Raw genomic sequence first — 1,153,433 nt, forward strand, 5'->3', positions numbered from 1 at the left:
GTTCGAACCCACCCCGAGACTGCATGGGAGAAAATCCCTGGTGTTCAGCTTCCAGAAAACCCTATGGGATAGTCCCACTCGGCCTTTGTGAATCAGGATCAGCTGGACAGTCCATTGCGAGGTCTGGGCAGAGCATGATGGGGTCAGGTCTCCCCTAGCCCTCAAGTATAGCAGCCTCCGTTGGGGAGAAGGTGGAGAGAGAGAGACTGGGGTCTTGGGAGGGGCCTCTCTACTGGACTTTGCAGTGGTGAAGACTGGAGAGGAGGGGCAGTGAGTGGTGTTGATTTATATGCAAAGTGTGCTTGGAACTTCCTTTGTCTTTCTTCTACCAGGGAACCTGTGGCCACCTGGCTTGGCAGTTTCATGGGGCATGGGCTGGGCTGGTGCCACAATGGCAAAACACTCGATGCTCACAGAAGGGCTGGTAGTTGGAACCCACTGAAGCTCTCTGAGGGGGAGAGATCTGACCATCTGCCCTGGTCAAGAAGGTGGCCGAAGGAACCCTCAGTCAGGGACAGTTCTCCTCTGTCACATGTGGTCAAGTCACAATTGATTCCACGTACCCACCACCATCAGCTCACTGTATCTTGGGGTTGTCTGTTGTCAGCAAGCAGAAATGAGTGGGGACAAAAGAAAAAGAGAGAGAGAAGACACCAAAGTTTAATGTCCTGCACAACAAGGCTGCCTGGAGGGTGTGATCCAAAAGGCTGATGATTCAAGTCCATCCGGAGGCACATTGGAAGAAAGGCCTGGTGCTCTATTTCCAAACAAGCAGCCATTGCAAACAGTGTGACTCATTTGGAAAAGGAGAATGATCCTGGAGATACAACACGAGGGAGGTAACCCACACCACTGGACTCTACAGGTGGAAGTCACTGAATTGGTCCCTGTTTTGTTAGGTCTATGAGCGGGCTTCAAAGATACGTGGGAAAATGGAAAGAAAAGATAACGCAAATTTTCTATGCATGTTTTGAAGTCCCCTATACATTCACCACAACACGAATAGCAAAGTCCCAAAGAGAGCAAGCAGTTCTACAATGACACCCCAGGGGTCGCCACGGGTAAGAGCTGACTCAAAGGCAATTTATTGGTCATGTTCTTTACGTGACCCCTTTTGTCAACAGTCCTTCCCTCTTTGAAGAGATCAGCTTTCTTCCAAGGAGGAGCTGGTGGTTTCAAACTGCCTATCTGTTAGCAGCTTAATGTATAACCACTATGCCACCTGGGCTCCTGAAGATAGGTAAAGGTATAGGCATAGGTGTAGAAAGAAACAGAGACAGAGGTATAGGTATAGAAAGAAAGACACAGAGATAGAGACAGAGACAGAGACAGAAGTATGTGTATAGGTTTAGGCATAGGTGTAGAAAGAGGATGAGTTAGAGAAAGAGATGGAGATAGAGATCAAAAAAGAGAATGAACATGAGAGATAGAGAATGAACATGAGAGATTGAGATAAAGTATGTTAGGCCAGGGTTCTCTAGAGAAACATAACCAGGACACTGACTGTGATCGTTAGGTTTGTTGTGCCAACTAGGCTTCCGTAGGAACATGTGGGTGGAGCTTAGTCAGGTTGAAGCTTGATTGGAAGGCAATGAGATGAATGGCTTTCCAAGCCCTCCCCCTTTCTCCTTCTCCCGGGTGATCAGACCAGTGCTGTGAAGTCTGAGCTAGTCCTTTGACTCCACCATGTGCTGGGTTCGCTGTGCTATCGTTGGCGGAGCCAATCTGTGGATCATGTTGCCTTGCTGTGTGAACACTGCTAGAGTCCGAGGGTCCACCGGACCACTCCACTATGCACCTCACTTCTCATCTTCCCGCTGTTGCTGCCCAACCGTGCTTGCCTTACCCGAGGTAAGACTCCACTGTCCTGGTTTTGTTTCTCTAGAGAACCCTGCCTAACAAACTTATGATTATATATATATATATTATGAATGAGATAGATAGACAGGCTTATATAGCAAGAAGATATATAACAGATAATTAGTTCATACAACAGTACAGAGGGATCAGTTCAACTGACTTTCATGGAACAGTTCATATACTGAAGACCCTTCAAGTCAGGCGGGCTGCTGGTCCAAGATCAAGGAAGCAGTCAGCCAAATCTGCCCTCAGGCAAGACAAGCAGGGTCAGAGACAGCCAATGGCAGCGTGGGGAGCAACAGTCAGTAGCTCAGGAGTGTAGCGAAGCAGGTCTCAGGCTCTAGTGATGATCCATGGGTTGGCTCAGCCCACAGGTAGCGCAACACCTGGTTGATGCAAAGGACTAGCTCAAGCAGCAGCACACTGGTCCAATCACCAGGGAGAAAGAGAAACAGGAGGCCAGCATTTATCTTGGTTGCCCTCCAATCAAGCTATGACCTGATTAAACTCCACCCACAAGTTTCTATGGAGGCCTAGTTGGCACAATAAACCTAACTCCTACTATGAGATAGAGACAGAGAATAAGAATGAGGTGGAAATATAGAGGCAGAGAAGACATACACATATCCAGGCACACAGGGAATGCCAGCTGCCCCTTTGTATCTCCTGTCTAGGCGGAGCACCTTGGACTCATTATAAAAGTGCCGCCACACTTCTTTTTGTCCCTTAAAAGAAGGAAAAAAGAAAGACGGCTCTTCAGAGAAAGGCAAAAGAAAACGAGGAACACAGAGTACTTTGTGGAGAGTGGCGATTTCTTACTCAATATTCAACCAGGGTTCATGACTCATGATGTTACTTTCTCCAGTCTCACCCCCATGGGCCTCCTCCCATGCCAGGCCATAGAGAATCCTTCGTGATGTGCATTATCAGTCTTAACCACGGAACGATTTTGCTACATCAGGTTGTAAATTGCTTAAATGTGTCTGGTAAGTGTTGGGCACGCTTGCCCTATATGTTGCTCTACCCATATGGAGTGCGCATTCCCGAAGGGACTCATAGCTTCCCCCTGTACAGTTAAATGATTTAGACTTTCAGCCTTCAGAATGGTGAGAAAATACATTTCTGTATTAAATCATCAAAAGTGTTTTAAAGCCACGCACTTGTGGTATTTGTTTCAGCATCTTTAGCTAACTGCTTATGTTCCAGAAGGAGATTACAACCTCAACGTTGGCCGTTCAAATCCACCAGCTGCTCCTCAGGAGAAAGGTGAAGGTGTCTGCTCCCACAAAGATTTGTAGTCTCAGAAACCCGATCGAGGGTCATCATATATTGGATTTGACTCAATAGCAGAGGGTTAGGCTTGGGCGGGATAACAAAATTGGTTAGTAAAAGTTACTAACCATGGACTAACCAAAGATTTTACTTACCATGGATTGCTACCACCACTTGCCGGCCAGTTTGTCATACTGTGGTGACTTGTGCGTTGCTGTGATGCTGGAAGCTACATCACTGGTATTTTAAAGGCCAGCAGGGTCAAACAAAGTGGACAGCTTTCAACGTAGCTCCCAGACTAAGAGCAGGCAATGAAGAAGGAGTCAGCTCCCCACTTCAGAGGAAGAAGCTGCTGAAAGCCTTATGCATACCTTTGAAGCATTGTCAGATACTGAAGGCTTAGGCAAAGGAAACAGAACAGTACTGGAGATACTGCCAGCAGACGGGCCGTTCAAGTCTGAGGGCGCTGGAAACATGACTGAGGAGGAACGGATTTCTTGGAGGGGCGTCGACCATGGTGACACGAGTCAGGTAAAGTCTATGGAGCGGAGGTTTCAGAGTTTTCATTTGCTGATGGGGAAACCACTCAAGGTAAAAAGAAACTAGCAAAAATAGTCTAATGATTGGAACTTGGAATGTGCAAAGTATGAAATTAGGAAAATTGAAAACGATAAACAATGAATTGGAATGCACGAAGACCCATATCCTTGGCCTTAGTGGGCTGAAATGGACTGGTATTGGCCATTTTGAATCGGAAAATCATTTGAAAAAAGTTTTTTAAAAAAGGCAAATAAAAGAAAATCATGATTTCCTATGCCAGGAACAACAAACAAGAGGGATGGAGGCTTTCATTGTCTGAAAGGAGCTTGCTAAATCCATCATGAGCTACAATGCTATCTGTGATCAGATTATATCTATCCACCTTCAAGGAGTTCCAATCAATAAAACTCTTATTCAAATTTATGCACGAACCACAAAAGCTGGTGATGAAGAAATTGTAGAATTTTACCAGTGACTTTAGTCAGCAATGGATCAGACATGCAATCAAAATGCAATGCTAGTTGTTGGCGATTGGAATGCAGAAGTTGGAAACAAAGAGGAAGGAACAGTAGTTGGAAAATATGGACTTGGTGGTAGAAATGACACTGGAGATCACACGATAGAATTTTGCAAAACCAACGTGCTCATAGCAAATACCCCTTTTTTGACAGCACAAAAGACAACTACACACATGGACTTCCCTAGATGGGATGCACAGAAGTCAAATCGACCCGTGTTGCATATGAGCGAAGACCAACGGTGCTCTCACGTCTGTGAGAAGACACAATGGAGAAACTAAAACCAGACCAGGGGCCTACTGTGGAGCAGACCATCAATTGCTAATGTGTCAGTTCAGGATAAAGCTGAAGACCATCAGAACAAGTCCACAGGAGCCAAAATAGGACCTTGGGTCTGTCCTACCTGAATTTCGACAGTATCTGCAGGACAGATCTGACGCATTGACACCAGGGACAAGAGCACCTGCTGAGTTGGGAGAGGACAGCAAGCTATCATTCATGAAGCAAGCACAAGGTCATTAAAAGACAAGAAGGAAAGAAAGAAAGAGTGAAAGAAAAGAGCAAAGTGGATATCAGAAGAGACTCTGAAATTTGCTATTAAACATAGAGTAGCTAAAGCAAATGGAAGAAAGGATGAAGTCAAGGAACCAAATAGAAAGTCCAAAGGGCACCTCGAGAAGACAAAGCCAAGCACTGTAATGAAATGTGCAAGCACCTAGAATTAGAAAATGCAAAGGGAAGAACAGTTCAGCATATCTGAAGCTGAAATAGTTCAAGAAAAATTAATTGAGCCTTGAAATGCACTTTTGATAGATTCTATTGGCAAAATATTGAATGATGTAGGAAACATCAAGAGAGATGGAAGGAATACACGGAGTCACCAGAAAGAACTAGTGGGCATTCCCCCATCCGAGGAGGTCGCATAAGAGCAAGAACCCGTGGTGCTGAAGGAAGAAGTTCAAGTTGCACAGAAAGCCTTAGCCAAAACGAGGCTCCAGGAATTGACGGAATACCCAGTGAAATGTTTCAGAAGCCGAGGAAGCACTGGAAGCAATCATTCGTCTGTCAGGAAATTTGGAAGACAGCTACCTGGCCGGCTGACTGGAAGAGATCCATGTTTGTGAGCCCATTTCAAAGAAAGGTTACACAAGAGCACGCTCAAACCAAATAACTACATAATGACATCATTGCTATCACACATAAGTAACATTTCACTCAAATCATGAGTTCCAGCAGCACATCGACAGCTAACTGCAAAACGTTCAGCCTGGATTCGGAAGGGTTGTCGTTGCTGTTGTCAGATGGATCTTGACTCAAAGCAGAGAAGACAGAAAGATGTTTTCTTGTGTTTTATTAACTTTGCAAAGGCATTCCAATGCGTGGCCCTTAATAAATGTGGATCACCTTGAGAAGAATGGGAATTCTGGAATACTTCATAGTGTTCCTTCAGAACTGGTACGTGGGTCAAGAGGCGGTTGTGCAAACCGACCAAGGGAATACTGCCTGGTTTAAGATCAGAAAGGTGTGTGTCAGCGTTGTATGCTTTCTCTATGCTTGCTCAATCTGCACGTGAGCAAGTCATCCGAGAAACTGGATTATACGCGCAAGAGCGCAGCATCAGGACTGGGGGAGGCTCGTAAACAGCCTGCGATATGCAGATGGCACACGTTGCTTGCTGAAAGTGAGGAGGACTTGAGGCACTTGCTGATGAAGATCAAGTATTGTACCTTCAGGATGGATTAGAACTCAATGCAAGGAAGACCAAAATCCTCACAACTGAACCGATAGATGGCGTCACGATCAATGGAGAAAAAGTTTGAAGGTGTCTGACTTTTGTCTGATTTGGATCCACAGTCAATGCTCATGGAAGCAGCTGCCGAGATCAAAAGATGTGCTGCATGGAAATCTGCTGCACAGACCCCTTTAGAGGATTGAAAAGCCAGGCTGTTATTATGAGGACTGAGGTGCCCCTGTCCCTAGCCCCAATCTTCTCCATCGCATCACATGCACGTGACGGGTGTGCATTAAATAAGGAAGATCAGGGAAGAATTGATGCATTTGAATTGCCGTGCTGGAGAGGAAGAGTGAAAGTGCCACGGACTGCTGAAAGGACACACCAGTCTGTCTTGGAAGAAGGAAGGCCAGAGTGGTCCTTAGAGGCAAGAGTGGCAAGACTTCGTCTTATGTACTTACATCTTGTCAGGAGAGACCAGGCCCTGGAGAAGGAGATCATGCGTGGTAAAGTGCAGGGGCGGAGAAAAAGAGGAAGGCGTTTGAGAAGACGGGTGGACACCATGGATGCGTCAAGGGGCTCAGTCATAAGAACCATTGTTGGGATGGCGCAGGGATGGGCAGTGTTTCATTCTAGCAGCAACAACTTCCTTAAGTACTGCTTTATTCCCCCAAACTGTTCATTGACACTGGTTCACGAATACTAATTACCACAATATTGTAGCTAGAACAACAGAACATTTGACAAAATCAACGACGACCAAAACCTCAGCAGTACTAAAGACAACAGCATCTGCTTGTATCAGACGCAGGTGAGACCAGGCATTCCCGGCCTCCCGGCCTTTGCCAATAACGGCAGCCCACACAGTATCGTATGAAACGGTTCAAACGGAAAGTGAGCACCATTTTATCCTTGTAGAAATATTGATGCACGTAAGCTGAGATGATAAAAATGTGATTTTTATTTGCTGTGTCAAAAACATATTATGTAGTTCTCTGTACCAGACCCTTTTCACTTTATTTCCGTTTCTTTTCTAAGCCACCGCTTAGCCTATTTCCTCTGGGTTTCCTGTCAGGATTCTTCCTTCTTTTCTAACCCTCTGAACTCGGTCCTTAGGTAAACGTGGCCCTTTGGATCTCGAATTATTGTTGACTTTAACACAGGGCTGAGCTCAGGTTCAGACTGACTAGCTTTGAGGGCGGTGGGGGGGGTCCCATTTGTCTCCATCTGGCCCGTAGGCCTGGTCTCTTTAATGATTTTGAGTTCTGTTCCCAATTTTTCTCCCACTCTATCCCTGACCTTCTACTTCCATCCTGTTAGGAGCAGTTGGCAGAGAAGCCTGGCACCATCTAGTTCCTCTGGTCTCAGTGACTGATGCTTGCGTGCACCCTTGGTTCCCTCGACAGATTGTTTCCACAGCTAACAGTTTCATCATGCTTTTTTCTGTGGGTGGGGAAAGAGTCGCACCTTAAATGGTTGCTCATGATCTTGTAAGATCCCAGTTACTAGTCACCAAAGTAGGATGCACAACATTGTCTTTGTGAATTATGTTATGCCCATTGACCGTGGTGGACCCAGCGACAATAGTTCGGGGTACCTCTTTCCCAGTGACAACTTCCTTCAAAGTGTTTGGTTATGTCTAAGAAGGTTTCGCAGCCTTGCGCCTGTGTGCTCCCTCCAGGGATTGATTTGCAGCAAAGGCGCGCGCACGCACACACACACACACACACACACACAGATGTGTGTGGTTGTTCTCACGAACTAGAGGGACATTTTAGTGAAAGAAAGAAATCCATTTCTGCTTAAATATTCTACAAAGTTGCTTTGGTGCCCCCTCCTCTGACAGTGCCACTGGGTGCTGTTCACACTCTCCTGCACCCTGTGGAGATGCCATTGATAGCAGTACATTTGCATCATGAGAGTGGGGTGGTACCTCCTGATTGCTACCTTGTTTATGTAGCCGTCTTCTTGGAGAACATGGGAGGCGTGGGTCCGCATCCTTGAATTCCATTCCCCATGTGTCACGTTTCCCAGCACGTCCTTCTGGACCCTGAGCAGCCAGCAGTCAAAGACACGGTTGGACGGGTTATTCAGCAGCATCTCCATCCTCTTTTAGAAATGCTAAAAAGCAATTTCCTAACTCCTCAAGCATCCACTTGGTGTTGCTTCCGCTGGAGCTGTTTCATCATTTTTAAAGTTCAGTTCAAGGTCAAGCATCATCCGTGCCACATGTTCATGTGAAGAACCCACAGTAGATAGAGGAGGGCTGGGTGCCTGCTGGCTCTCCCCACCGCCCCATTTGGCCACTTTATGAACCCTGCTGGGTTGGGGGCAAACCTTGGTGTGGAATAGGTCAGATATTGGGGTGGGTTGGGGTGGGGTGGTTGGTTCCTCCTAACACATTCCTTATTTGCACAAAACACAGAGGCCTGGCAGCCTGGAAGCTTGCTCCTATTGCGTAACCGATCCAGCAGTCTGCACAATGCTAGCACCACAGGCTGGAGGTTCACAGAGAATCAAGACAACTTCGAGAAGGCAAGTCTTTGCAGTGGAAATGCTGGATAGCAACACTTCATATTGTTCTAAGTTATAGAATTCTGCTTTTTAAAAAAATGTATGGTGGATACAATTGTGTCCCTCCCCCAAATAGGTGCTGTATTCTAACCACTTTGCCTATACAGAAGGAGCCTTGGTGATTAAGGATCTAGCTGCTGACCTCAAGGTCAGTGGTTCAAATTCACCAGCAGATCCTTGGGAGAAAGATGAGGCTGTTTTTTCCCACAAAGATTTTTTTTAATCATTTTATTGGGGGCTCTTACATCTCTTATAACAATCCATGCATCAATAGTATCAAGCATATTTGTACATATGCATCACCATAATTTTTTAAACACTTTTCTATTTGAGCCCTTGGTATCAGCTTCTCCTTTTCCCCCTCCCTCCCATTCTCCCCACTCCCACCTTAGTGACCCCTTGGTAAGTTATAAATTATTTTAATTTTCATATCTTACACTGTCCACTGTCTCCCTTCACCCACATTTCTGTTGTTCGGCCCCTGGAATAGGGGGGGGGGGAATCTTACATTGATCACTGTGATCAGTTCCCCCTTTCTCTCCCTTCTTCTCCCACATTCCCCCTACCCTCATGGTATCAGAACACCCATTATTGTTCCTGAGGGGTTGATCTGTCCTGGATCAACCTGTGTGTGTCAAGAGCTCTTATCTGTATCAGTAACTGGATTTGTAAAGTATAGCTGTGATCCTGATAGTGGTGAGGGGGCAGAGAGGAAGCATTAAAGAGCTAGAGGGGTGTTATATGTTTCTTCAGTGTTGTACTGCATCATGGCTTGTTCGTCCCTTCCTTGTGACCCTTCTCTGAGGGATGTCCAATTGTCTACAGATGGACTTTGGGTCTCCACTTCAACACCCCTCCTTCACATCAAAATGGTTGTTTGCTTTGGCTCTTCTGATGCCTGATACCTGATCCTGTCGACACCTTGTGATCACACGGGTTGGTGTACTTCTTCCACGTGGGTTTTGTTGCTTCCCTGCTAGATGGCTGCTTGTTTAACTTCAAGCCTTTAGGACTGCAGATGCTGCATCGTCTAACAATCGGGCACCATCAGCTTTCTTTGCCATATTAGCTTATGCATGCACTTTGTCTTCAGTAACCATGTCGGGAAGGTGAGTATCCCAGAATTCCAGTTTGTTAGAACAAAGTGTTCTTGCATTGAGGGAGGACTTGCTCAGAGGCCCACAGTCCGTCGACTTCCTCAAAGTATTGCCATATACCATATATAGTGGAGTAGAAGCCAACCCAAGTATCAGCCGAGGAACCTAATTTTGCCACAAAAACTGCATTTAAAATGTGCTGAAAAACTCGGCTTATACATAAGTATATATGGTAAATATACAAACTTAGGCCAATATCTCTATTTTAATGAATTAATATATTTACATAAGTGCACATCTATATTTATACCTCTATTCATAGCTTTGCTTCCTAGACCTTTCTTCTGTTTCCTTTGACCTTCTTCCTGCCCCACCATCATGCTCGCCCTTCTTCTGCCTCTTAGGAATTCCTCTCAGCTGATTGCTGTTGCTCCCACAGCACTTGGATCTCTACATCCTCCTCATTGCTGCATTTATTTCCCTAGTTGTTCCCCTGTCTATGGCATTGTTTGCTCACTGCTCCTTCCCCCTCCTCCTCCTCTCTCAGGTCCCTCTGGAAACTTCCATCCCATTGCTTTCTCCTCAGGCTTGCATCCCATGCCTATCTTATACTGGTCGGCAAAACAACAACAGAGACAAAAAAAAAAAGAGAGAGAAAAAGAAAAGAATAAAAAAAAACCTAGAAAGTAAAACCCAAACAACACAATAAAAGCATATATAATTCCATGTCTGTCTGCTGACCTTTTTGACTATCTTCCCCCTGGCCCTGGGGGGTTCTGGGAACTGCCCCTCCTAGCCTGACATTGGTTTTGGGGCTTCTTCAGGGGGGGGTTGTGGCTTTGCTTTGCTCCCATCGTTCATCTGTTATGCTCCTTTCTTGATTTCCCCACTGTGTGTTCTTGTGTGTGTGTGTGTGTGTGTGTGTGTGTGTGTGTGTAGGGGGGAGGGCTCATAATGTCACCTAGGTGCATGACGAGGATGGATGGGTGAGGGATTAATTAAAAATAGAAAACATCAGATCAGTGTTTTCTGATTTTTCTGCACTCAATACATATCACATCATGGCAAAAGATTCCAAGTGTTAAAAGTTGCCTTGTTGTTAGAAACAATGAGAGAGTATTCATTCGCTCCTTGTTCCACTACTTTAATGTGTAATCCTACTCATCATTTACTGGCCAAAACAGCTCAGTGGGGCTCAGTGTCCCTAATCGGAGGTCCTTGCCAAGCCCTTGATTTTAGAGTTTCACAAGATGACAAGACGCGTATGTTTTTGTTTTATTTTTCCAGTTTCTTTCTGAGCATTCTGTGCCTGGGATAAGCTTGCATTCTGGAATTCCGACTTTGGAAATTTCTGACCCCTCAGGTCAAGGGCTGCAATCCCAGGCCTGTCAGCCCCCTCATAACCCCTACCTTGCCACAGCTTTCATTTCAGCTTTGTGATTCCCCCAAATCCCAGAGGGTCGGGATGTCAGGGAAATTCACTTTTTTTTTTTCTTTCCAGACTCAAATAATTTTGGCCCTTGAGATTGTAACAAAAATCAAGGGGTTTAGAACTAGAATTCTTATTCCTGGGGATTAAATTATAGAGAACACAGGATTGGGTCTATCTATCTATCTATCAACTAATTGACTTTATAAAAAAATCAATAATCAATATGGGGTCAAACAGACAACTCGAAAGATGAGTGTAGGGGGAATCATTTGGAAAAGGAAGGTTAGAATGAGCGCACAACTCAAAGAACATAACCAATGGCACTGAGCTGTGCAGTCGGAAACTGCTGGATAGGCAATTGTATTGCAGTATTTCCAACAACAATTTTAAAAAGTCAGTCGACATGGATAAGTAGGCTTAATATGCGATTCGTAATTGCTATCAGTAAATAGACTGATTAGCATAAACATCAATAGCCATCTGCTAAGATCTATTTGGCTGATTTTCTTAGGCAATTCTATGCATGTGTGTTTGAAGTTTAATTACACGTGTTTATTTATTGAAACCCCAAAGCAAATCTTTGATCTTTTGCTGTCTTGTGAAGGACCCTTCAGAGTAATCGCCAACAAGAAGCAAAACAACAAACACTTGGCCATAGAATCCATTCAAACTTAGAGAGGGACTGCAACCTTCTCAGTGGTAATCTTGACAGTTACCCTGTCAGCTTTGTCCTGTTGTGGAGGCTTGCAGGATGCTGGAAGCTATGCCACCGGTATTTCAAAGACCAGCGCTTCACCCACAGCGGACAGGTTGTGGTGGAATTTCCAGACACAGGCAGACTAGGAAAAAAGGCCAAGTTATCTATTTCTGAAAAAACGTGCAGGGAAAATCTAATGGATATCAAGGAACACTGCTTGATACGCAGCTGGAAGGTGACTCCCTTAGATTGGAAGACATTCAAGAAACAGCAGGGGAAGAGCTGCCTCCTCAAATCAGCTCACAGAGACCCGTTCACTGCAATCAACTGAGAGCAACTCAGTACAGGGCTTACAAGGGTGTCATTGTTTCCAGCAGGATGACCTCATCTTTCTCTTGAGCAACTGGTGGGTATGAACTGCCAACATCGCAGTGATCAGTTCAACAGTTACCTGCCAGGACCACTAGGACGACATCCTCAAAGTGGAGTTGACTCTACTTTGATAGATGTGAATGGAGTAAAACTTTGCCAACAGGGCACAACTCAAGATAATCAGAAAGGGCTTCAAACGTCTATTAGTAGGAATTTGCAGGTATAAGAAGTATGAATCTCGGAAATTTAGAAGTCATCAAAAATGAAAAGGAAGGCATACAGGTTGATGTCCTAGCCACTGGCTAGATAATCATATGGCCTGCTTTGTCCTGATGTACAATGCTGATAAAACATACATTGTATTGACACTTTCTGGTGATTGGGATGTGGAATTGGGAAAGGAAGGAGGATGGTTAGCTTAAACATACGGTGGTGATGATAAACATGATGCTGGAGGCCACGTGTTAGATGTTTGCAAGACCAACAATATATTCTTTACAAATACCCTTTACAACAGCATAAGTAGGGGCTATCCATCTGGATCTCAGCAGATGGAATACATGGGAATTGAGTGGACTACAAATGTGGGTAGGGACCAAGGAGAAGCTCAATCTCATCACTATGAACGGACTGGGGACTGACTCTGCGACAGGCCATCATGTTGAAGAGGAAGAACATTAAAACCAGGCCACAAGAGCCAACGTATGACCTTGGGCCGATCCCACATGACTGTAGATGCCCTTGCTTGCCTCCTGGGTGGAACCAACACTTCTGTCCCTGAACTTCAAGGCTGTGCATCCGGATGCTCTTCCACATCCTTGGTGTTCTCATGTCCCTCCTCCTGCCTCTCCATGCCCCCTTCCAACCGTGGTTGAGTACCATAGCAGACTTATCTTGCAGGCCCCCTGCAGGTAGGAACTAGATGTATCTCATCTTGGCTTTCCAAGCACTCAGCAAATGTGAGCATCCCATCAGCGTTTGCTGAACTGAATTGCTCCCTGTTCCACATTGCCAGATGTTCCCATGACAACATCTGACCCCACACTGGCCTCCCTGTGCCCCATAGTATACCAGCATTTAAAGAAGTTGAACTTAATCACCAGAGAGTGTTCCAGGTATGAGCTGCCTGCCTGTGTGGTCTTGAACATGCCCCCTGGCATGGAGAGGGAGCGTTTGTCTGGGAAGGCAGTAGGTAGTGAACTCAGGTCCATGCAGCTGGAGCCAGTGAGGTCAGCCTGGAGGAAAGGAAGCCAACTTTTGCATCCCAGCTCAGCCATGACTACAGTCGTCAGGAATCAGTGCAAGGACATGAACTTGAACTGGTTTGCACGGTGCAGGTCTCCTTAGGAATTGAGGCTTATGTCTTTCCAACGCTCCAACTTTGGTTTTCACAGTTAGAAATGCTGTTAGTTTGCTGTTTTGGAGTGCTGTTTGGTCGAGCCTGACTCCTATGACAGAGAAGAACCGGATCAAGGGGTTTCCGGGTTGTAATCCTTAGGAGCCTCTCTGGCACAATGGTGTCACGGTCATGCAACTCCGAGGCCAGCTGGGAGTTTGGTGAGGGTAACCCACCAGGGGTGGTGTTTCCTTTTGTCGTACACCGGGCCCATTGGATAGACTCCACAACACCTAACAGCACCACAATTTGGAGGAGATCCCTTTCTGTGGATCGAAGCTGCCCTTGTGTGCTGTGGCTGTCCCGTCCCGGCAGCACTCGAAAACCATGACAGGCCACAGCAGAAATATGACACACGTGGGTAGATATGACATTTATTTTCTCACCGTTCAGGAGGTGAGACGCCTGAATTCAGAGTATGGGTCTATGTAGGGGTCCTTCCTTCCACATCGATTTCAGTTTCTGGCAGCTTCCAGCCAGCCTGGGCTTTTCAGGCCACCTGCCTCAGTCCTCAACACATAGCCTGTCTCCCCCATGTCTCATCTGCTCTTGACACCACTCAGAAGTCATTAGGTTTAGGACCCATGCTATCCTGAATCTTTGGTATTCTTTTATGTTAACATAACAAAGAAAACACTATCCCCAAGGAGGCCAGACTCACAGGCATGAATCAAAAACCCTGTGGCCACTGTGTTGATTCTGACTTAGAACCACCCCACCCCACAGCATAGAACTGCCCCCGGAGGGCTTCTGAGACAGCAGATCCTTATGGGACCAGACTGCCTCATCTTTCTCCAGAGATGCAGTAGGGCTCCAACGGCTGACCTTGCAGTTAGCAATCCGACGTTAAACTCACTGCACCACCAGCGCTCCTTAGTCATCAGTTTGGGGGCAAGGATGCCAACTCATCTCTTGAGGGAGTCAGGAATGAATCCATAGCAGAGTCTGAGGGAGGTTAAAGCTTCCAAACCCTGTATTGTGCAGCTTCTCCCGAAGCTCAGACTCACTGCCATCGAGTCAATGCCGATCCACAGCAGCCCGTTAGGACAGGGTGGACCTGCCCCTGTGGTTTCAAAGTCTAGCTCTTGATGGGAGTAGAAAGCCTCGTCTTTCTCCCAAAGAGTGGTTGGTGGTTTCCAACAGTCGACCTTGCCCTTAGCAGCCGACTTGTCACCACTACGGGACCAGGGGTCTAAGGACGGGAGCGGGCTTGCGAGGTCAAAGCAGAAAGTGGCCATCAGATGGGTGGCCTGCAGACAGTGCAGGGCCGGTTCTATGCTGTGTCCTAATGGGGCAGAAGCCAGGGTGTAAGGTCAACAAGGAACGATTTAAAAAAATCATTTTATTGGGGCTCATTCAACTCTTATCACAATCCATACGTACATCCATTGTGTTAGACTCATCTTTCAAGGAGATTGGGAAGCAGTCAAAAAGTGGGGTGTTGTGGGCATGGTTCTTGTGTGAACCCCTGGGTAATAGCACAGACTGGCCGCCTCCCCAAGGTTCTTTCCTCATAGGAGTCCTGGCGGCCCAGCAGTTAAGCACTCAGCTGGTAACCCAAAAGTTGGTGGTACGAGGCCCCCAGCAATTCTGAGGGACAAAGATGTGGCAGTCTGCTACCAGAAGGATGACCCCAGGGAGCTGTGGTTCTGCCCCATCCTACAGGGTGGGTCTGAGTCAGGATCAGCTCCACAGCGACGGGCTCCGGAGGGTTTCACTTTATCGAAGCTCAGTGTCAGGCCTCTTCTCCCACAGCGCCCCTGGAAGATGCTTCAGTAAGCAGCTGAGCACTTCCCATTGTACCACCAAGGAAAAGTCACACTTACTGCCACCGAGTTGGTGCCGACTCACAGCGATCCTAGAGGACAGGGTAGAACTGCCCCTGCGTGTTTTCAAGACTGCACCCCTGTATGGGAGTAAGACAGCCCCATCTTTCTCCCGAGGAGGAGCCACTGGGGGTTTTGAACTGCTGATCTTGAAGTTAGCAGCATAACGTGTAACCACTACGCCAACCAGGGCTCCTGAACTTTGCCACTGGGGCTTCTTGTTAAGGGTATTATGGGATATCATTAAAAAATTTTTTGTTTGGCTTAATATAGGAGAGACTTGTATGCGGATGGGAAGTCTACCAGTGGGAGCAATGGTATCGGTTTTCAGGCTACGGTGAGCTTGATTCACGTTAATCAGCACCTCTGAGCATGACCAACTTTGGAGATCCTGAGCAGGGAAACGGAGCCTTTAACTTGCCAGAGCACAGCCACCTGGTGAGGGACATCCTGCTTGGTAAAGGGAAAGGGCGGCGAGAGAGATGAGATGGATGGGCACAGCGTCTGCACCAATGGGCTCAATCCCAAGACCAGTTTTGAGGATGGCACAGGTCTGGGCAGTGTATCTTGTTGCACATCAGGTTGCTATTGGTCCAAACCCACTCGATGACGCCTGACCACAACATTCCATTTCTAAAGTCCGGCCCGAGCGAGAGTCATCTCCTCTGGGGGTGTTTCCTGGAGCCTCAAGGACAGAACGAACCCCTCGACTGGCCTTGCTTCCCCAGGATTGGGTGCATACGGCGATTTTCAGGAGCCTCGGAGGTGTCATGATGAGTGTGCAGCTGCGCACCCGAAAGGTTCGGACCCTCCCGGCATCTCTGCGGGAGAAAGGTCACCTGCTTCCGTAGGATGACAACCTGACAGGCAGATGCCTGGTCTCAGCTGGACCACACCGAGGTTTGAATCACTCCAGAAGACGCTACTCCTGAGACGAGCTGCTCTCTCGTTCACTTTGATTCTCTCCGGAAACCCCCTCTCTGTGCCTTAAAGACAGCTCTTCCCCTGCTGCTCAGGGAGGCAGGTTTCCTTGGCCTGGGTCCACTCTGTTTCCTAGAGGACTGGTTTCCATAAATACTCTCATCCTCCCTCCACCCGTCTCACGAATAAACGTACTTGCCACAGGCTGCCCCAGGGGCTGGTGTTGCAGGAGTCACATGACAATGAACACCAGCAGCTCAGAGATCCGGAGCAGGACGGACAACGTAGTGTTAACGATGTTACTCTAAGTTCCATTCACCTTGAACCTTAGAGTCAACAGAGAACTTGAAGGAGCCTCTCTACGCCTCAACACAGGGCTGCATTTTCTTCCTACAACATCCAAGGTTTAGCCCCAGCAGCTGAGGCTGTAGCTAGATCCCTTTGCTGTTAGGTGCTGTGACCTGGGGGTCTGTTCCAACTCGTAGCGACCCAAGGGACCACAGAATAAAACACTGCCCTCTCCTGTGCCATCCTCACAAAGGTGGCACGTGCCTAATGCTGCAACCATCTTGTCAATCCGTCTCATTGAAAATCTTCTACTACCCCCCCCACCACACCGTCCGCTGTCACTCTACTCTGCCAAGCAAGATGTCTTTCTCCTGGGACTGGTCCCGCCCGATAAAAATAGCCAACGTAAGGGGAGAGAAAGTTTTACCATTCTTGCTTCTAAAGAACATCTGCACTTCCTTTGGACAGATATGTTTGTTCTTTGGTAGGCCACGGCATATTCAGTGTTTTCTAGCACACTGTAGTTCAAGTGCACGGATTCTGCCCAGTCTTCTTATCCATTGTCTGACTTTCACGTGCGTATGAGGCCATGGTAAACAGCCTGGCTTTCGCCAGGCACACCTTGGGTGATATCTTCGCTCTTAAAATGGTTTAAAGAGGTCTTGTGCAGCAGTTGCAATATGTCCATTTTTAAAGGGGGGGTGTCTGGTGCTCCCATGAACATTGATTGTGGATCCAAGCACAATGAAATCCTCGATAATTTTGATCTCTTCTTCACTTATAATTTTGTTTCTGGTCCAGAGTGAGATTCTGGGATGCCCTCACATTGAATGGTCATCTATGCTGAAGGCTGTGCCTTTGATCTTCCTCAGTAAGTGCTTCAAGTCGTCTTCACTTTCAGCAGGCAAGGTCGTATCAAAAGCTGTTAAGGAAACTTCCCCCAGTCCTGATGCCTCCCTCTTCTTCATTTCATCCCACCACTCAGGCTATTTGCTTAGTGTAGCACTTACTCCTGTCAATTTGAAAAGAGGTGGAGTCTAGGCTGTCAATCAGGTCACAGCTTGACATTCAGAGATAAACAGCTCACTGGAGGCCAGATACTCTCTCCCTGCTTTGCCCTCCTGCTGATGAGCCACATGGAACTACACTGATGGAGCCAGAGCCCTGGAGCTCAAGGAGCCACGTGGAGACCCACCCCAGCACTGAGATGCTTCCAACGCCACCGGATCCACAAGACTTTCCACCCACTGGCCTGTGATCTTCCTGTATCCAGTGTCATTGCATGTCTGTGTGAGTCTGAAGAGGAATTTATAGATTGGTATTGGACTTATGGGCTAATATCGGACTTATGGACTTGAGCTGGACTGGGCTGGGATGTTTTCTTAATGCACAATTACTCTTTATATAAAGCTCTTTCTTATACACACATGAATGTCTCTGGATTTGTTTCTCTAGTCTACCCAGACTAACACACTTAGCACACAGATTGACTATGTGTGGTGAATGGATACAATCAGTATGTCCTCATTCGGTGTGAATGCCTTCAGCCTGTGTGCAGGTTCTGCGGGAGCACAGCGAAGTGGTCTGGAACCCCATCTTTGGAGTATTATTCATACATAGTTTGCCATGATTCACACAGTTGAATCCTTTGCTTCGTTAATCAGACACAGGTAGCCATCGTTCTGGTAATTTCTACCCTCAGCCAAGGTCTATCTGACATCAGCAATGGCGACCCTTGTTACGCACCCTCTTCTGAATCCAGGTTGAATTTCTGGGAGGTCCCTGTGAATGTACTGCTGCAACTATTTTGGAATTATCTTCAGCAAGATTTTACTTGCCCTGATATTCATGACATTGTTTCATAATTCCTGCATTCTATTGGGTCACCTTTCTTTGGAAGGGACACATATGGATCTCACAGCCAGGGTTCCTTACATTGAAACACTGTCCTTCTGGAAAGATCTCTCTCTCTCTCTCTCTCTCTCTCTCTCTCTCTCTCTCTCTCTCTCTCTCACACACACACACACACACACACACACACACACACACGTGGTTCTCTAATTGATTTGGGCTCACAGTGATCTGATAGATAGAGTCCCTGAGCTGTAAATCTTCAGCCTCATCTTTCTTCGAAGTGATGGCTGGTGGGTTTGAACCACTGACTTTGCAGCCAGCGATTAACCCACAGCACCAAGATGGCAGCCTAGGAAACTCCACGTGGCAGTGTTTCTTTGTCCTGTGGACTCTCTTCGATTGGAATTGGACTCCATGGTGTATGACTCCAATTGACATGTGACCAATCCCTGGTGACCAAATACATCCCCCCATGTACCCCACAAAAGGCAACTAGTTTCCAGTCTGCTGTGCTCAGACTGATAGATTGACATGTTGGGGGGGGGGGCTTAGGGGGCTCCCACAAATGAAACAGGGGAGAAGTGTGAGGATCGTGGGTCCCTTTGGGCCACAATGCCTACCCTAAACGTATCATTGCCTGGGGTCCAGGGTGCAGCAGCAGCAAGGACTTGATGGAATGCTGGGCCCACGGGCACCTGGGCAGATGGAATCCACAGGGGCACAGTGAGGAGCAGACATTTGAGGGCACAAGGAACAGCAGCGGAAGGGCCAGTCCCAGGAAACGCTGAGGGGATGGAAAATGCTGGGTCAGCTCTGGATCTAGAGGAGCCAAAAAACGAACCCGGGAGACCATGGCTTGGCAAACGTCTCCTTCTTGGATTGGAGCATGGAGTTGGGGACCCCCAGTTTCCTCCAAGGGTCCTTGATGGTTCCTGGTTGAGTGCCTCCCTGCCGTCAGCTTGGTGCAAGGTGGGGTCTTGGGCGTGGGTGGTGCTGGCCGGAGCCTGGCCCGCAGGGGCGGGCGTCTTGGTGGTGGTGTTTGCAGGCCGGCAGGGCGCGAGCCAGCCGGCGCCCCAGGGGTGACTCAGGCTTGGTTGGAGCTGCCAGTTCCTTCCAAGGTTCACATCCCCCGCTCCGCCCCGGGGCGTCTTTGGTGAGCAGAGGGGATAAAGGGGGCGCTCCCGGCTCAGCAGGCTCCCGGCGCGTCCAGCAGACCAACAACGACGTACAGGCCACTCAACTCACTGGACCAGGGGACCGTGGAGACCTCGGGCATGGCAGCGGCGGCCCGGCCCAGCCTGACCTCCATCTCGTCGGGAGAGCTGCGCAGCCTGTGGACGTGTGACTGCGAGCTGGCCTTGCTGCCGCTCAGCCAGTTGCTGCGCCTGCAGCCGGGCGCCTTCCAGATGCGCGGGGACCAGCTGGCAGTGCTGGGCCCCGGGGAGCCGGCGGCTGCGCGCGGGGGCTTCAATGTCTTCTGTGATGGCCAGGTGCGCCTGGACGGGCACCTTTACGGCCTCAGCAGCTACATCAAGAGGTGGGTGGTCCCCGCCCCGGACGCCCCGCTGCCGCCATCTCTAGAGCCCAGTCCTCCCCCCACACCACTGGCCTCTTTCCCCACCACCCTGCTGGAAACCCTCTGAGCGCCTCCTTTTTAATGTCCGCAGGCCTGATCAATCACTTTGCATGGCTGCAGTTGAAGCCATGGGGTGAGGCTATGTATCCTGGCTGGGCGCAGGGGGAGGGGGCACTCAGCGTGGGAGCGCGGGTCATGGGTGGATCCTGGGTGATCTTATTCTGGCGCCTTAACTGGGTTGCATGAACTCAAAGGAGGCCCCGCCCAGCAGGGGATGTTTTTAGTCAAGCCTAGGTCCCACTGCTGTTAGATTTGGGGTGTGCCGGTTTGGGGGGGAGAGGAAGACAGCAATCCCCGCATCACCTCTTGCTTTGTCCTGAGAAGACCCGGCCCTCTGCAGATGGGGGCGGGGCACAGGGGGAGCGGGCTGGAAGTTCAAAGTTTCCCATAACCTGTCCCTAGCTGAGTTTGTAAACCCCAAACCAAATTCACTGCCATCAGAAGAACTGCCGCTGCAGGTTTCCAAGACTGTACCTCTTTATAGGAGGAGACAACCCTTTCTTTCTCCTGGCTGGTGGTTTCGAACTGCTGACCTTTCAGTGAGCAGCCCAACACCGAACCACTCTGCCCCAAGGGCTTGTAAAGACAGCCAACCCGAGGGAGGGGGGAATGCAGCTGGGCAGGGAGGCGTGGGCAGCTAAGTTCTGGTGTGTGGCTACTCAGTTTCCGGAACAGCAGCAGAGTCCCTTGGATTTGAGGGTGGATTCTGGAATATTTAAATGAAGTTGCCATAGAACTTTGGGGCCCTCTGGGAACCTTCTCAGCAAAGATGGCCCCTCAGGAATGCCATTCAGCAGAGCAGGCTTTGGTCTGGATGTTGCTTGGGAAGGGGCTTCATCCAGTTCTGCCCCCCTGCCTCCAGAGGCCACCCTGAGGGGCCTCAGCCCCCTTCTATTTGTGCTTCCAGACGGAGTGACCGAAATATGGCAAGTCCAGTCTAAGGGGTGAGTCAGAGATGAGTAAGCAGCAGCTATTAGGACCAAAGGCCTTTGCTTCAGGAGAGAGACAGCGCTGTGCCACCCCTCCCCTCTACCGTGGGAGGGAGGGAGGGAGCCCCAGCAGGCACCAGCAAATAAATGCCATCTTTCAATGCTATCTTTCATAGTGGTACCTTGGTCAAGCATTGGGCTGCTAACCACCAGGCCAGTGGGTAGTTCAGACCCACGCACCCCTCCCCTGGAGGAAGCCAAGGCTGTCTGCGCCCCCAAAGAGTTACAGTCTCAGAAACCCCAGGGAGCGGTTCCACTCTGCTCTAGAGATCCTGTCACTACGAGTCAGAATCCACTCTGTGGCCCTGGGCTTCTTCAAGGAGCCTGGAAACAAAGGGAAGATACAAACAGAAAGCAACTGGAAGGGAGGGCTTTGTGTGCCAGCAGCGAAGGCTTCCCCAATTGAAATCAGAATTGCATCTCAGTGGCAGGGGGCTGAGGGAGGAACTGAGTTGGGAAATCAAGGTTGTAAAGAGGAGAGAGAGAGAGAGAGAGAGAGAGAGAGAGAGAGAGAGAGAGAGAGAGAGAGAGAGAGAGAGAGAGAGAGAGAGACACACTGGAATTGAGAGCAGAGCATGAAAAAGAAAGAAAAAGACCAAGAGTGATGCAGCCATAGGTTAGGTGTTGGATGAGACAAGCTCCTCTCAGTCTTGGCCGAAGGTCCTGCCGCCACATTTAAAATAATCTGGAAAGTGTGGTCCAGGAACTCTTGCTTTGAACAGCTCCTGGCAGGGGGAAAATCACACAGCAGTGGCGGCCTGGCAGCTGAGCATCAGGAATAACAAAGGGAACACATGCATGACCTGGGTGCAAACACAGTCAACAAAGAGAACGTTGGAATGGTATCAGCTATTGAGTGAGAGTGTTTGTGGTCTGGGGAGGAGCAAGGGGCAGTGGGGCATCATTGAGTGAAGGAAGGGGCAATCTGCCATTCTCTTTCCTGGGGGATGGACTGGCTGGGATGTGGGTGTATCATGGGCTGACCTTCTCCTGGGCTGAACGGAGAGAACCTGCTAGACAGGAAGGAAGGGGCCGGAGTAGCGAGCCCTGGGTTCTTAGGGAGAAGATGGTGCAGGCATAGTGCACGTGGGTCCTGAGGGGGCAGTGTGGCCACGAAAGGGCCTTGAGGGCCTTGCTCTCAGCTCTTAAGGACAAGTCAGATGGGAAGAGGCACATGGAGCCCTCTCTCTTGCTCTCCTCGGTGGGAGAAACAAGCACACCAGTTAGTCTAGAGCAGCCCCAGTGGGGTTTGCCAGCCCACTTTTCTGTGCAGATGCCCCTGCCTGTGAATGAGTTCAAGGTTTAAGGAGTCTTCCCCTCAGAGGAGCCCTGGTGGCCCCATGGGGGAGGGCTCTGCTACTGACCCAGGGCCAGCAGTTTCAGGACCTCCCCACCAGCTCCGAAGGAGGAAGGTGGGCCTTCCTACTCCCTTGAAGACTTAACCGTCGTGGGAAGGCTCGGGAGCAGTTCCACGCTGTCCCATAGGGTCCCGAGCAGTCGGAGTTTGACTTCATGGCATTTGGTCCGTGGGCAAATGTGCAACATTGATTAAAAAAAATTATTTATATTGACCGAGCGGTTTGGGGTCAGGATAGACAGTTGGTATTATACAGGTTGAGTGAATAGTCTGTGGAGGGACTGGAGAGTGGAAGTGGCGAGAGAAGGAAGAGGAAGTCTCAGATCCATCAGTTACATATAGGGAAGGGGGTCTTCAAAATGTCTGTGGAAAAAGAGATTGAAAAGATCAATGGCATTTCCTGCCCAGCCCCGCCCCGCCCCGCCCCACCCCGCCCCACACTCTCCGAAGCCCTCCTCACAGGACACCTCTACCCAAGAAATCCCCACACCAGGTGCCATTGGGTCGACTGACACGTGGCAGCTCCACACGTGGGGTTTCAGAAGCACAGTTCCAGGCTCTTCTTTCTGCGTCCCCCGGAAGCGACCTCGACCCACACACATTTGGGGTTACCGCTGAGTGGAGTGTGTTCATTGTTTGTACCACCCGGGGACTCCTCCGCCGGAAATGCACATTCTCACTGGCATCAGGTTGATTCTGACTCACAGTGACCCCACAGGACCAAACAGAACTGCACCACCCCCCCCCCCCCCCGTGGGTTTCTGCAGCTGTCAGTCTTTCTGAGAACAGACAGCCTCATCTTTCTCCCTTGGGGCACCTGGTGGGTTTAAAAGCTGAGCTTGTGGTTAGCAGCTCAACATTTAACCAACTACATTATGGATTAAAATAGGCAGATCTTGCGTTTGTACATGGGTACAACCAAGATCTTTCAATGCATGGAATTCCCGAGGATACGGGAAGGGGGACAGATAGCTAGGTGACTGTACAACCCCACTTGAAGGGAACACACATTCGCATTTAAGGAGAAGGAACACATGGAATGGAGTCAGCTTAGGTTGTAGATATACTCAGGGTTCAGGGGAGTGGTAGGGTGGGGAGGGAGGGGATAAAGGGGAGCTGATATGAAGGAGTTCAAGGAGAAAAGAAAATGCATTGAAAATGATGATGGCAGAATTTGTACAGCTGGGCTTGATCTAATGGAGCTATGCATGGTAATGCTGTCTGTAAGAACTCCTAATAACATGTCATGAGATCTCTGGAGAAAATAAAGAAATAAATAGGCAGATCTCACCTTCATTTGACACCATGATTTGAAGCTGTGACAAGAATCTACACCCCTCCCCCCCTCCCACACACACAATAAAATCAACTCACTGCCATAAAGCCAATTCTCACTCTTGAGTCCCTACAGGACAGAGTAGAACTGCTCCCTGGGGTTTCTGAACTGTAAGTCTTCACTGGAGGAGTAACCCCTCCTTCTGCAGAAGGGTTAGGGGCTTCGGACAAGCAACCTTGGGGTTAGCAGCTCAGTAATTCAGACACATGGACGGCAGTCTTCATGGGCACCACCATTCCCACTTCCTGGGTCTGAATGGTTTCTCCCTCATTAACATCAACTCATTTCCCCCTGAGCAAAACCTCCACCCCTTCACCTCCCATCCACCCCTGGTAACCACTGTTAATCTTTGGTCTCTCTGTCCGTCTCCTATAAATGAGATCACATAGTATCTGTCCTTTGGTGACTCATTTAATTTGCTCAGTTCTTAAGGTTCATTCATGCTGCCGTGTACAGCAGATGTACAGCTCTTACTTCAAATCTAACACTTGTAGCCTCAAAAGATAATGGTAGTGAACAAGATCAAGGCCAACTCTGACAGTCCACATTGTTGCCAAGCCATTCTGAAGACCATGGCCACTTCAGGGTGGGGCCAGGCAAGATCATATTCAGCATACAATATGGCCGTGTCTGGGTAAGGTGGCTTTCCTCAAGGGTCTTTGGATGTGGCAGGCACTGATTTCCATGGGCAGGGACATTACCTTTACAATGACCTCTGCTTTTCTGTAGGTATGTCGAACTGACCAACTACTGCGATTATAAAAACTACAGGGAAACCATTCTAAGCAAACCAATGCTGTTCTTCGTTAATGTGCGCAGCAAAAAAGACACCTGGAGAGGTAGGTGACAAGGTTTTTTGGGTGTGGCTCTGCTTTGCTGGGTGGCGGACAGCAGCATCCCGGTGAGGATGAAATGTTGAATGGCGAAGGCGTTGTAGGAATCAACTTGTGGCAAGGCCAGGAGCATCCCAAGCACGGCACCAGCAAGCAGCACCAACCTCTCCAGGAGTCTATGGAAGAAGCATTCCAGTTTTCTCTTGCACTTCCTGTCTAGGCAGGAAGTGAGCTGACCTTTGGTACTTCCTGTCTAGGCAGGAAGTGAGCTGTCTATTTGTTTGAAACGAACTTGCTGTTCCCTAAAGACTCCACGTCCATTTCGGCTTTCCTTTTCCTGTTTCGTTAGCCTCTCAGTCCAATATTTAGGTTTGAGGGATAGGGCATCTGGAGGGATTTTTGTTTTGTTTTTTAAAGAAGTGGACTGTATATATTTACACAAGAAAGGAAATTAACAATATCCTGTCAGACCTTCCATATACCATCTATACTTGTGTAGAAGTCGAGTTTGTCAGCACGTTTTTAATGGGTCTCGGCTGATATTCGGGTCGGCTTATACTCGAGTATATACAGTATGTCGTTCTCTTTCCTCCCCTCAGCCTCCCCCAATATCCTATCCCCCTCCTTCCTGTTCTTTCTTCTGGCCTCCTGTACTCACTGAAGTCCTTCTTTTGATATATAAACCACGTTTGGTCTCCCCTCCCCCCATCCTTCTTGCCTAAGGAAGCGAGTTAATATTTTGAGCCTGCATGGATTGTACAAGTGATTGGAGTGACGACGATGATGATGATATATAATACCAACGGAACCCTGGTAGTGTATGGGTAAATGTTGGGCTGCTAACTGCAAGCTCAGCAGTTTGAAACCACTATCTGCTCCCTGAGAGAGAGACAAGGCTTTCTACTCCCATGAAGAATTACTCTTGGCAACCCACATAGGCGTTTTATGCTGTCCTACAGGGTTGCTATGAATTGGCAAGGACTCAATGGCAGAGAGGTGCTTTTGTCTTGAGTCATGGATCGTGGAAGAAAGACAAGTTCTACCTTGTCCTGGAGGGTAACTGTGAGTTGGAATGGACTAGATGGCAGTAAGTTTGCTTGGCGTCCTTTTGATCTTATTAGACCAGGCAGCACAATGGGTATGCACTTGGTTGCTGACAAAAAGGTCGCTGGTTCGAATCCATCAGAGAACGACGTGGGAGCTAGCTCCCTTAAAGACGATAGCACAGAAAGCCCTATGGGCTGTTCCTCTCTGCCGGGTAGGAATGCTAGGAGTCAGGATTGACTTGACAACACTTGACGGCCACCACCATGAATCAAACACCACTTTCTGTGGGAAAAGGGCTAAGATTTACAATACATCACAAAATGATGGAACACAGCCAGAAGGGCCATATTAAGTCATTCACGAGGGTAGTTGGAGATGCATTTCCAGAGGACACCAGACTTATTGGTGGCCCACAGTCTAGTTCTCCAATTCTTCCGATCCAGTGCAAGCAGCCTGCACCTGTCTCAACATCCCTTAACGCCTGGTGCACAGCCTTTAGAGTGAGGGTAACTTAGAACTCTGTCTCGCTAGACCAGTGGTTCTCAACCTTCCTCAGGCCACGACCCTTTCATCAGTTCCTCATGTGGTGGTGACCCCCCAACCATAAAATTATTTTTGTTGCTACCTCATCACTGTCATTTTGCTACTGCTATGAATTGAGCGGACCCTGTGAAAGGGTCGTTCAACCCCCAAAGGGGTCGCGACCCACAGGTTGAGAACCGCTGCTCTAGACAAAGTGCTTGAATCATTAAGGAAATGGAGCTTGGTCTGGGGCAGGAAATGTTCCAAAGCAGCGAGTTACTCACAAATCACATGTCCTCGTAAGTAAACAGGGCTCTCTGGTGGCACTGTGGTGATGCGTTGGGTGGGGCTGCAATTCTAAAGGAAATCACCCGCTGCTTCCCAGGAGAAAGGTAAGACTTTCTATTCCCATAAAGAGTACGTCTCAGAAGCCCGCAGCGGCAGTTCTACTCTGTCTACAGGGTTGCTGTGTGCTGGCATGGACTTGATGGCGGTGAACTGGGAACAAGTAAACAGCTTTCCTTCTGCTTAGATGGCATAGAGCTAGGCAAAGAGGTTCCCCAGCGAGACGCAGTGCAGTCCTGTTTAAATACCCAGCCATGGCAGCCAGGGGGTCACATGCAAACCGACCATGGACATTCTTCAGGTTCGCCCCTCACGAGGAAGGTGTTCTGGGGGAGATGTTGCATTTTGAGGTGTGTGTGATAAACAGCAGCCCTAGGAGAGGCCACTTTCTAAGCGGTTTGCCCCATTTGTCTCCCGGAAGTCCCCTCATGCCAGCACCATTTCCAGGCAGTATCTTTCCAGAATTGGGGTGAGGCTTTGCAGCCTGGGTCAGAAGAAGGGGTGAGGGAGGCCAACCGGGAATGAAACCTGTCTTCCCAGGGGCATCACTGCCTGGTGGGCTTCCCGCGAGGGAAGTCTGTGCGACACACACGCACCTGCTGACAGGCTCTCCTTCCTCCCCTCTAGAAAAGACGTACGCGTTTCTGGTGAACACCAGGCACCCAAAGATCAGGCGGCAGATCGAGCAAGGGATGGATTTGGTCATTTCTTCTGTGATTGGGGAGAGCTACCGACTGCAGGTGAGCCACTGCCTTCTGGAGCCAGATGGCTGGCCACTCAGAGGCGGCCTTGGCCATGAACCCTAAGGTGCTGAGTTGCTGACCCACCCAGAGCCATCTTCGAAGAACCCATTCCTGAACGACTCCAGAGAAACTGCTGCTATTTCTGACAGCCCCCCAGAGTGCAGTTCTCTTCTGACACACACGGGGGTGCTGTGGGTCAGTGGAGACACACGTGTGTGCACACACACATTCATGCATACACACGCACCCATGTACACATGTATGTGCACACACATGTGCGCACAGGCACATGTGTGCCGACACACACACACACATACACAGAGACGCACAAACAGGCTTTCCCAAGTCTGTAACACCTGACGAGAGGAGAACGTCACATCTGTCTCCCAAGGAGCTGCTGGTGGTTTTGAACTGCTGACCTGTGGTTAGCAGACCAATGTGTCACCACTACCCCACCAGTTGGCTCCACGGCCTGGGCTTTACCCCACAGAACGCAGGGCCTGAGAGGGCCACCCAGCAGCCGCCAGACCCTCAGAAGCTCCATGGCTTTTCTCTTCCTACCCGTCAGTGGGCTGGTTTCCCCTGCAGCTCAAAAGGGGCTTCCCAAAGTTGCTGGGGGGAAATTGTCATGACCTTTCCTTTTGGGGGGCATATCCTTCACCTATCCACCATTGAACCATTCTGTTGTAGCAGGAAGCTCTGTGCCGTCATCACCACAATCTATTTCAGAACATTTTCTTCTTGCCCTCATGGTTGCTAGCTATCCACTCCCCCGCGGGTCCCCTCGGCTCTGACCAGCCCAGTCACTGGCTCCCTAGATCTCCTTGTACTGGATCTCTTTGCCAGAAGACCACGCAGCACACAGACAAGAACCCACCAAACTCACATGACAACCACGCCCGCATGACACATAGAAAAGTCTCCATAGGAAAGAAAGCAGAAAATATGAAACATGGAAACAATTCTATTTATTCATATTTTAATATTTATTTATTTCATCATTTTACTGGTGGCTCATAAAACTCTTATCACATCCAGACATCCATCCATCGTGTCAAGCACATTTGTAGATTTGTCGCCATCGTCATTCTCAAAACATTTGCTTTCTGCTTGAGCCCTTGGTATCAGCTCCTCATTTTTCCCTCTTCCTTCCCACTCTCCACTCCCTTATGAACCCTTGATAATTTATAAATTATTATTACTTTGTCACATTTTACACTGTCTGACATCTCCCTTCACCCACTTTTCTGTTGTCCATCCCCCAGGTAGGAGGTTATATGTAGGTTCTCTTCTACCCCACTCTCCCTCTACCCTCCCAGTATTGCCACTCTCAGCGCTGGTCCTGAAAGGTCCATCTGTCTTGGATTCCCTGTATTTCCAGCTCTTATCTGTACCAGTGTACTTCCTCTGGTCCAGCCAGATTTGTAAGGTAGAATTTGGATCATGATAGTGGGGATGGGGTGGGGGGAGGAAGCATTTAGGAGCTAGAGGAAAGTTGTATGTGTCATTGTTGCTGCACTGCACCCTGACTCATCTCCTCCCTTCGACCCTTCTGTAAGGGGATGTCCAGTTGCCTACAGATGGGTCTTGGGTCCCCAATCTGCACTCCCCCTCATTCACAATGATTTGATTTTTTGTTCTTTGATGCCTGATCCCTTTGACACCTTGTGATCACACAGGCTGGTGTGCTTCTTCCATGTGGGTTTTGTTGCTTCTAACCTAGATGGCCGCTTGTTTACCTTCAAGCCTTTAAGACTCCAGATGCTGTATCTTTTGATAGCCGGGCACCATCAGCTTTCTTCACCACTTTTGCTTATGCACCCATTTGTCTTCAGCGATCTTATTGGGAAGGTGAGCATACTGGAAACAATTTTAAAATGGATTAAAGGGAGATCAAATGAAAAGGTATTTCATTTTATCCAAATGACACTTGCTGCTGTTGACTCTACAATGCTCCTGTCTGACAGGACGGCTAGTCACACCCTTCACTACGGTCGGAGGGACTCGCCAGAGACTTTGACTCCCTTTCATTCCATCCCCCACACCCCAGAGCTCCCGGAAGCTGCCTACTGATTAGTAATGGGCAAAGAAGAAGCACAACTTTGAACAGACAGTTCCTCATGAGGTGGAACCCAAAGGTGTCACTGTTTTTTCAGATGTCAGCATTTTATTGTATTATTTTTGAACACTTTTATTGGTATGTAATTCTCATGTCATACCATCCCAATCATTGATTCACACGAAGAAGAGTTGTACAATCATCCCCACCATCCATTTGGGAGCCTTTTCTTTTTTGAATTGTTATTAGCTCCAATTATGGCCCCCTCCATCTCCCCTGTCAGACCCTCAAGGAACCATTAATCCAGTTACTGTCTCCATAGATTGACCCACCCTAGATTTCATGTATGGAAAAAGGCGTAAGAAACAAACAGACAAAATGAGGAACCATAGCAAAGTTAAACAGGTAACAGCCTCAGACAATAATGGAAGCAGACAATATGAAAACACTAGAAGAAATTAAAAATGGATCCAGGTGTGGGGGGAGGGGTGTCACACTGACAGTGAGGAAACCCATCTGTCCAGGGTGAAAGAAATGAAGGCTGTGATCGTGTTGGACGTGGGAGCCGTGGTGAACTCAGTCAGTTACTGTTCATGGTTCCAAACCGGACCAGGTTCACCGGGGGCCATTCTGACCCAAAGCCACCCCACAGAACAGAGTAGAACTGCCCCTTCAGGGTGCTGAGTCTGTGGATTTTTACAGGAGCAGGCAGCCTCGTCTTTCTCCCAAGGTGCGGCCGGTGGTTTCAAACTGCTGCCCTCATGGTGAGTGGCCCTACACGTAGTCCCCTCTGCTACCCAGGGCTCCTTGTTAGAGCGGAGAAATGAGTGTGACATGTCCCTCTCCCTTTCAGTTTGATTTTCAGGAAGAAGTGAAGAATTTTTTCCCGCCGGGCAATGAAGTGCTCAACCCAGAGGCCCTAAGCTTTGCGTACGAGTTCAAAGCCGATGCGCTGTTTGATTTCTTCTACTGGTTCGGGCTCAGCAATTCCACGGTCAAGGTCAGCGGGAAGGTGCTGAATCTGTCCAGCACGAGTCCAGAGAAGAAGGAGACCATTAAGCTATTTCTGGAAAAGATGAGTGAACCTTTAATTCGCAGGAGCAGTTTCTCCGACCGAAAGTTCAGCGTCACCTCCAGAGGTAGGCTCAGCATCCTCAGGCACTGGTGGGAGAAGGGCAATGAGCCAAAGAGGAAGGCCATGTCATGGGAGATGCCATTCTTGCATGCCGGCAAGCTGATTCCGACTCATCGTGAGCCTGTGCAGCAGAGGGGAATGGCCTGCAAGGTGTCCTGACCTGTAGTTTTTAGGGGGACACTATGGACGGACAGGAGAAGGCACAAAGCTGTCTTGGAAGGAGTCTGGCCAGAGTGCTCCTTAGAAGTAAGGCTGGCGAGACTTGGGCCTGTCACTGGGAGGGATCAGTCTCATGCTCAGGGCTTGGGGAGTCACAATAAAAGAGGAAGACCTTTACGGAGATGGATTGGCGCCCTGGCTGCTCTCGTGGGCTCTAGGACAGCAAACGGATGGCACGGGGACCGGGGCATGCTCACTCTGTGGGACTGAGGGCTGCTACGAATCAGAACAGACCCCAGGGCACCCAGGGAGAACCGCTGCAGCAACCGTCTGTGTTGCTGTTCTTCGGTGCTGTCGAGTTGGTGCCGGCTCATGGCAACCCCCGAGTATGAGCCACCTCCTGATTGGGCGCCACCTCACCATGGTGCTATGTTTGCCCCCGCCCGGGCAGCCACTGTGTCCATCTAAGAGGTCCAGCGCCTTCCTCTTTCTCGCTGCTCCTCTGTTTTACCAAGCATGATGCCCTTCTCCAGGGACCGGTCCCTCCTTCCCACACCCTGTCTGTGTGTCCTGGGTGTCTGGGTCCTCAGACATGGGGACCTCTGGTCACGCGGTGAGAGGTCCATATGGTGCCCTACAGACCTGCCTGCAGCCACCCTCTGGCCCCTTACCTCCTTGACTCGTCCCTGTCAGCATGCAGTGACACTTCTGCCCAGCCTTTGGAGTCTCCCCTGGCAGCGCGATGCCCCGCGTACTAGTGAATGTGTTCCATTGCATGCCCAGCGAGGGAGGGCTCACCAGTGCCTCTTTGTTGCTGTGTCGTTTGCCTGTGATGGGAAATAACGCCCGCCTCGTCTGCTTTGTTATCAGGGTCAACAGAGGACGTCTTCAACTGCAATCTGTCACCCAGAGCATCCCTCACGGAGCCGCTCTTGGCAGAACTGCCATTCCCAAGTCTTCCGGAAGCGGAGGAGACGCCCAGCCAATGTGGCTGAGTGGCTTTCGCCCGTTTGCAGCCACTCCACCGCTGAGGACTGGGGCGAGACGGGAGAGGACCCGAGGGGGCAGGAGGCAGGCTGGTCAACCCCTCCTCTCTTCTTCCTGGTTGCTGGCCAGGGCCTGGTTCTTCTACGTCCAGGAGCATAATGACACGCCACACTGCCACCTCCTCCTTGAATGGGGTGGGGATGAAGGAGGGACCAGAACCTGGGGAAGGGTCCTGGACTTTGGACTGAGGAGTCCTGGGGTCTGGCCGCCTGGCCATTGTGCTGAGTGGTTTGCATCGTGGGGATATTCCGGGAGGCCTGTCTCCAGTGTGGACCCACAGGGTTGGCCTTCTGCTTGGGTCTGAGCCACGGCCCGGCAGGCATGGGCACAGCATGGCAGTGTTTTTAACAGCCTGGTTTTGCAAGATGCTGCTGACCGCCATCACCAGGACGGCGCAGGGCGTTGTCCATGTGGCCTGTACCAAAGCCTTGTGAAACCCATTCCCAGTACCTGTCACCGGGGAGTGGGCCAGGCTGGTGAATGTGGTAACCCTGCCACTTACTGTCTGAAATTTGAGCTCCCAAGCCTCCTGCTCAACAGTGGCCCATGTACCAAAAGGTCAACTGATACGGTCCCCAACCATGACAGGGGGAGGGTCATGTGTACCCGAGCATCACCCTTTACTGAAGCGAGCGTTTTGTGTCCATCAGGCGTCTCAGATGAACTCTGTCAAAGCACAGTAGAAGAACGCGACCCCAGTACCACACTGCATTGCGACCCCAGCACAGCTTTCATCTCATAGCTGCAGGGGGGCAAGGGGCTGGGCTCCACGGGCGGGGGGGCGGGAACACACTCCCTCTACATAGACAAAGCCTCCTTCATAGGAAGGAGGGAGTCGCCACTGAGGCTTCTACTGAGGAAAGCTCATGGTCCCGAGGGTCACTGACTTCACCCCCCTCTCAAAAGCGTCCCCGTCTCATGTGTTTGGATGACACTCCTGATTGCGCCTTCCTTTCTATGTGCCATGTGACTTATGCCTTTGTGCAATTAGATCGTTGCTTCCTGGTCAATAGTGTATTGATTAAATTGGCCACCAAGCCCACTTGCCTTCTTCCCCCTGGGGTCTGTGGGCAGTATGTTTTCCTGGAAACCTGACTCCATGACAGTGAGAGTTGTGGGCGTGTGTGTGTGTGTGTGTGTGTGTGTGTGTCACAGGCTGACAAGAGAGAGCCTTTTGAAGAGCAGAGTCATCGAGTCTTTGGAGCAAAGAAACATCTGCCACCGATCTTTCAGGGAAGAAAAAGGATGTGACGCACATCGGTCATTAGATTCGGTAACACACGCAGGGGATTCACAACAGAGTCAGTTTCAGACCCGTGTAAACAAGTTTTAGGCTAAATCATTAAATAAGAACAACTCACATCCGCTGCCAAGGAGTCCGTTTCAACTCAACAGCTGCTGGATGACAGAGTGGAGCTGCCCGTGTGGGTTTCCATCGGTCTTTACAGGAGCAGAAAGCCTCCCCGCCCCACCCCACCCCTCTCTTTCCCCCCTTCCCCTACCCCTCCCCTCGTTTTCTCTCTCTGAGCAGCTGGTGGGTTCAAACTACTGACCTTGCCATTAGCGGCTGAATGTGTCACCCATTGTGCCACCAGGGCTCCTTAAACAAACTCGAGGTGAGGAGATCAAATACTTCCCAAAGGACATGGTAGAAACTCCATTGGCAAAAACTGGCCCAAAAAGAATTTTTAAAATTTTTATTTTAAGTTAGATGAGTTGAGGAAAAACCATAAGTGATCACCCCAGGACTAGACTAAACACCTGGAGGATATTTCTTTAATCCTTTCAAACTTTATTGATTTATTGAGGTCAACCCTTTGGACCCAGTGTCCATTCCTTCCGTCTGCATTCCCCCAGGTGTCGGTGCTCGCCTGAGCAAGGGCCGAAAACAAAGACTGCATTAGCCTGCTTCACAAAGAAGCAACAGTGGGGACTCTTGGTAACTAAAGGAAGGTCTCCAGGGAGGGATACAGAAGACCTTGCTCTGGGCATAGCCCTGGGCACACAGGTGGCCTTGTCATCAGTGGCTGACAATGGTTGCTCTTCTGCATGTGTCACCGTAGAGCTGTGTTCGGCAGGGTTCCAAGGGCTGATTTCTTTCACATGTGATTGCCTGGCCTTTCTTCCCCAATATCTCTCGGTGGCTGTGGCAGATACATCATCTGTCAACTTGAGTGAAGAAGCCTAGCCTGTCAATCAGGTCATGGCCAGTGAGGCCTCTGTGTGGGCATGGCCTTCTCCTGAGGATTCTGGGAACTCTTATCTTCCTCCCTGGAGCTGAGACACACACCCCCTGTGGGACATTCCTGTTGACAAGCCACACGGAGCTACCCTGATGGACCAAGAGCCCTGGAGCTGGAGGAGCTAAATGGAGACCCACACCAATGCTGAGATGTTTCCACTGCCACTGGATCCACCAGATTTTCCACTCACTGGCCTGTGATCTTCCTGCATTCAGCATCATTGCATGTGTTGCAGGAGTCAGAAGAGGAATGTATAGACTGCTATTGGACATATGGGATAATATTGGACTTATAGACTTGATCTGGACTGGGTTGAGATATTTTCTCAATATACAATTACTCTTTGATATAAAGTTCTTTCCTATCCATAGGTGAGTCCCCTGGATTTGTTTCTCTGGTCTACCTAGACTACCACAGTGACCTTGAACCTCTAACCTCTAACAGTCAAACATTTAACCATTTGCACCACCCAGAGACTCATGGCAGATATTGTCACTGTATAAACCAAACCAAACTCACTGCCATTGACATAGTTCTGACTCATAGTGACCCTAGAGGACAGGGTCGAACTGCCCCTGAGTTTCTGAGACTCTTTGTATTTTATTTTTTATACTTTATTTTATTTTTAATTTAATTAAATACTTTTATTAGGGGTTCTTACATATCTGATCACAATCCACACACTCATCCATTGTCTCAAGCACATTTGTACACATGCTGCCACCATCATTTTGAAAGCATTTTTCTTCTACTTGGGCCCTTGGTATTAGCTCCTCATTTCCCCCCCTTCCTCCTCTGCCAGCTCTTCCTCGTGAAGCCTTAAGAAGTTAAAGATTATTATTTTCATATCTTACATCGTCCTGTTGCCCTTCACCCACTTTTCTGTTGTTCATACCTATGGGAGGGGGTTATATGCTGACCCCTGTGATCGATTTCCCCTTTCTCCCCCCATCTTCCTCTTATCCTCCTGGTATCTCTATTTTCATTTTTGACCATGAGGGGTTCATCTATCCTGGATTCCCTGTGTTTGGGGATCTTATCTGTGTGCATGTTCTGGTCTAATCTGATTTGTAAGGGAGAACTGAGGTCATGATAGTGGGGGGAAAGAAGCATTGAGGAACTAGAGGAGAGTTGCGTTTCATCGGTGCTACACTGCACCCTGACTAGCTCATCATTTCCGTGTGGCCCCTCTGTGAAGGGATGTCCAGTTGTCTACAGATGAACTTTGGGTCTCCACTCTACATCCTCTCCTACCCACCCCCACTCACATTGGGTATGATTTTGTTCTGGGTCTTAGATGCCTGATACCTGGTCCCATTGACACCTCATGATCATCCAGGCTGGTGTGCTTCTTCCATGTGGCTTTGATGTGTCTCAGCCAGATGGCCACTTGTTATCTTCAAGCCTTTAAAACCCCAGACGCTATCTCTTTTGAAAGCCGGGCACCATCAGCTTTCTTCACCACATTTGCTTATGCACCCGTTTGTTTCTTCAGCGATCATGTTGGGAAGGCGAGCATCACAGGGAGTACTGGAGTTGAGACCCGAGGTCCATCCGCAACCTTACTGCTTAACATATGGACATGAGTACATGCATCTGGTCCCCTCTCATTATACATAAATGTATTTATGTGTACATGCCTGTATTTAGACCTCTATAAATGTTCTTTGCCTCCTGGTTCTTTCCTTTGACTTCCCTCTTGTCCCACTACCATGTTCAGCCTTCATTCAGGTTTAGTGATTCCTCACTGCTACATTGCCCTTGATTAAGCCCCACTAGGCATCCTATACCCTTCTCTCCATTGATTTTAGTTCACTTGTTATTTTCTTGTCTCTGGGTTGGTTCCCCCCACCTCCTTCCTTTCTCACAGCTCCCTTTTCCCATATCGCCCCAGAACCATCGGTCCCATTGTTTTCTTTTGTTTGTTTGTTTTGGTCTCATTGTTTTTGTCTCCAAATAGTTTGTCCCACCTATCTTATCTGGATAGACATGTAGAGACATAATAAGTATAAAAACCAGGCAAAGCCAAACAAAACGAAAGAGGAAGTCAAAACCAACAAAACAATAACAACAACAACAACAAAGAAGAAAAACAAAATAACAGCAAAAAGAAAGCCACTGGCAAAAATGGAAAAACCTATAAATAGTTCAAGGTCTGGCTGTTGGACTTCATGAATATTTTCCAGTTGAATCTGATGGGGTGCCACACTCTGTCTTCAACGTCTATTTTTGGATCCCTGGGGATTTCAACACTTTGCGCCCCTTGCTGCTCTGTTGCATGCCCTTAGTGTTTCGCACCAGTGTGATGGGGTCAGATTGGGCACAGTTCCCGCCCTGTGACTGCAGTGTTGTTCCCCATAGTGCTTTGGTTCAGTGAAGGACGTTGTATCTCGTGGTGGGGCTGGCTCTATGGTCCTCTCTGTGCATTGTCTGATCTGAGCAAGAATATCGTCCTCAGGGCTTGGTGGGCCGGGGTGTGTTCCCCTCCCTCTCTATCCCTCTTCACTTCTCCTGTGTGCTCTAATCAGATGTGCCCGTCTCCCCAAACTGTAGCTTCAGTGCTCTCTGAAGTGCATTCTTCTGGGGGTGGGGCGGTGTCCACATAGTTGGGATTGGGGCCGGTCCACAGACCTCTCTATTGGTTTCCTTGAAAAATATGGAGTGCGTCACGAATTTGCATGTCATACTTGTGCAGGGTCACGCTAATCTCTGTATTGTTCCAATGTTAGTGTATGTGCTGCTGGAGCGAACATGACTCTAATTCCTTATGGGAGTAGAAAGCCTCATCTTTCTCCTGATGAGCAGCTGGTGGTTTCCAACTGCTAACCTTGCAGATCACAACCCAGTGGGTAACTTCTACAGCACTGGGGCTCTTCGTCACTGTGTGAGGTCAGTAGACGTCTTGAGGACAGCAGTGACTGACACACTGCATTGATTTACGCAATGATTTAATCATTTACCATATATATTTTGAGTGGTTATTATGGGCCTGCTGTTATGTCATCAAAACTCAACCCTAACCCATGCCCAGGGAGTCAATTCCAACTCATGAGGGCCCGCATAGGGTTCCTGAGATTGTATGTCTTTACCGGAGCAGACAGCCTCATCTTCCTCCCCAGGAAGGGCTGCGGGGCTGGCACTGCAGATGCTGCAGTTTGCAACCCAACACTGTTGCAGACAGACGGCTAAGACATGCCCCTGCATTCAAGCAGCTTCCCATCTCAGAAGAAAGATCTGTGCTTTCAACGACCTTCTCAAAGGAAGAGCATCTGCGATGCCTATGAGCCGCCTCTGAAGACAAGAGTCGTAAGGTACAACTGTGACGTTCGGTTCTGGAACAAATGTGCAAGGATTGATTGAGCAAATTGAGCTTCCGCTCTAGTGAAATGGCCATCTTGGAGGCTGATAATTTGTTCCAACAATCCACACCCTGAAATTATCCACAGAATGAGAGGGTTTTCTTTTCTTCTCATTACCTCCGGGGGAGAGTTATATTTGTCTGGAAGACGGCATTGCCCGACTTCATTGCCCCCCTGAATTAGCCATTTGTATTTCTCCTTACTATTTCAAATACCCGGTCAATCTTCAAAGGGCAAAGTTATGCCCCAATCTAAGAAATGAGAAAGCACTCAGGCCAGCTTCTCGAGGGAGGTTCTGGGGAACTTAATAAATACTTCCAACAGTGCAGCATCATTAGAATAAACGGCAACTTTGAGGAAGAGAGCATTCCCTGCGTGTGGAAGTGTGGTATGTTGTTACTTTGTTGTTAGACGCTGTCCAGTCAGTTCCCGATCAGAGCAGCCCAGGTAGAGTAGACCAGAGTGGCCCAGTCCGACAGCAGCTCACAGCGTTGCCTTCTTTGAACCCATCATCACAGTCACTGTGTCAGTCCGTCTCCCTGAGGCCTGCCTCCTCTTCCCTCACTCTCTACTGGACCAAGCATGCCGCCCTTCCCTAGGGGCTAGTCCCTCTGGATAATGAGTCCCAACCACGAGAGAGGAAGTCTGACCATCCTTGTGTCTAGAAGCATTCTGGCTGTACTGCTTCCAGGAAGTTCTGGTATGATGGATTTATAAGGACCCTTAGTGTGTACTACTCATAACTTGAAAGTGTAAGTAATTATGCCAAAGATGGGGAATCACTGAATGGTTGGTTCCATCAGCTCAGTCCTTAAGAGTTCAGAGAGGAGGACGATATAAGCACTAGGGTGAGCAGGGGTGGCCCAAGAGGTAGGTGACATTTCAGTGGACTGAGTCAACAGAGTGCACTTGTTGAATTACAGGGCGATTTGGTGAGTGGCAAGGTGGAAGTAGAGTCTAGAATGTACACCCCCCCCCTTTGCTTAACTTGGACCATGCTAATAACATAGAGATGGTGATAGGATTTTCTCTTCTGGAAGGATCATTCTTAGGCATCTTGACCCACCAACTCCAGAATGGAGAAAAGGCGTTCAGAGCTACAGCAATCAGTTAAACCCAAACAAAATGAAAATAAAGGAAGGAGAGCAACATCTTGATTCTCTTAAAGCATGAAGGTTCTTGACGAAATGCAAGCATTAGACGCTGCCTACTACTAGGAAGCCTTTTGCACAAGTGTAACACCAAGCCAGAGAAACGCCTCAGTCTACTGACAGCCCAGAGAGCTGACTTCACTATTATTGCTTGCTGCTACCCACTGGACTTCCATGCACGGCCACGGCATGTGCACAGCAGAGCGCGGTGGCATCTGGTCCAGCACCACGTTTCTGGTTGTGGACATGCTTGAGTCCATCGGCGGAGCTCTTGAGTTGATCCATCTCATGGGCGATTTCCTCGGCTTGTGTCACCCCTTGACTTGGCCAACCATAATGTCCTTTCCTAGTGATTGCTCTTCCCTGGTCATATGTCTAAAGCCATCCAGTGAAACTCTCCCCATCCTCGCCTCTAAGGACCATCCCGGCAGAGGGTGTTTAACCTCTGTTGGGCATCAGAGCCTACTGCTTGTCTGCCACTTTGTCACACTGTGGCTTGTGTGTTGTTGTGATGCTGGAAGTTATGTCACTGGTATAACAACTACCAGTAGGTAACATCGCGATGAGTGGAGAGAAGATTGAAGTTGCCAAGGATTTCATCTTGCGTGGATTCATAGCCAGTTCTCGTGGACCCAGCTGTCACGAGATCAAACAATGTACTGCATTGGGTAAAGCTGCTGCACAAAGAGGTCCTGACCTCTGAAGTATTGAAAAGCAAGGATGTTACTGTGAGGACTAAGGGGCACGTGTCTCGAGCCGTGGTATTTTCAGTTGCCTCATGTGCATGTGAAAGTTGAACAGCGGGTAAGGAAGATCAATGAAGAATCGATGAGTTTGCACAATGGTGCTGGCGAAGAACATTGAAAGTACACGGACTGTCAAAAGAACAAACAAACCTGTCTTGGAAGAAGTGCAGCCAGAATGCTCCTTAGAGGGAAGGATGGCGAGACTGCCTCACATACCTTGGACATGTTGTCAGGAGAGACCAGCCCCTGGAAAAGGTCATCGTAGTTGATAAAGTAGGAGAGTATTGAAAAAAAGAGGAAGACTCTCTATGAGATGGACTGACCCAGCGGCGGCCACAATGGGCTCAGGCATTGGGACAGTTGTGAGGACTGGTGCAGGGCTCCCCAGAGTTTCGTTCTGTGATATGTTGATTGGGTCACTAAAGGTCGGAGCCAACTATGTTAGCACCTCCTTGTTGCCTTTCTTTTTCCAATTGTTCTTCCAACAACGCCCCCCCCCCCTCTGCCCGCCTCCTCTCCGGCTCCCTCGGCAGAAGGCCTGGTCCCTCACCTGTTCTGGAGCAGCCTGGTTCCTCACCTGTTCTGGAGCATTGCTTCGCAAACTGGAGCGCGCCCTGGAGCCACCTGGAGACTCGTGGGAGTGCAGATTCTGGTTCAATATGTAGCTCTGGGGTGGTGCCCAGGATCCCGCATCTCTAACAAGCTTCTACTGTCATTGGTGTCTGTGTGTGTGTGTGTGTGTGTGTGTGTGTGTGTGTATACCTGACCCTCTCCTCTCCTTCAAACCAAAATTGAGTGTTCTGACCTATTGCCTCCTATGTTAGGTCGGGTTGACTAGAGAAACAAATCCAATCAATGACACTTATGTATAAGAAAGAACTTTATATCAAGAAGCTTTATATGTCAGGACAACATTCCAGCCCAGTCCAACTCAAGTCCTTAAGTCCGATACTAGTCTATAAGTATGAGGTCACAAACAATGATGCAGACTTCAGGAAGGTCACAGGACGGTGGGTGCAAAGTCTTGTGGATCCAATGACAGTAGATGCATTTCCAGGGCTTTGGTAGCCATCAGGGTCAGCCAGCAGGAAGTGAAGGCGGAGAGAAAGGGAGGTGAGGTTCCTAGGTCCCTTCTTATGAGGCCACACACACAAGGCTAGACTCCAACCATATCTTTCTACAGGTGCCATGTTGGAACAAAAACCCTATCACACCTCCCCATCCACCACTGTCTCTACACCTTCCTGTTATTTTCCTTATGCATATGTGTCTCTGTGTAGAAAGTGAGTTATTTAATCAGTGTGATTGATAACAGGTATTTAACACTTAAAGCCATTTTGGACGATGATTTTTCACTGTTTTTGATCAATTCAGAACCCGGTGAAAGGCACATTGTAACCTAGATGTTTTCACATCTGACTGATGACCTTACTCTGGGAAGTTCAGATGGAATCATTGCTTCTCCTCCTTCCAAACAGAGCTCAGGATTTACTTAAACTTTGTGTCCGTCTGGGTAGACTAGAGAAACAAATCCATAGACATTCATATGTGTATAGGAAAACATCCCAGCCCAGTCCAGATCAAGTCCATAAGTCCGATATTAGACCATATGTCCGATACCAGTCTGTAGATTCCTCTTCAGACTCACACAACACATGCCAGGACGCCTAGTGCAGGAAGATCACAGGTTAGTGGGTGGAATGTCTTGTGGATCCAGTGGCGGTGGAAGCATCTCAGCACTGGCGTAGGTCTCCACGTGGCTCCTCCAGCTCCAGGGCTCTGGCTGCCATCAGCATAGCTCCATGTGGCTTGTCAGCAGGAATGTCTCACAGGGACTGAGTGTGTGTCATGAGCTATTTATCTCCTTAGCACCTCCAAATGAGGTCATCAAGCTGCGACCTGACTGACAGGCTAAGCTCCACCCCTTCTCAAGTTGACAACAGGTTATGTAACTACCACAAACTGCCATTCCGGCATCTTCCAGGTCAGGCGGAGTCCAAGGTTCTTAGCAGCATGTACTGACCTCCATTTCCAAGGTCTCTCCAGCCCTATTCTGTACATGTCAGAACTGAACCACGCAGTCTCTGGAGTCCACAGAGGTCAGTACACATCTCCCAAGTCTGGGTTCCACTGTGTCCAGTGGGGGCACTTCTTCCCGTGACTGGAGGGTTTTGCTTTCTGGAAAATCAGTAGAGATATGCTCACCTTTGCCGTGTGCAAACCTAATGAGCTTATTACAAGACAATCGTGATAAATACACTAGTCAGATCTCCAAACCAAATCCAATCTACTGTCACCATGACAATCTGACTCATCGCAAATGTCCCATGGGATTTCCAAGGCTGAGGTCTTCGCAGAGCAGTTGACCACAACTTCCTCCCCTCCCCTGGGCGTGCCTGGCGGCTGTGGGCTCCTGACCTTTTGGTTAACAGAGAAGTGCTTTAAGTAGGCACCACCAGGATCCCTAAATAGGACCTCATAACCTTCATTTAGAGTCAGACCGTCCCAATGAGAACGCTAGCTTTAGGGTTCGAGTCTCAATCCAGGCTTTTACCCTTCACTGGCGGTCTCCGAATGAAGCTTGCTCATTCTCCTACATGATGACAGTCCCTACCTAGAGGCCAAGGGTGGGCTTGCAAAGGAGCGATAAACGGTCTAGTCCACACTCGGCCCCTGGCCTTGCTCCCACTGACCATGTTGTGCTTCTCCGTCGCATCTTTTTATAGAGGTAGGTGATTTGATGCCTGTGTATTCATTTTCAGGATTTGATTCGAATTTAGCTGGACAGACGGACATTTCATAGCACGGACAGACTTTTCCTGTGTGTATTCCAGGGCTCCTTTCTAATTTAGATGTCATTTCTTTTCCTAGCATGGGCAGGCAGACAGTTCATAGCACGGACAGACATCTCCGGTGTATGTGTTCCAAAATTTGATTCTAATTGAGATGCCACCCCTCTTCGTAGCATGGGCAGACAGACAGACGTCTCTGGTTTCTAAATGCCCCACCCCTCACTGCTCGCGAATGTCAGTCTCAAATGTGTTCTGTTCTCTGGCTACAACCTCAGAAAGCTCTAGTTTCGCTGTTCCTTTTAAAGAAATGCCTCCCATATTTATTTGGGTCCCTCCTTGGATGCCTGCTCTGTCTCCGTGGATACCACCTTCCTCATATTTCTCTGTTCACCGGAGACTCCAAGGCCATTTCCAGAATCAAGCTCTGCTGTAAATTACTTTCCGGCCCTCTCGTCAGCAGTCTCCAGGGCCCACTTACCATGTCCTCTATGCAAAGCAGAGAATAACAGCCATGACTTAGAAGGAACGATTCCAGAGTTAGTGAGCACCCACTATGTACGCATCAGTGGTGAGCTCTGGTGATGCCTCGGTTAAGTGCTTGGCTGCTAAGGGAGAGGGCAGCAGTTTGGAAGCACCAGTCCATCTTCTATAAACACTACTCCCTGGTAAGGCCAGTGGGGCAGCCCTGCTCTGCCCTACCGGGTCGCTATGAGTCGGAATTCACTGGATAGCCCACAGTAACAGCAATGCCATGGCTAAATGGGGACTTCCTGGGTGGTACAAATCCCTATCAGGCTGGGATGTTAACCCTAAGGTTGGCAGTTCAGGTCCACCCAGAGGTGCCGTGGAAGAAAGGCCTGGTGAACTATGTAGAAAACCAAAGCGGCCGTTGAAAACCAGATAGAGCTCATCTTTACTGGCACACAGGTGGGGTGTGGTGAGCGTGGGTTCACTGCAATGATCAGACTGCCAGATATACCGCTGGCAAGAATAAGAGGTTCAGACCCCAAAGAAACAAACCCATTGGGCGGAATAGAGCAGGCTCTGTGGGTTTCTGAGGCTGTTAACTCTTTCGGGGAGTAGAAAGCCTCCTCTTTCTCTAGAGGAGTGGCTAGTGAGTTCGAAATGCTGACCTTGTCATTAGCAGCCAGTGTGTAACCACACCACCACCAGGGCCCTGCCACGGAGTCGATTCTGACTCATAGTGATTCTCTACTGCCCCAGTGGGGGCTTGAGAGTGTAACTCCTTATGGGAGGGAGCAGCAGCCTCATCCTTCTCCAGGGGAGGGGACAACTTCTTGACTAGCAGCCAGTGGTTAGCCCACATGCCCCCACGCGCGGCTATAAAAAGACCCTCCACACGGAGTGAACTTCCGGAGGGGGAGTCACAGCCCTGGAATCAGAAAAAGAGCGACATCCACATCAGCAAGGGATGGAAAGTTTAAGTTGGTGACAATCTGTCAGTTCAGATCCACTGGCTTTTATTTCCTCCTCTCCCCCTCCCCCCGCCCCGTGCTCCTTTGCCGGCCTCCCCAAGTCCTCCCAGCACAGATGGGTGCCGCGTCTCCAAGGAGAAGCGTCACAAAGTGGCTGTGCGCGCGCACCCGCTCCGCCTGCAGCGCAGAGCTGGCCCGAGCTGCATTTGGGAGCAAGAATGGCCCAGCTGGTGCCCCAGACTCCGTGCCCTGTTCAATGCCGCCACAAGACCCAGCCATGTAAGACCACCCAGTACGCAGGGGCGGAGGGAGGTGCCGCATTTCCTGGAGAAGGGTCCCTTGCTTTTTTTTAAGGGCGGAGGTCACTCTCTTAGGAGTCAGCTCAATGGAGGGAGAGCCCCGGACCCTGGGGTGTGAGAAGGCAGGGCCTTGCCCTGTGCAAGTCCCCTATCCTGTGTGCTGCCAAGCCCCATCCTCCTAAAACACGCCTTGTTTTAAATGATCCTTGGCGGCACAGTGGTTACGAGCCGAGGGCTGTTAACCGCAAGGTCAGCAGTTTGAAACCACCAGACGCTTCTCAGAAGAAAGAAGAGCCTTTCTGCTCCGGTAAAGAGTTACAGTTTCGGAAACCCACGGGGACAGTTCTCCCCTGTCTTAGAGGGCTTCTGTGCGTCAATGCCAGCGAGCTGAAAGAAGAAATGCCCGGCTAGGAGCGAGCAGGAAACGGAAGTCCTGGGGGTGCGAGGTCGCTTAGACCCACCCACGAGGAATTGAAAAGCCCCGTGCTTTGAACCCACTCTGAGGCTCAGGAGGAGAACGATCTGCTCCAACTAGGAAGCCCTATGGGGTGCCCCTACCCTGTCACATGGGTCGCTGTGAGTGTGAACAGCAACGACCACACCTCTTGGACACACCTGTCAGCGACCACGCCTCTTGGAGGACAACAGGCCAACGACAGAGAAGGGAAGATGGGATGAGGGCAGAGGGAAGCTCGGATGGGATTCCCCCCGAGGAGTCCTGGTCTCCCTGCAGGAGATGGACAATGGCTCCGAACCTAGGGACTTCAGGATGCAGGGGAACGCCATCCCCATCCCTCACCCCACTGTGGGTCTGCAGAGGCAGGGTCCCCTTTCACCCCTTCCTCCACGCCCCCCACCCCAATTTGCACACTCTCCCCACCCTGCTGTCTGTAGCAGAAATGCAAAGCTCTGGCATGTCGCTGCCTCATCTAAGGGACAGATTTTTCTCTCCAAGTGGCTTTGTGCTGAGATGGAGTGCTTCCACCTGGGGTTAGTTTCACGTGCAGCAAACTCTGGAGTAATTCTGCGAGGTGAGGTGGAGGGGGGGCGGGTAGGCCTTCCCCAGCTGCATGGCTCCTTGTGTTTATACTGTCAGGCCTCTCCAACCAGGCCCCCACCCCTCGATGCAGCTGTCCCCGCAGCGAGGGGTTGTTCAATTGCATCGTGTTCAGCGGAATCGTGGCCCCAGGAGAATGGATGAATGCACACAATGCCAGGACTGGAGACGCCTTCTCCACGTCTCTGTGGCAGGCGGTGGCCGTGTGGAAAGGACAGTGGTGATGGCTGTGCAGGGCGATGAACTGAAGGGATGCCAAGCAAGGATGCATGTGAACCTTGTTGAACTGGCTGATGCTCTGTTAACTCTCGGAACGCTTTAAGAGGCTCCACTGTCTTTTTGTTCTATTTCCCTGCGACATTTTTCAGCCTCTTGGTTTACAGCTGTATTTTCTTACTCAAACCCACCACCATCAGATCGGTTCTGCTCCCTTAAAGATTTACAGCCTCAGAAAACCGCAGGGGGCGGCTCTACTCTGTTCTATAATGTTGCTGTGAGTCAGGGTCGACTTGATGGTGGGGGGTTGGTTCTGGTTTGGCTACTTAAACCAACAGCAGTGTATTCTCGCCTTCCTGAAGGCCCCTGTAGGTCATTAGGGCATCAGTAGGGCCAGGCTTCCTCTGATGATCTGAGCAGAGAATCTGTTCCTCCCCTCTCATTTTCTAATGACTTCAGGAATTCCTTGGCTTGTAGCCACATCACTCCATCTTTACAGGGCTGCCTCTTCTCCTTTGGGTATCTGTCACCAGGACCCTGATCATTGGATTTTAGGTCCACCAGGATCATCCAAGAGGGGTCCTGGAGGTATAGTGGTTATGCCTTTGGCTGCTAACCTGTAAAGTCAGCAGTTTGAAACACCAGCTGTTCCATGAGAGAAGGAGAGGGCTTTCTACTCCCCTAGAGTTACAGGGTCTGAAACCCACAGGGGCAGTGCCACCCCGTCTGGCAGGGTCGCTGTGCGTCAGAACTGACTGGATGGCGGTGAGTTTGTGTCTGGAGGATAACCCAGGACGACGCCTGGTTCTGAGAGCTGTCTTTGTATTTACACCGACCTCTTCCACCCCCACCCCAGATCAGCCATACTCACAGGCTCCGAGAATGAGGGCCTGGACATGGCTTTTGGAAGGGGTGGCTGTGAAGACACACCAAGTGAAATGAATCAGCTAGGAGAGGGGAGGACTTGCTCAATCAAACGGCAAATCAGCACACTACTGGGATGGTGTGTTAGTCCAGGCAGACTAGAGAAACACATCCAGGGAGACTCATGTGTCTAAGAAAGAGCTTTATGCAAACGGGCATCGTACACTAAGAAAACATCCCATCCCAGTATAGATCAAGTTCATAAGTCTGATGTTAGCCCACATGTCTGATACAAATCTATGAAGTCCTCTTCAGACTCGTGAAACGCATACAATGATGCTGAATGCAGAAGACCCCAGGCCAGTGGGTGGGAAGTCTCATGGATCCGGTGGCAGTGGAATCATCTCAGCGCTGGCAGGGGTTTCCATGTGGCTTCTCCAGCTTAGAACATTAACGTAGCTCCATATGTCTTATGAGCTGCAATGTCTCCCAGGGAGTCAGCCTGTGTCCTGCCTCCAGCTAACTATTTATCTCCTTAGCACCTTCAAGTGAGGTCATCAAGCTGAGACTTGATTGACAGGCTAAACTCCACCCCTTCCCTTGTAAGTCTCAAATTGACAGCAGATGATGGCACAGCCACAGATGGGCAGGGGCTCCTAGTACAGCAACTAGGACGGCAACCAGGGAGTACAGTTTATCCAGAGCCCGCTTCTCCCAAAGGGCTTATCCGAGGGGGAGGGGTTCAGGTCCCTTCCCTGCATGTCCCCCTCCTGCTGCCTCCCCCAGCTCCACAGGGGAGAGAACAGTGAGGGACTCAATCTTGGGGCCTCCATAGATAAACAGGAGGGGGGGCCTCCATAGATAAATGCTGACCGACATGAAAGCAAGAAGTGCAATATAGAGCGGTGGCTTATAGGGTCACTGAGGGCTTTCTACTCCTGAGTACAGTCACAGTCTCAGAAACCCACAGGGCAGTGTCCCCTGTCCTGGAGAGTGGCTGTGAGTTGATACCTACTGGATATAGTGAGTTGTTTTTTTTATTTGGGGGGGGGGATGTTTGCTGGTCAAAGCGGTGCAGTGGTTACATGTTGGACTGCTAACCGCAAGGTCTGCTGTTTGAAACTATCAGTGGCTCCTTGGGAGAAAGATAGGTTTTCTACTCCCACAAAGAGTTACAGTCCTGGTCCTGGAAACCCACAGGGACGGTTTTACTCTGTCCTATAGGGTTACCGCGAGTGAGTGGGCATTGACTCCATGGTAGTGGCCTGGGATCGATAGGGCAGGGTTGAACTTCCTCCCAGAGTTTCCAAGATTGTTCATCTCTAAGGGGGCAGACAGCCTCATCTTTCTCCCTCAGAGCTGGCGGTGGGTTTGCGCTGCGCCGACCTCTCAGTTAACAGCCTCATGCTTAACCCACATCACCACCAGTGGTCCTTCTTCGGATGAGAGCGTTTCCTAAAAAACCACTTAACTTTCTTTGTATTTTTAGGCATTGGTGGAATTCTTTCAATCAGCAGGGAAAACCCCAAACAACACTGTTTATTGGTGGAGGGAGAGGGGTGGGTGGGTAGGTACCAAGATCCTTGAATTAATCTTCCTCTCCTTCCCATGAAAAGCCACACATTGGTCTTTTGAGCCCCTAAAGCAGATAGTCACATGACGGTGTGAAATCCTTTTCGTTTGCAAAGCCGTCTGAACTATTTTTGCTTCCAGCGGTGTTTGATCCCAGTAGCCCGGCGTTTGCCGCACTGAAAAAGTACCTTGTTCTACTCCCAGCAGGTGACATGAGCTGGGATTCCTACGCCACGACGATGAAAAGCGCCTTCACTCCGAAGTCCATGGTGGTGACGGCTCCAGTGCGGTGAGATCCTTCCGCCAGTCAGATCCAAATAAACCCAGCTCGCTGCCACGGAAGCCATTGCCAGGCGTAGCGCCCACACAGGGCAGACTAGAACTGCCGCTGCCCCAGAGAGTGTCCAGAGCTGTAGATCTCGCTGAAAGCAAATGGCCTCATCCTTCTCCCACGGAGCAGCTGCTGGGTTTGAACTGCTGCCCTTGTGATTAGCAGCACATCACTTAACCCATTATGCCACCACTAGGACTTCTCCTGCTCCATCCACACACATTCATCTGTCCGTTTTTGGCCTGGCATTCTGTACCTGAGAGAGCTTTGGTGGCACAGTGGTCATGTGTTGGGCTGCTAACCACAAGGTCAGCAGTTTGAAACCACCAGTGCTCCCGAAGGAGAAAGACGAGGGCTTCTCCTCCTATTAAGAGTTACAGCCTCTGAAAATCACAGGGGCAGTTCAACCCTGTCCTATAGGGTCACACTGAGTCAGCATTGGCTAGCAGGCAGTGAATTTGTTTCTTTGTTTATTCAGGAGCTGAAAGGAGCAGTGACGTCAGAGAAGGCTTAGGGAAACAACATGTGGGTGCTCTGACCCAGAGCCCCCAGGTCCAGTCACTCATTCCCTCATGCTGGGTTATGACCAAGAGGTTTGCACAACCATATCTATCTCCAAACACCCCTGTGCTAGAATCGCAACCATCTGAGACCAGAAGAGCAGTGTTTCCCCAGGACAAAGGTCAGCGGGTTAGGAAGCGGGGAGGAATGCAAACAGGAACACAGGGAGAAAGTAGGTGAAGGGGTGGTGCCTGTGTTGTTTGTTGTTAGGTGTTGAGTCAGTGTGAGACTGAGAGCAACATCAGAACCTGCCCCAGAGGATCCTCTCACTGCCATAGAATAAATGTCGACTCATAGCCACCATCTCGGACAGGGTAGAACTGCCCCTGTGGGTTTCCGAGGTTGTGACTCTTTAAGGGAGCAGAAGCCTCATCTTTAACCCCAGAGAGTGGCTGGTGGGTTTGAACTGCTGACCTTGCAGTTTGCAATTCAACCCGTAACTAACTACACCACCAGGACTCCTTGTGTTGCAAATCAGAAGGCTACAGTGTCCCAATTTCTGTCCTCCTTCTCCAGGGTGTTACTTTCTAAACCCGACCTTTCCAATCGCAGCTGGGCCCTTTGACCAACTGCATCACCAAGACTTCTTCTCAATGAGCCGACCCAGAGCAACCACAACACCCCACTGCCGTGGAGTGAATCCCATCTCAGAAAGACCCAATATGAGGTTTCTAACACAGTAAATCCATACGGGAGCCCACGGTTCTCCTTGTGTTAGGCTGGGTTGACCAGAGAGACACATCCAGTGATACTCACATATGTCTAACAGAGAGCTTTGTATCAAGAAATAATGATAGATCAAGAAAGCATCCCAACCCAGTCCAACTCAAGCCCGTAAGTCTGACACTAGTCCATTAGTCCCTCTTCAGACGCATGCAGTCACATGCAATGATGCAGAATGCAGGAAGATCACAGGCTGTGGTACAAAGTCCTGTGGATCCGAGGTTGGTGGAAACAGGCAGGTGCCTGAAGCTCTCAGGGTGGCCAGCAAGCAGGAAGGTGAAGGAAGGGAGGGGGGGAGGGAGAGAGAGAGAGAGACGAAGAAGAAGAAGAAGAAGAAGAAGAAGAAGGAGGAGGAGGAGGAGGAGGAGGAGGAGAAGAAGAAGAAGGAGAAAAAAGACGAAGAGGAGGAGGAGAGAAGAGAAGGGAAGAGAGGCGCTGGCCTCCAGAGAGCTATTAATCTCAGTTGGACCTCCAAGGGAGGACAGGCTAAACTAATGGACAGGCTAAACTCCATCCATATCTTCTTACAGGTGCCATGTTGGCACAAATCCCCAATCATCACCCTCATCTTTCTCCTGAGGAGCAGCAGGTCACCCACCGCACTCCCAGGGCTCTTATCTCAGGGAGATATGCAGTTGTGTCACCGTCCCATATGTCGGTGACTAAGGAACAGGAATCTATGGCCTCACAGTACTGGAGACTAAAAGTCTAATTTAGGGTCTAAATTGGGCCAGTTCTTCCCTTGGCAAGAATATTATTTTTTGACACCCCTTCTTGTTTCTGACCCATAGTGACCTTACGCAGAAGGAAACGCTGCCCAGTCCCGCGCCATCCTCGCACTGTTCCCGTGCTTGAGCCCACTGGGGCAGCCACCATGTCGATCCATCTCCTGAGGGCCTTCCCCTTTTCATCGCCCCTCCACTTACCCAAGCAGGACGCCCTTCAAGGATGTAGCCCAGTGGTAGAGTGCATGCTTCTGTGAATGAGGTCCCGGGTTCGTTCCCGGCCACGTCCACTCGACATCCCCAAACAAAACATTGTGTTCCTTGATGATTTGATTTCCCAGAGGGATCGTTTTCTCAGAAGACGACTGGGATCCTAAAATACCGACGCATTTCAGAGTGCTATCCCTTCGTTTCGGTTTGCTCAAGATGCAACACGGCTTTCTTCCAGGAGCCTCTGGAAATGACTTGATTTCAGGGCTCAAGTTTTCAGCCCACCATTCTTGGAACACTGCGAGGAGTGAAATGTTCCGTTGTGAGATTTTGCTTTGGGGCCTTTCCTCTAGTTCTTCTCTAATTTCAACTCCCCCCCCCCTTTGTTCCCTCTTTTTCTTTTTAGCACATATAGTAAAAAAGGTCTCCGGCGACTAGGATACACTTATGAACTTGGTGATCCTCTGCCCAATCACACGCTGTACAATGATGAGTACAGCTGGAAAGTTTGCCCTCGAGAAGAACTGATCCCCACGGCAGCCGAACGAGGAGTCAGAGGCCCCTCACCTCGGCTCAGTCAAGTAAGATAATATCTACAGGTCCTTGGACTTTAAATAGGTAACATCAGCTCACAGGAATCTGTGTTCGCTTGTGCTGCAAAGACCCTGTCTCTTCTACACCCCTGGCATCCATGTCTTTTTCATCTGTCTCTGTTCTCACCTGCATTTCTAGTTCCTTCCCTGCACAGCCTAGGCCCCCATGGACTGTGTTTGTCCACTCCCAAGCCTGCATGCCTCAGTGGGATATGTTTATTATCCTCCTCACCAGTGCTGAGCTTAATGAGAGCGATCTCCAATTCTGCTCTCTCCTGTAGAAGTGACTGATCACCCCTCTTTCCTCTCTCATTCTATGGACTTTGTATACCTTCCTCTCAGAAAGGGCAATGCACAGTTGCATTGAAGCATTCCATTTATTTATCTGCCAAGTGGATGCTTTTGGTGGGTGAGAAGGGGCAGGCTCTGATGACAACGGAAAAGGGGGAGGGGGACATAAGGTGGAAGAAAGAGCCACAGACATGGCTCGTAGTGGCACTTGGAAGGTTGGGTGCACATTAGCATTATTTCCTGAGCTGATTCATGGGGGGAAGGCCAGGCTTGATGGGAAAGGGTCCAAAGGAAATGTGCAATTCAGTTTAATTCATGTTGGTTGACACTGTCTGACAGGCCGTTCAATATGTCAATCTGGAGCTCGTGGGAATCTGATGAGTTTAGCACCTGGACTTGGGAAATACCAGGACATACATACATACCCCTCTTACCTTGGCTCCTCATGCCATGAATTCATAATAACGCTATTTGTCTCTCAGATATTTTCCCAGGTGTTCTATGCAGGGATCTTATATTCATGTAAATTTTATATTCATATAAATTTTGTATTAGGGTAAATCCATGGATTATAATATTACACTCTACCTGTACGTGTGTGAGGGAGCTTCCAAGATTTTGTGGAAACATCCCATTATCTTTGAACCCCACCTTTCCTGAAATTTTGGAAGTCTTCTCATGCGCACGTATGAGAACATGCACAAATTACATACATTGAAGCAGATATGTATCTTCCCTGCTAACCAAAAGATTGGCCGTTTGAAGCGGCCCAGCAGCTCCATGGGAGAATGACCCAGCGGTCTGTTTCCATGGAGATGGCAGCCTAGGAAACCGTCGGGGCAGCTCCACTCCGCTTTGCTGGGTTGCTTTGAGGCGGAATCAGCTTGATGGCACACCACAGCTCTCAAACAAGCCCATCTCACCGCCTAGGAGTCCATGCTGACTCAGAGACACCCTCTAGGACAGAGTAGGACTGTCCTTTTTGGGTTGCCAAGAATTCACATCTTTCCAGGAGTAGACAACCTCATCTTTCTGCACCAGGAGAGAAGATGGATGGGTTTGAACCACCCGCCTTACGGTTAGTGGCCCATAGTCTCACCAGAGCTCCATTATGCAACAAAACACACCAAACACCAAACTCACTGCCTCCAACGCCAAATGTCCAGCCTGCTACGGGGGGTGGTGTGTGTGTGTGTGTGGGGGGGGATGTTATTTGTTCTCATTCAAAGGCAGTGAATAGAAACAGCTAGCACAAGAGAAATACTAGACTATCCCCCCTTTACCTGTATTTAATCTAGTCATCGAGCAGCAAAAGCCTGACTCATAGCTGCCCTCCATAGGGATTTCTGACCCTGTGAACCTGTACGGAAAGCAGACGGTCTCATCTTTCTCCAGAGGAGCTGCTGGTGGGTTTGAACCACCGACCTGGCGGTTAGCTGTCAAATGCTTTTTGAGAGGGCCACCAGAGTGCTTCCATGAACTGTAGAGGCTGTGAACAGCACCCAAGAGGAGTCCCCTGGCCATTCTGTGCCCAGCATCACTCAGAGTCTCGCCCTAGGGATCCCGCCTGGATCTGAGTCAGCCTCTGGTCCCAGCTGCCCATTTGCAGAGCACAGGGGACAAAGGAGCCTATTAAAGCCACAGTAGGTGTGCCACCCACCAGAGAGAGGGGTGGGGAGAGGATCTGTAGGTGAAGAAAGGAGGACTGACAGGATCCCTTGGGACCGGTGAGTCTACATAATCATCGCATTTATGACTCCACGGGGTACTGGATTCAGGACCCCACTCATAGCACCGCATCCCCATCCGCAGGAATACTGGCAATGGACCCTGCCTCCAGGTCACGTTCCGACAATCGGGAACAACTGCTTTCCGAGGAAGGCGGAGTTATTCAAGGAAGTGAAAAAGGCGCTAGCCAATCAGTTTGTCTCCATCACGAAGATGGATTTTGTGGACCGAGCAGCAGGTAAGCGCACAGGGTTTCCTCTAGTGCCTCCTTGAGGACGCTCCGGGTGCTGCAGGTGCTGTCCATTTTAAACACACAGCGCCCCAGGGGTGGTTCATCTTTATGGAGCAGAACTCCAGGTCTTGGCTGGCTGTGCGTCGCCCACCTTCCAGCTGGCACCTCAGTGCTTAGCACCGTGTCCTGATGTTGCAGGAAGCTCTTTAGAAGCGGACCCTTCCCCAAAGGAACTTAGTTTAGAACTAGGAACAGGCACTTTAGCGAACCAAAACCCACGTCTGGGAAATGCAGGACTCCGGGAGTGCGAGCAGGGCAGACACGGGCGTTGATGGGAGTAAGACCTGGTTACCGACTTCTGAACAATCAACCGGGTGAGAGCAGGGGATAGCTTCTTGGGGACACTAGGAAAATACTAAAACAAAACAAAACACCCCAAATCTGTCCACACTCACTGCCAGCATGTCAGTTCTGAACTCCTAGGGACCCTGTGGGACAGGGTAGAGCTTCCCGTGGACTGGAACTGAGGTAAGTATCATGGAGATGGACATGCCTGACCTCTGGTTCCTGTATTCCCATTAGGCAGGGGCCAGACATGCCCACTGAGTCATCCTTCCTTCCTTCCTCTGACACCAACCATTCCACACACGCCACTCTGCATCTCTGCTGGGCTTGATAATTCACTGCAATGGCCACACAGACCCCACAGACAATGCTCGCAATTAAGAGGTTGATTAGGGAATCACTGACAGGGAACTGCCAGAAGTTCAGGCCAGATTCAGAAGAGGGCGTGAAACAAGGGACATGGTTGCTGATGTCCGAGGGATCTTGGCTCAGAGAATACGAGGAAGCTGTTCATTTGTGTTTCATTGACGATGCAAAGGCATTTGCATGGGTTTCGTCGACTATGCAGGCATTCCACTGGGTGGACCCTAATAAACTGTGGATGACCTTGAGAAGAATGTGGATCCCCAAACACTTCATTGTGCTCATTTGGAACTTGTACATGAGGCAGCTATGCAAACAACAAGGGAACACTGCATGGTTTAAATCAGGAAAGGTGTGCTCAGAGTTGTATCCTCTCACCATACTTGTTCAATCTGTATGCTGAGCACATCATCAGAGAGGTTAAATATTATGAAGAATGGGACATCAAGATTGGAGGAAGGGCAGGTAACAACCTGCGGTATACAGATGACATAACCTTGCTTGCTGAAAGCGAGGAGGAATTGAATCACTTGTTCATGAAGATCAAGGATTGCAAACTTTCAGGATGAATTACAGCTCAATGGAAGGAAGACCAAAATCCTCATAACTGGTTCAATATGTAATATCATTGTGATAGCTAGGTTTATTGTGCAAATGAGGCTTCCTTAGGAATGTGTGGACAGAGTTTAAACAGGCTGTAGCTTGAATGGAGAGCGACCAAGACAAACACTTTCCAAGGCCAGCCCCCTTCTCTCTTTCTCCACGGTGATTGGACCAGTGTGCTGCTGCCTGAGCCTAGTGATCTGCACTACCTGTGGGCCAGCCAACCCGTGGATTGTGTAGCCTTGACGTGCATTGCTAGAGCTTGAAGCTCCATTGGGACCTGTTTCACTAAACTCTGCACGACGGACTTTTGTGGCCCCACCCTGCCATCTGCTACCAGTAGGCTGATTCTGCTTGTCTCGCCTGAGGGCAGATTCCACTGTCTGCTTCCTCGACCATGGATCAGCAGCCCTGTGAGTTAAAGGACCTTCAGTATATTAACTATTACACAAAAGTGAGTTGAAATGAGCCCTTTGTACTGCTGTGTGGACTAATTAGCAGTTTTATTCCTTCTCAGTGTATAAATCTATCCATATGTGATAAGTGGAGAACAAGTTGAAGTTGTCAAAGATTTTGTCTTGCTTGAATCCACAATCAGTGCTCATGGAAGCAGCAGTCAAGAGATAAAAGACATATTGCATTATGTAAATTTGCTGCACAAGACCTCTTTAGAGTACTGAAGAGCAAGGATGTTACTTTGAGGACTAAGGTGCGCCTGACCCCAGCCATGTATTATCCATTGCATCGTGTGCATGTGAAAGTTGGACATTGAATAAAACAGACTATAGAAGAATTGATGCTTATGTTAGTCCGGGTTGACTAGAGAAACAAATCCAGAGATATTCATATTGCATAAGAAAGAGCTTTATATACAAGAGCAATTGTATACCAGCCCAGTCCAGATCAAGTCCATATTAGCTCATATGTCCAATACCAATCTATAAATTCCTCTTCAGACTCATGCAACACATGCAATGATGCCGAATGCAAGAAGATCACAGGCCAGTGGGTGGAAAGTCTTCTGGATCCAGTGGTAGTGGAGGCATCTCAGGGCTGGCAGGAGTCTCCACATGGCTCCTCCAGCTCCAGGGCTCTAGAGTAGCTCCATGTGTCATGTCAACAGGAATGTCTTGCATGGAGTGTGTCTGTGTCCCGCATCCAGCAAGCTGTTTATCTCCTTAGGGCCTTCAAATGAGGTCATCAAACTGCGACCTGATTGACAGGATAGACTACCCCTCCACAAGTTGATGCCAGATTGTGTAACTGCCACAATGCATTTGAACTGTAGTGCTGGACAAGAATACTGAAAGTACCCTGGACTGCTAAAAGGACAAATGGATGTCTTGGAAGAACTAAGACCAGAGGACTCCTTAGAGGCAAAGATGGCAAGACTGCATCTTACCGACTTTGGACATGTTGTCAGGAGAGACCATTCCCTGGAGAGGGACATCATGTTTGGTAGAGTGGAGGGGTGGAAAAAGAGGAAAGCCCTCAGTGAGAAGGATTGACACAGTGACTGCATCAATGGGTTCAAGTGCTTCCTTTTGTTGAGCTATGGGTTGCTATGGGTCAGAGCCCACTCCATGGCACCTAGCAACAACAACGTTAAGGTAGTCAACAGGTTTCTATAAGTCAAGGTCAGCAGACACTAAGGATACAGTCATTGGTCCATAGCAACACCTCCTCAGCCCACAGCCAAGTCTATCCCATCCTCAACCTCTCAACCACGTGGTCCTTTCGCCTTTGCCTCTACGTGTCTGGAAGCCAACCTGTTCCACAGTCCCACAGTCTCAGGCTGGATGAGGAGAACGCACCCCATAGTCTTGGAGTGGCTCCTCTGAGTCTCTGGACCACTGTCTCTGGTGCCTCTGGTCTCAACTTCAGTCATTTCAGACAGAGATCTCGAACGTGGTGTCCCATGATCCTCAGGGTTTCTCTTACTGCTGCTGCGGCTTCAACGATGACTCATAGTTAGGGTTGGTGGGGGTGGGGACAGGGGTGGTAGACCTGTGGAGGGTGTTGCAAAACCTGACTGATCCCCTCAGTTAGTGTTACACATGCCATATTTGCATAGTCCTGCTCAATCATTTGGCGGGAGTTCCAAACACGCGAAAAGAAGAGGCATGTTAAGAAATGTCCCTCCACACCATAGTCACCCTTTACAGGATTGGAAAGCCTCAGCTCTCTCCCTTGGAGCAGCTGGTGGTTTCAAACTGCTGACCAGGTGACACTGTCAGAGGGGGTGGCACAAAAATGACTATCAACTGTGCCTTGACAGTGAAGGTGAGGGTAGACTCAAGAGAAGTGTACGACAGGTACATTGGCAGCTGTAAGCCATCGAAAGGTAGGAGTATGGCTCTCTGACACGTGGCTGCTGCCTAAAGGTTGGTGTTTTGAGCCCACCCAGTGGCTCTACGGCTTAAAGACCGCCTGAAGATCTCTTGTAAAGATTATAGGCTAGACAGTCAGGCGAGGCATTTCTACTCTGTCACTTTGGGTCTCCATGAGTTAGAATGGACTCCACTTAGGCCCACATCAGCAGACAGCATGGAAGATTCTAGCACTCCATGGGCTTCTTTAGAAGAACCCATGTCTCCCTGAATCGGAGCCCCACTCGACAGACTTTTCTCCACCAGAGTTTTAGATTCTTCCCTGGTTCACCTTGGCTCTTCCTAAGGTCCATAGGTATGCAAGCTTAGAACTGGTTCTCCGTGAGGGTGGGTAGAGGTGACACCGTAACTCTGTCTCTATCGTGCCCTCGCTTCTTGGAAGCCCAAATTGAACTCAGTTCACCTACCCCCTGTGCTTTCCAGAAGCCACCTATTTGCTGATGCTGTGCAGCTTCTTGCTGTGAGCCAGCCTGAGAGGTGCTTCGTTGAAAATTCATGAACATTGATTGAAGTTATTTTAAACTCAAACAAGGGAAGCTTTTCCCTAAATTATTCAGAAAGCCATGCTTGCTGGCCTACTACTGGTAGCTTTGAGACAAAATGCAAAATCAGAGAGACCACAAAAATGCTTCTTGGGTTAGTCAACATGACAACATCCACCAACAGCCGAGGAAGCCTGGAGGCCAGCGTGGGGACCAAACACAAACTAGGAACATCGTCTCCCCAAGGAGCTTCTCAAGAGAGGACAATCATGGATTTCTCAACACTCAAGCATCTCCACCTTTCCCCTGCTTCTCGCCGCCCTTGGGTTTCAACCGCGGGTGCTATGGTTCAACCTCCCTGCTCCCTTGTGAGGGGCTGTGGAGTCAGCTCCAACTCACAGTGACCCTGGCCCCACGATCCCTGCCATGTGTGAGCCGTTGTGTCCGTGCATCTCATCAGGGTCTCTCCCTCTTTGCCAAGCACGATGTCCTTCTCCACGGCCCGGTCTCTCCAGACACCATGTCCTAAGTAAGTGAGACCAACGCTTACCCTTCTTGCTTGCGAGGAGCATTCTGGCTGTATTTCTTCCAAGATGCGTTTGCTCATGGCGTTGTCCCTAGTCTCCCTCACTGCCGTAATTCAAAAGCACTGATTCTTATGAAGACATTAACTCTGGTTAGCTATCTGCTTGTCCTCCACCATCCATCTCTCGGTCTCTAAATGCTTCATCTCATCCCAGGAGCACTCTCATAGACCCTAGAGTCTTCCATTAAATAAACAAAAGCAAACTTGGACCTTGACCCCTCATCTCCCTTTAACTGCAGACTCCCTTTGCCCATTTTCCTTTCAAAGGCAGCTGCTATTTCCTGCGCTCCTACAAAGGAGGCGTTCACACAGTAACCACGTTTATTCTGGAAGCAAACTATTGAGTTGTGGCCCTCAGTCAAAGAGGGGGACCTGAGACTTGGCGAAGCTGACCTGATGGGCTGAGCTGACGCAGGTAGTCAGCGGTCCAGGTGTGCATTAGGACCCAGGCAGTCTGGTCCTGCTCTTCGGTGTGGCCTCCTTCACAGCTAAAATCTCCTTCAGAGAAGCCACGCCTGTTCCAGGTCCTAACATCTCGTTCTCTGCTTTCATAATGAAAATGTACTTTCTTGAAGCCCGGTGACCCTGTGGGTTGGACGTTGAGCCGCAACTGAAAGGTTGGTGGTTCAGAACCAATGGCTGCTCCTTGGGAGACGGCTGGAATGATCTGCCCCAGTAAAGACTTACAGCTCGGAGACCTTATATAAGGCCACTGTGAATTGGAATCGGCTTGGTGGCAGTGGATTCTATGAAAGGGATGTATGTTGTTGGGTGTTACAAACCCATCTCAATTCATAATAACCGTCTGAGCAGATCACTCTGTCTTGACCTTCACGGGGCCAACAGATCCCCCTTGAAAGCCAACACGTCACCGGACCTTTCCTTTGAAGGCACCCCAAGGGCAGCGTAGCACTCAGAGACCTGGTCTGCAGCCACCCACTGAGTTTAGAGACATGTTTAAGTGTATTTTGTTGGAATTAACCTATCGGCAAACCCATGGAAACCCCAGTAGCAAGAATTTCTGGCGTATGTTTGGGTTTACAAGGGCGCAAAGGCAGATTATTATGAAGCTGGGAGACCTGGTGCTGCCGTGGTTGTGGGCTTTGCTGGCCATGGAGACCTTTCAGGTGGCCTCTCATCCCCAAACCTCTTCTCAGACCCCTGGCATTACCTGTCTGTCGAAATCTGATGAGGGCTCAGCCCCACGTCCTATCTTTCCTTCCACAGCTGATTGTCTTACGCCATCTACCATGGTGTGTGTTGTGGTGAAAGTGCTGTTGGGTTGGCCCCTGACTCATGGCAACCCGTGAACAATAGAACAGGGTGCCGCCTACTTCTAAGCCATCCTCCTATTGGCTGGGCTTGGCCTGTTGTGATCTGTAGGGCTTTCATGGGTTGATTGTTGGAAGCAGAGCATCCGTCTGTCACCGATCTCCCTAGTCTACCTTCATCTGGGGGCGCCACCAAACCCTATTCTGTGGGGGTGATTACGAGATGGCATGGACTCAGAGGCACACCACAAGAACAGCACCCCAAGTGACAAGATGGTTAAGCTCTTGGCTGCTCACTGAAAGGTTGGTGGTTCAAACTGGCCCAGCGACACTTTGGAGAGAAGGTTTGATGATCTGCTTCTAAAAGGACCTTGTCATGGGGACCCGATGGAGGACAGGCGTGCTCTTACACAGAGGGTGGTAGCCCTTAGTGACAGCATGCAAGACAGATTGGGGTGCAAAACATTTGCCAAATGAGGCGAGAGATAAGAACACATGCCAAGCATTTTCTTCTCTGTGGCCAGGTCAGCGGTTGGAAACCACCAGCTGCTGCATGTGAGAAAGAGGGCGCTTTCTACTCCTGTACAGAGTTACAGCCGCAGAAACCCACAGGGGGCAGGTCTACCCTGTCCTATAGGGTCGCTGTGAGTCAGCAACGACTTGATGGCAGTGAGTTTTTTTATTTGGGGGTGGGGGTGGTGGTGCTTGTCTAGATAGATGTCCAATTTTAAAATCGATTTTAAAATGCTCTTGAGAGACATTTATGCATTATTTGCCATACAAACACAGTAGAATTGAGTTTAAAATGACCTACTATAAAACATGTTTAAGAACAAGAATTGGGTTCAGTGTCCATAGTGAATTGCAGGGTCTGAATACTGTTCAAGAAATCCTGCTTTTTAACAAAACTGTCATTATTCCGAGTGAAAATGGCATGGAACTAACCCTTTGCAGAGAGAAATAGTGGCAGGGAGGTGGCTTGTGCCTCTCTCCTCTGTCAGCAGGTAGTGTCTATGGGACCTGGTGTTCACTCAGTTCCGTGTACATATTTAATGTCACATATTTAATGGATGTGTGTTAGCAGAGACAAACATTTCCAGGAAACAATGGTGGTGTTATCCACGAATGGAAATGATATTACCGAAACCTCCATCAGCGAGGTCTGAGCTTGCAGCGGTTCCTTACCAGGGAAAGGATCCTGAGTCTTTCACGCACCGTATATTCACACACCTTGTAATTCAGTGGTGTGCATGAACGTAAGCAGAGTTGTGCGTGCATTGCCACAATCCGTTTTAGAACTCTCTTCCTTCTTGTAATGCAAGTCTTGTAACCATGATCCCTAGCTCCCGTGATCCCTTCGCGTGTGCGAGGAAGAGGCAATGTGGGAATTCACACACGAGCCCAGGAACGCCAGGGTGCTAGGTGAAATGTACCTATCAGACAAAACCAATTTAGGAGGCGTAGGCATGAGCCTTTGCTCTTTATCTGCTGCGTGTCACTGGGCAAGCCTGCTGGGACAGTGCACGTCCGATCCTTTCCCCTAGAACCTACGCACTAGTCCCTAGTACCTTCGTGTCCCCGAGACACTGCAATACAAACACCGCACGTGATGACTTCAAAGAACAGAACTGGGTTTGTTTATCTTCACAATTCGCTGGCTCACAATCGAAATTGGGGATACTGGCCTTCGGCGTGCCTTTGTCTTTCTAGCGGCTCGCAGGACTCCTTAGCGTTCAGGTTTGGGACCCAGCCTGCTCTCCGTGAATTGGTGCACACTGAAAATCAGTGCATGTACGGTGTCTGGCCTCATTCATGTAGCCACAGAAAACCCCTATTTCCAAGCTAGTCGGGACTTTGGACATATCGTCAGGAGAGACCCATCTCTGGAGAAGGACTTCGTGTTTGGTAAAGTGAAGGGGCGGAGAAAAAGAGGAAGGCCCTCGGTGAGATGGAGCGGCACAGGGGCTGCACCAAGCGGCTCAGGCACAGGATCCATTGTGAGGCTGAGGCAGGACGGTGCAGTGTTTGGTGCTGTGGTGTATAAGGTTGCTATGGGTCGGAACCGATGCCACAGCACCTGACAACAACAACAGATACTGGGGAGAGGACCTCCACATTAGTGTTCTGGAAACATAATTCAATTCCTAGCCCGGGGTCCCCGTGCTTTCTACAGCGCGTTGCTTGTTGGTGGGAGACATCAAGCCAGTTCTGCTGCTTATGGTTCCCGCATGACGGAATAGAAAAGGGTTTCTTAGGAGTCTTCTGTACTGGCCCCAGGGCCCTCTCTGGCTAGTGGGTTTGAACTGCCAACTTATTAATAGATTAGCAACCCAACCACTGTGTCACCAGAGCCTCGAGAGCCCTGACCAAGTCCTCTTATTCTGCCCCGACTCCAGCCCAGGAAGACCTTCGGTCCCCATTGAACCCAAGCAGAGAACACCCTTGGCTGGCAAACTTTTGGTCTCATTAGAAACTAGCTGTGACCATCTCAGCATCCACTCGCTGTGCCCGATGTAGCAGCAGTTTCTCTCTTGGTCAAGCGTTGTGAGTAGCGAGCCTGTGGGATGTGTAATGAAATGCAAGAAGACAGGGTGTGGTCATGATCCATTGGACGCTGCTGCCAGAAGCAAATGAAGCAAAACTATGATGCTGCTTAGAAGTTGTCCTGGTTGTCATTGTCCCTGTTAGGCGCTGCCATACTGTCCACTCCGACTCATCAAGACCCTATGTGACAGAGTGTCCCTATCCCATTGGGGTTGGGCTTTACTAACCACAAGGTCAGCACCTGGAAACCACTTGTTTTGTGGAGAAAGATGAGACTTCCTTCTCCTGTCGAGAGTTAGTCTTAGAAACTCACAGGAGCAGGTCTACCCTGTCCCGTAGGGTCGCTGTGAGTCGGCTTCCACTCGCTGGTGGTGAGTTTGGTTTGAGCTTGGATCTCTCCGGGGACAGATGTCTGGATCTTATTCCCACAGAGTCGCTGGGTGGGTCCCAACCACGCAAGGCCTTTTAGTTAGCAGCCGAGCACGTGACCATTGCATTGCCAAGGCTCCTTGAGAAATCGTTGCTGCTGCGAGCCAGAGAGTCAGTTCCAACTCATAGTGACCCTGTGCCCCACAGACGGAAACATTGTCCAGTCCTGCGCCATCCTCGCAATTGTTCCTACGCCTGAGCGCATTGTTGTAGCCGCCGTGTCCATCCGTTGCCTTGAGGGACTTCCTCTTTTTCACCCCCTTCCCGAACTGCTCCACCAAGCATGATATCTTTCTCTAGACCAGTGGTTCTCAACCTCCCTAATGCCATGACCTTTTAATACAGTTCCTCATGTTGTGATGACCCCCAACCATATAATTATTTGGTTGCTACTTCATAACTATAATTTTGCTACTGTTATGAATCGGGCAACCTCTGTGAAAGGGTCATTCAACCCCCAAAGGGGTCACAACCCACAGGTTGAGAACCGCTGCTCTAGGGATAAGTCTGTCCCGACAACACGTCCTAAGTTCGTGATGAAGTTCTGTCATCCTTGCCTCTAAGGTGCACTCCGATTTGTTTGTTCTTTTGGCAGTTCCCGGTACGTTCAGTATATTCTCCCCGGCACCCCAATTCACATGCATCCTGGGAGACAGCTTGCTGTCATTGCTGAGTGCGTCACATCCATTCCCACAAGCAGTGAGCCCGTGCACAGTGGGAGGAAATTGTGCCGAGTCCTGGGCCGTCCTCACAAGGGTTGCTGAGCTCGAGCCCTTTGATGTTGCCAGTTCATCTCGGTCAAGGCTGTTCTGCGGACCTGCTCTTAGTGACTTCCAGTGGAAACTCTCAGCTTCTACCTTGCTATCAACCAACAGCCCACGGTTTCCCATAAGGCTTTCATTGGTGAATTATTCTGTTTTCTTTTTCTTGCCAGGGATAGATAACCAGGTTGTTCTTCCTATTCTGTTTTAGTCTGGAAGCTACAGTGAAACCTCTCCCCTGCAAGTGACCCTGCTGGCATGTGAGATACCAGTGACGTAGTGTCCATCACCATAGCAACGCGCAAGCCACCACATGGGACACATTGACAGACACGTGACGGATCATTTACAAGCACTAATTATCTTCTTCCATTTCTACCCCCAACACCCAGTTCAGAAGCTTAAAGGTTCTCAAGTTAATTCCAAACAGAAGTCAGTCCCTCGACCCGACGAAACAGAATTTCGACAGAATTATCAAGTTCCACTTCACAGGCCTGAATATCAGGATTTCAGTTTCAAATACGGATGCTACTCAAGCCTACCCTGTGCTTCTCAGGGCATAGGTAAGTCTCGCTGTTGCTTTTAAAACAGAACTGGGTAGAATATATCCCCTCACTCCAAGGGTATTCGGTACTAGCAGGTGGTCTTGGGAAGTTGGAGAGAATGCTAGCAGCCCTAGGTGCCCGATCTTGACACCAGGGGATAAGTGCACCTTAGAAGAGAATTTAAGTTGTCCATTGTGGGGAACGGATTCTATGGCTGTGGGTCTGGTTGGGGATCTTTATGGAAGCATACAACCACGTCTCTGGCTCTGGCATGGCCGGTCATTGGACTTTCTGTAGCGGCTGAGCGCTTAACCCCTGAGCCACCAGGGATCCTTCAGGAAAAAGGACTAGGTGGGAAGCAAGTCAGACTTCTCAGCTGTCTGTCCACCGGAAGTTTAGCCACAGGTCCCTGCTTCAAGCATTTTCAGTTTTTCCCGCCATCCAATCTTAGCGAACGGTCTTTTACATTCCCGACTCCTACGGGTTTCAACAGAAAAGGTGTTCAAAGTTCCATGGTCACATCTCATCGAAGCTCCTGGTCTAGAGGGTGCCCTACTGTCTCTGAGAGACAGTCCCGGTCTTTCTTGGCCAAGAGTTGGAATCCAGTAGCGCTGGAGAGAGAAAACCCAAAGCTTGACATCTTGGGATAAAAAGACAGTCTCAATGTCTGCTGGCAAGGCCAGCAGTTTGAACGGCCAGCCACTCTGAGGGAGAAAGATGGGACTATCTGCTCCTGGAAAGCGTGATCCTCCTAGAAACCCACAGGGGCAGTTGAGCTCTGTCCTACAGTCGGCATCAACTTGATGGCAGTGAGAGATGTTAGGTAGAGTAGATCCTCAAGCCACGTGTGAATCCCGCCTATCCTGTCCTTGCCGAGGGCTGCTATTGTTATTAGGTGCTGTTGAGTGGGTTTGAAGTCATAGCAAGCCCATGTTGCTGCTGCTGCTTTCTGTCATCAAGTCAATTCTGACTCATAGTGACAGAGGAGAACTGTCCTAGAGGGTCTGCAGAACAGGGTAGAACTGTCCCAGAGGGTCTGTGTTACAGAAACTCATGTAGAAGAGAAAGTTTTATATAAAGGGTAAGTGCACATCTAGAAAACATCCCTACCCAGTGCTGCCCAAGCCTATAAATCCAACATTAGCCCATATGTCCGACACCAATCTACAAAGTCCTCCTCCATCTCACAAAACACACACAATGATGCCGACTGCAGGAGGAAAGCCGATTCAGTGAACGTGTAAGCATCTCGGCGCTGGCAGGGGTCTACACACGGCTGCTCCAGCACGCAGGGCTTCCTCGGGGTAGGTCCATGTGGCTTCTCCTCAGAGGTGTCATGCAGGAAGTGAGCCTTGCCAGCTGAAGCAGGGGACTGGCTAAGGCAGCTGCACCCTGGTCCGACTATCAGAGAGCAAGAGACCCGAGAACTAGAAAGGCGAGGCTCACCGAGCCATTTATCTCTCTGCCCTTCAATTAACCCCACATGTGCTTTATCGACCAGGTTGGCACAATAAACTTTCATTGTCTCAGGGTACCTTGAATGTGCTCTTTAGGGGAGCAACTTGCCATTTCCTTGTTCCGCAGCACCCCTGGGTGGGTTGGAATCATCAGCCTTTAGGTGAGCCGGCAGATGCTTAACTGCTGGGCCACCAGGGTTCCCCTCAATGTCCATGGCTCTTCCACTTTGGGCTTCATTCCCCAAGGCAAGTCCTTAACATTGTCGGATAACTCCCACCTTCCACTGTTCTCCATAGATTTGTCCTTACTGAAACCTCGAGTTGGTGAGTCTGTTTCTTCCCAGGAAGGTTAGCTGTAAACATAGTGTTTTATGAAGAAATTACAAGAAAAGCCGATTGCCAATGTATGGATTCTGAGCCACAGCTCACCCCAGCTGGGCCAGAATCAAACGGCCTCCACAGAGTTTTCAACGGCTGAGTTCTTCTAACAGAAGATGGTCATTCTTTCCAGGAGCCTCCGTGTGGAATCCAACCTCCAACCTTTTGGCTAGAGTCTGAACACATTCATTATCTACACCATCCAGTCAGGGAATGCAGTTCTCCTGTGAACGTCTTGCCTGATGCCTTCTACATCTTCTCATCTCCAGTGAAAGCCTTTCCAGACTCTGAGGGTCTCATCTCCTTAGCAGTCTGTTTCTTCCATTTGGCTCTGCTCTCTTCAAAGGGGACACCCGAAAAAAATTATTTAAGGTATCCATAAGGTTTGCTGATATCGGTTAAGTTATAGAAATTGGACTCTCACATCTTGTCCCATTCAATACACAATCCATTCATATCAGAAGGCACATCAAATGAACAGCATCCAGAATCAAATATAAGTGATTGGAGGTGTGGGGGTGTGTGTACATCTCCAAGGAAACTCCCTTTTTGGCTGATTGGTTGATCACATCAGATCATAGCATGGAATGTGATCGTATTATATTACCTTACTTTGCATTATGGACTAACAACTAGTCCACTACTGACCAAACCACTGAGAACCATAGCCTAGCCAAGTTGACACATAGCATTAACCACCACAGAGACCTTTGCTAATGAAGTAGGTGATGAATGCTACCATCCCAACACTCTGATCTGCCTAGGAGTAGTGTGCAGGAATAAGTTATTTTCTACGAATGATAGTGAACCTCAACCTTCTGGCAACTGTCTTCTATGGATCCCAATTTTAAAAGGAGTAGTCCTAAAGTTCCCATAGATTTGCACACACACACACACACACACACACACACACCCCAAAGCTATAGCCATCGATTTTGGCTCATTGCAACCACTTTCAAACAAAGTAAAACTGAGTTCCATAGGATTTTATTGAGTAGCCTTTCTTTGGTGGCACCTCTGAGTAGAGTTGAACTATCCACCTTTAGGTCCATTGAATCCACTCTGACTCATAGCCATCATATGCTAAACCTGATACTGTCCCATTCTCACCGTCATCTCTATTTGAACCCATGGTTGCCGCAGCTCTTATCATTGCACGTCATTGAGGATGTTTCTCTTTTCCACTGACCTTCTACTTTACCAAGTAGGCGGTCCTTCTCCAGGGACTGGTCCCTCTGATAAGCTATGCAGACTACGTGACCCAAAGTGCCACCATCCTTGCTTCTAAGAAGTACCTGGCTGTGCTTTTTCCAAGACAGATCTATTTGTTCTTCTGGCGGTCCATGGTACATCCAATATTCTTCACCAATGCCATGATACAAATGCATCGGTTCTTATATCTTCCTCATTCACTGCCCCGTTGTCACACGCAGCGATTGAAAATACTGTGGTTTGGCCAGGCACACCTTAGTCCCCAAGGTGACCTCTTTGCTTTTTAACACTTTAAAGAAGTCTTTTGCAGCACATTCACATTACAGGGTTCGGTGTCTTGACTGTTGGTTCCATGAAATTCCTGACAACTTCATTATTTCCCCGTTGATTACGGTGCTGCTTATTAGTCCAGAGTGAAGACTTTTGTACTCTTTATGTTGGGGGATAACAAGGTTGTGTCATCTGCACATCACAGATTATGGTTGGACCTCTCTCCGATGCTCTTGACCAAGACGGCCTCTTAGTTCGTGAACAGGCTCCTCCTGAGCACAAGGGAGTGTTGGGCAATTCCCATTCTTCTCAATGTCATCTATAGCTTGTTATGACACATGTTATCTATAGCTTGTTATGACATCCAAGGGATACCGTGGAGTAGTAATGAAACACAGCGACTATCTCTCGATGATGATGATGCCAGCTTACTTCATGATTCCTGGCAGAGTGCACTTAGATGGTTGTCCAATTCAAAATGGTCTACATCAGACCCTTTCAGCACACTGATGCTGGCATATTGATGCGGCTCTCAGTGGATGTGCTAGATGGATGATGATGGATGTGTATATCTTCTACTTCCTCTTTTGATGATGATCCAGTTTTCCAGATTCATACGTCAGACAGCTCACATTCCGATGATTCATGTATGTCTGCAGTTGTTTCTTCCCACCACCTATTCCAGTCGCCACCATTCAAGTCGATTCCCGTATGAGGAGGTGACTGAAGGGCTTATCCTCTAGCACTCCCCAAAAAGCACCCCAAAAAACCAACTAGACTCACGTCCATTGAGCAAATTCTGACTCATATCAACCCTCTAGGATGGGGAAGAACTGCCCCTTTGGATTTCCGAGATTGTAACTGTTTATGGGAGTAGAAAGCCACATCTTTCTCCCATAGAGTGGCCAGTGGTTTCGAACTGGTAACTCACTACCAGACAGTCTTCTGCTGCTACTCATAGGTTTTCATTGGTCAAGATTTTGCAAAGCAAATTGTCAGGTGCTTCTTGAAAGTCCGTGTTAGACCGGAAGCTCTCCAAAATGTGTCCACCGTGGGCGTTGCTGGCTGGTATTTGAAATGAGAGTCACCGGGCTTTCAGCATCCCACCCACTCAGGAGCCTCAGTGGTACAGCACCCCGGCTGGGAGTCATGGTAGGGAAGCCGAAGCCAGCTGTGTCCTTCTCCCATCATAGCCATGAAGGAATGAAGGCAGCAGCTTCATGCCAGGTCTTAGCTTGCAACTTCATGAAAGAGACAGCTTTAGCCCCCAGTTGGACTCGGGGCTGCCAACGGCATGTTGAACAAATAAGGACAGAAATTCTTGGCTTTGGTAACAGCTTCCTTTTTTTCTCTCTCTCTTTCTCTCCCGTGTCCCCCTAGTTCCTTCTGTGCTGCAGAGCTACATTCGAAACCAGGAGCTTACCAAGGACCAAACCACCTACCAGACTCATTATGGAAATGCCTACTTGGATTTCTTAATGATTTTAAACTCATTTAGCCCCTCTCAGATCGCGGAGTACCTGAATAAGATTTCCTACAAAGGTAAGGAGAGGTTTGGAGTTGTTACTGTTGCCTTTCGCAGGGCACAGTCAATCAATTGCTTTCTGTCAAATAGAAATGGTTTCTGTTCTGGCCCATCAGTTTCATGTTTGAAAAAAGGAAAATATAGCCTAAAAAAAAAAAGAAAAGAAAAAGTCCCACTATGCTGTGTACACCTCAATGCATTGGAAAGAAATGTCTTTTTAAGAGCCATCTCAATGACAATGCTACCACTTACTGCCAAGGGGACATGAGGCTTCTTGCTCCATTTAATTGTGGTTGAATTGGCCCCGACGACTTCCCTTTTTCTTCCTGCTCCTTGCTCTTGTGGTGGATGTTTAGACCATTGACACGGTCTGTCTTTCTGTGCCTTTCCTTTCTCTCTGGGCAGTCCTTTTACTGTGACAGGTTTATTTAATTAATGTGTCAGTGTGGGTAGACTAGAGAAACAAATCCATGAACACACATATGTGTGTAAGAAAGAGATCTATATACAAGAGCAATCGAACATTGAGAAAACATCCCAGTCCAGTCCAAGGCCATAAGTCTGATATTAACCCCTATGTCCAATACCAATCTATAAAGTCCTCTTCAGACTCACGAAACACATGCAATGAAGCCAAAAGCAGGACGATCACAATCCAGTGGGTAGAAAGTCTTTGGGTCCAGTAGCGTTGTGAGTATCTCAGTGCTGGTAGGGGTCTCTATGTGGCTTCTCTGGCTTCAGAGGTCTGGTTACATCCATGTGGCTTGCCTTCACAATGTCTCCCAGGGAGTGAAGTAGTGAGTGTTTCTCCCTTCTCCATGGAGGAAATACCGGGCGGATTTCCCAGAATTCTCAGGAGAAGGCCATGCCCACGCAGAGGACTCATTGGCTATGATCTGATTGACAGGCGAGACTCCTACATTCTTAATCCTCAGATTGACAAATGATTATGTAGCTACCACAGGAAACAGCTTTATTGACATGTAGTTCACATGCCATAGAATTCAGTGGTGTATATGTATATAAAAAGCATTGTGCAGTGACCACCACAACAGTTCTAGAACCTTCTCTTCATTCTTGGACCATGATTGTTAGCTCCCCGCGACCCCTTCACCTCCTCTGCCAGCACCCTAAGGGGCCATTGACTAGTTAGAATTATGCACTGGATGCTCATGGAAAGCCAGCAGTGTGAAACCACCAGCCCCACCACAGGGTAGAGATGACGCTGTCTATTCACGTCAAGAGTTACAGTCTCGGGGCCCACAGAGGCAGGTCCACCTTGTCCTATAGGGTCACTGCATGTCAGAATCACCTCAGTGGCAGTGACTTTGAGTTTTTGACTTTTGTCTATAGTCTATAGAGTTATCATATAAAGAAAATCGCACACACACACACACACACAACCCATAAGCCCAACACCACCACCAAAATGAAACACACACAAACCTCAATGTAAGGAAAGCAGAAGGCAGTAGAAACTAGAACAAATAAAAAATGGATTGAAAGGGAAAACAAATGATACTATGTTCACTTTTAACCGCACCATATCTGTAATAATCCACTTTCCAATGCACTGTCTGAGGGCAAGACTATTCACACCCCATGCATTAGTCTGGGTTGACTAGAGAACCAAATCTAGGACATTCATATATGTGTAATAGAGAACTGTATATCAAAGAGCAATTGTATATTAAGAAAACATCCCAGCCTAGTCCAGATCAAGTCCATAACTCTGATATTAGACCATATGTCCGATACTGGTCTACGAATTCCTCTTCAGATTCATGCAACACATGCAGTTATGCTAAGTGCAGGAAGATTGTGAATCCAGTTTCGTGGATCCAGTATTGGTGGAAGCATCTCAGCGGTGGCGTGGGTCTCCACGTGGCTCCTCCAGCTCCACGGCCCTGACTGCCATCAGCGTAGCTCCATGTAGCTTGTGAACAGGAATGCCTGGCTGGGAGAGAGCGTATCTGGCCTCCAGTGAACTTTTATCTCCTTCGAGCCTCCCAATGAGGTCATCAAGCTGTGACCTGATTGACAGGCGAGACTCTACCACTGCACTCTTAATAGTCTCAAGTTGACACCAGATTGTGTAACTACCACACTCAGTCACTGGTTCAAGGGCATTTGTTAGTGACTTAATTCAGAGAAGACTCTGCACATGGATTTTCCGAAAATGGCCCTTCATGGCATCAGGATTTTAATTGTTTCTTCTTGTTGCAATAAGTGTCCATACAACAAAACATCTGCCATCTCTCCATGTTTTATGCGCAGGATCCAGTGACCCTAACTACACTTAGCATATTGTGTAAACGTCACCTGTAACAGGGGCTCACTGATACCCTTTAAGCAGGGACACTTCTTCCTCCCTCCCACCCTAAACTTCGATCCCCATCCACTAGCGTAATTTATACTGCATATATTTGGGACTGCATAGTGCATATCTATGGCTGACTTATTTCACTCAGCATAATAGTTTCAAGGGTCATCCATGTTGCCGCGTGTGTTAGGACTTCAGTTCTCTCTGTGTACCAAAGGTGGCACATGCATCCAAGGAGTGATCGTCCATTGTGTGCCTGTACCACATTTGGTTGACCCACCCACCTGCGGATGGACACATAGGTTGCTTCTGCCTTTCACTGTTGTGAACGGTGCTGCCACAAGCATTGGTGTTCTCATGCCACTTGGTGTCTTGCTGGCAGTTTTCTGAGGTCTGTACCCAGGACTGGACTCCTTGACTCACGGGGCCGGGTGACACCCCCCACCCCACCCTTCATTCTGTTATACCTGGGGTCTCTGGGAGTCAGAACCGACTCAACCGTACCTATCCACAGCCAAGTCTATGTTCCCCTTGCTGAGGGGCTGGCACCTTGGTCTCCACAGTGGCTGTGCCATCTGACAGTCTCTGGCCATGGACGAAGGGGTTTCTAAGGCCCACGGGACCCCTCGTACATCACGTCCTCACAACAACGGCTCTTTTCTGACACATTCATGACACTCCACGAAACGAGGACGCCCCCCCCCTACCCTGACCCCCCACCTGGTGACGGGAGTCTGTGTGAGAGCATCTCAGAAGCCCAGAAGGAACAAGTCTATGTGATGACATGACAGTGGAAGGATTCTGACTCATGGTGACCCCGTTTGGGTCAGAGCAGAACTGTCCTTCATGGGGCTTTCAGTGGCTGTGACCTCTTGGTAGCAGGTCCATTATCTTTGAAGTCCAGTTTCCATGAGCCTTTTGAAGCCTCCTTATGCGTGTGTCTCTATCCATGTCCACGTATATCCACGTATCTCTATACACACAAACACGTACCTTCTGCAAGGAGTCTCCGTGAGTCTGGCCATCAATGTTTGGGTCTCAACCACTGGCACCTTCATGCTCTCCGGAGCCCATCTATCACACAGACGCTGCCAGAAAACGGAAAACTGCACTGAGTAACGCCCAGGAAAGCTGGGCCCAGGAAATATTTTCCATCAGGGGAACACACTTGCTTATTCTTCTAGGGCAGCTGGGGATCTTCGATGGGCATTTCCTTGTCTACTTGACCTCACCTCCTCTGTAGACCCGATCTTGCTCCCCAGACTTCGGATTGTTTCCCAAGCTTAATGAACAGTGTAAAGGCACACGGTTTGAAATTCCATCCAAGATGCCACAACTGCTGTTGGGTGTGGTGTCAATGGGAACACAGAGAGCTTAGTGAAGGGTTCAAACTCCTTGCCATCGAGTGGATTCCGACTCACAGCAACCTTACAGGACTGGGTAGACATGTCCCTGCCGGTTTCTGAGACTGTAACTCGTTTGGAGAGTAGAAAGCCTTTTTCGCAGGGAATGGCTGTTGGGTTTGAACTGCCAACCCCACGGTTAGCAGCCCAACACATAACCCACTACACCACCAGAGCTCCTCAGGGGAGAGTGAGAGAGATGGAAATGACACCTTCAGAAGTGTCTAGACTGGGAGATGTAGGTCAATAAATAATAGGTTCACATTTTGATATTTTTGTTTAGTAAAGGCTTTTATGATTTTATTGCAATGCTTTCTGACTGATCCTTGTGTGTATGTGGGTGTACACACATACACAGAGACACCCATACACACAGAGGGGACAACTTAACAGAATTCATGGAAAAATTCCATTATCTTTTAATGCCATTTGAAACCCTCTTATGTAAGTGTATGTGTCTACATACACCCATATCTACATCTCTCTCTCTCTACACACACACACACACACACACACACACACACACACACACACACCAGGGGCTCCAAAAAGTTGGTAAACAGTTCCCTTATCCTTACTTCCATTTTTTTTAACAAACTTAAAAAAATCATTTTATTAGGGGTTCATACAACCTTTATCATAATCCATCCATACATCAATTGTGTAAAGCACATTTGTACATTCATTGCCCTCAGCATTCTCAAAACATTTGCTCTCCATCTAAGCCCCTGACATTTGCTCCTCATTTTCCCCCTCTATCTCCGCTCCCCCCTCCCTCATGAACCCTTGATAATCTATAAATTGTTATTTTGTCATATCTTGCACTGTCCGACGTCTCCCTTCACCCAAATTTCTGTTGTCCTTCCCCAGGGATGAGGTCACATGTAGATCCTTATAATCGGCTCCCCCTTTCCAACCCACCCTCCCTCCACCCTTCCAGTATCACCACTCACACCACTGGTCCTGAAGGGATCATCCACCCTGGATTCCCTATGTGTCCAGTTCTTATCTGTACCAGTGTACATCCTCTGGTCTAGCCAGATTGGGGCTCTAGGTAGAATTGGGATCGTGATAGTGAGGGAAGGGGCAGGAGGAAGAATTTAGGAACTAGAGGAAAGTTTTATGTTTCATCGTTGCTACATCACACCTTGACTGGCTTGTCTCTTCCCTGAGACCTTTCTGTAAGGGGATGTCTAATTGCCTACAGATGGGCTTTGGGTCTCCACTCCACACTCCTCCCCTCATTCACAATGATATGATTTTTTGTTCTGATGATGCCTGATACCTGATCCCTTTGACACCTCATGGTCACACAGGCTGGTGTGCTTCTTCCATGTGGGCTTTGTTGCTTCTGAGCTAGATGGCCGCTTGTTTACTTCAAGCCTTTAAGACCCCAGATACTATATCTTTTGATAGCCGGGCACCATCAGCTTTCTTCTCCACATTTGCTGTTATGCACCCATTTGCCTTCTGTGATTGTATCAGGAAGGTGAGCACACAATGATATGGTTTTTTTTGTTCTTTGATGCCTGATAACTGATCCCTTCGGCACCTCGTGAACATGTAGGCTGGTGTGCTTCTTCCATGTGGGCTTTGTTGCTTCTGAGCTAGATGGCCGCTTGTTTACCTTCAAGCTTTAAGACCCCAGATGCTATATCTTTTGGTAGCTGGGCACCATCAGCTTTCTTCACCACATTTGCTTATTCACACACTTTGTCTTCAGAGATTGTGTCATGAAGGTGAGCATCATAGAATTCCAGTTTAATAGAACAAAGTATTCTTGCATTGAGGGAGTACTTAAGTGGAGGCCCAATGTCCATCTGCTACCTTAATACTAAACCCATAAATATACCCGCATAGATCTATTTCCCCATCCTCATATATAAATATATTTACATATGTACATGCCTTTATTTAGACCTCTATAAATGCCCTTTGCCTCCTAGCTCTTTCCTCTATTTCCTTTGACTTTCCTCTTGCCCCACCATCATGCTCAGTCTTCATTTGGGTTTCAGTAATTCCTCTTGGGTACATTACCCTTGATCATACCCTACCAGGCCTCCTACACCCTCCTCACCACCGATTTGGGTCACTTGTTTTTCCCTGGTCTTTGGGTTTGTTAACACCACTACCTTTGTCCCCATCTCCCCCTCTCCCATGTCTCCTTTGGAACTGTCGATCCCGTTGTTTTCTCCTCTAGATTGTTCATCCAGCGCATCTGTTAGTTAGACCTGCAGAGATAATAACATGCACAAAAACAAGACAGAGGAAAATCAAGCACCAATATATAACAAAACAGCAACAACAACAATAAACTAATGACCAAAAATCAAAACAAAACACAACAACAAGAAAGAAAAGCTTGTAGTTAGTTCAAGGACGGTTTGTTAGCCTTTAGGAGTGCTTTCTAGTCCAGGCTGTTGGGGCACCACGCCCTGGCCCCAAAGTCCTCCTTCAGCATTCCCTGGGGACCTCGCTGCTCTGTTCCCTTGTTGTTCTGTTGCACCCCCTTAGTGTTTTGCCTGGATGTGGTGGGATCAGATCGGGCACAATTCCCACATTGCATCTCCAGTGTTGTTCCCTGTAGGGCTATAGGTCAGTGAGGGACATCATGTCTTATGGTGGGGCCAGGCATCTGGTACTCTCTGTGGACTGGCTGCTCTGAGTGGAAACATTGTCCTCAAGGCCTGGTGGGCCAGGATGTGCTCCACTCTCTCCCCTTGCCCCCTTCATCTGCTCCCGTGTGCTCCAATCGTACATGTCCCTCTCCCGGAGCTGCAGATTCCGTGCCGTCCTCTGAGATAAATTCTTCTGGGGGGAGGGGCAGGTGTCCACGTAGTTGGGATTGAGGTTGGCCCTTGAGCCCTCTCCACTGGTTCCCTACTCCATGACGGCATGCTTAACAAACTTTTTGAAGCCTCCTGCATGCCCATTATGGTCCAGTTAATTCTGACTCAGAACTGCCCTGTTCAACTCCCAAGGTTGTATTCTTTATGAAAGCACATGGCCACACCTTTCCCTCAGAGCCTCAGGTGGGAAGAAAGACCGGCCACCTGCTCCGATAAAGATAACCGCCTGAGGATCGACCAGAGGGGACACACCAGTAGACAAGGACCTTCAAAAGTTCCTAGAAAAATGGAAGGAAAGATAACGGGACTTTGAAGCCCCTTCATGCTCACACATGCATGCTCACACATGTACATACAAATGTACCCCAGTAAAATATACGATCAGGGAACCATAGCTCAGAACTGGACCTGACCCCAGGGACCTGGCTGAAGAGCCCACCAACGTTGGTGGGTATAAAAGCGGCCCTAGTTTCTGTGAAACTCCTGGAATCATTGCCTGTATTGCTAGTTTAACATCAGCAAATATTACTATGCTGTCCTCAGGTGTGAATGGAATCCATTGCTACTCATAGCAAGCACACCTGACAGAGTCGAGCTGCCCAATAACATTTCCTAGGCTGCGATGTCTGAGGACCAGACACAGAACAACCAGAGCCGTTGGGTGGGGTCCAAACCACCAAGTGCCTAGCCATTGCACTGCCAGGGCCCCTCACTATGAAAGAATACAACTGTTGGGGTTGAGTGTCTTTTACAGACCAGGCACTGTGTAGGTATCTCAAAGCCAGGGTTTCTATGCCTTCTACCAGCGGTGTGAGGTATGTATTACTGACTGTCTGCCAAGATCGGGGGATGAAGAGACAGGGGCGCTCAATAACTTCCCAAGCTTGCCCACACTTCTGTTTTATTCTGAAGCTCACTGTGTCCTCCCTGGAAGCTTTGTGGATCCCTCGAATATTAAGCTTATTCTTCTGTAATCAAACATTACCTACTTAGGCTGCTTTTGGCAGTATGTCCTTTGCTGATTTCGATGTCTTACCAAATTTGTACATAGCACACTATTGATCAGCTATTTGCCTCCTGCAAATATCTGATCAATATTCCTGTTTCTTCAATAGACGTTTTCATCTTCTGTTTTGTTTTCCTTTATACTTTTCAGACAGAAAAATTATTGAATGCTTCATTCACTCGCAAAGTGACACTGGCCAAGGGAAGACTTTTAAGAGGAAACTAGATCAAATGAAGGCAATGTGAAAGGCGACAGAAACACTAGGGCCTGCGTGGTGACTGCTGGGAAATAAGATGCAAATTGCTTAATCTGTGATGTGCTGTTCGTGTCTTTGTGTTCCCATCTAGCTGTCATTTTCTAATATTCAATTCCCTGTGTGGTTGAGAAGATGCGCCACAAAATACGCACCCATTTCACCGTTTCTACACGTACGATGGCAACACGGATTCTGTCCTGCAAGGTGTATGAGCGTCCTCACCCCCATGACCGTGTCCTGTAGGTGGCTGTTAGGTGCCGTTGAGTCAATTCTGACTCGCAGTGACTCTGTGTACAGCAGAGGGAAACCCCGCCTGGTCCTGGGCTCTCCTCACCACCGTTCTTCTGTCTGAGCCCATCATTACAGCCACTGTGTCAACCCGCCTCATCAAGGGCCGTCCTCTTTATGTGCTGCCCTCCACTGTACCAAGCACGGCTTCCTTCGCCAAGGACTCATCTCCAAAGTACGTGGTCCTCTATTGAAAGCTCTTAAAAGATCATCATGCATAAGGCAGATGTCTTTTATGAATGACTTTAAGCTATTGTTTGGTTTCAAGAAAATATCAGGGTATATTTCTGGTTTTAAGGTTATAGATGATTTTATTTAGCTTTATTTTTAAACAAACAAACTCTGCAAGGCTATCCATTTCCCCCTGAACATAGCTTTGGCTGCAGCCATGTTTGTTTTTCCCCCCTTCTTTTCTTTTGAGGGATTATTTTGGGATTTCACTTTTAATTTCTTCTTTGAATCAAAAATTATGTATCAGAGGATTCTTAATTTTATAATGACGAGAGTATTTTTAAAAGTCGTATTGTTTTCTTGTTGGAATAGATTTAAAGGATCTCTGAATTAAGATCCTTATTTAAATACCAATATGTGATTGTTTTTTGTAGGCATTTCAGGCATGATGAAGTAAAGGAGCTGAACAGAGGATTTTCAAAGGGCAGCTTGAGAAGACATAGCAGAGTTTTGAAATGAAATGTGCAGGCGCTGCAGTTAGAAAACTTAGAGGAAAGCAACATGCTCAGAAATCTCAAGCTGAAAGAACTGAAGAAAAAAAATGTAATCCGAAGTTGCTAAATTGAAGGATGTCACGGACAAGATATTTTGCAGGAGACCCCGGAGGGGGATGAAGGAATATGCAGACCTTCCATCAGGCTCGGAGGAAGTACAAGCAGAATGGCTCTTAGAAGCCAGCCTGATGAGATTCCTGTGAAGTGCTTTGGTCATGTCAGCAGAAGAGCGAAGTGCCGGAGAAGGACACCTTACTGCTGCGGTGCCAGGTGTTGTCGAGTTGGTACTGATCCATGATGCCCCGACGCACAGCAGAAGGGAACGTGGCGCAGTCCTCTGCCACCGTCACCATTGTTGTTAGGGCTGAGCCCCTGGTTGCAGCCACTGTTGCCAATCCAGCCAGTCCTCGCTTTCACTGTCCCACTTTACCGAGCATGATGTCCCTTTCCAAGGACTGTCTCTTTCCCAGGGGTGGCCCTTTCTAAGGTACACGAGACCCATTCTCACCATCCCTTCTTTGAAGGAGCTTTCTGCTTGTACTTCCTCCACGATTTATCTGATCTTGCGGCAGTCTGTGAGACTGTCGATATTTTTTGCCAACACCAGAATTCAAGTGCATCGATGCTTTGTTGGTCTTCCTTAACCATTGTCCAGCTTTCGCATGCATTGGAGGCGATGGAAAGCAGCAGGCTTGGGTTGGGCGCACCTCATCCTCAAAGACGCATCCTTGCTCTTCAGCACTTTACAGCAGGTCTCCCTAGTGCATTGCATCTTTTCATCTCTTGACTGCTGATTCCGTGCGCACTGACTGTGAACCCAAGCGAAACGAAACCCTCGACAATTTCAACCGTTTGTCCCTTTATCATGATGTAAGCTGTTGGTCCAGTTGTGAGGATTTCTGTTTGTTTGTGTTTTGTTTTACTTTTAACAGCAAATTGTAATCCACATTGCAGGCTGGTGTCCTTGATCTTCATCAGCAACAAGTGCGTCCAGTCCTCCTCGCTCTCAGTGTCATCTCTCTGTCGCGAAGTATGAATGCGCCTTGCTCCCATCCTGACGCTGCCTCCTCCGTCATTTGGTCCAGCTTCTTGGATGATTTGCTCAGCCTGCAGAGTGGATAATCTTGGTGCAAGGAGACAGCAGAGGGCCCATGAGAAAGAAGAAGACCTAATGGCTTGAACAGTGGACTCAAATGTAGAGATGGTTGTGGGGAGGATGCAGGACCAGGCAGTGTTTTCCTCTGTTGTCTCTCTCATGGATTGAGTTGTGCACCCTCCTCCCCAATTTGTGTTAACACAATTAGGTAATGATCCTCAGTATTAGCTTATCATCCGCTTTCTGATATGGTGTAATTATCCTATGTGGTTTAAATCCTAGCCTCTGTGAAGTTAACGAGGCCCCATTGGAGGCAGTTATGTTACTAAATTGTCAATCAGGACAATCAACAGGTTTGGGTTGTATTTTGAGTCAATCTCTTTTGAGATACAAAAAAATCGCAAAAAAGGCCCTCAAGGTCAGTAGTTAAACTCACCAGCTGCTTCACAAGAGAAATAGGAGATTATCTACTGTACATATTTCCATTCAGAAGCCCAGCAGAGCTGCTCTGCTCTGCCCTGTCCTACAGGGTTGCTATGAGCTGAAATCCACTCGTTGGCAGTGAGCTTTTACTCCCACCAATAAAGAAGAGCCAGGAGTGGAATTGCTCGGAGAACCCCTAGACCCACAGAAGATGGCTGCCAAGAGACATGGGCATATTCCAGAGGCACCAAACCCAGAGATGTTGAAAAGAGACAAGGACCTTCCCTGAGAGCCAGAGACAGAAAGCTTTTCCGTAGGGCTTGTGCCTTGAACTCCGACTTCTAGCCTCCCAATTGATGAGAGTATAGATTTCTATTTGTTAAATCCATGCACTTGTGGGATTTCCATAATAGCAGTAGACAACTAAATTAGTCTCATTGTGTTTTCAAATCCCTTAATTTTTGCCTTAATTATTATTAAATGGTCAAGTCATGAAAGGTGAATGTTAAAAATATCTCACAATAAATATGCCGTAGTCAATTTATCCTTATTTTATTAGAATTTAATTTGGTTTATAGCCATGATGGCTATGTTGTTTTTCTATTTATTCAGTATTTATTAATGCTTTCCCCATTACATATTATTTCTTTTCATCTTCATAAATTCCGTTGGTCATGAATTACGTATTAACTGATATTATTATGGTCACTGACGATGGGCCTTTTGTTTGTATTCTTTTGGCCTTTCTTTACTTTCTGTCCACTCTTTCTAGTTGCCATTGTGAACCTGATTCCAGATGTTGCAGGCTGTGTACCTGACATGCATAGGTTATGTAGGACTAGTATGTTTTTCATTGTATTTCCAAAGCAGTCATTCTCTAACACAGATAATGCTTTGGAAAGGTTTCCTCCCGTGCTGCATATCCTGCTGACTTTTTGGGGTCTCCTTTCTAGACATTGCAAAAACTTACCACCCCACCACACACATCTTATCCCCAAAAGGACAGACAGCCAGATTTGGACATTTTCAGAAACATCTTTTCTCTGCTTTCAGCCTCTTGAGAAAACTGGATGTGCATGTTAAATGTTAAAAGATTTTTCTCAAATGCCGACTATGGACTGGAGGCCCTGCCTCCTCTCAGCTCCCCGGCTGGTAAAATCTTAATTCAAGAGCAGACCTCCAGCCACCCAGCTTTCCTCTCACCTCTTTATTTTTCCTTTCTTCCCTCCTTTTTTGCTTTCTTTATTGTCCTGTGCCTTGTGATTCTTTTATCCCCCCCCCCTTTTTGTTCATCGCTAGGCTTTATTGTCAGTGTTCTTTTCTTCAGTTTTTCTTTTCATTCTTTCTCTATTTTTTAAAAAAACATAGTTTGTTTTTGTGCGTTTCCTCTGACCACTTTATTGTCTATTCGCATTCTTGTATGTGTTCTGCTTTGTTGTGTTTTCCTTTGTCTCGCCCAGAGGTAGAAAGTGACTGCATCCACATTACCCGGCTGCACCCATGCCTCTTGAAGCTCCACCCAATGTGCTGCCACCCACCCCCCCTCCTGCACCACGTGATGGATAACAGGTTGAGGCCTACAGGAGTCCACTGGAACAGCCACCTGTGCGCACCTCCCTGCCACACCCACCAGCAGACAGGTGGGGAGCGCCTACCTGCTGCCAAACAAGTGAGCAGAGTAGCAACCTGCCCCCCACACCTGGATACGTCAGAACAAGATGCCAATACAAGAGCCCTGCAGTGCCCTGGAGGCAAGAGGCAGCCTCAGTGTACACAGAGACAAGGCCGGGACTCCACCAGATGACCAAACCAAAGCCAGAGAGCTTCCCGATATGAATGTGGAAAGATTTGTACTTAGCTTTCTACAATGGTGGTGGGGGGGGGGGGGGGGGGAGTCGTTTGCTCCTTCGGCAAACAGGACAGGGCCACCTTCCATGGTTCAGAGCCTGCGGGAAAGAGCTGGTGGCTCAGCCATGGGAGCTGAGGAAGCAATGGTTCGCCTGTCTCTCCACCCGAGATAAACGGACGCTTGTCTCCTGTTCCCCAGCGAAAGCTGCAGAAGGCAGCAGCCTGCAAGCATCAGTTACTTCATGTCCCCAGCCTCATCCTCCCCTCCCGTCTGTGGACAACTGGACTGATGTGTTAACGCGTCTTCGTAAACCTTCAAATTGTGAATGGTCCTTTTGTGTAATCCTGGCATGAGATGCAGGCTAGGAGACAGGACGAGTTATTTCACCCACCCCTAATAAAGTCCGGGCCCTGGAATGCCTATACGGCAGGGAGCCCTGCGCCCTAACTCTCAACTACCCTTTATGTATATCAGTCTTCTACTTGCAGGCCATGCCCCCTCTCGAATCTGTTTGTAATGTAAGATAAGAGCCAGTCTCAATGTTCTCTCACATACAGTGAACCGAGAGACACACAAGGACAACAGACAACATCAGGAAAAATACAAAAGTCAAGTTCAAGAAAGCACAATAAGAACAAAATCCACGGAAACCTGGAGGTAATACAAAACAACCCTGAAACACCATCAGGGGCTGCCCGCCCACTGCCATGGAGTTGACTGACTCCTACCGGCCCTAGAGGACAGGAGAGGAGGTGTCCCTTTGCGTTTCCAAGACTGTCCGTCTTTATGGGAGTAGACAGCCTCGTCTTTCTCCCATGGAGAAATAGCCATGGTTACCAACCCAAGCCACTCACTAGGGGTTCCTTATTGAATGACTAAAACCCAAACCAAATTTGTTGCCATTGAGTTAATGCTGGCTGATAGCAAACCCGTGGGTTTCCAAGACGGTAGCATTAACGAGAGTAGAAAGCCCAGTCTTTCTCCAGTAGAGCTGCTAGTAGTTTCGAACTGCCGACCATGAGGATTGCAACTCAACTGGTCACCACGACACCACAGGGCTGCTGCTTGTGGAAATACTAGGCAACATAAAATAAGACCTGAATCAACAAAAAGTTATTATTCAAGAAGATTCAATCTCATAAACGTGCCATTGTTACTTAAATTGATCTAGAAATGTAATACAGATACAAGTCCCAACAATATTTGCATGTGTATTTGTAACTTGACCAAAAAGTCTCAAGTTCACTTGTAAAAAGCAACTTATCAAGAATGACCATGAACTGGCTGATACAGAAGACAGGTAATTAGGAGAAGTCTGCTTTTACAGTAAAAGTTGCTATACTAAATCAGAAACCACCTAGTGATGCTGCCCATTGGGAGTGGAGCTGCTAACTGGAGGGTCAACAGTTCAAACCCACTCGCCGATCCTCGATTCTTGGGAGAGCTAGACATCTGGTAAAGATGCACAGTGTTGGGAACCCTACGTAGGCTAACCGCAACTCGATGGCAGTGGTTTGGTTAGCTTATTTTAAATCCAGGTTTAAGTGTTGTTAACGGAAAGATCAGTCAAAACCCACCAGCCCCTCCACGGGAGACGCGGCTGTCTGTTTCCGTAAAGATTAAAGTCCTAGAAACCGCGCGGCCTCGTTCTGCTCTGCCCTCCTGGGTTACTACAAGAAACAACTCGATGACGAGGGGCAGGTTCGTTTTTGTTTTGGTTCACACTCTAATATTAGGCGACCACCCATCTGTGCGTTTGTCCTCCTGTGGTAGCCTGCATGTGGCAGTGAAGCTGGAAGCCACGCCGCCACCACCTCAAACGCCAGTGGGGTGATCCTTGGTGGACAGGTTTCAGAGCAGCTTCCAGACTGAAAACTAGCCCGTGAAAATCCAGTGGATCACAAGACACCACCATCTAACTCACATGCTCCGGCCCCATCGTCAGGAGGGAGCTCTGGTGGCATGGCGGGTTATGCATGGAGTTGTGGTCCCAAACATCAGCAGTTCAAACTCACCAGCTGCTCCTCAGGAGAAAGAGTGGGTTTTCGACTCCCATATAGAGTTATAGTCTGAGAAACCCCCAGTTCTACCCTGCCCTAGAGGGGCTCTATTAGACAGTATTGACTCAGTGGCAGTGTGTGTGTGTGTGGCTTATTGCTGACGACAGCATGTATGGTGAAGTAGAAGGGCAGGGAGGAGGGGAAAGACCCTGAGAGAGATGAATCGACACAATAGCTGCACCAATGACTCAAACATGCTAACAATGGAGAGGATAACTCAAGACCTGTCAAGGGTTTCCCTTCCTTACACCTACTGTGAGCTGGAGTAACTCAAGGCTGGCTAGCTAGCTATCGCTCTGTGTCAGTTATGCGACCAGTCCTGGGAAAGATGGGCAGATTGTTGTTGCTGCTGTTGTTGTTAGGTGCCATCAAACCAGCTCAGAATGACAGGCACCCCGCGCACAGAATGAACCGCTGCCCGATTCTGCTCCACCTTCACAATTGCTTTTATGCTGGAGTTCATTGTTGCAGCTGCTTTGTCAATCCATCTGGTCAGGGTCTGCTTTTGGCTGCCCTTCTACTTGACCGACCATGATGTCCCTCTCCAGGGACTGGTCTCTCCTGGTAACATGTCCAACGAACGCGAGATGAAGTCTCACCATCCTTGCTTCTGAAAAGTGCTCTGGCTGTACTTTTTCCAAGACAGATTTGCTTTTTGGTTTTGTTTTTTTTTTGAAAGTCCGTAGTAAATTCAATATTCTTCATCAATACCATAATTCAAATGCATCAATTCTTCTTTAGTCTTCCCTAGTCAATGTCTAACTTTCACATGGCTACAAAGAAGGAACAGACTGTCTTCTTCAGAGGGATTAGCCACTGAAAACCTTATGGGGAGCAGTGGACCACGGTCAGATGCTGAAAATCTCATGGATAGGTTCATGGAAGGAAAATGGGCTCAGGAAATGGACGCAACTACTTACAACATAAGTGAAAATCATTGCTACTAGTTCATACATGCACGGGTTTATTTCAAACCAGACGTGCATGGGCTGATTCCAAATACACAGGGGATGGCCACAGGCAAGTTTTCCGGTCTTGGTCTTGTTTTGGTGCCTCAGAAAAAGGGTTCAATCCACGCAACGGCTTCTCAGGGGATCCACTGAGCCAGTTAAACTCAAGGCAAAGAAGATGATGGATCCTATTTTGGGGGACCCCGCAGGGATCATCTTGATAGATTTTCTTGGACACAGGATCATCACGGAGCCTTATGATGATGCTTTCAGAAAACTGAATTGGTGAGGAAAAAATCAGGAAAATTGCAACAAGGAATTTTTTCCCATCACAACCATACACCTGCTCATTCTTCTAGGGCAGCAAGGGCAACACTAGCAGGCTATTGTTGGGAAATCATACCCCACTCACCCTATAACCTTTCAGCCATTATTGTATCCCCCCAAATCTCAAAGAACATTTCAAAGGCACAGAGTTTGGGTCCCTTGGGATGTTGACATTTCTGTTGGGACATGGTGTAGCTAAAAGAGCACATAATTCCTTGGGGCCGAGTTTAGAGAGCTAGAAACCCTACCCACAGATGTATAGGCCAAGACAGAGGAAATGTTGAGAAACAATAGCATTCCACATTTATATTTTTATTTAATAAGGGGTTGATGATTGGGTAGCAATATTTTTTACCTAATTATGTGTGGACAGGTAGAGATATATCAAAGATCCCGTTTCAAAAGTATGGGGATAAAATGACATGGAATAAAGGTGATAAAAAAAAAACAAACCAGCCAAGTTTTATGATGTGTCCGCATGCCACACCCATCATAGAGAAATTCCAGATGTATGAAGCAACTAAGTGTGAAAAATCATCCAAGTAAAAGACTGTGCTTTTTGTCCCTGTGTGTGGTGTAAGGAAGTCCTTTTGAAGTATGTTTTAGGAACTGAAAACAAATGGAAACACTGATAAATATATCTACCTAAAAATTAGAATCTTTCTCAGGTCCAAAGCAAAGAGGAAAACCCCAAACAATTTCCCACCAAGAGAAATGGGTATTTGTTTGAAAGACAAATAGATGGAAAAAACAAAAAGCATGTGCGTTCAGTGTAGCAAAGAAGTATTATCATGATGTTCCAATCATTCGGATCAATGGAACGCTCAAAGGAAATATGGGCAACCGTTGGCCTTCGACGCAGATGAACCCGTGTTGGCAGAAGCACAGCCTGACGAGGCTGGCGTGTGGCTGGCTTTGCCAGAGCGGTGGTTGGACAAACTGCCAAAGAGTGACTTCAAAGAATGGAAGTCCATGTCCTCAGAGTTGGGGAGGCTAAAGCGCCAAAACTTGACGGCTTCTGGCTTAAGAGCCCGGGCATTCTTGGCGTCCTTGGCTGGTAGCCGATCTTGACGTGTGTGTGTGTGTGTGTGTGTGTGTGTGTGTAATCTGGTCTTTTTATCAGAGTTAGGGTTAGTATCCACCACCCTACACTGGCATGCCCTCATTAACATAGCCACAGAAAATCACATCTCCATACAGGACCCTAGCTACAGGGACGGGTGAGGATGTCAACACGTCCCCGGGGGATTCACACAGTCCATGGAACAACGCAATTGCAAGCCAATGGAAATTCCCCCAGGAACTTCTGGAACATACAGCTTGGTAGCCTCTCAACAGTTCGGCACTGTCATTCAGTGCTCCGCTTCCATGAACTGAGCTTAGTGCGATGGTTGTACACTTGTTTTTAACCAAAATATTCTAGGCAACAGAAGAGACATCCCGATGACCTCGATGTCCATCAGCAGAAAACTTTGAAGTATATTCAGGAGGGGAACACCACTCAGGTCTCTATTTTTGCCAGGAAAAGATGGTCTAGACAGCGTGCTAAGTGAAAGAAGGCAGCTACAAAACTGTGATCTAATGTATGTAAAGCGACATGTCTGCACATGCATGTCGAGTTGAGAAAATGTTCAGCACATTAGGTTTGAAAATCAGGTCAAAATAAGGTGAGGGAGAATCACAGGTGCTGATATTTTAGGACAGGTGGTTAGCCACGCCCCCACTGCCATCAAACTGATTCTGACCGGCAGTAACCTTGTCTTTCTGAGGCTGTAAACCTGTACAGGAGCGGACAGCCTCATCTTTCTCCCACGGGAAAGCTTCTCTAGAAGGTAGCACTGATGGAAGTGGGGCTGGGAAGTCTTTGGGTGTCTGGGGGAAGGGGCGTGTGAGCAGAGGGAGCAAGTGCAGAAGCTCTCAGAGGAGGCCAGCACGGGCTCAGAGAGGCCAGGTGATGAGTAAGGTCGGACAAATAGCCAGGGTGGACCATGCAGGACCTCAGAGGCCAGGCTACAGGCGCTGGGTGGCACTTGAATGAAACAGGAGGCATGGCAGAGCTGACGCTGAGTAGAGAATTGGCATTATCTGCCTTTATAAAATGGCCAATCTACATAGACTGAGGGCCCTGGTGCCACCATGGGTTGTATGCCGGGCTGCTACCTGCCAGGTTAGCAGTTTGAATCCAACAGCTGCTCTGCAGGAGAAAGAGGAGGCTGTCTGCTTCCACAAAGATGTATAGTCTCAGATACCCAATCTTATGTAGAACCGCTATGAATTGCAATGCGGAGCCCAGACGGTATAGTGCAGGGACCGGCAAACTATAGCTCTTGAGCCCTATGGGGTCTTTTGGTACATACATGTGGCTCTGAAATAAAATTGAAAATGAAAATAAAGCTATTCTAGTTCCACTTATAAAATTTTTAGGATATTATTCAGATAATGATGATCTCATTTGTTTGTAAAAAATATGCTTATGGCTTTTGAATCGTCAGATTGCTGTGAGGGACAGGATTGGCTCTTCCACCTCAAGGTTGCTGACCCCTGGTGTAGTGGGCGACCTGTTGGGGTGCTAAGTGCAAGGTCAGCAGAGAGAAAGAGGAGACTTTCTAGTCCCTTAAAGAGCTACCATCTCAGAAACCCACGGGCATTTCTACCTTGCCCTATAGGGTCACTATGAGTCGGAATCGACTCGATGGCAGTGAAACTTTTTTCTTTTTGCTGCTGAGTCAGAAGCTACTGAATGACAGTGGACTGGGTTTGGCTGTGATGGCATCCATGTCCGTGGGAAGGGGCTCAGAGAGAGAGGATTTGCTCTGTGAATCGGAAGCCACCACTTCAGGTAAAGCTCACCAGGCTTAGCTGCTCCCAGCAAGAAGCCAGCAAGGCACACTCTTCACACTGGCCCTCTCTGATCACTAGTCATTGACCTGGAAAACCAAGTGGACTTGATCTCCATCAGCCACACTGTGGCTGGGTATTGCTCCTGTCTGCTTGGATTTCTCCTGTCAACAGGATTTCTCCTGTTGGCATGGATTGGAAAGAGTGAAGGGCACTCAGTCTTCTTAAGGATGGGTGGAAACATCTCATGTTAGCAGATAGTGAAAAGTCATCAACCCCCTTTGTCCACCCTCCCCCCTAGAATATTCTAGAATCTGTGAGCTTGGGGTCCAAGAGGAGATCTGTGTGCTTTGAAAACTGGTGGTACAAAGGACTTCTGATGTTGCCATGGAGACAGAATCGGGTCGGAGGAGGAAGGTGTGGGAGTTGTACCCTCTTTATGGTGGAGGCTGGCCACACTCCCATGTCTCCCCCCCACCCCACCCCCCAACCCCTCGCCAAACACTGTGCTTCCCAGGGATGCTTCAGGCTCCCGTGTGTGTCACAGGCAGTTGCTATGGAATTCTGTCCTTGTAATCAGAGCTTCTGCCTTGCTAACTTAATTGTACTTAAAAAAAAAAAAAGGAAAAGCAACACCTTGAATAATGAGGCCTTTTGATTTATGTGAAATTAAGGCATTTCCAGAAGCATTCGTTGAATCAAAAGAATACTCTATTAAGAGCTGTAAATACTTCCCAAACCCGATCTAAGACTGTACTTATTCTCATAATCTGATTAACAAAACACAATATAGCATTCCAAATAACATTCTGATTTCAGGGCTTGTGTCAGTCTGGATGGGCTAGAGAAACAAATCTAGGGAGACCCATGTGTGTATAAGAAAGAGCTTTATATACAAGAGCAATTGAATATTGAGAAAACAGCCCAGTCCAGATCAAGTCCATAAGTCCGGTATTAGCCCATATGTCCAATACCAATTTATGAAGTCCTCTTCAGACTCATGAAACATATGCAATGATGCCGAACACAAGATCATCAGAGGCCAGTAAATTGAAAGTCTTGTGGATCCAGTGGTGGTGTAAGCATTTCAGAGCTGGTATGGGTCTCCACGTGGTTCCTCCAGCTCAGGGCACTAGCCTAGCTCCATGTGTCTTGCCAGCTGCAATGTCTCCCAGGGAGTGAGCCTGTGTCCTACCTCCAGGGAGCCATTTATCTGCTTAGTGCCTCCAAATGAGATCATCAAGCTAGGACTTGATTGACAGGTTAAACTCCACCCCATTCACCCTTAATCCTCTCAACTTAACACCAGATTATATAACTACCACAGGCTTCTTTATCTGTATTTGGGGGATCGAGGACCTAATCTTCCTGTGTTCCTGCCCATGGCTGTTGTAAGGTGCCTTTCCATTGGTTCTGGTGCATAGCAATACCATGTACAACAGGACACGGTCCTGCCCCATCCTTACAGGCATGCTATGTGTGGGCCCACGGTTATAGCCCCTCTATGAATACATCTCTTTGAAGGTCTCCCTCCTCCTGCTTTATCAAGTATGACATCCTTCTCCAGGGTCCGGCCCCTCCCGAGTCCAGGTCTCACCATCCTTGCTTCGAAGGCGTATTCTGGCTGTCTGCCTCCCTACGCAGATTTATTTGTTCATTCTCTGGCGATGCGCGGTATAGTCAATATTCTTCGCCACTGTCACAACCCAAAGGCTTCTTGGGTTCCCCAGTTTTCATAGTTCAGCTTTAGAATGCACACGAGGCTATTGAAAACACATCTTGAGTCAGGCGCACCTTAGTCTTCAAAGTGGCATCTCTGCTTTCAGACACTTTAAGAGATCTTTTGCAGACCTGCCAATGTAATTGTCGTTTGATTTCTTGATAGCAGCTTCCATGAGAGTTGGTTGTGGATCTAATAGGAGATCTTCACCAACTTTCCTATTTTCTCCCTTTATCACGATGTTGCCTATCGGTCCTGTTGTGAGGTTAAGAAAAGGTTGATGTGTGATCCACACTGGTCTGTAGTCTTTGATCTTCATTAGCGGGTGCTTCAAGTTCTCTTCACTTTCGGCAAGCAACGTTGCGTCACCTGCAGATGGAAGGTTGTTAATGAGCCTTCCTCTATTCCTGATGCCACATGTGACCCAGCTTCTCGGGTTCTTTGTTCAGCATACAGACTGAATAATGAAAGGATGCAGCCCTGACCCACACCTTTCCTGATTTTAAACCACACGGTGTACCATCGCTCTTGTGCCTTGTTTTGTTCAAACATCTGCCTCTTGGTCTGTGCATGAGCCCAATGCAGTGTCCTGGAATCCCCATTATTCACAGTCATCCATAATTTATGATGATCCACACAGTTCAATGTCTTTGCAGAGTCAATAAAACAAGGTAAGTATCCCATCTTCAGGGCATCTCTTTTTAGCCCACTCTATGAATCTCTTCTTTTCCATTTTTAGGACCAAAAAAATCCCTAGAATATTGTCAACTTTTTGCTTTCACATCCTTTCAACCCAGCCTTCTTCCTGGCCAAGGGGTGATGAAATGCCTCCATAAAAAGCAGCCCACTTGCTCTGAGATGACATTAAAAAGAAAGGCTTTATCTTTTCAAATGGATTTATCCTTGCACGATCGAAAGGAACACATGAGAGCAGAGTATTGGCGTCCTGTTGAGATTGAGGAGGAGCAGGGTGGAACGGTGGTTGAACACTCCACTGCTGATGCAAAGGTTGGCGGCTCGAGCCCACCAGCCACTCTGGGAGAGAGATGTGACACCGGCCTTGTGTAAGGGTCACAGCCCTGAGATCCATGGGGCAGCTCTACTCAACTCTACAGCATCACTCTGAGTCAGCGCTAACCCAATGGAAACAAACGGGTTTATTAAAATGATAAAACAATATACTTAAAGGTTTGGATCACTAATCATTTTTCCAAATAGATGAAATAACCCATTAAAGTCTAATCTAAGCCCACCCCCCAAGTCTTTGGCATCAGCTGTCAATCTCAGGAGCAGGCAGCCTCATCCTTCTCCCATAGAGCGGCTGGTGGGTTTGAACCACCAACTTCTGGGTAAACCTTCCACACTTGCTAGCTTAACAGCAAGAGCAGAATGGTTTTGGCTGCAAATCAAAGACAATGCCCAAATGCCTGTGCATTTAGAAAAGCCTGTTTTGTAAAACAGGAGGCGTGTGTGTTGGAGCTCTCTGAAGTGGATTCCCTCCAAGACTCAGCCTTATTTAATTAAAGGCAAACCTACCCTCCACCCTCATGACTTGGGCTTTGTCTTCACATCGGTCCTGGCGAAGAGAGGGTCCCAGCATCTCCACACGGAGGCCACATCAGAGGTTGCACGGTGGCGGCCTGCCTGTGACAGCCGTTATTTCAAAGACCAGCAGAGTCAGTCTTGGTGAACAGGCCCTAGTGGGAGCACCCAGACTAAGACAGACTGAAAATCTTGACAGGATCAGCACATCTCATCTTTCTCCAGAGGAGTGGCTGGTCGGTTCAAACGGTTGGCCTTGCAGTTAGCAGCCCAAATGCATAACCCATCATGCCACCGGGGTTCCGCTCAAGGATAGGAACCAAACCCCAGGAAAACCTCAAACTCACGGCCATTGAGTCCACTCCGAGTCATAGCCATCCAATAGGACCAAACAGAACTGCCCTGTGGGTTGGGGGGCCTCTAAATCTTAAGGGGAGCAGAAAGTCCTATCCGGAGGAGGAGCTGTGGGTCTAAAATGGGTAGCTACAGCCAGCAGCCCAGCCATCACCAGATGCGCCCCTAGGGGTTCCCACCACCCACAAAGGCTCCAGCAGGAACCCGAAGAGCAAGCCCAAGCCCCAGGGAGATGGGGGAGGGGAGTCCGGGATGGAGTCACCTTGCGGGAGCCCCCCCCCCCCTTCCTGGCTGCTGCTCCCTGGATCATACCACCCCCCACCCCTCACAGGGAGTCTTTCTCTCAAATCCCATCCCCTTCAGTGTTTATTCAGGACTGCCCCCACCCTGGCCTCAATCTTCCTGTGGTTCCAGTCCTCCTCAAGCACCCCACAAGACTTGGGCTCCCATCCGCTGTCAGAGTTTGCTGTCTCTCTGAATGAGAGAGAGAGAGAGAGAGAGAGAGAGAGAGAGAGAGAGAGAGAGAGAGAGAGAGCTCATCCTGTACTCAGATGGCTGAAGAGACTGAGTAATGTATTCAGAGCTCTGTAAACCAAGCCGCCCAGCTTCCAGACAGAATCAATAATAGAACACGGAGGCCCATGCACTATTTGCAAATGTGAGCACTTCAGTGCAGCTGGGTTGCTACGGGCAACCGGGGCGTGCCAGCCAGGGATCTGAGGGTCTCCCCTAGCCTCTTAAGCACATTCTGCAGACAGAAAGCCAGTGCCCCCAGCCCCTCCACACGTGATGTTGTTTGCAGCTTGCTGGAGTGGCTCTGATCTGCTCCCCACCCCAACTCCCCCCCCCCCCACCCCAGCCGCCAGGGCTTGGATTTTCGCTCCTCCTCTCCTAGCAGCGGACCCCCACCCCCTCGCGCACACCATGTGCCCGTGTTCAAGCCGGCTGGGCACAGGAGTGGGAGGCTGGGCAGGAAATGGGAGTGCCCATCCATTCAGACTGGTGGCCTTGGCAGCTCTAGGTGGTGCTGGGGTTCAGAGAAAAGGTCTGCCCAGGGGGTGTGGGGAGCTGGAGTTTGGGGGCTGAAAACTAAAGCCAGATGCAGGAAGCTGTGGAGGGGAAGAAAGAAGGGGGCTGGGGAAAGACAGACCCTGGGAGTCTCACAGGGGGCTCTGGTGGCTCCGGTGGAGAAGCACACGGCTGCTGACTGCGAGGTCAGTGGTTCAAATCCACTCACCACTGCCCAGGAGAAAGATGAGGCAGTCTGTCCTGTAAAGAGCTCCCGTCTCAGAATCCCTGTGAAGCAGTCCTGCTCTGCTCTATAGGGTCAGTCGCTGTGAGTCTGAACCACTGGACGCCAGGGCGCCTGGCTTTGGTTTGGGAGTGTCACCTGTATTGGACCTTGATTTTCTACCTGAGGTGAGAGGGAACAGAAAAAGCCAGCCACCTGGCACGAAGTTGGTTCTGACTGATAAGTGCCCCCTCTAGGTCACAGTAGAAGTGGGCTCCACAGGGATTTCAATGACTGGGCTTTTGGGGGGACATGAATCACCAGGCCTCTCGTCTCAGTGCCTCCGGGTGGGCTCAGTAGCAGCTGTCCCCTGTCCTGGGACTCCACAGCAGTCCTTGTTAAGTCCTGTCCACAGGGTGCAGGTGAGGGGGAGTGGCACACGGGGACTGCCCAGGGTGCTTTCACGTAAACTGTTTCCAAGATGTTGTTGGCTGTGGTGAGTCCATCCCGATGCACAGGGACCGAGGGACACGAGAACCCCCCAGTGGGGTTCTCCCGTGGAGGCTGGAGGCTGTAGTGTTCACGGGAGAAGAGAAACAGGTCTTTCTCCTGCAGAGCCACTGGGCCAGTGCTGTCAGCAGCTGTACATGAGCCTCCAGGACGCCTCAGATGGTTTCAGTACAAATCTAACCCCATCACCAAAGGGGCCTCGATTAGGGGGCGGGTCCAGGCTGAGGAAGCCACAGGCGCTCAGAAGGATCAGGGAAATATTTCAGAAAACTGGAGGATGGGATTCCTTTTTAAAATGAATGTCGATGGCCTATCTCACGGCTGGTGACCCACAGGGTTTCCGACTGCAAGGACAATAGTTTGAAATCAACAGCCGCTCCACAAGAGAAAGACGAGGCTTTCCATTCCCACAAGTTACAGTCTCAGAAACCCACAGGGGTTTGAGTCAAAGCTGACTCACAGTGACCCTACAGGGCAGCGTAGAAGTGGACCTGTGGGTTCCAGAGACTGGAACTCTAGACTGGACTTGGAAGCCTCCCCTTCCTTGTGTGGAGTGGCTGGTGGCTTCACGCTGATGTCGTTGGTGGTTTCACGCTGATGTCGTTGGTGAATGGCCCAGTGCATAAAAGCTAGGAAGGAAGACGTGGCCACTTGCTCCCATTAAAATTACAACATAGAAAACCTTGAGGGACAGTTCTCTTCTGTCCTGTGGGGCAGCTATGGGTCAGAACCCACTTACACAGCCACATGAGAGTCATAACCCTGGACCAACCTCCATCAACCCAGCCTGGGTCACCAAAGCTTGTCACCTCTGATGTCCACTCCTACCACAGGAGAGCCAATAAACAAGGTAAGCAGATGCTTAGGGCATCGGAAAAACAGGGTCATTCATGGTCCAAGGCAAGCCCCCTAGATGCCCGGCAGACAGGACACAAGGAAACACAAGTGCCACGTGGGAGGAAGAGAACTGGCAAGGCTACAATGCAATGGACACCAGCTTCAGCGTGTGATGACATGCCGGCCAGGTGGTCCAGGGTCTCCCAGGTGATGACTCCAAGGCCTTTATTAAAGTTGTTACTAAGGTTGTCACTCCAACACCTTCCTGGATGTCTGTCTCCTACGACCCTTTCAGTGTCATTGAAGCTCCTGATCTCGGAGGGGCTCTCAGAAGTACGCTATTTCTGTCTAATTAATAAACAGGAAGTGAGGGCAGGCTGTGGCGTCTATGTTAACAGGTACCAGGTCTCAGCTCCCAGCTGAGAAAACCGTCTTGGGCCCCCTGGCTGCTGATCCAGCAGCCCTAGCCGGAAGGACCAGCTAAGTTGTTTGTCAGGATGCAGACCCAAGGGTGTGATCCTGGGCACAGTCTGTTAACACCCACTGGGGACTCCCATCTCCGGTGACCTGCAAAACGAGGTCTTTCACACACATCGACAATTGCAATGAATTCAACCAAGTTACTTTTAAACTCTAGAGTGTTGCATACAGTTATGACCTAAATTTTATTTTTTTTAAATTTTCATTGGCATATAATTCACCTATCATACAATTAAGTAGTTCAATCATATTTAAAAGAGTGTACAATCATCTCCACAATCAGTGTTAGAACATGCGCTTCTTTCTTGTTCTCATTGTTATCAGCTACCCATTTCCCCCAACCTCCCTGCAAGACTCCCCAAAAGCATCGATGAAGTCCCTGTCTCTATAGTCTTACCCACCCTGGATTCAACACACAGAAAACATAGACAAACATTACAGGAAAACAAACACCGCACTCTGCCTGACAACAAGGCGACTCACATCCCTGGTCTGTGGTCAGGGATTCAGTGCAGGCTCCATCCACGTGTGGATCCTGCAGATGGATTTCAGTTTCCCACTGTCGTCCATAGCGTTCTGCAAACCGGGGGTTCCCAATTTAAGCTCTGATTCCATTCCCCCCTTTGGGTTTGGATTTTATTGTTGACAGTTCTTGGGTCACACAGACTGGTGGGCTTCTTCTGCATGGACTTGGCTGGCTCCTGCCTCACTTGGCAAGTCAGGATGGGAAGAGGACGCAGACTGCTGTCTGAGAAGGTGATTACATTTCTGTTGGGGGGAAACAGGGAGGAGCAACCTCCTTTTGAGAAAAAAAAAACAAAGCAAAGCCCCCCCCCACTTAACAATACTTATCTATACAACCCATGGGGAGCATGTGCCTGGTATTAAGTTCTTCATTGGACACTTTGACCTTGCCGCTATCCAGCCCTTGACGACCCACGCTGTGTGGTATATCCTACTGGGACCTTCAACTCTGTTCTTTTGAGGCACATACCATCCTCCAGAGACCACACCAGAAAGATTTGCTATGGAATCCCTACTCAATGAACTGGGCTTTACCTCAAACTCACCCGTCGCCCTGGGTCTTACATTGAGCTGTGAACTGAAAGGTTGGCTGTTCGAAACCACCAGCCACTCTGCAGGAGAAAGGCGGGGCTTTCCACTCCCCTAAGAAGTTAAAGTCTGGGAAACTCACAAGAACAGTTCTGCCCTATCCTATTGGGTCACCATGAGTCAGCATCGACTCGATGGCAATGAGTTTGGTTTTTTTGGAGTTCATCTATGGCTAAGTTTAAACTAGGTGTCACATACACTTGAATACAATCCTACCCTAACATTGCCAACATCTCAAAAATCCTGGACATGCTCATATTTACCTAACATGAAATGTTTTCATTTCTCTATCAAGTGAGTTTTGTTTTTAGTACTGTCTGGTGAGTGGGCCACAGAGTTTGATATTCCTCATGTGTTCATGCATGATTCCAGTATTGATGACAAAACATGCTTCAGAGTGGAAGGAGAAACAGTTGTAAGGCAAAATTAGCGCTAGTCAATTTTACACTGTGAGAGAATATTTGACATGGATTGTTGAAGCAATTAGCCTGACAGGTTCATTTTTTCTTCTTTAAAAAAATCATTTATTGGGGCTCATCAACTCTTATCCATACATACATCAATTGTATAAAGCACTTTTGTACATTCGTTACCCTCATCATTCTCAAAACATTTGCTCTCCGCATAAGCCCCTGGCATCAGCTCCTCATTTTTCCCTCTCCCTGCCCGCTCCCTCATGAACCCTTGATAATTTATAAATTATTATTTTATCATATTTTACACTGGCCGACGTCTCCCTTCACCCACTTTTCTGTTCTCTGTCCCCCAAGGAGGGGGTTATATGTAGATTCTTGCAATCAGTTCCCTCTTTCCACCTCACCCTCCCTCCACCCTCCCAGTATCGCCACTCTCACCACTGGTCCTGAAGGGACCCTCCGTGACAGGCTCATTTTTTTGGTGGTAGGATGTGTGAAAGATTCCTCTTTCGTGAGCAAATTCACTGTGACCAGAGAGAACCTTCCCAGGTGCCACCACTGGATGCACTAACTCCAAGCAAGTTACTGGGTGCTTGCCTAGGGGGGGAAATGGGTACTAAGAAAGCTCTGCCCAGAGGAGCTTTTATCCAATTTGTTTTGTGGGGGTGGGTACTCTCTTGTAAAGCCAACAACCAAATCAAACCAAACCCAGAGCTGTTGAGTTGATGCCACCTCATTGTGATTCAATATGGCGGAGGAGCACTACTCCATAGGTTTCCTAAAGCTGTGCTCTTTATGGGCGCAGACTGCTTCGCAGACTGCTTCAACTTTCTCCAGCAGAGCAGCTAGTGGGTCTGAACTTCTGACCTTTAGGTTAGAAGACAACGCTTTAACCACTGTGCCACTAGAGCTCTGAACCAACCAAGGGTACCCACTAGGAGATGGCAACAATGGCAGAAGAAGGCAAAAGCACAGAAGAAGGTGAAGGAGAAGGAAGAAGGGAAGAGCAATGCCAAGAATGAGGAGGAGGAAGAGGACGAGGAGGAGGATGAACAGAGATTGTTGGTCTGGCTCACCCTTTACAGCTAAAGCCATAAAAGAGATGACCAGTCCACCTTTCTTGAAAGGGATGTCTGGTCCACCATTCTTGATCCTTTCCACGGAAACTGAAGTGTGGCCCCAACAAGACACAATGAGATTACCAATTTCTTTTGTCTTGCTTGGAAGTCAAAATGAAGGCTTCTCTTTCTTTCTCTCTCAAAACAATCTAACCAGTAAGATTTTGAAAGCAAGGAAGTTGAATTGAAGATCTTGGAGTGTTGCCCCGCTGAGTACAGATACAAAGTGTAAGACCCAACTCCCATACTACACAGTTGCCTCAGCCCCCCACACAGGGAGCACTTCCATAGAGGAGAGGTTGTCTTAGGGATCTGCCAGGATTTTTTTTAACATCCTCCATAACGCTGTTGTAAAATTAATACTAATTAGCAATATTGCTTAAATGGCCTGCCATTTATCTCCAATTACCATGTACTACAATTTAAAAAAAGGACGATGAAGCGTGTTTGTCAGATTCACTTTGTTGTAGGAGCTATTTAATTACAACCGGTAACTTCCATGGATTTTGTCTTAATCATTTGCTGCTAATTTGTTGGGTGGTCTCTTGGGAACTTAAAACAGAGAAGGAGGCGGTGGTGCTGGAGTGGGTCTCCTGGCTGCTTCTGTCTTCTTCTTCTTCCACTTCATTTTTCTCTCTATTTTTTCTTTCATTCATTCTTTCTTCCTTTCTTTCTGTTCATTGGTGTATCGTGTGTGTTTGGGTTCTCATAAAGCAGAGAGGGAGACTTGTGCTCAAGTGAAGCTACTCTGGCCAATGCGTGGGAACCCGCCCCTGTTGGCGTCGTTGTTGCTGTCAGGCAGCCTCCGCTGGAGTCCAGCTCACAGTGACCCTCTGAACAACGGACAAAATGCCGCCCAGTCCTGCACCATGCTCACGGTCATCATGCTCGAACTCACTGTTGCAGCCACGGTGTCCATCCGTCTCCCTGAGAGTCGTCCTCGTTTTCTCTGACCTTCTTCTTTGCCAAGCATGATGTCCTTTCCCAAGGGCTGGCCTCTCCCGACAACACGTCCAAGGACGTGGGATGAAGTCACACGCCATCCTCACTAATGAGGAGCAGTCTGGCTGCACTTCCTGAGAAACAGCCTCGTTTTCCCGACGGGCCGTGGTTCTTTCAGTGCTCTTCGCCGACACAAATTCTTCTTTAGTCTTCCTTGTTCTTTGTCCAACTTGCACATGCATACGAGGCGACTCGGTTGGGGCACCTTAGTCCTTAAGGCAATCTCTTTATAAGTGTCTCCTGCAGCAGATTGGCATCCAACCCCGATTTCCCGACGGCTGCTTTCACGAGTATGGGTCGCAAATCCAAGCAAACGGACATTCTTGATCATTCCCATCTGTTCCCCAAGGTCCTTTGGGGGTCAACTTTGGCAAGATGGTAGCCCCACCCCTCAGGATGGAAATGCATCTGAGGTCACAGGCAGTGAGGATGGATGGGGCACAATCTCTTCACAGAGACCCCAGAGGGGCTGCGTCTTGGAGTGCTCAGGCAGCTTCTCAGACACGTCTACAATCCTGGAGGATCTGGGGGGCTCTGAGCTCAAATTCTGCCTTGCTGGGCCTTGTTCCTCTAACAATCTTCCAGCTTGGTCAATGAGGGGCTGCCCCACAGGGCAGAGTATTTGGGCCACTCCATCAGCCTGAGGGTCCTCACCCCAAGTGGGGACACCACCACACTAAAACACTGAGCTGGGACCCAGGCTGAGCACACACCAGGGGGAAGGGCCAGCTCCTTGGTGGGACAGTAGGATGGCAGGGTCTCTACCCCAACACTGGGCTAGGAGACCCTCAGGAGGCCAACCTGTCCCCAAGTGCTCAGCTGGGATACGCTGATGCCCGGTCTGCTCAGCTCTCGTTGCTCTTCCTCCAACACTCTTTCTCTCCCTCTCTCTCTCTCTCACACACACACACACAAACACACACACTCATCCACTCATTCCAACTCATTCACTCTCACAACACACATACCCACTCTCATCCTCACACACTCATTCTCACACACTCACACACTGTCACCTTCACACACTGACTCACACGCATCGTACACATACTATCACACACCCATCCACTCTCACATACTCTCCACACGCACTCCCTCACACCCACTCACCCTCACGCTCACTCTCACACACACTAACACACACACTCACACCTCCTCTTACTCATACATCTTATTCACTCTCTCATTTCACACACACACATCCACTCACTCTCCCATCCCCACTCACACTCACCCATTCACTTTCACACACACAGTTTCACACTATCTCACACACTCATAAACACACACACACACACACACATACTATGACTTGTCTCTTCAGTTTTCTCCCTCCTCTTTCTCTTCTTCCTTTTTGCCCCCAGCATCTTCTTTCTCCTTTTTGTGTGTTGTGCTTGTCTGGGTAGACTAGAGAAACAAATCCAGGGGTACTCATGTATGTGTAAGAGAGAGCTTTATATCAAAGAGTAATTGTATGTTAAGGAAATATCCCATCCCAGTCCAGATCAAGTCCATAAGTCCAGTATCAGCCCATATGTCTGATATCAGTCTATGAATTCCTCTTCAGACTCATGCAGTACATGCAATGACGCCGAGTGCAGAAAGATCACAGGCCAGTGGGTGGAAAGTCTTGTGGATCCAGTGGCAGTGGAAGCATCTCTGTCTGGCATGGGTCTCTACACGGCTCCTCCAGCTGCAGGGCTCTGGTTCCATCAGTGTGCCTCCATGTGGCTTGTCAACAGGAATGTGAAGCAGAGAGAGAGTATGTGAGCCTCTTTCCAGGAGAAAAAGAGGGCGTTCCCAGAATCTTCAACACACAGAAAGGAGAAAGAAGATGCTGGGGGAGAAAAGGAAGAAGGGAAAGAGGAGGGAGAAAGCTGGAGAGTCAAGTCATAGTGTGTGTGTACGCGCACGCGTGTGAGAGAGAGAGAGAGAGAGAGAGAGAGAGAGAGAGAGAGAGAGAGAGAGAGAGAGTTACCTTGTGACCTGATTGACAGGCTAAATTTTAACCCTTCACCCTTAATATTCACAAGCTGACACGAGACTATGTAACTAGCACATAGGTCTAGGTGTTGCTTTCCAAGGTGACAGCTTTGCGTTGCGATGAGCCAGCCTCTGCTCTTACAGTGACACCGGTGACAGCCGAGCTCACGTGATCACCTTGTTTTTCCGGGTCTCCCAAGCCTTCCCCCTTGGCAGTCTGCACCACTAGTGTTTGTCTACCGCTGGTTTCAGTGGTAAATATTCAAGTTTTCCGTGTCTAACAGGTTGATGCCTTATATGGGTTCTGGCTTTTGTGGCTTTTGTAGCTTTTGTAGGTTTCAGGTTATGAATACTTTCCAAGGAATCCATTTCCCTTGATGTTACCATTTATTGAGTTGGCAGTTTTTGAGCAGTAGCATGTATTGAGCCTGAGCGAAAAACCACCCATAAACAAAATCCAGCCCTCAAACTGAGCAGAGCTGCCTCCGTTTTTCCTCAAAAGAGATGTTCACACACCCACTCACTCTATCACTGAGGTAAAAGGATTTTCTTTTATTAATAAAAGCCAGCTGCCACCTATTCAACTCCAACTCATGGTAACCTCATGGATGTCAGAGAAAGACTGTGCTCCATGGGTATCCAATGATGAGAAGTAGACTCGAACTTCCAACCTCTCTGTTAGTAGCGAAGCATATTGACCATTTGGCCAGCCCAGGGAATCCTCTGTTAACAAAGGTATACTTATTTTAACGTGCCCTAGAAGAACATAACAAGGACATCAAATCTGTGGCTTCCATTATTGAGAATGAAACCAAAGGGATAGTAGGAAAAATAGCAAGTAAAGTTAGAAATAATGAGTGATGAACAGAGATAGGACAAAATCTGCATGCAGGAGGAGACCATGGCTTATTTTAGGAAGTCTGAGTAGATTAGAAAAGAAAGACCGTGTCTTAGGCTGGGTTTCACATATATAGGGTTCCACAAACACACACAAACATATGCATGCATACATACGTCTTTGCACATATATACATATACATGCAAAGGCTTAGTTAGAACACCATAGCAGAAGAACACACTCAGCATATTCTAAATGGAAAGAACTGAAGAAAAAAACATTCCAGTTTCGAGTTGCAATATCAAAAGATTCCACGGGGAAAATATTGAAGGATGTAGGAAACATCAAAAGATGGAAGGAATACTGAAAGAGCACCAAAGGGACTAGAAAACATCCTGCCATTTCAGAAGGTCGCATATATATGAGCAAGAACCAGTGGTGCTGAAGATAGACGTTCGGCCGGCTGCAGTTAGTATTCCATCCATTCCAGGAGACAAAACCAGACGACTGCTGGAATTGAAGTCCTTCTCAACCCACTGAAGAAGCACTGGAAGCACTTACTGGTCTTGCTGGAAAATTTGGAATGTGGCGACTTGGTCAACAGACTGGAAGCATTCCGTATCTGTCCCCATTCTAAAGACAAGTGACCCATTAGAATACTTAAATTATAGACCAATATCATTGCTATCACATACAAATAAGATTCTGCTGAACATCATCCAACAATGGTTGCTTACATTGACAGGGAGCTGACAGGGGTTCACTTGGATGAAAAAGAAGATGTGGAGCAAGGATCCCATTGTTACTGTCAGAAAGGTCTTGGCAGGGAATTCCAGAACACTTCATTGTGCTCCTGTAGAACTTGTACATGGAGCGAGAGGCAGGTGCATGAAAAGAACAAGGGAATAGTGGTGCAGATAGGAGCTGGAGGCACAGGGAATCCAGGGCGGATGATACCTTCAGGACCAAGGGTGTGAGGGGCGATGCTGGGAGAGTGGAGGGTGAGTGGGTTGGAAAGGGGGAACCGATTACAAGGATCTACATGTGACCTCCTCCCTGGGCGACGGACAACAGAGAAGGGGGTGAAGGGAGACGCCGGATAGGGCAAGATATGACAAAATAATAATCTAAAATTACCAAGGGCTTATGAGGGAGGGGGTAGTGGGGAGGGAAGGGGGGAAAAAAAGAGGACCTGATGCAAAGGGCTTAAGTGGAGAGCAAATGCTTTGAAAATGATTAGGGAAAAGAATGTACAGATGTGCTTTATACAATTGATGTATGTATATGTATGGATTGTGATAAGAGTTGTATGAGCCCCTAATAAAATGTTTTTTAAAAATCAGGAAAGGTGTGTCACTGGGCTGTGTCCTCTCGCCATACTTGTTCAATCCGCATGCGGAGAAAACCCTCTGAGAAGCTTGACCGTGTGAAGCAGAGTGGAGCATCAGGACAGGAAGAAGGCTAATTAACCACCTGCAGTACGTAGATGACACAACCTTGCTTGAGGAGGACGTGAGGCACTTGCTGATGAAGATCAAGAGCTCAGCCTTCAGTGTGGATTTCAACTCAATGTGAAAAGGACCCAAATCTTCATAACTGGGCCATTAGGTGACATCATGATAGATGGAGGAAAATTGAAGCTGTCGAGGATTTTGTCTGGCTTGCATCCTCGATCAATGCTCACAGAAGTAGCAGTCAAGTGACCAAAAGGGGTACCGTACTGGGTAAACCTGCTGCACATGAAACGTGAAAGTATTGAAAAGCATGTGAAAGTTGAACGTTGAGTAGAAAGACAAAAGAACAATCAATGCTTCTGCATTGTGGTGCCAGAGAAGAATACTGAAAGACCCTAGACTGTCCAAGGGCAAACAAGTCTGACTTGGAAGAGGTCTGGCCAGAGTGCTCCTTTGAGGCAAGGATGGCAAGCCTTTGTCTTACATCATTTGGACTAGTCCTGGAGAGGGGCACAGTGTTTGGTAAAGAGGGGCAGTGACAAAGAGGAAGGCCCTCCAGGAGATGGATTGCCTCAGTGGCTGCAACAATGGGCTCAAGCATCGGATCAATCGTGAGGATAGTGCAGGACCGGGCAGTGTTTCCTTTCATTGTGCATAAGGTTGCTATGGGTTGGAATCAACTCAGTGACACCTAACAACAACAATAACAACAACAACACATATATACACAGCACTTGTCTGTCAGTTTGTGGTACCACTTTAGCATTATGGTGGTGTTTTATGGAGCTATGAAAATTGGAAGTCATTAAGAATGACATGGGGTACTAAAGATAAATATTCTAGGGGTCAATGTGGTGAAATAGGCTGGGATTGGCCATTTTGAATCAAAATCTGACCGTTCGCTGTGCGGCGAATGGTGCGACCAAGAGGAGTGGCATTGTGGCCATCACCAAAAGGTCATTTCAAGGTCTCTCTGGAAGTCCAGAGCTGTCTGTAAGAGGATAATGTCTATTTGCATGCATGGAAACCCAATCAATACAACTGTTATTCAAATTTATGCACTGGCCACTGAAGTTCATGATGAGGAACTTGAAGAATTAGACCAATTTCTGCCTGAAATTGATCAAACAAGTCATCAAGATACATCGATAATTATTGGTGACTGAAATGCAAACGTTGCCCAAGTTTCAAACCCGTAGGTCAGAGGATAAGCCGGAGGCGTTTCCTGACTTGTGCAGCTTGGGAGGCAGATAAAGCCAAGATCAGCAGGAGGCGCACAGGCCGGTGGCTGCAGAGGCCGATGAGTCCAAGGTGAGTAGGTCAGGCTTGTGCCCGGAGAGGCAAAGGAGTGGGGGGGGGGGGGGGAGAATTATGAGAGAGTTGTAATATCTGTTGTTGGCTGCCATCAACTAGATTTGACTCATAGCCACCTTATATGATGGAGTAAAAGAGGAATTTGGGTTGTAATGGTGGCCTAGTGAATCACACATTGAAAAGTTTGCTTGTCAACGAGTTCTTTGTGGAACAGTGACTGTATATTCTTTCCATCTTCTTTAGAGCCTTCCTGCAGAGATCAATATTTTGCTCCTAGAATTTTTTAATACTGAAAATCAAGGTTTGACTTTTTTTTTCTGGAGTTCTTTCTGAGATGTTCTTCGCTTTTTTTGACTTCTAACTCCAAGTCTTGGTCCACTTCATGATAATATTTGACTTTGTCTTCTTGAACTGCCCTTTGAAAAGCTCTTTGACTTCATCATTTCTTCTGTTTGCCTTAGCCTTTTGTGGGGTTGAGAAAAGGTGTCTGCAATGAAGACGTCGTCTGTCTTGCAAAATCCTGCCGTGACCTCCAGCTTCACTTCTCTCACCGACGCCCTATTTTCCAGCTGCTGCCTCCTCCTCTGCTTCCAGTGTTGGCGCTCCAATCTCCAGCAATGGCCCCTGCATCCTGACTGCATGTTTGATCGATTTCAGACCTAAGTAGGTAAAATTCTTCACTTTCCTCATCACTAGATCTACTGAAGGGGCCCTGGTAACGTAGTGAGTATTGTGTCGGGCTGCAAACCTCACTGTCAGCAGTTTGAATCCACCAGCCATTCTGCTGGAGAAGATTCCACACCTGCACAAATGGAAGCCCACGGGGGCAGTTCTTCTCTGACTTTAGGACTGCTGTGAGTCAGAAGAGACTCGATGGCAGTGAATTTGAGTTTCTGAGCTTGAGTCTCCATGGGAGCAGATCACCGGGTCTTCTCTGGCCTGGAGAGGGTGGGTTCAAATCCCAGATCTTCAGTTAGCAACTGAGCATGTAACCCCCACCACCCACACCTACAAGGTCTCTCCTCCCACCCGCCTCTTATGTAGCACCTCCAGAGGCCACCCACACAGGCCTACCCCGACCTCCCCAGGGCTGAAAGACGCTTTTCCAGCTCCCGGTGGGTGGCGTGGTGGGTTACACTTTGCTGCAAACCACAAGGACAGCAATCTGAAACCACTCGCCGCTCTGGAGACGGAAGCTGAGGCGCTCGACTTCCGGCCTAGTCCCACTCTACTCCCTTTGAGAGTAGAGACAGGAGAAAGACGGGGCATCCTAGTCCCTAAAAGACTCACGGTCTCACAGGGGCAATTCTGTCCTGCCCAAGGGGTCTCTGTGAGTCAGATTAGACTCAATGGCAGTAAGCTTGTTTGTTCTGGGGGCGGGGTGGGGGTGAAGGAAAGCCATCCCTGTGGCTGTCTGAGAAGGCAGAGTTGTGGGTGGGCTGGAGGCCCGCTGTAGTGGGGGCTCAGTGGGGGCTGCGGGGGAGGCTGGGGGGAGGCGCTGCTTCAGAGCGAGCTGCTAGGTGGATAGCACAAGTACTGCAGCTGTTTTTAACTGGAGCAGAAAAGACAATGCGTGGCTTTGCCCCGTGGAGTGGAGCCGGATGGCCTGGGAGACTGCTGGTGAGCGTATCCTCTTCTCCATCCCTACCGCCTCTGCTGGCAGACAACGGACATGGGTCGGGGATGGTGGACAGGGGACTACCTGTCTGTGAGCTGCTACAAGATCATTGTCATTGTTTTTGGTTTTGTAGTTAGTTCAAGTGTTGTTTGTTGGCTTTTAGGAGTGTTTTCCAGTCGAGTCTGTTGGGGTATCACGCCCCGGCCCCAAAGTCCACTTTCAGCATTCCCTGGGGACATTGCCGCTCCATTCCTTTGCTGTTCCTCTGCACTCCCCAAGTGCTTTGCCTCAGTGTGGTGGGATCAGGTCGGGTGCAATTCCCACACTGTCTCAAATTCCCACACTGTCTCCAGTGCTGTCCCCTGCAGGGCCATGGGTCAGTGGGGGATGTCATGTTTCTTCATGGGGATGGCCATGTGGTCCTCTCTGTGGACCATTGTCATTGTATTTGGACTTCTCTCATCTTTGGGGCATCCCACCCCACCTCTTGGTCCCAGTCACCCCAGCTCAGCTCCTTCAAAGATCTGACTGCAGACAACGATCTACAAGTGCCTTTCTCAGGCTGGTAGAGAAGACATGGATACTAGCTGCCACTTTCCCTGATCGTGAGAGATGCTGCTGTTGTTGACAGTGGTAAAGTCAACTCCCAGCTGCCCCGTGTGGCCCTTGCTCAGAGTGCACTCCTGGGCACACAGGAGTGGGATGCTGCCCGGGCCAGTCTCATCCTCGTCACAGGGGTTAGATTGGACACCTGAGATCCAAGTAGATCTTCAGGCCTTTCTTCATAGTCCATCTTGGTCTGGAAGCTCTGCTGAAGCCCATGCAGCATCAGCAACACACAGCCTCCGCTGGCAGAAGGGGGGTGGCCATGCATGAGGCTCACTGGCTGGGAATTACACTCCCGTGGTGCTGTGGGTTAGGCATTGGGATGCTAACCATCAGATTGGTGGTTCAAACCCACCAGCCCCACCTCTGATGAAAGATGAGGCTGTCGGCTCCTGAAAGATTTACCATCTTCAACCCTCCAAGGGGGGCGTTCTATTCTGTCCTATAGGGTCATGATGAGTTAGTTTGGTCTTTGGATCTTCTGCATGGAAGACAAGCATCTTACCACGGAACAACCAAGGTGTCAAATTTATTTTTACAGCTGTTTCCTATTTAAGCAAGGCAACGGCGTGAATCCAGAGGAGAGAAGGTGGAGCTGGGCTTGCTGGTTCTTCCACTTGGAAGAACATCTGTGAGGATTGTGGGGGCTTTCTAGACCAAGGAGAACAGCATGTAGAAGCTGCCAACTCCACCTAACAAAGCCGGATACACCCGATGCTGGCCAGAGTCAGAGTTTTAAAGGCAAAAACAACCTGGTCAAAACCCCCTTCCTTCAATATCAAGAGAGGAAGCCTGATGGTGCTTCAGTCAGGAACTTGGCTGCTATCCAAAAGGTTGGTCATTCTAACCCTCCCAATGGCTCTTGCTGAGCACTGTGGAGTCAATTCTAACTCATGGTGACCCTATATAATGGAGTAGAACTGCCTCATAGGAGTTTTGTTTGAGGGGTGGGGAGGGACTGGCAATCTGCTACCGTAAAAATTGCAGCCAAGAAAACCCTACGGGGCAGTTCTATTCTGTCACTCTGAATCAGGATTGACTCCACAGTACCCCAAAATAGCAATATCAAAAGAACTCTTATCATCTTTCGAGGTTTGGTGGCACTGTTGAGTAAGCACTGACTGCTAACCACAAGGTTGGTGGTTGAAACCCACCAGCTGCTCTGTGGCCAAGAGATGAGGCTGTCACCTATGAGCTACTCCCATATAGATTTGCCGCCTCAGAAACCCTAAGCAGAGAGGGGGGCTGTGAGCTGGAATCAACTTGCTGGCCGTGGATGCGCACTGTCCCCAGCAGAGTACCATGAACAATAGTCGTGACGGCACTTGGTTGGTATCCATTTCTAAAACGGAAGCTTGGATCATCCACTCCTACGCCTCCCAGCCTACCCGATCTCAGAAGGCAGCTCCATCCTTCCAATGGCTTAAGGCAGACACCTCGGAGTCAATCATCTCCCACTCCTCCTCTCCTCGCACACATTTAGACCACCAGTAAGTCCCATGGCTCTCCTCCTCCTTCCCTGCTCACCGCCAAGGAGTCAAGGCTGACTCGGAGCGACCCCCTGTGGGCTTCTAAGACTGTAACTGTTGATGGGAGTAGAAAGCAGTCTTTCTCTCATGGAGCTGCTGGTGGTTTTGAACTGTCGACCATGAGAATGGCAACCTAACGCATAACCACTGCATACGGAAAGGAACCCGATGGGCAAAGCTAAGTGCTTGGCTGTTAACCAGCATGCTGGCTTTTGAGCCCGCCCAATGGCACCACAGGAGACAAGACCTGGCCATTTGCTCCAGTCAAGGTGACATCCCAGGAAATCATCCAGGACAGTTCTACTGCCCACCTGGTCCACTGTGAGCTGAACTCAGATTGACGTCAATGGGACCCAACCACAATAACAGAGACTAAGAACCTGAGACCCAGAGATGCGACATGACTTCACGGGCGTTCGACAGATCCTTTAGAGAACCAGCTGTGTGCAAGCTCCTCGCTAATGTGAGGAGGTGTCTGCTCGCCATCTTCTCCAGGTGACAAATCACCTGCCCAGATTCAGGATGGGGTCTCTCTACCATGTCGGGTCCCTCACTGAGAGCAGAAGGCGGGGCATAAGAGTGGGCACTCTTGGAAAGGGTTTATCCAACAGCACTGTGATTAGTGACTCGCAAATAAACTGTTTCCATGGAGACGAGAAATGAAGCCAAGAGTCTGCAGGCCCAGGTCATGGCTAAGTAGAATAACATCGTATGAAGGATGCATGGTTGTTGGTGTCTCTGAAGTCCCAGACAGAAGGTAAGACTTAGGAGAAAGGACTGTTGATATGGGAACCCAGTGTGTTAGACTGGGTTGACTAGAGAAACAAATCCAGAGACACTCATATGTGTGTAAGAGAGAGCTTTATATCAAAGATCAATTGCATATTGAGAAAACATCCCAGTCAGTCCAGATCAAGTCCGATATTAGCCATATGTCCCATACTAGTCCATAAATTCCTCTTTAGACTTACGCAACACATGCAATGATGTAAAATACAAGAAGATCACAGGCCAGTGGTGGATCCAGAGGTGGTGAAAGCATCCCAGCCCTGGTGTGGATCTCCACTTGGCTCCTCCAGCTCCAGGGCGCTGGCTGCCATCAGCATGGCTCCAAGTGACTTGTCAACAGGAAGGGGTAGCAGAGAGATTGTGTATCCTGCCTCCAGGGAGGAAGACAGGAGTTCCCTGAATCCTCAGGAGAAGGCCATACCCACACAGAGGCTTCAGTGGCTAAGACCTGATTGACAGGCTAGATTCCACCCCTTCACTCACGTTGACAGGAGATTGTGTAACTGCTACACCCGGGGAGTTTGTCCAGGACGTCTACTGCAAGCAACAGGCATGTGCTGAGAGTCGCTCAGGTTGTCCGTTACTGGGAAGCTGGAACGTTATGCTTCACGGCATACTGTTGTTTTAACCTGGCTTCTTGACAGGGGTAACGTCAGGGAGACTGACAGTAGTTACTGCTATAGAGAAGGAGCCCTGGTGGTGCCGTGGTCAAGCACCCAGCTGCTAATGGAAAGGTCAATGGTTTGAACTAGCTCACCCCTGTTCAGGGAGAAGATGAGGCCATTTGCTTCTGTAAAGAGTCCAGCCTGGGTCACATCTACTCTGTCCTTTCGGGTGCTTATGAGTCAGCATCGGCTGGACAGCGGTGGGTTTGCTTTCAATAGAAATATTTACTCCAAGGAAATGGCTCACACAACTGTGGAGCCACTGAACCCCAAATCTACAGCTCAGGCAACAGCTTGGTGACTTCTTCAGGTTTATGTCCTGGGAACCAGAGGTCAGGCAGCAAGAGGAGTGCAGGGTCAAGAGAGAGCGCTCTCATAGAGAGAGGGACCTCTCACGGGGACCACCGTTTATAACTGGAGGGAGGCCCCATCCCCAAGGAAACTGCCCTTTTGACTGACTGGCTGCTTACATCACGGAAAGTGATTACATTATATTACATTATGGAAGAGAAACCAGCCCAAAGGCTGCCAAGCCACCAAGAATCACATCCAAGGTGACATATGGCATTAACTATCAGGGCTATTATTTTTAAACGGCAGACTCTGGCCCATAAAATCAATTTAGTGCATCCCCAAACCCCAAACCAAATTCATATCTGATCCCCCTATCAAACCACTGCTATCAAGTGGAATTCAACTAATCGCAGCCCTATGTAGAGAGACTGTGACTGTAAATCTCTATGGAGGCACACAGCCTCGTCTCCCCCCCCCCCCCCCGCCCCAGAATAGCTGGTGGTTTCAAACTGCTGGCCTTGTGGTTAGCAGAATGCAGAATTCACAGTGCCACCAGGATACTGCCATTTAGGGGGTCAGACCTATAATTAGGCAGGAGAGAAAGAAAGAGAAGGAAACAGAAAATATCAAAGTACATAGCAAATATTAAAGGTAAGTAGTGTTTCACCAAACACTGTAGCAGTGGACTTCCTGCGTGACAGTAATGGGTAATAGTCTTGGCTGCTAACCCAAAGGTAGGAGGTTCAAACTCACCCAGAGATGCCACCAAAGAAAGGTCTGGTGATTCTGAAGAACTCAGTCATTGAAAACCAACAAAGTGCGGTTTTCCTCTAGAGCCCATGAAATCTCTATTAGTGAAAATCGGTATCAGCAAGGGGAGACACACACACACACACACACACACACACACACACACACACACACACACACACACCCTGACGGTAGTCAAGCCAATTACAACTCACAGTGACCCTACAGGATAGAATAGAATTGCTCCTTTGGTTTTCCAAAGCCACAATTAAAAAAAATCATTTTATTGGAGGCTCTTATAACAATCCATACATCAATTGTATCAAGCTCATTTGTACATATGTTGCCATCATCATTTTCAAAACATTTTCTTTCTACTTGAGCCCTTGGTATCAGTCCCTCTTTTTTCCCCTCCCTACCCCGGCCTCCCACCCTCATGACCCCTTTATAAATTATTTTCATATCTTACACCACCCACTGTCTCTCTTCACCAATGTTTCTGTTGTTTGTCTCAATTGGGAAGGTTATAGACTGATCATTGTGATTGATTCCCTTTTTCTCCCCACAACTTCCCCAGACCCTCATGGTTTCACTACTCCCATTATTGTTCCGTAGGAATTTATCTGTCCAGGATTCTGTGTGTTGAGAGCTCTCATCTGTACTAGTGTACATGTTCTGGTCTAGCTTAATTTCTAAGGTAGAACTGTGGTCCTGATAGTGGGGGGAGGATGCATTAAATGACTAGAGGAATGTTGTGTGTTTCGTTGGTGCTGTGCTGCACCCTGTTGACTTGTGTCTTCCTTGGGATTCTTCTGTGAGGAGATGTCCAATTGTCTACAGATGGACTTTGGGTCTCCACTCCAGCCCCCCTCATTCGCATAGCAATGATCATTTGTTTTGGATCTTCTGATGCCTGATACCTGATCCTGTCAACATCTCGTGATCACACAAGCTGGTATATTTCTTCCACGTGGGCTTTGTTGCATCTGAGCTAGAGGGCCACTGGTTTATCTTCACGCCTTTAAGACCCCAGATGCTATATCATCTAATAGCTGGGCACTATCAGCTTTTTTCACCACATTTTCTTCAGCAATCTTGTCGGGAAGGTGAGCATCACAGAATGCCAGGTGGTTAGAACAAAGTGGTCTTGCGATGAGGGAGGGCTTGAGTAGAGCCCAATGTCCGTCTGATACCTTGATACTTAACCTATAAATATATGTACATAGACTTATATCCCTATCATTACATAATAATATATTTACATATATACATGCCTATATTTATACCTCTATAAATGTCCTTTGCCTTCTAGCTCTTTCCTCTATTTTCTTTTACTTTCTTCTTGTCCCACTATCATGTCCAACCTTCATTCGGCTCTCATTAATTCCTCTCAGCTACATTGTACTTGATCAACAACCCACCCGGGCATTCTACATCCTTCTCCCCATCAATTTTAGACCTCTTGCTGTTCCCTTGTCCCTGGGTTTATTGGCTCCCCTTTCTTTCCCCCACCTCCCTGTCTCCCCTGGCTCCCCAGATCCATCCATCCTACTGTTGTCTCCTTGGGATTGTTTAATCTTGCCCGTGTTATATAAGTAGACATGGGGGGGGGGGTGGGAGAAGAAGAAAGAAGGCTTATACATTGTTCCAGGTCTGTCTGCTGATTCTTAGGAATGTTTTCCGATCGAGTTTGATGAAGTGCCAAGCCCTACTCTCCGAGTCTGAAGTCTATTTTCAGGATTCCTGGGGGACTTTGTTGCTTTGCTCCCCTTGCTGCTCTGTTGAGCTCTTTTTGTGTTTTGCCCAGACAGAGCACAATTCCCCCACTGTGTCTCCAGTGCTGTCCCCGGCAGCACGGTGGGTCAGTGAGGGGACATCATGTCTCCTGGTGGGGCCGGCCCGATGGTCCTCTCTGTGCCTTGGATCCGAGCAGGAGTGTCGTCTTCGGGGTTCGGTGGGTCAGGATGCAGTCCACTCTTTCTGTCCTTAGTTGGCTCCCATGTGGCGTGGGCAGACCCGCCACTCTCCGGGATGTGTCTTCCAGTGCTGTCTTCTGTAGTGCAGTCTTCGGGGATGGGGGCCGACCCCACAGGCCTCTCTGTTAGTTCGCTACTTCATTCCGGTATGTTGCCCTCAAGGTGTGGTGTGCCAGGTTGAGGTCTGGTCCTGATATCCCTTTCCTTTTAATTTTCCGATCTAATAGCAGGAGCACCGGGCGGGTGACTCTACCTGGACGCCCTCTGGGAAGCTTTGTCAAAGTCACAAATCTTTATGGGATGAGAAAGCTTCACTTTCTCCCTCACAATGACTGATGGCTCAAACTGCTTGCTTCCAAGTGAGCAGTGCAACATGGAACCTACTACAACACGAGGGCTCCACTAGACACACGCAGGTGCGTGTGCATGTGTGTGTGTGTGCGCGTGTGCATGTGTGTGTGTGTGTGCGTGCATGTGCGTGTGCGTGCATGTGTGTGTGTGTGTGCGCGCAGGGGGCTTCTAAAAGATCAAGGAAAACCCTAATTGAAAGATATGTAATCTTTTCACAAACTTTTGGAAACATCCTGCCCCCCATGTTTAACAGATTGCTTACTAAGGATGACCCTGTAAAAAAAAGTTTGAGATTCCTGTTTTACAGAATAAACGATGAAAGGGTGGTATATCTCCCCAGGCCGATCATTCGGCAGCAGAAACAACCGGTAACTCAGTTAAGAGGCTACGGTGTCGGTGTCGGTTGCCACCATGAGACCGCAGGATAAAGAACCACAGAACCTCAGTGGCATGCAACTGTTGTTGTTAGCATCTGACTCACAGCGAGCCCGGAAGGAAACAGCCGATTCTGTGCCGCCTTCCAAGGATCGCTTTGTTTGTTTGTTTCAAGCCCTCTGTGACAGCCACTGCGACGATTCACCTCACCGAGGGTCTTCCTTTTCACCAACCCTCTCCTTAACCAAGAATGACATCCTTCTCCAGGGACTGGCTGGTCTCTCCTGATACAATGTCCACAGCAAGTGAGACAGAGTCTCGCCACCTTTGTTTCTAAGGAGCGTCTGGCTGCATTTTCTCCACGGCAGATTCTTTTGTTCTTCGGGCAGTCCGTGGTATACCGAATGTTCTTAGCCAACACCGTCCCCATCATACAAAGCCATCGATTCTTCTTCACTCTTCTTCATTGACTGTCCAGCTGTCACATGCAGGTGAGGCCATAGGAAACACCATGGCCTGGTTCTGGTGCCTCGTGGTCCTCAGTGTGACATCCTAGCTCTTCAACGTTTTGAAGGGGTCTTGGGCAGCAGATTTGCCCAATGCAATACTGAGATAGTTAAGGTTTAGTGTGCCAACCTGGCTGATAAACACATGTAGGGTTAATTGAAGGGATGAGAGATAAATGGTTCTGTGAGCCTTGCCTTTCTGATTCTTGGGTCTTTTGATTTCTGATGGTCAGACCAGGGTACAGCTGACTCAGCCAGTTCCCTGATTCAGCTGGCAAGGTTCACTTCCTGCAAGACATCCCTGGGGAGCAGACACATGGACCTACCCTGATGCAGCCCTGGGTGCTGGAGAAGCCCTGTGGAGACCCCTGCCAGTGCTGAGATGCTTCCATGCTCACTGATTCGGCTTTGCTTCTGCAGTTGGCATTATTGTGTCTGTTTTGTGAGATGGAGGAGGACTTTGTGGATTGGTGTTGGACATGTGGGTTAATGGGCTTGGGCAGCACTGGGTTGGGATGTTTTCTTGATGTGCACTTACCCTTTATATAAAACTCTCTCTTATTCATATGAGTTTCTGTGGTTTTATTTCCATAGTTTACCCAGACTAACACAAATACGCTATTTGATTTACTGACTACAGCTTCCATGGCCAGTGGTTGTGGATCCAAGCAGAATGAAGTCTTCAATATTATCTCCCTTTATCATGATGTTGTCTCTTGGTCCAGTTGTGAAGCTTTGCGTTTTCTTTATGTAGAAAGTTATAGTCTTTGATCTTCATCAGTAACGGCTTCAAGACCTCGACACCTTCAGCAGACAACATTTGTGTCATCTGCGTATCACAATTTGTGAATGAATCTTCCTCCAATCCTGATACCACACTCTTCTTTAGTCCAGTCCAGCTTCTGGGAAGATTTGCTCAGCATACAGATGGGAACAGTGCGGTAAAAGGACACATCCTGACACACAGATTCCCTGGCCTGAAACCATGCCACGTTCCCTTGTTCTGTTTGAGCAGCTGTATCTTGGTCCATGTGCAGGTCTCTCGTGAAGACGATGAAATGTCTTCAGGTGCCCTTCTGTTTGATGTTGCTCCTCATTTGCTATGCTCCACACAGTGGAGTGCCTTTGCATAGTCCATTAGACACAAATAAACGTGTCCCATGTTCTCTTCTGCCTCCGGCTTGAACTCCTGGTGGTTCCCTGTTAATGGCTACAATCTTTAGACATCATCTTTAGCATCTCTTGCTTGCATGTGATATTCGTGGCTCAGGTTGTTAATGTCTGCATCCTGTTGGGCCACGTTTCTTTGGAACAGACACATGTATGGATGTCGTCCAGTCGGGTGGCTAGGCGGGTGTCCTCAGCTCTCTTGGCACAGATGAGAGCGTGTTTGCAGCACTGTGTCAGCTTGCTGCCAAATCTCAATGGTTTTCCACCAGTTCCTGAAGTCCTGTTGTCCATGGATGTCTTCAGTGGAGTCTGGACTTCTCCCATCAGTGCCATTCATGCTTCATGAATGCAGCCTCCTGAAATGGCTGTACTTTGACCATTTCAATGGCCATAAAGATGATAAACCCCATCGGGCAGTTCTCCTCTGTTCTGTGGGGTCACCATGAATCTGTGGTAGTTACATACTCTCGTGTCAACTTGAGGGTATTAAGAGCGAAGATGGTGGCGCCTAGCCTGTCAATCAGGTCACAGCCTGTGGACATGGTCTTCTCATGAGGATTCTGGGAAGTTCCTCCCTCTCTCTGCTTCACCGTCCTGTTGAAGAGACACACTCAGTGAGCTGGAGGCTCCAGCGCTGAGATGCTTCCACCAGCATTGATCCACAAGACTTTCTACCCACCGGCCTGTGATCTTCCTGCATTCAGCTGGCATCACTGCACGCACTGTGTGAGTCTAGAGAGGAGTTTATGGACTAGTATTAGACATATGGGCTCATATCAGACTGATGGATGTGATCTGAACCAGGCTGGGAGGTTTTCTCAATATACAATTGCTCTTTGATACCAAGCTCTCTCTTACACACATGAGTATCCCTGGATTTGTTCCTCTAGTTAACCCGGCCTAACACAAATCTAACTCGACATGCCAGCCCCTAATAAAACAACATGGATAAAGAAAATCGTTGCAAAAATCTTCAGCTATTGTGGTCTTGAACTCCTGGAAGAATCTTCCTGCGCTCTGGTTCTGTGGTCCTCTCTCCCTTGACTCACATGAGTGTTTTCACAAATTAGCCTCCCTGGACGACTCCACGCCTGCTCCCTTGCTGATTCTTGCGGTCCTTCTGAAGTGACCTCTCAAAGCTCACTGCTATGGGGTCTGTCTGGCTCATAGTGACCCTACGGGACAGGTAGGACTGCGCCTGCAGACTTCCGGGGCAGTAATATATTTATGGGAGTAGAAAGCCCTGTCGCCTGTTTTTCTCGCGTTCGTCCTCAATCAGCAAGTGAACCCCCTAAATTGCTCCCCGGAGCCCCTCTCACACAGGGTGGAATTCCTCTCTCCTTTAGAACATCGTCAAGGCTTTGGACACTGACACCCCAGAAACAGAGGTTTATGCTTTTGTTTTTTTTTTCCCAAAAGACTCTTCATTCCATTAATTAGTCAATTCCCTTGTTGCGGATGTGAAATTACCCCTAAACCATCCAGACAGGGAAGCCTCTCTAAGTGGAAGAAGCAGAGAGATGTTGAGTGGGAACAATAGGAGGGCTCATTTGCATTGCAAATGAGCCAGCAGCAGCAGGCAAAGGAACCCTTATGGGAAATCCACTCTCATAAACACCACTGCCTTTGGGGGAGTGGGGTGGGAACAAAAGCCTAACTCCTTGACACCCCTCGATGGAGTCTCTTAGCCAGGTAGTTTTCTAGGAGACGGAGGTTCGTGAATAAAACAAAACGCCCCGCGCGGGCACCAGGCACTATCTTGTGAAATCGAACCCACCGTGGAGGGCTGAATTATTTATGGCTGTTCATGTCTCGCACTGCCGCTCCGAGGGTCCTCTGGATATGAAGTCATCCGGCTCCCCGCTACCCCCTCGCTTTTATTTGTCTGAAAACAAGGCGTGGGAGCCTTTTGGTGAGACAATGAGACTCGCTTTCCGCGGCCAAGCCCAGAAGCACCGAGAAGAGACATATGTTTTCAATGCCTTGTGTTCTGAATTTGCCTTCAAAACATGCAATTATAGGAAGGCCCGATTTATCTTTTCACGAAGAAATGGCATGGTAACAGCCCTGTTTTGTCGTTGCATGGCTCCAGAACATATTTATAGTGCTGCCTGCTCAAGAGAAGTTGGCTGATGATCATTGGGTTTTTTGCTTTCCGTCCTGACATGAACATTTAATGAGGGCGGGGTGATTTAAGAACCGGTTCCTTAAGTGCAGGAGAAATTTAGTAGTTAGCAGGCTTGGGTCTTGCCAGCCTGGCAAATCTCCCGTAGTTACCTTTCCGCCACCTTCTTATTTTTGTAGAGAAAGGGTGTGATGAATTGAATTGGGTCCCCCTCCCCCTTCACATGTGCGCTGTAAATCCCCAAGTGGCTGGAGGAAGGGGCTGTCTTGGTAAGTTAAAGAGGCAGGATTGGTAGGGCATGTCTTGCGTTAATCTCTTTTGAGATATAAAAGAGTTGAAATAAGCCCACGAGGAAGGACAGTTGGGGAAGGACTGGATGCCTCGCCACCCGAAACCAAGGAACAAGGCCCTTCTCCTAGACCCCAGGGGAGAGAGAAAGTCTTCCCCCGAGTCGGCACCCTGCATTCAGTACAGTTCAGTGTGCTGCATACACTTCTGTGTGATTTGGGGTGGGGGAGGGGGAAGAGGATTGCAGCCCTGGATAGCTAAGACAGAGAGGGAGGAAGTGAGGTGTGTGTGTGTGTGTGTGTGTGTGTGTGTGTGTGTGTGTGTTCAGAGAATGAGGTGGCGTAGAAGAGCCAAAAGACGAGCCATCGCTAACGAGCATGAGGGACATCTGCGTGAGCTGCGGAGGCGCAGTGAGGGACTGGTTGGGGATAGAGGCACAACTGTGGGGGGAAGATGTTTTGAAGACATTTTCGAAAGGGAGAAGAGGAGTTTTGAGGGGACCTTGTATGCCTGCACGGGGGGTTTATATAAATGTTGTCACCACACTGGCTCACCGTTTCGTCCCTTCAGGACGAGGATCAGTGACATGGCGCTCACTCCTCACTCTCTTAGCAGCCGTTGTAGTCCATTTATGAAGAGGAGGTGGATTGTGGAGCCTCCTCCCGGGACAGGGGGCGATTTGGGGGTGGCTTGTCTTTTTCCATCGTGGAACAACAGAAGGGTGGGAGGGCAGTTGCCTGTAAGGAGGCCATTTAGTGAAAGAGTCGTGATCGTCAAGTTTCCTGACGTCTCAACATTTCCTGACGTCAAGTTTCCTGACGTCTCGAAGGCTACTCAGGGGCAATGGAGGGAGAGGGATTGTGGAGGGAAGAGGTATGTGAAATACTTTATTGCTTTGTACAAATCTACTCACAGCGACCCCATTGGACAGGGTAGAACTGCCCTTGAGGGTCTCCAAGACTATAACCCTTTAAGGGCGTAGAACACCTCCTCTTTCTCCTATGGAGTGGCCTGGTGGTTTTGAACTGCTGACCATGCAGTTCGCAGCCCAACGTGTAACCATGATGCGAGCATGGCTCTCCTGGGCCACTGGGGATTGGAATCAACTCGATGGCAGTGAGCTGGTACAAACCTAGGGTCACTTTGTCTGTTTGTCATGACAAGGTACCATAGGGTCAGCCCTGTGTACAACAGAACCAACCCCTGCCCGCTCCTGTGTTTGAGCCCATGGCTGCAGTCAACTGGTCTGCCACTTTGTCGCGCTGTGGGGGCTTGTGTGTGGCTGTGATGCTGGAAGCTTTGTCACTGGTATTTCATATACCAGCAGGGACACAAAGAGACCCGGCTCCAGCGCAGCTTCCTCACTAAGCACAGGCTGTGGAGAAGGAAATTGCTGTCTACTTCTGAGAAGCTGGCCATTGAAAACCTTTTGGAGAATATCAAAACTTTGTTAGTGTTGGAATATACGTATTTTATGCAAGCTTCAGGGCCCCAAATGGGGCCCACGGTGAGCCATCGCTGCTGTCCACCATAAAGCTGGAGGATCAAGTCCACCAAGCGGTGCCTCAGAATAAAGGCCTGGAGATCTACTCTCCCTTCTAATAAAACCAGCTTCTGGAAACCCTGGGGCACAGGGGCACACCTGGGGGTACGCCATGAGTCGACGCCCCAGAAACGGTCTATACTGTGGACTCAAAGTTTAAGTTTAACCACATAAAGTCACAGAAAAGAAAACCCACCTAAGGTAAAAATCTGAGACAGAAGCCAGTCTCCCTGCCCCCTACATTTTTCCTTCTGAAGGGGAGCCATAATTTTCAAAGCTTTGTAAAATTGTTCGGGCCCCAGGAATTCACACCCTATTGTAGGACGGTTCGAAGTGGCGCATACAGCTTTCAGCGGCTCCTTCCTCCCAAGTGGGGAGTCCTTCTCCGTTGTCTGTTCTTGGTCACCATGAGTCGGAATCAACTTGATAGCAGTGAGTTTTTTTTTTTTGAGTTTGTGAGTTGGGAAAAAAATAATAATTTAGCTCTTTAAAAGAGCACAATTTAAAAAAGTAATTATGAGTCATTTAAGACAAAATTTGAGAGGTGGTTTCATTCTTCAAAACTACTGTAGATCTCACCATAGTGTTGGGATCAGTGTGAGCATCATCGCAAGGGTGATACCACCTTAAAGGCTGGTACGGGACTAATTGAGAAAATGACTCCATGGGGGATGGAACCAGCCTCTCCCCATGACCTCACGAGATGAGCAAGGAGCTAGGGGTTAGCCTGGGTGTCCTTCCCTCAAAGCCAGAAGTTCGAGAGTTCTCATTTCTAGTATGTGAAGATAGTGGCGGGGATGGCAAGCAGCGAGGACATGCTCCCTGACGATACAGTTACTAAGCTGAGGACCCACGGAGTCTATCTCCCTGTTCTTAGGTACCATTGAGTAGTTCTAACCCATAGTGACCCTGTGCACCCCAAAAAACAACACTGCCCTGTCCTGCGCCATCCTCGCAATTGTTCCTGTTTGTGACCTGTTGCTGCAGCCACTGTGCCAATCCTTCTCATTGAGGACTGTCCTGCTCTACAGAAGACTCGACTGTCTGCTTCCTTGATTTGCAGCCCACGTGAGCTGAAGGACTGCCAGTATCTTAACTGTCTCATGGAAGTGAGTTGCACTGAGCCCTCTGTACTGCTCTGTGGACTAATGAACTGTTATTTCATGTTGTTGTATATATCTATATAAAATCATAAGTGTCCTGGTTGTGTTTCTCTAGAGACTCCTGTCTAACACAAGGATCTTCCTCTTTTTCGCTGCCCCTCTATTTTAGCAAACAAGATGTCCTTCTCCAGGGACGGTTCTCCCCTGACAACATGTCCAAAGTATGTAAGATGAAATCTTGTCATCCGTGCCTCTAAGGGGCACTCTGGTCATACTTCCAAGACAGACCAATTTGTCCTTTTGGCAGTCCGTGGCACCTCCACTCTCCTCCAGTGCACTACAATGTAAATTCATCAATTTTTCTTCAGCTGTCTTTATTGAATATCCAACTTTCACAGGAAAATGATGTGATTGAAAACACCATGGCTTGAGTCAGGCGTACCTTAGTCCTCAAAGTAACATCCTTGCTTTTTGATCCTCTAAAGAGGTCTCCAATTTCTGAGGCTGTAAATCTTTGTAGGAGCAGACAGCCTCATCTTTCACTCAAGGAGTGGCTGGTGGGTTTGAACCTCTGACCTTACAGTTAACAGTCCAGTGCTTACCCAACAGGGCCATGAGGGCTGATTGATATGGACATTTTCAAGCACATAAGAAGCCAATGTATGATGCCAGGGAATGAGTTTTAGGAATGTTGGATCATTGAAACCATGGTTAAAATTTTAATCCTTTGAACCAATTTGTTCCATTAATTGATCCCAAGTTTAACTCTCGGTTCTGAGCTCTGGTTTCTACTAAGCCTCAGCCCACTTACATAATGGGTGATGTAAGAAAATCACTTAACATTTTCAAGTACACTTGACTAACAAGGTATGTGGAGACTTTTCTTGAAAATGAGAAAAGATTATCATGAGATGGCTGATGCCTGGTTGATAAGTTATTTCCAAAGAGCTTGGGTACTTAACTCACTCCCAGTCTAAATAAGACGTTTTGAGCGTTCTCTAAATCGGCTAGCCCCGTAATGTGAACACTCTTAGTGAATAAGATGGTAGTCATGTGGTTGTTGTTGGGTGCTATCACGTCGATTCCAAACCGCTCCTGGGTTCCCAGCAGGTCCCAGGGTAGAACTGCCCCAAAGGGCTCCTGTGACAACTGGTTCATTTTATGTCAACTAGACACTCATGGCTAGGGGTGGAGTTCACTCTGTCAATCAAGCGTTAGCTTGATGACACCTCCTTTGGTTATACACCTCTTTTGTATAAGAGTGAGGGACTCTGGAAATTGCCTCTCTCTCTTCCCCTCTGCCTTCCTGCCTGCAAGAACTCTGCCTGCCTTGAGGAGTGGCCCCATGTGGGCTGCCCGACCCCGAAAGCATGGGTGTCCTGCTTTGTTTCCACTAACTTTGGATTCATGGGCTCAGCACCCTCAGGCCAGGTATCTTCCTGTTTCCCAGTTCACCATTCTGCATCACGTGGCTGCGTGAGTCTAAGGAAGGACGAATGGACTAGCATCAGACTTATGGACTCAAGTGGGACTGGGCTGGGATACCTTCTTGATATGTAATTACTTCTTGATATAAAACTTTCTTCACAGGGATGAGTGCCATCGGATTTTTGTCTCTAGACAACCCAGCCCAACTCTGCTTCCTAAGTTGTAATCCTTACAGAAGCAGAGCACCTTGGAGCCAAGCGGAAGGTTCAAACCACCGACCTTTCTGTTCACAGCCAAGCATGTAACCACTGCACCCTCAGATCTCCTTCGACCAGAGAGCAATGCACACCCCACAGGGAGGCCTGTTTCAGCTCTCCTTGCCAAGGTCTCCTGATGATGTCTTCAGTCAGACGGAGCAGAAGCAATTCAAAGAACACCCTACAGCCTTCTCCCAGGAGCTAGCAGGAAAACACAGCCTGGTCGAACTGTAGGCGGGTGAATTCCCCAAGGGTTCCTTCTGAACTCGAAGCCCAGGGTTCTGGGGGCAGTGGTGGAGGTGGGGGAGTGCTCCACGGCACCAGCTGTGGCCAGGTCACGCTAAATAGCACCTGTTTTATAAACAGTCTTCCCTCCGTCTAGATCAGAGGAAACAAAGGATTTCTGTTACCGAGAAAGAGGCGTGCTCTCCGTGGGCCAAATGACAGGGTGTGGGAACCACTTCCCAGATGATTCGCACCAAAGCCATCGAATAACCTGTATTTTTCAGTCACCTGCCTGCTTGCCTAACCATCCATTCATACTCTCATGGGTTCGTTGAATAAACATTTACTGGTGGATCTTGGTCTCCACCTTATAGCACAAAGTCACTTAAAACATGCTCACTGTCTCCAGGGAGACCAGTGCTGCTCTAGAATGAAGCACAGGGTGGGCAGAGCTTCAAGAACTAGTGGTACCATGGATAAACACCCAACTGCTAATCAAGAGGTTGGTGGTTCAAGCCCACCCTCTGTAGGAGAAAAGACCAGGTGACCCGATCCCCATAAGAATGATAGCCGTGAAAACCCTGCGGGGACACCTCTCCTCTGTCACATGGGGCCACATTGTGAGGCAGAATGGACTCTACTTTGCCTTTCTTCACTGCCTGAAGAGAAAAACAATAGGAACATCCAAACCTGTGCAGGGAGCTGGGGGTGCCCCGGGGAGGAGTGGTCCGTGGACTGAGTTTTCAGGGATGGAAAGTTTTATCTCCATCAAGTGGGGAGAGAGAGGCAAGCTCTTTCCGGCCCAGAGCAGCGTCCAGAGTCAGCTGAGACCAGAATGAGGCCCAGGACCAATAACAGGTGGGAGGAAGTGGCTGATGAGGGAGGAAGCGGTGGCCACACAGAAGGACAGGCCCCTGGTTATTAGAACTATTTTCTAAGCAAATCCCTGGGCAATGCAAATGACTCCGTCCCTCAGCTACTCGCTTAAAAGCTAACTGTCCGAGTCTATCCCAAGATGCCTCTGAAGAGAAGTCTGTAGACCTACTTCCACAAACCAGCCACTAAAATCCCTATGGCTCCCATTTCTACTTTCAAACATCTCAAGTGGGAATCAATTCCAGAAGGACAGGGCTTCTATATTTTGGAGGAAGATTCCAGAGTTCTTTGAGCCGTAGGTATTTTTTAAGGAGCCATGAGCCCAATTCCACTGTTGTTGGGTGGTCATTGACTCACGACGTCCCTGGAAAACAGAGTGGAGCTGCCCCGCAGGGCTTCCAGGGCCATGGGTCTTTACGGAGAAGCCTCTCTTTCTTTCTCCGAGTGGCTGGTGGGGTCTAACCACCGATCTTCTGGTTAGCAGCCAACCACTGAATGCCCTGCACCCCCAGGGCTCCGAGCACGGCATGTGTAAGTGAGAAAAATCCAGACTTCCTTCCTTCTCCTGTCACTACCATGGTCCAGGGAGGGGTCTCCTGCTGTCCCGTCTGCACATGGAGTTTCTCTTCTCTCTCTGTAGACTATCCAACAGCTGGAGCTGCCCTCCGTGAGCATCGCTACAGCTGGCAGGATTCAGTGGGTAAGCTGGGCTCCGAAGTTAAGGAAAGCCCTGGTGGTGTAGTGGTTACGTGTTGGGCTGCTAACCACAAGGTCAGCAGTTCAAAACCACCAGCCACCCCCATGGGAGAAAGACAGGACTTTCTACTTACTCCCATCAGGAGTTACAGTCTCAGAAACCCACCGGAGAAGTTCTACCCTGCCTTACAGCACCTCTCCGGGTGGGCATAGACTCGACGGCAGTGAGTTTGCTTTGGCAGAGGAGAGGAAAAATCCCTAGAGCCTCAGCAATTAAAGAACTTAGCCTTTGACTGTGAGGTTTGTAGTTCAAAGCCCTCCAGAAGCTTCACAGGAGAGAGACCAGGCAGCCAGCTCCCGCGAAAATGAGCGCTTAGAACCAAGGACTCAAGTAGAAAGAAGATATCCTGAAAATGACAATGGCAACGTAAGTTCAAAAGTGCTTGACAGGATGGCTGGGTGGATGGACTGTGATGAGCGCTGTAAGAGGCCCCAGTAAAATGATTTTCCAAAAGAAAACCGTGCAAGCAAGTCTACCCTGCCACTGGGGTCGCTCTGAGTTGGAATCGACTCTACACACTGAAAAGCAACAACCACAAGAGGATAGATGGCTGCTGTGCTTAGTTCGGAGCCTCTTCCTTCAGCAGGAACTAGGACATGAGGTCCCTCGGTCCCTTTGCCAAGTTGGAGTTGAACCAAAAGAACATGCATGCTCGCAAATGTCCAAATCTGAGATGAGTTCCAAGAAGGGCATGCTGAAATCAGGGAATGAAGGGCTACATCTGCCACTGTGCCCAAAAGAAGACGGTGAACTAGCCATGGGCAAGACATCTAGGGTCACCCATCTCACAGCAAATAGCAGCCAGAGACAGGAGGTGAGGGAGCAGGAAATTTATCTCAACATAAATAGCACAACCAGCAGGAAAGGATGAGAATGCTCACCAGCTGGGAAGACTGCAGCCAATGTCGCTGAATGCACTTGTGTCGAAATTGCTGAATGCTAATCTACACTGCTCTGTAAATCGTTGCCACAAAGTATGATTTAAAGAAGAAGGGAGAGAGCGTGGGGAGAGGAAGAGGATGAAGATGAAGAAAAGCAAAGAAAGAAATCCTGGACCTCCTGATGGTTAATGCATGGGGAGCGATTGGAACAGGGACTGGTGCAGAGAAAGTTCTCAACACGTTACTCATCTGTGTTGTGTAATAACGAACCGAGACAACGCTTCAGCATTCTAGGCCGTGGTGCCTGCCGTGTCCTTCTAGTGTCCCAGGATGAATTAAGGTCTAATGTGACACATCGAGCAACCAGAAATCTCCATTCAAACCGTTGGCCAGTTCCGCAGCCACATAAAATCGAACAGTCCCATCGTCTCTTGATTTAGAAGGAAAAGCGGGAGTCCAGGGCAGAAAAGGGAAGAGCATAGCAAAGTAGGGTTTGGGGGAAGTAGAGCGGAAACACCACCCCTCATCTCGTCTGTCTGTCTGTCCGAGGTACTTGGAGTGCATGTGGCTGTGATGCTCGAAGCTATGCCACCTCTCAAACACCAGCAGGCTCACCCAGGGTGGACAAGTTTGCGTGGCGCTTAGACGAAGGAAGAAAGGCCTGGTCACCTACTGACAAAACGTGTTGTTGCTGTTATGTTGTTAGGGACCATACAGCCAATTCCAGTGTCTAGGACCCTATCTATGTTTCACAGAATCAAACACTGCCTGGTCCCGCACCATCATCACAATCGTCCTTAGGCTTGAGCTCTTTGCTGCCAACACTGTCTCAATCTATCTCATTGAAGGCCTCCCTCTTTTTCACTTCCCTGTTACTTGACGAGGGACAGGTCTCTCCTGACAACATGCCCAAAGTATGTGAGATGACATCTTGCCACCCTTGCCGCTAAGGTGCATCGCGGCTGTGCTTCTTCCAAGAGAGATCTGTTTGTTCTTTCGATAGTCCACGGGGCTTTCCATATTCTTTGCTGGCACCACAAGTCAGATGCAGCTGTCCATGTCCGACCTTCACAGGCCCGCGAGGCGATTGAGAACACCATGGCTTGGTGGTCAGCCACACCTTAGTCTTCAAAGTAACCTCCTTGCCTTTCAACACTTTAAAGATGCCTTGGGCTGCAAGATCAACAAAAACCCGTGGGTGACAACAGAACAGTGCCTAACAGAGTGCTGGAGGAGGACCTCCCAGAGCCGAAAGGCACTTGAACTATACCGTGGCTGTGTGCCCCAAATCATGAAGATGGCGCCGGGCCAGGCGATGCTTTGTTCTGTTGCCCAAGGGGTCTTCACCAAGCCTGTGACGAAGCAGGATAAAAAGGGAATGCTATTTTCCCAGGAATGTTTGAAACACTCTGTTCTTGGAGCCACCATGAGTCAGAACCAAAATGACAGCATACCTCTTGTCCGGCGACCTCCCCATCAACCCTTGTCCTGAATTCACACTGGGGGCCTCCTATGGACTCCTGCTCTCTAAAGCTCCCTGCTCATGGTCATTTCCATGCTTGCAGCACCGGGAACCTCAAACAGCTCACAGTGGTGATGATGATGATGACGATCATGATTAGCAAGAGAGACTAGGAGGAGAAGGAAGCCAGCAGCAGCTGGGCAACAGATTTCCAATCCCAACCAACCGTGCCCACCCCAGTTGTTAGCCTCAAGGTTTTGGCAACGATGCCCACATGTAAATAATAGTGTGCTGTCCAAGGAAGGGGGCTTCCATGCCCTGGTGGTGAAAGGAAGGATTTGGAAGCAGACAGACGGGGATTGTTTAATGAATTGTTCTTTCTCACCAGGTTGTCCTCTGTTCATAGCTGCAACTAGGTTTCTTGGAGCAAGCCGATGCTTTGAGTCACAAGAAAGAACTTGTGTTCAGCTGGGTTCTCTGAGAAGCAAAGTCAGTGATGCTTTATACCTATATCTCCATCTATCTGTATAGCTATATTTAGATCTCTATTTCTATACATATACTTATATATCTATCTGTGGCAGTTACACACTCGCCTGTCAACTTGAGCGACAGGGTAGAGTCCAGCCTGTCAATCAGGTCATAGCCAAGGATGCCCCTCTGTGGGCATGGCCTTCTCCTGAGGATTCTGGGAACTCCTGTCTTCCTCCATGGAGGTGGGAGACATGCGCCCTCTGCTTTATAGTCTGATGACCAGCCACATGGAGCTACACTGATGGTAGCCAGAGCCCTAGAGCTGGAGGAGCCCTGTAGAGACACACGCCAGCGCTGAGCTGTTTCCACCATCAGTGCATTCACAAGACTTCCCACCCACTGGCCTATGATCTTCCTCTAGTCGGCATCATTGCATGTGTACCATGAGTCTGAAGAGGAATTTATAGACTGGTATTGTACATATGGGATAATATTGGACTTACGGACTTGATCTTGGCTGGACTGGGGTGTTTTCTTAATATACAACTACTCTTTATATGAAGCTTTCTTTTTTTATCATTTTATTGGGAGCTCATACAACTCTTATCACAAACCATTCATGCATCAATTGTGTAAAGCACATTTGTACATTCATTGCCCTCATCATTCTCAAAACATTGGCTCTCCACTTAAGCCCTTGGCATCAGCTCCTCATTTTTCCCCTCCGTCCCCGCTTCCTTCTCCCTCAAGAAACCTAGATAATTTATAAATTATTGTTTTGTCATATCTTGTATTGTCCAGCGTCTCCCTTCAACCATTTTTCTGTTATCTGTCCCCCAGGGAGGAGGTTATATGTAGATCCTTGTAATCGCTTCCCTCTTTCCACCCCACTCTCCCTTCACCCTCCCAGTATTGCCACTCTCACCACTGGTCCTGAAGGGATCATCTGCCCTGGATTCCCTGTGTTTCTAGTTTCCATCTGTACCATTGTACATCCTCTGGTCTAGCCAGACTTGCGAGGTAGAATTGGGATCATAAGAGTGGATGGGAGGAGGCATTTAGGAACTAGAAGAAAGTTGTATGTTTCATCATTGCTACACTGCACGTTGACTAGCCAGTATCCTCCACGTGACCCTTGAGGCTTTCTTATACACATATGGGTATCTATGGATTTGTTTCTCTAGTCAACCCAGACTAACACACTATCTATATAGAAAGAATTTTATATCAAGAAATTGACTCACACAGTGGTAGAAATGGTCAAGTGGGTTCAAGTCCATCGATCAGATGTTAAACTAGAAGCTTCTTCTGACTTGGGTAACTGCCAGGATTGACAACCCAGGAAGTAGGAAGGACTGACTATAGGCAGAGGCTCATGAATCTAGAGTCAGCAAGTTTGGCTTGTGACTACAGAGACTCATCTAATGAATCCAAGGTCAACAAGCAATATGGCAGGCGGCAGATAGCTCCCAGGGTCAGCAGGCAAAGTGGAGGACCGGTAAGGCAGATGCAGGATCCAGACCAGCCAGAAGGGGGAAACTGTTGTACAGTGTCTGCTTACATGGTCCACACCCCCGAGGAAATGTCTTTTCAAGTGCATCAGGGCTGACCTGATTAGGGGGTGAGTACCCTACCCTGTTTTTCCCATCAGTGCTTCATTGATCACTGGGGGTGATTACATTTTTTTAGATCACATCATGAGGGAGTCCTCAACCACCAAACTAATGAGAATCTTGGCTGAGCCGAGTTGACATAGAACCTAGCCATTACCGAGGTCTCCTTTCGGCTGCCTGCTGGGCTGCTGGAGCTGTGTGTCATGTGGGCTACCCGTGCCTCACATCCTCTCCGTTCCTGATGACTGATGCCTTGATCGTGATCACAGGAGATGGAGCTATTTATTTCTGGTCCCTGCAGCTGAAGTTGAAAAGAAGAAAGTGGCTTTGTGGGTGTGGGTGTGAGCTCCATTTGCGAAGGAGGCTGGGTGCTGCGGTTTGATTTGTATCTGCTATTTTAAACAGCCACTTAAGTGGTGTGATTACATAAATTGTGTCCTCAGATATAATATATTCACGGCGGGTTCTGCTAGTCTGTGGAATGCAAATAAAATATGATCTGTATCCATGGTGCAGGAGAATGCCTCACTCTGCTTCTAAAATCAGATGGTGGGATGAATCCCACGTGATTCCCTTATGAAATGTATCAGATGTCTTAATGAATGACAAATAGAACAGAATTTTTCTTTTACTCTCCTCTAGTTACCGATTATTTCCATGTACACTAGCTATGCCAGGGAGTCTCTTCAGAGAACTTATTGAATCATTGAGTCAGAAAATTAGAAGGCAAACGCACTTGGGAAGTATATTTACAAACCAAACTGTGTCTTCCAGTAGATTCTGACTCATAGAAGCCCTAAGGACGCATAGAGCTGCCAATTGGGTTTCCAAGGCTGTAATCTTACAAAATCAGACTGCTATATCTTTCTCCCCCTGGAGAGGCGGGTGTGTGCCAAACACTGACCTTTCATTTAGCATCCAAATAGTTAACCATTGAACCACCCAGGGCTCCTTGGAGATATACTTAAGAGAAAGAAAAACAATTTACTACCATTGAGCCGATTCCAACTCATAGAAACTGTGTTAGTCTGGGTAGACTAGGGAAACAAATCCATGGACACACATATGTGTATAAGAAAGAGATTTCTATGCAAGAGCCATTGCACATTGTTAAAACATCCCAGCCCAGTCCAGATCAAGTCCGTAAGTCCGATACCAATCTATCAAGTCCTCTTCAGACTCATGAAACACATGCAATGACGCCGAAGATAGAAGATCACAGGCAGGGTGTGTAAAGTCTTTGGAGTCAGTGGCATTGGAAATGGAAACATCTTAGCGCTGGCAGGGGTCTCTGCGTGGCTTCTCCAGCACCCAGGGCTGCATCAGGGTGGGTCCATGTGCCTTGTCAGCTGCTGTGTCTCCCAGGGTGTGAGCAGAGAGTCTCCCACCTCCAAGGAGGAAACACCAGAATCCCCAGAATCCTCAGGGGAAAGCTATGCCCACACAGAAACCTCATTGGCTGTGACCTGATTGACAGGCTAGACTCCACTCCTACACACTTAATCCTTAAATTGACAATTATATAAGTGCCACAGAAACCTTATAGAACTAGAGTAGATCTGCCCCTTAAAGTTCTCAAGGCTGTCAATCTTTACAGAAACAGAAAACCTTTCCTTCCACTGGTGGACTCAAACTGCTGACCTTGTGGCTAGCAACTCAACACAACTCACTAAGGCCCCTCTAAGAATGACACCTTCTGACCCATTCCAGATTCTGTTCTACCTTACAGTCATTCTTTCATTACTTCATTCAACCACAAAAAGTCAATCCCTGTGTTGGGCAGATTCAGTTCTCTGCACTCAAAGACTCAAACTTACGGCTGACCCTACAGAACAGAGTAGACCTGCTCTTTAGGGTTTCCTGAAACTTGACATCTTTACAGGAGCAGACAGCCTCATCTTTCTTTTAAGGAGCAGCTGGTGGCTTTGAACCTCTGATTAGCAGCCCAATACTTACCCCACTGTGCCACCAGATCTCCTGGTCTCTGCCTTGAGGACATGTATAACTCATTCTAGAGATTAATCAGTTGTCATTGCGTTGATTCCTGCACAAGAGCAGAACTGCTCCAGGGTGTTCTTGAGACTCGGATCTTTCAGAGGCAGACAGCCAGGCATCCCTGGGTAGACTTGAAATGCCCACCCTTCATTAATAATCAAGTGTTTAAGCTTTTTTTTTTTTTTTTGCCTCACAAGGACTCCTATCCTAGAGGCAACAGCTAACCCAACCCCTCAGGTTGCAGAATATACCCTCCTGGGAAAGAGGGGACAAGGTTAGCCCTTCAGATTCACTAGAAGTTATACACATGTATCAATCAGTCCGAGTTACTATACAAATCCAATGATTCTGGCAGTATTTCAATCACTGGGGGAGGTAATCTTTGGGGGAATATTTCCAGAATAAGCTATGGGTCAGAGAAGGAAAAAATTGCTTTTGTTGCTTTTTAGGATACCCTATTTTAGATTCCAGGATCCCTGGTGGCATAGTGGATTAGGTGTTGGCTGCCAACCACAAGGCATCAGTTTGAATGCAATAGCTCCTCCATGGGAGAAAGATGAGGCTGTCTGCTCCTTTAAAGGTTTACAATCACAGAAATCCACAAGGGGAGTTCTACTCTGCCTGATAGGGCCACTGTGAGTTGGTATCAATCCAATGGCAGTGAGTTGGTTTCTTTTAGATTCAACATTTCTCTTCTACTATCCTAGTTGGGACTGCTAACCTCAAAGTCAGTGGTTCAAACCGACCACCTGCTCCATGGGAGAAAGATGAGGTTGTCTGCTCCCCCAAAGACATCATGCCTTGGGACAGTGAAGGGGCAGCAAGAAAGAGGAAGGCCCTCAATGAGATGGATTGCCTCAGTGGCTGCAACAATGGACTCAGACATAGGAACAATTGTGAGGATGGCGCAGGACTGGGTAGTGTTTTGTTCTGTTGGACATGGGCTCCCCATGAGTCAGAACCGACGGGACAGCACCTAACAACAACAACCAGGATTCTACGGTCCCTGGAAGTCCTAGGAGTCATATTCTGCCCCCTCCTCATTTCTAGGATCTGTGTGTGTGAGTTGGGGTGAAAGCCTCTTGTTGTGGGCTAGAGGTTGAGGGATTGGACCCACAGGAAACTCTGCCTCCAGAGGAGGCAGTGTGGTTAGCGCTTACTAGTAGATGAGCTTCGAGCTTCTCCTTGTGCCGTGCACCCTGGAACCCCTCACAGACTAAGGGTAGGGCTATGCACCATCCCCATCCACCAGTGAAGCTGTCTGTTTATGAGGTCATTCTGAGAGCCCCCTTTCAGGGGCTGAAGGCCTTCTGGACACTGGCTGGAGAGATACGGACGGTTGCTTCAAGGTGATTTTCTGTGCCTCTAAAGTAGTGACTCATGTTCATTTTCCTTCCCTTTACCTTCTAATGTTTAAGGAGCTTTGAGTTGGCACTGACTCCATGGAAGTGAGTTTGGGTAGGAGAGTTTGGTGGCATGGTGGTTAAGCATTGGGCTGCTAACCACAGGGCCGTCTGCTCCCATAAGGATTTACAGTCTTAGAAGCCCTGTGTGGGGCAGTTCTACCCTGTCCCGTAGGGTCTCTCTGTGACTCAGAACAGACTCAAGGCCAACAGGCTTGATTTCTTTGGTGCACTGGCTGTGCTGCCAGGTCAGCTTTGGACTGCTGATCACAAGGCTGACCTTCAAACCCACCAACCACTCCTTGGTAGAAAGATGAGACAGTTTGTTTACTGCCTCAAAAGTCCTAGATAGAGTTTCTATGAATCCGGATTGGCTCGATAGCAGTAGGTTTAGTTTAGCATCTAGACACACTCAATAGAAAACCAGGTTAAAATTGTATGTATAGTCTGTTCCACCCATCCCATCACAGATTGGGTGTGAGATGGGGTGGCATGGGATGTCCTCACATCACTCGAAGACATCATTCAAAGATGACTGATGCATTTGCTTATCCATCACTCACTCAGCCACTGGTTCCCACCCAAACCAAACCCACAGCCATGGAGTTGACTCTGATTCACAGTAGCCCCATATAGGGATGTGAAGGCTGCAGATATTTATGGGAGCAAAAACCTCATCTTTCTCCTGGAGAGAGGCTGATGGGTTTGAACCACCAACCCTGCAGTTACCCAACAGTGCAAGTAGGGCTCCCTAAAGTCTTCTAGATGTACCCACAGCCTTATTTTCCTATCTACCTACCCCAAACTTGCTTCAACCATAAAATTTTTCCTCTCACGTGATGACAGCTCCATCCTTCAGGTGTTCAAGGGAAAAAAAATCTTGTCATCATCCTTCATCCCACCTTCTCTCTCACACACCCAAATTCAATCCTATTGCCCTACCTTAAAGCTGTATTCGAAATCTGATTGCTGTTTACTACCATCCCTCTATATCCCAGCGTGAGCCACCATCGTCCCTCTGCCGCAGGTACGCCTCTGTCTGGACTGTTCTCTCCCAGGTATCTCCTTGGCTCCTGTGATAGGTAGGTTTTGTGTCAACTTGGCCTGGCTGGGATCCTCGTTGGTTGGACACAGGTCACAGCCTGATGATGTCTTCGGGGGGAGGGGATGTTGGGCCTATTCTGATACCCTTGGAAGAGACGCTGCGGAGAACTGCTTCCATTTCCTTCCTTTCAGCTGGCATGGATCCTGGGCCTGGTCCCTTGGGACCCGTGCCCGCAGCCTTCCATAGTGCCTGCCAATTCTGTGAGCCATCTGTGGCCTGCCATCACGTCTGATTTACCAGTCCATCACTGCCTCCACCAGTCTCTGATCATCCGGATTCCCAGACCCCGGGATCCACGTGAGACAGGAAAAGCCTCCAGCACAATATCTGACAGCCAACCTGGACCTGCTCATTTCTACAATGGCGTGAGCCCTTTTCCTTGGTACAAATGTCTCTTTTTATATACATACAGGCGTGTCACTTCTTCTGCTTCTCTGGAAATCTCAGCCTAACACGGTTCCCTAGCCCTTTTCTGGTGTTGGTTCAAATGTCACCTGATCTTTGAGGCCTGCTCCTGCAAACCCCATCTCTGAGTAGACATACTGTGGGGGTCCTAAGCAACTTTGGCCCAGGTTGGAGTGGGATGAGGTGGCATCAGACCTCTATTCAAGAGGAACAGCATCTGAGAGTGGAAAGCTACCCTAAAAGCTATCTCTCTAGCTCCTATCTGTGTCTCCATGCCTCCACTGATGTTCCTATCAGGCGCATATTTGATCACTTGTGGTACTCAGAAAATCACCACTGTAGGAGATCTATTCCATTCTCACACGGCTTTGAAAATGGTCTTTTTTCAGTTAGGCTAAACCTGTCTCTGGAATTCCTTCGTATTGATCTTGGCTTGATTCTTCTTGCTGTTGTCAGGTGCCATCAAGTCAGTCTGACCCACAGCCTGGTCTTGCTCCAGCCTCACAGCTGCTCCTACGGTTGAGCCCATTGTTGCAGCCACTGTCTCATGAAGGCCTTCCTCCTTTCCAGTGCCCCTCTGCTTCACCAAGTATGATAGACCTTCCTCAGGCACGGCTCTCTTTTGACACCATCTCCAAAGTACTTGAGACGAAATCTTGCCTCTAAGGCACTTCCTAGGTGTGCTTCTTCCAAGACAGGTTTATTCGTTCTTTTGGAAGTCCATGGTACTTCCAGTAGTCTTTGCCAGCACCGTTATTCAATGCACGGATTCTGCTTTGTTCTTCCTCACTCAGTGTCCATCTTTCACACGTATAGGAAGCAATTGCAAACACCATGACTCAGGTACCATGACACCATCTGACAGCTTCGTTAGCCCCACGGACCACTTGCTGCAGACTTGACACCAATCCCTTGCCACCCTGGGTGGGTCAGAGTAGAAAATTGTTCCACTGGGTTTCAGCAGCAGGCCTTTTTATTTGGAAGTAGACTGCCAGGGCCTTTCTTCCAAAGTACCCCCAGACAGACTCAAGCCTCTGGTCAATTGATCAGCAGCTGAATGCACTCGTGCACATCACAATGTGCTGTCAATCCAACAACTGGTTTTTAAACTATTACCAGCCCAGTTCCCAATAAATATTCCCTCGTCATCCAGTTGACTTCCGCTCAGGACAACCCTCCCTGGTGTGGTACAGAGGAGAAAACCACAGGTGTTCTTTACAGAAAGGAGTCCTGGTGCCGCGGTGGTTAGAGCGCTTGGCTGCAAATGGAAAGGCTGGCAGTTCACACAGTCAGCCTCCATCAAGGTTACAGCCTTGGAGGCCCTAGGGAGCAGTTCTACGCTGCCCTACGGAGGAGTCCCTAGAAGTTGGGACGGGCTTGCTGACAACACGGTTTTTGTTTGTTTGTGGAAGTCTGTTGGCTGGCCTTTCTTCCACGGTCTCCCTAGCTGGGTTCAAATGATCACCTTTAGGTTTCAATGACTGAGGTTTCAAGGTTGCTTCAGGTTATTCCCTCTGCCACTGAGTTGATTCCAACTCACAGGAACCTACATAGGGTTTCAGAGTCTGGGAATCTTTCTGGGAGCAGCCAGCCTCTTCGTGCTGCCTCAGAGGGCTGGTGGGTTTGAACCTTCGACCTTGTGATCAGCAGCCCCACCCGTAAGCTCCCTGGACGCAGCCTGTGAGCACTTGGCTTACTAAAACTCCTCTCTGCTCTCCTTTATTCCCAAAGGAGAGAGCGTCTTGTGCTCCCTTTATGAATATGAAAATGCACAGATTGAAGAGAGGCGCACATCAAAAGCCTTGAAGACAGAAGGAAATATCCGTCCCACACTGGGCCTTTTTCACACCTTATGAAGCACTCCAGAGCTTCCTCTGACATACTCAGCCTTCCCAGATGGCTCTGTCCCACGCCGACTGCCTTTGTGGCTGCAGATAAGGCCCCTCAGACTCCCCGGATTCCAGGAATCTGGCCTTCTGCCAGGGTCGCGGAAGGATACGCATCATGGAAGGCCTCACCCACTCAGGGTCGATGTGCTTCTGTGGGGGGTTTTTTGTTTGTTTTGTTTTTTCCAGAAATACCCGAAGTGCCTTTTTTAGAGAAAGTAGCCATTTCATACTTGGGACAAACTCAGGTTGGGGTTGAGGAGGCCCAACTGAGACGTGCATCTCCACGCACGGCATCACCTCTGTTCTTCGCCAGCTCGTGAGAGGACACACTGATAACAGGCCAAAATCAGACCCACTGCCGATGAATCAACTCCAGTCCATAGCGACACTATACTTTAGATAGGGTGCCAGAGGCTGTAAATCATTATAGGACCAAACAGCCTTAGCTATCTCACTCATGGCAACTGGTGGATTTGAACTACCAACCTTGCAGCTGGCAGTCCAACACTTAACTGACACCACCAGCAGGGCTCCTAAAAACAGCAACCCCAGCCATCGAGTCCATTCCAATTCATTGTGCTCTTATAGGACAGAGTTGACCTTCCCTGGTGGATGTCTGAGACTATGACTCTTTTCAGGAGTAGAAAGCTCCCTCTCAGAGGGGCTGGTGGTTTTGAACGGTTGACCTTGTAGTTAGCAGCCCCACACATAATCACCACACCACAAAGGGTCTTTCCATCCAGGGACAAAGACTGGCAAAACGGAACTAGAGATGTCCTGGGAACAATGTGGCCAGTCTGAAGCTTCAGATGTTCGGGGGCTGCTTCTGCAGAACTTCCAGACCAAAGCAAACTAGGAAGAAGGCTTGGTAATTTCCTTCCAAATATGGGTCAGTGCCAGCCCTGTGGGCCACAGTTGTCTGGTCCAATGGTGCCTAGGCTTGCTGTAGCTCAGGAGTCGACTCCAGCACAGCCGTCAACAATGTTAGGGCCAGAGTCTTCCAGACATTTGGAGTGTACTAGCCAATCAAACAGGCAGAAACCTCTGCCCCAGTGGAGCCTGGGATCTAGATAATAAGCAAACAGCATAACAAACCATGTAGGATGTTGGGAATGGTGCGTGCTATGAGGCCAAAGGGCATCCTAAATAAAAGGATGATGATGATGATGATGGGTGTATGTGTGTTTAGAGTTGGCATTGAAAGGTAGGAGACTGCCCACATGTGACCACCAGTGCTCCATGCAGTAGATATAGCAAGGACCAACCTCTGGGCAGTCCCGAGCGGCTAATGTCAAACACACAGCTGCTAGTAAGATGAGGACCCAGGATGACCACTGGCATTAACAACATGGAGCTCACTGTCTAGTCCAGTCGCCATTGAGGGCACCTCAACTCAAGGCCACCCCAAGCATGCCAGAGGAAGACTGTGCCCCCTGGGGCTTTCAGTGGCTGGGTTTTCAGAAGTGAACCTCCAGGCATCTCTTCTGAGACACTTCTGGGTGAACTAGAACTTCATCTTCTTATTTAGCAGCCAAATGCATTCACCATTTAAACTATCCAGGGACTTCACCAAGGTCAAGCAGTGTTAGTGGAAAACAAAAACTCAAACTCACTGCCACCGAGTTGATTCCGACTCAGAGCAAACCAATGGGGCAGGGTAGAACTGCTACTGTGAGTTTGAAAAACTGTAACTCCTTAGGGGCGTAGAAAGCCTCCTTCTTCCCCCATGGAGCAGCTGGTAGTTTTGAACCGCCGACCTTGCAATTAGAGTGAAATCCTAATGGACATGCTTTCAAAGGAGAATACACCCACTGAAAACTCACTGCCATTGAGTGGATTCAAGCGACCACATAGGGCAGAGGAGAACTCCTCCTGAGAATATCCAAGACTGTAGATTGGAGCAGACGGCCTCATCTTTTGCCTGTGGCATTGTTGGTGGGTTTTAACCCTCAATCTTGGTTAGTAGCTCATCATCTAACCCAAGAGAGACAAGGAGGAGATAGATGGAGACATCTGTGTGAGACTCAGTTCATGGAAGACACCAGTGTGAACAATGATACTGGCAAGGGAAAGAGAACATGGGTGGAGTTGGAGGGGAAATAAATTTATTTTGCTTTGCCTTCTTTTCATCAGTCAGAGAAATAGTAGCATCTTTCTGGGTTGATGGGAATGATCCAATAAAATATGGGAAATTGCTGATGCAGGACAAACAGAAAGAAATGCCAGCCCCAGTCCTTAATCGAGAAAATGCAGATGGAGGGGAGATGTCAGAAGTTTGCTGTGGGCCTATGAAATGCTCTTGGAGACTGTGAGTGAATGGGGAAGGGGAAAAGGACGGCTATCAGGAAACCATTCCAAGCTCATGGATTGTGGTCCTGCATTGAACATCAGACCACTCAACCCGGCCCTGGTTTGTCCCCACCACACTGAATCCTGTGGAGAGAGGCATGGGGGTCGGTGGAGAGTTCACTTTATCTAGGCGTGTGCTTTTACCAGTCAAGATAAAAAATAAGCAAATACACAGATGGACAAAAGAAATAAATGTGTGCAAAGGAGTAAAAGGTGTATGCAAGGAAATCATTATGATTTCCTGCGGATTCTTGTTGAACGTGAAGAGGACCTGAGGCACTTGCTGATGAAGACCAAGGATTGAAGCCTTTACGATGGATGACAACGCAATGTACAGAAGACCAAAATTCCCACAACTGGACCAGCAGGTACCATCAGGATGAGTGGAGAAAAGATGGATGTTATCAAGGACTTCATCGTACTTGGCTCCACAGCCAAAGCTCCTGGAGGAAGCAGTCAAGAGATCAAACGATGCTTTGCATTGGGCAGACGTGCTACCTCAGACTTATCTAAAGTGCTGAAAAGCAGACATGCTACTTTGAAGACTACACTGTGCCTGACCCAAGCCATGATTTCAATGAACTCATATGCTGGTGAAAGCTGGATATGGAAGAAGAAAGACTGAGGAAGAAAAGATGCATTTGAATCAATTATGTAGTCTATTACGCTGGGAAGATCTTCAGTGAGATGGATTGACACAGCGGCTGGGACAATGAGCTTAAACACAGCATCAATTGTGAGGATGCCACAGGACTGGATGATGGGTCGAATAGAAACCAACTCCTCAGCACCTAACCACTCCACAGCACGCTGGGAACGAAACGCTGAAGAGGAATGGAGTCACGTTCATACTAAAACGACCATTTCTCTATCTACCCTGAGGTACAGCACTGTCAGTGGTAGGACTATCAGTCAAATTTGCGTATCAACAGCTAAGGCCCCAAATAAGGAAGTTGACGATTTCTACCAGGTCTGCAGTTTTTAATTGAGCACAAAGCTATCAGGATGGGGTAATAATTGCTGCTGATTGGGATGTGAACGCTGGAAACACCGCAGGATCAGCAGTTGGCCTTGGTGTCAACATTCGTTTGCAGATTGATTACATGATGGAATTTTGTAAGACCTACAACTGATTCATTGCAAATATCCTTTTTCAGTCATATAAACGAAGGTGACCACATATGTGGCCCCCACCTGATGTTATAAGCAGGGATCTTTCCTGATACATTTTTGGGAAGCGATGATGCAGAAACTCCGTGTCATCAGTCAGAACAAGGCAGGGGCAAACTTCAGAATAGACCATTAACTTCTTATACGTATGTTGAAGTTTAATAAAATTAAAACAGATCCACAGATGCTATATGCAGTCTTGAGTCCATCCACTTGGATTTAGAGACCATCTCCAGAATAGACGTAATGCCATCAACACTGTTGCTGTTAGGTACTGTTAAGTCAGTTCTGACCCATAGTGACCTTATGCACAACAGAAGGCAATTGCCTGGTCCGGCACCATCGTCACAATCGTTCCCATGCTTGAGTCCATGGTTGAAGCCACGGTGTCAGTCCATCTCCTCAAGGGCCTTTTTCTTCTCCATGCCCTTCCACTTTACAAACATCGTGTCCTTCTCCAGGATCTCGTCTCTCCTGACGACATATCTACCGTACGTAAGATCTTGCCATCCTGGTCTCTAAGGTGCACTCTGGTCAGAATTCTTCCAAGACAGGCGTGCTTGTCCCTTTTCCAGTCGATGGTAATTTCAGCATTCTTCTCCAGCACCCCAGTTCAAGTGAACCTACTCTTCTTCGGTCTTTCTTCTTTATTCAATGTCCAACTTTCACATGCATATGAGACAACTGTAAATTGCTGGGCTTGCGTCAGGTGCACCTTAGTCCTCAAGGTACCATCCTTGCTTTGAACACTCTAAGGAAGTTTTGTACAATAGATTTACCTAATGCGATATCTCTGTTGAGCCCTTGACTGCTGATTCTATGAACAGTGATTGTGGACCCAAGTAAGAAAACACCCTTGACAACTTTAACCCTTTCTTTATCTGTCATGATGTTACCTACTGGTCCAATCGTGAGGATTTGGGTCTTCTTGAAACTGAGTTATAATCCACACTGAAGGCTGCAATCCTTGATCTTCATCAGCAAGTGCTTCGCGTCCTCCTCACTCCCAGGAAGCAAGGCTGTGTCATCCTCACATCGCAGGCTGTTGATAAGCCTCCTCCAATCCTGATGCGGCACTCTTCTTCGGAGAACCCCGCTTCTCTGATGATTTGCTCAGCAGACAGACGGAACACGTCTGACGAGAGGATCCAACCCTGACACACACCTTCCCTGATTTTCCATGCAGCGTGCTCCTTGTCTCTTCTCACAGCGGCGTCTCGATCCGCGTACACGCTCTGAATGGGCACAATGAAGTGTTCTGGAATTCCCATTCTTCTCAAGGTGTTCCATAGCTTGTCACGATCCACGTGGTCGAATGCCTTAGCAGAGTCAACGAAACACAAGCAAGCATCTTTCCCGTATTCTCTGCTTTGAGCCAAGATCCATCTGACATCAGCAACATCTTTTGTTCCATGGCCTCTTCTGAACCTCTGGCAGCTCTCTGTTAATGTACTGCTGCAACCATTGTTTAATGGTATCCAGAAAATTTTACTTGCATGTGGTATTGATATTTTCTATATCTCTATCTGCTTATCGAAGGATGTTATTAAGCCTTCCTCTAATCCTGATGCCGCACTCTTCCTCGTACAATCCAGAGTCTCTGAGGATTTGCTAGCATATAGGTTGAACCTCTCATATAGGTGAGAGAATGCCACCCCGACACACCCCTTTCCTGATTATAAACCATGCAGTAATCCCTTGCACTGTCTGCGCACCCGCCTTTTGATCCACACACAAAGTTGACCTATGTTTTATTGACGACACAAAGGAATTCAACACGTGGATCACAACAGACTATGGATAACATTACAACGAATGGGAAATTCAGAACACTTCGTCGTGTTCGTGAGAGACTTAGCCCAAGAGGCCATTGTTTGCCTAGAACAACTGCCTCATTTAAAGGTAGGAAAATGCGTGCCAGGCTTGCATCCTTTTACCACAAGTATTCATCTGTATCGTGAGCAAACAAATAATCCGAGACAGAGAACGCAGCATCAGGATTGGAGAAAGACTTACTATGGACCTTCAACATGCAAATGGAATGATTTTGCTTGCTGAACTGAAGAGGACTTGAAGCACTTACTGATGAAGATCAAAGAATATAGCGCCTTTAGTATGGATTATACCCTGACATCAAGGGGAAAAATCCTCACAACCCGTCCTAAAGAGAGGTCTTTTGCAGCAGATTTTCCCAGTGTAATGTGTTACATGGGGGGCCCATGGGCTGTGCTGGGCAGAGCTTTCAGGTGCTCATTTTCCCCATCTAGGTGAGCACCAAGCACCTGGCTCTGAGTTAGTGCACCCGGTGGCGTCACCTGGGAAGGTGCTATCCGAATTTTTTCATAAAAGTAGTTTGGCTCGAACCTCTTTTTTTTCTGTATGTGTGTGTGTGTGTGTGTGTGTGTATGATGGCTGATTTAAGAGAACAGCATGCAGCTGGGAAATTTTGTTTCCTATTCCGTAAAAATGCAGCGGAAACTGTCGTGACAATGACAGTGCTATGGGAAAACTCAAGTGTATGAGTGGTTTTCTTGTTTCACAAAAGGTGAAATGTCGATCAATGACCAACCTTGTTCTGGACGTCCATCCACTTCCCAAACAGATGAAAATGTCAACAAAACATGTGCACTTGCGCTCTAAGACCAACGACGGACCATTGAAGAGATGTGGAACTTATCTGGACGATGTTGGTGCTCAGTTCAGCTAATTTTAACAGAAGATTTGGGAATGAGAGGGTGGCTGTGAAATGTGTGCCTCAGGTTCTGACTGAACAGCAAAAGAGCTTTGAAAAAACAGCTCTGAAGCGATCCAAATATTTTCCCCCCCAAGGTCATTACTGGTGATGAGACATGGTGCTATTCTTACGACCCTGAAAGCAAACATCAATCAAGCCAGTGGAAGACGCCACCATCACCTCAGTCAAAAAAAGCTCAAGTGAAATCAAAGATCAATTTGATCTTTTTTTCTCTTTTTTTAAAGTGAGGGCATTTGGAGTTCATTCTGCCAGATCAGACTGTGATTTGTGGATGATGGGAGACTGGTTTTGCCACCACGACAATGCACCTGCTCACACTGCCATCTCAGTGTGCCAGTTTTGGGCAAAACCCAGCATGCCTCTCTTGCCCCACGCACCTCACTACCAGACTTCACTCCGTGCAACTTCTTTTTGTTTCTGGGAATGAAGAGGGACATGAAAGGACAGCAATTTGATGATTGTGGGGGGAAGGCCAGCCCCCCACAACTACTCATGGGTTTGATAGGCACAATTGTATGGTTGATATACATAACAAAGTCATAGAGAGCATGAGAGATAGAAGAGAGCTTGAAATAATGGATTTAGACACATTTCATGGTAGCATGCTCACCTCAGCCTTGCTTGGTGGTCCACTTGGAGAGAGACAGAGAGACCAGAGGGCAGGAGAGAGGGGGAGGGGAAGGAAGACAAGGGGGAAAGGGGAGCGAGGACAGGGGGAGAGAAGGGTGAGCCGATGAAAGGCCAGGGCGAATCTTTATTGCTAACCAAGGTTTATATATCTTTGGGGGGCGTGAAAACCCACTAATTACAGGTAAAGACATACGTCACAGGAAGGGATTGCACTATAGATTATACAGCAATGAGAGGGGGACAATCTAGGGATATACATGCAATAGGAAGAGGAGGGATTGGGGGCAGGCATGTGAGAAGAAGGGCGGATCCTAGATACAGGATGGCAGCCTAACCTTGGATGTCACTCAGCAGGTTTGACTGATTCTCTGGCTCTCCATGGAAACCATTATCAGTAGGGTGTAAACTCCATCTACAGGGATCAGACAGATGGCTGCAAGCCTTTAGGGAGAAGTAGCCCATTGTCCTTCACAGCAGGGAGAGGGCCCTACCTGTGGTGGGCCCAGACAGTAGTCTGGCAACTGACTGCCTTCAGGGAGGATGTCTCCAGCATCTGACCTCCCACCATGTGCTGGCAAATAGCCTCTAATGTTTGGCATGTCTTTGGGGAAGACAAATCTGGGGGGAAAGTCTCTTTATAATCCCACAGATGATATAGAAGAGGTGAAGGAAAAAATGACAATGTCAATCTTTTCTCCATTTATCATGAAGTACAAGGCTGACTGTGAGTGGATTTAACTATTAGTCAACATTATGCATCAACCACCATAATGAAATGCTTTGTTTGATATCTTGACTGCTACTTCTATGAACACTGATTGGGGCTCCAAGCAAGATGAAATCCTTGAGAACTCCAACTGCTTTCTCTGTTGATTATGATGTTCCTTATTGGTGCAGTTGTAAAGATTTTGGTTTTCTCTCCTTTGACTTGTAATCCATACTTAAGACTGTAACATCCTTGATCTTCATCAGCAAGTGTTTCAAGTCCTTCTCACGTTCAGTAAGCAAAGTTGGGTTGTTTGCTTAGCATGCCGATTAAATAAGTATGCCGGGAGGATACAACCCTGACACATACCTTCCCTGACTTTAAGCCATGCAGTATGCCCTTGTTCTGTTTCCACACTTACCTTTTGACCCATGTTCAAGTTCTGCGTGAGTGCAATGAAGTGCTCTGGATTTCTCAGTGCTTCCCACAGTTGATTGATCCAGATAGTCCAATGCTTTAGCAGAGTCAATTAAGCACAAGTAAACATCTTTCCAGTATTCTCTGCTTTCAGCCAAGATCCGCTGACGCCAGCAATGATATCCCTTAATCCAAAATCCTCTTCAGAATTCTGCTTGAATTTCTGACAGCTCCCTGTTGTATTTCTATAACCATGGTTGAATAATTTTTAGCAAAATTTTATTTGCATGGGATAGTAATATTATTAGATAATTTCCTAATTCTGTGAGTCACGCTTCTTTGGAATGGGTACAAATGTGGATCTCTTCCAGTCAGTTTGCCAAATTTCCTGGCGTAGATGAATGAGTGCTTTCAGTGGTTGATCAACTTGTCAAAACCTGGCAGTTTAGCAGAGACTCAAATATTTTTCTTCTTGAGATACATACGCACATATATGGAGTTTGGGGCTTGTTTTGTTTTGGTGGGGTTTTTTTGGGGTTACTTAAACAACTTTTCAACTACTGTTAGCCTATCTCTGTAGCATCCTACATAGATTCAAATGGCTTTGTGGAGGGGCGGGTAGTGGGGAGCTGAGTCAAATCTTCACTAATGAATATAGTAGCTTCATGATGGGACTCTTTGTCTCCTGGTAATTTAACTCTTGAATGCTTTTTCTGGCTATCCCCAGAAAATAACCTACCAGGTTGATTGAGAATTTGGAGATAGTTCCTGGATGGGGACATTCAACATTGCGAAGGCATTCACTCTCTCAAAATCAAACATCCCATTCAATGGCATTCCAGCCAGAATCTCTGTGAGATTATTTTGGAACTTAGCGAATTGACCCAGCTGGGAGAGTCCATATGTGATAACAGCCAACAAATGTTTGAAAAACGAATGAGGAAGGACAGAAATCAAAGCATACTATTAAACCAAAGCACATGACATTAAAGCGCTGGTGATACAAATGAAAGACTAAAAAATTGCCGCTGCCCACTGCCATGGGGTCCACTTGGACTGCGAGCTCCCCTATGGGACAGAGTCGGCTGCCTGGTGGGTTTCCGAGACTGTACCTCTTTATGGTTAGCAGCTCGATGCGAAATCCACTACACCACCAGGTTCCTACCACGAAGAGGTAGTTTTATGTCAACTTGTGTGCGTCAGGCTTCTCCCATGATACGATCCAACATAGCACGGTCAGCTTCATGATGGATTCTTCTGTGAAGCAGCCAAGCCATTGTGGGGAGAGTAAGGTAGTGACCATCTAATCGATCTGGTCACTGTCTCGATACAATCGCGGGAGGTCTCACTCGGGGCGAGGCTTACGCGTGGCATCGATGGACACGGTACAGAAGCTAGCGCCTTTCTACTGCTGGGCCTGGAGCCTGCATCTGGTTGGTTGACCTCCTGCTAGATCGGCTGCTGACCCCAGACTGCAGCAACTTGGACTACCATCCTCAGATCCATTCAGCTGGGCGGCCACCAGCCTGTGATCTTCCTGCTTCCTGTTCCTCAAACCCTGAAGCAACAGGAGTCAGGAGAAGCCTCCAGGTTACATCCGCTCCATGGACTTGAACCAGACGGGGCTTACCCTCCTTTACAGCTGTGCGGGCCATTGCTCCACCCAAATGTCTTTCTATAGACGCACACACAGACAAGTGTCACCGGTTTGACTTCTCTAGAGAAGCCAGCCTGACACAGTCTATCTACATTGATCTCCATCTAGAGATTTAGAAAGTCAGTGAGCAAAATATTCTACATTGTCTTAAACTATGTTTGGAAATGAATGATGTATTTCTGTTTGAGTGTCCTAGAAGCCAGGGAAAAACGATGAAAAGGACTCTACATTAACCGAGTCTCATAACAATGGAGGTGTTTTAAGAAATGGCCAGGTGTCTGCTGTTGACACAAGCAAGAAATGTCTCTAGTAAGCATCGTGTGAATTGAAAGGCAAAAGCGTGCGAAGGAAGCCTGATTCAGACTGCCACTTACCTATCCCCTTGGTTGGCCCTCCAGCCTGCCCCCTGCTTCCTCAGCCTCTGCACCCTCCTCCCTCCCACAGCCTCCTTCAGGACCCCTCTTCTCAGCAGGAGCCAGTGACAGTGAAGTCTACACTTCTACCCACCGGGCTTCAATTCCCAGGAAATTCCAAGCTCTGGATTGAGGGAGCCCAATATGCCTCCTCACCCCACTCTCCTCCTCCTTGACCATCTATGGGGCTCCATCTTCTTCAGGGGAGGACCCTGCCCTCTCTTCTCAGGAAGCCCCGCCTCCTCTCCCCAGGGAGATCCTCCTCTTCTCCCCAGGGAGATACTCCCCCTCTCCTCAGGAAGCCCCGCCCACTCTTTCCAGGAAGCCCTGCCCTCCTCAGGAAACGCCTCCTCCTGGAGACCCCACCCCTGTCCCTGGGGTCTCACCCTTCTCCTAGGGAGCTCCACCCCCTTTCTTTAGGAAGCTCCACCTCTTCATCCACAGGGAATCCGGCCCCTCCCCTCACAGAGCCCCTCCCCCACTTCTCAGGGAGCTCCTGCTTCTGTGGAGCCCTACCTCTCTCCTGGGTCCCCATCTCTCTACTCCAGAGACCCCAAGGATGCTTCCAGCCACCTTGGGTGGTGTGACCTTCACTCCTGTGGGGACATCCCACTGGAAGCTTCTCTCCCACTCCTACGGCTCGGGCCATGTCCCCACTCCCTCCAGGACAGGGGTCTAAAGCGGCTCCTTCATACAGGACCCCTCGCTGCATGGGTGTCCCCTCTCAGCAGGGATCCCTCAGCTCCTGGGCGGGCTTCTTAGTCAATCTCCTTGTTTTCCCAGGTACCTGCACGCTGATCAGTGCACATTGAACCACTGCCTGCTCCACAGATAGACTGCGGACAGGGCATAAAGGGCGTTCGTGCCCCCTGCCCTCCAGCCCCTGCAGTCCCTGAGGGCTGAAGGTGTCCTTGTTCTTTGCTTTGGTTCCGCGGACCCTGAAGAGGGCGGGAATCTGCAGGCGGATGGATGACCAGCACGCTGGGTGCAGGGGTGGGCGCGCGGAGAGCAGTGCGCCAAGGCTGCCTGCAAGGGCGGGCTGGAAGCGGGCAGGCCATCTGGGTCTCCCGGCCCAGACGGAATGAGGAACACAGGGAAGTACGTGCGGATTTATGTCAGGGACGAGAAATCCTGCATGGCCTTTTTCCGAAAGGCGTGCTTGCTCGCCGGCAGGGTGCCGTTCTCAGGGCCTCCCAGCTCGGCCTCCCAGCGCCACCACGAGGTGAATACTAGTATTGTCGTTGATTCTACCCGCCCCCGTCCCCGCCACCCCCGAAGTTGTGGGTTGCTAGAGGTGATGTAGTGGTTAAGTTTGGGGCTGCCATCCAGGAGGACAGCAGTTCGAAACCAGCAGCTGCCCCACGGGAGAAAGACGAGGGTCTCTACTCCTACTTACCGTCTCAGAAACCCACAGGGACAGTTCTCCTCGGTCCGAAAGGGTCACCATGATAGAATTGCTGGCAGTGAGGGAGGGAGATCTGAGACCCGCCATTTGAAATGCATTTAGTGACACCCCCCTCCTCAATGATTTCCTGGTGAGACCACCACCAAGTTTTGCTGCCTGTCTGTGCTGCCACCAAGTTCTGACTCAGAGTGATCCTGAGACAGAGCAGAGGTAACCCTAGATCGCTAAGTCGCCCTGTGGCGGCATGCGTGTTTCTAACGATGCTGGAAGCTATCCGTGGGTGTTTCAAACATCAGCAGGGTCAACGCCTGTCGAGCAGGTTTCAGGGGGAGCTTCCAGATTTTAAACAACTAGAAAAAACAGCCTGGGAGTGTGTTTCAGACTTCCCGACTACAGCTGACTAGGCAGAAAGGTCTGACAAATCAACTTCCAGAAATCTAAATTGAACAAATACAAGACCAACTCACGATCCTCTCGTAGAACTGCTCCGTAGGGTTTCCCAGACTGTAAGTCATTATTGAAGTGGACAGCCCCATCTCTCTCCCTCCAAAATTAGCCAGAGATAGCCCTAGGGATCATAAGAGAATGCGGTCTGATACAGCGTCGGAAGATGAGCCCGGTACGGTAGCTGCAATGAACATACCAATGACCATGAAGATCAGATGTTTCCCTCAGCTGTACGGGGGGGTGGGGTGGGGGTGAGGGTGTCACAAGGTGTTGCAGCTGACCGATGGCATCTGAAGATAACAACATGCTTTATGGGTTTTGAAGCACACCTTTCAAGTCAAGCAAGAGCGCTGTTGCCGGTAGACATGTGAATCATGGGGCTGAGAAGGCAGGAATCGCTCAGAAATAAAACACGAGCTGGCGCATGCTTGTTAACTTGCCAGGAGGGATCTTTCCTCTGCATTTTGTTTCCCAACGAGGAAGGAAGCCGAAGCTTCAATGCAAATTCCACCAAGAGCCCCTGAGACAGAGGGATTGAAAGCACACCGAATGGCTAATGTTTGGACAACCTAGAATCTTTTTGAAGAACAGGTGTGGACAGGGCTGAGATAGATGAAAGGAGCCCTGGTGGCGCTCAGGTTAAGCACTCTGCTGTTAATGCAAAAGTTGGAGGTTCAAACCCATCAGTCGTTCTCGGGGAGAAAGAGGGGGCAGCCTACTTCTACAGAGCTTTGCAACCCCCCCACCTCCCCACCCAGGGCAGCTCTACTCTGCCCTGTCGGGTCCTTATGAGTTTGAGCCGACTCAATGAGCAATGGGCATGTTTTTTCCAGACAGAAAAGCATTGGAGTCCCTGGGGGAGGTACTGGTCATCAGAAGGCTGGTGTTGGAGCTCCTGGAAGTCTGTGGGAAGAAAGGCCTAGTGATTCACTTTGGAAAAACCAGGCATTAGAGACCCTATGGAGCACATTTCTACTCTGCCACACAGCGGGACTTTAAGGCTGGGTGGATTCCACTGCATCAGATTCCTGACCTGGGGGAATTGGCGTGGGGGGGGGGTTGGAAATTGGAGTGCATTGAGAAGGGAGATGGCAGACACAAACTAGCCCCTGACCTCAATTCCTAAAAGGGCTGAGGTGTTTGTCCTGACTTTATCTGAAACTGTTTAAAGGCAGATTTGTTTAAAAAGAAGCCCTTGGAAGAGAGCAGATGAGTGAACACGTGGAGATCAGAGATCCCCATGGGGCCAGAGACCCGAGCTCTCCACGTGGCTGGAGATGAGAGATGTTCACACGGAAGGAGCTCTGAAATCTATCGGGGACAGGAGACCCTAGATCTCCACATGGTGGGAGATCAGAGATACCATGTGTCAGGACACCCACAAAACCCCGTGTGTCAGGAGAGCCAGAGACTGGAACTTCCCAATGAGGGAGCGCAGTGAAGGTGCATCCCCGAACCATAAGGGGCTCCCTGCACCCATTGTAGGCCATGCCTTGGGTGTGTGCCCTGCTGTTGCTCTGCAGGGAGCCCCCAGTAGTCACTTACATGTGGACAGCCTGGAAGACAGGCGCCCCTCCTGTGACTGCCAGCCCGGGAGCTGCCGGACTCTGCAGGACACAGGCTGGGCTGTCCTAGAGGACTGCGGAACACAAAGCCAGGGCAAATCCTGGCGTGCCGCACTGCCTGCGTTAGAATGCAGGCTCATTGGTAAAAATGCAGATGACGACTCGCCCTTCTGACGGACTGCTCCGACACCTGTCACCGCTGCGCCACGGCTCACTTGGTGTGCAAAGCCTGCCACCCTTCAGGTGTGCACGTGGCTGGCATCCATCGTCCCGTCCTCCGGGTGGAGACTCGGTCATTCACCGCCCCCCAGTGGACGCGGCGAGGATGTGCAGAGGCGCTGCTTTCCTCCAGCGCAGGGTTCAACTGCCCCTGTGGGCTTCCTCTAACTCCTCACGGGAATGGAATCTCTCACCTGCAGCGTGGCTGGTGGTTTCGAACAGCTGACCCCGTGGTTAGCAGCCCAGTGCATAACCGCCAGCGGCCCTTTATTGCAGGAATCGTTTCCGGTTCCTGCTGCTTTGATTTCTGGGGCCAGTGGCTGGGGTTTGAACAGACAGCTGTGTCATGGAATGAAAGGTTGGGTGTTCGACCCCACCCCACCCCCACCCCCGGCTGCTCTCTGGGAGAAAAGGCTGAAGATTGGTGGTGTAGCTGTGTGGGAATGTTAAACTTTACACAGTCTTCTGGCCTCCTGAAACGCTCACTGGAGAAATCCAATGTCCTCAAGGCTGGAAGGTGACACCAATGAATGGAGGTAGCACCGGAGAGGTCGTGTGGTTGTTGAGTTGTCCGCATGTTGATTGTGGCTCTGGGCGATCCCAGGTCTCAGAGGAGAACTGCCCCGAGGGGGTTTCTAGGTCCAAATACTGATCAGAATCGAGGGTGGCGGGACTAATGTAGCATGTGCTTTGGACACGTTACCCGGAGGAACCAGTCCCTGGAGAAGGGCATCCTGGTGGAAAAAGAGGTCCATCCTCAAGGAGATGGTTGACACCGGGGGTACTTCTCCATGGCAACCGGTTTGGTTGACTGAATAAGGGAGAGCAGAAGTCCCTGGGTGAGGCAGACATTTGACAAACACAGCTGCTAACGGAGAGGTTGCAGGTTCTAATTCACAGGAGGCCCCTCGCAATAAAGGCCTGATAAACCCACCCCTACCGCCATGGAAACCCCCCTGGGGGGCAGTTGCACTGGGCACACATGGCAGGGCCTCCACAGCAACTGGTTCTGTTTTTTAGGGCGGGCAGAGCCCGGATGTTAGGAAACTTCCAGGAGGGGGAAATGGAGGTGAGAAGACCTGACATGGACTTAGGGCAGGATGCGTCTCCCCGCTCGGTGGTGGTGGAAGCCCCACTCGGTGAGGTGCTGTCCATTTCCCGAGAGCATCCCAGGAAGGACTACTGGCAAGTCCTCAGGCTCAAGGTTAAGTTCTCAAACTTATTTGACCTACTGCCTCCTTCCCAGGGGGGACGTTTATCACCCAGTGCCCCGCCCCCAGCAATGAAACACTTCTGTTCTCGCGCCCACAATTCAGTATAACGTGGTTGATATGATTAGGGCTCCTACTCAGAGTGACCCTGTGTACAGCCGAAGGAAACAATGTCTGGACCTGTGTCGTCTTCACAGTAGTTCTCACGTCATTGCAGCCTCTCTCTCTCTCTCCACCCCTCCCCCCACTACGTGGATTCCAACTCATGTCGACCCTATAGAACAGAGCAGAGCTGCCCTTGTGGTTTCAGAGATTCGTACCTATGGGCAGGTGTAAAAAGCTCCATCATTGTGATGTGAAAAAAATTCAGGCTCACTGCCGTCCTGTCGATGCCAACTCATGGCAACCGTATAGGGCAGGGTGGCACTGCCCCTGTGGGTTTCTGAGCCCGTCACTCTTCCCGGGAGTAGAAAGGCCCGTCTTTCTCTCTCCCAGAGCACCAGGCGGTTTCAAACTGGGGGCCTTTTGGATCACAGCCTCCCTGGATCTTTCTAGCATTGTCCCTGGGGAGAGTTGTCACCCATTTGGGGAAGCGTCATGTTACGGTTCCTTCTGGGTCCAAGAGAAACAGAAGGGTGGGAAGGGTGAGGCCTTGGGTGTTAGAGGCAGGTGGGGGTTGAGCCAGAACTTTCCAGCCTCGACACAGCAATGACTGCAGGCAAGTCGTGTGAAATGCTCACCTCTGAAAGACATTAATTCCTAAGGTGGTTCCGACCCATAGAGACCCTGTGCACACAGAATGAAACACGGCCCGGCCCTGTGCCATCCTCATGGCTGCTCCTGTGCCGAGTCTATTGTTGCAGCCATGGCATCCATCCATCTCCTTGGGGGCCCTCCGCTTCTTCTCTGTCCCTCCACTTTACCAAGCATGATGACCTTCCCCAGGGACTGCGTTCTCCTGAAAACATGTCCAAAGTACGTGGGATGAAGTCTTGCCATCCTTGCCTCTAAGGAGCATTCTGTTCTACTGGAAACCACAAAACAGTCAAATAAGCTCGGGGACTGACGGGGCCGGGGGAGAAGCAGACCTGCTTCCTGACGGCACAGTGACCACTATGCCCTGTGAAGCGGGACGGTTCCTGGCCCACGGCGTGAGGCTGGTGTGCAGAGGCGGCTGTCCCCAGCTCAGAGCCAGCTTTTCTTGAGCTCTGCCACGACAGCCGCCACCACCACCATGGCCTTTCGAGTCTCCTAGACAGATACACCATCTGACAAAAGGCTCCGCCCAGCCCTGTGTCACCTTGGTGACTGGCTGCCCTTTTAGCACATTGCTCTGTTGAAATGCAGTGGCTGTGTTTCAGCGCGGACGCTCCAGAGACCGTACTTTGGGAGTCGAGACCTTCCCATGTGGCCCTCAGCTCTCCTCTCAATTTGCTGAGGGCCTCCCAAGGCTGTGGGTATGTGACAGCGGCCAGTCAGTGTCCACACCCAGGAGGGGTGGCCCCTCAGAAGACAGCGTCCCTGGCCTGTGCTTCTTGCTCTCCTGAAGGCCGTTGCCTTCATGACGAATTCCAGAGAGCTCATTCGTGGCCAGCCTTCCAGCCCTGCAAACCTCAGTCTCAGTAATACGCTCCCAGGGCTGCAGCCTCAGGGGCCCTGGGGAGCAGAGAGCTGGTGCAGGCAGTCGAAGGTGGTCTGTCCCCAGAGCTCTGGGGCTGCTTGGTGTTCCAGAAAGATGGATGACAGTGGCCTGTGGATCGGAGCAACACAGTGGAGAGAGGATGTGTGGACCGCCCAGGAGCAAATTATTTCAGAACAGCAATGAGTTTGGGGGGTTGGGGAAGGGGGTGGTTCCATTGGAATTCTTCACAGTCCCCTTCTCCCTCTCCTCCTCCAGCCTGATGGAATCCAGGTGATGGTAGTGGCAGTGGTTTTGGTTGGGTCTGGTTTATGCCCCCCCCAGTGATCGAATGCCATTCTACATGGGGTTCTTCAAAGTCGGGGACCACTAGGCAGCAGAGACTCACAACGGCCACACAGGAGAGTTTGAGCTGCATCCTGGTGAGGCCAGTGGGTCTACAGTCCAATTCAGGTGTTCAAACCCCACTTGCCATTTCGGGCCAATTCGCCTTCTCAGCCTCAGTGTTCCCATCTGCCGAAGGAGGTGGAACCGTATCCCCTGCAGTTCTTTTCAGGAGTGATTGGACGATGCTCAGTAAGAACCCGGCATGAGTGATGTCCTCGGGTACCGCTGAGTTGACTCCAGCCCACAGAGGCCGCCCCCCAGGCTGGAGTAGACCCCCCCCACAGGGTTTTCTAGCTTGTCCCCTCTGTGGAAGCAGATCACGAGATGTTTCTTCTTCCGAGCCACTGAAAGGGCTTGAACCATCACCTTTCAGCTAGCCCCTGGCTGCTTAACCCTTGCACTACCAGGGATCCTGAAAAACTCAAACAGCCTACAGGATGTGTCAGTAGGGCGCAGGGGTCTGACGATAAGGACTACAGGAATTCAGAGAGCTTAACGCGTTTTCCACTGGGGCTGTCGAGAAGTCTTATGGATTGGCTAGATCCGGAAGGAAAGACGTACTCTGGATGTTGTTGGCAGGTGCTGGTGGTTCACGTCTGCGTCACGGTGACCCTACAGATTTTCTAGGGTGACATCGTTATGGGCGTAGAGGGCCAGACCTTTCCCTCTCATTGCTGATGAGTGGGTTTGAACCGCCAACCTGTCAGGGAGCAGTGTAGCTCCAGACCATGGTCCTACAGGTCGCCTTAAACTCTGGGTGGGGAGGGCTTGAGGTGGGGTTCTGATGAAGGGAACAAGCTGGGCAAGCCTTGGGTGGGGTGGGCCAAGTAGGAGATGAACAGTGACGTGGGTGGGAGGGGACAGCTGACATTCCAGTGTCCTGAGAGCGTGGCTGATGGGAGAAGGGGTCTTGAACAAGGACTTTGAAAGTCAAGCTAAAGAGCTTAGACCGAATCTAATCCTCGGGTGGTACAAAACTTTGATGGAGCATTTTGCTACCGACGGAAAGGTAGTCGGTTCAACTCCAGCCAGAGGGACTTCAGGAGAAGAAAAAAAGGGCCCTGTAAGGTCTTTTTTTTTTTTTTTTTTTAATATTCTACTTCCGAACAGTCCCAGAGCACAGCTCTACTCTGTCCCGCATGGGACCACCATGGGCTCGAGTCAACCAGCAGCTGGGATAGTGGGCAAAGAAGCGGTGAGATCTCCTTTGCGGGGAGGTGGCAGTGGGAGAACCGTGGCTTAGGGAGATTTGCCTGCAGGTGTCAGAGAGCAGGGCCATTCACTCAAGAAATGGAAGGCTGGCTCTCAGGGCCCTGCAGCAATTCCAGACCTGGAGAAAGGTGGGATGGGCAGGCAGGATCAAGCCGGCGTCCCCTTTTGGCACTTGATGAGCATGGTGCCGCTGCAGGTCCTGAGCTGGAGGAACCGCCCAAAACGATGGCCCTGGGGTCATCCTTAGATCTTAAAACCGTAAATGAAAAACATCTCCTGAAGTGGTCTTCAGGCCAAACAATACTTTCACTTCGTTCGTCAAGGATGGCTGTGCTCTTATAACGATCCCCTATAGGGGATCAGATTAACCATAGCAACTTGAAAGAGATAAGAACTGGCGGCAGGTGAGAATGCCGCCCCCCCCCCCGCCCCCCGCTCCAAATCGGTGTCACTAAATCCTACACGTAGAAGCTGTTGCATGAGAACAGGTTGGTCTATGATCACCAACATGAAGGCATCTTCAAAACTTACAGAATTGTAACATATTACCAATGAAAAACAACAGCAAAAAGACTGGGCTGGAAGAGAAGGGGGCGGACGGGGATGCTGGCTTTGCTGCTGTTACCAGGTGTCACGGACCCTGTTCCGACCCACCGGGCCCCTGTACCACCAAGTGAAACACTGCCCGGCCCCGTGTCTTCCTGCAACCCTTCTTATGCCCCAATCCGTTGCTGCAGCCTTGCGTCAGTCCATCTGGTGAGAGAGAGTCTTCTTGCTCGCTGGCCCTCTGCTTTACCAAGCTCCATGTTCTCCTCCGGGACTGGTCCCTCCCGATCACACGTCCAAAGTAAGGGAGACGAGGTCTTGGCACCCTTGCCTCTCCAAAGCCTCTGGCCCGGGCTGCTCCCAAGACAGATGCGCTTGCTCTTCTGGCGGCCCACGGTACTGTCAGTGTTCTCCACCAACCCCGTCACTCGGAAGCAGCGATTCTTCTCTGGCCTTCCAGACGCAGCGTCCACCCTTCACATGCCTGTGAGACGAGTGGGCAATGGTCCAGTTCCAGGGGCCGGTCAGCCCCGGGAATGGAGCTGCTGCTCAGGTGAGCTGAGTTTCCAGGCGGACTGAGTGAGGGCCAGGGGCTAGGTACATCCAGGGTCCCAGTCAGAAAGTCCCACTTAGGGGTTCAGGGGAAGAGGATAACTGGAATGGTGTCAGTTTCAGGGGTTGGCCCAGCCATGAACCTGGAGGGAGGCCAGGGTATAGACACCACACCCCCCCACCACCAGGTGTGTCTATCAGCTGTCTGGGCTCTGCCCGGTTCCCCATGGCCGATGTCCTTTTCAGCCCCTCTGAGTGGACCTGTACCTCCAGCCTCTGAGTCAGCAGCAGCCCAGCGCATTAGCCAAGGACTCTGCACCCGGTGTGTGCAGGCGGCGGTGGAGGCTCTGAGGGAAAACCAAGCTGGGTGCCATGGGGCAAGCTCAGCCTCGCGTCAGCACACAACTCCCGCCAGCACATCCCCGAGGCTCCGGGGCAGCCGCCCTGGCGTCCCTTCTCACCCACGCCCAGGCGCTGCCATCCTGGCCCGGCCCTCGGCATAGGCCTTCCCCCCACACTGTCAGGGTGCATGCCACCGGCCTCCCAGCGTTTGTGCTGCACCCGGGCTCCGTCTTCTCCGGGGGCAAAGATACGCTGTGATGGAGCAAAGGGGCGCTCGGTGGGCAACCGTCCAGTGCTGGGACGGCAGCAGGTCGAGCTGCCCCGGGGACTCCGCTGGAGAAAGATGTGCCAGTCTGGACTGCAGTCAAGAAAACCATGGGGGTGGGGTGGGGGGATCGGTTCAACAGCGCCGGACCACAGCGGGGAGAAGGGACAGACGGAGGGGTGAGCTGCTGGATGCACAGCCAAGGGCGATGAGAACAGGAAAGGAAGCAGGCTCGAGGACAAGGTGGGAGGGGGACTGTAGGGAGGGGGCAGCTCATGGTGGTTCCTTGCAATTAGATGGGCTTCTCATAGGTGCTGCAGTGGCATGCGGAACCGACAAAGCCCACTGCTGCTGAAGTCATTCCATACCAATCGTGCAGAAGACACGCCGACATCGAATTTCCAGTGGACCCGCAGGGGAAAGATGGGGCTTTCTACTCCCCTAAGCAGTTACAGCCTTGAATCCCACAGGGACAGGTCTACTCTGTCCTACAGGGTCGCTATGAGCCGACGTCAAGTCAACAGCAGTGAACTAGTTTTTTCGTTTGCATTCTGAAGCTTGAAAAACGACAACAAAAACACTGCCATAGAAACAAAACACAGCTGGGTACAATCCCTTCTTGTCGGCAGGCAAGGACTTGACACTCGCTATTGTGACTCCAAAGAAGACCCTAACCCGTTCCTGGGGCACCGACCTCAGCTCAGGCTGCTCCACTTAGAGTGGCAGAGTAGAGCGGCCCCACGGGGGGTTCTAGACCCGTCGTTACAGGTGAGGTTACCCCGTCTTTCTCCCGCAGAGCCTCTCAGCAGGTTTGAACAGCCTACCTTGTGCTTACAAATCGAGCGCTTAACGTTTGTGGCACCAGGGCTCCCTCACCTGGGCTCAGCCAAAGGGCAGGTCGCCAGTCCAGCTCGGCCACTGTGTTAGTAGTCTGGGTCGACTCGGGAAACAAGTTCATAGACACTCATATGCGTGTAAGAGAACTTTAGATCAAAGAGAAATTGTACGTTAAGAAAACATCCCGGCCCAGTCCAGATTAAGTCCATAAGTCCGATATTACCCCATACTAGCCCACAAATTCCTCTTCAGACTCATGTAGCCATGCAAAGAGGCCGAATGCAGGAAGATCAGACCAGTGGGTGGAAAGTCTTGTGGATCCAGTGGTGGTGGAAACATCTTAGAGCTGGCGTGGGTCTCCACATGGATCCTACAGTTTCAAGACTCTGGCTGCCATCAGCATAGCTCCATGTGGATTGTCAACAGGAATGTCTCTCAGGGAGTGAGTCTGTCCCACCTCCAGTGAGCTATTTATCTCCTTTGCACCCCCAAATAAGGTCATCAAGCTGTGACCTGATTGCCAGGCTAAACTCCACCCCTCCGCTCTTAATAGTCTTAAATTGACAACAGATTATGTAACTGCCACAGCTACTTAGCACCTACGTCACCTCAGACACATCATCCAAGTCTCCCGGCCTTGGGCTCCTCGTCTGTAAAATGGAAGTGCCAAGACCACCTGCTCCGGCGGAGCACTGAGACATCAGTGATAAGGTACGCCGAGTGTTTAGTTCCTGCGGCACCTGACGCCTTTGCTCTCACGCACACCTGTTCTTGTGGCCAGATGTCCTCATCAAGGGACCCTCCACGCGCAGGCCATGGTGAGCAAAGCCCTGGCATGACCAAGGCCCTGCAAGCGCAGCGTCCAGGGCATTTGGAAACATCCCTCCCTGCCTTCCCCCATCCCTGGCATTCGGACAAGCTCATTTCCCACTCAAGGGCATGCAGCTCCAATTGCTCTTGAACATGAACGTCCATCTGTTTGGGAGAGGAAAAGAGAAGCCTGAGAAAAAAAAACGCCTAACTCTCTTTTAATTGGAAAAACAAACAAAAATCCCAGCTTGTTCTTTCTGCTGAGAGAGCACAGGCTCCGCGTGTCCAGGAGATAAATGGAATGTGGTGCGTTTTTGACTTATGAGGGAGATTTATTCTCTCTCTCTCTCTCTCTCTCTCTCTCTCTGGCGCTTTTGCAGGGATATGTGGGTATTCTGTTTGGGGCTTCTGCGGGTGAACAATGAAAGGTAAATATTAAGGTGGTAATGGAAGTTGAAAATGAAGGGAACAGAATGAGGACACACTCTCACATCCCGGGAGGGTAAACAGCCTAAGCCCAGCCACTGCTCTGCAGCCAGCTGGGAGTGGGGTTTTCGTTGTGTCCAGGTTGTCATCTCTCGTTGCTTCTCCCTGCCTGTGAACTTGCTTGCTCGGCGCTGATTCTCCATTGCGACCCCAAGGCCACCCTGCGCACCTCCGATGGCGGCCTGTGTTCAGCCATCCACAGACGCGTTTCCCAAGGATGTTCCAGAACATTCTGCCCAGGTCTGGGAACACCAATCCGAAACGCATTGCCATCGAGTCGATGCCGACTCACCGAGATCCTCTAGGACAGGGCACAACTGCCCCCCAACCCCCGTGACTTTCCCAGACTATCACTCTGTACAGGAGTAGAAAGCCCCGTCGTTTTCCCTCAGAGCGGCTGGTGGTTTCAAACTGCTGACCTTGCAGTTAGCAGCCCAATGTGTAACCACTACACCACCTGGACAAGAAGAGCATTTCAGCGGAACTTAAAAGGTTCAGAGGCCTCGGGATAGCAGTGTCCGCCTGTATCTACCAGGGTAGGCCAGCTGCTGTAACCAACAGCCCCCCAATGCCAGGGGCTTAGCACAGCAGATGCGTGTCTATTGATCCCATCACCATGGCTCGCCTGCATTTCGTGGGCAGCCTCCATGTGGTTACGGGGCCCTGGTGGCCTTGACCATCGATCCCCACAGTGGAGCCTGCGTTCTTCAGAAGGGAAGCCCCGTGGCTTGATTTCAGACTGGCTGCAGAATGCACAGAGCCCCAGCTCTACAGAACGTCCCCTTTGCGTTTAGAAAAAAAGGAACTGATGTACGATTGCCTTGGGGGAGTGCATGGAGATCCAAGTGTCTCTTGTTCTTCGGTATCGTGTCTGGAAGATGGCAGGAAGGATGGACGCTCTGATCACATCTCCAGATTGCTCCACCCACCCACCCACCCGGGCGCCCCCAAGTTCTTTCTGGAGATGACAGTGTGTGCCCTTTGGGCTTGGACGTCTGCAGGTGTGCTCACACCTGCTCGGGAATCGGGATGAAGGCCCACAGCACACAGGGCCACGCACACAGGCGTGAACTGCGCACCCTCAGGAGAGAGTGATACCCAAGTCAAGTGGCAGTGTTCAGCGCCATTCATCTCAGCAGATGCTTCACCTCCAAACACCTGTTTGACGACACAAGCAAGCACCAAGGAGAGGCTGGTGCCTGGTAGAGTTCCCAGAGCTTCTGTCACCTCCGTGTGCAGTGTGAGCACGGACACCCCACCGCCCACCGCCCCAACGCAGAAGCTCCGAGATCTGGGGGACACAGGGCCCCACAGACACTGTCCCAGACACTCACGTACAAACAGCCTGCAGACATCAATACAAACGGCCCATGGGCTTCTCTCCAGACGCCTTTACTGATACTCCCATAAGTGCTTCCACAGATTCCTCATCAGAAACCGCCACGGAGACCCCCAGGAGAGATGCCTCCACAGATTCCCTCCAAGACACCTTCGCAGGTACCAGCAGCCACTGAAGCAGAGCCTTCCACGTATAATTGTACAGACTCCTCCAGGGACACTTCCACCAACACCTTCACAGGGACCTCCAGAGACAGATGAGAGTCACCACCCAAAAGACCTTCACAGATATCCACGGGAGATGCCACGGACAACCTCCCATGGGAAACGCCATGGACAACCTCGCCGAGGCCTTCATAGACACCTCCACACACAAGTTCACAGCTACCTTTGCAGACAATCACCCCCTCCACCCCCCTACTGTCACAGACACCTCCACGGATACCTTCCTCAACACAGACCCCTCCCCAAAGAGCTCCACAGAGACCCCTCAGACAGCTCCACCGTAGACACCTTCCCAAACGCCTTCAGCATCCGTGTCCAAGAGTTGCCTGATGGAATCTGCCACACCATTCCACCAACCCCGGCCGAGACACCTCCACACAAGTCACCCAAGAGGCTTCCACGGACAGTTACAGACACACCTCCCCAGGGACCTGCCCAAACACCGCCACAGACCCTTCCCGAGACACCACCATTAGACACCTGATGGCTAGCTCCGCTGTCACTCGGTAGACATCAAGCCCCAGACACTGCTGCAGGGACGGCCCCACACACCCGCACAGACGTGTGCACAAGTGCCTCTGCAGACACCCTGCCACAAGGAGCCCTACGGGACATCGCACACAACGGCGCAGACAACGCCAAAGATGCGTCCACAGAGGTTCAGACAGAGACTGCCCGAGATGCTTTCACCGGCAGCATCACAGGTACTTGATGGAAAGAGACCTCTCCATCGACATCTTCACAGACACCTGCAGACATTCCATCGCAGGTAGCTTCCCAGACAGCTCCACAGAGACCTCCCCAGGGACCACCCTAGACCGTGCACCTGCATCTCCAAGACACCTATCCACAAACCTCCACAGACACTTCCCACGACAACGCCTCCAGGATGTTTCCACAGACACTGTCACACGCCTTTCCACACCCCGTCAACATATCCCTCGACAGACACTTCCCTAGACGTCATCCCAGGCAGGTAATTGTACAGGCTCCTCCCGCCACTGACACTGGCACAGAAACCCCTCCACCCCACCCCCCGCCCCCACCATCATCACAGTCACCCTCACACAGGCATCTTCACGAATCCTGCCGCCACAGACTCTGGACCACTTCATAGACTTCTCCACAGATGGCTTCGTAGCCTGTGTTAAAGCAGACTAGAGAAACACATCCAGGGAGATGCACGTGTCTAAGAAAGAGCTTTATGCAAACAGGCATCGTACACTAAGAAAGCATCCCAGTCCAGTCCACATCAAGTCCATAAGTCAGCTACTAGCCCATATGTCCGATACCAATCTATAAAGTCCTCTTCAGACTCACCAAACACATGCAATGATGCTGAGTGTAGGAAGATCACAGGCCAGTGGGTGGAAAGTCTTGTGGATCCAGTGTCGGTGAAAACATTTCAGCGCTGGCAGTTGGTCTCCACGTGGCCCCTCCAGCGTAGGGCACTAGAGTAGCTCCATGTGTCTTGTCAGCTGCAATGTCTCCCAGGGAGTCAGCTGAGAAAGAGAGAGAGAGAGAGTGTGTCCCACCTCCAGGGAGGAAGACAGGAGCTCCCAGAATGCTCAGGAGAAGGCCACGCCCACACAGAAACCTCATTGGCTATGACCTGATTGGCAGCCTAGACTCCACCCCTTCACTCTGAATCCTCTCAAATCCCAAATCGACACCAGATTATGTAACTACCACACCCATGCATCTATAAACAAGCAAACCGGTCTTGGAACAAGCACCAGCAGGATGCTCCTCAGAGGCAAGAGTGGCCCGGCTCTATGTCACGCGTGTTGACACCTCGTCAGGAGAGACCCATCCCTGGAGAAGGGTGTCAGGCCTGGTAGAGAGTGAGCAAAATAGGATGCTCCTGAGGGACATGGTTGACACCGAGCTGCGAAAACGAGCTCAACTACAGCAGGTTCGAGGCTGGCGCAGGACCAGGCGGTGTTTCAGCCGCCGGGCACAGGGCCAGTCCCACGGTACCCGACAGCAGCTTCCGTGAGCTGGAACCCCAGGAGCAATACTTTGTAACTTGCCCTTGCACACAGCAAAGAATAGACCTCCCCCCCTCCATTCTCCCTGTGTCATTCAATGGCGTGGTTGATTTTTGTCAGGGCCTGGGACTATGCTCGTTTCCTTCCTCCAAAGTGCGGTATTCCACAGCAGCTAAGGTAAAGTCACACACAAACACAACACAACACACACGCACACACACACACACACACACACACGCCCCCAGCTTCTCATGTCACCATTTGGAGATGCCGGCGTCATCTTTGAAAGTCTTCAAGCGGCTGGCTACACGTTGGGCTCCTAACCACAAGGTCTGAAGTTTGAAAGCACCAGCCTCTCCCCGAGAGACAGATAAGACTTTCTGCTCCCATCAAGAGTCACAGGCGAGGAACCCCACAGGCGCAGTTCTACTCTGTCCTGTAGAGTCGCTATGAGTCAGATGCCACTCAGTGGCAGGAAGTCTGTCTGTTTGTTTGGGGTTTTATTCTTTGACTCAAGGCCGATTTCTGGGACTGCTTTGGGGTGAGGTTTGATTTTCTAGAGGATGAACATCCCCAGGAGGAGTCCCTGGTACCAGAGTGGTAAATGAGGTGAAGTATTTTCCTAAGAAACTTCTACCCAGAAGAGCCCTGGAGGTGCCATCGGGTAAGAGCTGGACCGCGAAGGGAAAGGTGTCTGGTTTAAACCCACCAGCAGCTCCCTGGGAGAACAATGAGGTCGACTGCAACCATCACGATTTACCAAAACTTCTGAATAAGGGTTCCTGTGGGAGGGGGGAGGAGTGATGGGGAGCTGAAACCAAGGAGTTCAAGAAGAAAGGAAATGTTTTAAAACAGATTGTGGTAGCAATTGTAGAACACTGTTTGATGTGATTGAACAATGGAACGTTAGAGCCCCCAGTGAAATGGTTCACACATACACACACACATACACTGACACCTAGCCTGGAGTACACACACACACACACACACACACACACACACACACACAGAAACCTAGCCTGGAGTCTATGGCGGGGGTTTTAACCAGAAAAACTGGCTCTTCAAAGGCACCCAGGGGAGCTTTGGAAAGAAGCCCTGGAGATGGACTTGTGAGCCCCCATGGCCTTGAACCCTAGGGAGCAGGTCTACTCTGCACACGGAAGCCCACCATGAGTCAGAATGGACCCCAGGGTCACACAGAAAAAATGGCAGCGAGACATTCACCTTGCCTAAAGGAAATGGAAAACTACATGCCCTTAAAACCGCTTTTTCATGTACATATGTAAATATATATATATATAATGATAGGGAAATAGTTCTATGTACATATATTTATATGTTAAGTATTAAGGTAGCAGATGGACGTTGGGCCTCTACTCAAGTACTCTCTCACTGCAAGAACACTTTTGTTCTAATAACCTGGCATTCCATGTTGCTCACCTTCCCGACATGATCGCTGAAGACAAAATGGGTGCATAAGCAAATGTAGTGAAAAAAGCTGATGGTGCCCGACTATCAAAAGATATAGTGTCTGGGGTCTTAAAGATAAACAAATGGCCATCTACCTGAGAAACAACAAAGCCCACATGGAAGAAGCACACCAGCCTGTGTGATCATGAGGTGTTGATGGGATAAGGCACCAAAGACCCAGAGCAAAAAATCATGTGACATGAATAAGGGGGAGTGCAGAGTGAAGACCCAAAGCCCATCTGTAGGCAACTGGACACCCCCTTACAGAAGGGTCACAAGGAAGAGACGAGCCAGTCAGGGTGCAGTACAGCACTGATGAAACCTATAACTTTCCTCTAGTTCTTTAATGCTTCCTCCCCCCACTATCATGACTCCAATTCTACCTTACACATCTGGCTAGACCAGAAGATGTACACTGGTACAGATAAGAGCTGGAAACTCAGGGAATCCAGGACAGATAAATCCCTCAGCACCAATAATGAGAGTAGCCATACCCAGAGGGGAAGGGGAAGGTGTGGGTAGAAAGGAGGAACAGATCACACTGATCAACATATAACCCCTTCCCAGGGGCATGGACCACAGAAAAGTGGGTGAAGGGAGACAGTGGTCGGCGTAAGATATGAAATTAAAAAAAAATTATCAAGGGCTCATGAGGGATGAAGGGTGGGGGACAGGGAAAAATGAGGAGCTGATATCAAGGGCTCAAGCAGAAAGAAAATGTTTTGAAAAGGATGATGGCAACAGATGTGCAAATGTGCTTGACACAATCAGATGTATGTACAGATTGTGATAAGAGCTTCAGGAGCCCCCAATAAAATTATTGGGGGGATCCAACACCACCTTTTTTGGGGTTCCTTCCCAATGCTTTGGGTTTCATGTAAACCAAACTCGTCGATCTGAAACAGGGTAGACCTACCCTGTAAGTTTCTGTGACTCTGCCTGAGAGGAGAGAGTCTCCTTCTTTCCAGGAGTAGAAAGCGCCATCTTTCTCCAGAGGAGCGGCTGATGGTTTTGAACTGCTGACCCTCTAGCAGCTTGGAAAAAAAGGCAAAACCAGCCCCTAAACCGACTGCTGTCAAGTCGATCCTGACTCATAGCGACCCCTACATAGAACAGAGTAGAACTGCTCCTTAGGGTTTCCAAGGTCCAGAATCTTTATGGGAGTAGCCAGCCTCACCTTTCTCCCAAGGAGCAGCTGGAAGCGTTCAAACTGCTGACCTTGTGGTTAGTAGCCCAGTGCCTAACTGATGGTCCACCAGGGCTCATTTTGAGAACAGCCTAAGATCAGGCCCGTTTAACAGCCATCAGTAGCCCGAGGCCTCCTGGGTTCCAGAATCACTATAATAATCATAATGTCACTAGGGAATTAGAATGCAGGCTCTGGGACACACATCCCTCAGGAACCTTGTCCACGGGGATAACCATGCAAGGGCTTGGTAACACCCTGCAGGGTGAGCCAGTGGACACCAGAGGGCAGGAGAGACTGTCCTAACCCCACTATGTTTCAGAAAGACAGGCACACTGGAGTTGGGAGCCTTTTACATTTTCTATTTCCAGCCTTGTTTTATTTCCCCTGCATGCCTTGGCTGACAACACACGCATTCCGGCCAGTCGGAAAGTGTCTGCCTGTATTCAGTAACTTTCCCTCAAAACAGTAGCATCCCTGCCCGGTGGCGTCTTCCTACTTCAGAGTTGCAGGACGTGTCCGTGGTGCTCAGGGATACGTGGTAGTCCGTGACACCATGGGGTACACGCTGGACTGTCACCTGTGAGGTCAGCAGTTCAAAAGACCAGGTGCTCCTCGGGAGAAAGAGGAGGCTGTTGGCACGAAGTGTTACAGTCTCAGAAACCCACGGGGGGCAACTCCACTCTGCCCTACAGGGTCGCCGTGACTCAGAATCGACTCAGTGGCAGGGAGTTGAGTTTGAGCTACTAAAGGAGAGGGAGGTCGTTCAACCCCCCCACCCCCCTCCCAGCCCCTGCTGGGCGATGAGACTGAGTTGGAACTCGGGGCCTTGGAACCTCTATGGGGCAGTTCTGCTCTGTCTGCCCCGGAGGACTACTTGGAGTCAAGCCACTGGACATCAGTGGGACAAGCCCGTCACACCTCCGTGCTATGGAGAGCCATGACCTGAGGGCAGAGGGCCTCTAGATCGGATCAATCATCGAACCCATCCCGTCTGATATGAGGGACCTTCAAGACGTTCGTGGAAATGGCAATGAAAAAACCATAGAGTTTTCCCACGATGTTTGGAAGCCCCGGCATTTATACCCCAAACCTCGGCCGGCTGCCATCCAGTCAACCCCATATAAGGTTTCTGAGATGGTACAGTTGTATGGTAGCAGACAGCCTCATCTTTCTCCTCCAGGGCAGCTAGTGGGTTTGAACTGCCAAACTTACGGTTAGCAACCCAATGCCATCCCACAGCGCCTCCAGGGCTCTGGCCAAACTTAAACAAACAAACAAAAACTCAGCCGAATTCACAGCCATGGAGTTGACTTATACTCACAGCAACCTTAAAGGACAGAGTAGACCTGCCCTGGGAGTTTCCGAGATTCTAAGTCTTCGTGAGAGCAGACAGCTCCGTCTTTCTCCGGTGGAGGAACTGAGAATGCCGAACCTTTAACCTTCAGGTTAGTACCTCAGTGACTAGCCCAGGAGGGCCAGGGCCCCTTACCCAACTTCACTCACTTCCATGGAGCTGCTGCTGACTCAGAGGGAGTCTGTAGGACAGAATCAAATAGCACCTGTGGGTGTCCAAGATCATAACTCTTTACAGAAAACACTGACTTTCTCTCTCAGAGTGGCTGGTTTTGAACTGCTGACCCTGTGGATTCTAGCTCAACATAGAACCACTATGCTACCAGGGCCCCTTTGTCCAAGTTAGAGGGAGTGAAAAAACGTCCTCTAACTTTTTCCTGCCTAGCCCCGTCTAGTCTCGCACTCTCTCCTGGTTTGGTTTTAAAATAGCAACCCAGCTGTTCCCAGTAATACCGTGGAGGGATCTGAGGACCAGTAATCCATTCCACAGCTGGGGCAGGGGGCTTTGCTGGGAAATGCTTTTCAGATGACGTACCAGGTGCCTTGACCTTTGAGGGCAGCCAGCAGGGGAGCTGAAGGAGCAGGGGGGCTGCCCAGCCCTCTGCCTGAACCTGGAGGGTTAGACAGCCAGGCGAGATTCATGGGCGGAACCTTGATCCTTCGTTCCCTCGTTCCCTCCCGGACTTTTCTTGGCTTGTTGTTTTTCACTGTGAACACCCCGAACCAGGGACAAGGAACCCCAACTTTTGCACGTGCCTCTGGGAGTAGAGGGCCAGGAGGTCCCTGCTGCTGGTCCCACTCCTCTATGAAGACCTTGGCTGCCAATGGAAAGGCTGAGAGTTTGAGTTTCCCCACAGGTGCCTCAGAAGAAAGGGCTGGTGACCAGCCAGGTGCGGGTTCACTCACGCACAAGGGGCCCCCATGAGGCAGAGCCAACTCCTCGGCCTCTGCTCTGGGTGGGCTTCCGTCAGTTGGTTCTGAAGCCCCTGGGGGGAAATCGAGGAAGAAAACCCCTCCCGCCTGGAGATGCAGCTCTCCTCTCAGTGGCCGGAGAACCTCGGCATCCAGCAGAACCACATTAAGGGTTGGAAAAGCGCTAAAGTGCAGGCCCCAGGGCTCTCAGCCAGCAGTTCTAGGGGAGGCTCCGGCATTTGCTCTCTTCACAGGTCTCCAGTGAGACTGCCGCCGAAGGTCCTGCCACAGCTGGAAAACCTGGTGCTCTTGTCTAGCTACGCACTCACACGTCTACTCTCTATCATCTATCTATCTTTCCAATTATCGATCATCATCATCAACCATCTTCTCAATCGACCTGTTATCTATCATTTATCTTTGATCATTATTATCTATCTGCTCATCTAACTACCTATCTAGCTACCTATCATCAATCTATTAATGTATCATTTATCAATCACCTATTTATTCATCCATCTATATACTTATCATATATTTACATATTATCTATCATCTATCCACCTATGTATCATCTATATACCTACATATCTATTATCTACCTACATATCTATAATCTATCTATTATCATATCAATGTATCATCTATCTATATATCTATTGCCAATCATAGTTATCTATCAATAGATCATCTATCTGCCTAGCATTTATTTACCTTTTAGCTATTTATGTACATATCATCTACTTATCTATAGATCATCTCTCTACTTAGCATCTGTCTATGTATCTATCATGTATCTATCTAGTTATCTATAGATCATCTATCTACCACTCATCTGTCTATGCATCTGTCTACTAGCTATCAATGACCTATCAATCATTTATCACAGTGTTTCCTGGAGTGGCTGATACCACCCCCCTGGGGACACTGGAAAATTACAGGGGGGCTGCATAAGTAGATACTTACCTATACTTTATCCTGGGTGATGGGCTAACATGCAAAAACATTTAATTACTAAGGGGGCCCTGAGTAATTCTTTTTTCTGAAAAGGGGACAGTGGACCCAAAAGGTTGCAGAACGTATGTTCTATCATCTATTTATCTTTTACCTCTCAATCATCCATCATCAGTGCTCTCTCAATGGTATATCAGTCATCTACCATCAATCATGTATCAATGGTATGTCAGTTATCTATCATCAGTCATCCATCATCAATGATCTATCATCAACCATGTATCAATGGAATATCAGTCATCTATCATCAGTGATCTGTCAATCTTATATCATCTATCTATTGATCTACTGATCTGTCTGAGCATAGAAGTGTCAGGAAAGTACTAGCAAGGCTGTGCTGGAAGCCCCTGGCTCTGTCCTGGGAGGCCTTCCTTCTTTGAGCTGTTTGTTACACACATTCCACGTGCATTTACCCGGCAGTTGGGAGCCTGCCGGCCCCAGTGGCAGAGCTACATTTTCTGCTCACTGTACTCAACTTTAGAGCAGAGGGTTACGCATTGGGCCGCAACAAGCAAGGTCAGCAGTTCAAAACAACCAGCCGCTCCAGGAGAGAAAGATGAGGCTTTTCCCAATCCCCTGAAGAGGTCGTTCTGGAAACCCACAGGGGCAGTTCTACCTTGTCCTAGAGGGTCGGGTCGCCGTGAGTCGGAAACAAGCCGGTGGTGATGGGCTGTGCTCTGTTGTTTTGTTGTGTGCGCCCTTTCCCCTAGATCGCCCAGTCAGTCACTCAACTGCATAAATCACCCATCCCAGAATCCATCGCCCCTTGAGCCTCGGGCGACTGTCGTCTGGCTAGCGACCCCATTCTTGGTCAAACGTGTGGTAAGGACACAGTCTCTGAGTCACGAGCCGGGGTTTGGGGTGGAAGAAGCAGTCACAATCAGGAGCCCGGCCAGGTTGACTTTTAAAATGATAAATTGAAGATCACATTCTTAGGTCTGAAGGTGCTGAAGGTTTCCATGAAGCATCCAGACTAAGATAGACTAGGAAGGAAGGCCTGGTATGCTACAGCCAAACACCAGCCGGTGGAAATTAAGGAGCACCTGGTCTCATCGGCAGCCTGTGGTGGGACATTTCAGCTGTGATCTGTAGAGTGGGAAAATATTGGGATAGTTCCTTTGAAATGAATAGCTTGCTTTTCTTCCCTGATTCTACAGCCTAAGCGTTGTTTCCAGAGGCAAGACAACCCTGAATTTGGTTTTGGTTTGGGGTGTCCAACTCAACTCTTCCACAAGCAACTTTCAGCCAAAAGATGGCGCTCAAGAGCCAAAGTCATGTCATCATCGGAAATGCCCACAGCCTGCAAAGCCCCAAGGTACTACCCAGAAACCGGCATTACCCAAGTAAAGTGTCCCAGCAAGCATATGCCTGGGATGAAAGGTTTTGTTGGAAACAGAGGGAAAGCATCTATCAGGGACACAAAAGGGTGCATTTGGGCTCAATCTCCCAATTCGGGATGGTGGTGCGTCGTTCTGTCACCGGGTTTGTAGGCCAGTCCCCATCAGAAGAAGCAGGGTTGACCCACATTTGGAGGAGTGTTCTGTGGGCGGAAAATAGGCTTTTCCAAGTGAGGCAACCTGGCCAAGGGCTGACAAGAAGGAGTTCTGAATATTCTCCTTCCTCTTACCACGTGTCCTGCCAATTCAAACCAGCCCGCCAGGAGCAGGCAAAAGGACACTCTCAAACCAGGTCTCCTGGTTTTCTCCGCCAATCACCCCGAGCAGGGCCGCAGTCAATCCAGCACCATCTGGTCAAACGAAACAAAAACAGAACACTTGGGTTGTTTTTCACCTACCCTTGGGTAAAAACCAGCAAACCAAAGAAAAAAGAAAATCACTCCAAGGATAAGTGTTTGCTGAATTCCGCGGCCAGAGTTTGAAATTAAATACCTTAATGGGCATTCATTAGGGGACGGTGAAGATTTGATGTGAATTGTTCATAACACTTTCGGCAGGCGGAAGAAGAATCGAGGCGTTGAACTGTGATGCAGGAGGAGACTATGGAAATGACCCTGGGCTGCTAACAGGACAAGCTGATCTGCATCAGAAGTCAGGTCAGATTGCTCCTTCGAAGCAAGGATGGCAAAACTTCGTCTTACATACTTTGGACATGTCAGGAGAGACCAATCCCGGGAAGAGGGACATCACATCTGGTAAAGTGGGCATGTGGGGAAAAAGAGGAAGGCCCCCAAGGAGATGGTTTGCCCCTGAGGCTGCTACCACGGGCTCCAGCACGGGAACAATTGTGAGGTCAGCCCAGGATGGGGCAGCGTTTTGCTCAGTGGTGTACAGGGTCCCTCTGGGTCAGAACTGACTCGATGGCATCTCACAACAACTTGATCAGGCTGAGGGTGACCTTTCCTTGGGGCTCATCTGTGAGGCCCACAGTTTACTCCCTATTCAAGACTCTGCCACTGCCCTGCGACCCTGAAAGCCTAGCATTCTGCTCTGAGCGCCAGCCCTCCACAACAGAAGGCCTGCCTGTGCTTTGTATTTCTGGGAGACAAAAATCTATCCCGACATCCCGTCTTTAAAGTAAACCAAGCCAGGATCTTCCAGTCCAGCTGCAAACCTCCCAAAGGCAGGGCCCACGATGAAGAAAACAGCAGTAAGTGCTGGGGCTGGGGGGCTGTTTCAGCCCTGCTTTAGTGTTGCTTGGGGTCTGGCTTAATCCTTCTCTTCCTATCAAGCTACATATGGGTTATATTTTCTCAAAAAATTAGTTGGTGTTTGGCAGGCTCACAGAGCCCTGGAAGCATCTGGCTGCATTCAAAAGGAAGTGTTGTGTTTGGGTTCGTTGGTGTTTTCTTATCTGGTGGGTTGCTTTTTGGTTTCTTTCCTTTGCGCCTTTCATCCAGCCTCCTGGTGAACAACATCGGATACCCGGAAGCATCTGAAGCAGTACCTCGGAAGCTGGAGTTCAAGTACAGGAGCTGGGTTACCTGCTCCGAGATTTCAGTACTCCATCTCATAACTGCCACATCCAATTCCATGGGCAAATCTCCCCCACGTGGAGTGGGAGATCTGGGCATTTTACTGCCGTCTATAAATCCGATCATTTATTGGCCTGAACACATGCATGTTCCCATTCCATTCAGAGCTCACTTAAATGGTCCAATTTCCTTCACCTGGTCTATAAATGCAAGCGTGGGACTGCTCACCGCAAGGTCAGCAGTTCAAACTCACCGGCCGCTCTATAGGAGACAGATGCAGCAGTCTGCGTCTGTAAAGACTGACAGCTTCAGAAACCCGATGCAGCAGCTTCACTCTGGCTTACAGGGATGCAATACATTGGAATGGAGTCCATCAAGTCCCGCAGGTGTGTGTATGCGCACGCGCGCATGTCTGTAATGTATAAATCCTGAGGAAAACCCAAAGCCATGGTCCGAGTCGGTTCTGACCTGAAGCGACCCCATAGGACAGAGAGGAGCTGTCCCTGTGGGTTTCTGGGTCTGTAACTCTTCACGGGCGTCGTAGCAACAAGGTTGTTTCGTGTTTTCATTCACTTGCTGAGGAAGTCAGAAAGTTGGGTCCACGATAAAAGAATGAGTGTGGGCCCGTGGTGGCTCTTCTCCTTAGGCGAGACCTAGGGACTGGGGCCATAGCAGGCATGCACCTCGAGCGGAACAGTGCAAGACCACCAACCAGCGTCCAGACGAGGCTTTCTGCTCCTTCAGAGAGTTACAGTCTGGCGAACCCGCAGGGGACAGTTCTACCCTGCCCTACAGGCACAACCCAATACAGGCTTTTTTGAGATGGTGAATTTTTTTCACTTCCATTCTATTCTTTTAATTTTTTTTCTGAAAAAAAAATTTTTTTGCCTCTGTGTATCTCTGTGTCTCCATCTGTGTGTATCTGTCTGTGTGTCTCTTTTGCATTTATTTATTTAATTATTTCCACCCTTCCCTCCATTTCCTTTTATTTATTTATTTCCCCCCCTCTCCCGGTCCCCCCAACAACTTTCAGTTGGCTTCTTTTAGGGTAATGGTTCTCAATCTTCCTCATGCTGCGACCCTTTGATATAATGCCTCATGTTATGGTTAACCCCCCAACCATAAAATTATTTTCATTGCTACTTCATCACTGTTATGAATTGGGCGACCCCTGTGAAGAGCCATTTGACCCTCCAAAGGGGTCGAGACCCACAGGGTGAGAACCGCTGTCTTAGGGAATAAAACACCCTTCTTATGTGATAGCGATCTAGCACACTATCTGCCTTTATGAAATTGACTAACTTTGGCGAACGTAGTACCTTCCAAATTCGCCCACGCTGTGAGGTAGGTCAGGACGGCATGGTGGTGTTTTAGGGATGTGGACTGTCCCGTTACAGGAGCCCGGGCCGGGGTCTTTCTCTCTTTGACTGCCCCTCTTCATTACCAAGCATGGCGTCCTTCTCCAGGGACGGGCCTTTTCTGACAATGTGTCCGAAGTACTGAAGCTTCCAAGGAGCATTATGAGGCTGCTCCTTTCAAGAAAGGCGTGTTCGTTTTTGACGGAGTCCACGGCGACTGGAATGATCTTTGCCGGCACCGTCATTCTGGCGCATTGCTGCTGCTGCGCCTTGCTTATCCATTGGCCGGCGTTCACATGGACACGGGGCGACGGGAATAGCATGGCTTGGGTCAGGCGCACCTTAGTGACATTTTTCCTTAGGACACTTTCAGGAGATCTTTGCGGTAGATTTATCCAATCCAGTATGTGGGTTGTTTACTAGTCTTGACGGATCTGCCCTTTGTCATTTAAATCTGCTCCCTTGCTTTGGTTGTCTTTGAACTGGATGGCAGCTCATTAAGGTCCCTTCTAAAATATCCCTTCACATTTAACAAGATATAGTATAACACATACTCCCATTTTATTTTCTTGAGGCTTAATGAACCATCACCTTGAACCGGGCTATCCCCTTTGCTTTACCTATTGCTAATAGCTCCTTCCTGGTCTCCCTCCCCTAAAATAAACGAACCTAGTTCCAGACACAAAATGACGACAAAAAAAGTGGGCAGCTTAAAAGAGCAAACTCTGAGTCATGGACAGAGGAGTTGGTAACAGGCGCGAAGGAGGCCCCAGTTGGTGGTGTTTCTCCTTGAGTTGCCATCTGGTCTCAGGTGTGTCAGATTGCAAACCAGCTCCCCAGTTGAGAGAAAAGCTATGTAAGGAAGACCCACCACACCGGGTGAGGACAGGCCACTTCATGTCCGGTGCAGGCGGACTTTAGTAGGAAGTTTCAGCACTGTGGATGAATGCAAACCATTTTTCATGGACTCATTTTTTCTCTCCTGATTTTCTTTCTTTCTTTATAATGAATTGGGATTAATACGTATATCCGAATCATTGCATAGTTCGACAATCACATTCAGCAGAATTGGACATTTGTGACCACAATCAGTTTCCAAACATCCTTTTTCTCCATGGACCCCCTTGATGTCATCACCCCTTTACCCCACCACTCCTTCTCTGTTCCCCTCACCACCACCCCCAACCTTTATTCCACTTGATGACTCTATAGGTTCATCAGTCCTGGTTTTCACACCCCAAAAAGCAAAAAAACATATACTGCAACTTCAAGAGGAGGACCCCCCAGATGACACAACACTCCCAAGAGACCCCTTAATATGTACAATGAAAAACCAGATAAAGCAATACGACCCCAATATACATAAGATTTTGGAAACCAGATCAGATCTAGCATGGAACCTATGGGGAATCTGCTGACAAGTTTTAACTGTTCGGGTCAGGCTTCTGCCTTCGACCTTCTATACGCCGCTCACCGATGCGCTCCGTTCGTGACCACTTCCCTCCTGTCCCTCAGCTGTGGACAGAGGGAGTTCACCGGGGTTTATTTCCTGTCTAGTTCCACCAATGAACCTTGAGCCCCCGCTGTCACCCACAGCCTTCTGAGAACCAGATTCTCAGACCGTAGGCGCTGATCCTCATCCTTCCCCTCCACTCGGGTTACATGCTTCACAGCCCTTTGGTGACCGATGGACCCCCTTTACTTTATCAGTCAGTCAGACTCATTGGAATGGGATCAGCAGACTGACTACAATAACACAATGCGGGGTGCACACCAGATGCTGGAATGCCATCGTTAACTGCCTTTGAGTTGACCCCCGCCTTGTGGGCCTCTGGGATGCATAGGATTCTCACGGGCTGTCTTTGAGATCTACATCGGCAGGCCTCTCTTCCTTTGGACATGTTGTCAGGAGAGACCAGTCCCGCTGGGAGAAGGACATCCTGCTTGGTAAAGTAGAGGGACAGTGACAAAGAGGAAGGCTCTCAAGGAGATGGACAACACAGCGGCTGCAGCATGGCCTCTAGCGTAGGAACCAGTGTGCGGGTGGGGCAGGACCGGGCAGGGTTTTGTTCCGTTGTGTGCAGGTCGCTATGGGTTGGCCTTGTCTTGATGGTGCCTGACACCAACCGATCTTTTTTTGTAGTCTGTCTGGGTATGGAAGCTCCACTGAAACCTGTCCGGCTCATACAGCACCCCTCAAGCCTCTACAGATGGACAGGGGGGTAGCTGTACATGACCGCTTGCTAGACTAGATCCGTTGACTCCCACACAGACGACACGATTTCTACAGATGAGCCGCCGTGCTCACCAACAGAGGTTCAATAGACCACACAACCAACCCCGCAGTCGTCAAATCAATTCCACCCCCTAGATGCTCAGTCAGTCACAGTGATTAGCTGATTACACGTCTGAGATAGTTAGTTTATTGTGCCAGCCTGGCCGATAAACACAAGTGGGATTAATTGAAGGGCTGAGAGATAACTGGCTTGGTGAGCCTCGCCTTTCTTGTCTCTCGCTCTTTGATCATCGGACCAGTGTGCAGCTGCCTTGCTTGTTCTGTGTCTCAATTTACAGGCTACACTACCTGTGGGACGCCTAGCCTGTGGACTGTGTTGCTGTAAGTTGAGGTCCCTTTAAGACCACATGATTGGAATGTACATCTCTGGAGCTGGGGACTGAAGTTTGGTGACCTGGCTGTCGGTTGGTGAGCTGCATTGCTATTTGTTGCCTATACTGAGATAACCTAGCTCTCTCTCTCTACAGAGGACTACCTGGTGGCCTTCAAGACTTGAAGGACTGCCAGTGTCTCACAACTCTCTCATGGGAGTGAGTTGCACTGAGCCATTTGTACTGCTTTATAATTTAACTGTTCATTTCTTGAATTATATCTCTATCTATCTGTATGTAATTTAACAGTTCATTTCTTGTATTATATATATCTTATCTTTATAAATATATATATACATAATTACTAGCAATCTGGTTTTATCTCTCTAGAGAACCCTGTCTAACACAACGTCTGTCTTAGAAGTCCTAATCGAATTCGTAACCTCAAAAACACTGACAACAAGTATGAGCTGCTTCCTTCTGACGGGGCAGGTCATCTGGGGCCTTTCCCCCTAACTTTTCCACCCTATAAGACTTGACAGTCACAGGGGAGACTGCTCCTGACCGCCGTGAAGCCTAGCGATCAGCCAAACACTCAGCGCGCTTGAAGGTGCTTCAGGAATGCTGGCATCCTCAGGATATGGGAGCAGAAAGCATTGCCCTGCTCCCTGTGGGCCAGGCAGCTGGTAACCTGCCCCCTCTCTGCTGTCAGTGGTGGGGCGGGGAGGGGCTGCAAATGTGAGGCGCTTGCGCTCCAAGGCCTCTTTAAACCAACACGGAAGGTAATTCAATTGTTTCCTGAAAGATCAAGCCCTGGCAAAAGCCAAAGAACATTGTTTTTCACTAATCCAAAAGGCACGCCAAAGGTTGGAAGTGAGCACGCGGGGAGGGGCGGCAGGGTCTGGAGACCCTAAGGGACTTGGACGGGGGTCATGACGCCCGGGCGGCCTCCCTGCACATTCCATGGCTCTGTTTCTGCTAAAATAAGCAATGGGCTGCTGCTTTTCCCTTTCTGGTTGTAGCAGGAGACGGATGAGGCAGCCTGGGTGGAGGAAAGTGCTATTTATATAGAATGTAAACACCCAGGACAAGTTGTGTGTGTGTGTGTGTGTGTGTGTGTGTGTTTCCCCATCGGGCCTGGTCATACAAGAATAATGATCTAAGTCAGACGTCCCAAGGAACTTTATGATCCCCGAACGCCTTCAGAGTTCTCTGCGTGAAAGTAGGACATCGAAAGGAAGGTGCAACTGGTGGAACCCCTTAAAGAGCGTCATCAACGTCGGTGAGTTCTTCTTGTAGGGATTGTGCAGTTGGTGTTTGCACCTGCTGTGTAGAATCCCAACAACGGCAACAATAATGTAAAACAAATGATTGAAAATACATGCCATTGGGGGGGGGCACCACAAAGAACATAGTACAATTCCTATATGTTTCCATTCCACGTTTCCATGAATGCCCCTCAGGGTGTGGAGCTATGCCAGGAATCCCGTGTCTTTGAGTCGCCTGATGAGGAAGATGGTTAATGCTTTGGATTGCGAGCCAGAAGGTTGGAAGTCTACCCCGGGGAGTAGGAGGAGGAGGAAGAAAGGGCAAGTGGTAGCTACTTCCGGAAAAATCCGCCCTTGAAAGCCCTGGGAACTCCCGCCTACTCTGGCACACATAGGATCGCCATGAACTGGATAGCAGTGGTTTTGATCTAGTTTCTTAGCGTAGGTTTACATCTACAAGATGATTTTATACTCAACTTTCTGTCACTGAGGGGATTCTGACTCTTAGTGACCCTGTAGGACAGGGTAGAGCTGCCTCTATGGGTGTCTGAGACTATACCTCTTTATGGGAGTAGACACCCCCATCTTTCACTCTCTCAGAGCAGCTGGTGGTTTCAGACTGCCCAACCCCTAATCACTGCATCTCCAGAGCTCCTTGATTTCTATTTTATACTTGTGTTCATCTGGGTATACTGGAGAAACAAATTCATAGACACTCCTATATGTATAAGAAAGATCTTGATATACAAGAGCAACTGGATATTAAGAAAACATCCCAGCCCAGTCCAATCCCAGAAGTCTGATATTAGCTCATAGGTCAAGTACCAGTCTATGAATTCCTCTTCAGATTCACGCAACACATGCAGAGATGCCGAATGCAGGAAGGTCACAGGCCAGTGGGTGAAAAGTCTTGTGGATCCAGTGGCGGCAGAGGCAGCTCGGCGCTGGCAGGGGTCTCCACATGGTTCCTCCAGCTCAGGAGAATAACATAGTTCCATGTGTCTTGTCAGCTGCAAAGTCTCTCAGGGAGTGAGCTGAGCTAGAGAGTGTCTCCCACCTCCAAGGAGGAAGGCAGGAGTTCCCAGAATCTTCAGGAGAAGGCCACGCCCACACAGAGGCCTCACTGGCTATGACCTAACTGACAGGCTAGACTCCACCGCGTCACTCTTAATTTTCTTAAATTGACAAATGCTTATGTAACTACCGCAATACTACAGGACAATATTAAGCGTTGTTTCACTACCTTTTTCTCTGGGGAGCAATCAGAAATTCCCCTTAGTTCTGGGAAGACCCATCTTGAGCTGAGCTGATACTCAGTGACACATCATCCCTGTGGAGGGCAGAAGCCTCAGTGATGTGCTAACTCAGTGGTTCTCAACCTTCCTAATGCCGCGACCCTTTAATACAGTTCCTCATGTTGTGGTGACCCCGTATGTGGGCGTACCTGCATGTGGGCAGACCCACCTGGAGACAGAGGAGTGGTGTCTCGGTTCCTAAGACCATCGGAAATATGGTCTTAGGTGACCTCTCTGAAAGGGTCATTTGACCCACAGGTTGAGAACCGTTGTGCTAAAGGCTCTCACCCACCAAGACCCAGCCGCAAGACCACTGATGACCAAAGGGGGGCCGGCAGTGGCAGCACCGTGGGTGGCTCTGTGGGCATCTGCCCTGCTAATGGCTTACCCTCCTATTTCACATGCAGGGTCCAGGAAACAGCTTGCTTGGTAGTCATCTGTTTTTTTAAGTTGAAAATCCCTGTGACTTTATCTCCTAAATACAGACCTACGGAGGCATGGCCAGAAGAGGCTGAGAGAAGGCTATTCCCTCTAATCAGCTGTCAAGGAATTCTTCCACACAGGAAGCCCATGCTTCTTCTTCCCTGGTCTTATTCTGAGATTTTTATACCCAAACTTCTATTCCCAAAGGGGCCCTGGTAGCGTAGCGGCCTATGCATAGAGCTGCTAGCTACAAGGTCAGAGGCTCTCTGTTCCAAGTCTCAGAAACGATGATGGTTGGCTTTTGTGCTCGGCTGGGCCAGGATCCTCAGTTTGGCAGGTAAAGTCTGGTAGTCCCCCATGATGTGTTGTAACACAGTGTAGCTACGTCCTTCATGGCATTTTCAATGAGAGTCAATGAGTTGTAAGAAGACTAGGTGGGATGCAACCCTCTTACTTCACAGTCCTGCAGCAAGTGGGGGAAAAAAGCCCTCATGAGTGTGGCCTGCTTTCTATATAAGTAGGAAACGTTTGCTTGCATTTTACTGGGTCTAGATCCTGTGTCTGGCTCATTGGTCCCGGGCTCTTTGGACTTCCGCCAGCGGCCCACCATGTTGACTGTCAGTCTCAGGAGCCATCATCAGCTTGCCCTCTGACCTGCTGACCTTGGGTTTATTTGTCCTATCAGTCACAAGCCTGACCTACTCACCTTGGATTAATCTCTCTCTGTAGCCACCAGCCTCAAGGGACTCAGACAGGACATGGCGTGTGTGTGTGTGTGTGTGTGTGTGTGTGTGTGTGTGTGAGTATGAAGCTGTTTCTGCATCTCTAGACTAACACAGAACTCGATGGAGCAGTTCTACTCTGTCCTGCAGGGTCACTAGGAGTCGGAATTGACTCGATAGCAGTGGATTTATCTGCAAATATTCAACTCTTAGCAGCCAGGTAAGGGCACCACATTCTCCAACCATTTTGAATGAATAAAAAGTGACCATATTTATTGTAGATCTCTTTTTCTCAGTCTCTGCAGAGCACAGCACCTTCTCCTTGAAGTCATGCCTCCACTGCCCAAATTGCCTTCAATGCTCCCTGTGTGTGTCAAGTTCATTCCGACTCATGACAGCCCCCGTGTGCCAGCGTTTTCAGTGGCTGATGGTTTGGCAATCAAGGGCCAGTTCTTTCTCCTGAGGATGCTCAGGATGGACTCCAACCTCCAACCTTTGGGTAAGCAGCCGAGCATGTGGACCACACCCAGGGACTCCTGTGGTGGTTGTTAGGTGCCATCTGGTTGGTTCTAGCTCATAGCGACCCCATGTACAACAGAGTGAAACTCTGCCCGGTCCTGCACCATCCTCACGGTTGTTCCTGAGCTCATTGATGTCAACCCATCCCCTTGAAGTCCCCCCCTCTTCTGCTGCCCCTCCACTTTACCAAGCATGATGTCCAGTGGTGGAATTCAAATCATCTAGCAACCAGTTTAGGTATAAAAATATAATATGCCAAAAAGTGGTTTATTATTTCAACATGGTACCACAACACCACTGTAACACAGATGAATGTTAAAAAAAAAGAGTAAGAAATGTAAATTTGTGATTTCCACATAGGGTGAATACCATGCCGCCCACCTTAGAGAGAACCCTAATTACTAGTGCCATTTTAACAACTGGTTGGCCAAACTCCACAGAAAAGTAGGTTCTGAGTATACAACTTTCCTCTAGTTCAGCGGTTCTCAACCTGTGGGTCGTGTCCCCTGTGGGAGTCGAATGACCCTTTCACAGGGCTCACCCGATTAATAACAGTAGCAAAATTACAGGATGAAGTAGTGACGAAAATAATTTTATTGTTTTGGGGGTGGGTCACCACAACATGAGGAACTGTATTAAAGGGTCACAGCATTAGGAAGTTTGAGAACCAAAGGGTCACAGCATTAGGAAGTTTGAGAACCACTGCTCTTGTTCTTTAATGCTTCCTCCCCTCACTATCATGACCCCAATTCTACCTTACAAAATCGGCTAGACAAGAGCATACACACTGGTACAGATAAGAGCTCGAAATACAGGGAATCCAGGACAGATAAACCCCTCAGGACCAATAATGAGAGTAATGATACCAGGAGGGGCAGGGGAAGGTGTGTGTGTGTGGGAACTAATCACAATGATCTACATATAACCCCTTCCCAGGGGGGTGGACAACAGAAAAGTGTATGAAGGGAGACAGCAGTCGGTGTAAGATATGAAATAATAATAATATTTTATAAATTATCAAGGGTTCATGAGGAAGGGCGGGTGGGAGAGGGGAAAATGATACCAAGGGTTCACATAGAAAGAACATGTTTTGAAAATGATGACGGAAACCTATGTACAAATACGCCTGACACAATGGGTGTATGTATGGATTGGCATAAGAGCTGTAAGAGTCCCCATTGAAATTATTTGAAAAAGAGAAAAAAAGGAAATTGCACTGTCGAATCAGCACAAACCAGCTGAAGGCCACTATTGACGATGCCCTTCTCCAGGAACTGTCCTCTTCGGACAACATGATGTAAGGCGAAATCTCACCGTTCTTGCCTCTAAGGAGCACTCTGGCCGTACTTCTTCCACGATAGGTTTGTTTGTCCTTTTGACAGTCCATAGTCCTCTCCATGTTCTTCTCCAGCACCACAATTCAATGCATCGATTCTTCTTCGGTCTTCCTTATTCAGTGCCCAACTCTCACAGGCATGCGAGGCCATGACGGACACATGGCTTGGTTCAGGTGCACCTTGGTCCTCAAAGTAACATCCTGGCTGTACAACACTTTAAAGCTGCCTTTAGCAGTAGATTTTACCCAATGCAACGAAATGTGCAAAGACCTGTATTTAGAAAATCACAAAGGAAGCACACACTTGGAAAACCTTAAACAGAAAGAAATAATGAAAAAATTCAAGCCTCAAAAAAGATGGAAAGAATACAGTGTCCCTGTACTAAAACAGAACTAGTCAACACCAAACCATTTCAGAAGGTAGCCTATGAGCAAGAATGAATGATACTGAAGAAATCAATGGAAAGCCAGCTGAAATGTTTCAAGGAGCTGATGAAGTACTGGACACACTCACCTGTCTACGCCAGGAAATTTGGAAGACAGCTATGTGGTCAACGGACTGGAATAGATCCGTATTTGTAACCATTCCACAGAATGCTCACGTTATAGAAAAACCATTAATACCACATGCAAGTAAAACTTTCTGAAGATCATTGAACAATGGTTGCAGCACCACCTGAACAGGTTGCGGCCAGAGGTGCAGGCCAGACTCAGAAGTGGCCATGGAACCAGCGATATCATTGCTGAAGATGGATCTTGACTGAAAGCAGCGAATACCAGAAAGATGCTAGCTTGTGTTTCATTGACTGTGCCAAGGCCTTCAACTGTGGGGATCATAACAGACCGTGGTTAGTCTTGGGAATTCCAGAACACTTCCTTGCGCACATGTAAAACTTGCACGTGGACTAGTGTCCAATGACCCAAGTTATGAAGATGTACGAGTTAACAATCCATGTCTTGGAGTTGAATAAGAGGTCCTGCACTTGTGTAAAACCCTTTGCACAACGGCGTTCTACCATTGACTAAAATAATGTCACTGTCAATAGAAGTGCCTAAAGGGCCCTGAGGATGCTCTACGAGGAGCTACAACAAAACAATAAAGATGTCCCCAAAATGAACCAGCGGCACAGAGAAACCGCAGTGACAGGAATGGATTTTGAGCTCTCGATCGTCACCCTAATGTAAGAACTAAGTTCCTATGAGATGGCCCCGCCTGGTACTTGCCCTCATGAGGAAGTCACTGAAAATGCGACTGCCAGAGCAGAGTGGTGAAGAAATCAAAGGGTGCCCAGCCATCAGCAAAAACAGCCTCTGGGGTCTTAAAGGCTCGTCACAAAACAAGCAGCCATCTAATTGAGGAGGCAGCTAAGCCCACACAGAAGAATCTTATGTGATTGAAGGACTGTAAACACAAAGGTCCAAACCCAGAGGAGGGAAGGACACTGGTGACTTAATTCTAAACACCCAGTGTGCAGCATGTTATGGATGATAGCGGAAGCCCACTTGCAGGGTCCCCATGTGGATTTAGTCCCTGGTGAACCCCCCACTGTCCATAGACTAGGAATATGACAATATCAGACAAGACAAAACTCCCTGCTGTGGAGTCAATGCCAACTCACAGTGACCCTGTAGGACAGGGTAGAATCGCCTGTGAGTTTCTGAGACTGACTCTTTATGGGAAGAGAACCCCTTGTCTGTCTCCTTCCAAGTAGGCGGTGGTTTCGAACTGCTGACCTTGCAGTTAGCAGTTCAGCGCATAACCACTAACCCACCAGGGCTCCATGTGCCTGGCAAAGTGCAGTGTAGAGTGGTTCTCAGCAGCTGGGCTTAGACTGGAATACAGCACCTTGTCCTTGGTTCTTCCTTCTTTCAATGCATCCTAAAACGTTCAGAGCCTCTGCCTTTTCTTAGATTGAGGACTTTCTCTGTTTTATAGGATCGTTGTTGTGGGCCATTTTTGTTGTTATTATTTGCCCTCATGTTGTGCATTTTTCTGTATAGGGAAACCAGGGTGGGTGGACTTATGAAAATAGCAACTGAAATATAAATTACCGGTGGAGGGGTGCATGGGAGGGGAGGGGGGCTGAAATGGGGAGTCAGCGCCACAGGGTACAAGAAGGAAGAAAATCAATGACGATTACATAACACTTCTTCACATGCCTGAACTCTCGAATTGTATGGTAGGGGTTAATCGTAGCTCAATAAGACTAATTTAAAAATAAATACAATATGCTGTTAGAAATATAAAAGGGTCGATGGCAACTTCAAAAGTTAGATGGGAAGTGTAGGGGCAGTGAGTTTCAGAGAGTGGGGATGGAACCATGTGCCAAGGGATGGCGAGAAGGGGTAACAGCGCTTGAAGGATGTAACCAATCAATGTCACTGGATTGTATGCACAGAAATTGTGGAACCGGTGTAGCTCGCTGCCCTCCAGTCATAGTGACCCTAACTCTTTACAAAGAACAAAGCCCCGTCTTTCTGACGAGGAGAAGCTGGTGGTTTTGAACTGAGGACCTTGTGGGTCGCAGCCCAACTCTTGACCCTTAGCCCACCAGGGGTCCTTCTTGACTTTGTAGACAGTCAAGCAAATGAGCAGTTTTAAAAAGGAAAGGGAAGAAAAAATAGTAAAATCCCCTGGAGGGTGTGTGGGCAGAAAGAGAGGGCTACGTCAGATGTTAAAGCTGAGGGTCAGAAAGAAGAGGGAAAAAGCATTTACAGTATGGAAATGACTTTTCTAAACGCGAGTCCAAGGGGAGGGAGGATGAATAGTGGGCAAGCTTCAAGGTTTTCATTTTCTGGCTCTCACATTTTGATGCCCTCCCCTCCGCCCCCCAATGAGGTTAGGTAACCACAAGGCAAAACTCAAACAAAGGGATGCAAATGAGCACACTGGTTTGAGTTGGAGGCCTGCTTTGGTGATGCATACACTTGAACTTAAAAAGAACTTCTGGTTGATCCAACATGAGTTTGCCATCTGTGATTTACGAATGTGGTGTAGTGGTTACACGTTGGGCGGTGACCCGCAGGTCAGCTGTTCGAAACCACCAGCAGCGCCTCAGAGGACAGATGGACATCCTACTCTCAGAAAGAGCTACAGTCTCTGAAACTCCCAGGGCGGTTCCACCTTGTCCTACAGGATCGCTATGAGTCAGCATCTGCTCAGTGGTGGGGAGTTTGGATTAGGGGTTTACTTATGAAAGAGGAGGGGAAAATTACAAGCCTGAATGGGCCCAGAAGAGGTAGTCTTCCTCCCCGGTTGGTGCCTGAGCCCCTGGTAGTAAGGACGGACCCTCTGGCTCTTGCTGAAACGTAGGGGACACATCATTGCTGGTCGGTTTTGCAATGTCTAGATCATCCAGCCGCATGAAATACAACAACCCCCATCTGATTTGCACCAACTCCAGCTACCAAAGCTGCAAGCGATCCATCAGCTCGTTAGTCTCAGGCCTTTCTGCTTGGACCATTAGGGAGGGTGGTCGAAGTTTGTTTTAAAACCAATCTTATTTTACTCACACATGTATGCACACGCGAAAAGGTTAAATAACCAGAGTACGGATGTTTGCGGTTACTGTCTGTCCGTAGCACGGACCTGGGTGTGCAAAGGAAGGGGTGTGCTTTGATATATGTCTGCATCGATTTGGCAGACTGCCTGACATTTCGTTTTCATGATAATAAATTACTGTTATGACTGCCTCCGTGTAGGGCGGCCAGTTACAGTTTCTCAGAAGAGACTAGGGAATAGTTGGGAGGCGTATGTCAGAGGGCAAGGGGGTTCTTTTCATTGTCCAGAGAAGGAGCCTGCTTATCGTAATCTTCCCCAGTAGTACACCCTGGAAGCCAGCCACTGCCCTCAAGTCGATTCTTACTCTCAGCGACCCTCGAGGACAGAGAACAACTGGGGTTTCTAGAGCTGTTCATCTTTACTCGGACAGACAGCCTTATCGTTCTGCAGAATGACTGGTGGATTTGACCAGCCAACGTTTTGGTCAGCAGCACACCACTTAACCCCACTGTGGCCCCTAGCTTCGTAGCACTTTTAAGATAGTAAATACTGTTGATGGCTTTAATAAAACTGCAACAACAACACACACACACACACACACCACACACAACAACAACAGTCAAGAGGAAGAGCCGTGTAATGTAGTCTTTCTTGGGCTTTGGAGGAGACCAACCTCCTGATGATACATTTCCAAGAGCGTGTGCAGATCTTTAGAGAAATGTAACACATCTTCTAAGGGAAATGAAGATGGTGACATTTTGTCAGACAATTCCAGGAGAGACCAGTCCTTGGAGAAGGACATGGTGTTTGGTAGAGGGGCAGCCATACAGAGGAAGGCCTTCAATGAGATGGACGGACCCCGTAGCTGCCACAAAGGACTCAAGCCTGGGAACAATTGTGAGGATGGCGCAGGACTGGGCAGCGTTTCGTTCTGACGTGCAGAGGGTAGCTATGGGTGGGAACTGACCTGATGGCACCCCCCCCCCAAACAACAATTCCTTGGGGAGAGAATGTGTTTGCTCACACTTCCCACTTCCTGGTTCGTAGGTTACCGACGAAAACTAGCAACTGCTTGGGGAAACACTTGCTGTGGAATGGCAAGACCACCTAACAGACTTTCATATGAAAACCACACAACGCTGTCTGTCTTGGTCAATGAATTCTGATCAACAGAGTTGTTTTGGATGATCGAATAAATGGATGGTGGGAAAAGAGCACCACTGTGGTAGTTACATAATCTGGTGTCAACGTGCAAAGGGGTGGATTCTAGCCTGTCGATCAGGTCGCGGCTTAATGACCTCATTTAGAGGCAAGAAGGAGATAAATAACTCACTGGAGGTCAGATACACTGGAGACTCTGCTTGTCTTCCTGTTGACAAGCCACATGGAGACCCCTGATGGAGCCAGAGCTGTGGAGCTGGAGGAGCCACGTGGAGACCCACGCCAACACTGAGATGCTTCCACCACCACTGGATCCACAAGACTTTCCACCCACTGACTTGTGATCTTCCTGTGTTTGGCTTCATTTCATGTGTTGAATGAGTCTGAATAGGAAATTATAGACTGGTATCGCACATATGGGCTCATATTGGACTTACAGACTTGATCTGAACTGGGTCAGGATGTTTTCTTAAAATATAATTTCTCTTTATATAAAGTCATTTCTGATACAAATATCAGTCTCCCTGGATTTTTCTCTAGTCAACCCAGACTAACACAATCCCCCACTACCATCAAGTGGATTCCAACTCCTTTCAACCCTGCCTTGGGTGGGTTTCCTCAGGTTCCCAGTCCATGCTTACCCAGCAGGGCCACCAGGCAGGCCTCCTTGGGGGGAAATGTGTGGTACAGGTGTTCTTTGACAAGTGTAAGGACAGCGTTTCTGCATCCAGTCTTTCTTTTTAACTGCTGGGCATGGAAGGAAAGAGTACCCCTCTCGGCTTCACGAAAACGAATGCACTTGAATCGTGGTGCTGGCGAGGATGATGGACAGTCCCAAAAACTGCCGGGAGGAGAAAAAGAAATGGATCTTGAGAGAGGAGAGTCAGGGTGTTCCTTAGTCTCAAGTCCTTTGAACAGGTCATCAGGAGAGACGACTGGTCCCGGGAGAAGGGCATCCTGCTCGGTAGAGAGGCAGCTCCAAAGAGGCAGCTCCTCAACAAGATGGACTGCCACGGTGACTGCCAGAAGGGGCTCACACGTAGGAATGCCCCACTCTGATACAGTAGCGAAAGCAAACACCCAACTGGACTCTTTTGAGCTGTGAACAATTTGCAGCTAAGTACGGGCTCACTGTAGTAGAAACCACGTTGATGAGAACTGTGGGTGGATTTGGGTAGCTCTAGGTTCAGTCCAAGCAAACCAGCACCTCTGTCTCATAGGTCCCCAAACTTATTTGGCCCACGTCCCCCTTTTCAGAACAACAACAACAACAACAACAAAATACCCAACGCCCTCCTGGCAGTCAACAATGTTTTTACTCTAGCCCATCATGCAGGATAAAGTGTAGGTATCTGCCTCAGATGCATGTGGAAGTTGGACATTGATCTAAGAAGATTGAAGAAGAATCGGTGCATTGGTAGTATGGTGCTGGAGAAGATAGTGAATGGCCAAAAGGACAAATGGCTCTGTTTTGGGAGAAGTGTGGCCAGAGTGCTTCTTAGACGCAAGGATACTTTGTCTTGCATACTTTGGACATGTTTTCAGGCGAGATCAGTCCCTGGAGAAGGACACTCTGTTTGGGAAAGTAGAGGAACAGCTGGAAAGATGGAGGCACTCAAATGGATTGACACCATGGCTCTCACAATGGGCTGGTGAGACTGGTGCAAGGACTGGACCATGTTTTGTTCTGTTGTGCGTAGGTCTCTATGGGTCGAAGCCAATTCAAAGACAACTAACAACCACAAAGACATCTGCTTCTACAGCCTCCCCTCCCTGTGCTGTTCCAGAGCCCACCAGGGGGAGACATGGCGCACTCAGAGAAACATTGCTTCGCTCTGTATCGTTTCAACAAGTTATTCAAGCTCATCAATAAACGGAGAAGGACCAATGGGCTTTATTTGTAGAGTTGATGCGAGGATTAAATCACATTATGCACATAAAACTCTTACGGAAGCCCCTGCCCTACAGTGCTCAAAGCCCTGGTGGCACAGTGGTTGTGACGGATTTTATGACAACTTGAGACCTGTGTGAAGTTAGGGGTGGACTCCAACCTGTCAATCAAGTGGTAGCCTGAGGACACCTCCTTGGGGGTGTGGTCTTCTATACAAGAGTGAGAGACACTGCCAACTATGCTCTTGCCCTACTCCTTCCTGCTTTCTGGGGCACTGTGCTCGCCTCCAGGGGTGGCCCTAAGGTGGGCCGCTTAATCCACAGAGCTGCTGGCACCAGTCATGTTTCCACCAGCCTTGACTCTCCATCCACAGTCTGTGATCTCTCTGTTTCCTGCTTCACCTCTGAGTGTCATCGGCTGGCAGCTACTTGGCCTGAAGAGGGCTACAGTAAGCATGTTACCCGTGGGCTTGAGCTGCCCTGAGCAGGGGCTCCTTCTTGATGCAAAGGCTGGTTTGTACATAAATGAATGTCACGGCTTTGTTTCTCTAGTAAACTCAGCCTAACTCCTGTGTTAAATGTTAGGCTGCTGAGCAAGCACAAGGTCAGGAGTTTGAAGCCACCAGCAGCTCTGGGGGAGCAAGACGAGGCTTTCTATTCCCATCAAGAGTTACAGTCTCAGAAGCCCATAAGGGCAGTTCTACCCTGTCCTGTAGAGTCACTATGCGTCGGAATCAACTTTACAGCAGTGAATTTGGAGATTTTCGTAGGAGTACTGCTGGTATAATGGATTAGGCCTTGAGCAGCTAACCGAAAGATCAGCAGTTTGAAACAACCAGCCACTCTGAGGAAAGATGAGGCTTTTTATTCCCATAAAGAGTAACAGTCTCAGAAACCCACAGGGGCAGTTCTAACCTGCCCTATAGAATCACTATGAGTTAAACTCAACTCAACGGCAGTGAGTTTGAGTCCTAAGTGCGCCCTCAATAAAAGTTTCCTCATCCAAATAGTTAATAGGTAATTAGACTAGACTGCTAAGGCCTGGTGATCAGCTTCCGGGGAGTGAGGGGGGAGCCTTTAAAAATCCTATGGGGTGTACTTCTCTCTCTCTCTCCCTCTCTCTCTCTCTCTGAGCCAGTCAGCTCCTAAGCAATTGGTTGAATAACAACATGATTCCATCTTTAAAACGGTCTTTCTGAGGTTTCTTTGGGTTAAATACTGGGTTCTTCCCATAACTGTCCCAAGCCCCTCTCATGCTGCCGGCCTCAGGCTACGTGTTTAAAACAGGCCTCGTACTTCTCGGGCACAGCTTCTAATCTCCTTGGCATTTGACTTTGCTAATTTAATTCTTTCTGTCCATTTTCGGTTTTTCGCTCCAACAGGTTAGCTTCTGTGTGATGCAAACGTCTTCTGAGAGAGCCTGTAGCACCAAATATCCAGCAGCCTAGCACACTGTCACCACTCCCCATATGACTGTCAAGTGACTCATTACTGGGGAGTCTGTCGGGTGCATCTAAAAGAAATTCTAATGATAATCAATATATAGTAAATCATTTTCATTAAAACAAAACAAAAAGAGACTTACTGGTCAGACAAAGACTGGTGGAGCCCTGGAGACTATAAGTCTTCAATACCTCTCACATCTAGAACTGAACCGACCCCGGTGGCTCAACTTCCAGTAAGACAACACTAAACAAACAAACAAATGCTCTGCCATGGAGTCACTTCCAACTGACAGTGACTCTCTAGGACAGGGAAGAACTGCCCTTGTGGGTTTCCAGGACTGTGACTCTTTACGACACTAGAAAGCCTCATCTTTCTCCTGCAGAGTGGCCACTGGGTTTGAACTGCTGACCTTGTAGATCATAACCCAATACATAACCACTATGCCAGCTGGACTCCATAGCCAAGCAATAGACAGGGCCACAAGAGGGCCAATAACTCCAGCCTTTGAGATCCAAAGGGCAGCATTCATTTAGCCCAATAAAGAAGGAAGCGTGGGAATGGGCCAGGGAGGAAACAGGGTGAGGCATGGTGCATTATGGGTCTGGCCACTCATGAGATAAACAGAATGTATGCACATTGTTCAGTGGAGAACGGATGGGCTCTGTAAACCGTCAGCAAATTCGTAATTAGAGTGTTTGCGTTTTTCCATTCCCCACTCCCCCAATTAACTCAAGGAAATAAAGTATACTACTGTAGAAAGGTTTGGTGCAAAGAATAAACCATTGTTTTTTTGAGAGGTGGAGCATACACTCACTGCTATGAAATTAATTCTGGCTCACAACAACCCTGCTGGACAGGGTAGAATGGCCCCATGGGTTCCTATGACCCTCACTCTTTACATGAGTAGAAGGTCCTGCTTGTCTCCCTCCTACTGGCTGGTGGCTTCAAACTGCTGACCTTGAGATTGGCAGGCTAACTCATAATCTGCTATGCTACTGGGGCTCATGGGAAGAAATTCAGCCATTTTGACGTCTCCCCATTAATCAGACACCCATTGGGGATGGCCTGTTTGGGGATGTTTGGGGGCAGAATCCCTTTGCTCTGAGGACAATTGGTTTGGACTACTTAGTCAGGGACGCAGACTGAAACCAGGGTGGGCCTCCTTTGCTAGGCTCCATTTTACAGATGGAGAAACTGAGGCCAACAACCGGCTCTGATTCTCCCCTGGAGGGCTGGGTGTGCAATGTCGACTTCGGCCTCCCAGGACGTGGAAAGGGCACCGGGTCCTTTAAAAATACTTTTGGTCACTTTAATAGCACCAGCACCTGTTGTCTCCGCTTCCGCAAGTGAGGAGCTATTAATTTCTGCCTCATCAAAGCTGGGCTTCTGGTCTGTCTGAACCGTGTCTCCTTGTGGCTGCAGCTGTCTGCACACGCCGGCCACATGCCTCAGAACAGAACAAGACACCTTGCTGCTGCACCCGATCCGCCCACCCTCCGCTAAAAAAATCCTTTAAAGTGGTGCAGCTCAGGCAGGTAGTGGCCAAGCGTGTGTTCTCCCTGCAGAACCCTCTTCATTCCACCTGAACCCTCACCAGGGAAGGCGGCTGATCCAAGAGCTGATCCCCCAATCTCCTCCTCTATCCCTCCCACTCGGCCGGCTCTGCAGCCAGCTGTGGCCAGGACAGCAACTGCTGGAAATCGGGAGAAGACAGCTCACGTGATCTGTTAAAGGCAAAGGAAGGATGGGAAGTTAAGAAGAATCGATATAAAACCATAGAAGCGGCTCTGAAACCGACGTATCGAGATCTGAAGACTTAGTGTGTCTACACGTGCTCCAGCCAGGCCAGTCCGCTTTGAGAGGTCTGTCTCCTTCTCGCCAACCCGCTCTCATCATACCACGGCCGAGCGGCCGTTCTGAGACATCCTCACGAATCTCAAATCACGCTCCTTTGAAATGTTGTTTGAGTTTGGGGGGGGGGGAGGGCAATACGGCCGGAAGGACAAGATCAGGGCTGGAGGGTGGATGGGGTAAGGTTTCCCCATGAAATTGTTCTAGGACAGGGCTGTTGCTGTCGAAGAACCAGCAGGTGCAGTTCCTGATGGAAAACAATTACCAGGGGGCACCTTTCCTGGCCTTGAGCTAAATGATACAGCTTCGTTTCCTTATGACTTCTGGTTGATAAGCCCCCCCCCACCCCCCAGGGTGGTCCTGTGTCCTGTGACAAGCTCCGTGAAGAAGACTCCATGGGAATTCCCAACCACAGGTCTTCATGATTTTCTGAGCTGACTTCTCGGCCTTAAATTCATCTTCGAGGTCTCCATGATCTTCTGTCAAACTCTTGGTCCATCAGAATGCAGAGGCGTGAGGGGGGGTGGAAGGGGGGGAGGGGGGCACTTCTGTTTTTGTTGCAAAGCTTCAGTGATTTGCAAAATGATTTGGTAAAAACTTTCATAGGAGGCCTGCCCCCATGCCGTTTCTTCCCCGTGGCCTCCAAAGGATCCCATTATTACTGTTTTTGGATGACCCTCTATGGAACCTGTTGGTCTTAGGTGCCATCGCTTAGTCCCGACTCAGTGTGCCCGTGTATAACAACAGAAGGAAACACTGCCTGGTCCTGCGCCATGGTAACTGGTTTTCCTGTGTTTGTTTCCGGTCTTGTAGTCCCTGTGTCAGTCCATGTTGTTCAGGATCGTCCTCCGTTTTTTGTTTTTTGTTTTGCTGCCCCTCCACTTTACCAAGCATGATGTCCTCTTGCAGGGATCGGTCCCTCCCGTCCTAAGTACGCGCTTTTACAGAGCACTCTGACCGCACTCCCTGCGAGGCGGAGTTGGGGTTCTTTTGGCAGTCCATGGTACTCTCAATGTTCTTCGCCAGCACTACGATTCAAACGCAGCGATTCTTCTTCCGTCTTCTTGATTCGGTGTCCAACTTTCACACATGAATATAAGGTGATTTTAAATCCCATGGCTTGGGGGCAGGCGTACCTTCGTCCTCCAAGTAACAGCCTTGCATCTCCACACTTTAAAGAGGTCTTGTGGGCAGCTTTTCCCAGTTAACTTGGAGACTAAGGCAAGCATTGGAATGAGAGAGCCTGTCTGTGCCACCCGCCGATCACAGTTCTCGCAGCCTTGACGTAAATGCTGACTCCCAGCGACTCTATAGGGTAGGGTGGAACTGCCCCCCTGTAAGTTTCTGAGCCTGTCACTCTTTCTGGGATCAGAAAGTCCCATTTTCCTCCCAAGGAGCGGCTGGTGTTTTCGAACCTTTGACCTTGAGGATCCAGTCCGACGCGTGACCATTAGCCACCAGGGCTCCAAGTTTAAACACTGTTGTGCTGGGAATAAGAGCAGGCGCGTGTGAACTGGCTCCCCTAGCAGCCCTACTTTTGACTGTCCGGGTTATACCTCCTTGGGAAGTTCTGAGCCTCCAGTCAACTGTTGAATGTCCCGGGGCGCATAACGATCAACATTCAAATTTGGGGAAGCCCGGGGCATCTGCTGTCACGGTCACTGCTCGTGTGTGCCCGTGAGGTCTGCACTGGGAGCTGTTGGTTCTCCAGCGCACCGGTGGCACGGCAGCAAGGCTGCGATCAGGGGTGACCAGGGGTGTCCCCGGAGAAGGGGCTGGATCTGGGAGCCCCACTCCGCACCTTGGGGCTTCCAGGGGGCGGGGAGGCGGCGCAGCACGCATGCGCGCCGGTGCCGGGCGCCTATAAGAACGCGGCGCGGCGGCGGCGCGCGGACTCGGACGCCGGCCTGCTGGCGTCTGGCGGGCAGCGGTGCGCGCAGTCTCTCCCGGCGCCGCCCGGAGGACCCGGACTTCCGCGGGAGCCTCCTGTCCCGGCGCGGCCGGAGCCGGACGGAGGTCCTCGGTGCCTGGGGATCAGACACAGCCTGGGGTGCGCACGGGCGGAGAGCTCCTGGACCCGCGCCCAGAGGTAGCCGGACGCGCCACCCGGACCTCCCCGATCCGGCCGGTAGCGGTGGCGGATCCCCGGGCGCCCGCGGAGGGGTGTCGGCGGCTCTGGGCAGGGCGCTCGCGCGGCCGGCCGGAGTCATGCGGACCAAGTTGGGGGCGCTGGAGGCTGCGAGCCACTGGCCGCTGCCTGGAGCCCTGCGCGCGCCTCCCGCCGCCGGCCGCTGAGAGCGGAGTGAAGTTGGGGGACGCCTCGGACCCGAGCAGCACCCCGAAGCGCCGCGCTTTACCGGACTCGGCGGTCGGCTCCCGTGGTGGGTGAAGCCGCGGGGACCCGCTGACCGCACCCCGGCAGCCACCAACAGACCCGCAGAGGGACAGTGGGCAGCGATGGCTTAGTTGCCGCCACCTGGACGCCGGGCAGTTGGAAGTGGCCCGAGCCCAGGGGCGCCCGGGCCGCAGCAGCAGCAGCAGCAGCAGCAGCAGCAGCAGCAGCAGCAGCAGCAGCAGCAGCAGCAGCAGCTCCCGGAGACCGGACCACCGGACGAGGCTCTCCTGGCCTCCACAGCCGCGCCGCCCGCGCCCAGGGTGGGGCCATGTGGCCCGGCCGCCGCCCGGCCGCCGCCGCCTCGGGGACCGCCAGAGCGCTGCTGCCGCTGCTGCTGGGCGCGCTGCTCGCGGCGTGCGCGCAGGCGAGTGGCGAGTACTGCCACGGCTGGCTGGACGCGCAGGGCGTCTGGCGCCTCGGCTTCCAGTGCCCCGAGCGCTTCGACGGCAGCGACGCCACCATCTGCTGCGGCAGCTGCGCCCTGCGCTACTGCTGCTCCAGCGCCGAGGCGCGCCTGGACCAGGGCGGCTGCGACAACGACCAGCAGCAGGACGCCATCGAGCCCGGGCGGACGGATAAGGACGGCTCCGACGGCTCGGCAGGTAGGGCTGGCGGGAGCCTGGGGGCCACGGGATGGAAGGAGCAACCGCGGAGTCGGCGATCTGGCACACCTAGGGGTGTGTGCCAAGCTGGCCTCGGTTTCCCGTTTGTCAGCGATGAGGTGGGTGGAGGGGCGGGACCCACCACGGAACCACATTCCTATGGGCGCGGTTGGGGGGGGAGTGTCCTTTGAGCCCCTCCCATGTCTTCACTAATCACAAGGCATGCCAGGAAATGGTGGCGACGCGCCCCCTTGGGAGGGGGCCTGGCCGGGGCAGCCCCTTGAACTCCCTTCAGAAGGAAGGCATTCCTTTTTCTCCCACTAAATCCCTGCTATCTTGTGTACCCCAATTCTCAGCCACCCCATTCCGAGTAGAACTGCCCCCCTGGGGTTCCAAGGCTGGAATCCTAAGGGAGCAGGAAGTCACCTCTTTCGCAGCAGTGCAAGTGGTTCGCTAGCAGCCTCCCCCTATTCCCCACCCTCCCTGGCCCCCACCTCCCCTCCCCCCCCCCGTTTCTTTTTTAGACACTGGAATACTTCCTGGGAGCCAGGTGGTCCAAGGTCTCTGGACACCTCCTGTCACATCAGGCTTATTAGGTGTGACAGCAGCGGCAGCCCAGTGCTGTCCTTTGTGGCACCCCCAACCCAATTACCTGCTTCATTTTTCCTGAATTGCCAAAGTCCGAGTTGGCAAGTAAACATCCATGATTGAGTTTGATAGGTTCCCCCTCCTCCTTGTCAAGCCTTTCCCAGGCTGACGCCCTGAAGGGCTGGACCAATAAAGAAGGGTACTCTCTCTCTTTCTCTTGTTCTCTCTGTGTTTAGGTCTGGGGTGGCAGGACTAGAGGTCTAGTGGTGCACAGTGGGATGAAGGATGTATTTTCTTTTCGAGAGTCAGTTTCTAATGGCGCATTTGGGCTGCTAACAGAGAGGTGGGCAGTTCAAGTTCACTGGCCACCTGTTACATTGACAGCTTTGGAAACCCTTTGCAGAGTCCCTGTGAGTCGGAACGAGTCGCTATGACACCATGGCGATGGGTTTGGTTTTATTTTTAAGTTAACCTAAAACCAACCAAACTGCCCATTGGGTCGAAGCTGCCTAATAGTGGCCCTGGAGGACACTGTAGACATGCCCCCTGTGAGTTTCCAAGACTGTAACGATTAATAGGAGTAGAAAGCCTTATCTTTCTCTCTTGGAGTGTTTGAAATTTGTGACGTTGCAGTTAGCGGGCCAACTCTTCGCCACTATGCCACCAGGCAGGGCTCTTTAGGACTCTAACCAACACCCTGAGTTCCCTGGGCTGGGATGGGTGGGGAGTAGCTTCTGGTCTTGATAGAGGGTCTCCCCAGGCTGGGCCAGGGCAGCTGCCTCTGCAGTCAGGCACTTTATTGGCACGCTCCTCCCCCATTCTGCTGCTGGAATCTGAAAAGAGACTTGAGGGGGTGGTACCTCCTTCAACTCCAGTCCAGTGGGGCAGAGAAGGGAGCCGGAGAAGCCCCCAGAGAGGGCAGCCATGGACGCTGTGCAGAGGGTCGGTTGAGCTGGGCTCCTCAGCAGGCAGCTGGTATAGGTTTGTGATGCCATCCGGGGCCTGAGCATGGGTATGTATGTACCTGACTACCTTTTAAACTTCACCCCCTCGCTCTCTAAAAAGTCTCCCCGTCCTATCTGCGGTCAAGGACCCCTCGCCTAATTAAGTAGTTCTGAGTGGCTATATAAAACAAAATAAAACCCACTGTCGTCAAGTTAATAATCCACTCATAGAGCCTTATAGGACAGGCTAAAACTGCCCCTGTGTGCTTCCGAGACTGAAACTCTTTATGGGAGTAGAAAGCCCGGTCTTTCCTTGAAGTTAGCAGCCCGACGTGTAATCAATCCTCTGAGTGCCTGTGGAGGCAGACTCTTGACCTCACCTGAATCTGCACTTGTGCTTCTGGGGAGAGAGCCCTTGTTTCCCTCCATGAACAGTTTTTGAATTTGGGATCTACTCACAGCTAGATTTGGCGATCAAATTTGGTGTGGCATTTTTTTTTGTTCCCCTTTCAGCTTTACCATGTCTTTGGTAACTTGCTTGGGGGCTAGTGTCTTCTTTGAGACATGTTTTTATGGCAGGCAGAGGAGAAAGCGCAGAGGCTGCTGTCCCAGGAGGTAATCCGGAACCCAAACCCACTGCCGTGGAGTCGATTCCCAGAGCATCATAGGACCTTGGGGGACGAGCAGCCTGGCTCCCATGGATATCCAAGGCTGGAGAGCTTTGTCAGAGCAGACAGCCTCCTCTTTCAACCTCAGAGGGGCTAGTGGATTTGAAGCACCAGTCTTTCAGTTAGAAGCTCAAAAGCTTAACCCACGACACCACTTGGGTTCCCTCTTCATCCTGGCTGTATAAATAGACTGGAAAGACTCCGGTTGATGCTGCAGCAAGTGTTTCTATGTGTGAAAAGGGGCAGCATGCTACATGGTACTTAGGAGGCCAATGGCACAGTTGGGTAAGCATTGGACTGTGAACTCCAAGGTCGGTGCTTCAAACCCAACCGCTGCTCCAGGAAAGAAACATGAGGCTGTCAGAAGCCCTTCATAGGACTGCTCTGAATCAGACTCAACTCAACAGCAGTGGGTGGACATAGTCCTTAGGTACCCTGGTGGCATGATGTTTAAGCACTTGGCTGCTAACGCAGAGAAGCATGAGGCAGTCAGTTGGCCTCAGTCGGTAAAGACGACAGCCACTTTAGAAAGTCTAGAGGTGCCGGGAAAGGTAGCTCCTTCAAGGGGCTGTCCCACAGGACGGGGCTGGCACTGGGCTTTGCCAGAGCAAGTCAGAGCCAGCCCGTGCCCCCTGTGCTTGTCAATCAAAATGTCAAGGCGCACTCCGTCAGGAGGCTGCAGGGCCGGAGCAGCACAGAGGGTCCCAGGATTCAGACTCCTGTCCTGCCCCCATCAGCCTACTGCTCTGGTATCTGTAAGCGTCGTAAGTGCTATCTACAGAGCCACAAAACAAAACTCAAAGCCCGCGAGTCCATTCTAAATCAGAGCGACCCGATGGGATGGCGACCCGAAAACTGCCCAGCGAGTTTCCAAGACTGCAGCTCTTTACCAGAGCAGAAAGCCTCCTCTTTCCCCTACGGAGCAGCTGGTAGTTTCAAACTGCTGGCTTTGTGGGTAGCAGCCCAGTTTGTAAGCAGGATACCGCCAGGATTCCACTCCCTCTGTGGTTTCTAGACTAGATGTAGGCGAGTCAAAAGACCAAGCCAAATAAATCAAAAGTACAATTTTACAAAGTAAAATACTATTGGTTCTAGTGAAGGCTCCTTAATTTTACTTTATTATTGTTTTACAGAATAAACCTCACTCGTTAAACATACGAGGGGACTTCAGAAAGTTTGTTGCCTTTCCATTCTGTTTTCTCACAAATTTTTTGAAGCCCCTTCGTATATATCTTTTTTTCTTTACTTTCTTTCTTATCCCTGGTGGTACTGTCAGGTTAACACTGACTGCCAACCACAAGGTCGATGGTTTGAGCCTACCAGTTGGTGCGTGGGAGAAAGATGAGGCCATCTGCTCCTGGAAAGATTTACAGCTAGGGAAACCTTGTGAAGAGTCACTCTGCGTCAGAATCGACTTGCTGGCAGGAGGCTTGGTGTGAGTCTGGGTGGTGGCGATCGTGTCAGGCCACCTCGTGGAGGGTCACCTTTGATTTGCCGACTCTCTGGTTTACCAACCACAACATCCATTTTTTTTCTGCATGTTTCCTGATGACGAATCCAAAGCAAGGGAGCCAGAATGTCTCGCCATCCTCTGTCTAAGGAACATTCTGGTGTGTTTCTTGCCAGGCTGGGTTGTGTTTCTCCCAGCAGTCCCTGCCTGGTGTCATCAGTAATCTTTGCCAACAGCACAATTTTAAGGCATCAGTTTTCCTATCTTGCTTTCTCAATGATCTCTTAGGTCTAAGTCTAGGCAGATCAAGTATGTGAGGAATTTTAGAACTATAAACATCTTAAAGCATTAAATCCATATTGTTTATGGAATTATTATTATTACTACTGTGTTTTACCTAACTGCCCACTTATCTCTAACTGTATTGAGTCTAACTGTAAAGATGAGCACTTTTGCTGATGGGTGGCTGTCCTGTCTGTCCTGGCTCCTGGCGACCCCACGAGTGTCAGAGTAGGACCACATTCCAATTGGGCTTTCATTGGCTGATGCTTTTGGAAATAGATCACCTGGCCTTTCTTCTGAGGCACCTCTAGGTGACCGAGAACCCCCAAACATTCCATTCTCAGCCACCCAAGGGCCATGGAGTCCATTCCTACTAGATATAGTTTCCTTCGAGTGGCTGGTGGATTTGAACCTCCAACCTTGTGGATAGCAGCCTACCGCCCAACCCACAGCGCCACCTCTGGTGAGGTGCAGGACTAGGCATCGCTCTGCTTGACTCCGCCCATCGCCACGCTGGGCGGGGCCAGCTCCTGCACTGCGTCCTGATTGGGTGGGCTCGTGGCACGTGACCCCGCCCATCGTCACGCTGGACTGGGCTCTCGAGCACATCCTCCTGGGAATTCACAGTCTATGTGATGCTGCCCATCACCCCTCTGGCTCTTGCAGCGCCCTGAATGGGCGTCTGTGTGATGGCGCCCATCCTGATTGCGTGTGTCTGCTCTCTCCCCAGTGCCCATCTACGTCCCGTTTCTCATCGTGGGCTCCGTGTTTGTGGCCTTCATCATCCTGGGCTCCCTGGTGGCGGCCTGCTGCTGCCGCTGCCTCCGGCCCAAGCAGGAGCCCCAGCAGAGCCGAGCGCCCGGGGGCAGCCGCCTGATGGAGACCATCCCCATGATCGCCAGCGCCAGCACGTCGCGCGGCTCGTCCTCCCGCCAGTCCAGCACGGCGGCCAGCTCCAGCTCCAGTGCCAACTCGGGTGCCCGGGCCCCGCCCACCAGGTCGCAGACCAACTGCTGCCTGCCGGAGGGCACCATGAACAACGTGTACGTCAACATGCCCACCAACTTCTCCGTGCTCAATTGCCAGCAGGCCACACAGATTGTGCCCCACCAGGGCCAGTACTTGCACCCACCCTACGTGGGGTACACCGTGCCCCACGACGCGGTGCCCGTGCCGCCCATGCCCCCCTTCATGGACGCTCTGCAGGCGGGCTACCGCCAGATCCAGTCCCCCTTCCCCCACGCGGGCAGTGAGCAGAAGATGTTTCCAGCTGTGACCGTGTGACTCGCAGGAGGGTCACAGGTCACCTGTGGCTGGCTCCCTGTTGGGTGCATCTGCCCCGTACCTAGTGTCTCTGTGGCTGCCTCTGCCTCTTTGTGGCGGGTGCTATGAGCCTTCACAGGGCAGCCTCGTCTGCCGCTGATGGTTTACAAGGCAGGCACCTGAGCCCTGACATGCCCCCAGGTACAGATGTCAAAAGAATTCCATCAACGGACAGGTGAAAGGTTTTCCATGATGTCACTCTTCGGATTCCTATTTTGTGATTATCTCCACTACGTCAGATGGATGGGGGCCTTCCTTTTTCTTGGGCCAGTTTCTTTCCGTGTTTCATACCCCAGCCCGAGAGGAGGTCGTCGGTCCCCTGGCGGTGAGAAAAGGAGCCCCCTGTGGAGCACTCGGGAACCTGTATAAATATACATCTATTTGTCACGCGGTGGTGGTGCTTCTTGTAGAGCGCTGACCATTTACGTTAAAGTGATTTTCTGCATTAAAAACAGACAGTGGGAGAGATTGCGGAGTCGCCTAACTATGGAGGACATTTCCAAACTCACGACGGCTTCTGTCTTGAACTGCTGGGCGAGGTGGTGATGCAACCCACCTTCCTCCATGTCCTGACCCACCCACCCCACCCCGCCCCCCTCCCCCACCAGCAGCAGCAGCAGCGGCTTGTGGGGAGGACCCACTCGCCTTTTTGTTGGGGATGCTTTGGAGTTCTTTTGTTTGCAAATGGCCCTTCTCTGACTTTCAATTTTTCCCCGTGGCGTGTGACTGCCACTTCCTTCTGTCTGATGGTCCCATCCCGATTCCCAGAGTACCCAGTGTGGGTGCTGAGCACCAACAGACATGAAGGCCAGTGTTCCAGTCTCAGAATGCAAACTCAGTCCAAACCCATTGCCCTTGAGCCCATCCCAAACTCAGTGACCCCGCAGGGCAGAGTGGAACTGCTCCTTCTGGTTTCCCGAGCCAGGTAAGGAAGCAGGCAGCTGCCTCTGTCTCCAGAGGAGCAGCAGGGGGGTTCCGATCTGCTGACCTTGCGGTTAGCAGTCAGTTTCATTAAGCACCACGCCACCCAGGCTCCATGTATTTCTACCACGATCTCATTTCACCGACTGAAAATGCCAAGGTGTATTTCCCAGTGGTGCTCAGACTAGCTCTTCAACTGAAGACGTGGAGCAGCAGAAGCTGCAGAGAGAGATTCCCTTTGAAAATCATTGTCGCCATTGAGTGTTCTAATCCCATTATCAACAGCGTTGCTTTTTGTTCAGGTTCGGGGGGATGATGCAGCCAGGAGCAAACTGCAAGGACCAGGTGCCTTTTGCTCGCCATCGAGAGGGGGCTTCGCATTTTCCTTTCTCTTCCCTCAACAAGCCCAATGCCCATTGCCCTTGATCTGAGTTTCGAAAGTCAATTGGATTTCTCTCTGTATTGTTTATGTTAAAACGAAACAAAAAGGTACATTTTTAAGTATGCGTGAGCACATTTCCAAATGCTAGCAAAACCAAGACTTGTAATTAAACAAACCTTTGTGAGATTTATATCTGTCTGATGACAATCATGTAAAACTGTATCGAGGCTACTCCATCTCTTCTTCTTATTATTATTTTGGAGATAACCAAAGACAGGGGAAATCATTTTGTTGATGAATAAATGTTTTCTGAGGTGAATGCTTAGGGGTGTTGGGTTTGTTTGGCTTTTTACTTTCCGGTTGGGGATTTCTCAGACGGTTCATTAAACCGGCTAAGCGGATAAAATGGCTAAAAGCTGTGCTTTTGGGAAACACTAACCTACTTTGAGAAGCGATGAGTACCTTGAGAAGTTGATATGTACGCTCCGTGAGTCAACAAGTTTTCTTTTATGTATCCCAGGGGGGAGGTATAGGAGCCCTGGTGGAGTGGTTACGCACTGGGCTGTCAATGGCAAGGTCGGCAGTTCAAAACCACCAGCCACTCCGAGGGAGAAAGATGAGGCCTTCTATTCCCATAAAGAGTTACAGTCTCAGAAACTCACCAGGGCAGTTCTGCTCTGCCCTATAGGGTCGCCAGGTGTCAGAATCAACGGCAGTGAGATTTTTGTTTTTGAGTAGAAATGTTGACAAAAGAGACAGTTCTTGTCAAAGCAGTAGATGTGTTTCCTAGACTGCTCTGTAGGGAGAATTCCTCTTTGCCAGGAGAACCTAAGGAGCCATCCAGCTGATCCCAACCCATCCCGAGCCTGTGTGTGTTGGTTGGGACAGGCCTGTGCGCCATCGACTTCTCGTTGGTTGGTTTTTCAGAAGTCGACTGCCAGGCCTACTTCTCCAGGTGTTTCTGAGTGGAATCACTAACCTCTCCCATCAGCAGCTGAGCTCCTTCATTTGAGAAATCCCCTGGTCCAGGGAGGGAAAATGTTTCTTTTTTCTCAGGAAAAGACTGGATGATTATAGGAGGGGAGGTGATCACAGAAACCTTCATTAGAAAGCGCAAAGTGGGAAACTCTTGTTTCTAGGCACGTCGTTCAGCCAGCTCAGTGCCCGTCTGAGGGTGATGGACGCACCTTCTGTACTCTTGGACTTACACCCCGGCTGAGAAAGGACTTGTAGCATCATTAAGGAACTCCCATTGGGATCCCTGCCACTGTTGTCTGAGTTTGGAGACGCACAGAAAGCCGGGAAGGGCAAGATCAGGACAGGAGGGCAGAGGGGGTCAGGTTTCCCAACAAACTTCCCGCACAGCACTTGCTTCAAAGAATGAGCAGGTGCCATGCTTGATATTTTGATGGGGAAGAAAAACAAAAAAAAACGTTCCTTGGCACAAAGTTCCTTCTTGTTTTATCGACACTGCAGTTTTCGGCTTCATCAAACATCTCCACGATGGGCATGCGATGGAGAAAGTCTTATCAAGTTGACGCCGTTGGAATCCCCCAAAGCAGTCGCCATCCATCCTTTGGACATATTCTCGGGAGAGGCCGGTCCCTGGAGAAGGACATGCTTGGTAGAGTAGAGGGGCAGCGACAAAGAGGGAGGCCCTGGACAAGACGGACGGACACAGTGGCTTCCGCGGTGGGCATAATTAGGCTTAAGAACCATGGTGGGGGTAGCACGGGCCAGGCGGTGTTTCATTCTGTTGTACACGGGTCACTGAGTTAGAACCAACTCAAGCCCCAACAACATAACCTTACAAGCTGACCTCCCTGCCCTTCACTGGCCTAGCAGATCCCTTCAGTAACCTTATGCCGATTGGACCTTTTTCATTTTGGAAGGAGACTAAGCAGCCTTAAGGCACAGTAGGTTAAGTATTGGGTGGCTAACCGAAAGGGTGGTCAGAATCCACCAGCCACTCTACAGATAGAGTGGCGGCAATTATGCCTCCAAAGATTTACAGCCACAAAATCCGACACAGCCGGTCTTCCCTATTCCAAAGTCAGGGTTGGGCTGGGTTTGTAAAGCGCCCGAGACAAGTGCCTTCCTGAGAGAACTTGTCTGCAGCCATCCGCTGATCACAGAGACATGCTTCAACGTATTTCGTTGGAAATTGCTCCAAGCATGTGCGAGCTGGAACCCTGGTAGCCATTCTTGTTGATGGGCCCTGTGTCCGTCTGCCTTGCAGGGAACTCACAGCTGTGGGGCTGATTCCAACTCCTGGCGGTGGGTGCTTGTGAGGGTATAAATCCTTACCAGCCTCCTCTTGTCTCCCGCAGAGCGGGGAGTGCATTCGAACCGCCAACCTTTCGTGAAGAGCTGTCCCAAGGCATCCCCAAAAAGCCACCAGGACTCCAGAGCCACGTAAAGAAAGAGCTCACGCAAATAATTCACTGCCATCAGTTGATTCCAACTCGAGTGACCCTTCAGGGCTGGGTAGACCTCTCTGCCATTGCTGACTAATAGCGACCCGAAGTGCATCTCCGAGACCGACTGTTTATGCAAGTCGAAAGCCCGGTCTTTCTCTCACAGAGCTGCTGCTGGTTTTCAACTGCGGCCATGCGAATTGCAGCTCAACATATGACCACTATGCCTCCAGGGCTCCTGTGGGTAGAACTGTCCCTGCAGATTCCCAAGACTAACTCTTTATAGGAGTAGAAAGCCCCGTCTCCCTGGAAGTGGCTGGTGGTTTCAAACTGCTGACCTTGTGGTTAGTAGGCCAACGTGGGGCCCACTACGCCACCAGAGCTGGTTATGTGTTGGGATGCTAACCACAAGGTCAGAAGTTCAAAACCCCCAGCTGGTCCTCAGGAGACAGATGGTGTTTTCTACTCCCGTGAAGACTTACAGTCTCAGAAATCTCCAGGGACAGTTCCACTCCTAGAAGGTCACTGAATTGGCATTGACTCCGTCCAGGGCAATTCGTTTTTGAGAGGAAAGAGCCTGTAGTGTACGCTTGACACCCAGTAGAAGTATTTTAAAGTCTGTTGAAAACTGTCTTGAGGACATTTCCAGATAGACAAACAACTTGCCTCCTGCACTTTTTCTCCTGCATCCAGACCTTTCCAGTTCATTCCTGATCATTCGAGGGCAAGTCTTTATTTGGTGTATCAGACAGGCAAGTCCAGCACTGCTGAGTCCAGGGCTGAAATTCACCAGGTCGTTGTGTCCATCCCAGAGCCTGGACAGGATGCATCAGCTCCTACTATCCCCACGGCTGGGAGAGTTGAACGAAAGAAATGGCATTAACAGAAAGAGGCGAGAAGTTTAGGAAGACCGGTGCATTTTCACACCTTCAGACTACCTGCCACACCTGATGGCTTAAGTTCCCAGCTGCTGAACAAACCATCTATTTACTCTGCAGTGACCTGGGGCTGGTTCTTTCCTGATTGACCGAGTCCTGAGCCCCGTGGTGCAGTGGGTGAAGCCTTGGGCTGCTAACCACAAACTCAGCAGTTTGAAACCACTAGCTGCTCAGAGGAGAAAGGTGTGGCTTTCTACTCCAATGAAGATCCACCGTCTTGGAAAGCCCACGGAGCAGTCCTTCCCTGTCCCCAAGGGTCACTGTGAGTTGACATCAACTCCATGGCAGTGAGTTTGGAGTTTGAGGCCTGCCCAGAGAAGGAGACGGGGGCTGGGGCTGGGCCTGGCCAAGGGTTAAGGTAAGTCCTTTACCTATCCCCAGTAGGGATCTTCTGGTGAGCCACAAGGTCCAAAGCTCGAAACCACCAGTGGCTCCTCTAGAAAAAGCCACCGATTCGGAAGCTCCTAGGGCTGTCTTACAGGGTCACTGTGACTCGGCATTGACTCAGTGGCAGTGAGTTTGGTTTGTGCTTTCTCCTGCTTCAAACTCGGTACCACTGAGTCCATTTGGACGTATAGTAACCCCTGTAGCAGAGCAGAACAGCCCCTGTGGGTTTCTGAGACCGGAAACCTGCTCAGGAATAGCCAGCCTCATCTTTCTCCCTCGAAGTGGCTGGTGGATTCAAACTACTGACCGTGTGGTTAGCAGCCCAACATATCACCCACTCTGGCACCAGGACCCCCTTCCTGCCTTAAATCCTGCCATTGAACCGATGCTGACTCACAGTGACCCTATAGGACAGGGCAGAGCTCCCCCTGTGGGTTTCTGAGACTGTAACGCTTCATGGGAGTAGAAAGCCTGGTCTTTCTCCCTCCTGCCTTTAAAGGGGAAATTAAGTCTTTTGAGAAGGATGGAAGCCTCAGACAAAAAACAGCAGTTCCCATCACTCACGTTCCATCCTCCTTTGCTTCCCCGGGCCCAGCTGGGACAGTCACGAGGACATCACCCCTGCCACCCTCTCTGGGTCTCTCTTCAAAAGCCGAGTTCCTTCAGCAGCTGGTGGGTGTGGACTGCTGAACTGTCCGTGAATCTGCTCTCCCACCAGGGCTCCTCCCGGCAAGCAAAAATCTATATATGTGAAAACAACAACAGCAAAAAAAATCAAAACAGAACAAAACTTCTTTGCTTGTTGAATTTTTTGTTGTCATTAATTGTAAGGATCAATGCCACTGTGACTTAAGTGCCTGTAACACCCCAGACGGGTTGCTGTTGGGTTGAGTCTCACTCCTGGGCACCCCGTGTGTGTCACAGTGGGACTGGGCGCTCTAAGGCTTTCAACGGCTGTGGTGTTTTTTTCAGAAGATCTCCAGAACTTGCTTCCGAGGCACCTCTAGGTGGACTCCGCTCTCTGGGTCCGAGGCCAAGTGTGGTAACTCTGGGCACCACTCAGGAACTCCACTGTGCCTTTAAGAGGGTGAGTAAGTGAAAGATGACAAAGGGTTAAAACTTAATCTTTTCCCGAAAATGAAGAGCTCGTTGAAGTTACTAACCGTTCCTTAATTACAAGGACACTTCCGTACTTGAAAGGACATTGGCTTGATTGGCTTTCTGTAGTTTTCCCTCTGGTGCTGCGGGTAAGGAGCTGGGCTGTGGTTCAAATCCACCAGCCCCTCTGAAGGAGAAAGACGAGGCAGTCCACGCCTGGGAAGACTCATAGTCTGAGAAACCCTCTGAGGTCAGTGTGGGTTGGAGTCAATGCTGCAGGTTTGGGGTTTTCTCTAGTACAGAGTCATCCCTGAAAGGAAAGAGAAAGGAAGCCGGAAAGCCTAGAAGCCAGTGTAACCCCGTCTGAAATCTGTTAGGCAATTTTGGATGCAAAACGTAACCCAGACAGAGCGACTTTGAAATGAAACAGCACGACTTTGTGGAGGGCTTCCACCGCTTGACTTCCACAGTCAGAGGAAGAAATCTGAAACTCCTGTTTGTTTTGTCCCCCTGCCCCCACTTCTGCCTGAGATGTTAGAATACAAACAAAAAGTTAATGGGGACTGCCTTTAGGACAGTCATCAAGCACAAAAGGGGGCTTGGAGACATTTGTAAGGTGTCCTGGTGGCCTAGGGGTTATGTGTTGGGCTGCTAACCACAAGTTCAGCAGTTCAAAACCACCACCCGCTCCTCGGGAGAAAGAGGAGGCTTTCCGTTCCCCTAAAGCGTTAGAGTCTCAGAAGCCCACAGGGTTGCCCTGGAGGGCTGCGATGAGTTGACAAGGACTCACAGCAGGGAGAGCTTTCAAACGTTTGTGGAAGGGACACAGCTCCGATCTCCCCATGCCATTCTCCCAGCGAACGTTTGAAAGTCTCTGGGTACGTTTCAACCAGCTCACAGCGTCAGTCATTCTGTGCAGAAAGCAGCACTGTCACACAATAAGTGATTTATTCAGAACACGAGACAGCTGCCGGGGACTGCCTCCCCTCTGTGACATGTACAGAAAATGATCACATATGTGTACGCACGCGTGTGGTTACCGGTCGCAGGGAAATCTAAAACAGAACCCTTCGTACAGTATGCTGTCTCCTCCTCCGAGGTCCTGTTCTCAATTTGGGACTAATTAAAAACAACAAGCCTAAACTAAAACCGTCTCGTGTTTAAGTGCTCAGCTTCCCTCGTCTCGATGAGTGCTGCTTCTCTGGAACCTTCTCTGACCCGGGCGGTAGCTGAAAGACCATGTGAGCTTCGACAGGAAGCTCAGCAAAAGGGGCTGAGGAAGAAGCCACCCGTTACGACTGGCCCCTGGGGTTAAGCATTGAGCTTTTAAAAGTCGGTGGTTCAAACCCACCAGCCGCTCTTCCAGAGAAAGATGAGGCTGTCTGCTCCTGTAAAGATTTATAGTCTCGGAAACCCTACGGAATCCACGCTAGGTCAGGTGGCTTGGGCATGTGTTGATGCCAGTCTAAGAGGGTCTAACTGGTGCCATGGCTGTGGCACCCGGCTTGTTGTGGACGAAACACTGCCTGGTCCTGCGCCATCCTCACAACTGTGCCTGTGTTCGAGCCCGTCATTGCAGCCACTGTGCCCGCCTCTCTTCAAGGGCCTGCCTCTTTCCCCTGTGCCTCTGCTTTACAGAGCATGATGCCCTTCTCCAGGGACTGGTCTCTCCCGACAACACGTCCAAAGTACGTGAGACGAAGTGGCACCGTCCTTGCCTCTGAAGAGCACTCTGGCCGTCCCTCTTCCACGGCAGATTCGTGTGTTCTTTGGCAGTTGGCGACCCTGTCAATAGTTCTCCCAATACCTACCTCTCTCTCTAGGGCTGAGCAACACTCCATGATGCGGCTGTCCACGCCGTGTCCATCTGCCATCCGTGTCCACGGCTCGTGAGTCTTTGGGGGTGGGCGTGGGGGGCTCCCACCTTTTGCTGTCGCGGAAAGTGCAGTGAGGGGTGGCGGCTTTTTGTTTGGCTTCCCCATCTGAGGAGAAGTGAACTATTTCTAAGACTAATCACATTTGTTTTTTTTTTAGTGAGACCCCAACGTGGAGCCCAGGGTCTGGCCCCAGAGACCACACACCCAGCCCCTTCTCTGTGACAGCATGTGTGCTGGGGCTTCAGAATTCCAAGAAGGCCCCCCTTCTCCTTGAAGCCCATTCCGCAGGAACTATTTGAAGCCCCTCAGGGTGTGGCACATTCCTCTGTTGAAGGTCCCTGCTCCCCACAGAAGGATGGACGGACTGTGAGGGCAGAGATGCTGCTCTGTTCAAACCAGGCCTTGCTCCCGCTGTCTACGTGGGGCAGGTGAGCTGTAGAGGCTGCTCTGGAGGGGGTGGGGGTGGGGCGGCTGTGCCTCCCTCCCAGAGGCCTCCGCCCGATTTTAGGTCTCAGAGCATCTTCTGGAGTCGAGGGACCCTGGAGCATTTTGCCTGAAGCGCTGTCGCGGGCCAAAAAGTGGGTTACCTCAGAAACAGGTTCAGCCCTTACCTTCCTTCCTGGCTCTGGCTGAGCCCCACGCCCACATCCTTGAGGTCAACAATGAGTCTTTCCGCTTTTTTTTCATGAACCTTCTGCCAGCTTCAGTTTCTCCCACAGCACGGTCACACTGGTGTGTCAAAAGCAAACAGCCCCGCAGACCTGGTGGCGCTGCTACCCACAAGGTCAGCAGTTCAAAACCACCAGCAGGTTCCTCGGGAGAAAGACTGGGCTTTCTACTCCCACAGTTAAGAGTCTCAGAAACCCACAGGGGTGAGTCGGCCTCATCATGAGCTGAGCCCTGGCGGTACAGTGGTCAGATGGGCTTTCTACTCCTGTAGAGAATCACAGTCTGGCAAGCTCACAGGGGCACTTCTACCCGTGAGTCGGCATCGACTCAGTGGCAGTGAATATTTGCTTGCTTGTTTTTGAGGAACTGGCATCCAGAGAGGTCTGACACGGTCTCTCCTGGACACACGTACAGTCTGGGAAACTCCAAAGAGCCGTTTACTCTGTCCTGTAGGCTCAGAGTGGGAATGACCAAATGTGTCATGGACTAAATGTCTCTCTCTCTCAGCGAGAGCAGCTGCTCACTCACACCGTCAGCCAACAAACAAGAAACCTCCCAGCCACGGGACACAGTGGGTGCATGTAGCACGGGAGTTGCCACCAGAAACTTACCGTACTTCCTACACGCACAGCCTCTGGTCTGAAAGGAGCGGGGGTAGGGTGGGAGTGGGGGCCAGGACGTTTCTCGGCAATTCGTTTAGAATTTTTGAACTTTCTATTAATTTAGACTGCTTAAATTTTATACGTATAGTTAAGCTTGATAGCCAACTCTATGAACCATTCCACGGAATTACTGTGGGGACAATTACAATGGAGACAGGCTCCTGAAATTCTGGGGGCTGGGGCCAAGGCTGGTGTTGTGAGCTAGACCGTCCGCCCTTCCTGGAAACACCCGGCACTGGAATCTGGAGCCAAGGACAGTTTAATTGCAAAAGGAGACAATGAGCTGAAGGCCAAGCTTAGGCCAAACCTCAAGAATCTGAAGGCATTTTTGGTAGTGTGTGCACCTTCTCATGACGACGCGAAAGCTTAACTTCTACAAGCGGGTCCGAGTGTGCTCAGCACGTCTAGCTTTGGTAAGTGGGCTGCTTTTTACACAGTAGATTTATTTGGCATGGAATTCACCGATCGTACCATGCAATAGTTCAGTCACACTAAGAAGGGCTGTGTAATCCAGGGAATTTCCTTCTTTCTCACACTCTTTGTTCTTAGCTCCACATTTCCCCCCAGCCTCCCTGCCACGCCCCTTAGGTAATTGTTAATCCAGCTACTGTCTCTATACACTTACCCTGGATCTCGTATTCACAAAATCACCCAAAACACAAACAAGAAACCATTTTTAAAACTAATACAATCCCACAACACTGACCAAAAAAACCCCAGAAAAACCTCAGTGGAAGAGAGAGTAGACATTAAAAACTGAAACAACTTTAAGGTGGGTCAAAAGGGAGATGAAATGATGAAGCGTTACACTCCCACCTATCTCCACCTGCCGTAATTGACTTCATCATGCTCTCTGTTGGTAACAAGTCAGATGTAGTTAGGTCAGAGGGGATTCACCGGGGGCTGCATTCTTGTGGGGGTCCTGCCAATAAATCGTGGGCTGCCACTGTCATCCACAGCCCTCTGCAAACTGGGTCTTTGGAATTTAAACTGTGAGACAGTTCCCTCCTTTGGTGGATTTTATTATTTACAATCCTTGGATCATACCAACTGGTGTACTTCATCCTTGTGCACTTAGTTGATGCCTCACTTAGATGGCTGCTTGTTTGAAGGCACGCCTTTAAGATCTTTCTGACAGCCAGGTACTATCTAGTTTCTTCACCACCCTTTGCTATAGCCCCCATATCTCGAGTGATCTCTTCATGAGGGCTATGTCATAAGTACTAATTGTTCTTAGATTAGGGCTACAACTAGGTGCGAGCCCCATTCCCATTAGACATGTGTGGTTTCAATATAGCTCTTGTTGATTTTAGAGACGTCTTTATCATGTTATGATAGAGAGCATTACAAATCATCACGAGGGGTGATTTTTAGCATTCCCTCCTTTGGGAAAAGTCAAAGTTCTGAGTCTGTGGGCTTGTCACTCCTGCTGGCAAATCCCAGGGAAGTTTCCTCTGCGGGACAGAATGCAGGCAGAAGCCTGAGAGGCCGAGGAGGTTGCTGTTGCCTTGGTGCTTGGGTTGACCCTCAGTCATAGGGTCTCAGTGCATGGCCAAAGCCTTTGGAAAGCAAATCTCAGCATTCCAAAGAGGCTCCAAAGTATCGGCCTCTTTTCCAGAGAGAGAATAAACAACACAGTCCGCTGCACTGCTGGTTCCCTGGGGGCGGGGGGAGGGGGGTTGTCCCCGGATTGTCGGAGCAGGGTTCTCTGCAGGGGGTCTCCAGCTGCTGGCTTTGCACAAAGAGGTCATCAGGCATTTCTTCCGAGGCACCTCGGTGTGGACACGAACCACTCAACCTCTGACCAGAAGCAGAGTTAACCTCCAGAGAGAACACCTTTCTAAGGAGAGTGGCTTCCGGCAGAAATGAGGGCCTGCCTTTGAATCTGCAAGGGCCCTGCAAGGACCGTCTGGTTCCGGTTGTCTCGGGAACAGAGTGAAGCTCGGCACTTCACCGTTTCACATGAGACAGAGACAGCGCCCGCCACTGAGGGTGACACCGCGGCCACTGTGTACCTGGCTCCAGGCCGGTGGGGGTCCCAGTGGAAAAGGCATGCTTGCTCAAACCAAACTGAAATCAAGGCAGGTGGTGGGCTTGGACCACAGACGCACACCCACAGCATGGCCAGAGCTCTTTTCGTAAACCCTCAAAACAAAGAACTCTCACTGCCATCGCATAGTTTCTGACTCACAGCGACCCTCAAAGACAGAGCAGAACTGCCCTGTGGATTTCTGAGGTTGTCCATCTTCGCGGGAGTAGAAAGCCTCATCTTTCTCTCGAGGGGAGACTCCTGGTTTTGAACTGATGGATTTTCGGTTAGCAGCCCAACCCGTAATCCAAGATGCCATCAAGACTCCTTAGATTGGGGAAAGACGGGACAAAAGCAACGGCAGCAACACAATGGCAATCAATGGGGAGCATTTGCCAGTTTCTTCATGATTTTTGTGACGGTTGGGGATGATGTCAACCTGACACTCCTGGGAAGGGTAGGGGCAGAGCCCAACCTATCAATGGGGTGGAAGCCTGATGATACCTCCTTAGTGTAATAAAACTTTCCGTATAACAGAGAGAGAGAGAGAGAGAGAGAGAGAGAGAGAGAGAGAGAGAGAGAGAGAGAGAGGGAGAGACAGAGACAGAGACAGAGAGACACACATACAGAGAGAGAGAGAGACAGAGAGAGAGAGAGACCAAGCAGAGGCGACTCCTCTTCCTGTTGCGTCTCCTGCCTTTCCTAGGACTACCAATGGTGGATCCATTCGGTCGATTTAGGACTTCTGTATCCACCAGCCTGTGCCTCCTGCTGTCCCTCTTTCATCATCCCGCTTCCTGTTCATCGGCTTCCACCAGTCAGGGGAAGCCTGATTTGAGCCAGCCTGGATTTACCTATTTCTACAACTGCTCAAGCCATTTCTTAATAAAAGAGAATGATGATGGCAACAAATGTGCAAATGTGCTTGACACAATGGATGGATGTATGGATTGTGATAAGAATTGTATGAGCCCTCCAATAAAATGCTTTTAAAAAATAAAAACGAAATAAAACTATATATTTTTAAAAACTATAAAAAACAAAGCTTCCCCCCAAAAAACTCCAAAAGCCAATCTTTCTACCTATGACACATACTAACATCACTGAGTTTGCGCCTCTAGAGAACCCAGGCTAACACAATTGCATTAAATCGTTTTCAGCTTTTCATGATTCAAAAAAGAAAAAAAGGAAGGAAGAAATGGCCCTGCTCCTTGCACATTTTAGGCAAAGCTGGGGCAGACACTCTTTGCCCTGTTCTGTCTGGGCTACAGAGCTCTGCCAGGAAGCCTGACCAGGGCCACAGGGGCTGTCACTGCTGTCCTGACTGGCTGGGAGGAGTCACACTCAGCACTGGGAAGGAACTTGGGAGTAATTCTTTGTAAGGCAGACAGATAAGGTCCTAGGATCCCAGACACACGTTAACAGGGAGCCATCTCTAACCAGTCTCTTCTATGAGTGTTCCCGCATGCTCTCCGCGCCATCCCAGGCAGGGGCGTGTACTTGGACGTGACTCATTGTGCCCACAGACACTGGGCTGAGGTCTCCTTCCAACCCCCTCAAACCAAGCCCACTGCCGTCCACTCGATTCCCACTCAGAGTGAGTCTGCAGGACAGAGCAGAACTGCTCCCGGGGCTTCCGAGACTGTTGGCCTTTATGGGAGCAGACAGCCTCCTCTTTGTCCCCCAAAGCATCTGCTGGGTTAGGACTGCTGACCTTTCAGGTACCAGCCCAATGCTTGACCCCTGTGCCGTCGGGACTCATGCAGGAGCGGGACTGTACATGATCCCGCGGTTGGTTGTAGGGACCTGGGTTTACAGGGAGCCAGCCTGTGTCCTAGGGCTGCTGTCACGGCCATGCCACAAGGGGCAGGTTCAAGAACACACGCCTATTTTCTCACAAATCAGGAGGCCGGTGGCCCAACGTCAGGATATTGGCTCTCAGGGGGAGGCCCTTTCTGCCTGCTTCGAAGGAAGGTCCCTCTCAGCTTCTCGATGGTTCTCTTTCCTGCCTTGGGCACCTTCACAGGGCAACTTCCTGCCCCCGTTGCCCTGGTGTCTAATCTGTTTTTGTTTTGGGATATCTCAAACGCGGCTTAGGCAAGAAGGCCCGATGGCCCAGTGGGTTGCTCATGTACCTCAATGACAGCTTCTTCGTCTCCCACAGGAGGACCACATGGGTCTGGGGGGGACGTGTGTGGGTGCATAGCATGCGCATGCATTCCAGTGCTGTCATTTCCAATGGCCCTGCCCCACCACCAAGGAGCCCTGAGGGCAGAGTGGGTTAAGCTTTGGGCTGCTAACCAAATGGTGGACAGTTCAAATCCACCAGCCGCCCCACGGGAGAAAGAGGAGGTGGCTGGCTTCTGTAAGGATGGTACAGTCTCCGAAGTCCCGTGGAGCTGTGCTGCTCGGCCCTATAGGGACAGTCCGTCGGAAGCAGAGCCCACTGGCAGGTGGTGGGTTTCTGTTTTCGCTAGATTTCGACAGAGAAGGCCTCATTAGCATAAGACACCCCATTTCCGAAAGGGGTGACAGCCAAGGTGTGCAGTAGTGAGGACTCCAGTGCTTGGTGCTGAGGGGCACAATTGGGTCCATGATAGATATGGGAAGGATGCAATAGGGGGTGAGGTGATTGGGGGGTCGGAAGGCAGCCTTCTGGGGATGCTTCAGTCTTCTGAGGTTTGGGGTTCAAACTCCATGTGGCTTCCTGCTCCACCCCCCCAACCGCAGCACACACACCAAGAGGTGAGGGCCCACTCTGATCCACAGTCTTGTCTTCAGCGCTCCCGGTGCTGCTTCATAGCCTGCGAGGGGACATTCCCAAATAAAACAAGGCCCGGCCCTTTCCTTTGAAGCGAAGGTTTATTTGAGACAGGTTTGTGCGGACAGACGCCAGTCAACAGGATGAATCAAAGCCGTGGATCATACAGCTTCTTCTGAAAACACAAGCAAATGCCCTTCCTTTGTAGCCCCCCCACCTCAGGAGGGGAGGAGCGTCCTTTTAGAAGAGAGTCAAACATTAAGACCACTATTGGAACAGTGACTGCTCGGCTGGGAGTGAATTACAGGGGTCTCACCCCCCTCTGCAGGCCCAGAACCCAAACCCGACACCCCCACCACCAGCACCCCACCCGCCCACCCATCGAAGCCTGTGTGGAGGCAGCCCAGGCCCAGGTGTGAGAGACAGGTGCCGAGAGAGACAGTAGGTGGTGGGTCCTGAACTCAGCCTGGCCCTGCTGCCTGCACTACCCACAGACTGAGAGGGACCTGGCTGGGCCATCCCTGAACCCGGTGGTCACCAGTAACTGAGAGATGGAGTAGCCAAATGGTGACACTGTGTCCGTCCGTGCAAGGACTTTATGATGGAAAACCAAGCCCCACACCAGCAGCATTTGCTTCTGCATCCATCTCAGAGAATCAGGGCGACAGGGCTGGTATTCTTATGATGGAAAACCCGCAAGGCTCACTGACATCTAGTTGATTCTGACTCATAGAGACCCTCTGGGGCAGAGCACGACTGTCCTTGTGGCTTTCTGCAGCTTTTAAATTCTTACAGGAGCAGACAGCTTGTCTCTAGCCCGGAGCCGCTGCTGGGTTCCGACTGCTGCCGGGGAGCAGCTCAGCGTCCAGCAGGGCTCCCTTCCTGCTTAGCAGTGGCGGTGATCAGCTTCCCACCTGCTATCACACGCCATCTCCAGGTACACAGCTGGACCCAGCCCTGCAGGAAGCAGGGTACACACTGGTCTGCCGCCTACCAGCCTCCAGTCCCCGGCACCTCGGCACCTCGTCTCTCTGCTCACGAGAGCCGGCCTCTGAAGGCCTTTGATAAGCTCTCTTGACCCCGGGTTTCCTGGGCTGTTTGGATAGTGCTCTGCCCTCAGCTTTCTTCCTCCCCTTTCTGAACTAAATCAAAGCTGCCTTCCGAGCCGAGCCACGAACAGGCCTCCTTTCTTTCCGGGGCCCCTCGGAAGGAACGCCCAGGGGCTGCTCATGTGAGTGTTTTTCTTGGGCGGATGCCGATGGCATAGAGAAAGGGCCCGGGTGTTATCTCAAAGGGCACGAGGTCGCCATTACAAAACGGGCCGCTCTGGGTCTGAAAAGAATCACTCGGCTGTTCTCCAGGGCGGGGGCGGGGGTCTTTGTCAGAGGGGGAGGGCTATGAGTGGCACTTGCAGTGGAGTGGGAGGGGCGAGGTTGACAGGCAGGGTGAGCCGTCTCCTGTGCACCCTAGGCGTTATCTTCGGGTGCCTGGCATTTGTGTGGGTTCAGTAAACGTTTTCTTCCACTCAGGGCGGCGGGCCAGACCCACAAGCCGATCACTCATCCCTGGCACACTGAGAAAGGGCTTTTATACAGCACTTGTTGGTGAGCTCGTGCCCAACGATGGTGCAGGAGGGTCTGGAGGGGGTGGCATGAAGGAATGGAAATGTATCTATTCCCTGGGGTGCTGTGGGGAGGGGGGTGGTGGTGAAGGAAATGGCACAGCGAGTTGAATTTTCCAGAACGAATCCTTGTAGGAAAACTTAGTGATAGAGCCTTCTGGAGAACCAGTCTGGTGGCACAGAGGTTAAGCACTTGACTGCGATCAGAAAGATCAGCCTCTCACACTCAACATCAGCTTCCCCAGAAAAAGATGGGGCGGTCAGCTTCTCTGAAGCGTGCAGCCTTGGAAAGCCAAACCTTTGGGGGCCATCTGCTCTGTCCCCTAGCGTAGCTCTGTCAGATTCAATGCAATGACCATGGGTTTGGTCTCTGGGTTTGGGGATTCTTGGGCCCTCCCTGCGACAGCCCATTGAAAACCCTTCAAAGTGTGTCCCTCTGCCTTTCACGATGGAAAACCGTCTGGTGTGAGGTGATGTCCTGTCCCCCCAGGCTAGCCTCAGACAGATAACTGCCTTGTGCCAGTGAAGAAACAATGGTGTGTGTGTGTGTGTGTGAACTGTCCTCATCACTATATTTACATACGGAAGCCTCTGCATGCAAAAGTCTTGAGTGAACTCTTGAACGGTGAGACTGGCTTTGGAATAGAACCGGTAAATCCGTTTCTTTGCCACATTCTGATTTCTGCCCCTCGTTTAACCGTAGCTAGTTTGAAGTGTCTCTGCTCACATCTGCCTCTCCCCACCATGGACCCCGGGAGATGAAGGCCACAGGGCAAGTGCTGGAGCGAAATCACTCCTTGAAGTACTGTAGGACAATGGCCCAGGGCCGCGGACTCCACCTGGGCGGAACCGTGGCCAGTGTTCGCTTGTGTTCACAATGAAAGGCCGGTTAATCCCACTGCCCAGATTCGCTAATTCATTCGGGTCGATTTGCGCATGTTAAGACCTGACTCCGGAGCAACTGGTACACTGGAGAGAAAATTCCCCCGCCTGAAACCACAAGACGGTCCCTGTTTCACCAAGGGGAGATTAGATAGTTTTCGTTCTTTGGAAACTCATCCACACAATGTGTCCTAGGCCACGTGTGTTGTCAAGCATTACCTACCTTGCCTCCCCTCATTTCCCCCCTTATGACTCGCTACTTGACAAGCTGTGACTGGTTCCCACTGCCTGCGCCCCGCAGCGAGACTGGAAGCCTTCCTGATCAAGGACAGAGACTCGCAACAGGATCTTCCGCAGCGCTCTGCTGAGACCGATGTTCTGGGGCATTCCTGCCTGACTGTTCACGACACAGCACTGCCCCTCTCTCCAAAACACCGCCTCCTGTGGTCAGCTGACCCACCCCAATGGCTGTGCTGCATGCGTACCCTGATTGTGCACATATGTGCATGTGAGTGTGTGTGTCTCCCTTGCCAGAAGTTTACTAGGTCCACTCTGACGAGCAGGGACCAGCAGGACCGGCCAGTTTGCGCTGCCCCACTATACTTCCTGTTAATGTAGACTTTCAGAGTGACCCTAGCGGGCCTGAATGGATAGCACCAGCCAGGAGCGGGACAGAGACCAACAGACACAGTCAGCTGTCTGTGCAAGACTAGACCCAGGCAGGGGTGAGTCCAGAGAGCGAGCATTGCCCTGTCTGCGTCCTGCCCCATAAACCCGGTCCTGATTCAGCCCTGTCACGCGGATGGCGTCTGACCTGCCAGCCTGTGTGTCATCACGGTGTGACAGAGTGACAAGTCCCCTGTGGCGTTTCCACCAAGCTGACAGCCCAGCTCGGGCCACTCTGCTCCCTGGGAGCAGGTGATGGGGACCCGCTGACCTCAATTTAAAGATAGGACAGGTAACACGGGCCCCACAGTCAGCCCCACCTCACCCTTGGTGCCAGCTGCTCAGACTGAAACCCAAGTAAAAAAGAAAAAGAAAGGAGAAAACCGAAAGGCATCTTGTGTGTGTGCGTGTGCATATGCATATTGGGTGTGTATGTATGCATGTGTTGTATGCGTGTGTGTGCACGCGCCATATCTCATTCTGTTAAAGTCTGGCCCCATCCACTTCGGGAAAGAATTGAATCCCGTAAGAATCGAACTACACTTTTAAGTGAGAAGAAGATGGCGTGCTCCTGCCCCGCCCGGGCCGGTGCGCACAAGGATCCCCAAGTCTGGCTCAGAAGGCCTCGGGCTTCGAATTCCCTTCCTTCCAAATAAGCTGAGGTCCCCAATGGAGCCAGGTGCCTAATGCACCGCGAATCCTCAGGTTTTGTTCCTCCCCCCAACGCAGCCCTCTTTCCGGGCCCGCGGGGCAGACCAGGCCCGGGGGCTTCAGAAAGGGGGGCGGCACACGGAATTAGAGGACAAAGGGTTTTCCCCAGGAGCGTTCTGAAGCCCCCTCGCACACCCTGGTCCACTAGGCCCGTTTCAGGCCCTGGTGGCGGTGGGGTCTTCCTCCTGGGTCGCCGCGGGGGCTCTGGTGTTTCACAAACGTCAGATGGTCAGTGTGGGGAGGAAGGCCAGGCCGTCCTCCGAGCTTCACGTCTGGATTGTGCTCCTCCCATTCCCTTGAGTCCTCTACCCATCCTGTCACCGCACGAGGGAGCCTTTCATGCATGCGAATCGCACGTGCAATTAGTTTGGCACCCCCCAAAAAAGACGGCGGTGTCCCGAAATCACGGGCGAGGAAGCAGAGGGCATTATTGTTTTATTTCCTAAATCCGCACACCCTCCGGCCCAGGGACCGGCTCCCTGGGGCCAGTCATGCCTGCCCGGGAGATTTGCTCGAAGCTGTGCACAGAGCTGGTTTGGTGACCCAAACTGGGGGTGGGGGCGTGGGGGTCGGGGAGCAGTGCCCATGCCTCCAGGAGGGTCGTTTATTAGCATTTCAGGTGCTCGCATTTACGGCCCCGAGGGATGGCTCCCCAAGTCTGTCCACATGTCAAAAGGTGGCTCTGGCCCTTCTGAAAAGCGGGGAGACTCACTCCGGACACTCACGGTTCCCACAGCTGTCTGCATCTAAAGGGATTTCCTGGACCTGTGCGGGGTCCTTCTGCATGCAGATGGTGGTGGGTCCCCTTGGTGGTGAACCTTCGTGGTCTACCATGACAATTGCCTGGGATTGCAGCAGCCTTGATCCCCCAGTGTCCTGGCACACCGTCTACCCGCCACACAGGTTGGCATTGCAAACTCAACTCCTGGCACCACGGGAGAAAGGTCTGGCAGTCTGATGACAGCCAGGAAAAGTGGGAGGGGGCAGCTGCACCCCTTAGACACACAAGGGTCGCCCAGAGACCCGGTATGGTTTGGTCTTTGGAGAACTGGGAGAGATTGCCCTCTAGCTTCGGTTCTTCAGTGCCCCTCCTACTCACCAACCCCCTCTCCCTCCTCATCCCCCACTGGCTCAGGAGTTTCCCATGTCACAGGATCCTGTTTCTCTGGGGAGAAAAGCTATGGACTCATTTGTTTGCCTACAGAGACACTCCGAAGTGCTGGAGTCGGGGATGAAAGTGCAGGTTCTCATGCTCTGGGGCACCTGAGGCCCCGGCATCCTGAGGCTGGGAGTGTGTGCACGGCCTCATGGTGTGGGGTATGTGTGTGAGGGAAGTCTCCTGGAAGGGTGAGGGAGATGGGGGTGGAGATTAGCAGTTTCCCTAGTTCTTGGACCAGAACTCAAGGCAAACCCAAACCCACTGCAGTGGCATCAGTTCTGACTTAGAGTGACCCTATGGGGCAGATTGGAACTGCCCCCTAAGGTTTCAGAGGCTGTGGATCTTGACGGGAGCAGACAGCCTTGTCTTTTCCCCCAGAAGGGCCTGGTGGGTTCCAACCACTGGCTTTCCGGTGGGCAATCCAATGGTTAACCCAGCACACTGCCAGGTCTTGGAGGCTGGGAACCGAGAAGAAATACTAAGAAACCAGGCTTCATTGAGAGACAGAGAGAAATCCCGGAACAGAGCCAGCTTCTGCTCACCAGCTACCATGCCCAGAGCTCAAGGCCAGCAGTGCACAAGTGGAGACAGAGAAGCCTGGATGGGGTGCTGGGCCAGACCAGAAGGCACCTGGGGTGGGGGCCACAGATGCATAAGACTTGGCTGGAAGGCCAATTGGGTGCGCCCTGCTGGGCATGTGGCAAGGAGGTTCCGACATAGCCTCTCAGATTTACCACCCAGGCGTGTGCGTGTGTGCGCGCGCATGTGTGTGCATGCGTGTGTGCCTGTGCGTGTGTGTGTGCATAATACGGATATTATGATTTCACTGCAATCAAGATTGTCAGATTCATGCAAACAAGTTAGGAGTCAATGGGAGATGGCAGCCAGGCCTCCAGCTCGCTGCATTGCTGGAGGGGAGGCTGAGTGTGGGGGTGGGCGGGGTGTCCCCGCTCTCTGATTACACAAAGATGGGTCTCTCACGGCACATACAACCCTCTGCCCTCTCTCCCGGAACTACTAGACCGGGTGGCCCAGTGTCCATGAAACATAAGGTTTTTAATCTCCCACCTCACAGAGCACAGCCGGAGACTTGGTGGCGACGTCAACCAAAGTTGGATCAAGCACTGCAGACACATCGGGGGGTGATGAGGGGCAGACACGGGACTCCCCCCTCACTGAGTGTACTGTCCATACCCAAGAGGGAGGGATGGGGCTGGGGGTTGGGAATCGATTAACTGGTTGGCTAAGGCCACGGAAGTGTGTGTTTTCCTGGTGCTGCTGCCTGTTGCCGGCTGGCCCTCCTGGGACCAGAGATGTGTTAACACTGAAGGCGATGGTGCCGGGTCACTTTCCTGTGACTGAGCGGTGGCAGCCGAGTCTACTTCTTCCTGCATTTGCTTTTGGTGGTGTCGTAGGCGCGGACGATGGCCTCCTGGGTCACGGCTCCGTGCTCTTCTTGAGAAAAGGCATAGCCATCTGCAAGACAGGCGGGTGAGAGAGGGGGTGACAGCGTGGGGCTGGGGGCATGCCAGGGGCACCCCCTTGGGGGTTCACCCACTGGGCTGCTAGACTCAGGGTGGGTGGTTTGAACTCGCTGTCCGCTCAGCTGGAGACAGATGAGCCTGCCTGATTGCTCCTGTGGAGATGAACAGTCTCAGGAAACTTGGGGGCAGCGCTACTCTGTCCTACAGACTCGCTGTGAATTGGAATCTGCAGGGACGGCAGTGAGTTTGGCTGTTTGGGTTTGGCAGTGGGACTGACCCCATGAGCCTTGGCCGGATGAAGGTCTGGATTTGAGTCATGGCGAAAGTATCATGGACTGGCAAACAGACAGAATGACAGACAGATCTCGCTTGGAAGAAGTACGGCCAGAATACTCCGTAGAAGCAAGGATGGTGAGACGTTGCCTCATGTTCTTTGGACGTGTTGTCAGGAGACAGCAGTCCCTGGAGGAGGACATCGTGCTTGGTAAAGTGGAGGGGCAGCAGAAGAAAGCAAAGCCTTTGACAAGATGGATGGGCACAGTGGCTGCAATGATGGGCTCATGCTTTAGAACAATTGCGAGGATAGCCCAGGCCCGGACGGGGTTTTGTCCTGTTGTACATGGGGTTGCTATGGGTTGGAACCAATTTGAGGGCATCTTACAACAGGTAGAGGCCTGCCATCCCTGGGTGTAGCGCACGGCCAATGGGCACAGGCTGCTGAGTCCACCCAGAAATGCCGAGGAAGAATGACCCAGCAACCTGCCTCCTCTGACTCGGCCATTGACAACCCCAGTGAGCCTGGTTCCACTCAGAATTGGAACTTGAGGGTGGCAACTGGCTTGGTGAAGGCCTGGGTGATGAGAGCCTGGGTGAAGGCCTGGGTGATGGGCGGGGTGGCTGCTGCAGGGGCTGGAACTATGGTAGGGGGGCTCAGCCAGCGCCTGGCGGGGCTCAGGGTGAGTGCCACCAGCTCAGGGCTCCACTTCCCCATCTCCAACCCAGAGGAGAGGCCTGTTGTTCTGCTCTGGATAGGAAGCGCAGGGGACCCTCCTCCCGGAGCAGAGGGAGGCCGGCTGAGTAATTTACGCAGCCCTCCACCTTCTGAGAACGAGTTGAGAGAGCTCGGGGAGAGGCCGGTGGGGCAGCCCCAGAGTGGCGTTCCTGCCCTTCAACTGGGCGGATCTGGCTTGGGCATAAACACCATGGAAGTGGGGTTATTTCCATTTGGGTAAGGAATAGGTCACAGAGTGGGACACGAGAGGAGCGGAGGGACCGGCAGCTTGGCCACGGGACATGGAGGTAGGGGGTAGGTGGGGGGGGGGCTGGTTCTTACAATCGGCCAATGAATAAGTACAAAAAAGGAAAAACAGAAACACCTGACTGCTGGCAGCCTCACTTACAGCACAGAGGCTCTCGGTGATTGCTGTGCCTGAGGTCGAGGGCCAGGCCTTTTCCCCGAGGCACCTCTTTTTGTTGCTGTGAGTATCGTGGAGTTGGTTCCTACCCATGGAGACCTTCTGCGCAACCCAACAAAACACTGCCCGGCTCTGCTCCCGCCTCACAATTGCCCCTATGCTTGAGCCTGTTGAACTAGCCGCTGTGTCAGCCCATTTCATCAAGGGCCTTCCTCTTTTTGTATTGCTGTCCCCCCCCCCCCCATTGAAAATATGTACCAAGTACGGAAGACCAAGGCTCGCCATCCTTGTCTCTAAGGAGCACTCACTGGCTGTACTTCTTCCAAGACAGATGGGTGTGTCCTTTTAGCAGACCATGGTACCTCCAGCACCACATTCAAACGCATCGATTCTTCTTTGGCCTTCCTTATTCAGTGTCCAACTTCCGCAGGCGCCTGAGGCCATGGGAAAGACCGTGGCTCCGGTCAGGCGCAGCTTAGTCCTCAATGTAATATCCTTGCTTTTCAACCCTCTAAAGAGGTCATGTGAAGCAGATTTACATAACGCAACATGCTTTTGATGCCTTGACTGCTGCTCACATGAGCACTGATTTGAGCAACTTTAAGTGAACTTGAGCTTCAAAACTCTCAGTGAGCACTCAAGGGACCTGCCACCCAGGGACCACCAGTTAACAGTGGTATGGATTTAAACATGTGGAAAATTTAAAAACCAACCAACAACCATGGCCAACAAGTTGATTCTGACTCATGACAACCTCATGTCTTAAGAGAGAAAAACAGTTTCATAACATTTTCCTGGAAGCCTTCAGTCCGGATGGCCACCCAGTGTAGAGAAAACCCACATCCACACCAGTGGATTAGTGGACACCATCAGGATACACGGAGAGGCGGTTGAGGTTGCCTTGCTTGGATCGCAATCCATGCTCGTGGAAACAGCGGTCCAGAGACCAAACGGCATTGCATCGGGCACCTCTGCTGCACCACATCGTTGACGTCTTAGAAAAGAGACGTCACTTTGAGGATTGTGGTGCGCCTAACCCCGGCCAGGGTACTTTCAACCCCTCTAATGCTGTGAAAGTTGCTCCATGAGAACCAAGGAAATGGGACAATGGACGGTGGCAGAACAGATGATGCATCGGAATGACGGTGCCGGTGAAGAATATTGAAGGGGCCGTCGGGATGACTAAAACAAGGTGTCTGTCTCGGAATGCTCCCTAGACTCGAGGATGGCAAGACTGCCTCTTACATGCTTTGGGCGTGTTATCGGCGTGTCCAATCCCTGGGGAAGGACCTCATGCTCGGCAGAGTTGAGAGTGAGCGAGAAAGAGGAAGACTCCCCCAGGAGAGAGACCGACACAGGGACTGACACGGTGGGCTCAGCACCAACAGCGGTGAGCACGGAGCAGGACCGGGAGTGTTTCGTGATGTGGTGCGTAGGGTGACGACGAGTCGGAACCCACCGATGGTCCCTAACAGCAACAACCTAATTGACAGGAGGCTATTTTCTGCAACACCACTGGCTGAACCTGGACCGCGGACCTTTAAGGGAGGAGCTGAGCAGCGCCTTTGTAGGGATGGTTCCCCAGAGAGCTGCTGTGACTGCCGACCGAGCGGTGCAGAGCAGCGCAGGTCCCTAGGCTCTTCAGGACTGTGACCTTTCAGGAGCACATGGCCACGCTTCTCTTGCAAGGCCCCGCTGGGTGGGCTCGAGCTGCCATTCTTACAATGAGCAGTTGAGCGCTTCACCATTTGCGTCACCCAGAGGCTCCTAACAATCATCAAAGTCTGGCTTTCACATTTTGTTTGTCTTCCTCGTCTTGGGGTTTAGCTCTGATACATTTTGTCACTGTGGGTAGCCCCCTTGACGTTTTGTTATATGTTTGTCAGTATATTGATGAACCTAAATAGACTACAAGTAACATAAGGGTTCCGGGGTGGGGGTGGGGGTTGAGATGCAGTGGGGGAGCTGGGGTAAGGGACGCTGAGCTAGGAGTTCAAGAAGAACGAGAATGTTTTGAAATTAATTGTGGTAGCAATTGTACAATACTGCTTGATGTAATTGAACAATGAAATGATAGGGTATCTGTATTAGCTCCCATAAAATGGTTTTGATAGACAAACACAACCAGCAACACCTGTTGCCTCTGAATCGATTCTGACTCACAGCGAGCAACTGTGTAGGACCCGCAAGAACTGCCCGATCAGTTTCCAAGGCGGCCAGTCTTTACACATCTTCCTACCTTCTACCTCTGACTGGCCCGGGGGGTTGAAATCACCAACCTTTCCTTAGCAGACAAGCATTTCACTACTTCGCTACCCAAACTCAAACTCACTGCAGAGTGGAACCCAACCTATAGGGCAGGGTAGGACTGCCCCTGGGGATTTTGGAGGGTGTAAGCCTTTATGAGAGTAGAAAGCTTGGTCTTTCTCTCGCAGACCGGCTGGTTTTGAACTGCTGACCTTCTGATAGTAGCAGTCCAATGATTAACCACTAGGCCACCAGGACGCCTCACTTTGCTGCTTGGTAAACCAAAGAACCAGCTGAATTTAACATTCTGATCATGAGACAGTACAGTGAAGTATATGACAGCCATGGTTTTCCTGCATCTGTTTAAGGTCTTGCGGGAGAAAGATGGGCTTTCTACTGAAGTAAGTGGGTACAGTCTCAGAAACCTACAAGGGCAGTTCTACCCTGTTTTCGAGGGTTACTATCAAATCCAACACGGTGAGTTTTAATGTTTCAGGTTTAGCCCGGGACCCATCACCACACCTTTAAGAGGGACCATCAGAAAGTGTGCTGATGTGTCTGTCATCTCTTGGACTGTTAGTGCAGACATTTGGTTTAAAAAGGGGAGTTTCTAGTGAAAATACAGACGCCCTCTAACAACGTCTACAAGGAAGTGTGCAGCCTTGGATGTCCTCCACCCTCTGCTGGTCCACAAACTGGAAGTCTCTGGCTTCGGGCTAGGTTTCCCCACCAAGTCCTCTACCAAGTGGACAAAACCCCAAGGCTCAGGATGGACCTGGGGCCCATGGGGCAGAAAATGGCCCCACAGTGACCGAGGAGCTGCCTGAGGATATGCAGCGAGTTTCAAAGCGGAGCAAGTTGAAAGTGGGGATGAGAGACTGCAGAGAGGGGTCTTTCTCAGTGGACTTTGTCCACCCTCACCTCTTTGTCTAACAAACCAGCCAAACCCACAGCCCTGTCCATGATGTGGCAGGAAGGGCAAAGCAGCCCCAGCTCAGTGTCAAGCCTACCGAACTGGGTGCAGGGGTCAGCTGCTCCAATTGGACCCTGTTGTGCTAACCAGCCCAGGGGCACCCGGTGGTGCAGCTGCTTGGCCTGCTGGCTCCAGCTGCGTCCATGCCAAAGGTCTCCTTGCCTCTCCGTGGGAGGGCTTTCTTCCCAGGTAGTTCCTCCGTCTTAGAACCATCGCCCTCCTTGGAAGAACAATGAGGTGTTCTCGAGACCTCAAGGAGCCTTGAAGGTAGAGTGGGCGTGGCAGTTACATCATCTCCTGTCAACTTGCGAAGGGGTGGAGGCTAGCCTGTCCATTAGGTCATGCCAATGAGACCTGTGTGGGCATGGCCTCCTGAGGATTCTGGGAACTCCTGACTCCCTCCCTGGAGGTGGGACACACACTCTCTGCTTCGTCTCCCTGTGAGACATTTCTGTTGACAAACCACATAGAGCTATGCTGATGGCTGCCAGAGCCTTGGAGCTGGAGGAGCCACATGGAGACCCACACCAGCACTAAGATGCTTCCACCGCCACTGAATCCACAAGACTTTCCACACACTGACCTGTGATCTTCCTGCATTCAACCTCATTGCTTGCCTGTGTGAGTATAAATTAACGGACTAGTATTGATATATGGGGTAATAGACTTATGGACCTGATCTGAACTGGGATGGGATGTTTTCTTAAGGTACAATTGCTCTTTGATATAAAGAGGTCTCTGTTACACACATATGAATGTATGAATTTGCTTCTCTAGTCAACTCAGACTAACACAGTGGATTATGAGTTGGGCTGCTAACCATATGGTCAACAGTTCAAACCCACCAGTGGCTCCACAGGAAGAAGTTGAGGCTGCCCGCTCCAATGAAGATCTATAAACTCAGAAACCCAAAGGGACAGTTCTAGTCTGCCCTACAGGGTTGCTAGAATCAGAATTAATTTGATGGAACAGAATTAGTTTGGCCTAAGACCCTGTAGATTTTCATGGACTTGATCCCCACTGTATCCATTATGATCCTGGACAACTAGATCTTGTGGCCCGGCTTTTGGGCTGGTGCTATTCCAGGTTGCCACCCTGACCCTCAATGTGGGTGGCCGCCAGCCTCTCTGCCTTCCCAGCACAAGGTTCCTTTTGTGGAAGATTTCAACTGTGATCCTAGGTCCCAGGCCTCTCCTGTGGGCTCGTCACAGCCAGAGCTTGCCAACAACACTGTCTCCTCAACAAGGCCCCACCCTGTAGTCAGCTTGGACAATTTTCATTCTCAGGTTTGGTACAAAGGGCCACTTCTAGTCGCCACGGAGCTTTTCCGGATAGGAGCCAAGAATTTGTTGTCTTTGGATCAACGGATGCTGCTGGAAAGTCAGCCCTGCTTCTGACTCGGTGGACCTGCTCACCCCACTCTTCCTGGATGTGTCTCAGAGGGTGACTGTTCATTTCTCTCTGCGAGGATGGTACCACCCTGCGAACGCTCATAGTGAGAATTCCTGGTGGCTGGTGCGTTTGGTGCTGAGTTCTCCAGTTGCAGGACAGCTGTCCTCACACATGGATCTACTGGGATGACGGGGTTGCACAACCTCGGGACCGTGGGCTCTTTAAGCTCTCTGCATCTTGCTTTACTTTCCTGTGAACTTAGGGATCCAGACCAGGTGCAGTCAAGGTTGTTCTCAGCTCCAATCCAACCCCAGGGTCACTAGGGAACTCCTTGAAGCCTCTCACTTTCTCCATGTTTCTTTGTCCTTGGCATCCACGGTGCGGGTCCCTGAATCCATGCTAGAAACTGAATGGACACGTTCCAGTGCAAACAGAACTATCACTACCTTTCTCTGGTGAGTTTGCTTTCTGCGGTAGGCAGGGGCCAGTGCTCAGGGGGTGTTAGGGGCCTTCTGGGGACATGAAAAGATACAGTATTTGGCACTGTCCTTGAAGGAAAAATGCCTTCGCATTCGGAATGGTCTAATCCCTTCTCAAGTTGGAGGAACAAAAACTTAGTCTTGTATGGATTAGGTTTCATGGAGTCTGTGGTGACTGAGTAGCAACCCCATGTGACCCAGAAGAACTGCGCCCACAGACTGTTCTAGACTGTCAAGACATCTTGGCCAGGCCTTTTCTTCTGTGGTGTCATTGGGTAGGTTTCAGCCGGCAACTTTCCTTTGCGAGGTTGAGCACTTAACCACCGCGCCACCAGGGCCACCTCGCCTTGCCGTTGTCCCGTTTTGCTTCAGAAGGCGCACACATCCTGGGGGCGCAGGTCTAGTGGCTTCATCTCGCTCACAGGTGTGACTTTTTTGACTCGTGTTTGTCCCGCTGGTTCAAGGCCGTCTTCTAAACTTCCGGAGGGCGTCTCAGCCACGCCGGGAGAAGCAGTGTCTCCAGTTTTCCAGAAGAAAAGACCAGAAAGCCTTCTCGATCCTGCAGCCATCTTCTTGGACGGGGTGAGGTAAAGATGGCCGTAAAGCTACGGATCCGGTCCGAATAGATGTAAAACTGCCGTAAAGCTGCGGTGCACATGCGCAGTATGTCCTTCCCTGTCTAATTGTGTGTGGTGGTGGGGTTGGGTATTTTTTTCAGCCCAGGAGCTGGATTTGAGGGTGTCCCTCCTTGCTCCTCACCTAGCTACTTGAGATCGGTGTGTTCAAATCCCCCTGGGCAGGATGCACCAGGTACCACACCAAAATGCAGCTTCCTGGCAGATGCATCTCCCATCATGTGTCCAGAAGGCTGTGTCCGGAGACTTTCCTGTCTGCACTGCATGGGTGTTTCCGTGTACTGAGCCATGGAAGAGGCCCTGGCTGGTTTAGCTTAGAGGGTGTTTCTACCCCAGGTCAGAGCTCAAACATTCTAGAGCCCAGGCCTAGCGGGAATCGGAGGCCTAATGGTTGAAGGTTTAGTGACACAGCAGGAGCCATCACCCATGCAACCTGCCTCAGCCTGCCAGGCCACCATCCAACACCCTGACAAAGACACAGATCCTCTCGCCAGGCTTCACCTGCTGAACGTTTGTTTCAAACCCATTTGTATCCTAATGGGGAGCTCAGAGGAAGCCCCTGGCGCTGTGCTTTCCCACTTGCATCAATCTTTCAGGAAGGCCTGACAGCCAGGAGGCACTGCTGGGGCTCTGGAGCAAGTGTTCTGTGGAGCCGGCTGGTGAGCTGTCCCTGGCCACCTTCCTACTGCATCTGTTTCCTAAATCAGCAGGCTTGGCCTAAACTTGGGGGACACAAGGGGTGTTGGTGAAGGGGATAGAAGGGCAAGGTATTTCCTTAACTGTTTTGTATTCTGCTAGTAGAATTGTTAGGCTTTAGGCTGCTGGTTATACGATCAATGGTTTGAAACCACTAGCTGGTCTGCGGGAGAAAGAAGAGGCTTTCTACTCCCCTCAAGATTTACAGCGTTGGAAGCCCACAGGGGCCAGTTTTACCCTGTCCTAGAGGGTCGCTATGAGTCAGAATTGACTCTACTGTAATTAGATTTTTGTTTGTTTGCTTTTTTGTAGAACAATTAGCAAAGTCTACAAAAATCTGTCATGTGCCTCTATTTTGGAAGAAAACAACCCCTTATTATAGTTAGAATTCCTTTCAGTAAATGCTCTGATAATATCTTAATGAAGGTAACTGTTTCCTGTCTAGGGGAAGAGCATTTCTAACAGAAATCAAAAAGGGCAGTGGGGGAGGGGTGCAGCAAGGACAGTGGACTATGGAGGAAATGCTGCCCTTGGTGATGGGCTGAGGGGGCTCAAAAGGAACAAAAGAGCTACCAGCACTCGATGTTTCTCCTTTATATTCCCTAAGAAGACTGAGGCCCGAGACAGCTAAAGGGCAGGTGCCGGAGGGATCTGGGAAGCCCAAGAGGAGAGCTTCTTGTACCAGGCAGATGTTCTAGCCACTTGAAAGTCTTGGCTACTTATGAATGACAGAAGTTTCATAGACAAGTAGTCAGGAGCTTATTACTAGTTTCAGAGTGTGGGTCACATGTAGGTGGTGTCAGAAGGCGTTTCAACTTATTTCATGTGTGTGTGTATGTGTGTGTGTGTGTGTGTTGGAGTGTTGGCGGTGTAACAGTTAAGTGCTAGCCAAAGGGTGGGAGGTCTGAATCCACCTGCAGCTTGCCAGAGAAAGATTTAGTGAAGACTGTGAAGGAAGCACAATGGGACAACTTTACTCTGTCACATGGGGACTGCAAGTCAACTTGATGGCACCCAACAACCAGTCACTCATTTCTTCATTGTAAGGTAAGAATAACGTTGAAGAGGAGTTGGAGTCATCTGGTGGCGGGGGCGGGGGGGGGGCGCAGGGAGCTTGGGTTTTTCTTGGGGAGCAGGGATTAAGACACTTACAATTTCTCTACTAGAGTCCTTACCGAATCTCTGACTACAATATCGCTCTACAGGGCTGTGTTTATTCTGTAGAAGTAGGGGGGCTGAGGGCCTGGATACTGAGGGATAGGGAAGTGGGGTTCCCTTTCTTGCTGCCTGGGAAGCCCCGAGAAGGCACTATCCATCGGCATCTGGGAAGCCTTACACAGGCTGTGTAAGATATTTGTTGATTATCCCATGAGAAGTGTGGAAATACACAACTTGCTCAACTAAAGAAGGCTGAATTGCTTTCTTAAACGCTTCATATCCTCAGGCACTTTCTAGAAATGATCTCACTGAATCGTCCCTTGGATCCCCAGGCTGGTTCTCCAATAATTCCCATTTTACAGATGTAGGTATTGGTGAAGCACCATCTCTAGTGCAGGGGCAGGAACCAGGGCAGCTCGGTTCTCAGGTGGAGCATCAAAGGCTCTGCTCTTTCAACCACATCGCCAGGCCCCTAGCATAGCTGGCTTCTGTCTTGGTGTCAGATGGACTAAGGTTGTAATCCAGGGCCCATGGCATGGTTGCTGGGCCAGCTGGCCCACTCACTAACACGGGGCCTCAGGTTAAAAAAATGGTCATGGGGCGGTGTGGAGGTGTGGGGCACGGAGACCAAGCCGGTGCAGGCCCAGCTTGGAGCAGTCCTCTCCCTCTCATGGTAATTTCCTTCCCACGGTAGGACGTTCTCACTTGGGAAAGATGGGGAGGGAGAGATCACGAAACCCACTGACTCATGGGGGCTGACAGTCTTCTCTTTCTCCTGTGGAGCAACGGGTGGGTGTGCTCCGGGGATCCAGGTGAGCAGTTCAATGCTCACCCCACTGAGCCACCAGCGCTCCTCTCTGTCTCTTCCCTCTCGTTCCCTGGAGAAGGCCTTTGACCGTCTGTCGGCACACGGCGCTCACTTCAGACTGGCCTCAACCTTCCTCACGGCCGGTACCACAGACACAACCTTCCTAACATTTCTTAAGCCTTCCTTTTCTTCCAGTATCATCTCCTCACTCTTCTCTCTCTCCATACTCCCACAGAAGGGAAGGAAAGAGGAAGTAGGGGGCTAGAAACAGCGATGATTGTGTGTGTGTGTGTGTGTGTGTGTGTGTGTGTGATGCAAAGGCCTAACACACTCAGCTGCTTAAAGCTGGAACCTACTCAGGCACCTCAGAAGAAAGGCCTGGTTATTTCCATGGACCACCCCGCAGAGGCTGGGTCAACTCTGACATCCCCAGGGTTGCCAGGAGTCAGGATCCACTCAGCTGATGAGCCCCTATCTGTCAGGGCATGCTGGTTGGAAGAGGTGGGGGCATTTGGATAGATGGATACTGGGTCCGACAAAAGGGAGGTGGCCCTGGAGAGGTGGCCTACCAGGACCGATAGCATAAAGGAGCCTGGGCTCAGGTGACAAGTCTTCCAGGGAGATGGACCAGCTTGATTGCCAAAAATAAACCCACAAGTGCCCCCAGGTAGTCCTGTTGCTGTCTCTCTCAGCCTCCTCCTCTCTGCTCCACCCCAGGAACCAGTCCAGGGCTCAGAGGAAGGTCAGCAAAGTCTGCCAGGGGGAAACTTCTCCAGAATGGCACCTAACTGGTTTCAATGCCCATCCTTAGTTGAATTAACAGGCTATTTTTTTTAAGTTCCTATTCTAATCTTTGGGGGAAAAGAATTTAAAAATAGTATCACTTCAGCCTTAAAAAAAATCCTATGGGGAGGTTGACAGAAGGATCTCTTTAAAAAAAAATCAGGATTTTAACTTGAAGGGTTTTGTCATTCAGGCATTTGATTGGGTCCCAGGGAATTACCTACATTCAAGCTGTACTTGCCTGGGGCAGAATAGACTAATTCCACTTCCGATGGGAGTCTTGGTTGGCAGCTGTCTCCTTCCAGATGAGTCTACTCACCCTCGAATTAACTGGCCTGCCTCCCCCTGCCTGGGTGCTGGGCTCACTGACCTGAAGTAGTTCTGGGGGCGGGGGCGGGGTAGGATGGTGACTTACGTGGAACACCTTGCTGGAGGGACCCAGTCCGGAAGAGGGTGGGGGGTGTTTTCCGGCTCAGTCTCTTCAGCAGGCGATCTCGCTCGTTCATCCTACAAAGAAACCACAGACAGAGGCAGCGCGGTCAGTCAGGAGTCCCTGCTCGCACATCTGCAAGGTCCTCAGCGGAGGATCCCCGGTGTAAAACAGAGTACACAGACCAGAGAAGAAACAGACCCGAGAAGAACACTTGCCCACAAACACCCTATCCCATCTCACAGTCCACCCCTTTCTTTGCAGTTGATGCCACGTTGCCATGGTGAGTGCCTCCCCACCCCACCATCCTATGCTCAAAGATGCTGTTTCCACACCTTCCACCACTGCACACGGTGTCTCTGACGCTGGTCTGCCTCTGTAGTGAAGGGGGTCCTACGCAAGCACTTTTCCTTCTGTCAGGGTCAGCTAGACGTCTGGATGACCCATCCCAAACTGCCTCACATAATCCATATTCCACCGGCCATGTCCCGATGACTCATCCCATCACCCAGCAGGACAGGGACTGAGGCAAGTCAGTGGAGCACTGCCAGTGACCCTCTGTCAAATCCAGTGCCATGCCCCTAGACACAGTCAGCATCCTCAGATTGTGAGGCAACCTGCTTAGTGATGGAATGTACTTTGTTCATTAACTCTTCCCCGGGATTGCTGTTTCATCATGATGTCTGTCTGTAGGGTGGCCAATCACTTGGGAGAAGCTTGCTACCTTTCGACCCAGATCAATCCCAGCTCCAGCCCTTGGCTCTCTCTAGAGCAATTGTCAGGAGTCATCTATTTCTAAGATAAAGGGGTTTCAAGGCCTCACGCCCACCCTTGGCCCCTCTTTCCCAAAGTCAAGAAACCACGTGAGGGCAGGAGAATCCTATCCATCCATCTCAATATCCTGGTCAGAGCTGTTCTTTCTGTGGAACGTGAATCTTCGCTTTGAACCGTTGGGGATGCTGAACTCAGGAAAATCAAGCGGAGCTTTCATTCAGACACATACGGGCAGCTCTCTCTCCCGTCAAGAGTGGTGTTGCTGTGAAGGACTGCGGGTTTACACTGGAGGAACTACTTGGATCCACCAGCAACGCTGCTGGAAGCGGCAGTCAGGAAACCAGGTTATGCCGCGCGCTGGGCAAATCTGCCGCAAAAGGACATCAGACTGCTCGAGAGCAAGGAAGCCGTTGAGGATGAAGGCACACCGGACTCAACCCTGGCATTTCCCAGCACCTCATGCACACAGGGACACTGGACCGTCCACAGGGAAGACTGGAGAAGAACTGATGCTGTTGAGTTTCAGTGCTGATCAAGGATAGACAGGTAAGCTCACGTGGAGTGGGAGCCAACTCCACGGCCACTAGCAGCGTCACCTGGGAGGACAGCGGACGCTCACGTTATAAACCCAAAGACGATGCTAAAAAGTTGTACATTTGCGCCAATGTGCCAAGTTGCCTGGAGGGAAAAAGATGAGGCTTTCTACTCCCAGGACGACTTATCCACCTCAGAGACCCAAAGGGGGAAGTTCCATTCTGTTCCTCTTGTGTCATGACAAGTCAGAATGAACCGTCGGAAGGACCAACAAATCTGTCTTGGAAGAAGTCCAGCCAGAGTGCTCCCTAGAGGCAAGGATGGGGAGTCTGATTCTTACACACTTTGGACATGTGGTCAGGAGAGACCAGTCCCCTGGAGAAGGACATCGTGTTTGGGAAACAGACTGACCCAATGACAGCATCCATGGCTCAGGCACAGGGATAATTGTGAGGGCGGCACAGTGTTTCGTTCTGTCGGCCACAGGGTCGCTGTGGGTTGAGACGGACTCCACAGTAAATGAAGCAGAATTGATTCAACAGTAGTAGTCTGTTTGTTTTGAGAGCTTGTGGGGAGGGGGTGCTTGAGGGCTCTGGTGGTGGTGTGGGATAGGTGTTGGCCGCTAACCATGAAGTCAGCAGTTCAAATCTACTAGTCTCTCTGGGAACAAAAATGAGCTGTTTGTTCCCACAAAGATTTATGGTCTCGGAAACCCTATATCGGGTCACTTTCAGGAGGAATCGCCCCAATGTCAGTGGGTTTGGCTTAGGGGGTTGTGAAGCCCGGTGAGAAGCTGGCCCTGTTTGGTGTCTCTGAGACCTTCCCCTGAGGGTGTCCTTCCTGGCACTGCCCGGGGCCTTCTGAAGCCCTGGCTGTGTTCGGGAGCTCCGTGAGCTGAAGTAGACTCAGCACCAGGCCTGTCAGAAGAACTCATTTTCCAATTGCCTGGGTTGAAATGACAATGTTTAATTCATCACCAATGAACGATGAGCCTCAGCTAGCTAAGCTTGGCAAAAACAACAGCAAAACCCAAGGCGATGAGGGAAGATGCACACAGCATCCCGACCGCTTCCTATCTCTTTCTTCCTGGGGCCAAATTAGTCTCACTGGGCCCCACTGGGCCTTGGCCGGGCTGCAGTGACACGCAGATAAATGATTCGTCAGCCCAGGGGCCCGCCTGGCCCTCTGTGTTGACGCAGTCACCAGACCATCAGAACCGGGCTCTGCTGTCTAGTTTCAGGATGTGGGAAGTGTTGGGACGGCCTGTCCTCTTGGGCTCAGACTTGCCCATTAGGAGCCATGGCTCACTGGTGTGCAGAGGACTATGTGGCCCTGCTCCAGGCTCTGTGTGTGGAAAGGGCTCGGGCCACCTTACCAGTCAGGACACAAAAGGTGACCAATGCCTACTTTCAGAACCTGTGCATCTCCTCCACATACCATCTGGGACATCACCCATCTTTCACAGCCAGCTGCTCCTCCCAGGGGTGGGGTTTCATGATGACTCACACACGTGGACGTGGGCGGGGTCTCACAAATCTTAAGAGTAGAGTTGCTAACCCTAAGGTCTCCACTTGGAAACCACCAGCAGCTCTGAAGGAGAAAGATGAGGCTTTCCATTTTTGTGAAGATTTTCAGCCCTGGAAACCCACAGGGCAGCTCTACTCTGTTCAAGAGCAGGGCTAAGAGCCAGAGTTGACTCGATGCCAGTGAGCTGGTTTCAGGTGAGTTTTCAGAACCTCAGCCACCTCACATAATGAGGCAAAGGTCTTCCTGCCCAAGGGAAGGTGTGCGGCTCCTGCCTCGCTGGGCGCATCCATTGCCTTCATGAGATGACACTGCCTTCGTTTCTTTATTTTGCTTTTATTGATAATGAAATAATCCAAACATAGACTCATTCACTGCCATCGAGTCGATTCAGATTCACAGTGAGCCTATAGGACGGAGACGGAATCTTCATGGGAAATGGCAGCCCCATCCCTCTCCTATGGAGTGGTTGATGAGTTCAAACCATTGACCTTGTGGTCAGCAGCCCAATGTTTACCCCATTACACTACCAGGATGCCTCCAAACATGTACAAACCAAACTCACTGCCATCGAGTCAATTCAGACTCACAGCCATCTTATAGGGCAGGGCAGAACTGCCCTGTGGGTTTCCAAGCCTGTAACTATTTATGGGAGTAGAAAGATTCAACTTTCTCCCTCGGAGTTGCTAGTGGTTTTGAACTGCTGACCTTTCGGATTGCAGCCCAATGCATAACCACTACGCCAGGGGTCCTCTTTCCAAACATATAGAAATGGTAAGAACCACCACCACCACAACAAAACAAACATCCCCCACGGTGTTTGGCTTTGTTGTTAGGTACCTTTGAGTTGGTTCCAGTGCATAGCAACCGTGCAAACAGATCCAACACTGCCCGGCCCCGCGCCACCCCCACAGCTGTTGCTATGCTTGAGCTCATTGCTGCAGCCACGGTGTCCGTCCATTCTGTCAAGGGCCTTCCTCACTTCCACCGCCCCTCCACTTTACCAAGCATGATGTCCCGCTCCAGGGACTGCTCTCTCTGGACAACATGCCCAGAGCACATGAGACAAAGTCTTGCCATCCTTGCCTGAAGGAGCATTCTGTCTGTACTTCTTCCAAGACAGATTTGTCTGCTCTTTTGACAGTTCATGATACTTCCAGTATTCTTCTCCGACACCACAATTCAAACGTATTGATTCTTCTTCAGTCTTCCTTATTCAGTGTCTACCTTTCACATGCATATAAGGCGATTGAATATACCATGGCTTGGGTCAGGCATACCTTGGTCCCCCAAGTAACATCCTTACTTTTCAACACCCGAGAGAGGTCTTGTGCAGGAGATTCCGCGTTAGCCAATATTGAGCACAGTTCTTTGATATTAGCATTGTAAGGATCCTATTGGCCCACAGCTCTGCTGCTCTCTGTGAAGTTAGCAGTGCCTGGGGCGAAGGAGCTATGTCTACATAGATGCCTCTGTCCATAGTGATTTGGGATCCTGGAAGTCCCTGCTCAATGACTCCAAATCTGCACCCAAGGTGCCTTGTCCTTGATGTGCCACCTTGACAGCACGAGGCCGATTCCAACTCCTAGAACCCCGTGTGTCATATAGAACTAGACATTGTCCCATTCACATGCCAACCCCAACCCTTACCCCGTCCCCCGGAGAGCAGAGCTGGGGTGAGAAGGGAAGAAGATAAAGAGAAGTGATGTCGAGTAGAAAACAATATGGAATCTCTGCTTTAATCTTACTATTTTTTTCATGTACCATTTCTGGCCCCATCTTGGTGAATTTGATGGACTGCCTTAATCTTTAGAATCATTATTTTTGGATAAATGCGTATTTTTATGATTTTAATGATAGCAACATGTAGGAGTAGACAGGGCCATAAAATCTATTTTGTGTGATTTTGTCCTGGGCAACAGTACAGCTCACGATTGTTGTCAAATCCCAAGATGAAAACAGAATGATTGGGAAACCGTGGTGTGTGCTGGCGGAGAAGAGGTCCCTCAGCGTCTGTGGAGGGAATGACTTCTAAAACACTTGAGTGGCTAAGTGTACACGGTACAGTAAAGAGTTAAACTCGTCAATTTTAACATTGCTATTATATCTGAAATAAACTTACGTGATGTTCTAGTGTACATAAAAATCCCAAGATAATTTAAATGTATAAAATAAGCATCTCAGGTTACCAATGAAAGGGGGCTACAAATACTTTACTCAAATAAATAATTCCACTCTATGTCACTTAATAGGATACAGACGATAATTAAAAATAAAGTTTATCTATATTTTTAAGAAAGAGAAATGAAGATGGCAGGGGAGTTAACGCTACCCTTAACACCAAGTTCAGGCTCAGCTTTCCAAAGAAGCTGTGAGTCACTAAGGGGGCCTGTGTTCATGAAGGGTTATGAATCGAGGCAGGTCACGGTATGCTATCTTGATTTATGCCTTTTTGTAACTTTCTGATATCCACGCATGGGACGCGGGTCTTTATTTGTACCAAGTGAATTGGATGTTAGGGGTGGGCCTGGTTATAATACAATCTTAAGTGCCGACTTCTCACTTGTGTTTCTCTGATCCCTCTCCCTGTTCTGCTTCTACTATAATAAAGTTGGAAATAATCTTCCTCTCCATTATATATATATTTCTACATACACACGCGTGAGTTTTAAATCGGTCCGACTGGTGTCCTTTATAAGGGTTAAGGGCTCAACTGCTATCTGAAAGGTGGATGTTGGAACTCGCCGGCTGCTCTACGGGGAAAAAGGCTCGTTGATCTGCTCCTATAGGAGTTAAGACCCAGGAGGCCACGCAGGCAGGGAAGTTCTACTATGTCAAGACCACGCTGATGCCGGGAACAGGGTGGGGGTGGGAACAGGAAATTATGGAGGGAGCGTGGAGGGCGAAAGGAAGAAAAACCAGAGCTACCTAGAGGCGTTTAAAGTGACACTCTTCCTGACTTGATGTGCTGAGATGGGTTGTGCACTACCCAGATTATATTTTCCTTTAAACCACCCCCACCACCTGATTCCTGACCCCTCAGATCTAAACACTGGTTTGAGTTAAAATGGAGGAAAAGTAAAAACCGAAGAGGACTTGGATTCTTTCGTGAGCTATAAGAAGTTTATTTCAAACAAATGAAATTTTTTTAAAAAAGAAGAATCAATACAGTTGCTCTGTATATTCTAGAAACTGGCCGGCAACTTTCTCACCCCTTCCTGGGCACAGCGGGTAGCGACCCTGGTCAGCCCCTCCCCGGTGTTCTCTGGGCCTGCCGTGTCAGTGAAGGCTTCCTTCACCCCGTATGTTCCGACTCTTCCAGACCAGGCTTGTTCCCCCGGGGGCCGCTCCCACCCACTCCTTGGACAGCCGGCGATGCTTCCTGCCCAGGTCCTTCCTCACAGCACTGGCAGGCTCTTTTATTCAGGTAGGAACCGAAGCATCACCTGGGAGGCTTTACTGGCCAGCCATTCATTTCGCATTACGCATCGGTTTCATCTGCCTCAGATTCCCCCTCCCCCTGTTTCTTCACTGCTGGCTGGCTGGCTTGCTGCTGCCTCCACTGGAAGTTAGCTCCCAGACAGTGGGACTTTGTCTGGTGCTGGGCCACTCCCTTCGCCTGACACCTCCTGAGTTTTCAATAAGTTGTCTGTTGAGTGAAGGGATGAAGAAATAAATGGATCACGCCGTATCAGGCAAATCTCGGATTCGCTTTGCTATGAAGTCAACCTGTTTACTCATTCATTAGCAAGCGTGAATTCCCAATTACCCCATCCCCCACCCCCAGGTTCCCTGAGCAAATCCTAATTGCTGGAGAAAGAGAGAAACACTGGACAGCCATGTCCAGGGGTGAGGGGTGGGGAGCTGGACTCCAGGTGGCTTCACACTCAAAGCTCCAGACCAAACATTTGCAGCTACAGGGCTGCTGGGAGTCGGAACCACCTCCAGGGCGGTGAGTTTGACTTGTGGTGTTGATGTCCCATGTCCTGGGGAGACTGTTGGGTAAGCACTGAGCTGTTGACCAGGAGGCCGGAGGTCCGACTCCACCTTAGCGCTGCAGGAAAGAGTGAAGTTGTCTGCTCCCGTGAAGCGTTGCAGACTCAGAACCCCAATCTGGGATGGCTTGGAGTTAGAATCGACTCCATGGCAGTAGGTTGGGTTTTCAGGTCCGAGTTTCCTGAAGAAAGGAGTATGTGGCTCGCTCTTACTTTTCATTCATTCAAAAAGCCAACAGACTTACTGCTCAGGGCAGGGGTTGATGCGACAAAGATGATACCTTGTACATCCTCTCTGGGCTTGTCTCAAACACAAGCTCAATGATTTCATAATCGGCTCTCAGCCAATGGGCCTTAACTGGCTTGACAAGGCCAACTGTCCATTATGGTGGGCAACTCACGCTCCGGAGAACAGGGCCCCTGGCTGGGGCTGGAGCAGATGTGCTCAAGAGTGTTATGGGTGAAATCAACAACAAGCCCACTGCCAGCGACTTGATTCTAACTCAGTGACCCTACAGGACAGCACAGAACTGCCTCATGGGCTCCCCAGACTGAATCTTCATGGGGACATCCCCGTCTTTCTCCGTGAGAGTGGCTGGTGGGTGTGAATTGCCGTCCTCCCTGTTAGCTGCCCAAAGTCTAGAGGGTGCAAAACCATAACCACATTCACAACCATCCGATTGATTCCAACTCACAGTGACCTGTTAGGACAGGACTGGGTGGAGCTGCCCCTGTGGGTTTCAGTCTTTATAGGAGCAGAAAGCCTTGTCATTCTCCTGCAAAGTACCTGGCGGTTTTGAACGCTGACCTTGACTTTAGCAGTTTAACAGGAAACCCCCATGCCACCAAAGCACTCCTCAAATGCAGACAAAGATTGCCCCCCATGGCTCCTGGGTCCCGTTTACCCCAATAGTACAACGCATCCCGGTGATTCATGCTTCTCTTTCATCCCTCCAGTAACCACTCCCCCTCCCCCCCTGTGCTGTCATCTTCCAGGATGAGAGGGACCAGAAGGCTTTCCTCCATCATCCGTCCTGAGGATGCAGAGAAAGGCCCGTAGAGAAATGAGTTTGAGAACCTGCTCATTCCTGGATGATGTCCCAGGTGCAGTTCCATTTCAGAAGGTGTGTTTCTGTTCCCTGGTTTGCACCTGGCTGGGGGACGGGGGTGGGGGAATTACTCTCCCAGATCTAGCTTGGTGGGAGGCCAGGAGGGGAGAGGAGTCACACTGGAGAGTAAACAGCTCCCTGATAATGAGAGAGAAAAAGTGATTAGCCTGGCTCCTTTAAGACCCTCTGGAATCCCTGCCTGGAATGTGGAACATCACTGCTGAAAAGAAAGCATGGGGCCTAGCTAATGCAGACTGAAGGAGAAATGATGCACCTGAATGGTAGCACTGGCGAAGAATATTCAAAACACCACGTACTGTCAAAAGAACGAGCTAACCCGTCTTGGAAGAAGTACAACCAGAATGCTCCTTAGAAAAGAAGGCGGCGAGATTTGGTCTCATGTGCATTAGACATGTCAGGAAGGACTCCAGAAATCAAACTCACTGCCATTGGGTCGATGCCAACTCATAGTGACCTATAGGACATGGTAGAACTGCCCCTTTGAGCTTCCAAGACTCTTAACTCTTTACAAGAGGAAGACCATTGATAAGATGGGTCGGCATGATGGGCTCGACCCTGTTGATGACAGTGCAGAGGGTACATGCAGAGCCAGGTAATGTCTTTGTACACAGGATCGCTAGGAGTTGTAACCAACTCAACAGCGCCAAACCGCTACAACCTACAACCCCCAAACTCTCAGAAAACCTCAACCAAAAAATCTGCCAACAAGGAAAAGGAGCCTGGAGGTTCAGGGGGTTAAGTATTGAGTTGGTGACCACCACGTTGGTGGCTCAAGCCTACCAGCTGCTCTGTGGGAGAAAAAAGAGGCTTTCCGCTCTCAAGATTTACAGGTTTGGAAACTCACAAGGGTAATTCTACTTGATGGCAATGAGTTTTACCTTCAAATGTTTCCCCTGGTGGTTCAAGTGAATGAAAAACAACCACATTTCCAAAAGGGTGAGAAGGCAGAACAAACACTGCGTTACTACATTACAAAGGGAGCCGTGAACCCTCGGTGAGCATGAGCTTGTGGTGGATATGAATTTCATGAGGAAAATGTTGTCTGGAAAGAAATCTTTGCTGGCAAATAGCAGACAGGAAACTAACATGAAATCCCAAAACCAATCTCACTGCGATTGAGTCTGTTCCAACTCAGAGCGAGCTGACAGCAGAAGGAAACTGTCCCTGTGGGGTTTTGAGACAGTCCATATTGACGGGGATAGATCGCTACATTTTTCTCTCAAGAAGCAATTGGTGGGTTTGAACTGCTAACCTTTCTGTTAGCCCACTCAATGTGTAGCCCACTCACTCTGCCATCAGAGCCTCTTGAGCTAACATTAAAAAAAAAAAAACCAATAAAAACAACAACAACAACAAAAACTCCACAAAACAAACTCACTGCCACAGAGTCAATTCCGACTTGTAGGCGTTCTAACGGGAATTCTAGTGATTGTACACACATATAAAAATCTGCCTGAACAAATTTAATATTTATGTCTTGAACCATAACCACTTAGTGTGTCACACTTTGAGGCTCAGCCTGAAGGCTGTCGGGACGAATGAAGTGATTATTTTGAATGCTTGGCCAAGAAAACAATCAAGGAAAAGGCAGGGAGATGAAGTGGTTGCCATGAGTGGTGATAACAGTTGAAAAAGGCAGTGAGTCTGAGGGGGTCCCTGTACCAGTGTCTCCACTACTGCATATGCTTGAAGCTCCATCACTAACACAAAACAAAGCCAAGCCCCAGGAGCATTACGGGAGGCCGAAGCGGACCTGCTGCTGTTGGTAGGCACCTAGAAATGAACCTGACGTGTAATAACCACACATGATAGAGAAGAGTTGCCCCTAGGAACTGCCTCGGTGGTCATCTTGGAGGACAGATTGCCGGGTTTCCTCCCTGAGAGCCACCATACCTCATGAACTGTTACGCTACCAGGTCTGCTTGGAATCGGAGTAAAACCGAACCCCATCCACTGCCGCCGAGTTGATGCTGACTCCTATGTGGTGACCTTCTGGGGCAGTCTCTACCTTCTGGTTTCTCCAAGGCTGTAATCCCTGCAGAAGCAGGCTGACACATCATTCGCCCAAGGAGTGGCTGGCAGCTTCGAAACGCCAACCTTCAGGTGAGCGGCTGAGCACTTTAGCCACCGCACCACCAGAGCTCCCCTCAAAGGCTGCACCACCGGACCTGCTTGATTGTAAAGCCCCCGGCATCAATTCCATCCCCATTCGTAGCAAGCCTAGAGGCCAGGGTAGAACTGCCGCGCCATGTAGTTCCCAAGGCTGTCGGCTCTTACGGAAGCAGAGAGCCGTGCTGTTCTGCTCTTGCAGGAGCAGCTGGTGGGTTTGAACCGTTGACACTGCAGGTATCAGCACCACTGTGCCTCCAGGGCCCTTTATATAGTGGAGGGAACCCCCTCACCCCCCCCCCCCCCCAAATCAACCGGGTCCTGTGAGAGAATGTCAGGAGGCTGACGGCTCTGGAGGGGGCGTGAGGAGCACTTCTCAGGGTTGGTCTCTGGAGTACTGAGCACCTGGTGCTTGGCCTGGGGCTGGCGCCCAGTAGGGGAGCACGAGAGTACCCCCAGCTGAGAGAGAAAGGTCACGCCACCGCCTGAGCCAGAGATGCGCATGGCCAGGCGTGGTAAGTGGAAGGGTGGTGTGATCAAGGACAGAGAGGAGGGTCAGATTCCCACAAACACAAAGAGGACCAGAAAGATGCATTGTGACCATGAAGGTGACAGTGAGTGGTCCGCTTCCTCCAGGAGGTCAAGGGAGCTATCCAAGGCTATGGACTAGCAAGTGGCATGGTTGGGTCTGTGCCTTAGAAACACCCCTGCTTACAGGTAGAGGGTGGGCAGGGGGAGGGAGGAAGGCCCCACAGGGAGGGGACCAGTTAGCACCCCCATATGAGTAAGATGGGGTGGAAGGAATGGACCGGTGGGCCCATTTACAGGAATGTGGGGAAGACCTGGCAGCCCGCTGGACATGACTGAGGAGGAATAAAGATGGTGTCAGGAGTGAGTTTTAAGACACCACTCATGGCTGCAGGGAGGGGGGAAGGGTGCCTCTGTGAGGAAAAAGGTGGGCTACGGATTAGGATACATTGTGTTGCACGTGGCCTCTCAGGTGCCTGGCTTTCATGGGGAAGCCTGGAATGTGGACATTGGTTTTCACTTAAAGGAAGAGCCGGCAGATGTGACAAGTCAGAGGCTGACTGGGACAACTCAGGCTGACGGTGATTTACATGAGATCCCCACCCAACCCCCAACCCATGACCAATTCGACCCACCTCTGGTTTGACCAAGTCTAGTGAGTTATGAGTTGGGCTGCCAGGGGCAAGCTCAGCAGTTCAAGACCATCAACCTCTCAGGAGGAGAAAGATGAGGCAGTTTACTCCCATAAAGACGTAGAAAAGTCAGGAAGACGATGAAGAACGGGTACCTTTCCGTTGTGGTGCCGGCAAAGAATACTCAGAGTACCACGAACGGCCGAAACAAACAAGTCTGCTCAGCAGCAGTATGGCCAGAGCACTCTTAGAGGCAAGGATGGCCAAGCTTCATCTTACAGACTGCACATACTGTGTCTGGGAGACCAGTCCCTGGAGAAGGACATCATGCTTGGTGATGTAGTGGGGCAGCGAGAACGAGAAAGGGCCTTGACGCGATGGATGGACTCAGTGGCTGCAGCAAGGGGCTCAGACCCAAGAGCCTCTGTGCGGACGGCCCAGGGCCGCACAGTACCTAAGAGCAGCAGCTCCCGGAAGATTTACAGTGTGGGAGACTCGCAGGGGGGTTCTCTGTTCAATAGGGTTGCTCTGAGTCAGAACTGATCAATGGCAGTGAGTTTGACCCTCATGTGCATGAGGCTTGGAGGGGTACCTCTCCTTTATCCAAGATCCGGCAGACTAGAGCAAACTTCCAAGTTCTGGACTTCTCCTGGAGGCCAGGGGCAAATTCAGACCTAGGAAAAGGCACATGCAGTGGGAGCTCGTTGCTCGAGGGGACGGTCGGGATGGGTGTGAAGGCCTCTCACCGCTTCCCGGCGCTGCAGAGAGTATGGGCGGGCATTCACGGAAAGCTCAGGGGAGAGCCACGCGGACCAGGCTCGGGTTCTGCAGAAGGCCAAGTCACAGGGCCAGGGAGTGGCAGGGCAGGGTCTGAAACACTCACTGCACCAGGACGAGATGATGGAGTGAAGGCAGCTGGGGATGAGGTCAGTCTTAGCCAGGTGAGGGGAATGGGCCACAGACCTTTCTCTGGAGGGTGAGCTCAAGGTGGCACCATTTCCTGGCCCGTTGGCTTATACCCAATGCATGGGGAGGCCTGGGCAGGAGAGGTGCAAGAAGACCTGCAGCCAACCGTTTCCTCCCGGGAGCGATCAAATGGGTGGGTGGGGGTGGGGGAGTTCAGAAAGTCCGGGGCAGGCGCATGCGCGTCATTGAGCCAGCCAGCGCTGCTCAGGCCCTAAAGCTGCTCCCTGCTTCGCTGACTCTGGGCGATGATGCTGATTTTGACTTCTGAGGGGTGCTAATAGCCAATCGATGCTCAGACCTCATTTTAAAGCTCCCAAGGATTTCGGTGGGCGGGGGGGGGGGGGGGGCACCCAAGCATAATGCAGTTTCTCTTTTTTTTAGCTGAGTTTTTGTTTCGAATCGAATTAACTTTGAAGCAAGCCTCGGGAGAGAGTGCGGACAAGGTGGGGAAGGGGGGCGGGGTAGGTGGTTGACCTTGGGTTCCTGGGGGAGTCTGGATGGGTCTTAGGCTCCATCGCATATTGTCTGCAGATGACACGCCATTGGCATGTTGAGAACATGGCCCGCCTCCCCCAGGCTGGAAAGGTGGCCCTGAACTGACAGGACTGAATCCCCAAGCCCTCCATCCCACCTCATCCCCCCCCACCCCCAACCTGCCTGCTCCTGGGTCCTCCTGGACCGGTAGTCTGTCTGTCTGGGCGGCCACTTGCTTGCCTGCCTCCACCTCCTGAGCCCAGGTCTCCCTGCACCAAAGGGGGAGATAAGATGATCTAATCTGGCGGCTACTTTTCCCAAAGACACAGAGAGGAGGAGCCTTAAGTGAAAGGAAATCCCACCGCCTTGCTGGCGACAGGCGAGGGCTGCCCAGCTCGGCTCCACCGTGAAACAGGAGAAAAGGGGCCCAGAGCCCACCCTGCCCCCACTCCCACCGGCTGGGTGGGGGTGGGGGGTGACGAGAGAAGGGCAATCTCTGTGAACAGGCAGGGTTTTCCTTGTTTATTGAAACGAAGTCCAACTCAAAACCTAGAGCCCCTCACACAACCTACGGCCATCTTTTCTCCTGCTTGCTAGAACCCCCCTAATGTTATAGAACACCCTCACCCCCCCGCACCCCCCAAACACTCCAATCTCAGTGCCACCAAGTCCATTCCGACTCATGGAGACCCTGTCGGACAGAGTACAACTGCCCCTGTGGGTCCCTGGCACCGAAGCTCGTCAGTGCTGGAGAAAGCCTCACCGTTCTCCCGCAGAGCAGTAGGGGGGTTTGAACTGCTGACCTGCAGTTAGCAGCACAACGTGTAACCACAACGCCGCCAGGGCTTGAAAACAAAACAAAAACCAAGGGAAGAAAGTATAGCTCTGCCAACTCTTGGAAAACGGAAGGGGCTAGAAAAGAAGGATGTCTTCTCCCCCCACCCCCACCCCCAAATCAAGAAAACGGCGCATTTTGCTGTAGCCTACTTTGCGGCTTTCAGGAGCGTTGGTGGCACAGTAGGGTGGACCGTGGACATCGAAGCGCAAGAGAAACATGAAGGCAAGTTCCATGAAGAGGCACGCTCCAGCGACCTCCCCAGGTCAGGGTGCGTCAGCGTGGCAGTGGGTTTGGTTCGGTTCGGTTTGGCTGGGGGTCATCTGATAGAAAGAGCTTTGGGGGTACAGTGGGTGACCCATTGGGCTGCAAACTGGCAGGTCGGCATTTGAACCCACCAGCTGCTCCCTGGAGAAAGATCAGGCTCCTGCCCCCCCAAATACGAACCGCCTCGGAAACCCAAAGAAGCAGCTTGGCACAGACAGACAGGAGAGCAGCTGGCTAGAGTTACCTTACATGGCACGGTGGGCGCTTCTTTAGACGCTTGGGAAAGGAAGTGGTCATCAGTTGTATTTTCTCCCCTTGGAAGTCTTTACATGAAATAGACGCTAGCACTGGAGAGGGAAACTATTTTTACTAGCGCACAGAAACGCATGGGATAATCATTTGCTCAACAAGCTCCCTTCTGTACACAGCACAGCAGAGCTTACTGCCTCATCTCCAGAAGGCTTTCTGGAGAGGATTCCTCGAGGAGGGTGGGCAATCTAACCAAATCTCAATTAGCTCCAGGGTTGCCATCCGATAAGCAGTCCAAACTAACCCCAACGTTGTGAGTTCAAACCCACGCACCTCTCCATGGGAGGAAAATGCAGTTGTCTGCTCCTGTAAAGATTTATGAAGCCTTGGAAGCCTTGTATAGAGTGACTCATTCACCACCAGCTAGTTGATTCTGACTCACGGCGACCCTGCAAGGCCCAGTAGAACTGGTCCCTGTGGGTTCCGAGTCTGTAACTTTTCAGGAGCAGCAAACCGCATTATTCTCCTTCGGGGTGGCTGTTGGTTTCGAACTGCTGACCTTGATATTAGCAGGTCAACACATAACTACGACACCACCAGGGACCCTAGGAGGAAGGGCAGAGCTGAAGAAAGCCCTTCCCTTGCCACCCGGAGGAACTCTGCTTCCAGGGGGCCCCCTCTCCTGGGCCCCTACCATGGCCAGAGAGGCCCAGGAATGCAGACAGGAGTCAACAAAGCAAACACGGGGATAAAGGAACAATTGTGAGCAGCTCTGGGAGATCAAGCAGGAGCAACCATCCCTTGCAGAGAGCAGCTGCACTTACCTATGAGGCAGGTGGACCACCCAGAGAACTGGGAGCCAGTAGGAGAGAGAAACGCAACAGGGAAGGAATGAGCTACCTAAATGATCTTCTCTAGGAACCCAAGAGCTGAGGAGGGCACGGAAACCCACGGGAGAGGAAAAGGGAGATGAACAAGTAGGAGTCTGTACACACACACACACAGCCCTGCAGTAGCAGCTACCAAGCTGGCAATTACTGAAAGTGACCCCCAAAAGCTCTTAAACTGTCTCAATTTCACTACCATCGAGTCAATGCCGGCTCACAGGACAGGCGAGCAGTGCCCTGTGGGTTTCCCAGAGTTGTAACCCTTTATGGGAGCAAAGAGTCTTCTCTCTCTCTGGTGGAGCGGCTGGAGGTTTGGAACTGCCGACCTTGCAGCTAACAGCCCAATGCGTAACCACTAGCTCCAATCAGAAACTGGACAGAGCATGTGTTCCCAGATCCCTTTAAACGTGATTTTGAACTGCACACCGGACTATCTTCATGATCAACAGAGCAGACAGAGGCTCTCCCCGACAGTGAAGGCTGTTGGCTGAGATCCTGCATTCCTGTCATGATCCAGGCACACACACACACACACACACACACACACCCCCCAAACTCACTGCCATCCAGTTGATGCTGACTCACAGGGCCCTATAAGACAGCGTAGAACTCTCCCTGTGGGTTTCTGAGACTGAAATTCTTTATGGGAGTAGACAGCCTCCTCTTTCTTCCTCGGAGTGGCTGGTGGATTCGAACTGCAGATCTTGTGGTTGGCAGTCCTACTTGTAACCACCAGGACATGCTATACATACACTAGAGAACCACATGGGGCTCTGCGATGCTATTGCTGAAACCCCTGCCATCTAGTCCGTTGGACATGTAACAACCCCAGCAGATAGACTAGAACTACTCTCTCTGGGTCTGTGAGGCTGTCAGTCTTTTAAGGGAAAGAACAGAGCAGCTGACTGACCTTGAGGTCAGCAGCCCAGTGCATAGTCCAATATGCCACCAGGTGAGCAAGTTTCAGCTGGGCTTCCGGACTATGACAGGCGTGGTGTATACGTCCCCAAATTTAAAAACAACAACAACAACTCGATGCTGTCAGGTCAATTTTTTACTCCCCGTGACCTTCTACAACAGGGTTGAAATGCCCCAGTGGGTTTGTGAGGCTGTGAATCTTTATGGGAGCAGACTGCTTCATCTTTCTCCTGCAGGGCAATTGGTGGCTTTTGAATTGCTGACCTTGTGGGTTGGGTAGCACCCCAATGCATAACCCACTACAGTAGCACTGGCACTGGAAATTCATGCGGATCACAACAGAATACGGCTTGATACAATGCTGAAAGAAGAGTTCCCCAGGTCAGAAGGCAATCAAAACACACAGTGACCACAATGAGGGGACTCTGGGATACCACGGATCGTGACAGTGGCACAGCAGGATCAGACATGTCCTTCTGTTGTAAACAGGAAGACTGGGCAGCAACTAACAACAAGTGTCTATGACAGGTGGTGGGGCATTCCCAGGTATAGGAAATCCCTAGCCTACGCTCACACGGTTGGTAAGTGGCTAAGAATCCAACGCCACATGGTTCTCCCTGAACTCAGTCTGACCTGTGGTTTTGCATACCAGGGGCTTCAGAAAGTTCGTGTAAAAATATGGGGCAAAAGATACTGGGTTAGAAGTGTCTAGGGTCTTAAAAGCTTGTCCTAAAGCAAGCATCGTCTAACTTAGGCATCAGCTAAGTCCACACTGAAGAAGCATGCTGGTGTGTGTGATCCGAGATTGTAAATAATAAAATCCATGACCAGAGGAGGGAATGATATTAGAGCTTAAATTCTGAGCACCTGGTTTGCAGAAGGCTATGGATGAGCGAAAGCCCCAATCCATTTGCAGCCTCCCCAGGTGGATTAAAGCCTCTGGTGAATCCCCTATCACCATTGGCAAAGCACGTGAAGCCTTGCTGTCCGACAGAGTGCATCGAGAGTGGATTAATATAGATGTAGTTGGGTTAAAATTTAACACCTTATCATTGGTTCTCCCCTTTGTTAATTTTGCCTTCTTTTGAATTGAGCGTCTTTTGTGTTTTATTTTGTTATCGCTCTCGGTGGCGGGTGTAGCGATATGAAATCCGGGACAGGTAAATCTGTAAGGACAGTCACTGAGCCGATCGTTGTTTAGGGTTGTGGTAGGGGAGGCTGGGAGGAAGTGGGGAGCTAATGAACATAAGAATGAAGGAAATGTGGTGACGGTCGCACAGGTCTTGTGAGTATCTTTAAAGCACCGAGTCCAATGCTGTGCGAGTTATATGTCAATAAAACGGTTAAAAGAAAGATAAGGAGGTCTTTCCTCGACCTTTAGAAGCCTCCTCCCTAAGCTGCTCCAACTGCGTGGACTCAAGTTCTTCATAGCCTCCAAGCTCTGGTTTCAATCCCATCTCCAAACCGAAGGCCTTTTGTTTTTCAGTCTCCACAGACCAACAACATGCGGCCTGCGGGCTTGGCACGTGCCCCTGTGTCCAGCCCTGTCTTGAAAGGACTTCATCAGCCAGAACGAGACCCTGCCACACAGCGCAGCAACCAAGTGAAAATGCACCTTCATCCCACATCAGAGGAACTGCCGCGGGGCCCACGTCTGGACCGGGATTCCTTCTGAGGGTCTCAACCTGCAGAAGCCATCCAACCGAGATCTAGGAGCCATGGCTGTGCGTGTCTGGGAATCCTTGCACCCTCAGAGCCAGTGAATTGATTTCAAATCCCCTAAAGCTGCTTGTGTTTCCCAAGCTCCACCATTAGTGAGGCCGATGAGTACTCTGTAGCATTTTAAACGTTTTCATTGGCAAGGAGCCCCTTAGTGTTGGGAGACGAATCGTTTTGTTTGTTTGTTTTGCTTTGTTTTGATTTTTTTTACTTCCAGACTCAAGGAATTTACACCAGCTGAAAATCTAAATGGTCCCTAGAGGGGCCAGCAGACAGAATGGCATTAGGCTCGCGTGGCCCTGAGTGACTGTGATATATATATATAGGGGGCGGCTTCAAGGCCAGCCCTTAGCCCCAGCAAGTCAGGGTTTGAAGTGTATCAACAGCAGTGAGTTTTGTCTTGTTGGTTGGTAACTTCGGGCAGATGGATCCCCATTCATTAAGCACCACACCAAACCCCGCAACCAGGCACACGCTCAGAGGAACTCTCTGGAGGCGGACCTGAATAAATAATGCATGCCAGGGGAGCGGCTTCAGAAAGCTCACCCAGACATTCCGTTCCCTTTTCCGAAGCCCCCTTGTCCTTTGCCAGTACGTACACAGCACACGGGTCAGTCCTGCTAGCTGCTCCTTCTTTTATGTGCGAACGGGCCCCTGTCACACAAGGTGTTGGGTTTAATCACCCCTTGGGCAATTCTGCTAAACCCGAAACCAGCTCTTTCACCGGAAAGTCAGCGGTGCTCTGATTTCTCCCCTGTGCCTGGGGAGGGGCTTTCTGCCCATGTTTGGACTTCTGCACAAACCCCAGTCTTAACTGTGCATTAGGCCCCGTGCCCCCAGAAGTCACGTTTCAAGCTGCCATGGAGTGCGAGGTAAATCTAAAGCTTACCGCATTCTTAGGGCATTCCCCAAGTGCTTAGCATTGGGGGAGCAAGGGGAAGGGGAAGGCAGGAGAGGAAGACGCCTGGATCTGGACCAAGGAAGAATCAGAGGGGGTGGGCGGGCAGACTGAGCCCTTGCAAGTGGGAGAGGCCCACTCACCTCTTCCCGTTGCTATCCCGGAGCATGGCCTTCCCCATCACTCGGGCCTTGGTCTCCAGCTCCTGCACCTCCTCCAGCAAGGTTTTCTTGCAGGTGTGCTTGGCCCTGCATCAAAGGAAGAGACAAAAAGAACAGAACGTGTAACCTTGACAGCTGTGAGGACCACTTGCCTCCCTTCAGGGTCTTAACTGGACCCCCTGTGCCTGAGAGTGAGGCTGTGGATGTCAAAGAGCCCCCACAGCCTGCCCCTGGCCTAGGGCCCATTCTCAGGTTAGGAAAGACCCCAAACTCCAAGTCTAGGTTTGGCTCAGGGGCAGGAGTGTTGGGGAGATCTCTCATGCTAGACCCCTGGCATTCAGACCAAAGATTTGGGGTTCATGGGACGCTCCTGCTCTGTGTCTACAGCCGTTTCCTGTGGCAGCTGGAAACCCAGGCAGAGCTTCGAACCGTGACCCCAGAAGAACTGCGGGGCAGGAGAACAACACTGAAAGTACCACGGACTGCTAAAAGGACAAACTGGTCTGTCTCGGAAGAAGTACAACCAAAGTGCTCCTTAGAAACAAGGATGGCGAGACTTTGGATGTGTTGTCAGGAGAGACCAGTCCCCGGAGAAGGACGCCATGCTCGGGAAAGCAGAGGGGCGGGGGAAAGAGGCAGGCCCTTGAAGAGACGGAGTCACACGGGGGCTGCAACAATGGGCTCAGTCGTAAGAACTGTGAGGAAGGTGCAGTACTGTGCAGTGTTAGGGTCTCTGCTGGTCGGAACTGACTTGACCAAACCCAACAACAACAACTGTGGTCAGAGGAGAGCTTGGCTGATAACCGAAAGGTGGACAGTTCAAACCCACCAGTTGCTCCTCTGGAGAAAGATGAGGCTTTCTGCTTCTATCCACGTTCACAGCCCAGGAGCAATCCTGTCCTGCCCTCGAGGGTCACCATGGGTCGGAACTGACTGGATGGCAGTGAGCAGGCACTGTGATCAGAGGAATCCTGGTAGCACAAGAGACTGCTAACGATCCGATGGGTGATTCGAACATATCAGATGTTCCGGGGACAGAGACGCGGCAGCCTGCTCCACTCAAGATGACAGCGAGGTGACCTTATCAGGCAGTTCTGTCCTGTAAGGCTGGCATGAGCCAGAATCGGCCTGACAGCACTGGGTTTAGTTTGGCTTTGGTTAGTGGGTCCACGTTGGATGGCTTGTGGAAAGGCCAGTGGTTCAAACTCCCCAGTCACGCCGTGGGAGGACGCCATGGTTGTCTGGCTTCTTTCAAGATGTGCACCCTTCGAAATGTTATGGGGCAATTCTACCCTGTCCTGCAGGGTCACCATGAGTCTGACTCTACTTAGTGTGTTGGTTTTCTTTTTCACTGTGATCAGATGACCCAGTGGTTAGCCGTTTCCTTCCACCTGGCCTAGTTCACCTGGCCAAGGCAAGGAGGGGCCTTGTTGAGCCTATCAGAGTTCAGACTCTTCACGGAACGCCCTTGACCCCACGCGTGGAATCAACACAAGCCACACGAGCACAGCTTTTCCATCCTGCTCTTCCAAAGCTTCCCACGAGGGCCCTCGTGCATGGCCCTCCGCGGCACCAAACAACTAGGAAATGCCCAAGTCAGCTGGCCGAGGCCCCACACGGGAACCTCCTGGACACAGTCCCCTCTCCGACAGCCGTGCCTTTTCTCTAATGACCTGCAGGTGTTTTCAAGAAATTGGCTGACCCTGGGAGCTGCTTAAGTCCCAACAAAACAGAGATCTGCTGGTGGGAACAGCTGAGCGAGGAAAAGTCATTTAGGAAAAGGCAGGTTGGGTCTGGAAAGAGAAAGAATGGTAGCTTCACAGCGCGGCAAAGCTGGGAAGATTCTTCCTCGTAACGAAGAGCCACACCGTTTTCCCCAGTGGCTGTACAACTCTGTGATCCCTCCAGCGATGTATGAGCTCCCCAGTCCCTGCACACTCACTCCGGCATTTATTCTTTTTTGGTTTCTTGGGATTTTGCTGAGAGTGTTGGTGGGAGGTGGTTTCTCCATATGGTTTCAATGTGTGTTTCTCTCATGGCTAATGCACATGACATTTCCTCGTGTGATTGTCACTGCTTGGCTGCCATCATTGGTAAATCGTTTATTCATGTCTTTTGCCCATTTTTGGTTGTGGCATTCGTATTTTTCTTATTACGGTGCCGTTTTCTATCGATTTTTAAAATTAGCTCATCATCCGATATATCATTGCCAGATATTTTCCCAATTTGCGGATTCTCTTTGTACTCTTTTAATGATGTCTTTTGATATACAAAAATGTCCTATTTTTTAGAAGGCCCCCTCCCCGGGTCCTGTCTTCTGTAGTGTAGTTATTTCGCATTTTGTTCAGTAGTGTGTCTGTGCCTTGTATTCGGGTCTTTAAGTTTGTCCCTGCTTTTTCACTGAGTCTTTGTTTCAAGGGTTGATACTTTAGTTCTTCAATCCATCTTTGAGGTCATTTTTGTACATTTTTGTGTGAAGTATGGGTCCTGTTTCATTCTTTTGTAGGTGGAGATCCATTTGTGCAGCACTGCTTCTTGAAGAGGCTGTCTCCCGTCCATTCAATGTGTGTTAGTCCTTTCTCAAAGATCAGGCGTCTGTAGGTACTTGGTTTCTTTCTGAGTTTTCAGTTTTAAATGTTTGGTCTACATGTCTATTATCATACCAACACCAAGCTGTTTTGATCACAGTGACTTTCATTGACCCTCTTACTGACCAAACATCATGTTATTCTCCATAGACGAGTCACTCCTGATTCATGTCCAAAGTATGTGAGATGGAGTCTCGCCATCCTAGCTTTTAATGAGCCATCCAGCTGTCCTCCTTCTAAGATAGACGTTTGATTCATGGTACTTTCAATATTCTTCATCATGTTTGAGTGTATCTGTATCTATCTATCTATACATATATATGCATCTATGTGACTATATGCATCTATAATAATATATGATGAAACACATGGAGGCAGAATTATGGATACGTCTTAGATATCGTGTAGCTCGATAGCAAACTGACCCACAACTCATTGAAGGTCACCCATGGACACTGCTTCTTTAAAGATGCACCCACATGAGACCAGATGGTCAACGGTGACCTTCAAACAGACATGAGGAGTGGGGCAGGAACTTCAATAAATGGAATGGAACCATCAGAAAGTCTGAGACTGTTCTCTCATCCTGAAGAGTTAACCCATGTGACTGAACAGCTTAGCTAGAACTTGTCGGGGAACAGAGAGACCGAGTGAGGCAGAGAGAGTGAAAGAGAGATGACTCAAGGTGTGGGTGGCTGGATCCTGACGGATGAGGAGCACAGAGAGGTCTTTACGAGCATTCAGGTGTAGCTAAGAGGGACCCATCAGATTCATTGGGACGTTATGAAAATAAATGCACTGGGTCTAAATTTGTGTGTGTGCCTCTCCTAGTCTCTCTCTGTGCATGGCAGCAGAGCAATTCAAAGGGACATTTAAAATTCTTCGTGTGGATAAATATGCACGCAACAAAGGACTTTCAAAGAAATGCATTTCGTTGGAGAGTCAGCCAAAAAAAAAATTTCAAGGCCCAGTTGTACATACACATTGCTTGTTACCTTTCATTTCCATTGACCACCTCCTAGCCAAGCTTCTAATCAGGAAATGAAGTCATTCTAGAACCGCAGCCTGTCCTGAGCGATGACAGGTAAGGTACAGGAGATACAGTGAGATAAGGAGGTACGGGCTCCTCTGCGTTCCATGGCCTTGAGCACTGCTATTTTTACGGAGCCATGCTAAGGAATTTCTCCTCCAGAGAGCAGGCCCTGGCAGCTTCCCTAAGGATGCTGTCATAGGCAAACATTGGGGGGGCGGGGGGGGGGCGGGCGGAGAGTAAGCGAAAGGATATTACAATAGTTCTGGGTAATTTAAACTTCATGCCGCTAATAAAAATATTCATGAGCCAGGGATCACATGTAATCAGTCATTTATTTTCGTGAGAAAAGATAGGTGAGCTTGGTCCCTGGTGAACATTCCGGTTAACGGCACAGTAGCGCAGGTACTGCGAGGTGTCCCGGGCCTGAGAGTTTCATGACGGGTCTTCACCCAGAAAAGCTGACAGTGTTTGTGGGTAAAAAAAGGGCTGAGTTGCCTCGTGCTGTTTTTATTTTCTTTCTTTTTCTAACAGTCCGGGGCCTGCAACGGAAGAGAAAGACGTGGGCACAGCCAGGGAGAGGTGTGGACGGGCAGGCCACCTGTCTGATGGACTCACAGGAATATCTTTGCAAATGCTGGCCTGCTTCACGCTGAATGAAAGCAAGGAGCTTTGCGAAGTAGAGTGTAAACTCACCTGTCTGTTCCCCAAATTCAGAGCAAAACACGACCCTAGGATTTGTCCCAACCTAAGATTAAAGAATTGCGGCCAGTCGATGAGCCCATTAAGGCCAAGGCCATCTCAGAACTCGGCCTTCATGCATAGTCACTGATGATAAGGGATCCTCAGTGGACCGGGCCTCAGGAGCCCTAGGAAAACATACAGCAAAGGATGGCTGGTTGGGGCAGGTTATGGACAACCAAGACTAAGATGGACCCAGTGGATGTGACAAAGAACCAGAACGTTCCCAAAGCTGACGTTTCAGAAGAGGAAATCCAGCGGTGTAGCCTCATCAATTAAGCATATGAGCATCCACTCCCTCTTCTCAGAAAATGTATCTCAAAGTTACTTGAACAACAACAAAAATCAGGTTCTGAGTAGAAGACAAAAATGAGAGGTAACAGGCCTCAGAATGGGCAATGCGTTCTCCTATCCATGGATACAGGTGTGTATATAATAAATATACAGATCCCTCATATCTATGTGGAGAGACACACACACACGACCTTGTCTCATGCACTCTGGGCATGTTATCAGGAGAGACCAGTCCCTGGGAAAGTCGCTCCCAGTTGGTGAAGTAGAGGGGCAGTAAAAAGAGGAACCTCATTCAGATTGGTTGGCACCGTGGTTGCAACCATGGGCTCAGACACAGCACTGGTGACAATGGCACACGACTGGGCGGTGCTGGTACAGAGTCACAGCAAGCTTTGTTCAGCAAACCGATGTTAAAGCGTGGAGCTCTTGTTTCTGGACATTTCCTCCACGGAACTCGGGGCACTTCGGAGGGAGGTGCTTCCACGTCTCCAAGCTTTGCCTGGAGAATTCCGCAGTCTTCCACATACAGCACTGCTGACTCTGAGACCCACAGCACGTCCTTTCCCAGTGTTCTTTGCGTGTGGGGAACAGAATGACGTCGGGAGGGACAAGCTCCAGGCTGACGGGCGGATGAGTGAGGTCTCCCAAGGAAATTCCCTTAGAACAACCCTTGCTGGCCCCGAGGAATGAGCAGGTGCCTTGTTGTGATGGGAAACAATTTCACCGGGACCATGTCCACTTGAGCTTTCTTAGACATCTGACATTAGCGCTGATCTCCAAATCATTTTCCCCGTGGTGCAAAGAGTAAGTATATGGGTGTATTTTAATGAGACTGAGACAAGGTTATTATTGAGACAACTTTTCTGCAGCCATCCACTGACCACGGAGATAGTTTTAAACATGCGTTGTTGGGAATCTACCCCTGAAGGTAAGAACTGGGACCCAGGAACAATATTCTGACTTACTCTGGCATAGACGTGCAAAGGGGGCTTCTCAAAGTTCATGGGGGAAAAAAAAGAGTAGAAATTTTCCGTGAACTTTTTGAAGACCCTCGTACGCTGTTAGGTGCTGTCAAGTGGGGTGTCAACTCCCAGCCACGCCATGCACGGCAGAACCAACACCGCCGGGTCTGCACCATCCTCACCAGTGTTGTTACCTTTGATCCCCAGGGGGTAGGCACTGTGTCAGCCCATCTCATGGAGGGGCTTCCTCTTCTTGGCTGCTGCTCTACGCTGCCAAGCTTGATGTCTTTCTCTCCTGACCTCACGGCTATTCCATTGTGCTTCTCTGGTCCCATCGTTCATGTGCATTGATTCTTCCTGGGGCTTCCTTACTCAGGGCCCGACTTTCACACGCATCTCAGGCTCTTGAAAATGCACATGCACTTTTGTCCTCAAGGGGACATTCATGCATGTGGACACTTTAAACAGGTCCCCCGAAGAAGAGTTGCTTCATGAAACATGTCATGAGTACTGACTGGATCCAACCAAGCAGGATAAAACCTTTGATGACGTCTGTCTGTTCTCCATTGATCACTAGGCTCGATTGGTCCAGTTGGGAGGATTTGGGTTTTTTTCACATGTCTACATGCACATCATATGTAGACATGTATGTGAGAGCTAAACAATGACCAAGAGAATCATGGATGCATTTGACCTTGGTGAGGAGTATTGGAAAGCACCAGAAGAACAAACAAATCTGGCTTGGAGGAAGGATAGCCGGAATGCTCCTTTGAAAGTGCCGGGACGCGTTCCCACGTTCCGGAAGGGCCGGTCCCCGGAGAAGGGGCGTCCTGCTTCGTGAAGTGGAGGGTGGGTCGTTGAACAAGAAAAAGACCTTGGGTGAGGTGGATGGAGGCAATGGCCGCCACCATGGGCTCAGACACAATGATGGTGAGGACCGCGCGGGAGGGCAGGGCTTCCCTCTGCTGTAAATAAGATCTCGATGAGTCAGAACTGACCAGACAGTGCCTTCCGCCCCACCCCCACCCCCAACACACACACACACACACACACACACACACACACACACACACACGAGATGGAGCATACACACCAGCGATGCATCCCAGAAGTTGTTTTGCTTCCAGCCAAGGAGTTCTGCTCTCCACACGTGGGCCAGCAGGGCAGGGGCGCAGGTGGCAGAGTGGGGCGGGTCCCCCATCTACCCTGCAGCCCTCCTCTCCTGGAGCCCCCACCCCCCTCTCCACCAGTGCCTTCTTCCCAGGCTGTGGTCCCCGCTGGGTGCAGACTGGGGCTGGCAGGCCGCTTGGAAAGGAAATATGCCTGAGTCTTTCCATATGGCCCGGCCTAGAGCTGCTGCGGCACTTGATTTACTCTTGTTAAAATGTAAATGGTGTTAATTTTACTGTGACGGGGAAGCAGAGAGAGACAATAATGGGTTCTGTTGGAGTCAACAGCTCATTGGCTTCGTGGTGAGAGGGGACTTTAAAGGACTTGGAAATACCCAGACAACATAGCGGGAGCGGGAGGCACCGGGCGTCCGCCAGTAGCCGGCAAACATGCGCTGTGCGTTGGGAGAAAGCCTCGTTTCCTGTAGCCTCACCGGACAAATATTCATCTACAGCGAGTGAGCAAACAAAACCTGGGAGTCGCCACTGAAAGTGGTTGAACTAATAGCCCAGGATTGACTCTAAGAAAACTTAAAATATTAGATCTTAAAAAAAATGTTTTGTTTTTTAAATCTGGGACTAATTTATATTCAAATTACAGCTTGAACCCCAAACCAAACCTGCAGCCATCTAGTAGATTCTAACTCACAGCCAACCAGTCTGATATTTCCGAGGCTGCAAAGACAGCCTGGGCTTTCCCCAGAGGGGTTGCTGGTGGGTTTGAACCACCGACGTTTGGGTTGACAGTCCATTCTGTAGCCCACAGCGCCTCCTCCCTCCCTCCCTGCCGTGGAGTCAGTTCTGACCCATCTGGACCCTACTAGGGCAGAGTAGAGCTGCCCCTATGGGTGTCGGAGGCTGTACATTTATACAAGAGCAGAAAGCCTCATCTTTTCCTTATGGGGCGGCTGGTGGATTTGAACTGCTACCGACCTTCGGACTCACATCCCAGTTCAGAACTCACTACTCCAGGCCTTGTAAATTAAGCAAGTTGTCTGATGGAGCCAAGTCGGTGTTACATGTATCTACAGCCATGTATCTACAGCCATGGTTCTCAACCTTTCTAATGCTTCGGCCCTTTAATACAGTTCCACATGTGGGTGACTCCCAACCATAAAATTATTTGTGTTGCTACTTCATCACTGTCATTTTGCTACTGTACTGAGTCATCATGTAAATATCTGATAGACAGGATGTATTTTCATTGTTACAAATTTAACATCATGAAAGCATAGCGATGAATCACAAAAACAATATGTAACTATATATTGTGAAATATTTATTTCTAACGACAAATAAGTGAAATGTTGTCTTGAAGCATGGTGTAGCACGGGTAACAGTCTTCACACTGGGTACTCCTATGTGGGCATATATGCATGTGGGCAGACATGCCTGGAGACGGATAGAGGAGCAGTGTCTGGGTTCCTAAGACCATCGGAAATGTGTTTTCCAGTGGTCTTAGGCGACCCTTGTGAAAGGGTCATTTGGCCCCCAAAGGGGTCACGACCCACAGGTTGAGAACTGCTGATCTAAAGTAAGCCAACTTCCCCGATTATCTTGTAGAATTAAAAATAGTCGGTGTTGGGAAGACTCCTCGGGTGAAGTGTTGGGTAGCTCGCTGCAAGGTGGGCAGTTCAATCTCACCAGCCTATCCCTAGGCGGAAGATGAGGGTAGCTGCCCCCCTCAGGAAGCAGAGCCTCAGAAGCTCCAGGGAGCTTTTCAACACGGTCCTACAGGGGCTCCTATGACTGGATGGCTGTGGGTTTCGTGTCAAGGCCTGAACTCCGTCCCTCCAAGCTATGCCTGACAGGCCTGGCAGCCGTACCTGCTATATCTGACATCTGCATGTGGTGAGCCTCTTGGTTTTCTTTTGTGATGCCAGTAGGGATGGTCTTGTGCTTTGTTCATAAGGCCATGACATTGTCATGGTTGTTGTTAGGTACCTTAGGATCACCTCTGACCCTTAGGGGATCCTCAGAACCTTGGAGGGAAACACTGCCCACCCGGTCCTGTTCCCTCCTCACCGTTGTTCTGTTTGATCCCACGAGGTGGCCATCTTGTGGGGCCTTGTTCATTCTGTCCACCCTTGGACTTTCCCCAGCATGAAGTCCTTCTCCAGGGATCGGCCTCTCCTTGATACCATATCCAAGGTGCGTGGCAGGAAGTCTCGCCATCCTAGCTTCTAAGGAGCATGCTTACTTCTCTCAAGTCAGATCTGTTTGTTCTTAGGACCGCCCACGGCACTTTCAATATTCTTCGCCAGCATCACGATGCAAATGGATCGACTCTTCTCCGGCCTTTCCTATTCAATGTCCACCTTTTGCATGCGTATGAGGCACGGGAAAACACTATGGCTCGGGTCAGGTGCACCCTAGTCCTCCAAATGACATCCTTGCTCTTCAACGTAGAGTAGGGTGTTATGAATTAGAAGCATCTGATTGCTTCTACATCATAAAAAGAGCAGCACAGATAGACAGGAGACAGACACCAAGGAACGAACGCCGAGGCGGCCAAGGCAGAAAGGGTTGCCAGCCACTCGGAGAAGCTGAATCAGGCACAGAAGGACCACTCCCTAGATGCCCACCCCAAATCCGAGGGCTAGCCCCCTGTATGGTAAGAAAATAGGTTTCTGTTCTTTGAGTGGCGGCCTTTGGGGTTATGACAGTAGGTGGCTAAGATATCCCACAGAGCAATAAATAGCTTGTGCCACACCAGGGCTACCGACTAACTGGACCAACAACAGAGTCGACACTGCATCACTGTGCTCAGTCAACCAAGTCCACCTCTCTTCCCGCTGTAATCATGATTCTGTCCTTTTTGGGTCACAGCTTTCCCAGAGAAAAGGCATCGAGCCCAACCCAGTGTCATAGAGGACATTCTAATTCACAGGGACCCAGTGGGACAGAGTAGAACTGCCCCACCAGGAGCCCAAGGGTGTCATCTTCATGGAAGCACACTGCTGAGTCTTAAAAAAAATTTTTTTTCCCACAGAGTAACCGGCAGGTTCAAAGCCCTGACCTTTAGATGAGCTGCCGAGCATTTAACTGCTGCGCCACCGGGGCTCCTTCCACAAGACGGAACTCATGGTCAACGGATGCACTTGAGAAAATGTAGTCATTTCAGTTTTACCAACAGCTGACAACTTAAAGTTGACAGGAGAAGAAAAAATAATAAAATAGGAGCTGTAAAATTCTCTCTTTCTCTCTCTCTCTCTCTCCTAGTTAGCATGGGTTGTCCAGCAAATGCCACAGTGAAAGCTGTTTCACATCCTTCCCCATGAGGCAGGAACAGTCCTCCCCATTGCGGGAGGAGGCGAAGGATATAAAGGACATCTGATGCATTTCCCTGGAAGGCTGGATCACAGTCACACCGTCATGAAGTGTCCCCCAAAGGACAAGCCCAGCAAGGAGTTGCGACTGTCAGGGAAGTTGGCTACAGCGTGTAAGAGGTAGTGGGCCTCGCTCAAAGCAAGCTCAATGTGATCTCACACAGAGGCAACTACGTGTTTGCTCCCAGGTTCCATGAACGCATGTGTTGTGCTGCCATTTGGACTCCCCTTTTTTACATAGCTCCCAAGAGATTTCTGAAACCGTGTATTTATTTGGAGATATATGGATTGACCCAGTGGCTGGGGCAGCGAGCTCAAACTGATGGCGATTTTGAGGATGGCATGAGACCACCGAGTGTTTGGTTCTGTTGTGCACGGGGTCACTGTGCTTCAGGATCGAATGGATGGCACCCCACAACCACAAAGAGCATTAGCAAAGGTGGAACACGAGGGATTTCCTAATGAACCCACAATACAATTCCATCTTCCATAAAGATGAAATTCGTTTTCCCCAGAGACTTCGCAAAACTGACAGGCTAGAGGAAAGTTTCTGTTGGAAAGTTTCTGCGTCTGACTGATTTGGCAGGGAGAAAACCATGAAGCCTACAGCCTTCTCATCATTTGCAGTGATTTACACAAATGCAATACATCTTTAAGCACAGTGTGCTAGTCTGGGTTGACGAGAGGAACAAATTCATTCACACACGTATGTGTAAGATAGAACATTATATCAAGCAGTAATTTATGCATCAATAAGACATCCCAGCCCAGTCCAGATCAAGTCTGTAAGTCTGATATTAGCCTATCTGTCTGATACCAGTCTATGAATTCCTCATCAGATTCACACAACACATGCAATGATGCTGGATGCCAGAAGATCACAGGCCAGTGGGTGGAAAGTCTTGTGGCTCCAGGGGCTGTGGAAGCATCTCCAGAGCTCTGGCTGTCAGCAGCATGGCTCCACGTGGCTTGTCAACAAGAAGGTATAGTAGAGAGAGAGTGTGCCCATCCCACTTCCAGGGAGGAAGACAGGGAGTTCCCAGAATCCTCAGGAAAAGGCCATGCCCTACCCAGAGGCCTTATTGGCTATGACCTGACTGACCGGCTAAACTCCACCCCTTTGCTCAAGTTGACAGGAGATGATGTAACTGCCACACATGGGATTCTGAGCCCCGCCATATTGGTGATCACTTAGCATCTACTTTCTGATCTGAGGAGAACTATATCCTGAGCCATGCTTCCTAACCTTGAGCGGGCGGGGTGGGTAGGTCTGTCTATGGAAATGCTGCCTTATGGTCGCTGACAAGGCGACGGTCTCAAAATGAGGCACAGCAGGCCATGAAAAGCAACATCCTTCATCCCCAACAGCAGGCCAATGGCTTCTGCGGACTCCCCAATCCCCGAACCTCCTGGGGCAGTACTCAGCCTCAGGAGAAAGACAGCTCACCGCAAGGGCAAGCGACAAGACTTCGGGTGACTACGGTCACGACTTCCTTTCCCAACTTACGCTCTCCAGGCGATGTCTTCGATCAAACACGCCGTGGGAACCAGAAACAATCCCAGCCAGAAGTGCGCAGAGCTCAGGACCATGATGGCCTGCAAGAGACAGACGGGGTACTTGTCTTAATGTTAACATTTTTATTTACATTTCCTTTCTAATCGACACACCCGGGACCTCCTTCCATCATTCCTAAAGCGATGAGCTTTTGCTGTTCCTGGACTCCTTTTATCCATGCATCCATCCATGCATCCATCCATCCATGCATCCATCCATACATCCATCATCCATCCATCCATGCATCCATCCATGCATCCATCCATGCATCCGTCCATGCATCCGTCCATCCATGCGTCCATCCATGCATCCATCCATCCATGCATCCATCCATGCATCCATCCATCCATGCATCCATCCATGCATCCATCCATCCATGCATCCATCCATCCATGCATGCATCCATCCATCCATCCATCCATCCATCCATCCATCCATCCATCCATCCATGCATCCATGCATCCATCCACCCACCCATCCATCCATGCATCCATCCATCCATGCATCCATCCATGCATCCATCCATCCATGCATCCATCCATGCATGCATGCATCCATCCATCCATCCATCCATCCATCCATCCATCCATGCATCCATCCACCCACCCATCCATCCATGCATCCATCCATCCATGCATCCATCCATGCATCCATCCATACATGCATCCATCCATGCATGCATGCATCCATCCATCCATCCATCCATCCATGCATCCATCCACCCACCCATCCATCCATCCATCCATCCATGCATCCATCCACCCATGCATCTGTGCATCCATCCATCCATGCATGCATGCATCCATCCATCCATCCATGCATCCATGCATCCATGCATCCATCCATCCATCCGTGCATCCATCCACCGGCCTTCCCTTGCTCATTCCTTCTCGTAACCAGAATTATTCCTGTCAGAACCATTTGGTGCAACAGTGATCCTCACCGCCCAGAAGAGGAAGACCGGCAAGTTACAGTCCCTGCCTTCAAGGAGTTCAAAATTCAGCCCTCGAGGACAGCCATGGGTTGGGATAGACTTGATGGCAGTGGGTTTGGGTTGGCTTCGAGAAGGCAAAACTCACTAGTGTTGAGTCCATTCTGACTCCTTGCCTCCCTCCAGGACAGGACAGAACTGCTCCAAAGGGACTCTGAGGCTGGTGACAGAGCACTTGGCCTACACACGCATGCGATGGTCTTTCCAGTTGTGCCGGACGCCATGTGAAAGCAGGGCATTGAATAAGGAAGCCCGCGGAAGAATGGGTGCATTTGAATTGTGCTGGAGAAGAACACTGAAAATGTCGTGGAAGAAGTACGGTCAGAGTGTTCCTTAGAGGCAAGGATGGCAAAACTTCATCTTACATATTGTGGTCATTTTGTCAGGAGAGGTCAGTCCCTAGAGAAAGATATCGTGCTTGGTAAGGTGGAGGGGCGGCAAAATAGAGGAAGGCCCTCTACAAGATGGGTTGACACCGTGGTTGCCTCAGTGGGCTCAGGCATAGGAACGACTGTCAGGGTGACGAAAGACAAACCGGGCAGGACTTTGTTCTGTTGTGCACAGGGTCGCTATGGGTCGGAACCAACTGGGTGGCACCTAACCACCATCACAACACACGCATATCAAGATACATCAAATATAGAAGTGTTCTAGTTCCATTTCAGCATTTTCTCGGCTTTGAAACAAGTCACTTCAGAACTTAAACAGTGGAAGCAGCCCAGGGTCTGATCAACTTGAGAGAACCGACTCCTTCAGTGTCTAAGTCCTAAACCCACTGCCATCCTGTCGATTTGGACTCCTTGAGACCCGAGGCAGGACTTCCTAGTGCCTAAATGGAGGACTCCTGGTGGCAGAGTGGTTGAGCATTGGGCTGCTAACTGCAAGGTCAGCAGTTCAGAACCACCAGTAGCTTCAAGGGAGAAAGACAAAGCTTTCTACTCTAGTCAAGAGTTCAGGCTCGGGAACTCACAGGGGTAGTTCTGCCCTGCCCTGCGCGGTGACTATGAATCGGAATCCACTCGATGGCAGTGAGTTTGGGTTTGTTTTGCTTCTCACAGGAGCACACAGCCTCACTGATCTACCTCGGAGAAGCTATTGAGCTTACTCTCAAGTCTCTTCTTGGAGGAAGCAGTGGTTCCGTGGGTTAATAAGCGTTAGACATCTAATGGGCAAGGTTGGCAGTTCAAACACACCAGACATGCCTCAGGAGAAAGACGAGGCTGTAAGCTTCCATATAGACTTACCCTCCTGGCACCCTGAGGCAGAATTCGATTCTGTCTTAAAGGTTTGCTCTGTGAACCCAAATGAATTCCACGGCCAAGGGTGATTCTGTGGCAGAAATGTCAAGCACCACGTAAGCAACTCGGGCATCCCGTGTCTGTCAGTGTGCTGCCCTGAGGCGCTTCCAGACTAAGACAGACTAGGAAGAAAGCGCTGGTGACCTACTTCCAAAAATCAGCCTGTGGGTCACAACTGTCCGGTGCCTCTGTGCACCACGGGGTGGCATGCACTGGGGCCAGCAAGACAGCAGCTACCTGCAAAACCTGGAGAACCTTTTTGGCCAGCTATGCTTGCTCTCTTTTCTTTCTTTTTTTTACAGGAAGCATATATTAAGACGATGAAATAAAAGTTCCCCTTACCAAGAGAAGCATGATGGAGGATTTAGAGTCCAGCCTCCTGTCTGTACATGGCTTACCTTCGCAGTGAATAGGAATCCCAGGAGCCAGGCCTGAGCACGGTGAGGCACTTGCGGGCAAATGTTAAAGGCTGGCTGTTCAAATTCACCTATAGGCTTCTAGGGAGAGAGCCCTAGAGACCTGCCCCTGTAGGGAGCCTACACCTTCTACTTCTGTCACCAGGGGGGGTCACTACGAGTTGGCATTGACTCGCTGGCACGCAGCAATCTGACACTAGCCGCAGAGAGGAGCAGATCCACAGGGCACTCCCTCCCGGTGGGGAGTGGCGGGTGGATTTGAACGGCCAACGTCGGGGTTAGAGGACAAACCCTTCCTGACTGCACCACCTGGGGCTCTTCCAAAAAACCCGAACTCCCTGCCATTCAGTCAGTGCCACCCACTGTGGGTTTCTCAGAGTGTAACTGTGTACTGGAGCAGGGAGTCCAGATTTTCTCCTGAGAGGCTGCTGGTGGTTTCAAATGACCCACTTCCAGACGGCTGCCCAAGACTATACTACCAGGACTCCTGGGTCCTTCACAGGGGAACTTTGGGCTACAGCCCCAGCTTTTGTTATTTAAATTTCATTCAACTCTTCTTGCCTTCTTAGCATAACAAAGAGCCATTTAGTGAGCCAGATTAGGTGACCAATGGCATTGAAGTCCTCGCCTCCGCCCCTCCCTAAAAGTTTGTGGATAAATCCCATGATCTTTTCAGGCCATTTTCCCATGACCCTTTCTACCAGGGAGTGGTTGGGAACTACCCCCTTGATGTGCTACTGGCCCCTTTGGGACGAACGCACCCCTCAGTTAACGGGCTTCAAGCTGTTGGTGTTGCCCTTAGGTACCATCCACTCGATTCTAATTCATAGCAACCCCACACACAGCAGAAGGAAACCCTTCCCGGCCCGGCGTCTTCCTCGCCGTTGTTCTTATGTTGGAGCCTGTAGACACAGTGGCTGAGTGGATCCATCTTGTGGAGGGCCTTCCTCGTTTTCACTGCCCCTCTGCTTTGCCAAAAGCAGGATGCCCTCCTCCAGGGACCGGTCTCCCCTGACAACACAGCCAAACTATGTGAGACACAGTCTCCCCATCCTTGCCACTAAGGAGCCTGCTGGCTGTACTCCCTCCAAACTAGATTGGTTGGCCTTTGATTAGCCATTAGTGACTGTCAGCCACTTAGATGCCAAATGCACAGAACCCCGGCTCCCATACCCACCCCCGGTGGCAAAATCAGACCCACTTTGCATTTGAGAAACCTTGGGGCTCAGGCAGGGGAAGCGAAGAAAGGACAGGGCCCTGGTGAGAGGCTGGCCCACCCATCACCGGCGATGTACACACCAACCCACCAGCTGATCTTCCAGCACCTGGCCAAGAAGGGGTAGGGCCTCCTGGTAAACAGCTAGCACGCACCAGTCTCCCCAGCACCTGCAGAGCACCTCATCAGATGGGCGAGACCACCCAGCCACCTTGGTGCCATCCCTGCAAACCCCGGTCCATTCAAAACAAGACAAAAGCTAGGACACACAACCTCTTAGGCAGTGGACTTCAAGAACATCTATTCTTTTGGGCCAACAAAGCGGAAGGTCCCCTCGTCCCTGGATGTTGCTATTCGGAAAGCTCCAAAGTGAGCCCTTCACTCACGCAACAGCCATGGTAAGGGGCTTCGCGTCCTCTTAGCAAGCACTGGAGATAGTGTACCGTAGGCGGCGGGAATCATGCTGGGAATATTAACCACGGAAGCAAGCACTGCGTGGAGAGACCACGGGTTAAGAAACGTCTGTGAGTTGCAGCCTCCCCATCCTTACTTCTGTGGTGCGTCCTGGCTGTACTTCTTTCGAGATGGATTTGTTTGTGCATGTGGCCGTCCACAGGACTTCCAGCAATCTCGCCAGCACCACATTCAAATGCATCGACTTCTACTGCCTTCCTTATCCAGTGTCCAACTTCCCCACGCAGATGAGGCCGTGGACAATGCCCTGGTTGGGGTCAGGCACACCTTAGTACTCAAAGTTCTCGTTCTTCGACACTCTCAAGAGATCTTGTGCAGCAGTTTACCCAATGGAATGCGCGGTTGCTTTCTTGACTGCTGCGTCCGTGAGCATTGATCGTGGATCCAAGCAAGATGGAAATCCTTGACAACTTTGATACTTTCTCCATGGATCATGAGATGTTATTTATTGTGAGGATTTGGGTTTTCCTTACACAGGGCTGCGATCCATCCTGAAGGCTGTGATTCTTGATCTTCATCAGCAAGTGCTTCAAGTCCTCTACCTTTCAGCAAGCTATCGTAGGATGTTAATAACCCTCCCTCCAGTGCTGATGCCGAGTTCTTCTTTACAGAGTCCAGATCCTCACATTATTTGCTCAGCATACAGATTACGTAAAAGGACACAACCCTGGCATGCACCTTTCCTGATTTTTAGTCACTCCTTACTCCTCTATTCTGTTTGGCTGCCTGTTGGTCCAAGTACTGGTGCTCCCTGAACATAAAAACGTGTTTCAGAATTTACATTCTCTGTTAGCCATAATTTGTTATGATCCACACAGTCAGACCCACACAAGTAAACATCTTTGTGAAATACTCTGCTTACATCCAAGATCCCTCTGAGGTCAGCAACGATATCCCTTGTCCCACGTCCTCTTCTGAGGCCAGCTTGAACTTCTGACAGCTCTCTGCCAATGTAGTTGAATGAACTTGTGCCAATGTAATGTAATTAATTAACTTCTGCCAGTGTAGTTGAATGAACTCCTAATTAACTTCAAGCATAGTGGAATTAATGAGCACACTTTTATTTGCATGGGGTATTAGTGATATTGTTCAATCAGTCCCCAGTCTGTGAGGGTCACCTTTCTTGGGAAAGGGCATAAATACAGATCCGAGTCTGAGTACACTTGCATTAGGTCTGAGCACACTTCCGTTAGGTTGACCATGTTAACTGTGCTATAGATTTCAAGTAGATGAAGGATATCTACCTATCGCTTTGTACCCAAATAGAAAAATTAAAAAGTAGGTGGCAATTGCTTAGAAACACTATAAGGGTGGAGCTACACGCCAAAAAGTTGATTATGGACGGGGCATGGCACAGCCACATTCCTGAGAAGGGAAAGTTAGTCCTCGATCCCATGTGCCCCCAGACCCCAGCGTGTCCATGAGGGTGAGGGCCTGGGTCTAGGCAATCAAGAAGCATTAGCTGCCACAGAAGAAAGGCCGCAACCACCGGCTTATCCTCCTCATGGGAAATCCCAGCTTCCACCAGGCCTTGTACGCTATCATGAAGGACACACTTTTCCGAGCTGGAATTTTCCGGAAATTGTCTTGGCCACCAAGCTTCTCTGTAAGCAGGAACTGAAGACACGGCATGGCCGTTTATGCGGGTGAGCGATGCTTTCACCCCAGGAGCTGAACTCACAGGTCAGAGAGGCAAACGCCCACATGGCCTGGCAGGAGGGCCCCCCTGAGAGGAGCTGGGTCTTCTCTGCTCTTCTACTTGACATTGATGGAGATGGAGATGATGGAGATGACATAGATCATAGTGTGACTTGGGTGCACACACATACATATCCTAATTAGGAGATAGATATATATATATATCCCCCTAAACGTTTCATTGTTAATTGCGTGCGGGCGTACAAGGCAAATCACGTTCCCACCCAACAATTCGCACACATTTTGTGTGTGTCAATAGGACCCCCACCATGTACCAGCACTAAGTCCACTTCCTCACCACGTTTCCTCTTTCCAGCCTGCCCTCTCCCATGACCCTTCTGAACGTTGGTCCTATGGATCTCACATGGCCGATTGCTCACAGGTCTCAGTGCTCGTCTAGGGTTACTGTGCCCCCTTGTAGACCTGTCTGTTGTTTGGATGAAAACTGAGCCCTGGGCATGAGTCTGGCTCCTGCCTGGAAGCGTGATTAGGGGGTACAGTCTTGGTCTTTTCAACAATCTCTCTCCAGCCAGTGACCATCTGATCCAGGACCCTCCTCTTTTTTGCTGCCCCCATCCTTGGAGGACTCTGGCTGCACTTCTCCCCAAAACTGATCTGTTGGGCCTTTCCTCAGTCCCTGGGACTTCCCACATTCTTCTCCCGCACCCCAATACTGCTGTCTATGCTCTGGGAGGCGCTATCTCAGCCTTTGTCCATGATCTTGGAGTGCGATTCAGATGGATCAGGAGCCTGAGGTGACATCAGGTGGATGAACCTCTCGGTGCCTCAATTTCCCTAGCTGCAGGGCAGCCATGGCTGCAGCGCCTTCCCCACGGCAGGGCTGTAGAGCAGTTAAGAGACCTGCTCAGCTCACTCTAGTGGAGTATGTAAGCATATTAAACCTCTCCCCATGCTATTTTTCCAAGCCCCTCAAGAAGCCCTGGGGGTCTGTGGGGGTGGGGTGGGGGGTATGCAAAACCTTCCAAATTAATCAAGTACTTCTTCCTTCCTCAGTCTTGCTGGGGCTCCCCTCCCCCTCCCATCTGCGCAGCCCCTTGCTGTCCCTTCTGCAGATTTGGAAACAGCTCTGACCATAAAATGACTCAGATGGAGCAAATGAGCTCACGGCAGCGTTGTGCCCTGGCAGGGTCCTGAGTCCCCGCCAGCTGGCCACGGGCCCGCCCCTCAGCTGGTCTTCTCGGAGCGGTGCGGTCCAGGGGACCAGAGATGAGACATTTTCTCCAGTGTTTGCTTTAGTCTGACAACTGCAACTGAAACTCTGCAGCCGTGTGCAGCCCCCGAGGGAGGAGCTCCTGCCCCATCTCTCTCTCTCTCTCTCCCTCCCCCTTTCTCACTCCAAAGCCCCTGCTTCTTTCTGGATAGAAAAACGTTTTGCAGGGAGAAAAAGACTTCACTTCCTAGAGATTTCATGCTAACCAAATGCAGGCAGCAAGCTAACCCCACCAAGATCCCAATTAAGATACAAACACCGGGCTTTCCATTTTCAAGCAACCGTGGCTGCGAGAGTGCTGGGTGGATGACCACCAGGGCTGAGATTCAAATCCACCAGCTGCTCTAGGGGACAAAGATGAGGCTGCCTACTCCCATTGAGATGTATAGTTTGGAAACCCTAAGGAGCAGTTGTGCTCGGTCTTTTGGGGGGTGATTAGGAGTCAGAATTGACTTGATGGCAGTGGGTTGGGTTTGGGGATTTTGTAGCTCAGTGAGTTAAGCTCTGAGCTGCTCACTACAAGGTCACAGGTTCAAACCCATTAACTGCTCTTTGGAAAAAAGATGAGGTTTCCTGTTCTGGTAAAGATTTCCAGCCTTGGAAACCTAAAAGGGCAGTTCTACTGTTTTATAGGTTTGCTATGAGTCAGCTCAGACTCGATGGCAGTGAGTTTCCTTTCCGTGTATTCCCTTAAAGACGTGCAGTTTGTGAAACCCTATGGGGCAGTTCTATCTGTCCTCTTGGGTCACTATGAATCGGAATCTGCTTGACAGGAGTGGCTTTCTCGCTTTTCAAGAGCAGATATCCAAAACTAGTAATGTCAGCCAATGTATCAACCCATCTCATTGTGAAGCAAACCAAACCCAACCCACTAGCATCGAGTAGGTGCTGACTCCGTCTTTGAGGACAGGGTAGAACTGCCCCTGTGAGATTCCCAGACTGTCCCTTTTTATGGGAGTAGAAAGCCCCATTTTTCTCCCAAAGGGTGGCCTGGGGTTTCAAACTGCTGACCTTGTGGTTTGCAGCCCAACGCATAAGCGTGACACCACCAGGACTCCCATGTGCAAATCACCAATCAGCCACATAAGATGATGCTTGATGCAGATCTGGACTGCACCTTCTCCCAGCAATAACGCCGGTGCCCTTTGAGGGTGCAACGAATCAGACACGTCATCTAAAACCAGCCCTCACTCGTTCCCACCTCTTCCACGCTGACCCATGGTCATCCCTGCGGCTGCCTTTGGCAACAGTGGCCCCCACACAGGGAAGAGGCAGGCCCTTGCTTTCAGCTTCCCCTGCCCTTTGCTCAGAGTCAACCAAACTCATTCCGGTCTTGTTGACTCTGGCTCACAGCGACTCCACACCACAGAACAGAACTCTCACCATGGGGTTCACACACTGCCGTCTGTCTCGAAGCAGACAGCCACGCCACTCTCCTCCGAATGGCTAGTGCCTTTGAGTCCCCCTGACCTTTCAATTAGCAGCCAGGTGTTTAACCACTGCACTACCAGGGCACCTGCCTTTCAGAGTAAGCCCACCTGTATGATCTCCAGGACCCACAGGCAGCCCTGCACCGCCCCCATTTTTCAGATGAGGCCAGTGCGGAGTGACTAGTCTTTGACCACACACAGAGCCGCTAAGTCAGGATTTCAACTGAGGTCGTTGGTCCAAGAGCCAGTGCCTGTACCAAGAGGGCGGCGTGGCCTACTCCTGGTGGACCGTGACTTTCGGGTCACCTTCAACATGGGCTGTTCTCTTCAGGCGAGCCTTGCCCAGCATTCCAGTGGCTGATCTTCTGGCCACTTGGAGGGCTTTATTCTGATAGGATTCTCTTTCTCCCTCTGCTTCGGAGATCCCAGTGGGACTCTGCTAATTCGCCCGCTACACTTCTGGTTTCGTCCGCTTCCAGTGGAACATTTGAAGATGCTGGATTTAACACCGGGACCAGTTCCAGGAGAGGCCTGGAACTCCTCGGCTCACTCAGCGGTCGCCGGAGAGCTCGCTCACCGTCCATGTGGCCAGTCTCCTGCATCAGACGGGCCAGCTCGTAAACCGGCCGTGGGATCGGATCCGTCCTGAGACGGTGTGTTCGGTGTCGGGTTGAGCTTTGTATGTGCGAGGAAACAAATTTTTCTAATGCCGCTGTCTGAGAGACACCCTTTCACGTTTTTATCTGTGTTTCTCATTAGAGGGGGGAAACAAAGACAGAAAAGAAAGACGGCTCGCTGTGCCTAAACCTGAATCACGCCCAGGTGTGCTGCGCTACCTGTTCAAGGAAAAAGGAAGCCTGGGATTGGTCAAGTAGGACAACAGAAACCCGCCTGCGGAGTAGCAATCTGCTCCCGCACAACCTATGTGTACGTTCATAGGCACTTTAGGATCTACATCCGGAGATGTGGTTTCCTGGCTCTTTAAGAGAAGAGATAATAATATTCTTTCTCCCCCCCCCACACCCGCCACCCCCCTGTAACATTTAGAGCTAGGAATGTTGAGCATTCATCTCTCTCCCCTTTCACGCTGGTGGTTTGAGCTTGGTTTTGGTGGGAACCCCGAGACCAGAGGAAGCATCCAGAAGTAAGTCTTATTAGTTAATGGGCCCCGAGAAACAAAAATAGCAATGGAGTCTTCAAGGCATCTCGCAGAGCAGCGGCGGCTACGGCCTAACGTTTTCCGGGAGAGGGAAGTAGTCTGAGTGAGGATCGGAGGGGTCAGGTTGACAGCGCTGCAATGTCCAGGGGCTGCAGACACGTGGCCGTAACCTCACTGGCTGGGGTCTGTGGCATCCTCAGGAGAGTCTCCAGAGCCAGAGCACGTCTCCCACGGAGGCTAGAGTTCTGGGTCATCTCAAATATTTCCTAAGTTTAAAGCCCTGGAAGTGAGGCTTCCAATTAGACACAACAGCAGAGACGGAAGCTGGCAGTGATGTCACTGGGGTGGGTGTCTTGCAGTGTGGTGGCTCATGGGGTCACCAAAGCCTGGGAAAGCCGTGGGGCATTGTCACTGGTGGCATAGTGGTTATGCGTCGGCTGCCCTCCGAAAGGGCAGCAGTTTGAAACCTGCAAAGAGTGAGCGTCTCAGAAGCCTACAGGGTTGCTGGGATAAGTTGGCATGGACTCAATGACAGTGGGTTTGTCTTCTTGTTTTAATAGGGTCCCCATCGACTTGGGGGTACCTCACACTGAGCTCCGCTGAGAGAAAGGGCTAGCCAGTCACAAAGGGACTGTGGACCCCCAAGCTCAATACCAAACTTGCTGCCCTCAAGTCCTTTCTGACTCACAGAGGCCCTGCCTGACGTCAAACTGCCCCGTGGGTTTCCAAGGTGGTCAATCTTTACAGGAGCAACGAGCCCCATCTTCCCCCCATGGAGGGCCTGGTGGTTTAGAACTGCTAACCTTGTGGCAGCAGCCCAGCTCCTAACACACGACGCCACCAGGGCTCCGATGTTAACAAGGGACAGAAAAATTACAAAGGAAAAAGAGCCTGTTAGTGAGATATGGAGCCATTCCCTGGAGACAAACAAAAAGAAAAGCCAACATGAAATCTAAGCTGTTGTGTCTGGCCAGTATTAGAGACCCCACCCCCCAGTATCCCCACTCACGACACTCATTGTCCAGAATAGTGTGCCTCTCCCGAGCTCCTCTGGTGAACCCTGAGCAGTCTGAATCAAAGGTCTGTCTCCTGGCCCCACTCAACTCCAATGAGCAAGACCACTGTGGACTTCACAGGGGTGGGCAGCCCAGTACCTGGCCCATGTGCATCTCTGTCATCACAACCCAAACGCAGACCAAACACACACGCGCGTGCACACACACACACACACACACACCATTTAGGCGTGAAAGTTAACACCATCTACAGTAATATGAAATCCTACATATGTGCACTGGGGTTCATTTATAGCTGCGTTGGGATCCATAACTTTGTAATTTCCTGGCTTTGGTCGGTACTGTTTCTCAGACTCAAGCTTTTTATGAACTCCTTTCTTCAAAGCAGCTATCTGTCTTTTGACGAGGCGTCCCCATCGGATCCGCTTGCATATTTCGAAGCTCCTATCATGTGGTCCAAGTCTGTTCAGTTCCTCTCTCTCAGCCCATCTGTCTTCTTCGTCTTCTTTTCTTTGTACCTGTAAGCCCCTGGGGCCTCACCTTCCTTGGCTCTGCACATCGAGTGAATGTACTTCTGACTTGCTGGATCAGGTCACTGTCGAGAATTCACATAGAGCAGATCCGATTCCCACCCCACTCCCACTGCGCCCCACTGGCGACACTCCTGCACATCATATCCCTTCCCAAGGGATGCATTGCAACACATCCTTCTAGAGACTGTCTGTCATCTGCATGTGCAGAGTTCCCCGTCTAAAATCTGGTTCATAAGGGTAAAAAAAAAAAAGTATGGCTGTGGAATCCGATGAACCTTCATTAAACAAAACTACCCAAGTGTGAAGCTATTGTTTCTTGACATGTCCTCCTTCTAGGTCGACACACTTCTGAAGGTGGTGCTGCCATGTCTCCGATTCTCCCTGGGAGAATCCTGTGCTCTTCCGCTGACACTGCTCCACAAGGGCAATTAGGGCGTCTCCCTTCGGCCTTTTCTCTTTGAGCAGTTCTTTTGGGTTTGGGGCACAAAAGTCCGAGGGACAAGAGCAGACCTGGAGGGCGGATGGGGTAAGGTTTCCGCAAGGAAATTCTCATCAGGCCACCTTCGCTACCCAGGGAGAATGAGCTGGTGCCTGGCGATGGAGGCAAAAATGCCACAGGGTGACTTGCTTGATTTTTCCCTCACCAATGCAGTTTACTTATTTATTAAAAACAGGAATATGCTATTGAGTTTCTGATGAAAGTTTACACAGCAAGTTGGGTTTGCATTGCATAACCTCCCCACAGCCAGTGCGGTGCTCAAGGTCTGTGGAATGCCCTCACAACAAGCCCCTGTGGTTGTCTCTTGTGACAGCTCTGCCTTGAATCAAACTGGCCCAGCAGCTCCCATGGGAAGCCATTGTTTTGATTGGGCCTTTTATGCTGTTTCAGAAGGCAGGCGCCCGAGCCAGACTAAGTGCATTACTGAGAGGACCTGTCGGGGAGCCCTCTTCTCAAGAGGTGTGATTTGAACACCCCTTGTGTGAATTGAACCCGAGCAGGGAATCCTGGTGCCTCTGCTTCCTCACTTCCTTTCACAGCCGGGAAATAATGTTCCAGAGAGCGACACTGTCCGAAGTTCTAAGGGATTTCTTCCGCTTTCCCTGAAATAGCTTTTATTTCCCCGTTAAGTGTGAGGAAATAGAGTTGTTTGGGGAGAAGGGGAAGGGAAAATATCCTCATTCGCCTTTCTTCCCACCTGAAGTTGCTGGAGGAGGAAACAACGAGGGGAAAGGAAAACTCTTCCGTTTTCTGACTGAGGTTGTGAATTGGAGACTATTTATTGCGGTGTTCAATGCCTTCTGCTTTTGTTTGTATTTCACTTGTTTATCACTGTGGTAATGAATGCCAACAATGCACAATTTTCCATCTTCTTGATCCCTTTAAAGATGTATTCGTAAACGACTGTCAGTTCTTTTGTTCTCCTTATAAACAACTTGATTTCTCTCTAGCAAAAACATTTACACACTGTCAAGGAAGCGCGCGCACACGCACAACATATGTGGTGCAGATAAACCACCACCAAAGAATCAATAATTCCAATCCATTCTACCGCACTACCAGTGGAATTGATGTCTTTGCCTGACATACTTTGTACCCAAACCCTAAAGGCCGTACTGTGGTGGCAACGAAACCAATGGCCAAGAAAAATCCGGAACGTGTGCCGTCTGAATTTGGATGTTCTTCGAAGTCCTATTTACTGTGCCTTGTCCTGACATTTTTCTTAGTTGACCATCACTGATCAAGAAATGCTCATCATATCATCCCGTGTGTGTGTGTGTGTGTGTGTGTGGTAGTGTTCTTGCAATTATTGGCTTTTCAATCAATGGCACTGATGGAAATGTGCCGACCAACGGGAGAGAAATCGTGCTAAGGGAGGTATAAAAGTTAGGGGGTCTAAGCCTCTCTTCTTCAAAGACACACAAGGTGCCATCTTCTTACTGGATTTCCTTGGTTCACTGTGACGGTAAGACTGGGTCACTGAGTGGAGAGTCACATGCTATTTTCTAGGCTCGGAATCTCTAACTTACAGCAGCTCAGATAATTCCCTGAGAGCTAAAGAGGCCCCTCAGTGGAGCAGATGACCTCAAAGAACCAGCTCTGCTTTATAGTGGGCACCATCAAGCACAGAAACGTTGGAGAACATTTCTCAGGCCTTCAGTTAAGACTACCTTTGTGGCAGTTACATAATCTCCTGTCAACTTGCGAAGGGGTGGAGTCTAGCCTGTCAATCAGCTCACAGCTTGATGACCTCATTGGAGGCGCGAAGTTGATAAATAGCTCACTGGAGACCAGATACATTCACTCTCTGGAGATCTTCCTATTGACAAGCTACATGGAGCTTTGCTGAAAGAGCCAGAGCCCCGGAGGAGCCACATGGAGACCCACTCCAGTGCTGAGTTGCTTTTACCACCACTGGATCCACCAGACTTTCCATTCACTGGCCTATGATCTTCTTGCATTAGGCCTCATTGCATGTGTTGCATGAGTCTGAAGAACAATTTATGGACTAGTATTGGACATGTGGGGTAATATCAGACTTATGGACTTGATCTGGACTAGGCTCGGATGTTTTCCTAATGTACAATTGCTCTTTGATCTAAAGCTCTATCTTACACACATCTGAGTGTCTATGAATTTGTTTCTCTAGTCAACCCAGACTAACACAACTTTTCAACGATTCTCCATCCAAACAACCTGAAGAATTCTACGCCGAACTTCAGTGCCCGACCCCATCAATTAATTCATGTATCAGAATTTCAGGAGGGACTTGGGGTGAATCAGGACTGCATCCCTGCTCCATTCAGCTGCACAGGAAGATGACGCCTTTCTCTTTTCCTTTCGTTCTGATCACAAGCCCCCTGAGGTGACCTTTGCAGAACTTCTCCCTGAAGGTTCAACGGGACCCATCTACATCTTCACGATGCATTACCTCACAGACAGACACACAGCACCCCAGCCCTGCCCAAAGCTGGCCCAGTTAATCCCCAACCTCTATCCCATGTCCAGTGCTGACCACTGCAGGGGATTGTCAGGTATTGGCTGTCAGCATGGCCAGCCGGCATGCGGTTTCCGCAGAGCATGCTGGTCATTCGAGGCGTTTAAACCACATGGGACAGAAAGGGAACACCTGTCTAGACCTGTTCCAAACAAAGGTACGTGCAGTCTGTGAAGGCGCTGGGGGGTGACAGAAGCAGTGCAGAAGACAGAACTCTTGGCACTTGGGTACAGGTCTTTCCCACATTCCTAGGGTTGGTGTTAAATACTTTTTCAGTCTTGAGAGAGTAGCGGTTCCTTCTAAAGGGGTGTGCATCTTACACCTTTTTGGTGACATACAAAGATGCCAACTTTGACCAAAACATCCTCTATCAGCTTCTTCTGGACTGCAGTCTAACACCACTCATTGCAGGTATCGTGTGCACCACTGAGTGGACTTCCGACACATGGTATCCTGGCATGATAGAGTGGAACTGCCCTGAGGGGGCTGTTTGGCTGTCGCTGTTATGGAATTACCCCGTTGGGTCTTTCTCAAGAGAGCTTCCAGGTGGGTTCCAACCACCAAACTCTCAGCTAGCAGTTGAGCATCGACCCATCTCACGGCCATCGAGTCAATGCAAACTCATAGGAACCTTATGGGCCAGGCTGGAACTGCCGCTGTTGATTTCTGAGACTGCGACTCTTTATGGAAGTGAGGCAGGGGCCCAAGAACAAGATTTCTCTGAGGAGGGGGCTGACGTAGCAGGGCCATTCCCAGGGCTTCATGCCCATTTTCCTGCCTTGCCCAATTATTGTTATGTTGTTGCCACCATATAAATTCATCTTGTTGAGTCTTCCTCTCTTTTGCTGACCCTCTACTTCACCAAGAAAGGATGTCTTCCTCCAGGGCCTGGCTCCTTCTGATAAGGTGTCCAAAGTAAGCGACATAATGTCTCGCTATTTCCCTTCTAAGGAACATTTTGGTTGGGGTTTTCCAAGGTCCATCCAAACAGACTCTAACTTCTGTGCATCGTGCTGAGTTGGGATCTAAACAAGTTAAGGTCCAGCACCCAAGTACTAGCCAAGCAGCACGAAAACCTAAACTTTTATCAAACCAACAGCGAGAACCTTGCCTGGCCTCTTCAGGGTTCATCAGGCCAACCTTTCTCTTGGCTTGATCTCATCAGATCGACCTCAAGAGGGGAGAGTCTACTTAGCACACAGGTCTGTTTTGGAGGGATGAGAGCGTACACTCTACGAGCAGCCCTCAGTGTGTGCTCCCTCTGAGGACAGGGTGACCTCAGCTCTACTAGATAAGGCTACTTTCATCAAGCCAGTGGACACGGTCCTCACCGTAAACCCCTGCGGCCCGCCACCCCCCAACCCGGAGTCTGCATCCCACCTCAGAGCTGGAGTTCCATAACTTAATGGAAGACTGCTGGCTCGCAGCGAGACTTCTGCAAGGTGTCCTTGTTGCCTGAGATGCCTGTTGGGACGCACAGTTCACTGACAGAAAGTGCCCAGGAACTAAATTGGTCGGTGCAGTCTGTCATGTGACCTTCTAAGGAAGCCGTTCTCAACCTGTGGGGCGTGACCCCTGTGGGGGTCGAAAGACCCTTTCACAGGGGTTGTCCGATCCATTAACAGTAGCAACATGACAATGATGAAGTAGCAATGAAAACAATTTTATGGTTGGGAGGTACTGTATGAAAGGGTTGTGGCATCAGGAAGGTTGAACCACTGGGCTAAGGCCACGTTCTCCTTCTTAGACTTGCCCAGAATGTTGTCATTGGCTGACCTCAGACTTTGGGGATGGTTCAGATGCCCAGTTCTTTCCATCTCCTATGTCATAATCTTGATCACAATAGTCACTGCCAAGTATCCTGAGCCAGCACTGGTGGTGCAGGGGGCAATCAGCTGGGCTACTAACACGTTACCAACTTGAACGCACAAGCCACTCAGAGGCAGGAAGACAAGGGTGTCTGCTCCCATTTAAAAAAATACACAGCCTCAGAAACCCTACCTAGGATTGTTATGAACCAGAATCCACCTTAGGCTGTGGGATCTTCATTGAAAAAACACTGTAAACTCTATAGTGTTGGCGCACTTTCTACTGGTCTGACCCCCATTTTGCATATGATGTGGTACAGTGTGACGGACCTGGTGGCAGGTTGATGGGCACAGGGACAGGAAGTGATGGGTCCCGGAGAGCTGCTGTGCCCTCTGCCTCCCAGACACCCCTGCCTGCGTGTTCCTAGAGCAAAGACCATCCTTAGGAAAGCAAGGCAGGGACCCAAGAACAAGACTTCAAAGCAGGGCAGGAAAATGGGGGATGGAGACCTGGGAATAGCCTGGCTCCCTCCTCCTCAGAGAGAGAGAAGCTGAGCAAACAGGGGTAAGAAGATGACCTGTCGCTCCCAACAAAGAGAAGGTGGTGATGGTCAACCTAAACAAGGAGATGGAGAGTGCCATTGGGGGAGGGGGAGGTCCTTTCAGGTCTAGATCCCATGACTGACTTCCCCAGCAGGCGCTGAGCAGGCAAAACACACAAAACAAATCCTATAAGCATTCCTAATGGAATAATCCAGGTTCTGTTTGCTTGGATTTTGGAAGCGTCCAAACAGTTTTTTTTCTATGCTTACTTTGGCTCCCCCACAGTTTTAATTAAGCCTCCCCAAGGCTCCCAAGCATATTAAAATTAGGCGGAAAGCAAACCTGTGGCCTTTGATGCCAGGGACCACATGGTACAAGGATTCTGGGTTGATCTGCCTTTTGCTTGAGCCGAAGCAGCTGATGCTGAGTGCACCTGGAGGGGCCGGGGGCTGGGGGGAAGGGGTGAGCTTTGTTTATTTTCTTTTCTGGGCAGGGTACAGTGATTACTCGAGGAATGGAAAGATTTCTTTCTTGTGGAGGGAAGCTATTTCTTTCTTGTATAACAGGCACCCAAACTGTAACCAAAAAAAAAGGAAAAAAAAACCTCCCTGCCATCAAGTTGATTCTGCATCACAGCGACCCTGCAGGACAGGGTAGAACTGCCCCCATGGGTTTCCCGAGCCGGTCACTCTTTACAGGCGTAGAGAATCTCATTCGCCTTCAGCGGAGCGGCTGGTGGCTTCATACTGCTGACTGTATGGTTAGCAGCCCAATATGTAACTACTATGCCACCAGGCACCAGGGAATCCCCGAACAGATGTCTGCCTGTCATTTCTTCTTGGCCAAACCCAAAAGAGTAGAAGCAGGCACTCCTCTCGGATGGCCATGCCACACCAAAGGCCTGGTCCCTTTCCGTGGTCTTCCTCCATTCAGCCCTTCAGTCCGTGAAAAGCAATCCCACGGAGTCAACTCTGACTGACAGCATACATGCAGGACAGAGGAGAACCCTCCCCACGGGGATCCCAAGCCCGTCAACTTCACAGAGACAGCTCACCTCACTCTTCTCTCCCAGAGTGACCGGTGGGTCCCAATGGCCAGTCTTTGGATTTGCACCCGAGAGCTGTGAGTGCCGCACTGCCAGGCCTCCCTTTGTCTACATGAGTGTTAGCTTTTCTTTTTCTACCTGACTGTCCGCCTTCCCATTTAAACCATGTCCTGCACACATCACCCAAGGAAGTGGCTGCAGACCTACGCTCTATGTTTTCTTGGCTACCACTAAGTATTTATTTTATTTCTAAAAATCATCTTGTCTTGTGTTTGGGGTGAATATTTACAGAGTGGTTGAGGAACCCAATCCACAGTTACTGAGACAGGTTTCGTTCTTCACACGGTGTGCAGACTGCATTTCCAGTCTGGTTGTCCCATTTCCCTTGATTTAGTTTCCCTGCCCTCCTGTAACTTTAAAGTCGCTGTTGAGTGTTTGGTCTCCTTCCGACGATTTGTAAAAGTAACACACATAAAAGACACTGTCCTTCCTTATTCTGTGAGCCAATCTGCGCTTTAGCTACAAGGTGACCTCGGGGGTTAGTGAGTTCAAGTCAAGTTCAAGATGCAGCTCAAGTTTTGATGAGTAACCTCGGGCAGTAGTCTCTTGGTGTCCTCTGAGCTCAATCAGTCTAATAACTGCGCTTTAAAAACACAAAAAGGAAGTTGACCTTTTGTTCCACATTTTTCTCATTCTAACAGGGACCATACTTTGTGGCCCTGATTAGAAGGGTGAGTAGATTTAACGCTTATTAGGTATCTTTTCCTTTCCAGGTGGCCAAGAACTTCGAGATTCTTCCTAACCTCAGGCTTCTCCATTACCTCCAACTTCCGTTCAGAGTAATATTTCAAATAGATCACTCAGGTTTCCCCCACTCCTTTCTCCACGGTATTCCCAGCTTCGAAGGGAGCACCTCTTGGCTCAGCCCCACTGCGCATCCAGTAAGTCTATCCAAGGAGGCTCTGAGCTTGCCGTGTGATGGGGCCCAAGGCCCGCGGCACGCTCCTGCCTCTCCCGCAGCAGCCTTCTTGTGCAGGAGAGAAGATGCATGCAATCTGAAGGACGTGCGACAAAGCGCATTGACGAAGCTCTAAGGATGTAGAACGGGGCACTAAGAGAGCTAGAGAGCAGTTCCGGTGCGGGACACATCCAAGCCGCCTTCCTGCAGGATCAAACCCAGCAGCGACAGAGACATGACTGGAGAACCCTGAGCAGTTCCATTTGGCTCAACCACAATTCACATTCTTGGGAGCTGTGAAAGGTGGGTTGGAACAAGACCCCAGGGGGTCTGGGGGCTGGAATTCAACTTCCTCAGCAGAAGCAAAAGCTCTGAAACTTTGTTTGTTACTCATTGAAAACACATTGTCAAGCTCTGGGCTGGGGGCTGAGCCTGTAATGAAAGACAAAGCAATGCAGATGACTGACATCCATGCTTCACCTCAGAGAGGAGAGCGGCTTACATTCTAGGGGGAGGGTGGACAGCAGATTAAACAAACAGCCCCGTGGACATTCTCGGGTTAATGACAGCGAAGGCAACACTGTGACAGCATAATAGAGCATCATGTGTGGGGGTAGTGGGCAGGGGGGTGTCTAGGACTTCCATTAAAGATCAGCATTTCAGCTGAGCCCCCAAAGAGGAGAAGCTGGCAAGGGAGTCCTGGCAGGGGCGTGGGGGTGCTGCAGACAGAGAACAGCGTGTGCCAAAGCTGAGAGGGAAAGCCCCCATGACTGTGAAGAAGGGAGAGAGGATCCACGTGGCTAGGCCACGTGGGGGACAAGCGTTGACAACGTGGCTGGGGCTGGTTCATGTACGCAAGGCCTCACTCACCACGTCAGAGACTGCGGTTCTCAACATAGCCCTACGCCGTCATTGTTGGATGCTCGGACAGAGGAGGAGGAATCATTCCTTCTTGCTTTTTAAAAGAACACTTGCGATGCAGTGTAGACGACGGCCAAGGGGAGCAAGATTTGCTGGAGAAAGTCACGGGCTGCCAGAAGCACACATTCAAGTGTGTCTTGGAGGGAAGACAAGCAGAATGCTCCTTAGAAGTGAGGATGGCGAGACTTGGTCGCCTACACATCGGACAAGGCGTCAGGAGGGAACAGAAGGGTCCGTGCAAAAGAGGCAGACCCGGGATGCGATGGTGTCCACACTGTGGCTACCGCAATAACTGAGGATGCCCCCGAGCCAGGCAGTGGCTCCTCCTGGTGTGCTTGGTTCGCTCTGAGTTGGAGCTGACCAGCTAGCAGCTAACCGCAACCTCAGTGATAAAAAAAGCAAAACAAAACCCAAATCATTGCCACCCAGCCAGGGCTGACTCATAGCAACCCTTGCAGCACAGGGTAGAACTGACCCTTGTGGGTTCCTGAGAGTGTAACTCTAGACGGGAATAGAAAGCCCCATCGATCTTTCTCACAGCGGCCGGCTGATGGTTTCAAACTGCTGATGAGTGGACCACGGCTGAATGTGTTACCAGGGCCACCAGCGATAAGGGGAAGCTTATCCTAGCCTGCCAGGTTGTTGTTGGCCGCCATTGAGTTGGCAAGCGTGTCAACGACAGATCAAAACATGGCCAAGCCCTGTGGCCTCTTCAGCATCCTTAGGCTTGAGCCAGTTGTGGCTATCCTGTCCATCCACCTGGTTGAGGGCTTCAGTACTGTTCCATGGCCCTCTCCTTTATCGGCTACAGTGTCCTCCTCTGGGGACCGGTCTGTCCTGATGAGCTTCCCACAGGAAGGGAGCAGACAACTTCCCAGCCTGCCTGTCTTCTAAGGAGCGCTCCAGCTGGATTTCTCAAAAGTCTGACTTGTTCCTTCTTCTGCTGGCCGAGGGTACGTAGATTCAGGATTTTTCACCCACACCACGACTGAATACATCACGTCTCCCTGGGCCTTCCGTTTGCATCATCCAATTTTTGCATGCAGACGAGGCCAGGGAAGGGGCCCTGGGTTTGGGTCAAGAGCACACGCGGTCAACAGAGTGATGCATCTGTGTCTTAGCATGGTGGAGCGGTCCCCTGGAGCGGACGGGCCCCGTGTTAACACACGGGTGAGGACGAAGCTCCACGCACAAGTTGGAAAGACAGGAGGAATACTGGCTAGGCCTCAGTAGACGTTTGGGTGATGGAGGTGCCCACGGCGGGTGGGCTACATTAGGGCGGACAGAAGTAGGAAGGCCAACTAGGATGCAACGACCCGTGGCCAGATGATAGGCTTAAGGACCACACATCAGCAGTAGCCCTGGAACTAGATCAGGAAGGTTGTGGGGAACTGAGCCGAGTGAGAATGGGCAGGATTTGAGCCTCAGAGATAAAACGGGAGGAACAAGGATGTGGAGGAGGCAAGGCAGTCTCCTGAGGACGGAAGTACAGATGTCCAATCTCCATCAAAGATGGATAAAGGGAAGCGGCCTCATACTCATGGCTACTGAGTGGATTTCAACTCATGGCATCCTGAGCGGACACGAGGGCAGCTGCCCCACACAACTTCCGATGGGAACAGACTACCTTCCACAGCGCTCTCCCCGGCGCTGCTGCTGCTGCGTTCAGACCACCAGCCTTTGGGCCAGGGCTGCCTTAACCACCGCTCCATCGGGACTCCTGCAGAAAGTGGCCCCTGGTCCTAAAATACTCTAGCCCCCCAGAAAGCCTTTTTGAATATCATTCTCCTTTTAACTCCTTAGTGTCACCCATCATCTTGCTGTTCTTAAAAGGCCTGGCTTTCAAGGTTGTGGGGGAGAAAATGTTTGCTCTCTATTCCTTAAAATCTTTCCGAGGCGGCCGGGCTGCTTTTGGAGACGATTCGTCCTAGTTACAGGCTCCATGTAAAGGAGCGGAGACGGGGCCCGGAAACACTTCACAACTGTTTCCATCTGAACACAGGGATGTGGGCCGAAGAAATGTGCCTTTTACATTCTCCGCTGGCGGAAATAGTACGATTTTGGAGTCATGTAGAGAATGCTCGTCCTGAGCATTCTCAGGGGAGCCCTGGAAACAGCACACACCAACCGGCTCTTTGTTTTTCCCTCGGAGCAGGGCCCCCTCGGCCATCTGCGGAGGGAAGGCCCCCCGAGCGTGCAGGCGCTGCCTCCTCCACCGCAGCTGGAGCGGACTTCCCAACGGGCAGCGGAGAAAGAGGTGGGTTTGTGGAACTTCCCCGTTGTTTCCTCTGGGGCTTGAAAGCATAACATTTCCACTCGGAGGAAGCGGTCTCGGATGCCTGTTTTTTTCAGATCGCATGAATATTAACGGTAACAGAATGGAGGCCAAGACGCGAGGAGAATGAGGGCCACCAGGCCTCATGTGGGTGTTCCCCCTGCTACGCTGGCTCCTTGGGGGCAGTATTCTCTGCAGCCGGAAGAGGAGGAGTGTGGTAAACCTTTAGTGAAATGAAATACAGCTCTGGGGACGATGCGGTCAAGTGGTCCCCTGGGCGCGCGCCATACGCTGATGGGAGGCAGGCCAAGGAAGGTACCAAACCAAACCAAACGCCCGCCGCAGTCCATGGAGTAGAGCTCTGAGAACAGATGGAAGGTTGCCCGAGAAGTCCAGGGGCCGTTCTCTTCCCGTGGTTCCTGTGTGTCTGTTCCGCCTGCCAGAAACCTCCAGGGATTCACCTCTCTTCAACGTAAGGTGAAGAAGCCCTAATCATCAGGGAGCGGCTTGGGAAGGCCTCATGAATATTCAAACCTCTCAAAATGTTGAGGGCCGAGCCATCTCTCTTTACACGGACTCCTCTGTCTGCCACGTGCGCCAGGCGATCCCATTCCCAATGCCAAGGCCGTCATGTGGTTTGGGAAAGGCAGTAACTGGCCTTAGGTCCAAGAGTGGTGAATGCCCACACGGACAGCTCCGGGCCAAGTTAGGGGGTTGAGGGATGATTCCGGCAGGTCTTCCCAATGAGATCTGATTTAATTCTTAAAGTGAAGCCAACCAACCAACCAATCAACCAACCAACCAACCAACCAACCAACCAACCAACCAACCAACCAACCAACCAACCAACCAACCTGGGCCTCGTTTCCAAAATGAAGAAGTCACTGGAGTCTGTTCAATAAAGACCATGACATACAGACTCTTACCTGAACAGACAGATTGTAAATGCTTTTTCACCATTGCCGTCGGCTTGGTTCTGACTCAGAGTGACCCCAGAGGACAGAGTAGAACGTCCCCACAGAACTTCCCGGGGTGCCAATCTTACAGAGGCCACATGGTCAATCTTACAGTCAATAGACCCACACGCTCTTCTATTGAGTGGGTTGGTGGGTTTGCACCCCTGAACTCGTGGCTAGCTGCTGAGTGTTTAGCCAGGGCTTTTGACTCATAGTGACTCTAGGTGCAGGATGTCCAAGACTGTCAATCTTTATGGGAGCAGCCTTCCACCCCCACACTGCCATAAAATCGGTTTATACTCTGACTCCATGTAGGGTCTCAGAGGCTGTCTTTATGTAAGCAGATGACCTCACTGGAAGCTGATGGGTTTGAACCACCTGCCTTGAGGTTAGCAGTCCACCCTCTCCTACCCACACCACCACTCTGTCTCCTTCATGGGAGAGGCAGCCTTGTCTCTCTCCCTTGGAATGCTGGTGGATTTGAACCACTGACCTTGTTGGTTAGTGGCTCCCTGCCTAACAGCACCCACCCTCCCAAACCAGACCCATTGCCACGGAGTGTATTCCAACCCACAGTGACCCTGTATGAGATCAGACAGTCTCAGCCTTCTCTTTTGGAGCACTTGGTAGGTTTCAGCCCCACCCTCGCTGTTAGCAGCTTCCAGCCTAATCTACAGCACCAAAGGAAATGGGAACAGCGGGTTCATCACATGACCACCAGTCTTGTGGTGCGGGAGGAGAGAAGGCGAATGAACCAGCTTTTGTGGACTTGTGCGAAGCAGGAGAGGGGAAGAGGTAGAAAAGGGGTAGGTGGGCAGAGTGGGGCAGGAAATAAAAGATAAAAAACCGAAAAAAGTGCGGAGAAGGCCAGGGGAGTCCACAGACAGAGCCCTGTAGAGGATTGCTCCTTCCAGCCTTCTAAGGGATACAAAGCAGTTGTCAGTGAGTCAGTTCTGACTACCGGGGACACCATGTGTGTTCTGTGTTCTGTAGCGTTTCCAATAGCTTTTTTTCCCTCTAAAGCACATCACCTGACCTTTCTTCCCCAGTGTCTCTGGGTGAACTGAAGCTTCCAGGCTCTGAGCTGCTGAGTAGATCTACTAGTTACTCGACATGGGATCCCAGCATCAGATTGCATCCCTACTGAATCATTCATCACCTAGTTCATCCGTTCATTCTTCCAGGCATTTCTGAGTCTACGGAAAATAAATGACCTTAGTTCCACCAGAATTTTAAATCCAACTTTCTTTCTTTCTGTCTTGCTTTTATTTGAGACGGGTAACAAATAGTTCACCTCCGTTTGTTTTGACATTTTAAGCTTCTGGCTGAAATAGAATCCATCCATCAGATGGTTCATTCATTCCTTGAGCAAAACTGTTCATCTGCTCTTAGCCAGGCGTGGCATTTCCTGCTGGAGACACAGTGAGCTAGGACAGAGTTCATGCCTTTCAGAATCTTCTCTCTACTGAGAAACCCTTCCCCCACCCCCCCAATTGGCCCAGAGACCCTTCTGACTCACAGTAACTCTCTAGGGCAGAGTAGATGGCTCCAGGGGCTTTCCAAGACTGTTGATTTTCACGGGAGCAGACAGCCTCATTTTTCTCCCCCGGAGTGGATTTTTTCCTCTTATTTTGAGCACCTACTCGGTGGTCAGCAGCCCAACACTTAACCCCCTGCACCACCAGGGCTCCTGGTCTACTGGGAAGGAAAGATATTAAGTGAAAAACAGTACGTGTCGAAATGTGATGAAGTCAAGAAGAGGGTGTTCTGGGAGTTGATGGTCGTTGTGGACACAGCGTGGGGAACATTCCAGACAGACTTCCTAGAAAAGCCGTTTTCATCAGCAACCTGAAGGATCTGCAGTTGATTCAACAGGGTCACACGATTGAAGGGCATGGAAGACCCCTATTCTAGGCACAGTGGGTGGGGAGAAGGACACAGATTTAGCATCATCCCCAACGGACAGAAGAAAAACAGAGGCTAGCAGGCTACAAGGTTACTAAGAGGTAGCATGGAATCTCAGTGGGGTCTCTGGCACATCAGTCTCAAGAACTTACAGAAATAAATGTTGGCTGACTGAACACCACCACTGGGAGAGTGAATGTTCTTAAGCTGATTTCATGCTTTGCGCATTGAGTTATTTGGCTCTCAGACCAACCTTCCAGGGTCCACAGTCCAATGCCTTCCAGTTGAATGCAACTCCTGGTCACCTTGGGCAATGGAGTGACTGGACAATCCTGCCGTGGGGTTCCCCAGGCTGGGACCCTACAGAAGACCGCCTCAGTTTCCTCTAGCAGAGGGGTGGCGGGGGTTCAGACCACTCAGCTTTGTGGTTGGCAGCTCAGATACTTAATGATGCACTCTTTCCCTGCCAGAGCTCCTTTATTGATGAAACCAAACCTACTGTGCTGGTAACTTGGTGGTTAGAGGCAGGCTGCTGTGCAGGCCTTCCAAGACAGTGAATCCTCCCAGATGCAGACGGCTGCACCTTTCTCCCACAGAGCACCTGGTGGGTTTGGATCACGGACCTTTTGGTTGTTGTTATTTGGTCCCTCCGAATGGTTTCCAACAAATGCAAAATCTCCCCATCCTGAGCAACACACAACAGCTCTTCGGTTTGAGCCCACGGTTCAAGGCGCTGTGGCAGTCCATTTTGTCAAGAGCACCCCTCAGCTGTACCAACCATGAATGTCCCGCTCCAGGGACTGGTCTCTCCTCTTTACTTGCCCAACGTTCATGTCCAAAGTGGTTAGCGGCCCCATCACAAACCACAGTGCCCACCTGGGCTCCTCTCAGTGGTAAAAAGCCATGGCTTCCTGTCCGGAGTGGCTGGTGAGTGCCTGGATTATAGGAGGCAAACAAGGGCTGTTTGTTGAAAACACAGGAGTAGACTGCAATGAGATCCTGTTTCAGAAGATGTCCTGAGCTGACGGAGAGAGGGGGAGAGAACGAGAGAGCAAGCGAGAGAGAACGAGAGCGCTCTGCTGGTGGATCCGGTGGTGGGAAGACCAGATACTTCTGGTGGGTGTGCAGCCAGAGAGGATCGTCGTAGACCCTTTCTCCAATGCGAGTAGGTCACTACCTTCCACTCTGCGTCCCCACCGACTGGTTCCAGGTCACCTCTACCCCTGCCTGCTCTTTTCCCAGAGAGGTGGCGAAGAAAAGACAAGGTCCACCTTGGCATCTGGATCAACGGAGCCTGGATCCCGGAGCCTGGAGGCTTCCTCACAACACACACACACACACACACACACACACACACACACACACACACACACACGAGTTTCTCAGGCTTCCCCATAGGACTGCAGTCTAAGACCACCCCAACAGCAAGCAGCTCCTCAGCCTCCCCCCCAGGCCAGGCTGTGGGCACCTTCATGGGAACGGGAGGGGAGGATTTGAACGAGTGTGTGTCTGTCTGCGGGAGCAGCTGGCTCACAGTTGCCTGTGAGGCGAACAGAAGAAGGACAAATGTGGGGAGCAGACCGCACTCCCCTCTGCGGAGACCACACCCCGGGGAGGGGCATTTGAACACATGCAGGCATATTAGACATGGTGTATGGTACACACGTTCTAACAGCAAGCCAAAAGGGGGAAGGAAAAAAAAGAAATGCGAGAAAGCTGCCAGCCCCCCTGCTTGCTGCTCTCTGAAGGGGCCCCCGTAATTGCTTATTTATAACCTCGCGCACTTGGTAGCCCTCCGTGGAAGGAGGGGGCAGCTGACTGCAGGACGCCGACTGCCCTGCCCACTGACTAGAAACACATGTTCCCTTCTGTCATCCCGGTGAATAGTTGTAATTCCATCATGTACGACTTGTCAACCGACTGCCTTCCATTTGTGGTTCATTGAGACTTCAGGATCTAAAGACCTCACCGCGCTGTCACCAGCCCCCGGTGAAGCCTCCTAGGGTGTCCCGGAGATAGAACGGAGCCTGGCCCCCCTCAAAAACTCATCCTTGAGTTCTCAACTCGGCTCCCTCGGCTCTCTGGCTTTTGAATGTTACTTTCCACAGAACAGAAATCTCCAACAAACATCCAGTGACCCGGCGTCCGCTGACGTTGACGTGGCGGGGTACCGCTTAGGATGGTGGGCAAGTTCAGAGACTGTTAGGGTCGGACGACAGGGCTCCCTCGTTCTCCCTGGTGCACACATCATGATGCACAAGGGGGCTTCAAGCAAGTGTGTGAACAAACGGAATAGAGGGAGGACGAGATCTTCCCCATGACCTTGTGGAAGCCCCCTTGGACGAGAGACCACGGCCATTTCCGGGAATTCCCTGGTCTCTTCTAAAACTTGAAAACCAAACCAAACCCATGCAGCTATTGTTAATCCTCCCAGCCCAACCTTCCCACAACAAGGATGTCCCTGTTCTACATTCCCCAAGCCTTGGAAACAAACCCCAGAGGGGGAGAGAAGCACCCACTGTAAATGACTTAGTTTGGGTTAGAAATGCATTTCAGTAGACTTTGCACTATCACATGCACTGGGGCAAATAAACATCGCATGCTACCGTGGTATTCCATGGAAGGAAAGCCTCCACTTTGGTAAGTCAGAGAAAGTCCAAGTACATGATCCTGCTTTAAGTATCGTTCCCACAGAGTCTCCCCTTAACAGCCCCGCTGCCTTAAAGTGAGCACACGGTTGATGACATCTCCCTGCAGGAGCAGACATGATCCTTTCACTCTCTCTTCCCGCCGTGTCACCCAAGCCCTCCACGCCTTCTCCCAGTGCAGGTATTAGGTCTCCTCACCTGTGAGCTCAGGGACCTTCATGTAGATACCACCCACCGTGTGACGCCTGTACCTACGGAGCCTGCATGTCCTAGGCGACCTATAAATGTCCCAAGATAGTAAAGGCTCGCTCTCACTCCTCTTGATGGAGCTGAGGGGAGCATGCTACCATAAAATGTGTCTGACTCCTTTATTTTATTCTCTCTCCTGTCTTCCCTATCCTCTGTGACTTTGCTGTGTACATTTGCACCTTCTGGCTCTTCGGTTGTTGGAGGCTGTTTTCCTCTGACCTGTTGGGTCACTTTCTTTGGAATGGGTACAAAGAGAGATCTTTTCTAGTCAGTTGGCCAAGTGAGCTGTCTTCCAAATGTCCTGGCCAGTGAGCGCTTCCGGTGCTTCATCAGCTTGTTGAAACTTATCAACTGGTGTTCCATCAATTCCTGGAGCCTTGTGTTCAGCTAATCCTCTCAGTGCAGCTTGAACATCTTCCTTCAGAACCATTGGTTCTTGCTCATCTGCTACTGCTTGAAATGGCTGCATGTTAACTCGTTCATTTTTTGTTTGTTTGTTTGTTTTGTACAGTGAGTCTGTGTATTCTTTCCATCTACTTTTGATGTTTCCTGCATCATTCAATATTTCCCCCAGAGACATTTCAAGATTACAACTCTAGGCTTGGGTTTTTCTTAAATTCTTTCAGTTTAAGGTGTGCCCAGTATGTTCTTCTTTTTGGTCTTTGCACATTATATTATTTTGTCTTCTCAAGCTCCCCTTTGAAATTTCTGTTCAGCTCTTTTATGTCATCATTTCTTCCACTTGCTTTAACTACACTATAATTAAGAGCAAATTTCAGAGCCTCTTCAGACATCCACTTTGATCTTTTCTTCCTTTGCTGTCTTTTAAAGGACCTTTTTCTTTCTTCATGATGATGGTCTTTATCACCCCATTCTGTCAAATCTTCCGATGCATTCGTGTTTAATGCATCAAATCTGTTCTTGGGATAATTTCAAAATTATGGTAAGATGGACTCAAGGTCCTATTTTGGCTCGGATGAACTTGTTGTAATTTTTTCAGCTTCATCCCGAACTGAAATAGGAGCAATTGGTGGCCTGTTGCATGGTCAGGGCCTGGCCTGGTTTTAGCTGCTGATATTGAGCTTCTCCATCGTGCCTTCCTAAAGATGTAGTCACTTTGATTTCTGTGTATGCCCTCTGGGGAAGTCCACATAGGTAGAACAGCAGACTTTATACCTCCCGTTTCATTTTTGACAATTTCCAGTTATTTTAGGCTCATACGTCACACACTACAAGTTCTGACCATGAGTTGATATTTCCAGCTGTTTCTTCTCATTTTGATTCAAGGCCCATCAGCAAATGAAACCCCCAAAGGCTTCACTCCTCCGTCATATTTCGAGGGCTTCACCTGGCATGTGTATCTGAGGACATTCTGCTTCTACCCATGAGGTGTTCAAAATCGGACAATGCTTTGATTCCGTCTATAACGTTTTCCGTGGCGAACTCCTCAGAAGTGACAGTCTGTACCTGCTTCGTTCTTAGTCTGGCCATAGTAGGTAATTGATATCTGGACATTTAGGGCACGAGGGTCTGTGTAGTCCAAGTACTGTACCTGGTTTTTTAAGTAGCCTTCCAGCTCAAGGGGTTAAGCATTGCACTGCTACCCATTTAGAAAAGAGCCCTGCTGATGTCGTGGTTGTTTGTTAGGCTGCTAACTGCTCAGCAGTCAGAAACCAACAGCTGTTCCAAAGAAGGCTAATGAGGCTTCCTATTCCTGTAACTCCACAAAGGCAGTCCACGCCTGTCCTATGTGGCTGACTAGAAGTCAGGGTCAATTTGGAAGAGTTTTTTCTTCAAAGCTCACATTTCTACCATTTTTTTCTTTAATGGTATTTCTTTCTTTTTTTATAAATCATCATATTGGGGGTTGTACACCTCTTATCACAATCTATACATCCATCCATTGTGTCAACCACACTTGTGCATTTGTTGCCGTCATCATTCTCAAAACATTTTCTTTCTACCTGAGCTCTTGGTATCAGCTTAAGGAAGCAAATGGACATTGGGCCTCTACTCAAGTACTCCCTCAACACAAGAACACTTTGTTCTAATAATCCAGCATTCTGAGATGCTCACCTGCCTGACACGATTGCTGAAGACAAATGGGTGCATAAGAAAATGTGGTGCATAAGAAAGCTGATGGTGCCTGGCTATCAAAAGATACAGCATCTGGGATCTTAAAGGCTGATATATAAAGAGGCCATGTAGCTGGAGAAGCAACAAAGCCCACATGGAAGAAGCACACCAGCCTGTGTGATCACATTTCTACCTTTTTGAGAAGAGGCAATTTCCAATGACAATTTAACACAGTGTTGTTTTTTTTTCTTCCTCTCTCCTTTATTAGACTAGAAAGGACTCCTGGTGGGGCAGCAGATTAAGCCTCAGACTGCTAGCCCTAAGGTCCTGGTTTAAAACCACCAGCTACTCCTCTGTAAAAAATGAGACTTTGTTCCCATAAAAGTGGATGGCCTCAGAAACCCTAAGGAGTCGTGCAACTTTGTTGTATAGGGTCGCTCTAAGCCGGACTTGCCTTGTTGCCAGTGGGTTTGGCTTTTTTGTTGTTTTTGTATAAGAGGGATGGGACTTTATATCTCTTTATCCTCCTCTGCAGCCTCCACCTGAGGCCAACACGCTGGGGGAGCACTTTGCTCCTTGTCCACCCTTCTTTTATGAAGAGGACATGGAGAGTGAACTTAGACCCATCAGCCACAATAGCATCTTCCACGTGGGAATGGTGGGGCCCCAGTGGCTAGGAGTCTATGCACTTGGCAGCTGATCCCCCAAATAGAATGAAATGGTCGGGATGGTCTGTTGGGGGCAGGGGATTGGGGGCAACTGCTCATGTGAACCCCCTTGATCACTGGGTCAGGATCACCCGTGTCTGTGGCTCATGCACTTATAAGGAGGGGCCTAAATGACTCTCCCCGGTCGTAAGCTATTATTATATTTCATGGCATAAACACTTTCGTTCATTCCTTTCAGAATTAATAACAGGCACCCCCACCCCCACCCCCACCCCTCGGGTTTGAGGAGGAGGCCTGTTGGTGCGGCAGTTCAAGCACTGGCTGCTCCCTGGTGGAGACAGTGGCTTCCACAAAGACTTTCTGCCTGGGAGACTCCATGAGGCAGTTCCACGCTGTCTTAAGGGGTCCCTATGCATCAGACTGACTCGTGGACAGTAGGTTTGGTCGGTGGGCTTCCTGCCGTAGCCTGTTGCCATCTTCCCTGGGCTCCCTTGGATGCTGCAGGTGATAGCCCTGGCTTCCAATCTGCAGGATAGTCGACACCATGGTGGTGCTTCTTTGCTTCCTCCCTCGCTCCCTCCCTCTGTTTTACCCACAGCACTGGCTTCGGGTACAGCAATACAATCACAGGCAGAGTCACCTTGGCAATGGCATAGTGCACCGTGGAAAGCACTTGTGGTCCAGGCCACATAGGCAACATGCTGGCGTGCCTGCTTCCTGAGACAAACCCCACTCCCTCCTCATTTAGCCATCGATGCTCTCCCCAAGAGAAGATGCCTGCGTACTGCCCAGATGCCTCTGGCATCCCGAGTATTTTTATTATTGTTGTTATTACTATTATTTTAATCAGGACGCTCTGGGTAATTTACTCTCCAGTCTGTACCCGTGTCCTTTTCTCTCTCAGAGGCCCCTTATCTGGCAGGCGGTTCCAGTCGGCTCATGTGGTTTGGCCAGGATTTCCACTTCATAAAAGATGAACTCACAGAATCTAAAAACACATGTTCCTCTATAGATAATTAGGCTCCTAACATCCGCCTTCCCTCATTTTGTTTCATCTCCTGTCTTCATTGTTAGCAATCTTTGGGGAGTCTCTCTGACCAAAGAAAAAAAGATGTAGGCTCTGATATTTAAAAACTAAACGAGGTGTCATATTTGTTTACAGCCCATCGCAATGATGCATCGCTTGACCTCTAGAATAATAAATCATCTCATGGAGAAATTCTTTTTATTCGGACTGGGAAAATGATAAAGGCATATGTCTTTATTTAAATAAGAGGGGGCTTCAAATAGCTCATGGGAAATTTAGGAGGAAATGGCAACTTTTTCAAAAATCTAAACTTTATCTCTCAACAGAAGCGGCATCAGTTCAAGGCACGTTTGTAAGTCATGAGAGCAGCCATTTGGCCCCTTCTTAAAGGACGGAGGGTTCTGGGAATTTAACCATGCCAATGCCGTCTTCTTACATTATAAGCTAAAGGAAAACGGGAGTCGTTGAAATAGATTAGAAAAGGAAATTAGGAAACCAAAGAAGTCAGGAGCCAACTCAGGACTGTTAAGGTGGATGCAGAACGATTTCCCAGGAAACCTCTCCCCGGATTGGCCATGCTGGCGACGAGGAAGGAGCGGGGGCATTAACAGAGTGTAGTATCCTACTGTCCACATGATACACAAGTACATAGTACAGGAGTAGCCAAGTGTAGTGAGCAACGTGGTATGGTGAGCAACAGCATGGTGAGTTACATACTATCATGAGTAACGTAGCATCGCTCTCTGCCATCGAATGGGCAGAACTACTCCTAGACAGGGTAGAACGGGCCCTGTTGGGTTTCTGACCCTGTAACTCTTTACGGGAGTAGAAAGCCCAGTCTATCTCCCGAGGACCATTTGGTGGTTCTGAATTGCTAATCTTGCAGTTAACAGCCCAATTTGTTACTACGACGCCCCTCAACATGGGATAGTGAGCAGGTAGAATTAATAACAATAAGCAGGTGTGAAATCCATTTGACTTTGAACTTAATCCTAGCGTTCCACTTTCCTAGTTTCATGATAATGGGTCAATTGCCGAATAGCTCTGGTCCTCAACTTCTTCAAAAAGTGCAGACAATACAAACCGGCACTTCAATGTAACCTGGAGGAACAGGTACGAAACCAGTGCAAGTCACTGAGCATCGTTCTTGAGTTTAGTTAGGCATTGACATTAGGCCAGCATTTCTGCTGGCGTCAGAAAGCAGGACCGTGAAAAGGGAGCTGGAGGGAGATGAACGCATTTGAATTGTGGTGTTGGAGGAGAACACTGGATGGTACCACGGCCTCCCAGGAGGAAGATTACAAATCTGTCTGGCAGGAGGTGCAGCAGGGATGCTCCCTGGAAGTGAGGACGTTTGTGGGGGCTTCGTTTTGATGTCTGTGGTCATGTCATAGAAAAGACCAATAGCCAGAAAAAGATGTTATGTTCCATCAAGCAGAAGGTCAGGGGACGCAGGAAATCCTCTCGGAGAAAGACTGCCACGTGGCTGCTACCGTGGCCGCCGGCATGCCCAAGACGGCAAAGATGGCACAGGAGCGCCTGGGAGCTTGTTCGGTTGTGCCTGGGGTCACCGTGGGCTGGAGCCACGTCAGCTAACAACCTGATGGGCAGAAGTAAGATAACAGCGGTTCTCTGATTTAGAAAGTCTTTGCGTGGAGAGAGAAAGAAGGGAAGCAAGGGAAAGGAAGGTCCAGGATAAGGCAGCACCATACCGCTGAAAGCTCCAGGGATCAATTGGGTTAACTGTGTGGATCCTGCCTCCCACTGCGCCCGTCAGGAGCTGACTGAGATCATCACAAAGATGCGGGAGGGGGGTGGGTGCATTGCTGAGTACAAAGACGGCACAAACAAGCCAGAGACTGGAGGGCGTCTGAGTGGGAATTAGACTGTGGAGGAAGTAACGTGAGGGCCAGGTCTGGAACGTGGGCCTGCAACAGAGACAAGAACTCAGCAAAGGCTCGATGATTCTTGAATTTAAACCTCAACTTAGAAGCTCGGAGGAGAAGGCATCTTGAAAGCAAAAATCAATAAATTAGAAATAAGAGCTGCAACGAAGGAAGGAAAACAAACCAAGCCACCAGCGCGGACCAGGACGGCACTGTGATGCTTGGTTCAAAGTCAAGGCTCGGTGCCGCTATGGGAGCTGGTGCTCCGCACAAAAGCCCCCGTGGGGCTCTTAGTTTCTTGGTGTTGCTCTCTCAGGAATACCTCAAGGGGGTGGCTTACACGAACAGAGATTTATTTTCTCACAGCGTGGGCAGATGGCTAGAAGTCTGAAGCCAGGGCTGGGGTGGCAGGATTCCCCGCCGTGCTGTCTCTTGGGGAAGGAAGGCAGGCCCGTGTCTTTTCCGCTTGTGTCCTGGGTAGCGTGGAGATCTTCCCGTGGCTGGTATCTTCTCCTCTGTTGTGCCCACTGTCCTCTGTGCTGACCCTGCTCCTTTTCTCTCTCAAAAGTGACCAGCTTAAGGCACACTCTACCCTGATCCCCTCCCTCCCCACACTGCCATCGAGTGGGTGGCGACTCAAGTAACCCTATAGGACGGGGTAGAACTGCCCCTTTGAGTTTCTGAGACTGTAACTCTTTTGGGGGAGTAAAAAGACCCATCTTTCTCCCGAGGAGGCACTGGTGGTTTCGAACTGGTGACCCAGTGGGTCGCAACCCAATGCAGGTCCTGCTACCATGATTATACCCCCACATGAATATAACCAAGAAAACCTTCTTACCAAACGAGATCCATCTCAGTGTCCCAACGCACTGCCATTTACTTAATTTCAACTCAGAGTCACCTATAGGACAGACTAGAATTGCCCCTGTGTGATTCTAAGACTATAATTCTTCACCAGACAGGAAGCCTCATCTTTCTCCCGAGGAGCAGCTGGTGGCTTTGAACTGTTGAATCTGCACTCAGCAGCCAACCTAAAGCCCACTACACCACAAGGGACTGGAATTTACAAAGCATGTATGTTGGGGCACCACCTTCAATCTCCCACCATGGTCTACGGCAGCGGTTCTCAACCTTCCCAATGCCCTGACCCTTTAATATAGTTCCTCATGTTGTGGTGACCCCCCCAACCATAAAATTATTTTCATTGCTGCTTCATAATTGTAATTTTGCTACTGTGATGAATCAGGTGACCCTGTGACAGAGTTGTTCGACCCCCAGGTGGAGAACCGCTGGTCTAGGGGTTACCTGGGTTGGACTATAGGCCAGGAGTGCTGCTATCCCCTAGGGACCATTCACAACCTTTTTCATGGTCCCCCTTTTCCCCCCCGAGCCCCTCCTTTCCTCCAGGGCACAACAGAGAGCTTGGATGCCTCTTGGATTTCTTTTCACGTTGGCCAGCCACGTGCCTCACGCCTTGGGGGGTGCGGTCCATTGTGAGAACCTTATGCCCAGCCTGCCCATCCCGTACAGCTCTGTAGATGACATGTGACGGAAGAGGAAAACGGAATGTTGGAGCAGGGCGCCGGTGGAGAGGCAGGCAGCTCGTGTGCGGCTGAGGAGGGGCCTTTGCGTCTCTGGACCGTCTCCTCTGAGAGAAGCCAAGACGACTTTGAAAGGCTGGGCCGGCAGACGATCCAGACTTCCTCCTCAGCCTTGCTGTGCTCTATCCACAGCGAGACCCTTGAAATGACCCCCGAGAGAGACCCCCGACCCAGGGGAGCCTGCCCACAGAGTGGGGAGGCCGAATGTTCAAAGACGGGCTTCGGATGAGTTATGTGCAAGTTGTGCCCCCCCCATAAGCTGGTCCCCTCTCTTTCTCTCACTGTTAGCATTTATGCAATCGCCCTCTCCGCTTCCCTTCCTGGATGGAGTCGGACTCACAGTTGGTGGAGAATGTTTCCAGAAGCAGCCTGGCGCTGATAAATGGCTTGGGCTTCGTGCACTTGAAGAAGCAGGCTCTGGGTTGAAGCGGAGCACGGGTTTATGTAAATACTGACTAAACAGCTGCGGCTTGATAAAAGGGATTTGTGGAAACAGTTCAGGCTTTTGCCTTAACATCGTGATCGCTGGCGGCAGCGCACACGGTTGCCATTTTAGAAGGGAAATTTTTTCAATCCCCCCGAGAACGGTTCCTGTGCCTTCTTTGGGGCTAGGGACCCTGCTCACAGAAGCACATGCGACGAGGTTGCACTTTCTAAGCCGCTCAGACGACATGGTTGGTGTGTCCTCAATTTGATGGCAACCCACAGTGACCCTCTGCACAACGGAAGGACACCCTGCCCGGTCAGGCGCCCTCCTCATGGCTGCTGTTAGGTTTGAGCCCATGGTTGCAGCCTCACCGAGCCAATCCACCGCAAGGAGACACCTCCTCTTTGCCCATGACCGTCAACATCACCAAATGCAGTGTCCTTCTCCAGGGACAGGTCCCCCTGCCAGCATGTCGGAAGTACCTGTGACGAAATCCCCACCGTCTGTGGTCCCGCGTACTCCTGGTCCACATGCATATGAATGATGGGGAATTCCGTGGTCTGGGTCAGGCGCACTTCAGTCCTCAGGGGGACATCCTTGCTTTGTAGCAGACAGATCAAGTTAGGGAGACAGCTACATCCCACACCTGTGGTTGACCTCCTGCTCAGCTCCACCCTTGCCTCTGCCCTTGCACTGTTCTGTCCAGGGAGCTGACCCTGCAGGCTGTACGTCCCAGGGCACTCCCAGGGGGTTGTCAGTGGGAGGCAGAAGGGAGGGTGAGAGGAATAGGGAAGTCACAATGCTTCTCCCATCTGCCTGGAGGGCCCCATACCTTGCTCCTATTGCAAGAAGCTCTTAAAACACACATCTGATAGCCAAGAAAGAGGTAAGGGATGGAGGGGTGTCTGTGCACCACAGAGACTGCTGAGAGTTGAAGTGAGGAGATGGAAGAGGGGGCCATAGAAGAAGAAAAAAATCTATGAAGGGTGGAACTAACTATAAGGAAGAACACATTCAACAGCCGAACCAAATTCCAAACCAAATTCGATGTGATGGAGTTCATTCTGGTGCACAGTGACCCTTTGGACAGAGCAGATCAGCCCCTGTGGCTCTGAGGTGGTCAATCTTTAACAGAAAACTTCATATTTCTCCCACGGAGCAGGAGGTAGGTTCGAACTGCTAACCTTGAGGTCCACAACCCAACACAACCCATCATACCACCCAGGTCCTTCTTAAGAAGCAGAAGATGGTTATAAGTATATAACAGAACAATCAAGTTCAGTAAGACCGTGACTGGAGTGTATTTTGAATTTTTGTTTAAGAGTTCTGGCCCCCCAAAACAAGTAAACAACACCCCCCCATTGCCATCGAGTCAATGCTGCCTCATATCAAGCTGTAACTGTTTACAGCAGTAGGAAGCTCAGTCTCTCCCCCCGAGGAAGCTGCTGGTGGTTTTGAACTGCCGATCGTGTGAATCACAGCCCAATTTGTAATCAGTATAACACCAGGACTCCCTCAAGGGCTCTGGTGCTCCGGTCAGATCCCCCTGTTGGAGCTGTAGGAATGTAGCGGGGGATGGGCAAAGAACTGGTGAACCTCTTGACATGGAGTTGACTCTCCTCTGGCTTAGGGCAATGCCAATGTGTACTGGTTTCCAATAGTCGGTTCTTCAGAAGTAGATAGATGGTCAGGTCTTTCTCTTGAGGATCTTCTACGCCACCCAGAGACTGGCTGACGGCAAAGCCGGCCTCGAACTCTCCACGGCTAGAACCAAGGTTTCCCCTGGAGCAGCTCTACCTCCATTCTCTGACTCCAGTCACTTCTTCCAAATGTTGGTCTGGCTTTGCTTATTTTCCCAGCAGCCAAGCTTTATAGTTATCCACGTTGGCCAAAGAGAACTTTATTCTTAAAGGACTGGCTTTACCCTCAAGACTCAACATCCAAACAAACACCACATGGGCTTCTCATGAGACCGATGGAACCTCAAAGAGCCTTCCTAGCAGACTCAAGTCTGAGCATGCACCCTCGGTTTCTAGCTTCAAAACGGATTGTGTGTGTGTGTACTAAGCATCAATGCCTTCCGTACATGCTTGAGTTCCCCTGAGAGAAACTTGCCAGAAAGAAATAAATCCTACTTATTTTAATAAAGGGAGATTAATTTTCTGGCTAAGGAGATCAGAGGGGTGATTATACATTTTCAGTTCCATTTAATGGAATGTTTTCCCCTCACTGTTATTTTTTTTTTTTGAAGAATGCAATGAAGCATTGACATTTTATTTTTTCACTATGGTTGCAGTGAAAACAAACTTTAATGAATATTTTTCCCGAAGTTCTGGAAACGAGGTGACAAGGTGAAATCCTGACAAAGCCTAGGCTTCGAAGTCAAACTTTCATCACGGCAAATCTCGTCTCGCCACCAGCCACTGGCTACGGGCTCTTCCCTAAAACCAAACCGGCTGCCATGGAGCCAACGAAGTGACTCAGAGTGACCCTGTGTGACGGAGTAGCACTGTCCCCTACGATTTCCAGACCTGGCATCTTCACAAGAGCATAGGAAGACTGGAGAGGAATACAGGAGTTTGACCTAAAGCACGGGCAAGGAGTACGTAACAGACCACAGGCTGCTCAGAGAACAAACATCTGCTGTGGAAGAAGTTCGGAGAAGTCAGGGCGTTGAGACTTCCCCCCTGGTCCTTTGGACATGTGTTCAGGAGGGACCAGCCCCTAGAGAAGGACATCATGCTTGGTAGAGCACAGGGCTATCACACAAGAGGAAGGCCCTCACGGGGGTGCAGTGAGTGGCGTCGTGGTTGCCACGGTGGGCTCAGACTTAACGATGGTGAGGGTGACGCAGGACCGGGAAGCGTGTGGGCCCATTTTCCATAGGGTTGCTAGGAGTGGAAGCCAGCTCCATGGCACCGCCTACAGTCTTGACGGAAGCAGACCGCCACAGCTTTCTCCCTGGGAGAGACTACAGACCCTTTGGTTAGCAGCTGAGTGCCTCAGCCCAGTGGTTCTCAACCCTCCTCATGCTGCACCCATTGAATACATTTCTTCATGTTGTGGTGACCGCCCCCGCCCCAACCATGGAATTATTTTCATTGCTATTTCATCACTGTGATTTTGCTCAGTGACCCCTGTTGAGAGAAGGTTTACTGTGCCAACCTGGCTGATAAACACATGTGGGATTAACTGAAGTATGGAGAGATAAATGGCTCGGCGAGCCTTGTCTTTCTAGTTCTCGAGTCTCTGGCTTTGTGATGGTCAGACCAGGGTGCAGCTGTCTTAGCCAGTTCCCTGCTTCCGCTGGCAAGGCTCACTTCTTGCAAGACATCCCCAAGGAGAAGCCGCATGGACCTACCCTGATGCAGCCCTGGGTGCTGGAGCAGCCGTGTGGAGACCCCTGCCAGTGCTGAGATGCTTACATGCTCACTGATCCGGCTTTCCTCCTGTAGTTGGCATCATTGTGTGTGTTTTGTGAGTTTGAGGAGGGCTTTGTAGGTCGGCTTTGGACATATGGGCTAAGTTGGGCTAAGTTGGACTTAAGGGCTTGGACTGGATGGGGTTAGGATGCTTTCTGAATGTACACTTACCCTTTATATAACACTCTCTCTTATACATATGAGTTCCTGTGGTTTTGTTTCTCTAGTCTACCCAGACTGACACATCTGTGAAAGGCTGTCGACCCCCAAAGGGGTCTTACCCCCAGGTTAAGAACTGCTGCTTTAGCCCCTGCTTGGCAATGCGCCTTACACAACACAGGGGACGGATCACAGCAGAGGGCATGTTGAGTGCTACCATCTACCTAAGACTGTTCTGAATGACACAGATTAGCTCATTCATCTCTGCAATTATTTGCATAGATCCCCCCCACCTTTTAAACTATACTTTAATTTTTATTTCAGTGAAAATATATAAAACAAAGACACTTGCCAGATTCTAATCCTTTTTAGTTTCCTACTGTGGTAAAATGAGATTTGCAACATGAGATTTGTTCTTTCAACCATTTTTCGAGTGGGCGACAAGGTGGCATGCATGACAGCCACGACGCTGTTCAACCTCGCTTCTGTTAGTTTCTGAGATTCCTCACCGATCCAAACAGAGGTCCTGCACCCTGGAAGCACCAACTCTACACACTTCCCAGGGAACCCAGTAAGCCTTTCCCTTTGAAGTCTCCGGGTGGATTTGACCTTCCAACATTGTGGTGGCCAGCCCAGCCCAGGAACCATTTACACCAGAGCAACCACCCCTTGACGTGAGGTCTCCATGCCATTGCCTGTTACAGATGGTTCCTACCCATGGGATCCTGTGTTTCTGCTTGATTTCATTCAACCTATGTTCTACAGGATCATGCAAGTTGTGGTGTGTATTGGAAGTGGATTTATTTTTATGGGGGAATGTAATCCCATTGTGTGTGGATCCCATTTTGTTGATCTGTTCATCTGCTGATGGACACTTGGACTAGGAGTTTCCACCTTTGGGCGAACATGGATCGTGCAGCACTAACCATTGGTGTACAAATGGCCTTACAGGAAACTAACGAATGAACTAACGAACTAACTGTCATCAAGGCAATTCCAACTCACAGTGACCATAGAGAACAGAGTAGAATTGCCTCTTTGGGTTCTGAGACTAACTCTTTATGGAAGTCGAAAGTCTTGTCTTTCTCCCCCCGTCTTCCCTCCCATGACCATCAAGTCAATGCTGACTCATACTGAGAGCCTGTGGGTTCCCGAGACTGGAACTGTTAAGGGAGTGCAAAGCCCAGTTTTACTCCCTTGGAGCTACTGGTGGTTTCAAACTGCTGATTATGCGGATCGCAGCCCCACTTGTAACCACTGCCCCCCATCCCCACCCCAGGCGCCTCTAGCCTTCCCTGGAGTCTACAGAAATGTAGCTGAAGGCATTGCTTAAGGTAACACAGGCAATGCAGAGACGCTGAGAGGAGAACCCAGTATTGTTTTATTCTGCAGTGCATTGTAGCATCTCAGGGGCTTCCTCAACATTCGGATTGGTACAATGGCTTACACAACATTCATTGTGAGGATGGCTGGGGGCTTCGCTGCATCTCCTGTAGTGAACAGGGTCGCCATACGCTGGAAATGGCTGGAAGGTACGTGACCACAACATGAACACCTCTTGCCCGGATCTGGTTGTTATCATTCAACCGATACTGCGCGTGCGATGCCAGGCACAAGGTTCGAACCCAATCATCTTTCTAATGTGTGTGTGTGTGTGTGTGTGTAAATCTAGCTTTCAATACTAACCTTGATTAAAATTAGAACATCCCTCTCATAGAAAGATTGTACTACGGAACACGTAACAGGCAGACGAATATCAACTCAACAAGCCATTCCGGCTCTTGGCACCCCCCTGCATGTCCGGGTGGAGCTGCCCTCTGTAGGTTTTTCATGGCTGTCACCTTTGGGTAGCTGATTTCCATACCTTTCTTCTGCGGTGCCTCTGGGTGGGTTCTTGGCACCAACCTTTCCTTTAGCAACCAAATGCTTCATCATTCCCAGCACCCAGGAGCTCCACCGTGTTAAGGCAGAGAGGGTTCTGAAAACACCTTCTCCCAGGGCTTCAACCGAGGACACAAGTCATTGCAAGACAGCCAGGACTTGTGAGGCTGCAGAGTGAGATGATACCGGGCTGTGAGGCTCATTCAACGGGGCTTTTTCAGAAATAAGAGTGTATTTTTCTGAGACCAGGACTCCTGATTGGATGCAGGCTCACAGAATGCCCAAGACTATGACACTTAGTCATCTGAGACTCTCCACCGTGGGCTCTGTTCTCAGCCAGGTGACAAACCCTGAATCCAGAGCGACTGCCACTGAGTCCATTCCGCTCCTGGCCATCCTGTGTGACAGTGTCGAACGGACCCCCATTGTGTTTCCAGAGCTGTCAACTTTCCCGGGAGCCTGAGTGCCTGGTGAGTCTGACCTGCTGAGCTCGTGGGTCGTAGCCCAAGCGCCACCCCACACCCACTAGTGCACCTTCCAGACACTGGGAGGTATGCATGCCTTAAAGGAACAACACTGGAGATCAAAGGGGCAGCTTTGACCCCAGGACACAATCCAGAAGGGTTAGAAAAGAAGGCGGCCTAGAAAGAGAAGACAAGACGGGTGGGAAAAGGATGGATGGGGTTACATGGAGGAGCCACCAGGAGATGAAACAACATGTGTACCAATCACTGCTGGTAACATGGGGATCCACACTGCAACCCCTCACCCCATTCCCGACGGCGAAGTGCTTTTGCTAAAAAGGATGCGGTTTCCACAGGTGGAAGCAAGTCGTGTGGCTTTACTCTCCCCAGTCCTGGAGCTCTCTGACCCATCCTACCCTATCAAGTGATCGCCTGGGTCTTTAAACTGCCCACCTCGGTCCTCTCCAACCACCAGCCCCTTCGTCCATGTGGCTCAGAGCATATATCCTCCTCCTCCTTCAGCTTCAACTGTCCCCTCGCCAGGGCTCCCACTGAGCAGCCTCCTACAGCACCAGCACCGGCTGAGAAAATCTCCTTTGGTCCCGGCAAAGCAGCCCAGGACCTGCTCCTCAAACAAGGCCTGGGCCATTATTTACTGCAGAATGAGCGCTGGCTGTTGAGGGTCAATTATTCCATTGACCAGGCATTACAATAATTCCTGGTAATTAACAGAGGTACTTAGGTGAACCTGGAGGCACAGTGAAAGAAACATCGGTCCTTTTGTCTGCTCCCAAGGCTATGGTTCTGCGCCAGGCCCAACCAATTAATATCTTTTGCCAATCCGTGTCAGCTGGGGCTTGCAAAATGGGAGGAGGGAAGGGTCACTCAGATGCTAATTTAGATACAATTGTGTCAGGGGCCCCTCTGGGGAGAGGGGGGCTGCCCCCAAAGAAGCCACCAGGGTTTAATGAAGCGAACAGCTTGGGTCCTGGCGACCCTACAGGGGTAATTTTAAAAAGATCCCTCTGTGTTCTTTCCCCAAGAGCCCAGTCCTCTCCTGCAAACCCCCTCCCCCAAACCGTGCAAGAAGCTCTTCCTTAAAAATAAAATGAAGAGAGGGATAATTATCCACTTAATCTGCTCATTAAACAAATCTCTCAGGCGGACTTAACATGAATTAGCACTTTTCTAAAAAGGTAAAATGTGACAGGCAGGGGTCAGCTCAGATCACTCGGAAGGTCACGATTAAAAAAAAAAATTTTTGTTGTTACCAGCCCAACGGTTGTAAATGTACTTGTATTCAAAGACACAGAGCAAAGACCACCACTTTCATCCCATCTTGACAGTGTGTTTTCCTAATTGCAAAACCCAACCCAACGGAGCCAATCCAAAACACTTACATCAGGTCCTGGTTCAGACGGAAGCACTAAGTAAACCTTGCAGCCGGCTGTGCTCAGTATGTTGTGCAAATGCTGTGGATTTCCCACTGTTTTCCCAGCTTACAGCCAACCTGCTAGCGGAACCTGCTAGCGCTGTGGTTAGTAACTTCACAGCCCCCCTTCCAGCACACCAGGTGCCCTGCTGGTGGAGTGGATTATACATTGAGCTGTTTCCCACCCACAAGGCCAGTGGTTGGAATCCACTGGTCACTCCACTGGAGAAAGATGAGGCTGGCTGATCTGGGAGGAGCCCTGCTGGTGGAGGGCGTAAGCACTGGGCTGTGATCCCCATGGTGGGGAGTTGGAAACCAGCATGAGCTTCTTGGGAAAGGGAAAGACACGGCTTTGATGGAAGTAAGTTTTTGTTTGTTTGTTTTGTTCTGGTCCTGCTAAGAGTTCCAGCCTCAGAAACCCAAAGAGGCAGTTCTGTGCTGCCTTAGAGAGTGACTGTGAGTGTGAATCCACTGTGGTGGCATAGGGGTTTCTACCCGACGCTAGCACTGTACTGGAGCACTTGCCAGCATGAACTCATAGCCCGGTCACCTGGCCATCTCCATACACAGAAGCTTCAGGAAGGCCGCAGCCCAACAAGGACCTGAAGGCCTATTTTCTGGATAACCCTGGAAGCGTTTAGTCACACGTACATTATCCCAGACACTCAACCCCCATCTGCACAAATCTCCCAGCTCCACCTAAGCCAGCATCATCAGGCTTCTGTCTACATGGGCTTAATCAATGAACTGTGAGCTCTGTGCGTGGAACTGGCGTTTGGGTAAGATGGTGTTTTCCCAGGAGGCATCCCCCTCACCCACGTCTCCAAGTGGCCAATGGAGACTGACATCCGAAGTTTAAACCCATTACTATTTCACTGCACCGAAAGGACAAAAGAGTTCATCCCAGACCAGTTATTTATATATTTTTCGGTGTGGGGGAGAGTGAATAAGTATTTCTTATCATAAGAAAAAGACAGAGGGAGGCATATTTTAGAAGTCAGCAGTGCCCACACAGATCTGAAGAATTAAAATATGTAACATACGTTGCTGAAATAAACGGCCGAGCGCACACCAGGGGCTACTGAGTCTGCGCCAACTGGTGGTGACCCCGTGGGAGTGAGTCGAATTGGGCTCCATGGCTGGCTTCTTCAGGAGTACAGACCACGATGGCGTGGGGATGCTTTGTTATAAGCTACAAGTTGAGGGTTAATGCAACTTGGAGAACTTTTGCTCAAAACTCAAACCACCTCTTAGGTCCCTAGTGTTGCTACAACGGGAACATCATAAGGCTAAGTGGCTTCAAGGATCAGAGATTTATTTCCTCGCAGGTTAGGAGGATAGGAAACTGGATCTGAGGCATCTGTGGGTGAACTTGAACTGCCAATCGTAGAGCTGGCAGCTGAGCACTTACATATTGGCCTCACCCAGAGATATCAGCTAAACTATTCCTAGTTGAGAGGAAGACTTGATGGATGTCTGTGACTGATAACATAAGAATCCTCATCGTCAAGGGACATTCTACAAAACCTAAAAATGCAAGCCCTTGAGTCGATTTGAAGTCAAACAGAAAATATTTAGCTTAAAACAAAAACACACACACAAACCACTCCAGACACTGTCTGTTAGCTTGTCTTAACATCCAAATAATACTTTCCACTTTGCTGGCCGTTATTTAAAAGTGCACACCGGAATGATCCCACAATCGCACCCGCCGTCCCTATCAAGACAGGGCAAAGTCAAGAAAACAAGGGTAACGAACGCCGGGAGCCGCCAGTCCCGCACAGTCTATGGACCAAGGCAGCTGCCAGTTGGCGCAAGAAGTGTTTTCTCTATTTTGAACTTGTCCCCTGAACAGTAAGTCCTGCCGGTGTTGGCGCAGCCGTGCCCCCACCCCCCGGGAGGCCCGAGCCAAATGAAGCCTGAAGTCACCATTCAGCAGTTGCAGCCGCCAAGGGGCCTCTGGAATGTGTGTGCACGGAGCCTTCAAAAGGAACAGCTGCTGGAGAAGGCTGTTACCAGACACCTACCATGCACTGGGGGCTCCAGGACACCCTATCCGTTCTGAGCGGGACGGCCCATCTCTGCCCCAGTCCTTTCTTGCACGCAAGGGCTTGCAAAGGTGAAACAATCCAACATCGTCGGCGGGTGATGGTGGGAACCCGAAGTGCCAGCTAGACAAAATGACTGAAACGACGCCTTCAACTCCCCTGAGTCAATGTTGCCACACATGCTCAGTGCTCAGTGACCGTTGGCCCGTAGAAACTATGGGAGCCAGTAAATGAAAACCCTGCTATGCAGCCAGAGGCAGTTACACAGAGAGCCACCGTGTTATCTTCAAGGCGATTTCTAAGACACGTCCCCGCCAACGGTATGCACATAAATGCATTCGGTGTTGCTAGTCTGGCAGGGGAGATGCCAGGCCCTTGATTTCACTGATCATTCTCAAAGCTTTCCTGGAAAGAAATGGATCCAGGTGATCAAAATAAGTCAGCGTCTCATAATGGACAGGCAATGCGACCGGAAGTGATCCCCGGTGAAAACGATGGACTAGACTGAGTGGTCAGGGAGCAGCATCAGCCCATCCATGACAAGCAACGCACCACACGGATACAGACATCCTGAGCAATCTTCTTCAGAGTGCTCCTTGGGAAGTCAGAGTGGTGAGACTTCTGATCACACATTCTGGTCAAGCGATCAGGAGAGACCAGTCCTTGGGAAAAGGATATCATGCTTAGTAGAGGGCCAGTAGGAAAAGGGAACGATGCTCCACCAGGTGCATTGACACAGTGGCTCCAGCCAGGTGAGGATGGCGCAGGGTCGGGCAGGGGGTGGCCGGTTGTACTAGCATTGCTCTGAGTAGGAGCTGCCTTGTTGGCGTCCGCACGGTGGTGACACTGGGGCTGCTGACCACGAGGCCAGCAATTCCAAACCGGCTTCTCCACGGGAAGGTGATGGGGCTTTCGACTGTCAATAACAGTGTCAGTCTCACAATCCCACAGGGGCCTTTCCACCCTGTCCTGCTGGGTGACTGCAAGTCAGAATCGACTCGGCGGTACTGAGTTCGTGTGTCATTTGGGGGGGGGGCGGGGAGGAATAACGACCATGCCAGACGTTAACAAGAGTGGAACTGGACAGCAGAAGACATGGCGTAGGCTAATTCTCTAAATTAAAAATCCCTCCATCATTTTTTATTTAAGCCTAAAACCACTCTAAAGAGTAAAATCTAATGGAGACGAAACTGAAGATAAAGACCATGTCATACATCGAGCAAAAAGATCCTTCGAGAGTCTTAATATTCTGCTTCCATTAAGAGCTAGCTCTATCGGTTCATGCGTTAGGCCCATCAGGGACTCTAAGAAAACTCTTTTTAGCATCTGTTTTGTTGTATTTATGTCAGAAGACGGGCAGTCCTCGGGGTATGGAGGAGATCGGTTCCCGTGCGTTTAAGCATTTGGAGGTCAGTCAGAACACGTGTACCTGGTTCTCACTTAGTTACACCTGACAGCAGCGGTTCTCAACCTACGGGTCTCGACCCCTTTGGGGGGTTGAACCCTTTCAGAGGGGTTGCCCGATTCATAACAGTAGCCAAATGTCAGCTATGAAGTAGCAACAGAAACCATTTCATGGTTGGGGGTCACCCCACATGAAGAGCTGCATGAAAGGGCCCAGGGTTGAGAAGTCCTGCCTTCGGGCAAGAAAAGGGACTTGAAGAGCCTTCCGTGAACTAAAGGCTGCACGTGTAGAACATGAAGGTAACTGTGATGAAGAGCCCGGGCGCAGCGGGTTGGCTCTACAGTTCCCCAGTGCGTCTTCAAGAAAGTTCCTCCAGGCTGAGTCATGGCTGGGGAAGCTCAAAGGTGGCAGACAACTGCCTGGCTTAGAACGTACGTTTGTACGTTTGTGACGCTCCATCGTCCTGCCAGTAATCCAGCCTCTTGGAAGTTTCCCATCCCAGAGCTTTCACTCCTAATGTTGCCCATTGCGGGGACAGCCACAGATAAACCCAATGGTGGGAAGTTGGGCCTGTTCTTTTGTCGTGTCCACAGGCATGATGGGACCAGCGGGCAGCCCTCCATCAAAGGCAAGGGGGAGGGGCTGTAAACTGGATAGGTCTGCCCGTGTATGGCGCGTCTCCGCTGAAAGCACAGGGACCTAGGCCTGGGTCGGAAAGAACATGGGGGACAAATGTAAATGAAGATGAGGGGCATTGAGGAACGCCTCTGGGGGGCATCCTCATAAAGTGAGGCATGTGTGTGTGTTCCCCACACCCTCACTGCAGTTGTATCGCGGGAGGGGGTCGCAGAGGCTCGAGTTCACACCATCCATTTCTAGAAAACGGCAGACGACTGGTTGAGCCGACCAACCCTTTCCTGGGCAAATCCGGATGTCAAGGAGGCCGAGCTCTTTGTCAGGGAGCCGTGCAACATTCCCGGAGGCCGCATTCCAGACAATGATCTCGACGTGGCTATCCAAGTGGAGTCTGGCTTTCACTCAGCTCTCTTTCACAAGGGGTGTGCTGGAATGCGGCAGCTGCTCCCGAACGCTTCCTCCTGGGTTTGGGCTGCTCACCAGCAAGACAAGAGTGTGCGTCCTCCCAGCAGGTCCCTGCGCGGCGCAGCTCCATGCGGACACACAGGGTGTCACCATGGGTTGGGCCCTTGCTCATTGGCGGTATTTCCGTCAGACCACCACCAGGTAAGGAGACAAGGAATCCGACAAGCGGGGCCTTGTGTGGGTGACTTCGAAAAGAGACACGAGCCGGAAGGCTAGATGATTAGGGACGTGGAAGGAGACCATTCTGTCCGGGAAGAATGAAGGCCTTGATGAAAAGGCAGAGCAGGGAACTAAGAGGAAAGAGGAGAAGACGCCCTGGAAACGTAGCTGGGTGGCGGGGAGTGGGGGTGCCCAGGGAAATGGGGGTGCCACGGACTTTTCAATGGCCTCGTTGCCATGCAGAAGTCGGATATTGAGGACAGCACCGTGGTGCCCGAGGAGAATCTTGACAGCACTGTGGATGCTAAAAGGACAGACGAGTCTGTCTTGGAAGAAGTCTGGCCAGACTGCTCCTAAGAGGCCAGGATGGCGAGACTGAGTCTTACACACCTTTGGGCATGTTGTCAGGAGAGACCAGTCCTTAGAGGACAAGCTTGTTAAAGTGTCAGGGCACTTTTTTGGGTTGTTTTTTAAAGACAAAGAGGAAGGCCCGGGAGGAGATGGATGGACTCTGTGACCGCAGCAGGGAGCTCAAGCGTAGGAACAATTGGACACTGCCCGGTCTGGTGCCATCCACGCAATTGTTTGGGCCGTGTTTCCTTCTGTGGTGCATAAGGTCTCTATGGGTCGGAACCGACTCAATGGCACCTAACAACAACAACAACAACAGAGAAAACCTTAAAAACAAGGTAGACTTAGTTTCTCCATGAAGGGGAAACCAGGGGATCAAGTCAGGTTCTGGCAAAGAAACGGGCTGAAGATGGTCTTTTTGAAAGGTCAGCGTGGTGGTGGCATGCACCACCAACGAAGAAGAGACGAAGGGAGACAGGAAGCCATTAAAGATACGGAGGTTTACACTAAGGATGGACGGCCAGGATGCCTCCGCAGGGCCTCTGACTGATTGACTGTGACGGGTAGATAAAGGGAGGAGGAACAGTGAGATGATCAGAGGTTTTAAACACTGGAGTTCAGGACAGATGCCAGAAAACTTGGGTAGACCCTCTTTCAAGGGGTGAGAAGAGATAGGATGCGCACTGGGCACGTGATGTTTAAGGGGACGATGAGGGTGCTCATCAGACACGCACTTGGCCAAGAATCCTGGCGCTAGGATGAGGTTGCCGAGAGCCTGTGAGTAACCCTTTGAGAGGACAATCTGCTCAAGGAAGTACCAACAGAGAACAAAGAGGGAATAGCCAAGACTTGGGAACAAAACTCAGGGGCTTGGGGGACATTTAATGCACTATCAGCCTTCTTCGGCGGCCCCTCCGCTATCTTACAAGGACCCCAAGGGCAGGGGAGGGAAGACCAGCAAAGAAGTAGGGAGAGGCCCGTAGGGGGGCCCAGTGTCCTCTGGGGAAGTAGAAGGGATAGGAGGGTACTGTCTCCCAGCAGGCAGGGGAGAACCAGGGCAGAGACAGGGGTCTGGTGTTTGCGTGAGAGCTCGTGTCCCTGCAGTTTCCACAGCAAGATGCACCACCCCCACCCCGATGGCAGGGAGGGAAAGCAGAGAGTCCCAGTGCTCACGATGAGGTGATCACTAGGCGGTGCTGTGGGAGAAAAGGGAGCGGCAAAGAGGGCTAAGCCTTGCCGGCAAAGGTGTTTGTCCCACCCTTGGTTACGATTTTGATCGGAGAGACCAGAGCGTAAAAGACCAAAGCTAGTGAGGGGAGGGGGAGGCGAAAGCAAGTTCAGTCTGGAAGGAGACAGCCTCATCTTTAGGAATGTGTACAGAAGAGAGACCACCTCCAAGTCTCCCTGTCCACGCGCTCTTCTAGTAAAGGGCCCAAAAGAGAGGACGGTGGCTGTGGCGGGCTGCCCTTGAGTCAGCTCTGCAGTCACGGTGACTGCCTGCACTCCCAAACACAAACTCACTGCCATCGGTCCAAGATGACTCAGAGGGTTTATACGCGCTGATTCTTCACGTCAATTGCCAGGCCTCTCCTTAGTGCACCTTAGTCTGGGAACCCCACTGACACCTGTTCACTGTCCTGGCAACAGACAGGCTTCCATGGGGGGGGGGGCGGGGGCTGCACACGATGTGGGTACATTGGCCTGGAATCAAATCTGGAACTTTTTCATGGAAAGTGAGCCTTCTGTCCCTGAACCACCTGGGTCCCCACTGAATGCGTAGGTGGCTCAGAGGAGAACTGGCCTGTAGGGTTGCCAGAGATGTACACTTCATGCAAGCAGACTCCACCTCTTTCTCCCTCAGAGCAGCTGGTGGATTTAAGCCCCCCAGCCCCGCACCTTCAGTGAGCAGCCGAGTGCTTAAGCAATGCACCACTAGGACTCGTCCAAGAAAGTGGCATTAGAAAGCAAGCCCAACCCACTGCTATGGAGTTGATTCTCCTGACTCAGTCACCCCACAGGGCAGAGCAGAACCGCTCTATGGAGATCCCCAGACTAAATCTTTACAGGAACTGTGTAGTTACATCATCTGGTGTCCATTTGAGGATGAAGAGTGGACGGGGGAGTCTAGCCTGTCTATCAGGATATAGCCGACGAGGCCTCTGTGTGGGCATGGACTTCTGAGGATTCTGGGAACTCCTGCATTTGTTCCTTGGAGGCAGGAGACACTCTTGCCCTCTGCTTGCTCCCCATGAGATATCTCTGTGGAGAAGACATGTGGAGAGAGGCTGATGGAACTGGACCTCTGGAGCCAGAGAAGCCACATGGAGACCCCTGCCAATGCTGAGAAGCTTACAACGCCACTGGATCCACAAGACTTCCCACTCACTGGCCTGTGATCTTCCTGCATTTGGTGTCATTGCATGTGTTTCATGCGTCTGAAGAGGAATTTATAGATTGGTATCAGACATATGGACTAACTTCAGACTTATGGACTTGATCTGGACTGGGCTGGGATGTTTTCTCGATATTCAATTGCTCTTGTCTATAAAGCTCTTTCTTACACACATACGAGTCTCCCTGGATCTGTTTCTCTTGTTCACCCAGACTAACACAGGGGAAGATGGTCTCATCTTTCTCCCACAGAACAGCTGGTGGGCTCGAACCACTGACCTTGTGGTTCCCAGCTCCATGCTTAAGTCACTGCACTTCCAGGGCTCCTTGAGAGAGAGTAGCAGAGATTGAATTAAGGGCTTTGGGCATGGGGAGAAGGTGGATGGTGTGTAAAGTGAAGCAGCGCTTCATCAAGCCATAACAAGAAACAAGGCGCTCTTGTTCTCTCTTCAGGACAAGGGTCCAGGGCGAGACCCATGCTCTCTGCAGAGGTGGAGGTGTGCGTGTGCCGAGACCTGGCTAACGGATACTCAGAGGGTCCCAAGCAAAGTGTCTCCTCTAAGTAAGACAAGCTCTGACTACTCGTTCAAGAAGCACCGTGCCCACAAGACAAGTTTCATTGTGGTATGCTAGTTACAGAACTTGCATATTCAACATTTAATAATTTTCTAACTTTTTTGGGGGGAGGGGAATGCTGGCATGTCCCTATTCTTTAGAAATGTAATGTCCCTTGAAAAGTAGACATGGAAATGGAGATGATACTGGAATAAAATGCGGGTGAGATAAGCAACCCCTTATAGCAGCAACCACTATTGGCCGAGGGGCAGAGGAAAGAGTATGGCAGGGAAGATGATACACCAACGTTGACATTTAAAACAAAAATGTAGCCTTTCACAACTCTCCCGTCCCAAGAGTGGGAAGAACACATTTTATGGTGAGCAAGGCCTGTGAAGCAACGTAAGATGCTTGGAGACACACGAGGGCTTTCAGAAGGCTGGCAAGAAGGATGCAGTAAACAGGTACATACCTGGGAGAGCGTGCAAGATAAAGCCCCCAGAGGTCTGAGCCACATCACATCTAGAATGTCACCTTAGGGGGTCTTGGCATGATTCCAAAGGAACATGGAGAAGTGGTCAAGAATTGTAAGCTGTGATACAATGTATGGCTTGAGAAATCCTTCCCATTGATGGCTTTCAATATGAGCCCGGCATTGGAATTACCTGGGGATCTATCCCATCATAAGAATGTCTGGGACCCCTGATTCTGGCTCTCATCTAAGGTGGAATTTTCACCACGGTGATTTTTCCAATAGCCACCCATGGCTGATTGGATCCCTTGGGCTTTTACATTTCCAACGGTGGCTAAATGCCTTCTGATTGTTAGGTGCCATCCAGTTGGAGCCTTGCCCAGTTCTGGGCCATCCTTATGGCCATTGCTATGTTCGGGCCCATTGTTTCGGCCACTCGGGACGTGTCTTCCTCTTTTGCGTTGACCTTCTACTTGAACAAGAGATCAAGGATCACGGCGGTCTTGTCTAAGGCATTTCTCTCTGCACCTCCTCCCAGAGAGATTGGCTCATGCACCTTCCTGCTCGTCCACAGTACAGTCAGTCTTCTTGGCCAACATCCTAACTTAGAGGCATGGATTCTCCTTGGGTCTTCTCTATCATTGCCATGTTCCCATGCGGATGAGGCAGATGAAACACTGTGGTAGTTACGTAATCTGTTGTCAATTTGAGATTTAAGAGTGCAGGGTGGAATGTAGCCTACCAATCAGGTCGCAGAGGTGCTAGGAAGATAAATAGCTCGCTGGAGGTGGGACATGCTCACTTCCCTATGAGACATTCCTGTGGAGAAGACACCTGGCGCTATGCTAGAGCCCTGGAGCTGGAGGAGCCACGTGGAGACCCCTGCCAGTGCTGAGATGCTTCCACCACCACTGCATCCACAAGACTTTCCTCCCACTAGGCTGTGATCTTCCTGCATCATTGCATGGCTACGTGAGTCTAAAGCAGAATTTATGGACTACTAGCAACATATGGGGTACTATCGGACTTACCGACTTGGTCTGGACTGGGCTGGGATTTTTTTCTCAATATACACTTGCTCTTTGATATAAAGCTCTCATATATGCATACGTGTCTATGAATTCCTTTCTCTGGTCTACCCGGACTAACACAAACACCATGGCTTGGGTCAAGTACTTAGTTCTCAAGGTGACCTATTCCCTTTTTCACCCTTCCAAGAGTTTTATTTTTTTGCTTCTGGTAGCTAATTTGCCCAGTATCATATATTCTTTAATCTGGCAAAATATGTAAAACACAGCGTTGCCACTTTTCTCATTTGAAGTTCACGTTCCAGGGGCGCGAGCTGACCCTGTCGTAGAATCATCACAAGCAGATTTCCAAAACTGATCATCACCTTGAAAAGAAAGCTGGTACACCGTCAGCAATACCTCCCCAGGCTCCCCTCTCCTTCCTCCCGCCTGGGACTGCGCGGGAAGACAGAAGAAGTGAGTCAACGAGCCGAATTAGGGACAAGCATAAGGTACAGGATGAAGGATAAGGGGGGTGTGGGTGGGGGTGGGGGTGGACAGCATGTCTGCAGTGGTAGTTGAGGAGCTTCACGGAGCATCTGTCTGGTGCCCGGGAGGAGGCCGGGTGGCCAGAGCACGGCTCTTGGAGAAGGGGTTGACAGGGACGAGGACAGGATATTCCAAAGCCTTCGGAGAGATGTCTCAAGTGGCAGAGGGCAGAGGGGCCTGCATGGGGGAGAGGAAGGAGTGAGGAGAGCCACAGTGCAGGGTGAAGGAGGGGAAATTGGGTGCAGAGCCCAAGGGGCCTTCTGGAGAATCTGGAGCGAGGGATGGTCCTGCAGTGGCATTGAGAGGGAGGTTTCTAGAGGGTCACTGGGCATGAAAGGCAGCTTGGGGCTGGTGGGCAGCGGCGGTTTCTGGGTGTGTTCTGAGCTGGGGCCGAGACACCAGGAAGAACGAGAGGCCTGGCTGTCAGACAGCGAGGCGAGGAAATGGTGAGATTGAAGAACCTCCTCCGTGCAATGTTCTCAGCGACCCAACTGGTGACCGTTGTGGTCTGGCTGCTGTGGGCCAGGGAGAGGCATGAATCAAACAGGTCTCAACTTCCTGGTTTAGGTAACTTGAAACCAAGATGGAAGTATCGCCAGAGAAACATGCTTTTGTTCTGCTGTGTCACCCCCTTCCTCTCCCTCCCATGTGTGTGTGTGAGAGAGAGAGATGGAAGGTAATATACAAATTAGGTAGTATTTCTGAATGCTGATTTTGAGGCACTCTGGTGGTGCAGTAGGTTACACATTGAGCTGCTAACTGCAACGTCAGGAGTTCGAAACCACTAGCCACTCGGCCAGAGAGAGAGGAGGCTGTCTACTCCAGGGAGGAGTCCCAGTCTGGCGACACTACAGTGGGCAGCCTGCTCTCTCTCTCTCTGGATGGATAGAAATCGATCTGATGGCAGTGGATTTGTAAACTCGAGGAGGAAAGGTGGTCCTGGTGGTTTAGTGAGCTACGCATTGAGCTGCTACCCACAAGGTTGGTAGTTTGAACCTACCAGTTGCTACATGAGCAAAAGACGAGGCTGTCTGCTCCCATGAAGACTGAAAGTCTGGGGGAATCTCAAGTCCTACTCTGTCCTATGGGGCCCCTCCCTCTGTGTTGGGATCGCCTCGGGGGCAGTGGGCTTAGCGTTTCTTTGAGAGTGGGAAAAGGGGCGTGGCAGTGAAGCACTGGGCACGCACGCACGCACCCACCCGGGGTCCATTGGAGCAAGATGAGTTTCCATAAAGATCAGTCTTGTAAAGCCCACAGGGCCATCTTACTCTGCCTACAGGGCTGCTTCATGCTGGAATCAAGTCCATGGCCTTTGATCGGTAAGAGTGTGACATCCCAGCATCTATCCCTAAGGAAGGGGCACCCATGTGGGGGTAAATAACCGAACATAAACCTGAGTCAGCTGCTGTTTATGTTTCAGATGGTGTCAGACAGTGGTGTCAGAAAGAATCGATTGCATATTTTCTGTTGAAATGCTGGGTCACATTATAGCGGCAACAGCAGCTAATTTTTGTGTGTGTGTAAGAATTGAGCAACAGCACTGTGTGTGTGTGTGTGTGTGTGTGTGTGTGCGAGAGAGAGAGAATGCATGTCTATTCTGTGTCACTCTGAAAGGCAGACAGAATGCTCCTTAGAAGCAAGATTTAGTCTCAAATACTTTGGACACGTTGTCACGAGAGACCTGCCCCTGGGAAAGGACATGCCATGGACAGGGTGACGTCGCGGGTCCGTGACAAAGAGGAAGACACTCCACACGACACAGAACACACTCTGGCACAGTGGCCGCAACAGTGGGCACAAATAGAACCACCCACGCGAGGACGGCCCCGGGTGGACAGTGTTTTCCTCTGTTGTCCGTGGCATCCCTCTGAGTGGGGAGGGACACAATGGCACCTAACAACAACAACAACAACAGAGAAAACACCTTCTCTTCCTCAGTTTACTTATTTGTTTGTACAATACTCCAATCTGTATAGGAAAATTCCCAATGTCCCCCAAGTCTTCGGGTGGGTGATAAAATTGATACATTATTATGTCAGTTTAAAGAAGGAAAAAAAAGGAGGAGGAGGAGGAAAAAGAAAAGAACTGATCCAGTCTAGCGTAGTGAACATCTTATTGCCTTCGGGCAATGTCTTCCGGTGGTGCCTGCACTGTTTTTTGGAGCGCAGAGGTGAGGAGAAAGGAAAATGTTTCCCCAGAGGCCCCACCTGGATTCCTTGCCTGTTTGGTGGACGTCTCCGTGGCCCTTTCTAAGCCTCCTGTTCTTATGTCACGTGACAGCCAACTTCTAACATTGCCATCTCTTAATAACAAACGAATGCCCAGGCTGGTTCCTTCATAGATCTGCTGTTGATAAGTCCCCTCCTGTCAGTTCCAACTCATTGTGTGTGTGTGTGTGTGTGTGTGTGTGTGTTGAGATGGAAGGTGATATACAAATTAGGCAGTATTTTTGTTTGGTGGTTTTGAGGCGCTCTGGTGGCGCAGTGGGTTGTGCACTGAGCGGCTAACTGCAACGTCGGCTGGAGGAAGAGGAGGCCGTGCACAACAGAAGGAAACACTGCCCGGTTCTGTGCCAACCTCAACTGGGGGTCACGGTTGAGCCTACTGTTCTCTACCTCCCCAAGCCTGATGATCTTCTCCGGAGACTGGTCACGTCCCGAGTACAGGGGATGAAGTCTCATCGCGCTTCCTTCAGGGAGCACACTGGCTGTACTTCTTCTGGGACAGATCAGTTGACTCTGATGGCAGTCCGTGGGGCTATCACTTGCTCGGTCTTCCTGGTTCATTTCTCTGCCTCGGAAGTGATGGGAACCACCATGGCTTGGGTTATGCGCACCTCAAGGAGACATCTTTGGGCTTTTGAAACGCTTTCTAAAGAAGTCTTGTGCAGCTGAAGATGTGCCCAGTACACTACTGGGTGCTGCTTCCATCAGCGAGGACGGGCGCCGGTGCCGTTGTTCTTGGATCAGCAGACTAGGTTTACAGCACTGTGTTCCCGGGTGGTGGTGGTAGGTGCTGCTGCCTCCCTTCCGACTTGTACACAAAACACCACTGGGCCTTGGGCCAGCCAAACTGTTCTGCTTGAGCCCACCCCGGTAGCCACTGTGTGACTGAGCGGCCTATGAGCCAGCCACCTTTCATTTGGTGGATGAGCTAATATTTATAATGCTTTGCATAAGGTATGTTCATCTACGTCCTCTTCCCCTGCATTTTGTAGCGGGGCTTTCCCCTTGGGCTTCCAGGGGTGATCTGCTCTCAGGATGAGCAGAGATCATTTACAAATAATCACCATATCCTGTTTGGAGCCGGTTTTCCAGCCAGCAGGTTAGGGCAAACCCCGGCGAAGTTGCTGGAGTTTAGCTAAAAGCTCCACCATGCAATCCGAGCTAACGCCAGACCTCCAGCATCCATACATAGCAACTTCACTGTTACCAGCGCACGTTTAAGGCATGCACACCCACGCCGCGCGGGGGCGGGGTGTCTCCTGGCACTGCCAGTAAGTGCTTGGTTGTGGTACATGAAGGTTGTTGAGTCTGAACCCACCCCGGAGATCTGTGTGATAGCAACCCCCCCCCCCAATCTGCTTCTATAACAATCGCAGCCCAGGAAACCCTTGTGGGGGCAGTTTGAGTCAGTGACCGTAGAGTTGGAAATTGACTCAGTGGCACCCAACAAAATCAGAATCCACACCTCTCAGAAAATAAGTTCTGAATTAGCGGTGTCTGCTTCACAGATGCATACATGAATCTAACAGAAAACGGAGAGAGAGAGAGTGAGCATGCTTATTTTGACATTTCTAGTAACTTCTACCTCTCCTTTCTTCTTAAAAGTTACCTTTTAAAGACCTAGTGCTGAGGTAGGTTAGGAGGCCAGCTTCTAGATCAGCAGTCTGGACCCACCAACTGCTCAAAGGGGAAGATGAGGCTCCTTGCTCTCATCAAGAGATAAACAGCCTCAGAAACTCCAAGGAGTATGCTCTGCTCTGTCCTATCGGGTCACTGCGGGCTGGAAACAACTAAAAGGCAACGGGTTAATGTAAGTAAGACTCAAACCACAAGCACTCACTGCCAGCAAGTCGATGCCGGCTCTGGAAGCTGCATAATTCTGTGTCCACTTGAAGATCTAAACGTGAAGGGGTGGAGTCTAGCCTGTCAATCAGGTCGCACAGCATGATGCTGCCACCTTGTGGGTGTGGCCTTCTCATAAAGAGGGTCCAGGGACCACCCCCCTACCCCCTCTGCCCTCACCTTCCTGCTGGAGAGCCATGCTGGGACCTGCCAGAGCCTTGGCGATGCGTCTACCACCACTGGATCCACAGGACTTTGCACCCACCAGACTGAGCTTCCTGCATTCTTTATCAGTGCATGTGGCTTCCTGAGTCTGAAGAGGATACTTATGGGCTAGTATTGGGCTTATGGACTTGAGTTGGACTGGGCTGGGATGTTTTCTTGATATACAATTACTCCTTGATATAAAATCCTTTCTTACACATGCATGACTGTCTCTGGAGTTATTTCTCTAGTTAATCCAGCCTAACACATCGACTTATAGTGACTGTATCATACAACAGGGTAGAACGGCCCCTGTGGGTTTCCGAGACTATAACTCTTTAAGGGAGTAGAAAGTCCCATCTTCCCCCCTCCCGAGTGGCTGGTGGTTTCGAACTGCTGGTTTTGCAGATTGCAGTCCAACTTGTAAGTCCCACACCACCAGTGCTCCTTCCTATGAGTACAACCAGCGAACATTTTTTATCATAAAACAAACACCCACAGAATGTACGATTTAATTATTTAGCAGGAAGAACCATCCATGTTTAAAATATCTCAATTCTAAACACCACATGTAATTCTTCTTTTTACACAAACATAAATGCTATTGGAGAAAACTCCCCAAGGCATGCTGGTTTAGTCATTGCTCGTTTTCCTCCTCGTCAAACTAACTCTTAGCTTCGCTGATCCTCAGCCATACTCACACAGCCCGTTGGCCCAACACTCACTTCCCAAACCACCCAGATCTGGTGGAAGCTTCCAGAAGTTGGCCTTTTCATCATCCCTCCTCAGCATCTGCGCTTGCCAATAATGATCTACACCACTCCTCCTCTGTGCAGGCAGCTCGTGGTTCTGTGCTGAAGCTCTCCCCTTCCATCCAAGGGACCTGGGTTCAATTCCAAGCCAGTGGACCTCATGTGTAGCCACCACCCATCTGCTATGATGCTTTCAGCGAGACTTCCAGACTTAGATGGACCAAGGAGAAAGGCTTGATAATCGGATTTCCAAAACCACGATCCCGAGGATGGTTCAGGACCAGACAGTATTTCCATCCTTTGTGTACTGGGTCATACTGAGTTGGGGACTGGCCCAAGGGCATACAAAACCAGTCACCATTTGATTGACACGTCCACCTTGGCTGGAAGCAATCCAATTCATTATTACCACCTAATTTTTGGGCTGACCTGGAAGGACCTCAGGCCTAAGGGCTGTTGGAAGAACTGCTTTCTATCAGGAATCATTTGATTCAAACAGTCAAACACAACAAATCTCGGTGATGTCACAAGTGGCCCACTTCAAGACACCTGCACCATCTCTTAGGTGATGCAGACACCTGCACCATCTCTTAGGCGATGCCAGAGCTGTGGGGGGGGGGGGAGGGGGAGGGAGGAGAAGCTTCCAGCCAGACATGAGAGAAAGCAGCGTACTACCCCACAGCCACAGCACCTTCCCCGGGTACGTGGAGCACAGGCAGTGGAGAGGACAGGGAAACCCATTGAGAAGCATGTGGGTCCAGCATTCCCATTCTTCCATTGCCTTCTGGCTTATTGTTTTCTTAGGGACCCAGAAAAGTCTACTACAAAGGCCACACCAAATATCTCATAATAAGAGATAAGGCGCACCACAACATGGCAGGCTCTGCAGGGAAACCCCCCAAAGAGACCCCACTAATTAGGGAAACAAGAAAAAAAACACAACAACCCAATAGCACCCAATTAAAGACCTTTGAGAACAAAGGTTGTTGTTAGAAGCCATTGAGTCGTTCTCACCCCTAGAGACCCTGTAACAACCGAGCGAAACCCTGCGCGGTCCTGTGCCATCCTCACACTCATTCTTACGTTCGAGTCTATCGTTGAAACCACCGTGCCCGTCCATCTCATTGAGGGCCTTCCTCTGGCTCGCTGCCCTTCTACTTCGCCGAGCATGATGCCCTTCTCCGTGGACTGGTCTTTCCTGACAGCGTGCCCAAAGTACACGAGATGGTGGTGTCTTACCATCGTTGCCTCTAAGGAGCATCCTGGCTGTACTTCTTGCAAGCCATCTTTCTATTTTCTCCTGAAGCTCATGGTATTTTCACTATTCTTCACCCAAACCATCATTTTAATGCATCCATCTCCCCTCCCCCCAGGCTTCCTTATTCGATGACCTGCTTTCACACGCAGGGGAGGCGACTGAAAATACGGGGAGCTGAGTCAGAAGCACCTCAGTCCTCAATGTGACTGCCTTGTCCTTCAACACTTTCAAGAAGTCTTGTGCAGTAGATATGCCCAGTGTGACAACACGTCCTGTGATCGCTTGGCTCCTGCTTCCATGAGGGATGATGGTGGATGCAAACATGATGAAATGCTTAACAATTATGGGTTTTATTCTCTGTTTACCATGAGGTTGATTGGTCCAGTCATAAAGATTACAAAGTCTTGAAATCAAATAAGCAAGCAAGCAGACAACAACAACAACAACAACAAAATACCAGACCAATTCGTGACACATTTATCTTGTGATTTTTTAAATGTGTCTAAGAGCAAAAAAAAAAAAAATCCACCTTTCATCTTTCTGCATTGTGTCCCTGTAATCAGTGTGCAATGCTTTGGTCATACCTGGAGGTACAGTCGTACATTTATGAACTGCTATGTACGGAAGCTACGTGTTTCCCCTTCAACCTTAGCCAGAAAACACCCAATGGAGGCCCTCGTTTGTTTAGCTTTCAAAAATCCACAGCAGTGGAGGCACAAACTCTGCTTCCTTCATACAATGGAGTGAACCGTATCACGGACAGGCAACGAGCACCCTGTTAAACACCACACGGCAGGGAGAAATGAGAACGGTAGGTCTAGCCAAGTTAGTCAACCTTATAAGGACAGCTATTTAATGGCAGCGGGATCCTAAGGAAAAACAAAGAGAAGGAAAGGTGGTTTTCATACCAGAGGATAAGACTTTGAAGCATACGAAGAGGCCAGGAACGGGGCTGAGGGCAGGGAGTGGGCAGAGACCGGCAATTAGAGAGCAGGGGAGAGGGGATAGGAGGGAACCACACTTCTGGGGGCTTAGGGGGACGCTATTGCTGATTTTATTTGATGAAATGTGCTCGGCACCTAAACAGAATACATTTCTGGAGCGCGCCATCTCATAGCCGCAATCACCCTCCAGACCCCGTAACCCTCAGGTCAGCACCCTGGTCGGAGTGACTATGGAAGGAGGAAACGTAAAACGGAAGGGGACCTGGATTCTTTCGAGACACCCAAGTTCATTTCAAACCAACACACACACACACACACACACACACACACACACACACACACACACACCGCCACAGGGGTGGGGGTGGAGCAGTTTGTGTGCGGGATCCGATGGTTCTGCTCTAAGAAGCAGCCCTTTCTCAACTCGATGCCCAAGTCTGCATCCTTTTAACATGACCATTGTTGAGAGGTATAACACTACTCTAAAAAAATGCCAAAGCCTTGAAGAAAACCGTAGGCTAAGTCTAAAACCGAGACTAATGTATTAAAAGAACCCCGACACTCAAAGCGCAGCCGTCCAGCAGGTTCCAACCCTTAGAGACTCTAAAAGACAGTAGAACTACCCCTTTGGGGGTCCGTGGCCCTAAAACTCTACGGGAGCAGATAGCCCCCATCTTTCTCCCAAGGAGCAGCTGGTGGGTTTGAACTGTCAACTGCCCCGCTAGCCACCATATGGTTTAATCATACGGCCACCGCCAGAGCTCCTAAAGGATCACTATACGTTGAAATTGGCTCAACTGTAATCGATTTGAGATTTTAAAAAATCATATAGAATATTCAAACATTTTATTCAAACATTTTTTTCCCTTAAGAAAAAGGAAATCGCAAAGACAATGGAGCTTTATCATCTTCAGCTTTATTTTAGCATCCCTGGGCTCACTCCAGCAGAGAGAACTGATCTTGTGAAGAGCAGGAAGTCCCCGGTCTAGCCCTCCGCCCAACAGAATACAGGTCGTCTAGCCCAGGGACTGGCAAACGCTTGAGATGGAAGAGCCAATCCTGTCTCTCATGGCAGCTTTGAAGCTACTCAGCAGTCATCAATATAGTTTTACAAACAAATGAAACTACCATGAACTGAGTACTATCCTTTAAGTGAAACTGGGATAGTTTTATTTCCATTTTCTGTTTTATTTCCGAGCCACAGGTACGGTACGCACTGAAAGATCCGCACGCAGCTCCCAAGCCCCAGTTTGCTGACCCCGGGGCCTGCCCACCGTGTGAGTTTCATCACGGCAGACCCTCATTTTCTAAGCCCTGGTGAGTTGTGAAAAAATGCACACCAGGTGCCACCATGACTTAACCTCAGAGCAATGCTTTAGAATCAATTTTCCTAACATCTGCCATGCCACTTCTTAAGCAGTACCTTCTGTTTCCCCTGAATTTAAACACAGTTTTGTTTTTAAAAGCTACATTTCATAGGCCTTTCTTCAGCTCTATGGGACAAGCACTTCTGGCAATAAACGACTCCTACGTAAAGACAGGCATCCAAGTGTTTCAGCGTCTCAGCCCCGTGGACTTAGCTCAGTCAGTCTGTCCCGCAGAAATTAAAGGGTGAGAAACGGCTTCGCAAAGTTGTATCTCAAGACCCCAACTGCATTTCCATAAGAGGGGCGCTAAATAAAGTTTGGGTTTAAAATGTCTTCACCTGATGCAATGAAGAATGAAGAAAATCGAAGAGGCTTGGAAACAATCGAATGGACGAATGGACCTGGCAAACTTTAACTTCTATGATCCTAAAACCAGAACACTAGATGGTGCCCAGCTACCACCACCAACTGCTCTGAAAGGGCTCACATTCGGTGGTCCTGGATACAATGTGCAGTAGTTATGAAATCTGGTGTCAACTTGAGACTACTAAGAGTGAAGGGGTGGAGTTAGCCTGTCAATTGGGTCACAGCTTGATGACCTCATTTGGGAGGCCCTACGGCGATAAATAGCTCTCTGGTGGCAGGGCATAGATATACTCCCTGTGAGACATTCCTGTTGACAAGCCACATGGAGACACACTGATGGAGCCAGAGCCCTGGAGCTGGAGGAGCCACGTGGAGACCCCTGCCAGCACAAAGATGCTTCTACCACCACTGGATCCACAAGACTTTCCACCTTCTGGCCTGTGATCTTCTGCATCTGGCGTTATTGCATGGCCGTGTGAGTCTAAAGAGGAATTTATGGACTAGTATTGTACATGTAGGCTAATATTGGACTTTCAGACTTGATCTGGACTGGGCTGGGATGTTTCTCAACATACAATTGCTCTTTTATATAAAGCTCTTTCTTATACACACATGAGTGTCCATGAATTTGTTGCTCTAGTCTACCCAGACTAATGCACAATGAGAGAAATATGTGGAACAAGATTCAAAACCATAAAAGGGACAAGGCTTACAGACGGGCAGAACCCCCAGACTACGATCAGGTCTGGAACTGAACGCGCCCCCCGACCCCATTTCAGTAGGAGAATAAGAGCACTAGGGAGGCCACACACCTTAGAACCATCAAATGTTTGAAGTGAAAGGGCGACATTTACCCAAGGACCAGCATTACACAAGGGTGAGGTCAGAAAGGGATCGAAATGAGAAGCCAAGGGAGGGTAGACCATGGTGAGAGGGAGCAGTTGGCCGTTGCAGTAGAAATATACACATGGATCAGGGAAGGAAGTGCCTACAAGTATGATCTAGTACATCATTAGCTTGGGCACAATAAAGTGCAAACACTCAACAAAAATTATTAGTAAATCCTTCCCAATGCAAGCATGTTTATCACCCGATATTGTGCATTAAGGCCCGGATGGCCTTGCTGGGCAAGTGTTTTATGGCCAACATCAGGTCAGTGGTTCAAACCCATGAGCTGCCTTTGCAGGAGAAAGGGAGTCTTATCTCCTTCCATAAGGATGCATAGCCTCAGAAACCCTCTGTGGTATTGCTATGAGTCAGAATCAACTCAACGGCAGTGGGTTTGGGGTATCTGCAGAATGTATCAGGAATTGTTAGGTAAAATGCTAAAAGAGGAAGCAAGCACCTTCCTCACCATGCAAAGTGAACAGAGGTGCGGGAAGACTGCAATGCAGGGCGAAGGATAGCTGTTTGGAAGGAGTTGGTTTTTAGCTGGAATTGAAGCCTTTGTGTATGTAACGGAATCTAGAGAGAAAATACAAAACTGAAAAGAGAGAGAGAGGAACTGAGGAGAGAAACCTTTAGACAAAATCCACTATGCTATGGAAGAGACCAAGTCATGGAAACTGGCGGTAAACAAGTAGTTTGTTGGACAGAGGGGAAAAAACTGTTTTCAGAGAGAACGAAAGGCAGAGTTCTTAGGAGGAACGTCTAGTTGGTCAGCACTGTGAATGCTCCCTAGACACCCACCACCATGGTGGTTACGCCACGGGAGGGAAGGCATGCCAATTCCTTGATAGATGTATATACTTTCTATATATATTTCACATAGGTATGAGCCCCGGGGCACCGAGGTTACAAAGAGGTCTGCTAACCGCAAGGTTAGCAGTTTGAAACCACCAGATGCTCCCTGGGAGAAAGAAGAGGTGTTGGATTCTCAACAGTACCAGCTTCAGAATTCACAGGGCAGTTCTTCCTAACCCACGAAGCCACCAGGGCTCCAGGGCTACCCCAGGGGCGGGCGGGGGGGTGGGATTCAAAAGACAAGTCTACCATCATTGAATTCCCTTTGTTCCACGGACTTTCTGAAGCCCCCTCACATATACAAATACACCCGTCATCCAGGAAGGGATATAACATTGTCGGTCAATCACAGACCAAGCTGTTGGAAAATTCTGGGAGACAGGGGATAGGCGAACAAGTGAAAAACCAGCTTCCTGAAAACAAACCCGTCCAACCCGTGTAGCAGCCTCTTCCTCCCCCAGGGATTGGTCTCTCCGTTCCCGTTGCTTCCTCTTTAGGCAGGTTCGCGGTTCCGAAGTTCTCTCTGGAACTTGGAATGCAAACCCTTTGTCTTTTCAAAAATGTGCTTCCTCCGGTGGGAACCTTGCTCTCCCCACGCATGTTAGCGTTGGTGGCTTCCGGCCCAGCGAGTCTAGGGAAAGAAACTCTTGGGACAAGGTCCGACGCAGGAGAATGGGGTCAAAAGGCCAGTTTTAAGAGAGGACAGATGGCCTGGCTCCTCCAGCCCTGAGCTCTGAGCGACACCTCCTCCGATCGGGTCATCCGTGTTGAATTCTGAGAGAACCCCGAGTGGAGACTTAATGGAGGAAAAGAAATGACCTCCCCAGAAACCCGCGGGTGGCAGAGAGTTCTCTGATTGAAGGATTGCTGGCACGAGGTCGGTCCCGGGGTGACGGGAACAGTGGCCACCCTCTCTTCTGCTAATGAGCCGGAGAGGGACCGGAGGGTCCTCAGACAACTGCCAGATGTACTAACAACCCTTGAACTTCACCTCTCTAAGAGGCGTGCCCTCCGCTTCCCCGCCGTGGGGAGAGAAGGACGGGGTCCGGAAGGAAAGGGCGACTTGAAGGGGCAAAAGAGGAAAGTGGGGAGCTGGTCCCGGGGGTGGGGCTGGGCTAAGGAAGGGAGCCCAGGCTGAGCAGGAAGTGGAAGCAACATCAGGGGGCCCGGCTTGGCTGGGGTCCCTGAACAAAAGTCAAGTCCCAGGAGGGTCCCAGAGTCAGGGCCCCAGGGTCGGTGGGTTCCCTCCCCCTGTGTAGAGAGCTGCCTTGCTCTGGGCAGGCAGGGTGGACAGCTAGAGAAGAGTCTCAGTAGCCTTAGAGGCGATGAAGTGGCCCAGTGGAGAGTGGAAGAGTCCAGGGAGCAGCACAAGTGCCCGCGGCCCGTGGGCGAGGTACAGCACAAAGAACTGCTGTGGTTAGATGGTGCTCAGTTAGCCCCTGGTGAAACTTGCAGCGGCGTGGAAGTGCAATTCCATTCACCCACGTGGGCCCCAGTCCTCAGAGTGGCTACTTCTCAGAGTCTGCCAAGGTGCCTGGGTGACCAAGGGAGGAAGAGCAAGTTCACACTCCGAGCAGTCCTATCTGCCCGTCTTCCGCCTCTCGGGTGAAGAGAGAGAAAGGCCGGATCCTCAGCCCAGCTCAAGTGCAAAACCTGCCCCCTCCCAAAGGAAGCTGAGCCTGCAGCAGCACGAGGCAGGCAGACACTGGTTTTCCAAAGGTCTTCTGGCCTCCCTCTCTGGCCGTGCTTTCTGAGAGACTGAGGATAAGCCAGAGCAGCTGGAGGTGATGGGCAGGAAACGCCGGTGGGACACAGGCACAGGACACCTTGAATGGCAGGCGAGCGTGGTGGAGTTGGGAACTCTGACACCATTCCAAGCTTGTCTCGAGAGCCTGTGGGGAAATGGGGTTTCTTCATATGACTCTTCTATCCATGTCGCTGTGACTCCGGCCAAATTACTGGGTGGGCTTCTGCAAATAGGGTGTGTGATGCAGGAATAGAGGGGCTTGGTCAGGTTGCACTACTACTCCTCTGGCTATGAGAATGAGGCACCTCAGAAGCTAGACCAGAGAGGAGCCTGGGGCCATCAAGGAAGAAGAACCACCAGGACCTTCGAGATCTGGTCTAAAGGGGCGAAGGTCAAGACCGGCGGCATCAAAAGCCATGGTACAGAGCCCACCGGGCAGAGGAAGGGAGCCATGCTGAGATGGAGCAGAGAGGCTGGGGCCCTGAGACCTGACACTGAGACAGTGAGGTGGAGCAGCAGGTGGGCCTCCTGGACCCCCGGAGGCAGAGATCAAAGGACCACTTGACTGAATGGCTGGGGATTGGAGAGAGACCTTGCTGCAGGTTGAGCAGAGGCGTGGTATGGACCAATGACGGCCTCCTGAATGTTTCCAGATCCTGGCTTGTAGCAACCTGTTCCCTTCCCTAATAAACTACTCCCCAACTGCACAGGAAAAAAGAAAGAAAATCCCATGGGAGCCGTGAATTGTCCACACCCAAGTCAGCCCTGGAATGTTTAAAAGGTGCTGTGTGTGGTGGACAGACAGGAGAAGGGACTCACGTTGTCTTCCACCAATGCTGCCCAAACCCCACCCGCAGTCCCTTAGGATGGGCATGGATTTATCGAGTCACTTGGAAACCTTGCTCTGATAAAGGAAGTCCAGCCCCACTCAACTTCTACTCCCCCTGGGAAGCTGACTCCGACCAAAGCCTGCCAACCCGGAGGGGAATATTCAAAGACAGGCGGTGGGAAGAGTTTCAGTTCTTCAGCTAAACCATCTCCTGAGACGGTGTGGCACCTTCGGGAGACGGAGGCTGGGCTGGGTGAAGGAACCTGAAGTGGACCCTCTCTCACGTCTTTCTCTAGCACACAAGGGACAAAATCACAAAGTGGAACCTTCTTGCTCTGCTTTCTGACATCCTCAACCAGACTTCCAATCCTCCCTCCTAAGCGGAGAGCATCATTTGAATGCTCAACGTGACCACGGACAGCCAGAATGCTCCTTGGACACAAGGAGGGTGAGATTTTCGTCTCGAGTACTTTGGACATGTTATCAAGAGAGGCCAGTCCCTGGAAACGGGCGTCGCGCTTGGTAAAGTAGCTCTCTCTGCCATCCAATCCACGCTGACTCTGTGACTCCCTGTTGAGATCGGAGTAACTGTTTAGGGGAGTAGAAAGCCCAGCCTTTCTCCAACGGAGCTGCTGGTTATTTCGAACTGCCGACCATGTGGATCACAGCCCAACACATCACCACGACGCCTCCGGGGCTCCTGACACCATCAGGGAAAGCAGAAGGACAGTGAAAAGGAGGCAGGCCCTCAGGGAGATGGACTGACACAGGGGCCGCAACAAGGGGCTCAAACAACGACGGGCATCAGATGGTGCAGGGCCAGGCAATGTTGCATGCTGTTGTACACTGGGGTGCTGTGAGGACCCAACAATAACAACAGCAGCAGCAGCAGAAAGCTAAGAGCAGCGTGCCTGCCCTGGCTGCCAATCAAGGTCCTTTGGACTCAGACACCCGGTTCCATCAGCGCGGACGCAGGTTCCAATACGCCCAGCAGACTGCTGGCTGGAGAGGTTCCCTCATGTGTCATTCTCAGGGGCCTTTAGGGAAGGACTTTCCTTGAGTGGCTTCAAGAACTTGGGAAAAGGCCATAAGACAAGGCTTCTCCACTCCTCCCTGGGATTCAGCCCGGCATTGGTAAGGCCATCTAGCATTACAAGACCTCGTGGTCTGGTGCGAGGGGCAGGAGTGGAAAGACAGGGCTGTCAGCAGGCAGAGGAGTCAGTCTGTGGAGAGCCTGCTCTATGTCAGTCCCTTCTCTCAAACGCCTAGCAATCCCGTGGGTGGGAGAGCCCCAGACACCCAGCATTCGTCTTTAATACTTATAACTACATTTTTTGTTTAAGAATTTATTCAAAGAGAACACAGAAGAGGTATGTCAGGCATTATGGAGGGATGGTCAGAGAGGCGGCCAGTGGGGAAGAGATGGTATGTACTGACGGACACGGGAGCATTCTCGAAGCAGGCTGAGGTCAAATCCCAGCTCCTCTGGCTATGATTGTGGGAAGTGTGGGAACTCAGTTTTTTGTTTGTTAATTAAGCACTGTAGTCATAGTTAAATATAGAAAGCACCCCAAAATCACCGACCTATGTTAGCACCAATACCGGCAGCAGCAGTAGCAGCAGCAGCAGCATTGTTAATGTCATCATCATTACCGCCACCGCCATCGCTGCCACTAGCACCGATACGATCCTCAGCACCACCATCCCCATCCCCATTAATACCACCGTCACCATCACCACCACCATCACCATCAATACGATCCTCAGCACCACCATCCCCAGCACCATTAATACCACCATTACCATCCATACTAGCATCCACCGCCACCATCACCAGCACGTTTAATACCACCATCACCATCACCATCATCAATACGATCTTCAGCACCACCATCCCCAGTACCATTAATACCACCGTCACCATCACCACCACTATCACCATCATCAATACGATCCTCAGCACCACCATCCCCAGCACCACTGACACCACTGTCACCAGCATCGTTAATGCCATCATCCCTGCCACCAACATTGTCATCACTAGCATCATTATCACCCCAGTGAAATCACTACCGACACCACCGGCATCACCCCCACCCTCAACACCACCAGCACCACGAACACCATCATCGCCATCACCACCAGCAGCATTGTAATGATCACCACCACCACCACCACCCTTGGTTGAGGGAAGAGCCACTAAGGAAAGCATTTGCAGACACAATGGAAGGAGACCCCATCTCGTCTCAGACCTCGATGGTCCATCAGTGAGCAAGGACAGGCACCGGCAGGCTCATTGTACGCTGGGAACTACCAGTCTCTCCTGAATAAGCTGCATTCGATGGGCTTCGAAATCTGGCAATACCTACAAGCAAGTGCCATCTTTTAATGGGCAAGCCTCGCCACTCGCATGCCACCTGGGGCTTACTAAATATGACCTGATGCTGTTCCGCCCAAGTGACAGCAGTTCTAATGCACATTGAAAGCCCCAAAGTCAGCCTCAGACCAAACCAAGTTCACTGCCTTCGAGTCGAAGCTGATCCACATCGAACCCCGCTGTGAGCTTCCGAGACCGCAGCTGTTGACGGAGCAAAAAGCCCAGTCTTTCATTCGAGGAGCTGCTGGTGGTTTCAAACTACCGTCCATGTGGACCGCAGTCCAATGCATAACCACTTCACCACCAGGGCTCCTCAAAATGAAGCATGGGTACTCCTTTTACAGGTTGACAATACAAAGAAGTTGCTCTTAACTCACCAAATTCAATTTCTCACCCTAGTTTGCAGAGATGTGCTCTTGTTTGGGGCGAAGTGGGACAGGCTATTGACCTGTGACCAAGCTTCCCAGGCTACCAGCTTGAGTGGGCTCACTCTCACCCCTGGAAGCCCAGTCTGCACGATGTTAAAGTAAGTAAAGAGAGACGCAGTCAGGAGTGGGCAAGCCTTTTCCCATCGTTCTGATTACATGGATATTAAAGCTGGCTTCTTTGGTTCCACTTGCGTGGCCCCTGGCTCTGCAGTGAAGCCCCCGTGAATCTGAGGATGTGAACCTCATCTTCCTGCTGGCCACCTCTGGGCTGGGGAGCTAGCTGAGGGTCCCTGGCAGGCTGGCACCACTTCCGGCCATTATGTTTTTGTCTGTGCCCACCTGGCAGGGAAGCACAGGAGCTGCAGCTGCAGGCTTCTCTGGACACACATTCCTGCCTCCGCTTGAGTTCGTGAGCATAATCCGGCCCAGGCTACTCTCTGCCCCACTGGTCAGTCCGTCCTGGCCTCCATGGCTCCAGGATCCCTGGTTGAGTGGACAGAGGCTGTGGAGTGGCCTCGGGCCATCTCTCACCTCCCTGTGCTTCTGAGGGTCAACCACAATGCAGATTCTAGTGCAGTGGATCCGGGAAGGGGGTGTGTGTGCAGGGAGCCTGAGACCCAGCATTTGTGGCAAGCCCTCTGGGGAGGGGGGGGCCACCATGCTTCCAGACTGCATTGACTCTGATGGGTGGGTGGGGGGCGGTGGGAGGGAAGGGCTCTGAAAAAGTCATGGAAACAATCAGTATCATTTGAGTCCATGTTCCCATGTTATTTTTTAAGCCCCCTCATATAATAACCCCACCCCCTGCTCCCTTCAAAAATAATTGCTAGGGAGTCCACTCATCACGGAGAACCACCGGGTCAGAGTTGTGCTCTGCTCCACGGGGTTTCCCGTGGCTGGGTTTGGGGCAGGGGACACCAGGTCTTTCCCCGGAGGCACCTCTGGAGAACTAGAAGGTCCCTCCTTTCATCGAGCATAGGAAGCATTCCCGTTGGCCCCGTGGGGGCGTTGGGGGTATTGTAATAATAAACTCAGCCTTCCTTCCATAAGGAACCCAAGAGGAAACAGTACCTGGATTTTCGCGTGCCATCTGCTGTTTATTGAACACACACAGGCAGGCGTCTATAGGGCCTGCGCCCGCCTTCGCCTGCCTTTTCCATATGTATAAGGAGCGGAGCGAGAAATCACGCCAGACCACAAGTCCTGTTACTCCCAAGCCTGGTGCAGCACACATTCCAGAGCCCAGGAGCTCAAACAGAATGCAGCAGGCAGGCTGGGGCCCTTTCCTGTTGCCCGGAAAGCCGAAGTCAGCCCACGGGGGACACTTCAGTGTGGAGAGGCAGGGGGTCGGCTTATTGCACTGGGCGGACCCGTGAGGAGTTTCCTGTGTGCTCTGCCAGGACAGCGTGCAGAGGATGTCAGGTATGCCTGCACACTGGGCCCCCTGCTGAGGAACCTGGGGGGAACCAGGGAGGTGCTCACAGAAAGGCTTGGTGGTTCAAACCCATCTCCCAGTGGGAGAAAAAGGTGCTCTCGCCAAGGACTGCAGTCTCAGAAGTCCTGTGAGATAGTTCAACTCTACCCTGAAGGGTGTCCGTGAGTCTGAACGGACTCCACGGCACACTGTAATGACAGCAAGAACTACCGCCTTTGCTAGCAAGCTCCGACAAAAATCTCACGGAGTGACGGTGCCACTCAATCCTTGTCCTCTTGGAGAGATCACTCAAGAGAGGGGTGCCACGGCACAGTGTGCAGAAGAAATCAGATGGTGCCCAGCTATCAGGAAGAACAGCATCTTTCTGATACACACACACACACACACACACACACACACACACACACACAAGGGCTTCAAATTCATTTGCTAGAAAAGTTGACTGCTTCTCTTGAAAGGATTCGCTTAAGCCTTCAGTTCTCAACCTGTGGGTCGCGACCCGTTTGGGGGGTTGAATGACCCTTTCACAGGGGTCTCCCGATTCATAGCAGTAGCAAAATGACAGTGATGAAGTAGAATGAAAATAATTTTATGGCTGGGGGGTCACCACCACAGGAGGAATTGTGTTGAAGGGTCGCAGCATGAGGAAGGTTGAGTAAGTTCCGTGAGGGGGTGCACAGGGATATGTGAGAGTCTAGTTACTCCTGGGGTAGAAACACAATGGCAGCTAATCAATACTAGGTCCCACTGTAAACGTGCCTCCAGTATAATCCCATGAAATGTCTTCAACGGGTACTAGGAAGGCTCCCCAGCAGTTCACAACGCTCACCCCACACCTCGCAGCCCCACTGAGGGCCTGACTGTAAGGATTCTGGAATTATGGAGTGATTGCCTCTGATTTTATAACGGGTTCCGCATTGGGGTTTTATAATGAATTGAAACTACCAGTGTTTTAATTAATACAATGAAATCATGCTGGTCAAACACCCTCCCCGCCCCCTTCTTCTTTCTCTAGTTGGTTCAGGCTCGACGACATCCTGGGGGACAAAGAACTAGCCCCTTTTAACGTGCTGGAATGTAGAGCTACCTCACGTACAGAGATAGATTGTTTGCCAAGAGGCTACCTTCAGTGGAGTAGCTACTGAACGTTCTTCAAACAAAAGGAAGCTTGTTATTCAAATTGCTCAGGACACTGACACCGTATGGAGAGTTCTATGCTCTTGATTTGGGGACCATCTGAGGCCCTCACAGCCTCTCTGTCTGGACAGGTTTTCTATGGACAGAGCCCTGTCTCCACGGCCTTTCCTCACAAGGCCACTTCCTCTCTACCACCCACCTTTCCTTTCTTCTTCTTTTTCACACGCTTGTGAGTCAAGTGAAGGTTTACAGCGCAGGTAAGTTGCCGACTCAACAAACCGCAAACCATTCGCGTTTTGATTCATCTTACGGATGGTCTTCCTTTCAACGTGCCGTCACGTATCCCCTTGTCTCCCCGCATACCTCGCTGGTGTTATGGTTCATCTTGCAGGTCTATTGCTTGGCTGAAAATTCAGCCACGGGAGTACGTTCAGTCCTAGGCCTGAAGGGTGCCTACGGGCCAGTCTTGATGGTGCCATGTGGCTCTAACCAACCAATAAGCCTGGTCTCCTTTATGATTTCATGTTCTGTCCCCCACTTTTCCTCTCCATTCTATGCAGCACCTTCTACGGTGAGCCCTTTCAGATAGCCAGGCACCATCTAGTTCTTCATGTCTCCGGGGTTATGCAGACTAAGGTTCTCCCAGTTCATTGAGTCTACTGAACGAACTCTCCCTGCCTGTTTGATTTCTTCATTCTTCTCTGCTCCGCATGGGGAGAGACTGACAGTGGCTATTCAGATGCCACTCATGAGCTTTTCAGATCCCAGTTGCTGCTCACCAAAGCAGTAGCTAAATTCGACCCTGCTTTTCTTCAAACTCTCCATCCTGTGTATTTCCGTTTTCCCACACTGGGCACTCTTTGTCTATGCTAATGAACGCGGTGTGCTTTTTCCCTACATGTCTTGAACTTAACCTGAGATCTCTCTCCGGTTAGACAAACGTGTCTCCTCTTTGAGAGAAAGACAAGATCTCAGCTTCTCCCCTTAACGCCATCTGCCCGCAGTGGACGCCATAGGGGAAATATTCTGGTCCTCCTCTCATTGGCAGGGAAATGTGGGTGACACAAACCTGTTGGAAGAACCAAGTTGTTGTAGGTGGGGTTAGGTGCTGCCGAGTTGATTCTGACCCATAGAGACCCCATGCATAACAGAAGGAAACACCGGCTGGTCCTATGCCGTCCTCACAGTTGTCCTGCGCTTGAGCCCACTGACGCAGCCACTGTGTCCATCCATCTCCTTGAGGGCCTTGCTCTTTTTTGCTGCCCCTCCACTTTACCAAACATGATGTCCTTCTCAAGGGACATGATGTCTTCTGACAACATGACCAAAGTATGTAAGATGAAGTCTGACCATCCGTGCCTCGAAGAAGCACGTTGCTCATACTTTGTTCACGACTGACTGGTCTGTCCTTCTAGCAGTCCATGATACTGTCAGGATTCTTCTCCAACACCACCATTCAAATGCATCGATTCTTCTCCACTCTTCTTTAGGCACCGAGACAGGGAAATGGCTAGGTCTTGCCCATCAGCTGCTCCTGCCCGCACACTGGGTCTCTAGCATTCAAAAGTTTTCAGTGTGATTGGGGAGGGTGAGGGCCCCACTGGTCCAACATGCAATCCCATTTGGGAATAGGGCTTTCTCTTTTGCATTGATGAGAGCACCTCTGTTGGAGGTATGTCCCGTTTGCACTGATGAGAGCACCTCTGTTGGAGGCATGTTTTAAACCAATCGCCTTTGAGACGTAAAAAAGAAATTAGACACAGAGATTAAAAATCCAAACTCACTGCCATCGAGTTCTCCATGCTGATTTGCAGTGGCCCTACAGGGCAGGGCGAACACCCCTGGTGATTTTCTACGACTCTCTCTTGATGGGAGTAGAAAGCTCTGTGTTTCTCCCAAGGAGTGGCCAGGGTTTTCAAACTGACCTTGCAGATCACAGCCCAACACGTGACCACGACGCTACCAGGGCCTCTTAGACACGGAGAAGGAAGCACACGTGGAAGAGCAGATACATGCCGCATGACGGTCTCTAAGGAATCCCAGAGAAGCTGAGACAAGCTGCTTCCCCCTCGGAGCGGACAAAGAGGGCTTCCCCGGAAGCCTGTGCCCTGGATTCAGATCTCCAGCCTCCTACATGATGAGACAAACACTTGCTGTCTCTTAAAGACAAACTCACTTGTGGCATTTCGGTGGCTGTTGTTAGGTGCCATTGAGTTGGTTCCGGCTCCCTCGGGGCCCTAAGTACATCAGAAGGAAACGCAGCCTGGTCCTGCTCCATCCTCACAATGGTTGTTCAGTTCGAGTCCACAGTGACAGCCCCTGCGGCAGGCCATCTCGTTGCGGGTCTTCCTCTTTTGCGCTGCCTTATCAAGCATGGTGTTCTAAGAAATGCCCTAATGCATTTGAGTAAGGTTAATACATTTTTTTTTCAGCTCAGAGAATGCTTTGGTGTTGTTTTATTTTTTTTCCTGGTAAATAACTTATCAGTCAAAACCATAACAAAGAGAAAATCATATCGTGATGCCCTCTATTTCTGTTAGTTTCTACCAATGACTGTCCCCACATTACTCCATTGCCTGTGTTGCTGCTGTTGGTAGGTGTTGTGAAGTCAGATGCAACACAGAGGGACCCCCTGTACAGCAGAATGAAACACTGCCTGGTCCGGCCATCTCCACAATCAGTGCTACGCGTAAGCCCATTGTAGTAGCCACTGTCAACCCACCTTGTCCTAAGTCCTCCTCTGTTTCACTGACCCTCTATTTTACCAAGCCTGATGCCCTTCTCCAGAGAAGTCCCTCTTGATAATATGCCAACATGGTATCAGATGACGTCCTACCATCATTGCTTCTGAGAAGCACTCTGGCCTTATATCATCCTCAAATAGATGTCTTTTTCTGGACGCCTGTGGTCTGTTCAGTAGTCTTTGCCTACACCCAAATTCAAAGGCATCAATTCTTCTTCTGTATTCCTTATGCACTGCCCAGTGTGTTGAAGCTCATGAGGTGGCTGACAATCCCGTGGCTCAGGCCAGGCAAACCTTAGTCGTCAGGGTGACTTCTTGGTTGTGTCAGACTCGGGAGGGGTCGTGCGAAGCAGGCTTCCCCAACGCACGGTCATTGTAGTTCTTGCCGTCTGCTTCCAGGAGTGTTGATGGTGGACCTGAGTGAAATGAATCCTTGATGACTTCAATATTTTGTCTGCTCCCCATGATTTTGTTTACCGATCCAGATGCGAGGATTTTTTCTTTTTCTTTATGTTAAGATGTAACCCATATCGAAGGCTACCATCTTTGATCTTTATCAGCAAGTGATGCAACGTCACCTTGCTTCCTGCAGGCCAGGTTGTGGCACTTGCGTATCGCTTTTAACGAGGCTTCCTCCTAACATCGCCAATCCAGCTTCTCAGATGATTTGCTCAGGATACGGATGCGATCCGTGTGATGTCAGGATGCAACCCTGATGCGCATCTTTCCAGTTTTGAACATGCAGTGTCCTTGTTCTGTTCAAGCCACTGCCAGTTGGTCTGTGCACCAGTTCTGCATGAGCACCGTGGACTTCCCATTCTTTTCCACGATACAATTTATTATGATCCACAGCCAAATGCCTGTGCACAGTCAACGAAACACGGGTCCACGTTCTATTATTCTCTGCTTCCAACCAACACCTGTCTGACGTCAGCAATGATACCCTCATGCCACACCTCCTTTGGAGGAGGCTGATCACAGGAAACCATAATTCTGACTGAGTCTGTGACGGGCCTTCTTTTTTTTCCCTTGGTCAACCTTCTTCCTTCTTAATGCCATACTTGGGAACATTTCTCAACAGCCCTGCAGCTTCCATCGGCAGGAATTCTAAGCCCTCTCCTTTCAGGTTTCATAGGTGCACCTGGGCTTCTCCATCACATTAACGCTCCTCGGCCTCACCACAGCCAGCACCTTTCCTTTCCTCTTTCTCCCTCTTTTTGTTTTGCCAGCAAGCTAACTACTGTATATACTAGAGTAAAAGCTGACCCAAATATCAGCCTAGGCACCTAATTTTACCACAAAAATTGCATAAAAATAGGCTGAAAAACTCAGCTTATACACGAGTATATATGGTTTATTCTCCAGGCAATTGGGACTCCATGCCAGTTTTTAAATCACTTCATTTCCCCCTTGAAGCATTTGCTTTACAGGACACAGATCACCTGGCCTCTGCTTCTCCCTTCGTTATTAGGGTGTGTTGGGGATTGATGTGATTGTGAAGTGCCATCCAGCCATTTCCGCCTCATCGGGCCCTTGTCCACACAGATGGAAACACCGCCCGGACCTGTGCCATCCCCACGGTCCTTGCTGTGGTCAAGCCCGCGGTGGCAGCTGCTGTGACACTCCGTCTCCTTGACGATCTGCCTCTTACTGGCCGATCTTTGACTGTCCCAAGCAGGGCGTCCTTTCCCAGGGCCTGGGTCCCTCTGAGAACAGGTCCAAAGTATGAGATGAAGTCCCTCCATCCTCGCTTCTAAGGAGCTTTCTGGTGGTCGTTCTTCCATGACAGAGCTGCTTACTCTTTCGGCAGTCCATAGTACTTTCCCTCTTCTTCACCAACACCCCTCAAAGGCACCCGTTCTGTAGTGGGATCGACTTCTGCGGCTAAACTTCTCCAACTGCCAGCTTTGTCTTGTCTTGTAGTTAGCCCTTCGCCTGACCCTAAGATCTTTTGCTCTAGGTCACATGACAGCCGTTAAAAAATATATCTTCAACCCCTAATTCACCTTTGGTGCCTGACCCATTCGTGCCTTTAAGCCTGCGATCTCGGAACATACATACCACTTGATCTGAGTGAAAGAAAGAAAGATAAGAAGGAAGGTGGAAAAGAAGAAACCTGTTGCCTTGAGTCAGCTATGACGAACTTGAACTCTGCAGGACAGAGCATACATTCCCAGAGGACTTCCCAAACTGCAAGATGCATGGAAGCAGACTGACACAGCTTCTTCCTGTGGATTGGTTGGTGGGCTCGAACAGTTGGCCTTTAGGGGGCCTCCAAGTGCGTTAACCCCTGTGCTCCCAGGGCTCTTCCACCAGATCGACGAAGGAATGACACTCCCAACAAAGCCCATTCATCCCATGGAATCATCCCAGGTTGATCAGGGGCGAACTACTCACTTCATTCTTCCTAAGCCTGTGATTTTATTAAACAAAGAAGGCATCCTCTCCCACTGTGGGCTTCTATTTACCCCTTCAACAAACACTGCTCCCTAGAATAGTCATGAATATTTCTTATCCAGGGATGAATGCGCTTAGTGTAGCTGCTCTCCTGCTCATCCGATCTGTGATCAGCTTCCTGCCGGAGTCTTCTCTCCGACTAAAACCACCGTGCAATGACTACATAGCCAGGAACCACTTGCTGTTCAGTCTTTTCTGACTCATGGTGACCACATGGGTATCCGAGGAGAATTGGACCCCACTGGCTGTTCAGTGAACGGGACTTCTGCGGGAGATTATCCCGTCAGTCTCCCAGTCTGCCCCTTGATGGCTTTACAATGGTCTATTCTCACCTGAAGCTGGAGTTTCCTACCATTGATCTTGTTTGCATAAAATTTAACTTCCAAGAGGGAACCTGCCTTGCCAAATCTCTGGCACATTGCTTAAAACACCCTGCAACTAAGCGAAAGGACCGCTGGTTGGACCCTCCGGCTGTTCTTCGGGAGAAAGACGTGGAAGTCGGCGTTCATAAAGATTTGCAGCCGTGGGAACCCGATGGGGCAGTTCTACTCTGTCCTGTTGGTTCATCGGGAGTGACATTTGATGGGGTGGCATGGGAGTAAGATGTACTGTAGCGGGGTGGGGGGCTGCTTTTGACTCCGGGTGACTCCACATGAGGGAATACAACTGTGGGCCAGAGGTTTCTACGCTGTCATCTTTGTGCAGGGTAGGTTCACGGTAAGACAAGTTGTGTGCCTAACTCATGCCCACACCTGCCAGTTTTCCTGAGAGGCGCAGGAGGATTCTTTCCATCTTAACTTGACCCAGACAGCTTTCCATTCGGGGTCTGTAACTTGAATTACTGCTTTCTTCATTGCTCAGGAATGAATCTGTTCAGAAGTAACCGAAACCCGACTCGGACTTGCTCATGAGAAGAATAGGACTTGTTTGGTCAGGTGTGCCTGAAGGTTTGGAGATGGGCCTCGCTCCAAGCACAGCTGGTCTGGGGGTTCACTCCACCCACTGTGCCCCCTCTCGATTAAACTTTCCCTAAACAGACGACAGGGGTTCAAGCCATCCTCAGCTGGGCAGTCTTTGAACGGTGGCCCTGGTAACTCAATGCTGACATCATCCTCAGACGTGGGAGGACTCCCCATGGCTCCACTAGTTTCCATAACACATCCTTGACTTGTTTCCAGTTGGTCTGGTTTGGGTGATCAAGCCCGTTCTTGTACCTACCGCCGCGGTCAATGAAATGGACGCTGGATGCATCCAGACCCAGGAGTGGAGGAAGAGGTGGAACAAGCGCCTCTTGGAGGCTTGTTCTGAAAGAGCTGAAGGCATTTAGGGGCCGTGACAGAGAGAGGAAGGGGAATGAGTGTGGGACAGTCAGAAAGTGGCACGTGCCCCTGAACTCCGGAGATGTCTTTGCAGATGCTGAAGAGAGGGGATGCCTTCCGAGGGCATGCTGGGAGTATCTGTCCCTTTAAACAGGCCCTGCTTTCAGCTTTCATCCCGTAACAAAACAAGGTCACAATCATTTCTTTCCCGAACAATACTGTGGACAGGAAGTGCAACGTGGACACCCACTCAGGCAGCCTGGGATTTCCTCCTCCTGTCTTTAGCCAAAGGATGCCACCCACCTAGCGGGGGCTTCAAAAAGGTGGTGGGCAAGAGGGATGGAAGATCAATAATGGAATTTGTCCCCGGGGCTTTCTGAAGCCTCCGTGTAGGGCAGGTGGTTAATCTAGGCACAAAGAACACACATCAGTTGACATGTCAGTATTTTACACAGCTGGGGGCAGTGGAGGTGTGGGGGGGCGTGTGACAGTGGTGACTAAAAACCCAACCACTTGACGTCCCTTCAGGATTTTAATCCTCTTGGATGCTCTCAACCATCACATTTGATGCAAGCCAGAAGAAAATCTTGGTGCGTGCTTATAGTCCCTACTGGTGGCTGCCTTGGAGCCATTCTGACCTGTGGTGTCTTCTAGAGCAGCACCCCGTCGTGTTGTTGAGGCCGCGAGCGCCAAGCCTTACTCCGTAGAGTTTCTGGGTGGGCGTGGACGGCCAGCCTTTGAAGGAGCAGTCCAGTGTTGAATGAATGATAAGCTCTAGGAGCTCCTTGTCTAATCCCTGGAGACGGACATCATGCTTGGGAAAGTAAATGGGTCGCCAAGCACAGAGAAAGACCCTCCAAGAGATGGAGCGCCACTGCGGCTGCGGCCAGGAGCTCCAGGACAGCAAGACTTAGGAGGCCGGTGCGGGTCTGGGCCGTGTTCCCTCCTGCTGTACCTGGCGTCACTGTGAGTGGGGACTGACTTGAGGGTGCTGCAGCGCACCCAGCGGGGCTCACAGATGGGAGGTGTGTGTTATGCTGCTGCACACGGAGTCTCGGGGAGTTGGAGCTGGCTGGACGGCTCTGCACCACAGCATCGGGGACTGTGGGGGAGGATGTGCCATGCTCCCGCTCCCTCCTCCCTAGGTTGACCTAGCTTCTCAGCTTTCCTTGCACAACGCTTCATTTGGTGGCCCCTCCCACGGCCTCTCCACCTTTCTCATCGCCCCACCTAAAGGACACGGGGTGCCTCTGAGCCGGAGGGCTCTCGCTGTGGTCCTTGGCCTTGGAGGAGGCAGACTCCCTCCGCAGACGCCGGGGAACGGAACCCCCGGGCGGCAGCCTAACGAGAGTGCACCGCATACCCGCTTCCATATGTTACAGGAAAGGAAAAACTCAAAAGCCACATCAAACGTGCCCGCTCCCCACTGAGTCTAAATAGTACAAACAAGCAAAATCAGCACGTCATGCGTGCTTTAATTTGCTGACAGATATTAAAGAAAAAATTAGCATTGGCATGAAGAGACCAATATCCGCACCACAACACAGCCTTTAACGGCACACGATAACAGCTCTCGGACCAAGCCGCCTGACCTCTCATTAACGCAGGACATCCTTGAAACTCGAGGCCGGGACAAAATGAGCTGCCAGATGGGAGAGAATCTGTGTCGTTGGAGGGAAGGGGCAGTGGGGGCTGGGGGTGGGGTAGACGGAATAAAATTAGCGCTACACACACACACACGCACACACCCCCAAAACAACTAACCACATTGCTATTGAGTTGATTCTGACTCACAGAGACCCTACAGGGCAGAGGAGAACCGTCGCACATGGTTTCTGTGACAGCAAATCCTCATGTAAACAGATGGCCTGCTTGCCCGCAGAGGACAGTGGAACTTGTAGACAGATGTTTTCTCCTCACTGCAGTTCTAAACAAAGCATGCTAATGTTGTCTGTCATCATTGTTAGGTGCCGATGAGGTCACACCGACCCCATCGCGATCCTGGGGACCACGGAAGGAAGCCCTGCGTGGTCCTGGTCCATCCTCACCAGCGCTGCTCCCTAGGAGCCTGTCCCTGCACCTGCTGAGTCAATCCCCATGTGTAGAGGGCTTCCTCTGGGAGGCTGCCTGGCTGCTTTACCCAGCACAATGTCCTTCTCTGGGGACTGCTCCCTCCTGATGACACGTCCAGAGGGTGCGAGGTGAACTGTCACCATCCTCCTTATCAAGAAGCACTCTGTCCGTGTTTCTTCCACAAGTGACGTGTGTTCATTCCATCCACGGTATAGTTCATATTCTCCACCAGTTCCGTAATTCACGGGCTCGGGTCAGGCACACCCTAGTCTTCAAAGGGACATCTTTGCTTTGTCACACTTTAAGGAGGTCTTTTGCATGTATGACTTCCAACATTTCTCCGTGTATCGAGATGGTACGTACCAGTCGACTGGGAGGGTTTTGTGTTCTCTTTATGTTGTGGAGAAATCCCCACGGAAAGCTGAAGTCTTTCACCTTCAGCAGGTTCTTCAAGCCCTCTTCACTTTCAGCAAGCAAGGTTCTGTCCTCTGCACAGGGCAGGATATTCACGAGCCTCACTCCAATCCTGATGCTGCGTTCTTCTTCAGACGGTCCCGATGCTCAGATTATTTCCTGAGCAGACAGATTCAATAAACAGGGCAGAAGAATTCACACCTAAGCACACCTTTCCTGATTCTAAACCATGCAGCACCTTCTTATTCTGTGCAAACTCCTGTCCCTTGGCCTACCTACACGTTCCTCGTGAGCACAGCTCAGCGTTCTGAAACTGCCATTCTTTGCAAGGTTACCTGCCATTTGTCTTGATGCACACAGTTGAATGTTTCTGCATGGCTTAAGACACATGCAGGAAACAGCTTTCTTGTATTCTCTGCTGTCAGCCGAGGTGCACCTGACATCCGCAAGGACATTTCTCGGTTCATATCCTCTTTTCATCCAGCTTGAATTTCTGTCACTGCCTGTACTGCTGTAATGCTTTTGAATTATCTTGAGCAAATTCTTACCTCCAAGTGATATCAGTATCATTCAATAATCCTGACATTCTGTTGGATCTGACATAATGGGAAAAAACAGGGAGGCCCTTCAGTCGGTACTGTCTTCCACATGTCTCAGCGCATATAAGTGGCACCTCCAGGGCTGCATCCACTTGTTCAATCATGCCCATTGATCTTCTATCAATTCCTGGAGCCAGGTTTTTAACCAATGCCTTAATGCTCCTTGGACTTCTTCCATTCAAGGAAAGCATTGGTTCTTGATCATCTGTGACCTCGTGAAATGGTTGGATGGTGACCGGTTCTTTTCAGTACAGCTACTGTGTATTATAAAAATCTTATTTGATGCTTTGTCCGATGCTTTGCCCATGCAATTCTTCAGTATTGTAACCTGAAGCATGCGTATTTTCTTCAGTATTTTTCCAGCCTCAGACAGACTGAGGATGTTCCTCCCCTTTGGGTTTTCCAACGTGAGATCTCTGCACATTTCATGACTACAAGTTTACTTTGCATTCTTGCACCAATCTTTGAACTGTTCGCTTCATCTCTTCTATGTCATGAGTTCTCCTCTGCTTGCTAAGTACACAAGTGTGTTTGAGGATCTCTCCAGCCATCCAAAGGCTCCTTCGGGGGTTCTGAGATGATTGATAAAGCAGAGGTAAGGGAAGAAGTGCTCTGTGGGAAAGAGAGAGGGGGGGTGGAGACAACTCCCCTAAAACAGAAGGTGTCTTATAGAAGGCACGGTGCTCGAATATACAGGGACAGGGGCAAGCCTGAAGAAAGAATGGGCACTTGGGGGGGGGGCAACCAGCTGTGTCATTTACACAAGGAAAGTGGAGGACAAGGCTCCTGGAGCTCTTCAGGCAGATTCTCGGCCTAAGTCCTGTTTTAGAGACCTCTTCTGGAACCATGAGGGTAGCCTTGGTGGTGTAGTGGGTTACGAGTTGGGTTACTAACTGCCAGGCCAGTAGTTCAAAATCACCAGGCATTTGTGGGGAGAAAGATGAGGCTTTCTATTTCTGTAAAGAGTGACAGTCTCAGAAACTCACAGGGGCAGTTTTATTCTGTCCAAAAGGGTCGGGAGGACTTAGAATGGCTTTGATGACATGAGTTTGAGTTGAGTCTGGAACCATAGTGGAATCAAGGCTGCATTTCACCTCCTCCCTCACTTCCAGCCTTTCCTTCTAGCTCCACACAACTGGGAAACACACTCACTTGCTCTATTATACGTTTGAATGTATGGCCCTTTAATAGACTGCTGGGTCTGTTAAAGAGGGAGACAATGGCTCAGAGAAGATGAGTAAGGAGCCTTTTGCATCAACAGGGCCCAGTTAAGTATATCTTCCCTCGGTTTGTTGAAGTCCACTGGGCTTTGCATCAGGGGTATGCAGTGTAAGAACTCAGGTGGCACAGTGGTTCAGAGCTCAGCTGCTAGCCAAGGGGTTGGCGGTTCAAACCCACCCGCTGGTCTTCAGGAAGATGACATGGAGATCTTCTGCGGCAAAGATGCCAGCCTCGGACACCCCATGGGGCTCTTGCCTCTGTCTTACAGAGTCGCTCTAAGTCGGAATCAACAAGTTTCTTGAAATTTATACGGCGCGTCTATAAGACTCAAAAAAAATAAGCCCAGTCCTGTATTTAAGATGAAAAAAAAAAAAGTGTCTGTCACATGCCAGAAACGGACTTGGCACGAAAGACGAAGTTAGCAGTTTGTAGACTTTGAAGCAAATGTTTTCGTTGCTCCTTTACTAGCAGTGAAACGCAGTCCCCAGGCCAAGCCCCGAGCCCGGTGAGGAGTACTTTTCCATGGTGAACAGGGTCACGTCTGTGGGGTGAATTGTCTGTTTGTTCAGAAAGCTCGCTGCCTTCCAGCAGTCATGCACACCCCCGACGGTGTCTTCTAAGTCACTCATGGGGTCTTTGAAGGGACTATCTTCTGCTGGAGACCGGTGATGCTGGAGGGGAGAACTGAACATACCACGGGCCGCTAAAAGGACAGACTTATCCGTCTTGGGAGAAATATGGCCAGCGTGCTCTTTGGGGGCAAGGAGGGCTAGACTTCACCTTGCGTACTTTGGACATGTTGTCAGCCATCCCTGGAGGAGGACATCGTAGTAGGTAGGGTAGAGGGGCAGAAGGACAGTGAAGGGGAGGAAGGCTCTCATGGTGGCAGTATGACACAGTGGCTGCAGCAATGGGCTCAGACATAGGAACCATTGTGAGGAGGGCACAGGACCAGGCAGGGTTTGGGTCTGTTGCATAGAAGGTTTCTATGGGGTCGGAACAGACTCAATGGCACCTAACAATAGCAACCTTCTGCAGGGCCATCCCCAACGCCACCGCTGTCTTGTCGATTCTGACTCACAGCCAGCCTACAGCACAAAGGAGCCCACCCTTTGTCATCAAGCTTCCAAGGCTGTACTCATTACGGAAGCAGCTGGAGGGCTTGAACACCCAGACTTTTAGTTCAGAGTCCTGGTGGCACAGTGGTTATGCATTGGTCGGCTGACTGCAAGGTTAGGGGTTCGAAAACACCAGCCACTCCACTAGAGAAAAAAATGACATTGTCTACGGTGATGAGTCCCAGCCCTGGGAAACCCACAGGGGCAGTTCTACCCTGCCCCCAGGGTCACCTGGCTGAGTCAGCATCAACTGGAAGTTGAGTGGCAATGAAGTCTCCCTGCATACCATCTGACCCCCAAACCAAACCCACTGCCATTGAGTCAATTCCAACTGACAGCCAAGTGAGTGGCGCTATAGGGTGAAATAGAACTGCCCATTGAGGCCTCCAAAACTGTCATCCTCACGGAAGCAGATGACCTGGTCTCCTTCCCATGGGGTGGCTGGGCGTGTTTGAACTGCTGACCTCTCGGTTGGCAGTCAAGCAAGCACTTAGGCATCGAGTCCCCAGCATGCAGCAAGAAGTCTCAGGAAATCGACGCATTGATGCATGTCCTGGTTGCCTTCCGAAGCAGTTCTCCATCCCCTCTCTCATTCAAAGCTGCAGTTCAGCAGGGCCAGGGTCTCACGGATGGAAAGCTAAAGCAAGCGGCATGTCCTTTCCCACGGCCCAGTGTCCGTTTTCAGGGCTCGACGTGGTGAAACTGTAACAATGTCTCTGCCCCTGAGGAAGGAAGGAGACCCCGTCCTCCGGGGAATGAGCTACCACCTATTTCTCCAAGCGGAGGATGCCAAGACGAGTCAGGACAGACTACCTGAACTTAGTCAATTCACTTGAAACCTAACAAGGAAATAAGTGTGTGTGTGTGGGGGGGGGGGGGGCGAGGGGACCAGACTGCCACCCATAATCCCACAGACCTTGCACATTTTAAGGAGAGGAAACATGAAGATAACTTTCTTTCATTTTCAAAAAACTTCCACCGGGACTTGTTGGCTCGCACTTGTGGTGGGCTCTCACGGAGGACGGGGTGCTTGAGGGAAGATAAAGCCTCTTTGACAGTGGAGAACAACTCTTCAATTCTCTGGCTGGTCCTGGCTTTCGCCCTCTGGGGAAAACCTGTATTCTCCTCTGTGAGAACCGATTCTGAATATAACATCCCAGACAAAGAGATATTTAATCAAATTAGCTTAGGAAACCCTGGCAGAAACAAGGCATCTTTTCAATGTTGAAGATGTGATGAATAGACAGAGGACAGTGACTCGGGCATCCTATCTATTGCCCCACTCTGGTGAGAAATGCTGTTTGCTCTTAGACCCCAGATTCATTCGAGGGCACTAGAGGACCAGGTCTGTGTGCCAAAATTCCCTTTCACGAATTTTTTAAAAATGAGCTTATCAAACATCACTAGAAGCATCCTTTCAAAAAGAAAGAAAGAAAGATGGGCTGTGTATTTCCCTAGAATGCTCTTTAATACAAAGGATTCACCGAAGGTGTCCTGGAGACACACAGTGAGTTGGAATCAACGTGATAGCACCTGAGAGTCCAAGAAGCATTTACCTAGAACTGAAAGGATGGGGGCAGGGGGTGGTGACATGAACAAGTCACCTTTCAATAGTGTCCTGAGGAAACGGTGTTGGAGCCACATCTGACCACTCCTGACCCAGGACTGATTGCCACAGTCCAGAGACCATCCCTTTGTACCTTATTGGGACACCAACCAGTGCCTCCACAACCCTCAACTCCTGCAGCTGGGCTCGAGAATTCATTTCAATGGCCACACAGGTGACACCCAGGATGAAGGCACACCGCTGGGGTCAGAGCTGTCTCCCGGAACACGGAGCGTCCATGCACGGGGACCCTGGGGTTCAAAAGACGTGCTCCACTCGTGGCTAGTCCCCTCGGCTGATAGTGAAACCTGCCCGCTCCTTTTTGTTTCTGAGATGGATCAGTTGATGTCCAGCAGGAATACCATCGCCATTAATCCGTTTGACAATCACTCGCAGCTGAATCCTTATCCAACGATGGTATTCCCTGCACCTTCTAACGCAGGCCCATCAGGAAAATCAAGGCCATTCGGTGGGAGTCCTATGAGATAACTCACTGCATTTTAGTTAGTCCCCAAATGAAGCCCCTCCTTTGACTGATGGCAGCTGAGCGGTTGCTCTTTCACTCGTTCACTGACCCCCTCATTCTTTTGCATGTTGCTACAGCAAAATACAGATCACAGGATAGTGGCCACTGCACGCATCTTTACACGGGAATTCCGTGACACTTATCACATCCGCCATGCTGGGTGGCGCCCCTGCTCTCTATTCTGTTTTCTGGACCCCATTGGCTCCTCAGTCAACGCTCTGACATCTGGGGCTCATTGTGCACACCCAGAGAGTCCACTCAAGTGATGGCTCTTCTAGCGTGTTCAGTGATGATTCTAGAACATTTGGTGATGGTTCTTCTAGAGTGTTCAGCGATGGATCTTCTCTAGAGTGTTCAGCGATGGTTCTAGAACATTTGGTGATGGTTGTTCTAGAGTGTTCAGCGATGGTTGTTCTAGAGTGTTCAGCGATGGTTCTTCTGGTGTTCAACGATGGTTCTTCTAGAGTGTTCAGTGGTGATTGTAGAGCATTTAGTGGTGGCTCTTCTAGAGTGCTCAGCAATGGTTGTTCTAGAGTGTTCAAAGATACTTTCGCTACTTCCCTGGTGCTTTCCAAAACATGAAGAGGTGCACTGGGTCCACACAGAGGGTAGAAGGCCTCAGGGGAAAGAATAGGATGTGACATGAACAATGATGTCTTCTTTCCCAACACCCTCTCCCTATGGGAGCCTGTTCCAGGAGGAGAATGGATGTGACAAGCTGGTCCTTAAAGGCAGGCAGGGAAGGAACCCTGATAGCACAGAGGTGACGCGCTCTCCACTGCTGCCCAAAGGTGCTGGTTCAAATCCACCCAGTGGCTCCTTCAGAGTAAGAACTGGTGCTGTGCTTCCATCAAGGTGGCAGCCTTGGGCATCCTTGGGGTCAGGTCCACTCTGCCACATGGGCCTGCCCAGAGTTAGAGTGGACCTGACGGCACCCAATGCCACCGCACTCACTGCCAACACGAACAAAGCACGAGTCCACCATTCAATCCCTCGTGAAAACCTTGGCCTTTGGTTGTGGGTTTTTTTTTGGGTCCCCCCCCCTCATTCTTTCAGTCAGTTATACTGTATTTCAAAACGACACATTTACCTCATGGAAACCAACTGACCAGCCAACAAAAAAAAGGTTAAAATAACATGATTTAAGTAGAAAAATGAGAAGTTTTCATGCAAAAGTGAAATGTGATTGAATCATGTCGTTTCTTTGCGTTGGGCTGGTGAGAGTTCAGTTTCTGTTGGAAATGCCCCAAATGTCAGCGCTCCTGTCACCCTGTGAGCTGGGCCTTTGACACTACCCCCAATACACACACCAGTGTGCTTATGTGATGCATATGGAAAATAGATTCCCTGGTGGTGCAGCGGTTAAGCACTTGGCTGCGAACCGAAAGGTTGGCAATACACACCCATTGCCTGCTCTTGTAAGTATTTTACAGTCTCTGAAGAGCTAGGGGACAGATCTAGCCTGTCCTGAAAGCTCTCGGTGAGTCAGAGGGTTTGGGTTCTTTGGGATAGTGGAAAGGGTGGCTCACGAGGGCTCTGGGATCAAGTTCATCCCTCTGCATGCTGACAGTCAAGCTCTGGGTGGGAGTTGGGAGTGAGGGCCGGCAACCAAGCTACGTCTCACACACACATTTGAATGAAGGTTCCCGACGCAAACGTACATGCTGGGTGACATCCAGGAGAGCCGATCCCCGCAGAAAGCAAGGAAGTGACTATCAAAGGATCAGGCTCTGGATGCCCAACACACACCCAGAAACTAGACCCAGAAACTAGACTCAGAAACTAGACTCAGAAACTAGACTCAGAAACTAGACCCAGAAACTAGACCCAGAAACTAGACTCAGAAACTAGACTCAGAAACTAGACTCAGAAACTAGACTCAGCCAGGGACTACAACCCCCTTTACCACCTTCACTGGGGAAAGTCCCCAACGGAAATGGTCATCAGCTGAGACCCTCCCTCCGCCTGGAAGACGGTAAGAGGAGGCAGCTATACTCAGCACCAACACCATGGCAGGTAGACACTATGGCAACGAACACGTCTGTTGTTGTGGGGCTGTTTGCGGGGTGGGATTGAGACACATCGCGTTGCTTTAGGGCAGAAGGTGGCTTTGTGCAAAGTGTCTTTTCTGGAAATTGCTCCTTGTGCTCTACGACAGTCTAGTGGGTTCACTCAGTGCCTCTTGTCTACCATCTAGGTTTGGAGAAGAATGACAAGGTTGCGCTGTGTTTGCCTCCTTCCCTGACAGAAAGCAAACATGCTCCCCCAGGAGGGCAGGGGTGCCCGTTTGTGCCCACACTCAAGGGAACCCCTGCATGGCCTGGGTATCCTAGCCCCTGATCCACCATGCAAATGGCCACCAATGACCAACACACCTCAACTTGGATCGGCCCTCAAGTGAGGCAAAGGTAGCAGGCAGCAGGTCTGCTGTAAGCAGGCATGTGGCTAAAAAGATTTAATTCAAGATCTTTCGTCTTAGCTTCCCACCTGACTCCATCCTACCATGTGAGCATCTCCAGGCAGACACGGGTGGGCAGGACAGTGCAAACACCCCAACTCCCCTGCCTACATCCTGGGTCAAGGAGTGTGCTCATGGACCCGAGAAGAAGCCTATACACGTCTGGGCAGGGGTTCAGAGAGTTGCAAAGACATTCAGGATCCTGGGAAAAGTGAATATGCTGGCTCCATTGCCCAGGGTCTTCTCACCCCGCGGAGAGGGGGCAAAGTGCAGTCATCGAGGGCCAAAACAGGGACCTCCTTGGCTTAAGGTCTTTGGCAGATGTGCTTGTCAAAGGCTAAGGGCAGGGCTATGTCATGGGGCTAAAGGATCCAAGCTCATCTCCAGACCTGATGCCATGATTCTTTTAAATTTATTTTTATTAAATCATTTTATTGGGGGCTCATACAACTCTTAGGACAACCCATCCATACATCCATTATATCACGCACACTTGTTGCCATTGCCATTCTCAAAACTTTTTCTTTTACTTGAGCCCTTGCTATCAGCTCATTTTCCCCCTCCTTCCCTGCCCTCCTCCCTCAGGAACTCTTGACAATTTATAAATTATTATTATTTTGTCATGTCTTACACTGTCTGAGGGCTTCACCCACTTTTCTGTTGTCCGTCCCCCAGGGAGGGGGTTATATGTAGATCCTTGTGATCGGTTCCCCGTTTCTACCCCACCTTCCCTCCACCCTCCCGGGATCACCACTCTCACCACTGGTCCTGAAGGGATCATCTGTCCTGGATTCTATGTTTCCAGTTCCTACCTGTACCAGTGCACATTCTCTGGTCTAGCCAGATTTTTAAGGTAGAATTAGGATCATGAGAGTAGGGAGAGGAAGCATTAAAGAACTAGTGGAAAGTTGTATGTTTCATCATTGCTTTACTGCACCCTGACTTAACTTGTCTCCTCCCTGCGACCCGATGTCCAGTTGCCTACAGATGGGCTTTGGTCCCCACTCCGCATTCCCCCTCATTCCAAATGATATGATTTTTTTGTTCTTTGATGCCTGATACCATCAACACCTCATAATCACACAGGCTGGTGTGCTTCTTCCATGTGGGCATTGTTGCTTCTCAGCTAGCTGGTCACTTGTTTATCTTCAAGCCTTTAAGACCCCAGAAACTATATCTTTTGATAGCCGGGCACCATCAGCTTTCTTTACCACATTTGTTTCTGCATCTGCTTTGTCTTCAGTGATCATCTTGTCGGGAAGGTGAGCATCATGCAATGCCAGTTTAATAGAATAAAGTGTTCTTGCACTGAGGGAGTACTTGAGTGGAGGCCCAATGTCCATCTGCTACCTTAATACTAAACCTATAAATAGATGCACATAGATTTCCCCATCATCATATATAAATATATTTACATATGTACATGTCTGTATTTAGACCTCTATAAATGCCCTTTGTCTCCTAGTTCTTTCCTCTATTTCCTTTTACTTTCCTCTTGTCCCACTATCATGCTCAACCTTCATTTGGGTTTCAGTAATTCCTCTCGGTTATATTGCCCTTGATCACGCCCTACCAGGCCTCCTACACCCTCCTCACCACCAATTTTGGATCACTCATTGTTCCCTTGCCCCTGGGTTTGTTAACCACTTCCTTTCTCCAGCCTCCCTTTCGTTTGTAACTGCAGATAGCTCAAGCTCGATCAACTAGAAGAAGAGCATTAAAAATTACTTACATGCATATCTATGTCTTAAAATCATAGCGTCTCTACATTCACATTCACTGAGGTAAATTATCCTACTTGGCTTTTTCAAAGGAGAGAGATTATGCAAAAAGAGATGAACAGAGTGTTCCTGGTTAATGGATCCCATGGCTAACAGAGTAGTCATATTTCTCTGCCCAGGTGACTGATGACCAAGTATCGAGTCCAGACACAGACAGCAATAGCACCTGAATCAGCATGACCTTTGGCTTACACACACCTCACAAGCAGCTCCGAGTTGCCAACGGCCAGGGACATCAGCAGGGTGAACAAGGACCGCGTGACTTATGATGGGAGAGTGGGTGGGCACGATGGGTAAGTCACAGGATGCAAGTTAACATTTTTCACACAATTCAACATCTCAAATGTCCTTTCTTTGGACCAGACAACCCCTTGCAGGTGTTTTTTTGTTGTTGTTCCTCCCATTAGATGCTTTGATAGATAGGCAAAGAAAGCATGCACACCTGCCCCCAATCGGTGGCACTCACCTGCCCTTTCATATCTGGAGCGATGGGGACGGTGGGCCAGATGGTGGAGTAGATGCCAAAGAATACCAGCCAGATCGCCATGCTTCCCCAGACGGCCAGGTGGCTGAACTGCAGAAGGAAATGGGAGGTCAAGCCGGCTACTCTGTTTGTACATGGACATCTACCTTGGCCTGCCTCCGGGAGAATACCTGGGTCCAAGCCACCCTGCCTTATGCCAAGCGCGTGACCACTTGTGGAGGGATCAAGCGTTCAGGTTTCCTGGTCTCAGAATACTGTGCAATGGGGTCAAGTAACATAGGCCTCCAAACTCCCCTGAAGATGCAGGTGTTTGCCACGACAGCAGGGCCTCCTCTAGACCCATCTCAGAGTGATAAGGGCACTTCTCAATTCAGCCCTCAGAAGTGTTTACTCAACTCGGGGCTGTATAGTGCCAGGTTCTCAGGATTCTAGCCAGAGAGTGGTGGAAGGGACTAAATGAATCAGATGCTTCCCTTTCTCCTCTCAAGACTTCAATTCTTGATAGTTCTTTCAATTTTCCAAAGTTCACACACACACACACACACACATACACACACACGTATAATATTAAATGGAATCCCATTTCTCAAACGTCTTCATCGCCCAAGTGCATTCTTATCACACAAACTGGAGTTCTGTATCCCAGATATTCCTGGGCTTTCCTGAAAATGAGAGGGAGCGCTGAAGTCCTCCTTTTGACATCAGCCACCTCCCACCACCTCCACTAGCCATAGGGTGGCCTTTTCTATCTCCTCAGTTTGTAGACCATGCATTTGAGAGAACTCTTCCCCCTTCTTTGATCTTGGTTTTCCAGAAATGGACGTGAGGTTTCTCTTCATTATCCGCCGGCCACACCTCCCTGTCTTCTTTGCCACCTACCCTCTTCCTCCCATGGCCCCATGGCTTAGCTGACCTCTCCTTCCTTCCTCAGTATCATCTCCCTCAGCGACCCCTCTTCTGGCCTTTCATCTGATCTCTTGCCCTGTAACTCCTGGGCCGTTTGGACTTGACATTATAAACTCACCGCTGCAATCTCCAGTGCCTTGCAAGGTGCCTGCCAGAGTCAAAACCATCACTGTCCAGTCCAGACTACAACTCACAACAACCCTACAGAACACACAACTGTTCCGTGGGGTTACCGAGGTGGTACGTCTTTAAGGGAGAAGAAAGCCTCATCTTTCTCCCACGGAGAGGCTGGTGGTTTCGAACTGCTCATCTCTCTGCTATGAGCCCAATGCCTAACCACGACACCACCAGGGTACGGCAGATACCAAATACAGGAGTGAATGAATGGAGTGAAACTCGTTCTCTCAGACTTGAAGCCCGTGCTAATGAAGATGAAAGAGTTCAGCCCTCAGTATGGATTACAACTCCATGTGAAGAAAACCAAAATCCTGGACCCCTAGATAACATCACGATAAATGGAGAAATGATGGAAATTGGCAAGGATTTCATCTTGCTTGGATCCACACTCAATGCTCATGGCAGCAGCAGTCAGGACATCAAATGACACACCACACTGGGTAAGTCTGCTGCACAAGACCTCTGGAAAGCACTGAAAGGCAAATATGTTACTTTGAAGACTAACGTAGTGCCTGACTCAAGCCATGGAAAGCATGGCTTTTTGTACTTGGTTAGCTTTATCCCTAAATACTGGATCTTCTGGGTAGCCTGTGAAAACATTATCATTTTCCTGATTTCCCTTTTAGAGTTTTGTTAGCGTGGAGGAATCTCCGTGACCTTCGTATGTTAATCTCAAACCCTGCCGCTTTGGTGAAGCCTTCCGTTAGCTGCAGACGTTTCCCCCTTGAGTCCCTGGGGGTTTCTATGTATTTTCTAATTCTAGATTAGTTTTCTATGTATGGATTGATATCTCTTGAAAATACAGTTTTCATTTCATCTGTGCACATCCGGGTGCCGTTTACTTCCCTTCCTTGCTGTATTGCTCTGGTTAGGAATTCCAATATTGACCGGGAGCGGAGATAAACAGAGTCCACATCAGGGTCTCATTTGCAAGGGAAGTGCATCCAGTATCTTGTCACTGAGAAGAATATCGGTCACTGGCTCTTTGTGCATGTCCGAAAGTATATTAAGGGACTTTGTTTCCTCTTCATAGTCTGCTACACATTTTAAATCAAAATGAATATTGGATGTTGTCAAATGTCTTTTTTGCTGCATGATGGGGGCAGGGAGGGGGGTGCACAAGGAGGTGCACATGAAGGGGGTGGGTTGGGGGGACCTCCTGTTCCTGTCCACAGAGACAATGGGGTAGGATGTCTACTCCAAAGGCTTTTAAAAAAGGGAGAAGCCAAGGATATAAAAACAAGGTACAGAAGTAAGACACCCCCGCCCCCCAACAAAAACAAACAAAGTGAGGTGAATAGAGAAGACCTGGATCAGAGGAAAAAGAAATAAGAGGGGAAAAAAGAAAAACCGAGAGAGGAAGATACAAAGGACTGACGCAGAAGTCCACCAGCCCCTGTAGCTGCAGTGGCGACGTGGGGCTGACTCTGTGCGACCGCGTCCTGCTGGGTGGGGAGTGGAGAGGCGGTGTGGAAGGGAAATCTGCTCCCGGGCTTCCAACAAAGGAGAGAGAGAAGAAGACAAGGAAAGCTGGTAGGGATGAACTTAAGGAAGTCTCCCAGGAGTGCCGGTGTGTGTGTGTGTGTGTGTGTGTGTGTGTGTGCGTGTGCGCGCGCGCTGCCCCTCTGGCCGAGAGGCAGCTGCACAGCGGAGAGGGAGATGACACTCATCTGGTTGCCCATCCTGGTGTGGGTGCGCTGTGGTCCCAGGTGAGCAGAGCTGGTTATCTGGCCCCCGCCCCGACCACGACACTGCTCGCAATGATTCACAATGGCCGCCCTAAGCTGGGTGGCGTCGTCGTTGGCAACTGGCCTCTGTTTGCCTCCATGCTCACTGCTTTCTTCTCCTAAAATCCACATTTGAAATGGCTCTTTATACTTTCCTTGGAAGCTCAGGTTCCAGAATGGTCCCTCGTCCTGTTTCACTCGGCTTCTTGAGAATTTATTGGAGGGTGTCTAGATAGTGTATCTGCCCGGGCCACCATCTTGTGCCCCTGATAAACTCTGCTCTGCAAGGCATTGTCTCACTATGGAGACCCACGTCTGCCCAGAGAGAAACATCTGGAATGTTGCCACTTCTTATCTATCTCTCTGTGTTAGCTGCATGTATTCATGTATATGTACATATACTCAGCACCACTGGTTCTTACTCTTGTAGATACACATATATTCAGTATCTTTGGTTCTTAATCATATGCTACCCGTTATACACATACATAATAGAGGTATTATGCATATAGATATACAACACATATATGTGTGTATACTCACACACATATACAAGGGCCACCTCGCCATTTGAAATGCATTGGTTGTTAATAGCTCACAGCTGTATCAAGTATCCAGAAAATGAATCACCAGGAAACTTTGGATAGCAAAGTTTTCCCTGATAAAGATCAAACCACACATTTTACATGCAGTTTCAAAGAAGAAAGCTAGATATTGTTTGTTGATTTCCTAAAGCTCAACTAAAATCACTGCATTAAAAAAAGTCCATACTGGATAAAGAAACAATTCTTAGGAAAACTTACTTTCGTCCAAGCTGTCGTCTCCAATCCAGCTTTCAGACAAACAGTTACAACAACGTACTGTGAGGGGTGGGGAACAGAGAGATTGGGAAAATGTATTATCTTTGTGAATTCGTTTACCTTCTGTACAAAATCTCCTGTCTCTGAAATAGAAAGCCCCCCAAGGTAGCTCCCCTTGGAAAGCACCCCCTTGGTGGGTGATTCTCCAGGATTAGTTTGGAGGAGTCTACGGAGCTCAACCATGACAACCGGGCTGACGGTAGAAGACAGGGCGAGGTTTCATTCTCGGGTCACACCACCGAGTTGGGGCTTGATGGCACCGAACATCAACAACAGGCAGGTTAAGTTCAAGAAATACCCTCATCCTAGAGACCCTCACAGTCAATAGTGACTTCTGCCCTTTGCTTAGCTCATTGGTGTTGTGTTTTCGTCTGACATAAAGGAAACAAGACCCATTTGGAGAAGAGGGGAACTTGCTAATGACCAGCCCAGAAACCTAGACGCTACATAATGTTCTCGGAAAAATGAAGGCCACCATTCCCCAGCCATTGTGCACTCGAAGGAAGCATGACTATCCTCGTTCAAAGGTTTGACATGAACAAAACCACCGGTAACCCTGCCACCAAGGACTTGACGAGAGAAGACCCACACTTGGGCCCTTAGTACGGTTCAAGGAGCAGAGGTCAACTCACCGTGTAAACAATATTGCCAACAAATAAATAGTCGGTGGCATGGCCGTTGGTCATGACAGAATCTGAAAAACAAAGAGGGCACAGTTATTTTACAAGAGCTGGGTGCTGCCTGCTGCTTTTCCAGAAAAGACAAATAGACCCTCACAAACACACACACACACTCTCTCTCTCTCTCTCTCTCATCCACACACACGAGTATTTCAAAATCATATCATCTATGATTTTAGTGCTTCCGGTGTTTGTTGTCCGTCTTGACATGTTTTCACTCAGGATTTCTCCAAATGAAGAAAGCAAACAAAATCAATCCAATCTACCAACCAACCAACCCCTAGATCTCCGTTGAATGTATGTCAAAAGAAGGGTTCCAATCACTCTTAAGTTTCATCAATTGAAAGAGGGGAGGGAGGGGAAGAATGAGATTCGATGGATATATTTTTATGAAGGGGCTGAGCTGGTAATTTCTCATGGGTTAATTTTTGGCTCATCTCTGATCCTGGCTCAGTTGGGGTTGTGGTCATATAAAAGGAGATCATGCAATGAATAGAACATCAATTCATAATGACGGGGCCCAGAAAATTTGGGGACATGTAAGCTACTCATGTTTTCAATACAGCTACACAGACGCCTGGAGTCTAAACCTTGGCAGAATGGAGATTGCTCAACAAGAGAACTCCAGAAACATTGCTTGGATACTGCCAACCTGCTCTGATTCCCTTTTAGCCTTGAATCCAGCGTTACGGCCCACAGTCCAGTTACAGAAATCTCTGTGTTCAAATAGCCAACCCATGTAATTGATCACACACATATTTCGGTTCTTCAGCTCAATTGTGTGCCTACTCGAGAATCCTATTTCTACTAAACAATGAAAATCTACTTTCTTTCCCCAAACAGTGCAATAATCAGGATATGCCACAGAACACAGTAAGAGCCAGAGTCCCTGGACCTAGCTCTTTGGGCTCCCTCTTCTCTTGATTCTATATGGGCAAATTACAAGAAGATGAACCAGCTAAGCAATCTCAGTGAGCCCCAGTTAGGTAGAGACCTTTACTGAGAGTTCTGTGGAGATTCCAGCAGTCTGGAAGGAAAGGAAGAGATACAGCTACTGACATAAAAATAAAGGCTTTCGCTATTGAATGGGACAATGTCTGGATTAAGTCCTAATAAAATAGTTTGGGTCAATAAAAAGGATCTCCTGGCCTGAGCGATCCAAGGCTACTGAGTTGATTCAGATTCACACAAGGTTAGGGCAGACCTCCTTACAGGGTCCCCGAGGCTGTCAATCTTTACAGAAGCAGATGGTTGGCTTCCACGGTGCAGCTAGGAGTCTTACATTGCTGACCTTGCAGTTTGAGACCAATTTCATGAAGGTAACGTAATGAAGAGGGGCCAGAAGTTTAGGCAAGGCTTCATTGGAAAGGAAGCGAGATACAGATTGGACAAGAGAAGGCAGCCGTTGCTGTCAGGTATCATTGAGTTGGTTCCCGTCCATAGCGACCCTGGAGGGAGAAGCACATGGCCCCTGTGGATTTCCAGGACTGGAAATCTTTGCAGAAGCAGCTAGCCTCATCTGTCTCCCAAAGAATGGCTGGTGGGTTTGAACTGGTGACCTTGAGGTGAACAGCCCAATTTGTAACCCACTATGCTACCAGGGCCCCTAGAAGGGAACAAATTGATGTGCTGGCAAAGACGTACACAAAAACTGAAGCCATTCCCTTTTCAGTGACTCGTCATAAGATTGTTCTCGTGATAAATGCATCACTTTTTCATTGTGTTGTTGCTGTTTTCAGGTACCATGGAGTCAGTTCCAACTCATTGAGACCCTGTGCCCAACAGAAGGGACTACTGCCTGCTCCTGCAATGCCCTCACCATGCTTATATCTGACCCTCCACTTTATCCAACACGATGTCCATCAGCACTTCCAAGGAGCATTCTGGCTCTGTTTCTTCCAAGTCACATTTGCCTGTTCTACGGACAGCCCATGGCACGTTCAATATGTTTTTGCCGCATCGCCGCGGTCTTCCTTCCGTACTGTCCGACTTCTACATGCATGCGAGGCGACTGAAAATACCATGGCTCGGGGCAGGCACAACATAGTTCCCCAACTGACATCTTGGCTATTCAACACTCAAAAGAGTTCTTGTGTAGCAGAGTTTTTGTCCAACAGACGAACGAGTCAACAAAAAAACAAATAAACCAACAAACCAAAGGCCAAGAAGGCCAATTGGGCTGGAAGACATTGATAGTCAAGCGTGTGGATGTCTTCATTCTGACGGAAGTCATTGGAGAGTTCCAGGTGGGAAAGGACACGGTGTGCTGTCCAGGTCATACTCAGAGTAGAACGCTCTCCCTGGCACCTCCTCTGGAAGCAGATCACCATGCCTTCCTTCTAAGAACCCCCCGCGATGGGCATCCTTAGGAATAACTGACGACAACTTCAAGGAGGAGGACAGACGAAGAAGGACTCATTTGAAATACCAACACGGAATGAGAAAGAACTTTCAAGGAAAGAAGAGAACAACAGAAATGAAAAGAAAAATGATAGAAATTCCAAAACCAGTATGTACCCCATAGAGTAGTATATTGATGTCGTGGGGTGACATGGAGACAGTTTCAACTCACAGCAACCACAAAACACCTCCTCATCCGTCCTGTGTCATTATAAAAATTGTTGTTACGTTTGAGCCCATTCTTGCTGCCACTGTGCCAGTCCATGTCACCGAGGGTCGTCCTCTTTTTTCTGCTCTTCCACGTTACCAAGCAGACCGCCCTTCTCCAGAGAGTGGTCTCTCCTGATCCTATGTTCAAAGTATGTGAGACAAGTCCAGCCATGTTTGCTTCCAGAGGGCATCCTGGCTGTACTCCTTCCCAGACAGGAAATCTACACACAGTGGGAAAGGCTGGAGAGTAAGAAGCCACAATGTCTTGAGTCTGAGTTTTATTGTGAGTGGGTGTGGGACACCGCCTTAGTCCACGATCTCTTAACCCTGGCATGACTGACATTGACGTTGGACCATTCCCTATGGTGGGGTCTGTTCTGGGTGCTCTAGAATGTTGAGATAGTTAAGGTTTTTTGTGCCAACCTGGCCGATAAACATGTGAGGTTAATTGAAGGGAGGACGGATAAATGGCTCGGTGAGCCTCACCTTTGTAGTTCAAAGGTCTCTCGATTTCTGATGGTTGGACCAGGATGCAGCTGCCTTAGTCAGTTTCCTGCTTCAGTTGGCAAGGCTCACTTCTGGCAAGACATTCCTGAGGAGAAGCCACATGGACCTACCGAGATGCAGCCTTGGGTGCTGGAGAAGCCGTGTGGAGACCCCCCGCCAGTGCTGAGATGCTTACATGTTCACTGATTTGACTTTCCTCATGCAGTCGGCATCATTGCGTGTGTTTTGTGAGATGGAGGAAATTCTTTGCAGATTAGTGTTGGACATATGGGCTTGGGCAGCACTGGGTTGAGATGCTTTCTGAATGTACACTTACCCTTTATATAAAACTCTCTCTTATACACAAGCTTCTGTGGATTTGTTTTCCTAGTTTACCCAGATTGACACAAATGTTTACCAGCATCCCTGGTTCTCTACCCACTAGATACCATTAGCCACCCATAGCTCCCAACAGACAAACAAAAACATCTCCTCCAGACATCATCAAATGTTTCCTGGGAGCCAACCCACCTTTGGGTAGGAAGCCCTGGCTGCAGGAAAGACCCGCTGGGGTGGGGAGGGACGAAGCCACTGGATTATTTGCAACTCATAGCACCCCATGTGACTGAATAGAATCCTTGCACCCCTGGGCTCCTAGTGATGAAGTAAGAGGCTCTAGAGTTACAGAAAACCCTCTTTCCTTCAACAGGCCAACAAAGAGACGGGAGGGAGCAAGTGGCATCCGCCTTCAGATTAAAGTGACACAACTCACAAGGCTGGACAGAATTTAGAAGGGACATAAATGAACGGGGGGGGGGGCGTTTTTGATTTCTACTGGATTTAGTAGTCATGCCGAACACCACTTCCACAGAGACAATGCAGATTCTTTATCATCAGGCCGGCCATTTGGCAAGAGAGAGACATCTCAAAGATTTTTTTTTCAATCCAGCTTCGAGGGCTTTGAAATACATTCGTTTTTAACTTGTCACAATACCGAATGCCATCGGCAGTCCATACAATATTTACGCCGAAGGTAATTTGACCGGTGAACGCCTCATTCGGCTTTGGGTAACTCTAGTATTTCAGCTCATCATTTTGAAGGAAAAAGCTCAACACTGCATTTCAGTTTTCTGCTTAGGAAAGCGCAGTGTCTTCCCAAGTCCAAACTAATACCATCTGGAAATAATTTATTACTTTGGAGAAGAAACTCCCCAACGAACGTGAGAATCTGGGCCAAGAGCCTCTGAAGAGACAGTTTCCTCTAAACAAATCACAGGCCATCCGTCTGCACACCCTCCTGGGGAATCCCCCCACAGAACGGAAGGCTCTCTTGGTGGTGATAGGCAACAGCTCCAAGGGCAGATACCCAGGGGCACGATTCCACGTTAAAACCTGCCAGTATTCCCCTTTCATAGTCCGGAAGAAAAGACGTTGTTTGTGTACGAACACATCAACAAACGACGTGTGCTGATAACTCAAGGTTAGAAAAGCTGGCCTCCATTTTCCAGCATGTTCAAAATCCTACCATTCCTCTCGGGAGGAGTCCTCCCCAGTAATTCAGCGGGGGCCCTGGTGGTGCAGCGGGTGAAAGTGATGAGCTGCGACCTGAAAGGCCAGTGGTTTGAACCCACCAGCCGCTCCACGGGCGAAAGAGGGGCCATCTTCCAGGAAGATTGACAGCTTTGCAAACTCTTGGGAGAAATTCTACTGAGAACTGACTTGCGAGCACTCGGTTTGGGTTTGGGGCCCGGCTTGGTTGGTTCTTTTTCTCTCAGTCAGATTCTGAAAATCTGAATGGAAGCTTTCTGACTGGGGGCGCAACATTAAAGACCAAGGTGAGTAGTTGGCTTCTCCTGATCATGCGTTCGATCCTGATCATATGTCCATAGCATGTGAGGTGAGGTCCTGCCATCCTCATTTTTCAGGGGCAATCTGCTATACTTCTCCCAAGTGATTTGTTTATTCTTCTGCAGTCCATGGGATACTCAATATTCCTAACCAGCAACACAATGGAAAGACATGGATTCTTCTCCGATGTCCCTTATATCACATGCGTATGAGTTTATTGGAGCGATCATGGCCTGGTTCAGGCACACCCTAGTTCTTAAAATGTCACCATTGCCGCTTGGCATTTAAAGAACCCGTTTGCAGCCTATTATAACCCAGAAGACTCTAGTGGGCACTTATACTGTCACGTGGGGGTGGATCCCCTATGGATTGAAAACCTACCCAATGGCAACAACGACAAGAGAAGCGCGTGGAACACAGGTACGGGCACTGTTGAATAGTAAACCGCATGAGGTGGGGTGGGGCCCAGAGGATGGTGGAAGGTATCATGCTGATATGGTTCAAATAAACTAAATGGACTCACTGTTAGAGAGTCAATTTCGACTCATCAGTTGAGGTCAAACCATCGAAGGCTCACCGTGTCCCTAAGAAGGATCCTTCACAAAACACAAATAAACAATCTGACCTGCCCTGAACTTTGTTTTCCCATCTTCAATTGTACTGTGTGGGGTGCTTCTGGGCAGAGAGCCACCAGCAGCACACAGGGGCTTATGTAAAAGAACATCAGGGAGGTTGGAAGAGTCACCTCCCCCTTGCACCAGACCTGCTGGTGTTGGACTGTACGGCCTGGGTTGAGTCAGCCTCTGCAGATGAAGGATGGAGAGCACCCTCAGAGGACAATGAACGGAGAGAGGAGGACATGATGTGCCCCACAGGCCAACACCAGAGGGTAAGACAACTGCAGCTCAGGGCCTACGAGCAACATCCATCCTTGTACTCTGCTGGATGAAACAGAGCACTCCCATGCAGACTAGGTCTGACTGTGCTCAATGGTGATGTCGAAGTGAACCTTATGGTGGTATTACTTCTGTGTAGCCCTCGGGTGGACTCCCACTCATCGTGACCTCATGGATACCCGGAGGAAATGTTGCCAGGCCTGGACTGCGTCCAGCACTGGACCGTGTTCTGATGTGGTCCCTCGGGTTTTCATTGGGTGAATTCTGAACTGTTGCTGAGTCTTTCTTCCTAGTCTGTCTTAGTTTGGGAGCTCTGCTGAAAGCTACCACCTGGGTGACCCTGCTGACCTTTGACAGACTTTGCAGCATCATAATAGCTGCACGGCCACCAGCCACCTCAGTGTGACCAGCTGATAGGCAGACGGCAGAGGGTACTGATGGCGCTTACTACCCTGTTCCCCCCAAAATAAGACAGGGTCTTATATGAATTTTTGCTCCCAAAGATGTGGTAGGTCTTATTTTCAGGGGATGTCTTATTTTTCCATGACGAAGCATATGGTACACTTTTATCGTTTTATTAAGAGGCCGGCTGCACTGCGGCCAACAGTGAGCTGCGTGGCAGTGCCCGCCACTACGGTCCAGGGTTACGGTAGTTTTGGGAGGCCTTATTTCTGAGGAGGTCTTATTTTTGGGGGTGCCTTATATTTCAGCAAAAGGCAAAACTGTAAATAGTTCTTATTTTGGGGGGATGTCTTACTTTCTGGGAAACACGGTATATGGGGCTGGTCAATGTGCCACAGACTGTGATAAGAATGAATAAAGCTATCTCGGAAAACAAACAAACAAACAAACAAACATACAGCCAGAATGCTCCTTGGAAGCAGGGATAGAAACTCCATTTCATGGACCTAGGGTATGTTCTCTGGAGGGACCAGTCCCTGGAGGACAGCAGGCTTGGTAAATTACAGGGTCAGCAAAAACAGGGGAAGATAGCCAACATATGGACCTTCAGCCCTTTACAGCGACACGGAGATGGAAACGCCGTCTTTGGAGCCAGTACGTTCTCTCAGAGGTCGATGCAGCCGGTACGGCTTCAACAGTGACTGAGTCTGTTCTTCCAGATGTACACCGGAAACGATTTGCACACTATTTAGATCCAAGAGGCTACGTGAATGCAGAGTTAACCCAGGGAGGTTTCGAAGTACACTCCCTAACAGAGACCACTGTGAACAACTGGGACAAAACCACGAGTCCTGCCCGCCCCCACCTTAGCATGCCAAAAAATAGTCTTCACAAAAAATTGTGGGAGACGTCCCCAGTTATCAGAAAAGTACGTCTCGTTTTCTAAACAGACCAAAAGGGATCCAGGAACCGGTTCCGGAAGAGGCTAGGCTGGTGACATTTTTACAAATACGCCATTCTAATGAGATGCTCACCATTGGTCTGCCCGGCTCACCCATCATCACCCAGCCAAAACCCAAAACGCATTCAGAAACGGCTCTGAGTACAAAGCAAACATCGGGGGATGGGAAGTTAGCGTGCACGAGTATACAGCCAGAGGGAGGGCTCCGTACCTGGGGAAACAGGTGGGCGCGTCGAGGTAGGGTATATGGTTTTAATTGCGTACGAGTCTCTGGGACACCTGGCTTGAACAAGTGAGGGGCTATCTCGCTTGAGCTGAGGCTGCTGGGAGGAAAGGCAGCGATGGCGTCCATTCTCCACCACCAAGAAGCTTGCCAAAGATTCTGGTTAGAAGCAGATGTAAGGTTTCTCTGCCCTTCCCTAGTTCACCTTCAAGCCCCTTCCACCAGCCCTAACTCAGGACAGCCCCAATTCCAGAATATTAACCCCCACCCCCACCTCACCCTCTATTTCTCTTCATATTTCAGAGGTTCACGGGGGGGGGGGTTACACAGCCAACTTGCTACTCTAAATTCACGTCAAGAGCGAAGATGCTGTCCAAGTGTCGGATAACAAGTTTGAGGACTTCCCCTGTTCGCATGTGGGGGACTATCTGTAACTGTGATCGAAACTATTCATTCTGCTTCCAACGCTGCCTATTAATGAAGGGGGCAAAAAGGTTGTGTTTTTTAATTTTAACTTTTTCTATTTCAAGAGAGATATAAAGACGGCAAAAAAACTTTATGAGCGAGAGAGAGGGTTTACACAAGTGTTAGTGATTATAGCTACATTCATAACAAGCGCTGGGTTCCGCTCCTGTTATTTAAGCTCTCTGCTTAACTGGTTCCTCTCCGTGGACGTGTCTGCTGGATAAAGCAGAAAATTCTTTCTCTTTCTGCGCTTTTGTTGGCTGAAAACTGGAAGTCAAATCAGCGGAGGGTCAAGTTGGCTGTCAATGGCAAATAGGCACCTCGTGTGGCTTCAGACTGGTTCCTTACTCCCGAAAACGAGGCTAAATGACCCTTCCCAGGTCTTGGTACTGAGATGGTGACCTGCATGGTAAGGACTAGTGTGACTCCAGTCCCCGGAGGTTGACTATTGATCTGGTCCTCACACACTCACTTCTCTACTTGTCACCAGCCACTCTCAATGCACTCCCCTCTCTCTCTCTCTCTCTCTCTGTCTGATGCTAGCCACCCAGAGCTAAGCTGGAACTTGCAAGTTCAGAGGACACTGTCCTTCGGTCTGTGACCCCCAAGTTGGAAGGACCAGGGTTTACACAACAGGCCAGTTTTCTGACCTGCTAGTCATCTGGAGCTGGCTACCCACTACACCTTGCCTTTGGGATGCCATTCTTGCCCACTGGATGCGCAAGAGGGACCGAGTCACCTTTCTCATTCTCAGTGTCCTCTGGGCGGGCAGCCTTCTCCTTCCTCTCTTCCTCTTCAGCTGTCAAGCGCAGGACAGGATGAACTGGGGGACCGGTCACACAGTGGAGCTTCACGGCAGTGAAATGAACGACATGCGCGAGAAAGACACCTGCACAGGCTAAGCTCTTGCATCTCTGGGCAACACAGCTCCATTCTAAATTCCGGGTCTAAGTTCGAAAGGTGTGAGAGGGGGGGTTTGTTGTGCCACTCTGGCCAATAGGAACGCGTGGGATTTATCAGGCCACAGTTTGATTGGAGGGCAAAGAGATAAATGGCTCTACAATGCCCCCCCCCCCTTTCTCTCTGGGGATCAGAGCATGTGCTGCTGCTGTAGCTCGTTCTCTGCCTCAGCCTGTGAGCTATACTACCTGTGGGTCAGGCCAACCCATGGACTGTGTCACTAAAGCTTGAGGCTCCTTTGCAATCTGCTTTGCCACGCTGCTGGTTCGTACGTCGCTTGAGCTAGAAGCTGGTGGATTCCGCTGCCTTGCATTGCTTGCCTTTGATATCCCATCCGGGACTGCTTCACTAAGCTCCCAAGCGACTGACTGTTGCTGACCCACCCTGCTGTCTGCCGCCTGCAGGAAGACTCTGCTTGCCTCGCCCCAGGGAGGACTCTGCTGTCCACTTCCTTGACCTTGGACCTGGCAGCCCACATGAGTTGAAGGATTTCCAGTATATTTCTTGTTCCATGGAAGTAAGTTGAACTGAACCCTTTGTACTGTTGTGTAGACTAACTAGCTGTCATATTCCTTCTTGCTGTATAAACCTATCCATATATATATATATATATATATATATATATATATATATATATATATATATATATATATATATATATATATATATGTAATCCTCAGTGTCCTGGTTTCATTTCTCTAGAGAACCCTGCCTGACACAAAGGGCGACATTTGGCACCCGTGCATGATATGGCATTATACCAATTGCAACTTTTTGAAATCATGCGCGTGATGTCAAGAAACAAACAAGCAAACTCCAGTGTCCGCGGAGTCAGTTCCAGTTTGTGGCCACCCCAGGCAGGGGTTCAACCTCTGAGTCACTGGCCATCGACTGCAGGCCTTGTTTTTCCTGAAGCACTGCCAGATGGTCTGCAAACAATGACCCTTTGCAATGAGTCGTCCAAGGCGTCACCACGCACATCACCTACCAGTGTGCCCTGTCCAAACCAAACTCACTGCCATCGAGACGACGCCGACTCTAGTGACCGTATAGGACAGAGGAGGACTGTCCCGGCGAGTTTCTGAGACTGACTCTGTACGGGAGTAGAAAGCCCCACTGCCTTTCTCCAAGGAGCACACGGTGAACTGCTGACTCTGCAGTTAGCAGCCCCGTGGGTAACCACTAGGCCCGGGCTCCCCGTGAGAGCTGCAGGCTCTGACACCGACACACAGACGTGTGTAGCTGATTGAAAATGATAAACCTTCCCAGCCCCGTTCTGTGCTTCCCCTGGGTGCTGCAGGATGCACGAGGCAGGCCGTGATAGGATTTGGAAAAAAACCAAACTCTGAAACCAACCCAAGCAGGAAGCAAGCAAACAAAACTCTTGCGACCGTGTTTTCGGAACTCCCCAAGGGGTGGGCTGGTAGGTTTTCTCAAGGAACACAGAACGGTGCTGGGGCACCAAGACGTTTTTACAAGGTTGCAAACTGAGTTGGGGAGAGAACTAACAGTGAGTAACGCTGTCCCGAGGGATCCCCGTGCTCATGTCTGGAAGACAGCCAAGACTGGCCAGTCAGAGTGTTGTTGAGAAATCTGACCCTACCCACCCCACAGCCACCCTGATCTTGTCCCTTCAGACTCTGCTGTTTCCCAAACTCAAGGACATTTCAAAGGAGGGTGAGCCAGGTCCCTTGAAGGCGCTCAAACGGCAGGCAGTTCTGACGTGGTGTCCATCGAAGACCACACCATTCTTGGGGCAAAGTTTAGAAGCGGCCAAGCCACCTTCGGAAGACAGGTGACACTTGGAAACAGGAGCGTCCCATGTTGATACTCTTGCTTTAAACAAGATGTCTATGGCTTTGTAACAAAGTGTTTTGACTGAGGATGGCATAAATTCTTTTGGAATCTATTGCTCTCATGCCACGCTGCCCCCTTCTACTCTACTTAGCTCACGTCTATCTTTCAAGTAGCCCATGGGTGGCATCCCATTGCTCCCCAAAAGGCTGGCGAGTCAGGTCCACCCAGAGGTATCTAGGCTTGGGGATCTGCTGCTGACACATCACCCCCTGGAAATCCCGACGCAGACACACACAGAGTCCCTCCAAGTCAGGCTGACACCATAGAATCTGGTAAAGGAGACCCCCTTGACCTTCAACTTTATTTCCACGTTCTCTGGGAAACATTACACATGTTGCAGTTAGCTCCGTTTAGTGGAACGCCCTGCCTTTCTCCCAAGGAGCACCAGGTAGCTCTGAACTGCTGACTCTGCAGTTAGCAACCCATTGAGTAACTCCTATGCTACCAGGGCTCCACGCGAGCTCTACAAGCTTTTATTAAAAAGAGACCCTGAAATTCAGACAGTACATTTTATCTTCACCTTCCTCCTATCTGTGGCTCATCCAGGATCAGCCATAATTCCCACCCCAGCCAGCCTTCACTAGATGATGTGTGCACGTCCCGGGTGGGGGTGGGGGGTGGGGGGGTGGCAGAGGACTTGGCTATTACATGCACTCTGTGACGCCCACACTTGGGCTTAGCCTGGCATACAGATTCCATGCCTTTATTTCTCTTGTTTGTTTCTGCGAGGTCTCGAGGATCTGGGGATGCATTGATTTTATTTGGCATCGCTACAGAAAACCTTCAGGCGTTTAAAGAAAGAACGAGGCTGAAATGCCACGAATATGGCTCTAACCACAGCGATGCCACATTATGCTCGTCCTTCCTTCCTCCCTCGCTCCCTCCCTTCCTCCCTCCCTCCCTTCCTCCCTCCCTCCCTCCCTTCCTTCCTCCCTTCCTTCCTTCCTCCCTCCCTTCCTCCCTTCCTCCCTCCCTCCCCCTCTTTTTTCCTTCCTCGAAGTTTTCCCCCCAAATGTATCGTTTTCTTTGGTCTTTGCCTTGTCTGGCCGGTTAGAGTGGCAGGGGCTGGTGTTCTATTCCGATATGGAAATTGAAGCACAGAAAGATGGAGAATAAACCACAGGAGAGAGCCCAAGTCCTCTGAGAGTCAATTCAGGGAACCTTTGTTGTTGTTGTTGTTGCTGCTGCTGCTGTTAGTTTTGAGTAAGCTCTCTTTCGTTCATGAATTGAGTGGAGGTTTCCGGCGCAGACGGATTTCCCACTCCATCACTCAGACACCTTTCGCTTCATGTCACTGAAGGCCATCGCCACAGGGTCACATTACTCACCCCACGCCTTCCCCGTGTCTCCCATCTCCATCCCTTCTTCCTTCTCGCCCCTTCTTGACTTCTGGCGTCTGTCTGTGGGCAAGTGCTGCCCTTGGGATGTTTTTTTATTTTTCACTGAAGTTGTCAAGGATTTTATTTTACTCAGATCCACCGCAGCAGTTGAGGAATCAAGTACATATCGCTTTAAGCAAAAGCAAAGATGTCATTTTGAGGACTAGGATGTGCTTGACCCACGCCATGGGGTTTCCAACGGGCTCCTGTGCATCTGAGAGCTGGGTGATGCCCTTTTGCTCTTCAATTTTCGGGAGAGCGTACCTCCCTGGTATTACTGCTCACCATAGAGCTCTCTTCATTGTTCGACTGAAAACTGAGCCATGGGGGCGAGGGCTAAACCAGAGGGGAGACTAAGGGCCACCGTCTTGGAAATTCTACCAGCCCTTCTGATTAATTCTCTTTTATGATTTGGGATTTTGTTCCACATTTTATTTTATTTTTTTCACACCTTATCCAGGACCCTCTATGGCGATAACATTTTGGTCAGTGGTAGCCGGCACCATCTGGTTCTTCTGGGTTCGGTTTGATTTTCCTCTCCAATGAGGGAGTTACCCCTTCTTCCCCTCCCCGCAGTACTTGAATAATTGAGCACAAGGAATTACAATTTCCATGTACATGCTCTGGATCTTTAAGGTAGAATTGGGGTCATGTAGCCCACATGGAAGCAGCACACTAACCTGTGTGATCATGAGGTGTCGATGGGATCAGGTATCAGGCAACAGAACCAAAACCAAAAATCATATCTATGTGAATAAAGGGGCTGGTGGAATGGAGACCCAAAGCCCATCTGGAGAAAATTTGACATCCCCTTCCAGAAGGGTCACAAGGAATAGACTTACAAGTAAAAGCTGGAAACACAGGGAATCCAGGACAGATAAACTCTGTAGGACCAGTAATGAGAGTAGCTATACCAGGAGGGGAATGGGAAGATGAGAGAAGGGGGGAACATATCACAATGATTGGCATATAACTCCCTCCCAGGGACAGACTGCAGAAAAGTAGATGAGGGAGACAGCAGTTGATGTAAGATATGAAAATAATTTATAATTTACCAAGGGTTCATGAGGGAAGGAGGATGGGGAAGCGGGGTATGCGGAGCTGATACTAAGGGCTGAAGTAGAAAGGAAATGTTTTGAAAATGATGATGGCAACATATGTACAAAAGTGCTTGACACAATGGATGGATGGATGGATTGTCTTAAGAACTGTTAGAGACCCCAATAAAACAAAAACAACAACAAAAAAGGAAATGACAATTTCAGAGAACACTAGGCAGCTTTCCAAAATCTAGTTTAAAGTAAAAGAATGCACATTATCAAAATGCACACGATGGAAAACAACTGTATTTAAAGCCACAGAATAAGGGTCATAAGTAATTTTTATAAGTAATTTTAAAGCGACCCAACAATGCCATGGGAAGAGCACAGGAATGGTTATGTCAGTGTCTAAAATAAGTGCGATTTTCCACAGGACTTTTTAAAGAGAAATATTTATGTAGATGGAAAAGGGGAGTCTGGTGGTGTTGTGAGCTATGAGTTGGGCCATTACCTGCAAGCTCAGTAGTCTGAAACCGCCAGTCATTCTGCAGAAGATAAAAAGAGGTTCTCTGTCCCCTTACAGCTCTGTAAGGGCAGTTCTGCAGTGTCTACTTGTGTTGTCAGGGGTCAGAAACGCTGTTTAGATTTGAAAGCGTACTACAACCTTTGCCCCAGAATTAGAGAGACCCTGCTCCTTCATCCCTGCCGGTGCAACAAGAACCACACACTGTGTTTTACCCTTATAAAGAGGGTAAGCATGGTGTTCAGGATGTGAACTAGGGCGAATGACCAAGGAAAAAGCTATAGACAGGCGCTTTCCCTTCGGGGCTGCTCTCTATCCCATTGGCACCTCCTGCACTTCATCCAGAGACTTCAGAACATTGTTCCCGTTGACAGGAAAAGAGGGTCACTCGGCTTATGCCAATTGGCCCATTGCGTCTCCAGGGGGTTGGCTCACACATGCGGACTGGAGACACCAACTTGGGTGCAGCCTCTTCAAAGGCGAGAGCCCTGGCCTCCACCTACACCTCACCCCAGCGGGGGGGGGGGGGCGGAGCTGCAGGCAAACCATGGGAGGACGTTTTGGGCGGCAGCAGTTGGCAGAAATCAGAGCCACTGGTTGCTTGAGTGGAAAAAAACCCCAAACGTTAGTTTTTTGAAACTTGAAATGAATCATCCCAAACTCCAACAGCGGAAGAATGCTCTGAAAGTTCTCTCCAGACCACGCTGCAATAAGCAAAGCAAAGTTCTTGGAAGCACTCTAGTGCAAGGAACGACGTGCCCACACCTTTTCCAAAATATTTATTTCCGAAAATGATATTGCCCAACGTTCCTGGCCCGGGCGTATGGACCATGGATGGGGGAAAGAGAATTTCCAAGGAAAATGCATGATGCTTTGTGGCAAAATTCGCACAGGGTCGGAAGACAGAATGTCACTGTTCTGGGGACCCTAGCCTTGGGTCAAGCTACACTACCAGCTAACCTGGAGGAGCCCGTGCACAGAGGCAGGGATCTGAGACACAGTACCAGGCAGCGCTAGGGGATGGGTCTGAAGGTGTTCTGTTAGATCACAGTTCCCATGCTCTTAAAGTGCTTTCCTTTGTCCCGATCTTTCATTATGGTCACCAAAATGAGGGTGGAAGGGGAAAGGGAGGCTACTGACATTTCCTATCAACAACCTGAAGTGCTCAACACAATCTGACCAAGATCATCAAGCAGCATCCAGACCCCACTGAGAGCCATGCCCTTGTTCTCGTGCCTCCGGGAAGGGGTACTTTGCTCTGTGGCCTCCCAGGAATGAACTTCCTCCTTCATGCTCCATACCTTCCTTGGCTACCTGTTCCATCCCTTACTCCTCTTTCCAGAATGTTCCCATTCCTTGGAGAAAATGCTTTCTTCCCTGGCTCACTAACTGTGTGAGGTTGGGTTGTCTGAAGAAACCAATCTAGTGGCGCTTCATCTGTATATAAGAAACAGCTTGATGTCAACCGTAATCTTATAAAAAAGAAGGTATCCAGCGCAGTCCAACACAAGTCCAAGTGCTCGTCCAGAAGCCCCTCTTCGGACTCCCATAGGCACGTGCTGGTGACACAGAATGGGGAGCAGGAAGATCGCAGGCTGGTGAGGGCAGAGTCCCATGGATTCAAGTTTGATGGGCATGTAGCAGGGCGCCAACAGCTCTCAGCATGGGCAGCCCACATGGGGCCACCCCTGGAGGCAGGTAGAGTCCCAACAGGCAGGAAGGCAGACAGAGCACGCAGTTCCTAAGGTCTCCCACTCTTTTACTAAAAGGCTTAGGATATCCAGAAGGCGTCATCCGGCTCCAACTTGACTGACAGGTTTGGCTCCGCCCCTAACCAGGAGTGTCGAGTTGACATAATCCCTAATGACCACACCAGACCAGCCTGCTCCCCGCTTTTGTGAGCTGCAACCACACTCTTCAGGACTTCCATGCCGATGCCCAATTATTCCTGTGATTAAAACCCACTGCTATCAGACGGATTCTGGCTCATAGCAACTTCACAGGGCAAAGCAGAACTTCCCAGGGGGTCTCCAAGACTGCCATCCTGATGGAAGCACTCTGACGCACTTTTCTCCCAAGGAGAGGGTGATGGGTACCAACTACCCGCCTTTTGGATACAGTGGAGTGCTTTAGCCACTTGGCCTTCAAGGCTGACTTGACTATTTCTTCCCCCAAGCAGCCTTGTCTCATCACAGGTGAAAGGCGGTGTTCTCAGCCCTCTGAGAGGGGACAGCACTTTATTTTATTTCAGGCCTTTCTTGTTCTTATCACTGCTTTTTCCTTGGAGGGCGCCATGTGCAGATCTCATCACCCGCCCCAGTCTGCAGACGCTTTGAAGGTTAGGCGCACAGTTGTTCACTGGCTTATTAACATCAGAATCCACCACGGGGTCCTGGCCAGAAAAATGATGAATGTGAATAGGGTTAATGAACAGCGATGGAATCATTTTAGATTTGCATACTCATTAGACCAGAGGTTCTCAACCAGTGGGTCGAGACCCCTTTGGGGGTCAACAACCCTTTCATATAGGTCGCCCGATTCATAACAGTAGCAAAATGAATAGTTATGAAGTAGCAACGACAATAATTTTCTGGTTGGGTGAGTCACCACAACATGAGGAACTGCATTAGGAAGGTCGCATCAGACTAAGTGGAGGAAGTTAATGAATTAGAGCTAATGAGTTAGAACACCGATGGCGTCCTGTTTGTCTGTGCTAAGTACAGGGATAGTGGAGATTTTCTTCCCCTTAAACAACATCACTCAGTAGGTTTTTGTCATAAAGGAAGACCTTTGTCCTCAAGGTTTAAGCAATGTAATAAAACAATTAAATTGTTGGCAGTTATAATAAAAACTGGAAAATCCAAATCCAAAGGAGGGAATGGATCAGAGTTTAAATTGTGAACACCTGGTTTACAGAAGGCTGTGGCTGACAGCGGAAGCCCAACACCCATTTGCGGGGTCTGCACATGGCTTCTGCCTCCGGTGAACCCCCAGTGACCACACTGGAGGGGTGTGATAGCCTTACTGTCAGACAGAGAGCACTGTGCAATCGACGGGGGCAGACGTAGTTACTTTAAAATGAAATAGCTTCTCATTTGGTCTCCCTTTGGACCTATTTGAAAGTTACTTCAATTTGTAATAGATACATGTATATTTGCTTTTTTTCATTGAAGTTCTGTTTTGTCAAGTCATTATGGTTGGGATTTTTGTGGGTTTTTTTGTTTATTTGCTTCCTGTTTGTGATGTGTATAATTTTTTTGGTATATGAAGTCGGTTTGAATTGTGAGCACAGGCTCTGGAGGAAGGTCCTCTCTTCTTTCAATGTCTGTGGGCCCAGCATTCCTTGGGGGCTCTCCATGAGGGTTGTCATCGGCCTACCCCCGGGTCTAGGAGGGTCAGAGCGCAAGGACCTCAGGTCCTAAAGATGTGCCTGCCGTTGGTCCTTCTCTCTTGGTTGCAGTCAAGTATTTCTTTGTTTTTTAAAAATTTTATTGGAGGCTCTTAGAGCTCTTATAACAATCCATACATCAACTGTATCAAGTATATGTTGCCATCATTATTTTCTGGACATTTACTTTCTATTTGAACCTTTGGTATCAGCTCCTCTTTCTCCCCTCTCTTCCTCCCTCCCACCCTTGTGACCCCTTGATAAATTATAAATTATTATTATTTTCATTAGCTTACACTGACCACAGTCTCCCTTTTTGTTGTTCGTCCTCCTGCAGGGGTGGGTGATGGGTGGGGACGGGTGTGGTTTTGTGAAGATCATCGCAATTGGTTCCCAGTTCCTCCCTGTCTCTCTCCACATTCCTCCTACCCTCCTGGTATCCATACTCCCATTCCTGTTCCTGGATTCCATGTGTCCTGAGCTCTTATCTCTTATCTGTACCTGTGCACGTGCTCCAGTCTAGCCCTCAGAGAAAGGCAGGCCTGGGGTCATGGTAGTGGGGGGTGAGGAAGCCTCAAGGAACCAGAGGAATATTGTGTGTTTCTTTGGTGCTATGCTGAGCTCAGGTTGACTCATCCCTTCCTGTGACCCTTCTGTGAAGGGATGTCTCATTGTCCACAGGCTGGGGTCTTAAAGGTTTGAAGTTCAACAAGCAGCCATGTAGCAGAGAAGCAACAAGCCCACGTGGAAGAAGCGCACCAGCGTGTGCGGTCGGGATGGGGTAACAGGCATCAGGAGACTGCGGTCAGGTCTCTAGCTCTGCTGGCTTCTCCACTCTCCTTCGTCTCTCAGAGGATACTGAGACTCAGATGCAGCCTCGGCCTGCAGGCTCGTGAATGCACTCCCTTGGGTCCTGCCTCGTGACCGTTGTAGAGGTGAGGGCTTACAGCATCCAGGATGCTCACGTCCGCACAAATTGAAGGAGGATTCCAGACGTCTTGTGAATCACGTGCTAGCCAAGGGGACTCATGAATAGGCGTCCGAAGTCTGTGGCGAGTGGGAATGATTTTTTCCCCATGAACGTTCTGCAGTCCCTCGCGATTTGGAGGTGGGGGCACAATTCAGTACATCACGCGTGGGGACCCACTTCAGAAAGAAGAGCCACTCGAGAGCCTCCGGAGTACTGCTCTACTCTGCAGGCAGGGAGGCGCTATGAGTCAGAGCCAACTCTCCGGCAACTGTCGGGAGGCCGCCTCTTCTTAAACTTACTAGGCGGGTGTTTGGGTTTCCACATAGGATCCGGCAAGCCATAGCCTTCCATCATAGACTGGGAGTGACCAACTCAGAACGCATGATCATGACTCTAGGATCAGAAATCCCCTGGATTGCTGGATCGACCAGTGGGGGCCACCTTGGTTCCTTTGGAAGCAGACAGTGGATGTCCCCTTGTAAAATTTCTGGCCAGCATTTCCAAGGCAACCGCCATGGCTGGAGCGGAAGGAGTTATCTCATGGTCAGACTTAGAGCCAGTAAAAGTTAGCCTCTATCGTCTCCTACATATGACAGGCTGGGTCCAGGTGCACCTTGCGCACCTCCCCAATCACTGTCACGTCTGGCACCAGGTATGTGCTCTGGCTTCTAGAACAAAGTCACATTCCCTAAGCTGCTACATGTAAAACCATCTTGAATTCAACAGAACCCGCCACGAGGAAAGCTGAATCACCGGCCAGCTTGGGCACTGCCCAGGTGAACAATTCCCCTGGAAGGTCGTTTGGGGTCTAGGGCTTGGGGCAGACAGCTTCATATTTTAATGGAGCAACTAAGGGAGCGTGGAAGGAGAAGGCGGCCTGATGAGATCGAACGAAAAGGTGAGCCTCGATCTTCAATGGGAAGTGGACACATTTTCGCTAACTTCCAGCATCTCCTTGGTTCAAGAACACCAGTGAGAGGGACTCGCTTCTGGTTGAAGCACAAAGGGATCAGACACAAGCTTGGAAAGATTCTATTCTTTCGACAACAGGGGTCTGGCCCAGTCCACACTTGGCACAGATTTCCCCAGGGGACTTATTAGTTGTTGAGAGGGAAGAAAGAGCGACAGTCTGGTGATAAGTTCCCGTTTCGGAGGCTCAAGAAACGGCTCTAAGAGGCAGGGTTTGGGATGTGTTCTGAAGGGTGGATACACCCGACCATCATTCCCACCCATCCTCTCCTCGCTCCAGAGGAAACACCTAAGTCCCAGCGGAGGGGTGGTCTTCGAACGATCGCATGGAAGGGTCTAGCTCCAGGTGAAGTCACTGCAGTAAGGGAACGAGCTACAGGCTCTGAGCATCTCTCCGGGAGTTTTGACAGATGTCCTAGGAAAGTTTGACAGATTCTCAAGCTAGGTATGTGAGGCTCGGGAAATACAAGCGCAAAGTACTCAAAGGAAATTTCAGACCCACACACCGGAGGCCCGGGCATCTCGTTACAGCCTGGAGCTGCGGGTCCCCTGGCTCAAACATTTCTTGAAAAATAAAGTCAGAATCCTAAGTATTTTGCTCCTTGGTCAGCCATAAAGAAGTGGCTCCTCACGGACAGAATTGACGAGAGCTGCGGGCTAGAGGCCAGGGACTAACTGTCATTGAGATTCGAGGTCCCCCACCCCACCCCTGGCTCTGAAGTTTGTTCTCGGGATCCCTAGCTCTGTAGCACCAGAAACAGAAAACTGAACCCACTGACCCCCGGGAGACCCGAAAGCTGACCGGGCAGACTGTTGACAGTTAAAATCATGAGGCCGTTACCGTGCTCCATCGCTTTCATGGGAAACCAGAAGAGGATGAGGGAGTGGACCAAGGCGTTGATACAGTGACCCCAAAAGACCTACGGGAAAACAAACCAGGAGTCAGCCGCGGCCCGTGACGTTTGACCTCCACACAACTCCCCACAAGCCCTTCATTGTGAAGACGCCGGCAGGGTGCTGCTCACCCCACCCGCCGCCCCCCAAAAGGCGCTTATTATTCTTGGAGTTTATTGTTTCTTTTCCCACTTACAAATGGCTGGCCCATCTCCAGATCGTATTAACAAGGACCTAACTTTATATATATATATATATATATATATATAATATACACACACACACTTCCTCGGAGACAAGCACACCATCTGTCCCCAGTTGGAACGTGAGTTCGGAACATGGGCCCTTTCTGGAAGCCTGGAAAGTATCTGACACGCACATTCTTCTAGAACGTTCTCATGCTCGGATGTGACTGGAGTCCCTTCCGCTTCTCTGGTGTTGACGAAAAGATCATGCCCATTGGAGGGTTCCCTTTGTTGGAATGCTTAGGAGGTCAAAAGGAAAAGGAACCCCATGTTTAAAGTGAAGGTCATGCCAGGATCTCATAGGTGCGTTTCCATCGTCCTTTCGACCGTGGAGAAGACAGAATTATTCGAGTCGGATGAAACGGAAAAGAAAAATCTACTCGCTGGCCTGGGACCTGTCCTATGGTCTGATGCTAAGCAGTGGGAGGAGGCAACCGGAAGTAGTGAGAAACGATTCAGAGAAGGAGAGCCTCCTTCACACACAATGTTCTTTCTTCCCCATCCTTCCCTGGCTTCTGAACAACAGCAATCTCTCTGAGACAGGGGCCTGCACAAAGGTCTCAGGTCGCTTCCAACTCCGCAGCCTTTGACAGCAGTCTGTTCTCTACTGTGGCTTTCTGCCTCCTGTGGCCTTGACTTCAGACTACAGAAAACAGTGGGTGCAGAGAGTCAAGAGCCCACGGGCCGTGCGTTGCCGCTGGCAAGAACCGTCGTAACAAGGCATGGCCAATGAATCGCCCATGCCTCGTCGGGTGTGGAGGACGGCAGGACAGCAGGACCGCTGGGGTTTTAGTGGTGTGGTTATCACACTTTCCCAAGAATAAACCCAGCAGTGCTGAGCAGTGCCCGACTCTCAGACAAAGCTTTCAGGGGACTGAAGGGCGAGGTCCCCCTGTCATCTTTACCAAAGCCCCAGGAGCTGCCCAAGCACATTGGGAGTCCTGGGATTTGAACTGAACTAAGTCACTGAACCGTTCCGATCCTGCCTTGCACCCCAAACCAGGACAAACACATGCCAGGTCGGGTGTGTGTCTCATGCGCCCTCTGTCCATCATGCACACAGTCCATGTGCTTTGGCTGGTGGCCCTCAAGCTTCTTCTACTCGGTGCAGTGGCCAGCCGACTAGAGGCCAGGTACTCTTTATCGTTAAAGATTAAGAAATCCATTTAACCCCTAAGCCAGTTCCTGCTGTGTCACCTCAGGGGATTATCAACACAGGTTTCCCTTGTTGGTCTAGATCAGGGGTGTCAAACTGACGGCCCGCGGGGCGCATGCAGCCCCCTGGGTAATTTTTTGTGGCCCACGATGCTCTGAAATAAAATGTCACGAGAGAATGGTGTGTACGGTATTGCTTCGATCTCCCCTAAGTGCTATTTTCTTCATAACTATTTTTTTTTCTATTTTCATCCTGAGCCGCAGTCAGCCGACCCCTGGTCTAGTTGATTTATCTTTTCTGATTCTGTAGCCTGAAGAAAAATGTCCATGTCTGCCTGGGTCCCTGTGTTGACAACTGATTTGAATCTTTGTCACAAGAACGCTTTGCCTGTGGATGAAGAGCCACCCACCCACCTGTGGCTGGGGGGCTCGGTGGGGCTCACAGGGCTTTGGGAAAGTGGGAAGGGCCTCCCCTGAGGGGTGATCTCTCAGGAAGTGGGGTCATGGAGGTGGCTGCCCACGTCAATCCCAGAGGAAGCTGCGGAGACAAGGAAAGGTGTCGACAAACTCCAGTTGAGAGAAACTTCACATTCAACTGGGCCACCTCCTTCCCAGGCTGGCTTCTCTGGTTCAATGACTTTGCTCTATCAACTGGGGAGGGCTATATTTTCTCATTGCTTTTCAATAATTTCTTTTTTCTTGGAAGCTTCGGCTCTCTCCCGGTCAAATGCCTAGGGCTAGAAGACGAGGCTTAGGGGACACCTGGGTGGCACAGTTGTATTTACCTTGGTGTTGAAGCCTTCGGCATTCTGGGTAATTTTGTAGAGCTGTGGAAACCTGAGCATGCTCTCTTGAGTACAAGATCTCTCGAAGATTCCCAGAGTGAAGGGTGGCAGGGCCGTGAAAATCTACACAGAGAACAATGACCCATTAGAAGATTTTTATTCCCCCTTTTCCTTCTTCATTCACACAGAGTGAGTGTTTCAGTTCTATGGAATGATGACTTCATTTCTAAGTCAAGCCCCAACCCGAGACTCCATGATTCACAATTCTCCAGACACCCTCCAAACAAACAAAAGAAATAAAAGGCTGTTTCGATCCCTAACCAGCATCAAATGAATGCCCTGAACGCAGAGTACGAGTATAATAGAGACCCGCTTGGTTGCCAAATCTTGCCAGATGAACCGCTATCTCCCTGGGTGGAACCACTGGTGATTTAGTGTGTCTCCCGAGACGGCGTCCTGCTTCCCACCAGCTCCGCGAGGCGCGGGCTTGCCCGGCCCAGATGGATGCCACACAGCAAGTTCACGGAGGCCAGGGCATTTCATCCACTTAGTCACTCCGGGGCATTTGCCGAGGAGAAATTCTGGGGCAGATACTATGATCAGAACCCAAAATGTAGAGATTCGAAGGAGGCAGGAAGAGGGAGATGGAGGGAAAGAAATAAGGAAGCGGAAAGGGGGAAGGAAGGACAGTCTTTCAGCTCTAGGAACTCAGTCCACTGCAGAAGTGAGGGAGGGTCGTGAGTCTTGCATGTGACTGTATCTAGTGGTCTATCAAGTCTCTAGGGAACGTTGGTGGCATGGTGGTTACACATTGGGCTGCAATCCCCAAAGTCACCAGTTCAAAGACACCAGCCACCCCGAGGGAGAAAGACGAAGTTTTCTACTCCAGGAAACAGTTACAGTCCCAGAAACTCAGGGGCAGTTCTGCCCTGTCTGACAGGCTCAATGTGAATTGGTGTCAACTCGATGGCAGTGAGTTTGGTTTGGGTCAGGTTATCAATGGGGAAGGAAATGGAGAAGGAGAAGGGAGATTCAAGGAAGGATTCTTGGCCCACAGAACAGCAGACTGACCCACAAGGTTGTGCACCCTTGAGTCTGGCACGATGACCCAAGATGTGGGTGACAGAGGCAAAGGAATCAGCCCCCTGTGTGGAGACCCCAACAGTCTCAGGCGTGAATGGATGTGGGGGTGTGGAAGACAACTCGAACACTCCACAGCACACAGGGCGGCTAGCTGAGGGCACCGGGGAGGCTAGGCTGGAGACCAGACCACGGCAGCTCCAGGTGAACAAGGAATTCTTGAGGCAGAAGAAGCCTGCCTTCTAGACTTTCCCTTTGACCTCTACTCTAGCGAGGGAGCCCTGGTTCTGCAGTGGGTTGAGCGCTGGGCTGCTTAACCGAAAGGTGGATGGTCTGATGCAGGTGTCCACACAGCGGGAGACGATGTGGCAGTCAGCTTCCATGCACATTACAGCCGAGGCAACCCTAGGCAGCAGCCTGATTCTGTTCTCTCGGGCTGTGGGGAGGGAAAATCCACTCAGGAGCAGGAGGAATGCGGCTCGGCCACTCTGTGTTTGAGAGGGCTGACACCAGATGCTAAAGAAGGGGTTTGTGGCATTTCAATACGGGGTACCCTGTGACCCCCCCTTCGTTCTCTTTGGTTCTGGAGATGGTTCACCAAGATGATGTGCAAACCCAAACCCACGGCCATTGAGTCTATTTTGATGCACCAAGACCTTGTGGTGGGCCAAATTCTTACCCGGCAACCTACTGAGTTCTCCAGTCCATGGGGATTGGCCGCCTGGTTCAGGAGAGGGCTCTGAACGGGCAACTCCAGCCGGTGATTTGCAGACGGAGGCAATGAGCCAGAGAAAGAAGGCTGTCAGGGAGAAGCCCTTGCAGGGTGGTGAGTAAGACCCATAAAACACTCAGCCAGAGGCGGATTGGAAAGCCGCCATGGAGTTCAAGGCCTTCCAGAACTTTCCAGGAGATAAACATGCAGAGCTGGGGCCACAGTGGTTATGCCCACTTCCCTTACAACAGTGGAAATAAGTGAGCCGGGGAGTGACTGAAGGAAGGGGCATCTAAGGAGATCAGCTCGCCGCCCTATGACCGACCCTCGTCTTCAGAATCCCCCATAACGCACACGGGCGGTGTCATGGACTCTGTTCCCACTGCCATCTCTACTTTCTATCCTCCGGGTTTGACGTAGCCACTTCAACATCTCCCCGACAGGAGGCTAATCATCAGTTGCCTATGGGCAGCTTTAGACTCCTGGAACCCCAGGTGGGTCAGAGTAGACTTGTGCTCCACGGGATTTCAAGCAAAACTCCACAACTCACCGTGACCCTACAGAACAGGGTAGAAGTGGCCCTGCAGATTTCTCATCTAAATCCACGTCGCAGCAGACAGCCCTGTCTTTCTCCCATGGAGTGGCTGGTGGGTTTGAACTGGTCCTCTGTGGTTGGCCGCTCGATGCGTAGCCCACTGTGCCATCAGGGTCTTAAGAGTTAGGGTTTTGGGAAGTAGCTCCCCAGGTCTTCCATCCTAGGTGTCTCTGGGTGGACTTAAACCTCCAATCTTTCCGTTAGTTGACTGTGTTAACTGTGTACACCACTCAGGGATCCCCAGACCTAGCATGCATGCCCTATCCTAGTCTCATCTTGTCGATAGCATTGTGATGGCACTGTGTGCTAGACATTGGGCCCGAACCTTGAGGTGGGCAGTTCAAAGCCGGCAGGCAAGCTGAGGAAGAAAAACGAGGCTGTCTGCTCCTCTAAAGATGTATCCTATCAATTTGATAGTCTTGGAAACCCATTATAGAATCTGTGTGAGTTGGGATCTACTCGGTGGCAGTGGGTTTGGGTTTTAGGGCATACCACATGTAAATGTGTAGACTTGGGGGATTCGTGCTTTGCTTTCCAAGTGGAGGGTGCTGTACGCATTTTTCTTCATCAGTTATCTCACAAAACAATACATCGTGGTGATCCCACCCCATCTGTGGGGCTTGGCACTAATAGTCTTCTTCAGCCTTGCATAATAATTCATGGGAGGGACATGCACAACTTTTCCACCATGAGTCAATGGTAGGCTTTCATTCCGTCCCCCAGTCTTGGACACCACAAAATTACACTCTATTGAAACATATGTGCTTGTTCTTTTGTTTTTATAGGCGTAGGACTGCTGGGTAAAAGGAGAAGAGGTTCCGCCTGGCCGCTATCGACCTTGACTCACCTGGCAGGCAGGAAGGCAGTGACCGTCTTCTCTGCTTGGACGTCGCACTGCTGCTGCTCGGTGCCACCGAGTCCCTTCTGACTCACAGCGACTTCGTGCACAGCAGAACGAAACACCGCCCGGTCCTGTGCCTTCCTCACAATCATTCCTGTGCTTGAGCCTGTGGTGCAGCCACTGTGCCGATCCATCTCACTGAGGAACGCCCTCTGTTTCCCTGCCCCTCCACTGTGCGAAGCACAAAGCCCTTCCCCAGAGGCTGGTCTCTCCTGGCACCACGTCCCAAGTTTGTAAGACAAGTCTCGCTATCCTTGGCTCGAAGGAGCGCTCGGGCCGGACTTCTTCCAAGACAGATGAGTTTGTCCTCTTAGCAGTCCATGGAGCTTTCAATATTCTTCTCCAGCGCCACAATCCAAATGCATCGATTCTTACTCAACGTCCAGCTGTCACATGCACACAAGACAAACGACAACACCATGGCTTGGGTCAGCACCCCTCTGTCTTCCAAATTACATTTTATTACTGTCCAAAGGAACAATCATTAGGGTCCAGTCTGGGAGAAAAATACTAGAGCCACGATACCTGAACTTTAACTCATCTCTAGTTCCCTAACTACCATGGAGTTAGGGCATCTTTTCCATTTGTAGGCCATTGGTGGATTTGAAGTTCTGCAAAAGTGTATGCAGGTCCCGTGCCCATTTCTCTCTTCCTAGCTTCTCCTCTTTGCTAAGAGTTCTCTCTGTAAAATAGAGATCAACTTGGTCTTCATGTTACAAAGCCGCCTCCGAATGCACCCTTTGTCTCCTGGCTTTCTCTCTGGCTTCCTTTGCCATCTGAACGCTTGGGGATTTGACGCAGTCGAGGAGGATGGTTTTGGAGCGTCTGCCTGTGGTTAAGAACGTCTCCTTTCCCTGGAACTTACCATGGCATTTTCCAGAAGGTTCTTGGAGGGTCCCTCTGGTTTTGTTTTTCACAGTCAGTCTCTAATACATCTGGAATTTATTTTGGTAGACCGTATGCGATAGGAAGCCAGTTTTACTTTCTTCCAGATGGAGAGCCAATTGGGAGTGCACAATTAATTAATAAAAACGGTTTCCACAAGATGGAAATGCTTTCTTTGGCAGTTTGACTTCTCATGCAGGCTGCGATCTGGTTCTAGAGTCTCAGGCTCATTTGTCAAGTTCTGTGCCAAGACCGTATGATTGGATGGTGGGAGGGGCTTTGCAGTATGGTCAAGGAGCTCTGACAGCACAGTGGTTAAAAAGTCAGGCACTAACTGAAAGGTTGGTGGTTCGAACCCGCAGTCCACTCCCCAGGAGAAAGATGTACTAGTCTGCTTCCGTAAATATGTACCGTCTTGTTCAGTTCTCCTGTGTCCTTCGGGCTTGCTGTGAGTTGGAAGCAAGTGGATGTCAGCAGGCACGTGTTTTATTTCTCTTTTAATAGGACAGTCTGATGTTAATGAAAATAAGTCTATCTTTAGGGTCGTCCTTCTGTGAATGTTTCTTGCATTTATACTGTCAGACATGGGGTCATTCCTTGTATACCTTAACAGTACCTGACCCAACCCCTCCCCTCCACAAAAACGAAATCACCGGTTGAGATCCTATTCGGAACCAGTTGAACTCACTTCAGGAGAAGCAACTTGTTTGCGATGCTTAGTCTTGTCGTAGGAGAGACGATGCCTCCCTTGGGTTCATTGTTGTTTGCATCTGTCAGTGATGAGATGTTAGGTTGTTTTCAAGGGAACCCCAAACCAAACCCACTGCCATCATATCGATCTGGACTCACAGCACCCTCGATCGATCGATGACGGAGTAGAGCTGACCCGCTGGGTTTCCAAGGCTGCCGTCTTGAGAGAAGCGGACTGTCGCATCTTTGAGCCGAGGAGTGGCGGGTGGCTTTGGACCACCCGTCACCAACCTTTTGGTGAGGCTGGCGAGCGCTTCATCACTGCGCCATTATGCCCCCCCCTCACCCCGTTTTAATGTCAGTACTGTGAAAAATCACTCCGAAGTAACACATCGTTTTCACAGGTCATTAATGCTAAGATAGAAAAAAAAAGATACTGATCTTTATATATTTATCCTGCCTCTGCTCACCTTGAAAATCCCCTTATAAACAGAGCAGTTCTTTATGAATATATTTTGGGGCTTTTGAGATACACAGTCATATGAGGACATGTGCATACCTACACTCTTATGAGCATGTTTGTACAAGCACATAGTTTCCATTTTTTCCAAAATTTATTTAATTTTCTTGTCAGTTGCTAAACATTCCCAAACAATGTTGAATTATACAGTGGTGGCAGGCTTCCTTGACTAATTTCTTATTGCCAATGAAATCGGTTTAGAATTTTACTATTTATAGTAAGAAGGTTACTTTTTTTTTTTTTTTTTTAAGAAAACAGCATCCCAGCTCCATGGACGTCTTTTGAAATTTCTCTTTCGTTTGGGGTTTTATTTCGGGAATGACGACTGAACTGCACCCTACGTTTGGGCAGCACCCGCCGAGAGGCCCTATTGTTCTTCTTCATCCATTGATGGAGGGACCCAAGAGCACTGTCTTGCTGTCGAAGCCCCCCTTCTTAAGAAGGCGCCCTGGCGGTGCAGTGCTACGTACTCAGCTTCCAAAGGAAACCCGGTGCCTGCTGCTCAGGAGCGAGACGCGGCAGTCTGTGTGGACGCAGGCTCCTGGGAAGCTCTGCATGCATGAGCTGAACTGGACTGGCACTGGCCATTCTGAATCGGACCGTCAGATGGCTGACGACACTGGGCACGGGTTATCAAGAGGAATGGTGTCGCTTTCGTCATCGAAAAGGACATTTCGTGATCTACCTCGATGTCCAGTGAGGTCTGTGATAGGATTATATCCAATCAGTACAACTATTAATCAGATTTTTGAATAACACGATTCCTTCTTTGTAGTCTGCTCTTAGTCGGGAGCTCCCTCAAACCTCTTCACTTTGGGTGACCTTGCTGGAACCATCTCAAGTCTTCTCAGTGGCTTATTCTATTGTTGCGTGTGTTCTTGACTTATAGCAACCATGTGTCAAAACAACACAACAAACGGAGAGTCAATTCTGATACACAGCAACCGACAGAACAGGGTAGAATGGTTCCCTCGGGCTTCCAGGACTTTTACATCTTCATAGGAGCAGATAGCCTCAGCTTTCTTCCTGTAAGTGGCTGGTGGGCTTGAACTACTGACCTAGACCTTATGGTTAGGTAGTCCAATGACTGCACCACAGTGTCACCGGGGCTCCATCGGGCAGAGTGAAACAGCTCCACAGGGCTTCCAAGGTTCAGCCAGACAGTTCCTTAGAACAGAGGAGGATGAGACCTCATCCCATGGACAGGGGATGCTTACCAGGAGCAGCCAATGCATGTTGAAGAACATGATCATGCTTGGTGACGCAGAATGTCAGCCCACTGAACTGGACCGACACAGTGGCTGCAACCAGAGGCTCAAACAATGGCAGCCAACACGGTGCAAAATGGGGCCAACTCTCCTTCTGTTCTGCACGGGGTCTCGATGAATCAGAACCAATCTGACAGCACCTACCAACAAAAGTCTTTGCCTCAGCAGAATGTCAGGCCTTTCTCCAGAGGCACCGCTCATGGGTTCCATCTGCGCATCTTTCACTGAGTGGCTAAGAACCTAACCACTGCGCCACCCAAACTCCCTGCCATCGAGCCAGTGCCGACACACAGTGACCCTACAGGACAGGGTAGAACTGGCCTTGTGGGTTTCTGAGACGGTCATTCTCTACGGGAGTAGAAAGCCCCACCCTTGCACAACCAAGGCATCTGCATTTCCAGAATGGCAGTGGTTCAAATCCACCACCAGCCACTCCTCGGGAGCGAGATGAACTGCTCCTCTAAAGACTTACAGCCTTGGGAACCCGTGTAAGTGGTATACAACATATGACAGTGGGAGGTGCATATAAATGTATGCACATATATAGATATAGATTTATATACTATCAATATAGCCAAATCCAACCTGCGGCCATCTAGTGGCTCCCACTCATAACCTGTTTTAATTGAAATGTTTTCCTACGGTTAGGATGAGCATCAAACAGTGGAACAGCTTTCCGTTCAACAGCTTCCATCCATCTTGTCTCGTGGGAGGAGTCGTCGCCTCCTCAAGGGGGCAGCCACTCTTCCTGCTTCTGCCTTCGGTTTTCTGTGTCCAGCCCTCAGCCTTCCTGCCTTCTGGGCTTTGGTTTGGGGCACTTGCTACCCTTTGCTTGGGGCCCTTATGGTTGACTTTACTGAGGCCTAAGCTGCACCCCGCTCTTAGGATGCACTTCATACGCACCTGTCTATTGTGCAGATGAAAGGTGATCCCAGGGGGTGGACGGACTTCCTTTCAGGCTTGAAGGGTGCCCAAGGTTCACAGCCTTCAGGGACCCACCAGTCCCTATCATCAGACCAGTAAGTCTGCTCTTTTTTGATGATTCCCCCGACTGTCTCTCAAGTTCAAGTTCCTTAGCATGAGATGGCAGCACTCCTGCTTGGCTGACTTGACCTCCTCCCAGGTTTCCTGGGGAGCCCCGGTGGCACAATGGCTAATCATCAGCCATGAACCCAAAGTGGGTGTGGCAGTCGCGTGATTTCATGTCTACTTGGAGATATATAATAGCACAGGGGTGGTAGTCAACCTGTCAATCAGGTCGCAGCCTGATGGCGACTTCTTGCAGGCGTGGCCTTCCCATAAGGAGGGTCCTGGGACCCTCCCTCTCACTGCCTTCCCCTCCCTGATGGCTGACTCTGGTAGCTGTGAGCGCCTGAGAGGCTGCCACCGCCATTGGATCCACAGGACTTTGCACCCGCCGGCCTGTGATCTTCCTGCATTCTGCCTCAGTGCATGTGGCTGCGTGAGTCTCAGGAGGGACTTATGGAGTATTATCGGACATGTGGACTTGACTTGGACTAGGCTGGGATGTCTTCTTCATATAGAGTAACTTCTTGCTATAAAGTTTTCTCCTAAGTATGTATGAATGTCACTGGATTGGTTTCTCTAGTGGGTGATTTGAACTCACCAGTGCCTCCATGGGACAGGAGACCCATCAGTCTTCTCCTGCAAAGATGACACCCTAGGAAGCCCTATGGAACAGGTCTACTCTGTCCTACGGGGTCGCCCTAAGTCCAGAACGGACTCCAGTGAACATACTAACCTTTCCCCTGGAATGTCCTTCAAGCAGCAAAATTCCCACTCGGTGGATCATGGCAGAGTGCCCTACCGAGGCGCTGTCTTCCAGTTAGTGCCCCATCCCACCTCTCTCCTATCAGAGCCTGCCGGGGCTCATTCAAATAACACCTCAGAGAAGCGCGTGGTCACCCCCATCCCCAATGCATCGCTCTCCTCTCACTTCATTACACCTCCTCAGGCCGCTCTGACTTTCATTCTGTGTACGCGTGACGGTCAGAGGTATTTCCTCATAGTCTGTGGGGCAGAGAAGTGAATACAGCTGAGCTCTCCCCCACTACACATCAAAGACTGCTGCGGGCCTGGGCTGTCAGTGGGCGGAATAGTCACTAGAGGAGATGATTTGAGAGGCAGTCTCTCTGAGATACTGTTTGCTAAGACGGCTTAGGAATCTGGGAGTCTAGAAACCACTTCTGGTTATTTGCATGCAAGAGATCTGAATGTCGTATTTTATAAAAAAGGCTTTTTACGGTCGACTTGATGGGCCATATGAAACATAGCCCTTTGTACACTGGTAAACATAAGAGCTGGAAAGACAGGGAACCCAAGATAGATGAACCCCTCAGGACCAACAATGAGAGTGGTGATACCAGGAGGGTAAAGGGAAGGTGGGAGGAGAATGGGGGAACCAATCACAATGATTGACATATAGCCCCCTCCCAGGGGGATGGACAACAGTAAAGTGGGTAAAGGGAGACAGCGGTCAGTGTAAGACGTTAAAAAAAATCAATTATCAAGGGTCAAATGAAGGAGGGGGTGGGAATGAGCTGATACCAAGGGCTCAAGTAGAAAGAACATGTTTTGAGAATGATGATGGCAATGTAGGTACAGATGCGCTTGACACAATGGATGAATGTATGGATTGTGATACGAGCTGTAAGAGTCCCCAATACAATGATTTGAATAAAAGAAGAATATAGCTGTATTGATAAGCTATAAAAGTCCTTCCATCAGTAAGGAACCCTGCTGGCATCGATGCTTATGTTGGGCTTCTAACTGTGGGGTCCTGAGCTACTCCGTAGGAGTCCAGAGGCAGCTGTCTATTCCCATGAAGTGTGACAGTCTCAGAACCCTCCACGGACAGCTCTACTCTGCCCTGTAGGGCCCCTCTGAGCTGACGCTGACTCGATGGCGGGGAGTTTGGTGTTTGGTCTCTAGCGTATCAGCAACTTCCCTCCAGCTGCTGCTGCTGGGTGCGATGGAGCAGGTCCAGACCCACAGCGACCTCACGTGACTGAGCAGGCCTGCCCCACAGGGGCTTCCAGGGGAAACTCTTTACAGACTCCTGCCACCCTGCCTCTCTCCTGTAGAATCACTGGCTGGATTTGAACAGGAAACCTTCTGGTGAGCGGCCACACATATAACTCATTAGTTAATGAGCCACAAAGGTGCAAAATCAAAATATGTGGAATCAGTCTGACTGTCCAAAGCTAACAGGAGGGGAGGGGAGGGGATGGGATGGAATGGGAGGGGTTAGAACAGAATCCAGCCCTCCTGTCTCATGCAGGAAAACAGAGCAAAGCTCCCCTCGCCGTAACCCGACGGCATGTCCTGCCTTTAGGCTAGAGCATGCTCTCCTTGGCTTCCGGTCCCTCCTATAAAATACGCACGTGGGCATGCATTTGTGTGAGAAGTCACCTATATGACACGCAGGCCCTTGGCAGCAGTACACAGCGATGGCGCGGTCAGCATACTCTCCCCTCGGCCGATGCATAACTGTAAGCTACTCACAACTGTCCCATTTCAGTCTGGCACCATCCACAACCCACTCGGTGCCCTTAGCAGTGCGGAGAGGAGGCCCCAGCCGCTGCCCATGTGGTGTGAATTTAGAGTGGCTTTGCTGGCACAGGGCTTAGACAGACGCCAACCCGGGCCGCTCTCAACACCTGCAGCCTGTGTCTCCTGAGGGGTAAGCACTTGGAATCCGCTTGCTAGAGCATTCCGTGACAAGGACATTAGGTGGTTAGCACATTCCTTGGAAGCAGGGTTCACTGGCCCTCGCAGATTAAATGCAAGGCTCCGACGAAGACTCAAATCCTTTGCTGTTGAATCGACTGGACTCCCAGCGACCCTCCCTACAGAGCAGAGTAGAACTGCCCCATATTGTTCCCGAGGCTGGAAATCATTAGACAAGCAGATGCTGTCTCATCGTTCCCCCGGGAGTGGCGGCTGGGTTTGAACCGCTGACTTTGGGGGTTAGCAGTCCAGTGCTTAACCATTGCTCCACCAGGATTCCTGAACTGAGATCCGGGGACTTTTCATTCTAACCATCTGGCCCTCTTCATTGGGGAGCTCTATGGGCCCAGGGCAACTTGTTTGGGTCACCATTTGATACGCAGGGCCAGCACAGAGGCTACTGAAGAAGAGCAGAGGGAGACGATGCCTTGGCTCCTCCGCCCCAGGGGTAGGCAGGGCTGTCAAGATTCGTAGCCCCGCACTTTGTTTTCCTGGAGGCCCGGAAGTGTGGATCTGTCCCCGCCTCTGGCACTTGTGGCTGCGTTTGGCCACCCAGTGGGCAGAGAAGGCCAGGTGCGTGAAACAGAGCACGGCCATGTGGGTCTCTCCCATCCAAGTCCTCAGGCCCTCTCCTTCTTCCTGCCGGCAAAACACGAGGCAGGGCGAAGAGGCTGGTCCAAGACCGTGCTGCCGGCCCCCAGTTTCTTTCTAACATTTGGATTCAGTCTAGTCCAGCAGCGAAGCTCTCTCCTCAGCCGGCTACAGCATCACCCAAACCCCACCAAACCCACAGCGTTTGGATGGACCCCACTTCTGGCAACCCTACAGGGGAGGGCAGGGCAGCGACAGAGAGTTTCTGAGGCTGAAAATCTCCATGGAAGCAGATGGCCCCATCGTTCCAATGACTTCAAATCACTGACCTTCCGGTGAGCATTCCCAGGCCCTAACCCATGGCGCCCCCAGGGCTCATTCACCACTGGGCCTGGAAGTCAGCATGAGATGAGAGAGATGTAGAAGGATGACGGCAGAGAGAGAAGAGGCTGTCTACCCCGCAAGGTCTCAAGAGACCCACGGGGGCAGTTTGCAGGTCAGTATGAATCAGCAGGGACTGGATGGCAGTGCGGGGACACGAGAGGCCCGGGATGCCTCCCATGTGTCTCCGCAGCCGTCTAAACATTCCGCAAGGCGAGCATGAAGCGGGAGGAGTCAAGATGTGGTTCAGATATGTTTTAACCACGTGCTAGAAACATCACAGCGCAGGCAGGAACGGGGGTCTCCTATCAAGATAGACAGCCTCGTAATTTCATGGGGTTATCCCGGAATAATCTGCGGTGATTGAAACCATGTGTGGGGAGTTGGGCTTCTGCAGGGCGTTCCTCAGCGACACAGCGGCCTCAAGACGGATGAGAGCCGCCTGCTCTGCGCGGAGCTGATGGACGTCGATTCACGTCCCAGACATAAACAGCGCAGGAATGCCATTGAAGTGCGGGCGCGCTGTCAGAGGGGCGGGGAGCACTTACCACGTTGTACAAGCCGATGCACCAGCGTTCAAACAGAATCTGCCCGGAAAATCCATTCACGAAGGCGAACCACAGCTGAAAGAGAAGAAGGGCGCGGGGTTTTAGATCAATATTGACCTAAATGTTTCCACTCACTGGAGGAGGGGCAGGGGGATGCAGACCACCAGCTGGACACATCTGCTGTGGAGGCCATCGCCGCAGGACCGCAGCCGCCACCCACTGGTAAAAGCGCAGCCCCCCCAGACCACAAACATCCAGAGGAGGAGATTGAGGAGGGGACGTCAACAGCGTGGGAGAGGACCGGGGTACGCGTGGACAGAAAGACAACTCGTCTCTGCCCAGTCTGCCCCGAGTCTTTTTCCCATGCACTGAAGGGGAAACAAAGGCAAGCCGCATGTCATGTTCTCGTTTTCTTAGGGGGCTGACTGCATAGACGCGGTTTCTCTCTCGGTGGGGCGTTCTGAAGAGATCAAACTCGCAAATGACAAAGGAAACCACACGCAGATGGGTTGTGTAGGAACAGGCTCCAGCAGGCGTGTGGGGGGTTAAAAAGTCCTATGATCTCTCCCTTCCATGTCCCCCCACATGCAATGCGCCCGTCTCGTTTCACATTCATTCACACAGCTCCTCCCATGACACAGCGACCCTACCGAGCGGTTCTGAGGCTGCCGATCTCCCACGCAAGCTTCATTCAGCCGTCTCCCGGGCGCTTCCCAAGAGGCCTGGCTAACCTCACGGGTGGAGAAGTGAGCATCCATGGCTCATTCTGTGTCACCGACTCCAAGTGGTCTTACAACACTCATTCTTCAAAGGGTAGTGAAAGTCGCCAAGCCTCGGCATCTAACTGGGAGTTGAGCCAGCCCCTTATTGCAACGAGAGCCTGGGTGCACACATGACAAAGACGTGTTTGTGGAGGATTTATGGGCTTCGGTGTGATCCTTCTGCATTCTCCCGTTCGAACGGCTGAGAAAGCACCAAGAGGCATCTGCTGCTGGAGGGGCTGTTGAGTCGATGGCAGCGCACGCCTTGTAGTGAGGGGCCGTCAAATTGGGCGACCCTTTGCACAGGAAAACGAAACACGGCCCCGGTCCCGTCATCCTCAGTTATCCCCTCGTGCTCGAGCCCACTGCCTCCATCCATCTCCAAAGAGAGGAAGGCCCTTCCAGTTTCATGGAGAATGGCCCTTTCTCCCATATTCTTTTCTTTTTCAACCCTGTTTCCAGTCGAAATGATGGGGATGTTCCTCTGCGTTGTCGCCCGCTGCTTTATGGAGCAGGATGTGATTCCCCAGGGATGCTCGCTCCGCATAACACGGCCAAAGTTCGTGAGACAAATTAGCAGCCAACTCAGAAACGCTATGCCACCAAGGTGCTATGCGAAAACAGCCTCCTTACTCTTAATGGCGGCTTAAAAATACAAAACGAAACGACAACCAAAAAACCCTTTAAGATCTTTCTCAAGGGTTCTGCTTGGACAGGGAGGCAGAAGATGTACTTTGAATCCATCAACCCCATCAGCCTCTCCTATGATTCTCTCGTAATCCCACCTGGTTTGGAACCATTCAGAGAGATAGTTCATGTTGGGATCTAATGTCCTTTGGTGACTGTGGTAGTTACACAATCTGGTGTCAATTTGAGGATTAAGAGCGTAGGGGTGGAGTCTAGCCTGTCAATCACGAGATAGCCAACGAGGCCTCTGTGTGGGCATGGCCTTCTCCCGAGGATTCTGGGAACTCCTGTATTTCCTCCTTGGAGGCTGGACAAATGCTCACTCACTGAGAGACTCTCTACTGACAAGACACATGGGGCTACGCCGATGACAGAGGGCCCCCTGGACCTGGAGGAGCCACGTGGAGAGCCACACCAGTGCTGAGATGCTTATATCGCCACTGGTTCCACAAGACTATGCGCCCACTGACCGGCAATCTTCCTGCATTTGATGTCATTGCATGTGTTTTGTGAGTCTGAAGAAGACCTTATAGATTAGTATCAGACATAAGGGCTAATATCGGACTTATGGACTTGATCTGGACTGGGCTGGGATGTGTTCTCAATATTAAACTGCTCTTGTATATAAAGCTCTTTCTTACACACTTACGAGTGTGTCTGTGGATTTGTTTCTCTAGTCTACCCGGACTAACACAGCGGCTGACCGATTTCATTCAAAGAAGTCCCGGTGGCACTGTCCAGTAAGCAGTAAACAAGACCAAAGGTTCAAACCCGCAAGTCACTACTCGGGGAAAAAAATGAGGCTGTCTGCACTTCTTAAGATTACAGCCTCAGAAACCCTACAGAGTGTCAGTGCAAGGCGATTCAACTCAATGTCAGTGGGTTTCGGTGAGCTGATTTCACTTGGCATAACATTTTCAAAATTCAACCACACTGAAGCATGGATTAGGGTTTTATTTCTCTTTAGATTACTAGGGACTACCATGGCCATCAAGTCCATTCTGACTCACAGTGAGCCTACGGAGCACAGTAGAACAGCCGCTGGTGAGTTCCTGAGGCTGTAACTCTTTACAGGGAGAGAAAGCCTCATCTTTCTCTCCAGTTGCGGCTGGTGGTTTCAAACTGCTGACCTTGCAGTTAGCAGTCCAATGTATAACCCATTGTGCCACTAGGGTTCTACTAGAACTATCTGAGGGGAGGGGGAGGAGCTCAGAAAATCACATTGCAAGAAATAATGCCACCTCCCTATGACACATCTTCCACTGGTACACACCTATTAATCATTTTCTATTGTGTGATGGACCACGCTTGGTTCACCCATTCTTCTGCTGGCGGGCATGTCAGTGGCTTCTACCTTTTGTCTCTGGTGAATGAGGTTGCACCGGATCCTGGCATGCAGGTATCTCCTCGAGTCTCCCTTTCCAGTTCCTGGGAGGGCACACCTGGCAGCGGAATGACTGGTTCAAAGGGCAACTTCTTGAGGAGCCAAAATAAAATGTTTTCCACAGCACTCCCCGAGGGCCCCCATTTTCCACATGCTCACCCGCACTGATTAGCTCCTCATAGCTACATTTAGAAAAACAAAAGTTAATCGTGTGGGGCATAGCACAATGCTGTCATGATATAAAGACAGAACAAAGGAATTTAACAAAGTGCACCTGTGATCATCTCGACAGAGGAGCCAACACAGACAGAGGGCAGAACACAACCGAACACCACTGGCTAATCTGAAGGAAGTCAGGAAAATGTGGCTTTTTGTGAAAACCAGAGCTCAAAGAAGATCTGCCAGATATGAAAGAAAGGAATAAAAATCAAAAGGTTAATGGTCTGGATCAAAGCCATATTAAAGGAAATAGAACCCCGGGATAGGCTTTGCTGCATCGTCTAGTCGACTTGAGAAAGCGGATCCTGGGCAAAGAGTTAAGAATCATTTTAAAAGAAACTCACAGGGATAAAAGTATCTGAAGGAAATAACAACAACAAATGTAAAAAAAAAAAAAAGATATCCTTGGAAAAAACAAGAAGCAAGCTCCATAGGAAAAATGTTCAAAAATATAATAGAAAAACATTCTCAAATACCCAACTACAACTTTAACCAGCCACTCGAGAAGGCATTCTAGTCCCAGTAAATGAACCCAAACAACAGATTCAGGAACGTATACTTGATACATGAATTCATCCAACAATCGAATCCACGCCATGGAGTCCTTTCCAACTCGGAAGGACTCAATAGGGCAGAGCAGGACTACCACACTGGGCGCTCTGAGGTGGCAATTGGTACAGAGGAGACACCTTCTTCTTTCTCCCATGGATTGGCTGGTGGATTGGACTGACCTTTCACTGAGCAGCCCAAACCACAGCACCCCCAGGACCCCTGATACATGAATCAATGATTACTGAATTATCAACGACGTAATTCTTTACTATATACAGGTTGAAAAAGCAAGTATCCTATGAAGGTGAAACGGAATCCCTCAATGCCATCGAACAATTCTGACTCATGGTGACAGTGATGCTATAGGACAGTAGATTGGAACAGCCTCTGCGTCTTCCAACGCTGTATCTTCACAAACCAAAACAAAAAACAAATTTACTGCCACTGAGTTAGTAGTGACTGATAACAACCCAGTAGGACAGGGTAAAACTGCCCCCTGTGAGTTCCTGAGACTGTAACTGTGTGTGGGAGAAGAACATCCCATCTTTTCCCCACAGAGCCACTGGGGGTTTTTAACTGCTGAGCTTGAAGGGCGAAGCCCAGTGCATAACCACTATGCCACCAGGCCTCCTCACAGGACCAGCCAATCTCATTTCTCACCCAAGGATTGGCTGGTGGGTTCAAACTGCTGACGTAGCCATTAGCAGCCCAAGGCATAACCCACTGCCACGGGGGCTCCTTAAACGCAATCAAGCTGGGTCCCTATTTCTCTCCAGCAATTTGCAATAGCAGAACGCATGAGTATTCCAAGGCTTTGAAGTCCTCAGGGAAATCAAGTGTGACAAGAAGTTTAGCAAGAGACAGACCGCAGGGAAAATCAAAAACGGAATGCAACATTGATGGTGAGGGTAGAAGGAAGGCCAAGTACACCGGTTGGGTTGATAATGAAATACAAATGAAAAGACATGGTTGCAAGAAGAGCCCCTCCCCCCACCAAATAAATGCTAGCGATAAGAGAAACATGTAAAACCAGTGAATGCGTTCAAACAGGCGCAAATGCAAAATGCTGACTTAGGACGTTACGCTAAAGGAGCCTCACCTCTCTTTCTGGGACGTGACCCCTAGATCACCAAGTCCCCGTCACATGGGCTGTTGTTGGTGACTCAGACACACTGGAGGTGGCTGCAGCTTAACTTGTTTGCACCCATATATCCAAGCAAATCTATCAACAGCCCTTGCGGAATAAGCCATCTTAACTCCACTGGTCTGAAACACCCTTTTTGCCTACAAAGGACCATATTTCTTAGACATTAGAAGGTTCTGGTGGAAGGTCAGCAGTTTGAAGCCAACAGTTGCCGCACCAGAGAGAGACAACGCTCTCTTAATCTGTAAAGACTTACAGTCTCAGAAACCCACTGGGATAGTCTACTCTGTCCCACAGGGTCAGTATGAGGTTCAGTCAACTCGATGGCCTTGAGTTTGAGGTTGTTGTTTTTTGTGTTTGTTTGTTTTTGTTGTTGTTCTCAGGACTTAGACATCTTGTAGGATATGTTTGTTCTAAAAACACACACACACGCACACACAGAAGCGAGACAGAAAACAAAAGGCGGATGCTGGCATATGATGACTTACACGAAGCCATGGTGCACGTGTGTGCTTATGGGGTGTGCGGTCAGAAAGTGCTGCTCCTTTCTGGGTGAGTCCCCTCTAGCCTGACCTCATGTAGCCGTGGTGTGGCAAACAGCTGAGTGCTAGGGAGCTCACTGAAAGGATGGTCATGTGGGAGACAGAGGTGACAGTCTGCTCCTGCAGAGACGACAGCCGGGGAAGCCCCGTGGGACAGTCCCACTCTGCTGAGTGGGGTCACTATGAGTTCACTGTCAATCTACCCAACAAGCACGTCAGCCCGACCTTGCATGCAGAGCCCAAGTCCTGCCAGAGAGAGAAACGCTGTGGACGGAAAGGCACAGTTTAGATTCACTAAACTGGATGATCGACACATTAGTCTACCTCCATGACGTACTCATGTTTGTCATTGGGTACCCTCTTGGCAGTTCCGACTAATAGCAACCCTATGTCCAATGCACCAAACACTGCCCAGCCCTGTGCCATCCCCACAGTTGTTACGTTTGAACTCCTTGCTGCAGCCACTGTGTCTGTCACTGAGGGGCTTTCTCTTCTAGGCTGACCTCCTACCTAATCGAGCACGATGCCCTGGTCCCTCTGGACAACATGCCCAAAGCAAGCTAGACGGAATCTCAACATCTCTTTCTGAATGAGCATTCTGACGGTCCCGCCAAGCTAGATTTGTTCCTGCCCCCAGCTGTCCGTGGTCCTGTCAATCTTCTTTGCCAACGCCACCCTCCAACGGCAGAGATCCTTCTTCAGTACTTCCTGACTCATCGTCCAGCGTTCACCTGCCCAAGAGGTGACTGGAGAAGACCACGGCTTGGCTCAGGAGCGCCTTCGTCCTCAACGCGACACCGTTGCTCTCTCGCATTTGAAAGAGGCCGTTTGCAGTCTGGTTACATGACACATCTAATTGAAAACCATTTTAAATATGGAGGGTAAAGTCTGCCTCAAGCGCCACAAGTAAATGGCTGGGTATAAAAAAACAGAAGCGAGAAACATAATCGTAGGCAAGCCAGCATCTCCGTCTCAAGCTTAGTTCCAAACCTGCTGAACCAAGCGGGAAGGTTGTCTTCAGTTTGGACTGCTGCTGCGGGTTAGCCCAGAGCCCTCTCCTCTCAGAGTCCCGTGTTGCGATGCTACCCAACTTGGTGCTGGTGTGGCCACGTGCGTCCTCAGAGGATGTTTGTTACCGTTGGCACACGTTTGCATCACCCCCCACCCCCCAGGTGCCGCCGCTTCCCAACAAGCATAAACAAAATCATCCTCCACAATTCCACTTCGATTTCACTCTTCATTCAAATCGCCCAGCACAGCTCATCAGACCTGTTTATTTCCCTGAAATGATTTTAATTGGGTAGAGGGAACGCTCCCCTACCCCACACCCCGGCCCCTCAAAAAATCAAAAACCAAAATAAACACCACCGCCAACCCAATGCCCCCTCAGAATCCCAAACGTCCTGCGCTGGTTTTGTCTTACACGGTAAACACTCCAACCTGATTTCATTCTGGCAGGGGTCCCATAGGTGATGAGGGAAAACCACGAGGACGAACTATGTTTTACAAGCTGCGTGGGGCTGTCCTTGAACTTGCCTTTCGTTTTTCCAAACTTCATTTATCCACGTGGCAAGTCCCCGAGGGCGCTATGGCGCACCGTAATATCAGTCTCCCACAAACAAAATGCTAATTTATATACAAAGAGCGACCGCCACCCAGGCCCTGAGCCTGGAGGCCCGTCTTGGTGGACCACAGTTCCGGGCTGCCCATCCACCATACCTACCGCCGTCCACCGAAGCCTCTGGCCAGCCCTCATCTCAGCTGCAAAATGTTGGGCTGAGGCTAGCTTTTTGGCACTAAATGGTACACTTTGGGGTGGACGGGGGGCTGTGGGGAAGGATTCCTTCACCCCTACTTTCTTGTTAAGTAGTTATGCTCGTACATGAAAGCCGGGAGTGCCAGGCTCTGTCTGGACTGAGTCAGACTTGGTGAGTTGCTGGGATACGCTGCCAAGCACCGCTGGCTTGCCAAGCTCCTGGAGTTTGGGGCCCTCAAACATAACGCTGTTATGAGCAAATGGACCCAAGCTTATTAAATGCCTGCTCCTTCTTGGAAAAAGACCCTCCCTGGCTTTCGCTGCTGCCTGGTGGCCAAAAACGCACTCACCATCTTGGTTAATTGTGCGGACTCCTGTCTGGAGGTCCCGAAAGCCATGGAATGGCCGTGGTGGCCCGTCCCTGCCACCCCACCCAGACTCGTCACTAGTAGACAGCACTTTTCACTGGTGAGAGGTTCATCTGGAGAAAGGGCAGGTTTGTCCCAAGGCCAAAGTGGAAACACAGCCTACCAAGGTCAAGGAATGAAATGCTCTGGCCATGGTGGTTTCTTGCAAAGGGGTGGGGTGTTCACTGTCTACTAATCTGCATGCTGTGCTCCGTTTTGTTTGATGAGCTGGCGTCAGAGAAATCTGCTTAGCAGCCAACGGGCGGCTCTCTCTTTGGAATCTGAGCTGGCGATGGGTTAAAATAAAGTAGGGAACAATAAACCACACTTGGCTCTGGAATCTTATTTCTGCAAATCCATTTCTCACAAGGGGAAGCACCTGTATAGAGAAAAAAGAACCATGTTCGACAGGACTGTGGTCAAAACCAACCCAAAGCCACACCCAGCCCTCCAGTCAGGTCTGAGTCACCGGGTGGAGAGAGGAGGCTGTCGGCTCCTGTGAAGATGTACAACCTTGGCACCCCCGTCTCGTGGGGTCAGTATGAGCCGGAAAAGGAAATAATCACGGGAAAATATCTCAATGTCCTTTTTGGGGGACAAAGGTAGAAATTCGATAACGCGTCTTTAGAAATGCTGATTTTTTTTATAAGGGAGCTTCAAAAAGCCCATCGGCTTTCAATTGCCTTCCCACCCCCCCACCCCCCCAGAACTTTTGGAAATCCTTTCATATGCATGGAAGTGAAGGAATGCTGAAGAAGCATTAGATTAAAAAAAAAGAAATAGATAATGCAAGTTCATATGTGTGTAGAGACCATAAACAGATGATAGGCAGACAGATGAGTAGATAGATACACAGACAGATTCCTCTGCTTGTGTATAAATGATAGCTAGTGAATAGGTAGATAAGGAGATGGATATCTTGATTGGGATAAGAAGACGTAGAGGGGGAATCGGGAACGTTATTACAGAGTGAAGTTTGTCAGGAATAATGGCAGTGACGGTAGCAGTAACCACATCTGTAGTGATGACACTACGCAGACTGTCCCTCAAATGCCTATTGAGAGAGTTGAACAAGTATCACCATGCATTGTGGGGTGCTGAGTGGCCCGAATTCTGGGTAAGCGTGGGGCTGCTAACTGCAGGTCAGTGGTTCAAACCCACTGACTACTCCCTGAGAGAAAGGTGAGGCTGTGCGCTCCCAGAAAAATTTACAAACTGAGAAACCCTAAGTAGGATCGGTACGAGGTAGAACCACCTCGATGGCAGTGGGTATGTTAGTCCTGCATTTGAAATTCAAATAATAAACCTTTATAAAACTTAGCCTAGATTACAAATAAATATGGATTAGGAGGACGTGCATAAAGAAATGCCCCCTTTTCCGTTAACTTCTCCTTCTCTATGAAATGTCAAATGACGCCACAAGTTTGATCTTAAAACTCAAATGTCCCAAAAGTAGGTCATGGGAAGTCTGGAAAACATTTTTGAAAGTTGCCTTGATTATTAAGAATTTCTCAGCACACTACCACACCTTGTGCATCTGCAGAAATCCCGTGCTTATACCAGGAAGTGTCAGGGAAGTACAAAATGGTGTTCCCCCCCTGCCCCCCGCTGAGAGACACCTTAATGCTGACCAGATGTGTATGCACAATTAAATTGATTTTTAATAAGGAATTCCTGGCACAATAGAATGTAATCTCTCCAAATTGTGTCAAGGACTCCATCCCTTTAAGAAAGCAAACAGTTCAAGGCTTAGACTCTTCAGCCTAAATCCTTTGCTGGGGGACCGAATCCCTCTGGAGACGCGTAATGAAATAACTCTTTCATCTGGAAAGTTAGTGCTTGGGACCTGCTGTCCCACGTGCTCCTTAATGACACAGCTGTTGCCAACCTCCTGGCATTGCGGCAGAGCTGCGCTGGGGGAGGTTCTTCTTGAAGGGGTAGCGGGAATTTGGGTAAGATCATGTCGCTTATGGGTCGGGCCGACGGCAAAGATATGAAAACACTTGCTTTTATAATCCACCCTCACGCGCTTTGACACGCCACCGACAGTGAGGTTGAGGGTCTGGACCGCCTGGCCAGGTACGAAAGCAGAGAACAGAAAGGTGATGCTATTTCTCCGCTCGCCTCAGCCACCGAGGGCCTGGCGCTGGGAGCAACGCTTCCTTCTTGGCCTGTTTTCTGCCGCTGGAAAGAGGGAGGAGGCTCTGCCTGCGCTCCTGGAGGAGGATGCGGAGGCAGAAGTTGTCTGTCTTTAAGGAAGAAAGCATGCAGTGACGAATGGACTTCCTGAGAGCGGGTTTGAGACGGTGCCACCCTGTGCTGTGCGCAGGAGGCGAGTGCAGGACGGTCACCAACTTGACTACACACTTAGGAGACCAGCTGGCCAGGGCCACGCAGGTACATGGACTGTCTATCAAGAAGCCAGAGGGAGGCCTGGCTACTGTCTAGACCAGTCCGTTCAGCCTTTCCATAGGTGGTGAACACCTGGTCCGGCTCTCAGGGAATCACATTCTATTAAGCAAGTAAATGTCGGGTGGGAGTGGGGAAGGTGTATCCAACACCACCTGGTCCTGTGCCATCCTCACAATTGTTCGTATGTCTGAGACCCTCAATGCCACCCCGGTGCCAATCCTTCTTGCCACAGGTCTTTTTTGTTGCCCGGCTACTTTACCCAGCATGCTGCTCTTCTCCAAGGACTAATCCCTCCCAACGACGTGCCCAGAGCACGGGAGGCAAAGTCTCGCCATCCTGGCTTCTAAGGAGCATTCCACGGGACTTTGGATACTCTTCCCAGCACCGTCATTCAAGCGCACCCATTCTTTTGCCGTTCTTATCCACTGTCTGACCTCTACATGAATAAGAGGCGGGAGAAAAGGAACAGTAGTTGGGAAATAAGGCCTTGGGGATCGACACAAAGCTGGAGATCGCGTGACAGCATTTTGCAAGACCAACGACTTCTTCGTTGAAAACATCTTATTTTTTTCCAACAACATAAAGGCGAGTTACTGTAGGCACGGACTTCTCCAAGTGGATCACACAGAAATCCAATCGACTACGGCTGTGGGAAGAGATGCTGGAGCAGCCGACAGTCACAGCTAAAACCAGGCCAGGAACCGACTGTGGAACAGACTATCAAATGTTCGTACTTAAGGAGGAAGGCGAAAAACATTAACGCAAGTTCACAGGAGCCACAATATGGCCTGAGACTCTGTCTCAAACTTTGCACGTGTTCTAAGAAGGGCTGGTCCCATCATACTTGGACAATCAGTGAAAGCGAGGAAGATGCTCCAGGAGATGGAGTGAAGCGTTGGGTGCAACAATGGACTCAAACCTCAGAGGGGATGGTGGAGACCACGTGGTGTTTCATTCTTCTGTACAAAGGGTCGCTGTGAGTGGGAACCAACTGGCTGGTCCCTAACCAGGCGGTAGATTCTAAAAGCCACAATCAGACAACCACCGCTTCTTTAAAATACATGAATGAGCACGTCTTTAATGACCAGAACGTTTGCATCACTGTGATTCTCTTTGAAATTGCCTTTCTAGTTCACTTGACCCACATGTAATTTTACCCTAATTTAATATTTCGCTCGAAAGCCTCTTGTTCGCCACCTGCTCATCCTTCAGAGAAATAATGAACTGAATCTTCTTTCAATTTCCCGTGACCGTCTGGCTCCAAGTGTTAGGCGGGCTTTTGAATTGAGTTTGACAATTATGCATAATATCAAGAATGACACATTTTGATCATGATGAACTAATCAGTGAGATGCTGTGGGAATACAAGAGTGTTTCAGAAAGTTCATGGAAAATGGGATGTAAAGATCATGGAAGTTTATCACAGAATATTTGAAGCCCCCTCCATGATGGAGTGGGTTACACATGGAACTGCTAACCACAAGGTCAGCAGTTCAAACCTACCAGCCTCTCTGAGGGAAATGATGAGACTGTTTGCTCTCATGAAGATTTCAAGTCTTAGAAACCCACAGAAGCAAGCCGACCCTGTCTTACAGGGTCTCTGTGAGTCAGAATGGGCTCGATGGCTTTGTGTCTTTGGTGGTTGGGCGGCTCTCAATGAGAGAGAAAGGCGGAACATTCCCCTGGTTCCCTTGCCCATTATTCATGTAACTGTAGGGAAATAATGTGGCTTGATTTAAGCACAGTTCAGCATCACTTCTACAGCTCCTGTCCACTCTTAGGGATTGAAGTCTAAATTACAGATTCCCAAACTTATTTGGCCTACCATCCCCTTTTCAAGGGAAAAAGAAAATTATCCAGTGTCTCTCTGGAAATTAATAAAAAACCTTTTACTATAGCCCACCATGCAAGATAGAGTGTAGATATCTTCTTCTACAACCTACCTGACTGGAAGGTCACTGATTCGAAACCACCAACAGCTCTGAGAGAGAAAGACAGGCTTTCTACTCCCATGAAGAGTCACAGTCTCTGAAAGTCACAGGGGCAGTTCCATCCTGTCCTGTAGGGTCACTGCGCCGGCACCGCCTTGATGGCAGTGAGTTTGGCTTGGTGCGGTTTATACTGTGATGATATCTGCCACGAGTGGTGAAATGTTTGGCTGTTAATGGAGAGGCTGGAAGTTCAAGGTCACCGAGAGGTCTCACAGGGACCCCAGGGCCGTGAGTGGTGAGAGGTTCTGCTGCTCGAGGGTCTCAAGCATCAGAAAGGGGGCGGGTGTAGGCACGTTCTGCAAGGAGGCTAGTTTGTGACAACACTGACTTGTGTGAGTCAACGGAGAGACAACCACACAGGCATGGGAGAGCTGACAGGACAAAAGGGAGTGCTGGAACAATCTGCCAGCAGCTTCAGCTAGCAGTGAGCGTGGTTTTGAGATGGATCGTTCCAGGGATGCACACCACCCGCTGCCCAGGGACAACACTACTTCGGGAAACACAGGTCTAGAGGAAGGTGGCCATGAAGCACCCCGTTACTAACTGAAAGGTCATAGCCCAAACCCACCCGGTGGTTCCATGAGGTGAACACCTGGCGACTGAGTCCTGAAAAGATGACAGCTTAGGAAAACCCACGGGGCAGGTCTACGGTGACCTGGGGCTGCTAGGAGTCTCCCCAGGGCGGGGCGCAACAAGAGCTTGACTCCCAGAATAACGGAGCTCTTACAAAGAGTCCGCGACAAAGGTAAGTAAAACACATGAAATAAATTAAACAGCGCCGCACACACATATATATTTAAATCACTCCTACCCTCACTGGACGGACTCTTGGTAGCTCAATGATTAAGCACTCAGTTGTTAATGGAAAGGTTGATGGTTCAAACCTACCCAACGGCTCTGCAGGAGCAGGACCGGGGTATGTGTGCCTATGAGAATAACAGCCGGGAAACTCCAGGAGGCCAATGTTCTCACATGGGGTGGTTATGAGTCAGAACCCACTAGCAGCACCCCAACCAGCCCCAGCCGCAAGTCCTGAGAAACTGGCGCTGGCCAAGGAGAACACACACCGTGCTGATGTAGATGCAGACCACACGTTGGACTTCTTCTGAACCAGGTACCAAGACAAATCACAGAAATCTAACGGCAGAAGCTGGCTTCAAAGCTTCAATCTGCTGACCTCTTGATTGGGTCCTGTTTTACATTTCAAAGTAAAGAAACAGAACCCACTTCATTTGCACACACGCAAAAAATCAAAACCCAAATCATTTTACTAACTAGTCATCAGAGACTTGTACTTTGTCAATGTCTGGGACGGATACCTAGAGGCTGTGCCAAGATTTTGACATGATTCCAACGCATTCCCCATTCCTTTCTCTCTAACTGTGAGATGAATCTGTTTCACTGAATATGCCCAGTGAGGCTTTGGGAAGATAAAGTACATCTTGTTTCTATGCCCTTTTGCTGTGAGTCGGCATCACTGTGGTTTGGTGTGTAAATAAAACAAGACACAGTGCTGACTGGGGGAGAACGCAGGAGCTCCTGCTTCCTGTGAGTCTGTATGCCCTTCGACTTTGCACCTAGAAATGTATTCTAGCTAGAAAACGCTGTCGGTTCACCATGCAGAAACGTTGACGAACATTTCTAAGCGGTCCACTGTGATATTGACAATCGGTTGGCCCTCTTTGAGGCAATGAATTACAGCATTAGAAGGGAATCATTCCACAAAGCAGGATCTGTATTTCTGTTATTCATGGGGTCTGCATATTCGACTATTTCTGATTCTAAGATGCTGATAGACGGTTCCACTTTTTATACTATTATTACTTTTTTAACTTAAATCTGATTTTTATCACAGCAAGGAATGAATAAATGTAGAATTTGGCACAAATTCTACAATGTTCATATTTCTATTCCTAATTTAATACCTAGTCAATTCCTCAATATTCACCATGAGTGGTGGTCTGACAGTGATGTACACTTACTACACTGAAGTGGCCGATCCAAGAAGTATCTTCTGATTCGTTACATTTTCCAAAGAGAGTTAGTTTTGGAATTGTCTCGAGGGTTCTGCAGAACCTGTTTGTTTGTTTTTTTAATCTTCTATGAGCTTTCTTTTATTGCATGCCGCTTAATTGTTGCCGTGTAATTCTGCCTGTATAACAACTTGTCACTGGTTAAAATCAGCTTTACGGTAGCGAACGCCTGTGCATAACTGAACATCATCAATGCACGTTGCTGTTGTTGGTCTGACTGACAGCAGCCCTGCGGACAACGAAATGAAATACTGTCCGCCCTGTGTCATCCTCACTGTCTTTTGGATGCTGGCGCCCAACAAGGCAGCCACTGGGTCAATTCACCTTGCTGAAGGTCGCCTTCTTTGTCTGCTGCCCTGCTACTTTACCCAGCATGAAGCCGTTCTCCAGGGACGGGTCTCTTCTGAAAACATGTTCAGAGTAGGTGAGACAGCGTCTCGCCATCGTTGCATCTAAGGAGCCTTCTGGCTGTACTTCTTCCAAGACACACTTGTTTGTCCTTGTGGCCGTTCATGCCACTTTCAGTTCTCTTCTCCAGTGCCATCGCTCAGACGCATCCATTCTGCTGTGGTCTTCCTTGTATGTCCAACATTCACACGCATCTGAGGCAACTGAAAACACCATGGCTCCAGGCAGGTCCACCTCAGTCCTCAAAGTAACCTCCTTACTCTTCAACACTTTAAAGAGGTCTTGTGCAGCAGATTTATCTCTTGACGATTGTCATCATTTTATCTCTTGACTGTTGTCATCATTTTATCTCTTGACTGTTGTCATCATTTTATCTCTTCACTATTGTCATCATTTTATCTCTTGACTGTTGCTTCTATGAGCATTGATCGTGGATCGTGGATCCTTTTCCGTTTATCGTGATGTTACCTACTGGTCCCGTTGTGAGGGATTTGGTCTTCCTTACATTGAGTTGTATCCGTACTGAAGGTTTCAATCCTTGATCTTCATCAGCAAATGTTTCAACTGCTTACACTTTTATCAAGCAAGACTGTGCCTTCTGGGACCTCCCAGGTTGTTAACTGGCCTTCTTCCAATCCTGATGCCAAGTTCTTTTTCATATAGCCTGGCTTCTTGGATTATTTTCTCAGCATACAGTTCAAACGAATATGGCGAGAGGCTGGAACCCTGTCGCATGCCTCTCCTAATTTTAAAATAAGCAGTATTCCTTTGTTCTAATGACACAACTGCCTCTTAAACAAAGTACAGCGTCTGCATTAGCACAGTGTTCTGGGATCCCACTCTTCTCAAGGCTCTCCATAGTTCGTTATGGTCCAAACAGCCGGCACATTTAGCATCCTCACTAAAACACACGCAGAACAAGCAAAATCTATAAAATAAAATTTGCATTCAAATGTGGACATTAACACTATGATAAGCATTTGAACATTAGCAAGTAAAAATAATTGATTTGGAACATATACTTTTGTTCTTAAGGTCTGAGATCATCAAAAGAAATAGTATTGAGATAGCAGTTGAAATAATACAATTTGTCTGTCATATGATTATTTGTTGGTGGGTCATTCACAGATCTCTAAGAGTGCTTATCATCTTGAAATAAGACTTAGCAACTTGGGCACTCACTTTCTGCCCTGGGATGTTGCATCTTGACAGTGCATCAGACCACTGCGGATACCCAAATTGGTGAGAGTGTTACAAAGAGCATGATACAGGAGTATGCTCCATCTGACAGATTTGGTTCATGTTGTACAAGACGAGCTACGCCATGCGTCAAATGACTGTAGTGAAACTGGAGTGCTTTGATGTGGTTGATAGGAGAGAAGGGAATGTGAGGTTCCAAAATGAAAAGAAAAATAAAATTGTTATCATATACAAAGGGTATAAGACGTTCTCTCCCACAGGCTGGAATTTTATACCCAGCCAACCTAACAACCAAGTATACACACAGAATGTTCTTTGGCATCTACTGTCATGAAAATGTACTGCCTCTGGAACATTTCTCAGGAATATACTGGTGCACTGTGTGCTTTGGGGACATGGGTGACAAAACCAAGAATAAGGATAAAGAAAGACACAGAAAACAATGCTTTCCTGAGGAATAACAAAAGAAAAAGTACAGCAGTCAGAAGACGTAGAGAAGCAGCGTTCTAGATGGAGATAGGAGGAAAGGGGTCTTCAGCAGAATATTTAAGAAAAAGCATTATATAATGGAACATCCGGACAGGATCTGAAATATGTGCGTTTCAGTTAGGGAAAGGAGACAAAGAGAAGGGCAATTAGAAACTGAAGGGGTGGGGGTGGGAGAAACCAGAATAAAAATTTAAAATAATCACAGGATAATCACATCACACTTCCTTTTAAAGCATTATTTTCAGTACAGCATTATTCTTAAAAACACTGTTTTTATAATCTTCTGTTGCACACAGTCACTGTGAGTCAGAAATGCCTTGATGGTACTTAACACCAAAGAGGTTGCTATGGACCCCTGCATCACACGCAAGAGCTGCAGCTACCCTGAGGTGAGAAGGTGGGTGGTAGTGACGGTCTTCGTCCACAACAGGAAACCAGCAGAAAATGTCCTCAAGGGGCAAAGTGCAGAACAAGCACATTACAGAGATGAGTATCATAGTCAACGAAGCATCAGAAGACGTTTCCTTTGTGGGTTTGTGTATAAGAGAAGTATAAACGGGTCCAGGGTTTACCATTTTTCAAACTATGTTGTTCCTGGGTCCCACTGAGCTGGCTCCGAGTCACATCAGCCCTACGTACAGTAGGACAAAAAATTGTCCGGTCCTGCACCATCCTCACCATTGTTGTTAGGCTTGAACCCATCCTCACAGCCTTTTTTTCTCACCAATGTAGTTTTCATTCTTCTTCAAACATCGTCACGACACATCCCCGTGATTGCCCTGTGTCTTTTACGAAAGGCATCCATTGAGACTCTTCCTCGTTTTCCGGGACCCTCCATTTGACCATACATGATGTACTTTTCTAGGGAGTGCTCTCTCCTGATAACATGTCCAATGAATGGGTAGCTATTTCTGATTCTAGGGAGAATTCTGGTTGGACTTTTCCCAAGACAGATTTGTTTGTTTTTCTGGCAGTCCACGAAACTTTCAGTATTTTTCACAAATACCATAATTCAAAAGCATCAATTTTTCGGGCAGTCTTCTTTATTCATTGCCCATGCTTGGGTCAGGAGCACCTTATTCTTCAACAAAACCTCCTCATTCTTCAATACTTTACGGAGGTCTCGGGCAGTAGTTTTACCGAATACAATAAGTCATTTGATTCTCTTGGCTGGTGCTTCCATGAGTACTGATTACAGAGGCAAGATAAAATCTTTTACAACCTCCATCTTTTCTCTGCCATGATGTTGTCTATTGGTTCGGTTGTGAGGATTTGGGCTTGCTTTACATGGATTTACAGTTCATATCGAAGGCTACGGTCTTCCATTTCCATCAGCCAGGTGGTTTCGCAGTATTTATCTTCATAACGTGAGAGTAAGTAAAGTCTTGCAGCCAGGGCTCCAGTTCATCCATGCACAGATTTATTCTAAACAAAAGGTGCTTAGGCATGTCTCTGTAGTCAGTGGATCACTGCAGACTAATTTTCTCAGTAATACGTTTGTCTTAATTTCATTATGCTACCTTAAGAAATGTAGGGTACTTTTTGTGTCATGGAAAGAAATAATTTTTGTGATCAGGGCTAATACTAATTTTTGCGTTTACAAAAATCAAGTGGACATCTTCCCAAATCATTGAATCTTTGCGACCAGTTTACAGAAATGCAGCACCACATGAAACAACAGCTTTGGATGGATCAAATGTGCTGAGGGATGCCGGGAAGCCCTCAAAGATGCGTTCAGGCACAGAGGTCAGCTGAGAAGGTATGGTGTCTGTTTCTGGGGAACTTCAAAGCGGTAATCTTGGTAGATTTTCCCAAAGGACACAGGACAATCACAGGGGCTGATTACGATGGAGCTTTTGCTGAAAACGGCATTGATGAGACAAAAAGCCAGGAAAGTTATGTTGAGGATTCCCCCCACCCCCACCCCACCTTCCACCACAACACTGCACCTGCTCATTGTTTAAGAGTAGCAAGGCTGTCTTACAAGAATGTTGTGAGGAAACCTTACTCCACCTACCCTCCAGCCCTGACCTTGGCCCTTCAGGCTTCTTTATTCTCCAAACTCAGAGGCATTGAAAAGGAGCACAGTCAGAGGCCCTGGAGGGTGCCAAGTCTGCCGGTTTGATGGGGTGTCCATCGAGGAACACAGAATTCTCTGGTGGGAAGTTTAGAGAGATAGAAACACTACCGTCAGAAGTATATACACCTGGGTGGAGGATATGATGGAAAGCAATAGCTTCATGGGTTGATATTTTCATTTAATAAAAGTTTCTAAGATTTTGGAGCAATAACCTTTTGACTTACTCATGCATACACCATCGATACAGGCACGCAAGTACGATGCTTCTGGATACTGTGCTGCTAGAGCAAATGACAGGTTTTATTTAGATTAAAAATGCAGTGTAACTAAAAAATGCAGAAGAAAGATAATGTTTAATAATTGTTGATGTCTACAATTGTACATATCCGCTATATGTAATGAATGTATGGGTTGTTATAATATGTGTAAGATCCCCCGATAAAATGATTTGTCAAATTAAAAAAAAAGAGCAAAGGAGAATTAAACACTGTTTTGGAGAAACAAACAAAAACCACAATGGAATTGATGACATTTCCCAGTGACATCACATGAAATCACTAACAGCTGCCATTTTTATTTCAACATTGACATTTGGATTCCATTAATTTTCTGCTGCTCAAGTTATGTCTCCGATATCTCTGAATATTTCACTGCCAACTGCCTTTCACATCCTAATTATCAATTAAAAATCACATCATCACACCCTATTCTGTATAGCTTTGGTAATTATGAGGGTGGAGGAGATATTGGCTTCAGTAGCTCGTGTCTAACTTTGAATAACAGTTGTCTTACCCGGACTTCCTTTTTGATGTACAGATATGAGCCTGTCACAGGTAGCATTGTACTTCAAGACAGATCTTGAGATGTTGTCTTTGATGATGAATGTGATGCTGAGCCTCTTTAAATTTGTCATTCCTGCAGATGGAATTTGGGCCTCTACTTTCATCTTACCTCAGTACAAAAATGATTTGTTCTAATAATGTGGCAATGTATGATATTCACCTTCCCAAAACAATTGCTGAAGACAAAATGGGTGCATAAGCAAGTGTGGTGAAGAAAACTGATGGTGCCTGGATATTAAAAGATATAGTGTCTGGGGCTTTAAAGGCTTGAAGTTAAATAAGCAGCCAACTAGTGGGGAAGCAACAAAGTGCACATGGAAGAAGCCCACCAGCCTGTGTGACTAAGAGATGCTGATGGGAATAGAAGGATCATGGACAGAACGGAGATCCAAACCCACCTGTAAGATAATGGGACAGTCTCTCACAGAAGGACCACATGCAAGCGATGGTACATCCAGGGTGCAGTACAGCACGGTCTAAATGCATAACTGTCCTCTAGTTCTTTAATATTTCCTCCCGTTATTATGGCCTTAGTTTTACCTCACTGATCCTGTTAGACCTGCATGCTCATGTGTATAATTCAGATAGGTCGATGCATGAAATCCCTTCAGGAATTGGAACGCGAGTAATGATTCCCATGGATACAGAAAGAGGGGTGGGGGAGGGAAGGAAAGAGGAAAAGATAGCAATGACGACTATATACCCTCGCTCCAGGGAGATAACAGGTGCCCAGAGAACAGATATATCGGGTGGTATAAGATGCGAGATAAAAAGGAATAATTAATGTAATGTTCTTGTAGGGGAGGGGCAGGGATAAAAGGAAGCTCATACCAAGGAATGCAAGAAGAAAGAACATGTCTTGAAAATGATGGTGGCAACAATTGCACAATATGCTTGATCTAACTGGACTATGGATTGTGCTATCTGTAGAGTTCCCAATAAATTGGAAAAAATAAAACAACCCACATCATTCCTGGCAAAGCAAACCCGATGTTTGTCTGATTCCAAATGACTAATGTCAGTCCATTTTGGCTTATTAATACCTAGGACATGGATCTGCAATGTATTCCACTGCAGTTTTGATGACTTCCAATTTCCCTAGATTCCTACTTTCTGTGTTCCATGATCTAATTATTGATGAAGCTTGCACTTGTTTTTCTTCTCGCTGTCAACCGCGTCCCATCAGCCAATGAAGGGCCTGAAAGATTTCCTCTCTCCGCATCATTACGGTGGACTCTGCTTTGAGGAGGCAGCTCCTCCACAGTCATCCACGGTGAGAATCCGTTCTCGCAGGGAGCTTGCTTGACTGCTCTTCCGAGGCCACGTTCCTCCAGGGCCTGAAATGAAGCAGGTCTGCCAACCAACGCTGACTAAGAACGACCTCACACGCCATCACCAGGAGCTTGATCTTCTGCCATAGCTGCCAAAGTAGCAAGTTAAAGGACAGCAAGTACGTACTGCGAGCGTTTTGTTAGGTTAAAGTGTCTGGAACATTCTCCACTTTCTTTTGAGTATTAACATGCACACACTTAAGGCCTGATGACGTAATCCTGAAACAATCTGCCAATAAAATCCTTCTGGCTCTCTACGGGTGGACCCCACTCATCTGGAAGTCTCTGGGAGCCGAAGGCTTCTTCAAAGGCAACTAACAAAACAATAGTTACTTAAAACAGGGCAGAAAACAAGTGGCTCTTGTGGCAATGACTTAGCCTCTCCCAGTCTCTGCGCCTCAGTTCCATGGCTGAGCTTATTGTTATGGGATCTGCAGACTCCATCGAGACAATAGCAGCAGTGTTTCCAGGTCCCCACAACGGAATGCCATGCACCATTTTATAAACACACCTTTTGCTTATTCCTGAAATGTCAGCACGGCTTTCAGTACAGAAGAGGTAGCGAGATTACAATCGTATGCAAAGCTTTGGATTTCCAGCAAGTGGAGATTTCAAAAGCAGCCTTTGTTTTTTTTGAATAGATTACACAAGTTGAGGTGTTTATGACCAGACCAAAACACACGACATAACAACAACAAAAACCCAAGCCTTTACAATCGGGTTAATTCTGACGCATAGCGACCCTGTAGGACAGAGCAGAATCACCCCTCAAAGTTTCCCAGAATGTAAATTGTTACAGGAGTACAGAGTCTCGTCTTTCTCCTGTAGAATGGCTGGTGGGCTTGAACCACCACCCTGGGGTTAGCCTGGTTCACAGCACTGCCATTTAATAAGGATAGAGAAGAAAAAGTGGACTAATCCCAAATATCTATCCCTTGGCAGATATCCCAAAGGAGCTCTAGGGGAGCCTTAGGCTAAGCATTGGGCTTCTGAGGTGGGTGGTTTGAAGCCCACTAACCACTCAGGGAGAACGGTGACGTCCGATGGATTAGTGGCACTCTGTCCTGTAGGGGTGCTGGGCATCTGTTTCATTTTAAAGGCAGTGGGTTCAGGGATGTTGGTACCTTCCAAAGCAACGTCAAGATTTGCATGAAACAAGAACGCCAACAGAAAAGATCGTTTCACAGAAATTCTTCGTGAAGCTCCTAAGACACATGGATGCATGCAGTTTTAGCAATCTGAAGAAGAAACGAAAATGGGGGGGGGGGTAGAGGAGGAGGCTGGCAACAGAATATTTCCTGTCAGTTAGCTTCAAGTTACCCTCTAGACCTCAGACTGTGATCACTCAAACTGAACGATACTAAAAATCGAATGGTGAGGTCTACGGCTTTCACACCTCATTTGTCTCCTGACCAAACCTCTTCAAGCATAGCAAGATTCTGCATTTTTTTTCTTTGGGTCAGAAATGCTTTAGGCTACAGCTCTCATTTCGGGTTCACCCAAGTCCCTGCTCTGCACATTACATAAAAGAACTCCTGCAGCCGAGCCACCGATCCAGCCGGCGGCAGCTCTAAGACAGAGCCTGGGCAAACCTGGGGTCTCTGTCCTGCAAAGAAAAATGCCAGCCCCGTGGAACCCGAGAGGGTGGGATGCATTTTCAAAGACACGTTTAGATGTAGAATGTGTTTCCAGAAAGCTCTCAAGAGCCAAGGGGACCCAATCCTGACGAAGACATTAGCCACATGCCCTGGCCAGCTAAATGCAGAAAAAACAGCTTCCCTCTATTTAATTGTTAGGTCAACACAAAGCTACAAAGCTCATTATGGGAAGCGGGTCCAAGGCAGGGAAAATGAAATCGCAGTGCTCTCTGGGGTGACATTCAGAGTTAAAATCTGCTCCCCCGTCCTTGATAGAGCTGGTACGTATGCTTTGAAACGTTACTATGCTTTGAAACGTTACACTTTTCGAGCGCCACTTAAGTCTATTTTCAAGTTTTTAATAACAGTTATACTATTTAGTAAGACTTCTTACCACCCAGAATCAACTCTGTGTTACTGTTGTTAAAATTGCCAGTCATCACCCCACTTATGCGCCCCCTCCAATAACTACAAGCTAAAACAATAAAACAAAACCAACTCATGGCCACTGAGTTGATGCTGACTTACAGAGAGCCCCATAGGACAGGGGGGTTTCTGCCCCTGGAGGTTTCTGAGGCTGTAACTCTTTGTGGGAGTAAGAAAGCCTCATCTTTCTCCCCTGGAGCAGTTAGTGATTTTGAACTGCTGACCTTGAGCAGCTTAGCCTAATGCATAACCACTATGCCACCAGAGCTCCTTCTTCTAAGCTAAAAACAAACATTTTGATAACTACTGGGGAAAAACTAAATGGTTCTCACAGTTAACACAGAATGTTTTCTCAAACTAGGAAGTATGCTCTAGACCAGCGGTTCTCAACCTTGTGGGTTGTGACCCTTTTGAGGGTCAAACGACCCTTTCACAGGAGTCAGCCGATTCACAACAGTAGCGAAATTACAGTTATGAAGTAGCAACGACAATAATGTTATGGTTGGGGGGGTCACCGCCACATGAGGAATTGTATGAAAGGGTCGCGCCAGGAGGAAGGCTGAGAACCACTGCTCTAGACTGTCCTCAGGTTACAAATAAGTTCTCTTCCTACGTTGAATCTGTGCGTTCATTGGAACTGTTAGTATGGTTTGGATCTAACGTGTGTTAGACGTTTGTCTTCGTATGTAGTCTATAGTGTGCCTTTCTATGCATAACAAACATTGAAGGAAGATGCCCGGATACATGACAACATCTTTCCCATCATGCAACGGCAGCTATAATACCACGTTGATGCACATCTCAAGGTAGCACCCGCTTGTTATTACAAACCATGGTGCAGGTGCCTCGATTTTTTAATATAATAAACTCTACAGGGGTTGGTGCAGAACGATGGTACATATGTATGTTGGACATTCGTCACCTGGGGACTGCTTGTATGTGCACAATCAAGTCCTCCAATAAAATCATCAACGTACTTTTTCTAAAGTTTATATTAGAAGTTTCTATGAATAATCACCTCATCTCTTCTAATACATAGCTGGGGGGCAGGGGGCTGTGCAAAATAGTCAAAGTTGGTCCATGAACATTAGAACTTAGGATACACAAATGACCAGCCATTCACCAACCTTTTGTTCTAGGCCAGCGGTTCTCCACCTTCCTCATGCCAAACCCTTTCATACAGTTCCTCACGTGGTGACCCCCCCAACCATTACATTATTTTCATTGCTACTTCATCACTGTCATTTTGCTACTGTTATGAATCAGGCCACCCCTGTGAAAGGGCCGTTCGGGACTCTCAATGGGATTGGGACCCACAGGTTGGGAACCGCTGCTCTAGACCCTCGAACTACTCTTCTGATGAAATCACTAGGAGCTGAAAACATCCACCACACCCGCCACGGTGCCTGCTGTCTTTCTGCCCCTGAAAACTCCACTTTCACGTGTTTGTTCAGGTGGGGAGGGGGAGGGGACTTACAAGGCGATTTGCATGTAAAACACTTCAGATCTCTTTCTTTCAACCTTGTGATTATTCCATTGCCTTATCCGTGGCAAATTAGACAGCTTGGCAAAAATCAACTCCCTTTGAGTCTTTCCAAACCATGCAAATTTGTCTTCATGAAAACTAAGCAAAACTCCCTTAAGCTTCATACACGTGTTTCATCACTCCACATAACGGTCCAAATTATATGGTTGGGATCGCCGCACCACTAAGGACGGACGTAACCAGTTAGGAACGCATGGGAAGTGCGTGCGAATGTCTACTTCTTCCTTTACAACTAGTGGAACGTGAGGGATTCCCGGGTGGAAGACCAGAGGTTTCCCTGATGCCGAAATGAACAAATCAATGGTTTCAAAGCCATCCAGGGATGAATTAATGGGGGTGGGGTTGTTTGTTTGTTTGAATATTTAGCACCGAAGCCCTCCTTTTAACAACTAAATTGGAACTGTCGCCAAACCAAATTCACTGCCACAGAGTCAACACTGGCTCAAAGTGACCTGATAGAACAGGGGAGAATGGTCCCCGTGGGTTTCTGAGGCTGCACATTTTTACAGGAGTAGAAAGCCCGTCTTTCTCCCGAGGAGCAGCCGGTGGCTGCGAACTGCTGCCCTTGCAGGTCACAGCCGCATGGCAGGACCACTATACCCCTGGGCTCCAGGAGGAACTGGCATGCACACTGATAGTGCAGCTCCAGGATGACCTTTCCAATGGCTTCCCTGGCTTCCATGTGTGTGTGTGTGTGTGTGTGTGTGTGTGTAACTGTGCTTTATCCGTTACCCATCTAACAGCACAGATATAAATTGTTCAGTGACGTTGGTTGCTGTTCCTGAAATGTGTCTGTCCCCTCCACCATTTCCACCTTGCCTTCCCTTTTCCATCCCTCCATTTCCCCCATCCCCTCTTTGCCTTCTTGTCTTTGTTGGGCAGAGGTTATCTTATCGACCATCTTCTAGCGGATTGTTCAAAGGAGCACATTCCTGTGGGTGCTACTGCTCGTTTTCATGGCCGATCTGTTATTTGGCTAAAAGGAAGGGCTTCTGTTCCAAGTTAAAGGTCACACAGTAGGGGGATGATCTCTAGAGTTCCTCCGGTCTCTATCGACCTCTAGTTCCCCTTTGACAATTCAATTTGAGAAAACGTTCTCAAGCACAGCCGAAACGGATCATTTCCCTGTATGGAGGGAAGAAACAGGAGAAGCTATTAGAAGGATGCTTTTTTCCTAATTAAAACATGCCATTCATTTCTCATAATGCTATCATCAAGTTGTTTCTTAAAACTGTTTCTCATTTAACACGGATTCGCCAACCAACCAGGAATAGGATGAGGCCTTCCCTTCCCATGACGAGTCACAGTCGCAGAAACCCACCGGGCAGTTCCGCCCTGTCCCATTGGCCACGATGAGCCATTGGCCAACTTGAGGGCAGTGAGGGAGGGAGAGCAGCCATCCCACCGTCCACAGACAAGAAAGGGAATGTCACTGCTGGCCTTCTGGGTCTCCATGGAGTTGTCATTCTATTTCTTGTCCTTCTATTACCAAATCGCAACCTCTTGGCCCACTGTAATGGTGTGGCATGTGTACGAGAGGACACACATTCTAAAATGACCCGTGGTTATTTTTGGCAATCATGGGAAGTGTCTCTATTGCAAGGCAACATTGTCTGAAGTTCTGTGATGCACATATTGATTTCCTAATTAATGTAGCTCAGTGGTTCTCAACCTGTGGGTTGTGACCCCTTTGGGAGTCAAATGACCCTTTCACAGGGGTCACCTAAGACCATTGGAAAACACATATTTCTGATGGGCTCAGGAACCGAGACACCACTCCTCTATCTGTCTCCAGGCGGGTCCGCCCACATTCAGATATGCCCACATGAGTACCTTGTGTGAAGACTGCTACCCATGCTACACCATGCTTCAAGACAACATTTCATTTACTTGTCATTAGAAATAAATATTTCATAATATATAAGGACATATTGTTTTGGTGATTCATCACTATGTTCTAATGATGTTCATTTTGTAACAATTAAAATACATCCTGCATATCAGATATTTACATGACATTTCATAACAGTAGCAAAAGGACAGTGATGAAGTAGCGACGAGGACTGTATTAAAGGGTCGCGGCATCATGAAGGATGGGAACCACTGATGTTGGTAATCAGCGGACTCAACAATACCAACGATTGTGAAGATGGGGCAGGACCGGGCAGCTTTGTTCGCTTGCGCCGTGCATTGCAAACGACTCCGCTGCAACGAGTAACATCGACCTCGTAGCGCTCCCGTCTTCCGTGGTTAATAATATAGGAACCTTTGCTGATAACCAACTATCTAATTAGCATCCAAGTTTCACAGCGCATGTTTTCAGTCTCCCCAATCCTATGTTCAAATCCGCTGGCCCGGGGAGGGAAAACTACCCAGAAAAAAATTCCTTTCAGATCCATCTACAATGCCTTGCCACCCCACGAGAGTACCACCCACAGGCAGGGAGGGGTGTGGGAGGCATATTTTAAGAGCAGCCTTTGTTCAAGTTTACCTGTCGGAGCTTCACGCAGTTATGTGTTTGGCCCAGGGGTTAGACTATGGAGCAATACTCAAACCTTGGGGGTTTGGGCTTGAAGCTGAGACTCAAGGGTGTTGTTGTTTTTTAAATCCGGGGTAGAACATTATCCCATTCCAGATGAGCGTGTCTGGACTTCCCACCAGATGTGGAGGAAGCCTCCAGGACAGATGCCTATGGCTCTACAGACACCGGGAAGGAAGAGCATTGGTCCATGCAAAGTCTGCCCCAAGGGGCTACTTTGATGGGGGAGGGGAGCAACAAGAGAGGGGAGCTGCCAAAATGAAGGCGGAGGAGCCAGTGTCTGACCTCCTCTAACTGCACAGAGAAGGAGAGAGAGAATTCACCATCAGCATCAGCCCCTGGCTGATTCTATAAGATGAAGGCCAGACAGGCCTCTACTTCCAGCCTTCTCACTGGTTCTCAAACTGACCGCCACTCCCAAGGCGCTCTCTACTACTTCTCTGCCGGGTCCCATAATTTCTTGCAAGGGACACCCAGAGGTCACAGACAAAGCCCATGAACATGGCACCTACCAACGACAGAGGGGCTTACACAGCAGGCTACAATTCAGGATCATGGGGCATGTGTCGCACACAGTTCTTCAGTCAGGACAGCCTCTTGGCCAGGCAGTCCCTTGGTCTCTGTTCTGCTCAGGCGTCACCAGTAAACCTCAGTCCGAAGTCCTCCAGCTTTACCCTTTGAGTCCACAATCCTGCCTCCCTGACTACGTGTCTAGGAGGCAACCACTCCACCCTCTTGCTCTGTGGGCCAGGATACCCACTGCCCAGACTCCTGCCAGTCTCCTGGTTCTCCTGCCTCTGCTGCTGCCGCTGGTCCACTGCTTCTCAGTCATCTCCTGCTCTCGCTGGACTCTCACAGCTCAGTCTCCCGGATGAAGGAATCTTCATCCCAAAGGAGAAATTCCACTGATGGCTCTTCTTGAAGCTGGTGAGATGACCCTTCCACCCCTGGGATGGCTCATTTTAAACCCGCAGGGATGGTACCATGGACCAATGCCCCAGTTGGAGTGCTACACATCTTACTTACATGGACCCCACTCCCACCCCTACACACACACACACACACACACACACACACACACACACACACGTATCATGTCCCTTACTGGCATTCCTAGAGAGATCCTCAGTTGCATTAGTGTGCTGAAGCAGCCGGCACTCGCAGTCTTCCCTCATCATGTGAGGGGAGTTAACGGGGTCCTGGTGGCACAGTGGTTATGATGCCTTGGGCTGCGACTTGCAAGCCGAAGAGTTCAAAACCACCAGCCACTCCGAGGGAGAGAGATGGGACTTTCTACTTCCCCAAAGAATTAAGGTTTTTGGAAACCCACAGGGGCAATTCTTCCTTGTCCTCCTGGGTCACTGTGAGGCCGTACAGACTCAATGGCAGTAAGTTTGTTTGTTTGTTTGATAAGGATTATGGCCGGAAGGACCGGATCAGGGAATTCACTGCACTGCCTGTGGGCCTTGGGCCCAGACGTTTCAGATCACTTTACACCTGGCGGGTTTCTTTCTGCTCGTAACTTGAGTTGCATGTTACACAGTAGCCCAGACAATAGCTCAATGTTTTTCTGTGGGCTCGTTAGCCACATGTGGCCATGCAGAACTGCGCTCCACGGAGGGTGAATAGCTGGTTTTCAGCCACAGGCCACCAGCTCTTTCTGGGGAGGCACCTCTGGGTGGACAGAACCCCACTTCCAGCCTTTCTGCTGGACATTGGGAGCCTCTCCCGCAGACAGATCTTAGACCCGAGGCCTAACCGGGGCTCGGGGCTCGGGGTCAGAGCCGCAGGAAAGTAGTTTTTCTGAGGGTCGGGTTCTCAGTAACCTGGACTCTAAAGGCTAAGTGCAGCTGCTTCTGCCCAGAAGTGATAAAGAGTCAGCACTGACAGCTTTTAAGGGCGATCAGAGGACCACGGCCCCTGGAGGCGGTGTGAGTCTGCTCCAGATCGCACTCTGCTGCTAGTCTAACTCCTGCCTACCACGACTTTTCTAAGGGTTACACCCCCCACGCCGGGATTGAGGCGGCAGGCCGAGGCTGGGCGAGGCAGGGTACAGAGAGGGGCAATGCAGCACCAACAACTCTGAGAGCTTTCCCCCCTGAGAGGCTGGGTTCCTCCGTTCAGCCATCCGCCCCCTGGGGACAACTTTTCCTCTGTTCTTAAGGAAATAGTTATACCACATAGTGCCCCCAGGTTCGGTAGAACCTAACACACAGACCCTTCACAGTCAAAGCGAGTTGCTGCTCCTTATGCCATTCACAACATTAAAATAAAATAAAATTAAAAAACCACTGGTTTATATCAACTCACTTGGCCTGATACATAAAAGTCCGCTCTCAGTGCCATCGAGTCGGTGCTGACTCATAGGGACGCTGTGGGATAGGGTAGAATTATCCCCGCAGGTTTCCGAGGCTGTAACTCTTTTATTTATTTATTTTTTACCTATGCATATATATATTTATTTTTTTAAACATTTTATTAGGGGCTCATACAACTCTTATCACAATCCATGCATAAACATACATCAATTTTATAAAGCACATCTGTACATTCTTTGCCCTAATCATTTTCTTTTTTTTTTCTCTTCTTTTCTTTTTTCACATTTTATTAGGGGCTCATACAACTCTTACCACAATCCATACATATACATACATCAATTGTATAAAGCACATCCACACATTCCCTGCCCCAATCATTCTCAAAGCATTTGCTCTCCACTTAAGCCCTTTGCATCAAGCCCTCCTTTTTTCTCCCTCCCTCTCCACTCCCCACTCCCTCATGTGCCCTTGGTAATTTATACATCGTTATTTTGTCATATCTTGCCCTATCCGGAGTCTCCCTTCCCCCCCTTCTCTGCCGTCCATCTCCCAGGGAGGAGGTCACATGTAACTCTTAACGGGAGCAGGAAGCCTCGTCTGTCCCCCATGGGGAGGTTGCTGGTTTCGGACGTCTGACTTTGGAGTTGAGGAGCCCAATGCATCACCACTACGCCAACAGGGCTTCTGACGGGAGCTATCCAAACTCAAAAACAAAGACAAAGACCACCTCAAACTCACTGCGATCCAGTCGCTGCCAACTCATAGCAACCCCACAGGGCAGGGTAGAACTGCCCCTGCGAGTTTCCAAGACTGTAACTGTTTACAGGTAGAGAAAGCCCCGTCTTTCTCCCAGGGAGTAGCTGGTGGTTTCGAACTAAAGTCCTTGAGGATCGTAGCCCAACTTATAACCACTTGGCCCTGCTGTCTGCTAATGTTGGACAAGTGCATCTTTAGCAGGCTGCTGATGTTTGACCTATCGTGTGCATGTTACCCTTCCCGTCAAGAAGGACTCAGAGTGTTTGAGTATGACTTCAGCTCAGCTTCCCTGCACGGGTTCCCACTGGGCTTGCTGTAGACGCAGGCAGGTAGCCTGGGCCCTCGCATTGACATGTCAGGTTAGACCATTGGCTCGACCACTGCTTGATATGATGCTCAACCCCCAGGGGCCTTGGCATCCCCGTGCAAACAGGATCACGAGACTCGTCACCTAACACGGATGCTGTTGGTGTGGCTGGCATGGCGCGTCCGTGCACAATGGGAGCGGATTGGTGTGACTGGTTTTCATTGACTGATTTTTCAAAAGGGCTAGAAGGGAATATTCATAAAGTGCTAAAACAGCAGGTGGGTACGCAAAGGGATCTGATCAATGTTAGCCGTGATGATTTGCACTGCCATACAGATTTCTGCCACTGCTGTTGCCAGGTGCCCTTGAGTTGGTTCCGACCCATAGCAACCCTGTGTCCAACAGAACGAAGCATCCCTCCATCCCGCGGCACACCACCCTTGCCTTGGTTCCCATGCCTGAGCCCATGGTTGCAGCCACCATGTCCATCCATCTCCTGAGTGCCTTCCTCCTTTTCGCTGGCCCTCCACTTCACCAAACATGATGTCCTTCTCCAGGGACTGGTCTCTATGGACACATGGAATTGCCTGGAAAGATGTCACTGTCTTAATTTCTTTTAGAAGAGGTGTTACATTTCTTTGAAGAGCTGCATACTTTCTTGGAATTATCTAATTTCCTCTCATCTGAAGGAACATCGCCCTTCTGTTCCCCTGGGTCAAAGGAGGGGGGTAAAGGTATTCGGTGGCTTCATCAGGTTCTCCTGCCCTATGACGGCTCCCACATCCATCAGCTGTAGTAGCTGGAAGGCTTGAATCGGAGGTGGGCTCTCGAACAGTCTTTGGAAAAAACAGACAGGGAAGCTCAGGGAGAGGAGGGAAGTGTCTTGTCCGTGTGGATAGTGCTGTGTTTGGGAAGGAGTCTCCTGTGCACTTTCCCTGGGCACCACTCCACCCACATCGGCCCTGCCATGAGTCAGATTTGTGTACAACTTTGCCCGAGTGACAAGCATCTGTCACGCCAACGCAATCTCCTACGAAATGCTCATTGTTTGGAAAGAGGATGGCGTTTTGACATTAAGACTTTGATAGGAACTCGCATACAAAGGTCATTTAACCACCAAAACTAACCCTGCAAGGTCAAAGAAGCCCCACTTTAGAATGAGGAGGCGCCCTGGCGGTATAGTGGATTATGAGTTGGGAATTTGGTTCTTTTTAGAGTTATCAATGTCAGAAGTCCTGGTGGCATGGTAGCTACACATTGGGCTATTAACCGAAAGGCTATTAGTTTGAAACCACTGGCTGCTCTGTGGGAGAAAGAGGAGGCTTTCTATGCCTGTCAGTTACAGTCTCAGAAACCCACGGAGGCAGTTCTACGCTGTCCTTATAGGGTCATGAAGAGACGGCATCAACTGGATGGCAGTGAGACAGTCACAGATGCACTGGTTTCCTTCCAATTAGGTTCGCTAATGGAATATAGCTTTATTTGGATTATGTCTCTCTTAAGGCCCTGCCATTTAGTAGAACCAAGTTGAGGCTACCCAGACAATGTTGCATTTCATCATGGCCACGAAAATGGGTATGCAGAATACACGTCTCTGGGTCAAGGCTGAGGACGCAAGATAGTCCTTAGGAAGCCAGGCCTACTCTTTCCAGTGTGGAAATAGAGCTTCATGGTTAAGGCCATGGCTGGTTTCATCCTCTAGGAAACCAGCCTGTGATCTCCCCAAATTATAAGGAGCTTAATGCGTTTCTTGATCTCCTTCCATATGGCTCAGGGACCGCAGCTTGTTCACAGGGAACATAGTCTGCTCAAAGGGGCCAGTGGGGTAGAAGACAACACACAGTCTTCTTACGGGAATTTCAGCATTTCTGGCTACGAACTGGGTCACGGAGGAGCCCTGGTGGCAACATGGTAAAGTGCTCTACTGTTGATCAAAGGTTGGCAGTTCAAGCCCAGCAGCCCCTCTACAGAAAAACATAGGCAGTTGGCTTCTGTAAAGATTAACTCACAAAACTAAACTCACTGCCCCAAGGACACTAAGACCCAATGAAGTCTTCAATGCTCTTAAAATAAAGATGTTAGGGGAACAGACCTGCCGATTCAAACTCCTCTTCAACAAATGAGCACAAATAACTTCTACCGGGTATTGATCAACCACTTTGTCCTAAAATATTGCCTAACATCAACTCTGTGTCAATGATTTTTTAAATGGGCATTGTTTCTATCTCCAGGTAAGAAGAATCAACAAATATTTCTTTACTCTTCACTGAGCCTAAGTCAACATTTCTGTCCCAGAAGATGGCAGATGTTTTCCCCAGAAACCTCCACATTTCCTAAGTCTCAAGATACTTGTAAACTAATTATGAATTAGGTTGCCCTTAACCCCCCAAAAAAGTTAAAACAGGCGGGGGGGGGGTGCACATTTGACATATGGAAAGACAATGCGTCTCCATCTTCTTATGTTGCTGAGACACGCTCACTTTAAAACCAGTTATTTTGCACTAAAAATATACAGCTGAAAACATCAGTGTCATGTGCTGACAAACTGTCATCCTGGAGAAATGTCTCTAGCTGTCACCGAACAGGTATCTGACTAAATATGGTAACGGTGGGCACAGGGAGTCTTGTGACTTGTGGTTCAAGATGTATGATGATATTCATATTGGAGTCTTAAGGAAATGTATAAAATTCGCAGGCATTCCCATGATCTGTTTACAATTCAAACAGCGTAAGGGATATGGCGTTCTGGTGACTCCGTGACACACGGAAAACCCCTGCCCAAACCCTACCTCACCTCTCAGGCATGAGAAAATGCCATTTTGGCATTCACAGATGTATCTCGGAAGCACATGGGTTTCCAGGTGACGCCCTCAAGCTTGGGCTTCATCAAATGGCCCCCTGGCTTAGAAGGCAGAGCAACATCTGATCATGGTCCCAGGACTCGAGTCTGAAGACAGCCATGGATGGGTGAGCACAAAGCCAGCACAGGTGCAGGGGCTGGAAACACCCCATAAATCTTCCTTCCAAGGATTATAAGGACGTAGAAGGCATGTGGGGTGGTGTGCGCTAGCGCACGTGCACAGGAGCACGCGAAGGAGGGAGCGGTCGCAGGCCCATATCAACGCAGGAGCTTTCTGGCACATGCAGCAGAACGCATTCCGAAAGTCGAGAAGCAGCGGCTGGAACGTTCTTCCTAGGAATCATATTTTTAAAAGTCCTGGGGGAACTTTCCAGGGTGATGGTTATGTTCTCTATATATCTGGCGAGGCAGTTGGGTTGTACCAACACATTCCTTGACGCCACTCACCCAATGATACACTAAGCACCGGCATGTCACCGTATGTAAAGTCCACCTCAAAAGACAAGCAAAGGAACCAGGACAAATAATCGATGCTAATTAGTGACAGGCCTGACATGCTTGGTTGATGCTTACAACTTCCTTTGAAATGTACAACCAGGGTGCTTGGGGTGCCTGAAGGATACACAGTTATAAACAAGTACATCGGAAGACTTACTGGCCCTGGCTATGACATTGTTAAATATAAACCTTTCAATTGCCTTCTGCATGTTTGAAAATATTTGCAATACATTATTGGAAAAAGATTAACAGTAGTTTATGAAATGCCTTTGGGGTTAGCCAGTATTTTCTTCCATGTCTCTCTCTCTCAAAGCTGGAAGGCCCTGGCTGGCCCCCCACTGATCTGAGTACTAGAAAGAGCACTTGTCTTTATCAACCAGTGTATGGATGTGGTTTGGAAGTGAACCACATGCAAAAAGAAAGTGTGATGATCACGGACGGTGACAGCTCCCCAACTACACAACAAGCGGTCTTACTCCCAATGGATGAGAAGGCTCCTGCCATCTCCAGGTGACACTGACACCCTGGTACCCCGGGTGCAGATTCTGACAATGTAAGGGAAGGGGGGGGGAAAAACTGAATGAAATATAATGCTTATTTTCTCAGAGCTTTACACGAAACGTTCTGAAAACCTACACTGGAGATTTGAAGATGTTTCACATAATAGGATACATATATGAATCTTGAGGTTCATATATGACAGCAATGAGTCCGCGAAAGAAGAAATTGTTATGAAATCGATGGAGGTGATGATGGAACTCGTCTTAATGTGCTTGGACCATTCAATCCTAGGATATGTGAATTATACGTCAATACAACTAGTTTTTTAACAAGTAAACCTAAGTGAACACTTGGCCACGTGCCAATGTTTTAAATTTTGAATTCTGATTACAGATAAAAGTATAAACACATATATATGCATATATCTATATGTTTTGTTAGATGTGGTCACACCGGTTCCAACTCCTGGCAACCTTCCGCAGAATCGAAGGATTCAATGGCTGCCCTGCACCATCCTCACAGACACGCCTCTGTTGGAGCCACTGTGCCAGCCCATCCCTTTGGGGGTCCTCCTCATTTGCCCTCACTTGTCATGCTCCCAAGCCTGATGTCCCTCCTGAAGACATGCCCAAAGTACATGAGGTGAACTCTCACCGCCTTTGCTTCTAAGGCGCGTCCTAACACAATATTTGCCCGTTCGACAATTATCACATGTACGCCGTGATACTGACTGCGTTCACCATGCTTTTCAGCCATCACCATGATCCTTTTTCCAGATGATTCCATCACCACCCAAGGAGCCCAGCGCTCCCTAAGCGGCAACTCACCCGCACCACCACCGCTGCCAATCATCCTGAGCAACGCCACTTCAGTCTCCGTACAAGAACCTACTCTTAGGGTTTCCACTGCATGTGGGATCATAGAGTATCTGTCTTTTTGTGACTGGTGGATTTCGCCCAGGATGATGTTTTCTGGATCCATCCATGGCCTGGCATGGATGAGAGGACGCCCCTGGTCCTTAGGCTGAGTCCTCTTCCATGGCATGCAGGCGCTGCCCCTGGCTCACTCACTCCTCTGTTGATGGACATATCGGTTGTCTGTTGCCTGTTGGCAATTGCTGGTGGCGGCGTGATGCACGTTGTGTATATACATCACATGGCGATGCTAATTCCTTGCCTTACAGATTCATGTTTCACCTAGATCATACATGACCAAAATTAAGCTGCAAAGAATATAGAGGGAGACACAGTGACGAATAAGTTATTCGCCCTGCCCCCCGCCAGCGACTGCTCTCCCTCATCCCATTGCATCCTTTCTGTGACTCGGTACTCAAAACACAGAAGCCCATGGGTGTGCTTGATTGCCACCCAGTATTCTCCCTGTCATTGTACATAGGGACTGTCCAGTCTGTTCCAATTGATAGCGACCCTGTGTGCAATAGTATGAAGCACCTCCCGGTCCTGTGCCATCCTCACAACGATGCTGCTGTCTGAGCATCACAATGACACGCAAGTCTCCGTGGGCGGATGGGTGATGTTACGCAAGACGTGCACTGGCCAGGGATCCGACCCCAGCCATCCGCGTGGAAAGTTAGGGCCACCAATAGCACCTCATCAAATGTAAAGCCTGCTGCAGCTGAGGCGGTTCTGACTCTGTGGGGAGGAGGATAGGGGTTCCGAGGCTGTCAGTCTGTCTCACCTTTGCCTCATGGAGCAGTTGGTGGCTGACCCACGTTATCAGCCCAATTCTTAACCCAATGCACCATCAGGGAAACTTCATCAAATATTAGACACCGGAAGAGTGCATTGAGGGCTAATTTGAGAATGTGATACGTGACTGGTTCTGTCCCAAATACGTTCATCCTATAGGATTTCATTTACTTCTCATAAGCCTGTGATCTATGCACTTTGATGATTCTCCAGAGGGGGCAACTGAGGCCACGAGGGTTCGGGAGGTGGGCCCACATACTCATGTCTGAGCTGTAAGCAAACTACCGGTGGTCTGACGCCGCAGTCTTCCTTCACCCAGGATGCTCTCTGCTAGCAGCAGGCAGAGGGTGTGGCCAGAAGTGGAAGGATGGTTCCGGGAAGAGACTCGTCTATGAACCCCTGTTATTTCCCACTCGACAAGGCGGGGGCCCATTAACTCCACTTGCCCTCCATCGTCATCTTGTTTCAGCCAAATGTTGTTGAACCCCAACTTAAGCAAAGGCATTCCCAGAAGTCCAGTGTACTTCCGACCCCTAGTGCCTAAGGGATGACATGTAGAACTTCTGAATCTTCAGGAAACCCAGGGTGGGCAGGCAGAGAAGCCTGGCCAGCTGTGTGATAGAACCACAGCTTCTTGGGGCTTCTTGCTCAGTTTTCCACGTGGAACTAAAGTGAGAGGGATGGGAGGAAGCAAGCGTCCTTTATATACTATGTCTATGTAACATTTATGTAAAAAGCAGCCCCTTGGAGATGCTCGTGCAAGCATGAAGGGCAGTGGATTTTGAGCGTGGTGACACGAGCAATTCAAATCTCCAAAATGATGGCTGGGATGAAATGTTTGCTCGTTGAACAAGCAACTGGTGACCACCATGGGCTGAGGGTGGACGCTATGTTGACTGCAAACAGTGTCTGAGTGAATAAATAAGTCTCGGCGGGAAGGTAAGTGAAGGAGCTGCTGCCCGTTCATGCGTGGTGGTGGATTATTCTCCTCAAGGGACAGTCCAGGTCTTCCAAGAGAGTGAATGCATTGTCAGAAGTGGAAATGATGTTTTGAAACTGACTGTGGGACCAAGTGTACAAAACTGCTTGGTGTTAATGAACTATGGAATGGTTTTGAAAAAAAAAACTGATACAAAATATTTGGACCAACACGTGACCAAAGAATATATTTGAGGGGATATCCCGAAAACCAGACGTGATGTGAGGGGGATAGTGCATTTGGAGTCTGTTCAACCTGGTCAGACTATAAAGCTTTCTATCTAGAGGTTCTGAAAAGACTGCATAACAGGGTGCAACAAAAATGGCCTGATTTGTGGCAGACGGGGGACTGGCTTTTCCACCATGATAATGCACCTGCTCACGTAGCCACCTCAGTGTGCCAGTTTTGGGCCCAAAATAAAAAAACAAAAAAGAACCAGCATGCCTCTTCTGCCTCACGCACCTTACTCACCTGACCTCAATCCATGCCACTGCTTTTTGTTTCCTCAAATGAAGAGAAACACGAGAGGACAGCGATTTGACGGCATGGAAGAGGTGAAGAAAAACGAGGGAGGTGCTGTCCGCCATCCAAACAGATGAGTTTGGAAAATGTTTCCAAGAATGGAATCTCAGATTTGACAAATGCATTACGTGTTACAGAGAGTACTTTGAAGGTGATAGATAAGGTTGTTTAGCCAAACAAAAAATTAAATACATAGCTTTTAAAAAATTCTGGTTTGGGGGCGGTATAAACAATCTGGAGGAGAAAACAGCAGGACCGATGGTTCCGGAGGCACATGAGAAAAGGGGAGGCGGGGGAAAGGATGTGGGTGTTAACAAACCCAGGGATAAGGGAACAACAAGCGATCCAAAATCGATAGTGAGGAGGGTATAGGAGGCCAGGTAGGGTTTGATCAAGGGCAATGTAACAGAGAAATTACTGAAACCCAAATGAAGGCTGAACATGATAGTGGGACAAGAGGAAAGTAAAAGGAAATAGAGGAAAGAGCTAGGAGGCAAAGGGCATTTATAGAGGTCTAAATAAATACAGGCATGGACATATGTAAATATATATAAGGATGGGGAAATAGATCTATGTGCATATATTTATAGGTTTAGTATTAATGTAGCAGATGGACATTAGGCTTCCACTCAAGCACCCCCTCAATGCAAGAACACTTTGCTCTAGTAAACTGGCATTCCATGATGCTCACCTTCCCAACACGATCACTGAAGACAAAGTGGGTGCAAAAGCAAATGTGGTGAAGAAAGCTGATGGTGCCTGGCTATCAAAAGATATAGGGGTCTTAAAGGCTTGAAGGTAAACAAGCGGCCATCTAGGTGAGAAGCAACCAAGCCCACATGGAAGAAGCACACCAGCCTGTGTGATCACGATATGTCAACAGGATCAGGTATCAGGCAACAAAGAACAAAAAATCATATCATTGTGAGTGAGGGCAAGTGTGGAGTGGGGACCCAATGCCCATCTGTAGGCAACTGGACATCCCCTTACGGAAGGGTGTATTACGAACAATTACTTTTTGCTTAGCTACATAAAGGCTCTTTATACTGCAGGTCCAAACCTCTATCCGGTGCCTAAATCGGGCCAAGCAAAGTTTAGAGAAATGCAGGATTCCATAAAGTGGAGCTCTTCCCATCTTGGGAGCAGATACCTTATGACCTCTCCTGTCTCCTTCCCATTCTCTGCTCCCTTATCTGCAGTAATAGGTGTTCCTGCACGGGTCACCTTGTCTCCTTGACAGTCTATGTGGGATGTCTCCATTCTCCATCTGGGCATCCCTAACACACTGAATCAAATGTCACTGTAGTCCACCAGCTCAGAAGGATGCTAGCAGGCAGACAGCAATAAGAACAACTAAAAAGGAGCCAGCGGTTATGAAACTGATAGTGACTCCTGGAGACCTCCTGTCCGTCAGAACTCGGCTCCTCGTATTTCCGGAGGCTTGATTTCCTAGAAGCGGATCACCAGGCCTCTCTGGGTGAATCTGAATGGCCAACCTTCCTTTTAGGAGCTGAGCACTTATGAAACCTGATAGACAGCCATCATCTAATGAATGTATCTTCACGTACTGTCACATGGTTGATTTTAAGAATTAAAGGGCAGCTGCTCTCAAGGTTTTAGGACATTTGAAAGTTGGACAATGAACAGAGAAGACTGGAGAAGAATGCTGTTGGTGATGAATATTGAAAGTACCATGGACTTCCAGAAGAACACATCAATCTGTCTCGGAGGAAGCACAACCGGGATATCCTTAGAGCAGCGGTTCTCAACCTGTGGGTCGCGACCCCTTTGGGGGGTCAAACGACCCTTTCACAGGGGTCGCCAGATTCATAACAGTAGCAAAATGGCAGTGATGAAGTAGCAATGAAAATGATTTTATGGTTGGGGGAGGTCACCACAACATGAGGAACTGTATGAAAGGGTCACGGCATAGGGAAGGTTGAGGACCACTGACTTAGGAGTAGGATGGTGAGCTCTCTTATGTGCGCTGGTGATACTGTCAGGAGGGTCATTCCCTGGAAAAGGACACCATGCTTGGAAGTGAAAAAGAGGAGGACCATCAAGGAGATGGACCGGTAGATCGGTCCCAACGGTGGGCCCCAACGTAACCACTGTGAGGCTGGCACAGGACCCGCTACTGTCTCATTCGGTTGTCCCCAGGGTTGATGGGGTCACAAAGGACTTGGTGGCATTTAACAACAACAGGATCCCACTGGCAGACGAGAGAACAGTAAGATATACAGAAAAGGGTCCTAAACTAACAGATAGATATGTATTTTTAAAGTAGAAAAACCTTAATTGGTAAAATCAAGTTCACAATAAGCCAAGAACTTATTTGAGAATTTCAGTCAAAACAAACGTTCACGGGAAGTAGAAAAGCTTTTGAAGACAGAGATCAAAACCATCCTTCATGCTCTAAAAAGATGAGGTTGACCGACTGGCAAAATAATACCGTGCTGAAACGTGGCGGCCTGGTTCTGTGTTTGGACATGGTGCCAGGAAAGATGTAAGGTAGATAAGAAAGGCATTTCCTAAAAGGAAAGGCAGATAATACGAAAATAAAGTCGGTATTGTGACAAAACACAGAAACCATTATTTAACAAAAATCTCAAAATGTGAAGCCACTGCTGCGTACAGCACATCCTCTCTCAATAAATCTCCGAAGGCAGTGTTTGCATCTCTCTGACCTTCCTCATGCCGACACCTTTCACACACTTCCTCATGTTGCGTGACCCCCCAACCATAACATTATTTTTGCTGCTACTTCATCACTATCATTTTGCTACTGTAATGAATCGGGCGACCCCTGTGAAAGGGTCATTCAACTCCCCCCAAAGGGTCGCGCCCCACAGGTTGAGAACCGCCGCCCTAACCCTTTCCAGAAGAAATTTACACTATTCGAATCACAGCATGGCGAAACAGCCGTGCGGGCATTCCGGACTGAAACTGAGGAGGAACACTGAAGGCGAATTGATCCACTTGAATTGTGGCCCTGGAGGAGAACATGGAAAATACCATGGGCTGCGGAAAGGACCAACCAATCTGTCTTGAAAGAAGTAAGCCCAGAGTGCTCCTTCGAGGCAAGGATGGCAAGACTTTGTCTTATGTACTTCGGACACCGCGTCAGGTGAGACCAGTCCCTGGAGAAGAGCAGCATGCTTGGTGAAGCAGAGGGGCAGCGAAGGAGGCAGGCCTTCAGTGAGATGGGCTGACATGGTGGCTGCAACCCTAGGCTCCAGGAGAGCAACAGTTGTGAGGATGGTACTGCACCGGGCAGTGTTTCGTTCGGTTGTGCACAGGGTCTCTGAGAGTCAGAACCGACTCAATGGCACCTAACAACCACAACGGAGCACAACCGTGTCCTTTGTAAATGTTCTTCAAGTCGGAGGCACAAAGGGGTATTAGAAAAGACAAGATAAAGGCTTTGGCTGGATGGGGTCAAGTTTCCCAATGAAATTGTGATAGGACAGCCCTTGGTACCCTCAGAATGAGCAGGTGCATCATCATGTTGGAAAACGAATCCTGGATGAAACATCTCTGGCCTTTTTCACACCAAGGCCATTGTCAGCTTTCTGAAACCGTCTTCATACTAAAACTCCCTGATGGTCCCTAGGTCCAATGAGAGGGTCTTCCAAGAATACCCCAATTGGAATCCCCCCAAAACAGTCACCATAATCCCTTTGGAATCCACTGTTTTGATTCTGTGTGTGTGTGTGTGAGACTTAAACAGTCGGATTACTGAGGGCGCTGGTCTGCAGCCATCCACTGATGGCAGAGATGGGTTTCAATGTGTTTTATTTGGAGCAAACCCAAGCAAGTATGACCTGAAACCCTAGCTGCAATATGAGGAGCCCTAGTGGTGCACTGGTTAAGCACTCAGCAGCTAACTACAATGAGCGTCAACCTAACAATTGTGAGGATGGCCCAGGCTGTGTTTCCTCCTGCTGTGACCTAGAGTTGCTCTGAGCTGGAACCGGCTCGACAGCACCTACTAGCCATGCGACTCTGGACAAGGTAATGAACGCCACCGCAGACAGAAAGCAGATCTCTGGTTGCCGAGGGCCAGGTGCTGAGTTAGGGAGTGGATTCCAGAGGACCCGGAGACCTTCCTGAGATGCTGTCTGCACTGTGGTGGCAGTTCCTTGGCGGACGGGCTTTCTTGAACTGCAACTCACCGTAGATTTAAGGGGGGCGGGGGAGTCTGTGTGTGGGTATGTTATCAAACTGACACCTCAACCAGCTCCAGTGAAATCAAAGTAACCTTTGTAAGGTTAAAAGAACAAAATAAGTGGCTGAGTGAATTGTCTAAGAGAATCCCTCCAGTCTGCTAACACAGCTCTCTGGTTTAATAACAGCCTCTCCCTCCCCAGGCCTTTGACCAGAAAACTCCCAGCTCTGTAAGGAGCAGGAAGCCTCCTAGGTGACTGGGCTCAATGAGGACGTTTCTCAGTACAAGTCTAATTGGTCCTGCAGCTAACCCTCTGCTTGAAAAACCAAACCTCACACACATCGGTTCTTAGGGGAGAATCTTCCTCCAAGGGCAGGGCTGACCCTGACTCTTAACAGAGAACTGGACTCAACAGAGAGGGTCAGGTGGGCAGGACGGGTGCTTGACTCTGTCTAGAAGGTCAACATGGTCTTCTTCCCCTGTCCTCCCCACCGGATCTACTGTCACTCACCTTCCATGCAGACACCCGCGACATCCTGCAAACCTGAGACCCTTACCTCCAATATTTCCCGGTACCATTTCTCAGTGTTCTCGCTGGGAGCTCTATGTGGTCACCAAGGACGCTGCATTGGAATCTCGGGAGCGCTAGCCCGTGTTCCCGCCTGGATTCCAAGGGCAGGGTTCGTCTGTCTTGATCATCTTGTCCTGGAGACTCATCTTGACTTGGAGACACTGGTCACACACCAGAGGGTTGTCCGACTCATGGCGTGGTAGTTACATAATCTGCTGTCAATTTGAGACTTACAAGGGAAGGAGTGGACTTTTGCCTTTTAATCAGGTTACAGCATGATGACCTCATTTGGAGACACTAAGGAGACAAATAGCTCACTGGAGGCAGGACACACACTCACTCTGCGAGACATTTCTGACGAGAAGCCACATGAAGCTACCCTGATGCAGTCAGACGCTCGGAGCTGGAGAAGCCACATGGAGACCCCTGCCAGCACTGAGCTGCTTCCACCACCACTGGATCCACAAGACTTCCCACCCACTGGCTTGTAATCTTCCTGCATTCAGCATCATTACATGTGTTTCATGAGTCCGAAGAGGACTTTATAGATTGGTATTGGACATATGGGCTAACATCGGACTTAAGAGACTGTCAAGGAGATGGATTGGCTCAGTGGCTGCAACACAGACTCAAACACAAAAATGACTGTGAGGATGGCGCCAGGACCCAGCGGTGTCTCGTTCTGTTGCATATAGAGTCTCTTTGCGTCAGAGCTGAGGCAAGCGCGCCTATCAACGGCACAAGTCAGAGTGTCTAGAGAAAGACTTTTTCTGTGTGGAATGATCTAGAAATAGAAACACCCTGAACACCACCCTTCCCCTGTTATTTGGAGTCACTGGGTAGGGCAGGTAGTGACTGCGCTCGGCTGCCAATGAGGAGGCTAAAGGTCCAAGTCAACCCAGAGGTTCCCTGGAAGAAAGGCCTGAAGATCTGCTTCCCAATCAGCATGGCCACTGAGATCCCCGTGGAGCACTGCTCTCCTCCGGCCGCAGGGTCCCCACGTGTGTTAGTCCGGGTGGACAAGAGAAACAAATTCATAGACACTCATGTGTATGGGAAAGATCTTTAGATACAAGAGCAACTGAATATTGAGAACACATCATAGGCCAGTCCGGATCGAGTCCCCAAGTCCTATATTAGCCCAGATGTCTGATACCAATCTATAAAGTCCTCTTCAGACTCATGTGTGGAGGAGAAAATACATTTTTTCCGAGGAAAAATTACTTCATCCATGCATTATACTCAAAAGGGAGAATGTCATATCATTGTTTACAACATCTCTCATCTGTCTATTTTGGAACTGAAGTACATGGAGGGCTGCTAAGCCAAAGAGGTCGACAGGTTCAAACCCACCAGCTGGTCCCCGGGGAGAAGGATGAGGCTATTTGTGTGTTGGCATGGATTACATGGCTTGGAGTTTGAGGTCAGGTGCTGACTTGAAAGGATCCCTGGTGGGGGGTGGGTCAAGTGTCCAGCTGCCCCCAGTCGATCTGGGGGCAAAAGATGAGGCTGCCTGCTCCCATGAAGATTTACAGCCCCAGAAATCCCAGGGAGCAGTTCTGCTCTGTCCTATGGGGTCACTGTGAGTTGGCATTGGCTTGAAGGCAGTGGGTTTTGGTTGTTTTTTTTTTTAATTTATAGTTTTTAAAATTTGAATCTATCCATTCTAACATTTAAAGTGACACATACCCCCGAGTGGGTGTGCTCTTTCATGATTCACATTGAAGTCTGGCTTGACAGAGGGGACTATATACTTGTCTGGACTATGTCTGACCAGCGTGACAGCCTTTCTGCAGATGAGCATATTCCACTTAAGTTTCCCGAACTAGAAATCCATCAGACCCACGTGGAAGGAGGAGGCTACCAATAAGAAGCCTCAACCACAATGATTGTTGGAGCACCGAGGCGCGACAAACGGAGCAAATCCCAAACCTCCCCAAATTAGGCCAGCACAATTTGTACACCAGTTAGGGGCCTGTGTGTACATTTTACACACACACACACACACACACACACACACACACACACACACTTCCAGCATTCAATTACTGAGTTGGTATCCCCCCCTACCCCTTTTCAATAAACCATAGTTCATCTTACTTTTTTTAGTTTAAAGATACATGCACACAGGAAATAAAATGCAGGCAGGCCTTTCCCCCTCTTCTGGAACAGGAGTAACGTTTTTCCTGTTGGTTTCTTGTAGGCAGAGGCCCAGGTGGTGTCGTAGTTAAGCATTGGACGGCTAACTGCAAGGTCAGCAGTTTGAAACCATCAGCTGCTCGTGGGAGAAAGATAAGGCTGTCTGCTGCTGTAAAGAGTTACAATCTCAGAGACCCACAAGGGCAGTTCTACCGTGTCTATAGGGCTGCTATGAGTTGGCCCCAACTTGAGGGCAGTGAGTTTTAGTTTTGTTTTGAGTGTAGACATTTGAGATGTTGGTTGCTTGGAACTAGCTCTCAATGGAACTAGGCATCACTTCCCCAATGCTGTCCTGGTCCTAGATTCTCTGTGACTTATTCAGTGACATTCCCAGCCCTCCATGCTAAACAAGTATCTTAGTTCCTGGACTTTATCCCATTCCCATTTAATGGTCCAAAGAAAATAGAGTCTCTTATGTCTTGTCAGAAATCAACATTTTTATCTATGCTGCAAATATATCCATAAATAGTATTCAGGGGGTGAAGTTATGAAAACTTCTTAAGATGATATAACCAAAAGTGTTGCGGGAATGAGTTATTTGGCCTGGGGTATCAGTCTCCTGGGACACAAGGACATCTGGGAAAACAGTCCACAAAGAGCAGGTTCTACATCTGACTTTGGTGAGTAAGGATGGGGGTTTAAAAGCTCACGAGCAGGCATACAAGGTACAACCATTGGTCTCTTCCTGTCTGCAGGAAAGTAGAGAGAAGAAAATGAAAGATGTATCTAAACAGTCGGTCCCACGGGCCGCGTAGATGCATGACTCTGAGAACTGAAACTGGAGATGGTGCCCCGCGCCTCTTCAGCAACCAGCTGCCCTGAAAGGGGTACCGGATAGAGCGTGATCGATTCCCATTGTATGCTTCTGAAATACTAATTCTGTTTAACCAATTTGTTTGGCTTCTTTGAAATTTTGGTTGAAACAGTATTTTTCAGTAACAGAACCCATTTTGAATAAAATGGCAAAAAATCATTCTGCTACAATTAGTGGGACACATAGGAGTCTTGGTGGTGTTGTGCGTTACACATCGGGCTGCCGACTGCAAGGTCAGCAGTTCTAAGCCACTAGGGGTTCCAAGGGAGAAAGATGAGGCTTTCTACTTCAGTTAAGAGTTACAGTCTTGGAAACCCACAGGGGAAGCTCTGCTCTGTCCTAAAGGGTCACTACGAGTCAGAATCATTGAGGTGGCAGTTGAGTTTTTTCTGAGTGGAATACATAAATCTTGAGGGTCTTTTAGTCCTAGGGTTCATGGGATACAGTCTGTTTCTTCCAATTTACACTACTACACAGGCCCCCCAACACAGCAAAGGCGGGAAAACAGTTGGCTACTAAAGCCCAGGGGTGGAAAATGTAGATGCAACTCTATCCCACGAATCAGTAAAAGATCAAGTAAATCACATTACTTATTTGATCACCATTAGATTTTGATCTGTTTTTAATATATCATGCTAATGTTTCAGAACAAACAGATCAGGGTTGGAAGGAGGACAGTCAGAATGCTCCTGAGCGGCAAGAATGGCGAGACTCTGTCTTAGGTACTTTGGACATGTTGTCAGGAGAGGCCAGGCCCTGCTTGTCAAAAGTGGAGGGGCAGTGAGAATGAGGAAGACCTACAAGACGGCTTGACCCCGCGGCACACGAAAGGCTCAAACACTGGAGCAATCGTGAGGACTTACAAGCACCGGGCAGCACTCCATTCTGCTGTCCACAGGGTCGCTGTGCGTTGGGACTGACTCAATGACACCAAAAAACCCAGCCCAGTAAATGCTCCAAACACTGCCGGTTGGAGCTCTGAAAATGTCCTTCCCTAAGGGAAACCTGAAGTGGCGACTTATGAAAGAGAGAGGGCAGGTACTCTGGCAAAACTGACTCAAACTTTCCCTGCAGGTACATCAAGACTTCGAAAAGATGTCCTTTCCTAAGCCCCAAACTTTGCATTTAGGGTCAGTTTCTCCCACTGTCAAAATCACAGTGTTTCCTAAAAAGCATTCTATCTTTTCTGCTTATAAATTATATGGGAGAGGTAGTCATATGATGGCCATGATTCACTCCACAGGCTTAAAACCTACATCGAGGGTTTCTGCTTCCCATCGGCCAAGATACTGGAAAATGTTTCTGAAATCACGATTACCATTATAACCTGCCTATTCCAGGAGGAGAAAGCGATTCTAATTTCCAATCCCCAGAAAAGCCCTGTCATGTGATTCAGTTCCCCACCATTGGCCATTCACTCATCTCCTCCAGTCCTCTTATTCCTAAGCTTGCCCCCGACACAGATGATACAAGTTGTGTGCCCTCTTGAGCCCTCTCAGCCTGCCAGCATGGCAGAGCTCTGACTATTACGGGCCCCCAGTACGCCTGTACCTCCTGAGACTTAGGGCTCGCTTGGCCAAGGCCATAACACTGAGCTTTTAATTAGTTGAACACTTAACAAAACTATATGTAGAACGGTTTTCAGAACGTCAGTAAGGCATCCAAAGCATAAAATCAATTGTTCACGTTTTTGGTAATCAATGTCTACTGCTCTAGTTAGGCAATGTCAAGTCCGTTCTAACTCGTAGCGATCTTATGCACAACAAAGGATGCACCGCCTGGCCCTGGGCCATCCTCACAACTGTTCTTAGGTTTCAGCCCCTTCTTGCAGCCACCGTGTCCATCAGTCCATCTTGTCAAGAGTTTACCACTTCTTCCCCACCCCTCTGCTTTACCAAGCACGATGTTTTCCCGGGGACTGGTCTCCAGTCTGTGCAGTTCTTTCTGGTTGTTATGTATCAGGGCTGTGGCACTCTGGCATCGCAGAGTAGGGCTGGGGCATGATAGTTATTGTTTACTAGGGATACGCCATTCTCATCATCCTCTGCTAGTACTATAGTGCATTCTGGCCATTCGAGACGTAACATTCCAGCCATCGTCTACTAGGGCTGCGGCTTTGTGGTGCTATCCTATTAGGGGGCTGTGCACCCCGGTCCTAATCTCCTAAGGCTGTGACAGCTGGGCACCGTGTTTCAGGGCTACGGCATCTTGACCGTCATATCCCAGGGCTGTGGTGCTCTAATCATCATCTGTTAGAGCTGTGCCATCCTGGCCATCGTGGACGAGGTCTATGACACGACAGGCTAGTCATTACCTACTAGGGCTGAGATACTCTCAAGTCACCCTGTACTAGGGCTGTGACATCCTGGTCATCATTTACGAGGGCTGTGACATAATAATCATTACCCAGTAGGCTGTGACATTCTAGTAGGCTGTCACTGACTACTAGGACTCTGATATTCTAGCCATCGTCTGCTTGGGTTGTGACATTATGATCCTCATTGTCTAGGGCTGTGAAAAGATAGTCAGCATATACGAGGGGCATGACATTGTCTAATCTTTGTCTACAAGGGCTGTGACATTCCGGTCACCCTTGCTTCGGCTGTGGATTCTAGTCATCAGCATTTATTAGGGTTTATGACATTCTAGCCTTTGCCTACCAGACAAACACAGAAAGTCGCCTCGCAATCTCATATGATAACAATGCAGGTTTAATTCATAGAACTGTATGCATATAAAAGATGAATCTTTTTTTTTTAGTTCCTCGCGGTCTGATCTAAAAGATGAATCTTAATGTGTGTTAATTATTCCTAAATAAAGCTGACAGAAGAAAGGGCTTCTCTGGGAGTCCGGTGTAGTGTTGATGGGGTTCCAACCGCAGAGGGAGAAGAAGTGACCAGAGGACAGGGTTTGGGAATTTCCCAGAAAGCAATGAAGAACACCGAAGGGATATAAGACTGGGCATGGCATGCATTCCCTCATTCACTGCTAACACTTCAGCAGAATGAGGGAAACATTGGGTTGTTAACCACAGGCTGGTGGTTCTAACCCGCCGGCCACTCCTTGGAAGAATGACGAGGCTGTCTGCACCCATGAAGGTGTATAGTCTCAGAACTGCCAGATACGATGGGATGAGTTGGGATTGACCTGATGGCAATGGGTTTGGTTCCGGGTTTATATTCTGTTCTACTCTTATAGGGTTGCCATGAGTTATGATCAACTCAACAGCAATAGGCTCATGTCAGACACAGTGCCAGGCACTGGAGCTGATCAAATACATGCGTTAGGAATCTCCCTCTGCCTGTTGTTACAGATGGTCGAAGAAGACAAAGTTGCAACGTTCGTAGTCACCCAGATAAAGAAACATAAAGCAAAACAAAACGAAACAAATTCACTGCCATTGAGGCGATGCCAATTCATACCAACCCTATAGTACAGGGTAGAGCTGCCCCTGTGAGTTTCTGAGACTGTAACTCTTCATGGGAGTGGCAAGCCCTGTTTTCCTGCCAATTACCCAGCTGAAATGTACTAAATTACAACAGAGGCAGTAGCGAGTGAGAACAAAGGTGAGGTGTATTTTCACTTCTACACATTAACGGAGCCGCTATGAAACCATCGACACCATCATCTTGTTTCCTCCGCCCCCACCCCCCCATCATGTACAGTCCTTGGGTTGAGCAACTTCATTTTCTCTTATTTTTGCCTGAACAAATTTGACCTGGTATACTCAAACAGGCAACCAAGGTCTGCTAGCAACAGAACCCTAATGTAAGAATAAAAATGCACAAAACAGCCTGTGCTGTGTTCAAGGCACTGTGGTGAAGGGTCGTATTAGACCAGTAGCTTTCTGGTGAGCTATTAGTGGGTGGCATCAGGGAAGGCTGGTGTTCTCCAGGGCCGGTTGTTGGTGAAGCTGGAGAGGACTTTAGAGTTATCCTTACAGGAACGGTGGGGTAGACCGTAATGAATCGCACTATAAAATACCACGCAATGGATCTTCTATAGGCAGCGAATAGGCTCCGATACACACTGTTAAGTAAAATACGAATAGCTGACCAGGGTGCACAGCATGCTGGGTTTATGCAAAAACAGCCATTTGTTTGTATTTGTCCCCAAACCACCATTGCCAAAGCCATTGCCTTCAAGTTGATTCCAACTCATAGCGGAACCACTGTGTCTCCAAGACCAGGAATCTTTACAGGAGCAGACAGCGCCGTCTTCCTTGTGCACAGTTGGCTGATGGGTTTGAGCCATCGAGCATGTGGTTAGCAGCCCAAGGCTTTCCACACAATACCACCAGGACTCCTGACTTTCAGACAGCAGAATAAATGCACAGAAAATGGGGAGAAATGGAACCTATACAATGGGAAGGGGAAGATGGGAAGGTCGGGTTCAGAGTAGAGGGCCCATTCATTCTGTGTGTGGTCCACATGGCCATAAGAATAGAGCTACATGTAAGAAAATACGGCACAGAGGGATATGTGCTGAGTTGCCAACAGAAAGGCCAGCAGTTCAAACCCACCAGTTTCTCTGCAAGAGAAAGATGAGGCTTTCTACTTCTGTACAGATCGACACTCTCAGAAACCCACAGGGGAAGTTCTAGTTTGTACTATTGGGTTGCCATGAGCCAGAACTGACTCAATGGCAGTGAGTCTGGGTTTGGGCTTATAAGAAAATGTATCCATGTATAAGGAACTATATCCCTGGATGAGAAAATCCAGTTTTAAAGGCTAGTATGGCCAGTGAGTAGATGAAATCACAAGTCTACAGCTCTTGCATACATTTGTTATGGACAATTCAAAGAACTTCATGATCCTCCCCCTAACAATGGCTTAGACCACAAGGCATGTTTGTGTGCATGAGTGCAAGTAATTTTACTAATTTGCCAAATAGTTATTAGGTTGTAGGTTTTGAGTAACTAAGAATAAAAGTAATAGCTTGGTGGTCACTTGCACCCCAAATAATAACATAACAAACCCACAGCCATTGAGCTGATTCTGACTCATATTAATCTTAATCTTATATGGGGTTTGTGAAGGTATAAATCTTTATGGTAAGAAATGGTCTCATTTTTTCCCCCACTGGATGATTGATGAGTCTTCCCAGTGCTTAACCCACAGAGCCACCAGATGGCATTTAAGATGAGAGTACAATGGGGCTTCCAAAAGTTCATGAACAAATGGGACTAAAAGATTATAGATCGCCCCACCCCCAGGGACCTTTTTGAAGCCCTCGTGGATGGATCTTCCATTGCAACCTTCAAAGAAATGAATACAATTATTCCCACTGACATTATTAATACGGAATCGCTATGAGCCAACATCAACCCATGACACTGTTCATCTTCTCGGCTATTAAGTAATTCATCATCATATTACTTTTAGAAAAACGAAAGCACACTTTGCAGATGAGCAACCCTCACAGCTGAAAAGCCACCAAAATAGCACACCAGCAGTCCTTTCCTGGGTTAAATGTGACATGGGAAGTGCATGCTGATGGCACAGCTGTTCCCTGGCGACAGCAGACATGTCTGAGTGATCCCCTGGACAGCCTGGCTTCAGTCAAGATGTTCCTTGCTTAGTTTTCACATTAATCTCTCCCGGGAGTACTGCATCATGCTGGATTAAATAGAGGGCACGGACAAAGAGGGAGACCCTGCAGGAGATGGACTGACGCCACGGCTGTAAGCAAGGGCTCCGGGGTCCCCACAATTGGAAGGAGGGTGCCTGGCGGGGTTTGCTCTGTTGTCCGTGGGGTCCTGAGAGCAGAACCGACTCTTTGGAGTGGGAGCCTCGTCGACGGGGCCGAACGGCCACAGCCGAACGTCTACGTAGAGAATGGCGCACAGCGCAATGGGAATTCCCATCCAACAAAGAATGTTTTGAAAAGGATGTTTACGGAAGTCTAGCTTCACAACTATGTGTAGCTACAATGGGAAGATTAGTTTGAGGGACTCAAATGGCACTTTCAGGGCCTGCTTCCAAATAGTTGTCTGTTCTGATTTCTTCCCCAGACAGACTAAGAGTGTCCTCTTCTCAGCCTCACCCCAGTGGAAATGAAGGAGGAGGGAAAACAGGCCAGATAGTAAGTGTTAATGAGCCAAAAAGGGTCCCCAGGGAAGCTCTGGGAAGATACGGGGTTGGGAGCGTCATGGGGAATGTCTCGATAAGGAGTCTAAACTATCTGTAATTTGCTGATTGTGAGGAAAACCAGATGATTAAGAGACCTTGTGAGATCAACAGCCATGGTAGCTTCACATGCATTCCACATCTGGGGGAGACACAGAGGAACGGGGATTCCAGCATCTCTTCATTTTAAGCCAGCACACTAGTTGCCTACGACCCCAAGTGACATTGCGGAGCTGCTCTTATCATAGACACAAACCACAAGGGAGGGGGCGGGGGCATATTTCTTCAAGTGCCCCGTGGGAAATAGAACAATGCATGAGATAAACAACAGAAACATGGGTGAAGGGAGACAGGGGATGGCATAAGATATGAAAATAACAATGATGTATAATGTATCAAGGGTTCATGAGGATGGGAGGGTGGGGGAGGGAGGGAAAAAAGAAGAGCTGATACCAAGGGCTCAAGTAGAAAGAAAATGCTCTTAAGATGATGATGGCAACGTACGCATAAATGTGATTGGTACCACTGATGTATGGACTGTTATCAGGGCTGTAAGAGCCCCAATAAAATGATTTTAAAAAGAAAGAAGGCAGAAAACCAAACAAACTCCTTATCAAGTAATCTGCTGACGTTCATATCTGAAGTCGATTTGGATACGTGATCTGTGGGCACATGCCATCTAAGCGAGGACCCCACTTTCTTTGAGTAATGGAGGCTGGCAGGACACTTCACACGCGGAGGCTTTCTTTCGAATCGGGAAGAACAGATTCATGTTCAGGATTTCAACCAGATCTTTATTAACGGCTTGTCAAATTCTTCAAGCGTAGCAACCCGTGTGGTAAGCAGGGCTGCCGTGCCCCACCGTGCCCCACTGTGCCCTGCCGTGCCCCACCGTGCCCATGTGTGAGGACCAGGGAGGACATCCTCTGTGCAGGGCATCCAGCCCAGCAGGTGTGTGGGCTTTGCATAAATCATTGGGCTTCCTGTCACTCGAGGGTTTGGGAAACAAAGGCTACACCTCAGCCCCTGTTTGCCTCTTTGGCTGGGTAGGCTGTGCAGGGAATAAACTGGCCATGGAGGCAAGCCAGCCTGAAGTCATCCAGATATGGGAGGAATAGAATCGCCCAGCTTGTTGAACTTGCGTAACTCCACAGGGAAGAGGGGTCAATGTGCTAAGGACGACTCATCACCACTACATTAGCAGTCCACCTGTAAAGATCTGAACTGTGCGTCTTAGCGACCCCCCTCAAATCTAAGCCAGAGTTATTATTTTGGCCAAGATTTGACAAATAAGACAGGAGACAACTCCTCAGACAACAAGACTTCAGGCCGAATCAAAAGGATTTCTCCAGGAAGGGACCACTTGCTTCCTACTCTTCCTAGATAGAAGCTGTCCTGAAATCCATGCATCAGTTACGTTGGCTCCAGGAACCACACCTTCACAGAAAACATGTCCTTAAACAAGAGAACGATGGCAAGAGATTGGAAAGTGCTCAAACGCCCATCAGTGGAAGAATGGATAACGAGATGTGGCAGACACATGGTGGAGCAGTCGGCACCATCAAAAAACAGCGGTGAAACCACAAAGCACCTCACAACATGGACGGGCCTCAAGAACACGTGCTGAGGGAAGCCAGTCAATCACAGAAAGCCAAATACTGTGTGAGACCGGTACTTTAAGGATAAAATGCAAGACAAAGGCTTGCAGACGGAAGGGAATAGATTGCGGAGGGGCCCTGGTGGCGTAGTGGTTACGCGTTGGGCTGTTAAGTGCAAGGCCAGCAGTTCAAAACCACCGTGCTTTGTACCCCTCTACAGAGTTACACTCTCGGAAACCCACAGGGGCAGTTGCACTCTGTCCTGCTGGGTCACTGTGAGTCAGAAGCCACTCTATGGCAGTGAGTTTGGTTTTGAGAGAGGAGGGGAGGGAAGGCAAGTTTTAGGAAACTGAAGCGATGGACGAGAAGGTTGTGGGGCACGGACTTGGGTGAAAAGGAGGATACAGAACCCTAAGTGGGGAAAAGGGAAATCAGGGGAGGGGAGAATGCAGGGTGGGGGGTTTGATAAGTGATTTGACCTGTTGAATGGAGAGGTGGCGGTTCGAAATGTGAACCGGTCACCTAATTCAATCAAAAGTTCAGGTGAAGAAAGATAACAAGGTAGTTGGGGAGGATGATCCTTCTGCTCTAGACCCCATAATGCCCTTTCCATTCGGTGTCCACGCCTTCTCTTCCGCTCCCTCGAACTGAATCAGCTCCTTCAAAGACAGGTTGACTGCAGACTCTGAGCTCGCTCTAATAAGGAAGCTTTCGGCGTCCCTGAGGAATGCAACACAAACCGGGGTCTGTTCACTGTGTGGGCGCTGTTGAGTTGATTGGGCTCATAACAACTCCACGGGACAGGGCAACAACGTCCCTCCCACAGCGTTTCCAAGGCTAGAGTCTTTACAGGAAGAGACTGCCGAGTGGTTTCTCCCATGGAGTGGCTGGTGGTTTCAAATGGCCACGGCCACTGAAGCTGTTGGACTCAGAGCCACGTGTGTTCTCTTGAAAAGTCAAAATTCAAAACAACTGGGTTGCCTAGAGTCCTCTCGGTGCCCACAGGAGGGTATGCACACCTTCCGCGCAGATTCTGTGAGCAGGAAGATGTCAGGGAAGGCGACGACCGACGGCTAAGAGGGCTGCCACGGAGGAGCCCTGCCATCCGGGGAGTCTTTATCCACCTACCAGGAGCTGCAGACTTCTGGCGCCGGGGCTTCAGGACGGAGACCTGGACTGGGAAGCACACCTAGCTTCAAAGGTGACTATTTTCATCCCAGGTTCAATAAAATCACAATAGCACCCTTGGGGAAAAAAACTCTATTCAACAAACTCCTTACTTGAAATTTCCTGAAACAAGTCCTTGGAAAAAGACTCTTTCATACAGTTAAAAACAACAAGCAAGCAAACGAAGCTGCTCTTACCTCAATGATGTACAACACCACATTCTTGTAGAAGCAGTACAGAATGCACTTGGTGACTCGGTTGTAGCTCCAGGCGCCATGGACCAGGAGAAGCTTCTCCAGGTAGGAAAACTGAGGGAAAAACAACAGCCGAAGTTTAGAAGAGTCTGGCAGTGACTGGAAACCAGACCATCCTCTTCCCAACACTGTAAACTTCAGGGACCCCATGTGAGTTGAAGATGACCGAGAAGGTAGGTGGACAAAACTAGTGTCTACAGGCAATCAAGACAAGCATACAAGGAGCAGCTTTCAGGGCTGCTGAGAACAACTAGCCAAAGAGAAGATGGACAATGTAATTGTTAATCGGAGCAGAGAGCCCAGTCTTTCTCCCTTGGCACTACTGGTGGTTTTGAACTGCCAACCATGCAGACCACAGTCCAAAGTGGAACCACTATACCACCAGGGCTTCTGTTAAGAAGCTAGGGGTAAAAATGGTACTCTCCAGCAGAGAGCACCAAGCAGAGGGCGCCGGTACCTGCAAGGCCTCTACATGGACAAGGCAGGAAGCACAGGGAGCTGTCAGCCCAGCGGCGGATCAGCTCACATGGCAGCCAGGACGGAAATGTTTTCCCCAGGACGAGTCAATGTATTTAACCTCTTTTCTGCCTCAGTCTATAACCCTACAGGGCATGTTCTCTAAACCTCAACTACAAACATATTGGCATGCCAACAACAGATTGGGGATGAAGATGCTAGCTATAAGGAGTGCTAAGCATCCCCACTGGGCAAAAGAGTTCTTCCAAGTGCTGCCACTGTTAGCTGAATCATGGATGTTGTTGCTGACGCTCCCCGCCGTCAGCAGCCGGCGCATGGGGGTCCTGTGCACGTGGAAGGACATGCTGCCCCATCCCTGTACCACTCCGCCCTTGGTGGGGGATCAGATCCATAAAGGTTTCCCTGGCTGATTTTGAGAAGTGGAGCACCAGCCTCTTCTTCCTAGTTGGCCTTAGTCTGGAAGCTTCTCTGAACTCGGTTCAGCATCACAGCAACATATAAACCTCCACTGACAGACAGGTGATAGTCATGCATGAGGTGGATCGACCTGGACTTGAACCAGGGTCTCCTGCACGGGAGGTGAGAAAGCTAGTACTGAACCATGCTGCCTCATAGGAATTACTGTGCCCCTGCTCTTACGAACCACTGGCCCTGAGTCCATTCTGACTCGGCAGGATGACATTGAACTGCTCCGGAGGGTTTCCAAGGCTGTCAGTCTGGACAGAAACATCCAGTAGCTTCTTTCTCCCAAGCAGTAGCCATTGGACTCCAACCAACAGACTTGAAGCTGGCAGCCCACTGTTTAGACCACTGAGCCACCAGGGCTCCTAGCAGCGACGGTGCTGCCGCTACTGTTAGGTGCCACCGAGTGGACACTGACTCATGGAGACATGTCAACGGAACCACACACTGCCCATTCCTGCGCCATCCTCACAATCGTTCCCGTGTTTGCACCCAGCTGTGGCCACCGCTGCGTCCATCTGTCTCGTGGAGTCTTCTGTTCGTCTGTGTCTCCACTTTACCAAGCGCAGTGTCCTTTTCCAGGGACAGGCCTCTCCCGACAACATGTGCAAAGGATGTGAGCTGAAGAGTCACCACCCGTGCCTCTAAGGAGCACTCTGGTTGGACTCCCCCTTCTTCTGGAAATCCACGGTGCCTTCAAGATTCTTCGCCAGCACCGTTGATCAAATGCCCGGATCCTTCTCTGCTCTTCCTTATCCAGTGCCCAGCTTCCGCATGCATCTAAGACCACTGCAAAGACCACGAGCCGGCTCTGGTGGGCCTTCGTCCCGAAAGGGACTTCTTTGCTCTTGGACACGCTGAAGAGATCTGGAGCCGCAGATCTGCCCAGTGCAGCACGGTGGGTGTTGAATTTCTTGGTGGCTGCTTCGGCGAGCACTGATTGAGAACCCACACAAAGGAAATCCTTGACAACTTCGATCCTTTCCCCCTTTACCGTGATGGGACCTATTGGTCCAGTTGTGAGGATTGGGGTCTCCTTTACACTGCAATCTACATCGAAGTCTGAGTTCTTGACCTTCCTCAGCAAGTGTTCCACATCTTCAGTGCTTTCAGCAAGCAAGGCGGTGTCACCTGCATGGTGCAGGTTGCTAATCCTCCCATTCGGATGCCGTGTTCTTCTTCATAGAGCCCAGTCTCTGCTCCACACGGTCCAGCTTAGTTAGTGCAGAGGGCGTGCATGACGGGGTGTGGTAGTTACATAACCTGGTGTCAAGGAGACTCTTAAGAGTGAAGGGGTGGAGTGCAGCCTATCCATCAGGTCACAGCTTGAGGACCTTATTTGGAGGCGCTACGGAGATAAACAGCTCACTGGAGGCCAGACCCACACTCTCTGCTTCGTCTTCCTGTTGACAAGATACATGGAGCTACACTGATGGAGCCAGAGCCCTGGAGTTGAAGGAGCTACATGGAGACCCACGCCAGCGCTGAGATGCTTCCACTGCCACTGGATCCACTAGGCCAGTGGTTCTCAACCTTCCTAATGCCGCAACCCTTTAATTCAGTTCCTCATGTTGTGGTGACCCCCCACCATAAAATTATTTTTGTTGCTACTTCATAACTGTAATTTTTCTACTGTTATGAAATGGGTGACCCCTGTGAAAGGGTCGTTTGACCCCCAAAGGATGGCGACTCACAGGTTGAGAACCACTGCACTAGACTTTCCACCCACTGGCCTGCGGTCTTCCTGCATTCAGCGTCATTGCATGTGTTGCGTGAGTCTGGAGAGGAATTTATAGATTGGTATCAGACAGATGGGCTAATATCAGACTTATGGACTTGGTTGGGATGTTTTCTTAATATACGAGAACTCTTTGAAATAAAGTTCTCGTTACACACATCTGAGTGTCTCTGGATTTGTTTCTCTAGTCCACCTGCACTAACACATGGGGTGAGGGGTGTGAAGGCCCAGGGAAGAACACCACTCTGGAATCATGTGGTTCAGCCTAGTCATCAAAAGCCACAACCAGGAGACGACAAAGACCGGCCACTAGTTCCTTGGGCCAAGGCAATGATAATACTGGAGGGGTGAACAACACAAAGCAAGCACCCCCAGAAACCAACGAGGGCTACCCAACCCTGCCCCCTCCGTGCTCCACCCTTCTGGGAGCCTTTCCATTGACAGCGCTGGACGGCCCTTTAGCACTCAGTCCCAATAAGGAAGTTCCATGGAAACTCCCTTCCCTGGACATTCGGGAGGAAAAGACAGGCAAATATTTTCCTGGAACTCCTAGGAAACCTCCCCGGATCCCACGCAGCCGCAAGACGCTGTAACTCAAGTATTTAATAATGCTGGGCGGACAACACAGGGAGCTTCTGACTCACTGCAGGAAGCACAGGTCCCAGGGGCGGAGGACCAGTTGCATGGGGAAAGGGAGCAGGCAGGTGTGCGGGGCTACACCTGCTCATGGCCTCTCTCTGACACACACACACACACACACACACACGTGCGTGCCCAGACCCCAGCCCCCACCTTCTGATGCCTGCAGGCAGGTCACCCGATTGGGGGTTGTGGGGGAAAGAGGCCCAGTGTTCCTGCCTGTGTCACCTGAACTCTTTCTCCTGCTTCTTTCAGGACCGACCTTGAGAATGAATGAGAAAGCAACAAGGGGAGATGCCAGATTCTCCTCAGAGTCACTAGGAGTTTGGAGTGCCTCAGCTGGTGCGTGCACAGAGCCAGGGTGGGTGCGAGGAGGTGAAGGGGATGCTGCGACAGGAGTCCATGTGGGTGTCTTCCTGCTGTAGCTGGGAGGTGGTGGATGGAGGTAGAAGCTATGGAGGACCAGCCTAGAGATTGGGCATGTGGCTCTTGAACTTGACTTTAACTTGAACGTTTTATATTCCTGTGATTAAGGCAGTGGGTTCTTGAGAAGCCCGGGTGCCACTGGAGGGGCACGAGGCAGCGCTGCCTGAGCGGTCAAAGGTTTGGCACAAGGTAACTGCACCTTGCCCTGTGGGAGTCTGGCCGTAGTGGGCGCTGTGGTTAAGTGAATGACTGCTAGTTCAGAAGTCGGCAGTTGGCAGCCACCAGCCACCCAGGAGGATAAAGATTGGGCGTTCCGATGCTATCACGATGGTCAAACCAAAAATCAATCTCACTGTCACGGAGCCAATTCTGACTATGCTTCTACTGCAGTGTGTGTGTGTGTGTGTGTGTGTGTGTGTGTGTGTGTGTGTGTGTGTGGTGTTAGGACATCATTGGCTCCGTCTACAAATCCTTGTTATGTTCCTGATATTGCTGCTAGTTGCTTTTGAGTCAGTTCTGTTGATAATGATCCTGTCTTACCAAACCAAACCAAACCAAACTCACTGCCAGTGAGCCGGTTCCATCTCATAGTGACCTTATAGGGCAGGGTGGACCTGCCTCTGTGGTTTTCTGGGCTGTCACTCTTTATGAGCGTAGAAAGCCTCATCTTTCTCTCTTGTAGTATCTGGTGGTTTTGATCTCCTGGCCTCTAGGTTGGCAGCCCAAAGCATAACCACTATGCCACCAGGGCTCCTGCAGGACCTCTAAAATGCAACTCAACCTGAAAAACAGACAAACCAAAACGTGCTGGTGGCCCCAGCTAGATGTCTCAAGAAAGATGGTAGTCCCTTGTGATGGGGCAGAAAGCTCACCCTAGGCCTCTGGCCCCAGTTCAGTTCTTCTAGCAGGATAAGCCTTACCTGCGCGATGGCGTAATCGGAGTTGTTGGTAGCCTGCATTCCCTCGTTCCCGCTGATGCCCACGCCCACGTGGGCTGTCTGGATCATCCCCACATCATTGGCCCCATCCCCGATGGCGAGCGTGATGGCCTTCACCCTCTTCTTCACCACGTCAACTATCTCAGACTTCTGCAGGGGAGACACTCTGAAAGAGAAGAACCGGGGGACACAGCTGTCATCTTCATGGAGCTGCTTTCCAAGGGGCAGCGGGCTGGACCATCTCCAGACTCCCTACCTGCCCTTGATGCTCTCGTGGGCCCAGGAAGCACCCAGGAAGCGGGAGCTTGTGGCTTTCAAGCGCACGCCAACGCCACCGATGAGATGCACAACTGGAAGCTGAGTTGAAACCCAGCCCGTTTGTCGGCAGCTTTCTGGGTGGAAAGCCGGAAGGAGCGCCCTCAAGGAGGCCCGTTTGGGGTTGGTTGATCAACTAGGCACTCCAGGGACTTGCCTGGGAAGCCAACTGTTGTGGCGGGGAACGGAACTTGGCAGGACTCGGGAAGGGCTGGAGATGGAGCAAAGGAAGGCGCTCCACCAAGAAGCAGAAGGCTCCAAGGAGGAGCATCACAGGCTTAGCCGGGCTACTACGGTGGGCCTGACAGAGCAGCACAGGTGCTTGGAGCAGCCCCTTGGGTTTCCACCCCAAATCAGAGATGGCCGACGACTTCTCACCAACCCTCAAGGCATCATGGGGGAACCCAGACACCAAAGCACAGCACGTGGATCCTAAGCAAGCATTTGTTCAGAGTTAAAGACCCAGCACTGCAACAGCAGGACCAGTCTTCTAGAGCTCAAGGACTGACGGCTTCTAAGTTCTACATGAGGCTGCAGATATTTACGGAGTCCTGGTAACGCAGTGGGTTAGGCTTAGGGCTGCTAACGGCAAGGTCAGCCGTTCGAAACCACCAGCCTCTCTGTGGGACAAAGAGGAGGCTTTCTGCCCCCATTGAGTGACTGTCTCAGAAACCCATGGGGGCAGTTCTACCCTGTCCCATGGGGTCGCAGGGAGTTAGAATCGACTCGATGGCAGTGATTTGCATTAACGCTGATATTTAAATCTGGAACATTATTGGACAACTCCTGGCTCCCTGCAGTCTGCACACAGAAGAAAGACATCGCTGGGGCTCTCATCGGTACCGACAACCTGAACGAAACCCCTCAAAACAAGAAAAGAAACTGCCACCCTGGGACTGAGTTCCCCACAGGACGCTACGAGCGAGTCTGTTATTCTAGAACAAGTACAGGCAAACAGACTCCATTTCCCACTGAAACCTAACGGAGCGTACACGTGGGACCAAGTGCTTAATCCCCTGAGCCACCAGGGACTCCTTTTAGAAGGGGGAAACACACGATTCTTCTTTGTCATTAACCAAGTATGTATTACACGCTTTCCTTGCCAGGCACTGAAGACTGGACATGGAGCTGTTCCGTGTGCATATGTAGCAGAAAGACGAGGCTTTCTACTCCTGTAAAGCATTCGTCTCGGAAACCCACAGGGCAGGTCCGCTCTCCTATCCTGTGGTTAGTCACCTGATCGATCGTAAGCAGAGTCTAACACACAAGAGCATTTTCCCTCCAAGATCCTGCAAGTGCTGCTTTCTTTTTTATTTAAAAACAAAAAAGATTTTTTGGCACATAATTCACAAATCGTACCATTCAGTAGTGCGCTCCTGCTCAGAAGAGTTGTGGGTGTGTGTGTGGCCATCACCACAATTGTAGAACATGCTCTTCTTTCTCAGATTCAGGGTTATGAGCTCCCCGTTTCCCCGCGACCTCGCCTGCCATGTCCCCCGCCCCCGCAAGAAACCATTAATCCAGGTACTGGCTCTATAGACTTACCTATCCTGGTACATCTGCTTCCAGAAAGATGTGTAGTCTTGGGAACTCACAGGGAGCAGTTCAGCTTTGTCCTATAGGATCAGTACAGGTCAGAATTGACTTGACGGCTGTGATTGAGTGAGGGTCCAACTCACAGGAAAACTACAGGACAGACCAGAACTGCCCCAGAGGGGTTCCCAGGCTGTGTGGGTTAGGTGTCGGGATGCTAACCACAAGGTTTGCAGATCAAACCCACAAGAGGCTCCGTGGAAGAAAGATGAAGTGGTTCACTCCTGTAATTATCTGTAGTCTTGGAAACCCTATATAGGTGACTCGATGGCAATGGGGTGAGAATCTTTAGGGAAACAGATGGTCACAGCTTTCTCCCGCAGCGCTGGCAGTGTGTTGAAATCACCGTAAGGGTTAGCTCTTGATTGGTGAAGCACGGCACCACCAAGACACTGTGACCCCAGGCGTTCCAAAAAGCCTGGACGCCTCAACAAGAATGCCTAGTCTCTCTGATTACATAACACCAAGGTTGCATGCAACTGGCTATCCATGCTTGGAACAAGTCAATGGTCATGGAAGCAGCAGTTCAAGGAATCCAACAACATACTGCCTTGGGGCCAACCAACTGCACGAGACCTCGTTAGAGTACGGAAGAGCAAGGATGTTACTTTGAAGACTAGGGTGTGTCTGAACCCAAGCCATGGTGTTTTCAATCACCTCATATGCCTGGGAGAGCTGGACAATGAATAAGGAAGGCCAGAGATGAATCAATGAGCTTGAATTACAGTGTTCGTGAAGAAGACTACAGACAGCTAGTAGAAGGAACCAATCGGTCTTGGAAGCAGCAAAGCCAGGATGCTCCCTGGGAGCAAGGATGGTAGGACGTCAGCCGACTTACTTGGGACCTATTCTCAGGGGAGACCAGTCCCTGGAAAAGGGCCCTGTGTTTGGTAAAGAAGAAAGTCTGTGAAAGAGACCTTCAACGAGCTGGAGGAACACAGCGGCTGCACGAGGAGCTCAAACAAAACAAATAGTGAGCGTGGTGCAGGAGCGGGCAGGGTTTCAGTCTGCTGTGCGCAAGGCCTCTGGGAACTGGACCAACTGGAGGGCACCTGATAGCAACCCTGGTCTCATCGGGTAACCATCCTCTGTATTTTACATTTGCATCTGCGAGGCTATCACAAGAGAACAAAGAACAAACAGAGATGTAACCCGACTGAGGCAGGAGGCCACCTGATGCTGACTGACCTACCAGCAGACCTGTTGTGGCCATCTGGGGAGAGAAAGTCCCCACAGGGGAGTCAGAGATGCCACAGAGCATAGGAGAGCCAGAGGGGCAGACAGGTTGCCTTGTGGCCTTGAAAGCTCAACCAGAGGGCCGTCTTGCTGTAGGTTGCTGGGTGGAGGACCGGCCATGATGGTGGAAGGACAAAGCAGCTACACAGATTGAGATCGACATTCTTGCTTGCCTATTTGGGGGTTTAGCTTTAAGCCAACCCAGGGGAAACAAGGAGCCCATCAGCCAGACTCAGGACACCGGCTGCTCTGGGAGCTGTATCTTTCAGAAGTCAACAAGAGTAATGACTCAGATGGCTGAAAGCACAGGGTAGAAATATCCACCAGCTGTCTTTTCCCAGAGACCAAAACTTGAGGAGAAAACCCGACAGGCGTATCTAAGCCAAGTCATAGCCCAGTGCCCTCGAAGCATGAAATTCTCATCAAGGATTTATTATCCCCTCACCAGTAATGTCCTGAGAAAACATAATTCTAGCACATGCTAAGGGGTCCGAAGCAGATGTCAGGCAGCTAATTTCTACAGACCACAGCGGGCACCCTGACGCCTCAGCCACACGAGATATGTCAGGTCGGCGGTGGCCGCACCAGCCAGCCCTCGCTCAATCTTGATGTGTGACTTGGAACTGTGTGCTGTGTTTCGTAAGTGTTCCCAGCACATTACACATTCGAGTCATAAAATAGGAATCCAGACCACATCTCAGCCAAGCTAGGTGTTGGTGGCACCTCTATAACCTATCAGGGGGCATTGTGACGAGAGGGGGACTCTGGTGATGCAGTGGTAAAAGCGCTCCACTGCTCACTGAACAGGCAGAGACTGGGACCCATTACCCACCCTTGCAGGTGGCTAGCCAACATCGGAAATTCTGAGACAGGTCTCCTTCTGTCCCACAGATCTGCTGTGAGCTCAAACAACACGCCAGCAAGAGGCACTGAATACAAATTTTAATCAAAGACCTTTAACCACCTGCAGAATTGTCCTGCCCATTTGGATGGCTGGCATGATGGATTCTAAAATGAGCAGTAGGGTTTCCTTTGGTATTATACAATATTTGCGTGTATGTACAAGAAACATATGCATACATATTTAATATTTAGTATCCTAGAATGCCTCTTTTATGGAGGTGTCCTGGAAGACCTCCTGACATTTGGAAATTGATCCCAAATGGTGATTTCAAAGCTGAACACTTAAGCAAAGCTCTTGGTAAAAGCGCTCACAGAATGAGCGATGGCCCATTGATTTAGCTCCTCCCATAAAGGCCCTGATAACAAAGTACGTACTCCGGAGCATGATCAGGAGAGACCAGTCCCTGGAGCGGGACACCGTGCTTGGCGACACAGAGGGGCCGGGGGAAAGAGGAGGACCCTCGACAAGATAGATGGACCCGGTGGCCACAGCACGGGGCTGTGAGGATGGCATAGGACAGGGCGGTATTTTGCTCTGTTGTGCACAGGGTTGCTATGACTCAGAACAGACTGGACGGCACACAACAACAACCGGGGCCTGGTCTCCGAGCACTTTCCCAAATCCTGCTCGTACTACGGGCCGAATCGCTTGTGCAAGAAGGGCTGCACATCAACTAGGGTTTCTCCCGCGATGCTCAGATGTGTTACCGGGTGACAAGATGACAAGGACCATTCAGGGGCACCCAGGGACTTTAACAAGAACCGCTGCACGTACTCAGGAACCAGATTCTCGAAAGGACTTTTAAGGATTGGACTTCTCCTTTTGTTTCTTCTAGAGGGCTATACAGAAAGCTGGAAGATCACTGATCTAGGTCGGTGTTTCCCAAAGCGGGCAATGCCACCCCCCACCGGGGGGCAAAGGCAACAGGAATGACCCAAGGGGCCTGCAGAAGAACAGGCCTGCAACGTTACCTGGGTGATGTGCTACAGCACACAATTTTTAATTGCCAGGGTGTGTGGGTTTGCTGAGTAGTTTCTTTGTCCTGAAAGGTTGGGGGAGGCCAAATCAATTTGGGAAACCAGCCGCCCCACTGTCCTGGAGCTCATCCTGACACCTCTTCTTTCCCAGCCATCCTGTAGAGGATTTCCAAGTCTGTAAATACATACAAGAGCAGGCAGTCTCATCTTCCTCCTGTGGGTTGGTTGGCAGCTTTGAACTGCTGATGCTGGGGTTAGCAGCCCAACATGTCATCCACTACAGCGTAAGATCTACACTTCGTGTTCACAGAGCGCAGGTCAGAATGCCAGCCTTTGCCAGTGTCCTGGCGTGGTTTGCAGACTTCCTGACCGGCAGGTCTGGAAGCGTTGACTCTCTGTTCTTCCTAGATCCTGAAAAACATCCCGGCCTCTTTTCAACAGCTCTTACTGACCTCCATCTGGCAGCATTCTTTGCTGCACGCTGGACTCTCCCGGGAAAGGCTACGCCACGAGCCTCGGCCCTCTTGCTCCCTCCCTCTTTGGATTATAATGCTTTGACTATTCAGAGCTGACCCTTAGCCCCAGCATATCAGCTTGCACGAGCCCTTGGAGGCCTCGCCAAGTCTTTGTCAATGATCTCGGGAAGGCTGGCAGATGCCAATCATGCAAACAAAGTCTTCAGTTGTGGGAACCTCTTGGAAAAGGACATGGGGCGTGGCCAAGTAGAAGGTCAGTGACAAGTGAAAGCCCCTCAGTGGGATGGACTGACATTGTTGAGTGGCTGCAACAACGGATGCAAACACGAATGCTTGAGGGGAGGGCGCTGGATCGGGCAGCCTTTCTCTCTGCTGCACACAGGGCAGTGGTGGAGTCGGCACTGATTCAACGGCACCTAGCACCACCATCCCCCTCTGTGCACTCTTCTCACCCTGATGCCAGTCTAGAATCCCATTCCAGCCCCTTCTCCCGCCCCTCTGTGGGAACCCTGCACTGCGGGGACAGAGCACAAAGGAGGCATGCAGCTGGCCAGCTGAAGACAAAGAGACTGCAGGATCTCCTGATAACAGATAAGAGTGTCCTTGAACCAGTGAGGAACCTTCCTGAGCCCCAGCAGCCCTCTGGGAAACAAAGGTGAAGGAGTCACGGGGTTAGGTTTATGGAGCAACGAACCAGGAGACCAGAGATGCGGACAGAATGACACATTCTGGGCATGGCCGCTGCACTGGGGTTCCAGAGAAGACAATAAACCATCCAGCCCATTGCAAGCCTGCGGACGCCAACTCCCGGCAATCCCCCGGGTGTCCAAGTTGAGCTGTGCTCCGTGGAGTTTTAGGTGGCCGGTTTCTCAGAAGTAGATGGCCAGGGCTATCTTCGAAGGCAAGCCTGGGGAGACTGAAGCTGCCGAGCTGTTGACTAGATGCTGAGCGTACTGTTTGCGCTACCTGGGGCCGCAGGGTGCGACCGACTAAAACCCAAAGCAAAACCCACTGCCACTGAATCTACTCTGACTCTTGGCAACCCCATAGGAACAAAACAAAAAACAAAATGAAACGAAACACACCACACACTCCCTGTTGTCCAGTCAATGAAAATTCACAGTGACCCTATGGGGCAGGGTGGAACTGCCCCTGTGGGTTTCTGAGTCTGTCACTCTTTAGCGGGGTAGAAAGCCCCGTCTTTCTCCTGTGGAGCAGCTGGTGGTCTCAAACTGCAGATCTTTTGATTAGCAATCCAAGGCGGGACCACTACATCACCAGGGCCCACGGCAAAGTAGAACTACCCCGTGAGTCTCCCAGACTGCAATCGGACAGGAGTAGAGAGGCTGGAGGTTTCAAACTGCTGCCCTTTCCACCTGCGTGATGGCAGCAAGGTTGGTGTCTTGTCAACATACACATACCTATGCGCCCACACAAACACTTACATACAAACGCACACCTGCGCGCACACACATACACGCACAGACATGTATACATACACATATGTAGATCTTCGCGTGCTTGGATGTATGTGTTCCTGACCGCACATTTCTGCTACCTGCTTGGTAACTTCATTCCACCTCCTGTGTGTCTACTAGATGCTCGAGATCAAACGCTCGCAGAGTTGTGAGACGGAGGGAAATGTGATATTCTTGTTATCTGGACGACAACGTGATACCCTGACCGGGCACTCCAGCCATCAATGCCCCCCTTGCAGCCGAGGCTCCTGGAAAAGGCCTCTCTGAAAAAAATACAAACCCCAAAAACAAGAGAGGACAGCCCCGTCTGCTCAAGATCAGTTTACGCTGCAACCAAGAAAAGGCTTTGGGATCTGCCCACCTGGAGAGGGGGCTCGGGATTTAGGCGCCTGGACTCAAGTTGGTGACTATTGTGCGGCCTGCCCGAGACCAGCAAAATGAAAGCGATGCCCAGACAAGCATCTTCCTCCTGAAAATCCAGCACCTCCACTGAACAGTTGCCGACTGCACAGCCATCCGGGCCAACGGCACCGGCTGTAACAATTGAATGGGGCCGCATGCTGAGTTACCCCCGGCTTTGTGCGGGCTGAAACCCACGGGCTATTGTCAGCTTCTCCCTGCCCTCAGCAGAGAGCGAGGGAGCCGTCTGGGAAGGCTGGGGCTTTCAGGCACGATATTAGATCCTTCGGTTCCCAGGCTGAAGCCGGGATTAGAATAGCACATTTAAATTCCTTAATGTTTTTTAACACAGAAAGCATTAATCTGATACCCTGCTTCCTTGAAAAGCTTTATTAAAGTCCGGAGACCCTCTCAGTAGTGCCTGCCTTTCTTGAAGCAAACATTCACTGATTGTACTCCTCTGCAAATCTCGCTGGTGTTTCGAAACCGGTGCCTGACCTCGGCTGCAGGGGAGGTGGGGAGAAGCAGGACCCAGAGGGAAGCTGAGAACTGGTGGAGTTTTGACGTCTCAGAGCAAGCTGATGGCTCCTTCAGGACCAGCCGCCAGGAGCTCATGCACCAGGGAGAACTGACGGTGACCAAGGTCTGATGGGAAAGTGTCTGCACCTGTCACCTAAGGCCGGAACGAAAGGCCATCTGATGATGAAGGTGAAATTCGGCCAAACTGCACCAGTATGCTGCTGTGGAAGACTGGGGAGCAGCCTGTCTGCCGCTGTCCTTCCCTCAGCCCTAAGCCAATGGACCAAGAGACCAATGGCCCCAGGAGGCGAGCTGCCCAGATCCGGAGACCTGCCCAGCGGAGACGTGAGCAATAAATGGTCCCTCCCGCCCCCTTCTCTTGATCTTCCAGCATGTGCGAGTAGGATTTGTTGGTGGGGGATGGGGATTCATCGCACATCTTTCCTCTTCTGTTGTACCCACCTCTTCTCGAACCTTCTGGGGTGGTGGGGTGCCGTCGAATTGATCCTCACTCACAGCGACCGATCCTGGGTGACAGAGTCGAACTGCTCCGTGCTCGGGCTGTGCTCAGGGGGGCAGTGCAATGACTGACTCGGATGCTTCTAGCCATTTCTCCTCTCCTCCCACTAAAGGACTAAGCGGTACCCTGCAGATGTGGCATGGAACACCCCCCCCCCTTGGAGATGCGTCCATTCTGCCAGCCCCCTGGTTCCAAGAAGGAGGTGTCTCAGTCACCAGAAGAGAGAGCATTCCAGGGAATCGCAGAGGAGGAGGGTCACCAGATTGGAAATCCTCGCCTGCAATGGTGGAGGCAGCAGAGGCCCTACCACATTGAGACCCTAGGCTGAGGCCAGAAGACCATGAGGCAGAGCAGTACCGAGACCATGAGGCTGTGAGACCACCGAGCCGTGAGCTGGCTTCCTGGGCCATGGGAGCAAAAGTCAATGGGCCACGTGGCTGAGGAGGAGGGAGAGGCATGACAGCTGGCTAAGGAGAGGGGTTGCTGTGGACCTTTGTCCCTTCTGATCCTGGCTTGTGGTAATCTGTGAACTTCCCTAACCACCTCCCATCATGGTGACTGCTGTCTGTGAGATTGGTGCAGGCCCCGGCCATGAACTATGGAACCCAGCAGAGAAGCAGAGTGTCGTGGCAGGAGCAATTGGTGTCAGAACAGGGTAAACGAACATGGAGGGTGGAGGCGTGTCTGACCTCTGCCTGGTGGCTGATGGCCTTGGGCTGGTGTGAACATGGATTCTCCTGCTCCCTTGTGAACCTACAGGAGGTCAGATGGAGCAGATCGCTCTCCCGTGGATTTAAACTTCTGGCCTTTCTATTCGTAGCTGAGTCCCTAACCCAGGTGCCACCAGGGCCCCTGCCTCAAACCTGAAGCCCTTGCTCCTCAGGGGACTAGCGCAAGGTCATTTGAATGATGGTGTCGACAAAGGATATTCAAAGAACCACAGAATGCCAAAAGAACCAACAAATCTGTGTTGGTAGGAGTGTGGCCAGAATGCTTCTTGGAAGCCAGGATGGAGGTGAGACTGTCTCCCGCACTTTGGACATGTGGTCAGGAGAGACCGGTCCTGGAGAAGGACATGCTGCTTGCTAAAGCGGAGGGGCAGCGAGACAGAGGAAGGCCTCAATGAGATGGATGGACAGGGTGGCTGCAGCAATGGGCTCAAACATAACAACTGTGAGGATGGGGCGGGACCGGGCAGTGTTTTCTTCTGTGCACACAGGGTTGCTATGGGTCGGAACCGACTTGATGGTGTGTAAACAACACACTACTGATAACACAGAGAGCCGGTAAGCACATGTACACACAAACAAAACAGGGAGCTCTCGTGGGGCAAATGCTGTGTGGTCAGTGTTAAATAAACGCCCTATATCCTCAACAATGCGCCTTGCACGCAGCAGGTACTAACTGGTGTGTCTACCTGCGTCAGCCTGAGTGCAGTTCTGGAGCCTTTGGGGTAAGGCAAGGGGTAGCGCGTACGGGGTTAAGTCCAAAGGGATTGCCACAAAACCTCAGGAACTTTTATGAAACAAAATGGTCAGAACATGAAGCTACTGTCTGGACAAATCGCTAAGCGTCTCCGCTGCTGGGGGAGGCGTTCCCACCCCCCAACCGCTCCCTGAAGCCTTCTGAGCAATTTGCTTTACACACCGGGCGGCAGGCAGTGTGGACACACTCAAGGGGCTGGGATTGTGTTCCTGTTCAACCTGAGCATGGAGACCAGAAGGAAATCAGGGCGCAAGGTCAGGGCTGTAGAGCCCATGGGGTCCGGGCTCCCAGTGAAATTCTCCTCGCCCGGCCCCGGGGACCCTCAAAGAAAGAACAGGTGTATTGAACAGGTGTACTGCCACGACGGGAAAGCAGCACAAGTCCTGGGCACGAATGATCTGACCTTTCCCTCACTGAAGCCCTTTCAGAGGTCACAAAACGAATTCATAAGCAGTCCGTCTGCCCCGCCCCCTGTAATTTTCCCATGTCCTACAAGTCAATCGATCAGAATGTCCCCATTGGGTCCCCCACACCTAGTGAGCCAACCTCTTGGCCTGGCATGGAACTGGCCCTGCAGAAGCCCCCAGAAGCCACTGCTTGGTTGGGACCTCGTCTGACAGCACCCTAACCTGAGTATCACTGAGAGGGCTTGTCAGCAGCCATCGACTGACTGCAGAGACGTGGTGAAGCATGATCTGTGTGGACTAAGCCGGGGCATGCATCTACTGGAACCGGGAGCAAGACCTGGGGGCCAGCCCGGGGATGTTTGGAGCATGAAGCAAATGTGTGAGAAAGAACGAGAATTGAGTAGGGGGGGGGGTCTCCGGGGCACTCATTCTTTCAGCAGCATTGCCTGACTGACACTGGGAGAACAGAAATGGGAAGGGTTCCCCTCTGACGCTGGACTTTCATAAGACCCCAGTGTTTTCTGACGGGCTACTCGGTGCCTTGTGTGCTGAGTTCTGACCCGGCGCCATCTCCTGTGTGCCAGAACAGAACACTGCCCCATACTGCTTTCAGTAGCTAAATTTTCAGAGGAAGGTCACCAGGCCTTTCTGCAGAGGCCCTTCTGTGTGGGTTTGAATTGCCAACCTTTCCGTTAACATGCTACCAGGACATTCCTTGAATAACTAAACCAAGCTAACTGCCATCGAGTCGATTCTATCGCATAGTAACCCTGTAGGGCAGAGGCCCGAATACTTCACAAGAGGAGAAAGCTTCCTCTTTCCCCTATGGAGAGGCTGGTGGGTTTGAACTGCTGACCGTGCAGTTAGCAGCCTGACGTGTAGCCCACTATGCCACCAGGACCCCCTGGCTGGAACCATGCAATTAGCTCAATCTGTCCTCAACCCTAAAACGATGTCAGCTGTTCACTCGCTTGAATCACAAACACATGGGAAACCCTCAGCCCCGGCAGCCGTATCGCCTCGCCCAGCAAGATCAAACCCGAGAGATCTGCCCGTTTTCTCTCAGTGCTTCCTCTTGGTCTCATCTCCAAAAATCAAGGTAAAGGGCACAGATCACTCAGTGTGGATGCGATGGATACAAGTGAGCTCCCAGTTCCCCTCAGGCTGCACGTTTGCTCACTTGGGCCCTTAAGGGTGGCGAACTGGGCTCTTTCATTCATGCAGGTGGGGTGGGGGGCTGGGAGGGTGGGCAATGCCTCTTGTAGCTCTGGAGGGAAAGAAGGGGAGCATAAAGCACGCACAGGCTGTGATTTTGCGCACGCCAGCAGCAATTAGGAAGTCGGCATTTTTCTATGTCTCCCAGATGTCATGTTAACTGGGGAAGGAGGCATTTGCTTCCTGCCCCGCCCCAAACCACCCAGTAAGGGGAGGGGGGCAGTTGGGGGCCCGGGTGATGTTTCTTTTGTGCTCACACCCACCCCCCAATGTTCAGGGAAAAGAAACTCCCTCGCACAGGTATCCAGATGCTCATACCGGGGGGTACCGCCTGATGGCTCGCAGGTGGTGGCCAGCCCCTTCCCCAAACAGCTCTAGGGCATAAAGTGGGACGTGACGACATGATGGAGTTGGAGAGGGGGAGAGATGCAAGGCTGCCCCTCTGTGACTCGGCCCCAAGGGTCAGGACCCATGAGGGTTTTCTTCACAAGGTCACCCCACTGTCTACCATAGGACCTGGCACGGGGTGGACATGCAGATAATCTCTGTGGATTGACCTAACTCGCACACCGAGCTGCTAACTGCAATGTCAGTGGTTCAAACCCACCAGCCGCTCTGAGAGAGAACGATGAGGCTACGTCCCTGTGGAAAGATGCAGCATCTCGGAGACCCAAATGGGCAGCTCGACTCTCTAGAGGTTGGGCATCGCTCGACGGTAATGAGGTTGTGAGGTTGGACCTAACACACCAGGAGGGGACGCTACATCTTTACAGCAGCGCATCCCTCTGATCTGTGAAGAGAGGAGCCTATTTGGTTCGTGAGAGGGAGACCGAGCCAAGACACTCTCTGCCTTTGTGTCCCTCTGACTCACAGCCACCCTGAAGAGCAGAGCAGAACTGCCCCTGTGGGTTTCCGTGCATTTCTATGGAAGCATCAGTCGGCTTCTTCTCTCTCCCAAGGAGCTGCTAGTGGTTTAGAACTGCCAGCTGTGTATGTGGGATCCCCATGCTTGAGAGGTCACCTAGCAACAACATGCGAGTTCATTTGAGGACCGTCCCTGGCTGACGCTGCTTGTAGTTCTTGCTCACTCAATGGTCTGATCCATAAGGAATCGTGGGGGAAGGGGCAGGACTGGGCAGCGTTTTATTCTTCTGTGTTGGGGTCACCTTGAGTCGGCAGTCGACGAGATGGTTGCCAACATCATCATCATAGAGAGGACTGAGCCCTCTACAGGGAGCCAGCCCCGGGCCTTCTCTCTGGTCAGACTCATCTAGGAGGGAAGCCATGGACACAATAACGATGGCCAGGACAGAAGGACCACGGACACTCAGAGAAAGCCAGAGCCCTTGAGAGGGAGGTAAACGCGGGAGTTCTTCTTGTTTGGGTCTCATTAAGAACGGCGGTCAATTCGAATCTATTGGGTTTCATCAAAAAACGGCTCCCAGTGGAAACTGGAAACTGTGGCCCGCTCTCTGGCTCTGGCCTTTCAGACCCTGCCAGGAAGAGGTCACCGGAGGGTGTCTCACGGTGGAGTCTCTCGGCAACGGAGGCCTCCTTACTGTGATTGCTCCTCACGGTGATTCCCACATCCCTTAAAGCCAACCTTACGGAAAGTCTTCTCACCAGGGTCTTACAGGGACAGGAGCCGAGGCATAACCACTGATGAAGTTAGTCAGGCCATTTACACAGAAAGTTGGTTGCTTAGTCGGTGAGTAGGAAGCTCATCTGCATGCACACGTTTCTCCAGGAGGCTTAGAAGTTCATGTTCCCCATCCCAGAAGATGCTCTGAGAGCTCTCTGCCCCCGTAGGTTGAAGTAACACTCTTGATTCCATAATGACCAGCACTTTCCATTTAAAAGCCAGTTTCACCCTCCCTTGTCCACTCGGTAGCCCCCAAGGCAAGTGAGACCAAAGCACGTCTGACACGTCTGTGGTGACTTCCCCTAGGAGGAAGCCACGTATGCTCCTTAGAACATCTTTCTCTGCCTGAGTTGGCCTCCCTCGCTGAGAATGTACAGACCCAGGACCCAGAGCCGGGGTTTTCAGCCCACACCTACACACATTCTTGCTGCCCTGCTTCTAGTCTGAACAAGATCTTCACCGCCACTGCCCAGCTTCCCTTCTCTTCATGGCTAACTTCTACTCAGTTTTGAAGACCAATTCAGAGGCCATGTCCTCCTTGGAAGAGGTCCTTCCTGATATCCCCTGCAGTCTCAGGTCCTGTTCCCCTGTTAGTCTACCCCAGATGTGTATGTCCACAGGGCCCCGGGGAATGCATCTGAGACAGCACTCTCTACGGCACTGAGATGGCCCCGTGTCTGCCTGTCTTCCCTTTGGGATTAATGTCTTGGGATGTAAAGCCAAGCCTGAATGCTTTGCAGAGTCAACCATGATTCAAGGTGACACTGTGGGTCAGAGGAGCCCAGTGTTCCAGTGGATTTCTGTGGCTGGTTTTTCGGAAGGAAATCACCAGGCCTCGTACCCACGGTGTCTCTGGGTGGGTCAGAACTGCTAATCTTTTGGCTAGTAGCTGAGTGTGTCAGCTATTTGCATCACTCAGGAACTCCTGGTCCAAAATAGGTCCTGAGTCTTATCTAATGGAAGACAGGAAATAACTCAGAGAATTATAGTCTCAGACACTCATAGGGGCCGTCCTACACTGTCTTAAAGGGTCAGGATGCGTCGGCATCAACCCAATGGCAATGAGGGTTTTGTTTTACGTGTGTGTGTGTGTGTGTGTGTGTACGCACATATATATACTCATATACCAAGAGCATTGGTGGCATAGCAGATTAAAAGTTAGACTGCTAAACGCCAGATCTACAATTTAATAAGAACGAATCTTATAACATATCGCATATGCACATACCACACATCCGTGCAAATAGCGCGCCCACACACAGCATGCGCACAACACTCACTGGAAGTTAATGAATGCGGAAGTTGCTCAGTTCACCCCCCCCAAAAAAATAGAACACATGTCACGTGTTATTTGTGTAAAAGTAAGGCATATCCCAATCAGTCTCATACCGCCATTGCCCTGCAATGTCAAGGACGCGTGTTGTCAGGTGCCATCAGGTTGCTTCCAGTTCACAGCGACCTCACGAACAACAGAAGGAAACCGCCCCACCCGGCACCGGCCTCCCCGCTGCTCCTCCTCCGCATGAGTCCTTTGATGCAGCCACCGTGTCCGTCCATCTTGTCCAGGGACCGCCTCTCTTTTCCTGCCCCTCAACTTTGCCAAGCACGATGTCCTTCTCCAGGGACTGGCCTCTCCTGACCACATGTCCAAAGTACATGCAGTGAAGTCTCGCCATCCCTGTGCTCTGGCTGTGACTTCTTCCAAGCCTGATCTGCTTGGTCTTGTGGCGGTCCGAGGTACTTTCCACCATCCTCATGAGCACATAATTCACATGCCTCTATTGGCCTTTGGTCTTCCTTATTCAACGTCTAACTTTTACATGCATGTGAGATGATGGAAACCACAGTGGCTTGGGTCAGGCCCGCCTCCGTCCTCCGCATAACCTCCTTGGCTTTTCCACACTCGGAAAAGGTCTCACGCAGCACATTTACCCAAAGTTGTTGGACCTCTTGACTTCTACTTCCATGAACATTGGCTTTAGATCCATGCAAGATGCAATCCTTGAGGGCCATCCTTTCTCCAAGTATCATGCTGCTGTTACCTACTGGTTTAGTTGTGAAGAATGCAAAGAACCAAGCTACAAACAACAGCTACTGAGTCGGTTCTGACTCAAGGACCTATCTTTCTCCCAAGGAGCAGCTGGGTGGTTTTGAGCTACTGGCCTTGCACTTGGCGGTTCATTGCTTATCCACCAACATCACCAGGGCTCCTTAGAAGCAAACGCTCTCAAAAGGCTTAACCCACTACCATCGAGTCATGGCAACCCTATAGGCCAGGGTGGAACTGCCCTCGTGGGTTTCCAAAGCTGTGGATATTTAACGAGGTCAGAAAACCTTCCTGGTCCACGAGCAGTCTGTGGTATCAATCTGCTGACCTTGTGGTTAACAGCCCAACAGGTATCTTACTACGCTGCCCGGGCTACCTTCCACGGGCTGCTGTGGCAACGTCGGTGGCGTGTCCATGTGGTGGCAGCAGTTCCGGCTCCCCACAAACACTAAAAGGAGTGTACATTAAAAGGAGAGAAGCCAGCAGGTCAGCACCTGACCCACAATCCCTGCTAATACAAACAGGCCCCTTTCCAAATGTAAGCAGGTCACTAGTGACGGCTCACCTCAGAGACACGCCTGTGATCCTGTTTATTCTCCAATCGGGGCTTAAAAGTCTTCCAGTTGATGCACGGTTCCTGCAGCAGAAACATGTGAACCTGCGTGACTGCCCAGCCGAGCAGTGACTCCGTTTGATTAATCTACCCTGGCACTGGAGGCACAGAAGGGAGGTCAAACCCAGTTGTGTATGGACCAATTAACCGGGCAGCCACTGCCTCCAGCATGGCCATGCACTCCAGGATGAAAGCAAGATGGGGTCGGTGGAAAAAGCAACAAATACCTCACATTGATTAATGCTTAGAGGGTTCCCCCTCCCCCTCATATGTCATAACATTTCACTGAATGGGTGGACCAAAAAGTTTATATAACACTCAAAACAGAAAAAACGGTTCCAAAAAAGCTTAAGAAAATTCAGATGTGTTGATTGGAAGGAGGTCAGGTCTAAAGAACAAACAAGAGAGTTTGGCAGAACTTGGATCGGTTTGCTGATCCATCTGCAATGTGAAACAGCAATGAGGCTGCCAGGGAGCGGGGGTGGGGTTCCCTTATCACCTCCTTTCATTGAAAAGTAATTTTCAATTAGGAATGAACTGGAGGTCTGATGGCCCTGTGAGTTTGGTGTTGCAATGTCAGCTGTTCGAACCCACTGATCGTGCTGTGGGAGGGAGAGGAGGCTGTCCGTCCCTGGAGAGATTACAGTCCCAGAGCCCCTGTCTAGGGCCGCATGAGGTGGCGTGGCCTCAGTATCAGTGGGTGGGGGCTGTGTGGGTTGCTATTGATTCAAAGTAGCTCCTTCCGTTGTCCAGGGGTCCCCAGGAGTGTGAATGGACTTGGTCACACTGAACACCAGGAATGTGCAGTGCCCTCTGTTATCTGCAGTTTTTAAATGCAGATTGGAACCAACTAAGTTGTTGTGAGGTGCCACTGAGCTGGTTGTGACTCTGGGGGGACTCTGTGGACACCAGAATGAAACACTGGGGTTTGTGCTTTGCGTCTGGGTTTCTGCTCTTGTGGGGGCTTGATGCTGCCTTCTCTGAGAATGCCAGCGACAGCCAGGGAAGGCGACAGACGTGGGCAACATTCCATGAGCGCCTTTCCCAAATAGCACATGACTTGCAGTAGGGGTCTCTTGTTACCAAGGTTCTCTACAGAGGCCTGAGATGTCAGCCCAGCAGGCACCGGGGGACTGTGGAAACCTGGTAGGACCTGGACAGGCTCTCGCTCAGCATCCTGTCAGACCCACGGGACCCATCCTCACAGCAGTCTTCCTTGGCTACACTACCCCGTTGAGCGCCAATAACATGCAAAGCAAAGTGCTGTGTTCCTAGGACATGAAATTAGCTGGGGGAAAGCCAGATGTTTTTTTATTTGTTTGCTGGAAAATCACCTGCAAAGAATTCTAAAGAAGGAATAAAAATTCTATTGGTATTAGAGTCAATGCTGGCGCTGGTTTCCTTCCTGCGATATTTGATTTGCTTACTGAAAACCAACAGATCTTTCTGTCTGTCCTATCTCGGGTGGGTCATATTTACGCTCGAGCAAACACTCGCGTGAAGACAACTTCCAGAAGGCTAGCTAAGCCATGCTCACAGGGAGCCTGTACACAGACCAGGGGACGGTCTTCCAAATGGGACAAGGGGATACTATGTGGCTAATGTTACTTTGTGGGCTAACATGTGCCTGCCCCAAACCACGGTGGTTTTCAAGTACCTCATCCACATGTAAAAACCAAGAAGGGAGAGGAATTGATTGAGTTAATATGTCAGTGAGGACTAGGGAGTACACGTGGACCGCAGAAGAGTGAACAAGCCTGTCTCGCGAGAGCTCGTACAGCCGGAATGCTCCTTACACAGACGTATGGCGAGACCTCATCTCACATACAATGGTCATGTTATCGCTAGGGACCAGTCTCCGGAGAAGGACACTCTGACCGGAGAAGTACCGGGGGGGTCAGTGATAAAGAGATGGAATGACAGCATGGCTTCAACAATGGGCTCAAACACAGGACGGGCTCTGAGGATGCTGCAGAACTGGGTGGTTCTTTGTTCTGTTGCACACCAGGTCCTTTCGTGGACTTGGTGGTGCCTGATGACAACCACAACAAGTACTTGCCCCCGGGTACCAGGAAAACTCAATGTCAGACCACTGAGTGGACACACAGCCGGAAACCTGCATGCACTTAGACATGAAATATTCCAAGAGCCTCATGTCCACATGCAAAGACGAATGCCTAAATCCGCCTCCAGTCTCTCCTTTCCAGGCGCTTGGACTCCAATCACAGTAAGACTGACGTTGCTTGTGTCTGGGGACTTCATGAGTCCCGTGGGAAAACTGACTTGAAAGGTCATGGAATCTTCCCACCAACTTCTGGAAGGCCCCTGCTACTGTGGACTTAACACTAAGAATTCAAGGAGAAAGAGGAGGTAGCCCACTTCCATAAAGATGGCAGTATTGGGGACCCCCTGGCGAAGTTCCACTCAGTCTTCCAGGGTTGCTCTGAGTCAGCATCAGCTCCCTGGCCACAGGTTGTTTGGTTTGGGAATCTTTACAGACATCGATTGCCAGACCTTTCTTCCACAGTGCCACTGAATGGATTCTAAACACCACCCTTGTGGTAGTCACATAATTTGGTGTCAATTTGGGACTTGAGGGGATTAAGAGTGAAGGGGTAGAGCCTAGTCTGTCAATCAAGCCATAGACAATGAGGTCTCTGTGTGGGCAAGGTCTTCTCCTAAGATTTCTGGGAATTCCTCCTGTATTTCCTCCTTGGAGGTGGAACATGCTTCTCTCTCTCTCTCTCTCTCTGCTCACGTCCCTGGAGACTCTCTACTGACAAGGCTGACTCCTTGCGAGACATCCCTGAGGAGAAGCCACATGGACCTACCTGGACCCGGGGAAGCCACATGGAGACCCCTGCCAACGCTGAGATGCCTACAACACCACTGGATCCACAAGACTTTCCACCCACTGGTCTGTGATCTTCCTGTATTCGGCATCATTGCATGTGTTTCATGAGTCTGAAGAGGACTTTATAGATTGATATCAGACATATGGGCTAATATCAAAGTTATGGACTTGACCTGGACTAGGCTAGGATGTTTCCTCAATAGTCTTGATATTCAATCGGTCTTGTATATAAACTTCTGTCTTGTATACATATGACTCTCCCTGAATTTATTTCTCTAGTCTACCCAGCCTAACACACCCTTAAGGTGAGAAGTTGAGTGAAAACAATTTGCCCAGATCAGTCCACTATAACTCCCTAGTGATTAGTAGCACCAAAGAAAATTATCCCAGAATTTTAAAGTACGGAGCTGAGTATTAAAAGGAAGGGTTCCCCTCCCCCATGTCATTCATTGAAGGAACGCATGTGAAAGTTGGACACGGAATAAGGAAGATCGAAGAAGAACCCATGCATTTGAATTACGGTGCCGGCAACGATTATTGAAAGTTCCAGAGACTACCAAAAGAACCAACTACTCTGTCTTGGAAGAAGTAAGGCCAGAGTGCCCGATAGAAGGAAGGATGGCGAGACTTTGTGTTGAGTACTCGGGGCGTGTTATCAGGAGAGGGCAGTCCCTGGAGGAGGCCGTCATGCTTGGTCAAGTAGAGGGGCAGTGACAGAGAGGAAGGCCCTTGATGACATCAATTGACACTGTGGCTGTAACCATAGGCTTCGGCATAGAAACGACTGTGCGGACGGCGCAGGGCTGGGGATGTTTCCCTCTGCGGTACACAGGGCCACGAACAGTGGGAGCCCAATCAGAAGCAACCTAACAAGAGTTGTCCTCAGTGATCAGTGCCATCTCTGTCCCACAAATTTGCATTTTGGGAAGCAGTGCGCACGACCATCTCACAGAAGAGTGATGCGAACCACAACAAACACACAGGCACAGGCACAGGCACACGAGGGTATGCAGGAGGTAGGAGGTCTGGTGGCGTCGTGGGTTATGAACTGGGCTGCAAATCACAGAGTCAGCTGTTCAAAACCACCTGTCCCTGGGAGAAGGATATGGCTTTCTGTTCCAGTAAAGACTTACAGCCTCAGAAACTTGAAGGGGTGGTTCTAGGCCAGCGGTTCTCAGTCTGTGGGTCACAACCCCTTTGGGGGTGGAATGACCCTTTCACGGGGGTCACCCGATTCATCACAGTAGCAAAATGACAGTGATGAAGTAGCAACGAAAATAATTTTATGGTTGGGGTCACCACCACATGAGGAACTGCATGAAAGGGTCACGGCAGGAGGAAGGTTGAGGACCACTGGTCTAGTCTCTCCTACCGGGTCACTATGAATCAGAACTGACTTGAAAGCAGTGAGCTTTGGGTTTGGTTTATCTAAACAATGCAACTTCAGAGAGTTCGTGAAAAAGAATTTAAAAATAATCGACTTCTTCAAAAAGTGAATCGGAAAATCCCATCAAGGTTTGAATGCTACTTTCCCATGAACTTCTGAAGCTCCACACATGGGCTGTGGAGAGACAGCAAGAGAATGAGCCTAAGGGTGTAAGTCTCAGGACTGAGACTTATGTCACCATTGTGGAAACTGCTGGGGCCTGGTGGCATGATGGGTACGAGTTGGGCTGCTAACCACAAGGTCGGCAGTTTGAAACCACTCTGGGAAAAGAGGCAGGGCTTTCTACTCCTGTAATGAGTTACAGTCTTGGAAACTCACAGGGCAGCTCTACCTGTCCTCTAGGGTCACTAAGAGTCAGCACTGACTCCTGGACAGTGAGTTTGCTGATTTTCTTTGTTTTTCATCTGGGCTTCTTTTACTAGTTGAGAAAAGACGGACGTGAATGAAAAAAAGTCTATTCTGCGTACCGTTAAGGTTAAATACCAGCTGGACTGCATTCATATTGGTTTATGAGCTGAGAAGCGGAAAAGAATTGGTCAATTGTCTAAGAAAATCCACACTCTGGGTCACTGGACTTCATTCTCTTCCCTCTTAGACGAGAGAGACACTCACTGGAAGATTCTCCTTGGTGACAATTACTAGACCAGATCCGTCAAGGACGGGAATGGAGGGCTAACATTTTATCTGCCCCCCAAATGGCTGCGTGCACTTTTTCTCCAGACGTGATAAATGGACTCCTAGGCTGAACTTACATCTTACAACATTTCCCAATACTGAAATAAACCTGGAAAAGGCTTCCCAAGGACCTTCCACCAGAGAACATGATCAACTGGGAGTCGGTAGTCAGCATGCTCTCCTCGGAGGACCTTCACCTCATCCGTCAGGATGGGCTGCATAACTCATTCGCAGCACTGCTGCGAGAGTGAGCAGGGGACTGGGCTACAGGTGAGGCGGAGGCACCGGTTCGTGGGTTGACAGCTTCGGAACAAAGCAGCAGCTCTCTTTCAATGCGGCACATTTGTCTAATCGTTCTGAGCTGAACCAGCCCAGCATCTGCCACAGCCCAAAACAACAGCTACCATCACAAAGGAAACACACGCCTGGGTACATGCCAGTCTCAGCCCTTGTGCTCACCCCCAATAGGAGCAATTCCAGTTATGTCCCTATTACCCCCAGCGTATTCTTTGCGCTTCCTTGTCGGACACAAGAGCACCCTCCATTCCTCATTTGTATTACCCCAAAATTCAAAGCAAAACCCACTGCCATTGAGTCAATTCCGACTCACAGCGACCCTGCTGGACAGACTAGAACTGCCCCTTTGGGTTTCCAACACGTTACATCATTACAGGGGTAGGCAGCCTCAACGGCCCCATGTGGTGCGGCTGGTGGGTTTGAACCACTGACCGTGTGGTTAGCAGGTCAATACATAACCCCTGACATCACCAGAGCACCCTTATTATACCATTCTCCCTCTTTCTTCTCCACCTTTTCTAAGAACCCCCACCTACCAACCAGCCATCTGGCTCCCCAGGAAGGTAGCAGCCAAGGATGCTACACCGAGTCACGTTTTTGGTTTCTTTCCATTCCTAAAAGCCTTAGGTGCTTTTTAATGTTTGATCATCAAAATCACATCACCTTCTACAGTTACATGGCCTCAGGGCATCATTGTTGGGTCAACTGGTGGGCCGGTAAAGCCAAGGAGTGGGGGGGAGGGGTGGCTGCATTGATGAGTTCAAAAGCAGCGAAGGTTGGGAGGATGGACAGAGGAGACCATGTGTTCTTCTGTTTGACATCAGGATGCAGATTTGGAACAGGCTCAAGGGTAACCTCGACACTGCCAACACTGATGTAAAGTGTGAGAACCCCGTCTTGTGACAAGACATGACTGAATTACTGACTCCCAGGTATCTGAGACCCCCACACTTAGTAGCCTTGGGAGGTAAAATTCTGAAAGTCTATGCAGTGGAAGTACCAGAAATTCCATGTTGGTGACCAGCACAGATGAGCTTCCCTAACACCCATCCACAGACCAGAACACCGCTGAAGGCGAAAGCCCCTCTCGCACCTGCGCTGCGACCAATGTGGGATTCACAGCCCCGCCTGCCAATCTGATCTCCTTCCTGTGATCCCCAGGCTGGGTAGTGGTAATAGCCACTTGCTCTGCCAACACTTGCTCTGCCAAGCCCCAACTGCTGAGTCAACTTCTCCTTCCTTCCTGTCGATTTTGCCTACTAAATTCCATTCAAATCCACTGAGGTCTATCTAGCCTACCTGTCCTACCATCGTCTCCAGGAAGGCCTTCCTCATCCGCACACCGGCTGATGGCTGAGGACTAAGTGTCTGATCGCTTGAGCAGTGGTGCTATGGGAACTAAGCCTAATACTGCCGGTCACCTGTCTGGAAAAGCCATCGTCTGTGTCATGAGATCTATGATAATTAAATCTTTGAGCAACATACGTGGCTCCCCACCATCGGCCCCTGGTCTTGCATCGCCATCCAAGCGGACCTTCTGCACGTGGCTCTTCTTGGGCACGATGGCTCATGTTTGTCCTCCTCCCTCGGGGTCTGTATTTTGCAGTATTTATCCCTCGTCGTCTTGGTGTGTCTTGTCCCAAGATGTATCTCGTTTTGTTATTTCCTGCCCATAGTTTTAATCTCCTGAAGGTATCATGATAATATTCCAGCCCAAGATTTGGGAAATCTACCCTGATGCAGGATCCTCTGCCAACTTCAATAACAGGAAGTGTAGTCCCCCAAAATAAAATGGGGGACACTGAACGAACCCCCATATCCTCAAGCTGTGAGTGGTTACAATGGCATTTAATGCTACGTTTTCTCTACTGCTTTCAGCTCTTTTCCAGGTGTGTGGCTCCCCTCCAAGCGAAGGTGAATTTATTTTTTAATGGAACAGGGTCAAAAAGTCTTTTAAAAAAGACTTCCCTTTATACTGCAGAAGCGTGCTCTATCTGTGTGTCTAGTTATAGAGTAAGCAACTTAAAACCACATGCTTAAAATAGTAAACATATGATCATCCCAGACCACCACTCATTGGGCCCCCACCCTCAGAGCACGGGAAAACCTTTCCAGGTTTTCTGCTCTGTGTGGATCCTAAAGGAGCCCCGCTGACACAGTGTGCTGAGCACTGGGCAGCTAGCCACGAGGCTTTCGGCTGCTGGTTCAGCACAGGCAGCCACTGTGCAGAACAAAGATGAGACCGTCTGCTCTCATCCGGATGTCCAGTGTGGGAAACCCTGGGGCTGGCTCTGCTCTTTCCTGAAGGGTTTCTCTGAGTCAGAATCACCTGGAAGGCAGTGAGTGGCGTGCTTCTAAGGAGCCCTGGGGGTGTACTCAGCTGCTCACCAAAAGGTCAGGGTCTGGACCCACCAGCTGCTCCTCGAGATGAGGCTGCCTGCTTCTGTAAAGTTAACCCTGGTGGGGCAGTTCTACCCTGTCCTCCAAGGTCCCTGTGAGTCAGAATGGACAGGAGGGCCATAGGTTTGCTTGGCTTGGGTATCCACTGGGCTGCGATCGTCAAGGCCCGCGGTTTGACACCATCAGCCACTCCATGGGAGAAAGATGAGGCTCTCAACTCCCAGAAAGAGTTCGTCTCAGAACCCCCCGGGGCAGTTGTGCCTTGTCCAATAGGGTCGCGATGAGTCGGCATCGACTCGATGGCAGTGGGTTTGGTTCTGGTTGGTCCAATGGGGTTCAACTGATGGAGCAAAGCCCACTCTTTTGGCAAGGCACGAGCATCTAGTCTGAGGGCTCCACGAGGATGGACAAGGGGCGGATGAGGTTTTCATTCAAAGCCTCCCGCCAGCCAACCGCAGCTGCTCCAGAGCCACCTAGCAAGCCCCCAGAGGACCTGGGCACTTCTGCGGCCACTGCCAGGGGAGGCTTGGCGCTCCAGTGCCCCGTGAAGCAACGTGCAGACACCTCAGAGAAATGCCAGAGGGCCTCTTTCCACTGCGCGTGGAAGAGGGAAGGAAGGGCTTCGTCTGCTCCCTTTCCCAAGCCAGCCTGTTTCTCCTCCCATGTTCCTCTCTGCCCCCGCTTCCCCTACCCCCCACCCTCACCAACAAGAGGTCGGAGCCTTCCTGAGGGGCAGCCCAAAGACCAGCTCAAGGGCCCACACAGCTCCGAGACCTTGAGCGTGTTACGCTTCCAGGTTGCTTCTCAAAACAAAACAGCAACCACGAATAATCAATACCCCGATGCCCTGTGCTGAAGAGCTGGGCCAGAGGCGGCCTCATCTTGCCACCTCATTAGCAGAAACAGACAACTATCAATCTCATCACAGGTGCAGACTACTGTCAGCAGAAGCAAGGCTGGCAAGGCCCTAAGCACCACGCGCTTCTGATGCGCATCGTCCCACCTGCAGCTCCTCGGTTCGGAACGGAGAAACCATTAGCTGAGACAAGGCGGCTGAAAGCAGACGTGTTTAGGGGACACCCACATATCACCCAGCCCTCTGGGCCAGTCCCTTCCCATAGTTCACCATGAAACCCTTTCTCCCACCAGCCCGTGTTCCCCCCGCCCACTTCCCAATCTCCTTCCAAGCACAGAACCATCTTCAAATGGTTTACTAGGAGTTGCAGTCACAGGCACGGAGGAAGAACACGGATATAATGGAATGACAGGGCCCTGGAGCCTTCTTTGGGAGCCTTGATGGGCACAGTGGTTACGTGTTGGGCTGGGAACCACAAGGTCAGCGGTTCCAACAACCAGCAAGCAGCTCTGAGGGGGAAAGATGAGGCTTTCTACTCCTATAGAATTACAGGTTCAGAAACCTACAGGGACAGTTCTACCCTGTTCTATAGGGTCCCTATAAGCCAGCCACCATGGACTTGATGGCAGTGAGTTTGTTTGTTTGTTTGTGACTGAACTACAGTCAGTACAAGAGCAGCAGAGGCAAAGAGAGGTGAAGACAGTGAGGGTGAGTGTGGTGGTTGCATCATCTCCTGTCAACTTGAGGGTATTAAGAGCGAAGGGGTGGAGTTTTGCCTGTCAATCAGGTAGCAGTTTGATAACCTCATCTGGAGATGCGACGGAAATAAATAGCTCCCTGGAGGCTAGACTCACGCTCTCTCTGCCTTTGTTTTCCTGCTGAGGAGACAACTTAGGAGCGGGAGGATCCACTGGATCCACAAGACTTTTCACCCACCGGCCGGCGATCTTCCTGCCTTCGGCATCCTTGCATGTGAGTCTGAAGAGAAATTCATAGGCTAACATTGGACTCATGGGCTAACATCAAGCTTTGGGCTTGATCCGGACTGGGCTGGCATGTTTTATTGATACATACTTGCTTCTTGATTTAAAATTCTCTCTTACACCTGGATTTGTTTCTCTAGTCAACCTGGACTAACACAGTGGGCAAGGGAAAGGGGAGCATCCCATTATGCCTGGCTTCACGAACTTGCAGGTGGCATCACTTTGCTTTTGACGAGTCCTCGGTACAGGGGAGCTGTGGTTTCCTGGATTCCGTCAGGATTTGCTCCTCAGTAAAAGAAGAACCTGTGAAAACCACAGGTCGATAGACAGAAGAAATGAGTGGGCACACCTGACACTATGCTCTCTGGTGACCAGCAATGGAGTCTTCAGTGTGGGTGGCCTGGTCTGGGATTTGTGTCTTCCTTGCCTTCCAGCCAATCTTCAAACTAATTCTGTCCTGAAGGCCATGGACTCTATGGATAGCCCATGGAGCACTGCTCGGTCATAGCTGAGGTTATCTCACTGCAACGCTCCCACGTTGGTCTTCCTCCACTTGGCAGTCATCTCCTTCTTCGTTTGTCTTAGTCTTCCCACGCCGGCTAGTAATCTCCAAGGTTTCTATCTCACTGCCATGGAATCGATTCGAAGGCCAAGCGGTCCTACAGAGCAGAGTAGAGCTGCCCCTGCGGCTTTCTGAGATGCTCAACCTTTATGGGAGTAGAAAGCTTCGTCGTTCTCCGGTAGAGTGGGCTGGTGGATTTAAACCGCTGACCTTGAAGTCAGCAGCCCAATGTGTAACCACCATGCCACCAGGACTCCTATAAATCAAACCGATTTACAAAGTACTGTGCGCATTTCCATCCACGTCCATGACCAATTACAACCTACAGGCTGATAATCATCTATTTTGGATCAAGAGTTTTCCAAAGTGGGGGATGCAAAAATGATGGGGGGAGGCTGCAAAAGCAGATGCCTACCTTTTATCCTACATGATAGGCTAGAGCACAAATGTTTTTAGTTGCTGGGAGGGGAGGGAGGTGCTGAATCTTTTTTTCTCCATCTAATAAGGAAAGAGTAGGCCAAATAAATGCAGTTATCTATGATCTAGATGTCGGAGGATTTTAAAACTAAGGCCCATTGGTAAAATCTGGCACATTGCCCATTTTGGAAAATACATTTTTATTAGAGCACAGCCACATTCACTTGTTTATGTACTGTCGGTGGCTGAAAGTTGACCTTGGGCGTAGGCTCGGTTCTAGAGCAGAAGAGGATCTGAGAGCCAACATCTCCGGGGTTCCATCAGCCTTTTTATTGTGAATTACATGTGCATTTACATTTCAGCTCATCACTTTTTTATCCAACACTTTAAACAATTTATCAAACTTCCCAATAGCTTGCCTGGCCTCTGCACCTTTGTTTTCTCTTCCGTGTCTCATAGAACACTATCTTCCCCTTCACCCCTGTGAACACCTGCCTATCCTTGGTTATTTTTAATGATTGCTCATGTTGTCCCACTCTGTCCGGGACCTTCGGCTATGATCCTGGTCACAGCGGTCAGGGGCAGTGGCTGGGCACCATCTAGTTCTGCTGGTCTCAAGACCCTGGAGGCCGTGCGCTCCCTTTGTCCTTGACACTTCTCTTCAGTCGTTGACCTTCTCTGCTCCTCTTTGCTCCACTTGGGGAGAGATCAAGAGTGGCATCTTAATTGTGGTTGTGGGTAAGCTTTGGAGACACGAGTTGCTACTTGCCAAAGCAGCAGATAAAACCTCGTCTGTGTGGGCTAGGCCATGTCAAAGGACCTGGATTTCTCTGAGACTGTGGTCACCAAACCAATGCTCGGTGACTCATATCCTCACAGTGTTAGGTTACGTCGAGGAAGCTTATAGAAAGTTGATCCTCTATGACTTTGCAATATCCTTGGACATATTTGCAGCACATGCAAATACATATGCAGAAGCATCTATAGCATGTGTGGATGTGTATCTGTAACACATACATACGTGTGCATACTCCCATTCCCCTTCCTACATCTGTCCACCTTGCGTCTACCTAGGCACCTACTCACAGATGTTCTTTGTGAGGAGTGTGTGAGTAATCTCTTTTACTTTTACACTCCCATGCAGCGCCTTGGATTCCCTTTGCCATTGGCCAGGCTGTGCTGGCCTCTGCCTTATTGCATGCTGCCCATCCCTGTACCTAAGTTAATACCTGCCTAGTCTCTAGTTAGGGGTTTCCTCGTCCTTTCTCTCCCATCTCTGCTCACAGTCCAAGAAGGCTTCCGCCTGTATGTGTAACTTGGGTATTTAGAATAGTGACCCCTTAACAATAGTTGTTCTTTATTTTTTTCATGATCGGCAGGTTTGTTAAGGAAGTTAAAAAGCTGTCATTGCAGAGAGGAATTCTCAGGATAGTTCTTTACCAGAACATGTTACAAAAGGAGCATCCGTCCCGCTCTACTGTAAGCCTCAACCCGAAGGCATTCAGCCCAAGCTCTATGGGTCAGAAAACCCTGCTCCCTGGGTCCCGTTCAAGGAGCCTCAGCCCAAAGGCACTCTGCTCCACCTCCATGAGTTGGCGAGTCCAACCTCCCTAATTAAATGACCGGAGGTGGCCCGCTTTTAAAATCAGCCTCCTGCACAAGCGCACTCATCTTTTCTTGCTCTGTGGGTTAGAGGTCCATCACTCTCCTCCATGTCCTGGTTCCTGGTTCGGCTGCTGCTCCCGATGGCACAGTTGTCTACTGGATCCGGGAGATCCATTGTGCAGGGATCTTGGGTCCAGAGGATGGAATTCACTGGTAGTAAGAACCCTTCATATTTGTTCTTCTGGGATTACCTTATTCCCTCCCAATCGATTCATGTTAAAAGATGTTTCATGCATTCGTTATTTTTTTCACATTGTGTAGTATTCCATTGTGTGTGTGTGTGTGCCATCATTTGTTTACCCATCGATCTGTTGATGAGCACTTAGATCGATTCTATCTTTTTGCCCTTGTGCTGTGATTTCCATGCAAGTGCATGTATGTTTGTGCCGTGACTCATTTCTCTGTGACAGATCTTGGAGTGCGTTGGCTGGATTATATGGCATTTGTATTTCCAACATTTTAAGAACATTTCCATATCATTTTCCACAAGAGTTGTACCACTTAACAGTCCCACCAGGAGTGTAAGAGAACTCCACGGTCCCCACACCTTCCCCGGGAACTGTTGTTTGTTGTGGCTTTGACTTTGCTACTATCACTGGGATGAGTTGGCTCTTTGTTGTTTTGATCTGCATCTCTGTAACAACCAATGCTCTTGAGCACGTCTTCGTGTGTCTGCTGGGTGCTTGTTTGTTTTCTTTAATGAAGTGGCTGAGCATGCCCACTGTTCATTGTTAAGTTGGAGTGTTGGTCTTTTGCTGTTGAGGTGTGGAAGTTTTCTAGAAATTTTAGAGATCAGTCCCTTGTCAGAGATGTCATGGCCAAAAAGAATGCTGCCAGTCTCTTTTCACTCTTTTGGGAGAAGGAATTTTTTGTTTCTAATTTTTAGGCGGTCTCAGTCATCTACTTTATCTCCTGCTGTCGGTGCATTGTCAGTTGTGTTCCGTAGTCTATTGACACCGCAAACTAAAACCCTTGACTTTGCTTTTATTTTTTCTTTGATGATCTTTCTAATATTGGGCTTAACATATGGCTTCCACCCATCTTGAGTTATGTGGCGTGAGGTATGGATCCTGTTTCTGTTTTCTGTAAATGAGCATCCAGTGTTTCCAGCAACATTTGTTTAAAAAGCTGTCTCTTCCTTAGTTAGTGCACTTTGACCCTTTGTCAAAGACCAGCTGTCTGTAGGCTGACTTTTTTTTTTTTTTTTTGGAAGCAACAACAAAATCTAGTTGCAAGAGGGAACTTATGGTCCACCAAGCTTAACGTATTTGCCGGCTGGCCCTTTACAGAAAAAGAAGTCTGCCAACCTTGATGGACTTGTGTACCAAGTTACACTTGAACTTGTGTCTCCAACTACACCTGCTGACTTTTTATATTCCATCATCTCGCTTCCACATATTGAACGTTACATTTTTGGCTGAGAATCAGCCCAGGCTGGCATTTTGAGTTAGAGACATGAGCTCATCAAAGAAAAGAATAGAAGCAAAATTAAGGATCCTAACTTGACCTCTGTTTGTGTCAGCAGAGGATGCTGACATCACCCATGATTTTGATTCTCCGTCCTCTTCCCAAATTTCTACCATACACATCTGTTACTTTTACTGCTGCTGGGAGGTGGCATGAGTCGATTTTGAGCCACAGCGAGCCTGTGTACAACAGAATGAAACCCTGCCCAGCCCTGCACCATCCTCAATGTTGCTATGGCTGAGCCCGTTGTTGCAGCCTCTGTGTCAACCTATTACCTGGCGGGACTTCCTCTTTTTACACTGACTCTCTACTCCCCAGCAAGATGTCCTTTCTCCAGGGACTGGTCTTACCTGATAACATGTCCAAAGCACCTAAGATGGAGCAGTCTTACCACGCTTGCTTCTAAGGAGCATTCTGGCTGTCCTTTCCAGACCCATTTGTTCGACTGGCAGTCCACAGTCCTTCCAATATTCTTTGCCCACCTGCATCAATTCCTCTCCAATCTTCCTTATTCGTTGTCCAGATTTCGCATGCATACGACACCATGGAAAATACCCTGGCTTGGGCCAGGCGCAACCATACGTCAGCTAAGAGGAGGAGACCAAGAGAAACACCTCTGTTCCCACCCCCCAAATCTGGTTTGGGCTTTGGACACTGTAATCCTGATGCCTTTCTTTACGGCGCTGTAAACTCGCTTCTCTGTTCATCAACACACCTGCTGTCCGCCGGCTCCTTCCTCATTAGGCACTGAAGGCGTCCGTGGCACACATCTCCCAGCAGCCCACAGGCACGTAAAACGGCTGTTTAACAGCTTACTGCTGTTAGACTCGTCCATTCAATTTTCTTAGTCCTGGGGAAACGGCACCGCTGAGACGTCAGGAAGGCCCCGCCAACGATAACAAGCCCGCGTTTGGGAAGGTTGGGAGGTTTGCACGGCATTCTCAATAAACTCCCAAACGTCTCAGCTTCCCAGGCTTACTTCACACCTGTGGAGTCAAAACGGCCAGCATACAGGCTACACGATATGTGTCTCTTCCCCCCATCCCCCCCGCCCCCCAACTTACATGCTAGTGTCTTTACTGGGATAAATTGTGTGTTTTTCTTCATATTTTTCATCCCTTTGAGACTTGATTTGTAAAACACAGGATCCATTCAATTAGCACCTCATTTGTCAGGGCAACTGAGCTCAGTCCTTCTGCAGTGGAAGCCGTGACAGAGGGCACAGAGGACACAGAGGGGGAAAACCGTGAGCCGAGCAAGCAGGATTCCCTCCATCGAAAAGCCAGAACCGGTCTGTCAGGGGCTCATTTGCCTCCGCACGTGTTCTTGGCCAGGAACGGCCTATTAAAGCCACATTTACAAGGCGGGGTTCACTTGTGTATCTTAGCTGCTAAACTTCAATCACACATGGAACCTTTGCAAATGAACTTGTAAGTCACCAAAGACTCCCAGCCCACTTCTGTTTCACTTTCCCCCCTTTCACAGCCACTCAGCGGAGTATCGTAGATCTGAAGGGTAAGCAACCCGAAACGCAGCTTTGGGGCTCTGAGTCCTTACTCTGTGTGTGTGTGGGGGGGGGGGACGTGGGGGGTATGTGTGTGTTTCTTGTTCTCTTATTTTGGTTTTTAAAGAAGTATGTCCTAGATAGCCCCACAGCCCATCTCAACCCACGAAATCACTAATAATATCCTGCCAAAGCCCTCCTACAGGTGGGTCTCTATTTTCCCTCCCTCCGATCTCTCGGCTTCCCCGTCATTTTATTCTTTCTCCTCTTCATGTCCCCACCCCCATCCCTGGCCACCTCGTACATAGTCTTCAAAGTCTTATCTTTGAGTGTAAAAACCTCTTTTCTTTGGTAGCAGGGGCGCAGGGCACTAACAGACTCAAGGGGAGGGCAGGGTTTATATCTCCACAGGGAAAGAGGGACCAGATTTCAACCCTGTGCGCCGAGATGTGAATGCAACATACCGGCATGAAGCAGGGAACCAGTGGAGAGGTCTGAGGGGCCAGCCCTAATCCCAACTACATAGACACCTGTCCCTCCCCACAGAAGAATTTACTTCAGAGGACAGCACTGAAGCTACAGCTCAGGGAGAGGGACATGTCTGATCAGAGCACACGGGAGCAAATGAAGGGGGCGGGGAGAGAGAGAGTGGAGCACATCCTGGCCCACCAAGCCTTAAGGACACTATCCCTGCTCAGAGTAGCCAATGCACAGAGAAGACCAAACGGCTGGCCCCACTACAAGACACAACGTCTCTCACTGACCCATAACCCTATGGGGGACAACACTAGAGACACAGTGTGGGAATTGCTCCCCATCTGACCCCACCACACCGAGGCAAAACACTAAGGGTGTGCAACAGAACAGCAAGGGGAGCAGAGCAGGGAATTCCCAAGGGAATACCAAAAATGGACTTTGGAGCCAGGTCATGGCACCCTATTAGCCTCTACCGGAAAACACTCCTAAAGGTCAACAGACCTTGCACTATTTACAAGCTTTCTTTTTTGTCCTTGCTGTTATTTTGTTTTGTTTTGCTCTGTCTTGTTTTTGTGCATATTATTATCTCTGCAGGTCTCTCTAGATAAGATAGGCAGGATAAACAATCTCGAGGAGAAAACAACAGGACCAACAGTTCCAAGGGGACATGAGAGAAGGGGAGCGGGGGGGGGGGGGGGGGAAGGAGGAAGTGTGTGTTAACAACCCCAGGGACAAGGGAACAACAAGTGATCCAAAAACAATGACAAGGAGGGTGTGGGAGGCCTGGTAGGCCGTGATCAAGGTTAATGTAACTGACAGGAATTACTGAAACCCAAATGAAGGCAGAGCATGATAGTGGGACAAGAGGAAAGTAAAAGGAAATAGAAGAAAGAGCTAGGAGGAAAATAGCATTTATAGAGGTCTAAATACAGGTATGTACACATGTAATTATATTTATATATGAGGATGGGGAAATAGATCTATGTGCACATATTTATAGGTTTATTATTAAGGTAGCAGATGGACATTGGGCCTCCACTCAAGCACCCCCTCAATGCAAGAACACTTTGTTCTAGTAAACTGGCATTCCAGGATGTTCACCTTCCCTACACGATCGCTGAAGACAAAGCGGGTGCATAAGCAAATGTGGTGAAGAAAGCTGATTGATGGTGCCTGGCTACCAAAAGATATAGATAGCATCGGGGGTCTGAAAGGCTTGAAGATAAACAAGCAGCCATCTAGATGAGAAGCAACAAAGCCCACATGGAAGAAGCACACCAGCCTGTGTGATCATGAGGTATCGATAGGATCAGGTATCAGGCATCAAAGAACAAAAATGTATACCATTGTGAATGAGGGGGAGTGCAGACTGGGGACCCAAAGCCCAGCTGTAGGCGACTGGACATCCCCTTACAGAAGGGTCATGGGGAGGAGACAGAATTTGGTGTAGCAATGATGAAACATACATCTTTTCTCTAGTTCTTAAACACTTCTTCCCCCCTACTCCACCCTCGCTATCATGATCCCAATTCTACCTTACAAATCTGGCTAGACCAGAGGAAGTACACTGGTACAGATAGGAACTGGAAACACAGGGAATCCAGGGCGGATGACCCCTTAAGGACCAGTGGTGAGAGTGGCGATGCCTGGAGCGGGGAGGGAGTGCTCCCTGAGGCTGACGCAGTCAGGATGTTGTTCTGAGACGCAGTGAGAACGTCTTGTTGAAGCTCCCAGTTTGGGAAACAGCACCAGACCAAGGATACACAGGCAGCACGCCACGCTAGACAGATTCCCACAGAACAAGGGGAAATCCCAGAACAAAACCCAGACGCTTCAAACGTCCAGACTCCCTGGACCAGTGGAGGCTAACAGACTTCCTGAAACTCTCACTGAGATATTCTTCAGAGCTTAAGCCAAAACCATGCCCGGTGGCCATCGGTTAGGTAGGTTACAGACTGGATCTTCAGATAGAGTGTGTCACCCAAACCCTGGGCAAGGACCTTCTTTAAATAAAACCCATCTGCAGGATGGTCCACGGTGGCTCTAGCATGGAGAAGGAAAAGGGTCAGCAGACCCACAGAACTGGCCACGGGACGGCCGGAACAGAGAGGAGGAGGATGCTGGTGCATCGTGAAACATGGACCCAGTTTCGCCGAACTCTCTGTGGGGGTGGTCAGGTTAGGTGCCATCCAGTTGGCTCAGAGTGATTACACACTGGGCTGCTAACTGCAAAGCCAGCAGTTCGAAACCACCAGCCACCCTTCAGGGGAACATGAGACTTTCTACTTCTAAAGAGTTGCAGCCTTGGAAACCCGCAGGGGCAGTTCTGCCCAGTCCGACAGGGTTGCTGTGTGTTGGAATCAGCTGGACGGCAGTGAGTTTGGAGAGTTGGGTGCACAAGAAGAGGAGACAGGACCCCATCCTGGGCTATCCTGACAACCCTGGCCATGTTTGCGTTCACGGTGACAGCCATCTATCTCCCTGATGGTCTCTCTTTTTCGCTGACCACCCACTTTACCAAGCATGATGTCCTTCTCCAGATGGTTACCTGGGAACCTCATTTGCTGTGTAACGCTCACTTACTTTAAACACAATCAAATACTAAGACAAACAAATCAACAAAACAAAACACAGGGGGGGATGCTTGACCGGGAACAGGATGGCCCTCCTGCCTCCCTGCAGCAGGAGCTGGCTCTCAGGCAGGCATCTCCAATGTCTACCAGCGATCGTGTGCCATGGCCCTGGCTACCAGCAAACCTGCTCTGTCTGGAAGGCAAACCCTGATCTGCCCTCTCCTGGATCAAATGCCTACCTCCTGAAAAGCAGCATGACCTTAAAAATGCACGGCATCGCTGGAGACGCGGTGTGCCGTGCAGGTGAAAGAGTGCATGCTACACGGACGGTCCTTTTAAAAATATAATTTACATTGCCGCTTTGAAAATATAATTTACATGGTCTTTTTGCTCCTTTTTTAAAAAAAATCATCTTACAACCCTTATCACAATCCATACATACATTCCTTGTGTCAAGCACATTTGTACATTTGTTGCCATCATCATTCTCAAAACATTTGCTTTCTACTTGAGCCTTTGGTATCAGCTCCTCATTTCCCCCTTCCCTCCTCGCTCTCAACTCCCTCATGAACCCTTGAAAATTTATAAATTATTATTATTTTGTCATGCCTTACACTGTCCGACGTCTCCTTTCACCCACTTTTCTGTTGTCCGTCCCCCAGGGAGGAGGTGATATGAAGATCCTTGTAACCGGTTCCCCCTTTCTACCTCACCCTCCCTCTACCCTCCCGGCATCGCCACTCTCAGCACTGGTCCTGAGGGGTTCATCTGCCCTGGATTCCCTGTGTTTCCAGTTCCTGTCTGTACCAGTGTACATCCTCTGGTCTAGCCAGATTTGCAAGGCAGAATTAGGATCATAAGAGTGGGGAGGGGGAGGAGCATTTAGGAACTAGAGGAGAGTTGTATGTTTCATCATTGCTACCCTGCACCTTGACTGTCTTGTCTCCTCCCAAAGACCCCTCAGCAAGGGGATGTGCAGTTGCCTACAGATGGGCTTTGGGTCTCCACTCTGCACTCCCCCTCAATCACAATGATATGATTTTTTGTTCTTTGATGCCTGATACCTGATCCCTTTGACACCTCGTGGCCACGCAGGCTGGTGTGCTTCTTCCATGTGGGCTTTGTTGCTTCTGAGCTGGATGGCCGCTTGTGTATCTACTACTTTTTAATTTGGAAAACCTAAAAGGAAGAACACCCTCCGCATATTTTAAACGGAAAGAACTAGAGGGAAGAGTCAAGCCTCGAATTGCAACACTGAAAGAGTCTATGGGCGATACAGTGAACCATGCGGGAAGCGTCAAAAGAAGGGAAAGAATATACGCAGAGTCCCTGTACCAAAAACAACCGGTCGACGTTCCCCCAGTTCAGGAGATAGCACACGAGCAAGTCAACGGTGCTTGAGGAGGAAGTTCAAGCACTGAAAGGAGCAGCCAAATACCAGGGTCCAGGAACTGATGGGATACTAACGGAAATGGTTCAACAGGTTGATGGTGCACTGGAAACACTCACTCGTCTACCAGGCACTTTGCAAGACAGTTACTCGATGGTCGGGAGTTTGGTTTGGCTTGGGAATGTTGTCAAAGTTTTGATAGTTGAAGAAGACTACAAAAACCCAACCTGACTCCTCGCGTGGTTCTTTGGAAGACCCGCGAGGTGCCGGTTTACTGGGAAGAGTCTTGGAGGTGAGCCCGGAGTGTCAGAGTGGCTGCCGAGGGGCACGCCATGTGGCTTTCAGGTTGGCATCCTCTTTACGACCCGGCCAAAAAGGTCTTGGCATCAGACTGGGGGTTCTGTCCAATCCCCAGCTTCCAGCGGGGGTTCTTCCCCACGTGTCCACTTTGCCAGAGGTATCACTCTGTCCACGACGGGGGCAAACTGGCCGGGAACTGCAGAAGGGAGTGTATTCCCAGTGCTTCGGTCAGACTTGCAGAAAGGAAGGGATTTAAGCATCTCTGGCTCGTGTAAATATTTTCCCTGAAAAAGCCAATCTACAATTACATCGAAGGTGAAATATTATAGAGAAAAACATCCCTGTGCTTTTGTGGCTGGGAGACACTGTGTGTGTGTGCTTTCTTACTGGTCCCGGTTCTGGAAGTGCATCAAGGTAAGAGGCTGACTTCAGCCAGCATGATTTCCAATCATCCAGGTGACAGATCCTCACATCCTGGGAAGTGGGACTGTTTTGTCCTAATGCCTGAAATGGTGGCTTTTCAGTGGTACAAGGAGAGCTTCACCATGTGGTAGCTTGTGTGGCCTTGAGAAGGGACAATAATTGATATCATGGTGTGTCGGGACGTGGGGGTGGGAGGGGTTTGAAGGAAATTGGGGCACAAATGGTGACTACCAGAGGAGAGAAGACACATTGGAACAGATTGTGGTGATGTACAGACCACACTTTTTAAAATACAACTGTACTATGGATGTGGACAATATGGGAATTTCATCGCAATAACATGATCGGGTGGTGGTAGGGAGAATGATCAACCGTTTCAGATCCAAAGGGCAACATCCACCCAAAGACAAAGCTCAGAAGACTAGTGTGTTAGTCTGGGTCCATTAGAGAAACAAATCCACAGAAACTCATATGTATGAGAGAGAGTTTTATATAAAGGGTAGGTACACATCAAGAAAACATGCCCAAGCCCACAAGTCATATGCCGGACACCAAACCACAAAATCCTCCTCCATCTCACAAAACACACGCATTGATGCCGACTGCAGGAGGAAAGCCGAGTCAGTGAATGTGTAAGCATCTCAGCGCTGGCAGGGGTGTCCACACAGCTGCTCCAGCACCCAGGGCTGCATTGGGGTAGGTCCATGTGGCTTCTGCTCAGGGATGTCTTGCAGGAAGTGAGCCTTGCCAGCTAAAGCAGGGACCTCGCTAAGCTAGCTGCAGCCTGGTCCAACCATCAGAAAGCAAGAGACCCGAGAACTCGAAAGGCGAGGCTCACGGAGCCATTTATCTCTGCCCTTCAATTAACCCCACATGTGTTTATCAGCCAGGTTGGCACAGTAAAGTTTAACTATCTCAACTCGGAAATATAGAGGAATGGAAACGGAGAAGAGTGGGGTAAGGAATGGTACATTTAAGGGGTTGCATGGGAGGAGTTGGAGGGGAAAGTGTTTGCCTTGTTTTATGTAAAATGAATGATCTGGTCTATAAATCTTCACCTAAAATGAATGATCTGGTCTATAAAGCTTCACCTAATTACTTTAAACGCTGTTTAGAAAGGAAGGAAGGAAGGAAGGAAGGAAGGAAGGAAGGAAGGAAGGAAGGAAGGAAGCGGATGTGAGCCACAGCACAGACACAATGACTCTCGATAGCCCACTGCATCATGTCGTGCCCAAGGAGTGCCTGGGTGGAGCTAACGGCTAGCACGCTCCGCCGCTAGCCAGAATGATGGGAGGCGTGGGACACGCAGAGACCATGAGAAGAATGGCCAGGTGATCTGCTCGGAACCATCAGCCCGTGCCAACCCTGCGGGGCAGTGTTCTACTCTGCCACACACAGGGCTATCATGAACCGGGGACTCAGTAGGAACTGGTTTTGTTTAATGACTAATGGTCCCTAACAATGCCCATAAGAGCCCAGGTGACATAACCACAAAGGCTGATAACCAAAAAGCCAGCCGTTCAAAACCACTGGCCACTCCAAAGGAGAAAGAGGAAACTGTCTACTCCCATCGAGTTACAGTCTCAGAAACCCAAGGGCTCAGTTCTACCCTGTCCTGTGGGATTGTTATGAGTTGGTACTGATGCCGTGGCAGTTGAGTTTGGTGGGCTTTTTTGGTGTGCTTTTAAAGATGCCCATGTCCCAAACCTGTGATGCTCAGGTTGTGTGTCAATGTGCTGTCTCTGTGGGACGTTCCGGGTGGAGTCCAAACACTCAGTCAGCACACAGCCTCATGCCATCTCCTTGGAGGCCTGGCCTATTTCTAAGAGATGCTCTAGAGAACTGACCTCTCTCTTGCCCCACTTCTTCCTGCCTGCTTGGAGCTCTCAGACCCCTCTTCCTGCCTGCCTCGGATCCACATGGCTCTGCGCCCACCAGCCTGTGATCTTTCAGCTTCCCACTGTACCTGCCTGCTTCATCCCAGACCTTGGGCACGCTGTCAGGAGGGACCGGTCCCTAGAGAAAGACGCCTCGCTTGCCAAAGTAGACGGTCAGCGTAAAAGAGGCAGTCTCTCCGTGCCAGGGAGTGGTACCGTAGGCTGCAACAATGGGCTCCAACATAAGAAGGTTGGTTAAGTTGGTACCGGGCCGGGGAGTGTTTTGTCCTCTTCTACGGCAGGTTGATAAGAGGCAGAATGACCTTGACAACAGCTATTAACAACTACATAAGGAGCACCCAACCCATCTATCAGCAGTGTTACCATCACAGCACCTGACAAACGGCTCCTCGGTGTCATCCAACTGATTTCTTTTGTGTGTGGTTTCTCATCAGAGATGTGACTTCAAAGCCACAAGAGCGATCTACACATCAGCAAAGAAGAAGTGGGTCTGATTTCCATGCATCTTACCACATACTTAAGTTCCCTCGTGGGAGAGTTCATTGTTCATGGGATGCTTTCCAGATGAGGGGCCACGGCCAGACCCCCCAAAGGGAAAGGTTCTTCCAATGCAGGTCCTAAAACAGGAGGGAGGAGGGGTTGATGTGTGGATGTCAGGAACCAGACCAGGCCAAGGAGGCCGTCAAAGGTCACAGGGAGACAGCTGGAAGGTTCTACAGAAATGCTGCCAAGCTGCTAACTGAGGAAAAGGGCAAACAATCATCATAACCTAGGGGAAGTTCCCAGAAAGGCAGAGGTGCGTGTTCAGACAGCCGAGGCAGGCCAGGAGACAGCATATGTGTGAAATCAAAGGTGTGTCATCAGGGAAATCAATGCGTAACACATCTGGGATTCACGCCCAGTAACCTGTCTACCTCAATCAGACTATAGGATAGCTTTGGTGTCTAACCTGTCCACACTCTGGCTCATTGGCCTCCTCCACACGTCCCTTTTCCACCGCTCATGGAGAGGCACTTAGAACAAGGCTATCTCCAGGATAGAGTTTTGTCTTAACTCTAGGTATTTATACCTGCTGAACATGTCTGAATATCGACCTTCACAAATACAGATTTGTATCACTTGTGCATGGCCTTATAACAAATGATAACAAACCCCGTGGTTTAAAACATGCATCCACCAGCTCATGATTCTGTAGGTCAGAAGTCCTGGTCCAGCCCAGGATGCTCTGATCTGGGTTCTCCTCAAAGTCCTAGCTGGGTCATCATGTGTAGTCAATTCAGTTCTTTGGGGGTGTAGAGAAAGGACCCATTTTCCTTGCTGGCTGGAAGCCCGGGGGCACTCCCAGATCCTAATGGTGTCTTGGATTCCTTGCTACACGGGCAAGTCCATTTTCCAACCAGTAACGCCCCCATCAAATCTCTCTGGTTCCCCCTGACATGGACCGTCAGCCCTGATTTCATGGGCTCTCGTGGGTAAGTAGGGTCACCCAGGTAACCTCCGTTCTTAAAGCCAACTTTCCCTGCAACTCAGCATCACCATCGAATTGAAACTCACGACGCTGACAGTCGAGGGATCAGCCACAATGCGAATCCATGAGAGCAGAATGTCCCGGGCGGCGTCCTGCTGCCTTCTGCGGTGACTCAAGGGAAACTCAGCTCTCCCATTCGTCCACCCCCACACGCATCAACGGACAAGCCCCACAGTCTGGCTGTCTGTGGGCAAGCTCCTGCCGCTCCAAAGCCTTCCAATTGGCAACAGAAACTGTGAAAGCGAACACAACCTTGAAGTGATGTGGGAAAAGGATGCAAAAAATCCAACTATAAAGGGGAGGGAAATGGCATGCCAGGCAGAGGGTAATGGCTAGAAGCCACGTTAATATCACGTAAGAGACTTGGAAGGAAAAAAAAAACCTGCTAAAAAATAAAGGTCATCAGCTCATGAACACGCAGGGGGATACACCACTGGAAGGAGGGGCTATTCCATACCTGCGAGGTCGGTAGATTACACACCTGAAAAAAATTACACGTCGGGGCCAGGACGCAGATCTATACGGGCATGGTGATGAACTGCTGGCAAATCACTTAAGAAAGTAATTGCATTATTTAGTGAGGGTGGACATGCACATTCCCCGCAACCAAGCAATTCTACCCCCAAGTATTACACTCTGGGAAAACATTTGCACGTGTGCACACAGAGACCTTGACTCATTTCTCAGCCACTTTGCAGGTAGAAACAAAGTCTGGCAAGGAGCCCGATGTCTGTTGACCGGAGACCAACCAACTACAATGTGGCGAGATTCATACCGCGGAACTGTATAGGCCAGCGAGAGTGCATAAACTACGCTGCTTGGATTCAACTGGAAAGAGAGAAAATCCGTAGAGTCCACGTCCATTTAGTCTATACTCAAGCCCACGTATAGGAAATCGAGATGCACCACGTTGTTGTTGGTGTTGTTACTGTTCGGTGCCATCAAGTCGGTCCTGACCCAGGGTGACCCTGTGCTGTAATAAAGCGAAACATTGCCCAGTCCTGCCCCATCCTCACCCCTGTTCTGTGCTCTGGCCCATCGCTGCAGCCACGGTGTCCGCCCATCTCCTGGAGGGTCTTCTTCTCTTTCGCTGCCCCTCCACTTCACCAAGCCTGATGTCCTTCTCCAGGGACTGGTCTCTCCTGACGACACGTCCAAAGGGCACTGGACAAAGCCTCTCCATCCTTGCCTCTAAGGAGCCCTCTGGGTGTGCAGAAATCATAAGGACGAGCAAGTAGACGGCACACTCTGAGTGTAGTGTCCTCCGTGGGAGAGGCAGTGGCGAGGACAGGGGTCTTTAACAGTATTGGGACATCTGTTTAGTAGATGGTGTGTGAGGTTTCACGTACTGCTAGCGCAGAAATGCCGTAAGTAGTACCTTTGAAGACGGGTCGTTTCTCACTGCTGGAAAGGAGACGTCAAAAGACACAGCACCAGCTCCAGGGGACGGCTCTCTCTCTGTGTTGGTTCTGGGACAAGATCTTTGTTTCCTGTCACCTTCCAAGATCCCTGACCTTCACTTAGCACCTACCTCCCCCTGTATGTGTCTGCTTGTGTTTTAAAAATAGCATAGCTGTAAAGATCATGTGTTTTACGCTGATCCACCACCCACCACCCACCCATTTATACACTCACACACCTATCCATCCACCACCCACCACCCACCCATTTATCCACTCACACACCTATCCATCCACTACCCACCCATTTATCCACTCACACACTGATCCATCCACCATCCACCACCTACCCATTTATCCACTCACACACCTATCCATCCACAACCCACCATCCATCACCACACACACACACACATATCCATCCACTATGCACACATCCACCCATCCATCCATCCATCTGTCCACCTACTATTTATTTAACCTTCCATTCACTACCTACTAGCCATCTACCTACCACCCACGGCTCACACACACATACCCATGCATACACACATACATACATCCATCCACATCTTTTTAAAATGTATGCAATAACATTCACTTCCACTGCACACCCACTCAGCCAGCTCCTCCTCCCCGATGCCCACACAGAACGAGGAAGGCTACAGCTCCCTTAGGAAACGACCATTCGCCCTTTGGCAGACCTAATCATGCCAATATCGCATGGGTATAGTTTTGATTTTTCCCACTCTGAACATCGACTCATGAGAATGGGCAGTCTCTGAGCGTGGGTGGGCAGCTGAAAAATCAGCAGAGAGTCATGGGCTGCTTTGTCATGGAGGGGGAAAATGGGAAGGCATTCAACAGGAAGGCAAACGCACAACTATGCTGCCTTCCTTGACCTAGAGTTGGATCCACAGAATGCCCCGTAAGAAAACCATCCATAGGGACTGATCTATGAGTCTACCACCCATGTTCTAAGTCAAAGAGACAGGAGTCTACGAAAATGAAAGACGTGAGATGCCACTGGATAGACACCTTAGTACCTGCAGATCTTCCCACATCGACCAGACACCTTCCCTTTCACTCCCTCTGCTGTGAGCACCAACTTTGTCTGTCTTTCCCTCACCCCTCCATTTCCTTCTTTATTTATCTTGTTCTAAGCACTGTCAGATGAGTGTTGGACTGCCAACCACAAGGCCAGCAGTTCAAATGCACCCAGCACTCCTCAGAGAAAAGGTGAGGCTGGCTGTTTCCCTCATGATTCTGTCTCGGAAGTCCTGTACAGGAGAGCTATGCGATGAATCCACTTGATGGCCATGGGTCTGTTTTGTGTTTTTGTTCCGTTCTGCTCTGATGGGGTCGCTATGAGTTGCAACCGACTTAGTGGCAGTGGGTTTGGGTTTGGGTTTGGTACTAAATGCCAAGAGCCAATTATGACAGAAGAAAGACTTTGGATTTCATCTGTTGCTACGTAAAACAGCTCATGCTGTGGGCCTTGACTTCTAACCAACTTTGAAAGATCAATTAAAAACTATTTGCTGGTCTCTTAATCTTTTGTTGTTATTCTTGGCTAAAAAGAATCTGTTTCCTTTCCCTTCAATTTACACTCTGGGCCTGTGTACTGGTGTTCTTAGCTGATGGTCATCAAGTTCTTTCACAGGGTTGCTGCCAGGTCTTTAATAGTCTTTCTCTCTTTTTATTTCTCTCAGTACAAGACTGATATTTTTAAAAACCCACCAGGCTAAGGGGAGTGAACAAACAGCATCCCTGCAGACTCAACAGATTTTCAGCAAAATTACAGCAAATAAGCCTCAGAATTGTACACCAGATAGCATACACAACCACACAAGTGATTCAGGGGAGAAAGAACCAAAGGTTCCATTTATTAAGGCAATAGAAAGAAAGTAAATGTCAAAAATCATTCATGGAAAAGTCTACCGATGAATGTGTCTACTCATTTAAATGTTTCTGACCCCGAGTCTCTGAAATACAAAAACCCAAACCCACTGCCATTAAAGCCATTCTGACTCACAGCGACCCTATGGGACGGAGCAGAACTGCCCCCAGAGGGTTTCTGTGATCACAGCTCTTTACAGGAGCTCTCTCTCACCAAGTGGCTGGTGGGCTTGAACCATGGACCTTGCAGGTAAAAGCCCATTGTTTATCCAACAGAATCACCGGGGCTCCTTTGAAACACTAAACAGTTGCTCAAATCAATTGCGTAATTTGACATGTGCTCCAACTCAAGCAATATCCATGAATACTCTACTTTGAAAGATTTGCCCCTGCTCCTATGTTGACTCAAAAAGGGGACCTCACCTCAACTTTCCTAAAGTCACAATCTCCTTCGGAAAAACAGCGCACCACACACGCCCTGGACTCCAAAGGCCTGAGCGGCACAGGCAGGAAGGGGGGCGCAGTAATGGACAACGGTACACCGGGAGTAGGCACCCAGAGCCTCCACACCATCTGGTCCAACAACCCGCAACTACTCACCTGTATTGTTCCTTCCCCTGGATGGCCTTGACGTTTAAATGCTTTTGTAAAAATAAAAAATTTTAAAAATCACCCCGTAAGGGGAAGGAAATTAAAATCGCAAAGGGAAGTGAGCTTCATCCCAGTTCTGAAACCCCACCACTGAGCATGAGGCCCTCGCCAAAGCAGCAGGGACTGGGCGCCGGACGCGCTGTCAGAGGGTCAACATCCAGGTGAGGGCAGATCCCTGGCGACAAAATCAGAGCCACCAAAAGCTAATCATAAGTCCCATGGACTGCTAAAAGGGCAGACCAATCTGTCTCGGAAGACGGATGACCGGAGTGCTCCTTCGAGGCGAGGACGGCAGGGTTTGGTCTCACATACTTCGGACCTGTTGCCAGGGGAGACAAGTCCCTTGAGAAGGACATCATGCTTGGTCAAGCAGAAGGGCAGCGACTAAGAGGCAGCCCCTCAAGGATATCAACGGACAGCAGTCGCGGCCACCAGGGGCTCAAACCCAGGAACAGTTGTGAGGCTGGCGCAGGACCGGGCAGTGTTGCGTTCTGTTGGGCACGGGGTCGCTGCGGGGTTGGAACCGGCTTGATGGCACCCAGCAACAACACAAAGAGTGCCTAAGATGCGCTACTTTGTTTCATCTAATCTTAGGGGTTTTGTTCGCGGGCAAACAAGCAAAGGACTCATCAGAGATGAAGAGCTCATGAGAGTCGTCAAGGTGTTCGCAATTCCCTAGGTGCTCCGCTTGGTGACGGACGGCAAGGTGGCGCAGGTCTCCAAGGGTCGGTTCGGTCTGATGCCGATGGTGGTGAGGCCGCCAGCGCCAGAGGGTTTCTGGGTAGCATAGACTCAGCCATTCTACACACTCGATAGTGCTCAGTGCCTCAAAATACTGCTCCCCCCCCCCCCCATGGCGTCCTTGACAACTCTCTCTTCCTGCCTTCCTTTTCCCACCTCGTTACAAAATCCTCTCCATGTCCCATCTAGCTCTCCCCCCCTACTCCCTCCCCGCCCCCCCTCCACGTCCCCGCCAAGCTGGCCGCTTCCTCCTAGGACAAACTCTCGGGATGAATAAATGAAATGGATGCGTGGCCCTTCATTTCAGAGACGAAGGCATTCGGGTGGCCAATAAGCAAATGAAGAAGTGCTCAGGCGTCACGAGTCAAAATCTCCTCACCCCAGTATTAATAACAAATTAAAAAATATATATCAGAAAAGAAACCAACAAATGCCATTGAGGGTGGGAAGAGTGACTGAAACCTTCATATTTGCTGGTGAGACGCTAAAGGGGCCTGACCAGTGGGCACAACAGGATAACACTTCTTAAAATGCTGAAAACGCAATCCCGTATGACTCGTCGGTCCTCATACTTGGTCTGTACGGAGAAGTAAGAGCTGTGGTGTGAACAGAGACACGCACACCCGTGTTCATCACAGCTCTGTTCACAGAGCAAACAAGATGCAAACAACCTACATGCCCATCCATGCTGAGGGATTCGCCGACCATGGTGCCCATACACAACGTCCAAGATCAACCGTGCATCTGTAAACACCGTCACCGCACAGATGAAGCTGGAGGCTGGGGCGCAGGGGCGGGGGCGTAACGGTGAGTCATCACCCAAGGACAAATATTTAACAGGAGAAGGACAGGTTATCGTTTACAAAGAGGCTCACCCATGTCGATCTTCACGGGTTGCCAAATAAATCTGCATTGCCCGACGTGGTTAGAGAAGCTGCTAGATTTAAGTATGAGGTTTACCTAAAATCAAAAGGAACCACTAAGCAACCAGTCCAAGTTTAAGTTCATGTTGGTACGATTCGAGGAACTTTCACTTCCCAGCTGTTCGTCTGGAACCTATGTTCCACAGAGACAGGAGGTGGGCCCATCCTGCTCTTCCTGGAGTCACTCTTAGTACAAGGCACCCTTGGTGCTTAGTACAAGGCACAGGGTTTCACAGGAAAGGTATTTTCTTAAAATCATAGTAAAACATCTGTAACAAAACATTCGCGATTTCAACTATTCCCACACATACAATTAGTCGACATTTAACCATGCTGTACAAACATCACCATGATCCAGTTCCAATTTTTAAAGCTGCCTTACCAGAAACTTGGTGATCCTTAAACAACACTTCCTGTGATGTTTCACTCTTCCCATGGTGCCTTAGTTATCTAGTGCTGCTGTAAGAGACACCACATGTGGGTGGATGGCTTCATCAGCTACAAGTCTACTCTCTCACAATCTGGGGGTAAGGCTTTCTCGCTTAGTTGACTTTGCAGAAAGGTTTTCCTTTGTGATGTTGTCTTTTTGCAACATCTGTGGGCCAAAGGTTCCATGGAGATTTTCATGTGTTTTGGTATCAATCTTCTCTTGAGTCTAGGAGGTTCTCAACGCAGGGACCCCCGATGCCTGCAATTTACCCGTCTCTTCTTTCTTTCTGACAACCAGGTCCCAGTGTGTACGCTCCCATCTCTCTCTTATCTCTTGTAAAACAAAAAGTGATACAGGGGACACCCCAAAGAAATGCCTTACCCATTAAATCAAGGCTATGACCTGCGTAGGGGTGGGGCCTCTTCCCCTGCACTTCTACCTTTAACATAACGAACAAGCGAATGCTCATTAACAGAATGTAACCTAGCTTCATTAGCACACAGAAGTCAGGATTCATAACCCAATGGAGGATAATGACATCAGATTTCCCTTGGAGAGTTATTTCATCACGACATAACTGATAAACCACTGGAAATCATGGCCTAGTCAATCGGACACTTATTTGGGGATACAATTCAATCCATGGCAGACGGTCACCACATATCTTCTCCCACTCTGCCGCTTTTTCCTTCATAAATTTGATACAGCCCTTTCGATGCAATAGTCATGATTCCGACAACTACGCAACACAAGACTTTTACATTTGCTTTAAAAGCTGTACAAATGTGCTGGATACAATTGATGTATGGACCGTGATAAGAGCTGTTAGCCCCCCCACCCCAAAAAATTATTTTTTAAAAAGCGGACATCAAGAAACTCTGAATCCTGCCTTTGGTAGAAATGTAGCTAAAGCAAATGGAAGCAGTGAGGAAGAAAAAGAGATGAACAAAACACTTCAGTGGGCAACTTGAGAAATTAAAGGATTATAGCAAGCATGCTGCTCAACGGGAAAGGCATCCAAGTTATAACAGTGAGGACAACAGGGAATTTCACTCCGTACAGGTGGTAGAGAGAAGAGACGTGGGAATAGGCTGCCTCCACAGAGAAGCTTTGTGTGACAAAATACAAGAAAATACAGCCAGTGCGGTGTATATATATATAAAGTGCTAATGTCTAAACAGAAAAAATATGAATTATTGACAATTATTCACAATGGGCTATTCTATAATCCTAATGGGCTATTCTATAATCCTAGCTAAAATGCTCATTTCAGGGCAATGAAGTATGCCCCACCCCTCACAGGAAGGGGTCCTGGTGGTACACTGAGTAAAGCATTGAGTTGCTCACCACAAGGTCGGTGAGTCGAACTCCCCAGTGGCTTCCAGGGAGAACGATGTGAAGACTCACAGTCTCGGAAACGCTCCGGAGGAGGGAGGTCTGCTTTATCCGATCGGGGCGTCGTAACTCCGAGTCAACCCGATGGCAGCGAGAAGGGGGGATGGCTACATGAAAGCAACAGCATTAAGAATAAGGAATACTGCTGTCAAATTGATCCTGACACCTGGTAATGCCATGGATTTCAGGACAGACTTGAACTCTGCAGGCTCTTGAAGGCTGATTTTTCTGAAATAGGCCTTCCGTCAAGGCTACCTTTGTGTGGATTCAAACCACACCGTTCCAGAAAGTGGGATAAAGTAAGGGCGGTTCTCAATCCCTATCTTGTGGTGCCCGTGTCAAAATATGATGGAACAAAGGAATACACATAAACTGGTGGATATTTCTAAACCAATAAACTGTGCCCTTCAGTTTGATCAGAAGCAACAGACTTAGTGAAAATGACGACACGTGTAACACAGAATTGTAAAATTATCTTTCAAGCTGGAAAAAACAAGCATCCATCTGCACTTTTTTCTCTTGGAAAACTTACATGACAACTGACATGTGGAAATGGGCAACCAAGGCCAGAAATTTTAGTCAAAAGCAGCAGACATCATTTGGGGACAGGAGGTGAATCTGTACAATGACGGCCACCAAGATCGTTAGTATCAGGTCGCTAAACTTATCCCAGGGCAAAACAACCACAGTAGTCTTAAGATCTCACTCTCACTGCCGATGAGTCTGCGCTGACTCACGTCGACCCCATCTCCTGCCCCTAGGGGGTTCTGAGACCATAAATCTCATTATGGGAACAGAACGCTTCACCTTTCTCCCAGTGAGCAACTGGTGGATTTGAACTGCTCACCTTGTGGTTAGCATTACCCACGATGCCACCAGAACTCTTTAGTCTTAGGAATAGTGGTAATGCAGCAAGATGTTGCAGTATAAGCTACATGCAACATTAAGTTTTCAGTTCCGTGAGGATGATCTTGGCTTTTGCTTTAATCAAATCAAATGATGCATCTTTTGTTGGAATGGCATAGCTTTAAGTATAAAGAATTCCCAGGTATGTTTTGCAAGGAGCTATTTTGAAGGGTATCATCTTCTAGCCATCCATCTCTCCCCACTAATCATCCCCAAACCACTACCATTCCAACTGCTCTGTATCCACAAACTCAAGAGTCACCTGATAGGAATGTTCTCCAAAACCTCTGCCCCTCACTCACCCTACCAGAGGGACCTGCTCTTCCTACTCCTCAACATTTTCACCTGTCTTGCGTGTTGTGGCAACTCGATTGTATGTCAACTCGATGGTACGTATGTGGAGGGAGGGATGGAGACCCGCCTGTCAATCAAGTGGCAGTCTGATGATGCGTCCTTGGGAGTATGACCTTTTGTAGAAGAGCGAGGGACACAAGGAAGTGCTCTTTCTCTTGTGCTTTGCCTTCCTCCTTGTTGGGTTCTGTGTCTGCCTCCAGGGCTGGTCCCATGTGGGCTGGCCAACACTAAGAACTGTCAGTACCCTGCCATATTTCCACCAACTTTGGATCCATGCAACTGCACCCATGCCCATTGGCCTATGATCTCCTTGATTCCCACTCCCTCTATTTGGGCCGTTGGCCTGCGGCTATGTGAGTCTGAAGAGGGCTCTGGCAGACTAATGGGCTTGAGTTGGACTGGGCTGGGATGCCTTCTTGAATCTTGATATGAAATTACTTCCCGCTCTAAAGTTCTGTCCTGTACGCAGATGAGTGTCACTGGTTTGTTTCTCTAGACATCCCAGGCTAACACAGGTGTGTACCTAGATAGAGGGATTTCCGCCAAAGCTAGTGCAAAAGTCCTATCACCTGTAAAGAGTCTGAGTCTACCAGCACCCTAGGAAGCCCTGGTGGTGCAGGGGATGACACATTGGGCTGCTTACCTCATGACCAACAGTTGAAAAACCACCAGGCGCTGGAGGAGAGAGGTGAGGTTTTCTGTCCCATAAAGATTTACAGTCTCAGAAACTCAAAGGGGCATTCCTACTCAGTCCTAGAGGGCCGCTATGAGTAAGAATAGTAACTAGAGGACTGTGGATTTGTGGTTGTTGTTGTTGTTAGCAGCGCCCTACTTGAGCTTCTCATTATAAGTAAAGTATTACGAGGGCCTCACAGCTCACGTACTTAGTCCAGGTTGACTTTGCTCTTGTTGCCTCCCTAACATCTACAAACTCTGTTAATCTGCTCAGGAGGCCCCACCCCACCGCTCACCCACAAGCTGCGTATCTTTCAGCATAAATGGCCTGGATTCAAATCCTGAATCTGCTTAAGAGTAGTTGTGAGGTTTATGGGGAATGTCCTTACAAGAATGAACTCATTTTCTAGATAAATATTGTAAGGAATTGCAGAGATAAAAAACTGATAAGTGCGTGCAATAGTTGGTGTTTACGATAGCGTTGACTTGGATGTTAGCTTCATCATCATTAACCCTTCCCACCAGATAACCAGCATTTCAGGACCCCTAGTGGCCCAGCGCTTATGCACCTAGAGGTTAACTGGGAAGTCGTCAGTTCAAACCCACCATCTTCACCAAAGGAGAAAAACGAGGCTGTCCGCTTCTGTAAAGGTTACAGCTTCGGAAACCCTATAGGGCCTTTCTACTCTGTCCTACAAAGCTGCTCCGAGTCAGAATGAACTCAAAGGCAGTAGGGCATTTGGGGGTTTGGTTTAACCATTCTGTGGAGGAATTAGGCCCCTCATCTTCCTCGATCTCATCACTTTGAGACGAAGGCGAGTCTGACCCAAGCCGTGGCATTTCCCACCACCTCATATGCGTGTGCAAGTTGGACAGTCAATAAGGAACACCCCCAAAGCGATGCCTTTGAGCAGCGGTGTGGGCGAAGAACATTGAAAGCACGATGTCGTCTCAGAAGAACAAGCCAATCTGTCTAGGGAGAAGTACCGCGAGGAAGCTCCTTAGAATCGAGGATGATGAGAATCTGATGTAGTTTGGGCATGTTATCAGGAGCGATCGGGCCTTGGAAAAGGTGATCGTGCTCGATAAAGGAGAAGGGCAGCGAAAAAGAGGAGAATCCTCAACGCAGTGGATTGAGACTGGCTGCGACAGAGGGCCCAAACGGCAATTGTGAGGAAGGTGCAGGGCCAGGCAGTTTCCTCCTCTTGTGAACAAGGTCGTGGAGAGCTGGAACCAACTCAGCAGCAGCTCACACCATTTTTCTAGATACAACTTCTACCACCCCCCACATTCTGAACGGTCTCGTCCTTTGTCGTATCGGGCTGGCACTCCCTCCGGATGCGGTGCCAGACAATCACCATAATTAGCAGCTGCATCCCCCACTGGGAAACTAAGAAGCTGACCTGGCAACATTGCAGTGACCACATACAACTTCTCAGAAAAATGACAGTGCAGTGTGAATCTGGGTGGACTGGAGAAACAAATCCAGAGACACTCAGACGTGTGTCAGAAAGAGCTTTAGATCAAAGAGCAATTGTATACTGAGAAAACATCCCAGCCCAGTCCAGATCAAGTCCATAAGTCCGATATTAACCCACACGTCTGATCCTAGTCCATAAATTGCTCTTCAGACTCACACAGCCATACAATGATGCCGAATGCAGGAAGATCCCAGGCCGGTGGGTGAAGAGTCTTGTGGATCCAGTGGCGGTGGAAGCATTTCAGCGCTGGCACATGTCTCCATGTGGCTCTTCTACAGGAAGACAGCGAGTGTGTCCAACCTCCAGTGAGTTATCTCCATCTAGCCTCTAAATGATGTCATCACGCTGTGACCTGATTGACAGGCTAAACTCCACCCTCTCACTCTTCATACCCTCAAGCTGACAGGAGACTATGTAACTACATAAGGACAAAACATTTTGTGTGAGACAGAGCTTAGGTAATCTTAGGGGATGCTGAAAGGCCCTCTTTTTCCTCTATAATAGCATCTAAAACCACCCATGATATGAATCCAAAGAATTCTGCAGCTAGTGTCAATGTTCGCTGGCATGCAAGAGATGTGGGTCGGACTCACACGAATGACATATTTGAGCAGAGAGACACAGATGCGACTACAGCAAAGGCCGCTTTCTCGCTGCAGCTTGTCTGACTACAAGTCTCTTCAAACATCCGGAAATGTTCGTACAAGCCCCGAGGCAGGTCTCATCCGGGTGTCCATTTACATGGGCCAATACGTAATCAATTACATGGGGATAGAAATGCGAATCCCACTCAAGGTTTCCTTTTCCCTTCTCGGAAGGCCTTGCTCCGCTAGTCTTCCTCCTGTACCTGTTCCCATATTTGATCATCCAGAATCATGTTTGGATGTGACCCGGGAGGGTGTGGAAAACATGGAACGTACACCTACACTCATACGGGAGCCCCGGTGGGCACGGTGGGTGGGTTGCATGTCAGGCTGCTGACCAAAAGGCTGATGATTCAAACCGACCAGCTGCTCTTCAAGAGAAAGGTGAGGATCGCCGCGCCCATAAACATGGGCAGTGACAGAAACCCAAAGGCACAGCTCCGCTATATCCTACCAGGTCACCAGGCGCTCAACTGGCCCTATGGGAGGGGCATTTCCCTATGTTCACATAGCTACCTGTGCACACATCGTCCCATACTGCTGTTTTGTGGCTCAGGAAGAAAACAATGTAGAGTCACGGACCGTACAAGAAACAAAAAGTGAGGGTCGCCCGTCTGCAAGTAGACACAGCACTGTGATAACGTGCTTAGTCGAGACCTAGAGCAATCATGGCCTCAGTCCCAGTCATGGTCACCCACGTAGAACAGAAGGAAATGTGTCCGGCCTACCTCGCAATCCCTTTGCCCCATATTGGGAATCCACCACTATGACTGCTGGGCAGATTCATCTCATGCAAGGTCTCCCTGGCCCCGATGTCTCTCTCTTCCAACATCCAAGATGCCATCCTCCAGGTTCCATCCTTCCTCATGACACGCCCTATGCAAGCGAGTCAGACGACATTCTCTGGGGCTCCATAGGTTCTCACTGCCCAACTTTTGGAAGGAGACCACAAGACCCTCCTTCCCGATGGGTCTGCGTCTGGACGCTCGGCTGAAACCTGTCCACGGTGGGTGACCCAGCTGGTATTCGACACGCTCACCTTAGCTTCCAGCACCGCCGCATGCCAGACTGACAGACAGCTTGTTCACACGGGCGGCTCATTCCTCAAGCTTTTCACATTCTCAAGCAGCCCCTCTCCAAGAAAGCAAATAAGACTAAAGGAAAAATGCACCAAGAACTGACAGACGGCGTTTTAAGTCGGCACTTGTGTATTTGTGAAAGGATTCTCTTCAAGCCCGTGTGTGTTGACTTTGGTCTCGGAGATTGGCATGTCCAGGTGATGAGTGAATAGACTCACTTAGTGGGAGAAGAACCGCTGGCTCTGTTTTCCTGGGATGACCCAGGTGTCAAGAATGTGATGGGACAGGATGGGGGAGGAGGGGCTGAGGGGCTGTCTGGCTGGCTGCCTCTCACTCACCAGTCTGGGAGAAATGAAACCAAGGGTGATAATACAGCCCCCGGAACCCTTGACAAAACTCGGGGAGCTGACTCACCATCACTCAACAGAGGCCGGCTCTCTGGTGACCCAGCCACAGCCCTGTAGATGACGATGGCAGCGAAGCTCAGAGGTCACCAGCCATAAAACGGAAGGCACGGGCTTCCCAAATCGGGCCACTTAGGCTCGCTCCATCAATCTGCCAGGCCTCGTGCTGACAGCTCGCTTCATCTTGAGTGGGGCTAAATATAAATCTAGGATCCAGAACTCAGAGCACATGCACCCCTTCCCATCTGACTGTTTCGTCTTCTCTCTGAAGTTAAACAAGTCGGAGACAGAAGCGGAGAAGCTGCATGCAGATCAGCCGGAGGGCCCACACGTTGGCAGAGAGGAGTGTGTGCTGCCTCGCTGTAATCCCGGCACTTCCTGGTCCAAACCCAAAGACCTTCTGAATGGAATATTCCCCATGGTTTTCCACGCTGTAACAGGAGGCCCAGCTATCAAGAGCAGGGGCATGAGGGGCATCAAGAATTCAGGAGGTGAGAGATGAGGGGAAATGTCAGATGTATGTACAGCAAAATGGAAAACATAATTTTCTTTGGGACCAATTCAGGTCAGCGCTATTTTGCATATATTCCCCCATCAGAAAGGTGTCAACGTTGTCAGCACAAGTGGGGTTCCCCCCACCCTAACAAAAGGTAAAACGATGCGTTCTTGTATGAATGAAACACATTCCGGACAAGTTCATAGGAAAGTGAGAAGGCTGGGTGGGGAGCAACAGAGCACTTAAGTACAAATACTATCACAAGGCAAGAGTCGGGGCATCGATATTCGTGACAGATTCCATGTGTCTAATGGACTTCTATTTATGACGCTTTGATGGGGAGCGGGCAAAGGTTATTTTGCTAGGTGGCGAGATTCGGAACATTATGAGCTTCCTCTTCAGAATTTTGGACCCCAGTTCGGCCACACATCAACCTATTTGCTTTGGCAAGCTGTGCTGTCCCACATGACAGGCGCTGAATGAATGAGTCATTCATCATAAAGAAGGGGTGGGGCTGGGGTGGGGACAACCTTGAGAAATGATGCATCTCTTAGCTCTTCTGGAGCCCTTGCGGCTTAGCGCGTTACACATTGGGCTGCTAACCCCAAAGTCAGGAGTTTGAAACCACCAGCCGCTCTTGCAGAGAAAGACCAGGCTGGCTGCTCCCGTAAAGAGTAGCTTGCTGGGAAACCCACGGGGGCCATCCTACCCTGTCCTCCAGGGTCACTGTGAGTCCACATCGGTTCGATGGCGGTGAGTTTGTTTTGACAGTGAGCTGCTACGGGGGCCTGGTGGTGCAGTGGGTGAATTGCTGGGCCGCTAGCCGTGTGGTCAGCAGTCTGCATCCACCAATGACTCCGTGGGAGAAAGTGGAGGCTGTGGGCTCCAGGAAAGGGCGACAGCCTCAGAAACAAACCCACAGGGCCACTTCTCCCCTGTCCTCCAGGGTTTCTAAGAGTCAGAATCAACTCCTTGACGGAGATTTTGACTTTTATTATTATTAATATTTGTTAGTCCTCCTGGCATCGCCTGCGCATTCCAGTGTGTGGGAAGCAGAGGGAATGGGTGCAAGGTTACGGACACCATGCTCACCGCTGTAGACTCTTGCTCTAGGTGTGCACTTGATCTGACCTTAGCAGTTAGAGCACCAGAGTGAACAGAGGTCAATGGAAGAGAACTTCTTGGCGAAAATCTTCAAGGAACGGAAACTAAGATGCAGCATTTAGGGCATAAGGGCACGATGTCAGTCTCTGGCACAGGACACTCGATAAGGATAACTTTGACGACAATACTGTGAGTACTCCCGCAGGGCAAACATTTAGGACCGTGTCTCTCAGGGCAGTTCGGTCTTGGTCATAAAATGGGACTTCTGGTGTCATTTGTCTTCCTGAGTAGAACTGTCCCCCACGCGCTCTGTTTCCATGGACTTGATTCCAATTCACAGCCGCCCTGTAGGACAGAGCAGAACTCCAGGCGGCGGCATTTCATCAGAGGTAGACTGGACCCTCTTTCTCCAGCTGAGTGGCCGGAGGGTGTCAGCTCTCGGCTTTCCACTGCGCCACCAGGGCTGGCCTCCGCTAATAGCACTGAGAGCCGAGGCCCCTGTATTCGCACAGGGACCCGGTGGCCACGTGGCCATGCGCTAAGCTGCTAAGCACAAGGGTAGGGGTTGGAGCCCCCACTGTCCCTGGGGACAAAGAAGAAGCTGTCTCCGTCTGGAAAGCCTGAGCACCCCTGAAACCTGAAAGGGCCATGCTGCTCGTCCTATCCGGTCTCGGTGAGTCAAGCTGACGTGATGTCAGTGAGTCGTTCCCTCCGTCTTCTCTGCCCTAATGCCGAGCACGGGCTCCGGTTTTACTCACCTGCGCAATAGCTGCTCTCCAAGCTAATCTGCGTGCAGAACATCGGCGACAAAGTGAACCATTTAATTTTTTTCTCTCTCACATCTAAAGGAGTGGTCAACCAATAGCAACGATATCTAACATTTAGCGTCAGGAGACTATTTTCTAAGAAGGAGGGAAAAAAACATCACGTAAGAAATCCTTAATAGCAAGGACTGAGATTTTGCTTAATGGCTTCTATAGATCAGTTCCTGCAATGGTTAGGTCAGATGCCTATCGCATTTCATTTCTGAATGTGAAAATCAACGAAATATAGCTTTGATTTTTGACAAAATGCTTGTTCCGTGGCTCCGACCCTGAAAATGATTCCATACTCCAATTCACTGCCATCAAGTTGAATCTGACTAAGAGAACCATGTGGGGCAAAGAGGAGTACCCGCGGGCTTCTGAGGGTGTCGGTCTTCACAGGAGCAGAGCGCCGCAGCTTTCTCCCCAGAGCGGGCTAGCGTGGTTACCTGTGGTTGGCAGTCCCATTGTGTCGCCAAACCAAAATCCCAAACGCACTCTTGTCAAAACCATTCCAATTCATAGCAACCCCGGCTTTCTGAGAATATAGCTCTCTTTTTAAAAAAATGAAAAGATCATTTTATTGGGTGCTCTTACAGCTCTTTTAACAATCCATACATAGATTGTATCAAGCTTATTTGTACCGATCTTGCCATCATCATTTTCTAGACATTTACTTTCTGCTGAGACCGTGATATCTGCTCCGTTTGTCCCTCCCTCCCGCATCACTGTAAAAAATTAGTATAAAGATGATGAAAGGAGGACCTAATTTGTTGTGTGAACCTCCACCTGTAACAGTAGACAATATTGTTCTTCCTCTGAACCAGAAGAGCTCCCCCCAGACCCATCCTCTTATGCACTCTGAATGACATTCCACCCAATCTCGCAACCTTGAATCCCGAGAACATACCTCTTTACAGGAGCAGAAAGCCTCCTCTTTCTCCCCAGCAGGGGCTGATGGCTTTGAACTGCCTATCTTCTGGTTAGCAGCCCAACACATAAGCACTACGTGGCAAGAGCCCCTTAAATGTTCCAAAGCCACCATCTCTGCTGGCCTCCACCTGGCTCCGATCATCCCGAGAAGCACACAGTGAAATTAATCTCATTTGGCTTTTTAGACAAATACTGGTGAAAGACATTTTGTAGGTAAAATTCCGGGTAGGGCTTGTTATTCGCCAACTGCACTGCCTAGCATGCACATTCCTGACAGAGGAACGAGGGGGTGGGGTGGGGGGCCCGGAAGGGCCAAAAGAAACTGCCTGACTCGTTTCAGGGGGAACCCCAAAAGAAGCCAGTCTCAGAATTAATTCTCCCTTAATTGCACTGCATCAACAACATAATACAAATGTGCCAGAGATCATATAAGCTCACCGCTCTGACAAGTTAATAATGTTCTCTGGGGGAAAGTGACAAATTGGGGCTCTGGCTTCTAAGCCAGCGCATCTGAGGCTGAGCAGTCACCGCGGTGAAGGAAATTAAGATGACTTTCCCTTTTGCAAGTAGAAGGCCGGACCCCCTAACCGAGAATGGAGGCCAGTCAAAACCCAATTGGTGGGAGGATCTCAGTTCCTACGTCTGAACACCGCGTGCACGTGTGTCCTTGTGTGTCACTCCTGGGCTGAAAGGCACCGCACCCACAAGGCATGATGTCCATCCTGAGTTTTCCTGTGACAGGCATGGTGCCTTCACGTAAGAAGTGAACGGACCGGAGGGGCCCAATTGGAAGGGTCAGCTGGTCTCCTACACTAAACGTGACGCAGTGGGTACGAGTTGCTAACCTGAAGGTTGGCAGTTTGAAAACACCCCCTGCTCTTGGGAGAAAGACAAGACAGTTTGCTCCGTAAAGAGTCCCAGTCTGGGAAGCCCACAGGGCCAGTTCTACCCCGTCCTACAGAGCTGCTGTGAGTCCGAATCGACTCCCAGGCATTGAGTGTGGGTCTGGGGGAATGATGTCAGCAGTGAGACACTTGTGCATGGTGCCTTTCAGGCCTGAGGGTCCAGGGAAAGGGACAGAGATGGAACCAGCTCTGGGAATTAGCATCCTGTAAGTGTGCGGATTTCTTTCAAGTCCCTGCTCAGAGGGATCTCCTCCCACAAAACAATTGCTCCGTTGGAGACACGATGCCCCCTTTGTTGGAAAGGCTGGCAAACCCCACACTAGCCATGCAGGCTCTTCTGCAGAGAGGACCCTTCTTCCTCGAAGTCACATGACTTCACTTCCTTCTGGGAAGGCCCCAAGCCCTTTGTCAAGGTCTGTTTCAGACCCTCAAGTGTCTCCTGACTTCCTGGGCACCGTCCAGCATCTTTGCAAAGGTACAATTCCCACAGGGGGCACTGACAGCAGTAAAATTGTGTCCACACCCTGAATACCCAACAACTTCCAGTTTCAGGTTGTTCCCAAGGGGACCCTGCTTCCTGGTGACCCTACGTGTGTCCGAGTAGGCGTGTAATCCACTGGGTTTTCAATTGCTGAATGGGCCGGCCTTTCTTCTGAGGTGCGTCTGGCTGGACTCGAACGGGCACCCTTTCAGCTAGCCCAGTGCATGAACCATCCCGCCACGCGGGCTGGATGAGACACTGAGGGAACTGTAAAAGGTCTGTGGGAAATGACCATGATATTTTCATTCCGTTTCCACACGCTTTTGGAAGCCCCTCAGAATGACCGTGGGGTGGTAGGACAGAACACTAAGGGGCTTTTAAAATTCAGTTTCTATTCCGGCTTGGCAGAGATACTGTTTATGCCTTCCTCACTTTGCACAGGGTAAAGACTGTCACTTCACCACCGGCCACAAGAGAAAAGTATTTTTGATGGGTGGGGCTCGGACTGCTGTTTCCTTTCTTCTTGCTTATCTGTGTTTCCTAACTTTTTTTTTCCCTACCAGGAGTAACATCAATCACGCTCAGAGTTAGGAAAATAAACCCAAACAGTTTTTACAAACCTCCATTTCTGCCCTTTCTGCCCTTCTCCTCCCGGCTCTTTCTCTTGCTCCGGTGTCGCAGGAGGTTTATAAATGTTTATCTTCAAATCTATCCCGAAAGACAGAAGTCTAAACACAGCCCGGGAAATAAACGATGTCTTCTGAAACCTTCAATGGCCACAGTCAATTGAGATCATCTGCCAGCCGTGGCGTTTCCCTCCTAACTCCAGTCCTGGCCCCACGGGCATGAGAGGTCCGTAAATCATGTCAGCTCGCCAGGCAGTGCTCTGGGGCCCCGAGCGTCCCCTGGGTGGAGGCGACTTGGGGTGCAGCCATCAGCCAACTCCCTCACCCAAGCAGGGGGAGGGGAGGGAGCGGGCTGACGATTCTTGACATGTTCCCTGAGGAAATGCAGCCACTGGTCACATTTCTACAAGTCCCCCAAGGGCACATCCCACCCCAGACCACAGACGGTATCTCCATTTGGCAAAAGGAAAGCGCTTCCAAGCAAAGGGCAGCATGCGAAAAATCAGAAAGATGGCGGCCATGAGGTCAGGGAAATGGGGGGAGGACAGATCGGTCCTGCGAGGCTGCGTGGAGAGCGATCCGCACGTTTCCCACACTCTCAGCCCTCTGAGAATGGCAAATCCCACGGCACACGATGATGGACAGGTTTAAACAAATTCTACAGCTTGGGGGTGGTGGTGTGGCGGGGGCACAGGTTAAAAGCCAAAGCCTTCCTATAAAACGGTACTAACAATAATAAACGTGTGATTATGAAGTAGCTGAAGAGGCAATTCTGTGATTCACGAGTGCAGGCTCCTGATAGCATTGTTCAGGTCTGGGGTAAAATGCTGGCTCTTCCTTCCGTTGCTACCTGAGACAATGGGCAAGCCCCCCACGTTTCCCGAGACCCTGATGTCGTCCTTTATCAAAACAAAGGGAAAACCTGCCACACACGAGAAAATGGAGCGAGTCTAATCTTCAACCTCAATCTGGCGCAAGAAAGCTCACAGAGAGCTGGAAACTTTCAAAGGCAAAAACCAGTCAGAGAAGGAAAAATTCCAATAAAACTCACTGCCACTGAGTCAATGGTGACTCTCAGCAACTCTATAGGACGGGGTAGAACAACCTCGGAGTTCAGGAGACTGTAACTGTTTACGGGAGTAGAAATCCCCATCTTTCTCCCATGGATGGTGGTTTTGAACTACTGACCTTTTGGGTAGCAGCCCCACGTGTAACCAACGCAGTCCCATGGATTCCAGCTCTCAGAGGTTTGGCTGTCATCCATGGATTCCAGCTCTCAGAGGCTTGACTCCCATGTGCTTGTATCGTTTGGTTTCCTAGAAATTTCCATGCCTATAAAACCATGGCTCCCGAGAAGGTTCTTGTTGGGTGCCATGGTGTCCACTGCAACTCCTAGTGGCCCCACGTCAGCGTAGATCCTTCCCAGGGCGCCTTCTAGGCTGTAATCTTCGCAGAAGCAAACCAGCGGGTCCTTGGCTCATGGAGGTGCAGTCGCCGATGAGATTGTGAGGTGCTGTCACAAGGGTTCTGACGCACAGCGACCCCTCTGTGTACAACAGAATGAAACCCGGCCAGTTCTGTGCCCTCCTCCCCGTGGCTCTTGTGTTTGAGCCCTCAGTAGCAACCACCGTGTCCACAGTCCATCTCCTGGAGGCCCTTCCTCTTTTTCGTTTCCTCCTCCACTTTCCCAAGCACGACGTCCTTCTCCAGGGATGGTCTGTCCTGATAACACGCCCAAAGTGTGTGAGAGGAAGTCTGTCCGTCCCGTTAGGCGGGTGTAAACAGCCCACCTTTCGAGGAGCAGCTGAGTGCTTAGCTCTTGTGCTACCAGGGCTCCTGACTGAAAGGGCAGTGCGGTCATTAAGCGAGCAGCGACTTCAGAAGATCATTCTGGAAGAAGATTTTCATACGGGCGTGATTGAAATCCTACTTCTACCTTTCGTGAGCGCCATGACCTGGCAAGCAATTTAATGCACCTGTTCCTCAGTTTCCTTCCCTGGAAAACAGGGAACTGACGGTGCTGACTGTGCGGATCATCACAAACTGTGGACAACCTTGAGTTGGAATGGGAATTCCAGAACACTTCACTGTGCTCCCTCGGGATTTGAACACGGGTCGAGAGGCAGTGGTGGGAGCAGAACAAGGGAATGCTGCCTGGTTTAAAATCAGGACAGGTGTGCATCAGGGTGGTGTCGCGCGCCATACCTATGCACTCAGTGTGCTAAGCACATCATCAGAGAAGCTGGGCTATTTGAAGGAGAATGTGCCATCGGACTGGAGGACGGCTTAACAGCCTGCGCCATACAGATGACGCATCCTTGCTTGCTGAAAGTGAGGCAGAATTGAAGCCCTCGCTGATGAAGATCAAAGGCTGCCGCCTTCAGTGTGGATTACGGCTCGATGTAAAGAAAACGAAAATCCTCACAACTGGACCAATAGGTAACATCATGGCCAAGGGAGAAAAGGGTGAAGTTGTCAAGGATGTTGTCTCACTTGGATCCTCAATCAAAGCTCACGGAGGCAGCAGCCTAGAGATCAGGGCGTGTTGCATTAGGTAAACGTACTGCCCAGACCTCTGTAGAGCACTGAAAAGCAGGGATGCTACTTTGAGATCTCAGGTGCACCTAATCCAAGCCATGGTATCTTTGACGCGTGTGAGAGCTGGACATGGAACAGGGAACACCGTAGACGAATACGTGCATTTGAAGTGTGAGGCTGGAGAAGATGGAAGTCCCCTGGGCTACTAAAAGGAAAACAGATCTGTTTCAGAAGTCCTTAGAGGCAAGCATGTCAACGTTGTCTCACAGACTCTGGACGTGTTGTCAGACCAGTCCCTGGAGAAGGGCATCTTTGGGGGATAGTCGAGAGGCAGTGAAACAGAGGGAGGCCCTCCACGAGACGCACTAACACAGTGGGTACAAAGACTGGCTCAAGGGCAGGAATGACTGTGAGGATGGCTCTGGACCCAGTGCTTCCATTCTGCTCTGCGTGGGGTCGCTCTGAGTCGGAACCGACAACCACACTGTGCTGTGTGTGCGGATATGAGAAGACGCTCCAGCCCAGGTCACAACGTTGGGAAAGGGATGCATGTGAAGTAGCCAGAAGAGGAGCCCATGGAGAAGACGTGTACACACACACACACACACACACACACACACACACACACACACGCACACACACACACGCAGAGCCACGTCCCAGGATCCGGAAGAACAGTCTTCAGGGAGCAGAGAGGCCATCGTATCCATGGCTGGGGAGGGGTAAGTCTGTAGCACATATCCAGGCAGACACCACGGGGGGACCAGGGTGGGGGGGACACACAAGTGGCCCCAGGTCCATGTGCCTGAAGTTACACATAAGAGGAGTACAAAGTAGACACAAATTGTATATCCTACTGTCTTGGTGCATTCTTATAATTTCCCATGCAAGGACTGCCCCCTGCATCTTGGGATATACCCGCAGCACTGCAGATGCACCACGCAAAGAAACCAAACCCATGACCACACGGGACAGGCCGGTCACACTGCAACTAAGGCTACAGCAACCCCCGGGGCAGATGCAACAGTGAACCCCGCTGACCCCTAACTGGGCCAGAGTAACCTTTCTAGATGTTTTCATTTGCTTCGATTTGGGGTAAAATACTTGCACACAGCAAACCCAACTCCCACTACGCTGGCTGCCAGACACAATGACCCGCTAGAGTGCTACATGCTTCACATCGTGCATACACTTCCTTATGTTCTTATGTGTTCACCCCACTTCCATTTACTTCATCTCTCGGCCCTGCAGCCTTCTGAGCTGTGCTTTCAATAGCCGTTGACCCTTTGGGTCATAAACAGTTGTTTTTGTTTTTCCCACTGCTACTTAGGTCAAAGGTGGAGGGGCCCTGGCGGCACAGTGGTTCCACGCTGGGCTGCTAAGTGCAAGGTCAGCAGTTCGAAATCACCAGCTGCTCCTCCCCAGAAAGACAGGGCTGTCTAGTCTCTTAGAGCGCTACAGTCTTGGCGAGGCATAGTTCTCCCCTGTCCTAAAGGGTTGCTGTGAGTTGGTATCGACTCTATGGCAGTGAGTTTTGAGTTTCAGAGACACTGCAAGGACAGTTTTAATTCCATTTGAAGAGCGACTCAGGGCACCCTCCTAGTGTTGTAAGAAACACGGGGCCATGTAGGTCGTTGCTGCTGGGTGCCGGCAAGTCCATTTCTCCTCGCAGCGCAGGGTGGGCCTCCTTAAGGACATCCAAGGCTCTAATCTTCCTCTGACCTACTTTGGACATGTCGTCAGGAGAGGCCAGGCCCTGGAGAAGGGCATCGTGCTTGATATAAAGCAGAGGGGCAGCGAACACGAGGAGGCCCTCCACGAGATGGATTGGCAGAGTGGCTCCAGGAGTGGGCGCAAGCACAGGAACAATTGTGAGGACAGGCAGGACTGGGCAGAGTGGGTTCGGTTGTGCATTGCGTCGCTATGGGTCGGAACCGCCAGGGCGGCACCTAATGGCAGCAACAACCATCTTTTCCAGGATAAATCACTCCCTTGGAGCCTCTGGATGGACTCTAACTCCTGGCCCTTTGGTCGGTCCTTCAGCAAGGATCCGTATTGCGAGGAGGTCTCCTGATAATGCCGTACGGTGAGCCAAACATTCCTATTTTAATCTCAGGGAAATTTTAAAAGCCCCATCCCTATCTTTTCATTTTTTCACAGCCTAAGTCACTTATTTGCATATCCATCTTTGACAAAGGTTACCAGAGGCGACGCCTACTGCTTTCATAGAATTATTGTCTAGGGAGGGGGGAGGGGAGAATTCTATTATTGGAGAAAAAGAGTAATTGCAAAATTACCCCATAAAGATGGCCCCCGAGATTTAAGATCAGCCTTCTAATCAGAGGCAGGCAAGCAGCCTCTCTGAGGGGTCACCTCGCAGGGGTAGTAAGCACATTTGAAGCATTCAACTGTTCTTGCTTGCTTGCTTTTTTTTGGAAAGCATGTGTTGATTTTCTTTTAATCTCAAGCGTGAGACCAGCCAAGAAATGTCTCTTGGAGCTAGAAAGTCGCGTAGGCTTCCAGATTCCTTTTTTCAATTAGTGCTTCTATTTGGTAGACAGTAACGGCATTTAATTTGAAATTTCCTCTCTGTGTGCCAATTCCAGTTTGAACTCCTCCCTGTGAAGTCTCGAAGCATACGGGCGCAGGGTGACACCCCAAAACACGGCTGCAGCGGCCAAGAGACAAAGAGGAAAAAGATGCTTGCCTTTAGTCTCAAGCACCTGCAGGCCGGCAGCATGTTCCTGTAAAGCCTGAAAGGCATTCCTGGATCTCCCGGGAGAACCGCCGCCGACTAGTTTTCTTGCCCTTGTAAAGGCCACGAAGCCTTATCACGTTTGCGTGGCTTTACGCTTGATCGGTTGTTTCCATATTGTTTCTTCTGGTTGCTGCTGCTCCCGCTGCTGCTGTTTTGAGTCTCCTCTCCAGTATTTAAGGAAGAAGAGGTGAGGGAAAGATAGATAGACAAAGCCCGGCTGCTGGCGTTGGGGCAAAGCCACCACCACCACACTGAATCCAGCTCACAGAGACCCGAGTATGATGAGTTTTCAAGGCTGTCAATCTTATGGAGCAGACAGCCCCATCTTCCGCCCAAAGCGTGGCTGCTGGGTTTGAACAAGCCAACCTTGTGGGAAGCAGCCTGAAACTTTCCCCCAGGGTTTGCTTTGGGGAGGAGCACTAGTAACCTTGAACCAATTAACCCAGCTGCCATCAGGTCCCCAAATATCAAGAGTAGGGTTACCTGTGGGTCTGCTAACTGCAGGGTCGGCAGGTGGAAACCCCCAGGGACTCTGAGGAAGGAGGAAGAGGAGGAGGAGGAGGAGGAGGAGGAGGAGGAGAAAGAAGAGGAGGAGGAGGATGTTTTCTACTCCTGTAAAGACTTACAGGCCTGGACATTCACACAAGCAGTTCCACTCTGTCCTATCGGGTCACTATGAGTCAGAATCAGCTCATAGAGGAGAGAGAATGTAGTTGGAGTTTAACATTTTGGAATTAGATCACCAGGCCTTTCTCCTGAGGTACTTTGTGGTCGACTCAAATCAGCAAACTTTTCCTTAAGAGTCGGCCTCCGACCATCTGAATCAACCAGCGACCCTCCGAGTGCTGACAACTTCATAGAAATTAGGCATTCACTCACTGGGCAAGTCTACAACTTAGATTCAAAGGGAAAACTATGAGAAAGAAATATCCCTTTCCCATCCTCTCCTTGCCCACTACCATGTCAAACACCTTGATATTATCCGCAGGCCCACAATCTACACTAGGCCAACAGAACCCAAGAGAGGAAGCATGGTGTTGGATGCTTGAAAAGAGGTCCACTAGAGAGGACAGGAGCCCTGGTGGCGTAATGGTTACTCATTGGGCTACTAACCTCAAGGTCAGTAGTTCTGAGCCACCAGCCACTCCCTGGGAGAAAGATGAGGTTTCCTACTCCTGTCAAGAGTTACAGACTCAGGAACTCATTGGAGGCAGTTCTACCCTGTCCCATAGGGTCGCAATGATTGGCATCGACTCGTGGCAGTGAATTCGGTTTGAGTTTATTAAATAGGGTGCCAAAAGCATAAGAGAACGAGAGAAGAAAGATGAGTTGAATTTCACCAACATTGGAATACCTTGGTGCTGTGATTCCATTAACAAGACTGCCCACAGAATGGGAGAAAATACTGCGAGACCACGCATCTGCTAAGGTCCTCACATTCGGAATCGATGGACAATTCTATGAACTCAATGTAAATGATGCCTGACTGCTGGAGACAGAACTGAGAGGAAGGTTCCAGTGTGGAGGGTGTGTCTGACGTCAGCCTCCTAGGAATTGGCCCTGGACAACACTGAAGTGGAGTTCGAATCTCCTTCCCCGTTGGGAAGTTAGAGGCGCCCGGACAATGCTAAGCCCCTGTTATTCTGTTTATTAATAGACCCTCAGCCAGATGGGCCGACACACTGGCTGCACCAGTGGATAAGGCTTGTGAAGATGGTGTGGGAGCAGACAGTGGTTTGTTCTGTTGTAAACAGGTTCACTATGAGTTGGGATCAACCATACGGTGCCTAACAACAGCAAGCCTTCATGAAATACGGGAACATCATAGTATCGACCCTGCGATGCACGTTGAGCATTGAACTTGAATCGGACACTTGAATTGTACTTTCGGAAACAGAAAGTGTTCCTCTTACCTTTCATGTTATCAGGCACAGAACTGCGCTGTCCTATTAGGCACCTGATAAACTCTCTTGGGGCTTATCTTCCTGATAGGCACTCTGCTCTTTGCTCCCTTGTACAAAGACTTGGCAGTAGGCATCTGTGGTTGTCAGATGTGGATGAGTAGGCTCAGACTCTTAGGGATCCTGTGGGCAACCGAGGGGACACTGCCCAGACCTGCACCAACCTCAGAATCACTTACGTTGGAGCCCATGATTGCAGTCACTGTGAGTCCATCCACCCGGTGGACCGTCTCCTGCTGTCGATGACCCTCTCCTTTACCAAGCATGATGTCCTTCAGCCAGGAACTGGTCTCTCCTGATAACATGTCCAGAGTGTGTGAGATGGGAGTCTCGCCATCCATGCCCATGTGCAGTCTATGAAGCATCTATAAACTCTCTCGTGATTTATCTTCTTAACAATTCTACCTGACTTTCGAGTCTCCGTCAGAATTGATTGCCCCACGGAGCACCTGGTAACCAGTGGAAAGTCACTATGTCCCCCTGAAAACACCTTCCAGGACCTCATTAAAGAAAACCAAAACCAATGCTGTCTGCTGACATACAACATAGCAACTGGCAGAACACGGAGCCGACCCTAAGCTACACGTTGGCTGTGTAGAAAGACCCGCTCACTGGACATCAGAAAGGATGCAAGGAGGCCTCCCAAGTCTTGGCAATTGAGTTCAGACACCCAGGACCCAAGCATCCGGTTGCTAGGACCTCTGAAATACTCCGGTACTGCCTTGAGGCAGAATCTGCCCCCCTCTTCCATCATGAAGCATGACTGATGGTGGGCCAGGTTCTTATGCCTTCAAAGATAATACACAGAGCAAACATCTCACCACTACTAACTGCTAGCAGTGGATGGGGAGACTCCATCTCACGTATGCTCTGGACACGTTATCAGGAGAGATCAGTGTCTGGGGAAGAACATCATGCTCGGTCAAGTAGAGGGTCATTAGGGAAGAGGACGGGCCTCAATCAGAGGGGCTGACCCAGTGACCACAGCACAGCAGCGACTGAGGCTGGTGCAGGGCCGGGCAGTGTTCCCTTCTGTTGCACACGGGGACGCCGTGAGCTCGAGACCACTCAAAGGCCTCTTCTAACAGCTGCCTACTCCCAAGCCTTCGAACAAGGCAGCAAAAACCAGATCGCCTCTTTGTTCCGCAGGTTGTAGATGCAAAACGGTGGGCCAACCATCCCCACGTGTTGGCTTTTTAAAATATAAAAACCACAGAGGGGGAAAAAACCCACAAGTGAGAACATGAACCTGGGGCAGTCTGCACGCACCTACCTGCAACATATCACGGCTTTACAGGAGAGCGCCAGGTCCAGGAAGCTTCTCCTGACCTCGAAGGAGAGGGCGTACTTGAGCGTGTGGCCGTCGATGATGAGTGCCACGTCGTTCTCCTTGCCCAACAAGTTCCCCAGGTCAGTGCAGTGCTGCGTGATGGCTTCCCGTGTGGCCTGAAACGAGCATGGGCAGAAGTGGTACAGCCTTTTATGTGTGTGCACGGCAGACTTCGACGCATCAAAGAGCCAAACAGAACTCCAAACCGAAGACCTGGAACTCAGAACTCACCCATCCGCGTGTCTATTATAATCACACACACACACACACACACACACACACACACACACCCTTCGCTCGCCGTGTGCACGTGTTAAGATCCCAACCCTCAACGCCGGCATTCCATTCTAAAACAGCACTGCTGGCACGGCACTGGCTGGTTTCATCACAAACCGTTACAATACGAAACTCCAAAACAACTCCCTGCCATCCAGTCGACTCTGACTCTTAGAGACCCTACCCGACTGGGTGGAAGGGCCCCTGTGTGTTTCCGTAACTGTAACCTCTTCAAGGAAGCAGCAAGCCTGCCCTTCCTCCAAAGGGAGGAAGAGTGGTTTCGAACTGTTGACCTTGGAGTGAGCAGCGTAACTCACTATGCCGCCGGGGCTTCATGGATCGTTGGCACGGCAGGTTACCACGCGAAAACAAAGTTAAAATAGGAAAGAGAAGGCAAATGCATTTATCCCGATGCTTCCTAGGTCTGTGTTTTTGCGATGGAAAGCACTTAATGTGCATAATTTCTCTGCCTGGTTTCGGCCTAAGGGAGCACTTCTGAATCCTTCTGCATGACGCTTTCCCAGCTACGGCCCTAAGGATGGTCTTCCCTGGCCACTCCTTTGCACGGCGTGGAGTCACTGGGGGATGTGGACCGTCACCACACTTAGCCACCCCAAAGGTTTGTCGGTTCAGGCCCACCCAGAGGCACCTCAAAAGAAAGGCCTGGCCATCTACTTCCACAAACTCAACCACATGAAACCCTATGCCGCACGGCTCTGCTCTAAGGCAAACGGGGTCACCTCAAGTCAGGCTGCACTTAATGCCCCTCAAAACCAGACGTACCACCAAGGAGGCCGTGCCGACTCATAGCGACCCAGGCGCACAGGGAGAACTGCCCCTGGGGATGTCTGCTATCTGAGAGTAATAGAAAGCCCCATCTTCCTCCCACAGGGCAGCTGACGGTTTCCAACCACTGAGCTTGCAGTAAGCAGCCCAACGCATAATCGCTGGTTCCCCTAAAAAGGAAACTCCTTATTAACGAAGAGTGGTAATATGTTGGACTGCTAAGCCCAAGGTCAGCAGTTCAAAACCAACAGCAGCTCCACAGGAGAAAGATGAGGCTTTCCGCTCCCAGAGAGAGATCCGTTCTTGGAAACCCACAAGGGCAGTTCTGTCCTGTCCTTGAGGAGCTCTTTGAGTTGGTATTGACTCAGTGTTAATGAGTTTTTAAATAAAAGGGGTGTTTTTAGGGGGAGCAGGGCGGGGGGAGACAATATTGCTAGTAGTGAAGTGAAAACATCAGAATATCTGTTTGCACAGGGTACTCTTTGAAAGGTCCACAAAATGGTGTTCTTGTCCTGTCCTGTCGGTTCTGGCTCATGGCGACCCCCAGACCCAAGTAGAAATGCCCCCACAGGGTTCCCAAGGCTGCAATCTCTACGGAAGCAAGCAGTCTCATCTTCCACCCACGGAGAGGATGGCGAGTTCAAACCACTGACCTGTCCGTTAGCAGCCACGCTCTGTAACCCTTGCACCACAAGATGTCCCAAGAAACAAAACAAAACACTGCGATCAAGCGGACACCGACTCACGGCGACCCTATGAGACAGGGTAGAACTGTCTCTGTCGGTTTCTGAGACTGTAACTCTTGACAAGAATAGAAGGCCTCCTCTTTCTCCTGGGGAGTGGCTGGTGGTTTCGAACAGCTGACTTTTCAGTTAGCAGCCAAGGTCTTTAACCGTTGCATTAGCAGAGTATCTTCCACAAGATGTTGGGTAGGAAGCAGAACACAGCAGATTGGCTTCCGACACTGCTGAGATGTTCACTTTGCTCGCATGCCATCAGGAAGAGAACTGAACCCGCCGATGTTACTGCTTCCAGAAACTGTCTAATCAGATTAAACCGCCCCTCCATCCCCAAACAGTACTCCCAGCCTAAGTAAAAGGCTTGGTGTGATATCTGTGATCAGGCGAATCGAAGCATGGAGACACTCTGTTGGTTGAACACAAGCAGCACTCTGATCTTCAGGATGACGCCGTGGCCATGGCTAGCAGGTCTGGCTGGAATCAAGGCAGGCCGTTCGGGGCTCCCTGGAAAGAAATCTGGTTCAAGTTAAAGACGGCAGCCCCAAAGCGGCTGGAATCGTTTTGTCCGGATAACTCTTCTTTGCTATAAAATTACATAAGTGTGCAAGGGATCGTGTGGTCCTATGATAACATAAATGACCACGTTGGGGAAATGCGCGTGTCTCCTGGGGAGACTTTCTACCCCTAGATAAATGGGGGTTCCGGTGCCGATCCACAGCGAGGTGACACTGTCCCCGTGGCTGAGCACTTGTCTCAAGAAGAGGCTTCCTATGATGTCCGGAATACGTGTTGATGGCATTCTCAGGGAGGACTGCACTCTTCTGGGAATATGGCCTGGATCCTTCTAGTTCCAACGTTCCACCTTTTGCCGCGGGGGTGAAAGAGATACAACTACAAGATACTGCAGGGCACTCCACCCTCCCACGGGATACTAAAAGATGCTGCAAAAGGAAAGCGTCGCCTTCCAGTTACTTCTGAATCCCAGTAGCTCAGAGGAGAACCATGCTCCTAAGGGTTTTCACGGATGTGACCTCCCAGAAGCAGCTCACGAGGCCTTGATTCGGAGGCACTTCAGAGTGGGTTCCAACTGCCAACCTTTTAACTAGGAGCCCAGGGCTTCACCATCTTCACCAGCCAGAGATTCTAGCTAAGATTCCAAACCTCACTTTTCTCATGGATCTACTGAAGATCCCACCCTCTGCCATCAGGTCGATGCTGACTCACAGCGACCCTCTAGGACAAGGTGGAGCTGCCTGTGTGCGTTTCTGGGTCTGTAGTAGAAAGTGCAGTCTATCTCCCGAGCAGAGGCTAGGGGGTTCCAACTTCCGACCTTGCCGTCCGCAACCCCATGCCTTATGACAGGTGGATGCTGGGTACTCTCTTTACTGGGAATCATTTCTGGCACGTGTGTGAGGGAAGTGTGGACATGGAAGTCTGCTTCTTCCAAGGGGAAAGGAGGAGAGAAGAGACCTTGTGGACAGTCTACTCATCATGGGTCCACATGAGTACCCTATGTCCCTGAGTCTCTCCACCTCACCGGCCACCCAAGGAAATACAGACAAGGGAGGTAGTGGAAAGGGAAGTGGCGTTTAACTGACGCTGGTGGAGACAGGGAGGGACACATACAACATTTCTTCCTGAGTCTCAGAGGCCGCCTACTGTCCCACAGGCTGCCATGAGGCACTGTTACTGTTGGTAGGTGCCACCGAGTTGGTTCCGACCCACAGAGCCAAACACTGCCCAGTCCTGCGCCATCCTCACAGATGCTGCGATGCCTGGGCCCATAGTCGCAGCCGTGGGTCCGTCCATCTGCTGGAGGGCCTTCCCCTGACCCAACATGACGCCCTTCTCCAGGGACTGGCTTCTCCTCGCGACGTGTCCAAAGTATGCTGGATGGAATCTTGCCATCCCTGCTTCCCATGAGCTGAAAGTGAACTGAACTGAACGCTGAAGGGCAATTTCTGGAGCTGTGCTGTGAGGAAAGCACTATTGGCGACGTCATAGATGCCAGGGAAAACGACTGGTGAGGGACGGGCATAGTCAGTTCCGTCTAAGTGTAATCAATGGCATTGCCTCTACAGCAGCGGTTCTCAACCTGTGGGCTGCGACCCCTTTGGCCCTTTCACAGGGGTCTCCTAAGACCTTTGGAAAACACATATATCCGATAGTCTTAGGAACCGAGACACCGCTCCTCTATCCGTCTCCAGGAGGGTCCGCCCACATGCAGATACGCTGGTGAGAAAGACGCTATCTCTCCACCTTCACACTGAGGTTGGCTTTTTACGCAGACTGTCGGAAAATGTAGTAATGTAGTTTACTGTTGTTCTATGAAGACTGTTACTGGTGCCACATCATGCTTCAAGACAAAATGTCACTTATTTGTAATTAGAAATAAATATTTCGCAATCTATATTGTTTTTGTGATTAGTCACTATGTTATAATTATGTTCAATTTGTAACATTGAAAACGCATCCTGCATATCAGATGTTTACACGACGATTCATAACAGTAGCAAAATTACAATGATGAAGTAACAACGGAAATAATTTCATGGTTGAGGGGTCACCACAACAAGAGGAACTGTATTAAAGGGTCATGGCATTAGGAAGATTGAAGACCACTGCGCTACAGTGAGACTGCTGACACACAATGAGCCTTATGGTGACGCTGACAGATACACACAACAGCTTAATGCTGTTCAGTGCCATCAAGTCTGTCCCGACTAAGAGCAAGCAACCCACAGAACAAAGCACCCTCCAGGCCTGCTCTATGCTCATTGCTGTTACTCTTGAGCCCACTGTTGCAGCCACTGTGCCGATCCATCTCCTTGGCGCCTTTCCTTGTTGTCCCTGCCTTTCTACTTCATCGAGCAAGATGTCCCTTTCCAGAAACGGGTCTCTTCTGACAACGTGTCCAAAGTACGTGAGATGACGTCTTGCCAGCCTTGCCTCTAAAGAGCATCCTGGCTGTACGTCCTCCAAGACAGAACTGTCTGTCCGTTTGGCCATCCGTGGTGCGTTCCATGTTCTCCACCAGCTCCATCCTTCAAATGTACTGATTCTTCTTCGTCCTTTCTAATCAATGCCCAGCTTTCACATGCCTATGAGGCCAATTCAAACACCATGGCTTGGGTCCGGTGCACCGTGGTCTTCAAAGTAACATCATTCTTTCCCACACTTCTGCAGCAGAATGACCCAAGGCAACGAATGCACTGTTCCATCTCTCGGCTGCTATTTCCATGGACACTGATTGTGGATCCAAGCAAGATGAAGCCCTGGGCCACTTCACCCTTTTCTCCGTTTATCATGATGTTGCCTATTGGTCTGGTTGTGAGGATTTTGGTTTTCTTTACATTGAGTCGTAATCCACCCTGAAGGCTGCCATCCTTGATCTTCATCAGCAAGGGCTTCAGGTCCTCCTCACTGTCAGCGAGCAAGGCTGTGTCATCTGCATGTGGAAGGTTGTAATAAGCCTTCCTCCACTCCTTCATATAATCCAGCTTCTCAGATTCCACACACACACACACACACACACAAGCATGCACACTTCCTATTCATGTAAGGGAATAGACTCGGGTAACCCATAAATAGTTACCATAAATAGTTAAGCATATATCTCCTAAGTCCTAAGGATATTCTCCTGCATGACCACATTAAAACCATTACATTTATGCAATGCAGAATCCCATGTACATTTACACAATGCAGAATCCCATATGCATTTATGCAATGCAGAATCCCATATACATTTATGCAAAGCAGAATCCCATATGCATTTATGCAATGCAGAATCCCATATGCATTTATGCAATGCAGAATCCCATATGCATTTACGCAATGCAGAATCCCATATGCATTTACGCAATGCAGAATCCCATATGCATTTACGCAATGCAGAATCCCATATACATTTATGCAATGCAGAATCCCAATGCAGGGGCTTCAAAAAAATTCGTGGAAAAATCCCACTGCCCCCCTAATCCCATTTCCGCCCAAACTTTTTAAAGCGCTGTCCTAGATTCACAAATGTCCAACTCTCCTAATAACACACTTCTAGCTCCATTCGGGAACCCTGGTGGTGCAGAGGTTATGCCTGCGCTGCTCCCGGCAAAGCCAGCACTCAGGAGGCGCCAGTGCTCTGTAAGAAAGATGCGGCTTTCTACCCGGTCAAGAGTTCCAGCCTCAGAGCCCCGCAGGGGCCGTTCGAGCCCATCACGCAGGATCGCTGAGTTGAAGTGGCCTCCGCGGCAGGGAGTTGGGGTTTCCTGGGAGTCTCTCTCCTTGTTCTTTCCCTTTCTTCTCCGTTTCCTCCGTTCTCTCTCAGCTCATCCTCACCCCTCGCCTCTCCCCTCCTTCCATGATTCATTGGCCCCTTCATTCTTTTCATCCGCCCTTGCAAAGCCGCCTAGAATCCCCCGTTGCATCTAGCCTGTCTAGCAGTTGGTTTTGATCCCTGCACGTGCCGTGCCCACGCAGCAGGAAGCTTTGTTCAGGTCCAGACTCGCCAGGCTCACCACACATGTGCCGCCGAGTATAGGTCCCTTCTGTGCACTTCTCCAGCAAGCCAATGGCAGGCGTCACTACCACAAACCGTGCCTTATTCTCAGATGGACTATGATTCAGACGTCTATGTGTGAGCTGGTTATTGGGCACTTAGAATCCATTTCCCCCAAGGAGCGGTGTAACAAATTGTGGTTGGATTCCCAGAGCCTGTTAATGCCTATTTAACCCAGTCACTAAAATGTATACTGCACTCCCTTATTTTAATAAAAAACGAATTACTGAAAGTTAGAATGGACTTACCTGTTACGAGGGGGCTGGGGAGTTGGAGCTTGGTGTTTCATTCCCAGGAAGATAAGAAACATTCCCCAAATCCTTCCAGGGAATGTGCCTTTGGGGCACTCATAGGAAACTGTACATTTCCAGGGATTCCTAAGCTTGGCCATTTTATTTCTCTTCTCCATTGGAAACGCGAATGATTTCACGCCCAAAGAGAGATGAGCCCCCCCACTGTCCGTCCAGCCAGGCTGGAAAACGCCTGTCTTCTCCTCACTTCTGTGAGGTGGGGAGTCCCGCTTTCTTTATTAAAAGATCAGACTTGCCTTTGTATCCTCAGCTCGTTGGCCAAAATGATTAACGTATGTGGAAATTTAATCGTGGAAATACTTGCTCCTCAGCTGACTTACTGAGAAAACCGAAACCAACCCCCCTGCTGGCAAGTCCATTCTGACACATAGAGACCTTCTGGGACAGAGCAGAGCTGTCCCTTGGATTTCTGAGAATGTAAATATTTAGGTGCAGACAGCCTCATCTTTCTCCCGAGGAGCACTGACGGCTTCGAACCATCAACCTTGAGGCAAGGAGTCCGATGTTTAACCCACTGCACTACCAGGCCCTCCTAATTTACAGAGAAAAGTAAAAAAAAAACAAATTCACGGCGTCGAGTGGATTATAATTCACAGAGACAGTGGAGGGCAGAGTTGAACTGTCCCTGTGGGTTTCCAAGGCTGTAACTTGTTCTGGGAGTAGAAAGCCTCGTCTTTCTCCGGAGCCCTGGTGACACGCGCTTCATTGAGCTGCAAACCACAGGTCAGCAGTGTGAATCCACCAGCCCGTCCATGGAAGACTCATGAGGCTGTCTACTCCTGGGAAGAAATCGTCCTGGAAGCCCACAGGGGCACTTTCCTGTGTCCTCTCGAGGGGCTTGTGCATCAGTGCTGACTCGGAGCTGTGGGGTTTGCAGAGAAGTAGAGGCTTTATTCGGTGGGAGGGTGGCTGAGATCAGCTAGTGCATCTCTTGGAAGAACACAGTGCGCAAAGTCTAGAAAACCTTGGGGTGGGAATTCCGAGAACCTGGCCAGGTGCGCTTCTCCCAGTCAGCAGGGGATCCTCTTGCAAAGTGAAGGCTGCCCCGCCACGCTGAAATCTGTCCGGGCAGGTCACAGTCACCTTCTCCCTTCTGTGATGGGGCCTCCTCCCTGGAGGAATTGCTGGGCGCCAAGGTACAGCAGCAGCTGCTGCTTCGGCTTTCGCTTTGATGTTCTGCAAATTCCAAAGGCTTTCTGAGCAGAGCCAGGGATGCCAGAAGCCTGACTGGATCCAGTTTCATTAGCTGCCCTCCGACCAAACCCCAAGCTTGCACTTCAAGTTCAAGAGCAAACTCCCATCTCCTGAATTAACCTGGGCCTCGTGGGGATCTGAGGATAATGGCCACCCTCTAACCACGTCTTCACAACCTGGTTTCCCCCGCAGCCGTCTCTTTTCTTCATTGCTCACCAGCGATGTGTCCTCTCTCCCTCCTGGGCTCCTCAGCCCTTCTTGTTGGTCCAAGTCCAGTCTCTCCTACTTCCCGAGGTCAGCTGTCTGTCAGCACCAGGATCTGGGCGAAACTTGCAGTCATTACCATTTCTCTGGCCCAATAGCAACAGACACTTCTTTCTTGGCAGCCCTCGTGCGCCTCGTGATCTTTGCACACATGGAACTTAATGGATACAGAATCACAAAAACAGACACTCATCTCTGCGGAGGGAAGAGCTTGACATCTAGCAGTAACTTAATACCGAGAGCGTCCAGTCCACCTCGACTCCACAGAACCCTCTTCAGACTCACGTAGCTGAAGGCCGATGATGCAGAAAGGAGAGGTGGGATGCAGAGAGATCACGAGCCGGTGGGTGCAGAGCCACACGGATCCAAAGTCAGTTGGTCCATGGCAGGGTTCCCAGAGCTCAGAGGTTGGCTCTCTGGGTCAGCAGCCCACCTAGGGCTGCCCCTGGAGGCAGAAAGGGTGTCCCAGCAGGGTGGCAGGTGAAGGGCCAGGGAGGAAGGAGAAGTTCTCATTGGCTCTCTGGGAGAAAAGGCCACACCCTTTCATCAGGAGGGTATCATCAGGATGTGATCTGGTTGATGGGGTGGAAGCCACCCCTGGGCTTTCATACAAATTCTGGCAGACATAAAATCTACCGAGCACAAGCGGCAAAGCCATGAGAAGCTAGGAAGATGGCCAAGGCGGACACCGACAGAATTGCATGGGGGTGCACAGCAGGTGTCGGAAGTCGACAGAAAGGACGGATCCCCTTTTTGCCCTGGTGTTTTGCTCTGCTTGCTCCCACCTCAGGATATCCTGAACTTGAAAGGTGAGAACATGGTAAGAGGCGCCTTTGCCTGATGGGCAACAGGGCATTTGAGGATTTCCTAGAACACCAGTAATCTCAAGGAAGATAAATCAAGGGCATTAAGCAAATATTGTGGAGATCCTATTTGGCCCCTGCCCCTGCTCCTGCCTTCGTGGTACAGCACTGAGCTGCTAGCTCAGCATGAGGTCAGCAGTTCCAAACCACCCGCCACTCCTCAGGAGAAAGATGAGGCTGCCTGCTTCCCTAAAGAGTCATGGTCTCGGAACCCACGGGGGCAGTTCTACCCTGTCCTGTGGGATCTCTGAGTCTGATGGACTCGCTGGCGGTGAGTTTGTTCTTTTGCTTTTGTCTGGTGCCCTCGGGCTCCTTGCTGACCATCATCCCCACTACTCTGGTGCTGTCTACACCGCCTGCCGCTCACCATCCATGACGTCGGACCTGCTACTAGCACCTCCAGCTGTCTCGGGAGACTGCCTGTGTATCCGAGTAGAGCTGCGCTCCCCGCCGTGGGCCTGAGGAGGCATTCCAGGCAGGCAGGTTCTGGAAGGAGTACTCAGGAAAAGGGTGTGTGAAACAAGCCTGGGAGTGACTGCTAACCACCAACCACCGCGTATAAGAAAGAGACCATTTACTCGCTTCGACTTCAGAGCTTAGAAAGTTTGAAAACTATCCATCACCACCATGTACGGAAAGAAAACATGACTAACCGTTTGACTGAGCTCAGATCAGTGAGGTTGAATGGCTCCGAAGAAATGCACTTTTTCCCCCCTTTTTCAGTCCTCAAAGGATATTAAATGGCAACTTTAATATGCTTAATTTATTTTCTTCCCCAAAGCAGATTTTATTTTGGTCGTTGGCCTCTTGCTACATGCTAAACAAATAAATACACTCTTGACTAGCCATTTCGAGTAAGATCCCACAAACATGTGTTTTAAGAAGGATGTGAGATTGAAACCACGACTGTGAACCCTTTGGTGGAATAGTTATGCATTGGGCTGCTAACTGCCAGGTCAGCTGATTGAAACTACCAGTCGCTCCTCAGGAGAAAGATGGGGCTTTTTACTCCAGAAAAGGTTGCAGTCACAGAAACCCACAGGGGAAATTCTACCCTGTGCTAGAGTGTAGCTGAGTCCACATGGGTTCGCTGGCAGTGGGTTTGGATTTTTGGTTTGGAGAATCCTTTCAAGTGCCTGTATGAGATGGACGGGGACAGTGGCTCTGACTGTGAAGAGGGTCAGGGGCCAGGCTGTGCTTTGTTCTGTTGTGTAAGGTCACTCTGGGTCACAACCAACTCCAGGGCACCTAAGGACAATAACAACAACAGTGATTGGGCTTTAGGGGCCTACCTGGCAGGTAAACTCAGAAACATCAGAAAACAGAGCATCCACAGCCTCACCGAGAGGTACAACCTCAACTGGCAGCTAGTGGCCTACCTGTGGTCCCTCACGGTGGCAGAAGCTAAGGCACAGAGGCACGTTAAAATAAAACCAATTTCCTAAAACAGACCAAAGTCCCCTAAAAAAGAAAAAATGAAATTTTAAATATATATTTATAGTTTTATTGGGGGCACTTACAGCTCTTATAACAATCCATGCATCAGTTGTATCAAACACATTTGTACATATCAAACCCTTCACCTATCATGTGAGAAAATGTGTATCAAAACCAGAGCCTGGCTGTTTAAATGACTGCCCCGTGGGAATGGACGGGTTAAACGGTACTATTTCAGCCCGTGGGCAAGGCTTGCCCGAGGTTCAAGTCTGCTTGACTCTTGGTGGGATTATAAAATGCCCCGGCTGCATTCAGACCTCTGCAAACAGCCAATGGAAGCGGTAGGCTTGCCAAAGAGGATCCACAGAGTGGGGTGTACGGGAATATTCCACAATGCGTGCGCTGCAGCTGCAAATGAAGCAGATAGACGCAGGGCATGACAGTGATGGGGGGCAAGCGGCCAGGGTGCTCGTGTGATGGGGCGCTCTGGGAGCAGGGGTCAGGGAATAGGAAGAGTTGGGGCTGGGATGGGCTGCCACCACCGATCACAGGCTGCACAGTAACCAGGAGCCTAGTTCCCAAAGCATCTCCAGTGGGAAGGGACACCTCCTTGGCTTTCTTTGAATCAACAGGAGAAAGAGGGTGGGAGGGGTCAAACCGCTGTCAACAAGTCCTCTGCTATATTAGAGGAACCGATCCCATTGGTAGCCAACCGAATGGCACATTTGATGCTGGACTTGCTGGTCAAACAATGACCTCTAGTTGGTGAGGACAGCACGCATTACTACTACATGGCCACGTTTTGAATAGGAATAATAAATGAAATCGTAGAAATGAGCACAATGTTTAGGAAGAGTCTCATTGGCACAGCAGGGCTCACTGACCGGAGACAGAAGTAGGAAGAAATCTCACCTCCCCATGATACTCACACAAGCACTGTGCTTCTAGAATCCACCACCCCTCTGAAGACATACAGAAGGGCTGGCTTTGGGACAATCTGGGAAGATCCTCGCCATCCTCCTCTCCACACACACACTCTCCAGAATGTACGGGTCATGGAGATGGAAGTTGGTGGTAAAGTACAAAGCATTAGCCATCAAGGTTGTGTTTGGTGCACAACGAGGTTCTCGAGTGTGAGTCCCCAGAAGAGGGGTTCATACAGAGGAACAGCGTGGCGAGAGGTTAGCACAGGCTTGACACGCTCAGGCAGCAAATCACAAGGCTTCAAGAGGGTGATGAGCCAAGGGGGAAAGCTGGGACCATGCTAGAGGGTTCAAGTATGACCGGCCAGGACAAAGCATTCTGTGTTCTTTCCAGTATCTACAGGAAGCCCATCAAAGTAGACGTGTGTGTGTGTGTGTGTGTGTGTGCGTGTATACACATGCATAACATCAACCACTCCTGTGCAAGTTCAACTTGAAGGTGAAGAAAACTGAGACAAGTCTGCAAGATGCAACTAAGGACACCTGAATTCGGAGGCCATCTCCGGAACAGATTTAATCCCTGAATTCTAATGACTGAAGACCAGATGAGTCCTACGATGATACCAAGAACATCGTACAGGTAGAAAGAAAACGGTCATTCTTTGAGAATGATTGGGGCGGGGAATGTGCGAATGTGCTTTATACAATTGATGTATGTATATGTATGGATTGTGATAAGAGTTGTATGAGCCCCTAATAAAATGGTTTTTTTTTTTAAAAAAAGATTGGAAAAGCCCACTGAGGTTTTCACTGCAATATGTTACATGTGAAATAAAACTTTCTACTGAAAAAAAGAAAGGTAAGACCAAAATCAATGGCAGAAGGCACACGGAAAGTAGCTTTTGAGTAAAGAATAGCTGAAGCAAACAGAAGAAACGATGAAGTCAATGAGCTGACCAGAAGATTTCGAAAGGCAGCGCAAGAAGATGAACGAAGGGTTCTCGTGGAATGTGCAAAGACCTCCTGAGGTTAGAAAACCAGAAAGAAAGAAAACACTCCGCATTTCCTTGGTGTAAAGAACTGAAGCAAACATTCAAGTCTCAAGTACAATATTAAAAGATCCTACGGGCAAAATATCGAATTATAAAGAAAGCCTCAGGAGAAGATGGAATGAGTCTCTATCAAGAAGAACTGGTCAGTATTTGACCGTTTCCAGAGGTAACACATGACCAAGAAACAATGGTATTGAAGGAAGTCGTCTGAGCTGCACTGAAGACATTTGTAGAAGACACCACTCCAGGAATTGACCTACCACCAATGGAAAGTTTCAACCAACTGATGCTGTAGCCTTGGCGGTGCTCACTTACCTACGCCAAGAAGTGTGGAAGACGGCCACCAACTGGAAGAGATTTACATTTGTGCCCATTCCCAAGAAACGAGGCCTAATGGAATGTAGGCATTATTAAACAGTACCATTAACATCACATGTAAGCAAAAATCTTACAGGAGGTCATTCAAAACTGGCTGCAGCAGTTCAGGGGGCTGCCAGAAATTCCAGTCAGACTCAGAATAAGACATGGAATGAGGCGAGTCATGGTTGGGACCTGATGGATCTTGGCTGAAAGCAGAGAACCAGAGAAAGATGTTTACCTGTGTTTCACTCATGATGCAAAAGCCTGCATTGGGGTGGATCATAATTAATTATGGATGACATGATGAAGAAAGAGAATCCCAGAACACTTCATGGTGCTCATGGGGGGCTTTTACATTGAACAAGAGGCAGTCGTTCCGACAGAACAAGGAGAAACGGCAAGGGTGAAAAATCAGGAGAGGTGTATGAGAGGACTGTTCTTTCACCACACTTACTTAACCTGCATCTGGGCAAATAACGCACGAAGCTGGAGCCTACGACGAAGAATGCAGCATCAGGACTAGAGGAAGGCGCCCGAGCAACTTGGACTGCTGAAAGCAGAGAGGCCCTGATGATCAAAGACTGCCTACGACCTTCGATATGAATTATACCTCAACATAAAGCGGGGAAATCCTCAGCGATGAACAAATTAGCAATCTCACAGTACGTGAAACAAGTATTACAGTGGTGGGAAAACCTGCGATGCACGTACAAAAAAGTACCTTTAAAGTGTTAAAAGTACAGATGCCACTTTGAAGAACAAGGGGCACCTGACACAGGTCATGGTATGCCCAGTCACCTCATATTCATGTGGGAACTGGACAAGGAATAAGAAAGGCCAACGAAGAACGGATGCCTCTGACATATGGTATTGGTGAATGTGGCAGTTACACAATGTCGTGTCAATGTGAAGCTAAAGAAGTGAAAGGGAGAGTTTCTCCTGTCAATCAAGTCACAGCCTGATGGAACCTCCTGGTGGGCGTGGCCTTCTCCCAAGGAGGCTCCTGGGAACTTCCTCCCTCCCTCTGCTTCGCCTTCCTGTTGGTGAGCCACATGGCTGAGACCTGCCAGATCCCTGGAGATGCAGCCACTGCCACTGGATCCACAGACTTTGCACTCACTGGCCTGTGACCTTCCTGCATTTTGCATCATTGCATGTGGCTGCGTCTCAGTCTAAAGAGGGCCTGAAGAACTACTATTGGACTTACGAACTTCATCTGGACTGAACTGCGATGCTTGCTTGATACAAAATTACTTCTTGAGATAAAGCTCTCTCTTACACATACATGAGTGTCTCTGGGTTTGTTTCTCTGATCAACCCGGCCTAAGCCAGAGCAGGATAGTAAATATGGCACGGAGGCCAGAAGAACAAGCAAATCTGTCTCGGAAGAAGGACACCAGAATGCTCCTGAGACACCAGAAAGGCAAGATGTTCTTGAGAACGGAGCACGACAAGCCTTCCTTTCATGTCTATTGGACGTGTCGTCAGGAGAGCCCAGTCCCTGGAGAAGGGCATCGTGCTTGGCACAGTAGGGGGCGGGGAAAAGAGGAAGGGCCTCAGGGAGATGGGGTGACATAATAGCTACCGCCATGGACTCACACCTGGAACAACTTTGAGGACAGCGCAGGCCAGGCAAGGTTTTGTTCTGTTCTGGGGTACACCGAGCTGCGATGAGTGGGACCCCTGACAGCACTGAACAACAAAAACAATGCACGCATATGAAGGAAATATATCTATAGCTACATATAGAGGTGAGTATATAACTGTAATTTAAAATATTTATCTGTATAGCCATGTTTGTGAATATACATAATACACACATGTGTATATCACACATACATATTCTTTTACACCATAATCACGTTTTCTTCTCTTTCCTAATTCATTAATTCCAGAAATGAATTAATGAAGAAGGTAGCTCCCACAGGCACACCAAACCAGAAATTCCTAATCCCATCCCATATGTCAACCAACTAAAAGTTTTAAATACTAAAACTGACAGGTTACTTTTCTCTAAAGAAACACTAGCTATCAGCATGATTGTGTGTGTGTGTTTGTGTGTGTGTGTGTGTGTGTGTTAGACAGCAGATGTAATCTCTTCCCAAAAAATTTGATACCTCAGGAGAGCCGTACTTTTAAAAATGTTTCTTGTTTGGTTTAAGTTTGGGAATGTACATAATAGCTCAAAATTGCTAGCTGGGTTTAGGAGGTGTCCTTCCTCCAAGGAGGCCTGGTGGTTCAGTGAGGGGAGTGCTGAGCTGCTAACTGAAAGGGAGGCTGTCGGCTCCTATGCAAATTGACAGGCTCCCAAACCCTCAGGAGCCAGTTATGGAGCTGGGTTGAGTTGCTATGCAGCTGGCTTGGCTTGATGTGCTTGGTTCAGCGAAAGGAGAAACTGGGTGCGTGGCTGTGTTAGAAACAGCCCGTGACAATCCATAGCAGCAAAGCACACAGAGGCCCGAGAGATCCCATTGTTGGATGTGTGCGTCCCACCGGATGTGGAGGGAAGTGGTTGCAGCCCTTGCCTGCGGAAGCCCGGGGTGTGTGTGTGTGTGTGTGTGTGTGTGTGTGTGTGTGTGTGTGTGTGTGTGTGTGTGTGAACCTCTTGAAGGAGACCTGCACAAGAAAACCAAAAACGCATGCCCCTCCCCTTGGTCATTCCCATTCCCATTTTGTGTGTGTGTGTGTGTGTGTGTGTGTGTGTGTGTGTGAACCTCTTGAAGGAGACCTGCACAAGAAAACCAAAAACATATGCCCCTCCCCTTGGTCATTACCATTCCCATTTTTCATGGAGAGGTTTGTACAGAGAAGAAAAGCCATGGAAACCCAATCACCCAAACCAATTGGCGCCCCGGGGTCAGAGAGACCATAGGGGCGGATGTGCCACGGCCAACTGCGGCACATGGCTAGAGGATCCGGCTCGGACGAGGGTGGCTTTGCAGACCACAAGCCAGGGATCCCTTTGGAAGTGTGATTGGGGTATTTTTCCCCTTGAGAAGCTGGATATCAGGGTTTTCCTGTGCAATCTCTTGGGCTTTTACATGTCATAGGATGATTAATTAACCTTTCATCAGCCTATTAGTTTTCTTCCGTGACCGCTCAAATCACCTGTTGGGGCCTTTTGCACACGTCCTGCATTAAGCCCTTGCACGGATTGGACTTCTTGACGGAGTCCCCGCATGTCCAGTTTTCTGATGGTCTCTTGCCTCTCATGCCCGATTTCTTTTCCTTGGAGCACAATGACATTGTGCGGACTTACTGAGTATCTGCCCCCCTCTCTGACACGTCAGCTTCTTGAAAGCAGGGCTGCCACATTTGTGTATCTGGGTAGATTTAACTAGTCCCCACCCCCTTCTTGGTAACTGAGGTAGAATGTTCTCTGGCAGAAAGCTGGGCATCCCCTGATCCTCAAGCACCCCCATGACCAAGCTGTGTGTTTGTGTACCTAAGGAAGGGGCCTGGACCTAAAGTCCCAAATATCCATTGGGATTTGAGCGTTGTATGTGGAGCACGGAGACAGGAGTCAAGCGTCCACCTCTACCTGCTGTGGGTAGAGCTTCTCTGTACTCTTGAGTCACTGTCATCCCATTTTCACAGGGAGGGCACTTGGTCCAGGACCCTCCCCTGCCCCCACCCGGAGAGAGAGCCTTGGTGGGCCGGACTGTTGGTGTGTATATGTACATGTAGATGCAATGGGTAGGAGGGGCTGGGATCTCTCATGACAGATAAAGGCTTTATTCATGTTGAATGTAGCTGGAATTTTGAGTATGAATGTGTGATTTTTTTTCTTCCTGGCTTACGCCATTGAGAAGGGGGGAAAAATTAAAAGTGATCTAACATTTTAAAAGGTTGTATTCCATGCATCGTTATTGAATCTATTAGGGTCCGCCAAGCTCACGTCTGAAATCGTGTTTTTTACCTCGTTGCCATAAGGCGACTGTCGCAAGTCGAGTGCTGGACAGAACGGAATCGGCTCGGCAAGGATAGGATGGCTTGTCCCCAGAGGACAGTGCGATGATTGTTCTGGCTCGGGTCAGGAGTTCAGAGAGCAGCAAAAATCCCCCCACACAAGGTGGCAAGCACTTCTCTCCAGCACCTGCTGGAGGCTGTGGTGTGTTTGTTTGCCTTTTTCACCCAGAGGGAGTGGTAAGGAAATGGCCCAAATGGGTTCTTTTTTCATCTTCAACCAACTTTGCTGGAAAGGCTATCTGATCTACAGACAGCAAGTGCTTGCCGCCGGATGTTCAGTCTGAATTTTGTAGACAACAAAGGGGTTCCAGACAGCCATCCTGTGTAGTCCGCTCCCCAGAGAGCAGTTCTGGGTGGCCCCGTGCTTGAGGAGGCTTTGCCCATAGCCCCTATGGTCTTCACAGGCAGAGGGGGGACATCAGGATCCAAAGGCTGGAGGAAGCCCAGATGTTGCTCTTAAACCAAACAGCCAACTTCCATTCCACAAACTCCATGCCCTCTGGTCCCCAATCTTACTCTACGCACCCTCTTTCCAATTTCTCCTACATCACTTTTTTCTAATCCATGTCCTCATTTACCTACCTAGCTAGAAACTCCATTTCTTAGCCGGCCCTCTGATCATTCACCAAGATTCACTTAATTGCTTTCTTACAATTGTCCCCTGACGTTGTTTCTAGCATCAGAGTCACCCGCTGGCCTTCAACATTGAAAGCAGCTGCCCTCACCTACCGGCTACCAGGAGGGAAACATCAAGACAGCTAGAGAGCCAGACTGAGACTGAGGGGAAAGCTCTTTGGTGAAGAAATCTGAATCTCTGAAAAATTTAAGAAAAACTTGACAGGTCTCGCTCTTAGGATCTTTTCTATCTGTCCCTTGCAGGCTCATCCAGTCTTAGAACCATGGATGACATCTACGAGGGGACGTTGAAACGTTCATGGAAAAATTCATTATCTTTCAATACTCTATCTCACGTGTGCTTTAAGGTTGCCTCATCTATGTTAATGTACTGCAAATTCCTACATCCAGCGAGAACTTCTCTCCTGAATTTCAGCTTCCCCAACTCGCTATCCCAGCAGGGTTGTCTAGTAAGGGACTCAAGTTTAGCTTTCCCCAATATGGCTCTTCAGTCCTTGCTCCCAAGCGTGTTAATCCCAGTATGGACTATTCCCAGAGAACCAACTATGGGGATATTACACTCAGAACATCCTGTATGAGGAGGATGGTGAGACTTGGGTCTCGCCTACTGTGGACTTGCCATCAGGAGAAACCAATCCTTCGGAACGAACATCATGCTTGGTAAATAAAAGACGTTTTCCTAAGACTAAGATCCGGAGACTCAAGGAGATGGATTAACACGGTACCTGCAATAACGGGCTCACGCATAACCACAGTTGTGAGGCTGGTGCAGGGCCTGGCAGTGATTGTTTCCACAGTACATGGTGGGGAAGCGCTGAGTCGGAACGAACTCTACAGCACCTCACAGCAATAACAACAACAGAATCCAGCAGTAAACAACTTTCTACTATTCTGCTCAATGCTCCCTCCACCCTTCTAGGCACTCAACCCAGACATATTGGAGTCTTTCTCATTCATTCCTCTCTCACACTCCACCTGTCACCAGCAGGTCATGCATGTCACCGATCGATGTCTTCCAAAGATACCCAGCACCTGCCCTATCTCATCACACCTGTACTTGTTACCCAGCCTCCTCCATCTTCTGCTGCTCCCTCCTGGCTCCCCAAAGCTCTGTTCTCGGGGTATTGGCCCAGTTCTACAAGGAAGACAGGAAGCCCAAAGCCATTTGCCCAACAGCTTCCAAAGTCTTCTGTTCAGTAAAAGGTAAGGTCCTCCCAAAGGCTTTCCACGCTTACACCTCTCTGACCTCATCTTGTTCCACAACCTCCATTCGAAAAACCCCACTGCCATTGAGTTGATTTGAACTTACAGCCTCCCTATATTGGGGTTCCAAGACCGTACGTCTCTGTGGAAACACACAGTCCCATTGTTCACCCTTGGAGCAGCGTGTGAGTTTGAAGGGTCAACCTTGTAGTCCACAGTCCAATGCCTAACCCACAGCACCACTAGGGCTCCTTCTCTTGTGCCCCAACCCTCATTCACTTCTCAGTGTTTCCCAGTCCCGCCAGACCTCTTACAGTCCCTCCTCCTCCCAAATTTCCATGTACCTCGCTCTAGCTTCCTGGAAGTCTTTAAACAAATATCTTCTCAAGGCGACCCTGTAGAATGCCCTATTCAAAGCCGCCGCCTCTGTATTTCCCTTCTTGTTCTGTTTTTCTCAGATATGAATCATGTCCCATGTTCTATTCTCTTTGACTTAATTTGATCACTGTTGACCCTCCCCATGGGACTGTCAGTTCCTTGGGGTCGGGAAGTTTGGGCTGACTCATTCACTGTGGTACCTTCAGGGACCAGAACAGACCTGGTTGGGAGGATATAATCCAGAGACAGACGAGGCTTTCTCATGCTACACAGATTGACAGTCTTGGAGATCCACAGGGGCAATTCCACTCTGTTCTCTAGGGTGGCTAAGAGTTGGAATCGACTCAGCGAGTTTATGGGAGACTAGATGCAAATACTGATCCAGCCGAAGGCTGGCTTGAAGAAGGGGAAGTGCAGAGCAGGGAGCTAAGTCCGAAGATTACGCCAATGTCCACATGCGCAGTGAGATCCGGACTGAGGCAAAGCCCAGGAGGAAAACCACTGAGGAGGACCGTAAGGGGTTTGGTCATCGCTTTGGGGGGTTAACAGGTGGGGGCTCCTTCAGAGTCCATTAACGAGGGCCTCGGTGGTTCAGCGATAGACTTCTTGCCTTTCATGCAAGGTACCTAGGTTCAATCCCCAACTCAGATGTCTCATGAGCAGTCACAACCAGCCCGTCACGACAGGCCTGTGTGTTTCTATGAGGAGTGGATTTCAACAGGCTTTCCAGACTAGGAAGAAAGTCCTGGTGGTGTGCTTCTGAAAACCCCATGGACCACACGATGCCACCCACAACCGACCAAGGGGACGACGCAGCACGGCCCTGCATTTCATGCCACTGCATCTACCATGAGCTGAGGGCCACCAAATGGTGGTTAACCAACTCCCCTTCCCCTGCCCCCAACCACCACTTGAAGGAGGAAGCCAGAGGGACGGAGAACGAGCAGAGGGGGAGGGCAGGAAGGAGGGTGGCTGGCGAATTGTTGTACACCAGCGAACTGAGGGCCAACACACACTTCCCTACCCATCGGGACGTTAGTCCAAGCCCTTGTGAATTATTCATGATCCCCTGTTCATTTTCCCTTTTTTTCACATTTAAATTGCTCCCCAGTTTCATAAAGCCGAAGGCTCTCCGAGGCTCAAAGTCACCCCATCGACGCAGTGGATTATACTCATCCTCCCGAACAAAAAGGTGAGCGGGGAAAATGACGAATGGCAGAACTATGTGGGAAATGATTTGCAGAAGGGCCCAAGGTGTCCCCAGTGCTTTAAATTATGTGGAGGAGGAAAAGAGAAGGGGAGAGGGAGGGAGGGAGAACGAGGAGAGAGAGGAGCGAGGGAGAGGGAGGAGGCAGAGAGGGCGAGCTCTGTTCTCCCAGACTCACTCAATCTGTTCTAAATCCAGCACAGATTTGACCTTTGCTTGAAATAGATTTTCTTACTGAGAAGGGAAGAAAACACAGTTGTATCCGAGACTCCTGAACAACCTACTGTTCACATGACTGGAAATAGAGTCTGCTTTAAATCAGGATTCTGGAGACACAGAAATAAATACACCCGGCGGTTTCTGATTCTATGCTTTCACCGGCTGCTTATTTTCATTCACAACAACGGACGAACCCGATACGGCTCCTCTGCAGAAGACGGCCCGGGACCACAGCCGAATCAATCGGATCGATGCCGCCCAGCCTCAGACGTCCGCCTGTCTCACGGTCAGCACTGGCCACAGAACAAATAGGTATGTGAAACCGAGAAGACTTTTCGGGGGGTTTCCAAGGCCAGGGCTAATTTAGCAACGTTTGGGGAGTAAGGAAACCCTGGAAGCAGACGTCTTTCCAAGAAGGCTGAAAAAGGTTAGACCAGGATCATTCAATACCGGGATTGTTCGCTCTGTACACTTGAAACGTCCAAGCCTCCTTCTCGTTAAAACTCAGTGCAGATCAATGGCACAGATTCCAGTGCTAACTAACCAGCCAGTCCACACATGATCCAAGCCTCAAGCCTTCTCTGCACCAGCATTTTCTGCTGCGCCTCAAGGCTGGGGAGGATCTAGTTCACTGCTGATTTTTGAACCCCATCAGATGACAACCAGAGAAGCCAACAAAACTGTCGAGCTGAATAGAAATCTGCTTTCCTGTTGATAAGGAGCCCTGGAGGGGCCTTGAGTTAGGTTGCTAACCAAAAGGTCAGCAGTTCAAACCCACCAGCAGCTCTGTGGGGGAGAAGATGAGGCTGTATGCTCCCAGAAATACTGAGTCAGAAACTCGATCCTACAGGCTCACTGTAAGTTGGGATCTGTTTGGTGGCAGTGAGTAATGATCTGTTTCAGTTGAAGGAGACATTTAATAAGGTACCTGGGGACCATGTAAATAAGCACTCTGCAGGCACCAGGCAGGTTGGTCAAGGTGTGCAGGCGTCAGTGGCTGACTGGAACTTACCTGCCCCCCCCCAAAGATAGTTAAGACTCAACTTTAAACAGCTCAGTCCTACTAGCTCCACGGGCTGGCTAACTGCAGGGTCAGCTGTTTTACACCGCCAGCCACCAAAAGCCGCTCCTCAGGAGAAAGATGGGGGTAGGTCTACCCTGTCCTGTAGGGTAGCTATGAGTCAGGATGGCCTGGATGGCAGAGAGTTTGGTTAGGCTAGGTTAGGTTTACAGGATCATCAGAAGAGGCTCAATGGAACCAATAGTGATGACAAGAGGTAAACAAAGCAAGCATTGGTAGGTGGAAGCTACAAGCAAATGTCCTAACACACACAGACACACACAAAGTACCCGCCCCTTTGATCAAATCAAGCCTTTTGTGAATCTTATGTCCCCAAACATTTACAACCAAGGGGACCGCCCATGCCCCCGGACAGCACTGTTTAGAAAGCATTGGTTTCCTATTGATGGTGATGGACAATTTGGAAATTGGGGATGGCTGTAACACCTGAGAGATATGATGATCCCATCGCCAACAGGGTGATTCGAATTCACAGGGATGCTATAAGGGGGCGTAGAACTGTTCCCACAGTGTTTCTCAGGCTAAAGCTTATAAGAAGCAGGCTCAAACATCGTTCTCCTGTAGAGTAGCTGGTGGGTTTGAATCCCCGACGTTTCGATTCCTGGCCCAACCTTTCACTCACTGTGCCATGAGGCCTGGATGGACATCATCCGTGTCACTAAATTATACACAGGAAATATCTTGACTTGGAAAGTGTTGTTGTATATTTATGTTGGAAGGAATACAGCAGGATGCTCCTGGGAAGGCATGATGGCTCCGCCTACGTCATCAGGAGGAAGGCCATCGTGCTGCGTGAAGTCAAGGGTCAGTGGAAAAGTGGAAGGCCCTCAACAAGGGGGGTTGGCACAGTGGCCACAGCAAGGGGCTCCGATGTAGGGATAATTGAGAGGTGGCCTGGGCAGGAACGCAGGGCTGAGTGTGCCGGCCCGGTAGGGTTCCCTTCCATTCTCTTGGTTGTTGTACAGTGGCTGTGAGTCAGAACGAACTCAACAATGCCCAATCACAACGACAAGGTGTGAGAGATATCTTCACCACACGTTTCCAAAAGGAGCCATGCTTCATATTCTAGGATGAGAAAATAGCCAACGGGGATCACGTGACTGCCCTAGGGTCACAAATCCAGTGAGAGGCTGAGCGACAATCCAACCCCAGGGCTGACTTCTAATTCAGAGCTCCACGGCTAGACTGCTGCCGCATCAAAGCACAGGGCATAACACAGGCTCCGGGACGCCAGCCGGCCTGCCACACTGGAAGACATCGCCTGCATATGCCTGCAGTGGCCCTGTCCTTTCTCCAACCCTGCAGGCCTGCCCCTCTGCTCCAGGAAGCCACACTCTGGAGAGCTGTTCTCGGGGCCAGAGTCAGCCATGGAAGCAAAGTGCCAGAAGTTGAACCAGCAAGTTTATGTTGGCACCTCTGAGCAAGGTAATTCAATAAACTGAGCAGCTCCCCCGGGGGCTTTTAAATTCCACGAACTCAGAAATGCTCCGGGCCACATCTCCACCTGCAGCCAGGCCCAAGCCCAAGCCCCTCCACCTTGCCCTCTAGCCTCCGGCCGGCCCCTCCCTTCACGGCTGAAATTATTAATGGGAACCCAATCCCAACCTTCCCCACCCTGGTCCACAAATGCTCTCGGGCTCCTGGAAGCATTGGGCACTTGGCAGATTCTCGCAACACAAAATCAAGTTCCCCCCCCACCTGGGCCTCCATGATGCCTTCTGCAAATAACGTGGACACACATTTAACGTGCAGGCCTCTCACTGGAGGCTGGCTCCTGTGTGAGGATTGGTGCTTGTTGTTTGCGTGACACTCTGGCACCTCAGCCACCACATCGTATGGAGCCTCGAGCCAACGTGACTTCTCTAACACCCGTCTTCTTTCCACTGTCAACATCTGGCTTTCTCTAACAGTAGTACCTGCTTCACATTCCTCCAGCCTATTTGGTCTCTGGCTCCATTTCTGTCTGTCTGCCGCACCAGATCATAGGGATCTTTGCAGGATCTGTGGGCCTGCCCCATCACCCTTGACCCTCTCAACAGTCACTGAATCAACGCAGGCATGTTTTCCTTTGGGAGGGAGAAGATGTTTGAATTCAAACATGGGTGGGAGAGGGTGGAAAGGCACTCTACAAAAGATCCTAACAGAGAATGTGACTCCATCTTCGTGGCTTCCGTTCCCTGTAATTCACTCTTGACGCCCCCAACACCAAGGTATGTTGCTCGGCGGACTTGATCTCGAGCCCCCGATTTCCCAGAACCACCATCTACCATCCTGCTGTCTCTTGGCATGCGTGCTGCGCCTCAATGAACAATTGAAGCGCATCTCTTCCACCTGTACCACCACCTAAGTCCCCTGCGAGCCCCGGGCACAGGGGTTTCCCTGGTCACTTCCCATGGCTCCAGGATAACAAAGGATCCAATAGCCATTGCTGTCAGGGACTCAACAGCTCCCCTAAAACCCTAGAGGACAGAGTAAAACTGCACCCTGGACTTTCCCAGGCCGTAAAGTCCGAAACAAACAGACTCTAGGTCTCTCTGTCCAGGAGCAACCGTTGAAACCAAGGACCTTTCAGGAAGCAGCCATGTGTTTGTTTCATGGCTGGGTCCCCAGGGCTCCTTAAGAACCACCATACAAGACGGCTTCACAAAGCTCATGGGAAAATTCCAGTATAGTTTCATGTCATTTTTCCACTAAGTCCTTAAAGCCCCTTGGTAAACACAATGGATCTTTTGTCTAGATGGCAAGATGTCAGGAAGATCAGTAGTCAGGGCCAGGAGTAAACAATCGTACTTAAGACACAAGAAAGAGCTCAGAGTTGTTCACCAGCCTTGTCCAGGGTAATGCTGTGTGCTGAGGGACACCTTCTTCTGCACTGTCCCCGGGTGGCTGTTGAGCATTGCAGGGGGCCTAGAGCAGCCACACAACTGAGGCCCAGATTCAACTCCACTTCATTGACTCCAACTGAAAGAGCCCCTTGTTGCTAGGGGCAACCCCATTGGGCAGTAGGGATGCAGACTGCTAACGCTGTGAGGATGACAGAGTTGGGGGGATCTGCTCCAGTAGAATGGAGGGCAGCGTGGTGGAGCAGAGCAAGGCAAAGAGGGTTGAAGTCCTGAGAGCATCCCAAGGGCATGAGGCTTTCCTTGCTTAAGAAGGTGGAAACAAGATGAAGATTCGGGTGCCCTGTGATCGAGGCTCTTGTTAGGTGCCAAGTTCTGACTCAGAGTGACCCTGTGTACAAAGAAAACCCTGCCTGGCCCTGCACCAACCTCTCAAATGTTGTTATGGTGCCTGTGGTGGTAGACACGGTGCCAATCCATCTCACTGAGTGTCTTCCTCTTTTCACGAACCTTCAGCTTTACCAAGAATGAGGTCCCTTTGGGGGAGTTTCCTAAATCATCCAAAAGAGCAAGACTATAAAATACAGGAAATCTTTTTGTCTGGAAAGCTTAACTTTGGGTGGCATTTCTAATTGAGGAACTCCACCATAATGATCTGTTGAGCGCCTTTGAGCAAGTTTATGGAGGCTTGAGGCTTCTATGGTCAAGTGCTCAACAGCTACTCCACAGGTCAGCGGTTCAAACCCACGAGCAGCTCCACAGGAGAAAGTCCTGGTGATGCATGCCTATACAAACAGCAGCCTTGAAAACTCCACGGGGCGGTTCTCCTGCGTCACCCAGGGTCACTCTGAGACCAAACCCACTCGGCAATAAATGGCAACACTTGGAAGAGTTGACAACTTCATCCCACCCAAAGCAAACACCATGGCTCCCTAAAATGAATGAACGCGCCCCCGTTGGAAACTAACCACTGACTTTCCTGCCCGTCTTGCCCTCTCCTCTTGGGCAAATCCAACCTTTTCCCACCTTGGGGCATGCACAAACCAACAGACTCCAGGAAAAGGGAGGCCGTGGGGCTGGGTGGAGACAGCAGGCATTATCACGGGCTCAAATCAACTCAAATCAAATGGGTTGCCTTGGAAATGGACGGGTCTGAGGTTAGAGTCTGCGTGTGGTCTCTGGGCCAGCTGCGATCACCGCTTCTGCATGGAAGCCCTGGAATACTGGTCTGCCTCCTTCCCATCCTCCACTCCACACAGAGAGAAGAGAGACTGCAGAGAGTACACGTGGAAAGAGCTAAGCCAGGCGGGAGACACACGACTCAGGTCAGCTTTCCTAAGATGCGTGGGGGAAAGAGGATGCTTAAAACCAGATCTACCCTTACACTTTCCAGGGAGAACTCTAATCCCTCATCAGAAATGCTGACTTTCAGACCCACGGTGCCAATCAGATTGTCCTGCTCACAACCATCACCCCCTGAGCAGCACAGGTAGGCTTCCCGGCACTCCTGATACTTGAAATGAATTCAGACAGACAGACAGAATAGATATTTCTAATGCATTCTACTACTTTAGTTTATGTCATATAAGTCAAAGCAAGAAGCACCAGTTGGGGCCATGTCCACTGAAAATGGGTTCTGTTTGAGCACACCCAGTCCCTGATGGCTCTTCAGCAGCAGCTTGCAGGCTTGTCTGTTGAAGGTGAGCTACTCTCACCTGTGAACCCTGGTAGCGCCCGGAGAGTACTTCCAAAGCTCTTCTGAACACCTGCACCCCTGAAACTCACTCATCAGGAGGGAAAGGTATGCACTGGACAGTCTCCGTGTATCATCCTTTCCTACTGAAGGCAGGTGGCCCGGCGATCTTATCAAACGCACGCACCACACTAAATCAGGGAAAGTCGCTGCCGTCCTCAGCATCATTCCCAAACTAGTCAAAGGAAACAGGACTGGATAAGAGGCACAACTTCCATGTGCTTGCAAGCATCTGAGAACAACTGCAAGCACTCCCCAGGGAACCACTCTCCACCTGGCCTGGCTTGACGTCCTCCGTCGATGAGGCTTGACGTGACTAGCATCCATGTGTCAACACAGGATGCCTTCTGGAAGGAAGGAATGCCAGGCATGTGTAAGGCTTTCGAGCACTTAAGGACGTCAAGCCCCCCACTGCCGGGCTGTGGCATCGGCACATGTTCAGTGTCACCTGCCACTAAGTGGCTCCTGATGCAAGCCCTCGGGGCAACGTCAAAAAGCACAGGCATGCACGCCGCTGCCATTCCGAACACTCTTATCTGCTAGGCTCCAGCATGTCTTGTCCTTCACAGGCCTCCTGACTGCTAACAAAACAGACTGCTACCAAAGCTGACAACTCCGGGGCAGTCTGAAAGCAAGGACAGAGGAAATGAATAAAACAAGGGCTGACCCCATTTGGTTCTAGAACCTTCCCATGGAAAGAGAAAGGTGACAAGATCTTCCCATGATGCCCTCTTCTGCATTTGGTGGGTGCACCTTGCTTTCAGACTCCTCGGAAACATGGCCCATTGTTGTTGGGAATAACGGAGTCGGTTCCAACCCACGTCGACCTCAAGTTCGTGAATGAGTGATTCCTACCAGAAACCAGGCACATCATGACAACTTTGGTTGTCTGGTTAGTTAGTAGATTTGCTCATTTTATCTGAGTGATTACTGCGATTCTATTAATTAATGCATTTATTTGAACAGTACGTTTTCTTTGAGGGCTCTCAGAGGTGCTAGATGCTTCTCAGGAGAAACAAGAGGCTGTCTGCTCTCATAAAGATTTGTTGGTGATGTTGTTGCGCATGATCAAGTTGGTTCTGACCTATAGCGACCTGATGCCCAACAGACCCAAACACTGCCCGGTCCTGCGCCCCTAACAATCGTTCTCATGTTTGAGCCCATGAATGCAGCCACTGCGCCCACCCATCTTGTTGAAGGGATTCCTGTTTTTCAAGGCCCTGCTACTTTAGCAAGGATGATACCTATCTCTTGTCTGGTCTCTCCTAGCAACGTGTGACAAGTACATGGGACAAAGCCTCGCCATCCATGCCTCTAAGGAGAGTTTTGGTCATACTTCGTCCAAGAGAGGTTGGTTTGTTCTTCTGGCAGTCCGTGGCCCTTTCCCTATTCTTCCCCAGCACCACAACTCACATGCATCGATGCCTCTTTGGTCCTCTCCATTCAATGTCCAAATTTCACATGCAGACGAGGTCATCGAAGTGTACCGTGGTTTGGGTCAGACTTTTTCAGCATGTGAACTACTTATAAAATGATCAAGTCAAAATGATCTACCAACTACAAAAATACAAAACATATTTATTTTTATTGATTTATTCATGAATGCATTGAGAATTCTTTATATGTACCTTGTATAAGTTTATGCACCTTGAATAACTGCATGGCATGAGTCCGTATTGCACAACACAACACCATTAGCTATGTACATTTTTTGTCATGACCTGAATATACTCTGATGTCTTACACTGAGTGGAATGAGCCAGGGATGCACAGTCCGGACAGTAGCTGCTGGCGCACTTCCAAATGACCATCAGTCATGGTGGAACGGTACTAGGACTTTATGTGGGAAAAGGCTGACTCACATAAATAAGTAGAGCCGAATCATGCAGTCAAGGAGGCAGCACATTTTTCTCATGTGAAGGTACTTTCCCTCTGTGAGTTCCAGAACTGTTCATGAGCGATGGACTTCAGGTGAATGCCGGCTTGTAGTGTCAGAATCTCCCATTCCTTATGAAAGTGACACCTTTTTGTCTTCTGACTTGGTCCAGCTCCCCAACTCCTTTTAATACCCCTTCTTATGTTTAAGAGAAACAAACAAGGTCTAAAACTTGACGATCACTTATCTGGTCAGTTTTGCTGCATTTAGCGCAGTTGTTTGTGAATTAAGTGATGGGACTGATGATAGGCTTACGTCTATCTTTTTAACGCTATGCGATCTACCCACACTACATATGCGATCTCCTTGTAGATCGCGATCGACGTATGGAGCACTCCTGACTTATTATTTAAGGAGTCAAAATAGTCTTCCTGCTTCTCGGCGCTTTAAAGAAGTCTTGTGCAGCAGATGGACCCGATACAAGGCATCATTTGATCTTTTTTGTTTGACTGCTACTTCCATGAGTATTGATTGTCAACACGAAACCCTTGACAGCTTCAATCTTGTCTCTATTTGTCATGATGCCACCTATGGGTCCGGGTGTGCTACTGTACTCTTGGGCATAGTTTCAGACCTTGTCTAATTTGCATACTTAATCCTTGTGCCTGGGCAAAGACAAGGAAATAGCTGCCAAGGGTTGCCTAGAGCCCTCACAGAACAGATTTTTATTTTCTGGGTGCATTTATCCATACCTCCCATAAGACCCTTAGAAATAGCCTATGGCCAGTGCCTCAGTGAGGATCCGACGCTCAACATCAAAACTCTCTCTGGAGGCCAAACTCCAAACCAAAGTCCCAGCCATCGAGTCCATGTGGACTCATAACAACCCTGCAGGACAGGGGAGAACTGCCCCTGTGAGTCTCCAAGACTGTTAGCTCTTTACAGCAGTTGAAAGCCCATCTTTCTCCCTTCCAAAGGCCAGGGAGAAATAATTAAGCTGAGTTTGAAACCAACAGCCACTTCCCACATCCCCACTGCATGGAAGTCGGATCTATTTGGTACTATAGTCCGAAGATGATTTTTCAAAATCATTCACGTCTCACTCCCTGGATAGCCAAGACCTGGGAAGCAATGGTCTGTCAAAGATTTGAGGACAGGAAGTCACAGCCTTCTCTTGAGGTTTCAGCGTCCTTTGGCTATCCAACTGGAGCTCTCTACTCTACCGTCAGGAAGAGGGACACATGCAAGTCTGGAGGAGGGCTTGTAAACACACAGCATCGAGAGGCACCACACCGAATGTCTCATGCTTATCAAGTGTGGGACCAGCATACTGCGCCAAATAAATCCTAAAACCTGATCGATGTGGAAACAGCACACTATCAGAGAGCCGCCATTTGTAAAAGGAACTAATTGGCACACTAAGTGATCATTTGTGATCAAAGACATGTTAAAAAGCAGCCCAAGAGAGTGCCTGTCCTGGGCCATCACAGAACAGATTTTGTTTCTTGGGGACACTCATTTAGATCCTGCACAGGGACCCTGGACAGACACTGTGGTGAGGCGGTGAGCCTTTCTCTCCGTGCTAGAAAGGGCAGAGATTGGATTCTACTCTCCCAAGTGTAGAATCCTTACTTTGGACCAGAACGCCGAGATCCTTGTGCAGCTGTGTTCTCCCCTCCTTCACCATGATGAAAGTCGCTAGCTTGTCTGTAAGACTCTGCCTTGAGCCCGCACCAAGTGGGACTGCTGCATGGTTCATCGCTGAGGACCCTCCTCCCCTGGAGCACGGAGGTGAGCTTCCTGAAAACAGAGGCTTCAGGATGACCAGGCATTCTCACCTAACATCCTGCCACTGCCGTCCATCACTTCCCTCCTCTGGGAGGATTTCATGGAGCAGACTGTAACTGGGACCACACAGGCAAATAAGATGATCGATGTTTCTGAAATAGCGGATTCCTTTAAAAAGTTGATTCAATCACCGGTTTTTCTTTTTTAGACAAATACGCAACTGCTGTAAATCATTCTTTGGCAGCCTAGCCTTTTATTTATTTATTTCCTATTCCCAAATTGCTGCGTTGGTGTGGCAGATGGGAGATTCTGAGAAAGCTTGCGTCTGGAGTAAGACATTCTTGCCAGTTTGTGGGAGGCACCGAGCAGGGTAGACAGGAAGCGGCAGATGCCAATTTGTAAGATGTCGTGAAATTGAGGAGAAATTGGTCTGCGGGGTTGTATGGTTTTCAGCGTCACGTTTTTTTAAACACTCCTGACTTCTTTTCCTAATTACATCTGTATCCTACACGGCAGGATTAGAGCAATGAGGCTCAATTTCCTGTGTGGTGTACAGAAAGCAGAGCCCATGCTTTCTGGCTACACCAAATGGTCTTATCGGCCACATGATAAGCATCCTTTCTTGTAACTTACACAGAATCTCTGGGATGTAGGCGAGACCTATCAAGTCGGAGCCCACAGCAGGTTCTGAAAAACCACCAGCATTTCTGATGTAACCACTTCTACAGAACCCTGAGAGCGGCAACTGGAAATGTCAGGAACAACCAAAGGGTCGAGGAGAGTTTGTTCTGTCCCTTTATCCGTCCCCTCCCCGTCTTTCTCCTGATAGGAAAGAGCCAAAGGTTGGACTGAATCAAGAGTCAGCACTATGTGTGAATCCTGTACCTTTTTCGTTTTTCAGTCTCAGATACAGCTCCTACTGTCATCCTTCAAAAGAAAGCAGATGACATTCTTCTTGGGGAATGCTACCTACAAAACTAGCAGATGACCAAGGATGTGTGTCTCTTTCCCGATCCTTATCTCCTTCCCCCCAAGTCTCCCCGACTACCGAAGCCATCTGTGACTGCCTCCCGTCCAGCTCGCTGACCCTGCGTCCCAGAGGAATGGAACGAACACATCCACTCCAAGAGGCAGAACTGAGACCCACTGAGACCGATTTTGTCTCTGTCCTGCAGCCAACTTCGTCTTATTCAAAGAGGGGAAAGGCAACTAATTCCTTACAAGCTGGGGTTTAACTCCTCTTCCCAGGCTGTCTTGGGAGAAATCCAACAAGGATGCTCCTTAGAAGCAAGGAGGGCGGAACTTCACCTCGCGGGCTCTGGTCAGATTATCAGGAAGTGCTAGTCCCTGGAGAAGGACGTCGGTCTTGGGAAAGGAGAGCACAGGACCCCATCCTGACTCATCGTGACCCCACTGGAAAAAGAAGACATACTTCTCAGTGTCTGAGGCTCCAAGTCTTTATGGGAACAGAAAGCCTTGTCTTTCTCCAAGCTGGTGGCTCTAAACTGCTGTCCTGGAAGCCAGACGCCCGAGGTGTGACCCAGTACACCACCAAGGCAACGATGAGTGGAAACGGAATCACATAAGAAACAGTAGAGCCGGGGTAGTGTGGCTCTGACTATACGGGCTCAATAACATCCACTGAGCACTCCTGAAAGATGGCCCAGTGCAAGTCCGATCATGGCACCAAGCTGGAGTCTGTGGTTTGCTCAGGAGTCATTTCACATTCCCGCGGCTCTACGGTGTGACTTGGGTATTTTATAGTGTTTGGGGCATATGTTATAGTGCTATTGGAAGGTGAGAAAAGTATTAAAGTAAGTTTTGCACTTGTAATAAAAGGCACTGGGCTGCAAACACATCTTAACCTTATGACCGGATGTAATACTCAAATGGCTTCATCATTCATCTTCTTTTCCATCTCTCTGAAGATCAACCAGTTGGGGATTGTTGTCCCCTACTCTCAGGAATTGAATCCCAAATTCTCTATTTCAAGGATCACAGACCAGCTGGTTTTTTTTTTTTATAGAATTAGGGTTCCCCATTTGATCTCCATCTGCTATTTGGTGCTAGGAAGAGAGAAACAATCTTCAATCCTGTTAGGATCTAGGAATAGGAAGTTCTTATACTTTATAATGTTTCAGAGCTCCCAAGAATGATTCTTCCATCCCAGTTATTTCCAGAGGAGAAAAGAGAAATTTTTGGAGTTTTCTTAGCAAAAATGTTCATTGACTATATTGGCGTTATTAGGTGTGATCAAGTCGGTTCAACAAAAATTTACTTGTGTTTGATATTAAGAATAATTATACATAACAACTACATTCTTTTGGGTCACCTTTGGCACAGATATGGATGTCTTACAACCAGTTAGCCAAGCAGTTGTCTCACAGTTTTCTTGCAAAAGACAGGTGAGCTCTTCCAGCCCTGGATAGGCTTTTGAGACGTTTCAATCAGTGTCCTGTCAGTTCCTGGGATTTGGGGGGTTTCTGTGTGTGAATGCTTTCAGTACAGCTTAACCCTCTTCCTTCAGTACCATCAGGTTTGGGGGCTACGAGGAGTTAAAGATTCACCATGTTCTATAACGCAAACTGATGGAATGTCCAAGTCTTTTTGACGCAGCGATGACTCTGCATATGTCCTTGTGATGATCCCTGGGTTGGTCAGTATTTTGCCCATGCTCAAACCAAACCAAATTCATTGCCTTTAAATTGACCCCAATTCACAGTGGCCCTTTCAGACAGACAGAGTAGGGCTGCCAGAGGGAACTTGAAAATTACCCATGAGTCAAACAGGGACTCGGTGTTGGTGCAAAAATCACACTTGCACTGAATCAATTTTTAGAAACACTAGTTGGAGTTTATTAAGTTCCCCAATTCAGGAGCCACAGGCCCCTTGTAATGTCCTAGATGACATTTTCGCCCTGGTTCTGACTTCTGTTTATATGCTTAATGACCAAGACACTTTATCTTCTCTGATCTTCACCAACACCACAATTCACGTGCACTGATTCTTCTTTGGTCTTCCTTACTCATGGTCCACTTTTCACATGTGTTTGAGGTGAATGAAGATATCATGGCTTCCGTGAGGGAGGCCCAAGGAGGGAAGATACAGCTGCAGGCTAGACTCTAGACAAGGGGTAACATGATTTAAATGGAAAACTGAAGTACACCAGAGGCAGAAGTGAAATTAAGAAATGGATGAAAAGTAAACTATTGGGTTGATACATGGTTTAAACTGTTGAATACAAAGATGTTGATATTAAATGTAAACCCCCACAGAATATTAATATAACCCCCTGTGGTAGTTACATAATCTCCTGTCAACTTTCGAAGGGGTAAAGTCTAGCCTGTCAATCAGGTCACACCCTGATGGCCTCATTTGGAGGTGCAACAGCTATAAATAGTTCGCTGGAGGCCAGACACATACTCACTCCCTGCTAGACATTGCTGTTGACAAGCCACATGGAGCTATGCTGATGGAGCCAGAGCCTTGGAGCTGGAGGAGCCACGTGGAGACCCACGCCAGTGCTGAGATGCTTCCACCGCCACTGCATCCACAAGACATTCCACCTACCAACCTGTCCTCTTCCTGCACTCAGTGTCATTGCATGTGTTGTGTGAGTCTGAAGAGAAATTTACAGACTGGTACTAATAGCAGATGTATGGACTTGATCTGGACGGAGCTGGAATGCTTTTTTAAAAATATACTCTTTGATATAAAGTTCTCTTTTATACTCATATGAGTGTCTATTAATTTGTTTCTCTAGTCAACCCAAACTAACACACACTGCACCTAATTTACAATTTAAATATTGGGAGAAAAATCAAGAACGCAAATGCCATGGCTTGAGTCAGGGCACCTCCATCCTCCAGGGGCCATGCTTGCTCTCCAGCACTGTACACAGGTCATGGGCAGCAGAGTTCCCAGACGCAGCATATTGTTTGATTTCTTGACCGCTTCTTTCGTGAGCATTGGCTATGGTTCCCCGTAGAATGGGATCCTTGACAACTTCTATCTTCCCTCCGTTGCCATGGTGTTGCCTGCTGGCCCAGTTGTGAGGTTTTGGGTCTTCTTCACACTGAGCTGCCATCCATATTGGACGCTGCAGCCCTTCCCTGCCCTGTAAGTAACCTGCTCTTCCTGTCACTCAAGTCCTGGAAGGGCCCTCTGCTGTCTGTGCAGGTTGTTATTAACAAGGTGCTTGGGCATGAGCTACTATCTGCAAATAAGGATGTTCTTGGGTAATCTGAAAAGATGCTCCGTGTAAATTACACTGTTCACCAAAAAAATACCTGCATGATGACCAAACTGATATCTTTAAGCTTTTCAAGTGACCCTTCTCAGATCCATCAGCTGATGGTTCCAGGGAATAGCCACGGCTGCGGGGAATTCCACCGTGACACCCTGGAGAGGCAGTTTTATCTGTTACTAAGAATCCGCTTACTGTTCATCTGCTGAGATGAATCACTAACTCATTTCAGGCTCAACGGTGGGCACCTCACACTTCCTCCGGTCACTGTTCGGTCACTGATAACTCACTGCTCATCTCCAGGCAGGTGTTCTCGTTCTCTCTCTCTCTCTCTCTCTCTCTCTCTCTCTCTCTCTCTCTCTCTCTCTCTCTCTCATAAAAAACCACCCTTCCATAACATTCTCCTTTTAATATCAAAGAATCCAACAATTAGTAAGATTGATTTTCTGTCCCTTAAGTTGAAAAAGAAAACCCAATAGATAGAACATTCGAGTAAATGAGGGACTTAGGATCCTATACAGCAGGATATTCTGGGTCTTTAAAAAAATAGAGAAATCATCCTGGAAAAAACTAATCCTCCTTAAAAAACAAACAAAACAATGCCTTAAGCCCCAAAAGAACATGGCCTCTGGCAGCTCTGAAGAGGAGCATTGCTGTGTGGTTGGGGCATCCTGGATGATTCTGACTCACAGTGACCCCAGGAGACGGGGTAGGCTGCCCCACTGGGTTTCCGGCTGCCAGCTTGACAGGGACAGAGTAGCAGGTCGTTTTACTGCCCAGTCATTGGGTGTTTGAAACCACCAATCTCCCTGCTTGCACGGAGCACTTAACGGCTGTGCCACCAAACCCACTGGCAACAAGTTGCCAACCCTTAGGGTTTCTAAGTCTGTAAACCTTCCTGGCCACATCTTTCTCCCAGCAGACCAACTGATGGGTTTAAGCTCTGGGTCTTTCAAGCTCTTAGTCACTGCCTCTGATTTATGCAAGTTTACTTAAGCCTTTGTAAATCCTGAGTCACTGCCCCCCACGTTTCATAAAGGCCAAGAAGCCCTGGCGGCGTAGTGGCTACGTATTGGGCTACTAACTGCAAGGCCAGCAGTTCAAAACCACTTTCTCCCACTTCGGGGCTTTCAACTCCTGTAAAGAAAGAGTTACAGTTGCAGAAACTCACAGGGGCAGCCGACGTGACTTGACGGCAGTAAGTTTGGTTTGGTTCATAAAGGCCATTTCCACTTTGTTTAATACGCAATTGAGTTATCAAAAGCTCAAGGGACAAAAATAGAAATCTTAGGTTCTACAGAATAGTCAGTATGAGTACATTTAGTGAGGGGGAAAAATCAAGTAGCTATCCTAAGCAGGACCGCTCCCACTGCAGTAATTGGATTCAGACACACAGAGACCCTATAGGAGAGAGAGACTGCACTATAGGGCTGTAATCTTTATAGCCTTACAGACTTCCAGCTGGTAGGTTCAAACCATCGACATTTTGGTCAACAGCTGAGTCCTTACTCTACACCATTAAGTTTCCTTTAACTGGATGGTATAAGACAGGAAGAAGAAGAAGGAAGCTCCTTGCGGTGGAGTCAATCCCAACCCATAGTGACCCCAGTAGAAAGTAGAATATTCCCCATCGGGTTTCCAAGGTTGTAATCTTTACGGAAAAGGCTGACTCATCTTCCCCCCTCTGACTGGCTTGTTGTCGTCATTACTGGGTGCTGTCAAGTTGGGTTCACCTCACAGCAACTCCATGTTCAACAGAACACAAGACTGCTTCGTCCTGTGCCAACCTCACGATTGTTTACACAGCCACTGTGTCAGTCCATCTTGCTGAGGGTCTTTCCTCTCCTTAGCTGCCCTTCTGAAGCAGCGTGCCTTACTCCAGGGACTGCTCCCTCCTGAAGACCAGTCCAAAGTGCATGAGACGAGGTTGTGCCATCCTGGCCTCTAAGGGGCACTCTGGTTGCACTCCTTTCAAGGCAGGTCTGTTGGTTCGTTTGACAGTCTATGGTTCATTCAATATTCTTCTCCAACACCGTAATTCAAAGGCATAGATTCTTCTTTGGCCTTCTTCATGCCTTATTCAATGCCCAACTTCCACATGTAGATGAGGAGGTTGAAAATTTCATGGCTTGGGTCAGGCATAACTTACTCCTCAAAGTAACATCCTTGCTGGTCAACACTTTAGCAGCAGATTGACCCAACACAATGCCCATCAGATCTCTTGGCCGCTACTTCCAGGAGCATTCATTGTGGATCCAAGCAAGAAAAACATCTTTGACATTCAAATCTTGTCTCTGTTTATCATGATGTTACCCACGGGTCCAGTTGTATGGATGTGGTTTTTTTTTACATCGAGTCAAAATCCGCACTGAAGGCTACAATCCTCGATGGTCATCATCAAGTGCTTCAAGCCCTTCTCATTGTCAGCAAGCAAGGTGGTGTCACCTGCATAGGCCTTCCTCCAACCTGACGCCACAGCTTAGTGGGCTCTAAATGCTGACCCCTCAGCTGACCACTGCACCTCCACGTGCACACTGGCCCACCGCCCTGTCTTCAGAACTGGCATTTTGTGTTGGATTCTAACACTCCAGGGGGCTAAACTCGCTCCACAGTCTGCCCCGCACGGGAGACGGTTGTGTTCATTTCCCGCGGACTTTCCACAGGGATCTGAAAAGCATCCACACACAGAAACGTCCCAGGGAGATGGTTCCTCTTTTAAGGGATCTCGGGTAAAACGGATGAAGAGTAACGTCCGGGGTTATCCCTTTCCATCCCAACTAAGGAAGAAACGAGATTACTTTGTCCAAGAGTGCTACCAATCCTAACAGTGCGAGGCCCAAATGGGCCAGGAGTCCGGCATCTGGAGCGCCTTCCTGACAGCATCCCATGAGAAACACGGGCTGTAGCTTGTCCTAGTTCATTAAACAGGTTCTTAAAAGGAGGGGGACGGGCGGTGTGGCTAAGAGCAAATCCAAACGGGTAGATTTGCCCTCCGTAATTTAATTCTAAATGTAATAACATGCTTATTAAAAATGGAAGGTCACTCTTCCAAAAACCTCCCTAAAGGCTCAGCTGCCAAATTGACGGTGGATCCAGCTTTTACAGTATTATTAATTCAATGACATAACGCAGCTGGGAAGGGCGACGCTCGTGTTCTTCTTATGGAGATGGCCGAGCCCGTGAGGGACCCTGGCCTGTTTCCTGCCAAAAGGACAAGAAAAATAAAAGGCAGCTAACTGTTGAGCATGTGTGTGTTTGTGTTTGTGTGTGTGTGTGTGTGTGTATGTGTGTGTGTGTGTAAGAGAGAGAGATTTCTAATAAAGCATTTAAAATTTTTTTCTCTTTTTGGGGGGAGAAAGTCTACCAAACTTGATTTCCCACTTCCAGTACGGTAGGCAGTAGGTAACCTCATGATAAATGAAGGGGAAAAAATAAATTTGTCAAGGATTTTATCTTGCTGGGATCCACAATCAATTCCTCACGGAAGCAGCCATCACGAGCTCAAAAGGCTAATTGTACTGGGTACATCTGCCACACAAGACCTCCTGAATGTGATGAAAAGCAAGGATGTTCCTTTGAGGTCGAAGGGGCCCCTGACCCAAGCCCTGGGCCTTGCAGTGGCTTCATGGCGTTTGAAAGCTGGGCGTTGAGTAAGGAAGGCGGAAGAAGAATTGGTGCATTTGAGTGATGGAGCTGGTGGAGATACCGAAAGAACAGGGACTACCAGGACAACACACAAATCTGCGGTGGAAGAAGTAAACCAGAATGCCCTTAGAAGGGAAGATGGCGGGACATTGTCTCGCATCCTTTGGACATGTTGTCAGGAACGGCCAGTCCCTGGAGAAGGACACTGCGCCTGGTCAAGGGGAGGGGCAGTGAAAAAGAGGGAGCCCTTAATCAGTTGGACGGACGCAGAGCCGCAACAAGGGGCCCAATCGTGCAAGCAGCGTTGAGGATCACGCAGGGCCAGGAAGCGTTCGGTTGCACATCGAGTTGTGAAGAGTTAGAATCAACTGGACAGCAGCTAACAACAACAACAACAGCAAGAGCCTCATATAAGGAGCCCTGGTGGCAGAGTATGCCACACAGGCTGCTGGCAGAAAGGTAGCCTTTGAAGACCATCGGTTACTCCTCGGGAGAAAGATACGGCTTTCTGCTCCCGCAAAGAAGTACAAACTCTGGAAATCCAAAGCGGTAGTTCTACTCTATCCTACAGGGCCACAAAGGGTAGGGATCTCTTCAGTGGCAGTGAGTGGGGTGGTGCTGTAGGTTAAGCACTGAGCTGTCAGCTGCAAGGTTGATGGTTCAAACCCACCAGCAGGTCTCAGGGAGAAAGATCAGGCAGTTTGTTCCCATGAAGGTTTACAGTCTTGGCAAGACTGTGTAGGGTCGGTGTGAGTCAGCATCTACTTGATGGCAGCAGGCTATTTTTTTAAGGGGCCCTATTGGTGCTATGGGTTAAGCTTTGGGATGCTGCTCTCAAGCCGAGGTATTTGAACCCTCTAGTTGCCCCACAGAAGAAAGATGAGGCTGTCTGACCCTCCTAAAGGTTGACAGTCTCGGAAACTCAAAGGAGCAATTCTACTCTATTCTATAGTGTTGCTATGAGTACGGATCTATTTCTCTCTCTCTCCATCTCTCTCTGTCTCTCTCCCTCTCTCTCTCTCTCCCTCTATCTCTCTCTCTCTCTCTCTTCCCCTCTCTCCTCTCACTCTTTCTCTCTCCCATCTCCCCTCGTGTCTCTCCCCTCTCCCCCACCTCCTCACTCTCACTGTCATCGAGTTGATTCTAACTCATAGTGACCCTGTAGGACATGGTAGATCTACCCCTATGAGTTTCCAAGACCATGACTCTTTACAGGAGTAGAAAGCCTTGTCTTTCTCACACGGAGAGGCTCGTGGTTTCAAACTGCCGACCCTTTGGTTGGCAGCCTAATGGGTAACTAGGGCACCATCTGGGCTGTCCTGATCTCATGCTAAGCTGGTCTACAGAAAAAGACAGGTCATTTTGCGAGCTCTCCCAAAGCACAGGCAGGCAGCATGGGAGAAGCAGCTGGCATGGAAGCTGGCCTCAACATTATGACTTGGCAGAAAACGCCAATTACAGTCAATGAAACTTGATCATTTGCTTGTTGATCTTGAGGCTTGGACAGCAGGCTGAGACCTGCTAGGGCAGTGAGCCACACAATCTATAGCTTTGGGAATGTGCCTTTTCCATGGAGGCCTTCGGGGTGGGGGTGGGGTGGGGGCTTCTAGTGCCACTGTCCACCAGGCCAGTCAAACTCTGTCTAAATCTACCACTGGCCATGGAGCAGCATCCCCAGATAACAGAAGCAGCAGCACCTGGACATCCTAGAGAGAGGGACGATCTATTAAGCTATTTTTATTGGGCTAGAAGGTGATGTTTTTATCATTGATCTCCCTTTGTAAGCCTACCTGTTGTAATGGTCCTGCTTCCTTTAATTTTTCACAAGGACCAAGAAATAAATCACAACTAGGTGTCCATGTCCTGCATTCAAAGACCACCAGGATCAGATGACAGAGAACCGCATTGGCTATATCGGTGTGTTGCCAATATAAACTATGTATACAGAGACAAAAGTCTTTACTAGAAGACTGGCCACCATGTCCGGACTTTTGGTGTGATTTTCATTGGGGATTCTGCCATGGAGTAGTTTGCAAATCCACTCGCTGGCTCGCTCACATGTTCTCACTGACGTAATGACTAGGAATTGGTCGGTCCCACTGGTTGGACAAAGAATTGTGTGACTGCCTATCCAGTGTAGAGAGCTGTGGGGTGACACGTTTGTGCAGGAGATTGTTTCTGATCTGTAGGGTTCTACTGCCACACCGTAACAAGCATCGAAAGAAGGCAGAGGCAGACTCTGTCCCTGTACTAGAAGAACTCGTGACACGCGGCCATTCCCGGAGGTGGCACCGGGATCAAGAACAATGGAGGTGAAGGAAGACGTCCAAACTGCACTGAAAACATTAGAGAAAAGCAGAGCTCCAGGAATTGACAGGAAACCCACGGAAATCGCTCAAGAAAGTGATGCCATGCTGAACGCACTCACGAGTGCCAAGAAGTTTTGAAGACAGCTGGAAGGGAACCCTGCATGTGCCCATTCCAAAGAAAGGTAACGCAACAGAAGGCAGGAATTATCAACAATGTCATAAACGCCACACACACGTAAAACGTTTGCCGAATATAGTGTTAAAAACAATTACGTAGAACATCAACAGGGAGCTGCCCCAAATTCTAGCCGGATACAGAAGAGGATTTGGAATGAGAGATTTCATTTCTGACATGAGGTTGCCCTTGGCTGAAAGCAGAGAAGACCAGGAAAAACAAATATTCACTGTGTTTTTCTCGACTGGGAAGGCGGTCCATCGTGTAGAGCATAGCACACTGTAGGTAACCTTGAGAAGAATGGGAATTCCAGAACACTTCATTGTGCTCACGCGGAAGCCGTGCCTAGACAAAAAGTCAGTCGTTCCAGGAGAACAAGGAATACTCCATGGCTAAACATCAGCCACAGTGTGGCAGGGTGGTATCCTTCCACCGCACTTACACAACCTGCATGCTGAACAAGTAGTACGAGAAGCTGGATTATACGAACACCTCTACATCAGGATTGGAGGAGAGCTCGTTAACAACCCACAAAATGCAGGTGACACAACTTTGCTTGCTGAAAGCAAAGGGGACTTGAAACACTTGCTGCTGAAGATCAAAGACCACAGCCTTCGATATGGATTGCAAGAAGATTGCTAGAAGAATTGGTTGACTCGCGGCCATTCTATGACGTACGTAAAGAAGACCAAAAAAAAGCCTCACACGCAGACCAACACCATAATAAACAAAGTAAAGAAGGACGTTGTCAAGGCTTTCCTTTTGCTGAAATCCACAGCACACGCTCATGGAAGCAGGAATCGGAAATCCAGCGACACATTTCACTGTGCAAGGCTGCCTCAGGAGGCCTGGTTAGATGAATAAAGAGCCAAAACGTCACGCTGAGGACTAAGGTGTGTCTGCCGCAAGTCATGATGTATCCAAGGGCCTCCCAGGCAGGTGAAGGTGGGACCACGAGTAAGGGAGGCCAGAGGATGATTTGATGGCATCTGAATTATGGTGTCGGCAAAGAAAATCGAAAAGTACCGAGGACCACAGAAGAATAAACAAATCTGCCTTGGAAGAAGTACGATCAGAAGGCTCCTTTAGAAGCGAGGATGGGGAGATGTGGTCTTACGTGTTTGGGAGAGACCATTCCCTGGAAAAGGTCATCATGCTTGGTACAGTAGAGGGGCAGGAAGCCAAAGGAAGACAGTCAGGGAGATGGACTGATGCAGCATCAGCAACAGGATCTACACACACACATACACACACACACACACACACACACGGTCATGTTTATTGTCTGACCTGAAGGCATACAAAGACCGAACTCTGGCTCCTTTTGTTGGGCTTTTGGAGTAAAAAAGAAATTGGAGCTTTGAAGTCTTATCTTTTGTTCTTTTCCAAACCTGTTGGACAATTTATGGTCTAAACCCATTCATGAAACCTACTTTAACAATGAAGAAGAGTGTGGCATCGGGATTGGAGGAAGACTTAGTAACAACCTGAGACATGCGGATGACACACCCTTGCTTGTTCAACGTGAGGAAGGCAGGCTTGAAGCACTTGCTGAGGAAGAGCAAGGATTGTGACTCAGTGTGAAGACGACCAAAATGCACACATCTGGATAACAGGTAACATCATCATAAATGGAGGAAAGGCTGACGCTGACAAGGAATGTGTCTGGCTGGATTCGACAGCCAATGCTCTGGAAGCAGCAGTCGAAGATCAACAGATGGGGTCCATTAGGTAAATCTGCTGTACAAGACCCTTTAGAACTGTGGTTCTCAACCTTCCTAAAGCTGCGACCCTTGAATACAGCTCCTCAGGTGGTGGTGAACCCCCTCCAACCATAACATTATTTTCACTGCAATTCACAACTGCAATTTTGCTACAGTTATAAACTGGGCGACCCTGTGAAAGGGTTGTTCTACCCCCAGAGGAGTCGCGACCCACAGGTGGAGACCCGCTGTTCTAAAGGAAGGAAACAGGTACGGAGAGTTTACGTAAGTGGCCCCGGGAACGCCGGGGTTTCGCACGAGGCGCTGCGAGCCTCCCTATCATTTCCTGATGTCTCTGTCCTTGTCCAGAGTGGCTCTTACAACCAGTTGCCGGGTTGCGCAATTCCACACGCCATGGCACAGATGCGTGTCTCGGGCTGCGTCGGCATGCCGAAACTTTTCAGTTCGATTTCCACCAGCTCCTCGAGCCTTGGTTTGGGCTGATCTTTTCGGTGCAGCTTGAAATTCTTCCCTCTGCACCACTGACCCTTGCTCATATGCTGCCTCCTGCAGTGGTGGAATGTCGGCGAGTTCTGACTGGTTCGGTGACGCCGTGTATTCTTTCCATCTTTGGTAGATGTTTCCTGCGTTAATCAATATCTTGCCCATAGACCCGTTCGATATTGCAAATCTAGGCTTGGGTTTTCTCTTGAGTTCTTTCCGTTTCAGAAATGCAGGAGCGTGTTTTTCCTAGGTCTTTGCACATTCTTTGGGGTGGGTACATTTAAAAGAACTCTTGATCAGGTCAGATGTCATATGGAAGCCTTACAAGATCACTGAGGTTTTAATGGTAATGCCTTAAGACAGACAGGCTGCCATTACTAAGCGTAGGATGATTTATGTTTGTTATAGCTCGGTCGTTGGTCGAGTTGCCAACCCACTAGAGTTCTATTTCTGGGTGAGCATTTTAGGAAACCAGTGATAGCAGACATCCTAGCCCACTTCCTGCAAGCTGAGCACAGTGGTACCGTTTTTAAGAGGCAAGTGGTTGAGCACTATTATATCCTTAATGAATGAAATTGTTCCTACTCTCATGGGCCCAAATGATTTGACACCTGCTCCATCGGGAACCCAGTTCCCAACCAAAGCCACAGCTACGGAACAAATCAGACACCTGTCCTGACCACTCAGTGGGAGAGGCTGTGTCCCAACACTGCGGCCAAGAAGCAAGACTGTTCGCTCCGCTAACACTTCCAATGCTTCCTTTCCCAGGAAAATTTTCAGGTTTTGTTTTTAAAGGATCATTGTATTGGGGGCTCTTACAGCTCTTATAACAATCCATACATCAACTGTATCAAGTTTATACAGGTTTTTACATCCAATATTAAATTTCATTTTTTTCTTTCAGTCGTTCCTAGTATTCAGATGAATTTTACCCCCATCGAACAATTTATTTCTAAGCTATTATTTATACTCATGGAGAAAAGATGAGGCTGTCTGTTTCTATTTACCATCTTAGAAACCCTATGGGGCAGTTCCGTGTCCTACGGGGTCACCAGGAGTCGCAATAGACTCATTGGAGGTTCCTTTATTATTCATGTAACCTTGACTTAGTTGATGTTGCATTGTAGCCTGTCGGTCTGTTGTATCGTGGTGCTGTCGTGACGTAGGGATGCTACTGGGATTTCAAATACGACAGGGTCACCCACACTGGAGGGGTTTCAGCTAAAGAAAGACTAGCAAGAAAGGCCTGGTGATTCACGTCTGAACATTAGCCAATGAGAACTCAATGGTTCACAAGGAAATGTTGTCTGTTATATGGCTGGGAGATGAGGGTAGAGGTTTAGGGCTATTATATCCTAAATGTAAGAAATTATTTTCATTTCTATACTATCATGCATGGCACTCAAAACATATAGTGACCACAAAAATGAACTCAAGCACAACAACCATCAGAAAAACAGTGCAGGGTGTGGTAACACTTGGTGGTGTTCCACTCAGCTAGCAAACAATAACATCACCACATCCAGGTTTGATTCCAGCCAATGCACCTCGTGTTCACCCACCACACGCCTGTCACTAGAGGTCTGCATATTGCTATTTTTCAATGATGGTCCCTTATCATTGTGCATGGGGTGACCAAGAGTCAGGGAACAACATGATGGTGGCCAGCAACATAACAAAATCTCACCTCTAAGTCCCTGGGAGGCAGAATCTTCTTAGAGGCAAATTTATATACAAAGTGACTTACTGCATCATTTTCAATACTGTGGTTGTCGTTGAAAGGACACGGGAAGAAATTCCACATGAAGTCTGAGGCTTACATACAAGAGCTCCCAAAAGACAAAGATGTGCTTTGCTTCCATACACTCCCTACTACCTGCTCTCTTCCTTGGGAAAAGTGAGCGAAGAACATCCCTAGTTAGTCCAAGATTGATGGAGTATGTTCTCCAACACTGAAATTCTTAGCCATTAAACTGTAAGATGAGCTACTTTAATACCGACTCAAGAGCGAGTGAAATGCATAACGGATAGTGTAGAAAATTAGTATCAGCTGAGGAAATACACTGCGCAGGACAAGTACAGAATTGATCTTCTTAGAGGAAGACAATCAGGAATCTCATCAAATTACTCCTTTTGCCCCTCAGCAGCAAACAGTTTCAAGTAAATGGAACTCTCAACCAGAACACTGCAAAATGATGTTGCAGGCAAGCTCAGTTAAAATGACTTCATAACTACAGGTCTCTTTTCAAAACATCGATTTAAACCCAACACACACACACAGTGGGAGTTATACAATTTTCATGTCAACTTGATAAAAGAATGAAGGGGTGGGGTCTGGCCTGTCAATCAGTTCACAGCCTGATGATCCCTCTTTATGGGCGTGGCCTTCTCATGAGGATTCTGGGAACTTCCTCTCTTTCTTGATTCTGCCATCAGAAGGGGCGGGCCACACATTCGCTAGGCTTCACATTCCTGTAGACAAGCCACATGGAGCCACACTGGTGGCAGCCAGAGCCTTGGAGATGCGTCTACTACCATTGGATCGACAGGACTTTGCACTCACCAGCCTGTGAACTTCCCGCATTCTGCATCATTGCGTGTGGCTGCATGAGTCTGAAGAGGGATTTATGGACTAGTATCAGACTTAAGGGCTTGATCTGGGATGTTTTATTGATGCGTAATTACTTCTTGATATAAAGTTCTCTCTTACACATATATGAGTGTCAATGAATTTGTTTCTCTACTCAACCCAATCTAACACACACATACACACACACACATGAGAGCAAGTCAAAAAGCATCACTACAAAATCATAGGCACCTTTATAAAACAAAAATATCAAGATATGAAAGCTATTGCTTCCTAAAGTAGCTGCCACATGCCCTCAGGAAGTTAGTGTTTCACTCTCTCTAACCCTCAAAATTCTGAGCTCTTTGATGTACACTGATCTAAAATAGCAGGTTTGGCATTTTCAAGGGATTCCAATTTTGTTCCTTCTAAATGTTCCTTGATTTGAGGAAACAAAAGGAAGTCTGAGGGGGCAACAGCAGGGTTGGAAAGTGGATGAGGTAAGGTTTCCAGTGAAATTATCCAAGGATAGCCCTTCCTTCCTTCCTTGGGAGAATGAACAGGGCGATTATTACGATGGGGTGGGGGTGGGTGGAGGACCGGGGCAAAACTTTGCTAGTCTTTTAAACACTAACGCAGCTTTCCGTCTCCTGAAAACTTCTTCATAAGTCCCTGTGGCCATCGACCATCCTCACACCCTCTGAGAAAATCTATCAATACCATCCCTTGGGAATCCCTACCATCCAGCAGCTGCAGGGCTGACCTTGCTACCTGGTCCAGTAAATCCCCCTCACAGGTGCCAGTTTTGATTGGACTTTTTTTAAGACACTTTAATGAGACTAAGCTGAATGCTTTGCTGAGAGAAGCTGTCTACAGTCATCTACTGATCACAGAGACAAGTTTAAGCATGTTTTGTCTGGATGGAATATACTCAAGCAAGTATGAAGTGGAATCGTAGTGGCAATACTTATTGATTGATCTTCATATGAACTTATTCTAGAGTAGACAAACCAAAGACCCTGTGGTAGTTACATAGTCTGGTGTCAATTAGCAAAGGGGTGAAGTCTAGCCTGTCAATCAGGCCACAGCTTGATAACCTCATTTGGAGGTGCCACAGAGATAAGTAGCTCACTGGAGGCCAGATACACACAGACTCTCTGCTTCGTCTTCCTGCTGACAAGACACATGGAGCTACACTGATGGAGCCAGAGCCCTGGAGCTGGAGAACCACATGGAGACGCATGTCAGTGCTGAGATGCTTCCACTGCCACTGGATCCACAAGACTTCCCACCCACTGGCCTGCGATCTTCCTTCCTGCATTTGGTGTCATTACACATGCTGCATGAGTCTGAAGAGGAATTTATAGACTGGTAATGGACATATGGGCTAAGATTGTATTTACGGACTTGACCTGGACTGAGCTGGGATGCTTTCTCAATATGCAATTGCTTTTTTTATATAAAGCTCTTTCTTATACACTTATAGGTGTCTATGAATTTGTCTTTCTAGTCTATCCGGACTAACACAAACCCTCTGCCATTGAGTAGATTCCAACTCAAAGCGACCCTTTGTAGGGTTTTGAGACTATAAGTCTTTCCATGTGCAGAAGGTCTCATCTTTCTTCCGAAGAGGGGCTGGTAGGTTTGAACTATCATCCTTGTGGTTAGCAGTCCAGTGCGTACCCAACAGTGCCACTAGGGGTTGCTGTTGTTGATATTAGGTTCCATTGAGCTGGTTCCAACTCACAGCGACCCGATACATAACAGAATGAAAGACTGCACAGTGCTGGGCCATTCACACAACTGCCTTGAAGGTTGAGCCCACTGTTGCAGCCATGGTCCAGCCGTCTCCACCTCTGCATTGACCTACGTACTTTAAATCTATTACAAACCACTGTCTGCAATCAAGCTCACACTGTCCAATGTGGTAGCTACTCATCACATGGGGCTAACTTCATTTAAATGCATTAAAGTGAAATCAAAGTAAGAATTCCTCAGCTACACTAACTGCATATGCCTAGAGGTGGCCATATCAGAGAGCGCAGGTGCAGTATCTCCCTCCTGATAGAAAGTCCTGTTTCCTTAATAGTTTTATTGGCATGGACTTCACTTATCATACAATTCAATTGTTCAGTCTTATTAAAAAGACCTGTGCAATCACTGCCGCAATCAATTTCTGATCATTTTCTTCTCATACTCAATTGTTGTTCGCTCCCCACTTGCTCCCAACCTCCCCTACCATGGCCCCAGGTAATTATCAAACCAGCTACTTACTGTCTCTGTAGACGTAACCTGTCCAGGATTTCATACAGAAAATCACCCGGAACACAAACAGGAAGCAAGTAACTCACACGCAAATGAAAATGACGACTGGACAAAACGGAGAAAAGGTTCAATTGAAAAGAAAGCTGAAAATATTAAAAACGGAAACAACTTTAAATGGGTCAAATGGCTGATCAAAGGATAAGGCATGGCATTTCATCCTAACTCTGCCCTGACAGAAAGTTCTACGGAGCGATGGCGCTATGCATTCTGAAGCGCAATTGAGCCCCACACCCTTAAGTTTGTTTTGTTTGTCTTAGTTAGCAATTGCCTGTAAAAAAAATAAAATTAATTTACCTTCTGGACCAGAAAATAAGAACCAAATCCTGCTTAACCTTGGAAAAAATGGAGTCAACAACTCAACACGTGCATATTGCATTTAAGCTTCCACAATGGTGGCACCCAAGCGATTGAGAGCGGGGGGTCCCTGAACCAGATTTAATTCTCCAGAAATAGTCCAAGCAAAACCCAGAAGCAGTGCCGTCTCCTTGCACATTAAAATGAAAGACACGGGACATGAGGGCTGTGTTCAGTGGGCGATGCGGTCAGCTTTGGCATATGAGGAGTACCTGGCTACAGGGTAAGCATCCTGTGCCTCAGCCAATCAAATAACCCAAGTGATCCGTCAACACTCCATTATCTGATTCTCATGAACATGTATCATTAGGGAGCATATTTTACATGTACCAACAGAAGGGCTGTCTCGAGGTTTCCTGTGGAACCACATGAGAACACTGGGTGGATTTTTCTGTTCACAACAGGGCAGAAGAGTCAGTTACCTTCAGCAAAACAGAGCTCTCTGTGTTGAAATTGTTGGCCTAACGCCACGTTTGAGCAATAACAGGATGAGCATCAACATAGAGGAAATGAGGATTGGGGCTGAGGCATACCGTGGCAGAGAGAACTGGCACTGTGGCCTCGGTGTCACCACAAACAAACGCTGGCCTTCATCGAATAAGGAAAGGCTTGGTCTCCACTGATGACTCATCCCTATGAAGGAGAGTCTACTACTTGTCTCTCAGCTCTGGCCTACTGAGGTGGCTTAGCTGTTGCTGCAGTATCGGAAGCTCGGCCACCATGATCTCAAATACCAGCAAGGTCGCCCATGGAGCGCGGGCGGCGGGGGGGGGGGGGGGGGGGGAGTTGCAGTAGAGCTTCCAGTCTGAGACAGACTAGGAAGAAATGCCTGGCTAGCCAGAGAAAACCTTATCCAGCACAACCGTCCAATACAATTCTGGAAGATGGTCTCCCTGAGGTTGGAAGACACCCAGAACACACGCTGCCCCCAACAATAAACACAGGCACACTAACCAAAGAGTAGATGGCACAAGACTGGACAAAGTGTCTTTCTGGCAGGACAAGGCATTGCCTCAAAGGCAAGTAATCACAACGAGGCGATAGATTCGTCTGTCACTTTTCTTTTGAGAATACATGGCATGGGATCTTTCACCCAGAGTTCAGGGGGAGTTATACATTAGTCTGTGGATGCATTACTTCCCACTAATTGCAGGCACAACCAAGAAACACTTCAAGGCCACAAGAATTCCATCTCCGAACCACCTACGTTGGGGCTGATGTGACCATATGGTCTCAATTCATTGAGAAATCAAACATACAGAAAAATGCCCTCGCCTGGCTTTTCCTCCCAGTGCCCTTCTCAAGGGAGAAAGGGGGGTAAAGGAAAAAAAGAGAGTGTCTAACAGAGAGTGGTGCACATGTCTTTGATCGAATACGTATCGCTTTCTTTGAAAGAAACTGCCAAAACATAGCTTTCAGTATGTAAATACTTCGCCGCTTCTGAAGCCATTGATTTCGCCATTCAGACTCAACCGTGGCTATGTGAGCTGCAACATAATATCCCCTTGCTCCCCAAGATTGGAAGCTCTCGTTCGGTCTCCCATATCAAAATAGTCAAAATATTAGTGCAAAGTTGTCGGCTAAGGAGGGCCCATCTGTGCCACATGGCGCCTTCCTTTGAGGTCAGGGTCTTTCGACTGAGAAAACAGAAGCCACCACGGCCAGAACTGAGAGAGGAGGCCCGACGCCAAGGGCTCGGGGGAGCGGGCAAGGAAGGTGGTCAGGGAGGAATAAGAGGCCGACAGTTGGAGCGGGAACCTCCCCTTTATTCTCCTCACATCATAGCAGTCTCCAATGCACTGCCGAGAACTACATCCTGTCTAACACCCCAGGGGGCGCCACCGAGCCCAAGGGGAGATGGAAGGGATGGACAAAAAGATGGGGGTATTCACCCACAAACTTTATGAAGACCCCTCCTCATATAGTCATGCTCTAGGAGGATAGAAAATATTTGGCAGCTTTGCCCAATCCCAGATGAAATCGAGACAAAACGTCATGTGAGCTATTATTTCAACAATCTCAAGAGAAAGACTGGAAGGAAGGAATTTTGGAAGACCTCAGCTTCCCACCCCCGACTCAAGATGCTCATGGTGAATGAGCTTGGCTGCTAGCCAAAAGGCTAGGGGTTTGAGCCCACCCAGAAGGACCTGGCCTGGTTATTATCTGCTTCTGGAAAACTCGCCCCTGGAGGACTCTATGGGGTCTATGGGGTATAGTGCTCCTCTGCCATGTACGGGGTCCCCGTGCGTACCGTGGGCTACCAGAAGAACAAATATATCTGTCTTGGAGGAAGTACAGCCAGGGTGCTCTTAGCGGCAAGGACGGCGAGACTTTGTCTCGGGTGCTTTGGACATGTTGTCGGAAGGGCTCAGTCCCTGAAGAAGGACATCATGTTTGGTCAAAGAAGCAGGGCACAGAAAAAGGAGGAGACCTTTGACAAGCCGGATGGACGCAGGGGCTGCATGGATGGGCTCAAACAGAAGAACAAGTGTGAGGATGCACAAGACGAGGCAGTGTTTCTTTCTGCAGTGCATAGGGTCGCTATGGCACCCAACAACAACAACAGCATGAGTCACAGCGCATCTGTTCGTTCTTTGGGCCGTCCACTGTACCTCCAATATTCTTCACCGTGCAATTGGACACCCCTTACAGAAGGGTCTCGGGGAGGAGACGAGCCAGTCAGGGTGCAGCGTAGCACCGATGAAACACACAACTTTCCTCCAGTTCTTTAATGCTTCCTTCCCCTCACTATCATGACCCCAATTCCACCTTACAGATCCGGCGAGACCAGTGCATGTACATAGATACAGATAAGAGCTGGAAACACAGGGAATCCACGACAGATAAACCCTCAGGACCAATATTGAGAGTAACCAAACAAGAAGGGGGAGGGGAAGGTGGAGGGAGAAAGGAGGAATCGATCACATGATCTATCTATAACCCCATCCCAGGGGGATGGACAACAGAAAAGTGGGTGAAGGGAGAAATCAGTCAGTGTAAGACATGAAAAATAATAATTTATAAATTATCAAGGGCTCATGAGGGAGGGGGGGGGAAGCTGAAACCAAGGACTCAAGTAGAAAGAAAATGTTTTGAAAATGATGATGCCAACATATGTACAAATGTGCTTGACACAGTGGATGGATGGGTTGTGATGAGTTGTACGAGCCCCCAGTAAAATGATTTTTTTATTGTAATATCCATTGCCATGATTCAAAGGCATTGATTCTTCTTCGGTCTTCTTTACTCAGTGGCCAGCTTTCACATGCATGTGAGATGACTGCAAGTACCATGGCTCGGATCAGGCACACCGTGGTCCTCAAAGTAACATCCTTCCTTCAAGGCAGTTCTACCTGAGCCTACAGGGTCGCTGGGAGTCGGAGTGTGGGAGCTCAGGGCTAAGGGGAATCCTAGGAAGCTGGCCCTTGCCTATGTCCTTAAGTAGATTTGGGGGAGGGAAGAGTTCTAGTCAGAGTAACAGGTACGTAAGGGGACAGTTATGTGGACAGTGGATAAAGGGTTGCAGCAAGCTCCTCCTCCCCGGCAGGAGGAATAAGGACCATGGGGGCATGTGCAATGTCACGTCTACCATAAGCTATGAGGAAAACCCCAACCTGAATTAGACAAGGAGGGGTCAACTCGTGCAACTAGATCAGAAGGGAAAAGACCAGGAGGGAGGGGACCAAACAGGGATTGAAAGTGAGCGCTACAGAAATCAGGGTGTGCGAGCTGACGTTGAGAGATGTGAGTACAAAATCCCTACTTCCCTCTTAAGATCCCCCCACTTCCCTCTCCAACTCTCCCAAACCTGGAGATCCAATCAGATCAAGGACCATATGGGATCAATGCAACAGGGTGTAACCTCCTCCTAGACACGATGGACGCGCCTGGACCGGTGGGCCTGGGCAATAATTGGACTGCAGAACTTAACGTGAAGGAGAGAATTTGTGGATCGGAAGGGGGCTGCTCTAGAATGAGGGTGTACACAGACAGAGGAAGGAAGCACGGGTTTCTAAAGCAAGAAGGGGTCCTAGCAACGTCCCATCAGGCCTGTCCACTGGCTTCCAGGATCACGCACCCAGAAAGGTGGGAGTCCAAGTTCCCCGAGACCTTTTCTAATTGATACTTCTACTTCTCCTTCAACCCACGCTAGCGGCTCAATGGGTAAGCGCTTCCCTGTCCCACACGGTGCTTGTCTCCTGTAACTTTGGAAAGGATTAGTTCTGGCTCTGTTGTTCTGATGCCCCTTATGCCTCATCTCAGGGATTTGCATTTGCTGATTCTGCGTGCTCCATCCTGCCTGTGTGTTCCATCCTGGATCACCGGGCCTCAGTCCACAGGTAACCTCCTCCTGAGGACACTCATCGTTCCCCAGTCTCTGTTGTTGTGAGCCAGGAAGTTGATCCCAACTCCTAACGACCCTGTAGGACAGAGCAGAACGGCCCCCAGACACTGCCTAGCCTGCTATCTTTAAGGGGCAGCTCTCTCTCCCCAGAATCCACTGATGGCTTTGAACTGCCAAACGTAACCAAGCAGCCACGGAAGGCCCCCCCAGATCAGTTGCTCCTGCTCCATCCAGTGACTTAGGCTATCTTGCTATTTAGCTGGGTTGGCCCCTCACATCTAGAATGGGAGTTCCATCTACAGGACTGGCTGGCTGTGCGTGAGAACCACGGGGCTGGCAAAGAAGACTGACTATGTGGTGGGCAGTCAACAGAGCCAACTAATCAGTCTTAGAAGTCGTACAAACAGAACGTTCCTTAGACACGAGGAAGAGGGGACTCTTACCTCCTGATCGAAGCACTGGCTGAGGACACTCAAAAGTACAGCCTGAGTGTAGGAGTCTGGGTGGTGTCATGGTTACACCTTGGGCTGTTAACTGCAGGGTCAGAGATTCAAAGCCATCAGCCCCTACTCTAGAGAGAGATGAGGCTTTCTTCTCCCGTAAAGAGTCACAGTCTCAGAAACCCACCGGGGCAGTTCGACCCTGTCCTATAGGGTCGCTATGAGTCGGCAACGACTCAACCCCAGCAAGACGGCCTTTGGTATAGATGGCAACTTAATGCCAAGAAAACCAAAATCCTCACAACTTCACCCATAGATAGCACCATCGTAATTGGGGAAAACATGGTGAAATTGTCCCCCAAAATTCACTTTGCCTGGTTCCACAATCAATGCTGCTTTATAAAAGCAGTAGACCAAAAAAAAAAAAACCCAGCACGTTGCACTGGGCACATCTGCTGCACAGACCTCTGTAAAGTACTGGACAGTAGGGACGTCACTTTGAGGACTCAGGTGCGCCTGGCCCAAGCCGTGGCACTTTGAATTTTCCTCAGAGCCATGTGAAGGTTGGACAGTGCATAGGAAGAGAAGAAGTGATGCATTTGAAGCATGGTGTTGTCAAAGAATCTTGGAAGTGCCATGGACTGCTAGAAGGATGAATAAATAAACCTGCCGTGAGAGAACTACAGCCAGAGTGTCCCTGGGGAGCAAGGACAGCAAGACTTCGTCTCATGTTATCAGGAGAGACCTGTCCCGGGAAAAGGCCATCATGCTCAGTGGTATCGGAATAAACGACGAAGGCTCTCTGCATGAAGGATTCACACAGTGGCTATAACAACAGACTCAAACATGACTAATTGTGAGCAGGAGGGCAGGGTGTTGTGATGTTGGACACAGAACCACTGTGAGTCCAAACTGACTCGAGGGCACTTAACTAACACCAAGAGGCAATTATGTCATAGGCTGTTGTGAAAATTAATAAAAAATATCCTGCTGTGCACCAAAGCTGGACTGTTAGGTAATCATTCGTTTTATTTCACTTCTCGTGATTCAGAGTTCTGAGGTTGTAGTGGGATATGCACTGCACTGTTAACCAAAAGCCTGCCAGTTGGAACTCTAATCCAATCTGGGAGATGAAGCTGCCTGCTCCCATAAAGATTTACAGCCTTGGAAGCCCACAGAGACAATTCTGTTCTGTCCTGTCCTGTCCTGCAGGGTCACTGTGCGGCAGCCCTGCCTTGATGGCATTGCGTTTGGTATTCTGGTTCAGAGATATCTTCCCAAAGCTCACAGTAGCAGCCACATAAAGCAAGAGACCCCTGCCTGCCTGAAATATCCCAAGGGATGAAATTCTAACTTCTTAGGAGCAAGGAGCTCTGGTGGCTGAGTGGGTTAAGCTCTGGGCTGCTACTGAAAAGGTCGGTGGTTTAAACCCCTAAGTTGCTTACTGAAGGGGGAAAGATGAGGCTGTCTGTGTTTATAAAGATTGACAGCCTCAGAAAGCCTTAGATCTCACAGGCCACGCTGAGTCTGAGGGCACTTCCTGGCAGTGAATTTGGTCTTGGGTTGGTTTTTTTGTTGTTGTTGTCTTGTTTTATTTGAACAAAGACCAACCACCTTAAGCTCTCTTCTTAGCAAAAGCTGTGATGGAACGCCCAGCAGTCCTGTGGCCTTCGCGACTCACAGCTCAACAGGACACTGGAACCTTTGACCGTTATGTTGTGCGTGTGACTGTATGTAAAATTGTTTCTTGCAAGCGCTGGCAACGTCTCAGAAAGTTAGATATATACTTTTCAACTGAGGTTCTTCTACGTTTTAGGTTGTGATTCTTAACAGGTATCTTGTTTGTTTTTGTTTTGTTGGTTAAAGTTTTCCTTGAAAGGAAATCCAGATAGGTACATCTATAGGCAGTAACTGGATCCATAGTTGCTTGGGGCTGGGGGAATGAGGGAGCTAATACCGAGTACAAAACAGAAGCCAATGTTCTGAAATCAATTGTCGTGCTGATGGCACAACTCTTCGATGTGTGTCAACTATTGTATGACACGTGAATTGTAGGTCAAAATGTCAAGAAAACCTTTAAAATTTAAATAAAGTAAAATAAATACTCATCTAACCAAGCCCAAAGGGCACATTTTGAATGTAAACTCTAGATTTCAACAACTACTGCGATAAAGTGTTTTTATAAATTAAAAACAAAAACAAAAGAGCCTTAACACGGCTCCCCCCGGGAGCGCAGACTGTGAAGTCCAGTTGCTGCCCACTGTGTATTTCTGTACCTGAAGGCTCACTCGCCAGCTTCTGTCCCATCACGGCAGCCGCCTGTGCTTGTCATGGCTGTAGCCACCGGCTTCTCAACAGCTGCCATCCAGGTGCTCCACGGTGCGAAGCCGTTGAATGGCTGTGCACTGAGGGTCGTTTGTGCCACTCCGCTTTCCCACCCTTTCCTAAGGCCTCCGTCACGGATCCAAAGTCTATGTGCTTCCTCCAAATGGAAACTGGTACGTGAAAGGACTCCCTCCAGAAATAGTACTTCTCCTGAAATAGTACTTCTCCTGAAATAGTACTTCTCCTGAAATAGTACTTCTCCTGAATCAGTACTTCTCCTGAATTAGTACTTCTCCTGAAATAGTACTTCTCATGAATTAGTACTTCTCCTGAAATAATATTTCTTGTATATCTTGATTGTTGGTGGTACAAACCTTGTCCGAGGGAGACTTCTAAAATGGGCATGGGAAAGTGGGCCTGAAAGCTAACAGGATTCAGCCCGGCTCCCCTGCAGTCAAGTGAGGCTGTCCACAGATGCGAAGGCTTGCAGAGCCGATGCCGCAGGTCTACTGCGTTCTGCAGGCTCACTAGAATTTGGAAATGACTCAAAAGCGGGAGTGGTTGGAGGGTGGAAGACACTCAAAAAACAGATTGGATGGTGGAATATAAAAACTCACCTTTGCAAAGATGTTTTTGCTTAATTGATCATAAGCTGAAAAATTCAAAATCATGCAGATTGGAGTGCCTGTAAGAGTTATTATATGTGAATTCAAAAGGGGGGAAATTACATTGAGGACACAGCAGTGCCTGAGATGCCATAAAATGTGTACAGATTGTTGGATGTGGAACTGATGAACTGTGCTGTGAACCTCCACCAGTTCACAAGTAAACAGTTAAAAAAGATAGATAGATGATAGATAGATAAGATAGATAGATGGATAGATAGATAGATAGATGATAGATAGGCAGACAGATGTACATAGATGATAGATAGATAGATGATAGATAGATAGATAGATAGATGATAGATAGATAGATAGATAGATAGATAGATAGATAGATAGATAGATAGATAGATAGATAGATAGAGATGAGTAATGGGATTCTCCGAGGAACTTTTTAAAGCCCCCACGTATGTCGAAGCCTGCCCAATGGTGTCTTCAACTCTCTGTTCATTGAAGCCAACGCAGTCCCTGGACCCAAACTGATCCTTTCTGCCTTCAATGGCTAAATATGCGTCCCTGGCTGCCTTGTCCCCCCTCCCTACTTAACATTCTCCTGCCCCCAAGTAGGAGAACACGTCACTGACTCTGCCCAACTCCTCACTGCTGTTAGATTCTCCTCCTGCCACCGCAGACAAGGGAGACTTTGGGTGTACCTGTGGAGAATTCATATGCAAAATTTTACAGCTCTTCCCTGGTGCAGGAAGATCAGAAAGAGTACATGACTACTGATGGGAAAATTAATTTTTGAACCGTTTTAGTGATATACTTTTAAAACTTATGGAAGCTGGAATACCTGTGGGAAATTTAGAGAGTTGATCAAGAGGATGATCAAACGAATCCATTTATTGTTGTACCTGGATCTTTTTTGTCTGTCAAGCAACTGACACGGTCCAGCCCGCCCGTTGGCAAGGGTGATTCACAGAAAGAACGTGAAGCTGAAGACACCGGCAAGAGGCAGAAGCCTGAGACTGAGGATCTCCTTAAACTGCCCTGGCCAACAGCTCAGTAAATATAAATTCAGTTGAGGTGAAGTTAAAAAAAAATTTTTTTTAATGAAAAGAAGTAAAGGACTTGCCTACCATTATATAAATTAAAGAGTTAAGACTCACTCGGTCGGCCGGAGGTAGTTTGTATAATTTAATTTCCCCCAAATGTCCTTCCTTTTCCTTTCCTGTGTTCATAAACCACACGCTCTGGGTAGGTGATGGTGGCGAAGGCGTCTAACCCCCTAACGATCTCCTTCCAGAGCCACGGAGAAGAGCCAGCGGTCTTCATCCTGAGACACCATTTCATGTTAAAAAGAAAAAGGCACATCTAAGCTCACGAGAGTTTGCTGTTAAATCGCATGCTCCTTGAGGGTTGCATTCATGATGTGTCTTGGGCCTCACCTGGGGGTGAGATACTTTAAAGATGAGTAGAGCCAGCCTAGGAGTCAAGTCCAACTCATGCTGGCCGTGTGTGTGTGTGTGTGTGTGTGTGTGGGGGGGAGAGAGAGAGAGAGAGAGAGAGAGAGAGAGAGAGAGAGAGAGAGAGAGAAACAGAGACAGAAGTATCCGCCTTAAGCTTTCTTTTGTTCAGTTTTATAGGGATGGACAACAGAAAAGTGGGGCACACAATGGTCAGTATGAGACATGAAAAAAAAAATTTATAAATTATCAAGGGTTCATGAGGGATGGAGGGAAAAAATGAGACGCTGATACCAAGGTCTCAAGTAGAAAGAAAATGTTTTGAGAATGATGATGGCCACAAATGTACAAAAGTGCTTGACACATTGGATGGCTGGCTGTATGGATTGTGGTAAGAGTTGTAGGAGCCCTCAATAAAGTTATATATAATTTTATTGCTGTGTTTCCAGTGGACATTTACACAGCCCACCAGGCTCACAGGTAACACTTTTCTACAGTGTTCCGAGACACCGGCTCCATTTTCCACCAGGTGTCAACAAGTTCTCGAGGTTTCTCTCCTGCTTGTCCCTTTCCGGCTCACCGCGTGCCCCTTGTCTCTTTGACTTCCCTCGTCCTTGCCTTTAGGAGTTCTGGCCATCTGCTCTCGGAGATGCTTCTTGCAAAGGAGCACCGCACTCCTGGGGGACATCCGCTGTCTTAGAGCCAATCTGTCACTCTGTGAACAGGTGAGCTCTGGGGTTAGACTGGGCTGCAAGTTGAAAGAGCACACCACCCACACGGGCGCCATTGTCGGGGCAGCCCTCCAGGCTCACCTAGCTCAGAAAGGCTGGACTTCCTCAGAATCAGAGTTCTGTGCTACACATGTTTTCAACGCTTGCTTTGGCAGCAGTACATTTTCGGGCATTCTTCCTGGGTACCTCTGGGTGGACTAGGACCTTTCCTTCCGCAGTTGAGGTCCTGAAGCGTTTGCACTGCCCTTGGACACTGACCATCCAGAAACCGGTATTAATATGAACCGAGACACTCACAGCCTTGAGTGGGAATAAGCCCAGAACGGCAATAAAGAATCGGTGCAGAGCAAGATCCCCTCTCGGGCCAAGCATCATGAAGACCTAAATCTCATTTGAGAAATGGAAGGGGAAAGTTGGAAAAGGCATGATGGCAGAAATATATTCCCCTGCACAAAATTAGGGCTCGCTTTGGAGGGTGAAAATCAGGGAACAGAAATGGAAAAACAAAGACGCTAATTCTTTCTAGCTGTCACGTGCCTGTCACAGGCTAAGGAGCCCTCCGGGTGCGGTATACTAAACTTTGGGTTGAAAGCCAAAAGGGCAGTTATTCAAAACCAGCAGCTGCTCCTCAGGACAAAGAGGAGGCAGTCTGCTTCTGTAAGATTACAGGCCCGGCAACCAGGGGGCAGTCCTGTGTTCAATGGGGTTGCCATGAGTCAAAGGAGACTCTTGCAGTGAGTTACCACAATGCCACCCGCTATGGGTAGAATGTTGAAAGGTGTGCTCAATAAACCATTTGAGTCAAATTGAGGAATTGAGGTGAAATGAAGAAAAAAAATCGAGAAAAGAAGGATTAACCAACGTTGGGGAAACTCTCGATAATGTGTGGGAAGTTGTTGTTGTTGTTGTTGTTTGCCATCAAGCCAGTTCTACCCCATAGAGACCCTGTGTACAGTGGAATGAAACACTGCTCGGTCCTGGGCCAGCCTCGCCATGAGGTGATGCTGGAGTCCCCTGTTGCCGTCCCCTTTCCGTCACCCCTCTACTTTACCAACAGGATGTCCTTCTCCAGGCACTGGGCTGTTCTGATAACATATCCAAATCATGTGAGATGAAGTCTCACCATCCTTGTCTCTAAGGAGCGTTCTGGCCACACTTCTGCCAAGACAGATTGGTTTGTCCTTCGGCCATCCTGGAGCCCTGCACCATCATTCAAACATGGAGACTCTCAGTGGTCTTCCTTATTCAATGTCCAACTCTCACAGGCATACGAGGCGTGTGGAAATGCCATGGCTTGGCTCGGGCACACCTCGGTCCCCAAAGTAACATCCTTGCTGCGCCAATCCATGTTGTCGGCGGTCTTCCGATTGTAAGCGGCCATTCTACTTTACCCAAGCATGCTGTCTTTCCCAGGGCTTGGTCTCTCCTACATTGGGGTCAGCAAACTATGCAGCAATGGACCAAATAAAGCCCTGGGCTCTTTCTGCACCACCGCTAATCTATCTCTCCATCTCTCCTCTTTTTCACATTTTTTAAAGAATGGAGATAAATCTAAACAGCACACGCACAACCACAAAATACACAACCAACCGTTTTAGTGGCCCAGGAAGACTAAAGTATTCACTGCCTTGTCATTTACAGGAAAAAGCTGGCCCTTACTTTAGATGTTTTCCCACAGCCTATCTTTTACTTTACACGTTTTCTTCAGAAAGCTGTCCACTCTGCAGGCCAACCTTTCTGGTAGGTCGTTCCGGCTTTCCTGGATTTTTCACTTCAGGCAAGCTCCCTGGCCACCCCTCACATCTGCTAGGACACTTTTGGGAGGCAGCTCTTCCCTATGGATCTCCTGGGGCTTATGGTCTATGCTTCGAGCACAATAAGCATGGTTATTTTATACTCTAGAGCTGGTTCGGGTGCTTCCAGCATCTTCAATCTCTGTGGTTGATTTTGAATGTAATCCAGATGCCCTAGAGATGGGTGATGAGTTGGGCTGCTAGCCACAATGCCAACAGTTCAAACCCATCAGTTACTCTGTGGGAGGAAGATGAGGCTTTCAGCTCCCATAAAGATTGACAGCTCAGAAACCCACAGGGGCAGTTCGGGTCAGTTCTACTTTGCCCTATAGGGTCACTATGGATCAGCACCGACTCAATGACAGTGAGTGTGGTTTGGGGGTCATGCAATGGGTTATGAAATCCTTGCAAACCACAAGTGCAGCAATTCAAACCCACCAGCCACTCCATGGGAGAAAGCCTGGGTTCCTCCATGGCTGTGGGTTTGAGTTAAGTTTTTTGTGTTGTTTGAGGCTGCTTAGGAGCAGCTCTGCTAAGGAGCTGATTCTGACTCAGCTTGACCCAAGGAGGCACAGCAGAGCTGCTCCTGTGGGTTTCCAAAGGCCCTCTTCACGGAGGAGCCCTGATGACATGGTGACTATTCGGAGGGCAGGTCAAAGGCACCAGCGACTCATCGGGAGAATGACGGGACTTTTCACTCCCTTAGAGAGTTACAGGCTTGGAAACCCAGAGGCCGGTCTACCCTGTGGCCTAATGTAACTGGTCAGATCATGCTAATGTTTTGTAATGTCTTGTACCTCTCCTGCAGGGTTGCTATGAGTCAGAATCAATGCGATGAGAGAGAGAGAGAGAGAGAGAGAGATGGAGGAGGAGGAGAGAAGAGAGAACTCTTCATAGGGACAGATTGTCTCATCTTTCCCTCACAGGGCAGCTGTGGGTTTGAACCCCTGACCTTATGATTAGCAGCCCAGCACCTGAGTCACAGCACCACCTTCATAAGTACATATTCATGCAAGACTGCTCATATCTCACTGTCTTTGTATGGGGGGAAACATATCTCGAATGCCAACGTGAAAATAAATATGGTTTCATTCCTTTAAACTTATTTTTTTTAGTATCCATGTAACTGTCCTTAAACATTAACTAAGAAAATGAAATGGTCTTTACATTCGCTTGGCATTATTTCCAAATAAAGACAGGGAGATGATCAGTCCTACTTGAACCAAGACTGATGGAGATGTGAATTGTGTCTTGTCTACTTTGAAAGCTTAAGATTAAGCTGTACAGGAAGCTATTTATACGTCTGCGAACATTTCCTTTTCAGACTACACTGGAGTTCGCTTTTCTTCTGCGAAATCATTTTCAATTATGGATTTAATCTCGGCGTTATTGCTAAAATTACACATGCACCACCCAGGAGCCCAGATCCTGGCTAGAGATCCTGGCAGAGCAGCCACCCATTTCAGAAGGTTATGATTACATTCCATCAGAGCCACATGTGCCCAGAGGCCGCAGCAATTTGTACTCCTGTGACCTAATCTAATTTATCAGATTGTGCTGATGTTTTGTATAAAGGAACAAAAGGCGTTTCCGGTGGCGATTCAGAAACGAGAAAGAAAAAAAATCGATGTATGCAGTACCCCCAAATTATCCCCGCTATAGATCCCAAAGCAAGTAGCTATTTAGGAGTTTGGAGAATCTCACACGCTAAAAAAGCTCAATGCCATCAAGTCAATTCCAACTTACAGAAACCTTGGATTGGGTATCCAATTTACTAAATCTCTGCACAAGACCTCTTTTTAACATGTTGTAAAGCCAGGAGGTTACTTTAAGGACTCTGGTGCGCCTGAGTCAAGCTGTGGTATTTACAATCGCCTCATACAAAGGCATAACCAAACAAACAAAAAAGGGGGAAAGCTCTGCTGGGTAAATCTTTTGGTAGCACTCATTTTCCCCACTAGGCGAGCACCAAGCGACTTGCTCTGACACAGTGCACCCAGTGGCATTGCCTGGGAAGGTTCTCTCTGGTCACAGTGAATTATTTCTCATAAAAGGAGAAATAGAAACACAAATTTGAGGAAAGATAAACCCCTCAGAACCAATAATGAGAGTAGTGATACCAGGAAGGGAAGGAGAAGGTGGAGGAAGAAAGGGGGGATCAATCACAGTGATCTATATATAACTCCTTCTCATAGGAATAGACAACAGAAAAGTGGGTGAAAGGAGACAGCAGTTGGGGTAGGACATGAATTTTTTTTTTAATAAATTATCAAGGTTTCATGAGGAAGGGAAGGAGGGAAGGATGGAGGGAGGGAGATTGGGGGAGGGGGGAAATGAGTTGATACCAAGGGCTCAAGTAGAAACAAAATGCTTTGAAAATGATGATGGCAACATATGTACAAATGTGCTTGACACAATGGATGGAAGTACGGATTGTGATAAGAGTTGTAAGAGCCCCCGATAAAATTATTTAAATAATAATTTTAAAAGCAGTTTTGTTTGAACCTCATTTTTTGTGATGGTTTAAGAGAACAATGTGTAGCAATGAAATTTTGTTTCCTGCTCGGAAAAAAAGGTCGCAGAAACTGTTGTGATGTTGAACACAGCTTACAAAGACAGAGCTATGGGAAAAAGTCAAGTGTGTGAGTGGTTTTCTTGTTTCAAAAAAAAGTGAAGTGTTGATTGATGGCGAACCTCATTCTGGACATCCACCAACGTCCCAAATGGATGAAAATGTCAACAAAATTCATGCACTTATTCTCAAAGCCTGATGATGGACCATTGAAGAGATGGGGCAGTTTTCCAACTATCTTTGAACTCAGTTCAGAAGAACTTTAATGGAAGACTTGGGAATGAGAAGGGTGGCTCCGAAATGTGTGCCTCAGACTCTGACTGACCAGGAAAAAGAGCTTCAACTGGAAACATGCTGTGCTTTCAACGAACAGCTCCGAAGACCCAGACATTTTTTTTCTAAGGTCATAACTGGCAATGAGAAATGGTTCTACTCTTATGACCACAAAAGTAAACATCAGTCAGGTCAGTGGAAGACACCATCATCACCTCGCCCAAAGGAAAGCTCGCCAAAGGAAATCAAAGATCAAGATGATGCTCGTTTGGTTTTGTTTTTTTGTGTGACGGGGATAGTGCATTTGGAGTTCATTCCACCAGGCGAAACTGTTAATCAAGCTTGTTGTGTAGAAGGTTCTGGAAAGATGGCAAAAAAGGGTTTGTGGAAGATGGGGGACTGGTTTTGCCACCATGACAATTCACTTGCTCACGCAGCCATCTCAGTGCACCAGTTTTTGGCAAAAAAAAATATAGCATCCCTCTCTTGCCCAACTCACCTGACCTTGCTCCAGGTGACATCTTTTTGTTTCCAAGAATGAAGAGGGCCGTAAAAGGACAACAATTTGACGACATAGAAAAAATGAGTGAAGAAAAAAATGAGGAGCTGTCAGCCATCCAAACAGATAAGTTTGAAAACTGTTTCCAAGAATGGAATCACAGATTTGACAAATGTATTAAGTATAATGGAGAGTATTTTGAAAGTGATATGGTTGTCTTGTAAAAAAAATTAAATACATAACTATTTAAAAAATCCATGGGGGGGTTCCCCCTTCATATGCATGTGAAAACTGGACACTGAGTAAGGAAGACGGAAGAACAATCGATGCATTTTGAAAGTCCCACGGACTGCCACAACAACAAATAGATCTGTCTTGGAAGAAGTACAGCCCGAGTGCTCCCTGCAGGCAAGGATGGGGATTCTTTGTCTCATGTACTTTGTGCTTGTTATCAGGAGAGACCAGTCCCTGGAGAAGGACGCCATGTTTGGTAAAGCAGAGGGGCAGCAAAAGAGAGAAAGGCCTCAATGACAGGGCGTCACGCATGCGTTGCCTGCAACAATGGGCTCACGCATCGCAACAATTGTGAGGCTGGAGCAGGACTGGACAGTGTTCAGCTCCATGGTGCTCTGTGTCACTCTGAGTAGGAACCAACTAGATGGTGCCCAGCAATAACTCAAAACTTCAAACTCAACTCACAGCCATAGGGTTGATTCTGACTCCCAGTTACCCAAGGGTTTTCTGAGACTGTAACTCTTCACAAGAGTAGAAAGCCTCACCTTTCTCCTGTGCAGTGAATGGTGGTTTCGAACCGCTGACCTTGTGGTTAGCAGCTCAGCATGTAACCCACTACGCCACCAGAGTTCCACAGCAACTACTAGCTGTTCAAGGTGTCATGATTTACTGACGGCAATTTCTGCCATATTTTAAGCATTTCTGACACCACATAAGACCAGAACTTTCACTAGCCTTTTATGAAATATGCATTTGTCTTTCAATATAATGCTCACCATTTTGTTTTACGTGGATTTTAAACTTAAGTTCTAGGCAATGAAGGTAGAAAAACTGAAGGTGTCTGAATTAAATATAATACTAGGACCAAATGAATATGCTCAGCAAGAGCAAAGTATTTTCCAGTAGGTCTGTAATGTTCATTTAAGCAGAATTAGAATTTTACGTTGGATGAAGGAGATGGTGGTGACTTAGTAAATCCAGAGCTTTCCTGCTGGAAGCAAAGAGTTCGTTTCCTGGTCACGGGATCGTAACCATGGTCCTGTTTCTAAGGTAAGCTTTAGTGACTTTGTCTTCTTCAACATGTTCTTCAGTCATATGTTTCAGACTGTTCTCATGTGGCCTTTTTATACAGAGACATGATCACTCCAACAAACAAAGGAACAGTTGGCTTTCACAGTCCATGGCTTAATTTGCATCCAAAAAAATTTTTAAATCAGAGAGGACTGGTACAAGATGCATCTTCTTCTATTCTAGGAGTTGCACACGACGCATTGCCTCCATGAAGCTCTCATTTTGGCTTGAATGCCTGCATGTTTTGAACCACCAAGGGAAGGCCAAAAAGTTCATGTGAAAATGGAATGATGAGATAAGGGGACCCTTCCACGAACTCTCCTTTCAGAAAATATCTCATTGGGAATTAGCTGGAGGTTTACAGAGCAGAACGCAGTTTCCTTGTCAATAACCCATGCACATTCTGAGTCCGCTCACCACTGCCCTCATTTGTCATTGCTTATCCCTCTTCCGCCCGTGTTCCTGTTGCCACTGCACCTTCTTCCTAACCCTCTGAGCTTGGACTTTGCGTCAACGCTGCCCTTTTTCATCTGCGTAGCTGATAATTCTAACATGAGAGTGAATTCAGTGCCAGACCTGAAGAGTGACTGAGTCAGAGTGTCGGCCCAACCAGTGCACCTTGTCGCTGACGACTCTCGGTTCTGCTCCCACTCGGGGAAGCCCCTTGAATTAAATATCATCTCAATTCATGGGATCCGACTCTGCAAACAGTACTTCTAAAAAAAACAAATTTCTGATCTTTATATTGCATGTACAAAACTGTGATTGGCAGATAAATTATACTGAAGGGTTATAGAAATCCAGGTGATATTTACAATGGATTTGCATATCGTTCTCTAAAAGAGGGAGACAGCCGCATATTTATTTACAGAAGACTCTTGTTAAGGGAGGAGGGGGAACAGGTCAGAAGCGTCTACTGTGTGTAATTCTATTTTTTGTGTGTGTGGGGGGGGGGCAGGAAGGACTTTACACAAACTCACACAAGTATAAATAAAATATGCTTCTACTTTGCCTAGTAAAAATGTGCCTAAATACTAACCAAATAGCTCACTGTAGTTCTTTGGATAGTGACTTGAGTCCTTTTATTTTATTTTATTGTTTCCTCTCTTAGATCTACCTTTTCCTACATTAAGTGGGCTGGAGAATTTTAAAAGGGAGGTACTAAATAAAGTTTAAAAATGAGTAGATTGCCAGAAAATCTAAATTTGCCTCAGTACAAAAGCTTGATGGTTACGCTCCCATGAATCAAGCAAGCGACATCAAAGGTTTTATCTCTGATACATCTCGGGAGGCATTCCATGGCACATCCTCGGTCTACAAGAGGTCACTTTATGTAGAAGGCAGCGACCTTGCGAAACTTGACCACAGAATAAACTTCAAGAATGAAGGAATCGGACAGATTTAAGACTCTGGGGGAATAATTTTTCCCCTACTAGAGTGTCCTTCATGGACACAGTCACAGGGGCTGTCATCCTCCGCTAAGCACTGCCGGCTTGGTGGGCAGGAAATGTTCTCCGTGGTCCATCTTTATGGCGCTCCGTGTAATCACTGATTTTCTTCACTCAGGAAGCCAAGGGTCATCAGTCAAGACTCATCAGCCTCCGTGACGGGTCATGCATGCCTCTTCCCCAGCCATGCTTTTGAAGTGGGCTAGGATGTCGTGAGCAGAGAGTGGACAGAGACTGCTGAGATCAGCTCCCCAACACCTGATTCCATCGCTGGATAGGGAAGGCCGTGCCATCCCTGTTCTGCTTTTATTTGAGTGTAGATGAGAGCAAGAGAAATTATACACAACTCAGTGTGCGCGATTTCGAGTTCTGATGGTTTCGGCTCGTCGTGTCTATCTCATGGGTAACAAACGTTCACCACTTAACGTTCGACGGAAAATGGTAACAAAAGTATTATTTTATTATCTGATTGGTTAGATTTCTTTTTTGAACCTTGCTTTATCATGCATTTGAAGAATAGAAATTTACTTATTAATTTGTCTCCCAGGATAAGGAAATATATTATCATGCTAACCTAAGACCCCTAGAAAGGTTCATCAAAATCCCCTACATATCTGTACTCCAATTCTTCTCCATCCAAACTCTTAAATCCATTCCAATCAGCTATCCCTCTCCATATTCATCCAAAGGGCTCTTAGCAAGGTCACCACCAATGGCTTCCACATGGCTAAAACTAGTGATTAAGTCTAGAACCTCAGTCTATAACAGCGGTTCTCAGTCTGTGGGTCACTACCCCTTTGGGGGAGGTGTCCAATGCCCCTTTCACGGGGGTTGTCTGATTCATAGCAGTCGCAAAATTACAGTTATGAAGTAGCAACAAAAGTAATTTTATGGTTGGGGGGGCCCACCACAACATGAAGAACTGCATTAGGAAGGTTGAGAACCACTGGTCTAGAACTTCATCTCCCGAGACTTGTATCCAGGGTTTGATACAACTGTCCCTTTCCCTCCTTGTTCCAATTGGTTTCCAAACTCATAGCCTCTCTCATGTCTCCATTGATCCCAACGGCCACACCTTCTGGGTCTCCTTTCCCAATTCCTCTCATCACCCAAACAAGGAAGCAAGCCCAGGCCTTACTTCTTAGCCTCTACCCTATCTCTTAATCAATCCTGGGGTCCCATCTAGTCTGGTGGCTTTAACAATATTCTGACTTCTCCCAAGTATCTGTTAGACAGCTCTCGCTAGGTTCATGATCAGACCGACAGACAGGGGGCAGCTGACTCTCGTTGTTGTTGTTGCTGCTGCCACGTTGGCTGTGACAAATGTTGTCTGAGACCACTACTAGAAGGATAGAAACAGACTTTGGAGGTCCGAAAGGACTGGAGGGAAGGACGGGAAGATGAAGGAGAGGACCAGAAGGGTGGCAGGTCTCAACTGACCTGGGGGAAAGGGTCCACAGAGATCCAGATGAGGAGGAGAGAAATCAAGGGAGTAGGAGTCGGGTGGGCTACATTGGGGGAGGGGTTTGATGAACGGTTTGAACTGTGAATGCCGAGCTGATGGTCTGAAATGTGAACCCCCCACCTCATTCACAATGCAAAAAGAATTCAGAAAGAAGCAAAGCGCCAAGGGGCCAGGTAAAGGGCTCTCTTTCTCAGTGAGTAACCCCCTGAAGTTCACACCTCTCTTCTGCTCCCGTTCAGACCCCGGGAGTTTAATCTCAGGGTCAGCCTGATCCACAGGGAGGCTGGGAAGTGCCATCTCCCTGACTTACACGATCCCACGGGGGCTCCGAAGTAGGCTTTCCTCCGTGGTTCCGTGCGGCGGGTGAAGTTTACAGCATCACCGCCACATCCCATCGGTGTGTACACACTGTGATTGCCCGAAGCGTTTCACGATAGGAAGCACACCATTTCCTGGAAGCAAATATATCTTTGCCAATGCATTTTCCTTTTGACTGCTTGTCAAAAATAGGGGTCTTTTGTGTGTTTGGTAAGTTAACAGATGTTAGTGTGGCATGTGTATGCACACAGGTTAGACTGATACTGGTATACTTGTGTCTGCTACTCCAGGCAGAGCACATCCCCCCACCAGATTCATTCAGCTGTGTGTGTCACAACAAATTCTCAAGGTTTCCTATAGGTCTTCCACCTATAGGCACGTTAGTTGTGGTCCTATTGTTTCCTCTACATTCTTTTTGTTATCATTTTATTGGGGCTCTTACAGCTCTTATAACATTCCATACATCAGTTGTATCAAGTGTATTTGCATATACGTTGCCATCATCATTTCCAAAAGATCTTCTACTTGAGCCCCTGGGATAAGCTTCTCCTTTTCCCCCTCCCTCCCCACCCTCCCATCTTCGGGAACCCTTGATCAATTATGTATTGTTATTACTGTCCCATGTCTTACACTGTCCGTTGTCTCCCTTCACCCACATTTCTGTTCTTTGTCCCCTTCTGAGGGCTGTGGGGGTTGTATATCCAAGGTTCTCCCTCCCTCCCCCTTCCCCCACCCAGACCTCAATGGTATGGCACTTTCTGCTATTTACTAACAATTAAGAAACATTAGTGGACATGAGTCATTCAATCGTTACCTATTTTGTCGGTGAAATGCTATCTAGTCTTGGTTTGAGTATTACATAGTTTCAAATGTTGCTGATAAAGTGGTAGACATTTATCATCCCTTCCAGGACTCAGCATTGGAATGATGGCAGTGAGTTTTAGTTTATCCAGGGTTATTAATTTTAAAAATATTTTGTTGGGAATATACATATATATATATATATATATCATCACATTACATCGTTCAACCACATCAAGCAGTATTGCATGATTGCTACCACAATCAGTTTCAAAACATTTTCTTTCTTTTTGAACTCCTTGATATGAGCTCCCCTTTAGGGTTATCAATTTTTAAATGCCGCACTAATTCCGATGGTGTCCTAGTATTACTTTGAGGACTAAGGCGACCTATCCCAATCACTTGATACGCGAGAGAGAGCTGGGCAACGAAGGAAAGCTGAAGAACTGATGTCTGTGAACGATGAAATATCCAGAAGACTGAACAAGTCTGTCTCGGAAGAAGGCACAATGCTCCTTAGAAGTGAGAATGGTGAGCTCCTTAGAAGTAAACAGAAGGGAGACGTCACCGTACATACCTTGAACGTGTTATCAGGAGGGACCAGTCCCTGGAGAAGGCCATCACAGCTAAAACACCGCGTTGTCAAAAAGACGACCTTGAGGAGACAGACTTACACACTGGCTGGGACGATGGCCTCAAACATAGCAACGATCGTGAGTACAGCCACGACCTGACTGTATTTCATTCCATTTTACACACGTAGGGCTGCCGTGAGTCAGAGCAAACTCACTGGCACCTCACAACAAGACAACAGCGTAGTCTCATAGCCAATATGTCTAGAGGAGTCTAATGGCACAGAGGTTTGTTGACCCTCAAAGTCAGCGGCTTGTTCGAAGCCTGGAGCCAGCTCTGCAGGAGGAAGACGGGGCTTTCTACTCCTTTAAAATGCTACAGTCTCAGAAGATCACTGAGTCAGTTCTACCCCATCCTGGAAGAGTTACTATCAGTCAGAAGGGGCTTGCTGGCAGTGAGAGTTTGAGTTTGAATTTGTCACGAGATCATATGTGTTCAGGGCAAGAATCCTGGTTGATGAGAACAGCCTTGTGGGTAATCTGGAGATTTTGTTTGACGCAATGGCCTGCCATGATCATTGAGTCATCCTCATGAAGCAGTCAAAGCGAAGTTCTAGCTGGGAGACGTCACGTGCTCCCACACATCTGGTGTCTGTGCTCACCCTGCTGGTGCTGTCGAGTCACCCACTATTTTACAGCAATTCTTTGAAGCCAGCATCTTGTCCAAGTTGTTTAACCAAATGTAAACATAGGCCATAAACTCATTTACCAACACACATGGGGCAGGCCGAAAGGGAACAAACAAGAGTCCCTCCCTTTTCACTTTTAGAAATGCCCTGCTTGGAAATTCTCTACCTACCTACCCATCTGTTCCTCCCTCACTTATTCTGAAATAAGGCATGGGTGGGTCAGTAGTCATCCACGTGTTATATAATAAAGCTCCGTTTCTCTGTACAATTTTCAACCTTGAAAAAAGTACATAATTTTCTTCCACAACCTAACGATGATGCCCGGGGTACCCACCACCATCATCCTTGTTCCAAAGGCCACTGAAACCAAACCCAAACCCACCGCCATCAAGTCAATGTCAACTCAGAGAAACCCTTTGAGGCAGAGAAGAACTTCCGCCACGGTGTTTCCAAGGCTGTAAATCTACGGGAGCAGGCTGCCTCATCTTTCTCCTGAAGAGTGGGTGGTGGGTTTGAACCCCCACAAACCTTCTGATTGGGCAGCACTGAACTTGTAGCACCCCAGAGCTCCTTTCAAGACCACTGGTCTTGTCTACATTACCAAAAAAAAAAAGAGTTTAATTGTTATTCTGGCAAGAACCAATGTAGGCAAGAGATAAAAACTCAAAACAGAAAGATAAATGTTAATAATATAGGAGGCTGAGAGTCTTAACCTAGACATGGCTCTCAGTCAAGTGACAACGATGGAAGCCACCTTAGGGTCATTGAAGCAAGCTCCTTATTTCTTCCTATTTACAGGAGAAGTAGTAGTTAGGGAAGCCAGACCTAACTTTCCCCACCCTGAGCTATTTCCTTGGTCTCTGTCCTGTTTGCTCCACCACCAGAGCCTTGAATCCACAAAGGCTCCATTTGGGAGAGCAACTATGGATCCATTTTATGTATATCCAAGTTGTTTCTCTTTTATGCAGTACCTACTAAATGGTATTTTTTTAAGAATCGAAATCCTTTAGCCCACTTTAACAAAAATAAATCCCTAGGTCTTGACGTCCACCTTAGGAGTGGTGGCCTCCTCCATTGGCAGACGTGGACATGATGGTGCTGTGTGTCCTCCAGGACAAGAAGCCCTGTGATCTGCTCCTGGCCTTGGCATTGAAGTACGCTGCGGGGGAGAGCTTCTTGGGGCTACAATCTCCCAAGATGAAATGCGGTGTCTTCGGCTCACCTCTTCACAGCGACCATTCACAGGTCACCGGTTACCCTCAGATCAGCTCCCTCTCCTGGTCTCACCACTGGTTTAGAGCACAGGAAATCCTCAGAGGTCTATAAAATACTCAAAACAGTCTGGATGTTGACTTCTTCATGAACTCGTGGTAATTGGGATGTTTCAGAACGAAGTGCCTAAGTACCCTCTTACGATGAAATTCAAACAACTCCCTACAAGTGACCAACATCCTTAGACAGTTTCTCCTGGACAGTAAGTCCTACAGGTCTCTTTATTTACCTACGATGGAGCTATCCATCACTGAAAACCAGCCCAAATCTATAGACACGGAGTCCAATCTGACTTAAAGAGACCCCAGGAATGTTTTAACCATCAGTACCTCAAGGTCTGCAGTTCAGAACCACCAGGCGCTCTTCTGGAGAAAGATGGAGCTTTCTCCTCCCCAAAACAGTGACAGTCTAGACTCAGAGACACACAGGTGCAGTTCCACCCTGCCCTACAGAGTCGCCATGAGTCAGAATTCACTCGATGGCAGGGAGTGGGTTTGGACCTGATGTAAATTGTACTAGATTCCATCCGCACTTCAAATGTAATTACTAAAGTGAAATCAGACTCAAACAAAACCCTCTCGTGTTAAAGGCAGAATCCTAGCTGAGCAAAATAAGGCATCATTAGGAAACAATGCTGTTCAGGTGTTCTTTTGGTAAAGACACTGCTGTAAGACAGACCGACAGACAAACAAACCCATGCCATACAGTCTATTCTGACTCACAGCTACCTATAAGGCAGAGTAGAACTCCCCCTGTGGGTTTCTGAGGCTGGAAATCTTTATAGGCGTAAAAAGCCTCAACTTTTTCATGAGAAGTAGCTGGTGGTTTTGAACTAATGACCTTAAGGCTAGCAGCCCAACTCGTAACCCACGATGCTACCGAGGCACCGTGACATTTGTCTCTTATACAAAACAAACATACATATCTCCACACATTCATACATTAACTTTGCAGTTGTTTTCCAGCAAAAGCACCAATGATCAATCATATTGCAGACAGACAACCAAATAAAGAGTTCATTAGAGATACAGCAAGTATGTCTGCCAAACTACTCACATCCAGAGACTCTTCCTTCAGCAGGATGAGGGCCATGTTCTGGGACACCAGTCGGCAGGAATACCCTAAAAGGGGTTGGGGAGGCAACACATGAGGTTATCACGGCCCTGCCATGGGCGCTTTGTGTTTAGATGCTACCTGAACTCCGCCCCCAAGTTTCCTCCACAGCCCGACCATTGCTAGTTGTAAGCCCTACCCAGGAATTGGGCAGGGCCGGGAGACAGGCCACCAAAAGTAAACTTAAAAGATGATATTTATGCAGCCTGACAACCTGAACAGAACAGCCTGGGGAGGGCAATGCAACTAATGGCTGAAAACATACTCGCTGATTTTCTGTGGATTTCCCTTGGTCCTTCGCAGCCTTGTACACATTACGATAAGCCTTGGATTATCCGACAGCACAGCCAAACTCGTGGAAGCGGGCAAATGCAATCTACCATTGTACCTAATCCAGTACAAACATGTCTACTGCGAGGCCCGGAGCCTCCCTTTGTTTTGAAACCAGTAGGTGGCTCTCACCACAGGCTTCAAAGGGTTGTCGTTGTAATGGGCGGGATTGTTTCTCCTTCCACCTTTCAAAACAAATTCCCATGAAATAAAGTAAATGGGTGCTGTCATTTTGGAAAGTTTGCTTGACAACAAAGTATTCCCAAACCAATCCTTCTCAATGACGCCCAGGGCATCCACTCTCCCATTCAGTTTTCTCTCCATAGGATCACCTTGAAGTTCTCTCTGCTCTCCCTCCTGGTGGATACGTCTGCCGGACCTAAGACATGGTTAAACTCTGCAGTCCACTCAGAGGCAGATGGGCAAAGATAGCTGGTCCCGAGAGGCCTGGAGATTTACAAGGCACCGGGTCTCCTTATAAGTCCCCACTGTAGTAGAGGACGTGGGGGTGGCAAACCCCCAAGACAGAGGTGACCTGTGGAGACTCTAGTCATTCTTTCAAATCACACGACAGCCTCTCACTGGCCCTTGAGAGGGGTGGGATCGATTGTCAGATTTTCACCAAACCCCCCATCTCATTTCACCTCACGGAGAAAAGCCGAGCCAAGAATCTTTCCACCAAGACAACGGGTCCTCACCACCAATTTCCCCTCAACACTTCAAGACAATGGATCAACAAGGGCAGACAAGTGAAACACGTCATCACCAAGTACAATTCCAGCCTGGGATCGAGTATGTGATCTCAAGTCCACTGCCACAGATTCGGTCCTAACTCCGAGCAGCACTTGAGTTTTCAGGTTTCCAGGAAGGCAAAGCTTTCTAGGAATGGGCAGGCCCATCTTTCTCTGGTGGAGCAGCTGGTGGTTTCAAACTGTTGACCTTGCAGTTAGCAGCCCAACGAGGAACCAGCGCACACCACCAGCGCTCCTGCACACAGTGGGGCTGAAACCCTTGACCTTGGTTTCTCGGTGAAATTCGCCAAACACATTCTTCCTGCCCGGACTCTCATAGTCCCCCCCCCCTATTTTCATTTACAAAAGGGGATGTTGCTACTTTAATTCCCCCACCCCCCACCTCCCCGGTGTTGGGCTCAGAGCAAGGCGACAGGGAAGAATCACTGGAGTTAAACTGCCCCTGTGGCTGTCCGGGGCTGTGAATCGTGATGGAAGTAGAAAGCTTTCTTTCTCCCGAGGAACGGCTGGTGGGTTCAGACTGCAGACTTTATGGTTTCGGCCCAGCATGAAGCTCCTCTGACTCGATGGCAGGGCCCTACGCTGCTGTAAGGCCCCTGTCCCCAGGGACTGCCACCATTGACGCAGTTTAGCCCGTCACAAAGCCAGCGTGACAGAAGCAGCAGGATTTGGCTGTCGCTGGTTTTTTTGTGTGTGAACAACAGCTGCAGGCGTGAGCTATAATTTTTTAAACCCTTGCTTGCTGTCTGAGTTTATCTTTTTCAGTGCAAGCAAAATACCATGTGACAAGTGAAGCTGCTGAAAGATTTTATGGGAGAGCGCTTTAAGTCATTTTCTTTCCGTGGCAGTGTGTGTGTATGTGTGTGTGTGTGTGTGTGTGTGTGTGTACGCACGCGTGTGCAGGGGATGTGGGATAAATAACGCTGCGGACACTTCTGAGCCTTTAAACTTGAAGGGGGCTTCAAAAATTAGTGAGAAAATTCCATTATCTTCTCCTTCCATTTTCCCCCTCGAATTCTTGGCAGCTCCTTGCCCCCCTTGTCTGGACAATGAACGGATTCTAGGGGTGCACGGGTTCATCAGCTGGGTGCTTTGCTTTGCTTTGTTTTCAATTAGGAAAATGAAGGGAGACTGCTCAGAGAATGTCGCACAGAACCCTTAACACCGCGACGTAGAGAAGGTGGCGAGCTACTTTATGGCCGGCCAGGTGTGGCGTGCTCGACGGCCCGTGGGTGCGGACGGAATGCGGTGGAACCTTGGAAGAGGGCCAGGTGCGGGATGGGCGCCAAGGTCTAGTACTTTCCTCTCGTGATCCAGCAAGTCCATCATTATGGGGCGACTGACTGAGCAGGAAATCTTGGTGGGAGGAAGGGGAGGGCAGGAATTCCTTTTTTATCTACAGCTGAAATTAACAGAACGCGGTGAGAATGTCTCGTCTCTTACTACCTGTGCAGAACCGACATTCGAAGAAATCCAAATACCCCAGAATCCACGGCACTAAAAACAGAGCCCAGTCTTCAGAAGATGATGTACTTATTCTATGGTAGATGACCCTACCCAACCCACGTCTCCTACATCGCCCGGCCAGGGCTCTGGCTTTTGTGGTCAATTCCAAGCCACGGCGACTCCATGGGACAGAGGAGCACTGACCCCATGGGCTGTCCTCTTTCCTGGGAGGAACCCAGGGGCGGGGGTGGGGGGCACAGTGGTGACATGTTAAGCCGCCATCCAGAAGGTCAGCAGTTTGAAAGCATCAGCTTGCTGCTCCTTGGGATAAAGGTGTGGCTTTCTAGATCCACAGTCTCGGAAACCCACGGGAGTCATTCCACCCTGTGCTACAGGGTCGCTGTGAGTCGGCATCCACTCGATGGTGGCAGAGATTTTGGGGTGTGTTTTTTTTCTTTTGTCTTTAATCTTTCCTGGAGTGCACTGCTGGGTCTTTCTCCCTCGAAGCCTCTGGGTGGGTTTGAACCACCAATCTTTCAGTTAGCAGTCAAGCGCTTCACCATTGTATCCCCAAGGCCCCACTCATACTGTTCAGGACATCTAGGTTTCCCTGGAGCCATTTTTCAGAGGGTCTCAAGGTACTGAGACTTATGAACCAGCCATAGATCCGAGGGTTAGCAGGTGCCGTCGCGCTGAGGCTGACGCGTGGCGGCCTGATGTGCAACCGAACGAAACACTACCTGGTCCTGCACCATCCTCGCAATTGATCTTAGGTTGGGGCTGATGGCTGCACAGATGCTGGGATCAGATCAATCACGTTGCCAAATCAACGCTCATGGAAGCAGCCGTCGAGAGAACAAATGATACATTGCACTGGGTTAAGCTGCTGCACACGACCTCTTTAGAGTGCTGAAAATCAAGGATGTTACTTTGAGGACTAAGGTGCACCTGACCAAGCCATGGTATTTTCAATCTCCTCATATGCTTGTGAGAGTTGGACATTGCATAAGGAAGACCCACGAAGAACCGGTGCATCTGAATAATGCTGCTGGAGAAGACTCTTGAAAGGACCACAGATGGGCAAACGAACACACAAGTCTCTCTTGAAGCAGTGCAGTCAGAGTGCTGCTTAGAGACAAAGATGGCGAGACTCTGTCTCGTGCACTTTGGACGTGTCGTCAGGAGAGACCGGGCCCTGGAGAAGGACATCGTGCTTGGTACCGTAGTGGGGCAGCGAAAAACAGGAGGGCTCCCGACTAGATGGCTGTAGCAATGCAGTCGATCTTAACAGTGACGGTGAGGCTGGCGCAGGGCTAGGCACTGGTCCTTCTGTTATGCATGGGGTGTCCATGAATCAGAATGGACTCAACAGCCTAACAACCACCACTCCCTCCTTTGGGTGAGGAGCCAGGTACTCAATCCCTGCACCACCGGGGCTCCCTCCTTAAAGACAGCAGTCTGGGAAAGCATGCGGGGCGTGAGAGTGAAATAGCCCCCGTCGCAAACAATAACACGTTTGTATTTCAGGATTGGCTTTCAGCCAGGTAGCTTCCGCTGGTGAACATGATCCACTTAGCCAGGTACTGGCAAGCAGCGTCTAACAGCAGGAACAAGCATGAAGTACGTGTGTGACTTCCGGGGGGCAGATGACGTGGGTGCATGGTGGTGAGAGAGGGCACTGCTCTCTTCCAGGTACTGCTCCGTCAGCTTGTTCCACGGTAACCTCTTCAGGGCACATGGACAAAGGGCACAGGGTGGCTCTCAAAACAAAACTCACTGCCATCGAGTCGGCTCCAACTCCCAGAGAACTTACAAGACAGCGTAAAGGTGCCCTGTGGGCTTCCCAGGCTGTAGATCTTTATGGAAGCAGATAGCCTCATCTTGCTCCTTCAGAGTGGCTGGTGGATTTGAACTGCTGGCCTGGCGGTTAGCCATCCAACACATAACCCACTAAGGCACCAGGGTTCCTGATCCGAGGACAGGTACATAGGAAGAGCACTCATTAGTCCAGAAAGAACAATATTCAAGATCTGGGGAAATATCAAAGACCATGACTGCCGTTCTCTTTGCACGTGAGGGGTTACCTGGTTGTGGGGTTGTGTTATTGTTTATTTTTGCTTTGTTTTCCATATTGCTGGAACTGAGCAAAAAGTACCAGGCTCTTCAAAGAGTTTGTGGAAGTACCACCAGCTCCCCAATCCTCTGATTCTACCAACCTTCTGAAGGATTGGAGAGAAGCACCGTCTCTCCAATCCTCTGATTCTACCAACTTTTTGAAGCCCCCTTGTTATAAGGTGACCAGAGTTTAACATTGGCAAAGCGGGACACCATTGATAAAAGTCATATCCTGGCAAAATAGCCACACGGCAGCTGAAAACCATATACCCTAGCTTGTGCATTCTTTCCAAAAATCAGGACTTTTTTAAAACGCCGCGGGACGTGGGACAAATTGTGAAAAATCGGGACTGTCCCACCAAAAGCGGGACGTCTGGTCACCTTACCCTTGCAGCCCTAAGTTTTAGGGAAGTGTAGACGAACCGATGCATTGGAATGATGGTGTTGGCAAAGACGACTGAAAGACCATGGACTGCGTGAACAGCAAAGCAATCGGTCTTGGAAGAAGCCAGCCTGCTCCTTAGAAACAAGGATGGCGAGACTCTGGGTAATTGGAGATGGAATGGGGAGGGTCTCATCTCTGGAAAGGGGCATCATGCTTGGTGAAATGGAGGCTCAGAGCAACGAAGGACGAGCCTAGGGAGACGGATTGGCACAGCGACTGCAGCAATCGGCTCAGATGCACAGAGGCGAGAATGCTGCGGGTCTGGGAGAGGTTTCACTCCAGTGCACTGCGGGACCACGTGAGTCAGAACTGACTCAGTGGCACCTAACAGCAACCTAGCGGTTAGTCTGATGCTATACTGCTGGAAGCAAGGTCGTTGGTATTTCAACTATTAGCAGGATCATCAATGGTGGGCATATTTCTGCAGCGCTTCTAGACTAAGGCGCCCTAGTAAGAAATATGGATCATGACAGAATACTCTGCAATCGAGAAAAAGATCCCCGGTGTTGCCATGGAATGAGCATTAGGCTGCTAACTGCAAAGTCGGCGGTTCAAAATCACTAGTCGCTCTGCAGGAGCAAAATGAGGCTGTCCGCTTCCTTAAAGATCTACAAGCTCAGAAACCTAACAGAGCAGTTCTACTCCGTCCTACTAGGGTGTTATGAGTCAGAATTGCCTGGATGGCAGTGGGTTGGGTTGGGTTGGGTTGGGTTGGGTCTACAGTGCTGGTTCTGCCGAGAGGGGAGCCCCTAGGTTGGAGAGCAGTGGACCCCAGCATGCCAGTGATCGGGAGGACGGCATGGAACAGGAACTCTGTTCTGTTGTCCATGGGATTGCCAGGGCTCAGAATTAACAGGATGGCAACTGAGAACAACAATTTCAGGTAGTCAGTGCAGTCATCTTGAGAACCACAAGGTCGTAGTTTGAAACCAGTAGCGACTCCACAAGAGAAAGACGTGACTTTCTGCTCAGTGAACAAAGGAATGAAATAACTCTTGCGATCAGACAGGCAGCGTTGTAAAGTCGGTTGTGGCAGGTGTGTTGTGGTTGCTGGTAGGTGCCATCGACTCAGGTGCGACCCACAGTGACCCAGTGCACACCGTTGACCCTATGCAGAAGGAAATAATAGTGCACTCCCTGCGCCGGCCTCACCGCCATTCCCATGCCTGAGCCCATTCATGCAGCCACTGTGTAACCCATCTCATTAAGGACCTTCCTCTTTTTCGCCACCCCTCCACTTGACCAGTCCTTCTCCAGGGGCTGGTCTTTCCTGGCAATTTGTCCAACGTATGGAAGAAGTCTTGCCATCCTTGCCTCTCAGGAGCACTCTGGCCTTCCTTCTTCTAATACGGATCAGTCTGTCCTTCTAGCAGCCCATGGTACTTTCAACATCCTTCTCCGGCACCACAAGTGAAACGCGGTGGCTCTTCTTCCATCGTCCTTAACCAGGACCCAACTTCCACATGCATACGAGGCGATTGAAAATACCACGGGCTAGGCCAGGCACATCTTAGTCCTCAAATAGCATCCTTTCTTTCAGCAATTTAAAGATGTCTTGTGCAGTATCATTACCCGATGCAGTATGTCTCGTGATCTCATGACTGCTGCTTCCATGAGCACTGATTGTGGATCCAGGTAAGGCAAAATCCTTGACAATTCAACTTCATCTCCTTTTATCATGATGCCATCGATTGGTCCAGCTGTGAGGATTTGGGTCTTTGTTACACTGAGTTGTAATCCAGACGGAAGGCTACAATCCTGGCTGATCTTCATCGGCAAGGGCTTCAATTCCTCCTCACTTTCAGCAAGCAACGTGTGTCATCTGCATACTGCAGCTTGTTAACAAGCCTTCCTCCAACCCCGGTGTCCCATTCTTCTTCCTATATTCCAGCTTCTCTGGTCATTTGCTCAACGTACAAATTGAACAAGTGTGGTGAGAGGATACAAGCCTGACTCACACCTTTCACGCCTGACTGTAAACCGTACAGTATCCCACCGCTCTGTTAGCATAACTGTCTCTTGATCCGTGTGCACGTTCCGAATGAGCACAGCGTTCTGGAATACCCATTCTTCTCAGGGGCGTCCACAGTTCGTAATGGCCCACCCAGCTGAAGGCCTTTGCACAGTCAAGGAAACACAAGTAAGCATCCTGCAGGTATTCCCTGCTGCGAGTCAAGATCCATCTGACTTCAGCATCCATGTCCTCTTCTGAATTGGGCCTGAACTTCTGGCAGTTCCCTATCAGTGTCCTGCTGCACCATTTGTCTGTCAGTCCGTCACACTGTGGTGGCTTGGGTGCTGCTGTTACGTTGGAAGCTATGTGACTGGTATTTCAAATGCCAGCCGCGTCATCCAAAGGGAACAGGCTTCAGCAGAGCTTCCAGACTCTCCCATGCGTGGTCACCAACTAGGAAGCTCATCTGAGCGAAAAAAAAGGAAGGCCCTCGCCCAGATGGCTGGACACAGTGGCTACCACAATGGACTCAAGCATGGGAACAATGGTGAGGGTGGTGCAGAACCAGGCAGTATTTTGTTCTGTTATGCGAAAAGTCACTGTGTTAGTCCGGGTAGACTAGAGACATAAATCCAGGGAACTTTATATACAAGAGCAGTTGAATATTGAGAAAGCATCCCAGCCCAGTCCAGGTCAAGTCCATAAGTCCGATATTAGACCATATGTCTGATACCAATCTATAAAGTCCTCTTCAGGCTCACAAAACACATTCAATGATGCTGAATGCAGGAAGATCACAGGCCAGTGGGTGGGAAGTCTTGTGGATCCAGTGGCAGTGGAAGCATCTCAGCACTGTCAGGGGTCTCCACATGGCTCCTCCGGATCCAGAGCTCTGGCTACATCAGTGTAGCTCCATCAGACTCATCATCCATAATATCCCCCAAGGGGTGAGCCTGTGTCCAGCCTCCAGCAAGCTATTTCTCTCCTTACCCCTCCAAATGAGGTCATCAAGCTGCAACCGTATTGACAGACTAAAACACACCCCTTCCCTCTTAATCATCTCAAGTTGACACCAGATGATGTAACCACCACAATCACTCTGGGTCTGAACCGACAGGGTGACACCCAAGCACAGCATGAGGCAGAATCTCCTCAATGATGTGGGTTTCTACAGCTGGAACTGCATTAGAACCAGAGGGATACAAAGACGAAGACACAGGGGTAATATATGGGACTGGTCACAGTGTGAAGAGGTGTGCTACCCTCTCATGCACGAACACCAACCACGAAGTTCCTCTGAGCCTTACTGGCCTCCCCACTCAGCCCTGATAGGGTTACATCACGTCCCCTGAGGCTTAGGTGGCACTGGGCTCCCAGGTGGTCTGATCAGCCCCTACTCATTAGCCTCAGGTGTTGGCATAGGCTGAAAGGACCGAGATCGAAGGCCAAATGGCTTCATGAGGGGTGATTCCACACTCACAGAAATCCTTTCCAGAAATGTCTATTTTGTCTAACTCCAGTGGACAATAAGCCAGAGGGCTGGCATTGGCTACAACTGGGGTGTCTGAAAGAACTCTCCCAAACAAGGGCTGTATGGAGAGGCAGCACGGTTGACTTAAATTGATAAAATATCCCAGGGAGACGATGCAGGGAGACACAGGGTCCCTTAACCAGGGAGGTCCTCGGAGGTGTCCAGGCGGCAGACGGAATCACTCCTGCGGTTTCCGTGAATTCTGCTTTGCCTGATGACTGAAGAGTTCTATGAAGTGTCTTTGCCGATGTGCCCAAGGGACCGTCATTCAGGGCCTTCCCCAACATGTAAACGACATAGGACACAACCGGCCCCGGGAGGTTCTGTTTGAGGTCGCTCACCTATATTGATGGCGGTCTCCTGCTTGTCCCCTGTCAGCACCCATATTTTAATTTCTGCCTTCAGCAGAGTGGCGATGGTTTCCGGGACGCCTGCCTGGAGGCGGTCTTCGATGGCCGTCGCTCCGAGTAGCAGCAGGTTCTAGGTGGGGAAGAAGGCGGGAGGTTAGGTGAACAGAGGCACACCTGAGCGCAGCCTGCATCACAAAACTCCGACCGAAAAACCAAAACAATAATAAAGTCGGTCAGAAACCCTCTGGGAAGTTATCTTATTTCCTCTACAGCATCGGTCCCCACACATACCTGGCCTATTTCTCCCTTTATGGGGTGGGGGTGGGGGTGACTCAACACCCACTAGCCCTGAAACGCATTTGCCATCATGCCGGATATCGAGCAGGCACCTGCATTGGCAGCCCCCCTGGACCATTCCAGCGACCCCCCACGGGTGGTGTTTCCCACTTTGGGAAATACTCTACATGAATCCTTCTGATGTGAGATGATTCATGCTATCGATTGGACATGCAATAGGAGAGCTGGGTCCCTGGAGACGGACGTCATGCTTGTTACAGGGGAGGGTCAGTGAAAACAGAGAAAGACTGGCAAGAAGGTGGACTGATCCGGTGGCTGCCGCCATGGGCTCAGACATAACCAGGACTGTGCGGCTGGCACCGGACGGGGCAGTGTTTCCTTCTGTTGAAAGCTGGGTTGCTGTGAGTCACAGCCAACTTCATGGCACCCAACAAAGACAGCCAGGATAACTGCAAGTATGGTGTTTCAAAAACGCTTCAAGAAGTCAGGGCCACGGAAGGTACAGAGTCAACCAGGCGTGTCATTCATCTCCTAGGGTGCAGGCATGGTCAACTTGAAATAGAACAGGAGTCGCTGGGCAGCGCAGTAACAGCACAGCAAGTTACTCCAAGGACACTGACGACACGCCAGCCTTCCACTCACGTCCTGCCAAGGATTATCGAATGATTAAGCTACGGAAACATTATTTCTATTGGATGCACTTATCTATCAGATCAGAGTCGAAATATTAAAAACTTTAACTGCTAGAGAGGAAAACATCATAGGAGCTGTAACACTCACCATGGCTGGCCTGTAAAAGGCCGTAGGCCAGGTCTGTGGCCACACTCAACATGGGTGTGGATGTGCAGCGCCGGGCTGCAGGCTGGGACATTCTGATCTGCCTACGGAGGAGCCCTGCTAACAATGACCAGTCTCCCCTCATGTTCATCCAGGCAAACAAACTACCGAAAAGCCCTCTAATTCATAAGGCAGCCACCTGTCTGCCGCTGGCCGGGCAAGTCACCTATTTTGTACACCTGCTGCTCACTGTTCCACCTGGTTAGGCTCCAAAAGTCCAAAGGTTCTTGTGTCAATTTCAAGGGTATGGGAAAATGGAGGGTGATCGCAACAGATGACAAAAACTGGAAGACGATCACATCATTACATAACGGCCAAACCACTGCGAGCGACGGCGCAGTCGAGTTGACACATAGCCTTCACCGGCATTAACTCAGACCTCAGCCTTCATTACTATCAGACACACGCCATCAATGCGCACAACTATCAGAGAGGAGATGGTTTCTAAGATGGTCGTAGAGTGAAAGGTCAGCTAAAGAGATGGTCGGAAGTAAGGAGGAGGGGGAGCTGGAGCCATTTGTCTTCTGACCATCGCGTAATGTGCTCCTTCCGGCAATGTACGGCCCAACACAGGGACACTAGAGAACCAAAATGGAGTGGGGGTGGGGGTGGGGGGTCACTGATGACTTCAGAGATTGAAAAACCTGCAAGCCATGGCGTCTGACACGAAGTAGAAAAAGTTAACATCTGGCTCCCCAGGGGGAAGGGACTCCAAGAGTCGAAAGCTGCCCGGTTCCTTGGGAGACACTGACGTGAAGAAAGAAATCCAAGAAGACCACAGAAGTAACGAGTAACAGAATAAAATTCTGTTGTTAAAAGAAAATGCTAAAAAAAATTTTTTAATAAAATGCTAGATTTTTTACGTTTACTAAACAGATCAATAAAATAATAATGTAGGTCTAAGTTAAGCATGCTCTAAGAGAGCAATGTTTTGTGAAGAAAATATAAAAATATATATACTTTTAAAAACACTTCCATTGTCTCTTCAACACCATAGTTTTCAGGGAGCACTGTGGGTCTGAATGTTCCCAGCAGGCAGATGAAATCACTGGTCTGATTTCAGGAACTCTGCTTTGCCAGATGAACGAAGAGTTCTGTGAACCGTCTTTTGTCCGTACATCCGAGGGACCTTCAGCGCATCCTCCAGACACGTTAAAAATAGTTATTCCGCTAACCGCAAGTTTAAAAAAAGCTCAGTACGTACACAGGGGCTTAAAAACGCTTGCAGGAAATGGACAGAAAAGACAACGGGCAGCATTTTGCCACAAGCTCGACGAAGCCCCTTCACATGTGCCACGCCTGGCCCTCCGAACAACATGCCAATTCCAGGTCTGAGTAACTGGTGAGCGCCTCACCTAGAACCATCTGGGCAAGGACCAGGAAGTCGGTGGCATGGCTTTTAGCCACACACTCCTCACTCACTGCCACCAGAGTCCATCCCAGCTGAGAGCCACCGTACAGGTTAAGGCAGACCTGCCCCTCTGGGTTTCTGTGACAAACCCTTTCTGGAAGCAGAATGCCTCATCTTTCTCCCATGGAGTGGCTGGGGGTTTCAAACTGCTGACCTAGCAGTTAGCAGCCCAACGCATAACCACTATGCCACCAAGACTCCTTAGGATATCATGCGTGCTTAACTAGCTGAGGGAATCAAAATCCCAATGTTTCTCAGACAAAGGAATGAAGCCCAGTGGCTGATTAAGAAGCTAGCTAGAAGACAAACTCCTTCTGTAGCCAGCGGATGCTCAGGGGAATGCCTTCTGCAGGAGGCGGCAGGCCTTCCGTAGGGCTAATGAAGAACATCGCCGGCCTCGTGTACCTTTTCGATGATCTCATAGCACGCCTCCAGCCGCTGAGCCCTGTCTTTCAAGATGGTACTGGCTTCTTGGTAGACTTTCAGCCACTCCTCGTAATCGTTCTCGGAGAGGTCGACGTACGCCAGGCAGAGCGTCCGCAAACCTGTAATCAGCCAAGAGAGACCGGGCAGTGCCACTGAGGAGCGTATCTCCCGTGGAAACCCCCTAGCTCCAGTCCGCACGGGAGGGTTCAGACTCATCAAGGCGACCCCTGCTTGAAGGTGCCTTTAAAACAACTTTCACCCCTCTGAAAAAGAAAATTCATGCACTGCCTTCTGGAAGATTCTGACTCATAGTCACCCGAGAGGACAGAGCAGAACTGCCCCGGGGGTGGTGATCTTTATGGGGACAGAGACTCTCATCTGTCCCCCATGCCCTCACCCCAAGAGTGGCTCGTGGGTTTGAACTGCCGACCTTGGGTAAGCAGCCCAATATGTAATCATTAAGCCGCCAGGGCTCCTTCCTGCCACCTAAAAAAAGACTTTAAATAAATTACTGTAGTCTCTGGATAGAGCCCCACTGGTGTGTGCGCTGGACTAATCGTTGGGCTGCTAACTGGAAGGCCAGTGGCTCAAACCCACCAGCGACTCCAAGCGAGAAAGATGAGGCTGGCTGCTTCCATACATATTTTAACTCTGGAAATCCTGTGGGGCTGTGAATGGGAATCAACTCCGTACATCTTTTTGGTTTCCTGTGGATTCCTGAGGAGCCCTCCTGGCATAGTGGTAACATGTTGGGCTTAGATCCTCATGGTCAGCAGTTCAAAACCACCAGGTGCTCCACGGGAGAAAGATGGTGCTTCCTTCTCGCAAAGAGGGGCATGTCTACCCTTCCCAAAGGGTCTATAGGAGCTGGCATCAACTCGGTAACAGTTTAGTCTAGTGGTTCTGCTTGTTTGTTTGTTTGGGGGGGGGGTCAATCTGGTGATAAGATGAGTTAAACATCAGGTTGTTAACCGAGCGATTGGAGGATGGAACCCACCAGTCACTCCGTGGGAGAGAGGCAAAGCTATTTTATTTCCAAAAGAGTTCGTCTTAGAAACCATGGAGCAATTCTAGGGGCTCGTAGAGGGCCTCCAGGTGTCAGGATCACCTTGAAAGCAGCAGGTTTGACTTTTGAGGTTTGGGTGCTGTATTATAGTACGTTAAACCTCTGCTTTACACGTACACAGAGAGTGAATTAAGCACTGGGCTGCCAATCACAAGATCAGCGGTTCAAACCCACCAGATGCTCCACTGGGGAAAGATGAGGTCGTTGGTTCCCGTACAGATTCACAGAGGGACCGTATGGGGCAGATCTGCCCTGTCCTACAGGATCGCTCCAAGTCAGACTTGAGTCTGTGGCAGTGGGCTTGGTCTGTCCCTATCTGGATGGGCTCCGTCCACGGGTGCTGATGCGACAGATGGGTCTCAGCAGCAGAAGATGCAGGAAGTCTGTGCTGAGGCAGCCCGGAAAAGCCCGGGGTGCTCTCCTCACCCGGAGGATGCACACTTCCAAGCAGCCTGAGGGAGCGCACCGAGCAAGGCTCTGGCTGTGACCACATTCGCCAGCAGGGCCACTTGACCTCACGGTGTCTAAAAGCCTTTCCAAAGACTCCCTTTCTGCTCACTGTGGGCTCCCCACGCCATCCTGTCCTTAGACCAACTGCAAGCTCTGGGCCACAGAGCTCAACGGCATGGGTGGGGCAGGGAAGCGACCATGACTTTTTGGTTCCCAGTGAGGTGCTTAACCACTGCACCACCAGGGCTCCTGTGAACACCCTCAGTCACCCACCACTATCGAGTCCATGCTGACTCACAGGGACCCTATGGCACAGGGCAGAGCTGCCCCTGCCGGTTTCTGAGCCTGTCACTCTTCCTGGGAGTCTACTCGCTCTTTTTCAATGGGAGCCTCATCTTTCCACCTCGGAGGTGGTTGGTGGTTTCAAACTGTTGACCTATGAGTTAACAGCCCACCACCTAGCCCACTATGCCACCAGGACTCTCTTGATTTCAATCTCACAGGACTCTCCTGATTTCAATCTCACAAAGTCTTACAGCCGCCGGTAGGTCGAGGGACAACTTTTAGCAGCCAGGCCAGAAGTCACCTGGTATCAATGCATGTCAGTGAAATGAAGTAAAATAACAACAAAACAAAAAGCCCACCATCTAGTTGATTCTGACTCTCAGAGACCCTGTACTGAAGCTGTAAATTCTTCACAGGAGCAGACAGCCTCACCTGTCTCCCTCGAAGCACCTGTGGATTTTCACAGGCAGCACCCAGACTTGCAATGCCCAGTCCAGCGCCCCGCCGGGACTGGTTGGCAGCAGTGAAGAGCGCTTGAAAAGACAACATGAACGGGCCCAAACGATACAGGACAATGTTTCCAACGGCGGCTTACCTTCTGTGGCAAAATACTCCAGATGACACAGTGTCTCCTCCATGTACTTTGAATCCCTTGAAAGTCTCTCAAAAATTACGTTATCCTGTAACACAGGGAAACACGGGGACGAGCGAGGCTTCAGTGACTGCCCCAGGAAGCGCCCGCAGTGTGGTTCTGTGCCACGGGTGTGTTTGGTGTACGTGTAGGAGGCGACTTGGGTGGGCACGTCGAAATGGATTGCCTTGCTGGGTTCAATCATGGGCTTGACAAGCCCGTCCCCTCGTTGCCGACGTGCCCACCCAAACCCAGATTTGCCACGTGCCTTCAAACCCAGGCTCACGCATGTTGGGTAAACTACAGACGTGAAGGGCAGGGCTCATCACACACCCCAATCTGCAAGACCCACAGCACAGTGTGCAGTATCTTTCGGAAGCGCCAGAAGGAATTGCTTGCACATCCCGAAGAATTCTAGCACAACCTCATTTTCTGGCCAGGAAGGTCTTTAGGTTCTGAGCCCCGGCCCGCCGAGAAACACCAGCGAAGTGCAACTCATCGCTGGGGGACCACCCATGACCAGCATTTGGGGTTGGGGACAGACTGTCACCCATCATCGAGCAAATAAGTGAGTACGGAATAGAGAACTGAACTTGACCCAGAGGACGTGATCTTTGGCCTCGGTTCCTGAAAGAGAATCTCCGTACCCTTGGCATCTGCCGTGCCTGAGTGAAGAGTCTGTGAAGAGTCTGTGAGGAGATTCCCAGACAGGTGAGTGGGGTGGGAGTCAGCTCTGCCAGAATGGTTCACCCCAGGGGGGGGGCGGGGGGCGGGAAGGAACATGGTTCCAACAAGCATGCCTTCCGCCCTGAGGCTCCAGTAAAGACTCTGGACGCGGGAGCTCCGGGAGCTTCCTGGTTGGTCACAGATAATGGTGGATGAGAGCCCCACTAGAAGCCGTGTGGGGAGAGAAGCCAAGGCATGAATTCTTCCCCGCATCCCAACACAGGACGCAGCAGTGAAGCCGGAAGGCAAAGTTCACTACTCCAAGAGGCCGCTGCGTCTGGAACTGACGGTCGGCGGCACCTAAGCTTCTCCCTGTCCTGTTCACCATGCTGGCTGAAACACCATTGTCTTCCGCTTTATGGCCAGTCCGGAGCCCCCCTGAAGCCTCGAGACAACAGTCAGAGACTCCTAAGGACACAGAGAGAAGCCGGACACGCAGCCTTGCTCAGAGGTCACCAGGATAAATGTGACCGGACGTCACGACACGGCAGAGCCCGAAAGCACACTCATGGCCACTGAGCCTGTTCCATCACTTCGAGGCCCAGTCGGGCAGAGGAGCACTGCCCCATGGGGTTTCCCCAGAAGCAGAGAGCCTCGTTTTTGCCACATGCACCGGCTTGTGGATTCGAACTGCTGCCCTATTGGCTAGCAGCGGAGCAGTTCATCACTGTGTCACTAAAAAGGTTCAGGGGGGTGAAAAAAAGGTGGATCGGCAAATGTGAGGCCTATAGCTTCATACCCATCTAAAATTTTAAATGGAAAGCAAGCGAGTGGTGACGGACAGCAGAAAGTTGAGGCTTTCGGAACCCTGAAAGTGTTACCACCTTGGAGACCCACGGGGGCAGTTCTAGCCTGTCTTGGGAGTCGGCCTGGTCTCGGTGCCCGTGAGTCTGGGAATACCGCGTGTGTAGCGGTGATGAGCACCATCACACCTGCAGGAAGGTTGTTCAATGGCGGCTGTCTTCTGGGTAGACAGAGCTCTGTATTTCCCACTTCTTTTCTTTTTAAAAAAAATTCACAAAACAAGCCACTGCCACGCAAGACACTCCTCCGATACTTACAGCCCCCTTACAGTAGAGCCGAAGCTGTCCTGCAGGGGTGCGGACGATCACAGACATTCTTTTTCTGTCGCTGTTAAGAGGGAAAATGGCACAAGCCGTGTCAGAGGGTGGATCAATCAAAGCCACGGGTGCCTTGGCCGGTCCGGAACTGGCCAAGGTCTGCTCCCTCCCCCGCTACTTCCCTCCTGTTACAACTGGGATCAAAGGGCTCCTCCTCTGTCTGCATGGATTTCCCAAGGAACTGCATCCCAGCCAAGTGTTTCCCCACATTGTGGGTGCCGCCCCCTGGGGCCAGTGCTGGACTGACCCAGGGGAGCTGCCGAAGCAGATGGTTCCAGTACAACCCTTTTTCATTCCCAGGGAAGGGGGTGTTGGGGTCATTTCTTGCTTTTCCTGAAAGGGGGGATTGGGTCAGATAAATTTGGTAACCTATGACCTTGCCCTTTCCCTCCTGTGGCAATTCCACAGCACAAATGTTAGCAGAAGGAGGGATCCGGAAGAGGAAGCTGAGCATCGACTCTGTGCTGTACAAGGGACGCTGTACCCCAGCAGTGCTCAGATGGGGCCAGGGGCCGGCCAGTGTGAGACCAGGAAACACCCGCAAGAGTGAGACCTTTGCCCGCCTACCCCATGTCTGCAGCTGCGGGCCCTGCAGCCCAGCCCAGGCTCGGGAAGCTAAGGAGCAGGGCGGCCATGGAGGGTCAGGAGCACTGAAGGAGGAGGGCAGAGAGCGCCAACTGGCCCCCCGACACCAGCTCTACTCCAGCCCACGAGTTCCGGGGAGGAGAGGGTTTAGGGGGACACATTTCTTAGAGTGACTATCACATACTGTATGTGATCATACCACACAGTCATGCCAGGCCTCTGAAGTGTGTGTGTGTGTGAGTGTGTGTGTGTGTGTGTGTGGTGTATGTGTGTGAGTGTGTGTATGTGCGTGTGTGTCTGTGTGTGAGTGTGTGTGTGACTGTGTGTCTGAGAGTGTGTGTGTGAGTGTGTGTTTGTGTCTGTGTGTGTCTGTGTGTGTGAGTGTGTGTGAGTGTGTGTGTGTGTGCACGTGTGTGTATGTGTGTGGAGTTCACTTGGCAGGAGGGTGCTGAATGATTTTTTCGGTTTCTTGAAAAGGGTCAGTACACCAAATCAACGGGGCAATCTGTAATGGCCATGAGGCAGCCCTGGTGACGTAGTGGGTTACATACTGGGTCGTTGACCGCAAAATCAGCCATGTGAAACCACCAGCCGACCCGATGGAGCCTGTCTGCTCCCAGAGAGACTGATAGTCTCAGAAACTCGGAGGGTCAGGTCTACCGGGTCCTGTAAGGTCACTGTGAATCAGAATCGACTCCACCTGAGGCAGTTTGGTTTTCTGGGTTACAGCTGCCACTTACTAGGAAAAGCCCATCTAAATGCTCTGTGCCGTTGCTGCTTCTTGGCATTGAACTGGCGGTAACTGTGCAAGGGTCTCGTGTGTGTGTGTGTGTGTGTGTGTGTGTGTGTGTGTGTGTGTGTGTGTGTTTTCAAGCTCAACACAGGGAAACGTACCTTGAAAACTCCAGGACGTTGAGGATTCCAAATGTTTGCTCCTGACCCATCTTAAAGAAGAAAAACATACTCTTACCTCAAAGTGCAAACATAGACTGTCTTAAACCCCAAAAACACTTTCTCTTTCCAATCAAACTCTCTCCCTCATGCCTTGCCGGCCATCACAAGTCCAGTGTGGCGCTCGCCCCCTCTGCTGGTGGAAAGCAGCATTGCAGGCAGTATCGGCGTCCCGCTACCTGACTGGTTCTCCTGGGAGGACAACAGCCAAGCTGCACACTCCCACAGAAGCTTGTCAGGACAGTGGGCTGCTTATGCTTCCGAACCCAGGATTTTACAGTTTTAGGAAGGTGTATGCATAGATTGTATACCGTAGCATTCCCACTTGGCCCTGAGTCGACACCACACAACACAGTAATCATCTGCAGCAGAGTATGGGCGCATTCACACCACCTGGGATGCACACAGACCATAACTTATCTCAGACCGACTTTCACTAGGTTTTGTCACAAATGACATGGCCGCCATGTTTGGGACAACTCTCGTGGAGCCTACAGCTTTGAACTTGCCAGAGAACGATGGGGAGTCTGCATCAGCTTGCAGGGCCGTGATGCAAATGTGCATTTTCTTCTTCCCGCTCGTTCAGGGGAGCACACCAGCACCTAATGTAGCCCCGTCCCAGACTATGAACGTGCCATTTTCAAACGTGTCGTAGCCCGATCTGCTCTCGAGCTCCTGACCACGCCACAGTGGGGAAAGACGGCTTGGAGGCCAATACATGTGAATTCAAAACCAGTTTCTGCCACCCAGAATGTGACTTGCTTACCAGTCTGAGAAAAGCAATTCCCACTCACCGTGGCCCTGGAAAACTCGCCTCCCCCCCGCCCCCAATAGGGTCTCCAAGGTGGTAAATTGTTACAGAAGCAGACTGCCTCATCTTTGTCCCATGGCGTGGGTTTGAACCAGCAATCTTGTAGTAGGAAGCCCAAGTACATGGGGGTCACATTTTCTAGGTGCCTTAGAGTCAGGCCCATGCCAGAGCGACCCTGTGCGTGACAGAACAAGACACTGCCCGGTCCTGGGCCATCCTCACAATTGTCCCCATGCTTGCGCCCATTGATGCAGCCACGGTGTCAATCCGTGTCCCTGAGGGCCTTCCTCTTCCTCCCTGTCCCTCACTTTACCCCACGTGACGTCCCTCTCCAGGGATGAGGCTCCCCTGAAATCTGGCCGTCCTTGCCTCTAAGGAGCACTCTGGCCGACTGCTTCCAAGACAGACCTGTGTGTCCCTTTAGCAGTCCAGGGTACTGTCAATTCAAACGCATCCTTTTTCTCCGGACTTCCTTATTCACCGTCCAACTGTCACGTGCATTTGAGCCTACGGGAAACATCGTGGAAATCTCAGGTGCACCTTAGTGCTCCCAAAAGAAGACCTGAGACCTTCCAGAAAGTTATCTTGGGGGTGCCCCTGCCAGGTTCACTAGCCCCCAGCAGCAGGTGACAATATGGGTCGCCTCCCAAGGCCCCTGTGCTGGCACCACTGGAAAAGCAGAAGCAGCCTTCCTTCCCGGTGTGCTGCCTGAGGCTGGCCTGAGGACAGCGGGGACCCAGAGCATCTATACTCCTGCAGGGAAAGGGCAAAGTGTCCTCAACAGAAGGTGTGGCTGTGGACCTGGTTTCAGAAAAGGTTCCACGAAGGAAGTCCTACCTTCCATGATCCCGCTTTCAATCAGTGCACATAGTGTGGTAGTTACACAATTTCACGTCCACTTGATAGAAGAATGAAGGGGTGGACTCTAGCCTGTCAATCAGCTCACAGCCTGATGATCCCTCCTTGTGGGCGTGGCCTTCTCATGAGGATTCTGGGAACTTTGTCTCTTTTGATTCTGCCATCAGAAGAGGCGGGTCTCTGTCTCTCTCTGTCTCTCTGTCTCTGTCTCTGTCTCTCTCTCTCTCTCTCTCTCTCTCTCTCTCTCTCTCTCTCTGTCTCTCTCTCTCTCTCTCTCTCTCTCCACATTCCTGTTGACAAGCCACCTGGAGCCAAGCTAATGGTAGCCAGAGCCCTGGAGATGCTTCCATGACCAGTAGATTCACAAGACTTTCCACCCACTAGCCTGTGATCTTTCTGCATTCAGCATCATTGCATGTGCTGCGTGAGTCTGAAGAGGAATTTATGAACTAGTATCAGACTTCTAGGCTAATATCAGACTTATGGACTTGATCTGGACAGGGCTGGGATGTGTTAATATACAACTTCTCTTTTATCTAAAGCTCTCTTTTACACACTGGAGTCTCTCTGGATTTGTTTCTCTAGTCAATCCGGTCTCGCACACCTCTGTGCACTTAAATAAATTAAAAAGTACAACCGGAACTCAATTCTCCATAAGAAAAGACGCTTAACATGGCAGGAAATGGACACATTGGGTTTTGTGCACAAGGCAAAGGAAGAACTACTAGCCAGCGAGACTGGAACCCAAACTCCAAACGCCACACTCACTGCCATCGAGTCGACTGCGACCGCAGCATTGGCCCTGTGAGTTTCTGAGGCTGCGGCTCTTTACGGGAAGCCTCGTCTTTCTCCTGCAAAGCAGCCGGTGCTTTCGAACATCTCACCTTGCAGATGCCAGCCCAAAGCGTAACCACTACACCACCAGGGCTCCATCATACTGAAACAGTCGCAAGTTATTAGATAGTTGGGAGTAAATTTTAAATGAGTTAAGGAGGTCTAAGCATTTCGAAGAGGAGGCAGCAACACTGGGCCCAAGCGCAGGACTGGGCCGTTTCGCCTTCTTTTGTACTTGGGGGCCCGTTATAAGTCAGAACCGACTCCCTTGACCCAGCAACAAGGGACCCGAATGCACAAAGCCCCAGACTGTAACGTGTATGACCAGCCCCAGTTGGCATCAAGCGGACTCCAGCTCGGGGGGAACTGTGTCACAGCAGAGCTGCGCCCCCACGGGACCTGCCGCGCTGACAATACCGAAGATCGCCAGGTGACTCAGGGTGAACTTGGACCTCCAACCTGAGTGAGCCGCTGGATGTGTTGCCCACCAGTACACCCAAGGGTCTCTGATGACCAAGGGTCCTTCGAAAAGCTGGGATTGGAGATCAGCTCGGGAAAGCATGACTTTGGAGTGGACCCAGGCAGCCCAGGGATGAGGGACAGGTGACCACCTGCAGGAGAGCCAGCCATTGAGGTTTTATTGTCATTCTCCGTGGTTCACGCAAAGGCGCCCCTCAGCTCATTCGTCATGACTTTACGCCCTATCAGCTGCACTGTGCGGTCCAGCACAAGGTCGTGGGTTGACACACAGCCGCGACTCCAGGGGAGAAAGATGAGACTCTCTGCTCTTGAAAAACTTCACAGAGCCCCGGAAACCCTCTCTGGGCTCACTACACATCAAAACTGACTCAAGTGGCAGTATTTTTTTTCTTTTTTAAGCCTCGAGGGAAAGAGATGCATTGAAAATAGCAAAGAGCCAACTCATAAAATAAATAAACCTCTTGACTTCTGAAGATGCCCTGGTGGCTTAGTGGTTACACACTGGACTGCTAGCCTCACAGTGAGCAGTTCAAAACCACCAAGCACTCCTCAGGAGAAAGCTGAGGCTTTCTACTCCTATGAAGAATTACAGCCTCAGAAACCCACAGGGGCAGTTCTTCACTTCCCTATAGGATTTACTCTGAGTCAGCATTGACTCGAAGGTGGTGAATTTGGTTTGACTTCTGAAATAACAGAAAGTTAAAAATCTACATTGATTAAGGAAAACATCAAATCCGCTGTCATCAAGTCAGTCTGGCTCATGGTGATCATATAGGACAGAGTAGAACTTTCCCATCGTGTTTCCACGGCGGTGACTTTTACATAAACAGACTGCCTCATCTGTCTCTCTGAGCAGCTGGTGGATTCAAACCACTGACTTTTCAGTTAGCAGCTGAGATGGTAACCGCTGTGCCACCAGTCCTCCTTAGAAGGGATCTGACATTCCAACTCATTTAGAGTTGGAACCCACAAAGCTAAGGGCATCATTGCTTACACACTCTCGGTGCTGAAGTTTCAGGCTCTGGCTTCAGACACAAATGAGCCGCAAATGATTTTCCCCCAGAATTATTGAGGAGCAAGCTTGCCAAGTGCACACCTCCAAACAACTTCCCACACATGTCTGAAAGACTTGTAGTGAGTTACTGTCAACTTGTGAAGGGGTGGAGTCTAGCCTGTCAATCAGGTCATAGCCAATCATGCCTCCATGTGGGCGTGGCTTTCTCCTGGGGATTCTGGGAACACCTGTCTTCCTCCCTGAAGGAGGGAAACACTCTCTCTGCTTCAGTCCTGATGGCAAGCTACATGGAGCTACCCTGATGGAGCCAGAGCCCTGGAGCTGGAGGAACCACATGGAGACCCCTGCCAGTGCTGAAATGCTTCCACCACCACTGGATCCACAAGACTTTCCACCCACTGGCCTGTAATCTTCTTGCATTCAGTCACATTGCATATGTTGCCTAAGTCTGAAGAGGAATTTATAGACTGGTATTGGACATAAGGACTAATATCGGAGTAATGGATTTGATCTGAATTGGGCTGGGACGTTTCCTCAATATACAATTGCTCTTTAATATGAAGCTCTTTCTTATACACATATGAGTGTCTGAATTTGTTTCTCTCGTCAACCCGGACTAACACTTTGAGAAAAATCACCACAGAGCAAAAAAATCGCACAAATCCCTGAAAAGCAACAATAAGACAGTGACGTGAGCACAATCACATAGCACTCTCGTCTTGCAACAGATCTAGGACGCAGCAGAAAGCGAGTTAAATTTACAATACCCGCAGGGTTCAGGCCAACACACTGAACAGAACTGCCGCTTAGGGATTTCCATCTTCCTTTCGCGGTTAGCAGTCCAGTACTTAACCTACCTTGCCACCAGGCCTCCTTACATTCACAAACAGGCACACCCCGCCCATATTCTTCGAAGGAACAGGCAGGGCTGAAGGGCACCGGCGGTCCAGGCGCGCCACTTACCGCTTCAATGATGACCGAGTAGGGCGTTCTGGCTGTGAAGACGAAGCCCAGCTTCTTGGCTCCTTTCACCAGAGCAGCTTCGTCTGTCAGTACAAAAAAAAAGTAATCTGATGAGCGATGGGAAGACCGTGAATGCCGAAAAATCCTTCTGCAGACATCCCACTGTTACAAGCTTCCATGGAAGACCCTCGGGCCATGAGCCAGGGACACGAAGAGCCCTGTCCACAGACAGTACATCAGAAGGTGAATTGTTGCAGAATAAACTCCCTCCCAGACAATCGCTGCCAGCTCTTAGCGACCCTGTAGGACAGGGTAGAACTGTTCCCATGGGATTCTGGGACTGCGGCTCTTTATGGAGGAGATATTCCTGCCAATCTCCCGCTGGTTACAAACGGGTGCTTCGCAGCCTGATGCATCACCACTAGACCCCCAGATTTAGCTGGGTTAAAATTTAACATCTTGTCTTGCGTTTTCCCTTTGAGTCTGTTCTCCGTTCCTCCCATGTATGATCTTCTGCTCTCTTTGAAATTGAACATGAATGTCATGAGAGTCATTGAATAAGCTGTACAGCTATTGTGAAATGAAAACCTAGCCTGCTGTGTAAACGTTGACTGAAAACACAGCAACTGGTCACGTAAATAAATGAGAGTTGGACGAATCCCAGACTAATGAAGCATCGTGATGGAATGAGTGCTGCAGCGTCCCCAGTAAGGTTTAAGAAACTCACACCCAAGAAAGAGACTGGGTCTTCTCTGAAAGCCCTCAGTCCAGGAAGGCACCTCTTTGGCAGATGTTCTGAATGAGTGCCGCTGGCCAAAGGGATGGCTCAAACTTGAAGTTCATTCACCAGGACAAAGCTGAAGGGCATTCCTGGTAACTCTGACTGGGATCGAGTCCTAGCTAATTAACCTACTCCGTGGTCTCCTTCCTTTCGGACTCATTGTCTTCTCTGAGCAGGACAATGTTTCACACCTCCTCGGAGGCCAAGGCACCCAGACACCAAGACAAATGGATGTTTCTATCCTACAGTGAGGACACCCATGAGGTGTTGGGGTCAGCAAAAAAAATTTTTATTTAAAAATAAAAACCCTGTTTCTCCATCAGAGCCTTCTGTAGCTCTCCAGTTTCTCTCGGGAGAATCAAGAACCTGTTTCTCCTCCTGTCGCCAACGAGACAGGAAGCTCAGCATCTACCTGCTCTCTATGGTCTTAACACCTGTCCCCATCACTTGCACAAGGTATGAGACCAGTGGCGTCTTTCGAGGTCAGCCGCACCAGCACACCTTCCATCAATAGGGACAAACACCCACATCTCCCGAGAAGGTCTTACCTGAGGGGATGCTCACCTGGAGAGGAGGCCTGGTAGATAATCTCATCCCCATCCTTCTCAGGAACCACCGTGTGGCACACAGCCAGGAGGGTAAGGAACTCCTGGATGCATGGGGCTGTGGGCTGTAAAACACCATGCCAGGTTAATCCACCCATTTCAGTAGGACTGAGGCCCACCTGAGCCAACGTCTTTTCTGTATTCTGAAATGCCATCGTTCAAATGCCGTTTTACATCCTTGATGAATCCTGGGACTTAGTGCAGCTTTCAGCTATCATAACTTCAGAAGCACATATGATATCAACTTAAAAACCAAAAACAAACCCCTGCCGTCAAGTGGACCATTCAGGAAAGGGTGGACCTGCCCTAGTGAGTTTCTGAGCCTATAGCTCTTTCCGGGAGTAGAAAGCCCTGCCTTCTCCCGAGGAGTGCCTGCCTCCCTGAAATAAATTCAACTTAAAAATTTTATTAAAAATTCAGAAGATGAAACCAGCACACGAAAGTTAACTCCTGGAGATAAGAAGGAAATGACGTCAAGAATCCCAGCAAGGAAAAGCATGTCTGGAGACTACGTAAGCAATTGTACAACTGTGTGTGACATGATTGAATTATGGAATGGTATGACATATGTATTCATTCCCAGGTTATAGCAAATCGGAAAAAAAAACATAGTTCCAGGAATGGGTTCTGGGCTCACACTAAATCCTAGCTCCAACTCAAGAACAATTGGTTCTTTCATCAATACTCAACTTTATGAAATAATCGTTGAAGAGAGGGGTGCTACAACGAAGCGTGGTGAAGAAAGCAGATGGTGCCTGGCTCACAATCAGTATAGTGTCTGGGACCTTAAATGTTTATATTCAAACAAGCAGTCATCTAAATGAGGAGTCAACTAAGGAAGTCCACACAGAAGCAGCACACCAGCTTGTGTGATCCAAAGGTGACCCCTCGAATATGGTGAAGGGAAAGTATCGGAGCGAAAGCTATCAACACCCAACTTGGAGAAGGCTATGGAGGACAGTGGGAACCCCAACCCCACTGCAGAGGATCTCATCAGACCAAACCACTGGCAGATCCGCTCTAGCCAAAGGCAAGCATCCTGAACAGCCTCCCTCTCAGACGGAGAGCACTGTAATCTTGATGGTTTGGGATCGAACTCGGTACTTGGCAGTGGTCCTCCCTATAGACATGACCTGCAGTAGTACTGGGGGCAAGTAGCTCTCGGCTGTCCCGTGGCAGACATTGCTTCCCTGGTTGTTTGGATGCTGATGGGGGTCTTCTCCCTCTTAGAAATCAGTTGTAGTTTTGTCTTTATACCCATGTGATCTCCTCCTTACCACCTTAGTGCGATTTGCTTTTCACTGTTTTCTGTTGGGTTCCGGGCTGAGAAGCACAGGAGGAGTGGATGTGTAATGAGAATGCCTGATACACGGTGTTGTGGGGAATGCCGGGTGGGGTGAGAGATGGGGAGGGAAGGAGGTTGCTGGAGTGGACAGCGAGGGGGGGCCGGGGAGCAGGTAGAACTGACGGTGATTGCACAGCTCAGCTTGAAGGCGATGGGGCCTTGGGGTGGGGGGCAGGAGGGCGAGTAAGACTCTAACAAAGATGTGGTGGTGACTGTACAACTCCCCTTGATGTGACTGAACAATTCCATTGTATGGTATGAAATTATGGATAGCATTGAGAAGAAGGGGAATCGAGAACACAGCATTGTGCTCACGCAGAACCTGCCCACGGACCACGAACCGAGAGGCTGTCATTCAAACAGAGGGAAGAGCCAGGGTGCGGTTACAAGTCAGGAAAGCTGTGTGTCAGAGTTGCAGGGGGCAAATCTGCTACACAGGCCTCCCTAAAGTGAAGGAGGAATGCCATCCTGAGGCCTCAAGTGTGCCCAGCCCAAGCCATGCTGTTTCCAATCACCCCATGGGCAGGTGAGCGCCGGACGATGGATGAAAGTGGTGGAGTGAAATACAATTCGTTTTAAAAGTTAACTCACGACACAACCAAGTGCTCTTGTGCAACCCCGGGTGCTAGTGCAAAGCTAGGCTAACATCTGGGGCTCCTCGGTGCTAAAAGGGCAAGAAAAAGATGCACACGCACACTCTCGCACACAGGCACACTGTACACACTCACACACACTCACCCATGCACACACACACGCACGCACACAGGCACACTGTACACACTCACACACATTCACCCACGCACACACGCACACTCTCGCACGCAGGCACACTGTACACACTCACACACATTCACCCACGCACACACGCACGCACGCACACTCTCGCACACAGGCACACTGTACACACTCACACACTCACCCATGCACACACGCACACACACGCACGCACACTCTCGCACACAGGCACACTGTACACACACACTCACCCATGCACACACGCACACACACGCACGCACACTCTCGCACACAGGCACACTGTACACACTCACCCATGCACACACGCACGCACACACGCGCACACACACGCACGCACACTCTCGCACACAGGCACACTGTACACACACACTCCCCCATGCACACACGCACACACACACGCACGCACACTCCCGCACACAGGCACACTGTACACACTCACACACACTCACCCACGCACACACGCACACATGCACGCATGCACACTCTCGCACACAGGCACACTGTACACACTCACCCACGCACACACGCACACACACACTCTCGCACACAGGCACACTGTACACACTCACACACACTCACCCACGCACACACATGCACGCACACTCTCGCACACAGGCACACTGTACACACTCACCCACGCACACTGTGCGCAGACACACACAGGGTCTCAATCACGGTCCAAGCCAGTCGTGTGTTTTGATGCGCTATTCTAACACCGGGCTCCACGCTGGTTCTCCTGGCTATTTGAGAGCTCTGAGCTACAGGAATCGCTAATGATTTGTTGGCGATGGTTCTTCCATCTTTCTAAATCGGTCAGACTGACTCCAATTGCTTAGAGACATTTTATTTTGCCCTGGCTATTGGAGAACATGACGTGATCAATGACTGGATCACTTTCCTAATTAATAAATAGATGTGTGTGTTAAAAACGTACCTACGGCTAGTATACTACCTTCTAAAGACTTCCAGTGATGTCAGTGTGGAAAAGTGTGCGCGCAGGTGTGTGTGTGTGAGAGAGAGAGAGAGAGAGAGAGAGAGAGAGAGAGAGAGAGAGAGAGAGAGAGAGAGAGAAGGGAACACTTTGAGGAAATGCAATTGCGCGGTACCATTACAATGGCGGTTACGCGCATGCATATTAATGCAATCAAAGGCAGAACTGTACTTTTCGTCGCTTCTAGACCTTTTGGCTAAGATCAAGCACAGAATTTTACTTTTCAAACTTCCGGTGATTAAAAAAAAAACATCAACTCACTTCAAAAAGAAAATAAAGAGATGACCTAATGAATATGAGAAAAACTTTGGTAACTACACATCTGATAAGGGTTTGATATGCAGAACACATATGTTAATCCTCCAAATACATAACAAAAAGGTGAGCAGACCACGTTTTGTAAAGAGCAAAGGGCTTAAAGGGACATTTCTCCAAAGAAGATCCCCGATGGCTCCTCAGCACATGAAGACGCTCGACGGCTTTACTCGGTGGGAGAAACAGAAGCGCAAACCACAACCAGAAACCACTTCTCTCCGGCGTGAAACTCAACTCCACGCCCACTGCATCCAGCGGATGCCGCCTGAAGCTCGGCTCCCTCAGCCCCTAACCACACACCAGCACGGGAAGCACTGCTGCCAGTCTTTCCTCTCAAGCTCTCCGCTGTACTCGCTAAGGCGCCCCGGTGGCACAGGGACTTGCACATCGGGCTTCTAACCCCCAGAGTAAGGGCTCAAACCCACCAGCCACCCAGCAGGGAAAAAGATGAGGCTTTCTCTCCCCCTAAAGATTTAAAGCCTCAAAACCCCACAGGGGCAGTTCTACTCTGTCCTACCGGCTGCGATCAGTCACAATCCACACAAAGGCAGCGAGTCGCCCCCATTTAGATAACTGTTATCAGGGAAATAGCACACGCGTTGGTGAAGGTGTGGGGATGTTCGAGCAACCCGACGGATGCATTGATCCACGAAGTGGGGTACGTCCATCCCTAAGGGAAATGAATTCCAGATACAGCCATGGCATCGGGTGAAGAGAAAGAAAACATGATTCCGATGGAAGCAATTCAGACACAAATGGGCAAATAGGACGCGACGACAGATAAAACCCGCGAATGCCTACAGCAAGTTTGTGCGTGGTTCCTAGCAGCTGCGGGAGGGGGGCGCTGTTGGTGGATGGTTCCTGAGTTTCTGCTTGAGGGGATGCACCACTGGTGGAAAGACGGCCGCAGCTTTCTCCCACGGAGCAGCTGCGCGGAATCAAACTGTGAGCCATCCAGTGCTTGGCCTACTTTGGAACCAGTGGGCACTACACAAATAACATACGTGTAACTCAAACCCAAACCACACCCACTGCCATCCAGCCGATGCCAACTCATAGAAGCCCAAAGGACAGGGAAGAGCTGCCCCTGTGAGTGTCTGGGCTCTGACTCTTTAAGAGTAGGAAGCCCTGTCTTTCTCCCAAGGTGTGTTTGGTGGTTTCGAACTTGCAGTCTTAGCCCAACGCATAACCACCATGTCAGCAGGGCTCCACAATACACACAGACAAGTACACACACGTGTGTATACATACATACATGTAAACACAGCTGTATATGTAAGGATATATGCGCAGGTGATTTATTTTGTAAAGACTCAAACAAGAGACTTATAATAAAGTTTAATAAAAGAAAAAGGTGTACCTTCTTCCTGGGCCAACCCTGAGAAGTGCCTCTCAGAAGCAGGAAACGGCTGGTTAGAAGTGCTATCAAGGGACTACATAAATAGTTGCTTGGAATTTTCCATAAGTTGAATCTGACGGCATGCCAAGTTTCACCTTGGCAATCAGCCCGTACGCTTAAAACAGTCCTAAAGGTCTCAGAAATGATGACCCAGGACAAAAGAGAATTCTGCAGCAGATGGAAGTATTCCACTGGGAGAGAAGGAAACGTTTTCTTACTTCAAACGCTTCCAGTGTAGTGTCCCCAGACCACTCAGGAAGAATGTGGAGCACCTGTGGTTGGAAAGCCTAAAACAGCCCCACCCCCAACCATCTCCTGGCAAAATGACACTGATCTGAAGAGGCACCATGTTTGAACGGTTTAAAGCTATTTCTTAAAAGAGGATCCGAGCGCGTGATGCACTTGCAGTCACTCAGCGAAGAAGAGAGTCAGGTCTGGCCCGCAGGAGAGGAGGGAAGAACTAGGAATCCGTTCTGGAATGCACCGATGCGAGGCTGCGTGACGTCTGGCCAGGGGGCAGCCCTCTCCTTACGATGCCCTAGCGATGGATCAGCCTCACGCTTCCTCTGAGGAGAGAACGTTTACAAGGCAGGCTACGCTACCCGCTAAACAAAACCTGCTCCCTCTCTATGGGAGAGCGGACATCCGGAAGTATGATGACTCTCGCTTCGGGGGCTATTGAAAATTTCCAACTACTGGAACACAATGGGAGTGGGGATAACGTCGCCTTAAGTATTAGACACTGGCCCATAAAACTGAAAGAGGATTAAAGTATTTTCTTTCATCTTAAAAAAAATAAAAGACGTACTCTGAGGACACTGGATCCTATCATACATCCTCCCAAAGGAAAAAATGGAGTCAGCACATCTCATCATTTACAGTGGGGTCAGTGGAGTTCGAGGTGCAAAGCCCAGGGTGTAATCCGTTCAGGAGGCAAGATGAAGAAAACCTGGAAGGCTTCACCCACACACCCACTGCCATCGGGTTGATTCCAACTCATTGCATCCCTACGGGACAGAGCAGAACTCCCCCCCTTGGGTGTCCAAGGCTGTAAATATTTATGGGAGCAGAAGGTCCCCCTTCTCTTGTGGGGCAACTGGTGCAACTGCTGAGCTTGCAGTTAGCAACCCACTACCTACCCCATGAGGGCATCTAAAAGGCTGGAGGCCTCGGGAAAGTTGAAAATGCACAATCATAAGCAAGAAAACGAAACATCAAGTCCCCAATCAAGGGCCTTGTTACACTTGTAATGGTCATTGGATACCCAGATTCTTAAACACCCTTCTAAAATGTCCCTAATATTCTTCAGCCCTGTTCATGATAACCTCCCCCAAATCATGGCTTCCATTGTACAAGTACTCAATCTCCCCACTCCCATTGGCTTTACCACTGAAACACAAGAAAAGTTGGTTCACAACAAATGAATTGATAAACTTGGTGATGCTAAGAATTGCCAGCAGCTGCTAGGAGAAGACAGGGGGGAAGAATGACTTTCCCCTAGAGGGTCAAGGCCCTGCGCCCTGGTAACACAGTGATTGATCCATTGGGCTGCAAACGGCAAGGTCAGCCATTCTAAACCACCAGCTGCTCCAAGGGAGAAAGAGGAGGCTTTCTACTCCTGTCAAGACTTACACTCTCAGAAACCCACAGAGGCAAGAGGCGCTTTTATCCTGTCTTACAGGGTTGCTAAGAGTCTGCGTAGATTTTGATGCCTGTGGGTTTGGATTTAGAGAGTCTTCCGAACTGTGGGAAGTCCACTGTTACAGCGCAGCGATGGCAGCACTAGGAAACGAAGACCAGTCTGCGCTCACTCACTTAGTGCCAACAAGTCAATGCCAACTCACAGCAACCCTAGAGGACGGGGTAGAGGTGCCCCTGTGGGCTTTAGACTCTTTACGGGAGTACAAAGCCCCATGGTTCGCCCATGAAGTGCCTGCTTGCTTCCAATGGTTGACCTTGCGGTTAGCTGCCCAGTGTGTAACCACGACACCATCAAGGCTTCTTATGACAAGTGTCCTAGCCAAGGAATGTCCATTTTTCTTTTCAAATACATGTGCGCTGGGATTCATAACTGTAAAGAAACAGGGTCCCAGAAGTTTACAAAGCAACGGAGCTCTATGACTTCAGTGGGCTTCTTTAGTGAACAGGAGGTTGCACGGGAAGACCAAGTTGCTTGGCCAAGCATTACTTTGCTGAGAAACAGAACAATAATGTTCAGGTCTTAAGACAATATTACTGGACTCTTAACTACAGCAACTTCACAACCTATTTAAATTCAGTTTTACACTAACTTAGGCAAAGGGTTCTCAATGCACATGCTTGAAATCACATCCCTGAAGAACTAGCACTAGCAAATCAAGGTTGCATCTCTTCCAGGAACTCCTAAATCACAACTTTCTGGTCGTTACCTGCATAGGTAAATAAGTAAATAAACAACAACGCATCCTCAGCTAACCCAATGGCTTGGAAGAATAGGCTGGACTTACATGGCGATCCTCAATGTTCTTCAACAGTCTGGGATCATTAAAGTCACACGAGTCACTGGTGGGCGGAGGCAGCCGGCTGGGAGAGAAAAGGGTGACAACATTGGAGGATCCTCTTAAGGTGTTCAATATCTGACTAATAGGAAATCCAGAGGGAACAGGGACATTGGAAGGAGAGATGACTTCTCATTAAAGCAATAAAATAAAATTTACAAGATATAAAGGGCCCCACTAGTGACCATTAAAAGTCAACATAATAAAAATAAGCCCACACTCAGGTATATGGCAGAACTGTCCACGCCAAGGGTACACAGTAACACGCAAATGCTTCCCAAGTGGGGAGACGATCAGGACATCCACATGGGATGGTTCACAGTAAGAAGTCTAGAGACATTATCAAAAATGTTTTCTCTGGGGTCTTAAAGGCTTGAAGATAAACAAGCGGCCATCTAGCTTGGGAGCAACAAAACCCACATGGAAGAAGCACACTACCTGGGTGATCACGAGGTGTCAATATAAGATCACGTATCAGGCACCAAAGAACAAAAGAAAACACATCATTGTGAATGAGGGGGAGTGCGGAATGGAGACCCAAAGCCCATCTGTAGGCAACTGGACATCCCCTTATGGAAAGGTCATGGGGAGGAGACAGCCAGTCAGGGTGCAGTACAGCAACAATGAAACATACAACTTTCCTCTAGTTCTGTAATGCTTTCTCTCCCCACTATCATGATCCCAATTCTAACTTACAAATCCAGCTAGACTAGAGGATATACACTGGTACAGATAAGAACTGGAAACATAGGGAATCCAGGACAGATAAACCCCTCAGAACCAATAATGAGAGTAGTGATCCCAGGAGGTTGGGGAGAAAAGGGGAACCGATCACAATGATCAACATATAACCCCCTCCCTGGGGACAGACAACAGAAAAGTGGGTGACGGGAGACAGTAGTCAGTGTGAAACATGAAACAAATAATAATTTATAAATTATCAAGGGTTCATGAGGGAGGAAGGGAGGGTGGGATTAGTAGGGGGTAAAAATGAGGAGCTGATACCAAGAGCTCAAGTAGAAAGCAAATGTGTTCTGAGAATGATGATGGCAACATATGTACAAATGTGCTGGACACATGAATGGATGGATATATGGATTGTGATAAGAGTTCTACAAGCCCTCAATAAAATGATTTTTTTAAATGTGTGTTCAACGTTTGGAATAAATGCGCTGTTTTTAAAGAAGGGGAGATAGATAGATAGATAGATAGATAGATAGATAGATAGATAGATAGATAGATAGATAGATAGACAGACAGACAGACAGACAGACATAGACATATCCCCCAAGTATTAGCACGGACTACCTCTGGAAAGTAGAAAATAAGTAGGAAGCATGGAGTCAGGGGCTGGTATTATTGTACTTTAAAAGCCATGTTCATGTTAAAATTTTGGTTCTTTCTCAGCACACATCCATCTTTTACATTCAGGTGGCTAATGCCAATATGAGAAACATCCCAACACCTTCTCCACTAGAGCCTGAAGTAAGGGCTGGAATCAGCTTACCAGAAATCCTCTGAAGATGGCTCTCTGGTCAGTTCTGGGAAATGGCTGCAAGAGAGAAGGGAAACACAGTGGCCACAAAATTGTTACCACAAGACAGGCATTCGTGTCGAAACCAAAACAAGACCCCATGCATTGCCGTCGAGGTGTGGCTGACTAGGGGAGCACCAAGCGTTACAGAGCAGAGGTGCTGCTTGGGGCGTTCACAGCTCCAATCCTTACGGAAGAGAAGCCGCTTGCCCTTTCTTTCAGGGCATCACTGTGCGGTCTTGAACCACCAACCTTTCCGTTACTAGTCAGGTTCAAGTCGTTTGCCCCATTCAGAGACCAGAGTTTCTTCCAGGAGTAAGAAACTAGGAACTACTAAGTCAGAAACATATACTTGCTTACTCATGTGCTCCCTTATTGAATACTGATTTAGCTATTTTACTCCCTGGGGTTTCTTACACTAATACTGGGAGAAATAAAAATCATCTGCCTCCTACAAGGATGTCACTTGAGATCCAGCAAATTTCAAACACATTCAACAATCACTACACTCCTAAATCCCATATGGATACCCTTCCAAGCTATCAGAAAACCAGAGTATTTGATGAAGGGGCTAAAACTAAACGTGTTTTGCTGGAAGATTGGGAAATTTGGATTTCAGGAAGCAATAAAAACCCTCACCCGTAGGTCACTCCTGCGATGCTGCACTTCTTGAAGTTCATGATGTTGCACGTGAGGGTTCCAGTTTTGTCAGAAAATAGATATTTCACCTAAGTCAAAGAAAAGGAGAAAGCCGCGTGATGCAAAAACCGACGGACAGAATCTCTATGTCAAAAGCTGTAGTCATTTTAAAACGTAATTCTCATTTAAACAAATCAGGAAAAACATATTTCAATGCTTAAACCCCTTTTAGACCTTTCTCCCATAGCCAACTGTAGAGTCGATCCATGTGGAAACAGGCAAAAGCGGCGCAGGGAACAGCCAAGGCGCCATTGCAGATGTGTGTGTGGAACAAGTCCTGTCGGAGAAGTACGTGTCTCCAGATGTTTCCAGGACCTTACACAGTATTCTGGCCAATATAACAAGATAAGAAGCCAGAACGTGGGCAATGCTCACAATATTTTGTGTGTCTCAGATCAACACCTCCAACCTCTGATGGAGCGTAACAAAACTGGAAGCTCCTCCATCACAATCACAAACACAACGGAGGTGTCCGTGAAGATGACATGGATCTGCTGGAGGGTCTACGACAGCCCGAGTGACCAGGGCTACAGCTGCCTTACGCAAAGCTGTCGGTACACACAGGCAGAAAGAGATGACTGGGGAGGGTCAGCAAGAAAGCCACCTTGGCATGACTTAAACTCACGGGCACCAAGCTGATTCTGACTCAAACGCTAGCCTCAAAGACAGAGTAGAACTCCCCTGTGAGTTCCCGAGGCATAAAATTCTATGGGACCAAAAAGCCTCTTCTTTCTCCCATGGTGTGGCCAGTGGTTTTGAATTACATTCACTAGCCAGGCATCCTGGGTTAATTACCGGTGCCCTCACCAACTAAATAAGGCCATGCATCTTCACAGGGTTGGGGGAAGTTTAAATTATACCAAAACTAAACCCACTGCGACTGAGGCAATTGTCATTTATAGCAACCCTACCCAAGGTTTCTGAGGCTGTAACTCTGTGGAAGCAGACAGCCTCATCTTTCTCCAGCAGAGAGGTGGGTGGGTTTGAACCACCAAGCTTGAGGTTAGCAGCACAACACTTACCTGACAGCACTACCAGGGATGTTGGCTTAAACGATAAACCCAAAATCCTAACTCACTGCCAGCGAGTTGATTCAGACTCATAGCAACCCTACGGGGCAGAGTAGAGCTGCCCCCGTGAGTTTTCAAGGCTATAAATATTACAGGAGTAGAAACCCTCATCTTTCTCTCACAGAATGGCTAGTGGGTTTGAACTGCTAACTTGGAGGTTAATAATGTGCACTGTAAGCCACTACGCCACCAGGGCTCCTTGTTTAAATGAGAACGGTGTATATAATGGAATCGTCGTCTTTGTTTGCAGGACATTCAAGAAGTGTGATTTCCTGCAGTGCTTACTGTGTTAAGACCAAGATGTACTAATGGCAAAGTTCAGCTCAACAGATCTTTGAAAATAAGGTTACTTGCTATAGACATGAATTTAACACATAATTGCATGACTGAAGGCATTGCTCGGACTTAGATCATCAATTCCTGTATTTCAGCAGAATAAACATTGTGGGGAGGCATCTGGGTACCTACGATCTAATTATTTTGTTGTTTATGTTGTTGTGATGGGCCGTGAGTTGGTTCCAACACACAGCGGCTCACGGACAGCAGAACAGAACACTGCCCAGTCCTGCACCACCCTCACAGTTGTCACTACGTTTGAATCCCTTGTTGCAGGAGGGCTGCTAACCTCAAGGTCAGCAGTTCAAACCCACTAGGTGCTCCAAGAAAGAAAATAAAGCTGTCACCTCCTGTTAGATGTACAACCTTAGAAACCCCACATGGTGCCACTAACTGGCGGTGGGGACTGTTAAGTGGTTGGGGATATTGACTACCTGGCAGTGAGGACTGACTCTTCATCACTTGCTGCTGATAAAAAATTTTTTACAAGCCCTAAATGATGACTTCTCGTATGTTTGTGTGCTGTTTTTTGTCTAAGTGATAAATTATACCTGTGCTAAAACAAAGTAAAACTCAATGCCATCAAATCAGATCAGGCTCACTGTGACCCTACGGAATGGAGGAGAGTGGGTCCTTGGGGTCTTTGAAACTGAGAGCCACATCTTTACCCCACAGAGCCGCCACTAAGTCCAAACCATTTGCCTTGTCGTTAGTCGGCCAGTGCTTAACCCACCACAGCTCCTCGTACCAAAAAGAAAGCCCAAATTTCCAATAAATAATGTTCTCACATTCCCACGCGGACAGGCTGCGCAGAAGAGAAGATGCATGCAGGGGGAAGTTTAGCATTGATGGACAACACTCCTCTAGTTCTTTCTCCCCCCGTCACCCACCTCACTACGTTCTCAGTCCTACCTCACAAATCCTGCTAGACCAGTGTGCATGCACCAGTACAGATGGCAGCTTTCCATATACGAAATTCCGGATAGACAAACAAACCCCCTTGGAAACAGTAATGGGAGTAGAGAATCCAGGAGGGTAGGGGAAAGAAAGGGGGAATGGAGAACAAAGATGTGAGAATAAACCCTCAAGGGGGGCGAATACCAGGATATTAGGTGACAGGATAGAATGGGTGGTATAAGATATGTGTAAATAATAATAGCAATACCTAATATATAAAGGAAAGGGTTCTCAGGGGTGGTAGGGTGGGGAGGAGGGATGAAATAAAGAGGAGCTGATATCAAAGGGCTCAAGAAGAAAGATAAGTGTTTTTAAAATGTTGATGCCAACATTTGTACATGTCTGTTTGATATAATGGATGTATGGAGTGTTATAATATATGTAAGAGGCCTCAATAAAACAATCTATTAATTTTTTTAAGAGAGAGACGGGAATACCTGCATTTTTCAAAATGCTAAGAGAGACCAGCCTTTCTGGTTGGAGAGAGTCTGGTGGAACCTGGATACCACGGTCCTTAGTCATTCTTCAAGGGCACGCACCCTCGTGACTCAATGTTCAGCCAATAGATAGGTCTCTGAGGGGGACACCAGTGAGGTAGGCACACCTCAGCATACTCAGCCATTAAAATCAAAAGGTCGGCATGTACCCAAGGACAAAGGCCCGAAGAGCTGGGAAAGGAGGAGGAATGGGAACAGGAAACTGAGAGAAGGCATGTGACAAGGGAGGGTACATTGTGAGGACAGCAATCGATGAGCGCAAACGAAATGTGTGTGAATTTTTGAATGGAAAACAGATGGTCTGCCCTGTAAGCCTTCACCTAATTCATAACAAAACAGAAAATAAGAAGAAGAATGTCCGCAAACATTACAAGTGGGTCTTCAGCTGAAAGAACGACATCCACGGAGAATGGACGCGAGCCACGGTGTTTCCAATGGCCGCCTATGCATGCGGAAGTTGGGCACTGAATAAGGGAGACTGACGAAGACTCGGTGCAGTTGAACTGTGCTGCTGAAGAAGAATATTGTATGTAGCATGGACTGCTGAAAGGACAAACAAGTCTGTCTTGGAAGAAGTGTGGCCAGAGTGCTCCTTAGAGGCAAAGAGGAAAAACGTTGTCTTACGTACTTTGGACATGTCGCCAGGATGGACGAGCCCCTGGGGAAGGACATCGTGCTTGGTGAAGCAGAGGGGCAGCGAAAAGAGGAGGGCCTTGAACGAGATGGACGGACACAGTGGCTGCAACCATGGGCTCAAGCACAGGAATAATTGTGAGGATGGTGCAGGACAAGACAGTGTTTTGTGCTGTTTTGCACAGGGTCAGTATGGGTCGGAACCAACTCGATGGCACCGACCAACAACAGAGCATGCCAAAGCCCTCCTTTGGATAGTCTTCTGACACTGGCCACCTCCCAAGCTCATGTCGCTGATGATGACATCCCGGAAGCGGCTCTCACCTGCCCAAGCTCTTCGTTAAGGTTTGACGTCCTGGCCATTGCAGGCGTGTCATTTTCTATGTAATACATATCTGTGTCCTGCGAGAGGCGGAGAAAGAGAGAGAACATCTTAGAGACCAGGTACCATCCACCATTCATTCATTCACGTGAGCCCAGAAAAGAAGCCAAAGCAGGGGTAACTTACAACCATTGCATTTGGACATCGATGCTCACGTTAAATTAGGCAAAGAAACGGCGGCTATGACTGTAGGAAACAGTGTGAACTAAGAGTAAACTTGGTATTATGCAGAGGAGATCTGATTGCAAGACGAGAGTTCATCGCCTAGACCAGGGCTCCCCAAAGTAGGCTTTTGGGACAATCCGGAAGAGCTGCAAAATCAGATACCTACCCTTTATCCTGGGTGATGAGCTATAGTATGAACGTTTCTCATGGCCAGGAGCCACTGAGTAATTTTTTTTTTTTTCTGAAAAGGGGTCAGTGAGCCTAGTAAGCTTGGGCACCTACCTATGCCCTAGACCAAAGGAAATGCCAAAGCCCCCTTAATACTTCTGTCATAGCATTGCTATGCAGACTGCACATCACACGTGCCCAGGCCATTGACGGAATCAAAATGAGCTGCTGTCAATGGTGGAGGAACCCTTCGGAAAAGGGGGATGTGTTAATCCAGGTAGACTAGAGAATCAAATTCATAGAGACTCATGTCAATAAGAAAGAGGTTTATATATAAGAGCAATTGAATATTGAGAAAACATCCCAGCCCAGTCCAGATCAAGTCCATAAGTCCAATATAAACCCAATATGCCCGATACCAATCTATAAAGTCCTCTTCAGGCTCATGAAACTCATGCAATGATGCTGAATGCAGGAAGATCACAGGCCAGTGGGTGGGGAGTCTTGTGGATCCAGTGGCAGTAGAAGCATCTCGATGCTGGCAGGGGTCTCTACATGGCTTCTCTAGCTCCAGAGGTCTCATTGCATCATGGCAGGTCCATGTGGCTTCTCCTCAGGGATGTCTTGCAGGGAGTTAACCTTGTCAGTAGAGAGTCTCCAAGAGAGTGAACAGATAAAGTGCCTCCCGTCTCCAAGGAGGAAAATACAGGAGTTCCCAGAATTCTCAGGAGGCCATGCCCACACAGCAGCCTCATAGGCTAAGATCCAATTGACAGACTGGACTCCACCCCTTCGCTCTTAATCCTCTCAAGTCCCAATAGACACCAGATTATGTAACTACCACAGGGGACGAGAATGATTGTACAACCCCAAGACAGCAATCACTCCCGCTGGACTGTACATGGAGACACAGCTGCCTTGGCTTCTTGTTCTGCAGTGTATCTTCTCACTGACAGCCATCGAACGTCACACACACAAAATAATACAGAAAGCTATGTAATGAGTTAAGACTTAAGAAACGTAACTGCCCTGAATATTTCCCCCTTAAAACGTTTCTAAATTTGGCAACAAATACACGTAAACAATTCTCTCAACCAAAACGCAAGACTCACTGCCACGAGTCGATGCCAACTCACTATGACCCTCAGGTAGGACAGGATAGGACTGCCCCTGTGGGTGTCTGACACTGTAGCTCTTCAGAGGACCAGAAGCTCCGTCTTTCTCCAGAAGAACAACTGGGGGTTTCAAAGTGCTGATCTTGCAGTTATCAGCCAAACGAGTAACCACTGTGCCACGGGGTTCAAAACACAAACCTTCAAATAACGTTTGAAAACAAAACAAAAAAAATCTGATCTGCAAATACTGGTTGCTAAATCCACCCCTTAGGAGCCTTGCCAATGTCAACTTATAAGCTGTGGGGGTTAGCCCTAAGAAATAATTACACATCAAGTGTTAACAAAACTGATTCTATCTCTACAAACCCCAACTCCACCCTTAAAATGAGAAGCAAGATTCTTACCACAATGAATGTTGAAACCAAGTGAACAATAAACTAAACACACGGTGGGATCTTCGCTTCCGCGCCAGACTCTTAAAACTTTGAACATCCGTGACATTCATTTCTCATCTTCCAACCCCGGCAGAGCTCCACAGCTGGGCATTCCGCCTCCACTGTCTTGCACAGTCTTCACCGGAACTCAGAGAAGGAAGCAGGATGGCTCTGCCCAATTCACAGACTAGGAAGCCGAGAAGGGAGGGAACGGGTCGCCACTGTCAAGTCACCCCCAGCCTGAAGTTTGACCTACTTTCCTCCATGGTGACACAAGTCGACTCCTTTCCTCTGCACCTTCATGAAGTGTTGCCAACGTTTCTTCTTGCTCTTTCAGAAATGCTTAGGGTTTGCTTTTTAGGGTTGAACGTGTTTTAGACTTTAATCTCGTGGTCTAGTGCTCTGGGTCACTTCAACCAGCCAGAGGGATCCGTAAGTCACTGGAAAAGCTCTGGCTGGTGATCCACTGCCCTAATTTGACTATACATGCCAACACCATCCAGTTCTGTTGGGCCAGGTTAGCCTCTGGAAGCGCCCCAACATAACCATCTTCTTCCTTTTGGGGGACATTAATTAGGTGGCCTAGGTGCTGAGACACTATTAGAAAAGGTGACAGGCATTGCTCCAACAGCTCAACTTGTGAACACTGTTTCTTTCAGACTCACCCAGTTTATGAAAAGGGCTTGAGTGTATTTCACAACCTCGAGAGTCACCAGCAGGCTGATGGGAATCAGGTTGTTGTACAAGATGATGAACGTCAGCAGGTTGTAGCCAAAGTTATCCGAGCTTGTGTCTGTGGGGGAAACGAGAATATTGGGGTGGTTTTAGTTAAAACCTCGGTCCAGTTTGCTGCAATTGTATTATTTTGAGGATTTCCCTGAGAGGAGTTCCCAAACACAAGTCTATCAGCTTCTTTGTAAATTTAGAAATCCACGGTAAACAATTACTGAATACATCCGTGTATCAGGAACCCCAAACCCACATACTATGCAGCTACCATTCCTGCTAAGATAGAAGGGGCTTCTCATAGGAGGTGGGGGTCAAGGGTGAGCAGAAGCGTGTCAGGAACCCCAAACCCACATACTATGCAGATACCATTCCTGCTAAGATAGAAGGGGCTTCTCATAGGAGGTGGGGTTCAAGGGTGAGCAGAAGCAAGCAGAGTGTCAGGGTGACCACCCACCATCTCTGAAGGAGGCGTTGGCAAGGCACTGCAGAGACATAGACTTTCCCTAGAGAAGCGTGGTCACTGATGGCCACCAAGAAGAAATGACACTCCAGTCAAGTTCTGGAGAACAAGGAGAGAGTGGCTAACTGGAATGGATGCAGAGAAGCCAACTGACATCGGATAGAGTTGAGGTGGGGGGCGAGGGGGGCAGGCGTACCTACAACTGCACCAAAGCACGGCTACCGTTGGGGAATGCAATGAGTCTGGGAAGATGGGAAACACGTGAACGAGGAACACAGGCAAGAGAGAGACAGGTGAAAAGCCGTGAGTATATTCATTAAAGAGAAGAATAGAAATGCCTTGAGGGAGGACGGAAATCTTAAAGCAGAGGCAGGGCCATCCTGGACAATATCTAAAGAGGAAGCTCTTCCCCGATGGTCATGACATCCTGGGTGAAGCACAGATTAGTAAGATTGCTGTACTTGGCGAGGGGTGGTAAGAGTTGTAGCAGTCCGAGGGATTGACTCGAGTATCTAAGGTACCTGGAATTTTTTTTTTTAAATAAAACCAAGCCAAGTGCCATTGAGTTGACTCAAATACACGGCAACCCTACCTTAGGGTATCCAAGGCGATGCCTCTATACGGGAGCTGATAATCTCAACTTTCTCCTGAGAAGCTGTCAATTAGGAGCATAGATTAAGTTTTTTTAAATGCCAAGTATTACGCATGAGCCAGATGTGTCTTTGTGTCATTGTTTATAGCACTGAGGAATGAAGCACGTTCAGAAAGACCCAAACTCAATCGACAAAACTCTGGAGTGTTGTGGTTCACAGCAAGGAAGGATGAGAGATGCAGAAGAAGAAAGAATTCTGTACTCTGTGTATAAAGGTTCAAGTGAGAAGAAAATCATCAAGCAAGGAGGAGCAAGGACAGACCTACTAGGACGTGAGGTCAACACTCCAGCAGGGGGACAAGCTGAACGCACTACTTACGGCTCTTACCAGAATGACTCCGTCCCTGCCTACAGGTAAAGCTTGTCAAACATCAAGACAGAGAGGACTGTCGATCTGACAAGAACCATCCAACCACTGTACATCATGTGATGACTACTGGAGGATGACATGATACCTGGGTAATTTAAATGTGACTCCATCTCCCCAAGGTCAATATAATGCCGGTGCTGTACCTTGACCTAGACCAAAGCGTTTTGGAGCGACATACATACACAATAACCAAATTCATAATTGAAGCTAAATAAATAATACCGGTCTATGTCCAGATTCTAAGAACTAAAACCAGAGTGTGTTGTGAATTCAACCTATAACTCAAGCTGTAGTCTCAGTCCCCACATGTGTAATGCGGCAACATGGGTTCTCACTGTCGGTTAGAAGAGTTTATGTTTTCTATATGAAATAATTAGAAAAGGAAAAACTGTTTCATCAGCCTTAACAGTCTGTACTTAAAGACTAGAATCCAAATACTCCCAAGAAAGCACTCCTGATGTTTTAAAGTTCAATTGTATCAATCAATAATTATGCCATTGAAATGTATGTTTTTGTCTGAAATGGCTATGTAAGGAGCTTAGCAGATCTTCTCCCCAACTGGACAAAATTGCAGAAAACTCATCATTTAAATTTCTAGACATGAGGTGAGGTTTACATTAAATCGATGAACATACTAGAAACACTGACCTGGGCATTTTTTTTTAATTAACAGATACACACAATAAGCCGAAATAGTACTACATCAGAGATCGCACACTGCCAAAGAAAACACAGTTCATAAATTCGTGCAGACAAGGAACTCAACAACAGCCAGCCCCAGTGGAAAGAGAAAATCAGGTTCTAGAGAGTTACACTATAATTCCTAAAACGCTGATTTTCAACAAAAATGCATGAGATGTGCCAAGAAAGAAAAACACTGGGAAAGGAAGTAACACAAACTGGCTTTGAGGAAGTCCAGATGATGGATCCAGCTCCCCAAACAGCTATTTTAAGAATATTAAAAAACTAAAGGAAAACATAGGTTTAAACTACTAAAGGAAAGTATGTTGACAATGACTCGTCAAAATGGCATTAATAAAAATATATAAATTATTTTCAAGTGTCAAATAAAAGTTCTGGACTTGAAAAAATAAGACCTGAAATTTTTAAAGGGCACTAGAGGAGCTTGGCATTGGCCAGGAGCTTGCTGAAGGGAGAGTACACACACTGAGAGATCACTAGTAAATATACACTCTGAAGAGTGGACAGAAGACGAGACTTTTCTATTAAGGAAGGCTCAGAGACTGCACGATACATCAACTGCATATAATGGAAGTGTCCGCAGGTGAGGAGCTATGGGAGAAGGGGGAAGCAGGATAAATACTTGATTAAATAACAGTTGCACGCTTTCCAAATTCAATCAATCTGCAAATCCCAGCCACCCAATAAACTCCAGAGTAGACACAAAACCACTGAAAGACGAAAAGCAAAGAGAAAATCTTGAAAGCTTAAAGAGCAAAGGTGTTCGTGGACAAGACGACCCCGGATGACTGACAGCTGACTCCCATCAGAAATAATGGACGCAGAAAGCAGGAGGGGGATATAGTCAAACGACTGAAAGAAAAAGAACGCCAGCCACAAATTTAATACCCAGCAAAACTATCCAGCAAAACTGAAAGAGAAATGAAGACATTCCATGATGCACACTGAGATACTTTGTTGCCAGCTGCTGTACAAAAGAAAAATGCTATAAAAGTTTTCCAAAATGAAAACAAATGACACTAGATAATAATTAAAATCCATAAAAAAGAGCACCAGTCAAGGTAATTCTATAAGTAGTTCTAAAATATTATATAATCAGATACTTTCGTTCTTTCTTCTGTATCAAACAAAATGACGAAATTGTATTGTTGGACTGACAAAGTTTAGAGATGCAAGACAGCAAAGAGAAATGGGGAGAAAATGAAGCTACTTGATTCAGGGAAATAAAACGGGTGGATCCCTGCTGTGCACAGGAGAAAATGAAAAGTATCGAAGATGCTAAATAGTTGTGGATAAAATTTTTTAAACCGTGTCATTCCTTTTCTTTTTTTAAAATTTAGGATCTTTAGAAGATACGAGATTATAAAAATTAATGATCACACTTCATTGTTGGACTTAAAACACAGCTAAGCAGTGAAATAGTATTGAAAGGAAGGCCAAATCCTCACAAGTAGACCAGCGGGCAGCATCACGATAAATGTAAAAAAGATCGGAGTGCTCAAGGAGTTCATCTTGCTTGGATCCACAACCCATGATCCTGGAAGCAGCAATGCGGAGATCAAAGGATGCATTGCATTGAGTAAACACACGGTCCAAGACTTCACGAAAGGGTTGAAAGGAAAAGGATGCTAGTTGAGGACTAAGGTGCACCTTGCCCGACCCAGGGCGTTTTCAATTGCCTCCTATGCACGTGGAAGTTGGGCCTGGATAAGGAAGACAGAAGAGGAACCAATGCATTTCAGTTACGGCGCTGGAGAGGAATGCTGAACGTACCATGTTCTGCTTACAGGACAAACTGGTCTGTGGTGGCAGAAGGACAGTCAGGGTGCTCCTCAGAGGCAAGGACGGCAGGACTGTGTCCTTTGCTTTGGACTTGTTATCAGGAGACACTAGTCTCTGGGAAAAGACATCATGCTCGGTAGAGGGGCAGTGACAAAGAAGACCCTTGACGAGATGGCCTGACACAGTGGCCCCAACCCTGGGCTCCACTGTAAGAACAACCGTGAGGATGACACAGGACCTTTCTTGTGCTGCACATGGGGTTGCCGTGAGTGAACACGGACCTGGTGGCGCCTAACGAGAACTAAAGATATATACTCAAGGAGCAAAAGGGGGTTACGAGAATGAAGTAAGACTGTATTGAAGATTCCGTATGATATAGATTAAATCAGGGTTAATATAAGATGGATTCTGATACACAAAGATGGCATCTATTAAAACCACCAAGAAAGTAGCTTAAAGGAAAATCAGCATCATTTGAGTAAAAACTAGTCCCTTAAAAAAAAACTAGTCCCTTGATGAGCCCATCTTTACTTCAGCACATAACTCATAATTTTTCGATCTTCTTTGAAAGGCTGGCATTATATACAGGAGCCAAATGGTGCAGGGCTACCTGGGGAAGAACAGTCCAAGCACATTCTGTCCTACATCAATCAGCAATACACATACACACCCCAGCACTCACCCATCTTCTTGATGTACCAGTTCTTGCCACCGTGAGACCCATTCCAGTAGAGGGCGCCCACCGAGCTCACCAAGGCCATGACCAGGAGGATCCCAAACAACACCAGGATCTGCACATTGGTCACCTTCTCAACATTGGATCTCTTCAGAGGTGCTTTGGTTGAATTCTGCACAATAGTATTGGAAGTCAGCAAAGGGCACAACACAGATTTGGGAGCAAGGGGTGGGGGCAAAGGAGGTTAGGGCAGGCAAACGCACCATCTGTAAGGTACCAGGTTCTATCTTCTTTACTAAATAATCAAGACGAACAAGGAACCACGTGCTCCTGAGTCAACAGCGAGTTTAAAAGAGGGGAGGTACCCTGGTCTTTCTGTACCCTTTTCCCAAAAGGATATGCTCACTTCCTGACTCTGCCACATTTTTGTAATTCTCACAATATTGCAAACATTTCCAAAATGCTGTTGTACATTTAATGGACAACAGTACAAGTCAACTAAACTCACGGCCATCAAGTTGATTCTCACTCGCAGCGACCCTCTGGGGCAGAGCAGAATTGGTCCATAGGGTTTCCACGACTGTAACTCTTTATGGTAGAAGGAAGCCTCATCTTTCTCCCAAGGAGTGGCTAGTGGTTTCAAACTGCTGAACTTACAGCTAGCAGTCCAACTCATAAGCCCCACACCCACCACAACAGTATGAGGGTAAGTAAAAAAGCTTTGCTAAAAAGTCGCAGAAACTTTTATTACACAAAATGTAGTAGTTATACAATTTCATGTCATTGATGAAAGAATGAAGGGGTGGAGTGTAGCTTGTCAATCAGGTCACAGCCCAACCGATTCCCTCCTTGTGGGCATTGCCTTATCATGAGGATTCTGGGAACTCTCTCTAGCTGCTTCACCTTCCTATTAACATGGAGCCATGAGCCCTAGAGCTGGAGGAGCCACATGGAGACCCACACCAGTGCTGAGATGCTTCTACTGCCAATGGATCCTCAAGACTTTCCACCCACTGGCCTGTGATCTTCCTGTGTTTGGCACCATTGCATGTGCTGCGTGAGTCTGAGGAGGAATCCATAGACTGGTATCGGTCATATGGGCTAATATCAGGCTTATGGACTTGATCTGGACTGGTCTTAATATAGAATTACTCTTTGATATAAAGTTTTCTTTACATATACATGCGTTTCAATGAATTTGTTTCTCTGCTCAACCCAGACTAACACAAAAATGTCAAACTGTGAAGCTATTGTTTCTCAACATAACCTTCATCCCATGTTATATGTAATATAGCACGCACACTTATAATGTTATATGGGGAATATTGCATTTCTCATTAATAATATGAAATATTTGCTGGAAGAGTAAGTGAAATCATTTGAATATTTTTCCTTTTCATCTCTTAAGTAGAAACCTGAATTTCCAAACAATTGTTTTAATTGTTTGTTCTCCAGTTCAATTAAATAAGACAATTTCTTGCCAAATCCAAATTTTAACAGGGGTGAGAAGGAAAAAGTTGGGGAAAATACTTTGACCCAAACCCGTTCAAGCCAAGAAAAAGGGGGGAAAAAAGATTATTTTCCTAAATCCACAAGACAAAGACAATACCTAATTCAGGCAAGGTATACCAAATATCAGAAAAGATAGCAGAAGCTCAGAATGAAAACAAAAGGGGGGAGGGGAACCTACCCAGGGAGCTACAGTGGGGGTACTGCCTTTCCAAATTTCCATTCGTAAAACTTGAGTTTCTTGGATAGAGTGCTCGTATATCCGACTTCTACCCACGGAGAGCAGGCAAGGAACTACGCAAGCACAAACTACAACCACACAGAAGTGCTTTACCTGCATGAGTTTGGTGTCGTGTCCGGTATAGACAACGATGCCAAAGACCCACTGAGTGTTTCGAAGCTGGGTGCCTCTTAACAAGATCTGGTCGGGCCCAAGGGCAACGGGGCTGAAAGTAAGAAAGGACATGCATATTTAATGGAAATCGGCCCATAGAGACTAGACCTTCCCTTGAAGCATAAACACACACCAGGCCAAAAGCTTCCTTTAGTCAAATTTGAAAGTCTTGACTGACAGGCCCCGGGGCCAATCAAGGTTAACTTTGGATTCCCTCCCGAACTCCCCCCTCCAAAAAAAATCCCAAAACACCAAACACAAGAAGTTCTCTATCCATTTGTCACCCCCAAAAAATGTATGTGTCTGGGGTCCAGGGCGGAGGGGGTGGGGCTGTCTTTTCCTGGCTATTTTGTTTGTTCGGGTTTTTTTTGAATTTTGTTAAATGTTAATGAGTGACCAACTTGAGCTTGTTACAGAACTGTAGACCCGGCAAGGAAACATTTGCTAAATAACAAATTGGGACACCAGGATTATTTTGTTCCTAAGTAAATAAATTGATTTAATTGAATGATAGTGAATAAAATTAAAATTTTAAGGTACAGTAATTCAATAAATGAATTGGTTTAATGAAAGACTTATTTTTCAGAGGGGAAAAAATCGAAACACAGGGATAAGCTTACACTCTCAAATCGCCAAGGATGGCGATGATGAAATAAAAAACGTGAATGATAACAGGTGTTCACACTGGGGAGTGCGGGGGTGGAGGGGCTGAGAACGGCTGTGCAGTTACTGAGAGGCAAGACGACGACCCCCCCACTCAAGGTTGTCACATGGCTTTGGGCTGACTTGGGGAGCCAAGTCCTTCCTCAGCCTGCTGGAAACACAAATAAAAGACGGGCAGAAAATAGGGCACCACCTCCCAGCATAGGGACGAGAGACGATGCTCAGACAAGAGAAGGAATTCCCAGACAACCAGGTCTAGAGGACGCAGACAACAGACAGAGGGGAATGGCTTATCATTTTCCTCGACTTTCCCCAAACAGAGAGATGCGCATGGGTTGGAAGAAGGCTGGAAAGAATCATTAGACATCCCTCCGTGGCCACTTGATGGCTTGCATGCCCTCCAAAACCTGGCTTCTCGAACTCCTCTCTGCTCTGACCAGTACCACACAGAGTGAAGAGCAGGCCAAGGGCTTTGAACCTCAGGTGAAGATCCCGGGTTCTCTTCTGCCACACAAAACCAAACCAAACCAAACTTACTGCCAGGGAGTCCATTCCAACCCCTACTGACCCTGTAGGACAGGTCAGAGCTGCCTCTGTGGGTCTCCAAGACTTTGAATCCTTATGGGAGTAAAAAGTCTCGTCTTTCTCACTAGGAGTGGCTGGTGGTTTTGAACTGCTCACCTTGCAGTTAGCAGCCCAACGTATAAGCACTACGCCACCACGGCTCATGTCCCAGGGGTGGTTTAAATATACTTAAATGGGTGTTTCAATTAAGGAAAGCCCAGCTTCTCATATCTAAGTGAACCTTGAACAAGCCTCATGGTTTAAAAACTCTTCTGAGGCTGGAAAATAACCTACGTCCCAGTATTGCTCGGTCACAGTAGGGGATGAGAAGAGGGGGGCGTGCTACCTCTGCCCATCCAAGTTCAGGTTCCCCGTGAAGTCATAGAGGTGGCGATTCGGTCCTTCGCATTCGATGGTGCCAGATAACTTCATCAGCACTTCCCTCGTTTGCATTTCGGCCGTGTGGCTCAGACCCTGCAAGCGAAACCAGAACAGAAACTGGAAACCATCTCCATCGCCAGTGGCTGGGACACCCTGCTCAGTATTCCATTCTCAATCAAAGACGGAGGAGGAGATAATCATCTACAATGATGGCTACGTCAGATCATCTGGCCCATACAATACACTGGCCCAGCAGATCGGATGCCAAACTTGCCCAACAGCGAGCGAGGCAAGAAGATGGAAGCGTTTCTGAAAGCAGCCTGGTTTGGTGAACCATGGCACGCTCTGAGCTGGCCCAAAGCATGACCTTCGAGCGGCCTCCACAGAGTTCGTGCAGACGTGACATTACAAGATCATGGAGTTTTTCCATGAAGTTTCTGAAGTCCCCTCCAATTTATTGTCCTCAGGTGAGAAAAATAAAAGTAAAGGACCCCTTGGTGTGTTTTCTGCACCCTGTCCTTGCCCGTGCACCTTTAAAACACCACAACAGAGTCAAAAATCACATGTCTAAGGGGCCAAAGAAATGTAATGTCCTTAGTGATTTTTTAAAAACTACAGCAGCTTGACATTCAGTGACACTGTAGGCTGCCGCATCCAGTGGATTGGATCATTCTGTTTGTCCGCACACTGAGGACATTAAATTCTTTACTAAAGTATTCGTAGTGTGCTTCACGGGGCTGCTAGCCGCAAGGTCAGCAGTTCGAAACCACCAGCCGCTCCATGGGAGAGAGACGAGGCTTTCCGCTCCCGTGAACTTACAAATCTTGGAAAACGGCAGGGGAGGTTCTACTGTGTCCTCCAGGGTCACCTAGGAGTTGGAATTGACTTGATGGAAGTGAGTTTGGGTTGGGGTCTAAAGTATTCTCCAAATACAATATCTGTTGTCACTTGGCGTAGGAAGGGAAGATGTTTGGGGAAGGCCAAACATGGAGACAGTCTCGCTGCCAGCTCCTGACTTCCCCTGCTGAGCTGCTGGGGGGGGCCCTCTGAGACGGCAACTAGCCACGACAGGGTGGGCCTCTGACTGGGTGCTGAGACTCAAGCTTAGCCGTGACCCAGTTTATGTTTATTAAATAATGCCTGAAATAAAACTCTTCCATGGCCATTAAAAGAAGAGATTATTTAAGGCATGGCCAATGTGTCTGTCGCTTATCCCTCTCTGGAATGAAAGCCACAGGTGAAGCAGCAGTGTGGGGTAAGGGGCCTGGGATGTGTCCACCGCTTCTCTTCCCTCGCCGGGTAGCTCGACCACTCAGGATAGGCCAGTAAAGAACTCCCTGAGATACAAACGCAGGTCATCCTTTGGTGGCCTGCAGTGTTGTGAACTTATTCTCTGCGGCTCTGGTTCAATGAGTTCTCCTCGTCGTCAGAGGGAGGGGTTGATTTCATGAGCATCAGGGAGCAACCTTTAGTCTTACGCTCAAGAGCAAACTCACTGCCATCGGTCCAATGCTGACTCATAGAGAACGGCCTCTCTGGGTTTCCCAAGCTGTAAATCTCTACAGGGACAGATGCCCTCGGAGCAGGCTGGTGGTTTTGAACTTCCGATCCTGCGGTTAGCCGCCCAATGCCCACTCCACTAGGCCACCGGGGCTCCTTACCTTTGGTGGTAGCACATGGTTTGGTCTAGAATAAAAGATTTTAAATAGCGATTGGCATGTGGGAGGGGGGGTTGTCCACATTTGGGATCTGGCCACCACCACAACCCTAAGCACTTGAGTTACCTGACGTATCTTAAGATTGGTCTCCCCATCTAGATTCGCGGTCTCAATGTAGCACATTGCCTGAGGTTCACTACAGAGAGAAAAGAAAAGACAGCCAACGTCAGAAAGACCCTCTTCACACAGCGTGTGGCTCATGGAAGCCACCATTATGGAAACGAGTCCTGTTGACACCAACCAAAGCCAAACTCACTGCCATTGAGTCGATGCTGACTCATAGTGACCCTACAGGACAGGGTAGGACTGCCCCTGTGGATTTCCGAGACTGTACTTCTTGACAGGAGTAGAAACTCTTAACTTTCTCCCGAGGAGCGCCTGGTAGTTTTGAACTGCTGACTTTGCGGTTAGCAGCCCAATGCATAATCATTATGCCCCACCAGGGCTCCTTAGGCTTGTTGATCAGTCCTTCAAAACACATGGCTGTACACAACAACTTCGGTAGGAGGTGATGAGCACTCAGCTTTAGGGCTCAACTCTGATGGACCAGAGTGTCCGGGTGATGCAGCCTTGTGGGCCTCCCTGTGGGCAGGGGGTAGAGTCGGAGCCACTGGAGCTTAAATGGCAGGGATGACTGTGGATGAGTGGAGAGAGGCATGCTTGCTGAAACACACCATGCTCCAGCAAAGGCCCAATGGTTGGGTTCAGGCCCCAAATCTGAGGCTCAGCCTGCAATTCCGGGCAACTTCTGACCCAAAGAGATGTCCCAGGCAGGGTGGTACAGACCTACTATGGGAAGAAAACTTGTAGCCAGAGACATGATGGAGGCCAAGGTGAAACAAGCATTTCTTTCACTACATTTTTAAATCTAGGTCAAAGAGGACCTTCTTCATCAAAGCCATTCAGTTCGAGGCTAGGAAAGATAGTGCTCAGAGTTCCAGCTTGGGGGAGAGGGAGCGTGGCTAAAGGATGGGAGCAGGGACCCTCCCATCACCCTGGCTGCGCGCTCCCGACCTGCATTAGCACTCGGCCTTGGTGAGTCCTTTCACCACTCTGTGCCTGGTTTTCTGGTGCTTTGCAGAAGGACAGCAAGGGCTCTTTGGAAGCTCAAATGGGACATTGTGCTTAGCACAAATATATTGGGAACGAGTGTTCTCAGACAAAACAATCCCATGCCAAAACCAAATGTCCTCGGGGTCATGGCCAAGACATGTGCCTCCAACTATGGAGTGATTGGTATTTCAATATTTTAAATAAAATGTTACAGTGTTTCTGGTGATGGTTAGCATGCAGTTAGGGTTCCCAATTACCAATTCCTTTACAAGCTCTTCAATGACATTGTTACATTCTTCACAATGCGAGAATGTTCTCATGAGTTCCATTCTGGTTGTCCTCTTTCCATTCATCTAGTTTCCCTGCACCCCGGAGACTCTCCATCCTTGTTTCAAGGTTGACTTGATTGACTGTTTGGTCTCATATAACCCACTCGAAACCCACTGCTATCAAGTGCATCTGTACTCTCAGGGACCCGTCAGGTGAACTTCTTTAATATCACATAATTTGCATGAAAGGTAGGACATTTAGAAGGAAAACTGACAAAGAATTGATGATTTGAATGATAGTGCTGTAGTAAAGAATTCTGAAAACAGGTAGCCCCGGTGATGAACAAGCTCCTTTCCTAAGTTTACCTTTAAGTCAAATCTGTACATAATTACAATTCATATCTAATGTCAGTGGGCCAAACGTTTGTCTTAGCATACAGTGTACCTTTCTCTCTACAAAAATAGAGAAAAAATTAATTTTTTTAAGTTAGAGAAGCAATTTCAGATATGCAAACACATCTCTCACATAGTACAACAACAATGACGTCTTAAAAAGTCACATTCAATTGTCATTATGAACCATTGTCTGTACTTCAAACGTTTAACATAATAAGCTCTCCAGGGCTTGGTTTGCGACTAGAACCGCACACACGCACACACACGCACACACACACACAAACTCACTCACAGCGGCCCTACAGGACAGAGTAGAACTGGTTTCTGAGATTTTAACTGGTTCGCCAGTAGACGGCTGAAGGGTTCAAACCTCTGACCCTGTGGCTAGTAGCTCAGTGTACAACCTAGTATGACCCCAGTTATATGTAAAGTTGACGTTCACAAGCTGGATCCTGCCTGTTTACTATCGACTGTCAGAGGAGCCAACAGACAGATCCGTCTTGGAAGAAGCACAGCCAGAATGCTCCTTGGAAACCGGGCTGTCGGCAGTTTGTCTGAGGTGCTTGGCACATGTCAAAGAGGACGGCAGCATGCTCGTCAACCTAGAGGGTCAGTGACAATAAGGAAGACCCTCGATAAGAGGGCCTGACACAGCGGCTGCGACAACGAGATCAAGTACAGCAATGACTGTGGGCAACCCAGGACTGGGCCGTGCTGTGTTCTGTCTTACGCAGGGTTGTTTTAAAAAGGAACCTCAGTTTGTGACAGAGTTGTTACAAATCAGTCTCCACAGCACCTAACACAGGCAATTTTTTTTAAGGAACACAATGCTTATGAGCAATAATCATTTTTCCATTTGACCACAAGGTGATCTCAGAGATTAGTTGGGGTTCCACTTTTGAAGAGTACCTCCATGCAATGGTCTCAGGGAGCCCTCTAGTCTGTCTGTGTTTGGTTTAATGTTTTGTTTCAGAATGTGAGGTTCTGTTCCCAATTTTCCTCTCATTTTATCAGGAGATAGCTAATGGGATCCTGTTTTGAATAGTTGGCAGTGGTAGATGGGCACCGTCTAGTTCTTCTGGCCTCAGCGTAGATGAGGTTTAATTATTTTAGGATGCATTTATTTATTATCAATCACAATTAAAAAATGAGAGTCCTGCCTGACTCTCATGGGGCTCTAGCTCCTCCATAGGACTCAGTGTTTCAGTCTGAATCTCTCATCGTGAGCAGGAAATTAAAGAGAAAGCTTGCAACCAAATGAGTCATGAACCCCAGAACAAGCCGCACGAACTGCAACCTGAATGACATGTGCAGCACACACACCCATGACTCTCAGCGGTACCCTACTCTGGGAAGTATCTATCGTTTGGGGTCATCGTTTTTTATCTGCAGCTCAATCCGCTTCTGATGGTGGCTGTCTTTCTTTGATAGAGACTATGTCTCAAGCCCCTCCTACGGAGAAGTCCCGTCCATGATACCAAAGGCCTGTGTGCTAATGCCTCTATAAGACAAAACTACCCAGAGATTGTGGAAACGATACGGGGAGGCAGAGGGCAGCACAGGAACTAACGGAGAGGAAACGGAGTTCGCAGAAAATGCCGGGGCCTCTAAGAACCGTGGGTTACAGGAGGCACCAGGCAGAAAAGACGGGCTTCACTGTGAACGCAATCGATTACTCAACTGCTCTGAATTAGCTCCCTCATAACTGAGGGATACCACCAGAATAGCCCTCAGACTGAAAGGAATTGGTTTTACCAATTCATTTGCAAACGAATGTTAACTCCTTCAGGATGAATGGGAGGAGGACCAGGCAGGCAGACTCAAAGGGAAGAGCAGGGTGTGGAACAAGAAGCAAACCTTGACTCTGAGGTCAAAGGGGAAAGGTGACCCGAGACAATATGCACTGGTCACTTGATGATTCTTAACTATATTCATTGAAAAACAGTGTCCACCAGCACAGCTGACCTGGAGGAGAGGAGGATCATGTCTGCTGGAAGATACTGCCCATTGACGGCCTTCACGACATCGCCCACTGCCACCTGCGGAACCGGACACAAGGGCACAGACACATGAGAGAGAGGAAGTGAAGCCGGGATCCCAGTATCAGTCACTGTCTCGTCCACCCTGGTTCCTAGTAACCCTCTGTGTGCCGAAGCAGAACTGAGGTCCAGAGGTTTCCAGTGGACTCAAACGACCAACCTTCTGGTGTACGGCTGAGCCGGTTAGCCATTTGCAATGCCCAATCCCACCGCCATCAATTCGATTCCAACTCATAAAAACCCACTACATGGCTTTGGAGGTTTTCCATCTTTATGGGAGCCTGTAACCTCACCTTTCTCCTTCAGAGTGGCTGGTGGCTTCGAACCAGTCACCTGGCAGTTAACAGACCAAGGCTTAACCAGCAGTGCCACCAGCGCTCCTTGTTTGCAATGCCCAGGGACTCCCACCAAGAGGAAGATCTCCCTCTCACTGCCATGGAGCTGATTCAGGTTCAGAGTGAGCCTGGAGGACCCAGCAACACTGCCCCCTGTGGTGTTCCCAAGAATTCAACTCGTTGGCGGGTACTAACTAAACATGTCCCCGGCGGGGTATGCCACTGGACAGCGTGCCCAAGAGCCGGCCCAGTTCAGAGCCATCCAGGCGGCCTGAGTTCAAGTCCCGCGGGGCACACCACCTCCCAGCTGTAGGACCACGGGCCAGTGATGGTGGCCTCTGCATGTCTCAGCTTTCTCTCCTTCCAGCGTGGGTGGCAGCATGTCTTCCCTGGGTTATTGTGAGTCCGACTGAGTGAGCACAGAGACGTTGTCCCCGTTTCACAAATGGTGACACTGAGCCCCCAAGGTAAACCGTGGTAGCCACACAGCTAGCAGGTGCAAAAACCAGAATTCAAAAACAGCCCGTCTGCCAACAGGCTGGGTTTAGTAAATTCGCCTTTGGACCATGGATCTAAAAGACCTCCCCACACCACCTAGAAATGCGCCCAAAAGGGGGACGATGTGTCTAACTTAATTGGCAGGTGAAGGGCATGAGAGATGCAAGAGGCCATGTCCACTGGCTGGTATCCCTCCCCCACTCAGTCCAAGGTGAATGGGGATGCTGGCGGCTGAGATCAGAACAGACCAGGGAAGGACTTCTGAGCTGTCCACAGGACACAGTGACATGGGGGGTGGAGCTTAAGAGGTGGCTGACCCAGTCTCCCTGGGCTGTGCTGATGGGATCCGCAGAAGCAGTCCCAGGACTCGGCCATGCTGGGCAGGACGTGGGCTCTTGAGTCAAGGAAGGGCTAGGTCAAAGGTGAGCTTCACCAGCAGATGCCACACGACCTTGGTGAGGGGCTTCACCTCTAAGTTTCAGTTTCAAGCATGTGTTGGAACGGGCTGGGCTGGCAGTGAGTGTGTCGGCCATGCTGACCCACCCTGGCCTTGGGGTCAAAATGAGCTGATGTTTCAACCCAGGTTCCCGCACTCCAGATTAAATGGTGACGAAAATCCCGAAACTGTTTGCCCCGAGCAGATGAAAAGTTAGGTCAAAAAGTGTTTCTGAAAAAAACAAAACAACAATAACAACAACAAAATAGTAGGACAATTGCGGAGCTGAGAACCCTCTTTCTCCAATTGGATTTAGAAACCTGCAGGTTGCTTTGCGATTTCAGCATTCACACCTTCAGAGGGTGCTGGGTCCTTCTGGAAGCGGTCAGGGGTCAGGGTCAACGTGCCCCAGCTGTCCATCCATAAGGTGACACATGAGAGAGGGACACAGCCCATGTCTTAGCACAAAGCTGACGCTGCATTCAGTGTCACCTGGAAGGGACAAGTCCCCAGACAATGATGCCGTGGCCTGTCCTTAAAAACGTGTGCTTACCTCTTTCCACATGATGGTGTGCCACATGCCGTTCCTTAACACTGTAAGAGCAAAGAAAGGCGACAGTCTAAGGATCGAAAGAAGGTAGGCTTTCTAAAACCAAACAGTCCATTGAATTGATGCCGACTCACAGCGACCCTGTGGGACAGGGTAGAACTGCGCCTGTGGGCTTCTGAGACGGTCACTCTTTAGAGACTAGAAAGCCCCATCTTGCTCCCAAGGAGCTGCTGGTGGTTACGAACTGCTGACCTTGCAGTAGGCAGCTCAACATCTAACGGCTAAGCCGCCAGGGCTCCTAGAATCCAAAAGGCATCTTCTAAAATTGTGTCTATGAATGGGAGCATGTCCCAGCAACAGATAAATTGGATATGTAGACAGAAGAGCAGAACACGCCCACACACGCAAAAAAAAAAAAAAAAAGAACTCTGGCCCATGGATGCATGTAAGGTGTAGGGATGTAGTTATTGTCATTGTCAGATGCCATCAAGTTGTCCCCAACTCACAGCGACTCCGGGTGCAATGGAAAGCATCATTGCCCGGCCACCCTCGCAATTGCTGTCATGTTTGAGCACACTAATGCACACACATGCATGACATGCACATGGACAAAGATCAGCCTGCTGCTTCCAGGTTCAAAACACAACAAACCGCCCAAAGCAGGCCCGATCATAAAGAAATCAACATGCGGAAAGGGGGAGAAGAAGCCGTAACAGACCAAGGATGTAGACTGCTGCTAACTTTTCTAGCATCTGAACCCTAAAGGGTACAGATACTGCTCAGATCTTACTGGGGGCTCAATGACATCGGGCTCAGTGGGCTGGTCGCTTCCCTGGTCCGTTTCCACGCATCACAGACCAGCACCTGGTGCGACGCCGCCATGCCATTAATTAACTACTCATTACTTTAGACTCGGGGCAGGCACAGGCTTCATTCTTGGGTTTCTTGGTGGAAAAAGTGACTCGGGCTGGAAGCTTACCTATTGTTTTCTTTTTGTTAACTGCATTGTCAGCCTTATGCCGCTTCTGTCACAGAAAGAAAATAATCCTTAGATTTGAAAGTTCCAAATGAATAATTGAAAGAGCAAACCATGGGATGCGGGAGGTGGGGCCAGGGGCACCTCCGTGCCAACAGCACCGACTCAGCCCAGGAGCTGGGGGTGCCTGTCACCCTGGACCTGCGTGCAGTCCACTCTGCTTTGCGACCCTGGTCCTGATGATTAGCAAGCACTTTTAAGGATAAAGGCCTCCCTCCTAATTAGCTTTAAAAGAGGGATTAAGTATGAGAAAGGGGAGGAAGGGAAAGGGAGAGGGATGGGAGGGGAGGACACTCTAGAAGGGAAGAGGGAAAAGGGGAGGGGATAAGACAGGAGGAGGGAGAGGAGAGGGAGGGGACAAAGGAGGGAGGGGAGACTGGAACAGGTGGGAAGAAGAGAAGGGGAGAAGGGAAAGGTGGAGAGAGGGGGAGGGGAGCAGGAGAGAAGGGGAGAGCAGGAGGGAAGATCATAGCCAACCGGCTTGGAAATGTCTCTTCTGGGCTACGTGCGAGGAGGAAACTGGTAGTCCTACAATGGCCCAGGTCCCAGGCTGTCCGGCCAGGCCCAGGGACAATCCTTCGTGTGCTGCTCAGACTAGCAAGCTCTGAGGGGGCGACAAGGGGGTTGCTGACATGAGACTTCCCATATGAAAGCAGAGTTTGCACGACTCCCAGTGACTGATGAGGATGGGAGACACTTGGGGTGTCATCCGGGAAGAACGTGGTGGTGAACTGACGCTATACCCACCCCCACACACACCCCAAAATGCCACCCGGAGTTTGAAGAGGCTGCCTAAGTGTCCGCCCAGCTTCTTTTTCTTCCGCTTGTGGTACAGAGCAGAGCAAACCCAAACCCACCCGCCACCACCGAGTCCCCTGGGACTCCCAGGAACCCTTTCTGCACAGCCTTGTCTTTCTTCTGCGAAGCCGCCAGTGAGCTCAAACTGCTGCCCTGGCCGTGCCCAGCCCACCGCTTAACCCACGTCGCTACCAAACATCTTTCACACAAAGCAATATAGCAGATCTATCTGACTGAGTGGTTTTACACAGCGGGAGGGGCGACAAAAAATGTATGGGTGAAGCGAAATTTTAAAAATCATGACCTTTTCCCATAAATGTTGTAAAGGTCCTCTGATCTTATCAACGGCAAACACTTACAAAATCTTCTACGATCTCTTTGATGCCAGCAATGGTTAGGATGATGATCAAGGGCACCAGGGTGGTGTATCTGCCGGTCGGAGACACATCTGGAATTTGCTGGAAGATAAAGAGACCAAAGGCCAGGCTGGCACATTAAAATCCGGAATAAAGAAACCCATCGTCATCTTTTCACACTTCCGTTCCGTTTCTCCTGCACACAGATGGTGACCTTGAGGTCCGAAGCAGCTGTGTGTCACCTGCTTCCTTTCCGAATCCAACATTACCATGTGTTGGGAACAGGGGGCAGAGGGGCAAAGTGTGAGTCTAGAGCCATTTTTACCAATGGTTCTTCCAAACGCTGCCATTCTCCCAACCCGCTGCCATGGAGTTGATGCCGACTCTCAGAGACCCCATAGGGCAGGGAAGAACTGCCTCTGGGGGTTTCTGAGACTGTAACTCTTTACGGGAGTAGCAAGCCCCCTCTTTCTCCTGTGGAGCTGGTTGGCTGGTGGCTTTGAACTACTGACCTTGTTGATTGCAGCCCAATGCGTAACCACTAGGGTTCCCCCGTTATCCCAAACGCAATACCCAAAGAAATCTCATGCCGATGCACAGCACCCCTACAGGACAAGGTGGAACTGTCCCTGTGGGTTTCTGAGACGGAAACTCATTATGGGAGGACAGCCTCCTCTTTCTCCCAAGGAGTAGCTGGCGGCTTCGAACTGATGACCTTGCAGTGGCTAGCAGCCTGATGGATAACGCACTACACCACCTCTCTTTTCATGGGGATGGCTCTGTTCATTCTAACAACCCATGGATGAAGGAAATAACCCAAACATGGGCAACGCTTCCAATTGTACAGCCTTCGAGCAAGATCCCTCCCGTTGGGCGAGTAACTGGGGCGCCCGCCCGCCCGGTCGGTCGTTCGCTTGAATTACCTGCAATAAGGCAATGAAGAGGAAGAAGGCGTTAGCAGCTCGTCTAATCTGCTCGTAGAGGAAGCGAGGTAGAAAGGTCAGCAGGCTATACTTGGCCGTACTGCAAGGGCAGAGGGAGGAAAAAAGGCTGAGATCAATAAACGATGCAGATGCTAAAATTAAAACAACAACAACAAAGGTTCACAATTGCTATCTGTCGGGTCCATTTTTCCACTTTTAACATTTTTTTAAAGACTGACACTTCCCACTCTTGTAACAATCCATACATCAATTGTATCGAGCACATCAGCTCCTCTTTTCTCCCCTCCCTCCCCACCCCCGACCGCTGCCCCCTTGATAAATTATAAATGAATATTATTTTCATATCTTACACCGACCACTGTCTCCATTCCCCTGTGGTCTCTGTTGTTCATTTCCCTGGGAACTGGGGGGAGGGGTGGGAGGAGGGGAGGTTATATGTCAATCATTGAGATCAGTTCTCCCTTCCCCCACTCCTCTTCCCACCTTCCCCCTGGCCCCTCTGGTATTGCTACTCCCATTCCTGTTTCTGGATTTTCTGTGTGTGGTGAGCTCTTATGTCTTATCTGTACCTGTGCACATGCTCCTGTCCAGCCCTCAGTGAAAGGCAGGACTGGGGTCATGATAGTGGGCAGTGAGGAAGACTCATGGAACCAGAGGAGTATTGTGTGTTTCATTGGTGCTTTACTGCACCCTCGACTCATCCCTTCCTTGAGACCCTTCTGTGAGGGGGTTTACCATTGTCTACTGATGGGCTTTGGGTCTCTGCTCCAACCCCCCTCGTTCCCAACAATATGATTTGTTTGTGTTTGTTTGTTTGGGGTCTTCTGATGCCTATTACCAGGTCCCAGCAACACCTCATGATCGCACAGGCTGGTGAGCATCTTCCATGTGGGTTTTGTTGTCTCTCTGCTAGATGGCTGCTTGTTTAACTTCAAGCCTTTAAGGCTCCAGACACTTTATCTTTTGATAGCCGGGCACCATCAGCTTTCTTCACCACATTTGCTTATGTACCCATTTTGTCTTCAGCGATTGTGCTGGGAGGGTGAGCATAACAGAATGCCAGGCTGTTAGAACTAAGTGTTCTTGTATTGAGAGAGGGCATGAGGAGAAGCCTAAAGTCTTTCCACTAACTCAGTGCACTGTCATATAAATATATGCACATGGGCCGATACCTCTATTTTTATGAATTAATGTATTAACATCTGTACACACCTATGATTAAATCTCTATCCATATCCTTGCTTCCTACATCATTCCTGTTTCCTGTCACCTTCCTCCTGCCCCACCATCACGCTTGCTCTCCTTCTGCCTCTTAGTACTTCCTCTCAGCTACGCTGCTGTTGCTCCAACACCCCCCGAAGCCCTGTGCCCTTCTTGTTGTTGATTTTAATTCCTAGTTGTTCCCTGTCTAAGGCATTGTTTGCTCAAGGCTCCCTTTCCCCACCTCCTTCACCCCCAAGTCCCTCGGGGACCATCAGTCCCATTGCTTTCTCCTTGAGCTCGTTTCCCATGCCTGTCTTATATCAATAAGCAAACCAAAATAGAAACCAAATGAGGTAAGTACAATCAACACAGGAACTATAGAAGAAAAGCCAGTTATCTCACACTACACAGGTTGAGGTATAGGCAATCAGGTGGAGGTCAGACCAAACCCAAGGAGGTACATGTTATTCCAACACTAAAAAGGGGAAGGGGGGAAAAGGAGTGAGAAAAGGGGGGAGGGAAATGAAGGCACAGGGTGGGGTAGTAGGGCACTAACCCACCCAGGGGGAGAGTATTATGTCTCCCCAGAATTGGGAGTGTGCATGCAGACCCCACCACGGCACACCAAACCTTGAGGGCCACGTACCCACGTGGAGCAATGCATGAAAATACTGGGCTACATGGCCGACCCCAATAAGAGACAAAGTGACCCCTCCCTAGGAGTATGTGTGACAGAGAACAACACTGAGTCTACAGGTTGGGGAGAGGGGCAGGCCTGCCACCCCTACACGGAAGCAAACCAAGAAGGAGAAAGAGAAAGGAGCGGTCTAGGCTGCATATCGGCACATCAAGCCCCGAAGATGTGCCCCTGCACGGAGCTGCCAAGGCACAGACAACTGCTGGAGACTTGACGTCCCCTCACTGGACACACGGTGGGGAGTTCATCCAGTCCGGAGCCTACCCCCACCCCCAGCAGCAGGGCAAACCAGGAAGGGAACAGAATAGCAATGGGAGCAAAGAAAAGTCACAAAGCCCCTGAAGAGCCCCGATATAGACTTCAGGCTAGGAGGGGCAGCTCCCGGAACTCCCCAGGACCAGTGGGGAGACAGTCATCAAGGTCAGCAGACAGACCTGGAATTACGTATGACATTTTTTGTTAGGGTTTGGTTTTCCTTTTTCTTTTTCCACAAACGTTTGGAAGCCCGCTCAATAACATAAACGTGGTCACTTCAACAGGATGTGTACGTCAGTGAGGGTAAAGGCAGCTAACACAGGCCGCTCGGGTTCCGGTTCCCACACACACAGGTGTGCTCCCTACGAGATCAGTTTATGCGAGGCTCCCTTGTCAGTGGGGGCTGCACACAGGTTCTCTCAGTGGGGGCTGCACTTAGTTTAGGTTCCTTAGACCAAACAACAACAACAACCTGAAACTCACTACTATCGAGTTAACACCAACTCATCGTGACCCCATAGGGTGGGTAGACCTGCCCCCGAGTTTCCGAGACAGTAACTCTTTATGGGGGTAGACAGGGCCAGCTTTCTCCCCTGGAGAGGTTGGTGTCTTCAAACTGCCAACCGTGTGAATAATCACAGACCAACCCATAACCACGATGCTCCCAGGGTGCCTTTACACAGAGATCCAGGCAAGAGTGGCTTCTGAGGGGAGCTACTAGACCAGTTCCATTCAAAGCAGTGGTTCTTTTCAAGGGACGGGGTCTAAGCCTCCCCTGAATCCCTTCTGACCACTGACCAGGAATGCGAGCAGCTTTGCTGTTGTGAAGATCACGATGGACAGTGGATTGCCGCAGATGCCTGGGCTAAAAGGTACCGACTATCGTTGGATCTCCCTTTCAACTCTTTTTACATTGGCTCCACTTTTCAACATTTTCTGCTTGCTTTTCCACTGAGGTTTTTCTCGGATTTATTTTGTTATTGTTGTTAGTTTCATTGTTGCTTGGTTTCGTTGATGTTGTTTGTATGTTTTTCTGTTGGTGAAATCCAGGAGAGGTGAATCTCTAGACAGCGTTTAGATGAATGGTTTCTTGGGGGTATAGTATGGGATGTTGGGGGGAAATGGGGAGCTAAGTACAATGAGGGCAAGAAAGAAGGAAACGTTCTAAAATGGATTTGATGGTTATAAAACTCTTCTTACTATGACTGAACTAATAAATTGCATCAAGTCTGAATTATATGCCAATAAAACTGTTCAAATGAATTTTTTTCAATCATTTTATTGGGGGCTCATACAACTCATCACATCTATATATACATCCATGTATCAAGCACATTTGTACATTTGTTGCCATCATTCTCAAAACATTTGCTTTCTACTTGAGCCCTTGGTTTATCAGCTCATTTTTTTCAAATCATTTTATTAGGGGCTCATACAACTCCTATCACCATCCATACATACATCAATTGTGTAAAGCACATTTGTACATTCGTCGCCCTCATCATTCTCAAAACATTTGCTGTCCACCCAAGCCCCTGGCATCAGGTCAAATGAATTTTTTTAATAAATAAATTTAACTGGGTAAAAAAAGATGACAAGCAGGTCTACGTGAAGATTAGAGATAATAAATTATTATTTTTATTTAAATCATATTATTGGGGGTCTTACAGCTCTTGTAACACTCCATACATCAATTATTTCCAGCATATTTGTATATATGTTGCCATCATCAATGGAAATTCTTTTAAAATGGCAACAACAACAAAAAGAATTCGAGGCCCAGAGGTCAGCACAGATAGTCCAGGTGAATGTTTTGTTTTGGGCTTGTTTGTTTGTTTGTTTGTTTGGGGGTGTTTTTTTGGGGGGGTGAATTCCAAAGAGGTCATCTTAATAGGCTTTCTCAAAGGACACAGGACAATCACCAGGGCAAGATGTTTGAAGAGAACTGAGAACTATGCTTGTGATGCGAAGTCCAGGAACGTTCTGCGGCAGACTTTTATTTCCTCATGGCAAGGCTGTAAGACTCTTGTTTCCATGGCAACGACACACCCCAAGCCAAAGGGCATCCAAAGGGAACATAATTTGAGATCCTCAAGGTGGTTGTGGCGGAGTGTCACGGGAAGACGAAGAAATCCTTTGGGGTCGGGCTGGCGAGGGAGAAGCGCTGTCCAGAAGCGCACACACCCAGGTGGAGGGACAATAACTTGCCGTCGGATATTTCTGTTAATAAATGCTTCTGTAACTTTATATGCATATGGCTACAAAGTTATAGGAACATCTACCAAACAAATATACGAAAGTGGGAAGTTATTGTTTCACAAAGTGAGAACCCCTCACTCTATCTTTTCGCTCCATTTCCCCAAGATCTTTTTGACGTCCCCTCGTGGTGAGGCGGGCTAGCAAGAGAAACTCCGTTTTTGTGAGCTGCTAAATGACTTGCCGGTGCCTCCCGCCCATCTCAGAAAGTTGACTGCTGGTCGACCTGCCCATCCTCCCTCCCCTGATGGGTAAGTCTCTGCTGGGGATTCATTTTAAAATGTACTCCCATGTTCTCAGGTCCAGGACACGACAATTAGTTTCAACTATTCTTCAATGTATCACTTGTTTTAATTATTTTTCAGTATTTTTTTACATTGTAATCTGAATGGTATAGTTAATCTTATCGTGCTAACCAAGATGTTATCAATTTTAGTGTTGTTTCTTTTATTATAATCTCGCTATGGTAACCAGGATGTTATAATCACTTTCGGTATGGTTTCTTTTATGATAAGGTACCTTGTGATGCATGCTTGCTCTTCTGAGAGCTACAATTAATCCGTTCATTTTACTTTCTGCTTCTGTTCGTGCTTGCTTGAATCCCAGACGGGTCATCAATGAGTTTGGGGTCTTTAAAGAGGGACTGAGAAGTCCACTCAGTCTGGGCTGGAAAACACCTTTAGGGTCTCGGTAGCCCAGCTAGCTGAATAACGACTCTTCTAGATTTCAAGACATTATAGTTCTGTCATTTGAACCCACAACATCCATGTGTGTATATATGTGTGTGTGCACATGTGTGTATATAAAACACAATTTTTGAAAATTTGATATTTTTACCTGTATAATTGGGTAGTTCCTCATATTGTACATCTATCACCATTAACCATTTCTAAATCATTTCCCCACCACGAACAGATACTCAGAGTCCCCTAAGCCATGACTGCTCCTTCTTCCCCACCCCACCCCCACCCTAAGCCCCACCAAAGCCCCACTGCCATAGAGACTCATAGCAACTCTACATAGGACGAGGATGGTTCGACTTCGCCTCACTTACTTTGGACGCGTTATCAAGAAAGACCACTCCTTGTGTAGGGTCACGACAGGTTGGAACTGACTCAGTGGCAGTGGTTTGTTGGGTTGGTCAGAGTTCAGGGCCTCTGAGGGTGATGTAAGTGATCTGTCACCAGGTGCTAGCCCCAAAGTTGGCAGTGTGAGCCCAATTCTGCGGCTCTGTGGGCAACGGCTTCCATCAAAATGACAGGCAAGCAAACCGTGTGGAGCAGCTCCATGCTGAAACTCCACAGCAACAGGCTCGGGCTGGTTGTTGGTCTTTGTTACGTGCCCTGGTACAGGGTGACACGTGGCGCTGCTAACGGTGGGAGGAAGATAAGATTTTCTGCTCCCGTCAGATTGACAGTCCCAGAACCCCACGAAGGCGGCTCTACTCTGCCCTCTGGGATGGCTGTGAGTCGGACTGGACCGGATGGCAGGGAGGTCAGTAGTTCGTGGTGCATAGGGTTAATGTGCTCAGCTGATGCCTGAAAGGTTGGAGTCAAGTCCTCTCAGAGGTAGCTTGGAAGAAAGGCCTGGGGATAAACGTCGGAAAAATCAGTGTGGGAGACCCCACGGAGTTGAGAACAGCCTCGTGCTACGCTGAGGCACGCGGGGTCACCAGGAGTTGGGCTGGCTTGACAGCGGCTGGCTTGGTTTGGTTTCATGGTCGTTGTGAAGGCATGTGCCCAACTCACAGGACAGTGTCTGCGTTTCATTAGGCACGTGGCTCCCACCCGCTACAAAGAAGCGAAACTGACCATCCTGTTCATTGTCACATTTCTATTTTCCATCTTTTTTTCCCCCCGATGCTTCAGAAGGGGGTTAAAGAAAAATACCAGGCACCAGACTGCTTTGTCCCGTAGTCTGTTCTCAGAGGACGCTCACTGGCCCTGATGCAGTGTTATCGACACTACCCCTTCAGGAGCCCTGGTGGCATAGTAGGTTACATAGTAATCTACACAGTAGATTCGGTAGTCAGCCAACTACAAAGTCAGTGGTTCGAACCCTCCAGTTGGGGGAAAGAAGGCTCTCTCCTCCTGCAAGGAGGTGAATAAAGTCTTGAAATCCAAACGGACACTCACTCTCCCTCGTCCCATGCCGTCACCATGAGCCGAAGGGGCTCAGTGGCGGTGAGTGAGTGGGTGAGGGAGGGATAATTCTCCATGGCACTTCGTGGTGGCTCAGAGTGGCTTTTACAGCCTGTTCTTTACAAACCATGTGTATCCAATGTGAGAAAGAGAGGCTGGGTCCTCGCCAATCCACTTACAAATGATCTTTACACAGCACCTCCGGTGGTGAAGAGCCTGACGGCTTACCTGCAGGGTCTGCAGTTCAAAACCAGAAACCAGCAGTCCCTCCTCTGGAGAGAGACAGGGGCTTCCTGCTCTCCCGTAAAGACTTGCCATCTTGCAAACGCACAGGGACGGTTCTACTCTGTCCTGCAGGGCCGCTGGGCGCCTGGATCAACCCAATGGTGGTGGGTTTGAGTTTTCCTTCTTATCCATGGTTGTTCTTGGTTGTCACCGAGTCCGTTGCAACTTTACAGGGTAAAACCGAATGCCGTCCCCCCTCCCCCATCTCCAAGGCTGCAGTCTTTACGGGAACAGGTGGCCAGATTTTCCCTGCCTGTGGAGCTGGTTGGTTTGAACCAATACCCTTTCAAAAGCAGCCAAGTGCTAACCCATTGCTCCACCAGGGCTACTTAGGATCCCCATTAAATAATACGCATGTCCTGCTCTTATTGGATTTTCATGCCTCTGCTGCTGCTCAATGCATTCATTACTCAATACAAATGCTCTGGACAGAAAGCCATTTATTCCGACACTTGGCTGGACAGGCCGGCTGAACAGAGGGCAGCGGGGAGAAGATGGCAAGTTGACCGCCGTGGGAATGTCGGCCTGACTGAAGTTCCTCAGGTGAGAGAGGGCGGGTCGAGGCTAATTTCAGTGTCCTGACAAGCGGGTCTCTCCGCTGCTCCCCCAGCAGTGATGCCAGGGCTGAGACGGGGAGCTCTCCTTCTCCAGGAGTTCCGCTGCGCTCAGGAGAGAGCACAGCCAATAGGTTGCAGGACACAGGGGACGAGTCCTGGTCCCCGCTGCCCCCAAGAGGAGAGCCAAGTGTGTCCACAAACACCGCACGGAGGCCTCGGGGTGCTGCATCCCACGGCGGCACCCTGGCCGTCCACTTAGCGTGCCATACGTCCTTTCCAAACAGAGGGAGACAGGCCCTCCCCTTAGGTGCCCTAGGGTCTGGCTCACCGCTGATGCCATAAGGAGACAGCACGTGACAAGTTTTGAAGCCGAAGCGTGGACACCCATCTACTCTCCTTTGAGAAAGTTGGGGGGCGGTTAGGGTACCAGTGGATGAAACCGGCTGCCACGGCAGCGAGTCGGACTCACGTCGTGGCTGCTGCTGTCCATGGTTGTGGCGGTGGCTGCACACCATCAGGTCAGCTCTGACGCGGAGATTCCAACTCACGCCATTGCTGCTGCTGCTGCTGCTGCTGCTGGGAGCTGCCATCAACTCCGACTCATAGCGACTGGATGTGCAACAAACAGAAGGAAACCCGGTCTGCTCCTGCACCATCCTCATGATTGTCCTGATGTCCGAGCCCTCGGCTGCAGACACGGTATCAATCCTTCTCCTGGACAGCTCTTCCTCCTTTTCCTGGACCTTCCACCAACTCTCTTGTCAGGCTGTCGGATGGTGGTGGCTTGTGGGCTGCCCCAGGGAACCACGCTCGAATCCTTGGCCCTGGGTGCAGCAGCCTGGCTGGGTGGATTTGGGGTCCGCTGGGAAAGGGTATGTGAACAACACTGCTGCCTTCGGCTGGCGTTTCCTTTGCTCTGATCTCTCATCCTTGTTCTCAGGTGATTCTCCACCAGGAGCCCAGGTAGCGTAGCGGCTGCTTACCACAAGGCCAGCAGTTTAAAATCACCAGCCTCTCTGTGGTAGTTACATGATCTGTTGTCAATTTCAGAGGATTAAGAGTAAAGGGGTGGAGTTTTGCCTGTCAATCAGGTCATATAATATTTAACATGTCAATAACATTTGGAGGTGCTAAGGAGATAAACAGCTCGCTGGAGACAGGATGCAGGCTCACTCCCTGGGAGACATTGCAGCTGACAAGACACATGGAGCTGGGCCAGTACCCTGAGCTGGAGGAGCCAGGTACAGACCCCTGGCAGAGCTGAGATGCTTACACCACCACTGGATCCACAGGACTTCCCACCCACTGGCCTGTGATCTTCCTGCACTCAGTGCCATTCCATGTATTTTTGAAAGTCTGAAGAGGACTTCATAGATTAGTATCGGGCATATGGGCTAATAATGGACTTATGAACTTAATCTGGATTGGGCTGGGATGTTTTCTCAATATCCAATTGCTCTTGTATATAAAGCTCTTTCTGATACACGAGTGTCTATGAATTTGTTTCTCTAGTCTACCCGGACTAACGCACGCTCCGTGAGAAAAAGACTGGGTTTTCGACTCCCATGAAGAGTTAGAGTCTGAGAAACCCACAGGAGGAGTTCTAGCTTGTCTTACACGCTCACTCTGAGTCAGAGTCAACTTGAGGGCTGAGCTTGGCTTTTTGCTTTGTGGAAGGAACAGTCATTACAGGAAGTTTTAAAGTCCACCTTTTTATATGTGAATGCCCGGAAAGATATACAATGATAACGTGTCTATCAAATAGACCTTTTTTCCCCCAAGAGCTATTGGAGATGAGCAGTAAAATCAACCAAACCAAACAAAAAAAACAAATTCACTGACATCGAGTGAATTGACTCGTCACGACCCTGTAGGGCAGGGCAGAACGGGCCCTGTGGGCGTGCAGGACTGCAGGGTTTTGCAGGGACAGACTGGGTGGTGGATTTGGACAGCTGACACCCAAGACGTTGCACTTAGAAGTCCAAGACATAACCCATGAGGGCGCCTGGTTGAACAAGACAAGAGAAAGGATGAAAAAACACATTTCAGTAAATCGCCCCAACAACGTGGAACAAGGAAACCAAGAGAAGCTGAGGGCACCGATTCAAGGGTGCGGGTCCACGCCTTTCAGAGAAAGAAAACACGGAGAAAAAGGATCAAAACCAACACTGTGACACCGCTGCTCCCCCGCAGGGATTGAGACACGTGATGAGAAAGCAACGTGCTGGCGGGGATGTGGGAAAGTCAGAGCCCTCATCCACTGCTGGTGAGAACGTAACCTGGAGCAGCCGCTCTGGGAAAGAGCTCAGTAGGTCCTCAGGAAGGGGCCCGCAGAACGACCCCGGGGTCCACCATGGCAGGTGGACACCAGAGAGAAGGGAAGGCATGATGGCGGGCAGACACGCACACCAATGTCCCATGCCTCACTTTCACCGTAGCCAAGAGGTGGAACAACCAACCTGTCCATCAGCAAAGGAGTGGACAGACCACATGTGGTCCACACGCCGTGGAAGAAGAACCACCCCATAAAGAGAAAGGAAGTGGCCAGGCATGCGGCACCATGGATGCTCCTTCTCCAAGCCAGTGACCAAAGGACAAGCATCGGATGATCTTATGCCAACGGAGTAAGCAAACATACACAGAGCAAACGTCGCAGACACCTTACGATCCAGCCATGTCTCTCCTGGCATAGACCCTGAAGACAGCAAGTACAGAACACAGATTGATGCACATCTATATCTACCGCGGCAATGTCCACAACAGCAAAAACACGGAAACAACCCCAAACTCTGACTTTACAAGAATGGATAGGCAAACTCTGGACACAATGGAGCATACAATGGAATATGATGCATCAATTAGAAATGGTAACGGCTCTTCACCACCACAAGACGTGGACAAAGCTGGAGGACATATGTTCAGCAAAGTCAATCTTATGAAGAGAAATTTTTGCTGACACCATTAGTAGAAGGAAAAACAAAGAAAAAGAAACTTGGTTGTATACCACAAGATGACAACATCTTGAAAACAAGGGGCAGCTAGGGATTGGGCTGGGAACAGGGAGAGGGGAGGCATATGAAATTACATTTTGGAGGGTTTAATATGATATTGCTGCTGGTTTCATTTGTAAAGACAGGCTGTGTGACTATCATACATACAGTGTGCTTCTTTAAAAAACAAATTAATGTTTTGTTTTAAAAAGGAGAGGGAAGGCTCACAAACTTCAAACAAAACAAAACAAAAACTAACCCTCCAGATTACTTATCTGCCACACTAATTACTGGTCTGAGTGGCTACAAAACTAGGAGGAAAAGTAAAACTGAAATGAACTCGGAGTCTTTAGTGACTGTGGCAGTTACCTAATCTACTGTCAACTTGAGCAAAGGGGTGGAGTCTACCCTGTCAATCAGGTCATAGCCAATCATGCCTCTGTGGGGGCGTGGCTTTCTCCTGAGGATTCTAGGAACTCCTGTCTTCCTCCCTGGAGACCGGACACACACACTCTCTCTTCAAGACAATCCTTTTGACAAGCCACATGGAGACACACTGATAGAGCCAGAGCCCTGGAGCTGGAGGAGTCACGTCCTGAGATTCTTCCACCACCACTAGATCTTCAAGACTTTCCACCCACTGGCCTGTGATCTTCCTGCATTCGACATTATTGCATGGCAGCGTGAGTATCAAGAAGGATTTGTGGACTAGTATCAGACATATGTGCTAATATCGGACTTATGAATTTTACCTGGGTTGGGCTAGGATGTTTCTCAATATACAATTGGTCTGAGTTGACTAGAAAATCAAATTCATAGACACACTCACAGGTGTATAAGAGAGAGCTTTATATCAAGAAGAAATTATGCATCAATAAAGCATTGCAGCCCACTGCAGATCAAGTGAGACTCACACAGCACATGCAATGACGCCGGATGCAGGAAGATCACAGGCCAGTGGGTAGCAAGTCTCGTGAGTCCAGGGACAGTGGACGCATCTTAGCACTGGTTGGGGTCTCCACGTGGCTCCTCCAGATCCAGGGCTCTAACATAGCTCCATGTGTCTTGTCAGCAGAGAGAGAGAGAGAGAGAGAGAGAGAGAGAGAGAGTGTGTGTGTGTGTGTGTGTGTGTGTGTGTGTCTAAGCTATTTATCTCTGTGGCGCTTCCAACTGCGGTCATCAAGCTGCGACCTGACTGACAGGCTAGACTCCACCCCTTCGCAAGTTGACAGGGGATTATGTAACTGCCACAGATGAAGTGACAAAAGGCAGAAATAATGGTTGCACAACTTGAGGAGTGTAATCACAGGCACTGGATTGCACACACAGAAATTGCTGACCCCGCCAACGTCTGATTGTGTGTGTGTTCACCACAGTTTAAAAAAAATCACTCAAGAATACTTCCCGGGACAATATGTGGGAAATGAAACTTTTGAGTGGGAGGACCAATAGTTCAGCATTCAAACAAGATAAGATCCATACCAAGATGTTGAAATTACATCACAGCACAGATTTTTAAACAGCACAAGGTTGTGAAGGACTTGATACATGAGAGAGTAAAAAAAAATCAATATGTGATTGAACTTCTTAATAGTAACATGGGAAGCTAGAGCCCCACTTTAGATTTCCACACTCAGCCAGGCTATTGGACACCAATCCACTTTTCATGTAAGTTTTTCATAGGGAGTTACTAGAAGTGCTTCAACAAAATGAGAGACAAAGTCTTACATACACACACACACATACACACATCCAAAGGAAAGACAGCAAAGAGGAGAGGGGACCAGAGGGAAGAGAAAAGGGTCAAAAATCAAGCTCAAAACTCACTTCCAGGAATGAATTCTGACTGGTAGTGACCCTATAGGACAGGGTAGAACCGTCTCTGTGAGTCTCTGAGACTGTAACTCTTTACAGGAGCAGGAAGCTTCATCTTACTTTGTGGGGCGACTAGTGGCTTTGAACTGCTGACCTCGCTGTTAGCAGCCCTAATGCGTAACCATTACACCACCAGGGCTCCTCAGGGGTTCTAGATGGTTGGGAACAGAATAACCCGATTGGAGACAGTGAGAACTGCTGACACGCTATGAAACATGTCACCAGTGTCCATGAACACTCTGTGAGGAACCTGTGTAAGAGGAGACACACTAAAAAACCTCAATTATTTTTTAAAAATCCAACAATGCAGCAACAATAATCCGTGGATCTGATTCAAGAAAGTGGCAAAGCCAGTTTGGAGGATGAACTTCTTCCAGGGCCTCTCCAGGGCGAGTGAGAGGTTATTCAAAGAGGTTAGTTTGAAAATAGATAGAAAAAGTTGCATAATGTAAGTATGCGTCGACAGATAAGGGAGGTCCATGTGCAAACAAGGAACAAGAAAGCAACTTTGTTCGGATAGAAGAAATGAGGAAAGAAAAGCAAGGAACTTTAGAAATGAAATAACTGTAACAGACGCTGCACTCCTTCGCTGCCCTGCTGGCGTAATGGTTATGCCTTGGGATCAGCAGTTCAAAACCATGAGCTGCCCCGAAGGAGAAAGACGGAGCTTTCTACTCCCATCAAGAGTGACCGTCTCAGAAACTCACAGGGACAGTTCTACCCTGTCCTACGGGGTCACTGTGAGTCGGAATAGACTATGGCAGTGACTTTAGTACACTCCTGGACAGCCACAATCCGCTCTGTGGGAGAACACTGAGGCTTTCTTCTCCTGTAAGAGTTACGGCCTCTGAAACCCACATGGACAGCTCTCCGCGGTCTTACAGGGTCACTGTGAGTTGGAATTGTCTGGATGACAGAGTGTTTGTCTGTTTGTTTGTTTGTTTGTTTGTTTTGAGTTTGGGGTATTACACTACCTGTCCCTGCAGTTCATTCGTCATTCCTAAGGGAATTCAGAGAGATGATTTCTGTGCTGACTTAGGGACGTGGTGGAAGTCCCTAGGAGAATTCAAAGGAGCAGGAATTCTACGTAGTTGCCTACGATGGGACAGACCAGGCGGAGAGAGGCGGAGCTGCAGGCGTCTGGTCTTCATCCTAAGCCTTTCCCTACCGTCTGAGCGTGAGCCATGTGCATTCCCTGCGTTAATAAGAATTCACTGCTGCTTTCGGTGAGCAAATCACATCCGCATATCCCTGTCAAGAGGCAGTCAGCTCTTTAAGGTAATTTCAAGATTGGTCATACTTGAGCAGCTGCTTGCTCAACCGTGAAATGAGACCATGAAATGACTTCGTTTCTGTTTATCCTAACTCCCACCACCAAAAGATCTTCTGGTGCTCCCCGGCCAAATCCCTAACGCATCTCTCTTTCTTCTTCTTGAGTAATCCTACCCCCTTCGTCTTCTGAGCCAACAGCTTCAGGGGTCCCTTGTTTAGCAAGCTTATCCCTCTGACATCCTAGATAACTTCAACCATGGGTATGAGTGAGTCCATTGCTTCACCTCTTACACGGTCAGCACTATTTCCTCTATTGTCCCGCCTCTCCGCACCTCCCAGCAAGCAGTCAGGGCCAACAGCACAGCTCCCTCTGCCGGCCAGCCCTGCTAGCTGCGTCTTCTGCCAGGTAAACAAGACGGTGGCAGCAGGTGTAAGCCAGACCGTACCAACAACTCAACTATTTTGGCTACAATTTTTTTTTAATTTACATTCATAACAATGAGGAGAAGGAAGAAGAAACTGTCCTAGACTTGACAGTGGTGATGATTGTACAACTCTTCTCGATAGGACTGAATCATTGAATTGTATGACATGTGGATGAAGGGCCAATAAAAACGTTTTTTTTAAAGTACGAGATGAAGTCTTGACATCTTCCCACACCCATCCACAAATAATTCCACGAAAATAATGGATAGACCTCCTTCATTGTGTGTGTGTGTGTGTGTGTGTGTGTATGTGTGTGTGTTAGCAGTATTTCTAAGGTAAACCTGACTGGGGCAGGACTAGGGCCAGGGCTGTTAGTGATGCAGTAGACCCAAGGGGCAAAAGCAATCACTATGGCAAACATTCCATCCAAACAGGGCGGTGAGGAAAACAGAGTGCACTATCCCTGAAGACGTCCTTCAAATAGACTTTTCCCTGCATCGTAGACCTGCAGACACAATAGAACCGTCCTCTCATACACTTGAGGAAGGAGTCCTGGTGGCCTAGTGGGTTATGGATTGGACTGCTAACCCCAGGTTGGCCGTTCAAGCCCACAAGCTGCTCTTTAAGAAAAAGATGAGTCTGCCTGCTACCAAAAAGACTGACAGCCTCAGAAATCCACAAGGGAATTTCTACCTTGTTCTAGAATGTCACTGTGAGTCAGAATTGACTTGATGGCAGTGAATGATTACTCAAAGCATTTGGATACACAGAGCTACTTTGAAGTAGTTTCGAGTATTTCCATAACTGTTAAGGAGGGAGCACCTCACTACCCTATCCGGGAAAGTTTTGTTTTGAAGACCGGCATATATTGAGAGGCTCCAAGGTGTCACCTTGTTCCCAATGGGAATGCTGTGAATCTCCACGCCATTACTTACCACATGCTGACACCAGACTTACACTTTCATGATATTTGTTTGAATGTGGCGTTCATTATTCTGATTTCACTCCTGTGACCTACTCTTTGGTTTAGCTTGGTTTGGTTTATTTTAGCCCAACAAACCCTGGTTTCTTCTATAATTTACTGTATCCCCATCTGTTTTAGTATCATGGGTTGGGTGGTCAAAATTCAAATTCTGGATGAGCCCGAGCAAGAAAAAATATACATCCAGTGTGCTTTCCGTTCTTTTACCAACATCCTGCGACTTCACTTCTTCCTCCTGAGCAAGCAAGGCCTTGTGCTGGCCTTCTCTGGAAGGGGAGCCTCCAGTCCTATGGAGTCAGAACCTGTTGTCCAAGCTTAGCGCCAGGATGGGGGGTCTCCTAAGAGACCTGGAAGCACCACTGTTCACAAGAGGAAGCAAGTCAACTTTCCCTCAACACACTGTCAGCACGAAGTCAACATCTTGGCTGAGCAAAATGTGGTCCATGTACACAATGGAATACTACACTGCCATGCAGAGAAGTGGGGTCTTGGTGCCCGCCACGACGCGGGCGAACCTTGACAACACTCGGCTGAGTGAACTAAGTCAGACACACGAGAGCATATGTCGTCACTCCGCTTGTCTGAGTACCTAGAGGAGGCAAACACCTAGACACTAACGTTGACTGGTGGCTAGAGAGGTAGGGAGAAGGGCAAGGAGGGCTCACTCCTTATGGAACACGGAGCTTCTCTTAAGGGTGATGGGAAATTTGAAAACAGTGCAACGCAGTGGACATCAGTGCCACGGAACTGTAAGTGTGAGGGTGCTGAGATGGCAAACGCCTGGTTCAAGTCCAAGGCACTGCTGCAAAATCACGGACAGCAACTTTGTAACTAACGATACCAAAGGGTGAAACGATTCTTCCTCTCGACATGGCCCCCGCTGTTTCCCAGCACATCCCCATCTCTCGGTCTAGACGCTTCTGAAGGTGGTATTTTTCCATCTTTCTAACCCTTCCCTGAAGAATGAATTCTATGCACTTCCATGCACACCACGGGTTTTGCGGACGCTTTTCAATCCAGCCATCATGAAGACGGCATGGACGGGGCAACATTGCATTCCGGGGTGAGGAGGGCTGCTATGAGTTGGAGCTAACTGTGGCAAAGAGCGGCAACCACGGACAAGTGCGAGTTAGCCAGTGTGTGTTCTGGGCAGAGGAGGAAGCGCACCACGCCTCCCAGCACGCTATCTGCTTCTTCTGAAAACAACAACAGCAATGGTTCCTAACAGTAGCTTGCGTTCGCAGCTTAAGAGTTAACTTGTCCAGTATCACCCCAAACACAAGGAAATGAACACATGACAGAAGTCCAGGTTTGTCCAACCCCAGACCATGCATTTTTAAACCACAGATTAGATTGTGTCACACCCGGATGACTAGGGAAACAAATCCAGAGACCTCCCGTGTATAAGAAAGAGCTTTATATGGAAGAGTACTTTTACATTAAGAAAACACCCCATCCCGGCCCCCAACCCCACTCCCGAGCAAAAACAAAAAAAAAAAGACAACACCCCATCCCAGCCCGGATCAAGTCCCTAAGTCCAATACTAGCCCGTGTGTCAGATACGAGTCCATAAATTCCTCCTCAGACTCACTCAGCACACACAATGATCCCAAATGCAGGAAGAGCACGGGCCGATGGGAGAAGTCTTGTGGATCCAGTGGCAGTGGAAGCATCTCGGCGCTGGTGTGGGTCTCCACATGGCTCCTCCAGCTTTCTGTGCATGGCTCCTCAACAGGGAGGTGGAGCAGACTCCAAGCAAATCTCCGCATGGCTTGTCAACAGGAAACCCAAAGCAGAGAGTGAGGGGAAATTCCCAGAATCCAGGTGGGAAGGCCATGCCCACCAGGAGGCATCACCAGGCTGTGGCCTGATTGACAGGTGAGACGCCACCCCTTCGCTCCTAATATCCTCAAGTTGACACGAGATTGTGTAGCTACCGCAGGTCGGTCCCAGGCCCTATAGAACTCGGAGGACAGTCACGGATCCCTCCCCAGATCAATGAGCACTCGCCAGCTGACAGCAGCCTAGGCCTCGGTGTTTGATGGAAACCTGCCTTGTCCTGGGAAACCGTGCCCTATTCCTTCACCACTCAGTATCTGCCAGTGAGATTCCCGTATGGTTAGATTGGGGCCCCAAGCCTGAGGACATCTCTGAGTAAGTTACGGTGCCAAGCGGTGGCTCCTGCCAGCCACCTGGACTCGTGGTGACTTGAAATGTAACAGGACGTTTCCACAAAGCATTAGCAGCTCCTGCGGATAAATTCCGCGCTGATCTCCGACAGAGTAGAGGAGGGAGTGGCATGCAACTCCAGTCTGTGGCCCAGAACACAGCACTGCCCAGGGGTGCCTCATCCTCGGGGTCGCCAGCACATTCTTGTCTGCCACGATGACCACAGTGCCAGTCCACGTCATCAGAGGTCTCGCTCACGCTTCTGGACCCTCTGTTTCCTCAAACACGATGCCCTTCTCCAGGGACCGATGCCTCTTGATGGTGTGTGCAGAGCGAGTCCGTCGGACGACAATCTGCTGAGCTCCACGGGGCTTTCACTGACTGGTTTGGGGAAGGAGACCGCCATCCTTTCTTCCCATTCTGTCTTAGTCTAGGAACCCTGTGGAATGGAGTCGCCAGCAACAGCCAGCCACCACACACCGTGCGACAGCCCACAGACTGGTGGGGCTTCCCGTTAGGTGCTGGACACTCGGTTCCAACTCATACAGGCCCCACAACACAAGAAAATGCTGACTGGTCCTGCACAGTCGGCACCACCAGCCCACGGTGGCAGCACAGACTGGCGGTAAAACCAAACTCCACGCCATGAGTCGAGTCTGACTCACACTGACCCTATAGCGTGGAGCAGAACTGACCCCATGAGTTCCTGAGACTGTAATTCTTTGCAAGAATAGAACCCCCCGCCATTGTTCTCCCACCTGGCAGGTTTGAACTGGTGACCTTGCAGTTAGCAGCCCAACATCTAATGTGAGGTTCTGGTGGCAGTGTTATGGAAGACAGCAGCAGACATGGCTTCTGTTTACAAAGCTTACTCTGCCTATCTTCCCGCCTGGTTAAGTGACATCAGCCTGCCAAGGCTGGCACCAGGCCCATAGGAATTATTGGTACAACCATAAAGACATGCAGGATTTATCATGTCTATAAAATGCATTGATGTCCTAAAGACATTCTGGAATTTCCTTTGTCTGTCTCTCTCTCTCTCTCTCTCTCTCTCTCTCTCTCTCTCTCTCTCTCTCTCTCTCTCTCTCTCTCTCTCCTGCTCACTACCTGAAAGGCCTGCCCCTTTCCCTGCTGGTTTCCCAGAGCCATGGGAGCAGCTGCAGCAGGAGAGACCGTTAACCCTTTCCTCACCCGGTCCTACTGTAGTTGTTAGTGGGTCTGTAGCAAACCTAATTTTTCTTCCTTTCTGTGATAGCGACTCTCGTGGTCTCCATACCTTTTGAGTCAGCTAATTCTCTGGCTTTAGACAAAGGGCCAGCTGAAACTTTCTTTAGGTGACTATCCTAAACGCCTTTCCCCTCATTTCCTTTGATTTCCTGCTCCCTACAAATCTTACCTCCCTCAATAAATCTATTAATTAAAAGTTTCACTGTCTCTTGTCTCCGAAAGACCTTATAGTAACCACAATACCACCAGCCAAATATTGCCCACTTACGGGTTCTTGATTTTCATTCTCAAGGCCCTCCAACCCTGTGGGCAGTCCACGCCAACTCCCATCTCCTAATGCAGCCTCTAGGACGGAGCCCAAACAGTGACCCTCGACTCAACTGGTACAGGTTGCGCATCGCAATGTAAAATGTCCTGAGGCTCAAGCAACATGAACACTCGGGACCTTATTCTTTGCTAGGCAACTGACATGAAGCATCTCAGGATGTGCTAACTAGATGTTGCATCGTGGAATGCAGGGACACTATCTAATGCTCCAAGAATGGCCCCACTTCAGCAAAGCAAACCTTCCACTGGGTGTACCCTGGCTCACCTGCACAGGTGGCTGGGACAGGGCATAGCCAGACACATTACAAATGTTTCCTCCTCGGCCACTTATCACAACCACAATGGCAGTAACTGAAGAGTGCATTTCAGGTACGTAACAGGATAGTACTAACAGTCACTTAGAGTTGTTAACCGGTTGTTAGTCTGGGTAGACTAGAGAAACAAACTCATAGAGTTTTATATCAAAGAGCAATTGTATATTGAGAAAACATCCCAGCCCAGTCCAGATCAAGTTCATAAGTCTGATATTAGCCCATATGTTGATACCAGTCTATAAAGTCCTCTTTAAACTTACATAGTCATGTAATGACACTGAATGCAGGAAGATCCCAGCTCAATGGGTGGAAAAATCTAGTGGATCCAGTGGCAATAGAAGCATCTCAGTGCTGGCGTGGGTCTCCACGTGGCTCCTCCAGCTCCAGGGCTCTGGCTGCCATCAGCCCATCTCCATGTGGTTTGACAACAAGAATGTCTTGCGTGGAGTGTGTGAGTGTCCCGCCTCCAGTGAGCTATTCATCTCCTTAGCAGCTCCAAATGGGGTCATCAAGCTACGACCTGATTGACAGGCTAGACTCCACCCTTCCACAAGTTGACACCAGATTATGAACCGACCACACCGGCAATAAAAGAGCCCCTACAACTCCCCGCTTTCCTGGCCGGCCAGCCGCCGATGGATGTGGTACTGATTTCCCGGTCTGTAATGCTCCTTACTGCATTAAATAATGCAAACAAACTAATGTCTCTTGGACTGCTTCCAGATCCGTGCTTCTGGTCTCTCCCTCTCTACTTCCAGGGAGTCTCTCCTTCTTCGGGGTTTGACCCCAAACACAGGGTCAGGAAGCCAAAGCTAAGAGCGTAGTATCTGGACTTGGGTGGCTAACTCCCTCTCAATGCTCCTCTCTGCTCCCCAGCCTGTGGTGAAAACGATTCAACCTTAGGCTCCCAGGCATGCATTTCTAAGCACACTGTTGTGAGGTGCACTGGGTCGGTTCCCACGTACAGGGACCCTCTGTACAACAGAACGAAACACTGAGCAATGGACATAGTCCGGTGCTGTCCTCACCATCATTCCTACGTTTGAGCCATCAGTGCAGCCCAGCTCCATCCATCTTGCCAAGTCTTCCTCTTTTACGCTGCCCCACTACTTCACCAAGCAGGATGCCCCTTCCTGACCACACGTCCAAAGTACGGATGACAAAGTCTCACCATCCTTGCTTCCAAGGAGCATCCTGGCTGTAATTCTTCCAAGATAGACGGGGTACTTACAAATTTCGTGTCAACTTGATAGAGTGAAGGGGGGGAGTTTAGCCTGTCAATTGGGTCTCAGCCTGGTGAGGTCTCCTTGTGGGCGTGGCCTTCTCATGAGAATTCTGAGAATGTCCTCTCTTGCGACCTGGAGCTGGGGCACACTGGCTCTCTGCCCTCGTCTTCCTGTGGACAAGCCGCGTGGCGCTAACCCGAGACCCGAGTGAGCCATGAGGGGGAGGCCTGCGGGGACAGCCCTGTGACACTTCCACTGTCACTGGATCCACAAAAGTTTTCCACCCACCGGGCTGTGATCTTCCTGCATTTGGCATCATTGTGAGTGGCATGTGAGTCTGAAAAGGCATTTATGGACTAATATCAGACTTATAGGCTAATATCGGACATATGGATTCTTAATATATAATGACTCTCTGATATAAAGCTCTTTCTTATACATATGTGGTATGGGTATCTCTGGATGTTTCTCTAGTCAACCCGGACTAACAATTGATTTGTGAGAGGATGCAACCCTGGCGCACACCTTTCCTGATTTTGAACTATGCAGTGTGTCCTTGCGATTCAGGTTCCCAGCCACCCTGCTGCACACAACAGAACAGAACACTGCCCGGTCCTACCCCACCTTCAAAACTGTTGTTATAGTTGAACCCATAGTTGCAGCCACTCTGCCAACCCATCTTCTTTTTTCCCCCTTGACATTGGCAAGCATGGTGTCCATTTCCAGGGACTGGTCTCTTGGGATAGCATGCCGAAAGTACATGAAACAAAGTCTGTCCATCTTGCTTCTAAGGGGCATTCTAACTGTGCTTGTTCCAAGACAGATGGGTTTGTTCTTGGAGCAGTCCACGGTACTTTCAATGTTCGTCTCTAGCCCCATGAATCCCCTCGTACGATCCTCCCTCGGCGTGCTCGGGGCTGTTCCTGGCACTTACCATGCTCCTTTCTCTGCACTGCCTTCATCTTCTGCTCTGGGCCCTTGAGTACCTCGATCTGAGCCCCAGGGGACAAATGCTCCCTCCCCTTCCTTTAACCTCCCGCTACCTTCCATCTCAAAGGATGCGTGTAGACGTGTTTCATCTCTTTGAACAGGTAACAGATCTCGAAAGGGCTCCCCATTAGACGGCATTGTTTAATGACCCCACCAAGACCCAACAGTACTACTGAGTCAAACATGTCAGAGGAATGGAAAACACAGTGGGGCTTTAAAAGCTCATCGGAGGGAAAACTTCTTTTAATTCCAACTGTCCGCGATCTTTTTGAAGCCCCTTGTGTGCGATCAAAACGTTAACACAGTGATGGGATTCGACTGGCTCGCACCGGTTCGGCAGCATCGATGCCTACTTTTTGGCTGAGTTGAGCAAGCTGGTTGCTAAAATGACGCTTGTCATCAGGGCTGTCTGTAAAGTGGGCAGCTGGGAAGCCGCCCAGTGTGGAAACCACCAATTCACACTCCTGACTCTGTCTGAGCCTTCTGGGCAGCGGTGGGTTCTAAGCCCTGTCATCATGTTCATTCCATCCACAGGTATCAGAGGTCGGCAGAACTGTGCTTGTCATATTTATTTATTTCATAAGCTTGTGCTGCTTTTGATGAAATACTACCTCTTTATTCCCTTGCATCTGCTACTTCAGTAAGCAAACATACAGAGTACAGAGGGAGAGAGCCCCACACCAGAGGGTGACACGCAGTCATTCGTTTGGCTTTGAGTTACGCCCCAAATTCCCACGAGATACTGTGAGTGAATTATACAATTCCTCAAAGTGGTCAGAGAGCTAAAAATATTATCAAGAACCATTGCTGTAAGTTCTGCCGGGCGGAAAGGGGTTTTTCAAAGATGAAGATGATACACTCAGAGAAGTTGCCTGATTATTTCTAATATATAAAAATAATGTCTATTTTCTAACTGGCCTACCTCTAAAAGAATGGGATCGTTACTCTGACAGGGAAAAGATGGTTGAGGATAAATCACACAGTCGACGGTGCTCAGATCAATGCGAGGAATACTGCAAGTGAGGACGCCAATCAGGAAGCATTGTGGAAATATCTTAAATAGCCTGGGTTGGGGGTCAGGTGTTATTTAATTTTTTCATTAATATTTAAAAATTATAATCTGGTTTTGTGTATCTCTTGTGTTGTTTTCATTTAAATATTAACTGTATGAAATAATAAGCTACTTTTCGGTATATTGTGTTTTTATCCCTAAGCGATCACTAGGGCAAAGCACTGGTTGTTAAATGATTTGAATCCTACCACTGCTTGAAAGACACATTTCTCAGAAATAAGCGAATACAGAAAACATTACAGGGCGATGGAGACGCCAAACAAACAGTAGCAATCACAAGAAGGCTAATCAATGTAAAGACAGTGGCTAGGGTCATGGACTGGTTTGCATACAAATTACCCAATGCAAATCTAATTTGCTATGTAAATATTCACTGAAACACAATAATATGTGTGTGTTTACAATGCATAGAAGTCCACACACACATATAGAACTGCATCATAAACATACAGGAAAGCTTTCATCAGTTTGTAGAAAGAGTCAACTATCTTTTCATTCCATTTTTCCAAGAGCTTTCTAAAGCCCCCTTCTTTTTCTATGCCTCAGAGGAATTTAAATAATACATAAATTTCAAGCATATACTTTGTATTGCATCCCCACTGATTACTGCCCTACTCTCGTCGCTTCCCTAATCGACTTCAAGTCTGCTTGAGCCTCACACGACTACCCCAATCCAACAAGCCACTGTGAAGTCCCCTTCCACAAGTTCCCAATGGCGTTTAAGGACATCTCTCTTACATGCACGTCTCATGACATGGCATTACCCCTGAATACACAGTCACACCATCACACGGTTGCTGAGCGACCTTGAGTCCTCCAAGGTGAACAAGGGACTCGATTTCCTTCCCTAGGAAATTGACTTCTTTCTTGACAAAAAGGAAAATGCCACCATCTAGTTTATTTCTATTTATAGCCACCCTGTTAGGCAGAGCGGGGAGCCCTGGTGGTGTCCTGGTTACGCACTGGGCTGCGATCTGCATGGTTGGCAGTTCAAGACCACCAGCAGCTCCTCAGGAGAAAGACTAGGCTTTCGATTCACGTAAACTTACCACCCTGGAAACCCACAGGGGTCACCATGAGTCAGCACTGAGTCAAGGGCACAGAGTATGCAGGGCAGACTAGCGTGATCTCAGGAGCTCTGGTGGTGCAGGGCTTACACTTGGACGGCTACTGACAGAAAGGTCAGCAGTTTGAAACCACCGGCCTCTCTGAAGGAGAAAGATGAAGCTGGTGACTCGCTTAGGAAGCCACCGTCTTGGACACTCTCGGGGGCAGTTCTGCTCTGTCCTGCAGGGTCGCTGGGAGTCGGCGTGAACTCGAGGGCAGCGAGAACCCCTGGATGATGGGTTCGGAAGCTGCCATCTTTGTGGAAGCAGACGGCCTCATTGTGCGGCTGGTTAGCAGACAGATGCTGAACCACCACCCTCAACACTAGCGACCACTCGATTTCCTTCAGCTAAGTCAGACTTGCCGTTTCCCTAAGCCATCAGGACGTTCTTTCGGCGACGCTGACCGTGATTTTGAGTGCTGCCATCGACCTAGCAAGCAGTGCACTTCTCCGGTGACTGGATGTTGAACGCGGTTTAAAGTGAGGGTGATGACCCTGCACCTCCCGCTGCGCAGAAATCAGAGCTCCTTCTATTGCTTCAATCGCACACAGCAGCCCCACCGCCATCCTCCTTTGATCCAAATGGCTGCCCCCGACGTCAAAGTTAAGTCAGGAGATTCCTCTATGCCAGTGTACCCCAAAGTGGGTGGTAACGCCACCTGGAGTATACTGGACTCGTCCATCGGTGGGATGCGGTGAGGGTTGCTGATGGGTTCACTGAGTAATTTTTTCTTCTTCTAAAAATGGGGATAGTAGGCTACGTAAGTTTGGAATCCTATGGTCTTTGTTGATCACCCTGTATTTCGCTCCATCCCTTAAAGAGCAAGCCCCTGCAGGAAAGGCTCATGGCGAGAAGAAATCCAAATCTTCACAACCAGGCAGTTTGACCCCTTGCCTTGATCGCAACACACTCAAACCAAGCCTGGACACGGATCCAGGGCACCTTTAGATACAAATGGTAACTTACCCACATTGAGTCATGCAAGCAGGCTTCAACACTGGGGCTTACCCTGTCCTATAAGGTGCTATGAGTCAGCATGGACCGGCTCAAGGGTGGTGACTGAGATAACAAAGCCCTGGTAGTGCAGTGGTTAAGTATTCAGCTGCTCACTGGAAGGTCGGTGGTTCAAGCCCACTTGCCACTCCAAAGGAGAAAGCTGAGGCCATGCGCTCCATCTTTAGAGATGTTGACTTTGGAACCATATAAGGCTTTTCTGCTCTGTCCTCATGGTTTGCTAGACGGTTATGAGTTAGACTCAACTCAAAGGTGAAGGGTGGTTTTGTTGGTTGAGGTAACACAGGGCCACTCGGAACCAGAAGGGTGTGCTGGAGTTCAACCCTGAGGTCCGTGTCAGATCACTGACATCAAAAGTGGCAAAGAAAGAATCGCTGTGTCCAACTTACTCACTCGGTGCTGCGAGGATTCAGACTGAAGGTTTTCAAAGGACTAGAGAGAGAGAACTTGAAATGTGCTCACAGCAAACAGGAAAACAAGAGCACAGACATTTATTTATCTTATTACACTTCCTATGTTTTCAATTTTATAGCACACATGAAAGTCCGGAGACTAACAGCACAGCAAGGCAGCTCTCCAGTGTGATCGCAGGTTCCAAACGGAACCAGAACTAGTGTGCGGGGCGTCTCAAAAACAACGCAAAAGCAACAACAAAACAAACTGTGTTCCCCCACCGTCTCCGCTCTTAGACCATCCTGCCAACATCCATCCTTGCCAAACAAACTTTCGCCCCATGGGTGCGGGGCCGTGCCCCCCCAACCTTCATGGACTAGGCATGCTCCTTTTCACAGTGGCCTCCACCGTCCGTCCTCTGGGGCAGCAGGAAAGTCAATGCTCTCCCCTGCCTGGTCCTCCACCTGCGCCACTCGCAGAAGCACCCTGGTGTGCTGCTGCCAAGGCTAAAGCACTCGCTACTAACCAAGCCATCCGTGGTGGGAACCCACCGGGCGCTCTATGGGATAAAGACGACGCGCTCCGCTACGGAAAACATGCCCGTCCTAGAAACCTCGGGGCCGTCCATCCCCGGCCCGGGGGCCACTCAAAGCTGGAATTGCCTCGACGGCAGGGGATTTGATTTGACGCACGAAAGTTAGAGCCACTGACGCAAAGGACTCTGAATTCATTTGGCATGTTGTCCTTCCTCCCAACAGCTCAGCTAACAAAAGTATATCCTTCAACACGTCAAAGTTAAGGATGTCCCTCTGCCTACAAGAGCCCGTGGGAGCTCTGCCGTGAACGGCATTGTGCCAGCCACACAGCAAACCTCCTGGCAGACTCTGGCAGGCCCTGCTCCAGTCGCCACTCTTAATGCCAGCCTTCCACTTGCCTCACATGCTACCCTGCCCCATTGCTTCTGCTTGGTGTGCCGTGTCCCCTCGTCCCTAAAAGCATTCAGTTGGACTTGATTCACCAAGTCACCTGCAACCTACAGAGGTCCTCTCATCTGCCCTAGCCCTTTCCACCCCACCTTGGAAAGGAGAGAAGTCTCTCTTCTGTCCATGACGGTACTCTGCCTACAGGTTAGAGAGATCTCTCCAGTATCTCCTGCCCACTATCTTCCACTTAGCCCTCCTTCCTCTCCCCCCCCCCCCAACTACTTCCCCTGCAGCCTGGAATACATCAACAAAAGGGCAGGAGTTGCAGAATGCTGGCGGTGGAGGTGGTAGTAGAGATGGTGATGGTGGCGATGACGGTGGCGGTGGTGGTGGTGGTGGTGGTGGAGGTGGAGGTGGTGGAGGTGGTGGAGGTGGTGGTGGTGGTGGAGGTGGTGGTGGTGGTGGTGGAGGTGGTAGTGGAGGAGGAGGTGGTGGAGGTGGTGGAGGTGGTGGTGGAGGTGGTGGAGGTGGTGGTGGTGGTGGTGGTGGAGGTGGTGGTGGAGGAGGTGGTAGAGGTGGTGGAGGTGGTGGTGGTGGTGGAGGTGGTGGTGGTGGTGGAGGTGGTGGTAGTTGAGGAGGAGGTGGTGGAGGTGGTGGAGGTGGTGGAGGTGGTGGAGGTGGTGGTGGAGGTGATGGAGGTGGTGGTGGTGGTGGTGGTGGAGGTGGTGGTGGAGGAGGTGGTGGAGGTGGTGGAGGTGGTGGTGGTGGTGGAGGTGGTGGTGGTGGTGGTGGTGGAGGTGGTGGTGGAGGTGGTGGTGGTGGTGGAGGTGGTGGAGGTGGTGGTGGAGGTGGTGGAAGTGGTGGTGGTGGAGGTGGTAGTAGAGATGGTGATGGTGGCGATGACGGTGGCGGTGGTGGTGGTGGTGGTGGTGGAGGTGGAGGTGGTGGAGATGGTGGAGGTGGTGGAGGTGGTGGAGGTGGTGGTGGTGGTGGTGGAGGTGGTAGTGGAGGAGGAGGTGGTGGAGGTGGTGGAGGTGGTGGTGGAGGTGGTGGAGGTGGTGGTGGTGGTGGTGGTGGAGGTGGTGGTGGAGGAGGTGGTGGAGGTGGTGGAGGTGGTGGTGGTGGTGGAGGTGGTGGTGGTGGTGGTGGTGGTGGAGGTGGTGGTGGAGGTGGTGGTGGTGGTGGAGGTGGTGGAGGTGGTGGTGGAGGTGGTGGAGGTGGTGGTGGTGGAGGTGGTGGTGGTGGAGGTGGTGGTGGTGGAGGTGGTGGTGGTGGAGGTGGTGGAGAAAGTGGTGGTGGAGGTGGTGGAGGTGGTGGGGGTGGTGGAGGTGGTGGAGGTGGTGGTGGTGGAGGTGGGGGGGGGTGGTGGTGGAGGTGGTGGTGGAGGTGGAGGAGGTGGTGGTGGTGATGGTGGTGGTTGAGGTGGTGGAGGTGGTGGTGGAGGTGGTGGTGGTGGTGGAGGTGGTGGTGGTGATGGTGGTGGTGGAGGTGGTGGAGGTGGTGGTGGTGGAGGTGGTGGAGGAGGTGGTGGTGATGGTGGTGGTGGAGGTGGTGAAGGTGGTGGTGGTGGTGGTGGTGGTGGTGATGGTGGTGGTGGTGGTGGAGGTGGTGGTGGTGATGGTGGAGGTGGTGGTGGTGATGGTGGTGGTGGAGGTGGTGGTGGTGGTGGTGGTGAGTGAGACAGACTGGCACTAGCCACTGTAACGCCATCTTGTTGACTGAATGACCTGCCACCTTCCCCCTCCCATCTCGGAAAGTCCACAAGTGACTGATTTTAGAAGGTACTCTTATGTTCTTAAAATCAGAACATTGTAATTAATAATATTGTTCCTTTTGGTGTTGTAGCCAGGATTTAACTGTCTTTATTTTATTAGCCAGGATGTTATAATCAATGCTTTACCCTGTAATGCTCACCAACTCTAAAGAATAACAGTGTTAATTTTCTCTTCTGCTTCTGTCTAGGCTTGCTTAAGTCCTAGAAAAATGATAAATTAGTTTTTGCTTTTAAAGGTGGACTGAAATATCCACTAAGAATTGCAATCAAAGAATTGCTTTTAGATTCTAGCAGTCCAGTGGTAAGAAATAAAGACACTTCTACATTATCAAGGCATTATAGTTGTTTATTTGAACCCACAACGGTTAGGTGACAACTCCCGAGTCAGTTCCAATCTACAGAGTCCCTAAGCCCAACAGAACAAAACACTGCACAGGCCTGCACCACAGATCTGAGAGCCCAGCACTGAGGGAAGTGTCGGGTCACCACTATGGAAGCGACGAGCATGATGCACTTAGCAGGCTTGACACCCAGTGCAGAACTTCTGCTGCAATTTTTGGATTTCCTCCCTCTCTAGGGAAAAATTATTTCCAGCAATAATCCTAAAATAAAAACACAATAAATTGACCAGAAAATATATACACTATGACTCTAGAAACCGAAGTTTCTGGTGGTTACGGGTCCCAGAGAGAGGAAGACTTAAGAGAAGGAGGAGAGGAGTCATTGTTTGGGACGCAGTAAGTACATTTCTGTTCACGGTAGTGAGAAATATGGCAACAGATGAGCAAAACAGTCATTGTAGCAGTTACATAATCTACTGTCAACTTGAGCAAAGGGGTGGAGTCTAGCCTGTCAATCACAGGTCATAGCCAATGAGGCCTCTGTGTGGGCATGGTCTTCTCCTGAAGATTCTGGAACCTCCTGTCTTCCTCCATGGAGGTGGGACACACACTCTCCCTGCAAGACATTCCTATGACAAGCCACATGGACCTACACTAATGGAGCCAGAGCCCTGGAGCTAGAGAGCCACATAGAGACCCACGTCAGCACTGAGAAGCTTCCACCGCCACTGGATCCACAAGATTTTCCACCCACTGGCCTGTGATCATCTTGTATTCAGCATCACTGCATGTTTTGCAGGAGTCTGAAGAGGAGTTTATAGACTGGTATCAGACATGAGCTAATATCAGATTTATGAACTTGATCTGGTCTAGGCTGAGATGTTTTCTTAACATACGATTACTCTTTTATATAAAGCTCTTTCTTATATATACATATGACTATCTCTGGATTTGTTTCTCTAGTCTACCCTGGACTAAGACAGTCATACACCATGATTGATGTCAAAATATTGTATACCCGAAGGGTCAACTGGGCAAACATGTGATATGAGGAAGATTCAAAATAGAAATGGAATTATGAGATAATTCAATTTTTCCTTAAACTTTATTTAAAGTCCCAACATATATATTTTCATAATAACAATAAAAAATAAGATGCTTATGCTGCTTTATGTACAACTTCATGGGATTTGTTTTCTTGGTTGGGAAGGTTAAGGTCACGGTTTCATTGAACATCCTAGTAATTTGGCCCAATACTGTTTTTAGTGTTTCTGCTCTACCTCCTAGCTCATTGCATAGCGTCTGGGCCCTTAAAAGGAGTTAGGCTATCCACGGCGCACTCATGGGTCTCTGTTCACCTGCAAGAGCAGAGGATGGAAAAGAGTTGGGAATAAGAGGAGGGTGTGGAAGGTAGGGCTAAGTGCCTCCATGAACAGCTGTCTCCTTTCCTGTGAGACGAAGAGAATGGTGTGTGGTTACCGTGACTGAATATTTTGATCCAAGATTCCATAAAAGAATTGTGGCCACAGGAGCAGAGGAATGCAGAGCAGAAATTTAAATTCTCAAGAATTCCCGACTTTGGGGAGCCATGGAGGGTGGGCAAAGCAATGAAACTATCATCCTGAGACCATCTTTAAACCTTAAACTTAAACTATGCCTTGAGGTCACCTTCAAGTCAAACAATAGTCTAAATAAATTGGGATAAAGAGTGGCTGCCATAAGCAGTGTGCTGTTGTAAGAATTATCTGTACGTGAGCAAACTGGCAAGCCAGTCAAAAGATTGGATGAGAAGTTAATGGGACAGGGTAATGGGTTTCTGTTAACAGCGGTGAAATAATTTGGAAAAGGATAAGAGGAACGTCTAAGAACCTCCCACTAGCCACCATGCCACTGCAGCCGGAGACCGAGAGCAACGTGAAGAATATAATCAATGTCATTGAACTGTACGCGGAGAAATCACTGAATTCGTGTATGTCTTGCAGTATATCTTTTCACCAAAAGAGCTGTACAAGAATTACTATTTTTATTATACATCATGTAGTTCTACCAATAAGTAAAATAACTGTCACAATTAAAAAAGAAGAGATCTAAATATTCAAACTAAAATCATAAAATTCGTAGAAGAAACAGCAGTAGGAACACTGTCAGGACCAGCTTTCAACAGCGGATTACCCTTCACCCAATTTAGAATTAAAAGTTTTTAAAAACCCAATGGATTATCTAATAATAACAAAACACAAATGACAAAAGATAAAATAGATATATGGGACATCAGAAAAACTTAAAACTTTTATTCAACAAAAGACTTTACTCAAAAAGGGAAAAGACAAGCTTCCAACTGAAAGAATAGTTTTGGAAACCACGTGTCTGAGAAGAACCAAATAACCTAAATGCACACAAAACTTTAACAATTTAGCAACAAAATGGCAAGCAATCCAATCAGAAAGTGGGCAAAGACTTACATAGGCAATCCCCAAAGAGGGTGTTCAATGCCGACCAACGACATGAAACGATGCTCAGTGTCTATTAGCATTCAGGAAGATGGAAAGCCAAACCACGATGAGGTATCATGTCACTGAGAAGACAAGTAATTTAAAGCAAACAAGACATAGTAAATGTTGGGGAGGGTGTGAGGGAACCAGGACCGTTACTCCCTGCTGCTGGTGGTGGGGCTGCCACATGGTTCCACCATGATGGACACGGATGTGGCGGTTCCGCACAAAACGAAGAGCAGAACTGCACATGACTCAGCAGCTCCCCTTGGAGCTACACGCCCAGACAGCATAAAGACAGCGAGACTCAAACAGATTTGTACACCAACCTTCACAGCAGTACTGTCCACAAGGGTCAAAGGTCGGAGACGACTGCATGGATGGATGGATGGATGGATGGATGGAAGGATGGATGGATGGACAGATGGACGGATGGATGGATGAGCAAACTATGCTGCCTGGAGACAGTGGATGCAGGCAGAGGTGGTCTTCACATGTGCTACCATATGAATAGAGACATTAAAATGTGAAGACATTTTAAAAAAATACAACCTACTGGCATCGAGTGGATGCTGACTCACAGTGACCCGATAGGACAGGGTAGAACTGTCCCTGTGTGTTTCCAAGACTAACTCTTTATGGGAGTAGAAAGTCCTGGCTTTCTCTCAAGGGGTGACGGGTGGTTTTGAACTGCTGACCTTGCAGTTAGCAGCCCCATTCATAACCGCTACTCCTCCAGAGCTGAGGTCTTGAAGACATGGGGCTGAACAAAACAAGCCAATCACTAAATGGACAAAGATGGTATGACCTCATGTATCTAAAAAGACAAGCAAAGGCAGGCGTCCAAAGAGCCGAGGGTATTAGTGTGAGTGTGGGTGGGAGGGAGGGGAGCAAAGACGAGGTTAATGAGGAGCCTTTGTCTGGACAGAGGGTCATGGTGGCACAGGTGCCTATTAAGAGTATTGTCACTAAGCCACACCCCTGTGAAGATGTGAATTTGCGAACATTGCGTGAAAGACACATTTACAATGACTGAAAAACTGCGGAGCTGCTGAGGCTGCTATGGGCAGCCCAAAGCCCTGGGAGGTTGCTTTCCTTCATTGGAAGGACAAGGCTGACGGTCCCCGGGACATCTCAGTTAACTTGGCCGATAACATGCTTAGTGTTCCTGGTCTACCTCTTAGATCAGGGGTGCTCACGCTTTTTCAGTATGCAAGCTACTTATGAAATGATCAAGTCAAATTGATCAACCAACTACAAAAATGCAAAACATATATTTATTGATTTATTACATTTATTCATAAATGCATTGAGAATTCTTTATACGGACAGTGTATGTTTATGTACCTTGCATAACCGTGTGAGTCCATATTGCACAACACAACACAATTAACTATGTGCATTTTTTCGTCATGACCTGAGTTTACTCTGATGACTTGCACTGAATGGAATGAGCCAGGGATGCATAGTCCGGACAGGTGCTGCTGACAGCCAGCCTCAAGCACACTTCCGAATGATCATCAGTCATGGTGGAATGGTACTTGAACTTCATGATCTTAATGTGGGAAAAGGCTGACTCACATAAGTAAGTAGAGCCGAATAATGCAGTCAGGGAGGTAGCACATTTTCTCATGTTTGGGTACTTTCCCTCTGTGAGTAAGTTCCAGAACTGTTCGTGCGCTCTGGACTTCAGCTGAATGTCGGCTTGTAGTGTCAAATCTCCCATTCCGTATGAAAGTGATACGTTTTTGTCTTCTTACTTGGTCCAGCTCCCCCGCTCATTTGAATACCCTTTCTTACGTCTGGGGAAAAAATCAAGGTGTAAAAATTGGCGATAACTTAAGGTTTGTCAGTTTTGCTGCAGTCAGTGCAGTTGTTTGCGCATGGATTTGACACCTAAGATTGCATCTGATTGGCTGCACTGTATATCAATTAAGTGACGGCATTGATGATAGGCGTGTGTCTATTTTTTAATGGCGTGGGATCTACCCACACTACATTTGCGATCAACTAGTAGACTGCAATCGACGAATTGAGCCCCCTGTCTTAGAGCAATGGGCAATGTGCTTGACATCTTCAAAGCTTACAAGTGGCCATCCAAGACGTGACCACTGGAAAGCCAAAAGCAGAGCGCGATGGAGTGTGTGGCTCATGGCCTCCGTGAACAACTAACTGCCCCTTTTGTCCCGAGACCAGAAGAATTGGATAGAGCCCACCTACCATGACACCACTTCTGATCAGAGAGTCTAAAATGGGACGTGATCATTACAGGGGGTGGGGAGGTGGATGGAAGACGAACAGAATTTCAAATTCATGAAGGCCTGAAGTCACGAACGCTGATGAACCCCTGAAATAACCGCCCTGTCACTGAAAATCCCAAACCAGAAATATCCCTTGAAGTCTTCTTCACACCAAACAGGAATTTTAACTTTAGTTAAAAAAAAATAAAAATCTGCCACATGCATCGTGATCTTGTAAGACTTACATGGGATCAACTCTAGACAAGAGAGGCTCGCTGACTCAGCATCGACTCAGTGGCAGCAAGCCTGGTTTGGTTTGGGGGATCTAAGGGACACCAGCAACTCACAAGCGCAGACAGGAACTTCCAGGGGCAGTGAGCTGAGGTTCACAGGGGCAGGAAGGAGAAGGTGCGTAAGGGGCTGGGAGCTGATGTGAGCGGGGAGGGGCCAGCTCAGAAAGGGAGGCAGGGGGCGGCTGACACAGCTCGAGGAACGTCATGGGGATGTAACACTTCAACCCGCGGCTGTCTGGCCGTTAAATTCTCAACAATGGCAAAATGAATAAAATCATACAGAAACGAGAGGACCAATATAATAGTTAAAATAGCCACAGGATGCCTGGCACAGAATACGTGCTCATTAGCTATTCTGATATCTACCTGCGGTCATGCATTGGGCTGCTAACCGCAGGGTCAGCAGCAGTTCTGAGCCACCGCAGGAGAAAAGAGGAGGCTTGCTACACTCCGTGGAGAGTTACAGGCCCGAAAACCAACAAGGGCAGTTCTACCTTGTCCTATAGGGTCACCATAAGCCAGCATCGACGCACTTCCCCGTGAGTTTGGTTTGGGGCATGTGGTAGTCACCTAATCTTGTGTCAATTTAAGGATTAAGAGTGTAGGGGTGGAGTCTAGGCTGTCAATCAGGCCATAGCCAATGAGACTTCTGTGTGGGTATGGCCTTCTGAGAATTCTGGGAAACCTGGTACTTCCTCCTTGGAGGTGGGAGACTGCTCACACCCTGAGAGACTTAGAAGCTGACAAGACACACGGACCCACCCTGATGCAGAGACCCCTGCCAGCACTGAGCTGTTTCCAATGACACTGGATCCAAAGACTTTCTACCCACTGGCCTGTGATCTACCTTCCGTGTCACTGCATGTTTCGTGAATCTGAAAAGGACTTTATAGATTAGTATCAGACATAGGGGCTAATATCGGACTTATGGACTTGATCTGGACTGGGCTGGATGTTTTCTCAATGTTCAGTTGCTCTTGTACATAAACCTCTGTCTTATACATGTATGTGTGCCTGTGGATTTGGTTCTCTAGCCTACCCAGACTCACACAGGGCATTTCCATTCCCTTCACAGGTGGTGTAAGGGGTTACAAGTTGGGCTGCTGGTCAGAAGAGGTTTCAGCAGTTCAAAACCACTAGCCTCTCAGAGGGAGAACGACGAGACTTTCTGCTCTCATGCACATTTGCAGCCCTGGAGACCCACGAGGACAGAGCCACGCTGTCCCGTCGGGTTGCCTTGAGTTAGGGTCTACTCAGTAGCAGTGAAGCTTCTTTTCCCTTCACATGTTCAAAACCTCTTGGCTATAGTACCAGGGACACTAGCTTACTTCTGACTACTTTCTCTTTCCCAGGGGTTCATTCAAACCCCCACTTTCCCGACGCCATCGCCCAAGGCTCTCTCTGCTGCCTGCCACCCTCTGTCCTGTCTCACCCACAGCCGTGCTGAAGCTCCATCTGCCTGCCAAACAGGCACCAAGTCTCCAAGTGGGGAGTTACTGTCAGACTTGACATTGGCTGCCCAATCAGTCTGCCCTGTTTGGTGAATCATCCATGATCCGCTCCGTCCCTCTGTGTCAGACATCGGGGGTGACCTTCAGGTCACCCTCAGTATTGGTCTTACACCAAGTGTCCTTGGTGATCCCTCAGCTACTGACAGGGCGAGTCCACCCTTCAAAGCTAACCTCACCCATGGCAGGCTAGTTCCCCATCTCCTAATGTTAAAGGAGCCTGGCGGTTTAGTGAGCTGCTGCCCACAAGGTCAAGCGATTCAAACCCAAGGTCAGACTGTCTACTGCTATAAAGATTTAGTCTCACAAGGCCAAAGGGGTAGTTCTACTCTGCCCCACGGGCTCACCATGGGCCTGAATGGACTTGATGCCATGAGTTTTATAACTTTAACTTCCTGCCCAAAGCCCTCCACCTTCTATCCTCTTTCCCCCATTAACCACGGCGGCAGCCCAGCCCCCGCCCCTGCAATGCTAAATGTGAATCAAGTCTCCAAGACACACCTAACTTAAACTTCCAAGGGACGATCCTCTTAGCCTCACCTTGGGCAACAAACCACACATAGACCAGAGCCTGGTCCCCCACCTGAACCCTTAACACCCGAGCACCCCATATCTCCTGAAGGCCAGACGGGAAGCAGAGGGCCAGGCAGGGCCCAGTCACCGACAGCTGGTGGAGGCATGGCCACCACCCACCTGGGGCTGAAGAAGAGCCTGTCTGAAGGAGGCTCCTGAGGATTGCTCCCTTGTCGCTCCTCTTGTGCTAGCCACAGGCTGAAGAGCAGAGAGGACGACAGAAGGCAGCAAACTCAGCGACGCACTCAGCTGCTGATCGAAAGGCTGGAAGTTCAAACCGCCCCAAAGGGACCTTGAGAAAAATGCCCGGTGGTCAACTTTGAAGATTCATCCTACTCAGTGAGTCTCAGCCCACGGGATGGACAGTCTTTTCAGCTGGATGACAGAAGTGGCTCATTCACCGTGGCTCTTTCCTACTGCTGCTTCCTTACCCAAGCCTACCAGAGAAGCTTGGGAGAAATAGCAAGGATCAGAATCACTAAAGCAAAAATCTTTATCTACGCCCCCTCCCCGTCCCCCACCCCAGCTGTCTCCCCCACGCCAAGCACAGTGACTCGTGTGTACTAGGCACTAAAAATAAACTTGTTGAATGAACACATTGTAATGAGATAACGGCCTCTGGGTGCCAGCCAGCGCATTAAACCCCAAACAGGACTGCATTTCAGGGTAGACATCAATCTCTCAAGAGCGAAGACTTGACATTAAAAGCATTTAACTCAGTGGCTGGGTTTCAAGAGTGGTTTGTATATAAAAGGACACCATCAAAACCACACATAACATCAGTTTTTAAGCCTGGATGAACCATCACGTCACCGGGGCACGGGGGTGGCGGGGGCGCTGTGCTTTGTTCAGTAAGCAGTTAGGTGTGAAGAAAGTTCTTAAGGCACTGTGTGAAGCCCATGACCATCTTCTGTCCATTTCTGACCTTCACCCGGACTCCAAAGGTATTCAGGAAAGAGTCTCCCCTTCCCAGGAAAGGCGCCCTGGTGGAGCAAAAGGCTCAACCCTGGGCTGGGATCCTAATGATGGATGGCTCGAACACACATGAACCCCTGTGAGAAGACCTGGCCATCTGCCCCTTTATATAGCACAGTCTAGAAAGTCTGGGGGTGGGGGGGGGTATCTACTCAGAAACACATGGGGTCACCGTGAGTTGGAGTCGGTTTGTCAGCACCCCACAACCACACCAGGGAAGGCTAAGGACTTGGATGGGTTGTAGGGAGGGTGCTAGGTTTGGCAGACAGCCTTTGTCACCAAGGGATGACAGAGACACGACATGTGCACTAAGGCGCAGCACGGGAAGTCCAGAAGCAGACAAAGAGGGAGGGGAAACCTGGAGGGGCGAGGATGCTGGATGGAAGGATATCTCAGGAACTGGCAGACTGGAGCCTCCAAAGACAGTGCTCAGGAAGAGAGAAGACATCGGTGGGCAAGGAGAAACGTGGAGGTCCCGTGATTCAACCCATTAAGTCGAGTCTGGCTCACAGCAACACTCTATTGGATCCAAGACTATAAATGTCCATAGGAGCTCAGATGCCTCGTATTTCTCCTGCGGAGTGGCTGGTGGATTTGAACCATGGACCTTGCAGCTAGCAGCCCAACACCTAACCCGAGAAGCCTAATGACAATTCAGCATAGTAAAGAATTCAGCGGGAAAAGGGATGGGCAGTCAGAGATAAAATGAGAACAGCCTTGTATGCCTTGCTTTAAAAAAAAAAAAAAAGCCGCAACAGTCATTGTTGTTGCTATTGGTAGGTGTCATCGAGTGGGTGGCCCAGTGAGGTACAACAGAAGGAAATATTGCGGGCTCCTGTACCATCCTCACAATTGCCATGTTCAAGGCCATCAATGCAGCCATTGTGTCAACCCATCTTGTTAAAAGTCTTCTTTTTCACTGCCCTTCCATTTTATCAAGCATGATGTCCCTTTTCCAGGGACTTGTATCTCTTGATAACATGTCCAACACATGTGAGAAGAAGGCTCAGCATCCTAGCTTCTACGGAGCATTCTGGCTGTACTTCTTCCAAGACAGATCTGTTTGCAGTCTTGAGCGCCTGTACATAGTCTGGAAGTTCAGCTGAAACCTGTCCACTTTGGGTGACTGCTGGTATGTGACACAGCGGTGGCATAGCTTCCAGAATCACAACACAGAAAACCCTACAGTTCAACAAACTGACAAAACAAGTGGCAGAAACAGTCAATAAGAAGTACAACACTGGACAGCTCCCCAGAAGATGGGAGGGAAAGGAAAGCAGAGGTTCAGAGAGTCCAGTTAGAGGTTGAGGCATCCAGTTAAGAGGTTGAATTCACACACTGCCAAGGAGTCAATGTTGAGTCTACAAAACAGTCCCTGTGAGTTTTTGAGACTGTAACTCTGTGTGGGAGCAGAAAGCCCCTGTCTTTCTCCTGCAGAGATAATAAGGTTTCAAACTGTTGACCTTTCGGACCGTAGTCCAATGCATAACCACAGCAGAAAGCACCTATGTGACCCAAGGCAGAGTCCATGCAAAACCCAGTGCCCAATCCCAGCAAGCTTCTTCCTCAGTCTTCTTAATCTCACTCTGGCCCTGGTTCCAACCCACCAGCCACTCCGAGGGAGAAAAATGAGACCCTCTGTTCCCATAGAGACTGACGGTCTCGGGGACTCCCGGGCATGGTTCCACCCTGTCCTACATCATGAAGAGCTGCGATTCGCTGGATGGCAGTGGATGTGGTTTCGGGGTTTACAGAGTCATGATGAGTCAGAAAGGACTCTTCAGTAGCGAGTTTGGGATTTGTTTTTGTTTGGGGGCGTTGGCTTTGTTTGGGGGTGGGCAGCGTTCATTTTTCAAGAACAGATCCCCGACGAGCTGATAATAGGTTGGAATGCCAACCTTTCGGTTAGTTAGAAGCAGAGTGCTCAATCTTTCTGCCCCTGGGGCCCCTTCAATGCCCCTTAGGAGTGTGAAGAATTATTACTTCAGAGATTAAGAAGGCAGTACCTGATAGTGACAGTGACCACGCAAGAAGTATGGTGGTTTTCACATCAGTGACCCCGCTGATTTTTATAGTCACCCTTCAAGGGCAACACATCCAGTCTGACAACTGACGAAGCTGCGGCTCAGAGAGACTATGTCATTGACCGAAGGTCACTCAGCTGGTCACTACTAGCTTCAAGCCTTGCATACCACCTTTATTGAGCCCCCTCCATCCCAAAGTAGCCTTCTTCTCTGGCTGTTCTGAAATGATGAGCTTGTTCCGCTAGATGGATTTCCAGCATCACTTACCCCCTCAAACCCTGAATCATGGAAAGCCTTCCTTCACAGCCCCAGATTCCAGTCATCAGAACCAGTCTTAAAGATCAAGGGGATCACAAAGAGAAAGCGCTCTGGTTTGTTCCTGAAATAAACCCATTCTGCTCAATGTGCACATAACCTCTCATGTCTGCGGGCAGAACTCAAAGGCTACTGGTGCCACTGTGGTTCGCCATTCCGCTACCGGAGAGATCAGTGGGTGAACTCCACTGGCCACTCCTCGAGAGAAAGATGCGGCTGTGTGGTCCATTAAAAACTTACCCCCTCAGGCACCCAAGGAGAGGTTGCACCCTGACCTGGAGGGTCGCTCCGCCTAAGAATCGACGCAATGGCAGTGGGACTGGTCTGGTTGAGCGTAGTTCAAAAGCTCGTTGGTTAAATAACCCAAGTCCTGAGGACAAGGTTAGTCAGAGAACTACTCCAGACACACAACCGAAACAACAACCCAGGCCAACAGCAAAGCTGATAGTGTGGCTTGTGCCCAGCTCTGCTTAAAGTTCATTTCCTTAAACACCCTCAATGCTCACAAGCTCGCAATAGCCCCAAGAGACCCGTCCCATTGGGGTAGGGGTGACATGGATGTGGACCCACCTTCAATGGGGGCTCCTTTCCAAGTGCCATTAGAACCCACCCCAGATCTAAGGAATGGTGGAAAGCATCCATCTACATTTGTAACAAACATGCTAGACTTTCTTAGGCAGCAGAAAACCCAGCTTACAGTTGAGTCTCAAACCCCCAACCTTTCTTCAAGCAGCTGGGCGCTTAACCATCGCGCCACCAGGGAACCTTCACAGGGGGACGTTTTTGCTGGGAGACTGCCTTTCAAGTCCAAAGAGGCGGAAAAGGCATCTTAGAAGTAACTGCGTCAGCATCTCAACTCTGCAGAACTCAGATGCTCAGCTCTGCACCTCATGGTAAAGACGTCGGCCCACGGATGGATAGCAGGGACGGGACGGGCAGGCTGGCGGGCCACCTAAGGCCCAGGAAATCATCAATGCCAGCGCACATCACCTGTCTCTCAAGAAGAGAAGCCGCTCCTGCACTCACACGAGGGGTGAGTCCGTCCAATGTCTGGCCAGTGTGTGCTGAGAACGATGCTGTAGATTCCAACTGTCCCTTGTCAGAAAGAATGCCTCACCCCTGACACCTAGGGACCCGGTTGATGGTGCTCGGATATTTCAAGTGTGGCTGTGACTGATGGGCTCTCCCTCCATGTGAGTGAACCTCCCGTCCAAGCCAACCCCACGCTGCCTGGTCCTACACCACCCTCGATTTTAAAGTGCTCATGGCACTTAAAAGCAGCAGCAACACCAAATCAATGGAATATGGGTTTCGTTAAAAGGCTAGATGCTACGACTACGTTCATCTTTCACTGATGGTAATCCTCACATTTTCTGAGGCAAGACCCTCTTCCAAAGCAATATGATGCAGAATCCACTTCGACTACTAGATGGAGGGGGGAAGATGTTAAATCAATGTTTTCCAATTATATATATTGAAAATTCCATGCTACAAATGAAAGGTCATTTAGCTTTCTTAGAAGGCACTTCACTCCTCCAAAATACTTGACTATCATGGGTGGGTTTCCATCACGCACTTTATTTTACTCTGCACGGCCCAGGACTGCACTGAAAATAAATTCTTGTGTGTGATCTACAATAGAAAATAATTTTGAAACGCTTCATTGTGCCCCAAGCCATCCATAGACAATATTAACAAGTGAATCACAACGCTAGAAATATGTGGTCCTCGGCACGGGATGGTGACTGGCAATCTCCAGGTCTCTGGAAATCCCCTCGAACATTGTGCCTACAGAGAAGAAGTTAGGGAGCTTCAGAGGCAGCTCTAAAGCCAGAGCAAAACAGAAAAGCTTTCCAGCCATCTTTCCCTTTTTTGTTGCCTAGAGACGATGTGCCCATCAAAGCAGTCATTGATGCTGTGACATAAAGTTACCCGTTCTTTTCCAAGAGTGTGAGAGAAGATGGAACAAAGGAGCTGGTCACAGATTCCCAAAGACTCCCAATGGCACAACTCCCAAAGACTCATCTCTATAGAAGCGCATTTGTTAGGAGCCCCGGTGGTGCAGTGGCTCCGTGGTCATTTGCTTACCTCAAGGTCAGCAGTTCAAAACCACCAGTTGGTCTGAGGAAGAAAGGCGGGGCCTTTTACTCACGTAAAGAGTGACAGTCTCAGAAACCCACAGGGGTGGCCCTACCCCATCCTGTGAGTGGATATCGACTCAGTGACAATGAGTTTGAGGGACCTTTCTTTGGGGGAAGGGGGGAAGCCTATAAATGCCTAAAATAAAAGGAACTTGCCTTTGCTCCTTAAATCTATCCAAATACACCATCCAGCTATATGCAACTTAGATTTTTGGCCCCATGCAACAACAAACACAGCACAAATTTACCAATTAAATACAATGGAATCATTCAGAGCTAGGGCACTAGAATCTGGCTGTAGGATTTTATATTCTAGCGTCACCACTTATTAATTGAGTATCTTCTTAAACATGGTTGTGTTAGTCTGAGGACTTCAGAGAAACAAATCCACAGAAACTCACGTACAAGAGAGAGTTTTATATAAAGGTTAAGTGCACATCAAGAAAACATCCCAAACCATGTGCTGCCCAAGCCCACAGATCCAACATGAACCCATATGGGCAACACCAATCCACAAAGTCCTCCTCCATCTCACGAAACACACGCAATGATGCCGACTGCAGGAGGAAAGCCGAGTCAGTGAATGTGTAAACATCTCAGCGCTGGCAGGGGTCTCCACACGGCTGCTCCAGCACCCAGGGCTGCATCAGGGTAGGTCCATGTGGCTTCTCGTCAGGGATGTCTTGTAGGGAGTGAGCCTTGTCAGCTGAAGCAGGAAACTGGCTAAGGCAGCTGCACCATGGTCCAACCATCACAAAGCAAGAGACCCGAGAACTAGAAAGGCAAGGCTCACCGAGCCATTTATCCCTCTGTCCTTCAATTAACCCCACATGTGTTTATTGACCAGGTTGGCACAATAAACTAATTACTTCAGTGGTGTACTATCTCCAGGCCTCTATTTCTGCATCAGTTGAGCCAGGAATCACCATTCATAATACAAGGCCGGCTCAGGGCGAATTAAATGAAATCATCCATGTACACTATTATTAAGGCTCAGGCTACGCTAACTTGATTTATTATTCTAAAATCAAATGAAATGCAAATTCTATGAGGGTAGCCAGATGAATTCTAAATGTTAATTGACAGTGCTGGTGGACACATACATGTGTGTATATATTTATGCAAAATGGTGAGAGGAAGTTGTTAGGATAGCCATATAAATTTTCATTCCGTTGTTCCATGCTTTAGATTTTTCCCTGGCTATACAAGGATCCACAAATACAGCTAGCCCATGCCAAGCCCTCTGTCTAGCCCTAGAGAAGAAATAACTCTGATTCACACACACACATGTGCACACACACACACAGGCTTCATATTCACAACCCCATAATAGTCTAGTTGTCAACGGCGACACAGTCTAAGGCTTTGACCATTTGGTTGCAGGCTAGGGGACTGGGTTTCTTCCTCCTGCTCTTAAAATTAAGGCAATTCCAACTCGGGGTGGGGCAGATTCACCCTACAGAGAGAGAAAGGCACGTCATAGACTCTTAATAAAAGCAGACTGCCCTATCTTTCTCCCATGGAGTAGCGGGGGGCGGGGGTGGGGGGGTTGAACTGAGGGGCACTCGTTAGCAGCTGGGCACTGCGCCGTTTCACCATCAGGCCCCTCAGATGGAGCAGTATTTCTTCTGAAATGCCTGAGAATATACAGATCGTCCTCAATTGACATGCTGGAATTTCAACACACCATCCTCAGGACCAGCCACCCTGTGAGCTGCTATCTTCTGTCTTGCCTTTTGCACAGCTTATGAGCCCTGGTGGTGTAGTGGCCAGCCACTCAGAGGGAGAAAGATGGGGCTTTCGACTCCCAGAGGGAGCTACAGTCTCTGAAACGCACAGGGGCAGTTCTACCCTGCTCTATAGGGTCGTTGTGAGTCAGCTTCGACTCAGTGGCAGTGAGTCTGGCTGGTTTGGGTTGGTGCATCTCATGGTTAGTATAATACGGACCACATCCAACTCGGCAGCACAAGCTTTGTTGAGAACATCATCCTCACATGTTCAAGGATGGGCTTTATCATTAAAAAAACAAACTCATTGTCCATACTGACTCATAGTGACCCTATTGGTCAGAGCTGCCCCCCTTTGAGTTTCCAAGACAGTAACTCTTTACGGAAATGAAAAGAAGAGAAAAAACAAAATGGGTCTTTCTCCCGAGGAGCAGCTGGGGGTTCTGAACTGCCAACCTTATGGGGAGCAGCCCCAGGTGTAAACCCCACACCAGCAGGGCTCCCTGCAGAAAATAGAAGGTAAGAGTGAAAAGCAGAGTAGGGGGGTAGGGAAGAACTGTTCACCTGCACCAGAACTGACTTAGAACGGAGCGAGTAAAACCGCCGTATCAATATCCACGTGGTGGTCAAAATGCAACCGCTGTCAGGCAAAAAGTCACATTGAATAAAGCCTCCCTGTCTGTCTTCGCAGGCAAAGTCACTATCTGAGATAATTCAATTTACTCTGCTGCAGCAGCAGGGGACCTGAAACGACTCTCATTGGTGCAGGTAGGCATTAACAATTACTCCCAGGCTGCTGCGACAAAGAGGGGAGCCTGGGAGAGTCATTAGGCTCCCCCTCAGCAAATAGCTGTATTGTTTTAAAATAAAAATGCTCCTCTATTTTTAAAATCGTCAGAGCGTGGAAAAGAGTTCACATGCTAGATGGTAATGCTTTCAAAGCCGTTTACGAGCGTAAAAATAAAAGTGGAAAAAGTGTATTTTTACTGGATCATTCAAAGGCCATTCCCCTGCATACTCTGTAGTGACAATGTGCATTCAGATGAATTGTTATGTGTGGGGCCAGGGATGGTGGAAGCAGAGTGCCGGTGCAGCACAGCGGAGAGCACGCAACATGCAGGCTTCACGCCCATGATTCCAGAGCATCCTCAGTGTCCGTTGGGATATGTTCTTTTTTAAAAAATACTTCTATTGAGGGCCCCTACATCTCTTATCACAATCCGTACGTTCCTCCAGTGTGTCAAGCACATTTGCACATATGCCACCATCATCATTTTCAAGCACTCTCGTCCCACTTGAGCCCCTGATATCTGGTCCCCATTCCTTCCCCCTCCCCCACTCTCCCTCCGTCACGAACCTTTGATAAAGTTATAGATTATTTTTTCCATATCTTACATCGTCCTCTGTCACCCCTCACCCACTTTTCCATTATTCATCCCCTTGGGAGGGGGTTCAGTTCCCCTTTTCTTCCCCACCCTCCCCTAATCCTCCTGCTATCGACTCTCCTTGTTGGCCCTGGGGGACTTATCTATCCTGGATTCACTGTGTTGTGGGCTCTTATCTGTAGCAGTGTGCATGTTCTGGTCTAATCTGATGTGTAAGTAGAATTGAGGTCATGACAGTGGGGGGGAAGGAAGCATTAAAGAACTAGAGGAAAGGTGTGTGCTTCATTGGTGCTATACTGCACCCTGACTGGCTCATCTCTTCCCTGTGACCCCTCTGTGAGGGGATGTCCAATTGCCTGCAGATGGGCATTGGGTCTCCACTCCATGCCACCACCCCACTCCCCATTCACCTTGGGTATAGCTTTTTTCTGGGACTTAGATGCCTGGTACCTGATCCCATGGATACCTCATGATCACACAGGCTGGTGTACCTCTTCCATGTGGGCTTTGTTGCTTCTGAGCTAGAAGGCCCCTTGTTTATCATCAAGCCTTTAAGACCCCAGATACTTTATCTTTTGATAGCCAGGCACCATCAGCTTTATTATGCTGATGTACCCATTTGATTATGCACCCATTTTGTTGGGAAGATTAGCATCACAGAATACCGGATTGTTAGAACAAAGTGTTCTTGTGTTAAGGGAGTACTTGAGTTGAGGTCCAATGTCCATCTGCAACCTTAATTCTTAATATATAGATATGAGTACATAGTTCTATCCCATCTCATTATGTATTTACATATGTACATGCCTGTATTTAGGCCTCCATAATTGTCCTTTGTCTCTTGGTTCCTTCCTGTATTTCCGTTTTACTTCCCTCTTGCCCCACCATCATGTTCGGGATAAATTCTAAGGTTTGGGCCATTTGGTTTCTGGGTAGTCGGTTGTGGGGCAGGATAAATCATCATGGACTGACTGAACTTACACCCAGTTTTGTCCCCGAAACAGAGAAGCCAAACTCTGGACTTAACAACAAACGTGTTTTGCATGCACACACACACACACACACACACACACACACACGCAAAGCAGAGTAGAACTACTCCCCAGGGTTTATGCAGCTGTAAGTGTTTGTGCAAACACACAGCCTCATCTTCCTCTCACACAGTGACTGGTGGATTTGAGACTCCGACCTAGACATCCAATGTGTAACACTGTAGCAACCCCATTAAAAAACAAACAAACAACTCATTGCCATGTAGTCAGTGCCGACTCATAGTGACCCCCTGCAGGTTTCTGAGACTGTAACTGTTTACTGGAGTAGAAAGTCCAGTCTTTCTGCCCCCCCAGAGCTGCTAGTGGTTTTGAACTGCCGACCATGCAGACCACAGCCCAATGTGTAATCAACATACCGCCAGGCCTCCTATTGCAGCAGCCCTATAGGACAGAGCAAAAGTGCCCCCGCAGGGTCTCTGAGACTATCATCCTGATGGAAGCAGACCCCTGGGCCTTTCCAGGCACCGCTTCTAGCTATATGCACCCGGCACCTAACTGTCCCATCCTCACACCCCCCAGCTCCAAATGGCAGCTCCCTCCCCAGGCCCAAAAAAGGTCTGGTTCTTGTTTGGCACCATCAGGTCCATGTCTGACCCATAGAGATCCAGTGTACAAGACAGTGATCTAATGCCTGGTCCTACCCCAGCCGCACAATGGTTCCTGTGCTTTGGCCCATCAGAAGCTCTTAGGAACATAAAACGCAATGACCTCCAAATTATCCCCACCCATTTTTCTTATTCTTGACCACACAGGTGGCACAAGTGAGTTAAGCACCAGACTGCTAACCACCAAGTCAGCAGTTCAAACCCACCAGCCACCCCTCAGGAGGATGACTTTGTCTCAGAAACCCCAAGCAGCCATTCTACTCTGTCCTCTCAGGTCTCCGTGCAGCAGGATCGACGTAACGACAGAGGGTTTGCTTTGGGTTTGGGGAGATCGTCCTTCTAGGAGGGCTAGTGACGCAGCGGGTGAAACTGCTCGTGGAAAGATGGGGCAACTTACTGCCCCCGTGACGATTTACAGTCTGGGAAGCCTCCGGGAGTGGTTCTACTGTCCTCCGGGGTCGCCATGAGTCAGAATTCACAGGGATGCCAAGGAATTCCTCTCTCTACATCCAGCCTCCCGTCGGAGAATTCCTAGTGACATTTCTGTCTGTGTCTCCCTCCCAGAGTGGGTACTTGCTTGGCAGCCGTGAGTTGAAGTTGGGTTTTGGTGTTTTGAGTGAGCTTCAACACGAACTCCATCGCCGTGGATTTGGCGTGGGGCTTAGTGAGCCTCCAAGGAGCCCTGGCAGGGCTGACCCAGAGGTTGGCAGTTATAACCACCGACTGTTGCGCAGGACAAAGATGGAGGCTCTCTGCACCTGTAAAGACTCGGAAACCACACACAGGGTCGCTAGGAGTTAGAACTGGCTCGATGGCAGTGGGCTTGGTGTTTTGAGCTTTGTTTTGTTGTTGTTGTTGTTGATGGGCTTCTGATCACACAGTAGATGAAGTCTCTGAGCACAACATTCCAGAGCCAGGAAGGATCTCAAACATGAGTGTAGCTTCACCATGTGGCCCCTGAGGAAGCGTTTCTGGGACCCAGCTACCCATGCCCATCCATTGATGCCAAACCTCACTTCTAGAAAGCCAGGCCCTTGGCAGCCAAGTCTTTTACCCCTTTGCATACACCGGCCGCATGCCTGGGATGTCCAGCTCACACCAGTCCCACCTCGTGTCTCAGAAGAATGTCTACTCATCTTCCAAAACGCAGCTCATCGGTCACTTCCTCACAGACCCCATTCATCTCCTCTTCTTTCCACAGACCACTGCACAAACCCTCCACGCCCAAGTCGTCGCCCCTCGATGGACACGAACTGGAACGTCTCCCTGCTATAGACCAAACGCCGGGTTAAAACTGCTGCTTCAGTCTCGTGACTACCATCCATGCCCGAGTCGATGAGGGCTAATATGAAACCAGACCGGGCTGGACAAGTTAGGTTTTCTTCCAGGAGAAAGAGGTGGCTTCGTCCACAGTACTCTATGTGGATGGCTCCAAAGTAGGCCCCGGAAAAGACTTCTCCAGGTGTCTGGATGGCGCTGGCCATGGCAGCTGCCCTTGAGTGCCCCCCACACACTCCTGGCAACACAGTGTACCAACCGAAGGAAACGCGGAAGAGCTGGCAGCACCCTCACCATCGCCAGCTTGGGTGGGGTCCATCCTGGCGGCTAATGTGCAAGCCCATCTCAGTCAACATCTCCTCTCCTGAAACCCCGGTGCTGGGCCACTAACCAAGGACACCAACATTTCAAACCCACCCGGCAGCTCCATGGGAGAAGCCCCGGGGGGCTGCTCCTCCACAGAGGCCAGCCTAGAAAACCCTCTGGACGGCCCACAGGGGATCACCAGGAGATGAAAGTGGAGCCACGGCACCTAACAACAACAACGTACAAGCAGATTGGGCGTCGTGCAAGCTCTCGGCAGCATCGCCCCTGGGAATTCTGGGCAACACCCAGAAGGTTCTCAGCTACTGAGTACAGCAGAGAAGCGAAGGCATGACGGGCCCTCCAAAGGGCTCTGGATTAATCCCATTATCTTTTCATTCCACTCCTCCACGAACTCTCTGAAGCGTATTGCCTTGTCTCTTCAGGACCATCGTGTAGTCCAAATCTCGTGTGATTCCAATCAGAGCCCCCAGCCTTTCCCCAAACTCTCGGACATGAGAGGACCTGAGTTGAGGGCTTAGTCCCCACTTTCCCGGACACTTCTGGCAAAACGCTTTCGTCCTTTTCTTTTGAGAAAATGTTCCTACTTCCAGAAGAGTGGGGAAACTCAAATAGGAAGTTCCCGTTCACACTCCACCCACTCCCCCTGCCCCCGCCCCTGATATTAACACTATCACCAACATACCATTTTTGAAATTCAGAAAAAGGCCGTGGGCAGGAAGCCAATGCAGCCAGGCTTTATTTGGCTTTCACCATTTCCCCACCCATGTCTGTGTCATCGCCTGGTCGAAAAGTAAAGCCAAGAACAGAGGCCATCGTGTCCACGTCCACTCAAGGTTCGCCCATGCAGATCAGTAAAGCTGGGCTCCAGGGGCCTCTCAAGGACCATGACCTTGGGAGCAAAATGTCAACCGCTGGGTGGACTTCAAGCACCAACCTTTCCATGAGCAGTTGGTGTTTCACTGTGTGTGTGTGTGATCCAAGGACTCCTTAGCATCTTCAGGTGGAGACCCCATCTTGACTCCTTCATCAGGCATCCTGACGCTGACTTCTCTTCACCAGTAAGGAGGACAAGTGCTCCCAAGTGGACGAGGGACAATACCAGTCAGCAAACTAAGAATGGCGGCGAAGGGGGCCAAAAAACTGGACGAAATTCCCCCAACCAAGTACCTTGATCTGCCTGGACCACCAGGCGGGCCCTGGATGTTTCTCTGGTCAAGTTCAACCCATATTCCTTGCTGCCCATCGCAGGGTCAGTCTGACCGAGAAATCACAGGCAAGTCTGTCCTCCTAGACAGCAGCTCTTTCCTTCAAAGCAGTCAATATAAAACGGGCCCCTGGCTAGCAGGCCCCGTGGTGGCAGGGAGGGGGCTCATTGGGCTGCCTGGCACAAGGCTGGCTCTTTGAACCCACCCGCCGCTCCTGGAAGGTGACGGTGTCTGTTCCGCTGAAGATCCAGAGCCTCAGAAGTCCTCCGCAGGGTTATGAGTCAGAAACAACTAGCAGGCAGTGGATGGGCGAGAGTAGGACTGTCCCGTCGGGTTTCCTGGGCTGTAAACCGCTACGGAAGCCCGTAGGCCCACCTTTCACCTGCAAAGGGGCTGCTGGGTTCAACCCACTGAGGTCTTGGCGAGAAGAAGAGCACGTGGCCACTGCGCCACCAGGACTCATTAAACAAGTAAATCTGATTCTCAACGACAAACAGCACACACACACACACACACACACACACTCACACACACTCTCACACACACAGGTGCAGGGTGAGGGCTCATTAAAGGTGGGTAGATAGAAAGCTTTCAGTATAAGTAAGGGCTCTTGAAGAAGGTCTTCGGCACGTTGGGCACTTGCCAACCTAGATCAGGAATGCCATGTCAAATCTACGTAAGCCTTGGTGTTTAAGAGGCTGATCTTCACAAACACCGAAAGGAAGCGGGGACCCATCCCTGCTATGACGCAGATAGCGTTTCTGTGTTCAAGTCTAACAGCCCCAGGGTGCAGACCCAACGTCACCTAAATCCCAGCCTCTGAGTGCTCCCAGGGAAAACGCTGCCCTCTTGTGATCCCAAACAGTCGATTGTTCTGGTCCTCGCACACCAAATGAAACACAAACTCCCCGCCATCAGGGTGACCTGCAGAAATGCCCTGTGGGTTTCTGAGCCGGTCAAATCTTGGTAGGAGCAGACAGTCTCATCTTTCTCCCCTGGGCTGGCTAGTGGTTTCGAACTGCTGGCCTTGCAGTTGTTAGCCCAGTGTGTAGCCCACTGTGCCAACGGGGCTCCTCCTTCTACTGTTTGGCTGAAAACTGAGTTCATTTCCAGACCGGAAGGAAGACTGAGGGCCATAGTCTGGGGGGGTTGCACCGTGTCTTTACAATAAAAAGGGGTTTATTCTTATTATTAAAAAATGGTCAGAGGACATTTTGCCCTGTCAGTACTCAGCATAGATCTGTCTTCACTGATTTGTCAAAGAGTCCGGATGGAATACTGGTTACATGTTGGTCGGGCTGCTAACCAGTGTTCAAAATTAGCAGCTGTTTCTTGGGAGAAAGGTGGGGCTTTCTACTCCCATAAAGAGTCACGGTGTCGGAAACCCAGAGAGACAATTCTACCTTGTCCAAGGGAGTCGCTATGAGTCAGAAATGACTCAATGGCAGTGAGTTTGGGTTTATCATCAAGTCAGCCCAGAACTCAGGGCCCCCCATCCCCTCCACCCACAACCAAAGGAAGTGCAGGCCAGTCCTGAGCCATCCTCCTGGTTGGCTGCAGATCATATTATTTTGATCCACGGGGCTTACAAGGCCTGGAAAGAAAACCATGTGGCAGTGACATAATCTCCTGTCAACTTTGCAAAGGGGTGGAATCCAGCCTGTCAATCAGGTTGATGCTTGATGACCTCATTTGGAGGCACAAAGGAGATAAATAGCTCACTGGAGGCCAGATCCACCCTCTGCTTGTCTCCCTGCGAGACATTCCTGTTGACAAGTCACATGGAGCTATATTGATGGAGCCAGAGTCCTGGAGCTGGAGGAGCCACGTGGAGACCCCTGCCAGTACTGAAATGCTTCCACCACCACTGGATCCTCAAGACTTCCCACCCACTGGCCTGTGATCTTCCTGCATTCAGCGTCATTGCATGTGTGACATGAGTCTGAAAAGGACTTTATAGATTGGTATTGGACATATGGGCTAACATCGGACTTATGGACTTGATCTGGGCCGGGCTGGGATATTTACTCAATGTACAATTACTCTTGTATAGAAAGCTCTTTTCTTTTATTAAATAATCATTTTATTGGGGGTCCTTACAACTCTTATCACAATCCATACATCAATTGTATCAAGCACATTTGTACATATGTTACCGGCATTCGTTTCTAGACATTTGTTTTCTATTGTAGAGTTCTTTCTTACACACGAGTGTCTATGAATTTGTTTCTCTAGTCTACCTGGACTAACACCGACCACCAGCAGTAGCTATGCTTAGGAGCTGTTACCATTGAACAACTAGGCCTTTCTGCCTAGCCTCCCCCACCTCTTAGTCCCGAAGCTCTGCTGAAATCAGTTCAGCAGGAGAGCAGCATGCAGGCTGCACATGAAATGCATGGTGGGGAACTGAACCCAGGTCTCCTGCCTGGAAGGCCAGAATTCTACCACTGGGCCACCACTGCCCTGACCCACTGGATCGGGTACTAGAGACATCATTCTTCACTCCCCCACAAGCAGAACTCCCTCTCCGACCCTGGGATCCAGCATGCTATTAGAAAGCAATGCCCTGTGAAACCTGGCACACCCTGTCCAATTCCCAGAGTTTAAACTTACCTCTCCGAAGCCAAGAAAATATTGCTATGAAACCATTTTCCAGGGATACACACGAGCCTCAGGAAAGTTGCACATGGGAGCCTGCTCTACTATCACTTCCAGGAGGGTTTTTGCTAGCTCGACTCCCGCCTGAGAGGAATGAGTCACTCAAAACGCAAGGCCCCTTTGTGAAAGCATCCCTCCCTCGCTCCGCAGACTTCGCTTCAGGCACTGAGCACAACTGCCGCGCAGCGCCGAGACTCGCTCCTTCCAACAGCCTGCTCAGACCCACATGGGCAGGCCGCATGTGTGATTACATAAATATTGCCTAGGATTCAGAAAATTACCTGGGATTCCAGAACTCATCCTTGGACCACGTAAAGATTTCCAGCATGTTACTGTGGGGAAAACAAAACTTTTTTTTTGGAGGGGGGAATTGTGGATCCCCAAAACGTGAACTCCACACACAGGCAGGGGTTGGCAGGGGGGATGGTGAGAAAACCCAGTTCTGGAAGACACCAGCCTCCTGAGGTGTGCAGCCCTCAGGAGTCTGCCCCCACCACAAAGGCTGAGCACAAGCCTCACTGTCCCCTGGCGGCCCCTCCTTTCCAGAAGCCTCCGTCGCCAAACAAGCCATCTGGGATAGCACCCCCTGCCGCTGCCCCCAAGATAAGCCAGTCAGCTTTTCTCTAGAAAAATTACATCCAAACAACAAATCTGCAGTCAACTCTGTTTTAAGATAAAAAACCTTCCACTGAGTTTCCTTAGTGCTCTTCAGCAAACATCTACAGCCCGGGTACAAAGCATCTTTATTTTCGGCCTGGCTTCAGCAACCGAATGTGCTCAGCATGTTGTACAAACACGTCCATGCTAATCCTAATGAGTTATCATAAAAGATATCATGAAAGATCTTTTTTATTAATACCTCATTTTGGGGGGGCTCTTCACAGTGTTATGTATCATAACAATCCATCAACCCATTCTATCAGGCGCGTGGGAGAAAGAGGAGGCTGCCTGTCCCCATGAAGAGGTACAGTCCAGGAAATCCACAAGGGCCATTCTAACCCGTCCAATAGGGTCAGAACTCAGTGAGTTGGGTTGGGTTTGGGTCATCAGGTAAGTAAGGGCAAATGCATCAAGAAGAATCTTAAAATAGTGTGAGAATTGACCAAAGGTAGGATTGGCGTGGAATACAACCTTTACCTCAGGCCACGGGCAGATGCCACGGAACTGGAAGTTTCTTTGAGGGTGTGGCTGACACATGCTGGTGGGAAAATGGCGCCCACAGACATGCCTGACCCAAGGTCACCACAACCTCCAATCTGTAAAAAATCAATGCCTGCACAGTACAATTAAATGAGCTCACAGTCGCCCAGTTCTAGGCCATCTTTATGGTCACTGGTGATACACGAGTACACAGCTGAGCAGTGAGGACAGCGAGGCTTTATCTCTCATACTTCGGACAAGTTACCAGGAGAGGCCAGTCCCTGGAGAAGGACATCAGGCTGGGTAAAGTAGGGGGGTCAATGCAAAAGAGGAAGACCTTCAAGGGGGATGGACTGGCATCGTGGCTCCAACAATGGGCTCAAACATAGCAATCACCATGAAGATGGAGCAGGTCCGATGGGAGCTATTTCTCTCTGCTGTGCATCGTGTGGGATCAGCAGGAATTTGGACCAGACTCAAGAGCACCCAACAACAACCTACTTGGTGTGTCTGCCTGCTTCATTCCTAGCGGATCCACTGTGCCCTTGTACCCACCAAGAAAAGCACCCACGGAAATCGACGCATGCGAACCCACAGCCATCAGGTGGATTCTGACCCACTGAGACCCCCTCCCCTGCGCTCTTTTCGGAAGCAGACTCCCACATCTTTCTCCGAAGGAGCTGCCGGGGCGGTGGGGGGTGGGGGGTGGGTTCAGACCACAAACTGCTTAGTCAGCAGCTGAGGCCCCACCACAGCTCCTGCTACAAGTGAACTTGAAGCTCCGCCGGCAGATAATAAAATCTACCCCAAAAGTCAGCGAGCGACAGAAGCAGAAGTGCGGTCCCAGCAAAGCACTTAGAAGCCTGTACCCGCCTTAGAATCCAGGGCATTTCTGGAGGAAAACATAAGATCTGTTTCCTTCCCCAGCTTGTCAGCATGTCTTGTGGTGCCGGAATGGGGTGGGGGGGCGGGGAGGAGAAAGGAAAAAAAAAAGAAAACCTAGTAATAAATAAGCAAAAATATTACTTGAAGAAATATTAAAGTTCAAAAGAAAAATTATATTTCAATTTCTGCTATTTTCTGCAGTCTTATCCTTTGATTTAAAAATATTTTGATCTTTTTCATAGATATTCAACAGAAAACACATAGGAGCAGGTATGGATAAGGGCACGGCATTTAGCAATGCGGGAATCCAGAGATGTGCCGTGTTATTTTTAAATCACAGCTTGATGGACATACAACTCACACACATGCCACACAATTCATCCATCTCAAGTGTCTGGTCCAGCGGTTCCTGGGGCAGCACAGAGCGGAGCAACAGTCACCATGGGAACATGGTTCATGCCCACCCCTTAAGAAAAGAGCACACAATTCACAATACATTGCACTCACACCCCAAGCCCTCTACCATCACGTCTCCAGCCCTTCTACAATATTTCTCCCGCAGAGCGGCTGATGGATTTGAACTGCTGACCTACGCTACCAAGGCTCCATACACACACACACACACACACACACACACACTCCTACACATGTATATATGTATGTGTGTGTTTAACTCTGGCGGTACACTGAGTCACCACACCATGGTGTACTTAACACAAGGTCAGCAGTTCGAACCCACCAGATGCTCCGCAGGAGAAAGATGAGGCTGTCTACTCCTATAAAGAATAAAAGTCTCAGAAACCCAAAGGGGCAGTTCTATTCTGTCCCATAAGGTGACATGGAACTGGTTCAATGGCTGTGAGGTTGGAGTTTTTTAGTGCACATACAGAAACCCACGCACACATATATGTATGTAGATAAATTACACACAGAGTTGTGTATCCATTACCACCACAGTGGTGTCCTAGTAGTTACCAGTTGGGCTGCTAATCGCCAGGTCAGCAATTCCAAACCACGAGCTGATCCTCAGGAAAAAGACAAGGCTTTCTACTCCTAAAAAGAATTACAGACTTGGAAACCCACAGGGGCAATTCTCCCCTGCCCTAAAGGGTCTCTATGAGTTAGCATCGACTCCATTGCAGTGAGTTTAGTGAGTATGCATACGTGTATGTGTGTGCATATGTGCAGATGTATAGATACATTAGGAGTGGAATTGCTGGGTCATATAGTTAGTAACGGGGTTTCGCCTTTAAATAACTGCTGGTCTCACTCCCACAGTCACGGCTGCACCCTCTAACATTCCTACCAACCATGAGAGCGCCGGTGTGAGAGCTACCCTCTCAAAAAACAAACTCACTGCCCTCAAGTGATGCCAACCCACAGTGACCCTACAGGCCAGGGTAGAACTGCCCCTGTGGATTTCCAGGACTGTCACTCTTTAAGAGAGTTAGAAAGCCTCATCTTTCTCTTGCAGAGCGGCCGGTTGTTTCAAACTGCCGAGCTCGCAGTCAGCAGACCAACACATCACCCCCATGCCGCCTGGGCTCCTGAGAGGCATCCTCGTGGAAATGAAATGCTCACTCACTGGGAGCGCTATCTGAAAACAGGGTCTCTTGCTCTGTCACAGGCCCAACTCTTCTTGTAAAGCTTTGCTCTCGAGTTAAAACTATACCCGGAAGGCAAACAAGCAGACATGTAGCTCAGAAGCAACAAAGCCCACGTGGAAGAAGCGCACCAACCTGTGTGACCACGAGGTGTCGAAGGGATCAGGCTTCAGGCATCAAAGAACAAAAACAAAATCATATCATTGTAAATGAGGGTGAGTGCACAGTGGAGACCCAACGCCCATCTGTAGGCAACTGGACACCCCATTACTGAAGGGTCATGGGGAGAAGACAAGCAGTCAGGGTGCAGTGTAGCAACAATGAAACATACAACTTTCCTCTCGTTCTCAAATGCTTCCTCCCCCCACTATCATGATCCCAATTCTATCTTACAAATCTGGCTAGACCAGAGGATGTACACTGGTACAGATAGCAACTGGAAACACAGGGAATCCAGGACAGAGGATCCCTTCAGGACCAGTGGTGAGAGTGGTGATACCTGGAGGGTGGAGGGAAGGTGGGGTAGAAGCGGGGAACTGATTACAAGAATCTACATATAACCTCCTTGGGGGATGGACAACAGAAAAGTAGGTGAAAGGAGACATTGGACAGTGTAAGATATGACAAAATAATAATTTATAAATATATATATTTATATATATACACACCCAGATGGCCTTCAAGCCCCCAAAGTAAGGGAGGATCAGCCAACACTCCCCAAATAAAAGAAGGCAGGGCCTCTGCATCATGTACACTTTTGCTCAACCCCAAATCCTGGCCATCTGCAATGCTGCAAACAGCCAGGGACGGGGGCCGTACAAAAGCTAATGCTGGAGAAGAGTGGCGCCTTGCAACAGGGGCAAAGTCTGCACCAGAGCGTCCAGGACGGAGCCCTCCCTGCCTTGAGATCCTGGCCTGTCAATAACTGATGCCCGGAGCGGAGGCACATCCCCACTGCTCTGCATCTGAGCAGAGTTCCAAGGAGCTGACAGCGCTCCATCATCAAGGCACTCCCACACTGGAGGTTTCCCGCCCCTGCAACTGTAATGGGGTCCGAAAAGGTGCTAATAAATAGCCACACCTAAAGAACCCATATTGCCTGCCAGAGAACCTGAACTTGAGAGGTTTGCTTGGTCCTTTCTCTGGCCCGGTCAGATGGCCATCAGTCCATCACTTAAATATCTTTGGAGCTCCATCCACTTCCTGCTCTGGAGGCAAGCAGGTCATCCCCAAGGGCTTTAGGAACATTCATTAAGTGACTTTTGTGGCCAGAGACACTTAGTGTTCCCTGCCCCGCCCACCTTTGCGCTAGCCGTCTCCCCAAGGCAAAGTTTCCAGCCAATAAAGAAAGACAGTGAGCCATAGAGAAATGAATGGGGCCCATCTTGCGCTCTGTGGGATTCTGGGACTAAGAGTGTCCCTACACTACACTCTGAAAATGGCCAAGGCTTGCTAGCATTGGGGCTTAAGACCTGGCTGGAGAGAGCTCCTGCGGTGGGTCAAGGGATGAGACCATAAGGGGGCCCGACTTTGGGAAGGGGGCAAGTGGGAGGCTGGAGACAGGCAAGGCACTGACCAGGTGATAGCGACAGGGCAAGGATGGAGTCGCCTGACCCCATTAGAAGCTGGTGGAGACTAGAGGAGAGAGGGGGACGGAGAGGGTGCAGGCTGCAGAGAGGAGGGGGGCTGGTCAGACGCTGTGAAGCCCCCAGCGGGTGGCCCCGGTCCACCGGCCGCTGGTGGAGCGCGCTCCCCTCCCTCCCTCCCTACCTGATCCGGTTGTCGCGGAATTTGTTGAGATGCGCTTGGTTGAGGTAAATGGTGCGGGCTGGTGCCTCCAGCTGGTCTGCCGCAGACGTGGCCCGGGACATCTCATCGTCCGCCTTCTTGTAGCCCGAAGAAGAACAGACAGGTCCTGCGGAACCGACGCACAAAAGAAGTCAGCCGCCGGCAGCGGGGCAGGAGGCGCGGTGTGCGGGCGGAGCCCCGCTCGCTCCGGGAGGATGCTCGGCCGCCCGCACGGGCCCGCCTTTGTACCTCGGCTCCCCGGAGACGCCGAGGGCGGGGGCGCCCGGCCTGGCCCCGCCCCGCCCCGGTCCTCAGCCCCGTCCCGCGGCCCTGGCCCCCGCCCTGCGCGCCTCCCCGCGCGCCCGGGCGCCGCCTCCCCACCTGGGGCCGCGCCTGCAGGCCGGAGGGCGGAGGGACCGCGCGCGCGCGCGCGCAGTGCCAGGGGCGCCGCGGGAACAGCGGTGGTGCGGATGCGCCCCGGCTGGGCGCACGCCTGGCGCTCTCCAAAGACAATGTCCAGGCTGGGGGCAACGTGACCCCCACCAAGGTCTGGACCGCGGAGGCGGTTTTGGCTTCCCCAGCCGGGCCGGGCCGCCTGCAGGCCGGCGCTTGGTGAGCCCGCGTCAGGCCTGTGCCTACTATTGGGCGCCCTTATTGGAATCCCCAGGGTCACCTGTTCCCTGTTGGAATAGTCCTGGAGTCAACGCTAACTAGGAGGCTTTCCATTGGGGGGGGGGGGGGAGATGGGGGGTGGAATCCACCTGGTACTGCGACCTTGCAAGGGGCTAGTCAGAGGTCAAGGATCACAGAGCCCATCTCTCAAGGATGGTGCTTAGCCTGCTTTCCCTGCAGGGCATTGTGCCCCACGGTAAGAACCCCAACCCTGAGGCAGATCACCCAAGAAACAGATTCCCACTTCTTCCCTGAAACACAAGCCCCCGGCTCGCTGTCACACAGACACATTCTGAAGGAGTCAATTCTGGACCAGGTGAGTCTGTCCTGGAGCCCTGGTGACAAAGTGGTTACACTCTGGACTACCATCTGCAAAGTCATTCGTTCAAAACCCCCAGCTGCTGTGTGGGACAACAATGAGGCCGCCTACTCCAGTAAAGTTACCATCTTGCAAATCCACAGGGGCAGTTCTACCCTGTCCTGTATGGTCACTATGAGTCAAATCCACTCAATGGCAGGGAGTTTGTGTTTGGGGGAGGGGGCGTTGCACCCAAGTGCAGGGATCCCCTGGTCATAGTCTGCTCCCTGTAGCGAGCTCAGGCCCTGGAACTAAGCCCAACACATCATGCACGCTCACAATCGCTGAACAAATTGTTTTCACAAGTCTTACAAAAGGTCCCTTTGAACCATCCCAGCTGAGAGGCAGTAAGCACACACATAGAACTCAGTGACCACTGCAAGTGGTCAAGATTACCTCATGGCCTGTCCCCAAGTCTGGCTGTCCATTACCATATCACTGCCAACGGGGCAGGATCCCTACCTCACGAAGTCTGGTTTTGTTTCATAAGCGCCACCTGGCAGCAGTGGCCAATGGTCAAACCCTCGCTTGTCTTCCAGGGGGGAGACCCACTTTCAACTTCCAGCCAGCGCATCCCAGGCACAGTCACCCACTGGTGGGCAGCCCAGGCTCGAATGGTGCTGTGAGGCAGGACGGGCTTCAGGGGGGCTTCCAGACTCTGATAGACTAGGAAGTAAGGTCTGGCAACCAAGCGCAAAAATCAGCCCCTGCAAATACAGTGGGTCAGAACAATCTCATACGCCACCACTCAGGGAGATGGTGTAGGACCGGTGTCGTCTGGGGCCGTTGTGCTTGGAGATGCTGTAAGTCAGGCGCTGTCTCCCCAAAAGGGGATCCGAACGGGCAGCCTGGGTGGACGAGCCCTTGTAATTGGCTGCTAGGAACACCAACATGTAAACTCGTGGTCGTGGAGTCGATTCCAACTCGCCACAACCCCAGCGGGCAGATAGAACGACACCCTGTGGGGTTCTGCGACAGTGACTCACTACGGGAGTCACAGGCAGCCATAGGGAAGCTCAGGGGAGAGCCTCTTTGCGCTTGGGTTGGGAGATGGTTAAAACAGGGATAAGCTCCTTAAAACAGGGTGAAGGCTTATATTGTCGGGAGCCCTGGTGGCATAGTTGGCTATGCATTGGATTGCTAACCACAAGGTCAGCCGTTCAAAACCACCTACCACTCACCAGGATAAAGGGGAGGCATTCTACTTCCTTAAAGAGTGACAGTGTAAGATGTGACAAAATAATAATTTATAAATTATCAAGGGTTCATGGGGGCGGGGATGGGGGAGAGGAAAAGTGAGCTGATATACTATGGACTCGAGTAGAAAGAAAATGTTTTGAGAATGATGATGGCAACAAATGTACAAATGTGCTTGACACAATGGATGTATGTATGGATTGTGATAAGAGTTGTATGAGCCCCCAATAAAATGATTTTTTTGGAATGTGATAAGCTTTGTAGGAGCCCCCAATAAAATGATTATTTTTAAGTGAACAGTATCACAAACCCACAGGGACAGTTTTACCCTGTCCTATGACAGGGTCGCTCTGAGTGGAAGTTGGTTGGAGGGCGGCGAGTTGGGTTTCTTGGTTTGAAAGTCTTGTGCTGAAAAGGAGAGGACATTCCAGCTAAGGGCGAGAACTTCGGCAAAGTTCTTCAAGCTCACTCCCTGCCATCCAGTGGATTCTGCCTCTCAAGCGACCCTAAAGGACAGGGTAGACCTGCCCCTGTGGGTTCGTTTCCCAGGCGGTCAATCTGTATGGGGTACACAAAACCTCATCCTTCCCCCACGGAACAGCTGGTAGGTTCGAACTGCTGACCTTGTGATTAGCAGCCCAATGCATCAGTCACTTGGATTCTTCAGCAAAGTTGCAAGTGGACAAAATTGCATCAGGGAACAAAGTTGTTTCTGTGGTTGTTGTTGTTTTTTTTAATTAATAAGGAGGGTCCAATTTGAGGGTGAGCCACCAAGAAGCTCAGAAGAAAAAAAAAGGCTGTGTCCAGACTGTGGGTACCTTCACTCTGCAGGTCTCACGGGCCACTGAAGTCCGCTGGCAGCAATGTGCGAGTAGGAGCAGAAAGTGGGGAGAGTTTGGAGACAAGCAGGCTGGGGTGGGTGCACATTTATTCTACGGGCTTTGGGGGAAAGCATGGGTCCTGGGGATAACAGAGAAAGGAGAAACATCTCCCAAAAAAAACTGTGCCAGGCCTTTGCCAGCTCGAAGGGGTGGGCCAGGAAAGGGCTGAAACTGGGGCTCACTGGGGCTCATGGCAGTGCCTTTGGGTTTGGGATCAGAAGACGAGAGAAAAGAACAAAAAGGCCAGAAGGAAGGGCAGGCGACAAGTTTCTGCAAGAGAAACACAAATTCAAACAACAATGAAACACCAGCTCCCATCGACACCCTTAGCAACATTTTAAAAAGACAACTGAACATGATCGATGCTGGAGAGGATGCAGAGAGACTGGAACGCTCCTCCGTTGCTGGTGGGGCTGCAGGGTTGTCCACCCCTCTGGAGATCAGTGTGGCTCTGCCTTCAACAGACGCAAACGCAAACACCTGAAGAACCTACATCTCCTCTACTGGGTGCACGCCCTCAAGAAATCAAGAATACAACACGGACAGACAGCTGCACACCTCTGTTTATTGCAGCCATTTCCAAAATAGCAGAAGTCTGGAAACCGCCAAGAATTCCGAAGATACAGGCATGGACAGCCAAGCTCCGGGCCCTTTGTACGATGGAGTATTGCGCATCCACGGAAAATAATGACAACCCGGAAATAATGACAACACTGCAAGGCATGGGCAAAACTAGAGAACACTGCGCTTAGCAAAGTTAGTCGATTTTATCAAGATAAATATTTAATGATGCCATTATTAGAAGGGAAAACAAAGAAAAAGGAGAGTGGGTTAAGGACAGACTTTGAAAATGACAAGGAGGCAGGGGTGAGGGCAGGAGGCGGGGTGGGCACAAAACATAGAGGGAGGGACAGAGAGGGTAGGAAGAGGAAAAGGAACCACATTTATGGGTGGGGGGGATTTGAAGGGCTATTACTGATTTGATTTAATGAATCAAATCATACATGTCTTTCTTTAAAAATAAAATAACAATTTTAAGGAAATAAAGTGGTTTTTTGGTTTTTTTTTTCAAGTGTAGGCTTTCAGCCTTAGAAGCCCTCCAGGCTCCTGGCCCCTCGGATCTAAACCCTGGATATAGGAGGAAAAGGAAAAGTGACGTGGACTTGGGATGCTTCCGTGACAGACAAGGTCATTTCAAACAAATGGGGGGAACCGTGGGATGACAATTATAGCCACAGCCAACAAATCAATTCCAACGCATAGCTCACCCTACAGGACTGAGGAGACCTGCTCCCCAAAGCTTCCGGAGCTGTGTGTTTTTACAAGCGCAAACGGCCTCCTCTGCCTTTCATGGCGTCGCGGGGGGACGGGGTTGGCACCACCAACCATGTCGGTTAGCAGTCCAGGGCCCCTTAGATAGCACACTGGGGCGAAAACCCAATCGGCACCCGTAAGTGGGGATCGGAGCTATTATTTCACATCATTCCATCAAGAACCTGGCCTGCATCAGACCAGCTCATCTGTCTAGATCAGGGGTCAGCCAACTGGCTCGAGAACCCTATGTGGTCGAGAGGCAGGAAAAGACACCGACATAGATCTACCTCCAGACCAGGGGTCGGCAAGGCATGGCTCTCCAGCCATCTGCGGCTCTTTCAGTCTGTTTACGTGGCTCTAGAGTGAAATGAAAAGAAAACTATGATATTTTTCTTGTGGGGATCATGATGGTTTCATTTGTTTCTAACAATATATCGTCACAACTCTCCAAGACGTTTCAACTTGTGGTGGGGGCAGGATGGGCTCTTCTGTCTCAAAGTTTGCCGACCCTTGATCTAGAGAACAGGACCAGACCTGGAAACCTGTTTCTAGGTTGAAATCATTATAGTGTCTCCCTCAAAAAATCCAGATAACGTCCTGCTGCCTCGATGACCTCACCTAAGCGTGACCCTGCTGAGGAGAGAGGAATAGACAGATCGCCATTCCAAATCACACGCACTGGCTGAGCAGGAGCTGCCTGGGGAATCTAGTCTCTTCTCTAGCAAAGCCTGGCATGACCACGGCTTCCATTTCAGGTTCCTGAGCCAGAGCAAGGGTTCCTGCAGTTTGCAAATACCGCTCTATCAATCGATAGCAGCAGCTTACCGCCCCCCTGGGCCACCCAGGCCTGGCCAAGGAGATAGAGCAAAGAAACCACAGTGACAGGAGAGGGTTACAAAGAAGCAAGAGTGGGCACACGGAGGAGCAGCAGACTGGCCCGCCCTGGCATGAAAATACAGACGGGCCAGCCGATGACCATGGCCTTGGACTTGGCCTTAGTTACACTGTGCCTCACAGAGTAGGCAGCCCATACGCGCATGGTGGTGCAGTGGTTAAACCCTCACTGGGAAACCCAAAGGCCAGCCGTTTGAACCCAGAGAGAGAAAGACCTGGTGATACGCTTCCATAAAGATCGGAGCCTGGGAAACCTCGCGGGATAATAAACCTCGTGGGATAATCCTGCTCAGTCCCTTAGGGTCACAAGGAGCCGAAATAAGTTCATGGCACGCAACAGTGGGATGAGGGGGCTTCTAAAAGCTTGTGGAAAATTGGATGAAAAGATGAGGAGAGGTTCAAGACACAAGAAGGATGGGGGAATCCCTGGGGATTCAGCCTGCAGGGAATGCCCTCTGTCCACGGCCCATGGAGGGCTTAGCAGCCTGGCTATCCTGCAGGACGCACTGGAAAATGGGGGATTACACACGCAGTTGGGTTAACATTGACCACGTGACCATTTAAGCTCCTTTTGGACCCACTGTAAATTTTAAATTTATTTTTTTAATATTTGTTTCCTTTTAGATTGAGGTTTTTCTCTGTTTTACTTTGTTATGGTTTTTTGTTTTCTGTTGTTGTTTTTTTGTTTTTAATGTTCTCCTGTATCTGAAACCCAGGATAGGTATACCTATATAGTAACTGGGTTCATGGTGCCTTGTGGGCATGACAGGGGAGCTTGGGAGGATATAGGGAGCTCATTCTAATAAGTACGAGAATGAAGAAAGTGTTTTGATTGTGCTGATGTTGTAAAAATCTAAAACAGATGAGCAGGTCAGGCTGGACAAGAGGGGCAGGTCCCTATTCATCCTTAGATCACCCAGAGACGGCCCGAAGGGTTGGCCAGTGCTAGACACGTGCACGGTGGCATCTGGTCCATTGGTCTGGAAGAAGCCCAGAAGGAGCTGGGAGGTGTTTGGCCAAAGAAATGAACACCTGTGTCTTCCCCAGTAGTGTTGGGCGTTGGGTGCTGGACTGAGAGGCTCAAGAGTTACAGTCTTGGAAGCCCTGTATAACATCTCCATGAGTCCAAAGGGCAGCGAGTCGGTTGCCCCTCTTCCCTTCGGAGCTTAGGCCAGGCTTGAAGAAAGAACAGAATTGGGAAGCAGAGGGAGATGGCGGAGGATGGTGAAGAGGAAGCCGTGAAGGAGAGGAGAAGCGGAGAAAGAAGAGGTGACTTCTCCCAACTGTGCTCCTGAATCTCTGCTGGTTGAGAGGGTGTCTGAGGATGGGAACCCACACCCAACCTGTCCAAGCACCATCACAACACCCACCTCCACCCAGGCCTCTGTTGTCCCACCCTCCCCGGGCCTCAGCCCTCCTTCTCTTATGCACTCACTCTGCAGGCCTTACCAGAGAGCACTTCCATTTTCCTGAGTGACGCCCCAACTCCCCCCAGCTCCCTCCCATGCACTGTCTGTGATGATGAGAACGTGGCAGCTACAGGTTACCAGGCAGGGCCCAGGCCAGGGCATTGGCCCTCATCCCCCACAATGCACTATCACTCATCCCACCCCTCCCTCCTTTTCCCAGTCCTTCCCTCCCCCTTCCTGCCTTCCTGAGCTTTGTCCCAGAGCAAACGCTGTCCTTGTGATTTCCAGGGGCTGGTCGTTCCAAGGCGTGTGGCCCCCCCTAGGGGGGCTGTTCCCCTTGCAGCCCTTGTGGACCTGTCTTACAGCTCTTAGAGTAGGAGGTTCTTGGGAGAGAAATACCAGAAGTTGGGGCTCAGTAAGATTGTTAGCCTTTCTTGTTGTGCCTCTGTCAGTAGCTCGAGCCTAGTTATCTAGAGGGAAGAGAAGTCCTGGTATAGGCCGACTGGCTGGGCTATTAACGAGGTCAACTCCAGAAAGGCAGAGCCAAAGGGGGAAACTATTGGCAGTCGCAAAACCCCATCAGACACACTGACACTTGAACCCCATTCCCCTTCTCATTCTGCTGCAGGTCAGGCCAGCCCAGAACCTTGATTCCTCGATCCACAAAACAGAAAAGGGTTCTTTAAACCAGGTGCTGCCCAACTCCTCCTATAAAGAACCCACAACTCAAAAATAAACTCACTGTCATCAATCAAGTCGATGCTGACCCGTAGGGCAGGGTGGGGCTGCTCCTGTGGGTTTCCGAGACTGTAATGCTTTAGGGGAGTAGAAAGCATCCTCTTTCTCCCGAGGAGCAGCTGGTGGCTTCAATCTGGTGAACTTGTGGCTAGCTGCCCAAAGCATAACCACTATACCACCAGGGCTCCCGTATAAGGGGCAGCTAACACATAGGGTCAGCCTGCCTACAGTGGCTACTGAGTAGTCATCTTATTTTTCTCCTTCCTCTTCCTCCTCTTCCAAGCTCTTTAAAAAGTAAACTCCACTCATCATTCACAGGCCAGATCTGACCCCGGAGTCAAAGTTTGCTGAGCTCCTTACAGAAATGAAGTTCTTTGGCAAGTAACAGCCTGATCATACCCCAAGGGCCTACCTCAAGAACCCAAACAAATGAGCAGAAATATCTTCTATGCACCCCAAGTGCCAGCCCTCCTAACCCCCTCCCCCCGTCAGCAGGGGCAGAGTGTTGCCGTGATGCTGAACAGGTGACTGCAGAAGAAAGAACTCCTGGCGATCTACTTCCCACAAGCAACCTGGGGAACCCCTGGCTCACGATCCTCCCATCCAGTTGGGAGTTGAGAGCCACCCACTCACCCCGACCACAGCGCGTGACCATAACAACAGCACTAACGTGACCTGGCATGCGATTCCTAGCAAGCACAGCGAGCCACACTACCATGACTCCGGCTAAGGGGGTGCTTTTGTCGTCTTTAGAATTGGCCCTGGGCTTACAAAGCTTGGGAGGGCTGTTTTCTGTACCCTGCCTGACCAGTCTCTCGGAAACGGGGCGCTCCTCGCAGAACTCTTTCACAATAGTCACTAACACACACACATGCCGACGACGCAAGTTCCTTCCCGAGAGTTTCAAATCCACTGCCCATTTTGACAAAGACCTTCCAGAACCTTCCTCCCGAAAAGCAGATGCACAAAGCAGCCCCGCCGCCCGGGAAAGACTCCAGCGGGCGATTGCTCCGAATCAGGCAAGCACATTGAAAACGGGGCACAAGTGCCAAGCGCCCCCAGCTCCGGCCTTGGCAGGCACAGCCAGGAAGCCTTTTCGAGACCCTGCTCAGCAGAAAAAGCCGCATCAATGACAGCAGTCGTGGTCTCTTCTAATCAAGGATTCAAAAGAAACCAACACAAAGCAAGTGCTGTCGATGGATAGGGAGATGTTCTTCCTGCCAACACTGGGGTCTCTGCTTCCTCAGAGATAGAGAGATAGGAAGGGAAACACAGGCCGGGGGCTGGCCATAATGTTAACTCTCATGGGGTACCTATGCTGTCTGCTGTTAGGACATTTTCTTAGGCGCCAGGAAGAGAGAGGTAGGAACGCTTGAGATGTGAGCTGACATGTCATTAGAACCAAGAGCAATCATAAAAATATGTCCAAGAGCAATCATAAAAATAAACTCACGGCCATCAAGTCAATACCGACCCACGGCGACCCTACAGGACAGGGTAGCCCCATCGCTGTGGGTTTCTGAGACGGTAACTCTTTATGGGCGTAGGAAGCCCCTTCTTTCTACACAGGAGAGGCCATGGGGTTATGGAAACTCTGAGGGCAAAGATTGTTTCCAAGTCTCCAACAATCCTGAACAAACCAACGGGACAGTTTCATTAAGGAAGTACTTGAACTAGACCTTTTCAAGACTGTAGGTGACTTCATGGAGCTTCCGGTGGACCCCCTCTGGCCCTGGACCAGGATGTGAATCACCTTGCCATCTTGCAGAATGCATGGTCAGTGGACAGCTGTAGAGCTATCTTCCCTTTGGACCCATTTGAAATAGGTTCTGGCTTTTAATGTAGCCTACTTTTGGATGGAGGTTTTTCTCTGGTTAATTTTTTTATTGTTGTTGATTCATTTCTTCTTTCTTTCTTTTCTTTTTTTTTTTTCTTTTTGCTGTTTCCTGGTTTTGATTTTGTTTGGGGGATGTTTTCCAGTGTATGAAACCCAGGATAGGTAATTCTATCGAGATAGTAGCTAGATTAATGCCTTATTGGGGGGGAAGGGGGGACGGGGAGCTAGTCGCAACGAGCACAAGGAAGAAGACAATGTTCTGGAAGCGATGGTGATGAAGGTTGCAAGATTCTTTTTGATATGATCGAACTATTGAAGGACATGATAGATGGATTATACGTCAATAAAATTTTTTTAAAGAATGTGTGGGACTTGGTTATCTGAAGACGGAGCAGAGCACCCACAGGTGCAGGTGACACCTTATTTACAATCTAGTTGGCTCCCAGATGGCAGCTGAAAGTGGACCCACAGTCATCTGAAACCTGGTTTCCCATAAGAGCAGCCACACAAACCAAGCTTCTGTTCCTCGAAGCCCGTTTTAGATCTGCCATAAATTGGGACCAATAGTACAAATGAAACGAAGACTAAATAAACGCATGCATCAGGAAACGTGGAGAGTGAAAAGAGAAGGTATATCTCAAATGCCCAGTTTGGAGGATGATTTGAAATTACAGGTAGATTGGCTGAGGCTTCAAGTACAAAAACAAAGACAGGCTTGGTTTTGGTTTTAATTCGGTTGCTAATCTCTGTGCTTCTGGGAAAGATCCTCGTCATTGCTTGTTGCTCACAGGACTCGAAACTAGGTTCAAGTTAGGGACACCCATGTGACATCCCAGTACCCATTCAGAGCACATAAAAGCTGTCTCTGAGCAGTTAATCCTGGGGAGGTGTGGTCTTCTGTGTAGTGGCCGTTTGCCTGTCCTAAGCATTTTGAAGATCAACAATACCTTGGTCAATGGCATTTGGATTCGCAGCATCTAGTGGGAGAAAGAGGGGCCTTTCTCCTTCCATAAAGAATTCGTCTTGGAAACCCAGGTCTACCTTGTCCTACAGCGTCGCTAAGACGTCAGCATCAACTGATAGCCGTGAGTTTGGTTTGGGCTTTCGCCACAAGGAAGAGACGCCCTCATCCGTAAGCCCGTCTCTCTGGCTCACGAGGCCCCATCCATGAATCATCTCACCATCCATCAGCAAAGACATCAACTGCCTGTCTTCTCCAGACACTCGATCCTGGCCTTCTGTCTAGAATGATAGTCCTTAGGGGTGAGTTCATTAAATGCTTGACCACACATAGCAGGCTAATTTTTTAAGTTGACCATTTTGCATAGCCCCCCCAGTGATGTTATAAAGAGCCACATGACCCTTGGAAGAGAGAAGGTCCCCCATCCCTGCTGAAGGTAAACGTCTTGCAGTGCTTGAGAGAGTGTGAATTGTCATGGTCAGGCATTAGCCATTTGCCCCACCCTAAGTCCTGGTGGCATAGTGCTTATGAGCTGGGCTGCTGATCCCAAGGTCGGCAGTTGGAAACCACCAGCAGCTCTGTGGGAGAAAGAGGAGGATTTCTGCTCCCATAGAGAGTTATAGCCTGGGAAACCCACAGAGGTAGTTCTGCCCTGTCCTATAGGGTCACTGTGAGTCAGGAATGACTTGACGGCAGGGTGTTTTGAAATGTCCACAACAGAAGATTGGGCATCAGGAAAAGAAGGCCACAGCATTTAGCTCAGAGTGAGGCCACAGCAAGGCCACAGAGTTTAGCTCGATGCATTAAGAATCTGTACAGCCGAGGACAACGGTCAGACCACCAGCCAAGCCTTCAAATGCTGCTGTTCTTGGCGTCTGTAGACTCAGCTCCACAGCAACCACAGGTGCACCCCAAGGCCAGCCACTTCACAGGTGTCCACGGGGCCACAGTGATCCACAGCACTTTCCTGGACTGCTTGGCCAGGCCTTTCTTCCTAGCCCCCCAGAGTCCGGGGGCCCCACAGCCAGCTCACTGTTGCAGCCAAGATAGCAAGCCATGTCCTTGAGGGCCTCCCTCCTTTTCACGGACCCCACTCTAAAAGGAAATCCCCGTCAGCAGGGCGAGTGGCCAGGCTGCGGCTGGGGCCAAAGACAGCAGGGAAGAGCAGACCAAGAAGCCGCCATGCTGGGGCCCTCCATGTCCCTAGTGGCTCAGGTACAAGCGAGTCATCCCTGCCGGCAGGGATCCACTTTGATGGGTCTGCTCACTCGTCCCACATGGTTTTCTCCTCCCCATTGGAAGCACAACCTCCCAGCACTCTCTCTCACCGAGAAGGTCCCGAGTGGCATTGAGAGGGCAACCTACAAGCCCCACACAGGAAAGGCTGAGACACAGGGTGCATCGGCGTCATTTGGTGGGACGGAGAGCTTCGTTCTGTTTGCTGGGTCCACCTGGGGCTGTGTGCTGGGAAGACGGTTAAGACTGAACTCAGTGATACCCAGGAGGCCAGGGAGTTGAACAGGAGACTGGAAGCATCACTGTGGCCATAGTGTTGTTGTTTTGTTGTTGTTGTTGTTTGCTGTTGGGTGTCATCATGTCCATCTTCAAGTTACAGCCACGCCAGGTGACAGAGCAGAACGTCCCATAGTGTTTACTACCCTGTTGTCTCTATGGGGGCAGAGGTCCAGGTCTCGAACCTATGGAGCTGCTGGGTGGGTTCTACCAGCTAACAGCAGCCAAGCTCACCTGACCATGATATATATGCAGGTAGTACCTGACATACAACATGCCTGAGCTAAGATGAGCCACGCTTCTGCCTGTATGTTTCGAGGGGAGGAGGGCGTACTGGGCGTACTACATTTTATCATTAATAACAGGTACAACATATCCGAAGTTAGGGTGAACCAAACTTATGATTGTATGTTATTTGGGGGAGGTTGTACACTATATTATAGTAACATGATTTAACAAATCATATTTGTTAGAATGCTCCTTAGAGGCAGGGGTGGCAAGACTTTGTCTTAAATACTTTGGGACATAGTGTCAGTAGAGACCAGTCCCTAGAGAAGGACATCATGCATGACCAAACGGAGGGGCAGCGAGGAGGAGGAAGGCCCTGGACGAGATGGACGGACACAGTGGCCGCCACCTGGGCTCCGTCTTAAGAACGAGTGTGAAATGGGGCAGGTCTGAGCAGTGTTTCATTCTGTTGTACGTCGGGTCGCTATGGGTTGCAACCAACTCAATAACCTCTAATAAAAATGTATGTGTATATTTTAAAATCTATTTGCACGTTTTAACCTAATGTTTCCAACACTCAGAGACAAAGAAAGAGTGCATTTCTAAAGATACTCAAAGGCAATAATAATAATAAGTTTACAAAGAGAGGCGTTGAACGGAGGTCAAAAGCCACTTATAACGGGGCCATCAGAACAGACCCCTGTTCTGATGGAAGAGCTATGGAGGTCGAGGGTGACCTATATGCAGAAATTCTGTTACGTGGCAATTTCTCGTCTTCCCATGAGTAGCTATCCCAGGCCTGGCATGGCCTCCATCGTTCAGGCCTGAGAGGGGCCTCCTAGTAGAAGATGCACAGTTCAAGCAGCAATTGTGAGGATGGCATAGAACCATCCGGTTGCATATAAGGTGGCTATGAGTCGGGACCGATTCTAAGGCCCCTCACAACAACGATGACAATGATGGTGATGACAACGGGGATGACACACCCACTTCATGCTGTACTCAATCAACTCGGGGGGAATGAGTTTACAATGCCCAGCAGCACTTCCCGGGGTCCCATTCTCGAGGCCCACCTCCTCTTTGGATTCTCGAAGCAGCCAAAACATTGCCCTCTGCTGCTGTCCGATCTCTCCCTGTCTGCACTGTGCACACCGACTAGACTTTCAGCACAGCCGCCCATTGTTGCAGCCACGGTCTCAGCGCACTTAAAGGAGGGTCTTCTTCTCCTGGACCCTCCCCTCTCCTCAGCACGATGTCCTTTCCCAGGGACTAGCATTCCCGGATAGCATGGCCAATGTCTCACCGTCCTCACTTCTCGGAGGCAATCTGGTCGTCCACCTTCCAAGACAGGTGTGCTTGCTCTCTGGGAGTCCACGGTTCTTCCAACATTTCTTTGCCAGCACCATCGTTCAAGCGCACCGAGACTTTTCGACTCTCCCTTACTCATGGCTCGTGCTTCAAAGGCCGGTGAAGTGATTGAAAATGACGGAGGCCAGATACACACCTGAGGCCTCAGAGTGTCGGCTTTGCTCTTGAACACTGGCCTGCTGCTTCCAAGAGCATGGGTTGCGTATCAGAGTAAAACGAAATCCTTGAACAGTTCAATGCTGTCTCCATTCATCATGATATTGTGCATTGGCCCAGTAGTGGGGATTTGGGGTTCTTTATAAGGAGTTTCAGTCCATGGGGAAAGCTGTAGCGTTCAATCTTCAACAGTAAGTGCTTCAAGTCCCCTTCACTTTGAGCAAGCAAGGCTGTCATTCGGAGCCACACCGGTTATTCATGAGGCTCCCTCCCGTCCTAATGCCACACTCTTCTTCATATAGTTCTGCTTCTCGGGTTATTGGCTCAGCATAGCATAAATAAGGTGGAAGGAAACACAGGTAAGGACACTTCAGCCCTGGTTCTGTTTCAACCACTGCCTCTCGGTCCGTGTACAGGTTCTGCAGGAGCACAATGAAGTGTTCTGGGATTCCCATTCTTCACAACGTTATCCTTAGGTTGTTACAATCCACACAGCAGGTTGCCTTTGCATAGTCCCCAAAGCACAAGGAAACACCTTTCTATAATTCTCTGTCTTCTGCCGGAAGCACCATTGTATGTATCATCCTCTGTCTTCTGCCAGGATCCTCTGATATTCCCAAAGAGAGCGCTCATTCCACATCCTCTTCTGAATCTGGCTTGGATTTCTAGGAGTTCCCTGTCGATAGACTGTCACAATCTTGGTGACCTACTTCAGAAATCAGCTGGTGGAAACCTTATGGATCACAACTTTCCCACAGGCAACCGATCATGGAAACGAGTCCCCCCGCAGAGCTCGAGACTCTGGTACGGATGGGGGACACGAGCCAGTGGCCTACTCAAGGACAGCCAACAACCACCACAACCCCCTTCTCAAATTCAACCATAAACAGATCATTTTTCCCTTTTCACTAGAGCCCAGATTTGGGTCTAAGTTTTCTAATTTCCTCAAACCCAAGATTGTTCAACCTACGTTCAAGCTCTGGAAAGATCATCTGGCTTTGCTTAATAAGAGTTTCACTAAGGTGAGACCCTGGATTTGTAAAAGTGACCTCCTTAACTTTAAAATTCCACTGAAAACATAAAAGCATCGTTGTTAGCACCTGGGGACCGGTATGTGACTATTCCCCCAGGTCTTTCCCATGGCAAGATGCTCTCCACACAAAGCCTATGTCACTCACACAACCACCCTGGAGACGTGGTCCTATCATCCTTCTGCAGAAACACAACCAGAACGCTCTTCCCTTCTCTACTTTGCCAGCCATGGGGTCCTTTTCTAGGTCCTCCGGAAGACACGTCCAAAGTAATCAAGTCAACGACGGTCTGGTGCATGCACGCAATGGGACACCACGCACCGCTACCAAAATCCAGGGCGAAACCATGAATCTCCTCATGACGTGGTTGGACTTGGAGAACATTATACTGAATGAAAGTCACCAATCATGAAAGCGCAAATATTCGATGAGACCACGGCTATAAGGGGACGGGGAGAGAGCAAGATAGAGACTTCCATAGCAAAGGAAAGAGGTTTTGGAAATTGCCAAGGGATCAGGGGGTAGGACAAGGCAGGCGTGGTGAAGCAATGCGTTAGCCCCGGGGTCAGCAAACTGCGGCCTGCAAGCCACATGTGGCTCTCTCCATACGTACATATGACTCTGAAGTAAACCTAAAAGTTCCCAGAGGACATTACTGTATATACTCATGTATAAGCCAAGTTTTTCAGCACATTTTAATGCAATTTTTGTGGTAAAATTAGGTGCCTTGGCTGATATTTGGGCCATCTTATACTCCATTATATACAGTATTTGAATAACAGTGATTTCCTTTGTTTGTAAAAATATAGTTATGGATCTCAAATAAATTTTGAGTTTTTGTAAGGGGCAGGATTGCCTCTTCCGCCTCGGAAGTTTGCCGAGCCCCAGGCTAGACTATTGTCAGTGTGAACTTGGGTGAAACGGAAGGCAGTAATGAGTCAACGAAGACAATAGGAATACCGGGGATAGGGGGAAAGGCAAACAATCAGTGTTTGATCAACTGACGTTTGATGTTACAAAGCGGGTGATCTGAAATGGAAACCCCACCTCATTTTCAATCTAAAAATGTTATTTCATCATCATCATCGAGAGTCAGTCTCCACATGTCCTCAGGAGGGACCTCATCCTAGTACAGGACGGCTGTTAAATCAGAGGGGCGGAGGAGCACAGGTTCAGTGAGGGGCTGAAACACAGGCTACCCTGGAGACGGAGACGCAAAGCAAACGTGACGCATGAGGACCCCATGTTGGGCGACACAATGTTTCTTTCTCTTCACAGCATGGTCTCCATGAGCGGAAAATTCATCCACAGCAACTAACAACAACAACAACCAACAGAAGAGAAACTGGAAGCTCTGGGAGGTGAAAATATCTTACCCAACAGCAGGTCACTCACAGACGATCTACACACGGTTCGGACCTGGGTGTCTGGTTTGGTAACGCTTGTGAACCGAGTTGATTTTGACGCACAGTGACCCTAAAGGGCGGGGGAGGACTGCCCCTGTGGGTTTCCCAGTCTGTAACTCTTTATGGGAGTAGGAAGCCTCATCTTTCTCCAGCAGAGTGGCTGGTGGTTTTGAACTGCTGACCTTACTCTTAGCAGCCCATCACGTAAGAACACTGCCACTAAGGCTCCTAAGTTGTATCTAACTCAAAAAAAAAAAATTCCCTAAGCTCAATGCCATCGAGTCAATGCCCGCTCACAATGACCCTACAGAACAGGGTGGAACTGCCTCTGTGGGTTTCTGAGACTGTAACTCTTGAAAGGAATAGAAAGTCCCATCTTTGTCCCTCGGGGAAGTGGGTGGGTTAACTGCTGACCTTGCATTTGGGGCCCAACTAGGCTACCGGGCTCTTCAGGTTGTCCCCTGGGGTGATAAAATGAACAACTAAAAAGACCAAGAGAAAACCAGTTGCTAGGAGTCAACTCCAACTCAGGGTGGCCCTGTGTGTGTTAGAGAAGCACTGTGCTCAGTGACGTGGTCAAGGGCTGATACATGTATGTGTGCATGTGTATGGGAGGTAGTTTGTTGTGTCAACCTGGCTGATAAACACATGTGGGGTTAATTGAAGTGCGGAGGGATAAATGGCTCAGTGAGCCTCGCCTTTTTAGTTCTCGGGTCTCTTGCTTTCTGATGGCAGGATCAGGATGCAGCTGCCTTAGCCAGTTCCCTGCTTCAGCTGGCAAGGTTCACTTCCTGCAAGACATCCCCGAGGGGAAGCCACATGGACCTACCCCGATGTAGCCCTGGGTGTGGAGACGCCTGCCAGCGCTGAGATGCTTACACGTTCACTGACCCGGCTTTCCTTCTGCAGTTGGAATCATTGTGTGTGTTTTGTGAGATGGAGGAGGACTTTGTGGACTGGTGTGGGAAATATGGGTTAATGGGTTGGACTTGTGGGCTTGGGCAGCACTGGGTTGGGATGTTTTCCTGATGTGCACTTAACCTTTATATAAAACTCTCTCTTGTACATGAGTTTCTGTGGATTTGTTTCTCTAAAGTACCCAGACTAATACAATGTGTATGTATGTAATCAACATTAACTACTTCCACCACCCAGGGTCTCCAGGGAAATGCCAAAAGCAAACAAATTCACTGCCATCGAGTCAAAGCTGACCCACAGCAACCCTCGAGGGCAGGGCAAAACTGCGTCTGTGGGTTTCTGAGACTGTAACTCTTCACAAGAGTAGAAAGTCCAATCTTTCTCCCAAGGAGCAGCCGGTGGTTTCACACCGCTGACCTTTCAGAGTGCAGCCCAACACGTAACCACTATGCCACCAAGGGCCCCACAGGAAAGACCAGACCGGTTACAGGGAAGAGCTTCCAGCATACTGGACAGAGCCTGCTGTCCTGCTGTGCTCGCCGCCAGGGCTCGGCATAAACGCTGGCATATCCAGTGTGTCTTCCAATCTTCGCCCAACCAGCTTGCAGCAGCTGTGACTTGGACCAATGGGAAAAAGTTCCCCCCAAATTCAAAATCCAACCCATGTTCCTTGGCACGATTCTGTCTTATCAGCCCTAACACCGCGGTTCTGAGCCGTGAGAGGAAATTGATAAGGGATCACAATAACTTGGCACAGCCGTTCGCTCCAATATGTGTCTGCTGTTAGTTACTCCTGCTCCTACGCGCTGCCACCGTGTCCATTCCTCCTCCTGGCAACCCTGTGAGGTGGTGCAGAATGGCCCCCGGGGGTTCCGAGGCTGGAACTCTCTACAAGAATAGCACACTTCTAACTGTACGGCAGCAGAAAGCCTGGTTTCCACTTGCTGGCCTTGCCGGTAGCAGCACAACACAGAACCCACCATGCTGCCAGGGCTCCTTATTAAAATACATAGTCCAGAAAAACACTGTCTGAGAAAGAACCCATGAATTCTACAGTACGGTGGCCCTGAGAGCACCGGGTCAGGAGCACACAGTTTTTTCTTGCAGGTGACCATGAAGGCAAACTAACAAGCGACTGAAACTACATGAGCACATCCGACCATTGTTAGGCAGATAACCGCTGTCATCTACTTCCCAGTGGATTTCCCTGAAGGTCTCATCTAGCCTGTCCAGGCAACCAAGGCTATTGCAGGGGGCTCCACCCACCTAAACTACAAATGGCGAACATGTCCCCAAAGAGGAAACAAAACCACTTCCTGACCAGCTAAGGCGTTTGGGCTCCGTGGGAAGCCATAGAGCAGATGCCAGGGTTTGAGGACCTGGTAGCTGTAGGCCAACCCTGTGTGGACACCAGCCTGCCCCTTCATGCAGCGCGTGAGGCAGTGGGAGGCGCTGGTTACTGATGGAGCAGCATCTTCTGCAGCCGAGTCAGGGGCATGGTGCTCAGGAGTCTAGGCGTCCAGTGGCAGGGAGACAAAGGCGGCCGCTCCCTCCCTTAGTGGCTGTGTATTAAGGAGGCTCTTGGGCTGATCCCCCAGTAATCTGCCAGCATTCGACATTGCCCTTACACCGTCCTGGTCCCACTCGCCGGGCACAAAGCAGAGCTCCTGAGGACTGGGAACTTCCGGGGGGTCATCAAGCATTATATAGGAGGAGGAGGAATTTGTCATGGAGAATCAAAAAGCAAAGCAGAGCGTTCACCCATCCAATTGGTCCAGAAATACTGACATAGCACAATTCAGTCTCTCAGTGGAAAGGACGCCTCTTCTACTGGCCTTAGTGCCCACCAGCATCGGAGGGAAAGAAGTCTGGTTAAGTACAAGCCCCCTAAACAAGAAGTTGGAGGTTCAAACGCACCCAGTGGCTCCACGGAAGAAAGATCTGGCAATTTGCTCCCATAAAGATGAAACAGCAACAAAAACAAAACCCTCAAAGTCACTGCTGCCAAGGCAGCTCCTCCCCCGCCCACTCCCCCCACCCTTAGCCACCCTGTCTTGGAAGAAGTGAGGCCAGGGAGCTGACTTAGAAGCAAAGATGGCAAGACTTCATCCGACATATTTTGGGCATGTGGCCAGGAGAGCCCGGTCCCTGGAGAAGGACATCCTGGTTGGCAGAGTGGAGGGGCAGTGCGAAATAGGAAGCCCTCAACGAGCTGGATGGCCCAGTGGCTGCACCCACGGGCTCCGGCACAGGAACGACCGTGAGGACCGCGCAGGACCAGGCGGTGTTTCATCTATTGAGCACAAGGTCGCTATGGGTCGGAGCCCATGGGATGGCACCTACCACCACCCATAGCGACAAGAGTAGAACTTCCACATTGGATTTCCATTGCCTGGCATCTTTCTGGGAGCAGACTGTCACATCTGTCTCCTTCGGAGAGGCTGGTGGGTTCAAACCACCGACCTTGGGGCTCAAAGCTGAGCTCTTAACCATCACACTACCACTCCTTCCCCCATGAAGATGGCAGACAAGAACCCCACGTTAAACAACATTCTGACTCACAGGGACCCGACGGGACAGGGTAGAAGTGTCCCTGTGGGTTTCCCAGATTGTGATTCCTTATGGGAGTAGAAAGCCTCATCTTTCTCTGTTCCGTTCTGTTGTGTGAGGTTGTTAGGAGTCGAAATCAGCTTCCGGGAGACCCTAACAACATTCCGAGGCCAACAGATGTGAGAATCAATTCCTACATAGAGAGAGAGCAAGGACAGCCCTCAGACGCCCCATCATGTCATGTCCAGGGCAGGACTCTTCCCACTGGGCTGTCAGTGCTTTCTCCCAGGGCAGGACTCACTGCCATGTGTCTACCAGGAGGGAGCACGTGAGTGGCCTTCGCCCCTTGCAACTTCTCCCTGGTTTGAAGCTCTCCCCACGATGTCACTGCTGCTGTTGGGTGCCAGCACGGTGGTTCCAGCTCGCAGGGAGCGCATGCACAGCAGAGGGAAGGCCGCCCGCTCCTGCACCATCCTCACAGTCCTGGTGGTGCTTGGGCGCGTGGTTGAGCCACTGAGTCCATCCACCTCACAGAGTCTGCCTCTTCCTTGCGGACCCTCGACTGGGGCCAAGCATGCTGTCCTTCCCCAGGGTCTGGCCCCTCCTGATGGCATGTCCCAGGTATCTCTTAAATCTTAAGACTTAAACTTCCTAGACTATCAGGATCTCTCTCCCGTCTGTTGTCTCCTGGCTGACATTTAAGCAGGAAAATACGTCTGCATCCCCAAACTACATATTTTTAACAACACCATATATGGGAGCCATCTCTAGTTGGAAATCCAAGAGCAAGAGGTAGCTACTTAGATTTATGTGACATGTTAAAAAAAAATGGATGGCTACATGAATTGTGATGAGTTGTACAGGACCCCAATAAAATGATTTAAAAATAAACCATCTAAAAAATATTTTAAAAGCCGGCCGAGGATGGGAGGGATATGGATAGATCATGACAGACATGACCCTCCAAGGTGGTGGCAACACAGCAAAGAGCCCGTCTTACAGACATGACCCAGCTTGACAGACTCTGGCAAGACTCATGGTGTGTGTGTGTGTGTGTGTGTGTGTGTGTGTATGAGAGAGAGAGAGAGAGAGAAACAAGGGTTGTGATCCACAGAGTGTTCGTGTTCAGTAGCTAAAGATTCAGATGTGGGTCTCCAGGCCTTTCTTCCTAAAGTGCAAACTTGTTGTTGGGTTTCACTCAGTGACTATTTCGGACCCTGACTGGGAAAGCCCTAGCAGAGTCTTCGGAGGCATGTTATCCTAACTCCACGTCATTCAGATTTGACATCTCCAGGGTGATGAGACAGGAGCCCTGGGTGGCATAGTGGGCTATACATCAGACTACTAATTGCAAGGCCAGCAGTTCAAACCCACCAGCCACTCCACAGGAGAGGGGTGAGGCTGTCTGCTCCCAGAAAGAAACCTCAAGGGGTATCTCTCCCCTGTCCTGCAGGGCTGCTCTGACTGAGGCTTGGCTTTGAGTGTTAAGATGAAAGTATAGAACCATGAACCAATAAAACAATAGCCAACCGTTGAAACTTCAGAAACAGTGCAAACACATTGGTTGCTAAGCTTGTAGGGATTTTTTTTAATTTTGTAAAAATTTTAATGAGGTCATTTGAGCCAACAGTTAAAGATAAACCTTGATGATGGGATAAATAAGATGCTGGCCCAATAATAGTTGCCTAACTTGATCACCTATATTACATTTCCCTTACTCAGATCTCTTACATGAAAAATGAAAAAAATTCAATGTAATACAATAAGCAAATGCTTTCAGTTGGGAAGGGGGCGTGTGTGGAAATAAACAAGCCATAAGATCCATCACCTGTGCTAACAAGGGTCAACAGGAACAGAGAGTCCAAGAAGCAAATCATGATACACCATCCATTTTGGTGACAGTCCCAGCGGGGAAAGATGACATCAAACTGGAGGCTCGATGGTTCCAAAAGGAAAAATCCCACAAAGATCAAATTGATTGGAAACAAAATGTTCTCTTGACTGGTTTCCCCTTTGACGCCGCACACGCCACTTTCTGATGACAAGAGTCCGGGGTTTCAGAAGCCTCTGCTGTTCCCAATTCCTGGCCATAAAGTTCTACCTGGCTCCAACAGAACCCATGGGAATTCCAAGGTGCCCCAGCATGGGACAGGCCTGCAGATGCCAAGGAAACATTTGCCAAAACCAAAAACAAGTAAACTCACTGCCACTGAGTCGATTCCAACACGCACTGGCCCTACAGGACACGGCAGACCAGCCCCCGTTGACTTCCTGAAGCTGTAAGTCTTCAAAGGGACAGTGGCCTCCTCTTTCTCCCTCGGGGAGACTGGTGGTTCCAAACAAGTGACCTTGGGGTTAGCAGTCCAGCAGGTAACCCACTACACCATCAGAGCTCCCTAGACATGCATTTGGGGCCCCAGAAAGAGACGGTTGTGTGTCTGATCCCCCTCAAATGCCCACCATCACCTCAAAGGGATGAGGGCCGAGAAGAAGCAAAGCACTCCATGGGCTTCCGGCCCCCACCCCTTCCTGGGGTGCATCCACACTCCCCAGAGGGGTCCGGCCCAGGAGACGCACTTTGATGCAGGAATCCAGAAATAAAATTAAAATGAATGGTGCCCGCGCAGCCGAGGGCCTGAAGCTGGGGACTGGGAATTGTTGAAGGGCAGTCACCCTAACGCTGCAGAGACACGCCGGCTGTGTTTATCAAGGAAGAAGAGTTGGAGATGTTTACGTTCCCTGTGCTTCCCTGCTCGCATAGTGGTTACTGGTTGGATGCAATTCAAAAGGTCCCAAGGTCAAAACCACTGGCCAGTCTTCAGGAGTAAGACGGAGGTTTTGACCCTTGTAAAAGGGACCAGTCTCAAATGTTCACAAAGGCAGTTCTACCCTCTCCTACAGGGTCTCTGTGAGTCAGAAGAGATTTGAGGGCAGTGAGTTCGGGTGTTTGTTTTTATGGCTCCCATCCCTCCTGGAGGGGAGCGCCTGGGCCAGCGTCCTGAATGACGTGCCCGTTTGAGAGAAGTTTCTTGGATACAACCCTACAGGCACACGTAGTGCCCGCTCTGAGTCAGCTCTGACGAAGTCTTTCGAGCTTGACCGAGTTCAGTGTCTTCACCACGCAGGAGCTGGGCACTTCCTCTCTTCCTCCCAGCTGCTACCGTCTAGGGCCGCAATTCCGAACGAGTCACAGCTCAGTATGCAGCTAAGCGGTTCAGCCCCATGTCTGAGTTCCCCAGCTCTCCAGCCAGCAGCCGTGTGCCACGGTAGGTCACCCTCTGGGCTGCTGAATGTAAGCTTTACCAACCCACCAGCAGTTCCACAGAAAAAACAAGGGGCTGTCTGATCCCCCAAAGATTCGAGTCTCGGAAACCCAATGGAGTGGTTCTACTTTAGCACAGACGATCACCGTAAGTCAAAATCAACTCGAAGGTGCTGGACTTGTGATTTATACAAGCAAAGGAGTCTTGGTGATGCTGTAAGTCAAGGGTTGGGCGGGTAATGGAAAGGTTGGCCGTTCGAATCCACCCAGGGGACGCGAGGACCTGAGTTGGGCCCTCGAGGCAGAGGTTCCATGGGTTTCTGGGGCATTCCATGGGCACAAAAACCAAGATGCAATTCCTGAAAAGGAAAACATTGCAAAGCATGGCTAACTGGAACATGGCGGATCCCGGTTCAGGAAAGCTGCTCAGCCAGCAAGAGAAACGAAGCTCAGACCCTGGAAACATCACACGGCGCGAAATAACCCAGACCCCTAAAGCCCCGTGTTGTATGCCTCCACTGCAAATCCACAGAGACAGGAAGCAGACTGCTGGTCACCAGGGGCTCAAGGAGGGAAGAGGGTGACTGCTTAGTGGACCTGGGGTCTCTGATGCGGGTGATGGACAAGCCTGCCACGTACCTACTGAACGGCCTCGTGATCACTCACACTACTGAATTGATACCAGGAGGGACCAGACCTGGAGAAGGGCATCATGCTTAGCCAAATGAAGGGGCAACAAAAAAGAAGACCCTCCGATGAAGAGGGGTTGGCACAGGGGCTGCAACAGAGGCTCAGACACAGAAACGCCCGTGAGGACGGCGCAGGACGGGCAGTGAGTGTTTCTTGGGCCGAGAATGCAGCCACTGGGAGCTGGAACGGACTCAATGGCGTCTAACAAGAAAGAAGGGGCTTTATAGAAATGAATTATACCTCGATTTTAAAAAATTAAACTATTTTTCAGAAAGTCATCCTGTCCTTTTCCGCATGTGGATTATAAATAAGGGTTACTTTTTTAAAGCAAGATGTTCACATTTTACTAGCAAGCCTTCATGTGAAAGCAAGATTCTCACTTAACTTGAAAGACAAAAACAGGCTAATGCTAAAACTAGGCCTCGGCTAACCTCAGGACATTTCGTAGATCTCAGGGGGAGAGAAAAAAATCAATTCCCATTCCATTGTGAATGTAAGGGATTTGTTCAAAGTAAAGGTCACCGTTAGAATCACCAATTAAGATTTGTTTATAGACAGCATATATAATTAATAACATTGGGGTTTTCTTGTCCATTCAAAACTGATATTATCAACAAACCAGGAGACAGATTTAATAATACAAAAGCAAAGGGGGGGGGTGCCTCTCTGCCACCATGTCAATTCAGACTCACAGCAGCCCCACAGGGCAGGCGTCTGAGACTAACTCTTTACGGGAGTAAACAGCCTCATCGTTCTCCTGTGGAGCACCTGGGGGCTTTGAACTGCTGATCTTGGCAACTCAATGAATATCTACTATGCTACCAGGGCTCCCTAATAATACGAGTATATTAGCAATACAAGTATATTAACACTAAAAGCGTATCTATTATACTTGCATTGTTACTGTACATTACCGCCGTTGCTAGTGGCTGCTGAGTCGCTATCAATGCACAGGGAGCCAGGATGGAACTCTGCTCCACAGGGTCTCCAGGGCAGGGATCCTTCAGGAGCAGATATGGAAGCCTACCCTCCAAAGTGCCCTGGGTGTGTTCAAACCAACAACCTTCTAGTTAGTGGTCCAGGGCTCCGCCAGTTGTGCCTACCAGGAAGATAACACATAACACACACACAGACACTGTCTCTGTGGGTTTCTCAGGCTGTAATTCTTTACAGGAGTAGAAAGCCACATCTTTCTGCCATGTTTGGCAGTTAACAACTAGTAATCCCCCATGAACTGACCTAACACAATGTAATCAAAGCCAATTCGTTGTAAACTTCCATAATGGGATACGATTAGTCTGGACTGCAACACTCTTCTCAAAACTCACTGCCATGGAGTCGATTCTGACTCGCAGAACTGCGTAACTCAACCAGGATAGCCCCATCTTTCTCCCACAGAGCACTGAGTTCAAAACTGCTGACCTTGGGGTTAGCAGCCCCTTGCAGAACCACTTACTCAAGTCAAAACCCTGATGTAATAAACTGCCTTAGGGGTGCAACCTGCTTCCCACCAAAGTAGATGCAAATAGGAAAGGTTGCTTGCTTTTCTGCTGGGTCTGCATCCTGCAACTGGCTCACCAAACTCTGGTGCTTTGGACTTGAGCCAATAGCCTGCCAATCTCAGGCGTCTCCGAGGCCTTCTATCTTACCTGCCAGCCTTGGACTAGGTTGCCATTCCAGTCACAATTCAGAGCGGCTGACCTTGGATTCAGCCATCCCGGCAACCACAAGCCTGTGGGCTTCCTGCCAGTCTTGGGTTCATGAGCACCCGCCTCCACCCCTACCCCCACCCCATAGTTTTGCAAGCCAGGGGAAGCTTCCAGCTTAACACCTGACCCATGGTCCTGGATCAAGTTGGAGAAAGATGTAGAACAAAACTAAAAATCATGCAAAAGACTAGGCTTACTGGTCTGATAGACAGTGGTGGGGCCCCCAAGACTATATCCTTAGACACCATTCAGGTCTGGACATGAACTGACCACGTAGCTCATTTTTCAGCCAAACCATCAACAAGACAGCACATATTCCTCAGGCTAATCAGCCACAAGATGTCACAAGGGTGGCCTTTTCACAGCTCAGAAAGCAGGAAGGGAGAAGAGGATGAAGGGAGGGGGAGTGCCCAGAAGTCAGGTAAGTAATGCCACACCATGGGGCTCACCATCAAGGTCACAAACAAAATGCGTAGGGTTCGTGGAATGGAAAACCAATTCACTCGGTTGACTTTCCTGAAAACCACAATAGTTTCTGAAAACAAGTTGGCTCCTTCTGATTGTTTCCTAATCCTAAAAATAAATTGTAAAAATCTTTAAAGGACACCCATTTGTCTTCAGTTAGGAAGGTGCACAAGAGAGTGCACTGACGTGGACCAGTTCACAAGACCAGTTCACAAGACCAGTTCACAAGACCAGTTCACAAGACCCTCGGCGATTCAGGGGCAGATTCGATGGCCATTGCTCAGAGGGCATCTTGAACTTGATGGAGCTTGTGTTGAGAATGAAAACTTCTCGTTTTTACTTTCATCTTTGAAGCACATTTTTCCCCCAAACTTCATTTGAAGAACCTCATAAATACAGTGTGTGTGTGTGTGTGTGTGTGTGTGTGTGTGTCTGAGGCCTTCAAAAATTTCATGAAAAAAGTAGAATAGAGAGATCATGGAGTTTTCCCACAAACTTTCTGAAGTCTCCCCATGTATATCTGTATATACATATGCATACACACACACATATAGGCTTGTCACAGGAAAATATAAAAACCGTTACAATACAAAAACACCACAATGGGAAGCTATCATTTCCCCATATTTCCTCCATCTAGGTCTGCATGCATCTGGGCTGGGTTACCATCTCTCTCCCGCTTCCCCCAAAGAATTCGGTGTGCTCGATTCACATCACGTCAGGACAGCTTTGGGCACGCCCGAGGGTCTCGAAGCATGTTGCTTTTCGATGACCTTTGAGTTTCAGGAACAAAATGTCTGACGGGTCAAGACTGGCCTGTCGAATGGATGGAGTGAAGTCTCCCAACAGAATTCTCCGAGGACAATCCTGAACTACCCACCAAGGATGAGCAGCTCCTGGGTCGCCGTGGTGGGAAAAGGAAAAAAAAGGCTTGATGCAATGTTCCTGGTCTCTTTCTCATCAAGTTCAATTTTCATAAAACTTCTTCCTACGAAGCCCGTGATTGTCTGGTCCCCTTTGAGAAATTACATTAAGCTAGCCCCTCCACTAGAATTTATATCTGTATCTGTATCTATATCTATATAATCAGTCACCATCACCCTTTGAGAAATTACATTAAGCTAGCCCCTCCTCTGGAAATTATATATATATAGTCACCATCATCTTGGGAGCAGACTTCTCTGCCTTGAAATTCAGTGGCCCAGCGGATCCTGTTGGAAGCCACTGTTTGGATTGACCCTATTTTTTTAAGGTACCCTAACAAGCCTAAAACAAATGTATTACTGGAAGACTTGTCTTCCGTCATCCATTGATCTCAGAGGCCGTGTTTTAAAGCATTTTGTTCGGAATAAACCTATAAATGGATAAGAGATGGACGTCATCGAGGATTGTGCCTGGCTTGGATCCGCAGTCAAGGCTTGTGGACACAGCAGTCAAGAGGTCAAAGGACGAGTTGCCCTGGAGAAACGGCCGCACTGACCTCTTTAACGTGTTGAGGAGCGAGGGTGTTACTTTGAGGACTAAGTTGGACACTGAGTAAGAAAGACAGGGAGAATCGGCATTTGGATTACGGTGCTGGTGCAGAACAATGAAAGTACCACGGACTACCGAAAAGATAAACAACTCTGTCTTGGAAGAAGTCCAGCTAGAGTGCGGCTTAGAGGCAAGGATGGTGAGACTTTGTCTCTTGGGGTTTGGACATGTGTCAGGAAAGACCATCCCTGCAGAGGACACCATGCTGGACACAGCGGAGCAGTGAGCAGAGGAAGGCCTCCCGGAGGTGGGTGGACACAGGGACTGCAGCAATGGGATCAAGCAAAGGCACGATGGTGAGGATGGCGCAGGACCGGGCAGGGTTTCGATCGGTTGTGTGTAGGGTCATTATGGGCCGGGACTGTCTTGCTGGAAACAAACAACAATGTACCTGCATTAACTGGACCCTAATAGAAATCCTTTTTACTTACCATCGTGTGTGTGTGTGTGTGTGTATGTGTGTGTGTGTGTGTGTAAGAGAGAGAGAGACAGTTCTTGGAATGGTGGCTTGCAGGTTGCTTTAAGGCCAGAAACTATGCCACTGGTATTTCAAATACCAGGAGGGTCACCCAGGTTTCCAGTGGAGCCTCTAGACCAGTGGTTCTCAACCCCCCCGCCAATGCCACAACCCTTTAATACAGTCCCTCATGATGTGGTGACCCCCAACCATAAAATTATCTTCATTGTCACTTCATCATTGTCATTTTGCTACTGTTATGAATCGGTTGTTCAATGGGGTCGCGACCCACAGGTTGAGAACCCCTGCTCTAGAGTAAAACAGACTAGGAAGGAAAGCCTAGGAATCAGCTTCTGGAAAGGAATCCGTGAAAACCCTACAAATCACCACAGAGCAGTGTCCAGGAGTGTGGCGGGAAGATGAGCCAGGGTGGAAGGGACCGGACCTCAACGGTGGCTTCAACTCTGGGTGTGAGCACACGGGGATGGTGAAGGTGGTGCAGGGCCAGGCGGTGTTTCATTCTGTGGTGCTCGAGGGTGCCAGGGCTCGGAGCTGGCTTCAGAGAAACGTGTCAGCTGCCGGCAAATAGAAAGGATAATGGAATGTGACCACAAGCTTTTCAAAGCCCTCTTGTATATGTACACACACACTGAATGCTTGTTTTTGTGCAATACACTTTAGAAAGAATGTGCCTTGAAGGAAGGGCAGTATTCTCTAGTTCCCTCCCTTGGGGGCCCATAAGAAGTCTCAAGGCTCCCCCATAAGTTACTGCCCCATTTGTCTCTCATAACATCACCAGCTGTCCTCATCTCTAACCACCAGTCTCAGCTCAGATAGTGATCTACTAGTACCATTGCCTGAAGCTGCTGTCCCCAAGATCAACGATGGCACCTTATCTCCTTACCAAATCACGCACCCCCACTTTTCCTACAACCCCCCCAGAGTGATTGGCCATCTGAGGCAGCTCTGACCTGCAACAAACCCTGGTGTCGGCTTCTAGAAACCCCTGTCCCCAGTTGATGTTTTCCCTGCCTATGGCTTCGGGTGCTCCCCACTGTCATCAGGGTCCCCCACAGTTCTGTGCCCGGCCCCTTTCTCCTGCTGCCTTTTGCCTTGGCTGGGGCACCCTGTCCCAGGCTCATCTTGGGTCCAGATCCGCCTAACGAACACGAGGCCCGCAGTTCCAGATGCCCCCTAGCCGTCTACTTGCCAGATCCAAAACAGACCTTCCGTTGGTCTAAGCTCTCAACACAGCAAAGCCAACCTGAGCGCCCACCTCGAAGTCAACTGGCTCCTAGGGTTTGTTCCTGTGACTTTGAAACTCCCTCAAAGCCCAACCCCTCCAGCTGGTCCCCACAGCCACCGTTGACTCCAAGTGCTCATTTTCTCAAGGTCATCGTTCACAGTCACTCTAACTCCTGCCCACCAGGCCTCCTGGCCCACCATCAAGCGACCCACCTACTGCTGACACCCCAAGAGGAACTGCGGGCTCCTCCTGGCTACAAGGGCAGGCACACACTCCTGGGCACATCCGACAGGATGGTTTCCAGTCTGGTTCAACCCGACGCCGCCTGCCTCCTTTATTTAGCCCACACACAAAGGCGATGTTCACAACCCTAGATGAACCGAGTTCCCTCTCTGCTCTTGCTGTTGTCCGTTGTCCTTGAATTAGCCCTCAACTCTTGGGAACCATGCACACAGGGATCCAGCCATTTGGAATGATAACGTTTCCACTGACTTGATTTTTCAAAAGTGGACCTCCAGGTGTTCTTCTAGTCCCTGCAGAAGTCAGATGCCCTACTAAAGGCTTGTCAGCAGGTAGGCCCCCTTGCAAGGCTCCAAGGTGGTGGCTGTGGACGAGGGGCACCGACTGGGAGTCAAACGCAAATCTCCCACATGGGGGGTTCGTGAGCCCAGTAAGACCCCAAACCTCAACTGCAATTTAAGGAGGACATTTATTAAGTCTGAAACTGGAAAAGACATACAATACAGAGGTCATAATGGCTTCCAAGGGTTGGTTGCGATTCAGAGACTTACAAAGCACTTGGGAGGGCAAAGAGAACTGTCACAGAAGCATGACCGGTGGCAGATCAATGCACCACAGTTACAGGGGAGACTATAGAAGTGGGAAGGGGACCATGACCTTGTTAGAGCTCCTACGATTGGTCCAGAGCCTTCCGACCAAGGCAGTCTGAGTAGGAGTCATGCCTTTTCAACTCCAGCCCAGCAGTCTCCTCCACGGACACACCCAGGCAAGCCCCTAAAGGAGCCTGCCCCTCCCTGGGTTGGTTAGGTGGATCCACTTTCCAACCCACTCTGCCTGAGGGCCAGACTGCTCACAGCCCTGGCGAATGGAGGAATTTAGAAGGAATTCAAGGGAGGCTTACTCCAAGGCGGGTCCTCTGCCAATGGATTTGGGCTTTCACTGTTACCCACAGCCTTCTGCACATCTAGTGCTCGGCAGGTAAGCTCTAACACAGAAGGCAAGCATTCATCCACCGAACCACTGTGGCCCCACACAATTATTGTGTGCTAACTATCCCATCAGAGCAGAAACGGCCAGACAGAGCAGAGCAACGATAAGTGACGAGGGCAAGAAAGTGGCAAAAACGGGAGTAACCCAATCCAATGGATGTCTTAAAGGAAACAGAAGTCCGCACATGCAGATACAGGCACAGGAAACGCGTTGAGAGCCATGCTCCGTGGGTACGGGCAAAGGAGCCCTGGTGGTGTCGTGGGGCATGCATTGCGTAGCTCACAGCCAGTGCATGAGCCTCCACGCTGGGGGCGGAGCCATCAGAGAAGCACCATGAAGGTAAGTGCATCATTTCATTAGATGGCTAGATACTAGTGGAGATTTCTTCTGAAAATATAATCAAGTTGGAAGGGGGACTAAGAGCAACACAGAGAAGGCAACACAGTTACCAGTTGACGCAAGACTACAAGGGCAATGAGGTTCCCATTGGTATCTATTGCCCTCCAGTCTGTTCCGACTCACAGCTGCCCCGGCGTTCACAGTGGAAGGGCGGCACAGGGTTCCCAAGGCTGTAAGTCTGACCAGGGCGGTGCTTTGTTCTGCTGTAATATTGCATACTGGCATAGAGTTACGACTTGATAGCACCTAACAACACAACTAAGAGGCCTGGTGGCGTAGTGATGATGCACTGGGCTCTTCACCAAAAGGTCAGCCGTTCAAAGCTGCCAGCTGCTTCTCGGAGCCTTCGATCCTGTAAAGAGTTGCAGTCTCAGAAACCCACAGGGCAGTTGGATCCTGACTCATAGGGGCACTGTCAGTGCTCGGAGGTGGTGAATCTGAGTTTCTTTGAACAACACAATGAGACAGAAACTCAGACAGGGCCTCCCCTCCCCTTACCCTTGGCTCACATTCAAAGACTCGTGATCCTAATTAATCTGCATGTGTTTAAACTGACCCGGGTAATCTGAAAGGCAACACACAACCCATTATTTCTCCTCCTACTGTTCTTTCCAGCAAGAAGTCTTTTCTTTATCGTGTCTCCTCAGTCCCTCTGCCATTGAGTTGATTCCAACACATAGGGCTCTGTGATAAACCAAATTCACTCTCATCAATCGATACTGATTCATGGAGACCCTATAAGACAGGGTAGAACTGCACCTGTGGGTTTCCAAGACCGTACCTGTTTATGGGAGTACAAAGCCTCATCTTTCTACCAAAGAGCAGATAGTTGTTTCAAACTGCTGGACTTGTGATTAGCAGCCCAACGAGTAACCATTACACCACCGGGGCTCCTAATACTCTTTTAACAGTGATCCTTTAAGAAAAATTAAAATCTGTAATATTGGGTCGCTCTGGGTCAGAACTGACTCCAGGGCAGCGAGTTTTGAGTTTGGGAAGTGAAGCCTGTGTAGTCTGTTCACTATCCCCCTCACCCGGACGCCAAGGTGAGGGAGCAAAAATGCCGAAGCCTCTGAAATCCAAATCTCTTGGTCTAGTGAGCAGAAGCTTATGCCAATAGGCAATATTACGAAGATAAATAATACATGCTTCCAGAGATGCCTCTGTATGTATTTATTAAGTCCTTAAGGGATTCTTTATATCGCTCGTCTTGATTCCTAAGTGATTTTGTCTGTTTAAGTAATACTCTAGTTAAGGGACAAGCCAGAAGCGACAGAGCAGCTCAATTGCTGAAAGTCAGAAATCCGTCTTGGCGCTCAACGCCTGCTTGGATCACCTTCCAACAATGGCTGATCCCCACTGCTTTACAATTGGTGGGGCCTGGGATGGGCGCGGGAGCTCCGGTGGGGTCCTGGATGACTTGTTGGGCTGCCAACTGCAAGGTCAGCAGTTCAAAACCACCGGCTGCTCGTCAGGAGAAAGATGAGGCTTTTGGCTCCCATAAAGATTTACAGTCCTGGAAACCCGCAGGGGCAGTTCTACTCTGTCCGATACATTGGCGATGAGGGGAAATTGACTCCATGGCGGTGAGTTAGGTTTGGGAGTGGGGAAGTAAGTGTGAAATGAGGCTACTGGTTTCGAACTGTTGACCTTACAGTCAGCCGCCCAAAAAGTACCCACTAGGCCAACGGGGCTCCTAGAAAACAAGGAAGGAAACGGTGATCCGCCAACAGCACAGTGCGGACATTTAGCTTCAATTTGTTCTTTCTTTTCCTTTGATTACTACTTCATTCTCCAAAAAAATGTTACTGATTCTGGCTCCTGAATGCTACCTATCACAACATTGCAGCTAAAACACTAGAACGTCTGACAAAACCAGCAGCGATGAACACTTCGGCAGCCTGGGAGTGGGCCGTATTGATGGGATCGTAAGGGACAAAGGGAAACAAGTTGTGTATAGCTGGTCAAGGGTGTAACTGGTGCCCACCCAGATCCCAAGACTAGTGGAAAGAAAGGAAGACGCCTGCAGCTGGCTTGTCTGCCTTCCTTCCGTCCGTGCCAGCAGCACTGGCCCTGTGAGTTCCCAGCCTATAACCCCTCGCAGGAGTAGAAACCCCCACCTTCGTCCCAAGGAGCAGTTTTGAACTGCTGACCTTGAAGATCACAGAGCGCCACATAACCATTCTGCCCCCAGGGCTCCCCAGAAATCCTCACTTCCCTGGAGTCTATTCCAACTCAGGGCAACGCCCGAGGACAGGGTGGAACTGCTCCTTCGGGTTTCTGCGGTTGTACATCTTCACAGGAGCAGACAGCGTCATCCTCCTCTGGTGGGTGCACACGGCTGACCCAGCAGTTGGTGGCTGAGTGCACAACCCACAACACCACGAGGGCACACAGACCAGGTGACGTGAAGCATCATCGCAATGGGGTAAGAACGCCAGATCTGGCTAACATGCATCTGAAGGTCTCCAACGTGCATGAGCATAAAAACATGGCCCTTACATATGGATACAAGCAAGCTGGACTGATGAGCAGGTTGTTGTTGATGTTGTTGTTGTTATTGTTGTTGTTAAAACTAACTTCGGGGAGAGTTTTCCAGGGTGGCCCACGCCAATAACCGCAATAGCATTCTAGCTCAAGCAGGAACCAGGTGACCGCCTTTGCTTGGCCAGGACTGTGTCCCTACCAGTGACGGGCAGCTGGGTGCAGAGAGCCAGGACCCTTTACTTGGCACCACCTCACCGTGGCTAGAGGCACACCTCAACCCTCCCCCACCTGGCAGCCAGTCAAAGCGCCCCACCTACCCCCAGTCCTGCGACATGATTATATTTCCTTTGTACTCTGCCCTGGTCCACCCTACACCGTCTTTTTTTCTCATTTATTTTTCTTGCCTTCCTCCTTCCCTTGACTTTTTCTTTTGCGTGTTTGTGGGAGGGGATCGCCAGGAGTGAGCACCCCTCTCCACCCACCACGCGCTCTCACATGCTAGCAGCGCCCACCGTGCGTGGGTCTCCCAGTCCGAGGGGTGCGCCCAGAGCAGCAGTTTGGCCCCAGCTCTTGCCAGGACCGGTTGCTCTCTCACCGTTGCTTTTATTTTCTTCTTTCTGCCTTCTTAGTCCTTCCCTCCTTCCCCCTGGTTCCTTTGTCTTTCCTTCCCCCCCCTCCCACGTTTTTTGATCCCACCGAGTGGGTCCCCACTCCCCGCTGCGGTCACCTGTGTCCCTCTAGGGTGGGGGCCTCGCTCCCCTGCAGTTGTGTTTCTGAGCGAACACGTACGCCAGGTTTGTTGGCTGGTCTGAGTCCCTTTTAGTTTTTTCTTCTTCTCAGCTCTTCCCTCTCCCCCAGCCCTCTTTTTCGTTGTCTTCTTCCTCCCCCCTCCCTCTTCTTCTGAGTGGGTGTCCCTGAACGGTCAGCAGTTCCGGCCCACCGCCCTCATGCTCGAGGACGAACTCTCACGAGAGCAAATGCCCAACAGCTGCATGTTTTTCTACTTTCTTCGTGGGTCTCCATCCCCACTCCATGCCCACTGGCTTTTTAATTTTTTCCTTTTTTTTTCTCTCTTTCTTTCTCCTTTTCCCCTCCCCTTTTAGCATCAGTTGAGAACCAGAGACACCTCCCCCACCCCACCACACCTATCGTCCCCCTCACCCACTTACTGAGTGCGTGCTAGCACCTGCTACAGCACCCCGGGGCGATGACAGAGGGGAGCCAACACCCACACACCTGACCTCAGCTGTGCACACTCTGCCACCATAAACTTAACTCCCACACTCCCACCTGCTCCCCAATCCACCCAGGGACAGGTGGTGGGCACCCTGGTTCTGCCAAACTAGCAACCAGAGTGACAGAATCACCCTGTTGCCAGGATATATTCAAACAAGACAAAACAAAAAAAATGAGAGCAGAACAACATACAATCAACTGATTCAGACAAGAACACTACAAAGACAATAGACAACTTCCAGACGTTTGCTTACACACACACACACATACACACACACATATACACACACATACACACACACACACATACACACATACACACACATACACACACACACATACACACACACATACACACACATACACACACATATACACACATACACACACATACACACACACACACACACACACACACGGTGGTTCAATCAAGTGACCAAAATACAGAGCCAGAAAATCTTCCAGGAACAGAAATGCTGTTGGAAACACCTGAGATGGAATTCAGAAGAATTACCTCTAGGCCCTTCAGTGGATTGAGTGGCAGTCTGAAGAAACCACAGGCAAAAACCAAGGGAACACAGACAAAATTCTAGAAGAACTGGGGAAAGGAAAAGCAACTAAGAACAGAGTCAGGGGGCAGTATGGCACCGAGGAGACACACAACTTTCTTATTGCTCTTTGGTGCTTCCTTCCCCCCAGCATCATGACCTCAGTTCCACCTTACAAATCGGATTAGACCAGAGCATGCACACCGCTCAGATAAGAGTCCACAACACAGGGAATCCAGGATAGAGACACCCCTCAGGGCCAACAGGAGAGTAGAGATACCAGGAGGATTAGGGGAGGGTTGGGGGAGAAAGGGGGAATTGATCACAAGGATCAAACTAGAATCCCTTCCAGGGGGGGACGAATAACAGAAAAGTGGGTGAGGGGCGATGGAGGACAATGTAAGATATGAAAGCAATAATCTATAACTTATCAAGGGTTTGTGGAGGAGGGCGGGCGAGGGAGGGAGGGGGAAGAAATGGGAAACTGATATCAGGGGCTCAAAAGAAAATAAACTAAGAACAAATGGACAAATATACATGTCTGGATACGTCATTAGAAACCACACAAAAACAGTGAATAGGAATCTGGAAGGGAGGATGATATCAAGATCTCGGAAATGGATAAAATCTCGGAAATAGGAGCAGGATCCAACCAATGGAAGACAGAATTAACCAGACTAAAACAAATGTCTCAATATTAATCTCTCAGAGGAACAATGGGAAAACAGAGAGAGAGAGAGAGAGAATGTAGAAAGCCATCACTAGGAACACCAAAGGACTAATGGACCACATAACCCTGGAGACCAGAAGAACTAGTGGGTGCTGGACGACAATTGTGGAACGAAAGTCAAGAGCATGAACCCGCCCAGGCTTGCTGGCCTCACAGAGACTGGTGGTCCCCTGAGACAAAGACCCTCACACATCCTTCAAGTCTAGCCCTGAGCTCACCTCTGAGGCCCAACTTTCAAAGGCAGGACAGACAAGTCTATGGGGGAGGCCCTCACTCCGTAGATCAGCCACCCCTGTGCGATCCCAGGCGCAGTGTTTGTCCAGGAGTGAAGCTGCAAGGAAGAGGGAAAAGGGAGAGATGGGAAACGGGAAACAGGGACGAGAGGGGAAGCGTGCTGGGGGGGTGAGGGGGTTGCCATCAATGACAGCTTTCCCCAGTATCCCAGTTCCTAGAGCCTTGGTGGGATGGAGGCAAGGTGCTGGCTGCTAACCGAGAGGTCAGCGCTCGGAAATCACCAGCTGCTCCTCCGGGAAAAGTCGGGGTTCCCACTCCAGTGCAGTCGCAGACTTGGACACCGATGGGGCTGTTCCGCCCTCTCCTTCAGGCTCGCTGTGAGAGGCCATCGACGCCATGGCAGTGACTTGGATGTTTGGCTTTTTACTTTTCTTGTTTATCAAAGTTAAAAACAGACCACATAAATACACTTTAAACACGAGGTCCCAAGGGGCAACGGGAAGCTTTCAGACGAGTGGGGAGAAATGAAATATTCTCAACATTCCCTGATTAAAAGTATTGCTCACCGGCTTTAATCGGTCTGGAATCCAGTTTCCTATACTTCCCGCAAGGCAGGGGGTGGGGGGTGGGGGGAACCAAGTTTCAAGCTACAAGAGACAAGACAATCCGCTGGGAGCCTCTCCCCACTGATCCAGACACGTGGTGACAAGAACAAAATGTCCCGTTGCCTGCTCATTGGAATGTCTTTCATTTGTGAAGTTCAGCCTATTCAGCATGGAGGGAGGTGTGTTCGCCTTCTCTCACACTCGGGCGATGACGGAGGAAGGCAGGAAAAAACACAAGTCATTCAGAGACAAATCATAAATATTAATAAAGTTAGTCATTATTGGTGATCTACAATGCGTCTGAGCAGTATCTGATTCTTCTCGGTGCCGCAAATTAACCAAATGGTGACAGTCGTGGCCCAACGCTCATTTTTCCTTGTGGGCTTCGAATCCGTTCGCTTAGAGAGGATGTGGGTGGGGTGATTTCTGGAAAGGAGGGAGACACTCAGACCCCCAAGCTGCCCAGAATCAATGCTCTCAGTCTCCGCTTGTCTAACGGATGTCAGACGGCGGCGAAGGCCCCGAGCCAACTCTCCTTTTCCAAACCTGGCACCAGGACTGATGCCTGGAGTCTTCCAAAACACGTCCCCGTGACAGTCTCCGAGAAGTTTCGCAGGACTGCAGGGGAGTAGAGGAGGGAGGACTGGCAAGGAGGGAGAAAAGCCCGAGCAGATGGCCATTGAATGCTACCAGTGCCCTTTCAGCGATAACACTCGCCTGCTGGAAAGCTTTGGCTTTAGCTGTGTGATGTTTAGGGATTACGTCAACTAGGGGTGGAGTCATGCCTGTCAATCAAACGGTAGCTTGCTGTCACCTCCTGGGAGCTGTGATCTTTTGTAGAAGCGCAAGGTGGAACAGTGTGTTAGTCCGCCCGGGTTGACTAGAGAAACAAATCCAGAGACACTCATATATGTGCAAAGAGCAATTATATATTGAGAAAACATCCCAGCCCAGGCCAGATCACGTCCATATGCCCAATACTAGTCCATAAATTCCTCTTCAGACTCACATTGCTACTCACAATGATGCCAGATGCAGGAAGCTCACAGGCCGGTGGGTGGAAAGTCTTGTGGATCCAATGGCAGTGGACACATCTCCAAGGCTCTGGCTGCCATCAGTGTGGCTCCACGTGGCTTGTCAACAGGAATACCAAGGCAGAGAGAGAGTGTGGCCCACCTCCAGCTCTCTGAGTGTCTCACAGCAGGAAAGGGAAGGCAGAGAGAGAGTGGGTCCAGTCTCCAGTGAGCTATTTATCCCCAGTGTGCCTCCAAATGAGGTCATCAAGCTGTGACAGCTAAAATCCACCCCTTCACTCTTAATACCCTCAAGTTGACAGGAGATGCTCTTTACTCTTTGCCTTCCTTCCTGCCTGCCTCCAGGGGTGGTCCTCTGTGGGCCACACAACCCTGAGAACTGTCGTCCCCCTTCCATGTGTCCACCGACCTTGGATCCACACAACTCTGCACTCACTGACGTGTGATGGCCTGCTTCCTGATTCATCTCCCTGCATTGTCAGCCCGCAGCCATGGAAGTCTATGGAAGAGGGCAGCTATGGAAGAGGGCCAGGCTAGCATCTGACCCATGGACTTGAGTTGTTCAGAGCTTAGGACACTTCCTTGATATAAAGTTGCTTCTTGATATAAAGTTATTTCGTGTACATAGATGAGTGTCACTAATTTGTTTCTCTAGACAACCTGGCCTAACACAAATACGAATTTCAACCATTGCAATATTCCATTGTTGGGTACGGTTGTTTGTTTTGTTCCTTTTTATATATAAATCATTTTATTCGGGACTCTTACAGCACTTACCACAGTCCATACATACATCCATGTGTCAGGCACATTTATACAAATGTCATCATCATTTTCAAAACATTTTCTTACTACTCGAACCCTTAATATCAGCTCCTCATTTTCCCCCTCGCCCACTCATGAACCCATGATAATACATCATTTATTTTCCATGTCTTACACTGACCTCTGTCTCCCTTCACCTGCTTTTCTGTTGCCCATCGCCCTGGGAAAGGGATGTATGTAGATCATTGTGATTGGTTCTCCCTTTCTCCCCCCACCTTCCCCTTATCCTCCTGGTATCTCTACTCTCGTGATTGGTCCTGAGGGGTGGATCTGTGCTGGATCCCTGTGCTGTGAGCTCTTATCTGGGTACAGTTGCTTTGATGTTGCCAGTGATCCCTGTGACAGACTGGCACGTCCCCATGGGCTGCAGGTCCTCTCCTTACAGAGCTGCTCCATGAGTCTGAACAGTCTCCCTCCTGTTTAGCAGCCAGCCCCCAGGGGGAGCCACACCCTCCCCTGCTGCTGTTGAGTCCACCGTTCTTTGCGATCCTGTTTATAAGGAATACCTAGATTGGGCGAGTGTTTAGAGACCGAGGTTTATCGGTAGTTCTGGGTGCAAGTGGAAGGGCAAAGAAAGGAGGACTCGGTGTTTAGGGAGCAATGAGTTTCTGTATGAGGAGTCCTGGTGGCATAGTGGTTATGTGTTGGGCTGCTAACCCCAAGGTCAGCAGTTTGAAACCACCAGCCACTCCGAGGGAGAAAGAGGCTTACTACTTCTGTAAGGAGCTAGTCTCGGACTTCCGGGAAGATGGCATCGATGTGAAAACACCCACCTAGACCTCCCATTGTGTGACCAGGAGATCAACCAGTAAGGAGGTCAACTCTGGGAAATCAGACACAAGACCTGGACTCTCAGTAACCCAGTGTGTCTTTCAGACCTCCCTCTCTGAATATACAGTCTCGACAGAGTATAACTGTCCTGCTATATACCTTTGCTGCAAATATACCTATACATATGGTGAAGCACACTGGTGGGAAGCTATATAAACGTCTTAGCTATGACCAAGCATATTAAGGAAAGCGTTGCTGGGCCGGGGGACTAAGGACGGTGGCCTCAGAGAACACCAAGGTCAACGGGCACAACACTGTCCACAAAGAATGTCCTGTATCCTCTTTGGGTGAGGAGTGAGTGAATGGGGTCTTAAGAGTTTGTGAGCACCCATCTACCATGCAAGAAGAGGGAAAGCGATCTAAGTCACATGGAAACATGCCCAATGACGACCAGGAGCACATCGGTCTCCACGACCCTGAGAGACCAGTAGAACCAGATAGTGCCTGGCTGTGGCTATGGCCTGTCCTGTAAGGGATTGCTTTAGAAGGTCCGAGAAAGAAGGGGGTGGGAAATATGCACCCACTCAAGATTATCCAAAAGGCAAGGCTTGCAGATCAGATAGAGGATGATGAAACCCCAGTAACTATGGTCATTAGTCACCCTCCCGGTCTTGACATGAACCAACCCCCATGGCTCAAGTTTCAGCCAAACAGTGTTGTTGCTGTTGTCATTATTAGGTGCCATTGAGTCCGTTTCTAACCACAGTGACCCAGTGCACAGCAGAACAAAACACTGCCCGGTCCTGCGCCCTCCTCACAACTGTCCCGATGCTTGGGAGCTCATTGGTGCAGCCACGGTGTCCATCCGTCTTGTTGAGGGCCTTCCTCTTTCCCCTGGCCCTCCACTTTACCAAACACGATGCCCTTCTCCCGAGACTGGTCTCCTCTGACAACACGTCCGACGTATGTAAGAGGGAGTCTCGCCACCCTTGCCTGTCAGCAGCACTCTGCCCAACTGTAGACGCGTCTATGAGCAGAACAATGATCCTGGGGCCGTGCCCACGCCTTAGACTCATCAACCACTTTCAAAGGGGTCGCATTTCCCTACGGATGCAGCTCCGAAAGGTGAGAAAAAGAGGAATGGAAACAAGAAACACAGGGAGGGGATGAGAGCATGAGATGAAACGCAACATGGATGGACTGGTGGATGGAAGATTGGTCTGCTCTGTCAAGCTTCCCCCAGCTCACAATTAAAAGGTTTTTTTGTCTTTTTATTATTATTATTATTATTTAAAAAGCTAAAGTAGTATCAAAGCCGCCACCATTGCTCAGCTTGCTAAAAAGCATCGGTCTTCCCAGAAACCAGCTCCCGGCTCACCCCCTTGGCCTACCAGGCCACGGAGCTCTGTGTTGTCCCCGGCAGATCTGAAAGAGGATGCTCTCCTGGTTAATTATTTACCCTGTACCTGTGCCACCTGACCCTGAGCCACCAGGAACTGAGAAAAGAACTACAGAAGAGATGAACTAACAGCTGGTAGTGCTGGGAGAACAACAGGAGGGAAACGTGCTTTAAAAAGCACCTGGGGCATTCTCGGAGCACAAAATGCACATTAGGTAATTGGCCACAAGTTAGACCAAGCAATTCAACATCACTTCGGGGCAGGGGCGGCGTGGTGTGGAAAGTGTCCATTAAGACTAACACCAGTTGCTGCCAATTTGATTGCACACCGGGCCCGCCCCATGCGTGGCCAAGCAGAGCTGTGCTTCATCAGACCCTTGGTGGCTGATTTTTCGTAGGAGATGGACAGGCGTTTCCTCCAGGGTACCCGTGAGAGGGCTGCAGTCGCCAAACTCCCAGCTAGCAGCTGAGTGTTAACTGTGTGTGCTATCTGGGACTCCAGTCTGGGGACACGTGTGATTAATATGTAAAGGAGCCCTGGTGGTGCAGTGAGTTAAACACCATGCTGATAACTGAACGGTCGGCAGTTCAAGCCCACGGGCCACTCTGCGGGAGAAAGAGGAGGCTGTGTCCTTCTAGAAAGACTTATCTGGATGGGGTCACTAAGAGTCTAAATCAACTTGATGGCGATAGGCTTTTGGTTTTCTTTTCTTTTTAATCCTAGGGTTGGGATTTCTGGGTGAGGTGGTAGTTTCTCAGGAGCCCTGGAAGCATAGTGGTCATGTGTCAGCAGTTTGAAACCACCAGACGCTGCAAGGGAGGAAGACAAGGCTTTGTCCTGCAGTGCTACCGTCTGGGAAACCCAGGGACTGTCCTATAGGGTCACTACGAGTCAGAAGCAATTTGATGGCAAGGAGGGAGTTGTGGTAGGTTTAGGGAGCTTGGTGGTGCCTTTGGGGTATGCACTGGGCTGCTAAGTAACAGGCTGCTGGTTTTGGGCAAACGTTGCTCTACAGGAGAAAGATGGAGCCACAGGGGTCCATGGTGAAGCCATAGACTCGCAGCCTTCGAAATCTGAGGGAGCAGGTCTACTGTGTCTGGTGGGGCTACGAGATGTAACGGGCAGCTCAACGGCAAAGAGTTCAGTGCTGCTGCCTTCAGTTATCTGAAGAACCACTAAAGCCTTGTCCGCAGCGGCTGCATCATTTTACATCCAACCAGCCATGAATCGGGTTTCTGTTTCCCCACCTCCTCACCAGCACCTGTTCGTTTTCGTTTCCTTGGTCAGTTGCCTTCACTTCATTTTTTTTTTTAACTTTGATGATGGCAAGGCTGAACCAAGTTTGCTGCAGCACCTCAAGTAACTGCTTTTATCAGAGTGCGTCCAATCAAGCATAAAGTTAGATTTGTGTGTGTGCTTATTGACTTAGCACATTGATGCTGAATTACCCCAAGTGGGAATCCACAGATGTGCAGTGTGTGCAGCCTGGGGCTAACAGCAAGTGCACTGTGATGTTCCCCACTGTGCTGTCGCATTGTGATGGCCGGCGTGTCCCCATGATCCTAGACCTGATGCTACTTACATAATTCAAATCCTAACAGAAACACCTACAGACTAAGGCAGAGCTACAGACTAAGAAAGCTTAGAAAGAAAGGCAGATTGACCTACTTCTGAAGATCAGCCAGTGGATGACAACAGAACAGTGTCAGAGAAAATGCTGGAATGTGAGTCCCTAGGTTGGAAAGCACTCAGCATGCACAGTGGCCACACAATAGACCCACGCCTATCAATGGTCATGACGAAGGCTCTGGGCCAGGCAACATTCCATTCTGCTGTCTCCATGAGCTGGAACACATCCGAGGGGGTTCAAAAAAACAAACAAAAAACAGAATCCAGCCCCCACCCCCAGCTATGTATTTAATGTTTGTTTGTTTTTTACAAAACAACCTTATCACCCTCAAAGTACTCTCCATGACACTTAACACATTTGTCAAATCTGCAATTCCATTCTTGGACACATTTTCCAAACTCATCTGTGTGGATGGCGGACAGTACCTCCCTCATTTTTCTTCACCTCTTCTATGTCGTCAAATTGCTGTCTTCTCGTGTCCCTCTTCATTCGTGGAAACAAAAAGAAGTCGTACGGAATGAGGTCAGGTGAGTAAGGTGCATGCAGCAAGAGAGACATGCTTTTTTTTGCCCAAAACTGGCACACTAAGAGTGAGCAGGTATATTGTCGTGGTGACAAAGCCAGTGCCCCATCTGCCCCATATACCAGGCTCTTTTTTGTCACACATTGCTACACTGTCTTTTCAGAACCTCTAAAAAGAAAGTTTGATTAACAGTCTGACCTGGGGGAACCAACTCCAAATGCACTATGCGAAATCAACATTTTGGTCCGTTTGGGAAGTTGACGGACGTCCATAACCAGGTTTGTCATCAATCAACATTTCACCTTTTTTGAAAAGAAAAAATCACTCTCACACTTTGATTTTTTTTCCCCAGAGCTCTGTCCTTGTAAGCTGTGTTCAACATCACAACAGGCTCTGCGGCATCTTTCCCAGGCAGGAAACAACATGTCACAGGCACACACTGTTCTCTTAAATCGGCCATCACAAATAACAAAGTTCGAGCGAAACTGCTTCAAAGAAAAAGATTCGCTGTGACCGGGGAGAACCTTCCCAGGCCACACTACGGAAGCACTAGCTCAGAGTGGGTTTCTCGATCCATGCCTCGTAAGAATGACTGGTGCTATGAAAGCTCCGCTCAGCCCAGCGCAATCCCAGGGGATCGGGGGTACCCGCCTCAGACAATGGCAATTGACAATGAATTCCACAATTTCCCATTCCCTACTCTTCTACTTCTTCCTCGATCTGATGGGTGTTGCTCTCAAAATCTCTTTCAGGAAACCCGATGGCCCCTCTCATAAACTTTTCAGAAACTAAGCAGTGGAGAAAGAAATGCTGCCTACAGAACCCTTCATTATTACAACGCAGGCCTCAATCTTCCTCCCCTTCAGCTCTCCCTGCTTGGGAAATGCTGCGTGTGTTCTCTGGTTTCTAACTTCTGGCCTTTGCGTGTTTCACTGACTCCTTTGCTTTCTTCCTCGGTTCATCCTTTTGGGCTCTCCTGCCTCATCAGCCTTCTATTCACGTGAGCTGCTCAGCATTCAAGTGTCAGTCTCTTCTGAGAGCCACCGTTGTCCTGCCGGTCCTTCCTGTCTACCAATAGCCTTTCGTTTGCGTCACTTACGGAGTCCTGGGTGCCATCCCACAACCCGTCTGTCTGGCCTTTGGCTCGGGACACCAGCTCTCTCCTTGAGACAGTCTCTAAGTTCAGGAAGACACCCTCAGGGTCATGCTCTGTCTCTCCTGGCTTGTTTCCCTTGTCTTCAACTTCCACCTAAACTAGCCAATGAGCAACTGATGGCCTGTTCCACTGTCAACCCCGGCTCTTCTGCCTGACGATGTGGAGCTTCTCCAGCACCTGTCGTGTAACCAGCATGCTCCTTCGAAGCAAGGGCGCAGAGACGCTGCCTCGCGGACTTTGGACGTGTTGTCGGGAGAGACCAGTCCTTGGAGAAGGACATCGTGTTTGGTAGAGAGTCAGCGTAGAAGAGGAAGAGGCCTCGACGAGCTGGGTTGACACAGTAGCCGCGACAATGGTCTGTAACACTGCAGTGACTGTGAGGAAGGCCCACAACCAGGCAATATTTGGCTTCATTGTGCACGCGATCACTACGAGTCAACGGTGATTCAGTGGCGCCTCGCAAGCGGAACAACGGCACGCGTTGAGCCCTGCTTGCCTTTAAGTGGTTGCGTTCGGCAGTTTTTCCCTGTGAGCACAGCCTGGGGCTGCATACCAGCAGGGATCCATAAAGAGACAAGCAAATGTAGGCCTCCGTGGGGAATGGGACCGTTTCCCATGTTGCCACAGGCCCCAGAATCGAGTGGCTCGATGGATATGTTCTATATCATAAACAGCTTCTCACTTTTAAGTACGATTTGATGAGACGCCTGCTCTCCTGCAGGACTTGACAGGTGCATTGCTGCCGTTCAGTAAATAAATACCTGGCTCAACCTCAAGGAGCCCTGGTGGCACAATGGTTGATCACTTGACTGCAAACCAAAAGGTTGGCAGGTCGAATCCACTAGCTACTCCAAGGGAGAAAGAGTGAGCCATCTGCTCCTGTGTAGATTTCGGACACGGAGCCCTTTCTACTTGGTCCTATCAGGTCATCGATGAGTTGGAACTGCTTCAATAGTCACAAGCATGGTTGGGTGTTGGGTCTACTTCCACTGGCATGCATTCCAGAAGCCTAACCCCCTCCAATCCCATCTCTGCCGCTCTCCCAATGCCCTCCCCCACTGAGGGCAGGGTAAAGCGAGTTTCTCAGTTTACCAAGCAGTCTGTCTCCTCAACATCCCCTGCAAATTTATCTGTAAAATTCTGAACAGCTGTTTGGGCAAGATGCCATCAGATCAAGAATTATGAGTGGACAAAAATATGTAGTTTATTTAGGTGGCACAGGAAGAGTTGCAGCCAGCATCCCTCCACTTAGAAAACCTATCTGGAGAACAAACATCTCTCTCCAGCTCTCCCTGCCTGGTACACACAATTTCTGCATGCATCGGCCCACAAGCACACATACGTGTGCACACACATACACACATGTGCACACACCCACACACTTTGAACAATAAACACATTATTAACATCTTCCCAGTAGGAACCACAGGCCTACGACATCATTGGATGGCCAACAAGCATGCTATTATTGTGACGGGGGTTGACAGGTACCATGGAGTCAGCTCAATCACACAGTAGCCCTGTGTACAACATAACAATACACCGCCCAGCCCTGTGCCAGCGTCACAACTGTTCTTATGTTGCAGCCATGGTGTCGATCCATCTGGTCTCCCTCTTGTTCACTGCTCTTCTCCAGGGACTGGGGATGAAGGGCATCACGGCAAGAACAGAGGCGAAAGGCCAAAGAAGTGCTCATGAGAAGCAGAAGACTAGCTATAGGCCTGAGAAGGAGGAGAAGCCAGTTCAGGGAACTTTCCAAAGGTGGATTTGCTGGGAGGATGTCAGCCCAGCCAACAGCCAAGAGAGCAGCTATTCCCGAAGCACGGCCTTGGCTGCCAGGTGCTGAACACGTATGTTGTGTTGAGGACTGAACACGCAGCATGCTACTTGGTCATCACAGCAATCCAGCCCACCCTCATGATGGTTCTTGTCCCCATAGCAAGACAGTGCTCCTTCCAGAGCTAAGTTCTTAGCAGAATACCTAACCTTATACCCCCGTGCTCAGCCACCAAAACCCTACTGCCATAAGTCCATGACGACTCATATCAACCTTACGTAGGGCTTCCATGGCTGTAAATCTTCACAGGGGCAGATGGCTTCTTTTTCCTCCTCAGGAGGTGCTGGTAGGTTTGAACCACTAACCTTGTGGTTAGCAACCCAGTGCGTCCCAATAGCAACTCCAGGATTCCTTATACGTCACAGGAAGTATTAAAAAAAAAAGTACTGATCTAACGTGGCCCATTGACCAAGGGGACTAATCCTTTGCCTGGAAATAATTTCTTCTTCCAGGAAATGTTTTCTGAGAGAGATGCACTATCAGATCCCACAGCAAAACAAAACCATTGCCACTGAATCAATTCTGACTCATAGTGACCCTACAGGACAGAGTAGAACTGATCTAGAGGGTTTAGAGGGTTTGTTTCCCAAGCAGCACATGTGCCCTGTAGGTTAGGCATTGGGCTGCTATCCACAAGGTTGAAGGTTCAAACCACCAGCAACTCCTCAGAAGAAATATGAGGTTATCTGCTCCTTTAAGATTTATAGTCAAAATCAACTCATTGACCGTGGGTTTGGGGGTTTGGGTCTAGGATTTCCAAGAAGCACATTGCCTCATCTTTCTCCTAGAGAGCAACTAATGGGTTCGAACCAGCCACCTTTTGGGTAGCATCCCAACACTTGACCCACTGTCCCACAGGGCTCTTGAAGCGCTGAGCAGAGCTTTGAGAATAGAAATAACAATGAAATACAATTTATGGAAACCATTAGCCCAGTACCCTGAAAGGGATCACATTATAAAATCTTGGGTAGAGTGGGTGTGTTAGTCTGGGTTCACTAGAGAAACAAATTCATAGATGCTCATATGTGTATAACAAAGAACTTTCCCCACCTCTGCAGGGGGATGAACAATAATAACGTGGCTGAAGGGAGACAGCAGTGGTGTAAGATATGAAAATAATAACATAATTTATCAGGGGTCTATGAGGGTGGGGGGGTAGGAGAGGGAGGGAAACAAGAGCAGATAACACGGGCTCAAACACAAGGAAATAGTTTGAAAATGATAAAGGCAACATATGTACAAATGTGCTTGATACAATTGATATATGCATTGCTTTATAAAAAATTAATGTATGGATTGTTATAAGAGCTGTAAGGACCCCCAATATAATAATTTATTTATAATAATAATAAATAAATAACTTTTAAAGAGCTTTATATGAAAGAGCAATTATATTTTGAGAAAACATCCCAGCCCAGTCCAGATCAAGTCTGATTTTAGCCCACATGTCTGATACCAGTCTATAAATTCTTCTTCAGACTCTCTCAACACGTGCAATGACGCCGAATACAGGAAGATCACAGGCCAGTGGGTGGGAAGTCTTGTGGATCCAGTAAGGGTGGAAGCATCTCAGCACTGGCAGAGGTCTTCACATGGCTCCTCCAGCTCCAGGGCTCTGGCTCCATCAGCTTAATTCCGTGTGACTTGTCAGCAGGAATGTCTTGCAGGAAGAGGCAGCAGAGTGTGCCTGGCCTCCAGTGAGCTATTTATCTCCATTGAGCCTCCAAATGAGCCATCAAGCTGCGGCCTGATGGACAGACTAGACTCCACCCTCTAGCTCAAGTCAGCAAAAGATTGTGTTACTGTGACAGCAGGAGAGAAAAATGTGGAACAGAGAGGAGCAGGCTTACTGGTCAGAAAGATAAATAAGAACTGTGAGAGTGGCCATTCATCACCCTTCAAGTTGGGGACTGAAGCCACCTCAGATAAAATTAAAAACCAGCTAAGATCAAAAGGACCTCATTTACCCATGACAAAGCTCCCAGGGCTAGGAAAGGAGGGGAGAAACAGGAAGATACAAGGAGAAAGCAGAGGGAAGGAGGGAGCAAACAGGAGATTGCAGTGGGCGAGTTGAAACATAAAGGGTGTGGGTTGTTGTGTGTACAACTGACCATGAACTGACCATGGGCCCTGTACGACTCCAGAGAAGTCACCGTAAAAGCCTGCCCACCAAAAAAGGAATAGCATCTGGTTGTTGGGGTCTGCACCTTAAATCCAGTGGGAGAGAGACACTGGTATAAATGGTCCATGAGATCGTCCACTTGCTTCACCATGGAAACAGACACACGGTGCGAGGGGGATGTTTAGGAGACGTTGGGCACATTCTGATGAAACGAAAGAGAAAAACGTTCACAAGGAAAAGAGCATTTGACCAAACTCTTGAAGACAACGATGAATTCAATCCTCGGAAAGTGAGAGATCAGAACAGTGATGCGATGCCGCCTTACACCGACATTGACCAGTCCGAGCCCAGTAAGTCAGAAACTAACAAACGCTGGAGAGGCTACAGAGCGCGTGCAACCTCATACACTGTTGGTGGGTGGCCCACCACCTTGGAAAGCAATATGGCACCAGCTCACACAACCGGGAAGAGAAATCCCCTGTGACCCAGCAGGCCCTCCTCTGGGTGTCTAAGAAGTAAGAGTCACAACATCAACAGACATCTACACATTGTTACCCGCAACAATGTTCAAAACAGCTAGACGATGGAAGCAACCCAAGTGCCCATCAGTGGAAGAATAGATCAAGCAACGCTGGCACTTTGGCACAACGGAACAATACACATCATTAAAAAACAATTCCGAACCCATGAAGCACGTCATGACATGGTTGGACCCAGAGAACATCATACTGAATGAAATTACCCAACCACCAAAGGATATGAGACCACTGTGATGGGGGGAGGGGCGGTCCTAAAAACCAGGATGATGCCAAAGGAATACTTTGGAGACTTCCAGGCAGGGGACATTGGGTGAGAGACGATAGAGCAATACACTAGACCGGGGGTGGGGAAGGTCTGTGTCGAGAGCCACATAACCCAAACCAAACCCACTGCCATCCAGTTGATGCTGACTCACAGGACAACACTCATAGGACAGGGTAGAGCTGCCCCTTGTGGGTTTCCGAGACTATAACTCTTCACGGGAGTACAAAGTCCCATCTCTCTCCCTCGGAGCAGCTGGTAGATTCAAACTGCCGACCTTGCAGTTAGCAGCCCAAAGCGTAACCATTCCTCCACAAAATCACCAACACCAGTGACATCGCATGCCTCACCGAAGGGAAGCAAGTGCAGCCATCACATTAGGGGTGAGTTAACAAATGCTTGACCACTATGGCCCATGGAGGATGTTATAAATAGCCAAATAGCAGGGAAAGGGCCCGCCACCTGGACTATGCCTCTAAAGGTCACCACCGCTGGACTAGGCTGTGGACAGGAGTTAACTTAGGTGAAAATAGTCCAGAAGAAGAAGAGGGAAAATCAAGAAGTGGGTGAAGGGTGAACTATTGTGGGGTTGGTGGGTGGTTCAAAAACGGATGATTTGACAGGTTATTGGAAGGGAGGGGGCAGAACGCAAAGGGACATAATTTACAATAATGGGGGCAAGGAGGGGGATCTAAAACTGTAAATCCATTTGCACCTGTTACGTGCCCAGGCCTGTTCCAGAAGCTAATAGCGTGTGTGAGCTAATAGAGTTGTGAGCTAAACCACTAAGAAGCAGAAAGGAGATTGACTGCCTCTTATATTTCACTTCTTTCAGAAAAGCTCTCTCCTAATGGGGTCACCCTCTGTGGCCAGTTGGAGTCTGACTACACTCCCAAAGCCTGCCATGTCCGCCCCCCCCAAAAAAAATGATCCAATGTGGGTCCAATGGGAAAACTCTATTGGAAACTGCATTGGATTGTGGGGCTGGAGGAGAATATTGAGAGTACCAGGGACTGCTAAAAGGACAGACTGATGTGTCTGGAAGGAAGTACTGCCAGAGAGCAGCTTAGGGGCAACAGTGGCAAGAGTTCATCTGACACACTTTGGGCTCATCGTCCTGACCCCTGGAGAAGGACGACGTACTAGGTAAAGGAGAGGGGCAGAGAGAAAAATGGAAGGTCCTCAAGGAGCTGGATTGACACAGTGGCTGCAACAATGGGCTCATGAATAAGAGCAATTGTGAGCATGGCGTAGGACGAGGCAGTGTTTTGTTCTGTTGTGCACAGGTCCCTTTGGATTAGAGCTGATTCAGTGGTACCTAACAACAGCTACTGGAAATGCTTCAAGGTCTCCTCGTTCTTCTTGATTTTAAGTCGTCCACCCTGCTTCAGCCATGGACGTTTCTCTGTTTAGTCTACTTTCTAGCCCCGCTCCGTCATCCTCACCACTACAGGGAAGCCACTGCCATTGCCCGAAACACCCTGGTGTCACATTCAGTCTCTCTCTGAAGCTCGTGTTTAAGGACAAGAAACTGAAATAAGGCATTATCAGACGTCTGAATCACTTTTTCCATCGACTCTTCCGGTTTATCTCCTTTGGCATCTCTCCCGTCTTTAAGCTTAGCTATTCGCGCTGGTATTTTTGACCTTCTCTCCCTAATTTTCCACTTGGCTGTTTGTTCCACCGGGTGTTTGGCATTTCCAATCTCTAATCTCAACGTCCGGGACCCTGACGTAGGGTGTTATGTTTTCCATGCTTTCTCTTTGAGAAGCGAACCAACGAGACAGGGCCAATGCCGCCCCCGTCAGCAAACACGACTCCCTCACTAGGCCAGCAGACAGTCCGTCACACTTGAGTGGACAGGGAGCCACAGCAGAGAAGCCTATGGCCAATAGTGTTATTTCCAGAAATGGCTGGGGGGTGGGGGTGGGGACTTTACAGGAAGGTCAAAAATAAAAGGAACGGCACTCAGACCGGCAAAGTACTGAAAAACGCGGAAGAAAAATGATAGAACAACCTCATGAAACAATCCACAGATTGGCAAGCTATGACTACCCACTACTGACAGCGGAGTCCAACTCTCCGCAAACCTACAGGACAGAGATCTGCCCCCGTGGGATTATCCCAAGTCTGTGATCTTCACAGATGCATTCCGCCACGACTTTCTTCCTGGGGAGCAGCTAGTGGGTTCAAACCAACAACCCCTCAGTCAGTACCTCCACGCTGAACCAGTTGCCACCAGGGCCCTGTCCAAGCAAGGTTGGGAGGACCAAAGCCAAGCATCACGAGGATGTTTGGTTTCTTGAAATACAGTTGTGCCACGGCTGGAGCCAAAGTGGGTGAACAAGTAAATGTGGTGAAGAAAGCTGATGGTGCCCGGCTATCAAAAGAGATAGTGACTGGGGTCTTAAAGGCTTGAAGATAAACAAGCGGCCATCTAGCTCAGAAGCAACAAAGTCCACATGGAAGTGATCGAGTGGTCCCAGGGGGATCAGTTACCAGGCATCAAAGAACAAAAAATCATATCATTGACTGCACACCTCCATGATAGGATCGCTGAAGACAAATGGGTGCATAAGCAAATGTGGTGAAGAAAGCTGATGGTGCCCGGCTATCAAAAGAGATAGTGTCTGGGGTCTTAAAGGCTTGAAGGTGAACAAGCGGCCATCTAGCTCAGAAGCAAAAAAGCCCACATGGAAGAAGCACACCGGCCAGTGCGATCACGAGGAGCCAAGGGACCAGGTATAAGGCATCATGCAAAAAAAACAACAACGATATAAGTGTGTGTATATATGTGTATATGTATATGTATATATATATACCATATTAAATGAAGGGGGAAGTGCAGAGTGGAGACCCAAGGCCCAAGTGTCGGCCAATGGAGAGCCCCTCATAGAGGCGTTTAGGAGAGGAGATGGGTTAATTAGGGTGCAAGGTAGTACCGATGGGGAACACAGCTTTCCCCCAGATCCTGGATGCTTCCTCCCCCCAACTACCATGATCCGAATTCTACCTTGCAGGCCTGGATAGGACAGAGGCTGTACACTGGTGCATATGAGGGCTGGAGGTACAGGGAATCCAGGGTGGATGATACCTTCAGGACCAAGGGTGTGAGGGACGATGCTGGGAGAGTGGAGGGTGAGTGGGTTGGAAAGGGGGAACTGATTGCAAGGATCCACATGTGACCTCTTCCCTGGGAGAGGGACAGCAGAGAAGGGGGGAAGGGAGACTCCGTATAGGGCAAGATATGACAAAATAACGAGGTATAAATTACCAAGGGCACATGAGGGAGGGGGGAAAGGGGAGGGAGGGGAAAAAAAAAAGAGGACCTGATGCAAGGGGCTTAAGTGGAGAGCAAATGCTTTGAGAATGATTGGGGCAGGGAATGTATGGATGTGTTTTATACAATTGATGTATGTATATGTATGGATGGTGATAAGAGTTGTATGGGTCCCTAATAAAATGTAAAAAAAGAAAAGAGGAGAAAAAAATGATTAGGGCAGGGACTGTACAGATGTGCTTTATACAATTGATGTATGTATATGTATGAGCTGTGATAAGAATTGTATGAGCCCCTAATAAATTGTTAAAATTTAAAAAAATAATAAATAAATAAAAAAGTTAAAAAAAATATTTGGAAAGAAAACAATAAAAAAAAAGAAATATAGTTGTGCCTCTTAGCATGTGTGTTCGTTACATAATTTCGTGTCAACTTGATCAGTAAGTGAAGGGGTGGAGTCTAGCCTGTCAATCAGGTCACAGCCTGATGATGCCTCCTTGTGGGCGTGGCCTTCTCAAGAGGATTCTGGGGACTTCCTCTCTCTGCCTTGGTCTTCCTGTTGACAAGCCACATGGAGTCATGCTGAGACCTGCGAGACCATGGAGATTCTTCCACTGCCACTGGACCCACAGACTTTGGAGTTGATCTGGACTGGGCTGGGATGTTTTCTTAATATACAATGACTCTTTGATATAAAGCTCTCTCTTACACAATATGAGTGTCTCTGGATTTGTTTCTCTAGTCAATCGGTGTAACATAGCATGTTTGCAAGAAGTCCACTATTCATCTATGAGGGGGCTTTAAAAAGTGTGTGGAACACTAGAATGAACAGATATGGAATTTTTGCACGAAGTGTTTGAAGCCCCCTCCTATTTAAGATGTCTCCTGTGCAGCATTACGATCCAAGAGGCATCTTTAATCAGAAATTAAAATACATTCGATGCAAAACTATCTGCTCAAGTAACCGTGAGAGCTTCCCCAACATGTCAGAGATATGAGGAATTCCTATGCAGACTATTAAAATAGAGCCAAGGGTAATTTGGAAGGGAGAGGAGTTTAAGGTAACAGCTTAGTCTAGATAACCCATTCATAGAATTTATTAGCAAGACCTGAGTAAAATACTTAGCAAATTTGTAAATCCCTATACTACAAACCTAGTTGCCAATAAAATAATCCATTAACAGAAGCCAGATGGAAGTAAAATTTCTGTCAACAAAGTTAACAGACCAAGTGTTAAAGTTCTACAAAGCGGTGCCCAAGGGATCAGTTATCAGGCATCAAAGAACAAAAAATCCTATCATTGTGTGCTCACCTCCATGATACAATCATTGAAGACAAATGGGTGCATAAGCAAATGTGGCAAAGAAAGCTGATGGTGCCCGGCTATCAAAAGAGATAGTGTCTGGGGTCTTAAAGGCTTGAAGGTAAACAAGCGGCCATGTAGCTCAGAAGCAACAAAGCCCACATGGAAGAAGCACACCAGCCTGTGTGATCATGAGGTGTCGAAGGGATCAAGTATCAGGCATCATCAGAACAAAAAATCTTACCATAGTGAATGAGGGGGGTAGTGTGGAGTGGAGACCCAAAGCCCATTTGTAGGCCACTGGACATCCCCTTATAGAGGGGTTTCATGGAGGAGAGGAGCCAGTCAGTGTGCGATGTAGCAATGATGAAAAATACAACTTTCCTCTAGGTTCTAAATGCTTCCCTCCCCCACTACCACCACTATCATGATCCCAATTCTACCTTAAAAGTCCGGCTAGACCAGAGGATGTACACTGGTACAGATAGGAACTGGAAACACAAGGAATACAGGAGAGATGAACCCTTCAGGACCAGGGGTGAGACTAGCAATACCAGGAGGGTGGAGGGAAGGTAGGGTAGAAAGGGGAAACCAATTACAAGGATCTACATATAACCTTCTCCCTGGGGACAGACAACTGAAAAGTGGGTGAAAGGAGACATTGGACAGTATAAGACATGACAAAATAATAATGATTTATAAATTATCAAGGGTTCAGGAGGTGTGGGGAGGGAGGGGAAAAATGAGTTGATATCAAGGGCTCAAGTAGAAAGCAAATGTTTTGAGAATGGTGAGGGCAATAAATGTACAAATGTGCTTGACTCAATGGATGGATGGAGGGATTGTGATAAGAGTTGTACAAGCCCCAATAAAATTATTTTAAAAATAAAAAGAGTTAGACTCTCAGAAACTCACAGGGGCAGTTCTGCCCTGTCCTGTTGGGTTCCTATGAGTCGGCATTGTCTCGGCAGCAGTGAGGATGGTTTGGTTTGGTCTTTTTTGTTGTTGTTTTTCATTAGAAACCACCAGCAGCTCCTAAGTGGAAAGATGAGGCTTTCTACTCCCGTAAAGTGTTACATTCTCAGAAACTGCCCCGTCCTATAGGGATGCTGTGAGTCGGAGCCAACTGGAAGGCAGTGAGTTTGTTTGTTTGTTTGTCTGTTTGTTTGTAACCTGACCTCAGAGGTGCAAAGAGTTAACTCATGGGGTGCCTATCAGAAAGGTAGGACGTTCCAGAGGCTCCTTGGAAGAAAGGACTATCTGCTTCTTCAAGATCAGCAGCTCCTCTCTGGCACACAGGAGGTTGCCCTAAGGTGGGCTTGATTCCAGGGGGTCCCTTACAAACTGGCAAAGGCAAAACGAGATGCAACCGTAAGTCGCAAGCTGATGCACATGTAGACGCAGAAGCCTGGTGGAGCAGCGCACAGGAAGAGGCTGGCAACCACGTTTCCGGGGCCACTGTTTACTGGCCATGCATCCACGTGGACAGACACGCTCCCCTTGAGATCGAGGGGCTACCAAAAGGACAGATGCCTTTATCTTTTTCATTCTACTTTCCCTTGAACCCTGTGGAGGCCCCAGGGAAGAGCAGCGACCCAGAGGCCCTCTGTAGCTGGAACCTCTCAGACCCACGTCCCTTTGACCTTTGTGGATCGAGATTGAACTTGCAGTGTATTCTGGCTAAAGAAAGACTAGCTTGAAGCAGGTGCAGAGCAATGAAAACAGGTTATTTTTAGAAGGGGGAGGAGGGCCGGTGTGGAGAGAGCTCCCGGCTGTGGTTGGAAGGAAGCAAGAGCCTCTTCACTATCTCCTGAGTGAGCATGTATTAGATACAACTGCTGCTGGCCCTGTGGTTCAGAATCAGTTTACAATGTGACGGATGTAGTAAGCACTTGTTAGGCTGAAAACGCTGGAGAAAATCGCTACTTCTGATACAGTATCTTGCCACGTATCTGGATACTAATTTGAACACTTTCACTAAAAAAATAGTAATAAATTCATCTCACTGGTACAGAAGAAAACATTTGGAAAGACTTGCAAAAACATTTGGAAAGACTTTCATATACAAATCATTTGATTCTTACTATCTGGCAAGAGACCTGGTGGTGTAGTGGTTACTCTGGTGGCTGCGATCGCCAGGTCAGCAGTTCAAAACCATCAGCCGCTTGCCCAGGGAGAAAGATGAGGCTTCCGACTCCCTTAAGAGTTACGGTCTCAGAAACTCACAGGGGCAGTTCTGCTCTGACCCTGGGGCTCTCAGAGTCGCAGTGGACCCGGTGACAGTGAGGGTTTGCAATCACCCTGCAATACCCACCACCCATCCATCAGCTTCTGGCATCGCTATGTTTCCGGAAGTGATGCCACCAGCAGGTCGCCCGGAGTGGACGGGTGCCGATGGAGCTTCCACACTAAGATGGACTGGGAAGACAGGCACGCTGACCTTCTGAAAAGCAGCCCATGATACCTTCTGCCTCAAAGCAAAACACTTTTCATGAGGCCCTACATTGGAAGGCACCCATGGACAACAATGGACCGAAGCTGACCAATGACCGTGAAGACCGTGAAGGGGAGGGCCAGTTTTTGGCCAATGACTATGAAGACCGTGAAGGGGGTGGAAGGGATGGCCTGGCCGCATCTTGCCTTGCATTAGCCAACTGAGTCAATGGTCCACTGGCTACAAATACAAAAAGACCAGCAGGCGAGTGAACAGAGATCCACCCAGCAGCCGACTTCCACCAACCTTGCCCGTCCTCACTCATGGTGGGGCTCAGCTGTCCACGCCCATCTCCCTGCCCTCCCCCAGACTGAACCCCTCAGGTAGCCTCGCCTCCTTCCTCCTTGCCCCATCAATAAAAACAGAAGCGCTCAAGCTATTCTTCCCTGATACGCCTCGTTGCCATGGGGTGGGTGGGGGGTGGGGGACAAGATTCCTGCTCTTGAAGGCCAGCTCCCCCTTACTTCACGGAACAGTTTAATACACACTCAGACTACGTCTTTGTCGTTCCAACTGCAACGTCCCATGCCCACATACACACAGCCCTACACACACACACACACACACACACACACACACACACACACACACACATCAGTGGACCCGAAAGACTCTCGATGTTGCAACAGTGGGGAGCTGCCTAGGGGCTGACAGTGGCCCTCTACTTTACCAAGCATGATGTCCCTCTCCAAAGACTGCCCCCTCCTGATGACATGTTCACAGTAGGCAAGGTGACACTTCTCCAGGGCTGTCCTGCCTAGGCTGCGTCCAGGACAGATCCAGTCCGGCTGATACTCAGCGCTCTTCGCCAACACCACACTTTTCAAAGGCAGCGGTTCTGCTCGGGTCCGCCTCCTTCCTTGTGCAGCGCGCGAAGGCCCACGAGGCGACTGAAAATATGCCCCGCAGTTTGAGTCAGGTACACCTTAGTGTTCAAAAGGACACCTTAGTATTTGCTTTTTAATAACCTAAAGAGATCTTCGGCAGCAGGTTGGTCCAGTGCCTTGAGGCACTTGACTTCTTGACTGCTGCGTCCACGAGTCCAAGTCAAGTGGAAGCCATGGCGATGGCGAGCTTGTCTGGGTGCATCGCCATGGTGTCGACGGGCCCACTGGTGCGGACTTGCTTTTCTTACACTGTAATCCGCACTGAAGACTCTGATCATCAGCAAGTGGTTCACGTCCTCTTCGATTGCAGCGGGCAAATTTGTGTCATCTGCACATCCAAAGTTCTTAATGAGCCTTCCTCCAAGCCAGGTGTCCCCTTCTTCTTCATACAATCCGGTTCCTCGGATTGTTGGCTCAGCACACAGATAGAGTAAGGAGAGCGAAAGGGTGCAAACCTGGCGCACTGGCTTTAAAGCATACAGTTCAGATGACTGCCTCTTGGTCTAGGTACAGGTTCTGCAGGAGTGCAAAGGAGTGCTCTGGGATCACCATTCTTCTCGATGCTACCCATAGATTTGCTATGAACCACAGAGTAGATACAAGGGTCCTCAAACTTTTAAAACAGGGGGCCAGTTCACTGTCCCTCAGACCCATTGGAGGGCTGGACTATAGTTTAAAAAAAACAACTATGAACAAATTCCTATGCACACTGCACATATCTTATTTTGAAGTAAAAAAAGCAAACGGGGCAAAAACACCTGGCGGGCCAGATAAATGGCCTGGGCGGGCCGCATGTGGCCCGCGGGCCGTAGTTTGAGGACGCCTGAATTGTCTTTCCATAGTCAAAAAGACACAGGTAAACACACTTCTCGTATTCTTTTTCAATGAAGATCCAGCTAGTAGCAGAAATGAGATCACTCATTCCTCATCTTTTGCTCAATCAGACTTGAATTTCTGGCAGTTCCCTGCCGATGTACTGCTGTAGCCAGCTCTGGATTGTCTTCAGCAGAATTTTACTTGCGGTAGTAATGATATTGCCGGTAATGACTGCATTTTGTTGGGTCACCTGTCTTTGGAATGCAGACAGATACGGCTCTCTTCCAGTCTGTTGGCCAGGTAGGAGATTCAACTACCTGCATCCCACGTCATTTCTGATGATAGCCAATTTCCCTAAACTCATAGCGCTACATTCCACATTCCAGTCATTAACGAGGGTGGGCAGCTGCTTCTTGTTATTCTGAGTCGTGTCCCATCAGTAAATGAAGTCCCTGAAAGCTTTGCTCCATCCACGTCCTGAAGGTCGACTGTGCTTTGAAGAGGCAGCTCTTTCCCGGTCGTGTTTGAGTGCCTTCCAACCTGAGGGTCTCACCTCTGACATCTGTCAGAGTTCCACTGCTAGCCGGAAGATAGGAAGGGTTTCACTTTTCAGGAGTGGGTTTCTTCTCGCTTCCTCATCTACCTTGGGCTGTAAGCTCTTCAGAAACCTGAACGGCATGGGCAGCCTGCTGACATTGTATTTCAGCAATGCAGTGGGGCAGACAAATGGCGGAGAAATTAATCTTAATTAATCTTAATCTCAGAAATTAAGAAATGAGTCCCAGTCCAATGCTCCAAGTGAGCAGCCACTTCATGCCTGTATACACCCATCCTACTGAACATTACAGACAATTCACTGTTGACCTGGATTCAGGGTGGAAACACACTAACACCGCCTTTCTGTTGCTGGGCAACTAAGATGCTCTGTACCAGATGGTAAATAACCCCATCCCCAGCTCAGAGCAATCTCCTGAGACATGGCCTCTTCAGACCTTCTCCCCAGGGCCCAGCAGTTGAAATGCCTGGCCGGAGCTGTTGCGACTGGTGCGACCCCAAGCAGGGTTGTGCTCAACTAGCTGGACCATCATCACCGCATATGGATTCCCACACAGGACAATAGTGGGGTTCACTGCCACAACCATGCACCAGCACAAAAGAACTAGAGGGTGTCATCCTCGGGTCGGAAAGAGCGAAGAAAAGCAGAATCGATTTTTTTAAGGTATCCCCCTTACAGGGTGCAAAGATCCAAAGATTTGGCGTTTAGGACAAGTTTAAGCAGGAGTGAGCTGGAGCAGCCATGCATGTGAAACGCTGCACCCTCAGGAATACCAGGAGCTCAGGACAGGGCAGGACAACAGACCAGGCATGCTCAGAGCCTGGTGCAAACGGTGGCAGCACCAGCTTCACCTGGGAGCTTGTTAGAAATGCAAATTCCCTGCCTCACCCCTCAGAGCCTGGAGAGGGGGTGGAAGGACGAGGAGGGGAGGAGCAATCAGTGCTGTAACAAGCTTCCACGTGATTCTCAGAACCACTGCTATTCACCTGTGGCCCTAGACCTGCCACGGAAGCACCTGGGGAGCTTGTTAAACAGGTCAGGATCCCAAGGCCACCCCTACCCACTTTCCCCCTGTGGTTTGGCTTCAGCCATCTATAGGTTTGGGAATCATCATTCTAAATGAGAGCAAGCCTCCAGGTAGAAGTAACGACTAAAATTGGAAATAACGCCTTCACACCCATATCGGTAGTCATGTATAAAACCCCCTCATCGGTCACGTATATTTGCCTGCATTCTCCCTTTTCACGGGCATCCGTCCAAATCAGGACTCTTTCATGATAGAGTTATGGAGCCCATGTGGTGCTGTCAGGTAAGGGTTGGGTGCTAACCTCAAGGTTTGCAGTTCAAATCCACTAGCTGCTCCTTGGGAGACAGATGAGGCTGTCTACTTCTATAAAGGTTTACAGCCTTAGAAACTCTTCAGAGGGTCGCTGTGAGTCAGAATTGATTTAATGGAAGCAATAGGTTTGGTATGGAGGTTTATTTTGATGATTATGCACCTGGATGCTAACCAAAAGGTTGCCAGTTCACACCCACCCAGAGGGTCTGAGAGAGCAAAGGGCTAGCGAGTTGCTCCTGTAAGAATGACGGTAAAGAAAATCACATGGGGCACGTCTACTCTGCCACCAGAATCGGCTGGACTGCACCCAACAACGTACCAGGATAACTTTCTCATGGAAGGTCACCTGGGGTCCCCTGGACACCGAGTAGAAGTTCCGTCACCTCCCAGTCTTATCCACAACTCAAGGATAGAACGCATCGCCCTGCGTGGGACATGCTTCTGTGCACACCCCCCTGCCCTCCTGAGTCCTCGGGGCAGGGACCAAGTCTCCTTCAAATTTACGTGTCCGGGACGTCAGCGCCGCACTCTGTGTACTGAGCACCTGCAGTATGCCAGGCAGAAACCAGAGAAAGCGTTTCTAGGCCAGAAGAGGCCGAGGTGTTGACCACAAAAGGCACCGGAGAACGTTTTGAGGATGAAAACCTTCTACGCTTGATTAGGGTGCTGTCCAATTACACAGCCATACATTTATCGAACGCCATCAGGCCATACCATGTAGCTAAAAGGGTGCATTTTATGGTGTAAATTGTACCTTAACCACTCTGACTTGAAAGAAGGCTCCCAACGTTAAAACCTGACACAAACCCTCTCCCCATGAGCCTTGGCACCATTCTCCCCTTGAAGTCCTCCTAACGCATTCACGACTTGTTGGCCCCTCCGCGACTACTGTCTACAAACACTGCTTGTTTTGTATTATTTCCCCTTTACGTGGTCAGGCCTTATCTCACCAAGCAGACCCCAGACTCCTTGGAAATGGGACAATGTGGGACTGTGTGACCCTAGCCCCCAATCCAGTGACTGCCTCGCAGTAGATTCCATATGGGAGCTCTTCAGTAAATGTGTGGATCTGAGTCGTGACCACCTGACTCAAGCTCGTGTTTCCAGGAACGACTTCTTCAAGAGGAGCCCCCGTGGAGTATGGATGGCACGTTGTGCTGCTGACAGGTCAGCAGTTCAAAATTAGCAGCCACTTTGAGGGAGAAAGATGAGGCTTTCTGCTCCCACATAGAGTTACTTACAGCCTTTGACAACCACAGGGGCCGGCTCCGCTTTGTGCTGTAGCTCAGAGTGAGTCTGCATCCTGGCCCACCAAACCTCGAGGACGACATTCCCACTTGGAAGCAACCAATGCACAGAGAAGACCGTAGGGTCAGCCTCAACATGAGACACGGCGTCCCTTACTGACCCTCAGCACTAAGGTAGCGGGGGAGGGGGGAGACGCAGGGTGGGCATACTGGGCACAGTGTGGGAATTGTGACTGGTCTGACAACCCACTCACCCACCACCCACCACCCACCACCATCACCAGAGCATAATACAAAGGGAGCGCAACAGAGCGCCAAGGGGAAGCAAGGCAACCAAGTCCACGAGGAATCCTGAAAATAGACTTCAGACTCGGGGGACAGGGCTTGGCACTGCATCAGACCCGGCAGGAAAACATTCAAAAGGGTCAGCAGACAGACGTGGAACTATTCATAGGCATTTTTTTTTCTTTCTTCCTTTTTCTTGTTCATGTCTATCTATATAAGATAGGCAGGATAAACAATCCAAAGGAGAAAACAACAAGACCAACAGTTCTGGGCGTCAGGGGAGAGGAGGAGGTGGGGAAAATGGAGGGGGAAGTCAACAAATCCAGGGACAAGGGAACAATAAGAGATCTAGAACAGATGGTAAACAGGGTATAGAATGCCTGGTGGGATTTGATAAAGTGCAGTGTAGCCGAGAAGTACGGAGAGCAAATGAAGGTTGAACATGATAGTGGGACAGGAAGAAGGTAAAAGGAAATAGAGGAAAGAACTAGGAGGCAAAAGGCCTTTATAGAGGTATAAACATAGGCATGTACACATGTAAATATATTAATATATAATGATAGGGATTTAGGCCTATGTACATATATTTGTAGGTTAAGTATTAAGGTAGCAGACAGACACTGGGCCTCTACTCAAGTCCTCCCTCAACACAAGAGCACTTTGTTCTAATAACCTGGCATTCTGTGATGCTCACCTTCCTGACACAATCGCTGAAGACAAAATGAGTGCATAAGCTAATGTGGTGAAAAAAGCTGATGGTGCCAGGCTATTACAAGATATAGCATCTGGGGTCTTAAAGGCTTGAAGTTAAACAAGTGGCTGTCTAGCAGGGAAGCAACAAAGCCCACATGGAAGAAGCACACCAGTCTGTGTAATCACGAGGTGTAGACAAGATCAAGTATCAGGCATCAGAAGATACAAAACAGACAACCAGTTTTGATGCAAACAAGGGGGCTCAGAATGGAGACCCAAAGCCCATCTGTAGACAATGACATCCCCTCACAGAAGGGTCACAAGGAACGGATGAGCCAGCCAGGGTGTAGTATAGCACCAGTGAAACACACAACATTCCTCAAGTTCGTTAATGCTTCCTCCCGCCCCCCACTAGCATTCCCGGCCCCCTTAGAATGACCCCAAATCTAGCTTACAAATCTAGCTAGACCGAAACATGTACACTGGTACAGGTAAATGCTCTCGACACACAAAATCCAGAACAGATAAGACCCCTCAGGAACAATAATGGGGAGCCACGATACCATGAGGGTAGGGGGAAGTTGGAGAGAGAAGGGGAAGGAAGGAGAAACTGATTGCAATGATCGATTCACAACGCCCCCCCCCCAGGGGGACAAACAACAGAAACCTGAGTGAAAGGAGACATCAAACGATGTAAAATATGAATATAAAAATAGTTTCTAAATTATCAAGAGTTCATGAGGGCGGGGGTGGGGAAGAAGAACTGATACCAAGGGCTCAAGTAGAAAAAAATGTTCTAAAAATGATGATGGCAACATATGTACAAACGTGCTTGATACAATGGATGTATGGATTGTGATAAGAGCTGTAAGAGCCCCGATAAAATGACTGATTAAAACAAAACCAAAAGAAACAAAAGGTCTGAGTCGACTCAATGGCAATGCGTTTTGCTGTTGTTGTTGTTGTTGTTTATGTCTTCAACATTGAGTATGATCAACAGGTCCACAGTGCATTTCTCCAATATCTGCCAATCACAACCTTAGTCTGGGTTGACTAGAGAAACAAATTCATAGATACTCATGTGTGTAAGAAAGAGCTTTATATACAAGAGCAGTTGAATATTGAGAAACCAACCCAGCCCAGTCCAGACCAAGTCCATAAGTCCGATATTAGTCCATATGTCTAATACCAATCTATAAAGTCCTGTCCAGACTCACACAACACATGCAGTGACGCAGAGTGCAGGAAGATCACAGGCTAGTGGGTGGAAAGTCTTGTGGATCCAGAGGCGTTGTAAGCATCTCAGCACCGGCAGGGGTCTCCACGTGGCTCCTCCAGCTCAGGGCACTAGCATAGTTCTATGTGTCTTGTCAGCTAGAATGTCTCTCTGGGACTGAGCGTGTCCTGTCTTCCATGAACTATTTATCTTCTTAGCGTCTCCAAATGATGTCATCAAGCTGCGACCTGATTGACAGGTAAACTCCACCCCTTCACTCTTAAGTCTCAAATTGACAACAAATTGTGTAACTACCACATTTACTAAAACTCAAAACCAAACTCACTGCCCTTGAGGGGATTCTAGCACACAGGGACCTTACAGGACAGGGTAGAACTGCCCCTGGGAGTTTCCGAGACAGTTACTCTTTACCAGAATACAAAGCCCAATCGTCTCCCAAGAAGCAGCAGGTGGTTTTGAACTGCTGGCCTTTGGGTTAGCAACCCAATGCGTAACCACTCTGCCACCAGGGGTCCTTCAACCTTTACTAAAAGCCACTCCTAATGTCTAAACCAAACACCCACAGCGACTCCCAGTGGGTTTCTGAAACTGAGACTGTTGAAGGGAGTGGAAAGGCCAGTCTTTCTCTCGAGGAGCTGCTGGCAGTTTCGAACCACCGACCATATGGATCACAGCCCAGTGCATCACCACTACACCAGCGGGACTCCAAAGGTAGAAGCAGTGGGGTAATCACTCCGGTCCCAGCCAGACGGACTGACTCCTTTAGTTTCCAATTTCCCCAGAACCACTGCCCTCTTTTCCAAAGGCACCCACACGGCCCACTGCCATCAAGTCAACTCCAACTCCCAGCGACCCAACGGGATGCAGTAGAACTGCTCCCTGGGGATTCCAGGGCTGTATACCTTTACAGGAGCAGACAGCCTCATCTTTCTCCCCAGGAAGGGCTGATGAGTTAGCAGCCCAATGCCTAGCCCACTGGGCCACCTCTCATATTGGAATTTCACAACGACAGCATTAAGAAAAACTACCAAACAGAAAAAGAACTTCCCTGTAAAGGGACAGGAGTGAGACTGACATAGGTTCTTATCAGCATGTCTGGGCGCGGGAAGGTAATGTAGCCATGTTGTTAAAATGCTAAAGGAAGGGGATTTTGACGCTAGAAATCCATAGTCAACAAAATGAGGCGGTGACAGAAAAGCATTTGCAGGCACACAAAGAGCAGAAAGCTTGCCTCTCTCAATGCTTACTCAGAGATCCTGTGGGGTCTGTACAGCAAAAAGACTGCTGTGCCAGGAAGCAAGCACTAGGGAGCATTGAAATGAACAAGTACCTGAGCCCTGATGGCATGGTAGGTTATGCATTGGGCTGCTAACCAAAAGGTTACCTGTTCGAAACCACAAGCCGGTCCACAGGAGAAAAAAGGGGTTCTCTACTCCCTAGTGAGTGACAGCCTGAGAAACTCACAGGGGCAGCTTATGCCCTGTTCCCTAGGGTGGCGATGAGTCAGCATCAACTTGGTGGCAGGTTTATTTTCACTTTGTGGACTGAATAGGAGCCCTAGCTGGGTTCAGTTGGGCTGCTAACCGCATGGTTGGCAGTTCAATCCCATCAACCACTCTATGGAAGAAAGATAGGCTATCTGCTTCCATAAAGATCTACAACCTCAGAAAACCCTAAGGGCCAGTCCTACTCTGTCCTCCTGGGTCATTAGAGGTTGGAATTGACTCAAAGGCAGGTGTGGGTTTGCGGGTGGGAAAACCAACTCTTGGAAACAAACAGGTGATTTCAACATGAAAGAGGGGAGTGGGGAAGTGAGCAGTGAAGGGCAAGCACACTGGGACTAGGGTTATGTCCTTTCCTTTGGGGGTGAGGATGTCAGTCCGATTACAAACTAGATGAAAAAGACACACCATCAAAGACATGTTGTTGTTGTTAAGTCCAGTGAGTTGGGCCTGACTCATAGCGACCCTGTGCACAACAGAACCAAACACTGCCCAGGCCTGCACCATCCTCACAACTGTTCCTGTGCTTGATTGAGCCCATGGCTGTGCTCCTGGTGTCCGTCCATCTCATTGAGGGCCGGCCTCCTTTTTGCTGCCCCTCTGCTTTACCAAGCACGATGTCCTTCTCCAGGGACGGGTCTCTCTGACAACATGTCCAAAGTACAAGAGATGCAGTCTCGCCATGGAACACTCTGGCCTGACTTCTTTCCAAGACAGACTTGCTTGTCCTTTGGGCCGTCCGTGGTATTTTCGATCTTCTTCGCCAGCACCACAACTCAAGTGCATAGATTCTCCTTCGGTCTTCCTTATTCAGTGCCCTATTTTCACATGCACACGAGGCAATTATAAATCCCACGGCTTGCATCAGGCACCCCTTAGTCCTCAAAGTAACCCCCTTGCTTTTCAACATTTTAAGGAGGCCTCGTGGAGCAGATTCACCCAATGCCCTCATCACCTCGGATGTGGAGCACTAGAACGGATGCCCTGGGAGTCCTGCTACTAGGGCTCCACCGGCGGTCAGTGGTTTGAACCCATGGGCCACTCCACGGGAGAAAGATGAGGCAATGTCGTTCTGAAAAGAGCTACAGCCCTTCCCCCACTCTCCTGTGCCTCTTGGCCCACAGAAGGGGGCGGGGGAAGAAAACTATGGCAATGGGGTCAGGACACTTTCCCACCCATGGGGAGGATGCTGTTTATATGTCCACAGGAAAGAGAGACAGAGAGAGAAACCCCGCAGGGGCAGCGTCAGCTCTAGGCATGAGGTCCTCTCCCTAGATGACAGCCCTGCAGAGGACACCACTGAAGCTCGGGGGAGTGCGACCTGTCTGACCCACCCACGTGGGGGCAAACCCAGAGGGGAGTGCAACAGACCAGCAACGGGAGCAAAGCCGAGAAGTCACAGAGGGATCCTGATTGTTAACTTCTGGCTCGGGGCAGCTGGGCAGCTCTTGGCACCTCATCAGAACAGGGGGTTACTCACAAGGGGGTCACACTAAAAGTCTAAAGGTGAAATGCAGTGTGTGTGTGTGTGTGTGTGTGTGTGTGCGCGCGCGCGCTCTCCATCCCTGACTGCAGGACTTTAGGATGCTTGCCTTTCAGACCCGAATGCTGAGGACTACAAAGGTGAATGTGCTGTTAGGCAAGGGGGTCCGGGACATGGACTCCTGGAAGAAAAGGGGCTGTAACACTTCCTTTTCTGTATTTAACAGAGAGATATCCACCTGCTCTATGTCAGCATCCCTGTTAGGCTTGGAGCTATTTATACAGTCTTTCTTTTTGTTGTTGTCGTTGTTGTTGTCATTGTTCATCTACACAAGATAGGCAGGATAGGCGATGCGATGGAGAGAGTGACTGGACCATTTCCTGGGGGGAGTGGGAGAGAAGGAGGCGGGGGAAGGTGAGTGGTGAGCCAATGACAATAAAGAAATAGAAAGGGTTCTAAAATTGATAACAAGAAGGGTGTACCACGTTCTGGTCGTGTATGATCAATCGAATTGTATCTGAGAGGAATTACTGAGAGGTGAACAATGGGTAAAAACATGAAAGTGGGGCAGGAGGAAAGAAAAAGAAGATAGATAAGGGAATAAAAGTACAGGTATATCTATACATATGTATGTATGTAAATAGATAAATATAGGTGTATTTGTTTATATGTGTGCATATATATGTAATTACAATGAGGAAATGGATGAACTTCAGGCCTCTACTTAAATCTTACCTCCATACAAGAAGGGTTTGTTCTAATAATGTGGCACTGTATGATACTCACTTTCCAGACACGATCGCTGAACACAAAATGTGTGCATGAGCTAATGTGGTGAAGAAAGCTGATGGTGCCCAGCTATTAAAAGATATAGCGTCTGAGGTCTCAAAGGCTGTAGTCAAACAAGTGGCCATCTAGCAGGGAAGCAACAAAGCCCACATGGAAGAAGCACACCAGCCTGTGTGATTATGAGGTGTCGACAGGAATAGGTATCAGAAGTTCAAAAACAAGCAATCAACTTGATGTGAAGGGGCATGGATGTAGTGGAGACCCAAAACCCACCTGTAAGATAATTGGACAGCCCCTCTCAGAAGGGTCACAGAAAGGGACGGTAAATCCAGGGTGCAGTATAGCATTGATACTGCACTGATAGAGCCCCAAACCACACAGCCATCCCCTAGTTCTTTAATATTTCCTCCCCTCACTGCTGTCACTTTTGTTTTACCTTATTAATCATGTTAGACTTTCATGTGTTTGTTTGTATAATTAAGATGCTTCTTGAAAGTCAAGATAGCTATGTCTTCAGAAACAGTAACAGGAGTAATGGTTCCCTAGGATACTGGAAGGGGGTCACAAAGGGGGAAAGGGGAAGCAGGTAGTATTGACTGTACAACCCCACTCGAGGGGAGCGAACAACAGAATTGTCTGTGAATACATATATTGGATGGTGTAAGGTACAGCAAAAACCAATAAATAAATAAGGGTTCCTGAGGGGCAGGGTGGGGGAGGGAGGAGATAAAGGGGAGCTGATATCAAGGAGTTCAAGCTGATATCAAGGAGTTCAAGAAGAAAGGGAATGTTTTGAAACTGATGGTGGTAGCAGTTGTACAACACTGCTTGGTGTGATTGAACTGTGGAATGTTATCATATCTCTAAGAGCTCTCAGTAAAATGATCCCCAAAAAGTACAGCCTTGAAAACCCCATAGGGCAATAATACTCTGTCCTATAGGGTCGCTGTGAGTCGGAATCGACAAGATGCCAAGAGGTATGCTATTCATCTCTGAAGTACTAGTATAGACCCTACTGGAGCCCTGGTGGTGCAGTGGTTACGTGCTGGGCTGCGATCCACATGGTCGGCAGTTCGAAACCACCAGCAGCTCCTTGGGAGAAAGACTTGGCTATCTACTCCCGGAAACAGTTACAGTCTTAGAAACCCACCCCAGGGTGCTAGGCATGGGCACTGAATAGCAGTGGGTGAGCGTAGCCCCTACCCAGCCTCCTCGTCTCAAATATCTTGCTTCTTCCGCCAGCCGTTCTTACCATTTCTAGTCACCTTGTGTTTAAAGGGATGTTAACATACGTTCTCATTCCCATTCTCTCTCTCCCCCACCATACGACCCCCCCCCCTTTCTGTGTGTGTTCAGACAGCAGGAGACTCCTCTCTTTATCTCGCAGGCTACCCTGGGGAGTGAAAAACGCAGCCCCCTCATGAACTGTGGCTCTGGGGGTGCGGGGAGGGGGGGCAGGGAGTGGGGAGGTGGGCTGGAGGCGGGGTGTAGATTTCAACTAACAGTTCAGTCCAGGGAGCAAAATCCAATGAAAACAATGGCTTCTGGGGAGATTCGCTGGGTCAGCGAAATGCAAGAACGAGCGATCTGCTCAGAGAGTGGTGGCAACTGCTTCGGGGGGACCCCAAATGGGTCGTCTTGATAGATTTTTCTCAAGAAACACAGAGTCACCACCAGAACTTATTAGAAAGAAATTTTAAGAAAATAGAAGATGCTACTGGATATATATGTATCGTTCTAAGGATTTGTTCCCCACCCCTCATAATCAGGACAGTGTCCCTGCTCACACTTCAGACTTTTTCTCTTCCCCCAAAACTCAAAGAACATTTCAAAGGAGCACTATCTGTGTCGCTGGCGGCATTCTTTGGGGAAGGGCTACAGAGACGGAAAGGCCCCCTTCCCGTCGGCGGTGGAAAGGAGGTGGAGACACGGCTTCTCTGTTTCTGTAGCTATGTCTTTAACCCACTCCCATAAGAACGTGCCTGCAGCCATCCACTGATCAGAGAAAAGGTTAAACTCATTTTGTTTGGAATAAACCCGTGTGTGGTAGTGAGATGATTTTCTGTCAACTTGGAAGATGTATGACAATGTAGGAGTGGAATCCAACCTGTCCATCGGGTCACACCTTGGGAATGTGGCCTTGTTATAAGTAGGAGAAACTGGGAACTTACCTATCATCTACTTATCTATCTCTGCCCCTCTGTCTTCATGCCTGCAGGGGCTCTGCTTGCCTCCAGAGGTGGCCCCATGGGGGCTGACCAACCCTGAGAGCTATCGACACCCTGCCCGCCATATTTCCACCCACCGTGGATCCACAGGACTCTGCACCCACTGGCCTGCGCGCTTCCGGCTTCCCTAGTCTGGGACATCAGCCTGTAGCTCCATTGAGTCTGGAGAGGGAGTTGTGGGCTAGCATCAGACTTAGGGTCTTCAGTTGGACTGGGCTGGGTGCCTTCTTGATATGTAATTACCTCTTACTATAAGGCTCTTTTTTACACATAGATGAGTGTCACTGGATTGGTTTCTCTAGACAACCAGGCCTTGCCCACCATGCAGGTGTGAGCTGGAGCCCTGGTAGCAACACTTTCTTTAAAAAAAAAAAAATCATTTTATTAGGGGCTTGTACAACTCTTATCATAATCCATCCATCCATCCATGGTGTCAAGCACATTTGTACATTGGTTGCCATCATCATTCTCAAAACATTTTCTTTCTCCTTAAGTCCTTGGTATCAGCTCATTTTCCCCTCCCCTCCCCCCTCAGGAATCCTTGATAATTTATAAATTATTATTATTTTGTCATGTCTCACACTGTCTGACGTCTCCCTTCACCCGCTTTTTGATAGTCCATCCCCCAGGGAGGGAGTTACATGTAGATCCTTGTGATCAGTTTCCCCTTTCTACCCCACCCTCCTTCTACCCTCCCAGTATTGTCACTCTCAGCACTGGTCCTGAAGGGATCATCTGTCCTGGATTCCCTGTGTTTCCAGTTCCTATCTTTACCAGTGTACATCCTCTGGTCTAGCCGGATTTGTAAGGTAGAATTGGGATCATGATAGTGGGGAGAGGAAGCATTAAAGAATTAGAGGAAAGTTGTATGTTTCATTGTTGCTACATTGTACCCTGACTGGCTCCTCTCCTCCCCAAGACCCTTCTGTAAGGGGATGTTCAGTTGCCTACAGATGGGCTTTGGGTCTCCACTCTGCACTTCCCTGCTCATTCACTATGATATGATTTTTTGTTCTTTGATGCCTGATACCTGATCCCATCGACACCTCGTGATCACACAGGCTGGTGTGCTTCTTCCATGTGGGCTTTGTTGCTTCTCAGCTAGATGACCGCTTGTTTACCTTCAAGACTTTAAGACCCCAGATGCTATCTCTTTTGATAGCTGGGCACCATCAGCTTTCTTCACCACATTGCTTATGCACTCGCTTTGTCTTCGGTGATCGTGTCAGGAAGGTGAGCATCATGGAATGCCAGGTTAACAGAACAAAGTGTCCCTGCATTGAGGGAGGACTTGAGTGGAGGCCCATTATGGACTGGACACTTTTCAAGCTCAGTCAAACTTCGCCTGGACACTTTTCAAGCTCAGTCAAACTTCGCCTATGACCAGTGGCGGTGGCAATGAGAGCCACCGGGGATTGGAGAAGGTGTCAGCCATGGACATTTATAGGCAGAAAGCAGTATTGGGGTTAAATTGGAAAGAAAAGTTCCTCTTCCCTCTAAGCCAGGGGAAGGGAACATCTGGCCCACAAGCCGCAGAAGGCCCATGAAATCATCAATACCAGCCACCACCACACACCTCCCCACGGAGAAGCCATTCCCGCCATCACGGTTGGGGTGAGTTCATGAAATGTTTGGCCAGTGTGGCCTGTGAATGATGTTAGAAATAGCCAAGTGACCCCCAGCAGAATAAAAACATTTCCCCATCCCTGTTCTAAGACATAGGTTCCCAAACTTACTTGGCCTACCTTGCCCCTTTTCAGAAAAAAAAAAAAAATTACTCGACGCTCCTCTGGCCATCAGAAATGCTTGTACTACGAAACCATGCAGCTACTCCCAGCACATGATGCTGAGTGGAAGTCTCCAGTCACTACAGGACAAGTACTGAATGAGACCACTGTTCTAAGGAGAAGAACAAGAGAAGGAATTTCATCCCAAAGGGAGCTGACGTTGGAGATTGCCAGGTGGAGCAGGAGGGGGAGGGAGGGAAGGTACAGCAATGGGGTAGACAGTTGACAGGCGTTCACTGGGGTAAAATGGAAGACAGTGGTCCACAAGAGGAAGGGGGGAAACCAAGGGGCCAGTGAAGGGTAAACTATTGACGGTTTGATTAGGCATTTAATCGAAATGGAAATCCCTACCTACTTTATAATTTTAAAAAAATTAAGTTTTGTACTACAGCCCATCATTCAGAATAAAGTATTGGTATCTGCTGTTGCAGCCACCCTGGGGTGGTGTGGTTACACATTGGGCTGCTAACCTGACGTCAGCAGTTCAAAACCACCAGGCACCCCTCAGGAGAAAGAGGAGGCTTTCTACTCTCATAAAGTTAGTATCTTGAAAAACCCACAGGGGCAGTTCTACTCTGTCCTATAAGGTTGCTGTGAGTCAGAATCCACTCCACGGCAGTGAGTTTGGTTTGAGCTTTGTTCTGGACTGTTGAAGGACCCCTGGTGATGAGGGCGGCTGCTCACCCAAAGGTCAGCAGCTCGAGGCCATCAGCTGCTCTTTGGGAGAGACCTGAGGCTTTCTACTCCCTTACACAGTGACAGTCTCAGGAACTCACGAGGACAAGTCTACCCTGTCTTACAGGGTTGCTACGGTATCTACCTACATATCTACTGTCTTTTTATTATTATTATTTTGTTGGGGGCTCTTAGAGCTCTTATCACAATCCACCCACCCATCCATCCATCCATTGTGTCAAGTACATACATAGGTTGCCATCATCATTTTCCAAACATTTTCTTTCTACTTGAGCCCTTGGTAACAGCTCCTTTCCCCATCCCCTCCCTCCCTCATGAATCCTTAATAATTAACTATTTTTCCATGTCTTACACAGACCGCTATCTCCCTTCACTCACTTTTCTGTTGTCTGTCCTCTTGGGAGGGGGTTTTAGGTAGATCATTGTGATCGGTTCCCCCTTTCTCCCACCTCCCCACCTCCTCCTTCCCCTCCTGGTATCACTACTCTCATTATTGGTCCTGAGGGGTTAATCTGTCCTGGAGTCCCTGTGTGTCCAGCTCCTATCTGTACCCGTGTACATGCACTGGTCTAGCTGAGTAGCTCATGGAAGTGAGATTGAGGTTTTTTTGCTTTCTGGGTCATTCTAGCGGCCCCTTCCAGGGGGCAGTATTGCCCACTTGAGGAAACCAGTCTGAGAATAAGAGGAGAAAAGGAGGGGTTGGCCAAGAGGTGATCAGAGAGAGTAGAAAATTAATACGACAGTGAGGCAGACGCCTTGCCCTAGAGGCGGGTGACCTGAGGGGACTCTGAGCAGTGCATCTCAAGCACCTACTATCCATCTGCCAACAGAGGCTTAGATGGGACATGATGCAGAGCAGGGAGCCCTGGAGTGCTGTGGAGTGTCAGACAACTAGCTACAAGGTCGGTGGTTCAAACCCACCAGCCTCTCCGTGGGAGAAAGCTGAGGCCGTCTGCTCCCGTATTTGCAGCCTTGGCAACCCTCGCCAGGGTCACTGAGAATCAATGAGGCAGACCAGGTCTTCACAGGGCTTCCAGACTAAGGCAGACTAGGAAGAAAGGCCTGGAGATCACAATGGTCTAATTGTGTCGTGCATGGGGGTCTCCATGAGTGAGGGGCCCGGAGGTCAACACAAATCAGGAGATGGGCAAGCTTGTTTGCCAGCCTCGAGGGGCCCAAGAAATTCTTTATTAGTTCAGGAGCCCATGTCTTTACTTTCCAGCGTCATAAAGATCGATATGAACATGAACTTGCAGGGGGCCCAGAGAGTCTTTTTTGCATGACTCTCTCCAAATCAACAGCCCGAGGGGCTCTGAGAAGTGGTAGATGGCACAGGGCAAGGATGTGGCAGAACAGCCACCCATCTAGCACGCTGAGCGATGGGATCCCGGTGAGCTACAGGACAGCCTTCCTTTCTCACTGCCTCTGCCATTGAGTCAAGTCGATTCCAACTCGGTACCCTGCGACCCGGATAGGGAGACTCCCAGCGACCCCTCTGAGACAGATGACAACTGCCCCCGTGGGTTTCCAGGACTGTAGATCTCTACAAGAGTAGAAAGCTTCACCTGTCTACTGCAGAGCAGTTTGGTGGTTTCAAACTGCTGACCTTGTGGTACAGAACCACCAGCTGCTAGATGAAGCTCCGAGTGTCCAGAGTAGAGGTGAACTGCGAAGACCTCCTTGGGGGCTTGCAGATAAGGATCCTGTCGTTTTGAAATCAAACCCCCCCCCCTCATCAGTGCATTAGAATAAAGAAAACCGAAAAAGGGAATTGGAGAGTCTTAGATACGGATAATCATTAGATTGCTAAAAATAGTTGATAAGAGGCTTGATCCTGCAGAGCAATGCTCTGGCTTTATCACCAGGCAGGAGCCTGTTCTTCTACCTTGAATATGAATGAGCTTCTCGGGGGTAGAGGGGCATCATTTAAACCGCAGGTGGGGGTTCATAAAAAACCGATGGGGAGAAACAACCATTGCTGAATATAGTACCAGGAAGGACGTTCCAAATATCTGAACCAAGAAGGACATACTCCCTGGGGCAGTGTGCTGACCCACACTTCCCATGTGATCAGTTCCGGTAATGTGATTAGCTCTCACGTCCAGTAATCCTGGTATCTCCAGAGAAAGGGAAGGGGGACGCAGCAGCCAAACTCTTCCCACCAAAACTGGAACGCCCACTTGCTCCGATTCTTTGGCAGGTGTCCCCAAAGAAGGAAACTACTCCCTATCACATGTCCTCTCTCTAGCTCCTTGTTCATTGGGGACTACCCCAAATCAGGATGAGCTGGTTTCAGAGAGACTGGGGGTGGAGGGACGGTATCATGTGCCTTGGGAAAGTTCCACATACACACCACCACCTCGCCTCCCTTTGTCTTTGATTATAATGTGTGCATCTGTGTCTCTATCCCTCTCTCTTTTTTCCTGCTCCGCTCCCTCCCGGGCCTTCCCTGTTCCTCCCCGTTGCCATCAAAGTCTGCTTCTTTGGGGTGAATAGCACTTTTCTTGAACAGGATTCCATTCTTTTAATTCCAATCGTCTACCCTGTTTGAAGCCCCATTTGTGTAGAACATACACCACCACCACATCCCCCCAAAAAGTCACCCCTAAGCCAACCCTGACTCCTGGCAGCCCTTGTGGATCAGATCAAGGCTGCGCCCCACAGGGCTTCCCACCATTGAGTTTTCAGAAGGCCACCACCAGGGCTTTCTTCCAGCAAGCGAGCCCTGGTTATGGCATTGGGCTGCTAACTGTATGGTCAGATGTTCAAAACCACCAGGCACTCCAACCGGAGGAATAGGAGGCGCTCTACTGCCATAAAGATCTATAGCCTCAGAAAATCACAGGGGGGGGGTCGCGCCTTCCACCCTGTCCTATAGGGTCGCTATGAGTCAGAATCAACTCGATGGCAGTTTGAGTTATTTTTCAGTTGGTTTGAGATATTTTTATCATCTTGTTCCAAGGTGCCTCTAGGGGGATTTGAACCTCCAAGTACACTGACTCTCCTACCCCAAAGCCCTAAAGTGCACATGCACACATATAACCAGCACAGCCTGCTGAGACAGGAAGTCCTGCAGAAGCAGACAAAGGGACCGCTCCTGGACTGCTGGACCGGAGCTCCTGGACGGCTCCAAGCTCTTTCGCGATGCAATTAACCAATCAGGACGAGGGAGGGGGGAGCATTGCGCTGGGATCCCAGTGCGGGCGAGGGATACTGAAAGTACCAGGGGCTGCCAGGAGGACAAAGACGTGCATCTCGGAAGCAGCACAGCCCGAACGGTCCTTGCAGGCAAGGATGCTGAGACTTCACCTCGCACGCTTTGGATATGTTGCCAGAAAAGACCCGTCCTTGAAGGCGGCTATCACGCTTGGTAAAGTCAAATTCACTATGATCAATTCCAAATCATGGGGGCCCTATAAAACCGGGTAGAGCTGCCCCTTGGATGTTCAAGACTGTAACTCCCGACAGTCTTCACAGGAGTAGAAAGCCTTGTCTCTCTTCCACGTTGGTAAAGTTAGGGGCCATGAAGAAGGCCCTCAACACGATGGATGGGCCCGGTGCCGGCAACAATGGGCTCAAATAAGAACAATGATGAGCATGGTGCAGGACCCCAGGGGCGTTTCCTTCTGTGGTGCGTAGGGTCGCTATGAGTTGAAGCTGGCCCCCTGGCCCCCTAACAGCAGCAGCCCCGCACTGGCCAGTGGGCCTCTCTCCCGGGCAGGGCAAGGGCAGGTCCTGTTGGGCGTTTGTCCTTGACAATGGAGGAGGGAAGCTCCCAGGACACGGCACTGAGATCATGGTTATTTTTAGGCTCTCCTAATGCTTGTTAACATTGGCGCTGGGCACTGCGAAGGACCCAAATGGATGTAAATGCCATCTCCTGTCCATCGGGGTATTGACCAGTGGTTATTCTGAGTAAAAGGAAAGATGGGGGCCGGGAAGCTAGAGCCCCATCTCAGAGGACGGCAAGTACAGAGCCTCCCGTCAACCTTTGGAGATTTTGTTTTTAGAAAAGGTGTCCGGTTTAATCCATTTGTCTCACTGCCACCTCGTCTGAGATGCAGGTTTAAGAGAAAGCATCCTCTTGTTCGAGTCACGGTCACCAATAATTGAACAAAGTATCCCCTCTGAGGAGGAGGAGGTGGTTCCTGGCCACACTCGGAGGGAGGATGGCTCCTGAAGCAGGATTACTGTGGACAGAAGGCAGAGCCCCGGGGGACACACACTCGTCATGGGAGCAATCATGTACACCTGGATTCCAATGAGGCACATCCTCTAAAGGAATCCCTCTGCCGTCTTCCGGTGCTGCCTCCATCATGAGACCCAGGCCTAACCCTTTTTCCACTCGTCACCCCTTTTCGCCCAAGAGATTTGCACCATGGGCAAGCCCCACCAGAAACGCCTTGGATACACGATTTGTTCGCTGTTGAACGCATTTTGGGGGGGGGGGGTTGGTCCGTATGCAGAAATCTTTGCCTGTTGCCAAATGTTTCACGACCCCCACATTCAGCTGAGATGCCGCGAGAGGTCAAGGAAGCTTCAGAAATTCTGATGTCGGGCAATGCTTCTCAAAGAGGTGACCCCCCCCCAGGACTGTGCTGGAATGATCCTGGGGGGGGGGGGGGCTGCAAAAGCAGAGACCTATACTTTACCCTGGATAAAGTGATAGCACAAATATTTTTCATTTCCAGCTGGGGGGGGGCAGAGTAATTTATTTTCTGAAAAGGGGGTGGTAGGCCAGAGGCCTTTGGGAGCCTGTGATCTAGAGGAAGAATGCTGATACAGGAAATCTGTTAGCTATGTTCTAGAAAACTGTGGTAGCTGGATGCTATGGCGATGTGAAGATGTATCGAAGTGAAGGTGGAATCCAACCTCTCCTTCAGCCACAGGCTGCTGATGCCTTCCTTGGGGGAGTGGCCTTCTCCTAAGGAAGAAACTGGGAAACTCCTCCTCTCTCCGCCCCTTGCCTTCTGGCTTGCTTGGATTCTTCTTGCCCCCAATGGCGACCCCATGGGGTGCCGCTGCCCTGCCATGTATCCACCAACTTTGAATTCACAGAGAATCTGGTGGGTTTAAACTGACCACCTTGTAAGAGAAATAAAGGAATCCATTCATACACAGGTGATACTGTCAGAGATTCTGAGCCTAGTTCTTCCCGACCTAAGAAGCCCTGGTGACTCAGCGGGCTTCACGCCGGGCTGGGAACCGTAAGGTCAGTAGTTCAAAAGCACCAGCTGTAAGAGAAAGACGAGACTTTCTGCGCGGTAAAGATTTATAGTCTGGGAAACCCACAAGGGCAGTTCTTCTCTGTCCTATATGGGTCGCTATAAGTTGGAACCAATTCGATGACATTCCATTGGGGGAGGGGCTTTGTCTGTTTTGTTTCTAGTTCTTTCTAACCCTAAAACATAGTGTTTTAAATCCCTATATACGCTGCTTCTAAAAAAAACTTCCAAAAAGAATCAATGACAACCAGCCTCCAAGACCCCTTTATATCACATCAGTGCTGTCCAGGAGTGGACAGGAGAGAAGGCTGGCTCTGGAGAGGTTGGGGTTCGGTGAGCACCCCAGGGATGGCTTCTGGGAGATCTGTAGTTCTCTAACCTCTATAGTTAGTCTGGCCACTTACTGTCCGCCGGCTCTATTATTGCTGGTCATCTGTCACCTGGCCAAATGGGAGAATTCAGAAAGACAGGGAGGGAGCGTCGGCCCCAGACAGAGCTGTACGGCAGTGCCTGGAGAACCATCCCCTTTCCTTCCCGTCCCACTACTCCCTCCCACCCCCGCACACACTCCTAACGCACGTCTCTCTGTGCAGTCTGGGGGTGTCTCTGCATGTGGGGAGAGGGTACAAGCACAGATTCCACCTAGTCAGCCCCGCCCCCTCGCAGCCTCAACTCCTTGCCGGTATGTGCCCTGCCTGCCACCTGGGACACACTCAACCGTGCTGCAGAGGTTGCCTGCTCTGACTCACAGCCACCTGACCCCACGTACAAGAGGACAACCCTCTGATGGTTCTTATGTGCACTCAATGCGCACCCCCTAAGTCAACGACACTCCCACCTCCACCCCTGTCTACTCTGTCTCTTTACGTGGCCAGAGGGCTCCATCCTGAGCAGACGACAAGCTCCCGGAGGACAGTCTTTGGGTTCTCATCGCCCGATACAATGTCGCGGGTGCACGGCACGCCCTTGATCTTTAGGGGAGAGTGCCAGCAAAACCCCTTCGCCAGGAGGTCACATCGGAGTCACAGAGAATGCCTACCTGTGTCGGGGTAGGGCTGAGCTCCGGGGACTCCCGTGGAGGGAGGCCTTCACGTTCGTAGGTAAGAGATCCGTCCCACTCACATTCTCCTAAGTAAAAGTTATTCCCCACGATGCCACCCCACTTCCCCCCAATAATAAGGCCAATCGTAAGGCCTTGCAAGCACATGGTGGCTGCTACTACAGACACTTGAAGGCTACTTGCCTGACGGTCGTCTGCCATCCAGAGCAATCGGACCCTATTGCCTGTCCCACCCTAAGTAGGGCCCACTTCGTTCTGATACAGATCACGGATTATTCCCCTGGAGAAGAGCTCAGAGACACCCAAGGTCAGGCTAGCTCTGAGGCAAACAAGGTTAGGCCACCGGCTTGACTCTAGAACCCGCCCATCGTGTTATGTGCACACCTTCCTGTCATGTGTGTGCCTCGAGTGCCCCCCCTTCCTACTGCGTGTAAGTTGCTAGCTCACCCCCTCCTGTTACGTGTGTGCCTCTAATACAACCCCTGCCTGTGACGGGTGTGCTTACCGCGGCTTGCATGCCCGAGATTTTGTAAGTGAGAGAATACATTAAGGCCTCATTCTCATTCCAGTCTCCATCAGAACAGGTGAGCCCTTTCCGGCCATGTCGCGTGTCTCTTTCATGTACCTCTCAATGCACAACCGACCCTCAGGGCCCATCCAGATGTGGGAGGCTGGTCCCCCGACAGATGTCTCATAGACAAGAACGATCTTGGTACATGCTAGGGGTCAACACATCATCGTCAGCAGACTGTGCTGGGCGGTGCAGCTTTCAGGACTGTTTGCAGAGGAGTAGGTTTCTGTGAACACACACACTTTCACCCACGCTTCCGCAACGACTCCTTTGAGAGCAAAACGATGGAAACAACCAAAAGCCCTGTCTGCGGAGGAAGGGAGGAGGCCACTCCTCGGGTACCTGCACCTGCCCCTGTGGAAAAGCACACATCTCTGAAAACAATGGTCAGGCTGCCACACGCCTCAGGACATGGACAAATCTGAAGGGCCTTATGCTGAGCAAAGTTTGTCTATGCTGTTCACAGGTAAGGAAAAACACAACGCCAAGAGAAACGGTTTGAACGCCGAAGGAAAAGACTGGGAAGGCTAATGATGAGCGTGGGGGTGGGGTGGGGCAGGGAGAGAAGGGAGGGGCAGAAAGGGAGAGAGGGAAAGAAGAGCCACAGACACACAAGGGGCAGTTACTGGGACACTCACTGCTCTGAGGGGCTGTGAACCCCATCAGAATAATGGATCTTTCTTAGAATAATAATTATAATATTGTATATAATAATGTTTTGTATTATTGTTTTCTTATAATGATAATTATTATTATAGTATATGTAATAATAAAATGGAAGGGTCACAGCCTTGAAAAGCCCCTGTTTCCTCGCCCGTCACCTCTAACCCCTGATCTGGTAGCTCTAAAAAGAGCAAACATATGTGTACATGGAGCGAAAACCAACTCCATCACTTTTGTGCACTCGGGCTAGTTCCAAACAATTGAGGGAAACAGGCACATCTTACTTTCATAGGTTCAGAGGTGTACACCATTAGCTATACCCCATGCCACTACAAAACCACCTAGGGAGATCAAGCAGGAAGCCGTGTGACCAGCACCAAGCTTCTCAAATGCAGAGGTCTCCCTGCCCAGAGGAAATAAGAGTGAACAACACTGAGGATGCATGGGAACAATTCATCTGATGGGCCATGGGTCACAGGCACATCAGTCTCTCTGACCCTGAGACCAGAAGAACTAGATGGTGCCCCGCACTACGAATAGCAACCACATTAGAAAGTCTGGAATAGAGTGGCAGGAAATTGTGGAGCCGAACTCAAAATGGTGAAACAGACCCTAATGGACTCTCCAAGACCATGACCCTTCGCGCTCCTTCAGGTCTGGAGATGAGCTCACCTTGTGGCTCAAACGTCAGTCAAGGCATAGATCTATGAGGAGGACAATCACACTAGGGGACTGGAGAGCAAAGGGGTAGGCTTTGCCGGACGGCCGACTTCAGAAGGGTCAGGAAAGGAGGGGGCGAATGGAAGCCGGAGACAGAGGCCGTGGTCCGAGTGATGTTACGTTACGAGGATTGCAAGAAGGGCTGAACGACCAGCCCACAGTCAGTTTTAGAACTTTTTTCCACTCTTGTGCTCCTCATTAGCTCCCCCTTTCCCCCAACCTCCCCTGGAAGACCCCCAAGGAACTGTTACTCCAGTTACTGTCTCTATAGATTTACGGATCCTGGACTCCGCATACAGAAAAACAGTTAAAACAAAGACACAAACATAACTACCGCAATAACAAAAGTAAAACGGATACTGGACACGAAAGCAGAAAAAATATTAAGAACTGGAGCCAATTCGAAATGGGTCAAGGGGGAGATGCAAAGAGGAGCGGTAGAACTAAACACTTGATTTTTAGACTCTTGGAGATTTCTGAGCAAAACCATGGGGATTGTGCTCTTTCCCCAGTTCCTCACAGTGGGGTCCACTCGCAGGACGAACGCACCCCAGGAACACCGACGACGTGGCGCGGTGGGGATACTGACCCCACAGGGCCACCGTCCTCACGGTCTGTTTCATAGCCACCCCCATCCTCCTCTCATCTTGCCCTCCTCTGTCCCCGGCCCAGGCAGCCCACCTGGTCTCCATTCCCAGAACTTCTGCCACTTTGCGAACGATATAGAAATAAAATCAGTGTGGAGGAGCCTTGGAGGATGGGGGTTTCCCCATCACCCTAATTCCCTCTTAACCCCATCTAAGTTGTTACAGGGGCCAACCACGTGTTCCTTGTATTGCTGAGTTGTAGTCCAGAGTCTGGATGCACCAGTTTGGTTAATCATTCACCACCTGAAGCAGGTCTAGACTTGGGATCTTCGGAATAAAACCCAACCCTATGGTGCAGGGTCCTGTGGGAACAGACATGCTACTTCTCGGGAATAAATGCCCGAGAGTGCAATTGCTGCCGCCTGTAGCAGTACCCAGGGGCCCTGGTGGCGTATTGGGTATGCATTGGACTGCGTCTGCAGAGGTTGGCAGTTCGAGACCACCAGCTGCACCCATGGGAGGAAGACAGGGCTTTGGGCTCCTGTAAAGAGTCACAGTCTCAGAAACGCACAGGGCCAGTTCTGCCCTGTCCTCTAGGGTTGCTATGAATCCGAATGGCCTCGATGGCAGTGAATTTGGTTTGGGTTTGGTTTCATAGGATCTCGTAGGACAGCAGTTCTCAACCTGTGGGGCACGACCTCCTTTTGGAGGTCAAACAACCCTTTCACAGGGGTCACTCGATGCATTACAGTAGCAAAATGACAGTGATGAAGTAGTAACAAAAATCATGTTATGGTTGGGGGTCACCACCACATGAGGAGGTTGAGAACCACTGTGTGTGTGTGTGTATATGTATACACACACACACACACACATAGTACCCTATCTTACAGCAAGGCTTAGAGACAATTGTGGGGATGGCGCAGCACAGAGCAGGGTTTGGTTCCGTTATGTGCAGGGCGGTTGTGGGTCGGAACCGACTAACAACGGCCACGTAGTAATTGTATAGGAGAAAGATGAGGCGTCCTACCCCTGTCAGGAGGTGCCATCTCAGAACCCCCCGGGCAGTGCTGCTCTGTCTGTCCTGCAGGGTCGCCGTGAGTCGGCACCGACTCGATGGCAGTGGGAGTGAGCTTTATTCATGCAGGGGTGCATGTTCCCTTCCGGAAAACTGCAGAATGTTCCTCCTCCGCAGCTGAACTGCTGTCCAAGTCACTGGCCACACGAGATTGACCCCGCTTCTTTTCGTCACTGTCACCACTTGGTGTTGTCATTTTATTTTATTAAGTTGGAGTCATGATTTCTTTTTCATGAACCCCAATAACCAGAGTGGAAAGGCAGGGACCCAGGAACCTTTCAGGATTTGCCTGATCTATTGCGTTATCTTGTTTTTAAAAAGCGAAACCAGGCCCAGGGCCCCGAGTCAGCTCTGACTCCGGGCAAGCCTAAGGGACAGGGTCACGCTTTGGATGTCCGAAACTGCCCATCTTTGAATGGAGCAGAAAGCCTCATCTTTGTCCTGCACAGCAGTTGGCGGGTGTGAACCGCCAATCTCGGGGTTCACAGGCCAACACTTACCCTACTGCGCCAGACCAAGGTCCTCCACACACCCTTGACCGGAAGACCACATCACTTTAATCTCTCTACACAGAGCCAAATCATCGCTGACTGCATGTTCCTCTGAATGAACTGCTCCCCTCTGCCTTCCACAAATCCCCCAGGACTTGTCTGGATTCTCTGCTTCCCGTTTCTGTCCCAGGGGTCTCTCCTGAGTCCATTCAGCCAGGCCCCCTTCACCATAACGACAGGACTGCTGTCCGCAAGGTCGTTTCTCACATTGACAAAGGAAGCAGGAAGCCTCCTCTTGGCAGGCCTCCACGTCCGGGTACAGAGGATCGCGCCCTCCTTCCCAAACGTGCCCTGAACTTGGCCTCGGAGCAGCCTCTGGTTCTCCACTGGCTTCACCTGCCTGGCCCTCCACCCCTAGGCTGTCCCCCGAGCTCCCTGATCCCAGTGGTGGCGTGTGAACCCCAGGCTCCGTCCTCCGGCCCTTCCTTCTCCTGGCTACCTGCATGCACACTGACAATGGGCCCTGGCATCCAATTTGCAAATTGGGATGGCAATGGCAAAACGTGGCAGTAGGTAAGGGGTCTTCTAAGCCGAGAGGCCCTGCACAATTGCCACGAGCCACACATACCTGGAATGCGTGGTCCTGGGCCCGACTGCTCCTCAAGCTACCTCCCCACTAAACATCCCCATTGGTGCCAGTGGGCAGCTCAGATGAACGTGTTCATAGCCCAGTTCCCAACAATGCCCCACTCCCCCACCACCCCAAATGCGCCCGGTTCCTTCAAAAACTGTCCCCACCTCGGTACATGGGACAGTCGGCCAGGTCCCTGGGAGACACCTCGGACTCTCCTCTTTTTAATTCTCTCCTCACATAAGTCATAAGCAAAAGGCATCCCAGACAAGCCCCCACTGATCTCACCTGGGTTGCCGCAATGGCGAGCCTTCTCCCCTGTCTGTCCCCAAGCCCAGGGCCTCAGCCCGACCTTCTCCAAGTGACTCCGGGAGGCACCCCTTGCCCTGCCCAAGTTTGAGAGATACGCAACATTGCCCCAGACGCTAGTTTACCTCTACACGACTCAACTATCGAAAAATGAAAGCCAGCCATTTTTAGGGGCTCGTTTTTCTCAAGGCCAACGAACACAAGGGCGACATGCTTTCCAGAGCCAAAGTGGATCTCTCCCGGCACCAAGCCGGGCCTGCAAGGTTGCAGAGTTCAAAAATGGGGAGAAGGTAAATCCTGTTTGACAGGCCCCTTTCTATAGGCATATATATACACACATATATACATCTATATGTCCCTATCTATCCATCTATCTGAAATGAACGGGAGAAAAAGGAGGATTTCAGCTCCTGTGAAGAGTTACAGTCGCTGAAACCCAAGGGGCAGCTCTGCCCTGTCCTTCCTATACGCTGTCCCTGTGAGTTGAAATCAACTCAATGGCAGTGAGTCTTTTTGTTAATAGGAAACCAATTTGTCTTGTAAAACACATACACAGCTCGCTGGACCAATTTCCGGTTCCAAATGCCCTCTAAGTCATATAATGGAAACAAGCAAAACCCAGGACCCTGGACCTGAGACCCAGACCCTGGACTTGAGTCCTCCCGACCCTCACTGCGGCGCCTGCACGTAGCAGCGGGTGTCTGGGCAGTGGGAGGCTCCAGCGTGGTCGTGAGCGAGGGCGTCCCTGCAGGGAGTGCGGGAGGGACAAGGGCCCCAGGGGACAAGTGCACTAGGGTGACCCTGGGTTCCCTTTGAGCTCTGCAGCAAACCCAGCACCGGGGGGAGCCAATCAACCCAAACCGGCGAGGGGTCCCAGCGCCAGCAGAGAGAGGGTGGTTGCCGCGGTGGCGTTGCCAGGAACAGGGACGCACGAGGGTCCTCTCCACTCGCGCCACCAGTGCGCAGCTGGCGGGTGGGCGGGCATGCGCGCGCGCAAACACGTCCCGCGCGCGCGCACACGCCCATCGGCCCCAGGGCGCCATCGGGGGGTCTCCGACGCCCTGCGCCCGGGAGCCGGGGGCCCGGGCTCGGCCACGCAGGTGCCGGAGGGCGCGCCCCCCCCACCCCCGGGCGAGGGCTGCGCGCGCGGCTCGGACAGCGCCGCCCCCGGCGCAGGGGGAGGGGACCGGCGGGCGGGTGTCAGGTAACCGCCGCCCCGCGCAGACCCTCGCCGCCCCGCCCCGCCCGCGCGCCGCCCCTCTCACCCACGGACGAGCGGATCTTGGGCCTTCGCGGCAGGGACATCTTCCTGGGCCGCTCCGGGCCCGGGCTGCTCAGCATCGCGGCCCTGGCGGGCGGCGCGCGGGGGCAGAGCGCAGGGGCCTGGGCCCAAGGCCCTGCGGCGGCCGGCGCCCCCCGCCACTGCCGGGGCGGGCTCGGGCGGGAGCGCTCGGGGGCCGCGCTGCACTGGAGGCCGAGGCTGCGCCCTGGGTGCCGCAGGCGCCGCTGCTGCAGCCGCGCCCGCCAACGCCGCCGCCGCTGCGGGCACCGCGGACCGGGCTGCGGCGCGCGGGGGGCGGGGAGCCGGCGGGCGGGGCGGGCGCGGCGGGAAGGCTCTGGAACGCTACCGGGGACCCGCAGCGCCGGGGGCCGGGAGAGCCCGGAGCTGGGACGGCTGCGAGCGGCGGCGCGCTGGACCGGTGATGTAGGGAGGGAGCTGGTCCAGGAGCTGCGTGCGCCTGGGGTGCCGTTTTCTGTCTGCGCCCCTCTCTACCGATTCGACCAGTCTGTCGCTTGTCTTCTAGACACAGCGGAGGCCTGGCGCCTGGAGCATAGCTCGGGATGCGGGTCACTTCGCTCCCTCCTAGGTCCCCCTCCTTCCGTTCCACCGTGGGGATTCTCAGAGGCTACGCTTCCGTATGCGAACAGGCGGGAGGGGGGGCGGGAGGGGTGGGTGCGGTGGGACTCTGCCCTCATGCGCCCCTCGCTCCACGTGGTTTCGAACTCAGGAGAAGCCTGGGTGCCCCCGGGATTTCCCCTCCCTTCTCTGCGTCACGCCAGCCTGCTGCGAAGTCTAACTAGTAACATCTTACAAGAAACCCCAGGGAACGGCGCGCGCGCGCACACACATGCACACACACCTTCAGTAGAAATGATTTCGCTGGAAGTGAAGGGACTGGGCCAAGGTCACCTGATCTTTTCTGTTTACTTTTACGTGTCAGTTAATCTGTAAACGGTGCTGGGTCTTTCTGGGTATAGTTTCAAAAAGAAAACAAAAAAGGGGGCTGTAGGGGAGGTGGGGCTGAAATCTTTAGAAGATCAGATGAAAGTCTAACCTTTGTGCTATGAGAACAGGCAGGTAAGAGCCTGGCCTTCCCTTTGCCACTGTGAACAGGATGGTCCACTGAACAGCGGTGAAACTTCAGGGCGTGAGGACAAGACTGGGGTTCAGCGGAAGGAATTGAGTCCGGAGAGGCGGTATCCTGGGCTGGGAATCCAGAAGGGATGGGGAGTTTGCTTGGAAGCTGCAGGCCAGTCAGAAGCTGCGCAAAATGCAGCTTCACTTGGGAGCGTCACTCTCCGTTCTGAGCCCGCACAAACAAGAACAAGTATTTCGATCAGAAAGGCGTCTTCTACAGGCCATTGGGGAAGAAGAAAACTTTCTAAATTGTGGGGATCCACATCGGGGTGGGACATGTTCTTTCAGTGTGATTTAAGGCTGGTTGAGGGTGAACTTAAAGCAAAGGTTAATCTTGCCGCATTTAAAATAAAATTTTCCTAAATTCACTCCCAGAATTGACTCACAGAGACCCTATAGGACAAGGTAGAACTGCCCCTATAGACTGGAACTCTTTACAGAGTAGAAAGCCTCCTCTTTCTCCCTTACAGCTGGCTGGGGGTTTCAAACTGCCAACCTTGCAGTTAGCAGCCCAATGTATAAGCACTACACTATCAGGGCTTCATGCCTCACGTAAGGACTCAGCCAATTGTCCTGTTGGGACAGCCCTTTGAAAAAGGAGTGGCCTAGTGGATTACACATTGGGCTGCTAACTGCCAGGTCAGTAGTTTGAAACCACCAGCTGGGAAGCAAGAGGGGTCATCTGCTTCCATAAAGATTTATAGCCTGCGGAGCAGTTCCTCTGCCACACAGAGTTCCCAGGAGTCAGACTTGACTTGATGGCAGCTGGTTAGGTTTAACCCCTTGAGGACCTAGTGACTTGAAACAGATTTGAGGGGGAATGGTACTTTTTCAAACCCCACACTTGGAGGTAAATGTGTTTTTCATAGCTCAAGAGCAGAAAGAAAGATTAATTGTTAGGAAGAAGCATAGCCCAGTTTATATCTCCTCACATTCATCCCTTGTCCTACCCTGATTCCATGCAGCCCGCCTATTGTTGCACCTGTGACCATGTTTATCTTCCGATGGCCAAAATAATCCCGGCCTTGTAGGGGTGCTGACATAATTCAGCTGACTGCCCCTTGAAGGGGGCCCAAGATTCACACTTCATTTGATTTGTGTGATCTTACTGATTTAAACTAAAAAGAACCCAACTCACTGTCGAGTGGCGTCCATTCCAACTCTGAGCCCGTAAATCGTTATGAAGGCAGACAGCCTGATCTCGCTCCCAATCAGGGGCCGGTGAGCCTGAATGGCTGACTGCAGTTAGCAGCAAAATGTGTAGTCCACTACACCACCAAACCTCTCCCAAACTCCCCCTCCCCCCTGCTGCCCTGGACGACAGGGTGGAACTGCCACCCTGTGATTTTCCAAGACTATAACTCTATGAGATTAGGAAGCACTGCCTTTCTCCCATGGCTTCCAAGAATAGTCCATGTTTGAAATCTTAATGGGAAATAATATGCACAAGAGAATGAAAAAAAAATAGCAAATGACCTCCTGAAAATAGGACACGGAGTTGCATCAAAACAAAAAGCAAACCAAACTGGAACTACTGCCCCGCTCATGACCATAACAACCACCAGAGCTCCCTTGCATCAGAAGAGTACAAGAACCCACAGGCGGGAAAACACCTTCAGCAATGACACAGCACAAGCAACTCTCCAAAACCCATAGAACACCGCAATACCTCAATGAGAAAAAACTATTCATCCATTTTACATTATCTGACAGACAGTTCACCAAAAATGGCATACAAGGGGCTAACAACCACATGAAAAGATGCTCACTGCCATCAGCCATCCAGGGGATGGAAATCAAAATACAGTAAGGTGTCACCTTACCTTGACAAAGAGCCCAGTTCAAAAGAAAAGAGAAGGCACAGAGAGATTGAAACTCTCATACACTACAGGCCAACCTGTAACTGGGGATTCACATTATGGAAAGCCCTATTTGGGGTGGGGGGGGCGCTACTCACACAACGGAGGATGGAAGTGCCAGATGCTCCAGCAGTGCCTCTGGTAGGTACCGACCCTACAGAAGCCGAAGACGCCACATGAGCAGACATGTCCCATGTTCACCACAGCACTGTTCATGCTAACAAGAAGCTGGAAGGCGCCGGAATGCTCATGAGAGGAAGAAGGGATAAAGAAACTGGTACTTACACAGGATGGAATACTGTGCGTCTCTACAAAACAGTGGTGAAACCATCGTGACCTGATTGGCCCTGGAGAACATTACACTGAGTGAAGCCAGTCAATCACAAAAAGGAGACATGTTGTCTGAGACCACTCCAAACCAAACAAGTTCTGACTCATGGCCACCCTGTAGCACAGTGTAGAACTGCCCCCCGTTGTTTCTGACAGTGTAGCTCTCCACAGGAGTAGAAAGCCCCATCTTTCCCCCTCATGACTGGCTGGTGGTTTCGAATTGCTGATGTGGTTAGGAGCCCCCAGGTCACCACTATGGCACCTGGGCCCCTACCTGAGACCAGTAGTGTAAGGATAAAAGCTAAAAGACTTGTATAACGAAGGAAACAGGCTTTGGGGGTTCCCAAGGAAGAGAGGGCAAGGATGGAAAGAGGAAGCAATGGACGAGTGGGTTGGCAGGTCCGTTGACTTGGGTCAAAAGGTGGATGGAGGTCCAGAAGAGGGAGAAGGGAAATCAGGAGGGGGCAGCGATAGAATCTGGGGGTGGGAGTTGCTGAGCGGTTTGAACTGGTGAATGTAGAAATGATGGTCAGAAACGTAAACTCCCCACCTCATTCACATTAAAAAAAAAAACGATTTAAAAGCAAAAGGCACACCAATCCCCTAACCCTGGTGACTATCTGTGAATTTAGATCAGCCTGTCTCCTTGGGGACAGGAAGGAAGGGGAGAAGGAACCTCACATTTTCTTTCTCTGGAAGTCAACACCCTCCACCCTCTCACTATTCGGTGTGCCCCTTCCTAGGAAAGGGGTTGCTAGGAGCCAGGTCACAGCAAGGAGACTGACCCTGCTTCCTTTCAGGGTTCCCAAGGGAAGGGCTGGCATCAACTTTCTTGGTAGCCCATCCAAGCTGAGAACTAACGTCCTTCCCCCCCCTCTTATTTTGTATTAACTCATCGGTTTTGTATTGAACGATTTAAACAACTTATCAAACCTGCCAATTGCTTGCCCTGCCCGATCCTACCCCCACCCCCCCACCCTCCTTTTTCCTCTCTTCTTCCTCTTGGAGAATATTCTCCTCCCCCTTGTAGAACATAAGCACCTGTCTACCCGCGAGCCTGTTGCTTCCCCTTCTGTCTCTCGCCCTCTCTCCCCTGGTTACCACCCATCTGTTTCTTTGAACAACCATTGTTGATCTTGATTTTGTTTTCTTATAGAACAGTGGTCTCATACAATATTGAACCCCTGTGTGGTTGACTAACTTCCCCCACAGTACGTCCGTCCTCCAGGTCCGTCCACGACCTGGGGGGTCTTACAGTCTCGTCCTTACGCATTAGCCCTGGGTCGGGCTCTGTGAAGTGTGCACACCAAAGCGTCCCCGTTGGTCCAAGGATGGAAGTAGGGGTGTCAAGCGGTTCTGTGAAGGCCATCTTCAGTTTCCCCTCCTCTGACTTGAGGCCATTTTCTCTTCTGTCATCTCTGTGGCCAAGAACACTTGGCTTCCTTCTCAAGAAGTCCTTTCGCAGCAAGTAGTCGCAAAAGACTCCAACTCACAGCCATCGAGTTGATGCTGTAGGAGACCTCTCTCCCAAAAAAGCAGGTCAAGAGACCTGGAACTGTTTATAGGCTCTTCCTTTTTTGTTATTGGTTTTCTTTTTGTTTTGTTGCTTTTGTCTTCCTTTGTTGTTTTATTTGGCTTTGCCTGGTTTTTGCACTTATTAATGTCTCTACATGTCTATCTAGATGAGATAGGTTAAACAATTTGGAGATGAAAACAATGGAACTGACAGTTCAGGGGGCAGACAGGAGAAGGGGAGGTTGGAGAAAGGAAGGTAGTGGGGCAACCAACCCAGAAACAAGGGAACAACAAGTGAACTAAAATCAATGGAGAGAAGGGCATAGGATGCCTAGTGGGGCTTAATCAGGGGCAGTATAACAGCAAGGAATTACTAAACCCAAATGAAGGCTGAACATGATAGTGGGACAAGAGGAAAATAAAAGGAAATAGAGGAAAGAACCAGGAGGCAAATGACATTTATAGAGGTCTAAATACAGGCATATACATATGTAAATATATTTATACATAATGAGAGGGAAATAGATCTATGTACTTATATCCATATGTTAAGAATTAAGGTAGCAGATGGACATTGGGCCTCGACTCAAGTATTCCCTCAACACAGGAACACTGTTCTAATAATCCAGCATTCTGTGATGCTCACCTTCCCAACACAATTGCTGAAGACAAAATGGGTGCATAAGCAAATGTAGTGAAGAAAGCTGATGGTGCCCAGCTATCAAAAGATATAGCATGTGGGGTCTTAAATGCTTGAAGATAAACAAGTGGCCGTCTAGCTGAGAAGCAGCAAAGGCCACATGGAAGAGGCACAACAGCCTGTGTGATCATGAGGTGTCAATGGGATAAGGTATCAGACATCTAAGACCCAGAACAAAATCATATCAATGTGAATGGTGGGGGGCTACAAGGGGGGAAGATGAAGAGTGGAGACCCAAAGCCCATCTGTAAACCATTGGGCATCCCCTCACAGAAGGGTCACAAGGAAGAGATTACCCAGTTAGGGTGCAGTAGTATAGCACTGATGAAACATGCAACTTTCCTCTAGTTCTTTAATGCTTCCTTCCACCCCCTCACTTTCATGACTTCAATTCTACCTTACATATCAGATTAGACCAGAACACGCACACTGATACAGATAAGAGCCCACAACACAGGGAATCCAGGTAGATAAACCCCTCAGGACCAACAATGAGAACAGAAATCAGAAGGATCTACATATAACCCCCTCCCAGGGAGATGAACAACAGAAAAGTGGGTGGAGGGTGACAGAAGACAATGTAAGATATGAAAATAATAATCTATAACTTATCAAGAGTTCATGAAGAAGGGAGGGGGAAAATGAGCTGATACCAAGGGCTCAAGTAGAAAGAAAATGTTTTGAAAATTATGATGGCAACGTATGTACAAATGTGCTTGACATGATGGATGAATTCATGGATTGTGATAAGAGATATAAGAGCCTCCAATAAAAGTATTTCATTTTTAAAAAGCAAGAAAAGGTTTCTACACAGAAAGAAACAGGTTTTGATGGTCTGCAGGGGTGGCACGGAAAGGGAGGGGAGAAGATGACACCTGCTAGAAAGTAGACAGGTGTTACCTTGGGTGAAGGGGAAGGAAACTGTTAGTGCAGGTGGACTAGAGAAACAAATCCAGAGACACGCATATGTGTGTAAGGGAGAGCTTTATATCCAAGAGTAATTGTATATTAAGAAAACATCTGGCCCAGTCCAGATCAAGTCCATAAGTCCAATATTAGCCCATATGTGTGATACTAGTCCCTAAATTCTTCTACAGACTCACACAGCAAATGCAATGATGCCCAATGCAGGAAGATCACAGGGTTATGGGGGGAAAGTCTTGTGGATCCAATGGCGGTGGAAGCATCTCCAGGACTCTGGCTGTCATCAGCATGGCTCCATGTGGCTTGTCAACAGGAAAGTGAGTCAGGGAGAGTGTCTCCATCCTCCAGGGAGGAAAACAGGAATTCCCAGAATCCTTAAGAGAAAGCCATGCCCATGTCATGGCTATGACATGATTGACAGGCTAGACTCCACCCGTGCTCAAATTCATAGGAGCTTATGTAACTACCACAGAAACATACAATAAGAGGGAACTCAGCAAAAAAACAAAACTGAGGGAGGCTGGGGAAGACATGGAGAGGTTTGGAAGTCATTCAAGGCTAACAGGGGCCAAGTGTGGGGACTTATGAGTAGGTGCTTGGACAGGCACGCAGGCTTAACAGGTATGGGAGGGAGACTACGAGTAAACCCAGGTCTAATAGAGTACATTAGTATATGAGTATTTGTCTTTGCTGCGAAGATATCCATGAACCTGGTGGCACATACAGGAGGCAGAGTTATGAAAACTTGTGACAACCAAAAAAAAAAACCAAAGACTTTAATTAAACCCTAAGTGTTTTTTTTATTATTATTTTTTTTGTTTTCAAAGGAAGTCCCATGAAATCTGTGTAGGTGTAATACATTCTCATAGGTCCAGTTTGGCATAAAACACTTTTAGCCATTTAATTAGGTAATGTGTCATAAGGAAACACACACACATAAGAGGGGGATTCCAAAAGTTTTTTGGGGAAAAAAACATGGAATTCAAAGATAATGGATTTTTTTGTGCACTCTTTTGGGCCCTCTCAATTATATATTATAGATATTACATAAAAATTCTATGTAAACAGCATCATCCACAAATGTAATCTCAGTTTAAGAATAAAACAATATAGACACAGCAAGCCAAGCCATGGTGTTTTAATGGCCTCATACGCATGCGAAAGTTGGACATGGAATGAGGATGAGCGAAGACATTGGGCGCATTTGCACTTTGTTGCTTGAGGGGAATGCCACAGACTACCAAAAGAACAAATACATCTGCCTTGGAAGAATTCACAGCCAGGACGCTCCTTAGAGGCAAGATGGCAAGACTTGGTCTTCTGTCCTTTAGACATGTTGTCAGGAGAGAGCAGTGCCTGGAGCAGTGGTTCTCAACCTGTGGGTCTCGACCCCTTTGCGGGTAGAATGACCCTTTCACAGGGCTCACCTAAGACCATTGAAAAACAATAGGTATTTCCGATGATCTTAGGAACCCAGACTCCGCTCCTCTATCTGTCTCCACGCAGGTCCACCCGCATGCAGATAATCCCACATACAAGTACCTGGCATGATGACATCATTGTGCCAACCCCATCACATATATGGACCAGTCACACATGTTTAGAGAGCAGCTACTGTGTAGAAAGCAGCTGCTGTGTTGAAAGCAACTTCTCTGTTAAAAGCAGCTACTGTGTTGAAAGCAACAATATTGGAGGTAAAATGGCACTTCATGAATTATAATTACCATATATATTGTTTTGTGGTGAATCACTATGCTTTAATTATGTTCAATTTGTAACAATGAAAATACATACTGCATATCAGATATTTACATTATTATTCATCACAGTAGCAAAATTACAGTGATGAAGTAGCAAAGAAAATAACTTTTTGGTTCGTGGTCACCACCACAGGAGGAACTGTACGAAAGGGTCATGGCATGAGGAAGGTTGAGAACCACCTAGAGGATAGCATGCGTGGTAAAATGGAGGGGCAGCAGAAAAGAGGAAGACTGGAAAAGATAAAAGATACATTGACACAGTGGTTGCAACAATGGGCTCAAACCTAAAAGGACCTGGGAGAATGGCTCAGGACCAGTGTTCTGGTCCATTGTACACAAGATCACTATGAGTCAGAGCCACGTCCACAGCACCTAACAGCCACAACAGACATAGCAGAAGCCACTTGTAGAACTAAAATCCAAACCAAACTCATTGCCATTGAGTGAATTCAAACTCATTGTGATCCTATACGACAGGGTCAAACAGCCCCGGTGGGTTTCCATGAACATCATGGAAGTAGAAAGCCTCATCCTTCCCCCACAGAGCAGCTGGTGGGTTCGAACTGCTGACCTTGAAGTTAGCAGCCCAATGGGTAGCCCAGTAGGACTCCTCCAGTATAATCCTGCCCCTTGGTCCCAAGACCAGTTTCCTTTTAGGCTTTCTTCATAGGGTCTCTTGCCTATATCTCCGTTAGTATTTACAAGCAAGCAGCCCTGGTGGTGCAGTGGTTACATGCTGGGCTGCTACCCACAAGGTCAGCATTGGGAAACCACCTGCACACGTAAAGAGTCACCGTCTTGGACCCCTATAGGGTCCTTTGGAATCAGAATGGATTCTAAGACAGTGAGTTATTTACAAAGGCAACACATAGTACTGGATTAAAAAATTCCAGGAAAAAAAGAGCAGCTAATGTCCATCTTTAGTGTCCTAAAGGCTCTTATTAGGCAAATATGTCTTGATAGCTCTGGACTCCTCTCGGAATTCTTATTAGTGTTACACATTGCCCCTATCCTCAACCTAGAAGACTGACTAAGAACCCAGTCCCTCCTTCTCAAATATTTCCTTCACTAACATTTATGTTTGGCATTCGGTGGCACTGTAAGATAACTGATGGAGTGACTAGCTCACAAAGTCTGTGGTTCAAACCCACCTGGTGCTCTTAGGAAGAAAGATGAAGTTGTGTGCTATAACAATTTAGTATTGAACAATATATGTTTTAGTTCACAAACACTGGGAAGTTGTTATACCATGCCGTGGGTTTAGTTTGGGGGTTTTTTTTTGGGTGTTTGGGGGCAGCCACAGTTGTAGCTGAGACTGCCAGGTAATGATTTACCTGGAAACGGACCCTCCATAGAACCTGGGTCTCCTCACAACATGGTGGCTGAATTTCGAAGGCACGTGTTCCAAGAGGGCAAGTCAGAGGAACTGCATCCCCTCTTCTTTCCTCTCCTGGGATGTCAGGCGGCATCATCTACACCACATTCTATCTGTTAAGTCACAAAGGCCCTGCCAGGCCAAAGGGAAGAAAATAGTTTCCATCTCTCAATGAGACAGTGGCCAGTCTCTTGAAAAACAGGAGTCATCAGAAGGAGTCAGAAGGTATTATTTTAAAATGTATATATGGCTTATAATTACACTCAAATATTGAAATATGTATGGATATAAAATAGTGAAAAATATGCAAGACCTGAAAACAAAGCATTCTTACACAACCTAATAGAGGAGCCCTGGTAGCGTCATGGTTAAGGATTTAGGCTGCGATCCAAAATGTCAGCAGTTCTAAACCACCAGTCGCTCTTTGGGGGAAAGATGAGGCTTTCTGCTTCCATAAAAAGTTACAGCCTTGGAAATACACGGGCAATTCTACCCTGCCTTATAGCGTCATCAGAACTGACTCAATGACAGTGAGTTTGGGTTTGCTTGCTTTTTTCACAGTACAGATCATCGTGAAGACAGTGTGGTTTGGGTGTCAAAACAAACCAGTTGATTGTTGAAATAGCTGACCGAGTTTAGAAATGAACCCATGCACTTTTGGTTAGTTGTTTTGGACAAAGGTGGCGTTGCTAGGTGCCATAGAGTCAGTCCCAACTCATAGCTACCCTTTGCCGACTCAACGAACACCCCGAGTCCTCCTCATTGTTGCACCCACTAGGTCAGTCCATCTCCTGGAGAGTCTTCTTCTTTCCATCCATAGAGAAAGGATGGTCCCTTCAACAAATGGTGCTGAACCAACTTGATATGCAAATAAACATTGGCTTCCTTAACTACATAGAAAATTAACTCAAGATGGATCATTTTAAAATTAAATTATTTTTTAATAAAGATGAATCATATGCTTAAATGTAAGACAGTAAGAAGAAGTCTCTATAGCTTCTAGAAGAAAACCTGAATTTGTTTTGTTTCACACAGAACAAAGCAATGACTACCACCTCATACACTGTACTCAAGTCAATGGCGACTCATAATGACCTTACAGCACAGGGTAGAACTTCCCCTGGTGAGTTTCTGAGACTGTAACTCTTTATGAGAGTAGAACCCCCCTTCTTTCTAGTGGTGGTTTGAACTGCTGACCTTGGGTTACTAATCATACAATTGAAACACGATAAATTGCATGCCACCAAAGAAAAACTACTTGCATATAGAAAGCCCCACTAACAAAATGAGTCGGCAAGCCAGACACTGGAAAACATCCACAACGCGTGCACATCTTGACCATGGACTTGCATGGTCCATGCATACTGAAGTAACCCCTACAATTGGATCCTAAAAAGACACACAAATCTAATTTTTTTACAAGGTGCAAAAGAAGACCTCCAAAGTGTCCAATGTTGTTAGATTTCTTTGCGTCTACATTCCAACTTGAACCCAAGGAGAGGCAGTCCAGCCCTGCACCGTCTTCAAGGTGGTTGGTATTAAATTCACAGTTATCCAGGTCGCTGAGGTTTTCACTCGTTTTTGATGATCCTTTCATTGACCCAATATAATGTCCTTTCCTACTTCTCCCATAGGTCAGAGGACACAAGGAAATGTGCTCAAGGTCATTAACCAGAAAGAAAGTGCGCCTGACAAGGCAATGGCATTCCACTACGTTCCATCGCAAGGGGAGGAATAGCTGGTGATGTTGCAAATGCTTAGTTGTTGTTGTTATAATTGCAAGAATTAAACTTTGTATAAAAATTACTCCAGTGGGTTGACCCAGAGAACTCACATGTCACCAGGGAAGGGGCTCATCGATATCACCAACTTTTATTCTACCAATGAATTGGAGCTCCAGTCTTAAAGACTTCCTAGTTACGCATCAAATAGTTCTTCCAATGTGGCCCTTCTGCATACTTACCTTTCCTAAAATATATATATATATAGATATTATTTTTTAATCACTAAAAATTAGGTGCTAAAGCTAGGCCTAGTGCAGATGGTGGATGATAATCCTAAGGTAAGCAGTTGTCAGAGTAAGCAAAAGAGAAGCCCATGCAGATAAAGCCACAGCAGGCTCCAAGATGTAAAGAAAATGGAGACGTCTATGCAGAAGAAATCACACCAAGCTAAGTGAAATCCATGATCAAGAGGAGGAGAGGTATGGGAGCTTAAAATCAGAGGCAGTCTGAAAGCAGTGTCTTAATACCCCTTTAAAGTCTTGACATGAATCTAGAATCCATGGTGAGTGGATTCTAATCGAACAGCAGTGCCTCTAACTTTGATGCTGACCTAGCCTGGGTGCTTACCCATAGACCCTGTTATTCATCAGGGAGAGATCCAGCTCATCTGAACCATAACTCCAGGCATTCCCACCTCCTGTTGTTCCCCCAGCAGGGCCATTGTCCATAAACCTACTGCCCTAGAGATGATTCTGAGACATACCCACCTTATGTATATGGCTCATGAGGTTGTAAATGTTTAGGGAAGCAGCCAGCCTCATCTTTCTCCGGAGGAGCAGCTGGCGGATTTGAACCACCAACTTTGTGCTTAGGAACTCAATGCCCACTTGACAGTGCTATCTTGCATTCCCAGAGGGTATGCCGTTTCCTCCCCACTTATAAAGCTGGAAAGCGCCCTGGCAGTGATTTCACGCTGGGCTGCTACCCACAAGGTCAGCAGCTCCTTTGGAGGAAGACGAGGCTTCCTACTCCTCTAAAGAGTTATAGTCTTGAGAACCCACCGGGGCAGTTCTAGCCGGGCCCATAGGGTCACGATGAGTCAGAATCAACTCAATGGCAGTGAGTTTTATGCGGGGGAGCTTATAAAGTTCGAGGGACATCGCTGGGGTCCCTGCACTGTCACTCCGGACGTTCATAAAATCATGTCAAAATGCTCCCTATCTTTGTACCCTAAAAGCTGGAGGTGAGTCAGCATACATAACAAAGAAAAGTTATTAAGATAAAAGCCATGAGCCCAATAATGGAGAGAGCCTGAGCCCAGCAGGTGACATTCCAGAAAAGTCAGACCAGACGGGAACAGAAGTCTCTTGGCCATAGCAAACACTTCCTCCTTGGTGTCAAGGTGAAGTCCGGAGCACTGAAGACACCCTCGTGAGAAAACATTTGTAACCAGGGTTGAACATGTTCCTTGGCTCCTTCCAGAAACTCACAACATCCCGTCTTTGAAAATGGAAGAGGAGGTCAACAGACCCACTTTTACAAACCATACACACCTTCTGTACTCACCCTCATGTGAGCGCATGGTGAGTGCCAAAGCTGTCCGGTTCCCCGTCGCTGGCTCCAGGGCCACCCTCCTTCCTGCGTCCTCACTCCGCGTGGCCGCACTGGCTTTGAGTGACGCCCGGCGGGACCGCATGGAGTTACCACCGAAGAAAGCAGTTTCCTTCCAGAATGAGAGAGAACCATCGGTCTCTAAGGTGGAAGATGTAACTCTTTTCCTTTTTTTTTTAATAAAAGATTTTATTGGGGCTCTTACAACTCTTATAACAATCCATCCACCAATTGTACTACACTGGATCTTAGCCAAAAGGTCGAGAAGCCTCAATACATCAATTGTATCTGGCATATTTGTACGTATGTTGCCATCATTCTTTTCTAGACATTTACTTTCTATTGAGCCCTTGGTATCAGCTCCTCCTGAGGGGACCAGTCCTGCCGCGTGACATCGAAGACAGAGTCGAACGACGCCTGGCCCGGCTTCAGAGAAGCTGGACGGTGGGAGTTGGCTGCCAAAACTCACTCTCGATATGTATTTGGACTTGTTCGATTGGCCTTGCCATAATTATTTGGAGTGCTTCTGTGCAAGATTCTAAAAAAGTTTATCATCCTCTTCCCACGGTTTTTCCATTTCCTTATCTTGGTTACTACATAGGAGCCAGAATATGGCATCCCCCTCCAGGAAATAACCCAAAGAGAAATAGAGTTCCTGGCCCTGATTTACCTCATACGAGGGCTTACAATGAAAATGGCATAAGAATAGTTAACAAAGAAGGTGTACAAGTTCCTTTTAGTAGTTTAAGTTTTATGGAACGGTTAGCAAGAAGTCCACTGAAGCAAAGCTACCTATTGTGAGGCAACTCATACCTTGGTACAGAAAGACTTTTGGGAGTTTAATTTATGGGAACTTAGTGGAAAAGTAAGAACAAGAAATGAAAGCCTTAGAGGAACAGCCTAAGAACGAACAGAAAGAACAGCCAAAGCCTGTCAAGTAAATTTTGATAATGAAATGTATTAATGCTTTATTGATTTCATAGTTAGAACAATGCGCCCTAGTTGGATGAAGTGTGCTCAGTTATTGTTAGAAGGTTTATGTCTATCACCTTTGTATGAGAATGTTTTAGCTTCAAGATGTACTAATTTTTAACCAAGAATCATGATGTGATTGATGTAACTTGTTACGGTCTTGTGGCCTGAGAATCTCCTAATGTATGATCTCAGACCATAAGCTTTAAGCCAAGAAAAAGAATATATAAGTTGAAGTTTTACATGAATAAAATTGGAACAGTCACCGCAACCTTTGAGTTGCGTGATTTCTGTCTCCCACGCGTCGAAGCCTTACCCACCTAGCGGGGAACCCGAATCCGCTGCAGCTGGACCGCGGCATCCTCCCGCCACCCTCCCCCCATCCCCCACCCCAGAAAGATGTGAATCTTTACAAGAGCAGATAGCATCATCTTTATCCTCAGGTTGGCTGGGGGTTCTGAACTGCTGACCTTGGACTTAGCAGTCAATGTGTACCTAACAATGCCACAGAGGAGCCCTGTTATATGTTGCTGATTACTTTCTCTCTTTTTTTGGTCACATTCACCATCAAAAAAGAACATTTCAAGAACTACCTTGAAATATAATACTGTCTTTGAGAGGTGCGTACCTATGTGCCCACAAGGAAGACCAGTTAAGATAACTTGTTCAGAGTTGGAATTGTAGACCTCTACTAACTTCTTGAAATGTTGGAATGTCCCAGTGATCAGATGCAGCGCTGGGCGCACTCACTGGCCTGTGCCAGGAAATGCGGACGACAGCTACTTGGCCAACTGACTGGAAGAGATCCATAGTTGTACCCATTCTAAGGAAGGTGACCCAGCAGAAAGCTCAAATTTTAGAATGATATACTCAATATCCTATGCAAGTAAAAGTTTGCTGAAGATCTTCCAATAATGGTGGCAGCAGTAGATCAACAGGGAGCTGCCAGAGGTTCGGGCCAGATTCCGAAGAGGACATGGAACAAGGGCTATCACTGCTGATGTCAGATGGATCTTGGCTGAAACAGAGAATACCAGAAAGATGTTTACTTGTGTCTTATTGACTATACTAAGGCATTCGATTGTGTGAACCACAACAAACTATGGATAGCCTTGAGGAAAATGGGAACTCCAGAAAAGTTCATTGTGCTCATGCAGAGCTCATACATGGACCAGGAGGCAGTGGTTTGAACAGAGCAAGGGAGTCCTGCGTGGTTTGAAATCAGAAAAGGAGTGTGTCAGGATTGTATCCTCTCACCCTACCTATTCAATCTGTATGCCAAGCAAATCATCAGAGAAGCTAGATTTACACGAAGAAGAATGCTGCAGCGGGATTAGAGGAAGACCTATCAACAACCTGTGATATGCAATGGAACAACCTTGCTTGCTGAAAGTGAGGAGGAATTGAAGCACTTGCTGATGGAATCAAAGATGGCAGCCTTTGGTATGTGTTACAACTCATTATTTTTTAAAAAAATTCTCACCATTGGGCTAGCAGGTTACATCATGAAAGATGGAGGGAAGATTGAAGTTTTCAAGGATGTTATCTTGCTTGGATCCACAACCAATGCTTATGGAGGCAGCAGTCAGGAGATCAAACAATGAGCTACATTGGGGAAATCTGCTACACAAGACCTCTTTAGAGTACTGGAAAGGAAAGACGTTACATTGAGGACTAAGGTACACCTGATCCAAGCCGTGGTATTTCTATTGTCTCACATGCATGTGAAAGCTGGGCATTGAATAAGGAACACTGAAGAAGAATCAGTTCACTTGAAATCTGGCGCTGGAGAAAAAAATATTGAAAGTACCATGAACTGTCAAAACAACAATTAAATCTGTCTTGTAGGAAGTACAGCCAGAATGCTCCTGAGAGGCAAAGATGGTAAAACTTTGTCTCACTTACTTTGAACAAGTTATCTGGAGAGACTAGTCCCTGGAGAAGGCTATCGTGCTCGGTAAAGCAGAGGGGCAGCGAGAAAGAGGGAGGCCCTTGATAGGATGGTTTGACACAGTGGCTGCAATGATGGGCTCGGACATAAGAACGAGTTTGAGGGTGGCACAGACCGGGCAGGACTTCATTATGTTACACACAGGTTACTGTGATGGCAACTAACCCCAACATCAGCCAACATTGATGAAGCTAATGGGACTGATAAGCATTAATCATCACTGTTGATTGGAACGGGAACGTTAGACACAAAAGGGAAGTTGACAAAAAAGTAATTGGGAAAATGACGAAGCCCAATATGATAGAATCTTGTAAGACCACCAACTTCTACATGGCAAATACCTTTTACCAGCAACATAAATGGCGACCTCACCAGATGGAACACAGAGTAATCAAATGGACTACATTTCTGCAGATGATGAAGAAGCTCGACATCAACCAAAACTAGGCTTGGGGCTGACATGGGAAGACACCATCCACCACGGTTATGCCTGTTCATGTAACCTTAAATATAATTCACCTGAATTTAGGGGCCATCTCATGAACAGATTGTAAGAATTGCACATTAATGACTGCAGATCAGACACACTGCGGAATGACATCAAGCGCAGCCTACATGAACAAAGCAAGAATAACATAGCTGCCCACATCACAGCAACAACCAAGCCACCGCAGTACAGCGAATTGACAGAGCAGTGGTGACCGTAGGTTAGCTAAAATACACAGAAGCAATGATGATGTGAAAGAGCTCAACAGAAAAACTTAAAGGGCAGCCAGAAAAGACAAAATCAATAACTAAAACGAAGTATGCAAAGACCTGGAGTTAGAGAAACAAAAGGGACACATAGACTCAACGGCCTCAAGCTGAAAGGACTGAAGGGAAAATTCAAGGCTCAAGTGGCAGTGCTGAAGGCGTCTGTGGACAAACCACTGAATGGCGCAGGCAGCATCAAAAGAAGGTAGAAAGATGCACAGTGCCTGCACCAGAAAGAACTGGTCGACAGCCCATCATTTCAGCAGGTAGCATTTAAGCAAGAACCAATAGCCCTGAAGAAAGAATTCCAAGCTGCACTGAAGGCCAGATTCAAGGTTCCAGAAATTGATAGAATATCAACTTTTAAAAATGTAGCACTGGGAGCACTCACTCGTCTCTAACAAGAAATTTGGAAGGCAGTTGCCTGGCCAGCTGCCTGAACGAGAGCTGTATTTGCACCCGTTACAAAGAAAAGCGACTCAGCAGAATGCAGACATTTTCAGGCAGTATCATTAGTACTGCACGCAAGTGAAAAAAAAAAGATGATCATTGTAAAATGGTTGCCGCACTATGTCAACGGACACTGCTAGAAATTAAAGCCAGATTCAGAAGGGGAAATCACACAAGAGATATCATTAGCAATATCAGATGGCTCTTGGATCTGGTCTGATAGCAGAGACTACCAGAAAAATATTTACTTGTGTTTTATTTGCTATACAAAGGCATGTGTGTTTGTGAATCATAACAAACTATGGATAACATTCCAAAAGAGGTTAATCCCCGAAAACTAATGGTGCTCATGAGAAGCATGTCCATAGACCAAGAGATAGTTGTTCCAAAGCAAGAGTGCGAGGCTGAAACTCAGGAAAGGGTGCATCAAGGCTATATCCTCTCACTGTGCCTATTCAAGCTGCATGATGAGCAAATAATCCTGGAAGCTGGACCTGCATGATGAGCAAATAATCCTGGAAGCTGGGCTACATGGGGAAGAACCCAACAGAAGAACCGGAGGAAGGAAAGAAGTACAACCAGAATGCTCCGTAGAGGCAAGGGTCCAGACTTCCCCTCAAGTACTTTGGACGTGCTCTCAGGAGACTAGTCACTGGAAAAGGCTATCATGCTTATTTTGGAACACAACACCGGAACCCTTGGTCATTGCCAGGACCTACTGGGGTACAGTGTTGTGGGTTAAACCCCCGTGACATGCCGATGGCGCAGCTTTGTTCACTGAAAGAAAGCCAAGAGAGCCCGAAACACTTGTTGATGAAGAGCAAAGACTGCAGCCTTCAGTGGGGGCGGCAGCCCCCCCTGGAAAGAAAACCCAATCCTCACACGGAAGCCAATAGACAACCTCACGAGAGGTGGAGGAAACATTGACATTGATAAAGATTTCATTTTACTTGGATTCACAACCAATACTCGTGGAAGCAGCGGTCAAGAAATCAAATGCGTTCCACTGGGAAAATCTTTAATCCAAGACATCTTTAAAGCTGAGAAACCAGGATGCCACTTTGAGAACCAAGGTGTGCCTGGCCCAAGTCATGATCTTTTCAGTCACCTCTTATGCATGTGAAAGTTGGACAAGAAACAAGGAAAAACAGGGAAGAATCGATGTGTTTGAACTGATACGTTAATGAAGAACATTGAAAGTACCACGGACTTCCAGAAGAAGTAAGTCTGTCTTGGAAGAGGTAACGGCAGAATCCGCCTTAAACTGACCATGGTGATGATTGTGCAACTCCTCTTGATGTCACTGAACTATTGAGAAATGCTTCCTGGAAGCAAGGATGGCAAGGCTTCATCTCACACGCTTTGGACACGTCATCCGGAGGGACAAATCCCTGAAGAAAGACATCATGCTTGGGAAGGTCATCAGAACATCTACATGTTCAACAGATTCCATTTTATGTGTGAATGATATGCCAATAAGACTGTTTTTTAAAAAGAAAGAAAGAGTTGGAGGACGGCTTAGCAACATGTCAGGGAAGCCAGCCCCTAACACATCATCACAGGTCCGGTAGGTGCAATTGTACAGTGATAATAAGTAAAGATTAGAGTCAAGTCATAGAGAGCACGAGAGATAGAAGAGAGATTGAAATAATGCAGTCAGATGCATTTCATGGTAGCATGCTCACCTCAGCCTCACTTGGTGGTCCACAGGTAGAGAGAGAGATTGATTGCTAACCAAGGCTTTTACATTCTCTGGGGACATGCAAGCCCCCTAATTACAGGTGAAGACATACATCACAGGAAAGGGTTGTGCTATAGGTACTACAGTAATGAAAGGGGGAAGATCTAGGGGTATCCACGCAATAGGAAGAGGAGGGGTTGGGGGTACCCATGTGACAAGATGGGCAGATCCTGGACTCAGGATGGCAGCCTAACTTTGAATGTCACTGAGCAGGTTTGACCTGCTCTCCATGGAAAGCATTATCAATAGGGTGTAAACACCACCTACAGGGACCAGACTAAAGCCTTTAGGGAGAAATGGCCCATTGTCCTTAACAGCAGGGAGTGGGCCCCTCCTGTGGTGGAACAAGACAGTAGTCTGGCAACTGACTGCCTTCAGGGAGGATGTCTCTAAGCATCTGACCTCCCACCATATGCTGGCAAATAGCCTCTAATGTTTGGCATGTCTTTGGGGGAGACAAATCTGGGACAAGGTCTCTTTATAATCCCACAACAGACTTGAAGAACTTGCTGTGGAAATCAAAGGTGGCAGTCTTTCCTATGGATTACAAGTCCGTGTAAAGAAACTCCAAGTCCTCATACCTAGAGAAGGGACAACAGCGCGATCAATGGAGGAAGGTCAGACTTGTCAAGGGTTTCATTTTACTTGTATCCACAGTCAACACACATGAAGGCAACAGTCGAGATCTCAAACAGCCCATTTCACTGGGGAAAGAACCTGCTACGAACGAAGACCTCTTTCGTGTCGTTTTGAGAATTACAATGAGTCTAACACAAGCGCGGTGTCTTCAGCCAGCCCACATAAGTGGAGAGCTGGAGGTGAATTGATGAGTTTAACGTATCATGTTGGTGAAGAATATTGGCAGTACCGTGGACTGCCAGAATTAAAAAACGAATTTGTCCTTGATGGAAGTACAAGCAGAATGCTTCTGAGAGGCAAGGGTGACAAGACTTCATCTCACACACTTTGGACACGTCGTCAGGAGGGGCAAATCCCTGGGAAACGACATTGTGCTTGGGAAGGTGAAGGGTCATCAAAAACATCTACGATGTTCAAGAGTCCGCTTTATTTTAAAAAATTAAAAAGTTCCTAACCCCCCTGTTGCAGTTACATCATCTCCTGTCAACTTGTGAAGGGGTGGAGTCTGGCCTGTCAATCAGTTATAGCCAATGAGGTCTCTGTGTGGGCATGGCCTTTTCCTGAGGATTCTGGGAACTCCTGTCTTTCTCCCTGGAGGTGGGACACACCATCTCTGCTTTGTTTTCCTGTCGACAAGCCTCATGGAGCTACACTGATGAAGCCAGAGCCCTGAAGCTGGAGGAGCCACATGGAGACCCATGCCAGTGCTGAGATGCTTCCACCACCACCGGATCACAAGACTTTCCACCCACTTGCCGTGATCTTCCTGCATTCAGCATCATTGCATGTGTTGCTTGAGTCTGAAGAGGAGTTTATAGACTGGTATTGGACATATAGGCTAATATTGGACTTATGGGTGTGAACTGGACTTATGAATTGGACAATTACTCTTTGCTATAAAGCTCTTTCTTATCCACATGAGTGTCTATGAATTTGTTTCTCTAGTCCACCCAGACTAACACACACACACACACCTACACGCACACACACACCTCACCCTTTCCCTAACAGAGCAACATGAAGATAATGACCTTCCCAAAGGGAATGGAGGGAAAAATCAAAACTGAAATGTCTCCCGTGTGGCAAATGGGCTCCTGGGTCTGCAGAGTTAAAGACCAGGGCATTCCTTAAAGGTCCAATTTCGAATCTGGTTGCTTATCTCCTTCATTAGACCTTTGGGCTAAAAGTGTTCTCAGAACCAGGAGGCTCACCCAACATGTGCTGTAAGCGTTCTCTCCTTGCTGTTTTCTGCTTCTTACTCTGAGTGTTCAGAGGAGCTGAAAGGCCGAGGAGCATGCCAGCTGCGTCACGTCTGAATTAATGAACGACCCAATGTTTGCAGTTGCACTCGGCAGAGGAGCCAGCGTCTCCTCGGGGCGGACCGACCACTGCCGCCCAGCCAGCCCGCGTCAGAGGCCTGAAAGGGCGCTGCCCACGATGCCGCCAGGCTGCATCCACAACTGTGATTTCTGAGCAGCATTTTTTTCCCCAGACAGCCAGGATAAATCCACGTGTCTCCTTCAAAAGGACAGTGTCAGGATTCATCACTCCCTGCGTGAGGGGCTTTTTAAAAACAAGCCCGCCAAATAGGATTCGTGACACGGCATCGGGTGACGAAATGCCCAGGTGCGCTAGCCAGCAGAGAAAGGCCACTTAAAACAAGGTAGCGTTTCGCACGGACATTATTGGGGAAAGGTCAACATGATGATAAGTTCTGGGGAGGATGCGGGGAGACTGGAACGCTCACACGCGGCTGGGGATTGCAGGATTGTGCCACCACGTGGAAAACAGTACGGCCGCTTCCTTCAACAAATGCAAATGCAAGACACCTTACGATGCCGCAGTCTGTCCACGTGCTAACACCCTAAGGGAATCGAGAGCAAACCACGAATGGACTCATGCGCGGCCATCCAGATTGAAGCAATTTCTATCACAGCAAAAAGATGGAAAGCCGCACCTGGTCTGCAGAGAAGAGGACAAACAGACTCAGGCCCACGCGCGCAAAGGAACACGAGGCTGCCGGAAAAGCAGGGTGAGGAGTCGGTGCACCACCCCACGACGTGCACCAAGTCGCAGGCTGTGATGCTAGCAGTCAGCCAGTCTCAGAAAGACACCCATTTCATGAGACCATGACTATTTTAAAGAAAGAAACCCGATTTTCACGCCAAAGGAACATGTTTTGAAGGATGTGATGAGGGAGGGGGTGGGGAGGAGGGGGGAGGAGGGGGGAGGAAGGGTCAGGAAGGAACAGGAAGGAAGGGTTGATAAGAAAAGAAAAGTGAGTCAACCAGGGGGCAGTAGAGCACCGGTGAAACACACACTATTCCTCTGGTTCCTAGAGGCTTCCTCACCCCCCACTCCTGCCTTTCACCGCAGGCGAGACCAGAGCATGTGCACAGGTACAGATAAGAGTTCCCCCACCCTCCCTGCAGAAGAATTCACTTCAGAGGACAGCACCGAAGCTACAGCTCAGGGAGAGGGACATGTCTGATCAGAGCACACGAGAGCAAGTGAAAGGGGAAGAAGAGAGTGGAACACATTCTGGCCCACCAAGCCCTGAGGACAATATTCCTGCTCAGAGCAGCCAATGCACAGAGAGAACCATGTGACCGGCCCCACTACAAGACACAACGTCCCTCACTGACCCATAGTGTTATGGGGGACAACACTGGAGACACAGGGAAGTAATTGCACCTGATCTGACCCTCCCTCACTGAGGTGAAACATTAAGGGTGTACAACAGAACAGCAAGGGGAGCAGAGCAAGGAAGTCCCAAGAGAGTACCAAAAATAGACTTTGGGGGCCAGGACGTGGCACCCCATCAGACTGGACCAGAAAATGCTCCTAAAGGTCAACAAATAGACCTTGGAACTATTTACAGGCTTTTCTTTTGTTGGTGGTGGTGGTTTTTGTTGTTGTTTTGTTGCTTTGTTTTGCTCTATGTTGTTTTTTGTGCATATTATTATCTCTGCAGGGCTATCTAGATAATATAGGCAGGATAAACAATCTGGAGGAGAAAATGGGACCAACAGATCTAGGGGACATGGAAGAAGGGGAGGTGGGGGGAAAGGAAGTGGGCATTAACAAACCCAGGGATAAGGGAACAACAAGTGATTTAAAAGCGATGGACAGGAGGGTGTAGAAAGCCTAATAGGGTTTGATCAAGGACAATGTAACTGAGAGGAATTACTGAAACCCAAATGAAGGCTAAACATGATAGTGGGACAAGAGGAAAGTAAAAAGAAATAGAGGAAAGAACCAGGAGGAAAAGGGCATTTATAGAGGTCTAAATACAGGTATGTACATATGTAAATATATTTATATATGAGGATGGGGAAATAAATCTATGTGCATATATTTATAGGTTTAGTATTAAGGTAGCAATGGACATTGGGCCTCTACTCAAGCACTCCCTCAATGCAAGAACACTTTGTTCTATTAAAATGGCATTCCATGATGCTCACCTCCCCAACATGATAGCTGAAGACAAAGCAGGTGCCTAAGCAAGTGTGGTGAAGAAAGTTGATGGTGCCAAGCTATCAAAAGATATAGCATCTGGGGTCTTAAAGAGTTGAAGATAAGCAAGTGGCCATCTAGCTGCGAAGCAACAAAGCCCACATAAAAGAAGCACACCAGCCTGTGTGATCATGAGGTGTCAATAGCATCAGGTATCAGGCATCAAAGGACAAAATATCATATCATTGAGAATGAGGAGGAGTGTGGAGTGGGGACCCAAAGCCCATCTGTATGCAACTAGCCATCCCCTTACAGAAGGTTCACAAGGAAGAGACAAGCCAGTCAGGGTGCAGTATAGCATCGGTGAAGCATACAACTTTCTTCTACTTCTTTAATGCTTTCTCTCCCTGACTATCATGACCCGAATTCTACCTTACAAATCCGGCTAGACCAGAGCATATACACTGGTACAGATAAGAGCTGAAAACATAGGGAATCCAGGACAGATAAACCCCTCAGGACCAATAATGAGAGTAGCGATACCAGGAGGATAAGGGAAGGGTGGGGGAGAAAGGGGGAACCGATCACAATGATCTACATATAACCCCCTCCCTGGGGGACAGACAACAGAAAAGTGGGTGAAGGGAGACATCAATCAGTGCTTAACGCAATGGATGGATGGATGGATAGATTGTGATAAGAGTTGTACAAGCCCCTAATAAAATGATTATTTTTAAAGAGAGAGATAAGAGCTCAGGACACATGGAATCCAGGAACAGAAATGGGAGTGGTGATATCAGGAGGGTAGGGGAAAGGTGGGGAGAGGAGGGAAGGAAAGTGGGAACTGATCACAGTGATCGACACAGGACCATGCCCCACCCCCACCCCCAGGGATGAACAAAAGAAACCGGAACCAACAGTTGGTGTAAGATATAAAATAATAATAATTTATCAAGGCTCACTAGGGTGTGAGGTGGAGAAAGGAGGGAATAAGGGTGAGCTGATATCAAGGGCTCAAACAGAAAGTCACTGTTTAGAAAATAATGATGGCAACAGATGTACCAATATTCTTGATACAAATGATGTATGGATTGTTAAAGAGCTGTAAGAGCCCCCAATAAAATGCTCTTAATTTAAAATAAATGACAAAAACCATATACATGGGGCGGGGAGGTGGGGTTTGCTGGGACACTGTCACTGTTTGGATGCGACAGACTGTCGTACTACAGACAGTACATTGTCCTTTGTATGGGTGATATCCCACATGGGAATAAGAATAAGTGGATAAAGCTACATTTTCAGAGAGAGAGGGTCCCACCCTTGAAAACCTTCCCAATTCCTTACCCATCAGCCTTGAACACTGGCCTGAGTGCTTCTAAGAGGAGTCAAAGTGAAATTGAAACTGACTTGAAGTCTTTGGGGACACACCACACACACACACACACACACAACATGATTAATGAAACTTGACATAGGAAGGAAATTGAAACCGGCAGAAAGTCTTTGGGGACACACAGCTAGTTTCAAACTTGAGCGCACAGACACACACACACACGTGATTAATGAAACCTGACTTCGGATGAAGATGGCATGTTCAGACCCTGAAGAGGAGGATGGAGAGAATATTGTGTTAAGGAGCCTCGAGACTGGTGACTGCATCGGCTGTCGCTAGATGTCTGTCGGTTTGTGATACGACGGTGGTTTGCTGTTGTGCTTTGTACAGAGGAGACCTCCGATCTCAGATGTAAGCTAAGGGGCGTATCTATTAAGTCATAAACAGGAAAAGATCAAAGACAGAGAGCCGCATCATCCGGATGAGGGTGATCCTTACCGCGAGGTGGTAATGGCAGAGCTATAGAAGGCGACACCAAGCGTGGGAGGCAAAGGAACCATCACAGAAGCACGACAGGATGTGAATCAACACATCACAGTCAGAGGTGGGATGACAGGGACCGGACTGTCCTTGGGACACGTGGATTAGGTGAGACAGAAGAGCCTCCAAAAGGGGTCCAGGACCCTCTCACCAAGGCAGTCAGATGTGACTCATGACCACATGACCCCAATTAGGGTAACACCCCAATTTCCATTCAGGGCACACCAGGCAAGCTGCTACTCCCTGCACCCGGTGGGGGAGTCCCAGTAATCTGCTCTCGTGCACGCTGCCTGCGTGGGGGCTGTTACCCGCATAGCCAGATGGTGCTGTGGGGTGGTGCTGTGGACTTGGTCCTATCTCCTAGCGGCCTTATGTTCCACGGGAGGAGACACTGCTCAGTCCTGTGCCACCCTCACTGTAGTTGATAGGCTTATGTCCGTTGAGCCAGTTAATGTGGTTTTCAGTTGTTAGGTGCCATAGGGTCGGTTCCAACACATGGACCATCATCAGAAAACAATGGTAATCCATATTTTATTTCTTATTTGACCTGAGCGATAACCCCCTGAGACCCTCCTTCAAGGTCCTACACAGTGGTACTCACCACCTCCTCTTCCGACCCAGTCGGGGGTGCTAGCTGTGTTCTGGAGCCATCACTGTCCTTGGCCGCTGTTTCAGACTCCCTAGCACCCCTGTAATGAATTCCCCATATGAAATCCCTTCCATGAAAATACCTTTCGTGTCTTGTGTTTCTGGCAATACTGTGACAGTGAATTGAAGAACGATGTGAAGAATACACATCCTCTTTCAATATACATTTTGTCTGGCTTATGCTTTGTTGCATGAAATTAACATCTCTTCAAGTTTTGCTCTAATTAATATTCTTTTCTATATATCTTTTTAAAACATGTACATGAGGGGGTACTCCCCAAAACTGCAATGTTTCCCCAAAGCTATGTATTTAAACTTTTTTTAACAAACAACCTTATCACCTTCAAAGTACTCTCCATTACACTTAATACATTTGTCAAATCTGCAATTCCATTCTTGGAAGCATTTTTTCAAGCTCATCTGTTTGGATGGCTGACAGCACCTCCCTCACTTTTGGGGTTTTTTTCTTCTTCACCTCTTCTACATCGTTAAATTGATGTCCTTTCATGACCCTCTTCATTTGCAGAAACAAAAAGAAGTCACACAAGCGAGGCCTGGTGAGTAGTGTATGTGGGGCGAGAGAGGCATGCTCTCTTTTTTTTGCCAAAAACTGGTGCACTGAGATGGCTGTGTGAGCAGGTGCATTATCGTGGTGGCAAAACCAGTCAGTCCCCTGTCTGCCACAAATTGGACTTTTTTTTTTGCCACACAATTACACAATCTTTTCAAAACCTCTAAGTAGAAAGCTTGATTAACAATCTGACCTGGTGGAACAAACTACAACAACATTATAAGTTGACATTTCATCCATTCAGGTAGTTGATGGACATCTGAGAAAACCACTTGTACACTTGAATTTTTCCCATCGCGCTGTCTTTGTAAGCTGTGTTCAATATCACAGCAGTTCCTGTGGCATTTCCCCCAAGCAGGAAACAAAATTTCACAGCCACACACTGTTCTCCTAAATAAGCCATCACACACACACAAAAAAAAATGAGGTACAAATGCTTTTATGAAAAAATTCACTGTGACCAGAGAGAATCTTCCCGGGCGATGCCACTGGGTGCACTCAGAGCGAGTTGCTCAGTGCTTGCCTAGCAGGGAAAATGTGTACTACGAAAGCTCCGCCCAGCAGAGGTTTTTCCATTTTGGAGGGGGTACCCCCTTGTATTTTAGCAACTGGGGTTCTTTAATACATAGAGAAAAAGAATACATGAAAATAAGTTGATATGGTATATAGTATTATCTCTGGGTGATCAATTTCTTTTTTCTTTTTTAAACTTTGACAATTACACATGTGTTGTTTTCATTCCCAAGACCTGAGAGGCCTAGCGTCTCGGTCAGGTAATCACTAGACTGCTAACCACAAGCACTGGACAGTTGGCAGTTCAAACCCACCATCAGCTCCTCAAGAGAAAGATGAGGCTCTCTGCTCCTGTAAACATTCACAGTATCAGAACCCCTATATAGGATCATTATGAGTCCGAACGCACTTGATGACAGTGGGCTTGGGTTAGGAGATAATCAACACCTTTTCATATTCCGATTTGGGAAACAGCGACTCACTTTGAAGCTAGGTACTCACCTCCAGGACCCAGATCACTTGCTGTGCAAGACTTATCAGCCACTTTCTTTTGTGTATTCACTTCAGTTATCTGCAAAAGGGATATTGGGAGAACAAGAGACTTCTTAACAATGGCATCTGAGAGTGCTTTCAATATGCAGAAGAATATGGTTGTCTCATAGGGGCCAGTGGGAACTGTTGTAAAGTCTTTCAATAACATCCGTGTTGCTGATGCTGTTGCTGTTGTTAAGTGCCTTACAGTCAGTTCCAACTCACAGCGACTCTACACACGGCAGAAACACACACCGGCCCGTGTCACACCCTCCTCACCCTCGTTGTGATGTCTGATGCCGTTGTTGCGGCCACTGCATCCATGGAAGGAGCTCCGCCAGCCTTCTCTCTGCGAGAGCAGCGTCTGACCAGAGGAGCAGGCACGTTGGTGTTAGATGAGCCCTCGGTGTGGGAGGAGTTTTCATAATTCACTCACAATCGAATCTGTCTGTCCACCTGGCGCACTGCCACCCGGACCGGCACCATCTTCTCATCTGGAACAGGAAGTGCCGGACTCATGGATCCTGCATCACTGTGGGCCGGTTTGTCTCCCTGGTGGGATCAAGTCTGTACTACAAAATGTATTCTCCATTTTCCCACCAGTCTAACGGACCGAAACAGAACATGGGCCTGCCCCTAACTGCTAAGGGGCATGAACAGAGGACCCTGGAAGAATAAGTTATGAACGAAGGACTCTGTGAGAGCTGGCGTGGTGACCGCCTGAACCTTGAAGCCAGGCCCTAGGGAAAATCCTGGCACAAGATGAACTCGGAGATAATTCTAAGACACGCTGGCCCAGAGCTGCAGCGCAGATAAGTTTGAGAGAAAAGATGCATGAGACCCAAGGCTGAAGGGAGTAACTGATTAGAAAGCGGCTTGGCCATCGACAGAGGGACAATCCCCTGCCCTCTGAAAGTGCCACTTCAAAACTAGAGACGCCCCCATAAAATGATTTTTTAAAAAGCGCTCCCCTACACACGTCACTTCATTTGTTTTCAAGTGATGCCGTGCTTTAATAAAGCTGTGACTTAACTCTTTGCTGCTGCTGTGTGTGTGTGTGTGTACATATATTTATGTGTATTGAATAAGGAAGAGCACAAGAGAATCGATGCATTTGAATTATGGTGACGGTAAAGAATACCAAAAGTAACACGGACCGTCGAAAGAACAGAAAGAAAGATGTCTCAAGTCCAACCAGAAGACTCCTTCGATGCCAGGAGAGTGAGATTTTGTCTCACGTGTGCTGGACCTGTCTCAGGAAAGACCAGCCCCCGGAGAAGGCCATGGTGCTCTGAACAGCGGAGGGCCAGAGGAAAGGAGGCAGGCCCTGTTCGGGATGGACTGACGCAGAGGCTGCAACAACAGGCTCAAACAGAAGCACATTTGTGAGGGTGGGGCAGGACTGGGCGGTGGTTCGTTCTGGGTACGCCGTCTCCGTGAGTAGGAACTGACTGCACAGCACCTAACAACGCCTCGTGTGTGTGTGTGTATGTGTATAGGAATGCCTAAATTCTATATGCTCGATGCTAGACAGATGACTGCTATGTGTATTTAAAAAGCAAAGGATGTCAACAAGAGGCAGTAACTTGGGGGCCCAAACCAAACCTGAGCACAACCCACTACCATCGACCTAACGCAACAGAAGGAACAGAGGGGAAGCCGGCCTGGTCCCGGCCATCCCCACAAGTGTCCGTATCTCTGAGCCCACCAGGCAGCCAGAGTGCCAGCCGTCTCCTCAAGGCACGTCCTCTTTCTCACTGCCCCTCCACTTTACCAAGCATGATGGCCTTCTCCAGGGACGGGTCACTGCTGGTGACATGTCCAAAGTTCAAGTGCAAGGTGGGCCGGGGAAGGACATTAGAAAGCCACAGACATGAACGGCGGCCTGAAGCGAGAACAGGGCGCAGTTAGCCAACTCTCCAGACGGAATTTGGTCTGAAGGCAGCATCCCCTCGGGGTGAACCTTGAAGTCCTCCAGCGGAAGCCCTCCAAGAAGAAGTCGAAGCCACAATCAAGATAGCTAAGTCAGCACAGCCTCTGAAAAAGCAACTGTGAACAAAGCAACTCGGAATGCTGCTTCCGGGTAAAATTTAGAAGCGCAATGGCGATTGGAGCGGGAACGTCATGGACCTTCGAAATGAAGCCGTGGGGCCCGAGGCACAATAGTACAGGGGCTGACACGGGAATCAGACAAGACCAGGCTATGGGAGTCGGTCTTGAGAGCCCAACTTTCTCACAGCGGGACAGGCCCTGATGAGAGTGGCTGGACTTTGGGGAGCAGTGAGATTTCAAGGGGTAACATCCTTGTTCCCAGAGAGCGCACTTCTCATCCACGAACCCCTCCCCACTGTCAGGGAAGGCTGTGTGTTGCTCTGAGGCCCAACAAGTTTCAGCAGAGGCTCGAGACAGAGGAGGAGGAGAAAGAAATGGCCGGCGACCTACTTGCAGAAATCAGCTGAGGAAAACCCTCGATTCCAATGGTCCCCTCCCGAAACGATCTGGGGGTGGCTCCGCACGGGGTGCACTTCCTTCTGGCCTGAGCAGGTTCAGATTCAGAACCCAGCTCACAACCACAAAGTGGGGTAATTATCAAACTCACCTCAGGGGGAAGCAAGCTCGCTGTCATGGGGCCCCTTCCGGCTCGTGGAGACCCTATGGAGACCCTATAGGACTGGGGAGACCTGCCCCTGTGGGTTTTAGAGGCTGTGAATCGCTGGAAATAGAAATCTCGTTATTTCTCCCACAGCGCAGGCAGGGGTTTCGAACTGCAGACCTTGTGGCTAGCAGCCCACTGTCTAACCTCTTCGCCAATGGGGCTCGCTCATAGGATGGCTATGATAATCAAATGAGTTAATAATATACGTCAAGCGTTTAGAACACAGCCTGGCAACGGCAAGGGCTATGTAATTAGTACAGGAACCTTGGTGGTGTCTGTGACACACTGGGCTGTGATCTGCAGAGTCGACAGTTTGAAACCACCGGCAGCTCTGAGGGGGGAAAGGGGACGCTTTCTACTCCTATAATATGCAGTCTCAGAAACCCACCGGGTCGTTGCTTTGAGTCAGCATTGACTCCATGATTTTGATTTTGGTTTTGCTGTATTATTTATTTCACTATGAATTGGTTGAATGCATTTTTTTTAAGTAGTAATGATAGAGAGCAGTGGTTCTCAACCTTCCTAATGCCGAGACCCTTTAACACAGTTCCTCATGTCGCGGTGACCCCTAACCATATTTTTGTTGCTACTTCATAACTGTCATTTTGCTACTGTTGTGAATCAGGTGACCCCTGTGAAAGGGTCATTGAGAACCGCTGCTATAGAGGATTTGAACAACACAATTAAAAGTTGGATTTTCATAGGCGTTGAAATGTTGCACCCAATGGGGAAAAAAATCATTCTTTGCAAATGTCCGCAGGACATTTATCAAAAGGGAATAAGGGCGAGGTCACAAAACAAGTCTCAAGAACTTTAAAAAAAATAATATTCAGAAATCAATAGCAAAATAAATATGCATGTATTTTAAAAACTATGGCTTGAAATGTAGAGACTCTTTGAAGTAACTCACCAATCTAAGAAGAAATCACACAGAACTTGGGAAATACTTAGTCGTAAACGTCATGAAAAAGACGTTATTGGCAGAACCTGTGAGATGACCTGAAACTGACACAAAGTTCCTGACGTCATGTTTGTTTGTTTGTTTGTTTTTAAAGAAAGCCCACAAATTAATTAGCTAAACGTCCCTTAGGTAAATCTGCTTCCCAAGACCTCTTTAGAGTGTCGAACAGCGAGGATGGTACATTGAGCAGTAAGGTGCGCCTGACCCGGGCCATGGCTTCTCCACTGCCTCCTATGCAGGTGGAACTATCCAAACAACATGCTGATAAATTACTAGGGTTAATAAAGATCTAGCAAGAATAACAAATACAAATCCATCATGAAATTCGATGGTCTTTTTAGACAATAAGAAATGTTAGTTGCTTCCACTTTCAAAAGATACCATTCACTATCCAAAAACCAAAACCCTAACCCACTGCCACTGAATTAATTCCAACTTGTAGCAATCTGGCTCTGAGGTTTAATAGATCTTTACCGGAGCAGACAGCTTCATCGTTCTCACACGGAGCAGCTGGTGGGTTTGAACCACAGACCTGTGGTTAGCAACTCAACACTTAACCCAGCTCATCTCGACCCTATAAGGCGGAGCAGAGCTGCTCCATAGGGTTTCTGAGCCTGTGAATCTTCATGGGGACAGACAGCCTCATCTTTCTCCTGCTGAGGGTTTAGTGGGTTTGAAGCACTGACCCTTTAGTTAGCAGCCCAGTGCTTAGGCCACTGCCACAACAGAGATCCTAAGGGTAAAAAGAATCAACAATGTGCAGATCTTTGTGGTGGAAAAAATGATAAACTTTTTAGTTTAAAACTGAAATGACCCAACTAGGTCTTGCAGCGATGAAGCGTCTGAAGTTGGCAGTTCAAATCCTCCAGCCATTCTGTGAGAGTAAGAGGCGACAGTCTGCCTCTGCAAAGCCCTGGAAACCTGATGGGGCAATTCCACTCTGTCCTGCAGGGTCGTTGTAGCGCGTCCGTCTACTTGAAAGCAACCGGGGCTTGTGAGGGAGATATGATTTGTACTGATAGGAAGACTTGGTCTTACATGATGTAAGGATCCCCGAATTCATATATAAAGTGACATTTAAAAACAACGCAAAACGGGTTTTGTTTTCACACTAGGAGTTGTCGCATAGGTGCCGACTCATTGTGACCCTGTGTACAACAGAAAGAAGCATCCCTCGGCCCGCTCCGGCCTCACCATTGTTCCTGTGGGAGGCCCTGGCGGCAGCTACTGTGGCCGTACGTCTCCTTGGGGGGCTTCCTCCACTTTACCAAGCACGATGCCCTTCTCCAGGGTCTGCGCGCTCCTGAGCACTTGTGCAAGGGTGTGAGACAAAGTGTTGCCATCTTTGTCTCTAAGGAGCATTCTGGCTATCCTTCCAAGACAGATTTGTGACATAAAAAAGTTGTATAATAATTTAAACAATAACAACAGCAAACAAACCATAATCTCAGCTTTAAAGGGAACAACAGCATAGGGCCAAGAACAGGCTAGACACTTCCCAAACAAAATGGGAGGATTTGCCTAATAAATTGATTATGAATTTATGCAAATTAAGTAAGTCCTCTGAGGTCTGTCATAATTAAGCCAGTGTGAAATTCAGGCTGGCCTAGATAAATAGAGAGGAATTAATCCTGAGATCCTAATCAACACAAGGAACTTGGTCTAAAACACAGGTCGAACTCAGAGGGGAAGTGGAAAAAATAGATTATTCAATAAACAGCTGTGACAAATTGTTTATATTAAGAAGGGTGAATGTAAATTTACACAACCCCTGGAACATGTGCATATTTGCTTATTCAGGTATCCTAGAAGTGGCTTGTCCACTTTTTGACCATTACCCCACACTAAAAAATACATTTTATATTCCAATCAAGTTAAATAAATTTAATTAAACAGTCTTTGCTCTTATTCTGTGCGATGTACTATGATGCTGACTTCTCCGTTTTTTTTTTAACAAAGCCTTCCTTCCTTTGGTTTCAGAGGAGAAAAAAACACAGATTCAAGTATGTATTTGGAGAGACCCTTTGACCAAGCCTGTATTAGACAGGACAAAGACATAGAGGGAGACCCCAGCTTGAGTTCATAATGGCGTCCCAAGCATTCAGGACCGGGTGACTAAGGGTACACCACGGAAAACAAAGGATGTCATCACACTCCCCAGGTTAGCAACTGATGGATTCGTCGCTGTCACAGCAGAACTGCAGGGTCAGGGAGTGGACCATGATGGGCTATGTGACGCCTGTAGATCAGAGAAGCCTCCGCGATGGGTCCTGGGGTCCTCTGACCACTCACCTACTTGATGATCCAATTGTGCCTCGTGACCGTGAGACTCTGATACCCACAGCAGTAAAACATGATGGGCATTGCCAGGCAAGACTGCCTGCCCCACAATGAGCTGACTCGGGGAGCTGTCATCTACTTCCAAACACACTCTGCCTGGGGAAGCACATGTTTTCCATGGCCGATTAATCAGGTAGGAGCCCTGGTGACCATGTGGGTTGTCCATGGGGCTGCTATCCACAAGGTCAACACTTTGAAACCACCAACCACTCCCCGGGAGAACGAGCAGGTTTTCTAGTCCCACAGTTACCGCCTCAACAACCCAGAGGGCAGCTCTACTCTGGGTCATGATGAGTTGTAAGCAACTCAGTGGCAGTGATTTTGATTTTTCGGTCAATAGGTCAGAATGAACTCGAATTGAAAGTGAACTTAAGATCCAAATGGAGTTAGAGCTTCCATTGGAAATGGCAGCCTTCTACCAACCAAGTGTGAGAGACTTGTAAACGCTCGAATACACTTTTATGCTAATCTAGACCCAAATGTTTCTCAAATTGCGGTGCCCCACTCTACCTGGGGCCTTCATCGGTTCATGTCGAACCCCTTCTCTTCTGACATCCAGCTCTCTATGATTATTTTTCTTCTCGTGTTTCAGGAAGCTCCTCCCTTGGTTTGTCGGGTGCTTCCGAGGCTTCAATTGCACCCTGATTCTCTTGGCAAATGTCTTTGTCCACCCAATGGTCTCAGCAGCATGGTCAGTGGTCCTGTAGATTCTTCCTGGTTTTGCCATGGTAACGTTTGTGAGGCTTGTCTCTACGAGCGTGGGATGTCTACTAGATCAACCTTGTGGATGCCCACGAAGGAATAACTCTATGACTGCACAAAGACTTCAACAACATGTACGAAACCCCATTTTTCTCATTCCATTCATCTTGGTGATCAATGAACAATATCAGTTCTGGTTGAAACAGCTCACCCGCGCTGCTCCCCCACCCCCAGCCCCCAGTTTTCTTATAAGTGTTCGTTGCATTTTACTAAATTTATTTTCATGAATTATTAATAAACCACGATCCACTGATTGACAAAACATTAGAGAACTCCTTGCAGAGTGTGACAGGAAACACACCCCAAGATGATCATGACAGCCATTTCTTCATAATACATACATATGCAGTGAGAGAGAGAGAGAGATAAATAACAGCAACGATGATCACTTTCAGGAGAAATGATGCTGCTGTTGTTAGGTGGCATCACCGAGTCAGTCCTGACTGGGACTGGCCCCGTGTGCAACAACAGGAAATACCACCTGGTCATGCACCATCCTCACAGTTGTGCTTGATCCCCGGGTTGCAGCACCTGGGTCAATCCATCTCAGTGAGGGTCTTCCTCTTTTTCTCCGCCCCTCTGCTTTACCAAGCATGATATCCTTTTCCAGGGACTTGTCTCTCCCGATAACATGTCCAAAGAGAGATGAAATTTCACCACCTTTCCTTCTAAGGAGCATTCCAGGGGCACTTCCTCCAAGATTGGTTAACTAGCAGAAAGCATAGTTACCCATCAGTAAGGATGAGGAGGCCCCTGCACATGAACTTGGCTATGTCATCGGGAGAGACTAGTGCCTGCAGAAGGACACCATTCTTGGTAGAGTAGAGGGGCAGGAAAAAGCATAAGACCCTCACGAGATGGACGGACACAGTGGCTGCAACAATGACCTCAAGCAACTCGACAGCCTCTAACAACAACAGCACCCACGGAAGGTGGAGTGGACGTTGTCCATCAAAATCTGCCTCCCCGATCCATAGGTCAAGAGGTGTTTTAGAGGTTAGCCTTGGAGAGGGGGTCTGCTGGAGCAACCCAACTTGAGAGAGATGCTCTAGTTCTTGGGTAATTCCCTTGGTTTGGAGAAGTCAGCCCACATTCCAGCTGCAGCAAGTTCTGTCCTTCAAATGGAGGTGGGTATGCTAATTTATCATAAATTCTAACAGGATTTCAAGATTGAAACCAAGGACAGCAAGTCCGGGAAGCCTCGGCCAGACACCAGGACCCTGTGTGGCATGAAAGTCACCCTATTCCAATATGTTAGCACCTCAATTTTTCTGAGTCTTTGTTGCAGAAGGAAGTGGTAGATTTGGCTCAAATTCTCACATTAAGAGGGAGCCCCACATGCTTGGGATAAGAAAGATTTTTTTTCCCATGTCCCAAGTCTTTGTTGGTTGTGTTTTAAGGTACAAAAGAGACCCCAAATCTCAAACATAATTTAAGGAAAATGTTTATTAGGTCCCAAACAGGAAAAGACAAGGACACATCATCCAGATGAGAGAGACCATTCTCATGAGATGGTAATGGTGTCAAAGGGTTTAGAGAGAGCTGGGGGCTTAAGTGGGTCCATGGGAGGACAGAAGACACAGTCACAGAAGAATGATTGGCAGCAGATCAATATATCAAAGTTACAGGTGGGACTGTTGAAATGGGAAGGGGACCCTGATTGGGACAGGACGTTACATTAGATAGAATAGCTTATGAGATTGGTCCAGAGCCCTCCAACCAAGGCAGTCGGGACATCACTCATGATTATGTGAGCCTAGTCCCCAATTCTCCATCAAGGACATACTCAGGTAAGCCCCGAAGGGAGTTAGCTCCTCCCTGGGCTAGTTGGGGGTAGGAATCTACTTTCTAGTGCGCTGGGCATGAGGGCCAGTGTGTTCGCATTTCTGGTCAATGATCAGAAAGAATTCCATGACGGCTTACTCCACTTGGGGACTCTGCAGATGCATTCTTGGACTTTCACTGTTATCCACGACCCTGTACAAACTCGGTACTCAGAATCCCAGCTCTAATTCAGTAGCTCCTAAGAGAGGATGCCAGCATCCTGCACGCTCCCAACCAATCTGTCTTTCGGCTCCCTCGGTACCGTCAGAACGAAATTCCGCTGTGGCAGGAAAGAGCAGCTGGGGCTTTAGCAGAACATTGAAGCGTCTCATTGAACCAAGAGAACAGAGCACACCCTTCAAGTGAGAGAGACCACACATCTGTCAAGACAAGCACCCATGCGGCTCTGCCCAATGAATCCGCAATGGTCCCGTCATTCCCGAGACACTACCCGTTTTCCACGGTCAATCTCTGGGTTTGTTGGACTCCACAGAGACACCATTAACTTAGAATGTGGGACATGGGGCACACTAGGGGACAGGTTGCTCAGCGCACCATTCTCTCCAGTTCTTAGTTTCCTATGGGAAGGGGCTCAGGGTGGTCTGGTGGATAAGAGTCTTGGAAGACACTCTACATATTAAGGAAAACACACTCATTCAAGAGCCTTTACCCTTCAGGCCCCCAAGTGGGGGTCCTAAGGCACATAGCTTTGAACCACAGACTTAAGTTAGCAGCTCCACACACAACCTCCGTCACTACCAGGGCTCCTTTGGGGGGGTTCATGAGACACTGCTTTTCTAGAACGGGATAGCTCTTTATTCATTAACCTTGCAAGTGTCTTAAAGTTCTGCCTTCACACCTCATCACAGAGAGTCCCAAGAATCTTCAGTCACCCCTCACTCTTCATCCTCAGAGGCTAAAGCCCAGAAGCCTGTGACAGTCACTTCTTTAAACTCTTCTCCCTCTGGTCCCCTGTCCTTGAATCCTGGGTACCCTGAGACACAAGCCCAGTCCTTACCAAATCCTGCTACACCCTCAAGCCCTTCTCTAAACAGTCCTGTCATCTTGCAGCGTAATCAAAAGCTACCTCTCCCCTAAGGTCACTGAGTCCACTATGCAGTCTGCTCAGCCCCGTGTAACCCTGGACAGGGCGCAGCTTGCCCAAGGAACCTATGAGGAAATGAGAGGTTGTCACAAGATTAATACATACATATATATATATAATTTATATATTTATAAATTTTAACTCATTGCCATCAAGTCAATGCTGACTCCTCATGACCCTATCGGGCAAAGTAGAATGATGTTATCACAAGATGTTCAAATATATATTTACACCTAATTTTTTTTAATTGCCATCAAGTCGATTCTGACTCATATCGACCCTATCGGACAAAGTAGAACTGCCCTTTGGGTATCTGAGACAGTAAAGCCAAATAACACTCAAAACTCAGACTCCCTACCATCAAGTGGATCCGACTCACAGCAAGGCAGTAGAACTGCCTCTCTCTCAGTTTTCAAAAGTTTAAAAATCCTTCCGGGGACAGCCTCATCTTTCTGCTCTAGAGTGACTGGTACGTCTGAACCTCTGACCTAGAGGGTAACACCTCAGTGCATAGCTTACTCTGCCACCAAAACTCCAAACGAATCATTGTCTGTAGCAAATGTAATCCTTGAGCATACATACCATACATAAAATGTACAATACAAGAGCATACAATAGTTCTCTTAAGAACTATTCCTGTAGGATCGAATCAACAATCGCCACTGAAAGACTAGGTGGGAACCTTAGCTGGTCATGAGCTTCTGTTTACGAAGGAGCAAGAATGGATGGACACCTGGAAGAATGTCATCAAAGAGACTAAATTGTGCAGGTAGGAGCTTTTCCGCTGGTGCATGTTTTGCTGTGTGTATTCTCCGCCACTATGGGGTGGGGAGGACAACCGAAGGGACCAGGGGCTGCCAAAAGAACAGACAGAGCCAGCCTGGAGGGAACACAGCTGCCGTGCTCCTTAGGCCCAAGGCAGCAATACAGCACCTCATGTACTCTGGACATGCTATCAGAGGAGAGCCAGCCGTGGAAAGAGCCCCGTCATACTTGGAAAAGCAGAGCGTCAGCCAAAATGAGGAAGACCCTCCAGGAGGTGGACTGAGATCGTGGCTGCACCAATGGGCACAGCCAATGGTGGTGAGCGCGGCGCAGAGCCAGGTGGGCTTTCTTCCTGTGGGCCAGTGAGGTGGCTATGAGTCAGAACCGACGCAACAGCACCCAGCAACAGCAGCGTTCTCAACAACAGCAAAACAAACGAACCAATAAATGCTCTGAAGGAGAAAGAGCTTTATATCTAGAAGCTTTCTATCGAGAAGTAACTGCATCGGAAGGCAAAGTAGTCAGAGGGCGAGCCAAGTTATTTTATAAAACCCGACATGAATGTTCTCAGTAGCGTCATTCACCACAGCCCAACAGTGGACGCTGAACTTTACAACCACTGATGAATGCAAAATGAAATGTGTTGTATCCACATTTTGTGTTAAGCATTTGGCAAAACAAAGGTGCATGCAACTTGGATGAACCTTGAAAACATTATGCTCAGTCAAAGACTCCAGTCATATTGATTTGAAATGCTCCAGGCTTGCCCAGCTACACAGAGAGTTGATTCATGAGGACACGTGGAGAGCGGCAATGAATGGGACGTGATTGCTAATGTGTCCCTGGTTTCCGCTTAGGCCGGAGAAAATGTCCTGAGGTCAGAGAGCGGTGATGCTGGCGCAACTTTGCAAATATGCTAGAAACCGTGAGCTGCACATTTTAAATGACGGTCCAGTAAAGGAACGCTATTTCACTAACGCTGTGCAAACACAGGAGACCTGCAGAGTTAGTGCTACCATATTTAATTCACTTGGCTAATTGTATTTTGTATGAGCATGCTCTTGTCACTCGTGAAGGCCCCCAAAGTCCTTATTCCTGCTGAATTCCTGGCTTACTTCAATTTCCACGAGACACTCTCAGAATCTGGTATACGTTCCGTGAGTCCTTAAACATCAAGGGCAAGTTTTCTTTCTTGAACTCCGAAGACCTAGACTGAACGCATCCCATGCCTGCTAGTTCTCTTCTTAAAAAGGGAGATTCACAAAGTGAGAATCAGACGTTACTTGCGAAACAGGTATATTTTGCTTCAGTGCTCAGAAATGGATTTTTCTTGCTAATTCGTTGGTCTCTGTAAAATTGAGTTTTCGAATTCCAATTAAAACCTGTGATTTGTTGTCTGAGAGAAAGAGAAAGACAGTTTAGACCCCATTGTGATAATTACAATATTTAATATTCGTTATATTGCCTGACTTACACAGGTACATATTTAGACTTTTTTACATATAATCCTTGCAAATCAACCTATAATTGGGATTAATACACTCCTCGGAGAAAGACTGGGCTTTCTACTTCAGTCCATAGTCTCAGAAACCCACAGGGGCAGTTCTACACTGTCTGATAGGGTCCCTATGAGTCGGCACTAACTCGATGGCATTGAGCTTGGTTTGGTTTGAATGGAAACAGTGGTCATTCAACAGATCCAGGTTCTGATTCTGAATCATAGCGGAGGTGTGCTTGGTGCTACGATACTGGACAAATTTCACTGGAGCCTTCAGACTAAGATGAACTAGGAGAAGAGGCCTAATGACCTATCTCTGAGACCCAGTCTGGGAAAACCCTGAGGAGCAAGAGGCAGAGAAAGAGAAGAGTGAGTGGTTACACCCATTCATTTGTTCCTCAGTAACTAATCCACAGAACAACACATAACGAACTAGCACAGAATGAGCTGTCAGAACCCTGGAGGCAGCTGAGAGGTTGGAGAACTGAGAATGGAGGTGTCCAAACATGAGAGGGAGGAATGGAGGCAGCACAGAAGCGTGGGGGCCCCTAGCTGCTGGCAGCTGGAAGACTGGGTTCATTGTGGCCATTGGGGTGGAGGCAGCTATCTGCATGTTCTAGTGCTGCCATAACGCAAAGGGGGTGGCTTTATCAAACAGATGTTTTCTCTCACCATTCAGGAGGCTGGAAGTCTGAATTCCGCATGCCTGCTCTAGTAGATTTCCCTTCACTGTCTGCTCCGCGGAAAGGCCTTGGTGTCCTTCTAAAATGTGTGGTTTGGCGAGCCCTGGAAATCTCCATGCACCTTGGCATCAGTGCTCCCCTGGGTGTAGATGGTTCACAGCATAGGAGTCCTGGGTCCGATGGATGCACATCATTCCTGGTTTTCTCTTCTTGCTATTTCTTTGTTTGTGGTCCTTACAAACTGTCCACTTGTTTAATCTTGTTTCTACCTCCAGCAGGATGGACTCAAGATACATTCGAATCCTGCGGAGCAGCGGTTCTCAACCTGTGGGTCGCGACCCCTTTGGAGATCCAACGACCCTTTCAAGGGGTCGCCTGATTCATCACAGTAGCAAAATGACAATGATGAAGTAGCAACGAAAGCAATTTTATGGTTGGGGGTCACCACCACATGAGGAGCTGTTCAAAAGGGTGGCGGCATGAGGACGGGGGGGAGAACCACTGCCATAGATAGGCTCCTGCCTCATCCATGATACTGCCTCAACTGCAGCCTCATTAACGTCACAGAGGTTAGGATTTCCAACGCCGTTTAATGTCATCCAATCACATCAGGGAGGAGGGTGGGAATACAGTTCGATCTCTAACAATGGTCAATACCCCAACAAAGAATGTAGAGTGAGAGCTAAACGCAGGAAGCTACAGTTCCGTCTCTAAGGTGGCACAGGTGGACTAAGATGCATGCTTCGAAGGGGGCGAAGGGAGGCCAAGACACTGTGAATGAGCGCTGTTGACTCTCACTGAGACCCAGGGGGGTGGGGTGTGTGTGTGTGGATGGATTCTAGGACCCAGACATACTGAAAAGTGATGTGACCCAGCCTTCAGCCAAGGTGAGAAAAATACTCCAGAGACACAACACAGAGGGTGACAAGTACTCCCTGCCTAGGGCAGGAGACTGTAGGAGAGTCTGTGCAGGGGCACCCGTAGAGGAAGGACATAAAACACCCCCTGCCCTTCACTCGTGAATCCCACGGCCTTTGTCCACGTCAGCAGTCAGCAACAGTAAAATGTTAATAAAAAATAACGCAAGCATGTATGTTGAGCTTCAGAGGCTAAGCCATCCCACACTCTCTACCTTCTCCTCAATGGAGACAGCTTAACCACCTTCCCGTTGAGACTAGACTGAGACAAGGATGCCCATTATCATCTTCAAATTCAATGTTGTATTGGAAGTCCTTCCCAGAGAGACAAGGTGACAAAGAGCTGTAAGAAGTATCCAAATCGACAAGGAAGGGGCCCAGTGGGGACGGTGGAGAGTGTGGGGCTGCTCCCAATAAGGTTGGCATTTCAAACCCATGAGCTGCTCTGAACAAGAGAGATGAATCTGTGCATTGCTGGAAAGATTGACAATCTCAGAAACCCGGTCTAGGGGTTGCCGTGAGTGGGGACTGACTCGATGGCAGTGGCTTGATTTTTTACACCATTTTCCACAGTCCCTCCGGCAAAGCACAAGGAGTCTGGTCTCTATGCACCCTCACAAGCCACAAGCACGGGCTGTTTCCTAGCTGGGCTATTAATCCTGGGTTGAGGGTCTACCTTAGAGTTAAATTTTGATTTGCATATCTGCAAATGACTACACGGATTTCTTCCTGTGTTTGTTGGTTGCTTGAATGTCTTCTTTGTTGAAGTGTCTGTTTTATGGCCTCTGCTCATTTTTTAATTGGACCATTTGTCTTTTTCTTGTTGGTGTGGAAGTTTTCTACAAATTTTAGAGATTAGTCACTTATCCAATATGTCAGTGTCAAACATTTTCTCCCAGTCTGTGGGATCTTTGGTCTCTTTGGAGAAGGCGTCTTGTGCACACAGTTGTCTAGCTTTTGGAAGGCGCCAGTTACCTAGTTTATCTTCTGCTGTCGAGTTTTCAATTATGTTTGAGTGTATTGGGGCCATGCATTAGCACCCTGTTTGTCCCTATTCATACACTGATTTTTATCATTCTAGGATTTCATTCAGGTTTCAGATCCATCTTGTCTTTTTATGTGGTGTGAGGTATGGGTCTCATTTCATTTTCCTGCAAATGGATAGTTTTGCCAGGACTACTGGTTAAAGAAACCGTCTCTTCCCTAGTTAATGGTTGTGGGCCTTTTGTCAAAGGTTAGTTATCCTTATGGGGATGGATTTACTTCTGGGCTCTTAATTCTATGCCATTGTCATTATACCAGTACCAGAATGGTTTGAATATTGTTGTTGTGTAGTACGTTTTGAGATTGGGAATCCCAACGTGTCATAGAACAAAGTGAGATGGGTTGACAGTGGCTAAAAGAAAGGGCTCACAAATCAATAATTGTGAGGATGCACTGAGCGACAATTAAATTTTCGTTTTTCTCTCTCAATGTGGGCGGTGACATGTGCAAAAGAAACTCTCTATTGAAAGTAACCCAAGATAAATGCTTAGTCATGTTGTCTGCACAAGTAAACAACATACAAACAACATGACTAAGCCTTTGTCTTGGGCTACTTTCAATAGGGAGTTTCTTTTGCTCATGCCAACGGGCCAGGTTTTTCAACAGTTTGGCAGCTGGGGCTCCCCACATGCTGTGACCTAACATAATGGAATCAACTCCATGACAGGATCTTCTGTGAGCAGCTAAGCGAGTGTGGGAAGAGTAGGCTGGAGTGCAATCCCTTACTCAGGTCACAGGCCCCGTGATGCAGCCTGCTTGATGATATACGAGCTTCTTCACGCGTTACTCAAAGTGACCTGAAATAGATCTCAGCAGAGCATACAGACGAAGAACCAATCTAGTTCTTCTTATGCATACCATTGAAATATATATAAATTATATATAATTATATATTATCAATATATTTATATTTACATATAAATATAATTGTAATAAATTATAAATTTATATCTATAAATATATACATAAAACAAACTAAGGTGACGCAGTGGCTAGGCGTGGGGCTGCTAACCTCAAGATCAGCCATTCGAAGCCACCAGCCACTCCACGGGAGAAAGACAGACTTTCTACTCCCGTAAAAAGTTAGCCTTAGAAACCCACAGGGGCAGTTCTCTCCTGTCCTACGGGGTTGCTAGGAATTTGTATCAACTTGATGGCAGTGAGTTTGGTTAGGCTTTATTTATATGACTGTGTGTGTGTGTATGTGCGTGTTTGGTTAGGTTTTGTGTGTGTGTGTGTTTGGTTAGGTTTTGTGTGTGTGTGTGTGTGTGTGTGTCTTGATTCTCTAGAGAGCCCAGCCTAACACACCGCAGGAGCTGACGGCATTTTGTTCTGTCATACAAAAGGTATGAGTTGGAACCCCCTATTGGATGGCACTGAACAACAACAACAACAAAAAGCAGTTGTAGGTCTTAGGTTGCTAACCTTCAAAAGTAAAATTAGATGAGCTAAAGAGCAACACTGAAACAAACAAACAAATAAACAAAAGTTAAAAGTAAAAACTAAGTGGAGGAGAGTCATTTTGGAACAAGGGCATTTGTGGCCCAGATCACGCACAAATGAAAAGACGCGCTCTTGGGGGCAGATCCCGTCTAGGCAAGCGGCAGTGCGACCAGAAATCAGATCGACACCATGGAATATACCCACACAAGGTAAAAAGAGGTTTCTCGTCATAGCTTTATTTGTTCACATACAGCTACATAAAGTTGTACCCAAGCATAAAGCTTTAGTTTGGATAGAAATACACTCTCACTAAAAACCCTTGAAAATGGTAGATAAAAAGAGTGATTAGGGCAAAGAAAGAAAAAAAGAGAGTTTAAAACAGCGTCAGAATGCGTCCCTATGCGACTGATAAAGCTAGGAAGCTGTTAGGAAGCCGAAAAGGAAGGGAAGTCATGGGGGAGAGGGAGCAGTGGCCCCCGATGGCTGAAGGTAGCTGCCAAATTCCTGGCAAAACTGGAATTGAAAGATAATGGAATTTTTCCACCTTTTGAAGCCCCTTTGTATCATAAATACTCACTTCTACCATTCCAACATGAAAGGAGCCATAGACAGTCTGTAAACAAGTGGGCGGGGCTGTGTTGCAAGCAACTTTATTTACAGAAACTGGCAGCTGGCTGTACCTAGTTGATTCCATTACAAACAAGGGAAAGGGAGAGGGAGGGGAGGAGCAGAAAGGAGAGAAGCAGAAAGGAGGGAGGGATGGAGGCAGTAGGAAGGAAGAGTCTAACACAGGAGACAGGAGACCAAGCTGGGTGGCTGGGGCGGTTGGGGTGGGGGTGGGTGGGGGGAGACAGATCTGCCCTGATAATTTACTGCTTCCAGTTGTCAGGAGGGATTGTGGATAAAAGTCAAACTCTATATGCCGTTAAAAACAAACAAACCAACCTGACTGACATCATATTATAAATGAATTTGGGTTAGCAGTGCTTAGATATATGACTGGAGCAAATGCAATTTAGCTCTAGAAAAAACACATGTTCAGCCTCAAAGAATTCCGAAAGATAAATTTTCGTCAAACAGGAGCTCAAAGACAAAAATGACAAAACCCTCAAAGAAGCAAGCATCTTTGAATAGGAGTTAGAGTTAAAAAGGAACAACCCAATTTGACTCTAATGACTTTATCAAAGTTATTGATGATAAGCACGGGTATTTAGCAGTGACACACACACACACACATACATATATGATGAATATGCCTAAGAAAAATAAACACAGAATAAGGATTAAGACAATATCTATTTTTAAAATAAATACGTATAAAGGACCAAATAGAGCTTACATGAATTTCCAATGAAATTACCATGGAATAATATTTTGTAAAGATTCTCTGAAACTACAAAGAGAATAGTAAAAGAAGCAATAGCAAATAAATTTTGGAAACTGTAAGAGAAATATAACACTCAGCAAATCAAAAAAGCTAACTTTTAAGTGTGGAAAACAAGAAGAAAAAAGCTTTAAGTAGGGATGACTTACAAACCAAATCTTATTCCATAAAAGCATATATCTTTGAGTATACATTGTCATCAACAGGGAAGACTTTCAATAATGTATTTCCCATTTTATTTCCATTTATATATGTGATTTCAATTAAAGGAGTCAAAGAGTTCATGGAAAAATTTCATTATCCAATTGTCACAAAATTCTGACGGCTTTTCACAAGTATGTATGTGTTAGCTCCCACACAACCACACCTGTCATGTCAGTCAGCATGTCAGTCAGCATGTGCCGTAGGGAAAGAGATAGGAAATGTACGGACACATCACCAAACTATGTCCAGCAGAGTCTAAAGAAGAATACAAGATCAACGCTGTCTATCATTTCAACCAAAACCAAAGTTACTGCCCTCAAGTTGCTGCTGATGCACGGTGACCCCACACTACCCCTGGGAATTTCTGAGGCCGTGGTCCTCCACGGGCACATGCGCCTCGCCTTTCCCCTTCAGTGTGAATCGTGGTTCCGAGCTGCTCACTTTGCAGTTAGCAGCCCCACTCACAGTCACTACACCAATTGGGCTCCTTGGTCCTTCGGGCAAGCTAAATATTTACAATTGCGGCTCTAGAGGACTTTGATGCAAGTTTTGTGGTAATAACAGCCCAGAGGGGTTTTATTGATTCAACAGGCTGGACTGGGGGAGGATAAGGGAAAAAAAAAAAAAGATAACTTGCTTCCAGCTACACCTCTTAGAGTGAGGTTAGGAGCACTGATGGCATAGTGGTTATGCCACAAGGTCAGCAGTTTGAAACTACCAGCCGCTCCTTGAGAGACAGGCAAGGCTGTTTACTCCCATAAAGTCTCAGAAGCCCACAGGGATAGTTCCACCCTGTCCAATCGGAGCTCTGTGTATCAGAATCCACTAGATGGCAGTGAGTTTGGTTCTGGAAGGCTTTATCTATGTCTTAGTTCTGATGATTCAACGCAAATTCACTACCATCGAGTCAATTCTATAGGGCAGAGTAGACTCGTCCCTGTGGGTTTTCAAGGCTGTAACTTGTTTCCAGGAGCAGAGAGCCTCCTCTTACTCCCGTGGAGCGGCTGACGGCTTCAAGCTGCCGCCTTTGCAGCTGGCAGCTCTATGTGCAAACCACTCCAGCACCACTGTCCTAATTCTGAAGAGGAAATCCTTAAACCAAACTTCCTAAGTGTGTGCATGCTTCAGTCGGGCCTGTCAAACTCCTCCTGTTAGCAAAATCCTCCTCCTTGCCTTCCCAAATGGATCCGAAATTGCCTGTTTCTTTGGGACTTCACTTGACAGTTCAGTCTGTGTTAGGATGGTTTCAAGTCTGGGGATGGAATCCGAGCTATGATGTCAGGATGAACACATGTCTCTGCTTTCAGCATGAATGCATTCCCTCCTCTTGATCAGAGGTTGGGGATCACACATAGATGATCACTCTGGAGTTGGCTGGGCTCCCACATGGAGGCCACGGCAGGCTCTTTAAACTCATGGTGCTAGTTTTCTGCTGGATACCATCTGGTTCTTCACCAGAAAGGAGATGCAAGCGAGGTTTCCCAAATGTGTATCAAAGTGTTGATGCACATGATGTCAATACATCCAGATTGAAAAAAAGTATGGTGAGAGGATACAACCTCTGATGCACACCTTCCCTGATTTTAAACCATGTTCTGTTCACACAACTGTCTCTTGATCCATGTAGATTGCACATGAGCACAATGAAGTTCTGGAATTCCCACTCTTTTCAAGGTATCCATACTTTGTTAGGATCCACACAATACCTTGGCATAGTCAATAAAACACAAGCAAACCTCTTTCTGGTAGTGTCTACTTTGAGCCAAGTTCCATCTGACATCAGCAATGATATCCCTTGTTCCACATCCTCTCCAGGCTCTAGCCTGTTGATTTCTGCTGCAACCATTGTAGGATGATCTTCAGCAAAATTTTACTTGCATGTGTTATCCATGATATTGTTCTACTGTTTGAGCACTCTGTTGGTAGTCACCCAACTATGTCTCATGTCTGTGAGGGTGTTACGGCGTGTAGCCATGTGACTTGTCTGATTCTGTGCACATCCCGGTCCTCTTCCCCTGCTCTATTCATCCATGTGCAGCAAGAGGTGTTGTCTACGGCACACATTCTACCAGGCTTGGGCTAGTAAAAAGCCCAAAGCCACGCTGGTGTCCTGTGAAACCTTGTCCAAAGAAGTAATGCTCAGCAATTTCACCTATTTGTCCAAATGTGGTTGCTGGGTTGTTGTTGCTGCTGTTAGGTGCCATGGAGTCATTACAGAGCCACAGAGACCCTTTGTACAACAGAATGAATGAGCCCTGCCTGGGCCTATGCGGCCCTCGCCGTTGTTCTTATGTTTGAGCTCCATTTGTCCCGTAGTGACGGATAAATTTCTGAAAGATTTTTCAATTCAATCATACCATGACTAGGAATTGAAACTCTCAAAATTGACCAGGTCTACCTGGTCCTTTTCGCCTGACTCTTGCTTTACAATATGAAATGGTCCGACGTCATTTTTCTAATAGTTAATGGCATTTTGACAATGACTAGGCAAAGGCAAGCCGAAGAACGCTACGCACACAACTGCTCAAGATAGGAATGACATCATCCATCTAAAGCTGCTGCTTCTAGGCGTGGGATCTTTTACATTCGTGTCACTGGGTCCACCACACTAACACATAGAGGGCACATATGGTTTGTGTGGAGGAGATACAGAAGCATGTGCACGTGACGACAAGGCTTCCACTAGGGAACGATCACAAAGAGCCTCCCTGGACCCACACTGCTGAGTTTGTTTCCAGCATTCATCATCATTAGCGTAAAGTGGGGATGCCCGATTGTGGGCTGTCGTTTCAATGAGTCTGTCACAGTATTCTTCATACCAACCACTTACATCTCTCTGGGCAGTTCGGTGCATAGCTACAAAGCATCCACTCTCACTAAACGGCAAATTAGGATATACGTTAAGCAAGTGGCTGTTCCATAATCATTTAACTGGATTCAGGTGAGAACAGAACATGGCGCTAACGGTGGCTGGGTTACCAGTGGGAAGGCCAGAATTTAATTACAAAGGTAACAGCTAGCTAGCGTTTAAAGGAGGGCAGAACCAAACGATAGTTCGAAAGGGTCAGAGTTCTTGCCAACAAAACGAGGATTCTCATGACAAATCCAATGCTGTCAATTTACCAGCATTTACCAAAGATTCCGTTCTCATGCCACACATCACTCCCTCTCCTAGAGCAAGAAGGAATGAAATAAACAATTAACACACAGACCCATCAGTTCGCATGTGTGAAGATAGTCAAGTTCTACTGGTAACCGAGTGACTCGTCAGAGTGGAGAGGTTGGCCAGCTTCAGCCCTCCAGCTGTCTCAACCACCCAGTCTCTGGTCTTCTCCATCTGAGGAAGAGGCACGGAGTTGATCTTACACCCTGTCATTTTGCAGCAATTACACTTGTTGATGAAACCAATTAAGGACCCTTCATTTGGGTCCCAAAGATTCTTTCATCTGGTGCCATTTCCAACATGTAGCATCAGTCACCAAGTTCTGAGGCACAAACATTTTCATGATTACAAGCACGAGCAACATGTGTGATTACTTCATCATTGGCCTTACTGCTTTGTATTAAACTTTCGCAATAGTTAAACAAGTTGTGAGAAATTAGCCTGGGATCTGAGCCTATCTAGAAAGGCCAAAAGGAGCGACCATAGATTCATTAGTCCAATAGGAAGCACCTGAGGCAGGTTAGATTGGAAGAGGCCGTTAGTTTAGCCAACTGGACCAGATTTTCTTTCAACCAGTCCAGAAGATTGCACGAGACATGGACAAACATCACAAGATGCCCCCAGAATGTTGCCTGAAAAACGGGAAACCTTATCACTATGTAAGTAGGAGGTGCACCATGTAGGGAAAATATTTTACACTAATTTTAAGCAACAAATTCACGGTGGTATTCCAACATGGAAATGCCTCTACCCAATGAGACTAGCTCCCCAAGGAGACAGATCATGACTAAAATCTGCTTAATCCTCAGTTTGGGGGGAGGGGTAGGTGCATAAAATCCATTTACCATTCACTCACAGGTCCTGTGGGAAGCAGGTATCCACCTGTTTTCGTTGGGATAAATTATTGATACATACTTCAACCTCGTATACCTTCATTCGCAGGTTTCCAGAAATAACCTAAGATTTCCTTGTGTTTTGGTAGGGATTTCCTTGTGTGTATGTGTCCCGCATGATCCTTCGGGTGCAAACTTTAGCCCAGATGCAAATGTAATTCCCTTCGAAGAACCAGAGCTGGGTCAGGTCCAATCCAAAAACCTATGTTGGGATTCAGAGTACATCCTTCTTCTGGTTTGATCCCGGATTTCAGCACCCCAAACCAAACTCAGTGCCTCCGCTTTTCTCCAAATTGGTTGTGCCAAGGGACTCGCAGCTCTGGGAGGCACAGGTAGGTGGTGCCACCTACAATTGTTGCATGTTCATCAACCCATGGTAGATGTATGTTTATTTTCCACTCCCAGCATATCACACCATGCATTGTTTCTTACCCTCATTCTGAGTGTAGGAAGGACGGTAATGGGTTCTTCCAGTCAGTCCTTAGAAGTCTGTTCACATCGTCTTGGTTACCATACAAATGATGAGCTGCTTCTAGAAGTCTCCCCGAAAGTGTTTATCCAGAAATGCGATAGTTGCTATCCTCCCGTTCAAATAAACAAATAGCAAAGGCATGTGTATTCCCGTGGAAATAAGGATTCTTGATCCAGGCTTTCCTTAACTCAGTTTCCTTATGAAAATAACATTCACCTGCTCCCTACTTGCTGCTCGGTGCCATGGAGTTGATTCTGGCGCATAGCGACACTGTACAATAGAAGCACGGCCCAGTCTTGTTCTAGCCTCACAATTGCTCTTATCTTGAAGCCCATTTTTGTAGTCCTTTTGTCAGTCCATCTTGTTAATGGCCTTCCTCATTTTGGCTGCCCTCTACTTTTCAAGCATACCAGTTCCCAGGGAACTTTTCCTGTTATTATGTCTAAAGTATGTGGCTAGTCTTGCCATCCTTGCTCTAAGAGTACTCTGACTGTACTTCTTCCAAGACAAATTGGCTTGTTTTTTTGGTAGTCCAATGTCTATTGCTCACCAGCACCTTAATTCAAACGCATCAATTCTTTAGGTTTCCTTATTCAATGTCCAACTTTGCCATGCATACGAGGCAATTAAAAATACCCTGGCTTGGGTCAGGGGCACCTGAGTTCTCAAAGTAACATCCTTGCTCTTCAGCACTTTAAAGAGATCTTGTGCAGATCACTCCAATGAAATGTTATCATTTGATATCTTGACTACTGTTTCCATGAGCATTAACTGTCGATTCAAGCAAGATAAAATCATTGACAAACCTCAATCTTTTCTACATTTATCATATCACGTATTCATGGAGCTGTGTGGATTTTGGTCCACAGGGGTAGCTCTATTCTGTCCTATAGGGTCACTGCGAATCAGAATTGAATGGATGGCAGTGAGGTTGGGGTTTTGCTTTACACTGGGTTGTAATCCATACTGAAAACTGCACGACTTGACCTTTATCAGCAAATACTTCAAGTCCTCCTCACTTTCAGCAAACCAGTATCTGTATATGACAGGTTGTTAATAAGCCTTCCTAAGTCCAGTTTCTCTGATCATTTGCTCAGCATACAGATTATGATGAGAAGATACAACCCTGACACACACATTTCCTGATTTTAAGCCATACAGTAGTTCCCTGTACTGCTCACATACCTGCCTCTTGATCCATGTACAGGTTCCACATGAGCACACTCAAGTGTTTTGGAATTTCCATACTTCTCAATGTTATCCTTAGCTGGCTATGATCCAGAGTCAAATGCCTTTTCAATCAATGAAACACAAGTAAACAATTTTCTAATATTCTTGTTTTTAGCCACGATCCATCTGACATCAGCAATATCCTTTGTTCCACATCCTCTTCCGAATCTGGTCTGAACCTCTGGCAGCAACTTGTTTATGTACTGCTAACAATGGTTAAATGATCGGGGAACTGATTAAAAGGATACACATGTGACCTCCTCCCTGGGAGATGGACGGCAGATAATGGGGGGAAGGGAGACTCCGGATAGGGCAAGATATGACAAAATAACAATCTGTGGATTATCAAGGGCTCATGAGGGAGAGGAGAGCGGGGAGGGAGGGGAAAAAAAAGAGGACCTGATGCAGAGGGCTTAAATGGAGAACAAATGCTTTGAGAGTGATTAGGGCAAAGAATGTACGGATGTGCTTTATACAATTGATGTATGTATATGTGTGGATTGAGATAAGAGTTGTACAAGCCCCTAATAAAATGTAAAAAAAGAAAAGAAAAAAAAGAAAATGATTAGGGCAAAGAATGTACAGATATGCTTTATACAATTGATGTATGTATATGCATGGATTGTGATAAGAGTTGTATGAGCCCCTAATAAAATGTTTTAAAAAATGGTTAAGTGATCATGAGCAAATTTTTATTTGCTCACGTTATATTAATATCATTCTACTTTTCATATTGTTGGGTCACCTGTTTTTGGAAGGGGGGAAACCTAAGGATCTCTCTCAGTTGGTACCTTTGTTGCACAAGAATTTGCTTTGGGGTGGCAGGTAGTCTAATGCTGGCCTGTCTCATGACTTCACACATCTTATCCTGACATGGGCATCGTGAAGGCTTGTCGTGAGTGCTGGAGACCGCCCTAATGATTTTTTTACTGGTCAATTCATGCCTGAAATGTGACCAGAGCTTGTTGAAAATAGACTGACGTCCTTTTAAGATGTCTGAATCTGGGCAGAAAACAGATTTACTCAAAAGAGCCCCTAGCTTTCACTCTTTAATCAAATGTTCAAGCAAAGAATCTAAAGCATGTCCCTTAATCAAGACAACTGGTTTTCCAGCAATGTGCCCCAGAGGCGGCAAAGACCAGCTCCTTGTAGAGAACATGCACCCCAGCAGATGTCAAAGGGCTGTGGGGTGTCTGGAGCCTGGAAGTTAGAACCCGACTTGTCAGTTGGCTCTATAGTCCAGGTCTTTTGAGACCAAGGGGGGCGGGGAGGGTTGCTGCCTCAGAAATTCCTGTTCCGTTCCTCCAAAAAATTGCCCCAGGGGAAAATTATCACAAAGTTTTAAGAGTGAGGAAAACAGAATCCCATCTGGCATATGCAGTCAAGAGAGGCTAACTAACCCTGTGTAGTTTCTGAAATCCTCCGAGAGTTGTTTCGGTCTTTTGTTCAAGTTTATATTTGCAATCAGTTAGGTTGTAGAAATAAAAGTGAGAAATAAACTCTCACTGCTATTGAGTAGATTCCGATTCTCGGTGAACCCTATAGGACCGAGCTGAATTGCCCGTGGGTTTCCGAGGCTGGAAATCTGTATGTGAGCAGGCAGCTTCATCTTTTTCCCTCGGCGCAGCTGGTGGGTTTGAAAGGCTGATCTTGGGGTTAGCAGCACATCACAGAGGCACAGGGGCTCAGCTTAAGGCTAAGGAATGCAAACTTGTTAATTTCCCTAAATGTTTCTACAAAGAAACATTGATTAGAACCGCAGAGCTCCAACGAATAATAAAGAATATAAAAACATAGTTTATATCGTTAAAGGCCAAAGTCTGCATAAGAAGTCAAACATAGAGAAATGTCAGAGAATGCTAGATTTTCATTTAGACAAGTGGCCCAAAAGAACTGGAACATTCACCAAAAGGAGCTAAACAGAATAAAGCAATCTCTGCTAGGGGTGGAGCTACTAAAAATGAGGAAAAGCACTGTGTATTGAAATAGACATTTTAAAAGGTCTTCCTCTGAAAAGTGATATTCATTTTTAAAAACTCCTTTACGTTGTCCAAATATGTGATTACTTTTCATTAAATGTATGTAAGGATGGTGAAACTTTGCCTCACATACTTTGGACATGTGACTGAGGAAGGACCAAATCGCTGGAGAAGGAGAGCATGCTTGGAAGAACAGAGGGTCCGGGGAAGGAACAAAAAGACCCTCACTGAGATGGATTGGCCCAGTGGCTGTAGCAAAAGGCTCAGCCAGAGCAGTTTCCAGGGGGGCGCGGGACGGGGGGAGGGTGTTCGGTGTGGTGCACAGGGTCGCTGTGAGCCGGAAGCAACTCGATGCCAACTAATGGCAGCAGTAACTTCGAATTAAAAAAGCTAACTCCTCCAGTGAGGACAAATGCCATCTTCCTGGCGCTAGGACCGCAAGAAGACACACTGCTAACAGCAGCTGCACAATGGACTCGCACAGAACAACTGTGAGGACGGCGCAGGCCAGTGTTGCAGTTGTTTACACAGGGTCACCAGGGACTGGCTCGGTGGCACCTAACATGCCACCTATGAAAACAAATGTCTTACTGCTCCAAGCAGAATGAGTCCTGCTCAAAACACTCAGAATGGCCTTTGCATCTCTAACCTGTCACTTAACGTAATCACTTAGTAAAAACGTAATAGTCATAAATACAGTAAACCAGTTGCTGAAGGGATGGATCTCAACCTTTCAGGAAATTGACCAAGCTATCCAACCCTTCGCATCACCCAGCAACTCCTGCTCACGATCTTGATGGTTGCCATTGAGTGCACTCCAGTGTTTTCAAGGCTGCCTTCCACTTCCAAACGGGGCTTTCCACTCCCGCAAAGTTAGGCTCAGAAACAGAGGCAGTTCTAGCCTGTTCTGAAGGGTCACTGTGAGTCGGCATCGACTTTAGGGCAGTGAGTTTGGTTTCCAGTCTTCCAAAGGCCCTTTGGATGGTTTTGAGCTGCCAACCTTTGGGCTGGTAGTCAAGAAAACCATTTGTGCCACTCAGGGTGGAGCTGAGTGTAGATGTTAGCAAGACTGCTGGGTTTAAATTGTGGCTCACTCAACTTAGTAGTTTAGCGACCAATGGGAGCTTGAGAACTCTTCCTATGTTGCCTGTTTCCTCATGTATTAGAGTATAATGGTAACCATCTCATAGAATTGAAAATACTATGAATTGATCCATGTAATGGTCTTACATTCAACTCAAAACTCAATAAATATTATGAAGAGTAAATAATATCTTACTCATAGTGATTTCCTGATATGAGTTGGATTTTCAGGTTAAATTCCCAAATAGCATCGATAGTTCAAACCCACCAGCTATGCATGGAAGATGAGGCAGTTCATTTATGTAACGCTCAAACCTTCAAAACCTCTGTAAGGCAACTCTAGCATGTCCTGTACAGGGTCCTACACGAGCCAGACTGACTTGATGCCAGTGGGTTTGGTCTTTTCTTTTGTGGATCACCAGGATCCTAGCAAGGAGTCCTGGTGCTTCCATGGTTAGGTACTCGGCTGCGAACCCAACGATTAGCAATTTGATCTACATAGTGGAGATCTGCTCCTCTCAAGATTACAGCCAAGAACCCAAAGGGGCAACTCAACTCACGATTCCTGTCCGTTGGAATAGATTTGATGGTTCTTAACAAATTTCTTGCAGTGACTAACACTGTTAATGATCCAAAAACATTTACCTAAATTACAATGACTTGCTAGCTGGAGAATTAAGGAAGGTAGATAGCACAATAATGTGGCAACTTTCGTGAACCTGGCACTTTTGGACAAGCTTTGGTGGGAAAGATTGCATTAGCTTGAGTGAGGGTCAGTCACAGAATCATCCTGGGCCATGGCTAGTTTTTCTAGTAGCTTCCAGTCTTTTGTCAGCCACTGTCTCTCAGAACCAGCAGCTCTTTCCTGGTGTCCAGTTTTCTTTTGTAAGACATTGCTTCCCTCAGTCTGGGGGGGAGGGTGTTCTTTGCGTCATTCTTTTGAGTACATTCTGAATAGGCTTCTTGTTAGACTTGCCTGTATGGTACCCAAGAGAAGACTCATAGAGCCAAGCTCCTTCCCTTACCTCTTCCCAGGTGGGCTGGTGGTATGTCTTTCTCAATGAGCAGCTTTGGAGTCTAGGAGAGGCCAGAGGTGGCTGCTCCGGTCTAACCCTGGCTCCTAGCCTTCACATCCCCGAGGACTATTCTTTGCCACGCAATGTCATCTTGGGGACTTATTTTGACAGTGCTCTTGAGTCCATTTGGCCCTGCAGCTCAGAGGGCCAGGTGCACTGAGTACAATGTGAGTCAGTCCCAGTGCCCCTGGCAAGTGCCTGGCAGCTGTTTAATCACAGTTCAACTGCTATGTGCAGTGGGGGTGGGGGTTGGAAGGAGAGCAAAATAGCATTAGAATCTCCAAACCACCGCATTGTAAGAACCAAATACTCCATTGCTACTTTAAAAGGCACTGCTCAAATGAAGCTATCAACTTGTGGTCACGTCAAATATCAATCATTCAAGCACAATTTGCATGTTTAAAAGCAAATGACTTTGTACCGACTATAGAAGACAAAACCACACTCAAAAAGTTAAAAGGCTATTAAAATCCAAGAACAAAACTCTGCCAGGAGTGGATTCTAACTCATAGTGATCCTATAGGGCAGTTCCCAAAACAGTAACTCTTTACGGAGTAGAAAGGCTCAAATTTCTCCTAAGGAGCACCTGATGGTTTTGAACTGCTGATCTTGTGGGCCAAGACGCTAGGCCACCAAGGCTGCTAAAAGGCTAAGAAAAGCAATTAAGCAACAAGATATTCCAATAAAAAATGTAAAACTCGGCTGAAAAACATAACCCACTGACATCTAGTCAATTCTGATTCACATTAACCCTTATATAGGGTTTCTGAGTTATAAATTTCAAAAGGGGAGAAAAAAAATGCAACCCGAGAAAACAGGTACTCAAGAATGAGTGTCCTAGAATGGTTACCCTCAAGAGGAACATGAACAAAATCAAAGAACAAGACAGAGCCACTGCCCTCCAGGTCCCAGATAAGGCCTGGGACCGGCACTGAGGACGCGGTCTCGGTGCAGGGACAGTGAACGCTTCTGAAGATCTTCACGCCACTCAGTGCTTTGCAGTGGATTCTCTCGTAATAGGCCCACCATGCTTACGATCTCCTCCATGTTCTGTTTATTATTTACTATCTCTTTTCAGATGTGTGAGGTCTAGAAAAAATAACTTGCCCAGATCCTAAAGCAAGAGTCTGAGCTCAGATGACTCTTAAGAACCCAACACTACCTAATAGGAAAAATATTAACATTCATTTTCTATAACGCTCCTGTAGAGCTTAACCATGCCAAATAAGTTAGTAAAAAAATGGCCAAAGATATTAACAAAGAATTCCTGCAAGCATGCTAATAATTAAAGTATATGTAAGAGTCTAGCCCCCACAAGTACTTATTAGGATGGCCAATACTCAGGATAATGTAAGGAAATTGTATAGAAGTGATGTACAAATAGGCAGTCTGTGTACAGCAGTGTTGGCAGGTAACCTGAAATAAAAATATACAATTTATCTTTATGGTAATTCATCTTCTAGAACCAATCCCAGAGAAACATTAAACATAAGCATCAAAGGCCATGTGGAAGGATACCCACTGTCGGTTTTACTGGCACCGTGACACAGGAAACCACCACCCCTGGCCATCGGCCGGGAACAGTCCAGCAAGTCCAGGTCCATCTCTGCTATCGGACATCAAACCAAACACCCAACCCACCACCCTCAAGCCAATTCCAACTCATCAAAGGGGAAAGTCTGAGAAAAACCCCAACTGTCTTTCAATTTTCCCAGACTTTTCGAAGCCCCTTCAAATGTAAAACGTCAATCTATAAGGGAGTACCCCCCAAAAGACTAGACTTTTTTCCCCCAAAGCTATGTATTTAAATTGTTTTTACAAAAATATCCTTTTCCCCTTCAAAGTACTCTCCATTACACTGAACACATTTGTCAAATCTACAATTCCATTCTTGAAAACATTCTTCAAACTTATGTTTGAATGGTTAATAGCACCTCCCTTGTTTTTTTCTTCACCTCTTCTTCCACATCATCAAATTGCTGTCCTTTCGTGTCCCTCTTCATTCAAGGAAACAAAAAGTTGCATGGAGCGAGGTCAGGTGAGTCAGGTGCGTGGGGTAAAAAAGGCATGTTGTTTTTTCCCAAAAGCTGGTGCACTGAGATGGCTGTGTGAACAGATGCATTGTCGTGGCGGCAAAACCAGTTCCCCAGTCTGCCACCTATCAGGCCTTTTTTTTGTCGCACACTGTAACGCAATCTTTGCAGAACCTCTAAACAGAAAGCTTCATTAACATTCTGACCTGGTAGAATTACTCCAAATACACCAAGAGTTGACATCTTTGTCCATCCGGGAAGTTGACAGATGTTCAGAAAGACGTTGGCCATCAATCAATAGTTCACCTTGTTTGAAAATGATAAAACCACTTGTCCACTAGCTTTCCCATAGCACTGTCCTTGTAATATATTCAACACCACAACAGTTCTGTTGCATTTTACCCCAGCAGGAAACAAAATCTCAACATGCTGTTCTCTTAAATCAGTCACCGCAAAAAACGAGGTCTAAGCTAAACAGCTTTGATGAGAAAATTGACTGTGGCTAGGGAGAACCTTCCCAGGTGACGTCACTGGGTACACTAACTCAGAGTGAGTTGCTTATTGCTCTCCTAGATGGGAAAATGTGTACTAGGAAAGTTCTGCCCAGCGGAACATTTGTTCAGATTTTGGGGGGCACCCCATCATATAGAGACTGACACAAAAAGCTGTGAGTGGCCCACCATTCAAGGGGAAAAAAGGAAGTCACAGAAGATAAGGAGTTTTAACTCCATTGTTTGAAAAGAGAAAAACAATGAGGTAAGACAAAAACAAGAAATGGGATAAAGAACACATCCTACACACTTTGGTGAAGAGGTTTTTAAAAGGGCCTGCCAGGCGGCCTTTCCCAACACCTCCCCTGAATCAAGCAGAGAGACCCCGTTAGGGAAACGATAGGGTTGGGGTTTTAGGTATTGAAAGGGACACATGATTTATAATGCCCTCTTATATAATAGGAGGGGTTTTATTCGATATAGTTAATTTTTTTATAACTTTGAAGAGGCAGAAGCAAGTGAGTAAAAACATCTTGTCTGTAGGAAGCCTTTTGTTACGAAGTAAGCTATGTAAACCAGGAAAGGACAAGGGGGAAAGACCAACACCAAGGCAAGGAGACGGAAGAGCAGTGATGGCCACGTTAGACCCGAAGAACCTACAAAGATTCAAAGCAACAGACAGAACAGAGTTTATTGTTCACATACAGTAGGCTGTAGACAAAGTGAAGACAGAGGTGATAAGGACAACCAGTCTTAACTGCTATCACAGACGATTTGGGTAGAACAAAATTTGCAGTGGTTCAACAAATTAAATGTAAAACAGATCAAAGAAATGAAACCAAGACATAGTAACATTCAGATTTCTGCAGCCCAATGCATGTCTTTAAAAAAGAGAGAGGGAAAAAATTGATTTCATTATGTACTTAATTCTGACAGCCACTCACAACACAGAATGCTACCTCTCCTAACCAATCCCTCAGTGTGTGTTTGGGGATTGACGGTACAGGAGAAGTATGCAAAATACAAACAAGTTCAACAACCATTTGTCCTGACTTTAATGCACCTGGGCAAACAAATGTCAATTCTGGGAGAAAAGCAAACCAAACAAAAAATAAAGCCATTCATTGCTATATGCAGATAAATAATACAGTTTTTGACAATCTTTTATAATTAAACCCAACTAACATTATACTAAAAATATATATGCGGGTATAGACAATATATATGCAATTCCTATTGTAGAAAAAAAGGTGCCTTGGTGAAAATGATGCTGAAAATATTCACTTGATCACATTATGTACAAAACTTTCAAAAAAGCAAAACAAAAACTATTTCCAATGACAGTCGATGTTTGCCTTCTGTCTGAGAACTGTACTTGTAGAGAGAGACAGACAGACAAGCTTAGCTCATGGTGGCTCTCAGTCACCACCGCTAAGGCAGGCCTCCAGCAGCGGGCTCTGGGTTCTCCGCACTCTGCTTCCCTCTGGGGCACCGAGAGGAGGCCTTCTCAAGACGGTGGTGGGAAAATAGAAATCAGAAAATGGCATTTTCCCAGGAACATTTTAAAGCCTCCTCGTGGAGACAGTGGGTCATGCAGGAAGCCCGACAGGCCCAGGGAGAGTTCATATCAAGAATATTCTACTTTTCTTAAAACATATTGATTCTGCATTCCACAGTTAGCACTTCCTTAAGATGTGAAGAGATTGAGAAGCCGCTCCACTTGGTGTCCGGTTCAATCGCCCTCTCAGAAAGACACTCTGGAACGGAAGAGCTAGAAGTTTCCACTCAGTAGTGTAACTTTCACCAACAAAGAATCCATTTGGTTTACTAGCTCTTTGTCCCGGGCCGTCATGACGCCTAGCGGTTCACATATGCGCCTGGAGGACCATCTCAGAAAGCAAAACCAAAACCATTCTGCATCTGCAGTGGAGGGCAGAGAGGAAAGTTGCTCCGATGTGCCGGACAGACTCCCAGCCTTTCTCAATTGGAACAGCTGCTGGCAGTTAGCGTGGACACAAAACCGGAACCTCCCAGCTGAGAGCGGGAGAGCCAGACAGCGGGCGAGAACGCGGGTGTTCGTGCCAGACTCTGTGACTCGGAGGCATCAGCTATGCCCAGCGATCTTGAGGACAGCCTCAGCCATCTGCGGTCACGGAGGGTTTGAAGCTTCAAGGTGAGAGTGGACACCCTTCGAAAAGGGAGGTAATCGGAAGCAAAAAGCTGTAGGTCTGGAAATACCTACACACACAACTGTGCACGCTCTTCTGCATGTACGTATTTATACATGGATCCACAGGATGCCCTGTAATGTAGCGCGAGAGGAAACAAACTGATGCTAAGGGGACACTGGAATTCACGTGACACAAAGGTACACAGTGAACACAGGGACAAAGCTCCTCACCAGGACACTTCTCACAGACCAAAGTAACAACAACAGCATGGCATGGCAAGTAGGAACACAGCTCCAATTCCAAATGAGGGAAAAATATCAAAACTTTATAAATCTCCTGCGACCCAACAGAAGGACGGCATTGGTTTTAGAAAAATAGACTCGTGGTGGCCGCGGCTGCTACGGAGTCTGGCACATCCACCGTGCGTTTATCTCTTTCCTCTCTTGTTTCCGGCTGGCGGCTTCTTCAGCTGCAGGAGCTGTCCTCCTGTCCCAAAGCCTGCAGAGGCAGGATTGGACACCCCAAAGGTCAAGCCCGCTGATGCTGTGATGCCGGGGTTGCTGAAGTTAAAGCCAGAGGTGCTTGAGCTGCCAAAGCCTTACGTTCAGGGGAGAAAACAGTGGGGTCAGAAGAGCAATCACAGAAGCAAATGTCAAAACATGAGAAAGGATGAGAACTAAATGCCTATATGGGAGAATGGGCACGCTGTTACGAACGGGGACGAACAGAGCTGCACTGACGTTCTAACGTGAAGCTATGCTGGGCAGGGACTTAGCGGGCCGTTCTCAAAGGCACCTTGAACGGCAAAAGCTGAGCAATGTAGGTCAAGAGAGGATCTTGGGCACAAATAACCGCTATCTGCAGATATGTTCAAGTTGCCAGGAACACCCTTATTAAAATATCAAGGCGCCTTCTTGCTCAGCTCCGCTGTACGCATTCCATCGACACTGTAGGAGAGTGTTGGACTGCACTGCCCCCACCCTGTCAATTCTAAGTTCTCCAAGAAAGCCCCAAACCAACAATTCTCAGGCCGTTGGATGCAGTGAGGGGCAGCCCTTATTGCTTGGCTTTATAAGGGCCTATACCTAATTAAGAGAGAGAATATTTTACCACCTGCTTACTCTTCATCTGTCTCTAACTCCATGAGAACTTTACCCAGCTGGACCTGCTGGTTTTGGCCGCAGCTCAATATTTAATGGGCGTTCTTTCAAATTCCCTAACTTTAGCCTAATCTTACCAATCTCACATTAAACGTGCTATGCATCACTAAGCATTGTCCGTTTAAACAAACCAAGACCGCCACGGATGTAGCCAGAATAGGTGTAATGCGCTTTCTTTAGTGGAGTAAAAAATATTACATCGATTTAAAAATAAACAAAGAAGCCTTTCCTCACCACTTTTAAGGCGGTGGTATTCTGAAAACCAGAGGGTTTTTTTGTTTTTTTTAACTGAAAGGCAGCTTTGGGGAGCATCAATTGTCTCTTAAGTGAGCATTGATTTAAAATCAAAACAAAACTTCCACATTCACAAGAGTGATTTTCACGTTGGCAATAACAGGAAAGGGGGTTAACTATGAAGCTAAGTCACTGGGATTCTGAGAACCAAACTCACTGCCATCGAGTGGATTCCGCCTCATAGTGACCCTATAAAGGGCAGGGTAGAATTGCCCCTGTGGGATTGGGAGGCTGTAACTACATGGGCCTCCTCTTTCTCCCTCTGAGCAACTAATAGTTTCACACCACTCTCCTGTGTTTCCGGCCCAAAGTAACAAGTCTTGTCGGACCGGTCTTACTAATTTAACCTTGGTTGAGGAGGGAGAGGAGGCCATTTAAGGAGCTAGGCTGGCATGCTTTATGGGACGGGAGGAATAGTCCAAGGACTTTTGTGAGGGGTGGGGTAGTGGGGTGAGATTGGCAGTAACGATAGTTGTGAATGAAAAAAGTAGCACTTTTAAATGCACCTGAAGCTCAGGTGGAAAGGCACAAACCTGCACTAAGACTTCCTGAGGGTTTATTTGTTGTTCCAAATCCAAATGTGGAGGCCCCTGTGGTGCTGCTTCCAAAACCAGAGCTAGTTCCAAATCCTAGTGGGAGGGCGATAGAGAAATACACAACGGCATGTAAAACACAGGTGACAGCATACTGGTAAGCAAAGCCTACATTTAGCAAAGGACTAAGCAACACAGGCTGGAAACACGGTCTTATTATTAAGTACAATGGTTTTGCTTTGACTCCATTGCCTAAAGCTTTGGGAACAGATTCACGGAGCTGATAACCTATCTATTCAGACTAAGTTTATGACCTACCAGCAGTCCATTTTCAAGATCATGCAAAACCAAGATCATCGTAGTATTTCCGCTTCTAAACAGACCAGACGTTTTAGTGAATGTTAAAAGTGTAGCTTGCCCAATAGGCATAAACCTAGGTCTTATTTTATAGAAAAGATGGATGGAGTAAGTGCACCCATGGCGAGGACGATTACTTAAGCACTGATTGTATTGCAAGGTAACAGTACTCTGTTCTTTGCCAAAGCTTCTTCGTTTAATTAATAAAAACCACTCGAAAGCTAAAAAAAGCCATTCACTTGAAATCTGTGGTGATAGCAGGTTCCTGCCTGTGACCAGTGCCACAGTGGGAAACAGGGACAGGGCGTCACGGGTTTTCAGTTGTTCCTGAGTAATGTTTTCACAAAAGACCAGGAACAGCTCCTGCTCCACACTTGAAAATGTGTTTGCATTCTCTTAAGGGCCAGTACTCTATGCATAAACGACTGAAGTGTCTTTATAGGCAGAACCCACTGCAGTCAGCAGACTCTAGCTCACAGCGACTGGGTGGGACAGCGTGTGAAGTGCCCACACAGAACTCCCGAGGCTGGAACTCTTTCTGGGAGTGGATAGCCCCGAGGAGTGGTTGGTGAGGTGGAATTGCTGACCCTGAGATGAATAGCCCAGCACTTAACCCCCTGTGGTCCCAAGGCTCTTTCCGTTGCCACAGCTTACATAAAATACTGAGATGAACCTCACGATGGCAAACTGGAACACAGAGCAGTGAAATGATGCTTGCATGAGTCTAGGGTTTCCTAGTAGGCTCTCTCCCTCCCATTTTAAGCAGTCACAGTAGCTTACATAGGCTTTTCCTTCATCTTAAGATACATTTTGGTGGAAAAAAGGGAATTCTACACATGGCACCACAGTGCATTTATTAAAAACAGAATCAACTTTCAATTATCCATAGTAAAAAACTTTGAACTCATTTAGCGTATTTTGCAGATGACTTACCTTACTTATAGTTAATAAATGAGACTATTAGAATAGTATGAATTCCTTAGATGTAAGTATTTAAGAGAGGCAAATATGCCAGAAGTATGTAAAAAAGGGCAGAAGTCAGATTATTCAATATGTAACCAATTATTTTCTCTAGTGAAAGCAAATCATGATTATGAAAAAACCACTGCCACCGAATCGATTCCGACTCGTAGCAACCATATACAGGGTGGTTTCCAAGGCTTGTCAATCTTTCCAGAAGCAGGACAGCCTCATTTTTTTCCCTTGGAGCAGCTGGTGGATTTGAACCACTGACCTTGTGATTAGCAATTCAGTGTTTACCCATCTGTGTCACCAGAGCTCCTAGATTATAGTCAGAAGAATGTATATTCAGAAATCATTCAGACTCTAAGTGTTATATAGCTAATTTAAAATTTTTTAATTAAAATGAAGATTTTTAAAAAGAAGTATCAGGAATTCTCAAGGTTCTATTTTAATACATTGCCTTCCAAAGACAAACCTCACTACCACTTAATTTAAGTACTTTTTAATATTGACTCTACTCTTCCCAGATGATTCGGAATCTAAGACTAGAGGGCATGGATTAAGTTTGAAGATTTTGCCCTGTGGAAGCTTAAATTTCCCAAACAGCAGCAGACAGGTCCTCCTAAGAGATTTGTTTCTCGGGTTAGTTATCAATCAAAGGTAGAGTCATCCAAGGAAATATTAGAAAAAGTTAAAGTGTACCTCCGAGGCTTGAAGAACCTAGGCCACTTGGTTGCAAGCCAATACCTGAGCCGAAAGGCGTTCCAAAACTAACTCCCAGAGATGGCTGTGGCCCTGGTATAAGATATAAAAACAAAACAAAACAACAAAAAACAAAAAAACGGGAGGGGGGAAAAAAACAAATTGGCCTTACTCTTTCAAGATTAAAGTTTCTTTATGAAATCATTATCTTTTAAATGAACATCATTTGCTTTTAACAAACCCCTTTTGTGAAAACTAAGTTCTCATCACCTAGTGGATCTGGCTACGGCGAGTAACCTCGCAAAAGAAAAAGGAAATTAAGAAAAAACAAAAAAAGCTGACCCATGTTTAAAGTAACCAGTTTCAAGCTAAATGATTAGTCTTCAGGTGCAGGGAGATGACTGAGCTAAGCCTACAGTCATTCGAAATCTTTACTGTATTCCCAGTGACAGTTGCTTTGTTCGTATTTCCTTCTCCGAGGGCTCTCCCCGCCTGAGTTCTGGTAAAACCAGTTGGTGCAGTTAGTAAAGGGGTTGTGACTTTAAATAAAACACCCCTGCCCACCCCCTACCCCCAAAACAAAAACAACAACAACTACAACCACAACAAAAATGAGCTCCTTATCTATCATTAAAGAGTCAAGGCTTGGGTCATGGAGAATGACTGGCTGGGCAGGATTTCTCATAGGAAATAGAAATGACATATACCGTCAGTAGATTAAAAAAACAAGACAATACTTTATTTTATTAAATTTATTGTTCATTTGAAAGCAAGTCAGTTACACAGTGACATGACAATTCAAACTGGTTCACAAAAAAGGTGAGAAGAGAGCTTTCGGGGTCAGCTCGGCTATAGGACATCACTTTCCACCTGATCAGATACGACAGAGGGACAGACAGTTACAAAGGCACCAGGTGGGCCTTGACAGATTCAATACATTCAAAATTTCAACTCAGAAGTTTCTGTCCAACAGTTTGGAAAATGTACTCTGATGCAGAACAAGTTAAGTTACCCTTTCTTTGTCCGTCTGTTACAATGAAAAGATTGGGGCTGAGTGTGTTTGGCAAGAACATTAAACTTACTAGCCTTTCTCTTTGTAACTACTGCTTGTTTTTAAAAAATTAAGCAGAATACAAAACTCTAAAAAAAACTCTCCCCTTTGAGAAATCATTTTGGAAAACGATGGGAGTAAATGGCGTAGCACCATCTCCAGACTCCTCTATTCTCTTTGTCAAGCACAGTGATCAGCGCATTGGGAAGTGGAGGGTCTGCCAAAACGACGCGGACCAGTCTAAAGTTAACAACATTACAAGGAAATCAAGCCTTCCAGTTGTCCAGTGAAGAATGAGGTTCATCCTTTCAGAAGGCAGTATAAGAATTAGTTTAAAAACAAAAAACAGCAAACAGAAAGAACTATATTTGCTATGCTGCAGAAGAAAACAGATGTTTCAAGTAGCTTCTGCCCCCAAAGAATGTCATTATTAGCAGTGTTCTACTTACAGTCTTATGACTATTAAAGAAAATAAATTAAGAAAAAGGTGGGTTTTTTAAAAAATACATCGAGTTTGAGAATAAAATACCTGATTCACAGCTCTTTTGTAAAACGTTACTGTAAGCAGAGAGAAGTCAAGCATGTAACTTTCTCATTGCTAACAAAAAAATACTGTGTGGAAAATACATGTCTAGGTTCCTTAACATGGAGAGCCCTCAGGATCACATGTTCACAGGAGGCATTGCTGGTGGAAGACAAAGAATGAAGCAGTACCACAGCCCTTAGCCCCGGAGACAAGGCAGCCCTGCCCACCAGAAGACTCAGTGCATCTATGCTGAAGGGCTTCTGATTCCTGGCGACCCCGTGGGGCACAGTAGAAGGTTTCTGAGACAGTACATCTTAAGGGCAGCAGATTGCCTCTTTCTCCCAAGGAGCAGCTGGTGGGATTGAACCACCGACCCTGCTGTTAGCAGCTAAATTCGTAACCTAGTTTGCCACCGGGGCTCCTCTTGAAAGCGCCATGGTGCAGTTTTCTCTCCTGGTCAATATCCGGGAGATGGAGCAGCAGGAACTTGGTGTGTGCTAAAGACAAGACTTCCCAGTGTACTACTGATATGTACTTTGAGCTCAGTACCTTCGCACCAATTTTGAAGGCAATGTCATTTATAAAACTAGGCAAATGTATAACATTTTAAAATATTAAAATCCATGATAAATATCTCCCATGCCAAAGTATTCACATATAAGACACTCTGGCCAGCATATAAGTTAGTCTCGCTCTTAAAACACAGAATCTAGATTCTCCAGGCAAAAGTTAAGTAAACAATTCCATACATCGGCTCTCAAATCCGACAGTCAATGAGTTCACAGTCCCATCAATAAAGCCACATCAGTAGTGATAGGTCCCAAGGCTTTCCCAAAGTGAAAACTTGATGTAGAGTGACATTTCACAAAAGTTACCACAGAATAGAGTCTCACACACAACAAAATCACGGTCAGCACTGTAATTAGGATCTCCCAGAAGTAGTAAATACTACGTTCTTAAAAGTAAAAACTTTGTTCACAGGAAAAGGACTAAAGTGCTAAAATTCTTTAAAGATTTAAAAAACAAAGGCAATCTGTCTTTAAGACTTGCCACGATCACTTAGGAGACAAAATTTGGTACGGTTACCTCTAAATTGAGTAATTTAGTATGAATATTTCTATGTTATGTAATGATAGAATCCTTTTTTAAGAACAAAAAAATAAAAGTTAAAAAAAAAGTCTTTCCCTCTGTTTTGAAAAGCTCTATTCCGCTGACTGGTGTAGTAGGAATGTTCCTTTGATTATGTAATGAAATAAAAGCACAAAACCACAAGAAACGAAGATGAAATGCTAAAAGTTTCTTATTAAACACTACAGCTGAAATTCCCAGACCTACACTAAAAGCTAGAAAGTAGGAATCCCTAACAAAATGTCTCATTGCTCCTCAAATACAGCAGCTAAACTACAGGAGAAAAGTCAGTCTTATCTATCCACACCAAAAACATAGTAGTATCATCAAAATGCAGCAGCGGTCAATCCCCAAAGATCACTGCCTTAAAATGAGGGGAAAAAACCCAAGTTAAACTGCTGAGCAGCTTAATGGACAGTCTCCAGAATTCTCTTGGAGGCCTGGGCAGCATTTGTCAGCAAGACCTGCTTTGTGCTGGTGCCCAATCCATGCACAGATGGCTGGCTTGTCATCACTTCTCTTCAGCCTGCAGGACTGCACCAAAACAACCACAACTTAGCCACAGCCACTGAGTCAGTTCCGATGCACAGTGAACCTACACAGGATTCCAAAGGTAGTCAATCTCTACAGGAGCAGACAGCTGCCTCTTCCTTCACTGGAAGAGGCTGTGGGTTTGAACCTCCAACCTTGAGGTTGACAGCCCAACATTAACCCAACTGAACACTTGATTAAGCCCTGCTTTCAATTTTCGCTAACCAACTCTAAACGAGGGCTGAAGAAGGCATTTGAATCCCTCTCTACTTCCAAGAAAGATGACACATGAGCCATCTTCAGAAGGTGACAGTCAGAGAAACGTTCCCTGCTCTATGTTCCGCTCTATTCACACGAATGAAGTCAAGGACCAATATGCAAAGAAGTCCTGCAACACGAACCGCCACCAACACAAACCTAAACTGTGTACAGACCAAAAGGGACAGATGAATGAACAGTGCCCTACACTGCCTACCTTTCTTTGGGCAAGTCTTCCATCGCTGTCGCAGGGCTCCTGGAGTGACTCCAGGGCACAGACCACACCACCACAGTCAGGGCAAGTGTGGCTGGGCCGGTATGCCCAACAGCAGCATGAGCACAGCTAAAAGTGACCTAAGTTCGCTACAACAGGTGACAGGGTTAATGCTTGACTCAGGGTGGGGGTGGTGGAATGTGGGGTGCTCTAGAGGCCTGCAGAGACAGAGAGGGATGCAGGATCCAAAATCATCACAGTTGTTGGGTTTCAGTTTGCAGCCAGTGGGAAATGGAGTCAAGGTACCATGGGAGAGTTTGCACTGAGGGACAAGGCCTGCCTTGGCTGAAGACATCCCTGAGCCCAAAGTGCCTGAGGGGAACCTATGGAGGTCTGAGGGAAGACTGCCCACCAGAGTCTAAAACTCCCTTAATAGGTGATTTTGCTTCAGCGTTAGTTGTTTGCCCCAACAAATCCACTAGAAGCGAAACAGGCTCCAACTTCACAGCTTAGAATGGGATTCCATGATGTTAAAAAAAACACTTAACCAAGCCCATGCTTCTGTGACTGACTTTGGGGGGTTAAGATGGATGAGCTCTCCATGTAAGTCCATAAAATGGTGGTGGGGTTAACTGGTTAATTATGGGACACACTCCACAGAGAACCAGTCCCGTGATTACTTTTTGCCACCCTCAATGGAGAACACAATCTCCCTTCCAGCCAGCTGGAGGGGCATGGGCTGGCCACAGGAGACCTGGGCCCAGAAAGGAATAACGGTGGGGATGCCATGCTCAATCCATCACCAGCTCTTTACTGGTGGGTCTGCAATGCCCAACTGGGAAGAACCACTTCTCCAACTGCCCAGGGAGAAGGCCAGCCTAAAAGTAAACATCCCATCTATGCCCTACCACCCAGAACACGTCCAACCTCATCTAAAAGTAAACATCTTGACACAAAAAAAAACCCTCTAACCAAATCAAGCTCACAGCTGCTGAGTCAATTCTGAGGTCAGAGTCACCCTACAGGGCAGAGTACAGCTGGAGAGCCTCCTTGGAGCAGAAAGCCCATCTTTCTCTTGACGAGCAGTAGGTCGCTTTTGGCGGGCTGACCTTGCAGTTAGAAGCCCCATGGTCGCCCCTGTGCCACCCGGGCTCCTAAAACACCTTGACAGATATTGTTAGGGACTCTTAGCCACCATATCTGAAAGACACATGGCAAGCAATAAAGGTATCACATAGAATCCACCGATGAGGGGAAAAAAGCTTCAAGACTTGCTAGTTTGACCCTGGTCTCTCTCATAGTTAGGAGCAGACAGAGGGCTCACAGGAGGAAAGAAAACAGGAAAAGGGGGATCTCCCAGCATGACCTAACTCAACCCCAAAATAGATTCTCAGCTTAGAGGCAGAAGCCACACAAGGCTAAGGTCATCCGCTTCTGGTATCTCAACAACTATGTCGTCCAGTCACCCCTAGTCCTTATTTCATGTTGGGCTTTCTGGAGCATCTCCAAAGACCCTCTTCCTGCTCTTGCTACAATTCTGCTCCTGTATCCTTTCTTCTAAGCCACCTGCTGTTCTTCTACACACCTTCAGCCAATAAGAACGCTCCCCACTCTGTGAGGGGTAGGGGTTGGTGTGTCTATGTGTGTGCATCGTCTCTCTGGCTCGAGTGTGTGGCAAATGTCATGCCTGGTGGGTCACCTTTGACTTTAAAACAGCAACGGCTACACTGACAAGCTCAGAATCTGATATTATTTCTAAATGAAAAGCAGTAGTAGGGAAAGGGCATTGATGGCAACACAGCAAATACCACTGAAATTGATGCAGTATTCGGTAGCTAGTTGGAGTGTATAGTTATTGCTGAGACTACCCTGGCATTTTCTATTGGGCCTATGTGCACAGTTGTGTCCATCACAATCTCAAGATGACAGTGGAGCAGCGCTCACAGAAAGGTCTTGAGTGCTAACACAAAAGGAAGACTTGTAAAAACGCACACACGCACACACCCCTGAATTTCGACAGTAAGAAGCTATAACTTGAATGCGTTCAGACCTGTCGCGGGCTGCTGCTGCTGAGTAAGTGTGGCAGCCATGGCAACGGCTGCTGCGTTGGGCATGCTGCTGAAAGGGGTGGGGCCTGTGGTCACCCGGGGTGGGTTCTGCCACTTCTTGGCTTCGGCTCGCCTGGCTTCAAACACATCCACAGCATCACCTAGGAACATTTTCCGGTAGCCAAGGTACTGTTCTTTGAGCACCTAAAGGCAAGCAAGGAACAAAAAGAGAAGTCTTATCAAGCTGAGGGCTGACTTTGGTGAGTATGGGAGGTGGGGGGTGCATTTCAAAGTCTGTGGAGAAACAAAATTGAAAGAGAATGGCATTTTCTCACAAACTTTTCAAAGCCTCTCATAAACACAAATGTGAATTGTGTTACCAAAGAGAAAAATCATAAGAATTAAAAAAAAAAAGGAAGAAAAACAAAACCTACTGCCATCACATCAGTTCCAAATCACAGTAAGCCGATATAAGGTTTCCGAGGCTATAAAGTTTCCACAGGAGCAAATAGACTCATCTTTCCCCACTGGAGCGGCAGGTGGACTTAAATCACTGACCTTGAAGTTCAATAGCCCAAGGCTTACCAAACAGCATCACCAGATGATAGGACATGCTGCACCTCTGTGAAAACTCCACCTCAAATGCACCTGAGTAAGCCAGTGACTGAGACTGCGGTGGGACACGGGGTTGGCACTGTCACGTACTTGAAACTTTTGTCACACTTCTTTATACACGGTAATACTGGCTGCGACTTGCAAGTGTCACTGGACCTAGATCGAAACTCCCAGGCTCACTTGGCTAAGCTTTCAGGTGGGCACATAAAACATCTCTGCACTTGATTTCCGATAATTTTTGTTAACAGAAAAAAAAAAAATCTCTCTAATGTCCAACCTTTGATAAACTTTAGACACAAAAAGCTAAAAGGAAAAAGCCAGCTTTCAGTATGTGCATTCTGAACCCTCTGACTCCTGGAGACCCCAGGGGCTAGCGGCTCTCTCCACAGGGTGTCTTTTAAGGGCTGATGTTGGAAGGAGGTTGCCAGCCCTTTCTTCTGAGGCACCTCTGGGGGGGACTCACACCACCTCCCCCAGCGATGCCCCCAGGGGCTCTGACAACTGATGCTGAGAAACATGTGCAGAGACGTGGAGAATTACTCAACACACCCATAGGAAGCAGGTACAACGGCACACTATGTAAAAGGTCACTGGATCGTTCTTAAAGATTCTATGGCTATGGCTGGCTGATTATAGACTAGTGAGCGAGACTAATATGTGATTGAAGCCATCTCTGTAGTAAGTGTGGATACTCATGTTTCCCAAATGGATAAATACTTCATCTGGGGAGATAAATATGTATCGAGAAAGATGAAGGGGCAATGAAAACTCACCTTTACGTTTTCATGAATAGACTGAAGTTGGGCTGCTAAAGCTACAAATGTTTGATAAATTTTCTGCATAGCCATCGACAAATCTACAAAAGAAAACCATAGTAGAACAAAGACAATCAGCTGTATTTTAAAAAAATATTATTTAAAAATTCCAGTTTCGGTACTATGAATATATGAGAAAAATAACTAAATAAACCAATAAACTATATGAAAGTCAGTGACGACTGGGGACTGAGGGAAAGAAGCTGTGGTCTGTAACTCTGGGGGAGGCCTGGTGGGTGGTCCTTCTTACCACACTTTACTGAGGTGTTTGATAGCTACCGGGAGCAATGAGCTAGTCAAAATCTGCTCAGAAAAATTTCTCATGGCAGCTTAAGACAATGAAGTTATCCAGAATCTCTTCCACATCATCATGTGTATGTAACTTGTCTTCAACCCCCAAACGAAGTATATTTAAAAAGAAAATTTTCCACAGAAACATGTTACCTTGCGGAGTTATATGGGAATTATTTGCTTGAGTGGCGAGGTGGTTTTCTAGCTCTTCAATCTGCTGTCGATACTGCTGAAGCTGTACTTCAAACTGCTGAACCAGGACTCTGAAGTAGCTAGAGAAAAGCGTTTCGTGTGAGATCAGACTTTTCTGAACATTAGTTTACAGTCTAAATACCAAATACATCAGTAAGTACCCCATTTAGGAAAGCTTTCTGATAAGTTTCATGGCACACCAGATCTTAAGTGCTCTATACTCTCTCCTGCCAAGTCAACGTGGCCCCAGAGCGGCTGTGTAGGGCAGAGAAGAACTGCTCCTCGGGGGTCTGACACTGTCCACCTTCCCAGGAGGATACGGTCACACTTCTCCCCTGTCGAGCAGCTACTGACTCTGAGGCTTAACCCCCTGTGCCACCAAAGCACATGTTAAGAGGCATAGATCACATTATTAAACCCAAACCCCTCATATCATCAGTTACATCAAGGTACCGAAGACAAATACACAGCCTTCCTTGTACCATTAGGGAGAAATCCAAATTAAAGGTATTGTACAAAAATAGCTTTATACTTTTCTAAAGTACTTAAGTTAGGAAATACATGAAGAGGCTGAAATGCTACTAAAGGGAGGAAACAAGGAAAAAATAACAATTAAATGTAGTCCTGAACAGGATACTGAAACAGAAAAAGGGCAATAATCAAAATCTTGGTAAAATGCAAATAATTGTAAAAATTATTTGTAAAAAATTCATCCACCATCCAGCTAACTGCAACTCACAGCGACCCTTTAAAACACAGTAGAAAAGCCCTGTGGGTTTCTGACACTTTATGAAAACAGAAATCTTTGTAAGAACACAATGCTTTACCCTTCTCCCATAGAACAGCTCGGGGGCTTTAACTACTGACCTTGCAGTTAGCAGCTAAACACCTAACTCACCATGCCACTTGGACTTCTAAGTTCTGTCATTGAGTTACTAATATTTTATCCGTGTTCACTTCTGTCCCTGGTGCTGATACGATGGGACAGTCACAAGCTAACAGGCATGCAGAGTGAGGGATACAATGGAATCCTCATAACTATTATTTTGAAAGTGTTTTCTAAATCCCAAAGAAGTTCAAAATAAAAAGTTAAAAAGCAGGAGTACAAACATCACAGATTTTCACAACGAAACAGCTAGAGTTCTGATGTTAATCACACCAATGGGAAGCCCTATGGAGTACACAGAACAGGCAATCCATCTTCCACTGTCCTGATTTTTAACCCTAAAGAATGCGATGAAGACACTGAAAAGGGAAACAAAGACTTGAGTAGCACACATGGGAGCCTGAACACGAATCGATCAAGCAAAGGGAACCGTGGAAGCTATTTTCATGAGAGGAGCAGGACCCAGGGCTGCTCCGGGAGCTGAGCCGCACCGCGCAGGCACTACCACAAGCTGTGACAGCGTGTGAGAGCAGAGGACACACCTGGAGAGACTGACAGAGACAGACAAGGTGCAGGTTTCGAAAGTAAATCTCCTCGCTGGCCCTTCAGATGTGGGGGATCAAATCCATTGGCTGGCATGTGGCTGCCGCTCTGCTTTCTTGCAGCGACAAGCCGAGCCGACAAGCCGAGCCGGGCTACTTACTCAGCAGGAGCTGCATTTTCATGCTGCAGGCCAGGGGGTGTTTTCTGAGTCCTTAAAGCGATTTCAGCATTTTTTAACTCCTAGTAGACCAGAAGTTTTTAAAAGAGGAAAAAAAGGAAAGCCAGTTAGAGTTAGGTTAAAATAACAATTGCATCTGGACAGCAAGGTAAACTACAGCACTCCTGGGAGTTTACTCAGACCATATCCTGGGGAAGCTGCTTCACAAAAAGTTCCTACACTTTCCCACCAACGACACATGACAAGTCTGCATTGGTGTGGCTTGAACTGTGCACCCCTAACACATGTGGTGCGAATCCTAACACTACGAAATGGGTTTTCCCTGACAGTGTAGGCTGTGTCTTCACCGCAGAGTAAGTAAGCAAGCAAGCACGCACGCATGGAGGAGACTGCACACGTTCACCAAGGAAGGCAGGCAGAGAAACTGGAGACAAGAATCTTCCCCAAAGCCAACAGGAGTGTCCTTGGAACTGGCACCCCAATTCGGACTTCTAGCCTCCCAAACGGCAGAGAGCAGATTTCATTCATGAAAGCCACCCACTGGTGGCATTTCTGTGATGGCAGCATTCGGAAACAAAAACACCCTCCCTTTCTGATAAAAGTATCCCCTGCTGATGATCTACTTCAGAAAGCACAGGGCTCTACAGGATTCTTCTTTAATGAAAAGGAACAAGTCCACTAACATGGGAGTTAAAGCTAACTCATGGCACTCTCATAGGCAACTCTATCAGATTTCCAACATGTAAAACTGTCCCCCGCAGAGTGGCTAGTGGATATGAACTGCCAACCTTGAGGGTTAGCAATCTATCGCTTGCTTACCTAACGGTGCCACCACGGCTGTTATGTGCGGGTGTAGAGAACACTAATTTAACCCGGGGAGGCAGCAGTGACATGATGCTGAGGGTGATGATGGCTACAGCTAACATCTGGATGCTCATTACGTAGCAAGTTCAATGCTCAGGGATTCACTAAGATGTTCTTGGTTAATCCATGAAATAACCCTACATTCCAGGCACTAGGCGTCCCTGATGGAGCCCAGGTGGTACAGCAGTTTCTACCATCTGCTCCATGGTAGAAAAAAATAGGTTATCTACTTCCGTATAGACTGGCAGTCTCAGAAACTCTGGCAAGCAGTTCTACTATGTCCTACAGAATTGTCAGAGTTGAAATCACCTTGGTGGTAGTGGGTGGAGGAGTCCTGTGGATACAAACAGGTAAGTACTCAGCTGATGGCTGGATGGGAAGCAGTTCAAAGCCACCCAGAAGCACCTGACACCACAGGCCTTGAAAGCCCTGAGGAGTACCACCTTTCCACCCTGCTGTGAGGACACCATGAGTCAGAATCAAGCAGACAAGAACCAGCAACAGTTGCTACCATGTGGGCACTGCAGTAGGTGAGGGTGCCAACCACCCTGCTTATAGATGAAGGTGGGAGTTAGAAAGACAGCGACTCACTGCTCACCCACCTTACAGCTGGGAGAATAGAGAAGGGCGTCCAAGCCATCCAATGGGCCTCAACGCATGCACAGGTAGTCATTCTACGCAGGGCGGCTTTCCGAGAATCGGCAGAAAAATGAAATGAAAAGATAATGGAATTCTCAAATTGCCTATGACTGTTTCTCAATGCCGAGTCTGTCTTCCGGCCAGTGGGGTTTCCAGTCGAGCATTCTGCTTTACTTCATACACTCCATACTTACTAATCAATTATTTAAATTTCTCTTTATTAACCTTTAGTGACACCATTAAGTAAGTGTTGGGATGCTAACTACATGGTTCCTGATTCAAATCCATCAGCTGCTCCGTGAGAGAAAAATGAGGCTGTCTGCCCCCATAAATGCTTACAGCCTTGGAAACCCTTTATTGATAGGATCACTTGAGTTGGAATCAACTCAATGGCAGTGGGGTTTGGGTAGCAATCTTTTATTGACAAGCCTATCAAAAGCAAGCAAGCTGGTATAACTGTTCTCTCCACTACCTTTCCAGTCTTCATTGTAAGCTTCCAGCCCACTCCGCTTTTGTACGAATGCCCTGGACTACGTGGGCTCTGCTCTCGGCCTACCTCTCTAAGTGTTCACACTAGCAGGTGTCCTCACACAGGACTGCTCTATAGCCACAGGCTTTTGCTCACCTCACTCATCTCACTGGTCTTGCTCCCTACCAGCCTGGAAACACTCACAGGTTCAAGACAACACAAAGGTACCCCCCGTGTGACTAGATCGTGACAAGGGCACGTTCAAAGCCTTGGTGCTCAACACCCACTTCTACAGGGAGCACAACCCCCACAGAAGCAGCAAGGACCTGTCTACTACATTGTATGATTGCTGATCCCACGTGCCTGTTAGCTACCTGGTACCTAACAGACTCTGGAAACCATGCCCATGGGGAGGAAGGAGCTGATGCCAAGGGCTTAAGTGGAGAGCAAATGTTTTGAGAATGATGAGGGCTATGATTGTACAAATGTGTTTTACATAATTGATGTGTATATGGATTATGTTAAGAGTTGTATGAGCCCCCAATAAAATGATTAATAAAAAAAGAAATGGAGCAGGAAAAAAAAAAGACAGGGTAAAAAACAAAACATGCTCATGAATGAACAGAAGCCACACAACCCAGCACACTCTACCATCAAGACCTTACTTGGTGTCCCCACCCAATCAAAGGACAACTTTAACTTCACAGCTGATTCAAGCTTCCAGGTGGAAATCAAAGACACTACTTAATCCCCGAATCGCTCCTCACTCTAGAATCACTTTCTTAGTATATTTCAGAACACTGTTCTTTGAAAACAGATCTGTGGCTTACTTAACCTGCTTGTAGGTGATCCCGAGTGTGGCCCGTGGTTAATGTTAACTGTCAGAAGTGGTAACCCTGAGCCACAGTCTGATTACACTGCAGAGAAGTCCCTTAAGACTGACAGTTAAGATTGAATCATTAAGGGGCTTAAAATTTTTTGAGGAGTTTGAGCTGATGATTCACCAAACCGGGTACAGCAGCAGTTCCAACCCATTGGAAGTGAACGCATGTAGTATCGGACCTAACTCAGTTGGCATCTTCAATGCAGTTTTCCAAGCAGCAGAGTTAGGGTCGCCTTAGGAACATTCCTTGACCCTGCCCTTCCTTCCTTGCTGATCTTCTATCCAATCTTTTTTTCCCCCTAAGATTTCTAGGACCTTAAAAATGGTGTTCTCATCCATGAACTACTACTGTTATTATTAGCAAGGCTGGCACAGAACAGACATTTCACAAATACTTGTCAGCAGAATCACCTGGTTTTAGGGTTGCAATCGATCCCAAGAGGGATAGCTTTTCTTTTCTATTAAGGATGCCATCTCAACCTGTTACCTTACATGATCTCATCATTCATATAGAATTGGTCATCTTCTAGGTGCATGCAGAGTCTAAAGTCTCCATAGCTGCAGAAAGTAGTTAACATGGTCTTCCTGGTAAGAAGTCCATACCAGATGTTAAGAAACATGGGGTGCTATTTGATTTCACATTTAACCAAAGACTCTATGGGGCTGCGAAAGCTGAGTGCAACTTTCACATGCATATGAGGCAGCGGAGAGTACTATGGCTTGGGTCAGGCGCACTAAAGTCCTCAAAGTAACACTCTTGCATTTTAGTTCTCTAAAGAGGTCTTCTGCAGCAGATTTACTAGTGCAATACATCTCTTGATTGTTTCTTCTATGAGCATCGTTGTAGAGCCAAGTTCGACACAATTCTTGACAACTTCAACCTTTCCTCCATTTATCATGTTACCAATTGGTCCAGTATGAAGATTTTTATCTTCTTCCCACTGCATTTGTAATCCATCCTGACTACAATCCTGGACCTTTTATCAGCAAGAACTTTACCTCCTCAATTTCCGCAAGGTGTGTCATCTTCACTGCAGGTTGTTAACAAGCCTTCCTCCAATCCTGATGTCACACGTTTCATATAATCCAACTTCTCTGATGACTTGCTCAGCCTACAGATGGAACAAGTATGGTGAGAGGACACCTGATGCACACCAGTCCTGGAGTTAAACCACAACTGCCTCTCGATTCGCGTTCTGCGTGAGCACAGTGAAGTACTCTGCAATTCCCATTCTTCTCAAGGTTAGCCACAGTTTTGAATGGCCACACAGTCAAATGTCTTTGCATTGTCAATGAAGCACAAACATCTTTCTGGTATTATCTGCTTTGAGCTAAGACAGACCTTGTTCCACGTCCTCTTCTGAATCCAGGCTGAACTTCTGGCATTTCCCTGTTAATGTACTATTGCAACCATTGTGTCTTCTGATCTTAAATATAAGTTTACTAGTATGCAATATTAATGACATTTTTCTATAGGCTAAGCATTCTGTTGTGTCACCTTTCTTTGGAATAGGCACAAATATGGATCTCTTCCAGGTAGCTGTCTTCCAAATTTCCTGGCACATCCAAGTGAGTGCTTCTTCAGCTTCCTTAGACATTTTAATGGATATTCCATCAATTCCTGGAGTCTTGTTTTCAGTTAATGTATTCAATATAGTTTGAACTTCTTCCTTTAGTACCACTGGTTCTTGCTCATATGCTATCTCCTGAATTGGTGGGCTGTCAATTAGTTCTTTATGGTACAGTGACTGTATTTTCTTTCCATCTTCTCTTGATGCTTCTTGGATCATTCAAATTGGTTTGTTTTCTTTGTCTATCTAACCTTTCAGAATTGCAACTCAAGGCTGGAATTTTTTCTTGTGTTCTGTCAGTTTCAGATTTGCTAAGGATGTTCTTCCCTTTTCGTGTTCTAATTCTAGGTCCTTGCACACGTCGTTAAAATAAATGACTTCATTAATAGGAACTGGAAACACAGGGAATCCAGGGCCAATGATCCCTTCAGGACCAGTGGTCAGAGTAACAATACTGGGAGGGTGGGGAGAAGGTGGCGTGGAGTGGGGGAACCTATTACAAGGAACTACATATAACCTCCTCCCTGGGGGGACGGACAACTGAAAAGTAGGTTGAAGGGAGACATTGGACAGTTCAAGATATGACAAAATAATACTTTATAAATTAACAAGGGTTCATGAGGAAGGGGGAAGTGGGGAGGAAGGGGGAAAAGTGAGGAGCTGATGCCAGGGGTTTAAGTGGAGAGTAAATGTTTTGAGGATGAGGGTAATGAATGTACAAATGATAAAAAAAAACCTTTTTTAAAAAATACATATATAACTTTGTCTTCTCAAGCTGCCCTTTGAAATTTTCTATTCAGCTCCTTGACTGCCTCCTTTCATCCATTTGCTTTAGGTACTCTATGATTAAGAGCAAGTTTCAGAATCTTTTTTTTTTTTTTGAGAATCTCTTCTGACATCTACTTTGATCTTTTCTTTCGTTGCTGTCTTTAATGACCTGCTGCTTTTTTATGAATGATGATCTTGATGCCCTTCTGCAGATCTTCAGGTATTCACTTCATTAGTGTTCAATGAGTCAAATCTGTCCTTGAAATATTCTCGAAATTCAAGTGGGTTACTCTCAAGGTCATATTTTGGCTCTTGTGGATTTGTTTTCCTTTCTTAGCTTCATCCTGAATTGACATGAGCAACTGAGGGTCTGCTCCACAGTAGGCCCCTGGTCTCGTTTTAGCTGCCGAGATTGAGCGTCTCCATTGTCTTCTCACAGATGTAGTCGATTTGATTTCTGTGTATTCCACCTGGGAAAGTCCAAGTGCTTGGTCATCTTCTGCAATGTTGAAAAAGGTTCATATTTGCTCTGAACACATCATTGGTTTTCAAAACTCTATTATGTGATCTCCAGCTTAATTTCTATCACCAACTATTTTTCCTTCCTCTTTGTTTTCAACTTTTGCATTTCAATCACCAATAACTATCAATGCATCTTTATTGCATGCTTGATTACTTTCCAACTGAGGTCCTTGGTAGAATTCTTCAATTTCTTCATCACTAGCTTTTGTGGTTGGTGCATATAGTTAAATAAAATAGTTACATTAATTTTATTTCTTTGGAGGTGAAGAGATACAATCCTATCACAGGTAACATTGTATTGCATGACGGATTTAGCAACATCGTTTCTGACAATGAACGCCATGCCAATCCTCTGGATCGTGTTATTCCCAGCATACTAAGGTCATATGATTTTCTGGTTCAAAATGGCCAGTACCAGTCCCTTTCTGTTCACTAATGCCTAGGATATTGATCTTCATGTGTTCCATTTCATTCTTGACCACTTTCAATTTTCCTAAATTCCCTTCACACATTCCAAATTCTAATCATTAGAAAATCTTAGCAACTTAGCACATTTCAAATGACTGAAGGGGGCCCTCCTCCAGCAGTATCTCTGACAGGGTTCTGCTACCTCAGTATTTGACAGTGCTCTCAAATGATGCATATGGTTTTCAGCAGCTTCTTCCTCCACAGCGAGGAGCCAAGTCCTTCTTCGTTGTTGGCTCTTAGTCTGGAAGCTCTGCTGAAACTGGTTCACTTTGGGTGACCCTGCTGGCATTTGAAATACCAGCACATCCCTTCCAGCATCACAGCAACACACAAGCCACCACAGTATGGCAAACTGACAGACAAGTGGCAGAGAATTCACGTATTAGCTACACAAAATTTTAATAAATAGATCACAAAGTTTTCTTTAGTAGCCGATTTAAAGAAACATACCAAACTCCTGGTGTCGAGTCAATTTTGACTCACAGGAATCCACAGGGCAGGGCAGAACAGTCCTACAGGTTGCCATCTTTCTGGAAGCAACTGTTAGAGCTTTCTCCCGGGAGCAGCTGGAGCACATGAACCTCTGATCCTTCCAGTAGCAGTCAAATGCTGAACGAACCACTAGGCCACCACTAGGGTTTTGTCTAGTGGTGCCTTTAAACAATGTACTTAAAACACCACAAAGAACATAATATGAAGAGCTTAGCATTATGCTGAGTCACCATGAAGAAGGCATCTCACAGGACATTCTCTAACATGGGGTGATTCTCAACTCTCATCAGCAGGTCAAGTTTCCCTTACAGATTTAACACATTGCAATTGCAATGCTACTAGCTATGACACAGTGAGTTACCTGCCACTACTCTTCCCCAGGGAAGTAAAAGAGAACTTCCTTACATTAGACTGTATTATAGATATGTGAGAGTATCCAAAAATTCGCGGAAAATTCCATTACCTTCTCATTTCATTTTCCCAAAGTTAAGGCCTCCCTCATATTTCTCTCTCTCTCTCTCTCTCTCTCTCACACACACACCTAAAGTAGGTAAGAAAAACTGGCAATCTTCAGTGAGAGAAGCTATTGGCCTTGTTGCTATTTTTATTAACTATAAGGTCATCAGCACATGTCCGATTTTAAAAATGAAACATTTTCTCCCGAGCAATTATTTCTCACTTTGTCTCATATAAGCGTGTACGCAGTGATTAAGGACACAAGCTCTAGAGTGGGATTGCCGGTGTCAGAATTCCAGACGCCTCCACATTATCAACACATCACTCTGCTGGTCTTTCTCTAAAGAAAAACAATGAAGATTCTAATGGTACCTCTACCTTGCACTGGGCTGATGGAAAAATGGGTTCATCTACATAAACTATTTAAGGCAAAGTCATGTACACAGGAAGCAACTCAATTGAAAATGCAGAATGCTTTCTCCACACCAGTTCAGAAGTATGAGGGCTAGCCCTAAAGCACCGCTACCAAATCATAGAAACCTTTCTGAAACAAAACTGTGAAGCTCTCCACACCTTGAAAGGCAGTGTTTCCATCTCTCTAGCCCTCCCTGAAGGATTCTGTGCTCTTCCATTTACACATCGTCAAAACAGCAGTTCGGGCATCCTTGGGGGAGAAAATCATGTTCCTTCTCAATATTCTTTGGGTTTAAGGAACCAAAAAAATGTCTAAAGGGACAAGATCAGAGCTGTAGGGGTAGCTGAGTTATGTATGTAGTTTTCAATTTTACTAGAACTTCTTCCTAAAAGGCCCCTGCAATCTTTCTTTGACCTTGAGGAAATGTATCCCAGTTGCCCCCTTGGAGATTCCCCAGAACCCGCTGAGCTGACCTCTCTGCCAGGAATGGAAATGGCCCAGCAGCTCCCTTTAGAAGCAGTTTTAATTGTAATTTTTTTAAGGCGCCCTGGCAAGATTAAGCCGTGTGTTACCAAAAGAAAGTGTCTGTAGCCATCAGAGACACATTTAAGTCATTTTCCCTGGGATGAAGCTGGGCATGTATAACTGGATCCCTAGTAATAATGCTAGGTGGACTTTCCAATTCTCTTAAATCAGCGACGACCACAATATTTACGCTTTTTACAGAGACAGGTCAACAAGGCGGCTGCTGCAGACGACGGTGAGCGCATACCTGGGCGGTCTCGAGCTTCAGCTTGTCGATGTTGAGGGTGTTCCTCTGCAGCCCGCTTGCTGCCAGCGACAGCAGCTGCTTCAGCGCCTTCATGTCCTCCTGCACTTTGAGCATGGCTTTCGAAGACATTCTACTGATTTCTTCTTGGACCTGTTTTTGCTCCTTCACAAATTTCCTAAAGATTAAGAAAGAAAAACTAAGTGAAAAACACAAAAAACATTGGCTGTCTACAGAATAAAAGAAGTATTTTGAAACTGAGTTGGTCAGAGTGCAAGCTTTTAACACACGCCACGGCAGTTTCTGTATTTTTGAAATACAGCACCGAGTGCATTGTAATGCCTGTTGGTCAGTTTTCTCTCCCATGTTCCAGAGCACTCTATTCCTCATCCATGCCTGGAACTCATACTCCACAAATGAGGATGCCTTTATCTCATTGGACAGAACACTTACTGGAGATTTTCGACGTCCTGGCAGATGACAGGAGGCAGATTCTCATCCTTCAATGCTTTACTATCCCTAGGACAAATGTCACAAATGTGTTACAATCATCGAGATCAGAGAAAGGACTTGTACCAGGCTACGGGCTACAATCACTCACTGCCCTGGAGTGGATTCTGACTCACAGTGACCTCAACCAAGGACAGGGTAGACCTGCCCCTGTGGGTTTCTGAGGCGGTAATTCAGAGCATCTGATGGTTTCTAACTGCTGACTTTGCAGTTAGCAGCACAGTGAGAACTCACTCCACCACCAGAGCTCCTAGAGCATGTGTGAGGGTCTGATAAAATGTAGCAAACTGAGAGCGTCCCTGGATGATTTCAAAGTTCTCTGTGAAAAGCAATATATGTGCTGACAATGTATGTATCACATAAAATACACACATGATCACTATTCACTTGATATCCAGTCTTCTTATAAAAGGAGGAGGATGTGTACTGTAAATCTAATGAAAATGAATAATTTGACCAGATGGTTCAAAAAATAATAGATTGGGTAGATACTGAACTGAAGGTGCCGCTGGCCTGCATGTTCTATGACTGATTTTGATTCCAGTCAAAATGTGCAGCAGCCCTTAAGGAATTCGACAGAGCTGTTACTAACAAGAAGCTCAGGTATTATTTGTCCTTCAATAGCCACTGGAATAAGAAAATATGGCTAAGGGCTAGTTTAAAGGAATCACAAATATTCCATGAAGGCAAGCCAAGTTAAATGTGGCCTGCGGCTGTGGAGTGAGTTTAGATTTCAATCTCAAACCTACTTCTACTAAGTTCCTTTATATAACCCTCCGCCTCTCACAGCTTCTTCCCTTACTTAACACACCGAATGTCCGCCCAAGAGCTTTGTGAGGCTTGCCCTCGACCATCTCTTCACAAATGCTTTTGCTACGCAGCCCATATTAGGTATGAGAAGACAAGCTTTACGATCTTAAAACACTTAAAAAAAATAAATAAATAAATAAATAAAAAACACTTTAAAGGATGTCCAAATGAAACTGTAAACTTACTCTGGTCTTGTTCCTGTTTTATCACCTAAAAGACATAAGAGGCTTCGTTTACAAAGAGGCAATTGAGTCGTGTTTGGCACATGCAAGTCTTAAATGACACTTTTTACTAAGTTAAAGAAACACAAGTTTTAAATTAGCTAAATTAAGGTATAAATTTTAAAAGCCTTGGGTAAGCACTCAAATGTCAACCCAAAAGTCGGTGGTTCAAACACAACAACTGCTCCCTGGGAGAACGATGAGGCAGTCAACTTCTGTAAAGATGGAGATCGTTGTCAGGAGCTGCCGAGTTGGTTGACTCCAAGTGATACCATGTCCAACAGAACAAAACACACAGGACCACCCCTAACATTGTCATGGTTGAACCCATTAGTGCAGCCATTGTGTCAATCCATCTTGTTAAAGGGCCTCCTTCCTCTTCCTCACTCGCCCTCTACTTTACCAAACTCCATGTCCCTCGCCAGAGAGAGAATGACTCAACTCTGAGGAGGTACCTTCTCACGCGACTTCCAAGCTAAAGGAAAGGCTCGTCTTTCTGACCACGCTCTGCTGCTATCTGTAAGATTTTCAGTGGTTAGCCCCCCAGCAGGAGCCAGTCTATTCCTTCTGTCAAGTCTCTTCTCAAGTCTGGAGGCTCCAGTGACACCTGTTCACCATGGGTCACCCTGCTGGTGTGTGAACTACAAATGGAAGAGCTTAGTGTCATAACAACACACAAGCCACTAGAGGATGACAAACGGACAGGAACATGGCAGTCTGCAAAGACTTACAGTCAATGGAAACCCTATGGACAGGTTCCCTCTGTCCGAGAGGGTCGCTCTGAGTTGGACCTGACTCAGCAGCATCAGTTTTTATGGTGAGTACACACAGTTAAGCCAGCATGAGCTGACCTTAGATCACGTCATCACTTGTCAGGGCATCAGGAGAATGAGCATGTCAACCAGACACGTGACAGAGCTGGTTTCCATTTACTGCTGTCAAGGGAAAAAGTCATCCTTTCTCAACTTCAATCCACTAATGATGGTCGGGGTGGAATGTCTCTACTCTTGTTGATCCGTTTAATGACTGGGATGCTCTACAGGGATGCTTTTTCAGGTCCCATCGGTGAAAAACAAAATATAATGCTATAATTATGTGAATGTCTCCAAATATTTTATAAAAACAACAAATTTAAAAAAATCAAATACCAGCAGGGTGACCAATGGTGAACAGCAGAGACTAACACAGTCTTGGAAGAATGACCTGGCGATCTACTTCTAAACACAAAATTGGAGAGTGAGAATCTTTACAAGAACAATGCCTGGAATAGCGCTGGAGAATGCGCCCTTACGTCAGAAGGCTCCATGATCGGATGGGGGAGCGTGGTCTTCTCAGCAGAGTCCATCTGAAGTGACGTGAATGAATCGCAACTTTCCTTTTCATTTGCTGAGGGCACAGGACTCACAAGGAGAAGCAGCTGCACACATCCACTGATAACTCGAATGTGGCTGTGCCAACTATAAATCTAGGAGAACTAGAAGCTGAAAAATGAAATGAACATGCAAAAACAATGACATCTCGGCCATTGTGAACCAGATGGTCGTATGCCCTACTAGGATGGGAATGACAAATTTAAGATTGTTTCGCATTATCAAAAATAGCACCACAAAGTGAAGTCTGAAGTATATCTGTCGGTGTGAAAAACCAATAGGCCTACAAATGGAAGACCAGTTAAAAATTACTATTATTCAAATTGACACAACCACCACTACTTCCAAAATGAAGAAATCAAAATTCCGGGTTATGAAATTGATGAAACGTCATCAAGATCCAGACTCCAGTAATTGATGGAATGTCAACTGAAGTGTTTCAGAAAGTTGAAGAAGCACTCACTTGTGTATGCCAAGAAAATGTTGAGGACAGCTACTTGGCCAAACGACTGGAAGAGATCTACATTTGTGCCCATTCCAAAGAAAGATGACCCAAATGAATGCTCAACCTATATCACTGGCATCACACACAAGTAAAATTTTGCTTAACAGTATCCAACAATGGTTGTAGCAGTACATTGTCGGGAAACTGCCAAAAGTTCAAGCCAGATTCAGCAGACAGGGAACAAGGGCTATCATAGCTGATGTCAGGTGGATCATGGCTCAAAGCAGAGTATACTAAAGAGTTACTTTATGTTTCATTGACTATGCAAAAGAATTCAACTATGTGAGCCACAATAAAATGTGGATAACCTTGATAAAAATGGGAATTCCAGAATACTTCATTGTGCTCATGTTGAACTTGTACTTGGTCAACAGGCAGTTGTACAAACAAAAATACTGTTACTGCGTGGTTTAAATTCAGGAAAGGTGTGCGTCAGGATTGCATCCTCTCACCATACTTGTTCCATCTGCATGCTGCACAAACCATCAAGAGAAGTTGGATTACATGAAGAGTGCGGCGGCATCAGGATTGGCGGAAGGCTTTTTAACAACCTACAATATGCAGAGGGCACCTTGCTTGCTGAAAATGAGAACTTGAAGCACTTGCTGATGAAGATCAAGGATTGTAGTCTTCAGTATAGATTACAACTCAATGTAAAGGCCAAAATCCTCACAACTGGACCAATATGTAACATCATGTTCAATGGAGAGAAAAAAAAAAAGAAAGTTGTCGAGGATTCTGTCTAATTTGGCTCCACAATCAATGATCATGGAAGCTTCAGTCAAGAGATCAAAATACATACTGCACTGGGTAAATGTGCTGCAGAAGAACTCGACAGTGTATTGACAAGGGTATTACTCTGAGGGCTAAGGTGGGCCTAATCTAAGCCATGGTAGTCTCCATTGCCTCATATGCATGTGAAAGTTTAAGGAAGACTAAAAAGAGGAATCGATGCATCTGCATTGTGGTGCTGGAGAATACTGAAAGCCCATGGACTGCTCAAAGGACAACCCGATCTGTACTGGAAGAGGCCCAGCCAGAGTGCTCCATAGAAGCAAGGATGGCACGGCTTCATCTCACATACATCTTGTCAGGAAACTGGTTCCTGGAGAAGGACATTCTGCTTGGAAACGTGGCGGGCCAGAGAGAAAGGGAAAGGCTCTCAACGAGCTGGATTGACACAGTGGCTGCATCAATGGGCTCAGGCAGGGAACAGTTGTGGTGATGGCGTAGGACTGCGCAGTGTTTTGTTCTGTTGTACAAAGAGCTGGAACCAACCACCACCACCCAGAAGTCATCAAACTGCACTGATGACTCAAGGGAACAAGGAAGGGTCAAAAGCTAGAAGAACACTGCAAGACGAATAACCTACTCATGGCAAATACCTGATGTCAGCAATGTGGTAAGCCAATGGGTGGGCCTCACCAGCTGCACATACAAGAAAGTCTACACCACTCAAAAGAGATGACGGAGAAGTTAAATACCATCAGTCAGAACAAGGCTAGGTGCAGACTGAACAGAGCAACAACTGCTCACATGCAAAGCCAAATTGAAGAAACATAAAACAAGTCCATAAACGTCAAAGTACAATTTTATCCTACCTGAATTCAGAAACCATCAAGAATACATAAATTTACATATTAAACAGTAATGACTGAAGATGAGTAGTGGATGATATCAAGGACATCATACACCAAGAGACATATTGCATGGGAGAATCTGCAGGAAAGATCTCTTCAAAGTCTTAAAGAGTTCAGATGTCTGAGGCCTAAGGTGAGCCTGACCCACGGCACGGCACTTCAATCACCTCACACGGCTGCTACTGTTAGAAACTGAGTGAGACAGACTGCAGACGATTTGGTGCCTATAGAAGGTGATGGAAATAAAGAATGCGCCACAGACTGCTAGCAGAATGAACAAATTCCTGATAGAAGTACTGCCAGAATCTACCTTAAAAGTCAGGATGGTGATACTTAATCTTATGTATTTTTGGACATGTTTTATCAGAAGGGACCAGTCCTGAGAAGGACAACATCTGTGGTCCAGTAAAGGGTCAGTAAAATAGAGGAAGAATCTCAAAGAGATGGACTGACGCACAAGGCTACAACCTACGGGCTCACACATAACAGTTTCAAGGAGTGTTCGGGACGGGGCAGCACTTCGCTCTACTGTATGTAAAATGAAGAGGAGTCAGAGCAGATGCCGAAGCTCTTAACAACCACCACGAAACCCACTGCCCCAGAGTCAATTCTGACTCACAGCAACCGTGGTGGGCAGAGTAGAAATGCTCCTCAGGGTAACGGAGATTGTAAATCTTGACAGGGGCAGACAGCCCCAGCTTCCTCCCACAGATTGACTAGTGGGTTTGAACCACCAACCCTGTGACTGGCAGTCCAACACTTAACCCAGCCCTGCAACCTGGCTCCTTCTAACCACAGTAGACACCACAGCAGCACAAGCCAAAGCAGAGGGTTTCTTCATCAAAAGAGCAATGCATGACTGACACCGTTTTTCACAATTTATTTGAGTTCCTATGGTCCCTGCATGTTGTGAACCGTTTCCCGTGTCTGTTAAATGATTTCATGGAGGTAAAGTTCATTACGGTTGACTACATTCATCAGGACTGCCCAGTGCACATGCCTGTGCCGAATCTGTCTTCCTAGAAGAGAACTCCGGAGGCCCAAGGATGCCAGGGAAGGAAGGTTTTGACATGCTGATCCTCAGAACAAATGCCAATACACTTTCTTGTCTGCCATAGGAAGAGTTGGTTTCCATCACCCCCTCAAAATTAATAGACATATTAAAAAACAAAAACAAACCCTGTCAGCATGCTGATGAAAAATACCCATCCCTTAGAATCTTACTTCAAATTTCTAAAGGGCTAGAGAAGTCTTAATGGTTCTGTCCTGCTCCTTCGTGGAAGAAAGAAGAGGCTGTCTGCTTCCCTACAGATTTACAGCCTTGGTCACCCCATAGGGGTCATCATCAGTCAGCATCAACCTGGCGGTAATGGGCTTTTCAAGGAATGAAACAAGTTCAATTGTACATTGAACAAATCAGCATCTTCGTTTGTGGATTACCTATTCATATTATTTTGGTTATTTTGCAGTTGAGGTTTTTTTTTCTTGTTGATTAAGAGCTCTTTCAATAATAAGTATCTTAATTCTTTCTCATTTATTATCTTATTTCTAAAATCATGATGGTTGCATTGTTGGGTAAATGCTAGACTGGTAACCACAAAGTCAGCGGTTCAAACCCACCAGTCAGTCCCTCCTAAAGAGAAAAGTACGGCTATCTGATCCTATAAAGACTCACAGCCTCAAAACCCTCTAGTGGGCCACTAACAGGTAAAATCAACTCAGTGACAGTGGGTTTAGGGTTGATGACCCAGTGACTTAGTGCTCAGGTGTTAACCAAAAGGGTGGCAGTTAAAACCCTCCAGCAACTTCATGGTGGGGATCTGGGTAATTTTTTGTACTGAGAAGAGGGGCAGTAGGGCAAATAAACATGGGAACAAATGCTTTCTATTGTCATATATCTGGAATTGTGACCCATCTTCCATGTCTTAGACAGATTGATGCAGTAATACGAGGTAGTGTTGTATTCTTGACCCCAGTTCATCAAGGTATTCACTAACACATGGTTTCACTACCCATGTTATTCCATCTGCTACTCTGTAAATACTTAATGTATCAGCTTCTTTCTGTATTACCATGGACTCCTGATCACCCAGCTACATTTGTCTCAGTGATGTGAGGGCGCTTCTAACAATTCACGGATGGGAGGGAACTGGAGAGCCAATAACGATGAAGACAAGAACGAAGGTGTTCTCAAACGGATTGTGGTGATGACTGTACAACTCTTCTTCACTACTAAAGAAGACTGAACTACTCAATTGTGGGACATGTGAACTATATGCACGAAAACTGCTGGAGAAACAAAATCGTGGGGGAATTCCACTATCTTTCAATGCCATTTTCCCATGAACTTTCTGAAGCTGCCCTGTAATAAGGGTAAGGCAACGGCAGACAAGGGAGAAGGGAATTAACTCCCTACATTTTTCTATGTCCCAGATAGCCTTTAAGCCTCAACCTGCGTTTTACTCGGAATCTCAGACAAGTACCCAGGAGAGAAGGAATGGCCTGTGAACAATGAAAGCAGGGAGGAAGGTGCAGGCAGAGGGAGATCTCTCCCTATTAAGGGTCCAAAACAAAGCTGCTCCCTACCTCAGCTTTGTAGCTCCTCACCATGGAGCTGCTACACGGACAAAGAAATCAAAACAGAGGAGGGGAGGCTAATTTTAGAAACTAGTCAATTATCAGAGAGAAATAGGCCAAAATTTCACAAAAGTGTAACAGGATTTTATCAACACTGAGAATAGTAATTCACCCTTGAAAAGTATTGCATTAGAACAGTGGTTCTCAACTTGTGGGTTGCGACCCCTTTAGAGGTCAAACGACCCTTTCACAGAGGTCACCCAATTCATAACAGTAGCAAAATTAGTGATGAAGTAGCAACGAAAATCATGTTATGGTTGGGGGTCAGCACAACGTGAGGAGCTGTGTGAAAGGCTCACGGCACTCAGAAGGTTGAGGACCACTGCCTTGGAACAAAGCCCACACTGGACAGAAACTGATACAGGTGTGTGGGCACCGAACAGTTCACACCACCATCCTTTATCTCACCTAAACCACACAGGTGGCTTAGTGGGTTACTCGCTAGGCTGTGAACCACAAGGACAGCAGGCTTTCTGCCTCCGTAAAGACCTACACCACCCTCAGAAACCCACAGGGACAAGCCTCCTGTGTCTTACTGGGTCAGAAATGATCCGTGGAAGTGAGTTTGCTTCAGTAGTTCCTCAGAGCACTGGGGATGTAATGGGCTACAAGTTGGGCTGTAAGTCACAGGGTGAGCAGTTTGAACCTACCAGCCACTCTGTGGAAGAAGGTGTGATTGTGTGTTCCTGTAAAGACATACAGCCTTGGAAACTCTATGGGGCAGGTCTGTTGTACGGTCATCCTGAGTCAGAATCGACTAGATGTTAATAGTTGTTAAGTTCTTCAGAGAGGACCAATGCATGGTAGATGCACATAATTTAATAGAAAATACAATAGGCACATGGAAAATACCAATAATTATTTTTCCAGTATGAATTAGGACCGGCTAATTTATGCCAATTTTGCTGGCAAGGGAAGAGCACTCGGGTGTTTTCGTCCTGGGGTTGGATAAAGCAACTTCACAGTGTCTACCAGTGGTCTCTGACATGGTCCTCTCTTTAAGCCAATTATTCCTTTTCGAAGTATTTATTTCCCTTTAATAAATAGCCAAAAGCATGAAGACAGATTTAGACGTAAAGCACATACCAACAGATTTTCTCTGTGCCTGGCTCTCGAGAAGTTTACTAGTACTCCTCATGCCAACCCCAGAAGAAGGCACTGCCATTTCCTCCACTTTACAAATAAGGACACCGAAACTTATGACTTGAGTCATGAGTTGTTGGGCGACTGAATTGTACAGCTGGTGCTCTTGTACTGCCACTCTAGCTCCTATGTCATGCTGTCTCCCTATCCCAGTACAGAGACCCAAGGCAGTCACAGAAACACAGTGGTAGGCTACCCTACCACGTGGCGGCCCATCTACCTGAGACTCATCAGCATTACAGAGTTTGTAACAGTCACTGACAGTGACAAGCACGCATGATAGCCTGCAGGACAAAGACGAGATCAACAGGACAATTTCTCTATCATGCTCTCAACAGAAAGGATTATATGAACACCCATATTAAAATCACTACCTGTGGCACATGCAGACACAAATCTATGCTTTTTCAAAAACAAACTGAGTGCACAAGAGGGGCATGCTTTGGGAAACAGCAGTGACACCACAGGACAAGCATAAATACAGCGGGTGTCACTCAAGAGCTTCCAGACTCCTAAGTCTGGGTAACCTGGAAGTTCCCTCCCCTGGGTGGTTAGAACATAAAATCACATCATTACTTACTCTTTTTATCCGATGAGCTACTAAAATCAATACCACCAAGGCCTTCGTTGCCAGCAGTTGAAGTGGCTGTGGTAGCTCCCAAAGTCAGGCCTAACGCACTCTGCCCAAGTCCTACAAAGAAACCAGGCATACATCAAAGGCCAGTGAAGAGAACTTACATAAACTACCATCTACATCTACTTTCTGTAACTTTATCTTACTGTCACAAGAATATTGTCAAAAATATTTAAATACTTATCCTGCCAAGAAATGTTAACAGTCATCTAGTGGTTTAGTGACCAGAAGGCATTTTGAATACCCACAAAGTTGGATGATAATAGCAAAGTATTTGAAAGACTAATGCAAATTTTACAAATTTACTTAAGTAAACTCTACCACCACCTCCCACCCAAGACACTGGCCTTAAAAAAAGATTAAAAATAATAATAAATAATAAACACCTATCAATAAATGAACACCTATCAATATCTACAGGTTTGATTATCCTGACTCACTGTCTCCCTTCTCACTGACTGGCATCTTCTCCGTTCAACTTCACATCTGAACAGATGATCTAAAGGCACGACAGCGACTCTAGGAGGAACGTCAAGCCACACTCTTTACCTCCCACAGCAGAAACGCAGCAGGGGCACAATACAACCTCCACAATTACGCAGTCGTTATAAAGTTGCCTGTGGTTCCAATTTAATATCTCTTTTCCCAGGCGTCAATGCCTGGAGCCGACAAGGGACCTCTCTCCTGCTCAGAGCCCTGAGGACTTTTCATACTCAGAGTCATTTCGTGAAGCTCCACCTATGATGAAGACTGCCCTTGAAGCAGCCACTTGCTCTGTGTTGGCAGGGGCCACAGACACTATTCAGAACCTCTGCAAAAACTGGAACATGGGCTGTGGTTGTTTGTTCCTTTGTTTTAATGAGACAAGAAATCAAACAGCTATAAAAGAGGAAGTACAAACTCTCTGCTAAGTCAATGCTTCAACAGCTTGTCTAATGACTATAATGAAATTATATCATATCTGGGTTTTAAAATCTTGCCTGTAAAACATGCTACTACCCTTTCCTACAGTGGAAAGCCCTTCCAAGTATTGTAGTTTCAGAGGTGCCCTTTCATTGAATTCAGGCTGGAACTACTCCAAGATCTCCAAGCACCGTTCATGAAGATGGGTGTCTCTAGAACACAGACCGACTTCTTAAACAGGCTTCTACTGTATATGTCAGCCAATTTGACTTTGAAATACACCTGAAGTGTCCGATTATGTCTGAAAACTATCATTCAGCTTTCACACTAAAGGGAAAAAATACAGGTTAGAAAGACAGTTCGATCTGCACTATAGACCTTCATGAAGGAGCCAAGTCAAGGATCCCGAGCTGTAGCGCTGCCCTTACCTGCCGCTGCTGTGTTTGTGTTCTGGAAAAGCGAGCCGCCCAGGCCAGCTAAGGCTCCCCCCAGAGAAAGGCCAGTGGATGCTGTCGTAGTTGTGGCCGGGGTTCCACCCAGATTATTCAGAGTAAATCCTGTGGATGCTACAAGAGGTGTGAGAGTTAGCCTTCAAGGATGGGCAACAACACTACAGAAGAACACAAATCACTTTAAAAAGAAAAAACTGATTTCCATAAAGTCCGCTCTTTTGGGGAAAAATAAAAGACAAACTTATATGAACTGCCTTCAAAAAGTTTGTGGCCAATTTCTATCATCGTAAATTTCCATTTCCCCACGAACTTTCTGAAGGGCCCCCTTGCCCCATCACCCCTAATACACACTACACACACACACACACACACACACACACACACACACACCTGAAATAAACAGTAGCTTCAAAGCTAAAGTCCATGACAGAACTGTGTGCCTTGATTAATAATATATTATTATAATTCCAGCTAACTAATCCAAAAAGTCATGAAGAGATCACTAACTCCACCCACAAAATTACATAAATCCTAAGCCAGGAAAGATTTATATGAACTCTACACCCACCACTGGCATCGAAATGTAAAAATACCATTAATCATGAAGTCCAGCATAAAGACAGTGCTCTCCATCCTACTTTGGTGAGCAGCAACTGGGGTCTTAAAAGCTGTGCGCAACTATGTAAGACTCAGAAATGGGGTCTCTCCTTGTCCAGAGCCAAGAGGAAGGAAAGTAATGCAACCTCCGCAGGACTGACAGACAGGCAAACCTCCACTGAGGTAAGAGGAGCTGCACCGTGCCTGGCTCCCACTACTGACCACTCAGCTCAGACTGCAACAGGAAATCGTGGACTGAATGGGAGGCAAACAGGACAACTAAAACTCACATACAAAGACCAGGCTTCCTATTCTTGGTAGGACTGGCAGCATTCCTGACACTGTGATCCGTACACAGCCTTCAAGCCTGGTTCCAAGGATTAACTTTCATGCAAACAATCGTTAAGATCAAATCAGCAGAAACACCCGGGGGGTGGGGGGTGTCTTTAGAACAATCAGCCACACGAGGCCAAAAGGGCAGCATTTGCCAAAAAATAAAGTTCAGAAGGCAGGAAAGAGCAGGAAAGAAAAGACAAATGGAAATATGGGGGTTGGGAGGCCCGCTCACAGAGGAAGTGGGAAAATGCTTGTGGGGGAAGGGTTGTAGGGGAAGTTGTGTGTCTCCAATGTCAGCAACAAAATGTGGGTAGTAAAGTGCTGAATGAAAACCCACTGGCTCTGTAAGCTTTCACCTAAACCACAAGGGAACACTTCACAAGAATAAAAAGTGTGAAACCAGGGCTTTTTTCTTTTTCTACTGTGCTATTGAAGGGGAAGGGATTGATGTCAACAGCTCCTCTGCCTTGCTCGGTAAACAGATGACGCAACGGCCTGTGTTGCTTTCATGCCCATGTGGAGCATTGATTTCATCAAGTCAAAACTGCTGAAGGAATGAACACTTCCATGAACTGCAAGCAGGCCCATTAAAGACAATGTCTTCATTTACTAACCTGATGGAAGGAAAACATGTACCCCATTAAGTTCAACTTCTTTTCCGATCCTCACCTGCTGGGGTTGACGTCAGAGCAGAAGACAGAGTGAGACCACTGGAAGAGGTGGAAGCAAGCGGCAGAGCGAACGGAGTGGCAGACGCTGCGGGCTTACTGAACCCTAAACTGAAACCTGTTGTAGATGCAGATGTGGTGGCTGGTGCTCCTGTTTAAAAAAAAATCCATTTTATCATTATATATAATGTTGATATGAGTCAGGATCAACAGACAGCAATGGGTTATATATGAAAGGGGCTTAAAAAATTTTGTGTTAGAATGGAATAAAAAGGTAATGGCATTATTCCTACGAACTTTTTGAGGTCCTTGTGTGTTGTTCCAGTTTCAATCTGGATCCCTCAAAGTCTGCATTCCTACTTTCTGCAGCTAGAACCAGGAGTATGCATATGTGTACATAGAAGGGGGATCCCCACCAAAACAGAAAAAGCTCCGCTGGGTAGAGTTTTCACAGTATGCAGTATTTCCCCCACTAGACGAGCACCAAGCAGTTTCGCTTGAACCTCATTTAAGAAAACTGTGTATAGCTGTAAAATTTTGTTTCCTGCTTGGGAAAAAATGTCGTCGAAACTGTTGTGAAGTTGGAACACAATTTACAAGGACAGTGCTGCGGGAAAAACTCAAGTGTATGAGTGGTTTTCTCGATTCAAAAAAGGTGAAATGTGGATTGATGACAAACCTCGTTCTGGACATGTCAACTTCCTGAACGGACAAAAACGTTGACAAAATGTGTTCACTTGTGCTCAACGACCACAACAACAGACCACTGAGGAGATGGGGAAGTTACATGAAATTCCCTTGAAGCTGGTTCAGCGAATGTTAACATAAGATTTGCGAATAAAAAGGGTCACTGCAAAATGTACGTCCTGGGTTCTGACTGACCAGCAAAAAGAACGCTGACGGGAACGTGCTGTACTTTGAAAGAGCAGTTCGGAAGCCACCCAGACTTTCCCCCCAAACATTAATGATGCTAAGATATGGTGCTCTTCTTATGACCCTGGAAGCAAACATCAATCAAGCCAGTGGAAGATGCCACCTCATCCAAAAAATGTTTGTCAAGTGAAATCAAAGATAAAGATGATGCTCGTTTATTTTTTTGATGTGAGTGGGGATAGTGCATTTGGAGTTTATCCCACCAGGTCAGACTGTAAATCAGGTTTTCTCTTTAGAGGTTCTGAAAAGCTTGCTTAACACTGTGTGACAAAAACAGCCGGATTTGTGGCAGACAGGGCCTGGTTTTGCCACCACAATGCACCTGCTCATGCAGCCATCTCAGCAAAAAACAGCATGCCTTTCTTGCACCACACACCTTACTCACCTGACCTCGGTGTCTGTAACTTTTTGTTTCCACAAATAAAAATGGACATGAAAGGACAGTGATTTGACAATGTAGAAGAGATGAAGAAAAAAACAAGGGAGGTGCTATCAGCCATCCAAACAGATGAGTTTGAAAATTGTTTTCCAAGAATGGAATCACATACTTGAACATCTTAAAAAGTGGTCTTGTTAAGAAAAAGTGTAGGAAAATTCAAATAATGAAGTGATACTGCAGTCCAATTCCACGTTCACGTTTTCTAATTCCATGTTAAGCTGTCTTCCTTCTCTTTCACCTCACTAGCAAAATAGTGCCTGTTTTCCCAGGAGACCTGGGGGTGTAGCGGGTTACATGTTGGCTGCTAGCTGAAATGTCAATGTTCAAACCTAGCAGCTACTACTCCTCAGGTGAAAGACAGAGTTGTCTGCCTGTAGAGATGTACATTTCTATGCTATGCTCTCAGGTCACTATGAGTTGGAATGTACTTGATGGCAGTGAATTTTTTTGTTGCTGTTCCGTTTTTTAGGAGGAAAGAGGGGAGCCAGGGGGGATTATCTAAGGTCTTACCACTATTTAGAGTTAGAACCAGGTTACCCCAAGACTTATGATTTCAAATTTGGTACTTTGTCCATAAAAAGAACTTAAAAATGACTGGGAAAAGTTACTGTAGATTAAATTTCCACATGAAAGCCATTTTTATAGCTCAATAAATGTTTTGATCATTAGAAGCATATAAACTCAGGGATCTTTTAAAACTTTCAAATAGTGGGTCAGAGCCCTGGTGGCATATTAGGTTACCAGATAAGCTATCGCAAGGTCAGCAGTTCAAACCCACCAGCCTTTCTGTATATAGAAAGACAAGGCTTACTGCTCCCACAAAGACTTACAACCTTGGAAGCCCACAGGGCAATTCTACCATATCAGACAAAGAATATGGAATGGTCATTCAATACATGTAAATTATTAGAAAATCATGGAGCTGAGACTTTCCTCTAAAAATCTTACCTAGAGTTAATCCTGTAGAAATAGTTGTTGCTATTCCTAGGGACAAAAAGAGAAATAAAATGTAATCAGCAAAATTAGGCATCCTGGCTTATTTGTCATAAGGGGAAGATTAGGAAAACCTTCAGGGAGTAAGGGCACTTCTAAGACCAAAATACATCACAATGATCCTTCCTCGTACTGTCATGCAAACATATTTACAATAGCACTGGTTTGCCTTTTGGAGGTTGCAACTAATTTGACTAATTCACAAATAAGATTTCTAAGCTACCAATCACTATGCTCATAACCCAACTCAAGAGCAGCTAAAGCCTCCACTGCTTAGGGCGAAGCGAAAGCAGGAGGGAAAGCAGTGCCTCCAGGCTCAGTCCAGGCAGGTGGAGCTGGCTGCTGCGCTGCTGGGCTGATCAGCCTTTTCCTTTTTGATGCCTGCTCACCAGCGTGCTGCCACTCACACAGGAAGGCCAGAGCTGTGGGTGGGAAGAGGACCAGAGGCTCTGATGCTAACAAATCAAAAAGAACAAGAGCAGCTAATGTGTAAATGGTTTCTAGGGAAGTGTTATCTTTAGCTGGCAATAACAAAATGTTTGTGGGTATTAAAAACAAACGAAGGACAATTTTTTCATAATTGAAGTATATACCAGAATCCAAGTACTTCACCTGCTGTTGTTTGCCCATTAAACCACCACCCCGGAAACAAGCTCTTTGGGGTGTATGAAAATGTGACAGCAAAATGGGGTGGTGGCTGCCCAACATTCCACACTGGGAAACCTGACTGAAACCACCCTTACTTATAATACACTGCAATGCACTGTATTATAGAATCTAATGTAAAACTTTTAAACGATTAATTCATCACACCTAAAAGAAAGACGAGATCGAATCCCCATATTTCTCTTCATCTTAGTATTGACAGTTTTGGGGGTCTGCCCCTCTGTTCTTTACAGAGACAATTCTTGGGAAAGGAGGAGATACTGGCCAGGACTAGGCAAAGACTATGAGAAGATTCCTTCTTACCTGTGTTTGTTCCTCCGAGGGTAGACCCGGTGGCAGGTTTCACTCCAAACAGCCCAGCTCCAAATCCACCTGAAGGAGCAGATGCTGTGGCAGGGGCCGTAGTGCCTCCAAGAGTCCCAAAATTGAGGCCCACCGAAGGGTTACTGGTTTAGAAACAAACACACAATCCATCTACAAGGGCCCAACTCTCTGTCACAAAAATGCAAATCAAGTCTGCAGGTTCACTTCCTTTAATTAATCTAATACTTCTCCATGGGGCCCAAAATGGGCCAACAATTAGTTTTACCTTTACCTAACTGAGTTCAAATCTTTCTGTTCTACTTAAAAATACACATGTCTGCAAAACATTGTTTTTATTCTTTAATAAGAAGTTACTGTTTTCAGGGACGGTTTCCTCTGCACTTTAGCTCCTCTACCAACAGTGTCTGCAAAAGTCATTGGAAGACAGCGGAGACAATCTTCAGACAACATGAACATGCTCACCGTCTCTGTTCTGGTCGGTCCATTTCTGTTGGTCTAGTTTCCCTGCCATCTTACTTTCACATTTTGGCTTTAAAGTTCACCATTGGCCACTTCATTTCATATTGGCAATTTTTAAAGGAGTACATAAAATTATTCTTTAAAGCTATCATGCATTAAGAGAAGCATAGTCTATTATAATCAGGACTAAAAGCAATCTGGTTGGATCATAAGCAGGTAGGGACGACACATATTCTGCCTTTCTCCAGTTTGTTTCTGATTGAATTCTAGCATATTTTAAAATCCTAGAAATCCTATGAATCTCTCTGAATGACTTCTCTAGTTTTAAAACTCATCTGTTCTTCCCCAAGTAACAATATAAAGAAAAATAAAACTAAATCCAGAAACAGAAAGTCTTAATTTTTCTTCTCCACTTCTCTTTTGCTCATCACCATAGTCATGAAGGGACACACGTGTGTGGCTGGGTATCTGCCCACCAAAAAGGCAACAATGAACTGTGGGGCTGGAATGAGAGCCTTATGTTACAGAGTGAACCACAAAGCATAATTACCCTCTCATCAGCAGAAATCCACTACACAAAAGCTTTGGAAAGCTTAAAATGAGCAGCTGAATTATAAAACATTTAATTTGGAAAATTAAGAACTTCCCAAATGGTCTTATTAGGTTTCAGAACCTGCCATATGCTATCTATAGCTCAGTAAGAGGACAAATCATGACGACCTCAGCGTGAGCGATTTTAAGGGGAACCACACTTACACTGTGCATTTATCTTTGCTCCTTCTCTCTCTCCTCACCCACCCTGAGAGAACCCAATGTCAGTTGTAAAGTGTCTCGAGTCCTGAGATGTTTTCCAATCAAGGAGAAGCCAGTGCTGAAACCAGCTCTGCCACTCTCCATTTTGATGATAAAATGGGAATAAACTCCACTTCACCCGGTTTTTAAGTAAAGATTCAGACACGGTACAAGGTAAACTAAATTCAGTATTAATATCAATGTTGTTAATGACTATGAACCTTAAGAATATCTAAAAATTCACCTAAACACATTTGTACAAGGCTTGATACCAGTAAAGTGAGCAAGAAGACTCAAATAGAGCCTGTGTTGAAGGAACATGCTGTTTAGCAGAGGGACAGGATGACAAACATGACACTGACCAAAGGCAGACTAGTTCTCCAAGTTACTTGAATAAGAACCTCATCACCTGCATACCTTGTCCAAGGAACCATTTGGATTCTGTATATCGTGAGGTTTAGGGAGAAGGCAGTACTGTACAGATTCAAGATGCAACTACAAGTTTACTATTACCATATGCAGATAACTGGCCAATGGTTTTAAGTAAATGAGGTAAAGAGCTATGCACTCTGAGGAGGATGGAGAGGAAGGAGCTCCTTAAGGAGGTAGAGCCTGAAGTGGGTCATTAACACTGAATAGAAACAGGGAGGGGATAGTCTCATGTGTCTTGATTTAAAGCATGATTGTATGGACATATCTTTGAAGGGCAGAAGGCAGGAAGTCCTACAAGCAATTTTGGCATAGAACTTTATATATTTAATCAACTGAATGAGTAAAAAGGTATTTTATGAAATATCAACAAAATTAGAAAACATCCTATTTTTAAAATATGGTTATTAAATTTAAGTTCTAATAAAAAAGATTACTCCCAAATCAATGACTCCCCCTTTTTAGAACTGTATGCTATAAAAATACAAGCTGTACAGTGAATTGTTCATTTTTAAATTTCATTTTTCTGTGTGTTCATTTTTAGACAATTAAAATTTTAATTTCTTGACTGTCTAAGACCCTGTGCTTCATCAACACAGCTGACAGCACCCTAAACATCAAAGAGAAAATCTTTCTTCTTACTGTAAGAGGAGAGCAGCAAAGAAATTTCTATGGCAGTGAAATTTACATAAAGACAAAAAGAAAAAAGGCCATATTAAACCCAACCAATTAATGCTTCACAGTATGACCTACTAGTGATCCCATAGGATGTACTATTTAGGGCAGCAAAGCTGACTCCATCTGGCCAGAAATGTAATTTTAGTTTTCCAGCCTGCCTTACATTAGCTCCACTTGCACAGTGGTTACAGTTAGCTTAGATACTAACGGAAAGATTGGTTAGCTGCTCTGTGGGAGAATAATGTAGTCTGCTTCTCTAACAATCACAGCTTTGGAAGACGGTTCTTCTCTGAATTGCTACAATTTGGAATTGACCTGACAGCAATGTATTTGGGGGTTTTGTTTCATCTGACTTAATTGTGGTTCTGTGGGATAAGCACTGGGCTGCCAACCACAAGGTCGGTGGTTCAAAAACTTATTCTTAGAAACCTTATATAAGGTCACTGAATGAGGATCAACTTGATGGCAGTGGGTTTTAACTAGAGACTTGCACTTACCAAGGGACATTTCATGAATTAGAAACTTTGCATGCTGTATCTCATTCAGTGAACCTCTAAGATAAAGCTATTTTTAATAAGCACCTTTTCTAAATGTGGGAACTGGGCCTAGAGAGTAAGTCACCCAAAATGGTTAACTTAAAGAGACAACTTTATCAATTGGCCTTGGAGCTGTCTCATCTCCATGCCAGCAACTTGGCATGTAGGCACTTTCTGTCATTCATCAAACCCAATCTTTTCACGCTGTACGAAACCACCAGCCACCCCACAGAAGACTTTCTACTCCCATCAAGAGTTAGTCTTGGAGGCACGGGGTGGGGTGTAAGTCTTGAAAACCCACAAGGCAGTTCTAAGTTCTACTCTGTCCTATAGGCTCGCTATGAGTCAGAATCAACTCAATGGCAGTAAGTTTGTTGAATTTGGTCTCTCCTGAGGAATTCCAGTGGTAATGAGTTACACTTTGAGCTGCTAATCATAAAGGCAGCAGTCTGAACCCACCAGCTGTTCCATGGGGCAAAAATGAGGCTATCTATTCCTGTAACCCAAGGGTCACTAGGAGTTAGTATCAGCTTGTTGGCAGTGGGTCTGGTTTTGATCTCGCCTAATAACATGTCCAAAGTACGGGAGGTGAAGTCTCACCAGCCTTGCTTCTAAGGAGCATTTTGGCTGTTCTTCTTCCAAGACAGACTAGTTTGTTTTTCTGGCAATCCAAGATACTTTCAAGAGTCTTTGCCAGCAACATTAACTCAAATGAACCACTTCTGGGTTCTTCTTTGTTTAATGTCCAGTTTTCACAAGCACTTTATTAAAAAGCCAGAAGATGATTTCCTAGGGCTTGCTTCCTATGGCTGCTATGAGACAATAAATAACAATAGCTCAAAAGCACTTTACATACTGAAGAGTTGAGTGGAACCTCTTTGAGACTGACAAGTCAGAAAATGCTTCTCTGCGGAAGAGTCCTAAGGAGGCATTAACTAGGGACACGGGATAGGACACAGGGGACATCCTAACCAGAGGGAAATGCCCACAAGTGGGAGGGAAACAGGTCAAGCCCACTCAAGGAACTGAGACAAGGCCCATGTGGCTGGAGCAGTTGTTCAAACTGAGATGAGGGCCCACTGTTGTTAGGCATTGTCAAGTTGGCTCTGACTTGTCCAGACCCCACGGACAGCAGAAGGAAACATGGCCAGGTAATATGGCATCCTTAGTTGCGGTTAAGTTTGAGGCCATCATAGGAGTAGAAAAAGAATTTAGTGAGTCACATCTGGGATTTTTTAATGAAGTGGAACAGGCTGTTGTTTCTTGGCTGCTAGCTGAGCTGGCCACTGTCTCCTAAAAACCCCACGCTGCCCAGTTCTGCACCATGCCCACAACCAGACACAAATTGGACGGTTATTATCCCATAGGGTCTATGCAGATTGATTGTCCCCTGCCTTTCACCAGGAAATCTTAAACAGTTTCACATGAACTCAAGCTTCAGGAGAAAAAAATTCTATTCATCTCACGACCTAACACATGGGCTGACAAAGTCCATCTCCGTCTGGAAGCCCCCAGTGAGACCTGTTCCACATCACAACACTGCACAAGCGTGGGGGCTGCCAATGAGGGGCACTGACTGGGCTCCCACCTGACAGGTAAGAATCTTTCCATTGGATCACCAATGTCCCCAGTGGGAAACCCAGGCCATCAAGTCCATTCCAACACCGAGTGACCCTACACAGGGTTTCTGAGACTGAAAGTTTTGGGTGCGGACAGCCTCCCAAAGATAAGCCGGTGGATTTGAACCGCTGACCTTTGAGGCAGCAGCCCACTGCCTACCTAATGCCCCTCCACCAGGAGCGCTCTCTGTCCCCAGTAGTATAGAATAGAAACTACAGAAGTGCTTCACATGAAGTAAAGGTAGGTACCTTCCTTTGAAAGGTGTGTGTCCATGCTGGGGGCCTGGGAGTGAGGAATGGAAAGGTTATTGATTTATTTTTTACAGAAGGCCTGGATCAATGAATTAGAGCACACAAAAAACCCTGGCCTCCTGGTGTTTTTTAATCAACTCATTCTAAGGGGAAAGGAAAACCAGAGAAGGCTAGCAAGGGGGATTGAAAATACAAGGCTCTCAGGCTACAGGGGTCGGAGCAGTCTTCATCGAGCCTGACGAAGGCTGACCACTGGTTGGATTAAAACACGGTCCTTTAAAAAAAAAAACACCTTCGAAACTGATTGTGGTAATGACCGTCCAATTCTTAGTGTGACTGAACCTGTATGATGACGTGAAGAACACGCCACGAAGACTATTTTGAAGCGGCAGTTACAGGGGAGCAGCTTCTCGTGTGCTCGTTACATGAGATAGCATTTCAGTCCCTGGGTCGGCCCGACCGAGGCTGAGGCGCCGGCGGTCACCCGCTCCGTCGAACAAAGCCCGCGGCGCCCGGGGGTCGCGCCCGGAAGGAGGCCCGAGCCCGGAGCGCGAGCACACGCGGTTACCTAGATGTCCCGGTGCCGAAAGAGAAGCCACCGGCCGTGCCGGTCCCGCCGGCGGCCACGGTGGTGGAGCCCAGGGTCCCGCTCCCGAAGGAGAAGCCGGTGGACATGGCTGCCGCCCGGGTCCGGCGCCGTCAGCAAGCTGGAAAGGTCTGGCCCGCTCGCCTCACGGCCGCCGTGGCCCCGAGAACATGCTTCACGGTCACAGGCGGCTGGCGGGAACTTCCAGGCCAGCGGCTGCCAGGCCCCGGCGGAGGGGTGGAGCCCCGCGACGCACAAGCACGTCGCGTCGCGCGACGCACGCACGGGCCGCCGGGAGAAAGAGAGGGCGCGCCGCAGGGGATGCTGGGACGGTGACGCATTTGGCGCGCGGCCGACTTTCTTAAAGGGGCAGGCGCCGAAGCGGAACAATGTAGTTCTACTTTGGGATCCGGTTGACCCTGCTGCCCTCTGCTACTCTGAGCCTCCACTGGTGTGTGTGTGTCAGTGTTAGTGGACGTGCGGAATCCCAGAGTTGGGATGGACTCTTTGGGGCGTGAGAAGCCCCTTTAGCAAATCAATGCTGAGGCCGCAGCCGTTTCGACCAGCTCCGAAGCTGCAGGGACAATCTTGGGCCCGGCGGTTCTCGGGACTCCTCAGAAAACGGAAGCGCCCGAGGCAGTTGGGGTTCAATGGCATCCGCAAATCGGGTCGCCACGCTGCCCTGCCGCGCCCTGACACCCTCGGTGCTGCCTACTGAGAAGCGGTCTGGTGGTCACGCATTGGAGTGCTAACCCCAAGGTCACGAGTTCAAATCCACCTGCAGCCCCGAGAAAGCCCCGTAAAGATCTCCAGTCTTGGGAACCCACGGGAGCAGTTCTACTTTGTCCTCTAAGGCCGCTGTGCGTCGGATCCACCAGCTACTGTGCACAAAAAGGAGGCTGTCCACTCCTTACGGTGTCGGAAACCCATACGAGCACTTCTGGTCTGCCCTATAGCGGCTGCTCTGTGGCGAAATCTGTTTATAGTAGTGGGGCTTGGGGGCTTAGCTACAAAAGGCCCACTCTCCCACTGCCATCCAGTCCACCCTGACTCGTAGCGACCCTACAGGGCAGAGTAGAACTGCCCCTGTGGGTTTCCGAGGCTGTAGCCCTTTCGCCCTCACAACAGGGGCTAGACACGGTGAAAAGCGGGAACCACAGAGACAAGTGTGACGTAAGACGAAATTGAAGGGTCGCAGGAGCAGCGTCAGAAAAGCATGGGCTCCCAGAAACATCTCATGCTGGACAGGACAGGAAAGGACACATCAATGGTTCGACGCAGGTGCCAACCGCGATCTAAAGTGGGCCTTCGTTTTCCTAATGGGAATAGTTCTCTCACCTAAAGCCTTCCCATACCATCCCTCCCAGAAGCAACCACTAGATTTGTCCTCTTGTGGCAGTGGATTGGATCAGAAACACACAGCGGCTCCTTAGGCAGCGTCCTCTATACGACCCCACATTGTATCTGAACACAGCTCTCAAAATTGTTCCCCAGGCCCAGTGGAGCTCCTGCTTGGAACCTGGGCACGCACATCTTCATTTGTAGACTGAAAACTAGAGATAAACTCCATTTTAAACATTATGGAGGTCATGTGAGGAAAAAGGGAGAAAGGGTCTTACCTGAACAAAGAAGAAAAATGGTGGTTGAACAAGAGAAGAGAAAGATAAGTATAGGTTTGAGAAGGAGCGCTGGGGGCAGAATGTGTTGTTTATTGGGCTGCTGATCACAAGGCCCACTGGTGAAATCACCACTGTGAAATACACTGGAAAGTAGCCTAGATTGCTAATCTCACCTCCCTTGAGTAGCTGACAACTCAGTGACCATACTGGACAAAGTAAAACTCCCCCCTGTGAGTTTCCAAGGCTTTAACTCTTTACAGGATTAGAAAGCTGGATCATTCTCCTGCAGAGTGGGTGGTGGCTTCAATCTGTTGACCTTGCAGTTAGCAGTCCGTTGAGTAACCACTGAACCACCAGGACCCCTCTAGACCGCCAAAAGAACAAACACATCTGTCTTAGAAGAAGCACAGCCAGCATGCTCCTTAGCGGCAAGGAGGGTGAGACTTCCTCTCATGTACTTGGACATATTGTCAGGAGAGAACAGTCCCTAGAAAAGTACATCAGACTTTGAGATGACCCCCAGACAGGGAGACAACTGTATCAGAGGGATGAAGGATACTGATGGCGGGGGAGGGGGGGAGTCAGGAGAGGGGAGGAAGGGAGCAAACACAGCATGGGGGAACACAAATGCATGTCTGTTGGCAGACAAACAGGTGGGGGATAAATGACTGAAACTATTTGGGGGGACCCTCGGGGTTATGAGTGGTATACACTGAATGGGCCACATTGACCGGCCTTCAGTGTGCATCCTGGGGACTGAGAATGTGTGCCATGGAACGCTAGGACACTGATCCCTGGATCTTCAAGGGGCGCGGCATGCTACAGAGGCTGCATCAGTGATACCCCATGCAGAAACTCCTCCACTGATTATTAAACAGAGTGTGTTGGAGAGATGAGGATAGAAGATGAAAGGGATATGTCTAACTTGAACAGTTAACACTTTTGTCAGTTGATCCCCACTCTGGTGCATGCTAGACCTGATCTGGTCTCAACATTTTCTGTATTCTTGTTTTGTTTTCGTTTGTTCATCTTAGGATTTATCTTGGAGGTGTCATGTCATTGGGGATCACCCTCCTGAAGTTGTGTTATATGTCTTTCTGTCTTTCAGTATGTGAACCCCAGGATTGATGAACCTATAAGGACAGCAAGTAGAATCTGGGTTTGGGGATAGGGGGGTGGAGGGTGAGAGGATGTCAAGGAGCCCAGGAAGAAGAAGAATGTTTGGAAACTGTGGTAGCAATTGCACAACACTGCTTGGTGTGATTGAACTGTGGAATGACGTATGTATTAACTTCCAATTAATAATGATTTTCTTCAGGTACTCAGTGAACTAGAGGGCCAATGAAAAAGAGGAAGACTTTCAACAAGATGGATTGACACAGTGGCTGCAACAATGGGCTCAAACATTGGGACAAGTGTGAGGACGGTGCAGGACCAGATGGTGGTGTACACGGGGTTGCTATGAGTTAGGGCCAACTCACCAGCACCTAACAACCACGGTTTCTGTAAAGAGACCGTTCCACCCTGTCCTGTAGGGTCGCTGAGAGTCAGAACTGCCTGGATGGCAGGCAGGGAGCCTGCGGTTTTGAAAACTTCCATGATCTAGGGACTGTTGTCAATGGAGTATATTGGGGTAGGGGTGGGGGTGTGACTCTGGGGACCATTGGTGTAAAATGTGAATGAACTGAGGAGCCCTGGTGGCACTGAGCATTAGTTATCGAGTTGCTCACCACAAGATCAGCAGTTCAAATCCACCAGTCACTCGGATGGAGTTAGGTGAGTCTGTCTGTTCTCACAAAGGATGTTCCGGGTGTCAGTTCTGTGCCAATGACTGCTTTCCAAGGAGGGAGTGAGCACTTAGATTCTAAATTCCCAGGTGAGCTGCTCTCTTCCCCGTCTTCCTTGTTGGGAGACGGGAGACGTCTGTGAGAAAGCCCATCTTAGGGAACGGGGAGGGAGGGGGGGAAATGAGCTGGTGCCAGGGGCTTAGGTGGAGAGTAAATGTTTTGAGAATGATGAGGGCAATGAATGTACAAATGTGCTTTACACAATTGATGTATGTATGGATTGTGATAAGAGTTGTATGAGCCCCTAATAAAACGATTGGGGAAAAAAGAAAGCCTATCTTGTTAAAGGTATTCATCTGGGGAAGGAAGAGACGAAATTATCATTATTCACGGACGATATGATTCTATACATCAAAGATCTCCTAAACTCCACAAGCGGAGTGTTGAAAGCAATAGAGGAATATGGCAGAGTGGCAGGATACAAGATCAACAAACAGAAGTCTACTGGGCTGCTCTACACATCAGACAAGGTCACAGAAGAGATGATTAAAAAGATAGTACCCTTTACAATAGCCAAAAATACCTAGGGATATACCTGACTAAAAAAACAAAAGATGTATATGAGGAAAATGATAAAACACTACTTCAAGAAATCAAAAGTGTCCTCGACAAATGGAAGAATATCCCATGCTCGTGGATTGACAGACTCAATATAGTAAAGATGTCAGTACTACCTGAGGCACTATACAAGTTCAATGCTATCCCAATACAAAGTCCACCATCCTTCTTAAAAGAATTGGAAAAACTGATTACCAACTTCATCTGGAGGGGGAAGAAGCCCAGAATTAGCAGAGAACATCTCAAGAAGGACACAGTGGGAGGGCTTGCTCTACCTGACTTTAGCACATACTACATGGCCATAGTGGTCAAAACCGTGTGGTACTGGTATAACAACAGATATTCAGACCAATGGAAAAGAGCTGAAGACCCAGAAATAAAAACATCAACATACAGGTCACTGATCTTTGATAAGGGCCCCCAAAATATTAAATGGGAAGCAGATGCCATCTTCAATAAATGGTGCTGGAAAAAATGGATATCTACCTGCAGAAAAATGAAGCAAGACCCTCACCTCACTCCATGCACATGAATAAACTCAAGGTGGATCACAGACCTTTAAGTTAAACCCCAAACAATTAGGGCCATCAATGAGGGAATAGGGACAAATCTGAGAACCTTGGCGCAGGGAATAATAGGCTACAAGAAATAGGGAGGGACACAAATACAGAGGAGTCACAAATAGACAAGTGGGATCTACTGAAGATAAGCCACCTGTGTACATTGAAAGAATTCACCAAAAGAGTAATAAGAGAGCCCACTGACTGGTAAAACATCTTTAGCAATGACACATCAGACAAAGGCCCTATTACTAAAATCTATAATACTTTGCAAGCTTCCATACAATAAAAGAAAAACTAACTGCCCACCTCGTCAAATGACCTGAACAGATGTTTCAGAGTCTGAAATCCGAATGGCCAATAAACACGTGAGAAAATGTTCCTGATCATTAGCCATAACAGAAATGCAAATCAAAACAACTATGAGATACCACCTAACACCCTCAAAGATAGCCCAATTCAAAAAATCAGAAAGCAGCAAGCTTTGGAGGGGCTGTGGTGAGATAGGAACTCTCATCCACTATGGAAATAGATTTGGCGATTTTTAAAACATGGTAATTGAGCTAGGTACGACCCAACAATCCCGCTACTGGCCATATACCCAGAAGAGGCAAGAAACAAACCACGGCCAGACATCTGTGCTCCAATGTTCATTGCAGCACAGTTCACAATCGCAAGGAGTTGGAAACAACCCAAATTTCCATCAGTAGATGAATGGATTAAAAACCGTGGTACATACCTACAATGGAATACTATGCATCTCTAAAAAGCAGTGATGAACGCATGAAGCATATCGCCACATGGGAAGAACTGGAGGAAATTATGCTAAGTGAAGTAAGCCAAGCGCAAAAGGACAAGTACAACATGAGTCCGCTGAGGTAAGTTTATAAAATAAAAAGAAAAATGCAAAAGGGACATGGGGAAAAAGCTACTGTATACAAACACTCCAGGGGTGAGGTCCAGGTAGTATAGCAGGGGCCAGACCAAATCCAGGGGTACATATGGTAGCCAACTAAAAAGGAGGGGACAGGAGGGAGGAAAGGGAAAAAATATATATGTGGTGGGGGAATAGGGCACTGACTCACCCAAGGGGAGGGTATTGTTTGTTTCTCTACAGGGAAAGAGGGACCAGACTTAAATCCGGTATTCTGGGATGTGAGTGCAGCGTGGTGGCATGGAGAAGGGAGCCAGTGGAGGGGCCTGAGGACCAGCCCTCATACCAGCTACCTGGGCAACTGCCCCTCCCCCCAGAAGAATTTAGAGGACAGCACTGAAGCTGCAGCTAGGGGAGAGGGACATGTCTGATCAGAAAACATGGAAGCAAATGAATGGGGAGGAAGAGAGAGTGGAGCACATCCTGGTCCATCAGGCCTGGAAGACGATATCACCGCTCTGAACGGCCAATGCACAGAGTGAACCATATGGCTGATTCCACTGTGAGACATGCTGTTCCCCGCTAGCCCAGGGCCCTAAGGGGGACAACACTGGAGACTCAGTGTCTGGACTGGCCGGGACTGACCCCTCAACACACTATAGGCATGTGGCAGAGCAATGGGGGAGGGGAGCAGAGCAGGGAGCCCCCGAGGGAATACAAAGGACAGACTCTGGAGGCAGAGCGTGGCACCCCATCAGACTTGACTGAAGGACACGCCTAGAGTTCAAAAATCAGACCTTGATCTGTTTACAGGTTTTTCTTTTTAAATTTTTTTCTTTTAATTAATTTATTCTTTTATGGGTCATTGGTTTTCTTTTTCGTTGTCATTGCTGTGTTCTTATTCATCGCCTGTTTTGCTATGCCTTGTTTTTGGTACATATTATTATCTCTACAGATCTATCTAGATAAAATAGGTTGGATGAACAGTCTGGAGGAGAAAACAACAGGACCAATGGTTCTGGGGAGACATGGGAGATGGGGAGGCGGTGGTAAGGCAGTGGTGTTGACCAACTGAGTGACAGGGGAGCAACAAGTGATCCAAACTTAGTGGCAAGGAGGGTGTGAGAGGTCTGGTAGGGATTCAGAGAAATTACTGAAACCCAAGTGAACGACTGAGCATGCGAGTGGGGCAAGAGGAAAGTAAAAGGAAATAAAGAACTAGGAGACAAAGGGTATTTATAGAGGTTTAAATACAGAAACGTACATATGTAAATATGTTTATATAGGATGGTGGATAAACAGATCTACATGCATATATTTATAGGTTTAGTATTAAGGCAGCAGATGGACATTGGACCTCCACTCAAGTACCCACTCAATGCAAGAACACGTTGTTCTATTAAATTGGCATTCCATGATACATACCTTCCCAACACGATCACTGAAGACAAATGTGTGCATAAGCAAATGTGGTGAAGAAAGCTGATCGTGCCCAGCTATCAAAAGATACAGTGTCTGGGCTCTTAAAGGCTTGCAGATAAACAAGCAGCTATCTAGCTCAGAAGCATCAAAGCCCACATGGAAAAAGCACACCAGCCTGTGTGACCATGAGGTGTCGAAGGGATCAGGTATCAGCCATCAAAGAACAAAAAATCCTTATCAGTGGGTGCCCACCTTCCCAATATGATCACTGAAGACAAATGTGGTGAAGAAAGCTGATGGTGCCTAGCTATCAAAAGATATAGTGTCTGGGGTCTTAAAGGCTTGGAGATAAACAAGTGCCCATCTAGTTCAGAAGCAACAAAGCCCACATGGAAGAAACACACCAACCTGTGTGACCACGAGGTGTCAAAGGGAACAGGTATCGGGCATCAAAAAACAAAAAAAATATTCTTATTATAAATGAGGGGGAGTGTAGAGTGGTAGAAAACTCGACACCCCCTCACAGAAGGATTGTGGTGAGGAGATGAGCCAGTCAGGGTGCAGGGTAGCAACTATGAAACATATAACTTACCTCTAGTTCTTAAATTCTTCCTCCCCCCACTATCATGATCCCAATTCTACCTTACAAATCTGGCTAGACCAGAGGAGGTACATTGGTACAGATAGCAACTGGAAACACAGGGAATCCAGGACAGATGAACCCCTCAGGACCAGTAGTGAGAGTGGCAATGCCTGGAGGGTGGAGGGAAGGTGGGGTAGAAAGGGGGAACCAATTACAAGGATCTACATATAACCTCCTCCCTGGGGGGTGGACAACAGAAAAGTGGGTGAAGGGAGACATTGGACAGTGTAAGATATGACAAAATAATAATTTATGTACTATGAAGGGTTCATGAGGGAGGAGGAAGTGGGGAGGGAGGGGGAAATGAAGAGCTGATACAAAGGGCTCAAGTAGAGAGCAAATGTTTTGAGAGTGACGATGGCAACAAATGTACAAATGTGCTTGACACAATAGATGGATGTATGGCTTGTGATAAAAATTTTACGAGTCCCCAATAAAATGATTTTTTTTAAAAGCCCATCTGCCAATCAGCTTGCCGAATGGCGACATTGTTAATATCACAAGCAGTCTGGGGTATCTGAAGGGCAACTGCACTATTTTACAAATCTTGTTTGTGCGCTTGCATTAGATATTTCAATGGCCGTGCTTCAGACCAGACCAGGACAACCCTTTCAGAAGCATCTGTATATGGGAACATAAAGTCTATTTAAAGCCAAGTTTAATCGCTCTTGGGAGAAAGACAGGACTTCTTGTTGCCAAAACACCAAATTCACTGCCATTGAGTGGATGCCAACTCATGGAGATCCTTCTGGGATCAGGTAGAACTGTGGGTTTCTAAGGCTTTAACGGTTTATGGAAGTAGAAACCCCATCTCTCTGCTGGTGCAGCATTGGGCTGCTACCTTCAGGGTTAGTAGTTTGAAATCACCAGGAGATCCCCAGGAGCAAGAGGGCAGTGAGCTTGTTTGTTTGTTTGTTTTGGTAATAGTCCCTGACTCTAATCTGCTGACGTAATCAAGAGAGAGGTCATCTTCTAGAAATGGCGTGCCATGTTTGCCTCTATCTTTTTTAAACAGGTGTACTGACATAGGATTCACAGATCCTACAATTCAATAGTTCAGTCATCTGAAAAAGAGTTAAGCAGCCATCACCACGGTCACCTTCAAAGCATTTCCCCTTTCCTTGTATTCACTGTTATCACCTCCCTGTGATGGAGAGGGCGGGCGTATGTCAACGAGACACTCCTGGGTAAGGGTAGAAACCCAACCGATCAACTGGGCACAGCCCGATGACACCTCGTTGGGTCATAGCCTTTCTGGATAAGTGAATGACTGCAGGACACTCCCAAGTGCTCCTTCACTTGCTTGCTTGCTTGCCTGGACTCTGCCTGCCTCCAGGTGCAGCCCTGTGTGGGCCACCTGACCCTGAGAGCCATCCACGGCTTTGGGTCCACGTCACTCATTGCCCATCGTCCTATGATCTTCCTGCTTCAAGTGCTTTCTGTGTCACAGCCTGCCGCTGCGTGAGTCTGGAGAGGGCCTGGCTTGCACTGGCCATGAGCTGGACTGGGATAAGATTCGTTCTTGATATAAAGCCCTTGTTCACACGAGAGTCACTGGATTGGTTTCTCTAGACAACCCCGCCTAATGCACTCCCCATTTCCCCCGACCTCCTCTGCCATGTCCCTAAAAGACTATTATTTAACTGTCTCTAGATTTACCCATCCTGGGCTTAATATGCAGGAAAACATACCAATGCACACACACTCACACTCCAACAACAATACAAAACAGAAAACCCTCAATCAAAGAGGAAGCGGAACAATATTAGAAAACTAAAATTGAAAACCGATCAAAAGGGAGCAGCCTCTATCTTGAAAGCCTCCTCAGAAAGGCCTCATGGATGTGGTTTCTGAGATGTAGGTACTGTCATATTCCGCTCTCTCTTTTTTAGGTTTTTTTAATTGGGGGCTCTTACAGCTCTTGTCACAATCCATACATATATCCATTGTGTCAAACACATCTGTACATAGGTTGTCACCATCTTTTTCAAAACATTTTCTTTCTACTTGAGCCCTTGGTATCAGCTCATTTCCCCCCTCTTTCCCCCATCTTCCCTCCCCCATGGCCCTTTGCTAACTTATAAATTATTCTTTTTTTTTCATGTCTTACACCGACCGCTGTCGCCTTTCACCCATTTTTCTGCTGCCCGTCCCCCTGGGAGGGGTGCCATACATTGATTATTATGATTGGTCTCCCCTAGCCACCCCATTTCTTACCCTCCTAGTATTGCTGCTCCCCTTTATGGTCCTGAGGGATATATCTGTCCTGGATTCCATGTGTTGTAAACTCTTATCTGTGCCAGTATACAAGTTGCTCTGGTCTAGCCAGATTTGTAAGATAGAAATGGGGTCATGATAGGGGGGCATGGGAAGCATTAAAGAACTAGAGGAAGGTTGTCTGTTTCGTCAGTGGTATACTGCACCCTGACTGGCTCATCTCTTCTTTGTGGCCCTTCTGAAGGGTCAAGAGTAGGCAGAACATATGCAGAGACAGAAATTTTGTTAGGCTGCTTTTTCTATGTTAGGTCTTTCAGGAACAAGAGAGAGAGAGCGAGACTTTTAATATATTTATTGAGGGATGTGAGGTTTGTAGGGAAACAGGAAATCAGGAAATGAGGGCAAAGAGGTCTAGGATAATCACATAAAAAAAGATTAGAGCTGACCCTTTGTCTAAAGCCAGAAAATTAGCTAACTTAAAAGGTATAGAGACCACGAGAGCGCTATTATAGAAAGGAAGAAGAAATTGGGTTTAATACAGACCCACTAACAATCTACAACAGTCTGGCTCTGGTGCTTGCTGCAGCGGGAACTGGCAGGGAAAGGAAAACGTCTGAGCCAGGAAGATATCTTCAAGAGAGGCATTTCAGATAAGGAGAAGAGGTGAGAGGCAAGAGAAAGGAAGAAATCACAGGAAATTCCACAGTTATTTATGTTTTGGGGGCCATCTAGAAATTTTGTAGACATGCTGAATGCAGTGCATCTTTCTGGTTGGTGTGGATCACTCCAACGTACCGGGCACCAGCTTCCGTGAGCTGAAGTCACTTCATTGGGTGGGAAGATGGGTGGAGTAAGCTTTAAAAACAGAAGAAATGTCTGCTGCTGTCCTCAGTAATGCTGCCATCAGCGCAATAAACAAATCCAGTGACACATGCCCAAGTATAACAAAGAGCTTTATAGCAAAAATAACTATGCATATGTCAAGAAGGCACCCAGCCCAGTCCAACCCAAAATCATGTCCAAGACTAGTCCTTAAGTCTCTGTTCAGACTCACGTAGCCACTCATGCTGGTGGCACAGAATGGTGAACCAAGAAACAGAAGATCCTAGGCTGGTGGGTGCAGAGTCCTGTGGATCCGAAGTCAGTAGAAACATGTCCAGGGGCAGAAACATGTCTCAGGGTCACCAGCAGAGCCCTAGCAAGCAGAGAGGTGGAGGGACAGAGAGATTGTCTACAGTGCCTCTAACTCCTACACCAAAAGGCTATGACATCAAGGAGGGGTCATCGGGCTGCAACTTGATTGACAGGTTTGACTCCACCCCCATCTCCACACGTTCCTAAAAACTCAAGTTGCTATAAATCATCTAAGTACCACAGAGATTAACAATAAAACGTGGCTCTCTATGTTGACAATGAGTAGCACAATTAAGCGAGGGACAGGCTGTCTAATATACTGCTCACTCAGCTTTTCTGTGGGCGTGGACATTGGTAAAATCCAACACTGGGGAGGAAAAAGCCTACACTAAAAGCTCCCAGTCCCAGATTAAAAAAAAAAAAAGAAGCCAGTCAATGTTAAGTCATCGACTGTACAGGACAGAGCAGAACTGCCCCCTGTGGGTTCCTGAGACAGTAACTCTCCATTAGAAGAGAGAGCCTCATCTTTCTCCTAAGGAGTCACTGATGGTTTTGAATTGCTGACCTTGTAGTTAGTGGCTCAACGTGTCACCACTGCACCACCAGGGATACTTCAGGTCAGAAGAGTCATGGTTCACTAATGAACTTTTCATTCCTCACCCAAGAAATGAGAGAGAGAAACGCAACAGAGGAGTGTGGCCTGGTGGTGAAATGAACCCCGTTCTTAGTGTGGCTGTGTTTTTAAAATGATGTCTCGCCCTTGGTGGGGCAGGCGGAAGAGACAGGAACCAGCTGCTCTGATAACGAGATGATGGTGGTCGGTGCTGTTCCGTGCTCCTGAGTTCATCTCAACCCCATGCACCACAGCAGGAAGACACCCCCCCCCCCCCGCCGCCCAGGTCTTGTGCCGTCCCCCCACTTTTCATCAGCATGTACGTCAAGTCCTCCTTGCTCTTACCAAGCAAGGCTGTGTTGTCTGCATATTATAATAGTGGGTGGTTGTGATTTCTCCCCTTTTTAAAACTCTCGCTGCTTGCGATAAAATGCTGAAAACAAAAAAAAAAAACAAAAAAACCCAGCAACAACAAAAAACAACCTCACTTCTATTCAGTCAATTCTGACAAAGTAGGAGTGCCCCTGTGGACCTCCCAGACTGTACATCTCTTTTTAAAAAATCATTTTATTGGGGCTCATACAATTCTTATCACAATCCATACATACATCCATTGTGTCAAGAACATATGTACATTTGTTGCCATCATCACGCTCAAAACATTTGCCTTCTACTTGAGCCCTTAATATCTGCTGCTCATTTCCCCCTCCCTCCCCACTCCCCTCTCCCTCATGAACCCTTCATCATTCATAAATTATTATCATTTTGTCATATGTTACACTGTCCGGCATCCCCCCCCCCGCCCTCTTCTCTGCTGTCCATCCCCCAGGGAGGAAGCTATACGTAAGTTCTTGTAATCGGCTCCCCCTTTCTACTCCACATTCCCTCCATCCTCCAGGCATCGCCAATCTCACCACTGGTCCTGAAGGAGTCACCTGTCCTGGATTCCCTGTGTTTCCAGTTGCAGACTGTACATCTTTATGGAAGCAGACACCCTCATAAAATCTAACTGCCACTCTATGTGAGAGGAAGACTCACCATCCTTGCCTCGATGGAGCACGCTGGCTGCACCTCTTCCAAGATGGATTTGTCTGTTGTTTGGGCAGTCCATGGTACTTACAATATTTCTCTTCCAACACCACAGTTCAAATACATAGATGTTTCTTCAGTCTTCCTTATTCACTGTTCAACTGCCACATGCAGATGAGGCGATGGAAAATGCCTCTGGGCAGGTGCGCCTTAGTCCTCAAGGTAACATTCTTGCTTTCAACACTTTAAGGAAATCTTGTGCAGCAGATTTACCCAGTGCAAGGTGTCATTTTGATCTCTGGGCTGCTGCTTCCACGGGCATTGATTGTGCATCCAAGCAAGCACAAGTCCTTGACAACTTCAGTATCATCGCCGTCTATCATGATGAACCCTTGGACCAGTTGTGCTAGCAATCCTTTCACACGTCTCTTGAGAAGATCATGGAGGGGCGCTTTCAGTCTCTGAACGCATTAGGGACGCTCTGGAATAATGGGTGGACACATCGCCCAGGAACAAAGTCATGCCGCTATAAAGAAGGATAGTTCGCTAAGAGGTAGGACACATTGGGGGTATGTTTGTATTAAAACCCTTGCGGGGGGGCGGGTGGCACAAGTGATTTGTGGTCGGCTGCTAACCTAGAGGTGGATATTTCAAATCTACCCAACAGTACCATGGCAGAAAGACCCGGGACCAGCTTCTGTTGAAACTACAGCCGAGAAACCCACACAGAGAAGTCCTGCTGTGTAACACCTGGGGAGCCGGAGGCAGGGTCAACTTGATGACTGGCTGTGGGTGCTGTAGCTGGTGTAAACTCTGCCAGCAGAAAGCTGTGAGCCAGGAAGGAAGACTTTGCGGATAACTGGGAAGGCAGCCAGAATCAAAGCTCATGACAAATTAACAATGGGGCAGGCTGTGAGCCTTCTTTATCGTAATGCCGGGAGATGTGCTTGGACGAGTCTCAGGGGAAAGCATCAAATGAGCGAGCTATCCACTTGCTTCTGATAGCCATGATTTCCTTCTGTCTTCAAAACCCAAGCAAAAGCTCAACTTTCTTCCCGGTCATTCACCGGCCAGTCAGTGGCCACATACCCAAGCCACCTGACAGGAGGCAGTGACTGGTTCAATGTTATTGGGAGCTATGATGTGAGATTTTGATGCAGAGGTGGCCCCTCATATCCACTGCCATTGAGTTGATTCTGACCCAGAGGTCCTCCAAGGCTATGAATCACTACCGGAGCAGACAGCCGCCTGCAGAGTGGCTGATGGGTTTGAACCACCAACCTTGGAGTTAGCGTCCCAACACCTACTCCACAGGACTACCAGGCTCCATTAGAGGTAGACAGATAGCTAGCCAATGTATATAGGCTTTTGCCCTTGCCCTTTTTTGTTCCAAAGGAGCCTGGTAGCATAGTGCTTACCCACTGGGCTACTAACAGCTGCTAAAATCAGCACTTTGAAACCACCAGCCCCTGGGCGGGAGAAAGACAGGCTTTCCACCAGCATCAGAAACTCACAGGACAGTTCTACCCTGGCCTGTAGGGTCTCCACGCATCACCATCCACCTAATGGCAGTGAGTTTGCCTTTGATGGCTGCATTCCTGCTACCTGAAACTTAAAAACTGTGATCTCCAGGAGCCAGCTGGGACCTTGAGTGACCTTAAGAACAGAAGGCACGGGCTAAGAAGGGCACAGGAGAAAAGCAGTGTGGGCCTTCCAAGGGCCTGGGTCCCGGCTGATACGATGGAGGCCACACAACCACCTCGAACTCTCTACCGTCAGACTTCCTTTAAGAATAAGTTTCTTTTAAAAAAAGTTTCTATATGGTTTCAGCCAAAATAGTTCTGGCTTTGCAATCCATAGCCCAAGGCAGTCCATTCTGTTTAGCAGGAACGCTGCCTACCTCACTGGGAAAGCCTAGAAAATGTCCCAGATGGATCCCAGATGGATCAATGTCTCTACTTTCCCGCAGTAGCAGTACCGAAGACAAGAAAAGCAGAAATCAAGAAAAGCAGCCTGTATCTAAGCCATTGTGTTGAGGCAGCTAACAAGACAGTGATCAACACCTGGCCTCAAACACACACACACACACAAAAAAGTGGTGGTAATGGTGGGGGCAAAGACCAAGAATGTACCTGCATTTATTTACCTTTCAAGGATTTAATTATCTATCAGTGAAAAGGCAAGCCTGCACTTGGTGAATACATGCATTCTTGCCGATAGGCGGCACTCTCCACTCAAAAGGAATGCATCCCCTGCCATCACTTGAAAACCATTTCTCAAGTCAGTCCTGCCATCTCTGTTCAGTCCCCCATAACTTCATTAGAGCTGTTTTGGTTGCAAGATATAGAAATCCCCTCAAAGTAGTTCAAACACAAGTGCATGTCTGTGGGGGCGGATGGAAAGGCACTGGTATTGAATAGAGACACAGCCGTGTCTAGGGAGTCAGAAAGAGGCTACCCCGTCCCTAGACATGTCCAAACCAACCTCGCTGCCATCGACTCACAGAGGCCCCCAATGGGTTGCTGAGACTGTGACAATTTATGGGAGCCCAGTCTCTCTCCTGAGTTGCTGCTGGTGGATTTGAACAGCCGACCATGATGATCGCAGCACAACACGCAACCACTACACCCAGCAGGGCTCCTTCCCAGATGTATCAGAAACCGCCAAACTACATAACTGCCTAACTGCCAGACCACTGAGCATCATGGCCCGCCCAGGTGGACCCTAGCCTTCGTCATCACAACCGTGTCACCCCCTCTCAGGCCTCAGCGTTCGTTTCTGCTGCAGTTGAACATCCGTCATGAGAAAACCAGCCAGGTGGTCGATCTATTACTACTGTCATAAACATTGGACGTCAGATAACGGATAGCAGTGAGTAAGGAAACGGTGCGGGAGTTTCACTCTTTAGCGATAGACTAGGAAGTAGCAGACATGACGTCTGAATCCCTCCAGGTTTGATTGTGAAGCTAGTTCTAATCTTCTGCCTTCACATTCTGACAGAAAATCCTTCCTGCTCATTGAACAAGCACCAATGTTAGGGTGTGTGCTTACCTTTATGACATTGCATGAGCTGACAAATAGTAATACCACTATAAAAACATCAACATTGGGTTTTAAAAGGTGAAATGCTTTCTCTCATGCAATCACAATATTAGATAGCCTTTACGTCGTTTCAAAGGGAAGTGCTAAGGGTTTTCTTAGAACAGTATAAAGAAGGACACTGAAAGACCATGGACTGCTAAAAGGACAAAGAGATCTCTGCTGGAAGAAGTGAGAACAGAGTGCTCCTGAGAAGCAAGGAGTTCATAGTAATAGTTTGTTTTGAATCCTTTGGACATGTTGTCAGGAGAGACCAATTCCCTGGAGAAGGACCGCATGTTTGGTAAAGTTTGGAAGCCCTCAGCAAGAGGAATTGACATCCACGAGCTCAGGTACAGGCTGGTGCAGGACCGGGCAGCGTTCCATTCTGTCGTGCATGGTGTCGCTGTGAGTCGAAGGCGACTTGATGGCACCTAACAACAACAACAACAACAACAAGAAATATCACTCTCAGGGAGAAAAGAAAACAGAGACTGATTTATTATTATTTCAAACCATCGAGAACTTGTTTACTTGATGCGTTTTGTGTACTTGCTACTGATTACTGCAAAAAGAACCAACAAATCAACAAAGCTCCCTACAGCAACTTGAAATTAAATGTGGGGTCAGTTAAGAAATTTGGAAGTGTAGAGGGAGGGTAAGGTGGAAAGGGGCAACCGATTACAAGGACCTACTATAACCTCCTCCCTGGGGGATGGACAACAGAGCAGTGGGTGAAGGGAGACGCTGGACAGTGTAAGCTATGACAAAATAATAATCTATAAATTATCAAGGGTTCATGAGGGAGGGGGGAGCACCTGAGGAGGGAGGGAGGAAATGAGGAGCTGATACCAAGGGCTCAAGTAGAAAGCCAACGTTTTGAGAACGATGATGGCAACAAATGTACAAATGTGCTTGACACAATGGATGGATGTGTGGATTGTGATCAGAGTTGTAAGAGGTCCAATAAAATGATTATAAAAAACCCAAATTTTGGAGAAACTTCAGTCATATATAACCATCATTTAAAAAACCCAAAGTTGATTTTTGTGTGGCCTGTAAGGCAAACAAAGGACCCATGGTGGTGTAGTGGGTTCCATTTGTTTTGTTAACCCCAAAGGGAACAGTTCAAGCCCACGAGCAGCTCCTTGGGAGACAGATGAGGCTCTCTGCTCCCATAAAGATTTACAGCCCTAAAAATCCATAGGAGCAGTTCTGTTCTGCCCTGGAGGGTCTCAGTGAGTCAGGAAAGATTCAGAGGCAGGGAGTTTGGGTTTGGGTTTGGGTTTATCTAGGGTCTTAAAGAACTTGGAGAGTTAAAAGAAAAAAAAATCTTTAATGGTGGTTATGATTCAAGGCGCTTTTAAATATAGTTAAACCACTGGACTTTATGATACATGAATCATATGTCAATACAGTGGTTTACACATGTGTAAACCTCTAAAAATAGAACTTGAATACTAAAGGGAATGATAAAGACACACCTAAAAATGAAAATGGTGCAAGGCAGAGATGTGTTGTTTTCTTAAGAAGACAACATGGTATCTAGACATGGTTGGCTGGGCAGAGTAGATAAAGAAAGAAGAGGCTCTTAGAAGGTGGGGGAGCTGCTTAGCAATGGAGCCCAGATGGGGTAATGTGTCTTGGTGGTGGGTACAGCCCCAAAGAGGGCAGATGCCCGCACAGAGGCCTTGGCTGAATGACTACGGCCTCACACATCACCTGTATCATTTCTCTTCCTCTGAATTCACACTACCTAAGCAAACATCTCAACTCTCACCTCACTTTACAAGAAGAGAAAATGCTGATCCTCATTCCAGGCGGCTTCAAATTTCGGTTCCTTGTGTTAAATCATTAAAGAGGTACTTGGACATTCATCCATCTCTGGAACCCCAAGGGACAGATACATCTATTCTTGGCTGGTTGGTCTTCCCTCAGTCGGCTGGCAAGTCACTGTGGACTCTTCCACCGGAGGAAGTGGAATGGTGCTCAGTGCTCTCTCTGCATAAATGAGGAGAACAGGATAGTAGACAATGAATTTTATTAAATGAGGGTTTAAGGGAAGGAGGCTGTGTTAGTCTGGGTAGACCAGAGAAATAAATTGATAGACATTCGTGTAGAGGAAAGAGCTTTCTAAAAAGAGTAATTGTACATCAAGAAAGCATCCCAGCCCAGTCCAGATCACGTCCATAAGTCTGATATTAGCCCACATGTCCAGTACCAGTCTGTAAATTCCTCTTCAGACTCATGCAACACATGCAATGACGCCGAATGCAGGAAGAACACAGGCCAGTGGGTGGGAAGTCTTGTGGATCCAGTGGCCTGGATTCTCACTGCCGTCCTGTTGAGTCCATCTCATAACGGGGCTATGAGACAGAATAGAACTGCCCGTGTGAGTTTCTAAGACTGTAACTCTTAACAAGAGTAGAGAGCCTCATCTTTATCCCGAGGAGTAGTGGGTGGTTTCCAACTGCTGATCTTGCCGTTAGCGGCTCAACTCACAATGCACTTCGTCAGCAGGCCGGGATTAGTTGGACCTTATCTGTGGTGCCCCACTGGGGCTTCTATTCAGCCTCTTATACTGCGGCTGGAAGAACATCTCTCTCCAGAGTGCCCTGTTCCTCTTTAAATGTACAAGACCTTTAAATAGTATTGTGGGAAGGGGATTCCCAACAAAGCTGTCTAGGCCCCACTTTGGCATTCTATAGTGAAGCTACCTGTTTAAGCTTAGTTAGACTGAAAGTCGTCAGTCTAATTAATTTAATCCAGAAGGTGAAAGCCAACTGGAACCAGGATGGGAATGTTCTCCTCCTGAAGTTCTTAAAGGAAGCCTTCTCCTATGAAAGAGATCAACACAAACCTGCATGGAATGCATCGCTGTCTGATGGTGCCTTGGTTCTCCGGTGCTGCTGTGGTAGAAGAACACACGTGGGTGACTTTAAGAAACAGACATTTGTTCTCTTACAGCTTAGGAGGTAGGAACTCTGAATTCAGAGCACCAGCTCCAGGGGAAGGTTTTTGGCTCGGTTCACTTTATGGGAAGCTCTTTGCCACTTCTTATCATCTGTGGGCCTGGCCTTCCCTGGAGACTTATATGTGTCTTGGCATTAATCTTTCCCTGGGTCTAGGAGGTTCTCAGCAGAGACCCCAGGTCCACTGGATGCACTCGACTCCAAGGTCCTCTTCTTGTTGGGTATAGGCTCTTCTCTGCTTGCTTCTCTCTCCCTTATCTTGTGTAGCTTGTAAGCTCAAAGATGGCGCAGGGTCCACACCAGGGGAGCTCCCTTTACTGATGATCAGGGCTGTGACCTAAGGCAGGGGGTTGCACCCACCCTAGTAGCCTTACAACGGACTGGCTTCGCCCATGAGAGCACACGATGAGAGACAGTCACATCAATGTATAACTGCCACGCGGCACCCTTACCTAAGTGCCCAAACACTGAGAGCCATGGCCCAACCAAGTCCACCTGTTTTCTGGGGGAACGCAATCCTTGACAGGTGCTGTCAAGTCGGTTCTGACTCCTGGTAGCTTGTCTCCACGTGTGTCAGAGTAGATCTGGGCTCCACGGGATTTGCAAGGAGATGACCTTTTAGAAAATGGCCAGGCTTATCTTCTGAGGCACATCTGGGAGGGTTGAGCCACTGCCCTTTTAGCAGGAGAGCCCTTCTCTGATGTGCCTTCAGGGCTCTTCGGTGGAACCTAGAGAAAATAAGCATCCTTTAGGAAACAACCCAGCCAGTGTCGCTGAGTTGGTCCCCACGTGTGAGGCTGGCTCCCTAAAGAAGCCAATCCACTGGCACTTATAAGTGTTTGTGTCTAGAAAGAGCTTCATACCGAAAAATGGCTCACATCATTACGGAAGTACATAAGTCCAGCCTGGTTCAACTGATTTGATGTCTGACTTGTGGAAGCCAGCAAACAGGAAGCAGGATGATGAAGCAGAGGCAGCAAGTGAGGGGCACAGGCTGGTCGATGAGGAGGTCTGAAGGCAGCTGGATGAATCCACCATCGCTAATCCACGGACAGGCTCCTAGGATGGGCTGGGGACACAACAGGAGATCCAGGAACTAGACAGACGCAAGATTCAGCTCCTCCAGAAGGCGCAGAGCCAAAGAGCATTCTACTCTGCCCGAGTTCTCTGTTCTACAAAAGGCCACGTGCCCAAGGAGGGGTCACCGGGCTGCAACCCAATCGACAGGTTGGGCTGGATGCCTACCCTTACCCGGGCAGGTCTGGTTGTCACATCTACTCATGTAGAACAGGTGAGTAGAAAACTTCATGGGGCTTCTAAAGCTGTAAATCTTCACAAGGGCAGGTCACTTCTATCTCTTCAGCAGAGCAGCTGGTGGGCTCGAACCACTGACCCTTTAAAACTTATGCAAAAATAAATAAACAAATAAAACTGTTATGCACGATGTGTTAGTCTGGGTACTCTAGAGAAACAAATGCACAGAAACTCATGTACAAGAGAGTTTTATATAAAGGGTAAGTGCACATCAAGAAAACATCCCAACCCAGTGCTGCCCAAGCTCACAAGTCCAACATTAACCATTAACCCATATGTCCAACACCAATCCACAAAGTCCTCCTCCATCTCACAAAACAAACGCAATGATGCCAACTTCAGGAGGAAAGCCGAATCAGTGAATGTGTAAGCATCTCAGTACAGGCAGGAGGCTCCACACGGGTGCTTCAGCACCCAGGGCTGCATCGGAGTAGGTTCATGCGGTTTCTCCTTGGGGATGTCTTGCATGAAGTGAGCCTTGACAGCTGAAGCAGGGAACTGGCTAAGGCAGCTGCACCCTGGTTTGACCATCAGAAAGCAAGAGACCCAAGAACCAGAAAGGTGAGGCTCACAGAGCCATTTATCCCTCCACCCTTCAATTAACTCCACATGTGTTTATCGGGCAGGTTGGCACAATAAACTAAGTACCCCACACAGCATCATAATCTTGGTCTTCAGGGGGCTCTAATCATGCTTCTTTGCCATGTTCTTCGAGGTTGGGCAACACAAAGCCTGAGTGCTGCTTCAGTGGCGCCAAGGTGAGTGAGTTCAGCGGCTCTGGTCCTCATCGGCACTCCAACATCTTCCAGGTGTGTGGTAGTCCCCCGCCCACCATGGCCAGGTGCGTTCCTGCTGGTGGTCCTGGTCCTGGCTGGGATGCTGAGCTCTGCAAGCACTGAGCCCCGCCAGGCCACGGTGTCTGGTGGGCGGCCTCAAAGACCAGGTGTGAATGAGGAGGGCGCGCCACTAAACTCCACCATTAGCAAGCCCACCGAGGCGAACAAGGACACATCTCACCACCGCCTGGTGCAGTTGGCATGCCCACAAGCAGCTCATGTCTGGAATGAAGTACCACTTGGGTGTGGAGCTTGGATGAATCACATGTACCAACTCCCAGGCCAATTTCCTACCGGAGGCCTGCTGGCAGAGAGGTTATGCACTGGACTGTAATTGCAAGGTCAGCAGTTCAAAACCAACCAGCTGCTCCGAGGAAGGAAGTGGTGCTTTCTACTCCCATAAACAGTTACAGTCTCAGAAACTCACAGGGATGGTTCTACCCCATCCTATAGGGTCGTTATGAGTCCCCTTCCACTCGATGGCAGTGAGTGAGTCCCTTCTGTGACCAGCCACACCGGAAGAACGAAGTCCTCTGTTTCCCCAGATATATACTACTCCTTGGGTGGGTTCAACCTTCTTGGCCTCATCCAGCTGCCAGAACGCAAAGAGGGGTGCATAGTAGATCCTGGTGCTGACCACCTCTTCTCACACCCCTTGTGAGTGCAGTTGCCCCCATCTGGGCATCAAAGCCTGTGGAGTGGTGGTCCTGCCTGGGCCAGGCCTTAGTGACGTCCCCAAAGTGAGCCAGCCCCAGAAGAGCAGTGAAGGCTTCTTGGGTCTTTGGGGGACAGCTCAGCGTCCAAACTCAGCTCCCTGCTTTCCAAGCGCACCCGCCCGCGGGGCACCGCTTCTGCTCACGTTAGTCAGTAAAAGGCAACATCAGTTATAAAAAAGAAGTCTGAGGGGCAGATCAGGCTTGGAAAGCAGATGGGGTGCGGTTTTCCAGTGAAAATCTCACCTTACCCTCCAAGAATGGGCAGGAACCCCTCTGCACAACCTCCTGGGTCTGGGGTTACTCCTCAATGTAGCTGTCAAGTTTCTTCAAACTTCTTCACAACAAGCCCCCGTGAGGGTCCTGTATTCTGTGAGAAAAATCCAGCCAGGTTAGCCTTTGGGGGTCCCCACAAATACTCTCCATAACCTTCTGAGCTGAGCATTCTGCCTTGAATTCATCTTTGGGGTTTTCCTTCATCTCTCCAGCTAAAACGTATTGTTTTATGAGGTGGGGGAGTCATTCCTTTAAACTTGTTATAAAGCTTCGATGATTTGGGAAGCTTTTCCCCCCATGGCACAAAAAGCATCTTCTTTTGAAGGCACCCAACAAGACCAAGATGAGCATGCTACTGGAAAACCCTGTCTTTCCGCATTCATTCACTGATCTCAGGGATATGTGTAAACACAATGTGCTTGAAATAAGCCTGTGCATGGATAACAGGGACCCTAGTGGCAATACATTTTTATTCAGCCTCAAATTTGCTGAGTAAATTTGCATATCCATATGCCCCCCAATAGTCTGTTCATTTCCCCTACCATAGTGCCTTGGGTGTTCCTGTGTGCAGGAAGCTATGTCACTGGTGCTTCCAATGCCAGCCAGGTCACCCCAAGTGAACAGATTTCAGCAGAGCTTCCAGACTAAAAACAGACTATGAAGAAGGAATAGGCTGTCCTTTCAGAGGAATGAGCCACTGAAACTCTTATGACAGCATCAACACATTGTCAGATACTGAACACTCCAGGAACAGAAGCAGAATATTGTCAGAGATAGAGCCAGAAGATGAGTTACTCAGGTCAGAAGGCACTCAAAATATAACTATGGAAGAGCTGCCTTCTCAAAGTAGAGTCAGCTATAATGATGTGGATGGAGTAGAGGCTGTGTGTGTGTGTGTGTGTGTGTGGTGTTAGACCAGGTTGACTCAAGAAATAGACCCAAAGAACTTCACCTATGTGTAAGGGAGGGCTTTATATCAAAGAGCAATTGTATATCAAGAATACATCCCAGCCTAGTCCAGATCAAGTTCATAAGTTCGATATTAGCTCACATGTCCAATACTAGTGTATAAATACCTTGTCAGACTCTCAGCAAAATGCAATGATGCCGAATGCAGGAAGATCACAGGCTGGTAAGTGGAAAGTCTTGTGGATCCAGTGGCAGTGGAAGTATCTCAGCGCTGGCGAGGGTCCCCACGTGGCTCCTCAACAGGAAGGTGAAGCAGATAGTGGTCTACCTTCAAGAGGAAAGAGAGGAAGTTCCCAGAATCCTCATGATTAGGCCACACCCACAAGGAGGCATCATCAGGCTGTGACCTGATTGACAGGCTAACCTCCACCCCTTCATTCTTTTATCAAGTTGACATGAAGTTGTGTAACTGCCACAGGGGCTAAAACCTTCAGGATGGTCATTTGCTAGTGGGGCACAACTCAAAATGAGAAGACACAGCTACAAGCATCAATTAGTACTCGGAAGGTGTAATGTATGCAATGTGAATCTAGGAAAGATGGAAGTTGTGAAAACATAAATTATGTCAAAAACTGAAATAACACATAAAGGTCAGTATACTAGGAGTTAATGATCCGAAATGGGCTGGCATTGGTCATTCTGAATCAGAAAATCATACAGTTTACTGAGCCAGAAACGATAGCAATCAAGAGGAATGGTTTTACATTCACCTTGAAAAAGGACAGTAATGATAGTATGTTCCCACATACAAGGAAATCTGATCACTACAACCACCTCAAATTTACACTCTGACCAACACTGCTAGTGGTGCAGAAACTGAGGACCTCTGCCAACGTCTTCCCTCTGAACTTCATCAAACATGCAATCAAGATACATGTATAATTAATTATTGGGGAATAGAATGCAAAAGTTGGGCCCAAAGAGGAAGGCACAGTCGTTGGAAAATATGGTCTTGGTGAAAGAATGAAGTTGGAGATCATGTGATAGAATTTTGCAAGACCAACAGCTTCTTCATCCCAAATACCCCTTTTCAACAACGCAGAAAGGTGACTATACTGATGCAAGCCTCCAGGTGGGATACACAGAAATCAAAGTGGTTATATCTCAGTATCAGCAGCTAAACCCAGGCCCGTGGAACAGACCCTCAGTTGCTCATCTGTAAGTTCAGGTTGAAGTAGAAGAAAACAAAAGTAAGCCCAGCGGAGCCAAATCCAAGCCCGAGTCTAGCCCAGCTGAATTTTGAGAATATTTCATGAACACATGTGACACATTGAACACTAATGACATCTGATGGACTGTGGGAAGACATCAAGACCATCGTTCATGAAGAAAGCGAAGAGTCATTAAAAAGACAGGAAAGAAAAGCTCAAATAGATGTCAGAAGTGACCCTGAAACTTGCTCTTAATCTTGTCGAGTAGCTAAGAAAAATGGAAGAAACGGTGAAGGAAAGGCGCTAAAGGAAATTTCAGGAGGTAACGTCAGAAGGCAAAGTAAACTATTATAGTGCAATGTGTGAAGACTTAGAGGTATTGAACCAAAGTGGAAGAACATGCTCAGCATATCTTAAGCTGAAAGAACTAAACAAAAAGTTCAAGCCTCAAGCTGCCATAGTGAAAGATTTTGCAATATTGCAATAAAGGTGCAATACTGAGAGGGCAAAATGGTAATGATGCGAGAAGCATCCAAAGACGGAAAGAATACACAGAGTCACTGTACCAAAAGGAACGAGTCAACAGTGCACCCTTCCAGGTGGTAACATATGAGCAAGAACCAGCGATAGACGAGGAAGAGGCGGAAGCTGCACTGGAAACATTAGACAACAACTTGTCTCCAGGAATGGATGGAAAATGAACCGAAATGTTTCAACAAGCTGATGAAGCACTGGAAGCACCAACTCATCTATGCCAGGAAATTTGGAAAACAGCTACTTGGCCCATTGACAGGAAGAGATCCATATTTGTGCCCATACTAAAGTAAGGGAACTCAACAGAATGCTCAACCTAGAGAACATCATCGATATCACACAAAAGTAAATGTTTGCTCAAATTATAGAATGATATCATTCATATCGCGTGCAAGTAAAAATTTTTGGAAGATCATCCAACAATGGTTGCAGCATTATATTAACAGGGAGCTGTTGGAGGTGCAGGCCAGATTCAGAAAAGGATGTGGAACAAGCGATATCATTGCTGATATTAGATGGATCTTGGGTGAAAGCAAAGCATACTGTGACTAAGCAAAGATATTGGAGTGTGTGGGTCATAACAAACTATAGAGAGCTTTGAGAAGAACAGACATTCCAGAACACTTCCCTGTGCTCATGCAGAACCTGTACATGGATCAAGAGGCAGTTGTACAAACACACCCTTGTGGGTTGGGATACTGCATGGTTTAAAATTAGGAAAGATGTGTGTCAAGGTTGTATCCTCTCACCATCCTTATCCAATTTTCATGCTGAGCAAATAATCAGAGAAGCTGGATTTATGAAGAAGAAGTTAGCATCATAATTGTTGGAAAGCTTATTAACAACCTGTGATACGCAGATGACACAATCTTGCTTGCTGTCAGTAAGAAGGAGTTGGGGCACTTGCTGATGAAGATCAAGAAGCAAAGCCTTCAATATGGATTATGACTCAATGTAAAGAAAACTCAAATCCTTACAACTAAACTAATAGGTAATATCATGATAATGTGAGATTGATGGTGTCAAGAATTTTGTCTTACTTGGATCCACAATAAATGCACATGGAAACAGTCAAAAATCAAACGAAGCTTTGCCTTGGGTAAATCTGCCTGTCAATGAGGTCATAGCCAATCATGCCCCTGTCAGTATGACCTTCTCCTAAGGATGCTGGGAACTCCTGTCTTCCTCCCTAGAGGTGGGACACACACTCTCTCTGCCTTCCCTTTCCTACTGTTGAAACACTTGGAGAGCTGGAATTGACACAAAACACATGTAGACCTGTGCGAACACTGAGATGCTTCCACTGCCACTGGATCCACAAGACCTCTACCCACTGGCCTATGATCTTCCTGCATTCAGCATCATTGCATGTGCTGTGTGAGTCTAAAGAGGAATTTAAGGACTAGTATCAGACATAGGGGCTAATATTGGACTTACGGACTTGAGCGTGAGCACGATTGTGTGTGGTATGAGTGTGTGTGGGAGCGTGAGTGATGTATGAGTGTGATGAGTGTACGTGGTGCGCATGCGTGTGAGCCAGTGTGAGTGAGCTAGTGGGGATGGCGGGGCTCAGGGGTAGAGCTGGGTGGCAGGGTCTGGTGGTCCTGGGATTAGAGAATTAGATTCTTTCACATTTTCCTACACTGCATGCATTTGAGGGAACCCGGCTGTTGACCCAATCTTTGGTGGTTGGAACCCATGCAGCTTGGGTCCAGGGGAAGGAAAGTCCTGGTGGTCAGCTCCTGTGAAGGTCGACGGTGTCCGAAACCCATAGGGTCACTGTGAGTCGGTATCCACTCCGCCGACACACGAAACAGCGATGACTTTGCGTATTGCCTTAGGACAAGTTCTTGTAAGCATGACTGTCTCTCAAACTAAAAAGCGCTGTCAATGGGAACAGAGACGGACCCTGGCATTCATTCTGAGCATTCCCGCTACCCCCAGTCAATTGCTCTTTATGGAAACTGGATCCATAAGTCTTTTCCAGAATCGTTCCATATTCTCCCCCGTCACGCCCCGGTTTCGCGCCAGTCCCCTCCCCTCTCAGCCTCGTGTCTTCCTCCCCCTGCAGCCCCACGGGCCGTTTGGTCCGAGGTATCAGTCCTCCAGGGCCTGGGGGCGCTGTGGGATCCTCGGCGGCACTGGACCAACTAGAGCGTCGCTCTCCTCTGCGCACGCCCCGCCCCGCCCCGCCCCGCCCTTCGGACGGAGCCTCGGCTTGCGGAAGCGTTTCCAGGCGACGGCGCGCTCCGGATGCGCATGCGCAGTGGGCGCGGGGCGGGCTGACGGGTGGAGGCGCTGGCCGGCCGAGGGACGCTGCAGTCCGTCGCCGCTGCTCTGCTCTGCTCCCTGGGGCGCCCGTGAGGCGGGCTGCGGGCCGACGTCCCGTCGGGATGGAGCACATCCGCACCACCAAGGTCGTGCGGCGCGGGGGAGCTGGCGGAGGCGGGACGGATGCAGGGCTCGGTCGCCGGGCGGGGCGGTGCCGGGTGGGGACCGGGCCGGCAGGGAGCGGGAGGGAGGCCGGCGAGCCTGGGTGTGCCCGGCGCGGGTGGCGGGGGGGAGCCCCGGAGGGAGTCGGGCCTGGCTGCTGCGGCCCGCGCCGGGGTGCGGGAGGGCCTGGGCTCGCGGGTTCGGGGCGGAGGCCAGCAAACCTGCGCTGCTCGGCCCCGGCCTCCTCAGACGCCCCGGAGCATCCCGGACTCGGTGCTTCGTGGTCCCGGGTCGCGGAATCATGGTGCCGGTTTAGCAGGCACCCGCATCAGCTCTGCAACTGGGGTCACGCTCCTAACTCGCTTGGGTCACTTAGGCTTGTTTCTTCCATCGCTGCCCGACTCATTAAAGGCAGCGCGTAAAACGCACGGCTGTTAAGCGAAAGGTGGGCGGCTGCAACCCACCTGCGTTTCCGTGGGGGTAAAGACGTGGCAGTCTGCTCCAGAGCCCTGGTGGCGCTGCCTGGTAAGCGTGGGACTGCTCACCGCAAGGTTCAAACCCACTAGCTGCTCGGAGGGAGAAAGAGGAGGCTGCCTGCGCCTGTAAAGATTTTACACCTCGGAAGCCCTATATAAGGTCGCTGTGAGTTGGCGGCGACTCGATGACATTGCATTACTTCTCTGATTTTTTTTTTTCTCTTTCCTTCCCGTCTAATCAAGCCTTGCCTAAAGTTGGGAGAAAATTGAGGCTTTTTACTCCCGTAAAGAGTTAGCAAAACCCACAGGGGGAAAGTTCTACCCTGTCCCATGAAGTCGCTAAGAGTTGGAGCTCACTCACAGGCAGCGAGTTTGGTTTTGAGTGATTAAATTGTGGTCTCTTTTCCTTCAGGCCACTGGTCTACTTATTGCAAGATTGACAGTTCATACCTATTTGCCGCCCCGAGGGAACAAGATGAGGCTGTCAATCTTGGAAAGCCTACAGAGGGTTGCTACGAGTTGGAATTGATCTCAGGCAGTCTGTTGGTTGATTGGGTTGTCAGCTTCTGTAAAGATTTACAGCGTTGGAAACCCAGTGCAGCCGTCTGGGTACTCTGCCCTTACAGGGTCGATATGAGTTGGAATCCTTATTGGCAATGTGTTTTGATTTGTCTCTTGTTATTATCTGAATGTCAATAAACCAAGCATTGCACTGGAGTCAGTTCTGACCCATGTTGACCCAGTAATGCAGAGTCGAACTGCGTCGTAGGATTTCCATGACAGTAACTCTCGACAGGAACAGCCAACCTCATTTTTCAGCCGAGGGACTGCTGGTGGGATTTGAGCCACCAACCCTGCAGTCTGCATTCCAGTGCTTAACCGTTGTGCCACCAGGGTGCCTTTGAGCCAGCGGTTCTTAACCTGTGGGTTGCGACTCCGTTGGGATTCGAACGACCCTTTCACAGGGGTCGCCTGATTCATAACAGTATCAAAATTTCCGTTATGAAGTAGCATCGAAAATAATGTTGTGGTTGAGGGGTCACCACCTCATGAAGAACTGTATTAAAGGGTCAGGGCATTAGGAAGGTCGAGAACCACTGCTTGAAGTTTAAGTAGCTTAACGAGTTTTAGAGAAAGCAAAACTAACACTTTTTTTGTCTTAAAAGGTACTTTTAGCACTGATGTTCAGTGGGGTTTACTAAATCCCATGCGTAATTTTCATGGGAAAACATTTGAGCATAAAAAGACTACCACATTGCTTTACTAACAGCATTTAAGTTAAACTTCAGCTTGGCCCAAGCCAAACCAAGTGTCTCATAGCGACCCTATAGGGCAGAGTAAAACTGCCCACGTGGGTGTCCTAGGGGGCACCAAAAGCCTCATCTTTCTCTAGCAGAGCGGTTGGTGGTTTCGAACTGCTGACCTTATGGTTAGCAACTCATAACTCACGTCGCCAACAGTGCTCCTTCTTTTGCTTTTAAAGCAGCTGGTGTGTTCTAACTGACGACCTTTCCGTTAGCAGTCTGTGCCATGGGTTGGCCCTTAAATACCAACTTTGGAAAAGGGGAAAGAACATACATTGGGACCAGAAGAATGGAATCACATGATTTTACAATTACTCTGAGCCTAAGGAAATCAGGAAGAGGGTCCACCTGTCAAGGTTGCTTCCCCCACATACCTCCCTGATTTACAGAATCCCTCAGTTATGGCTCAGTTTCCAGTTATTTTTCTCAAACAAAAGCTACTTTTGTGTGTTTGCAGAGAGCTTGAGATCTATACCTGTAAAATTTCACAAATCTTTCACAGCCCACCGTTGATGATCATTACATCATTACTAGGTATTTAATCACTGTACCTGGAGCCTTGGTGGTGTGGAGTAGTGGTTGGGCTGCTAACTATATGGTCACTAGTTAGAAACCACCAGCCACTCCCAGGGAGGAAAATGAGGCTTTCTACTCCTGTAAAGTAGCAGGCCTTGGAAACACACAGGGTCAGTTCTACCCTGTTGCATAGGGTTACTGTGAATTGGCATTGATGTGATGGTAGTGTGTTTGGTTTTTTGGTTTTATCACTTACTTGGAGCCTTGATGGCAAACTATGCATAGGGCTGCTGATGGAGAGGTCAGCAGTTCTAAACCACCAGTCAATCTTCAGGCGAAAGATAGGGCTTTCTACTCCCATAAAGAGTTACTGTCTCGGAAACCCACAGGGGCAGTTCTACCTTCCCTATAGGACTGCTGTCGTCAGCATCGACTTGATGGCAGAGTTTGGTTTTATGCCACTATCCCTAGGTTGCTATGCATGGGAATTGACTTGCTGGGAGTGGTTTTGCTGCTTTGTGTTTGGTTATGATGGCCTAGGCCTGGTACTTGACACTGTGATACAACACTGAACAAGATTGATCTCATCAGATGTCTGATCATTGCTGTACAGATGGCAACATTTGCCTTAAATTCTTAAGAAACGTTTAGGAAAATAACGTGTTCTTTTACTTTTTAAAGGTCATTTTACTGGGGGCTCTTACAAGCTCTTATAGCAGTCCATACATCATTTGTGTCAAGCATATCTGTACATAGGTTGCCATCATTAGTTTCTAAACATTTACTTTGGATTTGACCTCCTGTTATCAGTTCCTCTTTTTTCCCTCCATCCTCTCCTCCCACAGAACTTACTATTTAAAGGTCAATTTGGACATAGCCAACTTTAATTTCTGCGTTGGCTGTAGCCTTCACCTGGATGTTGTTGCACAATTGAATGCACAAACATTGTCAATATTGCAAGCGCAGGTGTGAGTGGCTTTGGCTTATTAGCTGTTTTGAACTAATGTAGCCAGTATGATCAGGAGTTAACACAGGTGTATTTATAATGTACTACTGATGACTTATTGAGCAACTAGGAGAAAGACAGGGCTTTCTACTCCCCCAAAAGCTATAGTCTCAGAATCTATGCTGCCCTATAGGGTTGCTGTGAGTCAGTACTGTCTGAATGGCAGGGACTTGTTGAGCAAGTGTGTGTCAGAATAGTCAGTGATCTGTCCATTTCACGGTATTTACAATCTTATAAATGTGTCCATTTGTATAGGATTAGTCTTCCAAAAAACCCTGCCCATTTGGTATTCTCAAAAAACAAAACAAAACCAAAAACCCAACTCATTGCCTTCGAGTGGTAATAAATCATAATAGGTATAAGAGCCTTTACTTCTCCAAACCTCCTCTTGACATATGTCAATTATGCTTAAGTCAACATATTGGGTTTTGTAATGGTTCGGGCCATTGTTTAATTAGGCTCTTATTAAACTCAGTGTATTAGTTGAGTGTTAATTAAATGGCTTTGTAGTTCTAGGGTTTGGAAAGTTATGTTATCTTGCTCTGGGCCATCAAGTGGTAGAGGAGGAACCTCAGGATAAATGAAAGCATTTCCAAGACACCCTTCTAAATTGCGTGGCTATTGCCCATTACATGAGTTCTGGTTCTGCCTTAATGAGATAGCCCAACAGAAACAGTGGGAAATATGCAGAGACAGTTCCTTGCAACTTGCTCTTGAATGTAGAGAAGCTAAAGCAAATGGAAGACGTGTCGGAGGCAAAGAACTGGACAAGACATTTTAGAGGGCGGCTGGAGAAGGCCAAGTATTGTGCTGAAATGTGCCAAGATGTGGAGTTAGAAAACCACAGAAGAAGGACATGCTCAGCATTTCTCAAGCTGAAGGAACGGAAGAAAATATTCAAGCCGCAAGTTGCAATATGGAAGGATTTTATGGGCACAAGTTAAGACAGTAAGCATCTAAAGTAGCTGGAAGGCATATACAGAGTCCCTGAGCTAAGAAGAATCCACTGACATTGATGCTGGACTCAGAAGAGGGCCTGGAGCAAGCTGGGTCTGATGGCTCTTGGCTGGGAGCACAGGATACTGGTAAGAATGATGTTTACCTGTGATTCATTGACACTATGAAGCATTTGACTGTGTGGATCATGACATATTAGTGATGTCATTGAGCAGAATGGGAATTCCCAAACATTGCATTGTGCTCAGGCTAAGCCTATACACAGACCAAGAGGGAATCCCAGTTAGACAGCACCAGGGTATCAGGAGAGGTGTGAGTCAGGGCAGTACAAGGGGAAGTAAAAAATATTGTTACAAAGTCAGAGAACTCTATTTCAATAGATTTCAATGACTCTAAACCATTCACATCAATAGGTGATGCTGTTGCTTCTCACCCGGCTCTACGCACTTCTGCAGGTGATGTTCCCAGCTTTTGTGGGGTCCTGGTTTACAACTGCTGGCACCAGCACCATGACAGGCCGTATAAAACCAAAGTCTGGGTCAGGCTTAAGTTTTAATTTCAGATTTATGGACACTGAGGTAATTTTGTCAGAGAAGGCATCACCTGTCCCAGACTGACCAATAGGGAGCAGCGACCGCCATCCCCAATTGACCAGTCAAGAGAATACGCGCGGAACTACTCGCTAACCACCACTGGACAACGCTGATGCCAGAAGTTTTCTCCAATACGTTTAAAGAACAGCAACACTGGACTGCCCCCGTCCCTGGCTCCATAAAAGCCCAGGAAACAAAGAACTCGGGGCTGATTCCCCTTTGGACGCTGGGTCCCACTGCGCAGGGCAGTGGAGGGATAAAGCCCTAGCTCGAGCTAGCAAATAAACTCCTTTTGCCGTGTTTGCATCTCAACCGGTCGTAATTCTTCCGTGCGCCCAAGGTGAGCTCATGTTCCCTTCCCCAATCCAACACTTTCACATCCTTCTCTGGGAGAATTCGGCACTCTGCAATTGGTACCATGTGAAAACAGAAGTTCTGCGTCTTCGAAGAACTCGGATTGTGTTCCTTTGGGAAGGGGAGCAGAGAAGTCTGAGGGGTAGGTCAGAGTTGTGTGGGGATTGAGTAAGGACTGCGAATAAAACTCGTGCTACCCTCGAAGAAGGTGTGTTTTTCTCATTGGTGCAGTTTTCCATTTTCTTAAAACATCTTAATATGTCCTATGATTGTCCTATATCCTTTGAGAAAATCTATCAGGGTTCATAAAAAAATTTTTTCACTGCCAGCTAGTCTGTGCCAATGTATCACAACCCTCTAGGACTGCGTGGAGCTGCTCCTGGGGGGTTCTGAGACGGTCGCTCTTTACCCGAGTAGAAAGCCCAGGCCTTCTGAGCTGCTGTCTTACCGAACTGGCCTGCCAGATCCCCTCGAAAGTCATTGTTTGGATTGCACTGTACTGTGAAGGCACCCCAACGACACTGCGGTAAGTGCCTGCTGTCTGCAGCCACGCGCTGATCACAGAGACATGTTTACACATGGTCTATTTGGGATAAAACCCAGGCATGTGTGCACTGGAACCCTAATAGCAGTACTTTCTTTCCCTCTTATCCAGTCACCATGCTGAGTATATAGGCTGAGAAGCTGGACTACCTTTTTTTATCCTTTTTGGGGGCATTTAACATACACACGTGTGTAACATACAATGCACATGCATGTTTAGGAAACTAACACTCAAAGGGCTTGTGCAGCTTGCAAAAAAACCTTTATAACGTGCACATTGGCTGCGTACAAATATGGTCTGTGAGGAAAAATGTAGCATCAAATTAGAGAAAAATGGTTAACAACCTATGACTGCAGTGGGCACTGCTTGCTTGCTGAAAATGAAGAGCACTTGAAGTACTTCATGATGAAAATCAGACTCCAGCCTTCAGGATGGATTACAGTTCCGCCAAAAGAAAACAGTTGTTCACAACTGGACCCCAGGAGACAATGTGGCAGTTAAACAATCTGTCAACTTGAGGAAGGGGTGGAGTCTAGCCTGTCAATCAGGTTGCAACTTGATGACCTCATTTGGAGGCACGCTGGAGATAAATACCTCACTGGAGGCCAGATACACTCCTAGCTTCACATTCCTGTTGACAAGCCATATGGAGCTATGCTGTTGGATCCAGAGCCCTGGAGCTGGAGGAGCCACGTGGAGACCCACACCAGCACTGAGATGCTTCCACTGCCACTGGATCCACAAGATTTTCCACCCACTGGCCTGTGATTTTCCTGATTTTACGTCATTGCATGTGTTGCATGAGTCTCAAGAGGAGTTTATAGACGTATAGGACAGCTGGGCTAATATCATCGGACTTATGGACTTGATCTGGACTGGGCTGGACGTTTTCTCAATGTACAATTACTCTTGGATATGAAACTCTTACACACATATGAATGTCTGTATTTGTTTTTCTAGTCAACCCAGACTAACATAGACAGCATCATCATAATAAGTGGAATTGTATTGAAGCTGCCATGATTTCATTTTACTTGGATCTCACAGTCATCACCCATAGAAACAGACATCAAGAAACCAAATGACATTGCATTGGCCAAATCTGCGAAACCAACAAATGATGCATCTTCTCAAAAAAAATTTATTCCCCCCCCCCCAAAAAAAAACAAATGCACTGCTATTGCATAGATTCTGACTTATCGCTACCCTTTAAGACAGCCCTGTTGGTTTTCCAAGGCTATGAATCATTACAGGTGCAGAAAGCCTCCTCTTTCCCCTGTGGAATGAGTGACCCAGGACACTTAAGATTATATATATGTGTGTGTGTGTGTTATATATATCTATATATATGTTTATACAGCGAGATGGAATATAACAGCTAATTAGTCCACACAGCAGTACAAAGGGTTCAGTTCAACTCACTTCCGTGGGACAGTTAATATACTCTGGACGTCCTTCAACTCAGTGGGCTGCTGGGTCCAAGGTCACGGAAGCAGCAGAGTCCTCCCTGGGGCAAGGCAAGCAGAGTCTGGCCACAGGAACCAAGCGGCAGGGTGGGTCACTGACAGTAAGCTTGGGAGCTTAGTGAGGCAGGCCTGGATGGGATATCAATCGCAAGCAATGCAAGGTAACCGGATCCACCAGCCTCCAGCTCAAGCAATGTGCGCACCAGCAGCGTGGTGAAGCAGGTCTCGAAGGAGCCTCAAGCTCTAGCGACACGATCCACTGATTGGCCTGGCCCACAGGTGGAGGCGGAGAACTAGCTGCAGCAGCAGCACACACACTCCAGCATGCTCAGGTCACCAGAGAGCAAGAAAGGAGGTGGGAGGGGGAGAGGCGGGCCTTGCAGAGCCATTTATCTCTCTGTCCTCCAATCAAACTGTGACCTGATTAATCCCACATGTACCTATTGGCCAGGTTGGCACAATAAACCTGCCTATCACTCTCAGAATATTTTGACTATGTCATGGACCACCAGAACAGATGAATCTACCTTGGACGAAGTATAGCCTGAAATGCTCTTTGGAAGTGCGGATGACAAAGCTTCCCCTCCCTAACTTTGGGCATGTTATCCGGAGGGAACAGTCCCTGGAGGCCACGATGCTTCTTAGAGTCTCAGTGGAACGAGGAAGACCCTAAACTCCACTCTCCCAAGCCAAGCCCTCTTTTTGCCTGGCAGCTGATTGGCACAGTGGCTTCATCAGTGGGCTCAAACATAACAGTTGGGAAGATGGGCTGGGTAGTGTTTTGTGTGATTGTGTGTAGCATAGCACTGCTATGAGTCAGACTCCACATGAGGACAATGGACAAGTCCTCTCTATGCTTCCTTTCTCCTTTCCCTGCCGGCCTTTGGATGACATCATATATGGTATCAAGTGATAACTGCTATTTGTGAATGGAAGTTTACAACATGGACTGGAAGAGTGTTTTCCTAAGCCATAGATGAAAGACGACTTCCTAGCATCTGTTAGAGACTAGAATGCCCCACTGTCTGACCCTCAAAAACTCACTGTCATTGAGTCAGTACTGACTCACAGCAGCCTTATCGCACAGGGTTAGAACTGCCCTGTGAGTTCCTGAGTTCCCGAGACTGTAACTATTTACAGGAGTAGGAAACCCTGTCTTCTGCAGAACTTCTGGTGGTTTCGAACTGCTGAGCTTATGGATTGTAAGTCATCTGTATGAAGAAGGAAGGAGACATAAAACTAAGACTGAATGACCCAAGAATATGGAGAAACTGGCATCATCTTAATTGTGAAATGAGAGCCAACAGATTTTCAGTAGCATCTGTGCACTTCCCCATGTCAGGTCCTGTTTTTGCCTGTCATTCATTTTATTTCTGTTTGGTAGATCAGCAGAGCTAAAGTCTCTGCTCCGATGATGCCTGTTTTCCATTGACATGAATGGCAGCATGGTGTATTTCTTCTCAGTGATAGTTTAGTTCCAGGCACGATGTCGGTGCCACTGTGTGGGGAATCGTGGCCCTGAGAGTCCCATGTGGGCCTCACAGTCACCCTGTAGGGTCAAGTAGAACTGCCCTTGTGGGTTTCCCAGGCTGTCTATGTTGGTGGGAGCAGACAGCCTACCCTCATCCTCCTCCCACCCGACGCTTTCAAACTGTGGACCCTGTCGTTATAGCCGCTCAACACAACCCACTGTGCTCCCAGGGCTCCACTGAAGGTAGGTCACCAAACCAAACCAACCGCATGGCCATCAAGGGGATGCTGACTCAGAGCGACCCTTTAGAACAGGGTAGATCTGCCTCCGTGAGTTTCCAAGACCGTAATGCTTTATGGGAGTAGAAAACCTCATCTTTGCCCCAGCTGGTGGTTTTGCTCTGCTGGCTTCTGTCTTCCCGCCTGTAACTTGTGGCTAGCAGCCAAATGCTTAACTACCACACTCACCAGGGCTCCTTTAAAGGTAGGTTGGGGCCTGGATTTTCTTTTTTTCATTTGAGATGAACTTGTATGTCACTAAAGACTTCCAAGTCCATTTTAATTGTATTTTTTTTCTTTTTTCCTTTCTCCAAGTCACTTAAACCACTGTTTAGGTTTGAGGGATAAGGTATCTGAAGGGATTTAAAAATATATGTATTTTTTGGTTTTTAAAGAATGTTATACAGTCCATGTCAAGAAATGAAATCAACAACAGTATCCTGTGAAACTTCCTTTTTCTTAAGGTAGAAGTAAGGATTTTCTGAATGTGCTTTTGTATGTGGGTAATTCCCTATCTTTCCCATTCCAACTTTCCACTCAGATGAAAATTATTGTAGATACTCGAGTATCAGCCGACCTGAATATCAGCTGAGGCACCTAATTTTCCACAAAACTGCATTAAAATGTACATGAGTATATACAGTAACTCTCCGTGTAGACCATTAAGGTTCCTTTTAGTTTGGGCTGTGGTTGGGCGTCGATGCCACTGGAAGGCCATTAAGATAGAATGTGCTGGCGTTTCCTGCCCCTTCCAGTACCGACCACACCCTCTAATGTGCTGCTTTGCTTATTCTGTCTCCTCCCAGGCCCCTGTCCTCCTCTCCCTATTCCCTCTGCCCGTTGTTGACACTGTATTAATGGCCTCTCTCTACAGCCGGTGCAGTTGAGCACTCTCCACGAAGGACTTTCAGTTCTGTTCCGAAAAGGAGAAATTGAAAGAAGCAGTAGGTTCTTAGAAATTGCCTGCAGCCTGTGTCTTGAGAGAAAGCTGGTGTCTTTCCGAAAGAAAAAGGGGTCTGATTTCCACTGGATTTGTAGCAAAAGACTCATGCTGTTTTCTCAAATTCATTTCTTTTCTTGAAAATTGTAAGCACTGAGTTATTTTAGGGTAAATTCAGATGAATTTTATGATAGACGGAGCCCTGGTGGGGTAGTGGTTATGCATTGAGGTGCCAACCACAAGCAAGACCAGCAAAACTACCAGCTGCTCCAAGGGAGAAAGATGAGACGTTCTACTCACAGAGTTACAGTCTCAGAAACCCACAGGTGAAGTTGGCTCTGTCCTACAGGGTTTTTATGACTCAGAATCGGCCGGATGGCAGTGAGTTCAGTTTTGGTTTGATCACATCTACATAGAACCCTGGTGGTAAGCACTGGGCTTACTAGCAAGATCATCCATTCAAACCCACCTGCTGCTCCGAGGAAGAAAGACGAGGCTGCCTGTTCCCATGAAGATGGACAGCCTCGGAAGGAAACCCTGTTAGGGTTGTGATGAGTCCGAGTCCCCTTGACAGCATTGCGTGGGTTTTCGCGTCCATATAAACCTGCCATGTTGAAATGGTGGTTGTGTCGTGGTTTTCTTTTGGATTGGCGCTTCAGTTCTGAGCACTCCTTCTGCAGAAGCTGTGAATAACAGGGAGAGCCCCACATCCATTTGTAGAGTCCCCACCTGGTCTAAGCCTTCGCCATATTCCTTTTGACCCCTCACCAGGGATACGAACAGCCTTGCCCTCAGGCATCTGGCATTAGAAAGTGGATTGCCTCCCTCCTCTTGACCAGCCCTGGGAGGAGTGAGCCTCCCTCATGCCTTGCCTGGGTATGTCCTTGATGGAGACTGACTGCCATGCTGGGGCCTCACTGTCCTGGCTCATGCCCTGGCTGCCTTGGTGGGAAGGAAGGTCCTGTACCAGCTTTTGGAGCTCTTCTGTCAGATAGCTTGTATGTTCTCCAATCGCGGTCTCCTTCCTTCTGCTGCCATCCCACCCATACCTGTGATGTATCGATGTGCCACCAACCATGGCATCAATTTTGTGACAGTTTCCTCTGCCTTCCCATGACCTTTTAAAGTGCACGAGTTTCAGCACACCCTCAGACACCATTTAACTTCACACCAATGGTCTCTTTCATCCAGATGAGGTGTCTTTGTCTTGTCTTAGGTCTGTTTTTTAAGGTAACCTAAAGGTAACCTATCAAATGTTCTCCATAAATTATATTTGAAATTTGGGGTCTCTTGTACTTTATAACACCACAATTTTCTTGATGGCTTTGCAATTTTGCAGTTGCTAAGGGAGCCTTCTTTTCAAAATAGCTACTTCTCTTTTCATACGGACACTTTCCTGACTGCACAGCCTACCTTAGTGAGTACCAACCAGTGCGGCAAGCTTAGCGTCAAAGAAACTTCTCTTCTCACGGCCAGTTTCGTGACCTTGAGCCGGGCTTCCTCCTGCCCATCTGAATCAGGGAGGATCTCCGGCCCATTGAGGACCTTTCAGATCACCCCTAGATTGCGCCTTAGCTTCCTGACTGGTTACAAGGCCATCAGTGTCTTCCCAACCCAGCATTTCCTGTGTTTTGCCGCTGGAGTGCTCTTAAGAACTATTGTCTGAGTGCCTGGACAACATGGGGAATGTCATTCACATCACCTTAAAAAATGGTTAACATGGCAGATATTTTGTTCCGTATATTTTGTCACAATAGCATTAAAAAGAGTTGGTGAGGTGTGAGTACCGGACAGACAGATCCCACACTATCTGCAGTTAAGTTCCCAGAAAGCCCTCCCCTTTGAGGGTTGTATGACTCTCTCACAGGGGTTGTCTGATTCAGTGATGAAGTAACAACGAAAATAATTTTATGGTTGGGGGGGGGCGTTTACCACAACATGAGGAACTGTATTAAAGGGTCACGGCATTAAGAAGATTGAGAACCACTGCTCTTGAGGAAAGCCTTATGGGAGCCCATTGCACAAGCCCGAGGGCCGCACCCACCTCCTGGGTTGTAACTGGCACATGCTGGGAGCAGGACTGCCACCATCCTGTTGGTGGGGCTAATTAAGATGGTGCGCAGCCGGCACCGTTCGGAACTAGGAGCCTGCAGAGCTTGAGTTACAGCCATCACCAGTGCTCAGGGCAGGAGCAGAGCAGCCATGGCAGGCCCTTCCCTGTTCGGGGACCAAAGGCTGCGGGGCTGCTGGGTGGGGGCATGAAGCCTAGAGGTGCTGAGGGTATTGGGGTACACCCTGAGCCCCCTGCTCATTGACTCTGGGGGAGCTGACATTTTTAAGCCAAAAGCTCACTGCCATCAAGTCTAGTGATTCATAGTGACCCTACAGGACAGGGTAGAACTGTTCCTGTGGGTCCTAAGACTGTAAACCATCATGGGGGCAGACAGCCTCATCTTCACCCTTGGATCAGTTGGTGGTTTCAAACTGCTGATCTTGTGGTTAACAGCCCAATGTGTAACCACTACATCACCAGGGAACCTTTGAACATCAAAAGTGGGGAGTTGGAAGCAAAAGGAGTACTGCGCTCCCTTCAAAACCAAAGCCCACGGGACACAGCCATAGATGTGGGGTTGGGTGTCTCGGTGCGGTAGGACATTCTCGGGTGTGTGTGTATAGAGCTCATCAGAGTTGAAGTGCTAACGAAGGGAGTTACAGCTATTTTTGAATGGAGACGCTAGGGAGACTTGGCCATCGGCTTATGCTAAGCTGTGGGGAAGAGAATCTTGAACTGAGGATCCCAGACAGACAGAACCATGTTGTAGTACCTCCTCCTCTACAGAGGGAGTGGTTTGCCCTGATTGAGTGCCGGGCCTGGGATGGACGACTGAGAGCTCAGACATGTGTTAAAAGAAGCAGAGCTGTCTGTGTACACTGCGCTGTGCCCGGGGTGTGGTCTTCACTTGCTGGTCATTTCTCCCTAAGTTAGAGGGACTGACTGTCCACCGTTTGCCTGCTGTGTTGAGGGAAGAGCACAAAGCAAAGAGGAGCAGGCCTGCCCGAGAGTCTTAAGGGATGAATTGCTAAGTGACTTCAACCCAGTGACCACTGACCAGTGTGGGCACCTTCTGTTTTTCTCCTATGGGCAGCGTTCACTTTACTGTCAGGCACGAGACTGGCTAATAGGGATTCTGGTGTAAATAACAATTCTTGCTCATAGATACATTACAGTCTTTAATGGGAGAGAGAGAGACGCAGGATCAGACGCTTTCATGATAAGATCGGGGATTGCCTTTAAAAAAAAACTATTTGGGAGGTGAAATGAATAGAAGTCAGCAAGTCCTGGAATTTGAGGGTCAGGATGAGCCCTAGATTCCCTGTGTGGGTGACTTCTGGGAATGAAGTAAAACAGCTCAATCAGAAGTGCAGAATTTGGAGCCGACTTGACAGCAGGAGAGGGGAGAGTCATTCTGTTTTCATTAGGTTGAATATCAATAGGGAATGACCAGTTGGAATGACCAGTTTGGGGACGGCAGCCATGTAAAAGCAGTCTAACAAGGTAGACAGATGTTCACATTGGGAATCAGGGCACACAGCGTTGTAACTGTCCCTGCTTATTCACTGTAAGACTTGGTGACATTTACCTAACCTCCTCAGGTCTGTTTTTCCATCAAAACCCACTGCCATCAAGTGGATTCTGACTCAAGCAACCCTTTAGGACAGGGCAGAACTGTCCCTGTGGGTTTCTGAGACCGTAACTGTTTATGGGACTAGAAAGCCTCATCTTTTTCCCATGGAGTAGGTGGTGGTTTTTAACTGCTGACCTTGTAGTTAGCACCCAGTGCATGAACATTGTGTCACCAGGGAGGGTTGACTCTGCTTTGGAATGGATTGGAAGGCACTGGGTGGATAGAAGGGTAGGGATGTAGTCTCAGTGTAGACTGTGGCAGTTCAGTTATCTAAATTCTCTCCTTTCCAGGAGATCCAGGTTCAATTCCTGGCCCATGCCAGATCTGTGGAGACTTGCTTGTAGCTATCATGTGGAACAGGTTTCAATGGAGTTCCCAGGCTTAGACGGACTAGGAAGAAAGGGCAGATCTGTTTCTGAAAATGACCCAACAAAGCTCATGGATCACAATGTCCAGTCCACTAGCACTCTTGGGGATCTCTCAGGACCACTGTGTGTGGGCTCGCCATGAGCAGGGCCTCTCAGCCTCCTGCGGTGGACAGTCAGCTGACTGGTGGGAGGGAGTTCTGTGTCCATGGGTGGGCCCTGGTGGTGTGCGGGGTTACTTGTTAGGCTGCCAACAAGAAGTTCCTCATCTTGGTGTGGCCACTGGGGCACAAACGCCAGCCCTTCTATGCCCTGCAAAGCTTGTTGGAGGGCTGGGTGGGGCCGAGCTGGTCCATGGGTGGAGGGTGGAGGGTGGAGGCTTGTCTGACATCTGCCTCCTGGGAATCAGCCTCGGCCTGTTGATGCTGATTGCGAGGTTAGAGGTCAGATGCCTCCTCTCCACCTTTACCCCTGTGCACACAGGTGCTGTTGCGACAAGCATCTTTGAAAACGTCTCTGTGTGTGTTTCAAGCATCTTTGAAAACGTCTCTGTGTGTGTTTCATCTATTTTTCAAAGAGACCTGTGAAATTTACCATAGGATATTCAGTAAGCTTTTACATCTTTGAGCAGGAGAGATCATTGAAGAGGGGGCATGTCAGTCCTGAGGTACCAGGAAACAATAAAAAAAGGCCACTTCCTTTGAAATGAGAAATTAATGTCTTCTTTCCCCTCTCAGGTTGAGCAAGTGAAGGTACTTGACCGGTTCAGCACCAACAATAAGTCCTTAACGGGCACGCTGTATCTGACGGCCACGCACTTGCTGTTTATTGACTCGCATCAGAAAGAAACGTGGGTAAGGAGAGCCTGCCCATACTGTTGGCAGTGCAATCATACAACGGGGCTGCCAGGCACAATGGCACAAGGGGTTGCTTTCGGGGGCAGAAATGTATTTCTGTGTGCTTTGCCGGTGTGGATTCCTACCTGCATGGCAGCCTGGGCTGTCCTTGGTTTCTTGGGGACCTCACATGGCGGCTGGCCTCTGTTCTTTTTGTGGGGGACGGGGCTCAAAAAGGGATTAGATTTAGAGCCTGCCTTACTCATACTTCATCTAATTGGCGTGATAAAGGAAACCTGTTCTCAGGCAGGATTAGCTCCACGGGTATAAGGTTTAACATTCTAACACCTATTTTGGTTAGGGGGATGATGAACCAATTTAAATCCCTCACAGTTGGTAACTAACCACTTGTAAGCAGGTAAATCACTTCTGCCTTCCCTCTGAATAAAACTGTGCGGTGCAGAAGCTATAATTCTTCCACAGAATGCAAGTGTCTACTTATCTCCATGAAAGAATCTAATTAGCTCCCTAAATTATTATAAATTACCTCTTTGTTTCTTTTACTTAAACATTTCAAATAAGTGCACAGTAACAGTTCAAAGAGTGTATTCACGGTATTTTAATTGCCAGTTGCAATTGCTGCTGTCCCTGTTAGGTGCTCACAGGCATGTTTGGCGCATGCAGTTCACAGCCACCCTGTGGACAGAAGAAGGAAACACTGCCTGGTCCTGTGCCATCTCACAGTTGGGATCATGTCTGAGTCCATTGTTGCAGCCACTGTGCCAGTCCGTCTTATTGAGGATCCTCTTCTTCACTGGCCCTCTGTTTTACCTAGCACGATGTCTTGCTCCAGGGACGGCTCTCTCTTGAGAACATCGTCAAAGTGTATGAGAGGAAGTTTCATATATCTTCACTTCTAAGGAGCATTCTGACTGTTCCTTCCCCGACAGAGTCTGTTCTTCTGCAGACTGTAGTTTATTCAGGGTTCTTGACCAACACCATAATCCAAAGGCATTGGCTCTTTGGTCTTCCTTATTCATCCTCCATCTTTTTTACATGCAGATAAGGAACAGAAACACGAAGGACTAGGTCAGGCACACCTTAATCAGATCAGAGTAATACCTTTGATTTTTAACATTTTAAAGAGGTGGATTTGCCAGTGTAATATATAGTTGGGTTTCTTGACTGCGGTTTCCATGGGCATTGAAGTTTTGTCTTCCTCAGTATTTTCTCCATGCCTCACGATATGGCTGATTGGCCCAGCTGTGAGACTTTGTTGTAGGTTGAGGTGTCGTCTGTGTTGGAAGGCTGTGGTCTTCCCTTTGCTTTGAGCAAGTGCAGTTGTATTCTGTACACATTGCAGGTTATTAGGAGTTTTCCTTCCATCCTGATGCTGCATTCTCAGATCATTTACTTCCTATACAGATGGAAGGATACGACCCTGATGCACAACTTGGCTGAGTTTTCAATCAGGCAACACCACCATGCTCTGTTCAAATGATTGTTTCTTGGTCTCTATGTGCATTCCCCATAAGCACACTTCTCAGTCTTCACCATGCTGCCCATACTTATTATGGCCCACACTGTCAAATGCCTTTGCATAGTCAGTGAAGCACAAATAAATGTCTTTCTGGTATTTTTTTGTTGCCAGCCAAGCTCCAGCTGATGTCAGCATTGTTATTCAGTCATTCCATATTCTCTTCTGAGTCCTGATTGATTTTCTGACAGGTTCCTATCCATGTGTTACTGTTTTATTGTAACTGTTGGATTATCTTCAGCAAAATTGTACTTTCATGTGATATTAATGATATTGGTTGATAATTTCCACAGTCTGTCAGGTCACCTTTATTTATTTTTTACATTTTTATTGGCACCGAATCTACATATCATATAATTCAATAGTCCCAATGTTCAATTATGCCAAGAGTTGTATAATCATCTCCACAGTTGGTTTTAGAACATTTTCCCCCCATGGATTGCCTTTGGTCACTTTTCTTTTCATGCCATGGAGATGGCTCTCTTCTAGTTGGTTGACCAGGTAGCTGTCTTCCAAAGTTCTTGATGGGCAAGTGAGCACCTTCAGTGCTACTCATTTGTGAAAACAGTATGATTGATAGTCTATCAGTTCCCAGAGTCGTCTTTTTTGTTGTTGTTGTAGTACCTTTAGTGCAGCTCTGACTTCTTTAGTACTGTTAGTTCTTGATCATAAGCTGTCTCCACAAGTGATTGAACTCTGACCAATTCTTTTTGTGGTACGAGACTCTGTGTATTCCCTCGACCTTTTGGTGCTTCCCCTGCCATCCTGCGGAATCCTTCAGTATTGCAACTCCAGGGTTGGATTTTTTCTTCTGTTCTTTCAGCTTCAGAAATGCCGAGCATGTTCTTTGCTTTTGGCTACCTAACTCCAGATGTTTACACTTTCAGTACAAGACTTTGTCTTCTTGTATTTCTTCATCTTTCCCATTCACTTTACCAATGGAAGAAGGCATGTCAGTCTCTTTTGACATCCATTTTAGTCTTGTCTTTCTTTCTTATCTTTTTAGTGACATTTTCCTTTCTTTATGAATAATAATAGCTTTAATCAGCTCACAGTTTCTCTGATCTTTGGCTATTCATGTTTCTTATGTCAAATGTTCTTGAAATAGCTTCTAAATTCAAATTTGATATTCTCAAGCCTCTCCTCCTGGATTTGTTTAATTTTCTCCCAGCTTCAACTTAAACTTGCTAGGAGCCATTGTTTAAAGTATTTGGGGCTGACTTGATCTCTTGCCACGATGGAGTCTTATTCAAGAACTTGCTGTTGCTTCAACATTGTTTTTCCTCAAGAAAATTTTATAGTAAATATTCTTAATTAGTAGGAATGATACTGAAGAGAGGGAGGATTATTTATTTTTTAGTAGAAAACAATATTACTGGTTGGCTGAGAATGATAATCATGTATTGAGTTTATAGTGGGACTTTTTTTTTAAGCCATCCATTCAGCAAACATGGATTGAGCTGCTGTAGTGCTCCTGGTACTGTTAGGTTTGATGATCAGCATGGCCATAGGCTTGGCCTTTATGACATGTCCAGAATCTAGCTGGAGAACAAGCTATTGACCCTACATCATGTTACACTTGGATTCAGTGCTATGAAGGAGCAGCATAGGTTGATATGGGAGGGACCTGACTCACTTGGGCAGGGAGGGAAGGAGATCAGGCTCTATTACTGAGTGAGTCTATGAGTTATAAGCAGAGGGTGAAAATACGCCTGGGTAAGCCTGTGAAGAGGGCAAGGGTCAGTGTCCTGGTTAATGGGAACCACTGTGAGCACGTGCTACAGAGCTTGGCATACTTGGAAGCCGGAAGAAGGCTCTGGTGGCGTAGTGGTTGTGTGTTGGACTGCTGACCACAAGGCCAACAGTGCTAGACCTCCTTCCTCTCCGTAGAAGTAGGAGAAAGACAAGGCTGTCGGTTCCCATAAAGAGTTCCTGTCTGGGAAGCCCACAGGGGCAGCTCTACCCTGCCCTGTAGGGTCTTTATGGGTCAGAATTAATTCAGTGGCAGTGGGTTTCTTTTGTTTTGGTGGCTACAACACAACTATCATGGGGAGGGGCCTTGGGACGAGGCCAGAAAAGTCAGAAATAATGTTGCTGTGTAGAGCCTCAGCAGTGTGAACTGACTGGCCGCCGCTTGGGAGAAAGACAGAGCTTCTACTCCTGTAAAGAGTTACCGTCGTGGAAACGCACAGGGGCAGTTCTACCCTGTCCTGCAGGGTCTCAGTGGCAGTGAGCGCGCGCAGGTCTGTAAAGGTGCTTGGCAGCATTGGAGAGAATGGGTTGGAGGGGTCGAGAGTAGACCAGCAGCAAGCAGTCAGGAGGGCTGCTTAGTCATTCAGCTAAAAAGCAGCGGGGACAGTACAACTTGGTAGGAGAGAAGTGGACAGGTGCCCGAGATACTCAGGGGATAGGGAGCATGCTTTGGGTTGAGATGGCACTTGAGACCTTTCTGATGTCTGCACGCTGCCAGACAGACTGCACTGTGTCCTTCAGAATGGTGACTTGGGCCTCCCTTTCCTGCTGCAGATTCTGCACCACCACATCGCCTCCGTGGAGAAGCTCTCGCTGACGACCTCTGGCTGCCCACTGGTGATTCAGTGCAAGAACTTCAGGATCGTGCACTTTGTCGTGCCCCGGGAGCGGGACTGCCATGACATTTACAACTCCCTGCTGCAGCTGTCAAAGCAAGGTACTCCTCTCAGAGACCAAAGTGGACGGCCCAGCTTAAAGTCTCATTACTAGAATTCTAGGACCCCTGCTGGTGTAGTGGGCACGCATTGGGATACCATCCTCAAGGTCAGCGGTTCGAAACCACTAGCTGCTCCTCTGGAGAAAGATGAGGCTGTCTACTCCCGTACAGAGTTAAAGTCTTGGGTACCCACAGGGCAGTTCTCCCCTGCCCTATAGGGTCACTGTGAGTCGGCATCAGTTGGAAGGCAGTGGGTTTGGTTTTGGTTAGATTTTGGAGATTCTAGCCTTTAGATTACTCTCCAAGTCAGGTGCCTGTATTTTCTATACCCGAGAATATGACCTTGAAATAATGAGAAAGGGTTGATCTGAATTGGCTGGCTTTCGGGACGGTGTCCAAAGAAGGGGCAGTGAGAGCGAGAGACAGGAGGAGGTGGAGCATTTCCAGCAGAGACCTCAGAAGAAGCAAACCCTCCCCGTGGCTGTCAAGTTTGTTCCAACACACAGCCACCCGGAAGGACACAGGGGAACTGCTGCTCCATAGTGTTTCCAAGGCTGTAAATCTCAACGGGAGCAGATGCCTCATCTTTCTTCCGGAGAGTGACAGGTGGGTTCAAACTGCTGACCTTGTGGTTTGCATCCCGACATTTAACCTGCTTCACCACCAGGGCACCACAGACTTCAGAGCCCATAGATTCACATTGCTGTGGTTTTTCTTTGTCGGGTGTGCATGCCACAGTACCAGGGTATCACTTGGACGTAGGCATGACTGAAGGAAGCGTTCAGGAGGGTGCTCTGACCGTGGAGTGGGGGTGGGGGCTGATATACATGGGATCATATGGGGCATGAGCAGAAGGAAAAGGGAAGTGAAACCTGTTTCTTCCAGTGGCGCTAACAGCACGCCCGGCTGGTAATGGGAAGGTTGGGAGATTGAATCCCCCCCGCCGCCCTTGCCAAGATTGCCTCAGAAAAAGGACTGGCTATCCACAGGAGTGACACTTACCCTGGATGCCCTATGGGGCACCCCTCTCCTGGTCACAGGCAGGTCACTGTGAATCAGGGGTGAGCAGGTGATAGCCGACTTGAGGGTTCTTAGCGGGGAGCTGACTGGCCTGAACGAGGACTCTGTCACTGCTCCGGCCCTGGAGACCGGGCAGCCTCCTTCCCTTTCCCTCCGCGTGCCTGGAATGGCATCGCTCTCCTCAGCAGACAGAGCAAACCGGCTGCTGGCGTTACCTGGACTCCTTGTTTTGTGCAGCCAGCCTGCCAACCTGGCTCAGGAGCTGCTCCAGCCCCCTCCTCACACCCGGAGCATTCATCCCATTGGCTCATTTAGTCAAGACCCATGCTGGGAGGATCCACACGAGAGCTCCTGGCTCTGCACAGTCACTGCCGGTTTGGGTCAGCCCGGTCCCTTAGGACAGGGCATGGCGTGGTCCATCCGTATGGACCGACCGGGAAGACGCAGCCCTCTCTCCCGCCCAATGTCTCCTTTGGCAACAGTGGTGTGTGGGCAGTGCATTGTCTACATTTATACACATTCTACTTTCAAGAGAAGGAACTCGTCCAGTAGAGAATCTCACACACAAAGGTCCAAGTTAGAAGCTTCGCTTTTGTTATCGACAGAGCTGGGCAAGAATCGGTTTCAGTGTGCATTGGTGAACTGGGCAGCGATTCGGCTCTGGGAGGGTGAGGGCTCAGCCGGCTCTCGGAGGAGGGTAAAGCAGAAATGGAGTTCGGCCTCGCCCTGTGCATTGCCTTTCACTGTCTGTGCCTTTTGCGTCCCGCAGCAAAATACGAAGACCTCTACGCCTTCTCTTACAACCCCAAGCAAAACGAGTCCGAACGGCTGTGCGGGTGGCAGCTGCTGGACCTGGCCGAGGAGTACAAGAGGATGGGGGTGCCAAACACCCACTGGCAGCTGTCTGACGCAAACCGGGACTACAAGGTAGCAGGGCGACGCTGTGTGTGCTGCGTGCCCGGGCAGTGAGCGGGGCTGTGCGTCTGCGCATTATGCTTCCCACCGTGTTTGCACCGCCAACGTGGAAAGCTTTTGCCGGGGGTGGGGGGGGGGTCTTCCACCCGGTGGTCATGAGCAAGAAGCAGAGCGCCTGTGTTGTGTGTGCAGGTGTGTGAGACGTACCCCCGGGATCTGTACGTGCCGCACTCAGCCAGCAAGCCCACCATCGTCGGGAGCTCCAAGTTCCGCAGCAAGGGCCGCTTCCCAGTGCTGTCCTACTACCACCAGGAGAAGGAGGTATGGCGCTTGCCTCGGGTCTGCGCGTGTCATGACACCGTGCCCCCCTCACCCCCAGAAGGGCCGGCTGTTCTCTCAACTACCACTTGACGGTTCCAAACAGATCTACTCAGGGAGAGAGAAATGGGCATATTTTCTGACCACGTTCCTGCCTCTCTTCCTTCTGTCTAAAGCACTGCCTTGAAACTAGTGGGACTCGTGAGCAGGGAGGTCCGGCTTCCCTCGCTTGAAGGAGCCCTAGTGGATAGGGGTTATGTGCTAGGCTGTGACCCACAAGGTCAGCAGTTCAAACCCACCAGCCGCTCCATGAAAGAATGATGGGCCTTTCTCTCCCCGTAGAGAGTCGCACAGGCTGGGAGCCCCAGGGGGAGTTCCGCCCTGACCTGTAGGGTCTCTGAGTCACCATCCACCAGATGGCAGTGGGTTTGGGATCTTGTTGTATTTCTCCTTGTGGCTTTCACTGGGAATGGAGTAAGAGAGTAACTCTTTCCCCTGAGCCTCACAGCTCAGACGCTGAGCAGACGATGCCACCTCTAATTGTCAGTGCTCTGGAAATGTCTGACTTCTTCCTCTCTGGAAGCCGCCCAGTCCTCCTTGTCCCCCGGGTTGTGAACAGTGCCTGTGCTGAGGCTCTGCTTGGGGAAGTTGTTTCTTTACCTCTCTGGTCCTTCTGTTTTTATTCGTTTTCGCTCTTTGGTTTGAGACGAACTTGTTTGTCACTAAAGACTCTAGGTCCATTTTACTTTTTCTCCTTTTTAAATTTACTTTTAAAAGCTATTGAGACCAGTCTTTAGGTTTGAAGGATAAGCAATCTGGAGGGATTTTTTTTTGTTTCTTTTGAAAGAAATTTACTATATTTACTAAGCCCATCTGAGGAATGAAATCAACAATATTTTGTTAAATTCTCTATATATGTAGTCTCTGCCCCATCCTCATTCCTCCTCTCACACCACTTAATAGCTTGTTTGCATTTAAATTTTCTTTGTGCTTATTTTATTTTCTTCAATTCAATTGACAGCTGGGCTCCCTGCCCAGCCTTCTGTGTTCCTTGCATGTGCGTACTCTGATTTTCCATCTTTCTTTCTGGCCTCGGGAGGATTTCCTCAACCCCCTCTGTCTTTTCCATTCCTTAGACCCCTTAATGTTCTGTATCATGACTCAAAAAACACAGCTTGACTATCTTCCTCATGATGTGCCTTCCTCGCAGCAGTGGGCCTTGGCTAGGCTGGCTCAATGAAGACACTGTTGACCTTTGCCCCAGGCTGTCAGGGGCTCCCCTGGTGCCCAGGAGGGTGGTCAGTGACACCATTGGCTTCTACCCATGAGATAACAGGAGCCCTCCACCCCGCTCCCCAGTGGTGCTAACAACAGTGCCTCCAGACATTGCCCATCATCCTTGGGAGGTGGGGGGGTGGGGGGTGGTTAGCACGCAGAGAGGACGAGTTGGGGCAAAGGGGGTGGCGGTGGAGGATTTAGAATGAAGAGAAGATGAGATGGGGCAAAACCAGCCCCGTTAAGAGCCCCTGGTCCAAACCCAGTATGGACCCTTCATGACCCTCCCTGATCACAGAGCCAGCCTTCCAGGCAACCAAGCTCACTGCCATTGAGTGCTCTCTGAGACCCAGCCACTCCATGGGACAGGGCAGAACTGTCCCTGTGGGTTTCTGAGACTCACTCTACAGCAGCTGAAAGCCGCCTCTTCCTCCTGCAGAAGAGTTGTGGTTTTCAACTAGAGACCTTGTGGTCAGCAGCCCCATGGGTCTCTCACTGCCACCGGGCTCCGCCTTCTCTTAGACACTCTTTCCTTTGCTGGAAGGGAAGTTCACGCCTCATAGAATGGCGGCTCTCCTGGCCTGTTGTACACTCGCTCTCTGGTTTCCCAGCCCATCGGCCCGAGAGTAGGGCTTGTCCCCCGGTAGCTGCCCACAGCAGTCCTGCTTTCCCCGTGCGGAAGGTTCTGTAGGCGTGGACTCATGTGTTCTGTAGCCTTTTGCATTGGGCGTCATCATGTGCTACTCTCTGCCGTCGAGTTTATTCCAGCTCATTAGTGGTGTCCTCTGCTCCCTTTGTACGGGGTGGGGGGTGGAGGGAGTTCTCTTTATTGCTCTGGGCGAGGGGTGCTCAGGAGCTCTTGGTGGGGCGAGTCCGCTTCCTCTTCACCATCGCAGGCTTCTGGCTGCGTAGTACGGTGCTGGCTCTGCGGATGGCAGCCATGCGAAGGTCGGTACTTGTTCTGGCAGATCATGTGCCGGATACTGCTGAATGTGGCCCCGGACGTCTTGTTACTGGTGGTCCACATGGAGGAGGTGGCTGACCTCCGCTGGCCTGACCTCCGCTCCATGACCACCACACCGCCCTTGCCGTCGTCAGTCGGCCCTTCGCCCACAGTCTCGCGGTGTGTCACCCGTTGTAGCGGAAGGAGTTGCGGGCTTTCAGGTTATTGGGCTCAGTGCCGTACGTCTGCTTGTTCCTGTGGATGAGGACACTAGACCAGTTCCACACGACCGTCCATTGCAGATGCGCGGACATGGCGACGGGGGCTCCTCTCCCTAGCGCAGCCGGAGACTGAAAGCCTTCTGCTCCCTCTTACTGATGAGGAATATTCCATCGTACATGCAAGGGGGATTCAGAAAGTTTGTGGGAAACGGAAAGAGAAGATGATGGCATTTTCCCAGGCACTCTTGGAAAGCCTCTCATGTGCATATGCCACGTCTGTGTGTCCACTCACCTGTTGGGGCTGTTTCCTTGTAGATATTGTAGTTTTCTTGGATTTTCTATATTTTAACTCAAATGTCAGTGACGCTCACGTCTCTCATTTCACACCCTGATTCCTATTACTCACCCACTGCCCACTGAGTGGATTCCAACTCTGCGAGCTTGCAAAGCAGAGGGAGCTGCTCCCTGGGTTTCCAGGGTATGGATCTATTGTAGGAGCAGATGACCCCCCTGCTCTCCGGGGGAGCGGCTGGCTGTTGGTTTTGAACTGCTGACACTGTCTTGAGTAGCCCAGTGCCTAACCTTGTGTGCCACCAGGAGTCCCTTGATGTTGCGACTAGCGATCTGAAAACAAACCCAAACCCTGTGGAGTGCAAGTGGCTCACCCTAAAGTAGTACCAGAGAGGTCGGCAGTTCGCACCCACCCGGTGACTCAGTGGAGCTGCCACGAAGGCCTGGTGGAGCTCCATGCTCCCCAGGAGCCCCCGGTCACCATGCGTTGGAATAGACTCCTTGACGGTGTTGGGCTTGGTTTTTCCGGTTAGAGGACTGAAAGGATCTGGGAAGGGGAAGGTAAACTTACAGCACCCTGCACTCTCCTGCTTGCATTTCAGTTTGAAAGTGTAGGTCATCACTGCATGGCACCTTGTCATCTAAGAGCATCCATCTTAATGTCAGTTACTTACCGAGACTTGCTAGCAGGCCAGGCAGCGTAGTGCTTACAATGTGCAAGGTCTGTAGAAACCACCAGAAAGTAGAAAGACAGGACTTTCTACTCTTGAAAAGAGTTGAAGTCTTGGAAACGCAGAGGGGCAGTTCTACTCTGCCCTGTGGGGTCACCGTGAGTGGGCATCAACTCGATGCCAGTGAGTTTGTAGTTTGGTACTGAGACTAGACCAGGCGTGGTACTAGTTCTGAGCAGACTGGTGGGGAGACGTGGGCATATCAAAGTAGTGAAACAAGATGGAAAAGTGAGTGCCTTCTAACTGCCCCGAACCGTTCAAACAGACGAAGGATTTCACTTTAACATGTCTTTTGCCGGTCGCGTTGTCAGCCTGGTGCTTGAGCTCTTGGAATCACCCGTTTTCTGTCTTTCAAAATCAGGCTGCCATTTGTCGCTGTAGCCAGCCCCTGTCCGGATTCAGCGCCAGGTGCCTGGAGGACGAGCATCTGCTGCAGGCCATCAGTAAAGCCAACCCCATCAACCGCTACATGTACGTCATGGACACGCGGCCCAAAGTACGTATGAGGGTGCTGCTCGGCGCGCCGGCGTTCCGAGCACCTGTGTCGTGCGAGTGACTAGGAGTGGCTGCCTCCGGCTGCGGTCACCGCCTGCCTGCTAGCTTCAGAGTGGTTGAGTTAGAGCTCGTGCTGCTGAGGAAAGGATCGAAGGATGAATGTGCTCATTCACATGGTCACATCTGCCTGCAAACCCTGCTTCCACATCCAGTCAGGGGTGCACACAGTCTGTGTGACCTCATCCCCCTGCGGTCTGGGATGGCAGTCTGCAACCACACAGTAAGATTCTAAACATACACACCTGGGCATCTTCACTCACTGAGGATACGCGGAGAGTAACGATGGCCTCACATTATGTTAGGCAAGACTGCCACGGGCACCCCACTCCGCCCTCCGTTCTAATACTGGATTTTACTGTTCTCTGTTGTCTCGGGGAGACCCAGAGAGTAAGGTTCCCACTGGCCGTGTATGCACACACACTTGTCATTCAGAGGATGCCGACTTAGATCAGCGTGGGGACCGCGTACCGCCCATCTCTTACTTTGTGGATCGGTGGGTTTACTGATTAGACCAGGGGACCTTAGAAAGTTTGTGACTGTATTCCATTATCTTTCAACTTGATGTTTTCCACAAAACGTTTGAAGCCCCCGTACATTACATATCTTACTGTGACAAAATGCTAAGTAGTATATATATTGTAAAAACCTAGAGATTCGTATTATTCTTGGTGGGGGTGGTCAGGTGCTGTTGTGGCTCATAGTGGCCCAGTGTACATGGACACCATGTTCTTCCCTGTCCAGTTGTTAAGGGACTCGTGCTCTGTTAAAACAATAGACCTGCATTTGAAACATTCTTCAAGAAACTGAGGACAGCAGATGTTAATCCAAGCTGCACTGAACGGGGATCCTTGCTCTGTTCGCCATCTAGAGTGTTAGCTTAGCTTGTTACCACTGGGACACACCTCAGAATCTTCCCCTCCCCTGAGCCACCCAGACGCTCAGTTCCTATAGGCTCGGGGACTCTCAAGGAGAACAGCTAACGTGACTTTCAATTTTCATTGTAGCATCGCGTGCAGAGCTGGTGGGCCTCACAAAAGGACATTGGCAGAATTAGAGTGATGATGTCTTCCACAATCTGGAGTGAGGAGAGACTGAGAGGAAGCGATGAGAGGAAGCGAGTGAGCGACGTAGAGCACGCACAGCCGTAGGCGGCCTTGTGGCGGGAGGGGGCTGTCTTAGATGTGCCCCCGTCAGGACGCTGTGTCCCTGGCCAGAGCTGCTGGAGAAGGCGGAGTTAACTCTAGAGGAGTGGCCCTCTTCTGGGAAAAGTAGAAAGGGTGTTTGTTTGTTCCCTGCGATAATTGTGAATTTTGAAAGGACTTGCTTGGGTGGCAGAAGTAGCATCTCCCGTAAGACGCATCTCTGGCTGACTCTCTTTAGAATCGGGGTGGCTGCATTCCTGGGAGCTGCCTGTAGGTTTATTGTAGGTAAAACTCAGGGGACTTGAACATGCCTCTGCCTGAAGGTGAGGTCTGAGGGGTGGGTTTGGTCTCTGGGGCCCTGAGACCCCACATTTGTAAACGGCCTTCGACACAGGAACTAGGTTCTTTTCTCTGTCTTAATACCCAGGCTTGAAATCAGGTGGGGAAGGAGCCCTGGAGGAGAGTTGGTGGTTGGCTGTGGGGACCCACCAGCTGCCCCTTGGAAGCCAGATGTGGTGGTCTGCTTCCATAAAGGTCTCCAGCCTCAGGGACCCCTGTGGGAGCGGCTCTGCTCTGTCCTTTATGGCCACTATACGTCTGGATCCACTCAACAGGAGGGGATTGTACCCCTCTATCATAAGGAAGCATTTTAAGTGTGACTTAATTTTACTCGTGCTAAATACCCAGTGAGTCTAGAGTTAGAATTCCCCACCCGGGACCCCGATCGAGTGAGTGAGTGAGAAGACAGTTTGTCTTCCACTGGGTTCTGTTTGCTCGGGCTCACGAGAGCATGTGGTACTTGTCATGGTCAACCAGCAGCAGGCAGCCTTGCTTTTCCAGGCCTCTCAAGTGTTCCTCCCCCGCCCCCTTCCTGTGGTGAGTTTTAGCAAGGCTGTTTGAATGGCCCTCTGACAGGTTCCCACCTGAGCCAGCCTCTCTTGCTGGTTTGACTACTGGGCTCTAGGAATTCCGCTTTGGCAGAATCAAAGGGGCCAAAGCCCACGTGAGCCCGTGGTGCCTGGGCCTGAGCAGAACCGAACTGCAGGGAACAGTTTACGCAGTGCCTTTGACACTCTGGACTAGGGTGCCGGGTGGTGACCAGTCCCATAAAGTTGTATCTCTGGGCTTGCTGGTGATTAGCGCAGCTGGTGACTTGGGTTAGACTAGAGAGGCTTCCGGGCGGTGCCTGTGCTTCTAGAGCCCAGTCCAGTCCGGCCTCCTCTCTTGGAGAGGACTGGGATGGAAGATTCGGGGCCGCAATGGTGACTGCGGATGCCTGCAGTCTTCTCTGCTGGGGGTGGGGGGGGGCAGTAGTAACCTAAGGCATATTTTGGAGTCCCCCGAGGTTAAAGTACTCAGCTGCTCACCAAAAGGTGGACGGTTCGAACCCACCAGCCTTGTGGAGAGCCGTGGCAGTCAGCTCCGGGCAGGTGCACCCCCTCAGGAGCAGCTTGGCTCTGCCCTGTGGGCTGCTGGGAGCCAGAATCAGTTCAGCGCCGGTGGCTCTGGGCGGCTTTCTGAACGAGCCAGTGCCCCAGGGTTGAGGCTGCACGAGTAAAGCTGCTCAGCTCTCATCCCTCGCTGTGTAGGGTGTAGCTAGGGAGGCGTTTTTCTCAAGCTGAGAGAGATTGCGAACAGGGAAGACTGGCTCACAGCTGAATGAGCTTGCTTCCTGGTTTCTTCGTGGGCAGCTCCGTCTGGGCCCCCCAGCAGGCAGCATCCTCCCCACCCCCCAACCCCGGCTCTGGCCCTGATAGTGCTTCCCCTCTGTCAGAAGTCGTGGCCTGTCCAGTGTTGGTGAACTCCTTTAAAACCACTGCTAACTCTGGCGGGTGTCTCCGCCACATTTTGATAAGCTTAAGCTCAACGGCAGGGGGATTTGTGGTCAAATTTCTGAACCCTTCCTTGCAGCTGAACGCCATGGCCAACAGAGCCGCAGGGAAAGGCTATGAGAACGAGGACAACTACTCCAACATCCGCTTCCAGTTTGTGGGCATCGAGAACATCCATGTCATGAGGTCCAGCCTCCAGAAGTTACTGGAAGGTACAGTTCCTGCCTGTCTCCCGGGTCCCCCTGCCCAGTACAGATGCTCATGCCAGCCGAAATGATCCCCATCGGGAAGAGCCAAGGGGGACAAAGCAACAGTCGGAGAGTACAAAGTGAAGTTACTTTATGTACAGATTGTGTATTTGACCCCCAAACCAGACCTGTCTTGTAACGTGTACAAAAACAAAAAACAGAACAATGAGAAGTTTACTTCTTTTTTAAAGACCAGGCTGTAGAATCCAGGAGATGTGCTGCCCTCAGTGTGGCATAGCTGTGAGTGACAAGTTCGGCAGCCAGGGGTGGGAGGCGGTCACACGCTGGCCTTGCTGCTGTCCCATGAGTCAGACATCCCGAGGTGTCAAGAGTGGTGAAATCAGTTTGGGGCAGGCCGGGGCAGCTGCTTTCTGCCCAGGGTGGTGTGAATATTTACCACACCACTCTCGGGCCACACTGGTCAGGCACTGAATGAACCCGCCCCTCGTGAGGGCTGGCACGGCTTCTCTGGGGAGGTGGGTCACCAGAGCTGGTGAGGACGGTTTCTCGGGCCTCTCGTGGCCCTTGCACTGCACCTTCCCGACCCGTGAAAAAGGAAGCACAGACGACTTTTAGTTAAAAACACTGAGGATTCAGCTTGCCTGCATCTAGGAAGTCGGATATGCACAAGATGTGACAGAAAAAGACACGGCACGCGAGCCCGTGACCGAGCTCCTGAGAGCATCTTTTCATGTGACAGGAGTCCTGCCTGCCCCTGCTGTCCTCTCTTCCCTTCCAGTTGATTGGCTGAGAGCCGCCCTGGGCAGGAGCCGGGGATACTCTGCTTCCTAATGAAAATTTCCCCTCTTTCAGTCAGTGGTGCCAAGAGCCTGTCCGTCAACGACTTCTACTCGGGCCTGGAGAGCTCCGGGTGGCTGCGCCATATCAAAGCCGTCATGGATGCTGCCATCTTCCTCGCCAAGGTGCCTCTGCATCCCTCACCCTGTTCGGGGGTTCAGCTGCTCGGGGAAGGGAGGGGTCGAGGGCTTGGTTGCTGGTACCCCATCCAGTCAGGGGGCCGGGATGGCATCGGACCCCTTGGTGGAGGTTCACTTCCGGGGCTGCTTTCCAGTGTCACGGAGCCCTCTGTGCAGGCGCCTTGAGAGAGCGCCTCAAAGTCTGAAGCCAGAGTGCTGCCATCCTGTTGTGTCTTAAGTGTCCCTTCTCTGGATGAGCCACAGCTCACAAGGGGGAAGGACACCGCCACTCTGACTGGTCGCTGATGACGGGCTGGTTTCCCGGCTGCCCTCGGGTGGGGGGGGGGTCATTCGGAGTTGGAATTGGCTCAGTGGCTGTGGGGTGGGGTTATCCAAAAGCCAAACTCACTGCTATTGGCGTGATGCTGACTCACAGCCCCTGGAGCAGAGTAGAAAGGCTTCAAACTGCCTCATCTTTCTCCCTCAGAGCAGCTGCTGGACTCAAACTGCTGACCTTGGCTTAGTAGTCACGTGCTTAACCCCTGCTTCTCCAGGACTCCTTTCCTACTAGTTAAAAACCGAAAAATAAACTCCCTGCCACTGAGTTGATTCTGATTCCTAGTGACCCTGTGGGCTAGAACTGCCTCTGTGGGTTTCCGAGACTGCATCTCTTTACTGGAGCAGAAAGCCTCATCTTTCCCCTCGGGAGCTGCTGGTAGTTTCAGACTGCTAACCTTGTGGTTGACAGCCCAACTCATAGCCACTTTGCCACCAGAGTGTACACGTTAGCTTAGCTCCCCGAGTGTCCAGCTGTGTGTGCTGTCTCCTCAGGCAATCACAGTGGAGAACGCCAGTGTGCTCGTGCATTGCTCTGATGGCTGGGACCGCACGTCCCAGGTCTGCTCCCTCGGCTCCCTCCTCCTGGATCCCTACTACAGGACCATCAAAGGATTCATGGTGAGTGCCCACTCGGCTCCCGGGGCTGGGAACCTGGTGTCTTCCGGGGCCATTCTCAGACCGTGCTGCTCCAACATGGACGCACGCACCCCTAATGTGATGGCTGGGGCTGCTTCTCTCTCAGGAGATGAGAGATGTTAGCTGGGGTTGATGGACGTTCCCCACACCTGGGATGGGCCCTCCGTTCTCAGGTCACAGCTGATGGGAGTGGTTTGGTGGAGCTCAAGTGAGTCCTGCCGTGGACCCCCAGACTGCCTCTGTCCGACAGCCTCCATGCAGAGACCGGCCTGCCCAGCGTCGGCCGAGGACCCAGGACCACGGGCCCCAGCCTGTCTGTCTGGCCGGCCAGCCTCTTGTGCAACAGGCACAAGCTTTGAGATTGGAGGAACTTCATTTGTGGATTTTTTTTTCCCTCTGAAGTGTCACCGTAATGGTCCAGGAGTTCTCAACCTGTGGGGCGAGACCCCTTTGGGGGTCCAACAACCCTTTCACAGGGTTGCCTAATTCATAACAACAGTAGCAAAATTATACTTATGAAGTATCAATGAAAATAATGTTATGGCTAGGGGGTCACCACAACATGAGGAACTGTATGAAAGGGTGGAGAACCCACTGGGTTAGATGAAGCCAACAGCTCCAATAAGATTTGTTGATTAAATGGGTGTTACTTTTTCTTATTAAGGTTTTAATAGAAAAAGATTGGATCTCCTTTGGACATAAATTTTCAGAGAGGTGAGTCCCGAGCACGTATTTATTTGTTTTGTAAAGTTAGTGAAACTAGTCTAAATGGCCCTTAAGGGTCTGTGTTGTTTGACCACTCGGATCAGAGGGGGTGTGTGTCAAGTGCATGCAGGGTAGGGGTAGTTACACTTTTGGGCTAAGTTTTACACAAAGACTGGTCTGATTTTTTGTTCTTATTTTTTTTCCTTTCATCTTGTAAACTCTAAAAACCCCTGTTTCTCTTCGTTGGCTATTCAGAGTCTTCCTTTGGGACTGGGTTGTAGTATTTAGAAGGAACAGAGCCTTGAAAGTTCTATCCAAAAAGAGAAAGTTCTGTTAACGGTTTCAATAGAAGCATCACTGTTTTTTTGTGCTGAGGGAATGGTGCTTGAGAATGTCTTTGGGGAAATGTGTTTAAATGTAGAGATGCCTGAATAATGTCTGCCTTTTAATCGCTTGTGCTTTCTTGGGGGGCTAGGTGTGGCCATTTGGACGGTGACCCAAAGGAAATCTCACCCGTGTTTATTCAGTTTTTGGAGTGTGTATGGCATTTGACCGAGCAGTTTCCACAAGCCTTTGAATTCAATGAAGCGTTTCTTCTCCAGATCCACGAGCACATTCATTCTTGCCAATTTGGAAACTTCCTTGGAAACTGTCAGAAGGAAAGAGAAGAACTCAAGTAAGATAATCTGATTATAGTCTGTTTCTCTTTTTGTTCCTTTTGAATCCTACTTGAAGCCTCAGGTAAATCACTGTTAAACTCAAAATACTTTGAGCGGTATGAGACAGAACTGATGTTGATAGTAATTATTTTACTGCCTCTATTTCTGACGCTAAGTACTGTAGAAATTCGATCTCTCAGACCAATGGAAAGTATGTTTTTGTTTATATTTAAAAAAAAACTAAACAGAAAAACCAAACCAAACTCACTGCCCTCCTGTTGGTTCCCATTCATCGCGAGTCTGTAAGACAGAGTAGACTGTCCCTGTGGGTTCCTAAGGCTGTAACTCTGTATGGGTGTGGAAAGCCTCATCTTTCTCCCCTGGAGTGGCTGGTGGACTTGAACTGCTGACAGTGGGGTTAACAGCCCAACTGTAACCCAATTATACCTTCAGGGTTCCTTGCAGAAAAGTACTCCCCCCCCAAAAAAAAAAAAAAAAAAAAACATAACAACAAAATGAATAACTCAACTGCCATCAAGTCGATTTCAACTCAGAGCGACCCCGTAGGACAGGGTAGAACTCCCCCTGTGGATTTCTGAGACTCTAACCCTTGAAGGGAGTAGGAAGCTTTGTCTTTCTCCCTCAGAGCTGCTGGTGGTTTTGAACTGCGGACCTTACAATAGCAGCCCAACGTGTAACCACTACGGCACCAGGGCTCCTGTGCAGTAGGGTGAAAGGCACCTTGCATAGTTGTCAGTTGGTCTTAGGAGTTTAGATTTTGTTCCGTTTCAGATTCTTGGGCATACCCCACCCTCTGCCATTGAGTCAGTTCTGACTCCTGGTGACCCTAAGGACAGAATAGAACTGCTCCTTCGGATTTGGGGCTCTAAATCCTCGGGAGCAGAGAGCCTCCTCTTTCTCCCATAGAGCAGTCTGTGGTATTGAACCACTGATCTTGGCAGTTAGTAGCCTGATGCTTACCCAACTGTGTTGCCAGGTCACAAAACTGTCAAGCTGGGTGCTGACGTAATGTGTAACCAACTGTTTGTCACACCTTGAAGCAGGTGACTTCTTGGAGTAAAGAGCTATTTTAGGGAAAAAATGGCATTTTCACAGATGGTACTAAAAGTAATGTCGTCTCGCAGTCTTTCCTGAGAAAATAGTTGGGGCTTATTTTAGGGATCCCAGCTTTTAACTCCTTTCTCGCCCCGCTCCCTCCTATATTTGCTCGGTGGACACACTGCCCCAAGTCATTCCACTGGGATGCACTGGCGGTCCTGATTTTGCCCCCTCTCCGCTGTGGACCCGCTTACACTGACATCTGATGCGACGGCCGTGCTGGCCGCTGCAGGCCACATAGCGAGAGCGAGCTGTTGCTTATTCCAGCTGGAGGTGCGGGCGGGGAGGTAGCATTGGTCAGCTGAGACGGGGAGGGGACAGAGAAGCCTCTTGGGGCGCATGGCCATGAGGGAAAGCAGCATTGCCCAAGGGCTGTGTGTGAGAGCTGTGATCCAATCAGGGGCCTGGTGAGGGGCGAGAGGAGAAGATGGCCCGGCATCTGTAGACAGGGCGAGGTCAGGCGTGGACAGAAGCCCAAAGCTTGCCTCTCTTTGGAGCCCGAGGCCCGAGTTAGAGAACGGAGGTTCTGCGAGGTCCTGATGCTTTGCTAACGGCCTTTCAGGTTGGAGGAGAAGACCTACTCCCTGTGGCCGTTCCTTTTGGCTGACCGAGCGAAGTACCAAAACCCCCTCTACTGCTCCCCGCCGCACAGACTGACGCTCTTGGAGCCTAGCACCGTGTCTTTCCAGTTCAAGTACGTTGGCGCCTTTGACCCCCGCCTGGCTGCTTGTCCCCACGCTGCGGCGCCTGTTGAAGCTTTTTCCCTCTCCATCAGGTTTTGGAGAAGCATGTACCACCAGTTTGACCGAACCTTGCACCCCAGGCAGTCCGTGTGGAGCACGGCGCTGGCCATGAGCGCGCAGAGCAGGCAGCTGGAGAAAGAGCTGAGAGACCTGGAGTCTGTAAGTACCTGCACTGTGGGGACATCTGCCACATGAGACGGCGGTTTTCGTGGGCCGCCGGGGCCGGCGACTGTACAAGTCTCTAGTTGTAAGAGACAGAAGGTTAAGGCTCCTTACCTGCCAGGCTCGTCAGCACCAGGTTTCATCTGGGTTTTGAGGTGTTCTCCTGCATCGTACGCAGAACCTCCAGACACACAGCGTTGCGTTGTTCCCTGCTTGCATGTCCTGGCCCCATGCAGGGTGGGGCGTGCAGCTCGTAACCCGTCTCCCTCCCTTCTGGCTTGTCGTAGAAACTTCAGCAGCACAAAAACAAGCAGACCAAGGAGCGGCTTCCCTCGGTGCGGCCCGACTCGCCCTCTCTCAAAGCGTCCCTGTGCCTGAAAGAGCAGGCTCTGCTCCCAGTGGCCGGTGCCCTGCGGACGATAGAGGGCAGCGAGGCCGCCGACAACCGCTACAGCGACTACGCCGAGACCTTCGCCAAGGCCGAGCCTGGCGTGGTCAGCCTGGAGTACGGCGTGGCCAGGATGACGTGCTAGATGCCCCGCGGGGGTGGGGAGAGGTGGACAGAGGGAGGGGTCACCAGGAGGCTTCCTGTCCTGCAGCCTGACTCCCCGGGAGGTGTTTTACTGATGACCCGAGGTTGAACTGCAGGTTGGGGGTTGAAGACAGAACAGCCTTAGCTCCTGGGAGAGGACAAGAACAAGCCAGTGTCCTGCCTCCTCCGCGAGGAATGGTGTGCGCTTCTGTGAGCGACGAGCGCTCCCTGGGGGCTTTGCTCAGAGCCCATGCGTGCTGCTGTGCACCAGTGAACTGGCACTGCTCTGTGACCCGGGCCACCAGGAACGACCGGCCGTGAGTCTCACAGAGCTACCGGGAGCGGAGCCTGCTGTAGGGGCCCTCTCCGGATGGCCATGTCCCTCCCATAGCCGAATCCGCTGTGCCAGCCCCTCATGGTCTCTAAGGAGTCTACAATAAATCCTTCAGGTCACTCTCTTTAGCCTTTTCCGTTTTCTGGCCTGAAGCAAGATGGGTCAGTTGGCTAGTCGGTTTTTATTGTGATCAGCCTTACTGATTTGTAAAGAAAGACCTGTGTCCCCATGAATTGTCTGAATCTTCCCAGCCACTGTCCCCCTTGCCCCCCCACCTCCAGCACACACACCTAATGAACAGTGGCCCGAGTACCCATCGGCGTTCCTGTGTGGCCGGTGCCCTGCCTTGCTCCCAATGAGTCAACACCAGTGGGTCTCCCCTAATTCACAGTTTTCCCAGAGCTAGGTTGAGGGCTTGTTCTGGACAGCGTAGCTCGGTTCTGGATTTCTTAAATACGAATCAAATACGCGACCGTCTTTCATATCTGGACCACCACATCCTGCTGGTTTTGTCTTCTGGCTTGGCTTTATTCTGCTTTAACTTTTAAACAGATGAGGCCCTAACATGGCCATAGGACCCAGGAGGAGGACCTCTGAAGAACAAGCCTGTACCACGCAGCCACGGTCTGACTGTCAGCTGATCCACTCCCACTGGCTGACAGACAGGGCAGCTGTTGCTCCATGGAACATGGCCTTCCTTTCCATCTGGCAAACACACGACAAGTAAAGAGAGCTTTACCTAGCGTTCACATTTTAACAAAAGCAACTTAAACCCTGGCAGGGGGGGTTCGTGTCGGTAGGGGCGTGCCTTGCTTTTTCGTTCTGGGCTCTGATTTGGGTGGGAGAGTCTTCCAGGGCTCTCCCTGTATTCTCCCCATGTCTGTAACTCAAGCCGTGTCGACGAGTGTTTCTTTCCCTCTCACCGGAGTGGCCTGCCAGGTGTATAGATCGGGAGCCAGCAGACTGCCTCTGCGTCCTATGTATTGGAAGAGTTGCAGTGTGTTTGGGAATGTGTAGCATGTAAATTATTTCATCGATTATTTAAAAGTAATTAAATGTGCACATTTTACTTTGAATTTTTTGTTCTGCTTTTTAAAAAAACAAATAGAATCAAGTTCTTACATTTTGTTTCCGATCTCTCCTAAGCAAATGGACCTGCACGATGTATTGGCGTAACCGCAGCAGTCGGTAGGTAAGGTTAGGGCAGCTCATGGTCTACAAGAGTGATCTTTATAAATAACACCTGTTACACGGGAAATTTCCGAAATACCGAGAAGGTTATAAGGTGTCTCCAAGTCGGCTCTGACTCTGTACAGCAGAACAAACACCACCTGGTCCTGCACCATCTTCACAACTGCCCCTGTGCCTGAGCCCAGGGGCACAGCCACCGTGTAAATATGCATATTGACAACAGCATCTCAATGCCAACCTCACTTCCATGGAATTGACGCTGACTCATGGTGACCCTGCAGGACAGGGAAGAACTGCCCCTGTGGGTTTCCCAGACCGTACACAAAGCCTCATCTTTCTTCTGCAGAGGGGCTGGTGGTTTCGAGCTGCCAACCTTACAGTTAGCAGCCTAAGGGTCGGAAGTTCCCATAGGTAGTTAATTAATCACAAGTCGGACTTCCCTTTGGTACTTGATCAGTATTTTGGGGGGGGGCGGGTCTTGCCAATGTACTGACTGGAAAGCAAGTCAGGTGAGTTCCCATGTTTAAGGTCAAATCGCTGTCCCAAAGGAGGTCTGAATACAAGCATGAGAAGGAACGTGGCTGACGGCGGACGGGTGGGACTTCCCTGAGGGTGCTTGGAGGGGCGGTCCCCGGGGTAGGCTCGGAATAGTGCAGGGAACAGGCAGCCAAGCCCAAAGGGCAGCCGCTCCTGCTTTAGTTTGGGAAGGTGGCAGGGCAAGGTCCGTGGTGTCCGCCTCACCTTCCTTGAATGTCTGCGCCAGTCAGCTTTAGAAGACCGAGAAGCTTCCAGTTGGCCTTCTAAATGAGGGAAAATGTCGATTTTCCGGAAAACTACAGACCACTGGCAGGCTTGATGAATGACACGTAGCCATTGCTGTCGCCGAGTTCGGCCTCTTCGTTGGCTTTTCCATGCAGTGGTCCAGTTGGCATTAGCATAACTTGATTGGTTAAGGTAACGTGTTGAGTCTGGATTTAAAAATATATGTAACTAGATGAAAAGTTCAGAAAGCTGTACACAGAAAAAGACATTAGTTTAAAATGACGAGGCGTCTCTAACCATATAGTGCCATCGTGTTTACTTTCCAATACCGAAAAGAAGTAGCCATCGCTTTTATAATGAAAACAGTATCAGTGCTCTGGTAGTCACCTCAGTTGTCTCATATGATGGGAAAGTTGGACACCGAATAAGGAAGACCAAAGAAGGATCCGTGCATTTGCGTCACGGTGCTGGGGAAGAATATTGGAAGTCCCGGGACTGCCAAAAGATCAAGTAAATCTGCCCTGAAGAAGTACAGCCAGACCACGGCTTAGAAGCTACGATGGTGAGACGTTGTCTGTCTCGTGTACTTTGGATATGTTATTGGGAGAGACCCGTCTCTGTTAAAGGACTTCGTGGTTGGTGGAGTGGACAGTCAGTGGCAAAGAGGATGACTCTTGGGTAGCTGGAGTGACACCGTGGCTGCAACGGCGGGCTCACACACGAGAGCAGCTGCGAGGATGGCACAGCACCAGGCAGGGTTTCCTGCCGGGCATGGGGTCGCCACGAGCAGCTCAGTGGCACCGAAGTGATTTCCAGGGCAGTCTGTTGTCTTTGTGGTCGTCTTGCACCGCCCTTCCTAATAGCCAATGAGTAGACGCTGCAGCTTTGGTCCTTAACCTTTGATTTGGTAGGTTCAGACTGGCCAACTGGGGTATTCAAAACAACAGCACATGCAAAACAAAGTGCTTGCCTTTCATGATATTTCCGAGATTCGGATGCTTAAGGGGAGCGCCACACTGCAGACCTCGATCCCAAGCTACCGGCCATGCTCAGTAAGCCTCTCTCTCCTTAAAGGGGGGCCGATGTGCTCTTGCACAAAGAGCTGTGCACGGGGTGGGGGGGTTGGGGGGGGTGAAACATGCTTGTGGTACATTGGAATGAGTGCCAGTGTGAAATAAACCGTGGTGTTCAACAACTGAGATTGTGAGTTCTTTGTTACTGGAGTATAGCCCCGTCCATGCCCAGCGAGAAACCATTAGCAACTGAAGAAATCAACAATTCCTGAATTTTGCCTCAGGTTCAGCCCTTCATTGCCCCCAGTATGCGACTCCACCTGTGACTTGGTCCAGTACCCAGTTCAGGTTCACGGCGCTCAGTATGTAGAGTGCTGCATTGCATTTGGCTGCCCTCTGAGTGCTTGGGCTTGAGCAGTCTCCTCCCCTTTTCTCCGGTGCAGTGGCTTTTGGAGCCTTCTGCTTCTGTCTGATTGCCCCGCTGCTCTTCCTCCTGGATAGTGGCTCTGTTAGATGCCGAGGAAGCGCTCCGTACCGCAGGACTTGGGGGATAACAGGAGCTTGTTTACTGGTGGTGACTGTCTTGGTCACTTGGTTGATCTCTTCATCGAAGAGGTACAGTTTTTCTCTGCGATCTCAGGTGTTGTGTGACGTCAAGTCAATATCGCTGACTTACTCTACCATGTCTCCCGGACGCTGACCTCACTTGCATTTTTGCAGAAAGTTCTTTGACCCATGAAGTGGGGAAAATTCCTCTAGTCAAGGGATGGTAAATGTTTAATTCTTTTAGTTATTAATTATCAAGAGGAAGAAGTTGGTGTAATAGTCTTTTCATAAAAAACAAAAACAAACCCATTTTCTCTAGAATCACTAGGGACATGGATTTTTGCAATCAATTACACCAAATGCTCTTTTTGCCTGGATTTTTCCAAGTATGGCCAATAGGATCCTTTGGAAGGCCCTTCTGTAAACTTTTGATCACCCCTCTAAGCTTGAGAACCAGTTTATTTCTAATACAATCGTACATCCCAGGTTCATCTTGTACTTTCTCTGCCCCAGTTTTGGAAGCAACCGCTTCTCTAAGGAACCTTTCTTTGCTCACGGGCAATGGCAATTAGAAACCAAACTGGGCCTCGATGTGCTTATTGCTAATGGTTTGTCATTGCTTCCGGGCCCTTTCAGTGGGCAGAGCTGGGAAGGAATGCTCTTGGTGAATCAGGAATAATAGATTTGTCCTGTAAAGAGCTACAAGTCAACACCCATCTCGCAGGAAAAAAAGCTGAGAGATAAGATCCATCAGAGAACTGGACTCAGAACAGACTGTCAGTAACTGGGGGGGAAAAACAAAAGTTGGGAGGCAGGACCAAGTGAGAACACTGCAAGGGAGGTTGGCTGCAGATTTAGATGGAAAACATTTGCAGGCCAAGCCTTAGGAGAGCGCTGCATCCTTGGACACCTCCAAAAACCTCTCCAGGGGCCCTGTGGAGGTCTCATCATGTAACTAGGGTGGGGGGGGGGAAGGAAGTCCCTTGGTGCTTTTGCAGGGGAGAGGAAGAGGAAGCCATTTAGAGACTAACCTGGCGTGTTTTGATTTTAACCATGGCCTCCCCTCAAGAAGAACTGTTTTACAAGAGCACAACCTATGTGGAAGATGGAAATGACCAGTCCATCCTGACTTATCTAAGGGGGGAGCGGAGAAGGTAGCGGACACCTGCTGTTACAGCCCAAGACTTAGAGGGTCATGAGCACTTGCTCCCTCCTCGCATGTGAGGACTGCAGTCGCCTGTTCAGGGAGGCTCTGGAGAAACCAGAGCCTCCAGGGGAGACAAAAACAGGTCTGAAGCAATTCTCAACCTGTGGGTCACGACCTGCAAGGTCAAGCGACCCTTTCACAGGGGTCGCTCAATTCATAACAGAAAAATGACAGTGATGAAGTAGCAACGCAAATAATTTTATGGTTGGGGAGGAGTCACCACCACAGGAGGAACTGTGTGAAAGGGTGGCAGCATGAGGAAGGTGGAGGACCACGGGTCTAGAGGAAACTGCAGGCTCTGGCAGCGCAGCTGTGGTAAATTGCCTAACTCCTAGCCAGATAAGAGCCTCAACTAAAGACCTATTTACCGTAGATCCCTTTTACCCGGATGGATCATAGCGAGCTTTCAACAGGAAATTACAAGGCAACACAGCCTGAGAAAATTGTGTTGGCAAAGAACATTGACGGTGCCACGGACTGCTCAAAGGACTTCTTCCAAGACAGACATGGTCTTTTCGGCGTTCATGGTACCAGCACCCCAATTCAAATGCACCAGTTCTTCAGTCTTCCTTACTCAAGATCTAACTTTCACATGCTTCTGAGGCGACTGAAAATACCATGGTTCGGGCCAAACACCTCCTAGTCTTCAAAGGAACATTCTAGTCTTTCAACACACTAAAGAGGCTTTGTGCCGCAGATTCACCCAATGCAACACGTCATTGCTCATAGAGAAGTTTCTAGAAAGAAAAAGGGAACAAACTCAAAGGTACTAGAAGACAGAAAACAAATTTTTAAAAAGCAGAAACAGAATAGAAAAACAATAGATCTGTGAAAGTAGAATTTGGTTCTTTGAAAAGACATTGTCACCTCATTGGTTACACGAGCAAAGAAAGAGTAAATGCAAAAACAAAAATGAGACATTCCATTTGGTTTTGCATTTTATTATATTCCAAGAGAAACAGGATTGTAAAAGGAGTACTATCAACAATTTTATGTTAACAAATTGAGTAATTCAGAAGTAATTCAGAAGAAATAATCTTTTAAAAATAATACTTGGTTTTTTTAATTGTGAAATTTATTTCTATATAGTTGTTATTTTCTCTTTCCTCCTCCTTGATTTTTCTTTCTCTTGGTTTTTCTCTTTAATTTTTAATATGACTTTTTGTTGTTTTGTGCTTGGTGAAGAAGAAATAACCTTAACAGGCCATAGGAAGCTGACTGAGTTAGTAATCAAGGACTTTCCCTAGAAGAGAAGTGCTGGGCAGATGACTTCACAGGGGAATTCTAGCAAACATTTATAGATGTGGCTCCAAGCCTATTTAAAAATGGAAGAAATAATATGGAACCCTCCTACCTCTTTCCATGAGGTAAGCATTACTCTGCTACTGAAACCGGACACAGAGAGACCACAAGAGGAGAAAAGGCGATGTAGACATCCATACTCTTCACAGACGAGAGACTGCCAAAAGAACAAACAACCTGCCTCAGAAGAAGCACGTCTAGACTGCTCCGAGAGGCAAGGTGCAGCCCCAGCGCTACGCAGAAACAGCCACACCCGCTGCCATCGAGTCGGTGTTAACTCACAGTGGCCCCTATGATTTCTGAGACTGTCAGAATTTACGGGAGTAGAAAGCTGAGTCTTTCCCCCTTGGAGCAGTTTCACACTGTCAACCATGCAGACAGTAGCCCAACATGTAACCCACTCTGCCCCCAGGACTCCTTCCTGGTTACTAAGGTAGGGCCTGAAAGGGTGCCAGCCCAGACAGAAAGGTGGTGGCTTCATCCACACCCAGCACTGAAGCGGGGGACGCAGATACGTCATCAGGGAAGTAGTGGATTGATTCACACCCTCTCCTAAGGTCAGGGAGCCCTGGTAACGTAGTTATGTGTTATGTGTTTGGCTGTGGTCTAAAAGATCAGCAGTTCAGGACCCCCAGCTGCCCCATGGTAAAAAGAAGAGTTACAATCTCAGGATCTCATGGGACCATTCTATAGGATCACTATGAGTCAGGTGACATTGATTCGATGGCAATGAGTTTGGTCTGGGATGAAAATCGGAGTCTATGCCCGCCAATTCCTGTGCATTAGTAGACAATGCCCTCTAAAATGGGACACGAGCCGCAGGACGCCCAGGATTACAATTCATCACATTAGGCATTGGGGCCAGGCAGCCATATTAACCACTGCGCTCACCCCCAGCTCAGTCAGGGCAAGATGTCCTCAGTCATGTTCACAACGGAATCGCCGGCAGCTGAAGCGGCATCAGGCATGTGGCATAATTCCAATGCTCTATAATTATTCTAGAAAACATGATTAAAAATCTACTTAATTAAAAAAAGTAAATCATTTTATTTGGGGCTCTTACAGCTCTTAATTCATACATCAGTTGTATCAAGCACATTTGTACATAGGTTGCCATCATCATTTTCAAAACGTTTTCTTTCTACTTGAGCCTTTGGTATCAGCTGATCTTTTTGCCCTCCCTCCCCCACCCTTGTGATAAACTATAAATTATTATTTTCATATCTTACAACGTCCTTTGTCTCCCTTCACCCACATCTCTGTTGCTCGCCCCCCTGGGAGGAGGTGTTATAAGTCAATCATTGCAATCGTTTCCCCCTACTTAATAATTTTAATGGAGCTAGTATAACCTCAAAAGACAGTCATTACTAGAAAATTGTAGACCAGCCTCACCTTTTAGAACAGATAGGAAGTCTTACATAGAGTTTCTACCCAAGTAAATTTAACAGTACATTGAAAGAACTATGAACATATCAATGATATTACAGAAATACATGAATAACTTAAAATTATTATATCAAGTCAACAGCTCGGATACAGAACAAAGTAATCTCATTAGATACTGAAGAGGTTTTTTATGAAATTCAGTGCTCTTGTCCTATTGCGATTAAAGGAAAAATCCTAAAACGTGGGACATATGAAGGCTCACATTTTATCATGGGGTAGGATAGGTAACTTACTCAAAAGGCTAAGTGAACTGTGAAACGCTAGAAGTTCTCCTCCACCATCATGGGGCAGCACCAGGAATGCCTGCCTTTGGTGTTAATGTCAGAGTGTTCTGGCAGCGCAGTCAGATATGAAATACAAACAAGAGCCCTAATTATTTACAAGGAGAAAACATTTGCAGCTAATATTGCTGTCTACCCAACAAACGCACGATAATCAAAGGTATAAGGAATGACGCGGTGCAAGGTGGAACATTCAAGATCTGCAGGGGTTCTTATAAGATCACTGGAAAGAAGTCAGACCAAACTACCACCAAGTCCATTCGAACGGGAAGTGACCCTGTCAGATAGAACTTCCCCTTTGGGTTTCCGAGACTGTGAAGGTTGAAAGTAGACAGCCTCATCTTTCGCCTGCCGAGAAGCTGGTGAGTTCAAACCAATGACCTTGAAGTTGGCAGTCCAACTTGTAAGTGTAGCCTACCACCCAGCCTGAGTTCCTGTTATAATTCACATCAAACTCAAAATCACTGTCATCAAATTGATTCTAACCCATAACGACTTTACAGGACAGACAGATTTCCCCGCTATGGGTTTTTGTTCACTAATACCATGTCTTCTCAGACTGCTTTCTACACTTGTAGCTAGTGGTCAATGGCTGTGGCACCACAAGGAGGGAGACAAGGAGGGATAGCGGAGGGAGAGCACAGTGGAACCATGGGGAGAGGTCAGATACTTACAGGCATCTTCCCTGAAGGCAGTCCCTGCCAGACTGCTGTCTCCCCACACCACAGCCCTGGAGCCCTTCAACCATTAGCTTGGTTCCTGTAGGTGGAGTTCACACCCCACTGATAATGGTCTCTATCAGTTGAGCCAGGGAACAGGCCAAACCGGATTTGTGACATCCAAGGTTAAACTGCCATCCCCAATCTAGGATCCGCCCATCTTGTCACATGTATGCCCCCAATCTCTCCTCCTCCTATTGCATGTCCCTAGACCACACCTTCTCATTACTGTTTTACCTATAACACAGTCCCTTCCTGTGACGTATGTCCTCACCTGTAATTAGGGGGCTTGCATGTCCCCAGAGAATATAAAAATCCTGGGCTACCATTAAATCTCTCTCACTCCCTCCACATGGACCACCAAGAGGGGCTGAGGTGAGCATGCTTCCATGAATTGTGTCCGACTCCCATTTATTGCAATACTTCACTTCTATCTCTCATGCTCTCTATAACCTTACTATGATCTTTACTTATTATCGCTGTACAATTGCGCCTACCGGACCTGTAATGATGTGTTAGGGGCTGGCTTCCCCTGACAGTGGAACCATTTATCTAAATTCTCCCTGGGACTCAAATGTGTACGTTTTATTGAACTCTGCCATGGAGTGGATCCTGTAGCCGAGTTACTCTAACAAACAGTCTTCATGTTTTCTGGCCTAATGTCACAAGCTAATCATTTGTTAAGGAAGCGAAAACAGACCATGCTAAAATAATAAAAATCAGAATAACTCCTATACTATAAAGAGGTTTAATATTTCCCTTTACTTGAGGAGCCCTGGTAGCGTAGTGGGTTACAAGTTCGGCTGCTAATCACAAGGTTCAGCAGTTCAAAACCACCAGCCACTCTGGGGCCAGAAGATGTGAAAGAGTTCCAGTCTAGGAAATCTATAAGGGCAGTTCTTTCCTGTCCTATAGGGTCACTGTGAGTCGGCATCAACTCAATGGCAGTGGCTGGTTTTTTTTAAGTCCCCAAACAACCCCCTCAAAAATTCAAAAACAAATAGAAAACGTTTTTTTCTCCTTTGAAACACACTGAGTTTCATCAGTTGGCTACCTCTCAGTGTGGTTCCTGTGAGCACTGGGTGGACGCAAAGGAGCCTGGTGGCAGGCTGAACGGGCCACCAACTGCGGGGAACAGAAAGCCGCCTCTTTCCCCCAAGGAGTAGTTGGAGGGTTTGGACCACTGACCTTCTAGTTAGCAGTTCAGTGCTTAGGCTACTGTGCCACCAGGGATCCTTAACTGAGTGTTGGGAGCAATAAATGAATATTACACATTGGGCTGCTACCTACCAAGTCAGCAGTTCGAAACCACTAGCCACTTCTCAGAAGAAAGATGAGGCTTTGTACTCTCAAAGAGTTCCAGTCTCAGAAACCCACAGGGACAGTTCGCCGAGAGTAAGTGTGAGTTCTTGATCTCCTTGTCTCTGTTGTCTTAACAACCTCACTCTCAGGGATGGACGGCTACTGTGGGGTTTGTCAAACGGTCACCTGAAAAGTCCGCCCTCTGCTGGCCATCAAAGGCAAACCAAACTACTCCAGCCCAGGCTTTGGGCAAAGAGAAATATCTGTTGAAAAACCGATCACATAAGGAGGCTGAGGGACCGCTTTCTCCCACTGCTTCCCCAGTGGGCTTTGTACTCCTGCGAAGAGCCACAGTCTCGGGAAACCTGAGGGGCCGTTCCACCCTGTCCTACAGGATCGCCGAGTCGTAATCGAAAGGGAGAGGAAGGAGTCCTAGTGGTGCAGTGAATTAAATGGTGGGCTGTTAACCTCCAGGTCAACAGTTCTAACCCTCCAGCTGAAAGATGGCTGTGGTCTATTTCCTGAAAGACTGACAGCCTACAGGGACTGCTCTACTTTGCCTTAGAAGGTTGCTACGAGTTGGAATTGCCTCCACAGCAGAGCGTGAAGAAAGTGTGAAGAACAGAGAAAATAGGAATTCTAGGCATCTCAATGGATGCAAAAGTGAATGACTATCGACTGTGATCAGTTCATTAATGATACCAGAAAAGGTGGGTCTTGTTTTAATTTTTTTAAGCAAAGGTGGTGTTTAGATCACACACTTTAAAGACAATTGAAGCATGATGCTTCAAATCATCCAGTTGTGGAAACTCTCTAGCAGAGAAAGTTTGAGCATCGTTCCTGGAATATTTAAACTTAGGGGTAAATTTAGAACCCTTATTTTAAAAACAAAACAGATAGATCAGGATCATTGAGATTGATCTTTTCCCAACTAAAACCAACCCAAACTCACTATCCTGTGTCTCCTGAAGGGTGAGGGGTGATTGTTGTGTCGAACTACTGACCTTGAGATTAGCAGCTCAACACATTATGGGGGCCAGTGGGGTACGCATTGGGTGGCTCACTGAAAGGGCAGCCGTTTAAAACCACCAGCTCCTCTGTGGGAGAAAAATGCGACCGTCCGCTTCATTAAAGCTTTGAAGCTTCACGTGGGAAGGAGATGAGCCAGTCAGGGTGCAGGGTAGCACCGATGAAACATACAACTTTCCTCTTGTTCTTTAATGCTCTCCCCCACCCACTATTATGATCCCAGTTCTACTTTACAAATCCTGATAGACCAGGGGATGTACACGGGTACAGATCAGAGCTGGAAACACAGGGAATCCAGGACAGATAAACCCCTCAGGACCAATATTGAGAGTAGCGATACCAGGAGGGGAAGGGGCAGATGGGGGAGAACCAATCACAATGATCTACATATGACCCCCTCTCTGGAGGACGGACAACAGTAAAGTGGGTGAAGGGAGACATTGGATAGTGTAAGACATGAAAAAATAATAATTTATAAATTATCACAGGTTCAGGAGGGAGTGAGGAATGGTGGAGGAGGGAGGGGGAAATGAACTGATATCAAGGGCTCAAGTAGAAAGAAAATGTTTTGAGAATGATGATGGCAACAAATGTACAAATGTGCTTGACACAAACGATGGATATATGGATTGTGATAAGAGTTGTATGAGCCCCAATAAAATGATTTTTAAAAAAGATTTGTAGCTTCAGAGACCTCAGGGGGCGATTCTACCCTGTCCTGCAGGCCTGCGATGCATGGAAATGGAATTGACATCAATGGGATGGTGGTTAGCTGGTTGGCTGAACTTGCTTAAGAGCCTCGAAGGGCTGAATGGTCTCCATCAGCTCTCCTGGTGTCTAGCTCGTTGCTCCAGCCAAATGCATATTTGTTCATTGGCGGAATGCATAGATGCTGACTGACAACCCTTCCCCAATGGGCACTTGCTGCCTTCGAATGGTAGAATTCCATGAAAATAGCTGTTTGCATGCATTTGCCTACGTGTCTGCTAGAAGCGGGATCCCACGGGAGACTCACCCGTCAGGCAGTATACTGTTTTCAGACGTCATCAATGTTGCCGTGTGAGCTAGACCTTCAGGCGAGACCCTGGATTGTTCGTTCTCACCAGGAAGTGGGGAGGGTGAGAGTGAGTCATTGCTTAGGGCGTAGGCTCCCACCTTATTGTCCCCTTTTTCAGAAAAAAGAAAAAGAAAAATTGCTCGACACCCCCCACCCTGACAATTAAAAATGCTTGTGCGATGACCCATCATCCAAGCTAAGGTGTGGGTATCCGTTTTGCAGCTCCCTGGTAGCCAGTGCCACCCCCGTCCAGCGGGTGGTATCACCCACTTTGGCAAACCTGACTTGGGGGCCACGCAGTCGATTCTGACTCGCAGTGACCCTCTAGAACAGGTTAAAACTGCCCCTGTGGGTTTCTAAGACCAACTTGTCCTGGTAGTCGCAAGCCTCATCCTTGTCCCATGGAGCGGCTGGTAGTTTCCAACTGTTGCCCTTGTGGGTAGTAGCCCAACTTGTGATCCACCAGGCCACCAGGGCTCCTTAACCTTCGGTTAACGGTGACAGGGGAATTTGGACATGGATTATGGTTGCACACATATGAACATAATGTCACAGAAGTATATATCTTAAAAATGTTAAATGGAAAATACATGTGTGTATACATGTATATATGAGGGAGTATCTTTTTTTTTTTTTAAAAGAACAACCTTCCTTCAAAGTGCTACCATTACACTTAATAGATTTGTCAAATTTGTGATTCCACTCTTGGAAACATTTTTCAAACTTCCCTGTTTGGATGGCTGATAGCACCTCCCTCTTTTTTTCTGTTTACCTCTTCTAAATAGTCAAATCATTTCATGCCCCTCTTTATTTGCAGAACCAAAAAGAGGTCACATGGAGTGAGATCAGGTGAGTCAGATCCCTGGGGCAAGAGAGGCATGTTATTTTTTGCCAAAAACTGTCACGCTGAGATGGCTGTGTGAGCAGGTGCATTGTTGTGGTGGCAAAACCAGTCCCTGGTCTACCATAAATCACTCACTGTTATGCAATGTTTTCACAGAACCTCTAAACAGAAAGCTTGATTAAATAGAAAGTCTGAACTGGTGGAAAGAACTTCAACTACATGATCCCCCTCAGATTAAAAAACAAACAAACAAATGAGCATCATCTTGACCTTTGATTTCACTTGATGAGCTTTTTTGGGGTGAGGGGACATGGCTTGCTTTTGAGGTCCTAAGAATAGCATAGTCTTGTCACCAGTAACGACCTTGGGGGGGGGGGGAATCTGGGTTGATTCGGAGCTGTTCTTTCAAAGCAGCACATGTTTCCCGTGGACGCTCTTTTTGCTGGCCAGTCAGAACCCAAGACACACATTTCACAGCCGCCCTTCTCATTCCCAAATCTTCTGTGAAATTTGCCGAGCCGAGCTCCAAGATAGTCCCGAGAACCTCCCATGTCTTCACTGGTCCGGCAGTCTCTGAACACAAGTGCATGCATTTGGTCAACATTTTCGTCCGTTTGGGAAGTTGATGGACGTCCAGAATGAGGTTTGTCATCAATCGACATTTCACCTTTTTTGAAACGAGAAAACCACTCATACGCTTGAGTTTTTCCATAGCGCTGTCCTTGTAAGCTGTGTTCAACATCACAACAGTATCTGTGGCATTTTTCCTGAGCAGGAAACAAAATTTCACAGTCCCACACTGTTCTCTTTAATCGGCCATCACAAAAAATGAGGTTCAAGTGAAGCTGCTTTTATGAAAAAATTCACTGTGACCAGAGAGGACCTTCCTGGGCGATGCCACTGGGTGCACTAACTCAGAGGGAGTTGCTCAATGCTCTCCTAGAGGGAAAAATGAATTTTATGAAAGCTCTGCCCAGTGGAGCTTTTTCCATTTTGGGGAGTGTACCCCTTTGTATGTGTGTATACATATGTGAAGATTTTCTATATACATACATAGTATTATATATGTATGTATATACACACACATACATATACCACTGCTTGAATCCATTCTGACTCATAGTGAGCCAATAGGGCAAAATAGAGCTGTTCGGTAGGGTGTCTGAGGTCCTGTCTTTGTAGACACAAATAACCTCATCTTCCTCTCTCAGAGTGGCAGGTGGGTGTGGACCACCAGCTTCTTGGTCAATGGCTCCACTGTGCCGCAGGGATCCTGTCTGTATGGATATTTATGTCTATGTCATACAGCGCCATCCTCTGGCCACTGGCTCCAGACACCAGTAGGCCTGTGACCTCAGACCAGGACACTCTTGCAGATTCTGGCAAAATGCATAAAGGGACCACGAAACACTAAAAGTGTCTCCTTTAAACTCGTGAGACGCGCCCAAGAATCCCCGCCATTGCTACTCCCCTTAGAATCGCCTCGGTGATGTGGGCAATTTTATGCAAATATAGACCTGTTACAATGAGGAGGTTTCAAAACTATATAACACGAGGGAGCTTCGGAAAGTCTTTGAAAAAATGGAATGATAATGGGGTTTTTCATGATCTTTTTGAAGCCCCCTCATGTGTGTAGGTATGTGTGTCTATGACTGACATCAAGTTGATTCCAACTCCTAGTGACCCTGTAAGACAGACAGAACTGCTCTTTAGGATTTCCAATACAAAAAATATATATGTACACACACATATAAAACGTGTTCTACAATCATAAAATACTAGCTGATTGTACTGACTACAGGAAAAATACTACAGGAAACCAAGACCAAGACTGTGGGCAGTCATTAATTTGCAGACATTTGACCACGCCATGAGCATTAGGTGGGTCATGACAGAGCCAGTAAGCTGCACCCCAGTTGTCCTTGACAGCTAGCCTTGTAGGGAATTCTTGGCACCCTGGGAATAAAATCTACACCCTTCGCTCATGCTGGCGCGAGTGGCAGGCCTCTCCTGCTCCCGCCTTCTTGCCCCTCCCTCTCCTGCTGCACAGGAGCGCGTCTAGGACATTCAGGTGAATCCTTCCTTAGAAACACAGTCTCCCCACCACAGGTGCATGAGTGCCAGCGATGGGAAGGCTGACAGAGGGGGGTGGGGGGTAGGGGGGGCAGAAACTGGCATTCCTGGCACTCTGACCCCAGGAGGCCTGGGAAATGAGAGATGTTTCTGACCTGCAAGGCCTCGCACAGCAGGGGCTCCACTGTGTGTGTGTGTGTGTGTGTGTGTGTGTGTATACGGTCTTCCTGAGAGCTCCAGAGGGCCCGCTTAACTGGGATTAGACATCCCCACTGCCAGGCCCCAAAGAGCCTCCCAAAGAGAAACAGCTCTGGGAAAGCTGGTGTGGACCCCCCTCCCCAATCAACACACGGGGAGCAAAAGGTCTCAGCCCCCAGATTCCCTAGCTGGGCTGTGGGTGGGAGACCTACCAGGCAGGGGTGAGCACCTGACCCAGTGTTACTTCTTTTTTAAAAAAATCACTTTATTGGGGGCTCTTACAGATCTCATAATATTCCATAGTTCAATCACATCCAATACTATTGTACCATTGTTATCACAATCAGTTTCAAAACATCTTTCTTCTTGAACGCCTTGATATCAGCTCCCCTTTATCCCCTCCCCCCCACGCCCTCTAATAACTTTTTGAAGCCCCCTCACTAAGCCCATAACTTGCTGTGGGATTTTTTTGGAGGGGGTTGTCTTGTAATATCTTTATTGCTCTTTCTCTTGTATATATATTTCTTTCCTTTAAATTAAGAGATCAGTTTATTAGGGGCCAGTGGTTCTTCTTCAACCCTTTGGACCAGTTATCACAACAGCACAGGCATGGATGCTGATGCAGACAAGTGAAATCCGGGGCCCAGCGTCTCCACTGAATCCCTGTCCACTTGGTCTTCTCTAATTAATTACCCCAAGCGTCGTGACGGATCACTTCAAAGCCCCAAATCCCAAATCTGATGTAATCATCATTTGGTTAAGTCATTACTGGCTTCCGGCTCAATCTGCGCCCCCATAATTGCTGTGCTAAGTGATTAATATCCAGGCTCTGACCTTGAGCAGTAGAGGGAACCTCTGTGTCCAACCCCCAAGGACCACCCCTCCTTCCCCTATGCCTTTTGAGTGAAGTTTAGACTTTAAAAAAAATTGACTTTTAATTCATTAGTCTTACACCAGGGGCCTTCGAAAAGTTTGTGGGAATAAATGGAACAAAAAAATCATGGCATTTCACCACAAACTTTTTGAATTCCCCTCTGTATAAAGGACTCAGCATGGTTTAAGCTTAGGCTTGTCTACTTTTTTTCAATGAGCTATTAAAGAAGTAATGCTGAAGGGCCTGAGTCTGCCGGATACCCGACAGTCCCCTTGAAGTTCAGCCCTTCGTGAACTGGGGTGGCAGCAAGAACCAGAAACACCACCCTGGCTCGTGCAATGCACTGGAAGATCATGTCTCTCCGCTCTGCAAGGGGCTCGGGCAGAAATAGAACGTGTGCTCCATGCCCACCCTCAAGGATGGCGAAGTTCAGGTGGTTCGAATACAGCTCCAAAGACCAGCTATCGGCAAGGTGGTCCAGGGGTACATCATCTACATCGAGCGCATGCCAGGCGGGAAAACCAATGGCACCGTGTGGGCATTCACCGGAGCAAGGCATCACCAGGCTGAAGTGGGACAACGATGGGAAAACAATTCTTGAACGCAAAGCCAACTCTCGGCAGGTTGGGAAAGGGAACCACAAATACAAGGAAGAGCTTACTGGAAAATGCAGGGATGAGCAGCGTGCTGGGGAGCTGCCGGGTCCCTAGATTAGGGAAATGAAAATTAGCTGTCCGTGCCACAGTACAGGGGTTAGAAAGAAACCAGGCACACGAATTAGACACCGATGGGAAGATCCAACCCGGGCCCACACACGTGGCTAGGCACCAACCTCAGCCAAGTAGATGGGCCATTACCTTCAGCCACGCCTCTCCAGCCAGTGGGGATACAGAGCACGGGCTGAGCACAGGGCCGCCTCTCTCAGGTTCCCTGGGCAGGCAGAGGGTGGGCATCTCCCTCGAGCCCCCAGTGCTCTTGGCCTTGGGATTTCCTGCTGTGGATTCAGCACTTGTTTTGCGCTCCTGCCCATTCTCCTGGTGTCTTCAGTTGCGCCCGGACGGCCTTGTACGCTCTCCAGCAGTGGCGCGCGCTTTTAGAGAATGCAATATCTGAAACTCTCTTTTCCCTCATAAAAGTCACTTGGATTGACAAAAGTGCTTCTGCCGCGGGAATTCCCTCAGCACCGCGAAGCAAGAACGAGGTTTACCGCCCCAGAAACCAGCGTGGAGTGGAGCGGCGGCATCTCGCCTGGGGGTGCTCCTGGGGAACTTCCCTAAGAGGCGACTAGGACGTCTCGTGTCCCTCTTGTTCTGTGATTGATGTGTGGCCCTGTGACTCTGCCGTTGCCATTTCCGTGAGCGGTATGAATAAAAATGGGAACGTTTCCTCCTGGCAAAGAAAGGAATATTGTGTTTGGGGGCAGGTTTCCACAGCAGCCGAGCTCCCTGCGCAACCACGTCCACACAAGTGGTTCAGTGGCTTGGGGTTCGCTCTTCCCACGGCAGGAACAGTCACTGGATTTCCATTCTGGTTCCTCTGTGTCCCTTCATCCAATTTCCCTGCCCCTTTGCTCTCTCACGTCTGTTTCAGGTCAGGGCTGACCCTTTGAGCTCACAGAGGGGAGGGAGGGGGGATTTAAAGGAACACCCCACTTGGGGGCCATATTCTTTTTGAGCCACCTGATTGAGCACGCTGACCTCAGAGGAGAGTTTCAGTTAGAAGTGTGAAGAATAGCTTGGTGGTAGCCCGAGGGACTAGACGAGCAGGCAGTGCAGCGAAGTTCTCTGTGCTCATACTGACCGCGCTGTGGGAGGTTGATTTGGGGGCAGAAAGGAAGAAGGCAAAGGTAGAAAAGAGTTTCAGAGGTTTATTTCAGAGCACCCGGGTAGGGAGGGGAGAGCGGAGAAAGGGACGGGAGCATCTTGAGCTCCTTGGGTGAGGTTCATGGCCCCCCCCCATTTGGGGCCCTGAGTCACACTGTCCAGGTGGAGACTTTTATAGCCTGGGTTTGGGGGGAGGGAATAACTGGGGGATTTTCCACTGCAACTCTGTCTGCAGGTCCGGAGCTAAGCAACAGCGTTCAAAGTTATCTGTAACAGTCAGTGTTCTGCACTTGGGCCTGAAGGCCATTGAAGGGAGGAGGAGGAGGGGGGAGGGGGATCTGGCCTCTCGTAGGGTGGCCTCTTGTTGTGTCTTTGAAGTGTTTTTTACCAGCTCTATCTCCTCGCCCCGCCTGCCCTGCCAGCTCCCTTTTCTGCCTGACAGTCTGGAAAGTTGACTCCGGTGGGCGAAGACCCTCAAGGTTATGAGCTATAAATGAATCCTGTGTGGGGAAGGCCCTCAAGGGTATGAGATATAAGTAAATCCTAAAACACAGTCTCACCTGGATTGGCTCATCTAGGCCAGGTGAATTCAATTCAGCCAATGGGGTCGACTGGTACCGTTGGCCACGCCTCCCAACAGGGTCCCTGAAACACCAGAAGTTTTCTCTTGCAGGGGCTGTGCCACGTCCTGCGCAGCGTGCCCCGGACTCGTCTGGCGAGTGTTCCATTTACTGTAATGCGGAAACGGCTTCTAACCTTTATAAAACTCACTTGGGTCACAAACCCCAGGCTCCACTTGTATGATTTAAAATGTACGTAGTCTGACCATGCATCCTCCCATTCCATCGTCATAGTGTACATCAAGAGTCATTAGTCCCACCTGACAAGGTCGGGAACTGAAGCCCTGAAAGGTGTGGGCAGCTTACCAACTGTCACATGACCCATAGGTGAGAGCTGGGCTTCAGACGACGTCCATCTGGTAGTGAGGCAGGTGGTGGGAGAGGTTGGCTCTCTGTCTGATTGGTGCAGTAGCGGGTCTGAAAGAACCAAGGAAGACCCTTGCCAAGATGGACAAACACAGTGGCTGCAACAATGGGTTCACACACAACAGCTGAGAGGCTGGAGTGTGACTGGGCAGGGTTTTGCCCTCTTGTCCTTGGGGTTGCTAGGAATTGGAATGGACTTGGTGGCCCTTAACAACAACCAGAAAGTTACCACAGCCTTGTCAGAAAAATGCTGTAAAGCACTCTTAGAGAAGCGAGTCATTCATTGGAGCTCTTTAGCAGTGCTTTTCTAGGTCTTTGAATCCCTAGGTGGGAGGGAACGGCCTTCTTGGGGGAAGGAGCTTCCCTCTCCCCTCCTTTCTTCTCTCACCTCTTCCTCTGAGGATGCCCTTCATTCAAGGCCATCTCTCCTGACAGCACATCCCAAGTACCTCCTGCCTCCATTCTTCTCCCTCCTCTTCCTCTCCTCTCCATCCTCCCCTCTTTTTCTCTCTATTTCTTCCTCCTCGATCCCGCCTATCTTTCTTCCCAACAGTGGGAGGAACCAAAACCCTCCAAAAGACAGAGGCTGTGACTCCATGGGAGTCCAAAGCCTCATCTTCGCCGACAGCGCAGCGGTTGGCTTCAGACTGCGGACCTTAGGGGCTAGCAGCCCGGAATGTACACCTCCACGCCACCAGGGGTCGCTGTGAGCCGCCGTCCACGCCGCGGCAGCGCGGGGTTTCAGACCTAGAGCGTCCTGTGACAGAGAGAGTGACGCGGAACAAGGCACAGGGTCCTCGTCCTCAGGAGGCGCACACTCCCAACCACCAAGGTCAGAGCCTCACAGCCACCCAGGAGTGTCGAGGAAGAAAGGCCTGGTGATCTGCTTCTGTAAAAATCTGCCTTTGATTTGGGTGCGGTGGAGTTGAAGCCTCACAGCGACTGCGCCTGGCCGGAGGAGCGCTTGCCTTCTTGGAGGCAGCCGGTCCTGACCCGGTCAGTTCACTAGGTCCTTTCCCCAGGAGCTGCTGGGGTGCCTTGGATTGCCAACCTCGAGGCCAGCAGCCATGGGCTTCCCTGTTTCGGCTCCCAGGCTTCGCCCTCAAAACGATCACACCTCCAGAGCCGTCCACGCTGGGACCCGAGGGGCCACCTTGAGTCTGGGTGGGGCCCAGGACTTTGTCTTCAACGCCCTTCTTTGCTAAGGTGTCACGTGTTCTGGAGAGACCTGGAACCTGTCAAGGCGTCATGCATCTATCTGTTAATGGAACTATTCCCTCTGCTGGACCGACAGCTCCTGGAGGGCCCAGACGCATAGGCATTCTCTAAGCCAGCGGCAGAAATCTAACCTTCCCTGCAGGAAGCCCAGGTTACATGACCAGTCAGTGCACCCCACCTGCGGCCATCACCCGTGTGTCAGCAGACGCTTGCGTGCTGCGATGATGCTGAACAGGTTTCTAGACTAAGATGAGGAAGAAAGGCCTGGCGATCTAATTCCAAACATCAACCCCTGAAAACCTGATAGAGCTTAATGGTCTGATCCTGCTGTGGGTGGTGCTGCTGTGAGCCAGAGGCTTACTCAGTGGCAGAGCCTATGAAGCACATTGCTCAATGAATTGATTTTCTCCTCCCCAGCTTTTTTTTTTTGGCCATAGGAGCCCTGGTGGTGTAGTGCTTATGCTTTGGGCTGCTATCTGCAAGGTTGTCAGTTCAAAACCACCAGTTGCTGTAGGAGAAAGGCAGGATTTTCTATTCCTGTAAACAGTTACAGTCTCGGAAATCCACAAGGTGGGGGGTAGGTGTGGGTTTTTAGCATCCTATAGGGTTTCTATGAGTCAACATTGACTTGATGACAGTGTGTTTTGAGGTTTTGGGGCATACAGGCACAAACCTTAGCAATAATGCATTCGTGAATCAAAAATTCAAACATCTCTCACTATCATAAAAATGTTATTATTAGCTTGGGATTAAAACTTACCACATCAAAGATGGTTAAAGCAAATTCAAAGTATGAGGGTAGGTCACAAAGTATTGTCGCAAGCTCCTAGAGTTGTATTAAACAAAATTATCAGGATGTGAAGCTATTGTTTCTCGACATATCTTCCATGTCAGTCTACATTTCTGAAGGCAGGTGTTTTTGCTTTTTAATTAAATAATTTTATTGATAATAAAATTCACATATCATACACTTCCATAGTTAAATAACTTTTAAAGAGTTGTATACACATCATCACAATCCATTCTAGTGCTCCCTCTCCATTCCCGTATTGTTTGCTCCCCAATTCCCCTCACCCTCCCCAACCCACCCCAGTCCTCATAAATGACTGCATCAGTTATGGTCTGTGTGCATCCACTCCTTCTGTGCTTCATAAACTGGGAAACCTAATAGCAACAATAAAAAACAAAACAGAAAGAAGAAAAAATAATAAAATTAAGATAAAGAGTAGGAAAGAAAAGACCACCAACAATATTTTAAAAAGCCAGAGGTGGGGTGTGGAGGGGATGGGGGAGCCAAAGAAGAAATTTCTGTCATGGAACAAGTGAGAAATATTTAAGCTTAGAACAAATTCAGGTTGGGTCAAGAGGGAGGTCAACTGACCAAGTATCATATTATCCCATAGTTCGATCCACCATAATCAAGTTTACAAGAATCTGTCTGATAGTAAAACTGTTCACTTCCCTTGCCTGTGGCTAGAGGGGATCTGCCAGAGGTTTCCTCTGTCCGGATGCGCTGCAGATGGATTTTGGGCTCCCACTGTCCTCCTCACTGCCATGGAGTCCCTGCTGACTCAGACTGACCCCCTGTGGGTTTCTGAGACTGTAACTGTTTACAGGAGTAGAAAGCCAAGTCTTTCTCTCGAGTAGCTGCTGGTGGTTTTGAACTTCCGACCATGTGGATCATAGGCCAACATGTAACCACAACACCACCAGGGCTCCTTAGCTTTTTACAAATTGGGGCATTCACCATTTAAGCTCTGACACTTTCCCCTTCGTCCTATTTGGATTTTGCATTGTCATCTTTGGATCACACAGGCCGGTGTGCTACTTTGCTGTGGAGTTATGTGGGAAACAGAACCTGGATGAAAGTGTAAGCGGCGTGGTCTCTACACTCGTGACCACAGGGCTTGGAAGACCAGCTCTAGTGAGAGAAGACTGCCACAGTTCTGAGGTAGAGTAAAACCTAACCTGCATTCTCCAGACAGAAAAAATTCTCTCCACAACTGCCCTCTTTTAAGAGGTTAATGCAAAGCTGTCTTTTATGGGAGCCCGGCTTCTCACATGCACTGTTAAGAGGATGCTTGTATCTAAAAGCATCTGAAGCTGACGTTTACTATTCTTACAGAACAGTCGTCACCTTTTGTTCACTCACCTGCCAGACATGTTGGATGTGTTCCCTGAAAAGAGCTCAGGACATCCCGGGTTCACACTTTGCCCTATCCGTGGTATATGCGCCTAATGAAGGCTTGCATGCCTAGCTACTCTATATAAACTGGTTCTCTCTTGATTCCAATGTAAGGATGACGAGCTCCTGTGCCCTTTCTTTTCTGTCATTTCATTTTCCTTAATTTCACATGCCCCTCCTAAGGACCTATTCAACTGTGGAGCTGGACCCCACAGAGTTAGTTGACACCTCACTTCAACAAGCCTGTAAGAGCCCAGACACTATTCCAATTATAGCTGGGCACCATCTGCTTTCTTCACCACACTTTGCTGTAGCACCCTTATCCTCAGTGACCTCTTCGTGAAGGTCAGTCTCGGGCAGGTGAAGGCAGGTGTTTATATCCTTCAACTTTCCCCAGAATTCTGTGCTCTTCCATTTTCAGGACAAAATGGCCAGTTGGGCATCCTCCTGGGCCTCAGACAGGGTTCCTGGCTACCCTCGAAGAATGAGCAGATGCACTGTGAGCATGGAAACGACCCCCCAGCACAACTTTCCCCGCCCTCTTCTGACCAGTGCAGTTTTCCATTTCCCCCAAACATCTTCATCATAAGCTGCCGTGACCACCTTGCAGCCTTTGACGGAACTCTATCGAGACAGCCTCTATACCCTTCCCAGCTCACCTCTCTGCCTTGGATTTACCTGGCCCAGCAGTTCCTCTCGGAAACCCCTGTTTGTTTTTATTTTAAAATTGTTTCTTGGGATATAGGTCACATATCATAAAATTTAATCTTTCAATTATATAAAGAAGATTTGTGCAATCATCACTACAGTCCATTTCAGAACAAAGTTTTCTTGTACCATGGTCATTAACTCCCCATTTCCCCCGTCCTCCCCTGCCATGCCCCTAGGTAATTATCAATGCCATTATCTCTATATAGATCTATCTATCCAGGACTTCAAATGCAGAAAACCATATGAAATACAAACAGGAAATAAAACAAAACTCAACAGTGACAAAGCACAGAAAAACCTCATTCAAAAAGAAAGCATAAAATATTAAAATCCGAAACAACTTTCAAATGGGCCACAATGATAAAGCATCGCATTTTCAGTTAACCGCATCTGCCGAAACGGACAGTACAATGCTCTCAGCCTGACAGCAAGGCCATTCACCTGCCTGGGTTATGGTCAGAGGGACTCAGGGGAGTCTTAGCCATGCGGGGACGCTGCAAAGCCAATAGTCTGGCGAGACTTTCTGACAGCGCCCAGAGAAAGTGCGCTGCTGACAGCGCTTGTCTGCGTCCTTCACTCCTCACCGAGATATGTTCAACTTGACTTGTTTGGAGCAGACCCATGCATGTCGGAGCTGGAACCTGAGCAGGAATACTCGTTGACTTACCCCTCGAAGGCCCGACCACGGGATGCGTTTCGGTCTCGTGAGCGTGCTAGAATCAGCGGGTTCTTTCTGACCCTTTGGCTTAGATAGGATGGAGAAACGAGGAGTCCACGCGCGTGGCTAGGCGGCCTCAAGGGGCAGTGTGCAGGCGTGCCAGGTCCTGCATTGGCAGCTATGGCGAGGGGCGGAGCCAACAGTGGACAAGTCCTCGCCGCCACCTCCTCGGAGATGCTTCCAGGGCTGCCTGGCATCTTGTCCCTCCCAGCCCCAAAGCGCCTTCCTGCAGAATCACTGCCTCTTCACCTAGGGACACAGGAGTCCCGGCGGTTGGGGGTGGGAGGGGGGTAGAGGCCGCTGTGGGTCAGGCTTTGGGCCGCTAGCCACATGCTTGGTGGTTCGAGTCCACCAGCCGCTCTGAGGGAGAAAGATGAGACTGCTCTCAGAAAGATTCCAGCAGCCCCGCTCTGTGCTCTCCGGCTGCTACGAGCCGATATGGACTCAAGAGTAGTGAGATTTAGATTCCATGGGAAGCAAAGCAAACTCCTTCCCTTACTAATCTGAAGGGTGCAAGTTCACATTTTTTCAACGCATCATGGCTTCTAGTTCTAGGTCTGGCCGGTGTCTGCCCATCTCCCAAACCTACAAGAATCAAAGCCTGTTTTCACATTTATTATCTCTGACGGTGCTTACCTTGCTTACTGGGTCATCCGGCCCTGTCTCATTCCCACCACGGAGCCCTGGGTGGCGCTGTGGGATAAGAATTGGGCTGCTAACTGCAGTGGTGGCAGTTCAAACCCACCAGCAGCTCTGCAGGAGGAAGATGAGGCTGTTCTTGAAAAGACTGAGTCTCAGGAATCCTTGCTGTGAGTTGGCAATGACTTGGGGGCAATAGATTTTGGTTTGGGTTCCCCTTCAGAAACAGGAATTGACCGGTGCTCTAGTGAGTTACATTGCAAGGCTAGCGGTTCAAACCCACCAGCTGCTCTCTGCACAACGATTCCAAACACCCAGGGGGCAGCTCTACCCCTGTCTATGGGGGAGGGGGGGTCTGTGAGAAGAAATGGACCTGGTGGCCGTGGGTTTGGTTTGGGTACTGCCTCAAAGTCCACGTGGCCTGGCACCCTGGCCCACCCTCCTCCTCCACAAAGGACCGTCTTTCTTATTCTCATTGTCCCCGTGGTCAGCACTTTGCTCACTTGGCACCCCTGCCCTCTGGGCTCTGCTCACTGCGCATCTGGCACGTGGGTTCCCTATTGTCTGCCAACCTTCTCTCTGGTCTCTCAGCAAACTCCCTGAGAGAGAGGCTCTGATGAGCTCAGATTAGCCCATGACAGTGGGGAAGATTAAATTAACCCCAGCCCAGAGCACAGCCGTTTCAGTGAATTCAAACAAGCCACACCAGGACCTGCCTGAGCAAACAGGACCCAGTAGGAAGCCGAACTAGAAGTGGGGGGTCCCCAAGTTAGGAAGGAGATTGGTCCCCTGTGTGCCTTTGGGAACGGGTGGGTCGGTCTGAGCCTGTGTTTATGCTAAGTTTTATCGAGCTCTGAGTCCTTCGAGGAAGGGCCAGCTTTTTGACACGGGGTGAACGCCGCATGCGCAGAAGGCGATGGTGAGAAAGGATTTGTTGGGAGCAAGGGTTGGTGTGGAGCCTTGATGGTGTAGTGGTTTCACGTTGGGCTGCCAGCTGCAGGTCAGCAGTTCGTAAACCACCAGCTGCTCCCCAGGAGAAGGCCAGGGCTTTCCACTCCCGTCAACAGTCCCAGTCTTGGGAACTTACAGGGGGCAGTTCTGCTCTGCCTTACAGGGTCACTATGAGTTGGCATTTCAAAATCCAAACCCAACGCACTGCGACCCTGTAAGGCAGGGTAGGACGTGACAGCTTTGGTTGTCTCCAAACCCGCAGCCAGCCCTCCCTCCCTCTGGGCTCCCTTTCCTCCACCTGCTCTCCGACTGTGAGTGTTGACAGTCCCCCCACCCCCACCCCCACCCACCCACATGGCGGTAGTAACAGCAGCATCTGCGCAAGAGAACAACACCCTGGCTCACACTTGCTCCCATCAGCCTCAGCTCGCTTCCCAGTGCTCCCTGCCCCCACCCCGTTCCCACATGGAACGCAGCAGCCACGGAGCGCCTCCCTCTGAGGGACCCAGCCTGTAGGCTGCCCTGGGCTTTCTCAGGTGGGCGTGGGAGCGCAGGGTGCACAGGCAGGGCATCACGCAGGTGCAGGACACCTGCAGGTGGAGGACACAGCTTAGGCCCCCTCTCTGACTCACTCACCCCATGGCACATCCTTTTGGTGGTGAGGGTGGGCAGGTGGTGGATGCTGCCCCCTGATCTGCCCTGGCAAGCAGCTCAGAGGAAGCTCTGGGTACCTCATGTCCCACCCAAAGCCACCAAAACCTGCATTTGTTTGGGAATTGGCTGGCGGAGGGTGGGGGTGGGGGTGGGACAGGCTTCAGAGGATGAGTCTTGAGGGGGTCTAAGCCTGTCCTGTCCATGACGACGACGGTGGGATTGAAGCAACGTGTAGTGTGTGTGTGTGGTGTACATATGTGTGTATGTATGGTATGTATGTGTAGTGTGTGTGTATGTTGTGTGTGTGGTGTGTATGTGGTGCATGTGTGTGTTGTGTGCATGGTGTATGTGTGTGTGGTGTGTGTATGTGTGTGGTGTGTGTATATGGTGTTTGTGTGTGGTATGTGTAGTTTATGTATGTGTGGTGTGTGTGGTATGTATATGTGTGGTTTGAATGTGTGTGGTGTGTATGTGTGTGTGGTATGTGTGTGGTGCATATGTGTGTGTTGTGTATGTGTGTGTGTGTATGTGTGTGGTGTGTGTATATGTGTTTGTGTGTGGTATGTGTAGTGTGTGTATGTGTGGTGTGTGTATGTGGTATATGTGTGTGAGTATGGTGTGTGTGTAGTGCATGTGTATGTTGTATGTTGTGTGTACGTATGTATGTGTGTGTGGTGTATATGTGTGGTTTGTGTGGTGTGTATGTGCGTGGTGTGTATGTGTGCATGGTGTGTGTGTGTGTGGTATATGTGTGTATGGTGTTTGCGTGTGGTATGTGTAGTGTGTGTATGTGTGGTGTATGTGTGTGGTGTGTATGTGTATGTTGTGTGTGTGGTGTGATGTATGTGTGGGGTGTGCATGTGTGGTGTATGTGTGGTGTATGTGTGTGGTGTGTGTATGGTGTTTGTGTGTAGTATGTGTAGTGTGTGTGTGGTGTGTGTGTGGTATTCATGTGTGTATGATATATATGTGTATGTGTGCGTGGTCTTTATGTGTGTGTTGTGTATGTATATGTGGTGTGTGTGTGTGAGTATATGGTATATGGCATATGTGTGTGGTATGTGGTGTATGTGTGTAAGGTGTGTATGTGGTGTGTGTGTGGTATGTCTGATGCGTGTGTGTATGAAGGCACTCGACTGTTCTGACTAATGAGATGGAAAGTCAGCGGGAGAATTTTCAGAGAGGTTTTTTCATTCCCACACAAACGAGGGCACATGGAGAGGATACGTTTTTCCTCCCTGTAGCTGCGGCAGCCATACTGGGACCATGAAGAGAAAATCAAGGGAAAGCAGAGAAGCAGACCCAGCGGTCTCATGGGCTCAAACCCCTGGCCAAGCCTCCGCGTCCTGTCTATCAACTCCCTGTTAGATGGAACGACAAGCCCTCCCCACCAAGGATCTACATATAACCTTCTCCCTGGAGAATGGACAGCAGAAAAGTGGGTGAAAGGAGACTCCAGTGTAAGATATGACAAAATAATAATAATTTATAAATTATCAAGGGTTCATGAGGAAGGGGTTGTGGGGAGGGAGGGGAAAAATGAGGAGCTGATGCCAAGGACTCAAGTAGAAAGCAAATGTTTTGAGAGTGATGATGGTGACAAATGTACAAATGTGCTTGACACGATGGATGTATGGATGTATGGATGGATGGATGGACTGTGCTAAGAGTTGTATGAGCCCCCAATAAAATGATTAAAAATACAAACAAGCTCACTGCCCTCGAGTCGATGCTGGCTCCTAGTGACCCCGTAAGACCTGTGAGTTTCTGAGACTGAGTTTCTGAGACTGTAACTGTTGATGGGAGTCGAGAGCCTGACTTTCTCCTGGGAAGTGACTGATGGTTTTGAGTTGCTGATCGTGAGATTGGCTGCCCAGGGAGTAACTAGTAGGCCACCAGAGGTCCTAAATGGTGACAATAGTGATAAATGTTGTCATCTCCAAATCCCGGTGTCCTACTTACTTAGCACTTCTGTAACACACATGTACCAATAGGTGGGCTTATGTAACAGAAGTATGTTCTCTCACGCACAATCCCATAGAGGCATGGAGACTTCGTCTCATGTATTTAGGACCTAGTAACAGGTAAGACCAGTCCCTGGAAATGGGCTTCATGCTTGGTGAAGTGGGCAATCAATGAAAGAGAGGAAGGTTCTCACTAAGATGGATGGACACAGTGGCTGCAACAATGGGCTGTGGGATTGTGAGAATGGGACAGGACCCCGCCATGTTTTGCCCTGTTGTGCGTAGTGCCACTGGGAGTCGGATCCAACTGGGTGGCATCGAACAATACTGCCTGACCGTTTAGGAGGTTAGAAGTCCGAATGGAGGACACTGGATCTAGGGGAAGGTTCTCCCCTTCCCTCCCTCCTCCTCCCTTCCACTTTGTTGTACTTGTTGTTGTTGTTCTTCTCCTCCTCCTCCTCCTCCTTCTCCATCTCTTTCTCTCTCAGACCCTTGTCTCCTTTACCCTCTGTAAGCCCAGAACTTCTCCTTCCCTTGGCAATCTCCTCATGCTGCCCCTCTCTCTTTCCCTAGCCCCCCTCTGTTTGTGCAGTGCTCCTGTGTCTACCCGGATCTTTGTATAACTCTGAACTGTGTGGCTTATGCATACAGTGTATTGTAACATCGTGTAACACTTCACAGTTAAAATGAATATGGAGTCTGAGAAACCTAACCTGGATGAATCTGCCTGGAGAACATTATGCCGAGTGAGCTAAGTCAAGCATCAAATGACTAATGTTTCATGGCCCCACTCCTCTAAAAAGACACACACACACACATGTACACACATAGAAATCAGCATTCCTTGCTAGTTACCTGGGATAGGAGGGCAGGGAGGGAGATCCCCCTTTCTAGCCAGCAGACGTTGGCTGATGGAGAAGGTAAGAGGGAATGTTGGTGTAGTGAGTGCAACCAAACCAGGGGAAGGATGTCTCTAAGATACGCTCAAGAGCAAGGGACACTACCCATCCGGTAATGCTGGGACACATTCAACTTGGCAGCAGCAGCCGGAACAACCAAAAAATCCAGGAGCAGCTACAAAGATGGATATGTACATGTGTTATAGGAAGGTGGATATGTGTGTATGTACATGAGCATCTATAGGTAGGTGTACCTATAGGCCAGCAATTGAAGCACCGGAAGCACTTACTCGTCTATGCTAGGAAATTTGGAAGACAGCTACTTGGAAGACACCTACTGTCTGGAAGAGATCTGTATTTGTGCCCATTCCAAAGACAGGTGAACCAATAGAGTACTCAAGCTATAGAAAAATACCATCAATATCACATGCAAGTAAAACTTTGCTGAAGATCATCCAACGATGGATGGTTGCCACGGCACACTGACAGGGAGCTGCCAGAGGTTCCGGCTCCCATAGAAGGGGACGTGGAACAAGGGATAAGACTGCCGATGTCAGATGGATCTTGCTCAAAGCCGAGAATACCAGAAAGATGTTTACTCATGTTTCATCGCCTATGCAAAGGCATTCAAGTGTATGGGCCATAATGAACTGTGGAAAACCTTGACAAGAACGGGAACTCCAGAACACTTCATTGTGCTCATTCGGAACTTGTACATGGATCGAGGCAGATGTGCAAACAGAACAAGGGAATCTGCATGGTTTAAAATCAGGAAAGGTGTACATCAGAGTGATATCTTCCATAGTAAATCACCATAGTTATTCAATCTGTACGCCGAGCAAATCATCAGAGAAGCTGGATTATTCAGCATCAGGACTGGAGGAAGGCTTATTAACAACCTTAGATATGTAGATGAACACCTTGCTTGCTGAAAGTGTGGAGGACTCGAAGCACTGGCTGATAAGGATCAAGGATTATAGCCTTCAGCATGAACTACAACTCAATGTCAAGACGACCAACGTCCTCACACAAGGACTAATAGGTAATATGATACACGGGAAAAGACTGAAGTTGTTAAGGATTTCGGCGTGCTAGGCACCACAATCAATGCTCATGGAGCCGCCGTCAAGACATGAGAAGGAGCACTGCACTGGGCACATCTGCAGCGTCAGAGCTCTCTAGAGCACTGAAAAGCAAGGGCGTTACTTTGAGGACCAGGGTGCGCCTGGCCAAGTCATGGTATTTTCAATGGCCTCATAGGCATGTTGTCATCTTTAACCCGTCACAGAACCCAAACCAAACTCAAAGCCTTTGATATGATTCCAACTCTGAGCAACCGGACAGGGCGGAGTAGAACTAACTGCTGTTCCGCTGGGAGTTTGAGACAGTGAATCTTCAAAGGAGCAGACTGCCTCGTCTTGTCTTTCTCCCGTAGCCACCACAGTACGCCTCAGATGTGCTCCCTGATGGAAGGGAGCACAACACTCCCCTCGGCCATCTTGCTTTTCTTTCCTCATGGTGACAGGTGTGTTCAAGTTGGTGGCCTCATTTACAGCTTTGGTTGTGATTACGCCCACTACTTCACAGTGTGTTCTGAGCAGGGTGGGCCAGATGCGCTCCCATTGCTGTGATCAACACAGGACCTTAGACAACAAGATGAAGTCATCTCCCTAAGGGCGCCTGGGTGTGTGAAGTAGTTATGAAGGCCCGGCGTATTCCACCTGAAGAACTATGAATTCAAATCCTTTGAACACATTGCAATGGGATTGTTGGTCCTTCTGTTAAGTTTTAAGAGTTCTCTATGAATTCTGGATATTTTCTGATATATATGATTTCCTAAACTCCCCCCCCATCCAATCGATTGGTTATCTTTTGACTTTCCTGATAAGTCCCTTGATGGACAAATCTTGGTTTGAGGAAGTCCCATATACGTATTTTGCCTTTTGCTTCTGGTATCATACCTAAGAACCCGTTATTTAAAAACCAGGTTCAAAGTAATGACCCTGTGTTTTTGTATGCGAGTTTTACATTTTTAATTCTCATTTACATTCTTGGTCCATTTTGAATTCATGTTTGTACCCGGTGCGAGATACGGGATTGGGTCCATTCCTTTGCAGATGGAAATCCATTTGTCCCAGCACCATTTCTTAAAAAAAATTATTCTTCCCCATTGGATGGGGGTTGCACCTCTGCTGAAAACCAATTGGCCACAGATTCATGGGTTTTATTTCCAGACTTTCAATTCTATTCTTCTGGTCTAAGTGTCAGTGATTACACTTCACCAGACTGTTTTGATAACTGTAGCTTTATAATTTATTTTGAGACAGGGGAAAAAAACCCATGTTTTCTCTACTCACATAATTTTTTATTCTTTGACATATGTGACACTGTCTTCTTTAAAAAAATGCCTTACTTCAAATAACTATTTACACTTCTGAACAGACCATCTGGAGTACACTGGGTATAATCAGGAGGCAGGATGCTCAGGGCAGGCCTCTGAAGTTCCAGCTCCCTCCCTCTGCTTCTCATCACCTCGCCCCCAGAATACTGCTCTTACATCTAGTACTCTTCTTTCCAGGACTGTTTATAGAGATTAAGATGGAGCTTGGTAAATCTCACCTCCAATTGAAGCTCCGTGAGCCTCCGGTCTGTCCACTCCCCTGCCCTTGTATGAGACTGCAAAGAGCCTTCCCCGGAAAGAGAGGAGGTAGCTGCGGGCTCTAAGGAAATCTCCACGGTGAAGTCGCCATAGCAGAGGGCCAGCTCAATGAGCCGTTAACAAATGCCAAGTCCATGGTTCTCCAGCCTGGAGAGATTTTGAGAGCAGGAAATGAAGCCAGTGCTTGTGGTAGGCCAAGACCACCGATGGGATTATCAGTCGCCCAATCAAGCAGGAATAACCAGCTTCACCGGACGGAAGGAGAAGTTAGAAGTCCCTTGGTAATGGAGATGTTTTATGGGGGGGGCGGGATTCTGCTTCATTCAACGTTGCTAAAAGGAGCCCCCAGCATGCGCATAACTGAAGTTCCATAGAATACCCGAGGAAGAAATCCAAGATGGCAGAGGGGGTCATGGGCTTCCTCTCAGAATAAAAGCTCCAGGACCAATCTGTGGCACACCGAGGTGGGTGAAAGGTGGCCACACACCTTTGCCCTTGGTGACTAGTTGATGTTGTTGTTAGGTACCCTGGAGTCTGTTCCGTCCCATAGCGACTCTTGCACAACAAAACGAAAAGCCGCCCAGTCGCGCACCATCCTCACCGCTGTCCCTATGCCTGAGTCCTCATCTTCCTCTCCCAGAGCAGCTGGTGGGTTTGAACCACCAGCCTTGAGGTTAGCGGCCCAATGAGAAGCACTGTACTGCCAGGGCTCCTGACCCAATGAAGCAGAGAAAACAAAAGCAACGTGATGCCGTTCGAGTGGCCATGCAGCCTTCTGTCGCATGAGCACAAGTCGTCTTTGTCACGAGCTTTGTCCACAGAGGGACTCGAGGAAGAAGGTCACACCAGTTCTCACAACTGTTTCCATTTCCACCGCACCATTAAAATACAAGTCCAAGAACGTCATTCTAGGGACACCTCTAAACCAGGATACTGTGCATCTTACATTAACTTCCATGTTTAATGGGACATCGGCACCTGCAGCCTCCCCGAAGGACCTGGTGCTCGGCGTCACAACAGTGAGCACTTTGTTCTTCGTTCATCCAAGGACTCCACCAACAGTCAAGCACTATGTCTGTGTCTGGACCCAAACCCACGTCATCCATCCAGACTCAACCGTCCTCTCCTCTCCTCTCCCTGGGATTGCCTCTGTGGAGGGGTTTCACCCCTCGGAGAGAGCTGACCATCTGGGCTATTGTGATGCTCTTGGTAAACAGCTCACAGAGCATCCATTGTTGGGTGCCTGGCTGAGGCCATCTCTCTCGGTGACCATGCCCCCACCCCCAGCCTTTCAAGGCACATCTGCGCTTCACAGGGAGTCGCATTTCCATCTAGCCATGCTATAGGCACACCGAAGGAGCCCTGGTGGCGTGGTGGTTGCGTGCTGCGCTGCTCACCGCACGGTGGGCAGTTTCATACCCCCAGCCTCTCCTTGGCAGAAATACAGGGCTTTCTACTCCTGTAAAGACTTACAGTCTCAGAATCCCACAGGGGCCATTCTACCCTGGTCCATAGGGTCACTCTGAGTCGACATCAACTTGGCAGTGAGGGTGAGGATGGGCACACCCATGGGGACTGAGCACAGACCCAGGAGGTCGTGAGCAATGGATCGGGCAGCACCATGAGCAATGGACCGGGCAGCACCAGGTCTCCAAATGAGGTTCAGAAACATGTCAGCTGTCTATCCTTCACTGTTCCTTCGAGTTTCTAGGGATCCACCCAAACACTCCACTCTGTCCACCATTTTTTTTCCCACCCCAGTGTTCAAGGGCTTGTCCGGAGCGAGACTGTCGCATATGTCTTGGGAGAACATAGGGCCCTTAAGGTGTCTGCTCTACTGGGCTTTGTCCAATTGCCCTAGGCAGGGGACAATGAATAGAGGCCACCCCAGGCTTACAATGGGGTTCTGCTCCAAGGACTCCCTCAGAAGTTTGTTTTGACATAAGTCAAATACCTCATTGATTTATTCTTCATTTTCATCCTTACTACTTTTTATTAGCTGTATCATTATAAATCCTATATTTACCTGTTTGGGGGCTTGTAAACATTGTATGTAAACCTACAGATATATTTTTACAGTAATACATACTGTATATACTTGTGTATAAGCCGAGTTTTTCAGTACATTTTTAATGCAGTTTTTGTGGTAAAATTAAGTGGAAGAATTACATCTTCTTCCAAGTCTCAGGAACATTCATTTCCTGGGAGGAAGTTACAGGAACATGCACGGAGAGAATATGGGAAATGTTGCTGAGTTGTCCATACCCTTCAAACAGTTGAGGAGGAAAATAGGAAAACAATCAGCCTTTGGGTCCATGTTCTGAAGCTGCTAAAGCCCTTGTTTCAGTTGAGAACAAATTCCAGATAATCCTTTCACTGCAAAACAAACGTTTCCCTGTCCTCTTCTTCATTCTTTCTTTCTTCATCAGCATCCCTTTGGTCTTCAAAACCCACCCCGTCCCCTTCTCTGCGATCTACGAACCCTCCCACATGGGCAATATTGTTATTCAACCTTCTTGCCATATGGAGGGTTTCCCCACCAGCCTCCTCTTTCCTATTTTCCTCCTCAACTGTTTGAAGGGTATGGACAACCAGCAACGTTTCCCATATTCTCTCAGTGCATTTTCCTGTAACTTCCTCCCAGGAAGCTGCAATGTTCCCAAGACACAGAAGAAGATGTAATTCTTCCAGAAGTTGCATAATGACCCAGAGCCCCCTCTGCCACACCTGTTGTCTGAGCAAACCTAGTTCACAGTAGAGAGCCTTGATGGTGGGGACTACACCTTGACCCAGAGGCTGAATCAGACCTGTCGTGCTGGGAGGCGCACCCACCACATCAAACCTTGATTTAGCCTACGGATCAAGGTGCACTGCCACCTTCGGTGGGTTTGTTTGTTGTTGCTGCCCTTGTGTGTGTGTTTGAGTTATTTGTAACTGACTCACTGCTATTGAGTCAATTCTGACTCTTAGTGCCCCTGTAAGGCAGGATAGACTGGGATGTCAGAGACTAATGGTGCATGGGTGTAGAAAGCTCCATCTTTTCCCAAGGAGCAGCTGGTGGTTTTGAACTGCTGACCTTTCACTTAGCAACCCAACTCATAACCATCAGGGTTCCTATTTGTAAACGGTTCTTCTATGTTCTAATAACATGAGGTGATTAAATGGCCAGGGGAGTGGTCAGCAATTGCTCTAAACACCAACGAAGGTGTAAGAGGGCAGCGTATGAGTAGAATTGGACTATTGGCAACGTTTTCACGTGTGACCAGTGTCAGCAATGTCAGGGGACCACTTGGGTAGAAATTGCTACAGGAACCCCAACTGTGGTGTCGTCCTTCACAGGAAGCACAAGTAAACATTATTTCAAAAGATATGTGAAAGTACAAGAAGGAGAAACGAAGTTTTATAGAGAGGGGGGAGAGAAGGGGTTGGAAAGTATCCTAGCATTCATATTGATGCTTAAGGATTCAGTAAAGGAGTCTATGAATGCCAAAGTGGGGCGGAATGGGGGCACAATTTTATTTCAGTTATTTGAAAGGAAAAAGTAAGAAAACTCGCTGCCACCGAGTCGAATTCCAGGCTTTTGTGGCCCCTGTGAGTTTTCCAGGCTGTAACTCTTCAGGAGAGTAGAAAGTCTGGCCCTTCCCCTTCGGAGTGGCTGGTGGTTTCAAGGTTAATATATGCAATGCCCGCTTTGTGGTTTTCCAATTCACAGAATGCAAGGTGGAAGAAAAGCCGTGACTTCGCCCCCAGGGCAGGGAGCCCTGGTGGCACAGTGGGTTAGGTGTTGGACTGCCAGGTGACAGGGCAGCAGTTCAAAACCACCGCTTGCTCCTCTACAGACTGGTCGTCTGGGAAAGCCTTGGGAGCAGTTCAATGATGGGCTTCAAATAAGAGACAAATTCCATTCTCTTTCAATTTCATCGTTCCCATGAACTTTTGGAAGCCCACCCTGTACTTTCTTACTCGGGAGAAAGCAAGACTTTCGACTCCCGTAAAGCATGCCAGGCTCTGAAATCCACAGGGGCAGTTCTACCCTGTCCTGTTCGCTGTACGGTTGCTACGAGTCAGAACTGACTCGACGGCAGGGAGTTTGGTTTTGATCTGTACTTTCCTAAAGGGCCACTCTGGGCTGGAATGGGCCCTTTGGCAGCGTGTCATGTGTCCACTTCAGGAACCTGAGCCCCAGTCAGAAGACTCCGGTGTGTGCGGTGGCATCTATCATTCACAAGCGTCCTACGACAAGAAAGAACCCAAAGATCCGAAACACGTTCAGGTGTAAGAGACCGTTGGTTAAGAGCTGCTAACAGATCACGGCTGGCTTGTTGCAAGGGCGATGCCGTTTGCTCTCCTTCCAGTCCTCCCATTCGAGTAAGGACAATCCTTGCCCAAATTCTTTGAAAAACAAAACATATAAAGCCTTTGTCTGATTCACAAGCCAGAGAGAAAGAAAGAGAGAGAGAGAGAGAGAGAGAGAGAGAGAGAGAGAGAGAGAGAGAGAGAGAGAGAGAGAGAGAGAGAGAAGAAAGAAGAGAGAAAAACACCCCACACAGATGTCACAAAGTCTCAATTATCAATTTATCCTGGGATTAGACATAGTCTGGACCAAGAATAGATTAAACTAATCTGACTTCATTAGCTTAATTAAGGAGCTCCAAATTAGATTTCTGCAGCTAAACTCTTCAAGTTCGCAGGGAGAGCAGCTGCGGGTGGGGCAACGACCTCAGAGGTCTCTGAGCCGCCTGCCCCCCAGCCCCCAGCCCTGACTCCCTGGGGAACAGGGATGGAGAAGGCTAATGGGTTTGCCCTCTGCCATCTCGGCCCGTTTGACTTTAACATAACGTCCAGCAGAGACTCCACTGGCCTTTGTGCTATGACCAGGGCTGGCGTTTAACTCTCCAGCAGGACTGGCTGCATCATTCGCAGGCTCTGGGCTGTCTCTCTGTTGCCCTGCTGTCGTGGTTTGCATGTTGCTCTGAGACTAGAAAGGAGCCCTAGTGACAGTGTGGGTTAGGTTTAGGGCTACTACCCAGAAGGTCGGTGGGTCAAATCTACCAGCCACTCTTCGCAAGAAAGATGAGACTGTTTGCCCCCGTCAAGATGTACAATCTTGACAACCCTATAAAGCAGTGGTTCTCAACCTGTGGGTTGTGACCCCTTTAGGGGTCGAATGACCCTTTCACAGGGGTCGCCCATTTCACAACAATAGCAAAATTCCAGTGACGAAGTAGCAACCAAAATAATGTTATGGTGGGGGGGGGGGTTTGTCACCACAACATGAGGAACTGTATGAAAGGGTCTTGGCATGAGCAAGGTTGAGAACCACTGCTCTAGAGTCTCTATGAGTCAGACTTGATTAGGTAGAGGGATGACGGGAGAAGCCATGCCACTGGTATTTGAGGTTCTAGCTGCGTCACCCTTGGTAGACAGGTTATGCTGGAAGCACTTCAGTCCATACGCATGTCCCTCTGTGTGGGGGCCTGAAGTCTCTGTTGGCTCCTCTCTAAGCTCACTGATCACATTTGGCGACATCTTCCTGGGTGGCACTTTCCATTCTAGAATTTCTAAACCACTGGAAGGTAAGGGTTGTGTGGTTCTCTACGGAGCGTTACCAATCTGTGTCTTGTGTGTGTCTGCTCAACTTTCTACATTGAACATCGACGGCTAAATACAGAAGCAGCCATCATTGAGGCCATGGACATGCTTCATACAATGCTCAACCTCATGTTTAACATTCACTCAGCAAGATCATCACTGACAACGAGATCTAAGAATTTGCCTTTTAGCGCATGTGCCCACCACTCGCCACCTCGATGCCAACGCCTGGTTCGCAGCACCAGGAACTCTCTCCGGTGGTTGAATGCGTCTCCAACTATTCTCTTCAGGTGCACTCTTGACCCCTGAATGTCATCGCTCCACAGCAGCCAGGTGTTTTAAATGCTTGGTTATTCTACTGCACGGATAAGTTCAGTTCCAGAGCTGCAGGGTGACTAAGGGCTACTGTCTTAGTCCCACTCTGGGCTCTTTTGTGATTTTGAATTTAGGGTCACATTGCTCCCTGCACCCCTCATCTGCCTCCCGCACCAGTCTACCCAGGAGCTTCTGATGGAAGCAGGACACCATCTAGTACTTCTGACCGTAGGGTTGTGGAGACGAAGGTTTGGGTGACCCATAGCCCATTGGACTAATTGTTTCCAGGTGTCTTTCGAATTTCCTTACTCTTCTTTCCACTGGATAGGGAGAGACCAATAGTTGTACCTTAGAGGGAAGCGCCTGAGCTTGAAGGAGCCCAGTTTCTACCCACCGCAGTAGGAATGTAGAGCATTGTTTTTGCTCCAGGAGAGGAGCCGGGAGAGAAACAGAAACAAGAGACAGGGTGTCTCTAGTCCCCAGACTTCCAAGTGTAAAATTGGAGATCCACAGGTGGCCTAGTGAGCATAAACACAACACTTCCCATACCAATGAAGGCTATCCCATTCATTCAGGAGGACGGGCTGTGTCACTTTCACAGGTGCGAGAGGAACGCCTCTCAGCTTACACAGAGCACCGACTCCTGGTGCTCATTTAGAGTCATTAAAGAATGGTGTCTGCACACACCTACAGAAACCTCAGGCTCATTGGCAGTGAGGAAAAGCGACTTCTCCCAATGCTTCCTGCTGTTGGCGGCAAGGCGAGGAGCATGCAGCTCATTCACGTCCCACCCACCTACAACTGCTGTGAGCCCTTGGCCTCCTGCAAGACAAACTGTGCGTTTCCAAGACACCCTAGGCACAGATCTTGGTGTGATTCCAAGACGTTCTTATGAAAACACAAGGAAGTCGCTGCCCACCGCAGAAAGATTCACACCCTCCTAAGCCTCACCACTCATACTCCCTCCCGGGGCAGCTGCTGTTGACGTCAGGGATGACCGTTTGGGATGCCTCACTCATGAACAAGCTACATGCTTAAGCTAGGTACTGGTGGTTCAGTGGGGGAATTCTCACCTTCCACACAAGGGATCTGAGGTCAATTCCCAGCTGCTTCAGGTGACAGTAGCACTTCATGGACAGCTAGCTACTACGCGGCCATCAGTAGAGACTTGCTTGTTGCTCTGATGCTCGATGGGTTTCAGAAGAGCATCCAGGCTGAGACGGATGAGGAAAAAAGGCATGGAGGCTACTCCCCCAAATCAATGAGTGAAAGCTCGTCGGGGCTGAAGACCCTAATGGCCTGCAACTCACCACGAGATACGCAGGCCTAGGCAGAGTCTTGCTCTGTCAACCACGAGGTTGCCATGAGTTGGCACCGGCTCCATGGCCACTCACAGCAGTGAATGTTTACATCAGGGAGCCCTGGTGGAGAAGTGGTTATGTGTGGGGTCGTTAACCTCACAGTGGGAAGTTTGAAGCTACCTGATGCTCTGAGTGTGAAAGGCCAGGCTTTCTACTCCCATAAAGAGTTACAATTTCAGGTTGTTAGGGAAGAGTCAATATGGCATCCAGGTAGAATCACCCACCTGACGCTCCTGTCATTAGACCAGAAAATTAAGAGGCATGGGAAGCAAGTCCAAGGAGAAAGCATCAGGAACTGACAGTTCTGGAGGGACTTCGGGGGAGGAAGACGAGGTGGAAGGGAGCAGTGAGCAATCAATGCCATAGAAAGTGGAACAACTACCTGAGTAGAGCAGCCAGTCCACAGAGAGAACAACATGGCTGGCCCCACTATGAGAAATGATGCCAATCAGTGACTAAGGGCGATACAGGGGACAGCACCGGAGACACAGTGTGGGAATTGCACCTGACCTGATCCCACCACACCGAGGCAAAGCACTGGGGGAGTGCAGCGGAACAGCAAGGGAATGGAGTGGCAAGGTCCCCAGGGAATGCTGAAAGTGGACTTTGGGGCCAGGGCGTGGTGCCCCAACAGACTGGACTGGAAAACGCTCCTAAGGGCCAGCAAACGATCCCTGAACTAACTACAAGCTTTTCTCCTGTGAACGGTTTTGTTCTGTTCTTTGTCAGTGGTTTGTTTTTGTTGTTTTGTTGTCTGGTTGTATACTGTTGCTTTGTTTTCCTCTGTCATGTTTTCGTGCATGTTAGTGTCTCCACAGGTCTGTCTGAATAGGACAGGCTTGATGAACTATCTGGAGGAAAAACAACGGGACCGACAGTTCCGGGAGGACTTCGGGTGGGGGGGGATAGAGGGGGTAAGGAAGTGGTGTTAACAAACCCAGGGACAAGGGACAAACATGAGACCCCAAATGGTAGAGAGGGGGGAGTGGCAGGCCTGGTGGGAAATGATCAAGGGTAAGTTTGCTTAGAGAAGAGGTATAGCTGTAGCCCAGGTGGCGATGAAGCATGGTAGTAGGGCAGGAGGAAAGTCAAGGGAGATGGAGGAAAGAGCTAGGAGTCAAAGGGCATTTATGGAGGTCTAGACAAAGACATGTACATGAAAATATATATAGGAGGATGGGGAAATAGATCTATGTGTCTATATTTATAGGTTAAGTATTAAGGTGGCGGAAGGACCTTGGGCCTCTACTCAAACACTCCCTCAATGCATGAATACTTTCTTTTATTAGATTGGAACTCTATGATGCTAACTCTCCCGACACAACTGCTGAAGCCAAAGTGGGTGAACAAGTAAATGTGGTGAAGAAAGCTGATGGTGCCCGGCTATCAAAAGAGATAGTGACTGGGGTCTTAAAGGCTTGAAGATAAACAAGCGGCCATCTAGCTCAGAAACAACAAAGTCCACATGGAAGAAGCACACCGGCCAGTGTGATCACGAGGTGCCAAGGGACCAGGTATAAGGCATCATGCAAAAAAAAAGATATGTGTGTGTATGTATGTGTATATATGTGTATATGTATGTGTATATATGTATATATATCATATTAAATGAAGGGGGAAGTGCAGAGTGGAGACCCAAGGCCCAAGTGTCGGCCAATGGAGATCGCCTCATAGAGGGGTTTAGGAGAGGAGATGGGTTAATTAGGGTGTGAGGTAGTATCGATGAAGAACACAGCTTTCTCCCAGATCCTGGATGCTTCCTCCCCCCAACTACCATGATCCGAATTCTACCTTGCAGGGCTGGATAGGACAGAGGCTGTACACTGGTACATATGAGGGCTGGAGGTACAGGGAATCCAGGGTGGATGATACCTTCAGGACCAAGGGTGTGAGGGGCGATGCTGGGAGAGTGGAGGGTGAGTGGGTTGGAAAGGGGGAACTGATTACAAGGATCCACATGTGACCTCTTCCCTGGGAGAGGGACAGCAGAGAAGGGGGGAAGGGAGACTCCGGATAGGGCAAGATATGACAAAATAACGATGTATAAATTATCAAGGGCACATGAGGGAGGGGGTAAAGGGGAGGGAGGGAAAAAAAAAAAGAGGACCTGATGCAAGGGGCTTAAGTGGAGAGCAAATGCCTTGAGAATGATTGGGGCAGGGAATGTATGGATGTGCTTTATACAATTGATGTATGTATATGTATGGATTGTGATAAGAGTTGTATGAGTCCCTAATAAAATATAAAAAAAGAAAAGAGAAGAAAAAAATGATTAGGGCAAAGAATGTACAGATGTGCTTTATACAATTGATGTATGTATATGTATGAACTGTGATAAGAGTTGTATGAGCCCCTAATAAATTGTTTAAAAAAAAAAAAAAGAAAGTGGAACAACTAGAGAATTAAAAGCAACAATGAGGAGGACGTAGAAATTCCAGTGGTGTTGGAGCAACCGCAATCTAGCTGAGAGGAATTCCTAAGAGGCGGAAGAAGGACAAGCATGATGGTGGGACAGGAGGAAGATAAAAGGAAAGAGAGGAAAGATCTAGGAAGCAAAACTATGGATGGAGTAAAAACATAGGTGTGTACATATGAAAATATATTAAGTCATAAAAATAGAGGCATTGGCCTATGTACATATTTATATGGCAATACATTGAGGAAGTGGACAGACTTTGGGCCTCTGTTTAATCCTTCTCTCAATACAAGAACACTTTGTTCTAATAACCTGGCATTCTGTGATGCTCACCCTCCCAGCAGAATCTCTGAAGACAAAATGGTGCACAAGCAAATGTGAAGAAAGCTGATGGTGCCCAGCTATCAAAAGATATAGCTTCTGGGATCTCAAAGGCTTGAAGTGGCCATCTAGAAGAGAAGCAAAAAGTCTACATGGAAGAAGCATACCAACCTTTGTAATCATGACACAGGATCAGGTAACAGGCATCAGAAGATTCAAAACAAACAAACATACAAAAAAACATATTGTTGAGAACGATCAGAGACCCAAAACCCATCTGTAGACAATGGGACAGCCCCTCATAAAAGGGTTACAAGAAGGGATGAGTCAATCAGGGTGCAACATAGCACTGAAGAAACACACAATATTCCTCTGGTTCCTTGAGGTTTCCTCACCCCCACTATCATGACCCCAGTCCTGCCTTTCAGTTCTGGCTAGACTGGAGCATGTGCACAAGTACAGATAAGGGCTCATGATACATGGAATCCTGGTCAGATAAACCCTGCAGGAACAGAAATGGGAGTTGTGATACCAGGATGGTAGGGGGGATGGTGGGAAGAGGAGGGGAGGAAGGGGGAACCAATCACAATGATCGACACATAACCATATCCCTTAGGGAACAATTGAAACCATGGGGGAAGGGAGATGGCAGTTGATGTAAGATGTAAAAATACTAATAATTCATTTATCAAGGGGTTATAAAGGTGGGAGCAGGAGAGGGAGGGGAAACAAGAGGAGCTGATACCAAGGCTCAAATAGAAAGTAAATGTTTAGAAAATAATGATCATAACATATGTATAAACATGCTTGATACACTTGATATATGGATTGTTATGGGCTATAAGAGCCCTCAATAAAATGATCTTAAAAACAAACAAATAAAAATAACTGTCTCGGAAACCCACGGGGGAAGTTCTACCTGATCCTACCTAGATGGTCTCTCTGAGTTGGAATAGACTTGCTGGCAACGAGTGAGTGTTTAACAGAGGCAGTGGAGGTTAGCAGCCCAACGTGGAACCCCAATGTCACCAGCGCTCCTATGTACCACTCCGGCTCCTTAATGTACTCTCCCCAAACCCCATTGCCACCAAGTCACTTCTGACCCATAGTGATGCTGTAGGACTGGTCCACAGGGCTTCTGAGGCAGTAACTGTTGATGGAAGCAAATCGCTTCCTCGTTCTCCCTAGGAGCGGCTGGTGTGCTCAGGCCTCTCACAGTTCTGTGAGCAGCTCAAAGCTTAACCCACAGGACCAGTGGGGTTCCTTGCCTTATGAGGATACGTTCTCATGTTTAAACCCCTATACTCTCAGGGATGTACAACAATATGCAGCAAAGAAGAAAATCCATCAAATAGTGGCTATAGTCATCTCTGATAATAGTGTGTGTGAGTCTGGGTGGACTAGAGAAACAAATCCAGAGACACTCATGTATGTGTAAGAGAGAGCTTTATATCAAAGAGCAATTGTATATTAAGAAGCCATTCCGGCCCAGACCAGCTCAAGTCCATAAGTCCAATATTAGCCCATACGTCCAATACTAGTCCATAAATTATTCTTCAGATTCACTCACAGGACACATACAATGATGCTGAAAGCAGGAAGATCACAGGCTGGTGGGTGAAAAGTCTTGTGGAAGCATCTCAGCGCTGTCATGGCTCTCCATGTGGCTCTTCCAGCTCCCTGAGTATGTTTCCTCAACAGGAAGGTGAAGCAGAGAGAGAGAGAGAGAGAGAGAGAGAGAGAGAGAGAGAGAGAGAGAGAGAGAGAGAGAGTCCCACCTCCAGGGTGGAAGGAAAGAAGTCTCAGAATCCTCATGAGAAGGCCACACCCACAAGGAGAGATCACCTGGCTGTGATCTGATTGACATGCTAAACTCCATCCCTTCATTTCTATTTATCAAGTTGACAAGAGATTGTGTAACTACTCATGATAAGTAGGTTTATTGTGCCAACCTGGCCAATGAATACATGTGGGGTTAATTGAAGGGCAGAGAGATAAATGGCTCCTCAAGCCTCGCCTTTCTTGTCTCTTGCTCTTTGATCATCGGACCAGTGCGAGGCTGCCTTAGCTTGGTCTGTGCCTCAATTTGCAAGCTACACTACCTGTGGGACACCAAATCCATGGACTGTGTTACTGTAGTTTGAGGTTCCTTCAAGACCTGCTTCGCCACACCATTGGAATTTACATTTCTTGAGCTGGGGACTGTCAGACCCTGTCATCTGGCTGACTGTTGGTGACCTGCCTTGCTGTTTGCTGTCTGTGGCCGGATTGCCTGAATTTCTCTACAGAGGACTACCCAGGGGCCCTCAAGACTTGAAGGATTGCCAGTGTAATAACTCTCACAGAAGTGAGTTGCACTGAGCCATTTGTACTGCTCTATAGATTAATTAACGGTTTATTTCTTATATTATCTATCTAAATGTATGTAAAATCCTGAGTCCTGGTTTTGTTTCTCTAGAGAACCCTGTCTAACAGACTACCACGTAGTACTAGGAGTGAGGCCCGCAGTTCCAACCCACGACTACTCTATAGGAGAAAGACGGGGCTGTCTGCTCCAGTAAAGATTTATAATCTTAGAAACCACAGGGGCAGGTCTACCCTGTCCTGTGGGGTCACTATGAGTCAGAATCAACTCAGTGGCAGTAAGCTTGATTTTTGGTATATATATATATTCTGGTTGCACTTGGGTTGGAATTGGGCATTGGTTTGCTAATGGCGGATTGTTCGAACCCACCAAATGCTCCAAGGGTGAAAGATGAGGCTATCTGCTCCTTAAAGATTTATAGTGTCAGAAACCATACAGTCGCAATGAGTTTGAACTGGATCCATAGGAAACATCATGATCAATGGGAAAAAGGTTGAAGCTGCCAAGGATTTCGTCTTGCTTGGATTCACAATCAATGCTCATGGAAGCAGTGGTCAAGAGATCAAACGATGTGTTTCATTAGGTAAATCTGCCCAAGACCTCTTTAGATAGAGTATTGAAAAGCAAGGAGATTACTTTGAGGGCTAAGGTGGACCTGACCCAAGCCATGGTCTTTTCAATGGCTTCATATGAGTGTGAAAGTCAGACATTGAGTAAAGAAGGCCACGGAAGAGGCAATGCATTTGAATGTGGTGCTGGAGAAGACTATTGAAAGTACCATCGACTGCTCAAAGGACAAACCAATCAATCTTGGGAAAAGCATGACCAGAAGGTGCTCTTAGAGGCAAGGATGGCGCGATGTAGTCTTACGGCCTGTCAGGAGAGATGAGTCCCTGGAGAAGGCCATCGCGACTTGGTACAGTGGAGGGGCGTTGAAAAAGAGGAAGGCCCTCCATGAGATGGATCGACACTGGAGCTGTACCCGTGGTCTCAGGCAGAGGAACGATGGGAAGGTTGGCGCAGGACTGTGCTGCGCTTCACTCTTTTGTGCTCAGGGTTGTGTGCTATGAGCTGGAACTGACTCGATGCCACCTAACAACAACAGCAACAACACAACAACAACAAAGTAAATTGAAATCAACTCCATGGCCGTGGGTGTTTTGGTTGCCTGTGTATTAAGGTGTATGTGTGGATAAACATAAACAAACAAACAAGTCCGTTGCCACCCTGTCGATTCTAACTCAGAGCCGCCCCGCAGCATGAAGGGAGTGGGCTCGTTGTGTTTCCACGGCTGTCATCTTTGTAGAAGCAGAACTCCTCGTCTTTCACCTGCACAGTGGCTGCTGGGTGCATTCCACTCACCCCTTGGCTGAACACTTGGCCTCTGCACCACCAGGGAAGCTCCCAAGGTACGACTGAGAGGGTCTTCCCAAAGTTCATGGCCAAGTGAAATAGAAGGATAGTGGCACTTTCCCGCCACTTTTGGAAACCCCCTTTTCATTGTATCTTCTAAGGTCACGGGAAGCCCGACTTGCCTCGATGGCAGTGAGCTTTGCGTAGGAGGACCAAAATCTCCTGTAGTGCTGTTATCAGAACGACTAGCTGATCAACTTTCTTCTCTACTGTTTTATTTAGTTGAGAACATACTGGGTATAAATTTAAGATGGAATTTTGCTTTGGTCTTTTCCTGGTTTGCTCATGTTACCATAAGAATTTCCTCATGCCATGAAAACGCTTTCACATGATATTGGGGGAGGAGAATGTGCATTATTAGTAACTGACACCAGAATTCTTTTCAGGGGGCAAACTCTCCCCCTCTTGGGGGAAAAGCTCTGGAGTTGAGGCCTGGGGAGTCAGCTCCCAGTGGTTCTGGGAGGTGAGAGAAGAGGAGTGTGAGTGTCATAGATGGAGTTGAACTCAGATTGCTTTCAGTGGATGAGTGGACGGACCAAATGTAGAACCTGATCTAGCCATGCAGAGAAGTGACACGTGCCACGACAGGGATGACCCCTGGAAACATTATGCTGAGCGAAATAAGTTACACACACAAGGACAACTTTCACACAATCTCGCTTCTGCGAATTATCTAGAATAGGCACATCCATGGAGACAAGAATTTTCTAGTGTTTACCAGGCCTGGGAAAGGGGGGAAGTGGGAGTTATCACTGACGGATAATGAAAAACTTTTGGAAATCACCCATGATGGAAGCTCAACATGGTAAATGCAATCAATACGACTGCACCGACACTTACACGTGTTTCAAATGTTGTTGTGTGCATACGTGTGCATAGACAGATAGGCCTGGTGGCACCGTGGGATAAGCATTGGCTTGCTAACCACAGGGCTGACGGTTCAAACCCAGCAGCGGTTCCACGGGAGAAAGATGAGGCTGTCTGCTCCAGTAGACTTATGAAACCGTCTGGCGGTTCCTCAAATAATTAAACAAAGACACACCACGTGGCTCAGCAACCCCTCTCCTAGCTCTCCGGGACTTCAGTCTGGAAAGCAGAAACTCAAACCCAGAGTCGTCCACGTGTGTTTCCTGCAGCACCCGTCATCATCGTCAAAAGGTGAAAACTGCCCAGGTGTCCATCATCAGATGAATCAAAGATGAGGGGCTTCCAGATGCTCATGGAAAAGTGCACAGTAATACCCCTCACCTCACGTGCTCTTGTGCAGTGTGGTTTTGCCATTCTCTAATGGAGAGGTTGGGTTTAGCGATCCTGTTCTTGGACAACAGAATTTAGTCGGTGTGATATAGTAGAGCTTCTGAGGCTGGATCTTAGTAGAGCATGCGGCTTTCACCCTTGTTGCATGGATGCCTGCCTTTAGGATCCAGCTGTCATCAAAAGAGACTCAAACTAGCCACAGGGACCCCACTCCCACCCCCACCCCCACCCCCAGTCCTTAGCAAGGTTCCCGAAGTGTGACATTCCATCTGGGATATTCCACTTCTAGCTGTCATCTAATTAAAATCCAGTGGAGATCTCAGCAGATGCCAAATGGAGCAGAAGATTCACCCAGCTGAGCCCTGCCAAGATCCCAAACCCACACAATTATGAGCAACTAAAATGGTCTTTATTTCAAGTCGCTAAGTTTTGGAATAGTATGAGGCTAAGCCACAGCTCATCAATACATGGATTCAGGATGGAGACTGTGGTGCCAGGCTGCTTGTCCTGAACTAGTTGTTCAATCTTGAGCAACTTGTTTAACCTCTGTGTGCCTGGTCCTCCTCTACAAGGTGAGCAGGCCTGACCTCAGGACATTGAGGTGGGGGTAAATGATTTAATGAGTTCTATGAGAAGTTCTATGTGAAACTAGGAGTATGCGACAGAAGCTGTGCGAATACATCAAAACACAAACCAACACAAACATACGTCAACAAGAAGAGTCATCTCAAATGGAACTGTCCAGCGATAACACGAGCAGCTCTGTGTGTGGTCAGTGTCCGTTTCCTGGGAGCATTCAAATCATGAAGCACTGGCTGCCGGTAGAGTCTGAGGATGGAATTCCCTTCCAACCTGGGGCTGCCATGTTTCGGAGGCTGGCTTGCATGGTCTTGTTGTCGTTGTTGTCAGGCTCCATCAAGTCGGTGCCGACCCATAGCGACCCCACGTACTACAGGACAAAGCACTGCCCATTCTCACAATTGTTCCTATGCCTGACTCCGTTATTGCAGCCAGTGTATCTGTCCATCTCATGGAGAGAGCATTGTTCTTCACTGTCCCTCCTCTGTACCAAGCATGATGCCCTTCCCCAGGGACTGCTCTTTCCTGACAATATTTCCAAAGTACATAAGATGAACTCTTGCCATTTTGCCTCTAAGGCGCACTCTAGGTGTGCAATATATTCCATCTACTTTTCTTGGATTGATTTAAGTTCGCGGTAGAAGAACAAGCTAATCATCATTTCGATTATTCCATTTTTGAGATTGTTCACTGTGTTCTATGTAATCGACCATCAGTTTTTCCCGTGCACACTCTTCCTCCCTGCCATCGAGTGGATGCTGACTCAGTCACCTTATAGGAGAGGGTAGAACTGGCCCTGTGAGTTTCTGAGACTGTCACTCACTATGGGAGTAGAAAGCTCTATCTTTCTCCCAAGGAGGGGCTGGTGGTTTCGAACTGCTGACCTTGCAGTTAGCAGCACAACACATAACCATCATGCCACCAGGGCTCCTGAACAGGTCGGCACTATCAATTCTGTAAGACGAAGGATCTGATGTCAGAAGAGCTCAGTGGTTTGTTCTTGATTGAGTGGACTGAGCCTTTCTGCCTGTGAGTTCAAGGCCGGCCCACGAGGCCCAAGTCCACCCAGCTTCCTTCCTCATCAAGGCAGTGCCATGACCACCCCTCTTCTCAGGAAGGCAAGAGTGAAGGCCCCAACACAGGACAGAAACTTCACTTCCTTCCTTTCCTGCTTTGGAGAGCACCTAAAATCAGCTAGCTCAGAGGTAGCCTTGAATCACAGTGGTCCAAGAGCGAACCGCAGAAGTAGGCCAGAGTGCACCTCAGAGGCCAGGACGGCGAGACTTGGCTTCCCGTGCTGGGTGCATGCTCTCCAGAGGGCCCGGTCGCTGGAGGGGAAGTTCACGCGTGGAGAAGTAGAAAGAGGGAAAGCCTCAGCGAGGTGCATCGCCCCAGTGGCTCCAGCAACGGGTTCAAAGGGCAGAGCGAGGATGAGACGGCCAGCACCGGGCAGTATTTCGTTCCGTTGTACGTGGGGCTGCTACGGAATGGAGGGGACTCCGTGACACAGAACTACAAGCACAAGAAAGAAAGCAACAGTCACCGGCTGCCTGACCAAGCGGGTCTGGAATGATAACCTTGCTGTGCAGTAAGGTCTAAGAAAATGGCCCTGGACCTGTTTCCCAAGGTGCCTCGGGATTCAGTGGATCAGGTGAATCTAGGGCACAGACAGGAGCGAGACAGGGAAGCCGGCGGGTCGAGATGGGGCTGGAGAGGGCCACCCCCTCCCCAGCCGACTTCCTGTGTGTTATTTCGTTTCTCCACACTAGGGAGTCCCACAGAACGATATTGGTTGTCTGAAGGAGGCCAGACTGACGGCAGAAAAGGGGACAGGTGGTCACTTTTCGACTTAGCCCCAAGCCCCAGAGGGGGGGCTTTTTGCTTGTGTTCTCCATCTGTCCAACCTGCGGGCTTAATCCCTTTCTTCTGAGCTGGAATAATCGGGTAATCACACAAGACACCCAACGCAGCCCCGGCCGCAGTCTTGCTGTTCTTTTTGGCTAGCCTTTCCTTTGATTGGAGCCGGGGCTTGCCGGCCTAGAAATGTCCTATGAACGCTCCAGTCACCCGCCAAACAAAAGCAGTCTCTCGGAAGCAGCGTGTTTCCTCGTCCAGCGCAGTCCTCGTTCTCGGGGGTCCTTTCAGCCACCACTCACTGGACAGACACAAAGGAGGGGTGCTTGGAGGAGAACACCTGACCCTGCAAATGAAAAAGAAATACATACAGATTTAACAAAAGAGACCCATAGTTATCCCGGGCTAATGAGCTCACTGGTGTGCGACCGGGCAACAGCCCGGAATGAAAACATTCACTGAGATTTCTGCCCTTTGAAAGCAGCTGCCTTGCTGTGGCCGATGGCAGAGACAGCATGGACGGGAACTGCATGGAGCCGGGTCAGGGGCGTCTCCTAATGCTTCGGAGGAAACACACCCCAGGAGGCGGTTGGGATTTGGCACATAAAAAAGTCTGGCTATTTGGGGACTTAGCCATAATGGAGGAAAACCGAGATTTCTTTCAAAGGAGAAAGAAATAGCGGCCAAGTTGCTAAGGGGCCCCCGGGTGGGACCAAGTGCAGGCCGGAGAGCTTCATGTTGGACTCAGTGGCCCGTTGACTAGGTTCTCCTGGTCCCCAGGCTTTGTTCATCACAGGACCCAGGCCACCATGTTGTCCTTGTGTCCACTCCAATTCCTGGCAGCCTGGCAAACACTAAACCAAACTCATTGCCATCAAGTTGGCTAGCACCCCAGCGCCGAACTCGTTTTGCCAAAAGGAAATGTTGCCTAGTCTTGAGACGTTGTAAGGTCTCTCTCTCCGGGCTAAATGCCAACCTCGGTCCTTGGCTCCACACGAGAAAGAATTCACGCCGGAGCCGGGCTCGTGATCCAAGTGAATTTAATGAGAGTTCAAAGAAGCATCAGGTTTTACGCGGCACCCATAGGATTCCTTTGACCATGCGGCCTGGCAGAGACTGCTCAGGGTCACGCAAAGATCTCTCTCCCAAGTTTCCTCCGAAACAAGACGACCAGACCAGCCAAGACAAGCCAAGTCCCTCTCCCTCTCGGTTCCTGCCTTTTCAAGGGTTCCTGGGGGAGGCGTGGTGAAATCGAGCCCGTTGGCTGAATTGCAATCACCTGGCCCAGGTGGGCTGATCCAGGTGTTAACGCCCATCCGAGCCTACCGGCGGGAAAATCCAGCTTTGTCCTATGCTGGCTCTCCTGGGCATGCGTCAATGGATTTCCCAATCCCTAGGCTAAACTGCCTAACAATGTCTTCGTGGTGATGGCTGTATCTAAGTCCATTGTTCTGAGCATTGTTTCGATCTGTCTGCCTGAGTGCCTCCTTCGTTCCACTCACCCTCTACCAACCAGGATGTCTTTCTTTGTAGCTCTTGGTAATTTTTTTTTTTGACTACATGCTCAAAGTAAGCGAGCTGAAGTCTCACCATCCTCTCCTAAGGAATCTCCAAGTTCTTCTTCTAGAGACCTCACGGACAGCCCCTCAAGAGACACTCATGGAATGCACAGGATGAAGCTGCCAGGGCAGCACTGTGTAAGACGTGGTGAAAGTCAGCAGTAACCACACTGAGGTGGGTCATTTTCTTTCAAGCCTTGACTAAATAACCTTGCTTTCACCAAGGCTGTCCTTCCCAAAGCCCTGGTGGTGCTGTGGGTTAGACGTGGGGCTATAACTGCAAAGTCAGTGGTTCAAACCCACCAGCCCCTCCAAGGGAGGAAGATGAGGCTATTTACTCCCGTATAGACATACAGTCCCAGAAACTGCATTATAAGGTTGCGGTGAGCCAGAATCTACTCAGTGGCAGTGGGTCTGCTTTGGTGAGGTTTCTGTCTCCCGAAGGAGAAGGCTGAATGTGACGAGGAGGACAGAGAGTGGGTGATAGAGGTTCACACATGGTATGGTGGAGAGATAATATTCCGTGTGTGTGTGTGTGGCGGGCAAGAAGGAAGGTGCTGCCAGGGGGAAGCTGGGTTGGCTTCCTGTCAGCGCAGCTGTGTGACAGATTCTGTTCCCTGTCTGCCAGAATCTTCTCGTCATGTGCAGTCAGGCATATGAAGAAAGCCTGCTTCCAACACTGTCACAGTCAGATGTGACCACGTGGCTGGATTTCCCCCACAGAAGGAGAGAGGGCATACTAGACACCTGTAGGAGACTGAGCTTTTAGAGATGGGCATGCTTCTTCCAGCCTCTCTCCTCTGCCACTGGCTCAATGCAGGCAAGGCGGGCCTCTAATCCAGACCAAACTCCCTGCCATCGAGTGCCTTCCAACCCCAGGGGAGCCAAAAGGAAGGGAGCTGGGGGCCTTCCGTGATCCTTGGAAGCCCTTACCCAGTGACTGGAAGTGAACTGCCCCATCTGGTCCAGGAGCGAGAAGTAGAGTTGGTTGGCTTACAATGTTCTGTCTGAAGAACTCTTTGTCACAGAACCTGGTTTCGTTCCAAGTAGTGCAGTACAACACCGAAGGGAGTGTCGCACCTCCCCCGCAGTTCAAACGGGACACGCACAGTCTCAGGACAAGGAATCCCCGGCTTGTGGTTGAGATGATGTGGCCAGTCAGCTGCAGCTCGCCCGGTGAGCAGCAATGCCCACTGGGGAGGCCAAGACTCACAGCCCTTGGATACCGATGTGTTCTCCCGACATCCCCTCGGCACAGCTGTTCCCTTAAAAGCAGCCAATATATGGACGTGGGCCCTGGGCCAGCGTGATGATGGGCAATATGGCCTGACCACGCTGTTACCTAACCTGGGGATCTGCTGGGCCTCGGGGAGGCTCAGAGGAGCTGGGGTTGGAGTCACACCATGGGCCCAGGCAGAGATTGGAGACAGCTGGGAATTCGTCAGCTATTCCGGTAGGCAGGAGTCCCCCCAGTGGTGGAGAAAGTACATACAGCAGGAGGATAATGGCATATTCCCATAATTCATTTGGCATTTGTCCTCGCAGGGGGGCTGGCATGTTGCTACGATGCTGGACGCGATGCCACTGAGATTTCAAATAGCAGCAGGGTCACCCGAGGTGGACAGGTTTCAGCAGTGCCTCCAGCCAGACGAAGATCTCCCGGAAGTGTTAATAATCAAAGATGCCACTTTGAAGACTAAGGTGTGTCCGACTCAAACTATGGTACTTTCAACTGCCTCTGCCTCTGAGGCATGGACTCTGAATAGCGAAGTTCTCCAAAGACTTGAGACATTTGAATTATGGTGTGGACGAAGGTGGACTACCAGGAGAAAGGGATACATCTGTCTTGGAGAAAGTCTGGCCAGAATGCTCTTCAGAAGCAAGGATGGTGAGACTTCGTGTCGGGGACTTCAGACACGTATCAGGAGGAGCCAGTCCCTGGAGAAGGATATCATGCCAGAGAAAAAGAGGACGGCCCTGGCCGAGGAGGATGGACACAGTGGCTGCGGCAATGGGCTGACACACAGCAATGATTGTGAGGACGGCGCAGGACCGGGCAGTGTTTCCGTCTGTTGTACCTTGGGTTGCTATGAGCCACATGGACTCCACAGGATACAACAACAACGTAATCATGGGTCCAGTTCCTTAACATCGATCACTGTCTGTCTGTCTGATCTATTGATCAATCTATCCGTCTTCGTAGAGGTCGCTCCTTTGGAAAGGAGTAAAACTAGTGGGGCATGTCTGCAGCTACACAGAGAGAACTGTACTTCAAAGACGTATCCCAGAATGGATTGTAGGATAAGCATTGGGCTGCTAACCATAAGACTGGTGGTTCAAACCCACCATCCACTTGGCTGGAGAAACATGAAGGTGTCTGCTCCCATAAAGACTTAGGAACTGGATGGGCCAGCCTAACCCTATGGTACAGGGTCACTATGTTTAGGGTCACTGTGAGTCAGAATTAATTCAATGACAATAACGTAGTGAGTGGCAGGTGACTTCAATGTAATGGCTCATGCATTTGTGGGGGCTGGAAATTACCACATCTATTAAGTCTGGTGATGGGCTGGAGATTTCTGCGGACTTAGGCTCCAGAAACTGAAGTCAAGTGACAAGATGAATACAGGCTTGGGAGAGTTTGCTTTGCTGGAGCACCCGTTGACAGATGGAGACAGGCCACACCCCTCACTCCCCCCTCCACTGATTGGCTGCTGACATCAGATTGCATTGTGTAAAGTGACTACATTATATTACATTCTGGAAGAGCAATTGGGTCTAGGGTCTGCCAAGCCACTGAGAATCACAGCCGAGCCATGTGGACATATCACGTAACATCACACTTGTGGTCCTTTTTCTGGCCAGTGCTAGGCCCCCTGTTAATCCAGAGCCAGCATGTAACTCTCTCACTCCCTGAGAGGAGCCCCCCCACCCCCCTCCGCAGCCTCCGTTGAACACTTGTGGTGATGTGGGGAAATGGCGAGCTGGGCTGGGCTGCTATGCTCACATGTTACTAAATAGAAATTAGTTTCTTCTCTGACGACATGGTTGCCCCCGTAAAGCTGATGTTGAGAAAAAAACAGCCGTCAAAACACACTGGACAAAACAGGAGTATGTTACTCTTGCTTGGAACTTCTTGGACTTAGAACTCTGCCGTCCTCTCCTTGTCCACCCTAGCTGCCTGCCCTGCTGTCCCCTAAGGTCCAAATTCATTGCAGCTGTGAAATGGGGTGGCAGGTAGAAAAGATGAGGCACCAGGCTCACAGTGACCTCCACACTGGCTAAGAGAGCAGGCCCTCCCCTTTGTTCTCGGTGCTTCTCGAAAGATAGAACATTCCACTGTGAATTCATGACACGGACCAGGGTTAGGCTGATCAGGATGGTGATGGAGTTCAGGCTCTTCAACATTCATTCCTGGTTTTCCTCTGAAGAGCCCTTATAGTACAGTGGATTAAGCATTGGGCTGCTGGTTCAAAACCAACAATTACCCCTCAGGGCCACCTGGTCCCCAAAAGATGTCTCAGGAATCCTAAGAAGCAGTTCTACTCAATGGCAGGAGAGAGAGAGAGAGAGAGAGAGAGAGAGAGAGAGAGAGAGAGAGAGAGAGAGAGAGAGAGAGAGAGAGAGAGAGAGAGAGAGAGAAAGAGAGAGAGAGAGAGAGATTTGAATCTCCCCCTCCCTCTCTGCACAGAGAAAACCCCCAGCATGAACAAACACATCACAGTGCCAAGAAAGAATCCCGCGCACATGGCTTCCTAGGAAAGCCACTAGCTGTGCCTTTGTGAAGCCTCACGCAATTTGGGAACGCCTTGCTTCTAGAAAGAAACCCTTCCTTCCCTGGCAGCCCTTGCTCTCTCCCTTCCTGCCCTGATTTTGCTCTTGCCTCTTGACCTGGGGGCAGTGAGCGGCAGGACAGGGGCTGAAGAAGGAAAGAGGAGTGCACACAGAGGCAGGGATGCTCCAGGGAAATGATGCTCCAGTCTGGCTTGTCTTTCAGCAAGGAAACAAGCAAGCCTTTGGTGCACATGGCGTGTCTTGGTGACGGTGCCAGTAACCTGTGGCCGTGGTTAGTGGCCTCTGGCTTCAGTCTACCGACAACACTTTTGGTGGCACACACATATCTCTCCTACGCCCAACCCCCTCTCTCACTCACACACACCCTGTGCAGGCTCCGGGCCCTCTCTCAAGTGCCTTATGCACTGGCCTCCTCTGCCTTGTTCCTGCGAGACCTCCTATCTTGCAGGACATCTGCATGTCCTCACTCACCCTCCACCCCAGGATTCTCTGAAACTCACCTTCCCGGTGCCTTCGGGTAGATTTCAGGTCGCCTGGCTTCCATCTACCTCAGGGTCCTGCCCCACTGGCCAGGGCAGCTGCCTCAGGACTGAAGGTGGCTTTGTTCTCATCTCTGGGTCCCAAGGGACCCCAACCTGTCCCAGCGCCCTCTCTCTGCCCAAGGATTCTCAGGTAAATGAGCCTCTGCAGAGAGGCAGAATGCCTCCGAGGGCAGAGGAACCTACCTTCTCCTGGGATCCCCAACTCTAAGGCTGAAGGGAAAGGAGAGGGGCTTCCTGCATGACTTTGTTTCCCCCTGATTCTAGTCAGACGCTCTTTCAGATTTATACAATTCTATTGTGAGCCCCGGTGCTGTAGCAGGGAGCCCCCGTGGATTATAAATTGGGCTGCTAACTGCAAGGTCAGCAGTTCGAAACCACTAGCTGCTCTGAGGGAGAAAGGCTGGGGTCTATATTCCTGTGAAGTCACATTTTTGGAAACCCACAGGGGCAGCTCTACCTTCTCCTACAGAGTCGTTATGTGTCAGCATCAACCGGATGGCAGTGAGTATCATGCTGGAGTGGTCTACACGTGGATCTGCCAACCACAAGATCAGTGGTTCAAACTCAGCAGCCTCTCCTTGGGAGAAAGATGAAGCTGTCTACCCCCATAAAGATGTACAGCCTCAGAAACCCACAAGGCCTCTCTACCCTCCCCTGCAGGGCGGCTGTGAGTCAGACTCAGCTAAATGGCAGTGGGTTTGGTTTTCATGTTCCCGGTGGTACAGTGGTTAAGCACTTCACTGCTAACTGAAAGGAAGGTTGGCAGTTCAAGCTCATGCAGCAGCTCGGCAGGAGAAAGGCCTGACAGTCTGCGGCCTAGAAAACTCCACTGGGGCAGTGGAGTGACTCCGGGCCGAATATTGACTCAACAGCACCTGACAACCACACGAGCACAGTAACCCCGGGTATAACCAACTGTGCCCCATGCTGTGTGTGAGTAGGGATAAGAGAGAGACAAAGAGCTCCATCCTCAATACTCCCCCCCCCAAACAGGGCATAACGCATTGTGTTGTGAAGAAATAACTGACGGTCAGATGGGTTTCTCTTTATAGTCTCCTCCCCTTCTCACCCCAGGTTGTGGGTGGAGGGCTGGGGACTTCCTGAGGTCGTCTGACCTGTGGAAAGCCTAACTTTGGGTTTGTAGGGATTCTAGAACAGACAGTGCAAACCTCGGAGCCTCTTAGTTTGACAAAACAAGTTTGCTCAAACAAACAAAGACAAGGGCAGGAATGGAACTTATAACCTCAAGGCAGAGCTGCAAACTGGCTGTGCTTCATGAGTCTGGAATCCGCAGAGGCTCGCGGTGAGTAAAGCCCCAGTTTGAGGAGGAGCAGAATTTTTGTGCATCCTGTGGGATGCACTGGAATCCCGAAACCCCAGGCGATCAGGGGAAAGACGGTCTAGCTCATATACAGAGGCGCACATGCAAGTGGATACGTACACACACACACATACACACACACACACACACACACACACACACACACACACACACACACACACACACACACACACCCTCCGCTTCTCCAAATTGCACCCTGGAGCTGAAGGACAGAGTGGGAGAATGAATCAGGTGTCGAGCTTGCAACGGCAGCAGGCACTGTAGCCGTCATGCACAGTACCGGTGGAGCCAACTGTTACGGAGAGCAGACCATTCTTGTAACACGGACCTCTCAGGCTCCCCTCCCCTCCCTCCGCGGCCCCCCTATCTCTCTCCTGCTTCATTAGGCCTGTGAAGGAGTGAAGGGAGGCAGAAGGGGTGGGAATGACATCATTGTTTTGTGACGTTGGAGGGTAGTCCCCAGCTCTTGCAGGGTGACCCAGAGCAGGCTGGACTATGGGGCCTGGGCAAGCCCCTCTCAGCATTCCCCGTCCGTGTCCCCCACCTCCACCCCCATTCGAGCCACAGCCCTGCTGGTCTCGCCCTGTGCTGCTGGAGTCTGTGTAGGGAGAACCAGCACCGCTGTGGCCAGGGTTCGCCATGTCCCAGAGGTGGTGCTCAACACAGAACAAGACTCCCATGTACAGACCCCTCCGTGCCTGCAGGCTTGGTACACCACGTCTGGCCCAGAGAGGAAGACAGCTCACCACATCAGCAGATTGAGCTGACAGATCCATTTGGGTAGTTATTTTGTGAGCCACAAGGAGCCCTGGTGGCGCTTTGGGTTAGGCATACAGCTCCGAAGTTGTTGCTTCGAACCCACGGTCGATTGCAGGAGAAAGAAGGGGCTATTGGAGATTGTTTCCGAAACCCACAGGGGCAGCTCTACCCGGTCCTCTAATGTCCCTGTGGGTTGAAACAGACTGGCTGGCAGTGGGTTTGGTCTTCTGACTTTGTCGATCCATGGAGGAGCTGAAAACCACAAGCCTTGGGATAGGATGGGAAGAGGGTGGATGAGATTTGATGGAACTAGAATTCCAATGTCACGACTCCAATTTCTGGAGTCCATTCAAGTCTCTCTCTTACACACACACACACACACACACACGCATGCAAGCACACACACGCTAGCACACACACGCTAGCACATACACGCACATAGACACAGACACATGCATCCCCCAAACACAAATACACACGCACACACAGGCATGCATGCACTCAGACACGTATGCACACACGCGCACAACCAGAGACACACACACATGTATCCACAGACACACACATGCATACACAGGCCCGCATGCACACACGCACACACACGCTGGCCGGTCTGATTCCAAGTGGGTCAGGGCATTATGTAAGCCCTTTGGGGCGGGGGTGGGGTGGGGGCGGAGGGTGGCCCTGTTGGGTGTGTGTGGCTTTTGCTGCAGCGGCGATCGCGCAGCGGGCTCAGGTGGCTTTGGAATCTGGGTGACAGCGGCTTGGCCCGGGCCGGGGCTGACGCCAGCGCTCCGCCCGGTTTCCATGGCGACGCGCGCGCGGGGCGGCGGGGCTGGCGGGGCGCGGGCCCGCGCTCGCTCGCTCGCTCTCTCGCTCGCGCACCCGCGGGGGCTGCAGGAGCCGGGGCGGCGCGGCCGGGGCGGACGCGCTCGGCAGACATGGACTTGCATTGTGATTGTGCTGCCGAAACGCCGGCCGCCGAGCCGCCGGCGGGCAAGATCAACAAGACTGCCTTCAAACTGTTCAAGAAGAGGAAATCGGGGGGCGCCATGCCCAGCATCTTCGGGGTCCGCAGCAAAGGGGACGCCAAAGGCTCGGGCAAGCCGGGCATGGTGAGGAGCCGGACGCACGACGGCCTGGCCGAGGTGGCCGTGCTGGAGGGCGGCAGGAAGGAGGAGCCGCGCGGGGGCGGCGGGGGCGGCGGCGGCGGGGACCCGCCCCAGCCCGAGCCCCCCAGGGCGGCCGTGACCGCCGCGGGCCCGCTGGCCGCCAGCTCGGTGGCCAAGTCGCACAGCTTCTTCTCGCTGCTGAAAAAGAACGGGCGGGCGGAAAGCGGCCGCGGCGAGCCGGCCGAGGCGCACAAGGCTGGCGGCAAACAAAAGCGAGGGCTCAAAGGCATCTTCCACAGCATGCGCTGGCCCAGGAAGGACAAGCGGGCCAAGGAGGACGACAAGGAGGAGCCCCCCGGCCGCCAGGGCAGCCTCATCCTGCCGGGCTCGCTCACCGCCAGCCTGGAGTGCGTCCAGGAGGGAGCCCCGCGGCCCGCCGGCGAGCCCGCGCCCGCCGCCCAGGAGGCTCGGCCAGCGCCACCAGGTGAGCCGCGCGGGGGACCGCCGCTGCCCGCGCCCGCCGAGCCGCCCGCCGAGCGCAGCGGCCGCGAGGCCCGGAGCCCCGCGTTACGTAACGAGCCGAGCGCGCGGCCCGAGCCCGCGGCGGCCGCGGCGGCGGCGGGGCCAGGGCCAGGGCCGGACCCGAAGCCGCGGGGCTCCCCGGAGGCGCCGGCCGCCCAGGACGCGTCCAGAACAGGTGACGTTCTTCTCCAGGCCGGGCCCCTTGTTGAGTGCGACGCTGGCGGCGGGCCTGACCCTGCCGCTCTCGACCCACCCTCTGAGCCCTCGATTGACCGTATTTGTTTGCTGTTTTCTGACGTGACTTCACTGAAAAGCTTTGACTCTCTTACAGGCTGCGGAGATATTATTGCAGACCCAGAGGAGGGGCCGGGTCCCAGCTGTGACAAGACGGCCCCGGGACCAGGCAAGCCAGCCCTCTCTAAAAAGAACGCCAGCCTGCTGGCCTACCAAGGAGGCGGCGAAGAGATGGCCAGCCCAGACGAGGTGGACAACACCTACCTCCAGGAATTCTGGGACATGCTCTCCCAGACGGAGGAGCCAGCCCGAGGTCCCCACGAGGCGGCCGCGAAGGGCCCCGGGTCCGCGGAGGCCAGGAGACTCCCCGAGGCCACTCGCGAGGCCAGGAGGGCGGAGGCGGCCAAGGAGGTGTCCTTGATGAAGCGCAGGCGGCTCCACCGCATCCCCATCGAGCCCCAGCCCAGGGAGGTCGCCCAGCCCCCGGAGAAGGAGCCGCAGGAAGCCGTGCCCAACAGCGACGAGGGCTACTGGGACTCCACCACGCCAGGCCCCGAGGAGGACAGTACCGCGGGGGGCGGCGGCAAGAAGGCCGGCCTGCCCCGGGACAGCTACAGTGGGGACGCCCTGTACGACCTGGACGCCGACCCCGACGACAGCCCCCCGGTCCCTCCCGCCCACGAAGGCACGCCCTGCACGTCCCGGTTAAAGCCCGTGTCCCCGGTCACCATCACGTGCCCCTTGCGAACCCCAGGCAGTTTGCTGAAGGACTCCAAAATCCCCATTAGCATCAAGCACCTCTCCAACCCCCACTCCAGCCACCCCGCCGGCCACCAGCAGCCCACGCGCAGTGAGATGCCTAGAACGAAAATTCCCGTGTCCAAAGTCCTGGTTCGCAGGGTCAGCGGCCGGGCCTTGGCCGGGACCACCCTGCGGCCGGCGGCGGGCCATGAGGTGGCCAAAAAGGTGTGAACACAGGAATACAACTTTTCACCGGCCGCCCATCAAGTCAGTTTCACTTCCGGCAGAGGACAGACAGACACCTGCTCCGGAGCCAGCCCCCAGGGGTGGGAGATGGAGGTGTCTGCTGACCCCAGGCCGAGGCAGGACCCTCCGAGAGAGCTGCAGCCCCTTGGGGGTCCTGCTCCAAGATAAGCCCCCCAGAACCTTTTGCAAAGCACTTTTTCGTTCTCCGTTTTTTTAACCTTCAACTCTTTTTTTGGTGGTGTTTTTTTATTTCGTTTTTAATGAACTGAACACTCCGAAGTCACCTTTACTTGCCTTTGCAGAAAACAAGACCTAACCAACCTTCCATCAAGGGTCCTCCCAACAGGACACCGGGCGTGGGAGAGTGGGAGGGGTCCAGAAGGCTGGAGGAGAGTACCACTGTGGGTGTGACCTGGACCAGCCCTCCCCCCCACCTTCCCCACCTTCCCAGGCCCCTTCCTTCCTTTTTTCCTTCCTTTCCAGTTTAGGAAAAACAAAAGATCTTGTGCTGTGGTCACTGTGGACAAACCCCACCCGGCTGGACACGCCGGGCTTGGCTGGCCTGCGCACCCAGGGCAGCGTGGATCAGCAGCCCGCGTCCACACTCGCAGTCACTTTTAGGTATGAGAGCCAGGCCCGCGTGACCCGCTGGCAAAATAAAAGGAGAGCTTTGGTTCGGTTGGTTTCGGTCATTTGTTTGGGGGAAGAGAGAAAAAAACACCCTGCAGGCTCTTTCGTGTGTGTGTGTGTGTGTGTGTGTGTGTGTGCGCGCGCGCGCACATGTGTGTGGGTGAGTGCCTCCAGCCCAGCGATCAGGATGGAGGCAGACTGTTAGTCTTTGCTCACAGACACAGGGCTTCCACATCGATAAGCCATAATCTGTGCATGTGTATATTTTACAGTTTATCCCCCTGTTCCCCTTTTCTCGTCTGACAGTGACCTAGGATGTGACCTACTCTGGTAGCTAGAACTCCATCTGAAGGCCACCCCCTATCTTTCTTCTGCACCCCTTCCCACCACCACGCTACATACACACAACTGAGGTTTCTTTTGAGGCTGAACCCTGAAGTATAATGTGTCTGGCTGCTTTCTGGGTTCGTTGGCTCAAAGCCAGAGGCGAAAAAGGTAAAAAAAGAAAAATCCATTGCGTTGATGTTACTGAGGAATGGTTTGGCTATGCCTCGGCTAAGACTCTTCTATTTGGCTCCTGAACCCCAGTTTTCAGAGATTTTGCGGTGTTTAGGGAATGATGGACCCCGTGTTCCTGCCTGTCTCTCCCCCCCCACCCCGGGCGAAAGGAGTTCTATGGGAGGAGTCTATAAAGAAAAAGTTGGAGGGGTAGGGAGATGGCTTTTCATGACATTTGACATGGAGACCAGTGTGTTCAGAATATGACACTGACCGCCTTGTGAAACTGACCACACTCCCTGCCAGGCTGCTTGTGCAAGTGTTCTGAGTTGTGTTGATATCTGTTCTCTAATATTTCAGAGGAAACATTTATATCATAAAAGATAGACTCCAGGCCGGAGTGTTCGGATGATAAACGGAAGCAGTTCCTAGAGTGCTTTTGTGAGAGTCTGCAGATGAAATGAATATTCTCTGTGAGATGCTTTTGGGTGTATTTAATCACAAGGCCCCGGCTTCTGCTTGGAGGTGATTGATAACAGCAGGATGATTAGACATGGTGCAGTAAAGCCACAGGGCTCTAAATGGTGTGTGTGTGTGTGTGTGTGTATGGAAATCCCATCATCTTTCCACTCTATTTCCCCACAACTTTTTGAAGCCTCCCTGGTCTCTCCCTTCCATTGACCGAGGCAACTGCTTCAGTGATGGTCTGGAATGGCATGGGTTTGGAGGTGGCCTTTTGCCTCCGAATGTAAAGGACACAAGTTGATTATATGAAGAACCCTTCTGAGAGTATTCGGGAGGTCACAGAATGAAGGGGAGACGCAATACATCCAGGCAGGCTGCCCCCCCACTCCCCACCCCTGCCCATGGTTGCCCCTCCACCCCATGGTCATTTAAGCGGGAGGGGTGGGACAGCTTTACAGGCTCTCTTGGCTGCAGCTTGATTCGCCAACGACTGCTTTTGATTGCTCTGTGCCTGATCCTTTCCGTTGGTCCAAAGCAATGCTCTAATAGTTCATTGCCTCTCTGCCAGTAGATGAGGCCCCCCCACCCAGCTGAATGAAGCCGTAACCGTTTTGAGCTCACCACCAGCACCACCATCGCAGAAGCAGCGCACACTGGCACAGGCTCCGGTGCCCACCGCCCTGGGCACAAGTTAACAGGCAGAAGAAGCCCAAGGCAGATCTGGGAACACTGAAGAAATGATTCCTGTCTCCGGAAGGCATTCCTTAGTGAACAGAGAGCACCCCCTCCCCCGCTGTTTTATGACTCGCTGTAAAACAGGATTTTTATTTCCTTCGCGGGCATTTTTCGATTTTTCGTGCCAGGGTTATAGCCTCCTTTGCTCGAATCTGGCCCCAAGTGATGGTTGTGTTATTGTACAGGTAAGTTGGCGGGGCCCGCAGACGTGGGGGTAGTCGTCACAGTGAGGACCATCTGTGTCCTAGGTTCTAGAGCAGGCACGGGGGACCTTTTTATCTGCCAAGGGCCATTTGGAAGGTCTATAATCTCATTTGAGAGGCCATGTAAAAAGATTCACTTATAAAGGAGCCTGCTGTCTTTGGTCAAACATTCCATGAACTCACCCCGAATGTGATGGCTGGAACTGGTTCTCTTTGGTGAGGTAGCTGGTATTGATGATGTCCTGGGCCTTATATAGCCCGAGAGGAGCCCTGGTGGTGGAGTGGTTACCCATTGGGCTGCTAACTGCCAAGTTTAGCAGTTCAAAGTCATCAAGGTCCGCCTCCCTCCCCGAAAGTTGGGGCTTTTTACTCCTGTAAAGAGTTATGAGCCTCAGAAAATCATGGGGCAGTTCTACCCTACCTTATAGGTTCATATGATTGACGTTGACTCCCGGGTGGTGAGTCTGGGCTTTGATTTGTTCTGTGGCCTGAGAGCCTGACATTCGCCCACCAGGGTTCTGGAAGGAGGGCCTAGTTCTGCCCTCACAATGTGAGGACTTCTCTGTGTGTGACTGTATATGTTAGGGAACTTTGACCATAACCTTTACCTGCTAGAATAAAGGAACCACTTGGTTGAGATGTAAAATATTCTGTTTCTTCCTCGCTGCCCCCATGGTACATTCTGGGTGTTTTGACTACATGGACATTTAAAGAATTCCACCCATACTAGTCAAATGAAGGATTCAACCCATGAATTCACCAGCTCCAGCAGCGTGTGGTGGTGGAAGGCGTTGGAGAAGCAAGAAGCCGGCCCTGTGAACCATTTCCAACCAGAGCGCAGAGAGCACCAGACAAGGCCCTCCTGGCGTTCCTGTGGGGATGGTCTTCCAGGATTTTAATGGCGTCCTTTCCCAAGTTACCTTCAACGCACTACCGAATCATCACGGGAGCATCAAGCAGGTCCCCGAGGTGCTGGTGTGTGAAGTTCAGAATCGGATCTGGGCTGGTGACACCTGTCGTAAGATTCGAATACTTGATGAAGTCCTGCTGGCCAAAGCAGTGGCCCAATTGGAGGAGAAACGTCCCGTCAATGTAGGACCACGACTGTTCAGCCCGAGCCACCTCGGTTTTTGTCTTCTGTGTAGACCGATTCATTCACGAAACACACTAGCTCTGGGGGTCGCCAAACTGCTCCCATTCCAATATGTACACGTGACTCTGAAGTGCATCTGAAAACGAAAAGAAGAGAATATTCGCCTAATGGTGATTTCATTTGTTTGTAAAAATTCACTATGGTTCTCCAATAATTTTGAAACTGTTGTGAGGTGCAGGACCGGCTCTCCCATCAAACGTTTGCCGACACCTGGACTAGCTGATGCTGTTTCGTCTTTCATGGGCACCAACTGGGGGAAAGCTCCCTACTGCGTTTCAACCAATCCCGTTCGCAAACGGGTTTTCGGGATTTCAAGTAAGGCATCACAGCAGCAGAACAAACACAGACTATTTGTAGGGGTTGTCTTTTCTTATACTGGGGGATCCTGGTGGTGTAGGGGTTATGTGTGGGGCTGCTAACTCCAAGGTCAACAGTTCGAAACCACCAACTGCTCCTCAGGAGAGAGACACGGCTTTCTACTCCTGGGAACAGATAATCTCAGAAACCCACAGGGGCAGTTCCACCCTGTCCTGTAGGGTCGCTCAGAGTTGGGACTGACCCAATGGCAGTAAATTGGTATTTCGGTTTTCCACATACTTGGTTTCCCCAAAATTTTCTGCCAATTTCAGAAATAACCCCTATGAAAGCAATGACTCCGGACACTCAAAGGGTTTATTCATTAATCTCACAAGTAGCTTTTGGACATTTGCATTTAAATGAATATGCAAATAGCCCCGGCTGGCACAGTTCTCCAGGTGAAAAGAGGGTTAGGTGTCCAGATTTCTCTGGCTAGCACCGTCCACAGCTTTCAGTCCATCTTGGTTTGGATTCATGTGTTAATTTTGACGAGAGTGACTAATAGGGCTCCCTATTAGTGTGCCCTCCCCACGTCTTCACCGGCTTCCTCGGCATCTGTAGCCATGCGCTGTTAGCTTCGGCTGACCATCTGCACAGTGGGACCCCTTCCCTGCTGTCAGATGCCCTCTAAAGGTTTCTCTTGAGTTATAAACATGGATTTGCTTCCCCACCCCCCGAGTCCCTGTGCTGTAGTGGTTTATGCTCACACAAGGTCAGCAGTTCAAGACCACCAGCTGCTCCTCCTGAGAAAGACGGGGCTTTCCACTCCCATCAAGAGGTTGCAGCCCCGAAACCCACCAGGGCAGTTCTACTCAGTCCCACAGGGTCACTGAGAGGCAGAGCGACTCCGTTGCAGTGAGGCTCGTGTGTACTTTTGGTGTTCAGCCTCATGGAGCCTTCTTGAGCGGTGAAGGTCGGAGGATGGAAACCACTAGCTGTTCCAGGGGAGGAAGATGAGGATTAAAGGCTCAGAAAAGCCACAGGGGCAGTTTACCCTGTCCTACAGGGTTGCTTTGGATGAGCTTGAGGGGAGCAGGGAAGGGAAGCGGGCACACTCCGTCAGGGATCTTCATGCCAATTCAAAGCAGTGTGAATTTAGCAGGTGTATTGTATGTGCGCCCTCAAACCACCTAACGATGGACCTCGCACACAGCCCCAGACTCTCATTGAATGGCCTGCACAGACATTAAACAAGAAATGCCTTTATTTTGGTTTCCCTGCTTCTTTGGTGAAGGAGCCCTGGTGGGGTTATGCCTTAGGCTGCTAATTCAACAGTTTGAAACCACCAGCCCATCCAAGGGGGAAACACGAGGCTCTCGGAAAGAGTTAGTCTCAGAAATCCACAAGGGCCAATTCTAGCCCACCCTGTAGGGCGACTGTGAGGAAGAATTGATTTGACGGCAGTGAGCTCAGGCTGGTGTTTTGGTTACGTCTTTGGTATTTGTATTTTTCCTTAGGGGGGAGGTTGGTGAAGGGTGGAGTAGCGAACGTCACACCAATTCCTCTAAGCATCGCAACAGCAATGAGAGCAAGATGATCCTTGGCCCAGCACACGACGTGCCAGGCATGGCCAAGAGCTTACCAATTTTTACTCGGCCCTCTGAATTGTCATTGCCATGGCCAGGGCGCCTCAAACTTTTTAAACAGGGGGCCAGTTCACTGTCCCTCAGACTCATTGGAGGGCCGGACTATAATTAAAAAAGCAAAACAAACTATGGACAAATTCCTATGCACACTGCACATATCTTATTTTGAAGTAAAAAAACAAATGGGGCGAAAACACCCGGCGGGCCGGATAAATGTCCTGGGCGGGCTGCATGTGGCCCGCGGGCCGTAGTTTGAGGACGCCTGGTCATGGCTGTCTGCCTTCAAGTCCCTTCCAGCATACGGGGACCCTGTGTGACCTGGTGGAACACCAGGGGTTCCTGGCTTGTCACCTTGATGGGGCCGATCCCCAGGTCTTTGGAATGACCGACTTTCTTTCCCTGTTGTGACACCTGAAAGGGCCCTGGTGCTAAATGCATTGAGCTGCTAACCAAAAGGTCAGCAGTTGGAACTCCCTGTATGTTCCGTGGGAGAAAGATGAGGCTGCCCGCTCCGGTCAAGATTTGACGTTCAGAGTCCCCAAGCCCGCTGTGCTCTGTCCTGAGTTGCAGTAGACTCTGTGGCAGTGAGTTCTCAGTTTTTAGAGTTTGAGGAAGCTGCCGGGTAAGCATTGGGTGGCTAACCCCCCATTGGCAGGGTTGGCGGTTCAAGCCCACCAGTTGCTCAATAGGGTTAAGGTGGGACTGCCTGCTCCCTTACAGCCTCAGATACCAAGGGTTGCTAGGAGGCAGAATTGACGAAATGGCAGGGGGTGGATGATGAGATTTGACGCACGTTTTGTTTCTATCACCTTTCCATCTCGCTCTGCCTGTCTCTTTGTTTTCTCTGTTTTTCAGTCTCTGGGACCGGGAGAGAAACTCTTTAGTCATTAATTTTCCACAGCGAGGAACTGGAAACAGCAGAATATCGGCTTCAGTCCGTCTCAGTAAACAGAAACCCACCTGCAACCTTGGAATTGAAGGCTAGTTTGGTGTCCGAAGGGCCCGGACTGAATGTGGGCAAACAGTCTGCCCTCCCTGGGAAGATGTCCTCTCTTTCCAGGGATTACCAGCCAAGGTGCAGGCAGGAAGCCCCTCCGTTGTCATGGTAACGCTCCTTAGCAGGATAGGATTTCAGGCATTCCACCTGCAGCCCCCAGGAGGTTTTTAGGGACTGCCCAGCGTGGTTTATTTCAATGACAGCTAGCGGTTATTCCTGTACTTGGGCATCCTTAATTCCTGAAGTTAGCAGCTTCCTCTTTCCACAGCAGGGAACCCTGGTGATGCTGTGGGTTAAGCGTGTGGCTGGGATCTGCAAGATCAGCAGTTTGGACCAACCAACCACTGGAGGGAGAAAGACGAACTGTCTGCTTCTGTCTATCGTTTCGGAAGCCTTAAGGGGCAGTCCCTCTCTGTCTAACAGTGTGGCCGTGAGTCAGAGTGGACTCAGTGGCCGTATGTCTCTTTTCTTCCCCAGCAGTCCCTTCTGTGTTCTGGCTCATTGACTCATCCAACTAATATTTACTGAGCATTATACATGTGTCGGCTATTGTGGATTTGGACATTGTAGTATTCATCAAAATAGCTACCCTCCACTGTGTTAAAAGAGCCCCACTGGCACTGTGGAATAGGCTGCTAGCTGCCAGGTTGTTGGTTCAAACCCACTGGCAGCTCTTCGGGAACAAGATGAGGCTGACTGCTCCTATGCAGCTTAACCACGTCAGAAACCCTGGGTGGAGTCTCTGTGAGTCAGAATGGACCCTTCTCACCATAGTTACTGTTTGCTGGGGACTAGATCTCGTCCTGTTTTGTGTGATTTGTTCATAAGGACCCTTGGCCTCATTCTACGGAGGAAGAAAAAGGTTCTTGGAGAGGTTAAAGACCTTGCCCAAACGCACTCATGCAATATCAAGCCAAGACCAGAAATCTAGCTTAACAGCTCATGGTTTAAGAATTCCAGGTAGTAGTTTTTAGCCATTTTTGTCTACTTTAACGTCAGCTCCTAATCGGGAACGCTAAGCTAAAGTTTGATGATGTGGTTAGCCCTCAAATGAAGGCTCTTTTAGTTGAAAGTAAACTTGGCGGTGTTCTATGTTTTATTTTGCAATGATTTGATATTCCAATCTAATCCAGATCGTATGTCAGTCCAAAGGGTAGGTCAGAGTTTTGCAGTTTCTCCCCACCCCCCCAGTTTAGGGGTGGGGGCAGGATCAGACAGACCAATCATATATACCTATTTAGGAGCCCTGGTGACACAGTCGGTTACATGCTGGGCCACTAACCTAAAGGTCAGCGGTTCTATCCCACCAGTGGCTCAGAGGTAGGAAGAGGTGACAGTTGTGGTTAAGGTTGACAGCCTGGCAATGCCTGTGGGGCAGTTGTGCTCTGTCCTACAGGGTCACTAGGAGCAGAGTGGAGCAGCAGTGTGTCTTGACCTCCGTCAGTATTTTGGAATGATGTTCGGACTTGTCTGCACCCAGATGACTGTTTCATAAGAAATAAAACCAAGCCCTCTTAGGAGTGAATCCGGCAGGTTGTAAACTGAGCCTTGACCATCTCTTTCTGACTGTGCACAAAGAAGCCACGCTCAGAGTGGAGGGGGAAGACCGGTTTGAAATAGCATTAAGTCCCGATCGACCAGAAAGGCGGGGTGCTTCTACCGGGTTGGAGGCACCCTGGTGGCACAGTGGATCATGCATGGGTCCCTGCTAACCAAGAGGTTGGTGGTTCCTTGGGAGAGAGACAAGGCTGCCTGCTCCCATAAGTATTGGCAGCCAAGGACCCCGTCGGGAGCAATCTGATACTGGGTCACTCCGAGTTGGGATTGACTTGATGGCCTTAAGTTGTTGTGGGCACATTTGGTCACATGCTTTTGTCCGAAGGTTAAACCTCATTTGAATGAGACGCAGTGGAAAAAAATCCAAGGACAGGAGGAGGGTCTCTCCATTGAATTGAGAGAGAGTAATTTGTAGAAACTCCTCAGTCATTGGGCAGAGTAATTTCTACTCGGCATGAGAAAGCTCTATTTTAATACAAGATATCCTAGTGGGTCGTTTATTGGAGACCTAGGAAACCTGCGCAGACCTCCATCTGATCAGTTAGTCCACCATGGTGGAAACACTCCAGACACGTGGTCTGTTAGCAGGCAGGGGCAGCAGAGAGGACACCCAGTAAATGTTTGTTGGAATGTCATACAACGGCCTCTTGGTGGTCCAAAGGAATGGATGAAACACCTCAAGTGTCTGCAGGACAGCCATGTGTTCCCTCACTGTGCATTATTTCTAAATAAAGGAGAAGATGCTCTCCCCAAATAATAGCTCACATTCCTGGTGCTTCCAGGATACAGCTAACTGATGGCAATGGGTCTGACGGTGGTAGATTTATCAGGACTACCAGGTGAAAGGGGGGTTGAAGGGATAGGCCAATTAAATTCCTGTTTGTTTGTTTGTTTGTTTTAATTTGGCAGCAGCTATTGAACAAGCTCGTTGCTCATGTTCAGGTTTTGCCCACATGATTTACATGTAAAGTAAATGTTGTCTCCCCCCGCCCTCCCTTTGGGCAGTTATGGAAGGAGAGTGTCGTGGGAGGCACTGATGGTTGTTTGAGAAAAGACACCCAGAGGAGAAACTCCACTTTTGTTTCCCTGGAAGCCGGGTGTCTCTTGGAGAGGCCTCCGTTGCGCTGTATTATTGTTTTTGTGTGTGCACAGGAAGGAAAAGCTGTTAGTTGGTTATAGACATTATTTTTTGTAATAGAATGTTCGATCGACTCCGCCAAAAAAAAGTACATTAAAATTTGTGTCCTACAATGACTCTAAGTTTTGAAATTTTGGTTAAAAAAAAAGGTGGGGGGAGATTCTAAATAGCAATAGGGTCTTTTCTCCTTTCTCACCCCAACGGTTTAATGGGATAGATGAATCAAGGTTTATATTTTTAAGCCCGTAAATATTTTATTTGGGGTATTTTGTACATCTGTTTATCTAACTCCATTTTGCGCTTCTGTGTCGTGTGTGCATGTCGCTGTTTTTATTAGTCACTCCTTTAATGAATGTAAGAAGCTTGGACTAATAAGCACTTTCCTTATTCCATAAAAGCACATGAGATGGAAAAGACAACACTGCCATTTTAACCGCTGTGTTTAATTCGGTCAATAAATTTTGTTGTCCCTTTGCATTTAGGAGTGAATGCCATGAGTCCGTTCTTTTTCCAGGACGAATTTCATTCTCAGCCATTTCGATTTCTGAAATTAGACCAATGATGGTGATAATGCAGATGTGAGATGTTGTGTGTGGAAAGAAAGACCAACAGCAAGACCCATATTTCTTTCCACACTTTGTAACTATTGCAAACATTATGGTCACTTTGGCGTTGGGTTCCGAGTTGGGCTGCGATCTGCACAGTCGGTGGGCAGTTGGAAGCAACTCCAAGGGAGAAAGACTGGGCTTTCCACTCCCGTCAACAGGTACCATCTCGGAAACCCACAGGGGGTCGCGCTCTGAGTCAGCTTTGAGTAGATGGCAGCACGTTTGGCTTTGGGGTTGGTTTTTCCAAGAGTTTACGTGTAACTCTGACTTGGGGCTGATTTCTGAGCCCCTACTCAGAAAGCCTTACTCCTGGCCCCAGGGAGCCTTGCTAGTCCACTCTGACAGCTAGACAGCAACCAAAGGCAAGGCCATCGGAGTCTCCCAGAAGGCTGCCCGTGGCTGTTTCATATCCCATCGGTTGAGATCCACGCATCTTGAAATAACAGCGCACGATGAAGCAGTGCCACTTTATGTTTAGAAACTAGGAACTGAAGACAGTCTGCAAGCATTGTGTTGGCAAAAACAAACAACAACAACACCTCATTGAAAACAGACTTAGTGACTTGCAATTCTCACACGCGATATACTCACCTTTCCCTCACACGCCCCGAAAAACGCACACTCAATGTTATCTGTAGAATGCGACGCAGACACACTTCCAAGGATGGGTCTTCTCGGATCCTCACAGTAAGGACCTTTACTCGGAGCACGTGGGCATCGGTAGAACCACACACAACGAGCTAGGTGCTGGTCCTTGGTAAGTGGTGTCAGTTCGACTCATGGCGACCCGGTGTGCCAACGGATGAAACCCTGGCTCGTCCGTGCCGTGCCATCCTCAAACATTGTGATGTTTGAGCTCATTGGCACAGCCGTGGTGTCAATCCATCTCCCCAAGGATCATCTTCCTCCTTGTTGCCCTTCCCCTTTACTAAGCTTGGTGTCCTCTCCCAGCGACTGGCCTCTCCAAAGCACGTGCGACAGGAAGTCTAGCCATCCTGGCTTTAAAGGAGTGTTCTGGCTGCATTTCTCCCCCTTGGGCGATGTTATAGTTTGCTGGACCGTGCTCTTACAAAGCCTGGGGAACGAACGGGACTGGAGGGGTTCTGAAATGGGTGACCCTGAGGCATCTCCTTCTGAAATGATGACGCCTGCCTATGATTAGGGTAAGGAAGGGTTTTAGGGAAAATTAAATTCTTTATGGAGAAAGTCCCAAAGAACTGGAGGGGTGGTGATTACAAGAGTTAATGACCTGAAGCCATGGGGGTCCATTGGAATGCACAGCAGACACCCCTGAGCACCACAAGTCAGCCAAGAGCGCTCACCTGTAATTGGAGCCAGATCGCCAGGTGGTTCAGTCGAGTGGAGTTAAAGCATCAGCTCACCTGACAGACGTAACTACATTTAAGCCATTTCCAGAATCGAATGAGAAGGTGGAGGTTCTTTGAGTCTATTGTTCCCTCGGTTGGTCTCAGGTTCTGATCAGCGCTCGCAGCCTGAGCTCCTCCCACTGGGCGTGAAGCATGATCTTGGAGTTTAGAGTGGACACGGTTTTCTTATGACCCGCCTAAAGATCAAAGTCTCTGCCATCGAGTGGAAGCTGACTCAGCGGCCCTAGAGGACAGGGCAGAACTGCCCCTGGGGGCTTCTGAGACTGCAACTCTTTAGGGGCGCAGAGAGCCCCATCTTTCTCCTGAGGAGCAGCTGGTGCTTCTGAACTGCTGACCTTGCCATTAGCAGCCCAGCGCAGAACCACTCCGCCACCAGGGCAACGTCTTGGTCAGATCGTAGAAGAAACACTCCTTGTTCGATGCCCAAGGCACTGTGTTCAGCACTGGGCGTGCCAGCTAGTGAATGCATTTTAGTCAAACCACGAATGCCTGTCTCCAACAGGGAAGGGGAAGTTTTCCAGGCTATGCCCAATTTTCACCCTCAGAGGGTTTTCCCTCTCTCACGGACTCTTACCTGCAGGGTTCACAGTCTCGAGGAAGCACCTGTGAACCGAAGCGTGAATACAGGTGCTTCTTGAATGCTCTCAGTTATTCTCTGCACCCAGGGGTCACCGTGAGTCAAAACTGGCTCAGTGGCAACCCACGACAGACAGATAGAGTGACTGAGAAGGGGACTCGAGTAAAAAGAGAAGACTTGCAAAGTTCTGAAGCGAATAGAAACACCGATGAGTCGTTACAGCTCCCCTTCCCTCCAAATAAGACAGAACGCCGTAAAACCGGAGCGTGGAGCCAGTGCCTTACCAAACATCTGATGATGAGGCTCTTCCACTGGAACGCGATCTCTTTATGAGAACGGTGAAGGGAGACGCATTGTTCATCGCATGGTCTGAGGTTTGGAAGAGAGGGTGGCTACCTGCCTCTCTTCATCATGAATCCAAGCTTTGTAAATACGCTCGCGGCAGACAATCGCAGAAGTAAAACATGTTATGACCCAGTCGCATTTCTTGCAGGAAGGCAAATATAGCTCACTGCTGGAGACGCTACTAATGGCATTCACCACAGGAAGACATTCAGGGAGAAACCTCTGATGATCCCAGTTGTTGTGGATGGACATGCTTGTAGGCAGTCTTTGCGCATTGCAGCAAAGGGAGTGTAACCAGAGGCTCCTTAGAGGCAGGGGTGGTGAGACTTTATCTCCTGTACTTTGAGTGAGTTGTCAGGAGAGACGAGTCCCTGGAGAAGCCCATCATGCTGGGCCCCGGGGAGGGTGAGGGAAAGAGGAAGGCCCTCAGAACCAGCCAGTGCTTTGTTCTGCTGTCCTCAGGGACACTGTGATTCAGAACCAACTCCACAGCGCCTGACAACAGCAAGAAGTTCCAAGGGTTCTGTGACTGATCCAGAACTTGTTTTCTAAAAAGATACTTAATTCCCGTCGGATTCCGGAAGCACCCAAGCTCTTCAGGACAGTAGGGTTTCATCAACTGCACGTGTTTTGTCCACTAAGATTATCTTAGTAAAATTATTCCATATCTCACCAGCCAAAGATCACAGACACATCATTCTTTCACACACCATGAAGAAAGCAAGGTTTCGTACTGTAGTGTCTTAATACATGTAAGACGGATTGAGATCCATCTGCCTCATACTTGTGGGACACCACTGATTAAGAGATGGATCCCAATTTCAGGGATGTAAAATTTTGGGAGCTGCGCATCTTAGATGAATGATAAAAGCCCTGGTAGTACAGTGGTTAAAGCATGGGCTGCTGACCGAAAGGTTGGTGGTTCGAACCCCGCCAGCTACTGTGTGGCAGAAAGATGTGACACTCTGCTTCCATGAAGATGTAGGGCTGTAGTGTCTGGGGTCTTAAAGGCTTGACATTAAACAAGCAGCCATTAATCAGGGAAGCAACAATGCCCACACAGAAGAAGCACACCAGCCTGTGTCATCATGAGGTGTCGATGGGAATGGTATCAGAAGCTCTAAAAAAGCAATCAAATTGACATGAAGGAGAGTGGACAAAGTGGAGACCCCAAACCCACCACCTGTAAGATAATTGGACAGTCCCTCACCAAAGGGCTACATGGAAGGGATGATATGTCCAGGGTGCAGTATAGCTCTGATGAAACACATAACTATCCTCTAGGTCTTTAATATTTCCTCCCCTTACTATTATGGTCTTAATTTTACCTCATTCATCTTGTTAGACCTGTGTATGTTCATTTGCATACTTAAGATTGTTCGATGCATAAAATCCAAGCTAGACCCTTCAGAAATAGTAATGAGAGTAATGATTCCCAGAGGGTACAGGAAAGGGGGGAGGGAGATGGGGGAACCCGTAGCAATGATGACTGTATGACCCCACTCAATGGGAACAGCTAACAGAATTGTAGGTGAACAGAAACACTGGGTGGTGTAAGATATGGCAAACAATAATAATAGATAATATAATCAAAAGGGCTTCTGGGTGGTAGGGTGGGGTTGGGAGGGGATAAAGGGGAGTTGATATCAAAGAGTTCAGAAGAAAGAAACTGTTTTGAAGTGGATGGTGGCAGCAATTATACAATTTTGCTTGATCTAATTGAATTATGCATTGTTATGATATCTGTAAAAGCTCCCAATAAAATGATTTTTAAAAAAGATGTAGGACTTTGGAAACCCTAGGGGGTAGTTCTCTATCCTGTGAGGTGGCCATGAGTTGGAATCCACTCCACAGCAGTGGGTTTTGTTCGTGTGGGTTGGGTAGACTAGATGAAACAAATGCATATATTGATTCATCATGGGTTTTGACAATCACTTTCTCCCTCATCATTTATCAAGGGTGTCAAGGTGTGTGTGTGTGTGTGTGTGTGTGTGTGTGTGTTTAAGGCAGTTTTCTGAATGTTGGATCTATATATCCCCAATGTCCAGATACTCAAACATGATTAAAATGAGGTGAGGAACACACCGAGAAGGTAAAATTCAGGCTTCAGACATTAGGCAAATCGTGTCCCTCTTTGGTACCAGATTATATGTTCTTCTGAAGGGTCAATGATCTATGGTCCATGACCCACAGGTGTACGTCACAAGCCGTCTTGATTTGAATGAGGCTAAGACCTTCACATGGGAGATCTTTGCCTCTCTTCTCATTTCACCTGCCAGGCTTCCCAGGTTGGCCGGCCAGGCTTTAGAGATGATCACTTCATTCTTGACAACTGATTGCACCTCAGATCTTTCCAGAAGACGGCATTTTCTCACAGAGCTTTTCAGAAGATAATATGCCCTTTAACCAACCTTCTCAAGCTTTCTTCTGCCATGGGGACTGCATTTCAGGAGACTGTCGCCTCTTGTTAGCCTGGATGAAACCAGGGGAAGTCAGACAATGTTGCTTCGGAGGCTCCGGTTCATATGGGAGCAGGCTTGTTCCGAACAAAGGGTATTTGCACATGTCTCTGGGATCGGGGGATGGCCGCAGACAAATTCCCCCAGTAGGTCTAGTTTTAGGGCAGCTGCCAAGAGGGGTGCAATCAGAACAGTGCCTTCCAAGGGGATCTCCTGGGCCTGTGAAATTCAGGGCAGAGAGTGTTCAGCTCAGAGGTATGATGACTTGTTCTAGGGGGGCATCCCAAAGGGGTCATCTTGACAGATTTTTCTCAGAGGACACAGGGTGGCCATGAGGACGGTGGTAGTGATATAGTCATTTGTCCGTTTGAGAGGATTATGAGTGAAGGAGTGGAGTTTAGCCTGTCCGTCTGGTCGGAGCTTGCTGACCTCATTTGCAGGCACTAAGGAGGTAAAATAGCTCGTTGGAGGCAGGACGAAGGCTCACTCCCTTGGCGACACTCTACTGACTAGACACATGGCACTACTCTGGTAGACCCTGTGCCCTGGGAACTGGAGGAGCCACCTAGAGACCCCTGCCAGCCAGCGTTGAGATGCTTCCACCGCCACTGGATCCACGAGACTTCTACCCACTGGCCTGTGATTGTCCTGCATTCAGTGTCATTGCATGTGTTTTGTGAGTCTGAAGAGGGCTTTATAGATTGGTCTCGGGCATATGGGCTAATATCGGACTTATGGACTTGATCTGGACTGGGCTGGGATGTTTTCCCAATATTCAACTCCTCTTGTATCTAAAGCTCCTTCTTATGCGTACACGAGTGTCTATGAGTGTGTTTCTCTAGTCTACCCGGACTGACACAGGGGCTTCCTAGGAAAAGTTTTAAGGAAAGCAGAAACCGCTGATGAGAAGACAGTCGGGAAAGTTATGCCAAGACGTCACCACAGTGCGCCTGCTCCCTCTCGGAGGGCAGCAGGGCAGTCCCAGGAGGATTTCATTAGGACCCCTTATCCCATCCACCCCACAGACCCAATCGGCCCTGCAGACTTCTTTTAGTTCTTCAAGCTCAAAGAACATTGGAAAGGAACATGAACCGTGTCCCTAGAAGTTGCCCAAAGTGCCAGTTTGATAGGGTGTAAATGGAAGAGCCCAGAATTCTTTGGGGGGGGGGGCAAGATGGAGACCCCTCCATCACAAGTGTGTAGACCTTGCTGGAGGATGTGTCGAGAGACCAGCGTTTCCCACTTTGTTACTTTTGCTGAATACAGGCTGCTCTAAGTTTCAGAGAAAGTTGCAGAGATGGAAATGAAGTGTACAAACCAGCGGTTCTCGACCCCCAGGTTGAGAACCGCTGACCCAGAGGGAGGAGATGTGGAGGAAGCAAGAGCTCCCCAGGTTGACAGTTCGGTTCATCAAGGTGTCTATGATCTTGCAGCCGTCCTTTTTTGTCTTACCTGCCTCATGTGTGCCAGCTCTGATGCTTCCTAGACAATGCCCATGGTCATGGTGGTTGGCAGGCTGATTTCTTCTCTCCTCAGTGCGTCACCCGAGTTGCCTAAGCCGAGCATTGTCTTTGAGAGGTGCTTGACTCCCACTTGGACAGAAGGCCTTTCAGTAGCAAGCCATGCCCTCACCTGTCTCCCCCTTTGTCAGATGAGCCCCGTGGTGGCTTGCATGTTGCTATGATGCTGGGATTTCACGTGCCCCAGGAGTGGTGAGCATGGTGCACCAGCCACTGAAAGTTGGCTTCTGAGCCTTCTATTCCAGCTGATGGACCAGGGAGGGAGCTACTGGGGGTGGAGGGGTATGCACTGGAGGTCTTAGGGAGGAGCAGGCTTCCCCAGCCCCCGCGGCACCCCTTTGTGTTGTGGTACGGGGAGGACAAGGGACAGGCCCAGCCTCTGTCTTTCCTTCCAGTGGTCCCTCTGTCTGAAATGGGTTTGCCCTTTGGATGCAGTAACTGTGCTCTGGCGTCTGCTCACACTTGCCGGGAAGCAAGTGCTTCCACCTGCACATGGCTCCGTGTCAGACAGTTCAATTGGATTCAAAATCCATTTGCCCTTTGTTCGAAGATATTTCATCACGAAAGAAGAGGAAGAATCGCTCGAGCTATTACGGCTAATCTCAACTGTTATGAATGTTTGAAAGGCTGGCAAAACGGTTGTAAATTTTTCATCAGCCATTTGTGCGAACACGCTTTCGCCTGGACGAGAACCTCTGTCGGGACTCGGGAGAGGAAGGTGGAGTCCATGGGAGACAATGCCTGCGGAGGCAGAATGGAGCCTGGAGAGGGGGCCCCACTTCCTCCACCAGGTTTCAGAAGGGATTTTATTGGAAAGGTCTATTTAAAAAGCCAATATGAAAAAAAATTCTCTGATACTTTTGGCTTTATTTCTTCTTGATGAAGTTACAGGTTGTCCCTGACGTGTGAGCCGGTTCCATTTTCAGGAATGTGGCTGTTAAGTGCCATTGAATCCGTGTCGACTCATAGTGACCCCAAATCGAGCAGAACAGAACACTGCTGGGTCCTGTGCCACCCGGCGATGACTGCCATGTGTGAGCCCGCTCTTGCAGTGCCAGTCCATCGCCCTGAGCGTCTTCTTTCCCTCCATCTCTGCTTCACCAAGCCTGAGCTTCTTTCCCAAGGACTCGTCTCTCCTGATCACACGTCAGAGGTACATGAAACAAAGTCTTGCCTCCCTTACTTCTAAGAAGCATTCTGGCTGGACTTCTGCCAGGACAGAGTCATTTGTTTGTTCCTCAGTCTCTTTATAACTCTGACATTTATTTGTCTCTGGGGATTGGAGACATTACATCTAAGCTTGCAGATACATTTTAATACATCACTACACACCTTAAAAGTATGTTGTTTTGTTACTGGGTGCCACGGAGTCTAGTCCAAGGCACAGTGGCTCTCTGTGCAATGGACCACACTGCCTGGTCCTGCGCCACCCTGACCACCATTCTTCTACTTTAAGCACATTGTTACAGCCACTGTGTCCATCCATTTCATTGTGTCCATCCATTTCATTGAGGACCTTCCTCTTTTGCTGCCCCTCTACTTCAAAAAAAATTCATTTTGTTGGGGCTCTTACAACTCTCATCACAATCCATACATCCATCTATTGTGTCAAGCACAGTTGTACATGTGTTTCTATCATCATTCTCAAAACATTTGCTTTCTACTTGAGCCCTTGGTATCAGCTCCTTATTTTCCCCCTCCCTCTTCACTCCCCTCTCCCTCATGAACCCTTGATATTTAGAAAGTATTATTATCTTGTCATATCTTACACTGTCCGATGTCTCCCTTCATCCACTTTCCTGCTGTCTATTCCCCAGGGAGGAGATTATATGTAGATCTTTGTAATCGGTTCCCCCTTTCCACCCCACCCTCCCTCCACCCTCCCAGTATAACCACTCTCACCACTGGTCATGAAGGGATCATCCACCCTAGATTCCCTGTGTTTCCAGTTCCTATCTGTACCAGTGTACATCCTCTGGTCTAGCCGGATTTGTAAGGTAGAATTGGGATCATGATAGTGGGAGGGGAGGAAGCATTTAGGAACTAGAGGAAAGTTATGCTTCATCGCTGCTACACTGCACCCTGACTGGCTCGTCTTCTCCCTGTGACCCTTCTGTAAGGGGATGTCCAGTTGCCTACAGATGGGTCTTGGATGTCCTTCTGCAGGGACAGGTCTCTTCTGACAACATGGGCAATGTGTGTAAGATGAAGTCTTGCCGTCCTTGCCTCTAAGGAGCACACCAATCTGCAGCCAGGACTGGACGCAGGACCAGACAATGGCTCTCCGGTGCAGTGGGCGTTCCAGAACAGGCACCTAACTCAGGGTCAGAGCCAAGGAGAGATCTCTCTGGGGCTTTAGATGAAACTATTTGGGGGAAAAGGCTTTGTCTCCTAGGGTTGTTGTACTAGTAGGACTATAAACTTGGACTTGCCACTGGTCATGTAGTCCCAAGACAGAAGCCCACGGAGAGAAGCTGTGGAAGACGCAGCTGAGAGATGGACAGAGAACCCGAGTGGACAGCTCCTGGCTCGCACACCTCTGAGCCCAAGTGGGATGAAGCCAGCAAGAGTCTTAAGCTCGGCAGTGAACTGAGTAAATACAGTTCTTCCCTTGCTAAGGGCAAACACTGAATTTCCATTTCTGAGGCTTGTCTCCAAAACATAGCCGTACTGAATCCGGGAATATTGATGTTGAAAACGTGGTCCTTCGGCTTCCATGTGGGTGGTGGGTGTGCCCGTGGGAGCCAGTGAGGATGATGAATACTTCCCTTCTACTCCTGCCTCTTTCCAGTGGGCAGACACGGGAAGGGCCCCAAACCCCATTTTTCTTTGAGGCTAGAATTCAGGGCTTCAACTAACCTCTTTCCAAGAAGTCCTGGTGACACTGTAGGATAGGTATTGGGCTGCTGGCTTGCGGGGTTGGTGGTTCAAACCCATCCGTTGCTTTTCGGGAGAAAGAGGAGGTTGTGTACTCCTGTGAAAATGCACAGCTCACGAAGTCTTAAAGAACAGTCTACTCTGTCCTATTGGGCCACGGAGAATTGGAATCAGTTCATGGGCAGTAAGTTTGGGCTTAATTTCGGCTTCTCTCAGTAAGAAGAACGTGTGGGGTGGAAGCAGTCATCGGAGAGAGACCCTCCTGTGAGATTTGATCTGAGTGAAGAGAGTGAAGTGGGGTGCAGGTGCCAGTTTTGTCAGCCCTGCTCCAGGTAGAGGAGGATAGCTTTTGTGGCTTACTGACTGCTGTCAAATCGGTTCTGATTCACAGCGAACCTGTGGACAGAGCAGAAGTGCCTCTGTGTGTGTCTCCGAGGCTGACATTTTCTTATGGGAGTAGAAACTCTTCTCTCTCTTAAGGAGCAGCTTGTGATCTTTTCGTTAACAGCCCAACGCATAACCCACAATACCCGGGGAGGCCTTGGCTTCTGGGAAGATTTGCTCTCTCATCCATAATGGAATCGTCTGTACTTCTTAGCAAATCCCCCTGCTTGGAAGAGCTAAGTGCCCACTGCAACTTGCCACTAAGGATCTGGTCCATGCGATGCGGTGCCTGAGGGCAGCATCTAGAGAGACTAGCCATACACTGGCCTTGTCATATTGTCAGTAGCCTCTGTGATCCCAAGGAGGCGAAGGGCCATTGGCTTTAAGGGATGGAAAATAGGACTATTCAGAAGGGATGGTGCTCAAGGCCTTCTGAGGAGCATAAAGCAGCGGAGGCAATTGTGAAGCCGGAGTTAGACCTTGAAAGTAGGCCACGGCGCTTGGCAGTGTCTGAGGAGCACAAGGCAGGGAATCCTAATTGCAACTGGCTGGCCGGGTGAGAAGTGAGTGGGTGCGGGGCACAAGCTGTGAAGCAAAGGAGAGGAACAAAGGACAATTGATTGGTTTTCAGGAGAAAGAAAGTTGGTTTTTCTCTTTCTTCCCTTCCATCTCCTTCCCCCCTTCTTCTGTGCTCTCTTTGTCATACAAGTTTCCTCCTCCTCTCCTCCCTTTGCCTTCCCCTCCCTCCATCTCCCTCTTTGTTAGGCTGAGTAGATTAGAGAAACAAATCCAGAGTCAGTCATATGTGTGTAAGAGAGAACTTTATATCAAAGAGCAGTTACATATTGAGAAAACATTCTAGCTCAGTCCAGATCAAGTCCATAAGTCTGATATCCCATATGTTGACACTAGTCCATAAATCCCTCTTCAGATTCACGCGACACATGCAATGATGCTGGATGCAGGAAGATAACAGGCCAGTGGGTGGAAAGTCTTGTGGATTCAATGGCGGTGGAAGCATCTCAGCTGGTGTGGGTCTCCACGTGGCTCCTGCAGCTCCAGGGCCCGGGCTCCATCAGTGTAGCTCCATGTGGCCTGTCCACTGGAAGATGAAGCAGAGAGAGTGTATGTGGCCCCACAGGCAGTTATTTATCTCCATCTCACCTCCACATGAGGTCATCAAGCTGTGACCTGATTGACAGCCTAAACTCCACCTCTTCACTCTTAATAGTCTCAAATTGACAACAGATTATGTTCAACAACCACACCTTCCCTCCGTTTTTCTTTCTACCCCTTCTTCCCTTTTCCCCTCCCTCTTTCCCTCCCCTTCCTCCTTCCTCCTTTTTTCTTTCACCCTTCATCCCTCTCTCCCTCCCTCTATTCATCTCTCCTTTCTTCTTCCCCTTTCTCTTTTTTCTTTGTCTTCTTGTATTCCTCTTTAATTCTCCCCCATCCTTCCCTCCTCTCTCTCTTTCTTCCTTCTTTGTTTGGTGAGAGGCTTCTGTGCTCACACATTCACATGCTACAGCTGAGGGTGAGAGGAGCAGGAGAGGCTGAAGAGGAACAGAAGAGGGGTAGTTGGGAGAGCTGAGTCTGAGGGGAGCCTGGAGCAGAAGGGTCAAGAGAAAGGGTGGCCAAGTGCTCTCTGGAGAGGAGGAGGTGAACCTTTAGGAATCACCCTGAAGGGAAGGGGGCGGAGAGGGGTGAGAGCTCAGGGGAGAAGAGCTGGGGGCCTTGTCCTAGGTCTTTATTTTCCCCGTGTGTCAGGTGGGAGCCACCTGCTGGGTTTCATTAGCAGTCAGAGTGTTGTTACACATGAAAACCACCATGAGACACTACCTCACACAGACACCGTCAGGAAAATGAAAAACAACAACAACAAAATAATACATGGTGGAGAGGCTGGAATGCTCATCCAGTGGAACTGTATAGCCACTACGGAGATCAGGGTGGCACTTCCTTCAACAACTGCAAAAACAAACACCGTAGGATCCTGCAACTCCTCCACTGCAGCAGTTCTCAACCTTCCTGACGTTGAGACCCTTTCATACAGATCCTCATGTTGTGGTGACCCCCAACTATAACATTGTTTTTGTTGCTATTTCATCACTGTCATTTTGCTACTATTATGAATCAGGCTACCCCTGTGAAAGGATTGTTCAACCCACAAAGGGGTCGCGACCCACAGGTTGAGAACCGCTGCTCTATGCGGCATAAACCCTAAAGAAATCAAGAACACAACATGAGAAGACACATTCACACCTGGGTTTATTGCAGTGATTTCCAAAACAGCAAAACACAGAAAAAACCCCAAACTCTGATTATAGAAGAATGGATAAACAAACTCTGGTGCATTCATTCAATGGAATATTAAGCATCAATTAAAAATCACTGATGGCTCTGCTACACACAATCTATGGACAAAACCAGAGAACATTAGGCTTAGCAAAGTTAGCCCATTTATAAAGATTTTATATATATATGTGCATATATATATAAAAAGGACAGTGGTTTTCATATCAAAGGAGAAGACTGAAGACTACACGAAGGCCAGGGGCAGGGGCAGGGGCAGGGAGAGGGCAGGGATAAGGCATTCTATCGGAAGAGAAGGTAAACGAGCCACGTGTGTGGGGGTTAACAGGATACTGTTACCGATTTGATTGTGCAAATACACATAATGTGTTTTTCTTTAGAAACTGAAATAAAGTTAAAATTTTAAAAAGTTTGAAGATAAGTATAAAATATAACAAACCAATGAAGAGTTGAATCTTTACTTAAAGAAAGCATGACAGATACAGATGAACCTCCAGCAACCCCCTTACACCTCATCTAGGACTTCAATGTCATGGACATCTTATTCCTCTTGGCTTTTCTAAAGGGAACCAGTAACCTAGAGTGTTGGAATGTGTTGGAAAGTAAGGATGTTACTTTGAGACGGAAGGTTCCAAGCCATGGCATTTTCAGTCACCTCAGATGCATGTGAAAGTTGGACAACGAATCAGGAAGACCGATGAAGAATCAATGCATTTGAACGATGGGGCTGGTGAAGACCATTTCCAGTACCAGGAGAACAAACCAATCGATCCTGGAAGAATTACAACCAGAATGGTCCTTAGGAGCAAGGATGGCGAGACTTCATCTCACGTCCTTTGGACATGTTGTCAGGAGAGACCAGTCCCTGGAGAGGGACAGCATGCTTGGTAAACGAGAGGGGCAGCGAGAAAGAGGAAGGCCTTCAACGAGATGGACTGACACAGTGGTGGCGCCAGGGGATTCCAACATAACAGATGGTGTTTAGGGTCTTTATGGGGATGAAATGACCGATGGCACCTCACAGCAACAACAACAACAGCAACAACCGGGGTGGTTATAGATCCTCCTCATCACGTGTGTGTCTTTGATCCATTTCCTGTATCTGCTTTCCTTGTTAACTCAGAAAACCCTGGTGGCATAGTGTGTTATACTTTGGGCTGCTAACCCAACAAGGTCAGCAGTTCAAAACCACTCTGAGGGTGTAAGGGGAGGCTTTCTACTCCCATCACGAGTTACAGTGTCAGAACCCCACAGGGGCAGTTCCACGTTGTCCTGTAGAGTCGCTATGGATCGACTTGATGGCACTGAGATGGGTTTCGAGTGAGCAGCTGAGTCAGCCTGTAGTGCATGGAGATCCCAAGTGCCGCCCAATCCCATGCTATCTCTACGATGAGTTGCAGATAGGGTAACGGATCACCCTGAGTGTTCTCATTGGCTGGTTTGTGGAAGTAGACCATGAAGTCCATGTTCCTGTTGGTATTATTGTTCTGTTCCATCAATTTGGTTCTGACCCACGTGGACCCTGTGCACAACAGAACAAAACACTACCTGTCCTGTCCATCCTCACAATCGTTCCTGTCCTTGAGTCCATTGTGACAGCCACTGTGCCGGTCCTTCTCATTGAGGGCCTCCTCTTTGTCACTGCCCCTCTGCTTTACCAACCATGATGTCCTACTCCAGGGACGGGTCTCTCCTGACAACCTGTCCAAAGGATGTGAGGGAAAGTCTCGCCATCCTTAGTCTAGAAGCTTCACGGGCACCTGATCAGCAGTACAGCAGCATGTAAGCTTCCCCGGACAGCCAAGAGGTGGCTCAGCACGAGGAACGTGGCTGAGCACGTATCTTGTAGACAGTATATTACTTGAGGGGCTCCACACTTTAATGTCAATTAAATCATATCTAGGTATCATAATTCGTCTCACCTTTTTGCATTCAATTACTTATATATTTATGCATGTCAATAATATTCATTTGAACCTTTTATTGTAAGTTAGGGGAAAGTTTACAGAGCAGATCATTAGTTTAACAGGCAGCAATTGGTACACCTTTTGTTTCAAACTCATCCATGACGATCCCTCAATGCATCACCACCACGTGTCCCACTTCCTTCCGGGGCTTTCTGTGTCCATTCTTCCATCTTTCCTAATCCTTCTTAATTTTGTCCTTGGGTCAATGCTGCCATTTGGGTGTTAAGTGGTTGATTATTATGATTGGAAGTGAGTTCAGTTCCAGATCTGAGGGTGTGTAGGGACCAGACTCTTGGGGGTGCCACCAGTCCCTAGTAGACCAGTAAACCCGATCTCTTGTGATTTTGAGTTTTGTTGCACATTTCCCCCCCTTATCTGTTCAGGACTTGCTAATGAAATCCTTTTCAGAGCAGCTGGCAGTGATAGCTGGGCACTATCTAGCTCTTCTTGTCTTACGGTTGTTTGCATGACCCACTAGTCCATTGGACTAATTGTTTTCCTATGCCTTTGCAATTCCCTTCAGACAGGGTGAAATCAATACTCTCTTACATGACTACTTACTAGCTTTTAAGGCTCAAGTTATTAATCACCAAAGTAGGATGTAGGCCACTGGCTGTGTGAACTATGTTATGCTAGTTGACCTTGATGTCCCCCGACACTATGGTCCTGATCCCCGGTCGTCTCTGGGATACATTCCATCAAGGTGTTTGGTTATGTCTAAGAAGCTGTATTTTGACTGCTGAGTTGTAAGGTATTTGTGCAGGTATAACACAACTGATTTGCAGTTCTAACACAATTGTCCCTAGCAGTGATTTACTTCCTGAAATAATAGCCCTGGACCCGATATCTTGGTACACGTCTCGTTGTGCACATGTGAGTTTTTCAAGGGAGCATGCCTTTCATAACTGTATTCTAGTAATACATTTTGAAAACAATAAAGACATTGCAGAGAGCAATGAACCAGAAAAAGACGAACAAATCCTTCAAGAATTTGCAGTCCTGAGACACAGAACACTAGAGAAATTTCTCTCAGGCCTCAGAGTCAGGAAACGCTCTCCTTCTGAATAACGCCTTTCTCCTTTGCTTTCTTCCTAGTACAAATCAGGATGTCCATTTTGCTTTGGTTGGGAGAAGCTTCGCACCAAAATAATAGTTGACTCTGAAAAGCCTACAGAACAAAGAGCAGATGAACAGCATGGCAGGTATTTCCCTCTAGTCTCGTTTCATTCTTTTTCAGTCAGTGTACCCCTCTCTTTGGAAAAGAGGGGAGGAGGGGGAAGATCAGACTTCTGAATGCTTTCCTCCAAAAAGACTATATGCAAATCGCATGCAAATGAACCCGAGGTGCTGACAGGGGACTACAGCCAACTCTTTCCTGTTCAGAGAACGAGAAAGGTGGGGCGTGATCAGGGCTTGAGTGCAGGGATCTCTGTGCTCGGCCGCATCGGGCTCGACGTGTTCAGATGTCGACTGGAATGTCGAGAACATTTTGTATTGGAGCTCGAACAAAACATCGGAGTCCGACCCGACGCACATGGTTCTTGTAACCAAAAGCAGTTCGCGTTTAGGTCACTCCGAGTTAGTTGCTGTTGTCAATACGTGTTGTTTAAGTTTTGAGGCTCTGTTGCAAGCGTTTTGCTCTCATTTTCTTAGTTTTGGGGTGTGGCTTTTTGTACTGTTTTTCGATAATAAACATGGGTCCTAATTAAGTTTTTTGAAAAGAATCATCGTGATAAGGAACTGGTTAAACATGTTATCAATATTGTTGATGATAATTTAGTTTAAACCCTTTTAGAGAGCAGTTAAGGAAACACCAACAGCAGACCACAGTAGGCAGATTTTTTTTTTTTTTTTTTTTAGAGAAAGCCATCAGGTCCTAGTGAAAACAGGCAAAGAAGGGGGAAAAATACTCCTGAAAAGCAGCTACCACTTGATTTTATGGATGGAGATTCCCCTTTCACACAATGACTCTCTCCACCCCTCCTCTCCACATCCGTGTCCACAGATCCAGATCCTCATCAATCTCAAGGTACAGGCCATACTGTAGTTGGCTTAACTTTTAAAATATGTTTTTCTTATTTAAATTATATTATTTAACTCTGGACTTATTTACTTTGAAATTTCTGTGTGATGTTGTGTATAAAAAGGCAAGGTTAGGGTACAAACTTGGCGATCGAAAACGGATTCATCTGTTTTCTATGATTTCTTATGGGAAGAACTTGGCTTCATCACATCTCGATGCTCCTTCTAGATGGATTAGCGTCGAGGTCCGGGATTCTACTGTATTGGGCATCTAAGCCATTCTCCTCAGCACATTGCCCTGAGTAGCCCTTGGTGTTGTGTAGTGAGAGTCTTTTTCCACTCAAATGTAGTAACTTCTTCTGATGTCTGGTGACTTCATCTCATTCTCTCTCTCTCACTCTGCCATCGAGTCAATGCCAACTCATACTAACCCTGGTGAGGACAGAGGGGGGCGGCCCCATGGTTCCTGAGGCTGAAACTCTCGACAGGAAGAGAAAGCCTTTTCTTTCTCCAATGGAGCAAGTGGTTTGGGACTGCTGACCTTGGGGTCGGCAGCCCTATATGTAACCGTTACGCCACCAGGGCTGCTAAGTGCATCCAAAGCCCGGTTTATTTTCACTCAGGTGTGTGTCCTCAGACCTCCAAATGCTGATTGTTATTAGCACGGTTTCAGCTTGGGGCATTTCAAAGCCCGTGGAGTGTGGATCAGAGGTCATTGGGAGAAAGGAGAGTGTTGAAGGTCAGAGTTTCCAAGGGTTACAGTGATACAGTCTTGTACTAAATCTTCTTTATTTAATCCCCAAGAGACCTTGTAGGAAAATATTTAAATGCAGGAAGACAATAGAAACTTGAGCCCCTAATAACAGCTCTTGTTTTTCTTCGCGGAGGATTTGCTCACTAGATGCTTTTTACAAGAAGCTTCTGTGGGAGAAAGATGAGGCATTATGGGGCTTTTTACTCTCCAAAGAGTTATGGTCTCAGAAATCCACAGGGACAGTTTTACTGTCTTATAAGGTTGCTATGTTAGGCTCGGTTTTCTAGAAAAACAAATTCAGTGATACTCATCCATGTATAAGAAAGAGCTTTATATAAAAAAGTAATTGTGTATCAACTAGACAACCCAGCCCAGTCCAACTCAAGCCCACACGTCTGATGCTAGTCCATCAGTCCTTCTTCAGACTCATGCAGCCAGTGACGCAGGGTGGTGAAGCGGGTGGGAAGCAGGAAGATCACAGGCCAGTGGGCACAGAATCATTTGGATCCAAAGTCAGTGGGAACTTGGCAGGGTGCTGGCAGCCCACGTGGGACCACCCCTTGAGGCAGGCAGGAAGGTAGTGGGGCAGAGAGAGAGGCAGTTCCCAGAGTCCCTCGCTCTCACACAAAAGGTCACCCACCCACCACCCACCGAAGGAGATGTCGTCAACTATCCCTTCGTTGACCGGTTTGACCCATCCCTAGCCAGGAGTTTCTAGTTGACACAGCAGCATCCAACTACGATAGTTGCCATATTGAAATCATCTTGATGGCAATGAGTTTGATTTTGGTCTGGTTTGATGACTCAATGGCTGAGTGCTTAGCAGCTAGCTGGGAAAGTTGGCCGTTTGAACCCTTCAGTGTTCGCCAGGGAAATAAGCTCTTAAACACTCAACCCTTTGGGCCCAAAAGGGCAGCACTGGTCCTGGAGCAAGCTCTGAAGGAGTCAGGGCTCGGGAAGGAGGGTGACTGGGAACGGGAAGCCAGAGGCGGACGCAGGAAGCAGGGACTGCCGTCAGTGCCACTAAACAGACCGGCTGTACCTTGTGGAGCTTTTGCTCAGATCACAATAAAAAGTAACCCAAAAACTCCTAAACCCAAGGAGGTGCTTCTAGAAAGATGAAACCCACTCCCATGGAGTCCATTCCAGTTACTCTGTCCTTTGAGATCCAAACAACAGAGTAAACGTCCCTGGAGAGTTTCGGAGGCTGTAAATCTTCATGGGAGCAGACAGCTTCACACTTGGAATGTACGGAGTACGAGGGGGTAACCCCCAAAAAGCCATAATTCTTTTCCCCAAAGCTATGCATTTTACATTTTTTTTTTTTAACAAAACAACTTTATCGCCTTCAAAGTACTCTCCATGTCACGTAATGCATTTGTCAAACCTGTGATTCCATTCTTGGAAACATTTTTCAAACTCATCCATTTGGATGGCCGATAGCACCTCCCTTGTTTGTTTGTTTTTTTTCTCTACCTGTTCTGTGTCATCAAACCGCTGTCCTTTCATGCCCCTCTGATTCGAACTCTTTACAAGCGCAGAAATCCCTGTCTTTCTCCCAAGGAAAGGTTAGTTTTGAACTGCTGAGCTTGTGGACTGTAGCCCAATGTGTAACCACTGTGCCACCAGGGCTCCTTAGACAGACTCCTCTCCACTCCACACTCACCCCCCAACTCCCAGGAGGGGATGATGGTTTTGAACTGCTGACCTTCCAGTTCAAAGCCCAGCTTGTGCCACCAGGGCTCCTCCGCCCTCTCCCAGCGCTTGGGAAAGAGTTCGTTGCACTGGGTACCGTGTAAACTGCCCACTTGCCTTCCTTTCCCGGAAGGCCTTCCTTGCCATCTGTGAACAGTCCCGGCAGTGGACTATCCTGAACCGTATTTTCTCCGACATGCTTGGTCAACCCCGGGCACTTGATTTTAAGAGCCAGGTCTCTGGGTTGTGCGGAGTGTACCAGCCAGCAAGCTCTGGCCTTGCTGCCCTGTTGGCCTCAGGACTCCTTGGTACAGAGCTGGCTGTGGCTGGGACCCTGGGCTCTTCCCCTGTGCATCCTGGTTTCTCTTCCTGCCTTCAGCCCGGCCCTCCTGTGCTGCAGGGGGGTGCCCTCTGGGGCCCTGTGACCTGAGAGAGGCCATGGTTTCAGCCCAGCCTCTGTGCCACACGGAGTTTCCGCTGGCCTGGGCAGCCCACCCTCCTTCTTTTCAGCTCTCCTTTCAGGAGCCTTGTGTAAGGCGGATGGCAGAAGGTAGTATTTCTGGCACCAGTAACCATGGCAATGAATCATTCTCTCCCCGAGTGGTTGCCAGCTGCACTCAAGTCTAGCTGGGGAACATCCCAGTGTCGGGCTAATGAGTGAGTTCCCATGTGCCCCCCCCGGGGGGGGGCACGTGTCCCTTTCCCAGAGGCTTTGCTCCTGTTTTGTTCGAAGCTCTTCCTAGAGAGGATTCAGGTGATGGGGGTGGGGGTGGGGGTGGAGGTGGGGGCGGGGAGGGGGATAAGTCCCATTTGGGAAAAGCTTGATCTCAAAAGGAAAACATCTCTTGTTCCACAGAGACAGGAGGCAGCAGAATCAGCTCTTTTTGAAGCTTCCGGAAGGAGGCAGTTCCCGTCCCTTCCTCCAGCCCCACACACCCACCGCGTGCCCACTGCACACCCACTGTGCACCCACTGCGTGCCCACTGCACACCCACTGTGCACCCACTGCGCGCCCACTGCACACCCACTGCACACCCCTGCCAGCCCTGGGCAGAGGGCTCTCCTTTGACTGCTCTAGAAGGGAGTCTAAATATCTTAAAGATTTACTTTATGAATAATGTAGGAGGCATGAAGGCAGCTCCCTTTAAATGACACGGCAGGAGCCTTGGGGCTCGTGTGTGTCTTGCTCTCTTCATCGGCTCCCAATCATCTGTTGGGGAAATGGAAGCCAGGGGCACCCTTCATCCCGACCAAAGGGGGAAACAAGACGAACTCAGAACCGTCCATTCTTGTGGGGGATCCGAACCTGCCGCGAGGAAGGCCCTTTCCTCTTTCTCTTCTGTTCCCCTGCATGCTGTTTTGTGAAACCAAACTGTAGACTGCGCTGGGCACATCGGCGACACAAGACCCATTGATGGTGTGAGGCCCAAAGGCGACCCTTGGGGACTTTGGTGCTCCTGGCCAGCCACGGCAGTTCCAGTCACCTGCTCTGTGGGTGGAAACCGGCTGAGGAACAGAGGTGTTTGAGGGACGGCGCTGGCCAGGAATGCCGACCATGCCCTTGGCCTGCCTTGAAGTGGGTCCTGTTTTCAGTTTCACTGACACCCAGAGGAGTCAGGCTCAGAAAGGAACCAAGCAGCGGTCCTACTGGATGGCTGACCCTCAGGGTGTTTGGGGGCCATGAGATGACCCTGCCGGGTGTGCTCCTGGTGGACACTGACCCTAAGGCTGCAGGACATCAAGAGGGGTCCCCCGGGTTCACTGTGGATCCAGCGACAGATGACTTCTATTGGGCTGTCTGTCAGCCGTGTCAAGTCTACCCTAGCCATGTGACTTGAGCCCCCTCCCACTCATAGGAGCCCCCTAGGACAGAGCACACTGCCATGCCTTTGTTCAACTGCCGACTTTTGAATTAGCAGCTGATGCTCAGTCCACTGCGTCACCACCAGAGCACCCCCAAATAAAACCACGGAATCCCCTGCGGTCAGCTCTGGCACACAGCGACCTTCAAGAGGCTCCCTTGGGTTTTGGAGGCTGTGAATCTTCAAGGGAACAGCCAGACACCTCTCCCCCGGGTCCCCACAAAGCAGCTGGCGGACTTGAACCCTGATATTGCAGTTAGCAGTCCAATGGGACACCCTCTGAGCCCCAGGGATCCTTTTCAGAACAGCAGTTCAAAACCACCTCCCCCCCGCCGCCCCGAGCCTTGCCCGGAGACGCTGTGTAAGGTCGCTGTGAGTCTGGGCTCAGAGAGAGTTCCCGTATGTGGCCCCTCTCCACGCTGCACGCTGGTCTTCTGATTCTTAGGAACTGGGAGCCCTGGTGGTGCAGTGGCGATGTGCTAGGCTGTGATCCGCAAGGTCAGCAGTAAAAACCACCAGCCGGTCCTCGGGAGGAAGACGGGGCTTTCTATTCCCGCCAAGAGTTACAGTCGTGGAAACTCACAGGGACATCAACTATTCTAAAAGAATATCCTCTCCGTTTTTCTTACAGGATATAATGCTACTCCTTCTGGGTACACATGTTTCCCAAATGCCAGCAGGGCAAGAGCCTCTGTTTCCGGGGCGCCAGACTCTGTCCTGACTTCTCTGCCTTAAACTGACAAGGGGACACGGCGAGAAGAACAGTGTTTTGAGGCAAGTGAGTGCCTAATCATTTCTTTTTTCTTTATTTTTAAATTAAATTTTATTTTTAAAAATCATTTTATTGGGGGCTTGTACAATTCTTCTCACAATCCATCCATCCATCCACTGTGTCAAGAACATCTGTACATTTGTTGCCATTATCGTTCTCAGTACATTTGCCTGCTGCTTGAGCCCTTAATATCATTTCCCCCCTCCCTCCCCACTCTCCCCTACCTCATGAACCCTTCATCATTCATAAATTTATTATTGTTTTGTCATGTTACACTGTCCGACATCTCCCCCTGCCCCCGCCTTCTTCTCTGCTGTCCCTCCCCTAGGGAGGAGGCCATATGTAGATTCTTGTAATCAGTTCCCCCTTTCTACCCTACATTCTCTCCACCCTCCAGGCATCGCCCACTCTCACCACTGGTCCTGGAGGAGTCATCTGTCCTGGATTCCCTGTGTTTCCAGTTGCTCTCTGTGCCTATGTACATCCTCTGGTCTAGCCAGATTTGCAAGGTAGAATTGGGATCATGATAGTGGGGGACCTAATCATTTTAAGCTCCTTGTTTTCATGGTCATTGTTGTGGTGAGTTGTCCTGGGGCGAGCTGTGCGTCAGGGCGACCCCACAGGTGCAGCGCAGAACTGCCCCATGGGGTTTCCAAGCCTGAAGGAGGTGGATCGCCAGCCCTGTCGGCCACAGCTCTCTGAGAGGGTTTGAACAGGCAGCCTTACAAAGAGTAGTTGGGTGCTTAACCATTTGTACCACCTCAACTCCAGACCCTCAAATCGATTTGGACTAACAGCCAGCCACTGCCTAGGACAAAGCAGAGCTGACCCAGTGGGTTTCTGAGACTGTCAATCTTTATAGAAGCAAGATAGTCTGCTCTTTCTCCCATGGAGTGACTGGTGGGTTTGAACTGCTAACATTGAGGTTAGCAGCCCGGCGCTTAATCCATGGCATGAGGACTCATCATTGGGGAAAAAAAACCAAAAACAAAACTCAATGCCATCTAGTTCAGTGGTTCTCAACCTTCCTAATGTTGAAACCCTTTCATACAGTTCCTCATGTTGTGGTGACCCCCAACCATAAAATTATTTTTGTTGCTACTTCATAACTGTAATTTTGCTACTGTTAGGAATCGTCATGTAAATATCTGATATGCAGGACGTATTTTCATTGTTACAAATTGAACACAATTAAACATAATTAAAGCATAGTGATTAATCATAAAACAATATGTAATTATATATTGTGAAATATGTATTGTTTTCTGATTGTCTTAGGCAGTCTCTGTAAAAGGGTCACTCAACCCCCAAAGGGGTCAGGACCCACAGGTTGAGAACCGCTGATCTAGAAGGCTCCATAGAAGAAGTAAAAGGAACCATAGCAGGAACTTCAAAAATAAAAATTTTTAAAAAGCTCACATGTTACTCTAAGGTCTCTCTCTCCGAGACTAGGTTTCAGCCTCGTCCTGGGCTCCGCACGAGAAAGATTTCATGCCGAAGCCGGGCTCGTGATCTAAGTGAATTTAATGAGAGTTAAAAGAAGTTTCAGGTTTTACGTGGCACCCATAGGATTCCTTTGACCATGTGGCCTGGCAGAGACTGCCCCAGGTCACGCAAGGATCTCTCCCCTCCCAGGAAGACAACCAGACCACCCAAGCAAGACCCTCTCCCTCTCGGTTCCTGCCTTTTTAAGGGTTCCGGGGGAGGCGTGGTGAACGACCCCAGGTCAATCCCATTGGCTGAATTGCAGTCACCTGGCTCAGGTGGGCTGCTCCAGGTGTAACGCCCATCTGGGCCCACCGGCCGGAAAATCCAGCTTTGTCCTTTGCTGGCTCTGCTGGGCATGCATAAATGGACTTCTCAATTCCCTAAGCTAAGCTACCTAACATCACCAAATGCAAAAAGTTTGGAGTTAAGTTGGCAAGATAGGTTTGATGGAGAAAGGGGTGCGGGAGGAAGAGAAGCACGAAGGAGACGAGGCAGAGGGAGATGCTTGAGACGCCCTGATAGGAACGCTTTGGGTTCAACAGAGCGCTGAGCGAACAAAGGCAAGCGAGTCCATTGGCCTTCCTTCTCTGAGAAGAGAACCTGACTAGTTTGCCCCCTTGGAGTGGTACCTTGTAGACAAAAGTATTACAAAATTACGACACTTACTTACACGGGGCTCTCCAGCAGAAGCCAGTAGGAAATACTGTCGCTTCAAACGGAGATTTGTGTTTAGAAACGCAGTCCCAGGCGCCCCCAAAACCTCATACCATCTATGGTTATCACAAGATCCCAGAATCAACAGGCCTGTGGAAAACGGGGGCTCTCCTGCAGCAAATGTATCCATCTGGTCTTTTTAAAAGATAGCACATCTCCAACCCCTCAAAAAAAGAAAAAAAAGGAAGTTGAGGTTAGGGTCAGAGCAGTTTCCAGGCAGAGAACAAGTCAAGTGACCCAAACCAACCCAACTCAACCCAACCCAGCCCGGCCCAACCCAAACCAACCCAAACCAGCCCAGTCCAACCCAACCCAACCCAACCCAAACCAAACCAACCCAAACCAACCACAGTGACACCCAGTCTATTAAGATTCACAGCCACACTGGAAGTGCTGGTGGCTTTGACCCAATGACCTTCAAAGCCACAAACTTAACCCAATGCATGACCAGAGGTGAGGATCAGAGCCATCAGAGCCCTGCCAGTGCGGGAGGGCGTCTGTGTGGGTTTGGCCCCCTGCTTCCCTGAGAGGGCCTTGGAATTGGACGGCCTCCCTGGTCCACCCAGCCTCCTCCAGGGCGCTGATGGCAAACGAAGGAGAGACGCCACCCTGCAGAAAAGAGGGGGAACCAGCGCTTTGATAGAACCTGGCAAGGGTCCCTGGAAGAACAGGCGCCGCGGGGCTTGCCTCACAGCAGGGAGGGATTTTCCAGCAGCTTGCTGGGAAACAAGGATTTGTCTTGGGATCCTCATGTCACGAAAGCAGCCTTCACAGGGTTTGGGGGTCCTCTGACTTTGCTCCCAAGTCAGTCCCTGCTCCCTGGGCACAGTTCCAGAAGCACTGCTTAAGCACCTCCTGTATTCCTGCTTTGAGCTGGGGTAGGGGCGGTGGGGGGGGCACTGGGAGACAGAGCCACGTGCAAACAAACACAGTGGGCTGGATCAGAGAGGGTTTCAACCCGTTTCTGCAGGAAAAGTCCCAAGATATTTTCATTCCATTTGCCACCAACGTTTTGAAGCCCCCTCAGGGAGTGGGGAGCAAACAGGAATGTATAGATATCCATGTAACACTTTCTGTTTTTTTCCCCCAAACTCAAAATTCACTGCCATTATGTCGAATCCATTGGCCCTAATGTGCACAGCGTAGAACGGCCCATGTGGACTTTAAGGACTGTGACTCCTTACAGGAGCAGACAGCCTCCTCTTTCTCCTGAGAAGTGGCTGGTGGTTTCAAACCATTGACCTTGAGGTGAGCAGCCCAACTTGTAACCCCTGATGGCTATATCAACTGTCCTGGGAACAGAGTAGTGATTACAAAAAAAAAAAAAAAAAGAAGAAGAAGAGGGGTAAGAATCAAAGGCTTTCTGTTCCGTTATATGTCCTGTTATAATCGTGCTATAATTCAATGTCTAAAGATTTCCCCACAAAGTTGTTGTTAGTACCCAGATGATCTAAGAAATTGTTAGGTAGCTTAGCCTAGGTAATTGGGAAGTCCATTTACGCATGCCCAGAAGAGCCAGCAAAGGACAAAGCTGGATTTTTCCGCTGGTGGGTGGAGATGGGCGTTACACCTGGAGCAGCCCACCTGGGCCAGGTGACTGCAATTCAGCCAATGGGATCGACCTGGGGTCGTTCACCACGCCTCCCCCGGAACCCTTAAGAAGGCAGGAACCGAGAGGGAGAGAGTCTTGCTTGGGTGGTCTGGTCGTCTTCGTGGGAGGGGAGAGATCCTTGCATGTCCCGGAGCAGTCTCTGCCAGGCCGCATGGTCAAAGGAATCCTATGGGTGCCGCGTAAAACCTGAAACTTCTTTGAACTTTCATTAAATTCACTTGGATCACGAGCCCGGCTTCAGCGTGAAATCTTTCTCGCGCGGAGCCAAGGACCGAGGCTGAAATCTAGTCCCGGAGAGAGAGACCTTACAAAATCTTACACTTAAAAGATTTACTGTTCTACACATCACATCTTAGTCTGTGATTAAACCGGATGAAAACACTACCAAGGCTTCAGAAACCCAGCTCTCCCCCGTGCTACACAGTCACAGTAAGTCAGAATCAACTCAATGGGAGCGAGTTTGGAAGGACTCTCATTGGACAAGATAAGAGAGGAGGCCCCTGGGAGGTGGAGGCGGCATCCTGATCTCTGAACTGGTGGGCACCAAGCCACTGGTAGTGAGTGGGGTGGAACCCAAGATTCTGTAGGTGCGTTTTGATAACTGAGAAACAAGGCACTCTCAGCATCCTTCCCAAGGTTTTACATCAAATCTTATTTGGAACCAATTCAGATCTCCTGTAGACTCTGAAAGGAGGCCTGGTGGGACAGTGGTTTACACATTGGGCTGCTAACCACAAGGTTGGTGGTTCAAACCTACCAGCCTCTCTAAGGGAGAAAGATGAGGCTGTCTGCTCCAGGAACAACTTACAGTTTTGGAAAGTCTGTGGAGCAGTTCTCTTCTGCCCTGTCGCGCTGCTGTGAGTTAGAATGACCTTGGGTCAGTGGGTTTGCTCTGGGGGTTAGCTAAGCTTGGATTTGTGTTGTGTTTTGTCATTAATTTGACCTTCCCCAGTGCTTGGCACCCACCTTTCTGCATTCTGTCTTTGTGAATTTGCTCATCTGGCATATTTCCTGTAAACGGAGCCAAAGAATATGTGACCCTTGGTGTCTATCGTCTATCACGTCTCAAAGTTTTTGAGAGATTTACTTGTGTTGTCGCCGCATGCCTTTCATTGCATTTTATGGCTTAGTAATATTTCTGGAAAGCATATCTCACATTTTGTTTCTTCATCTATTGATTGATGTGCCCTATGGGGCTGTGTCCACCTTTTGCCATACCTCACCGAGTGTGCCTGTGCATGCACTTGATTTGGTTCCTGTTTTCCAGTCTTTGGGGTCGTGGAATTGCCGGGTTATATGGTGACGATGGCGTTAGCGAAAACATTGAGAGCCCCATGGATGGCCCGGAGACCAGACTAATCTATCTTGGAAGCAGTGCAGCCAGGACGCTCGTTAGAACAGAGGATGGCCAGGCTTGGGTCCACACACTTTGGAACTAACACCGGGAGGGACCAGTCCCAGGAGAGAGACATCAGCCTTGATCAAGTGGAGGGTCATCAAAAAAGAAGATCCGCTCCATGACGGGCGGACCCAGTGGCTGCAACCATGGGCTTAAACCCTACTGATGGCGAGGTGGGTGTGAAATCTATTTTTCTCCATTGAATGGCCTCCGTGCCCTTGTCGAAATCACTTGGCTGGTCACTGTTCACAGTAGCAAGAAGACGGAAACAAGCTCAAAAGCCATCAGCAGAAGGATGGATAGAGATTATGGTATAGACACACAATGGAATTCTACACATCTCTAAAATACTAGGACAAAGCCATGAAGCACCTCATGACATGGATGGGCCTGGCTAACATCATGCTGAGTGAAATTAGCCAATCACAATAGGATAAATATTATATGAAATCACTGTTACAAGAAAAAAAAACACAATAAAAACTCCTATACCAAATAATAAATGCTGGAGAGGATGTGGAGAGATGGGAACACTTATATATGGCTGGTGGGATTGTAGAATTGTACAACCACTATCTAAGTGAGCAGAGTACTTCCTTAAATTCAAATACAACTACCTTATAATTCTGCAATCTCTCTACTGGGTATATGCCCTAAAGAAATTATGAACAAAATACAAATAGGCATATGCACACCTATGTTTATTGTAGCAATTTCTATAATAGTAAAAAGATGGAAACAATTTCCCAAAACTTCGATTATAAAGGAATGGAACAACAAACGCTGGCACATTCATACAATGGAATATTATGCACTAATAAAAAACAAGGATGACTCTGTTAACCTCCTACGGCATGGACAAAACTAGAGAGCATTATGTTTAGCAAACTTATAAATCTTATAAAGTCAGTCTTATAAAGAGAAGCATTTAATGACACCCTCATTATAAGGAAAAACAAAGAAAGAAGAAAAGTGCTTAGACTTTGAAGACTTTGAGAAGGTCAAGGGCAGGGGTGGGAGGACAAGGAGAGGGGAGGGATAGGAAATGATGGCGAGAGGGGGAGAATGAAGGGGGACGTAGGAACATTTGGGGGTCTGATGGGATATTATTACTGATTTGATGAGATGGGCGGTGCGACTACACACAATATGTTTTTTTAAAAAAAACCAAAAACGAAAATCAAATAAACAAAATCAAACTCTCATATCAAAGGGAAGCGACTTTGGAATTTGTCAACGGGGGTGGGGGTGGGGCGCTCAGGTAAGGCTTGGAAGCTGAAACAATGGGCTAGACTGGTGATGTGTGTTAACTCGGGTGAAATGGAAGATGGTCTATGAGTGAGAAATCAAGGAGCAGGGAAGGGTACATTCTTGATGGGTTGGATGAGCAGTTTAGACTGTTGAATCTACCGGTAAGTTGATCATCTGAAATGCAAGCCTCCACCAAATTCAAATGTAAAACATGGTGTGAAAACTATTGGCTAACCCCTGGCTATGGGCAAAGAGACACCTGATTGGTGGTGGTGCTCTTATATCAGTCAGGGACAGAGCCAACTTGAAGTCCTTTGTTCATCCTAGCTTGATGCCTGGATTGTGGCCAGAGCTGTTTCATGCCTAGGGCACATTATAACACAAAACAAAAACAAAAAAACGATTGGCTAGAGATGTATAGGTATATTTTTGAAACTTGAGCATAGTAAATTGACCTGCTGGTATATAGCCATCCTCAGGCCAATATCACAATATTTTGATTCCTGTAATTTTGCAGCATGTTTTCAAACTGGAAAGTGTAAGACGTATAACCTTGTTCTTTTTCAGGAGTACTTTGGTTATTTAGGATCCCTGGTAGTTCCATATTAACTTGAAGATAATAAGGCCATTGGAATTTTGATAAGGCTTGTTATCTTTTTACATAAAAGTGTCTTTCAATCTGTGAGCATGGGATGTATTTCATTTATTTAGGTCATCCATAATTTATTTATTTGTTTTTAACTCACTGCCATTGAGTTGATCCCGCTCTATCATTTATTTTGTTAATGTTTTATAATTTTAAGTGTACAAGTAAGTCTTTTACCTCAACTAAATTTTTTTCCCTTAGGGTGTTTTGTGGGGTGGGGGAGAGGTATTATTTTAGATGGAAATGTTTCCTTAATTTTCTTTTCTGATTGCTCAATGCTGATATGTAGAAATACATACAGATTTTTGCGGGTTGATTTTTGTACCTTGTACGTTTGTGGAGTTTGTTTATTTGCTGTAGTACATTTTTGCAGATTCTTTGCGATTTTCCAGAGGCAGAATTAGGTCTTTTAAAAATAGAAGTAGGATTATTCTTCCTTTCCAATTTGGACACTTTTCAGAAAAACAAAACAAACAGCCTTTTGTTGTGATTTGGGTGAAAGTTTACAGAGCAGTTTGGTGTCCCATTTGATAATTCATGTACATCTGGAATCATGACATTGATTACAATCTCCACAATGGAATGGCACTGCTCTCCTGTCCTCCCTGTGCTTACTGTCCCCATCTGTCCTTCTTTTCCATCCTTTCCCGTCTTGGTGCTTTATCCCTAGGCAAACACTGCCATTTGGATCTCTTATGACTGTTTGTTCTCAGGAGCGTGCATTATTGTCCGTTGTTTGGCTGAAAGTTGAACCAGGAGCATGAATTTGGTTCCATGCTGGAATGATGCCTGAGGGCCTTCATATCTCCGCAGTTCCACCCGTTTCTATCAGACCAGTAAATCTCATTTTATAATCAATTTGAGTTTTGTTTCACTCCCCCCCCCCCCACTCTATCAGGACCTCCTATTGTGATGTCTTTCACAGAGTGGTCCGTAATGGTAGCTGAGCACCATCTCGTTCTCTGGTCTCTGGGTCATGGAGGCTGGGGTACATGTGATCAATTAGTTCCTTGGACTAAGTGTCCTATGTGTCTTTGTTTCTTTTCGTGAAAATTGTTGTTCATTGGATTTTCACTTAGGAAAAATGACACAAACTTACATGTCAGATGCCTCTTTATGTGATTTCCTCCATTTTGGGAGCCGGGCGAGTGTAGGCATTAAACTTTCCTTTCCTAATTCACATAAACAAAGCAAAAAATATCAATAGTCTTTCCTGTGGATTTCTCCTTTCCATAAGCATGCAGGCAACATGATTTATTTGTAAATTTATTTGGCATTCACAGCTATTCTGTTCACCTTTATTAAACCTACTCCTATATGGCTGTTAATACGAGGACCGACACTTGACAATATTTCATTCACACGAACACCATCTCTATTACAATGTAATACATTAAGCATTTTTAATAAACAGAGACAAGTAAATATTGAAGATCTTAGGCATTGCTTGCTTGGTGGACAATTAAATAGGCGAATTGTGTGTCCTTTCCTTTAAGTCTGAGAAGGCTTCAGAAAGTTGATGGGAAAACGCCATTGTCTTTTAATTCCATTTTTTCCACATATTTTTGAAACCCCCTTATTTAGGCTTCCGATATGGGCAAAATACTGAACAATGCAGGAAGCATCAAAAGATGGAAGGAGTGCATAGAATCACTAGACTAAAAAATTGGTCAATGTTCAACCATTTCAGGAGGTACTATATGATCCAGAACTAAAGCATTTTGAAATGAACTTGCATGTTACTGAAAACACCAAGTCCATTCCAGTTTTACTTTTCCTCTTTTTTTTTTTTTTTAGCCTCTCAGAACAATATTTAGGTCTTAGGCATCTGGAGGGTGTTTTTTGGTTGTTGTTTGTAAAAAGGGCTGTAAGCCTTCACCTTTTCTTTTTAAAGAAGCGTATTCTATATAGTTGCAAGCCCATCTCAACAAATAATATCCCATTAACCACCCCCCCCACCCTAAACGTGGTTCTCTTTGTTTTCCCTCCCCCCCTCCTTCCCTCCCTCTGTAATTCCCTATCCCTCTCCTCTCTTTGTTCCCACCCCTGCCCTGGCTTCCTTGTGCTCTCCAAAGTTTTATCTTTTGGTATAAAAACTGCATTTCATTTTCTTTGTTTTCCTTATAATGATGATGTTATTAAGTATTTCTCTTTGTAAGACTGACTAAGTTTTCTAAGCATAATGTTCTCTAGCTTTGTCCATGTCCTTCAGTGTTTAAGAGAGTTACTGTGTTTTTTTTTTTTAATTGATGGACAAGTTTCCATGGTAGGAATGCACCAGAGTCTGTTATCCATCCCTCTATCATTGAAGTTTGGGGTTGTTTCCATGTTTTTGCTGTTATGGAAATGGCTGCAATAGACACAGGTGTGCATATGTCTGTCCGTGTTCTAGTCTTGATTTCTTTAGGGGGTAGACCCCCATAGAGGGATGGCAGGATCATAAGGTGGATGTGTTGGCATTTGTGGTAGGTAGCACCACACTGATTTCCATCGTGGTTGGACAGTTTTGCTGTCCCCCAGCCATGTGTGAGTGTTCCAATCTCAACACATCCTCTCCAGCATTTGCTGCGTTCTGATTATTGAATTTTGCTAAGTGTCGGTGTGAGGTGGTATCTCATTGTTGCTTTAATTTGTATTTCTCTTATTGCGAATGAACACGAACATGTCTTCATATGGTGGTTGGTTGCCTGGATGTCGTCATTGGTTACATTGTCTATTCATGTCTCGTGCCTGTTTTTTGATTGCGTTGTTTGTATTTTTCTTGTTAAGATGTTGTTTTCTATCTATTTTGGAGATTAGAGTTTTATCTGATGTGTTATTGTAAATATTTTTTCCCAATCTGTGGGTTCTCTTGTGGCTTTTTTGATGAAGTCTTTCAATGTGCATAAATATGGTATTTTTTAGAAGAACCCAATAGCATCAAAGGAAGAAGTCCAAGCCACCGCTAAAGCAAACAAGCAAACAAACATCAAGCCGACAAATCAAGGCTCTGGAAATAAATGGATGCAGTACCGGAGATGATCACTCCTCTATGCTAAGAAATTGCGAAGACCAACTAGAAGAGACCCATATTTGGGTCCGTTTCAAGGAAAGGTGACCCAATCTAATGCAGAAAGGATCAAAGAAGAACCTTAGTATCGCAGGCGAGTAAAATTTTGCTGAAGATAATTCAAACTAGGTGGCAGCAGTACATTGACAATGGGGGCTGTCAGAAATTCAAACCAGATTCAGGAGAGGCCATGGCACAGGAGTTTCGCTGTTAATATCAGATGGGCCGTGGTTGAATAGAGAAACCCAGAAAGACGCCTACTTGCATTTTACCGACTATTCAATGGCATCCAAGTGTGCGGAGCACAGCGACTGATGGAGAACCTGGGAGAGAATGGAAGTCTGCAGCGTTTAATTCCGTGTGGTTTAAAATCAGGAAAGGCAGACATCCAGGTTCTGCCCTTTCCCCTTTACTCAATCTCTCTGCTCGGCAAGCAGCCTGAGACGCTGAAGTATATGAAGAAGAAGGAACGTGGCATCAGGACTGGAGGGAGGGTCGTCAGCAATCTATGGTATGCAGATGACCCAGTGTGCTGGCTGTAAGTGAGGTCCTTACTGTTGAAGATCAAAGACTACCACCTTCACGATGGCTCACACCTCAATATAAAGCAAACAAGAAAACTCACATCTGGACCAAACATCATAAATGGAGAAAACAACATGAAACTCTCAAGGGATTCACTTTAATTGGCTCTCCAATAAATGCCCATGCTAGCAGCAATCAAGAAATTAAATGATGTATTGCATCATATAAACCTGCTTTAAAAGATCTCTTTAAATCTTTAAAAAGCAAGGACGTTACTTTGAAGACTAGGGTGCATCCCACCCAAGATATCTTTTCAGTTGCCTCAAATGCCTGTGAAAGCTGGATAATGAATAAGGAAGACCACAGAATAATTGATATATGGTGTTGGTAAAGCTTAAGCATAACAAACTGCCAGGAGGATAAAGAAACCTGGGTTAGAAGAAGTATAGCTACAATGTGGCTTAGAAGGGGGGGTGATGCACTGACATCGGCCCTCCCCCCAGAAGAATGCACCACAGAGAACAACACTGAAGATACAGCCCAGGGAGAGGAGTGGGTCTGCCCAGATCACAGGGGAGCAAACTAAGAGGGGGTCGTGGGGGAGAGCGAGAGAGAGAGAGAGAGAGAGAGAGAGAGAGAGAGAGAGAGAGAGAGAGAGAGACATCCTGGCCCACCAAGCCCTGAGGACGACATTCCTGCTTGGAGCAGCCAAGGCACAGAGGACCATAGAGGCGGCCACACCATGGGACACGATGTCCCCTCACTGACCCATCGTGCTATGGGGAACAGCGCTGGAGACACAGTGCAGGAATTGTGCCCAGTCTGACATCACCCCCACCCCACCCCACCCTCCTGGGGTGGAACACTAAGCACAACAGAGCAGCAAGGGGAGCAAAGCAGCGAAGTCCCAGAGGAATCCTGAAAGTAGACGTTGGGGGCAGGGCTTGGCACCTCATCAGACTCTATTGGAAAACATTCATATGAGTCAGCAGACAGATCTGGAACTATTTATAGGATTTTCCCCCCTTCATGTCTATCTACATGAGATAGGCAGGATAAACAATCCCAAGGAGAAAACTACGGGGCTGATGGTTATTGTTGTGTTTTTTGGTAGGGAGTGGGATGGGAGAGTGGGAGGGGGAAGAAAGGAAGCAGGGAGCCAACAAACCCAGAAACAAGAAGGAGGGTGTAGAACACCTGGTGGGGGTTGATCAAACGCAATGTAGTGGAGAGGAGTTACTGAGAGCTGAGTGAAAGTCAAACATGAGAGTGGGACAGGAGGAAAGTCAAAGGAAACAGAGGAAAGAACTAGGAGTCAAAGGGCATTTATAGAGGTCTAAAGATAGGCATGTATATATATATAAATATAAATATATTTATATATAATGATAGGAATATCATTGTATATGTATACATATATTTATATGTTAAGTATTAAGGTAACAGACAACATGGGTCTCTACTCAAGCACTCCCTCAAAGCAAGAACACTTTGTGTTAATAACCTGGCACTCTGTGATACCTTCCCGACACTATGGCTGAAGACATAATGAGTGCATAAGCAAATGTGTTGATGGAAACTGATGGTGTCCAGCTGTTAAAAGATATAGCATCTTTGGTTGTAAAGCCTTGAAGATAAACAAGCAGCCATCTAGCAGGGAAGCAACAAAGCCCACATGGAAGAAGCACACCAGCCTGTGTGATCATGAGGTGTCGACAGGATCAGGTATCAGGCATCAGAAGACCCTAAACAACCAAACATATCTATGTGAACTGAGACCCAAAGCCCATCTGTAGACAGTAGGCCATTCCCTCAGAGAAGGGTCACAAGGAAGGAACAAACCAGCCAAGGTGCATTGTTGCACTGAGGAAACAGACCACAGACAACAGGTCTCCTCTCCCAGGAATGCTTGCTGTATTGCACGGGCCTCGGAGTTGCAGCTTGGAAACAGCAGCTGTTGCCGATTCACCCCATGCTCCACTATTTACCAGTTGCCACGACGCAGCAATGGGTTCCAACATAGGAACAAGGATGAGGATGTGTGTCGGTAGCCACTGCCACTCCTGGGTGGAGAGCAGGTATACAGCTGTATGACTGGTCCTCATAGGGAGGCGGGGTTTGTGGTGAGCAACAAGGGGTGGCTGGTGGCCCCAATAAGGGGCAGCTAATGGAGGGGCCCAGCCAATATGTGTCCAGGGAGGTGTCTCATGTGGAGTAATATGGTCATCAGTATACCATACCTCCATCGTTGGAAGAGACAGAAACCTCCACCACAGAGAAATGAGAGAGACATTGCAAGGATGAGTAGCATCTCTCGGCAAGGAGACCAGTAGTGAAGCCACCACAGTGAAGCTGCGTGGGGAACAGAAACAGGGAGACACGGTCTACAATAGTGTTGTTGTTGGGTGTTCTGCAGCACAGAACAGCACACTGACAGAACCTGTTCCGCCCCCACAGTTGTTAGGTTTCAGCTCATTGTTGCAGCTCCAAGGTCAAGTTCTCTCCTTGACGGGCTTCCTCTTCCACTGGCCTCCTACTTTCCCAAACGTGATGTTCTTCCCCAGAGAGGGGTGTCTCCTGACAACATGTCCAGAGCCCATGAGAATGAAGTCTCACCATCCTTGCCTTTCAGAATTCTACCCGCACTTGTCTTAAGACAGATTTGCTTATTCTGTCAGTCCATGGTACTTTCAATTTATTTCTTCTTCATGAGTCTAGTTTCTTGAATTATTTGATCAACATACAGGTTGAATAAGCATTTTACAATATATCACAATAAAGATTTTTTTTAAAAAGAGCCAGGGAAGAATCCAACCTTCTGAATGATTAAATAAATATTAATGTCTTAATTTCCTTGAGATAGTTAGGTTTTATGATCCACACAGTCAAATGCCTCAGCCTCATCAATAACACACAAGTAAACATCTTTGTGGTGTTCTCTGTGATCACAATGAAGTGTCCTTTCGAGTGTTGAAAAGCAAGGATATTCCTTTGAGGACTAAGGTGTCCCTGACGCAAGCCGTGGTATTTCAAATCGCCTCCTATGAATGCGGAAATTGGGCATTGACTCAGGAAGACCAAGGAAGAATTGAGGCGTTTAAAGTGTGGTGCTGGTGAACAAGATGGTGAGTGCCATGGGTTGCTAAAAAGGACAAACAAGTCTGTCTTGGAAGAAGTGCGGCCCGTAGGCTCCTTGGCAAGGATGGCAAGGATGGCAAGGCTTGGGCACCAGTGCTTTGGGCATGTCGAGTCGCTGGAGAGGGACACCATGCTCGGTGTAGGGCGGTGAAGGAGGGGAAGGCCCTCCATGAGATGCATGCATTGTAACAAGTGTGAGGCTGTCGTGTGACTGGGCAGTGTTTATTTCTGCTGTGCAGAGTAGTGCCACTCTGGGTTGGCACTGACTTAATGGCACCCAACAACAACAGGTGAGATTTATTTATTTATTTAAAGTCATTTTATTGGGGGCTCGTACAACGCTTATCCCAGTCCACGCATCCATCCACTGTGTCAAGCACATTTGTACATTCATTGCCATCATCCTTCTCAAAACATTTCCTTTCCACTTGAGCCCTTGGGATCAACTCCTCATTTTTCCCCATCCCTCCCCACACCCCCTTCCTCATGAACCCTTGATAATTCATAAATTATTATTATTTTGTCATGTCTTACACTGTCCAACATCTCCCTTCACCCACTTTTCTGTTGTCCGTCCCCCAGAGAGATGGTTATATGTAGATCCTTGTAATCGGTTCTTCCTTTCTGCCCCACCCTCCCTCCACCCTCCCGGTATCGCCGCTCTCACCACTGGTCCTGAAGGGTCCACCTGTCCTGGATTCAACGGTTGAGGTTTCTATCCACCGGGCAAGAGTGCTCAGTGGCTTGGCAGTTGAGAGCTCCCCGCTGATGTGCTCTAACATAACATAAACAGCTCCCGATGGACTCCGCGAGGTGGGCAGCAAAGCAGTTGAAAGAGGATTAAGGAGGAGGACAGCTTGTTAGTCAGGTCACTCCCCTGCTGTAGTTGAAAGGAAGTTTCCTCAAGGGCGTGGAGAATTTCCTCCTATGTAAGTAGACTCCCCGGGAAGGCTTGCTCCTTCTTGTTGGTCTGGATCCTGCCTCTGTCTCATTGATCTCCGTTATTTGGACTTGGGGCGACACCCTACAGTATTGCCTGCAGGCCCTGGGAGCTATGAGCAGTGTGCCATCTTACCAGGAGTCCTGGTGGCATAGTGATTATGCGTTGGGCTGCTAACTGCTAGGTCAGCAGTTCAAAACCACCAGCCACTCTAATGGAGGAAGATGGGGGCAGTTCTACCCCCTCCTACAGGGTCACCGTGTATCCTCGTTGACTTGTTGGCAGTGAGTTTACTTTGGTTTTGGAGACCAGCTGTATAAGAAATCCCCAAGGGAGTCCTCCAGAAGGAAATGTAACGGCAGTAGACTATTACCTGAAGTCGTACCTATTGGATGGTGGGAAGTTTTCTGTAAAGGGGTAGTTTTGACACTAAAGAAATCATGTAAGATGATTTTGGTTGGTAAAAACAATGGACAAATTCTTCAGATTTTGAAATAACATAATCATAGAGGGACGATGTGGTAGTCATCTAATCTGGTGTCAGTTCGAGGATTAAGAGTGTAGGGGTGGAGTCTAGGCTGTAATCTGGAGATAGACAATGAGACTTCTATGTGGGCATGTCCTTCTCTTGAGAATTCTGGGAAATTGGGTACTTCCTCCTTGGAGGCAAAAGACACCTCTCTCTCTCTCTGCTACTCCCTGGGAGACATTGCAGAAGACAAGCCACATGGATGCAACCAGACCCTTGAAGCAGGAGAAGCCACAGAGAAAGCCCTGCTGGTGCTGAGATGCTTACACCACCACTGGACCCAAAGACTTTCTACCCACTGGCTTGTGATTGCCCTGCATTTGGCGTCATTGCATGTGTTTCGTTAGTCTAAAGAAGATTTTATAGATTGGTATCGGACATATGGGCCAATATCAGACTTAGGCCTTGGACTGGACTGGGCTCGGATGTTTTCTCAATGTTCAATTGCTCTTGTATATAAATCTCTTTCTTATATACATATGTGTGTCCATGGATTTGTTTCTCTAGTCTACCCAGACTAACACAGAAGATAAGAAATACAGATATTTAAGAATGAATTTTAAATTAGACTCCATTCTGGAAGCCAGAATACAAAAAAAAAACGCTTGATACAAATGCAGCAATAAAAGGGGGGCAGATAGAGAGCGTCTACGTTATAGGAGCTAAGTTGGTATCAGAATGGAACGGAACATAAACTTCAAAACCGTGCCCAAAGATAAAGAAGACAAGAAGTGAAAGGACTCAGTATGCACAGCAACAAAGAAGTAAGCAAATAGACAAATACAAGATGAGGAACTGATACACAAAAAGGGCTGGAGCGAAAGAGAGACAAGAAACATATGAAACTTACCACAATGAATAAAAATGGCAGAAGTAAAGCCTCCTTCACTGATGGTCACCGTGAATGTAAACGGTGCAGTCAAGAAACAGGGAGGAGCAGAATGGATTTTTTTTTAATGGCACATCGATGTAAGAGGCACTCCTTAGATCCAAGGACATAAAGTGGATAAGAGCTAAAGAGGAAAAATAAAGTCCATGCAAGTAGTCATGAGAGGAAAACAGGCTGGCAAGATTAGACAAAGCAGACCTTAGGTCAGAATCTATTATTAGTACAAAGGAGGGCACGCTAAGAGGATAAAAGGGCCCAGTCACCAAGCTATGACAATTGCCAATATTCATGCCCATAACCCTGGAGCCCCGTAATTTTTATAAAGCCAAGTGGGACCGCCGTAAAGGGAGAAGTGGACAGGGCTGCAGCCATGGGGCAGCTGTTAAGTGTTGTGTCAGGTTGGTTTTTGACCCAGAGCGACCCCATGTGACAGACTTGGACTGTCTTAGCTTTCTTGCCCGTCATGCTTACAGCAGGAGCTTTTCATAGGCCACTTTCTATCATGAAGAGAACATGTAAAGAAGCTGAATATAGAAACGGATGATCTGCATAGCACCGTTAACCAACTGGCCCCTACAGAGAAATGGACAGGATGTTTCGCACAACCAGACACTAAGCTTTGTGCTCTAGAGCACCTGAACCACCCTCCAGCACACACCTTACACGAGGACTCACCTGAAGCCAAACTCACCGCCATCCAGTCGATGCTGATTCAGACCTGCCCTGTGGGTTTCCGAGACGCTAACTCTTATTTTTATTTTTTGGAAATAAACTTGTTTGTCACTAAAGACTCCAAGTCCATTTCAATTTTACTTTTCTTCTTCTCTCTTTGTTGTTTTAAAGGTCACTCAAATCACTATTTAGGTTTGGGGGGGATAAAGGATGTGAAGGGATTCTTTTTGGGTTTTAAAGATACATAACATATATATGTATTATATAAAATATTTATACACACATACATATCTCAAAGCACACGACATGAAATCAACAACATCCTATTAAACACTCCATTTTTTTGTCATCACCCTCCCCCACCCCCATCCCTCCCTTCTCCGTTTCCTCGCCCATCCCTGGTCACCAAAGTCTTATCTACTGGCTCATAAACCACGTTTCTTCTTCATTGTTTTTCCTTATAACAGTGTTGATATTGAATATTTATTTTCGTGAGACTGGCTGGATTCGCTAAGCATAATGTTCTCTGGTTTTGTCCATGTTTTCCGGGGTTAAGTTTTTAATTGATGATTGAAATTCTGTAGCATGAATGAACCAGAGCTTGCTTGTCCATTCTGCTCCAGTTGGGGATTTGGGTGGTTTCCATGTTTTTGCTGTGGGGGAAATGGCCGCAATAAACATAGGCGGACATGTGTCTCCCTGTCGTATTCTTGATTTCTTTAGGGTAATTCTCTATGGGAGTGGAAAGCCCTGTCTTGCTCCTTCAGGGTAGCTGGTGATTTCAAACCCCTGACCCTGTGGTCAGCAGCCAGCGTGCAGCCATGGTCCCACCGGGCTCCAGTTTCTCCCATGGAGGGTGAGAATTCACCAAGGAACCAACACCCCCTTTTAGTGCTTAACCGGAGTTAATCCGGACTCATGGCGACCCGACCCGGGGGACAGAGTCCCCTAGAGTGTTCTCACCTGTCCTCCTTCAGGGCAGTGGAGGCCTCTCTTCAGAGGGACTGACAGGGGCTCCCACATCAGTGGCCTTTCGGTCAGCAGCCAGTCGAGCTCAAGCTGTTGATACCAATAGTACACTGTGGCGGGGAGTGAGACTTGGTGAAGACCGAGGAAAGAGACCGCGAGGAAAGCAAACCCCCTCAGGTCTTTGGGGCCCTGAGGTGAGGGTGCCTGTTGAAGCGTCCCCTGGGCACCCAGCTAAACTCCGAGGGACCCTCTAAACATGCTGTCTGCCTGCTCCGGCCCCAGCCATGGCCGGAACTCACATTCTCTGCCCAGTTCAGGTTTACCAGTCAGAAGGAGACTGGTGGGACGCCCGGGACTCTGGCCCTTGCCCTCCGGGTCTGGACCAGAACTCACCTCCGTGTTAGAACCACCAACCACTGAAGATCCAAAGGACCAAGTTCAGGGTGTTGGGAAAGAAGGAGGAACAGAAATAGGAACCCCAGGCGGAAGTGGGCTAATTGGTAGTTTGTGATGGGGATTGAAACCGATGAGATGAATCAGGACATGTATACAATGTATCAAGCAGCCTGGTTGCTCAGGTCAAAGAGATCACGCAGGAAGGGCGGTTGGGGCTTAGCCACAGGAGTGGGCCACAGCCTGGCCTGGTGGACTGCCCTGAACTGGGCTCTGACCCTGACCAGAAGCAGTACTGATTGGCCACAGGGCTCTATCCATCATGATGTCATCAGATATCAAGAGATTGTGAGATGGGGGGAGGGGGGAAAGACTCCCAACCCTGTCCTTAACCGGCCTCTAAACACTTGCCACCAGAGGAGCTCCTGCTGCACCAGACCCCTTCAGAGTGCTGACAAGCAAGGATGTGATTTTGAGGACTAGGGTGCGCCTGCCCCAAGCCATGGTGTTTCCCGTCTGCATGTGAATGTTGGATGGTGGGTTGCGGTGCTGAGAAGAATATTGGAATTCCACGGGGCTGCTCAAAGGACAAACTGATCTGTGTTGGAAGAAGTAAGGCCAGAGTGTACTTTACAGGCGAGGAAGGTTTTATCTTACATACTTGGACATGTTGTCGGGAGAGATCAGTCCCCGGAGAAGGACATCATGCTTGGTAAAGTGGACGGCTGGTTAAAAAGAGGAAGGCCCTCGATGACACAGATGGACCGATCCAGAGGCTGCATCACAGGGCTCAGGCGCAAGGACACTTGTGAGGACGGCGCAGGACTGTGCAGTGTTTCATTTTATTGTGCATAAGGCCACGGTGGGTTAGAAGCAAATCCCAACAGCAACGGCAGCCTATGGCTGGGAGTGCGATCGGCCTTGGGACCTGGGTCTGCCCCGGAGCTGCTGCCGTGCTGGGCAGCCGAGCAGAGGCAGGCCTGGGCTTCCTGGGAAAGGACTTCGTGGGCTCTGGACTTCCTTCTGGTTCCAGGTGGCCAATGAGGACAGGTGGGGGCTGGGGGGAGGCAGTGTTCTGAAAGCATCAGGCACAGTGTATGTATTGGCTGTTTCAGAAAGTCGTTGAAGGCAGAGCTGGGCATGACACCTTCCATCCTCTGATTAATCCTCCCTGGCTTCGAGCACACTTCAGGAAGCCGGCTAGTCCGACCCTGTAAACGTGCCTGGAGCCATCAGTGCAGCAAGGCTGGCATTTATAATGAATGAGATGAGCCATTTGGAGGGAATTCAAATGCAGAAGAGGCCTCCTCCGTAATGCTGAGCTGGGAGCCCCCAGGAGGTGGCAGTAGTAAGACATCCTCATCTCAAGAGCATGGTGCACTGTCAACACCATTGACGTTTTCACGGAGTAGGATGATTTCTCATTGGGACCTGTCAGTAAAAATGTCAAGTCTTTGGGCTGCCAGCTGGAAGATCGGCAGTTCAAATCCACCAGCTGCCCCATGGGAGGAAGGGGAGGTTCTCTGCTCCTGTATAGATTTATGGTCTCAGAAACCTTATACAGGGTCGCTATAAACCAGAATCACCTCAAGGGCAGTGGATTGGATTCTGGCTTTAACAATAAGTCATTATATGTAATAATAAGAGTCTATCATTTGATATCATCTAATCATACAATCATACAATGAGAGCTAATCCAAGTGCTACATGTTCTACCCCATTGGACCTCAAGTCACACGGCTTTGTGAAGAAATAACGTCTAGAGGCATCACTGTCATTTTATTATATTCCATCGTAAATCTCCCCATTGCAGGGCCGATGGGAAGTCAATGCCAATGGGAACAAGAAGGCAGAGAAGTTTCCAGAGTTGATTGTGGCGATGACTGCCCTGTCCTTCTTGGTAAGATTGAACTACTGAATGGCAGCTCAATCAAGCTATTTCTTTAAAATTAAAAAATAATGAGAGGAAAGAATAAGATCCACTTCATGATATTTTGTTCTGGCCACAAGAGCTGAAATACCTGGGCCTTTGGCGTTCTCCCGTCACATGGAGGCTTTCAGGAGCCTGGGTGGTGCACTGGATAAGCACTCAGTGGTCAATGGGAAGGCTGGCCTGCCATCCCCTCTGCAGGCGACCCACTCCGTTAATGTTATCGCCTAATATCCCATAGTGCACCAAGACAGTGTTCTAATACAAGCTACTCGGGTGGGTAGCCACTGGGGTCTTAGAAGCTCATGGGTATCTATACCAGGAGGGGGAGGGGAAGGTGGGGGGAGAAAGAGGGAACCAATCAAAATGATCTATATATAACCCCCTCCCAGGGGGATGAACAACAGAAAAGTGTGTGAATGGAGAGAGCAGTTGGTGTAAGACATGGGAAAAAATGATAAATTATCAAGGACTCATGAGGAAGGGAGGGTGGGGAATGAGGGAAATGAGCTGATACCAAGGGCTCAAATAGAAAGAAAATGTTTTGAAAATGATGATGTCAACAAATGTACAAATGTGTTGACACAATAGATGGATGTATGGATTGTGATAAGAGCTGGAAGAGCTCTCAATAAAATGATGTTTTTAAAAAAATTTTAAAAAGCTCATGAGGCCTTGAACCTAAGGTACAATGAGTGGTCTCCACCCAGCTAGAAGAAAGAAAAGAGGTGGAAACGAAAAGATACATAGTTGCCAGTAGACTCGTGAGCTCCAGAAAAGGCACAGCCTGAACCCACCTCTAGAATCAACCAAAAGACAATAAGAATATGGACAGGTGGTGGGAAAGGTAGCTCCCTGTCACTCAACAACGTGCTAGCGAGTGTTCATGGGGACCTACTATTCTGTGTGGCCTCTCACCAGAAACCTGATAAAATATTATTAAAAGGAGAAACCTACGGAGTGGGTCCGAGGTGCACATGTGGCTCTCTGAGTAACTAACCTCTGGGCTCTCGCTAACGGTTCCAGGGAGACTCCGGTTTCGCAGGCCAGGGAGACTGGCTGGAGCTGCCAGACCCTGAAGCTGACGCTGGAGCACAGGCACCTTGTGTTGGTAGGTTGCAGTGAGTGAAGGAAGTTGCATTTGGCCTGATGGATACAAGCTGGCTGCTAACTGCGAGACCGGCAGTTCAAAACCATCAGCCATATCGTGGGAGCAAGATGGGCTTTCTACTCCTGTAAAGAGTAGAAACCCATGGGGGCAATTCTGTCCTGTCTTATAGGGACTCCAGGAGTTGGCAGTGAGTTTTGGTTTGATGTGTGTGTGTGTGTGCACGCGCACACATCTGGAATTCCTAAGAGGGTTGCGGGGGGTGGGGTGGTGGTAGGGGGGGCTAGTTCCTCTAGTTCAGTGGTTTTCAACCTTCCTAAGGCCACGACCCTTTCATACAGTTCCTCATGTTATGGTGACCCCCCAACCATAAAATTATTTTCTTTGCTACTGTTATGAATCAGGTGACCCCTGTGAAAGGGTCGTATGACACCCCCCCCCAGGGGCCGCGACCCACAGGTTGAGAACTGCTGCTCTCGTTGAAGACCCTGACTCCTACTGTCTGGTCCTCTGTGTTCCTTGTATGACTCAGTTGACGTGTACCATCACTCTGCGTTCGATGGGACAGAGTTGAACTGCCCCCAGGGGTTCCCAAGGCTGGGCAGTCTTCACTGAAGCAGGCGGCCTCATCGTTCCCCTGTGCAGGGGTTGGTGGATTTGAACTGCCGGCCTGTTGGGTAGCAGAGCCGCCCTTACCCCACTGCAATACCAGAGGTCCTTCTTTGTCCGCCATCAAAGCAAGAACAGTGCTGACCTTTGCGCAGGACTCCCGTCTCAGCCCCACAGGCGAGACCCCGTGGACGTCCCGGGGGAGTAACACACTGCAGAGGAGCCAGGACCACAAGGCTAGCTGACTCAGTGCCCTGTGGTCTCGCTTGTCTTGCCTGCCACCTAAGGGCTGGAGATGGTGGGGCTCCTACAGGTTCCTTTGGCTTGACTCTCCCAGGTGTTCTTTCTCTGATTGTTCTGCGAGCACACTAAGGGGTTCCCGCCCCACCCCTTCCTTCTGCTCAGCTGTGCTGCAGAGGTCAGAAGGCCTTCTCCCTTTCACACAAGCCTGTGAGAGACCCAGAGACCCGGAACCCGTGACACTGCAGCCTCACAGTTTTAAGGCACAGCTTCTGGTACCAGCTCTGAGTCCTGCTGCCTGCAGCGGCAGACACAGCATCTTGTTGGAGAATCCTCAGGAGAGCCAAGTCGCTGGCACCATGTGTGTCCCTCCTGGCTAGAAGCCAGTGTCAATGTCTGCTCGTTCCCGTGTAATTGATAGGCGGCATCTTAATTTCCAGGCTCAGCCTAAGTCGTTGCTAATAGATTTTAGATGACGGATCTGGAAAAAATAATCCATCCCCTCCCCCCCTCCACACACACACACTTGTCCTTCCAGCAGGGAGGATTGGGGGGGCAGAACTGGGTGCGGCGGTGGGCTTTTATGCCTTTATGGCAACGTTGGAAGAGGGAACGGATTAAACAGTATTAAGGAAAAAAAATAGGGAGTCTCACTCTGTGGTGTTTCAGTTTTCTGTAGAATGAGCATAAATATGTTGAACTGGCTTGGGAGGGATCATGAACACCCCCCCCACCCCAATAACTGTGATTAGTATCAAGTATCATGAAACTAAGGATCACATCTAAAAAGCATTAGAACGGTGTCGAAATACAGTCACTTGACCTATGTAACGTCCTTTCGTGTAGCGTGCCCTTGCAGGGGGATTACTGGCAATCATCTCAGGAATATCTGGATTACGCACATGGCAGCAGCTGGCAATGGGGAGCCTGCGCACACACAGGTTGTCTTAAATGCACGGAGGTTAGCTCCCACGCCATAAGGGCGACGGTTCTGAACCACTGGCCACTTGGTGGGACATATATGGCGCACGCTGCCTCCTGAAAGATTATACTCTTGTAAACTCCGTTGGGAGAAAAAAAAAGAAGCCAAACCCACTGTGATTGAGTCAATTACAACTCACAGACGTTGGGGACCAGCTCCCTAGGAAGTCTGTGCCTCTGAATCTTCTCAGGAACAGACAGCCCCATGGACCAGCCATGCTTCACAGTCGACTTCCGGTGATGGATAGTTTTTTTTTTTTTGCAGAGGAATATGGCTGGGTGTTGCACACAGTGACTTGCTCTGCTATAAGCTGAAAGGTTGGTGGTTCAAGACCATGTCAGGTGCCTTGGAAGACAGACCTGGTGATCACCTTCCAGAAGGTGCCATCCTTGGAAACTGTATGAAGCAGTTGGAATCAAGTCCACTGCAGTAAACACAGCAATCTTAGAGTCGGGCCTCATGAAAGCTCATAAAGTTTGAGGGTGCACCCCCATCGAGTCCATTTTACCGCATCCTGGTGGCACCGTGGGTTAAGCATTGGAGCGCTAACTAAAAAGTCACTGGTTCAAACCCACCAGCCACTTCTTGGGAGAAAAATCAGGCTGTCTTCCAATAAAGCGCCACGGCCTCACCGTGGGTCAGACACACCTAGATGGCAGAAGGTTTGACTTTTCGTTTGGCCTGTTTTCTTTTCATTTGAGGCCCAACGTCTCAAGGACCACTGTCTCTCGGAGGCTCCAGTGTTGAAGCTTTCCGTGCATGCTCTTGAAGTCCTGTGGAATGAGTGCTCATTGAGTTGCTAATATCATGGGTTTAGTAGGCATAGAGAGGTCTCCCCCTGCGTGAGAGGGACATGACGACAGTCAGGACAGCTCATGTCTGTGCTGTCACAGGAAGCTCTGCCCGGAAAGGAGTCTTCTCTTTTTGTTGGGCAACGTAAACGCCTCCAGGTCATTCCCAAAAGGGGCATCTCAGAGCTTACAATGTGCCAAGCAGGCAGCGGGAACGCTCTGTTCACTGTCAAGGCGGCTCAATGAAAGGGACCAGGATTGTCGTGCTGGGTACAATCCTACACCCCCGGAGTCCATTAATCATGAACAAGAACACCTCACCAAGTATTTGACAAGTATTTTTTTTTGATAAAGGGAAATGAATACTTTTTTTGGGGGGGTTGGTGAGATTGTTCTCATGTGAGTGATAGCGCCCACACTCCCCCGTTGCCATGGTTACTGATTGAGTGCGCCTCTTCATTCCTTGGAGTAGCGTCGTGGGATGGTTTTATTTTTCCATTAACAACCATTAACTCCACTCTACACGAGGTTCTCTCGGAGAGGCGCCTGGCTTAATGGCTTATCTGGCCAGCTACACAGACCCTCAGTACTTTCCGATACCAGAACAGTCCTGTTCTAGAAATCACCAGCCCTGCTCTTTTTTTTTTCTTAAAAAAAAAAATCCTTCATAGGTACAGTTAGGTTAAAGTGTAATGCCCTCTCATTCGATGTCCCGTTTGACCCATTTTAAAGTTGTTTCCAGTCTTTGCTTTTTAATCATCTTTATGAATTTATTGTCGTTTGGATGAAAGTTTACAGAGCAAATTCGTTTTCCGCCCAACAATGGATACACTTTCAATTTTATGCGTTGAGTGGAGTCCTCTCAACCGTGAGGCCTCAGAGTGTTAACGCTCAGCTTCCTGTTTCAATCACCGGAATGATGGAATTCTCTGAAGAAGGAGTCGCTTCAGTTTTTAATATTGTCATCTTTCTCTTGGATTGAGGCTTTTCTAATGTCTGGGCTAAGCCATTATTGTTGGGGTTTTTTGGTCTGTTTGCTTGCTGGTATGATTGTATTTTGTCTTTTGTATACGGATGCTTGTCTGTCTGTGAAATGCACGATAGGAAGATCTAGACCAGTGGTTCTCAACCTTCCTAATGCCACGACCCTTTAATACACCGTCATGTGATGGCGGCTCCCTCAACCATAAAATTATTTTCGTTGCTACTTCATCCGTGTAATTTTGCTGCTGTTATGAATCGTCATGTAAATAGCTGATATGCAGGATGTATTTTCATTGTTACAAATTGAACATAATTAAAGCATAGTTATTAGTCACAAAAACAATGTGTAATTATATATTGTGAAATATTCATTTCTAATTACAAATGAAATTTTGTCTTGAAGCATGGTGTAGCTTGCCAGGTACTCGTACATGTGCATATGTGCATGTGGGCGGACTCACCTGCAGACAGATAGAGGGCCGGTGTCTGGGTTCCTAAGCCCATCGGAAATAGGTGTTTTCCGAAGGTCTTAGGCGACTCCTGGGAAAGGGTTGAGAACTGCTGATCTAGAGAGACAGTAAGTGGATAGAGACATGGCAGGGGAGGATGGGGGAAACCAGGGAGCTGAGTGTTACAGCCTCCGAAACCCACAGGGGCAGTTCTGTCCTATAGAGAGAGTCACTATGAGTTGCCATCAACTCGAGGGCAGTGAGTTTGGTTTTTGAGTTTCCGGGTGAAAAAAGTCTTTCTATTTCTGGTGTGTGTCCCACTTGTGATTGCACCTTTGCCCATGCAAGGAGCCTGGTGCTGATTGGCACTAGTTAAGCAATGATCTAACCTACAACGTCTGCCCACTGTTTTACACTGAAAGATCTGCAGAGTAGATTAGCATCATACTGCACATCCAAATTGTCTGGTCAGGGCAAGATGAACAGCATTACTTTATTCCAACTTTATTATTCATACCTCAGGACAGGATGTAATTTCTCTACTGACTTGGCCATCTCCACAGGAAACAAATCAGTTCTGGGAAGAAAGAATTCATTCACTTGGCTCAGTGCTTGTGGAGAGCAGGCGTGGTGTTTGCACCTGGTGGGAGGAGTCAGCCTGCAACTTCTGGAAACCAGTTTGTAGGCATTGTCCTTTCCCCGTTTCAGGAGGTGTGTCTGAGCAATGGCAGGGTGGGGTGGGGGGTTGTCTTTGAGGGTGCCTGGGTTTGAGAACTGCTTCTCCCCCGGCCAAGTCTCCATCACTCTCTTCCGCTTCCTACTCTGTAAAATACGCCAGGAAGTCAGTCCTACCCCAGGGTGAATTAGGTGAGTGGATTCATGTAAAAGGCCTGTTACTGTCTCTGGACAAGCAAACATGTAACAAATGCTAGGCCTGGTTATCTGCCTGAAGGAAGCTTTTGTGTGTCCTCATGTGTGTCAAATTTGGTAGCCACCAGCCACGTATGACTACTGAGCCCGGTGGGTGGGCGGGGGACCAGTCTGGATAGAGATGTACTGTGAGTGTGAAAAGGACCCCGGTGGCGCAGCACTTAAGCGCTCGATTGCTAACCAGGAGGCCGGTGGTTCGATCCCACCAGCTGCTTCACAGGAGACATGTGTGGCAGTCTGCTTCTGTAGGGATGCCAGGCTTGGACACCCCGCGAGGGCAGCTCTACCCAGCCCTGTCAGGGTGGCTGTGGTTGAGAATTGGCACGGCGGCCGTGGGTTTGGATATTTGGGTTAATGGTGATTGCAAAATTCCTGCCGTAATTTGAGGATTAATCTGAAATAAAAAAGAATGCAAAATATCTCATCAATCACTTGTAGATTGATTGCATGTTGAAATAATAATACCTTGGACTAACCTCCCATCCCCCACCCCAGGCTCTCTGCCACGGAGTCAGTTCTGACTCTTGGTTAACCTATATTTTGATATTTAGTTTAAATAAAATAAAGTGTAAATGAAATAATTGTATGTGGCTCGTATTACACTTCTACTGGACAGTGCTGGTTCGGTTGACACCATCTCTTGTTGGACAAGAGGGTCCTCTGCCTGAGACCCTGTGCTCCAGAGCCCCTTGCATGTCATGCTCACTGAGGTCGTTATATGATCTGGTGTCAACTTGTAAAGGGGTGGAGTCTAGCCTGTCCATCAGGTCGCAGCTTGATGCAACCCACTGGCCTGTGGTCTTCCTGCATTGGGCGTCATTGCATGTGTTGCGTGAGTTTGAAGAGGAACTTACAGACTGGTACCGGACATAAGGGCTAAGATCAGGCTTATGGACTTGATCTGGACTAGGTTGGGATATTTTCTCAGTATACAATTGCCCTTTTTTTTTTTTTATGCTCAGTCTCCGTAGAGACTGTCAAAAATTGCCAATGCCGACTATATTTCAAGTCGTCACGGCGGGGTATTGGGAAAAGTTTTCAATTAGCAATAATCGCGCCTCGGATAAACCTCACTGGCTACGATATTGCCACTGCGCAAAGCTTCAATTGCCCTTTTATATAAAGCTCTTTCTTTTTTTTTTTTAAATGTTTTATTAGGGGCTCATACAACTCTTATCACAATCCATACATATACATACATCAATTGTATAAAGCTCATCTGTACATTCTTTGCCCTAATCATTTTCTTTTATTTTTTTTCTTTTCTTTTTTTACATTTTATTAGGGACTCATACAACTCTTATCACAATCCATACATATACATACATCAATTGTATAAAGCACATCCATACATTCCCTGCCCCAATCATTCTCAAAGCATTTGCTCTCCACTTAAGCCCTTTGCATCAGGTCCTCTTTTTTTTTCCCCTCCCTCCCGCTCCCCCCTCCCTTGGTAATTTATACATCGTTATTTTGTCATATCTTGCCCTATCCGGAGTCTCCCTTCCCCACCTTCTCTGCCGTCCCTCTCCCAGGGAGGAGGTCACATATGGATCCTTGTAATCAGTTCCCCCTTTCCAACCTACTCACCCTACACTCTCCCAGCATCGCTCCTCACACCCGTGGTCCTGAAGGTATCATCCACCCTGGATTCCCTGTGCCTCTAGCCCTCATATGTACCAGTGTACAACCTCTGCCCTATCCAGCCCTGCAAGGTAGAATTCGGATCATGGTAGTTGGGGGGGAGGAAGCATCCAGGATCTGGGGGAAAGCTGTGTTCTTCATCGGTACTACCTTGCACCCTGACTGACCCATCTCCTCTCCTAAACCCCTCTGTGAGGGGATCTCCATTGGCCGACACTTGGGCCTTGGGTCTCCACTCTGCACTTCCCCCTTCATTCAATATAGTATACACACACACACACACACACACACACACACACACATATATACACATACATATATTCTTTTTTTTTTTTTTTTGCATGATGCCTTATACCTGGTCCCTTGGGCACCTCGTGATTGCACTGGCTGGTGTGCTTCTTCCATGTGGGCTTTTTTGCTTCTGAGCTAGATGGCTGCTTGTTCACCTTCAAGCCTTTAGGACCCCAGACACTATCTCTTTTGATAGCCGGGCACCATCAGCTTTCTTCGCCACATTTGCTTATGCACCCATTTGTCTTCAGGGAGCCTATCATGGAGGTGTGCAGCCAATGATATGATGATTTTTTGTTCTTTGATGCCTGGTAACTGATCCCTTTGGGACCACTCGATCACCCAGGCTGGTGTGTTCTTCCATGTGGGCTTTGTTGCTTCTGAGCTAGATGGCCGCTTGTTTGTCTTCAAGTCTTTAAGACCCTAGTCACTATCTCTTTTGATAGCCGGGCACCATCAGCTTTCTTCACCACATTTACTTGTTCACCCACTTTGGCTTCAGCAGTTGTGTCAGGAGAGTGAGCATCATAGAGTGCCAATTTAATAAACGAAAGTATTCATGCATTGAGGGAGTGCTTGAGTAGAGGCCCAAGGTCCTTCAGTCACCTTAATAGTAAACCTATAAATGTAGACACTTAGAACTATTTCCCCATCCTCATATATATGTTTGCATGTACATGTCTTTGTCTAGACCTCCATAAATGCCCCTTGACTCCCAGCTCCTTCCTCCATCTCCCTTGACTTTCCTCCTCCCCCACTACCATGCTCTGCCCCCACCTGGGCTACAGCTATACCTCTTCTCTACGCAACCTTATCCTTGATCGTTCCCTATCAGGCCTGCCACTCCCCCCTCACTACCATTTTGGGTCCCATGTTGTTCCCTTGTCCCTGTGTTTATTAACACCACTTCCTTACCCTCCTCCCCCTCCCCCACCCGGAACTGTCTGTCCCCCCGGAACTGTCTGTCCCATTGTTTTTCCTCCAGATAGTTCATCCAGCCTGACCTATTCAGACAGATCTGTGGAGACACTAACATGCACGAAAACAAGACAGAGGAAAACAAAGCAACAGTATACAACCAGACAACAAAACAACAAAAACAAACCACTGACAAAGAACAAAATAAAACACTTCACAAAAGAAAGGCTTGTAGTTAGTTCAGGGATCGTTTGCTGGCCCTTAGGAGTGTTTTCCAGTCCAGTCTGTTGGGGCACCACACCCTTGCCCCAAAGTCCACTTTCAGCATTCCCTGGGGACCTTGCCACTCCATTCCCTTGCTGTTCCACTGCACTCCCCCAGTGCTTTGCCTCGGTGTGATGGGATCAGGTCAGGTGCAATTCCCACACTGTGTCTCCGGTGCAGTCCCCTGTATCGCCCTTAGTCACTGAGGGGCATCATGTCTCATAGTAGAGTCAGCCATGTTGTTCTCTCTGTGGACGGGCTGCTCTAATCAGGAACATCATCCTCATGGCCCGGTGGGCCAGGCTGTGTTCCACTGTCTCCTCCTGCCCCTTCATCTGTTCCCGTGTGCTCTGATCAGATATGTCCATCTCCCGGAGCTGCAAAATCAATGTTGTCCTTTGAAACAAATTATTTTCGGGGGAGGGGCAGGAATCCACTTAATTTTTGGTGCTGGGGCCAGCCTCCCAGACCTCTCCACTGGTTCCCTCCTCCACGCCGGGATATTGCATTCACACCTTGCGGCACTGGGTTGAAGTCTGCTCCCACTTTCCCTGTGGAGATATAAACAATACCCTCCCCTTGGGTGGATTAGTGCCCCATGCCCCCACTTCCCTTTTCTTCCTTATATTCATCCTTTTGTTTTCCTTTCCCCACCTCCTCCACTGTTGTCTACCATGTGCATCCCTGGTTTTGGTCTGGTCTCTGCCATACTACACAGTCTTCACCCCTAAAATGTTTGTATACAGTAGCTTTTTTCCCTATGCCACTTTTGCTTTTTAAAAATTTTTTAAATTCTTACCTCAGTGGGCACATGTTGTACTTGTCCTTTTGTGCCTGACTTACCTCGCTTAGCATGATTTCCTCCAGTTCTTCCCATGCCGCTATGCGCCTCATACGTCCATCACTATAAAGCTCTTTCTTATACACACACGAGTCTCTATGAATTTATTTCTCTAGTCTACCCAGACTAACACACTCACTCACAAAGGGACTTCATTCAGGAATATATGAGCCTGTGTCTTAGATGCTTGTGAGCAGCCATATATGACGCAACTATGGGTTTTTCCCCATTTGGAGTAAAGAAGAGAAAAGCAAGTTAAAGACTCAATGAAACAATTGCTCCCGAAGACCAGCGAAACACAGGCGCAGCATCCACCGCTCTCCTGGACCCGAGACCAGGATGGTGCCCGCTACCACACCAAGCGGTCTCATGGTGGTCACAGAGAAGGTCCTGGACAGAGTGGGGAAAAAGCTGGAACACCACTCGAAATCACACAGAAGACCAGATTCATTGGTCTGATGGCGGCGGGTGAACCCCCAAGCTGATGGCCCTTCTATGTCCTTCAAATCTGAACTTGAACCCACTCCAAGATCCCCGTCCAGTTGAAGCCAGTGACACGGTCAGCTTTGTCACTTAATCCGTCATCCAACTCCAGCCTTTGTTGCAGGGCCTCCAAGTCCTTTAACCTTCCAGACGGCAGGCCTGCCACTGGCACGGACTCTGCTCTCCCCGGGGCCGTCTCATCATTTCCCATCACCCACCCATACCGTTGTCCCCCAAACTCGGCAAGATGCCTAGCTCTACTGCGATCATCCTGTAAAGAGGGGTCCTGGGTGGGTGTACCCCAGGGACAGACCTTATAAAACAAGAGGTTCCACTGACATCTAATTAAGCTGTTTTCCCGGGGTTCAGGGAGCAACCATGGATGGCCAAAGGGGAAATGAGAAGCCACGTTTGTCAGCAGCAGCATGAGGGGCTTGGAAGAAATGCTGCTGCGTTTTTTTTTTTTTTTTTCAGAAAACACGTTTTTCCTCTTTCCTTCCACTCTTAGAAGGAATATCTCCTCTCCCCCAAAACACATACTCTGAGGGGTGGGGTGGGGTGTTGAGAATAAGAGAAGATGGCGAGGCTTTATCACATGCTGTCAGGAGAGAGAGGCGAGTGCTGGGAGAAGGGGTGTTCTTGGTAAAGCCGAGCAGCAGAGAGAAAGTGGCTGCAGCGACGGGCTCAAGCCCAGGGCAGGGGGGTGTTCCCTTCTGTGGTGCATTGGGTCGCTATGGACCAGAACGGACTCTCTGGTACCTGCCAACAATGACAAAGGAGAACGCAGAGTGGAGGAGGTAAACGTTTTCACTTCCTCGATGTTTCCCACGTGTTGGGAGCCCTGGACGTGGAAGGGGCTTTGCTGGCACAGTGGTTCCCCCGTGGGCTGCTGACCACAGGCTGGTAGAGCAGGAAACACCAGCAGCTCCTCAGGAGAAAGAGGTGGCTTTCTGCTCCCGTAAAGCGTTGTGATAGACACTGATGCTTGAGTGGTTAGTCACTGGCCTAATTGTGTCCACGTGCCTTCAATTTTCATCATTCGGCTGTCCTCTTATCCACCCAACCTGTAACCACCTCTTACCCTGGCCCCGCCAGTGCTACAAGTCTCTCGTCTACTTTTTCAAAGTTGCCTGGTTCATAGACAGCAAATGAAAATACATATTCTTGTTGGCTTCTCCAGTTGTTATTCACAAATAGTCAGTATCACACCGTGTACATTTTTCAAGTATATATATCTGTATACAAAGAACATTTTCATTCTCTGGAGGCTGTAAACTATCACATTGCCGATGTGTCCCATGATATCTTTAACCAGGTCTCCAGTGTCGGTTATCCAGTTGACAAAGCAAAATCATTCTGTTCAAGGAAATCCTTTCTTAAAGGCCCAGTCTTGCAAAGAAAATCAACTACAAGAGTCTGTGCATTTTACAAAATGAGTTCAGGTGGCAGAATGGGCTAGGCTTTGGGCTGTTACCACAAGGTGAATGGTTCAAACCCTCCCTGCTCCACAGGAGAGAGATGCGGCCTTCTGATCCCGCAAAGATCTTCAGTCTTGGAAATCCAAAGAGGCAGTTCTGCTCTGTCCTACAGGGTCGTGATGAGTCAGAATCAATGGCAGTGGGCTGGGCTCATTTTACAAAGACTTCATTAATGGGATTTAAAACATATTGGTCATCACGAAAATACTATTCAATGAAAGGTTTCCAGCTAAATTTATGCACAGATTTTCAGGAATACATCTCTCATGTTAAGACTGTCGGTTTTTCAAGAGCAAGTGCTAAGATGCGAGTGATCATTGAAAACGTGTGATGAATTTTCTGCCTCATTAACAAATGTGCCACGCTCGTTCCTCTCAGAGAAAGGCGGCATCCACAGCAAGCTGCTCCCACACGTGAATGAATCAGAAACCAGCCTTGCAGAGAGGCAAATGTCACGAAGTCCAGGTGTTCTTTGCTACCGATGCTGCCCGTGGAATAAAGCCGGGGTGATGGGCTTACCCAGATCCTAGGCTGACTCGAAACCTTGAATTTCACTGGTAGCCTCATGCTGAGATTCCTCAGAAAATCTGAGGATGGTTAACGTCCACAAGGACGAGCTGTGACGGTGCAGCAGTTAAAAACATTCAGCTGCAAATCCAAAGGGCAGCGGTTCCAACCCACCAGCTGCTCTGTGGGAGAAAGATGAGGCCGTCTGCTTGCACAGCGATATTACAGCCTTGGAGACCTTGAGAAATCTTTCGGAAAGTTTGGGCATCCAAAGAGGCAGGTCTACTCTGCCCTACGGGGTCACGATGAGTCGGAATCGACTTGATGGCTACTTATACTCTGGGGACTGAAAAAACATTAGTCACCACTGATGACAGGGATTTTTAAAACATTGGTCAGCCTTGGGGGAGCACATCTCTCGTGCTAAGGCTCAAGTGGTTACTTACAAATGGGACTTCACAGTGTTGGGCTGGGCTCGGTCTGGAACCTCCGGGAGCGGTGCCTTGAAGGCATTTGAAGCATGACCCAGACCACACTTGGGAAGGTCATTTCCATTGGCAAGTTCACCCGTCTGTCGGACCCTGTTTGGTAGGAAAGCTTGAGGCCAGCGGGTAAACGCATTCACGGGGGTGGGAGCAGTTTATTATACTTTATCATATTTTTTGGTCTGAGAGGGAAGGCACTGAACAGATCGGAGAAAGGGGTCTGTACCTTCCCAATGCTCCCGAGTCAGGGCTTAGTGGGACTGTGGGTTAAGCGTCGGGCTGTTAAACTACAAAGTCAGCAGTTCAAAACCACCAGCCGCTCTGACGGGAACACAATGAGACTGTCAGCTCTCGGAAAGAGTTGCAGGCTGGGAAACCTCAGGGCGGTTCTGTCCTGTCCTACAGGGTCGCTATGAGTCGGACTGCACTCGATGGCAGTGAGCGAGCCCCGGAGTCTACAACGGCATTTTAAAAAATTCATTTTTTGTATCATTTTTGGGGAGCTCTTACAGCTATCATAACATTCCATAGTTCAATCACATCAAGCAGTGTTGTACAATTGCTGTCACATCAGTTTCAAAACATTTTCTCTCTTCTTGAACCCCTTGATATCAGCTCGCCTCTCTCCCCCACCAGACCCCCTAGGAACCCTTATTCCTTTTTTTGTTTTTTTCCAGAAGAGTTTTTTTTGGTCATATCTTATACAGTCCAATATATCCATTCACATACTGTGGTTTGATCCCATTGAGTGGGGTTGTACAGTCATCAAATATTAACAGTCCCCCATTTCCCCTCCTCCCCTTTCTCCCTCTCTCCCCTCTCTTCCTGTCTCCTCAGGGACCCATTACTCCTATTACTGTTTCTGATGGGTCATCTATCTTGATTTTCATGTACCGAATGATCTTAAATATACAAGTGAACACACAAATCTAACATACGTGACGAGGTAAAACAAATAAAAACCGTAATAGTCAGGGGATCAAATATTAAAGAACCAGAGGATAGTTAGGTGGTTCATCAGTGCCACACCACACCCTGGATTTGTGATCCCTTCCGTGTGACCCTTCTGAGATGGCCTGTCCAGTTATCTTAGTGGGTTTTGGATCTCCACTACATCCATGTCCCTTCACATTGATTTGATTTTTTACCTTCTGACACCTCTTCCGATTGACACCTCATGATCACACAGGCTGGTGTGCTTCCTCCATGTGGGCTTTGTTGCTTCCCTGCTAGTTTAACTACCAGTCTTTACTATCCCAGACACTATATCTTTTAATAGCCAGGCACCATCAGCTTTCTTCACCACATTTGCTCACACACCCATTGATACTGACACTCTTGCAGCATTCAGTCAGAGGCCTCAGTTCCATGGGTCTCAAGACAGGAGGAACAACAGAGTCCAATGTCTACTGCAGCCATCAGCCAGTCCCTCCCCTCGTCCTAGTCCCTTTTCCTGGTCCCTCTTTTCCATTTCCCCGACAGGATGGTCAACTGCCTTAGGTGTAAACTCCCACCTGCAGTCTAGCCAGGGACCCAGAGGAGACAGGTTGTCTCATGTGTGTTTGCACATTAAACTAATGTAGACTTAGATATGACTAAGACGGGATGAAGTGGGTTCTTATTTTTTAAAAACAAACAAGCGAAAGCATCAAGCATGCACTGTCAGGTTAAACAAATGATTATTCCTGCATGTGAGTGTCACCGCGTTGGGTTGCACGTTTGTGGGGTTGTGAATGTGGCAACTGCAATCATTAAGTCGGCCAAGCAGAGAAGCACCCAACGCAGGAGTGTGAAGATCCGAGTGTGTGGGAGTCACAGATGGTGATTAGAAAGGGGGTGGGGTCACACTTCGGTCTGGTTGGGGGTTACTGAATGGAAGTGTCTGACCCCCATTGAGACAAAGGCTACAGGGTCTTTCCATTTGACCAAGTCTTCTTTTGTTTATTAAGAAGTAAAAATAAAATAAAAATCCTCAAAGCCACAACGTTGACTCCTAGCACTTCTATTGGACAGAGTGGAACTGCTCCTAAGGATTTATGAGATTGTGTATCTTTGGGGAGCAGACAACCTCCTCTTTCTCCTTTCGAGCAACTCTTAGGCTTGAACCACTATCCTCGAGGCTGGCAATCCAATGCTTCTCTCACAGCACCACAGGGAACTGGATTCCGTTTTATGTAACAATTCCCCTTAAAAGTTCTGCTTGAGAGCTTATGAGAAAGTCCTGGATCAAATCGCTGGCATTTTCTTTTGCCTTCTTGGGAGGCTTTCTTTTGAAAACTGAAGTCTGACAATGGCCTCCTTGTCACATTAAAAATAATTAATACAGACTTCAGAAGACCCAGAACACCCATATCCATGTGAATGAGCGGGGTCGGAAGGGAGACTCAAAGCTCATCTGTAGACAATTGGATATCCCCTAAGGGACAGGTCACATAGAAGGGATGAACCAGCCAGGGTGCAGCATGGCACCAATAGAACACACAGCATTCCTCTAGTGCCTTAACGTTTCCTCCCCCCATATCATGACCCCAGTGCTACCTTACAAACCTGGCTGGGCCAGAGCTTGTACACAGGTACAGAGAAGAGCTCTCAACACACGGAATCCAGGACAGAGAAACCCCTCAGGAAAAGCAATAGAAGAAATTATATGATGAGGATAGGGGGAAGGTGGGGGAAGAAAGGGGAGAAAGGGTGAACCAATCACAATGACTGATGTATAACTGGTGCCCCCCCCCCCAACTAAAGGGGGACAACCAACAGAAACATGGGTGAAGGGAGACAGCGGAGAGTGTAAGATATAAAAATAAAAATAATTTGTAAATTATCAAGGGTTTGGGAGGGTAGGAGGGTGGGGGAGGGAAGAAAAAAAGGAGAGATAATACCAAGGGCTCAAGTAGAAAGAAAATATTTTGAAAATGATGGTGGCAGCATCTGTACAAATATGCTTGATATAATTGATGTATGGATTATAAGAGCTATAAGACCCCAAATAAAATGACTTATTAAGAATATATGAATAGTCTTATTGACATATAATTTATATGATTTAAAGGCTTAAATTAAAAATGGCTGTTCAGTTATCACTACAATTAATTTAGAAGCATTTCCTTCTTTCTTGTACTCGCCATTTCCTTCAACACCCCCTGTCATGACCCTAAGAAACAATTCATCCCGTCTCTATCGATTTACTTATCCTGGATTTAATATGTGGCAGTTATGTAATCTGTCAATTGAGGAAGGGGTAGGACTGGCCTGTTAGTCAGGTCGCAGTTTGATGACCTCATTTAGAGACACGATGGAGATGAATAGCTCACTGGAGGAAGGACACACTCACTCCCTGGGAGACAGTCCTGTTGACAAGACACATGGAGCTATGCTAGAGCCCTGGAGCTGGAGGAGCCACGTGGAGACCCCTGCCAGCACTGCAATGCTTCCACTGCCACTGAATCCACAAGACCTTCCACTCACTGACCTGTGATCTTCCTGCATTCAGCATCATTGCATGTGTTGCATGAGTCTGAAGAGGAATTTACAGACTAGTATTGGACATATGGGTTAATATCAGATGTATGGACTTGAACTGGACTAGGCTGTGATTTTTCTTAATATACAATTACTCGTTGATATAAAGTTCTCTCTTACACACATAACAGTGTCTCTGGACGTGTTTCTCTAGTCTATCCGGACTAACATCATATAGAGACAAACATACAAAAACAAACAAATAAAAAAAAACCAACAACAATAGAACAGAGAAAAGCTTCAGTGAAAAGAAAGCAGAAAATAATAAAAATTACAATAAATTTAAAATGGGTCAAAAGGGAGAACAAATGACAGAGTGTTAAATTTTAACTTAACTGCATGCATCTGTATCAGTCTGCTTACCAATCCAATCAATTTGCTAGAAGGCTAGGCACATCCCTGGTTAATGGTCAGAGGGAATTCACCGGAGCTTTAATCCACGTGGGGATCTTGCAAACGGATTTTGGGCTTTCATTTTTATCCACAACCTTCTGCAAACTGGGTGGTTAGAATTTAAGCTCTAATGTTGTTCCCTCCTCCAATCTTGGACTTTATTATTTATAATCCTTGGATCACACAGGCTGGTGTGCTTCGTCCATGTGGACTTAGCTGAGACCTCAGTTAGAGGGCTGCTTGTCTGAAGACAAGCTTTTAAGACCCCAGAGGGAATTCTTTGATAGCTCGGCACCATCTGATTTCTTCACACCAACATTTGCTGTAGCACCAACATCTTCAGTGATGTCCTTAATGAGGGTAAGTGTTGGGCAGGACTATGTCACAAGAGCTCATTTTTCTTGGATTATGGTTATGATTGAATGAAATTCAAAATCCATCTATATGGTTTATATTGTCCCTGGTCCACCCTAGAGACGACACCGCTATCATTTTATTGGTGAAGATTATAAATCATCCCTATAAGGGATATGGGAATTCTATGGATAGTATCATTAATGGAGTCAATGATAGAGAATTTAAAATAATGTTGAGGAAAGGAAAGTGTATGTATATAGACAGTTTTTTAGACTACAATACGTGGATTGTTGACTTTTTACATTTTTATAACACCTTTTTATAGCTCTGGTGTCAGTCTTTAAGAAATGAAACTCCATTCCTTGGTGAATAGATTAAATCTTCCTAGGCTAGACATCCAGGAGATTCCTGTAAGAAGAACAAGGAAAGGGCTGGCAAAGCCTGCCAGGACTGACAGCCCAAAGCCTCTCTCCTTCTCTATGAAAAGACGGGCCTCGCCCCGCGTGCTTGACTCATCTCAATGGAGGTTCCATTTATGTCCGGGGTCAAAGTGCAGTTAGGGCTCCCACTGTGAGTCACAGTCCCCACCAACCATGTGCTTAATGTGTAGGCTGTCATACATCGACATGGTGTTAACTGAGCTTCCCCGAGAGACGTTAGTGGACATAGTACCATCTTTTTGCAGAATCCTCTTAATAGTCACCTGTGCATACCTTTCTTAACACACGGGGGGCCCAGGTGGCATGGTGGTTACAAGCTGGCCGTCTAACTGCAAGATCCAGAGTTGGAAACCACCAGTCGCCGTCTAGCTGCAAGATCCAGAGTCAGAAACCACCGGCCGCCGTCTGGCTGCAAGATCCAGAGTCGGAAACCACCAGCCGCCGTCTAACTGCAAGATCCAGAGTTGGAAACCACCGGTTGGAAATCTCCTTGGGAGAAAGCCACTTTCTACTACAGCAGACTGGAAAGAGTGGCCGTCTTGGAAACTCACAGGGGCAGTTCTACCCTGTCCTGGATGGTCACTGAACGTCGGCATTGACTGAACAGCAGGGATGATTTAATAGACAAGCAAGTGTTAAGTGCCTAAAATAGTCCAGATGCTGTGAACCGTTGGTAGCTCCTACCCTCAAGAGGCTCACAATTTGAAGAGCAGGTGAACCGATAGTGACCACTATAGGATCGTATTAAGTGGTGCACTGTAAGGTCAGTAGTTCAAACCCACCAGCTACTCTATGGGAGAAAAATGAGGCTGTCTGCTCCGGAAAAGACTTTCAGCCTTGGAAACCCTTTGGAGCAGTCCTATTCTGTTCTACAGGGTCACCATGAACTGGAATCGACTTGTTGGCAGTGGGTTTAAGGAAGGCCAATGGGCTCTGGATACAGAGGAGAGCTCCAGGCTGGGAACATCAGGGAAAGCTTCCTGAAGGTGGTGGTGTCCCGTTGAGTCCTGACTAAAGACCTGGAAGACCCACAGGGTTTTCTTACCAGACAGTTAGAATTCCCAAACAGGAAGGGCCAGGTGAGACTCTAGCCTGGGCTCTCCCTGCACTGTGTGACCTGCGGCAGGCACTGGTTGGGTTAGCTGGAGTTTTATTTACACTTGGCATTGTGAGAAGGAGAGTGAGTGATCTCTCCAAAGGAGAGATTTACTCAGGATTAAGACCTCTGAGCAGCAGGAAACAGAGGTCACCTGTCCTGGCTGAGAATCAGCTGACGAGGCAGTGAAGAGATTCAAGGTCAAGTCAAGGATAGCAGTCGGAGGTGGTGAGGCAGACATGGCGGGTGTGTGTGTGTCACTCTGTTCCCACTTGGGCTCATCAGCCAGGCCTGCCCTCTTCTCTATAGCAATCTAGTTCCTCCCCCTCCGTCCTCCTTTGGAGGAATGATAGAATATTCTTCAGAAGTGAAGAGACGTTGTCTTGCTTATCTGGGGGCATATCCTCAGAAGGACACTAGGAGTGATCAGTGACCATGAAGGAAATCCTCCGTGGGATGGGCAGACAGTAACTGCCACCCTGGGCTCAAACATACCAAGGGTCGGGAGGACAGCGCAGGACTGGGCATCATCACGTTCTATTACACGGAAGACCAACGTGTCTTGGGCCCAACTTCCGGGCAGCTAACAGCAAACCGCCTTCTAACAGGCTTCTGCCTTTGAGGCTGTGGCGATCATGCTCCAGCTTCACCGCCACTGTTTCTGCCTCCATGCCTTGGCTGCCTCCCAGGACCAGGGACACAGAGGGATGGAGGCTGTGAAGGATGACTGGATGGACATGCAATGGCATAATGATCCTACCACCACCAGGTCACCTAGAGCCCAGGAGCCTGTTGGTCAGAATGAGAAGTGACCAGACCTGGGACTTGGCTCTCTCTTATCTTATGGGGTCCTCTGCAGGGGAAGGGCCCTGGCAAGGACAGGAAACACTGTGTTGACCCTCCTTCATCTCCTGGAGTCAGGGAGCCCCAGAACCATAGACCCGGGGGAGGAAGAAGCCCTGGTGGAGACTTTGAGAGTGTTGGCTCAGCAAAACGCAGGCCCGTGTTAGAACTGGACATCACGCTCCAGGAGAGTTTCACCTGCTGACTGGACAGGTTGAAACTGTCACCCTGCGATACTCACTAAAGCTGGAACTGATGCTGTCCCCCGAGGTCACCTTTTATCAATGACAGATTGTTACTCGGAACAAAGGCCATTCCCTGTACGGAGGGCGCTCTGAGGGGGGCCTGGTGGTATAGGGGTTACGCTTTCGGCTGCCAGCCACCAGGCCAGTAGTTTGAAGCCACTAGACAGCTCTGCAGGAGAAAGAGGCAGCTTTCTCCTGCTGTAAAGAGTTATTGTCTCCGTTTTGTTTTGTTTTTCAACCGTTTGATTGGCATGTAATTCACATAACATACGATCCCGTGGCTCAGTCACATCCAGAATCGTTGTCGAAGCAGCACCGCAGTCCGTTTAGAACATTCTCTTCATTCTGGGCCTCCTCGTCATTAGCTCCCCATGATCCCCAGCCCCCCCTGCCACCCCCGCCCCCAGGAGCCATTCCTCCAGTTACTGTCTCTCTGGATTGTGAATGCAGAAAAACATTCGCAAACAAACAACCACGAACAAGAATAACACAGTAAGACAGCGAGACATCACCATCGGAAAAGAGAGCAGCAAACAGGAAACACTAAAGCAAATGTAAATGGATCACCAGGGAGATCAGATGATCACGCTGATCTGACTTCCATACTTAAGGAATTAGTACAGTGGGGGAGATGCAGGTGTCAAATTGAGCAATACCCAGAGAAAACGGGGGTGAACCCAGACCTCACTTCATGATCTTCCCTATCAGTCTACATCGGAGCCTAACTGGTGTCTTGGCTCCTGAATGTCCCTTGTACGCTTCCTCTGCCCTTGGCTCTTCCTTCTCAAGTCCTGACTCACCGGCCACTGAGCCTGTGTGGCCGCAGCCACCACGATCACTGTTGCTATTGGAGCACAGTTTATACCACACCACCAAGGAGCCCTGCAGAGCTGGCCTGCTAACTAAAAGGTCAGCAGTTTGAAGCTCCGTGCTGCCCCCTGGGAGAAAGGTGAGGCAGCAATCTGTTCCCTTAAAGATTTACAGCCACGGAAACCACGGGGGTTGTTCTACCCTGTCCTCCTGTCCTATTGAGTTGCTGTGAGTCAGAAGGAACTCAATGGTAGTGAAGGTTTTTTTTTTTCATATGCCACCAGCTTCTTAAAGGGCCCCATTCTAAAACCCCACTACTGTGGAGACAATGCCCACACATAGCAACCCTACAGGACAGAGGAGAACTGCTCCGTTGGGTTTCCCACACAATAAGTGAGAAAAGACTTGATGTCAGAGGGTTGGTTTGTTTGTCTGTCTGTCTGGAAGCAAACAGCCTGAGAAGTGGCTGGTGGGTTCGAACCACCGACCTTTTGCTTAGCAGATGAATGCTTTAACTACTGCACCAACAGGACTCCTTTTCAAGGGGGCAGCCGTCATCAAATCTTACTACAGACTGAGATCCCACGTTGGACGCCACATTTATTACCCACAATTGTTGGGGTTTTGCCCGGACGCACTTGAGTCTCCTCAATAACTACTCCAAGTGGGACAGAGAGAAAAAGGGAATTGTATTAGGAAGTGAGCCACAGGAGCATCCTTCCAGCAACCTGGTGCTCCCCCTCCCAATGTCCCACATGATATTTATATTGATTTCTTCTAACTATAGAAAGTCACAAAGCATAGTGAATCCATGGAAGGAGAATTCTATAATTTATCACCTTGACATTTCATTTCCTCATCATATAGAATGACCAAGAAAGCTCAAACTATAAAAACCAAATGCAACTACCATAGGATCGCAGGAGATCCAATAGGGCAGAGTAGAGCCTGCCCCTTGAGGTTTCTAAGGCTGTCCGTCTTTATGGGAGCAGATCACTTCGCCTCTCTCCCTAGAAGTAGCTGATGGGTTAAACTGCTGACCTTGTGGTTCAAATAGCAATTAACATTCCAATCAAAAGCAAACTCACTGCCATCGAGTGAATGCTGACTTGTAGCAACCCTATAGGACAGACTCTATAGAACTATTTAGAAACAGTCGAAGATCACAATAACAAATCAATGACAAGATGGTGTGTTAGGTTGGGTTGACTAGAGAAACAAATCCAGAGACACTCATATGTGTGTATGAGAGAGCTTGATATTAAAGAGCAATTATATATTAAGAAAATATCCCAGCCCAGTCCAGATCAAGTCCATAAGCCCAATATCAGCCCACATGTCTGAGACCAGTCCATAAATTTCTCTTCAGATTCATGCAGTATATGCAATGATGACAAATGCAGGAGATCACAGGTGGAAAGTCTTGTGGATCCAGTGGTGATGGAAGCATCTCCAGGGCTCTGGCTGCCATCAGCGTGGCTTCATGTGGCAACAGGAAGGTGAAGCAGAGAGAGGGAGAGTGTGTGTTCTGCTTCCAGGGAGGAAGAGAGGAAACCCCCAAAATTCCCATGAGAAGGCCACGCCCACAAGGAGGCACCAATCAGGCTGACCTGATGGACAGGCTAGACGCCACTCTATAACCTATTTATCAAATGGACATGAAATGATGTAATGACCTCAACTGGTTATACATAAACAGGGCTGACACGATCATCATGGCTGTGGTCTTACTTTCGGCTCTCAGTTTGTCGGCTGCATGGATGCAGCTTTCTCTGATTGTCCCGCATCTGCGTCCATCCAACACCAGCCACCTCTGCCTTGCCACCAAGTTCAACCCCAGTGAGATCAAAGTCATGCCCTCAAAGTGCACCAGTGGGGAAGTCAGTGCCACGTCTGTGCTGGCCCCAAGATTGGCCCCTTGGGTTTGCCTCCAAAAATGGTTGGTGATGACATGGTCAAGGCCGTGCCTGGGAGGGGTTAAAGATTGCCATGATACTGACCTTTCAGAGTAGACCGGCCCACACTGAAGTAGTGCCTGCTGCTTCTGCCCTGATCATCCAACTCAAGGAACCACTCGGAAAGAAGCAGAAAAATATGAAGCACAGTGGGGACGCCGTGCTTGATGAGCTTGTCGGCATTGTCTAGCAGGTGTCGCATCAATCTTTAGTCAGCGAACTCTCTGGAACTATGACAGAGATCCTGGGACCTTCCCAGCAGGAGCCCTGGGAGCATAAGGGTTAGTAGATGGGCTGTCAACTGCAAGGTGGGCAGTTTGAAACCACAGCTGCTCCACATCAGGAAAGATGAGGCTTTCTCCTCCCGCCAAGAGTTATGGTCTCAGAAACCCACAGGGGCAGCTCTAGCCTGTCCTATAGGCTCACTATGAATCAACATCTACCCGATGGCAGTGAGTGTGGAGTTGTGGGGGGTCTGCCCAGCCTGTGGGCTACAATGTTGAGGGTCTCCACCCTTTTGACATCAGTAGGGATGCTGTGGAATGCCCAGCTAGTTAAGAACCACACAAGAAGATACTCAACAAAGGATCGTTTGATAACCGAAAAACAAAATGGTTGCGATCTTGCTCACAGCTCATCCTAGCTCTAAACTTCTCTGCTTTCTGCTTAGAAGCCCGCTCTCAAAGGGGCACATCACTTCTTCCTACTCGAGAGTGGCTCCCAGTTTCCACGCCCCACCCTCCTTCTCACCCTCTGCCTCCAATGTTCTCGTCCAAGTCTGCACCATATCCACACCCTTCCCTCCTCTGTCACCTAAGAAGTGTTTCCCAGCGGCTCTCCGCCCTACCCATGGTTTTTCTGGATTCCTAAATTCCAGTTCACAGCCTCACACGTCTATTCATACTGCGGTGGGAGCTTTAACTCAAAAAGAAGTTGCCGCAGTATGAGGGGGCTTTAGAAAGCTCGTGGAGATGTGGAATTGAAAGAGACTGGAACACTCCCCCCAAACTTTCCCAAACTCACTCATCATCCTTAGATTGTGCCTTTGAAATCCACGTTTAAACAATCGTGTCATGGAGAGAACTTAGATTTACCTGCGTGTGTGACTTTTATACTGTATCTTAATTCCTTATGGACAGAGGTTATAGTCCATTGCTTTCTCAGAGTCCTGGTGGGGTTTCTGGATAAGCAGAGGGCTGTTCACCAAAAAACTGGTGGTTCAAACCCAACAGCAGCTCATTGGGAGAAGGATGAGGCGGTCTGACTCCTTAGATATTTACAGCCTCGGGAATCCTATATAGAGTCACGATGGGGTGTGGTGGGCTATGTGTTGGGCTGCCAACCGGAACATCAGCAGTTCAAAAACCACCCACAGCTGCAAGGGAAAAAGATGAGATTTTCTACGAGTTACAGTCTTGGAAACACACAGGGGCAGTTCTACCCTGTCCTATAGGGTTGCTATGAGTTAGAGTTGACTAGGTGGCAAAGAACGTTTGGGGATGAGTCAGAACAGACTTGATGGTCGTGAGCCTGTGCTAGGGACTTGGCATTTCCATCCTACATGATCACTCAGTCAGTAGGGGTTGAAGGAACAGAATAATAAAACTCAAAATGAGGAGTAACTGTTTGTTACCATTTCTTCAATAAATAGCAAGCTGGTCAGCAGGATGAAAACTGGAAGCACAGTTTGCTACCGGTAATGCTTTGGGGAAGAAATCTTAACCACGTGCTTAATGCTTCCTAATAACGTGGCACACAAAGAGCGGTGCACTCTGCTACTAACCCAAAGGTTGGAGGTTCAAATCCACTCAGAGGTGCCTAGGAAAACAGCCATAGTTGTGCTTTCAAAAGATCACCAGAAAACTCATTGCTATCACATCAGTGCTGACTCACAGAGACTCCTACGGCACAGGGCAGACCTGCCTCTGTGAGTTTCCAAAGAGGCCAGGATGACAAGACTTTGTCTCACATGCTTGAGACATGTTGTCAGGAGAGACCAGTCTCTGGAGAAGGACATCACGCTTGGTGAAGCAGAGGGGCAGTGAAAGAGAGGAAGGCCCTTGACAAGATGGATTGACACAGTGGCTACAACAATGGGCTCAAACCTAAGAACCACTGAGAAGATGGCCCAGGACCGGCTCGCTTGCTTCTTTCTGTTGTGCACAGAGCTGCCGTGATGGCATCTAACAAGAGCAACAGCCTGAGTTGATATGGGCCCAGTGGCAGTGGGTACTGGCATTGAACGCCTAGTAAGGGGTGGATTTAAGGGGAAAGAAACCTGAAAACCCCCACAAAGCAATCTTGCTGGTCCTCCTTTCCTGTCTGCCGGGAGGGGTTTGTACACCGTGCACGGCTCACCGTGTGGGGCTTCTGTGTTACGATAATCACGTCTGACGGTGGTCGTTAATAACACTGTCAGATCCTGCCAGGTTTGATTATGTGCTTATTTCTCAGGGGACGCCATAACAATGATAGGAAGTGACTCTAATTGGGGTCCTTAAGCAAAACACTAGGCTGAAGATGATATGAAGTGGGGCAGTAGAGGCAAAAGCGTGTTTATTAACCTGGCTAGATTCTCTTTTACTTAAATCAAGATTCAATCCTGCACTAGGGACCGTCTGCTAGAAGAATATGATGGGTATCAGTTTGTACAAAAAGCCCTGGAGGCAAAGTGGGTTATGTGTTGGGCTGCTAACCACAAGGTCAGCAGTTCAAAACCACCAGTCGCTCCTTAGGAGAAAGATGGGTTTTTTTCTCTCATAAATATTGACAGCTTTGGAAACTCAGGGGAAGTTCTGCCCTGTCCTATAGGGTCACTGTGTCAGTCTGGGTACTCTAGAGAAACAAATCCACAGAAACTCATGGATAAGAGAGAGTTTTATGTAAAGGTTAAGTGCGCATCATGAAAACATCCCAACCCAGTGCTGCCCAAGCCCAAAAGTCCAACATTAACCCATTAATCCATATGTCCAACACCAGTCCACGAAGTCCTCCTCCATCTCACAAAACACACGCAATGATGCCGACTGTAGGAGGAAACCTGAATCAGTGAATGTGTAAGCATCTCAGCACTGGCAGGGGTCTCCACACGGCTGCTCCAGCACCCATGGTTGCGTCAGGGAAGGACCATGTGCCTTCTCCTCAGGGATGTCTTGCAGGAAATGAGCCTTGCCAGCTGAAGCAGGGAACTGGCTAAGGCAGCTGCACCCTGGTCCAACCATCACAAAGCAGGAGACCCGAGAACTAGAAAGGCGAGGCTCACCAAGCCATTTATCCCTCCGCCCTTCAATTAACCCCACATGTGTTTATCGGCCAGGTTGGCACAATAAACTAACTACCTCAGTAGCTATGTGTCAGGATCAACTCCTTGGCAGGGAGAAGTTTCCAGAGGTTTTAGACTGTGTTCATTCCTAGATAGGGCTCGAAGTGAAGAACTTCCCACACAACGAGCCTAATGATATTTGCATCTTGAGAATCGAGGAAAGAGCCACAATGCATATTTGTGTGTGTGTGTGTGTGTATCAAATGCAAGAGACATTTCTATTCAGTTTAATTAACCAGAGATGGTCACTTTTGAGTTACCCAGTGCCACTGAGATAGAAATACCATAAGAGGGTCACTTTCACGAACACACGTTTATTTTCTCATGGTTTTGGAGGTTAAACACTCAAGTCTGGGTCTTGGTTGTGTAGAGTCGATTTTGGCCATGAGCATCTCCCATGGTTTCTGGGGTCAGCTCACAATCCTTGCTGTTCCTGTACCTCCTTCTCTCAGTGTGTGTGTGCATCCACAAATCACAAACCAAACGCACTGCCCTCAGAGTGGATTCTGATTCGTAGCAACACTATAGGACAGTGTAGAACTGCCCCTTTGGGTTTCTGAGGCTGCAGATCTTTACTGGAGCAGGAAGCCTTTCTCTTCCTGCAATCCAATGGAAGACTCAAACTGCTGACGTTGCAGTTGCTAGCCCAACGGGTGGCCCACAATGCCTCCAGGGCTCCTTCCTGTGTTTCCACTCCTCTTTTTATAAAACCCCAGTTGAAAGGGTTAGGTTTAGGGGCTATCAGGTAAGCATTGGACTGCTAACCTCCGGGTTGGCAGTTCAAACCCATCAGCCACTCCATGGGAAAAGATAGCGCTTTCTTTCCTCATAATGTTAATAGCCTCTATGTAGGGTCATTATGAGTAGAAATTGACTTCATGGCCTTGGGTCTTGCTTTTATTCTAGTATAACCTCTGTAACATAACAAGTGAGCACTTCCTATTTCCAAACACATCTTAGGAACGGGTATAGGTGCTCAGATTTGAACGTGTATTTTTGGAAGGCAGAATGATATCCCTATCAGTCACTTCCCAAAAATGCAAACTCAAGGCCATTGAGTCTATTCTGAATCCTAGTGACTCAGAAGGGAGGTAGACGAGGGACGAGGTAGAACTGTCCCTGTGGGTTTCCAAGACTATATCTCTTTACAGGAGTAGAAAGCTTTATCTTTGTCACAAGGAACAGTTAGTGGGTTTGAACCATCGACCATGCAACTAGCAGCCTAACACATAGCTCACTATGTCACTAAGACTCTTCCTGCCAATCACAGCAGCTGAAATAAGAATCAACTAGAGTCCAGTTTTATGGCTGGCAAGACCCCTGGCATGACTCAAGGTTATAGATGAGAGACATGTTTCATCATGGTTATTGCATATTGGTAAGAGGCCTCTTTAGTGTTCAGCCAGACCTTGTGCACATTGAAGAGAACTTGACCTCATTGAGGGGGGCCGGTCGGGGAGGGGGTCAGGATGTGTGTTGGCCACTTGTCCAGAGCACACTCTTCTTCCTCTCCTCCCACACAGTCTCTTGCCAGCCCCTGTGGGCTTGCTGCGGGGTTCCTGCTCTGGACTCACAGGCAGAGACCTTCCAGAGGTGTCTTTTGAGACACCTGTGGGTGGGTTTGAACCACCAACCATTTGGTAGTAGTCAAGTGCTCAACTACCGGGGTCACCCAAACACTCCCCACTGTGGGCAGGTTGAACAGAAAAACAAAGAAGCAAAACCACACTGCCGTGGCTGCGTACCTGCACCTCGGGGTTTCCGAGGCTGTAAGTCCTTGTGGGAGCAGACAGCCTCCCGTGCAACAGAGGAGAGCCGCCCATCAGGGTTTCCAGTCTGTCATCATGAAGGCAGCAGTTTGCCAGGTCTTTCTTGCAAGAAGCAACTGGGTAGGTTTCAAGCTCCCACCATTGGGTGAGCAGCCAAGTTAAGCCAATGGTTAAAAAGAACCATTGTACAGCCTGCCCAGTCATCCAGGAGTCGGTTTCGACTCATAGAGATGCTATGAGACAGGAGACTTGCCTCCTGGATTTCCTGGTTGTATTCTCTCACCAGACATACTCAACCTGTAGGCTGCTCAAATCATCAGCGAACTGGCTTATATGAAGAAGAATGCAGCATCAGCATAGGAGGAAGGCTTATTAACAACCTACAAGATGCAGATGACTCAGCCTAGCATGCTGAAAGTGAGGAGGACTTGAAGCCTTTGCTGATCAAGATCAAGGATTGTAGCCTTCAGTGTGGATTATGATTCAATGCAAAGAAGACCCCAAATCCTCACAACTGGGTGCATTGGTAACCTAAGTAGGCACATGGAGAAAAGATTGAAGTTGTCCAGAATGTCATCTTGCTTTGATTCACAAGCAGTGCTCATGGTAGAAGCAGTCAAGAGATCACACGACACATTGTGTGAGGTAAATCCGCTGCACATGACCTCTTGAAAGTATGAACAGCAAGCATGTTCACTTTGAAGGGGAAGGTGTGCAGCCATGATATTTCCAGTCACTTGTGAAAGGTGGACATCGAATGAGGAAGACCGAAGGAAGATGGATGCATTTGAACTATGGAGTTGGCAAAGAATATTTAAAGTCCTGTGGACTGCAAAAATCATAAACAGATCTGTGTTGGAAGAGGTGGAGTCAGAATGCTCCCTAGAGGCAAGGATGAAGAGAATTTGCCACATGTACTCTGGACATGGTGTCAGGGGAGATCAGTCCCTGGAGAAGGACATCATGCTTGGTCAAGTGGAGGGCCAGCGAAAAAGAGCAAGGCCCTTGATGAGATGGATGGACTCTGGCTGCACCAACGGGCCCGAGCATGGGAAGACTTGTGAGGATGGAGCAGGACCACAGTGTTTCGTTCTGTTGTGCACAGGGTTACTGTGACATGGAACAGCCTCAGCAGCACCTAGCAACAACAGCATCTCTGTGGAAGCAGACTGCCTCATCTTCTGGCTCACTCCCGCTGGCGGGTTTGAATCTTTCTGTTAGCAGCCGAGCACTTATGGCACCTCAGAAGAAAGGCCGGGCCATCTCCTTCATAAAAATCTGACACGAAAAGCCCTCTGAGACACAGTTCTACTCTGACACCATAGGGTCGCCCTAGGGTGGAGTCCATTCAATAGCACCTGATTTGTGGGGTGGTTCTATGTGGAGCTTCTGAATGTGACCTATGAGATTGATGTCATAACTTTTGGATGATTTACTGAAGGACATTTCAGAGGGGAAAGGGCGCTCATTCCGGAGAAGAACTTGCTCTTGCTGGAAGGGACACCGCATGGCATGTGGCTTTTGGCGCTGCTCTGTCAGCTTGCCCTGTCACCTGTGTAATGCCAGACCTGCCAGCTTCCCCACACGTATTTTTTTAAAAAATGGCTCCTAGTAGCAACGTGATGTGTCGTGAGTCAGAAAGCTGTGTTATAGAGGGAATGTTGGCGGTTGTACAGCAGGAAAAAGTAGAGGGAACGCAATAGAACTGGGGCAATTAGCGAGGTCTCTTGTCAAGGGAGGAACATGAGACTTCCTACTCCCAGGGAGAGTTACAATCTTGGAAACCCATACGGATAGTTCTAGCCTGCTCCATAGGCTCGCTATTAGTCAGAACTGACTTGATGGCAGTGAGGGTTTTTTTTTTTTGGTCAAAGGAGCCCTGGTGGCACTGTGGGTTAAGCATTGGGCTACGAACCAGCTGCACTGGGGCAGGATATATGGCAGCCTGCCTCCGTGACGATTGGCAGCCTTGGAACCCCTCGGGAGTAGTTCTCTGTCCTCTAGGGACTCTACCATGCACGATCAGCTTGGCGACCGTGAGGTCTGGTTGGCATAAGTCAGCTTGTAGCAGTTTCTGTGTGCACGAGGAGCGTGCAATTAGATCACTGTCCAACCCCCTGGCAAAGCCCACTGCTCTTCCATCCTGGTTCCCCGCATAGTGCAAAAGTCCAGGGATGGGGTCATTTGCTGCGGATGAGTAGTGACCAGAGAAGACACCATCAACCATCCCAGGGCCACGCAGGGAGCGGAATTCAAGTCGCCCGTGGGATCCTCAAGGCCACGTGGGAACTCACCAAGAAGGAGATGGAGCGCTATGGGTGGGCAGGGGCGCCAGGTTCCACAAAGCCTTCTGGGCCAGGGGAACAGGAAGGACCCCACGCTTGTGAGGAGGATGAAGCCGCACCAAGATGGTCCACTATCTAGGTCCCAATCTGTCACCACATTGCAACCTGCAGGCCTGTTGCTACAGGCAGTCCATGTGATGTGAATCCAACAGCGGATTATCAAACACACTTTAAAACTGCAAACAAAACGAACCAAAAAGCTTAGCAAAAACAAAACTAACAACCCCCCCCCCACACAATCCCCCGAAAAACTTCCTCAATATAAGTCTTTTACTCTAGTTAAGGCTAATGTCCTGAGTCCAGGACGACCCTTCCCCCCAAACCCCATTCTCTATCCTCCTGGAGGATTGACTCTTTGAAACTTGATTCTTCCCCCATTCTTCGCTTGGGCTTTCTCAACCGCGCAGGATTCAAAAGAGATGGCAAGCGACTCCACCTTCTTATGAATATGCAACAGCCAGGCGATGGGTGGAAGTCTGAAAGAACACCCCGCCCTCCCCGCCCTCCCCGCCGCACGTCGCCCCTTCTCCGCCCACTTTGGACAGGGCACGAGATGGCCCCGCCCCTCCGGAGGTCCCCGTGCTGAGGTGGGAGGCATGCGGCGACAGGTGAGTGGCCTTCTCTCCCCCAGCGGGTGGCCCGAGGGGAAAGCGGCCCGCGAGAGCCGGGCGAGGCGGCTGGAAAGGCGGCCGCGCGGCGCCGACAGGTGCTCCCCGAGCCCGCACCGCGCGGCCCCGGGCGCGGCGCGAGCACAAAGCCCGCCGGGGCCGCGCCGGGCGGCGCGGGGGTGTTGCCGTGGCAACGGGGGCGGGGCCGAGCTGGCAGCCCGGCGTCCCAGGCCCTCAGTTGCTGGGTGATGAATGGGGGGCCGGGCAGGGTCTGAGGATTGGTCCGCTAGGACAGTTTAAAATCTTGGGGGGCTGGTGGGTTTCGACTGCACGCAGATGTCCCGCTGTGAGTGTGAGACTTGGCTTAGTCCGTCTGTCACCCGCCACCACTTGTCCACTTATGAGGAGCTCTGGATGCACAGTGGTTATGCGGTGCGCTGCTAAGCACAGGTCAGCGGTTCGAAGCCACCAGCCGCTCTGCGGGAGACAGACTGGAGCTTTTTACTCCGGAGGCAGTTCTATCCTGCCCTAGGGGATCGCGGGGAGTAGAATGGGGAGGGCGGAGGGCGTGGGTGGAGGGTGATTCTTACACATGAATGTGCAGGTGACTTGTTTTAGGCAAACAGGACAGAAAGGAAGAATGGTGAGGAGTTTGCATTGCTTTGGGTTTGGGAGCCGGCAGCTACAGTTGCACTTAAAAAATGAAATAAAATGAAAAATTTCCCTTTTGTTTCTTATTGCTGGTTGCATATTGGGCTCTACCAGGGGGTCAGCACTTCGATCCCACCAGCTGCTCCTGGGGAGTAGGGGGCGTGGCTCTGGGAATGATGAGGCATTCTGCTTCAGGAAAGATTGCCAGCCTTGGAAACCCACAGGGGCAGTAGTTATGTTCAGTCCTGTAGGGTCACTTTCAGTTGGCATCTCCTCCCTGGCAGTGAGTTTGGTTGGTTTTGGAACTGTAAGGTCAAAGGTTTAAACTCACCACTTGCTCCTGGGGAGAAAGATGAGGCTGCCTGCTCTGGTGAAGAGGTACAGCACTGAAAGCCCCATCGAGCAGCGGTCCTCAACCTTCCTCATGCCACAGCCCCTCATGGGGTGGTGACCCCCAGCCATAACATTATTTTCGTTGCTACTTTATCACTGTAATTTTGCTACTGTTATGAATCGGGCGACCCCTGTGAAAGGGTCGTTTGACTCCCAAAGGGGTCTCGACCCACAGGTTGAGAACTGCTGCTATAGAGGGTCTCTGAGTCGGAAATGGCTGGAGCGCAGTAGGTTTGGCAGCGGTGTTTTAAATTGGCGTTTCTAGTTTTAACTGCCTTTGCTGAAGACACTGATCTGTGGCCAGTTCACATGGCCTGTTTCTTCTTCCTCTGTCCCACGTCTCCGCTACCTTTGCGCTGTTTATTGGTTAACTCACATATTCTTTTAAAACCGTCGTCCAAGGGCCTACTATGTGCTGATACCAAGCTCGGCTTGTGAGAAGAGCGAGAGGTGGCGAGAGGTGCAGATCAGGTTGGCTTTGCAACGGGAAAAGTCATAAACTAGGAGCGATTCCCTGGATAATGGTGTCTGCTTGTCATTGGCGTCTGCTTGGCTGCTAAACAAAAGGTTACCGGTTCGAATTCACTTGACGGTGCCTGGCAAGCAAGGCCTGGTGATCTACTTGATGGCAGCGAGTGAGAGCACAAGGGAATGTTCCAGAGAATCGTAACCACTTTCCCCCTCAGTACATTCCACTGGATAGATGTCAGCACACGCGCACACACGCACACACACACACATACACACGCGTTCACAGGTGGATTCTTCTTGACTTTAGCTTGCTTCTTGCCTTGCTGAGTTTTGACAAGGGCAGGAGAAGCTAATGGGCTCCCATTTCTTCCTAGGGTTGACCTCTCTCTCTACCTGTTCCGAGCAGGGTAGGGATGCTAGCTGTATGCATCACCTGTGTTGCATGATAAACCTGATACAAAGGGAGATCGCAATCCTGTAAGGACCAGGAGGCGTGGATTTGACAGATGACCAGCCATGGAGGTGAGCTAGGGTGACATTTGCCAGGTGTTCCCTCACACACTGTGTTTAGGCGAGCGTTTTAGGGAAAGGCGAAGGCTGTTTGGGAAAGGTTTGCCTCTGAGGAGATGGACATCCAATAAGGCCACGATTGGAATGTGCTCCAGACACTCAGATGACTCAAAGGGTGAGATCATAAAATGACAGGGTCTAAAGCAGGGATGGGAATGTCTGACCCCTGGCCGGTGAGGCCTGAGAAATCACCCCTGCTAGCTAGTATCACAGGTCTCACCCAAGGGAAGCATTCCCAGCTGTCACATTAGGGGTGCGTTAGTAAATATGTCGTGTACTACCAGAGACTTGTCTTTTGATCTCTTGACTGCTGGTTCCAGGAGCATTGATGGTGGACCCAAGGAAGACAAACTTCAGTTCCGACCACTAGTGATCTTATGCACAACAGAACAAAGCACTGCCTGTCCCGCACCATCTTCACCACGGTTCCTGTGGCTGAGCCCATTGATGCAGCCACTGTGTCCATCCATCTCCTGGAGGGCCCTCCTCTTTGTCACTGCCCCTCCCCTGCACCAAACATGATGTCCTTCTCAAAGGACTGGCCCCTCCTGGCAACATAGCCAACGGGTATAAGATGAAGTCTTGCCATCTCTGCCTCTAAGGAGCCACTATTTCTCTGGCTGTATTTCTTCCAATACACATGGGTCTGTCCTTTAAGCCGTCCAGGGTACTTTCAATATTCTTCTCCAAGCACCACAATTAAACACATCACTCCTTCGCTCTTCCTTAGACATCGTCCAATTTTCATAAGCATATGAAATAATTAAAATACCATAGCTTGGATCAGGCATACTTTCAGTTCTGAAAGTAACCTCTTTGCTTTTCAACACTTTAAAGAGGTCTTGTGCAGCAGATTTACCTAATGCAACTTGTCTCTTCTACTCTTGACTGCTGCTTCCACGAGCATTGATTGAGGATCCAAGCAAGATGAAATTCTTGACTCCTTAACCATTTTCTCCATTTATCATTAAAGCAGAACATTCACCATTGTTCCAGTGGTGAGGATTTGGGTCTTCCTTACATTGATCTGTAATCCGCACTGAAGACTACAATCTTGGATCTTCATCAGCAAGGGCTTCAAGTCCTCCTCACTTCCAGCAAGCAAGGTGTGTCACCTGCATAACTTAGGTTGTTAATAACTCTTCTTCCAACCCTGATGCCATATTCTTCTTCATATAATCCAGTTTCTCTGATGATTTTCTTAGCACACACATGTAACAAGTATGATAAGAGGATGCAGCCCTATTGCACACCTTTCCTGATTTTAAATCATATGCATGCCTTTGTTCTGTCTGAACAACTGCCTCTTGGTCCATTTACAAGTTTTACTGGAAGCCCCGTTCTTCTCAGTTATCCATAGGATGGTATGACCTACACAGTCAAATGCCTTTGCATTGCCAATTTGGCCAAGGAGCTGTCGTCCAAATTTCCTGGCATAGATGCATCAGTGCTCCACCAGCTTGTTGAACATTTCAGTTCCTGCAGCCTTGTCTTCCTCTCCTGCACTCAGAGCAGCTTGGACCGCTCCTCCAGTTCCATTTGGTACTGACTGAAGCTGGCAGGCGAATTTTTAAGTTGACACTTTTGCATGGCCAGTGAATGATGTTCTAAATACCCACGTGGCCCTTGGGGGATAAAACAGGTTCCCCACCCCTGGTCTAAAGGAACCTGCAAATCTTAGCTCAGTGCCCGGTCTCTGGCTGGATACCCGGGGCCCGCTGTGTAAAAATATCCATTGATACTATGCCTCCCATGGTCTTCTGCAATCAAGAGTTTTCAGAACTTCGAAGGCCTTCTATTACCTCCATTTCTTAGGGAGTCCCGGTGGTGTAGTGGAGTTTGCACCCCCCAGTCTCACCACAGGAGAAAGATCAAGCTTCCTGTTCTTGTGAAACGTTAGAACTTCAGAAACCCACAGGGGCAGTTTTAGCTTTGTCCCATAAGGTGGCGACAAGTCAGCCGCAAATCAATGGCAATGAGTTTGTTTGTTTGTTTGTTTGCTTTAAACTTTACTCAGGAGCTCTGGTGGCACTGTAGGCTAAGCAGTGGGCTGCTAACTGCAAGATGGTGGAAAAATGAGTCTGGTTGCTCCTGAAAAGATTGACAATCTCAGAAACCCACAGGAGCAGCTCTATTCTGCCCCACAGGGGTCACAACGATCGACTATACTTGAAGGCAGTTGGTTTAACTTCCTTCAGAAATCCTTGAGTGGGGCAAATGCTTAACCCGCTAGGCTGCCAACAGAAAGGTTGGCCATTCGAATCTACCCTGGGAAGCCTTGGGAGAAAGACCTGGGGATCACATTCTGCAAAAGCCAGCCCCTCAAAAACCGATGGAGAGCACACAGTCCCCCTCTGACCCGCGGCGTGGAGGGAGGGCTCGCCGGAGCCTGAGCCGTTTTGTTTCGTGTTTCCCCTTCGTTCATGACTTCCCACTCAGCCGTCAAAACCGCCCCGGCACGTGGTGGTCCAGTCTTCCTGTGGCATCTGTTCAGTTACTGCGGCCTCCCGTGGCCTGTTTGAGTCCAACCTGCCCGTGGTTGTAGCCATAGATTCCCCACAAAGCCTGCCCTTTCCCATCTTGGACTAGGGAGTTCTTCATGGTCTCATGGGAATACCGCTTGTTTAGCTCCTAAGCCTGACCCTAAAACCCAAACCCACTGCTGCCTCCAGTGGCCGCCAACTCAGCCTCCCACAGGACACAGGAGAACTGCCCCCAAGGGTTTCCAGGCTGCCCATCCTTATGGGAGCAGACAGCTTACTCCCCTTGGAGCGGCTGGTGGGTTTGAACCACCAACCTTGGGGTTAACAGTTGGGTCCTTGTACCACTGCACTACCAGGGCCCCTTCGAAACATGAGGCCCGGACTGTATGTTGAAATCTGGTGGAGGTTGTGTGTCCAGGATACCTGGCCAGGAGCTTTCTCCAGGCAGAGCAACAAGCCGTTGAAACGCACTTCGAGGGTGGGAGCCAGCAGCTTTCCACCAAGGGTGCCTTCAAGGGAGGGTCTTGTATGTGTTCTGGTGAGTGCTGTCTCTGCCAGACACAGAGTGCTCTGTAGTGGTTATGCATGGGGCTTACCACAAGGTCAGCAGTTCGAAACCACCAGCTGCTTCTTGGGAGGAAGAAGGTTCTTTCTACTCTCCTAAAGAGTGACAGTCTCAGAAACTCACGGGGGCAGTTCTCCCCTGTCCTCCAGGGTGGTTGTGAATGGGCATCAACTCGATGGTAGGGAGTTGTTCTTGAATTTGGTTTCTTGGAGAGACGCATACTTTTTGCAAGAGCTGGAGCCCTAGTGGGGATGGTAGCACAGTGGTTTGCGCATAACCCTTTCTGACCCATAGCAACCCTCTAGAAGGTTTCTGAGACCGCCAATCTTGACAGGAACAAACAGCATCAACTTCCTCCTGAGTCTGAACCACTGACCTTGAAGTTACCTGCCCAACACTTAACCCATGCACTGCTAGTGCTCCGTAAGTATTTACAGGTTGCTTGAACTCTGTGCTCAAGGGGCCCTGGTGGCATAGTGGGCCGGGTGCTGGGCTGCAGACCCACCAGCTACTCTTCAAGAGACAGATGCTGCTGTCGGCTTCTGTCAAGATTTAAAATCTCAGAAACCCAAAGGGGCAGTTCTCCCCTGGTCCACACAGTCGTTAGGCACCGAATGGGCTCCGTGGCGGGCGGCGTTGGCTCTGGCAGTCCAGGACACATTTGGTGTTCTTTGCCAATGTCTTCATTCAAAGGCATCTGTGCTTTTTTGGGTTTCCTGATTGGTGGTCTGGCTTTCGCATGCATACAAGGTGATGGATGATAGCTTCCAGGTGGCACCTTTGCTTGGTAACCCTGTGAAAGAGACCCCGTGCAGCAGATTGTCCCGGCACACATGGAATTCTATCCCCTCACTGCTGCGGGCACGGCCATTGATAGTGGATCCTCATCAAAGGGAGTCTTTGACAACTTCAGTCTTTCCTGTTTAGCATGGTGCCACTTATGGGCCCAGTGGGAGGGATTTTTACCCCCCTAAGGTGTTTTTGTGATCATGGTTCTTTCTCAAAAGCAGCCTAAAGTGGAGTATGTCTTCACAAAGAATCCCAAGTGCTTTCCAAGTATCAGTCCACTTGCACTTTGCTCATGAGTCTTCCAGGGCCCGTAGTGCGGGTGCAGCGGTCAGGGAGAACATGTCTTCATACGTGTTTTCATGCAAGTTGGGACAGCCTCCATGGGCACATTGTCAGATTTCTCAGCTCTTACTTACTGTTTGGGTTTTTGGTTCATAAAATACATCCATACACATATCTATACATATACATATACACATACACCTACACACATCCATACACATACATATACTTACATTATTGTCTGTACTGGGTTCTCTATAGAAACAAAACAAGTGTTGCTTGTATATGTGTCTATAGGAAGAGATTTATATCAAGGAATGGCTTACACAGTTGTAGACACAGGTTAAGTCCAGTCTGGTTCAAGTTAGAGTGGTCCATTGACAGTTCCTGGGATCAGGAGATAACACAACAGGAGATTGAGGAATCAGACTAGGATGATGAATCAGACAGCAGGGAGCACAGGCTGGTGGATGCAGAGGAGGATGGGAGAGTCAGGGAGGGAGGAAGGGAGAGAAAAAATGGAGCTGATACCAATGGCTCAAGTAGAAAGAAAATTTTAGAAAGGATGATGGCAACATATGTACAAATGTGCTAGACACAATGGATATGTGGATTGTGATACGAGCTGTAAGAGCCCCTAATAAAATTATTAAAAAGAAAAAAGTTAAATGTCCTACATATACTCCAGTCTTTCATACCTAGGTTTCTAAGAGAGAGAGAGAGAGAGAGAGAGAGAGAGAGAGAGAGAGAGAGAGAGAGAGAGAGAGAGAGATAAAGTCAGCCTAATGAATAGTCTATTGACAGTTCTTGGGATCGGCAGACAATACAGGAGATCAAGGAAGCAGATGGAAGATTCAACTCCAACAGAAGGCGAAGGACCAAAGAGGATTCAACACTTCTGGATCGCTTTCTCTTAGACAAAAAGGCTTGTGACACCAAGGGTTTGTCATTAGACTGTAACACAATCCATAGGTTGAACTCCCCCCTGCCCTTGACCAGGAGTATCTAGTGGACACATGCCTAACCATCACGCGTCTGTTGATGTTCTTGACTTTGACATCTTGACTGTGAGGCCTTTTCAGCTTTGAGAAAGCCTCGGGGCCACACAGGAGCCATAGTGCTGTAGGGATATTGAGGTTTCTGGAGATAGCTTCTGCTTCTTATTGTGCGAGACTGCATGCACACTGTCTCTCAATGGACCCTCTACCAAAACACCTATAAACCCAAACTCCAAACTCACTGCCATCGGGTCAGTGCTGACTCAGAGTGACCCTATAGGACAGGGTAGAAGTGCTCCTGTGGATTTCCCAGACAGGAACTCTTTTTTTTTTTAATTGGCTCATACAACTCTTACCACAATCCATACATACATCAATTGTATAAAGCACATTTCTACATTCATTGCCCTCATCATTCTCCAAACATTTGCTCTCCACCTAAGACTCTGGCATCAGCTCCTCATTTTCCCCCTCCCTCCCCACTCCACCTCCCTCATGAACCCTTGATAATTTATAAATTATTATTTTGTCATATCTTGCCCTGTCCGACATCTCCCTTCATCCACTTTTCTGTTGTCCATCCCCCAGAGAGGAGGTCACATGTAGACCCTTTTAATCGGTTCCCTCTTTCCAACCCACTCACTCTTTACCCTCCCAGTATCGCCCCTCACACCCCTGGTCCTGAAGGTATCATCCACCCTGGATTCCCTGTGTCTCCAGCTCCTATATGCACCAGTGTACAACCTCTGCTCTATCCAGACTTGCAAGGTAGAATTCAGATCATGATAGTTGGGGATGGGGTGGTGGGAGGAAGCATTTAGGAACTAGAGGAAAGCTGTATTCTTCATTGGTGCTACATCGCACCCTGACTGACTCATCTCCTCCCCTAGACCCTTCTGCAAGGGGACCTCCAGTGGCCGACAAACGGGCTTTGGGTCTCCACTCTGCAGTTCCCCCTTCATTCACTATGGTAAGATTTTTTTTTCTGATGATGCCTTATACCTTATCCCTTCGACACCTCGTGATCACACAGGCTGGTGTGCTTCTTCCATGTGGGCTTTGTTGCTTCTGAGCTAGGTGGCTGCTTATTTACCTCCAAGCCTTTAAGACCCCAGATGCTATACCTTTTGATAGCCAGCCACCATCAGCTTTCTTCGCCACATTTGCTTATGCACCCATTTGTCCTCAGCGATCGTATCATGGAGGTGTGCACCCAATGATATGATTTTTTTGTTCTTTGATGCCTGATAACTGATTCCTTCGGAACCTAATGATCACGCAGGCTGGTGTGTTCTTCCATGTGGGATTTGTTGCTTCAGAGCTAGATGGCTGCTTGTTTAACTTCAAGCCTTTAAGACCCCAGACACTGTATATTTAGATAGCCAGGCACCATCAGCTTTCTTCATCACATTTGCTTATTCACCCGCTTTGTCTTCAGTGGTTGTGTCGGGAGGATGAGGAACATAGAATGCCAAATTAATAGAAGAAAGTATTCTTGCATTGAGGGAGTACTTGAGTGGAGGCCCAATGTCCTTCTGCCACCTTAATACTAAACCTATAAATAGAGGCACATAGATCTATTTCCCCATCCTCATATATAAATATTTGCATATATACATGTCTTTATCTAGACCTCTATAAATGCCCTTTGCCTCCCAGCTCTTTCCTCTATTTCCCTTGAGTTTCCTCCTGTACCACTATCATGGTCAGTCCCTACCAGGGTTTCAGCAATTCCTCTTGGTTACATTACCCTTGATCATGCCCTACCAAGCCCCCCACACCCTCCTCACCACCGATGATCACTTGTTCCCTTGTCCCTGGGTTTATTAACACCACTACCTGCTGGAAGTTTTAGCTAACAGCATGAGGCAAAGAAAAGACATCACAGGTATTCGTCTGGGGAAGGAATTGGTGAACCTATCATTATTTGCAGAAGATATGATTTTATATATGGAAAATCCCAAAAGTTCCACAGGGGGAGTATTGGAAGCAATAGAGGAGTTTGGCAGAGTGGCAGGATACAAGATCAACAAACAGAAGTCCATCAGGCTGTTATACACATCGGATAAGACCACAGAAGAAGAGATCGAAAACGTGGTACCCTTCACAATAGCCAAACAGAAATAGAAATATCTAGGGATGTACCTGACTAAAAGAACAAAAGATCTATATGCGGAAAACTACAGAACACTATTACAAGGAACCAAAAGCGACCTCAACAGATGGAAGAATATCCCATGCTTGTGGATTGGAAGACTCAATTTAGTCAAGATGTCAGTTCGTTTAATGCAATCCTGATATAATTACCCTTATATTTCTTCAAAGAAATGGAAAAACTGATTACCAACTTCATTTGGAGAGGGAAGAAGCCCAGAATTAGCAGAGAACTCCTCAAGAAGAAGGACACAGTGGGAGGCCTTGCTTTACCTGACTTTAGCACATACTATACAGCCACAGTTGTAAAAACTGCATGCTATTGGTACAATGACAGGTACTCAGACCAATGGAAAAGAACTTAAAACCCAGAAATAAAATCATGAGCATACAGACAACTGGTCTTTGATAAGGGCCCCCAAAATATCCAATGGGAAGCAGATGCCCTCTTTAACAAGTGGTGCTGGAAAATGGATATTTATCTGCAGAAAAATGAAGCAAGACCCTTATCTCACTCCATGCACAAGAATCAACTCAAGGTGGATCACAGATCTTGAAGCTAAACCCCAAATTATTAGGGCCATCAATGAGGGAATTGGGACCAACTTGAGAACTTTGGCACAGGGAATGCATAGGCTATCAGAAATAGGGAAGGACACAAACACAGAGGAGGCAGAAATTGACAAATGGGATATACTGAAGATAAAACACCTGTGTACATCGAAATAATTCACCAAGAGAATAATAAGAGAGTCCACGGACTGGGAATAACACATCAGATAAAGGACTAGCAATGACACATCAGACAAAGGCCTTATTACTAAAATCTACAATACTCTGCTAGCTTCCAAAAAGAAAAAAAACTAATTACCCAATGAGAAGGTGGGCAAAAGACCTGAACAGAAGTTTTACAGGGGCAGAAATCCGAATGGCCAACAAACATATGAGAAAATGTTCCCGATCTTTAGCCATAAGAGAAATGCAAATGAAAACAATGAGGTACTACCTATCACCCTCAAAGATAGCCCAATTCAAAAAATCAGAAAGCAACAAGTTGGAGGGGCTGTGGGGAGACAGGAACTCTCATCCACTGCTGGTGGACCTGTAAGTATGTATGACCACTGTGGAAATCGATCTGGCGATATCTAAAACAGATGGAAATCGAGCTACCATACGACCCAGCAATCCCCCTACTGGGCATAAACCCAGAAGAGGCAAGAAACAAACCACGGCCAGACATCTGTGCTCCAATGTTCATTGTGACACAGTTCACAATCACAAGGAGCTGGAAGCAACCCAAATTTCCATCAACAGACAATTGGATTAAAAAAAAAACGGTGGTATATACATACAATGGAGTACTATGCATGCCTAAAAAGCAGTGATTAACATATGAAGCACATCGCTGCATGGGAAGAACTGGAAGAAATCATGCTAAGCGAAGTAAACCAAGCACAAAAGGACAAGTACAATATGAGTCCGCTGAGGTAAGCTTTTCAAAAAAATGCCAAAGGGGCACAGGGAGAAAGCTACTGTACACAAACATTCCTGGGGTGAGGACCAGGTAATATGGCGGGGACCAGCCCAAATGCAGGGATACGCATGATAGAGAACTAAAACGGAGGTGGGGAAAGGAAAGAAAAAAAGAAATGGGCAGCGGGGACACAGGGCACTAACCCACCCAAGGGGACGGTATTGTTTATATCTTCACAGACTGAAACTCTCTGGGAGCAGAAAGCCCCATTTTTTTTCCTTTGGAGCTGCTGGTGCTTTCAAACTGCTGACTTGGTGGTCAGCATCTCAACATGTAACCACTGCTTCTCCAGGGCTCCTAAGAAAGACCTGTGAAATAATGTGGAAACCAACAGCTCTTTGATGGTGGGAATATATTCTTTGAGGAACGTTAAACGCATTTTTAGAGTTCAAGTTGTTATCTATCATTGCTAATCAGAGAATCTGTCCACACGAGTTCAATGTTAGCTATTGAATTGGCTCCCCACTAAAGGCCAGTAAAAATGTCACTATACAATTATGTGTTGAACAATTAAGAAGTAGAAGCCCTGGATATGAAAACTTTGGGTGATCCCAAGTGCAAACATTTTTTTCTTTCATAATAAATAGCAGATGCAAAACTTTTCATTGCAAATTGGCTGTTCTTCAAAGCCACACTGCAAACCATACATTCCAATATTCAGGAAAATAAGCAAGAAAAGTAAAAAAAAAAAGAAATAAAGAAATTCCAGTAGGGGTGAGAACCTGCAGAAGGAAAATAAATAAAGCAGGCCAGACTCCGTCAGGCGATGTTTTAGGGTTTGGTTTTCATGTTCAAACATGGGAAACATGAAAGAAATGTCCAAGAATACTGACAAACAATAGTTGTGTAGAACTTATTTTTAGTTATGTTACCGTAACTAGTATTCTCTGCATTTAGATCTAGGTTCTGCTGTTCATTGCCATGCTACATAGAACTCACAGACAATATTAATTATAGGGTGTATTAAGGACGTAAACAGGTTGCAATGCAAGTGAGAAACACTCAGGCTGCAGTTGTTCGTCAGGACATGCTACACAGTTCTCTCAGGGTTGCTAATAAATGCCCAAAGGGCATGCCTCTCCATGTAAGCCTCAGCCAGAAAGCATTCAGTTCGGTCCCCATGGGTCAGTGAATCTAGCTAACTGAATAAAGTGCCTAGAAGCACCTTACTCCAGTGAGCCTCTGCCCCAAGGTGCCCAGTTCCACCTCCAAGGATCCGCAAGCCCAGCTCCCCAGTTAGGTACACAGAGGCACCCTACTCCTCAAGCCAGCCTCCCGCTCAAAAACACTCTGGTTTACTTGCTCCATGGGCTAGAAAGTCCACCACGTGGTCTCATGCTCTGGCTCCTGCTGCTGCTCCTCTGAGCTCACAGCTGTCTTCTGGATCCAGGAGGTTCACTGTGCAGGGAACCTGGGTCCAGAGGACACACTCCACGTCTGGCTTTTGCTGGTCATGAAAGCCCTCCCCTTGTTTCCCGGAGGCCTCATTTTTGTTCCCAGCAGGATGGCAATGACAATGAATCCTGTTCACCATGACTCAGACAAATCCTATCAGTCTCTTCCCTCACCTGCTTACCCAGAGGAAAAGGTGGTTTGGTTTGGTGGAAGTTACAGAGACTTTGGCTACATTAAATAATCGGCTGTCCCTGTATTAGTGGAACTCTTAACCTTAATAGGAGGACAACTAAGAAGTCTTTTCAAGTGACTGATCAGATATCTTGGGAGATAAACACTAGCTGATGTTTTACCAGCCCCCAACTCATGGTGACCCAGGCACAGTGGAACAAAATTCAGCCCCTTCCTGCACAATCCCCATGATCGGTTCTGGATCAAATGATTGTCATCTACAGTGCTTTTATTGGTTAATTTTCTAAAGTAGATCACCAAGACTTACTTCCTAGCCCATCTTAGTCTGGAAGCTCTATTGAACCCTGCTGAACATCGTATCAACACGAACGGCTCTAGTGATTGGCTGGGATTGAGCCTGGGTCTCCTTCATGGAAGACGGGACTTCTCCTTAAAGACAGCGGGAGGCAATACTGTCCAGACTGGACACGTGTAATACCTGCTCAGATTTCATCTCAGGCACTTTGTGGTAGTTGTGACTTCATGAATGAGTTTAGCACAACGAAAAAGCAAGCAAACGTCCTCAGCTGCTGAGAGGCACTGGGCTCTCTTGGGTCAAACGTTATGAAGCCCCATCTCACAACACATTTTCTCACACATTTTGCTCCCATGGGGGAAATGGGAGGCGTGGTGTTCCACTGTAGGGAATGTAATCAACAAGATGAAACAAAATGAGTATGAATTGTTGAATGGAAAACTGGCCTGCTCTGTAAACCTTCACTCAATGTACAATAAAAGAAAAATCAAAACAAAACTCCAAAAAGAAAATAATTCTCCCATGTAAATACTCATCCACACGTGGAACTTGGGGTATAGTGTATGCAAATAGCACACAGAGCAGGGAGCTCGGGCTGTGCCTATGAAAATAACCCATGGGTCAAAAAATTAAACAAAATGGGCTCATTATTTGCATAGAATATGCCTCCTAAGAGTGTTGACAAGCAAAGATATTTCCTTGAGAAATGGGTTCAGTTGACGAAAACATGCTATTGTCAATGGCTTCCTATGCATGTGAAAGATGGACACTGCGAGCCAGTCTGGGTGCAGTACAGCAACGATGAAACATACAACTTTCCTCTAGTTCCTAAATGCTTCCTCTCCGCCCCCCCCCCACTTGATCCCAAGTCTACCTTACAAATTGGCTAGACCAGAGGATGTACACTGGTACAGATAGGAAATGGAAACACAGGGAATCCAGGACAGGTGAACCCTTCAGGACTAGTAGTGAGAGTGGCGATACCGGGAGGGTGGAGGGAAGGTGGGGTACAAAGAGGGAACTGATCACAGGATCTACATATAACCTCCTCCCTGGGGGATGGACAACAGAAAAGTGGGTGAAGGAAGACGTTGGACAGTGTAAGATACGAGAAAATAATAATTTATAAATTATCAAGGGTTCATGAGGAAGGGGGGAGCGGGGAGGGAGGGGGAAATGAGGAACCGATACCAAGGGCTCAAGTAGAAAGCAAATGTTTTGAGGATGATGAAGGCAACAAATGAACAAATGTGCTTCACACAATGGATATATGTATGGATTGTGGTAAGAGTTGTACGAGCCCCCAATAAAGTGATTTTAAAAAGAAAGAAAGAAGGAAAGAAAGATGGACACAGAATAAAGAAGGGTGAACCAGGAAAAAAAAGAATATAGAATATTGAAGTAATTTCCTCCCTGCCCCCCACTTGCTGCTTTCCACTTCACTGTCATCATCCAGCCACACAGCTCCCTCCTGGAAAGGTGGCCAGTAGAACCAGTCTCTTCTGCGTGCGTCCAGAGATATTCTGTATCTTTGTTGGGTAAGCATTGGACACAAGGTTCATGGTTTAAACCCAACAACTTCTCCAAGGGAGAAAGATGAGTCTGTCTGCTCCTATGAAACCCCAGAAACGCTATCGAGGGTCTCTGAGTTGGCGTTAACTTGATGGCAGGAGACGTGACAAATATCCTTTCTTGCCTGTGCATGCTCTTGTTATTTCCTTCGTTGGCATTACATTTGTGTTGGTTGCGTGTTTAAGATTTTCTTCTTTTTTTATTTTGATGAGCAGGTTGGTTTATTTTCTTTGTTATTACCCACAAACTTACCTTTATCTTACTACGTTTAAGTATTTTTCGATATCACCTTGACTTCCTTTCCATTTATTCTCCTTTTTTTTTGTTGCTTGTAGCTGTCATCATTAACAGATGTGCATCTCTGGTTCCCTGTTTTCAGTCCTGTAGTTTTACTTTTTGAGAATTCTCAAAATCAATATCTGGCTGATGCTGTCATGTGTCTTAATATCAAGTTCCTGTCTGATGTTGCTTCTCTGTCAGAAGGACTCCTTTTTTAAACAACTTTTCATTTATGTTTATCTGGAAATGTCCTAGTGTTGCCACTGTATTTGAGAGACAGTTTTTCTGGATATATAATTCATGGTTGGAATTTTTTTCATTCAGTAGTTTATGTACGTCATCCCTCTTGCTTTCTTGCTTGCATGGTTTTTGCTGAAAAATCAGAGTTTATCTGTTCCCCTTTGTAAGTAACATTTGATTTTTCCCAAACAACTTTTGGGATTATTTTTTAGTGTTTGGTTTTGGAATTTGGATTTTGATGTCTTGTGGTAATTTTCTTTTGGAATCTATGCCGTATGGGGTGCATTGAGTTTCTTGGGTGGATAGTTGTTCTTTAATGACATTGGAGTAATTTTTACCAGCATATCTTCAAAAATTCTCTCAGTGCTCTCTTTGGGTCTCCTCCTGTTCTAAAAGTTCAGTGACTGGTTCTACATGACTCCTCCTGATGGTGGTTGTCAGCATTGCCTACGGTTGAGTTGGTTCCGACTCATAGGGACCTTTTGTACAGCAGAACAGAAGCCACCTCACGATCGTTCCTATATTTGAGCACGTTGTGTCGCTACTGTGTCAAAGGCACATCATTGAGAGTCTTCCTCGGTTTTGCTCACCTTCTAATTTACCAGGATGCATGTCCCCCACCCCCACCAGACACATGTCTCCTTATAACATGTCCAGAGTGCACGTGGCAGAGTCTGGAAGCCTCCTTGCTTCGAAGGAGCATTCTGACTGTCCTTCTTCCGGCATAGGTTTGTTCTCTGGCAGTGCATCACTTTACTTTCAGAATTCTTCACTACATTGTAGTTCTGCTGCATCAGTTCTTCTCTAGTCTCCTTAGCCAGTGTCTAGCTTTTCCGTACAGACGAGGCTCCTGAGAACACCAGGCTTGGGGGCAGGTGCACCTTGGTCCTCAAAGTGGCGTTTCTGTTCTGTAACACTGTGAAGAGGTTGTATGTAGCAGATTTGAGTTGCCGTACTGCCCAGAGCAGTTGGCAGGGCACCTTTGCTCCACGGCACTCCTTGTTCACTGGGTTCTTTCCGTTTCTTCATTCGGTCAGTGTTCTAGTCTTGGCTCTTTCATTCGGTGTTCAGGCTTCCACGATGGTCATCTACGTATGTTTTACTTTGTTTCTTGGTTCTTTGCTGTAGAGGGACAGCACGTTGTATTTGCCTGAGCCGACATCTTGATTTCTTCCCCACCCCCTTTCTTTGACACAGGCGATGACATATGCATGGTATTCTGGATCCTTTTTTCCCACCTGGCTTCAGTTGATACCACTGTGTCAGATCTTAAATTTGGAGCGCCCCATTTTCAGAAGGCACTGATGTTGCAGAGTCCCTAAGTGGTTTCTGCCTCCACTGAACTCATTCCGATCCTTACCTGGGCTGTCGATAGCCTTGCCTTCTGGTGGGGGGCATTGTAAAGTGAATTACTTCCACCCCTCTCCAGCCAGCCTTGGGAGAGGCAATCTTGCTTAGGGGCTTGCCTGGCTGTGTCCTTGATGGAATGTACTAGGAGTCTCATAGTCCTGAGTCATGCCCTGACCGCCATGCTTGCAAGACCCTGAACCAAACTTGTAAGCTCTTCGGTCCGACATAATACATGTGTCTCAATCATAGTCCTGCCCCCACTTCTATAATCCCACCTGTAACTTTGGTGTGTTTATTTGGCACCAATAATGAGTTTGGGGCAGTTTTTTTGTTCCATGCCATAAACGGAGTCATCGGACACCATTATGACCTCCTGCTAATGGCCTCTCTCATCTGGATAACGTGTCCGTGTCTTTGTTGCTCATAAGATTTAATAAGTGTTCTCCTTAAATTACATTTAAGATCGAAGTTTCTTTTGTACCCTAAAGCACCAAAGGCCATTTTCAGTCTTCTTAATGATTGCACAGTATTCCATTTGACTGTTGATTAAGTTGTATGTTATTGTGCTAATTTTGAGCTTACTCCTTTTGTAAGCTCATGTACAACATGTGCAAATATATCTGTTAGGAAAAGTTTTTGAAGTGCATTTGCAAATAGAAAAATGTTAAGTGTATGTTCAGTCTAAGTTGACCAGAGAAACAAGTTCATAGACACTCATGTGTGTAAGAGAGAACTTTATGTCCAAGGGCAATTCTACATTAAGAAAACATCCCAGCCCAGCCCAGATCAAGTCCATAAGTCCAATATTATCCCACATGTCAGTACTAGTCCATAAATTCCTCTTTAGACTCACACAGCCATGCAATGGTGCTGAATTCAGGAAGATCACAGGCCAGTGGGTGGAAAGTCTTGTGGATCTAGTGGTGGTGGGAGCATCTCAGGGCTAGCATGGGTCTCCACGTGGCTCTTCCAGCTCCAGGCCTCTAGTGTAGCTCCATGTGGCTTGTCAACAGGAATGTCTCATAGGGAGTCAAGCTGAGAGTGTGTGTGTCCTGCCTCCAGCAAGCTATTTTTCTCCCTAGCGCCTCCAAATGAGGGCATCAAGCTGCAACCTGATTGACACCCTTTCACCCCTAATGGGCTCAAGTTGACACCAGATTATGTAAGTAGCACATTACTAAATTGCCCTCCTCAGAGTTGTACCCACCTTATAGGATGTTTTCCCTCCATGGTTCACCGATACATTGCTTCTAGTGAAGCACCTTAATGTAGCTGCTTCTCTGGCAGGTGAAAAATATTTTCTGGGTATGGCTTTAATTTACATCTCTTTAATTTGAGTGAGGAGTTCTAGGGGCACAATGGATTGTACGCTGGGTCGCTAACCTCATGGTCAGTGTTTGGAATGCGCCAGCTGCCCATCAGGAGAAAGGTGAGGCTGTCTGGTCCTCCAAAGATTTCCAGGATCAAAAACCCACAGCACAGTTTTACTCTGTCCTACAGGGTGACTATAATTCAGAATCAACTTGATGGCAATGAGTTTAGTTTGGGTTGTTTTGAGTGACATCTAAGGGGTTATTTTGAGTGATATCTAAGTGTTAAATGTTTTTGTATATTTCAGGATATATATATGTATGTATTTTAAGAAGTAGTACTTAAAAACAGTTTACTTTAAAATAGTGTTATTCTTCAGAAAATATATAGAAACCCAATCTATTAATACATTTAACTGTGTATGAGACATAGCAGTGCTGTGTGGAGGGGGGGGGGAGGGAAGCCAATGAATTAGATCAATGAATTATTAGGTCTATGACTTACATTAAAATGAATTACAAAGTGACACATGACATTAATTTGAGCTCATTTGGGAAATTGAGATTATAGCATTCAAACATTTAAGTACACCAATGACTTTGCTTTAAAATTAACATTATGTAATAAAATAGCTTCTTCTCAGTCTTGAAAATCAGAATTCTAAATGAGAATTTGATAGATGACTCTAGATACTTTGGTCCCAGTATATTAGCCATTCTCAAGTTGATTCATAGCTCTAAAAAAAACACAATTGTGGCAAAATATACATCACTAAAAACGTACCGTTTCAACCTATTTTAAGTGCCATTGATCGAGCGACATTAAACATATTCATAATGCGGTGCAATGTCATTGTATTTCTTTTGATAGTCCTTGGGGGAGGAGGGGTGCAAACAGGTAACACACTTGCCTGTTAATGAAAGGCTTGAGTGCACCCAGAAGTGCCTCAGAAGAAAGTCCTGGTGATCTACCGCCAAAAAAAACCCAGCCATTGAAAACCCTATGACCCAGAACAAAAATCGCATCGATGTGAACGAGCGGGACGCGGAGTGGAAACTCAAAGCCCATCTGTAGACAATGGGACATTCCCTTACAGAAGGGTCACAAGGAAGAGACGAGTCAGGCAGGGTGCAGTATAACACTGATGAAACATACAGCTTTCCTCTAGTTCTTTCATGTTTCCTCCCCCACTATCATGATCCCAATTCTACCTTACAAATCTGACTAGACCAGAGCATGTACACTGACTGCTACAGATAAGAGCTCAAACACAGGGAATCCAGGATGGATAAAGCCATCAGGACCAATAATGAGAATAGAGATACCAGGAGGGGAAGTGGAAGGGGAGGGGAAAAAAGGGGAATTGATCACAACTATCTACATATAACCCCTTCTGAGGGGGACGGACAGCAGGAAAGTGGGTGAAGGGAGAGAGCGGTCGGTATAAGACATTGGGGGTGGATTATAAATTTATAAATTATCAAGGGTTCATGGGGGGGGGAGGGTCAGGGAGGGAGAAATGAGGAGCTGATATCAAGGGCTCAAGTAGAAAGAAAATTCTTTGAAAATGATGATGGCAACATATGTACAAATGTGCTTGACACAATGGATGTCTGTATGGATTGTGATAAGATCGGTAAGAGCCCCCAATAAAGGATTGAAAGAAAGCCCGATGGAACTCGCCTTTTAATCTGACCCACACAGGTCGGGTCGCCATGAGTCAGAGGAAACCAGATGGTATCTAGATTGGTGTTTCTCCTACTGGATGATCTGCTCAAATCCTTTGTTCATTTCTCAGTTGAGTTATTGGGGATTTTCTCTCTCTCTCTCTCTCTTATATTGGCTGCTGTTGAAAATGTGTTTTGTTTGGCATCTGCAGCACCGCTTGTGGGAGATTTCTAGGGCTCTGCTGGCAAACAGGAGCTTTGTTTGAGGAGAGTAAAACCTGTTTTTCAACACCAATGATCAAATGCTGGCTCTGTGACAATATGGTTTATGAAGGGGACTGTAGGAGGCTTTGTGAAGTGGTTGGTATTCAGAAGGAAGAATAACTTTGGGGAGCGCTTCAAAAAGTTCATGGGGAAAAAAGTCCTCTGCTCTTTTCTTTCCTTTTTTTGACCCCTATATTTTGAAGCCCCCTCACAGTCTAAAAATACTCTTATTTTCCCTGCATGTTGTAATATTATTTAGGATTTCCTCATGTTATCTTTTAAAAACGAGATGCATGCAGTCAAGGTAATACATAACTTGGTCTGTACTGTAAAATCAACAACAGCAAAAATGGCATCTGGTTAGATTTCATTTAGCTAATATTCCACGACTAACCACTTCTTGGAAAACTCACACTCATCATGTCCCCAACTGAGCTCACCACTGTTAGTCTTACTGCATCTCTTCCTCCTGTATCTTCCTACTCAGGTTCTCAAGACATCTCCCACTGTCCTCCTGTCCATCAGCCAGGTGGTCAGTCAGCCAGCCCTCTCTTGGGTGTCTCTATGCCGGTCAGGACTGCCTGGTCCAGATCACTGACTGGGCTCTCTTGGGTTCAAAGGAACATCTACCAAAACATTGCATCTTTGGCTTCCAGACCTTTGCCTGTGTTCATCAGTTCTCTGATCTGTAGCCAAGAGTAAGGTTTATAAAATGCAAATCCGATCACCACATTTCTGCCAAAAATGCGTGAATGATGTCCCATTGCCTTTGGGATGAAGTTCAAACTCCTTAACATGCCTTTGAGGCCAACATGTCCCGGCCTGTCCCCTCATCCTTTGTTCCAGGGAGCACACCCCCCTCCTGGATGCTGATCTAACCATAGATCTTCTATCTTAAACTCGATGCCCACTCTTGTCTCAGGACCTTTTGATTTGTTCTCCTCCATGCTTGGAACTTTCTCTCCTGTTCCATTATCTCCCCTCCCCCCTCACCTAGATTCCTCCAACTCACCCTTCCCCTTGCAAACCTTCCCAGACACTGCCCAGGGTTAGTGGGTTCTTGGTTTCTCCTGGGACTCTGTCTGCCGCTAACCTAGCCTAGCCCTGTCTCATGCCTGCTGCTCTTCTTGTACAAACAGATGCTCCCCACAGAGCTGTAGTGCCCAAGAGGCAGGGCCATGTCAGCCTGTCTCTACCCACACTCCAGCACCTATCAGAGCATCTTGCTCGTAAATGTCTGTGTTGGACGAGCAGCTGTTGAAAGGTGGCTGGAGAACTACAGGGCGATGTGTTCCAGGAATGCATGGTTGTTCCACGTGAGGGGCTGTGGTAATATTCCACACTGATCATCCCAGAGTGAGGCCCTAAGCGTCTTGACTGTACCTTCTGAGACTCAAGAGGCAAGAAGAGAGGACTGCATTGACTGGCACTTGATTTGGCTGATGGTCCACGAAGCGTCATGAGAAAAGACATTGAAGAGAAGGCTTGTTCAAGGTGAAGTTCAAGCAGTAGGGAAATGATGGTTTCCTGCTGTGTTAGACAGGGTTCTCCAGAGAAACAAAACCAGGACGCTTATGATTATACAGCTACTTAGACCACACAGCAGTACAAAGGGCTCAGTTCAACTCACTTTCATGAAACAGTTAATATACTGGGAGTCCTTCAAATGAGGAGGGCTGCTGGGTCCAAGGTCAAGGAAGCAGGCAGTGGAGCCCTCTCTCCGGCAAGGCAGGCAGAGTCTGCCCACAGCAGCAAACAGCAGGGTGAGTCAGCAACACTCAGTAGCTTGGGAGCTTAGTAAAGCAGTCCCAGATGGGACATCAAACTCAAGCAATGCAAGGTGACAGGATCTACCAGCCTTAAGCCAAACAGTGCATGCACCCGCAGTGTGGTAAAGCAGGTCCTGAAGGAGCCTTAAACTTTAGCTACGTGATCCATGGGTTGGCTTAGCCTGCAGGTAGTGTAGCTCACAGGTTGAGGCCGAGAACTAACTAAAGCAGCTGCACGCTGGTCCATTCACCAGAGAGCAAGAGAGAGGAGGGGGCAGGCCTTGCCAAGCCTTTTATCTCTTTGCCCTCAATCAAACTGTGACCTGATTAATCCCACATGTTCCTATTGGCCAGGTTGGCACAATAAACCTACCTACCACAAATACGGAAGACTGTAGAAAAACCAATGCATTTTGAAGTGCTGGAGTAGAATATTGAAAGTACCGTGTACTGATAAAAGGACAAATGGATCTATATTGGAAGGAGTAAGGCCCGAGTGTTCCTTAGAGGCAAGGGTGGCAAGACTTTGTCTAACCTACTGTGGACGTGTTGTCAGGAGAGGCCAGTCCCTGGCAAGCACATCATGTTTGGTAAAGTGGAGGGGCGATGTAAAGGAGGAAGGCCCTCAAAGAGATGAGTTGATACGGTGGCGACAGCAATGGATTCAGGGACAATTGTGAGGATGGCACAGGAGCGTGCAGTGTTTCGTTTGGTTGTGCACAGGGTTGCCATGGGTCGGAGCTCACTCAGTGACACCTAAAAGCAACAATTTACAATCTGTGGATCTCACTGGCTGCTGTGCTTTCCACACGTGGACTCAGTTGATGCCTCACTTAGATGGCTGCTTGTTTTAAGACAAGCCTTTAAGACCCGAGAAGCTCTTCTTTTTGAGAGCTGGTGACTATCTGGTTTCTGCATCACACTTTGCTATAGCACTCATATCTTCAGTGATCTCTCCACGTGGGTGAGCATCGAGCAGGGACATGTCATAAGAATTCACTGTTCCTAGACTATAATTAAGTGCGAACCCCCAATCCATTCATATATCTATGGTTTATAGATGTCTCTGGTTCACTTTAGAGACATTTTCATTTTATGATAGAGAACATTATAGATCATCCCCTTGGGGCAGGAGGTAATTATATTGATAGTATCATAATTTAACCAATGGTATAGAATATAAATCACTCTTGAGTAAAGGAAGTTATAAATGGGTAGAGCAATTTCAGACGGCAGTACAGGGATCGTTGACTTGTACAGATTAAACTCTGAAGTGATTAGACACTATTTACATGAATATTGAGGGTCGGTGATAAGGTAAAACTTTCTGTAACACTCACTTTCCAAAGGCAGAACTTTGCTCACCAGCCTAATGCATGTCAGAAGCAAGCAAGGAGGGCATTCAAATAGTAAATAGACGGTCGTCCCTGGCCATCGTTCACTGGCCACCCGCAAAGCATGAGAGTGAACTGAAGCCCAATGTCCGCCAATTCCATAACCTTGGGCTAGCATTCTTCTACTTCTCACACTAGGGCGTTTCGGCCTTAAGTCCAAGGAAGTATATCGGTGTCTCAAATCTGCTACAGGGGAGTTTGGGGTAAAGCCAAGTTTGCTTAGTGGGGTTTCCACATCCCATCCTTCTGATGTGGCCTGTGACATGGCGTGCCTTGAAAGACAGAGTGTAAAGTCCCAGTAGTCTCGAGTATGCAGCCTGGGCTGCCAATGACTGGACAGAAACGAGGTCAAAAGTATCCAATTAGGAACATAGTGCTGGGTGTATTTTCACCTTGGGATGTGTGTGTGTGTGTGTATTCTACTAAGTGTTTTTCTTGATGGGAGATTGCGTCACCTCATTTACCCACCAACAGAAATATAGTTGGCTTCTCCAAGCCAGACATGCCCCTCCCCTTCATCTTGACTTGGATTTCCGGTAGTGCTTGCTTACCACTCTTGCCGCAGTGGCCGTTGTTCGGGGAGGCCTGCGCACGATGGAAGGAGCCCTGCTGATGGAGTGGTTACAGGTTGGGTTGTGATCTGCAGTGTCAGCAGCTCAAAACCACTAGCCGCTCCTTGAGAGAAAGACGGGGCTTTCTGCTCCTCTGAAGAATGACTGACTGTCTTGGAGACTCTTGGGCAGTTCTATCCTGTCCTATGAGGTTGCTGTGAGTCAGCCTCAACTCGATGGCAGAGAGTGGAGTGAGTTTAGCACAAGGTTGTAAGGCAGCAACTGAATGGCCTTTGCCCTCTTCTGTTATTTGGAGACCCCGGCCCCAGTGAGATCTCTTTCTGTTGAAGGAGTGTTGAGATGTACATCTAAGGGTGGTGATACATGGTCCACGGGCCGTAGGTAGGCTCTCTACCTCACTCCTTGGGGGACCAGATTAGATAAATGATCTGAGGGAAGTCTGCTTTTGTCTCGGTGTTTATCCTTATCGAGCTGAACTCATCCCTCCCGAGTTCGTTTTTGTTCACAGGACGAGGTGTGGGTCCTGTTTCATTCGTCCGCGGTTGGAGGTTCAGTTTTTCCTGCACCATTTGTTGAAGATGGGGTCCCTTTCCGATTGAATGCTTTTTGTCCTTTGTTGAAAATCAGTTGCCTGTAGGTAGAGGCTTATTATTTCTAGACGTTCCCTCCTGGTCCATTGGTCTATGTATCCATCGTTCTGACTACCGTGGTTGTGTAGTAGGGTTTGAGGTCAGGTAGTGCAGGCCTTCTTTGTTCTTTTTGAGTAGTTCTCTGCTTCTCCGGTGCTTCTCTCTGCATATGAAGTTGGCAATTAGCTTTTACATTTCTTTTAAAAAGCATCACATTTTGATATTTTATTTAATGAGGTTTTTATCATTTCACAGTAATACTTTTACTTACACACACACAGACATTTGTTGTTGTTAGGTGCCATTGAATCGGTTCTGACCCATAGCAACCTCATGCACAACACAAGGAAACCTGCCTGGTCCTGCCATCCTCACAGTTGTTCCTCTGCTTGAGCCCATTGTTGTCGGTCTAGTTCCTTCAGCTCCTTGAGGGCCTTCATCTTCTTCTTTTTAAAAAAATAATCATTTTATTGGGGCTTTTATCACACTCCATACATACATCCATTGTGTCAAGCACTTTTGTACATTAGTTGCCATCATCATTCTCAAAACATTTGCTTTGGACTTGAGCCCTTGGTATCAGCTCCTCATTTTTTTCCCCTTCTTCCCTGCTCCCCCTCCCCCACGAACCCTTGATAATTTATAAATTGTTATTATTTTGTCGTATCTTACACCATCCAACATCCCCCTTCACCCACTTCTACACTTTCCGTCCCCCAGGGAGGAGGTTATATGTAGATTCTTGTAATCTATTTCTCCTTTCTCCCTCACTTTCCCTCCACCCTCCCGGTATTACCACTCTCACCGTTGGTTCTGAGGGAATCATCTGTCAATGCTTCCTTCCCCCCACTATCGTGATCCCAATTCTACCTCACAAATCCGGCTGGACCGGAGGATGTACACTGGTACAGATAGGAACTGGAAACACAGGGAATCCAGGACAGATGACCCTCTCAGGACCCGTGGTGAGAGTGGCCTTCCTCTTTTTCGTTGCCCCTCTACTGTACCAAACATGATGTTCTTCTCCAGGGACCAGTTTCTCCTCCCAATAGATCCAACGTATGTAAGACAAAGTCTCTCCATCCTTGTCCCTAAGGATAAGGAGCACCCTGGATAGACTTCTTCTAAGACAGATCAGTTTATCCTTATAGTAGTGGAGGTACTTTCTGTGTTCTTCTCCGGCACCACAATTCAAATGCATTGATTCTTCTTCAGGTTTATTTATTCAATGCCAACTGTCACATGCATATGAGGCCACTGAAAACACCACAGCTTGGGTCAGATACACCTTAGTCCTCAAAGTAACACCAATAATCTAAAGAAGTTTTGTGCAGTAGATTTATATGTGCACATATATTTATACATACATATGTGCGCGCACACACATACAGAGGAAAAGGATGGGAAAACATGCATCAAAGAATTCCTGAAAGGGTCGAACTCATTCACTTTGATATTTCAGTAAGTAGAAATTTCAAGCTAACCATGTCTTTTCTGACATCGGCAACAATTTTATTACTGGGCCTTGAGATAGCAGCAGGTTTACCAGAGAAAGTGGTAAGTCAGACTTTCAAAAAATTGGCAGCTCACACTGTTAATGAGCCCCACATTGGAAAAGACTCCGTCTCTCTTCTCTCAATCTCTCTGTGTATCTCAGCAAGGAACCTGAAGTATATAATTTTTCTTGGCAGGCATACAGGGGCTTTGATGATAACGACTACCTTTTGAGAAAATGTAGGGTTGAAACTCTAAACTTAAGATCATTACATAATCGGCTCCTTACATGCTATGTTGGAAGTAAACGCACACAGGTTTCATTGAATATAATACATTTCAGACAATTCTGCATCACAGCATAAATTATTCCTAATATGAATGAACAAACATCACCATGTTAATGTGGAAACTCATTCTATGCTTCTTTCAAATAAGAAATATTTTCAAAATCCTTACTTTGCATTGTGTGTCAGCCATTATTTACCTTACTTTTAATTTTATATTTCATTTACAAATTCAATGCAGTGCTATTAGAGACATGCAAGACTATATGGAAGTGATGTAATCTACACCTGTGTACATATTGATAAGAAGCCTGTTGACTTTGTGGGTTATGTGTGAAGTCAGCATTTCAAAACCACCAGTCTCTCTAGGAGAGAGATGAGGCTTTCTGCTCCTAAATCGACATAGAACTTGGGAAACCGACAGGGGCAGGTCTGCTCTTCCCTATACAGTCACCATAAGTAGTCAGCAGTGAGTTTTGTTCATCTGGGAACCACAAGGTCAAAGGTTCAAACCCACCAGCTGCTCTTAGGAATTAAAATGAGTCTGTCTGCTCCTGAAAGATTAAATGCCTTGGAAACTCTCTTTAGGATTGCAATGTGTCAGAATCAACTTGATGGTCTTGAGTTTGGGTTTGGGGGATTTGGTACACCTTGGTAAGAGGGGTTTGATCTACTCAGAGCTAATAGATTTGAGCTCCTCAGCCTTCCCACCTTAGTAAAAAAATCACTTCTCCTTGCATTGTTGTGTATATTGACTGCATATTCATGGCAATGGAACGAAAAGCTGCCGTCCAACAGAGTTATTTCGCTCGCTATGCCGTCTCTGGTTTCACCCACGTTGGGAGGTGCTTGTCAGATTCACGATTATTCTTCTGTTGGTTAGGATGCCACTGTGTGCCCGTGCCGCAGTCTGTTGATCTGTTCACGTGCTGATGAGCACTTGGGCCGTCCCATCTTCTTGTTTGTGAGTGGTGCGACGGTGGACATGGTGTGCGTATATCTGTTCATGGTATGACTATCATTTCTTTAGGAGATTATGCCCGGGAGAGGCGGTGCTGGGTCACGTGGTCCTTCCATTTCTAACTTCTTAGGGAAGCACCCTACTGTTTTCCTTCGTGGTCGAACCATTTTACAGTCTCATCAACAGCGTCTAAGGCAGTGGTTCTCAACCTTCGTAATGCCGCAACCTTTTAATACACTTCCTCATATTGTGGTGACCCCCCCCACCATAAAATTATTTCCGTTGCTGCTTCATCACTGTAATGTTGCTACTGTTATGAATCGTCATGTAAATACCTGATATGCAGGATGTATTTTCATTGTAACAAATTGTATTTTCATTGTAACAAATTATATTTTCATTGTAACAAATTGAACATAATTAAAGCATAGTGGTGAATCACAAAAATAATATGTAATTATATATTGTGAAATATTTATTTCTAATGAGAAATAATAGAAAATTTGTCTTGAAGCATGGTGTAGCATGGGTAACAGTCTTCTTGCTGGGTACTTGTATGTGGGCGTATCTGCATGTGGGCACACCCGCCTGGAGACGGATAGAGGAGCAGTGTCTGGGTTCCTAAGAGCATCAGAAATATGTGTTTTCCAATGGTTTTAGGTGACCCCTGTGAAAGGGTTGTTTGACTTCCAAAGGGGTCGCAACCCACAGGCTAAGAACCGCTGGTCCAGGGGTTCCAGTCTTTCTACAACCTCACCTGCATTTGTTATTTTCTGTTCATTTGTCTATAACTTTGCTATTAATGCTCATCACTGTTTTAATTTGCATCCCTTTCATAGCTAATGATCATGCACATTTCTTTATGTGTATTTTGGCTACCTGAATGTCTTTTTCTTAAAAAAATATTTGAATTCTCTGTGGTACACCACAGTATTTCATTGATTACATCAGGTATTCACTCAGAAGAAATATTAAGCACACTAAGAAGTTTTTGGTGAACTATCTGTTCATGTCTTCTGCTCACGTTTTAATTGGATTATTTGACCTTTTCTTGTTGAGGTGTTGAAATTTTCTACACGTTTTAGTGATCAGTCCTTTGTCCAATATGTCACTGTCAACATGAGTCCTTATTTCTAAAGTCAGGACTCTGCTTCTGTTGAAAATCTGGAGGCTTAAATGCTAAAGGAAGACACTGCATTTAGTCCTACACCAAGTCTGTTCCATGGCAGCCTACACCCAGTGCTCAGATTTCAAAATGGTTTTAGTTCTTTAAATAAATAAGTACATAAATATTATGGCAAAATATAGAGTTAGGGATGACACCGAAAATTAAGTGCATGCCTATCAACTGCAAGGTTGAGAGGTCGAACCCACTCAGAGACTCTTCAGAAGCCAAGGCTGGTGATGTGGTTCCAACCCGTGAGAACCAGCGCTACAGTGATTGCCCTGCAGATGTCGACTTGCCAGGAGTCCGAGCTCACAGAACAGCAAGATGCAGACAACACCCTTTTTGCCATTTTAACCATTAAAGTGCCTACAGTCGGTATCATTCTTCCCCTCCCTGGTGGTCTAATTATGTCTGTAATTTTGTTAAGGGACTTCTCTGCAGTATCATCCCAAGTGTGGCTTCTGACAGTTAACATTTATCCCGAGCCACACTCGGGATTACTGCCAGGCAGGTTAAATTGTTATGCTTAATAAGTTTGGATTTGTGGGTGACCCCACGTTCCTCAGGGCTTGCTTCAAGTGGACTGGAGGATGGCGTGGTCTTAGACCAAGGAAGTCCTTCGCAAACCCCATGGTGCCCTAGATCGGAGCAGGGCAGGCCCAGAAACACCAGCTCAACTTGAAGTATGAGAGAGAGAAGAGGTGCAAATAACTATTTCAGGTACACTTCGGGGGTTGGAGGTTGGGCAGCTCTCTATAGATCTATGTATAACATTGTTCCCTCTGTTGGGTGAGCACTGGTTTGCAAACCACAAGGTCGACAGTTCAAACCCATCAGCTGCTCTGAGGGAGAACGAAGTGACTGTCCATCGCCATAAGGATTTACAGTCTCACAAAGCCTCTATCAAGCCCTGTGAGTCACACAGACTCTACAGCAGTAGCTTTGGGGAATGTGGAATAGTTGGTGGGAAGGTGCGATTCTAGAGCGTCCATGCTGGTGAAGGAACTATTCGTGATGTTGGCTGACCATCCTTGGTGTGGGGGTGCGTGCGGGGGAGGGGGGGAGGGGAAAGCTCTGAGTTCATGGAATCGTCTAGTGAAGAACAGCTACCAAATAAATACCGAACGCAGGCCTCTGAGGACCCACAGAGTTTAGAGGGGTGCCTGCCATTTCCCAAGAAAGGTGGATTGACTGTTTTAGAAGGGGCCCTGGCTAGTGCCATGTGTCCAGCATTGGGCTAACTGCCAGGTGATAGGTTCAAACCCACCAGCTGCTCTGAGAGAGTAAGATGAGGCTGTCAGTTCCTGTAAAGGTTGACAGTCTCAGTAGCCCTGTGGCGATCGGTCCACTCTATCCTGTAGGGTCACTCCAAGTGCCAGCAAGTGTGGCTCCTGGCGTTTCAGAGCATCATCGAGTTCCTGGTGGTGAGGCCAGCTAGCCGGGTGAGCGCGGCCCCGCCGGTGGAAGGCATTTCTGTCATTGGCGGAGGAGGCAGATTCCTTTCTCCGCACAAAGTCGCATAACTGGCATATTTTTCCTCCTTAATAAATGCTCCCCCTCCCTTGCCCTTTTGCACTGACCTTCTGGAGTACAGTACAGTCTTGTCTTGTGTGAGGATCACCTGTTCGGCTACCTAAGCGACTCACTCCCGGAAACCCACCCTTCCGGGTAGAACACGTTCCCCCGGAGCCGTTCAGGATCAGGATACTGGGGCTGGACGAGGCAGAGGGCAGTGGGCTCCTGTCCTACAGCAGTGTGGTGAGCTGCCCTGAGCGCTCGCACCGTGAATGGGATGAAACCCCGGCAGCCCTGCATGGCCCTTGTCATCAGTGATGCATGGGCTGTTGGGATCCCTAGGCTTCCACTGGCCCGAGTTTTGGAAATAGACCACCAGGCCTTTCTTCCTAGTCTGTCTTAATCTGGAAGCTCTGCTGAAAGCCGCTCAGCCTCCCGGCAGCACAGGAGCCTCCAGTGACAGACGGTTGCTGGCTGCACAAGGCTGGGGCTGGAACCATGGCCTCCTGCAAGAAGGTCAGAATCATATCTCTGAGCCAGCATTCCCAGGCGAGGCGACAGATTAATAAACACGGTAAAGGTATGTGTGGCAGGATGCAGACAGTAACTTTAAAGACGTAACAGCTGCTGCCCAGCAGGGGAGATGCCAGCATTTATTAGGCGTTATTTCCTTGAATAAAGATAACCCTTCCTAGTTCGAGTCACCCTGTGCCTGTCGGAGATCTGCGAAGTCGCTCACAGGGCACTATGAGGGCCTTCAGTTCATAGGGAAATGGAAGGAAAGGATGGAGGGGTTTTCTCACGCACTTTTCAAAGCCCCTTTGTCCCTAGGACCTCCCCAGCACCCACCCTTGAGAATTGCCTAACGCCGCTTTGTTGTTCGGTGCCGGCGAGTCGGTTCTGACCCACAGACGTACAGCAGAAGTAAACACGGCCTGGTTTCCCCGGGTCCATCTTGTTGCACTAGGTCTCCCGGGGTTTGTCACGGGAGACGGCCTTACATAGAGACTGCACGAGGGGACACGTCCACAGAGGGCAGGCTATGCGAGGGCACTCGCTTCTCACGACAGCATCACAGTCTCAGCGGCCCCCCACATGTTGCTTGTGCACCTCCTGCGGCATCTGCCAGGAATGGGGAGAGGGCCAGGGTGAAGCTCAGCAAAGGGGAGCACCCGGGGGAGCAATGGGGCGAAGGGCTTGACGCCTCCAGAGCAGGAGGCCTGGTAGCAGTCGGAGAAGCTCTCATAGCAGCTAACTGCTGGTAAGCATGTTGCGAAATACTCTTACACGGAAGGGGGCCTTCAAAAAGCGCACACAAAACGTCCATTCTCACCTCATTCCGTTTTCCCGTAAACCTTTTGAAGGGCGTAGTGGGTTACTAGGTTGCTGGTGGCTAGGTCAACAGTTCGAAACCACCAGCTGCTCCTGGGGAGAAAGAGGAGGCTTTCTAGTCCCATAAAGATGCACCTTCTCAGAAACCCGCAGGGGGCAGGCCCACCCTGTCCTAGCTGGTTGTGATGAGTCAGATTCCCATGGATGGACCTGTATCAGCGCCGACGTCTAGTAGCATATTCAATCGCCCCAGCAATTCCATGGAGTGGGAGCTGGTCTAATCCCATTTCACAGCTGAGGAGACTGAGGTGAGAGAGCTGGGTGGCTGAGGCACAACACTGGCAGTGAGTCTGCAGCCCAAGCACCTCCTGTTTTCTGTTCTGCACGTTTGACCCCCAGTAGGCATAATTTTCCAAAAGCAAATGGACGAGGGGGTCACTTCACTTCATGGCCATTGAGTCGATAATGACTCACAGTTACCTTATGGGACAGGGTGAACGTGACCCGTGGATTTCCGAGGTGGACTGTCTACAGGAGTAGAAAGCTCTGTCTTTCGTCGGAGGAGCAGTGGGTGGCTTTGAACTGCTGACCTTAAGGATTGCAGCCAAACGTGCAGCTACTCTGCTCCCAGGGCTCCTTTTTGAAGAGGGGGAGCAGTACTAAAGCTATTGCTGGGGCTGCTGTCACGGCAAAGGCCACCAGCGAGCGGCTTCAGAGAAGGACAAACCAGAGGCTGGGGCGTGCCCCTGACCTCTCCTGGGCGATTCTTAGCTTGTGGCCGGCTCCTCCGAGACAATGCTTCCCCCTTGTGTCGGCTTGCTTGATAAGACTCCACTCAGGAGGGCTTCGGGTTAAGACCCATCCTACTCTGATTTCACCTCATTAGTAAGGCTAAAGAAAACCCCTATTTCCATATCAATAATAAAACCCCTAAGCTCACTGCCATTGAGTCGATTCTGACTTATAGTGATCCTGTAGGGCAGGGTAGAACTGCCCCCGTGGATATCCAACACTGTACATCCTTACGGAAGTAGCAAGCCTCCTCTTCCTCCCATTGAACAATTGGTGGGTTCGAACCCCCGACCTTGTGGTTAACAGCTCAGTGTACTACCCACTCTGCACCATCAGTGCTCCTGCATTTCCAGACAGCCATGTGTAGGTAGAGGTGTAGGGGTTAGGACTTCCCCAGAGCTGCTTTTGAGGAGCCCTGGTGACGTAGAGCTTACTTGTTGGGCTGCTAACTACAAGGTCAGCAGTTTGAAACCACCAGTCACTCCTTGGAACAAAGAGAAAACTTTCTACTCCCATCAAGAGTTAGAGTTTTGGAAACCCACAGAGGCAGTTCTCCCTGGTGCTACATGGTCGCTCTTAGTCGGCATCGATTTGCTGGCAGGGAGTTTGGAGGGTTTCTTTGAGGATGCCAATCCGGTCCATGATCCGACCTCTGCCCGACCCCCATGGAGCCTTGTTTCTGGTTGCTTCTCTGGGCCTGGCCCCCCAGCCACAGCTTTGGTAACCCCTCACAGGGCTCCGGAATCCCGCTGCCCACCCCACCCAGGGTGTTGTTCCTCACTGGTGCCTCGAGCGCTCTGCTCTGACCGTTTCTCCTCTCCTTGTCCCCGAGGCTGATGTCATTTTGGCTGTCCTACCCCATCACGGCATTCCAGAACCAGTCCAGGCCCAGAAACAAGCACACGCACCTCTACCCCCCACCCCACCTCCGCACACACACACAAAGTGTCGGCCTGCGTGGTCCGATGAGCTGTCCTCAATGGATGTTTTTACAGAAAAAGACCACCAGGTCCTTTCTTCTGAGGTGAATCTAGGTGAACTTGAACTCTGACCTTTCAGATAGAGGTTGACTGTGTTTACCAGGGGCTCCAGGCTGGGCCCGGTGCCCATGCTATTTGCTGGGCACTATCCTGGGGATACTTCCAGGGAGGGGGGTCTTAAGCTCTTGCCCTGAATAGTGTGGCGCCGCTTAGTGGCCAGGGCCTGATAGTGGTGCTGCTAGTGAGGCCAGAGCTCTGGGCCATAGAAAATTCTAGAACTCTGTCACTGCCCTTACTCCGCAGGTGGGGCAGGGCCCTCCAGCGACGGCGCTGCACTATGGCCAGTTGCCCTGCGATGCCCGTGAGTCAGCTCACGCCAATGGCAGCAACAAGCAATGGAGCTGCCTGCCTTTCTTCCTCAGACATAGCTGAAAACCCCGGACTCTGAACTAGGGGTGTAGTTGAAGGACGGCGGGCAAGGCACGTGCCCTGGCCACCTCCCAAAGGGGCCTCTGCCGAGCGGTTTCTAGAACTGTCAGCGTTTCCGTTGCCAGCCGTGAGAGATCAGTCTACAGATGAAACGAAGGCTTTTGTATCAGAGAGCCTCCGTGGGGGCAAGGAGGCATCCTGATGGCACAGCGGGTTAAGTGTTGGGCTGCTAACGGCAAGGTTGGCTGTTCTAACCCCCCAGCTGCTCTGCAGGGAAGAGGAGGCTGCCTGTCCCCACGGAGCAATTCTTCTCAGTCCTGTGGCGTCGCTGTGAGCTGGAAACAACTGGACAGCAGTGTAGAAAGAGAAGAAACTATAAATAAACACTGGCTTTGAGCCAATCACTCGTCGGGAGCCAGTAGTCATCGGTGGAGGCTGGGAAGGTGACGAAGCAAGCCCGCCCGCCCACACACTGCCATCAGGTTGATTCCGACTCGCAGTGACCGACCGGTGGGGTTTCCTGTGAGTGAGCGGTAAAGCTTTAAGGGCAGACAGTGTATTCTCCTCCCCAGAGCCACTGTAGGGTTGGAACCACCAGCCATGTACTGTTAGCCGGCAATGCATAATCCTGTTGTGGTTTTATTTTGTTTCATAGTTTAACTTTTTGGTATTTTTATATTTATTTATATTTCTATTTTATTTGATATTACATGCCTTATTTATAATATTTTTAATTAATCATTTTATTGGGGGGCTCTTACAAATCTTATACCACTCCATCATTCAATAAATAGTATTAAGCGCACTTGTACATAGATTGTCATCAACATTTCCAGAATAGTTTCTTTCTGCTTGAGCCCTTGGTATCAGCTCCTCTATTTTCCTCCCTCCCGCCCCCACTCTCCCACCCTCGTGAATCCTAGATCAATTATATATTATTATTATTCCATGTCTTATAGTGTCTGTGGTCTCCCTTCACCCACATTTCTGTTATTTGTCCCCTGAGGGGGAGCCATATATCCAACCTTGTGATGGGTTTCCCCTTTCTCCCCACCCCCACGCCTACCCGCACCATGTCCCTCTCCACCCCTACTACATGATTTTTCATGTAGTGCCATCGTGTTAAGAATAAGATCTATGAGCTTGATTTGGCTCTTTGAACTGAAATTATGGTTGCATTCTCTTAAAAATGGATGTTTCGATGTTGGGAACTCAGAAACCAAACTCACTGCTGTCCAGCCGATTCGGACTAACATTGACTCTAGAGGACAGAGTCAAACTGCCCCCTTTTGTATTTCGGAGACCTTTAAAATTTTAATGAGAATCGCTTCTCGGCCTTTTGGCTAAGATCAAGTGTAAAATTTTAATGAGAGCGGACGGCCTCATCTTTCTTCCAAGGAGTGAGTAACTGGTGGGTTTGAACCACTGACCTTGCAGTGACAGCTCGATGTATAGCTCGCTACTCCTCCAGGGCTGTAATTTTAGTACCCACCACAGGCTCTGTTTTCCATAAATAGGCCTCTGGCTCTGAATTTACCAGGGGAGTGGAGTCCATGAGCATCTCACATCTAGCTGGCTGGAGAACATCAGAACAGACCTTCTTGCTAACCAACCCTCTGGCCAAGTGCCTGCATGCAGGTCCTGTCACCTGGGTGGCAAGGCACAGCCAGGAATGCTCACTGCAGACCGTGGCCCTGCTAGGGAGGCACTGCCAATGTTATAGCCAATTTTGGTGAGACCTCCAAGACTGGACTTCCAGAGCTTAATGACCCAGATCATGAAGGCCTGGTGCTCTTCCTGGGTGAGATTCTTATGGAGCCTTCCACATTCTCCAGGCTGGAGATATCCCGGAGAAATGTTACCAGCACTAGCTTGCCATCTTCCCTTTCCCTTTGGATTGGAGGTTCACAGGGACAGGGACCTTGTCCTGCTCTCCAGCATAGCTGCCATGGGCTTCAGAGAGAAGACAAGAGTGTGGGGGTGTTCTGCCAGTGGAGTGGGAGGACGGCTCCCCTCACTAGCAAACTATCACGAGTCACACCTGGTCTGTGATGACAAGTCTTCTTTAACTGAGGCCTTAATCCCCTGTCCAAGGACGCTTGCTACCTCCTTGCATCCTGTGTCACTCCCTGGCCTGCCATCAGGGAAGAGCTGATCTGCCCGGAAACTCCTCCCTACTGGTGAACCCAAACAGCTTCACACTTCAGGGTGCAGGGTAGCTTCATGGACAGCACTCTGCTTGTTCTAGGTTGGGCCTGAGAACAGGGACATGGCCATCAGCACTGAGCCTGCAGATCGGGCTCTCCAGAAATACCTGGAGAGTATCTCCCAGTAGAACCAGCACAGGTACAACGATTATACCTACTGACTCCAAGGGAGAGAGGGAAGCCTGCGGGGAAACTACGGCCATCTCCTTGGCCTGTTGGGACTTCAAGTCAGATCCCTCTAAGCGGCCTAGGACAACCCTTGTCATGGCCTCCGATGGGTCCTCTGTGTTGGCTTTCTGTGCTATGATCATCTAGAGTCTGTCCTCGACTCTGTCTCCTTTACCCAGCCCATGACCAGAGTGTTTGGTGGGAAAGGTGCTAGTCTCCATGTAGGACAATTATAGGGACTGTTACTGGGGGTGGAATAGGAGAGAGAGTCTGCCAAAAATGTTGCTCATCTACTGGCAGGATAATTCCACGGAAGAAACCACTCCAAGATCCAGTGCTTTAAGACAGCAGCGTTTATTTAGCTCCTGAGTCTGTGGGTTAGTGATGCTGGCTGGGCTTGCCCGGGCGGTTGTTTTGGCCATCACCTGGAGTGACGGTATACCTGCACCCGTGCCTCTCCCCATCCAGCTGGTGGATCCATATATGTCCTTACTGCTCAGAAGTGATTAGATTTAGGACCCACCCTGTGGGGTTTTGCCTCATTAAATGACAGAGAATACCTTATTCCACAAACCAGGATCGTATTTACAGGTTGAGGGGCCAGGATCTCTGTATATCTTTGGAGCAGGGGTACGTGAGTTCATCCATTAGACCACCTGTTCTGGGAGGAGGGATAAGATGCCTTGATGATGAAAATTCTTCCAGGTCTTCTTGCTCTCTGCTCACCAGGGCTGGTGTCATCCAGTAAGGTCACTCGCTTCTTGTGAGCGTGGACACCTGCCCCCACCCTTCCTTCCCCCAGCGCAGGGCTAACTACCTTCCTGGGTGACCCCCACCCTGTGACTCTCCACCACGCCTCCCCTCTCGCATCGGCCAAGTCAGGGATCTTCTGATCCTGGTGGTGGAGGCTGCAACCTCGCTGCCCACACTCTGGCTGGTGTTTGAGAGAGGGAGAGGTCACAAGTGGTGGCACTGGGGGACACCAATTCTAGTGGGGCCACACCCAGGGCGGCCCGACCCCTGCTGCTACAGACTGTGGGGTCACCTGGTTGTTACCCCTTCTGCCGGTGTCGGGGGGTTCGGTCCACACACCCTCCACTCCCCTAAGGATGCCATTCTTTCTACCTTTCCTTTTGGCCAAAGCCAAACACATTTCAAAAGATAGATCTGCCCCATGGCCCTCATTGTTTATGACCTACTTCCCACTTGGCTCCTTGCAATTGGACATCGTCGTCCTTTCCCTGGGCCCTGAAATCTCCCTCCCAGAAGCCGCTGTGTTGGTAGCGGGAGCTATACTACTTTATTTCATCCTAGCATAAACCCAAATGAGCAGAACGCGGAAAGCTGGCCCGTGACTGCCGAGTCTGCGTTTCAGCCACCGCTGGGTATGGCTGTGTCTCCTACGCTGCCGCCACTGTCTGTCCCTGAGGGCTTGTGGAATGCCAGGGGGCTGAGGAACAGATTTTGGCCGAGCTCCCTAAGAGGGGCTAGAAAGAAAGGCCCGGCTGTGTCACTGTGAAAAGGGACCACACCCTGGCTCTGTAAAGGGTGGGCCTGGGAATGCCTGCTCAGCCATCCTGAGCCCGAATCTGCACTTAAACGGAAAGCTCACTCCCATGGAGTCGATCCCGACTCATAGTCGCCCCCTCTAGGACAGAGTGGAACTGTTCCCTAGGGTTTCTGTAAATCCTCACGGGAGTGACTGGTGGGTTTGAACCGTCAACCTTGATGTTAACGGCCCACTGCTTAACCCACTGTGCTACCAGAGTACACGACCGCTTTTACAGTTCAGTCAGGTTACAAACACTGCATCTGTCAGTCCCTCAACAATGTGCTGCCTGCCCGTCCTTACAGGCTTCATGAGATTGGTGGGGTCCTGGGAGAGGTCCTTTGTGGGCACGCTGCGGGATTTTTACAGCTGTAGCATTGCTTTCTCAAACCAACAAATGGGCCGCGTCTCACTGGTGACCTAGATGTGTCCTCGTCAGACAAGCGTAGGGAGAAAACAAAACATCTGGCAAGAGGGAGAGACACCGAGTTACTTCATATTCCTTTCTGAAAATATCCAGAGCGTCAGCTCAGGCCTTGCTCATGTATCTTTCCCTGGCGGGCCCTAGCGGAACTGAAACCCCGTTCTTCAAAAGTCTACATCAAGAAAAAGCAACTTGCTGGGCTCACCTTACCGCCACCCTCATTTCTTGCCCTGAAATCCCTTCTCCACTCTTTCGATGCCATCAAGTCAGTGCCGACTCACCGCGGCCCCAGAGGACGAGTAGAACTGCCGCGTTGGGTTTCCGAGACGGTAACTCTTCACGGGAGTAGAAAGCCTCGTCTTTCTCCCGAGAAACACCTGGTGGTTTCCAACTGCTGACCTTGAAGTTGGCAGCCCAGTGCGTAACCCCTACACCACCAGGATTCCACTCTTCTCCATTTTCTCCACTAGCAGGGGTATGTGACAGCTGTCCTCAGAATATGACCACATTGACAGGTGTCTTCGAGATGTCGGCTAAACGCCTCTGCAAGCCCTCTGAAGGCAGTGCTTGGTTCCGTGACAGATTCCCCACTGACGCCGCTCCTGCGCTGCCACCACCTCTCATGTCTGTCCCTGGGGGCTGGTGGACTGCCAGGGGGCTGCTGGACAGGTTTCGGCTGAGCTACCTAAGATTGGCTAGGAAGAAAGGCCTGGCTGGTCCATCTACTTCTGAGAATCAGCTCCTGGAACAACCCCCCCCCCCCCCCCCGCCCGGGTCACAGCAGAACATGAAGACGGTGCAAGGCCAGGCCGGGCTTACTTCCCGCCATCGTGCATGAGGGCACTGTGAGTTGGGAGCCATGCCTGGTGGTTCTCAGCAACATAAGGGAGTCATCTCCTATGCTCCTTACCGCCCCCCCGCCCCCCCCCCCCCCCCGCACTCTGTGCCTTAGCTCTCCCTCCTTGCCAGGGCTCCTGGGGTCAGAGTTAATTATGTGAGCGTCCTCCCTACTCCCTCCACAAACAGCAGCAGCGCCTATCAAACCCGCCCTCCCCACCCTCTCTCCGCCTCACCCAGGGCATCCGCACCCTCCTTGGCTGGCCCATCAGATGTCCCCTCGGATACTCCCCGCAGCCCCAAGTAATTTTCAGAGCATTCTCCTTGGACTGCTAACCTTGGCATTAAGACAGATTGGACACAGCAGGGCTGTTAGAGACCATGCCAAACCCAGCGGGGGTTCCTTCGGGGGTGGGGGATGGGGGTGGTGGTTTCGGGCAGGAAACTCACACGCAGTTTATTTCTTGTGACCTTCTACGGGGGCAAGTCAGAAAGGGGTCCCAGTTCAGGTGCTCACAGGTTTGTTCCCAACAAAACGTGTTTCACCATGTCTCTGTGATCGGGGGTTGGCTAGACCTGCACTGGTCTCAGTCTCATTGGGGTGCCTTCAAAAATAAGGTCCCATCCATCGACAGACAGGTCACCCCAGAAGACATGCAGGTGGCCAAGAAACCTATGACCAAATGCTCATGATCCCCAGCCATCGAGAGATGCAAATCAAAACAGCGATGCGATGCCCCCTTACATTAGCCTTGGCAGCAAACGGAAAAACAAAACAAAAGCCAAAGAGGTGATAACAAATCTCGGGGTGGCCGTGGAGCGGTTGGGACCTGCATATACGGCCGGTGGCACTGTCAATGTGCACCCGCTCTGGGAAGTCATATTGGCACTTCTTCAAACACAGGAATGGAAATACGATATGACCCAACAATCCCTTTGTCTTACCCTCGGAATCATAAAGTTGGATGTGCACAGCAACACTCCATTGTTAAATGGAAGTGGTATATACGAGATCGGGCCAAAGCAGGACCTGAGGGAACAAGTAAGCTGCATGAAGAAGTGGCCCAAATGCCCACAGTCTCCACTCCTGTCACATTGCCTCCTTTCTCCCAGTCTGCACCTATGGCCTCCTGGGGAGTTCCTTACCATACTTTAAGTGAAGACCAAAAAAGTCATGCTTGGTTTACGGATGGCTCTGCACGATATGCAGGTGCCACTCGGAAGTGAACAGCAGCAGCACTACAGCCCCTTTCTGGGATCTCCCTAAAGGACAGTGGTGAAGGGAAATCTTCCCAATGGGCAGAACTTCGAGCAGTGCACCTGGCCGCTCAGTTTGCATATGAGGAAAAATGGCCAGATGTGAGACTATATCTGATTCATGGGCTGTGGCTAATGGCTTGGCTGGATGGTCAGGGAATTGGAAGGACCATGATTGGAAAATTGGTGACAAGGAGGTGTGGGGAAGAGGTATGTGGATAGACCTCTCTGAATGGGCCAAGAAAGTAAAGGTAATTGTATCTCACGTGAACGCTCACCAAAGGATTCCCTCTGAAGAGGAGGACTTTAATAATCAAGTGGATAAGATGACACACGCTGTGGAGACTGGTCCTCCTCTTTCCTCTGCTACTCCTGTTATCGCCCAATGGGCACATGAACAAAGTGGTCATGGCGGCAGGGATGGAGGTTATGCATGGGCACAGCAACATGGACTTCCACTCACCAAGGCTGACTTGGCCACTGCCACTGCTGAGTGCCCCATTTGCCAGCAGAAACCAACATTAAGTCCAAGATATGGGGCAACTCCTCGGGGAGATCAACCAGCAACTTGGTGGCAGGTTGACTATATAGGACCACTTCCATCATGGAGGGGACAGTGTTTTGTTCTTACTGGAATAGACACCTACTCTGGATATGGATTTACCTTCCCCACACACGATGCTTCTGCCAAAACTACTATTCATGGACTTACAGAATGCCTCACCCACCAGCATGGCATCCCACACAGCATTGCTTCAGGTCAAGGACCTCACTTTACAGTAACTACAGTGCGGCAATGGGCCCATTCCCATGGAATCCACTGGTCGTATCATGTTCATCATCCTGAAGCTGCCGACTTGATAGAACGATGGAATGGTCTCCTAAAGACACAATTATGGTGCCAACTAGGTGGCAACAACTTGCGGGGCTGGGGCAATGTTCTCCAGGAAGCTGTATACACTCTAAACCAGCGGCCAATATGTGGTGCTGTGTCTCCAATAGCCAGAATTCATGGGTCCAGGAACCAAGGGGTGGAAGCTGGAGTGGCACCACTCACTATTACTCCTAGTGATCCACTTGCAGCATTTTTGCTTCTTGTCCCAGCAACCCCGTGTTCCTCAGGCCTGGAGGTCCTGGTCCCGAAGGAAGGAACTCTCCCACCTGGAAACACAGCACGGATTCCACTGAACTGGCAGCTGACAATGTCCTCTGGCCACTTTGGGTTTCTCATGCCTTTCGATCAACAGGTCGGGAAGGGTGTTACTGTACTAAGTGGTGTGATTGATCCTGATTACCAAGGAGAAATTGGACTGGTGCTACATAATGGAGGTAAAGAAGAATATGTCCGGAATCCAGGAGATCCCATAGGCCGACTCTTAGTGTTACCATGCCCTGTTATTAAAGTAAGTGGTAAATTACAGCAACCCAATGCTGACAGGACATCTAATGACCTAGACCCCTCAGGAATGAAGGTCTGGGTCACCCCACCAGGCAAAAAAAAACCACAGACAGCTGAGGTGCTTGCTGAGGGCAAAGGTAATACAGAATGGTTAGTAGAAGAAGGTAGTTCTACCTATCAATTATGACCATGTGATCAATTGCAAAAGCGAGGTTTGTAATTGTCAATGTATTTTATCTTTATGTGCTTATTGCATATCTCTCCTTTGTTCAGGTATGATATATCAGATACAATTGGACTCTGTGTGTTTTCTTTTATATGTATGATGATTGATGATAAGTATAAGTGTGATTTCATCAATGTCTGGAATTTATATAAGTATATATGACTAAAGAATTATGTACAGGTGCCAGGTTGGCAAGGGGTGGATTGAGATAGTTAGTTTATTGTGCCAGCCTGGCCGATAAACACATGTGGGATTAATTAAGGGTGGAGAGATAAATGGCTCAGGGAGCTTCGCCTTTCTTGTCTCTCGCTCTTTGATCATTGGACCACTGTGCAGCTGCCATGCTTGTTCTGTGCCTCAATTTGAAAGCTACACTACTTGTGGGACACCTAACCTCTGAACTGTGTCGCTGTAATTTGAGGTCCCTTTATGACTTGCCTTGCCAGAGAATTGGAATGTACATCTCTGGAGCTGGGAACTGACAGTTGGTGACCTGGCTGAAGGTTAGTGACCTGCCTTGCTGTTTGCTGCCTGTGCTGGGATAGCCTGGCTCTCTCTACAGAGGACTACCTGGTGGCCCCAAGACTTGAAGGACTGCCAGTTTCTCACAACTCTCTCACAGGAGTGAGTTGCACTGAGCCACTTGTACTGCTTTATAATTTAACTGTTCATTTCTTGTATTATATATCTATCTATCTGTATATAATTTAACAGTTCATTTCTTGTTTTATCTATCTTTATAAAATTAATAGCAATCTGGTTTTGTCTCTAGAGAACCCTGTCTAACACACTAGGTATACGCCCAAAGGCAGGAAGAGCCATAGCACGGACAGATGCATACACACCCCTGTTCATTGCATCGCTGTTCACAATAGCAAGATGCCCATCAGGGGAAGAATGGCTAAAAAAATGGGTGGATTTGAACTGCTGACCTTTCCCTTAGCAGCCAATTGCTTAGGCATTGCACCGCCGGGGCTCCTTGCCAGGTAAATCCCATGGACTCAAAATCTGTGTCTCGTTTGGTATTCAGTGATATGTGTTTGGTTGGTGACTGAAAGAGCAAACTCAGAGGATAATCAGGTGTTACAGCCAATAGAAACGTTAACCTCGTGTGTCTTATGTGGTGCAGCTACAGCAAAGGTAACACGAGTGCGTGACGAACGTTGTGACTTGCATGCGACTCTAACCACAAGCACAGAAGCTAACCTGTACAGCACGTGTTTTGGGGAACATAATCCAACTCATAACGTTCCGCCCTTTGTTCACCAAACATTCACACCCTTGCTCCATGCAGAAACACGTTCAGCCCAGGGTGTCCTCCAGACACCTTAAATCAATTCCAAGTCCCCAGAACTCATCTTCTGAATCATCTAAATCAAATATAAATGAGACTTAGGCATCTTCTATCCTGGGGCATCATATCTCATCACCTGTGAAATCCAGAATACCAGTTACCTGCTTCCAAGGTACGATGGGTGAACGGACCCATGGTAGACATTTCCATTGCCAATGGGAAAAAATGGAGGGAAAAGGCATAGTAGGTACTCAAAAAGTCCAGAAACCCAGCAGAAAAATCACATTAATTTTCCAGGCTTGAAAATGATCCTCTGTTCATTGGGACCACCTAGGCAGTTGTCTTGTCCCTAGATACCAGGTATTGGCCACAGCCTTTGTATTCTGGGGGAAAGGAGTTTGGGCCGTAGACTTCAGCTGCACCTTCCAAACACTTTGGATGGCAATGCTCTCTTGGTTGTAGGTGACACCATTCTCCTAGTCCATTTGAGTCATGAACCAACCCTTCACCCCAGCAGGCCCTGCTCTTCTGTCCATTGGGCACGGTAGCCTTGCCACCTCAACTCTGATTGGAGGCCCCCTGGAAGCCCCCAAATCTAGAACCAGTTGTGAAGATCCCACTCTTTGGCATCCAGGAGACGGTAGCCCCGCCGGGAGGTCTATCTAGTGTGGTAGTGGTTATGCGTTGGACTGGAGCTGCCAGATCAGCAGTTTGAAAACAGCGGTCTCTCCGTGGGAGACAGACTTCACTCTCATGAAGAGTGACGGCCTTGACAATCCAGAAGGGCAGTTCTTCCCTGTCCTATAGGGTCACTGAGAGTCAGAATTGACTCAAGGGTAGGAAGGAAGGAAGGAAGTAAAAAAAACATACAAAGACAAGCATCCCATATGTCCTTCCACACCCTACCACATCGCAACAGTGACATTGTCCAATAAGCCCCCTGTGCATGTGGTTCTTCCTTTGCTGTCTTCTCCTTCTTTCCCACCCACTCTCCCACCTTTCTTCCATGTCCCTCCCCTCTCTCCCACACCCCCACCTCTGGCCTCCTCGTTGTCTTCAAAGTCGTTTTCTTTGGTGTGAAAACAATTTTTTTAAATTTTCTGTTTCCCCCTGTGTTATCACAATGGTGCTTGGGCTATTTATCGCTAGGAGATTGACTAACTTTGCTGAGCATTTGTCCATGTCATGAAGTGTTTGATGGGCTCATCATTGTCTCTCAACGATGCATGACAGTCCACTGTGTGTAGACCAGACAGGGTTTTTGGTGGCTTCCATCTTCTTGCTCTTCTAGAGATTGCGGTATTAAACTCGGGTATGTATACATCTGTTCACATTCTGTTATTTCTTTTGGGTGTTTACTGAGTGGAAAAATGGAAGGGTCGTGTGATAATCCTAGTCCCATTTGTTTAAGGAAACTCCACCCTGTTTTCCATAGTGGGTGAACAATTCTGCAATCCCACCAGCAATGTAGACCCATTGTCTTCTCTCCACGTCCTCTCCGGCACTTATTTTCCATTGTTTGCAATTTTGCTAAAACTGTTTATGTGAGGAAGTATCTCATCATTGCTTTAATTTGCATTTCTCTCAAAGCTAATGATCATGAGCATTTCTTCCCATGATTATCGGCCACCTGAATGTCAACTTACGTTCATATCTTGTGCCCATTTTTGATTAGGCTATTTGTGTTTTTCATCTTAAGCTGTTGTATTTTCTATTGATTTTTAAAATTAGCCATTTATCTTATCTATAGTTAACAAATATTTTTTCCAACTCTGGATTCGTTTTCCTCTTTTGATAAATTTTGATGCACATAAACGTCATAATTTTAGAAGGTCCTCTACCTTGTCTTTTGTGCTGGGAACGTTTTTTTATTATGTTTGGAAATGCATTAATGCCTTGTGTTAGGGCCCCTAAGTTTATCCCTAATCTTTCACTGATGGTCTTTATGGTTCTAGGATTTATATTTAAGCCTTTTTATCTTTATTGAATTCACTTATTTATATGGTGTGAGGTATGGATCCTGCTTCGTTCTTCTGCTGGTGGAGATCCAAATTTTCCAGCACCATCGATTTGAATAGGCTGTTTCTTCCCTACTTGATGTGTTTTAATCCTTTGTCAAAGATCAGGTGTCTGTAGGTGCTTGGTTGTGTTTCTGGATTCTCGGATCTGATCCATTGGTTTATATATCTATTGTTGTATAAATACCAAGCTCTGTGGATTAGCATAGCTGTATAATGAGTTTTGAAATCAGGGAGTCGGCACTATGGCTGAAGACAAAATGGGTACACAAGCAAATGTGGTGAAGAAAGCTGATGGTGCCTGGCTATCAAAAGATACAGCATCTGGGGTCTTAAAGACTTGAAGTTAAACAAGTGGCCATCTAGCAGAGAAGGAACAAGCCCACATGGAAGAAGCACATCAGCCTGTGCCATCATGAGGTGTTAATGGGATTGGGTAACAGGCATCAGAAGACCCAAAACAAACAAAAAACATATTGCTGAGAATGAGGCGGCCGGAGCAGAGACCCCAAACCCATCTGCAGACAATGGGACATCTCCTCACAGAAGGGTCATAAGGAATGGATGAGTCAACAAGGGTGCAATATAGCACTGATGAAACACACAGTATTCCTCTGGTTCCTTGAGGCGTCCTCACCCCCACTATCATGACCCCAGTCCTGCCTTTCACTTTAGGCTAGACTGGAGCATGTACACAGATACATATAAGAGCTCACAACACACGGAATCCAGATTAAATAAACCCGTCAGGAACAGAATGGGAGTAGCAATACCCGGAGGGAAGTGGTAAGGTGGGGAGAGGAGAGGAAGGGGAAACCAATGGCAATGATTGACACATAAACCCACCTCTCCCATGGGGATGAATAACAGGAACAATGGGGGAAGGGACACAGCGGTTAGTGTAAGATATGAAAATAATAATAATTTGTAATTTATCAAGGGATCACGAGGTTGGGAAGTGGGGAAGAGGGGGAAAACAGAGGAGCTGATACCAAGGGTTCAAATAGAAAGTAAATGTTTAGAAAATAATGATGAACACATATGAACAAAAATGCTCCATACAATTGATGTGTGGATTGTTATAAGAACTGTAAGAGCCCCCGATAAAATGATCTTGAAAAATAAATGAATAAGCTAACAAGCAAATAAATAAGTCAAAACAAAAAATCAGGGAGTAAGAGGCCTTTTACCTCTTTTTTTTTTTACAGTATTTTATTTATCCTCTGTTGCTTTCCTATCTATGTGAAGTTGATGACAAGTTTTTCCATTTCTTTGAAGATTTTTGCTGGGCCTTACATCAGAATTGCTTTGAACTTTGCCAAATTAATTTTTAAGTTTATTGTTTTCCTCTTGCATTTTACTGTAAGCAGCATGGAGAAACTACACTATCCCTTTAGGACCTCGCTTAGAAACCTCATCAGCCAGCTATTCATTACTTACAAATTCTACTTCCCACCAAACCTATGAACATAATTCGAGTATGTCTTTGCCACTGTATAAAAAGAACTGCCCTTCCACCATGGTACAATTACATGTTCCTAATTTTGTTTATAATTTTTTCACTGAAGCATATTTCACATCCATGGTTCTAGCATAATTCTGATGCTGGCCCCATATATTTCCTAAGACAATAAAGGCTTTTTCTAGAGTTCTCCGCTCTTCCTTATGAGCCCTCTCCAGAGTGATCTTTGATACCCATAATTCTGCAAACAGTCCCTGCAAAGCAATCTAGACTTTGCTCTTAGTTACCTCATTAAAACTCTTCCTCTGCTGTGTTCGTCCCCGGTAGACTAGAGAATCAAGTTCAAATATGTGTACAAGCAAGGGCTTTACATACAAGAACAATTGCATATTGAGAAAACATCCCAGCCTAGTCTACACCAAGTCCAAAAATCCGATATTAGCCCATATGTCCAATACCAGTGTATAAATTCGTTTTCAGACTCATGAGACACATGCAATGATACCGAATGCAGGAAGATCACAGGCCAGCGGGTGCAAAGTCTTGTGGATCTAGTGGCGCTGTAAGCATCTCAGCACTGTCAGGGGTCTCCATGCGGCTTCCCCGGCTCAGGGCACTAAGGTAACTCCATGTGTCATGTCAGCTGCAATGTCTCCCAGGGAGTTAACCAAGAGAGAGGGTGTCTCCTGCCTCCAAGGAGGAATATAGGAGTTCCCAGAATCCTCAGGAGAAGGCCATGCCCACACAGAGGCCTCATTGGCTATGGCCTGATTGACAGGCTAGACTCCACCCCTTCACTCTGAATCCTCTCAAATTGGCAGCAGATTATATAACGAGCACATCTACCATTACCCAATTCCAGATTTTTAGTATCCTGCTCCTGGTAGTCTCATACGCATGGGAAATTTGGACATTGAATAAGGAAGATCAAAGAAGAGTCGTCGATGTGTTTGGATGATGGTGCTGGGGAGCAGGCTGAAAGCACCACGGGCTCTCAAAAGAACAAACAACTCTGAAAGAAGTGCAGCCGGATGCCCCTTAGAGGCAAGGATGAGGAGACTCGGGCTCGTGTACTCTGGCATGTTCCCAGGAAAGGCTTGTCCCTGGAGAAGGACCTCATGCTTGGTAAAGTGGAGGGGCAGCGAAAAAGAGGAAGGCTCTCAACAAAGTGGACTGACACACACACAGCAGCTGCACAAATGGTTTGAAACATCACAATAGTTGTAAGGACGGGGCAAGACTGGGCAGTGTGTCACTCTTTTCATTACTGTGCTCTGCAGACGTTCGAAGCCTCCATCTGTATGTACACACAGACACATATGTACAAAAGTACATATACACACATATATGCACACATGTGTACATCTACAAGTGTCAAGAGGGCTTCAAGAGGTTTGTGGGAAAATTCCATGTTTTAATTCCATCTTCAATAGTCCATTGTTTTAAGGAAGAATTGAGCTTAGTTTCCAACCTGAAGGGTTCCTCCAGTCTCTATCCAACCAGGAAGTCTAGCCACTTTTATAAATTTGAGCTCTGTTCTACATTTTCTCCCACTCTGTCCAGAACCCTCTAGTGTGATGCTGTGATAGTCTGGGTACATTAGAGAAACAAACCCACAGAAACTCATGCATAAAGGAGAGTTATATATAAAGGGTAAATGCACATCAAGAAAACATCCCAACCCAGTGCTGCCCAAGACCACAAGTCCAACATTAACCTATATGTCAGACACCAATCCACAAAGTCCTCCTCCATCTCACAAAACACACGCAATGGCACTGTCTACAGGAGGAAAGCCGAGTCAGTGAATGTGTAAGTATCTCAGCGCTAGCAGGGGTCTCCACACGGCTGCTCCAGTGCCCAGGGCTGCATCGGGGTAGGTCCATGTAGCTTCTCCTCAGGGATGTCTTGTAGGGAGTGAGCTTTGCCAGCTGAAGCAGGGAACTGGCTAAGGCAACTGCACCCTGGTCCGACCATCACAAAGCAAGAGACCCAAGAACTAGAAAGGCGAGGCTCACCGAGCCATTTAGCCCTTTGCCCTTCAATTAACCCCCACATGTGTTTATCAGCCAGGTTGGCACAATAAACTAACTACCTCAGATGCTTTTCACCGGAGTTGGCAGTGAAGCCAGCCACCATCTAGTTCTTCTGGTCTCTGGTGTTTGCATGGCCCCATCGTCCATTGGACTAACTAGTTCCACGAATCTTTCACTTTTCCCCACTCTTTCCAGCTTCTTTCCTCTTGGGTAGAGAGACCAGTGGTTGCACCTTAGAAGGCTGCTCAAGAGCTTTGAAGACTCCGGTCCCTACTCACCAAATTAGGATGTGGAACATTATCTTTGTGAACTGTGTTATGCTAGTTGATCTTGATGTTCTCGGAGCTTAGGCCCTGCGACTCATTCTCCCAAAGTGCTTGGTTATGTCTAAGAAGCTTTCCTATATTTTCGGTATATGACACCCAGGATGGGTGAATTCATAGAGACAATAACTAGAATAAGGGTTCCTGGGGTGGGGGACTGCCTCTGTGGCAGGGGTCATGAGGTGGGGTTAGGAGGAGCTGGTATCAAGGAGTTCAAGAAGGAAGACAATGCTTTTAAACGGATTGTGGCAGCGATTGAGGGGATTGAGCTATAGGAATGGTATGGTGTCTGGATTAGCCCCTAATGAAATGGTTTGGGGATAAAAAAAGCTTTTGTAACTTTGTCCCCTGTTCATGGATGTATGTGCAGTAAAAGTATACATACATACACATATCCTCTGTCAAACCTCTATGTAGTCTTCCGTGAACTACTTGAAGCTGCTTTGTAGACATACGCACACACAGACACACACTCATATATACACAGGTACATTTATACACACACACACAGTCTCTCTCTCTCTCTTTTTCCCTTCAGATGAAATAGAGCCCTGCCTGGCAATCTGATTTACCTTCCAATGACCTGCTTTCCCACCTGGGCACTGAACGCTCTCCTCTTTCTTTGTTTCAGAGTTTGTCTTCAAGAGCAGCCAGCGCTCCAGACCTGGTAAGAATGCTGGTGGGGCCTCCCTGCGCTGCCACCCCTTCTCTCCTCTCTGCACCCACCGCGATCCACACTTCCTTTCCGTTTTGTTTTCACCTCCTGTCAGGCCTCTTCAGGTGAGATCTTGCTTTGTGAGTTATGACTCTTTTTACCATAACACCAGGTCACACATAAATGATATTAATCTGCAGTCCTGGTACTAAGTAGCTTCTAATGTGGCCAACTAATTTGTAAGGAAGTGTTGGAATGATTTTCTTTTGGAAACCAGTGTAACAAATATTGTAGATACCTCACACTTAAGGAAAACCACTGGTTTTACATTATTTTATTGTAATAAAACATGAGATTGTTTGGGGTTTAGGGTTTTTTTCTTATTGTTATTCTTAAAGTTGAACACTTATCTGTGTACATAGATCGGTTGTGTTCTATTAATGTATTCAACTGTATTCCTAATGACTTTCTCATTAGGAGGTCAAAATGACTTTCTGATGGACAGAAGTGTTTCAACAGATTGTGATTTATACCATAGCCTTACTGACAGCATTGGTTAACCTATGGGGCTTAAGTGACTACTAGCAAGTAGGTGGAAGTTTATGAAAAGCTTTAGTTGTCTAAATGCTGACAATGAACAATTTAAGAAACCCCAGTTGAGCTAATATACATTTCTAATATACATTTCTCAGAAATCCATAGCTATCTGTTCATTAATATCCACTGATGACAAATAAAGGGCAATTTACAAGGTAGGCAATCAGCTTGCTTGTTTCAAAGTCAATTAGAGGACTGGTCATTGGTCTTGCAGACCCTTGACCTTAGCTGCCATTGCTGCTCATTTACCCGTTCCCACCACCCTGCAGCAGGGAGGCTGTTTTTTCTATCGTTTGCTTACTAAGTGCATGAGGAATTTTAAGAGAATTATTTGTATCTGCTTTGGAAAAGTTGTTTTTATGGCATTTTGGCTTTGAAGTATTGTGTGGTATATAAGTGGATTGTCATGTATCTTTTCATCTTACTTTCAAAGTCATTTGGTGAGCACTCAGATGAAAAGAAATTATGAAAACGATGTAAATTTACTCTATTTTATATCTTCTCCGTCTTTTCAATATGTAGGAATCAAGGAAGGTCCTGAGGCATATCTAGCTGGGTTACTTCCAGTGAGCATATTGTTAGATTTGGGGTGGTATTCAGGGAAAGTGAGTCTGTTTCTAAAGAAGAAGAATCCCTTAAATGTGATTTCTATCTGCATACAATAATTTAAATCAATCGTGGTATGTATCTTTTTATGATATGTTTTTATAATATACTGCGGGGGCTTTATTGGTTACATGTTGGGCTGCTAACTGCAAGGTCAGCAGTTTAACACCACCAGCCTCTCCGTAGGAATGAGAGAAGGCGTTCAACTCTTGTCAGGCGTTAGTCTCAGAAAGCCACAGAGTGGTCCGACTCTGTCCCATGGGGCTGCTATGAGTCGGAATCGACTCAATGGCAGAGTGTTTTGAGCGACTGTTTGATGTTAAGTTGATGCCAACTCTTGATGATACCATGTGTGTGTCTGAGTAGATCTGTGTTCCGTCGTTTTAAATGGTTGATTTTAAAAAATCACATTATCGGGTCTTCCAAAGTGTTGGTGGGTGGACTCAAACTCCCAGCCTTTGGAATAGCAGCTAAGTGTGTTAACAGTGCACACCATCCAGGGACTCCCACAGGCTGTATCATTGCTACAAATCTAATGAGAGATATAACTGGTTATAATTTCTGCATTGTATGTGTGCTCTTAGTCTTTTTTCCCCTGTAAACACACTTTAAAATCTATTATTGAATCATGATAGTTACATATACTTTGAAACATAAAATTTTCCATCCTGGATGGTTATCAAACTTTTCTTTTGTATTTTACCAACATATTCCTTTTTTCCTCTTCTGCATCCTTGCATAAATATTGAGTCGAATAAATGTTATTCTTCAAATGCTTCTCTGAGGTAAAATATTTGTTTTAAAAAACTATAAAGGAGAAACCCTACAGAACTGTGCACAGAATTAAGTTCTTTGGAAATGATTGTTGAAGTCGTGGGGGCTTAAATGTCGAGGCGGTAATGGAAAGTCAAGTGGAGAGAAAGAGTCCATGACTAGGAAGGAAGGGCTTCTATGACTTAGGTTGATTTTAATTTTTTTTTTTCAAACAAGGCTGTATTAGTGACCACAGACATGGATTCTCTTTCTTCCTATCATCTCTGGAACTAGAGCAGATTGGTCACGGCCACAGCCCCCCTCTCTCTTTAGAGTTCTTCCGTAGAGCTTTCCTGACCCACTGGAGCTCTTGGCTCCATGTCAGCATTCAGACACTCTACCGCCATGGAAGAGCACAAGAGGATATTGCTCCGCGCGGTGCTGGGTGATGAGCTCCTAGGTGGGGAGGTATTCAAAATATAGAGTGGCTACAACAATACCAACAATCATGAGCATGACTTGGGACTGGGCATATTTCATTCTGTTATAGAAGGGCCACCGTGCGTCATAGGCCAGTCAATAAATCTGTGACTCTCTCCATGGCAGCTTGAGCACTCCACTGAGTTGTGCGGTGACTAATTTCTCCCGTAGGGAGCCCACCGCAGACGGCAGAGACTTTCCAAGAGTTGCCATGACTTGACTTGCTTCACACAGCTTTTCCCTGTTGACATGGAATTAACCAGCCACGCTCACTTGACGGATTTACCGTATATACTCGAATATGAGCCGACCCGAATATAAGCCGAGGTACCTAATTATTATCTGGGAAACCAGAAAAACCGATTGACTCGGGTATAAGCCTAGGGTGGGAAATGCAGAAGCTATGGGTGAGTTTCAATAATCAAAACAAATGAAAATAAAATTACTAACAATTGAGACCTCAGTGGGGTAATGTATTTAAATATTTATTTTAAATAAAAAACATAAATAAAAGGACAAGTCATTTAACATTAGTAAACCAGCACAGTAAGTGGAAACTAGGTTCAACAAAAACAATAAGGTATCAACAATGATACCTTAAGAGTACTATTCCCTGAGCTCAATCAGCAACCAAGCTAAAATGTAGAGTTAAAATCCTTCAAAACTGGATTCCTCATCATCATCCGTATCCCAATGCAGAGCTTCAGCTAGTGTGAGGTCATCATAGACGCTGTCCTCACTGGGATACCACTGAGACCCCTGTATAAGCCGAACCCATTTTTCAGCACATTTTTTTTGTGCTGAAAAACTCGGCTTATACACGAGTATATATGGTAGGCTTCCTTTAAAGCTGTGCTTTGGTTTTTACTTTTTTAAAAACTTAGCTTCTTATCTCTAATGATAGTATTTTAAAATTCTGAGCATCTGATGACATTGTTAGCATGTTTGAAATTTTAATTGATATTGTTTCAAACTAGGGAGAATGCATATGTGCAACGATCCACATGGCCCACAGTTCGAAACCATCATCAGGTCCATGGGAGAAAGACTGGGCTTTTTACTCCCATGAGCAGTGAGAGGCTCAGAAACTCACAGGGGCTGCCTATGAGTAGTCAGCACTGACTCGATGGCAGTGGGGTGTGTGTGTGTGTGTGTGTGCGTGCGTGTGTGTGTGTGTGTGCGCATTCTCCTGCAAAGACTTAGTCTTGGAAATCCAAAAGTGGCAGTTCTACTCTGCCCATGGGGCTGCTCTGAGTTGGAAACGACTCAGTAGCAGTGAGCTTGGCTTGTTTTTTGATGTCTTGTGTGGAAGTTCTGGATACATTCATCTCCAGGCACTGAAAACCAGAGTGTATGAAGGCCAACCAGTTGAGGACAAAAGGGCAGCGTTTACCAAGGACAAAATTCAGAAGGGTTGAGAAAGAGGGACACACAGAAACAGGAGATATGGAGGAAGCGAGATAAGTGATAACTCATTGCGGGGATTGAAATTAATAAGATGAAACAAAGTATGTATGAATTGTTGTATGGAAAATGTATCTGTGCCATAAACCTTCACCCAATTCTCACGGAAAAGTTCTCTTTAAACCAGTATCTGAGTATCTCACTTTCTACAACCGTGTGTCTTTAACCTTAATAAAATACCTTATGAATATTAAAATGTAAATATATTCCTATTTTAAAGTCTGATTTACATACACTTGATTCGGTCGTCAGTGACCTAAATCCTATGGCGTTCGTTCTGCTTGCCACACTCGGGCGGCCATGAATTGGAATCGACGGGACAGCATCGAGACGATGAACATCTTCTCAAACAGCTACTTGTATTTGTCCTTGGCATAAGAAACAAGATTCATAAACTCGATAAAGTTTACCAGCCAGTTATACTTCATTTATAACCTCAGAAGTGAAGTTGATTGAAAGATCAGCTAGGAAATTTAGGGGATAGTGAGCTTACCGTAAATTTTAGGGGCTAGTGAGCTTACGGTAAAGGAAGAACCCTTCAGACACAGCATGGAAACGGCTGAGAAACTTCAAAGAATGCAGGGAAATAGACAGACTGATGTCTCTTCTATTGTGTATAATTAAAAAAAATAAAATGACCTTAAAAAGAAACAACTGAAATTGAGGAACACGCCAAGTTTAAGTTCTAAAAATACATCGGAATTCTGTTTTGACTGTGACTCTCATGACCCATAAACCCAGTTTCCCTTAGAGGCCGCCAGAGGAAGCTGTGGAACCCTCAGTCCACAGTCCAGGGGCCAGCCCTCTGAGCTTCCTCAACAATGCCTCTCTCAGGAAACGAGCCACATCATCTGGCCCATGACACTGTAATGAGCAGTATCGTCATTTTTATGACGAGAGACTGCAGTTAAGTTCAGTGAATTCGTTTGTGTTCAGATAATTGACAGGGCGCTTACCTTGTCCTAAAAGGGAATAAAGATAAACCAGCTACAGTGCTCTTGAAACAGCCAAGCCCATCGCTATGAGCCGATTCCAGCTCCTAGTGACCCCGTAGGACAGAGTGCCCATAGGGAGTCTAAGGCTGTAATCTTTGCAGAAGCCGACTGGCGCATCTCTCTCTCCTGGACTAGCTGGTGGGCTTCTTTCTCGTTTTCCCCCCTAATTTATTTAGAAAATTGTATCAAGGTTTTGGTGAAGTTTCAGAGCAAAGTAGGTTCCCATAGAACGATTCCTATACATATCGTTCATTGCCATTGACTACACTTTACACGTTTCGGATCCTCCTTATTTCCTTTCTGGTTGTTTTATGTTGAGCTAGCTTTCCTGCCTGTCTCCTTCCTCTGCTCCACCCTCACAATTTCTCATGCTGGCTTTAGGATAAATGTGGATCCTTTAGTCTCATGGAGAAGCCCTGGGTGAAAACACAGGGTCTGCAGTTGGACACCACCAGCCACACCTGGGAAGAAAGATGGGGCTTTGGACTCCCATGAAGAGTTACAGTTTCTGAAATCCACAGGGGCAGCTTTGCCCCGTCTGGTAAGGTCACTATGAGTTAGAATATGCTGGACAGCATTAAGGGTTATTTTTGTGTGTCTCATACACCGGTGGTTGTTTATTTGTTTGCTTTGTAAGAAGTGCAGTAGTCGTAAGTGATATTGTTTATGTTGTGCTTTATTTACCTGAAGGAGCCCTTACGGCAGAGTGGGTTATGGGGTGGGCTGCTAACCTTAGGTCAGTAGTTTGAAAGCCACTAGGTGCTCCTCGGGAGAAAGCGGGGCTGTTTACACCCATAAAGAGTTACGGTCTCAGAAACGCACAGGAACAATTCTACCCAGTCCTGTTGGGTCGCTGTGAGTTGGCATCCATTCAATGGCAGTGAGTTTTGTTGGCTTTATGTAGATGAAGCACTGTACCATTGCCCCAAATTCAGTCATGACGGCCCATGTATGTCAAAGGTGAGGGTATGACAATGCTCCTTGCAGTTTCCAGTGGATGGGTTTTTTGGCTGTAAATCACTAAGCCTTTATTCCAAGGCACCTCTGGGTGGGCTCCAAATGCCCAGCCTATTCACATATGTAAAAATGTGCTTGATGCAATTGAAGGATAGATTGTTTATAAGAGCCCCCAGTAAAAATGACTTTTAAAAAAAGAATTAAAAATTTTAATTAAATAAATATATATATTTTTAAGTGCTACCAAAACTAACAAAGAAAACGGAGTGACTTCAGATAATTCCGTGGTCTCTGGCTGTGGAAGACTGATGATTAAGCGAATGTTTCTAATGACACCAACGTGAATGATTCATGGAATGTTTCTAACATACCTTCTAGTGGAGGTCTGCCAAATGAGGGACACACATTGAGCACTGGCTGTGTGCCGGACACTAGGCTAGGCACTGCGGGTGCAGAGCTAATTACCTGCGTTTGGCGAGCATTTTATTTTCTCGTGCCACTGTAAGAGAAATACCGCTAGTGGACCGCCTGTAACAAACAGACACTTATTCTCTCACAGCTCAGGAGGTGAGAAGTCCGAATTCTGGGCACCGGCTCTGGGAGAAAACTCTCTCCCTTGGCTTTGGGGAAAGGCCCTTGCTTGAGCTTCTGCTTCTGGGTGATCATCACGTGGCTTCGTGTGTTCTTCCCCCGCCCCAGTTTACTATGTGGCACCTAATCTCTTTCGCATCTGAAAGGAGATGGACTCAGTATATACTCTACACTCATCAAAATGACCCACTCCCAAGTGGAGTTAGAACCGCAGGCATGCACATTCCCATTGTCACCAGCACCGTGTCGATGCCGACTCCTAGGGACCCAATAGGACAGGGTAGAACGGGCCCTGTGGGTTTCCCAGACTGTCACTCTTTACGGGAGTAGAAAGTCCCGTCACTCTCCTGCGTAGCAGCTGGTGGTCTCCAACTGCCGACCTTGTGGATTGTAGCCTAACGAGTCACCGTGTGTCACCAGGACTCCTTAGCCACAGGGCATAGAAGATAGATGTTATGATTCACACGCTCACATTTGGCTTATTAGGGAAGGTTTTGTGTGTGTGTGTGTGTGTGTGTGTGTGTGTGTGTGTGTGTGTGTGTGTGTGAGAGAGAGAGAGAGAGAGAGAGAGAGAGAGAGAGAGAGAGAGAGCACTCTAGGGGAAAGTTCTCTCTCTCTCTCTGTGTGTGTGTGTGTGTGTGTGAGAGAGAGAGAGAGAGAGCGAGCACTCTAGGGGAAAGTTCTCTCTCTCTCTCTCTCTCTCTGTGTGTGTGTGTGTGTGTGTGTGTGTGTGTGTGTGTGTGTGTGAGCTCTGGGGGAAAGTCCGTGTCTCCTTTAACATCTGTGAGCCCATATGTCTTGGCATCAATCTCCTCCTGGGTCTAGAAGTTTCTCAGCACTGGGCCTCTGGGTCCAAAGGATGTGTTCCACTTCCTACTCTTCCTTCCTGGTGATACTAGGTTCCTGCTATAACACATTCTCCGGGGACACATTTCAATCTATAACAAGGAGCGTGTGATCGCCTCTCTCTGTGTCCCCGTTGCAATGCTAAATTTCCACGAGCAAATTCTCTTTTTTAAAATCTCTGTGTGCAACTTTGTTCAGACTACAGGGCATAGATTTGGACTCAGGGTTTCCTCAGTGTCATCTTTATATACTCTGTAGATTAGTTCCTGTTTCTCCACTACGAGGTGATTCTGCCTCACATGTACCCTCTGGGTGCTGTGTACACGCAGCCTTGCCGTTTCTCAACAATTACTCATCCAGCATCCGCAGGCAGTGCAGTGCTGTTGGATCCACCCACCTATGCATCTGACTGAAAACTCACAGGGCGTGACTGCTTTGTCTCTGCCAACAAGAGTGCTGGAATGATTGCTTTTAATAAGGGGTGCTATTGAAGTTTCATGTCACAAATAAGGAACTAGAAAGCTAGTTCATGAACATAAAAACATCAAATAACTTTATACTCCATTTCCCCCTTAAATTGGACTAAATGTTTAGAGACGAGCAAACTTAAACACACTGACTACCTCAGGTTAGCTCTGCCCTCATGGGCTACCATTGTTTAGAGTCCGGTTTTCATCTTTACCATTCAGTTTAGTTGAGCAAGTAGATCTGGGGGTTCAATTTTGTTTTGTTTTGTTTTCGAGGTCACCGAGAAGACTAGGGCCTGTAAAATATTCTTGGGCAGCGAGTGTTTGACTCAATTTGAGTAGGCTGGAAAGTTTAACTTAATGGAAAGAGTGAAGAAATGTCTTTTTTTTAATTAAAAACCAATTTTTTTAAAAAAGCATTTAACTCCTAAGAGGCTGCACTGGTCTACTGGTGCTGGATGGCAGATGGAGGGCACCCAGCATTCTAGGACTGGACTGTGCCCTTTGAGAGCAACGTGGCTTTCCTAATCTCCACACCGCGTGGAAAGTCACTCAATGGAACAAAATACTCTGAAAACAGAATTTCAAAATTGGACGAAAACTGCAAGTGCAGAGCAGTCAAGTGAAGAGGCATTGGAAAGGAAGCTTTTCCATGTTTTGCTGTCTTTCTTTTGCTAGGGCCTAAAGAGTACACCGAGTTACCATCTTGTTAGTGGTGGCCAGATCCGGAGAGACACACTCCCCCCCCCCCCAGTGAATGGATATGTTGTTTTATCTGCACACAGAAAGACAGCTCTTTGTCTCCCTCCTCCACCCAAGGGTTCTACGAACTTACTGGTTTCAACTCAGCCTGGTCAATTGACCGTTCTGATGAGCCCTGTCAGCCTGCATGTCCCTGTGATGCCGGGCTCGACACCCAGTTTTTCAAACACTAGCAAGGTCACTTTTGGAGGACAGGTTTCAGCAGAGCTTCTAGTCCATGATTGACCAGGAAGACATTCCCTGTAATCCAATTCTGAAAACCTATGGTCCCCAACCGAGTATTGTCCAATAGAATGCTGGATGATGTGCCCTCTGGGTTGAGAGACTCAAGATATATAGTGGCCACCCAGTGAACTCAAGTAAACTGCAGATCATAACGATGATGCGGCTCCAAGCGACATATGTTCTGTAGGACATACATAGGTCTCCATGAATCAGAGATGGCAGCCGAGGACAACCGTGTTGGACGGAGAGAGCAAGGAGCAATTGAATTTAGGGCAGCTGCTTCAGGCTTCCCCTTCCTTTCAAATATCCAGCCAGAGTGACTTTCTTTACTAAGCTACTAATCTTGATAAACCACAGGCAGTCATTTGAACAGAGCAGGGCGGTGCCTCTGTGGTTTAACATCAAGACAGGGGTGCGGCTAGGCTGTGGCCTTTCACCATACTTACTCCGTCTCTATGCTCGGCAAATCATTCGAGAAGATAGACTACGAAGCAATGCAGAGGATCAGGGTTAGACGGGAACTCAATCACAACCTTCGAGATGCCGATGATCCAACCTTGCTTGCTGGAAACGAAGACCTGAAGCACTTACGGATGAAGATCAGCAGCTTCCCTGGAGGTTACGCCTCCCATACAGAAAGCCAAAACCATCCCTGCAGATCCGATACATGGAGAAAAGATTGGAGTTGTCAAGGATTTCCTTTTTCTTGGCTCGACAATCTATGCCCATGGAAGCAGCAGTCAAGAAAGCAAACAGTGTATTGCATTGGGCAAAGGACCTCCTTTAAGTGTTAAAAAGCAAATACGTCACTTTGAGGGCTAAGATGCACCCTGCCCCAAGCCATGATGTTTTCGGACACCTTGTGTGCTTGGAAAAGCTGGACATGAATCGGGAAAGCTGAAGAGCAGACACATGTGAATGATGATGTTGGAGAAGAATGCTGGATATACACGTCATAGACGGCCCAAAGAAAGAACAAATCTTTGTTGGGAAACATAGAGCCAGAACACTCCCTAGAAGCAAGAAGGTCAAGACTTGCTCTCTCACGCACTTTGGATACGTTATCAGGAGGGATCAGCCCCTGGAAAAGGACGTCATGCCTGGTGAAGTGAAAAAGAGGAAGGACCCCGCCCCCACAAGAATATGGATTGACACAGTGGCTGCAACCATGGGTGGACTCAAGCATAGGAGCACAGGGAGGATGGTGCGATGGTACAGGACTCTTCCGTGTTTCGTTCTGTTAGCCACAGGGTCACTATGAATTGGAACCAACTCAGTAGCCCCTCACAAGAACAATCACTACTCCGAAGCCCTTGCCCAGTCTTTAGTGGGTTACCTGCTCAGTTCTGAGTTGCTGCATATCATTATCTGGTCTCATGCCGAGTCGAGAGAAGCTATGTTTAAGGTTGTGCTCATGGCATCCATCATGTGACAGATCAACCCTACAGCGCCACGCGGATGAGAGCCGCCGGAAGTCAGCGCCAGGACAGACGTGTTAAAGGGAATCAGTCAGAAGCCTTGGGCCGCTTGATGCCTATGGGCCCATCAGGGGGCTTTTCTAATTTATGAAGAAAGAGAGAAAGGAGACTTGTCGTAGAGAGTCTGTTCAAGCTAGTCTTTTTCAAAGAGGAGACGGTTTATCTACATCCAGAGTCTGAGGATTCCGAATGATTACTTTCATGGTTGAGGATAAACTTTCGATGTCTGACCGATGAAGACCCGCAGGCAGTAGTTTCCTCCAGCCACACAGCGGGCTGTCTTTCAAAGGATCATGGTATCATTATCAACATTGAAAGCTGTTTTAAAGAGTGTTGAGAAGACCCAGATGGTGCTGGGAAATTCTGGGATTTATGGGCGTGTGAAAGAATGGAACTCACGGATAGGGAAAACAGCAAGCAGTACAACCATCTAATCTGGTCCCTCTGGATGCCTCTCCCCAAGTCCATGAGACCAAGCCCTCCCAGCCTGGCGGCCTGATGGAGAAGTTTAAACAGGGGTGTGGGGTTGGGGTAGGAATGTATAGCCCCTTCTTCCATAGACCAACCAACAACACTGGAGACTGAATTCTCCATCACGCTGTTTGTGTTGCATACATGAATGCAAAGTGCTTACTTCGGAGTCTGTAGGCTCATGGGTGCGTAATGCACAATGAACACTTAACAAGTCTGGATATTTACCTATTAGCCATGCTGTCCCAGTTCCCCATTCACTTATGCCGTCTCTCTTTGAATGTATTCTTGAGCCTGTTGGCTTTGCTTTGGTCTTGGAGACTTGGGGCAGAGTGATGGGAGCCATTAAGGCCAGGTGCACCACCTAGTCTTTTGAGGTCCTGGGCTCACAATCCAACTTCGAACAAACAAGAGACAGACTTAAGGGAGAACATGCCAGAGGCGTAGGCTAATGGGATGCACATGGGAGTGAGTTGTGTTACGTTCATTCTAGATGAAACCTGAAACCAAACTCACTGCCCTCCAGTCAATGCCTACTCTAAACAACTTTATTGGGCAGGGTAGAGCTTCCCCTTGAGTTTCTGAGACGTTAAATCCTTACTGGAGTTGACTTCTTTCATACTGCTCTGTGATTCTCAGATTTTTAAATTTCAGGACACCCTATGCTCTTAAAAACTGAGCTCAAACAAGCAGCTTTTGTTGCTAATGGGGCATGGAGGAGGCAGTGGGGAGAGATGAGGCTTTCTATTCCATAAAGAGTTGCAGTCTGGGAAACCCACAGGAGTAGCTTTACCCTGCCCTGTAAGGTACCTGTGAGTTGGCATCGACTCAATGGCAGCGAGCTTGGATTTGGCTTTGGTTTATAGTGGGTTACCTCTAACCAGGTTTACTATATTGAAATTTAAAATCGAGAAATTAAAGAAGAAGCTTATTGATTCATTTAGCAGATACAACAATCTACTCCATAGGAACATATATAACATCTTTTTATTAAGATGAGTAAGAAAGAATAACACTAGGTGGCATTTTGGCAAATCTCTTGAGAGTCTGGCTTGATAGAACACAGCTAGATTCTCCTCCTCGCCTCTACTTTTGTATTTCATCAGAATTGGTTGCAATAGGTTTTTATGGGTTGGAGTTATAGGCAGAACATCTGGCCCCACACAGGCAGGTAAGTGGAAAGGGCAGGCGTGTTTAAACAGCCCTTTCAGATAAGAGTTTGTTTGTATTTCTCAAGGGGAGTTTCTTCAAGGCGAGTGGCTGTGTGGGATCTGACACCCTCTAGGTTTCAGATTCCGACTTTGTGACCTTAAAGTCCTCTGGTCTCTTTTGCCTTCTCAGTGGGCCTTGTACCCAATGCTTGATCAGGTAACACAGGGCACTGGCAAATCGGGAAGCATCGGCTCGCTGAACGATCCCGATCTTTGAAACATAGTCAGATTTCTTTACAAACTGTCAAGACAGCGAATTTATTAATACCAAGATGGCCCTGGTGGCGTAGTGGTTAAGCATTGGGCTGCGACCCGCATGGTTGGCCGATGGAAACCACAGCTGTTTCGAAGGGAGAGAGACAGGGCTTTCTGTTCTTGTAAACAGTTACGGTCTCAGAAATCCACAGAGGCGGGGTGGTCTCTATGAGTCACCATGGACTCAATGGCAGTGAGTTTGGTTTGGGGTTATTGGCCTCATCGAAGGATCTTGAACTATTGAGAAGGGGGATTCTCGCTGTTGGGCACCTTTGAGTTAGTCCCTTCTGATTCCTAACAACCGCACACACAACAGAAGGGGACAGTGCTCAGTGCTGCGCCGTCCCCACGGTCACCATTACCTTTGAGTCCACTGTGTCCGTCTGTCTACCTGAGGGTCTTCCTCTTGTTTGCTGATCCTCCGTTTTGCCAAGCATGATGTCCTTCTCCAGGGACTGACTGCTCCTGACAATATGTCCTAAGTACGCGAGACAAAGTCTCACCATCCTCTTCGAAGGAGCTTCGCATTCTGGCTCCACTTCTTCCGGAACGGGTGTTTGTTCTTCTGGCCCTCCGCAGTATTTTGCTGTTCTCACCCACACCCTGACTCAAATGCACCGAATCTTCTTTATTCATTGCCCAACCTCCACAGGTGACTGGAAATGCCACGGCCTGGATCCAGGGCACCTTATCCTCAGAGTGACATCTTTGCCTTGTCACTCTTTGAAGAGGTCCTTTTGTAGCAGATTTCCCCCAAGGGGGGTAGCTAGAGGATTGCAAACTGCTGGGTTTTGCCTGAAACCGGAATATTTATTGTTGGTCGCTAATGGACACTGCCGCTTTCCATTTAAGGAGACAGGCTTACTTGGTTTATGTTAATCCACCGAGTTCTCAAGTCTAAATAACCATAGTTTGTCTGTCTTCATCCTTCCAAGTCCAATGAACGGATCCGGAGAACGTAAGGCTGCTTCTTGTGACTGCTTCGTGAGACACCTGGCCATGGTACTTCTGTTTAAGCACAGAGAGTGTTTAAAAGGTGGTGATTACAACAACGTAAAAAATCTTACTACATCACCAAGGACGTCCTTTTTCAATCATTTTCCCCCAACAGTTTTATGGACATGTAATTCACATATCACACAATTCAATGGTTCAACCACAGACATTGTTCTGCTCTGTCCTCTAAGGTCGCTAGGAGTCAGAGGCAGCTCAACGGCAGTGGGTTGTGTGTGTGTGTGTGTGTGTGTGTGTGTGTGTTCCCAGAAGGCGCTATTACACAGATAAACCTTCCCTTCAGAACAAATGGAACTGGATTCTAGAACCTCCTGGCTCCGTTCAACTCAGCCAAACTCCGGTTTCCTGTCAGATCCAAGTAATAGAATTTTTATGGAAAATGATTAGTGCTCCTGGATGAAGTGTCTTAAAGTATAAAATCTTTTTTGTTTGCCCCTTGGAGGAAAGAAGAGGGGTGAACATGAAGACACATGGAACCCATTAGTCCAAGGAAGGAATGGATCAACCATGCAAACACCCGTTTCCATGACCTTGAGATCAAAAGACCTAGTTGGTGCCTGGCTACCACCACCAACTGCTCTGAGAGGGGCCCGGGAGAAGGCCCTGCATAGAGTGAGAGAAAAAGGTGGAACAAAACTCAAAATTGTGAAGGAGAGCAGCCTGGTTGGTCAGATCGAGACCAACGGAATCCCCAAGATTATGGTTCTCAGCCATCTTTCGAGTCCGGAACTAGGGTCCCACCAGCGGCTCAGTTTCTGTCGAGCAATAGACAAGACTTTCTGGGGGAATAGTGACACTATTGACGTGTACGCTCCTTAACGGACCTCTTGGGATCAAGGGGACAGCATTTTCCCAAGGACAAAGTTCAGGAGAGAAGGAGCCAGGAAACATATGGAAGAAATGGAATAGTATAATGTCCTTACTGCTCATTTGTTTTATAGTTTTACATTTTCAGGAGTCCTGGTGGCATTGTGGTTACATGTTGGGCTTCTAACCACAAGGTCAGCAGTTTGAAACCACCAACTGCTCCTTGGGAGAAAAATGGGACTTTCTACTCCCACAACGAGTTACAGTCTCTGAAACCCACAGGGGCAGTTCTACCTTTAAAAGGACGTCTTTGGTGATGCAGTAAGATTTTTATTTTTATTTTACATTTTATTAGGGGCTCATACAACTCTTATCACAATCCACACATATACATACATCAATTGTATAAAGCACATCCTTACATTCTTTGCCCTAATCATTTTCAAAGCATTTGCTCTCCACTTAAGCCCTTTGTATCAGGTCCTCTTTTTTTCCCCCTCCCTCCCCACTCCCTCCTCCCTCATGAGCCCTTGATAGTTTATAGATTGTTATATTGTCATATCTTGCCCTATCCGGAGTCTCCCTTCCCCCCCCTTCTCTGCTGTCCCTCTCCCAGGGAGGAGGTCACATGTGGATCCTTGTAATCAGTTCCCCCTTTCCAACCCACTCACCCTCCACTCTCCCAGCCTCGCCCCTCACACCCCTGGTCCTGAAGGTATCATCCACCCTGGATTCTCCAGCTCCCATACGCACCGGTGTACAACCTCTGCCCTATCCAGTCCTGCAAGGTAGAATTTGGATCATGGTAGTTGGGGGGAGGAAGCATTCAGGATCTGGAGGAAAGCTGTGTTCTTCATCGGTACTACATTGCACCCTGACTGACCCTTTTACTCTCTTAAACCCCTCTATAAGGGGATATCCAATGGCCGACACTTGGGCCTTGGGTCTCCACTCTGCACTACCCCCTTCATTCACTATGGTATATATACATATATACATACATATACACATATACACACATACACATATACATATACTCTTTTTTTTTTTTTGCATGATGCCTTATACCTGGTCCCTTTGGCACCTCGTGATCGCACTGGCTGGTGTGCTTCTTCCATGTGGGGTTTATTGCTTCTGAGCTAGATGGCCGCTTGTTCACCTTCAAGCCTTTAAGACCCCAGACATTATCTCTTTCAATAGCCAGGCACCATCAGATTTCTTTGCCACATTTGCTTATGCACCCATTTGTCTTCAGCGATCCTATCATGGAGGTGTGCAGCCAATGATATGATTTTTTGTTCTTTGATGCCTGATAACTGATCCCTTCGGGACCACGTGATCACACAGGCTGGTGTGTTCTTCCATGTGGGCTTTGTTGCTTCTGAGCTAGATGGCCACTTGTTTATCTTCAAGCCTTTAAGACCCCAGTCACTATCTCTTTTGATAGCTGGGCACCATCAGCTTTCTTCACATTTTCTTGTTTACCCACTTTGGCTTCAGCAGTTGTGTCAGGAGAGTGAGCATCATAGAGTGCCAATTTAATAGAAGAAAGTATTCATGCATTGAGGGAATGCTTGAGTAGAGGCCCAAGGTCCTTCCGCCACCTTAACACTAAACCTATAAATATAGACACATAGATCTATTTCCCCATCCTCCTATATATATTTGCATGCACATGTCTTTGTCTAGACCTCCATGAATGCCCTTGACTCCTAGCTCTTTCCTCCATCTCCCTTGACTTTCCTCCTTCCTGACTACCATGCTCTGTCTACAGTAAGATTTTTAATGTTGTTATAATCGCAACCTTTTAAATACTCTCTGTGATGAAACAGAAAATACTTTTGAAGCTAAAGGTTTTCATGAGTCAGAATCGACTTGATGGTAGTGAGTTTGGTTTGGGGCATTTTTGGTTTATATTTTTACCTTCAGGAAAAGCTCAAACTCATTCTAAAAGTAACAGAAATTTTTTGTTTGTCTATGAAGTAAATATTAAGCTCTCTAGACCGAGTTCTGGCCTGAGTGACCGCCGTTCCTGGGGATGGCTCAGCAGCAGTCGGTCCAGCCTGTTGGGAACGGGGTCGCTGTGAGTCGGTAGCTGACCTGATGGCATGTAACAGCAACAAACAACATTTCAGCCATGACCATGGTCCTGGTGTAGGCCATCTTTCTTTCATTCCATTCTAAAGGTCTCAGTTCTTGGAAAGAAAGAGAGAGAATAGTCCATTGCAAAGAAATCCAGCAGAAAATTCCTTTGAATCAACAACCCGGGAAGCACTGTGACTTTAAAAAGAAGGGATGGAGTGGTGAGAACTTCAAACGGACCCAAAGATTCGAGCTCTTTGTACCAAAGACACTATCTAGGCAACATGAGTGAAACGTTGGAGCAGCCTGGTTTTGTTGGGTGCCGTTGAGTCCGTTCCAAGTCATAGTACAACAGAATGACATGCTGGCCGGTCCTGCACCATCCTCATGCCTGTTCTGTGTGAACCCATTGTTGCGGCCATGGCAACTTTGGGAAACATCAATGGAGTAAGCTATCACCCAAAAGATGTAAGTAAAGCAATGGGATTGAAACAAACCTTAGCATCTCAGCTTTTCTTTCTTTCCTCATTTGGTCATAGGATTTAGGGGTCCATTTACTTTAAAGAATATTGTGATGGAAACCCTAACATTTAAGCAAGCAATTTATAATTGCACAAGTGGGCGCTTCGCGACTGCTTGCTCTGTGCGGGTCTCTAGTGCCATAATAGGTTATGAACTGGGCTGCTAACCACAAGGTCAGCAGTTCAAACCCACCAGCTGCTCTGAAGGAGAAAGATGAGGCTGTCTGCTCCCGTCAAGATGGACAGGCTTGGATACTCTATGTGGGGCTGATATAAATGGGAAACAACTTGATGGTGGTGAGTTTGGGGTTTTGCTGCTAGGAGCTCATAGTGGTTATGCATTGGGTTGCTAACCTCAGTGTTCCTAGTTCAAAACCACTAGGCACGCCTCAAGAGAAAGATGGGCTTTTTACTCCCCTGAAGAGCTACAGTCTCAGGAAAATCACTGCGGCAGTTCTACCTGCCCTACACGGTCACCATGAGTCAGCATCCACTCAGAGGCAGAGAGTTTGTTTTTTGCAATCCTCCACTGGAGTTTAAGTGGACTCATAAGTACTTGGGGGAGAGGGGTTCTTATTATGTAGCACATACAGTAATGTGATCGTGGGTGTCTTTTTTTGTCTTCTTACTGATGTCTGATCATCTTACCCATTTGGACCTATTTTCTCCCAGGATCAGAACTGGGTACATCATTTTGGGGGCCTGGTGTCATGGTTATGCATTGGGCTTCAATAAAGAAAGATCGAAACACGCAGCCCTCCACGGGAGAAAGGCTGGGCTTACTTTCTACTCCTGTCGACAGCGTCAGTCTCGGACACTCAAGGGCAGTTCTCCTCTCTGCCAAGGTCGCTGAGTCAGCATCGACTTGAAGGCAGTGAGTTTAGCTGGTAGTGCAAACTGCAGGACTCGGTGTGAGAAGATGACGTACCTTTTAAGGCAGCTGTGACCTGCTACCATCTGTTGTCCAGCTGGTTCCGATATGAGCCATGCTGTGTGTTTCAGTGTTGTGGTGCTCCACGCTGTTTACAATGGTTGAGACCGTTGGGAAATAGAGCTCTCGACCCCCTTTCCAAAGCTCCTCGGGCGAACTTACAACTCAGACTTTCCAGGGGGCGGGCCAGGCAGGTTAACCATGTGCACCGTCCCAGCATTCCATGATGGCAATCGATTCCAAATCAGTGAGGCTGGGGAACAGAGCGGAACTTCTTAGGGTTGCCAAGATTATAGATCTTTACAGGAGCAGACAGCCTCGTCTTTCTTCCTTGGAGCAACTGGTAGCTTCGAACAGACGGACATGTGTTTAGCATTCCAACCCTTACCCAACAGCACCACTAGGTCTTTTTCCAAGATGGTGACTCATAAAAACAAACTCGTGGCCATCTAGTCAATGCTGACTCATAGTGAGGCCCTGTGGGTTTCTAAGACTATAACTGTTTACAGGAAAGAAAGCCCTGTCTTTCTACCTCAGAGCTTCTAGTGGCTTCAAACTGCTGACCATGTGGACCACAGTCCAGCACATAACCAGCACACCACGAGGGCTCCTGCCAGAAGAGCAGTCAAACAAGTGCTCTTCCTCAGCCCTCCTTTACTACTGCCTCGCTTTCACATGCATGTGGGTTGATAAGTTCGAGCACCTCTCAGTCCTCCAAGAACTCTTTAATACTTTTTTCTCTTCAATACTTTAAAGAAGTCCTTTGTAGCAGATTGGCTCAGTACCACCATTCTTTGTGGTCACAATCTGGACTGCTGACTGCAAGGTCAGCAGTTGGTAATCATCACTCACTCTGCAGAGGGAAGACTGGGGCGCTCTGCTCTCATGAAGAGTCACAGTCTTGGAAACTCAGGATAAGGGGTGGGTGGGTGGAAGTTCTTCCCAGCCTGATAGGGTCGCCATGCGTTGGCATTGACTTGATGGTAGTGAGTGATACATTGTTTGATTTCCTCATGGCTGCTTCCTTGGCTGTTGACTGTGGATCCAAGGAAAATAAAATCCTTGGTAAATTCCATCTTATCTCTGTTTATCAAGATGTTGTTTATTAGACCTGAGATTGTTGTTTTATGTGGAGGCGCAATCCACACCGAGGCAGAGTCCTTGGTCTTCAGTAATGCTTCAAGGCCTCCTTGCTGTTGATCATGATGCAATTTGTCTTAAGGATTGTTATCTTCTAAGACACAAAACAGTTTAGGGAGATTGCTTTGAGCATTGTTTTAGGAGCTCCCCTGGCTGTGGGCCTTGAAGACCGATGCTGCCCCACCCTTCCTGCTCCTGTTTATCCATGACCTGCTGTTTTCTTGTCTCCAAGAACACTGCCATTGAGTCAATTCTGACACGCAGCGACCCTGTAAGACAGGGTAGAACTGCCCCTTTGAGTTTCTGAGACTGTAACTCAACCGGAGTAGAAATCCTGGTATTTATCCTGAGGGGCAGCTGGTGGTTTTGAACTGCTAACCTTGAGGTAGCAGCCGAACTCGCCACCAGGGCTCTTTGTGCTTCTCTAGAGGGATGAACAGATCCTCTTTGTCCTGTGAAGGTTTCTCCAACCTTACAAATCAATAATAATCTCCTTTTCTTGCTGCCCAATACCTCATTGTCCCTACCACTTAGGTGGCACCCAGACAATGCTATTACTTCTCAGTGAATTGCCAACTTAGCACTTGCATGTTGTTCATTAAGCTAATTGGAAACAGTTTCTTTGATGAGTTCCTTTTTTAAGTTTGTTTCCCCTACAACCTAGGGAAAAAAAATTAAACAGCGTTTGCTTCCTCTGGCGGTTCATGAATTAGCTTCCTGGGGTCCATGACTCTCCCAGAAGTAAATGAAGCGGTGTCTTTTCCAACAACACGGTCAATCACAGCGAATAACAGCTAAATAGACAGCAACAAATGAACTCTGATTGGTCTGGTCTAAACTTTAGGCCAAGGTCTCCTACATGGGATCAGGACAGGCCACACGGACAATTCAGCCCTTCAGAATCTCAGCTCTCCAAGCTAATCCTTCCTCAGGTGTGCCAGGAAGGCTCGGTCCACAGGGGCCTTCCTGCCAGTAGGCTGGTCACCGTTGGCATTTCAAAGGGCGTTTTGCTTGTAAGAGAGCTCTTGGCGGTCACACAGACTCCTTGTCTGACTCAGCCTGTGTTTTCTCCCGTGTAAACATCTGGTGAGTGCTAGGGATGTGTGACATCAGCAAGCGTGCGTTCGTTTGAGAAACAAAACAAAACACAAATCAGGAAAGCAAAGCTGTGAGTGTTGAGTCAACTTCCAACTCATAGCAACCCTGTCAGATCGAGTAGAGCTTCGGAGGCCCATAGAATACACTGCTATAGATGGTATTGACTTATAACACAAACATGGACTCATCCAACCCACTGCCTCAAGCCTTTTCTGACTCACAGCTGCCCTGTGGAACAAAGGAAAACTTCCCCAGAGGGCTTCCAAGCTGTCACCCTTACGGAGGGTTCAGACCACTGACTT

At 48.7% G+C, this 1,153,433-nt stretch overlaps 7 protein-coding genes, 2 non-coding genes and 2 pseudogenes across 11 annotated transcripts; 6 read left to right on the plus strand and 5 right to left on the minus strand.

The window, feature by feature from the left end:
- Positions 1–19,554: 19,554 nt before the first annotated feature.
- On the plus strand, positions 19,555–32,641 carry MEDAG (mesenteric estrogen dependent adipogenesis). The gene is made up of 5 exons (XM_075562815.1): positions 19,555–19,916; positions 24,427–24,536; positions 27,072–27,184; positions 30,100–30,385; positions 31,411–32,641. The coding sequence occupies exons 1-5, from the start codon at positions 19,654–19,656 to the stop codon at positions 31,533–31,535; spliced, it is 897 nt and encodes a 298-aa protein (XP_075418930.1). The 5' UTR covers positions 19,555–19,653; the 3' UTR covers positions 31,536–32,641.
- A 3,839-nt stretch (positions 32,642–36,480) lies between these two features.
- Positions 36,481–36,581, minus strand: LOC142461943 (U6 spliceosomal RNA; annotated as a pseudogene).
- Positions 36,582–47,534: 10,953 nt separating this feature from the next.
- On the plus strand, positions 47,535–75,810 carry TEX26 (testis expressed 26). Its single transcript, XM_075563560.1, has 6 exons — positions 47,535–47,611; positions 50,288–50,453; positions 52,569–52,722; positions 62,883–63,053; positions 67,733–67,894; positions 75,609–75,810. The coding sequence occupies exons 1-6, from the start codon at positions 47,535–47,537 to the stop codon at positions 75,701–75,703; spliced, it is 825 nt and encodes a 274-aa protein (XP_075419675.1). The 3' UTR covers positions 75,704–75,810.
- A 113,174-nt stretch (positions 75,811–188,984) lies between these two features.
- Positions 188,985–196,293, plus strand: SHISA2 (shisa family member 2). The gene is made up of 2 exons (XM_075563585.1): positions 188,985–189,459; positions 194,122–196,293. The coding sequence occupies exons 1-2, from the start codon at positions 189,126–189,128 to the stop codon at positions 194,673–194,675; spliced, it is 888 nt and encodes a 295-aa protein (XP_075419700.1). The 5' UTR covers positions 188,985–189,125; the 3' UTR covers positions 194,676–196,293.
- Positions 196,294–214,965: 18,672 nt separating this feature from the next.
- On the minus strand, positions 214,966–696,587 carry LOC142461636 (phospholipid-transporting ATPase IB). 2 transcript variants are annotated; one of them, XM_075563587.1, is made up of 36 exons: positions 696,451–696,587; positions 640,415–640,514; positions 639,495–639,593; positions 638,281–638,326; positions 637,305–637,345; positions 635,409–635,482; positions 631,792–631,861; positions 629,973–630,100; positions 628,340–628,451; positions 626,503–626,668; positions 621,791–621,918; positions 619,186–619,263; positions 615,309–615,397; positions 614,643–614,687; positions 613,085–613,160; positions 605,752–605,857; positions 604,407–604,489; positions 599,389–599,438; positions 597,850–597,919; positions 596,027–596,111; positions 593,610–593,749; positions 590,651–590,789; positions 581,680–581,744; positions 510,107–510,279; positions 443,687–443,870; positions 438,968–439,078; positions 385,290–385,364; positions 373,369–373,491; positions 371,131–371,209; positions 351,265–351,326; positions 350,576–350,632; positions 346,945–347,052; positions 256,615–256,703; positions 244,977–245,081; positions 226,380–226,471; positions 214,966–215,370 (listed from the first exon to the last, which is right to left on the minus strand). In XM_075563587.1, the coding sequence occupies exons 1-36, from the start codon at positions 696,549–696,551 to the stop codon at positions 215,273–215,275; spliced, it is 3,447 nt and encodes a 1,148-aa protein (XP_075419702.1). In that variant the 5' UTR covers positions 696,552–696,587; the 3' UTR covers positions 214,966–215,272. The 2 variants fall into 2 exon arrangements, with proteins under 2 accessions (XP_075419702.1, XP_075419703.1); XM_075563588.1 differs by lacking the exon at positions 385,290–385,364.
- Positions 696,588–837,771: 141,184 nt separating this feature from the next.
- Positions 837,772–882,273, minus strand: NUP58 (nucleoporin 58). Of its 2 annotated transcripts, XM_075562816.1 has the most exons (16): positions 881,993–882,269; positions 876,639–876,781; positions 875,625–875,660; positions 873,306–873,455; positions 871,680–871,817; positions 870,295–870,405; positions 862,384–862,408; positions 861,332–861,397; positions 860,882–861,056; positions 852,545–852,624; positions 850,917–851,035; positions 850,431–850,513; positions 849,045–849,246; positions 843,287–843,379; positions 841,265–841,360; positions 837,772–839,874 (listed from the first exon to the last, which is right to left on the minus strand). In XM_075562816.1, the coding sequence occupies exons 1-16, from the start codon at positions 882,097–882,099 to the stop codon at positions 839,705–839,707; spliced, it is 1,794 nt and encodes a 597-aa protein (XP_075418931.1). In that variant the 5' UTR covers positions 882,100–882,269; the 3' UTR covers positions 837,772–839,704. The 2 variants fall into 2 exon arrangements, with proteins under 2 accessions (XP_075418931.1, XP_075418932.1); XM_075562817.1 differs by lacking the exon at positions 843,287–843,379 and having other exon boundaries at positions 881,993–882,273.
- Positions 882,274–908,645: 26,372 nt separating this feature from the next.
- On the plus strand, positions 908,646–944,533 carry MTMR6 (myotubularin related protein 6). The gene is made up of 14 exons (XM_075562819.1): positions 908,646–908,786; positions 923,496–923,612; positions 927,658–927,820; positions 929,610–929,767; positions 929,948–930,076; positions 933,896–934,030; positions 937,143–937,275; positions 938,125–938,234; positions 939,060–939,185; positions 939,868–939,917; positions 940,384–940,584; positions 942,249–942,380; positions 942,462–942,588; positions 942,879–944,533. The coding sequence occupies exons 1-14, from the start codon at positions 908,763–908,765 to the stop codon at positions 943,122–943,124; spliced, it is 1,851 nt and encodes a 616-aa protein (XP_075418934.1). The 5' UTR covers positions 908,646–908,762; the 3' UTR covers positions 943,125–944,533.
- Positions 932,198–932,605, minus strand: LOC142461637 (large ribosomal subunit protein eL28 pseudogene; annotated as a pseudogene).
- Positions 944,534–1,001,116: 56,583 nt separating the features above from the next.
- AMER2 (APC membrane recruitment protein 2) lies at positions 1,001,117–1,003,018 on the plus strand. Its single transcript, XM_075563621.1, has one exon. It carries the CDS (start codon positions 1,001,120–1,001,122, stop codon positions 1,003,016–1,003,018), a length of 1,899 nt encoding a protein of 632 aa, XP_075419736.1. The 5' UTR covers positions 1,001,117–1,001,119.
- Positions 1,003,019–1,040,591: 37,573 nt separating this feature from the next.
- Positions 1,040,592–1,040,735, plus strand: LOC142462059 (small nucleolar RNA SNORA48). Its single transcript, XR_012787204.1, has one exon. It is a non-coding gene; the product is annotated as a small nucleolar RNA SNORA48 (small nucleolar RNA).
- Positions 1,040,736–1,061,094: 20,359 nt separating this feature from the next.
- LOC142461876 (U4 spliceosomal RNA) lies at positions 1,061,095–1,061,235 on the minus strand. Its single transcript, XR_012787048.1, has one exon. It is a non-coding gene; the product is annotated as a U4 spliceosomal RNA (small nuclear RNA).
- Positions 1,061,236–1,153,433: the final 92,198 nt, after the last annotated feature.

Source organism: Tenrec ecaudatus, chromosome 11 (genome assembly GCF_050624435.1).
Source record: "Tenrec ecaudatus isolate mTenEca1 chromosome 11, mTenEca1.hap1, whole genome shotgun sequence".
NCBI lineage: Eukaryota > Metazoa > Chordata > Mammalia > Afrosoricida > Tenrecidae > Tenrec > Tenrec ecaudatus.

Excerpts from the sequence above, each read along its gene's own strand:
- LOC142461636 (XM_075563587.1), bottom strand. The coding sequence starts at position 696,551 with ATGTCCCGGGCCACGTCTGCGGCAGACCAGCTGGAGGCACCAGCCCGC. Across the intron at positions 615,398-619,185 it reads TTAACGAAGAGCTTGGGCAG|GTGAAATATCTATTTTCTGA; the intron begins GTGAGAGCCGCT and ends TCTTTGACTTAG. Across the intron at positions 351,327-371,130 it reads CATGAAAGCGATGGAGCACG|ATTCTGTCATGACCAACGGC; the intron begins GTAACGGCCTCA and ends TTTGTTTTTCAG.
- MTMR6 (XM_075562819.1), top strand. The coding sequence starts at position 908,763 with ATGGAGCACATCCGCACCACCAAG. Across the intron at positions 930,077-933,895 it reads ACTACCACCAGGAGAAGGAG|GCTGCCATTTGTCGCTGTAG; the intron begins GTATGGCGCTTG and ends TTTCAAAATCAG. Across the intron at positions 934,031-937,142 it reads TCATGGACACGCGGCCCAAA|CTGAACGCCATGGCCAACAG; the intron begins GTACGTATGAGG and ends CCTTCCTTGCAG.
- NUP58 (XM_075562816.1), bottom strand. The coding sequence starts at position 882,099 with ATGTCCACCGGCTTCTCCTTCGGGAGCGGGACCCTGGGCTCCACCACC. Across the intron at positions 871,818-873,305 it reads TCTGACGTCAACCCCAGCAG|CATCCACAGGATTTACTCTG; the intron begins GTGAGGATCGGA and ends CACCTCTTGTAG. Across the intron at positions 839,875-841,264 it reads CTCAGGAAGTCTTAGTGCAG|GCTTTGGCAGCTCAAGCACC; the intron begins GTTTGTGCCTTT and ends CCTGAACGTAAG.
- MEDAG (XM_075562815.1), top strand. The coding sequence starts at position 19,654 with ATGGCAGCGGCGGCCCGGCCCAGCCTGACCTCCATCTCGTCGGGAGAG. Across the intron at positions 27,185-30,099 it reads GGGAGAGCTACCGACTGCAG|TTTGATTTTCAGGAAGAAGT; the intron begins GTGAGCCACTGC and ends TCTCCCTTTCAG. Across the intron at positions 30,386-31,410 it reads GTTCAGCGTCACCTCCAGAG|GGTCAACAGAGGACGTCTTC; the intron begins GTAGGCTCAGCA and ends CTTTGTTATCAG.
- AMER2 (XM_075563621.1), top strand. The coding sequence starts at position 1,001,120 with ATGGACTTGCATTGTGATTGTGCTGCCGAAACGCCGGCCGCCGAGCCG.
- TEX26 (XM_075563560.1), top strand. The coding sequence starts at position 47,535 with ATGAGCTGGGATTCCTACGCCACGACGATGAAAAGCGCCTTCACTCCG. Across the intron at positions 50,454-52,568 it reads CCTCACCTCGGCTCAGTCAA|GAATACTGGCAATGGACCCT; the intron begins GTAAGATAATAT and ends CCCCATCCGCAG. Across the intron at positions 52,723-62,882 it reads TTTTGTGGACCGAGCAGCAG|TTCAGAAGCTTAAAGGTTCT; the intron begins GTAAGCGCACAG and ends CCCAACACCCAG.
- SHISA2 (XM_075563585.1), top strand. The coding sequence starts at position 189,126 with ATGTGGCCCGGCCGCCGCCCGGCCGCCGCCGCCTCGGGGACCGCCAGA. Across the intron at positions 189,460-194,121 it reads CGGCTCCGACGGCTCGGCAG|TGCCCATCTACGTCCCGTTT; the intron begins GTAGGGCTGGCG and ends CTCTCTCCCCAG.